The following is a 1,153,433-nucleotide window of genomic DNA, read 5'->3' on the forward strand; positions in this document are numbered from 1 at the left end:
TCTGTGGTGGCATCTGGGGCCTTATCTTTACCACCATGGTGGTAAAAAATGGATGCAAAAAGAACATACATTTCATCTGGATTTTCTCTCTAAGCAGGAATTTGATTTTTTCCCCCAATTATATAAATCAGCCATTGAAAAGTCCTGCCGCGGTTGCCATAAATGTTGCAGAAAATAACGACTTAGACGTTTCAGGATCAAGAAGTTTATTTGGCAGCCAGGTTCAGAAAAGCTAGTCAAAGCAAGCATGTAACTTCTGAACAACTCTTCTAACGGGAGCACACATTCTTATACTTTGTCAAAAGCAGCACAACACGGAAATACTTAACCCATTTCTGATTGGTTACCTTGAGGAAAGAAGCCTTATAAGCAGATACTGTCTTGCTTCCCCTTTTGTCTGGGCCACAGGTATGGCACTCTAGTCTCATAATGGTTATCTGGTTATCACCTTTAAAGCCCTACATGGCCTAGGATGGATACCTGCGAGACCGTCTTCTGCCACATACCTCCCTTAGACCAATAAGATCGCACAGGATGGGACTTCTCCGGGTGCCTTCAGCGGGACAATGCCGGCTGGCGACACCTAGGAGTAGGGCCTTCTCTGTTGCCGCTCCGGCCCTATGGAATGAGCTGCCCCCAGAGATCCGGGCCCTCCCTACTCTCATGGCCTTCTGCAAAGCTATTAAAACATGGCTTTGCCAGCAGGCCTGGGGCCGTTGACCTCTTGATTGAGATCTGGCCCCTCTTGGATTGGGTGTATGTTGTGCTTTTTCTTAACTTTGTTGTGTCTCATTGTTTTAATTCTTTTAAATAATTTTTCATTTCTGTAAGCCGCCCAGAGTCCTTCGAGATTGGGCGGCCTAGAAATTCAATAAATGAAATGAAATGAAAATGAAATAATGGCTACAGGGCTTTGTAAGAACTTTAACTGAACTCTGCAGCTAGGCATTCACACTTCCTGTTCTTTTGCAAGCTTCAAACTCCGTCTTTTCCTTTATAATAACAAGATGAAAGGTCCCCCGAGAGGCTATCCAGCCTGACCCCGTATGTTCACTCTTAATGTCCAAATCTCACTTTATATCCTACTTTAGAAGAACTGAAAAAAGGGGAATAAAATCCAAATGTAGTTTATTATGGTCCAGATAGAAATAGTTAATAATAAAAACACAAAACAGGATAAGAAGGTTGGAATTGGTGGTGTTACTCAAGGTATTTTACAGGCTGTATAATGGATTTTGGTTATGTTCAAGGAAACTAAACCACTAATCTGATAACTAAATCACTGATCTAATCTGATTGCACATAAAAAGATCAAGTTTGTCAGGTAATTTATTAGACAAGTTTTATGAGCCTCATAGAAATATAGTGTAAGATATGAGCTGTAGTTTCAATAGCCTCATCTGCAGAGACCTAGTGATCTTTGGAATTTGTAGATTATATAATGAAAATATCTTGGTTTGAAAAATAGGCTTGAGAAACTATGTCAGATTTAAATAACCCTCCATCCAAACTCGTGGATTTTAAGTTTTGCTTTGGCTATAAGTGACTGGGCCAGTTACTCAGCCCAACACACCTCACATGGTTATTTTTGGGAAAACAGGAAGAAAAAGGTGTGTTGGATAGGTTTGCCGCCTTGACTTATTTGTAAAAGTAATAAAAGTGGATTACAAATATAAAAATTCTGTGGTAACACATTGTTTAACCCTTTAAATTATTGTAATTTTCGATTTGAACTAAGTTTTAAATTCGGATTACTTCTGTGTGAACATTTATTCACTTTGATTTGTGATCATGTGAAATTTTGATAAAAGTAGTTAGCTGATGATCGGTGGATTATGACTTCCATAGAACCAACCTTGTTGACTTGGTGAGGCAAAGCGACAAGTCACAACAAGTCTTGCATGGAGCGCACAAGGACATCAGCTTCCGCCCAGCAAAAAGGGTCGACAGCAATAATTGTTGGCACATCTACTGTTCAGCATAAAAGCAGTCACTAAACCAGTGGTAGTCAACCTGGTCCCTACCGCCCACTAGTGGGTGTTCCAGCTTTTATGGTGGGCGGTAGGGGTTTGCTGTAACTCTGCTTTATGAATTTTATAAAGTAAAATTACTTCCCTACTTTATAAAGCACCATGACTGTGGAACCGGTGGGCAGTTAGAAAATGTTACTAACAGAGATACAAAAGTGGGCGGTAGGTAATAAAAAGGTTGACTACCCCTGCACTAAACCATGTCAGTGGTTATTGGCTCCCATTAGGGAGCCTCCGGGACTTCAGCAGAAGGGCTAGAAAAGGGTAGCAGCAAACACTCCTGCCGTTAAAGCAACTTTTGACATCCACTTATTCTTCCCGGGTGGTCGCCTTCCTCCTTTCTTTGTGCCGGGCCTCTTAAGAGAGACTACGCAAGAACGGGTTTGATTCGCTGCTTCCCTCCTTCCCTGTTCCGAAAATGTTGCAGAGATAGAAACGCTGAGAATTAAAGCTTGGATTCACTCGTCACTCCGAGAAAATGTGACCAGTTTGGAACAAGGTTGGTGGGTGCAAGGCTGAAATAGAGTAAAATATTCTTTATTGACCAAGTGTGACTGGACACACAAGGAATTTGTCTTCGGTGCATATCCTCTCAGTGTACATAAAAGCTATACACGATAAATGAGGATCATATAGGATCACACCGTCAAGATCGCGAAAACCAGCTCCGCGCCCAGGAAGCCTCAGCTGAGTGCGAGCGCGTCCATCGATGTATCTCTATGGCAGGCTCCGCCGGAATGCTTCACCAGAAGTGACGTCTAGGGGAGGGGCGTGAAGCATTTTCCCGCGGTTTCGGAGACGGGCGGGGATGCTTTGAGGAAGGCGGCTACGATAGCGGCCGGGCTTTTCTGCAGCGGCGTCTAGGCTCCCGGGGCAACCTCTATGTGGCTGGAGACGTCGAACATGGCGCCGACCAGCCCCCCCCGGAAAATGGGAACTGTCCCCACAAGCCAGACGGACGACAGCTCCGAGTCCGCGGGGGAATCTGAAACGCCCGCCGCCGCCCCTCCGGCTCCTGACAGGTCAGTTCGGTAACTGTCGCCTGCGGGCGGAGGGTGGGGTTGGAGTGAGGCGTAGGGCAGCAAGAGCTGGGTCAGGGGAGAGGAGAGAGATCCGTCAGTGCAGCTCCTTTTAAGTGGCCCGTAGGTTGCCATCTTTTTTTCGGTGCAAGGAAGGAAGTTCGCGGCATCTACCTCTCGATTCCTCCTTGAATTAAGGGAATTATATTTCTGGGACTCATGGCTGCATTTGCCTCCCCCGAGCTTGTTTGTGACATCGAAAATAAAATAATCTAAATAAAATAAAATTAGCAATCGAGCCTTTCCCCGTTTTAAAAGCTGTCGCCCTTATTTCCTCTTGGAAATCGAATGGGTGGCAAACGAGGTCCCAAGAGGAGTGAAACAGCTTGATGGCTTGGAAAAGATGCTCAGGAGACCAAACATACATGTAAATAAACGCCCACCCTGATAGTGCTGAGTTTTGAGATCAATGATATTTAACAGAATAGAGGAATTACAGGTGTCATTCTCAGCTTTTGCCTTATTGATCAGATGTAATGGCTGCTAAGCATAGAATTGAGAACATCATGTTTCTCTCTCTTGTTGCCTGTGCAGCTTTCCTTTGTGGCCGTTAGGCTCATTATAATCTGAATTTTACCTGGGAGATAGATGACCTTGCAAAAGAAACAGAAAAAAATTTCTAAACATTGCCAAGTTCTTGAGATTTCTCTCTCCACAATAAATACCTGCAAACGACAATTGTGTGTGTGTGTGTGTAATATATATATATATATATATATGCAAGAAATTATATTGCAAAGGAAAGACAAACTCAAAATAATAATTACTGATTAAAATTAGTTTCCTGTAAAATCCTTTTCTCTAACTGCTATACTGTAAAAACCATACATTCTTCACAGATATATGACTACTCCTTCCCTAAAACAGTAATAGTAAAAGAAAAGCCAGGATGGAGATATCCTAGGAAGGGGTTAAACAGAAGAAGGAATAGAAAACCGGAGGAGAATAATATAGAAGTAACAACTGGAAAGAAGAAAGTACTTGTTTAGATATTATGGAAAATATTAAAAGATCACTTTAGGTGATCTTTTAAGAACACTTTATGTGATTTTCAAATCTATCCAGCTTTTCAGCAACAGTGTTTGCAGTCATATTAAAAGAAAACTGAGGGCAAGGCTGGTGGGAGATGAGCCCTCTCTTTCCAGGAGATAGTATTTGGTATTGGATTAGTAAAATTCAGATGAGCCATAGCTGCATTTTTAGAATAGTATAATTTGTTGTGAAAGTTTGAACCTAAGTTTGGCTAAATATTGGCTCCTTTTTTGTCGTGACTTGATGTTGGGCTTTGTTCAACAAGACTGGACTAGATTGGGAGCAGGCACAACAGGAGGGCGCACAACTCTTCTTTATAGAAAAGAGATTTGTTGTAGAAATGCTAAAGAAACATGAAAATGTCAGTGCTATGTATCAAGTGCCATTTACAGTGAAGTTAAATTTTAAATTGTGCCTTTTTTCTCCCATCCTGCAGGATGTAACAGACTTACTATAATCATTGTGAAGGTTGGGAGGAATATTTTCCACCTGTTCTTTTTGGTTAAATAACTAGTCTGGTTTCAGCCTGATTTTTTTCTGACGTTGTAAGAACTGTCTACGGCATCAAAATATTCTCCCAAAAGCCTTGGAAGAGAGGCAGTTTGATCTAGTGGTTAAGGCACTAGGCTAGAGACTGTGAGATTAACTTTCACCTTAGTCATGAAAGCCAGCTGGGTGACCATGGGCCAGTCATTTTCTCTCAGCTTAACTTGCCTCAGATGGGGAAATGGGGAAGAAAGGTGAGGTAGATATGGTCCCTGCCTTTAATTATTTGTAAAAATAATAAAGGTGGAATACAAACAAAATTATAGCTATTTGGAAAACTCTACATTCTGGAGTAATACATTAAGAAACTGCCAAATATTTTGATTGTTAGTGGCCAAAAAGAATGTTTCTGATGCAACATACCAGTTAACTTTAGTAGCATATGCTGCTAATAGAAACTAAAGTGTAATTGTGTTTCATTTTGCCTGAAATATCTTTAAGAATTATACGATTTAATCACCAATACTTGTAACCCACCTTTTTGTCAAAATGTGTCACAAAGTTGTCGTTACACCTCAACTTACAACAGTTTACTTAATGACTGTTCAAAGTTACAATGGCACTGAAAAAAGTGACATGACCATTTTCCACACTTATGACCAGGAGTGGGCTTCAGGGGGTACGCCTCGGTATGGACGTATTCGTTCGTCAAATTTAGCGTGTCTTCCAGTACCCGTTCTTCCAGAGGCCGCGTACTGGAATGCTCCTTCCCATTGCCTGCCCCCTTGCTCGCTCCCCCCGCCCACCCAGTCGCTGCTTGCTTGCCCTGCCCGTCCACACCAGGCTTGCCCCGCCAACAGCTGCCTCGTTACCAATAGGGGGTGGAAAATCCATGCAGAGGGAGGAAAACACATTCTCCACCTCCTCCATTGGAAACAAGGCAGCTGTCAGAGAGAAGAGGGCAGCGCACGCCATGTGGGCTTATGCAGCAGCTGAAGAAGGAACAGGAGGTGAGGATTCGGCTGTTGCAGCATGCTGTCCTCTTCTCTCTGACCAGGTACTTTTAACCATATATTATGGTCCTATGACTGCAGAATGCTGCAAAAAACCATAAATGCAGGCCAGTTGTTGAGTGTTTCAAATGTGATTGGAACACTCAACGAGGTGACCACAGTATGTGTGTGTCTATGTGTGAGTGAGTGAGAGAGAGAGAGACAGACAGACAGAGGCACAGAGAGAGAGAGAGAGAGGGAGGAAATCAAAGAGAGATAGACAGACACAGTGAGACAGACGGGGAGGGAGGGAGAGACAGACAGACACATACACACAGAGAGTGACAGAGGAAGGGAGGAGAGAGAGACACACACACACACACACGGAGTGAGACAGACAGACAGAGACACACAAACACACAGAGAGTGAGACACACACACACAGGGTGACAGATGGGGGGAGGGAGGAGAAAGAACAGACAGACAGACAGACACAGACAATGACAGAGAGAGACAGACAGAGGGAGGGAGAGAGAGAGACAAAGAGCCACACAGAGAGAGACCGACAGAGAGACACAGAGAGAGATGGAGAGAGACAGAAAGAAAAAGAGAGAGAAAGAGAAAGAAGAAAAGAAAAAGAAAGAAAAAGAAAGTGGGAAAGAGAGATGAAAGAAAGAAAGAAAAAGAAAGTGGGAAAGAGATGAAAGAACTAAAGAAAGAAAGAAAAAGAAAAAGAAAGAAAGAAAGAAAGAACGAAAAGAAAGAAAGAGAACTTATAACCACAATTGAGCCCAAAATTTTGGTTGCTTAACAAGAGCGTCGTTAAGTGAGTTTCACCACATTTTCCAAGTTGGCCATGCCCAGCCGGTCACATGACTGCTGAACCACTCCCACAAAACAGGACCCACCTACAGAATAGGTTCTAAAAATTTTTGAAACCCACCACTGCTTAAGACTGTTGGGGCATGCTGATGGCCACATGATTTACACTGGATGCTTGACAACTGATTCATATTTATGACAGTTGCGGTGTTCTGGGGTCATGTGACCATCTTTTGTGACCTGACAAGCAAAGTCAATGGGAACGTCAGATTCAATTAACAACCGTGTTATTAATTTAACAACTATAGTGATTCACTTAAATGTGACAAGAAAAGTCATAAAATGGGACAAAACTCACTTAACAAATTTCTCACTTAGCAACATAAATTCTGGGCTCAACTGTGGTCATACATTGAGGACTACCTGTATATGAACATATGTAGCTGAAGTTAGAAAAATAGAGCACAAGTTAAAAAAATAGTTTGATCTTTCTTCTAGTGCACATTTCTCAAGCCCAAACACTAATTTATGGGAGTAAGTAGTCTTGAAAACCCCAACTCTTTTTTCCCTTCCCTCCCACCCCCTTAACTGATAAGGTAGCTCCTGGAAGTTCATTTTTTTCCAGTCTCATTTTTATGCATATATGTATGTATATATTATAGACTGTCCATGACTAACAGTAATTGTATAGTTTAAAAACAAAAATGGGGGGAAAGAATGGCAGACTAATAGACCAAACATTCTAAGAGTCCCTTTATCCACTATAACCCATAGCCTGAGAATCTAAGGACTTGATTAAATAAGAGTATGTATGTATGTATGTATGTATGTATGTATGTATGTATGTATGTATGTATGTACTGTATTTCCCTGAAAATAAGACATGCCCTGCTAATAAGCCCAATTGGGCTTTTCAGAGCATGCACCATAATAAGCCCTCCCCCCAAAATAATCCCGCATGCGCAACCGGTCCCCGCCATTACCACTGTACCACCTACTGGTATAGCTTGTGGGGCAAAAAGAGGGCTCAGCGCAAAAACAGCGACAGGTGAAGCAAAGTGCTTCCACCTCCCGCCCTTCCCTCCCATGCAAAAAGAGCCTGCCGCAAAAACAGTGGCAGGCCAGCAATGCGATCACCCCTCCCGCCTGTTTCTTCTCGCGCAAAAAAACACCGTCCATCCCAATGGTAAAGGCAGATTGCCTGGTTCCCTTCCCCACCGTCCCTTTAGCAAGGGGTGGCAGGTGGTGGGGGGAGAAGTGAGGCGCACCTCTTACCTTTCCAGGTCTGTTGCATTCCTCGCCCCTTCACCCATTGAATCCCCTTGTAAAAAAAAAAACCTCATGAGTTCAATTCACGAGGTTTTTTGATAAATAAAAAAGTATTGGAAGTGAAAAGTCAGTACCTTATATGCCGAAATAAATAGTGTAGTACACATTCCACAAAATTATACAATCTGTCAAGTATCTAAAATATTCAGTTTTGTAAGTAACATATTTCTCTTTGCTAGGCTTTTGTTTGCTGAAACAGACTTTGTTTCCTTATGTGATGCTTTACGCATAACAGACAATGTGAGAATAACTGCTTGGAAGACCTATGAAAAAATGGATGTAGTGAGTATATCTTGCTTATTAAGTATGTAATTTTATTAACTAAAATCACAGTGTAATAACCATAATACATTTTGGACAATAATACAAATACATGTACATTCATCCCCCCTATTTAGTTTTTGTTTATATTTTTAGTACTATTTCACTTTTCTCATGAACTGAAGTTGATTTTAAAATAATATTAATTCACATCTGATAAAATCTAGACAGTTTTGTTTTGTAGTTCAAGTAGTGTTTAGTTTCTTGCTCTCCATGCTAAAATGATTGCAAAGTGCTAATATTTCAGAATTGCTTGTTGCTATTTATGGCCAGCAACTTCGATAACTTTGAATCCTTCCTTATGTAAACAGAAGGCCCATCTATAGGTAGACCTGTATTTATTTATTTAGGAGATTTATATTGCCGCCTATTCACACGTGGAGACTCGAGGTAGCTTACAAAAATATAAAAACATCATATAAAACCAATCAAAGAGAGAATCATATATAATAAAATAACCCCCTGCCCTGGCGACAACACATACGAGCCATTTAATGGGCTCCATCTCACTCTGCGTTCCCCAGGCCTGCTGGCAGAACCAGGTCTTAAGTGCTTTCCAGAAGAGTGTTAGAGTGGGGGCCATTCTAATCTCTGGGGGAATGATGCTCCAGAGACAGAGCCACCACAGAGAAAGCCATTCTTCTGGGTCCCACCAGGTGTATCTCCCTCGGGGATGGGACCTGCAATATTGTTTGATTTCTCGCTCTGGTGCATCAGGTAGATGTGACCGGCAAGAGACGGTCCCTCAGATAACCTGGTCCCAAGCCATGAAGGGCTTTAAAGATGACAACCAGCACCTTGAATTGTACCTGGAAGCAAATCGGCAATCAGTGCAGCTCCCGCAGGAGAGATGATACATGTGCACACCAAGGTCTGCACAAAACCATGTGTGGTGCTGCATTTTGCCCCAACAGGAGCTTCTGGATGCTCTTCAAGGGCAGCCCCAGGTAGAGCATTTTGCAATAGTCAAGACGGGAAGTGACTGGGGCATGAGTGACAGCAAGTAGGTATTGTTGGTCTAGGAAAGGGTGTAACTGGTGCACAACCCGCAGTTGAGCAAAGTCCATCCTGCCCACAACTGCCACCTGCTCTTTGAGCAGGAGTCGAGAGTCCAGGAGAACCCCTAGATTATGCACAGGGCCATCCAAAGCCAAAGGTGACGAGTTTCCTTGGGCCAAAGAACCCCAAACCCAAAGCTATTCAGTCTTGCCAGCGTTTAGTTTCAATCCATTGCTCCCCATCCAGTCCCTAATAGCCTCCAAGCACTGCGAGAGGGAGGATATGGCATCACTTAACTCACCATGGGCTGAGACATATAGCTGAGTGTCATCCATTTTTTCCTATTATCTCCCTTTTCTTTTGGTGCAATAACCTTCAATATTTGATTGATCCTAAAAAGCACATTCTTAAGTATTGCTGAGTTATTCCTATATTTGAAATAAAAATAGCTTAAAAATTATTTTGAGTTCCCCATACATACAGCAACAGCAATTGCCTTTTATAAACTGATAGATGTTGGTCCACTTACTTTGATAATAGAATATATGATGATAAGCTATATAAATATAACTGCAAAAGTTCTATGTAAAACAATTATATTGAACATAAATTTTGATCTGATATTGTTCATTATATTACAGCTCTAAATAATACAACTGAGCTAACCTTTTTTCCTAGGAGAGCCAGCTAAAAAAAGAATTGTGGGGCATCTGCATTTTTATGGCTGCAGTTGACCTGGATGAGATGACATTCACTTTTACAGAACTTCTGAAATGTTTAAAAATTAGGTATGTTTGTGTCCACATAGATCTGTAAAGTTATGCAATTATAGTTATGTCTGTTTGACATTAAAGAATACATAAATTTTATTTAGAGTCATGAAGAGAAGCATCTTTTATATTGCCTTAAATGATCTATATGAGTGTTCATAACCAGTAATTAATAAATTACATGTTAAAGTAGTAGGATTGCTAATTTTGAGGGAAACCGGATTAAGACATTTAAGTGTTCTACCATCTTGTTTAGCCTCTCTCCCACTGCTATTTGAGCCTCTTGAAGAAACTATTCATTTATACATATCCCTCACATTGTTTCCCTCTAGGATAAACAAAAGCATGCAGAGTTCAAAAAATGAGTAAAATCTAGTTAACCAAAGAAATTAAAAGCGTGAGATAAAGGAAAAGGAAAAACTACTACTACTACACATCTTAATATCTTTCTGTCTTTTGATACTTGCTACTGCTCATTGGCTTGCTCATTCATACATGACCTCATAAATTACCATAATACAGTCATCACTTTTAAGCATCTTATCAATACCATCCAACCAGAATTTTCTTAGTTGTTCCCTTCTTTTCAATCTATTCATTCATCCATTTCAGTAATTCTGCTCAGTAATACAGAATTATGTAAGGCACACTTACATACTGTAGTTCTTTTCATTTTATTCCAAGCATCTTCCACATCATCTTTCCTTACTTTCATTTTTTATTCATTCCGTTGGGTAATTATTTTATTTAGTTAATCATATTTATATAGCCACTCATCTTATAGTGAACGTGGGTAGCGTACCTCATAAAGCAATCAAAATATGTACATAAAAAACAGTAAAACACCCAATTAAAATTAAAACAAAAACAAGTAAAAATGAGTAAACATGTAGCAAATATACATAAATATACCCTAACTGTCATAAAGCAGCGGTCCCAACCATTCTGGCTTTGAGGACCTGGGAGAAGGGGAGAGGGGATGGTTTTGCGCATGCACACACTGCTTGTGCAAATCCAACTTTGCCTGCTTGCCTGCTGCTTACACAACCAAATTCCCAATAGACTGTGGCCCAACACTGGGCCATGAACTGGCGATTGGGGACCCCTGTCATAAAGCCATGTGATTGAAAAAAATGTTTTAAAGGCCTCAAAGGCCAACAGGGTTGGGGCCAGTCTCTTCTGCGTTGGGGGCGGGGAGATGTTCCATAGGATGGGATCACAGAAAAAGGCTTTTCTTCTAGGTACTGCCCAGTGGAACTCCCTGCTTGATAGGACACGCAGCATACTCTCCTGTGGATCTGATAGGATAGATGTACAGTAAGTGGGGAGAAGAATTAGATATTGGTAGATTTGTTTTGAATGCCAGCATTTCAGGATGTTTATTCATTTGGATAAATCTCTACAGAATATAAATGTAAAAATATAACAGATGAAAGTCTGACAGAATCAGAGCTGGATACAAAGGTGGCTTGAAGTTCTAAACATGGGACAAGCCATTCTGGAGGACCACCAAGAATGGATGTGTAAAAACATGAGCACAGAAGCAAAGAAAAGAAGTGAAAGAAAAAAGAGAAAAAGTATGATTCTGGATGAAAAAATATTAAGACAGATTATTTGATATTTGAGGAAACTGCTTTTATTTTCTCTATACTCTGGATCATAAATTGTGGATGTCACCACTATATATTTGTAGCATCATGTATATCCACAACTTCAATGACACTGTTTCATACTTTCTGATACATGTTTTAGCAATTTTATTTATAATTCTGTACTTCCAGTTCTTTGTATTCATCAACTGTACTCTACAAAATCAGTTCCTCTTCATACCTGTTACATCAGTGCAGCAGTTGACTGCCATTGATTCTTTTGATCTTATGGGATGATTTTTTTCAACTTCAAAGTTCAGCCTATTGCTCTGGGATTTTTTGATCATCACAATTCAACTACTAGCAAAGTACTTAACTTTTTTGGGCTAGACATTAAAGGTAAAGGTTCCCCTTGCGCATATGTGCTAGTTGTTCCTGACTCTAGGGGGTGGTGCTCATCTCCATTTCAAAGCCGAAGAGCCAGTGCTGTCCAAAGATGTCACCGTGGTCATGTCTAAATGCTGAAGGAACGCTGTTACCTTCCCACCAAAGGTGGTCCCTATTTTTCTACTTGCATTTTTACATGCTTTCAAACTGCTAGGTTGGCAGAAGGTGGGACAAGCTCACTCCATTACCCGGTGCTAGGGATTTGACCTGCTGAATTGTTGACCTTTCTGATTGGCAAGCTCAGCGTTTTAGCCTCTGAGCCATCACGTCCCTATGACTAGACATTACTGACTGATATAATAAAATTATTCTTAGTTGATTGGTAATATTCAATCAATAGCAACATTTAAAAGTACAAAAGCAAAGCAAAGAAAATAGATAATATGGCAACTAACAAAATAATTCACAAAATAATATTTATTATTCTATTACTATATTAATACATCTATATAAATCGGGTAGAACAATGGCTGATGACCTCTTTCTATCGGTCCACCATAGAAAGAGTTCCCACATATCGTATTACAGTATGGTATGCTGGTTTAACAGCTGCGGACAGGAAGGCACTACAGAGAGTGATCAATTTGGCACAAGAAACCATTGGTTGCCTTCTGACACCACTGGATGACATCGCCAGATCTCGCTGCTTTAGCAGAGTAAGGAAGATACTCAGAGATGATTCACACCCTGGTCAGTGTCTCTTTGCACTTCTACCATCAGGCAGAAGGCATGAAAGTATAGCCAGCCAAACAAACAGGTTTAAAGATAGTTTCTATCCGTGGGTTGTGAGACTTAAATACAACCACAATCACTCCATGCACACACTAGTTTTCTTTCTTTTTCTTTTTTCGTTTCTGTTATAATTTTGCACCAGTGAAGTTAAAACCAATTTCATTGTATTTAAGTACAATGACAATAAAGATTATACTTATACTTACTTATACTTATAATCCAGATAATGTAGATCTAAACCTTAATTGTGTTGTTTATTTATCAGCACAAATACAACACAAATGTAACAAGGGCAACAGTAAAAATATTGGGTTTCTGTCTGGATGGTCTCTTGTGACGAGCCGATAGACAGAGAATGGAAGCAGTCTGCTTCCTCCCATATTTGGGCATACCAGTGGTTGTGACACTAATTACAAACCTTAATTGGTATATATATTAAAATATATATAGTCTCCCAGGGAATTCTATTAGGAGCAAAATGAAAATAAATCTAATGTCCCTATAGAATTTATAATGTAATATGTCTGAGATGGTTTCAACTTCCTCCTCACCCCATGAGCAAATAGGATCATTTATAAAGATTTTACTACACTTGCCTTGGTGGAAGAATGTTGAACTTAGGGAAAGTTGGATTTAACAAAAATTACTCTTAATTGTTATTTATCTTGGTTGAAGAACTGTATAATATACAATAAACCTTCTGAAAGTTGACCACCCAAGGGATTGAAGGAAAGTGGTCAACATATGGAACGACTGTACTGATATGTAGACACGCCTCATTTTATTATACAGCTTTTATTAGAGAATGTCATACAGAAACACACATAGTGAAAACACAGGAAATTAATTCATACAACACTGTATCATACAAAATCAATACATTTAAGTATGTATTGTCATGATTTGTTCATTCTTTCTGAAAAAAAGTCAATTTTAGTCTGTTTCTTACTCTTTATGAAGGTAAGAGGAGAAAGCACTCTCAGTGCTAGTTATACCATTCACCATACCTGGGCATTTTTCCACGGAAATGACTTTAACTGCATTATCAAATGACTGACATCCTCTTCTTTCAGAATATTTAATTCCTCACTTAATTCTTCTGCTTCATCAGCTGCTTCCAGCACTTTTCCACTGGGTTGTACCTTGGTCAATACTGATTGGAAAATTGCTTCTGGGTCAGATTCATTGCGGATTACCACATCGTCATCCATTGCAACAGAATCTTCAAAATCTACTCCCTCGAATTCCACCATGGGAGGTAGACTGTCTAGCAGGGCTGCAACATCTTGCCCTTGGGTTGTAACAAATCCAGCTTTCTTGAAGCACTTCTGTATTGTTTCAGGCTGAACTTTATTCCAAGCAGAAAAAATCCAGAGAATTGCATCTAGAGCAGTAACTGATGAAACAGATAATTTTGCTTCTGCACACGAACCATAGTTTTGAATTTTAGAAATGACCCACTGCAGAAGCTGGGCTCAGTAGTGCATTTTGAATGTTTTGATTATGCCTTGCTCAAGAGGTTGAATTTCTGATGTAGTTTAATGGCTCAGATATGTCTGTGTTATGTGTGTATTTGTTTTATTTTATCATTGGATATTTTTTATTGATCCGGAAAAAGGAAAAAAAATGAAGTGCAAAAAAAAAAAGACTGTGCAATTTGTATTATGAAATGAATCCATAATTATCATTGTTAAACTGATGAATCAAAGTCCAAAATATTGTATTCTTTGATAGTCTTGAAAGAAATTCATTGCTACCAATTCTGCATTTAACTTTACTTGCCTTGGTGCAGACTGGACTCAACAGGTCAAGTTGAGTAAATTAATATTATTGTGTGTCATGCTCCAGGTGGTCAAGATACAATTTACAGAATTGGATTATATAGAGAGGTTGGTTTTCTATTGTGCATATATAGTGTATGCCCAGTCTACGAAAATTAGGTTAATTTAGGGAGATGGTCAACTATGGAGATTTTACTGTAATTATATTTGTTAGGGTGTGAAAACATCAGACATGAGACAGATAGTATACTAACAGAAAATATCAGACATGAAAACAAAGTCGCTGTTATAATATGGAATATAATATAGGAATGGGAAAATTTAATTTAGTAAACGTTAGAAATGAATGATTTGGTTGCTCTCTTTCTATTTTTCTTGCAGTGTATGCAAATTTCTGCACTTGATTAAAGAAATAGATGTCAACATGGATACAATTAGTGCTAAAATGGACTGTACTATATCACGTCTGCAAAGGAAATATGATGTACTCTTAGTACTCTACCAAAAGTTTACAAGGTAAAATATTCATTATCTATTGCATTTTGAAATTTAGATTTCTTTAAAAAGGAGTTTATGCTTAAGCAATACTTAAATATATGTTATGAAATAGCTTTATTTATAATTGCTGGTAAGAAAATTAGGACAAATGTTTTTAATATTATTGCTGTGAAATTTAAAGGTTGTTGTTTGAATCAGAACCAGGAATCACATTATTATTTCACTTTTGTACTATTAACAATTGTTAAAAAAGGAAACTTGTAGCTTAATCCTGAACTTTCTGACTTGTTCACCATCTAATGTATATTTGAAGAAGAAAACATTATAAGGGGTATTTCTGATTTCCAAGTTTTTTTGCCCTTTGGGGTTAAAAATAAAATAAGTACTAACTACTAAAAGACTATATAAACTGTTTAACTATACCCAGATACCTTGACCCCCATAGAGAAAGCATTCAGGGCAAAAATAACCCAAATGTTGACTTATGGTGTGGAATTTTGGCCACCTTACTTGAACAAGTAGAGACCTATTTCTTAAGAAACTGACAACACATACCAGCTCCTGTGGTCAGAGCAGAAACAGATATCCATTCCATACATAGTCAATCAGTAATTAAAGTTTTCACATACTGATAGTCTATAGGCTACCCAAATACAAGTAGTCCTCAACCTATGATCCCAGTTGAGCCCAAAATTTCTGTTGGTAAGCAGGACAGTTAGATACAATAACTTTATTGTCATTTTGAATGTATACTAATTGGCATACATTAAAATGAAATTTCATTGCATACAGCTCTCAAAGGATCACTCACCACCTCCAATATACACTATATAAACATGACAAAATAAATAAATGCAAAATTATGCATATACCCAAATATTTTATATGACACAGAGAAACAACACAGTCTAGTTCGGATGTATATATGTGCATGGTGAGAAAAACAAATCTTGCTAGTTTATCAGATGGATGGCATAGGGAACAAAGCAGTTACAGAATCTGGTAGTCTTGTTAGAAATACTTGGAAACATCCGCCCAGAGGAGAGCAACAGAAACTGACTGTGAAGTGGGTGTGTGGGGTCTCTAACAATGCTTTGCGCTCTAAACACATAGTGTTTATAAGCAGTATCCTGAGTAACAGGAAGTGAGCTTCCTATAATAATCTTGGCTGTCCTTACCACTCTGTATGGATTTTCTTTCTGAGGCACTGCTGCCACCAAGCCAAACAGTGATGCAGTTTATTAAAACACTTTCAATCGTGCCTCTGTAAAAAGTGGCCAGGAGAGGGGGAGAAAGATGTGCTCTCATCTGATGCAGGAAATGCAAATGCTGGTTTGCACACTTCACTAAGGATGACATGTAGAAAGACCAGTTCAGATTGCTAGTTATCTGCACCCCCAGATACTTAATAGTGTTGACTACCTCGACAGCTGCATCCTTAATACTGAGTGGAGTATAACCATACCAGCTCTTTCTAAAATCTAGTTGTGAGTTTTGTCCCATTTTACTACCTTTCTTGTCACATTGTTAAGTGAATCACTGCAGTGTTAAGCTAGCAGCATGGTTCTTAAGTGAATGTGGCTTTCCCATTGACTTCTCAGAAGATCACAAAAAGTGATTGCATTACCCTGAGTAACCATCCTAAATACATACTAGGTTCTCTAATAGTGAATGTTGGTTTTATTATATTCTTTTTATAATATAATATTTTTACTATGAGTTTTATTATTTTATATTGTTCATCACTTAATTTTTAAATAAGTAAAAATATTTTAACATGAACATACATTGATGGATGTAATATGAGATGTAATAAGTTAGAGTTTTGCTTTTTTTTAGTTTGATAACAGCTAAGTGTTTATAACTTTTTTTCTTATGCTCTGAGGACTGCCAGATCACCTCAAGAACATAGTCAGCAAGGGCCCTTCCTGTTGAATTATGAATCCTGAGGTCTGCTTCGTAAATTTTTCAAAAATGATAAATAATCCTATTTTGCATCAGCCCAGTTTCACTAAAATTACTTTTGCTACTATAATCAGTCCTGATTATCCCCCAGAGGAAAACCATCTCTTCTAAGCTATTATAAATACCGTATTTTTTGGAGTATTAGACAGAAGAAAAGCTTTTGCAATCGGGAAGGGAATAGTGGAGCTGCCACCCGAAAAAGCTTTCTTCTTGATACCAAAAACTCTGGTGTGCTTTGGCTCCTATCACCAAGTACCGGTTTCAAAGCTGGAGGATTCTCCTCCCTACTCTTCCCATTACAATGTTTTCTGATAGGAGAACCACATGGATCACTCCCCTGACAACTGGCCTGCAAGGACCACTTGAACAGGATTGGGGGGATGGATTCCCCCATTCCACACTCTTTCCACCCCTCCCCCGAGCTCCCCTCTGAGCTCTTCCCCACTATGCGTAGACAAAGGCAAAGCAGCCAGCGGCAGGGGAGAGGGGGGAACCCAGCTGTGGCAGCTTCCCCATCCAGATGGAGCACAATCAGAAGCGGAGGCAGTTCACCTTCCACTCGAACGGCTGTCATGATAATAAAGTCGTTCTATTGTATGAATGTAAGGAAAAGGGTGGTGGATCTTCAACCGGATGTGCAGAAGGCAGCAGATCTGAAATGAAGATCACGGCAACTGCCTCCTGCGCAGTGCCTGCTTCGTCAACCAAATCCTGACTCCCATGCTCCTCAGAGCCCCTTCGGGTGTAGCGGGCTTGCTGGGAAGCTGGGCAACGTGTTTATGAGATGGCAGTGTCCAGAAGGACTAAAGTGCTGCATCTCTATTGGGCTTGCTGCAAGAAAGCCAGGCTTTCAATGCCTACGGTTATAAGTAGGAAGATGGGATATCTCGGGAGTGGAGACTTTGGTGCCAAGTCCTTCTTCTGCTCCCATGAAAATCATACTCCACCCCACCCTCTCCAGTTAAATAGAATAGTGTGATAGGGTTTGTTTTAAATGGATAAAAAGATTGTTATCAAAACAAGTGGAAGTGAGGATCCCCACTGCCTGGAACCACTTGAAAATGCGAAGCACAGAGGCGGCGGTGGTGTGTCGCAATCCCTGCAGCCTGGAACAGCTGATTGGTGGTATTCCACCCACTGTTTGCTGCAAGGATGCTAGCCAGATTTATACTGATGGATGCTGGTAGGCAGAGGCAGAAACTTTTTTTCTTGTTTTACTCCCCCCAAATTAAGGTGCGTCTTATACTCTGGAAATTATGGTATATTAAGGTGTAATTTCAAATTTTATAACCAGATGTGTTCATTTCTGTTGTTTTTAGGACTTGCGAAATTATTTGCATTGACAAGCCCAATGATCAGTAAGTTTGTTTTCATAGAATAAAAATGGTTAATGTTATTATTATAAAACTTATTATTTCAAATATTCAGGGTAAGGACAAATGAATGAGCAGATAAGTATAGGGTTGTTAGCTGATGTTTTCTTTAAATGACAAAGAATCTGATTTTAAATGTTACCTTTGCAATTAGTGATGGAGAAGTAAGAATAACTTTAAGAAATACTATTACCATAATTAGATATCTTGAAATAAATTCAGAAGATAAACTAAGAAGTATAGCTATTCATCCAAGTTGATGGTACAAGAAAATGAAAACTATTGCTCCTATCTTGAATTTTTATGAGTTCTTTTTTTTTTTTGTACAGTATGTGTCAAGTTTTTATTTATTTATATATCAATATTTTAAATACAGTGTATTGTCTGGGCACATTTTACGAAAGACAAGAAAGAAAAAACGACCGTTGACTTACCTTAACGGTCCTTCTATGTGCGCCGCGAGGGGAATCCAAGCATGGGTTAACTTTGTCCATTAGCCTTGAGACTGAATTATGCAAATTACTGGCCACACCTTCTCTGACTGGACTGGTTCAGTTTTGCACGAAGAATCAGTCGGCTTGAGAGAAACAAAATAAGTCTAGAAGTCAAGGTAAGTCAGAATGTCATAGGAAAAATGGAAGTCCAGGCCCAGAACAGCTGAAGCCGAAGGTGGGGTTGGATTCCCCTCGCAGCGCACATAGAAGGACCGTTCAGGTAAGTCAACGGTCATTCTGTGCGCTGTTTGGGGAATCCAAGCACGGGACACGCCAAAGCATTAGAATTCAGGGGCGGGAGCGAGGCTGGTTTGGTGCCGTAGCCGAAGAAGCTACCCTTTGCAGCACGTCCAAAGGATGCCTGAGCCGAGGCATAAACGTACTCTTGTAGTGACGGATAAAGGGTGACGGCGATGACCAGGTCGCTGTCCTGCAGATGTCCTCCACCAAGGCTTGCATTGCCCAGGCAGCCGTTATGGCCGTGCTCCTGGTAGAATGGAGAGTGATATGACTGGGAACTGGTCGGGACTGATGCACACCTTCAACCAGTGGCCGATGGTATGCGATGATGCCTTTTGGCCCATGGTGGCAGGTTGGAAAGACACAAACAGGGGCTCCGTCCTTCTGAACGACGCCATAGTACGACCCTGCTTGGATGGAAAATGCAGAGGTCATCCTGGACAGAGAGCACCGCCAACTCGGACACATGTCTGGCCGATGTGATGGCTACTAAAAAGATAGTCTTAAGAGTCAGTAACCTGAGGGAGATGGTCCGAATAGGCTTGAATGGAGCCGCTGTAAGGGCATTGAGTACTAGGGAGAGGTCCCAGGTGGGGTAGTGATGAATGATAGGCAGAGTAAGGTTTGCTGCTTCCTTCAGGAAGGCCTGCACCCCTGGGTGTTGAGCTAGGGGGTGGCCCCGTCCACCGCCAATCACAGTAGACAGAGCCGCAATTTGACAGTGGAGGGTGTTAGGTGTTAGGCCTTTGTCCATGCCCAACTGTAGGAAGTCCAATACCTGCAGTATGGTTGCCCCGGTGGGTCCGCACCTGTTGCTCGACACCATCTGCAGAAGCCACGCCAGGTAGCCTCGTAGATGAAGGTTGTTGACAGGCGGCGAGCTGCCTGGATCGTGGAGATGACCTTATCAGAGAAATGCTACTGACTCAGGATCGTCTGCTCACGTGCCACACGACTAACTGTAACAGCTGTGGATTTGGGTGGGTGAGTGCTCCTTGCGAGAGGGATATCGGGTCGTCTGGAATTCTCCATGGACGTGATATGGACAGATGGACGAGGTCCGCATACCAGGAGCGCCATGGCCACATCGGTGCGACCAGCAGCACCTCTGCCCGTTCTGCCAGAATCTTCTGGATGACCAGCCGTACAATTGGCAGAGGCAGAAAGGCATAAAGGAGGCCCTCCGGCCAAGGGCTGCAGAGGGCGTCGGTGCCTTCCGCCCTTGTACCTGGTGTAAAATCGTGGCAGGTGTGTGTTGTCAGGTTGAGCGAACAGGTCCACCTGCGGGTGACCAAAGCGGCGGAACAGTTCTCAGAACAGGGCTGGGTGCAAGCGCCACTCCACCTGATCCACCGTGGCCCTGCTCAACCAGTCTGCTTGGATGTTCGCAGTGCCTGATATGTGTTCCACTCGGACTGACAGCAGATGGTTTTCCGCCCAGTGGTGCAGATGTTCTGCTTCCATCATCAGGGATTTGGAGCTCGTGCCCCCTTGGTGGTTGACATGCGCCTTGTAAGCCATGTTGTCGATGAGTATCAACACCAATGTTCCCTCTAGTTTTTTTTCAGTGTGAGCAGAAAAGTATAGTGTTTGAGTGGCACATTTTCATGCCTGAGCACCTGACAACAACGAAATCAGTATTATTTGACACTCAAAGTTATGTTTATTCAAGGTACCCACTTAATTAAAAGTGTTATATCAGTATCACTTAACAACATTCCTGCTTAGCATCCAAAATGTTGGCTCAGAAAGTCTGGCATTTGAAGCACGCAAGTCTTAAAGCTGTTGTTACAAGATCCTTGCACCCCTAACCCTTTAGAAAAAAACACCCAGGGGTCTTCAAACCTGACAGCTTTAAGACTTGTGGACTTCAACCCCCAGAATTCCTCCTCCAGTCATGTTGGCTCAGAAACTCTGGCATTAAAGCATGCAAGTCTTAAAGCTGTCAAGTTACAAGATCCTTGCACCCATAACCCTTTAGGAAAAAAAACCCAGGGATTTTCAAACCTGACAGCTTTAAGACTTGAGGACTTCAAATCCCAGAATTCCTCCTCCAGTCATGTTGCGGCGAAGTCATCTGCGTGGATCTGCTCCATCTTCGGTTTTTTTCAAAGGGGCTAGGTCTGTCGCTGAAGATGCCAACGAGTCCCCGCCGCCACTAGAATAACTGCTGCCGCCTCCTCCTCCTCCAACAGCACCACCACATTTGCTGCCTGGCGCTGCAGCTGAGATGAAGCCGCCAAAGCTTCCACTGGCGCCCCCGCCCATGGCAGCGGTGGCGGTGCCTCCCCCTCTGCTCGGAGCACCTCAGCTGGACTCCGCGTTACCCCTGCCGCTGCCTCCACTTCCGCCGTGCTTTTGAGAAGCCATGAGGCCTTTTTTTCCTGCTCCCACCCCCTCCGCTGCCTTCCTACTGGCTCCCGCGGCCTCATGGCTCCTCAAAAGCACGACGGAGGAGGAAGGGGGAGGGATAACACGGGGCTCAGCTCAGGTGCTCCGTGTGGAGGGGGAGGCACCACTGCCATGGGCAGGGGTGCTGGTGGGAGCTTTGGCGGCTTCACCTCAGCCGCAGTGTCGGGTGGCAAATCAGGCAGTGCTGTTGGAGGAGGAGGAGGCGGCAGCAGATATTCTGGTGGCGGCAGGGGCTTTGGGGGTTCATTTCAGCCGCAGCGCCAGGCGCAAGCGGCTAGGATTGGCCGCCCACAAAGGACCTCCCCGGGCTTGCTTTGCTGAACACGGGACGACTAATGCTAGTTTGAGCGGCCGCAGCCGACGCAAACTACCATCAGTCGCTCCATGCTCATCAAAACAAGTCTGGGGAGATCCTTTGCGAGTGGCCAGTTCTAGCCGCCTGCAAAGGACTTCCCCGCGTTTGCTTTGCTGAACACGGGGCGACTGACAGTAATGAGCAGCATAGCTGGCGCCTAGGAGGTCCTAGGAAACCGGCTGTGCTGTGTAGGCTCCTGCCACTGTCCCCGCACCCATGCTAACCCTAGATTTTCTGAGGCCCCTCAGCTTCCGGAGCCTGTGACATAAATCACTGCGCGGCAGTTAGAAACTGCCATGCACCTTAGAAGGAACAGTGATCAACACATGGTTGGATGTAACCAGGTCTCGAAACTCTCGGAGGGCTAAGCGGATAGCCCGTAGCTCCAGCCGATTGATGCTGTTGCTTAGCTCCTGGACAGTCCAATGACCCTGTGCCATTCGGTCCAGGGCATGGGCCCACCACCCGAATTGGCTCGCATCCGTTGTAACTACAATCCGCTCCAGTTCCTTGAAGAGGCATCCCTTGAAGATGCGGGATGACATCCACCAACGGCGCGACAGTGACACTTTGGTCGGTAAGTGAATCCTGGCTTGAGAGTGACTGGTGTGAGCCCTTTGGAATGGGAGGAGATACCACTGCAGTGGTTGTGCGTGGAACCTTGCCCAAGGAACAACATCTACGCAAGATATCATCTTCCCTAGAAGTTGGGACAATACTGTGAGGGAAGGTAACCTCTGATTGAACACTTGACTCACAAGGGACCGCAGACTCTACTGTCTCAAGTCTCCGAATTGATGACCGTCCTGAGATGCAGAAGAGACGTGGTCGGGTGCAGGTGGCTCTTTGGAAAGTTCAGTACAAATCCATGATCCTGCAGGGTGTCGATCGTCAGCTGTAGGTTGTGACAAGCCTGGGCCTGGGAAGATGATAAGACTAAGATGTCGTCTACATAATTGACTCTTACGGGAACTGACCTCAGTGAGGCTGCGATCACTGCTAGCAGTTTGGTGAAGGTCTGCTGGGCCAATGATAGGCCAAATGGTAAGGCGCAGTACTGGAAATGACGCCCCGCGAAGTGGAAGCGCAGAAACCTTCGATGGGCTGGATGTATTGGCATGTGTAAGTATGCCTCCTTGATGTCGATGGAGGTGAGAAGATCGCCTTGGCGAATGCTCGCCAGAATACTCTTGAGTGATTGCATTTTGAATTTTTGGTACTTTAGATAGAAATTGAGCCGTTTCAAATCTAGGATGGCCCGCCATCCTCCCGAGGTTTTGGGGACTAGGAAGGGTATGTAATAGAAACCTAGACCCTCCTGCCCCCTTGGCACCTGTTCTATTGCTCTGATGGAAATGAGATGCTGGATTTCCATCAGGCACCACTTTACCTGGCACCTGGGCACTGGGCATTTGATGAAATGTCTCGGGGGAATGGCCAGGAACTCCAGAGTGAGGCCCAGCCTCACGGTCTGAAGAGCCCAGGTGTCTGAGGTTATGGTTTCCCATTGGTGGACGAAGGTGGTTAAGCGTCCGCCAATAGGGCCACCCTCTAGTGAGTCACCGGTACCTAGGAAAAGACCGGTTGTTGGGGCCACGAAAGGGCCGCCGAGCTCAAGCTGGTGAAGGGAATCCAAACTGAATAATAATAATGATGATGAATTTGTCTAGTAACCCAGAGAGAATAATTTTGCATCTCTTTAGGCTGGACAGAGTTAAAAAACTGAACCAGTCCAGTCAGAGGAGGCGTGGCCAGCAATTTGCATAACTCAGTCTCAAGGCTAATGGACAAAGTTAACCCATGCTTGGATTCCCCAAGCAACACACAGAAGAATAACACATATACTGATAGTAATGATAATAATGCAAATTAAATATATATATAAAGTTATTATTTTTCAATTGCAAAAATAAACATTCCATCTTTCCTTATGCAATCATGTTGTTTTACTTTCATTGCTGTAGTGTTATGTTAACATTTTTCCTAAAAATGTAAACAAAATGTTCCTATTTAACGATTTTATTTGACTGAAAAGGTCTATGCAACTATATTTGCAATTGTTTTTGTTATGTAAGCTCCCTGTTGGGAAAGCGAGTATGTTCAGAGAAGCGTTGTGAGAGTTGTGTTGGAGAACACACAAACCAGCATACAGAGACACTGCAGTTTAAATAAGCTTTTACTTTCGTGGAAATAGAGGTATCAGAGTACATCAAACAGTCCAAGTCATACACGGATAAGACAGTCAGTCATCAATGTCTTTCAGTTAAGGGATAATCCAAATAACATAGTCATACAAACAGTCCGGTACTCAAAGTTTGCTAGCAGTTGCAAAACTTACAATAGCTCACAGCACTTTCTAACAGCCAGCTTCCAAAACACTCAGATCAGCCAGCATCTAACAAACAGTTATTCTGGCTCCCTCTTATGGCTGATTGAGGAAAAGAGCAACCAATCACATTTACAGTACGATTTAAAGAAACAGGTATAGGATTGTTACATGATTTGTATATTGCCAACCCAACCATTAGATTATATTCCTAACAGTTTTAAAAGGTCAAATGTGTAAACTTACTGTTTTATTTGTAGAACTTGTGCTGAAATAAGTTCTTGCTTATTTATAAAAAACTGCTGGATCATGTTTCTTTTGGCAAAAGGTAAGTATGTTTAAATCATATTTATTATTACATGCAATTTACTTCATTTCAAATTGTGTTTATAATTGAAATAATGGTTTGATTTATGAAGTATTTGGGGGACTTTTTGGTTTTATATTGTTTCAAGGCAATAAAAACAAGTAAACGTTAATATTATTGAGTGGTATATTATAGAATATTTAAAACTTATTTTTATTCTGATATCTCAAAGGATTGTGATAGTCTCTCCTCATATAATTTCTATAATAAAAATGTGTGGCAACAAGAAAATGACTTACCATGTGTCATTCATAGTGGAACTTGAACTTCAGTTTCTCTATTCCAATCCAACATTTTAAAAATGCATTATAATGGCATAGTTATTCTGGTATGACTGAGTAAAGTTTATCTTATCAATTTATCTGAGCAAAAGAAAGAGGAATATATTTAATATTTGTACCAGCTGAAATTCCATATTCCTCTACTTATTTTTTATTTATTTCTATCCCATATATTATTTTTACAAATAAAGCCGCAAACATATCCAGCACACCATCCTCCTGTTTTCCCCACAATAACCCTGTGAAGTGAGTTGGGCTGAGAAAGAGTGACTGGCCCAAGGTCACCCAGTTGGCTTTCATAGCTAAGATGGAATTAGAACTTAGGGTCTACTATTTTCTAGCATTAACCCCTAGGCTGGGTGTCAGCAGCCTTTGGCTCTGGAGCCACGTGTGGGAGGGGAGAGAGGGAAAGAGAAAGAAAGAGAGAGAGAGAAAGAAAAAGGAAGAGAGAGAGAGAGAGAGACAGTGAGAGAGGGTGGGAAAGAGAGAGGAAAAGAGAGGAAGAGAAAGAGGTTTTAGAGGTTTTAGAGGTTTTATTTGCATTTGTAGGCCGCCCTTTTCCCTGAGGGGACTCAGGGCGGCTCACAGAAAAACCAGGGAGGGGGGAATACAACATTGAGACAACAACATATAATAAAATAGTAAACAACATGCATACATCATTCGGGCGGGGTAGCAATCCTTATCCCCAGGCCTGACGGGCGAGCCAGTTCTTCAAGGCTGTGCGGAAGGCTTGGACGGTGGAGAGGGTACGAATCTCCACGGGGAGCTCGTTCCAAAGGGTCGGGGCTACTGCTGAGAAGGCCCTCCTCCTTGTAGTTGCCAGCCGACATTGGCTGGCCGATGGGATACGGAGAGACTGAGACCGACCTTCATTTTACATAGGTGGGAGTGAGTGATGTCAAATTGGCCATGCCTACCCAGGTTTTATGGCTCCTGGTGTTTTCTGTGGGAAATGGGTCCAAATGGCTCTCTGAATGTTTAATTTTGCAGACCCTTGCATTAGACCAGTGGTTCCCAAACTTGGCAACTTTAAGACTTATGGACTTCAATTCCCAGAATTCTCCAGCCAGCAGAGCTTAAAGTCTTAAAGTTGCCAAGTTTGGGAACCACTGCATTAGACCAAACTATTACTAACATTTTATGAATTTTACAGCTTCCTCTGAACTAGGGGTACAGGAGAAAAGGAGCAAATAATTATTTTATAATGGCTTTGATGAACATTTTAAAAGAAAAAGTCTTGATTTCTAAAGATTTATACTCAGCACAAATATTTTTATTTAATATTTCAGGAAAAATACTGCAGATGGAAGATGATTTGGTTATCTCTTTCCAGCTTCTGCTGTGTGTTTTTGATTATTGTACCAGACAATTACCCCCTGCACTACTTAAAGAACCTTATAGTAAGGATTTAATATGTTTCATTAACAATATAATAATAATGTCTATATTAAAATAATTATAACAATTCAAAAGATGGTATCTTGCCTTATACATTTCATAGCTGTATTTTCATTTCAACTATCACTTTCTTCTACTTCTAACTCATTTGTGTCAGGTACAAAAGATCAGATCCATACATAGTCTAATTAAACTGATTTATTGCTACTCATGTCGATGCACAGGAATATTCTCATCTAACAGCATCTTCTGGGAGTAAGATAAGATGATCTGAATTTAAGGGTGCTGACTTAGTCTGCTTGTGGCTACATAGAAATTTTAGGCTGAGTCTTTTAATTCTATTCCCAGGTTTTGACATTCTTTGCCTATCTAATTGCAATATAACACTTTTTCATATAATGATCTAAATGAGCAGGTGCAAATAGAAATGTTTAAATTTGAATCATGCTTGGGAAAATTCTGAAAATTAATGAATTATTGTATGTGAATTATTTTATTTTAGCCTATGCAACTGGCTTAGAATAATATTTTTCTCATGCTGGACAAAAAGTTATTTGTTCATTTCTTTTACAGCTCTTTATAATTCTAATGGTGATTATAAAAACTGGAAAAACAACTGGAAAGACATTACCAAATGTAAAGCGAATACACATTCCTATATTTATTTTTTCCAGAACTAAAACTGAAACAAATGTTTTATATTCACATTACAGAATGGAAGATATACTTGTATTTTGTAAACTAGTCTTAAAAATGCTGGAATATCATGTTTTGATTTATATAGGGATTGCCAATCAAAGATTATAGTATTGGTCTGAAGTCGCTACTGCATCATAATATTAAAGTATTGGAGATACAGCTATGGTAATTCAAAAGTCAATATTCAGAAGGCCACAAATACCTCACTTGTTAATATATGAAAACATTTATTTTTATTTACAGATAATCCTCGATTAACAATCATTCGCTTAGTGACTGTTTGAAGTTACAACGGCACTGAAAAAAGTGACTTATGAACGCTTTTCACACTTAAGACCATTGCAGCATCCCCATTGTCATGTGAACAAAATTGGGATGCTTGGCAATGGTTCATATTTATTCGTATTTACAACAAAGAAAGGTTGTAAAATGGCGCAAAACTTAACTGTCTCACTTAGCAACATAAATTTTGGGCTCAGTTGTGGCTGTTAATCAAGCAATACCTGATTAACATTAAATTATTTGATTATTTATTAAATTTATTTGCCGCCCATCTTGTTTTGAAGCTACTCTGGACAGCTTTTAAATCTTTATATTTAACAATACATTTAACTCAGTGGTTTTCAAAAATTTTCACTACTGGTTCAGTGGGCATGGCTAGGTGGGCATGCATGTGACTGAGTGGGTATGACCAACTTGACATCACTCACGTCCATGCCCACTCAGTCACACGACCTCCCCCCACCAAGTTATGGCCACAGGAAAAGGTAGGAAATTTTTTGAAATTTTTACCTATTTACTCCTGCCCCTGTTTCCCCTTCTTTAGTGGCCCCGCCCAGCCCCACCTGCCACTCCCAAATTACGCCCCACTGCGAGATGCACATCTTACCAGAGTCTGGCAACTCTGTTGCGTCTCTCAGCCGTTGTGTGGAGGAAAAAACCTTGCACAGTAAAGAAAAACTTGTGAGTGTGAGGCAATTAACTTCTTGCACTCTTGGAAGTTTTTCTTTACTGTGCAAGATTTTTCTCTGCACACAATGGCTGAGAGACGTTCACAGTGGGGTGCAACTTGGGGGTAGCAGTTGGGGCAGAGGATGGGGCAGGGCAGGCCGCGAAATGCACATCCTACCAGAGATTGGCAGCCTTGACCTTGCGGCTTTTTTGGGGTTTTGTTAAAAAAAAAAAGCCTCTCCAGACAAGCTTGAAAATTTGCTTTGGGAGGGAAGTCGGGCAGGGTCCCCCCACCCTCCTCAGGCACCTGCAGCCTTGGAGCCTGCAACCTTGGAACAACTCCCGGCTGTTGCACAGTAAAGAACAACTTCTCGTGAGTGCAAGGCACTCTGAGAAGTTTTTCTTTACTGTGCAAGGTCTGGAGAGGCGGGATTTTTGGGGAAAACCCAAAACCGCACGATCCGGAGTTTCCAGTCTCTTGTAGGATGTGCATTTTGCGGCGTGCCCTGCCCCATCCCCTGCCCCACCTGCTACTGCAAAATTGCGCCCCACTGCAAGCATCTCTCAGCCGTTGTGTGAAGTTTGCCTCACACTCACGAGAAGTTGTTCTTTACTGTGCAAGGTTTTTCCCTGTTCACAACGGCGGAGAGACACTTGCAGTGGGGTGCAATTTGGGGGTGGCAGGTGGGGCAGAAGATGGGGCGGGCTGGGCCACAAGATGTGAATCTTACCAGGGACTGGCATGTCTGGATGTTGTGGCTTTTTCAGGGTTTTCTTTAAAAAGAAAGCCTCTCCAGACAAGCTTAAACATTTCTGAGGGTGCTTTGGGAGGAGGCAGTTGGTCAGTGTTTTCCCCTACTCCCCAGGCGTCTGCAGCCTTGGAACCTCAGAGCCTGCCCGGTTGGTTGATTAAAGTGCAGGTTGGATCCTAATGCTCCATCACTGGAGGCTTTTAAAAAGGAGAACTTTTCGGCTTTCAGCTTTCAGCCGTGACTGGTGCCAGGCGGACAAATGGAGTGGGTGGCGGCTTCAGCTTTGGTCTGGCGTGAGCTGCGTGCCTGGCCTGGGGAGGCAGGGAGCAGCTTGCTCGGACAGCTGCTTTGACAGCCGCAGGAGGAGCACCCCTTGTCACCCCTGACAGGCCTTCCCCGCAGTTGCAGCCACAGCACCCTGCTCCTGCTGGTGTGCTGAGCAGGGCCGCAGGGATGGCCGGATCTTGTCCCACATGTTGCATCCCCTCCCAGCCTTCGCCTGCGCCTCTATGCCGTTTTCAGGTGCTCAGCTTTCCAGGCTGACCCTGTCCCAGCTGCGGTGCAGAGGCATGGGCAGAGGCTGGGAGGGAGAGGTGCAACACATGGGAGATCTAGTTGCAGTTTATTCGTGAGCAACATTGCCAAGAGAGGCAGGGAGAAAGGCTAATGGTGCTCACGAATAAACTGAGTCTCCTAAATGGGATCGAGCCTCCCTGATCACATCTTTACCTGAGGGCATCGCTGGCAGCCACTTCCTTCTGAAGTCCGTGCTCTTCCTGTTGCTGCTTGGCCTGCTTGATGCGTGGAGCCAGGTGGTGGTGGTTTCGTTCGCTGCCTGCAAGCTCTGGGAGGCGAGAGCCGAGCGAGCAAGCCAGGATCTGCCGGCTGCCTCTAATCTGCAGTTTACTCATGAGCACGTTTATTTGTGAGCATGGTGCTCATGAGTAAACTGCAGATTACAGGCAGCCGGTGTGAGTGCTACACCTGAGGGGCAGGCAACCTTTGGTAGAGGCGGCGCCGATTGCCCTGCGGCGCTGGGGACCCTGCCGGCTTTTGGGGTTGCTGCTCACTGTATTCTGGCCAAAGTTGTGTGGGAAAACTCCCTGGGAATTTCGGGGCGCCCTGCCACCACTGCTGCCACCGTGGCTGGGATGAGGACGGGGGCACTGCCTGCCGCTGCCACCGCCACCACTGCCTTCTCCTGCTGCCGCCCTCTTCTTCTGCTGCCACCCTGCCACCATCCCTGTTGCAGTGCTTACCTGTGTGTAGGCAGGAGGAGGCAGTGGATGCACATGGCGAAGGCGAGGCAGGCGGACCTGTTCGGGGGCGTGGTCAGCCAGCGGTCACTATTGGTTCTACAACCTAGGCCGACACACCACTACTGGTTTTATACTTACTTTCCTTCAAGAGCTTAAGATGGTATACTCCCTTTTTGCATTTTTCCCACAGCAACAATCCTATAATGAAGGCTAAGCTAAGAGCAACCAGCCCATTCATTAGGCTCCTGTGGTTGAAAATGTACTAGATGTTCTTGGTGTGTGGCCAAAACTCTGTATAATATAATCTATATACCCCACTGTCTCACATGTAATAGTTCTTTTGGGAAGTACTGGGCCTGGCAAGGAGGAGGGCTTAAACATGTGTGGATCTATCTGTTCGTGCCTGACAATTTCTGATCTAGTAAACAAATCCTTTTTGTATACTTAAAAACACTTTTTAAATTTTGTTTATTGCTTTGAAGTAATCCTTTACAATAAGCAAATCATTGGCTTTCCCCCCCATAGAATCTATAATTGCAGTATCGTCTGGAACAAGTAGACAAGGTCAGAATAAAAGTGCAAGAACATCAAAAATTGATACAGACATCAAGGTTATTGAAGAGCTCTGTAAAGAGTATGATTGTAATTTGGATGAGGTGAGAGTAGAATTTTTATAATTTTGTATTTTTAATGCAAAATATTTTTAATTTATCTTACCAAGTTTTATTGAAAGAAATACAAAAAAATGAAAAAAGAAACAAACAAATAGTCCTACAACCATTTGGTTGGTGACCATTCCAAGTGAGAGCAGCACTGAATGAATGGGTGCTATGCCTGGTCCAGCTGTCCCAGAACACTCACAATCTGGTTGTTCTTCAATTGGTGGTTCTTTCCCTAACACCCACCCACACAGCTTTCCCTAGTTTTTCTGGGCTCATGCTAATCAGCCACTTGTGCATCCTCCCTCACCTACACCACACATCCATGTACACTTCCCAGTTTACATGGTGTCTTCTGCATACACCCTGGCCCACCTCTTGTGTACTTTTCCTAACCTATGCTTCTTATATCTTCCCACATCCTTGTGCACCCTCTCCAATCCTCCCTCCTATTTTTTTTTATGGTAAAAATGGTCTTAAAGTTGGATCCAATGACTTGATGAATAGTTTTACAATTACATTGTTTCACATTCAAAATTCTGGTCTCATTTGTTATAAGTCAAGGAGTACTTGTAGAATGTTTTGTCTTTTATGTAATGTCATCTAAACTAATAGTGTTCCATGATTAATTTATGTATTAACAAGCACCCAAATGCTAATCCTAAATAAAAAATAAATCTCTTAGGATTTCACTAGCTAAATTGAAATTAATTGAAGACGATAATTATAATTGACTTTATATTTTATCAGCTATGGAATATGAATGGAAATTAAGCACAGTATGCTGAAGGCTGTCTTGGAAAGTTTCTTCTCATATCCCATTAAGATCCTGGAAATTGCTAGGGTCCACATAATAAAAAGTGTGTTCATTTCTGGATTTTTAAGCTGACATGTTTCCGCCCTGTTGTTTATATTTTAATGAATAGTTAACTTCATGAAGGTTGTGAATATTCAACTTTTTGGGGAAATTTCTGCAGCCTATATCTTAATTATACATTTTTTTCAAATTCCATGATTTTTAAGTTTAGTTATATATTTATTTACATCCCACTTCTATTTTTTTTAACAAATAACTCAAGTCAGCAAACATGTCAAACACATCTTCCTTCTCCTCTTTGTTCTTTGCTGTCATTTCTTTGTAATAGAATCAGTAAAGCTAATCCTGAGACATGCAGTGAATTTAGTTTTCAGGTGGTAAAATAACAGAAGGTATTGCAGAAAAAGATGATGATTAGTCTCTTTTTATGGTCAAAACTTAGGATGCTGATCAATCTGCTTAGAACAGTTCATGCAAATGTATGTCCTAAACCATATGTTTTATAGGAATTCATGCTAAACTAAATGTAATTCTAGATAATAAGTCTCAGATGTAGCTTCATGCTACTAAATTATAGTAATAAACCACATACATTTTAATACCATTTTAAGTATGAAAAATGACACTGATGCTCTTTTATAATTTTAGGTGAAAAATGTTTACTTTACTAGCTTTATTCCATTTCTGAATTCAATGGGCATTACAACTTTCAGAAGACTTCAGGAGGTAAACCTAAATGAATTTGAAAATCAGTTTGCCATTATGAATTCTTGATTTGATTTTGATCATTAGAAATTTGTCCCTTGATAGACTTTTCTAATAGTGAAATGCTACTTACCAGTTTATTAATACTTTTTTCTTAATGTAGAGGTATTTGAATGTCACATGTCATGTGGTTCTTAAATTGTTTTACCCAATTACCCCTTTTCTGATAGGTTTCCAAAATAGGATCCTGGACTCAAAAACAAAAAAATATAAATCACTCAATTACCCCCAGAATATACCCATATTATTCCTTTAGTAATAATTTCCCACAGTGTAAAAACCACTGCATTAGATGATAACTTTTATTAAAAAATGGAGTAAATAAATAGAGTATAAACAACATTTTCTAAAAAATGTATAAATTACATATAAATGTATCATAGATGAATAGTACATTTTCAGTATGAATCTATTTTTCTTTCAACTTAAGGTTGAAGATTTGTCAACCAAATATGAAGAAATGTATTTGAAAAACAAGGATATTGATGCTAGATTATTTCTAGAGAAAGATGAGACTTTGAAATATGAAAATGAAGAATGGTAATATATTTTCTTTTTTGCATAGTCCATGTTCCAGTAATATCTATTCATTCATTAGATAATCTGAGGATTAGCTTCAGCTGCCTCACAGGCAGTGTCTCACAGGCACATAATTTAAGAATGAAAGATTAGAATGAATATCCAGATGTATAATCTTATTGACAATAGAATAGAGTCCAATTTGGTTATAGATAGTATGCTCTCTTTTATTAATTCCTATTCAGCTTTGGCAATGCTGCTGCTGCTTTTGTAGAAGCTTGGGCTAAAATGGATATTTGATCCTTCCAAGTTATAATATCAATAAGTAGATATGATTTTGAATTACAAGAGTCAGTCAAGCCAAAGTCTGGGACATTTGCTAAAGGAAATGAGAATGAATAAATACTAGATGAATATCGAATACATCTTGAAAAAAATTGAGTGAAAAGAATGAAATAAGAAATCTCACAGAACAAGGACACTTGGGGACTACTATTATCAGAACTCAGCTAGGAGTATGTAACTATCTTTCTTTGAATGTTATCATTAACAAGAACTCTGTCACAAGTGATGGGGGGAAAAATGTGACCAGAGATTTTAGCTTGGTTTAACATAAGAAGCTTTTATATGTCTACATGACACGTATGTGTAGAGACGTTTTTCTTATATTAAGTTTGCAGTTAGAGAGAACTCCTACAAAAAACCAAATTGAAGATTCTCCTATTGTACTTCCACAAACCCCTGTTCGGTAAGAATCATTTAAATTGTATTAATATTGAATTATTTTAATGATTCAATTTAATTATTTCTGAATTGTAAGTCACATATTTAAGCTGAAAAAAATAAGTGTCAAGTTTCATATATATTTTGGTCTTATTAAAATATTGCATACATTTACATTTGTAGTTTCAAAAGAAAAATGCGACAGTAAGCATAGCCTGTTTTAGAGGTCCAATATTTTAATATTAGCAGTTTTCTCAGTATATAGCAGAATGCTTTCAAACATTGTATGACTTACATCGATTTAGCAAATCTATGATTGAAATTGTCGTACAACTTCACTGCCTCTACAAATAATTTCTTCATAATATGGGTAATTTAAAATGCTTCAGAGGATGTTAATACTACAATTATAAAAAACAACTATAATGTTATATTAAAAATATATATTTCTGAGGAATATCTTTATTTAAATGCTGTTGTGTTTCAGAAAATACTAAGTGTTCTTCATTCACTTTAGAGCTGCAATGAATACTATTCAGCAGTTGATGATAATATTGAACTCTGCAAGTGATACCCCTTCAGACAACCTTCTCTTCTATTTTAATGTAAGTAGCAACAATTTAACTATACTTATGACTTCTTCATAGTTTGTATCAGATTTTGTTTTGTTTCTGGCTGAAAATAATAATTGCTTCAGGTATGATATGGTTAGTTTCAATAAGATTCAGTTTGGTTAAAAGTAGACATGTGAAGAGGTTGGCAGTGTATACTGCTGTTGGTCAGGTTTGTTGGCTTACCAATTTGTGCAATAAGTTAGAAATTTTTTTACACCATTGTGTGTTTTTATGAAGAATATGTAAGTTCTTTTTCTTCAATTCTAAAATTGGTTGTTTAATTTCTGCAATTATTTTTTGTTAGGATAGTAACAACATTTAATAAATCCCCATGTTTGCTTTTGCTCAGGTATGGTTTGGGCATGCAAAAATACTGTTGTTTAACTAAATGGAGTGGAATATATTGGGAATTATTTTGTCTTGTAATTGCTTTTATGAAATATAAAACACATCATAAATAGCTGGATTCAGGTTAAGACATAGTAAGACAACTATTAAAACAAGCCTTCTAATTATAAGCACATTCCAAATTATGGCTTAACATTACAGGAAAACCAGGCTGTATCTTAAGTTGTTAGGATCGCTCTATCTATCTATCTATCTATCTATCTATCTATCTATCTATCTATCTATCTATCTATCTATCTATCTATCTATCTATCTGCAAGTGTGTGCATGAGCTCCGTCCGCTGTCACATGTGGAGCTGTGTGTGCGCCTGCCACTCACCTACCCCATGCTGCCAAGCTGGAAAGGGTGGGTAGCGCTGTTTTAGAGTATATTATTTTGTCAGGATTTAATTCTTTATTCTCTGATAAGCCATAAATTTTGGTAAAAGGAAGATTTTTGCAGGATGGGCATTACTTCTGTCAGGAATAAAACACAATGTTATAACAAAAGTGCTAATTAAGAAGAAAATTGATATTATTTTTTGAATCATTGGGTGAAATTCAATGGTATCTATCCACTATGGTTAACATTGGCAGAAAGGATTTCCTCATATACAACTCTCACCAACAACTTCTCTAAAACATATGGATGTTCCAAAGGACCTTTTTAGAGCTCAGTGACACAGGAGGAAAGGACAAGTCAGTTTCTGTAAATTGATATTTGTGTAATTATGATTACTCCCCTACAGCATGAATTTATTTATTTTACTTGTTGCTCTGAATAAATTTTCTCAGCAGAGAATAATTACTATCTCAAGCAACCTCAATCTCCCTGCTCTGTTATTAGCCATGGGGCATTGGCTGAGTTTTATACATCATACTAACCCAGGATTTTGAAAGTAGTGTGGATATGACAACAATTTGGTCCTAGTCTGGGCAACATCTCATACATGGGAAAGCCGAGGTGGCGCAGTGGTTAGGGTGCAGAACTGCAGGCCACTTTAGCTGACTATGATCTGCAGTTCAGCGGTTCTAATCTCACCGGCTCAAGGTCGACTCATCCTTCCATCCTTCCGAGGTGGGTGAAATGAGGACCCGGACTGTGGGGGCAAGTTGTTGACTCAATTTGCTAAAAAATTTGTAAACCGCTTAGAGAGGGCTGAAAGCCCTATGAAGCGGTATATAAGTCTAATAAATAAATAATAAATAATGCGCTGACACAGAAAATGCCTTTTGCAATGACCACAGAAAATGCCTGTACTTCAAATTGGAGCACATTCAAGGACCTTTCTTGAACTTAAAGTAAATATAAGCAGACCTTTTGGGCTTATGGGCTAAACTTTGTTTTTTCTCCTTTTTCAATCATTGCACAAAATCCTAAAATCTCAACCTTTCCAGCTTTATAGCAATATAGCAATAGCAATAGCAATAGCAGTAGACTTATATACCGCTTCATAGGCCTTTCAGGCCTCTCTAAGCGGTTTACAGAGAGTCAGCATATTGCCCCCAACAATCTGGGTCCTCATTTTACCCACCTCGGAAGGATGGAAGGCTGAGTCAACCCTGAGCCGGTGAGATTTGAACCGCTGACCTGCTGATCTAGCAGTAGCCTGCAGTGCTGCTTTTAACCACTGCGCCACCTTGGCTCTGCTTTGCAGACCAACGTGGGGTCAGCTTTGCAGACCAACGTGGGGAGGGGAAGAGGGGATGGTTCCGCAGAAGGGGCAGGGGAGCCTGCACTCACCTGCTGCTTCCATGGCCTGGTTCTGAACATGCAGCGGTCCAGTAATGGGCAGTGTCCGGGATTGGGGAACCATGTTGCAAGTTGCCCAGAGTCACTTCATAGTGAGATGGGCGGCAAACAAAATTAATAAATATTTTGCCAACCAGTGGAAAAGCAGGTATTAATATGAGAGGCATTGTTTTATATAGCAAGCATCCTTGTCATATTGTATCCTAAATAGGTCTATAATATTCATCCCTGTAACAAAAACAACTCTGAAAGTTTCTTGTAACATGTTCATAATAGCAGATCCTAAATAGTAAGATTACTTCCATATTTTGAACTATGTTCAAAGGCAGGTTAATATAATATATAAATAAGAGGTTATCAGAGTAGGAATCATTGCTATCTACTGACTAATGTTCATAGTAATCGTACTACTTTGATAAAAAGAACTCACGTTGCAAAATTGGTTCTTTTATTGCAATAATACATCTGTGAGTTTAAATTTTAAATTAATTCAAAGGCTCTTTCTTATGTTAGTCTCCTGAATTGATTTCTTAAACATAATAATTTAATTATTTATTTAATAAATGGGGAACTCATCAAATTTGCAGATGACACCAAGTTGGCAGGAATAGCCAACACTCCAGAAGATAGGCTCAAGATACAGAAGGATCTTGACAAACTTGAACATTGGGCACTATCTAATAAAATGAAATTCAATGATAAAAAGAGTAAGGTTCTACATTTAGGCAAGAAAAATGAAATGCACAGGTACAGTATAGGTGGTACCTTGCTCAATAGTAGTAACTGTGAGAGGGATCTTGGAGTCCTAGTGGACAACCATTTAAATATGACCCAGCAGTGTGCAGCAGCTGCCAAAAAAGCCAACACAGTTCTAGGCTACATAATCAGAGGCAGGGCCGGATTTAGATGAAAAGAGGCCCTAGGCTATTCCACTTATGAGGCCCTTTCACCTCCCATTTTTAAGTTTGTAAATTACATGAGAGACAATAAAATACATCATTACTGTAATATATATCAAAATATATTAATATATATAGCTGGCCTCCCGACGGAGGGCAGCTCTGCTCTGCGGCAAAGGCAGCGAGGCCAGCCGCCTCTCCTGCTGCACTCAGCTGCCTGGCTCAGCCCCCTCGCCCTCACCTGCCTGGCCGCTGGTGGGCTCTGCCTCCACGTCGACGGGGCGGCTACTGGGAGCGGCCGCGCCTCTTGCCCAACTGCTGGTGCCGGGAACGTGGGCGGGCTCCCCAACTGCTGCGGTGCTGGAATGATCTTAACCAATACATTTTTATGTTTGTTTATTAGTCATATGCATAGAATTTCTCCTTATTTTCGGTTCAGTGTTTTAGTGTTCACTGTTTTTAGAATAGTGTAATTTTAATTTTGCTAACAATTTGAATGTAGGCCCCTCTTGATCTTGAGGCCCTAGGCTGAAGCCTAGTTAGCCTATAGGAAAATCCAGCACTGATCAGAGGGATGGAATCAAGATCATGTGAAGTGTTAATACCACTTTATAATGCCTTGGTAAGGCCACACTTGGAATACTGCATTCAGTTTTTGTCGCCATTATGTAGAAAAGATGTGGAGACTCTAGAAAGAGTGCAGAGAAGAGCAACAAAGATGATTAGGGGACTAGAGACTAAAACATATGAAGAACGGTTGCAGGAACTGGGTATGTATAGTTTAATGAAAAGAAGGACTAGAGGAGACATGATAGCAGTGTTCCACAAAGAAGAGGGAGTCAAACTATTCTCCAAGGCACTTGTGGGTAGAACAAGAAGCAATGGGTGGAAACTAATCAAGGAGAGAAGCAACTTAGAACTGAGGAGAAATTTCCTGACAGTTAGAACAATTAATTGGTGGAACAGCTTGCCTCCAGAAGTTGTGACTGCCCCAACACTGGAAGTCTTTAAGAAGATGTTGGATAGCCATTTGTCTGGAACAGTATACGGTTTCCTGCCCAGGCAGGGGGTTGGACTAGAAGACCTCTAAGGTCCCTTCCAGCTCTGCTATTGTATTGTCATTACATGTTTGTTCTGATTAAAACAATCCTATCCTGTTGCTAAAAAAATGAAGCAGTGATTAAATAATGTATTATTTCTAGAGCTCGTCCTATAGTTGAAGATATTTTGTTTTTCTATATTATTCTATAATATTGTGTATCTAAAGATGTTGATGATGTTACCTATTCAGTTGTGTCTGACTCTTCACGATTCTATGGGCCAGGTCTCACCACATTTTCCGATCTTGCGCTACTATTTTGAGTTGTTCTGTGCTCTGGCTGGCGTCAGCTTTGATGGTGGTATCTAAAGATTTCCTTCCAAATATTACAGAACTGCACAGTTAATCCTCATGAATCAATAGTGAAAAGAATAGAAAATATGGGTATTATCTTCAAGAACAAATTTGCTGAAGCAGTTGGACAAGGCTGTGCTGAAATTGGATCTCAGGTAGGGTTCTTCAGTAATTCAAAACAAAATCTATTTTTTTCTTAAGTGTTAAATAAATTCTGAACTGGGGAATGCATTGAGTTGGGGAAATCATTGAGTTTAAAGTATTTCTAATCATATAAGTGTTATCATAATTCTTATTAATTCACACCCTTTATATATTTGTGGAACAAAAATATTTGCTTATTATTTGCTGCAAATAAGATGCTGTAAAGCAAGCTGATTTTAACAGCTTAGTTTTTAATATCAGTTCTATTATCAAAACATTGTGTAATCTAGAACTCAAAGGAAACATATTTGTTAGTACAATATAAAAATGAAATAAAAACCAATGTTACCTATAAATGTATTGGAATGAATGGCATTTGAGGTGCTACAATAATTAGAATTGGAGCACTGCTGAAGATGGCCTGCTGAATGCCTTACTTGCCCTCAGCCTGATATTTATTTTTATTTATTTATTACATTTATATGCCATCCATCTCACCAATAAAGTGACTGGGTGGCTATCAGTTATTATTGGTTGATCATCTTCACTAAATTCTCTTCTAAAGCAATTAAGAAATGCAAAATGTCTAGAAGAGGTGTTTCAGAACAAGGAGATTGAAACAAACTTGAAAGAGACAAAAAAACCCAACTATTGCCATTATTCAAGTGGAAAAGAAAATGAGTCCGAGATGAGGCCTACAGCTTTGGCTGTTTTAGCACTATAAAGAGTAATGTAACATCAAGCATTTAATTAAAGATTTTAAACAAGAGAAATTGTTCTGTAAAATAATGTTTAGTATGTCTGAAATAATTAATAAACTGTCTAAAGACTTATCAAATCACAGAAATTGCTCAGATAGCTAGTCAGGCCTATGATTTTAAGTACTAAAATATTTCTAGCATGAAAAAACCTGAGAAACCTATGGATGTTGAAGTGTTTCTGACATAAACTGAAGATCATAACAGACAAAGTAGTATTTGTGAGATAACAATATGAATTGACACCCAGTTTTATATATCTACCAAGGCCCCTTGACCGATGCTATGGATGTCCCATTCCAGTGTCTGGAGGCAGATGGGGATTAGATGGGCTTCAACTCAATTCTAGCAAGATTAGGTAGCTGTGGTATTTGTGTCCTCTGGAGACAAGATTATTCCATTTTTAATTCTGGATGGGTAGCTCCAGATAGACCCAGTGTGTAATATGCATAAGGTCATCCTAGACTCACACTTCCTGCTGGTGGTGACCATGCCTAGAAGAGCTTTTGTATATCTTTGGGAGGTGTACTAGCAGTGCCCATTCCTGAACTGGGAGGCCCTGCTTACTGTTCCCCATGCCCTTGTAACCTCTTATTTAGATAACTGCAATGTGCTGTATGTGGAGCTGCCCCTAACGAGCAATCAGAAACTACAATTGGTGCAGAATGCAGCTGAGCAAGTAGTAAATTGTGCTAGATATACAGCACATGAAACATTACTATGTGGGCTGCATTGGTATGTTTTCAGGTGGAATTTAAGGTGCTGGTTGTCAAATTTTATTTATTTAAGAGTCTCTAACTAATTCTCAAATTAATTAACATAGACTTTGCAAAATATCACTAAGATTAATGTTTTAAATACATAATTTCTTCAATGGCTTTGGGTACATTCCCATGAAGGGATATCATGCAACTATGAGGCATGTATTTTTTATTATTTGGCGCAGTATAAAAAAGAAAGGGATAAGAGTAAATTTAGCACTTTACTTAAACAAAAGGTTAAAATTCCATGTGATGTATTTCCAAAAGTATGTTATACACCGAAATATTTTTTGGCTCATAAGATAAAATATGTTATAAATGTCATGATATTGTGTATGCTTTTTTTGTATAGGCATTGAATTCTGTTTTTTAAATTTTTGTAGTAGATTCTTAAGTAGTACTGTATAATTAAATGGCCCACAAAAATTGGCAAAAGATTAAATAATTTGTATTCATAACTATGAACTACGGTGGTGCAGTGGTTAGAGTGCAGTACTGCAGGCTACTTCTGCTGCCTGCAGGCTGCCTGCAATTTGGCAGTTCAAATCTCACCAGGCTCAAGGTTGACTCAGCCTTCCATCTTTCCAAGGTGAGTAAAATGAGGACCTATATCAGTGATGGCGAACCTTTTTTGCGTCAGGTGCCAAAAGCACATGTGCGCGTGCTATTGCTCATTCTCGCATGTCCCCATAATTTAATGCCCACCGCACCGTGCCCCCTGTGCATGTGCATGTGACATTCCCCGCTGCCCCTTGCATGTGTGCACAGCTTTCTAGAAGCCTGGGGAGGGTGAAAACAACCTGTTTTCCGACTCCCGGTGGGCCGGGTACATTTTGCCCTCCCCAAGCTCCAGAGGCTTTCTAGGAGCCTGGGAGAGCAAAAAATGGTCCAACATACAAACTAGAAGTTTGGGAACGGACTTCTAGGTTGCCCGTTGGGCCATTTTTCTGTGTCCGGAGGCTTCCCTGAAGTCTCCGTAGGGCAAAAAACAGCCCAATGCGCAAACTGGAAGTCTATTCCCAAACTTCAGGGTTGCATGTTGGGCCGTTTTTTCCCTCCGGAGGCTACAGGGAAGCCTCTGGAGGGTGAAAAACAGCCAAAAATCAAAGCCAAAAATCAGCTGGACAGCATGTGCATGCGTGCTGGAGCTGATAGAGCAACGCCTCGCATGCCCTCAGAAATGGCTCCACGTGCCACCTGTGCCATAGGTTCGCCATCACGGACCTAGATTGTTGGGGGCAATATGCTTACAAACTGCTTAGAGAGAGCTGTAATAAAGCACTGTAAAGCGGTATATAAGTCTGAGTGCTATTGCTATTATGTTTCACTTGTAAAATAATACTTTATTTGCTATTTCAGAGGTACAAAATTGGAGTAAGGTTATACTATCGTGTGATGGAATCCTTATTAAAGTCGGTATGTTTTCAGTATATTTTTTTATAATACTCTATGTGTTAGCTTTATAAAATGCTATGCTAATTTTTTAGTTATATATATATCTCTATCTGTTACAGGAAGAAAAACGTCTGTCAGTTCATAATTTCAGGTATGTTTGCTAAAATATTATTTAGCTATCTCTACTTTGTAAAACTGTTTTAGAATGTTTATATGATAAAAAGTTAATGAGGTATGTTATTTTCTTTTACAGCAAACTTTTGAATAATGATGTCTTCCACATCTCTCTGTTGGCTTGTGCTCTTGAGCTAGTCATGGCTACATATGGCAGTAAGTTCAAATTAACTAGAAGCATTATCAATCAGTCATTTCTGGGACAAACTTCTTTTCCCAAAGCATTTTCGGTGATAGGGGATCTACCATCTTTAAAATGTTATTTTAAATATAAAGTCTTGTAATAATTCAGCGTAACTAATTTTGTACATGACTTTGTTGCTCTACATTAATCAGTTGTGTTCTCCTAAGCTTCAAGAAATGCTTCACAGAGCATGAACATAGAAACAGACTTGTCTTTTCCATGGATCATCAACATCCTGGATTTGAAAGCCTTTGAATTATACATGATTGTTGAAAGCTTCATTAAAGCAGAACCAAGCTTGACCAGAGAGATGATAAAACACCTAGAATGCTGTGAACACAAAATTATGGAATCGCTTGCATGGCAATCAGTAAGTTGTTTCCTAAACATATAATAACAATGTATGTCTATGTTCCATAAAATTATTTTGATTGTATAGTTTATTGGGTAAACTCTGAATTTACATTAGGACAATTTTATAAACATATAATCCAAGTGAAGTAGGAGTTAAAGTGATATCTATTTCCTCAGTAGAACACACATACTTTTTTAAATTGTGAAGACTAGTTTGAAGACCTACATTCCAAGGCATTTTCTATTTCTTTATAATAGTTTTGCTTCTCTACAGTGTTTGGAAACAGATTAGTTCTTGGGTTCTTAAGAGTGAATTGGGAATGAATTACTAAAAAAAGATAGCAACTTAAGCAGGACAAAAGTATTTGTCTCAGGGGTTTCTTGTCAGTTCAGTATTGGTCTTCTTTGGGACATCTTACCTATGGCAACATACTTCCTCCACTCTCTATCAGACAGTTACACATAATTTGAATTAAAAAAGAATGTAAAGGGGGGGAAAATACCTTCATTAGATTTCAAAGACCATGACTAAAGAAATCAAATGTAAGCTTTGTTCTTTAATTTTAATATATTGTTTTGAAAATTGTAGAAATCGGTATTCGGTCATTTAAATAATATTGAAAAATGAAAATTGTGGTCAACTCCAGCTACCTTTATACATAGAATATCTCTGCTTATCTAATAATAAAAGGGCAACGAACATTGGTTTTTCTATTTTTTCAGTAGTACAGGTAGTCCTCAACTTGCAACCATGATTGAACCCAAAATGTTTGTTAAGTGAAACATTTGTTAAGTGAATTTTGCCCCATTTTATGACCTTTCCTGCCACAGTTATTAAGTGAATCGTTGCAGTTGTTTAGTTAGTAACTCGGTTGTTAAGTGAATCTGGCTTCCGCATTGACTTTGCTTGTCAGAAGGTTGGAAAAGGTGATCACATGACCCTGCCACACTGCAATAGTTATAAGTATGAACCAGTTGCCAGGCATCTGAATTTTGATCACATGATCAGAGGGATGCTCAAGGATTATAACTGTGATAAATGATCATGTCACTTTTTTCAGCACCATTGTAACCGAACTGTCATTAAATGAACTGTTGTAAGGTGAGGACTACCTGTAAACTAAAGGAAGAAATAAATCAATAAATCTTCATTTTTGTCATAGACCATCATCATTAAATGAAGGACAAAACATGAGTTTTTCACTTTCTAGTTAAGCACTAAAGCAGTCAAAAGTTAACTGTTTTATCTGGAAGGGGACCAAAATGATTAAGAAGGTAAATTCAGCATTTTGCATTAGCTTTGGAAGTCTTGGATCCTAAGAAGTAAATAAGATTAAATCAACAAACAAACAAATATTAAATAAAACCTTACTCTTTCCATAGTGGTCTACTGCAGGGGTCCCCAACCCCTGGGCCGCATCCTGTTCAGAGCCAGGCTGTGAAAGTGGTGTGTGACCATGGTGGATGAGCATGCACATGCAGCTCCATTTGTGTGAGCTGTGGGCATACATGCCTGCTGCTTGCACAAATGGAGCTGCCTGTGTTCGCCCGCCACTTGCACAGAACCATCCTCTTTCCTCCACCTACACTGGTACACAAAACCAGAAATGTTGGAGACTGTTGGTCTACTGTTTCAAAGACTTATTTTATGCTAAAAACAGTATTATAATTTTTCAGTTTACAAGTTTTATACTGTGTTGAATTACTTCTGAAAGTGTTTGATCCAAATGCATTCAGATAGTCCTGATGATCAAACATTATTTTAACTCTAATCAAAGCTGCCATAACAAAAAATGGACTCTAAGATCTTATAAGCAAGGAGTTGCTAAGAGGAATCCATACAAAGTTGATCAAGGAGATGATTAGCGGACTGGCACCACAAATGGCAGAAGCTATGAGACTGTTTTGCTATTGGAAAGATACAAGTTGATAGATGGAAGAATATAATTTAAAACTAGTTAAACTTAGTGAAATTTATTGACAATAGATATAGTTTAAATAAATAATTGATAATGTTACTAATGTATACAATGTGTAGTGTTATGGTATAATTGGATATGAATATTGAATGGTACCCATGTAAGGAAGATTAGAAATCCCTTTGGATTATATATAAAGGTTAATAAAAAAATAAAAAAAATATTCTTATCGCTCCTCAAATAAAGGAGGGATAAGAATAACAACGTATATATATATGGGTATAACATAAGGAAACTGGATGTAAATTTTAAACAGTGATTTGGAAAGGAGGATTAGAAAATTTTGTTATTAAATATTATGGATGTTTAGCTAGAATAGGATATAAGGATTTAGTGTTAGTGGATTTTAGAAATAGTAATTGAAAGGCCAAGTATGTGGTTATGTATTATATTTTGGTATATTTTATGATGAAGGACGCTTAAACAATTATAGTCAAATGAAAATGGAGATATGATGGTGACATGTATAAATATTTGAGTTAAAATGCTTGAGTTAATATGAATTATGTTTGTTGACTGTGGAAGAGATGCACGAAATTCTTTTTATAACCAACTGATACACTTTCAACAGCATGTAAAGAAGGATGTTATGTTTGTTTTAAATTAAAAATAAAAAAAAATATTTTTAAAAAACCTCTGAATACAGATAATAGGATGCGAAGTTACTAGAAAACTGACTTAAAAAAATAGAACGTAGGAAATTAGTTTCTGATAAATCTGTGTGCTTGTGTGTGTATATGCATGAAATAATTTTATATATTAAATGGACATGGACATACAGAAAGTTAGATAGAAATTATCTTTAGGTATGTTAAATATTTCAATGTCTGCTATTGCATACAGAGGAAAAAAATAGTTTTTTAGAATAACAGATTAAAAACCCCATGAATGAATGAATTTAAATTGCATATTTTGGAACATTATTTACAAGATACTCTTCAGAATTTGCAATAATACTTATTAGCAGAGACAAATTAATACTTGCTTTAAGTCAGTGTTTCTCAAAGTTGGCAATTTTAAAATATGTGGACTTCCAATTCCCAGAATTTCCCAACCAGCATGATGAACTGGAGAAGTTCCGAGTTTCTGGTGAATTGAATCATAGGGAAAAAAATGACATGCGCAGGAAAGAAATCATATTCAGAATCCTAAAGTCTCCAAAGAAATAATTAGTAAAATACAAAGAACAAGGAATGATTAAAGTTGCTTACAGAAGCTACCTTAATGTTTATATAAACAAACACACATTGTGACTTCTACAACATAGTTGTAGCATTGTCCAACCCAAAGTTTTCCTTTGGTAGTTTGTTATAATTACTCTAACCCGTTCCATAACCACGCAATTACAAATATTTCAGAGAAAAGTCTGGCTCATTGCCACATGTTATATTTATTTTCTAAGAAATATGTTGGTTCCTGTGAGCCCCAGAGGGTTATGTGGAATTAAAATGGCAGATTGCTGGAGGCCAGCTCTTAAGGTTGAATGCTCTGGTTGCTCCTAAATGAGAAGTGACTTTGCATGCACATACATGCAGAGACAACTGGGTGTAGCTTCCAGAAGAATTGTGTGGACCTTGTAAATAAAATTGTTGCTTTATTTAATTAAAGAGTCATGTGTTTCTACATGTTGGAAACATCTCTTTTGAATGCTTTACTCAGCCTTAGTCATAGCTTTATAGTGAAGATGATTTCTTGCACATTTTGCTTTTGAATAAAGATTATTAATATATTTGTAATTTACTATGTTTTGATATTGATTGTAACCAGAAGTGCCTTTCTCCAGTTGAGAATTATTGGCCAATTTTACTTGCCAGTATTACTGATGCAGTTTTTTTTCATACCATTACTATACAAATATTAATTTGATTATGATTTGATTATTGTAAAATTTTCTTTAAGACACTGAGCCTTTAAAATCGCTTAGAATATAAAACCAACTGATTATTGGTCTTTACAGTAATTTAAGGTGAAGTAGTTTATTTTTCTGGTAAAAGTTGCCGAGCAATTAATGGCTGCTCGATAGTAGTTTCCAAATGAAATTGTGCAATTTACAGGATATGTTACCTCCAGCACAATATATAAAAATCTATCTGAGCTCTCAGCTATCTTTTAAAGACTAATCAAACTAAACAGTAAAATTAAAGGGAATAAATGTGTAAAGTATAGACCAGAAGAAAAAAATATTGGAATCTCACGATAGTTTACTCACTTATTTCATTTTTTAAAACTATGGATTGCTCAATAAGCCACAATTAGCCCGGTACTCAAAAAACCCTAAGTTGTGAAGTTTATAAATCAAAATAAATTGTATAGCTATATCACTACAGGTAGTCCTCAACTTATAACCATTCATTTAGTGACAATTTAAAGTTGCAACAGCACTGGAAAAAGTTACTTATGACTGTTTTTTTACACTTAAGACCTTTGCGGCATTCTCATTCATCACATAATCAAAATTCAGACACGTGGCAACTGGAACGTATTTGATGGTTGCAGTGTTTTGCAACACTCTGGCAAGCAAAGTTGATAGGGAAGCCAGATTCATTTTTCAACTGTGTTACTGACTTAACAATTGCAGTGATTCACTTAATAACTGTGGCAAGAAAGGTCATAAAATGGGGCAAAACTCACTTAACAAAACTCATTTAACTTAGCAACAAAAATTTTGGAGTCAATTGTGGTCATAAATTGAGAACTACCTGTATAGCTAGGTTCATATTTTAAGCTAAAAGTAAATGGACAGTATCTTATATTGTGAACTTAGTGCATTAATTGTTCTCTATTATTACTAGCTAAAACAATTAAAAATATAATAAGTTATCTACTTAGAAAGATGCTTATGTGAAAGATGCTTATGTGTCTTTCTTATGCGGTAGTCCCCAACCTTTGTGGTTTGGCGGCCTGGTTGGGGGGGGGAGAGGGGAACTGGATAGCATGAGTGGCAGGGTAGCATATGCATGTGCAGCTCCGGTTGTGTGAGTGGCAGGGCAGCAGGCATTTCTGGCCAGCCCATCACTCACACAAATTGATTTGCGTGCTTGCACGCTCTGGCCAGCCACTCACATGGCCAAATTATGAATAAGCCACGGCACAGTAGTGAGCCATGGCCCAGAGGTTGAGGATCCCACTCCTAAGGTACAATATAATTCCAGTTTTTTTGCTGCAATTAACTAACATCCCAAAAATGTATCTGAAAATCTCATAATATTCTGTCCAAAGGCTATGCAAATATTTTTTCATTCACAGTAGGAGTTTTTTCAACTGTCACCAAAACTTTTCAGATAATAATATATCACTTAGAACTTGTTAATTCCATGTGATAGTTGAAGGTTATGTTTAATACTTCATAATTCAAATAAACAAGATTTTACCAAGGTTCATAAACAATCACCATAAACTATTTCTCTTCACTTTTACATGATAGAATTTATTATACAGTTCCACAGTCTTTTCAATAGTAAATTACCTTTGAATAAAATGTTAAATTGTCAATGATGTTAATATTGAAATTGGTAACATAAGAAAGACAACAATTTAATTGGATAATAAGGAAAACTATTAGCACTTTATTATAACACCTCCTTTTCCTAAGATATTGAATAATAAAAATATTTTCTTTTAAATCCACATAGATGAAATATTTTTCTAATTTGAGAATATAAATTTCATAAAACAACAGCTTACAGATTAAAAATAGTGTTTAAAATTCACAACTTTTAAATTCAATTTAACTATATTTGAAGAAAAAATAAGAACATTCTTGAACATTCTATTTTCTAACACTGTCAACACCATTTATATAGTAGATTCAATGTCCAGTACTCTTGCTTTTAATGCTTGGGATCGAACTTGAGTATCAGAAACTTGAGTTTCAGAAAATCTCTGTCTTCTAGTTGATGAAGTTTTTATTTTTATTGAATTTTGAATACTGGCTGAAATAAAATAATATACTATAGGGTCAAAACAACAGTTTGAAATAGCAATACACAGAGTGATTGGATACATAACTCTAACAGCAGTAACAATTGAACAATTAACCCATGCTTGAGTTCTCATCAGGGCATAAAATATTAGGGTGATGTTATAAGGAACAAAACAGAAACAGAAGATCAGTAAGTGAACAAGTATCATTCGTAGAACTTTTTTTCTACTTAATTTATTCCTGGTCAGTGTAATTGGCTTATTTAATGTCCTTATAACTATTGCAGAGCATGTCACATTCAGTATGAGAGGAATAAAAAAGCCTACTGTTTCAATGAAAATAATAATTCTTGAAAGGTAGGTTTTCCAAGTTTTTTCAGAGAAGTGTTCAAAACATGTATTGTGTTTCCATCCTTCAGTACTAACACGAGCATTGGTGGATTGAAAGAAACTTGCTGGTATGCTTCCTGTTGTCACAATTATCCAAATTATAATGCAGATGATCTTTGCATTTCTTTTTGTTCTGATTGTCTTTGACCAAAATGGATATACAATTGCTAAAAAACGGTCAATACTGATACTGGTTAAAAACAAAATGCTCCCATACATGTTTGTATAAAACAGTGTGACAGAAATCTTGCATAGTACATCTCCAAATGGCCAGTCTTTCGATGCAAAAGAGTAAATTCTGAATGGTAATGTAAACACAAAAAGGAGATCTGATATTGCTAAATTAAGCATGTACGTTGTAGTTTCATTTCTGATTTTTAGTGTGCACGTAAAGATGTAAATAGCAACACAGTTTGATATTAAACCAAGGACAAATACCATACTAAACACATAGCCATATAAAGTATATTTAAAGGAGTCTTGAACAGTACAGTTGGAATTTGCCACCATAATGACAATTATTTATTTACAAAATTCCTCAGTAAGTCTGTACCTTTGTTACAGCTGTAGTAAATCCTCAGATGGTTTGTAAATCTAGTCTTTCCCTTCACTTGGGTCCACATTATTTGAAATTTTCATGTTCAATAAGCCAGTTCTATTGATCAATATGTCATTCCTTTCTTCCAAAAATGTTAGTTGTTCCTGTTCACAAATCTAGACAGTAGTAAATTTCAGAAATAAGGAACATTATCCTTCAAATTAATTAAAATCCAAAATGTAATTTCTTCAAATGTTGAGATTGCTCCTTCTCATTCACTGGAAAAAATATTGGAAATAAAAAAATATTACAAATAAATCCTTTGTAAACTTAAATCAAGTAACTTTGAAACTCCTAGGAAAATAGACGTCCAGGTTTCATCACTGTGTTGCAGTTTTCAATCTTCTTGTCGTTGAACTGTACGATGGAATAAAATTCCGAAGCATGTCCTTTCTTGCTGAATTTCAGCTCCTTCCTCAGATGCTACTCTGCTATTATGCGTTTCCGTCTTCAGAGAAGATTAAACAAAAAGTCCTACCCATGCTTACTCAACTTACATGATAACATCACAGGAAGAAGGGGCTGAGCTACAAAAGGTTTCAGTTTTCAATTCTGCTTTAAGGTGTTTAGTTGAAAAGATTTTAGTCACAAATATTTGTATTGGAAAGTGTGCATATAACTCAGTATGATAATCACTTTTTTTTAACTCTTGAAATCTTTGCTAGACTGAATTTATTTTAGAGACTTAAACTTTATTAGTCTTAAACCTAAGTGTTTCCTTGGCCGTGCCTCCTTCACCTCCAGCCACCTGCCTCAGCCCATTTACAGCCAGCTTTCCTCCTCTGCTGGCCCTCCCCCAGCGATTCTTCCTGGCCAATGGGCCTCTGGCTTTCTACTTTCACCCCGTTCCCATTTTCACCCCCACCATTGCCACCGCACCTGGACTTTGGTCTGACACCTAACTGGCAGTTTGGCTGCTGCCTCTCCCCTGCCTCTGCTTGCATGATGCCGAATGGGGAGTTTGGCTGCCCCCCACCCCCACTGTGCACCACCTTTTGATACCCCACACTGCTAGGAGCTCCATGCAGACAGTGTTTGCCTGCTGCACCCCCAGGAGCAGTGCGCAGGCAAACTCTATAAATAAGAATATTTTTGCTGTGATAATGTTCTTATAGATTTTTCAAAACATTTTAATTTTTTTGCATTAAACTGCTGCATTTTCTGAGCTAGCATTTCCTTGTTGATTCAAATGAGCTTTAGAGTTGAGCTACTTTGAAACCAGTCTTTACTTTATGAAAGCCTTAATTAATGTTTCACCTTGATTTCCTATACACCTATATGTAACTAAACATAGGATGCTTAATGCTGTGGGACAGAATTTAATATATTGTAACTTTATGTACAAATGTGATTATCTAAATATTTTCCCTAGATAAAAGTGAAAGAAGGTACAAAGTTCGCGATGTAGGGTGTGGCTCTGCTCAGTAATGTTCCTTTAAAATTCAGCTCTATAATGCTCTATAGTCTGGGCAGATGAAGTGAATTCATATGAATTTTAATGCATCTTATTTCTTGTGGGACCATTTAGAAAATATGACAACAGTTTATTGATCATATATTGGATGGAAAAGACTCTTGTTAGATTTTAAGTGTTTTATAAATTTGTCTTTGATCATAAGTACTGTAGATATGTATGTATGTACTACTTTAAAATCCATTTATGAAACGTACAGCCAAGCACCACTTAGTGGTGGCATTGTGCTATATCTCACTTAGAAGAATTGATATGGCATTTTCTGTAAACATGCTATTTTTTTTAAACTTCTGAGGAAATGTGTAAATGAATTCCTAAAAAAATAATGCACACTTATCTTTAGGTAATAGTAGATGGGGGTTTTCCACCAGAAAAGTAACAACTTTGTATAGATACTGTTTTACTTGGGTGCCGCTTTTTATTATTTCTTTATTATATTCATAAAATTCTAGACAAAAGACAAAGCAGTTTGCCTACTTTGAGAACTAGTACTACAGCATTTCTGAAGAGGTTCTGTATGTGTCATGCTCTGTCACTATTTTGGTAGTTTTGATTATTTAACTAGTTGTCGTTTATCACAAAAGTTGACCTATAGAGAATAAAGAAACTTGAACTATTACTTAATATAAATGAATTTCTGTGTACAGAGTTGGAAAGAATAGTGTAAATTGGTTGTACTTTTTAAGTACTTTAATATACTCATTTCATTCTCTACATAATTTCTCATATTTGATTCTTAACAATAGAATACATTATTTGCAAATTATCAACAGAATAAATAGTTTAATTTTGGGAGCCTCCATAGTACAATGACTTAAGCTAGAAATAATAAAAGCTATTTTAATTGTTTTTAAATCAGATGTTGATAATTGAGGTGTACAATGTGTGCAGCATTCTATGAGCCTCGAGGTTATTTCATTCAATTTCAGCTATGATTTTGGTTCCTTCCCAACTTTTAGAGAATATTTCATCACCCCCGAGCATGCTTCGTTCTTACCAATATTTTGAAAAAGTTTATATCACAGATTGCCTTTTTGATAACATTGTGCAATATTGTTATTCTGATGTATATATATTTGGGAATTGTTTTACTGCTCATTTCTTGGCCATTTTCCTTTATATGGCCTTATCTTCGTTCCAGGGTTAAATAAGAAGTATTCCTTTGAATCATACCTACATAGTACTTGAATAAGAGACATGTAGGAAGTTTCAGGACTTGGATGCTATTATGGTACTCTGCAGCACTGCCCTTTTTTCATTGGCAACCAGAATTGGCAGTGCAAGATTTAGAAGGCCTGTCCATCTAATATTATAAGCTTATAGAATTGAACCTTATTGGGACTCAGTATAGCCCATTTTTACATGGTATTATTAATGTGGAAATCAAGCTTATTTGCGACACAAATTAAAAAGGATAGTCTTACAAAGTCTTACAAATTTGTGTATGCTTATATCTCATTGATTTCTTTATATATTTCATAATTTGTGATTTACTAATATAATTATTCAAATAACTTAACATGCAGCTTTCTGTATGCATATATACTTCATATATAAATATTATAGTTGCTAAATTCCTTGCGGTTAAAAGCTGTATTGACAAATGTTTGAAACATATATGAAAGTTAGCTTCCATTCTGAGTACTGATAAATAGCATTTCTAAGATAGACTATTGTGTTATGAGTAAGAAGAATTTAAATAAGAAACGTAATTATTGTTTGGTGTCTTTTATAGAATTCACCATTATTTGAACTGATAAAGCAGTCCAAAGACCGAGAGGGGCAGGCTGATGAGCCCGAACCTGCCAACTATTTTACTCAGCCTCATCAACATAACCACAGTGCTGCAGATTTGTAAGTAAGATGGTCCTCAAAGGAAATATTTTCCACTTTCATACAGAGATACCCTCTATGGGAATCCAGATTAAAAGATTGCTGATAGATGGTTGTGTAGCATCTGCTTGAACATAATGCAGCAGGAAACGGAAGCTTGCCACCTATTTGGGTAACTGTTACCATTGTCAAGTGGTACTTTCTCTTAAGAATTTCTCTAATATTCACTCAGAATTTGCTTTCCTGTAATCATAAGCTTCAGTACTTGCTGATTTTGTCAAAATCATGAAAGTAGTGTTCTGCTGTTATGTCGCAAGCTTTGCTTTTTTGGGGGCAGGCAGATATCGTTATAATGCAGAAAAGAGTGTGCAGGTTTTTTCTTAATGCAAGGTTGTTTTTGTTGATCTGCTTCCCCCTATAGATGCAGATAGTCTGCAGTTTAAATCCATGATTCCATATCTTGCACTTTGCAGCATCCTTGACCATCCTTTTTATCTGTTTGAACAGTGCTACTTTCTGATATTTTTATTCCGTATATTACTATCTTTGAGACATTATGGCATCTAAGGAGGTTTACAGCAAATGCAAGTTTAACTTGAATTAAAATGTAAGTAGGGTAAGGCAGTAAACAAAGAAGTGCAGCAGGAAAGAGATACTGTATGATGTTTTGTCTGCAATTTTTCTAGCTGTGTGAGCTGTGTCTTATTAGTAACAGTCATTGAGAGATGGATTGGAAAGAAATTAATGGAGAAGGAGGTAGCCCACCTTTTACCCAGTCATTTTGAAAATTAGGCTTGTGATTTAGAATATTATTACCCATATTACCCTTTTTATTCTGTATCTCTGTATCCTTTTTTTAAAGGTATCTCTCTCCCATGAAGTCCCCTAAGAAAAAAGTTTCTTCCACTTTTGTATATTCTTCTCCGGAGTCGCAGGCTGTGGGGCTAAATCAATCTCAGAAACCTCATAAATCTATATCTTTGTCATATTTCTATAAAAAAGGTAGGTGGATTTTAAAGGTTCAAGGTTCATTTTATTTATATGCCGCCCTATTCCCGGCGGGACTCAGGGCGGCGCACAAACCCAAAGGAGGGGGGGGAGGGAAAACACAAGAACTACAGCAGGGAATTTAAAAACCACCAACAGCCACACAATTCAAGAGGGGAAGGGAACTCATCGACCCCAGGCCTGCCGACACAGCCAGGTTTTAACGGCTTTTTGGAAGGCCTGGAGAAAGGTGAAGGTCCGAATCTCTGCGGGGAGCTTGTTCCAAAGGGCCGGAGCCGCCACAGAGAAGGCCCTCCCCCAGGTAGTAGCCAGATGACATTGGCTAGTAGACGGAACCCGGAGGCGGCCTAATCTGTGTGATCTAATGGGTCTTTGGGAGGTAATTGGCAGCAGGCGGTCTCTCAAGTACCCAGGTCCAATACCATGAAGGGCTTTATAAGTGACGACTAGCACCTTGAAGCGTATCCGGAGACCAATTCGGTAACCAGTGCAGCTCGCAAACTATTTTTCAACATTCTCTCTTGTTGAATCTAGATTGGGATGTCCAATCCTGGCAACTTTAAGACTAGTGGACCTTAACTCTCAGACCTCTAGGAGTTGAGATCCAAAGTTGCCAGGTTGGACATCCCTGATCTAGAGTAAATCATGAAGGTAGCAGGTGAGGGGGCAGGTGAGCCAACTGCAAAAGGAAGTCTCCCGTGCCAGTCTTTTTTGCCTGGCAAAAGCTACTTCTGGCTGGAGGGAAGGACTGGAGACGGAACAGATATTTAAGGCATGTTTTGGTTCTAAGTTAATGCATTGTCTCCCTTTACCACTAACTTTTTTGCAATTTAAAAATAGTCCTGAAGTATATCATTATGTAAATTATCAATATTTCTTAAACATTTTAATGCATTTCTTGATATCTTCTGTAAATTACCTGCCCATGACATGAGTCACACAATTTTCTTACCGTGTTTCCCTGAAAACAAGACAGAGTCTTATTTTCTTTTGACCCTTGAAATAAGCACTTGGCCTTATTTTCAGGGGGGTCTTGTTATTTTTGAGGTGCAGTAGGCGGAGAGCGTAGTCACCTCATGGCTGCTGCTGTATTACAATATTTTCGAAGAGGCCTTATTTTCAGGGGAGGGCTTATTTTAGCGCATGCACTCAAAGACCTGATTGGGCTTATTATCTGGGAAGGTCTTATTTTCAGGGAAACAGGTTACATATAGTTTTACCGAATTAAAACATTATTTCATTATTATATATGACTAATTCCTAATATGTTCCTGCAAATTCAAGCAATGATCTCAGATTACTAAAAACACTTCTGCTGAAATCACAGCAGAGTTATTAGAAAAGAAGAGCTTCTATACCATTCTCAAAAGTGATTGTTTCTCAATAAATATACTATCTTTATACAAGCTAATATAATTTTTGGTGTGATTAAAATAACACATACACCTTGTTACATTCCTGGAGTAAACTCTTAAATTATTCTGTACATTATATTACATTATCTCCCTGTGTCTGTATAAATATAAATATTGATTTGACCTTGTTTATAATTTATAAACAATTCTCTCTTCCAGTGTATTGCTTGGCTTATAGACGATTAAATAACTTGTGTTTGCGTCTTCTGCCTGACCATCCTGAACTTGAACATTTGATATGGACCCTTTTTCATCACACACTGCAAAATGAATATGAACTGATGAAAGACAGACACTTAGACCAGGTAATATATTTGACTGGATGGGCTCTTTTACTATTTTACTTTTTTTCATTTAGATTTTTCCATGCTTAAACAATGGCAATTTTACATAACATTGTTACATTACATTGCCTTAGGCCTATCAGAAACTTGATGATAGGCAAGCAAAAAGAAATGATGTTGTTATTCCTTCAGTCATGTTCGTCTCTTGGCAGTTCTGTGGGCCAGATCTCTCCACATCTTTCAATCTTGGACTGCTTTGAGCTTTTCTGTGCTCTGGCTGCTGACAGCTTTGATGGTGTCCAGCAACCGTTTCCTTTTGATAGCCAGGTTTCCTTTTTTGCTAACTCTTCCAAACATAGTTGCTTTCTTCAGTGAATTTCCCCGCATGACATGGCCAAAGTATGTGAGAAACAAGCAGTAACACACAAATGGTGAGACAAGATTAGAGGGAGTATGAATCCATTATGTTCCTTCAGGATTATTTATCGTTGAAAGCTAGTATCCCTATTTAGAGTGGTAAATTTAGGAACTAAAGGATTCAATATCATTCCCAAGTTTGGCATATAATTGGTGCGCCATATCTATTTCTCTTGTTAAATATCTACACGAACCTTTCTCAGGTTGCTGCCCCAATTATTTTGGAGTACAATGTTTAAAAGATTTTGGTTTTTTTTTTTGTTAAAATGGTATTCAATATTACATAGTTTTATTATTCTTATAATTTTATTACCTTGTTATGTTTGTTATTTCAACTGTTTAAATAAACTTTACATATTTTTAAAATTAAACTAAAATTAAATTAAAGTAGCTCCAATAGCTAAGGTCTCAAAGCTTTTTCCATTCCTGAAAAGCCGGGGCTGAACTTTTTTTAATGACGAATTTTGATGGCTCCTCTCTGTATTTAAACAGATTATGATGTGCTCCATGTATGGCATATGTAAGGTGAAGAATATTGATCTCAGGTTTAAAACTATTGTGACAGCATACAAGGAACTCAACAATGCAAATCAAGAGGTATGGGACACTTTTTAGGATTATTTGTATTAAAACTCTTATTTTGTCTTGAGTACCTTTGCAACAATAGTAAACAACCAGAAGCTTTTAGACATCACTGATTTATGGATGTTATCTCTGACATCTTCTATCAGTTGTGGCAGGAAACAATTTTATTAAGTTGCCTTTCTGCTAGCAGTTAGAAATATTCGCCAGATTATTCATTTTGCAAGAATGCCACATGTTCTCAAAATTCCAAATGAATATGTGGTCAAAAACTAAGTATAATGTCAACATTAATCAGTATATCACTATATCCAAGCATGAGATGCCAGTTAAAAATACATCCCTCACATTTTATTCAGCATACCACCTGTCTAAAGCATTTGAAAAGGATGATTAAAAAAAGTGAAATTCACTGAACAGTAATTTATTCATTATATTTTTAATTCATTCAGGACCAAACATTTTCTGAATAAATCATCATCAGGTTAAGGAAGCTAACATTGTTGGGGGAGGGAGTGTGAGCATGAGAATTTTTCAAAGAAGGAAAATCCTGTACAAATTAAGTATAACAGAGATATCACAAACAGATATAACTACTGGAAGAAGTTGTTATAGAGGGCTGATGCTTAAATTTCTAATCAATTTCACCTAGACATTCAAGTGTGTGTTGATCAGGGAAGGACAATACGATTCCATTATAGTCTTCTACAACATGGTATTTATGCAAAGACTGAAAACTAATATTTTGCAATATGCTTCCAATAGGGTAAGTAATTATGCATCTATCCTCTAATGAATATTTCTCAATAAAAATTGACAAATCCCCATAGCGCTAATTTAAAATTTCATCTTCCAGCCTCCAACATTAACACCCATTCCTCACATTCTACAGAGCCCTTATAAGTTTTCTAATTCTCCTTTACGTGTTTCTGCTGGAAATAACATCTATGTCTCACCTTTGAAGAATCCCAGCAAATTTTCTGAAGGGCTATTGTCACCCACAAAAATGACACCCAGAACAAGGTTAGTAAATTATTCCTTTAAGCAACTAAATCAAACACCAACCTAAGCTAGATAGATATTTTTCAGTTTTAATAGAAGTGATCACATTCTGTTTGTCTTCCATTGTAGGAAATATCTATTTGATTAGACATAAAAAGTTGTTTGTACAATCTGCACACCCTCACCCTCAAAAGAAATCTTGATCCCAAAGATTATATATATATTCTATATAGATATTCTGGATGTAATGTGAATGGCATTCATAGTTTCCTAGACTTTAATGTATTTGTTAGTGGGCTAATAGAGCCTCATGTGGACTTTCATCTTGAGCTGTCTACGGGGGACTTCTAATGAGGCCAAGGGAACCATAGATTCAAATAGCTAATAGGAAAGAGTGATCAGTTCTATCTCCCTTTCTCTTGGCTTGCTTAGCTGCCATCCCTGCTGCTTACTAGTAATTGCTATTTTGCCGCTCTGACACTCACGTAGCTGGCTTCAATTGCTGATGTGAACAGCAGCGCCCATTCTTGATTAGAGACGGATCCAGTTTCCATCAACTAATAACCCCTTATTTTGCTGCAGTTTTTACTCATATTTTATTGTAAAATACAGTTTTTCTGAAAAGATGCTAAAAAAATATATATCAAAACCCGAGAGTAGTGAAAAATAGTGCTCACAGAACACATTAACACTGGGCTGAAAGAGAGCTTGCCCCAAATAAATAAAAACAGAGCTACTTTGTCCTAATGCTAATATGACATTACTCAACACAAGGGCTAGAGAAACTGTAGGGCACCAGATGGAGCAAAGAAGATGGAGCTGTTCTTTGAAAGGGAATCTGCCCTTCCCTTCTCCGCAAAAGTTGTGTAAATAAGCAAGCGCTTCCCACCCAGTTTAAGCTGACTGCTTCTGGGCAGGTTTTAGGGCATTCTGGCAGATAAACTCACTGACTGACCAGGGAAGCTTATTTTAAAGTAAAACCTGTTGAGGCTTGAATATTTTCCTAGTAACTACATATGTGACAAAACATGAATGAGAAGACTGTTTCACAGAACTTTCATGTATTTTTCTGATTATTATTGGGAAGAAAAAACATTTCAGGTACAATTATGTTTAAAGGTTAAGCCTCATGAATATGATTTGAGTATTTAGAATGCGTGACCCGTCAAAAGCGCGTTCCACAAAAGCGCGGTCGACGAAATTGCGTATGTGACGTCATCACAACGCGATGAAAAAGATCGAAAAATTGAAATAAAAATTAAATTACAGCAAGCCGATTCACATAAAGGTAAGGGTTAGGTTAAGGGTTAGGGTTAGGTTAAGGGTTAGGGTTAGAGCGTTAGCGTTACGTTTAGCGTTAGGTTAAGGGTTAGCGTTAGGTTTTTCGTTACGTTAAGGGTTAGGTTTAGGGTTAGGTTTAGGGTTAGGTTTGGGGGGGTTAGGGGAAGGTTTTAGCTTTATTTTTACATTTTTCGATCTTTTTCTATCTTTTCCGTCGCGCTGTGATGACGTCACATACGCGCTTTCGTCGACCGCGATTTTGTCCTCCGCGGTTTTGTGGTACAACCTTTAGAATGACCATTTTAGATTTATTGTCAGAGAAGGTATCTATTCCATCTCAAGCTGAAAATCATGATTAACTCTAAAAAAAATTTGGATTAATAAAACTCAAAATTTATCTTTATGAATCTCCAAAAATTGAAGCAAAAATCAAATCCAGATTAATTTATCTACATGTTTGAATAATTTCTGGATGCGCTTTTGACTTTGGCATAATCAAAATTTAATGAGTGCATCTCCTTTTTAGAATATTTCTTTTTGGCTTTTCTGACTTCAGAAAGTGGGTCCTGTTGAAGCATTGGGAATTAGTAAGATAGATATTAATATTATCTATATACAATGTTTTTCCTAAAAATAAGCCCTGCCCCCCCAAATACGCCCTAGTATGGTTTTTTATGCTTGCGCCTATATATAAGCCCTATCCCCAAAATAACCCCTACTTAAGAGCCTGCGCAGCTTCCCGGCTGCCCATTCTGTCTGGTTGTTTGTAGTGCCTTGGCCGTGATGTGGGGGGGGCTGGCGCTGCTTGCCCCGATACTTGCCTTGTGGCGGCAGCACCAACATCAATGTACAGGAGTCCACCCACTTCTTCTGCTTGCTCATGGCTGCAATGGAGGAGACTGAGGGGTGTGCCAATGCCTCAGCTGAGAGTTGAGGCAGGTATCGGGGTGTAGATGGGCTGGTTCCGGAGGACCTGAGATAAACCGATGTGGGATGCGTGGAGCAGCTCCAGCCCCCCCCCCCATCGCGACCAAGGCACTGGCATACTGCAAGGCCTCCGGCCCCACCACGAGCAAGCAGAAGTGGGGAGAAAGACCCCCGAAAATAAGCCCTGGTGCTTATTTTAGGGCCTCAAAGAAAATAAGACCTGATCTTGCTTTCAGGAAAGCATGGGTAATACTACAACTGGACAATGTTATATAAATTGCTTTATATTAATATAGCTTTTATATCTATATAGTGTCTAGTCTCAAACGTCATTTCTAGAAAAAATATTAAATATATTTTTTATCTTGTCCCACAGAATATTGGTTTCAATTGGTGAATCCTTTGGGGTAAGTTTCCTGTTTTGAGTAATTATTTAAATTAAATATATTTAATTATTTAAATTAAATATATAAATTTAGCTGAGGTTTTGTTTCTCCTTATATTTTTTGATGAAACATAATCTAAAGTCATAGTTGACACTGGAAGAAAAAACAAGGCACAAGGCTTTATGACGTAGATGATCAAGGCAAAGCAGGCCTCTAGAGACACCTTTATTGCTATAAGTTCCAACAAACAACCCTCTAACGACCGGTAAGGCTCCACCCCATGCTACCCTGAAGACAGCCACCTCTCTTCCCCCAAACAACCCATATATAACAAAAAAAGTCCACAGAGTAGGAGCACGCTCACAATCTGAGTTCCAGGGTCCCAAGAGTCCATCCAGCTAAGCGAGTTCACAAGACACACTGTACTCCACAAGGCAAAGTCAAGGCACGAGACAAAAGACAGTCGTCAGGGCAAGGCAAAAGGCATGAGTCAAGGCCGGGGGAGTGTAAGCCAAAACAAACAATTGTTCCTGGCAAAGACTAAATCCCTATAGCTTCTCCTTAAGTCAATCCATTCCAGGTGTTCCTTGTGATGGAGGGTTGGGGCAGCCTTCTCCTGAGTAGCCTCACAGCCCTTCTCCGAGCTTGCCTATGCTCTGCATAGGCCCTCGTGCCCTTGGATCGAGGGGGGGGGGGAGGCAGCTGTTCCTCATCAGAGGGGATCTGCTGCTTATCAGTACTGCTGCTTGTCAGTAGCCGATCCTCCCGTGTGTCTATGAGTGCAGGTAGCTCTTCATCTGGTTGACACCCCCCCCCCCTCAATGCCTTCGGGACCTGGGACAGCATTGTCCTCAGCTCCTGGCCTTTCTAAACGTGCTATCCCCATTGCATGGTCACAATTACAACTCCTTTGAACCAGGCTCCAAAGCGGCCATGACACTAGGTTTCCTCTTGCCTGTTTTTCTGGTCCAAAATTACCAGATGTTTTATTTCCACCTATTAGTAAAGAACAGACATTCATTAGTAGGAAAAGGGTTCAAATAGGGCCATAGGTAATGGTTGTGCAAAAGATTGTAGAGTCAGGGAGGGGCCATTCAGCATCCACATTTGTTTTGCTTCCTGAGCCGGCTCATTGTCCTCCGTTGTTCACCTCTCCTATCTGCTCTGCGCATATGCGCATCTGGAACAGGCCCCAGCTGTCTCCTTCTTACTCATCTCTGACTCCAAAGGCAGCTGCCTCTGTGCCTGGAAAATGCTGGACGGCCCTGGCTCTATCTTTGTGCCCGACACTGAGCATCCATCAGAGCCTTCCCCAGGCTCCAGAACTATATATATACTTTATGTGGTCTTCAGGGATATTCTGGAACGAAATAAAAAAATATTGCCATTTCTTTAAGCCTAGTGGCTCCCAACCCGCTTTTAAGATGCAGCCAGAAATAGCCGTCGTTGGGAGGAAACAGTGCTAAGCTTCAGCTTTTTAGTGCTACGCAATAGAGCAGAGCAAGATCTGTTTGGGTCGGAAGAAAGATGGCTTCTCCTACCTTAACAGAAGGTCAGAATAACAGAAGTGGAAGGGACCTTGGAGATCTTCTAGTCCAACCCCTTGCTCAAGCAGGAAACCCTATACCATTTCAAACAGTTGTCCAATCTCTTCTTAAAAACCTTGAGTGTTGGAGGCAAGTCATTCCACTGATTAATCAAAATTAATTCCTTCTTTCTGCCAGGGACACTCAAAAAATTATAAAGCTGTTACTCTTGGTTGCTCGGCATTCTGAACAAGAGCATGCGTAGAGGCTTGGAATATGCAGCCAATTTGTTTTAAGGGCCCCATTTATATTTTCTCTTAAAGGAATTCCAATTAATACTTATCCACCCATACGTAAAAATAAATTATTTTTTAATTTAAATTTTAAATTATCTTCCTGGTATTCTAGAGTTCTGAAAAGTTTGAAAAGATAAACAAGATGGTATGTAACAGTGATCGTCATCTCAAACGGAACGCTGAACTAAGCACCACTCCTAAGCCTTTGAAGAGATTGCGTTTTGATATAGAAGGTCAAGATGAAGCTGATGGAAGGTGAGCTGATTTCTAAATAAAATAATACAGGTCTGTATTAGTGGCCAAATCTCAGTATCTAGGTTCATTCATATAAAGTTTTGGCTTACTATGTGGAAACCCATCTCTGCCATCTAGTCTATGGCAGAAATGTTGTAATTTTTATGAGATTATGGTGAAAAAAGAGACATGATAACAAAGTCATCAGAATAGTTTAATTTTCATTAAATTTATATGTGAACTCAATATAATAAACTTTAGCTTTTGATTCATGTCTCTGCATTTCATTGTATTGCAATGATTTGTGCATAAGAGAATGTTTGGGATATGTAGATTGGGGGGGGGTGTCAGTTGATTTTTATAAAATGGATTATTTTATTAGTTAATGCTATTAGTCCTGGCTTGCCTGAAGTCTGTCTTTTGCCATACCCAAACAGTCAGATATTCCCATGCATCTTTGTACTAAGCAATGGGACATCCCCAGGATTGATTTTAACTGGGTTTATACCTTTCGGTTGACATATTGTAGAAAATGGAATTGGATAGGATATTTGTTATATATTTGTAAGAAAAAATCTCAGTCCAGTTGGATGCAGTGGACAAATTTCTCTATTATTTGCATCATTTATTCTATTTACATATTGATATCAGATGGTACAAATACTATTAGCATAATATTGCTATAGACCAGGTATGCCCAACATTTGGCTTGCCTGGGCTGTATTGAGTGAAGGGGAATTGTCCTGGGCCTATAAAATATAAAATGGTTCATTGTATAGTTGGCCAAATGTTGATACTGGATTTGGCATTTTATTTACCTATCGAGTTCTTCCCAGCAGCCTAATAGTATTAGGAGATAACCCCTTTACCAGTCCGTCTTGGAGAAACTCCAGGACCTGAGGAACAGATGCAATGGAAGGTGTGATCCTCCATGTTGCATTATAAATATGGTCCATCGAGGGCCTCCTAGAGGCCTGGATAGTGTCAATGACCCTGGAGAAGAAACTGTCTTGTCTTAGAGCTCCCCGCTCAATCGCCAGGTGGTCAGCTGGAGCCACTGAGAGTCCAGATGCTCCAGCGATCTCTGACTGAGGGATGCTCTGTCCAGCGGGATCCTCCACAGTCGCTCCACGGACAAGGCTTGTAGGTCGTAGAAACAAGGCCACCACGGCCAATGAGGGGCAAGTAGGATGATGTCTGCCCTGATGGAGATGAGTTTGCAGATGACCCTGGCCATCATTGGAATCGGTGGAAAGGCATACAGGAGTCCCCGGGGCCAGGGATAACGAAGGGCGTCCATCCCCTCTGCACTCGGCATATGGAACCTCCTAAGGTACCTAGGCAGTTGTGAATTGGTCGGGGAGGCAAACTGGTCCATGTCCGGAACCCCAAAGCGCTGCATGATCTTCTGGAAGAGATAAGGGTGCAGTCTGCATTCGGCCTGGTCAATTGAGGACCTACTGAGCCAATCGGCTCGAACATTGTCTACCCCAGAAATGTGCTCAGCTGTAATGGAAAGGAGGTTACCCAGCAATCTAGTTCACTGACGTCCCTCATTAGCTGCTTCGATCTAGTGCTCCCCTGGCTGTTCAGATGTGCTTTAGTAGTCATGTTATCAGTCAGGATTAAGACATGCTGACCTCGGATGAAGTGGGTGAAGCTCTGTAGGGACAGGCGAATGGCTCTGAGCTCCAGCAGATTAATGCTCTGGGCTGCCTCCTCCGTGCTCCACTGGGCTTGCGCTATATGTTGCTCAACGTGTGCCCCCCAGCCATGGAGACTCGCGTCTGTAGTAATCGTGACTCTATTCTCCACCTTAAAGTGGCACCCCTTATTAATGACCGGGGACCTCCACCATCGTAGGGGCCGACAGGCCTCCCTCAGTATGGTGACTTTAGTCAGAGATGTGCTGGTTCATTTCTTTTGAAAGGGCAAAAGGAACCATTGCAGATCCCTGGTGTGTAGCCTAGCCCAGGGTACAATTGTAATGGTAGATACCATCTTCCCCAGCAGTTTTGAGAGAGAGGCCAAAGAGACCCTATTCTCCCTCTCGACCTGGGTTACCAGTTGCCGGAGGTTGTCCAGTCTCTCCTTAGAGAGGAATATCTGCTCCAGCAACGTGTCAGTCCAAGTCGCCAGGTGTAGAATCATGGTGGTGGGAGTAAAATGACTCATCTCCATTAATGGAGAACCCATGGGACTGGAGAACCTGTATCGTGATAGATAGATTGAACCTGGCCTGGTCTAGTGAGCCTGATTGCACAAAATGTCATCTAGATAGCATTGTAGCCGAATGGGTACGGTCCTCAGATGTGCAGCCAGTGTGGCCAAAATCTTAGTGAAGGCTCAAGGAGCCGAAGAAAGTCCAAAGGGCAAGGCTCTGTATTGGTATTGACAATTTCCATAACAGAAGCGCAAAAATTGATGGTGACGTTAGTGCCCCTGGAGGATGGGTACATGCAAGTACGCCTCCGTTATGTCAATAGAGGTAAGAAAATCCCTCTGCCTTAACCCTTCTAATATTGTTTGCAAAGAATGCATTTTAAACCTCATATTGTAGGTACCTATTAAGCCGCTTTAAATCCAAAATAGTCCCCCATCCTCCAGAGGACTTGAGGATAACGAACAGAACGGAGTAAAACCGATGTTGCTGGGCCACTAGCACCATCTGGATGGCATCAATGTCCAAAAGGTGCTGGATAACCAAGCGCATCAGGAGTTGTCTTTGCGGATTGCAGGAAACGGGGGAACAAATAAAAAACCTGGCCGGGGAGGGGGGGGGGATGAACTCAAGGGATAAACCTGCCCTAACTGTGGATCTAACCCAACTGTCAGAAGTGGTGGAATCCCACTGATCTGCAAAATGTAGCAAACGCCAACCAATGGGGAACCGATCCTGGGACAGCTTATAGTTTACAGTAGTATCGGTTTCCCCTGCTCCGAAAGGGCTGTTTGGCCTGATTGGCCCTCTGCTGTCTATAAGCCTGCTGGCGTTGGCGTTGGCGTTGGCCAAAGCCGCCCTGTGATCGAAACCCTGTGGGATTGTAATCCAAGCTTTGAAATGAACCCCGATACTCGTGTTGCCTAAACTGCTGCCTTCTGGGGTAGGGGCCCAGGCAGGATGTGCTCTACATGGGGCTGCCCTTGAAGAGCATCCGGCGACTTCAGCTAGTCCAGAACGCGGCCGCGCGAGTGATCATGGGCGCACCACGGTTCGCCCATATAACACCAATCCTCCGTGAGCTGCGCTGGCTGCCTGTTGATCGTCGGGTGCACTTCAAGGTCTTACTTACCACCTATAAAGCGCTCCATGGTAGTGGATCTGACTATTTGAGAGACCGCCTCCTGCCAATTACCTCCCTGCGTCCCATCAGATCGCACAGAGTAGGCCTCCTCCGAATTCCATCCGCCAGCCAGTGCCGACTGGCGACTACGCGGAGGAGAGCCTTCTCAGTTGCAGCTCCGACATTATGGAACAACCTCCCCGTGGAGATCCGTACCCTCACCACAGTCCAGGCCTTCCGCACAGCCCTCAAGAACTGGCTATCCCGTCAGGCCTGGGGATAGGATTACTCTAACCCCGCCCGAATGTTGAGTGAATGTTGTGTTTTTACGATTAATTTTCTTTTAATCACGATTCTTTTCTTTTTAAGTCTTGTCTTGCACTCCCTTCCCTTATTGTTGTAAGCCGCCCTGAGTCCCCTCAGGGAAAAGGGCGGCATATAAATTTCCAATAAATCTAAAAAATAACCCTTTCTTACTGTTTGAGGGCAAAATCTTACGTTTGTCCTTTCTCTCAATTAATAATGGCGTGAGGACATCCCCGAATAAAGCCCCCCCTTTCTAGGGCTAAGCTGTCATTCGCCGCTTATGCCTCATGTCAGTCTGCTATTGTCGCAACCATAGAAGTCTGCGGGAGGCCACTGAGGAGGTCATGGCCCGGAAGGCGAACCTCATGGCACTAAGAGTGGCGTCTGAAGAGAATTGAACAGCAGCTATGATCTTATTGAGATCTTGGTGAGGTCTGGAATCACCGGCCAGAATCCTCTCCTGGAGCTGCTATAGCCAGAAGTGGCTGGACCTAAAGAAAAAAGATGCGGCTGTTGAGGCACGGGCAGCTCAGGCCGCCGCCTGGTGTCCCCGGTGGAGGGTCTGGTCAGCTCTTTTGTCCTCAGGCTTGAGGACCTCCTCTTGCGAACCAGGTAGCGTGGTGTTGGAATAGAGAGCTGCTATTGGGGCGTCCACGGTGGGCCATTGGAGAAACTTATCAAGCCCCTCCGCTACATTATAGAAGCACATGTCGGTAGTGGAAGACACTGGGCCAGATGTAGGTAAAGACCATTGCCTCTGGGCCATGCCCACGAACAGCTGCGGAGCTGGTATGGTGTTGGCCTCCAACTTATGCTCTGTGAACCAAGCGCTGGCAGAAGTGGTTGGTGCAGGGGTTTCAGGAGCATCCAGTTGGCCCCCCAGATCCGATGCGGCCTTAGCCTTGCCCAACAATGATTTGAACAGGGCAGGTGGAAAAAGTCCCATACAGGTAGGCTTGTTGGGGGCCATACCTTCCTCCTCAGATAGGTCTGCCTCCCTGATTTCCCCTTCTTCAGAAAGGGGGAATGGACTGTGGGGATACCAAACTGATGACCGGTCCTCGACCCCTGCTGAAATTGCCTCTGTTTGTAGAAGAACCCGAGGGAGCCCCAAAGATGTCTGAGAGCGTTCCTGCAGTCCAGCCGCAATGCCCTGCTTGATGCCTCCGCAATGATGCCCTGTAAATTGGGGCCCCCCAGAAAGCATGGAAGGAATGGAAGTCATGGCAGGCACTTGCCAGTCAAGATGGAGGCCGCGGTGGGAGTAGAGGCCTCTGAACATCTGGCCTGTGCTCTAGATGTAGCTGGACTGGGAGCTCCTGGGCAACTGCCCCAAAGGCTAGCCGTGTTAATTAGCAACGTCGGGCGGAATGGTCCCAAATTCGAATTTAGCCGCAGCGGTGACTGGTGACCTGGGTGGGAGCTTACTGATTGGGCACAGTCCAGCTGGGAAGAGGGGTGGCGCTGCTGGTCAGTGTTGAGATGCTTGACCATTGCAGCCGACTTTGAACTCTTCTTAGGCTTGGAGTTCTTACTGGCTTTGGAGGCCTTATTGTGGTGCCTGGCTCCCTCTCCCCCTTGAGAGGTAGAAGGCCCAGCTGGAGAGAGGGGAGCCTGTGCTACTGCCAACAAGCCTGGCCCCAGTGCCTGACAGTCTCTGTGTTGGGGAAGGGCCCAGGCACGCTGCTGTCCGCCATTTTGGATTGGTGTGGAATGCTGGAAACAAAATGGTGATCACGCCTCCTCTGAAGCCGCCCTGCTGTCAAAGATGACACTTCGTGCCCTTTTCACTCTCTCCTGCCATGCCCAAATGCCTCAAAAGCGGCAGGAACGACTGCTAGGGCAGAGGCGCTCTGTCCGCGGGCTGCGGTGCTCTCCCGGCGGCAAAGGTGAGCCGTCAAGTTCTGCCACCGTGGCGCGGCTGTCAGCGCTCTGGTGGCAATGAAATTGAGCCAATCGCGATCCCACTTGCACCCTTGTTGGTGCCTGCAGCTCCGAAGCAATCTGCCAAGTCCTGCTGCCGCAGCGGGCTGTCAGCTGTCAGCAATGAAATTGGGCCAATCACGCCCCCACTTGTACTCTCACTTGCTCCTGTGGCTCTGAAGATCCTGACAGGAGACAGCGTGGGGGAGAAACCTTGTAGCTATGGCTACTGAAGTGGCTGCCAAACATCTCGGTGGTGGAGGGTCAATTAGGCAAATTTGCTGACAGTTCAGTGAGAGTGAGTGCCACAGCCTGCTGGATGCTCTGCTTTCCTCCACCGAGCGACCCGAAGTTAGTGCCTCAGAGAGGCGTGGGTCTGTCTGGTCTAGGCTATGTGACCCAATGCTGCCATAATCCCAGCAACAGGTATCAGTCCGTTTATCTACTATAACAACAGTACTCACAGAGTAATTTAGATGCAAAGCCTAATTTAAAGTAGAAAAACCAATCTATAGTAGAGCAATAGGATAACACATCTGTCCTCAGAATAGACTGACTCGAAAGCTGGGTTGAGCTACTTACAAGGGCAGGTTATAAAGGATATTAATTAATTATTAATCAGACTCAGTCCAATCAGAGAGCGGACAGTGTCAACCCATGCATTGATGCTATTTCCACCTCTATTGAAAATATAGTCTTACTTTTCAAAGGGCATCTGCATAGGGAAGGCATGTTCCCCAAGCAGAACAAGATAACTTTGATTTATTCAAAGATTCTACATGTGGCAGATATGCATCTGAAGGAGAATTACTCAGTTTGGTCATTATAAGTATTCTGGTGTGAATTGCCATTTGCTGACCAGAGCAGACCTGGGCATTTTATGGTCCAGACATCCGGTTTGCAGATGGTCCCAGTCTGGTCCATGGTGGTGATGGGACAGTGGTGATGCTGCAAGGACAGGGTGGCAGGAGGTGGGGCAGCAGCTCTTCACAACAATTCTACTTTCTCATGTAGCCCCTTGATAAAATTAATTGCCTGCCCCTGGTCTGGTCACAATTTATGTTCAATACACTTTGAAATCAGAACTGTATAAAATGTGGAATTTATCTTCCCTTATCTACAGGGAACATCTTTCTGGAGAGTCAAAATTCCAACAAAAGCTTGCAGAAATGAGTAAGTTTTTATACTGCATGAGAATAATTATAAATTACTACTGGGGACAATTGAAATGGTCTTATACAACAATGGGCAAGTTCCTCACTACTACCATGTATTTACTGGGCTTTGGGGCTAGTGGTTCCCAAGCACATAAAGCGACATACTATAATACAACAAGCTCAGCTAATCACTATTTAAATAGTTCATGTAAAAGGAATCTCCATGCATCTAAAGTACCGTTTGGATTCTAATCTACCTTCAATATCATCAGCCTGTTCTTTAGCTTTCCAGCACCTTTACTTTTCCTCTTCCCCAGGAAATCCCTCAACCTTGGATTTTCCCACCCAAAGTCATATCCATTTTGGTCTGTGTCTAAAAGAGAAGAACCCCATTTCACTACATATTTTGGCCACTTTTCAGTTCATGCATAAACAATTTTATGAATCCCTAACTGTTACATTTAAATCAAAGGTCAACCAGTAATACTTATGAGATTCCATATGTTTGAAATAGTTTCAAATGTTATTGTGCCTTGTCTTTAATTTTACATTATTGTAATCTGTTGAAAGAATATCAAAATCCCCAAGATGTAATGAAAATCTAGGTTACTTGCATTTCATGAGGATTGTTTTTAATTTACAGATCCGAGATTAGCTGCTTGCATGTCTTCTGTTTTACTTTGCAAATGTCTTATTTAACACAGTTTATACTAACACATTTTAAAAGGCAGTACTGTTTTTGTTTCTCTAGCATCTACTAGGACTAGAATACAAAACCAGAAACTGAATGATGGTGCTGAAGTTTCAGATACTGTACAAAAGTGAACTGCTGTCGAGACCCAGGATCTGCACTGTAGCTTTGATTTCTGCTATGTTGTTTTGCATATATTGCTTAGCTAATTTAATTTAGTTGAATTTCATGTTTTTTAGCGTTTCATGCTATAACATAGCATATGTATTATCCACTTAAGTGTTAATTTATACATATTAGTTTTAAGTAAAATTGATTTCCCAGTGCATTGTTGTTGAATTATATTACCTTTTCAGTTTTTATTCAACTACTGTTCAATATTCGGGTTCAATATACAAAATGCACTAGTATTTTATTAAGAATTGTCATTTTAATGTTAGACTTGATGCACTATTTATATGTTTGAGGTCCCCCTCCAAGGAACACCCAACACTGTATCAAAGAACCGCCTTCAGGACAGAGTTCTACAATAATTTATACAATTGGATTTATAATAATTAGTTCTGGATGCCTCCCCCCCCCTCCCAACTCTCCTGGACAGTGCGTTTAAGTATGGTGTCTAGATCCAATACATTAGACATCTCTGTTAAATCATATACCTTGCTAACATTTTTATCTTTTTTTCCATCTTAAAACTCAGATACAAATTAGAAAATTTGGCAGCCTGGTTGAATTTTATTATTTTATTTCAGCAAACCACAATGACTGCAACAAAACACCTACACCGTGCATGCCTATCTGTCTTCTCAGCAGAGAAGTGTAATTCTGTAGCTGTCACTTTTCTGTTAGTTTTGTAATGATCAGTAGTCAGATTGCAAACTCAATATAGACTATGAAAATAAAGTTCTGAAATTTTATTAACAGTACCTATTAAGAGTTGGCTAACCTAAACTATCATAACGATGTATTTTGACAAATTAAGCATAGGAATATTCTGTATTCTAATAAAAATTAAAAGATTAATAAAATAATTTTAAAAATAAGAATGAGAATCATTAATAATATACAGTGAAAATATTTAATATTTTTATCCTGACGTTGAGTCGCCAAAACAATTTAGTTTATTGGCTTGCTAGCTATAATTTAGTAAACATGAAATAGAAAGCAATTAAACTTTCAGAAATATTTCATACAGTTGAGCTAAAACCTGGAAAACTGGCTGATGGAACGCAATCCACATTCTCTATATTCTATGAATCTGTGTTTTCCCAGTAAGTATAAGAAATTATAAGAAAATAAGCACCTTAATGTTTAAATGTGGTACCTTACGAAATATACTATTTAAACTCAAATTCAAAACATTTGATATTTCAGATTTTAGTTTAGCATCTAGGTTGTTCGTTGTTTTGTGAATCTATTCATTAGTGTAAACAAATTCTTGCACAAACAATTATTTCTCTCCTTATCTGAATTTATTTGCAATAAATGTCATGAAGAAACACCCACATATACTGTATATATACAGTATATATACTGTATATATACATTTTCATTTAAAATTTCAGAAAGATCATAAAAGAACATTAATGTGTGGAATCATTCTCATTCTTATAGTCTTAATATGATTTTTTAAATCAGGTTATTTCATTGAAAGTTTGGGTTGTGGCCAAAAAGCCAAATAGTGATCCACTATTACTTTATTTCATACACAACTTTAATTGACTAGGGACAATGATGTAGGTTTAGCTGTTCCAGGATTAGATTGTTTGGAAATACAGGAGCAAGACATTTATTTCTTGCCTCAGGCATGCCCCTTGAGCTTCCCGAGCTCCTGTTTGAGAACTTAAATTCTTAGAAGCTCTAGCCACTCTGTATATAGTCTTCACCATCGACTCTTCAGTATCTCATGAGCAAAACTTCCCACCTCAAGCAGAACCCTGAAGGTTTGACCAGTACTATGTATAAGTCAAGGCAGATTTAGCTATAGTTTCCAATGTTACATATCCAGCAATTGTTCCACTATTAGAATTAGTTACTTGCTCTTAAACTGTAAACACCTCAATGGAATGAAGTAAATATTTGTATCAATCATCATATCTTTACTCTGCAAAGGATAGCAATGTCATTGTCTTTTAAAAGATAACTAACATTAGCACTGTGGGCGATGGTCTGGCTGGAAAAAAGATTCTGCCTAAGAGAGGGTGAACAATTTTCCAGCAAGATATATGACTTTTCCTCTATCAGCCTGTTGCCCCAACCTGTATTCTAAAAATAAGTCTTCCTCCTGGCCAGCAGTCCCAGTTTGGAAATTGTTACATTAATCAATCAATGAAAAACTAGGAAAGCCTCCAACAGTGCCGGCCAAATTGTTATAAAAAAAATATTGATTGGTGAGTTCTCCATCTTTCTTTATTCACATATCAATAATGCATCCCAAATACCTGAAGGTGAAACTGTTCTTTCACCATCCTACTTTTCAAGAAAGCCAACTGTATGAACTAGCCTACTTATCACCCAGTAGCATACCAGTAAGCTACGTAGACACTTTATCTTTTGCAAGATTGGTTTGGCTGGCACGAGAGAAATTTCTAGCTGTAGAAGTTGGCTTTAGGGAAGGCATGACGCAACGTTACCTAGCATAGTTTAAATTTTATTAAAATCTCTTAATACTTTCATAATTGCTGTGGGGTTCCAGAGGTTTAATCTTTTGTGGGCTTCCCCTTCCCTTCTAATTTTTCAAAGCTCATATTCATATTCATAGGTTAGCAACTTCAGCTATTGGTAAGAAAAAAATGTTGCTTTCATATTGGGAAACCTGCAAGATACTGTAGCAACTGTCTACAGATATGATATCTGTGGGCAGGCTTTTCCTGAAGCGTGGAAGATTATTCCAAAATATTTAAATAGTTTAGCTGTATCAAAATTTGATTACTTAGCTTTTAGTGAAAACTCTTGTTTTGGTGTTTCCTTAATTTCTAAGATTAGTTGTCACAGTAAGGAGCCAGAATGCATAATGCTTTTTTAAAATTAGGTTTATGAGAAAATTATCATCAGATCAGAAATACAACTAACGATAATGAAACTATCTTCATTATTAGGCAAGGGTTTTACTTCAGTTTTTAAATGCTCCAGCTCGACTGGCTTTGCTTATAAAGATCTTCATGAGGCCATGGTCCATTTCTGCAAAACCTGGAGACTGAGTAACGACAGTCAGGTGGTTGATGCAAAACCGGAAGCAAAATTCCTCTAACTCCTAGAAATGGAGTGTTTACATATTAATACACACTACTAATATGGGATATTGTTCCACATAATCACTATAGGTGGCAGGTCAGTGCTGAAAAAAAGATAACCCTAAAATGGGAAATGAAATCTGGGAACAGAAAAACAGCCATATCAATCCATTATACTCATTAAAAGTCATCTTGTTGCATCTCATAGCTAACTGAAGTACCAATTTCCCACTCATGAAAATTTTCCTCTGAGGGGGAAGAAAATTAAATGGAATGAGAGTAATGTTCATATAAAAAAATCCTCAGAAAACTATTTCAACAATCCCATAAAATATGAAATAAGTAAAAAAACCATGATAAAGTATCAAATTATACTCTCCTCCTGTGTCCCTGCCTTCCCAATAAGTGAAGAGCAGAGTCCCGTGGTGCAGTGGTTAAATGCAGCACTGCACGCTACTTCAGCTGACTGCAGTTCTGCAGTTCGGCTGTTCAAATCTTACCGGCTCAGGGTTGACTCAGCCTTCCATCCTTCCAAGGTGGGTAAATTGAGGACCCGGATTGTTGTTGGGGGCAATATGCTGACTCTGTAAACCGCTTAGAGAGGACTAAAACCCTATGAAGCGGTATATGTCTAACTGCTATTGCTATTTCACCATCACAATGAAATGACCAAATAGGCTTTTAATTAAACTGCTTTACTAAACTCTAATTTACACCTCTGTCTTGGGTCCTCCCCCACTCTACAGTTTTTTATGGAGTACTCTAGATGTTTCATGCAGCCAAATATATCCTTCCCAAGAAGTTATGAAATTGGTCTGATTATCTTGAAAACTACAAAAATTGTTATTTTTAACAGCAAATTTTTAGCATTTGCCCAATGATTTCACGTCTTCAAAGTACTTTACATACAAGAACTGCTTCTAATTTTCACCAGATCCCAGACAATAGGCCAAGTGTAGTATTCCAACAGTGTGGATTCCTTGACTAACACTACTCAATATGTTAATTGCACAAGCAAATTCAAGCTCATAGTTCAATGTAGAATAAGAACCCCCCGTCAGTAGCAACTCAGTAAAGAACATTTTCCATACCTTTGCTTCATACTTGACTGCAGTTGATAGAAGAGCAATTGCATTCTCTTCAGAAATGCCCTGCTTAATTGTTTGTTGGCAAAGCTTCTTTAGTCGGTTGTCTCTATAGAAGCTTGCCAAATCTAACAGGCCTGCCAAAAGAGGGAGGGAGGGGGGAAATAAAATCTATACACAGGCTAGAAGGAACCTTTAGTAACACACAACTATAAAATACTTCTGGAGTAAAAATGTTGCTAGTAATGTCACATGAAAAGATGGTGTTTTAAAAATAGTTATCTGCAAATTTAATATGCATTCTAAATGATGACTGTTAATAGCAGTTCTCGGCTCAGAAAATGACAGTTAGTCTTATCTGAACTGCATTTCTTGGAGTCTTGTGGGATGTGTCACTGATGGTTATTCTCATGTCCAATATGTCCAGAGACTGAGGTTAAAGTTGAAGCCACTCTCTTCTTCTGCCTGGCTCCTGTTTAATCAAAAGGTCAATGCTCCAAGGAAGAACCTGGGAAGGAAGAGGAAGTTCCTGCAGTATCCTCTTACCAAAAGAGGCCTCAGCTGAAGCATAAGCATCCAGCCGGTAGTGCCTAATGAAGGGCGATGGCAAAGCCCAGGTGGCCGCCCTACAAATATCTTCTACAGGTGCCTGAGTCGACCAGGTCGCAGACGTGGCTGCACTCCTAGTGGAGTGTGCCATGATGCCTGCCGGCACCAGAAGCCTGCATGCCTCATATGCCCCGGTGATCGCTAACCTGATCCACCTGCCAATGGTAGAAGGTGACACCCTCGCCCCTAGGGTAGAGGGCTGGAAGAAACCGAAGATCGCCTCAGACCTCCAGAAGGAGGTGCATTTCAGATAGATACGCAGCACCCTCCTGACATCCAGTTGATGCCAGAAACATTCCCTCTCCCCAGAAGGCGCCGGATAGAAGTCCGGGAGAATCACCTCCTGAGCCCTATGAAAGGGGAAGTTAATCTTAGGCAAGAACGCAGGATCCAGTCTGAGAACGACCTTGTTGTCATGAAATGTGCACAGGTCAGTCCTAGATGACTGTGCTGAGCTCAGAGATGCGTCTGGCTGAAGTAATCACCACCAGGAAAACAACCTTAAGTGTTAGGAATTGAAGGCTCACCATTCTCAAAGGCTCGAAGGGAGCCTCGGTAAGCGCCTGAAGAATGTGGGAAACCGGTGAATCATTGGGGGGGGGGTGTTAAGATTTGCTGCTCCCTGAAGAAACCTCATATTAACTGGGTGTTGTGCTAGGGAACGAGAGCCCACCCCCTTGAGGACAGTTGCCAAGGTTGCAACTTGCCTCCGAAGGGTGCTGTAGGAAAGACCCTTCTCAAGTTCATCCTGAAGGAACTCCGGCATCTGTGGTGCCGAAGCCGACGCAGGTGCTACATGCGTGGACCGGCACCAGGACACAAAGGAGGACCCTGTAGCATTGTAAATGTAGGTTGTGGATTTCTCCAAGACCACAATGGTCCTGATTACTCTGGCTGAAAAAATTGACTGCCCTCAACTGTTCTCGCTCAAGTACCAGGCAATCAATTGAAGCCACTGGGGCATCGGATGACGCAGGGCCCCCTGACACCTCCCTCCGTGGAATCTTCCAATGGGGGGATATGGACAGGTCTATCAGATCCGTGAACCAAGGTCGTTGGGGCCAGGAGGGAGCCACTGTGATCACCTCCATACACAACTGCCTCAGGACTCCGGGAATGAGGGGAAGGGGGGGGGAGGCATAGAGGAGTCCCTCTGGTCATCTGCATCGCAGGATGTCAATGTCCTCTGCTCCCTGAGCTTGGAACTGGGAGAGGAAACTCTGGATCTGTGCATTCAATGGTATGGTGAACAGGTCCACGACCAGCATGCCGAACTTCTGGCAAATCTCGGTGAAGACTCTGAGATGCAGCTGCCGCTCCCAGTGGTCCATGGTCGCCCTGATGAGCAAGTCAGCTTGCTGGTTTTCCACTCCCAATATATGTTCTTCCCTCAGCAACAGGAGATGCCGTTACTCCCAGTTCCCCAACTTCTCTGCCTCATTCTGAAGGGCCAGAGAGAGTGCCCCCCTGCTTGTTGACCTGGGCCTTGGTGGTGACATTGTCCATTAGGACGAGAACGTGCTGTCTGGAGATCCGCTCCTTGAAGTGGCGAAGAGCCAGGTGGATCGCCCTGAGTTCCAGCCAATTAATGTTTTGTGTTAAGTCTGATGACATGCATCACCCATGGGCCCGCTGAGAATCGAGGTGTGCTCCCCCATCCGAAGAGACTCGTATCGGTCGTTAGCACCAACCTGTCCGGTTCCCTGGACAGGGAGCCCTTGGCCAGGGCTGCAGACATCCACCAACGAAAGGACAGGAGGACCTGGGGTGGCACATAGATTTTAAAGGTCGCTTTGCTGGTTCCGTCCCTCTGATGAGGCAGTAGCAGCCACTGCGGCTCCCTGGCATGGAGGCGGGCCCATGGAACGATCGCGATGCACGAAATACACTTGCCTAGGAGTTTAGAGAGGAGAACTACAGGAACAGAACATGTCCCGAGAATGTGCTTTATTATGCTGTCCCTACAATCCTGTGAGAGGAACACCTCGTTCTCCACGGTGTCAATAACTGCCCCTAAATGCTGAAGCCTAGTAGTGGGTTCCAGATGACTCTTCTCGAAGTTGATCGAGAATTCAAGAGTCTATAACATCCTAATTGTGAGCCCAAGATCTCTCTTGGCCATGTTCGGTGTCACTAACTGAACAAGTACAGTACTGTGAAAAAGTTGTAGGCAGTGTGAAAAAATGCTGTAAACGAAGAATGCTTTCAGAAATATAAATAATGATTGTTTATTTTTGTCAATTTTCAAAATGCAGTGAGCAAACAAAAGAAAAATCTAAATCAAATCAATCTTTGGTGTTACTACCTTTTGCCTTCAAACCAGCATCCATTCTCATAGGTACACTTGCACAAAGTCAGGGATTTTGTAGGATTATAGTCAGGTGTATGATCAACCAAATATACCAAAAAGGTGCTAATGATCCTCAATGTCACATGTAGGTTAAAACCCAGTCATGAACTGAAACAGAAACAACTGTGTAAGAGGCTTAAAACTGGGTGAGGAACAGCCAAACTCTGCTACCAAGGTGAGGTTTGTAGCAGTTCAGAAAAGACAGTTTCATATCATGGCAAGATTGAGCACAGCAACAAGACACAAGGTAGTTATACTGCATCAACAAGGTCTCTCGCAGACAAAGATTTCAAAGAGACTGGGGTTTGAAGATGTGCTTCTTCTTTTGAAGACGCACAAAGAAACGGGCAACACTGAGGATCGTAGATGCAGTGGTCAGCCAAGGAAACTTAGCGCAGCAGATGAAAGACCCATCAAGCTTATTACCCTTCGAAATTGGAAGATGTCCAGCAGTACCATCAGCTCAGAACTGGCAGAAACCAGTGGGACCCAGGTACACCCATCTACTGTCCGGAGAGGTCTGGCCAGAAGTGGTCTTCATGGATGAGTTGCAGCCAAAAAGCCATACCTCCACAAAAACATAGGAACTGGGGTGCAGAAAAATGGCAGCAGGTGCTCTGGACTGATGAGTCAAAATTTGAAATATTTGGCTGAGGCAGAAGGCAGTGTGTTCCTCAAAAGGCTGGAGAGCAGTACAATAATGAGTGTCTGCAGGCAACAGTGAAGCATGGTGGAGGTTCCTTGAATGTTTGGGGCTGCATTTCTGCAAATGGAGTTGGAGATTTGGTCAGGATTAATGGTCTCAATGCTGAGAAATACAGGCAGATACTTATCCATCATGCAATACCATCAGGGAGGCGTAGGATTGGCCCCAAATTTATTCTGCAGTAGGACGACCCCAAACATACAGCCAAAGTCATTAAGAACTATCTTCAGCGTAAAGAAGAACAAGAAGTACTGGAAGTGATGGCATGGCCCCCACAGAGCCCTGATCTCAACATCATTGAGTGTGTCTGGGATTACATGAAGAGACAGAAGGATGTGAAAAAGCCTACATCCACAGAAGATCTGTGGTTAGTTCTCCAAGATGTTTGGAACAACCTACCAGCCGAGTTCCTTCAAAAACTGTGTGCAAGTATACCTAAAAGAATTGCTGCTGTTTTGAAGGCAAAGGGTGGTCACATCAAATATTGATTTGATTTAAATTTTTCTTTTGTTCATTCACTGCATTTTGTTCATTTATGAGCATAAAAGTTTAGCACTTCCATTTTTGAAAGCATTCTTTGTTTACAGCATTTTTTCACACCTGCCTAAAACTTTTGTACAGTACTGTATATCATCCAGGTAGCACTGGAGGTGGACCGGACCAGACCGGAGATGATCTACAACTGCAGACAGCACCTTGGTAAAGGTCCAAGGTGCCGATAACAGTCAAAAGGGGAGAGCCCTGTATTGATAATAGACTCCCCCATGTGAAAATTTAAGGAATTTCTGTTGGTCAGGTGAAATCATGATATGTAGGTAAGCTCTGTAAGGTCTATGGAGGCTAAGAAATCACCTTGTCTAATACCCTAGAGGATAGACCTTAAGGAAGCCATCTTAAACTTCCGGTAAACCAACCTAGAATTTAACAACTTCAAATCAAGGATCGCTCTCCACCCCCCTGAGCTTTCCGGGACTACAAACAAAATAGAGTAGAATTCAGAACCTTTTTTTTTTGCAATAAATTTTTATTTTTATTAAACAAACAAGATACACAAACAAAAAAATCATAATCTTACATTACATCTTGTAGAAAGTGTGTCAATTAGTTACAATTAGCTTTCGTGCATCTCCCAGTCATTTCTTATATTCATATCAAATGTCAAAGATTCTTAATGAGTCTTACTATCAACATAGCATAGTTCTCATTTGACTGAAATTGTTTTAGTGCCCTTTTGCCTAAAATAATCCATAAAAACACAACCACCTGATGGCATTTCATTAATTATTACAAAATCATCCAATAGCCTTAAACCTTTATAACATATTCTAAACAAAGATTAGTTGACAAAGTTTCTAAACCCCCCTTTTTTTCCAAGTCACTGTTTACAATTTGTGTCCAGGTTCCTTTTGTTATTATCCAGAACCTTTTTGATCTTCTGAAACCAGCTCAACAGCCTAGATATCCAGCAAGCGCTGAATTGCCTTACTCATGAGCTTACATTTGACCTGGTTCCTAGAAGAGGAGAAGAGCTGAAAACAAGTCAGGGGGTGAGAGAGGAACTCTAAACGTAACCCAAACTTGATAGTCTGAAGGACCCACTCATTAGTAATGATGAAGTCCCAGCGATCTGCAAATATGGCAAGGCTGCTACCTATGGGGTGATCCAAGCTGGAGTCACTTCTGCGGTAGGGACGGCTGCCTCCCCACAAAAGGGCCACTTATTAGGCTGCTGGTACCTAGTCCTGTCCTACAGCACTGCCTGTCCCCCTAAATAGGGTATCTGGAAGAGGAATACCTCTGCTTTTGGAAGTCCTGATCAGGAGGTTGATAGGAAGGCCTCCTCTGGTAGGGAACTGATCGTTGCTCAGAATGCTTAGACGCAGTAGGGAGGACCTTGTGATTATTTTTATCCTCTACTAAAATAGGATCCAGTAAAGCGGCAAACAGCTTCTTGCCGGAATATTCAGTCCCCGCCAGGTTCCACTTGGATCGGACATCCGCCTGCCATCCACACAGCCATAGAAGTCGCCTAAAGGCCACTGACGAGGAGAGAGCCCTTGAGACATATTTGACCGCGTTGAGCGTGGCATCCGCCAAAAACTGGGTAGCCATCGTGAGCTTGATCTCTTGCAGGAGCCGCAACTCCGACGACGCCCTCTCTTTCATGAGTCAGCCAAAGAAGAGTAGTCCTGTTAAAGAAGGAAGCAGCGGCCGCTGCATTCATTGCCCAGGTTGCAGCCTGGAAGGTTGCGTAGGGTCAATTGCACCTTGAGGTTGTTGGCAATGTCACCCGCCACGAGGGTGAAGAAGATGCCAGTGTGGCCACAGGAGCATCCACCATAGGCATCTGCAAAGCTTGGGAAAAACTGGCCTCAAGGTTATAAAAATGACATTAATCCCCCCCCCCCGAGTGGGAAAACCCTAGGTTTGACCCATTAATTCTTGAGCACCTCAAGAAACATCAATGTAGTTGGAATTTCCTTCTCCATCTGCGGCTTGTGGAAAGGCCCTTAGGCCTACTATTCGCTGAAGAAGCAGCATTGAGAAATCAAGGATGGGAAAAAGTTCACACAAGTCCAATCAGAAGAGCAAGCAAAAACAGTACTCTAATGGGCCAAGACTGAGGTTAAACTGGAACCAGGCAGAGGAAGTAGAGGGGAATGGCTTCAACTTTAACCTCAGTCTCTGGGCAGATTGGATGTGAGAATAACCATCAGTGACTCCTCCCACAAACTACTCCGGAGAATGACGACAATCCACAAATGTGGAAAAAAATTAGCGAAGCAGCAAAACAAGAGAACATTACATTATTATGTATTCAATCATCTTATTGCCTAAATTGATCATTGTACATTTTACAAGCTCAGACAGATTGTGTACAACAGAGTAGATGGGGCACCAATTAAGTTTCTGTCGCAGGGATCTCTAAGTATCAGTTCAAAAAGGGACAGAATGAGTCAAGAGTTGGAAAAGCTTATAATTAATGGCTTCTCTGTTAAATATAACACAAAATATGAATCCTTAATCCTTCATATTACAATTTACTTCTGGGTTTATAACAAAGCTAAAACAAATCCATTATCTATGCAAAGAAAGGCAGAGAGAGAGAGCAGAAGCAAAGAAGACTGAAGTGTGTGAGCAAACAAAAGGGGGTTGTGGAAGGAGTAGAGAAGATTTCAGTTGGAGCCTTGATAGAATATTAGCTAGGTAACTTTGTTCAAGGAGTTCTCAGGGACAGCTCTAAAATGCAAAATGGTTTTCTTCAGACAAATTTTTGAAATTTAATACATGTGCAGTAATTACAAGTGCAGTAATTAATAGGACTGGGGGGGGGGGAGACACATTTTGTACCTGATTTTATTTTTAACAAAAGTCAACAACAACACTATGAGCAACTGACTAGGGTTGTGATGGCGAACCTATGGCACATGTGTCCGAAGTGGCAGACAGAGCCATGTTGTGTGACACTCATGGTTTCACCCGTTCCTCTTCCAGGTTTCTGGCATGCATACACATGCAACGACCAGCTGGCCTTTGTGCATGCATCAGTGCCAGAAATTGGAAGAGCTGGTCTTGCTTTCTCGCAGGAGCATGCATGCTGGCCAGCTGATTGTTGCATACGCATGTGCACCAGTATCCGGAAGACTAGCTGGCCAGCACAGATGTGCATTCCAAAAACTGGAACTTCATTTTCTGTGTGCGCGTGCCCCCTGGGCAGCTCCTCTTCTGGGTTGCGGGCCAGATGAGCACGCGCCTAGAAATCTGGAGAAGTCTGTGCATCACTCATTTCAAAATCAGCACTGCTGGAGCTCAACTCCAAAAAGATCCAAATGACTATCCACAAGATTCTGAGCATGAGTCTTGATTCTTGATTTCTCAGAGGTTTTTGATACCAGCAATCATGGTATCCCTTTGGGTTGTCTGAAGGGGCTGGGAACAGAAGGCATAGATCTTCAGTGGATCTTTTGCTTCTTTCATGGTTGGTTACAAGCGCTAGTAGGTGAGAAACCCCCATCCTTTGTGATGTGGTATGCCACAGGACCTGACTCTTTCCACTCCTATTTAACATCTATAGGAACTACTGAGTGAGTCTGGCAGTCTGTTTATTTTCCTTCATCATTAACAAAATACTTTCTCTAGTGCTACAAGATGTGAAAATATATGCAGACACATTTCATGCTCTGATCTACTGTAAGTTTACACAAGTCAGTATATTCGCATGTACATAAATATCATGAAAATATACATTAATACCTTAGCTGGTAACATTAATTTAAGCTCTTTTGTTCTAATTACCTATGGCATGTTCAGGAGGGAGACTGATGCTATCTGTATAAAGATACTCCAAAAATGCTCGATAAACAGGATATGAGAATTCATTTATTTCTATGATTTCCTCAGTACCATTGTTCAGAACTGAATGAAAATGTTCACACCTGGGCACAAAAGGGAAACAATTATAACATCAGCACTAACAACTTGATTCCTGCCATGTAACAGAAAACCTGAAAGGTTAACATGAAAATGATGTGGGAAAGATGAACCCATGCAAATGTAACATGTATTAAGAGGGACTGAGCAATTTCTTTTCATATTACTTGTATTTTTAGAATTGACAGTCTTTTGTGCCTTACTGCTATGCTAATCTGGTTTTGAAATGAATTATATACCTTGTAGAGACTTATTTCCATTTTTGACAATGTAGTAGCACTGTATTTTGCTGATCATGATCATTTAATGAAAAACATCAAACTCTGGCTGAATAGGAATAAGATACATAGTGGGGAGCTAGAAAGAGAAGATCTTTCACTTGAAGATACACATGCTGTATATAAGTTGAAGATAAAGACAATAAGCATGAAGGCAATTTTTAATTTTTTTAAATTGCCTCTTCTCCATGGAATCTTACTAAGTTATTTATTTTAAGCTGCTTGTAGAAGAGTTGTTGTCTGCACATCTATACTTTGCATTTTCTCAGCAGTGCATTATTAATGCAGCCACATCTCCACATATGTGGCTGCCTCATGGCCCTTTATAATATACTGAACTTACAAGTCTTTCCAAATTGTAACTGCACCATTCTTTTAAAAAGTGATATGTTTACTGCAATTATACATCATTTCAATGGCTTTCATAAGTCTGTGCAAAGATGCCAACTGTTATTATAGAAAGCTATGAAATTTAGTATCAGAGATACACATTTTAATAGTACTGGAAAATGTTTATGTATATGGGCAAAAAACCCAGGGAAGATAATGAAAATATTGGAGAGGACTGATAATTTCATACCTAATTTTGAGGAGTACTTTATGAACATAAATGTATTTTCCATCTACTTGAAACCTCAAATCAGCATTATCTGGGTTGTCAAATTCCTTCTTTATTGATTGAGCTATTGTTAAGTGATCATCAGGTTCTGAAACGAAAATATTACAAATATTTTTCAGTAATACTTTCTATTTAAATCTCTTTCATAGTACCTAAAAACAAGAAAATAATGGAAATCAAACATTTTTCATTACACAAATAAAATCACTACAAAACCTGGATATAAACAAAGCAACAAGAGAAGAGCATATTTTTTATATATTTTTCTCTACAGAATATATTTGAATGTATGGTATCAGAATCATTCAGGAATAATGAGCGAGTGATTCATTTTTTTGACAAAGTGACTAAATTAGTGGACCAGCAAAATTCATCAGATTTAAAGACACTAAACTGGCAGAAATAGCTAACACCAAAGAAGATAGACTCGATCCAGATGGATCTCGACAGACTTGAACACTGAGCCGTAACAAAATGAAATTTGAATTTGAATTTACTTTATTTGTATGCCGCCCTTTTCCCTGAGGGGACTCAGGGCGGCTCACAATTCAAAGGGGGGGGGAAACAAACGAGTTACAGGACATAGAGACCATACACAGCTAAAAACACAACAATCATACCATTTGGAGTGGGGCTGTAAGTCTTTAGCCCCAGGCCTGTCGGAACAGCCAGGTTTTAAGGGCTATGCGGAAGGCCTGGAGGGTGGTGAGGGTACGAATCTCCACGAGGAGTTCGTTCCACAGGGTCGGAGCAGCCACAGAGAAGGCCCTCCTCCGGGTAGTCGCCAGTCGACACTGGGCGGCTGATGGAATTCGGAGGAGGCCTAGTCTGTGGGATCTTATTGGTCTAGTGGAGGTAATTGGCAGCAGGCGGTCTCTCAAGTAACCAGATCCAGTACCATGAAGGGCTTTGTAGGTGACAACTAGCACCTTGAAGCGAATCCGGAGACCAACAGGCAGCCAGTGCAGCTCGCGGAGGATAGGTGTTACGTGGGTGAAACGAGGCGCACCCACGATCGCTCGCGCGGCTGCATTCTGGACAAGCTGAAGTCGCCGAATACTCTTCAAGGGCAGCCCCATGTAGAGCACGTTGCAGTACTCCAGCCTAGAGGTCACAAGGGCACGAGTGACTGTTGTGAGAGCCTCCCGGTTCAGGTAGGGACGCAACTGGTGCACCAGGCGAACCTGGGCAAATGCCTCCCTGGTCACAGCTGATAAATGGTGTTCAAAAGTCAGCTGTGGATCCAGGAGGACTCCCAAGTTGCGGACCCTATCTGAGGGGCGTACGATTTGACCCCCCAGCCTGAGAGATGGAACACTTGGCCAATTAGTAGGAGGGAAGCACAGCAGCCACTCGGTCTTATCTGGATTGAGAACAAGCTTGTTAACCCCCATCCAGTCCCTAACAGCCTCCAGGCCCTGGCTCATCACGTCCATCGCTTCATTGAGTTGGCACGGGGCGGACAGATACAGCTGTGTATCGTCCGCATACTGGTGGTATTTTATCCCGTGCCGTTGAATGATCTTACCCAGCGGTTTCATGTAGATATTAAAGAGGAGGGGGGACAGGACCGAACCCTGCGGCACCCCATACGTTAGGGGCCTAGGGGTCGATCTCTGCCCTCCGACTAACACCGACTGCGACCTGTCCGAGAGGTAAGAGGAGAACCACCGTAAGACAGTGCCTCCCACCCCCACCTCCCGCAGTCGTCGCAGAAGGATACCATGGTCGATGGTATCGAAAGCCGCAGAGAGGTCAAGGAGTACTATGATGGAGGCATGACCTCCATCCCTGGCTCTCCAGAGATCATCGATCAACACGACCAAAGCGGTTTCCTGCAGCCAGGCCTGAAGCCAGACTGGAAGGGATCTAGATAACTGGTTTCCTCCAAGGACCGCTGGAGCTGAAAGGCTACCACCTTTCAACAACCTTCCCCACAAAGGGGAGGTTGGAGACTGGACGATAGTTGTTTAGGACGGCTGGATCCAAAGATGGTTTCTTCAGGAGGGGTCTCACCACCACCGCCTTTAATGCGGGGGGAAAGACCCCCTCCCGACAACCGCAACAACCGCCTGGATCCAGCCCCATGTCAAAGGACAAGGGTACTTTAGCAGACCAAACAGTATAATTGCTTATATTCCAGAGCAAAAAGCTGTTAGATGAGTACTCTGTGTTTGAGTCCATGTCAATTCAGCCCAAATCATTAGTTTTATATGGAAGGACAAAGAAGATATTTAAAAAGTGGTAAAATATCTGCATAATCTTCTAGTAATACACATTGTTGCATGTAACTGATAAAAGTCTATTTTCTTAAAATTATTTGTTAAAAGACTCCTCCTCTATGGACTTTAAATGTCAAAGGCTTTGCCTCTCAGGTAAATGTATCTATTTCTCTCACTCTCTCTCATGTACTCACTTACCCACCCATTTGGTGAACTTTAAAAATGTGCTTTCTAACAATGTTGTGCCGGCTTCTTCACATCAACTTGGTTCAGAAGTTTCTACTACAAAATTAAACCAATGTGGATCTAAGCAATACAGGTAAAAGCGTCCTTGAGGGTTTTTCATGGCAATTCCTATTCTCTGCATGCTGGCATGAAATTTCCTAAAGTAATACGAACCAAAAACTTCGAATTCTAACCCTAATCCACGTAAAGCCATAATACTTTTCAATTGGAAATTTCAGATAATCTTTCTTTTAAATTCCATTTAAAGATTCTAGTGAAACAACAAAAAGAGTGGTGTTTTATAAATTCATTCTTCTGGGGTCACCCCATTTGACTCTTGATAACCAACTTTTTGACTCCCAATGCATTTGATGTTTACTGTTATGTCTTCTGCAGCAGGGGTCCCCTACTGCAGGGCAGTGGACCAGTTCTCGTCTGTGGACCCTGGTAACTGGGCCACACAAGCAGCAGGCGAATGTGCAAAGTTTCATTTGCACAAGTGTGTGCCAAACCACCCCCCTCCCCCACTACTACTGCTGTTGCCTATCCACGGAGCCAGAAAGGTTGGGGACCACTGCTACAAAATACCTGAAGACTGAAAGAAATGTCAAAAGTCCAGAATAGGTGGTTGTTCCTTACTGTCATTATAGCACACATGCAACGAAAAAGAAAAATGGGAAACACACAAAAGAGTTCTATCTTTAGTCTCGGATGCACTACTGATAGCCAAAAAGAATGTGACTTTTTCCTCCAAATCATGATTCAAACTCTTTTAAGGACTGCACTTAAAATACGGTAACTTATACATCTTCAAGATCTAATTCAGATTCAGGAATGAAAGCCTTTAAAAAAGTTAATTTGAAGCTCACCTACTGAAAGGAGACGCCAAGTCACTGCAGGAGTAGCAAAACAAGCAAACACGTCATCAGTGCAGCAGAAGTGGGTGAGGAATGGAAGAAGGACGAACTGTCCCCGGCACTGACCCCACATATATACATCGCCACCCTGGGTTTTAGCAGCAGAGGTGTGAGAAGAGTGACATGCTGCAATCTCTACAATTCTAAATTTGAAAAGCAAAAAAATAATTTTTCAGAAGTGTTATACTTCTTAATAAGAACTTGCACTATAGGCTACCTATTGTACTTCACAAAGTTCAGACATGATTCTGAGCAATTCAGTTTTGTTCTCTATCTGCCAGAGATACAGCTTGGCAAGAGAAAGCAACTTTTTAAGGTGCCAACTATGATACGTGTAAATTCATCCTTAATATAAAATCCAAACTGTTAATGCAAACTGCAAACTGGTTTCTAATTGTATCTTCTCTCAAAATCACTATATCACATCATTCCGCTTTCTGGCACACCTGCATTAGAAAAGACCTCAATCTTTATATCTGTTATTAATCATCAGTGAGAAACATATAAATTTACCTATTAGGCACTTAAGCCTAGCTGAAGTTTATTTAAAACCTATCACCTGTATTATGTAGGTATCATGAGAGCTTCCTTCCCTGATTCAAATACAGAGGGATACCTAACAACTCACCAAAATAGTCTTTTTCTGCTATAATGCGGCTTCTGACTATTTCAAATAATTCTCATGTCAGATTCTGATAGGGCATCTGAATTTGGGCAAAAACACTGCATAACATTCTCAAGAATGATCTAAAATTCAGTTCAATGTCTCTCTGATGGTAATCAATTTGCAATGCTGGTTGAGTAGCTCTGAAATTCTCAAGGAAAGTTATTTCTTTCATGTTTTGTTTTTAATTTTTGAAATTATAACAGTAAAGATTCTATATTTATCTGTGGACAAGGGTTGTAATCCAAAAACTTTTTTGCCATAATAAATTTATTATTTTTAGACGCCAGTTGGTGATGTTTGTTGCAATAGATCAATATAGATAACTTTGGAAATAAAAACAATATGTGCCTACTTATTCTAAATAATTTTAACATTAATTGAAAAACTTTTAAAATCTTAATGTTGTGTATGTATATATTATATGTGTCAGTGGTGGGCTCCGGGAAGTAAGACCTGGTATGGCCGTACCAGTACTAGGCGGCAGCAACGACCACTGTACCGGTACGGTGGCACATTTGGCCCACCCACCAGCCCGCCCACGTTCCATTGCTGTTCCATCCCATCCCATTGCTGTTTATAATGTGACCGGCCAATTGCGCACGTACAGCTGAGAAGCTGGGTGTCACAGGGCGGTGGCATGCGCATGCATGCATAGCGTGCATGCCCGAATAGGATGCCCGGCCTCATGCGCAGTGTAACGGCTGCGACAGAGTCCGGAACCCACCACTGATATGTGTGTGTGTGTGTGTGCGCGTGTGTATGATGGTCTTGTTGTATTTGGGTCTTTTCCCATGTAAGATTGAGATTGTCTTGCCAATGTTTCGGTGAGGTCCCACTGGCCATTTTTAGGCTAGGGTTTTCGGCTTTGTGTTTGTGCGAGTAAGGCATGGTCGGAGCTGTCGTCTTTCTATAAATCTTGGTGGGTGTGTGTGGAGTGCTGGCTTTGTCGCTGTAAGTGGGTTGATTGGCTGTGTAGTTGCATCCTGATTGGTAGATGGAGTTGATGTTTGTAGATTGGTTGGCTGTTTCGTATAATCCTGTGTGGCTGAGGTGCTGGCTGTGTGTCCATTGTTCTTTTGTGTTGTAACGACCTGGGTGGTGGGTGGGGTTTGTTGGTTGACTAGGGCTGGTTTCCAGATATCTGGTAGGCGGGATGTATCATCACGTTTATTCATGTTGTGGGGGTGTTTCTCTATTTCAATGGCTTCCATAATTATTTTCTTGTTGAAGTGTTCTGTTTTGGAGATTAATTTGGTTCCTTCAAAATCAATTTCATGTCCTGTTGCTTTAAGGTGCTGGAAAAGGGAGGAAGTTTTTTCTTTTTTTCTGACTGCGTTCTTGTGTTCCGCGATGTGTGCATTTATTCTCTTATTAGTTTGTCCAATGTATGTGGCACGGCCATGCAAAATCTGCCCTGATATGAAACAGCCGACCAATCTACAAACATCAACTCCATCTACCAATCAGGATGCAACTACACAGCCAATCAACCCACTTACAGCAACAAAGCCAGCACTCTACACCCCCCCACCAAGACTTTATAGAAAGATGACAGCTCCAACCACGCCTTACTCGCACAAGCACGAAGCCAAAAATGGCAGCCTGAAGATGGCGAGTGGGACCTCACCGAAACGTTGCCAAGACAATCTCAATCTTACACGGGAAAAGACCCAAATACAAAACCAGCATACCTACATCCGTGAAAATAGATAGATAGATAGATAGATGATAGATATAGATAGATAGATAGATAGATAGATAGATAGATAGATAGATAGATAAAGAGAGAGAACATCATCTAGAAATTCTCAGTTTAGAAATCGAAAATATAAATAAATAAATAAATAAATATAAGATACTGCATATGTTTAAATGTATCTCTCCAATGCAATAAGCATTCTACATGTACAATTTTTTGTAGATTAATGATCACTTGGTCAGCAAACATTTGAACTTACAATGGTGCTGAATTAGTAGAACAGGTAGTCCTTGATTTATTCATTTAATGGAAGTTTAAAGTTATTACAGCCTTGAAAAAGGGGATTTCTCACCCATCCTCAAAGTTACGACCAAAGTAGTACCATCCCCATGGTCAAATGGTTGCAATTCAGGCACTTGCAAACAGCTTACATTTATGATGGCTCCAGTGTTTTTCACATGGTTGCAATCTACAACCTTGCTAACCATCTTCTGACAGAGTAAGTTAATTGGGGAAACTAAATTCATTTAATGACCTTGTGACTCATTTGGCAATTGTTATCACTTAGCAACCAAAATTCAAGACCTTATTATGAACATAATTTGAGTACTATCTATTATGAGCGGTCCTCAAAGTTCTGGCCATCACAGCTCCCTCCAATTAACAACCTTCCCTACTGGCTTCCCACAAGCAAAGCCAATGGTGAAACCTGCAGGAAGTCAGAAGTAATGGTCATGTGAGGTCCTTGCTTACGGAAATCCATAATGATTTCCTTTATAATGGTAATCATCACTAAGCAGAATAGCCATGTGAGGTCATTCTTTACAACTGCCTTGCTTTAGTGACAGAAATTCCACTTCCAATTACCACTGATAAGCAAGAATGACTTTTATTGGAAGACATTACAGGCAGTCCAGGACTTACAACAGTTCATGATTGTTCAAAGTAAAGACAGAGCTGAAAAACATGACCAACAACCAGTTGTTGTACTTATGACCATGATACTGTCCCTCGTAGGCCAGTTGTGTACATGGCAACTGGCATGTAGTTATAATGGTTGCAACATCTCAGTATCCTGTGATCACCAACTGACCTTCCTAGGGTGCTTTTGACAAGTAAAATAAATGAGCAAGCTGGATTTACTTGATGACCATAGCAAGAAAGGTTGTAAAATTGGGGTACAACTCACATAATGACCATATTACTTAGCAATAGAAGTTTCAATCCCAATTGTGGTCATAGGTCAGGGACTACCTATATGATCTCATTCAAGGCAAAATACCAAGCTTAAATAAAATTTGTTAACTGTCAATATTATAAGATATTAAAACAAAGAAAAAATGTTTTTGGTCAATATGCTTAGAGATTTTTTTTTCAACTTCAGAAAATGCCTTTGCTTTATGCCTAACCAACTAACTCTTATTTTAGAACTTATAGAGAACTTAGAACAACTTTATTGTCACTTTAAATGTACACGAATTGGCATATATTAAAATTACATTTTGTTGCATGTAGCTCTCAAAGGGTCATTTCCAATATACAGTAAATAAACATGACAAAATAAACATGCCAAGTAAAAACAATGGGGAAATCAGATTCACTTAACAACCATCTTAGTAATTTAACAACTGCAGTGATTCACTTAACAAATGTGGCAAGAAGAGTCATAAAATGGGACAAAACTCACTTAACAAATTTCTCACTTAGCAACATAAATTATATTCTCAATTGTGGTTGTAAATCAAGGACTATTTGTATTTTATTTACTACAATTTGTATTGCCTATTTTTATCTTAACCTTTTTTATTAACAAATTGAGATAGCTTTGTTTTAGAATCATATCTGTGGGATAAAAGCAGAGAATATAACCTTGTATATAAATAATTACTAATTCACAAGAATTAGTAATTGGTTCTGCAAAGCAGTTGGGAAGCATAGAAAATTATCAGAAAATATAACTTAACACCTAATGGCCATTTTTGTCTTCTAGAAGTTCTTTTATGTGATTGTAGCTGTCTTAGAATCAGAAAGACAAAGAATTCAGTAACAAGAGTTTTTTCTTAGATCCTTATCTAATAATGTTTAAAGCTAAAAACATTGTTACAGCCTAAAACTCGCCCGATAGAGTCAAGATGAACAGAACTGTACCTGTCTTGATGTACTGTCACTAGCACAGGGTACGACTGGTTACTCCTATTACCAGTTCCCAGCTGGCCATAAGAATTGGCTCCCCAGGCATAGATATGGCCTTCATCTGTTAACACTAGTGTATGTGCATAGCCACAGGCAATCTAGAAAAGAAGAAGAATTACGTATTTTTATTCAGAAATTATGTTGTTTTTGCTGATTCCCTGAAAAGATGGGGGAAAACCTCCGCATTTCTTTTAACGTAAGCATTTTTTGAAAAACAAAATAAAAAATATAGTTGAATCGTTTTCAAAAAAGTTGCTCAAAAGAGCTGTGCCTAAGTGTGAGGTACACTGAACTCCATGTCTCAAAAGCAGATGGGCAGATAATAAAACATGTAGGCTGATTCATTAACCTTACTTAAGAGAGATTAACCATCCTCCCTAACTCTCAAACTTTGGACATCTTCTTGATGAATTTCAGAGTGTGATGTTCCCATAATGCTGGGGAAGATGCAATAAAGAGGTGCCAAACTGTCAATATCTAGGCCAAGAATGAAATCAAGAATTATGAGGAAGAGCGGGAATTAGGAGGCAATTAATCTACCAAATATTTGTGTCAGCTTTGTTCTTTCTAGACGACCTATAGACATCAGTCCTTGACTTACAACCACAATTGGGACTCGGGACTTCCATTGTTAAGCAAAATGGGGTGTTGGTTCTTACCTGATATGCCCCTTCTCGAGGCAGGTGGAGCCAGCAGTCATGCATGGGTTAACTCAGTCAGTAACTAATAGAACTGAGTGTACCAAAGTGATATCATCGCCTCAGGGGAGTGTCTTCCCGCTTTTGTGACAAAGGAGATAAGTAGGCTGTTGTGCATTAGTTGACTGCTTTCAATCCTCCCAAAAATCAACCTAGCTCCATAATGCCCACCGTCACTAGGCCAGGAACCAAGGGTGGGGATGACTGCTGTCTCTACTTGCCTCGAGAAGGGGCATATCAGGTAAGAACCAACGTCCCATTCTCCAACATTGGTGGAGACAGCGGTGATGCATGGGATGTACCAGAGCTGGGTGTGTCCCTGGATGGGAATGAGACTGGGCTAGGAGCTTGAAGAAGGGAGAACTTGTTGGAGGACTCGCCGTCCGAATGCCGCATCCGCTGATGCGTATCTGTCCATCTTATAATGGTGGATAAAGGAATTGGGGGTCGCCCAGGTGGCTGCCTTGCAGATCTCTTCCACGGAGGCCTGCCTTGTCCACGCTGCTGATGTTGCCGCGCTGCGTGTGGAATGCATCGTGATGTTGGATGGAGGAGAGAGGTGGTCTGCCACGTAAGCCCTAGTTATAGTAGACTGGATCCAACGCCCAACCATAGATGGCGAAGCCTTCAGACTCTTATTTGTGGGATGGAAAGAGACGAAGAGCGCCTCAGTGCGTCAGAAGACGGCCGTCTTGGCAATATAGATCTTAAGAGCCCTTCTGACGTCTAACTTGTGCCATTTGCGCTCGAGACTGTGAAAGGGATTAGGGCAAAAGTTCGGTAGGTGAGGGACCGATGAAAAGCCAAATTGACCTTTGGGATCAAGGTGGGATCAAGCCAAAGGACCACACTGTCTGAGTGAAAGGTACACAGGTCGGAACGAATGGAAAGAGCTGCCAATTCTGAGATGCATCGTGCCAACGTGATAGCCACCAGGAAGGCTGTCTTCAATGTGAGGTGATGCAGGGAGGCTGACCTGAGAGGCTCGAAGGGTGGTCCAGTGAGAGACCCTGGTGAGATCCCATGAGGGGAAGCGGTGGATGACAGGATGGCAGAAGTTACACGCACCCTTAATGAAGCACCATGCATGAGGGTGCAAGGAGAGAGGCTCATTTCGGTGAAGAGAGAGAACCGAGGACAGAGCCGAAACCTGCCTCCGCAAGGTGTTAGGCATAAGTCCTTTGTTGAGTCCCTGTTGTAGGAACTCCAAAACCTGGGGGACCGAAGCCTCCAAGGGAGAGACAACTTTAGAGAGGCAGCACGTGCTGAAAGTTTACCACGTTGATTCGTAGTTTCTATTAGTGGCTGGGCGTCGGGAAGCCTGAATGGTTTGGATTACAGTCTCAGAAAGGTTAGCTGCCCTCAAGACCTAACCTCCAAGCGGTTAGGTGGAGCCAAGATAGGTCGGGGTGGTGGATGGAACCCTGATGAAGAAGGGACGGTATCAGGGGAAGACGCCACTCTGGCCCCACTGAGAGGTTGATGCGGTCTGCGAACCATGGACGGAGTGGCCAATGGGGGGCGAGCAGAATGAGCTCAGCCTCCTCCTCTATCATTTTCTGAATGAACCTCTGTATCAGGGGGAAGGGAGGGAAGGCCTACAGGAGACCGCGGGGCCCCCTGCACCTCAAGGCATCCGTCCCTTCTGCGCCTGGTATCGTGTAGCGAGACAGGTACCTGGGCAGCTGCTTGTTGGATGCCGTTGCGAAGAGATGTAGGACCGGGGTCCCGTACCTGGTCGACAGCTGTCGGAAGATACGACGGTTGAGGGTCAACTCTGGAGGGTCGATTGTTGTAGGGCTCAACTAGTCCGCCCTGGAGTTGTTGGAGCCTGAGATGTGTTCGGCATGGAGAGAGAGAAGGTTGACTTCCGCCCAGATCCCTAAGTGAAAGACGGACTCCATGAGGGAAACAGCTCTCGTCCCCCACTGGCGGTTGACATGAGCCTTGGCTGTTGTGTTGTCTGTCCGAATGAGCACATGTGTTTTACGAACCAAAGAATGGAACTGAAGGAGAGCTAGATGGATGGCAACTAGCCAATTCATACTGTGGGAAAGGTCGGAGTGGGACCAGAGACTCTGAGTTATCTGATCCTCCAGATGAGCGCCCCAACCCGTCAAGCTCGCATCCGTCGTGACTACAAGGCGAGGAGGTTCCCTGAAAAGGGACCCCTGAGAGATGGCCGGGGAGATCCACCAATCCAGAGAGAGAAGGATCTCTGGAGTCAACTTGACTGTTGCGGGGGAACAGCTGCTGTTGGTCTTTTGGAATGGCAGAAGAAACCATTGAAGGCAACGGCTGTGAAGCTGCGCCCAAGGAACGATGGAGAAGCAAGAGACCATCTTCCCCAGCAGTTGAGACAGCTGAAGAAGAGCTGCCTGCCACTTCCTTTGTACCTCCTGAGACAGAAAGACTTTCCCCTGGGCGGAGTCGATGAGAGCCCCCAAGTGAACTAGACGAGAGGTGGGGTTCAGGTGGCTTTTCTCCTGATTGATGGAGAACCCCACCTCCTGAAGTACCTGCAAGGTGTCTTACAGATCCCGCAGGGCCTGGGTGCGTGACCTGGACAACAGGAGGATGTCGTCCAGATAACAAAAGATCCGAATGGGTCTGGCACGGAGGAGAGCTGCTACAACTAACAGGATCTTGGTGAAGACCCTTGGGGCTGATGAAAGCCTGAAGGGAAGGGCTCGATACTGGAAGTGACAGCCCACATAGACGAATCGGAGAAACCGTCTTTGTTGCTTGTAAATGGGTACATGGAGGTAAGCCTCCATGAGGTCCACTGAAGTTAGGAGATTGTGTCTGCGCACACTCTCTAGAATTGACAAGAGAGAGTGCATTTTGAACTTCCTGTACCTGATGAACCGATTCAAGAATTTGAGATCGAGGATCGCTCTCCAGGCCCCCGAAGACTTCGGCATGATAAAGAGACGAAAGTAGAACCCCTGTCCCACCTGGCCTGGAGGCACAGGTTGAATGGCCTGTATGAGGAGGCTTTCCGCCTTCCGGAAGCCCATCGCTTTGGGCGCTTCAGGCTCTTTTCTTTCCTCCCATCCCTTGCCCTGCTTTCTGCTCGAACGGAATATCTGCTGCTGCCTCCTCCTCCCCCAACAGCACTGCCGGATTTGCCGCCCAACGCTGCGGCTGAGGTGAAGCCGCCAAAGCTCCCGCCAGCACCCCTGCTTAGGTGAGGTGTTCCGAGCGGAGGGGGAGGCACCGCCGCCGCTGCCATGGGCGGGGGCGCCTGCGGGAGCTTTGGCGGCTTCACCTCGGCTGCAGCGCTGGGCAGCAAATGTGGTGGTCCTCTTGGAGGAGGAGGGGGAGGTGGCAGGAGTTATTCTGGTGGGGGGGAGGCTCGTCGGCATCTTCAGCGGCAGCCCTGCCCCCTGTAAAAAAACCCGAAGATGGAGCAGATCCACGCAGATGACGTCGCCGCAACATGACTGGAGGAGGAATTCTGGGAGTTGAAGTCCACAGTCTTAAGCTGTCAGGTTTGAAGATCCCTGTGTTTTTTTCCCCTAAAGGATAACTTATGGGTGCAAGGATCTTGTAACTTGACAGCTTTAAGACTTGCATGCTTCACTGCCAGAGTTTCTGAGCCAACATGATTGGAGGAGGAATTCTGGGAGTTGAAGTCCACAAGTCTTAAAGCTGTCAGGTTTGAAGACCCCAGAGGTTTTTTTTCTAAAGGGTTAGGGGTGCGAGGGTGTTGTAACAATAGCTTTAAGATTTGCGTGCTTCAAAAGCTAGACTTTCTGAGCCAACATTTTGGTTGCTAAGCAGGACCGTTGTTAAGTGATACTGATATTATATAACACTTTTAATTAAGTGGGTACCTTGAATAAACATAACTTTGAGTTTCAAATAATACTGATTTCGTTGCTGTCTTAGGTGACATCTGTTAAAAAAATTCAGGTGCTCAGGCATGAAAATGTACCGCTCAAACACTATACTTTTCCGCTCACACTGAAAAAAAATTAGAGGGAACATTGGGTGCTACTATCCTTGGCCTGTGGCTTGGTATTACCCCTCTGTGACTCACTGGGGGCCTTGGGAGAGGGCTCCGTGGGGGATGCTTCTGGGGCCGGCTTGGGCTTGCAGGTCCCAGCAGAAGGCGTCTCGTTGGTGGATAGAGGCATTTGTGGCTCGGGGCAGGAGAAGAGGCCATGGCCCATACTCACGACTCGTTGAACTTCAAATTGGCCGCTGGAGATTTTCATGCCAAAATAAAATGGCCACCGAGGCTACAGAGCCTATGGGCCAGGCGCCATGAGGTAGCCAAGACCACAAGGTGAGGGCGACGAAGGCACTGCGAGGAGTCTGCGGAGGCTGAGAGGACCAGCGGCGGCGTTCTGATGGGGTGGGAGCGCTGAGGAGTGGCGGTGGCATGCAGCGGCGCTTCCTGGCGGCTTCTCTGGGCTGCTGGCAGTTGTTGTCGGCTTTTGGCAGCAGCTGGAGTGGCTGTGGCGTGAGGGGAGCTGCATAGCCCAGGAGAGGTAGCACTTCTGGTTTGCTCGTAGGACCATTTTTTGCCCTCCAGACTGTGAAAAAAAGCCCTACAAGCAAACCAGAAGTCTGTTCCTGAACTTCTGGTTTGCCTGAAGGGCTGGTTTTTCATGCTCTGGAGGCCGAAAAACGGCCACAAAAGGGCAACGCTATTCGTGCCTTAACAAATGACACCTGTGGCACGCGTGCCATAGGTTCAACATCACAGGGCTATGGCAATTTCTGCAGCCTGAAACAGCTGATTATCGGGAGGCCCGTGCTTAAACTGAAATTGAAAGTGAAACTTGCTGTTTGCTGCAAGGCAAATTGCTGGGAGGCAGAGGCAGATTTTTTATCTTCTAATCAGGCTAAACTGAAACAGGCTGTTTGCTGTTTGCTGCAAGGAGGTAAGTCAATAACTATAAATGCCAATAGACTGTTCAAATTGTTAGACTCATTTTTTAAAGACTGCTTTATTATTGTTCTAGACAACTTAACAAAATGAACATGCTTTTTAAAATAAATACTTGATCTGAAGAGGCCCAATGCTATTGTATCTTCTTTTAAATAGCAGAGAATAATGTGTATTTCCAAAAAGCCACATCAATTTTAACAGTATCTGTAAAAGTATAGTCTGAAATGTAACACCACAAACAGTGTATATCTTCTGTACTGTTTGCTATTTGCTGCAAGAAGGCAAATTACTGTGAGGCAGAGGCAGATTTCTCCCCCTGTTTTCCTACCCAAAAACTAGGTGCGTCTTATACTTTGGAGCGTCTTATACTCTGAAAAATACGGTATTTATAAAAATAATAAAAGTGAGACAAAACAAACAAACAAATATGAAAGAGTGACCTTGAGCTAATCTTGCCTTCCAACTCTTTAAGATTCTTATTTTCGCAAGCACTAGACAACTCATTATTGACAATATCACTTTGTTCATGGCAGCTGTTTTCAGTTCATAAGAAGTCTAACTGAATTTTACTTATACTTTCTATTTATCTCAATATTTAAAATGGCTAGTATCAGTTAAAATATGAAATAAAGATGCAAAATATAAAAATAGTAGTGATGAAAATAATATTTAAATTATTTACAATTTGCTATTAGTTTGTAACTAGTGTTTTGGATGTACCAGAAATCCCAGTAATTAGCAGTTAGGATCTGAAGATGCAGAAAACATACCCTTTGCACGTGGATGCCTTGTAAAGCTGCTATTCTGCATGGTGTCGGCAGATTGCCATTATGGCCTAATCCAAGCTGACCATTACCATTATAACCCCAAACATAAACCTAAAAGGGAGATAAATCTAGTTAGTATGTGGGCATATATGCCACATAAGCAATATATATGTGCATACACACACACACACAAACACACACACAGATAATTCAATAGAATTGATCTGTAAATTAGAGTAATTTTATGTACGATTTTACCCTACATATTTTACTATTCATTTATGTAAAACAGTAACAATATTGTCTTCTATGGAGATGTTAAAATACCTGAGATCAAGTTAGCATTAAAACACCTGTCCTTTCTTAACCAGGGGATGATAAATTGTCTCATGCTCAGGGAAATCTCAACTGATTCCAAGGTGGCAAACAGCTTGAATAATTTTATCTTTAAATACTCCCTTTCAACTCCAACACTGCATCAGTGAAAATGGCAGCTTGATAGTTTTTCTTGATTTCCCTTCCCATTATCTCTTGTGTCCTTCAGATAAGAGTGATGGGCCATGAGAATCTTAGGAAAAGCGGTGTCATTTGTCAATTACTCTTTTAAAAAACAAACAAACCCACAAGGAAGAACATAAAGGCAATAATAAAATACATAAATATATAAGTCAATAGCTGTTTAAAAGCTCCAGATAGCAAATTATCTTTGCTAGCTTCCCTAAGAACAGTCTATCTTTAAAGGAGGCAGCCCATGTCTACAAACTACTTTGGTCTTCATGATGTTCAGAGGACAGGAGCTCATGAAAATCTCAATGAGAAGTTTGAGTCAGAAGAATAAAATTGCCGCATGACTGCAAGACCTCTTTTAAGTTTAAGAAAGTATTAAACTGAATGATGAATTAATGGGATCTAACTTGAAACTAATTCAACATCTCTAACATCTGTATAAGTGCATTTAATAAACAATTTACTGTATTTTACACTGGTTGTCATCAAGCAAAGGCTCCCTGCCATACATTCAACAACTGAGACAGGAAGTCAGACAGACATGTAAGCAAGCATTAGTTTTCAAGAAGCACAGTGGAAGGATGAACCAAGACTATTCAAAACTATTTGTCCCATATACTCAATATGGTAAATAAAACCTGTAATATATCTATTTAATTTCCAGTCCACAACAACTTTTAGCTAATTATTCAGAACGTAACCTTCATTATTTCTATTGAATTATAACAAGATAAATGCTAACACTATCTCAATTAAAACCATCTTTCCAATTTAATATACAGATTTAGCAGCACAAAGTACATTCTCTTTATACTAATTCTTGGAAACTGCAATGATAAGGTTAAAACTTCCTAGCTGAAATCCAAAGAGACTCATGAAAGTTCAGGTATGTGTCGCAACCTAAAGGTCACTAGCCTACATTACACAACAAGGAGAAAAATAAGGGAGGGGGGAGGAGAGGTATTGTCCAAATGAGTTAGATAAAGGCATCTTATTTATTCTGCATTCTGGGAGTCCTTGAATAACAATGGCAATTAGGATTGCTGTTGCGATATGGTTTTAAGCGTGACAACAAACCAAGCAATCCCTGTTGCTACTGCAACCCAAGACACGTTCTAGGCTACATAAACAGAGGGATAGAATCAAGATCACGTGAAGTGTTAATACCACTTTTGAATGCCTTGGCCTGAGTCGCTTGAGAGTGGGCGGCATACAAACCCAATAAATGGTAAGGCCACACTTGAAATACTGCATTCAGTTTTGGTCACCACGATGTAGAAAAGATGTGGAGATTCTAGAAAGAGTGCAGAGAAGAGCATCAAAGATAATTAGGGGACTGGAGACTAAAACATATGAAGAACGGTTGCAGGAACTGGAGATGTATAGTTTAATGAAAAGAAAGACTAGGGGAGACATGATAGCAGTGTTCCAATATCTCACAGGTTGCCACAAAGAAGAGGGAGTCAAACTATTCTCCAAGGCACCTGTGGGTAGAACAAGAAGCAATGAGTGGAAACTAATCAAGGAGAGAAGCAACTTAGAACTGAGGAGAAATTTCCTGACAGAGCAATTAATCAGTGGAACAGCTTGCCTCTAAAAATTGTGAATGTCCCAACACTAGAAGTCTTTAAGAAGATGTTGGATAGCCATATGTCTGGAATGGTATAGGGTTTCCTGCCTAGGCAGCGGGTTGGACTAGAAGACCTCTAAGATGCCTTCCAACTCTGCTATTGTATTAAGTGATTAAAGGGAAAGCAGAGGGAATATGGGGGTACCATAGGCAGGATGGAGAAGGCTCTGGGATGCATGGCACAGTTTGTGTGTGAGTTAGTGAAGAGAATGCTAAGGTCTGGCATCAGCACAGGAAGGAGGTTGCAGTGAGGGAAAGTGGGTGCATTGAATGCATGTGTGGAAAGTAATGAGGTGAAGGAGGGCACAGTGCATGTGTGAAAGTGCAGAAACGCCAGGAGGAGAAGAACAGTCTTGCTCCAATGACTTGTGACCTTCCCCAATACCTTCCCCATTGACTTTGATTGTGGGAAAGCAGCATGCAAATGACAACCACATGATCATGGGGTGCTGTAATCAGTCCTGAGAGTTAATTGCCAATTGCCTAAATTTTGTTTACATAACCATGTAGCTGCTAAAATGGCCAGGACTTTTGAGTCTCTTTGTTCAGCCTTCATAACTTTGAATAGTTGCTGAACAAATGTAGATTAAATGATGTTATAACTGTATCTAAAACACTTTTTATCAAAACCTCTGTCTAATGAATTCCAAGTATAGCAAAGAAGAGGGGAATTAGAAAAGAAATGGAATGGTTAAAAAGAGGAAGAGTCAAATCTAAGCAGAAACAGACTATATTCATATAAAAAGGGAAAACTATTCTGAGGCTGTGACAGAAGGGAGGCAAACATTTGAGTAGTTATTTATTGAGAGATAGAAAAAAGGAGGAATATTAGCAAACAGCCCTTGAAAGGCAGAAGGGCTGCTGGATGTTTCAGTTCAGAAGCCAGCTTGGGCTCCATCATCTGAACTGTAAAAAAGACAGCAAAAACAGAGATCGAGAAAATACAACCAAAAGCATCCAGAAGGAAATGCAAGTATAACCACTCTTATCCTACATTAGAATTTTTCCTGAGAACAAAACTAACCACATTTCTTTTGATTTAATTCACAAGTCTCAACAAGAGAACGAGAAACCATATTTACTGATGGTGACACTTCTTATGCAATAGTACTGGGTGTCCATTTATATCTCATATAAAAAAAGCATTACTATTTCTGTTTATGAAAATTTTTAGAAAGTTAACTAATATTTAAATTCTACTATCTTAAAATTCAGCATATAGGTTTGACATATAATTCTTAATTGGCTAATAATTGAAGAGACAGACACCATGAACAATTTAGCACATAAGGCTTTGTATGTTAAAAGAATAAGGTCTGTAATACAGAACAATAACTTACCTCGCCATTTTCTATCACAGCCATTGAGCACATCTGTCCACAAGCAATGTTAATTGCTATCTTATTTTGTAAGCAGCCAGTAACTCTTTGAGGAATAGGCTGATTGGCTGTTGAACCAGATCCAATTTGTCCTGAATTATTATTACCCCATGAATACACCTGCAAAAATAAACTAGTAACAGACTGATACGCCATTCTAGAAATATATTTGTTTTCATAAAAATAGCACATAGAAAGAATGGAAAGCAAAATTAGCTAACTGATATGGATTCAACTGCATGCAGATCTATTGTGTTTTGTGCATGGAATAAAACATCTTTTTTTGTGGACAGATTTCTGTCAATACTTCTAGCACCTTTTCCCTAGCAAACTATGTTATTGAATTATCATGTCTTAAAGTACAAAAATAATATTGAAATAAAAATAATACAAAAGTATTTGCAACCAATGCTTCAGTCACACCAATTCAAATATTTTACCTACTATAAAAATCAATTACACAAAATTAATGCTGCTTAATTATTCAGGTTTCACATTTGAAATCAACAAGATGCTTCAGAGTCTGCAGCAGTCTTGCAACTCTTTAAATCAAAGATGTCTCTTCCCCAAACTGCATACAGATGCATTTATATTCCAGTTCACATACTTAACCAGTGGTGGGTTTCAAATTTTAGAACCTTTCTGTAGGTATGGCCTGTTTTGTGGGAGTGGCTCAGAAGTCATGTGACTGGGTGGGAGTGGCTTGGCAGTCGTGTGACTGGGTGGGTATGGCCAAGTTGGAAAATGTGGTGAAACTCACTTAACAACGCTCATGCTTAGCAACCAAAATTTTGGGCTCAATTGTTACCATAAGTTCTCTTTCTTTCTTCTTTCTTCCCTCCTTCCTTCTTTCTTGTGTCTCTCTCTCCTACTTACTTTCTCTCTCTCTATTTCTCTCTCTCTCACACAGACACACAAACACACACACACAACCACCATTTTCCTCCTGTCTGCCACTGACAGCTCTCAAAGAGAAGGAAGTGTAAAGACTTGTGCCTTGGGAAGGGGTTGGACTAGATTACCTCCATGTTCCCTTGCATCCCTTTATGTTCTCTGTCCCATTTAGTCACAAACAGCCCCATTCACTTTGGTCACAAACTCCACTCACCCTGCGCGTGCCCTGGTCCCACCCAAGGAGGCGAGCTGTGGGGTGGAGGAAAGGAGGGAGTCTGTGGCTCCACCTCTCTCGATCTTCTTCCCCGCCTAGGTTCTGCGCATCCGGCACAACCCACCACCCCGCCTTTCCTGGGACTTTGCCTTTCTCTGACGGGTGGGCGGGGGCTGCGCCGGGGAGGTGGCCATCGTTTGCCCTGGAGCTGCGGGTGAAGGAGCGGCTGATGCTCGGGCCAGCCAAGATCGGCAGGACCTGGCTCCCCCCACGCCCGAACTCTGGGTGCTGAACCTTTGGTCCTGCCCCCGTGGGCTTCAGGCACCAAAGGCACTGGGCAAGGTTGTGCAAGTGCTTGCTGCCCTGCCTGGCTCCCACAATGGAAAATAACAGAAGAAGCTCTAACTGACAAGAGGGACACTGGTTCTACTAGGAAATAAAACAGAGGAAAAGTTCTCATTGTAGGTTCTGCGGGCGGGAGGTGCTGCTGCTGAGGTGGCAGTGGAGTCAGGGTGCTGCCCACTGAGCAGCGTGACCCACAGCAAACCCAGAAGTAGTAATTGCTGCCGCTCCGTGCCACCATTGCTTGCTCCCCCTCAGGCCGGCGATTGAGCACGCAGAGGGGGAGCTAAGAAAGCCGACAGTCTGGATTTGATACCCAAGCACCAAGCTCTTATTATTTGCTTGAGATCCTGCCCACCTAGTAGTTCGAAAGCATACCAATGCAAATAGATAAATAGGCACCACTTCAATGGGAAGGTAAGGGTGTTCCATGCGCTTTGGCATATAGTTATGCTGACCACATGACCACAGAAGCATCTTTGGAAAATGCTGGCTCTCTCAGCTAAGAAACAGAGATGAGTATTTCCCCCTTGAGTAGTACATGATTTAACACCAAATTCTGGCTGCTTTAAAATTTTTATATAAAACTCCCCCCTTTGGTTTTTTTCCTGAAAATCTGAAAAACATGAACTGATGATTTCTGGATTTGCCCATTTAAAAAGGACTATATATGTGAGAAGGAAATTACACTATGTTATTTTGATAGGGGAAATGATATCAAGCAAATCTAATTGGTGTAGATTGAAAGTAGCTTCTTTAAGCATCTTCACTTTCTATTGTTTTCAACACATTTTTCTTCTTTTTATTTGATTTTTCTTCATTTTTCACATCTTTTCTTTGTTCTTTAATAAAAATTATATAAAAAAATAAAATTGATACAAAATTCAAAAGCAACTTGCACAGAATTACAATAATTCTTCTCACCGCACCATCAGCAGTCAATACCATTGAATGATGTGAGCCACAGGCAACTTCAATTACTTTTTTGTTTATCAAGTTGGTGGAGATTTGGCAAGGAATGTAGCTATGACTGGTTGTTCCATTTCCCAGTTGACTGTAAGCATTATGACCCCAAGCATATACTTCTCCTTCTATAAGAAAAGAAAATAGTTTTGAAAGGCTGATATAAAAACTGGCTACATTACAAGCTATCTTTTTTACAATGAATAACAAGATGATTTTCCTTCATTGTGAAATAATTACATAAATCACAAATAAATGAAAAAAGAAACTTTTCCTAACATTAATCAATATAATAAAGATTGAAACAAATAAACAGAGTAGATGGCAGGCTGAGAAGGGAATGGTGTCTGTCAACCAATCAATATTCAAATATTGTGAAGAAGGCGCCAATGTCGCTATGATATGGACATGCGGTCTCGATGCTCAGAGACCGCAGCCAATACTTTTGCTGCTGGGTGGTCCAATTGGACCTAAACTGTCCCGCAGTGATGGTGAACAGGAAGAATACATCTTGCTGACTTCAGGGACTGTTTTTCTAACTCATTTAAAGATTGGACTCTTTTTTCTAACTTGAAATACAAAAAATATATAAAAGAAATAAGATTTCCAATAGTAACACTGCTGCTCGGAGGCTGGAGGGTTTGTTTATTGGAGTTTGTATACTGGAAATGGAACACCTTTGTTTTCTTTGCTGATTGTTTTGGCTTGGCACTGCAAGGTCTTACTGCTTGGTTATAGAGAGTGATAAGAAGGGAAGCACACAGATGTCCCTTTGAACTATATCTCTAACCAGAGAAAAGTGAAAACAAATGTTTTTGTGATTCTATGTTTATTTTTTTTAACCTTCCAAGCTAGAGCAGCTGTGTTTGTTAGCTGGAAAGAATGGCATAATTTCAAAAGTAAACAGAAATCTTGAGCCTGCAAAATATATTTTCAGAAATACAGAAATTACCAAATACATATGGGAGGATAAACAAGAAGTTGGAAGACTTAGAGCACATAACAGCAAAATATGATGAAGAAGTTGAAGATGTTTATCAAATGCAAAATGTGGTGGTTAAAATTCAAAAAATCATGAGTAGTGTTATGATGAGTATAATTGGATATGAATATGGAATGTACCCATGTAAGGAAGATTAGAAATCCCTTTGGATTATACATAAAGATTAATAAAAAAGGTAACTTAGTTACAGTTAAAGTTTTGATTATTAGGGGGAAAATGTTATGATACAGGATATAGTCAAATAAAGGAGGGATAAGAATAACAATGTATATATAGAAATGGGTATAATATAGAAACTGGATGTAAATTTTAAACAGTGATTTGCAAAGGACGATTAGAAAACTTTGTTATTAAATATTATGGATGTTTAGCTAGAATAGGACATAAGGGTTTAGTGTTAGTGGATGATTTTAGAAATAGTAATTGAAAGGCCAGTATGTGGCTATGAATTAAACTTTGGTATATTTTATGATGATGTTTAAATAATTATAGTCAAATGAAAATGGAGTTATGATGATGATAATATGTATAAATATCTGAGTTAAAATACTTAAGTTAATATGAATTATGTTTGTTGACTGTGGAAGAGATGCACGAAAGTCTTTTTGTAACCAACTGATACACTTTCTACAGCATGTAAAGGATTGTGTTTGTTTTAAATTAAAAATATTTTTTAAAAAAAAATCAAATATTGTTATTCTTGAAGTGGAACTTCTTTTACATGATATACAAAATAATATGACCATCTGTTTTCTCTTTTATTATCCCATTCTTATGAAAAAGATCAAAATATCAAAGCTTTTCCCCACATTGACTTCAAAGGGCTTGTTTACAGCTGCAGATATAATCAGAATGTTCTGGAGCTAAACTACATTTGACAGACCTAAGATTCCTTCTTTGGGGCATATATCTCAGAGATTTACTCTGTTACCTCAGTTTCTTAAAGCTACCATCATAACTCTAATTTAGACATATTTCTTGAGTTGGAAATGTAGAAAGTTTATACTTTGAAGAACTAGAATTTCACATATACTGCTTGTTCTTCACTTCTCTATACATCACTTATATAGATACCTAGTAAGCTGCAGTTATCTGACAACTAGGCCTTAACTACACCCTATCTAGGCAATAGTGTCACATGAAGTCTGACATCTGATTTAATAGTTCTGACATGTCAGAAAACTGAATATTTTATGAACTTGCAAGTGACATTGATATTGTTCAGGTCCACAGATAACGGTGGAAAATATTTAGCTAAGTGAATGATTACTATATCTACTGGTTGTGACTCAGCATATGTCTCCTGTGAGTCTTTTCGGGATACAAGATTCATTATGCAGCTGTGGCTCGTTAGGGGCATATTCTGGGGATAAAAGGACGAATGGTGCCACGCCCTAGTCACAGGAGTCAACATTCCTTGGTTCGTTCAACATTGTTTGATCATCAGTCATGGTTTATGTAAGATTCACTTGGATAAGTGCTTTGTATTTTTGTAACCCTGATTTATAGAGACTTTGGAAAAAGTGCTCTGTATTTCTGTAACCCTGATTCATAGAGACTTTGGAAGAAGTGTTTTGCTTTCGTTTTGTTCAACTTGTGTTGCCGTAAGAAAGATTTGTTTTCATTCAGTTATCTGGTCAAAGACTCTATTTATGTTATTTCTGGGCTCAAAGCCAGTCGGAGCCGAGAACTGATAAAGAAAAGTCCTTTTAAGTTTGTCTGCTTGCCATTTGTTAACGAGCCGTGAAGGGGGGACAGAACATCTACTGTATGCACATACTTTTGTGACATGCAAATATGACCATCTTAAATAACTCACTCTATTCAAAATAAAAACTATGATAATTAATCAATAGTGACAAATTTTCACAACCATTTTATTACTGTGGAACTGGGCAGATGGCCTGTAGCATTTGTCCAAAAAGTAAAACATTATGGGAACTCATTCCCTAAATGGTCTGGTCCAAGGCTTGTCCAGATACAGGAATTAAGAATCCAAATGGACCTTACATGAAGAATGGGTATTGGTTATGACTTGATACACTCATTCTCACTGCAGGTGGAGACAGCAGTCAAATAGGGTTAACTCCGTCCAGTAACCAATAGGGCTGAGTCTACAGTTTATAAAACCATCCTCCGTGAAGCTCCTCCCCAGCTTTCGATGAAGATGGACTGAGGGGGAGTTGATATGATGATAGAGAAGAAAGGAAAAAGAAAGGGAAGAGAGAGGCCTATCCTAGTCCTATCAAAGGCTGGGCCCTGACTGGAACAGGGTGGGGTTGACTGCTGTCTTCACCTGCAGTGAGAATATCAAGTAAGTACCAACACCCATTCTCTACGATTGGTGGAGACAGCAGTCAGATAGGGACATACCCAAGCTTGGGTTAAGGGAGGAATCCGGTCCCCATGGAAAAGGACTCCAAGGAATGGACTTGTTATAAGCCCCCTCTTTCTAAAGGCAGCTTCAGCAGAAACAAAGAGTTCTATCTTATAATGGCGAATAAAGGGGGCTGGGGATGTCCACGTGACCACCCTACAAATTTCCTCCACTGAAGCCTGAGTAGCCCAGGCTGCAGTCGTGGTCACATTCCGGGTGGAGTGAGCCATTATGCCTTGAGGAGGATGCAGATCGTTCGCCCTGTATGCCTTAGAAATACAGGCTCTAAGCCAGTGCCCTACAGTGGAAGAAGAGATCTTGGAGCCAAGGGAAGCTGGTTGAAAAGAAATTAGTAAGGCCTCAGAATGCCTAAATGAAGCAGTATGTTTGATGTAAATACATAAAGCCCTGTGAACGTCTAGGTTATGCCACTTCTGTTTTAACCTATGAGTAGGATGTGGACAAAAATTTGGTAGTACAAGTTCTTTGATTTTTATGAAAGGATTAGTTCCCTTTGGATCGAGACGGAGAATGACCCTATCTGCATGAAAGATGCAGAGGTTGCTTCTAATTGACAGTCGCAATTTCAGAAATTTGTCTAACTGAAGTCACTGCGATTAAGAAGGTGACTTTGAGAGTGAGATACTGTAGAGAGACAGTCCGTAATGGTTCGAATGGAGCCTTAGTGAGAAAGTCTAAAACCTCGGTTAGATCCCAAGTTGGGTACCTATGCATGCTGGGAGGACGAATATTGGTCGCTCCTTGGAGGAACTGTCGAATGTGTGTCAGGTGAGAGATGGGCTCACTTGTCGGTAGAGTTAGGACTGTAGAGAGGGCCGCCACTTGACATCTCAACATGTTTGGCGAAAGACCTTTGATGAGGCCCTGTTGGAGAAAGTCTAAAACATTAGCCAGAGGAACAATGTTAGAAGAGGAACACCACTTGCTAAAAGCTCTCCAGGTAGCATTGCATATTCGAGTTGTAGATGGGCGTTGTGAAGCTTGTATGGTTTGAATGACAATGTCCGACAGCCCATCTGCTCTCAGCGCCTCCTGCTCAACCTCCACACTGTTAGTTGCAACCAATGCGGGTCTGGATGATGGATCGAGCCTTGTGAGAGGAAGAGCTTGTGCAACAGAATACGGCATGGAGGTGTTACTGATAGGTCCCCGAACAAGGGACAGCGGGGCCAATGTGGTGCCAAAAGGAGAATTTCCGCCTCGTCTGGCATTTTCCACATCACTCTCTGTATTAGAGGCAGAGGAGGAAACACGTATAGAAGGCCCGAGGTCGAGTACTGGTCTCCCGTATCAGTGGGACAGGTCCTGGAAGAGGTTGTGTGAGATGCTCCACTCGCTGTGGTCTATCTGAGCCAATCGGCTTGAGTGTTGTTGATACCCGAGATGTGTTCTGCCCTGAGGGAGAAGATGGGCTTCCACCCAAAGCCCCAACAACCACACCTCCCTCATCAGTGGTTCGGACCTCATCCCCCCCCTTGCCGATTTACGTGAGCCTTTGCAGTGGTGTTGTCCATGAGGACGAGAACATGGGTGTTGCACACAGTGTTCTGAAATCGCCGAAGGGCTAGCTGGATTGTCCGCAGTTCCAGCCAATTGATGGTGTTGGCACAATCGGCTTGTGACCATAGTCCCTGTGCCATCCCTGTTTGGAAGTGGGTCTCCCACTCCATCAGACTGGCATCCGTGGTGAGTGTGAGATGAACTGGCTCTCAAAAGACTTTCGTGAGTCAATGCTGGTGATAGCCACCACCCCAAGGACTTTGTCACATGTGGGGGAATGCAAACCTGTTGCAGGGAGCAGCTGAGGTTGCTCTTCTGGTACGGTAGCAGGTACCATTGCAGGCAACGGCTGTGGAGGCGTGCCCATGGCACGATGTAGAAGCAGGACACCATCTTCCCCAACAGATGAGACAATTGGAGAAGTTGGGCTCTGCGACGGGTGTGGATTGTTCTGGCCAAATCCTGCAGACTGTTCCGTCGATCTGCTGAGAGGAACACTTTCCCCTGCACAGTATCTATTAAGGCGCCCAGATGTAGGATACGAGTGTCTGGGTTCAGACAGCTCTTTGCAAGATTTATTGAGAAGCCTAGCTCCTGTAGGACTTGAATGGTGGTGTGAATGTCTCTGTGAGCTTGCCCGATGGAGGGGGAAAGCAAGAGAATGTCATCCAGACAGACTTGGATCTGGACCGATCTGAAGCGGGGGTGGGCCACTATCACCGCCAGGACCTGCTGATGACAGCCCGATGGGGAGGGCTCGGTACTGGAAATGATGTCCCCCATACTTGAACCGAAGGAACTGTCTGTGTTCACGAAGGATGGGAATATGCAGATATGCCTCCATGAGGTCCACCAAGGAGAGGTCTCCCTTGCAGATGCTCTCCAAGATGGACTGCAAGGAGTGTACCTTGAACCGTCAATAAATGACGAATCGGTTCAAGACTTTGAGATCCAGAATGGGTCTCCATCCCCCCGAGGCTTTTGGCACCACAAACAGCCAGGAGTAGAATGCCTGGTGTTCTTGGCCCTTGGGCACAGCTTGAATGACCCTGATCTGTAGAAGATGTCAAATGGCCTGTTCCACCAGCTGCCTCTTTTGTATGTTGCGAGACACTGGACAAGGAACAAAATGCATTGGAGGGTTGGAGAGAAATTCCAGGATCAGACCCAGTGGTGGGTTTCAAATTTTTTTAGAACCTCTTCTGTAGGTGTGGTTTATTTTGTGGGAGTGGCTTGGAGGTCATGTGACCATGTGGGCATGGCCAACTTGGAAAATGTGGTGAAACTCGCTAAATGACGCTCTTGCTTAGCAACTAAAATTTTGGGCTCAATTGTGGTCACAAGTTCTCTTTCTTTCTCTCTCTTTTTTTCTTCCTTTCCTTCTCTTTCTTTCTCTCCTTCTCTTTCTTTCTCTTTTTTTCTCTCACTCTCCCCCATTCCTTCCTTCCGTGTATCTCTCCCACTTTCTTTCTCTCTTCCCTCCCTCCTTCTTTCTTTGTCTCTTTCTGTTTTCCTCCCTCCTTCTTTCTTTCTTTCTTTCTTTCTTTTTCTTTCTTTCTTTCTTTCCCTCTTTCTCTTTCTTTCTCTCTTTCTAAATCACTCTAAGGTTTGATGAAAGCAGTCACAAGTTCAGGGTGAAATAAGTCTTTCTCCAAAACTTGAACCAAGATTTCAACAAAATCCTTTAGGTCAGCATCAAGCTCAGGTTTTGATTTTTATCCAGAGCCCACCAGCTTCAAAAGTTCGGGACAGACCAGGTCTCTCCAGCTTAGCTTTCCCAAATAGCCCTGGCAATTAGGAAACCGTGGGTGTGTGCCACCTCTGAACCCTCAGCCATCCTTGATACTACAAGACTTATTGATGCTCAACTATCATGGGCTTTGGGAGAGTGGCCACCACAAAGGATGGAAGGCAAGCAAGGCTAGGAGGCATCAGAAAGCTAGGATGAGGGATGTCTATGGGGATTCTTGGTCATCCAGGATGACCCAAAAATGCTTTTTGTCCCCTAGAGGCAGCTAGACTTTTTCTGCTTTTTCTTTGAAGACTTTTCACTTCTCCTCCAAGAAGCTTCTTCAGCTCCTCCAGAAGCTTCCTCAGAGCTGAAGAAGCTTCCTGGAGAAGTGAAAGGTCTTCAAAGAAAAAGCAGAAAGTCCAGTTGCCTCTTGGAGAAAAAAAGCACCTTTGGGAGAAACAGATGAGGGCACCTGTAATGTTTGTAATGTTTGTTTGTAATGTTTATTAACATTTGTAGGCCGCCCTTTTCCCTGAGGGGACTCAGGGCGGCTCACATAAAATCAGAGAGGGGAAATACAAACAATGACATAGACACATATAATAAAAGTAATAAGCAACATACATTCATCATTCGGGAGGGGCAACTATCCTTGTCCCCAGGCCTGACGGGCTAGCCAGTTCTTAAGGGCTGTGCGGAAGGCCTGGACGGTGGTGAGGGTACGAATCTCCACGGGGAGTTCGTTCCAAAGGGTCGGGGCTACTACTGAGAAGGCCCTCCTCCTTGTAGTTGCCAGCCGGCACTGGCTGGCCGATGGAATACGGAGGAGGCCCAATCTGTGAGATCTAATTGGTCGCAGGGAGGTAATTGGCAGGAGGCGGTCTCTCAATATCCAGATCCACTACCATGCAGGGCTTTATGGGTGACTAATAGCACCTTGAAGCGCATCCGGAGATCGACAGGTAGCCAACGCAGCTCGCGGAGGATAGGTGTTATGTGGGTGAACCGAGGTGCACCCACAATCACTCACGCGGCCGCGTTCTGTACTAGCTGAAGTCGCCGGATGCTCTTCAAGGGCAGCCCCATGTAGAGCACATTGCAGTATTCCAGCCTAGAGGTCACAAGGGCCCGAGTGACTGTTGTGAGTGCCTCCCGATTCAGGTAGGGTCGCAACTGGCGCACCAGGCGAACCTGGGCGAATGCCCCGTCACAGCCGTCAGGTGGTGGTCAAATGATAGCTGTGGATCCAGGAGGACTCCCAAGTTGCGAACCCTCTCTGAGGGGTATAAAATTTGACCCCCCAGCCTGAGTGATGGAATATTGGTCGAATCTTTGGGAGGGAAACACAACAGCCACTCGGTCTTTTCTGGGTTGAGCACAAGCTTGTTAACCCTCATCCAGTCCATAACGGCCTCAAGGCCTCGGCTCATCACGTCTGCTGCTTCATTGAGTTGGCACGGGGCGGACAGATACAACTGGGTATCGTCCGCATATTGATGGTATCTGATCCCGTGCCTACGGATGATCTCTCCCAGCGGTTTCATGTAGATGTTGAATAGTAGGGGGGATAAGACCGAGCCCTGAGGCACCCCATATGTTAGGGGTCTAGGGGACGATCTCTGCCCCCCCACTAACACCGACTGCGACCTGTCCGAGAGATAGGAGGAGAACCACCGCAATACGGTGCCTCCCACTCCCACCTCCCGCAGTCGTCGCAGAAGGATACCATGGTCGATGGTATCGAAAGCCGCTGAGAGGTCAAGGAGGACCAGGATGGAGGAATATCCTCCATCTCTGGCTCTCCAGAGATCATCGGTCAATGCGACCAAAGCGGTTTCTGTGCTGTAACCGGGTCTGAAGCCTGACTGGAAGGGGTCGAGATAGTTTGCTTCCTCCAAGGACCGTTGGAGCTGAAAGGCCACCACCTTCTCAACAACCTTCCCAAGGAAGGGAAGGTTGGAGACTGGGCGATAGTTATTAAGAACAGCTGGATCCAAAGATGGCTTCTTTAGGAGGGGTCTCACCACCGCCGCTTTCAGTGCGGCGGGGAAGTTCCCCTCCCGAAGAGAGGCGGTCATAACCGCCTGGATCCAGCCTCGTGTCACCTCACTGCTGTTAGTAACCAGCCATGAGGGACACGGGTCCAGTACGCAGGTGGAGGCACTTACAGCCCTCATGGCCTTGTCCACATCCCCGGGGGTAACATCCTGAAACTCAACCCAGAGATGTTCTACCTGATCCTCTTGTGCCTCGGCTGGAACTGCAGGGATGGAGTCCAAGTCCGACCGAAACCGAGCAATTTTGTCCGTTAAGAATTGGGCATAATCCTCAGCTCTGCCCTGCAAGGGTTCCCTCGCTTCCCTTTTATTTAATAGGGAGCGGGTTATCTTAAACAGGGTGGCTGGGCGGGACTCAGCGGACGCAACCAAGGTGGCTATGTGAGATCTTTTCGCTGCCCTAAGTGCCCTGGTGTATTCCTTGGTGCAGGTGGTTACCATTGCTCGGTTCGATTCGGACTTATCGGACCTCCATCGGTGCTCTAGGCATCTCCTCCGGACCTGGTCCTAGCCTGTGCCCCTCGTGTATGGGCATCCATCCCAAGGAAGGACTCAACCTGGCTTCAAAAAGGGCCCATGCTCCACAGCCAGCCAATCTGCAAAAGCGTGGAGGTGGGCAGTGGGGGACGTGCGTTCAAGACCAGTCACACCCAAGTTCCCCCAACATAGTGCCTGGACATGCGGGGGGGGGAGGGTAGGTTGGTGGGCAAGGGATAAAAGTTGTGGATATGGCATCTGCCCTCCCTGCAAAAAGCATCCCCGCCTTTGCATCGGGTGGTTTCTTTAACCCTCGGCTGCACTGTGCTTTTGCAAAACAAGCCTGCCCTCAACCTAAAGCGGGTGTGTGGACAGCTGTTGTTGCTACTCATGCTGTTGCTGAGCTCCTGAAGAGCCATGCTCATGCTGGCAATCCGGAGGGCAAGGGGAAGAAGTTTCTCTTCTGCCTTATGACCTCCTCTGCTCCTCCTTTACCCAAAGCGAGATGCAGCTAGCAGTGCCCGCGGTGGCCCAGGGCCAAGGTGGCCTATTGTAAAGTTGGGCCCCTTTTCTGTGCCAAGCGGGAAGGGAGTGTAAGCAAAGGAGGAGGCTGAGAGCCAGGCGGAGGAAGGGGGAAACCCTAGCAAGGGATGCCTGCCGCCAACTATAAGCCAGTTGATCAGGGCAGCATGCTGCAGCCCCTCGTGCCGCGCTTTACCCCACGTGCAATCCCTTTATTGCAAAATGAAGAAATTTCTGTCATCTGCTCTCATGGAAAGCAGCATTCATCAAATCAATGTAAATCAATGTAAACCAATCTCTGTAGATTTTGCAATGAGAGAAAGAATGCAAACGGAAATGGCAGCATGTTATGAATCCTACATGCACTCATAACAACAGTATGAAACTAGAACAGATGCAATTTACTATTCAGCTTAGAAGTCTAGCTTGTTATTAACTACATTAATCATCTAGGCTGGAGAACAAGTGGCTATTTCATGATCTCTTCTTTATTCAGAGATGTCTCTAAATAAATTTAAATAACCCAACAGAAATTTCATTTTAACATTTTTTTTAAGTATAACACAGTGGCCTGAATGCAGAACTGCAGGCTAACTCTGCCCACAGCTAGGAATTCGATTCTGACCAGCTTAAGCTTGACTCAGCCTTTCATCCTTCCAATGTGGGTAAAATGAGGACCCAGATTGTTGAGGGAAATATTCTGTCTGTAAACCGCTCAGAGAGGGCTGTAAAGCACTATGAAGTATATACCGTATTTTTCGGAGTATAAAACGCACCTTAGTTTTGGGGGAGGAAAATAGGGGGGGGGGGGAATTCTCCCTACCAGGTATTCATCTGGCTAGTCCTTAGCCTGGTCAACTTCAGCACATTAGTTTATTCACTGGTTTTGAGGTTGGGGATGGTGGGGGCTGTGCTTCTAAAGCACAGCTGATTGTTGGAGGGAACTCCAGTGACTAAAGCAAGCAAAGCGGGGAAGGGGTAAGAGAAGGCAACTTTTCCGGGTAGCCATTTTGGACACCATGCATTGAGCATTTGGAGGCTGAAAGTGCAACGCGTGGAGCCCAAAATCACAACCCATTGTTGGTGGCAATTTCTGCAGCCAGGAAGAGTACACGCGGAGGCCAAAGTGTAGGGACCGGCAGGTGGGAGGGGCTACATTCAGAGTATAAGACGCACCCAAAATTCTCAGCCTATTTTAGGAGGGAAAAAAGTGCATCTTATACTCCGAAAAATACAGTACAGTGCTATTATTATAACCTAAAATTGAACAGTATCAAAACAATGAAGCACAGCTCAGCAACTGCAATGATCTTATAAACAGAGTCTGTTCATTGTTCCTTGTAAATCTTGAGAGGGAACCTTTCAGAGCCCACCAAATATAGGTCACTTCTAGAATATTTCAAGGAAATTTGGATAAAATTTAATTCTCTAGAAAGAAATTATCTTCATGCAATACTGATATATTGTTTTTTCCATTCCCTAATGTCTTTTTAGTGCAATCTACTATCTCCTAATTAATTCCCTAACATCACTAGGTATAGGATGCATTATATTCAATCAATAATTTGTTGTTTTTTATATCCCATCTTGCTGCTGTATCCAAGCACATATATAATCTAATTTACATAAATCTATAAAGAGGGACTTTAACAAAATAATGTATTTTTAGCATATCCCATTAACCAAAACTCTAGGGCAAACAGAAACAAAATTTGAAACTTTTAACCTAGTCAGATTGTATAGACTTGCTTGATTTTTGATAATGTGTTTTGAGGTAGAAACACATTTCATTTCTCATGATGCTTTGTAACATTTAATGAAGAATATGTACAACTATAGAATAAATATATCCTAAAATTAAAAAAGCTTACCTGTCATCCAAGATCAGTTTTATTACAAATTTTGAATATTTCTTAGCCATGTGACATTTAAAAGTAAATTGCTAAGTGTTATTACAAGGAGTCCTTAACTTATGACCACTTTTTTTTATGACTGTTTGAAGTTATGACGGTGTTGAAAAAATGATTTTATGATCAGTCCTCACACTTACAACTTGTGCAGCATTCACACAAATAAAGTTCAGGTAGTTAGCAGCCAGCATTATATTTACAATGGCTGCAGTCTCCTAGGGTTACATGATTGTCATTTAAGAACTTCTCAGGGCTTCTGACAAGTCAATGGGTTAAACTGGATTCTCTTAATACCTGCAGCATAAAAATAATACAATAGCGTGTGACTCATTTAATCATTGCATTGTTTAACTTTGTCAAGTACAAGTCAAGAAAAGTAATTTCAGCATCTCCCCAGAATTTCTTAACTTTCCTTTCTTAATAATAGCTATTTTCAAAAGAAAGAACAAAACACCCTTGCCAAGGAATATATTAATAAAATAACCACAGTTAGAACCACATAACATACCAGTAGTAGCCAGAACAACATGAGGTCCACTTCCATAACTGAGGGAAGCTAATTTTTTGCCACAAAAAATATCTATTCTTCGAGGTTCAATGCTGCTCTGTACATCACCAATTCCCAAACATCCACTGCAGTTAGTGCCTAAAGCAAAAACCTATTACACAATAATACTGTCAGTACCAAAATACTTTTATAAGCATATATAATTAAAATATTTAAAAACATCCCAAATACATTTATAGTGAATTTTGAGTTTACATATTTGAAGATATATATTTTAGCCACATTTCTGCCATGTATTCTGCCCTAAAGGAAACCAAAAATGTACATTAATAAAGCCAATTTTTTTTATAATAAACATGCAAGTGATGCTTATTTAACAGATGTACAATATTGCATATTTATTCTTTTTTGTGTTAGACTCGGGGAAAAGCTACATATTAAGCAAGGCAGGGAGAAATTTCATGCCTTCCAAATGATGAGCCGAGGTGGCGCAGTGGTTAGGGTGCAGTACTGCAGGCCACTTCAGCTGACTGTGATCTGCAGCGGTTCAAATCTCACCGGCTCAAGGTCCACTCAGCCTTCCATCCTTCTGAGGTGGGTGAAATGAGGACCCAGACTGTGGGGGCAAGTTGCTGACTCAATTTGCTAAAAAATTTGTAAACCGCTTAGAGAGGGCTGAAAGCCCTATTAAGCGGTATAGAAGTCTAATAATAAATAAAATAAATAAATCTTAATACAAATGTGCACGGAAAGATTCTTGGCATGTCAAGCTTCAGATTTGTATGGAATCATGAACAATTAAAGTTAAAGTCGATACCAAGACAGCTATTAACTGTTATATCTTCAAAAGTTACCTCATCATTTTCAGTTGCATAAACAACTTCATTGCCAGCACTGCCAAATACGCAAACCTGACGAATTAACTTCAATTCCTCTTGAGAGTGGAGAGCAAATAATGGCCATTTCCCAACATCCAGCATCTTCTGTTTCAGTAAAAATATAGTATATACAGATATTGTGTAATATGTCTACGGATAATGAAGAAACTCAACCTTTCAACCCACTCTGATAACATTAATTATAAATGCACCTTTCCCCATCTATGTAATCCTGAGAAAGGAGTCAGTTGTGTCATGAAATTGATATATCACTTATGTGTTTACATTGTGTACCACATATCTGGTTTCTCATCTCCCCAAGATCCCATGTATGTTTAGAGCAATCTCATATTGCTTTAATAATAAATACTATATTGTAGTGATCAGGGGCACAGTCATATTGCTTTAATGTAATTCAATTGCAATAATTAGGTTCTGATTAAAAGAGAGCAGATACAAAAGCTTAAGTCAGCAAATTTTTTAAACACCCTGCTGTTTTAGGAGAACCTCTTATCTCTAACTCACTGACATTTTGAGAAATAACATTTACTACAGAGGGAAGCAAAATAAGCCTCTTTCTTGAGGTACTGCAGCCCAAACTTATACAAGTATGAGATAGTTCAGACTTGGCAAATTTTGGGATTAACTGTGTACTGTAACTTCCTAACTCTGTGGAAACTCTGTGGAAACAGTTCAGTTTAATGAGTCAAATTAAGATTAGTTGAGGGACAAATTTCTATAAAAGGCAATGTTTGTAGCTCAGCACTGAACTGTGGGGTCCTTGGTACTCTCTAAACTAGGCTGTTTTCTTTCAGACATTCCATTACCAAACTAGTAACTTATGGTAATCAATGCTAGTAGAGACCTCACTTCCTACTAGCAATGTTGATGTTATCTACCTAAGTGCCGAGGTGGCTCAGTGGTTAGGTGTAGTACTGCAGGCCACTTCAGCTGACTGTTATCTGCAGTTCAGCGGTTCTATCCTCACCAGCTCAAGGTTGACTCAGCCTTCCATTTTCATTTTCATTTTATTAAGCATTTATAGGCCGCCCTTTTCCCTGAGGGGACTCAGGGCGGCTTACAATAATAAGGCGGGGGGGAGTGCAGGACAAAACACAAAAAGAAAATGTGAGTAGAAATAATTAGCAATAAAAACCCAACATTCATTCAACATTCGGGAGGGGCGAGAATAAGGTCTTATCCCCAGGCCTGACGGGATAGCCAGATCTTAAGGGCTGTGTGGAAGGCCTGGACGGTGGTGAGGGTGCGGATCTCCACGGGGAGATTGTTCCATAGCGTCGGAGCTGCAACTGAGAAGGCTCTCCTCCACGTAGTCGCCAGTTGGCACTGACTGGCGGATGGAATTCGGAGGAGGCCTACTCTATGCGATCTGATGGGACGGAGGGAGGTAATTCCATCCTTCCGAGGTGGGTGAAATGAGGACCCAGACTGTGAGGGCGATATGCTGACTCTGTAAACAGCTTAGAGAGGGCTGAAAACCCTATGAAGCGGTATATAAGTCTAACTGCTATTGCTATTGCTATCTAGTTTGGTAATGAAATATCTGCAAGAAAACAAGTTCAGAGTGCACCAAAGAACATGAGAGACTCCTGTATAGTTACTTTTATTCTATTCATTTTTATTAATGGATCTCCTTATTGTGTTTTAGGAACATCCACACTGCCGAGCCTTCTCAAGAAACGGTTGCAAATTTTGCAACCTTCGAGCCTTTCAAGGAAAAGTTCAAAACTAAACATAATAATTTGTGGGGCTCACAAAAGGATATATAGGTGTGAATCAACTTCTGTGGTCATAATTGCCAACTCAGATTTCTAAAATGTTTCCGGGGGGGGGAGGACGAGGAGGAGCAATGAGGGGGTCCAGGCCAACATACACATACGCGTGCACGCGCGCGCTAAATAAGCTCGGTCTTACAAGGAATTCGCTTGTGTTCCCGCAGAGTCGAGCGGGAGAAAGGACGAGGCCGTCCCGCAGTCTCCTCCCTGCGGTCTCCTGCAGGGGTAGCGCTTGGTCCAAACGTACTTCCAGCACTCTAGCCGTTCCGGCAGGGGCAGCAGCAACCAGGCAGGCAGGAGAAACAGAGCGGCAATTTCTGCCCAATCGCCCCCACCGCTTCTGATTCGCCGCTTCTGATTCGCAAGGCCCGGAGCGATGGGGGGGAGGGACTTTGCCGTTTTGATGAAAGGAGGCGGCGCGTTGCTATCACGGAACAGCGAGAACTGTCGTGGCTTCGGTCTCTTGGTCCTAGGGTAAAATCTTGCTATGGAGTAAAACCGCGTTCCTGCTTTGCAAGAGCAATGACAGTGCTGTAGAAATACTGTATCCTGGACTGCATAAATCCTGGCGATCGTTAAATGGCAGTACCGTATAAGGGGAGCTTTTCGTGGGTCCTACTGCCACCCAGCGATGGTCTTGATTAATGAGCGTGCATAAAATGGTAGTTTTTGACCAAAATACAGGCAAAATCTATCCTAAGCGTCGAGTGAGGTAATAATGAAGTGCTTGGTCAGGGCAAGAAAAACACAACCTTTTTATTTAGTCGAAGTCTATCCACTCTCAAACCCTAGGATCTTCGGGGAATATGGATCCCGCAGGAAGCGCCGCCGTGGCTCTTCCCGCCCTCTGAGGCGCCGCTGCTGCCGAAAAGGCTACTCAAGTACTGCTGGGGAGCCTCTGGCCGCCCAGGCGGCCGCGTGTGCGGAGGCGGGGAGAGAACGGAGCCCCCCATCGCCAGGACTCGAGGGGGCCGGCGCTTCCTTTCGGAACAGGATTGAGCCAATCGGGGAAAGGAAGCCCCGTTCTGCCCTTTAGTTTACTCGTTAAGAAACGTCGGTCTAGTAATTCGATTCCTGCTCTGGTTTATGACGAAAGAAGTGACATTGGATGCATATTCACGAAGTCGCTCACTCGGCGGGTTGAGCCGAATTATTTCCAGCTCCTTTGCTAGTGGTGGCACGTGCTTTCCTCTGTATAAAATAACTGTAACGTAACTCTAGTACACTGCAAGAGGGTTAGGCATGCTCTGGGGTGGATCACCAGTGGAGCGGTTAGTATTCACCGCTTCTCCATAGAGGTGAATTCGATGATTTTTTTTTTTAGCAAGAAAACTCGTCTCAATTATAGGAGACCCTTTACACCAGTGTTTCTCAACCTTGGCAACTTGAAAATGTCCGGACTTCCACTCCCAGAATTCCCCAGCCAGCGAATGCTGACTGGGGAATTCTGGGAGTGGAAGTCCGGGCATCTTCAAGTTGCCAAGGTTGAAAAACACTGCTTTACACACTTTCCAACATTCCGTTGCATTTCGCACCAGAGCTCAACCTGAGGGTAACTTTCCTGTACTAAGTAATTTGCCTAGAAGGAGCCCCTTCCAGGACTTCTTGTTCTGATGTCCTAGTCTAGCACGTTGTTTAGGGCAGGGCTTCTCAAAATTTATAGTATTGTAACTCCCTAAAACGGATACTTGAATTTGTATAATCTTCTACATGAATAAAACTGGTTGGTTGGTTAGAATTCTGCAAGAAAACGTGCCGTTTACTAAAATTCTCACCATCGTTCCAGACCTATGCTGTTTTAACAGTCATCTCCCCCCACCCCCCATTTTTAAAAAACTAGAATTTAAACAAAATTCTAAATTTCACTCTTACGTGTTCTATGGAAACTACATATGTTTCTTTTGCTGGTCATTTATTTTTATCCTGCTTTTATTATTTTTTAATAAATAATTCAAGGTGGCAAACACATCTTTCCTGCTCCTATTATCCTCACAACCACGCTGTGAGGTGGGATGGGCTTGGAGAAAGTGATTTGGCCCAAGGTCACTCTGCTGACTTCCATGCCTAAGGCAGGATTAGAACTGTCAGTCTCTTGGTTTCTAAACAGCAATTAAATTTTTGAAAAAAAAATGATATGCAAATAATTTTGTAAGCCACAATCAGAACTTACCAGCTGAGTTTGACTGAGAGCTGTTTGGCACTTTTGAATTTCACTCCCTGTGTTGCTCGCACAAGGCTGCTACTGCCTAAATAAAGCAGCAGCAAGGTTTGATAGTGCTATCACTTTGGACAAACAGAATAAGCAAACAATTATTTTTTAAATGTGTCCCATTTCTTGGAATCATGATTTACATTTTAAAAATCTTTGGCCCTCACATGTCTCTAGGAGTGGCAAATCATTGTGACCATATGGTGACGTATTGGGATGTTTTTTGTTTTTGTGGAGTAGGGGTGAGGGGCCGCCAGTTTGGCAGGCCTGTTCTAGGATAACCCCTAGGCGTTTTTTGTACTGTCATTTCTTTTTCAGATTTTTACAAACTAGATCTGGTAGCCAAGCAGCTTCGTGTTCAAATATTAACCAGATTAACACCCTCCCCAGTTTTCCTTTTTCTGTATTTTTCTATTTGTTGTAATCTTTCTAACAATACATATAATATACTGAAGGAAAAAAATCTGTTTCTTTAGTAAATATATCCTGCCCCTGCCTACAGTCCATCCCTCACCATCAGCCAGAATATTTAATTGCTCATGTGTATGGATATATATGTCAAAAGTTATTTAAGACTGAAAAGATCTTTGAGTAGTGCCATTTAAATTGGCAACCTTTTTGAATGCCTCAGATATTCTTTTCCAGAAACTAATGTGAAGAAGAAAGAGAAACATTTACTTTTTTTATTTGGAACAAAAGCTGGCTAATAATACTGTAATCATTACATTTCTGTCTCTTAATGTTATTATAAAAATGGATCCGGTTGTTTCATGTTTCATTTGACCACATACTGTATCTAGGTTCCTGAAGAAATGCACTTGTCTATTCCATCTTCTTATATTAGTCAGAGCATTAGCAACACCCTGTGACTGCACTGTGGTTGCTGTACTTACATCTGAAGAAGTCAGCTTCAGTGGGTGAAGATTGCAATGTGGATGAGAACTTTTAGCCAGAACTCCTAAGACATTTAAAGTCCAAATTATGTTGAAAGCATTTTTTCAGCCTCAGCTGATCGATTGACTCAGTACATTACCCCCCCCCCCCCATGAACAGGATAAGAGGGAGAGATACTTGTGTCCTCTTCACACCTTCAGAATTGCATGTCTGAAAATGATTCTAATATATAAATTAAGTAGCATATTCAAGCACAGAGTTTCCTACTACCAAATATTTAATCAGTTTTGAGCATTATAAGAAACATCACTATCCTCATTCCAGCGTTTCTCAGCCCTTTTCTTTCTGTTCCTTTCAGCCATTACAATGGCAGCCACCACAGTTACAAAGACTGTAAAAGTTATAACAAGAACTGTCACTGTCTCAGCAGTACAAAGCTCCGTATCTACAGCTGACAGAGGCAGATTTCTCAAGAGATGAGGCTCCATGCATGTCATGTTATAATAATCATCCAAGATCAGTCTCCTAACACTGTGCAGTTTTGCAAAAACTCTCTGAAGATCACAGTCACAGAACCAGGGATTGTCTGAGAGTAAGATGTGAGTTCCAGGGGTTTGCAGAGATAATAACGTTTTGAATTTAATGTGCTCAATTTTATTGTGGATCAAGTTAAGTACTGTAAGGTGGCTTAATGGAATAAAGGCTCCAGGAGCAATAGTTTTTATCATATTACCCTCCAAGTTCAGGATCTCTAAGTGTTGTAACATGGAAAATAATCTATTATGTAGGGCATGAAGGCAATTGTTTTGAAGGTAAAGTTGCCTCAAGCGAGTAAGACTGCGGAAAGTCCCCATTTCTATGGAGGAAATGTTGTTATTTTGCAAATTCAGCTTCTGAAGGTTTTCAAAGTATTGAAAACTCTTGTACTGTAGCTCCTGCAGTTTATTGTAGGCCAAAATAAGTTCACTGAGAGAAATAAGACCCACTGAAAAACTGTTGCCAAGAAATGAGATATCATTTCTACCAATATCAAGCTTGTGGAGCCTGCCCAATGAAATGAAAGTTCTGTCTCTAACTTTGTGGATGGAGTTGTTGCTCAAAAGGAGAACCTGCAACTTCCACAGGGAACTTAGAGATTTCCAAGGAATAGAATACAAGTTGTTTTGAGAAAGGTCCAAGTGTTCTGCATCAGGGGGAAATGTTAGATTAGACACCAGAGCATGAACTCCTGAACAGTTCACAAACTTTGACCCCTCTTTGCAAAAACAGATTTTATTGCAGGCTTGATAGATTTTAGAATCACTGTGTGAAAGAGCAAACCAAAGCCAGACTAAGTAATGGAAATACATTTTCTGCCTTATTCTGTACTTTTGTTGATTCCTGTTGAGTAATACAAATAATATATATATTAGAAAAAGTTGCACAATGTATAATTAAATTTTAACTACAGGTAGTCTTTGACTTATGACCAGAATTGAGCTCAACATTTATGTTAAGTGAGAAATTTTTTAAGTGAGTTTTGCCCCATTTTATGACTTCTTGCCACATTTGTTAAGTGAATCACTGCAGTTGTTAAATGAGAAACATGGTTAATCCAACTTCCCCATTGACTTTGCTTATCAAAAGGTCACAAAAGGGAACCCCAAGACACTGCAATGAATATGAACCAGTTACCAAACCACCACATTTTGATCATGTTATCAAGAAGATGCTACAACAGTCATAAGTGTGAAAAATGGTCATAAGTCACTTTTTTACAGTGCTGTTGTAACTTTGAACAGTCACTAAATGATCTGTTGTAAATTGAAGACTATATCATGAGACAAAGCTGTCATCTCATTGACATGTCTCCTGTATACTTAATAAATTGCCAGGCTGTCAAGTCCTCAGCAGTTTCCACATATTTTGAGTTAGTTTAGTTACGTTGTTATTATATTATTATTGTTATGTCTGCATGTTAAGGCTCTTCAGCCCATGACCTGGCAGATTAAAGTAATGAACACACAACTAAAATGATTGATTGTCCAAGGGAGCAGTTGTTTGTTGTTCCCATTGCTCCCAATGGCACTAACAATCAAGATAACATCTGATAGAACATTCAAAATAGGTCTCTTCATTCTGCATTTAGGATAAAGCACATTTTGTTTCATCTGCATACCTACATTTTAATGCAAACATTGATAACTTGATAGGTTTGGGATACATCTTTTAAAAAGCACAATGGGTATTAGTGTAAATATTTTTCATGTATTTTTGATAATAAGAGAATAGGTTACTCACTTATAAGCAGAAAGAAATGAAATATGAATTAAGGAAGAGAGGTTTGACCATATATTTCCTTTAATTAAAAACTGATCATTTAAGAGACAGTTAAGTAGTAAAAATTAACTTCACTTAACTCAGTTAAGTGAACTTTACTCAGTTAATGTTTAATAGATATTCACTTTAATGCTTCATCATAGGGATTATGACAATTTAAATTAAGATTTTTATTTCAAAATTCTTATTTTGTAGGACATTTCTGACTTAAAACATTTCTATACTGTTTCAATCAATAGACTCACAAGGTAGTACAAAAGTTTAATATAGTTTAAGAAGTTTAAAATACTTAGACATACAGTATACCATTTACCAATTGGCAAACCACAAAAAGTTTATTTAATCCCCTAGAGAAGTTGCTAATAAGAAGATGCCAGTCTACTTAATTGGGAGATGTGTGTGTTAAAATAGTATATGATGATGTAAGGAACAGCTTCATCTTAAACAAGGTAGACCTTAAGATAATTTCACCTGATGAAGAATGTGGGTTTTCTTTTCCTCACATGCACTGAAATATTTTCTTTAAAACATTGAAAAGATTTCATTAAAAGATCATGAGTTTTGCTTGAAAGGACATCACTTCAAACCCAAGATATTTATATTCTTTATCTTCAATTGATAAAGACGCCTCATATTGCAAAATAGGAGTGGGCAACCTACAGCTTCTAAATGTTTGCTTTGTAATGTAGCATCCATAAAATACTGATAATTATTGTAAACATGGGTTATCATTTTGAGATGAAAAACATGGAAACCAGTATTGAACTGTAGAAGAGGTTCCTGAAGACCTTATTCTCATTTTACATAAGCATAAGTTATTTTGAAATAGCCCTAAATTTGTTTTTAACTGAGACTGCTATGACAAAGATCCACAATATATTAATTGTGTATCATCTCCCAGAAGTGTAGTAAATTATTTGTGTTTTTAATGTATGAAATGTGAGAGTAAACTGTCATAGCACTTGTGTATGAATGGAGAAATCTAAATAGTTCAATTTTTTCCAAAGTAAAATTACCCATGTTAAGTTGAAAAAAAATTAATGATTTTCAATCATTGTAGAACACAAAGATTATATTGACAAAAATGTCTTCCAACTCCTCACCTGGAACAGCACAAATGAAAGTATGCTTTTCTGTTGTTTTGCATTAGTTTGCCTTTTCAGCAACTTTCACTATTTGTCATATCCAAAAATAGCAAAAGCAGTCTTACCTTTGTTGCAGCCTGAGACACTCATAAAGTGCATGTTTCAAATGTCTTTTGAAGGATAACCGCTGGTGGAAAATGTATAGAGCTGAAAGGATTGGCTGTCATTGTGCTAAGGCAAACTAGTTGAAATGTGTGTGTCTGCAGAAGCATCAGGTTAAAAAGAAATTAATAATTTAAGCAGCTGCAAATGAACATTTATGCCTACCACCTGCTTCTTTTAGTAAATACTGATACTCAAATCATCTTGTAAGAATGTGGAAATATAACAACACATTTTTCTTGTAATATATTGTGCTCTCTCCTATAATACACCGAAAGTGGATATGGGTGCATATTTTAGATAGTTACCCTTATATGTATTGGCAAGGTATCTAAACAGACGTGTGAAGCAAGTAATGGAATAGTAAAAACATTGATTTCTACTTTGGTATTTTTGCAATACTGTATGTTAGCATGCTTCCCCTTAAAACATGAGTTTACTAGAATGTATTGTATTTGTATTCTCCAAACCCCATCAACTCATGACATTAAAATAAACAAAAGACCTTGTGTGTATTCTTGACTTTGACTTTATTCTTGAATATATTCTCCACCTCAGCCTTTTGACTGTATTTTTGAATATACATTTTCAACTTCAGCCCCCAAGTAATGCTAAGTTTGTTCTTTATTTATTTTAATATATCAACTAAAATTAACAGTTCACATTAATGCAAAACCTGCAGCATAATTGCTTCAGGTCACAGCTACCTTGTGTATTTCTAAAAATTGACGAGCCTTTCTTTAGCATACAGCAACTAAAGACTTTGAACATATAGCAGCTAAGCAACCTAACCAAAGGCGATGCCAGAGGATGCTTGCCCATTATTACACCAAGCTTGAAGGAAATGCAAAACAAGTGATTTGTCAAGATTGAACTGCTTTGCTTCTTTCAAACCTTATCGCTATTCAACCTGCCAATGAACTGGGGGGAGGAAGGATGGAGTGCTGAGAATTTGTGCACAGATCAAGAGAGTCTGGAAACCATCACGGTCACCATTGAAGGTGTTTGAGAAGAGCTGGACTGTTCCCATTAAGAGAGAATTTGACAACTAGACAGATTATTTGGGTATTAAAAGTTTCTTTACCATGTGGAATGGGAAAAAGGAATGATTACCCTTAAGATTAGTTTGCTAATCTGTTTGCTTCACATAACTAAAACAAATGAAACAGGATATTGGTATCAATACCCCCTGTGGGGAGGTAAATGAGGAATGAATGTCATGCCTCTGTTTTGGGAGATTGTGTACGAGGCCTACATAACACAGGAAAGGGGTCTACATGACACAGGAAGGCCAGGTATTTGGGGATGATCGATAAGTTGGCTAAGAGTATAAAAGACTGTAAACAACTGCCCTTCGGGGTTCAGATTTTGCTTGACCAATCGCTCCTGAACCTTTGCGCAAATAAACCTCTGACAAAGAGCTGGTCTTGTCTCATTTTCTGCTACACCATAACAAAAGGACATCTCATAATTGGACAATGTGATAGGGTGGGGAGAAAGGGAAGCTATTGTTTAACTAGGCAAGCATTTGCACAGATAAACTAGAGCTGGTTTTGATTCTTCAGTAGCAAAATGGTGTATCCAATAAAGTTTTACTTTTGGGAATTCAAAGTTCCCGAAAGTGTTTACTTGTTTTGGGTTTGCTAGTCGGACAGTTGACATAATTGGCATATTCTTTCAGCTTTTCCAAGATAATCTTGTATCTCATATGCTACAATAGCTTATTGTAAACATCCAAAATATAACCTATAATTAATTTTAGATCAGTGATCTAGGACAGTGATGACATGTGTGCCACAGGTGGCATGCGGAGCCATATTTGCCGGCACGGCAGCCCTCAGCTGTGGCGCACACTGAGCAGCTGATTTTCAGCCTTCTGAGGGCTGGAAGAAGCTGTTTTTGCTCTTCCCCAGCTTCAGAAAAGCCTCCGGAGCCTGGGGAGAGTGAAAAACAGGCCTAACGGGCAAACTAAGTTCAGGAATGAACTTCCGGTTGACCCATTGGGCCTGTTTTTCATCCTCCCCAAGCTCCAGAGGTTTTCCTGAAGCCTGGTGAGGGTGAAAACGGCTTCCCCAGGCTTCAGGAAAGCCTCCGGAGCCTGAGGACAAAAACTCTCCCCCACTTGGGGGGGGGGCTCGTGTGTGCATGCATTGGGGGCTCATACGCATATACGCAGGTGGGAAGGCACGCGTGCACATGAAATAGAATGCGCACGCACAGTTTGGCACACATTTAGAAAAGGTTACCCATCACTGATCTAGGATAATCCTTTTCTCAGTATATGATTGAAGTTTGTATGGAATTTCCAGGTAAACTAGTTTTCTTCCATTGGCACAATAAATACAGGTTTTGTTAGTTTAACCCATAATATGTATATGTATGAAAGGATATAGGTCAGGGTCATCAGACATTCCAGAGGTCAGAATTTCACAGGCAGAATCTGGGTACTGGATTGGACCTGGGTACTTGAGAGACTGCCTGCTGCTGATCACCTCCAATAGACCGATTAGATCCCACAGATTAGGCCTCCTCCGTATTCCATCCGTTGGCCAATGCCGTCTGGCAACCACCCGGAGGAGGGCCTTCTCTGTGGCTGCTCCGGCCCTTTGGAACGAGCTCCCCGTGGAGATTCGAACCCTCACCACCCTCCAGGCCTTCCGCAAAGCCCTTAAAACCTGGCTCTTCCGACAGGCCTGGGGCTAATGAGTCTTGTCCCCCCCCTCGAATGGTATGGTTGTTGTGTGCTTTTAAACTATGGTATTGTTTTTGTCTGTCCTTTTATTCCTTATTTGTACCCTTCCCCCCTTGACTTGGGTTGTGAGCCGCCCTGAGTCCCCTTCGGGGAAAAGGGCAGCATAGAAATATAATAAATTCAATTCAATTCAATAATCCACACAAGTGTCACTTGAGTTAGAGATCAAACATTTGTTTCCAGCAAAGGAACTTGGATCAGATCTGCCTCTTAAATCAGGCTGCAGCCAGCTGCCACTAATTAAGAATTATTTCCTTGCTTGGCAAAGTTTCATAGAAGTGTCTGCTCTGCTTTCCTCCTTACTGACTGGGTGCAGACTTTACATCCTCCTCCTCCTCTGACTTTTCCAGCTATTCAAGTGTGCATGTTTTTGAACAGCTTCATGTGATTGATTCCTGGATACTATCATTCCACAGGTTCAGTTCGAATAGGTTCGTCGTAATCAGATGCATAGTCTGAATCCTGGGCCATGACACACTAGCAAATTTTATTTGAATCCTACAAGTTTGATGTACCTCAAAATCTCTGTTTCTGCTATATGCATATAATTATGGGTTTGATCTACATGTATTGGGAGTACAATTGAATTTATAGAAATGTAGCTATTTTTAAAAGTTAGATCTAAGTGAAGAGTATTACAAAGTTGTTTCTATTGTTTCTACTTTAGTTATTTAAGTATTGCTATATAATGGATTTCAAACCCTTTCTCACCAGGTAACACCCCCCCCCCCCAACAAGGTGTTTCTGAGAAATCAAAGAGGAAATTATTTCTCTAGGCTTTATATTAATTCTGGCTAAGATTGTTAAAATTATGCTTATAGAATTGGAAATTAGGAACAGGCCTTTCTATTAAAATCAATAGAAAAATGGCATATTTTCATCCCATATGATACAGAGGCAATCACAGCCATACTTCATGCTCTACTGCACCACTTACGTATGTCATACTGTTCTATGACTGGAAAATCTGTTAAGATTCCAGAATGGAAGAATTTGTACATTCTGTTTAGGAGATCAGTGTCCAGAGAAAATGGGAAAACTGACAAAATATTATGCTGAAGTGTGCTTAATTTTTATATATCCGTGAGCTCTAAAAATCTATTTCCTCGTTATATACCATTCAATGACAATAAATCTACTAGGAATATACTAGAATAGTTTAAGACTATGATTTGTTTAAACAAACCAGTATCCACATTTTAGATTGGTCAGTTTGAAACAAATCATAGGGTGATTATTGCAATTTCCATTATCTCCAAAATAGTTTGTAGGTGATCTGCAAGCATTTTAAAACTTACTGATCTCCCAAATGTTAAGGAACAAAACTCACTGCACATCCAAACACATACTATCCATTACTTCCACAAAACTGCAGCATTTCAAAAACCTCCTCTGTTTTTAACATAGTTTCAAATACTCTGAAGCTGAGATAAAAGTAAATTGTTCCAATTCTTGAAGTCAACAAATGTCATGAGATTACCTAAGCTTTTTAAAGAACTGGCAACAAAGTTAGTGGTGAAAACTTAATTAGGTTCTTTAAATTCAGATGACAAAACAAAGTAATCAAAATCAGAACTGAAAGTTCAAACACCTCGCCCTGCAGGTGGCTGGCTTAGAGAAAAGGCTGATAAATTCATTGGAGGGCTAAGATCATCTCACTGAACCATAATTCATAGCATGATATTGAAAAAAATCATTAATATAATCCGGATTAATGCCATATACAAGACTGGGAAAGTATCTTGTGATTTCCAGTCACACATTCATTTTCAATGAGAGAAGCTGGCATTAGTAGCACAAGTAGGACCACTATTCTAGAATATTAATTAATCTTACTGTTCTTGGAAATGTGGATAAATTAGCAACTACAATCATAAAGAAGTAAAATCATTATAAGTAAGTATTAGAAACATATTTTGAATAAGAATCTGCAATTCAATTGAACTTTTTTTTAATAAAAACATACATTGATACTTAGCATTAATAAAAAAGGAAAGCTGTAGTTGCAAGCTTCCCAGTAACTTTGATAAAAAACAGAATATTGTTTTATATGAAATATCAGTATAGAAAGCAAATTCAAACACAGAAAGTTTTTTTTTATAAAAGCTGATGCAAAATTTATCACACAGAGACCCCTTTATTCAAATCCACATCAATGTTGAAAGATCCGCAGGGCATAACACTAGTAAGCCATTCACTGGTGAACAAAGCAGTGACCAAAGCACTCTGGTTCAGATTCAAGGCGGGTTCTCACTATGTTTAACACTTTTCTTCTGCAGCTTGTCCTAAATTCATACAAATTTAAATTAAATTTGTTATTTCACAAACTTTTGGAAATAGATAATATTGCAGTTTCAAAGTAATATATTTTAAATGGGATTTGAATTAAAACAGTATGGAGAATCTAACTTATAATTAAAAGTGAATCTTATGCTATAAAAATATATATTGAAATATTGGAATTTAAATAATGTATAAAAAGGACATACTGTGGTCTAATTTGCAAATAACAGTGAGACATGATTCTTCCCACTCCAATAATTTTCTAGTTGTGCATGCTGCATTCTGATTAGCTACTGCAACCAAACAGTTTTAGCTTCAGACTTTGCCTTGACAAGCCAGGAGTTCTTAAACTGTCCATGGTTTGTACAGATTTAGATCCTAGAGTTAACATTTGGGTTAAGCAGCATTTTGATTTTTAAAAAATATATCACTCAAGAAAGCAAACTACATTAAGACATTTTGTTCTTTAAGTTTCTAATGCTAATTCCTAAATGTAAGGTTAAGCTGCTAGAAAATTATGTTTGTAGTTCTATCTGACCAAAAATGTATATAATTGCACTGTTAAATAGCATAAAAGAACAAGCTTTTTATTGTACTCTTAAATGAAAGTGAATTACTGATATTGTGATATTACTTAGGTACCTAGGAATGTACATACTTAATGACTCTAATTGGGATTGGGATTTCCACTACTTAGTGATGCAGTCATTAGGCCAAATATCATGTAACTGCACCACTTGGTAGTGATACTTTTTGGCAATCCTGGTTGCAGTCATTAGGTCAGGACCTCACACTTCTTCTACCTTGCTGCACTCATTTCTACCTGAACTCCCACCCATTCCCTATCACCTCCCCCCCTTTTAGCCACTTATTTCCCTGTTGCCCCTACCAGTGGATTTCCCTGTCTTCCTTCCTGCTGCTGCTGAGGTGTCTCCAGCCTGGCACTTCATGAGGAAGCTGCTGATCACACACAGCCTTCCTAAGGCCTTGATGGCAAAGGTCAGCTGGGGACAGCAGGGGCAACTGAGCTGAGGACAGCTAAAAGAGCAAAGATTGAGGGAGATAGGTGGGTTGGGTAAGTTGAAGTATACCTTGTGGTCATAAATGTGGGCAGGCTCCCAATTGCTTAAATTTTGATCCTGTAACCACAGCTGGTCAACTTTGATGACCAGCTGTAACTACCAATCACTTAGTACTATCATAACTTTCAACAGTTGCTGACTGAATAGTAATAAGCAAGGGATACTTGTAATTTCAGTTTCATGGAGAAAACCTATACTAGTTTCATCCAAACTTGGTTGAATAATTTGCCTGGAATTTGCCTGTCATGCAGACAGAAGAGCTTTTATATGTTCTCCAGATGATAAAGGAGAATAGAAAATTGAATTAAACTTCTGAGTGTTCATTCCAAAGTCAGTAAATTGAATCTAGTTAAGATTGGACTTTATGTCAATATAAGATTATCAATTATGATTTAAAACAAGTTAAGGCTTTGATTCAGAATTTATCGATATGAAGTTACCTGGCAGAAGAATTCCTAGTCTTTCCTGAATTGCCTCCAAGTGTGCAATGTATTCAGTTAATGAATCTTCAGTATCTTTTGATGAAGTTTGTGAAATAAAACTGGTAGACCTGTTCAACAGAAAAACAATTATACTTTTCCTTAAAAAATATTACATATCTTAGAAAATATATAAGTAGAAAAATACAAAAGGATGTGACTTACAACTGTCATAGAGAGTATAATTTTATTTATGTACATGCCTTTGAGTTTGTGATGTCTCCTGGCAATTGTCTGCAAGACCCTGGATTTTTCTTTGCAATTTTTTTGAAGTGGTTTGACATTGCGTGCTCTCATTTCTATGGCTGATAGTGTGAGTAGCTCAAGGTCACTTAGCTAGCTTTGTGCTTATGGAACTCACGATCTCCTGATTTCTAACCTGAGACATTAGCTACTACAGCAAACATCACAGGTATATATTATATCAAGAACCATGATAAATACATATGGATCACAAAATGGAAACTATGAAATACAATAAAATGTGTCCATAGTACTAAAAGTCCATTCTAATTTTAAAATCCTGTGAAATCGAAATACGGACTTTAGGCAGAGAGAAACTCAAAATTCTGAATGTGTTACAAATCCATGTACAAATCTATGAACTGGGGTCTAGGAATAGGTTACAATATGAATTAAATTGTGTTGCCAGATTATTCTTAAGATATGAAATTATTTTAAACATTGAAGCATAGTCCTACAATGTAGTTCCATAGATCAATAAAACTTAGTATCTCTACAGCAATTAGTTAATTTAGCATATTTTGATGGAATACATGGCTTAGTAAACCTCGGTAAAAATATCACAGGTTGAAATGGGAACTGAACTTTTCAGATCTGTTTATTCCAATGTGCATCATTTTCAAAATTGTTGAGCTTTGTAAAACTGCCAGTAAATATGAAAAAATAATCTGACATTCTACATTACATTTCCAGCAATTTTAAGCAAATGAACTATCCATTTTAGCAATCAAAACTAGAGTAACAGCAATACAACTTATACCAATTTTCTCTAAGTATAATATTTTTTTCTTGAAATTCCCATTGCTGCATATAGATATATTACTGCATCTTAAATCCATTTAATTATACAGTCTTTGTGTAAATCTTGACTTGTTTGATTTCTAAGTCAGATGCTTTGAGTTGCATATTATAAGACAAATCCAATGCAATACAAATCCAGTTAAGTCATTAAGAATTCCCCTTGTTCTCCATTCTTTTAATCCTATATTACTGGTACTTGTCTGAAGACACTGAAACTAGTCCAGTGGACCAAGCCATAGTGAACTAAGAATCTCAATGTTTAAAAGAGGAATTGTCTTGGGCTGTATGTACAATATATAATTAAAATATATAAATGACATAATGATTTATACAATCTTGTGGAATTGCATTACTAGCTAGCCAGGACAACACGACACTTGCAGACTGTGAGGTGGACACACCTGATCTAAATTCATAATCTCTAGTAGTGGTTGCTCTTGATTTATGACCATTCATTCAGCAACCATTCAAAGTTACAATAGTACTAAATGAAGGACATACCCAGAAGTTGTAACAATTGCAGTCCCCCCCATCACGATAAAAAATGTGGGTGCCTGGTCGCCCACTCACACTTAGAATAGCAGGGAGGCTTTGCCTATCTCCTCACATCTATGCCCGTCCCCCCGCCCCCTGTAGTTCAGGATCCCTGTTGCCTTGCCTTCCAAAGCATACCCAGTTCACCCTCTTTCAAGCAGCTGTTGGCTGCACTAGGCAAGGACGAACAAGGTGGTTTCTTTGTGAGACTTGGGGAAAAACATGGCTTCCTTGGGAAGGACCATGCTATGCTGGACACATCTTGTCAGCAGCAAAATCAAAAAGACAGTGAAAGTCAGCTGGTGCAGCAGAACACAGACAGTAGGTGCCCTGGACAGAAGGTGGTGAGAACAAATGAGGCTGCAGTTCTCCCAATTCAAGGACTTGCTGTGTGGAGAGCAGAGGTGAGCAAAAGTATTCTTTAAGGCTACTTCCAAGAAAGGGAACCTTGTTCTTCTAAATGAACCCCAGGGTTGCTTCTATTTAAAAAGTGCAGTAAACTCAAGCCCTTCTGTTGGAGACAACAGTTTGAAATCTTGTGACTGATTCTGGACCTGGACTGGCTGACAACCCTGCTATGAAATTTGGACTCTTGAACTTTTCCTGATCTCTCTTGTGCCTATTGCTTTGGATTTGAACTCTCTCTCAAGGCAACCTTGCTAGACATTTGGGGAATTGAGTTTGTTTGTGTGTGTTTATGTATGAGATTTGCAACTTGAAAAATTTATTTCCTAGTAAAAATTGCAAACCTTTCTATGTGCTTGTGAGTATGTGGCCTAAGATGAAACAATGGCACTGTTTTCATTGAAGCCATGCTGCTACTTTTCAAATTGCATGACTGAAAGAAATTCTAGAAACTAAAAAAGGAATGTAACCAGTAAGATAGATAATATAGGATAGGACAAAGATGGCTTTATTAAATTCATAGCAATTACAAACATTTAAAGAGAAGACTTGTTTTCCTAGTTAAAGTTTGATATGAAATTTTATTCACATTGTATTTTTATCAACAAGTACTTGAATCATACCATTGAAGCTATGGTATTCATAAATACGGATATAAAACAACAAGTACAAGTAGATAAAGTAATTTTGATATAAATAAACACAAATTTTATTGATCTATAGAGCTGAAAAAGTCTAGTTAAGCATAATATAAATATTTTTATAATATTGTTAGTAAAAATAATTCTGCAGAAGACACATATAGTGAAGTAAGGTGTGCACTAACCTGTTATGTAAATGTTGTAAGGATTTAACTGTGCAGCTTGCAAGTCTCATGAGATTATTTCTGTTGCAGTATTCACCTTCTGGAGCAGCATAACCTGGGAAGGGCTGTGGCTGCTTTTGTACTTCTAAACTAGCTACAGGATCTGTTTTAAGCAATGTAAAAATTTAATCTGAATTGTGAAAATTTCAGGTTATAGCTGTTCCCTCACAAATGAAGAAAAATAAGGATGACTAATACAGTACATTCTATTGTGCAATAAAAAGGTGTGTATAGGTTATGACCATAACAGAGCCTGTCCATTGCAGTCAGAAGAGCTGTTAAGTGCACCACCACATTAACAACTGCCCCATCACTGCTGTCCCTAATGCATTTGTTAAATAAATGCATTAAGTGGAGCATGGGATGCCTTGTGGAGGGAGAGGCCTTGGGAGGCCTAATGCAAACCAAGACCACCTGCTTTGAGCTCCCCAAGGTTTCCCCCCACCCTGTGAGATATATCTCCTTTCTGCCCACAGCGCCATGGGGCTCTTCCATACTCCACCATCACAATTGCACACTTATGTTTTGAGATCTTCAGAGCTCAAGGAGATCAGGGTAGGGAAGAAGGACAGGCTGCTGTGTTGCTGGGCCATGTGACACAATTGAGAAGAAATCCTGTTTTGAAAGGGAAAACCCTTTCATCATCGCTAGTTTTATATATGCTACCACTGAAGAAACTAAAACTGTCTAGGAATGAGAGGAAAATTGGCAGGATTTCTTGTCCTTGCTAGCATTAGCACAGCTAATACTGGGGCAGCTAACACTTTTGCAACTATCAACCATGGTATCCTTTGGCACTCATTTAAGGAATTGGAGGTGGGTAGCACAGTGTTGTGCTTGTTCACCTCCTTTCTCCAGTCCCAGTCAGTGTTAATAGGAAGTGACAGGTCCAGCTCACAGCCCCTTCTTTATGGGGTACCATGGGGCTCTCTCTACTCCTTTTTAAGGAGTAGAGAGCCACTACTCTACTCCTTTTTAAGGAGTAGAGAGCCACCATAAGAGCCACGGTGGCGCAGTGGTTAAATGCAGCACTGCAGGCTACTGCTAGATCAGCAGGTCAGCGGTTCAAATCTCACCGGCTCAGGGTTGACTCAGCCTTCCATCCTTCCGAGGTGGGTAAAATGAGGACCCAGATTGTTGGGGGCAATATGCTGACTCTCTGTAAACCGCTTAGAGAGGCCTGAAAGGCCTATGAAGCGGTATATAAGTCTACTGCTATTGCTATCTACTGCTATTTTAGTATCCACACTGAGCCCTGTGGAATGAAACATGAAACTGCTGAGCGAGATTATCTGCCACCATGGGATGAGCTATCAACAGTTTGCTGATGATACTCAGTTATATATCTCTATCCTGGGACAAGTGAATGATGCAGCAGATGTTATTTTGTGATACCTGGAACAGGAGCAGCTGAAACCTGGAACAGGATGGCAGCTGAACTCTGGTAAGATGGAGTGGCTGTATATTCAGATCCTTGTCTTGGATAAGGTTGCCCTATGCCAGATGGACCTGGTGCGAAACTGGGAAGTCCTCTTGGACTAATGGCTCTTGCTCAAAGAACAGATGGAAGCTTTGGCTAGGGTGGTCTTTGGCCAACTTCATGTTGTGCGCCAGTTACTCCCTTTCCTGGACAGGGAGGCTCTCGGTTTGATCAGTCATGCCCTTGTCACCTCCCATTTGGTATCCTGCAACTACATGAGGCTACCCTTGAAAAGTATCTGTAAGCTTCAACTGGTGCAAAGTGCAGCTCTGTGAGCTATACTACTGGTATAGTATACTACATGCCCAAAGAAAAGCACCTCTACTGTACATCTCTAATGTAACACCTCTACTCCGCGAACTGCATTGGGTACCAGTTTGCTTCTGGATCCAATTCAAGGGATTGGTTATTACCTATAAACCCCTACATGGCTAGAGCCAGGCTACCTATGGAAACTGTTTCGCCCCATCACATCATCCCATCCCACACAATAAAGTAGGGAAGGTATGTTGTGGACATCAGTTAAAGAATTTTGACTGAGTCTAGGAAGAGAGCCTTTTCTGCTGCTGTCCCTATGCGATGGAATATTCATTCTCTGGAGGTAAGGCAGCCCCCACTCTCCTGGCTTTCTGGAAAGGGATTAAAATGTGACTGTGACCTTGTGTGGGGAGCCCAAAGGAGTGCATAGTCATGGGATTGGTTAGCACTATGAGAACCATCTTTTTGCCTTTGTCAACCAACTTTTAACAGGATTCTTTCTGCCTCCTTAAAAATGTATAATCTTAAATTTTTAACTCAAAATTTTAACTAGCATTTTAATTTTTTAATATATTGATTTATATTTTGATGTCTTATTATACAATGCTACTTGCCCAGAGTTCCTCTTTGACGGCAATGGCTGAATGAAATATAAATATAAATAAATAAAGTATTAAAAGTAGTGTATTTATTTCTTTTACTAATTTTATTATGAGGAAGGTGTTTGAAAACCTCTGAATTAAGATATATATTAATTTAGAATGTTTTAATGTAAGAAATAAACAATGGCTTAAGATTTTAATATTGCTAGTTACAATAATTTTTGAGAATATAGCATATATTTGCATACAAATCAGGGGTGGGTTTCAGCCGGTGTTATTGCCGGTTTGCTCGTCATGCACAGTTCAATGGAAATTGTTCTGTGCATGTGCAGAACTAAAAAAAAAGATGGTGGTGACGGTGACTGGGGAACTGGTTCAGGGGCGTGGCCAGCCTGCATTGCTGCTGGTTCTTTGACCCAGGCCGGCATACCATTACCGATTCAGCCGAACCGGTAGGAACCCACCTCTGATACAAATGCTAATTTGTTTATAACAGTCAACTGTTCTTTTTACATTATTCAAATTAATAAAACTGAATTAAAATTGTAATTGGAGCAAATATCCAATTATTTTATCAAAATATCATACAGAAAATAAATATATGTACCTATTTGTTATAGGCAAGTGACAAATTTCCCAAAACAAGATCTTCATATAGATATAATTTTGCTATATAAATACTCCCAACTTAAGGCATCCATTGAATTTATCTATTGCTCTCTAACAAACTCTGTCTCATATCATTTCCAAAAAGTAAGAATATGCTGTTGATAATTACACTTTTTCAATTCCTGCAGCATAATCAAATCTTATTTTGTTTACTCAGAATAAATCAAACAGAAACATATGTATATATCATTACTTTACTTTTCAGTTTACTTAATAGAGATGATTTACTAATAATTACACCAAAGCTATAGGATTCATCATAAAAAACTCTCACATGAATTGCGTCCAAGGCTAGAAGAAATGGCTTCCAGTGGCATTTCTTTCTTATTTACTTTATGCCATTTTCTCACTAGAAACTTTAATCTGTGGAGATAGAAAAAGACAAACATTAATGAACAACTTGAAACAAACACACTATATTTCTATATTAACTATTAATTATCAAGTTTACGTGCTGTCCAACCACAATATTTTGCTTTCTTATACTTGCCTTGTTTAAATAAAGAAGGAAACAATGGATTAAAGCTTTAATGGTTAACCAACCATTTAAATCCCATTAGTTCCATTAGATTTGCAAGAATTTTTATTCACCAACTAGTATCAGGAAATAATTAATGTAAACCCTTTGGGGAAAAAAGTACTAAAGATTATTTACCTTAATATCGCAATGACCACACGAACTGCAGATCTGAACTTGGTAAAAAAATGGCTTCGTGTTTCAGAAACATTCAGATCAGGAGGAGAAGGATAAATGCCCATGCGTGCTATCAGGGACAATGTTGCTTGTTCACATTCTTGAAATCCACCCAAAAGCAGAAGAAGGTATTTTTTCTGATAAACCAGGGCCTTCCTAAAACTCTCAGCTCTCAAATACTTACGATATAGCTTTTGTATCTGAATAAAAATAAAAAAGTAAAATAATAATTCTTATGGGAAGTAAAGAAACTATTCAAAAATACTTCTTGCAAACTGCTTATATTTCCATAATCATTTGTTTCCATCTATGGAAGTTCTTTTATACTGGACAAAGCAAAGAAATTCCATCCCAACGGCTGTTGTTAAGGTACTGCAATTACTAGAACTAATTACAAGGCCTTAACAACAGTCATTGGGACTGGAATTTCCCTTGTTAAGTGAGTCATAAAGCACCAAGTCAGTGATTGCATCAACTGCATCTCTTAGCACTAGCAATCCTTCCACTCCTGATGGCTGTCATTAAGCATAAATTTCAGGATGTTACCTGATGACTTCCTTGGACTTTCTGCTACTCTTCAACAAGTAAAGGATTATTGTTGTTATCTCAGCTTGCAGAGCTTGGATTCATTGAATGACTTTACCAAAAATGTAAATATTGCAGAATATATAACTAAGCTCCATTTCATGCTGAATAAGCTAAATTATTAACGTATCTTAAATAAAAAACTATCTTTAGATAGATTTTACTCCAAAAACATTTTATTAAAATAAACTTGATAAAAATAAAAAAATCCAATTTAAAATTTAAAAAATCCAATATTTTTTTAAAATCTATTTTTATCAATCCTAGGGGAGGGGGATGAGATTAATGGCAGTTGAGATGCAGGCTGAACATGGTGGAGCCAGCTGCTGCCGAGTTGGAAGGGTGCACAAGGGCAAGTGGTTGGCACAGTGCAAGCAAATGAGCCTTTGGGGAATGGTGTGTGTGGTATGGTGTGGCCAGGGCTGGCTGTTTCTGGGTTTGCAAGAATGTAGGAGGGTACGGGGATGTCTAGTGTGAGCAGGACTAGGGAGTGGCTGCTGCCATGAGGTAACTGCTGTTGGAGGCACAAGGTTGTGAGCACGGTGGGCCTAGGGTTGTCTGCTGCGATATGGGGGGAAGCTACATACGTGGTTGCCCTGGAGGGGGAGGGGGGTGCAGCAGTTCCACATGAATATGGAGTGTAAGATCCCCAGAATTCTGAGAGGAAAAAGCTATGGGAGTCTCAGCAATTTACCAGACCAGCCTCCTCCAATCTTTTGGGCAACAGGAATCGTTCCATGGAGAGGTTTTTCCGTGGACTGCCGGGGATGTGGTTTGGGTGCTGTTGTCAACTCTCCGTGTTCACATTCCACACATACCAGGTCTCAGATTACAATAGCTGGGTTGAGATGGGTGTATTTATTGGGTAATGTGATTTATTACACAGACTGAAGGGAAGAAAGGAACAGGGGCAAAGTTCAGAAGCAGATAAAGAAAGCAAAGAAATGGCTGTGAATAAGAATTGCCTAATGAAGAATGCCTAATGAAGCTGTTAATAAAACACTGGTTTTTGTATTACAATATTGGTTCACTTATTATGAATCAGGCATCGCTAAGAAACTTTACAGAAAGCCATTTCTTGCTCTTAAATATCGGGGGTGCCAAGGGGGAACTCAGAAGATCATGGCAAAAGGCCAGCTATCCGGAGAGAGCCCGATTGCAGCTGGAGTGCAGCCTGACATCAGACATCAAAGCCGAGATGGACGGAGCAAGATGAGATAAGTATTCAACCCCTAAAAGCAGCTAAAGCTGAGCCCCCACCCCACCTCTATGCCCAGAAAAAGGAAAAGGCCCTAAGCGAGCTGGGAAGAGTGGAGGAGATTTTGGACTGGAATCAAGCCAGCCCCCCAAAACCCCAAATGGAGGCCCTGGGAAGTTCCATAGAGCAACGGAGGGAGGAATTTGACTGGGTCACCCTCCGTGAAGAAAGGCATGCCAAAAGAGGGGAGGAGCAGTGTATCTTCTTGAGGTGACAAGAAGCACACGGGAATGCAGCCCCCCTTCTCCACCCATTAGAAGGAAGATGAAGATGAAGCCAGTGGCTCTCCCACATAGCAGGCAGGCTGCCCAGGGCAGACAATCTTCTCCCTCCCTCTGAACTAGAACTGAGGAGTAACTTCAGACATATCAAACGCAAGCATACAGAAGCCGGCAGGAGGAGGGAAGGGCACTGCTGATTGAACCATCCCGATTCAGAGGAAAGTTTGATGGGAACTCAGACCAGTTAGCCTTGACTCAGCTGAGATCCACCTGGAAAGCTATGGACATCTCTACTCTACTCATCCCCTAGAGCCATAGTGAATATTATCACAGAGGGACTAGAGGGAGAAGCAAGGGAATGGCTAGCAGCCCTCCACAAGAGGAGAACCCTCCAACTGGAAGGTGTAGATGATTTCCTATGACTGCTAGAGGCCAGATTTGAGGAGATGGAGGAGGACCTGTATGCAGAAGATGAGCTCAGTGACCTAAAGCAGAGGGGCCACCCCATCAAAGAGCACATCCGTGAATTTGGGAGAGTCATTGGAAGGCTACCCCCTTTAGCAGAGCGTCTGTTAGTGTATTTTTTCAGAACAAGTCTGGACCAGCAGATTGCCCAAGTAACTGCCTACCGCAACATCCCAAACTGACTCTCTTAGTGGTTTCGAGTAGCAATAAAAGTTGATGGCGGATTGCACGCTAACATGAGAAAGCCACCGGACATGAAAGAGAGAGGTCACCTCGACCTGAAAACGCCCGGCCGACGGGAACCCACAGCAACACAGTGGGTCCTAAAACCAGCCCCCCCTCAAAGTCCGCTGAAATGCTACAGATGCAGGGGGCTGGGGCACATGGAATCTGCGTGCATGACCCCAACCCCGATGCCGAGGCCAGAGCCACTACCCAGGGCACAACTGGAACGGGGCCAATCGCGTATCCCGGAAGGCCCTCCAGGTTAGGGGAAGCCAAAAGTAAATGTTTCAAGTGATGATGATGTGATATAGGATATTGCAACTGTGGTAAATGCAAGTCAATTACCAAGCACCAGATCACGATCACATGATCACAGAAGTGCTGGGATGCCAGAACTTAAAGAACTAGTTTCATTCAGCACTGTCATAACTTCAAGCAGTTGTTGAACAAATGATCGTTAACCAAGAACTACCTATAGCTTAATGAGTGAAAAATTATTTGCATCGAAGAAGTTGCATTAGACATACAAAATAAGGGCTGGATCTAACAATATCAATTAGCTGAATGTTCTTTTGTTTAAGGAAGTAAACTTACTGTATATCCATGCTTTGTTAATGTTCATAGTTATACAAATTCTGATTAAATGCTAAGAATTAAGCTTTTGTATCATTCTTATACAGAATGAAGTTTAGATTTATTATGGATTTTTTTTCAGTAACTGGGAGTTGAAAAAGTTAACCATCACATCTGAAGAATTTAAAAGGATTAAAACAAAGCGGGTCTGTTTCAATTGTTTTGGGGATCATTTTTCAAAAATATTTTAAAAATCTTCCCTTCTGCCAAATTAATTGTATTTTGGATGGTGGACAACAATCCAATATACTTGGTAGATGATATCCAATCTAGGAATCTAGTGTGGGGAAAAATGGAGCAGCAGCTGATCCCAATTCTTATTTTTTTTCCTTTAGCCAGAACACTCAAAATATTCATGTCATAAACAAAAATTTACTTTGGCTATTTTGTATGTTCCTAATTCTAAAAACTACATGAATCAGACACTATTTATCTTGAGATTTCAGCTATTAAAATAAAACTCCCCTTTCTCTTGCCAAGCAACTAGATCCCAGCCTGCTTTCCTTACCCATTCCCAGACAGACAGTGAACAAAAATAATAGAAAAACTGAAGATGGCATTTAATTTTGTTGTATGAGGTGCAATGGCAATAAAGTAAACTTAACTTAAATATAGTTGCAGTGTTGTTTACCTTTGGGGTAGACATCAGAGTTTGCTTATTTTCTGGCACATTTGTTTTGGTTGCTGCATAGTTTGTTGCTTTCAAACCATTCTGTAAACCACACTTATCCTGATGAATAAATCCTTCTGATTCTTGCATAGAGTGAATTATACTTGTAGGGATAACCTAGATGTAACATTTTAATAATGTGATACAAACTTCATTACAATGAAACTGCTTTAATTCAACAATATAAATATATGTTAAAAAAATTAAATCCACTGTGACAAATCAACCTGCTACTACATTAAAAGAAGACTGGATAACTTTCTGAGGATATCTATTTGCACCTTTAAGTCAGGAGTGACTTCTGGCAACAGTCTGCACTAGATCCTGCAGTTTTCTTGGCAAGTTTTTAGAAGTGATTTACTGGTGGAGAGGATCAAAAAGGTTACGGGAATGTCTTTGGAAAAGTTACAAGTTACTAAAGACAAGATAGAGACCAAACGTGTGACCATACAGTCGGCACAGGTCACACTGCCTTGATGGTTCTTAATTAACTGAATGGTGGGACTTCTCCAAAGAAACAAAATGCTCACTATTTTTAATCTTCCCAAAAATTGTGGAAAAACCTAAATAATTGCTTTGCTGAAATTCAATAGCTTCTTGTTGTTGATTGATGTTGTGGCAATGTATCTTTGATGTTGTGTCTCCATGTCTCTGCTAGGTCTACCTCATGTTCTCCTGTTTTTGTATATGCCTTGTACGATATAGAACCGTGATGGCGAACCTGTGGCACACTTGCCAGAGGTAGCACGCAAAGCCCTCTCTGTGGGCACACGTCTTCACCAGCTGCTCTTCTGGTTTCTGGCATGCATGTTTTTCAGGCCGTTTTCTGGACCAAAAGCAACCCTGAAAAACATCCTGAAAATGCCCTGAAAGAGCCAAAAAAACAGGCCGTTTTTCGGGTCATAAACGGCCTGAAAACAGCCCCCAAACAGCCTGAAAACAGCCTCCAAAATGACCAGGCATTCGCATGCCAGCCAGCTGGTCTTTGGGTTTTCAGTGGTCTGGCACATGCACATATATGTGCACACATTCCAGCTTGGGCACTCAGTGCTGAAAAGGTTCGCCATCACTGGTATAGAATCTCACCAGCACATTTCAAATTTAGATGGAGCAACACTGACTCATTTTTCAATCAGTACTGTGGGAGGCAGAAGTGGAAGAAGTGGGGATCAATATGAGAATGGGAGCACAGCCTCCCAGAAGTTGTTCCTACACTTATTGGACATTACTGTTGAATTTCAGTTATGCAATAAACCACGGGAAGGCCATATCTGATCTACAGAACACGTGCATATTTTCCATCAGAATCTAAATGATTTTAAATGTTAGATTATTTAACATTTTAAATGTTAGATTATTGTGAAGAACAAAATTGGATTACAAACTGCATTCAAAGAATATATAAAGGGAAAAACAAATAGGTAGCCCCCGACTTACAGCCATTTGTTCAGTGACTGCTGATGTTATGATAGTGCTGAACAATTGGTGGTTACAACTAGGCCTAAGTTTTGGCTGTCCCAGCATCTCTGCGATCATGTGGTTATGATCTAGGCCAGGTGTGTCAAACTTGATTTAATTAAGGGCCGCATCAGGGTTGTGTTTGACCTCAGGGTGGGGGTGGCCATGGCCAGCTTGACATAACTTGTGTCAGAGGCACCTGTGATGGCCCAGGCGGGGCTGGGGGAATCCATTGCCTCCAGCAGAAGAAGGCCTCCCTCTCTTCTTTTTCCTTCCCTCTACATTCTCCTTTCTTCTTCCTTCCCCTCTTTCCTTCTTTTTTCTTCCTTGCTCTCTTCCCATCTTCCCTTCTTTTTCTTTGTCTTTCTTCTTTCTCTTTCTCCTTTCCTGTCCCTTCTTGGATGCTCAAATGCAAAAGGGGAAACATTTCTCCTTTTCTTTTGCTTTTAGTTTTGCTAGCTCTCTGCCAGCAAATATGGAGCCGGGGGGAGCTGCATTCACCATTTTTGGCCTGGATGACCTCCTGTGGCCCTCTGCCAGCAAAAACAGAGCCACCAAGGGCTGGTCCTTTGCTGTTTCCAGGGCAGGCCTGCGGGCCAGATCTAAGCACCCTGCAGGCCTGATCCGGCCCATGGGCCTTGAGTTTGAAACCCCTGATCTAGGCGCTTGGTAACTGTCTCACACTTATGAACAGTTGCAATGCCTCATTACCACTTGATCACCCCTTGTGACGTTCTCTTTTGGCTTCTCCAGAAAGTCAATGGGGAAGCCAGTAAGGAATGTTCAAGTTACTGGCCTAAGTGTCTTGCACCTGTGCACCCTCCTCCAGCTCTAGACCGGTGCCAGCCACACACACATCCTTGCGCACCCTTCCCAAGCATTGCTTCTTTGCATCCTTGCACCCCAACCTGATTCTCTCTCTGCCTCCATCACACCATCCCTAAGCTTTCCTTATACACTTGTGCATCCTCCCCATCCTTTGTGATATTTCCCTCACACCCATTGTGAACTCTCTCACCTGGCAGCCATTGCATAGCTACCTGCCAATCTACTTGCAAGTCACCTGGGACTTGCAACTTCCTGGGACTTGCAACTTTTGCGGGCTTCCCAGAAACTAGGTTATGGGATGTTGGGAGGAGGTTGTCCTGTCTAACTGTAGGATTCAGTTAACAGGCAACAAGGACTGCAGGGATAAGTAATGTAGTTGCGCTTTAGAACTGCATTGTTTAGCGACAGAAATTTGTAGGCCAATTGCCACTGTAAGTCAAGAATTTTTATACACACACACAAACATAATTTCCCAGGGAAATATTTTTTTTTTTGGGGGGGGAGAGACGTTTATTATGATTTGTTTATAATAATATAAATATATTAAAATATTATATTATTTTATACACACACACATAAAATAATATAAAATGTTATATAAGAATAGTTAATTTATTTTAGACAATCTACTGTTTTAAAGGACAAGATCATAGTTTTATGCCAAGATACTGAAGCAGAGGTTTCTCAAACCACAAAGCTTTGAAAAATACAGTAGATTGCTACTGTGAGAGTTTTCTTGCCATTTTTAAGATGGATCTAGCCTGCGATACACTGAAATCTGAGCAGAGAATGTCAAATTGTGTTTTGATTTGCCTGTACCTGGTATACTAATTCAAAACTGATGTGATATTTCATAGCTTTATCATTGTGGAGAAAATAGGAAGAGGAAAGTGTGTTGGATATGTTTGCTGCCTTGAGTTTTGTAAAAATAATACAAGCAGGATATAAATAATTAAAATAAAATATTTCTATCCTATTGGAAGACATGAGATATTAGCTGTTTTGTGTAAATTAAAATCTGTAACTAAAGTCTAAATATTTATGAAAAGAAAATGTACTCTCTTACCACAGGTTTGGAAGAAGCCAGTAATTCTTTGATTTCAAGTATATGAAGTAAGGCTGCAACTATCTTGTCATTTGATGCAGACCAATTTACTGTTCTATTAAGGACAAGACAGAAAAAATTAAACTTGGTATATAGTCTTGAGCAACTTAGCTAAAGACAATAAGTTTGTGTAAAAATAATTGCTGTATTTTTTGGAGTATAAGACGCACCAAGATTTTGAAGAGGCAAATTAAAAAAACAAGGTTTTTACACTCTGCAGACCTCCCAAAACCGGCCCATTTTTCGCAAAAACAGGCCCCTTTTTTTTCAAAAAAAAAAAAAAAAAAAAAAAAGGGCATAAATAGCCTTTAGGAGGCTTGTAGAGTGCTCCTGGGGGGGGGGGGGAGCCCAAAAACGAGCAAAAAACAGCCCCTTTTTTATGAAAATGAGCCCATTTTTTGGTAAAAAAAAAAGGCATGCATAGCCTTTAAGAGGCTTATAGAGTGTTGCTGGGGGAGTAATGGCCCATTTTTTTGCTCATTTTGGCCCTCCCCAGCCCCCAGGAGCACTCTATAAGCCTCCTAAAGGCTATGCATGGCCATTTTGGTGAAGCGGCAGGGTTTCAGAGGCAAAAAATGCTGTATTCAGTGTACAAGATGCACCCAGATTTTCAGCCTATTTTTTGAGGGGAAAAGGTGCATCTTATAAAATACGGTAACTAATCTTACATAGAACTTTGCAGTCATATGAAATTAATATTCACCAGCCAACCTCAAAAATAATTTTGGCCAGGAGACAATTGCTGCTACTCGGAATCTTCCTACAGCCTAAAATATGGAAAGCAGTTAAAATTCAGTACAGAAAGCAGAGTTATATGTATCATTAAATTAAAGCTTTCTGATTAAGTATCGCTAATCTAAATTAATATCATATATTGCCATTAACATTTTTCCCAGGGATAAATGGGATATTTCTTGAAAGATATACACAGCATGTCCAATTGTTAGAATGGATGAGTTCCCCCTTATTTCTCCAATTTCTAGAAGATGTTGGTGTAAAACAAAGAAACAAAACAAAGATAATTCTTAAAAGAATACTCACTTGTCTATAGTTTTATATATGAACTCAGAAAGATATGCAGCAACAAGAACCAGCTGTTCTCTGATGTTTTCCAATATCTGTTGTTCAACATGCAATCTTACAGTATCAGTTGTAAAAGTTAAGTTAGTATAATTATTTTTTGATGGAAATTGGTTATATCTTTTTAGTAGTTTTTCTTGATTCTTCAGATCTTCTAGCATTTGTTGCAATTCCTTGAATCTCACAGAGTTATGCAAATATTGTAATGTGGACTCAGTCTATTGGAATAAAAAATACAGTAATTTGTATTATATCAAATAATGCATATGCATAATATTCATAAACAGAGGGAACTTATCAGTGTTATTAATTTTTAATTGACAAAAATATTATTTGAAATATACCTCAACATCCGAGTATCCTCAGATTTTTTTAAATTGCATTAATCCTTCTGCAGTCTTATACAGAGAAACCACAGAACCTTTTGGGGTACAAGAGGCACTTTGTGGTAGTTGTGCTAAGAGAATTAAGGACTGAGTATGCCAAGCTGGTATTATATCACAGGGACAACCAGAATATGACGAATAGGTTGCTGAGGCTGCAAAATGTGGTATCTATCACTCTGAATGATAATTCAAAAAAGATTTCAAAGGCTACAAGGTATTGGGCAAAAAAAATGGGAATATAAATATTTTTTGGTAATCTTTCCACTTACCATAAAACCCTTTCACGTGTTGTAAGAGGAACAGGACTCTAGAAGTCAACAATTAGCTATATAGATTGTGCTGCTATCTTTGAGTTACTTGATCATGGATCTTTTACACAAAGAACTCATTAAAAAAGATGGGAAGTATGTGCTCAGCAGGTATCACACCATTCTCATCAAGAAAGCATTGAATTGAAGAAAAGGGTGAAGGACAGTGAAAGCCCAGAATTGAATGTATCAGTAAGGACTGAGACCAACTGTCAGGTGCAAAAGATCAGGTCCACACTTGACGGGCCAATTAAACTGATTTATTGCTACTCGTGTTTACGCATAGAAATATTCTCAACTGATATTTAAGACATGCTTGGATTTAGATATTGGTAAATAGAATTCAAGGAAGGTTGGACTTAGTTCACTTGTGATTACCTAGCGATTTTAGGCTGATCCCTTTTTTAACTGCACCCCCAGGTTTTGCCACTACTTACACCAACAATGCAGGAGACAACAGAAAATCAAAGGAGTAGTAGGTTACGTAGAGATTGAAAGAAATTATAGAAGTGGAATCAATAGGAGTCATTATTTTAAACATGATATTATAGTGAGTTTACTCGATTACTTTAGACAGGAATAATAAATGGAAGAAATCCAGATGGGAAGAGCCGAAGTCGCAACGACACGATGTGCGATCTCAATGCTCTGAGATTGCAGCTGACACTTTTGTCTCTGAGTGGTCCAAACGGACCTAAACTGTCCCATAGAGACGGTGAACAGGAAGAATACATCTTCCTGATCACAGGGACATCGCAAAGTCCCTGATTGATCCAAGAGAAGTTCTTCAAGCTGGTGACAAAAAATCCAGCCAAATGGCTGATGAGGTCGGGGTGGTTCCAAAACAGAAGGATACGTAACGAGAAAGTGTTTTAAGCTGGTGAGGAATTTTTACTGTTTTAAAAATTACTGCCTATAAAAAAACCTTAAAATTAATTTAAATTGAACAGAAGAAATAAGCGGCGGAATTAAATTTGGACTGGTTTTGAACAGTGGGTTATCTTATTTTTTAAATGCTATCTTTACAGATGGAATTTATGCAAACGTTTTAAAATGAACGGATTAAGTGTCCTTCTTCTATTTTTTTTTCTTTCAGTATTCTCCGTAATCTATGGACTAAAACTTTCCTCTTTCATTACTGTGGGTGTTTTTCTAACTCATTTAAGAATCGGACCTTTTTTTAAAATTTGAAATACAAAAAGATACAAAAAGAAACAAAGAAGTGGTAACATTCTAACATTGTAACACTGCTACTCGGAAGCTAGATGTTTGTGTATTGGAAATGAAATACTTCTTTCACTGATTATCCTGGCTTGGCACTTCAAGGACTCACAGTTTGTTTATATAGAGTAATAATAATAAGAAGAAAAACACAGAGACTGTTCCTTTGAAATAGATTCTTAATCAGAGAAAGGTGAAATGTTATTGTGATGCTTAATTCTGCTAAAACCTTCTAAGCTACAGTAGTAGTGTTTGTCAGCTGGAAATCATCGCGCAATTTCTACACCAGAAAGAAGTTTTAAATCTGCAAAAGATATTCTCAGAAATACAGAAATTATCAAATACAAATGAGAGGATAGAGAAGAAGTTGATTACTTAGTGATTCTAACAGTAAAATATGATGGAGAAGTTGAAGATGTTCATCAAATGGAAAAAGTAGCAGTTAAAATCCAAAAAATCGAAGAGGAAAATGAATATAAAGAAATTAAAAATGCTGATACTTATGGTGATTGGTTTGTTTCTGAAAATGGAAAGAGTGGAATACTGAAAGAGGAATTAAATGGAGGGGAAACTTACCCCAGATGGGAAGATACAGAAGAGGAAAAAATAAAAGAATTTATGGACTTAAAGAGAGAAACCTTATTAGCAATAGTTTTGATAACACCACCGACAATCAAAGATAAGCAGATTAAGGAAACAGAAGAAGGGCATCAAAATTACATGAGAGATCTTATAAGCAAAGAATTGCTAAGAGGAGTTCATACAAAGCTGATTAAAGATATGATTAGAGGACTGATGCCACAAATGGCAGAAGATGTGACATGGTTTTGTTATTGGAAAGATACTGATTGATAGATGGAAGAGTATTAATTTAAAACTAGCTAAACTTAGCGAAATTTAGTGATAATAGATATAGTTAAATAAATAATTGATAATGATAATAATGTATACAATGTGTAGTGTTATGATAAGTAATAACTGAATATGAATATTGAATGGCACCCATGAAAGGAAGATTAGAAAATCTTTTGGATCATATATAAAGGTTAATAATAATAATAATAAAAAAAGAATTAAGTTAGATTCAGTTAAGTCTTGATTACTAGGGGGAAAATTATATGATGCAGGCTATAGTCAAATAAAGGAGGGATGATAATAACATACATATATATATATATATATATATATATATGTATGTATGTATGTATGTATGTATGTATGCATGCATGCATGCATGCATGCATGCACGTACGTACGTACAATATAAGGAAATGAGATGTAAATTGTAAACAATGATTTGGAAAGAAGGATAGAAAACTTTGTTATTAAATATTATGGATGTTTAACTAGAATAGGATATAAGGATTTAGGGTCATTGGAGGATTTTAGAAATAGTAAATGAAATGCCAGTATGTGGTTATGTATTAAATCTTGGTATATTTTATAATGAAGGACGTTTAAACAACTATAGTCAAATGAAAATGGAGGTATGATGACGGTAACATATAAATATCTGAGCTAAAATACTTGAGTTAATATGAATTATGCTTGATGACTGTGGAAGAGATACACGAAAGTCTTTTGTAACCAACTGATACACTTTCTACAGTATGTAAAAAAGGAAGATTTTATGTGTTGTTTGTTTTGAAAATTAAAAATAAAAACTTTAATAATAATAAAAAATAGAAGAAATTCTTCTGTGCCACACTGAAAACTTGACAATGGGATATTTTAATTAATGTGATATCTACAGGAAATCTTACAATTATAGTCATCTCTTGCTGATAAACTCTTTCGCAGAAAGTGGAAGGAACAAAGGGAGAGGGTTCTATTTTGGACTCACCATTTTTAATTTTATGTATGTGCATATGTATAAAATACATTTTGTTGTTTATAAAAATAATAAAAGTAGGACTCAATTCAACTCAAAACAAATCAATTAATCAATCAATTAATGTTCTTTACTCAAAGGCTTCAAACATAGCAATCTGTCCAAACCTTTCGGCAGCCCTTGAACGGATGATCTATAGGCTGGACCCCAAAATTACAGCTCCGTGTAGATTCTTTTATATGCAAAATGTATTATACTACTAAGGCAACCCCCCCCCCCCAAATAGGATATTCTTACTTGATTTTCTTGAGCTTCTAGAAGTGCCCTTAGACAGTGACATTCAGTTTGTTGCTCCTGTGCCATTTTTCTTTCTCCTTGTACTGTCCTGATCTCTTGATCTCTCATTGATTTGACAGCAGACTGCAATTGTTTCCACCCCGTTTTTGTTTCTACTTCTTTCTCTCTTTGTATCTCCAAAGTATGAACAACATCTTGTTTTTTATTTTGCATCATTGATCCTGTAACTTGAATAGTGTTTTGGAGAGCTGCTTCTTGTTGAAAGTCTTTACAATGCAGATGCATTTCTTCCATGTGTTTCTTTGAATCAAATATCTGCTGCTGTGATTTCTCAATTATAGCCAAAAGTTTCATAGAATTGGACTTTTCTAAATGCAATTGTTCTTGCAATTCCTGCAATGAATCTTTATGTTTACAAGATCCACATTCATTTAATCTCATAGTCAGTTGTTCTGTCAAAACACGTTCATGGTTCAAGGCAGTTAACATGTCTGCATTTTGTTTTTTCTCAATATCTAAATTTTTCTGCAGTTCCAACAGTTTATTCTGATCCTTGGATAATAAAGCCTCGCACCGAGAATGTTCAATTTGGAGTTCTTTATGGAGATTACTGTTTGCTGACTGTTCATGCTCTAAAGCCACAGTTAATTGATTGTTCTGAATACACTGTAACTCCAAGGCAGCTTGCAACTCCTGTACAACACAAAGATATATTTACATTAATTACACTAAAATTCAAACTTGAATATGTATGAAGTCTAATACTGTTGTCAGTGCAATTTCATGGAAATTAAGATTTGAGTCCAAACAGCTCAAAGAAAAACAGACAGAAGTATAGTCTTTAAGAAATGCAAAGAAACAATTTCGCCAGTGAAAGAAAGTCTACCCTTTGTAGCTATGTTTTCAGCTATGTGCTACACCCTCCCGAAGATAAATTGATTTATAAAACAGCAGCATACAATCAGGGAATGGGTCTGTCCTAACAAGCACTTACCCCAAAAAATATCTTAAAAAATTAAGTAAATTAATGAGACATGAATAGTAAATATATTTTTATCATTTCAATTGATGTTGAAAGAGTGAACCTATTTGAAGTGCTTTAGTTGATTGAAGCTTGCCAAACTAGCCATTTATAGCTATACAAATCTAAAGTGTGCTTTTGCTGGTTAACTGAAAGTAATTTGATGATCTAAATTTTAAAATATTTTGGAGGTGGATTTACTGCTATTAAGCTTTTCTTTATAACTATTGGGAATTTGGACTGAATCTGTCAGGACATAAACATTGTGCAATATCCAGTAGATCTAACCTTCAATTCAGAGGTAATGAATTTGTTAAAATCCTCAGAGAAGATTTTAACTGGTGAGCAGTGTATCTTATCAAACTTGAAAATATTTTGAATTTTCACATTTGATTTCTGTCTTATTTTTCAGCATCTTTGATCATGTCATGGCTGCCATTCTGCTAAGCTACGCATTGCAAGCTGGCAGCCTGACATCAGTAACAGGGGAAGGGAGCAGTGGGGGTAGGGATGCAGGGAGGGAACCAGGAGGAATCGAAATCAAGCCGTAGTGTCCTGAGAGAAGCCAATGCGTGAAGACAGGGACTGTTTCCCAAATAATTTGTTGACACCTAATTGGATAATGACTGATAACATAACCAGGGATTGGCCAGGAGCAAGGGAAAGTTAACTGTATCTTTTGTACACAAAAATCTCAGATCCAGCTTTACCTTTTCTGTAACTACTTTGGCTTTACTAAAGTACACTTTTGCCTAATCGTGGACTAGGAGTTTTTCTTTCCTAATTGATCAGGTTGGGACTGCTGACAGACATTTTTGACAAATTCTAGTCATAGACTGAATTGTTCCCATGACTATCTACCCCAGATTTATTACATGTATCAAGAAATACAATAAAATAGGAGATACAAAAATAAATGCCATCTCTACATATTGAGGTGTCAGGTATTGACATAAATTTTATATACATTTATATTTATTATAAAAAAAACTAGGGCAAATTCTCTATTGTTTGTGGAAAAATGAAATTGCTATACTGAATTGGTTATAACTGTCTTTTCATTGACACATATCTTTCTTTACTGTAAAATTGAATATTAGGTGATCTTTGCAAGATAACTATTGAAAGGAGTCCTTTAAGTATTTGAGTTTTATTTTTCCTAAGTAACTGACCTGGCAAGTTTGTACCTTAGTATATTTGGAGGCAAATAAATAAAACAATTGGATGATTTTATCCTCTTTTATATTTAAGAAGTATTAACAACACTACATGGAACTGAGCTAACTAAAAATGAATGCAGATTGGACTTTGATATATTCATGGTTAAATTAATTTCAACTTGACATTTTACCTAGTATTATTTGCTTGTCCAAAACTGTGCTATAGAAACAAGTGGTTAACTGACTGGCCTAAATGAATGCTTATTGAGTTAGAGAACCTAAAACACTTCCATACATCATGTACCAATTTCTTTGATTTGGATACAGGACTAACATTTAATCTAACTACAGTATTCCTTTATTTTTCAAACACGGCATTTAAAATTATTCCATAAATTAATTTATGTTTATTTAGATTTGTTCTGAACACAATGAATGCTTAATTTTCTTGGAGCAGGATTTGAAGACAAGAATATAAAAACAGTGTAACAATAGCAGTTATCATTTTCATGAGATCTTTTACCTCTATAACTTTTGATTTTTCATCCTCTTTTATTTTATGCTGTTTTTGCTGTTCATCCAACTTAATCTGTAATTCTTTGTTTTTAAGATATTCCCTCTGTAAATTCTCAAGTGCTGCTGTAATACTTCTCTCTTTATTTTCCAATGCAGAACTATGACATAGCATTTAAAAATATTATTTATAAAAATTGTTACATTAACTATTGTTTTTCAGCAAATTAGATCTTTAATGACTGAACAAAAATAAAATCAATATATTTTTCACATTATAGATATTAATCACAGTGGTAAAAATAAATCAAATACTTTTTGTGAATCTTTTCATCCTGGTAACAAATACAGAATATAAAACGATTTCTCTATTTGTGTACACACAGGTGAAAACGTAAACTAGGAATGGTATATATCATTACTAAATTAGGGCTATGCGAAAAGGACAACTAAAATAAGAAATCATAACAATAATGAAGCTAATTACCACAATAAAATTAACAAAAATGCTTCTTTATGCAGGAAGCAGGCATTTTATTAGCAAAGTTGTAAACAGCCAAAGAGAATTTGAGCATCTATAAATTAGAATCTCAGAAGTGAGCCTTTATACTATACAGTAGGGATTGATGCTATATACTCTAAAATGATCTGTGAATTGGTGTGGACTACTCCTTTCTGGTCAAATTCCCATGAATAGAATGAATTATTCCATGAGTGAGATAATCCTACTGAAGGGCCCATAAAAATCCTACATTTTCCTTTTTTCTTATGCAAATTTGAAGAACAAATATACATAACCCTATGCCAGAAATATAGTATGTTACTGGGAGGGCTTTCCACATGCAATTTACTTTGGAGTAACTTATACATATGATAAATAAGAACATGCTGCACACACAATCAAACTAATATTTGTATGAATGAACATTCAAACACAACAGTGTACATCTTCTCCTGATGCATTTATATATTGCTGATATGTAGGCTGACATTCTCCCCATTTTTCTTCCTTTTCCACTCCAGGATATACCTCCCTTTTTTCCCCTTCTCTACCCTCTTCTATACACAAGGGAGATTTCCTAGTTCTCCTGCTCCTTCCCAGAGAAGGTGGTTATTGAAGTCTTTCCAAAAGTCCATATTGGTGTGTCCTTCACCTGAAAAGGGAGGAAACAAACCTCTGGATCAAAGCACCACCCAAAAGCTCCTTCTCCCACTTGGCACTTTGTTTTCCAGTTGAGTCTATTGGGAATGGTGGCTGATTCCAGACTGTTCCTGTATGGAATTGTGATATTTTGCATGGTTGTGCAAAGCACTTGAAAGGCTAGGAGTAAAGATAGGAGTGAATCTCCTTTCTCATTGTGCCTTTCTACTGTTTTTCTCTTATCCTTTCTTGGCTTGCCTGTTAACAGACCCTAAGGTGTCACACTGATCCCACATAAACAAATGAATATGAGTACTGATAAGGTGCCAAGTCAGGGGATGTACCACAGGGGTGGGTTCCGGCAGAAACTACTGCTGGTTCGCTCAGGGACGCGCTCTGCATGCATGCTTGATGTACATATCTGCAATGCAACTAAAATTGCTCTGTGCATGCACAGAAACAAAAAACATGATGGCGGCACCTATGGCGCTGCTGGGAGAACCGGTTCGGGGGTGTGGCAGGCCTGGGTCACTGCCGGTTCCAGCGACCCAGGCCACCAAGCTACTACCAGTTCATCCGAACCTGTCCAAACCGGTAGAAACCCACCACTGATGTATCACATCCCTCCCCACATCAACCATTGTTTACTGTGGTTTGGTCACCCATGGGTAAGATTCAAATAGCTGAGCAGTGGCACTATTAATGCCTCTGCTGCATTTCTAATACAATAGAACTAATAAAACTAAGGAGAAATTCCCTGACAGTCAGAACAATTAACCAGTATAATGGCTTGCCTTCAGAAGTTGTGGGTGCTCCATCACAGGAGGCTTTTAAGAAGAAACAGTCATTTGTCTGAAATGAAACAGGGTCTCCTACTTGAGCAGGGAATTGGACTAGAAGATCTCTAAGGTCCCTTCCAACTCTATTATTCTGTTCTGTTTTGTTATTCTGTTCTGTTATTCTTAGAAGGCAGCTTCCCCACACCACAGAGCACATGTCTGAAGATACATAGGTTCCAGAGACAGTGGTTCTCAGTCAACTGAGGTTGCAGTTGCAATATAAATCCAGGCTGACATTGGCTCACCACCATCTCTGCTTGCAAAATAGCTGCCAAGCTATACTACAGAAAGGGAAGAGGACATGAAACCTCATTTACCCCACTTCCTTAGGGCTTGCAAATGCCCTCCCGGCCTCCATTTTTGCAAGCAAAGTGCTTCAGGAGGCCTTTGCTGACGAAAATGGAGGTTCGGCAGGATGCATGCACCCCTCTTGGCCTCCACTCTCACTGGCAAAGGCTTTTTGCAAAATCAACTAGAGCCTATAGGAACACAGTCTTTCTTCCCAGTAGGCCTCGGCAAACCTTTGCTCAAGGCGAAACCATTGCAAAGAGGCTGCACAGGAGACAGCTCCATTCATCATCAAGATCTACTAAGGTAAGTGACCCGGTCAGGCAGGATGGGTGGAGGGAGGAAGCATGAGATATCTCAGTGGGGCAAGAGATATCCCAATGGGACCTTGGGTAGTTAGAAGTACTAGCTCCCGCCATGGCCTTCCCCTAAGCCTTCCCCTACCCTGAGATACCTTGTGCATTTTCGCCCATGTGGGCGAAAGCATGGAGTGATCACCTTTAAGTTACATGATTCATTCTTACGAATCCTAGGGGTTACAAATGTAATTGGCAGGCTCCATTACATTCATAAGTTGAGAACTACCTGTATATAGGAATAAAAAAGAAAGATAAGACTTAAGAGAATCCTAGTGACCCTGATTGCAGAGTTCTTTGGCAGAAGTCCCTTTTGCAGACAAACTGGCTACAACTCCCATGCCTAAACTTTGCCTATGATCCCGCTCTCCAGGAGACTGCAAACTTCTTGTTTAAAAATCCTTGTGGAAGAAAAGAGACAGATTTCATAATATAGCAATGAATTAACAAAAATGTAAGGCAGAATCCATTTGAAAATCTTTACCTGTATTTAATTACTTCATTTTGGTTTTTTTGTAAAGATTTTTCTAATCTCTCATTTGTTTGTTTGCTCTCACAAAGATCTGATTTCAAATTCAATATTGCAGTATGTTCCTGTTTCAGCAATTCGTGCATTTCAGAAGCTTTCTCTTGTTCATGTTTTAGGGAAGCCTGTAAGTCATTTGCAATGGATTGTTGTTGCTGAAGTTTGTATTCCAGAAGTTCAACTGAGAATAAATTTAAACATTGCAAAATGTAAATACATAAATCTATTTCTAAGCTTTGTATATTTTCCCCAAATATATTTTCCCAATATAGTCTCTTTACCATTTTTTAAAATAAAGTTTCAATTTAGATGGAAGGCCAATAAGGATAATACAATAGTGCTCACCACACTTCATTTAGTGACCATTTAAAATTAAAGTGACACTGAAAAAAGTAACTTATGACATTTTTTCACACTTACAACCATTGCAGCATTCCCTTAGTCACGTGATCAAAATTCAGACACTAACCAAACTCATTTTGATTGTTGCAATATCCTGGATCATGTGATCACATTTTGCAACCTACTGATAAGTGAAGTTAATGGAGACACCAGATTCACTTAATAATTGTGTTACTAACTTAACAACTGCAATGTATGACAAGAATTGTCATAAAACAGTGCAAAACCCACTTAACAACTGTCTTGCTTAGCAACAGAAAGTTTAGGCTCAATTGTGCTTGTAAATTGATTTTTATGTTTAATATTTATTTATTAAAATGAACAATGAGAAGAAAACTACATTACCCTGTCTTTGAAGCTGTTGTTCTTGCTTTTTCCCATGATTCTCTGTATTTGTAAGTGTTTCTTGGAGTTCCTGTAACTTCTCTTGGCTTTGAAGTTGTGTAAGTCTCAATTGAACTTCAAGATCCTGCATATCAGACAGCAAGCTGTTCCTATCTGAGGATGAAAGATGTTCCATGACTCTCTTTGGTTGCTGCTCCTCCTGAAAAGAAAGTTCATTTCATACACTGAAACAATATATGGCAATTTTTAAAAGCTGTAAATTCACATGCCTATTTTTATAGCACAGAATTTAAAACTAATTCAAACTATGAATTACATATCATTTTCATTTTTAGGCTATTTGAATTTATATGTAAGGTTTTTTTCTGATTCCTTAGGGAAAAAATAAAACATTTAATGTGAATTGTTTATATTGGCACTGTTTTTGATTTGCATCTGTACATGCATGCATATTTCAGTGAACCACATATATGCATAAATAGTAATTTGAGACAAGTAATATATAATTGTTCTGTTCCTAATATGATGTGATTTCCAGACTAATTTTTTTTAGAAATAAAACACTGGAAAAAAATAGCAATACACAGCCATTTGCTTCTGTAATATTAGTGAATAGAATGTGGCAGTTGAAAATTATCATTTTACTTTACTGTTGCAGGCAAAAGTTTAGACATTTAGTCTAAATGTATGTTTCAATTCATCCTTAAAAAAATGGAACTTGGTACAACCTATTCATTATACAAAGTTAATATTGAAATTTCTTTGCAAATTGTAATGTATTTACTAGTTATGTTTTATAGATTCAGAATAGGAAAATAGTGAACATGACAGATGCAAGATACTGATTTCAATCAGTACTTTTTATCACATCCTTATTCCAAATATTTCCCATAGCCAGCTTTCTATAAGTGTTTTTAGATTGTTTCCCCATTCTTCTTTGCAAAACGCTTACTTGAGAAATATTCTTAAAGTCTCCTTTGTGCTGCATGTTTGAGACTTCCTTACAATAATATTCCTTCCAATAATATTCAAATCTGGTGACGATAAACATCATACCAACCTTTATCTTTCTTTCTTGTGAGTACTTCATAATTGCTGACTTTAAGGTGTGCTTCAGATTGTTGTCCTGCTGAAAAACCATCCTTTTTCAACTTTATTTCCTTCATTGTTTGTGGGCCATAACCCTAATCCTTGGTATTTAACTGAATTCATTCTTCCTTCCATTGCATAGTATTTCCTGTGCCATACCACTGCCATGCCACTGCTACAGCAACTCCATGCTCAATGGTTGGCAAAGTGTACTGGAGGAACAGTTCAGTTTTTCTCAATCCAAAGCAACTTGTTCAGAAAACATCCAGATTTATCAAGATTTTTGTATGGTTTAAATAATGACTTATGAAAAGGTTGGAGAAATAATTTATTTATGACAACTTGCCCATGCAGATCATAATTGTTTAATCCCAAATGGGATTAACTACTCCAGTGAGAGCTAAATTTCCAAGAGGTCATTAGTGGTTTGTTATATCCTGTCAATCTGACCAGTTTTCAGGCAATTATAGCATTTTTTTTCTTTAGTTCTAGAATTTGCTTTTCTATGCAGACCTATATTGATACATGATGACATCCTAGGTTCTTCGGAAGAACTTGATGCATATGAAAGCAAACACTAGTTAAAGAACTGGCAATTGTAATTTTCACATCATTTTGTATGTAATAATTACATATTAATTTTACACATTAATAATTACAGTGACTGTAAACAAAATTTTTATAATATCTTTGTACCTTGTTCTCTTTATTAGATTGTTTGAGATTGTTCTTCAGTGATTGTATTATATCAACCAATATTAGTCTCTCTCTTTGCCAACCCTCCACTGATGGACCTTGTTGAATCTTATCACCATCATCAAGAGGTAGTGATTTTTCTGATAGAACAAGCATTTTGTAACTCTCATCATATACCATCTTCAGCACAGTCTGAAAAGGAATTAAATGTTACTTTATGAGTACAAAAGGTCAACACTTAACAAAGCATTTACCATTTGAAAGTTTTACTTTCTGCTATGTTGCAATTTATAAATTAAGATTCCTACAGGCTGTGCCATTGAAGGAGATCCTTAATTATTATTATTATTCATCTCCATGTCAAGGCTTTTGTGATGGAGGAAGCATAAATTTAAATTCCAGTAACAGTTGCTGTTTTTATGTTCAGAAAAACACTAAAAGAAGACAGAGTAAATGGAAAAATTTTCTTAAAATCCTGCCTTCTGTTGAAATCAATAAATACCTTATTTAAAATATTGCTATTTCATATAGATAGTAGCTCACCCATTTATTTATAAGACATTACCTTCAATTGTTGTGACATCATTTCTGTTTCTTGTAAAGTTGGTGCAGTGACATCTGGAGTCATTCCAAAACACTGCAGAGGAGCCATGACATTGCTGTTTTGGCATACCTTATTTTTTGGCTCTGCCTGATTAAGCTGAAGTATCAAATCTAAACTAGTATCTGAAAAAGAATATTAAATACGTTATTAAAATAGAGCAAATTGTGCAAATGAATCAGTAGTTGTCTAACAATCTGAATTTCATTTAAATTGTGTAACTAGCCATGTTTATCTCCTTTATACAGTGTTAACTCACCCTCTTTTATAAAGGGGTGAGTTTATTGCACTAGGAATAGCATGGATTTGGAGTTTCAGAAAAATGTTCGGCTATTTGCTGGCTCTGTGTTCACTTTCACTTATAACAGTAGATTTATGAGGAAATTCTTTAATGTTAAAGATAATAATATTGTGTTAAATTAGGTCCTTAAATTAGGAATCTGATAATGAGGAATTATAATTATGCCAGGCCTGGAGTGTTACTAAAAGAATTATTTTGAAAAACTGGAAAAATTGCATAAATTTTCTAAATTAAGAAGTGGATTCAAGAGATAAGTAATTTATCTGTTTTTGAAAAAGCAATTTTATCTACTAATCAAAATATAATGCAATATGTTTCCATTTGGCAAAGATTTCATATTTTACAGTATATTATCAGTTATTCTTTTATTTAGAAACATTTAAATAATATTTAACATTTCATTGATATGGGATATCTATAAATGGATTCCTTCCCCTTCCTCCGTTGTTTTTTATTACTTTTATGTTATTTTTTCCATTTTGTATTTTTGAAGCAACTTGTTAAAATAATATTAATTAAAATAATAAAGTATATAGTGCAACAAAAGGCAAAATGTTTATTGTTCTCTGTGAGGGCTAAAGTGCACCAAATGGTAGCATGATTTTCTAATGCTTGTAGTTTGCTGTTAGCTTTTTGTATTTAATTTCTATTCAAATGACTTCCTGATCTGGTGCTCTCTAGTACACTTTATTTCATCTCCCATATAGCCAAGTCCTTGCCCATGCTAACTAAAGATTATGGGTACTGAAATGCATCTTTCCCAGGTAGAAGATCATTGGAGGGGGGGGGGAGACCTTCTAACTTAGCTACTTTATTTACAGCTTCTGTTCTTTTAAATTATTCCATATCTTTGTTTAGCCCAAAATATTGTCATAGAATGTTCCCAAGCTAATTCTAGGAAATATGTATCCATGAACTCACTGCTTCCATATTCAGTGCTTGCATGATGAAGTCTGGACATTGTCACTTTCAGACCATCTTGTAACTCAGGTGGTATCAGAGAGATTTCAGTGTTGTTTATCTATCAGATATCATACAGAAAAATGGAATGAATTCCTAGATATGTTAAAGATTGATCTACAACCACTCTTGCTTTTATTTATTTAATAACCCATGTTTATGTTCTATTTCCATCCTTTTGTTCTAAAAATAGACTTAAATGGACTAATGTTACAAACAAAAAATTACAAATTAACATCAAAACTAAATCAACACAATTATAAATATAACTAATAGTATCCAGCAATTACAAGTTGCTTCAGCAATATGTTCATTTAAAAGCCCCCCTCCCCCCAAATATTTGACTTTGGATATCTAGGCAAAAATTAGGAAAGATGAAATTCATCTGGGCTCCTTTAACCAGAACTTCTATCTCTGAAAATAAATTCCCAGAAGGTCCTTTTTCACATTGTCCCCAAATTATCTTCCTATCTTTCATAAAGCCTGTTCCCAAATTATACAGATCTAAATCAGTCATGAAGTAGACCAGTGAAGCTGCTATAACAATAGTCACAAATTTGCATGTAACCGTATGGCTGAAACAATATGAAACATAAATTTCTGAACATTTTTTCAAAGTACACAATACTAATTTAAACACTTATAGTTTGCTATGTGTTAATGTGACCAAACTGGTATTTAACATTGTTCAGTGTTAGCTGTGCAAATACACTGCTAATCTTTGCACTCAAGAATTAAACAAGTCCCTACTGCTGAATATTCTGAAGCAATATTCTACATATTTTACTGTACCCAAAGGAACCCTGAAGTAGAGGATCCTCATATCAGCGACTAAAATGATATATTTGTACCCCAAATATATCATTTCTCATAGAGAACTCATCTGAGGAAAACTTAGGTTTCTACAGAAACTCTTGTTCTCATAAGAAGTTCTGCGGAAGGGAGGTCTTTTTTAGATACACCAATACTTCAATCCCATCCTGAGCCTTGCAAAAATCCCCAACATTTACCAGAGCATTGGAAGCAGCAGACTCAATACTGCAAGAATCCAGTTTTACTATAAAAAAACCTATTAGGAAAAAAATCAATTTAGACAGGGAAAACATTCTACTGAATAATAAGACCTGGAACATAAGAAAAGTGAATGGTCTCCTCAGTACCCCTGCTCAGATAAGAGCTCTAGCTTCGCTGTGCAAGGAACTGTTGCTCTCATAATTCCTATCAGTAATACATTAATAGGCTTCACAAAACACACATGCATCTTGCAAAATATTAATAATTTTGCCTCAGTATAAGGGGAGCATGCCATATAAATTAAAGGGCCTTCCACAAAATGTTGTAAGACAAAACACATGGCCATCTGAGTGCAGATCATCATGTGGTATGACGGGAAGGGTGTGCCTGGTCCTTTAATTCCAGTTTCTATATTCTCAAGTTATTTTGTTTATTCTTAATTTTCTTGAGTTATTAGATATACTTTTTATTTTTACAATTGCCCCATGTGCTGGCTACCAAAGTTTGCAGAGAAATTCAATCTTTTCCTTTTAAAGACTTCCAATAAGAGAAGATTAAGAATATTTTTCTTCTTACTTAGAGGATGACCTTTGGGCAGACACTACATCACTTCAGGCATACAGAATTCTGAATTGAAAAACTCAGCTTTTTTTCAGGAAAATCAGATTCTTTGGCATCGGTCAGAATATTATACCACAGTTCTTGATAGCTTACATAAAGCTTCACATGGTTTTAATTCTCTTGTTAAAGCAACAATCTTCTACGATATTAGGAAAAACATAAGCATCCAGAACTGTCAAGACCCCCCCCCAAAAAATTAGCAACTGATCTAGATTTTATCTGCTTCATTCAACCATGCATGCTAGTCATCTTGACTAAGCATCTTTCATTGGATTCCATCTACCATATATAACTTCACCTTGCCTTGAGAATTCACCAGCTAAGGTATGACTCATCAGATGCCTTTGCCTATTCTTCTGAATCCCGGGACATAAGTAGATTTAAGACTCCCGCTCTCAAATTGCTCCATCATTAATTTTTCATTTTGATCACCTTTTTCATCCAACAACCAATGCACTAATTATGTGGTTTCCATGAGAAATCCTTTGAAAATTTCCCAGGTAAAAACAAGGTACTGGAATAGATAAACCTTTGGCTTAATCTATACAAATGTGCTTTTATAGCTTGCATAGTTCAACATAATCAAATATTATTCAGAAATATTTTGGATCTTGTGTGATTATAGCACTTCTAATCATAAAAGTAACCCCTTTTTAGGTTTTCATGTGAACCTGAAATAAATGTATTTGCTTCAAGATCACATTTTTTTTAAAGCAGACTGGTGTTCTTTTAGGCTTGTAGAGAAGCCTAAAAAAGAGAAAGTCTGCTTTAATACGTAGAGATGCTGCATTTATGAAAAGTGAAGCACGTCTTCCCAATCACTTTCAAAGCATGCACGAGATAATCAGTAATGCTTTCTTTGGAACCATTAGTGAACGGGTAGAATAATTCTACATTCAACTGTTATGATAGCTCTCTTATTATATTGCTGCAATTGTGTTTATTACTTCCTAAAGTAATTATATTTACTTTCAAGTCACTTACATATAATTGATTACTAAAAGGCCACGGTAGTATTATCTGAGAATTACCTTTGCTTTCCTGACAAGAGTTCATGGTGAAATGATACAAAAAGGACTATGACAAAGTAATTGCCATTCATAACTCATTTAGTCTCCATGGGAACTGTTGAAGATACATGACTCAGCAACAAAACAATGTGAATATGGAAATAATTAGTCACTTACTGATACATTTTCTTGTAGACCACTGCACTTGTTAACAGAAGAGGTGGGTTCTGAGAACACAGAAGACAAGACGTGGGGATTGGCTGCTGTATCCTCATTGCTATTAGAATAAGAAACTGGATATTCTAAAACTCTAGGAGTGTCTTCCTGGATGATTGAGTTCTCCGAGCATAGGCTTTCAAAGGCTATACTATGCATAACATCAACTTCTGAGAAGGGTGTTAGGGAAAGACTTGCTTGAAACTCTACATTTTCGTTCTCTTTTCTCATATTCTCAGGAGAATCCCACAAAGTTTTATTCATGATTATATTCTGAAAGCAATTTGGTATTGTTTGAGAGATTTGTGAATTTTGAGAATCCTGATTTGATTGCCACGTATTTTTAAAACAAAGTTTCAGATTTTGCTGTACTTCACTACAGTCTGTTTGCTTCCTCTGAATGAAAGGGATGTCTTGCAGTTGTTTACTGTGAATATTTGGATTTCTGCTCGAGATCTGCAGATTAGACACACTATCTTCTTCCTGTAAAGTAATACAAATCTTTAGAAAATAGCTGTAAATTGAATACTTCCTAACATTAGCTGAGATAAAACAGAAAATAGGGAATTTTGTGCAAACATCTTGTTTCTATAAAAGAAAATGAAGCACAACTACATTTCTCAGTATGAATTCAGAAAAGTTTAGTTTTCCTAGTCATCTAGTATTCAGTGATACTTCAAAGTAAACTTGTTTGAAATTTCCTAAAGTTGTGGAATTTTTCCCAATAGATATACTGACCTGTTCTTTTGATAATATATTTAGAGAGTAATTCTGTAAAGATCCATCATAGCAATATAAGTTTTGGTATGATGACTTTGCAAGCTAGTATTATTGGTGATAGGTACATTCTGCTTACTGAAAAATGATTGATAATTTCCCTATACATCTAAGTTTCTTTTAACCATGTTTATCTTAACCTGAGTCTCCTATTAAAGATTTACCAATAATTGGGGATTAATACATACCATTGGAATAAAAAAATCAACAGATGCTGAAAGCATATTACTTAAATCTCTTTCTTCTTCCCCTTTCTCTTTTTCTTCAGAGGGTAAAAAGACATCAACATCAAGGGTCTTAGGGCATGCAACTTCTTTCTGGTAATTGTCTTGGTCATTTTCTATGGGGATCTTCAGCTGTGAGTGAAACATATCTTTTTCAGATCTTAGTAATTCCAGTTCTTCCACCTTTTTCTCAATTTCAGCCTTCAGTTCTGCAACAGTAACTTGAAGTTCATTTATCTTTCTTTGATAAGTGGTCTCATTATTGTGCACTGCTTGTGTCATAATTTTAAGTTCATTTTCAAGTTTCACAATATTTTCAGTCATATGCTGAACTTTAGCTGCCTGCTCTACATTCTGCTCTATTTGGAGTTGTAGTTCTGTCCCTAACAGTTTCATTTCTCTCTCTCTTTGGTGAACTTCAAGATCCTGACTACATGAATTTATCTCTTTCATTTCATCTTCCTTTTGCATTACATACACCTTCAGAAGCATGTGTTGTTCTTGTAGTTCTTTGTATAACAACTGTAAAGATGTTAGCTCAGAACAATGTTGCCTAGGAGATTCCTGAAGAGTTTCAAGATTTTGTTCTAGGATTTTAAATTCCATTTTAAACTGAGATTCGTTTTCATTAAGCAGCTGCTGCGAAGTTTCTTTATCCATCAAAGACATTTCTAGTTGTCTCTGAAGTTCATTCTGACTGGTACTAAGCCGTACACAGTTGTCATCACCATTTTCGTTTTCTAAAACACTTTGTGACCCTTCCTTAAATTTATTAAGATTCTCTTCTGGTTCTTCCAAAGAAAAATAATTTGGGTTGCCTTGCCCATTTTTAGTTCCATGATGGATGGGTATAAGAGGTCCTGACTCCTTCTGAAGCTTCTTAATTATTTTATGAAGTTCTTCGATTTCTTCTGCTTTATTTCTTAACAAATGCTCCTTCTCACTGTGAAGTTCTTCTATAGTTGATTTCATGACTTCTGTTTCAAGCATTTGCTTTTTGAGAACCTGAAATATTACTAGGCATTAGTTCTGATGTATCTGTTTATTTTAAACATATATTATAAACATTTATGTGATCTATGTGGAGAGCTCTGTTTAATGTCTTTAATATTGTGAAGTAGAAACTTATTAGGAACTCAAATAAAAACATGAATTTGGGCTGAAAAGAAATAATGACTCAAGCAAACTATTACAGGTAGTCCTCAACTGACATCAGTTCATTTAGTGCCTATTCAAAGTTACAATGGCACTGAAAAAAGTGAACTTATGACCATTTTTCACACTTATTACCGTTATCAGACGTCTTAGCCATTAAGCCACATTAAGATATCTGCCTAATATGTAATATAGCCCAGGTTCGAATCCCAGTAAGGGTATGGCTAGCTGATGAGAGCTAAATAGCTTGAAATAGATCTATACTAGTCTCCCTTTATTTATTTATCAGCACAAATATAAAACACAAATATAACAAAGCCACAGTAAAAATATTGGGTTTCTGTCGTGATGGACTCTTGTGATGAGCCGATTGACAGATGATGGAAGCAGTTAGCTTCCTCCCATAATTGGGGCATACCAGGGGTTGTGACTTTAAATATATACCTTTCTCCCTGGCTCAGCTGATAACGGATCAGAGCCTGTGGCTTAATGGCTAAGACGTCTGCCTAGTATGTAATATAGCCCAGGTTCGAATCCCAGTAAGGGTATGGCTAACTGATGAGAGCTAAATAGCTTGAAATAGATCTATACTAGTCTTCCTTTATTTATTTATCAGCACAAACACACACACACACATTTATCAATAGATTCATTATCAAGCAAATTTTAAAAAGTGATATTTGTTACCTCATTTTCCTTGCTACTCTCTATTTTTTGTTCCAGTCTCTCAATTTGTTCATTCAGGTGATCAGTTTCTTGATTTTTTTCTTCAAGCAAGGATTTGAGGAACTGCAGAATAACCAGCTCATTTTCACCTGGATTTTGACATTGTATGGCCAATTTTTCAATGTTTTCCTAACAGAAAAAGTTCTATGTTAGACAGATCACTCTATCACAATCTATTCCTTTACTGTTGACAAAAATAAAACAGCATGATGACAACTCCAAATATGTCCCACATTGTGGGGAATATTAATAATAGTTTTTTTTAGTTTATATGCATTCAATCAGTAACTTCTCTTTTATGTTATATTTGGAACAAATAGCCTCTGCTATTAGGATATATATGAGATAACATAGCCTTGATTAAAATAACATTTGGCTTGGAGATGGGTAATATTTAACAAAATATGTTTGCACTGTTATGTAATTCTGTTCAAAATTACAAAGCTATTTCATCTTCATATTTTCTAGAAAACAGATTGTGTTTTCAAGATTCTTTTTTTTAGCCTTAGTAGTATCTGAGCTGAGACATCAAGCTGCAAATAGGATTGAAACATAGCTTCTAAATGGGAAAAATTTATATTCCCAAGCTGAAGATACATATGAGACTTGCACTTTAAAAGCAAAATATATCTGATGTGTGCTATATACAACATAAATATCAGATAGCATATAATGTATAAAGATAATCCTGTTAAAATTTACAGCCTTCAGTGCCTCAAATTTTTTCTTATATTTATGTTTTTAGGTTTCTTGCTCTATTTGTATGTCAATGAAGACTTAATCATCCAGGTCAAAGGTGTCTAAAGGTTGAATCATGGCAACTGGACCAATTTTTGTTAATCTGAGACATTTTGTTGCTAATCCAAGAAACATAGAGCAAAATTGCTCTGTTTGTATTTTTATATCTATTTCCGAAAAAACACTGAGTGATAAATTTCTAACTCAAAGGGAGCCAGTCTGTAAAATACTACACTAGTTTCGGTCTATAACAAAGACTTATTTTTTTAAAAAATGAATAGTGTTCCTTCAATTTTTCCTAAAAATTAGATGGGAAGTCTACCAAAACACCAATGTTAGCACTTCAACAAATGTAAATGGAAAAAACAGCCCTGGATTCCTTTCTGAAAACCATATAATGAAATATAAACATGTCTGTTCTCCTAAGAAGTCCAATTTTGAACAGACACACTGGAATTAAATTTAGGATTTGTATACCATCTTCTCCTAGTGCAATATTTCTCTAATTTTATCCATGCTTATTATTTGCTTAAAAAAGGCTGTGCACCTAAACTACATCTAAACTCTAGGTCTAGTTTTAATTAATATTTTGTAGCATTGTTACAGCAAATTCTCCCACAAACACATTATGTGTTTTTTCCTTAATTAAGGTATTATATGTAGTTTCTAGGAACACAATCTCTAAAGAAATGATTTTTCCTTTAAATTGCAGGCATACTTTCAGATGTGCATTTTCTTCTTTCAATTGGATTAGTTTGTTGTTGTTAGCATTTTTTTCCACTTCTAACTTTGATTTCAGCTGTAAGATTTCTTCATTTTTATTCATTAAATTATCTTTAAATTTTCCAAGTTGTTCTAATAAATCAGCAACCTGAAGTAAAATGAAATTATGGAATTAAACAAAGTATTACTATCTTCAATCATTCTATCAACATATCTTTGTAAAAATTCACACACATATATATGTGACACTAAGTATATATATATATAAAATTTCATTAAAATGACTCCTAAACTGTAAACGTCTATCAAAAAAAAAATATGCATCCAGGTTTGCAAACCTGAGCTATAAACTCTCTTACAAAAATTGGTGATGAATGCGCTTGCTTTATTGTTTACAAGCAATCATCAAGGAAACTCCCAGCTTTTCTTTCTTTCCTCAGATCAGAAAAGTAAGAGACAGTTTGGAAAATGCTAAAAAGAGACTTAATTTGTCTTATGGGTTGTGGAAATTAAATAAAAGCCATTTTGTTCAAGTATGGAAATGTTTATTGCATACTCCATTTAACCATGGAGATTCTTCTGAGAACTAAATAAGACCTAATATTCTTTGTATTTTAGAGAAAATAGAATCAAATGTTCCATCTGCCCATGATGGATAGAAACTAAATTGTGATGTTTCAAGAGACAGAGATGATTCTTTTAAGTGCAAAAACTACTACACAGGAAAAAGGATGAAAGCATCTAAATTCTGTAGATTTTCACTCTGATCAGCAGGCTTATGAATGGGAAAAGGTACAGAAGAGGAAGTCTACTTTATAAGAATAGTAAGAAATAGCTAGAGGTGAAGAATTCTGCCCTCTGCCCCTATATTGAATCAGGTATTTCCAAGTAATCTGTAAGCTTTAGACGATTCTGAACATACTCTGCACACATGATACTCAATGTATATGGGTTATAGAGACCTGTTGTGGCCCAGCAGGATTCGGTTGAGCTGCTGATGGACTTGGATAGTGAGGAACCATATGAGTCTGCCAGGGAAGATGTGAAGGACCCTGGGCAGGTTTCAGATTCAGAGCAGGGACCAGAGAGGCTGGTTGGCCACCAGGAGGCGCCTGAGGCATGGAGCAGTGGGTAGGATTCAAGGCAGTTTGTTCCTGATGCAAGATTAAGACGGGCGGAGAAATGGAAGCAGCAGCTCCGGAGGCAGACTCAGAGACGATAATTAAGCCCAGGTGGTTGTGGCTTGGCCCCTCCCAAGAAAGTATATAAGTGAAGAAGTTGGGAGGGGTCATTTGCAGGACACAACCGTTTGAAACAGTATTGGAATACTTTGTCTGTCTTGTATCTGTGCCTGTTGGACTTTGGGTTGCTGCCAACTATTCTTGCATGTGAGTCTTGTCTGGGCCGTCAGCCAAAGGAGTTGACAAATCCGTGATTAAAGAGTGGCAAACAGCCAAGCCTGTATCTGGGTGATTTGCAGGTCGGAGGGGGGTCAGAACAGAGACCATGATAAAGAATTCAAAGTAAATGGGAATTATTTGTTTCTAGGAGTCCCACCTTAAAAATGTAATATATTTCCTGCAGGAAATAAAATAAATCCTGCAGCTGTCACTTAAAAGGCAAATCAAATTTTCCTTATAAATTTAGTTCTTGGTTAACAATGATACAAGTCTTCAACTTACAACCCATGAGTTAGCAAGCATTCAAAATTATGACAACCCCAACCCCCCCGTCCAAAGAACTTACGATCTGGATTCAAAGTTTCAATGGCTGCCCGCTCCAAAGTCATGTGATTGTATTTGAGTGCTTGGCAAGCAACCCAAATTTGCAGAGCATCCCACAATCATATGAACACAATTTATTATGGTTTTTGCCAGGAAGCACTGTTTGCTTTTCAACTGCTGCAAATAATGTTGTTAAATCAAGTTGGCCATGTGGATGTCTTGATTTATGACCGTTATGACATACAAAAAAAATTCCTGGCTCCATTATGGTCATAAGTCAAGAACTATCTGTTATTGGGAAAGGGAGCAAGGTCACTAAGTGAGGCAGTTAGTAAAGCATGACATTACATACTATACTGACTTTCAACAACAGTTCGGACAGTTTCAAATGTGGTGGCTAAGCAAATCCAACATGCCTATTAAACGTGGTGACACATGATTGCCATCTGCAACCTTCCACTAGTGTCCCGACTGGCTCTGTTTATCATGAGCTAACACAATGAAAGTTACAAATGGTGATCACGTGAATGTGGGATGCTGTGACCATTATAATTAACAGCTGGCTGCCAAGTGCCCAATTGGTAATCATGTGACCACAGGGATACTGCAATGGCTGCAATTCTGCAGAATAGTCATCAATGTCATTCAGCACTGTCGTAACTTCAAACAGTTGCTGAAAAAATAATCTTTAAATGAGGACTACCTGTATAAATATCTGCAAACAAAAGAAAAAGGATCTGTGGACTTTTACAAAAGACATTATGCATGCATAAATTATATTCTTGGAGTAGGAATTTTCACTGCTAATCATATTTTCACATGAGAAGAATCAACATGAAATTTGTTCCCACTGAGTTTTGAGTTATATTTGATTTACCTCTCCTTTTTTTGTAGTAAGTTCTTCTTGCATTTTTAGTTGTTCCTTTAGCATATGATCCTTATTAGTATCAATAAGTACTCTATGTCTAACTTCGTCTAGTTTAGATTGCAAAGTGGAAATCAGAATTAAATGTTTGTTATGTTGCTGCTGCAATGTTCCTTTATCCTGTAAAACATCAAAAAAAAATTGTAAGTAAATATTTTTTATACAGCCTAGTGACGTTTTAGCTTTCTAGAAACACCAAAAGCAAGAGGCAAGTGCTGCTCTAGTCCATAATCATGTGATCATCTTTTGAAAGGATTTTATATGTATTAATTGTCTAATTTGAAGATAATTCAAGATCACAAAACCCTATAATTGAAGAAGCTACCGTATTTTTTGGAGTATACGATATTTTTTCCTCAAAGAGGCTGAAAATCTGGGTGTCTTATACATCGAATACAGCATTTTTTGCCCCTTCACCAAAATGGCCACACAGAGCCTTAGGGAGGCTTTCAGAGAGTTCCTGGTGGATGGGGATGGCAGAAATGAGCAAAAAATGACCCGTTTTTGCCCCCCCCCCCAGCACTCTATAAGCCTCCATAAGGCTACGTATGTATCTTTTTTGACAAAAAAATGGGCAATTTTTTGCTCGTTTTTGCCTCCCCCCCCCGAGCACTCTACAAGCCCCACCAAGGCTATTCATGCTTTAAAAAAAAAATGGGCTGTTTTTGGGAGGTTTGCAGAGTGCAAAAACTTTTTCCCCCCCTTTCGTAAAGCTCTTTAGTTAAAGTAATTGATGAGAATTAGATTGATCAATTGCTGTGCCAGCAGAAACAAAGTCTTAGGTGCTACAGATTGTCAGCGATTTCCTTCTGCAGCACATGGATAAATACACCTGGAAACATCTCCTTACCTACCTACCTACTCTCTCTCCCTCCCTCCCTACTGTATTTCTCTCCCTCTCCCTCCCTACCTTCTCTCTCTCTCTCTCTCTCTCTTCCTACCTACCTACTGTATTTCTCTCTCTATCCCTCTCCCTACCTACCTACTTTTTTAAAAATTTGCCTCTTCAAAACCTTGGTGCGTCTTATTCTCTGGTGCATTTTATACTCTGAAAAATACGGTATTTAGGCAATCCTGTCCAATCCCCCCTTCCCAATAAAGAAATTCTATTTAAACCACTCTTTACATCTTGTGATTGAGTACATTCAATAAAGAGAATTTCCCCCACAGTTCTGAGTTATTGGTTTCGTTCCAGAAGTTCTCTTTTGAAACTATCTCACTTCCTGTAACTCAAATTCATAATAAACATTTTCTTCAGTGGACTTAGCTTCTTATTCCTTTGATTATCGTTGCTACCCTTTGAACATATTTAATGTTCTTAAAATCCACTCATATTTCAGGCCTGGTTCTGGGAGAGAAACAGTATTGATCACACTTGTGATTTGATAATCTTGCAAAAGCGTGATAGAAATCATGTATCCATCCTTGCTCTCCTTAACCTCTCCGCAGTTTTCAATACCACTGACCATAGTAGCCTTTTGGTATGGCTGCAAGATCTAGGTGGCAGTTTTGCATTTGTTTGGCTGTTTTCTAAGGCTGGTCCTAATCAGTATTGAAAGAGAGTGAGAGGTCCAGTTCATGAGCACTCCTTTGTGATATATGCAGGGCTTAGTATTTTCTGCGCTTCTCTTTAATATATAAAGTAGCTGCTGGGAGACATCATCTGCCACCATGGGATAAGGCATCATTAATTTTCTTGACAATACTCATATCTTCATCCAGGTGACCCACATGTTACTGTTGCTACCGTCTTGCAGTACTTGGAGGCTGTGGGGTCTGGATGGGGACAAAACTCAGAGTAGCTATAGTTGTATGGATCTTCTTTAGTTCTGGATAGGGTTGCACTGCACCAGACAGACCCCCATGCACAACTTGGGATTCTTCCTAGACTCACAACTTTTACTTGAAGAGCAGTTGGCAGTTGTGGCTAGGTCACTAGGAACAACTTTGTAGAATTTTGTGTTGCATGCTAGTTGCACTCTTTCCTGAATCATGGGTCCCTGCAATCAGTCCCTCAGGCCTTAGACATCTTGCAATGTGATTAGTAGAAGTTGGTAAGTAATTATTTTGTTTCATTTTTGTTTCCTAGGCTGTAGAGTCCAATTACATTTTGTCAATATCTCCATCTTTGGCATTCCAGACTCCAACCATATGCAATTCATTTTGCTTATATGTTGTGTTCACTTTCAGATTGAATTTGACCATAAAACTCATCAACCTCCTTTTTTTAACATCAGTCATTGAGTTTAAACTTGGATAATCTTCCTAATAAAGTCCAAGAAGTCTAATTTGTATTATTTGGTTATTGTTTGCATTATATCCATTGTTCCTGCTAAATCCTTCCTGAAGCAATGCTGTACTTTTTTGTTTTTCATGTCCTAGCTAATGAACAGTATGATCTTCTGACTGAAAATGTCTAATTCCAGGCCATTTCTATTTGTTGATGTTAAGATGTCAATGGACAGTTCATGAATATAATATTTTATTGTATTCTGTTTTTTCATGATCATGTTCTTTATGTTCCATATTCCCACTATAAATCTTCTTTCCCGCTTTAATTTCACTGGACAACTTTTTTCAAAAGATTTGCTTTCTGGAAACCTTCTGATGGTTATCATAGATTCCTTAAAACTGAACACAATTTCAGAACGACATAACACATAGGAATCTTGAGAAAATGAAATTAATTTTCAGTTATTATAATGTATTTAATTACTAATATTTCTGACATGCTGCATGAGTTCAACAGAGTCAGAAGTGTTTAGCAGTTGATTTTGGTTTGTATTCAAGTGTCCGATGCTCCTCACTGCAATTTCTAACAATAGCCAGCCAGCTGGGATTAATAGATTCCAGTTGCCCTGATATCACTTTTTCATTATGGCAATATGAAAATCTTCACTATGTTTTTCACTGACTGCACCTAGATTTTGGGGAAAGGAGTCCAAGTGTGAATAAAGAAAATGAATCTTAGTGACATTTTGAATTCCATGATCATGTGTCATAAGAAATTTGTCAACCAGATGAGAATGTACGTTGGTACTCTGTAGTTGCCAAGAAAATTCTCAACAACATCCCTGAATGCATTCTAGGCAATTTTCTCTAAACTAACTAACAGATCTTCGAATTGCTTGACACTAATAATGTATCTGATCTGTGAACCAACAAATGCCTTCCTTAATCTTGGCATCAGTTATTCTTGGAAACAATTTTTTTAATTAGTGAATTTTAGGTAAAGCGGAGGCAAAAATATTTGTTGGGTCAACAAAGGGTTCATGTGCCACATTTTTCTATCCTGGAACCAAATTATTTCAGAGTGGCCCTTTCTTTTTAATGTAAGGTGACTCTCGGACGGTTGTCCCATCTGCATATGTAACAACAGTACTTGTTATATCTGAGCTGCATTTCAAGCAGCAGAGCCACTACTTTTGGATCTCCTAGATATTCCAGTTGTATTTGGCAAACTGGATGTGCTTCAACAACAGTTCCATGTTTTGTATGTTTCTTTCATGTGTGCAGCACAGCCAACAAGTACTGAAGGTGTAAATTGCCACTGTATAAAAACAGAATATTTCTATAGAACATAAAGGTTAAATTATAGGTTATTTTTGTGATTAGCAGCCAAAAATCTGTAAGACATACTCAAAAGTGTTCAGGAAGCAAATCTTCATTATCCAGTGTTTTCTTTAGCTTCACAGAAATATTAGCAACTGGCTAACCTGAATGCTTTAATCTAACCACTTCATTGATACTATTAGATCCTCAGCATTTTCTCAATACGATGCTGAGTGCATCTGATCTGAGAGAACTGACATTATACTGGCAATCACTTTATATTGTCTAACCAAGTGATTTTCTTGGTAAAATAAAGGAATGGTTTTGCAGTAATCACTTTCTTCCATATAAAATGAAATTATACTTTGGCCATTGTTACTAAAGTGATTGTCCACTGCAAGCATCTACCCAATATACAGAAGGTACCTACTTGCTTTACCTGAGCAACTGGGATGACCGTCAAACCTTGGGTAACCTTGATGAGAATATATTCTTACACTCTTATCAAGAAAGTTACCAATAAAATTGAGATAAGATTAATAGACAAAAACCTATTCAAAGTAAGGGGGCATGGTGGCCCAGCATTAAGACACTAGGCTTGACAGCTGGAAAGCTGACAGCCCAGGTTCGAGACAAGAGCACCATGTGTCAGGGTGAGCTCCTGTCCTCGCCCCAGCTCTTCCCAACGAAGCACTTTGAAAACATGCAAATCCGAGATACATAGGACCTACTTTGGTGGGAAGGCAACAGCACACTATGACATCACGCTGGTCACATGACCATCAAAATGTCTTTGGACAACGTTGGCTCAATGGCCTTAAAACAGAGATGAGCAGTTCTCCCTTAGTTGGCAATGACTAGTGGAGTAAAATCTGAAGGGTCCCCTTTATCTTTTATTCAAAATAAACAGATATTTCCTGATTATATTTCAATTAGTCTTGAGCTTTTAGACCTCTTCCTGCTCCTCACAATGCTGCCAAATACATGCCTATGCCTCTTAGTAGATTAAGCCAAAATAGTTGAATAGCTCCATTTTTCTTTACTACCTGTTTGCATTTTCCTATCTTCATTGAGAAGTTTGTATATTTGAAAAAAGCACACAATTTCAGTTATTAGCTGTCCTGTATAAATTCCAAATCCCTTACTAAAAATTTAAAATTACAAAATTAAGCTTACTTCTTTTAATTCAATTTCCCTTTTTTTCATTTTTTCCAGTTCCTGCATGAGTTTATCAACATTCTTTGCCACCTCTTTATTCAGACATTGAAACTCCATGACTTGTCCTTCCAACTTTTCTATTTCTTCATTACGAGCTGCAAGGAGATTCTCTATTTGCTCTTTTTCTGTAAAAAGCCTGTTATAATCATCCACTCTCTCTTTTATTTCATTGTGGAGAGATTCTACCTATAAAGACAAATACAAAAGGAACACAAACAGTAAGAAAATAATCACCATATTCCTAATATTTTTACTTTGATTAATCTAATGTTTCATATCAAAAGCTGCTCCTTGGTAGTACTAAAAACCTGAAGGCCCATATGCTTCTGTTCTAAGTGTTTTGCTCCAAGGCAACTGGAGGCTCTGAAAGATCCCAAGAGATTACAAGGAAGAAAAAAGATAAGTCCCACTGCACGTGTGGTAGTCAAGTCTAACTACACTATATTTCATCCTGTAATGTAGACAATTTATATATTCAACATATTCTAATTTTAATGATACAGCCATAAAAATGCTAAGATACATATAGGTCTCAGGTAGGCCTGCCTTGTATCAAAAATGAATAGGGGAGAGGCTTAGATAAAACAGTTGTCAACATTAAGAATGTTGATCCTAATAAATGATTGGATTTCTTTTGAACTTTGTCTCGAGGCTCGTAAATTCATTAGGTCGTCTTCTGGGAACTTCACAACAGTATGCCTAATTATAATTAATTATACTATGCATCTTTAGCTTTTTAATGTTTAATGGCTAGTGGTACTATTGATATATCTAAAAAGTTGATTCTACAGTTCTATTATGTAGTATATCTCATTGCACTGAAAAGTCAGAAATTACTGCTTTTTGTTTCTTTTTAAAAATTTTCTCACTTCCTTCCTAGATAGAGGAGATAATCCTCTATCCCCTTTCTCCATTGTCTTTATTTCTATTTCTATTTTATATTAAGAGAAAACTTTTAATAAAATAACATTAAAAAAGATTATGATTCAGAAATGCTAGATGTTATGACTACAACATTGCAAGCTGCTATCATGTGATTGCCATTTGTGATATTCCCTGCTGGTTTCCCAGAACAAAGTCAATGGAGAAGCTGAAGGGAATATCACAAGTTGTTCCTGCTACCTCCAACCTTCCCCGAGGACCTCATTATGGAGTATGAGATCATGGAGATCAAAAAAGGTAGCAGGAGCAACTTATGAGCTACCTGTTAGCTCTGGATCATAATCTTTACAAAAAAATTAATTTATTTTGATCTCTTACTCCAGCAAAGGCGAACCTTTTTTGGCTCATATGCCATAAGCAAGGGGAGTGCAGGGGGGTCGTGTGTTGGTGTGCTGCACCCATAATGCAATGCGTGAACTCCCCAGCATGCATGCGCGCATGACAGGCACTCCCCCCCATTTTTACATGCTTTTTTTGCCCTTCCTAGGCTCCAGAGGCTTTGTAGGAGCCCGGGGAGGGCGAAAACAGTTTCCCCAACCCTCCCCGGAGGCCCTCCGGGGGGTTCAAGAACTTCCCTGAAGCCTCCGGAGGGCAAAGAACCATGCCCTATGGGTAAACCGGAAGTTCAGGAACTGACCGGTTTGCTCGTAGGACCGGTTTAAGCCCTCCGGAGCCTTCAGGGGCCTTCCGGAGGCTTCCCTGAAAGCTCCGGAGGATGAAAAACGACCCAACAACTGACCAAAAGTTCCATTGAAATTAATTTAATTTTTGTATTTGTTGAATTATCCTGCAGCGAGTTGTCCCATTCTGTACTGAAACTGCCAAAAGATGCAGTCATATGAAGTTTTGCTTGAGAATTGCATAGCTTAGTGATGGAAATTCTGGTCCCAACTAGGGTCATTGAGTGAGGATTACCTGTAAGGATTTCATTGCAGAAACCTTTAAATGCTCCATAATAATGAGGAACGTGAATCAAGTTGACTGGTTAATTTAGAGCTGATTCTGATCTTGATAAAGCCTATATACCCTAGACTGCCAAATTTCATAAAATTATTCCAGAAAAAGCTTGGGAGACTATGGCATTAGAACACTACTTTTGATTTCTATTCCTGGGTCTGTCAGTAAGCAGTCATCAGACTTCATTTATTCATTGCTGATTAGAAGCAAAGAAAATTGGAGGAAATGGGTGAGCCTATAAAGTTTCACTTTCTTCCCTAGTGCCTCAAATTCATTTCCTTTGATTTGGGAAAATCTACTGAAATTGTGGCTTGAAAGGTTTCAATTCTACCATCCTGTAGCTTGAATTTACTTTTTCTCTGTTAAATTTTTAAAAATCTTTTGGCGCCAATGGTACATCAACAAAATAGTGTAAAACAAAACATTCATACTGAACTCATTGGAACACCATATCATATTGTAATGGAGCATAGTTTTCCTATTTCGCCTGCATATAATCACAGCAGATCATATTCAATTTCTAACATTCATTCTTCTTCATTTTGATATATTCTCTTAATTCTTGCGTCAAGCACAAGTTAGCACTAAAAATAGTTTTGATATGCAATGATTTTACTCACCAGATCGGTTCTGGACTTTCCAGAAGCTTGAGATTTTGTTGTAAGTTTTAATTCCATTTCTAGTTTCCAAATTTCTTCTTGAAACTCATCACGTTCATGTTCCCTTTCAATAGCTTGCTTCTGTTAAGAAAATGAAAGTCAGTTTTACAGATATGAGTCTATTTTAGATTTCAAATCAAATAAAGATCATTTAATTACTAATTTTAACATTTATTTTTTCATAGATTATCATAATTTTATACTTTAAGAGAAACCTTTACGCCAGAATGCTAGCAAAAAAAATAAATCCAAATTTTTATACATGTTTTTCTTACATCCATGAAATCTCTCTGATTTTTCAGCTGTCTTTCAAGAGCTTCCATTTGTTGTCTTAGGTCAATAACTTCAGATGCCATTGCAGCTAGATTTTGATTTTTGTTTAACTGGTCTTCAAGTTCAATCTCCAAGATTTTCATCTGTGTATTCAAGTTTGAACAATCTTTGTCTGCTTGACATTGCAATTCCAAATTTGTTTTTGCTAGACGATCTATCTCTTTGATTAATTCTAATACATAAAGGAAAAACAGCAGTACCAAGAACACAATATTTTTCAAAATTCATATATATTTTAATTAGTTATGCACCATAAATTAATCTTTTTTACAATACACTAGAATTATGACTCAGATTGGCATGTAACTTGTCTTGGCAAGGTCCAGAATTGACTGCATGTAATACAGGAAATAGTAATCTATCAGTTACTTTTTTCTTTGTAAAATATTCTGTAATAAAGCTGTACAAAGAGGATTTTGGGAAGTTAAAGTGGAGGTCATAGCCACCTAACTCTGTTTCCTATTATCATTGCTAGTTAGCTCACAAGGGGCAAAAGTGGGTTAATCAGAAGAAAACTTCACCGAGAGGAGGGGCTGATGCCGTGACAAGACGACGCGCGATCTCAAAGCTCAGAGATCGCACTCGACACTTTTATTGGTGAGGGGTTCCAACGGACCTAAATCATCCCGAAGAGATGGTGAACAGGAAGATTACATCTTGCTGATCTCGGGGATATCGCAAAATCTCAGAGAAAAGCAAGGCAAAAGTCTTTTGCTGGCAATAAAAATTCCAGTCTATCATATATTTGATAACACTGCTGAGAATTAAAGACAAGCTGACAAAGGAAACAGAAGGAGGGCGTCAACATTATATGAGAGATACTACAAACAAGGAGGTGCAAAGAGGACTCCGTACAGACTTGTTTAAAAAGATGTTTGGAGAATTGGATCCACAAATGGCAGTAAATATAAGATTGTTTTGCTATTGGAGAGATACAGGTTGATAGATGGAAGAGTATAATTCAAAATTAGCTAAATTTAGTTAAATTCAGTGATAATAGGTATAGTTAAATAAAAATTGATAATGATAGTAATGTATATAATGTTATGATAAGTAATAATTGAATATGAGAAGGGAAGGTTAGAAATATTTTTGGACTATATATAAAGATTATTAATAACAATAATAAAAAAGAACAAAATTAGACACAGTTAACATGTTTTAACTAATAGGGGAAAATGTTATGATATAGATATAGTTAAATAAAGAAAGGATAATGATAATAAATTATATACTGGAGGATTAGAAAATTTTGGTATTAAATATGGATGTTTAGCTAAAATAGGATATGAGGATTTAATGTTAATGGAGGATTTTATAAATAAGTAAATGAAATGCCAGCATGTGGTTATGTATTAAATCTTGGTATATTTTAGGATGAAGGACGTTTAAATAACTATAGTCAAACAAAAGTGGAGGTATGATGATGGTAATATAATAAATATTTGAGTTAAGATATTTGAATTAATATGAATTATATTTGATGACGGTGGAAGAGATGCACAAAAGCCTTTTGTAACCAGCTGATACACTTTCTACAGTATGTAAAGAAGGAGGATTTGTATGTTTGTTTTGAAAATAAAAAAAATTTTTTTTACAAAAAAAAAAAAGATGAAGAAAACTTCAGCAGCTTTCCCAAATTTCAATCAGTTTTTGTGAAAAGGTTGTCCTCAATCTCCCCAGATCCATGTATAATCATGTCTATATAGTATGGGTCACAATGCAAAAGAATCTTTTAAGAAACATGAACTCTCATTTTTTTAAGTCATTAATAAAAATATTACTTTGAAAATGCTGTTAAAAATGCTTGTACTGCAACTTAAGCAACATAAATACTACTGTCTACTTTTGTTTTAAGTACCGTATTTTTCAGAGGATAAGATGCACCTTTTTCCTTCAAAAAAGAGCTGAAAATCTAGGTGTGTCTTATACACTGAATACAGCAGTTTTTGCCTCCTGAAACCCGCCCCCTTCACCAAAATGGCTCTGCATAGCTTTTTAAAAGGCTTTCAGAGAGCTCCCGGGGCAAAAACGAGCAAAAAAGGCACAGATAGCTTTTAGGAAGCTTATAGAGTGCTGCTGGGGGCTGGGCAAAAACGGGCTGTTTTTTGCTCATTTCTGCCCTCCCCAACCCCTAGCAGCACTCTATAAGCTTCCTAAAGGCTATCCGTGCCCTTTTTCAATGTTTTTGCTCCCCCTTCCAGGAGCACTCTACAAACCTCCTAAGGGCTATTCATGCCCTTTTTTTGAAAAAACAACAACAACAACAACAAAAACGAGCCCGTTTTCACAAAAAACAGGTCGTTTGGGGAGGTTTTCAGAGTGCAAAAAGTTTTTTTTAAAAATGTTCCTCTTCAGAATTTTGCTGTATCTTATACTCTGGTGCATCTTATACTCTGAAAAATATGGTATACTTTTAAATACAATGAAAATTACACTAACACTGGCAGCAGTCTTATTCTCCAGCCAAGATTTACATGTATTTAATATAGTAATGTATATTTCATTTCATACCAACTTCTCTTTCTCCCACGTTGGCAGCCAAAGCTCTATTTTGATTTATTAGTAATTTTTGTTCCTCTGCACATCTTGCATTATGCTGGGTTAACTTCTGAATCTGTGCTTTAAGCTTTTCCAATTCTGCAACAAGACAACGCTCAGATTCTTCTTTAAGATTTAAAGCTTCTTCCAAAGTATGTCTTTCTGTTAAATAACCTTCAATGAGACCTATAACTCAAAACAGAATAACATTTGAATTGTTGTTGAATAACACTAAAAGAATGTATACAAAATAGTAATATAACAGCTAGTGCTAACATTCTCTATGTGTAGGATTCTCTATGCCAGGAGTCTCTATTTAAAATGTTAATTTTACAATATGTAATTGTTTACCATTTATTCTAATTATATCAACATTAAAGCACCATACAGTTAAAGTACCAGATGACAGAATAATCAGCATAGCATGACAGAGTTGTCGTCCCTCTGTAATATTTATTTATTTATTTATTTAATTTATATTGCCGCCTATTCACCAATGGTGACTCAAGGCGGCTTACAGAATAAAAGACCACATTTAAAACAATAAAAACTAACAAAAAGAATCAAATAAATTAATATAGTATAATATAACAAAATCACCCCCAACCTCCCACTCCTGGCGACAGCAGATCACACAAGCCATTTAATGGGCTCCATCCTGCTCTGGGTTCCCCAACTGGAAAAACATGTTGTTGTAGTAGCAAAATTCCAGTACTTGTACAATGGCTCTACTTTCCAACAATTTTCCTCCTCTATAGTTAGATATGCTTTCTTTCTTCATGTAATTGTGACCAGGTCCATGATCCATTACTGGGAAGTTTAGCTTGCTTACCTTTTGCTTTATGAAGCTCTAACACAAGTTGATTCTGAGCTTTACTCTCTTCATCCAAAAAGCCCATTAATCCATGCTGTTCATTAAGCATTTGGCATGCTTCCCAATTCTTATTCTTGCATTCCTCTTTAATATTACTATGGATATTGTGCATTTCCTCCAGCTTCGAAACAAAGAGATTTAAAAGACAATGAAAGTACGCACTCTGAGAGGCAACATGAAGTCTTAGATTGCACCTAATCCCCAAATCCCTTTTACAGCTGTCACCTGACATCATTATCAAAATCTGGTAGCAAATGACTAAATAGTAACACAATTCCTAGTGCTTATTGGTGGGAAATATATCTAGAAAGTTGATTTCTTCCTGCCCCTCCCAAGAATCCAATGAAACAAAGGATAAGAAATCCTAGCTCTGTCAGTAACATAAACACATCAGCATTCTGTAACTATTTTAAATTTAAGTACGGTACCTTCAAAGGAAAGATATTAAATTTTAGTGATGTTTCATCTATACTCATGGTAAAAACAACATACTTTTCTTGCACAAAAACAATTTCTAGGTAGGAAAATTTATATATACCAGGGGTTTCAAACTGCAGGTTGTGATCCTTGGGAGACTGAGAATCAGGTGTGTATGTCACCATTAAAATAATGCTTTAGGCATGGTGTCATATTTGGACTTTTGAGTATTGTAAGACAAGAATATAAGTATCCACCTGCTTCCTTTTTGAAGCAGAAAAAGGATTTCTAGGGTTTTATGAACCATCACCAAGATTAAATTCTATGTTATATTATAGAATGTTATTTGAAAGGAACATTTACACTTACATGTTTTTATTATACAAAATGTTTAATTTATCTGTTAAATTATCATTATATCTATAATGCCAGTAGTTTTGAAAATGTTAAACTACTAAATATAAAGCTATTAATATATTTAGTGGACTGGAGTTTTAATACAATTGAAATGGACTATTTCAATTTCTTAAGGAGCATAAGTGATATTTAATCATATGGCAAAGCATTATTCAATAATGATTGAGATGTTGACCAATGATAGTTGGGTTTCATGTATCTCAGAATTCTCAATTGATGTGCCATGCAATAAATGTACTCTTTAGAATGTCTATAAAAGTATTAGTAATGTTGGGTATTTTTACTTGCTATGTTTTATATAGTTACATTGATCTCTCACTGTTTTATTTAATCATATTGCTGAGCATGTAGTTATTTGCTTCACTTAAGACCATTCATTCAGCGACTGTTCAAAATTACAACAATGCTGAACAATAGGACATGCAATCTGTATTCAAATTTACAGATGCTGCAGTGCATCCACGGTCACATTATGACAATTTGGATACTTGGCAATCCACCTGCCATTCTGGCCAACCATAAGGACACTGCAACTGCCCCCACTCATCTATCGTCACGCCACCTCTGTTTTGACAGATCCCAGAGGCCCTGGGTCTCCTCCCCATTCAGTTATGTCTTACTCCACTTTGGAAAATCACACCCTTTTGAGATCCTGAGAATGGTGCCCACTTCCCAAATGCCATCCACTTCTGGGATGGCTCTAAGTGGCTCTGTAGGAAGGCCACATTGGCTGGATGCTGTTTCAAGAAAGGTGATCTTCAGAAGAGGTAAGCAGAACAAGGTGTCATGGAATAGGAAAAAAGCTCAAGGCCTGTGGGTCCCAGTGCGATGAGAAGCTGTGCAAGGGTGCCTAAGGAGTGGGGGAGGGAGCCCTGGGGAGGCCTTGCACATGCCGCATATGAGCTGGGAGAGATGCTGCAGTGTGGGCCTATGCCTATACTGGGTCTCCCAGAAACTCACTTCTATTCTGAGGCACTTGTAGTCTGCTTAACAACCCCAATAGAGAGTGCAGGGATTGTGGTCTTGAAGCAGGAGAGTCATGCTGGTGCCTGTTAATAACCAGAATAATTTATCACTGTAATTTCAGGCTCAATTGTGGCCATAAAGACGAGGACTATCTTTATTTAACGTGTTATACTGAAGACTGTTTGAGATGCAATAACATCTGAACTATACATAACAAAAGCATATCAGTTCAAGATCTCCAGTTCCTTCCCTCTGTGGGTATAAAAGAATAGGTCTTTAGCACTACCTGGCTTCCCATACTATTAATATATAATATTTAATTACTGTTTAACTAAATAAAAGTATTTTACTTGTTTGGTTGATTCAGCAAGCATATCAAGAAGTTTCTCCACAGTAGTATATAAGCAACGACCAATTTTTTTAATCCTCTCTTCATTTTCAAATATAAGTTCTGGATTTTCAAAAATACTTTCACATAAATGCTCACTCAATTCCAAAGAATCAAAGCTGTGTTCCTGTAGTGTTTGATCAGAAACTTCACCTGTTCAATAAATTGATTTTTAAAATGTAAGTTTAAAAAACATAGAAAAATAACATTTTATTATATTTTGCTAATATAATTTTATAAGCCAAGTTACAATTCAACTGAATTAAAATTATTACAAAATTGTCAACGTGTAGAAAATAATTCAGCATCTATAATAGAATTAGTTTTTAAAAGAGTATCTTCACCCGTAATTTTCCTGCATTTAAAATATTCAAGAGACTCTGTTCTGACTGTTCTACACTACTTGTTATTCGTAGTATTTTTATATCTACTATTTAAAACTGTATCTGCAGATGTTTTTAATTTTTACTGGTGTTGACTGGATTTTATTGATTTTAGCATATTCTTCTTTGTACATTTATTATATTGCTTGGTAGCTTTTTTATCCCCACAGTGCTTCTTTCTGTACATTCTAAATGTAAACCTTTTGACAGTTATGCCCCCACAGGAGGATCCCATATAAGTTATAGATACTTCTCATTCTCAATCATGAAGACCTTCACAATAATGCCTTAAAATCTGGTTTAGAGAATTTAAATAAATTAATGGCCATGTGAAGAATTTCATTTAGAGTATTCTTCTGTAGTTTAAAATATCAGGTGGAGAATAAACTGAATCCTTGGTAAAAGAAAATTCTAAGTATTGACCAAGTATAGTTCAGAATGATAGCTGGACTTACTGTAAGGCACTTGACTAGTCCAGTGTTTTTCAACCACTGTGCCGCGGCACACTAGTGTGCCGTGACATAGTGTAAGGTGTGCCGTGGGAAAAACACCCGCCTATATTGAATATAGGCACAGAGTTAAATTTTTTTAACATTTTCTAATGGTGGTGTGCCTCGTGATTTTTTTCATGAAAAAAGTGTGCCTTTGCACAAAAAGGTTGAAAAACACTGGACTAGTCATTGAAAGATGGATCTAGGAGGAAGGGATTAGCTGTATCTCTTCTAGCTTCAGTGTATGATTTCCCCCTGTTCAGTGGAGGAAATCCCTTCCCATCAGACTTGATCAATAGCAACGAAGTTGCAAATGAGATGGGAATGGGACAATTTATGAGTTAGCATTAAGTGACTAACATATACATTGGGGGTGGGTTGCTGCCGGCATAACTGCCAGTTCGACGTGAAAAAAATTAAATTAATTAATTAAATGATTAATTTATTTAATTACTGTGGGTGGCATGAAAACCTAGAAAAAAACATAAAATTAGATAGATAGCTCAAACTAAAATTCAAACTGATGTTTAAGGCCTTGTCTTTCTACAATCTATATAACATACCCCCTCCTGTTAATCACTATTGTAAAAGCCTACAAAGCTGATTCAAATAAATCTGAAAAAAAATTAATATGGCAAAGAAGAAATAAAAATGGGACTATGTAACTCCATGTTCTGCTGCTTGCCTGATAAAACCCCCCAAAAAGTAATGCTGTATTTGAACAGGGTCTAGTAAAGACTATAATATATTCCTGGGAAAGAAAAAACAATCAACATAAATGCCTAATCTTCATATCATAGACTGTTTTTTGTTCTCAGGTCATATTTTTTCTGACTTGATTCACTTGCTAACTTTTTATTTGCATCCTACATCTGGGCTCTTAACAGTGCTCAGAGAAATCTGCAAAGTAATGAGGGTGCTTTCTTTCTTTTTGTCATTTAGAAAGGCAGCTCAAGGGAGTTTAGTGGTAATAATCAAAAGAACAAAAGCATCAGAAATGTACAACAGTAGGTTCCTAGTGGACCTTATCACGAACCCAGAGATTATTAACTGTCTAAACTTAAACACTTCAATTGACAGCAATTAAACACACATTTAGTACTCCAAGGACTGGGAAAATTGGGCTGGCAGCTCTGCCATTAAGCAAAGTGGTTGCTAAGTGGAAAATCACCATGACCATGACTGGGCTGGGAAAAGGGGCTGCCTATAGAAATGGTTTGCTTTTCTTCATGGAACCCCTCGCAGAGCAGAGATTGGAGAGGAAGAGATTTCAAGAGTAAGCGATTTGCTCTTCTACACATCCTGAGCAATGCCAACAGCAGGAAAGGGTTAGGCAAAGCTCTTGCTTACCCACCCACCCCCACCTTGTAGAGTGGAGAGACTAGAACCAAAAGAGATTTTAAGAAAGTACTTATAAACTGTTATGTATAAACAGTGGTATCTTATTACCACTGGTAATTTTTATTACCGGTGGTTATTCAACAATTGATACATACCGACCAAACAGGTTTTATACAGGGGAGACAGATGAAGAGTAATGTTAGACTAATTATTAATGCATTAGAATATTTGGGAAAGAACAACCAAATTCCTGCTGCGTTTATATTTCTGGATGCTGAGAAGGCCTTTGATCGAGTTAACTGGCAATTTCTGTTGAAGATATTGCAAAAAATGCAGATAGGAGATAGCTTTTTACGGTCAATCAAAGCAATATACCAACAGCAAACAGCTCAAATCATCGTCAATGGAAGTTTAACAGACCCGTATCAAATCGAAAAAGGTACAAGACAAGGCTGTCCTTTGTCCCCACTATTGTTCATTATAACTTTGGAAGTATTGTTGAATAAAATATGGGGCTTGGATGGCCTAAAAGGGATCAAGATTAGGCAGCAAGAATACAGAGTCCGCGCTTTTGCGGATGATTTGGTCATAATATTGGAACCACCGCAGGAATCTAGTATGGTTTTAATGAATACGATTAATCAATATGGTCAAGTGTCTGGTTTTAAAATAAATTTAGGAAAAACAAAAATATTAGCTATAAATATGAATACTAAACAAAAGGAAGAACTAGGAGGGATGCTAGGATGTGAGGTAGTCAAAAAAGTCAAATATATTGGGGTTAATATTTTAGCCTCAAACGGGAAATTATAAAAGCACAATTATGGACCACTTTGGCGGAGTATACAGATAGAGATGAAAAAATGGGAGAAATTGCACTTATCCTTGCTGGGTAGGATAGCGGCAGTGAAAATGAACATCTTACCAAAATTTTTATTTCTTTTTCAAATGTTACCTATACTTAAAAAAGATGCGAATCTTTTAGAATGGCAGAAGGGTATCAACAAATTTGTATGGGCCGGAAAGAAGCCGAGGGTAAAGATGAAAATAATGCAAGATGTACGCGAGAGAGGAGGCTTGAAATTGTCTAACCTAAAATTATATTATGATGCAGTGGTGCTATCCGCAATTAGTGATTGGACCCATTTAACCAACGATAGAATACTGAATATCGAGGGACACGATCTGGTATATGGTTGGCATGCTTACTTGTTATTCAACAAAAAATTGGATAAGAATTTTAAAAGTCATATCTTAAGAAATGCTTTACTGCGGGTTTGGAAAAAATATCAATATAAACTAAATGACAAGTTACCCATGTGGGCAATTCCTAGACATGCAATTGAAAATATGAATATAGCACAAAAACAGGATAGAACCACCTACAGACAACTTCTCACTTTGGAAAGGGGGGTTCTACAACTAAAATCTTTAGAGGTATTGAAAGAGGAGAAGGTAGTTCAAACATGGTTCCAGTATGGCCAATTACAGGCCAGGTGGAAAATAGACCAAAAAACTGGTTTTATCCAAGTTGAGGATAATTTGTTTAAACAAATAAGAGATCAAAGTTTAATGCATATAAAGAGGATATATAATGTACTAATACAGATGGATTCGGAAACAGAACTAGTTAAAAATTGTATGATAAAGTGGGCTCAAAATATTGAAGAACCAATAATGTTGGACACATGGGAAAGAATATGGGTAAGAAATGTGAAATTCACACAAGCACAAAACCTGAGAGAAAATTTTTATAAGATGTTTTATAGATGGCATTTAGATCCTAAAAAGCTGGCTTCTATGTACCGAATGTACAGCCTAAATGTTGGAGATGTGGTTCTCTCGATGCTACATATTTTCATAGATGGTGGACTTGTCAAAAGGTTAAGGCATTTTGGATAAAAATGTGGTGGATTATGCAAAATATTTTTAAAAGAAGGATAAAGTTTACTCCTCAGTTATTTTTACTAGGTATATGTACTGACTTTACAGCGGTAGAGACTAACTTGGTTCTGCACTTAATAACGGCAGCAAGACTGTTGGTGGCGCAAGAAGGAAGACTTGCCTACAACTCAAGAATGGACATTGAAAGTTACAAACCTAGCCAAGATGGCTAAAATATCGGCATATCTTAAAGACCATTCAAATGAGAGATATAAACGAGACTGGAAAAAATGGATTGACTATATACAAAACAAATACGGGACTAAGAAATTACAGATAGCCTATGCTTAAGATTAGGAATAATCTAAACTGCTTAAAGTTAGTGCAACAGGAAGAAGCTGAGTTTAATGCAGAGGTGTTATTAACTTCTTTTTTTATTTCCTTTGTCTTAATATATTTTAGACTGTATTTGTTAAAAACCTATACCATGTATGGGCTCTGGGAAGTCGGGGGGGGGAAGGGAGGTGGGGTGTTAGGGGGGAGGGGGGATATATAGTACGTGTTAGATTTTAAAGTAACGCGACTGCACTTGTATACTGTTGCTCTTTAATTTCACTGTAAAAATAGGACAAGCTGAATATATTAATATAGTAGAAATACACCGAAGGGAGGAGTAGAGGGATAGAAGAAAGAGGGGTAGAGAGGGTGGGAGAGAGGATGGGAGGGAGGGTGAGAAGGGAGGGAGTGTACTGGGAGAGAGGAGTGGTAGAGGGGGAGGGGAAGTAGGGTAAAGGGGAATGTTGGAGGGAAGATGGAAAGTTGGAGGGGGGGCGAAAGAAAGGGTGTATGGAGGGTCGAAGAGGTACATTGGGTTTCTATTTTGGAGGGTATTGTTGACAAGAGGAATGGCTGTGTTTATTGTTTAATGTTATATGGCCCCGGTTATGCACAGTATATATGTGACTGTACGAAATGAAAATGGAAAAAATAAAAACACATTTACAATCTAAACTGTTATGTATAGTGTGCCCAGGGCTGATAGCCCAATCACATTGCTTTCAATATGTAGAAGAGCAAACAGTTTATTTTCTTGCTATCCCTTTCCTTCTAAACTCTCTGCAAGGGGGGAGGGGACTCTGGGAAGGAATAAGACAATGCAGATTAAATATAATGGTAATCACATGAGTGAGGAATACTACAAAGGTTGTAATTGAGGTTTTTTTTTCAGCACAATCATAATTTAGATCAATCACTGAACAAATGGTTGATAAAACAAAGACTATCTGTATAGCAAAGCTATGGAAGACAGCAAGAACATGGTTGCAGAATTCTGTCAAATATTTTATTTTCCCTTTAAATTATTTACCTTGGCAAATTCTATTGTTATTCTTTAATTTCCATTGATCTATTGTTTTCAATGGATGTGAAAGTAATGTTTCTTCAGCTATGATCTCTTGCGACACTCCAGATGCCAAGCTGTCATCAAGACAAAGGCCAATTTTCTTGAAGATAAGATCTTCCATATCTTTTGTGGACTGCACCATTGTCAGAAGTAATTTCAAAGCCATCTGACAAGATTCTTGTAGTTTATCCCTACAACAAAACATTATACATTGAATTGTTCCGTTTGCCATTTGCACTGATTACGTCTTCTTCCCACAATGATTTTTTCCTTATTAGAAAACAGGAAGCAAATTAAAACAAAAACAAAAGTTCACATGTTATGTATTTATTAGAAACCATCCAGGAAAGGCTAAAATAGGTGTAATTCTTATACCATTTCTCCCAGAAATTATTTCTAGTCAAGCGCTGTTCTAAAATAAAGTTGAAAATTATAACTTTATTTGTAATTTTGTATTTTATTTATATATCTAAAATTACAACTTTGCATAAAAAAGCAAACAAGATAAGTCATATTTCAGCTAAAATTATTCTTCCTACATTGACACAGAAACACATGGAAATTTAAGTTTTACAAATGACACTAAGATCTAAAGGTGAATAAGGATATTTGTCACTTTCTTAGGAAACTGAATTGGTAGATCAAACAATTCAAGGTGGTATGCAGCAGCCTACTGAATAGCACCAAGGAACAGAATGCAAGCAACAGTTAATAAATAAGAGCAAAAAAGCAAAGTTGCTCCAGGCTTTCCTATTAATAACTTCCATTAAGCATTCTGTATATTTTAATTGTATTACTACTTAATCCTTTAGCATAAATTTTCCTTTTCTCCATCTGGTAAAAATGTGCACCTTTCCTTGTAATGCAAAGTATTACCAAAGTAGTCTTATGCACCTAACCAATTGATTTATAACAGCTTACTATCACATAGAGATTAGTTATTGCTCTTTAGTGTTTAGGCTATCAATTGGAAAAGCACTGAGCGAGTTTTTAAAATTGGACCAAGGGAAAAAATTATCACGTAGGAGTGACACTATGGTCCCTAGTTTAATTGTTTCCAGAAACTACAAGATCTCAAACAATGGGAAATTAGAATAGAATTATATTAGCTTCATCCTTTATTCTTAAAGACTTTTGGAAGCAGACTGAGGAGAGATACACAGGGGTGAAATCCTACCTGTTCGGACCAGTTCAGGGAGAACCAGTAGCAGACATTTGGCCTGGCTCACTTGCCCCGCCCACTCTCTGCTTTCCACCATTCCAGCCTGTCTCCCCTATTTCCTTCCCTGCGGCCCTGCCATGCTTGCCTGCCTTCCATGCAGACTTCCCAGTGTCCCCGTGGCCAGCTTACGAAAGCAGGCAAGATGAGGACCGTGTGGAAGGCAGGCAAGCATTCTGGGGACAGCTGTCCATGGGGAAGGTAGCTAGCACTCCCTTCTCCGCAGCCCTGACATGCTTGCCTGCCCTTCCATGCGGCCTTCCCGGTAGTCCCCCATGTCCACTTGTCCAGCCTGGCCCAGCCAGTGAGCGGCTGGCCGGCCCTTAGTGGAGATGCAGCTGCTGCTCTGGGGCTGAGAGGGGCAGTGGCAGTGCTCCAGGAGGGCAGTCACAAGGCAGATGTCCTGGGGATGCTGCACATGCGCACCATCTGCCCTCCCGGAGCACCGATGCCACTGACGCCCCTCTCACCCCAGAGAAGCGGCTGCGTCTCCATCAATGGCCAGTCGCCGTCAGCCTTACCAATGCATAGGGTTCGTTGGGATGATGGGCATGCTGAATACACCGGTGGAGGATATAGAACAGGTGTCGGCAACCTGCGGCCTGAGAGCCACATGCGGCTCTTTGACCCCTCTCCTGCAGCTCCCTGCTGACCCATTTGTGCAATCTGCTCTCCACCCCGAAAAGACATGAGCCTCTCCGCAGAGCCGCATGGCTGAAGTGCCCCTATCATTTTCTCCGCATTGCCCAGGATTGGCTGCTCCGCCTCCTTCACAGTCAGCTGAGTGTCAGCCGCGGTCTCCTTCGTGTTGGCTCAGGAAGAGGGGAATGGGGAACAGGGAGCAGCCACTTCCACCGGATGCAGGGAGGAGAGCTCCAGCTCTCCTGCGCTGTGCAGGGCTCTGCTTCCACAGGGCTCTCCTGCGCTGCGCAGGAAAGCTGGAGCTCTCCTTCCTGCATCTGGCGATGGCTGCTACACATTCCCTTCCTTCCTGAGCCAACATAAAGGGGACCACGGCGCTGAGGAGTCTCCTGCACAGCGGGGTTCTCCTGTGCTGCGCAGCCAACTACTTGCCTCACTGTGCACTGGAGGCAGTGGGAGGACGAGTTGCTGTCCCCACCACCGTTATCCCTAGGAGGGTATTTTGCTGGCAATATACATGCCCGCAAAATAGATAAAAGCAAGAAAGGGGTAGAAAAAGAGAAAGAGAAATGAGAAAATGATGGAGAGAAAGAATAAGAAAGAGGGAAAAGAGAGGGAAACAAATCAGAGAGAGAGAAGGGGAGAGAGAGGGGGAGAGAGAAATGAAAGAGAGTTGGAAGGAGACAATGAGAAGAGAGGAAAACAAATCAGCGAGAGAGAGAAATGAAAGAGCTGGAGGATGAGAATAAGAGAGGGAAAAGAGAGGGAAACAAATCAGCGAGAGAGAGAGGAGGAGAGAGAAAGGAAGAGAAAGAAAGAAAGAAAAAGAAAGAGAAAGAAAGGAAGGGTGAGAAAAAAGAGAAAAAAGGAAAGAGAAAAAGAAGGAAAGAAAAAAAGAAAGAGAAAAGGAGAGAGACAAGAGAGAGAGACAAGAGAGAAAAAGAGAAAGAAAGAGGAGGTGGGAGAGACAAGAAAGAAAGAAAAAAAGAAAGAAAACGGATGACTACAATTGAGCCAAAAAACTTGGTTGCTAAGAGCGTTGTTAAGCAAGTTTCACCAGATTTTACAAGTTGGCCACGCCCACCCAGTCACATGACCACCAAGCCACACCCACAGAACAAGTAGGGAAAATTTTTGGATTTCACCACTGGATATACAGGAATACTTTTCACCATGGATCTTTTTCAGGGTATTTGTACTTAAAAAAGCTGGATATATGATATCATTAAGAAACTGCAAGCTACATAGTTAGCAGTGACAAAGAGCTGATAACAGTAAATCCTAATTTCACTATCACCTTTTAAATGCTTGGGTATTCATAGTTGTGGATTATTCATTCTACTACTATATCACACAGTTGTTATTTTTATCCTTGCTGCTTGACAGGCATGAGATTAATTTCCACCTAACTCAATTTTATTTGTTAGACTCTTCACTCAACTTATCCATCTACCTTTTTATTTTTTGACAATAAAGTTTTTAATGCTATCCATTCATCATACCGTCAAGACAGCACTATGTTGAAGATCTGAGAGATCAGAAAAATGGTATGATGATTTTACTTGGGCTAAATCAGATTCTGCATCTTTCACTACTGTAGTCTCTGCTTCCTACCAGTGTATTTATATTAGAAGAAACACTAATATACTGTAATCTCCAAGTGCCTCTTTCCCAACCCATCTTTAAAAATGGCATATTGGTCAACTATATCATATAGTTAAAGATGTAAAGAAGTTTTTTTTATTTCTAAGTTTCATATAATTCTGGAATAGAATATTCATAATCAGGACATCTCTCCTAATAAGTTCTGCATTATATCATGGTGTTTATACAAAAGTTATATTAAATATTATATATTAACATGTATTGTAATTTCCCTACAAATTATCTTAAAATTCTGAAATGATTTTGAAATTATTATTATATTGTGTTACATTACTAACGTTTAATATTAAATGTTTAAAAGTTGGTCTTATTGTTGATAAATGTTATCTTTAATATTCTATCATACATACCTGCCCATCCCCCAATTCCCCTTCAGGGTAAGCAGTATTAGGCAAAGTGCCAAAAAGAGGGAAACAATTAATAAGCACAATAAATTAAATGGATATAACAACAAAAACACTTTTTACTAGATCTAGTTGACGCCAACACCATTCATAACTCTCTCTATATCTTTCTGTTCTTGAACAATCCTCTCTTCCAGCACATCCATAAATCGTTTCTTTTTTTCTCCTTTAAATTTCCTGTCCTTGACTGTCATTAATGCTATCCAGGTACAAGTTTTTTGGTTTTCTTGACATCTTCCTCATTCTTCCTTTATATACGCTATTCATTGTTCTGCAATTTGATCTTCATTCATTTTTCTATATGATCAAATTACTTCGATTTAGTACTACTATACTGATTATTAATTCATTCTATCATTCATTCTTGACGTTGTCTACTTTCGCCATATTTTAAGTAATTCACTTCAACTTACGGTAAGTAGTTGTATGCAGGTTTAGTACACATTTTAGCAAAATATAATTTACTTGTTCTTTTTTCCTTTCATTTATGACTTGAAATTATTCATTCCATTTTTTTGTCAGTATAAATAACTTGTTTATTTGATATATTAATTCTCAGACCCATACAATCTAACAAGCTAATATCAACTGCAAATCATTTGGATTCTTGGCAAACAAGACTACATCATCTCCATACAAAATATGCATACATGTTCATAGTTTGTTTACTTTATATAAAATCCAAAATGTACTCCAGAATGTTTCAAGTGTTCAAACCTTTCATTCCTGTAACTGTCAATATCAGATCTCAACATGGCTACAAGAATATTTTCTTCCTGATTCTCTCTCTCTTGTGGATATAGGTTAGGGAGAGCGTGTGAAAGGCACCATGAGAATAGGGAGGATGTACAATGGTATGTGAGAGGTACTGTGCAGATTGGGAATGACATATAAGTGTCGGCATGGTGTGAATGGGGAGGGCCTGGGTGCAGCGGGTGCACAAGATGGGGCAAACTTACCCCAATGACTTGCAATCTTCCCTGTCATTGACTTTCTGGGGAAGCTATTATTAGAAGTAATAGAAAAAATTACAAACCTGCTTTGTGCTTCTTTATGTTTAGCCTTATATTCTTCTTCTAAAACTTGTTTGGCTTTTTTTAATTCTTCGGCCATGAGGGTCTTTGTGGAAGATAATTCACTGTTACATTGAGCCAAAGTCTTCTGTGTATTCACTAAACTGTCTTCTAACTGCTGGATAGTATTCTGTTGCTCCTTTAGAGTTTTCTGTAATTCTACAATTAGAGCAGCCTGCTGTTCTTGAAGACAAGTCATTTCTGCTTTTTGAAAGTCAAACTGTCTTTGCCATGTTTGCTTCTCATATTCTGCCTTGTTCTGAAGCTCTTTACGAAGTAATAATAATTGTTCTTCAGCTTCTGCTACCAATATCTCCTTTTCATGTCTCCATTCTTCAGCTTCTGCTTTATGAGTCTGTTCCACTTCCTGGAGCAATTTTCTAGTTTTTAATTCAGCTGTATCATCTTCAATTAGTTTATGCTTAATCTATTAAATATTACAAAAAATCAATTTGTTGTCTATGTCCAGATTGTCATCATTTCTCTCCTTTCCCTCCTCCCGTTACCTACCATCCTGATACCACAATCCATCCTATCTCCTTCATCAATTGTTCCCTCAAGTCCTGGGAACCATTTAACACAATCATCTCCACAACAAACAATCACAGCCAACTATCAGTGAATAGCATCTCCCCAATCTGCTCCCGCTGTAGCACATTCAGCAGCTGGAGGAAACACCAAGTGGTTGCAAAGGCTACACCCCACATTCCTTTTACCATTTGCTAAGGGCTGGAGCTACTTGCTTAATCTCCCAGTACACAGAGCCAGTTCAAGATTTTAGGATTGCAACAAAGAATGCCGAAGGCAGTCCCACAGGAGATCCAGCAGGCAAATGTCATATTAGCATTTTTATTAAATCTTCATAGGGCAGAAATTGCTTTCTCCACTTTTTATTTCACCTTCCTTTGCATACAACTCAACTTACAGCTGTAATTGAGTCTGCCAATTATGGTGGTAAGTCATTATGGTCATAGCCATGTCATCATGTGATCAGACCAGATTTTATCATTTTTGCAGTGATAGTCAAGCATATGACACGGTTGTAAAACAAACCCACTGTTCACTATGGGGTGGGTTTCCCCCCAGAAACTGGAAGTAAACACCGGTTTCTGGGAAAATATCATAAATTGTGGTCATGTTACCATGGAGTCCAAAAATAGTTGTAAATGCTGGCCAGTTGCCAAGCACTTAAAATGTAGTCATGTGACCCAGGTGTGGCTAGATATCGTAACTTTGGAACTGAATCATAAGTAGTTTGGGGGGGGGGGGTTCCAGTGTAAGTTTAAACAATCGCTAAGCAACCAGTCATAAGTCAAGGACTACATATATTCCGACTCTTCTTTCTTGTCCTGATAAAAACATATTTATTTACTGACCTTGTCATTGACTTTTAGAAAAATGTCTGCTACAGTCAGTTTGCTTTTTTCTATACTACCAATAACAATCTGAATATTTATAAGCTGTTAATGGTAATAACTTTGAGCTAGTTCCATCTTTAATAAAGCCATCTTTTAAATTTGAAATTAAATTACAGTATTTTTACTTATTTTTGTTTACCCTTGATTGCATAGTAAACACACACCTTATTGGTATTTTTAAAAAATGGCATAGATTACTATTTTTCAATAATAAAGATAACTTAAATGCTTAAACAAATTATTTTCTAAAAGCAGTATTTTTGCATTGCTCAGTATATACCTGTTCTAATTCTTCTTTCACATTCTTTTCTTGTACTATGCCGATTTCTTTTAATTCAGAATTTTTTTTCTTCAGTTCTTCTATTTCTTCTTGTTGACTAGAAATGGATTGCTTCTCAAGCTGAAGGGCATTCTTGTATTCATTCTCTAATAACAAGAGTCGCTGTGCCACTTCTGTTTCTATCTGACGTCTAGCATCTTGAGTACTTTGTTGACGAATTTTAGAAATCTCTGAAAATGATGAAATGTTTTAAAGCAAAGAAAAGAGGGTTTCATAGACCAACAGTCCTCAATCTTTCTGGCTCTACGGACTGGTAGAAGTGATGGGGGTGGTGGGGAGGTTGGGATTGGAGACAATGGCTTCATGGGTGAAACTTAATTCTGAGCATGCACAAATAAAGCTTTACGTGCTCACCCACAGACTGGTTCCCAAAGGCCTGGGGGCCCCTCTGATAAGACTGTAATTGATACTTTGTCTTGTGAATTCTGAGAAACTATGTTGTCACTTCTATTATGATGCAGTTAAAATTATTCATAAATCTAATTCTCTGATAAGAGACAATTGTCAAGCCACATGACGTAGCTGGAGAATATTGGTTCTGTCCCAATGAAAGCCAATCTAGAAAAGTTACTCCTGCAAGTTAAAGTGTCAGTAGAGAAGATATATGTATCTAAAAGTATGTTGAAATTCTAGAGATGGGATTAACAGAGATCTTATTATTTAAGGAATAAATCAGGAATATCGTCCCTTCATTAGTTTTATAAATAACTCAAGGCAGTGAACATACTTAATACTCTTTTCTTCTACTATTTCCTCCACAACAACAACCGTGTGAGGGGAGTTGGACTGAGAGTGAATAACTGGCCCAAGGTAATTCAGTTGGCTACTAAGAATTGCAGTAAATTTTATAAAAGGTTTCAAACAATGTTGCTCTAAACCAGTGGTCCCCAACCCCCGGTCCGCGGACCGGTGCCGGGCCGTGGAGTACCTGGCACCGGGCCGCGCAGCGGCCGGGGGCCATGATCGCTCTTTTAAATCCGCTCCTCTTAAATGCATTTCTCTCCCCCCCCCTTTGGTCCCACCCTCGGCTCTCCCTCCCTCGCCGTCTCCTCCCTTCTCTCTCCCCCCCTCCCGCACCGATCCATCGCCAGGGAAAGAGAGAGTGAGAGAGTGAGAGAGGAGAGAGAGAGGGAGAGAGGGAGGGAGTCAAGAAAACTGTTCCGGCCGCCGCTGAAATGACTCAGTAACTTTTGCGCTTGGATCTGCTTTTTCAAACCTCCCCCAATCATCATCGCCACCCTCTTCCTCCTCCTCCACCACCACCATTTGTTCCGCTAAAGCTCCTAAAGCTCTCTCCTCGGCTTTTCCTGCTTTCTCCCTGTCACCCAGATGCATGCTGTGGTTCGAGAGTGCGGCTCAGTTTTATGTGTCCGCTTCTCTCCCTTTCTCTCCACACCCCCCCCCACCTCCATTTAATTATTATTTTTTAAAAGAAAGAAAACCGTAGTTCTGCCAATTGCAAAAAAAAAAAAGTGTGTGTGAGTGCATATCTGCCGGCGGGTGTGTGTTTGTGTGGTGTGTGTGTGTGTATGCGCGCGCGGAGAGACTGGTTGGAAAGGAAGGACAGGACTGGCGGTGTGTGTTTCTGCAGCCCCTCCGGTGGAGGCTGCACTAGCCATCAGATCTGGTGTTTTTTTTTCCCCCTCTCCTTTTTCCGGCAGGTCGTTTTAATCCTTGCTAATTACTTTCTGTTCTTCACTTGCCAGCTTCCTTCCCACCCTCCTTCCTCCTCCTCCCCCCCCCGGCCGGGTGCGCCTCCCCGCTTTTACTCCCAAACAGTTATATATTTATATATATATTTATTTTCTCTCTCTCCACGGCATTCGCGCGCGCGCGCTCTGTTCTTTGCCCGCCGAATGTGGTGGGGAGGGGGAGGGCGGGCAGAAAGGTTGGTCCGGGTTGAGGGTTCAGGATGGTCTTTGAGGAACATAAGTCTGTCCGGGTGGGGGGGGCATATTAAAGCACTTTATATTTATGTAATTGTATTTTATTTTGTAAGGCATGTTTAAATACAATAAAATAAAAGTTGTTTAATCAAAACAATCTGATATATAAACAATCAATGTGTCGTCGCGAACAACGCCCCCCCACCCCTGCGCGCGCTCAGCGGGCCACGGTAAAATTATCAAAGGCTGACTGGTCCGCGGCGATAAAAAGGTTGGGGACCACTGCTCTAAACAATATAACCAGGTAATTCAACCATTTAGTTGCAGATTTATCAAATTACACATGATAAAATATTTCAATATAACTTTCAATGTATTTATGTAACTGCATTAAATATAAGGTTTACCAATCTTTGTAGATACTGTTAGATTTTAAGATATTTTTACAAAATTACTGTGTTATATAGCAGTTTTAGTTTACAAGATTTACAACAGCAACAAAAAAAATGTGACATTTAGAGACTGAGTATATTATGATACATATTTCTCTATATATTAGGATATGGTTAGGGTTAGGATAGCAGAGGATGGGGAAGAACTATTCTCTGCCAGTTCTGTACTTAAGCCATTAATTGTATCCTTAAATCATTAGTGTTTGATCTTTTTAATTCTTAAGAGGTTTTCTTTTCTTTTAAGCAAGCAATAGCAATAGCAGTAGACTTATATACCGCTTCATAGGGCTTTCAGCCCTCTCTAAGCGGTTTACAGAGAGTCAGCATATTGCCCCCAACAATCTGGGTCCTCATTTTACCCACCTCGGAAGGATGGAAGGCTGAGTCAACCCTGAGCCGGTGAGATTTGAACCGCTGAACTGCTGATCTAGCAGTAGCCTGCAGTGCTGCATTTAGCCACTGCGCCACCAAGCAAAATTTCAATATAAAAAATACTATATCCCAAAACTGCGATGAGGAACCTTCATTTGCTCCCATATAAAATACTCATTGTAAAATACATTTTTAATTTTAATAATTAACTGCTATAGGTAGTCCTGTCCAAACAAATATGAAGGGATTTGCAACCTATGCTCAAGTTACAACCCTTGCAGTGACCCTAAGATCACACGATTGAAATTAGGGCATTTGGCATCCCACACACACAATATGTTGCCAAGCTTGCTGCATTCATGTGATCACTATTTGCAATCTTCCCTACAGGTTTCCCAGTAGTAAGTCACTGCCCTGCCCCCTTTTTAAGCAATGTGTTTGCTCTATGAGGGCGGGGCGGGGGAGGGAGGAGACACCAGACAATCTTTCCTATACTTGACCTGTTGTTTTTTTCCCATTGCACAGAGATGATATTGAAAAGGAAGGGATTACAAAGGGAGAGCAGGGACTCTCCACTCTGCAAGGGTGGGGAGGAGGGGATAGAAAAACAGGTCAGGCACAAGACAACACAAAATGATTATAATGGCAATCATGTGAGCAAGGGACACTGCAAAGGTCATAAGTGTGAGCATTGGTCGTAAAATTATTTCTTCAGCATCATCGTAACATCAACTGGTTCTGAACAAGCCAGTGAATAAGTGAGATTTTTCTCTACAATATATGACTACTGGCTAAGTGGATAATCAATTATTTATCTTTGACATTTGATGTAAAATGTGCCAATTTATAATGTAGAGTTTTTCTTTTAAATCTATAACATATCAGGGCATTAAAAAAACCCAGCTTTCTTGTGAAACAGTCTTTTACCTTTGAGATGTTCTTCTGAAATTTTTGCATGGAGCTGTTCAAGATGTAAACAATGCTTCTTTTTCAGTTGTTCTATTTCAGAAGTATATCTATCTGAGAGCTCCAGTTTCAGCTTCATAATATTCTCTTGATACTGGAGTGTGAGAGTAGATCTTAATAACTCAATCTCATGTAAATGTTTTTTATCCAAACGCAGTTGTAAAGAACGAAGTTCTTCCTAGAGTGAACAAGTAACAGAAACGTATTAAGACTAGGAAATTTAACTTTTAATCTAATTTAAGTATTTTGCACTATTTTATACATTACCACAATATATACTCTTGGTTAAAGTGCAGTATTATACTAAAATATGCAGATGACATTTTACAACATGACAATCAGGTTGAGGAAGCTAAATCTTCATAAAGAAAATGAGAATTGAACAAGTGTTAAGTATAGCATTGGTTTTAACAACCGGAATATTACTGCAAACGAAGTCAAGGGGCAGAAATGAATAAAATAATTCAAGGAAAAATATTCAATGAGAATGATTTTAGAACACAAGTAAAATATTCAAAGTGATTAATTTATAGTGAATTATCTTTTAAAAAGATTTAAAAAGAATATGAAAATAGCATAAGCATTAAAATTGTGTTTTTACATATTTAAAAATTTGAGAAAAATGTTTTTAGAGCAGTTTTAAGATGGTAAAATTATATATTTATTTTCTTCAAAAAATATTTTTTCCTGTGAATAAAAACATCTCTTTGAATTGGGAAGTTCAAAACTACAAAATTTTAACCACGCAGAAGGAAATGATTTTTCAGATCACATTTAAATTAAAAATGGATTGCTAAGACCTGACCAATAACGAATAGAAACAGAATTCAAAGAAAATTCAATCCAGCCATTCAACATAGCTCAGGAACAAAGAGGGCTGCCCTGCTTCTCTAATGTGAGCTCTGGAAAGATCTGCAGTGATCCACAGCTTGAGTAAGCAGAGAAGGCCATTCCGTTTCTGGGCCATGTGGCACAACCCTGGAAGTAGCTGCCATTTTGGAGTGCCTGCAATTCAGTGCAGCCGCCCCCCAAATGGCAACCACTTCTGAAACCATGTCATGTGGCCCAGGAACATAACAGTTTGTCCTTCTTCCCTAACCCAAGCTTTGGAGATCTTTGAAAGCTGTGTGTGATAGATGATGCAAGGTGAGGAGGGTCTGGGATCCAATGGGGTGGGAAGCAGGCCCAAGACTTGTAGGGACTCTAAGGGGTGGGAAGTAGAGCACAGAATGCCTCAGTGGGTAGGGGAAGCCTCTGGAGTCTTGGCATGTGTCCTTTACTAGTCCTCCAGCGCCTCCCTTGCACATATTTAATGACTGCATTGGAAAGAGTAGGGAGGGGGATCGCAAGCACATGGATGCTTCACTTAATGGCTGTCATGACTTCTGACTGTAATGGGCAAGTTCCATCAAGGTTATCAGTCAAATACTATCTGTAATTCAACTGTTGACTGTTCAACCTAACCATTTAAAACAGAAACAAGAACACTCTTTTCTAATTTCAGTAATAGGCAGCTTGCAAGTGGGAAGCTCCACTGTAAGGGCATGTTCTCAGCAAATCGTACCCTGAAAACTTTACTCTATAGAAATCAGGTAGTATGGAGGAGCTAAATAACTTTCAAATACTATTTATTGCTTGGTAACTGACCTTATAGTGCTCCAATTGCTGAGTTAACTGTTCAAACAAATCCAATCTCTCTCTTTCTGTCATTTCTTCCAATAGTGTAATAGAAGGGCTATATAAAATATATGGAATAATTCAGAAAAATAACTTTAGCTAGTATTCTTTTAAGAACAGAATAATTTAAACTTTCTGAATTACAATCTGAATCTTAAAATCCTCACATATGTATCAATATTGTAACCTATGATGAATCAAATAAGAAAATACTAGCATCAAGTAAAGCTATATGGATTTCCTAATTCATGTTCACTTATCATAGTTAGAAGATACAAGTTAGTAACATACAGCTAATTTCACACTTTGCTCAGTAAAATTCTAAAATTCCAATATATGTAGAACAGAGGAATAATTGCTCAAGTGTCACTTGAAAGCTATTCTCGTATAAACTGGAGTCATAGTACCTTTTCCTATTCTTAGTGAACATGGCTAACTAAAAAGTTTTCTTTAACAAGAAATTAAGATAATTACTATATTCATCCTAAACTAGGATTTAAGGCTTACTGAGGTGGAACCAATAGCAGAATAGCAATATTAAATTATTAGCTTCACCCAAATTCCATATCTTGTTCTTGTGATTTTTCCATCTCCTCTATGGAATAATCTTTTACTTCTTGCAATCTCTGATGCAACATTGTTAATTCTTCTCTGTAATTTTCTTCCACAGACTTTAATTTCTGTTCAAAATAAAGTCTTAGTTGTTCCAACTCAATTTCATGTTCACTCTTTTTTTTATCCCATTTAAGTTGATAATCTTTTTTTAGATATTCCAGTTCTTCCACATGTGAGGTACGAGCAAGCAGCTGTATTTTCAGTTCTGATGGGTAAAAAATATTGTTCACTTTAAATATATTAATTCAGCTGATTTTTTTTAATGCAATCCCTATACTATTAAGGTTTCAATACTGAATGCAAACACTACTGAAAACAATGGGACTTAATTCTGAATATGGAGATCTCATTACAAAAACATTCAATAGGATACTGTACATTCATTCACACACACACACACACACACACACACACACAGTGTGTGTGTGTATGTATGTGTATATATATAATGATTTCAGCTAAAGTTTGTAATATAATTTGATTTTCTCAGCTGGCCCTCTGAAAAGAAATAATATGAGAAATAAATGAATAAACTGTTTTTCATCCGTTTTTTCTTTCAAAAGCCTCCTCATTCTATCTTGCAAATTTGAATTTTACAGGATGCCAATGATTGCTTAATCAACTCAAATCTATACTCTACATAGGGAACGGATATGACAGTAGTTTTATTTTATTCATCAGACATATATGGCTGTCAGATTACAAAGATTCAAGTCAGCTTTTCAGATCAAAGAAACACCTTAGATCCCAAATGATAACCTGACACCCATTTTTAACTGTTCTTTTTTCATTTCTTCATTTCTCAGGGGAGAGGCTGCAATGCTTTCTGGGCAAATAATAATAAACACTTATTCTTTCTATGGTATAACTATATTGCACTGTACAAAATTAGGGGACCAGAACAAGAACTAAAATTGCAAAATTAAATTAATATTACTCCACAATATTTTACTATTTATTTAAAATGTATTTTTAGAAGGGCTTTGGGGATAACATGTAATGCAAGGTTACAAGTAGCACATTCTGCATTAAGCTGGAAAACCAGATTGGGGTCTTGTAACCTAGGATGAATTAGTTGTGCAATTCCAATTGATAAAGGTATAGTAATTCCATTATGCTCTATCAGATCCTTAAAAGAGAGTTCCTAAAGAAGGAAAGAAATGTCTTATTTCTTTAAATTCTCTACATAAAAAATGCAATACTTTGTTTCACTTGTAGACATGATCTACAAAACTACAAACCAAGTCAAGGCTAAGTATACTTTAATCACTGTATAGAAAGTTACTGGAGGTGTACTTTAGGTCATTATTTGAATAAATACCAGATTTTGAGATCTCACGACACAAATGCTTAATATCATTCTTGCATTGATTCTATCAAGTTAAATAAATCAAAACAATGTCATGATTAATACATCTTGTATTATATCTGTCCAATTAACTTTCTTGGGAGAATTCCCCATCTATGGAAGTATTACTGAATAGTTTTGCTTTGTGCAATTACAGCATCAAGTGCTCTTTAAAAGGTGAAAGATAACTAAGCAAGATTACCAAAGATTGATTTTGAGTAAATGGGAAAAAATGTGTATGAGAATGTCAGTTGGTCTTACCTGAACTGCATGTCTCGAGGGTGGTGTGGGAGCAGTCACTGATGGGTATTGTCACGGCCCATTTGCCCGGAGACTGAGGTAAATCTGAGGACACTCCCTCTGCTCTTCCTTCTGACTCTCCAGATTAACCAGTGGTCCAGTCGAAGAAGAACCTGGGAAGGAAGGGACAGAGACCACACAACCCCCTCCCAGCTACTGACCTGTAGCTAACCCACTCAGGCCCTGGCGCAGGCGCGCCTGATGGGCGGGAAGTGACTGCTCCCACGCCACCCTCGAGACATTCAGTTCAGGTAAGACCAACTGACAGTCTCCAAGGTGGGGCATGGGAGGAGTCACTGATGGGACATACCAAAGCTAGATGTCCATGGGAGGGATCATTGGGCCTGAGTCTCCTGAGTGTCCAGAACACCCTGAAGGACCCTCCTCCCGAAGGATGCCTCAGTCGAGGCATACGCATCTAGCTGGTAGTGCCTGATGAAGGGTAAAGGTGAGGACCAGGCGGCAGCCCTGCAGATGTCCTCGATGGATGTCCCTAAAGTGGCAGCAGTCCGAGTGGAATGAGCAGTGATGCCCTGCGGCACTGGCAGCCCTCGAGCCTGGTAGGCCTTGGAGATGGGTAACCTTATCCATCTGCTGATGGTGGTCGGGGAGACCTTGGCTCCCCGGGCCGAGGGATGGAAGGAAACAAAGAGGGCCTCCGTCCACCTGAAGGCGGCTGTGCACTTGAGATAAATGCACCGTGCCCTTCTTACGTCCAGATGGTGCCAGGACCTCTCTCTCTCTGTTGAGGGGGAAGGACAGAAATCCAGGACGATTACCTCCTGGTCCCTATGGAAGGGGGAATTGACCTTAGGCATGAAGGCTGGATCGAGTCTGAGCACGATCCTGTTGCTGTGGAAGGAGCAAAGGTCTGCCCTGGTAGATAGAGCATTAAGTTTGGATCACCTGGCAGAGGTGATCGCCACGACGAAGACGACCTTGAGGTTAAGGAATTGTAGGCTCACCTCTCTGACAGGTTCGAAAGGTGTCTCCAGGAACGCCTGAAGCACCGTGGGGAGGTCACAAGAGGGAAAACGGTGGATCACCAGAGGCCGAAGGTTAGCTGCCCCTCGGAGGAACCTCTTAATGACCGAGAGCTGGGACAGGGACTGGGACACCCCCCTCCAAGGATAGTGGCTAGGGTGGAGACCTGCCTTCTGTGGGTGCTGTGTGCCAGACCCTTCTCCAGACCATCCTGGAGGAATTCCAGTACCTGAGGGACTGAAGCCGACGACAGATCTACCTGAGCAATCCGACATCATGCCTCGAAGGAAGTCTAGGTCGCATCATAGATGCGGGTGGTGGATCTCCTCCTAGAGCCTCAATGGTCCTGATGACTCTAGAGGAAATCTGAGCATCCCTTAGTTGCTCCCGCTCAAGCGACAGGAGGTTCCGCTCCGCCCAGTTCCCCAGACGTCTTCCCTTGTTGCGCAGTGCCACGGAGTGAGTGCCACCCTGCTTGTTCAAGTGGGCCTTGGCTGCTACATTGTCCATCAGCACCAGAATGTGACTTTCAGCGACCATATTCTTGAACCGCCGAAGAGCTAGGTGAATTGCTCTGAGCTCCAGCCGGTTGATGTTCCTCCGCAGGTCCATCGGCGTCCACCGGCCCTGGAACTGCAGATGAGCCCCACCAACCGAACAGGCTTGCATTTGTCGTTAGGACCAGCCTGTCTGGCTCCCTGAACAGGGAACCCATGGCCAGATGCTGGAATCTAGTGGAAGGGACTATATGGCTCTTCTCGAGGTTGAAAGAGAACCTTAGGGACTGTAAGGTGCTAATGGTGGGACTGAGATCCCCCTCTGCTCGAGCAGCCAAGGAGGCCAGGATGAGGATATCATCCAGGCAACAATGTAAATGAACCAGGATGGAATGAAGGTGGGCCGCGGTCATGGCCAGCACCTTGGTGAAGGTCCTGGGGGCAGAGGCCAACCCGAAGGGGAGGGCCCTGTATTGGTAATGGGAGCCGCCGTAAGAGAACCTGAGGAACCTAGTGATCCAGGGCAATCATGATGTGGAGATACGCCTCCATGAGATCGATGGAGGCTAGGAAGTCCCCCTGTCTGATCCCCTCCAGGATAGACTTGAGGGAAGCCATTTTAAATTTATGGTAAATAAGCCTGGAATTTAACAGCTTGAGAGCCAGTATGGCTCCCCACCCCCCTGAGCTCTTGGGAACCAGGAACAGGTGGGAATAGAACCCTGATTCTTTCTCCCCCCCAGGACTGGTTCTACTGCATTAATCTCCAGATGACAAATGGCTTTGCGCATGAGGAAGTGCTTGACCGGTTTCTTGGAGGAGAGAAAGATGCGGAATCTATTTGGGGTTTGGAAACGGAACTCCAGGTGGAGCCCCAACCTGTCTGGAGGACCCAAGCATCTGTGGTGATGCCCTCTCAGCGGTCCGCGAACAAGGAAAGGCATGGGGTGATCCGATCCCAAATCACTTTGCTCTGCGGAAGTGGCGACCTCCCCCACCCCTCGAAAGGGCTGCTTGTCAGGCTGCTGGAACCTATATCTGTCCCTGGAAAATAGCCTGTCCCCCTGCCTGGGATACCTGGGAGCAGAGTACCTCTGCTTCTGGAAGTCGATAGGAGTATTTTCTGTAGTAAGGCGCCGCCCGGTGGTCTGAACGTCTGGACGTGGATGGGAAGACCTTCCGCTTGTTCTTGTCCTCGACAAGGATGGGATCCAGGGAAGGGCCAAATAGTTTGTCCCCTGTTGTTCTTGTCCTCGACAAGGATGGGATCCAGGGAAGGGCCAAATAGTTTGTCCCCTGTGTACTCTGCTTCTTCCAAATGCCACTTTGCCCGGAACTCGGCCTGCCAGTGGGTAGCCACAGTAGACGTCTGGATGCCGCTGAGGATGACAAGGCCCTGAAAGAATACTTTACCACATCCAGGGTAGCATCCGCCGATAATTGAGTGGCCGCCATCAATTTCGTAATGTCCTGTAGTAGCCTCATGTCCAATGCTGGTGTCCTGTCTCGGATCTGCTCCAGCCATAGAAGGATGGACTTGTTGAAGGAAGAAGTGGCGACCATCGCCCTGATCACTCATGAGACAGCCTGGAAGGTCTTACGCATGACCAGCTCCGCTCTTCTGTCCTCTGCCCTCAGGCAGTTAAGATATATCCCCTGTCACCACAGCAGAGGAGGAAGCCAAGGCAGCCACTGGAGTATTCACGGAAGGAACCTGTAAGGCTTGGGCGAAAGAGGCATTAAAATGATAAAATCTGCAATCATTGCTCCCTGGGGTGGAAAAGGAACCGGGCCTAGACCACTGAGACTTGAGAACCTCCAGAAGTGGTCTGTAGTGGGGATCTCCTCCTTTTCCACCTGGGGCTGTGGAAAGGACCCTTATTTCCCCCGCTAGTGCTGGGAGTAGTGGGGTTCTGGCTAGGAATTGGTGTGGAATCCAGGTCTGCTGCTGCCTTGGCCTTGCGTAGCAAGGAACTGAATGATGGAGGAAATAGGCCCATGATGGTTGGGGCCTCTGGGGTTAGGGCATCCTCATCCTCTGAGAACCCAATAACCTTCTGCTCCTCCCCCTCTGAGCCCTTTCTGGCAGTGGAGGGGGAAGAAGCTCTGAGCTCTCTGGGGACTGAAGGCTTGGGCTGGACTGTCTGCTCTCGTGGAGCCTGGCTCCCTGAAATTGGTGTTGCATGCCTAAAGCAATACCATCCGCAATCGCTCTGGCTATCACGTTCTGGAAGCTGTCACAGAGTTCTGGGTAGGCAGAAGAAAGGCTTGGAGGCTCCAGGTCATCTCTGATGCCAGGAGATCGAGGAGCCAAGTGCTGCCTGGGGGAACTCGTTGCCCTGCGGCCAAAGGGATCATCCCTTGCCCTTGGAGAGTGGGAGGGCGATAAGGGAGGGGATAAGGGGCTGCCCTCCCTAAGGTCTCTCCATGTGCCCTGAGAGCCAGGATCCTCAGCCAAAGGAGAGGGCCTGAGAGGGGAATGTGATCTGGCTGGGGAAGGGCTGATGATATATCTGGCCCTCCTACCAGCCACTCTAGTTAAGGGGGCCTCCTGCCTGGGCCCTTCCCTCCTGGCCCTCCTACCAGCCGCTCCTCTGCTCCTGGTGGCCTCCGCCATCGCGGTACTCATGGTTTGTCATCTCTCTCTACCTCCTCTCGAGGATCCCAGGTCTCTCCGCTATTGTGCAGATTCGGTGCTCCTTCGAATCCATGCTCTTCTCAGCCGCCCGCCGATCTGCGGGTTGAAGGGAGACCGGTGCACTGCCATCAGCAGGGCCCTCCCTGGATTACTGGCGGAGCACAGGCCCAACGAGCCCTCCTGGGTGAACGTGGTGGTAGAAGCGCTTGCGGCGACTGAAACCTGTACACCTCCTTACTCTTTGCGCATGCACCCACAATTCAAAATGGTGACCGCCAACCATGCAGTCTGATTGCCCGAGGCAGCTCTGACTGAGTTGCTCTCCCCATGCCATGATCTGTCGCCTGAAGAATCCATGCTGTCCTCAATGATTTGGTGATCCCGTGTGGGATCGTCCGCGGCTCGTGGCCTGAGATCCCCCCCCCCCCGGATACTGGTGGCTCGGGGCTTGCAAGATTGCAGCGAGCGCAGCTCGTGCTAAGATGAGGTTAGGGCGGCACAGGAGAGAGAGGTAGGAGGCTTAGGAAGAATTAGGAAGTGAAATAAGGATAGTAATCCGGAGTCACCAAATTAGCTCCTTTTGGGCTGGAGACTGAGGTTAATCTGGGGAGTCAGAAGGAGGAGCAGAGGGAGTGTCCTCAGATTTACCTCAGTCTCCGGGCAAATGGGCCATGACAATACTCATCAGGGACTCCTCCCACGCCCCACCTCGGAGACACAGTAATCCTCTCTGACTCCAGATCATTCAGGCCTATATGAATCAAATATCATTACTATAAGGAGGAGAGATATTGACGCTGAATCTTAAATACTTTATCTGCCTAATGAGAAGAGAGAATTTATTGGAAAAGACTTTGATGCTAGGAAAGATTGGAGGCCAAAGGAGAAGGGTACAACAGAGGATGAGATGGTTAGATAATATCATCAACCAGTGAACATGAACATGGAGAGTGGAGGATTAGGGAGCCTGGGAGAATTGTGAAGAAAGAGATACAACTTAGAAACTGAACAACAACCATTACTGTGAATTGGAATTAAAAATTTACAAGTGAGTTTATGATACATATGTCCCATACTTTTGAACATGAAAAAAATGTATCTATTTCCAAATATAATTTAAAATGTGGTTAATTTAAATATAATTTAAAAGAAGCTATTAATAATTCCTTTTCTAAGTATACAATAAGATACTAAAACAATCATTCCTTTAATATGACACTGGTAAACATAAAACAAAATATATTCACTAAATTATAGCATATCTATTTTAATTACAATTTACAATTTCCCAATTTTAAACCTACCACTTAATTCTTGCCGACTTGCCCTTGCGCCATCCAATTGTGACCAAAGTTGCGTCATTTCTTCTTCTGATTCTGCCTTTAGTTTCTGTATCTATAGAATATAATTATAATTATAATTTACCATGGTCAGTTTTTACATTAACATGTTACTATATGAACTGTGGAACATTATTAAGCAGGAAGCTGAATAATCAATAGGAAAGAAATGCCACTTTCATTTGGATCACATGTACAGTACACAAACAATATTAATATTTGATAATACTTTAGATATAGAAAGTTAGTGGAGGTACACTTTTTCTTACCCATTATTATATGAAGAAATATCAGATTTTGAGTTATCACAAGCTCAAATGCTTAAAATCATACTCTTTTTGCAATGATTCTATGAAGTTTTTGTTGTATATCACAACAATGTTGTGAAATAATAAAGCCATGTAAACAACAACTACATTTTTGCAGGGCATCTATGTTATTCTGGCTAATCTCAAAAAATGAAATAAGACCAGGCCTGGCGATTACTTGCATGGGGAGACCATCAGGATATACCAGACAAGGTTATACCAAATTATGCCAGAGTAGGAAATTTTAAATAAGATTTATATACTGTTGTTGAGACACTGGGAGTTGAGCTAGGAGCTTTACATGTACATAGTGATTAGGAACACTAGCACTAAAGTATTTTCTTCCACAGCTCTAGAAAATCTGAAATAGCTTAAAATCCTTGACATTATGGACAGTAATAGGGATACTCAAAGTGTGAAGTAGGACAATGTCAAAAATTGCAACAGAGAAGTGAATTTCTAAGTGTTGTCAGACCAGTGGATTTTTATACATTGAAAGGACAGAATGCTTCTTTCCCTTTATGGTTTTGTGTTGCAGTAAGGCACAATTCTGCACATTTTAAAATATTGACTCCCAAGAGGATTTGTCTTTATCAAATACTGTGTCCATAATACATATTTACCTCCTGCTGCAACTCTTCTACTTGTTTCTTGTTTTGTTCTTTTATATCTTGCGTTTCTTTTTCATGCTTGATCTGCAGTGTTTTCATGGTTAGATGGTATTTATTTTCTAGATTTTTATGTTCCACTACAAAATAATGTTGAGTTCTGTTATAAACATTCTTGTATTATAAGATGGGATGACTCATTTAAACTACCTTTTTTAGTATCAGAAGTAGAGAACTAGAGCATTCTGAAGAGATGTAGGAAAATAGGAGTGAATTTTATGGGTTTAGTTTGTATAATTTTATTTAACTTTTAAAAAACAAATCACTGAAATTTTTGGAGCAATCAAAAAACAGAAAAGTCTATTACAAAAAGAATTATATGCTTGTCGGTGGTGTGTATGCATGTTTGTGCATGTATAATAGATATAATAGGAAGAAATGGGAAATTGCTATTTCAAGCATCTTCTCCATACAGTACTATATAACATATAGATGAATCACACCTGGAAAAACAACAAAAGGCAAAAGGGATAGCTGTAAAGGAGAGTGGTTAGCAGTTTAGGTACAAAATAAACTTGGATAGCTTTTCTAGAATGGATATATATGGAGATGAAAGGGATATGCTGGTAGACAGAATACATTTAAATGTAATGAAAAACAGTGAAACAAGCCACATAAAATACCAAAATAAAATGATCCTAGCAAGGAATTTGCATGAAATAAAAACATGCTTTGTTTCCCCACTTGAGTTTCAAATTGACTATGTTGCAAGGTATAAAGCTTAAAAGAACATTACAATTCCTCATTCCTTTGGAACAAAATTGGTAGAACAAAAGTGAGGATTTGACCCAATACCAAGAATAAAGAGCTAATCATCTCATAAATATTCTTCACTAAATAGATATTTAATCATCCTTATTCAAATCAGTATGGGATACTTTAAACAATACAATCAGGAAAAATTAAATATCTTATTTTCAGTTGAGCACAGGGGCTTATGAGGTCTTACATATTCTTTGCTATAAGCCAAGTCCCTGGAGACTATCGTCCTCCAGAAACCCCATTGCAAGCAATGCTGCTGTTTCTTCACAGGAGAAAAGACACTGAATACTAAAATCTAGATGCATCATTACCGGTAAATAGTGTCTAGAACTCTGGGGAGAAGACATGGATAAAACTGAGATTCTTTAGAACTATTGGCAGAAGGTGATAGTGACTGTGTAAGAATTGGACTAAACCTCACACTATAACTTTTCCTACCAGTGCAGAAGACTAAGCAAATCTTCATTATCTGGGACAAAGAAGAAAGCAACATTATTTAGTACAGATAGTCCTCAACTTAAAACAATTTGTTTACTGACCATTTAAAAATACAACGGCACTGAGAAACGTGACCTATGAATTTTTAACACAACCATTGCAGCATCCCCACGGTCACATGATCAAAATTCAGATGCTTCACAACTGACTCATATTTATGGTTGCAGTATCTCTGGGGATCAGGTTATCCCCTTTTGCGACAAGCAAAGTCAATGGGGAAACCAGATTCACTTAACAATTGTGTCCCTAACTTAACGACTTCAGTGATTCACTTAGCAACATAAATTTTCAGCAGCATTGTGGCCATAAGTTGAGGTCAACCTATATAGAGTATCTAGTATTGATTCTGATATTTAGTTTTAGTTCCTAGTTACCAAATTTCACATCATTTTGTATGCCAGTCCACTTTTGAAAAACATACTTCAAAATAAATGAAGTCTACTTTAAATTGATAACAGTAAAAGACATCTACTTGTTTTAATGCTATAATAAACAATTTTATTTTGCTGATTTCTTGACCTCTCTGGGGAGCGCAGAAATATTGGAGAGAAAATTATTCCCAAAATAAAGTGCTTACTTGCAGCCTGTCTTTTTTCAAGAGAAAGTGTCTCCATTGTTTTCTTTAATTCTTCAGTTTCTGCTGTTAAGTTTTGCTTCAGCTCGTTCAGTTCAGTCTGATGTTTTACAGATAACTCTTCAGATACATTTTTTAAACTGACATCTACATTCAAGGCCCATTCCTTTTTAAGAGTCTAAAAAGAAATTAAATTTAATAATGAAAATTCCATTACCTTAACGAAACATTTTTCCAAATTGGATTCTTTGCAATTTTAGTAACTCTTCTACTCTGTTCCAACTACTACATTATAAGACTTCACAAAAACAGAATAGGATTCTATTGCAAGGCCTCTATCAAAACATGAAACACAACCTACCTTTTTTTTTCAAGAACACTAACATCTTACTAATCATCTCAGGATTCTTTTAGCACCTCTGAAATCTGTCTCCTAATGGGAAACATAGAACTCTGAATATATCCTTAACTAGATAACCTTAGAAAGACTGGTATTGGCAATTTCACTCATATACTTGCCTCTTACATAAGGGGCATTCTGGAAGAACTGAAACAGCAACATTTGTCACTCTTCTTAACACTCTTACCCCATCCTTCTTTCATACATATATCCTTTTTTCCATGTCTTTAATAGAGTATATTTTCTCACTCCAAGGCAGAAGAGCCCAGAGTTATGCAGATTGTAATGGTTCCCAGCTACTGATCGCCAACCTATCAACTATTGAAAAACAGTAGCTAGGATGAAGATAGGAGAGGCAATAGCCAAGAGTGAGTGAGTTTCTGCAGTATTTTCTGTAGTGTGAAATTTAACCTACATTAGAAATGAGAACACACAGACCTTATTGACATCTGAAAATTATATATACATAACCTGCTTTTAATATTCATATCAGAACAATATTAAAACAGATCTTTTAATTTAAGATAGAAAATGTTATTTAATAAAATAACTAATTACATACAATACCTCCAAAATGTGAATATGCTTCTCCTCCATTTCCAGACTTATTTTCTTCTTCATTTCATCTGCCAAATGAAGTGGAACAGAATGGGACTGACATATAGGTTCAAATGTATATTTTTTAAAAATTTGGTAGTGAAAGCACATTTTTCATTAATTTTCAAAGTTAGTATAAATTTTTGTACATCTTTCTTGTTAATATTCCCTTTCAGCTTGCACAAAATAGTCAGAATATTACAAAGCTTGAAATATATGTTTTTATTTCATTTAATTTTTTAAAATTTTACTGGCAACTCATTTTTTATTTCATTGTATTTAATCACTCTGAATATACTGCATGATCCATTATTACAGTATTTGGGATTCATTTTACTTCCTGTTTATTTATTGCTTCTGATAATAAATCAGCTCATCAAAAAATCTGGTGTTTTATTAATCATATTCTTGAGTCAGAATCTGTAAGTTGTATACCCATGTCAAGTTGATGTTTCAAAACCATTTCTTCCTTTTCTTTCTGATTCTGTTTGTTTACGTGCTCCAATTCAAAATGGTATCGACTTTGCAGAACTGCAATTTCTTGAGCATGCTTATCATTGAGCATTTCACGAAGCTCCATTAAGGCAGTTTCCTTCTCCTTTATCAGATTCATTTGCATTAGCTCCATCTGAGATGTGCATATGTTATTTGAACTTAGTCTTATAGCTTCCAATTTAAGATTATCTGGGACCTAAAAATTAAAGAAGACAGCATATGAATGAATATGCTTTATTATAACTATCAGTTTCTCACAGTATTAGAGTTCCAATGCTGTGCTCCTTGGAATCAAGCTTCTACTAAAAACAGAAGATATATTAGGTTTATATATTAGGGTTTTTTAGGGCAGCATGCTGTTTCCTCACAGCTTGATTTCATAATTAGTATAACATCATGCCGACAATATAAATGGCACAAATTAAAAACTCTATTTGTTGCAATCAGTGGGGATTTAACATCTGCAATAGCCAAAGACTTTATTATTCTATTGAATATGGTACCTCAGCTAGCTGCAGCTCCCCTTGAAACGTAGTTTCCACTTTTTGTTGCAAGTCTTCTAATAACTGCTTTTGTTCCTCCATCAGTTTAGCATGTAGGTTTTTGTTTTCATCTTGACACTCATAACATTCACCTATGTCATAACTTTGTTCTTGTTCCTGAGCCTAAAGAGAAGTAAAGAGCATTACATATATTTATACACTAGAACATTCACATACCCATCAGAAACATGATAACCAGATTTCAAGGTTGGAAACAAAATTTGCTTTTTATTATAACCCTGAGATCCAGCAGCTGCAGTAAACATATACTTGGAATTAAGTAACTCCAACTTCAAGACTACTTTAAGTATTAGAACTGAATTTACAGTCTTTTTAAAAAAATGAGTTTTCTTCATCAGCAGTATGCTTTACTGTTCGAGGTTGGTCATTTTTCCTGCTGACTTTAAATAATTTGGATCAGGAATGCACACTGTTCTACTTCAAATCACCAAGCTATCCAGATATCCCTTCATTCTTCTGATAACAGCATAAAGTATTATTAAAATGTACTTTACTTTTTTTCCTCCAAGATTACAACAGTTTGATTTGTGTACCATTTGCATACTACACTAAGATAGTTTTTAATATTTGCTATAATTAAATGATTAGCATCGTTATTTATCCCATGGCTGTTACTATAAAATTCTGCTATGAATTCGAAGTATTCTGAAATCTTGCAGCATCTTTATTATGACTTCAACTACTCTCTTTTTCTTTAGTTAAAGAGATTAATTTTAAGATGCGCATCTTCATTTCCCTGATTTTCTGGATTATCCCTGCTAAATCAGTTCCTCAATTAACTTCTAAAGCAAATCCCTTTTACTTAAGGAAGTCTTGCTTTTTATATTTACTGCTTTAAAATACTGACAGAGAATGTAAATATAATACGTGTGTAATATAAGCAGCTGGACCAACACACCATGGCCAGCATAGGGTACTCTGTAACTATTAACAGTATATTAATCCAATTTTAGGGCCTTTTCCCTCTAAAATACCTCTAATAAAAATAACTGTTATGTTATTTATGTTATTAAAAGGAATATGGCAGCTCAGTGGCTAAGATGCTGAGCTTGTCCATCAGAAAAGTCGGTAGTTTGGCGGTTCGAATCCCTAGCGCCACGGAGTGAGCTCCTGTTACTTGTCCCAGCTTCTGTCAACCTAGCAGTTTGAAAGCATGTATAACTGCAAGCAGAAAAATAGGAACCACCTTTGGTGGGAAGGTAACAGCATTAGGTGCGTTTAATCTGCCAGCCACATGACCACGGAGACGTCTTCGGCCAGCTTTGAAACGGAGATGAGAGTTGGGAACGACTAGCATACATATGTGCGAGGGGAACTTTTACCTTCACCTTAATGTTATTTATATGCGGCCCATAACTCTGGGCAGTTTACAATTGTTCAAAACATCTGAAAACAAGAAACGCAAAAACACAAAAACAACAGAACACACAAAATCAATTTATTCTTCTATCGGTGCAGGGCAGACTGATGTAGTGTGCCCGCGCATACGCTTAAGTGGTGAAGAGTTGTCAGCCATTCCTAACGGCGAAAGGGAGGTAGGGAAACCACACAAGACCCCCTTGGTGAAAGACCAGTTGAAGAAAGAGAACCTCCTCAGAAGGCGGGAGTTGTTACTGCATTGAGTCCGGCCCTTCGCCCCCTAACCCAGGCAGCTCGGAAAATAAGCGCCTGCATTCTGCGGCCACCCCGCCCAGAGCAAGTGGAAAGCAACGCACCTTTGAAAGAGCGCCGGGGCTGCCATCAGCCTCTCGAACCCCTGCCGGATCTTCCCCTTCCATAACCAACGGACGCCCTTACTCTCGGCCAGCAACGGTCGCGCAACCCATGGAGGCCTCCAACTTTCAGCCAATGGGCTCCCTCCTCCCACCCAAGCGCCCTGCAAAGCCCAAACGAAGCAGCCTCGGCGTCTTGTATTGGAGCGCCGGGAACCAATAGGGAGCTAATAGCAGGGCGCGATGCTCCAAACTGAGCTTGCGGCGCAGCTTCCGGAGCCTGTAATCGCCGAACGGGGAAAACCGCGGGGTGGCGCACTTAGAACTCCGAAGCTCTTTTGGGGTCCTTGGGGAAACAAAGCTTTATTTTGGTTTCGATTCTCAAAATTTCGAAACTACAACCTGTCTAGAGGCTTCAGTATTGTATAGGAAAGATGGAGTCAGAACGGCCTCTGGAAAGAAAGTTATGTATTAAATTCCCTACGAATTCATATCAGCCTGTTTCTGCCGATCGTGTACTCAAAGTCATTGGCACAGCCGTTTCTATAGTAGTTTTCTGTGTATATTCTTTTTCACCTTTATAAGCCATCCTAGGTCGTTTGCGATTGGGCGGGCAAAGAAAATGAAATTGCAGAGTGTTTTCGGAAGGCGTGTTGATGTATTACTTTTGTGGAAGAAAATAAATAAAATAAAGCGTTAGTAATTTCTACTGTCCAATAACTTCTCGATCACACTCCAATCTAGTACACTAGTGAAGAAATAAGATACAGTATGTGTATATATTGGGTATATGCTAACGTGACCAGATTTTCAGATTGGTAAAGAGGGACACCTTTGAGGGGGGGGGGGTTGATTAAAAATTTTATACGGAGTAACAAATTTTTTCATATAACGCAAAAATAGTATTGTATTTTTTTTATTTCAACATAACTACAATTTACAAATATAAATTGTAACTGTTGCCAAACATCAAAATTTTGATCACATGACCATGAGGATGCAGCAACGGTCGCTAAGTGTGAAAATGGCCGCTAAGTGTGAAAAATGGTCATCAGTCACTTTTTTCAATGCCATTGTAACTTTGGTCACTATACCACCTTTCTTGCCACAGTTCTTAAGTGAATAACTGCAGCTGGTATTTTGGATAGAATCTTTTTTTTAAATAGTCTAAGACAATTTAAAAAAAGAATCCACACCGAATAAATTGAAGTAAAACATTTCAAACTATTCCACGCAGAATAAATTAAAGTAAAATTATTTTTAAAAATTCTATGCACAATATATTTCAAAGTATTGTGCATAGAATTTTTAAAAATAGTTTCACTTCAATTTATTTTGGATAGAATCTTTTTTAAATAGTCTTAAGACAATTTAAAAAAGAATCTACACAGAATAAAACTTTTAAAAAATCCTATGCACAATAAATAAAATATTATTTTAAAACACATTAAAAAATAAAAGAAAAAACCCAGCTCACTTACCAGCAGGCACAAGTGAGCACTCCAAGTCAATCCAGAATGATATAGATTTAATACAAAGAACTGAGCAAATTAAAATGGTGAAATTAGTCCTAGGGAAATATTTTTCAAAGAAACTTTGCCACCATTTTTCCCACATCAGCCGACCTCCAACCTCCGTGCCCCTCCCCTCTGGGAAATCTAGGAAGGAACACTCGCTACCTCTCTAGCCAAGTATTTCCTGCAGCTCTATGGTACTTGGTCATTTTTTCTTATAAAATGAGGTAAAAGGGGCGCGGGGGTCCGTTTTCTTGCTTTAACATTTTAATATCTGCAATGAACGTACTGAGACAGAGAGAGGTTTAGACAGAGTGTCTTTTGTCTTGCCCCAGTTAGGATTTCTTAAGCAAATCCACTGGGCTTTCAACATGAAGCCAGAAAATCGGGACTTTTTAAAAACGCCCCGGGACATGGGACAAATTGTTAGAAATCGTGACTGTCCCGCTGAAATTGGGACGTCTGGTCATCTTACCATAGTATAGTGTGCAAGAGATCAGGTAGATTTCCTTAAGGTCCCCAGACAAGAAGAATTCTGTGGTATTTTGTCAGCTGGAGGTATTTAATACTTATCTGAGTGCAGGTAAGGAAAGAAGTATGATAACAATCAGAGCAAGCTCATACTCTTATCAACCAATAAACAACCTCTTATTTGCTAGCAGGCATTGTTGCATTATTAGTTGTGGGTGTTGAAGTTCAACAAAGACATTCCAAGGAACTATTTTATGTCTTTTTTTATTTCCAAAAATTGTTTTAATTTTGTTTTCCATTTCACAATCAGGAAAGATTGTGAGATGTAATTTAATGATAGCCCAAAAAAGCAATTATCCAGCGTATTGTACTGCATTGCATTGATTAAATTACTATCCTTTACATCACAATAAAAGCCTTTGGAAATTAGATAAAACAGATAAAACAAGAAAAGCAAAGAGGATGAAAGAAAAGTGGAAATAATAACATTAGTGGTAATAATAGTAATGATTAAAAAGAGCAAACAGATTCATACGCTAGTAGGGAACCCTTTGAGTCAGATTCCATGTCTTCTAATTGCATTTGGCTGTGGCACAACATTTTGCATCATTCAGAGATAAAAGACAAATGGGCAGGAAGGATTTGTTTACTATGCTCTCTTCATTCCAGTGCTTTGCCCATAATAGGCTAATGCTAGCCAGAAATAAATAGAAACTAAATGCAAAGTTATAAAAGACATATAAAAGACAAATAAAATATAAAATAAAAGAGAGGTATGAAAGGGAAGAAACAGAAAACAGAACAACAGAGTTGGAAGGGATCCTGGAGGTCTTCTAGTCCAACCCCCTGCTTAGGCAGGAAACCTTACACCACTTCAGACACCTTTAACCACTTCTGGTTATCCAATCTCTTCTTAAAACTTCCAGTGTTGGAGCATGTACAACTTCTGGAGGCAAGTTGTTCCAGTGATTAATGAAACTGTTTGGAAATTTCGCCTTAGTTCTAAGTTGCTTTTCTCCTTGATAATTTTCCACTCGCTGCTTCTTGTCCTGCCCTTGGGTGCTTTGGAGAAAATAGCTTGACTCCCTGTTCTTTGTGGCAACCTCTGAGATATTGGAACACTGCTATCATGTCTGCCCTGGTCCTTCTTTTCATTAAACTAGACATACCCAGTTCCTGCAGCTGTTCTTCATTTGTTTTAGCTTCCAGTCCCCTAATTGTCTTTGTTGAAACCTTATGGGGGATACCCATAACACAACCATTTGAACATGGATCTCCACCTAGATGAATATTTTACAATTAGGCTACTGCAGTTCTACAAAAAGCAATATTTTTTACGGAAAACTTTGGAAGAGATTTAAGATTTAATGATTTAAGATTAAGATTTAATGGATTTGTATGCCGCCCAATCCCGAAGGAGATGCTAATTCCAAAGCAAGAACTAGCCAAATTAAGTGAACTTAACTCTAAACCACCATATATATTGATGCTACATTTGATCATGTCTTGAATATGCATCCTATGCTATAAGCTGATATACTAGAAAGACAAGTCCCTTCTTTGAGTAGTTGACAGTCTACTTTGAACGATCTACCCATAGAGATCCGGACCCTTACCACCACCCCAGCCTTCGGTAAAGCCACCAAGACCTGGCTGTTCCGACAGGCCTGGGGCTGTTGACTAATCCAGCCCCACTTAGATGGAATGCATGATGTGGAATTTTAATAATTGTATCTTTTTATGTTTAATTTTTTTCTATGTTCTTTTACCCTGCCTGTAAGCCGCCCAGAGTCCCAAGGGAGTGGGCAGCATACACATTTATTAAAACTAAACTAAACTAAACTAAACTTTGTGTGACAAGAAGCACATAGCAACAAGGTGTAGATAGAAGGTTTCTCTCTCTCTTTTTTTTTTTAAAAAAGGGGGAACTAATGACTTGCCATATATTTGAGGTTTCATTTTGGTAGGTGGATAAAGGTATAAGGAATGGGCCAAAAGATTTTAGTGGGAAAATAACGAGTATGTTTAATTGACTGGAGCTAAAATCAATTGAGCGTAAAAGTGGTTTGCTTTAGCTACATCTTGTCTCACATTCATTAAAGGCATTATTTGGTGGAACTGAAGAGTTTAGTTACTGTAGAGGACAGTTATCATGCACAGATGTACTTCCCAACCTCTTCCCTTGGGGATCGTTGCACATCTGCCAGGTAGTAGATGATTTGCAATATGCTACCGCAACTTGTCCTTTTCTGTCTTCCTTTACAAACAAAGTTTCCTTCTGTTAATCTAATTTGGGGGTGAGATGAGAGTCAAACACACAGAATTAACTTCCCAACGCTGCCTTTGGAGATTGTTGTTTAGAACTTCCCAGGTTAACCTTGAGATTTCCATCTAGCAATAGCACTTAGAGTTATATACTGCTTTACAGGGCTTCACAGCCCTCTGTAAGCGGTTTATAGAGTCAGCATATTGCCCCCTACCAGTGGTGGGTTTCAAAAATTGTTCGAACCTACTCTGTGGGTGTGGCCTCCTTTGTGGGAGTGGCTTGCCGCCCATGTGACCAGATATGAAGATGCTGACAACACTTGTCAGAACCACCTTAAATTACCTCACCCACAGCACTGGCATGCATAAGAATATGATGTAAACTTGTTTTTTAAAAGGCATCTTTGGTTTGCGTTAAAACAACTTCAACACACGCAATGTTCTGATTGCACCACAAACGCAGTAGTCATCCTTACCTTTCACAGAGGCACTGTGCTTTATAAATATGAGCAGGATAGTGTAGAATAATCATATCCAAGGACCAGTGGTGGGTTTCAAAAAAGTTTGGAACCTCTTCTGTAGGTGTGGCCTGCTTTCCGGGTCCACTGGTGGAACCTCTTCTAACTGGTTCGGTAGATTTGATGAACTGGTTCTACCGAATAGGTGCGAACTGGTAGGAACCCACCTCTGCCCCCTACAATCCGAGTCTTCATTTTACCATCTTACCAAAGATGGAAGGCTGACTCAACCTTGAGCCTGGTGAGATTTGAACTACCAAATGCAGTCAGCCAGGAGTCAGCAGAAGTAGCCTGCAGTACTACACTCTAACCACTGCGCCAGCACAGCTCTAAGTATTGATCAAGCTCAAACTTGCTTACTCTATTTATGAATAGCCAATATCAAATTGGTAGGCTGAAGCTTTAGAAGTCTATTTATTAACTGAATGAGACATTTTGAGACTCCCACATTTTATCTTAAACACATACACACCAGAGGTGGGTTTCAAAATTTTTTCGAACCTACTCTGTGGGTGTGGCCTCCTTTGTGGGAGTGGCTTGCTGGCCATTGGCCATGTGACCTGGTGGGAGTGGCTTGCCAGCCATGTGTTCTCTCTCTCTCTCTCTCTCTCTCTCTCCTTCATTTTGTCTCTCTGTCCCTTTTTTCTTTTTTTCTTTCATCTCTCATTCCTTTTCTTTCTTTATCCTTTGTTTTATTTCTTCCTTTCTTCCTTTCTTTCTCTTTCTCTCTGTGTCAGTGTGTTTGTGTGTATGTGTATGTGTGTGTGTGTGTGTGTGTGTCAGTGGTGGGTTTCAAAAAATTTTGGAACCTCTTCTGTAGGTGTGGCCTGCTTTCCAATTAAATTTGCAAGATGAGATCTAATGGAAGAGAATCTTTGTAGCTCAGGGTTTAAATGTAGACTCCTTGGTGCTCTCTGAGCTTGCAGACATTTCATTACCCAACATCATCATCACAGGGACATGCAGTCAGGGGAGGCGGGGCCTCACCAGCGTCATGAGGAAAAGAAAAGAATAATTAAAAGGAAAAAGGCTGAGGTAGTTGCTGCCAGAGTCACAGTGGATGACTCTGCTTAGTGCTTAACTGCAGTGGGAGGCGAGAGAACTACGGGCCTCCTTTACTCTAGCTTTATGATCACTTGAGCAGAGTTAAGCAAGGGTTAAAAGACAAAAAAATTCTTATGCAAAGGAGGCACGTGTTCTCTCACCTCCTGTAGAGGGCATTTTTAGAGGCTTTTTTTTCTTTTCATGAGGGCAGGCAAAAACAGAGTTGAAATCCTCTCTGAAACAGCTGGAAAAGGTGCGTGTGTGGGGAGGGGGGAAGAATTCAAAAAGTTTGATTGCATGCAGAACCACGTTGCCTTTTCAAACACAAACACAGACACACACACACACCACTGGATAAAAGTATATAAGCCCAGCTTCACTGATTACAAGTTTGAAAAGGCAATGTGGCTATACTTGCAATCAAAGGCTCGGATCGGAAGGCAGCAGGGGAATGGGGGGGGGGTATGGCAGAGGAGTTGCTTTCAAGCCTTTGGAAAATATATCCAATCCAACTTCTGTGTTTGTGTTTGTTTGAGAATGAGTGAGTGAACGAGGGATCCAACTTTTCTGTGTGCGTGTGTCTGTATGAGAGAGGGGGGAGGGAGGGAGAGAGGGAGGAAGAAGGGGGAGGGAGACGAAAAAGAATGGGAAAACTTATTTTGCAAGATGGAAAAATGCTGTCACTTTAAATCGGAACAGAGCATACCTGGCTGTGGAATTCTGGGAGTTGAAGTCTACAAGTCTAAAAAAATTGCTGCCTCACCAGCTATAAAGCTCACCACACGTCGCTGCATCATCACCATCAATATGAGGGTTTGATCCCTATTCGTATACAGTACAGCTAGTTCTTGACTTATAACCATTTGTTTAATGACCATTCAAAGTTACAACAGCACTGGGAAAAGTGATTTATAATCAATACGCTCTCAACCATCGCATGATTCCCATGGTCGTGTGATCAAAATTTGGGTGCTTGGCAATTGGCATGTATTTATAGCAGTTGCAGTTCCCCAGGTCATATGATCTCCATTATTCTTCAACTTATTCTTCCAGCTTCTAACAAGCAAAGTCAATGGGGGAAGTCATATTCACTTGTTAACAACATTGTTATCACTTAAGAACCATGGCAAAAAAAGTCATAAAATTAGGTTTGAATGACCCAACAACTGTCTTTCTTAACAATAGCAATTCTAGTCTGAATTATGGTAATAAATTGGGGGCTACTTGTAATTTGCCATGTTAGGGTGGAGGATATAATTTTCTCCTTGCTTAGGATAATCTTTTCTCTTTGGTTGTTTGGTGTTAATCCTTGCTTTTAAGGGTGTAGGCTACTGGAGAGGATTCATTCTAGTCTTTTTGTTTCCTTCTTAAGTCTTTTTTATTGTCTCTTTTAGCAGTCAAAATCATCACAATTTGTGTTTCATGACACGGACTTCATGTTTTGTCTAGCTATGGATAGGTTCTAGGGGTGAACCTCACATGGCTCACAAGAACTGGGCACCTTTGAATATGAAGGGGGACAAGGGGTTCCCTTATGCCACCAAAATAAGGATATCATAGTTCTAATACCAAAGGTGAATGGCAAACCTTTGCCCTAAATTCCCCATGCTTCCTCCTATACATGGTGGTCTCATCTGCTTTTTGGCTGAGAGTCTTACCCCAGAAATGGTTTTAGTGGTTTTGAATTTGATGGGGGATCTGAATTCAGGCTATTTCAGAAATTCCAAATCAATTAATCAGTGGAACCCCTTGTCTCCAGAAGTCGTGGCTGCACTATCACTGGTGGTATTTAAGAAGAGATTGGACAGCCAGTTATGGTGTCGGGTCTTCTTCTTGAGCAGGGTGGGTGGGAGTAGAAGTCATCCAATGTCTCTTCCAGCTCTATTGTTCTGTTAATCAAAGAGAACTTTATTGGATGCCATAGGATATTTACAACATAAAAAACAAGGCATGTTTTCCAGAGAAAGCTTTTGAATGGAATTGGTCTTTTTTGTTTAAGTTTCTGGAAATTATGCACTTTGACAACAATTTTATTCAAGGAATTAAGTCAATATGTACATCTCAGATGGTTCAAATTATGATCAAGGGTGATCTAACTAAACCATGTTATATCCAGAAGCAGGCAAGATTAGGTTGTGCTTTGTCCCTTTGGCTGTTTTATTTTGGCTCCTGAAGCATTGACCAGTCATGGCCCATGAAAGGAGAGAGGAGAACATATGGAAAGTTCCATTCGGTTAGTTGCCTAACAACAGAGTAAAGAATCAGACAGTGGCAGTTTGCTGCAACAACATTCTGAGGAGTGACGGCCTACAGAACAGACTTGGCTCCCTCTCTGCTCTTAGCAGGAAAGGAGGGTTAGCTCAAATGTGATCCCTGTGTATTAATTTCACATTTGAACCTTGGACTGGCTGACAACCCTGACTCTGCTCTTAAGCTTTGGACTGACTGTTGCATGCTCGTCTTTGGAAAACACGCCGAACATCCAGTTTCAGGAAGGATTGGCAGAAATTCTGAAAGAGTTAGAAGAAACCGAGGATCCGGGCCCAATTCAACAATTCAGCTGTGCTTGCGGGTACTTATAACAACAAAATGTCAGTCTGAAAAGTCACAAACCTGTTGTCATGGAGATACGTTCAGGCAAACCAAGCCCAAACATCATGTCCTCCTTCATCAAAACACCTCGAGGTTTCAGTGTCATGGCAGATACAGTAGAACCTCTGGTCATGAACGCTTCTGACCATGACCAAATCGGGTTCTGACCACGAAATTCACAAAAGTTTTCAATCTGGTCACGAACACATACTTGGGTGGTGATCAACCATGGACGCTGCCAATTTCCCCTTCCAGGACATCTTTTTGTAAGCACCAAGCAACAACGTCCTCATGTGGCCATGGCAGATACAGTAGAACCTCTGGTCATGAACGCTTCTGACCATGACCAAATCGGGTTCTGACCACGAAATTCACAAAAGTTTTCAATCTGGTCACGAACACATACTTGGGTGGTGATCAACCATGGACGCTGCCAATTTCCCCTTCCAGGACATCTTTTTGTAAGCACCAAGCAACAACGTCCTCATGTGGCCATTGCATTAATTTTGTTTTAATTTTGGTTGGGTTTGGGTCATGACCTAATCAGGTTGCAACCAAAATTATGGAACAAATTATGGTCAAGACCAGAGGTTCTTCTGTACCATACACACCCTCCAATCCCCTCTAGTGCACAAATCAACCAATGGCTGTCCATTATGATGTGATACAGGAGCTTGGGCTAGAACACCATTGAAACATTATTTCCTTTTTTACTAATTTCAGAACAACTAGAACACCTGAAAACATCTTGGTTGTTTATCAAGTTGGACTTTAGGAATGCTTCTACTATGTTCATTATACGAAAAGTTCCTTGACTCTAGAGTGTGATGGAGTAGAACCATTGCAGGTCATGAGAGCATCTCAGTGGGTGGAGTTCTTTCTGCAACAATGGCTACCTTGAAGTCACACCATTTCAACAAATGATTCCAAAAACGATTGAGGATTTCTCAATGTCCACCATGTGTCTGCTTTGTTTCATCCCTCTGGTGAATTATCATCTAACTTTACCATCCTATTTTGCCTGTGGGGAAATCCTTTGGACACGTCTGTGCCAGGAACATAACACTGGTTAATGTTCTCAAGTGGCAACTGACCCATGTCAAGGGTGGAACAGATCTATGTGACTCTCTCAATTATTGGAACAGTTCAGCTATGAGCAAGGAGGCTGAGGGAAGGTTGTTCTGTCTTCCTATCTTCTCTGTGGGTAGGGCTTTTAACTCTTTCATGAGGACATGTTGAGAGACTACTGATTAGTTTCATAAAGAGAATTTTAAGGGAAAAGGGAATTACTGCCTCCAGAAGAACTTGAGAGTCAATTTTATCTCTGGTGCTTCAAATGACAGAATCAAAAAATGGAAGGTTTTCAGCTGGACATTAGGAGAACATTCTAAAGTGAAGGGAGAGAATATTAGATAATTGATGGCCATGATCAACCATGTGATCAACCATGGCCACTGCCAATTTCCCCTTCCAGGACATTTTTTTGTAAGCACCGAGCAACAACGTCCTCATGTGACCATTGCATTAATTTTGCTTTAATTTTGGTTAGGTTTGGGTCATGACCAAATCAGGTTGCAACCAAAATTATGGAACGAATTATGGTCATGACCAGAGGTTCTTCGGTACCATACACACCCTCCAAACCACTCTAGTGCTCAAATCAATCAATGGCTGTCCACTATGATGTGATACTGGAGTTTGGGCTAGAACACCATTGAAACATTATTTTATTTTATTATTTATTTTAACTGCAGCTATTCTTCCTGTAAGCGAAAGTTACAGTTTTTTCCAATTTTCCAAATCTTTTTTTATTCGTTGCATAGTCTTATTATAGTTGTCTTCTTTGATTGTTGGACATTTTCCTGTTAACCAAATTCCTAAATATTTCACTTTTTTTTTTGTTATCTGCATGCCCATTATTTCTTCCGATTCTCTTCCTTGTTTTTAGTAAGATTTTTTGGGTATGATGTTTGTTTTGCTCTTGCTGATTTTAAGTCCTGCCACTTTGCCGAATTCCTCTATTTTTTTCTATTAATTTGGACACCATTTCTAATGGTTCTTCTAAAATGAATACTAAGTCATCCGCAAATGCCTGGACTTTATATTCTTCTTTTTCAATTTTTAGTCCTTTCATTTCTTGTCCCTGTTTAATTTCCATTAGTTGCCCTTCTAACGTTAAAATAAATAATAAGGGTGATAGGGGGCATCCTTGTCTTAAGCCTTTCAAAATATATTTCTCTGTAACTTCTGCATTTATTAGTACTTTTGCCATTTGAATTGAATATATTGATTCTACCACCTTCCTAAATTTCCCTCCGAATTGCCTGTTTTTTAATTGTGTAGTAATGAATGGCCAATTCAAGTTGCCAAAGGTCTTTTGGACGTCCAAAAAAAATCAGTGCAACTTGTTTCCTGGGCTGTGCTTCATAATATTCTAGTGTGTTTATAATTATTCTCATATTATTTTTCAATTGTCGTTTCGGTAGAAATCCATTTTGATCTGCGTGAATAGTTTCATTTAGTATTTTTTAAAATCATTCCGCAATTACAGATGTAAATATTTTTTAGTCTGTATTCAATAATGAAATGGGTCTATAATTTTTTATTTCTTGATGGTCCGAATCTTCTTTGGGTAATCCTCTTTCACATGGCAGGGCACCTATGGGAAAGATGTGCTAACTAGGTTTTACTGGGTGACAACATCTAAGCGAGGGGGCCCAGAGGGACCCACCCTATCTGACATGGTAGGATGGGCATGTACCCTCAGAGAGAGGCACGTATCCTGGATCTCTGTATTTGTGGCTTGAAAAGTGATGCCCAGGACTTTGTATTGTGCCTAAGAAAAAACCAGAAAGTTTGTGCAGCAAGACTAGCTGTACCACCCGTTGCGTTACTCCAACTGTGAAAGGACCAATTTGTGACAGACTGTGAGCATTCCTCTCAGTCCAAGAATGGCTGCAGGAGATAGCTCTGTGCAAAGGCAGTTACCAGCCGCTCCTGTAACAATAGTTGTGAGTCCAGAGAAAACCCAAACTGCCTAGCGGCTGTCTCTTGGGGAGCATGTACCCCACTGAGAGCCAGGGTTGAGGTGTGTGGACCCCGTTCCTCCCTATGTTGAAATTCAAAGCCTCCAAGCACTGCGCAAGCATATGAATAGCATGGTCTGAGTGTCCAGAGTTTGTTGCTGCTCCCTTTTTATCCCAACAGTAGATGAAACCATTAGGTGAGGTCATTTGGCAGGAGAGGGTATAGTACAGTATTATGTGGCCCTTTGTGAGCTCTTTTCTTTCAGCTTAACCTAGAATGAAAGGAACGGAAGGCTTTCTTTCCTGGGGCCCAAATACTAGCTTCTCTTTGCTGTGGGATCAGCAAGCCAGCCCAGAACTCTGGTTTCTAGAAAAACGTCTTGGGAGGAAGGCTGCTCCTGGCATGGAGACGATGCACTCCGTTTCACGTGGGGAGAGCAGAGCCTGGGTTCTTCCCCCACAGACCAAGTGGCAAGGGGCTTGTGCTCCTCTCCAGCATCTTTCCTCAGACAGGGAGGTCACTGGGCAGAAAACCAAGCAAAGCTTCCTATCCTTGGCATATACCAGAGTGTGACTTGATGGTTTGGTAGTGCTGCAGCCTGTTTTGGGATGCCCACAAAAGGCCAGATCCATTCTGGTGGACCACCCCAGATACCTTATGAATACAGTTGATTTGTGGTGAGGGACTGTTTTATCAGAGATCCTGGTCCCTTGCCACAATTGCTTCTGAAAGTTTGTCAGGTCTCCTTTGTTTGATTGTAGATTTACTTTGTTATTGAAAGAAAATACATTTGATATGATATATCAGATATGTTTATGTGTCTATCTGTGTGTGTTTTTGCCAAGTATCAGGCAAAATGAGATAACATATCCAAACACAATGAACACACCAGTAAATGAGGAGATTTCAGGCTTCTTGTTTTGATTCCTTAGATTATTTGAGATTCTGGATGCCCTTAATAGATCCTTCAAGCCATTCCTGAGGACCTAGATGGGATGCTTCACGATCCTTCCTCTTTGAAGCTGTTCACAGATATTTCGAGCTATTTTTGGCATCTTGTTTGTATGTTGCAGGACCTTTTCCATGTTCCTGAAGCCATTTTTCAAGAAGTGGTATAGCTTCTTCAGAAAATGCAAAGCTTTCTAAGGATCCTTGAAGCCATTGAAATATATTTTCCACGGTTCCTTCAGAACATTGCTTCTTGAGGTTCTCTATTGATTTTTCAAACCTTCTCATCTGGACTTCTGTAGATCCCGAATGCTTTTAATAGAGGCTTCAAGGCATTCCTGAGTATCTAGGAGTGGTGTTTTAGGTCCTTCTTCCTCAAGATTCTTTATAGCTATTTCAAGCCATTTGTTGGCATCTTGTTTAGATACTTCAGGACCTTCCTCTTTCGGGTTTTTCAAGGATTGTGGAAGACATTTTTCAAGAACTGGTCTAGGTTCTCTAGAAAGGGACAGGCTTTCTAAGGATCGTCGAAGTCATTTTAACGTATTCTTCAGATCCTTCAGGACATTACTTCTTCAGGTTTTCTATTGATTCTTCAAGACATCCCTTTTTTTTCTGGCTTCCAAGAGACTCTGACTTGAACTTTTGTAGGATATCTCCTTGTCCGTTTAGGGGGTTTCTCCTATCCGTGGGGGGATTTGCCTTATCACCCCAGCATCTACAGAGTATCCCCTTTAATCTGTTGACCCCTTCAGGATCAACAGCGCTCAAAAAAGAGTCCAAACAAAGGAGTTAGAGTTAGAAGTTAGGAGAGCTTCCTTCCCTCCACTCTAAGCACAGTGACGTCCCCACAGGAAGTCCCGTTCTTCGGGTTTTCTATTGATTCAGCAAGCCATCCCTTTTTTTTCCGGCTTCCACGAGACTCTGACCTGAACTTTAGTAGATGTTGAATGCCTACAATAGATGCTTGAAGCCATCCCTCCACATCTAACTCGCACGTTCCTGGCCCTTTTTCCTGGAGATGATTTATTGATGTCTCTAGCCAATCATTCACATCCTCCCTGGCTGCCTTAGCACATTCCTTCGGGAGGTTGGCGGCAGATGCTTTAAGCCATTCTGGCAGGGTGTGTTTTGACCATTCAGAAAAATCCTCTTTTAGGCGTTTGAGAGATTTCTGCAGCCACCTCAGAATATTTGACCCGAGTTCCTTAGATGTTTTAATTTTGTCTACCGAAGCTTTAAGCCATTTCGGATTCAACTGATATTCCACCATTTGAGTCTTCATTTTTTCTTCAGCTTCTGTCTTGTCTTCCATGTGTTGTCCGTGTCTCAGTAAGTTGCAGCGGCATATCTTCAGTAGTTCCTCTCTGAATAAAAATCAGAATGTTAGCTGTGAATCTGGGCCAACAACAAAGTCTTCTTAGTTCAAATAATGGGAACTGCTTTGGTGTCAGGAAACTCTCACTCTGAAAGTATATAAATATTGTTGGGCACCGGGGGATGGAGATTGAAAAGTCTCTTCTATACCTATCTTCCCATTCCATGAGACTAACTCCTAGATTTGTATATGTAAAAGTATAAGAGCCATAGTTTGTTAATTTCTTTGTAAAGTAAGGCGAATGTCAGGTTTTTCCAAGCTTTCTAAGATAAGGAGACCCTAATATGAAATTCTGGAAGAAATAGTTTGTGGTGTCTATCTAAAAATTTCTCACCTGCACAGTATTTCTTCGTACGCCCTGAAGATCTCCTCTTTCTCATCGGTAAGTTGGATATTTTTAAAGGTCAGAATCTCTGTTTTGTTTCGGAGATCTCCACGTTCTACGCTCAAGTTTTGAGATCACTGCTCTCTTTCTGTAAATTATGAGGACCAGAGAGATATTAGCCCTCTTAATTTGTTACTTGAATTACTAATTATTATTGCATTCCATTATAACTATTGCTCTTCTCTTACTCAGTTATACATATATACATACGTACATGAATGGAATATTATTTTATCCAGTATATCTGGCCTAGGGGATCTAATAAATAAATCTGAATTTGAAAGAAAAAGTCAAATCGCTATCTAAATATTTCTCAAATTGCTATCTAAATATTTCTCTTCTTTGAGATCATTATTCTCACGTAGGAACTCTTCTTTCTCCGCAGCTTCTTTCTGAGCCTTGCAGCGGAGCCTCTCGTTCTCTTGCCTCAGTTTCTCCAGCTGCCCAAGTTCCTCTGAACCGATTTTTCTGTAAAATATCAAGAGCAAGGTGTAATTAGCTCCCTTAGGTTTTTTTATTTGAATTATAAAACTTGTTTAAAATTAAAACTAATTGAAATAGCTGAGAAAGGAAGAGAAAGTCAGGGTGGCTATCTAAATCTTTTAACCTGCTCAACTTTTCTTTATAATCTTTATACTCTTTGGCCAGCTGCTGGTTTTTCTGTATAAGGTCCTGAATTTGGACTTTGAGCTGATCTTTTTCTCCCATAAGTTTGAAGATTTCCATTGTCTTTCTGCAAATTATGAAGACCAGAGAGAAATTAGGCCCTTGGGTTGTTTTTTTTTTACTTGAATTATCAACCTTTTGATACAATTACAACACATTCCACCCTTTTTTCCCAAGCTTTACTAGAATATAATTTTCCATCACTTGTTTCATAAAATGGCCAGTCCCATTGCCAATGGAGAAATGATGAATGTTGTATTGAAAGTGTGAACCAAATATGGTTATACAAAAATTTGATGAACTATGCAAAGACTTACGTATAACTCTGGTCCCTTGCTGCCTTCAGATCTCCTTCTAGTTTTTCAGTTTTTGTCTGAAAAATCATGAGAAGAATTACATGAATTTGTTTTCCATAAATTCTCTCATGTCAGTGTAAAGAAGATATTTGTTGAAACATCCTCTTTAGGTAAAAGGTCTGATGTGTAGACAAGCATATTTGTGCATATTAAAATCATGAATGTGCAACTCCCGATTTATTGCTGTAGATGTTCAATACAGGCAATAAAGGTTATTCACACCGGGATAGAAAAAGAACAATTTAGTGTTAGTTCATTTGTTTAGGAAACGCAAAACATGGTGGTTCAAACAAAATCTGAATCATCTACATTTTATTTCATTGTCATTGGTGTTGTATGTGGCCAAAGAAGGAACCAACCAAGAATGAGCATGAACTCTGACAATTGCCATTTTTGAATAGAAGTTACAAATAAACTAGTTTGTATTGAATAGATGTCTGTGTGTATGGATTTCATCCATATAGTGGAAATATAAAGAGAACATATATACTCTATAAAATATGCTGCACATGCATTATTCACAATTACCAATTGTGAAGAAATCATTTCTTTTCATTTTTCTCATAAATATATTCTAAGGTGAGCTACAAGTATACATTATATACCTCAGCACGTCTCCGTTCTTCGGTGGTAGATGAGAGAAAAGGAAGTCTCGATCGTTCCACCTGCAATGACCAAAGACCCTGTTTTTAATGATTCTCAGGGACTGGCTGGATGAGTCCCTGCAGTTTTCCTAGCAAGGTTTTTCAGAAGTGATTCGGTGTTGTTTTCTTCTTAGGGCTAAGAGAAGCTAACTGGCTCAGGGTGACCCACTTGGCTTTGCTTCTAAAGTGGTGAAGAAATGTCAGTCTCTGAGTTTGCAGGTTGATGCCTTAACCGTGGCATAACAGAAACCACAATTAATATTCTTTCTGTCTGTCTCTAACTACCTAATCTGCCTGTCTGTCTTTCTTAAATTTCTATACATTCCATCCAGTGGTGGGATTCAAACAATTGAACAACCGGTTCTCTGTCCTAATGACAAGCTGGGTAGGCGGGGCTCAGTGGTCAAGTGTCTAGGTGGGCGTGGCCAACTCAATGTCACTCACGTCGATGGAGGCTTCGCCTTAGCTGTTACAATGTAATAAGGGTTAACCGGAGAGGCAGTTTCTGTAAGCAGGGCAATAAAGATTAGGCTAGAAACAACACTAGAAAGTTTCCTTCCTGCCTTCCTTACAGGATTAGCCCTGTAAAGCGGAAAAAACCAAAGTAAGATTTCTTCCAACAATCGGTTCGCCGAACTGCTTAGAAAGTTAACCACCGGTTCTCCTGAATAGGTGCGGACAGGCTGAATCCCACCACTGATTCCATCACACGTTTACTGTGACAGCCTATGAACAAATATCTTCTCTTACCTCTTTTTGGAGACACCTGATGTTTTTTCTTAATTTCCTCAACCGATCGTTTTCCATCGCAAAATCAGTGATGGAAACTAGAAGGTAAAGAAATAGGTGACAAGGCAGAATAGCTTTGGCATTTTTATTTCAAAAATTGGAATGTAAACTTGAGAGACAATGTCTAGAATAGGACATGATTGGTTAATTACCTTTGCCCTCAAATTCCTCTACTCTGATCCTTTAGGACAAGCGTTGCCCTTCCCTCCCCAGCAGTTTCCCCTTTCCTTTTTTTCTTTCAACTAAATATTGGACATTTCTATTCCAATTGATAAGGTCCCATAATCTTAAGCTGCTTTTCAATCTCCTATGACTTGCAGGGGAAGTTTATGATCTTTTTCATGAAAGCAGATGGATAGACAATTCAACTGGTACTCAGAATTGCTCAGTTAACCAGGTTAACAACTGGTTCTCCTGGATAGGTGCAGACTGGCTGAATCCCACCACTGGGATGCAGCCATGGATCTGTGAACTATCTCAAATGATCTATATAACTGGCCGTCAATATTCTCCATGAAGAGCCTTTCAATTCAAAGAACGTTTTTCTCTTTCATACCACAACAGACACAAACAATTCAAAACAATTCCTAGAAGTACTTTTTTTTATTTAGTGTGTGGGAAAAGTTCTCACTTTGTTCCCAAATGCCAATCTGCAAAGGTATCCCAACAAGTTACTTCCTCACAGTACCATTTTTGGGAGGTCGCATGATATCACGATTGCATCAACAAAATTTGCAATAATGATGAGAGCTTCATATGCAAAACAAGCTCAGCTATTGATGTTTGCAGATTTTTTTCTTCAAAGTTTGATCAGATCAGAGGCCGACAAATAGCAGCGGTCTTCTTGATACGCTATATTTTTTCTATGATTTATCTGCCTTTAAAATGGGGATTGGCAACAGGATTTTACAGACGTCCACCAAGGTGTCTGCCCCCTCCCCCCAAATTTCACTAAATACTGAAAGCAAAGATGTCATCAAGGCTTGGTGCAAGGTGGGCAATGACAGCTCAGCTCTTGAAGTGTGACCTGTGACCCACTGGACCATAATTCCAGAAGTGTGTCCTTACCCGGATCCACTGGTCCTCCACACGTTAGCACCTCAGCACCTTAGCACTTCACCTCCTCAGCACTTCAGCTCCTCAGCACTTCAGCACCTCCACACCTGAGCTCCTCAGCACTTCCGTACCTCAGAACCTCAGCACTTCAGCACTTCCACACTTCAGAACGTCAGCACCTCAGAAGTCAGCACTTCAGCACCTCTGCACTTCAGCACCTTAACTCCTCAACACCTCTGCACTTCAGCACCTCAGCACTTCAGTACCTCAGCATGTCAATACCTTCGCACCTCAGCTCCTCAGCACTTCAATGCCTGAGCACTTCAGCACCTCAGAAGTCAGCACTTCAGCACCTCTGCACTTCAGATCTGTAGCACTTCAGCACCTCAGCACTTCCGAACCTCCGCACCTCAGCTCCTCAGCACTTCAGTGCCTGAGCACTTCAGCACCTCAGAACCTCAGCACTTCAGCACTTCAGCACCTCAGAACCTCCGCACTTCAGAACCTCTGCACTTCAGCACCTTAACTCCTCAACACCTCCGCACTTCAGCACCTCCGCACTTCAGCACCTCAGCACTTCAGCACCTCAGCACTTCAGCACCTCAGCACTTCAGTACCTCCGCACCTCAGCTCCTCAGCACTTCAGTGCCTGAGCACTTCAGCACCTCAGAACCTCAGCACTTCAGCACTTCCGCACGTTAGCACTTCAGCACCTCAGAACCTCCGCACTTCAGAACCTCTGCACTTCAGCACCTTAGCTTCTCAACACTTCCACAATTCAGCACCTCAGCTCCTCCGCTACTCAGCATCTCAACTACTCAACGCCTCAGCACAAGGATTGGGATCCTGGATATATGTATGTGTAGCAGTCAAAGTCATCACAATCAGTGTTTCATGACATGGCCTTAATATTTTGTCTAGTTGTGGATAGGTGCTAGGGGTGAGCCTTATATGGTACATAAGAAATGGGCACCTTTGAATATGAAGGGGACAAGGGGTGCCCTCATGTCACCAAAATAAGGATATCATAGTTCTAATACCAAAGGCAAATGACAAGCCTTTACCCTAAAATCCCAATGGTTCCTCATATACGTGGTGGTCTCATCTGCTTTTTTTGCATTTTTATAAACTTGAAACAGCAGAAACAAGAAAAAATTCCTACATGAAGTTTTCCCTGGGAAAATTGTATCCACCCTTGTATCCCCTTTAGCCAAAGAATTCAATTTAATTCAATATTTTATCATCCCAGTTGTTGAAAAAAAATGAAAGAACATCACCAACTTGCCACATAGGAAACACTGTAGAAAATACATTTCCCCCCCATGTTTAAATTTGCAAGATGAGATCTAATGGAAGAGAATCTTTGTAGCTCAGGGTTTAAATGTAGACTCCTTGGTGCTCTCTGAGCTTGCAGACATTTCATTACCCAACATCATCATCACAGGGACATGTAGTCAGGGGAGGCGGGGCCTCACCAGCGTCATGAGGAAAAGAAAAGAATAATTAAAAGGAAAAAGGCTGAGGTAGTTGCTGCCAGAGTCACAGTGGATGACTCTGCTTAGTGCTTAATTGCAGTGGGAGGCGAGAGAACTACGGGCCTCCTTTACTCTAGCTTTATGATCACTTGAGCAGAGTTAAGCAAGGGTTAAAAGACGAAAAATTTCTTATGCAAAGGAGGCACGTGTTCTCTCACCTCCCGTAGAGGGCATTTTTATAGGCTTTTTTTTCTTTTCATGAGGGCAGGCAAAAGCAGAGTTGAAATCCTCTCTGAAACAGCTGGAAAAGGTGCGTGTGTGGGGAGGGGGGAGGAATTCAAAAAGTTTGATTGCATGCAGAACCACGTTGCCTTTTCAAACACACACACACAGACCACTGGATAAAAGTATATAAGCCCAGCTTCACTGATTACAAGTTTGAAAAGGCAATGTGGCTCCACTTGCAATCAAAGGCTCGGATCGGAAGGCAGCAGGGGAATGGGGGTGTAGGGCAGAGGAGTTGCTTTCAAACCTTTGGAAAATATATCCAATCCAACTTCTGTGTTTGTGTTTGTTTGAGAGTGAGTGAGTGAGCAAGGGATCCAACTTCTCTGTGTGCGTGTGTCTGTTTGAGAGAGGAGGGAGGGAGGGAGAGAGGGAGGAAGAAGGGGGAGGGAGAAGAAAAAGAATGGAAAACTTATTTTGCAAGTTGGAAAAATGCTGTCGCTTTAAATCGGAACAGAGCATACCTGGCTGTGGAATTCTGGGAGTTGAAGTCTACAAGTCTAAAAAAATTGCTGCCTCACCAGCTATAAAGCTCACCGCACCTCACTGCATCATCACCATCAATATGAGGGTTTGATCCCTATTCGTATACAGTACAGCTAGTTCTTGACTTATAACCATTTGTTTAATGACCATTCAAAGTTACAACAGCACTGGGAAAAGTGATTTATAATCAATACGCTCTCAACCATCGCATGATTCCCATGGTCGTGTGATCAAAATTTGAGTGCTTGGCAATTGGCATGTATTTATAGCAGTTGCAGTTCCCCAGGTCATATGATCTCCATTATTCTTCAACTTATTCTTCCAGCTTCTAACAAGCAAAGTCAATGGGGGAAGCCATATTCGCTTGTTAACAACATTGTTATCCCTTAGAACCATGGCAAAAAAAAGTCATAAAATTGGGTTTGAATCACCTAACAACTGTCTTTCTTAACAATAGAAATTTTAGTCTGAATTATGGCAATAAATTGAGGGCTACTTGTAATTTGCCATGTCAGGGTTGCGGGTATAATTTTCTCCTTGCTTAGGATAATCTTTTCTCTTTGGTTGTTTGGTGTTAGTCCTTGCTTATAAGGGTGTCGGCTATGGGAGAGGATTCATTCTAGTCTTTTTGTTTCCTTCTTAGCCTTTTTTATTGTCTCTTTTAGCAGTCAAAGTCATCACAATCAGTCTTTCATGACACGGACTTAATGTTTTATCTAGCTATGGATAGGTTCTAGGGGTGAACCTCACATGGCTCACAAGAACTGGGCACCTTTGAATATGAAGGGGGACAAGGGGTGCCCTTATGCCACCAAAATAAGGATATCATAGTTCTAATACCAAAGGTGAATGGCAAACCTTTGTCCTAAATTCCCCATGGTTTCTCCTATACGTGGTGGTCTCATCTGCTTTTTGGCTTAGGGTCCTACCCCAGAAATGGTTTTAGTGGTTTTGAGTTTGATGGGGGATCTGAATTCGGCCTATTTCAGTAATTCCAAATCAATTAATCACTGGAACGCCTTGTTTCCAGAAGTCAGCTGCTCCATCACTGGTGGTTTTTAAGAAGAGATTGGACAGCCAGTTATGGTGTCGGATCTTCTTCTTGAGCAGGGTGGGTTGGAGTAGAAGTCATCCAATGCCTATTCCAGCTCTATTGTTTTGTTATTTATTGGATCCCTTAGGATATTTACAACATAAAAAACAAGGCATGTTTTGCAGAGAAAGCTTTTGAATGGAATTGGTCTTTTTTGTTTAAAGTTCTGGAAATTATGCACTTCGACAACAATTTTATTCAAGGAATTAAGTCAATATATACATCTCAGAAGGTTCAAATTATGATCAAGGGTGATCTAACTAAACCATGTTATATCCAGAAGCAGGCAAGATTAGGTTGTGCTTTGTCCCTTTGGCTGTTTTATTTTGGCTCCTGAAGCATTGACCAGTCATGGCCCATGAAAGGAGAGAGGAGAACATACGGAAAGTTCCATTCGGTTAGTTGCCTAACAACAGAGTAAAGAATCAGACAGTGGCAGTTTGCTGCAACCGTAGCACGACATAACTGCGGTAGACTAAAGCGCGCCGACAACACCGCGGCGCTAAAACCGCGATGTCAAAAGCGCGCCCACAACAGCGCGCCCACAACAGCGCGGCCACAGAAGCGCGATTTAACTTAAGGTGAGGTTTAGGGTTAGCTTTAGGGTTAGCTTTAGGGTTAGCTTTAGGGTAGGTTTAGGGTACGTTTAGCGTTAGGTTTAGGGTTATTTTTAGGGTTGTGTTACAACACGCTTCTGTCGGCGCGCTGTTGTCGGCGCGCTGTTGTTGCGCAGTTTTGACGGTGCGGTTTTGTCACCGCGCTTTAGTCACACACGCTTTAGTCTACCGCGGTTTTGTGGTGGAACCTGCTGCAACAACATTCTGAGGAGTGACGGCCTACAGAACAGACTTGGCTCCCTCTCTGCTCTTAGCAGGAAAGGAGGGTGAGCTCAAATGTGATCCCTGTGTATTAATTTCACATTTGAACCTTCGACCCTTGGACTGGCTGACAACCCTGACTCTGCTCTTAAGCTTTGGACTGAGTGTTGCATGCTCATCTTTGGAAAACATGCTTTGTAGGATGAAATTCACCCCGAACATCCAGTTTCAGGAAGGATTGGCAGAAATTCTGAAAGAGTTAGAAGAAACCGAGGATCCGGGCCCAATTCAACAATTCAGCTGTGCTTGTGGGTACTTATAACAACAAAATGTCAGTCTGAAAAGTCACAAACCTGTTGTCATGGAGATACGTTCAGGCAAACCAAGCCCAAACATCATGTCCTCCTTCATCAAAACACCTCGAGGTTTCAGTGTCATGGCAGATACAGTAGAACCTCTGGTCATGAACGCTTCTAAGAATTAATTTTGTCCCCATAATAAGAAACTTCCAGAAAGGTATCAAATGCCTAGCTTATGCATCACAGCCAAAGGTGGATTCCTACTGGTTTGGCACACTTTGGCTGAACCGATAGTGGTATGCTGGCCTGGGTTGCAGAACCAGCAGCGACCCCGGTTGGCATGTCCCCGAACAGTTACCTCGGTCACCGCGGCCATTGCTGGCATGTTTTTTTGGACTGCCGAATAGGTCAAGTAGTTCTGGAGAGGTCAGTTGTAAATTAGAAAACTTGCTAAGCAACTGGCCATTAAGTGAGGACCACTTGTATTTGGTTTGCCTTAAGGGTTCCGAGCTGTATGGAATCTGTATGGAAGAAAGAAAGAAAGAAAGAAAGAAAGAAAGGAGGGAGGGAGGGAGGGAGGGAGGGAGGAAGGAAGGAAGGAAGGAAGGAAGGAGAATGAAAAGAAGGAGAAAGAGGGAGGGAGGGAAAAGTGAATGACATACAGTTGCATGGATGGATGGATGGATGGATGGATGGATAGATGGATGGATACATAGATAGATAAATGAAAGGAGAGAGGAATGAAAGGAAAGTGAGGGGAAAAAAGGAGAGGAATTAAGGACCACACAAACCCTGACACTAGAGGTGGCTTCAGAAGACACTTTGAAACAGCACAGCTGTTTCAGGGCTGAAAGGGATCACAGAGATCATCTAGTCCAACCCTCTGCTCCAGCGGAAGATCCTTACAGAATCATAGAATAGCAGGGTTAGAAGGGACCTTGGAGGCCATGTAGTCCAACCCCTTGCCCCAGAAGGAAACCTTATATTGTCTGGATTATTTTAGTGCCTTTAACACAGAGGTGGGTTCCTACCAGTTTGGACTGGTTCAGTCGAGTAGGTAGTAATTCAGCCGCCCCTCCCCCCCAATCCGTTCTATCAGTGGCACCATAGGCGCTGCCATCTTGGGGTTTTTTATTACTACATTTTTTTTTACTAGCCACCCCTGCTCTAACAGAGAGGAAAATTGCCAGAAAGGAGAAGGAGTTTATTAAGATAAGGCTGCCATGCAGAGGAAGGCAAAAGTAGTCCTTGACATATGACCACAATTGAGCCCAACATTTTGGTTGCTAAGCAAGAGCATTGTTAAGTGAGTTTCACCACATTTTACTCAATCCAGGACATCTCCTGGCTCTAAAGGTCATGTGCAGAAAAGAGAAGAACATCTGAAGGCATGTGTATTGTTCTAGTATACAGAGGTTTTCATTAAATATGTGGCAGAAAGTGGACTCTGAGTGTATTTTTCCAAATGCAGAAAGTGAGGTTGAATGTGTATAGTTTTAGAAGAGCTCTGTGTGTGTGTGTGTGTGTGTGTGTGTTTTGTGTGTGTACATACACATACAGTTTATATAGTAGATAATGTATGTTTTTGTGTGCCTATGCACACTCTATACTATGTAATATGTATATACACATATGGGATATATATACCTAGGATTAAATAGTATATTTTGGATGTTCGGAAGTAGTAACTAAATAGAGAAATTGATCTCATTGAGGCCTTTGAGGTGGGGAGAGGCCAGGCAAGGCACTCTTTGTTGTGAGTGATGTCAAGTTGGCCATACCCACCAATCACATGACCAACCAGCTACGCCCACCCAGTCACATGACCAGACAGGCACATGACCATGAATCCCACCTGCCCAGTCACATGACCAACAAGCTACGCCCACAGAACCAGTAGTAAAAAAAAATGAAACCCACCCCTCGTCTCTATACCTTGTTCCTTAACCCAATGGCGTCTAGTGTTGGATTGCAACTCCCAAACCTTGCCTTGCTTGGGTTGAGAAAAAACAATTTATTCTGTCTTATGGATTTCCACACAAACATGTATTCAGGTATCATTAATATTATAGCAGCAGGAATAACAAATGTATTTATCATGATCTTATAATTAAGGACATTACATACATAGGAGAAAAAACCAATTCAAAAGACAATGTACTACAAACAGTTGTAAAAAAAACATAAAATAAGCAGTTTCTAAACTAAATAACTCAGATCATTAAAACAACATATTTTAAATATTATACATTAATTTAAAAGCAGAGGTGCTGGTTCTATTAATTTAAACTTTAAATTAAAGTTTAATTTACAGAGGTTTTACAGAAGTCCAGGAAAAAGAAACATTTTAGAAATGCGTTAAACTTTAAGTCCTTGGGAGAAGAGCGGTATATAAATCTAATAAATCTCAATCTCAAGAGTTTTCACTCCAAAAATAAGACCGGTGGAAGCTGCCTATTCTGTTATAACTTATCCTAGCTTTATTATAAATTTAAAAATAGGCTTCTTTTTAATCACAGCCTAGTTGAATTGGACAAAAAGGAGAAATAAAGTCCCACATCGGTGGAGATTCTCAATCATCCAGGTCATAGTTGTCTCAAAGGTGCTGTTTTCATCAAAAGACAACTGGACTGATGATCTGATGAAGCTTCTTGGATGAGAAGCAAAATGTTTTCTTCTTCTTTCTCAAGAAAAAAGCAGTCCAATTGCCTTTTGAAGGAAAAAAAAGCACCTTTAAGACTGTCGTGATTAGGGAGGATTCACAGGGACACAGAAATGGATGTAACAATGCTGATTATATGACACAAAATTATCAATTGAATTTTGCTCTTCTTTCTTTGGCAGCAATGAAGGTCTATGTTTCAGACCTAGCTACCATTAAATGTGGTTGTCAGGCCTGCAATTATATTCCTTTTAGAATTTTGGCCTGCCTTACTTTCTCTTATTTCATTATGTTGTTTCATTAGTATAGTTGATGGGAGGGGGGAATAGACAGGAGTAGGATTGTGGAATGTATTATTATCATTCTTTACTAGAAGCCAAGGTCATCTTTTGTCTCCGTACTTTTACACCTGACCGGAAGCAGCTGGGTGTGGATGCCAGCATGGAAGAAGAAGATTGGACCATGTGATGGATTTGTGGGTGTGGGGACAAGATCATGAACTTTTAACTGGGTGGAATTCTGATGTCATTTCCAGTATTGGGAATCCATAGCACGATGCCAACATGTCTGTCTTATTAAATTGGAACCTTAAGGATAGCTCTGCCTTGGACTCTGATTTAATTCTGCATGATATTTGGAACGCTGACAGTGGTGATGTGAAATGCTGTTTATTTCAAGACATTATTTACCAGCCCCGAAAATGCCTTTAAGGCAATACAGAATGTTTACAGGATCCCTGTTCCAAAGAGATAGTCAACAGTTTATGAGAAATGGTTCTGCACATTCCCACCATAAATCCTTTTTATATATATCATTAACCAAGAATAAGCAGATTTTAAAAACTGGCATTGTTTTTATTAGATTATGATAAATCTAAGTATATGCATACCAATGTGACCTACTATATTGTTCTCAGTTCTGACAGAGATGTATAAGAAAAGTTTATAACTCTCAAATCCCTTTTGGCTAATTTTATTACTTTGTTTATCAATATTTCCTTGTATTTTACATCACCGTGTTAAAGTTTATACAATACAAATCACTAATTTTAATCCCTTTTCTCTTTTGCTGCCCATGCACTGCCTGAGCAAGCATCTTAACATTCTCTGTTTTTAATAATATTTTGGGGCAAAAGTCTTCGCTTGTATTTCTCCATGACGTTGACAATTTAGTTTTGGATTTTTTGCATATTGATTTCTGTATTAATGATTAATGACTGCAATAATTTTTTTTCAACATTTTTTCAAATATTGGTTTTACAGTATCTCTATAAAAAAGGGGACAGAGATACAATTGCAAAAACAAATGGGTAATGCAAACTTAAAGTGATTTATATATATCTACACAAAGATTCATACAGAAAACAAAATTGAGCAACCTTTGCACTGCATTTTAATGTAAGTAAAGAAGATTTTTTAAAAAATCAACGTAAAAGGTAACTGATCTTATACCAATCCCATTTTTTTTTAAAAAAAGAAATATTCCCAGATGTTTGTTTGACAAATTTCTTATCTTCATATTTAGCTGTTTATCTTTTGGGGTCTTGCACTGTGAAACTATTATTGGCCAAATTTGCATGTAGGGAAAGGAAGGATAGAATGATATAGGTAAGAAAACTGGGCAAGGAACTGGCAGACTTAGGTGTTGGTCCTCCCTTAGCAGAGGTGGGTTCCTACCAGTTCGCACCAGTTCGGTAGAACCAGTTTGTCAAATCTACCGAACCGGTTAGAAGAGGTTCCACCAGTGGACCCGGAAAGCAGGCCACACCTACAGAAGAGGTTCCAAAATTTTTTGAAACCCACCACTGACACACACACACACACACACACACACACACACACACACACACACACACTCACACTGAGAGAGAAAGAGAAAGAGAAAGAGAAAGAGAAAGAAAGGAAGAAAGAAATAAAGAAAAAAAGAAAAAGTGAGAGAGAGATGAAAGAAAAAAAGGAAAAAGGGACAGAGACACAAAAGGAAGGAAAGAGAGAGAGGGAAGGAGGGAGAGAGAACACATGGTTGGCAAGCCACTCCCACCAGGTCACATGGCTGGCAAGCCACTCCCACAAAGGAGGCCACACCCACAGAGTAGGTTCGAAAATTTTTTGAAACCCACCACTGTCCCTTAGGCATAGATGTTGGCTGGGTGACATAAACAAAATCTTGGAAGTTTGGAGGTACAAACTTCCTGCCACCACTTTTAACCCTCTAATCAATAATCGAGGCAGGTGTATCTTACATTTCTTAGACCTTGGGGGTTTCTCCCTTTCTTCTCTGTTTCCTAGGCATCATCTTTCCCCCTCATTTTCTAAGGTCAGCCACACATTCTATTATAGGTGGTAAGAAGATCCAGCATTATTATCACTTTCTCTTCTCTTTCGAAAGAGATGGCAAGATAACTGTACTTTCAGACTTGCAAGATTGTATCAATCCAGTGGTGGGATTCAAATAATTTAACAACCGGTTCTCTGCACTAATGACCATTTGGGTAGGTGGGGCTCGGTGGTCATGTGACTGGGTGGGCATGGCCAACTCAACATCACTCACATTGATGGGCGCTTCACCTTAGCTGTTACAATGTAGTAAGGGTTAACCGGAGAGGCTGTTTCTGTAAGCAGGTCAATAAAGATTAGGCTAGAAACAACACCAGAATGTTTCCTTCCTGCCTTCCTTACAGGATTAGCCCTGTAAAGTGGGGAAAAAACAAAAGATTTCTTCCAACAACCGGTTCTCTAAACTGCTTAGAAAATTACCAACCGGTTCTCCCGGATAGGTGTGAACTGGCTGAATCCCACCACTGTATTAATCTAACTTTGCAATAAAATAGAATTAAATCATCTGTGCATGTTTCCTATCTGGCTTACCTAATAAAGTCTGACATTCCACAATACATACAAGTGGCTAATACAGCCACTTCTAAAGATAGTGTGGATTCAGGATAGATTCCAATTACTATTAGATATGAGAGCAGAAAAACATTTTTTTCCCTGCAATTCAAGAATATTTTTTCCCCTACTGTATTGTTGACTGAACTCATGTGATTCTTCCCAAATCAAACTGCACTTCTCCAGTTATTGGGATATAGTGCCTGGTTCTAAAGATATACAGAGAGACATAGTATTAATTACAGAAATCTGTAATTTGTGAGGAAAAATGATAATGAAAAGTATAGCATAACCTTAAATTATATAATAATGGATTGCAAAATCAATCCAAAAGCAGTTGCTACCTTGTTCTTATTTGGAACGATCTAAAATTTAATTGATTTATAATTTAGCAACCTGTTCTGACCCCCCTTGACCTATACCAAAGCACGCCGAGACAAAGATACTGCAAGGATTTATTAACACACAGACAGGGCCTTGGCAGCAAGCCAGCACAGAGTAACCATGGCAGCAATCCAGCCTGCCAAGCTAGCCACGAAAGTTCTCCAACTGTAGTGAATATGTTGACTCCTACAAAAGGGCATGTGCACAATCATTCCTTTTATAGTCTTGAGAGGCTGGTTGGCCACCAGGTGGCACCTGAGCCTTGGATCAGTGGGAAGGAGACAAGAGAGAGTGATCCAGAAACCAACAGTGAGTTGTTCCGGGATGCATGCCGTCGAAGGGCTACTCGGCGTCAAGAACAACTACGTAATTACAGGAGGTAATTACGCTCAGCTGATGGTCATTAAGCTCTTCTCCAGACTATAAAAGAGACTGCTTGTGCCATGCCCTTCTTGCAGAAGTCAAGAGAAATGAACTTGGCATGCTGGATTGCTGCCAGAGTTTGTTTGCATTGCTGCCAAGGTTTGTCAGACTTGCTGCCAAAGTCCTTATCTGTTTGTTTATTTGGCTTTCAGCCACCGAGAGTCTGGACTTGCTATTAAAGGACATTCTCATTAAGCGTGTCTCGGCTTTCATTGCTGGATGGAGGAGGGGGATCAGAACAGAGCTGTGTGGCCAACAGTTTCCTTATTTGCATTTTTTAGAGAGAGGTTGGCTAGTAGATAAATCTTTGAATCTGCTGAACTACAGTTCCAAGTGTCTCTTCCTAACACACTTGGGAACTGTATTTCAGTCTTAGTATAGTACCATTTGACCAAGTCTGATGTTCAGGCTTGTTTACAATGCAATAAAATTCTCTTTTCCAAGATACAGCTCTCCTACATCTTTTCCTATACTCCTTCCTTTCTTTTCTTTAATTTTTAATATTGAACTCTGCTTGGTTGGCATCTATGCTAGCTTCCCTTTTTATTGCCTTAAATAACACTTTACAGATCTCCAAATACTGGCTTAATTCCCTAATCCTTCAGCTCCTTGCTTACACAATAGCTCATAAATAAAAATAGTAAGAGTAGGTAAGAGTTACAGAGCGCATCCAAGATTTAGCCAAGGGAGATAAAAATCAAGTCGAGATGGAAGGACTGTTTAATAGTCCCTCCATCTGGACTTGACTTTTATCTCCCTTGACCAACTTTAGATGTTTGTCTTGACTCTTTTTTGCCCACTCCCCCACCCCTTGGTCTGACTACTTTAGTGGCCTAGTGGTGTAGTTGTGAAGACGTTGGCTCCCACTTGGAAAGTTAAGAGTTCAATCCTAGGTAGCAGCAAATGTTTCTCTCCTAGGGCCCAAAGGAAAACAAAATCTGCTTGAACTTTGTATGGGCAGCAAGAAGGACATCTGACCAATAAATGCTCAACTCCATCCAGTCACCCCAATTCTATCCCAAATTAAGGATTACAGGGTTATAAAGAGGGAAGAGTTTTTTTGATCTGACTACATCAGATGATGCTAGCATTTCTAATGGTATTAGATATTGGCTGGGGTTAAAGTCAAAGTGGAAATGGCCAAAATCGGATGTATTCACTCACACATACCACAATGTTTTTTCCAACTCAAAATTTAAAAACATAATTGCTACTTAGGGGAGGCCTGGGGCTGTTGATTTATCCAGCCCCATTCTAAGCTATATGAATGTTGTGAAATTTTAATGTCTGTTTTTTAATTTTTATATGTTCCCCCTTCCTGCTTTTATCTGTAAGCCACCCTGAGTCTCTCGAGAGTGGGCGGCATACAAATCCTAATAAATCGAAATCAAATCGAAATCGAATCAGATTTGAATAGTATCACAAGGGCATGGAGAGATACTGGTCTCCAACTCCTGCCAAAATCTCCCACTGCTGGTGTCCCAGATGATTGTCCTCAATGAGACTAAGGTCAAACGGATCAAGGAGGCACCACAGATTACATTCAGCTTTACCATTTCAGTTTTTGAAAACTTTTTCTAATAACAACTCAGATGCCTAGATTCTTGGATACATTTCAGAAGTTGTATTATGCTTTTATCTAACTGGTGTTTTCTATTGCTTGTGATTGATTGGACCAGTACTTTCTGTCAGATGTTCCCAGGGATGCAGGAAAAACTCCAGCAATAAATCAGTCAATGCAATAATAATGGAAACAATCTTATTTATTCAACATGTTGAGGGGCTTTTTCTTTGTCTTTGCAAATGTTTCCCATTTATAATTATCTGAAGTGACATTTGTTAGTATTTCACTCTATTTTAGTTTTAATTTCAAAAAAGAATCTCGCATACTGTAAATCCTGCAATAATTTTTTTTTTTCCAAATACAGCACAGGTAAACATCTTTCATTCGTTAATAACCTTCTAAAAATATCTGGCCCTGACAGATTATTAACATCATATGTTATCATCTAGCTACTGAGAGGAAGGAAAATGATTAAAAGGAAGAAAAGAAAGAAAATACAAGGTATGCTAAATTGAAAAAGCAAAATTAGAACTCCCTCCTAAACATTATTCAAAATAAATTAGTCTTAACTCCTAATCAGTTCTATGTCACTTTCTATTCAACTCCTTTGCTATTTTCAGCATCAGGAAACAGGCAGGAGAGCAGGTAGGAGGAAGGGAAAGATGATTTCACTGGACTTTAAGCTGAAATCTCAACTGTAAATCAAACTTTTTTTTTACAGGACACAACTACTTTCCCAAATCTTACAGTGTACACAAATTCCCCATCCAATTTGGATTATTTTTTTAATAGAATATTTTTTTAAAAATAGAAAACAAGAAAGACAGAGGACGAAAACAAAGATAATATAAACATGGAATGAATATGGTGTCAGCTACAAGTTTACCTTTAGCTAACAGGTGAAGGCAAAGACTTCATAAAAAAGATGGGTTATGAATGAAAGAAGTAAAGATTAACTGTGCAGTTTCAGATCTAAAGTAATGGGAAGAAAAAAGGAGCCAATCCTTTTAAGGACCAGGAAATCTTTGGACCATTGATGATAGAAAAGCTGGAGGAAACTGATAGGGTATAAACAGCAGAGGTGGGTTCCATCAGGCAATACTGTCGGTTCGCTTGTGTGCGTGCTGTGCGCACACACATCAAAGATGGGTTCCTGCCAGTTCGCACCTATTTGGTAGAACCGGTTCGTCAAATCTACCGAACCGGTTAGACGAGGTTCCACCAGTGGACCCGGAAGGCAGGCCACACCTACAGAAGAGGTTCCAAAAAAATTTGAAACCCACCATTGACACACATGCACAGTGCATTCAAAATTGTTCTGCGCATGCACAGAATTGAAAAACAAGATGGTGGCGCCTATGGCAATGCCCGGAGAACCAGTTCGGATGCATGGCAGGCCTGGGTCGCTGCTGGTTCCAGCGACCCAGGCCACCAAAAGAATACTGGTTTGGCCAAACCTGTAGGAACCCACCACTGATAAGCAAGTATAATGTAATGATAAAAAGAGAGTTTCTAATGTATTGCTGGATATACACTTCATAAGTGCTAGAGAAAAGTAACTTGGAGATGTTGAAAACAATCAAAAAAGGTGTTAATGTTTTGTACATGAGTGTCTTGAGAATGTTCTCCATAAACTCACTAAAAACGTGTCCAATGTATTGGACTCTACCTTCTATTATTCCAGCCAATATCTCCAGTTATGTCTTGGGATGATAATCATTAAGTGTTTCTAGGTGTGGCAGAATAATTTCCAACATCTTGTCCTGGAAGGAATTGCAACTTATAGCAGAACAAAAAAGGATACTCAACATATGTTTTCAAGTGCAAGGAAGACTAACTATGAAGGATCACCTACTATTGCTGAGTAGAAGAATTGTGGCTGAATAATAATAATAGAAGAGGAATAGATTTTCCCCTTTAAATCATATGACACTGCTAGGCAAATTGTCTGCTTCCCATCTGCAGCATTATTGCATATTACATTTTCAAGATTTTGTCAAGACAATTTCATTTGAGGGATATTAATCAAAAAGTAAGGATTTATTTCCTTCAGCCGGTCAAAGACTCATGTGGCTTTGAATTAATTATTATAATATGAAGTAAATTACCATAGAGGTTATTAACACTAATTCAGCTACATTCTATCTCATCGGTAATAAAAAATGGTCTTTAGATGATAACCAAATCAAAATTATTTGATTATTTGCATTCTATTTGGGATATAATCAAAAACTATCAGTTCTGACCCCCTCCTCCATCCAGTAAAGACTGCTGAGACAAGCTTAACTGGAATGTCCTTTAATAGCAAGAAATCAAAACCTCGGTGGCTGGAAGCCAAGCATAACAAACAAATAAAGACATTGGCAGCAACTCAGACAAACTCTGGCAGCAATAAACACAGATAAGGCTTGGCAGCAATCCAGCCTGCCAAGCTCACAGTATTGTCCTCCGACATTCAATCCTGTGTTGACTTCTGCAAAGAGGGCCGTGTGCACAAGGAGTCTTTTTATAGTCTGGAGAGGAGCCTAATGACCACCAGCTGAGTGCAATTACCTCCTATAAATGCGTAATTGTTCCTGACGCCTATTAGCTCTTCGATGGCGTGCATCCAGGAACAACTCACTACTGGCCTCCGGCTCACTCTCCCTTGTCTCCTCCCCGCTGGTCCAAGGCTCAGGCGCCTCCTGGTGGCCAACCAGCCTCTCTGCGCCCTGCTTGGAGTCGTAACCCTGTCCAGGATCCTCCACATCCTCCAGAGCCGACTTATAGGACCCCTCACTGTCGGAGTCTGGTGGCAGCTCCAATGGCTCCTGCTGGATAACCACACAATCAACTTAATTTAATGATGGATGTTTTCAAGGAGCAATGACTCAGGCTAAAGAGAAGGATGTTCTGTGGGAAGTTTGGAATCCAATTTCAACAGCACTTTGCACTTAGAATGATATACCACTTCATAGTGCTTTACAGCCCTCTCTAATAGTGCTTTACAGAGTCAATATATGGCCTCCAACAATCTGGGTCCTCATTTTACTAACCTCAGAAGGATGAAAGACTGGGTCCACCTTGAGCCGGTGTGCATTTTAACCACAGCTCTAAATTCCATGTCAACCAATAGTGAAGTCAAAGTATTCCATTATACAGTAGGATTTAATACGTGTGCTAGTTGGTCTCTCCAGATGAGTAATGGAATGTAAAGAAGAGTAGGTCAATACATCAGAAGCCTAGATCAGGTTGATCAAAGCTACATGAGCAATCCCATGTTTTCAACTGTCACTATCTCTGCTAACCATGCCTTTTTACAAGTGTGAAGAGGAGAAACACATATAAGGAGATCCAGGATCAGGAAGAAATATCCCCAGGGCTCTTTCCACCAATATCAAAATTGGCTCATACGGTAGGGAAAAGCAAAGGGAGCCTCCCATTGTTCACAATCCTTCATATCCTATATCCATGATGGCGAACCTATGGCACGCATGCCACAGGCTGAATGCAGAGCCATCCAGGAACAACTCACTGCTGACCTCAGGCTCACACTCCCTTGTCTCTTCCCCACTGGTCCAAGGCTCAGGTGTCTCCTGGGGGCCAACCAGTCTCTTTGCACCCTGCTCGGAGTCAGAACCATGTCCAGGGTCCTCCACATCCTCCAGAGCCGACTCATAGGGCCCCTCGCTGTCAGAGTTTGGTGGCAGCTCCAACGGCTCCTGCTGGCCACAACAGGTACCTAATAAATCTGGTTGGGTTCCACAGAAAAACTAATACTGTAGTAATTGTAATCACTATAATTGTGATTATTGTTTTGCTTGGCTGCCACTAAACATTTAGTATTGTGACTGATTTTTTTAAAATTGGTTTCTTAATTCCATTAGATGTTAGGCATCACTATTTATAAGCTGGGCAGCCACATAAATCAATAGAAATAAATAAATAAAAATAAATAGCAGCACGTGCTACTAGCAGTGAAAACGAGTAAAGCCAAAGTAAGAAAGCAGAAATGAAGTTGAGGAGTATATGGCAAAAAAGTCCCGATGTATAGTAAGAAACTCCTTAGACATTTTCAAAGAAAAAAAATTAAACACAGAAGTAGTTGAACTTCTAAATGATAGCAATAGCAGTTAGACTTATATACCGCTTCATAGGGCTTTCAGCCCTCTCTAAGCGGTTTACAGAGTCAGCATATCGCCCCCACAGTCTGGGTCCTCATTTCACGCACCTCGGAAGGATGGAAGGCTGAGTCAACCTTGAGCCGGTGAGATTTGAACTGCCGAACTGCAGATAGCAATCAGCTGAAGTGGCCTGCAGTACTGCACCCTAACCACTGTGCCACCTCGGCTCTTAATGATAAATGATAAAGGAATGATAAAGGATCCTTGAGGATGGTTGGAAGATTTGATGAAAAACTGAATAAATTCTTTGCGTCTGTCTGCAGAAGACATAGGACAATTTTTCTCAGCCTGTACAGGTAGTCCTTGACTTACAACAGTTCATTCCACACGTTCAGCAATTGCAGAATCCCTGTGGTCATGTGATCAAAATCCAGATGTTTGGAAACTGGTTCATACTGTATTTGTGATGGTTGCAGTGTCCTGGGGTCATGTGGTCATGTTTTGTGATCTTCTTGCAAGTGAAGTCAACAGGAAGCCAGATTCACTGAACAACAGTGTTACTAACTTAATAGCTGCGGTGATTCACTTAACAACTGTGGCAAAAAAGGTCATAAAACGGGGCAAAATCAATTTCAAAAATGCCTCACTTAGCAAAAGAAAATTTGGGGCTCAATTATGGGCATTAAGTCAAGGACTTCCTAAACTCATTTTATCAGGGAAGGAATTAGGCAACTAAAGCAAACTGAGGCAATAAGATATGGTGTTCTACTGTACCTTGAGAGACTATCATCTATATCAGGGTGTCAAATTCATGTCACGGTAGCATCATGTGATGTATCAGGACTTTTTGCCCCTTCGCTAAACCAGGCGTGGCCAGCAAATGATGCTCCCCGCCCGCGGACCATGAGTTTTGACAGCTCTCATCTATATACTACTAAAACTCTGGTTCCTGTAACCTTGAATTGGGCAAAATGGCACACCATAGGGCAAAATTTTTCAACCAAAACTTTTTCAAATGGGCTTACAGAATGCATCCAAAATCTGGGAGCCACGATCCAACGGGATTGAGATTTGTTAGGTTTCATGAAACATTTCATGACATAAACGTGATCATAAAGCAGTTTATGAGATTTTTTTTTGGATATTTTTTGATATTTTTATTAATATTTATAGGCCGCCCTTTTCCCCGAGGGGACTCAGGGCGGCTTACATAAAATAGGGAGGGGGGGTATAAACAATAACATAAAACAATACATAAGAGTAAAATAGTACACAACATTCATTCTTCATTCGGGTGGGGACAGATTGTGATCTTATCCCCAGGCCTGACGGGATAGCCAGGTCTTAAGGGCTGTGCGGAAGGTCTGGACGGTGGTGAGGGTACAAATCTCCACGGGGAGATCGTTCCAAAGGGTCGGAGCTGCTACTGAAAAGGCCCTCCTCCGTGTAGTTACCAGTCGGCACTGACTGGTGAATGGTATTCGGAGGAGGCCCAATCTATGTGATCTTATAGGTCGCAGGGAGGTAATTGGCAGGAGGCGGTCTCTCAAGTACGCAGATCCACTACCATGGAGGGCTTTATGGGTGGTAAGTAGCACCTTGAAGCGCACCCGGAGATCAACAGGTAGCCAGCGCAGCTCGCGGAGGATAGGTGTTATGTGGGCGAACCGAGGTGCACCCACAATCACTCGCGCGGCCGCATTCTGGACTAGATGCTCTTCAAGGGCAGCCCCATGTAGAGCACATTGCAGTATGCCTAGAGGTCACAAGCCTAGAGGTCACAAGGGCCCGAGTGACTGTTGTGAGAGCCTCCCGGTTCAGGTAGGGTCGCAACTGGCGTACCAGGCGAACCTGGGCAAATGCCCCCCTGGTCACAGCCGTCAGATGGTGGTCGAAAGTCAGCTGTGGATCCAGGAGGACTCCCAAGTTGCGAACCCTCTCTGAGGGGTATAAAATTTGACCCCCCAGCCTGAGCGATGGAACACTGGTCAAATTATTGGGAGGGAAACACAACAGCCATTCGGTCTTCTCCGGGTTGAGTACAAGCTTGTTAGCCCTCATCCAGTCCCTAACGGCTTCAAGACCCCGGTTCACCACGTCCACCGCTTCATTGAGTTGGCACGGGGCGGACAGATACAACTGAGTATCGTCCGCGTATTGGTGGTATCTTATCCCGTGCCTCCGAATGATCTCGCCCAGCGGTTTCATGTAGATGTTAAATAGTAGGGGGGATAAGACCGAACCCTGCGGCACCCCACATGTTAGGGGCCTAGGGGTCGATATCTGCCCCCCAACTAACACCGACTGCGACCTGTCCGAGAGGTAGGAGGAGAACCACTGCAAAACAGTGCCTCCCACCCCCACCTCCCGCAGTCGTCGCAGAAGGATACCATGGTCGATGGTATCGAAAGCCGCCAAGAGGTCAAGGAGAACCAGGATGGAGGCATGGCCTCCATCTCTGGCTCTCCAGAGATCATCGTTCAATGCGACCAAAGCGGTTTCTGTGCTGTAACCAGGTCTGAAGCCCGACTGGAAGGGGTCAAGATAACTGGCTTCCTCCAAGGACCATTGAAGCTGGAAGGCCACCACCTTCTCAACAACCTTCCCCATAAAGGGGAGGTTGGAGACTGGACGATAATTGTTGAGAACAGCTGGATCCAAAGATGGCTTCTTCAGGAGGGGTCTCACCACCGCCGCTTTAAGTGCGGCGGGGAAGTGCCCCTCCCGAAGAGAGGCGGTAACAACCGCCTGGATCCAGCCTTGTGTCACCTCACTGCTGTTGGCAACCAGCCAGGAGGGACATGGGTCCAGTACACAGGTGGAGGCACTCACAGCTCTCATGGCCTTGTCCACGTCCCCAGGGGCAACATCCTGAAACTCAACCCAGGGGCGGTCTACCAATTCATCCTCTTGTGCCTCGGCTGGAACTGCAGAGGTGGAGTCCAAATCCGACCGAAACCGAGCAACTTTGTCCGTTAAGAATTGGGCATAATCCTCAGCTCTACCCTGCAAGGGTTCCCCCGTATCCCTCCTATTCAGGAGGGAACGGGTTATCCTAAACAGGGCGGCTGGGCGGGACTCAGCGGACGCAACCAAGGTGGCAATATGAGATCTTTTTGCTGCCCTAAGTGCCCTGATGTACTCCTTGGTGCAAGTTGTTAAAAGTGCTCAGTTCGTTTCGGACTTATCGGACCTCCACAGGTGCTCTAGGCGTCTCCTCCGGCGCTTCTTCTCCCGGAGTTCCTCGGTGAACCAAGGAGGCCTCCGGGATCCGCCGACCCGGAGGGGCCGTAGTGGCGCAATCCGGTCAAGGGACTCCGATGCTGCCAAGTGCCAGGCAGCAACCAGAGTCTCTGCCGAACTATGGGCGAGAGTATCAGGAATAACCCCAAGCTCCGTCTGGAACCTCAGAGGGTCCATCAGTCGCCTGGGGCGGAACCACCTGGTCGGTTCCTCCTCCCTACAGTGGGGTTTTGGCCTCCGGAAGTCAAGCCTCAGTAGGCAGTGGTCTGACCACGACAGGGGTATGATCTCATTACCCCTCAGACCAAGATCACAAGTCCACTGCTCCGAGAGGAATACGAGGTCGAGCATGTGACCCGCTGAATGGGTTGGGCCCCGAATTACCTGGGTCAAGCCCATGGCTGTCATGGAAGCCATGAACTCCTGCGCCCTATCAGAGTGTTCACCGAGATAATACCAAATGTCACAAAACATTTATTGTGCTGATGCTTGACTCTTTTATAAGATTCAAAATGGGCTATTTTTCAAGGCAAATACATATCTGAATGCATCTCAACTTTTTCCAGTATACAAGTAGCTAAGTCATGTTGCTAAGTGAGACAACCATTAAGTGAGTTTTGCCTCATTGTATAACCTTTTCTTGCTACAGTTGTTAAGTGAATCATGCAGTTGTTATGTTAGTAACGCAGTTGTTAAGTGACTCTGCCTTCCCCATTGACTTTGCTGATGAAAATATTGCAAAAGTTAATCACATAACCCTGGCCCCCACAGCAACCATCATAAATATGCGTCAGTTGGCAAGCATCTGAATTTTGATCATGTGACCATTGGGATGCTGCAAAGGTTTATCTGTGAAAAATGTTCATAAGTCACTTTTTGCTGTTCCATTGTAACTTTGATTGGTCACTGTTGTGGCCCGTTGACTCCGACAGCGAGGGGTCTTATGAGTCAGCCCTGGAGGAGGTGGAGGATCCTGGACAGGGTTCCGACTCTGAGCAGGGTGAGGAGAGACTGGTTGGCCACCAGGTGGCGTCTGAGCCTTGGATTTCTTTGATTTCTGAAATCATGATTTTAATTAACATAAGTTGGTGCTTTATATTGTCAAATATTGGTCATAGTATGAGATTTCAGGAATTATTTTTAACTATAGTTTGGGAAACATTTTCAAATTTTAATTTATAGAATCACAATGGATAGCCTCAGCCATATTTTTTGTTTGTTTTTCTTTCTTTGATGACCAAATATTGTATGAGCCAGGTGAGTACTAATTCTTGGAAATACATATTGTTTAAGTTATGACTAACAGATGTGACGCTAACTCGTTCCTTAGGCTTAACAGAGTTATTCAGAGGAGGGTGTTAGCAACGCACAGGGTTGGGCACATTGAACTTGCACTGGAAGAGTCAGCAGCCCTAAAGAATATTTCTATTGTTCTAGTAAAACAATATCTTAGCAACCATGTTGAGTGTACATTTCAAAAGACCCGGTGCAATATGAGAAGTTTCTGTTTTCCTTGTAACCACAGCTTGAAGCTCTTACTGAGGAAAAAATACATGGAGAGAGAGAGAGAAAGTTAACCCATGTTCAAAATAATGTAGCTTATTACCTTGGAATTTTCCCCCAGCGATGGAATCTGATGTGGCTGATCACATGACTCGTCTGAAGCTCAAACTCCTTGAAAAGGTAAGCTGATTTTTCTACAATTATATCCTAGCATTAACTATCCAGTAATAGGACGGGGGGTGGGGGAAATCTAGCAATTAAAATGGGGATGTTTGCATTACAGTTAGTTTTGTCTTACTGATCATGTCAAGTATGCTATGTATGCACCTTTAGTCAAACATTCCTGATACTTTGGGCCTTTCCCAAATTTGTCTTGATTTCCTACCTGCCTATCAGAAAGTCTTACTGTCATAAACTTTACTGTCCTATTGCCAAGCCAGATCCTGCTTTTATTGCCTGTGTTCCGTAAACTACTTTGGAGGCACCAAGTGACAAAATTACACAGGCACTTGAAAAGTTGCCCAAGAAACATGTTAGAATATAGGAGGAAACCCTGCTTTTACACTGGTGTAGCTAAGGACAATTTTACACTGATTGCTGGCTAGGGTTAAGATATAAAGCAAGTTGTGAAGAAAGAAAATGGATGTCAGAGAACATTGATGCTATCAGTCTAAGATAAACATCTACTCTAATGCTGTACAATAGCAAATTGAGTTTTATATAATTCACATTTGTCTAAAGTTTGATTGTTTCCCGCAGATTCCTTTTCTTAAGAATCTACGTTTTTTACAATAAAAACTTAGCGTGTTAAAATTAATGTGAGAAGTTACAGGCTTTTTAAAAAAAAAGAATCCTTCTATTATATTTTTCCACAGAAATTAGAAAATGAATGTGAAAACTTGAACGACTCTGAATCACCCTTTACAAGTAAGCAATTAAAGCATATTTGTACTAGAATTATGTATGATGTCGTCATGGATTGCAATAAAGAACTCTGCAGAACTAATCCCATCTGGATTTAATATTTGCCTAAAATATTTTATCACACAAAGTTTTATTGATCCGGTTACCTAATAAATTGCTACACTTATGGAGGATGAAAGTTAAAAATATCAGTGTTAACAAAAGCATTAATCTAGGATTGCAGTAGACTGTATATCTACTTGCAGAGCTGTCCTGAAATCTCCATATGGCAGTACTTTCCTCTTTCTAAGTATGTATATTGTTTTTATTACTTTTCATTATCTGTTTAATGTGTTCATACTTTATTATTAGCTGCTGGGAGTCCATCTGATCTGGGGTAGATTACAAATATTATTAAATAAATAAATAACAAACCTGGATTGGCTTGAGTTGCAAAAGCTCTGACCCAAAATATGACCCTCCTTTTCCAGTTCTTTCTCTTGCTTGCAATGCCAGCTTCTTCTTTAAGTGGAGTGGTGAGTTTCTGAATTCTGCAGGTTTGCAGTAGCTGCTTTGACTTATTCTAAGGAGGATGTGGGGATGAAAGAAGAAAAAAAACATCCTGTTTCCAGCAATTTTTATAGTGTTTAGAACTTCCCACCTTGAAAGGATGGATGCAAGTGACTGTAGATGCTATTATCCCATCTTGCTACAGTTTGTAGAGCATCACCATATATGACAGGTCCTCTGGAGTTTTCCCAGCAGCCAAGACAAAGCAGTGACAAGTTACAAATGAAAAAGTACTCTAAATGGGCCCTGAGGAGAATCGGAGCCTTTTTGATCCCTCTGCCCCCAGGTAGAAGCAACACATTTGCTCATGTCTTATTCCAACCTGTATTTGCCAAATGGAGAAAGCCTCCACAAGCTGCTCAGGATATCCATTGCCTCCTAAGGAGCAAATGTTTGTTCAAGTTGTTTTGCATGGCGAGTAATATGCCAGTTTTGCCCACTTTTTTCTCTTCACTCCTTTTTAAATGGCATATTAATGTCACCCATATTTTTTGCAGGGAATTATGACAATTATGGCTACGCCTTACAAAGCGCACTGAGAAGAAGGAAAGACCTTTTACAGCAGCTCAGAGTATGATATCTCTAATTCTTATCATTTTCTTTTAAAAATGGAATAAAATACACTTTCTTCTGCTCACTTTTTACTATGTTAATACAATGTTAACACAGAGTAGTTTAGTTCTTTGCCAGATAATATTATCAGTTTAGATAAGGTGTACTGGGAATTTAAGAAAAGTAAAAATTCTAGTGAAAAACAGAAACAGGAGGAAACAGAATATTAAATGGTATAGAATGAGTGGTACAAATGGCTAGAGGACAGGTTTAAAGCTTAAGGAAAGTCTAAATAAAGAAGACACAGGAGTTAGAAATTAACAATGTATAGATAGAGATGAACAAACATGTATAAATGGAATGAAGGATTGTAAATTAAGGACTGAATTTAATAGCATCATATGTATAGACAAAGAGAAACTGAAGTAAGGGGGGAGGAGAAGTACATTTACAATGGATGTATACCAAGGTAGAAATATTGTACAGAAGGAAATTGCAAAAAATATTTGTTCTTTTTATCTTTTTTTAAAAACTTTTCAATAAAATATCTATTTAAAAAAATTCTAGGGAAAACAAAGTAATGTTGAGTAGGTAAATTTGGGAGGAGAGGCAAGAAAACCATTTTTGCATCATGATTCTTTTTTTTAAAAAAAAAATCTCTTATAGTACTTTTAAAGTTTAATAAAATTGGGAGGTGGAGTTATGCAGTATGACATCTATTTCCCTCCAATATGATGAATACAGTTAATGAAAAGTTTAATGTTTTGTTTTGTTTTGTTTTTTGCTAATGTCTTTAGCAAGAAAATACTATATACTGGAAATGTTTTCAGTTTTTGTCTTGTTACAGATTGGTTTTCTTTAAGCAAATGTATGAGTTTAGAAAAACTATACTTTGTATTATAGGAACAAAATCTTTTGGAAGAGATTTCAGTACCACAATGTTTACCAAGAATTCATAAAAAACCCTTGAAGCCACATCATATCTACCAACTTCCTCTGCCTCCTCCTTCTCCTCCTCCTCTTCCTCCTCCTCCTCTTCTTCCTCCCCCTCCCCCTCAACAACCAAGAATTATACAGCAAACAGTAAGTGTTTTCTGCTTTATCTCAAGGAGAAACAAAAAAAAACCCCCATCAAACTAATCCAAGCAAAAACAATCGTGAGCAGCAAAAAATCATTATAAGACAAGTCTGGAACATCATTTCTTCCATACACCATGATTTCATAAGATCTCTTGGGGTAGTATTGAGCTGGTTCCAGATTTTATAACCAGCAACTTGATTAGAGATATTAATGATATCTGCAATATATTCACTATCTAATTTCTGCATATTACGGTAGGCTATGCAGGTTTCTACATATCAAGAAGGCTGAGTTACTTTGTTGTGCCCTGATCAGATGACAATTCTTGATGAACAAAATTTGGGGGCAGATTTCAATTCCCTAACCCTAACCCTTAACAAATTACCCTGAAGATGACACCACATATTAATTGGTGAATGGTCCAACAGTGTAGACATTAAAGCACTTTAGCATTGGTATGATCTATTTAATATTGGAGATTTAAATAAACTTTATGTTCAATTTGAGTAGCATAATCTGAGATCCCAAAACCCTAGATACGACTCTTAGAATTGTACCAATCATGAACAACTGTAATTTTTAATGGAATATTGATTAAACACATGGAAAATAATACTCATAAGCATTTATATTGTTATGTTACATACTGTATTATCAAATCAATTTATATGGCTGCTACAAATACAATTCTGGGCAGCTATCAAAATATTAAAACAACAGAGAAAGAAATACAACATAAGTGTTATATTTAAAATGCTTGTGTTGTATTTCTTCCTCTATTGTTAAATTAAATCTAATCTAATTTTTTGTCCTGGTCATTCCCCACTTCTTTGTAATGATCGTCTTCTATAATGATCTTTTCAATCTTTGTGAATCAACATGCAATTCTTCAGAACATACAGCTTTGCTAGCCTCTCTTCTCTCCATTTAAACTCTTCCTATCTTTCACTGTTTGTTTGCTCAGCGAATTCTAAGTAAGAATAACATTTTAATTGTTTAATATGTTGTCCATTAACTTCATTCAGCTGCAGATATTCAGTAGGAATGGAGCCATGGTTTACATTTTAACTATTATTTTCCCTTTTTTTCTTTTGCAAGTTACCACAGCAACCAGCAACCATAATTCAACAAATACCTTCATATCAGCCACCACTCATTACACAGATTCCATCTCCACAGTCTTTTTCAGTACCCAGATCTGGGAGTATTAAAGAAGGTATTTGTGTTCAAAAAGCATAACTATGTGTACACTGTAGGAATAACTCTCATTTAATATAGTAGAACTAACTCAGTGGTGGGTTGCCATTTTTTTTACTATTGGTTTGGGCATTCACAGAAGCGTCCAGGTGAGTGGGCAGACCCTCCCGGCACCACTACTACTGGTTCGCCCGATCCAGGCCGAACCAGGAGCAAACCACCTCTAACTAACTTCAAGTCCTAGGAAATATATCTAAGATTACAGTATGCTGCAGAGTTATAACCCTATGCAAATTGACTCAGAATTAAGCCCACTGGACAGAACTTGGACAGGATTGTTGATAGGGCTCCTATCTATGTACACAAATTTAAGAGTAAGATCGGTTGGATTCAGGAAGACTGAACAAGATTTTATTTCTTCCATTCAATTGTTTTTGATTCTCAGACACTGAACAAGCCCCTGGATTTTCTTGCCTAGGTTTTTCAGAAGTGGTTTGCCCTTGCCTCCTTCCTAGGGCTGAGAGAGAGTGACTGGCTCAAGATCACCTAGTTGGCTTTGGGCCTAAGACAGGAATAGAACTCACAGTCTCCTAGTTTCTAGATTGGTGCCTTAACCACTGGACTAAACTGGGTCTGAACTTTTAAGTAAAATGACATAGAGAATGCCAAATATTATTTTTTAATTCTCTCACTTATGAGGTTTGGGGATGCAATTTAAAAAGTAAAGAGTAGCTATGGAAAGTCTGGTTGAATAAGAGGAGCTTCCTTTACCCTTTCCTTTACTGTTAATCTGTGTCTGTGTGTCTGTGTTTGTATTATGTACTGGATAAATTTAATACATGCAACAAAACAAGGACTTGTGAATAAGTGCTAATCTTAAATTATAATCAGGCAATCCAAATAAATACTGTAAATAAAGGGACAGAAAAGATTCAGTCACACCATTGACCAATGTAGCTTTGAAAAGGAATAAAACCCTTCATGGCACTTTCCCTGACAACTTTACTATACTGGCAGGGATGTCTACAGAGAGGATCAACAGCCTCAAAATGGCAAGCATAAGCAATAAGGCAGAATTGAGAATTTATTTAGTTCCCACCTTTATTATTTTTACATAATGATGCATGAACATATCAAACAAACCTTCATCCTCCTATTTTCCCACAATGACAATCCTGTGAAGTGGCTTTCAAGGCAAAGGCAGGACTTTCTAACCTGGTGTCTTAACCACTAGACCAAATTGGCTACCATAATGGCATGCACGGGGCAGTTGTCTTCAGCCTGGGATCTCGGTACAGGTGCAGAGAATAGCTGAGAAAACTTTGCCAAAGATGTGGCTGCTTTAAGGAGCTACAAAAGATGCTACTTGAGCACTCTGCACACTCTAAATAAACATATATTACTCTGATATTATGTAGGCAAGTAGCTAAGAACCTGCTTGATTTTTTTTTCATTCAATTGAAAGATTTATGATGTCCTTTCCTCGATTCTGTCTGGGCAGACTTTGAAAATAAAGGATTTGTTGAACTAATTATTTCCTTCTTTGTTGAAGAACTCTGTGTACATCTGTAGTACATCCACAGTGTAACAAATTCAAATTCTTAACATGTGTTATTGTTCATGCTTTTAAAATATAAATTTTGCAGCTCAGCTAATACTAGGCTGCTTGTTTTTTAAAAAGGCGTTGATGTGAGAGATTATGCTGTTCAAATGGCTGTACTTCACCTTTTGGATTACATTATGTTCTCCATTATAACCATAGGATGGTCTTGAATTGTTCTTTATCCTTTATAGATATGGTAGAAATGATGCTAATGCAAAATGCACAGATGCATCAAATCATTATGCAGAACATGATGCTGAAATCATTACCACCAACATATTCACCAACTACTGGGTACGGGGTCCCTATGCTTCAACAAGGACAACAGGTAGCTATTTTAAAAAAAAATATTTTTATTACATAGACAACACATACACACAACAATAAAAAAACAAAAAGAAAAAAGAAAAGAAAAACACAAAAAAGAAAAAAAAACATCATCACATACAGCATGTCGTTTGGTTACAGGTGTTTAACATTTATCATTCTTATACATTTATTATTTCATTTAATAGGTTATAATATACAGTTTGGGTTGCTTTGTTTACCATCCCTTCCTCCTGTTATAACACCACCTTATTTTCCCTTTTTTTTCTCCCTCCCTCCCTTCTCTACTTTCTTCCTTCCTCCTCTTCTTTCCCTTCCTTCTTCCTGTACCTTTCTCCTACTCCCGCTCTTCCTCTTCCCCTTCCTACCCTCTTTCTTCCTCTTTCTCTCCTTTCCATCCTCCTCTCCAACTAACAGTCGGTGTTAGTTGGAGGGCAGAGATCGACCCCTAGGCCCCTAACATATGGGGTGCCGCAGGGTTCGGTCTTGTCCCCCCTACTTTTCAACATCTACATGAAACCGCTGGGCGAGATCATTCGGCGGCACGGGATAAAATACCACCAGTATGCGGACGATACTCAGTTGTATCTGTCTGCCCCGTGCCAACTCAATGAAGCGGTGGACGTGATGAACCAGGGCCTTGAAGCTGTTAGGAACTGGATGAGGGCTAACAAACTTGTGCTCAACCCAGATAAGACCGAGTGGCTGTTGTGTTTCCCTCCCATTAATTCGGCAAGTGTTCCATCTCTCAGGCTGGGGGGTCAAACATTACACCCCTCAGACAGGGTCCGCAACTTGGGAGTCCTCCTGGACCCACAGCTGACTTTTGAACACCATTTGTCAGCTGTGACCAGGGGGGCATTTGCCCAGGTTTGCCTGGTGCTCCAGTTGCGCCCCTACCTGAACCGGGAGGCTCTCACAACAGTCACTCGTGCCCTTGTGACCTCTAGGCTGGAATACTGCAATGTGCTCTACATGGGGCTGCCCTTGAAGAGTATTCGGCGACTTCAGCTAGTCCAGAATGCGGCCGCGCGAGCGATTGTGGGTGCACCTCGCTTCACCCACATAACACCTATCCTCCACGAGCTGCACTGGCTACCTGTCGATCTCCGGATACGCTTCAAGGTGCTACTTGTCACCCATAAAGCCCTTCATGGTAGTGGATCTGGGTACTTGAGAAACCGCCTACTGCCAATTACCTCCACGCGACCAATTAGATCCCATAGATTAGGCCTCCTCCGAGTTCCATCTGCCGGTCAATGCCGACTGGCAACTACGCGGAGGAGAGTCTTCTCGGTGGCAGCTCCGACCCTATGGAACGATCTCCCCGTGGAGATTCGTACCCTCACCACCCTCCAGACTTTCCGCACAGCCCTTAAAATCTGGCTATCCCGTCAGGCCTGGGGCTAAAGACTGTAACCCACCCGAATGGTATGAATGTTGTGCTTTTAATTATGTATTGTTTTATGTGTTAAATGTTTGTTTCCCCCTCCCCTTCGAGTTGTAAGCCGCCCTGAGTCCCCCCAGGGAAAAGGGCGGCATATAAATAAACTCTCATAACTCATAACTCATAACTTACCTCTTTCTTTCCACCCTCTCTCCCTTCTCTACTTCCTTCCTTTCTCCTCTCCTTCCCCTTCCTTCTTCCCTTACCTCTCCTTTGCTCCTACTCTTCCTCTTTCCCTTCCTACCCTCTCTCCTTCCTCTTCTCTCCCTTCCATCCTCCTTTCCTTTCCCTTTCCTTTCTCCCTCCCTTCTCTACTTTCCTCCTTCCCCTTCCTTCTTCCCGTACCTTTCTCCTGCTCCTGCTCTTCCTCTTCCCCTTTCTACCCTCTCTCCTCCTCTTTCTCTCCTTTCCATCCTCCTCTCCTTACCTCTTTCTTCTTTCCCCCGTCTTCCTTTCATTCTCTCCTCCTCTCTCCCTTTTTTTTCTATCGTTGTAGGTAGAAAAATAGGTAGCTATTTTTTACAGGACTTTCAGTAATAACTATTTAGTCTGAGTGATATTTGTACATTTATGTGTGCTAATCATTTTAATGGTCAGTGTCATTCAAATTGAGATTCTTAAAAGGCTGGATTATAGTGTACAGATAGTTCTCATTTAGGGATCAAAATTAGGACTGGCAGCTCTGTCATTAAGCAGAGTGGTGGCTAACAGACAAATCACACAAGTGGCACTACACTTTCCTTTTCTCCACTCCCTCACCTCTGAAATACTCAGCTTGACACTGGGATAAATTAGCAAGAAGGGAATTCATGCTTCTAGTTACAATCATTAGAGGGGAAGGGATTACATGTGAGTAACTAAGAAGGCACATTATGGGAAATATACATCCAAAGGAATGCACTGACACCAGGAGTCATGACAGAGGTGGTATTCAGTAGGTTCTCACCAGTTCTGAAGAACAGGTAGTGGAAATTTTGAGTAGTTCAGAGAACCAGTAAATACCACCTCTGACTAGCCCCGCCCCCATCTAGATTGGGAGGAAATGGGGATTTTGCAGTAACATTCCCCTGGAGTGGGGAGGGAATAGAGATTTTACAGTATCCTTCTCCTGCCACACCCACCAAGCCATGCCACACCCACAGAACTGGTAGTAAAAAAATTTGAATTCCACCACTGAGTCACAAGTGTACTACATAAACAGCCTGCTGTATTCCCCATTGTGTGCCTGCTCATTTCTTATAATTCCTTCCACTCCATTCTCTCTGTTGTGTGATTTGGGGGGGGGGGGAGTAGCAATTTCTGTAGCAATTCCGCTGTATCTGATCCTTTTTTCACCTTTTTTTCCCCAATTTGAAACCTAAGCTTTACAATACTTTAAAAATTCAGTACTGAAACTGCATAGACAACTGCATAGTAGTTTTCGCAAACTTCAAAAGTATATTAGCATTTCCAATCAAAACAAGTGAAAGCATTATAGAATGAAATGTTTTGTGCTTATTCCAACATGAAATGTTGGCCCTCCCTCAGTGGAGTTTATTATGATGGGAAGTGAGTTTGTCACTGATTAATTAATGTATTTTATGAGTCTGAAACAAAGGAGAAAAAAATGGATTTTAAACCATAACCTTCAAATCAGTATCAAAATCATGGCATCATTTGACTTGATGTATTTAATATATTTTCCTTATTTTTAAAAAATTATCTGCAGCTTACTGCTCCTATTCCAACAAGAGTGGAGAAATCACGACCATCAACTGTACACCACCATCACTATACATCTTTAGGAGCACCAGTTATTCCTTCTCAAAGTGGCTTCCCCATGTGGCCATTAGTTCTGCAACCTGGCCATAGCCCACAACTGGAAGGTTTCCCATCTGAAGTACATAATCTGCCCATTCCAGTTAATGCATCACACACGTAAGTCAAGCATTTGCCACAGTAGGGAAACTGGTTTCGAAGTTTTCTAAGACATTTGTTCTATTTGTTCCCTTTTTACAGTATTTCAGTTCAGGTATATTTTTGTATGTATTAGCCATAAAGAATCACAGAGCAACAACAATACGTTGTTGTGAAATATCAAAAGTCATCTCTTCAGGAATAGCAGGTTCTGTTATATTCTATTGTACCAATCTTATTTCAGTTTTCTAAGCAGATGTTAGGCCTTTGCAGCCTTTGAAAAGTTTCCTTATAGCAAGTCATATATGGATTACTTTCAATTGCTCAAAGGTGCACTAAAAAGGAAAAAATTAGATAAATCATATAAAGTTAGATCATGTAAATATATATTTCTAATGACACATTTTCCTTCCCAAAGTATGCCACCTCACAGACTGCTTGGATTACCTTCGGGTTTGTAGATTCCATAGCAACAATCTAGAAAAGGTAATTTGAGTATAGACTTCCTGCATTTATATCAGGGCTACGTCAGCATGCCAGATTAATCCTTTTCTGTCTGCTAACTCAATAGATTTGAGATTTTTAAAAATTGTTTCACTAGGCACAACTAACAGTAAATTGCCACATAACAGTGATGTTCCTCAGCTTGGGCTTCTCTCATAACCTCATTGAGCGTTTCTGCTTTCATAAACTGAGGGCAGGATAAAGATGAACAATCCTGAAAAGGGTTTATAGGAGTACAAACACTTTGGTTAGACATGGTGGGAATTATAGCCCAACAACCCTTTAAGCTTGAGTTTGAACAATTGAACAATTCCAAATCTGTATCACCTATTGAGGAGGAAAGTAAGCAAGCATCTTTTTCCAATTACTGTGTACAGCATAGGAGTTCTGGTTACATCTTGCATGAGTTCAGTTTGTTCCGCTGATCATTTTGTAGTAAGAATCTCCTGGAATGGCTGGTATAGAGAACTCCTGTTAGGGAGAACTAATCTGCATATTAGATAATGTAAGCTAATAAAGACAAAGCTGTAAGTTCCCACATTTGATGTGTTAGGTGCCATAACTGCGTAGCAATATTTGTTGAGTTCAAAATGTGAATGAAAATAGCATGTGGAGAATAGGTTGGAGAGTGTATTATGTGTCTTCTGAATGATTCCAGATAAAATATTGGCCCCAAAAGAAGCTGAGAAAATTTTCTTTTATCTGGAATGGCCCAGTCAGCACCTAGAGTTACTGTATATTTTTAATAATTTTTCTGGATACATATTTAATTTTCTGCCAGAATTAGGATGATGATGAATAGCTTATACAGTTCATCATTCTACCTGTGGCTATTCCTATGATTTTTAATTTTAAAATTAGATTAGTATGTTGCCTTTATAGAATTATTTATTTTATATTTTTATAGAGTAATAGAAAAATGTGTGGTTTATAGAAAACCTATGATGCAGACATAGTAAATAGTAAAACATAATGAAAAGACACATTATGCAATTGCTTTCCATTATTAATGAACTTCTTGACACTAAAGATTTTATTCATGAAACTATCTGAGATGCAAGATTTTGGAGCTAGAGAGAAGGAAAGAGAACTTCAGTAACATATATAAAAGCTTTTTTCAAATTACTTTTTTAGTTCCTTTCTTTTTAGCCCTCCATCACCATAGAAGTACACTATTACCTTGCTTAAATATTGTATACACACTAACTGGTTTCTCTTATAGGTGGCTTCCAAAGGGGCTATGAGTACCTAATTAAAAGCATTGGAGCTCTCTCATCTGATACTTCACTTCACTGCAGAGAGACAGAAATTATGCACATTTGCTGAGAACATGGGGTTTGCAGTGAGCATAAAATTTCCACCTGATGCAACAGTCTTATGCATCAATTCTATTTGATCTATACTACGTGATAAATATTGTGCACCATATCCTGTTCATTCACAGACATGAAAGAGGAGGAAGAATGCCATGGGAAAATAAGGAAAAGTGCCAGCATCCATGGCCATACTGGAAGCTATGAGTTACATAGCAGCAGTTGTATGGTAATAATTGGGAAGTGATGGAGACACCTTTGTGCATTGTTCAATCTACCTAACAAAATTTTAAAAAGGACGTCAACAACAGAGCCTTTCACTGCAAGGTGTCTTCAGGAATGGTCCAACTAGGAGTTGATGGAAAATCACTGCTCTAATTACCCACCAAAAGGAAAAAAGGGGGGGTAGCATGGAGCACAGTGGCACAAATCTTCTCAAACAATGGAAATAATGTTTGGTCATACAAAGAGAGTGATAAAAGTAAGGAAGCCAGAACTTTTGTAAAGGTGCATTGACTAGAGCATAAGGCTTGGAATCAGGAGCAGCAAAACAAACTCTATGAGAATAGGAAGAAAATGGTTGTGATTTAGCTAACAATAGTGTCATTATATGCAAAAGAAAAGGGGGCCCAGAAATCAAAACTATTGTGCTGAATGTTCACAAAGAAATTCTTATGTTGCAAAATAATAGAGAAGCTATGTGGCACTGATCATCCCTTTTCTTTTGTGCACATTAAATAATTCTGGGTTATAGGTGCATAATGTCCAAAGTTTAAAACTGTTAGGGCTTCTCACCAGAAGTGGTTTGGAGCCTTCCTTGCTATCTGAAAACATTATTGTTCTTTAGTGTCAGGCCCAAGCCCAAAGCCAACAGTGAAATCCAATTGACTCCAATTCTTTATTTGCTTACATGTAATAAAAAAAATCTTGCTAGACTACAGAAGATTATACTTCTAATCTAATAGATAGAGAGCTAGAGATTCTAGAGCAGGGGTAGTCAACCTTTTTATACCTACCGCCCATTTTTGTATCTCTGTTAGTAGTAAAATTTTCTAACTGCCCACCCAGTTCCACCGTAATAGTGATTTATAAAGTAGGGAAGTCAATTAAATTTAAAAAAAGAAAGTGCTTTAGTATCGGACAAAACCCTTACCGCCCACCATGAAAGCTGGAACACCCACAAGTGGGCAGTGTGGACCAGGTTGACTACCACTGTTCTAGAATATAACCATCCTGATGCCATCCAGTCACTAAATGAACTGTTTTAAATCCTGGAGTCCTGGGGGAAAAAATTAATGCTGCCAGCCAGTGAATTTACTTCGGCAGCAGATCCCATTCATTCAGAAACTGAAAAAATCCTTGTCCTTTTCCTAATAATGACAATTCTACATTTCACATTCGGCTGTAGTTCTACAAGATCAAAATCCCTTTCAATCATTTTCCTGTGTCACTGGAGAGCTCTCCAACCTCCTCGTTAATTAAGAGATCTGAAAGGGAACTGAACCTGTCCTTCCTTGAATGCAAGTACAGATCTGCATAATCCAGGACCTAAATCAAAGGGAGTCCAGATTGTACTGACAGCTGTATTTGCCTTTCAGTAAACATTAGAACTCCCTTTCAGACCTATCACCTGAAGCATGCATGTCAGTTGGAGAAATTGGGGCAGGGTTGAATGTTATCCATCCTCCCCTAACTTTGAATTTTTCTCCATATTCAAGTCTCTGAATAAGATTTGTATTTCTTAATGATGTTCTGGCAATTTGAAGCAATTTTCAGAACACAGGTCCTTCCAATCAGTCTCAAAACTATTCTGCCTCTCGAGATCTACGATTCAGTATTATGCATGCAATATTGCAGAAAAGAAAGTTTCTCTGATGGGTCAGGCCACTTGTTATCAAATACAGCAAGAGTATATAGGGTATATGGAGAAGAGTTACAACAGTGATATAAGCAGCAGGCAATCTTCCAACTTTGAGCTAGGAGTTATCACGGATGTCATGGAAACAAATGAGGATGGCATGTCTCGGCTTTGGGAGGCTCTGGTTTCTTAATGTTTAAACATCAAAAACCTTTCCTGAATCTTTCTTTTCCCCACAAATGGAATATTGTGTTTTTTGTTCATGACCCTTTGCTACCAAAACCAGCAACAAGCCAGGAAGTTGTTAAGTGAGATTTGCTCCATGTTATGACCTCTTTTGCCACAGTTGTTAAACAAATTATTGCAATTATTAAATGAATCATGGTCATTAAGTGAATCTGGCTCCCTCATTGACTTTGCTTGTTGGAAACTGGCTGGGAAGATTACAAAGGGTGATCACATGACTCTAGAACAGTGCAATTGTCATAAATACATGCCAGTTGGCAAGTGCCCAAATTTTGATCACATAACCGTGGGGATGCTACAACGGTCATAAGTGTGAAACCTGATTATAAGTCAGTTTTTCAGTGCCACTGTAACTTTGAATGGTCACTAAATGAATGGTTGTAAGTCAAGGATTACATGAATGGCCCTCAAGTTTCCACTTAGGAGTTCTGCTTTGGAGCATGAATTTGCTCCTGAGCAATGCCTGTGTCTGAGCATCCCCAACTGTGTATGTGAGGCTTGTAGTTCTTCAATTGTCTCTTGAGTGATTTGACAATCTATGTTAAAGTTTTAGAAGATCAGATGTCAGTGATAGCTCAAGTTCTTGAATGGGAAGTCAATACTCTCAGGACAAATGTCTTTCCTTTAGGGCTCTCAGATTGTGACTGCAAAACCTTAGATGACTACTAGGTGGCAGCAGAGGCCTGCATGAAAGTCTAAGTCTAAATTTATGGGTGGATGTTTGCAGGACCCCCTATTTTTTGTTTGTTTGTTTGTTTGTTTCTGTTGTCCTCCATTCTGTATTGTAAGTGAATATGAAATGGGAATTGAGATACCTAATACCCAGTTGTGTGCCTTATCATTTGATGATGGTCTCCTTGATTATCTGCAGTTATGTGTATAGAATGAGAGTATAAATTCAGTGTAATTTACAGGTACCATTTACCCCCATACATTGACATTCTGTGCCAAATTCAACGAAACATACAATATTTACAGTTATTGTAAATTCCAAAATTAAAGTTAAGAACCTGGGGTTATGGACCATCAAGAAGATTGGCAAAAGTTTGGTGTAGTGGTTAAGGCACTAGGCTAGAAAGCAGCAGACCATGAGTTCAGGCCTTGCCTTATCCATGAAAGCCAGCCCAACTCACTTCATAAGGCTGTTGTTATGGGGAAAATAGGAAGAGAAAGATGTGTTGGATATGTTCACCACTTTGAGTTGTTTGTAAAAATAATAAAGGTGAGATATAAATACATTTTTAAAAAGCAGTAGTGGAAAAAGACTGAGAAGATTGGGTATTGGGCTTGTGGGAAAATGCTTAGAAGATGTGGTAGCACTATGAATTTAATACCAATTTTTACCCTTGCAGAAGAGTAGAAACAGAACAAGAATTTGTAGTTGAACAAATATAACTCAAATTCTGGTACCTACTTTTCTACCAATGTTACATCTCAAACAAAATCTTAATTATAGAATTGCATTATAAATTGATTTTTAAAAAATTTATTTGCATCTGTTCAATCTGATACATTTTGTTTTTTCCTGGGATTGCAGTTCCAACCATTAAATTAATGGGGTGATTGGAAAGACTAAATCATTCAAAATAAATGCATTTTTCTATGCTTGTTTCACCAATTTATATTATAAATCATTATATTGTTCTCATGTAAGATTAAAATACTGTGTATTCAGAAGTCAAAATAAATAAATGATATTCCCAATAAAGAAACACTGAAGTTTAGTATTTCTTTGCTATTACTGCCCTATTTTACATGCATAGCCAAAAAGGAACAAGCAGAATAAAGTGTTTAATTCATTGTTGCTTTTCAACATTGAATGTGTTTTGGGAGGGGGATTAAAAGATCAAGAATGCATCTGACACAACTTCCCTCCCCCTCGTTGCGCTGGCCTTGTGATGTTCAAAGAAGTAGATAAGGGTTGGGGGAGATATTCTATCACAATGACATGACATTAAAACATGAAGTTGGAGAGTCAGCTATTGCATTCAATAGCGCAATTGCTTTACAAATTACAAGTGACAATTGCTTTTACTGTGCTTTGTGTCACATGTTAAACTAATCCAGATTATAGCATACCACAATTTGTGAAGCTGTTCCATGGTGTGGCTGATAACTAGGAGGCTCTTGAACAGATTACGAGTACCTACACTGAAAAGAAAGAAGAAAAAGACACCCCAGCCTGCTCTGATAATTTTAAAAAATGGATTCATAACAGGAGCTGAGTGATACCGTGTTCCCCGAAAATACAACATGTCCTAAAACTAAAGCCATGCCAGATTTTGTTCCCCGAAAATACAACATGTCCTGAAACTAAAGCCATGCCAGATTTTCAGGGTGGGCAAAAATATAAACCTTCCCCTGAAAATAAACCTTAGTGAAGGGGTGGGTTTAGCCAGAACAGGGGGCAGCCCTTCCCTTCCCCATCACCTCAGGGCTTCTTGGCCCCTTAATAGGATCAGCTGGTTCACAAAACAGCTGATTCGCGGGTGCTGCTAAGGCCTCTGCCTCCAGCAAACGCCGATCGCTTTTGCAGCCAATTGAGGCTGCAAAAGAAGCCAGAGGCCAAGCAACACAACCCAAATGCCCTCCTTACATAATGGTGACAGTCACAGCTCGCAATTCCATCCACGGAACAGGAAAAGAAGGTGTGGAAATTAATACACTTGGGACATTGGAAGAAGCCCTGCAAGGAGACGCTGCTGCTGATGTGCAGGAAATCTCCCCCCCCCCCCCTGCAGATCGTCCTTTCAAAGAGGAGTTTCACCAGGATGAAGGCAACACAAACGCCGCCTTCATCCACCTCTTCGTCCTGGTGAAACTCCTCTTTGAAAGGACGATCTGCAGGGGGGGGGGGAGATTTCCTGCACTCGGCAGCAGCGTCTCCTCGCAGGGCTTCTTCCAATGTCCCAAGTGTATGGATTTTCATGCCTATAAGAGGTGGCTTCTCACTACTGAAGGCTCGAAACAGGGCGTTTTTGCAAACGGCTTGAAAATGTGGAGAAGGATATTCCTGCCTCTCGCCCTCTCCCCCTGTTCTGAAGGTCAACACAGACTGAAAACAGGATAAGAGACAAAATCCCCCTTCCCCATTTTCAACCGGTTTGAAAAAACGCCCCATTCTGATCCTTTCCATTATCCAGGATTCCAGGATTGAAGGCATGGAATGGGGCGTTTTTGCAAACTGCTTGAAAACGGGGAGGGGGGGGGAGTTTGTCTCTTATCCTGTTTTCAGTCTGTGCTGAGCTTCAGAACAGGGGGAGAGGCAGGAATATCCCCCTCCACATTTTCAAGCCGTTCGCAAACAATGCCCCATTTCGAGCCTTCAGCATATTCCAGGATTGCAGCATTTGAAGGATCGGAATGGGGCATTTTTGCAAACGGCTTGAAAATGTGGAGGGGAGATTTTACTTTCTCTTACCCTGTTCTGAAGCTCAGCACAGACTCAGAACAGGTTAAGAGGCAAAATCCCCTTCCCCCCTTTTCCTGGCAATCGTTCTTTCCTTGGGGTCTCAGCGCAGACGCACATCCCCCCAAATACTCTATCCCAATGTTTCTCAACCTCGGCAACTTGAAGCTATGCTGGCTGGGGAATTCTGGGAGTTGAAGTCCACAGACTTCAAGTTGCCAAGGTTGAGAAACACTTCTCTATCCGAAGCCTTCTCTGCTTCTGTCCAGAGTCCCCAAGGAAAGGATGGTGTGTGAGTGTGTAAGAGAGAGATCCCTACTGCCCCCCCCCCCCCCCCAAGGCAGCCACATCCCTCCACTAACCTGCTTTCCTGCTCCATTCTCCACTGCCACGTGCAGGGCAAGAAAAGTAGTTTGTGGGACTACTTCCAACTTCTTGAGATTTTTTTTCTTTTTTTTTTTGCGAGAACTTGGAAGGTATTTTCTGATATATTTTTTTTACCATAGGCACACAGTCTACTTTTCTTGTCCTGCACGTGGAGCGGAGAATGGAGCTGGAAAGCGTTAGTGAAGGGATGTGGCTGCCTTAACACAGTCAGCTGTTCCGCAGCCAGCAAGCAGGGCAGTCCCAAGCCAGGATGCAGGGAGAACTTGGGTCATTGTGGCTGCAGGCAAGCAGGTGGTGGGATGGAGAGGGTGGGGCTGGTGGGCTTGCTGCTTCCTGCACCTGAAAAATAATAAAACCTCCCCGAAAAATAAGGCCAACCTCTTATTTGGAGGATCAAAAGAAAATAAGACCCTGTCTTATTTTTGGGAAAACATGATAAGTACACCTAGGAATTATCTCATCCTTTCTACAGGTAGTCCTCAACTTAAAACTATTTGTTTATAGTAACTATGAAGTGACAATGGCAATGGAAAAAGTGATTTATGACCGTTTTTCACAGTACCATTGCAGCATCCCCATGGTTCCATGATCGAAATTTGGATGCTTGGCAGCTGGCATGTATTTATGACGGTTGCAGTGTCTCAGGGTCATGTGATTAACTCTTGTGATCTCCTGACAAGCAAAGTCAATGGGGAAGCTACTTAATAACTGCTACTAACTTAATAATTGTAGTGATTCACATAACAACTATGGCAAAAAAAGGTTGTAGAATGGAGCAAAAGTTACTGTCTTGCTTAACAACAGAACTTTTGAGTTCAATTGTGGTTGTAAGTTGAGGATTACCTGTATAGATAACAAATACCCAAGTTCAGATTCAAATATTTTGTCTTGGAGGCAGTGGGGAGAGGATGATCTTTAATCTTGTTATTCTACTGTTGAAAGTTATATTAGAGAATGAACAACCCAAGAAGACCTGATGTCAACATGGCATCTGCTTCTACAAAATCTGGTTGGTCATAGGACTGAACGAACCCTCCTCTTTCTCCTCCCTCGCAAATATTTTTTGCTGAATGCAAGAAGAGGGTACAGACTCCTCTGACTAGTCGAAGGAGAGACACTCAAACCATGGATTCTTCTAATACCCAGAGAAAAAAAGTAACTATAATTGGGGGAGGATTGGTAAGATCTTTTAAAATATTATAAATATATAACAAAATTATGGTCACTGAGCAGAATTGCCAATCAAATTTTAATCATACATTGCTAGGTGTTGAATAGTGGCTATTTTTTGTATTTGAATGAAGCAGGAAACCTAACAAGGTTTGTCTATTTGACAGAAAATGTTTCAACCTTTAAAAATCTGTTTAAGCTGAAAATAGTTGCACATTCTGTGATGATAAAGGGTTGTTTTCATATCATAATTCGTTTTCACATTATCATATGGTTTCTCAATGGCTTTTGAAATGCATTTGTAGGAATGCTGGATCTGTTTGTTTTCAGCAGTTCTCCCCTGTAAATTGTAGCTACTGAAGTTCTGTTGGTATTTTGGAGCACCGTTTAAATTTTTAATTGGCACCAGTCTGCAGAAATCAGAAAGCTACCACAAGATGTTCCATGTCTGCTGAGTATGGGATGGCATGAATTTGTGTGTGCGAGAGAGAAAGAGAGAGTGAGAAAGTGTGTGTGTGTGTGTGTGTGTGTGTGTAAGGGGGGGGGTAATGTTACTTTGTATAAAAATGAATTGGGAGTAAATTTAATTTGATTCTGTGTAGGACTTAGCTTCTTGAAACTTTCTGAGAAATTTATTATTAAGGACAAGTGATACAATAACAGATGCCTGTTTTATTGTTAAAAGATATAAAGCCTCTCCTGTGTCTAAAAAAATAAGGATAAAGCAATATGGAAATTGGAATATGATCTGTAAAAGACATTTGTCTTTTCCTTAAAAGTTTCTAACTGTGATACTATGATGTGAATGGCAGCAAGTTAGTAGAGCCAATTTCTTCTAATTGGAAAGTTTCTGTGCATAACAATATACCTGTTAAAAGTTGGTAAAATTTGTGGTTTTGAAAAAATTAAAAAAGAAAGCAATTCTAGACACAAATATGCCTTAAATACAGAATTGAGAGTGATTGTGTGATAAATAAATAAATGTAAAATAAAACATGACATAAACATGAAAATATTATAACAAGACAAAACTTGCTTTTGACTGTTATAAGAAACAATGATTAAATAGTTTCTCTATTCTCTGCTTTTCATTACTCTTTTTATAAAAGAAACTTCTTTATATAGACAGAAACAATGAAGCGACATATTCAAAATCTTCACATTTCTAGCAGAGCAAAGTCTCTCAACATTTACATTTTGTCAACACCTTGTCGAGCCTGGTTCACACGAATATATCATTTTGGGGGATTTGGTTGACTTCATTCTCCCCTACAGAAAAGGCTTCAGATGCAGTATGCATTTTAAAACCATATTGCATTCTCTCAAATCCTTTTCAGCATATTTTTGTTTTTGACTCAGAAAAACTGCAATGCTTCTGTTGCAGGTGGGTTCTCTAAATGCTTCTTTCTTTGCAAGAAGGGGATTCCAAGTAGAAATGTATGAAGCAAGATCAGGTATGATCTGTTACTTGATAATATATGAACATTTTAGATGATAATCCTACTTATATAGATGCCTGCAAATCTTACTGAAATGCTGTTTTTGAAATTTCTCATTCTTTCAGAAGTGGAGATTTTATAGTATTAAATCACCAGGAGATTTTGATAATTAGCATTATTTATAATAAAGTGATTGTTTATATTTTTCAGATCAAATACAGCATCTCTGTTGTCCTTATATTTGCAAGTTAGAGCAATAGGACCTGCTTCTAAATTTCACATCATGAATTTATACCGAAATTTATTGATCAAAATTTCACAATCAGTAAAAAAAAAAGTAGAATCTTTATTTTACCCCAAGTGTGATTTTAAAAGCAAAAGAAAAATCTGTATGTTCAATCATGTTGCCTGTGAATACAGTACTCAGGACGTAGAAGTAGAGTGACAAATATTACACTGTGCAGAAATACAGCATCAGTGATTCCAAGACTAAGGAAATGGTGTTGTCCAAAGCCAAAGTGTATGCATGATATGTTAATAAAGTCACATGAGAAGATAAAATCATATACCCGTATTTTTCAGAGTATAAGACACACCAGAGTATAAGATGCACCCAGGTTTTGAAGAGGCAATTTTTTAAAAAAAGTAGGTAGGTAGATAGAGGGATAGAGAGGGAGAGAAAGAGAAAGAGAGAGAAATACAGTAGGTAGGTAGGGAGAGAGTAGGTAGGTAGGTAGGTAGGTAAGTAGGTAGATAAAGGGATAGAGAGAGAAAGAGAGAAATAGAGAGACAGAAATGCAGTAGGGAGGGAGGGAGAGTGAGTGTGTAGATAGGTAGGGAGGTAGAGGGATAGAGAGAATTAGAGAAACAGAAATACAGTAGGTAGGTAGGGAGTGTGTGAGTAGGTAGGTTGGTAGGTAGAGGGATAGAGAGAGATAGAGAGAAATACAGTAGATAGGTAGGGGGGGAGAGAGAGAGTAGGTAAGTAGGTATATACCGTAGGTAGATAGAGGGAGAGAGAGCGCGAGAAATACAGTAGGGAGGGGGAGAAACAGAGAGAGTAGGTAGGTAGGTAGATGTTTCCAGGTGTATTTATCCATGTGCTGGAGAAGGAAATAGCTGACAACCTGTAGCACCTAAAACTTTGTTTCTGCTGGCACAGCACTTGACCAATGTAATTCTCATCAATCCCTCTAACTAAACAGCTTTCTGAAAGGAAAAAAAAGTTTTTGCACTCTGCAAACCTCCCCAAAACGGTCCGCTTTTTGTGAAAACAGGCCCATTTTCCCCCCCAAAAAAGGCATGAATAGATTGGGGGGCTTGCAGAGTGCTCCTGGGGGGATGACCCTCCCAAAAATGAGCAAAAAACAGCCAATTTTTTTGTGTGAAAACGGGCCGTTTTTTGTCAAAAAAAATTGCATGCATAGCCTTATGGAGGCTTATAAAGTGCTGCTGGGGGCTGGGGGGCAAAAACGGCCCAATTTTTTTTGCTCATTTCTGCCCTCCTCAGCCTCTAGGAGATCTCTGGAAGCCTCAATAAGGGTATGCACGGTCATTTTGGTGAAGGGGCGGGGCTTCAGGAGGCAAAAAATGCTGTATTTGTTATATAAGACACACCCAGATTTTCAGCCTCTTTTTAGAGAAAAAAAGGTGCGTCTTATACTCCAAAAAATACAGCCAGTTGTCTTGCTAAAATCAGGGTCTACAAGAGCCTAAATGCCATCAGCCATTGTCAAGTTTTTCTTTTCAAAAAGTGGGAATTTTTTCCTTTTAGTTCTCCAAGCCTTCCAAGCAATTCAAACAATATAATATTTCTGAGATCAGTTTTCAGAGTGTTATCATATGTGCCAGTGGTGGGTTTCAAAAATTGTTCGAACCTACTCTGTGGGTGTGGCCTCCTTTGTGGGAGTGGCTTGCCGCCCATGTGACCAGATATGAAGATGCCGACGACACTTGTCAGAACCACCTTAAATTACCTCACACACAGCACTGGCATGCATAAGAATATGATGTAAACTTGTTTTTTAAAAGGCACCTTTGGTTTGCATTAAAACAACTTCAACACACGCAATGTTCTGATTGCACCACAAACGCATTAGTCATCCTTACCTTTCACAGAGGCACTGAGTTTTATAAATATGAGCATGATAGTGTAGAATAATCATATCCAAGGACCAGTGGTGGGTTTCAAAAATTTTTGGAACCTCTTCTGTAGGTGTGGCCGGCTTTCTGAGTCCACTGGTGGAATCTCTTCTAACCGGTTCGGTAGATTTGACGAACCGGTTCTATCGAATAGGTGCGAACTGGTAGGAACCCACCTCTGATATGTGCCCAATTCAGCCCTCAATTTAGAATAGTTAGAGGATTTGTGTATCTGCCCTGGAGGCAAGAATTTGGTGCACGCTCACCTCTGAAAAGCACCTTTGGAACTATGAGGTTGATTTCATTATACATGTTTTCAGTCATATACAGACTGATTACCCCCCCCCCCACACACACACACGCAAAGAGGATATCCATCATGAGGTACTTATTCTGAGATTAAATGGACGGCCAATAAATTTTATAAATAAATACATTATAAATAAACTGCCACTTGTATTCTTCTGTTATCCTTAACAAGAAAAATTGTATAGTTCTTCCCTGGCATATCAATATTTGGAAGGCGAGTAATAAGGAATTATGAATATTTTTCACACTAGCAATTATAATAACTCAAGGCACATAATAAACATCTGCTTCGTTTCTTTTCAGATATCCGTAGTTCAAGTGTAACTCGTGGCAGGAGCATTAATTTGGCCTTATCTCACAGGGGACGGGAAGCTCTCAAGGCAGTTGGAATGGAAGATCAGGTGACCTTAAAAAGAAAAAGCTAACATTCTCTGTGGTAGATTATTTGTTTATTTATTAAATAAAAGAAAGTATTATTTTTTGCCTATGAAAACAGATGAATTTAAGTGGGATTCCATCTCCCTTTCGGATGATTTAATTATCAGGCATGAGAAAACTACAAATATATATATATATGAGCCGAGGTGGCGCAGTGGTTAGGGTGCAGTACTGCAGGCCACTTTAGCTGACTGTGATCTGCAGTTCAGCGGTTCAAATCTCACCGGCTCAAGGTCGACTCAGCCTTCCATCCTTCCGAGGTGGGTGAAATGAGGACCCGGACTGTGGGGGCAAGTTGCTGACTCAATTTGCTAAAAAGAATTGTAAACCGCTTAGAGAGGGCTGAAAGCCCTATGAAGCGGTATATAAGTCTAATAAACAAATAAATAAATAAATAAATATAATACACAACAGAATTAATAGGGGTAGAATATGGCAAGTGAGCATTTTGCGGGAAGTCTTGAATTGTTAATCTTTAGATAGATTGATTATTAATTAAGTAATTATGAAATGTATTTGCTGCTCATCTTATGACCAATGACTCTGGATGGATTATCAATAATAATAAGAAGAGGAAGATATGTGGCAAGTCACTACAGATAGAACATGTAGAATGTAAAATAGGAAGAGACCTTGGAAGTCTTTTAGTCCAACTCCCTGCTCAAGCAGGTGAAATATACACGTGAAACTTGAAAAATTTCAAAAGCAACTTTTGCATCTCATTTGGAAACCAAGGACCCAGAGTATGGAGGAAGAATGGAGAGGCCAATCAAGCACAGTAATCCCACGGTCATTGAACCAGTTTTTGGTGCTTTTGGCAAAAGTTGCTCTCATCAGAAAAGAGGACTTGGGACCACTGAGCAACAGGACTTTGGACCACTGTGCTTCATTAAGACCAGGGTCAACACAGCCGTCTACCAGGAGATTTTGGAGCACTTCATGCTTCCTTCCACAGATGAGCTTTATAGGGATGCTGACTTCATTTTCCAGCTCCCACACTGCCAAAAGCATCAAAAGCTGGTTCAATGACTGTGGGATTACTGTGCTTGATTGGCCAATAAACTCGTCTGACCTGAACCCCATAGAGAATCTATGGGGCATTGCCAAGAGAAAGATGAGAGACATGAGACCGAACAATGCAGAAGAGCTGAAGGCCGCTATTGAAGCATCCTGGTCTTCCATAACACCTCAGCAGTGGCACAGGCTGATAGCTTCCATGCCACGCCGCATTGAGGCAGTAATTGCTGCAAAAGGGGGCAAAACCAAGCATTGAGTACATATGTTCTATGTACAATCCTTGTTTTATTGATTGCATGTAATATTCTAATTTTCTGAGATGGTGGATTTGGGGTTTTCATGAGCTGTATGCTATAATCATCACAATTATGACAAATCACGGCTTGAACTATCTTGCTTTGCATGCAATGAGTCTTATCTCATATATTAGTTTCACCTTTTAAGTTGCATCACTGAAATAAATGAACTTTTGCATGATATTCTAATTTTTCGAGTTTCCCCTGTAAATTACTGGCCAGTCTATTCTTTAAAACCTCCTGCAATGGAGCATCCACAACTTCTGAAGGCAAGTTATTCGTTCTCACTGTCAGAAAATTTCTCCTTAATTCTAGACTGGATCTCTCTTTACTGATCATTTCTTGCCCTGCCTTCAGATGCGTTGGAAAATTGGCTGATCCCTTCTTCTCTGTGATAGCCAGGTTGCAAACCTTCTTAGGCAAGTGGGCACGCCTGGGCTTGAGAGGATGATACAGCCTCTGATAAGGATCAATGTTTGCTTTTTATTAAAGGGCTGCCATAACATTTCAAAATTCTAAAAAGCAATCTACTGAGGTTAAAACTAAAGTAATTTGCTTCCAAACCAAACAAAGACTGTGATTTAAACTTTCTTTGTCTGGTCATGTTCGCCCGCCCCGCCCTCAAATGTAATAAGGTTTTTGAAAATTCAAAAATTGTATGTTGCATTAAAACAATTTCTTTCTTTCTTTCTCTCTCCCCCCTCCCCCCTCTCTCTTTCTTTCTTTTAATTTAATTTCAGATTGTGTCTAGAGGTATCCCCATGAAGGGAAGGAGAATTCACACTTGCTCAGGGAAAAGATATACCATTTTTTATGGAAGAAAGAGCCAGGTATTTTAAACCAGTCAAAATATGTTAAAGCTAAAGCCTTTAACTTTTTTTTTTTTGCTTTTGCCAGCCACTTATAAAACAAATCCCATATCCTATAAAATTGCTCGTCTTCTTGTTCTCTAATTTCAGTTGTCAGTTTGCTCATTTCAGCACACTCCATTATCTTTCGAATAACTTCTTCCTGTTTTGGTATTGTTTCATTTTTCCAGGTTTTTGCAAATACAATTCTAGCTGTTGTTAAAACATTTATAATCAAATATTTTAAGTCTTTGTTATACATTTCTGGTAAGATTCCCAGTAAAAAAATCTCTGGTTTAAGGTCTATGTGTTTGTGTATCATTTTCTCCAACCACATGTGAATTTTAGTCCAGTATCTTTTGGCTTCAATACAAGTCCACCACATGTGGTAATATGAGCCCGGTGTCTGATGACATTTCCAGCACTTTTCCGATTTATTCTTGGACATTCTTGCAATTCTCGTTGGGGGTAGATGCCACCTGTAAAACATCTTATACAAATTTTCTCTATATGCAGTTGACATTGTCATTTTATAATTTTGAGGCCACAATTTCTGCCATTTCTCTAAATCAATCCCTTGTTTTTTTCCCAAGCTATCATGGTTTCTTTAACTTATTCCTCTTATAATTTAACCTCTAATAAATATCCATATAGTTTTTAAATTACTTTTTCATCAGTACCTGTTAAAATTTTATGTAACTCAATCATTTTGTTGTAAAGACCTTTTGATTTTCTATCTTCATTATATCTAGATTGTATCTGTACATAGGAATACCAATTCATTTCTATTCCTTCTTGTTTCAACTCTTGGATAGATTTGAGTTCACCCTCTGCATTCAGTATTTCAACATATCTAACTGTTTGTTCCTTTTTATATATTATTGAATTTGAAAATGCTTCAATAGTTGATATCCAGACTGGAGTTTTTAAGGAGTGTAATCTTTTAACATTTTCCTAACTTAATAGCAAAGCCTCCCTTATATAATGTCTTCTAAAATAACCATGTGCTTTAATTCCCTTATACCATAAAAAAGCATGCCATCCCAACAGTAAATCATGACCCTCTACATTCAATAATCTAGAGTTTTTTAGTGTTACCCACTTGTTAATCCACATCAGGTTTGTTGCTTGATAATATAACTCCCAGTCAGGTAAACCCAATCCTCCTCTTGTTCTAGCATCTTGTAACAATTTGAGTTTTATACTTGCTTTTTTCCCTTGCCAAATAAACTTCAAAACTATTTTATTTAGATCTTCAAAAAAGTCCTTGGCCAATCTGATTGGGATTGTCTGGAACAGGTATAAGATTCTGGGTAAAATGTTCATTTTAATTGTAGAAATTCTTCCTATCATTGATAGTTGTAGGTTTTCCCATTTCATCAAGTCAGTCGCAATTTGTTGCTTAGTCTAGTATAATTGTCCTCCTTGAGAGTGCTGCATCTAGCTGATAAGTATATCCCCAAATATTTAACCTTGCTTGTGATTTGAATCTGCAAAGCTTCCACCAACTCTTCCTTTTGTCTTAATGGTATGTTCTTTGTCAAAATCTTTGTTTTGTCTTTATTTATTTTCAAACCTGCTACTTTTCCGTACTCCTTTATTCTTTCTAACAATTTAGGTGCTGTCTCTAGTGGATCTTCAAGAATAAAAACCAAATAATCTGCAAACGCTTGTAGCTTGTATTCTTCTTTTTTAATTTTCATTCCTTTTATTTCTTCTTCTTCTCTAATCGTTCTATTTAAAACTTCTAATGTTAAGACAAAAAGTAACGGTGATAGTGGGCAACCTTGTCTCATACCTCTCTTTATTTCAATAGAGTCTATCAATTCTCTATTTACCATTATCTTTGCTGTTTGTTTATGATATACCATTTGTATGGTTTGAATAAATTTCTTACCAAAATTAATCTGTTCCAATTGTAAAAACATAAATTGCCAATTCACATTGTCAAAAGCCTTCTGTGCATCAAGAAACATCAAGGCCATTTGTTTTTCGGGATGGGCCTCGTAGTATTCCAAAGTATTCAAAATCATTCTCATGTTGTCTTTAATTTGTCTCTTTGGTAAAAAAACAAAAACATTTTGATCAGAGTGGATGAAGCTATTTAAGTACTTTTTGAGTCTTTCTGCTAATATAGATGCAAATAGCTTATAATCTGAATTTAATAACGAGATTGGTCTATAGTTCTTGGTTTGGGTTAAATCAGTCTTCTCTTTAGGTAGCAATGCAATGTATGCTTCTGACAATGATTTAGGCATTCTGCTCTCAGATATCACTTCATTCATAACTTCTAAGAGTGGGAGAGACAAGGTTTCTTCAAATGTTTTGTAGAATTCCACTGGTAATCCATCTGGACCTGGGGCCTTTCCATTATTTTGTTTTTTAAGTGCTTCCGTTAGCTCCATCATTGTTATTTTACTTTCCAACATTGTTCTAGTTTCATCTGATATCTGGGGAAGATTAGTGTCCTTAAATACTTTTTGACTCCTCCCTCTTCCACTTTCTCTTGTTCATACAGCTTAGCATAGTAGTCTTGTATAATTTTCTTTTTCTCAGCATTTCCATACTGAATTTGTCCTTGCTCATCTCTTAATTGGAATATTTTCTTTGCTTCTCTCTCTTTTTTCAGTTTATATGCCAACCATCTGCCTGGTTTATTTGCATTTTCAAAATAATTCTGTTTAGTGCCTCTAATTTTTTGTGCCAGTTCTTCCTTTTCCAGTAGATCCATTTTATGTTTAAGGCAATCATTGAGTGGGTGGGGCAAGTGAGCATCAAGCAGGTGGGCGGGGCAAGTGAGCAGGTGAGCAAGTGTTGGGAGAGAGAGCATTAAGTGAGTGAGCAAGCGTCAAGCGGGCAGGTGGGGCCGGCGAGCAGAGAGCTGGTGGGTGGGATGAGCAAATGGTGACCAGGAAACTGGGGCAGGGGCAGGACCAGCCAGAGGTCACTACTGGTTCGACGAATCAGGTGAGGTTTCCCCTTCCAGTTCGTCCAAACCAGGGCGAACCGGCTGAATACCACCTCTGATGCACACACACATGCGCATACCTGCCACTTCCATAGCCAAAAGGCCCAAGCCCTGGTAAAGGGCCATGGCCCGGGGGTTGGAGACCCCTGATAAATAGCACTGCCTTTTTGGAGCATCATTGCATTCTGATCCTTCATATGATCTTGTATCCTGAAGAGTATAATGTAATCATCTGATTTAAAATGACCAGTTCAAGTCCATCTAAAATCCTAAGGCAGGGCTGTCAAACTCTCAGCCCGCAGGCCGGATATGCCCACGCCCAATTTAGCAAAAAGGGGAAAAGTCGCGATACCTCATGTGACACCACCATGACGAGTTTGACATCCCTGTCCTAAGGCATCAAATGTAGTATGCTTCATTTCTGCTTTGATGATTTCAGGGGTTTTTTTGTTCATGCTTCTCACATTCTCTTTTCCAATTGTTTCAGCAGTGATACCACCACTGACTAGCAATAGCGCTTAACTTATATACCACTTCACAGTGCTTTACAGCCCTTTCTAAGCAGTTTACAGAGTCAGCATATTTTCCCCAACAATCTGCTTCTCATTTTACCAGCCTCAGAAGGATGGAAGGCTGAGTCAACCTTGAGCCTCTCACAACTGAACTCCTATAGTGAGTAGTGAGTTAGCCCTCCAGTACTGCATTCCAACCACTGCGCCACCACTAGGTATGCTTGCCATTCTGGTCTGGTGAGTTCATCATTTCCAGATTTACCTGTGAATATTCAATATTCCTCCCAAGTATCTAAAGCAGTTCCTTCTGATGTAAGGGTGATAATAGAGCCAAGGTGGCGCAGTGGTTAAATGCAGCACTGCAGGCTACTTCAGCTGACTGCAGTTCGGCTGTTCAAATCTCACCGGCTCAGGGTTGACTCAGCCTTCCATCCTTCCGAGGTGGGTAAAATAAGGACCCGGATTGTTGTTGGGGGCAATATGCTGACTCTGTAAACTGCTTAGAGAGGGCTGAAAGCCCTATGAAGCAGTATATAAGTCTAACTGCTATTGCTATTGCTATAATGTCTCACCAGCTGGTGTCTAAACCTGCCTGAAGTTTCAGCCATATGCATATGGTTCTCTTGGTAAAAATACTCTTCTATTGCCTTCTATGTATGGTATTTGGAGATGCTTCTTCTAATTTTTGGCTTCCTTTATGTCTTCATAGCCTCACTTGCTATGGTCTGTGTTGTGACTTTCCTTACCCTTCCTATTTTACAAACAAGATTGACTCTGGAAATCATATTCCTATCAGCACTGTTCTCAGAGTTTTTGAAAATATGGGGTCCTCCAGCACATCCAGAGATACTTTTTTGGGATGGACTTTTAGTAACCATGGCCTCTGCTCATGAAAAGAATCCAAGATTTATATTGCTAAAATATTGGGAAAAGTGTATTGTACAAGGCTATATTCATATAGTTAAACATATAAAATGTTCTCTGCCTTATTTTGTTTTTGTTTGTTTTTAAACAGTATATTCTCTCTATAGATAGAGCAAATTTGAATAAGGAGTTATTAACTGGTAAGTGTGGCTTAATCTGTTTTGATCCTTTCCCAATTTATCATATTTAAAATTATGTGGTGTTTGAGGTAGAATCATCATTACACAGATAGAATCAAAATATAAGAAGGATGAATGGCTATTTACTGTAAAATGAGTATCTTCATCTTTTGCATGAGCAAAGACTATAAGCAGTAAATGCATGCTGTGTAGAAAGAGAGAGGGACTCAAAATCAACACCTCAATAAAGTCTCTGAAGACACCAACTCTTAAAACCCATTAGCTCTCTGCTGTCTGTCAACCGGCTGCCAGGTTCTTAGTTTTAAATATTCCTTCAAGGTATACCTCCACAAGATCAGGCAAGCTAAACATCTCAGTAACTACAAGACAGAGAGTTTATCCAGTCATTTTGCTTTAAATGGCTAGCAAAGCGCGCACTAAGGGAACAGGTAGTAAAACCAGGAGCAACCCACCTCTGCAAATTATCCATATCTAACTACAGGGATCTTAGTGAATGGACTGGGTGAGAAAAAGTGATTAGAAAATGTGCTACATTCTATAAAACTATTACAGAACTATTCTTGTGAACTATTCTTGTGAAGAATGAATATATATATATATATATATATATATACATATATATATGTATATATATATACACACATATACATACAGTAGGGCAAAAAAGTATTTAGTCAGTCACCAATTGTGCAAGTTCTCCCACTTAAAAAGATGAGAGAGGCCTGTAATTGACATCATAAGTAGACCTCAACTATGAGAGACAAAATGAGAAAACAAATCCAGACAATCACATTGTCTGATTTGGAAAGAATTTTTTTTGCAAATTATGATGGAAAATAAGTATTTGGTCAATATCAAAAGTTCATCTCAATACTTTGTTATATATCCTTTGTTGGCAATGACAGAGGTCAAGTGTTTTCTGTAAGTCTTCGCAAGGTTGGCACACAGAGCAGGGATATTTTGGGGCTGTCGCTGGGCAACACGGACTTTCAACTCCGTCCAAAGGTTTTCTATGGGGTTGGGATATGGAGACTGGCTAGGCCACTCCAGAACCTTGAAGTGCTTCTTACGAAGCCATTCCTTCATTGCCTGGGCGGTGTGTTTGGGATCATTGTCACGCTGAAAGACCCAGCCATGTTTCATCTTCAATGCCCTTGCTAATGGAAGGAGGTTTGCACTCAAAATCTCACAATACATGGCCCCATTCATTCTTTCCTGTACACGGATCAGTCATCCTGGTCCCTTTTTTAGAGAAACAGCCCCAAAGCATGATGTTGCCACCCCTGTGCTTCACAGTAGGTATGGTGTTCTTTGGATGCAACTCAGCATTCTCTCTCCTCCAAACACGACGAGTTGTGTTTCTACCAAACAGTTCTACTTTGGTTTCATCTGACCATATGACATGCTCCCAATCCTCTTCTGGATCATCCAAATGCTCTCTAACAAATTTCAGATGGGCCCGGATATGTACTGGCTTAAGCAGGGGGACACGTCTGGCACTGCAGACGTGCCGTCCCTGGCGGCATAGTGTGTTACTGATGGTAGCCTTTGTTATGTTGGTCCCAGCTCTCTGCAGGTCATTCACTAGGTCCCCCCATGTGGTTCTGGGATTTTTGCTCACCGTTCTTGTGATCATTTTGACCTCACGGGGTAAGATCCTGCATAGAGTCCCAGATCGAGGGAGATTATCAGTGGTCTTGTATGTCTTCCATTTTCTAATTATTGCTCCCACAGTTGATTTCTTCACACCAAGCTGCTTGCCTATTGCATATTCAGTCTTCCCAGCCTGGTGCAGGTCTACAATTTTGTTTCTGGTGTCCTTCGACAGCTCTTTGGTCTTCACCATAGTGGAGTTTGGAGTGTGACTGTTTGAGGTTGTGGACAGGTGTCTTTTATACTGCTAACAAGTTCAAACAGGTGCCATTAATACAGGTAATGAGTGGAGGACAGAGGAGCCTCTTAAAGAAGAAGTTACAGGTCTGTGAGAGCCAGAAATCTTGTTTGTAGGTGACCAAATACTTATTTTCCACCATAATTTGCAAAAAAATTCTTTCCAAATCAGACAATGTGATTGTCTGGATTTGTTTTCTCATTTTGTCTCTCATAGTTGAGATCTACCTGTCAATTACAGGCCTCTCTCATCTTTTTAAGTGGGAGAACTTGCACAATTGGTAGCTGACTAAATACATATATATATGTTTAGATTTCATGTTGTTTCTTTTTCCTCTATTTACAGCTGCTGAGAAGTATCCCAATGTTAAGTTATACTTTGAGCACAAACTGCTTCACTGCAATGTAGACTCAGGGCTACTGACCTTTTCAGGGTAATCAAATGGCTCCGATTTTCCCAGCACACTCTAATCATTAACCAGTACCCAAACAATAGGCCACACTGACTCTTTCCAACTGTTGTGGGACCTGTATTTGTGTGAATTGAAAAATTGTTAGGTTCCCTACCCCCAAGTTAGCAAAAATTAACAATTTAACCTAAATTAACAAACATAACAAAATGTTTAATCAACAACCAGAAGGCTGCACTTCATCAACTCCTGGCAATATAACCTCTTGGATGGAGGGGCTTCTGCTGAATTCAGGATTATTATTATTTACTTGAGCAATGATTTATATTTTCAGGAGATTACGAGTTTTTTCAATAAATAAACCCTAATGTAAAGCACCAATTTTATGCATTTATTTAGTCTCTTCTTGTAATAAAAATACAAGATGAAATGTATGGAAACATATTTGAATGGGAATTTGAAAAGATCATCTCACACACAAACCATTATGAATAATATAGGAATTGGAATATAGGACTCAGAAATTTATACCTGATTTTTAAAACCTGATTTTATTGACAATAAAATCTAATGACAGGTAGAGTATCATTTGTTACATTAAAATATAAATTTTAAAAGGCAGGATTTTTGATTTTTTTTAGAGTTACTTTTGGATGTCAACATTCTTATTTCAGAAATAGCTTCACTTACTTCCTTTCCCTCAAATCTGAAGGAGTCAAATAGGAGAAAAAGTACATTTTTTAAACTTAGTGTTACAAGGGACATTTAAGCAAACAGAAGTCATGTTCAATCATCACACAATATACCACAATATTTATTAATACCTGAGCACGCATACTAATGGTGCTAACTTTTTGTGTTTTCTTAAAGATCAGACCAAATGACTAAAGAAGTCACCTGTGACTTAATTGTGGGCTGTGATGGAGCCTTTTCCACAGTTAGGAAGCAGTTTATGAGACAAACACGGTTTGATTACAGCCAAGTATATATTCCACATGGATACCTGGAACTGAAAATTCCTCCCAAAAATGGAGATGTAGGTAGTTAAAATTAACCGTGAACTTGTTTCTCCTGTTCCCAGTTCATGAGACACTTTGGCATTGACAGATATCTTTCCATTACTTTTTTGGGTCTTTTAGTTTGCAATGGAGCCAAACTATCTTCACATTTGGCCTAGGAACACATTCATGATGATTGCACTGCCAAACCTGGTAAGAAACCCTAAATGCATCTTTCATCTTTGACATTCTGGAATTTGGATTTGGTCTGGCAATCAGTTTCAGTCAATGTTGACTTCCTGGAAGCATACATTATTATGGACTACATGCCTGGAATTGCATGTCTAAATTTTTACTGATACAAATTCCATTTCTACACTCCATTCATGGTTCATGTAGTTCATTCCCATTCTTATATCCTCTCTTATTGCTATTGGCAGGTAATTTCTGACTCCTCCAACTACTGAACTGCCTGAGTGGATTTACTCATTCATAATTTACTCTTATATGAAAGCATTGCCAGCATAGTTCATTACAGCCTGAAGGGTGACTTTCGGAGGAGTCACAAAGTGGAGGAAAAGAAGCATCACCTGCATGCTGTACTAAGATATGAAATTAACTTCAATCATCAGAATTGTTATTTTAAAAGCTTGATTATTATACAAGAGTTCAGAAGTTTCTATTTTCTCTATGTTGCAGTACAGCATATTCTAGAAAAGAACAAGGTTTGAATGGTCCTTTTTTGTAGTGAAGGAAGAGTGTAACAGATAGAGTTAAATATTAGCCATTACTACCTATTGTGTCCCATTCTTCCTTCCAAAAAATAGCCTTTTTTAAAAAAGAAAAAATAACAGCCAAAACCAACTTTGCTATTGAAAAAGAGCTTTTGCTATTCCATCCAGGTTGGAGAGGCGTGATTTAGTAATGAAGCTGTTCTAAAGATTTATTTTCTTTCCTGACTTTAGATGTTCTCCTGCTATATTATACAGTATATCACTAGAGAGCTGCCTGAAAAATCAATAAAACAAACATAAGTCACCCTTTGGTAATTCAGAGTAGAAGATGTGTGGTTCAGAGGTTAGAAAAGATCAGATTTCTCTTTGTTGACCCTTATCTTTTCTGGCTTTAGTTTCAACTGATTGGATTAGGGATTATGTCATTGCTCAACTTGTTTTTCTTCACAGACTTGATAGATTACATTGACCTAGTCCATCCTTTATCTCTGCCTGTGGCTCAGATGGTATCAATATTTTGTACACTCTTAGTTTCTAACAGACGGTTTTGGAGCTGGTATTTTAAAATGTCATTTTCTTTTACACCATAGGCACTTGTTTGCTGATGGTTGCTGTTCAAAAATGGGCAAGCAGGTTAAGTTAGGTTAGGTTTATTTGGCTTGTATGCCGCCCTACTCCCGAGAGACTCAGGGCGGCTAACAATAAGAAAGGAAAGGGGGTACAAAAATAAAAAAAAATTAAAAATTCAGCAACAGTCATAACATTGGATGGGGCTGGATAATTCAACAGCCCCAGGCCTGCCGGAACAGCCAGGTCTTAGTTGCTTTGCGGAAGGCCGGAAGGGTAGTAAGGGTCTGGATCTCCATGGGGAGATCGTTCCAGAGGGCCGGAGCAGCCACAGAGAAGGCCCTCCCCCGGGGAGTCGCCAGCCGACATTGGCCGGCAGATGGAATCCAGAGGAGGCCTAGTCTGTGGGATCTTTCGGAGGTGACTGGCAGAAGGTGGTCTCTCAGGTAACCAGGTCCGATACCATGTAGGGCTTTAAAAGTAATGACTAGCACCTTGAAGCGTGTCTGGAGACCAATGGGAAGCCAGTGCAGCTCGTGGAGGATAGGTGTAACGTGGGTGTACCGAGGTGCACCCACAATCGCTCGCGCGGCTGCATTCTGGACTAGCTAAAGTCTTCGAACACTCTTCAAGGGCAGCCCCATGTAGAGCGCGTTACAGTAATCCAGTCTTGAGGTGACGAGGGCGTGAGTGACTATCCGAAGGGCCTCCCGGTCCAGATAGGGTCGCAATTGGTGCACCAGGCGAACCTGGGCAAAGGTCCCCCTGGTCACAGCCGACAGATGATGTTCTAGAGTCAGCTGTGGATCCAGGAGGACTCCCAAATTGCGAGCCCTCTCTGAGGGACGTATAATTTCACCCCCCAGGCTGAGAGATGGAATAGCTGGACCATCCTTGGGAGGGAGCATCAATAGGCACTCGGTCAATAAATAAATATTTCATTTTTGAATGCCTGTTCCATTTCTAAACCAATAGACTCTAAATCCTTGAAATATGATTAACATCTCATCCATTTAATGATCTGCAGGTTCACCAAGATGACACATAAAAATTTGTGGGTATCTCTCCACTTGCATTTAATCATAGTGCTAACATGCCCAGGCAGCATCATTTTCCTATGTCCCTAAGAGATTACCTTCAGCTCATTGCCAATCTGCCATTAAAGCAAAAAATTTTACAACCAAAACGGTAGTAATGGTGGCCGGAACCCACTCCTGAATATATGTATATATGTATGTGTGTGTGTATTCAAATAAGTGACAAAACTGAATGTGTGTGCCTGTGTGTGTGTGTGTGTGTGTGTGTGTGTTCTTTATTTTGCAAGGAACTTAGTTTTAGGATTGGATTGAATCAAAATTCTTTTCAAGTTTTCATGTAATTTAACCATTTTAATCCATAGGATAAATCATTCACCTGTACACTCTTCATGCCCTTTGATGATTTTGAAAAGCTTGCCACAGGAGAGCAAGTGCTGAATTTCTTCAAAACTTATTTTCCAGACTCAATTCCTCTAATAGGAGAGTAAGTTTCAATCTGTCTACTATAAATCAAATCAAAACAAAACAAAACAAGTCCTAATCTAGGAATAAAAGCATCTAAGCATCAGTGCTACTGCACATGACAGAGCAAGCTCTTGGAGAGATTATGATAAACATGAAAGCCATTGATACTGTTCTTTGTGCAATGCTTACCATTGTGCATTAATTTCCACTTATTACTTTAGTCTTCACTCTAAAAAAAAGATTCTGAGTTGGGTTTTCTGTAAATTGTCCTGCAATCCAGGATGGTTTATAAAAATTTTAAATCAGAAAAATAAAACAAAAGTCTGTTTGAATATTTAAAAAGCAAGTAAAGATCAAAACAACCACCTACCAAGTCCAGTTGTCCTTCAACTCTAACTTGTATATTTTGTTGAATTTTTGCTTTATATTAGGACTTGATAATAATTAATAAATTAAATAATTAATAACTAATTAGTGGTGTTTTTTCAATGTTATATGGTAATGCAGATAAACAATAAGAATAGTTTAAGACAATACAGAAAATCCTTAGGAGCTCAGTCATACATCTGAATAATATAATATTATTATTATTATTTATTATAAATTATAATATAATTTTTTTCATTGGAAATATACAATATGTATGTAAGCATGTATGTATGTATTTGTGATCTTTAATTTTTCTTTGAAGTTCTGAACTTATGTATACATTGCTACTTGTTGGATATCTAAGAAATGGTTATGCCAAAACCCCACTTCCCATTCTCCTTGCAACTTTCAAAATATCCATATTCCAATCAGTTATCAAATGTTAATGTTTACTTAGCATTTAATCAGTGATACAGCACTTTGAAATTTCAGGCACGAACTGATGCAAGATTACTTTGTGCTACCAGCTCAGGCAATGGTCTCTGTGAAATGTTCATCGTATCACATTGGCTCTCAATGCGTGCTAATGGGAGATGCTGCACATGCTGTTGTACCCTTTTATGGCCAAGGCATGAATGCTGTAAGTCAAAGAATATTTGCAACTGAAATTTTTGTCTTTTTGTGTTTCTCAATAAAGAGCGCTTCTTTGCAGCTATCAGCTTCCACCTTCTGCAGCAGTTTCAGATAATTGCAGAAGTATCCTCATTGCTGATCTGAAAGAGTGGATAAGGAGCTGGCCAATTTTAAAAAAAGTAGTGCCCATTTCCTCTGCATTTGCTCACACAGCAAGGGAAAAAGGGGATGAGAATAAGGGGAAAGCTGCCAAGTAATTAGGGCAAAGGGATTATGAGATGGTGTCAGGATTTTCTTAGGGCAGGAGAGACTTGGAGCAGGAATGTAGAGAATATAAACATGCCACATCCATTAACAAAGTGAGCATGAGAACAGGAAGGCAAAGACTTCATTAAAGAGAGGGAGATGTGGGAAAAGAACACAATGGATTTGGAGTAGGAGGGACTATAAGTTCTATATCAACCTCTAGCTGCTCAGTGCCTGTCTGCTGTTTATAGTGACTATTGTTCCTGAATCATCAGAAGGATTCAATTCCTAGTTGTGTTGTTTGGTTTAGTTTGGGGCTATCTTGAGGAATTTGAACCGAGGTATCATGGGACTTTGGCTTAGAAAAACAAGGGTTACTGCATACAAAGGAAATGATTGTATGTTACTCCTAGCATGGGAAGAGTGGAAAAGAACGAGCCACCAAAAAGTAATGAAAGATAGCACTAGAGTAGTGATATGGCAGGAAGTTCAGGATGTGAGTGTAGAGTATTGGTGTAGCTTCTGCTGCCAAGATTTTGGGTTTTTTCTTTTCAGGACTGGCTATGTTTGAGATGCAGATGCAAAATCTAGACCTCAATGGAAGATTACAAGTATGAAGTGGAAAAGAAATAGAGGAAGAATGGTTATAGCAATAGCAATAGCAGTTAGACATATACTGCTTCATAGGGCTTTCAGCCCTCTCTAAGTGGTTTACAGAGTCAGCATATTGCCCCCAACAACAATCCGGGTCTTCATTTTACCCATCTCAGAAGGATGGAAAGCTGAGTCAACCCTGAGCCGGTGAGATTTGAACAGCCGAACTGCAGTCAGCTGAAGTAGCCTGCAGTGCTGCATTTAACCACTGCGCCACCTCGGCTATAATTACCAGTTCCAGAGAAAAGAGAAATGCAGAGATTTAAAGTAGTATATTTTATACAGGATACAATCTGTTTTTAGATACAAATTTAAATTAAATAAAAGTACCTCAGGTATTTCTTTAACAAGCAGTGATAACTATCATAGGGAAACTGATCAGAAGCTTAATACGTATTAGGTGGGGTGGATAAAACTACAACTATATATGGGCATTGTAGTAATAATAGTTTCCTAGAAAATTTTCTACGTTGCTTGACTCTAGTTCCCACAGTGGGAAATACAGAGGACATAGTTCACATCTATCTTCAGGACCAGTAATAAGGAAACTAGCTGTAAAAACTACATCAGATATAGAACAAAATTTTAAACTGGTTTAAAGTCCGGTTTTGATGCAGCAAATGGGTCTTTCTAGGTAAATGAAGCAGGAAGATGACTCAAGTAAAGATTCTAGTTCTGCCAACTTGTGGAGATAGGTATTACAGCAGAAAGGAGTCAGTTAGACAAATATCATAAGCATGATTCTGGGAATTACTCTTGTGGCAATCCTGGTGAAGAACAACTAGGACTAAGAAAGCTAGCAAGCCTAGAAGACAAAGGATGTCTGCTTCAAGAGCAATCATAGCGGTGGGACAAAAGATTACAAAGAATTAAATAGGTCTGAGCTGTGCCCAGAATGATTAAGAACAACAAAACAGCAAATTCACCAAAAACAGTAAAAACAAGTTTCAGAGATGTTCTTATGTACTGATCTCTCTTTAAATCTAGCAATAGAAAAATTATTGTGAACAATAGTGATACTTAACAGGCCAAACTCCCTGGCCCCTCTGAGGTCAGCCTTTGAGCAGTCTCCTCAAATACCTTCCATTTCTGATTTATTAAAGTTGAGTTAATCACTTCTGCTTTCTTAATTCTGAGTTAAATATTTGTAATTGAACATTTAATTGTTTTAACGGGCCAGAAAGAACAAAGCATAAAGGTTTGAGGTGTTACCTGAGGTGTGATAAACTTATTATTTGAAAACTGTAAAAGTAATTTGGCACCTACTAACTAGGTCATACATTTCTATGTTTTCCCCAATGCAATACCCATGGAATTAGAATTTACTACTTAAAATTAGGTTCTTACTTTTCTTACATTTCCCCCCCAGGGATTTGAAGACTGTCTAGTCTTTGATGAGCTGATGGACCAATTTCAGAATGACCTCTGTAAGTGGCTATGAGATAGAAAAAACAATATTCTAGCAAATGCAAATTAAAATGGCTTTATGTGAAATGACTTCAGTATCTTTATCATCTATTCCCTCATCCATTTAGGGTGTGTCTTCTCCTTCTGCAAAAAAAAAATAAATAAAAAAAAATCAACTCTCCCAACCTCCCTGTGCTAGTGAGATTGTAAAGTCAGATAGGTGCTCCATGTATGTGTGAAGGAGATAAGGACTTACTCCTGAAATGGAAAGCATCTTTCTGAGATAACTTAACCGATATTAAGTTACCAGTATCACAATCTACAGGTTTGAAGGATTATTCTGTGGGGAAAACAATTGTTTCCTCCATCAGCAGTGATAAGAAGGAATTGTAACATGAAGCACACCATAAATTGGCTACTTACCATGATAATTTTTATAAGTCATCCAGGGTCTCCTCTTGATTTTTTTAAACACATACAAGTAAACCTAAGTCTTATCACAAATTTCTTCTGTATAAGATGCTAATGAGCAATTTTTTGGTATTTTTTTTTTTGGTATTTTATTAAAATTTATAGGCCGCCCTTTTCCCTGAGGGGACTCAGGGCGGCTTACAACCATTAGGGAGGGGGTACAATACAAAATAAACAATATATAAACAAGATAGGTAGTAAAAACACAACATGCATTCTACATTCAACACTCGGGTGGGGCAATTAAGGGCTTATCCCCAGGCCTGTTGGGAGAGCCAGGTCTTAAGGGCTGCGCGGAAGGCCTGGACGGTGGTGAGGGTGCGTATCTCGACGGGGAGGTCGTTCCACAGGGTCGGAGCTGCAACAGAAAAGGCTCTCCTCCATGTAGTCGCCAGTCGACATTGACTGGCGGATGGGATTCGGAGGAGGCCCAGTCTGTGCGATCTAATCGGTCGGAGGGAGGTAATCGGCAGAAGGCGGTCTCTCAAGTACCCAGATCCAATGATTTATGTAAAAAGTTTTTCTTCATTTAAACTAAAAAAATTAGCCCTTTCATGAAAAAAACCATTTGCAAGGTTATCATTCTTAAAATCTTTCCTTTCATACATTTTAAAAACTTACAAGGCACACATACTAAACTTTTGAAATTAAAATACTAAACTTTTAAAGCTAATTAAATTTAATTTGTGTAAAGGTAATCTCGCTCCATTTTTTAAAATAAAAGGCTGACTATGAAAAAATATGGACAATATTGAATAGTGAAGCTATTAAAAGTCTTGTATAAAATATAGACAACTTTATACAAAACTTTGAAAAAATGTCTCTTAGTGAGTGACATGAGGAGGCTCAAATATAAAGTAACAGTTACAAAATTATACAGTAGACATTATTAATCAGCAACAGCAAAGTGGCAGGCCAGCAACTTAGTCATGGTCTATAAAAATTTCCAACATTGCAAGCACAGGTATTATGTGACATGCAAAGTTTTTTTAATATGATAATTTTTTTATTGCAATCTCTTGCAGAATCTGAATTGACAAGGATTGCAGTAGAATATTACTATAAACACTTCACAGATTGTATCTTTAGACACTGTATGCTCATAAAGCTATAAATAAAACATGAAAAAGCACACAACCAATGCTTATTGGGGAATGGCAACTAGCTACAACTTCTATTTACATCTTCTGTGGCATATCAAAGTTTCTCTCTGAAGAAGGTCTGTGTTGTCCCTGCTTTTTCCTTAGGCATTTGCCTTCCAATGTTCTCGAAGCTGAGGGTACCTGATGACCATGCAATTTCAGATTTAGCCATGTATAATTATATAGAGGTAAGTTAAAGAATATTTGATTGGCCATTGAATTATAGGCAATGCCACCAAATGCAAATCTATCTCTTTCTGATTTCAGATGCGGGAACGTGTGAATTCAAGGTGGTTCATTTTCCGAAAGCATATAGACAATTGGCTTCATGCCTTCCTGCCCTCTATCATCATTCCTCTGTATACTATGGTGAGACTCTAACACTTAATACTGCAGGATTTTTCATGTATTTTTTTCTCCTAATTATCCACTTTTTTTTCCTGGGATACCCCCAGGGTCGGGTATTGATTTTGTAATCTCCTTCAGGTAACATTCTCCAGAATCCGATACCATGAAGCTGTGCAAAGATGGAAATGGCAGAATAAGGTAAATTAAATTCAGATGCATTTTCCTGAGCTACATCAAACATTTATTGTTGTAGCAAATGCATAGAAAAAAGTTGAGAAGTATATCTATCTTCACTTTAGATTGGATAAAAATGAAAATTTGGAATATCTAGTACCATCAAATTATATATACTGTAAAGATGCAAATAGTTTCCCAGTAGACCTATAAGTCGTACCCGACTCATCCCCTCTTTGTTTATCAGGATGGAGAGCATGACCAGATACACACCCAGGACAACCACTTCATATAATCCCCTAGCTAGAATTTGTGAGTCCTGAGGCTGTTCAGGATAAGCAGGGTATCTAAGGTTGCCCTGAAATCTCTTCCTTCCAGGACTCCCTTCCTTCCTGGAATGTGAGCCCAACTTCACCAAACAGTTCTGAGAGAACTAATGAAGTAGGATAGTTATTTGCTCAGCACCATCAGATTCCCTTGTGCCACATCTTGCCAGATTCATGGTGAGACAGATGAAAACAGAAAGCAATATAACAAAGAAATAAAAATGGTAATTAAAGATGCAAGAAATGCTAGTTGAACTCAAACCTAAATTTCTTTGGGACTGGCATTGATGTGTGTTCAGAAAAATAACCTTAAATAGCCAAATTTAAGTCTTACTAAAAATGTTGGCAAAATAATTGCAATTGTTCCCCCTGCAATATTTTTTCAGATCGTTTACTAAAATTCAAATTTTTCATTGTTGTTAAAGGTGATCAATAGAGGCCTCTTCCTCACCATGGTAGCAGCAGCAGTGAGTGGCATCTATCTGTGCAGAAATGGAAAGTTATCCAAAATTGACTTTCGTATAGAGGATTTCTGGAGACATACTTAAAAATGGTGGAAAACTTTCAGTAATCATTTGAGATAGAAATGAATGCTTTCTGAATAATTAGTCTCTATTTCAGAAGTTGGTCTTCCAAATATAAAAACACATATGATATAGATGAATGCTGGATCCAAGACCTACATTCCTATTCATATAGAGAAATTCACTTCTAGATTTGAAATTGCCTTGCATTTTATCATTGCTTTGCTGTCCTGTGTTTCATTTTGCAAGAAATCTGCAATATCTCAGCTACATCATCAACACATTTTGACAGGAGACACTACGGCATTTCTAAGACTGTTCTACTATCTCATCTATAAGATAATCATTATGGCAATGCTTGGAGTTATCTAATTAAATTGTTTCTGCATCTTTAAAAAAATATTTTCATATAATCCTGGTATTTCATTCTTCTCAAGTTCTAGTATGGTGAAAAAAATAAAGTTGTGTCTTGGGATCCAGTTGTCTATTTCTGCTAGAACAGTTTCAGTAATTACAATAGAAAATTCTCTTCTCTGTAATTATCTCCCTGAGCATCCTCAAAATATGATCTGGAGGGTCTTTCAGGTTTTGTGGCAACAGTGAAATTCACCTTGCCTGATACTGTATTAGTCCCATCCAAAGTTCTAAATCTCAATGTCACGCTCAATGGATTTTAAGGCAAATGGTTCTAGGAGGATGGTAAGATCCGCAGGTTAGCAGGCAAATGCCTGGAAAATATGGTAGAAAAATTCCGAGATCAGAAGAGTTTTCAAGTTCACAAAAGTACTCCAAGAAGATTAATGGATGAGCATGCATACTCTCAGAAGCTCCGAAGGCAGTGGGCCAGTGGGCAATGGACATTGGAAAAATTAGGAAATGAGCAGATCAGTGAGACAATCCTAGAAAGATGGGAGGGAACCAAGCTACGGAGAAGATGCTATAATGATTGGTAGGTGGAAGAGCCAGCAGAAAGAGGCTGGAAAGGTGCGGTGGGGGCCAAAGTTGTGATGAATAGTGGAGCAGAGAGCAGAGAGTATGTATTAGGAAAATTGGAAGTACTTATGAATCTGTTTTATTTCTGATTACATACCTGAATCTTGTATACAATCCCAGCTGAATCTTCTCCTGCTTGCCTTTAAACCTATGAAAATTCTATCTGTTCATAATTTAAGGGGAAATAAAATTGATACCAAATAACCCCTTTCACATCTCAGACTACTTCAACACGTAAGGCATATAAGAGCACAAATTGAAATGTACATGAGCTTTATTGGTATCAGTGTATAGTTGAGAATTGCAAGCATGGCTACATTATTACAAATTGAAATGGCTTTAAATCAGTAAAAGATTTATTGATATCAATGATGCACTAACAACATTTATCAAGTACCTTATGAAGTGCCTGGAATTTGCAGTAAGCCAAAATTTTATTAAAAGAATGCTATATATATTGTAACATCACAAATTCTGCTCCCTATATATCTATACATGTGATACGTTGTGCAGTGCTAATATAAAATGGGAGAGTTTAGTTTGCAATCATTGTCTTACCATTTCCCTCCCTGGGGATGGTCATGCCTAGTATCTTGTGAATTGACAAACTTTAATATACAGTGCTAAAGTGACTGCAATTACCTTGTTTCATCTACTGCATACAGCTTGCCTGATCAAACCAATCTTTTTCTGTAGAACTACAGGGTTGTTCAGTTTAATTAATATACCATTCTATTAATTAAATTGTGTTAAAATGAGTTGTGACAATACTATTCCTCATGTAATGTCCAGAATTTGTGCTATCATGCTAGCAATTGATGTCTACAGTAACAAAAATTTAGGATTTACATGTCAATAGATCAAAAATGAAACTCACAGCTTTCAAATATCTCATCTGCTACCATGTCTCATAAAAAAATACAATACAATACAACAATAAAGACATAGACACGTCAACCCATCAAAGCTTATCAGGGTACTTGGTATAGAACTTCTGCAAAAGTCTGGGAGCTCTAACATGAGATTTGTCGACCCATTCAGCATGGGAAGGGGGGAAATGTTTCCAGGACTCCAAATACTGAATGCGACCTCTATGTTTCCTGGAATCTAAAATGTCTAACTTCAAAATGATGCTCTCCTTCAATAAGAAGAGAGGCCAGGGGTGCAGGTTGAGGTGGACAAAAGGAAGAAGTGTGCTCAGGTTTCAACAGGTTCACATGAAACACAAGGTAAATCCTATGAAGGCTCTTAGGCAACTCCAATTTTATAGATACAGGATTTATGATTTTCACAATGGGGAATGGACCTACATACTTAGGCCACCGTTTCTTCAATTTTTGGGTGATTTGCAGAAACTTGGTGGACAAAAACACCCTATCCCCAACTTTGTATTCTTTCGATCTAGCCCTCTTCTTATCTGCCTATTTCTTGTGAGCCTGGTGGGCTGCCTCCAAAGCTTTGCGGGTCATGGGCCAAAACTGTTGAAGTTGATCACTCTACTCAGATAAGGACAAAATTTGCAGTCTTTCCCAAGGCAATTCAGGAATCGGAACAAAGTCCTGGCCAAACACAACCTTAAAAGGAGTCATGCCGATACTGCTGTACACAGAGTTATTGTACGCCACCTCAGCATGTGGTAACAGTTCAGCCGAATTATCCTGTTGACAATTAATGAAATATTGGAGGTACTGCTCAAGAACAGAGTTAGTCCATTCACAAGCCCCATTAGTTTGAGCATGGTGGGTGGAGCTTAGCCCCTGGATGGAGCCAATCAACTTTAGGAACTCCTTCCAAAAGAGGGAGGTGAATTGGACCCCCTATCTGAAATAATGCATTCAGGCACTCCATGTAACCGATATACATGTGAAATAAACAATTTAGCTAACGACTTCACTGATGGTATCTTGGAACAAGGCACAAAATGAACTTGCTTGGAAAACAGGTCAGTGATAACCCAAATTACAGTATTTCCAAGACTCTCTGGCAATTCTACAATGAAATCCATAGATATTTCCTTCCATGGTGCTTCAGGGTGGGCAACACTGGAGAAGACACTGGGGCTTCCCCGGTGGTCTTTTTGTGGCCGCATAGATGGGACAACTGGCTATATAGGACTCAATGACTTTTTTCAATGAAGGCCACCAGAATTGCCTCTTAATCAAATGCAAAGTCTTTAGAAATCCAAAGTGGCCCGCCATTCTTGGGGCCGTTGAAGAACAATCAGTTTCATGTTATCAGGAACATACAATTTAGCTCCTACCCAAGCCAGTCTACCTTTCATGGTGCATTCATTTGAATTTTTCTTGAACCAGTCATCGGACTCAAGGCCCTCCTTGAGTTTGTTCATTAAGTCCATCATGACATCTAACTCCATCGGGCCTTGGCTCCTGGTAACCATGGGGGCAGCGAGATTTTTGCTGGGATGACTGAATGAACCACGCTCAGCCTAGAGCTGTTGTACTGGGGAAGCCTAGACAAGGCATCAGCCATAAAGTTCTCTCCCCCCCCCCCCGGATGTAGTTGAGGGTAAAGTTGAAATGGTTGAAGTGCTGTGCCAAATGTACTTGTTTAGGTGATAGCTTACGCAGGGTCTTCAACCCTTCCAAATTCTTATGATCATTCCATACCTCAAAAGGGTGTTTTGTCCCCTCCAGGAAGTGTCACCAGGTTATCAGAGCCCATCTGAGAGCAAAAGCTTCCTTTTCCCATATAGCCCATCTCCTCTCTGTCTCAGTAAGCTTATGCGAGGTGTAAGCACACAGCTGCAATTTTCCATCAGCGTTTGTTTGAGGTAATACTGCCCCCAGCACCATGTCACTGGCTTTGAATGACAAATGGTGCATCCATATCCAGTTCAAAGGCTTACCTGGTTTAGACTTGGTGTCTCCTTTTGATTTTAGGAGATTTGTAATGGGCAGTGCAATGCTAGCGAACGAGGGAATAAATTGACGATAAAAATTTGCAAATCCCAAAAAACTTTGCAATTGCTTATGGATGCGAGGAGGTGCCCACTCAGTGACCACCTGGACTTTCGCTGGATCCATCTTGATGCCATTGTGGAAGATACGATACCCTAGGTAATCTATCTTCTCTTGATGAAATTCACATTTAGACAATTTAGCATAAAGTTCAGCAGCCCGGAGTTTTTTGAGGAGTGATCACACTAAAATCATGTGTTCATCACGTGTTTCCGTATAGATAAGGATGTCATCAAGGTAGGATAACACACCCTTGTACAGGTGTTCATGCAGAACTTCATTTATTAATTGCATGAAGATTGCTGGTATCCTCTGCAGACCAAACAGGAGTATTTTGTACTGAAAACATCCCAAAGGGCAGTTGAAAAGAGTTTTCCATTCATCTCCATCTTTGATTCTGATTCTGTAGTAGGCCTCCCTTAGGTCCAACTTCGTGAAAAAATTTCCTTTTCCCAACTGGGCCAACACGTCTTTCATGAGCTGGAGTTGGTACACATTTTTCATGCAAATTTCATTAAGATTTTTATAGTTCATACATAAACGAAAGGAGTCATCTTTCTTTTCTCTAAACAATACAGGCGTGGCCACCCATGGTATAGCTGGTTCTATGAACCCCCTTTTCAAGTTTTTATCAATAAACTTTCGTAATTCCTCCATTTCATTTGGGGTCATCGAATAAATCTGGGGTTTTGGGAATTTCACTCCTGGCAGGATCTCAATACTACAATCAGTAGTGTGGTGGTGGTGAGGGGGGGCAATTTATCAGAAGCCTTTTCACTGAAAACATCCTTTAGGTTCCAATATTCTTTAGGGATTTTCTCTTTCCCCCTCAATTTTTTCCTGTGCTGTAGCCACTAGATTTGGTTCAGCATTGGCTATGTGGGAGAACCTCTCCTTGCCCTCAGGGGTTTTGCAGAATGGATGAGCAACCACCCTTTCCTTCAATTCATATAAGTGTTCCATTTCCATAGCCAGGATAAACCTAGTATGAGGGGCCGATCCATCCCAGGTGCAACGATGAAACTTAAGGTTTCTTGGTGATCCCCCATCCACATTTCTACTGGTTCAGTTACAAAATGAGCAGGAGCCCCCCGAGCTACTGACCCATCCAACTGGCAAAAGGCAATGGGCACTTTTAAAGTCCTTAGTCTTAAGCCCATCTTCTCCACCACTTCTGGGCTAATTATGCAACCCATGCATCCAGAGTCTAAAAGGGCCAGCATCTTTGCTTCGGCTCCAGTAGAGGGCACTTTAAGTTCTACTGGAATGGTCATGGGGCCTGATCAGGGACTTACCAAATGATCATCGGAGTCAGTTTCACTTTCCCCCAAGAGAAAGGAGAGTTCTTCCTCCCCCTGGTTTGGAGGGAATTCTTCAACAGGTCTTTCATGGCAGTGTCCTTTCGTTTCCCCGCTTGTTTGTCTGGCTTCCTCTCCCCAGCAGCAGGGGGTTTAAGGCCAATTTTTGAGCAGCAGTTTGCTGCACGATGCCCCTCCTTCCCACATTGGAAACAAGCAGTAGACTGGGGCTTGCTTGCAGACCAACTTTTTCCTCACTTTGGGGCTCCTCTGGGGGGGGGGAGAGGGGGATTTTTACCTTTATCACAGTCTTTCCGGTATTTATCTCTGGCTAGGTCGATCTCCACATCTACTGCCAATTCATACTAGCGTTGCAGGTTGCGCCCCCCCTCATTAACACAGTTCTGGTAAATATCTTGGTTTAGGCCATCCATAAAACTGTCCATCAAAGCCTCTTCAGACCATCCGCGCATATACACTGACAGTTCATGAAACTCTTGGATGTATTCAGCTACTGGGCTTTTGCCCTGAGTAAGAGTTTTCATCTTGATTCTCGCCTTACTCAGTCAGCGGGTCATCAAAGCATTTTCTCAGGGCGGCCATAAACCCATTATAATTCCTCAGCAGGGGGGAGTCATCATTATGCAGAGCGACCATCCAGGCTGCCTCCTTATTCTCCAACGCCATGGTAACAACTCACCTTGGCTTCCTCATTGGGGAGATCCTCTCCAAACTGTTGCGTGGAATTCCAGACCTGGACCAGGAAAAATCCTAGCTCCTTGGGGTCACCTCCAAATTTCACGCCAAGAGGAGGAACTTTTGCCATTCAGCATCTGCGCCCCCCCCCCCCCCCGTTGGATGGGCTTGTGCGGCTGCTGCTGCTGTTGCTGGGGCTCCCCCATCCTGATCAGCTCTGCTGTGTGCCCCCAGCCCGCTCTGGGTGAGACAGATCCTCTGTGCATCTCTCTTCTTGATCAGGGAAATCAGCCTTTCTTTCAACCCTGCTCTCACAAAAATGATGTTTCTCCCAGGCCTCTTGGAAGAGTTTTATCGCAGGGGCATTATTAGAGCCTCTTCTTCGGCTTCTTGCCAGACAGTTGCCGGTCTCCGATGTTGGCTGGTAGTAACTCCAGCCGGAATTTCCTCAGGGTCATATCTCTGTCCCACTCCCAATGACCACCTGGGGCAGATGGATCTTTCCTCCAAATTCAGTTCCACCATCCGCTCCGTTTCTAAGGGGCACGAGGATCCGGCAGTCCCCATGTCGTCCTGGTTGCTGCCAGGGTTGGAAATTTCTTTGAAGGTTTTGTTGTTTTATTGCACTCCCCTCAGAAGGTGTTAGCTCTGGGATGAGTGTGAAAGTGAAACCTTGCTTAATGTCAAGCACGCCTCCTTCAGCAACCAAGAAAGAAACCTCTCAACTCCTTTGTTTGTGGAATTAAAAGTACTTTTACTGGTTATGAAAAGATAGCAACGAAGTAAAGCAAGGTCTTAGGCAGAAACACACGAAATCATACATATCAAACATTTGCCTAACCCCTCCCCCCAACAACCCCCATCACATTGCCCAATCTGCAAATCCCTTAGGTTTCATGTGGGTTGCATCTCCAATAAGCATCATCAGGTTGGTATGCAGGATGGTTGGCCTTGACCAGATCCAAACAATGGCCATCAGCATGTGCAGAAGATGGTGAGAACTAAACTTCCTTTTTGTACTATCACTCCTGTCCCAATTATTCCCCACCCAAATACCATGCCCCCTCCCCATTTCCATGGCAGCCAAAAGCAAGCAAGCGAAGCCAAGGCTGACAGCTTGGCTTTGCACTTGCTTATATCCTATGGACTCAACCAATGTAACCAAACTAGTAAAAATGGTTTAATGCAATTGGTAAACCTGGATAACACTCTGTTCATGCATCTCATAAATCATAATATCTAGCCAGCCGGTGACCAGCCCGCAGCAAAAGTTTTGGGGAGTTTCAAACCCCAGCCAGCCACCATCCATGATAAATCATATTTTCTTGTGGATCTCACACCTGCCAATGGTTTGCCTGATTTATGACTTAGCGTGTTCTTTGAATATAGAGCTAATCAACAGCCCAAAGAAAGCTATCTGATTATAATTTGTGGACTTGTCAGTATTTTTTCAGTAGAAGGATTCATCAGTTGATATAGTTATTAAGTTTAAACTGGAAAGTGGAAGTTACCACTCAGTCTTATCACTCACTGGATAATACTTTTGGAAAAACTCATTTTTCTTGACTAACAAGACATTCTGAACAGTGGAAGAGAAATGCAAGTACATTTTTACCAATATGTTATTGTTTAAAATAATCCTATTACTGGGGCTTTGATGGCTGATTGATATCCAGACAGGTCATCTGGCACAAGGAATCTCATCCTCAGTTCATAATCTGCTCCTCAAAGTTACCAGATCATCAGATCCCTGATATAGCATCAAGTGAATAAAAGTCTTTATAGATTTTCCAATTCATTTGATAATAGCTTCAGACTTATCCCTTACAACCAGAAACAAAATTTTGGGTTTGCTGGACAAGACCTCACAAAGCTTGTTGACCTACAATCATGGATGAGCCAAACCCATTTGAGGCTCTTCCACAATGTTCAAATATCCCCCTCCAAAAAACCCCCCAATATTTTCTGACTACTCATCTGGTTTTGTAAACCAAAAGACAAGCATACACATAGGTACATATAGGCGATATGTATAGAAAGAGAAATACTAGAAATGTGTTAAGTGCTGAAAGCCCGCTGAGGTAGTAAACTCAGCAATTTAAAGCAAAGGAACTGAATGCTGATTGGCTGCTCTGCACTGATGTTTTGAATTCAACATAGTGCTTACTTGGAAAAATTGCCAGTTTGTGGTAAAAGCTCATTACCTTCTCACTATGTACCTCACCTTACAATAGGCCCCATAAACAGCAAAATTGTTAATTAAAAGAACTCCCTGAGTGGCAGTTGGCAATTTTATTTACATACTATATAGTAATATAGTAGTTTTAAGTAATTTCAGATATGAAAATTCAAATTTCTACAGTTTGTGTGGATGATGAATGCAAGATGCCTAGTTGTTCTGAGTGCTTCATCTGAGATATGTAGTAAAGTTCTCTGATGCTTACGCTTTTTTAAAAAATGGAATAGAATCATGTTGCAAAGCCCACAGAATGGTTTTCTCAAAAATAACTAATATTATACGGCAATAACGATTGATTTAAGAAAAGCAAATGGATTCATCTTCTGTTTTTCTGCTGAAGAGTTTCTTTGTGCTTTGCATTGTTGCTGAAGTTTCATTTCATTGGCCATTAAATCTGGGGTTCACGACAGTGGTAGTGGCACTCTTGAAAAGAGGATTGTCAGCCTGTCAATAAAAAAATCAGAAACTTTTAGCTGCTAATAAAACCTAATATTTCAAGAGCAGATCAGGATTCAGATGGGCAATCATACACTCACTTAACAACTTGATAAAATCCAAACTAAACAGCAGGAAGATGATAGAACAGTGTTTCTCAACCTTGGCAACTTGAAGATGTCTGGATTTCAACTCCCAGAATTCCCCAGCCAGCATTCGCTGGCTGGGGAATTCTGGGAATTGAAGTCCAGTCATCTTCAAGTTGCCAAGGTTGAGAAACACTGTGGTAGAATCTACACCAAAGGCCTGCCCATGTACCTCAAGCTGAATCAATTATTTTGATTAATAACTCAAATACAGGAAGAAAAAGACATAAGTAGGTCTTCTCCTTCCTTTATATCTCTCCACAAGAGTTAAACACTTTACCTCATTCCATTTGGCCTTGGATTTTTCCTTCTCAAATCTGTGATATTCTCTGCGATCAAACAACTCTGCCACTAGCCGCCAAGCCAGGAGAATGAGGAGCCCAATAAGAGCCACTCCAGCTATAGTGCCCCCCACTATGGCTGCAATGTTTGGCGGTTGGGGACATTCTAAGAGAAGAAAGAAACATGATTAAATTATGTGTGCTTGATTGAGTGCTATGAATGTTTTTATTATATCTATTTGCATATATTACATGCTAGTGGTAAACATTTTTAATGGATAAAGATGAGGCAGAATTTAAAAAAAAATTCCCCACATAAATAACAGATCCTGAATCTCCATATGAGATTGCCAGAAACTCTTTAAAGGCCATATATTCTGTCAGTGGCAGGGTTCGCCATCTCATCAGGGAGACCTCTTAACTAATTCTGACTCACTATAGGGTCTTCTATCACAAGGAAGAAAAATCCTCAGGAGGCCCTCTCAAAATGCTGAATAATACAAGCAATAGTAGTAGACTTATATACCGCTTCATAGGGCTTTCAGCCCTCTCTAAGCGGTTTACAGAGTCAGCATATTGCCCCCAACAACAATCCGGGTCCTCATTTTACCCACCTCGGAAGGATGGAAGGCTGAGTCAACCCTGAGCCGGTGAGATTTGAACCGCTGAACTGCTGATCTAGCAGTCAGCTGAAGTAGCCTGCAGTGCTGCATTTAACCACCGCGCCACAAGTTACCTCTTTTCCCATTACTTACACAATGAAGGCCAAGATCTGTTTCTGTTACTGGCTGTGACTAACAATTACACAGCACTAATGTCATTTCTAGTCAAGAGATATTACAATGGAGAACAGATGTTAGTTTTTGGTGACGTGGCACTAAGCATACCTTTCTCACGATTGACTGTAATAGAATAGTGCTCTTCTCCGTCAGTAGGAAGCATTGTGTAAGAGATCCAGCAATTCTCTGAATCCTTATCCCTGCAGTGTATACTTTTTGGTTGCGCTTCACTTTCAAGAGTAATATTTGAACAACTATCAGAGCAATTCTTCTGAAATGGACCACTCCCAAAAGCAAGACATTCAACACAAGAACTAAAAAACAAACAAGAAGCAAAGGTTCTTTAAAAAGTTTCATAACAGTATCATTAAAACACATCTATATTTTATATAGCATATTGTAAGTGAGGAGGATGTAAAGCTGAGAGAAACCAAACTTATTAAAATACATACTATGTACATTCTGCATCAGGAGGATGACAAATTTGAGCTAACCTCAAATAGATGAGATCTCTCTGGGGTTTACATTAACTGTCCCTGGTCAACTGGTATTGTTTACTGAGGAGAATAGACACTGAGGTAATATACTAATGAGACTCCTTCCAAACCATTTTATGATATAAATAAGCTGAACCTGAAGTGGAGCAATACAATCTAGTTGTACAGCAGACATCTCTCCGGGAGCCTAGGATTTTTTGGAGACTCCATCTTTATATTTTTAATACCAAAATCTATAGACAGGAATGAATTTTATTTATGCCAATTCCTGAATAATAGCAATAGCAATAGCAATAGCAATAGCAGTTAGACTTATATACCACTTCATAGGGCTTTCAGCCCTCTCTAAGTGGTTTACAGAGTCAGCATATCGCCCCCACAGTCTGGGTCCTCATTTCACCCACCTCGGAAGGATGGAAGGCTGAGTCAACCTTGAGCCGGTGAGATTAGAACCGCTGAACTGCAGATAACAGTCAGCTGAAGTGGCCTGCAGTACTGCACCCTAACCACTGCGCCACCTCGGCTCTATAAGTTGGGAAACCAATGGAAATAGTTTCAGTTAAGATCAGTTCTGCTTAACCCTTTATACTGAGGACTGATTGACAATATAACAGCTGGCTCACTGTCCCTCTGTTAATACGAAGACCAAAACATGAATAGTAAAAATGATGCACTTTGGGATTTTTAAATTAAATTTGTTATTGTGCATTTGTATGTGTTATTACATTGAGCTCTACTTTTTATTCATTAGAATATGTATTGTTACCATATTTTAAAAAATAAGATCAATAATTTTTCTTTTGAGAAAATTAGGATGATTGGACATTTCCCTGGGTGTTGAATAATGATGGGAAGAGACTGTAATGTGTGCATGGGCTCTACTAATAAATTTCTATTTGCTAAGGTTGTGCATACCTAGATATTTCAGAAGGAAATAAAGGCTAATCAACAACATCAAAAGGGAAAAGCTATAATTACACATAACTAACTATGCCTTGCATGTTTATTAAATAGTTTACATCTTTTTGTACCGTATGGAGCAGCTAGGGAAGCTCTGAAAATTAGGCACTTATATAGTTGTCTCATAGAGTTTCCTATGTTTTGTAATCTGAATGGAAGTAGAATACCGTGTTTCCCTGAAAATAAGACAGGGTCTTATCTTCTTTTGACCCCTGAAATAAGCACTTGGCCTTATTTCCAGGAGGTCTTATTATTTTTGAGGTGCAGGAGGCAGCGAGTGGGGTCACCTCATGGCTGCTGCTGTGTTGCAATATTTTCACGGAGGGCTTATTTTTGGGGAGGGCTTATTTTAGGGCATGCGCTCAAAAGATCGATTATCCTTATTATGCAGGGAGATCTTATTTTTGAGGAAACAGGATATAAATCAGAAATGATAAACTATTGATCATATTGATTCTCAACATGATAGCTTGGGAATATATTACATAATAACTTAACATAACATAAAACATAACATAAACCCATAACAGTATCTACATGCTGGACTTGTGATTTGTCTAAGTATTGATGAACTTCTTCAGTTCTGTATCTTAAATCACAAACCAGTATACCACATTGAGTGATCAAATATGTTTTTAGAATTGCTTCAGATCTTATCATGCCTTCAAAGCTTTTTGATTTTTAAGAGAACAATGTGAATTTGAATTTGTTAGCAACACAGTTTTTTAAAAATCATAAAAAGATGTAACTATAGAAAAATAATTTTGCTGCATTATTGATACTGTAAAATTTATTCAAAGCATTTAACTGATAGCTAATGAAGAGAAGGACAAAGGGTGACATGATAACAGTGTTCCAATATCCAAGGGTTTACCACAGAGAAAAGGGGGTTGACTTATTCTCCAAAGGACCTGAATGCAGGAGAAGAAGCAATGGATGGAAACGTATCTAGAACTAAGAGTGATTTCCTAACTGAACATCTCTCTAGAACAGTAACGGCTAACCTTTTTGTCGCCGCATGCCGAAAGCACGTGCACGTGTACACATCCATAATGCAATACACCCACAATCCCCTGCCCTCGCGCATGCATGTGCGACCCCCCTCATGCTCCCCCCCCTCACGCATGTGTGCATTACCCATGCTTTTTCTGCCCCCCCATGCGTGCATGACCCTCATATGCACCTCCCACTTATCCTCACGCCCCTGCATCCTGTGTATACACACATGTCTCCCGCATGCACACACACCCCGGTGCATGTGTGGCAGAGACCTAAAAACCAGATGGCCAGCAGGAAGAGCACATATGTGCACATTGGAGCTGAGCTGGAATGACTGCTCCCGTGCCTGCAGAGAGGGCTCTGCATGCCACCGGTGGCACAAGTGCCATAGGTTTGCCGTCACAGCTCTAGAACTAAGAGAAATTTCCTAACAGTTAGAACAATTAATCAGTGGAATGACATGCCTCCAGAAGTTGTGGGTGCTCCATCACTGGAGGTTTTAAAGATATTAGACAGCCATTTGTCCAAAATGGAATAAAGTCTCCTTGAGCAGAGGGTTGGACTAGAAGACCTCTAAGGTCCCTTCCAACTCTGTTTTCCTGTTATTCTGAAGAATATCTTTTCTACTATTAACTATTAACTAGACTATGCTATCAAGTCTATGTCAACTCTTGGCAACCACACATATTTTCTCTATGATAATCTTTCTCTAACCTGATCCATCTTGCTACTGGTTATCCTGTTCTTCTCTTTCTTTCCATCCTTCCCAGCATTCAAATCTTTTCCAGAAAGCTTCATGTTTGCAAAATATGTCTGAAGTAGGATAATTAATTATAATTTAAATAAGTTTCCAAACCTTAAACTCTAGCTAATTTTAATATGTAATCTAGTTTAACAAACAATGATCTTATGAAGACTAGCTACAGTATTTTCCTTTGTACTGAAAAGTCAGATATAATCTAAAAAATAAATGATAGTAGCCCAATTTCTCTTTACAGCAACACTAAAGGAAATAAGTGTGCAAGCAAAATGTTTACTGCAGCTCCCCATGTCTCAATTTTATTTTGGATACTTTTACTCTCAAAGGATTTCTGACAGTGTCAGCTGGATCTCCAGCATGGGTTTCTTCAGCATGCTTGGTATTGGCTGTCATAGTAATGGGGAGGGAGGCCTCGGGTATTTGGGATGGGAAAGTGAGCTGGTGTAGTCCCTTGAGAACTGAAAGGGAGGTTTGTACTCATGAAATATGGCACTGCTGAAGGGAGGTGTTTATACTCTCTCAAGGCCAACCATCCTGGGATTCCAAATGGGAAAAATACCTGAAGATGAGCTTTTCCACAACCTTATATACTCAGTGGAGGGTTGCAAAAAAATTTTACTACCAGTTTGGGCGTGCTCATGCATGTGCAGAAGCATCTGGGCAAGTGGGAAGAGCCTCTCGCCATTGCTACTACCGGTTTGCTCGATCTGGGCCGCCTCTGCTCATACTAGACAATGATTGGACTCACAGTGCTGGACCCTGGGGTGGGAGGGTTTTGGGGTGACTTTCAATCTGCATCTTTCGCTTGCCTTGCTTTCGCTGCTTATCACTTCAAACTTAGTAAAAGTACCTCTTCTCTAAATCAATGGAGTTGGGGGTTTTCTTTCTTGAGTTTTGAACAGAGGACACCTGACAGACAGTGACCTTCCACAAAGACCCCTAAGTAAATCTAGAAGTCAGAATAAGATGCCATATTCCTTTAGGATCCCATTATTACAGAATAACAGTTGGAAGGGATTCGGAGGTCTTCTAGTCCAACTCCCTGTTCAAGTAGGAGATCCTATACCATTCTGGAGAAAAGGCTGTTCTTTTTTTTCCTTCAAAACTTCCAGTGTTGAGGCATCCACAACCTCTGGTGGAAAGCCATTACATTGATTAATTATTCCCACTGTCAGGAAATTTGTCCTTAGTTTGAAATTACATCTCTCCTTAATAAATTTCCATTGGTTACTTCTTGTCTTGATCTCAGGTGCTTTGAAGAATAAGTTAACCACCTCTTCTCTATGACAGCTCCTTAAGTATTGAAAGACTGCTCTCATATCATATCATCCCTTGTCCATCCTTTCGTTAGATTAGACATACCCAGTTCCTGCAATTGTTTCTCATGATTTAGCCTCCAGCTCCATAATTATCTTTGTTGTCCTTCTCTGTACTCTTTCTAGAGTATCAACAACTTTTTTCTACCATAGTGACCAAAACTGGATGCAGTATTCCAAGTGGGGTTTCACCAAAGCAGTATAAAATGGCATTAACACTACATGTGATCTTGATACTATCCCTCTGTTGATGCAGCCTAAAATTACATTGCCTTTTTTGGCAGCACACTGCTGCCTCACATTTAAGTGGTTGTCCATTAGGACTCTTAGATTCCTCTCACAGTTACTGCCCGGTGCCACCTTTTCTTTATCTGTACATTTGATTTTCCTTCCCTAAGTATAAAACCTAACTTTTCTCACCACTGAATTGTATTTTGTTGGATAGGGCCCAGCATTCGAGTCTGTCAAGATCCTTCTGGATTTTGAGCCTATCTTCTAAAGTGCTGCCTATTCCTGTCAGCTTGATGTCATTTGTAGATTTGATGAGTTACCCTTCTATCCTCTCATCGAAATCGCTTATGAAAATGTTGGAGAATACTGGGTCTAAGACAGAACCTTAAATCTAGTTCCATTGAGGATGGCATGTTGAATGTGGTTGGTTAGTCAATTATGAATCCATCAGGCGGATGCTATTAATCCCTCATTTTTCTATTTTACCAAGAAGTAGGTTGTGGTCTACTTTGTCAAGTGCTTTACTGAAGTCCAAGTATACTATGGCTGTAGCATTGTGTTAGTCCTCTAATTTAGTTATTTTGTTAAATAATGCACTAAAATTTGTCTGGCATTATCTCTTTTTCACAAACTCATGTTGGCTTCCAGTAATAGCTTTGCTGGCTTTTAAGTATTTGATTATTTTTTCCAGAATCTTCCAGGTATTGATGTCAGACTGATTGATCCATACCTTACAAGTAGCAAAGTGAAATTAAGTGATGATAAGGCGTTGGATCAAAGTGGACAATTCCTGCATATCACTTACATATATCTGGCACAGGGAGACGGGCAACTTGGGCACTCCTCACAGAGAGGGGGCTGATAGCGTCCATTACACTTGCATGTATTGCACTGACATTGCCCACGGAGACTGCACACGTTCCCATTCTTATTCTTGCATTTTTCTGTTGAAGATTGGCACTGACAGGCAGTGCCATCATATTGTGCAGTACACTTACATTTCCCACAGTCACAAGAACCTCTATCTGAAAAGAGAAACTGGAGAGGTTAGGACCAAAAGCATTTCTTTGCATCTTCATTGACATATAACACTCACATTATCTAGAAAGGATTATTAAATTAAAATGCAGACCAGCAGTTTGCGGCAGATGGCCAACCATTCCCAAGTGGCACACTTCAAGTACAGAAGCCCTGGAATTTTGGGCATTATATGAAAAACACTGCAGTGACCCTCAATGCAAGAACAGCTTGTCCTTGGCAAATTGGATGTTCAAAAACTGAGTTAAGCAATATTCTAAAGGAAATGGTCAATATTTAATTACAGAAACACAACAATTCATCCCAGGTATATGGTTATCAGCTGATTTACTTCCCAATTATACAGTGTGGATCGAAGTGTTATTTATACAGCTCTTTGTAAAATGCAGAAAAATAACATGGGAATCATGTTTACAGCTTATAGTAAAAATGTCTGGAATAATAGTATCAAAGGCAAGAGGAGATAAATTTGGCATTTTCATATTCAGCTTTCATCAGTCACTTACCTTTCCCTCCACACACTTGACCATTGTGAAGTTCACAGTTTATGTTATCACATTCACAGAAGGGACCATAAATATGCTTCTGGGTATCTGCCATAGTATGGCAAATACATTGTCCACATACACAATCTCCCAAGCCAGAACAAATGACTGAAGAATTGTCCTTTCGACAACTTTTTTCCAGTTCCTTGCTGGTTTTACCTCCAGTTTTACAATCACAATTCTTTCCAACATAGCCAGCATTGCACCTGGCATAAGAGAAGAAATATTCAACATCAAAGAATAGCGTTAGGAAGCAACATTAGCATGATCGTCCTTATTTTCAACTACAGTTTCCTTTACCTATATTTATAATCTGTTACTATACAGTCTACATCCATATATACTCATCAAAGAAGGATTCCCACTGGATTTTACTTCTGGATGGAGAGGCATAGAATTACATAACGAATTTCTTTTTAGTCCAGCCCATAGATGCCTCTGCTGCTCAGATTACATAATTCTCCTCAGGTTAGTAAACTGCTATTTGAATTCACTTGCAACAATCACAAAGGCTTTAGGCAAGTATTACATTTCTAAGTATATACAATCAGACTTTTTTATTTCCACTTTGTTTCATAAGTTTATGTTTTACATTTTTAAAAAGTTTCTGTATAGTATGTATGTGTTAAAAAATAAAAAAAATACCCAGAAGATTTGTGGATTTGATAAAAAAAATAATTCAGTGTGAAATACTTGCTAGGCAGGTACTCAGAGAGCCAGTTTGATGTAATGGTTAAGGCAGTGTTTCTCAACCTTGGCGACTTTAAGTCCTGGGGACTTCAACTCCCAGAATTCCCCAGCCAGCTGTACTGGTTGTTTCCCAAGGTTGAGAAACACTGGGTTAAGGCATTAGTCTAGAAACTGGGAGACCATGAGTCCTCCCAAAAATGTTTTTTATTACTATTTATTGTTCTCAAGTTAAGTTCCTTGCCTTGAAAAATTCAAGCAGGCATTTCTTTTTTCTATGAGAACAGTTTTTTTTATAGACAAACTGCATAAAAATATAGTCCTTAAATTACAATAACTTTCAGCGACCATTCAAAGTTACCATGGCACTGAACAAGAGGTACTTAAAACTGTTTCTTGAGGTTATGGCCATTACAGCACCTCCCCCACCCAATAATCATATGATCACCATTTGCAACTTTCCTTGCTGGCTTCCCACAACAGGTTAGTGAGGAGGGAAGGTTGCAACTTACTCTCACAAGTTCCTCCTATCACTTTTCTCCCCCTGAGGAGCTCTTATGTTTGAGAGGTTTGAGATACTCCATAGCAATAAAAGACAATATGTGTACATCAGCGTAGATCTGTGAGGTATCTGGTGCTCTCTGGACTTGGTTTTCTTACAGACGTTTCATTACTAAATGTCTGCTTGAAGGTAACATCAGTACCAGAAGGGAGTGGGGTTTGCTCTCTTTTATGCACTAGTGGCTTGCTTTGTCTGTGTTGGTACTTACCTCCCAACGACCAACAAGATCGCACAGGTTGGGCCTCCTCCGGGTGCTGTCGACCGGACAATGCCAGCTGGCGGCCCCCCGGGGGAGGGCCTTCTCTGTAGCTGTGCCGGCCCTGTGGAATGATCTACCCATAGAGATCCGGACCCTTACCACTCTCCCGGCCTTCCGTACAGCCACCAAGACCTGGCAGTTCCGGTAGGCCTGGGGCTGTTGATCAATATCCAGCCCCACTTAGACGGAATGCATGATGTGGAATTTTAATTTGTATCTTCTTATCTTTAACTTTTAAATGTTTCTTTTTACCTTGCCTGTAAGCCGCCCAGAGTCCCAAGGGAGTGGGCGGCATACAAATCTTATTAAACTAAACTAAACTAAACTAAACTAAACTAAACTAAACTAAACTAAACTAAACTAAACTAAACTAAACTAAACTAATGGTGTTCGTGGTTCCAGGTACATGCCCTGGCCACCAGGGTGAAATACAAATCTCTAATAAACTTTACAGCTGGATGGAAAATAGCCCAAGAAAGTAAGCAGAAAATTATATAGCTCATGATCATGGTTGCCCACCTCAGACTAAACAAATATCAGCACACTGTATGCAAAACCTCAAGGAACAATTAGAGTAAAACATGACACCAGAACACAGAGAAGGGCCAAGAAACCCCATGAAGGTTACTTCCTGGAGAAATGCTAGAAAAAGGAAAACTAAACTGCAAATTGAATTCATTACTGAATAGGCAGAAGACTAGCAGATACATCTATGAACACCAACTAACATTCAGAAGACATGATGAAAACTCCTTATTTTTTTACAACACATAGACAGACTAAACCATGGTTTCAATTGGGAAACTGAATATCCTAGACCAAGCCAAGTCAAAAAATGCTAGAGAATTCCAGGAACCCTGACAATGACAAATCAGATATCAATAGTACATAGACACAAACAGCATATACATACAAATTCAAAAGAGACAATCAAAAAGCTAAAAAGACCCAAACACCTCATCACCAGCAAGCCAGATGAGCAGGAATTATTACCAAGATTAATACTAAACCAACAATCAAGAAATAAATAATATCTCAATCAAGACACCACCAACTCAGTCAAACACTAAGCTAACGGTAAATAACAGCCTAATCAAGGAACCACCAAGACCATTCCCACCAACACTGATAGGGTTAGCCACTAATATTTCAAATGAGAGCAATTTCCACTACCTTCTCGCACTGATGATGTTGCCTAGTTTGGTAATGAAATGTCTGCAAGAGAACAATCAAGCTCACATAGCTCCAGGGACCCCATAATCCATAGCACACACTCCCTTACACACCTGCCAGCACACACCGTGTATATCAACTGCCAGCAGTATCTGCACACTGCCTCATGACATCTGTGCATCACCCTGTACTCCTTGCCCAGAATTCCCACCTCTTCATGCTTAATGACCTAAATAGTCCTGGAATTACAATGGCAACTGCACCTATTGAGACTGCTGTCACTAAGCAATACAGCAATATGATGTTGCCCTATGTGACTGCTTTGGTTAACACAGAAATTCTAAAGACATATCAAACACACCTTCCTCCACACAACAATAACCCTGTCAGATGATGTGGGCTAAGAGACCAATGTCACCCGTCTGGTTTTCATGGCTAGAGCGGACTTGAATGTATGGTTTCTGCTTTCTAACCTGTGCCTTAAACATTAGACCAAACTGGTGCTCGATCGCTGTCATAACCTGAGGACTACCTAACAGCAAATATTTGACTTATGTTGCTAAAATAGTTAGATTACCTGCAAATCCCACAGTTTATATTCCCCTGTCCATTGCAATCAGATTCATTTGGTAACTCCTCGTCACATTCACAGTTGCACCGACTGTATATATGTACAGTGGTCAAGTCTGTGAAACCAAGGGGCTGCAGAGTAAAAGTCTGATTTTTAATGCACGATGTTGCTGTAATTTGCACTTGGAAGGTAATCTGTAAGAAAAAAAAGATGATTGCCCCATCTAATCTCAAATGACATTTAAAATAATTAGTAGAGACATTGTATTTCATTAATTATTTATCTAATTATTTACAAATTATTTTTATGAATATCATTTGGTTAAATAAAATGCTGTGTTGTCAAGGATTATTCAACAATAGATGTTGCAAAGATATTTACAACAGAGACATATGAACTTTGGAAATACTATTGTTGTAAAGCTCCAAATTAATAACCTAAGGACCTAATAACCAAAACCTGATGCCAGAGGACATCAATGGTTGGCTGCCCCTTTTGGATTCCACTTCAGTTTAAAGCATTGACCAGGAATGGAAAAAAGCGATTCAGACAACCTATCAAGAAGGACTTACAACTCTAAAGCCACTGCTGATGAATAATTGACACCAGAGGTTATACAAGCCCTGTGCCAAGCAGTTGAACATTGAACTAGAGGAGCAATAGGGGCAGAAGCTATTTGGGTCATTGCCATATGTGCCCCCAAGCTATATTGCAATCCAATACAAGTGAGAGATGGAGGTCTACCTGTTCTTATAAAGAAAGATTTGAGGAAAGATCAAGCTGAAGACCTCCTTGTACGACTTGACTATGAAGGCCCTAAAGAGTGACCAGCTGACATTTTTGCTGACCGATTTACTGAAGGAAGCCCAACTGTTGCATAAAGAATGGGATCAATTGCAACTATACAATGTGGTGTCCCCTAAGATAGTTCTGAAGATAAATGGCAATTGTTTCCAACTGAAAAGCATAGAGAGACAGTGCTCGATGATTTACATGATGACCATGGTGATTTGGGACCAGAGAGAACTTTTAAGTTAGTAAGAGATTATTTCTATTGGCCTTGCATGAGGGCTGAAGTTGAACATTATTGTCACTCCTGTTTACAATACATTACAAGACTATCTTTCTAGAGGTACATCTGTCTCAATGGGCCACTTACAAAGTTGAAGATCTATGGAGATAGTATGCTTCCTGTGTTTGGACCCTCATACAAGTAGTCAGAGAATGATCTGCTAGTAACCGATGAGAGAGAGAGAGAGAGAGAGAGAGAGAGAGAGAGAGAGAGAGGGAGGGAGGGAGGGAGGGAGGGAGGGAGGGAGGGAGGGAGGGAGGGACCAGCAGCAACCCACCTCTGTACTAAACGTATACAAAAGCAACTTCAATGAAGATTGTCTCCAGATGTAACATTCTGTCAAGAATCTGTCCCTTGGATTCAGGCATATCGTTTAAGAAAGGGGGTCCCACAATTTTATGTCAATTTCATTTTTTTTTTCTTAAAGAAGGAATGGGAAGGATTTGAGTGGAGCATAGTATCTTTTAAGTTCAAAGAAAAAAAAGTTTTCAATGGAATCTTTAGCTTTCGGGAACAGGCTTACAAAATACATTAGCATGTAAATAAATGAAAAACTTTTTGGACATAAATGCTTCTGGTAATGGAGAAACTAGCCTTTTCTTTCCATGTACAGTACAGTCAAAATACTTTTCAACAGAAACAATGTATGAGTTACCACCTACCTTATCATTTATTTTTACATTGTCACATTCCCCTCTTTCTTGGTTCTTTGTATGTATTTGATTAAGGCAGAAGGAATCATATGAGATTTTGATAGAGCTTGGCACAGAGCTGTGTTCTAAAATAATTTTGGAAGATAAATCCTAAAATGAAATAAAAATAAACTTGATGAAAGACTAGAAGCAGTGTCTTATTACTGCATTCAGAGGAAGAAAAACAGGATATTATTAAGTTCAAAATGATACACTTCTTACATATAGAATAAAAATAAAATTAATCAACCCCAAAGAATTTTGGTGTCTCTCATTTTGAAGACATATCTTATTGTAAGTGATGGTCCACTGATGATCCACTGATACAGCGGACTCAGTGGTGGGATTCAAATTTTTTTTTACTACCGGTTCTGTGGGCGTGGCTTGGTGGGCGTGGCAGGGGAAGGATATTGTAAAATCTCCATTCCCTCCCCACTCCAGGAGAAGGTTACTGCAAAATTCCCATTCCCTCCCAATCAGCTGGGACTCAGGAGGCAGAGAATAGATTGGGGCAGGGCCAGTCAGAGGTGGTATTTACTGGTTCTCCAAATTACTCAAAATTTCCACTACCGGTTCTCCAGTACAAGTCAGAACTTGCTGAATACCACCTCTGGATCCAGCCCATGACACAATCAAATTCAACACCCGTGTTATAAGGTAAAGGTAAAGGTTTCCCTGTCCAGTTGTATCTGATTCTAGGGTGCAGAGCTCATCTTCGTTTCTTGGTCGAGAAAGCCAGTGTTGTCCCAAGACACTTTCGTGGTCATGTGGCCAGCATGGCTATATACCAAAGGCTCACAGAATGCTGTTACCTTCCCATCAAAGTGGTACATATATATCTACTCCATGGTGGCGCAGTGATTAGAATGCAGTATTGCAGGCTCAGCAGTGGTGGGTTTCAAATTTTTTTAGAACCTCTTCTGTAGGTGTGGCCTGCTTTGTGGGAGTGGCTTTCCAGCCATGTGACTGGGTCGGAGTGGCTTGCTGGCCATGTGACTGGGTGGACATGGCCAACTTGTAAAATGTGGTGAAACTCACTTAACAATGCTCTTGTTTAGCAACAAAAATGTTGGCTCAGAAACTCTGGCATTTGAAGCACGCAAGTCTTAAAGCTGTCAAGTTACAAGATCTTTACACCCCTAAACCTTTAGAAAAAAGAACCCCAGGGGTGTTCAAACTTGACAGCTTTAAGACTTGTGGATTTCAACTCCCAGAATTCCTCCTCCAGTCATGTTGGCTCATGAACTTTTGGCATTGAAGTGTGCAAGTCTTAAAGCTGTCAATTACAAGACCCTTGCACCCCTAAACCTTTAGAAAAAAACCCCCAGGGTGTTCAAACTTGACAGCTTTAAGACTTGTGGACTTCAACTCCCAGAATTCCTCCTCTCGCTCTTCATCTTGATGATGTGTGGACAGGGAGGGAGAGGGAGCTGGAACCGGTTCTAAATGGCACTGTAGATTTGTGGAACTTCTTCTATAGAAGAGGTTAGAACTGGCAGGAACCCACCCCTGAGCTGACTACTACTTTCTTACACAAAGTAGTAGTCTCCCAAACCAAGAGGCAGTGACAGCAACATTTTTTTTTCTAGAAGATGGCTGGATTTTCTCTCCCTGTAATGAATGTATTATTCTCTGGCCTGGCAAGCAAAATGGTCAGCTCAGCTACAGCTATCGTAGTCAACAGTTGTTTTGCTTTTATTTCTTCTGCTGATACTTTCTTAGGAATTTAAATATATTTCAAAGGGGTTAAATAAATAGCTGATTTAGCACTCTTTTTCGCTGCAAGGACCACACCAAATTATTTGGGGCCGCACCTATGCATGATGGATGCATGCAAATCCACACATAGATCTTCCTTACACACACCCCACATATATACTACAATTATCCAATACAAATAATGTTTGTATTAAATAATTACATAGAGAATTGTAGCTCTTTACTTTAGCTTTTTCTGTTATGTTTTTGTATTTATTTTAAGCATTTATTATGTATTTGTTTATGCAGCCTTTTGATATAGTAATGCATATCCTTTTGGATTTGTTCCTTTTTCTTTTTTATTGTTATTTCAAAAACAATACACATTTTATTTTTTAAAAAGAACTTCCTATGCATACATAGACTAACTTTAAGCTCTTAGATGGGGAGGGAAGGGGAAGCTATTATGTTTTTATTTTAAAATTCCCAACACTGACAAAATATATTAGTCTCCCAGAACTAGACTGGGAGAAAATGAGAAACCACAAGATTTTCTGTTTCTTCACTGCAAGAATGATCTTCTGCAGCTTGCCAGTAAGTAAGTAGGTTGTCAGCCTGCTTGGAAGTCAGTGATGACTAGAGACATGTGTTGAGCTGCAGGCAGCTTCCAGAAATCATATATACTAGCCTATGAGCTAGAAGTGGACTTAAGTAAGATAATACTATTAATAACACTTACATTATAAGCACCCTGGATGAGTTGAACTATATTATTTGAATCCTCCTGCAGTTGTCCTACAGCAGACTTGGGTATCATCTTGCTCAGTTTCTACCAGTAAAAAACAAATATGCCAAAAGCATTATCTTATGAGCTTTCATGCAGCATGATACCATACTAACATTTGCTTTGTTCATGTGACACAATTTATAAAATCTTCTATTTTATTGGAGATTTACTTACTTCATATGTATCATAGACTCTTCTGGTAACAGCGAAAATGGGCTGGATTTTCTTTTCTTTAAGTTTTTGTATCAACTGACCAACAGAAGGATAATCCTATGGAACCAAGAAAATGGTGTGACAACTCAGTTCAACACAGATGATAATCTAACCCATTCACCAATTCAGACTTAGCTTTTGGACAGGAAACCACCCTTCTTCAGTCTCAGCCTGAATTGTTTTAATTTGGGCCATACAGGTATTGTTTACTTACCATTGTACAACTCTTATATTTTCCCACTTGTTTTTCTCCTCCCACTTTTTCTTGCCACAAAAGCCCACTGAGATAGAAAAAAATGGAATAATTGCTGAATGCTTACTTACTGCATTCATAATTGTATGGATGCCCTATTGCATTCCACTATTTTATTCTGTCTCTCTTTTGCACCATGTCATGTGACTGGTAGTTCAAGCAGCATCACTCTGAGAGCAATCCTGGCTTTGAGTAACAGAAGATCAGATTATGAGACCTCTTGGTTTACAGATGATCACTCTGAGAATCTGACCCTCACTACTCTTGCCTAAACAATCAAGGTCTTCTGTCATTTGCCATCCTTTCTTCAAAAGGGGTTATGGGACGGCCAACAGAACAATGAGTTTGTAGTGGGCATGCTTACTGTTCATAGGGCTTAGAAGAAGTGCTGCGGACAGAGCAGCCACTTTCAGCTATTCATTAAAGCCACTCATTTTTTCCCCCAGGCTTCCAGAAGGGAAGCCTGAAAAATCCTGTACAGCTTTAATGAACACAAATAGCTTCTGTGTTCACACAAGTTTGGCACGTCTTCTTTATAATAATTGTTGACATGTTTATAGCCTTACTACATTTTAATGTTTTGTTTGTTCTTTTTTATTCCATGGATTTCTTGTAGGCAGCACACTTTGTATGTTGGTGTGTGTGTGCATACATGGAGGTACAAGTACAGTACATATTACTCTAAATATATAATAGAAATAAATATATATACAATTGTGTAATTAGATGCAAATAAAACAATATAAAATATTGCTCTTAATATAATTATTGCTTATTGGATTGCAAATAATTTGGTAAATGATGTTTTTATTGTCAAAATGATTGGCATCTTGATTCTCATTTCTAGAGGGCAAATAGTGCAGGCCAGCTGCTGTTTTCAAGTCTACTTCTAGATTGAAAAAGAAAACTTTATTATATAGCAGTGCTAGCTGACAGCTACTTGTATACTTACATATTCGTTGCTTTTTTTGTACATATTGTCTTCCAAGTGACATTGTCCATCAAAAGGTGTTAAGATGGCTCCAAGCTTACCATCCCCAGCAAAATGAAAACCATCATCTGTTGTGTAGACCAATAAGCGAGTCACATTCTTCCAGCCAATTATATTCTGGATTTTAAAGCAAAACAAATTTTAAAGCAGTAGAAATTATAAAAATTTACAAAATCATTGATGCAGAAAGGAACATGATGAATCAATCATTTTTTTAATCTAAAACAGGCAAGCCTATTTAGTGTCACAGCTTTAACAGGCACCTGTCCGGCTGCTAAGGAAGGATATTCAGCATTTTCCTTCCTGATATCTTCCACCAAAAGTGTTCTTCGTGAAAATTTATTTTTCCTGACTTACCCCAAGGCTGGATTTAGTGGCAGAGATATGAAAAAAAGTGAGGCATTTTACTTCCCAAAACTCCTTAGTTGACTCAGCTAGTGTGTTTGTTTAAACCAAGAACAGAGCAACCCCATCTCAGGTACCATAAAAAGAATTTACTTTCTAATAATTTTTATGCTGTTAATGTCATAATCTTAAGAAGCCTTAAAGAAACAGTAAGACATGATATTTGAAGTCAAATATTTTGGCTTCTTTTAGTTCATTTCAGGTGAAAAATCAGCCCAGGCAGAAGACAAATATTAGTTTTAATAACTAGTGTCATGTCAATAGCAGCATTTATATGGGCCTGAACAGAAAAATCATTTGTATAGAATTTGTGGAAAAGTAGCATATACTGGAAATAATAAATTAATGAAACCATCTTCCATTTTTAACCCAAAAAGTTCCTTAATCAATTCTATTTCTATACAGTAGTGGGACTTACCTCACAGACAGCAGCCTGCATCATGGCATCAAGTCCTCCTTCTGGCGCATCAAGATTCCCTGATATGTTCTGCTTCCCTACTTCTTCTTGAAAACTCTGTACATCATCAGTGAGGCTAAGCACATGCCTAAAAGCAAATGGTGGCTGGCACTTGATTTCTGTGGTTGGGCATGGATTCTGGAGCTTCTTTGGATGGGTGTTTACAAATGGCAAGACAGTCTTATCGACAAAGGCACCAAAACCTAAAGGAAATATTAAGGAAAAGTAGTCAACCTTGTTCAATATAAATGTGGGTATGGGAGAACCATAAACCGCTTCAGGAAAATATCATTAAAAATAAAAATATAGGGAAAAATAGGACTATGCATACAATTATTAAAATTATAAAGGATTATTCTTTAATAATCAGATACATTTGGATAAATATATATTTATCTTATCTTTTGTAAAGGAATAGCTATTTTCCTTGTACACAGCTGTTGTGCAAAACAGAAATGATATGATGCTTTTCCCTTCACTTAGAAATACTATTCCCTCTCATTTTCTACTAACTTTTGTCCTTCAAAGACTTGTTTTGGAGATACCAATTGTCTTAAGAAGAGCTTGGTTAGACTGCACTAAGGGCCTACCTAGCCAAGCATTCTGTTTCTTGCAACAGTCAGTCAAATCTCATTGGACATCTAAGAGAAGGACATGAGGATAACAGATATTCAAATCCATGCTAACTCCTGGAAAAGGCATATAATGTCTACCAACCATTTGTAGCTTTATCCTCCATGAATTATCTAATATTCTTTTAAAACCATTTAAGTCGAAGGCTCTCAGCATAGCATGGAAAAGTGAATTCCACTATTTCATTTAGTAGTATGAGGAACACTTTCTTAAATTCTCTCAACCTGTAGCTTATTTGTAGAACCTTGGTTTGCAGCACAATGCAAGGAGGAGATTTTTAAAGTTATCTCAAAAGACTTCAGTGCTGATCTCTCAATATTATCATGCCATTGTATTTTTCCAGCCCAAATGTCACTTCCACTTACAAATTGCAATGTTGGAGCTCTTTGGTGCTTGAGGCAGGCTGGCTTCCTTTTGATATTTCCACTACTCCATTGCTGACAAATTACAAATCTTGGTACTGTCACACTGGGCGTTTCACCCAGGGATATACCTTATTATTCACTGTGGAGATAATCCTTCTGAGGTGAGGATGGGGCAAGTACATGCAGTGCCATTAAGCAGTTGATTTGGCACTCTTGCCACCAGAATACTATTCCCTCTCATTTTCTTTGGTTACCCTTGGTGGTTATTCAAAATGGTTGAAGTGGGGACAAGTGCAGACCATTGTGAGACCAAATTTGAGGGCTTGAAGAGTGGAAACTATAGTAGCATAGAAGGCCCCTAATCCAGAAAACTCCAAATAATGTACACCTTCCTTACAGAATTATTGCACCAGAATCCTACTCTCATTTATTCCCACAAATCAAAAGAAAGGAAAGCTTGCTATAAAATATATTTTCATCTAATGTTAAAATTCTGAAAATGGCTATTTCTTGCAAAATTAAGAGATGTCAATTGAGATATGATAAATACATCTCATAGTATAGAATATCTCAGTGGAATCTTAGTAGCTGGAAACACTTGAAAAAATAAGAATTATGTCAATCTTAGTTCTTGGTCACTCATGGACACTGCCATGCCATTTTCTTATCAATAATATTAAGCCATTTGTGCTATCACCACTTGGAATATATTTTTTTAATGTCAACAGCCGTAGAGTTCCAGAGTGGTGTCTTATTGAGCACTAGTTGAGTACCAGTATGTTTCTTATTAAGATGTTTTTTAAGATCAGCTAAAGTGATAGAAGACAGTTGCATATTTTAGAATAATGTACATACCTATCCGAGCTCGTTTGGTAATACCCTGGAGAGCTTTAAGGAGATCTCCTCCTAATTTCTTCACTGTTTGCAGATCATCAGCCATAGAGAATGAGAGGTCCATCAAATAATAGAGATCTATTGGGTAATCTTCTCCACGCTGGAATGTCACATTAAAAACAGCAGGTTGTTCTATTGATAAAAGAGAAGATATTGAACATCTGCTCCAATTTTACCTCATCTCACAAAGCTAGTGATGCTTTTCTGAACTAGGAGACTGTAGGGTAAGTAGATTGTGAGATATGTGAGAAACCGATGAAAGTACATGAAAGGGCAGAATATATCAACATAGTGGTCAAATTGTGGCAGAATGATAAAGAAGGCACCACTGAAGTTAACTAGTAGAGTTTGTGAGAGTAGGAGCAGAGGAGCAAAGTGAAAAACGCACAGAATAAAAGGGGAATATGGAATATTTGGTAGAGAAACAGAAAGCATGCGTGTGCACACACACACACACAAACACACACCTCACATTCTCTTTTATTTGCATACGTTTATATGCGATACTCAGATCTGACATAAATATTTTGAGAGATGCATATGGTGTTTTATTATGGTGAAAAGTAGGAAATTTTAAAGTAAAAAATTGAAATCAATAGAATTGAAGTTAGTCTGAATTATCATTCGAATTATCATGAATTATCATGGTGAATTAATTGCCTTGGAAAATATAGTTAGTCATGTTGTCTAAACATAGGTTTTGGGTAAGAAAAAAATCAAAAGTGGGATCATACTAATTTTCTATTTTAAAAATGCCTGATAAGAGGTGGGAAAAGTCACATGTGTCATATGCTTCCTATCCTAAAATTGCAATCATCCTTTTAGCCATTTCCTAAATTTCTAATTTGAGGGTTCAGATTCTGAGATACCTGGTCTTAGATGCAATCGCACCACCTCTGGGTAGATTTGTTTCTTTGTGTTTGATTGAGCAGAAGAAACTGGGTCAATAAAGTTTTCTGGGAAAATAATATTTCCTTCACATCCCTTCTCAAGGAGCTGCTGCTTTGTGTCACATCGAACTGAATCTGGTTCCCCTGCTTTTGTGAAATTCTATGTTTCATAACAATCAAAACATAAAAACAATTAATAAGCTTGAGATATTGGGTGGACCTAATATATTTCAGATAGAGGAAAATAATATTTCATTGTTAAAGGGCGTACGTCTTACAATCATCATCATTATTATGATCATTATCATCATCCCAGCAACTATGGGCAGTTCACCAATATTTAAAACATTTAAAAAACAAGTAACAGTACAAAAAAGCATAAAACTACAAAACATGATGGCAGAGAAACAAACCCAGATAGGAACAAGAGAAACAAAGTAAATGGATGTCAATTATTTTCATCAAATCTGAGCAAAGAGCCATGCCTTTGAAATACTTGTAGAATTGGGACTATTTATTTCTTAAATAATAATTAATCCACTTGGTATTTCACAGCAATATGAACATAGTACCTACTTCAAGTTGAACTCAGTTCTTAGAACTTAATGATTTGGCTATATAGTTTCCTTGATAACAATAAAGAAGTGGGATGAGATTGCATTATTCGAGGGTGCTTTTTCATCTAGCCTAATTTACGGAATATATTGGTCCTCTGCATCTGCCTCCTGGTCAGTGAGGTGTGGTCAATAGTATGTTGCCTTGCAAACCTATACCTCAGATATCCTAAATTGCATAGAATAACATAGGCATGCCAAATTGGGCTAATGCCAAATGTTTCCCTTTTGACAGACTGGCCAAAATTTGCCAAAAACTGGCTGATATCATTAGCAAGAAATTCTGCAATGGCTCCAGTATGACTGAGCTATTTTTATTTTTCTCTTGTAAAAAATGGTTTAGAATCTTCGATTTACCAAAGTCTTGATGGGCATGATCAGAAGTAGTTGAAAATATAAATGTATGGAATTTATGCTAAAATACCAAGTGTGCAGAAAACAATTATTATTTCTTTGGTCTATTGAGAATAGCCTTTTACAAGACCTTTGAATATAATTATTCTTTCTGGAATCAATAATGCCTATTTTTAATATCTTCCTTGTAATTCCACTTTTTAGTGGGGAAACTAAAAATGGACGAGAATTAGAAGAACCTTACAGATTTTCCATACGTTCTGTTTCCCTAGCATTTACACCACCAAATCAGAATACCTAAAGCACTGTAAACACAAACATATTTATATTGTAGTGCATTTTGAGTATGAAGACAGTACCCAATCAAAATTTAATTATGTTCCACAATAAGAGGGAAAATTGATCCCTCATTTTAACAACATTTATTTCTGTATGCCTGTTGTGGTTTGTGCATGCATTCTTTCCTTGGGATTAACATTAGGTGTGAATGTAAGGAAAGATTGGGGAAAAAAGTACAATATAGAAATGTACTCAAATTAGTTATAGTTATTTCTGCCCTCTAGGAACTAACTATGGTAAGCATTTGTTTTCTGAACCCAAAACCATAATTGCTGCAGATGCACAAAATCCTACAGTGGATTATCTAAGGAAAGTTTGAGTATTGAGGATATAGAAATGCTCATGGTAACTGTAACTCTTTCCATCTGAAATTCTATCAATCCATTGGTTTCATTAGTGTTATTTATTTATTTAGTGTATGGCATATCATACATGGACTAAAAATATAAATTAACATTTCAACTACCATAGATTAACAGAACCCAATAAAATATAAATCACAAAGAGATTTATGTTCAAATATCAATGTTGCCATCTAACCATTGAAGTGCAGCATTGTTTATATTAAAAATATCTGATGCTGGACTAATATATGCCCCCAGCTTTCAGCTAGCAACTGTGTGATCTACAGTTTGATGTGGGACACTGAGGGGAGGGTATTATGCCTCATTTATACAGAGAGTCCGGCAGACACCATGTGGTGTGTAAATCCTATTCAAGATTATCAGTTGTGGATGTGGTAGTTCAAAGCCTGGCACCTGTTTTCTGGGGTCATTTATATGTCTTCCTATAACTGGCCATTCGGCGACCCATTTGGTTTTCCATTGAGAATTGATCCTGGGCAGATATTGTGCAAGTGCCAGTGGGGGCTTCCTGGATTTGAGTTCCATTACTAGCAGCTATAAGAAAGAACATTACAGCATGCTTTGTTTCCTTTAACCCCAGTAAAGTAGTATTTTGAGAGATGAGTCAGAGAAGGTTAAAATAAAGATACAATATTTTTTTTTAGTATTTTCAAGGTAATATTTTCTTTTTTGAGAGCACTGACAGCAGCAACAAGTGTTTTCATAAAACAGAATTTGAGGTGAGCAAAAGTTTCCACCCAAAGCAAAAAATCAAAAAGCAACCTCAAACACCCAATGACAGTTGAAAGGAACAAATTTTAAAAAGACATCTGAAAGACACTTTAAAATGTAAGATTTTGTATTTTGTTTCTCTTTCTTTAAAAAAAAAAAACACACCTACCCGTTTCTTGCACCAAGCACAACCAGGGCCAGACTCAATGCAGTCCTGACATGTTTTTACATTGTATTTGGTACATCGGAGAGAAAATGCTTAAGAAAGAAGAAGAAGAAAATGTTATAAAAGAGACATAACAACATACGAAGTTGAAGTACCCTGAATCTCCCCAGATATGAAAATAGCTCACCTTGGCAGCAACTTACAACTTGAAAATGCATTTTACTAGTTGCCCCAAACTCCAACTGTTCTAAGCCCTCAACTTAGGATCACAACTGAGCCAGAAATTATTGTTAAGTGAGTTTTGCCCCATTTTACAACCTTTTCTGCCACAATTGTTAAGCGAATCACTTCAGATGTTAAATGAATCATACGGTCATGATTCATTTATGAATCTCTTTCCCCTCATTTACTTTGCTTGAGAGAAGCCAACTGGGGAGGTTACATGACCCTGGGACAGTACAATTATCATAAATGCATGCCATTTGCCACGTGCACAAATTTTGATCTCATGACCATGAGGATGCTGTAATGGTCATAAGTGAAAAAACGGTCATAAGTCACTTTTTCAGTTCCATGGTAAATTTGAACAATCATTAAAGAATGGTTGTAAATCAGGGACCAGCTGTAATGAGATTATGATTTTTTTTTCTTTTATGGGCCTGTGAACCTATATGTGCAACCTTTGTTTTGAGACAAAGACTACCTACCTCAGCCACCACCCTGCCTCCTAGCAACCTCCTGAAAAATCCAAAAAACCTGTTTATATACTACATTTGGAGATATTGCAGTAAAGGAAGTTGACCTTCCACTCCACCATTTGCAACAGTGGGTTATGGTGGAGCTGAACACAGTGTCAAAGAAGGCAAAATAAGCTTTTCTAGTTCATAAGAAAAAAATATCTAAAACCAAGTCATGAAACATAGTACCTTTATTTTATCAGGAAAATCGAAGATCCATGCAACTGTATCATATTAATGTTCTTAAACAACAGCGGTGGTCAGCAGGCTGCGCAGGGAAGCAATCTAGCAATCTATCCAAGCTCTACTGCTCCCCAGCCATAGCCACCCCATGTCAAGGAGAGTAATTAATGGAAGTTTTCCCTCAGCTTCTGATATTTGGTCAATGAGGAAGCAACCTGTACCCGCCTTAAAAAACTCTATATGCCATAAAGAAGCAGAACATAATTTGCTGGAATCATGTTTGTGACATGATAGGGTTTTCCAGTGAGAGGAACAGATTTCTGTTTCTATGTACAATGAAAAGATTTCTCCATCTTTTTTATGGGTAGATTTCTAATACTCATAATTTTCATGGCAGGCAAAGTAGTAGAATCCATCCACAAATTTTATTAACATTCTTCATTATTTTGCATGCAAAAGATTCACCAGGGTTAAAAGCTTGAGCTGGGGTTAAGGAATTTTCACTAGCTTCAGTGTCTTTCTAATGTTAGAGAGGCCCGTTTCCTTCACATTTTGAGTAAGGTGGTTAGGTAAGATACTGATAACCATTTTGACCATATACGGTATTACACCTGTGAAGTAAGTCGAAGACAAGATGCACATTTGGAATAACATTTTCAAATCAGCCAACTTCACAGCTAAAATCACCCTCTCAAAACTCACTCATCCTGAAGTATCCATGTAAAGGGGAAATTAAGCAAATTCTTTGCCCTTCTCTCTGAATTATATCCTGATGCAAACATAATCAACAACAGTGTTGCCTAAAGTGCATCAAGTGAAGAATGTGTTAATTGCTCCATGACATTATCTGGAAAAATTTGTTCATTAGATGGTAATGTAGCTGTCAGAGCTATCTTCATTTCTTGAATACTCAAACCATTGCAGAAAGTGACAGGCTTTAGACTTCTCAGCATACAGGAAAAGTTTATTTGGCAGCCAGGTTCAGAAAGTTAGCAAAATGGCTAACATTGCAAATTCTGAATAACCTTCATTATCAAAGCACATGTTCTTATACATTCTCAAAAGCAGCGCAACACAGAAATACTTAACTCATTTCTTATTGGTTATTTTCGGGGGAAAGTCTTATAAGTAGATGAGGATCTTACTTCTCCTTTTGTTAAAGGTATGGACTATGTGTCATTAACGAACTTTATCTGAACCTTGTGGTTTGGACTTTTGACATAGGAACATTGGCTAGAACATCCTGTTGTTAGAGGCTGATAACATTTCCCTGTCCCTTTAAGCAAGCTTCTAACTGTCCCTTTTATGCCACATCTTCATTCTTATATTTTAATTCATATTTTATTCTACTTTAAAACCAGCCACTGAGAGAATATTAGCAAAGTTACTCCTGAGTTAACAACCAGTTGTTCAGTAACCATTTGAAGTTGCCATGGTGCTGAGTTAGTCTTAGTCGTAGTTATGATTTGAGATCCCAGGGATCTCATACTCTGCAGTGTACTTTTGCCGCAACATCCTCTCCCCAACCCACATGTACTTGCATGGTGCTAATGTCAGGTTTCCAAATAACAACCCATATTTTGATTTGACCCTGACAATAGCATGTGCACAGCTTGCACACACCTGGTGCAGCACTGCAGTACCCTTCCCCAATTTATATGCACTCACTAAAGTACCCCCTGCCTCACTCCATATTGTACCCATTCTCAGGCCACCTTATGAGCCATCTGGGACTTGCAACTTTCAAATGACTTCCCCTTGACTTTTGTTTGTGGGAAGCGTGCAGGAAGTGACAAGTTGAACTCCTCACTTAATGATACATATTTTTTTGCTGGGACTATCAAGATTGCTTTTTCTAAGTGATGCAGTCATATTCTTTATGATTGCATTGCTTAGTAATAGAAATTCCAGTCTCAGTTACCATCATTAAGCAAGGACTACCTGTACACATGGAAAATGTTGAATACAGTAGTTTTGGAGATATGTGGTCTACAACATAGTTGATGCCCGTTGCTCTCTGAATTCATCAAGAGATACAGCACGTTTGACTGCCTTTGAAAGAAGTCTGGAAAACACTTCAGATGGAACATATGGAGTTTCTCTAGGATAATCCTGCTCTTCTATTCATAGCTCTCCTGCTTCTGTTAGTATTAACTGAGATCCACATGACTGAATAATAGTGTCTTGGATTGTGGCTTCTTCTTAGAATGTGATGGGAAATATTGACTCTTCAGCAGAATCTAAAGAATTGGGCTTTTTTTATTTTAATGATCTTAACCATCTTCCTTATTATAACGACTGAGGCAATATGGCAGAATTGCATAGTAATTGCAAAAGCAGCTTACCTGTTGTAAACAGGAGCAGCAGAGCTCCAAATAACAAAAGGAAGTACTTAGGAAACATCTCCTGTGAAAAGTAAATAGCATGCAATGAAATATAAGAAACAAGACAATTATCTTTACAATGCAGGCCTAAAACTTAAATAATAAATGGAAGAAGATACTTTGTGGAGGAGGAACTCCTGAAAAGAAATGGAAGGATGCATAGTATTTGTTTACGCTTGTGTTGACTATTTTAAATTGGACTTAAGTCACATTAAAATTACTGTGGGTTACACTAATAAATAACTATCTTAATTTAAAGAATGTAAAATACATAGCATTAAGGAACTGGAACTAGTAAGACCACACTTTGAATACTATACCCAGTTCTGGTGACTACAATACAAAAAAGGATTGAGGCTCTAGAAAGAGTACAAAGAAGAGCAACAAAGATGATTATGGGCCTGGAGGCTAAAATATATGATGAACGGTTACAAGAACTGGGTATATCTAGTCCAGTGGTGGGTTTCAAAAATTTTTGGAACCTACTCTGTGGGTGTGACCTGCTTTGTGGGAGTGGCTTGCCAGCCATGTGACTGGGTGGGAGTGGCTAGCTGGCCATTTAACCGGGTGGGAGTGGCTTGCCGGCCATGTGTCCAGGTGGGAGTGGCTTGCCAGCCATGTGACCGGGTGGGAGTGGCCAAGATAATGTCAGCATTCCCAGTCAAGATAGAGATATAAATTACATAGAAAAGAAAGAGGCATCCATACACTTGAATTTAACTTCAAAGCAGTGGCAACAACTTAAATTCATTAAATAATAATGTTTGTTAGGGCTATACACTGCTTTTGAATATACAGGAATGTAAAGCCCACAGCATCTACTTGGTACTTTTTAAAGCAGCAGCAGCACCTTTTTCCTGGATTTATGAAATATCGACTTTAAACAGTTGTGGGTGGGGTACTATATTTACAGTCTTGTATTCTTTTCAGTACTTTGTTTGGAACAGAATCCAAAGCACCATGCAGTCCTAGCATTTGTACTAAAGCTTGGCAAGTTATTTTACAGGGCTCTGAGCACTCCTCCAGATCTGGTCAATGAAGCAGATGTGCCAAAGTACTCCCACAACTTTCCAATGCTTTGAAATCCCACCAAATGATTTATACAAGCCTATTTCATACTTTCTTCTATATGCCGATCATATGGTTCACAGGTGGTCTATTTTCCAAGTACTTAGAGGGCCAAGAACTGCCTTTCCTAGATTGCAGCTTTAACTTCCTTGAATGTTAACACACCTTCAGGCCATTCAAATATAGACTAGCTCTGATCCTGGAACCATATCACATATTTTATATATTAACATCATATTCAATGTAATCATTATTGCTAAAAAAAAACCAGGCAGCAGTTAAGAGTAGTTTGTAACAAAACATGGGCAAGAAACAAGAAGTTGATTAACCCCTATTTTAGCTTATTTCTATCTTATCTAATATTTTCCTGCAATTCTTCCATTATCCTGACTACTAAAAATAGTTCTACATAATGATACTTTTAAAATAAGTTTGATGTCTAACAGATATCCTAGTTATTAATATGAACAGGTTCTGGCCTGTTGCTTAAAAAAATAAATTCATAAATATATCCCCAATAAAAAAGAATAGTATGTTGGAGTACTGAAAAATTCAGCCAAATGGAAAAATCCAAAGAAAAAAATGCTGGCCTTCCTGCTAAGAAGTAACAGTTTATATATAGTATGCACAATTCTTTTATTAAATTATTTAGTTAAATTATTGCTGAACAATTTATAATAGTTGCAGCAAAGTATTATTCTAAGATATTTGCCACTACTACCCTACTTCCTAGATGTTCACTATTGTCTCCCCCCGCCCAAGATTTAAGGGCATGTGAAACAGTTTGTATGAAAGTTGCATGATATGAAACTTCTCTCCTTTGAAATAATGTTTGGTTTTAATTTTCCAATGAATCAAAAGGAATGTTTTACGCTTCCTTGTTACACAGCATTTGTTTTAGCTTTCCATAGCTCTCCTCAAAACCAACCAAGGAAGATAAAACCACAGAAATCTAATACTGTTGTGCACAGCTTTGCACTAAATTATCTGTATAGTAAGCCAAAAATAGTTTAAGATTATAATTAGCCCACCTGTTTCCCCCATTAACATGCAAATAACATTTTTCTTGTTCAAAGACTGCATGAGAGATTTCCCAGCCCTTGCAAAATATCACACATCCACATAAAGGGAGCAGCAACTCCTCTGTGAAGGGGGGAGGGAGTTTGGCTTCTCTCTGCCATTTAAAGGCTGCAGCAGGGAGAATCCCAACTTTTTTCCTCTCCCTCCATTCACAGAGGAGCTATGGTTCCCTTTATGCTCCCCCTGGCCTCCTCCCTCCTGGGGACCCACCTGAAAGGGACAGGCAGGCTGCCACAGCTTCGCTGAGAAGACATTACTGAGAAGAGAAACTTATCTGGTCCAGCTGCACCCGAGCTGGTGGAGTGCTCGTGCGATCGGTGCAACTGTGTGGCTCACCTGCACAGGCTGTCTCCCTGGTGACGGGCGGGTGGTTGTGGGCGCTTCACCAGCTCGGATGCAGCGGACTGGAGAAGTTTGCATGGCACTAGCAGGCAGGTTCTAGGATGCCTGCCCGCCAGTAACGGACTTCCCCGGACAGCACTTTTCTGAGCACGGGAAGACAGACGGCGCAAACTACTGTCTGTCCCCTGGAGCTCAGAAAAGCAATTCCCTTTAAGTCCTTTGCTGGCAGGCAGGTTCTAGGATGCCTGCCCGCCAGTAAGGGACCTCCACACAGAGTGCTTTTCTGAGCATGGGGAGACAGACGGTGCAAACTACTGTCTGTCTCCCCGTGCTCAGAAAAGTGATTCCGTTTAAGTCCTTTGCTGGCAGGCAGGTTCTAGGATGCCTGCCTGCCAGTAAGGGACCTCCACGCACAACACTTTTCTGAGCACCGGGAGACGGACGGGGCAGGCGTTCCAGAACTTACTTCGGGGTCCACCGGTGGAACCTTCTCTCACTAGCTCGGTAAATTTCAACATCTGGTTCTCCCAAGCCGGTGCAAACCAGCAGAAAACCACCACTGATCTAGTCTAACAAAGAGAAGGACTACCTTCTCATTAGGAATACCTAATGGTTGTGCCCTAAGCCAAATACTCTTCAACATTTTTATAAATGATTTAAATGAATGTATAGTAGGGATGCTGAACAAATTTGTACAACATAAAGCTGGGGGAGGAGGGGATTTCTGGCATTCCAAAAGATGGGCACAAGATTCAAAGGGATGTTGACAGACTTGAATATTAGGGCCTATACAACAAAAAGCAGTTTGGTGAGAAAAATGTAAGGTTCTGCATTTAAGCAGGAAAAACTAAATGCACAGATACAAAATAGGAGTTGGTTTGGCATTAGTACAGGTAGTCCTCAATGTACGACCACAATTGACCCAAAATTGTTGCTAAATTATACATTTGTTAAATGAGTTTTGCCTCATTTTATGATCTTTCTTGCCACAGTTGTTAAGTGAATCAGTTGTGAAGTGAATCACTGCAGTTGTTAAGTTAGTAACATGATTGTTAAGTGAATCTGGCTTCCCTATTGACTTTGCTTGTCATAAGGTCACAAAAGATTATCACATGACCCTGGGACATTGCATCCCTAAATATGAGCCAGTTGCCAAGAGTCCAAATTCTGATCACGCAATCATGGGGATGTGGCAACGGTTATAAGTATGAAAAATGGTCTTAAGTCACTTTTTTCAGTACCATTGTAACTTTTAACAGCCATTAAGTAAACTGTTGTAAGTTGAGGACTACTTGTACCTATGAGAAGGACTTGGGCATTCTAGTAGGCCATAAATTAAGCATAAAGCAGCAGTGTGCTGCTATGTCAAAAAAGCCAATGAAATTTATATTTATATTAATAATTTATAATTAGACAAATAATCGCCTTCTTGCTCAGACTGGATTAAAAGCCACAGAATATGTTCAGTACATGTTTTACTACGAAGATGAGGAAACCCACAAAATCTGCGCTGTACATAACCAATATTTCTGCTCTCTCACAAGTTTACATGCAGGAAATTCAGTGGCCAATTGTTCACACAAAAAATATTTTGATAAAATATGTCACAAATAGATGTATTAAACATATTTTGAATAAAGACAGCCTCTCCCAAAGAGCTAAAAGTTTTTTCTCCATCTTCTGGTGTCATTACCACAATTCTGAAGGCCAAAAACAATTTAAAAAATACTATGACCTGCAATTCCCACCTCTTGTCTGCCTTGCTTTAAGATGAGACTAATAAAGTTACAAAACTTCAAATCCTTTGGAAAGCCTGTATAACAGTTGGATTTGCATTTTAAAAATATGAGTCATTATAACATGTACTCATGCCAGACAGTAGTGGTGTCATTTTTTTTTTTTGTATTGTACTTCATTTTAAAGTAACTATTATCCAACACCTGGAAAGAAACCAAGAGGACCCTCATGGCCAACAATTTCATTAAGATATAAAGAACTGAACCAAATTCTTCTGAATATCTTTTCTAAGAAGTTAATTTATTCCCAAAAATATTCCTAGTCACATTCGTGTTGTCATTTTAGATAGTACAAATTTAAAAAGGAAATAACATGGCCCCAGCTGACATGAAGGAAGCAATGACATTTGTAAAACACTACAGTATGAGGAAATGTTGCAAGCTGCACATTCATACTCTACCAGCATTACAACAGAGCATTTCAGATTTTCGTCTGTGGCAGATGATAGCCAAAAAAGGAAGAACGTTTCTCGCTTTTGTCTTATTTCCAGTTTGATTTCAAAAGTGGTGAAAGGGCGTTTTTTACTCACACAGATGGAGACTTTCTGGGGTTTTTTCTGTGTTTTTTTTTAACATGTTAATTTTACAAGTACAAGCAATTTAACAGAAAGGGGAGAATAAGAGGAGAAAGTGAAAATAGAAAAGAAAATTACATTAGTTAAAATATTTCAAAAGAAATGTAATATAAATTTGCATATTTGAGTACTTATTAGATGTTAAGTGCGGATGTATTACATGCAATATAACATCTATTATTATATTATATCCATTTAACATTTTAAATCATTATAACATAAATCAATATTAAAATTAGGTTATTATGTAGCATAGTAATCATAACAACCATTACCCATAAAGTGTAACTCAAATTGCAAACATTTCTGACTAATCTAAGAAATGTGGCAAATTTATCAGATCACAAAAATATTGGCTATTATAATCTTATGTTAAGAGAAACCCAGATTTTGGATTTGATATAAACCCATTTATAAAACCACAATCCAAAAATAATTTCAATGTTGTATTACATTCTATATTAGAATTATTTTTCAAATGAGAAGTTAGTTTTTGACATTAAGCCCATAATTGCATAATCATTCCTCTACAGAAGAAATTGCTCATAATTTAGAAATGCAGAAAATTCCAGCAGTTGTTATCATGTATGAAACCAGTTCAATATACTTTGAGGGAATATAAGGCTTAGTAAATTTCTAAAATTATTAATCCTAATACAGGGTATTAAAATTATTAATTGATATTAAATAAAATCACTAAGTACACTATTTTAAAACCAAATAAAAAGTAATTAAAACAGAAGCTTTAAGAGTTCACAAAAATGAAGTCAGTCTGTGACCATGTTCTGATCAACCAAATCAGCTCAGGCTGATTTAGCATTATTTAGTAAAAAAAATAGTGCACTAAGTATAAAAAAATCACCTTTAAGATTTGTTTCATTCTAAATAATTTTTATTCAACCTTTTTTAAACTTTAAAAGAGCATTTCCAACCTTTACAGCGTTCCTTTACAGGGATAAAAAATATTTTTTTAAAAAGATTTCATTCCGTTATAGTTCATTTTACTCAACTGGATTATACAGCATAGTTATCAAATCTGTCTGTCTGTCTGTCTAAAAAAAATCCAACCAGGTGTTCAACTTTGGTATTAATTACTGGAATAATATACAATCAATAAAACATTTATATCATTTTCTCTCTGTATAATATTGATTGTACCTTTTTCTGTCACTGTTGTATGTTGACTGTTCTTTAGTTTGATATAAAAAGACAAGTATAATCTATACAGGACCATTTAAATTAAATGTAGTAAATGTAAGCGATAAACAGAAAATGAATCAGCAAAGCACAGATGCCTCCTTCCCAACCCTGAGGACAATGAATTCCTCCCCACCATTGCTTAAAGTATCTAAAATTGAACTTTGCAGGTTAAACCTCCTCATCCTAAATGGCGCCCTAAAGAATGACTATCCAGCCAAATTCAGCTGTCTGTCTGGCTCCAGAATGAGTGCAACTGATTATATAATTGACTTTAGGGACCCTTTCCCTCATGTTAAGGACTTAGAAGTTATGCCTAAATTCTATAGTGATCATCTCCCAATCTTGATTAACTTAAATGCCTTCACCTAAGAAACACACATTAAGAATTGCTACTAACCCTTACCAATGCCAGCAGGAAAAACATACTGCTGAGCTAAAAGGACCCCACAGTTAAACCAAGCTTTTCGCTTCGGATCAACTACAGAACCTCCAGTCACCCTGACATCTCTCAATCCTCTGATGTACTCTTAGATAACATCCTAACCCAAGAGCTCCGGCAGCATTTAAATGACTGCAATAATAGCACCACTCCCCAGCCATGGTTCAACAATGCAAAAAAGCTGTTCCCATTTACCAGACTTATGTATCCAATGCTACACCGACAGCTGCACAGGATCTCCTGCAGCAGAAAAGATACTACAAACAACTGCTGTGTGCAAGAAAAAGAAAGCCACGAAAAAGCAGCAGGATACAACTTATTCAGGCAGTTTAATCTAATGACTTATTCTCATTCTCATTCACATCACATAATGCCTGGCCACTTTGGATTGTTACCCCAGGGAGCTGGGAGCAGTGGTGGGTTCCTAACCGGCTTGGACGGGTTCTGCCAAACTGGTAGTGGTTTGGTGGCCTGGGTTGCTGGAACCGGCAGCAACCTAGGCCTGCCATGCCTCTGAACTGGTTCTCCTATGTGGCACCATCTTGTTTTTCTGTTCTGCGCATGCATAGAACATTTTTCATTGCACAAATTTAATTTTTGTTCATTTTTTAACATTTTGCGCACACACAGGCCTATTTATGTGCAAATGCACACATAAATGTGTCAGACGGACTCATACAAAATTGTGCACGCACCAAACTGGCAGTAATGCTAGCAGCAACACACCCCTGACTGGGAGGCCTATTTTCTGGAACTCTATATGGATACTGCTCTGCTAGATACTGCTAGAAGCCCTAGCCAAAATATAGAACATCGGCACAACATAGGCACTAGTGACAATGACAGAGATGAAGAATCTTGTTGAGAAAAAACTAAAATATCCTTTTTATTGTCTCCAGATTTTCTACTTATCATGGGATATGATGAGATCAAAGCGCTAATTAAACAGTGTGTAGCAGATTGTGTAGCAGACATAGAACACCAATTGGACCTAGCCTGGCCCCCATTTTTTTATTGCCAGTGAACCCAACAGAGATTTTCTTCCCCTATGGCATACTTAACAAATTGATGTTCCTAATCATTGAAGGCCCTTTATTTTGGCATGATGTCATATTTTCCCCTCAGCTGTCCTTGAAGGCTGATGCAGAAAGAGCTCCTACCCAGAATGACAATGCCCCTGTGACCCTGGATACACAAAAACAGTATAGCATGTACTTCTCTAATGGCTGTATTATAGAGGCATTCATATTACTCTCATTTTTATTATTGAATAAAAAACAAAAGAGTGCACAGGACAATTTTACACCTTCCTGCTGCTCTCAAATACCAACCCGGAGAGATGGGGCTGACGTCACAATGATACGACGTGCAATATTGGAGCTCCAAGATTGCCGTCGATATCTCTGCCGCTGGGCGGTCCTTTTGGACCTAAACCATCCCATAGAGACAGTGATAGAGAAGGGCACATCCTGCTGATCCCAGGGACATCTCAAAGTCCCTGGTAGATCCAGGAGAAGCTCTTTTTTCCTGGCCACAGAGAAGCAGCCATTGAAGCTGCTGAAAGTTGGGACAGCTCCAGAATGGAAGGAAAGTGGGAGAGAAAGTGTGTCAAATTGGTGAGATAAATTTTATTATTAGAGAAGAGAACACCCAAAAAGATCAAAAGTAAAATTAAAATCAAAGACAGAAGAGGTTAAGTGGTGAGATTAAGCCTGAGTAAACTTAGTGTGTTATCTTTCTTTAATTTGTTTTTATAAATGGAATTTTTACAAATGCTTCTTACTTTTTAAAATGGACTAGGTTTTTTCTTTTTCTATTTTTCTTTTTTAAAATACTTATTGATTAAGAGTTTCTTTCTTTTTCTTTTTTCAATGCTCTATTGGATTGTTTTTCTAAGAACCTTTCTCCTTAATTTTGGAATATAAAGAGGTGAGTAAAAGCAGAGGAAAAAGAAGTAACACTGCCACTTAGAGTGTAACGTACCCTAATGATCCTGCTTCATAATAAGCAACCCAATATTGTAATACAAAAACAAGTGATTTATTAACAGCTTCATTAGGCAGTCTTCATTAGGCATTTCTTATTCACATTCATCTTTTTTGCTTTCTTTTTCTGCTTTTGAACTTTGCCCGTGTTTCTGTCTTCCCTTCAGTCTTTGCAATAAATCACGTTACCCAATAGCTTCATTCATCTCAACCCAGCTACTGTAATCTGAGATCCGGCTCTGCCAACGCTCTGCATGGAATGTCAACACCAGTGGGTCTCAACCTTCTTAATGCCATAACCCTTTAATATAGTTCCTAATGTTGTGGTGACCCCCCAATCATAAAATTATTTTATGTTTTCCATTTTTTAAAAAAAATATGTGTTTTCCAATGGTCTTAGGCGATCACTGTGAAAGGATCATTCGACCCCCATACATAAAATTATTTTATGTTTTCCATATATTTTTTAAAATATGTGTTTTCCAATGGTCTTACGTGATCACTGTGAAAGGGTCTTTTGACCGCCAAAGGGGTCCCAACCCACAGATTGAGAACCACTGGTCAACATGGAGAGTTGACATTGATATTCTGGTGGCCCAAAATAAAGAAAGATGTGGACAGTTACGTGAAAATGAAGAGGTGACCAGGAAAAACCCCTGGATTGCTGCAGAGCCAGTAGCAGAGCCAATGAGGCTGTGGGAGAAGATCACAATGGACTTTATAGTAGAGTTGCCAAAAAGTGGGGGAAACACAGTGATTTGGACTGTAATAGAACTATTCTTCAAAGAGGCGCACTTCATACCCTGCAGTGGACTACCCTAAGCTCACAAGCTGGCCAAACTGTTCCTGAAGCACATCTACCACCTGCATGGAGTACCTCGAAGAATTATTTCAGACAGAGGGGGTCCAGTTCACAGCTAAGTTCTGGAGGAAGTTTCTGCGGTCTATTGGATCATCCCAGGGCCTTAGCTCGGCTTTTCACCCGAGTACCAATGGGGGGGGGGTCAGAGAGACTGAATGCTATGGTAGAGTAGTACCTGAGGTGCTACATGAACTATCAGCAGTCCAATTGGGCAGACCTTCTGACCTTCGCTAAGGTTGAGTACAATAATGCTGTTCACAGCAGCACAGGACTAACACTGTTCAAAATAGTGAGCGGCATGGACTTTGTCCCAATGCCTGAGTATCCAAGAGATTCCCCTTCCTCAGTCAGCTTGACTGACTGGATGTCAATGCTAAAAGCAGCCTGGGAGAATGTCAAAAAAAGTGCTAGCTAAAACTAGCTATAAGAAACAAGCAGATAAACACCGAGCTCCGCAACGACCATTCCTGGTGGGAGAGAAAATATTTGAGATTAAGACTTCCTAGCAAGAAACTGGGACCAAAGTTTGTGGGACCATTCCCCATAGTAAAGATCATCAACCCAGTCTCAGTGCAACTGAAATTGCCCCGACTGCTAGGGAAGGTACACCTAGTATTCCATAGTAGCCTCTTAAAACCCAGGTCAGATCCACTCTGAGACCACTGACCTGGGAGCCCCCAGGCCCTGTGGTCATAAGAGACCAAACCCATTATGAGGTGCAACACATCTTTGATTCGAGGTGGCACAGGAGGCAACTCCAGTACTTAATTAAGTGGAAGGGCTATCCCCTGTCAGAGGCATCTTGGGTAAAGAGTAGAAATATCCAGGCTGATCGTCTTATAGAGAGATTCCATGAAAAAAATCCAAACAAGCCTGAGGGAAGGACGCAGCCTTGAATTCCATACTGGTACTCAAATTGTTTTTGCTTGCACAGATTGCCTTTGAAAAGTGAGGGGAGCCGGATGTCAACTCTCTGTGTTGACATTCCATGCAGACTGCCGGCGGAGCCGGATCTCAGATTACAGTAGCTGGGTTGAAATGAATGAAGCTATTGGATAACGTGATTTATGACAGGCTGAAGGAGCACAGAAATACGGGCAAAGTTCAAAAGCAGATAAAGAAAGCAAAAAAGATGGCTGGGAATAAGAAATGCCTAATGAAGAATGCCTAATGAAGCTGTTAATAAATCACTGCTTTTTGTATTACAATATTGGGTCGCTTATTATGAAGCAGGCATCATTAGGGTACTTTACAACTAGATTGATAATATGAAATTTTATACAAATTGTAAGTGAGGACTGTGGAGAGGATGCTCAAAAATTTTGTAACTAAAGATAAACAATTTTATATAGAATATAATATAAAGATGTAATATTATTGGATGGTTTTAGGATGAAGTAACGAAATGCCATAATATAAATTTATTTTAAATTTAGAATAGGATGTAATAATAGTTATAGTCAAATGAATGTTTAACAATGATAATAATTGTATACATATATATTAATTGATGATATGAGATTCTATATAAATTGCAAGTGAAGACTATTGTGAGGAAGCACAAAAGCTTTGTAACCAATCGACATACTGTATGTAACTGGAGGATGGTTTTTATGTTTTGTGTGTGTTTATGTTTGTTTGTTTTAAAATAAAAAATATATAAAAAAATACCAACCCTGTTACAACATATAGTATCGCTAGGTTTTATGCAGCAGAACTTAAAATTTGTCAGAAGATGACCTGTGCCACAAACTAGTTTTAATGAGCATCAAGACTATTATTATAGAATGTTTTGGGGTATGATAGATTTAGTTTGTTGTTTTACCAATATATATTGCTTTTATTATTAAATATTTTTAGATTTTGTTGATATTTTTAGCTTTTTGTGTAATTTTTATTTTTCTATTTTATATGTTTTACATTCTTTTGTACTGTACTTTACCCTCCTTGTGTTCATTTTTGACCATAATAAAGATTGATTTATTGCCTCTTATCTTGATATTAGATATTTCACAACCATGAAGAAAAATGTACAGAAAAAATTGGTCAGTCGATAACAATTGATATAGATTAAAATATTTAATTGTTAATAAGACAAATATAAAATCTTTCAATATTCCTTTTTCAGAAAGTACAAAATTTAATAAGTCAAAAGCTATACAATTATAAGTAGTCTTCAGTTAATGATGGCAATTGGGACTGGATTTTTTTGTCTCTAAGCGATGAAATGGGAAGCTGCAATGTCATGTAACTGCGCTGTTTAGCTACAGAAATTCTAGCACTTCCAATTGCCATTGTTAAACAAATCAACGAAGATTGTTAAGTGACGGCATCACATTTGCAACTTCTGCCGTCTTTTCCACTGACTTTGTCGGAAGCTGGCATCATAAATGGGGATCACATTGTGGACACTGCAACAGTCACAATTATGAAAACTGTTGTAAGTACCACTCATTCAGTGCTGTTGTTGCTGAATGAGTGGTTGGAAGTGAGGACCACTGTAAATGGATGCAGAATTTTAACAGAATCATCCACATTCAGTGGAAGAATCGGACAATCTTCTAACAAGAGGAAAGTGAGGTATTAATTTTGTACTACAGACACAGATATGGTTGGATACTTTCTTAAATGGAGGAAACTCCACTGAACTCAACTGAATGAACCTCTGGGCAATATGATCTGATTATTAGTCAATCTATGATGATAGGAACATTTCCATAAAAGCAGATGACTATATTTAGGAGAAGAGCTAGGAAACAGAACAACACAGGCAACTCTCTTGCAACAAAGCAAGTGATAGAATCAAACTGTAACTACACTATAAGTATAAATTGAGTAATAGATGTGGCGCACACCTATGTAATTCTGTAGAAATGTAGGTGGTGACTAAGCTCTGTACAGTGGTGAGTTATAATTGAAGAAACCTTTGAGTCAAATATTATTTTTGCCATGAATTCTTAACTTCAGCATTGTAAGTTTTTTTTTTCATTTTCAGACACTGCCAGCTTCTTCTATTGTGGGATGAGGCGGGCAGGGAGACATTGACCTAGCTTACAATGTTACCATAAATTGCAATTCTTAGATCAATTATTACTAAGGGGTCATTAAAAAAAGGAAGAAGGAAATGTTTGAAAATTTCTCAAGCTGATTCTTGCTTCACACCACACCATGGATGTTGACTTCTGCCCAAAATTACAGCTAAACTGTGATTATTGTCTCATAATGCCAGCCCCCCACTAGAAACTAGGAACTCAATTCCACAGGAAAGCTAAAACTTTTATTCAATTGGCTGAAATATGAGGGACAATGTACTCTAAATATAACAAGGTGGCAAATTGGAGCTGTGGTGGCGCAGTGGTTAAATGCAGCACTGCAGGCTACTTCAGCTGACTGCAGTTCGGCTGTTCAAATCTCACTGGCTCAAGGTTGATTCAGCCTTCCATCCTTCCGAGGTGGGTAAAATGAGGACCCGGATTGTTGGGGGCAATATGCTGACTCTGTAAACCGCTTAGAGAGGGCTGAAAGCCCTATGAAGCAGTATATAAGTCTAACTGCTACTGCTATTGCTATTTAATCTGTAAAATGCTTGCGAGGAAAAAAGCAGAAAATAAAATAAAATTATCTTCTTTGTTTAACTTCAACAAGTTTGTCATTACTCTAATTTGCTGAAACAAACTAAGATTAAAGAGCAGTTTCATCCTGACATGTTTTAAAAACAATGTTGATTAAGCTAGCAATAGTTTTGCCAAGTTCTAACATACTGACCAACTTTAAATATGAGATTGTACTAAAGAAAGGAAAGGAATGCATGTGATCCCCATACTATCCCTTTATGCTAAATTATTATTTCTATGCTTGCGAGGAAAAAAGCAGAAAATAAAATAAAATTATCTTCTTTGTTTAACTTCAACAAGTTTGTCATTACTCTAATTTGCTGAAACAAACTAAGATTAAAGAGCAGTTTCATCCTGACATGTTTTAAAAACAATGTTGATTAAGCTAGCAATAGTTTTGCCAAGTTCTAACATACTGACCAACTTTAAATATGAGATTGTACTAAAGAAAGGAAAGGAATGCATGTGATCCCCATACTATTCCTTTATGCTAAATTATTATTTCTTTTAACATTCAGACTGAGTTATTGGCACATTCAGACTGAGTTATTGGCATCAAAGTTGTCTTCAAAAACTTCTTCAAATAGAAGAAAAACAAGAAAGATAAGTGAAACTTATTTTGGCAGGCACTATCAGAGTCAGTCAGACTCTGGCACTGTCAGCCTACTCACTTTATTCATTTTGGTTTTGGAGAATTCTTCCTTTTTGTCTCACTATCATCATCTGCTCTTCTTTGTCATTCCTGTGAAACATGTGAACTGCATTTTACATTGTTAAAAGCGTGATGAGAAACAGGAAACTCTGGGTTGCTCCCTCCCACAGTAAAGGAGAAAGTATGGTAGGTCTCCCAAAGCTGTTTGGACTGCTATTTAAACATAAACATTTGATAATAGTGCAAAAATTCTAGTGACAAAGACATCTGCATTTTATGTCAAAATTACACTTCATTTCTCTTCTAAGTGTAAAATACAATGAAACTGCAAGAGCCTAAATAGTTGATAGAGGCAGCATCTATCAGCAACTGAAGAAGCCCAAATGTTGAGCATATTTTCTCAATGAAGTAGTTATAATAAAATACAAGACTAAAGTTCTCCAATTTATACAGTTGAAAGAATATCCAGGACAACCATATTTCCATACAATACTATCCCTTATTTTACCCTTCCAGCTATACTTTACTTTTTTCTTTAATGAACAAAAAACTAATTTCAAGTTTTTTTTTCTGATGCAATTTGGTAGCTTTAAAGCTTCCAAAGAAGTCCTTTTAATTTATACTTCTGTGCAGCTAAGGCTAAAAAGTCAGGAGATTTTAAATTCTAGTACTATCTGAGGCACAAAGACAGCTGGGTGTCTTTGGGTCAGTTATTCTCTCTGAGCCCTAGGAGAGAGGCAATGGCAAACCATTTCTGAAATCTTGTCAAGAAAATTACAAGGACTTGTCCAGGCAATTTCCAGGTATCATCACTGACTCAAAGGAACCAAAGAACTGGGAAAGGGAAAGGGAAAGGAAAGGATGCACTAAACTCAAGGGTTTCTCTTGTTTTTAAATTCCCATTAAATTGTTTAAATCAATGTTTCATATTCTGACACATTTAATTTTAAAAAAAAGGAGGAACAAGTTGACAAAATTGATTATGACTATGGTGAAATACTGTAGGGAAAGAACAGCTATTTCTTAAACAAGGAACCACTCTCCTCTCCTCTTCCCTCCCCTTCTGAAGCAATGAGGCAAGTTACCAGAGCATGGCAACCTAAAAACTAGAGAACCACAACATAAAAGGAGGAAGAGAAGCAAAACTTTTAGTCAACAGTTACGTTTTTTAGTCAGCGGCTACATATGCTGTGAATACAAAACAGGATCAAAAGTTATTTATAAAAAGACAAAAGACATTGGTTTAAAAGTTCCAAAGACTATGTGCTTTGTCTTAATCCAGAAATGTTCTGTGTTACAATATTTTACTGTTGTTTTAAGGACGTTTGAGGGACCCACAATATTTGGTCATTCATTAGCCATTTTTAAGGAACATTTTCAGGGATTCCAATAATGATATACATGAAGAAATAGCATTATCAATAGCTAGAAAGTTTCATTTAAGGATTTTGACTGGCATTTTATATTCAACAAGTAGGCTATCTAGTACTTTAACAATAACTTTAATTAAATTGGCACCAGCACTATAAAGTTACTTTTAATAATAATGATGGGTCCTACAAACACCTTTATAATTGTTTAACAAGCTTACAAATTATAAATTGATGGTCACTATGTGATTTTAAACAAATATTAAATAATCTAACCAAAGCAAATAATTTGGTAGTTACTAGACAATAGTCCAGCAAACTTGTTAAAATGAATACAGCTAGAGTCACCATTGTACCATTTAGGATGATTAAATTAAATTTCTTACAAAGACTAACAAAAGCCTGCTTAATTGATGTTCTGATCTGTAGACTGCCTGTTGCACAATTCACTTAAATACTGGAAGATACATATTAATCATTATTAAATTAAAATGCTTTAAGTTTAATCATCAGGGAAGTTACATTTAGATACAACTATAGGTGCTGAGCCTCATGCATAATAAAGTAAGGGAGATTAAAGAGACTGATTTGGAAGAACTGTGACAACAGAAATTCAGATATTATAGACAGCCTTACTTCTGTCAGGTTCTCTGTTTTTAACAATCACATAAAAGCAAACATTCTGCTTTCATATCTAAGAAATTATGCTTCCCAATAGGGTTGCCAACAGCACTTTTTGTCATATCATTGTTGTAAATGATATGACTGTTGCCACCAGGAAAATGTTAGATACAACAAAGAAGAATTTATTTTTATTAAGTCTGTATACCACTGGCTCCCAAGTACTCTAATTCATATTAACATCATCTTTTTTGCAAGATGATTTTTACCAGAAGGTGGGGAACTATCCTCCAAACAAGTCTATCATATCTCACATCAACCTGGAAGTCCACGTTTTCAATTAAAATTGCTATGCTTATTGATCCATTCTGTTGCAGTTCCTGAACAACACATCTGAAGTACTGCAATCCTTATAGTTGCGAATTACAAGGTTGCATGAATACTATTTGCACACCCAATTTAACTAGAAACAATGGGGTATAGCTTACTGCTAAGTATGAAAAACAAGCCATGATACAAAATTCCCAGTTCTTTCCCCTAATACCACATGCTTATAAATAGCTAACTCCTCCACAGTAATGAAAAAAGTTAAACATTTCTGAATAGTATTTCAGCAAAGAACTGGGTTCAGAAATACCACTCTAACAACTGCTGTATTCCCTCATTCCCTCACATGCAGAATGTTGGGTGGAACTAGCCGCTCTTTCTTATTTTAAAACAAGTAGGTCTATGCTTAATAATTCCAGAAAGCTTGTCTTGTCATCTGGATGTACCTTGATGCACTAAGAACTTCAGATAAACTACACAGCTAAAACCCTGCTTTTTTTTTTTTTTACAATTTTAGAATTAAAGTATTCCTGTGATAGGTAACTGACTGCTTGCAATGCAATGACTAAACAGGCACTCTGTACCCTCTATATACCAGGATTTAAAACTGAGAAGTTGATTTAGAATTGAGAAATGGTAGTTAAGAAAACAGCCAAGAAATAGGTTGCTTTTTCTTAGACAAACCTAAAACAAGAAAAACAAACAAGTCTTTGTGGCACAACAGATAGGTTACCTCGATGTTGAAAAGCATCTGCAGCTGCTGGTAACAGAAGAATTAAAGCTTGGTCATATTAAAACCACAGGGAAACAAAAATAGTGCAATAGCGGATTCACAGCACAAGAATAAGTAAAAAGCAATGCCAATTCATAAATTTTTCAAAAGAAAAAGTAAATGAATTATAACTACACAATGTAGTTATTAGTTATAATAATCTCATTTCAAAAGAGAGAAGTACCCAGAATTTATTTTTAAAGAACTATAAAACGTACATCACGCAGTCTCTGTGGCTTCATATCAGGTTTCCTTGTTAATTGTGAAAATGTGGAGTTCCTATTCTTCTGAAAAGTGACTCCTGTATTAATAATAAAAGCAAAACAAGTCCACAACCCTCTTTTTAGAAAATGACTAAAGTCACACCCTCTTCCTTTAGTGTACTGATCTTATATTTCTGTAGAGAGGAAGTGAAAACGGAGGAAGAGTAGTTCACTTCAGTAAAGAATATGAAGAATATTTAATTCAAACATGTGCAGAATGTACATTTCTTTGGCTGTAGATGTACAAGAATGATTGGGACTGCAGTCCTTTCATAAATATCAATAAATACCCACCGTAGATGGTTTATTTCCTACCTTCATAACATGAACCCCCCCTTTTTTGCCAGCACTTAAAAACTGAAAAGAATGGAGCTGGGGTACACACTTGCTTGGCTTTTCTTGGGATGGTAGTGGTACAAAAAGCCTTCTGTATTTTTCATAGCATCATAATTAGACAAAATAGTTGACAATAAACAATAGACACTACTAATTTTTTCCATACCCTCTCTTTGGAGATTGAATCAAAATTACTTTTATATTAATAAAGAAGGCAGAGAGAATGCATCTAGGGCAGTGGGAATATTTTTTTAATTAGATGATAGAGTGCAATTCAATGGTCAAATATTGACTGTACCACCTTAAACCTCACTTGCTTCTCTGCCCAACACATTATTTTTTATAAGGACTGTAGTAAATTGACTGCACTGCTTGGGTATCTGAAGATGATAGTCTACATAAGTAAACAAAGAAGATAGTAGTGGGACCCACCAATCAAAAATCTATCTTTAAGAATTCAACTAGTATCAGGTCCTTTCCCAATTTGCTATTGTTCAGTTGTTGAATAAGATTACTATGCAGTCTTAGATATGGACTCAGCAGGCTACTCATGTAAACATTATCAATACACTATATCCAAAAGATGTAGAACAAATTGTCATGTAGAACATGACAAGATAGAGATGGCATTGAAAATAGATTTACAAGTGAGATGCCTAGAGAATGACTTAGAAAAGGATGTTTAACTGGATCTACATAAGTAATTAACCAAGGCTTTATAATTTCAATGGGAAGTACAAATTACAAACCAAAAGAATGACCTGATAATATTTTTCCCTACTGGATTTACAGAAGGGCTTGTTAAAGTCTTGTAGAACTCTGAGCAATAGGACAAACAAGAAATGAAGAGAAATTTATTTATTTATTTATTCATTTATTTATTTATTAAATATATTTATATGCCGCCCAATCCTGAAGGACTCCGGGCGGCTTACAAAAAATAAGGAAAAAAAACACATAACGAGAAAAGAAACAATTTAAAAACAGCAACACCCTCATACATTCATTCTAATCGGGGCTGGACCTCAACAGTGAGGTCAACAGCCCCAGGCCTGCCAGAACAGCCAAGTTTTTACAGCTTTCCTGAAGGCCATGAGAGTGGGTATGGTCCGGATCTCCAGGGGTAGCTGGTTCCAGAGTGTCAGAGCAGCCACAGAGAAGGCTCTCCTCCGAGGGCCCACCAGCCGACACGGGCTGGCTGACGGCATCTGAAGGAGGCCCAATCTGTGGGATCTTACTGGCTGCTGGGAGGTATGTGGTAGCAGGCGGTCTCGAAGGTACTCTGGCCCTACGACAATATTTGAGTGAACTAAAAACTATTGGAAGAAAAGGGAATATAAAGCTGGTTTATTTGATCAAGATTAAAACAAGCAATGTTGTTATTTCTGTCAGTCTTTTATGGACTTCAGATCAGGACTGAAAATATGATTTTTGTGGATTTGTTTATAAATAAGAGATGGGATATGGGAAGGAGAGATAAATGTTGATTACTTTAGAGAGGGTAAAGAGTTACTAAATTTGTTTATACTTATTGTGATGAAAGTTGGAAGTTACTTCTTTACATATTTCTTTTATCTTTATTATATTTTTATAATAAAAATGCTTAATAAAAATAGATAGATACATAGATGTATAAGATGATAGATACATAGAAGAGCCATGGTGATGCAGTAGTTAGCATGCAGTATTGCAGGCTAACTCTGCTCCCACTGCCAGGAGTTCGATTCCTTCAATCCTGAATGGTTCAAGGTTGACTCAGACATCCATCCTTCCAAGGTCAGTAAAAGGAGGACCCAGATTGTTTGGGGGAAATATGCTAACTCTGTACTAACTACTTAGAGAGTGCTGTAAAGTAGCAGTCCCCAACCTTTGCAGCTTGGTGGCCTGGTTTGGGAGAGAGGAACTGGGCCACCTGAGTGGCGGGCCTGTGCATGCCCTTTGCGTAAGGGGCAGGCAGGCACACACACATACAGCTAGACTTGTACGAGCAGTGGACTGGTGGACAGGTGCACACATGCACAAGTACTTACTGGCCTGCTGCTCACACAAGTCTAGCTGTGTTTGCAGACATGTGTGCTCCAGCCAGCCACTTGCACGACCCAATTCCAATAGTGGGCCATGGGCCAGGGGTTGGGGACCACTGCTGTAAAGCACTGTGAAGCAATATATAAGCAGTATATAAGCCCTGAGGCACCCAGTACTAGTGCTCCAAACAATCCAACTGCCTATGGAGATAGGAACTACTATCAAAGGGTACTTCAAGTTCCCCATCCAACAGTTTAAAAGCATACTAGGTTTATTGTATCACCAGGACATAAATTTATTAAGTTGCATATGTATGAATGTATGCACATTCTCTCCCTCTCCCTTACAGACATACATATACAGGATATCTCAGGTCAAAAATTGGTTGTAAAACATTTTAAATTATGTTTTAATTTTAAAAATTAATGAATGCATATCAGAGATAACTATACATAGTTATTTGTTCTGACCCCCCTCTCCATACACCAAGGCACTCTAAGACAAGATTACTGCTAGATGATTTATTCACAGTAAATCAACACACTGACCAGACCTTGGCAGCAATCCAGACTTCCAAGATAAGAAATATACACAAGAACTTCTCTAGCGTTGGTAATGAAGTTGAATCCTGCAAACAGTCTCCTCTCAAAGTCTCTCCTTATATACTCTCTTGAGAGGAGCTTAATTACAACCACCTGGGTCCAATTATCTTCTGTATCTGTGTAGTTGTTCTCTGCATTTATCTGCCCGCCATTGCCTGGCATCCAGAACCAACTCCCTTGTCTCCTCCCCACTGCTCCAAGGCCTGATGTCATGGGCACACTCCCTTTGGCTTTCACCGCTGCTCCATGCCTCAGGTGCCTCCTGGTGACCAACCAGCCTCTCTGGTCCCTGCTCAGAGTCGGAACCCTGTCCAGGGTCCTCCACATCTTCCAGAGCCGACTCATAGGACCACTCGCTGTCGGAGTCTGTGTGCAGCTCCAACGGCTCCTGCTGGGCCACAACAGCTATTATTAATAAAATTGCATTGGCTTATTTATTTGGGGAAATGTTTTATTACTTCTGAAACAAGTATATTTACCCTGTTTTCCCCAAAATAAGACCCAAACAAAAAATAAGTCCTAGCATGATTTTTTCAGGATGCTTGTAATATAATCCCTGCCCCCAAAATGAGCCCCAATTAAGATTGTCAGTCACATGGATGCATTTAGTACCGTATTTCCTTGAAAATAAAACCTAACTGGAAAATAAGTCCTTGCTCCAAGTCTTTTGGAGCAAAAATTAATATAAGACCCAGTCTTATTTTTGGGAAACGTATACCACGTTCAGTATACCACACACTTTTGGTAAAGAAGCTAGAAAGAATTGTAGCAGCTGTGTTTTACAACCTTCCTCTTAATTCTTGCTTAAGACTCTTAAGCATTCTCACTGCTTAAAAGATAATGGAAAAAATAGGAAAGATTTAGTTCCACCCCCTTTTCTTTTCCTATTTTAGTTAATATGTTCCATAACACCCTTCTAAAAACAACAGCTAAGATTCAGCACAAATGTCAAAGCAACCAATTGCTGACAAAATAAGCAAAACACTAAATAAAGGTTGTGGTGCAATATAGATAGTCCAGTGAGGATGGGTCACATCCTGACTCTGATGCAACATTTGCAGGGTTAAGTAAGAATAAGTTCTCATGAAATGAGAATGGTTATATTTGTTGTATGTTTAGATTCTACTAATAGAGGTGAGAGAAAAAACTTATCACTGGCAAATACAATTTCTCTTTTGTAATTGGATAAAATCCACCATAATTTCCCCAACTATAAAATCAAATAATTGATTAGATAAAGAAATAATATATGTACATGTTTATAAAGTTTTTTGTTCTCAGGACAAGTCTGTTTAGAAGGAAATAAGTCATTCTTGCATTCTTGCTTTGCCATATGTAACTTAAACTTAAATCCCACACCCCAAATTTATACTCTGTAAATTTGAAAATAAAGTTGGAACTTTCTTTCTCCCACTGTGGGAAGAATGACTAAAACTGAAATTTCATTGGACACCTGTGAAGGGTTGACTCTGCCTGCTGGGTTCTGGTTCGACGAGGTACAAAAGAAACACTAAACAACACAGTTCTTAGTTTGTAGTGCTTTATCCTCCAAGTTCCGGCACAATCTGAAAATCACCCAGTGCAAAGAGAGAGTGAAATAAAATCAGGGCTGCTACCAGTGACGTGCAGTCAGGGAAGGCAGTGGAGGCAGAGCCTCACCACTGTCATCATGAAAAGAAAAGAAAATGTAAAAGGAAAAAGGCAAGAGCTGAGGTCAGGCTGAGCTAGTTGCTGCCAGAGTCACCGTGGATGACTCTGCTTAGTGCTTAACTGTTTAAAAAAGCCTCTTTAAAAACGCCCTCTACAGGAGAAGGCAGGAGAACGACATGCCTCATCTAGTCTGACTTTAGGCGTTTTATGATCACTCAAGCAGAGGTAAGCAAGGGTTAAAAACCTAAAAATTCCTGACGTAGGTGAGGCACGAATTCTGGGAATTGAAGTCCACAAGTCTAAAAAAAATTGTGTCAGTGCCTCACCAGCCATAAATCTCACCGCACATCACTGGCTGCTACCCAGGGCTCCCCACCACTGTTTAAACTTTCCCACAGCTCTACCCCACCAACCATGCACACCCACAATGGTCCCAACTGTTCCACGATCAATGCTGGCTTGTCTCTGTGTGCAGGCACCAATGCTGCTCCTTAGTGTGGCAAAATGTTTAGCCTCGGACAATGGCTGCTCCTGGTTCCGGCTCTCAGCTGGGCGGCGGCAACGGTAGTGAAAGCTCAGCAGCAGCCCTGAACCTGGACATCCCCTCTGTGCAGCCAAATGTGGGACTTGGGCGGTCTCTACAATGTGGCCCGCCCCACTGACACAAGAAAAGTCATGCTCTTTTAATCTCTGGGCTTAGAAATTGTGATGGAAGTCATAGATTAATAGGGTTGAGAGTGACCTTGGAGGTCTCCTAGTCCAACCCCCTGCCCAAGGCAGAAGTCCTTATTCCAAATGGTTGTCCAATCTTCTCTTGAACACCTCAGTGATGGAGTACCCAAACTTTGGAAGGCAAGCTGTTTCATTGTTCTCATAGTCAGGAATGTTCTCCTTAGTTCCAGGTTGGATCTCTCTTTAACAAGCTTCCAGCTACTGCTTCTGGTGCTGCTCTCAGATGCTTTGGAGGATAAATAGAACCCCTCTTCCTTGTGATAGTCCCACAAGAATTGGAAAAGAGCTATTAGGACTCTCTTATCCTCAGTAGGCTAAGCATACTTTAGCATACCCTTAGCGGTTCTTCATATGGTTTAGCTATAAGACCCCTATTCATCTTTGTTGCTTTTTGCACTCTTTCTAAGGCCTCAGCATCACTTTTGTATTGTGGTGACTAGAATTAGACATACTGGTAGTATTCCAAGTGTGGACTCACCATTGTAGTATAGAGTGATTTTATCACTTCTCATGATCTTAATGCTCTGTTGATGCAACCTAGAACTACATTGGCTTTTTTGGCAGTTTCAGCACACTGCTATCTCATATTTAAATGGTGATATACTAGGACACCTACCCTCACAAAATTCCTATAGTTTCCACTTCCTTTCACTCCCTCAACCATTTCTTCCCTACTAATAAGAATCAAGTCCACTGTAGGTGATTCTCAAGTTCCCTCCTCCACCTTTTGGATAATAAAGTTGTCAGCTAGGCATGTCAAGAACCTTTCACTTGGTGGCACGTTTTTCTCCCAATTGATGTCAGGGCAGTTTAAGTTTCCCATTACTACTCTGGTCTGTTTCCTACACACCTTAACTTAGCAATACATGCCTTTTTTCATGGGAAGTCTGTTATTTGTCAGCCTTGGATCCATCTTACCACAGTGGGAACGGGAGAGTAGTGAAGGGAGTAAATCATAACAACATTCTTTCACATGAGATCAAGGTCGTGCTGCTGGCATCTGGAGGGGAGTGACTGGAGTTTGGTGGCAGGTGATTGATTGGGCCATGTGATGTGAATGTCACTGAACAGGACAGGGTGTGAGTTTTAGTGTGGATGGGGGAAAACACGGGATTTCAGATTCAGGTTTTCCCCAGATGTGCCAATATGACTTCTCTAATAAAATCTTACTTTGATTGCCTTTGTCTCAAAGTTCTGAATTGCTATGAGGAGTTAGTTGGAACACTGATAGTATTTGAATTATGATGTCAGGATGCATAGCATTTGCTTAATTATCATGTGGAAATTGTATGTAAATTGGATATACTGATTTTGAGATTGACCTTTGTGTGCATGCATTATAAAATGCAGTATGAAGAAATAGACAGCAAAAGTTAAATACAAAGAAATTTGTATGCAATTCAGTGTTTGAGTGTATTAGAAGGCAAAGAAGATTTTAAAATATAATGGGAATTTGAAGTAGGTTTTCATTCCTATAAGACTTGATTTAGGATAAATAAAAATAGTCTATGAGGAAAACATTAAAAAAGCAACAATTTGATTGTTTTATCAATATTTTATTGAGATAAGTCTAAATGATGATATAGTCAGCTGTAATCTCAAACACTTTGAAGTTAGTGAACCCTATGAATATATTCAGATTTCATTTTAAGTTTAAGAAAAGGTGGGATGGTTCAAATGATCAGATAAATGATAAATGAGACTCTTTTAAAGAAAACTTTGGTTATGCAGCAATTCTCCAGATATATCTGTTTGAGATATGCTCTTACCATGTTTATCTTAAGATTAATTACATTGGAGGTTATAATTATCATTCTATGTGGTTTTACTTTTTAAGTTACTGTGGGTCTGAAAAATTTTGATAGAATAAAATAAAATAAAGAGCAAATTCACAATAAAGACAAGTAATTATTACCATTGCAACACTTTTGAGATGGGTGAGAAGTGTTTGCATGAAAGAAAGGAAAATATTATTTGCAGATGGAACAGGAAACCAATGCTGCATTTTGAATTGCAGAATTACTTTGTCACTTCTTTAATGTTTCCTGAGAAACATCTCTAATTTGTCAATGAGAACAATGTTCTCATTCTATTCTGTGTGTACTGTACAGATCCTCTTCCTTTTTTGTTGTTGTTTTTCAGTGGTACAGTACTAATAATGATGAGGTTACTATATATTTAAATAAAAGTATAAAAGATAAAAAAGAACAAAAATGCAAAATAATGCAGAAGCCAAAACAGAACGGGCCAGATGCGTTATGATGTTGCAGAAAATGACAGGCTTTAGACTTCTCAGGATACAGGAAAAGTTTATTTGGCAGCCAGGTTCAGAAAGCTAGCCCATGGCTTAGCACTGAAAGTTCTGAACAACCTTAATTATCGAAGCACGCATTCTTATACATTCTCAAAAGCATTGCAACACGGAAATACTTAACACATTTCTTAGTGGTTACCTTGAGGAGAAAACCTTATAAGGGGATGGGGTCTTACTTCTCCTTTTGTTTATGGAGTACATGTCATTAACAAACTTTAATTGAACCTTGGACTTTTAACACAGGCTTTCGACATAGGCTTTTTGACATAGGGACATCTTGTGGTTAGGCACAGGCTTCCTGTTTCTATTGCAAGTTCCATCTCTGTCTATGTGGCTTTTAATATAGAAGTAAAGGGGCTCTAAGAGGCTGTCCAGCCTGACCCAGTAGGTTTCACACTTAATGTCCAAATCTCACTTTACGTCTGCTTTAATGAAACAGTGGAAGGTTATTTTAAAATAGAAACTTTTCATGATATGCACACAAACACTATTATTTTTATTAATTCAAAACCAAATCAGAATGTAATAAAATGCCCCCAAACCAAAGTAATTCAGATTTAGAGAGTTTTGAGTATAAGACACAAATCTTTCAGTTCTCAATTCTTTCCAGGCAAAAGACAAGTTTTTTTGAAGTAGCCCAAAATGCAAGCATATGAAGAAATTCACAGCTACACACATTTATTTATTATACCCTTTTTACTATTCTAAATATACCAGAGATGCTAAATAACTTACAATTTCCCTTCCCAGAACAATAAATACATAAACATCACTGTAATGCTGTACATCTAAGTAGAGTTCTCCCCACCAAAGGTCCTCTGGAAAACAACATTTATTGCTTTACAAAATATTCACCGAATGAGCACTATTCTAACTTGGGAAGTAATTTCCCAGTGAGAAGTTGTGACCATCTGTGGGAAGTTATCATCCAGCTCTCTCCCAGAAAAATGAAATATCCTAGGAAATATTGAAAAGGCAGAATATTCCTCTGGATGTGAAAAGAAACATGTTTTAAAAGACAGAATAGTTGCCTGTAGCTTCCTGCCCATCCCCACTGTTAATGGGCCATTAAGACAGCCAGGCTAGTCCACTTTACATAATAAAGACTTCACCAGCAGCTACAGGAAAGCAGGATAATATTGGCCTTTACTCAACTGACCACATGGCATCTGAGAACTCATCCATACGTGGATAAAAAACACAGCCTAGAGAGTAGCCCCCTGCATGGCACCATGGGAGTCTGACTACCAATCAGAATACATTTCTTACACAGGAACAGGAAACAGAGAAGTGGGACTAAACATGTTATAAAAAGCCTAGCAAGCCCCTCCTACAGCCCTTCTCTTCTTCTCCACCAACATTGAAGCATGTGATCACCTTTTCCGACCGATGATCTCTGGAGGGCCAGAGATGGAGGCTATGCGTCCATCCTGGTTCTCCTTGACCTCTCAGCGGCTTTCGATACCATCGACCATGGTATCCTTCTGCGACGACTGCGGGAGGTGGGAGTGGGAGGCACTGTTCTGCGGTGGTTCTCCTCCTACCTCTCGGACAGGTCGCAGTCGGTGTTGGTCGGGGGGCAGAGATCGTCCCTGAGGCCCCTAACATGTGGGGTACCTCAGGGTTCGGTCCTATCCCCCCTACTATTTAACATATACATGAAACCGCTGGGCGAGATCATTCGGAGGCACGGGATAAAATACCATCAATATGCGGACGATACGCAATTGTATCTGTCCGCCCCGTGCCAACTCAATGAAGCGGTGGACGTGATGAACCAGGGTTTGGAGGCCGTTAGGAACTGGATGAGTGCTAACAAACTGGTACTCAACCCGGATAAGACCGAGTGGCTGTTGTGTTTCCCCCCCAATAATTTGGCTAATATACCAACGCTTAGGCTGGGGGGTCAAATTTTATACCCCTCAGATAGGGTCCGCAACTTAGGAGTCCTCCTGGACCCACAGCTGACTTTCGATCACCAGCTGTCAGCTGTGACCAGGGGGGCATTTGCCCAGGTTCGCCTGGTCCGCCAGTTGCGGCCCTACCTAGACCGGGGGGCTCTCACAACAGTCACTCGAGCCCTTGTGATCTCTAGACTGGAATACTGCAATGGGCTCTACATGGGGTTGCCCCTGAAGTGCATCCGGCGACTGCAGCTAGTCCAAAATGCAGCCGCGCGAGTGATAGTGGGCGCACCGCGGTTCGCCCACGTTACACCTGTCCTCCGCGAGCTGCATTGGCTGCCTGTTGGTCTCCGGGTGCGCTTCAGGATACTGATGACCATCTTTAAAGCACTCCATGGTAGCGGGTCTGGGTACTTGAGAGACCGCCTTCTGCCGATTACCTCCCTAAATCGACCAATTAGGTCGCACAGACTGGGCCTCCTCCGAATTCCATCTGCCAGTCAATGTCGACTGGCGACCACACGGAGGAGAGCCTTTTCTGTTGCCGCCCCGACCCTGTGGAACGAGCTCCCCATGGAGATCCGTACCCTCACCACTATCCAGACCTTCCGCGCAGCCCTCAAGATCTGGCTCTCCCAGCAGGCCTGGGGATAGGTTTCCAATTACCCGCCCGAGTGTTTGATCGCTGAATGAAAGTTGTGTTTTATTATTTTTTCTTTGTGCACATATTGTTTTGTTTTTGACCTTGCACCCCCCTCCCCTGTGGTTGTAAGCCGCCCTGAGTCCCCCCAGGGAAAAGGGCGGCATATAAATCCCAATAAAACCTTAAAACCTTAAACCTTAAAACCTTTTCTGTTCAGGGCTCAAGCCATGATGTCCTGTCCAACAATAAACCATCTTTCCAAGCAGCCTCCATGTCTCCAGTGTCTTTTTCCCCACTTGGAGCTGAACCCAGAAGGACATTTCTTTCATCATATCCAACAGAACCCCACTCCCTAATTACTTAGTGAGTAAGAATTCACTGCATTCCATCTTGGCTAACACATTGGTGGGCAGATTCTACCTGGAATAGATGATCTTAACGAGGACCTTAGTCATGGAGGAGGAAGAGGACATTATTATGTAAACAGTATCAACTTTATAAAATAGATACAAAATGCAAATAGATACAAAGAAACAATCGTAATTCACAGTAAATCATCATCCCTGCCGTTAACTTCAATCTGATATAGAGATTCTGTCCTCTTTGAGATGGCCTTTAAAATGAAGAATGCAGTCATTGATGATGTGCAGATTTGTTCCCTGCAGTAAGAGTTTCTCTGGGGTGTCCCAATAAGTTAAACATTTATATGCCTGAAACGTCTAGGGAGATCTAAAGGATAAAGATCTTAGTGTCCTTTCTACTGTTATATGAACAAGTTTATTAGCATGAACAATTAGGAAATGAGGTTCTGGTTATATTTGGAAATACGGTATAGATTCTTGTCCAAAAAGCAGTTCCTGTTAGAAGTTTGGAGTTTATCATATCAACATATTTTATTATTCACAACTAATTAGAAATTAGACATTTGGACTAGACTTTGTAGTGGAACATGGAAACTTTCCTTCATTTTATGAAAGCTACAGGGCTTTTGGTCTGTTTGGCAAGCTAGAAAGTATTCAAAGCTATTAACTTATCTTAGACGGCTTTGGGGTGTTTTGGGGTAAATAAAATATCGATGATGTAATAGTTCCTACTTATTATTTTAATCCACCTATTTTATTGGCATCGATTTTACTTTAAATATGTTTTAAGTTCCAACTTTTAATTTAGCTCCCCCCCCCCGCGCCTGCATTCCGATAAAAAAAAGGAACAGAATTATCTGTTTAGTGATTCTTAGTGAATCATCACTAAGTCTCAGGGAAAGCTTTAGCCTGTTCGTTTTATTGTTCTGCATCGACGTTTCACGTAGACAGAGACACCCTTTGCACACATTCATCTCTTGAATAATTGTGTCCAAAGCTCTTATTTCAACACTCCACTGTCCTTCAAAATACGAAACCCGCCCGGCGGACTCGTAAAGGAGACGGCAACGCTGCCGCCCCCTCGTGGCCGTAAAAAAGGGGCGGCGGACTTTACAGCACACGCGGTGCACTTCCGGGGGAAATTGCTAGCGAGTGCTCCCCTCCCCAACTCCTTCACCCTCGCCTGCTGGTCCTTCTTGGCTCGCGATGGTGGGGAAAATATTAAGGCGGAGGAGGCTCCACCAGCCCGCGCCGAAGCCGACACAGCCGCAGCAGAGTGGGGGCGAGGAGGTGTTTTCGGCGGCCGTGCTGAACTTCAGCGCTAACACCGGAAAGGTGGGTGGCGATGGTGCGAGGAGGAAGCGATGAAAAGAGGAAGACACGAGCGCAAGAGACACGTGCTTCTTGGGGAGACGATGCTTGTTAATTGCCCCCCCCTCCTGTGCAAAGCGCATGGGCAGTGAGATTGGCGGGCTTGAAGTTTTGTTCGTCCCACTGGTTACTTTCTAAGAGAGATGCGTAGTATGTCTTCCATGAAAGGAGCATCAATGAGAACTTGCCCAGATACTTTTAGATTAGGGAAGCGTTTCTGTGCTTTGCATCCTAATTCTTTTGAAGACTAAGGCCTATTAATCGGAGGAAGCTAACTGCCGCTGAGACACTTGGCATGCGATTTGCGTTGTCAGTCCTTATTTTCTAGAATTTCAGGATGGTTCATAGTTGAAGGAGGTCTGAAGAGGGAAATTACTCATTTTTGCCTAATGTTTCATTACCATCCCTTCCCTCCTCCCTGTTAATTTCGATCGTTTACGTATCATACTTTCTAAAGTGGCAACACATCCTCTCGTTAGTGGGCATATCTTATAACCTGTGTTCCCTATTTGCAATTCGCTGGCTCTTTTGCGAAAGTTCCATCATGGTTTAAGACTCAAGCTCAGTGATTTGTTCATGGAATTTCAGATTATTCATTGACACCCAAATATTATATGAACATAAATTCAAAAATACTACTAACTGATACTAAGAATAACAAATACATAAAACAGGCCAGTAGCAATATGTTAGTGATAGAACTGATGGAGACAACTTAAAGCCATTCTCACTGGATAACACTATTTTCACACCAGTCACCTCACTTTAAGAACTGGGAACTGCCATGGAGCTCTACAGAGACACCCCCCCCCCAAGATTGGCTCCAATTAACCTTCCATCATTTATTAACCTGTTGACTCCCAGACATTTCTCAACCCCTTGGATAACCACATTGAAACGTTGGTGTCCATACTGATTACTTTGGAGAATCCTGGTTTAATTAAAACAGTGCAATGTGACATCTTAATATGAGAATATGAGATACCTACCTTGGTGCACACCAAACTGTCTAATCTGACTTTTTAAGGAGTTGGTTTTTTTTTTTAAAAAAGTTAAGGACTTGGTTCTTATTGAAACTTCGCTTTAATCACCAATGTACAATCAGGTTATAATGGAGACAGCTTCAGTTAAGTACAATATAGCACCATTATTAATCATCATTGCATCATATGTCCCATAAAGGCAGCTACTGTACATTACAAAACGTTTCAGATAAGTTGCAGTTTTTCCTATCTGCCCAAGCTTAAGCAAAACATTCTTTTTATTTCCATCCCATTGTCAATGGAAACTATTTTGTCAAGATCATCACTCCTATTTGCTAATACTGGAGACAAAAGGTATAGTATAGGGATCCTCCACCAGGTGGTGATATGAGACAGATCTGGATCCTTTCAGAAGAGTACAAAACAAAGCAGCCTTTTCTCGATGTAGTGTTTATTTAGTACAGGAAACTTCACAAGTGTATGCTGGAAAGGATAGCCGGAAAACAAACAAGTATCCTTAAAAAATATTAAAACCTGTTCCATAACTGGAACTGCAGTTTGGGAATTATCTATGCACATAATATGCTTAAGATTGCTTATCTTATTGTGAAAGGAGAAATTTTCTGAAAGTTAGAACACTTACGGTAATCAATAGAATAGCTTGCCTCCTACAGTTTCATCATTTGGAGATTTTCAAAAATAGACTAGACAACCATTTGACCAAGATAGTATGAAATCTCCTGCCTTGAACAGGATTGGACTAGAAGACCTCTGAGCTCCCTACCAGCCTTATGATTCCATCTTTTATATTCAACCAATTTTCAGTTTGTAGTTTTGATCACTGTGGTTGACAGTCTGAGAAAGGCTGATATTTAAAAGTAATTCCTATATCTAGAAAAGAAAAGAAATTAAGTTGATTTTCATTTAAGCTGCATTTTTATTATAACAACAGTAATGTTTTAATTCTTGCATTCTTGAATAGAATGCCAAAAACAGCAGCCTCATATATTTCAATATGATTACAATGACATTTTGAGGAAAGAAAAGAAAAAGTACCCCCAACAAACAAACTAATGTTCTTATAGAGGTATTAAACCCTGTTCCATAACTTTTGATGGATGGACTCAGAATAAGTCCGGTGCTGCAACTGCTAGCCTGGCCCTTAAAGCAGCAGGCAGAGGCAGTGGGGGGAGGCATGTGATCTGGCCAGCCAGATGCACTGCACAGTCGCTTTCCCCATTGTGCCAATGGCAAGCAAAGACATGGTGGGACGGAGTGGTGGCCAGCCATGGGAGGCATGTATGACGAATCTGGAGGAGGGGACCGAACGACCGGGTGTCATGGCGTGGTGCCACCCTCACCTCACTACCTGCCTTGTGGCAGGGGCACCAGCAGCATGCAGAAGCAAAGGCACAGGGAGGCCCACAAACTGGCCCACAGACATGGGCACCTTCCACGTTGCAGCTGCGGGCAAGCAAAGAGGAAAGGCATTGTTGGGCAATCCCACGCTCGGGTTTCCTGCTCATATGCTGAGTTGCCAGCATAGCCATGGGAAACACTACAGATGTGATTTCATTTTACAGGCTAGATTTGCCCCTTCCCCATTTCTTTCCCCCTTCTTCTCTCTCTCCCTCCAGAAAGGGAATCTCTGTCTTTCAACACAGGCAACAGGCTGATGTACACAATCTCCTTGCTTCTGCCCAGAGCAGTTCTCTTTCATTGTCAAAACTGGGAAGTCAACCAGGGGCAGGGGTGGTGCCACACCGTAGCTCCTGTAGGCTCGATCCTGTGTGTCCTCGAGCTCAGCCGCACATGCAGGATAAGCCTCCCATGGCCATCGTCTGTCTGCTTGCCCGTGGCTGCCATAGCTGCCGCATCGTGTGCCTACCCCCTGTGCCTCTGCCTCCACCTGCTGCTTGGAGGGCTGGACCTATGGTCACAGTGCTCGGACTCACCTGTGCTGTACAGATTGTCAGCCCCCATATGCTTGCCGCTTCCTGTGCTGGCCATGCCCCCCCAGGGCTGACAATCTTAATGGGCTTATTTGGAGGGGGGGTAGGGCTTCTATTAGGAGTATCCTAAAAATCATGCTAGGGCTTATTTTTTGGTTGGGTCTTATTTTCGGGGAAACACACTATAAGTTAATAAGCTAAATATACTAAATAATCAGCTTGAAGAACAGGGTGGTGATTACATAAATTAAAATACCAAGTGGTTTGAAGTATTATAGTGTTCTGCAAAAACACTAGCAGTGTTTGCATACTATAGATTGGATTACAGTAAACATGCCCCCTTTAAAAGAAGAAATGAAGTTATTGCTCCAATTCTGTATATCAAAATGGAGACAATGATTAAACATTGGTTACAGCCCATCTTTATTTTTGTTCTTATTAGGGCAAGGGAGTTCTGACATCAGACATTTTTTCTGGGGTGAATATTGATCCAAAAATTCTAGTGAAGAAGTTGGACACTGATTCAAGGAATCCTGTTTCAGTCATAAAAGGTAAGAATTAAGTGTCTTTACACATGGCTGTTGCAATGAATAAGAATGTAAAAATGGATAAAATTTGACTATAATGACTGTAATTTGATTTGATTTTAAATTGATAAATTGGATCAAGCGATAGAAGTGGAAATAGTTTCATATCAAACTGAATGCATACTTTTCTTCATGCTTAACATGATAACAATGATTCTTTGGCTGCTTCCTACTTTGTGAGAAATAGATGATCTCAGGGGACTGGAATTCTCCCCATTAAGACTTGTCTGTGATGTGATCCTGGTTGTCAGGGCATGTGAACTGGATCCAGTTCATCTCCCTAACTTTAATCAGTGCTTGCTCCCAAAAACACAGATTTTACTCAAGTTGGGAACATTCTGCAGTTCTCAAAGTATATCTTTCTGGTTTTTTGCTCATAATACTCTTCCCTCCCTGACTATGTATGAAGTGCATTTATGTCAAAATTGCTCAGAAGAGAATGGAAAACTGCATTGCAAAACTTACTGCTGATTTCTTTAATGTCCTGTATTTTTACTGTAATAATCTTTTCCTAAACAACAACTTGCAAGGCTAATCTTTTCCTAAACAACAACTTGCAAAAATGACTGTTGTAAAATTATTTAATTTTTGAGAAATGTCTTAGTTATTGTTATTTGTTATACTGTTCCTCAGTTTACCTGTCTATCTACAAATATACACACAGATACACATGCATACAGACATGCACACACTAAGTAAGTATCTTGTGGCGCTTCTTGTCCCTTGCGAGAAATTTTCATAATATGTAGAAACTGGTTCAAGAATGCTCTATATCTTTTTAAAAACAGATTTTTAGCTCTTGGTGTTTAAATATGAGCAGCTAGAAGCTGGGCATGTCATTCTTGCCTAAGATGATATATCCCCCACCCCCCTCAAAAAAAGTTTACTTATAAGTACTTGTCTGCTTTTAGTTCAAGACAAAGTTTTTGGACAACTGATAAGAGCCAAGGTGGCGCAGTGGTTAAAAAGCAGCACTGCAGGCTACTGCTAGATCAGCAGGTCAGCGGTTCAAATCTCACCGGCTCAGGGTTGACTCAGCCTTCCATCCTTCCGAGGTGGGTAAAATGAGGACCCAGATTGTTGGGGGCAATATGCTGACTCTCTGTAAACCGCTTAGAGAGGCCTGAAAGGCCTATGAAGCGGTATATAAGTCTACTGCTATTGCTATTGCTATTGCTATTGATCTTATAATACTGATAATCCAATACAGTATTATTCTGTAATATTATTTAACTAATTAACTGTCATATGGATGCCTTCATTGTTGGCAAACTTGCATCCTCCAATCTATTACTTTCCAGTCATTAAGATTATTTGCCGTATTTTTTGGAGTATAAGACGCACCAAGGTTTTGAAGAAGCAATTTTTTTTAAAAAAAAAAGTTTTTGCACTTTGCAAACTTCCCCAAAACAGACAGTTTTTCATGAAAACAGCCCATTTTTTTTTCAAAAAAGGGGCATGAATAACCCTTAGGAGGCTTGTAGAGGGCGGGGGAGGGGGGCAAAAATGAGCAAAAAAACAGCCCATTGTTTGCTTATTTCTGCCCTCCCCCGCCCCCAGGTGCTCTCTGGAAGCCTCCATAAGGCTATGCACGGCCATTTTGGTGAAGGGTGCGGGGTTTCTGGAAGCAAAAAATGCTGTATTCAGTGCATAAGACGCACCCAGATTTTCAGTCACTTTTTTGAGGGAAAAAGGTGTGTCTTATACTCTGAAAAATATGGTACATTTTTATAATAGAGTTAGCTCTTATCTTGTAGAATTTTTATGAGTTAGAAGTTGCTATTTCAAGAATCTCAAATCTACCCTCTAAAATCATGTTTTTAAATTCCTACCATTTGAATCAAACATTTGTTATATTCAATACTAATATTTTGCAGTTTCTGTGGTAACTAGATTGCAAAATGAATTGTTTTCATGAGGCTTACATTTTTGGAAATAAAACAGTCAGGTCTTCGAACATGACATTGTGTATAGATATCATTAGGTCTGAGTTTAAAGCAATAGAGGCTGTAACATCGAGATGCAGCCAATTTTTTTAAAAAAATGTTTTTTTGCTTCTTCATTCTTTGCTTTTCTTACAGTTTGACTGATTAAGATTCTGGAGAACTAAACATCCCTTAATGTCCTTGTTGATTCTAATAATTTTTTTTGAAAAGGATAAGCATGATTTTCATTTGCCTATTTAATAACTGATAGAAAAATATTTTCCAGGCCTTTCTAGAAGGAAAAATATTTGAAAATGAATTTACAAGCTACTGCCAATATATGGAAGCAGACTTTTGTTCTTGCAGTGGAACTTCTGCTTCCTTTCCTTCCTGCTTGTAAGAGTTGGTTCTCATACTATCAACACTATCAGTGTGAACTAGATACGAACAAATATGACCATATGACAACAAAGGACAGATGGAAAAAGGCGAGAAAGGAACAGGCAATAAATTAAATAGCGCAGGAGGAAAAAAATTGAAAAGAGTTTGAACACTACTTCTCTAGATATTTCTTCTTGTTCTGCTTGCTCCATTCCAAAAGCCCATCTCCTCTCAAGATTCGCCAAATTCTCCCAATATTCTCCCAACATTTTCTAAATCATTCTGCCAGTTTTGAAAGGCTAATACTCTCCTACTAATGTCTCAATACCTTTTGCATTGTCCAATGTGAAGGTGGATTCCCCAGTTTTGGTTCCCCCCATAATTCTATGGATTACACAACCACAGCTAGAACTCCCTGAGCCGATGTGCCCAGGTTAGGAAAGAATGCTATTCAGCAGGAGACGACAACTTTGTGGACAGTGGGGTGGGCGGGTGGAGAGTATTCTATTCTTCCTGTCTCCACGCGCTCACTTATTAATTGTAAAACTTAAATTGATTACATCAGGAGTGTCAAACTTGATTGCATTGCAGGCCACATCAGCATTGAGGTTGTCCTCAAGGGACATGGCCCAAGGGGAGGCATGCGATCCTAGCTGGGCCTGGGCAGCCACGGCACTGATGATCTGGCTTTCCCTTCTCATGGCCTTTCTACCTGGCCACTTCACCTCCTTTGGGCTCAGTGGGTCTGCCAATCTGCAGCAGCGGTGGGGCCAAGATGCATTGGGGAACAAAAGGGTGCACCTTTTGCCTGTTGGGCCTGGGTTTGTTCTACTACCTCTACTTGGGCTTTCTACCTGGCCTTTTCTCCTTCTTCGTGCTGGATGGGCCTGGTGCTCCGGGCAGTGATGGCAGTGGCCTAATGGATCTCTATGAGCTCTGGCTGCCACAGTGGTAGCGGCATCCCACAGCAATGCTGAGGTGTGTCGGGTGCACAAGGGGAACACGCTCCATGTATGGGTCAAGGACAAGACCGAGAGAGCTAAAGAGTTGATCAGTGGTGACCTGCTCTCCAACTGCAAACCAAAACAGACAGGACAGAGTAGGCAGCAGCCGCCCCACCCCCGCCTCACCTTGTCTTGGCCCACAGCAGTAGCCAGAGGCAGAGATGCAGGGGAGAGGCACATGGTCCAGCCTGCTGGATGCGCTAGGCAGTCAACTGCCCTGTCCCAGTCACATGGGATGGAGCAGGTGCATCCGGTGGTCCGCATCATGTTCCTGCCGCCGCCACCATGACTGTTTTCTTGGATGGCCAGATGCAGAGCCCCTGCTGCAGGACACACCCACCCACTCACACTTGAAACGCCAGTAAGCACGACTGTCCTGAAACTGTAAGGGGCTGTCCCGCGTTGGTCCAGCCTATGCCATCCTGACAGGTACATGTGCGCATAGAAGGAGGCAGACGCACACACAGGCCCACCCCATCCCAGTGTGTGCCCAACTCTTGTGTGCCTGCCAGGACGGTGGGGGCTGGGCTAAAGCAATGCGTGTGTCCACCGCCTCCTGCATGCATGCGAACTCACCGGGATGGGATGGGATGTGGACTGACCTCTTTACCACATCACGGGCTGGATCCATCCTGTGGGTCTTGAGTTTGACACTTCTGGATTAAATGAAAGATTAAATGGAGTCATTATAGTGGCATGGCATTATAATCATTATAGTATAAAATTGCGATATCAGTTCTCTAGACTATTGAGATCTTTGGAAAATGCTTTATACAGTCAATTTTTTAAAATTAAAATATACACTATATAATAGTACAATGATACACTACATTCTCTAATACTAGTGCAGTAATAGAAAGTGTCAATATTTCCTTTCTACAAGAAAACATTGTTGGCTTAACTAATATAACTATGCCATCCCACCATGGAATGCCACCTGGTTTTATGGCAGGACATAAGGTCTTCAGTGACACTAAGAGCCATGCAAGAGATATTATAGATACTGGCAAACTCTCCTGAGCAGGACAGATCTTCACTGAGAAAAGCAAATCATCTCACTTATCCAGGATGAAAATCAAGACCAAATCCTATACCAGCTTAGTCATAAATTCAATCAAATTATGATGTTATGATTGCTGAGCATTAGATGACAAAACTCAGTTCCCTTTGCCTGACAACTAAGGAACAAAGAATTGCAGGGTGACTAGAAATAAATTGCCAAAGTGACAATTGCCCTTAACATGGACTGATATACCCATTGAGGTTCCAATTTTTGTCCAATTTTTCTTGAAAACATCCTGAAATGCTGCACCCCCAATTCCAGGAGGCAAGCTGTTCTATTGGTTAATTTTTCTCACTGTCAGGAAGTTTCTCATTAGTTTCAGGTTGGATCTTTCTTTAACGAGCTTCAAACCATTGTTTCTTGTCCTGCCCTCAAGTGCTCTGGAGAATAAATTGATCCCCCACCTTTTTCTGGCAGCCCCTCATGTACCTTATCTTATGTTTCTTATTCTTATATTAGTCTTATATTTATGTTCCCATGGTTCCCAAGTGTTAATCATCAATATTCGAATGGAACTAGAGGATGACCTAGTGCATTTCACAAATAATTTGTGTCTCTAATGTGGCAATACTCTATTCTTTCATTGTTACTAAAAATCAAATTGGAAGGACCATAACAGAGAAGTCAAACTCAAGGCCTGCAAGCCAGATCCAGCCCATGATGGGGTTAAGACTGGCCTATGGGGCCACTCTAGAGATCACCACCTTGGCCCTGACCGAGGCAGTGAGCACATGGGGCTGGCATCCTCGGTGCAAGGGGAGCACTCAGAACACAGTCAGCTTGCAGGGCAAGATGGTCACCGGGGATGCCAGCCCTCATATGCTTGTTGCCTCCTGTGTGCACACCCAGGGGAAGTGCTCTGCTGGGCTTGGGTGGGCAGGGGCCGAGGAGGCAGGGCCAGCCCCTTGCTGTGTTCAGGACAGCCTCACAGGCCTGGGAAACCATAGCCGGTCACAAGCCCGGATAAATGGGGAGTGTTGATTCCCATGGCGACGGAACCGTGAAACAAGCTGAGAATCCAATGGCAGGACAACACACGGATAAACAACTCTGTAATCCATGACGTTCTGCCTTTGGCCTTCACAATGCAACAGTCACTGCCTTGTGGACGTTGACATTTACGAAGATTAAATCCAAGTCCAAGTCCTCACAGGCCAGATCTGACTATATTCCAGGCCAGGTAGATGCCATGAAGTTGTAGATCAGCATGTAGTATAGCCCCAGCAGCAGCGCCACTCCCACCACCAGCGCCTCTGTCGGCTCCATGAGCTGCTTGCCCACCCAGCCTTGCCCACTGGCCCCACAGCACTTTCCTTTCACCAGGACACCCCTCCCCGCCTCCCACCCTCCATGTGGGAAAGCCACACCACCAGCAACGCTGCCACCCTCTCCGCCTCCCCTCATCCCTTCCTGGGTAAAAAGGGGAGGGAGGAGATGGGAATGAGAAGAAGGAAGGGGGGAAGGAAGAAAGGAAATGGGAATGAGAAGGAAGGGAGGCAGGAAGAGAGAGAGGGAGGGAGATTGGAATGTGAGGGAGGATCTGAGAGAAGTCCTGCGTTAGCACTTGGCCACCAGCAGCCCTTTCGCCGTTGCCTTGTCCTCTTGGCGGTCTTCCATCCTATCGCTGAGGATGCTTTGCTTATAAAGCTGGGTCTACTCACATGGAGAGGGAGTGGGCCTCCCTCTGACCCATGCTATTTGCCCTCCTGCACTACCATGAGAAACCTGGCCAAGGAGAGCAAGCATAGCAGCAGAAGTCTGGTGGAGGAGGTAAGTGCGGCTGGGTGCCCCCTTGGGGAAGCTGGACTGGGCTGTGAGATTCTGGTGGTCTGGGAATTCCAGGGCTGGGCTGGGCACTTGCCCTCTCCTCTGCTGGATGATGCCCTGGTCTCGCCTTTCTCCACTGAAGACCTCTGAATCCCCCCTCCCAGCCTTACCTCCCCCCCCCCAACAGGAAGTGGAGGATGGTGCTGCTGCATGTGGAAGTGCAGAGGGAAAAGTTTGCAGGAAGCAGTTTCTTCTGAGTCCAGCTTCTGCCTTAACAGATCTCTGGGAAGAGGAGGGAAGGCTGTCCCAACAAGCCAGCATCCTTACCACACGATTGGAAATGGGGATTCCCTTTCGAGAAGGACCAGCTCCCTCATAAAGGACCAGGGAGCATGCTGCCCCCTCCTCTTGGTTCCCAGAGATCTGTTCAAGGCAGAAGTTGCACTCGGAAGAAACTGCTTCCTGCAAGCTTTCACCGCTGCATTTTCTCATGCAGCAACATTGTCCTCCGTCTCCTGCTTTGCAGGGAGGGGGTCTGGGATTGGGAGAAGAAGGTCTCCTTTGGCGTGCTGTGCTTATGCATAAACACATGTGTGTGCGCACGCATACACACACCATTTCAAGTTTGGAGACTTTTATCCACATCTCCGCTTGAAATTACCAATCATGGCAGGGCTTGTGGAGAGGGCTCTCTCCTTCCTGTGTGGATAAAAGTACCCAAACGTAGAATGGTGTGTGTGTGTGTGACTGTGTGTGTGTGTGTGTGCGCGCGATACATGCACGCATTTGGCTGCCAGCAGTTTGGGCAAGTGAGGAGCCTGTGGGGCACCGAATTGTCCTCATGTCGAGTTAGCCGGAGTGACTTGTTCCATCCTGACCCAGTCAGCCGCACCCAGTGAGCTGCATCGAGCCAGCCATGCCCACCCAACTATGCCCATCCTGTCCCAGCAACCCAGTCAACATAGTCTTACATGGAACTGGCCCTTTGAGGGCAACCCTAATGCTGATGTGGCCCTCAATGAAATTGATTTTGACACCCCTGGACTATAATGTAGTTGAAACAAGCTATGGCTTTCATTTTATGCTTTGAATTTATATTAAAGTTGGATGACTTTGCCCTTCACACATATCTGCCCATGCCAAATCAGAATATATGCTGAAGCATTCAACTGGAAGAAGCACACAGTTTGGAAATCCAATAAGTTGCTAATGAAAATGCTATTTCACAAATATTGACTGAAAAAAAGAGCAAGCTTTGGTGGTTGTCAGTGTCCTCTTCATGCAGCAGATGATAGCAATGCTAAAAATAATATCAGGAAAGGACAAGAATGATTTACCAAGGTTTTAAATCCATTTTGCAAGCTTTCTGTTTTGATACCTGAGCAAGCAAAAGGATACAAATTAGAGGTTTATTAAGAATGTTGCAGTTTGCTTCTGAATATAAATAACACAAAATCTTACAGAGTTTTATGCCCTCTTTCTTAAAACATCCAAGTTCAGTTTGAGGTAGCCATTCATATCCCATTAATGTAGTACATATTGGAAGGGGAATATTTGCCTGTTCCCTATACTATCAGAAAGAATAAGGACAAACTTGCAAGGGGCATACTATGAGGTGAATGTTCTCTGATCAGTATCTCCCTTCTGAATCAATTTCACCTATTCCATTAAAACACTGAATTTTCTGCATCCAGAAGGAATATTGGTTTCTATCACTTTTCTGAAGATAAAAAGCAATTACAATAATAGTTGTCTTTTTTTAAAAAAAATTATGTTTTGTTTTCACATAAAACCTTATTAAAGATATCATTTATAGCCCAGTGCTTATGGACTAGCACCCCAATCATGTTATTTATGTAGTGTCCAGATTTAAAATTGAAGTGCATATAGAGAATATATTGTTCATTGATGCAAAGAAACATTATTATTTCTCTTGTGTTTCAGATGAAGATGAAAAAGTAATGTCTAAGAAAGAAAAAATGAAGATGCGTAAGGAGAGATGGCTGCAAAGTTAGTATTTTTTTAATGATTTTCACAGATAACTGGATTGTTAGGTACAGTATGCCAAATAAGAATATGCTTCTGGAAATATGAACAAGAATCTGTCTGAACAGTTATTTCTAACAAAGGCCCAATATATATATAACAATATATATATAACTACACACACACACACACACACACACACACACACACACAGCACAAATAAAAAACACAAATATAACAAAGGCACCAGTAAAAATATTGGGTTTCTGTCGTGATGGACTCTTGTGATGAGCTGATTGACAGATAATGGAAGCAGTTAGCTTCCTCCCATAATTGGGGCTTACCAGGGGTTGTGACTATATATATATATATATATGGAATGAAATGTATAATTCTGATGGTTCAAATTATTTCAAAACTTATCTATTTTTTTTAAATACATATAAATCGTTCTATGCTTAGATATGTGAATATTAAATACAAATGCTAAATACTATATTGTAGATTGTCATGTAATGCCTTTTAATTACAGAAATAAACCATACAGAAATAATGCCCCTTCTATAATTCTATAAATTATAATTCTATAATTTCTAATATTTTTGCCACCAAATCTAAGATCTTGCTTAAAAATTACATAAGAAATAATAATGTGAGTGAGCCATATTGTGACTGTTAAGAAGGTTAGGGTTCCGACTGGGACAGGCAGATAAATCTAGCGAGAGTATAGAACCCCAGGCCCAGGTGTTCTGTATTGTATTTGATAGTTAAAATTCTCTGGGGCTATAGAGAAGCTGGACAATTCCTCACTAGAGGAGAAATATAATTTCAATACATGGAGAAAGCAAGGGGTGACGTTGGTGCTTCTTTTGCCTGTTTCCAAGGAGCTGTCCCAATTTTAATTGATAAGGGTGTGGTTTTGTGTGTGTTGAATACTTCTGTTTCCAGGAAAAAAATTGAAGACAATGCTGACTTAATGTTTAATATTTTGGTATTAGTTGTATTGCTTATTTAGGATTATAATACCATTTGACTGCTTTTCAGTCAGATCTAAGATCTCTTTGAATCCACATTGTCAGTTATTTCATTTCCTCACCTTCACACGCTGCACTTCATTATACATTTTAGATAGTCCTAAAAAAGGGAAAGGCAAATGTAATGTCTTTGGCTATCATAAAGCAAATGGGGCAGAAGTGGAAAAGAAATAAAATAATGAGCCACTTGTGACAAGAAATATGGGATTTCATGATTCAGCACAAAGGAAGTAGAATGAACAAAGGAACATAGACATCTAAAGTCTCTTCATAAGAGGAATCCGGGAAGGCCAGTTAACAACTAAAATGGTTTCCTGTAAAAAATAAGAAAAAAAATCTGCTAAAAAAATGGTTTCCTGTGAGGACATTTTAATAACCAAATACTGATTGTGCTATATAGATTTTGCAAACAAATATCCCTCAGTGAAATGTTTCATATCAAGATAAAAAAAGGAGTTAACTCACTGAGGTTTCATCTCTGGACAATAAAATGAATAATAATGATACAATAACATAGTACATATTATAGAACCAAATTCACACTTCAATCTTAGAAGGTCATTAGCATACCTATGATTTGAACTTAAATGAGAGAGAATGTTTGGAGAAGAAAAATAATGAGGCTTAATAACAGCTGAACTGTTTTTAGAGGGCAGAGATTTCCCTACAATTTGTTAGCTTGGGAGGAAATTAAAATGGAAAGTCTGACAAAAAGTATTATCCTTGTACGTACTATTCTTTGGGAAACAGCTGAACTACTGAAGGAAAGGGGGAAGTATAGGATAGGAAAATTGCAAAAAGTGTAACCAAGTAATTGATTTGAGTTCAATTGAACTGTCACAGGGTGATCCTTTATTGATAAAGGTACACTGGAAAGAAGAGAACCAAATTGATGTAATGGTTAAGATACTATAGTAGACTAGCAATTGTGAGATCATGATTTCTCACCTTAGACACGAAGCCAACTGGGTGACTTTGAGCCAATCATTTTCTCAGCCCTAGGAAGTTGCCAAAAACCTTGCCAGGAGAACTGCAGGGATTTGTTCAGGCACTTGCCGAGGGTGGGTGTATAGTTTAAAGACTGAGTTGGTGATGCATAAGAAAGAAATATGTATGTGAAAATAAAATTTTATTATCTCCTGTAGCTGAAATTAATTAGGAAATTGATGTAATGTTGCATTTCTTTTACTTCAGCAATAATCAGTTACAATTATATGCCTACGAAACACTTGACATTACTTCCTTACACATCAATGTAGTAAACTAATTAGGATATTTAATTACTTGATTAGCAAATGTAATTCTGTAACTATCAAAACTAATATATTTTCATCAGTTGATTTGTTTTTTGCTTGTTTTTTTGGGTGGGGGAGAGACATTCTGTTTTCGTCCTACTTTTTTTGACAACTGGAAAATTAAAGTTCATTCTAATGGAATAATAGCAGTTTTATGTATTCCAGTCCAGTCACAAATAAATCATGTTAAATTAAGAAAAAGAAAGAAAAAGAATTCAAATTTTGACCACTAAAAATGTACTCTCTGGCTTAACCCCTAAAATGATTTCATAGAAAAAGAATTCACAAATTAGGTATGTGCAAGCTTTAAGTAAGTGGCATTTTTGGAAAGCTTTGAAGCAACACAACTTCATAACTGCAGACCAAAAAAAGAAGTGTTGCAGAGCTGAAAATACTGACAACTAGCCAAGAAAGTGCTTCCAAGGAAATCCATATTTTTCATAAGCATCTATAAAAAGCAACTATGACAGGTCAAATGAAGGGTGTACATTGAGATGTCAAAACAACATAACTCAAGGATGAAGGAATAAAATGACCAGGGAAGTAGTAATGTACCGGTACTAACTGAATTAACAACGCTTGCAACTCAATAGTTCATACAGAGAATCCATGATAATGTTGGGTAGGTCTTCAGCTAAGAAAAAGACAACCAGATTGAACTAATATTCCAGCTCAAGATATTTACTTTTCCGTCTAATTTTGAACATTACATTAATAGAAAATTTTAAAATTATACCAGGTCTTTGAATACATTGCAGTAAAAGTGACTGATTGTTTTAGCACTTTGAAGCTTTTGAGCTTGTATTTTTCAGGCTAAAAGTGCAGCCATTCCATTGCTGTAGCCCTGAATGAATAAATATTTCTTTTTTGCCCCTTTTCTTCTGTCTTTCTTTCTTACTGAATTACCAGAAACCTTTAAAGGATCATTAGGTCAGAACAAAGCTAAAAGAGTAGTAATATTTTTTTTCCAATTTACTGATATTTAATGAGAGAATAAATATCTTGACAACATGACCGAACAAACTTTAGCTACTTCCTGGATGAAGTAATTGCATAGAATATTTCTGCTTGAAAATTTTATTGGTCAGATACAAATCTTTCCAAAAGAAAGAACAGAAAATACATTTGTCTGTTGCATATAAGAAAGCTGATGCTACAAGTAGAGAGAGTAAAACCAGTGCTTTAGATTCCTGTTTCTTAACACTTTAAAAGGGCAATACACGATTCATTATTGAATGTATCATAGGTCTATTTTCAGTACTAGGGAGCGAGTGCTTCTGACTATGTACTCTTTTCCTTTGTTCAGGAAGGACATGGTTTCATTTACTTGCAATAGCTTTGCCCTAAAAAGTAAGGGTGAACCAAGAGAGATTGCAGAATACCTATTATGTACCAGACTATTATAATTCAAGTATTTAATGTTTTTGTTTGATTTTTTTTAAAAAAATCTAAGCAGTAGCATCAATGTTGAAATAAACCCATTGGCATAAACTTTGATCTCAAAGCCTATTTAAAGAAAAGTTCTGATAGAACTGAAAGTTTTGTAAAAAACTTAAATAAATATGGTGAGTTGTTCACGGTAGTAAATTCTTATAGGTAGTCCTTGGGTTATGATCCTTTATTTAGTGATTGTTAAAAGTTACACAGTGCTGAACAATGGAGATTTGTGACCGGCCCTCAAATTTGCCATTGCGGTTTCATCACAACTTGGGTGCTTAGCAACCAGCTTGCAATTATGATGGTTGCAGTATTCCAACATCACATGATCATCATTTATAACCCTTCCTTCTGGCCTTCCAGAAGCAAAGTCCATAGGGAAACTGGCAGAAGATTGCAACTTGCTCCTGCAAGTTGCCCACACCACTTTTTTGCGTGGCAACACAGGCTCTGTAGTGCGTGTGGCATGCTCTCCTATGGTACCTGCCCATACTTCTTAGCAACTGCCCCCCTCCCCGGTGCTCCATAGCACTTGTCCGCAGCACCCACCCACTCATGCTCTGTACTGCCTGTCCCAACTCTAGCACTCTCCCATTCGTAGCACTTCCCCAACCAATTTGTTTGTCTGGGCCCTCATGGTCATGTGAGGTGCTCACTTTATGACCTGCCCAATCCTGGGGTTACAACAGCAACCAGAACTGTTCGGATTGCAAACACTAAGCAATGCAGTCATGTTACTTTGCACTTCACAACCATATTGTTTAGCAGTGGAAATTTCGATCCTCATTGACATGATAACCCAAGGACAACCTGTAATGTAGATGCCCTGTTGAAAATGGTGAATTCTTTATATGTTTGTCAGGTTTCTCTGAAAGTTGGCATACTTGGAGCAGATGCTCATCTAAGGACATTAATCCAATGATGGTTCACCGACAAAAGGGCGACTGACAAAAGTGCGCCTGACTAAACCGTGGTGACAAAACCACGAGTTCTAAACCGCGCCGACGAATGAGTGCAGAATCACGCAGACAGAAGCGCGCTGTAAACCTAACGCTAACCCTAAACCTAACGCTAACCCTAAACCTAATCCTAAACCTAACGCTTACCTTAGCTTAAATCACGCTTCTGTCAACGCGCTGTTGGCGCACTGTTGTTGACACGTTGATGATGTGGTTTTAGCGCCGCGGTTTTGTCGGCGCATTTTTGTCGTGTGCGCATTTGTCGGGTCACGATCCAATGGTAACATATGACAAGAAAGTGTTCCTTATATTTGCCTAGTTTAGAGAGAAGAAGAATATAAAATATGAACTTTCAACTTCAAAAACTATTCCTTTCCCAAGCCATAAAACCTAGTGCATGTATTTATTCATTCTTTTTATTTATTTATTTGTATCCCGCCTATATTATTTTTCTTATTTTATTTTTTTACAAGGCAGTGAACATATCTAACATACCTTACTCCTCTTGTATGATTCATTTATTTATTCTTTGGATTATTCACTGATAGCACCTGATAGTAAGATTAATTGTTCCATTAATCTTACTGCTGACTAAATTGCATTTTCTTATTTTTTTGAGCTTTGCATTTTAAAATTGACATTTTGACAAAACGCTATACTTTCACTAATAAAATCATTTTAACCATTGCATTTATACTACATGACTTCCTTCTCAGGCAATAGTACACAATGTAAAAATTAGTTTAACAGAATTTTAAAGTACTTTCCTAATAGATGTTTCTCCCTTAAATAGAAATTGAGAGCATTAAGTTGGCAAAGCAGCAACACAAAGCGGAGGCAAAGAGGAAAGCAACTCCAGTTGTTGGAGATATGCATCCATTGATGAATGCTCTGCCTGAACTTTCAGATCTGGTGACAGTAAGCAAGTTCTGCAAACAGCGTAATACAGTGTAAGTGCTTTGAGTACTGTAATAGATGGTTCTGATTCCTCATTTAAGCAAACTGTGGCTTTATATAAGAAAGCTTCACTGTCTTAGGCTTTGCTTAGGTTCTAGTCACATAAAGTAAAAATAAAACCTCTCACTCAAGATTACGAATATAGGTTGTTGTACATTTTAGAATTTATGTATTTTACTGTCACCATACCACAATTTTCATTTGAATACAGTTACTTAAATGTGGGTTTTTTTTTTCCTAAGATCATTTATATTTGAAGACACAACCACCTACTGGCATACTTTCACGATCTCAATCAGTCAGCCATAACTTTACATCTTTATAACATATTCTAAAAGAAAGTCAGTTAAAAGGATATCTAACATTCCCTCTCCTCCCCCCCCCAAACTCACAAATTGACGCTTCTGTCCATTTTACTTTTACTAGTACAACACACCTGTATGTATCATTAAATATTATCCATTAACATTTCTTTGTTATTATTGTAGTTAACTAAAAATTATTTACTATTTATCTCACCTCTCCTCTTCCTCAGGCCCAAAAGAGATTGTACCTTTATAACCATCTCTAAACAGAAATTTATTAATAAGATTTATAGGTCTTTTCCCTAGGTTAATCTGGGTTAATTCCCAGATTAACCTGAATGAAATATATGTAATGATTGTGGAAGAAATGCACGAAATGTACCTGTAACCAATTGATAATCTTTCTGCAAGATGTAATGAAAGATGATTCTTTTTTTTCTTTTGTTTAATAAAAACAATAAAAAACTTTTTTTAAAAAAGATTACGAATATACTTATTTGTTAGCTCTTACTAAGGATGTGCTTTCAAAATTTTCTGATCCTTTGTTGACTGAAAGGATGCGAAGGTACACATACTTGCTTCAAAAGAGAAGGGCAAACTCTTGAAGGCATGTTTTAACTAAAATCAGGACTATCCTAACTAATAAAGGTTAAGATAAATATTTGTAAATAATTGAAAATGTGAAGCTTTAAGGTTTTTATTCCAGGAATGTATATCTACAGATCATTTTTCAATAAACTGGTTAATTTGTCTTAAAGTAAATTCTCAAACTTAATTTATATATTTTTTTAAAAAAATGTTTTTCCGTTGTGTAATTTAGCAGCTACTCAGTTGATAAGTCAGTAGATGCTTAAAGAATGGTAGAATGAGAAAAATGAGGGTTCCAGGATATTTTCAAAGTTGGAAGTAACATGGTTCTTCCTGTCACAATAATGCTATTTATTTGGAATTCAAAATAGCACAAAATTGTTCAAAAGTGATGGATATTTTTTAGAAAACTAAACTATGGGCAGAGTGCATTAACCATTATTTTTGTTTTCTTAGGCAGAAGAAGAAGAAAGTATTGACAAATTTCAACCAGATGAAATCAGCCCAGAAACGCAAAGTCTTGTAAGTATTGATAGGGAAAGAAGTCTCTTGAGCAATGACATCAAAATCTACTGTGTTACAATTGCAGAGAAATTCTGTGGTTCTGCTGTGAGAAAAGTAGCTGCACCCGGATATTGCCAGTGTGATGAAATTGTGCAGATTCCATTCTTAATCAGTAGCAAGACAATAGCAAAATAGCTGTAAAAATAAATTCAAAATTATACCGTCTCACATTCTCTAGCAATTTGTTGCTATCAAACCATCATGTAGCCCACTGACAGTATCCCTCATTGAGCAGTGCATTAAAAATACTAATACATGTTGACTAGTGATGTTCCTTTACTTGGCATTTAGTGTGCAGCATATACATGTAATGGTTCCTGCAATTTAATTCTGGTTTCTAACAAAAAATGCCCTTGAAGGAAACAGGTTCTTCTAGTGACTGCAGTGTTCACTTAACAACCACCACAAAAAAGGTTGTAAAACTGGACACAGTCAGGTGTCGACCTGTGTAATGACTGCCACGACATATGACTAATTCCAGGCTCAATTATGGTTGTAATTTGAGGACTATCTGTAGCCAAATTGGAAACAAATTGGGATAGTCTAGGTGATGTTTTGCTCTTAGAATGGTCTTCCCCAATCTTGTGCCCTCCAAGTACTTTGGATTTTAACTCCCATAATCTCCAGCCAACATTTGAACATATTCTGGTTGGGCTTTATTCAATATATCTGGAAAGCAAAAGGCAAAAGCTGACATAGGGAAAAGAGTTTCTGCTCCTAAAAAATCAGTAGCAATTAATGGAAGGTATGCCATACACATTTCTGCCCTCTACATCGCATCCCATTTGTTTTAGAGGGCTTTATAACCCTCAAAAGCATGTTGTTTCTGGGCAAATGGAATGATATGGCTATGGAAGAGATTCACAAAATCAGGCTCTCTAATTTAGTGGAAACAATTTCTGTAAAGAAGACACCAATGGGAACTATTCTGTAAAAGTACATTAATATAACATTTTTTTTACAGACAGGACAGTGTGTGAGCTCAGCTGTTCCTTGTTAGTGTGACTTTAATTTTATTATTTTATTATAAGAATATATGTTGAGAGCATTGGCAATAGAATTTATTTAAAATGTAATTCTTAGAGCTCTCTTCTTATGGATTACAGTATTCAGTGTAGATATGCTATTCATTTGGTTATGTCAAGTTAGTCATATCTGAATACATTAATATATTGTAGTGAAATATTTTGCTTTACTAAAATATTGTGTATCCTTTGTTAGGAAATTTTTGCATCCCTTGCACTTCAGTCGTCTCCCCCCACCCCACCCCACCCCACCCCAATGTAATGCCAGCAAATTAATTGATACATTTCCCCCTTTTCTTCCCCCAGGGAAGAGGAAATGGCACAGTTTCACAAGACAATATCGAATCCTTTGTTCAAAGCCAACCCTCTGTCAATCATTAGTCAGCATCTTTCCAAAAGACTAAAACAGGAGAACGAGGAAGAACCACTTTAATACATGACCGAGGATGTTTGAAAACTCCAGCAATTGACTCCATCATGGTTTTATCTATACAGGTAGCTTAATGTAACCTTCAGAAACCGGACCCAGTAACTTTGTTTGCTGAGCATAGAAATAAGGTGATCGACATCAATTTGTGCACTATGAATACTAGTTACAACTCTGGATTGTTTTGTTGGAGACTTGTGGAACTCTGTAGATGTAAGACTGTTCTAATTTCCCAAATTTATCCTAATTATAGTTCAGGTCTTTTTATTTCCCTCTCTATAGCTTCTGTAATGTAATGTATAAATCACCAACTTTCTATTTCTGAGTAATGTAAACTTTTTTGTTTGTTTCTTTTTGTGAGCAGTTAAATAGCTGCCGTTAGAGCAGTGGTTCTCAACCTTTCCAATGCTGCGACCCTTTAATACAGGTCCCCATAAAATTGGTGTCTTGGTTTCTAAGACCATCGAAAATATGTGTTTTCCAATGGTCTTAGGCGACCTCTGTGAAAGGGTCGTTCGACCCTCAAAGGGGTCCCGACCCACAGGTTGAGAACCACTGCTTTAGAGAATTGTTTTGGTAAATGCAACATTGTTGTGATTAATAAAATACCTAGTGCTTTGCTCTGAAAATAGTCAAAATCACTTCTTTAAAATTTGAAATGTGATGACACACTTAAAGACCATACGTATTAGATGTCTACATTCAAGTTGGTTTATATGTATGTGTATGTATATTTGCACAAAGACATCAGTGTTTGTCCTGCATAATGCAGTTGTCCCCAATCTTTCCAGCTCCATGAGCCAGTAGTAGCTGCTGAGGGGATGGTTTTGTGCACATGCACATTTGCACAAATTGGCAGTTTCTGTAACCCAGTTCCCAATGGGCCGTGGCCCAGTACCGGGCTACAGCCCAGAGGTTAGGTATCCCTGGCATAACAGACATGAAATTATCTACTGTAGCTGAAAATGGACATTACTTATAAACAGTTTATAAGATCTATGAAATTCAACCGTGGTCCCCAACCTTTTTAGCTCCAGGGACTGGTTTCATGGAAGACAGTTTTTCCACAAACGGGGGTGGTGAGGGAGCAGGAATGTGTAAGCTAGATCCCTTGCATATACAATTTACAGTAGCGTTCTATAACTCCTATGAGAATCTAAAGCCTGATTATCTGAGGTGGAGTTGAGGCAGTGATGCTAGTGCTGGGGAGCAGCTGCAAATACAAATTTTTGCTCGTTTGCCAGCCTACTTCTCACCTCCAGCACTACAGCCCAGATCCTAACAGGCTACACACCCCTGCTATAACATATAGAAATGCTTAAATCTTATCTAAAATAATGTCTGATCTATGTAAAAAGCTACAAAACTGTGACTTGAAGAAGCTATAAGCTAAATAATAAAAGACTTTTCAGCTCTTAAACCTGTTGGTCAGATCCTGTTCCTTGGCATAAAATAGCTGTGTTATGACATTAAAAAAGTCACCCAACAGTAATAAGTGGGCATAAAATTTATTAATAGGGTCTTGAGAGTAATGAGTGGATGTGGCTGGGGAATTGGGAGTTGGAATCCGCAAGTCTTAAAGTTTTCAAAGTTGGACACACTGAAAAAAAAAGCAGTGGGCATTTACAACGTCCTGCACTCAAGTGATCTACATTTGGATACTTTGTGAGTGGTGCCTGTCTATGTCTAACAAAGCATCCATAATCAACATCTGGGTACTGTACTTAGTGACTGGTGTGTATTTTCGCTTGTGATGCAACATTATGATTTTTTTATTTGCTTTCCAAAAAAATGAAGAGAAGTCTCTTGCTCTTGCCCTGAAGAGCATTCAGAAATCTCTCAAAGCATTGCCCATAGCAGAAGAGTTAGCTTGCCCTTAGAAGATGTAATATGTTATACTGTATCCTAAGAAGTATGATCAAGTGTGACTTCGAAAAGATTCCTCTTTCCATCAGCATTATAGATTTCTTCAGGTAAACAGCTTGTTCTATCACTTTTCATTAGACAGAAAATTTGGATAATGCCTCATCATCTGATAACTGTCTCTATGTAACTCCACATTATGCAAATGTTTTCAAACCAACCTTTGCCATAAAAATGCTAGGTTCCCCATTTCTTATACTATAGTGACCACAAAATGTTCACACATTTCTTAATTTATTCATAATTGTATAAATTCAATGGTGTTTTCTTCTGGTTTTAATCCTCCATCTAAAAGTTGAGGTCTTTATGTTTTGGACACAGGAAACATTAAGTGCAGTTACCATTCTATTTTTTATGTACAGGCAGTCCTTGACCTATGACCTCCATTGGTAAATGAGGTGGTTGTTAAATGAGTCACACCCAATTTTACAGTCTTTTGCTATGATGGTTTAAACAAATTGCCATGACCATTAAATACAGTAATGTGAAAAAGAAAATACACCCTCTTTGAATTCTATGGTTTTATGTATCAGGACAAATCATTTTCAAAGTAGGTAAATACAACCTCGAGGAACAAAACATGACATATTCCATCATGTCATCATTTATTTTACAAAAAAAAAAAGGCAAAATGGAGAAGTCACTTGCAAAGAACTAAGTATACCTTAGCTTGTAGAACCATTCGCTTAATGACCACAATACTTAGCAATTGAAATTCTGGTCTCATTTGCAGTCATAGGTTGAGGACTATATAGTTAACTCAAATATATTGGATGATTATGAAAACTGGGTAATTTATTGTCTGAGCAACCATACTTGTCTTAACTGAAAGTGAAATAGAAAGGCTGTTGATCAGCAGACTTGTTTAGCTTATGAAGTGCCCCTGGGAGGTAAACAGATCTGCCTGACCTTTTTGAGTTATTGGTGATCTTGGTGACTATTTTTCACAGCATTTTGTTGAAACACACCCCCCCCCCCCCGATACACACACACAATTGCAAGAATCCTACAACAAACACTTGTGAGGGCATCTGCACTCCTTTTTACTTATGGACTCTTATGAGAGGGTATTATCTAACATTTCTCTTGCCACTTCTGGGCTAGATCCCTGAACTGTGGTAAGACTGCTACCCAGGGCTCCCCTCCACTGTTTAAACTTTCCCACAGCTCTACCCCACCAACCATGCACACCCACAATGGTCCCAACTGTTCCACGATCCATGCTGGCTTGTGCAGTGCTCCTTAGTGTGGCAAAATGTTTAGCCTCGGACAGTGGCTGCTCCTGGTTCCGGCTCTCAGCTGGGCGGCGGCAACAGTAGTGAAGGCTCAGCAGCAGCCCTGAACCTGGACATTCGCTTTGTGCAGCCAAATTTGGGACGTGGGCGGTCTCTCCAATGTGGCCCGCCCCACTGACACAAGAAAAGTCATGCTCTTTTAATCTCTGGGCTTAGAAATTGTGATGGAGCAGAGTTGAAATCCTCTCTGAAACTGCTGGAAAAGGTACATGTGGGTCGGAGGGAGGGGCAGGAATTCAAACTTCATCCTCAAGTGTAGATCCCTCCCCAAATGTAGTTTGATTGCAGGCAGAGCCACATTGCCTTTTCAAACACACACACACACACACACAGATGAATAAAACTATATAAGCCCAGCTTCACTGATTACAAGTTTGAAAAGGCAACGTGACTCTGCCTGCAATAAAATGCTCAGATCGGAAGGCAGCAGGGGAATGGGGGGCGAGTATGGCAGAGGAGCTGCTTTCAAGCCATTGGAAAATATATCCAATCCAACTTCTGTGTTTGTGTTTGTTTGAGAGGGAGGGAGGGAAGGGGGTAGGAGAGATAGTCCAATCCAACTTCTCTGTGTGCGTGTGTCTGTTTTAGAGGGGGAAGGGAGGGAGAGAGGGAGGAAGGAGGGGAGGGAGAAGAAAAAGAATGAAGAAAACTTTTGCAAAGGAGAAAAGCAAATGCTGTCACTTTAAATCAGAACTGAGCATGCCTGGCTTTGGAATTCTGGGAGTTGAAGTCCACAAGTCTAAAAAAATTTGAAACCCACCACTGCGTCAGTGCCTCACCAGCCATAAACCTCACCGCACGTCACTGGGTAAGAGTATTTGCATATGGCTGTGGGATTAAGATTGACCAATTTCTTATTTTATGGTGATGTTAATGTGAATGTTTAATTCTTTAAGATGGGCAAGTTATTATTTAGAAATGTAGTATATATATTTTATTGCTTCATGTTGTTTAACTAGATATTTTAGTTAGATGTATACAGTGAATGTTTTGATTGTTGATCTTATTTAAACTGCCTTAAGAATATGTGGATTCAGGAGCATACAGATTTCATAAATGAATATGTACAATGGATAATCCATTGCCCACCTGAATCCTAAACTGACTTCTTTCAGTTAAATCATCTTCTCCACGTTTTATTAAATGCCATGTTTTGATATTTAACAAAATCATTAAACCATGTTTTTATTCAGTATGTTTATTAGTCAGTGATGCACATGCTCACTCTTCAGTGAAGCACAACAAACCTGTGTGGTTTTTATTGCAACAGTATGGAAATGCTTCATCCCTGCTGCTTTTTCTTAACTTCCCAGTCTAGCCTGTAGCCCTGGGATTTCCTGTTAGTAAGTTTTGGGTCTTGATTAAAAAATATATCCATGGAGCTAAACAATCAAATGCTCACTTGTATTCAGCATTGGTGTTGTTAAATGTTTTAGTTGAACATAATAAGAATTTTTGCAGCAACGATTTGATAATTTCCTTATTGGTTGCAGGTAAGCTTGAAGCTTCTGAATATTTCATCTCTGCCTATTAATTCTTTTTTTTCATTAAAGTTTTTTATTTTTTCATTTTCATAACATATAATCACATGTATACTAATACATAACCAACATCATATTGTATTATTAAATGTTTACATCAATTCATCTTACCAATAACTCCCAAAAACCAATTATTAGCTCTTCTGCTCTCCATACACCATATTTGTACTTTATCCAATCACTTTCTTCTCCCTCTCTCCTCCCCCTTCCTACCTCCTTTCTTCCCTCTGTCGTCCTTCCTTTCTCTACTTCTTCCTCTCCCCTTCTCCTCTCTCCCCTTTCCACTCCTCCTTTCTCTCCTCCTCTTTCTCCCCCTTGCCCTCTCTCCTATCTCTTCTTCCCTTACCTTTCTTCTCTACTTCCCACTCTTCATCTCATTTACTTAGTGTATTTCAGCTTCTGAGCGAGCTCCATTTTATGTTAATGGTATTTATCATTCCTTTTCGATATGCATATTTAATTTTTCTCCTTTTTAGTAAAAAAAACATTATAACAGAAAAGTATACATATATAGTCATTGTGCTTTTAATCCGTCCCAATCAGCCTAATTTTGGTCAAGTGTAGACCTGGTTACAATTCCTCGCTATTCTCATCATTATCTTTATATAATTATACATCCTTACATGCCCCCAATTTGTGATCCTGTCTTTTTATCTCAATAGTTTCCCATTGTAGGTATATTCATGTTCCCTCTCCATTTTTCTATATCTTGGATTGGATTATCCATAATTGTCTATTAATTATCCTATTAATTAATTATAATTAATCCTATTAATTCTTGATGCAAAAAGTTTTAGAGTACTGCTTCATCCAAGAATACATTTTTAAAAGAGAAATAAATAATGTAGATGATAATTAGATTAAGGCTGCCTTACTATTTTATTGCTCTGATCAATTTCAGTCCAGATAAATAAGGGAAAAAATGGGGAAATTATTTGCATAAATTTCATTTGCATAATTAACAAAAAACAATATTATTTTGATCATCTTCCTAAAATCTTTTAATTCTAGCAGTTAGCAATAGCAGTTAGACTTATATACCGCTTCATAGGGCTTTCAGCCCTCTCTAAGCGGTTTACAGAGTCAGCATATTGCCCCCAACAACAATCCGGGTCCTCATTTTACCCACCTCGGAAGGATGGAAGGCTGAGTCAACCCTGAGCCGGTGAGATTTGAACAGCCGAACTGCAGAACTGCAGTCAGCTGAAGTAGCCTGCAGTGCTGCATTTAACCACGGCGCCACCTCGGCTCTACTATTCTACTATTTCCATAAATATAACATAATGTCATAAGATTTCCATGTGCATTTATTTTTTCTTAGCAGTTTTTACTCATTTTCCTGTATTTTGTAGCCAGCTTTTGTAATGTTTTTAGTCTGTTTTAAAAATCCGTGGAAAAGCTTGTGAACACAGCCTGAGTCCTGGCTAGGCAGATAAATATTTTGACTTCACTTAGGGCATTTTTCTTTTTTTCCTAATTTCTAAAGTCATTACATTTATTTTATAATTATGTTTAAGCTACATTGTGTACTTAAAAATATTTGACTTTATTCCTTATATTGGAAAAGTTTTCGAATATAAAATGCATATATAGTAATTGAAAAAATGTGTTCCAGGAGAAATTAGTACAAAATCTTCAATAGGTAATCTTTATTTTAAAGTTAATCACAATGTTATGAGTGAAAAATAAAATGTTTGGGCAAAAAATATTTGGTTTCTTCAAACCTATGTCTTCTTTTGTCTCACTAATTTTCTCCTTTACATGGCTGGGTCTCAGGATTTTCTTATTCCTCCTTTGTCCTCCATGTTCATTCTAATGCCAAGTCATGTCACATTTACTTTTAAAGACCATTACTTTCTTTTCTCTCAATAAAAAAAATTGGCCCATCTCCTGCTCAACTTGTTTACCAAAATATTTTGCTTTCTATTTCATTAACTCACTATTGTCTGTTCATATCCATTTATGATCCTGCACTTCACTGCCAAAACCATTCACCTGATATTTATTAATACCAAATTATTTATATTACTAGTGCTTAGAAAATGTTAGCTGGGGTTTGGCAGCATACAATAATTCTCTTGAGAACCAGATGTTTTTGGAGCATAGGCCATATCATTTGGCAAGCTTCCTCTCTCTCCCTCTCTCTCCCTCCCCCCCTCCTCCTCTCATATAAATTGGCTTTGTTTCTTATCTTGGCTTGGTGAAGGAAATGTTTGAACATTGTTTTCCTCTAGACAATATTCCAATCTGATGCCTATTAATGATTTCTAATATATTTCTTTCATGGGAGTAAAAAGGCCAGTAAAAAGTAAAAATGATGCAAAATTGAAAGGAAAGGAGAGGCGGCTAGTCAACAGAGACACAGAATTGGACAATTCAGAAAGATATATCTAGAATGTATATGGTCTTCACATAACTTCACAAACATAGCTTCACAAACCCGTCACATATCATAGGGTCAATAAGATCCCTATTATGAAAATCATGTTGGCAATTCTGGTATCATCCCACTCATAGCTAAAAATGGCAAATGTGATTTCAGACTTCAATTAAAATATAGTTTCCAAATTATGGGAACTAATAATTCTACCACTCTTGCATTTACTTAGAAATAACAAAGGCTAAACACTTCCTCTATTAGGAATTATGTTGACATGATACATGCATAGTTATTGTTACCCAAACAGAAAGTATAAAAAAAGTAAACATGATTCAAATAGTTTATACTATTTTTCAGAGAGAGTATATCCTTGAGCACCCTTGGAACGAAAGGAATTAAAGGTATTCGTTGATCATGAACACAAAATTAACTTTCAAGTATAATAGGTTCTTGTCTTGATGGTAACCAGAACTCTATGTCTTACTAGGTTGACTTTGTTGAAAAGATATGAGTACGTATTACTATTCTGAAATAAGACAGCTCAGTCTCATGTTTGATGGTCCGGAGTTCTCTGATAGGAAACCTGCTTCTCTAGTAATTAGATCAGGAGGGTTAGAGTCACCTGACTTCAATTCTGCAGTGCATTCTCTAGTTCTGCAATTACATCTGTGTGTGCCATTTGAGGCTTGAACGCCTTAATGATAAAGGTCCAGCTGATCATTTTCTGAAACTGTTGGAAAATCGAAATACTCCATGAAGCACCAGAACACTCTTTTTCAATCATTTTACAATTCAACAGATTGGTCCCTCTGAGTGAACAAAAAATGACTTTTTTAGCCTAAGATGGAATCCAAATATCTTCTCTGTGGCGTTCAAGTTAACTTGCATTTAGTATGCAGAGCGACAATTTTGTAAGAAAAGAATATATTGATATGTTAACAGAGTATGTGAATAGATACAATATTTGTCAATTCTTGCAAGCATGTTAGGTTACTGGCCTGGATGTTGGCAAATCAGAAAGACTGAATTGGTAACAACTATGGAGAGTTGCTGTGGTGCCTGTGGTATGATAGTGACTGGTCAACTATGCTCAAGGTTACTTTTTTTTACTTTTTCTGAGAGCAGGCAAAGGTATTTTTATGAGCTCCTAAGCTGTTTTTTACATACACTGTAATTAGTTTTAGCTGAGTTTTAACGATAAAATATGATAAAATGATATGAAATAATATGCGGAATATTTCATTGTATCGGTGTCATTGGCTTTAGCGTCCTTGAATACCATTTGGTTGAAAAGAGTGTGTGTGTGTGTACATACATACATACACACATACATACATGCATACACACATACATACATACATACATACAGTGGGGCAAAAAAGTATTTAGTCAGTCACCAATTGTGCAAGTTCTCCCACTTAAAAAGATGAGAGAGGCCTGTAATTGACATCATAGGTAGACCTCAACTATGAGAGGCAAAATGAGAAAACGAATCCAGACAATCACATTGTCTGATTTGGAGAGAATTTTTTTGCAAATTATGGTGGAAAATAAGTATTTGGTTAATATCAAAAGTTCATCTCAATACTTTGTTATATATCCTTTGTTGGCAATGACAGAGGTCAAACATTTTCTGTAAGACTTCACAAGGTTGGCACACACTGTTGCTGGTATGTTGGCCCATTCCTCCATGCAGATCTCCTCTAGAGCAGAGATGTTTTGGGGCTGTCGCAGGGCAACACGGACTTTCAACTCCCTCCAAAGGTTTTCTATGGGGTTGAGATCTGGAGACTGGCTAGGCCGCTCCAGGACCTTGAAATGCTTCTTACGAAGCACTCCTTCGTTGCCCGGGCTATGTGTTTGGGATCATTGTCATGCTGAAAGACCCAGCCAAGTTTCATCTTCAATGCCCTTGCTGATGGAAGAAGGTTTGCACTCAAAATCTCACAATACATGGCCCCATTCATTCTTTCCTGTACACGGATCAGTCATCCTGGTCCCTTTGCAGAGAAACAGCCCCAAAGCATGATGTTGCCACCCCCGTGCTTCACAGTAGGTATGGTGTTCTTTGGATGCAACTCAGCATTCTCTCTCCTCCAAACATGATGAGTTGTGTTTCTACCAAACAGTTCTACCTTGGTTTCATCTGACCATATGACATTCTCCCAATCCTCTTCTGGATCATCCAAATGCTCTCTAGCAAACTTCAGACAGGCCCGGACATGTACTGGCTTAAGCAGGGGGACACATCTGGCACTGCAGGATCTGAGTCCCTGCCGGCGGCACCTTCTCTGCCAGCACCGAGGCCACCATCGGCGTGGATTTCAGGGAGAAGGCGGTGGAGATCGCTGGGGAGCACATCAAGGATGCTCTATGGTGGACGGCGCCGGGACTTTAAAGCCCTGCCGCCAGGGCTCTGCCGCCACTTTAAAGCCCTGCCTTGGCGGCAGGGCCCCGGCGGCAGGGCTTTAAAGTCCTGGCACTGTCTGCCATAGAGCGGGACCCGGTCCCACTCTATGGCGGACGGCACTGGGGCTTTAAAGCCCTGCTGCCAGGGCCCTGCCGCCACTTTAAAACCCTGCTGCCGGGGCCTGAGCGGCCATGATTCCCCCCTCTCCAGCCAGCCAGCCCTCCCAGCCCATTCCTCCCCCGGTGTGGCGAGCTCCAGCGTGCTGGATGCATGTGTGAGTGACATGGCAAAAGAAAGCAAGTGCCAGCCCACCACCGCTGTGTCCAACAGGCCAGGCATCTCGCATTTATTGGGGACATAAACACGAGACGCCTGGCCTGTTGGACACAGTGGCGAGAATGTCCCTGCTGCTGCCGCACTCCACCGCCTCCTCCGACCCCACAATTAAATTACAATAATTTTGAATCCCTCTCCCTCCCTCCGTCCGATCCACATACCTTTTCCAGCTGTGGATTTCAACTCTCCTCTTGTCCGCCCGCCTTGATGAAAATGTAAAAAATTAAATAAAAAAGCAACTTACTTAGGCAAGGCATGATTTGCTGCTCCCAGATCAGGAGGTGGGAGAATCACGTGCCTCCTTTGCATAAGGAATTTTTTGCCTTTTAACCCTTGCTTAACTCTGAGCAAGGGTTAAAAGACGAAAAATTCCTATGCAAAGGAGGCCCATAGTTCTCTCGCCTCCCCCTACAGTTAGCACTAAGCAGACTCGGAGTCACTGTGACTCTGGAGTCTGGCAGCAACTACCTTAGCCTTTTTAATTATTTTAAAAATTCTTTTCTTTTTCTCATGACACTGGTGAGGCCCCGCCTCCCCTGCCTCCCCTGACTGCACGTCCCTGATACATATTAAAGAAACAACATTAGTGCATAGCAATTAGTCTCATAACATTTATTTTCTGTTGGAATGTGGATCCTGTTGATTTTTTTTCACTAATAAAAAATAACTAATATAATGGTTGACAGATTTTTCAGCAACATTGATTCATTTTGTTCTTGCTCACATGTTTTTTCTTTTATAACTTTTCATCCAAATTCACATGTTTAACAAAAATTTCTGTTACTTGAACAGGTAGGAGTAGATGTAGGGAGAAGTGAGCCTTTGACTATAGGAGGATACAGCCTGTTTTCAATTTAAAGTTGCACCACATTTGACCGATCATGTGCCCATCACCAGTTGTCTTTAAATAAACTTTGGAAATTTTGGTTAAGATAATTTTGGTTAAGATATGATATTGTGAAACACAGGACAACACACAGAAGCTTCTTGTCCTGAGCTTTCAGTTTCTCTTCTGACCTAAAGTGCAGGTGATAGATATTGAATATCCTCAGCTCATTTCAATTTATTTGGAGTTTTCATTGTAGTAGCAATGAAAATGAATTGATAAAAATCTGAATATGACCTCTTCGGATCCTATCTTTATATGTTGCTTTTTAAATCTTTCATTGTATATTAATTTATGTTCATTATATTTATTTAATAAATATGCCAACCAGCTACTTCAAAAAGTTCTTAGTTTTCTATGTGGTAGAATTAAGATTTATGACTGATTTCTAAGAAGTGTATAAACAGATCTGAGCTTCTTGTATGTGTACCACAAGTAAAGTAAAGATGACTAAGAAAAAATAATGTGAGGCAACATTCCAAAGATCTGCTTTCTTTCAGAAAGTGAAGTACATTGCTAGCAGAATTGACTGTTAGGAATGCTGATTCATGCCCAGATTTCTACACAGTTAGGTGTTCCAACCTGTAGCTTAAAACTAAGAGCTTGAGCGGGCAATATTTCAACTAATGTCTACTTAATCATTTCCAAGAACACTGCATGAGGATTCTTGTCAGCCTGTTTTGCTACTTGCTTTCGGCTGCCATTGAAACGGGGCGAGGGGCGGGAGGCATGGTATTTGGCAGGGGTGGGTTTCAACCGGTTCCGGGAGCAGCTGGAGCATCGCACAGACGCTAGTACGCATGCGTGCGGCGGCGCCACACGCATGCGCGCGGATGCCACCGGCCTCGTTCCAACTGAACCGGTTGGAACGGGGCGAGAAACCCACCCCTGGTATTTGGGAAGGGAAGTTTAAGTACAGGAGAGATTGTGAAAAGGGAGTTTTGTTCTCGCCTTCTACTGAGCATGCTGGAGATAGTGATTGGGCCCGCCAAGGCCGACTGTCCTGCATACCAACCTGATGATGCTTTTTGAAGATGGAACTCACATGACACCTGAGGGGTTTGCAGATTGGACTATGGGATGGGGTTACCAGGGGGAGGGGGTTGGGTCACATATTGATATCTATGATTTTGCACGCTTTTGCCTCAGGTCTTGCTTTGCTTAGTTGCTATTTTTTCATAACCAGTAAAAGTACTCTTAATTCTGCGAAATGGAATTAAGTGGTTTCTTTCTTGGTTGCTGAGGGAGGCTGGCTTGACAATTCTTTTCACTGAGAAAATGAATCCTCCCTCCAATTCGTTATATAGGGACAAAAAGAGGGTGTGTCAGCAGACCTTGGCCTACTTTTAGCTAAGCAGGTATCCCAGGAGAAAGTTGATTTTCATAAAATTACATTATTTTAATTACCGTTGCTTCCAAACCAACTCTGCTCTGTACTTGGGAAAAAATGCAAAATTACTCAGGTTGTAACTTTTATCTGCCTAAAATATTGCCATGATTGATCATCCAGAAACTGCTGTCTGGCAAGCAAGGATATGCACAACCATGCTTGCCAATTTTCCAAAGGACAACGGCAAAGAGGATAGTCAGAGGCACTTAGAAAGAAATAGCTTTACACAGAAAATAAGGAACAATTTCTCATGCCATTCTGGAGACACTTGCTACATTTGAAAAAAATTGATTCCTTCTTGATTGATAAATAATGCTATTTAGCTTTATCATGATTTAATGTATTTTTAAATATACTCCAGTGGGTTTCTGGTGCTATACATACTTAATCAATAAGACTTCCTTCCAATAATGGCTACAATCCAAAGAATTCCATGTTATATGGTGTAAAACTTTTATCTTCCCACAATCAAATAGCAAATCAGTTTAAATAGCACAAAGTATATCGCCATGTGAATCCTACTGTAATATTAAAATATGGAGGAAGGAGATTTTTAAACAACTCTTCTGGACATATCTCGGCAATTTGTTTTAAAAAGATGTGTCAGTACTATTGGCATAACCATAATTTTACTTTCACGTTATTTGGTGATAAAGATAGACCTTGCATATTCATATGAGATTGAATCTGGGTTGGTCACCGAGATTTACTCGGGTAAACTCGGGTTCCGGGTTTTCAGACTCATGTTGGAACACATCTTCAGGGAATTTCTCTCTATTGGAATACATGTGTTGGGCTGTTCTGTGAGTCCTGCACATGCATGCCGGCCAACTGCTCTTCATACAAAGACCAGCTGGCATGCTCACGCTGGAACGTGGAAGAGAGCAGCTGGCCGGTGCGCATGTGCTCTCTTCTGGGCTCTGGCATGCGCTCCAGTTTCAGCACTTGGTGCCAAAAAGGTTAACCATCACTGTCTTAGGAAGTCAATTAATTACTGAGCAAAATGATTACCCTCTTCTTCCTAAGCTCATGCCTACTGCTTCGGTGACTCCATCCAGCCATCTCATTCTCTGTCGCCCCCTTCTTCTTTTGCCCCTAGTCTTTCCCAGCATTAGGCTCTACTCCAGTGAGAACTACCTTCTCATTAGGTGGCCAAAGTATTTGAGTTTCATCTTCAGCATCTGAAGAATCAGGGTTGATCTCCTCTAGGACTGACCGGTTTGCTCGCCTTGCAGTCCTAGGGACTCGCAGGAGTGTTCTCCAGCACCATAGTTCAAAGCACCCCTTCATGGATTATTGCCTTGTCATGGCGAAGGGTCTCAATGAAGCTATGAGCTATGCCATGCAGGGCCACCCAAGATGGGCAGGTCATAGCAGAGAGCTCTGACAAAACATAATCCACTGGAGAAGGAAATGGCAACCCACTCCAGGATCTTTGCCATGAAAACCCCATGAACAGTACCAAAAGGCAAAAAGATGTGATGCCAGATTATGAGCCCCTCAGGTTGGAAGACGTCCAATATGCTACTGGGGAAGAGCAGAGGGCTATTACTAGTAGCGCCAGAAAGAGTGAAGCGGCTGGGCCAAAGCCAAAAGGATGCTCAGCTGGGGATGTACTGTATCTGGTGGCGAAAGGAAAGTCCGATGCTGTACAGATCTAAACTAATGATATCCTAGTAGTTAAATGTCTATGGAGATTTTCAGCCATCCAGGTCATGGTTGCCCAAAGGTGCTTTTTCAAAAGGCAACTGGACTTCCTTTGTTTTGTCATGAAGATGTCTCACCCTAATAGATATATCCTGGGAGGTTCTAGGGAGTGGCTGTCATAACTTTCATCCTGTTTCTGATCCAGCTCCAGGCTATGTTGTGTCTTGCCTTGCCCTCGCTCCTTGGAATGTGGTCTCTCCTTCCTGGGAAATTGCCTCTTCACTGTAGTCCATCACATCACATCCTTGCTCATAGATTCAATCCACCGCATCATGCTTTATTCAGTAGGGTGCCACATCTCTTCAATGATCTAATTTTTTCAAACCAGTATTTTCCCCCCTACTTTTTAAAAGAATTCACATGACACTATCAGCTTAGGTTTCTAAATAGTTCTATGAAGTACGGGAGAATTATTATGTCTTACAGTAAATTGAATATTAAATGTTCATCATATGACTATGTAGATTATATTTCCTTAGTCTATATGTTATAATATGTTCATTTAATTCTATTTTACCACAATTCTAGGATGAAAGAATAGACAGTAACAATTCTGTATTTAAAAGATAGATAGAAATCGGAAGTTATTTCTCCTATTATAATTACAACATCCACCTCTAAATTTATAACATGATAAACGATGGGCTGTTGGCTTAAGTTCCAAGCTTGGCAATTTGGTTGCAAATGTTTCTTCACTATTCAAGCAGACATCATCAGTGTGCTCTGAATTGTGCTCATCTGTAAATAGTAAACCATTTACTACAGCCTGTGATAAGATTTTAAGAATTGATGAAAGACAGAATGCTTTTAATACTTTCAAAAAGCTGAAAATGTTAACTGCCTGGAAGAATTTCAAAGCTAAAATTTGTAATCTACTTATACAAATAGACAACCCATTAAAGGTAGACCAAAACAATCACAAAGTAATCACTCACTTTTACTTTTATTAGGAAAATCCAGTTTCATTTTAAGCTTTTCACCTATAATCCTACCACATTCTGATTAAAAGCAAAGCTACAAAGTTGCTCAATTACAAAGTATTTTTAAAAAAAATTGGACAAAGTACATTGGTCTTTTTAGATGTTTTCAAATTTCTGCTGTTCAATTGGCAGAAGGCTTTTGAGGAGAGGAACTCATTGTCCTGTGCAATTTCTAGTCTGTTGTTAAAGGAAACTGAAAAACAAGATCTTATAGTCTGTAGTTTCTACCACCATGACTCCTTCTATTGAAAGACCAGGATTTTTTTGCTGATCAAAAACTATACACTTTCCTGAAGGAGGAGAATCAGAATCAATCTTTATTACAATCACAGACCAGCGCAAAAGTTAAACATTAAAATAAATATTCTGTTTAAAGTACTGAAATTTATATCCTTGAGGAGACTACATGGCTCCTGTGGATACTCAGGGACCTGGCAAAACTTCCCTTACCATTTCCCTCCCACTCCTATTTTTAAGTAAAAAAATAAATCTTTACTCTTTTAAAAACAAAGCTAATTTAATAGTGTAGCAGCAGATTGAGGTTTGGTTTTGCAATCTACTTACGAAAGACCAGGACTCGAGACCACAAAGGTGCAAGAGAAACAGCTTTATTTGATGCGTCAAGAGTTCAGAGTGTTGCACACCAAAACTGAACTGCTTGGGCTACTCCCTGGCAGTGATGTTTTAATCAAACTTCGTAAATCAGTAGGCGTTACAATAGGTGTATACATTTTGAAGGTCCAAGCCCCCTGCTGAGGACAGGGAAATACATTTTGGAAAAATACAATGGAGAAGTCAAAAAGTTACAATACACAAGTGAATCCTGTTAGTCATAAAAACAAGACAGAGAAAGTGCTGAGAGGATGCCCGCATTATTCTGTCATCTGGCTAATTTAAGTATCCTTACACCCACATTACTTCCGTGTTCCATCCTTGTGCAAAAGCTTGCATCATGTTCCCATAATATTTGTAAGACTTATGAGGAAGTCAGAAGTCAAAGTTGAAAGTTAAGTGCACTAGAGTGAAATGTCAAGCTAATGTAAGTTTATAAGGCCCATCCTATTAAGACCACCTAACCTGGCCAGCCACTGGTGGGTTTACCTGTGCATCCCCTCCTGCCTCATTAGGAAGAAGAACCCCCTGCATATAGCAGGTTGCTTGCAAGGTATACTCTGGCAAATGGGTATACTGTGATTTATCATGCCCTCTATAAGTCACTAAGGTGTGTGTGTGTGTGTAACACAGACTCATGAAATCACATAAATTTACTCAGCCTAGCCCTAGCCTCTTTCCCATAATGGCATAAAATCTATATAGTGTATACAGGAGGCTAAGGCCATACCTTTGTCCTTTGTTGCCCCTTAGCAGATGCATTCACTTTGAGAAGCAGCCATTGATATCCTTATTGTCCATACATTGATTGAATACCCTTTAAAGCCATTTAATGTAGTAGCTATCACTATTTTGGAGCATCTCATTCTATAAATGTATAATGCACTTTGTAAAGTATTTTATTGGGTGACTCTAAATTCCTTTATTGACATAGAACTTCCTTGTATCTATTTTTTGTCTACCTTGCATAATTTGTTTCTTCTATTGATCCTTCTAAAATAAAGCTACATTGACAGTCCCATGAAATCATTACAAATTGAGTTTAAGTCAAGGGAGACTTTAAATATTGATTTTCATTTAAAAGATTTCAGAGTTAAAGAAATTCCCATCCAAGTGAGGACTGTCATTTTAAAATTAAGCAAACTGACAACTGCACCAGCTTAACTTTCAGAATCTGTAATATTCAGGATTGGATTCTAAAGATTATTGCAGCATTCATTTAAGCAATGTCCTATTTATTAAATAATCAATAATTCTAGTGGAGAAACTATTATACCATAGCAAATTCACAAGGAAAAAAGGGAAATGTCATATATGTCTCAGTATTACTTTTCTGGTGTTGACTGGAACATCGCTTATGGTTCAGTACTAGGTTTAGTACTTAGGACATCTGTTTTTTTCTTAATTGCAAATAGAATAATAATTATGTATAGATAAACTGAACAAAGATTGATTAGAATCTGAAAATACTGTACAGTGTATGGAAATTAATAACACTAAATGAAAGGGATTGCCCGTGTCATAAACTATTGTCAGAATTAGTTTTCAGAGTATTTATTTCATTTTGTATACATAATTCACTAAAGAAGTGTATATAGAATTTCCAGATGTTCTGTCGTTAAGTCGTCAATTAGAATCTGAACACCCAGGTTCAATAATATGCCCTTATTAGAACTCTGATATAGCTAAAATTCAAAGCATCCAAACTTCTCATTTTCTCAAGGTTTTGTAATATTATTCTTGAATTTATTTCAGGAAAGATGGATGCACACACTCAGTAAGACTGTAATCTTACAATGCTTTTTTTTTCTTCAAAGAATTTTTATTTTTTTATTCTCTTACATACCATTTTAAGTATACATTCACATAATTGTTGTTCTTCTTTACATTTATCATTCTTATCCATTTATTATTTCATTTAATAAGTTATAATGTAGAGTTTGGATTGCTTTATTTACCATCCCTTCCTCCTTTTGTAACACCTCGTTTTCCCTTTCTTTTCTCCCTCCCTTCTCTACTTTCTTCCTTCCCCTTCCTTCTTCCCTTCCCTTTCTCCTACTCCTGCTCTTCCTCTTCCCCTTCCTACCCTCTCTCCTGCTCTTTCTCTCCCTTCCATCCTCCTCTCCTTACCTCTTTCTTCTTTCCCCTGCCTTCCTTCCATTACCTCCTCCTCTCTCCCTTTCTTTTTCTATTATTGTTGGTGTGTATTTCAAACTCAGTTTATGTTTCCTTGGGATGGTATTTCCGTCAACCCAAATATAATTTAGTATCATTTCTTATTCCCTTACCTTCGCTAGTCTACCCTAATTATGTTCCCTGCTTTTGATCTCGCTCTTGAATATATACTTATATATTTAATATTTTTTTTGTTTTCCTCTTCTCTTCCCCCCCCCCCCCATTCCATTTAATAGTCATCTGGGTACTTTATCTTCTCCCTACTTTCTTTTCTAGCTTGCTTTCTTTAGCCAGTCATAAAATCTTCCCCAAGTCTTGAAGTACTCTGATTCCTCTTTATCCTTTATTTTCATTGTCAACCTATTCATCTCTGCACAATCTAGTATCTTTTTATTATCTCTTCGTCTGTTGGTAGCTTATTTAATTTCCAATTTTGGGCAAATACAATTCTTGCTGTTGTAGTTACATGTATAATCAAATAGGTATCCTCTTTCTTAAATCTTACAATGCCTTTTAGCTACACCAAATCATTCAGGTTTTGAATAAGTACACATCGGCAGCTGTTCAGATCATTCGGTCAATGAATCACATTACTTTACCTAGATCCACTTAGAAAAAGGGGCACCCCTTTATCGGCGTGCCCAGAACCACAGCTATAAATTTGGGGTAGATATAGGAACAAAATGAGAGTCTGTTTCATGAATGGGACCTCAAAAACGCTCCCCTTACTTTGCAGTCTGCGGCAACCAACCCAGCCCGTGTTTCAGGAGACAAGAGCGACTCTAATCCCGCAGGTGCGCCTAAGGAAGCCTTCGGTGGCTTTCCTGGAGTAGAGCAAGAAGAGCCCTACAAGGCAAAATCCGTCGCCGACCCTGCCCCACGGCATGGGGTTAATTCGGTTTCCTGAATATGGAGGTTCCTCTTTCCTGGGCAGGTCCAGACTTTTCCTACCGAGACGAGAGAAGGGCAGACTCTCGTTTTCATCCGGGCGCTTCAGCATAAGAGTCCCTGCGAAGCAGTCGACCGTCTCCGGCTTCAATAGTATGTGTTGATATCCACACCCCAGGAAGAAAGGCGCCACCTCGGGCTGGCGTCTGGACCAGACGAGAACAAGAGGGGAGGGGAGGCGACAACAACATCTCGCCACGCCATTCCCGATTGGCAGCTCCGCGCTTGAACTGGAAAGCAGGAAGAGAGAGAGCAGCCGCGGAGGCTCGCGCGCGCATGCGCACCCCAGAGGGGACGTCTCGGGCTTCCTTCCTCTTGGCTCCTCCCCCTTCCAGCCTCCGAGGTGGTGAGTCTTTCCTCAGCGCAAAAGCAGTCCGTGGCGGGAGGGGGGAAAGAGCGGAGTGGCTCGAGCGCAAGCTGTTGCCTTGCCTTGCGGGGATCCGCCGCCAGTTCGCCAAGGGAGCCGAGCGCGCGCCCGCCCGCCCGGGACTGAGCGACCCATCGGCTGCGGGGTAAAGGTGGGTGGCTGCACCGTGCAGAGGTGGCCGAGAAGGGGCGGCGCGTTGCTCCGACAGCACTGTCGACGAGGTTCATTGTCGCCGGGGCTGAGCGAGGTAAGCGAGCCTGCTTCTCTTCCTCCCGCTGCTCCTTCATCCATTGTCCGGGGGGGGGAGGGCGGGGGGCTCCATTCCTACGGAGGACATCCTTCTCCTTCCCCAGAAGAGCCTGGCTATCGTGAAGGGGAGCCGGGCGACAGGTGCAAGCAGAGAGAGGAACCGCCGTACCGCGCCGCCTGCTGCTGCTCCTGCTGTTGCTGCTGTCCAAGGTCTGTGCTGTGTGGTCGCCTCTTCTCGGCTCGCCTTTTGCGAGGGCTGTAGAGGGGAAGGGCGAGAGGGCGCAGAATCTCTTCCCTCTTCTCAGCTGGGCCGTCCCCGGTCCTTCCTCCACGCACTCACACAGACTGCACTGCAGCTCCCCATGGCAACAACCTCAGGGGACGGTGAAGTCAGGAGGGCACAGAATGCATTCAGTCGGGCGCATGAAGATGTCAAGATTAACCTTGCACAAGTTTTCTTTCATTCTGTTTTGAAACACCGTAATTCGGTTCAAGTAGGGAAGCGGCAGGAAGCGGACTCTGCAGAGTGTCCTCCTGTCTGGTGTGTTGGAGTTTGGGATTTACCTATACCCGGAACTCTACCAATGGCTAGGCAATCTGTATCATTAAAATAGCACCCTCCTATCTGCAGTCTTTGAAAGTGGTACAGGCCATATTGTCATTTAAGGATGTGACATGTGTTAATGAGGCCTATGGGTCTGGCGCCTGGGACATACTGAGAAGGAAAACTGGAGCTACCTCTGCATGCGGAGGATGCGAAAGACCACTTTGAGCTCTAGCCACTATTTATACAGATATATGGATGTTTCTGCTTTGTAGAGCATTGCCATTCTTTTGCATATTTATAAGGCTTTCAGAAGATAGTGGGTTTCTTATATTTCATTTCTATGTCTGTGTCCATGTTGATATATCACAGAGGTGACAACTAGCAATAATGGCTTAGGAAACAAATGAAATAAAACTTTATGCCATAATAAATATATCACTCATTCTTAATAACTTCAATACTCTGTTTTTGCCATCGTGGACTCCTAAAATGATTTCATTAATAAAATTTATCCCGATCTTATCTAATTCTTTCCTTCTGAGTATCTATCAAAATAACCAAAACAATTGACCAACTGACCATTTATATTGCCTTTTCTACATCTGTTGTCATTTTCACAGTAACAGATATTGTAATTTTTACTATAGTTAAGATACTTAATGATTCCTGTTCTTACATATGTACATTTATTTTTTGCTTTTAAAGAATGGACAATAACAGTTCAGCTGCCTTACAAATATTGAACAATTGTTTAAAACTAGTTGGCAGTTTAGTTATCTGTAGAAATTTTCAGTGATATAGCAAAATATCAGATGTAATTATTAACTTATGTTGTGATACTCTTAGAAGGGTTTCTATTTGGGCAATAATGGAAATGAGAACTTTTCTAGTTCTTTTTTAAAGGAAATGAGTAAATAAAATGACAGCTTTTAAACATAAGTTGTGAACCAAAATTCTTTTTAGAGATTCTCTTTAGTTGCATCCAAGAGAAAAGGCGAAACATTTTACTTCTGTGAACTTGATTGGGCAACTTGATATACGAACATTTCTTTTAATGTGTTTTGAGAAGTCACAGAATAGCAGGAACCTTAGAAATAGCAAGAACTGAAACCTTAGAATAGCAAGATGAACCCTAGAATAGCAGCAATAATGATATATTTTAATAACTGTGAAAAATAAGAGATAAAGAGCTTGTAGTTGCAGTGTGGAAATTAGTACAAATGTCAGCCTTATTGAAAGTATATCTCCATATTTCTTAACACCTGTTATTAAGAAACAATAATAATAAGCTATACATAGTAATAGAGTGGAAGAATAGAAAATTAGAGCTTTTACCGAAGAGCGTGGATTCAAACTTCTCATGCTTCTCATTTACTTGTGTACAAGGTTTGCATGCATAACATATCAGGTTCACTCTTCATTATTTCTCATTCTACTGCTCATGGAGAAAAACCTATCTGAAACCCTGTGGAATTACTGCCAATCCAAACAGACAGTAAAGATGAACCAGTGGCCTAACTTAATGTAAAACAGCTTCTTATGCTCTAGTGATTAGTTTTCTTAAGAATCTAGAATTATTTTAAAACAGTTCAAGATAATATATTTTGATGTATCAATACTTAAAATAACACAGAAATGTCAAGATTTGCTCTGTAACATACATGCAAATTAATATTCTATACATGTTATTAATTAAACATTTACCAGTCACATTTTATGAGCATAATATTTTATATCCTCCAAAAATCTTCATCAGAAACAGGTCACTTTAATTCTAATTTTTCATACCATTTAAGCTTATAATATAACTATTTACCTAGTCAACACAAACATTTTGTATTGTTTTGTACTGGGTTGTTGCAGTATTTCATTTTTAGCAATATCTCACTGAAATATTTTATTGAATAGAAAAAGCTTTCATTATAATAATAATTCACGATTGTATACTTCATTCTGAACCTTTGTGGAAGTGAAAAGTAATTCGATAAAAATGAATGCCGGAGTGCCATGACTAATTCTAAGGAATACAATAAATAGTAATCCCTTTCATTTTTCAAACTTGGAGGATATTATCTTATGTTATATATTGTTTGTGGTCAATAGGTGTGATAATATTAATGATGGATAAATGGATGATTGGATAGATAAATAATATGATTAATATATTAATTATATACACAGATTAATATTAATCAAAAGAATAAATACATATAAAATGCCAGAAGTACATATACAATTAAAGCTATTATGTATTAATATTAACAAATAATACTCTGAGTGAAATCCAATATTATGGTCTTAGAACTGCCTTTGCATAATGATATTTTAAAATATGCTCTGAAAGATTAGGAAGCAGACTGAGTAGTGTAGTGGATTCTAACGCAGAGTTAATTGTTCCTTTTCCCATTTTGTAAATAGAAACCATTTCCAGTTATAGGTACACAGCAGTTTGTTTCATCTGTTATGTATCATATAAAATATGTAACCTTCTAGTTGCTAAATATAGACAAAACTTTTTTTACTGATAAGAAACTCATCAACCTCAGCCAGCAGCCATCTAATTCTGAAGTCATTTGGCTGACCTTATAAAAATTTTGGGAAAGGAAAAAAAAGCATAACTTTGAATTGTATAGAATAAACTATAAAATGTATTGCATAATGTATTGGATTTTACTTGATGCAGAAACATAAAGAAAGCATTGTTAAATGCTGTACACTTACAGTGGCTATATATTCTGGAGGCATAATTTGAAATCTTACAAGTTTCCTAGAGAAGAAAGTCTGTTTCTGTAAATTAGTTGCTATTTTATCGTGTGATTTAGATGAAATATACTTAATTATAATTTCCCCTATTTGTCACCATCAGTGAAACCCAAAAGATATTGCATCCTGAGATGATAACCTGATAGGTAATCCATTAATTTAGCATTAAATTATGTAAAGTACAGAATTGTAGCCTGTCTTCTTTCTTTATTCTGCTAGTCGAAACAGCACAATTTTATTAAATAAACATTTTTCCAACTTTTATATTGGAAAAATATGGAACAATAGATGGATAAATATTTACATTTTAAAAAATGAGGCCCACTTCTCTTCTAAATACTGCATTAGTAGTATTGTGCAGTCCTGCCAGAAATATATGCAAAAACACATTCTGCATTATATCAAATTCATTTATTTCTACATGGGATTTTCCACATCAACACATATTTTAGCATTGCTTCTAATAGATGAAAATTCTCAGTATAGCTTATATGTAGGTTGATACAGATTTTACTGACACAAAATGAGTATGCAGTTAGGTACAGCTGGCACTGCGCATTGTAATTATTCAGTAACCATTTATAATGGCCATAATCTTGGAAAATGCCACCACTTTGTAAACAAACAGACCTTTCTGTTTACAATAAATTCCAGTTTTAGAAAATAATCACATGCAACTAATAATAGCAGTGTAATATCTGCATAAAGAGTCAATAGAACCTTTTGAGTACCAATTGAAGAAAACAAAAAGAAAGGATGTTTTCTTCAACTATTCAATTTAAGATATAGAATTTGCATCTGTTTTTGGTAATTGAGAGATGTACAAACTCTTGATGGCAAGTAGTAAATGTGTAGAGTACCCTCACAAATTGCTATCCAACAGCAGCATATTTCTTTTTAAATCCAGCCTGCAATGAATATTAATGCTAATATTCATTTACGTGTGTGTCCGTGTGTATGTGTAAATATAGTTTTATTTGTACTTTTTCTTTAACATCCATACATATTTTGAAGACAGCATATTGACTGGATCAATATATTTTTTACACAATGCTAGCAATAATAATGCAATTAGGTATACATAAACCTAGTCTTCCAGTTTCTGACTTTAACCTGCACTTATAACCTGCATTGTACTTATAAGCTTCAATAACATTTCTTCATGCAGTATTTGTTATCCCCTGTTAAATCACTAGTATTTTAATATTTTAGAAATTACTCAATATTCCACCATAAATCAAATATCCCAATTGTTTAAAAATACAAATATGACCAATCATTAACCAAATTTAATCAATCCTGGGATTATATCACCAATCCCCTAAAATTATAAATATATTCAATATATTTTATATATAGATAATAATAGTAATAGTAATAGTAATAGTAATAGTAATAGTAATAGTAATAGTAATAATAATAATAATATTCAGCACCAATATTTCAATGCAGTTTGGCATGGAAAAATGCGCCACTGTATCCATAAAAAGGGGCAAAATCACTGCATGTGAGGGAATTGAAATGCCCAATGGCCAATTAATTAAATGCAAAGAAAATGAAGCCTACAAATACTTAGGCATTCTGCAGTTGGATAACATCAAGCATGGAGAAGTAAAAACTATTGTCAGGCGAGAGTACACCAACAGAGTTAGGAAAATTTTGAAATCTAAATTGAATGGTGGAAATACAATCAAGGCCATAAATACCTGGGCAATACCAGTTATAAGATACACAGCTGGTATAGTTAACTGGACACAAGCTGATTTGGACCTTTTGGACCGAAAAACCAGGAAACTAATGACAATGCACTACAGTTTACATCCACGTGGTGATACTGATAGACTGTATCTGCCCCGAAAATCAGGTGGCAGAGGGTTATTACAAGTGAAGCAAACAGTTGAAGAAGAAAAACATGCACTGGCTGATTATTTAAAAGAAAGTCAAGAACATCTATTAATCGAAGTAAAGAACAAAAATCTACTGAAGGCCCAACAGACGAAACAAGAATACAGAAAAGATGTCATAAAATCAAGAATGGAGAGTTGGAAGAACAAAGCACTGCATGGCCAATTTCTGGAAAAAATAAAAGATAAAGTGGACAGTGAGCAAACTTGGTTATGGTTAACAACAGGTACATTAAAGAAAGAAACAGAGTCACTAATCCTAGCTGCGCAAGAACAAGCTATCTGCACAAATGCCATTAAGGCCAAAATCGAAAAATCCTCTGATGATGCCAAATGCAGACTTTGCAAAGAAGCTGATGAAACTGTTGATCACATACTCAGCTGCTGTAAAAAAATCGCGCAGACTGATTATAAATTGCGGCACAATTCAGTAGCACAAATGATCCATTGGAATTTGTGCAAAAATTATAATATTAAAACAGCAACAAACTGGTGGGAACATCAGCCTGAAAAAGTCACCGAAAATCAGATGGTCAAGATCTTTTGGGATTTCCGTATACAAACGGACAAAATACTGATGCATAATACACCAGACATCACACTGGTTAAGAAAAATAAGGTCACAATCATAGACATCGCAATACCAGGTGATAGCAGGGTCGCTGAGAAGGAACATGAAAAAATCGCAAGATACCAGGACTTAAAAATCGAAATTCAACGACTATGGCACAAACCAGCAGTGATAATTCCAGTGGTAATTGGCACACTGGGTGCTATTCCAAAAGCACTGGAATTACATTTAAAACAGTTAAAAATTGACAATATCACCATCAGTCAAATGCAAAAAGCCGCACTACTTGGATCTGCACGCATATTATGAAAATACGTTACAACGTCCTAGGCCCCTGGGTGGGGCCCGACTAGTAACCAATGCCATATCCGGCGAAACAACTGGCCGCTGTGCTACAATTGTATACAATTAGAGTATCACCTTCTAACCTTAATTTGCTTATGATTATAGTAAATTCTATTATCTATCTATATATGTTCTACTGTTTTTTCAATGTATATTTTCTACTTTTAATTTCTAATTCATTCACCATATTGAGAGGTATTTTATCTCTATCCATCATCTCTTACTTTTTTTGAGACTTCATCCATTTATTGACTTTTTAATTCCTCTTTTATATTACTCTCTTGGGATCTTATTTCTCTTTCTATCATTTTTATACGAACTAGATATTCCCTCTGGCTTATCCTTTGTCTCCTGCCGCATCATTTGAGTACCCATCAATAGACCTTTCATTATTTTAGGGAGACTTCCCTTCCCCCCGCTTTATTGTAAACTCTTAGAGAATTATCTATTAGATTCATATGTATTATTTTTGTTCCTTCAATGTCTTCATCTTCTTGCAATTTGTTTTGTTTTGTCTCCTCCCCCACTCCTTCTGGTTTCTTATCTGTTTTCTGAGTGTTATGTTAGTCTCCCCCCTCCCCTTTGCTGAGGGTCTTCTACACTCACATATTTTTGAGCCAAGGTGGCGCAGTGGTTAAATGCAGCACTGCAGGCTACTGCTAGATCAGCAGGTCAGCGGTTCAAATCTCACCGGCTCAGGGTTGACTCAGCCTTCCATCCTTCCGAGGTGGGTAAAATGAGGACCCAGATTGTTGGGGGCAATATGCTGACTCTCTGTAAACCGCTTAGAGAGGCCTGAAAGGCCTATGAAGCGGTATATAAGTCTACTGCTATTGCTATTTTTGTTTGGACAATCCCATTATCTCCTTATCTTTGTCACAGTTTCATATAAACTTTTAAGCATTGATAACATTTCTTCATACACCTCTATTGTCCCCTGTATTAAAAATTACTGCATACACCCCTAGGGCTCCATTGTCCCAATATCTGAAAACCCCCAAATTACTAAAATTTAATCAGAATTGTACCTCCACATGCCCTAAGTTTATAGTCCTTGAATTTGGTGATTTACAGTCTTTGTAATTTTCCAATTAGCTTCTTCCTAATTGTCCAAATTTTAAACTCTTATTATTTTTTTCTTCTTTTCATTTTTCTTCTATCACCTTCCTTTTTTTTGATCTCGTAGGATGTTCTTTCAGGTAGCTTAAGTCAGTGTTTTTCAACCTTTTTTGTGCAAAGGCACACTTTTTTCATGAAAAAAATCACGAGGCACACCACCATTAGAAAATGTTAAAAAATTTTAACTCTGTGCCTATATTGACTATATATAAATTAATCCTCCCACGGCACACCTTACACTATGTCACGGCACACTAGTGTGCCGCGGCACAGTGGTTGAAAAACACTGGCTTAAGTAATTCAAATCCAAATTGGCCAGCTGATTTCCTCCAGTCTTTCAAGTCCATTCATTAAACAGTTTTAATAGAGATCTATTTATTTTCAGTTCAATTTGTCTTACAGAGAACTCCCTAAATGTTTCCAGACATCCAAGTCACCTACCAAAACAGAATCAAGGTCTGGTGGCCTTCCAGATGTTGTTTACTTTCTCTTCTTTCATTTATTTGTATTAAACAATTGTCACTTTCACTTAACTCCCCACGTTGTAATGCTCTTTTTACTCCTCCCAATTCCATCATTAAACAGTGTCAAAAAGCTGATTGTTAAACAGATCAAGAGGCATTAAAAATAAAAAGGCAATTTATCCCAATAATCACTTTTCAAGTAGTTGTTGAATCTTTTCCCGGCTTTCTATGTTTTAAAGCTTCCAGTAAGCATTTATTCCACCTCTGGGTTTTTAATCTTTAATCTTTCTCCACTTTCTTGCTACTTGGAGATTATTTTTTGGAATTTTTAACTTGGGTTAGATCTCTAGCATAAAAGTTGGAAGTTGTCTCACCCAGTTTCCCACACCGCTCCAGCACAAATCTTATTGTTCTGGTTGTCACAACTTGTGACTTGCCACAATGGCCATTGTCCCTGCTGCTGTTTGGGAGAGCTTTCTTCAGCCCTAACAAGGAAATTGTAGTTTTCCTCATGGTCAATGAAGCACTTCTCCTTTCTTCACCACCCCTCCAAGATGGCTAGGATCCCATAACGTCTCCTGGAAGCAGTTGCTGGCTGGTTTTCATGGAGTTCAGTAGAGCTCTGCTATTTTTCAGCTGTTTCCATTGCGACGCCAACTGAAAATACTCTCATATCTCCTTTTTGTTTATAGATTTCCCCCCCCCCCATATTTATTTGACTTTTTTGAATGATTGAGTGTTATCAGGACTACAATCCACATGAAACCTAAATTAGATGTGGAATTTCTGATAATATAGCTTTTCCAGAAACTTTTATTTTTTTCTTTAATCCAATATAAACCAAGAGAAAGATTGCATAATATATTGTATAGTAAATAGTCTTATGTTTTTCACCATGTGTAAGGTACAGTTTACAAAGGGGTTGTAACTACACATTACGCAATTTATTTTTGCAATTAATAATAGATTATTATTATCAGCCAGTCACTTTAAATGAATTTTTAAAAATATTTTTAATTGTATTAGTTTTAAATGAAATATTTAATTTAATTAAACATTTATCTGGGATGGTATAAGGTCCCCTCTCTTGGGCAAGTGGTTGGATTAGAAGACCTCTAAGATCCATTGCAACCCTATGATTCCATAATCCTATGTAGATGCCATAGGCTAAATCAATCAATGAATAAAATTCTATGAATTTAAAATACTTTAAATGCTATCAATCTCAGTATTCCCATTCTGAAATAAAAGAGCTCATTACATTCATTTAAGCATAAGTCTACAATGTAAAAATTGTAACTGATTTTTTTATAAAGAACAACATTTTTATTAATAAGGCAGCTTTATGAATATCTAATTATCTATCAATTAATCAATCAATCTATCTATCTATCATATCTATCGTGTGTGTGTGTGGGTATCATCATCACCATCGTCATAAAAGGGGAAAACTAAGTCATGCTTGTTTAATTTGATAGCATATAACCTATAGAACATATGCACTTTTAAGTATATAGTCTAATTACTTTTGGAAACAATAATACAGTTAAGTTTACTATGCTGTTACTGTCACTATACTATATTACCTTACAATTGCGATACGGTATTGCTATTATTTTCATGGTTAAATCTTTGATACCTCACATATATGGTCATATGTAAAGATCATATGTAAAGGTCAGTTCCACCAAATTTATATTTGAAAACTAGGTTTCTTCATTAAAAGTTATATCTAATTGGGATATATAAAGGACCAACTGAAAATCAATAATATAATCCTTCTTGGCTCATACTACCATTCAGTTTATTGTTGATTTTTTTTCTTATCTAAAAAGACTGTGATATTTTTTTAAAAATGTTTTTCATTGCTTGTTTTAGTAAATTGTATGCAGTTATATTCTGGCTCTGTTTTTATGGCATGACATGAAATTGTGAACATGATTCATCTTTCAAATAATACTTGACCTCTAATATCTACATGGACATGTTCATCTTATTACCTTGACAACAATGCAAATCTAGTTTGCCATTGTTCAAACGAACATCAAAAATTGGGGACCTAATATTTGTTTTTTTTGCAAAGCAGTTTTTGTTTCTAATTTGACAATTGTTTTGAATTCTTTTCATTCTTCAGAAAGGCATCCTTCCTAGAATCCTGAAATTTACTAGATTTATTTACTGTTTACTTACTACTTGCTGTTATTGATTAATTTTGCAAAATATTTTGTTACGGAAGATACTAAACTGCATTTTCTTGAGTAGTATTTATTAGTCTTTCTCTATTTGGGGGGCATGTTTAATAAGCTTTGAATTCCAGGACTCAAATGAATAAATCAAATTTCCATCTGAGTAGATACCTTTTCACTCTGGTTTTAAAGAATAAAGAACCATTCAGTATGATTAATTACAAATTCAATTAAATATTTTTAGATTTGAATAGATTGTTTAAACCATTCTGTTCACTAGGAATAACTTAATATTGTTTATAGTTTATAGCTTTTAAACCATTATTGAAATGAAAGAAAAAATTAAAAACAAATTTGGCTTGTGGGAATAAAGACATTTTTAATTTTTAATTTTTTTTTATTTCCCTAACATAATGTTCCAGTTTTTGCTAATAAATAAAACACATCATTATTCCCAAATCTCTCAATCTATGATAAACACCTCCCTTTACAGTTTGTTTATTTGAACTGTTGAACATTTGAACTGTTTTAAAAAAGGGACTTGAACAGCATCTTGAGCAATATTTTCTACCTATTTGATTTTTAATTGCAAGATCTTTTATAACAAGAATCACATCAAATTTAATTTCTTACTTAATATGTTGATACAGATTGACTTTATTAATAAACAAAATAGAAAAATATTTACATTACTAATAAAATCAATCTGTACCTCCAAATAGAGGTTGTTGTAGTAGAGCCAAAAGGATAGAGCAGGGCTGTCAAACTCCCACCCGCAGGCCAGATGTGTCACACACTGGCCACTCCTACGCCCGATTTAACAAAGGGGGGGGGGAAAGTTCCAATATGTCATATGATGCTGCCGTGCCGACGTGAGTTTGACACCCCTGGGATAGAGCATAGGAAGTTTTACTGGCAAGATCAGTTATATCATCTGCTGTCTATATCCTGCTTCCTGATTTTCTCTATACTTAGCTGCAATCCTAATATTACCTTTGTGTTTGTGCATGTTTATTTCTGTCACCTTATTGTGATTGCTTTCAGGGAGATATGTATGTTCGGAGAATAGTACAAGGTTTCAGCTTCTTTCTTTCTTTCTTTCTTTCTTTCTTTCTTTCTTTCTTTCTTTCTTTCTTTCCTTCCTTCCTTCCTTCCTTCCTTCCTTCCTTCCTTCCTTCCTTCCTTCCTTCCTTCCTTCTTTCTTGTCTCAGGAATGTATTAGATAACAGATATAAATATAAACATGATTATGAATACATGAAATGGATACAAATAAAATGGAACAGTAGGACAGGGATGGTAGGCACGTTGGTGCACTTATGCACGCCCCTTACAGACCTCTTAGGAATGGGGTGACGTCGACAGTGGACAGTCTAAGATTAAAGTTTTGGGGGTTTGGGGGAGAAACCACAGAGTCAGGTAGTGTATTCTAAGCATTGACCACTCTGTTATCATTGGGTTGATTATTAGAAATGAGATGTCAAAAGTGTATTTGATGATGATACTTAAAAATAAAATTAGGTATCCCCAAAGGCAGAAATGATGTTGCCCTTTGACCTATGTCTGATACAGTTATGGGATGGATGAGGTGCCAGAAAGCCGAAACTGCATCCCAGCAAGACAGGGGCATTGTAGCTAATAATCTTTTTCCAGGATAAAAAGAAATGTATGCGCATACTACTCTACACCTGTAAGATAGCTTGTGTATACAGTAGTCTGAGGGGTCACCTTAAATTCTTGCTATTAAGTGACTTTTCTAGCTCCACCTGATTTGCCTTTAATGGTTATTACTTTCCATAGCTTGGGTAGTAGTAACCTTAAGATTTGGGAACCAGCTTGGTTTAGTGATTAAATCATTAGACTATAAACCAGGAGACTGTGAATTCTAGACCTGCTTTTGGGCAAGACACTCTTTCTCAACCTAGGAAGCAGGCAGGGTTAAACTACTTCTGGAGTCCTGCCAGAAAAACTGCAAGGATGTGTTCAAGCAGTTACCAGGAGTCAACACACTGACTTGAAGAAACCAACAAAACAAAACAAAAGTTTAAAAGCATTTTAAGATTACATCATTGCAAGGGTTTTTATATGTTTCTGCCTTTGAGATTAGGCCAGAAATTGCAGCTCATGCAGAAAGTTGTGGCTTATCATTTGAAGAGGGCAGCTTAATGGTGAATTTATTATAGTTATTCTAAAGAAGCTGACCTTGCTGCCAGTTTGCCATTAAGCCAAGTTTAAAATGCTTTTATTGACAATAAAAATCTACAGTATTTAAGGCTGGAAAAATTGATAGATTGTCTTCTCTGTCATATATGAGTGGAGTTGTTAAAGACTGTGCCTGTCTTTAAACTCAAAATAATAGAAACAATACCATTACATTCAAAGATTAATTAAAATACATAATGCAGGAATCTGTCTAACCTGCAATTCAGGTGAATGACTCTGCCCTTGATATGCAAGGGCAAGGCTGCAATAAATATTATTTGTAGCACAGTTTTTTTTTAAATGAAAAGCATTTTTATTAGAGCTTAGTTCTCTACCAGCTTGGTATGCATAGGTATTATTCAGAATGCAGGATGATCCAGGAATGATAGCAATTCCTCAGCAGATCTTTACTGTCATAGAATTCTTGGATTGTGGTACTTCTGTGCCTTTCAACTTTTGACATTTCATTCTGTTGTATAACATTTTTTTTAAATGTTCAGCTCTGCTGGGACTCGTTTTTTGGAAAAGTTTTTTATTATTTATTCTCTTACATACAATTATAGGTATACACTCATATAGTTATTGTTCTTCTTTACATTTGTCATTCTTATACATTTATTATTCCATTTAAAAGACTATTATATACAGTTTGGGTTGCTTTATTTACCATCACATCCACCTGTTTTAATACCACCTTATTTTCACTTTCTTTTCTCCCTCCCTCCCTTCTCTACTTTCTTCTTTCCTCCTCTCCTTTCTCTTCCTTCTTCCCTTACCTCTCCCCTATTCCTACTCTTCCCCTTCCCCTTCCTATCCTCTCTCCTTTTCTTTCTCTCCCTTCCACTCTCCTCTCCTTACCTCTTTCTTTCTTCCTCTTGTCCTCTCCTCCTCTCTCCCTTTCTTTTGTTGTTATAGGTGTCTCTTTAAAATCTCAATTTATGTTTTCTTGGGATGGTATTTCCGCAAACCCAAATATAGTTTAATATCATTTCTTATTCCCTTCGCTAATCTAGTTCTGCTGGCACTCTTATAGATCCAGAGATTAATGCAAGGAAATCTATGTGGTTCTATTTATTGAGGCTTCTACAATAACCTTCAGTTCATTTTCTTCCAAGGACACGTCATCTAAAAGGGCATAGATAACAACAGTAGTTTGTTGTTATGTAAAACATTGGAGGAGGATTTCACCTTGTATAAATTAAAGAACTATCACCTCTACGAAGAACCTCTTCTTTGTAATACTTGCTTTAGCATTTTAGGCTTTCTCAGTCCCTTTCTCATGTAATATTTTCATAGATATTCAGGAAGGAAATAGTTTCTTTAATACATGTTAAATACGTATAATCTTGATTAACACAATTAATCTTTAGTGTATAACTCATTCATTTTTCTTTTACAGTATAGAGCTCTATTTTGATCCCTTTATCTTTTCTCCCAAATATTTAGTTTCTACATCTCAAAAGATAGATATTGAGAAACCAACTGAAAATTTATTTATTAATAAATGTCATTTGAATTTCAATTCAGAACCATTACAATATAGCATTAAAGGAACCATAGAGCTCTTCTGGTCTAACCCCCTGCTTAAGCAGGTGATCCTAGATGATTCCAGACCATTTCCCCCCAATTTCTTCTTTAAAAGTCTTCAATGAATGGAGCATTCACAACTTCTGGAGGCAAGCAGTTGCACTGATTAATTGTTCTCACTGACAGGAAATTTCTGTAGCAGTCCCACATTTGACATGATATTAAAAGTAAAGGTTCCGCTCGCACATATGTGCTAGTCGTTCCCGACTTTAGGGAGCGGTGCTCATCTCCATTTCAAAGCCGAAGAGCCAGCGCTGTCCGAAGACGTCTCTGTGATCATGTGGGTGGCGTGACTAAATGTCAAAGGCGCACAAAGCACTGTTACTTTCCCACCAAAGGTGGTTCCTATTTTTCTACTTGCATTTTTACATGCTTTCGAACTGCTAGGTTGGCAGAAGCTGGCACATGTAATGGGAGCTCACCCTGTTACGCTGCACTAGGGATTCGAACCGCTGAACTGCCGACTGATCGACAAGCTCAGCATTTTAGCCACTGAGAATTCCAATTGGAAAAGTCTACTAGCTAAGGCAACTTGTTAAACAATTGCGCAATGTTTTATTTTATTTTGACTTGATTATTTTTGTACTTTTCATTTCTGTACTGTTCTGTTTTTTCTTTTAATAAGTTAGTTTTTAGTTGTAAGCTGTCCAGAATCATTTTGAAATCAAGTGGCTTATAAATAAAATTAATTAATCAATTAATTAAATAATAAATTAAGAGAGTCCTCAATCCTACTTGCTTAATTAAAGTTGAAATTTACTGAATGCTTAAATCAAATTTTCTTGATAATATAAAATATTTCATTTATTTTGCCTATGATATTTTCAAATTTTGTTACAAATAAAGAAGTTACATTTATGATTAGCAAACATAACATTTCTATGGACTGATTTGTTCTGAATTTTCTGGTCACTAGACACAAACAAGGAACATTGTTAAAGTAATATTATAGTTGTATAAATTTAGGAGTGAGGTATGAAAGAAAGTATTTGGTGAAATCTGTTCTCCCATTATGTGCTCCCAACTAATAGTGGAATAGAGGTGATAATATATCAGGTTTGCTCTGTGTCTCAAGATAACACCAGTCTCAGGGATTCTGCTAATCGTAAAGCTTCCTGCTGACATCTTTCAACATGGAACAACATGGGCTTGTGTTGTTTCGGTGTAAAATTAGATCTGTGAGTTTTGTTTTGCTTGCTTTTGCAGCAAAGAATCTAGCCTCCCATATCTGAAATAATAGCCGTACTGTTCTTCAGGATTGAAACTTTGGGTAAAATTTCAAATAAAATTGATCTTCAAAAGAAGTGATTATTTTTTTGCTTTGTACAAAAAGTCTATTTATACAGTAAAAAGACACGTGGCCAAAGGCAACATATCCCCAAATCATAGGTGAACTTCACATCCTCAGTCCTTTCTGCTGGTCGTTCACCTGCCTGTTTCTCGGACACAGTGTTCCTTACCCTCCCCACATCTGCTCTGCTCTTTTCTGCACATTCAGTGCTTCTTTCTTTGTTGTCATAAAGAGTGACAACTGAAGCCTGAAAACAAGGAGCCTGTCCCACTGTAGTTTCCTTTCTTGACTATTTCTTGTCATAAGCGGAAATACAAAAAATGTTTCTTTTTATAAGAAATAAAAATATAATACATTGTTTATTAATCTGTTGCTTCCAGAAGGCCAGCTACAGGACAGAAATCCTGGAGGGAAGTAAGTTACTTCCTGTCTGCTGATTATAACCCTTCATTTTCCTCTTGTCTGTCTCAAAACAGGAAGAGAATGAAACATGAAACAAAGTTCCTACATTATTCCAGTAAGACAGAACCCTACAGTAGAACTATAAATGACTTGAGGAATCTCATGTATATAGACATAGGCAAGAGATTTGTATTCTACTGAATACTATTATTATATGGTAGAAAATGACACTGTGCCCCATTCAGAGTATACAGTATTAATGTCCATATTGTAATATTGGAATGCAATCATAAATATTAAAAACGTATAACAGTATAAATCAGTGGTGGGTGTGGGTGTGGCTCGGTGGGCGTGGCAGGGGAAGGTTACTGCAAAATTCCCATTTCCTCCTGATCAGTTGGGACTCGCGAGGCAGAGAATAGATGCGGTACGGGGCCAGTCAGAGGCGGTATTTACCAGTTCTCCGAACTACTCAAAATTTCCGCTACCGATTCTCCAGAACTGGTCAAAAACTGATGAATACCATCTCTGTTATAAATATATATATGGTATTCAGCAATAAATTCAACTAAAAAAGCCCTTCAGAAAAGCTCTGTTTTAGTTACTTCTTTAAGGTTGTTAATATTGAAGCCAATCTAGTTTCTGGGGGCAAGTTGTTTTATGGTTATTACTGAGAAGCCTTTCCTCCTGGTCTCAGTGCCCTCCCAACCGCCATAGTATGGTACTAAAAATATTTTTTCTTATTAGGCAGTTTGATTCTAGTTAAGTAGGTAATCCTGAAAATCCCTTGGTGCCATTTGGGGCTTTATAGGTTAAAACAAATACTTCAAAATACCCCAAAAGCAATGCAGGAATCATACCACAGATATAATATAAGGGAATCTAGTTCCACTTGGCAAATAGGCCACTGCATTTCTTACCAAGTATGGTTTCCAGATGGCCTTTTCCAGCCTCATGTGAAACGCTTGTAGTAGTCTAACTGAGTGGTGATGGAAACATAAATTATTGTCACAAAAAGCTCTCCAATAGAGCCATAACCAGTGTACCAACTATGCTAATTGAAAGCCTTCTGAACCTCCGCTTGCTCATGCAGGAGGATCTTAAGTCATGGACTTGCTATCTTGGGGACAGCAATAGTCCTTCAGAGAAGAACTGACAGAATTGTGATGAATAAACAGCAACTCTTGTCTTGTTTGGGCCTGACTTCAGCCTGTTTCTTCCCATTCAGCCTGCAATATCCTCTAGGTAGAGGGACAAGATTTTGACCATAGTACTGTGCAGTTGGATATCATAATTGATGATTCTGTACCCCAAATAAACAGATGAAATTCTTCATGTAGTAGCTTCATGCAGATGCTAAAAAGCAGAAGGGAGAGCACTGAGCAATGTGCTACTCCTTACGTTTGAGGGCACTGCATCAAACTCCCCCCACTTACAACTGTCCGTTGACTGGAGCACAATGCTGTAAATCCCCAGTCCCTGCATTATGTCCAGAAGGATGGTATAAACTACCCAAGGTACAATATTGAAGATGGTTGACGGGACCAAAAGGGATGTTCTCCATAACAAAATGAATGCAACCAATGCCTGTGCATTTTGTGGCAAGTCTTCCCTAAAGACGGAAGGTTGGAAATAGGGTAGTGGTTGTCTAATACAATTGTATCCAGTGTTTTAAAGACTGGGGGTGGAGGTTGCCATATTGCAACCTCTTTCAAAGCTGCAGAAAAACTCCCTGTTTTGTTTTACACATCAAAGTGCTTTGTTTGATTACAGCTATTAGAGATCACATACAATTCTTTTGTGGGCCGGATGCAGTTGATATAGGGAATTGGTTAACTACTGGGATTTTACATGTATTTTTTCAATAATTGCTGTTTCAGAAAAAACTGAAAATATATATTTTTATTTTATTTTGCATGTGTGGCCAAAATACAGGAGATGATATCTTAAAGTAACAGTATTTAATTATAAAATATTATTATGAAAGATGGACTTGTGGCAGATTCAAGCCACCGGTGCAGCAATATGTTTTTGGAAGCAACCATGCTACCTCTTGAGTTACTATGTCTAGGCTATAAAAATCTGGAAGACCACTGGATGGTAAATATCAGACACAGCCACTTCTAACTCTCTCCTTTGCTTAATGGCAATTTGGATTTTTGCACCCTAGATCTGATAGCCCAAGGTTTATAACTGAATTAATAAACAGTATAGTAGCCCTATTTGATTAGAGAATATCCCTGACAGGAGACAATATTTTTGAAAAAAGAAAGACAATTTATCTTTCTTTTATCTAACTGAATAGTGTTAATACATTGTATGCTATCCTGTCTTTAGATGGAATAATATTTTTATTGCATAAATACTTTATAGCTTAAGTATAACTTCAAGATTTTGAAACTAGCTTGACTGCACTGTGGTTTAGAAGGTTGGCATAATGCTTTTGTGAGTTGTTGGTTTTAGTCTGGGATTTTTCCCATTGACCAGGATGGGACAGATCCAAAGGATGTCATAAACATTTTACAGCTATCTATATAACACTGCAATAAATCAATCTATGAGCTTCCAGTTTGTCCAATGTTCAAAACATATTTTTATCACAGTCTCTTTTCAATTCTATACACACACAAAACATGTACACGAACACCCCATCAAATTATCCATCTTAAGACCCTTTTTGATGCTCTGTTCAGTTAGTTAATGATGGACTTGCTTTCAGCCAGTAACCCTAACACCTAATATTGAATACTAAATATTATTTAAAAACCTGATATGTCAAAATGAGGCATTGATCAAATAAAACAGTCCTTGAATGCAATTGTTTTGTTTATTAAACAACATCAGATCTGATTTTAAATCAGATTTTAATTGGAGCAATTCAGTTAATTAGCACTGGATTATAACAGTATTTGCAAGATTAAGTCAGTCTTGGGGTGCTTTTCTTAACACTAGTAAACGAGTGAGGAGGAAATAGCCCCAGAGTATGTGAAAACATGCTGCATATTCATCCTTCATTTTCTCACTTTTTAGCTAGTGACACTATCTTTTTATAGACTGAGGAAACAAAAATAGAAGAGTTGAAAAGCAAGTTATCCATAAAGTGGCAGAGAAATGAAAACAATGGAAATTGGGAAATCACATGGTCATTATATCTGTTGAATTTCTCTCAAGAAAAACTGTTATTATTAAAAACACACAGAAAGAGCTTTTAGATTAACTTCTTAAAGTGCATTGACAAAATCAGATTAATTACAGTCAATAAAAATCAAGTTTTTAAAACTAGTATTAGTAAGTGATTCGAATGTACTTGTCTTAGGATGTCCATAATAATGTGATCCAGTCCTAATGACTTTCATACCAATCTGTTTAGACCAGTGGTAGTCAACCTTTTTCTACCTACCGCCCACTAATGGATCTTTCTTGATGGAAAAATTTCCTTACCGCCCACCAGTTTTTGCGCAAGTGCGGAATATTTTTTAGAAAGGAGGGTGTTTTTTAAAAAAAGAAATGTATGTACATTTATCTTTTTATTTCTACTTTATGCATGTTTATAATGTTTTTAACTTTATAAAGTTTAATTAGAAAACAATAAAGTAAATTGAAATTAGCCTTACTAGTGATTAATGAGATCTTTGAGGCTGATACGAGACTAAATATTTGATATCTGGTTTGATTTTCATAAGGAACAAACGAAGGTCTCCTCTTTTGGTGATATTCAGATGATTTCTCTGTTTGCTCATAATATGATTAACAGCACTAAAGCCTGATTCTACAAGTTATGTGGTAGGGAAAGGTATCAATAAATTGAACATCATTTTCCACATATTTGGATATAACGCAGGCATTTTTTTATTTTGCCAGAATTTTGCCACTGCCAAAATTACACTTACTCTCTTCATCATATTTAAGTTCTAATAGTTCTTCTTGGCAAGTTATATCAACCCCAGCAACATTTGCTGTAAAAGGATTTATCATCCAGTCATGCACCTTTAAGTTTAAAATATCTTGAAATCGTTTTTCCATATCCAATTTGAGTTCGTTGAGGTGGCTGCTGAACCTTTCAATATCCCCCAGAGTTACATCATTGTTTATAGAGGACAATTCAGGAAACTGATGAAATTCTCTCTTTAAAATATTATGACGGAGAAGATCAAGCTTTTCGATAAATAATGACACAATATTTTTACAACTTATAAGAGTTATATTGGCTCCTTGAAGCTGCAAATTAATTTCATTAAATCTCTTGAAAATGTCTGCCAAATAAAAGGCATCATTCTTTACGGTTTTTAACTGTTCATAGAGACCAGCCTCATTATCACTTTCAAAAAACTGTAGGACACTATCAAATAATGCAACAAAATGAGACAAGCATGTATCCTTTGAGAGCCATTGAACTTCTGTGTGTAAAAGTAACCTAATAAACTGCTCGTTATTGTCCTGGCACAGCTGTCGAAACATTCTATCACACTTGGCATAATATCAACATAACAGAATAACAGTTCAATCTCCTGTACAAGGAGGAGACCCTGTACCATTCTGGACAAATGGCTGTCCAAACCTCCAGTGATGGAGTACCTACATACAACTTCTAAAACCAAGCAGTTTCACAGGGTAATTGCTTTCACTGTCAGGAAATTTCACTTTAGTTCCAGGTTGGTTCTCTTCTTAATTAATTTTCATCCATTGCTTCTTGTTCTGTCTTCTGGTGCTTTAGTAAATAGGTTAATCCCCTATTCTTTGTGGCAGCCCCTAAAATATTGGAACACTGCTATCATGTCATCCATTTTTCTTCTTTTCAGTAGACTACACATACACAATTCCTGCAACCATTCTTCATATGTTTTAGCCTCTAGCTCCCTAATCATCTTTGCTGCTCTTCTCTGCACTCTTTCCAGACTCTCAACATTTTTTTATATTTAGAGTGACCAAAACTGGATGCAATATTCCAAGTGTGGTCTTACCAAGGCATTATAAAGCTGTACTAACACTTCCCATGATCTTGAGTCTATCTCTTTGTTAATGCAGCCTACAATTACATTGGCTTTTTTGGTGGCTGCAACACATTATTGGCTCATATTTAAGTGATTGTCCACTAGAACTCCAAGATCCCTCTTACAGTTGCTGCTATTGAGCCATGTGCCACCTATTCTATACCTGTGCATTTGGTTTTTCTTGTATAAATGTAAAACCTTGCTTTTCTCACCATTTTGTTAGATAGGGCCAAGTATTCAAGTCTGTTCCTTCTGGATCTTAAGCCAATGATTATTGTTATTATATTTCATTTCTCTCTCCATGTTTCCCAATCTATTTCTTGTGTTCTAACACAGTATTTGGGATGGCAGAACCATTATCAAATAAAAATTAAAATATTTATAACAATGTTTCCCACAATAATGTGAAGTTAAGCTGCTCATAACAAACCTTTTTGAACAACTATTATTCTGCTTTTTGAGCAAGATAATAAAAGGGAGAACAAAAAATTAATTCACATTGCTTGGGATATACAGGAATAGTTGTTGAGTTCATTTGTGAATTTCCAGTGGGCATTTATGCCAATTTCTAAAGTATTAGTGATTTTAAATGTTAGTAGGAATGTTTTATAGACACTAATATCTGTTAAGCTGCTCAGATTTGCTTTCAATTGCTATGTGGATGGCAAATAAATTTGATAAATTCATTAAATAAATAATGGGCACAAATCTTTTAAGTAAACTGTAAGATTTACATGTCTTTAAAGAACATTATGCTGTAGTTTTTGTCTAATTTGAGCTGTAGTTTATATTCCATTTAAAATTGTTTCAGCCTTCTGTTTCTCATACTTGACTATAAATAAAAAGGTTGAGTTGGTTACACTGAAAAAAAGCAACAAAAATAATAAGTAGCATAAGGGTGGATGAAATGAAAAATGCATTTAGCTCCAAAGATGAAAAAGTCAATTTCATTCCCAGTTTTTTAAATCCCTTCACCAACTGTTCCTGATCCAAATATCTGTGGATATTCTCGATCATCCAGGTCATAACTGTCTCGAAGGTGCTTTTTTCTTCTTCTTCAAAAGGCAACTGGATTTTTTTTCCCTTTGAGGAATAAGACAAAAATGTTTCACTTTTTATCCAAGAAGCTTCATCAGTTCTGATGGCAGGGGGGAAGAATAGGTACTGACATCCATACGTTGCTGATTGTTCTCATAGTCTTAGCCTAGCCATCCTTTTGAATTTAGTAAGCAGGCAACCATCTGCTCTAGGGTATAAATATTGTAATAGACAGAATATGAGGAGATATTGGATGGCTTAGTGTGGTTTGATTATGTGATACAATCTTTTCAACCAGTTATCTCCTTCAGGGCAGAAGGACACCCTGGCAGAATGTGTTTTCAATAAATCCATAAAGGGGTTACTTTAAAATATTTAATGTTTTAATGTGGCTCTGCTAGATGATTGTCTATAGAATCTAGAGTGTGTTGTTGGCAGCTTAGAATATGAAGAACCTCTGTCCATCATAGCAATTAGCAAAAGGGAGGGAGGGAGGGAGGGCCAGTGCTCTGGTGGGAATTTGCATCATCGGGCTAGGGGTTTGAAATTGGAAACCACCAAAGATATCTTTGCTTTTTTTTGCCACACTTCTATTTCCATTTTCAGGACTTTGTATTTTTTATTCTCCAGTTCTTTCTTATTATTATCAAACAATTTAAAGGAGGTAATAAGATATTCAGTAAGATTTTAATAAACTGAGTCAATCAGCAGAAAGTAGCAACATGAATTTCAACAGGGGCAAACACAAAAGACTTACATTTGAAATGAAAAAATCAAAGGCATTATGGGATGAGGAAACTGTATTATGTGTGGAAAGATTTGGGTGTTCTGATGGGTCATAAGCAGAACGTGAGACTATAGTATGTATCATATTTTTCAGAGTATAAGATGCACCTTTTTCCCTCAAAAAAGAGGGAAAATCTGGGTGCATCTTATACACTGAATACAGCAATTTGTGCCTCCCAAAACTCCACACCCTTCACCAAAATGGCCATGCATAGCCTATAGGATGCTTCCAGAGTACTTCTGGGGGCTGGGGAGGGCAGAAATGAGTGAAAAACAGGTCACATTTTGCTCCTGCAGCCCCCAGGAGCACTCTATAAGCCTCCTAAAGGCCTATGCATGCCCTTTTTTTGGACAAAAAAATGGGCCCGTTTTCGGGAGGTCTGTAGAGTGCAAAAACTTTAAAAAAATATTTCCACTTCAAAATCTTGGTGCATCTTATACTCCAGTGCGTCTTATACTCCAAAAAATACCTGCAATTAAAAAAGCAAAGCAAAACATACAGTGTAGTCTTGAGCTGTATCAATTGGAGTATGGTGACAAAAACAAGAGAATTTTTTCTCTCTCTATTGTGTGTTGATCAGATGACATAAGGGTGTTTGGAATTCAGTTTGGGGTACCACATTATAGTAAGTATAGTGACAAATTAGACAATGTCTGGAAGATAACAACCAAGATAAGGAGCCTGGGAAAAAATGAGGAATGACTGAAGGCTTTGAGTTTGTTTATTCTGAATGAAAGAATACTGTGTGGAGATGGCTGTTTTCAGAGCAATCATGTATGATAGACTGATTAAGTACAATTCCATGAAAGCAGCAATGGGTTGAAATTGAAGAAAAAGGAGTTCAATGGACATGAAAAAAGTCTCCTAATGGTAAGAGCCATTCAACATTGGAACAAATTTATCAGAAGGTAGTCGACTTTTTTAAAATTAATGCTTAAGTTTCTCTTAGTTAATTGATTGATTGATTGATTAAATAAATAAATAAATAAATAAATAGTTAAGAAGATCTTTAGGTGGGAAGTTGTATTTTACAGTGTTACATCAGTCTAGTCTAGTGTGAACAACAAAAACAATTGTGTAAATTTTTTCAATGTCATTGGCTTATCCATTATATGACAGAACATGTGATAGGAGGCTGCCATAAAGCATCTAATGATGAAGTGTGAGTAATATATATTCAGATTAGAAAGGTATTTCTGGAAGAATATGTCAAAGGTTTGTTTCATCTCTGATCAGATTTTGTAAAAACCTAATATATTCAAGTTCAATATGTAAGATAAGGATAAATCACAAGACTTAAGCAGTTTAATTTTCTTGATCATGTAGATATAAAATTGTTAGAAAGAGTCAGAAAAACCCAAGCACTCTTAAAATGAATCAATTGAAGTGAATAATTGAAGTAAATGAGCCATTTAGAGACCTGTGTGAAAGCCTGCTATATTTCTAACTTTAATATAGGATTAGAAGTACATAGAGGCACACCAAATAAACCCCTTAAGAATTTAGACTGAATTATTTCAAGAGGGGCGTCAGAGCAATATTTCTAGGCCAGGGATTTATAAATTAAATAATTTATAACATTTGTATTGTGTATCCTAATTGATGTCTCTGGTTGGCGCCTGGCACTCGGCGGCGTCGGAGTCTCTTGATCGGATTGCGCCACTACGGCCCCTCCGGGTCAGTGGATCCCGGAGGCCCCCTTGGTTTACCGAGGAGCTCCGGGAGAAGAAACGCCGGAGGAGATGCCTAGAGCACCAGTGGAGGTCCGATAAGTCCGAGGCGAACCGAGCACTTCTAACCACCTGCACCAGGGACTACGTCCGAGCATTAAGAACTGCCAAAAGATCATACATTTCTGCCTTGGTTGCGTCCGCCGAGTCACGCCCAGCCGCCCTGTTTAGGATAACCCGCTCCCTCCTTAACAGGAGGGATGCGGGAGACCCCTTGCAGGGTAGGGCTGAGGACTATGCTCAATTCTTGGCGGACAAAATAGCTCGGTTTCGGTCGGACTTGGACTCCACCGCAGTAGATCCAGCCGAGACACAGGAGGACCGCTTGGCAAATCATCTCTGGGTTGAGTTCCAGGATGTTGCCTCTGGGGATGTGGACAAGGCCATTCGAGCTGTAAGTGCCTCCACCTGTATTCTGGACCCGTGTCCCTCCTGGCTGGTTGCCAACAGCAGGGAGGTGACACATGGCTGGATCCAGGCGGTCGTGACCGCCTCCCTTCGGGAGGGGCACTTCCTCGCCGTACTTAAAACGGCGGTGGTGAGACCCCTCCTGAAGAAACCATCCTTGGATCCAGCCATTTTAAACAACTTTCGTCCTGTCTCCAACCTCCCCTTTATCGGGAAGGTTGTTGAGAAGGTGGTGGCCTTCCAGCTTCAACGGGCCTTGGAGGAAGCTAGTTATCTTGACCCCTTCCAGTCCGGCTTCAGACCTGGTTACAGCACAGAAACCGCTTTGGTCGCATTGACCGATGATCTCTGGAGGGCCAGAGATGGAGGCTATGCATCCATCCTGGTTCTCCTTGACCTCTCAGCGGCTTTCGATACCATCGACCATGGTATCCTTCTGCGACGACTGCGGGAGGTGGGAGTGGGAGGCACTGTTTTACAGTGGTTCTCCTCCTACCTCTCGGACAGGTCGCAGTCGGTGTTGGTTGGGGGGCAGAGATCGTCCCTGAGGCCCCTAACATGTGGGGTGCCACAGGGTTCGGTCTTATCCCCCCTACTATTTAACATTTACATGAAACCGCTGGGCGAGATCATTCGGAGGCACGGGATAAAATACCACCAATATGCGGACGATACGCAACTGTATCTGTCCGCCCCGTGCCAACTCAATGAAGCGGTGGACGTGATGAACCAGGGTCTAGAGGCCGTTAGGAACTGGATGAGCGCTAACAAACTGGTACTCAACCCGGACAAGACCGAGTGGCTGTTGTGCTTCCCTCCCAATAATTTGGCTAATGTACCAACACTTAGGCTGGGGGGTCAAATTTTACACCCCTCAGATAGGGTCCGCAACTTAGGAGTCCTCCTGGACCCACAGCTGACTTTTGACCACCAGCTGTCAGCTGTGACCAGGGGGGCATTTGCCCAGGTTCGCCTGGTCTGCCAGTTGCGGCCCTACCTAGACCGGGAGGCTCTCACAACAGTCACTCGAGCCCTTGTGATCTCTAGGCTGGAATACTGCAATGGGCTCTACATGGGGTTGCCCTTGAAGTGCATCCGGCGACTACAGTTAGTCCAGAATGCAGCCGCGCGAGTGATAGTGGGCGCACCGCGGTTCGCCCACGTTACACCTGTCCTCCGCGAGCTGCACTGGCTACCTGTTGGTCTCCGGGTGCGCTTCAGGGTACTGATGACCACCTTTAAAGCACTCCATGGTAGTGGATCTGGGTACTTGAGAGACCGCCTCCTGCCGATTACCTCCCTTCGACCAATTCGATCGCACAGACTGGGCCTCCTCCGAATCCCATCTGCCAGTCAATGCCGACTGGCGACCACACGGAGGAGAGCCTTTTCTGTTGCAGCTCCGACCCTGTGGAACGATCTCCCCGCTGAGATCCGTACCCTCACCACCGTCCAGACCTTCCACGCAGCCCTCAAGATCTGGCTCTCCCAGCAGGCCTGGGGATAGGTTTCTAATTCACCCGCCCGAGTGTTTGATTGTTGAACGAAAGTTGTGTTTTACTATTTTTTTTCTTTGTTCACATTTTTTTTTGTTTTTGATGTTGCACTTCCCTCCCTTGTGATTGTAAGCCGCCCTGAGTCCCCTCAGGGAAAAGGGCGGCCTATAAATTTTAATAAATTCAAATTCAATTCAAATGTCAGGATGAAATTGCAGCTGTTTTATTTTTAAAATCTTTCCTGGATATTGATGCTGAAGAGGAAATCCTGTGATATTTAAATTATTTGATCTGAAGTTTAAAGGAATAATACAACATTTCTAGATAAAACACGTATTTTTTTAGTGTGGTTGATGTCAAGTTCATTGTTATTACAGTTCGTTATTCCTACTATGCAGTGTTCAAGACTCTTAAAGGTTCTCCCCATAAGTACTGTGCTAGGAATGTACAAAAAATGGCCATGTGTTCTGCCTAAAGGAGAATTTCTACTGGCTAGCATAGGGCTTGCATCTATGAGCATTTGAAGAACAGAACATAAAGGGTGGGGGTCACTTACATACTTTTTTCATCTCTTTATCAATGGATACATGGGCAGCAAGAACAGAAAATCTACATGGAATTATTCTAAAAGAACATTGATAAAGGCAAGTAGTCAATTGATTGAGGTGGCAAGGGCAAACAGTTTCCCCTATAATTGTTTCTGGTTACTATTTCCCAATATAGGGAAAAAGAAATGCACCTTTGGTTAGACAACACTTGGAAAGTCTAGGCTTGATCTCATTTCCCTAAAGAAAGCCAGCTTGCTCCAATCCTATGATAATACCATGTATCAATCAATCCACCAGTTTTAGATGGAGATTTCTAGAATAGAGCTTGTTTATGATGCCTATCAGACTAATTGGGCAAAGATTAGATTTTTTAAGTATCTTTTTTAAAAATCAGAATTATTATATAAATTTAGAACAGACATTTGAAATATGCTTCCCATCAGTGGTGGGATTCAAATTTTTTACTACCAGTTCTGTGGGTGTGGCTAGGGGGGGTCATGTGGCTGATTGGGCATGGCCAACTTGACATCACTCACACCCACACCCACTTAGTCACATGACACCCCCCCCACCAAGCCACGGCCACAGAACCCGGTAGGAAAAAAATTAATTTCCACCTATCTACATATTTTCTGCCCAGGGCTGGCCTAATCTGTTAAAGGCCTCCTCCTCCTGCATGCTACCCTGCTCTCCCTTCGCCAGTTCTCTTTCCCCTCCTTCAGAGGCTTCCCTTCCTTCCCCTCCCTAGCCCCGCTTCCTCCCCCACAACTGCTTCTTTCTTTGGGCTTACCTTCTGAGGTGGCTGGTCTGGACTCCGGAAGGAAAGCTGTGCCAGAGGGAGTTGCTTGGGCATGTCCAAACAGGGAGGCTTCTCGCAGTCGCACTGAAAAAGAGAGCTTGCCTTCCGGAGTCTGGACCAGCCGCCATGGGAGAAAGGTAAGCCCAAAGAAAGAGGTGGTCATGGGGGAGGAAGTGGGGCTAGGTCCAGGGCCTCCGAAGGAGGGGAAATGGGGAAAATGTGCGACTGGCGAAGGGAGAGTGGGTAGTGAATGGGTGGCTGCTCCGGAGCAAGGCCAGAGCTGGGGAATGGTGCATCCCCTGATCCAGCCAAGTTGGGTAGTGGCTCCAGGGCCTCAGGAAATGGTGCATCCCTGGGGCCCCAGGCCCTGACCCAAAGTGAAGGGCAAGCGGGTGGCATGCTTACTTACCTTTGGTGAGCTGAGCAGAGCAGGTGAGGTGCGGAGGCAACTGGTGAGGCGAGTAGCTGGGCCATGTGGTGAAGTGAAGGCAACATATATAGGGCTGGGAATGCGTGGGGCTAGTGTCAAGCAGGCGGGCAGGGCGAGTGAGTGTCGGCAAACCAGGCCAAATTTCCCCTAACGGTTCACCCGAACCGATGCGAACCGGCTGAATACCGTCTCGGCTTTCCATGCATGCAAAATTGGGATTTACCAGTTGATGTTGGACTGTAATAGTTCAGTTAAAATTAGATCTTTCCCAATGAGTCTACCATTTTTAAGCTATGAGATAAATTTGGAGATTTCAGATAGTCAAATTTGCTGATTCAAATTTTAGCCAGACCATTCTGTATGCTCAGAGGACATAAATTGCAAATCAGTACCTATTGTATTTGAGGATCAGTTGCTACAAATGGAATTTCCAAGTCTATTGTGACAAATCTTCTGTTTAAATCCCATTTGAATACAGTTTTCCTTTGGCGAAACAGGTTGATGCAGAATAGGAATGGAGCATTGTGTTCTCCCCATGATCTCTTAACCTCTTATCTCTTAGCAATAAACCCACTCCTTCTTTTCCCCATTTCTGACTAGTAACAAAGCCAACCCCCCTTTTATTGCTGTTAGATTTCTTGCAGTTAGTTTTAAGTCTTAGTTCAGTAAAAGAAAAAAAACACGTATGCATTCATATAAGTTTCCTAAATTTCTTCTCATTTTTTTCCTTCCAACTGGAATGGGATATGATTGTTCTTTCAGTATTTAGAGGACAGAATAGTGGATAGTTGTGAAAGCTATTTGACTTCTCCTTACTATTTTAAAATCTTGCCCTTGCGGAACAATGTTTTGCTATTACTGGTAGTAGACCAGACTGGTAATGCTTCTTCAGATATATCCTCAGACTGTTAGAACTACTGTATAATGCCCTACCTTCTCCTCTGTGCTCATGGTTTTGTAGAGTAAGTTAGATTGCTTAGGTGGGGATTGAGTTGCTTCCTGTTTCTGATAAAATAAGGGGACATCAGTATATAACTGGAAGGCTTATATACCGTAGGTGTCTCTGCTTCCTTCTTTGCCTTCTTGTGTTAGAGTATTATAAACTTTCCTCTCTCTGGGGACTGGTGCAGCTTTCAAAAACATCCTCCCCTTTCATTATCAACCCTTCTCAATAGTAATAAAGGGTCTTGTGGAGGGTCTTTTGGAGCCATGAAGCTTTTCTTATGGAGGTTTCTTGCTAAAGATGACAGTCTTGAAACCTGTATTAGTAGTAACAAGTCCATCAGCCATGCTATACCTGGTCTTTTTACCTACCTCTGAAAAAAACAGAGATCTTGCATTAGCTGATTTATGTCCTTAACTTCCAACAATGCCCATTTAATTTGAGGGAAATCACAAGAGGCAGAGTCAGTCACAACTCTGACCCTAATGCCTCTGCCTCCTTTCATTCTAGGGACAGCAATACTACACATCATGAGGGCAGAAAAAGAAATACAAGGTAAGAAAGAAAATAATGGAATGTGGATAAAAATTAACCTAACAGTTTGACCGAAGTGGGTCTTCCTCTAGTTTAGGAGGAGAACATATGAATTAAATGATTGTATTGGGACAATGTGGGTCCTGTAACATTTTGTAAGCTAATATATAGAAAAAAAGACAAATGAAGACAAGACACAGTGATTTAGATAGAAAACAAAAGTTTTCTATTGAAATAATAAATAAAATAAAATTAATTGTAATTGAAGGCATACAAGCAGTATTAATTGGGAATGAATCTGAGTTTGTTTTTTAAAATGGAGACATATGTTGGAAAGGGAATGGACAGATAAAAAAGTACTATCTAATGCAGGAGTCCCCAACCCCCGTCCGTGAACCAGCACCAGTCTGTGGTATGCCAGAAAGCGGGCTACACATACAAGTGAAGGCCTATTCACAGAATGCAGGCAGCGCACAAAACTATGCCTCCTCCAGTCTGTGGAAAAACCCTTTCCCCAGAGAAACTTCCCAAAAGATTGTGGGGTGCTGATCTAAAAGGAAAGCATAAGTGATGAAAGATTAATGTTAGGTCAAATGAAGTTGTAGCAATACAGTGAACAGCCTCATCTTTACCTCTTTCATCTGTGGGCAGCTGATTTATCGCATCCTATTAGTTGAATCAAACATCTTCTCTTTTCATTTTGTTGTTTATGTAAACAACAGCATTTTTAAAAAAATGTATGGCTGCTATGGTCATATCAGCACTTGTAGGATGTGAGGAGCTCTGGTGGCACCATAACTAGAATGCAGCATTGCAGGCAAATTCTGCCCTTAGCCAGGAGTTTGATCGGGACCAGCTCAAGGTTGACTCAGCCTTCCAGCCTTCCAAACTTGGTAAAATGAGGACCCAAATTGTTGGAGACAATATGCTAACATTATAAAACACCCAGAGAGTGTTCTAAAGCACTATGGAGCAGTATCTAAGTAAGTGCTATTGCTATTAGAGCATATTTTGTGATTTGATCTGCATTTAGGAGAGTGAATTGGATGTCAGTCTCCCTAAATCACATAGGTCCATTTGTGGACTTGCTTTCTCAAAATAAAGCTTTAGATTTTCTATGTCATATTTAAGTATTAAAATAGCTATGTATAAAGCCATGAGACCTTATTCATCAACCGCCTGTGAGTAGCAGCCATGCCCAGACAAATTTATTTTTGTTTAATTTATTATTGTTTCATAACTTGCATATAATTTCACATACAATGGGATCATGCATGGTTTACATAGCTTCATTATTCTTTCACTATTTATTTTTGGAACTATTTGTCTGCTGTATACTTTCTTGATTCTAGATAGATTACAATCATAAAAACATAGTAATATAAACTAAAAACAACCAGTACTACGCAAAACTTTCCTACTATCAACCTAATCGGTATTTTGTTGATCAGAGGTTTTGAGGAAAAGTGTAATTTTAAAGCTATTTCTTAAAAAGAGGAGGCCATCATGATCTTTTGGGGGAGGACAAGCTTTTTCAGATTGGGAGGGCTGCTACCAAGTAGTTACTTTTTGAGCTCCTTCCCGTCTAGCTGTAAGAGGGAAACTTAAAGAGCTCCTTCCTGGCTAACAAATATTGGATGGGCACAATTAGTATAGAATAGGTGACCCTGAAGATAAGAAAAACTGGAGCTATGGGATACGTTGCATAGATAATGATCAATCTCTTGAATTGGATCCAGAAGCTCAACAGCAGCCAGTACAGTTCCAGCAACATAACTGCTGCTAAATTGTTTTCCAATGGGCAGTAAATAGCAGCTACATTATCCAACAGCTATAGAGGACTTAAGGGCAATCTGAAGGAGAGCAAATTGCTGTTGTCTAACCAGGACATGACAAGGCTGCTAATCATGGTTGTCAGTGCCTCCCTGTTCTAGTAATTACACAACTGGTGGACCACCAAAGCTGGTGAAAGACTTCCCTTGCAAAGTCTTCTACCTGCTACTCTAACAAGAAGGGTGAATCCAGGATAATGTGCAAGTTGTATACCTGTTCTTACAGGAAAATACAACTCATCAAGAACTGTAGATGGAAGAGCCGAGGTGGCGCAGTGGTTAGGGTGCAGTATTGCAGGCCACTTCAGCTGACTGTTATCTGCAGTTCAGCGGTTCTAATCTCACCGGCTCAAGGTTGACTCAGCCTTCCATCCTTCCAAGGTGGGTGAAATGAAGACCCAGACTGTGGGGGCAATATGCTGACTCTGTAAATCGCTTAGAGAGGGCTGAAAGCCCTATGAAGTGGTATATAAGTCTAACTGCTATTGCTATTGGTATTGCTAATACTTTTACTATTGCTGCATTGTTTTAACTCTGCTACTTTTAAGCAACTTTTAAGATTCCATGCTTATCCCACAATAAGCCATTTCGTATCTAAATAAAATATTTTTAAGATAACCTTTCTAAGCTATTAACTTTCTCATTTAGACAGAATTCTAAGTATTTATTCTTACAGGAGTATAATATTTTAATTTATTTTTAATTTATTAATTTTATATGCTGCCCCTCTCATTGCTAAGGAGACTCTGGGCCTTATGTTGCCTCCCCATGTGTGGTTATTTGTGCTAACTTTAATATATTTCTTTAATTGTATTGATATTTTACATTGATAAATACATTAAATGCAAACACTTTATCAAAAATGTATGAAAATATTATGTTTAAGTGAATCAGTGTCATTTTTTCAAGTACCCAGTCTAGTCTATCTCCCTGGGTAAAATTCCCCTATCTAAGTACTAACCATGGTCTGTTGATTCAAGCTCAGTTAATTTATGACTGAATAAATAAAGAGCTAATGAAATAGGGAGCCATAAATGTATGAAGTCTAGGATAGTTCATACTACCTGCTTTGTAATTAGAGGATAAATAAATAACAGATAAATAACAGATTAACAGAGTTGGAAGGGACCTTGTAGGTCATCTAGTCCAACCCCCCATGCAACAGGAGATCCTGCACATTTCACACACACACACACACACACACACACACACACACACACACACACACACACATATATATATATATATATATATATATACACACACATACATACATACATACATACATACATATATATACATACATACATACACATATATACATACACACACACACACACAATACATACATACATACATATAATTTTTAATTTTCAAAACAGACACAACACAAAGAATCCTCCTTCTTTACATACTGCAGAAAGTGTATCTCTCTCTCATGTAATTTCTATTCCCACCTTCTGTTTCCTTAATCAGCTTATCTTTAATTGTCAGTGGTGTTTTCAACGATGTTGCTAACAAAATTTCTCTCTTTAAATCCATAAATTCTTTTATTTTTTCTTCTTCTGCATCTTGCCATCTGGGTAGAGTTCCCTTCCATTTAATTCCTCTTTCTGTATTCCAATCTTTCCATTTCCAGACACAAACCAATCACCATAGATATCAGCAGATTTAATTTCTTTGTAATCATTTTTCTCTTCGGTTTTTAGGACTCTAACATCCACTTTTTCCACTTGATAAACATCTCCAACTTCTTCATCATATTTTACTGTTAGATGCTCTAGATTTTCCAACTTCTTCTCCATCCTCTCAAATGTGTTTGATAATTTCTGAATTTCTAACAGTATCTTTTGCAAACTTAAAGTTTCTTTCTGCTGTTGACATTGTGCTATTATCTCCAGCTGACAAACACGGCTGCTCTGGTTTGGAAGGTTTTTACAAGATTAAGCATAAATTCACAATAAGGTCTTATTTTCACTTTTCTCTGATTAAAGATATACTTCAAAAGAACATCTGTATGCTTTTCTTCGTATCATTCTCTATAGACAAAACAGTGAGACCTTGAAGTGCCAAGCCATAATAATCAGTGAGGAAAGTAAAAGTGTTTTGTTTCCAATACACAAACCTCCAGCCTCTAAGTAGCAGTGCCATCTTTCCCTCTGTAGTTACAATGTTCTTTGTTACTTTTTGTATCTTTTTTATTCCAAGTTAAAAAAAGTCAAATTCTTAAATGAAATAGAGAAGAAAAGGGGAAAAACACATGCAGTAATGAAGAAGGAGAATTTTAGCCCATAAGTTGCAAAAAATAATAAAAAAGAAGAAGAAAACTTAATCCATTCGGTTTAAAAGGCTTGCATAAATTCCATCCATGAAAATAACATTTAAAAAGTAAATAACCCACTGTCCAAAACCATTCAAAGCTCAATTCCGCCGCTTATTTCTTCTGTTCTCAAATTTAAATTAACTTTAAGTTTTTTATAGGCAGTCTCTTTTAAAATGGTAAAAATTCCTCACCAGCTGGAAACACTTTCTCTTTCTGTCCCGACTTCATCAGCCTGGTGGCTGGACTTTTTGTCGTTGGCTTGAAGAACTTCTCTTGGATTGATCAGGGACTTTGCGATGTCCCTGAGATCAGCAAGATGTATTCTTCCTGTTAAACCGTCTCTGCGGGACGGTTAGGTCCAATTGGACCACCCAGCAGCAAAAGTTTCGGCTGCAGTCTCGGAGCATCAAGACCGCATGTCCGTATCGTCGTGATGTTGGCTCCTCCTCCAGACCCTACACATTTCTGAGAGATGGCAGTCCAGTCTCTTCTTGAAAGGTTCCAGTGATGAAAGCTTCTGAACTGATACTACAACCTCTGAAGGCAAGGATAGAAAGTGATCAAGGTGTACAGTATCTTCCCATTTCACCACAGTCAGACAGATTGATCTTTACTCACTTTTATCATGGTCAGAGAGTTACTGTGAGGATTTAAAGGGAAAAGATACATACCCAACCAATTGGGTTTTTAAATAAGTAAATAATATAAAGTAAAATAAAAATACCTTGCTTTAAGTTGCTTAAAAACAGACCGGGATTTTAAGTTAAAAAACATACATTCATCTGGGATAATTCCAATTATCAGTAAGTATTAGAATGTAATTTATGTGAACATAAACATTCGTATGAAACACAGTGCTGTATAATATATATTGTAACATATATTTAAATATTCATGCTGATAATACCAAATATTATTTACTAAAACATACTAAAATTATTCTGTTTTATCTTTCAGGAAAAAGTCATCTGCACCAGTATAGAAGCCTGAACAACTATTTCATGATGAACATAGATGATGAAGAAAATATGAGTAAGGTGTACTCAGTATGGTTTCTGCAGAGTACTTCTGTTAAATTCCCTTTCATAGAGAGAAAATCTCCTTTCAGGTTTTTAATGAAATGAGGATTTTTTCTATTTTTTGTTGCATGCAGTAAGATACAGTGTCAGCATTTAAGCACAAGGAGCAGTCTCTGAAGTGTACATTAGTACCACTGAATATGTGGTCTATTTCCTTCACTTAAAGATTTAGTTGCTTTGGTTTGAATGAATATAAAGAATGCATATTCACTGATAATTAGGTCCCCTTGAATTTGGTAAATTAGTTAATCTTAGCTTATTTATTCATTCATTCATTCATTCATTCATTCATTCATTCATTCATTCATTCATTTATATAGTTAGTTAGTTAGTTAGTTAGTTAGTTAGTTAGTTAGTTAGTTAGTTAGTTAGTTATATTTCATATTTCTAGACCAGGGGGCATGATGTCTCAACAGTTAAAGACACTGAGCTTGTCAGCTGGAAAGCTGAATGCCATACAATGGGGTGAGCTCCTGATCCTCCCCCAGCTCTTACCCACCTAGCAGTTTGAAAGCATGCAAATGTGATAACATTAATAGGTATCACTTTGATGGGAAGGTGATGGTATTCCATGTGCCTTTAGCGTATAGCCATGTTAGCTGCATGACCACAGAAAATGTCTATGGACAATGCTGACTCCCTCAGCCAAAAAATAGAGAAGAGCATCACGTCCTAGAGTTGGACACAACTGGACAAGGGAAACTTATACTTTTACCTATTTCTAGACCTCCCATCTCCCTCGAGGAAGGGCTCTATTAACTACTAAAGAACATTCGTATTGAACTCTTTGAGTTTATAAGTAGGCATGCATTCAATTATGCTCTTATTCTTGATCAAATTATATGCATAACTATGTTTTTGTTTATTTTTTAAACTTTGTTATACCTGGTTTTCTGTTTCTTCTAGTTTTTAAAACCAGTTTTACCCCTTCTAGACAAGCATAAGATATTGAATATAAAAAGTTGTAGATCATCATTTATTTCTGTGAAACTAGCAACATTTTTGTTAAACTACTACGTTCAAAGTCATCTGATTATCATACAATATTTATGATAATCATAATTATATTTTATTTATATAATCATCATAATACAATTATTATGTTCTTACAATTTAAAAAAAATATTTCAGCCATTTTTATCAAGATTTCACAAAGCTTGCTATAGAAGCTATGATTACTGTAGTCTTTTGTTGTTCAGGGCTTTAGCTAGCATTTTTCTTTCTGCAGAGATGTGAAATAACTGCAGAGATGTATAGTATCCCTGTTCCCATATTTAATTTATGTACATCTGAGAAAAAAATAAAATATTTTGAGAAACATTTCTTACAAGAAGATTCTTTAATACATTTGAAATGCCAATATCACTTATTTGGGTTCTGTGTTACAAAGGAAACCCTGTCTCACCTACTAATTTTTATTACAGAGATCTAGGTAGCTTGCAGTAAGCCAACAGCAACTAGATGTGGGGTCAACATCTGCAAAGAGGTGAACTTGGTCTTCGGATCTAAACCCTACTCCTTTTATGCATATGTATATTCTAGATTAGATGAGCTTTGCCTTCCAGAATCTTCTCTGCTTCTAGAAAAAGATATGAGGCTCTAGATTTTATTTCCTGTCTCAGTAAGGAGCAGATTCTCCCAAGTTCTGAGACAAAACCCGTTTAGACTATAGGGCTGAATGGGAGTGAACAGAATGATCCTATTAGATCCTCTACTAATCTGGGTTGTGCATGCCATATAAAGGGAACTTTCAGTTTTATGCTATATCATTAAAAATAGAACTTTCCTTGAGGTAACTAAAATAGCTCTCCACATCCTATCCATTGCATGCAAAATTTAATGTATATTTTTCATTTTTATTTTAAAAAGTGAGTTTTCTGAGTACTCTTTGTTTGTGTGTCATGAGTTTTGTATTTTATTTTTGACATGCCAAAAGAAATATTAAATATATTTATTTTAGATTATAGTATTAAATAATATATTTTAACTGATTGCTATTGTTCTGTAAATATGACTTTGTCCTTCATTTGACAAAAGCTGCAAAATCAGAGGATTTATAAAGAGAGATCTCTTATTACCAGGGAGAGAATCATATATATTTTCTGCAAAATCAATAGGCTCATGATACCACTAGGTTTTCCATTTTTTATATTTGTGTATGTGCATCTTGGTTTAAACGTTAACACTGAATTACTTTTGTTCACTTATATATCAGTAGATTTTTCTATGTTATAGCATAATGGTAAACTATATTTGTGGGTTTAAACTTACCTGTTAAAATTGCATGTATGAAAACGTCTCATTCAATATTGAGAGAAGGGGGTTGCAAATAAATACTGAAAAGGAAAAAAGACTTTTGTAGGCTAAATAAGATTTATATTTTAACACAATTTCCTTTTTTAAACTTTAAAATAGCTATTGCTATTTTACAATTACAATTTACAAAAACCTATTGCTGTTTGTACAATTAATTTCTATAATGATGTTGTTGCTACTATTGTCCACTTTGGTAAGAAATTATACTAGAAGAGCAGGTTCTTATTTAGTTAAATTTTCTAATCATATTTTAATTTCATATTTTAATGTTTATTGTGACTTACAGCAATATGAATTGGCCTCTTCTGCCGGATTGTTCTCGGATTCCTGCCCTGTATTAAATGAAAAAGACCTTAAATATTGGGCTGTTATAGAAATGCTGAAATATTAATTAATCTCTCTCTTGTTTATTTTAAAGGGCCTATGGACATGCATATTTATCTTAATACAAAACAAATTCAAAAATATTTTCTAACAACTCAAAAGGTTGATGGTAAAAACATTCCTTTGGTCCAGTGATAATCAAATTCACATATTTGACAGTCCAGCTTGAAACAATCTGAAACTTTCAAACTATTTGATTGAAATTTTTATTGGGACAAAAATGTTCTAAACATGTACAATCTCCAAATTATATCATATGAATATAAATGTGCTTTATCTCAATACGATCTGTCAGATTGTCCCTTGAGGTAAAATATCGGATATAGTGAAACATATTACAAAGGAAATTGTTTTTAGAAACGCAAAACTTTATTTTATTTTCCTTTATTGTAAAAGTATTATTTCTTGCTTTTTAACTTCTATGTTTTACCAATCTCTTTCTCTCCAACTTCTTCTAATTTTTTGTTCTTTTGAGCACCGAAAGGAGTAACCTATCAAGCTTTTGTTGGAGGATGTTATAAATGAAAATTTAATAGCCATTCCATCAGCTTTGTCAACTAGGTGAAGTGGTGTGTGCATGTTTTAATTACTAGGTTTAAAACAAATTTAAATATGTTATCCAGGAGATCAAATGTTTGCATGTGTAGCAGGCATTTAAAAATTTTAAATCTTTAGAATATTTTTCTCCAGCAAAACCCAATATCACTTTTCACTGGATTCCTTGCAGGAATTAGGTACATCGAATTAAAAATGTGGTGTCTTATTTTTTTTTTTTTTAAAAAAGCAATGAATTACTGGGTTACAATTAAGGCTTTGGCATTTAATACAGTATCTTGTTTTAACAAAAGAATAATAACATAGAAAAAATATATTTAAAAATCATGGAAGATTACGGTCTGCATTACTATATATACTGTAAGTATAAAATTCACATCATTTTTGCAGTACTGTAGTGTGTATCGTAAGGTTTGTAGCTTGAAGATAATTGTTGGCAATCCTTTGCAGCATTTAAAGACTACTTAACTCAAGATTATGTTTTAAACTATTTATTTAATAGAGGTATATCCAACTTGACAGATTAAATCCTCAAAATAGGTCATTGCGGTCTTTTTGTTTGTTTGCTCAATATCACAGAGCAACTAGTGACAGATAACTCTGCGATAAGAGAGAGGACACTTGAGCAGCAGGAAGTGCCCTAATTTTTCTTCATTGGGACTCATTTTCGGAATTAAAAGGAGCCTTCCTTCTTTGCCCTCACCTGCCTACAAATGGCGAGGTTACCAGAGCTGGTAGAGCTATGTGTGAGCTTAACTCATGACAATAGCCCTAGAAAGCGTCAAGAAGCCAAAATCTCTATTAGAGAATTGCCGCTAAATAAGCTTTAAAAAGCATGAAAAGGGGGTTGCAGTTGGAGTAGAATATCCTACTCTTCTTAGGAAGCACTCCAGGAAATAAGAGGAAGTGAACTTTCTCCTGTCCAATAATATTTAACTTCCGTTGTTTGTCTAGTGACCTGCCTATATTGTATGCTTTTGACATCTGCCTTTAAATATTAGTCTGTTTTTCTGCTATTTCATGTAATCTTTTTTTATTTTTTATAGAGCCTTTTTAATTTTATCCAATCGTTAACATATATTTCATTAGTATAATTCTAACAACCTAATCCAATCTATATAATGTCATAATATCTTATGATGTCTGTGTTGGAAAGATTGTTCTTTTATACATTGAGTTTGGGGTGATAGCTGAAAAAATGTTTCATACTATGTTAAATCTACACATAATTACCTGTATTAAGTTTATCTAAATTAGATATTCTAGTTAATGTTAATTACTTCATTTCACTCTAAGTCCATTTGTATGTTTTCATGGTATAATCTAGCATTAGCTGATAGTAATGCTAACTCATAGGAAATCTGTTGGGTAATTAAAGCTTTATTTTTTTCATGCCAGATATATTGATTCTGTGACACGCTCTTCTTCTGCCTATGATTTTTCCCCTATAACCCCATAGTCCTATATTCCAGGCATGTGTGCAGTTTTAACATGTTTTGCTCATTATATTTTGTCCTGTAGTGGTAATTTCTGTTTCCATTCTCTTGTACAGAATAGAATGGGGATTATTATGCATATAACTGAATTGTGTTATTTACCCTTTTTCAGTCTGATTATACATCTTTGCCTCTTTAATACCTATAGATCAAATTAAATTGCAATATTTTTCCTTATAATATACAGATTAACAGCAGTTTATAATATTCAGGGATTCTAGGGATTCAAATTGAAAGGAAATAAGTAGAAATAATGGATGTGTTTAAAATAGAGATGGTAAATAAGTATGAATGTGGTCATGTCATAATGACATACATTCATAAACTAATTCATTCTGTCAAATTTGCTCCAAATTTGTTTTTTAAAGCAATCACAAAACCAGGGAATTTTCATTTATGATACTCCCTAACATGCCCATTTTGCATCCATTCTTCCCTAAGAAAGTGTTGATATAAAACTATCCTCTCTGTTTCTATGTCTTTGCCTCTTTCCCTTTCGCCCACCCCATATGTACAGTATGTATGTCTATATATGTTTGTGTGTGTGCGTGTGTGCATCGTAATTTTATCAAGGTAATACATTAGTATTAAAAAATTAAACTGAGAAATATCTACTCATGTCATGAAAGATTGTACTTTGATGGAAATCAAAGTGTGATGTATTTCTTTTATACACTTTATTTAGTTTTATAAGACAGCCAGGATAATATCTTTTCCTCCTTTCAAATTCTTCCTCTTTCTTTCCATGCATTAAGTAAAGTGTGGTTACAGATTGAGTTCTGAAAAAGCTTTTCCTGTACTAGTCTATTTTTTCTATCTTTCCATCCTGCAGTGGCTTTAGGATTCCTGAAGGTCATTTTTTGTGTATGTGTTGTTAAAAGAATCAGAGACTATTATTATCTTCATTTTTCATGGAATGTATCTATCTTCGTTAGAGACTAGTTTCTGTATAGCTCTATTTTCCAGTTTATGCTTTCAGCATACATAATAGATATTGAAGTTTCTAAATAAATACCCAATTAAAAGACTACAGACTAACTCCTGGTAGTTAGTTCTCCAAGCAAGCATAGTTATAGATATCAGAAAAATATATTCCTAATAAAGATGGCTCTTTTTTTAAAAAAAAAAGTGTGTCCTAAATTTTACTTGAAACAGTCATATGCCATGCTTCCCCAAAAATAAGACAGGGTTTATTTACTTTTGACCCCAAGTAAGCACTTGGCTTTATTTTCGGTAAGGTTTTATTATTTTTTGAGGTGCAGGAAGTGGCGAGGTGGTCACCTCATGGCTGCTGCTGTGTTGCAATATTTTTGGGAGGGCTTATTTTAGGGGGAGGGCTTATTTTAGCATACGTGCTCAAAAGCCCAATTGGGCTTATTATCCAGGGAGGTCTTATTTTCGGGAAAACAGGCTATCAGAAGGACCACTCATACATTCAAAGGAGCAAGATGGCAATTTCTGGCTGAATTCTAAAATGCCTTCATTAGTACATTCAGCATTAATATGAAGGAAAACTTAATGGCCAGGTAAATATCCATCTGTGTAGAGGAGCTCATGTATATAAGGCTCCTTAGAGGAATGCTGAAAGTTAAAGTCTGGTATCAGGACTACAATTTGAAGGACTAAATTGTCAGTCATTTTTTTTCCAAAGGAAAAAATTTCTTCTTTGTGATAGAGATGAGCAAATAGCTTGATTCTAGAAAGATTGACTCAACCTTCCATACTTCCGAGGTCGGTAAAATGAGGAGCCAGATTGTTGGCAGCAATATGCTGACTCTGTAAACTGCTTAGAGAGGGCTGCGAAGCACTGTAAAGCGGTATATAAGTCTAAGTGCTATTGCAAGTGGAAGATGTCTGATAGTTTGTTTTCATTTTAGAATTAAGAATATCATTTATAATATATTTTAAAATATACTTTAATATTTTAATAGCTTCTCTGCTTTTAGAATGAGCACAAAATGTTTAAATAATTTGTGTATATGGTTAATCAATGAATAATATTTGAGCACACATCACTTAACCTGTTGCAAAGGTAGATAAAGGAATCTCTAAATTTTACATTTACAAGGTCCTGCAATGAAGGCATTGTAAGTTACTCTTTCTGGGCACCACAGGTTCAGGCAGCACTGATATTAAAGAGAACCGCAACATGGACAACATTCCACCTAAAGATGGGACTGTGCAAGGTGCTGGGGAGGGGAATCAGCTCCCTAATGGTGGAGGCACTAGCAGCAGGAAGCGGCCGTTGGACGAGGGAAGCAATGGCCATTCCAAGTTCCGCCCAAAGAAGAAAAAGAAAACTCCAGGTCCAGTGCTGCCCAAGAATGCCCTGATGCAGCTAAATGAAATCAAGCCTGGCTTACAGTACAAGCTCCTCTCCCAAACTGGACCAGTTCATGCTCCAATTTTTGTGATGGCAGTAGAAGTTAATGGGCAGATGTTTGAAGGGTCTGGCCCCACAAAAAAGAAAGCAAAACTCCATGCGGCTGAGAAAGCTCTGAGGTCCTTTGTGCAATTTCCTAATGCATCAGAAGCTCATCTAGCAATGGGTAGAACTCTTTCGGTAAATACAGACTTTACTTCTGACCAAGCCGATTTCTCAGACACCCTCTTCAATGGGTTTGAAAATCCAGTTCAGTCTGACCATTCCTTTTACTTGGAATCCAATGGAGATGGTTCCTTTACCTCCAGTCCAGATTTCAGCCTCTCATCTGTTGTGGCTAGTAGTTTTATCCAGTCATCTCTCCCTGCCCCATCACCATATGCATCAACCAGTGGGAAGAATCCAGTGATGATACTAAATGAACTTCGACCAGGGTTAAAGTATGAATTTATTTCAGAAAGTGGAGAGAGTCATGCCAAGAATTTTGTAATGGCTGTGTCAGTGGATGGCCAAACGTTTGAAGGTTCTGGACGGAACAAAAAACTGGCAAAGGCTCGGGCAGCTCAGTCAGCTCTCGCATCTTTGTTTAATATGCAGCTGGACCAAACACCATCTCACCAACCTATTCCTAGTGAAGGCCTCCAGTTACACTTGCCACAGGTGAGAAAAACAGTACAGGGTATTCATGATGCAAATGTTTACAGTGCTGGGATTGTTTTCATTGTAATTCCAATTAAACATATCTGGAAAGCTATAACATTCTTGTATACTACTAATATATTTCTGCCAGGTCTCTTAATTATATTTGTGTTTAATGCTGAGGAAAAGTTATGATTTTTAATTCCTGAGAATATCTTATATTGCTAAGAAAATAGGCATAGTAATCCTGAGCCTTAGGTATGATTTGATAAATTCTATTTTTGTGCAAAATGAAACATGTTTAAGATAGGGTGGAACTACTATTATAATATTGTTTTGTCAATATGAACAAACATCATACCAATGTTGCTTGCCAGAAAGCCATGGTAATTTGAATAACTTAATAATGCCTTGCTAAAATCAACTGGTAAAGCACGTAACTGCTTCTAGATAGGCAAGACTTGAGATGACTCATCTAATGATTGTAGTCACTTCCTTATAAGCATTTCACTTTGTATGCTGCTTTGTATGCATTGCAGTGTTGCATGCCAACACTGGTATTCGGTCACCCATTGCATCTTTTCCCCCATAGATGTGAATGTCTGCTATTTCTTTAAATAAAGAATAGCTCTCAAACACATTGTTTTCCCTGACTGCACATGATAATAATGAAGGACACTGCTTGTACCATCACCAGATCAAATGTTAGTTATCCATTTAGGAGGTAAAACTGCCCTGTCTCTGTTCCTAGACATATTAGAATTTTGGGACATTTGGATCCCTTTAGGGTTATAGAGTCCAATGTTGCTATAAATGGCAGTCCTCTGTATAATTTTACAAACAACACTTGTTCTCATTGTTTCTGTAATGCCTCTTAGTACTACATGGCCACCGGCTGATTGCAGAGGTAAGGCCAAGAATCCTGGAATGCTGAACCAAGAGCTGTCTGAACCATTGGAGATGTTGCCACCAGTGTCTTTTTGTCTTGCTAAATCTTCGTGAGACTTTTGAGGCAGGAAAGAAATGTCTATATTCTACTTCAGTGCATCTTTGCTCATAGATTTAATTTAATTTGTTTGTAAAGTGTGCTACTTGTTTATTGAATGGATAAGAATGAGATACAATTTAGCCTAAATAAATTAAGTTTAAACAGCTATATTAAAGCATTAGAGTTAAAAATAATAAAAATAAAATATCAGAAATATGTAAAACCTTAAGCATAGCAGCAATGAAAAACCAAAGTTCTGAAAAGATTTTGTAACTGATTGGGGGGTGGGGGAAGGAGTGTAGTAGACAGTGCACCTTTGGGAGACACACTTTACAGGTTGAGGAAAAGGTATATATCAGAAAGTTTGCTCCCAAGTTGCTATCTATGTAAAGACACATTAAGTAGACTCATCAAAGGGGAATTAAGTATGCACAAGAAAAGCTCCTTCAAATAATATAGGGCCTAAAGAAATAAAATTCTAAAATCTCAAGCCCATTTTTTAATTAAATTCATTGTGTTACAGTTGTCCTATTCATCAGTTATCCAGCTATTTTTTCAAATGTACTGAGTCATCACAAGACAGCCCAGAGCATATCATATCAGTTCTGCAGTTCTAGATTGGTTGGCCTCTACAACCTCCAAATTTCCCATAAAAATAAACCCAGCAAATGAGCAAGGCAGTTTCATTGTTCAAATCAGGCCCAAATCCCTGGAAATACTGAAACATTCCATTGCTCATTAGCCAAAAGATCAAGATGTATAGAATTCCACCCCACCCCCAACTGCTGAATAATTATGTGAATAAGAATGAAGGGGGGAAATTAAAATTGTATGGAGTTCATTTTCATAATAGTGCCATAGCATGATTATATATTTCCCATTATTAATACTTGAAAAAATAATATGAATAGTTTGATATTGATCATCATACAAATATATTTCTGAAAAAGTTGCCAAGGAAACTGCAGAAACTTGTCCAAGGAGTGGCCAGGAGTCAAGGCTGACTGGTAGGCACATACATACATATCTACATAAAATCAGAGATAAAGGAATCACGAAGTTTATTATGTATACTCAGTGTTGTTGGATGTTATGGCATTCTTGCAATTTTAAATGTAAATTTTTTTAGAATAGACAATTCTAGGAAAAACTTGATGTATATTAGCCCAATTCAGTTGGTGCTTACTGCTTGATATTATGGAAAATCAAGTTACGGTTCTTAGAATATGAAATCTAAAATAATAGTATTTTCTAACAATTAGAAATACACTATTTATTTTAATGGATTTAGCAGTAAATTATCAGTTTTTCTTTTTGACAGTTAATAATATTGTGTTGTTTTAAAAGGGGAGATTATTTGAATGGTTAAAAAATGGAGAATTTGTAATAGTTTTTATCTATGTTCTGGGAGGTATTAGGGAGCAGTTGGTAAAGTAATTTCTCTTTCCTATTGTTTGACCCCCTATTTAAACATGTTATATTTGAACTGGCCAATTCTGGATTTTGTTCAGCAACATGAAAGATCCAGCTAGTAACTAACTAAATAACTGTCAGTTTTCTGTTATGCTATTTCCTTTTTAGCATTTATTGTTTATATTCAATGTGTATTTCATAGTTCTCACATCTAATACGTAGTTTACTGTGATGATTTTAAAACTCTTCATTTGATTTTTTTTAAAGGAATCTTTTATTCTTAAGATATTTGAAATACTGTACAAACTTAGCAATTTTGTGGTTTTGATAAAAATCATAATGAATGTCTTCAATTATATGAAGTAGGACTGACCTTGCTGAAGCAGAATCTTCCTTTAAATCAGTTTTTATCCTTTTACGATTTTCTAGCGATATGGACTACGGAATATATATATATGTATATGTATATGTATGTATGTATATGTATGTGTATGTGTATGTGTTGTATTTGTGCTGATAAATAAATAAAGGGAGACTAGTATATATCTATTTCAAGCTATTTAGCTCTCATCAGCTAGCCATACCCTTACTGGGATTCGAACCTGGGCTGTATTACATATTAGGCAGATGTGTTAACCACTAAGCCACAAGGTTCTCCTCCTTTATCAGCTGAGCCAGGGAAATAGGTATGTATTTAGTGTCACAACCCCTGGTATGCCCAAATATGTATATGTATATGTATGTACAAATATGTATATGTATATGCATGTATGTATGTATGTATGTATGTATGTATGTATAGATAGATAGATAGAGATAGATAGATAGATAGATATTCATTCTTTTTTAATTCCTTTTAATTCCTTTTAATTTTACAGTATATCTGGGTCATCATTCCAGTTTCTGATTATCTGTTCTGTTCTAAAGGATGCCATAGAACATAGCATGATAATGCAATGCAAATGGATAAATTCATTTTAACATTACAAGGACAGGTTTTTAGTGTTCATTTTTAAGTCCAAAAAGATTTGTGTTTCTGAACTGTCCAACATACCAATATATTTTTGCAGGTTTTAGCTGATGCTGTTGCACGCTTGGTCGTAGAGAAATTCAGCGATTTGACAGATAACTTTACATCACCTCATGCACGTAGAAAAGTGCTAGCCGGTGTTGTCATGACAACAGGTAAAAACAAAACAAGACCAACCTGCCATGCAACTGGGTTCTTTATCCCCTTGTTTGTATACAAAATAAAGTGATCAAGGTAAATCGATATTTCCCCTTTCTTTCCCATATTTAATAATGTGAAATCTCTTCATGCCAAAAATTATAATTAGTAATTCATATTTAATTGTAATTTCTAAATGTTGTTTATTAATAATTTATTATAATTAATAATTAATTGGGCATGTGTACATATGTATGCAAATCATTGTTTTTATTTTTAATTTTAAAGCCCTTTTTGGCTTTTGCTTAATCATATAAATGAAGTAGTTATTTATAATAATCAAATACTATATAATCCCAAATTTAATATAATAAAAAATTAACAACAGCATTGCTATTAAATATACAATATAGCTTAAATGAATAATTGACAGTTTCACTGTTAAAATATTATAATCATGTATATTTTATCCATGATATGTTCAGTACTAAAAGGATAGAGGTATTTTGACCCCAATGGACTGGAATTCACTGACTTAAATACGTTCTTTTGGCATGGCACCTATAATCCATAACACTATACTGTCCCATAAATAGAACTGATTGTTACACTAGTAAAACAAATTATATATTGAAAGAGAGAGAGAGATAAATTGAACAAGGGAGAGAAAAGGAATCAGTAATGGTCCTAAATTCTCTGACTTCTAGAAAGTTGTGTTTTATTCATGCCCATATATATTTCAGTTAGCTAACAATTGAAATGAACAAATGTATTTATTTTAATCGCATTGATTAAAAATTTGTAAATAGAATGGTTATAAAAACACTTCCAGTTTAAATTTATAGTTGTCATTTCATATTTGTTCAAATTCCACAAATTAGAATCTGATACTTTAAATGATGTTGCCCATAGACAATCAAATCTCCTATCCTAAATTGCATGAAAAATTCAACACATAGTTTAATTGTTAGAAGTCACATACAACAAAAAATGCCTAAGACTGCAAGGCTGGAAGCTAAATATTCTTTCTCTAAAATTCACAAACTTTCACCTAGCCTTATGATGGCAAACCTATGGCACGCGTGCCACAGATGGCACACAGAGCCCTTTCTGCGGCATATGAGCTATCACCCCAGCTCAGCTCCATCATGCATGCCTTCCACTGGCCAGCTGGTTTTCGGGTCTCTGCAATGCATGCATGGGGGAGTCGTGTGTGCATGCGTGGGAGGTGGTGGGATTGCAGGAGGTTGTGCGCACATACACGGGTTGTGATGCATGCGGGGGGGTCATGCACACATGCAGGGGGGAGGGGAGTACAGGGGGGTCTTGCATGCATGCGGGGGTCGGGGAAAACAGAGGGTCGGCATGCAATGCATTATGGGCATGCATGCTTTTGGCACGTAGCAACAAAAAGGTTAGCCATCACTGAACTAGCCCCACTGTATCTAATATGTATAGTTTGGATTAAATAATTATCTTAGTCAGTGTAATCTGAGTCTAGTAATGACTTAATCATATGGATATTTTCAGTCCATCCATGAAATGCACATAGCTGTATGGTTTGAGAATATAATGTATAAAATCCAGACTATGCAAATTAATAATTTGCTCATTTTAATATGATTCCAAAATTTGAAAGGCAATCCATACAGAATTGTCTATGTATTAAATATCTATGATTATGTAAATATCTGTGATTACTTTAAAGTTCAGAATTATTTAGAGTTGAAATTTTACTTGTAATTTAATTATTTAAATAAATAATTATTTTTATTAGATAGTGTCCATTAGACTACATATTTAAGATGGCTGGAGGGAACAAAACCTTTCTATAAGTCTTTTCTCCTGCAACTGATTTTCCAGGTACTGATGTGAAAGACGCTCAGGTTATAAGTGTTTCTACAGGAACAAAATGTATTAATGGGGAATATATGAGTGACCGTGGTCTTGCTTTGAATGATTGCCATGCAGAAATTATAGCTCGGAGATGCCTACTTAAATTTCTTTATACACAACTTGAACTACATTTAAGGTAAGTTCAAAGCACTTTTATGCTACAGAGTCAGGTTCTATCAATCACAGAATATTGTGATCATATAAATGTTTATGAAAACCTAATATACCTCATCAGATCTAATTCTGGAAAAAAATGGTTTGATCTCATATTTTCAGATGATAGCAGTTGAATTAATGCTTCTTTCCATCTCTGAGATAATGCAGATAGGAATTCATTTTGTGTTATTATCAGTTTTAAGAGCAGCATTCTATAGATTTTTAGATTACTCTTAGACAGGTGTGGGGGTCATCAGTCTTTCAATAACTTATAAAATAATTTTAATCTTTAAGCATTAATTTATGCTTGGCTATATCTATGTAAGACAGCTTAAAATTTCTGGGAATTGCAGTCAGTGCAAAATGCAGCAGTTTGGCTGCTAATCAGTTAACGATACAAATATAATGTGTTACTGAATGATCAGTACATGATTGCCAGTTGCTTATAGGATACATTTTAAAACTTTAGTATAACTTTCAAAGCTATGAGTATCTGCAAGAGGCCAAAGCAGGGGAGGACATTACATTAGGAAACATGGTCAGGGGTGTCAAACTCAAGGGCCGGCGCCTAGATCTTCCCCCTGAGGTCTTCCCTCTTAGATCTGGCCCGTGGGGCCGCCCTGGAGACAGCCAAGGACTGACCTGCGGTGCCTCTGCCAGCAAAAACTGAGCTCTGTTTACGGTGGCAGAGGGTTGCAGGATGCCATCGCAACCGAAAATGGAGTTCGGGAGCCGTTTTCACTAGCAGAGGGCTTGGGCTGCCACAGGCACCCTCAACATGACTGATGTTGAGCTGGCCACACCACCACACTCCCCCAATGTCTAATGCAACCTTGATGTGGCCCTCAATGAAATCGAGTTTGACACTTCTGGTGTAGGTAATTGTGATTTTCCTAATGAAGTCATCATATTTATCATGATTTTAGCACTGGGACATTATACTATGGATGCCTGTTTAAAGCCTAAATCCTTGGCAAGCATGCTGGTTGGTGACAATCTGAAGGACATCTCTTTTGTTGTGAGACTTGACTAGATACAAAGCCTCAGAAGGAGATGCCATTCCCTACTATTTGAAGCTCATTTATTTGGCAAGCAGGAAATCTTCTCTTCTGTTGCCCCCAAGCTATGAAATGATTTATATTCACTCTTTCTGGATTTTGTGAAATAATATCTTTTCCCTAAATTTTTAATTGTTAACATCTGTTTAAGATGTTTATGTTATAACCAGGGGTGGTTTTCACTTACCTTCCCTACCAGTTCACAAATGTGAGCACATGCTCAGCCTTCCACGCATGTGCTTTTAATGAAAAAAAGGCCTAAATGGGATGCCATAGAGCCGAGGTGGGTAGACAGGGCCACCCACGATTTCTGCTACCGGTTCGGGCGAACTGGTAGAATACCACTTCTGGTTGTAACTATTGTTAGGTGCCCTGAGTGCTAATTTAACTGAAAGATAGGATTCAATAAATAAAAAATAAAGCATCAATTTAATGAAATAAATAATGCCTGCTCTGCACAGACTATGGCATGAGGTTCTTCTCAAGAGATTTTCTGTCTATAATGCATAATTATATGGACATTCTATGAAACTATTGAATGCATTATTTGTAGTAGAATAACATTTTAATAATTATATATGTATATAATATGTATGTATGTATGTATGTATGTATGTATGTAGGTAGGTAGGTAGGTAGGTAGGTAGGTAGGTAGGTAGATAAATAGATAGATAGATAGATAGATAGATAGATAGATAGATAGATAGATAGATAGATAGATAGAATATAAAAGTCCTTATATAAAAGTAGTCCCCATTATTTTAAAATGATTCATAATATAGAGGAGCCATACTGAATGAATGGCTGAAGTAAAAACATATGCAGGAACTGAAATATACACCAGCAGTCATAAATTGACAAGGCTCCATTGGTAAATGTTGGGTGGAATTTTGAGACTGCTTCATGTGTTTCTTCTTGAGATGTTACAATTAATTTTTAAAACTATTCCAATCATATATTAAAGTGTCTGAAATATTTTGAAGCAAATTGTATGATTGCTTGTCTTCTGAGGAAATAAGAACCTTAATATCTGTCATCTTAAATCCCCAAAGGGAAAAAATTATATCTGTAATAGCCTAGAAGCTTTAATATAACATTATTTTTCAACATAGGCTGACATTTGTCATAGCTGTATGACAAATGGTCTGAAATGGTATAGCTTGAACTATAGGGTTGGACCAGAAGATCTCCAAAGTCCCATCCACCTCAATTTTCTATCTTCTAAATAATTTTGATACTAGGACCACACTTTACAAAACACTGTAATAGAGAAAATAATGTCTCTTTCGTAGCATCACCAGTTGATTTAGGGATAGTCTTTGGTTGTCGAACTTACATCTATTGTAAGTAGATATCTGTTTGGCCCCAGTTTCCACAAGGTGGTTAAGACTATTTATGCTAAAGTTTTCCCCTGATTTTCACATATGAGATGAAAGTCTTTTGTGCTTGACGAAGGACGAAGTTTTCTTGTTGAATTTATTTTGCAGAACTCCTCATGAAGAATTTTTGAGAATTAAGATTGGTAATGCATATTATAAAATTAATATCTTTCTGGATATGTACTACACTGAAAATACAGGACATAGAGACAGTGGCACAACTGACATAAAATTTTCTAAAGCTACTGGAAAAATCATAGAAAGATTTTAACATTGGGTTTAACAGAAACTTAGGTTTTAAGCAAATTGAATGTAAAATAACCAAAACAGATAATTTGTTCTTAATTTTCTTTATTTATAGTGTTATTGTACTAAACAAATTAAAGGAAAGTATGAATATATTCAACAGTATTAAAGAAATTTACTTCAAACTTAATCATAATAACAATGGAGAGGGAGACAAGTGACTTGAAAATTGTTATAAACAGAAAATTACATTATAAACAGCATATTCTGAATTCCTCAATATTTAATGTGGCCTTTCATTGATATAAAGGAAATTCAAATTAATCTATAGGTCACAAACAGAACTAATACCAGTTTTACCAATTTACTTCAATTGCCTATAAAAATTATTGCATAAGAACCACAAGTCTTTTTAAGCCTACTATAGAAATCAGAGCTACTGTGGCATAATAATTAAAGTGTAGAATTGGCATTAGCTCTGAGGAAAGGCAGGTTCAAGTCTACTCTCAGCCACAGAAGCTCACTGGATGCCTTTAGACCAGTCAATGTATGCTAGCTCAATGTATATTATAGGTTTCTTTTTGTTGAGACAAATGTTAAGGGGAAACAATGGAAACAGCAGAGGCATGTGGACCAAATTGTCCAATGTAAGTATCCTAAGTTCAATACTATATGTTGCATATATCTCCTACTTGATGCATGCAAGCAAGAACCTGTTGGCTTGCAAGATAGTCTGGCTTAAATTGAATAGTGAGAACATGCTTGCGGCGTACTGGCCAAAATGTCCTCCCCAAATAGACATTATTACATACTTATCATTAATATGAAATGATACATGTGGTGCATTTTGTGATTCTCTAGTGCTGTGATAGCGAACTTATGGCACTTGTGCCAGAGGTGGCACACAGAGCCCTCTCTGTGGGCACGCATGTGAGCACCAGCTGCTCTTCACGGGCACTGGAGCACCGAAAAACGCCAAAAATGCCCCCAAAGCAGGCTGTTTTGGGGACTGTTTTCAGGCCATTTTTAAGGCTGAAAAATGACCCTAAAGGTGGCCTGAAAATGGGCCAAAAAACACCCCAAAAATGCACACCAGCCAGCTGGTCTTCAAGTTTCCAGTGCTCCCACACGTACATATGCACATGCATTCCGGTTTCGGCACTCAGTGCCAAAAAGGTTCGCCATCACTACTCTAGTGTACGCTTTTGTGAATTTACTAAAACACTTTGATTAAAACATAGTCATGCATGCACAATGATTATGCAGAAGTCAATATTGATGTGGTTGTCTGATGATTAGTAAGGCATGTGGAACATTGTGACCTGGAATGTAAGAGAAAAAATAAATCATCAGGGAGGTGAATGGAAGAAAGGCAATTTATTTGTGTTGTGGGGGATGGGAAGTAAATAAAAAATCTGAATGAAGGAGCATCTAATTTTGTCGAATAAAATTGATGAATTTCCTAATGGAAGTGGTAGTGCAGATTTAATTATGAATAAAAGGCTAAAATGTACATCAAAATGATATATTGGTGTAGTATAAATTATTATTATTGATATTGGTAAACATTAAAGTAGGAAGTTACATCCCCGTTACATCCCAATTACAACAATAAAAATGCAAACTAAATGCAAACTAAAATAAAAGAATCAAAAGAAAAAATAGAAGGCACAATGAAGAAATAAGGTATATTATATAGTATATATATATAGTAAATAAGGAAAAAAATTAAGAATATAATAAAGAAGAAGAAAATAAATATATGAAGAAATGACTTCTGTCTCCATCTCAGTATAAACAATTTTAGTAACTTACCATCTTCTCTTAAAATACAACAAATTATTTTCCCATATCCCACCTCTTATCTATAAACTAATTTATAAAGCCTGGTCATTTCAATCCTGATTTAAGGATACAAAATCCAACTGGGCAGGTTTACATGTTGGACCTATGTCTCCATACTTGGAGCTGTATATATTTAATAGCTCTGTGAAAGGGGACCATCCCTTTTAGACGGCCCGAAGAAGATCCATAGTTGATTACTGGATGTTAACAAAAGTCCATTAGGAGATAAACAATGTATCTATTTTAAACTTCATCAAATAACTCAACTGTTGTATTTCTTCTTTTCTAGCTATCTTGATCTTTAATCTGTATAAATAATATCATATAACTTTATTTCAATTTTTGTCCCATCTCACAAAAAGCAATACAGAGCTTTCCCAGAGATTCCACAATCCCAAAATGGATGGGGAAGAGATTCAGGGTAGCCACACCCTAGAATCACTCAAGATATATCTAGTAGGTTAGAAATTATAGCTTTAGTTTGGCAAGATTCTGTCCAAATGAATAATTGCACTCGATTGGACTTGTGTTGTCTCTAGGATGAGCCTTACAAGAATTAAAGCAAATAGATATTGGACTAACAAAGTTTTTTAAAAAAAATAAAGACATACATTCTGTGAGAACATTGAAAAATGTAATGGCTTTGCATTATGGTCAACTTGTGGAAAATGTAGTTAACAGAGATTATATATATGTTGAAAAAAATAGGGAAAATAGATGAATTTGTGTTTTGTGGTAGAATTTTTAATAGAAGAGTGCAGAAAAATAATTTTATGAGAAATATAATGAGTTCTATGTGGTCCATTGTAAGTATAAATATTCAAAAAATCGTGAAAATGGCTCTGACATAAGAGTGCTTCTGCACTTTGCTACTTGGAAGTGAGTAGTGGATTCAGTGTGTTAAGAGAAATTTATAGACATTGGTCATGAACTTTATGAGTCAATGTTCTTTCTGATTTTTCTTTGGTTGGTTTCAGAGGCTCCATTTCAGCCATTTGTTTATAGTTTTTTTCTAAGTTGTAAGTGAACAACAGCTGTTTGTAATTTCTTTTGATATAATCCATGACTGAATGTACAGTTTGCTGCTAAATTACTTAAGCAAAAAAATCTTAATTATCTGCAGAATAATTTACTTCTATTGGCAATTCTCTCAGTAGTCCCTTTGATTTATTATAATAAATATGGCAATACCATAACATCTTTGATCTAGTTATGCTAAATTTTAGGTTTTGTTTGATGTACAGTATGTACTTTCATGCAACCTGAATAATATTTTCTCTCTTTATTTCAGCAATAAGGAAGACCAGCAAAAATCTATTTTTATCAAGTCAGAACAAGGTGGCTTTAAATTGGATGAAAATGTGCAGTTTCATCTCTATATTAGTACCTCCCCTTGTGGTGATGCTCGGATTTTTTCACCACATGAAGCTGCCCAAGAAGGTATAAACAGTAGAGATTATTTTGATAAAGTGAAAGAGAGTTCTTCTAGTTTCTAAAATCAAAATCAACTAAGTCCCGTCATATAAAACAGAACAGTACAAAAAACCTGCACCACTTTTGGCCCTTCATACAAAAATATGTTTCTGAATTAATCTATGACTTCATTGTAATTATTCAACACCCATGCAAAATACACAACAATTTACTTCTGTGTAGAATTTATTTATTTTATTTATTTAATTGTAAATAACTGCATGGAACAATTGTAAAGAATAGTAATAATGTGCAATCCATTCATTCCTACAACAGCATATTTATTGTGGCTTTAATTCTGTATGCAAATTGCATTGGAATATGTAAGTTATAGGTAATTTGAAAAAATCCTAAAGTTTCTTGAATGCATGAAATGCCACGATAACAATGAAGACTAGATAATATTATCAATTCTGTATATGTAAAACATTGTGTAAAATTATTATTGCACATGATAACTTTTCTAATTGCACTATATTTTGTGTTGTTTTTCTGTTCTGTAACTTCCCTGGCTGAAATAAGAAATAAAAATAATGCTTAATATTATTGGTCTAGTGCTTAAGGTACCAGGCTAGAAACTGGGAGACTGTGAGTTCTAGTCCCCCTCTGGCATGAAAACCCACTGGGGGAACTTGGGCTAGTCACTCTCTCTCAGATCACCTCGCCTCACAGGATGGTTGTTTGGGAAAAGTATCAGGTATGCTTGCCACCTTGAGTTGTTTATAAAAATATGAAAGGTGCCATATAAATAAATAAGTAATAAGTAATAAGCCCAAAACCCAGCCTGAAGATAGCGAGTGAGACCTTGCTGAAATGTTGCCAAGACAATCTCAATCTTACATGGGAAAAGTCCCAAATACAACAAGACCTGCATATGTATGTATGTATGTATGTATGTATGTATGTATGTATGTATGTATGTATGTATGTATGTATGTATGTTATAGTTGTATTAAAATTAATATTTATATGTTATGCTTTGTTTTGTAACTATGGTGGCTTGCATGATTCAGATCAAGGAGACAGACACCCAAATCGGAAAGCAAGAGGTCAGCTACGGACAAAAATTGAATCTGGGGAAGGAACGATCCCTGTCCGTTCTACAACTACAATCCAGACATGGGATGGTGTTCTTCAGGGAGAGAGGTTACTTACTATGTCTTGCAGTGATAAGATAGCTAGGTAAGCTACCTTTTTACAATGAGATATTTCAATTTGGGGTGGACAGCATTTTGTGGCTCAGGGACATAGGAGGGACATTATTAGTTTTCAACCGTATTTCATTTTGAGAGAATTTTGAAAGTAACATAGATATTTTAAGTCTCCTGGAGGAATACTATTATACTTTTACTTGTTACTATACTTCCTTTTTAAAAAGCAAAATGATCCCACAGATTTTTTGTGGTTGTCGGTAATTGCATACAGCCTTATCCAGCCCTTCTGCAGCTCATGGGTACACAATGCATGACTTGGGTGTGCTGGCCAGCTGGTTTTTGGCCTTTGAAGGGCCTCCGGAGGGCAGGGGGAGGCCATTTTTGCCCTCCCCAGGTTTCAGGAGGTCAGGAACGTCATGCACGCATGCACGAGGGGATTGAATTATGGGTGTGGGCACGCATGTTTTCAGCACCTGAATCAAAAACTGGTATATATCAGTGGTGAGTTGCAGAGCCTGCCCAGAGCACCGGGTAGGACCGTTCCAGTACAGTGCTACGGAGGGCCCACCCTCCCGCCCAAGCTCCTTACCTGTCCTTTAAACACTTTGGTGCTTCTGCGCACGCACACGGCGCGTAAAGCGCTTGCATGACGCTCTGCCCAGCAGCTGGAGCATCGCTGGAATACATGCACGTGTGTGTGCATGCTGCACGCATTCATGTAGAGGACGCCAGGCCGGTTGCAACGGGATCCAGAACCCACCCTGATACTTTCCTGTCTGTTGAGGGCTTTAAGTTGGAAATATCACTTACTTCCAGAAGAAGAATGTTTATTTACTCATGCATTTCTTTTATCAAATATTATTCCTTATAAATCAATTGATATATTCAGTCAGATTATATGTTTGTAAAATGATATTTAATGACTGCAATATTTTTCAATGATACGTGATTTAAAAATAATGATTTGAAGCGTATTTTAACACAAAATATCTAATTATACTTCAGTCTTATTAAATTGGAAATTCTAAAATGAGACTTTCACGCAAAGCATGAGTTTCAGAAAATTACAGCTCTACTGTTTTGATCCTTCTTTAAACTTAAACAAGTCAATCAGAATTGTATCACAAGACATATGGAAGAAAATGTTAAAAGCATATGCTACTCAAAATGTATAAAAATCAATTCTGCATTTCCCAACTTGAGTATACTACTTGGAATAGTTCAATTGCTTTTAATTTTATTTGGCTAATATGATTAAATCTGGAGTCCTTTCAAGTTTTACATGCCTACTGTATTAGCATTGTTGAGTGCTGACATGATAAAAGATAATATTATTTGTTTCCCTTTAGGTGGAATGTACTTGGTATTCAAGGAGCTTTACTTAGCCTCTTTGTAGAGCCAATATACCTCTCAAGCATTATCTTGGGAAGTTTGTATCATGGAGATCATTTGTCCAGAGCAGCATACCAGCGGATAGCAGAGATAGAAGATCTACCATCTCTCTACCTACTTAACAGACCATTACTCAGTGGTAAGCATGAAATGAAAGAAAAATTGAATCTCTCCTAATGCTGTCAGCTTTTTCAAAATATTGCAACTAACACAAAAACTTTAATAAATGGTAAATCTATGTCAAGAGCTTGGAATCAACTAGACTGTTGCTATTGACTATGGTTTAGTACAAAACTAGGGATAAACATGGTGGAATTGATGGGTATGAGGAAGCCTCCTATTATTTTTGCACATGACTACAAACATTGATGCCTTATTAAAGGAATGTTGCTCCAAGTTTTAATTAATTTAGTAACTGAGCACAGAGCCACACATTGTGAATAATTTCATGGTTTTTTTAGATTAACTGAAGAACATAGTGCAAAGTGAGCGAAAAGACTGCTAGGGGCTGATTTTTGTTAAAGAAGAAAAATAAAATGTTGATATTTTAATACCAGGAGACCTAAGAAGCCTATTTAAGTATTCTAGTAGTGGTATTTACACAAGCTGTATAAACGGCTGTATTATATAAAAAAGCTTTCTCCAAAGAATCATGAAATTACACATTAAATAAAATTTTACCATGTCTTTTTTAAAAAAAAATCCTTTTTATTAGTTTACAATATAAATTACAAAAATACAAAAGCAAATAATAGAAAAAATATGGGAGGGAAAAGGGAAGAGAAAAGAGTAGAAAAGAAGGGAAAAAGATAGTAACATCAAATTCAACTTTTTATTTTTACAAAGCAGTATAAACTAGCCATTTCTATAACAACCAATCTATCTAATCGGTAAAACCCAAAATCAAAATTTCATTTTTTTCCAACTCAAACACAAAGTCCAGAAATGGTTTCCAAAAAGAAACAAAAGTACTTGCGTTTTTCTTTTCTTTTATCAAAGCAGTCAATTTAGCCATCTCTTCTAATTCCACCAGCTTTTGCAACCATTTATCCATTGTGGGGATTGAAGTGCACTTCCATTTTTATGCATAAAGTAAACTTGCTGCCATGAACATATATAAGATCCAAGTTCAAAAAAAAAATTCCAAGTCTTTTTCCATTAAACCCAAAAGAAAACTTTCCAGTTTTATCTTTATATTCACTTTGAGAATATTCTGTATTAGAATATGAATCCTACTCCAATATTTCTTTTCTTTATCACAGGTCCACCATAAATTATAGAAAGTCCCTTCTTTAAATTTGCATTTCCAACATTCATTTGAAATACCTTTATACATTCTCGTTAACTTATCTGGCTTTTGCAAAGTGGTGCTTAATTGATATGAAACCCCCTCCCCCCATAAAAGAGAATTAAGGGGCAGATTTATATCCATTTTTTCTAGCATTAAGCTTTACTGAATCAAATAAATACAAATCTAATTATTATCATTTAAGAAAATATTTTGTGGATTGATTAGGAATATATAAATAAAAGATGATTACATGCTGGAGATTGTAATTGTAATATGTTAGCACCAGGAAAAAGAAATATTTATTGCAGTAAATATAGTTAACCTATTCTGGAAAGTGATCGTGTACTTTTTTTCTCCTTATATGTATACCAAATTTTTCACACTATAAGACACTCTGGAACATAAGATGCACCTACCTTTCTGGGAGGGGAAAAAAATCTGCCTCTGCCTCTCAGCAATTTGCCTCCTGCAAATAGCCTGATCAGCTTCAGCACAGCCTGATTTAGCATGAGCAGCTAATTGACGGTTGGATCGGCCCCCTGGAACACCGCCAGTCAGCTGTTCCAGGCTGCGGAAATCGCTGTTGCTGCCATTCAGCGACAATAGGTGGTGGCAGCAGCAATCCCTGCCTCCTGGAATGGGCCGAAAACAGAACTCACTGAGGCTGAAAATGGGGCATGCTGAGGCAGCAATAGGTGGCGACGGCGATGGGCGGCGATAGCAATGATGGCGGCTGCAATCTGCGCAGCCTGAAACAGCTGATCGGTGGTATTCTAGGAGGCTGATCCAACCACCAATCAGCTGTTCGTGCTAAATTAGGCTTTGCTGAAGCTGACCAGGCTGTTTGCTGTTTGCTGCAAGGAGGCAAATTGCTGGGAGGGAGAGGCAAAAAGGTGGGGGCTGGCAGGTGGGTGGGGCTTTGGCAACATTCACTTTATAAGATGCACAGAAATTTCTACCCACTTTTTTGGGGGGAGTGCGTCTTATAGACCGAAAAATACAGTAAACTGAAAGCATAGTTAATAGAAGAGCAACAAATCAGCTTTTGTGCCCACATGCGTGATCTTATATGCTAGCTTTTATTAAGTATTGGAAATGATTTCACCTTTAAAAGAGATCTACAATCTATTTGGTATTACCCTAATTTTTTCTACCAGGTACTAATATTTTTATTTGGTTATTTCAGGTATTAGCAATGCTGAAGCCCGTCAGCCAGGAAAAGCACCTAATTTCAGTGTGAACTGGACAGTTGGGGATGCTGGGCTGGAAGTTATTAATGCTACAACAGGCAAGGATGAGCTTGGTCGTGCATCCCGTCTTTGTAAGCATGCACTATATACTCGCTGGATGCGTGTTTATACAAAGGTAGGTTTCTAAAATAGACAGTCCAGTGTTACTTTATGGCTATTAGACTTACTTTCTGATTTTATCTCTGAGGCTGAATGTTTTCAAGGTATGAACTCTGATGAACATCAAATATGAATTTATAGTTGCTGCTGCTCCAAGAACAACCTGGGATATAGAACTGAGACACATTGGTTTCTTTGATAGGGAATTACTTGTTATTCAGATATTGCTGAACTAAACTTCCAGAAGCCCCAGCCAGACTCAACAATTATAAGAAAAGTAGGAAATTTTCATGTGACAACATGTGCAGAGCCACAATTTTCCTATCCATGGTGTAATTTCCTTTTCTTATCTCCCATTTATCTCATAGAATAGGATAGGAAAAGCTTTGCTTATAGCTGCCATGTTAAGAATTTGGCTTAAATGATCTAGGAAAGAGTCTACATCAAAACTCCTCAAACTCTTTATGAAGATTGAATTTGTTCATCGGCTCCTAAATATGTATTTATTATATGAAAATAATTTCATAAATACTACTTTAACAAATAGTGCACCAATACTAATAGTACTACTAATAATAACATTGACTCCTTGGTTAGTCCTGTGGATCCTTGGCAGTTGATACTGACCACTGGGGAATTCTAATCTTCACATATTCATTTCTAATAAGTATAGAAATTTTCCTCCCCCTCCCATTAGCAAAATGTAATAATATTTACAAAAATTACTAACAAAAGAAAACATTTGGCGCATGGCTTCTGAAATTGTTTCCAACCTCTTTACCAGCACTGACTGTTATCCTTTGTAACAAATGTATGTGTGTTGGGTCTATATGGGTGTTTTTGTTCTTCCATTGTGGTTTTCCCCCCTGTTCATGTTTATGTACAGGGCAGACTATGTATCGCCCCTCTGGGTCATGTAGGAGGCAGGAGAGCTTAGAATGAACAGCCGGTAACATTTTGAACAGCCACCTCTCCCATAAGGTTGAATTGGGATAATTTTTTCTGGAATGTTTTACTTCACATCCCCTGGCCAGATTTAACCCGCTTTTGAGCTCAGGATTTTACTTGCCAGCCTCTTCCCCAAATTAAATTATATTTTCATTATTTGGAAAGTTATCGTAACTAAAGGACAAGAGCCTTTGACATAACTTCTTTCCATTATTCTATTGACTTGAGAAAAATAAAAAGACAAGAATAAATAGCAGAGAAAACTTATTTAAAACAAAGAAGGTGACTACTGCAAAGTATTATGAGCACTTAACATGTCTATTTAAAGAAACCTAATTTTAAAAATCCATAAAAATATCTTGGGAGAAAAAAGTTTTTTATCTCCGTTATACTGATTTCCCTACATCAAAAGCATCTGTCTCTGCATGGCTGGGCATGGCTGTAGCCCCATGGGCCCTTTAGGAAAAGATTGGGCTGCGAGATGAAGTGCACCTCCCTTAACCAGTTTTCATCCTGCTGAGTGTAATTCAAATAACCTTTGGGGGATTGCTCTGCTTTCAACAGCTCTCACTAAAGGGAAATGAACCATGAAACAGAAATGAATAATTGATTGGAAAAGGATGGGGTTGTTTTAAGTCCAAATGGTTTTTCTGTTAGTAAGATTCTGGGTTAACTTTTGAACCCTTGCTATTTATTTGTGGATTTGAAAGCATTGCAATTTAATATTGGAATTACAAAATAGGAGGAAGGACAGTGTGTATTTGGTGTCAATTTAGAGATTGATTCTAATGGAAAGTTTTATAATAAAAAAAAAACAAATCAGTTCGTTGGATTTCAATTTACAAGAATTTAGAGCAATCAAGACGGTGCTTTTAATTAACATCTCTTTTTTTCTCTCTCTCTCTTTGATTTATCCAGCTTCCTGCCAATCTTCATTCAAAAGTCAATAAGCCAAATATATATCATGAAACAAAACAGGTAGCTGTGGAATATCAAACTGCCAAAGAGTGTTTGTTTAAAGCATTTCTGAAGGCTGGCCTTGGGGCCTGGGTGGAGAAGCCTATAGAGCAAGATCAGTTTTCCCTGGCTGTCTGAATTATGGTCCGCACTTCATGGGACTCTGATGAAAGGTCCAGTTTCTGTATCAACATTTCATCTGTTCATCTATAACAGCAGCTTTTTAACTTTTGTGATTTGGGGAACTAACTTGTGATTAATTCGTTTTGGTTTGGTTGAGTTAATTCAAACTAAAGAAAAACTGATGATATAGTAACTAGTTAGAACCAAAACAAAATTATTTGATTACAATCTCAAGACTATCTTCGCAGGAAAAAAAATCTTGGTGCAATTTTTTCAATCATTCATCCACACTTTTTAACAATTATTTTAATGAATTGCTGTCAGATGCATGTATAATGCACATGGGACAGGATTTTTACATGCCACTCAAGTATGTACTTTAACTTTGTGTTCTATTTTCAGAGCCTTAGAAAAAAGAAAAATTATGCACTTTTAGAGTTTTATTTTTAAATTGATTAATATCATACCAATGATAGAAATTACAAAACTGGACTGGTGTTTAGACAGTTTTTCCTGCTTCTGTCCCCACCCTTAAAACACAGCTGCTGAAAATCTTTGTCTTTGCTGTGTGTATGTGATAGTTTTTAACATGCTACTTTCTATTCCATTTTAAAATACTTGTCTTCAATTAGCATTTATATGCATTGTGACATTATTGGTTTTTACCATTGTAAACTGGAAACTATTTGTAAACTAATAGAGTATAGATTTCAGCTTAGATGTAGGTGGTTCTTTGTTTCACAGGAACCTTCTAAATTACCACAGTAACATTATCAATGTGGTGGCCATTTCAGAACACTCTTTCCTTTGTGAGAAACTTGCTGATTTGCCAAAAACCTACTGCACATGTGCACCACAACAGTTAAATGAGTGAAAGGTTATTCTAAGTTAAATTATATGTTCTTTAAAGATTTAACTTATTTTCAGCCAAACTGTATATAACTATGAGGTTATGCTGCCTGTGACTGTAAACATGTGGATATAAAACTACCTATCCAGATTATTCTGCAATGTAGTTTTGTTTGATCTAGTATAATAGGAATAAATGTTGAGCACCTATTTATTTATGAAGTACCCAATCCATAAGCATGTTTGTATGTGTCTGGATCTCTGAAAGACAGCAATATTTGCAGAGGGAACTAATACTTGTGCTGAGCATAGGTCTTCAGACTCCCTAGAGCAGGGGTGTCAAACTCACATTGTCATGGCGTCATCACGTGACGTATCAAAACTTTTTTCCTCTTTGCTGAACTGGGTATGGGCACGGCCAGTGCATGAGGCATCGGCCCGCGGGCTGGGAGTTTGACAGCCCTATCCTAGAGGATCCTCTGCTTAATAATCATGGTCAGTGTGCTGCACCAACTATTAGCTGCAAAGGCTTACCCTGAAATGCAGTGTGTATATGTCCTCGTGTTGAGCTAACTAATCCATCAAGCCATCTCTTCTACCCAGTTTCAGTGTTTCACAAAGCATTTACTCTGTTTATTGATTGATACCTCACCTCTAGCTTTATCTCAATTAGAGAAAGTAGTTATAAACATGAAATTGTGCTAGGGTTTTATTTCAGTAATAAAAAAGCGAAAGAGTTAAAACAAAATTAATAACAACAAAATAAAAATTAGTTTGGTCTTTTCAATTCACATTCTGGCAAAGTATGCCATGTAGGTTTTACACTGTTAATTTTGACTGTTCTTCAGTTTGAAAATAACATGTTTTGCGAAATAAATGCTAGGAATTTCAGGTGATACTCATATTGAAGATTTCAGGTCAGCTATAGGTATTTTTCAATGTCCGGGTAAAGAGATGTAGTAGATAGAAATAATAGCTAGCATCTGCATCTCATTTCTATGTGGAGCCTGGATAGAACTATCTACAGTATATTGTATTGTGTTGATAGATACAAACACCCATGGAAGGATATATGCATGTCCGTGAAAGCCTTATTCAGTATTTAATAGATACGCCCCTTGTCTTTCTCAAGACAAAGGCCATCTCTATTCTGGTATAGAACTGTGGACAAGGAAATCACAGAATGAGATCTGAACTCTGTGGAAATTTGGGCAGGCATGGGAAAGGATTCTAGACTACGGTCATCTCTTCCTCTCATGAGTATATCCACTCTTCCTCCTCTAACAGTCATTTATGTAACATATCTGTATGTGCTCCTTTGGTCTTTGGTCATTCCTAACAAATTTCACTGGGTCCACCTAGTCATGAGCTCCTCATCCAGGCTCCTGTGTCTTCCTCAAGCAAACTAATAGCAAATGAATGGTTGGTGGGCTGCACTAGCAATTAATGATGCAATTTATGGCTGTTGCAAGAAGTCTGCAGACAACACTGATCTCTGGTGAAACAACAGAGAGGCCTCTCCATTGATACTGTAAAAACATCAAGCAGAGTGGGGAACCATGTGGCATCTCCATCAGCAGCCAAGTGAATTGCTCCAGAAGCCATTTGCTGCAGAGAACCACATGAAGCTTCATGGCTAAGATGATCTGTCAAAATCCATCATGTCTTATCAAGGAGAAAAAACAAATGCAGGTATTTTGCACAGATGACCTAACTCTTACCTTAAGAAACCATACTTTATGCAGGTGCAAAGTCCACCTCTCATTTAAGTGTATGCATAAAGTAACCAGACATGGCAAAAAATAAATATGCAAAAACTTTCTGCAACTATTAAAATCTGATCTCTAATTATTAGTTGCAGATATTGAAAAACTGCAGGTAACAAGAACCGCCTTTTTTTAAAGGAAAAATTATTCACTTAAAAAAACCTATAGTAATAAATATCTGTGTTGATAGGGCCCTACAAAATGTAGTCTGCAAGAGAAAATTATTTATGTAACACATTTAAATGGCAATGACAGAATTGTAACTTGAATTAAATAGGCAATAGCTACATTTACCTACTGAAAAGATTATCACTTAAATATTCACGCTACAATATACATTATTGATAATCAAAGCCAAATTATGAGCAATTGGAAAGTAAACTAGATGATAGATAGGATTGTCAACTTTGCCAAAATAACACATTTTGCTATCTGAGCCAGATCTGAAAACATGCCTGAGGCTTTCTGCCTCATGGTTGGTGCCCAGAGGGTCTGGCTGATGACAGAGATTTGATCAACCTGCATTTTGAGACCAACCGAGCATAGCATCAGTTGTGTTACTTTAATCTTTTGAAAAAACTAACAAGGGAAAGGTTTTCTTTTGACAACTGACTAAACAGAACAATAAAGCAAGGCTAAATAAATTTCACAGGATTACAGGTAGTCTTCGACTTACAACCACAATTGAGCCCAAAATTTGTGTTGCTAAGTGAGAAATTTATTAAGTGACTTTTGCTCCATTTAAGACATGTCTTGCTACAGTTGTTAAGGGAATAGGTTAACAGTTGATAAATTAGTAATCTGGTTGTTAAGTGAATCTGGCTTTCATGACCTTCTGACTTTGCTTGTCAGAAGATCGTGAAGGTGATCACATGAGCCCAGGACATTGCAGCAGTCATAAATAGAAGTCAATTGCCAAGCATCTGAACTTTGATCACATGATTATGAGGATGCTGCAAAGGTTGTAACTGTGAAAAATGATCATAAATCATTTTTCAGTGCTGTTGTAAATTTGAATGGTCACTAAATGAATGGTTTTAAGTTGAAGACTACCTGTACTGACTTGTTTTCCATAATTGATTGGCAACCCTGATTGTGAATCACCCTGATATTCCCAATAATGCCTTTTGTGTACAAAAGTACTTAAAGTATGCTATAAATTCTCAGCAATTTCTGTCTTGAAACAGACTCTGGTTTAAGTTTTAGAGTGGTGCAATTTGGACAAAAAACTTGGAACATTGTTTATTGCTGTACGAGTGAGACCAGTATTCCTTTATCTTCTACAAACCTGTAGCTGGGTTAAAAGAAGATGCTTCTGATTGCTTTGTCAGGATTTATTGATATGTCTAAATGGAGAGGGTGGGAGGGAAAGCCCAGTTAAAGTCTGACTGTGATATCAAAAGACTCATTTAAAGTGACCAGAGTTTCCCCTATTTGAATTTCACAGCCAATTCTCATTTGCTTTTGGTTTATTTCAAATTAAATAAAGGCTCTTCAGAGGAGAGGGAAAAGTCAGTCCATGCAGGGATACTTTCAGTTAATTTTCTTAAGCACTGAATTTCTCCAAGATGAGTATTTTTGCATTGTTTTCTCTCCCCCACCCAATTTCTCTGCCTCAGAGAGCTGCACTGTCATTAGCAATAAATTTTTAAAGGGGGAAGGTTGTTGTTGTGTAATTCCTGTGACTGATTTTATAACCCCTGTAGCAAGTAACCTTCTTGGGTAGATCCAAATAAGATTACAGGATAGAAATCTGTCCAAAATAGCACAAACATCCTTAATATTATTATTACTGTATTACATAACAGTTACTAAGCATGCTGATATAGTTGTTTTGCTGTTCTCATTTTATTTCGAAGGAACTCATCTTTGCCAAAATATTTGTCATTTCTATTAGGATAACCTGTGTCTGTGTGAATTCTATTATGGTATAATTTTTATTAAACTATTTGCTCATTTTGAATTAGCAAAAGTGTTATTAATATGATATGATTCCTTATTACAATGGGATTTCAAAAAGCTTACACATGCTGTAAACAATGAACTCCATTGGTTGCTGATGTGAACATTCCATCACATAAAGTAAATTCCAATATGAATGGTCCACTTTTGTATTAACATTTCTCCATGATTGACAGGATAACAACCCTGTTCCAGCTGTAGCACAAAAATGTTTTCACGATAGGCAAGAGAGGGATTAATTTCCTTTCCTTTTATGCTCCAAACAATTAGCTGTTTTCCTTGTAAAATTAGAAATGCCTATTTTGATTTAATTGCAATGGAGATTTATTTTTGTTTTGTTAAATATAAGACTATAGATACCTTTTCAGATGCGAGAGAGATATGTGATTTAAATTCAAAGAGTTAAATGAGTTAAATGAAGTGAGTTCACAAATGAAATGAACAAAACTGTTCTTTGAAAATGTGTGTTGTACTTTAAATACAAAGATTGATTTGCAAAGTATGCAGGAAAATGAAATGCAATGCTAATTATTAAAGAAAATAAAAGCTCCTTCAATGAAAAATTTGTTAATGGATTGCTGGCCCAGTATGGGTTGTATCTCACAAGGATTGGCAAATACATTTGGCCAAAATGTATTAAACTGAATCCTGTAGAGGCTGGAAATGAAATGGCCTGTAAACCAGCAAGACAAAGGAGTGGAGATCAGAATGATATTCTGAATGCTGATTTGTGGCAATACCTAATCTTAAAACGGTTAGAGTAAATACTCAGCCTCAGTTACATAGTACTGAGTTAATTAAGGCAGTGTCTTTGCAAAACACAACTTTTATATTTGAATGGAATTGCCTGGGATAAACTTTCAGATATTCCTCCCCTCCCCCTGCAATTTCCATATTGGAATGTATTAAACCTCTCAGTGAACATTCAAGGGAAAAACAATTGTTTGAATTGTCAACATACAACTGTTCAGAATGTGAAAAAATAATAGAAGAATGACCTTGTACAGAAAACTGGACTTAATAGATTTAACAGAGGTTTATTCCTATGACTGGAATACAGCAATTTAAGCTTATAATTTGCTTAAAAAGAAAAAGAATAATGAAAAGAAGATTTTGCTCTGTATGATAAAATTATTCACAACTGACCTTGACAATATTGTAGACAGCTTCTTAGTTAATAAAAAGAATTCTTGTTTTGGTTTCTATAAGTTTCTATTTTCTTTTTTATGACCATTCAACCAACCAAGAATAGCAAATTGGAAAACTCAGCCTTGACAGCCCTTTTTAATAATAGAGGCTTTGGTTCAACCTGCTTAATAGCTGCAGAAACATGGCAGCATTATTTCCAGAGTATCTTTACAATTAAATAATTAGATAATCCAATTGTGACTTACTAAAATGCTCTTTCTAACTGGACATCTGCATTTACAGATGAGGTTAATGAGATTATTTCAGTTTAGACTTGGAAAAGTCCCAGAGTTACTGAGGAGAACAAAGATTGGCAATCATTTTATTTACATACATTAAGAGTTCAGCATGTTTTCTGCTGGAACTGGAATCATGCCACTGTTACCTCTTTCTAGTATAAAGAAAAAAATTGATCCTGCCAACGATAGATTCATCAGCCTGCTTAATACAAGTTATACACCAAATATCTCCAGCCAAAAGTAAGATACAGGGTTGAAAGTGTGAATGTTCTAGTTAAGGAATAAACTGACCTTAGTGGGGCCCACTTAGCATTAGACTACTATCTGATCCTTCATCGTCTAGCTGAAAAATTCTCTTCCTATCTGAGAGATTGCCTCTTCACATCCTTCATTGATTTCAAATCAGCTTTTGATTTGAACCTACGGGGAAAATCTAATAGGTTTCTCAGCAAAGACTGCTCAGTCTCTCTAATAACTGTTAGATGCTATCCTTGTGAATCTCTTTCTAGAGCTATTTCCACACAGAGACAGTTGAAGCAGGGTGCATTTTGATCCCCTTGGTTTTCAATTTGTATTTTAAATCAGTAATCCAGGGCCTCTCAGTTCCTAACCATTACCTTGTTAATGTGTCCTTTGGATTAATAAACAGAATATTACCAACTGTTTTGTATGCACATAATGTTGTAATCATATTTGTTTCCCAGTGTGGAATGTGATGGGCACTAAACTTTTTGGTCTCTTTGCGCCTTAAAGAGAAATGTGTTATAAATCATCAAAAAAAGGAAGTTTTAGTTTTTGCACAAAATAATTACAAAATTCATAAGTGGAAATTAAATGGGAACTCTGTCAAGCAGGTGCATATCAAAACTATCGAAGTGTGCTTCCAGGCTTCAGTATCCTGAAGAAAACACTTTTCTTTTATAGATGGTATTGGTCAGCATAGAGTTCTTCAGCTCTCCTGAGATTTTGCCATTCAAAGGGATTTTCATTTCATCCCTACAGGCATTCTATCCTTTGAGGCCAATGTAATATCCCAGCTTCTCTAGGACATACACATCTGCCTTTTATTGTTTCTTTGTTTTACAAAACTTGATATCCCTAAATTAGTATAGTTTAAGCTTCTTAGAGCTAGTCTGGTCCACTCCCTAGAACTCTTGTTGGAGAGTAATTAGGCTTTGAAATACAACTAAGCAGCAAATCTGGGATATTGATTTTCAGATCAATCTAACTTACAGTTTGTGAAGTGTGTCGTCGTCCCCCCCAGTTGTTATGCACTACCTGTTCGGACCCCCACCTTGTCCGTTCAGAAACGAAAGCCAAACAGAAAGTTCAAAGGAATGTTTTTATCAGTCCCGGCTCTTGCTGGCTGCGAGCCCAAAATAAACACAGATAAATGCTCTGGCAAAAGTCCTAACTCATAAACTGCTACAAAACAGGATTATATAAATCAAGTCACTTATCCAAGTACTTTTCTTGATGGTTGCACGCGAACGGAGAACATTAACACTAGAACAGGAACGGAACGAACCATTGCGTGGCACCAGCAGTGTCTTTATACTCAGGCGAGGATCCCAATGAGCAACAGCCGCTCGCAATCATCTCCTGTATTTCCTCCTTTGTCCTTTATGCTGAGTAGACCTAAGCCTGCTTGCCTCCTGATACAATTCCCAAATACTTTCAGGAACATTCCCTTTGATCCAATGCTCTGCCGCCACCTGGTGGCCAACCAGTCTCTCCTCACCCTGCTCGGCGTTGACACCCTGTCCAGGGTCCTCCACCTCCTCCAAGGCCGACTCATCAGCCCCCTTGCTGTCGGAGTCTGGCGACAGCTCTAATGGCTCCTGCCAGGCCACAACACCCTGTCCAGGGTCCTCCACCTCCTCCAAGGCCAACTCATAAGACCCCTCGCTGTCGGAGTCTATATATATACTGTACACACACACACAGTATATATTATTTATTGTTTGAAGCATATAAACATCCTCCCTTGTAGTTGAAATCAAAGTAGCTTGATGGAAAATACCATTTATGCCATTTTTATCATTCTTCTGTCAAAGACTTGAAGGGTTTTTTCTTTATAGTGATACCTATTCACCAAATTATCCAAGTACTAACAAGTTAACAACTTTCCAACTGCAAATTACAGAATCAACTGTAGTATATCATGCAGTGACCCAACTGATGTAGGCTTTGGTGTATATCTCGGCCTGCAATGAAATATTCTATTCCATGTAAAACCTGGTCCCATAGTTTGATTTCTTGTATTTTACATATTGAATTGTTTCAATGTGACTTGTTATTTAACCAAGTACTAATACCAACATTTCATTCACATAGTGGCTTCAGATCTGTGGCATGCAATGATGTCAGCATTGTTGGAATAGTGGCTGGAATTGATGGCAGACATTTTAAGAGCATATTCCTTTCATCTGTAAGAGTTCCATGCACTTGTTTCACTCTAAACATTTTCCACCAAATTGTCCGACTCAAATGATAATAGAAGCATGATTGAAACCACTGCAACTAATTGACTGAAGTGATAGATTACCTTTTCAATAATCAATTTGACTAAATTCCACTTGGCTTGAAAAAGACCCACAAGAGCTTTATTTAGCTTTATTAGATGTATCTTATACCTTATATGTGTGTGTATATAATTTTAGATTCGGTTTATATACGCTTGTTTTTTTATTTTTCCATTCATAAAGGCTACTTTCTAAAAATTATATCTGAATGTACAATATAAATTATATACTCTTTGCTTTTTTCTTTGTAAGTATGACTGAATTAATTATCTTGAAAAAATTACACTTTAATTTAGCCTTCCAGTGCAAAAATGTTTCTGCAGAATTCTCCCTCTTATCCAAGCATTTACAAATGTAACTATTATATTCCTTGGTTCTTAATATCTAATTGAACCTAGGAGTAAAAGCACTATACTGTCCATATTTATCTGAAACTTTAAATCTGATAGACTGTCATTAAGTACCACTAGTCTGGTCAACCTAAATTTAAAAAGACAATTCTTTTATTTATTTATTAATTTCTTCAAGCATACCTACCAAGTCCTATTGGATAGTGTTTGTTGACTTGTGCAATTCAATCTTTAATTCTTCTTTGAGTTGCTTAGATTTCCTATCAAACCAATTTCAAAGCTTCATCCTGAATGACGTTTCATTTTCACGCATACTGTTAGAGCATCCTCATCCACTGTGATCTTGGTTCACAGTGATCAGCATAAATTTTATCTCAGCCCAAGGCTTTAAAGATATCTAACCTGTTAGACATAATAAGATCAGCAGAAAAAGGAGAAGGGATTGCCCTACTTCTCACTGATTGGACACTACAAGTCCATGGTGCACGATCATGGCATATCTGAAGGAGGCAATGCGAGATAGAGTGGCAGGGAGAGTGTTGCTCCATAGAGTGACCAAGGGTTGGACGGACACAATTGAATAGCTGACAACAACAACAACAGGCATAATTCCTTACTCCAGTTGTATCAGAGAAAGTATCATCAATGCTGATATTCTATGCATGTACCGTATAGTTATGTATATATACTTTTAAACATTAGTGCTCTGGCTTATTAGTCATATGCATTTCCATTCTAATGCTTGCAAGATAACATTTGCTATATTTCTACTCTGCAATTCTGAATAGTTTAAAAGGATATGTTATACTTTATCCACATGAATAATGTTTAGGATAAGAACAGGAACAGTTGCAAATATCAATTCTAAGATAGTGGCTGTTCATTTGGAATCAAAGTAACAATCAATCCACATAACCAGTTTCTCAAAAATCGACAAACTTATTTCTGAAAACATTTTATACAAATTATTTTATTACAGATGTCTAATTTTTAAAGGTCCATTGTGTAAGATTTAGCAAGAGGGCCAATATTAAAAAGTATTTTAATATAATTTTTATACAACCTGTTTTATGTATGATTTTTTTTGAATTATCAACATATTTTTTTATAGAAACCCAATATAAGCATGTGAGTTTATTAACTAAAAGATTCACCAAGTCATAAGGCTGTATATATATTAAAATCAAGTAATTCAGTGTATTAGTGCTTTAAAACTCTGAAAATATTAAATCCATAAAGAAGCTGCTGAAGGCCTGAACATTACTGTAGTAATCACTTGGTGGTGGATTAGGGTTTTTTTCCTAGCCAATTTGATCACTATCTAGGAGAATTAATAATTTCTCATAGCTCCTCTGAGAGTGGATATTGAGAAAAAATACATTATAATTAAAGATCGTTCAATGCTTCATTTGCAGAATGGCTAATATATAAATATTCAACACCAGTGGGTTTGCGCACATACTGGTCCATCCCTATGACTTCCCTAAGAAGGCAGACTAGAAAGAGCCATGTAGTACCACAGAGCAGAAACCTTCCATCCCTCAGCCAGAACTCTGCTTTCTTTGATCCAGTCCTTTGAATGCAATGCAAGAGGAAATTGGCATGTTGCTGTGCCATATTGCTCTTCAACAATATTTTGGGTCCAGAAATCCTGGGTCTGTGGGGTAATTTGTCTAACAGTTATCCTAACTATGATAGAACCCCATATATATATAAAGCATACATATGGAAAAAAGGGAATTGTGGAGTTGTGGAACTCCCAGAACTGGATCCTTCCTCCCACTTGTGAATTTAGAGCCAGGTTTCAGTGCATCACACTGACATACAAAAATCAGGTTTCTTCAAGAGTGCCATTTGAAGCATTGTCTCCACTGTATCTTCAGCAAATAAAAGCCAAAAAAACCCAAGAGAATTCAGTCAGGCAGTTTCCTGTAGGGCACTTAATGGCTTTATACCTGGTAACAATGAGGTACATAGGAATATACGCCTAAGCTTCATTGCTGTTAACAAAATAGCACCATACTGTGAAATTAGGTACAATAGGGTAGTCATTATGTTCTTTTCATACAAACTTGGCAGCGGCTAATATTTGAGTGCAGTTCTCCGGCCTTCAGTGTGGAAGATGTAGGTTTCCTGAAATTTGAAAACAAAAATCACTATCAGCAAGGAAAAGGCCAATGGCAAGGTGAGATTTGTTGTTCCAGTCCAAACTTATTCTATGATCATTTCCACACTCTCTTTCTATGGGCCAGTTGCCTGGAGCTGAGAAGAATTGAAGTCAAAATCACTAGGAGAAAGTGTGATTGCTTACTTTTGCCCTTCAGTACATAATGGGGCCATATTGAGTTTGGCAGACTCAGGCTACAGTCCTATATCCAGCTATCATTGAGATAGGCATTTATGTACATGTAGTCCTTGGATACTACAGCATTAGGGACTGGGATTATTGTCTCTTAAGCGATGTAGTCTTAAAGTGTGACATCACATGCCTGCATCATTTAGCAACAAAAATCCCAGTAGTGCCAGTTGTTTTCATAACCTCAAAACACAAAACCCATGGATCAGATGAGAAGCAATGGGGATGCCATGGGGGAGAACTTGGGAGGGCCAGCCAAGTCACACATGAGTTGAGGGAGGCCTGGGGAAGCCTTGTGCAAGCCACACGTAAGCACAGGAAAGCCAGGGGTGAATGGCATGGCATGTGTGAGTGCAGGAAGACTGAGGTGGATGGTAAGGCATGCACACAAGAAGGTCAGGGTGTGGAGGACATGGTGTAAATTTAGGAAGGCTAGATATGGATGAGAGACTGCAAATGTAGGAAGGCTGGTGTGTAAATGCCACAGTATTGAGTGCCAGCAGTTGGACAATGCAGCGCAAGTGCATGTATGCCAGACCAACTTGTGACATTTTCTGCCAACTTCCTGATTGAATTTACATGTGGGAAGCTGTTCATGTTATTGCAGGACGCTGAAACCATTTTAAATGCAAGCTGGTGCCAAATATCCAAATCCGAATCACACGATCATAGGGATGCTGCAATGGCCAGAACTTTGAGAATTGGTCATAATTCAGCATTGTCACAACTTCAAATGGGCACTGAATGAATGGTTGGTAAGAGAGGACTATTTGTAATTAACTTGATTTATATTATTGTTCATATCACTAGTGTGACTCTGGTTGATTTTCCAAGTTGATACAAAGAAGTTGGGAATTTCAGAACGGACAAATCAAATGAGCTTTGTTCCTTAACCCAGATGCAAAGCAAAATCCTAAGTTATAGGAATTGCCTACAAACATGATGGTCTGATATTTTGCTGGTAGAAATTAGACTGTCAATTTGCTCAAATTAGCCCCTATGCTCTGTATATTCTTGGTAAGCAGGTGGAAACAGTAGCCAAATGAAGCCTGCAATATATAATATGTCCTGAAATAAACAGCAGAAAAGATTGAGGAGACATTGTTTTACAGAGCAGATTTTCAATTACTGGAACGTTGCCTACAGTGCTTAAAACCACTCTTGGTGGTCCAACTCAAAATTGGCTATTACTGGGAGAGTTACAAACATAAGGAAACAAACAACAATAGATAATACTTGCAAAGCAGTTTACCACATCCAGTCATAATGTATGTTTACTATGGAACATAAGTAAAAACATGCTTATCTTAGAGCAGCTAACAAAAGAAGTTTCCAACTTACTTGAACATTTCATTCCTCTCAATTGTGGCAAGCCAGAAGCTGTAGGCATTGGCGTAATAATTGCAGGTGCCCTTTCCATGGCATTCAACAAAGGGTGCACTGCGGAACTCTTCAAGGCAGGAGCCCGGGGAGGCCAGTGCTTGGCCGGAGCCTTCTGCCCCTGCACTGGTGTGCTATTAAGAGATATGGAGTGCATTAAATTACATGGCCAAATCCTCTTTTTACACATTATTTTACAGGAGCGCTAGTAAATATTTGTATGCTATAATTTTGTGGCTGTCAACTGAAGTGCACTGATTTGTATCAATGTAAATTGAAATAGGTTGCATAATCAAAAATGTTTAATATTTTAAAATTTATTTTAAATATTGAGTACTGAAAAAAGTATCCTACTTTAATCAATGATTTATATTTCAGTCCTACACACACACACACACACACACACACACACACACACACACACACACACACTTCTACCCCTTAGAATCATGTTTAGGTTACCTTAAACAGGACTGAGCATATAATTGTAGTGGACTCCAAATGAAATTAGTAAAATGTGATGACAAAACATCAATTAATTTTACTTTACACAAATTAATCCAGAAAAACATGAGATGGTCCTTAGGCATACATATTGTACACTTACACATAATACAACAGTATTGTACATAACACATACAATACAGTTGAACATAATACAACAGTCAGTTTCTGGAATATTTTATTGCCTTGGCTCTGAGATCTATGAATTTGAGGAACTAAAATACAGTGCATAGTAAAGTTAAGGAAGAAAGATTTTGCTGAAGAAGACAAGGATCTTGTCAAGATCTCATAGGAAAATGCCATAAAATGTAATTGGTTGTACTAACTAACTCTCATATATCTTTCTAAGATTATATTGAATTGATGGATGTTTTATTCTCAATATGTCTAGATCAGTTTCTGAACCTCAGTTCAACTCCATGCATCTTAGCATGATGATTGGGGAGTTCTGGGAGTTGAAGTCCACCTATGTTAAAGTTGCTGAGGTTCAGAAATACTGATTCAAAGACGTAGTGTTTGTCATAATGAAGTGCTTATTATTGAAAAATACAGTGATTGTTGTTTTTTTCTGCTGAGACGTTTTGATACTGATGCCAAATGTTTAAACACAAGGCTGAGAAGCTCACTTATATGTCTGTAGAAACAAGCATGAGAGAAACTTGTAGGATATATTAAAATTAAACCCAAATATAACATGAAAAAGAATAGACATAACTTGCTAAAATTGAAGCAATACTTTACTGAAGCAAAACTTATAAAGTAGTTGCAGGCTGCTGAAGTTAAAAGAACATTTTACTGGACACGTTTATTAAATTCTAGGGAAAAAAATTAGGAGGGAAGGAGGAAAAATATGGCTGGTGTTTATTCCAAATATAATTTTAGATGGAATATAGACAAATGATATCCATTTATTTTAAATATTGTCCTGCTTTCCATTGACCAAAAAAGATATATACCAAATGGGAGAATAGTAGGACAATTCTTGCTGTACATTTTTATTTTTTAAGTATTTCAAAGGGCTTTTTCCCAATTTTGAAATGGTATCTGCTGCTGTAGCAAACTGGCAGGATCTTCTTTAAAAATGTTTCTCATGGAGAGTGGATCATTCTAACTTCCCAAATTGTAATGGAAAAGCAAGACTGCTGATGGAAACATCATTACCAAGTCAAAAAGACCTTCCAAATTCTGCCATAAATCCTTTTATTTGAAACTTTCCAAGAAGGCAACAATTTCTTCAGAGCCTCTGCTAAATAACTTAAATTCTGCCATACAGCCTCCAAACTATGAGATGGAGAAGGCTTGGCAGAAAATGTATAATGGATCCTTAGATTAGCAGTTCCTTCCTGATTGGGATTCTTCATTAATTCTGCCTTGCTAATTCTAGGAGCTCTGGAAACCAAGAGTATCAAAGCCAATGAGGTATCTCAAAGGACTTCAGACATGGAACACTGACATAAATTGGTACTTTAGCTTTCTGTTACAGGGAAAACAAATCCAGGATCCTTATTTTGATTTTTATATTGTCTGACAGCTGAACCAGTCAGCTAGATTGTTGTGAGATTCCATCTTTATGGAATATAGATGTTTTGTTTTTCCATCCATGAGAGAATATTGTAAATTGACATAAATATCTGGAGAAATGAAGTCAAATCAAGTGATATATGTTTTCATATATGTTTTCTGAAATACTGTATGTTTTCTTGTAATTAGTGTTTTTTTCTCATTTAGATGAAAAGTTATTCTTCCATTAGAGTTAGCATTGCCAGAAGCTCCTCTTTACTGATGACTACCAGATAAACTTCATAATTTTGATCTGGAAACATCTTTTGCTAAATGTTTGTTCATAATGTGAAATCAATATCACCCTGGCATTTCAGTTACTTTGGGGTATTAAAAATTAAAATATCACTTGGGACATGGGAGCTTCAGAACTTCACTAAAGAGTAGATTGTTCTGACAAATTTCTGATATTTCAAAGGATGTTATGATTATAAGTAGCCATGAATTCACCACTTAGCTGGTGGGCAAGGGAGAATTGGGTGGATTTTTAAAGGACATATCTGTCTTTTGCTATTAGTCTTGAAGATTCAGTGTTCTGAATTTGAACTCCTTCTCCTTTAGGCTGAATGATGGCAGAAGAGGCAAGAGTTGCTATCAAATATCTAGCACTGAACCTTGAAAAATACCATAAATGTATAACCTTGGGGGTACAATCTATTCCTGTAAGTTATCAATGTAACATATGAATGTTATGAAAAATACTCCCTATTCAAACTTTAACATTTAGTCAGATGATCCAGGAAAATAGACTACTAGGGATTGGGATTCCTTGAAAAGTCCATAATGCTGAAAATGCTGGAAGGGAAGAGAAGAGGATCACTAGCAGCAAGATAAATGGACTCAACTACAGTGGCAATGATTGTATCTTTGGAAGACCTGAAGGGCCAGCCTGGGGCCAGATCCTCCTGAGATCCATCTGCATGGTTGCTCAAAGTAAACACTGAGCTGGTGGCACATAATAAATCATCAAAGGAGTTAGGAAACCCATGACTCAGAGACACTGCTTTAGTAACTTGCCAAGCACCTTAATTGTTTTCCATCTCAAGTATGCTTTGTCCTGGTGAGACCTGCAGAGCTTTGCATATTTGCAACACTTTTCAGAAACAGTTTTGAAGGAAAAGACAAGGGCAATGTAATTCATGTTTGTCTTCAAAAAGCTCTTTCTTCTTTTAAATCAGTGAGCCTGAGCCCAGTGAGGGGGAGAAGTTCCTTGCCTTCTCTTCTGTTTTAATCTTAGTTTGGCTTCTGCTGTAGGATGCTTGTGAGCCATCTTGGATTTCCTAGGAGATGAACATTTGGTCTGACAGAAATGAAAGGAGAGGAGAGACATTTGCAAACTCTAATGCCCTGGATCTGGAAAGGATTCAGAAACCATTGTGTTGCTCTTTTATATTTATGTCTTAGTCTTGGAAATGTGCTTGGACTTTTTTCTTTCTCTTATTGTTGTTTTCTGCAATTACAGTGATGGCTGAAGAAACATTATTGTTTATGTTGGTTTGAGATAAGGCTGATGTGACAATCCCTGGTGGGAAGGGAAACCGACTAAGCAAAACAAAACATTAATGGAAAAATAACTTTGATAAGGATTTTTCTTTAGGGTAATTAGTAAGGTTTATTCTTACAGCTGTTCTGCTCACTAGCTCTGGGGAGTAAGGGTGGCTTCTTTATCAGACAGAACTACCCTGTTAGTTCCAACAATGTTATTCATGAATTGTCCATCAGAGTCAGAAAAATGAAAATAGTTTTGACATTAACATCTGGATGTTATATTTCCAAATATGAGGACCAATTATAATTTGAACTTCTGTATCTTATAATAAGCTTTGAAAGCATTTGTGTTCTCTGACTTCAGAACCTAAAGCAAGGTACTGTACATATTTACAGAATAAACCTTATTAATTACCCTAAAGAAAAATCCTTATCAGTTATTTTTTCTATTAATATTTTGTTTTTCTTAGCCGGTCTCCCTTCCCACTAGGGTTTGTCACATCAGCCTTATCTCAAAACAATATAAACAATGTTTTCTGTAACTGCAGAAAACAACAATAAGAGAAAGAAAAAAGTCTAAGCACATTTCCAAAACTGACATAAATATAAAAGAGCCACACAATGGTTTCTGAATCCTTTCCAGATCAGGAACATTAGAATTTGCAAATGTCTCTCTTCTCCTTCCAGCATTCAATTAAGAACTGCAATCTGGGATGGAGCAGAAATGGTTGAAATGCTGGCCACAATCTTTCTTTGATTTCAACCTCCTGCCTTCCCTACCCCTTAACTTTTAATTTTCCTTGATGGCTTGATTTTCTTCCCTATTGAAGAGCTCTTTAAAATAGAGAGCTTGCTGTTCTTTGCAAACCCACAGCTGAACTAATGGAAGTATTGTTATAGAGTTTGGAATTTTGTTCTTTAAAAAAAAATCAACATAGCTGCTTTTGCTTTATGATGTGAACTGGAACTCAGTGTCCATTACCATCACAAAGGAGTAGCCGATCCACAGAGAGTTCCAGCCTTCTGGACATGGTGGGATTTGAACTGTTTGGCTGTGGACTGCTATCACCATAGAAGGAGCCTCACACACAGCACACCTAGGAAGGAGATGACATAAGAGTTACAAGATTAGGCCTTCTGACTACTGAAAGCTGAACCTCCAGTCTTACAAACAAGCAATTGCAAGGGCAGCTCTGCCACAGTATGTTCAGTCTGGCTCATCCTTTCCCATCTTAGTATCAACAGCACAGATCCATCCAGTATGAAAGTTGTATACCAATGAGTTTACAATCTTTAATATGAAGCATCTTGAGAAATATTGTAAACCATTATACTGCAAATACAGGGCAGAAAAAATATGAGCCATTTTTTGTAATTGTTACTAGGAGCTGACCTCAGAAAATGGAACATCCACCAGCTATCATAAAAGGAAAAAAATACATCTGCAATATTTAAAAGTGATGCCAAATTAGATCTAAATAGCTATACATTTCTTTAAGGAATTAAGTGTTATAGAAGGGTGAAGAAGAAATGGAATGCTTGTCCTTAATGGTCCAGACTGCAGGCAAAGTAACAACTCCCTGAAATTTTTGATGGACAAACATTTTTCCAAAAGAAAAAAAATGAGGAAAATTCTCCGGGAAAGGAGGAAAGCAAATAAAGTTTCAATAGAATTTCTCATATGAAAAAGAGCAAGGTAAAAGTTTGTTCTGTTCCTCTGTAGAGACAGTTTTCAGACCAAAGGACTATTAGGGCTATGACCTTAAATAAATGCAGGTAGTCCTCTACTTACAACCATTTGTTTAATGATCAAAGTTACAACAGGTCTAAAAAGGGACTTATGGCTGTTTTTCACACTGACAATTATTGCAGTATCCTGTGGTCACATGATCAAAATTCCAACTCTTAGCAACTGGCATGTATTTATGACAGTTGCCGTGTCTCAGGAACATGTGAATACTTTTGCGACCTTCTGACAAGCAAAGTCAATGGGGAAACCAGATTCATTTAACAACCATATAATTAACAACTGCAATGATTCACTTACCAGCAGTGGTAAGGAAGATCATAAAATGGGGCAAAACTCACTTAAAAGCCAGTGGTCATAAGTCAAGGAGGTTTTTTTAGGAATAAAAGACGGATCTTCTTATGGAAGTATCATCTTATGGAAAATGAATTCCCACTCATCAAGAGATAGAATTCCATCTTCAACAACAACTGCAAATATTGTCCAAGAATTTTAAACACATGAAGCTTTTGAACTGTCTATTTGTGATGGTCCCAATAGTGGAAGAAATGCAAAATCTGCCAATCTGATCTTCATATTAGTTGGGGATCAGGTTTTTTGACACCTGGATCTGCCAGAAATTCCTCAGGTGACTCTGGTGCCTACCTGCTAATGAAAGGCCTGATGCTGTCTCCTGTTAGAGGAGCCATGCTCATTGGCATGGGCTCAGGAGTTGACAACCAATAAGAATAATCGTTTCTTGAAGCAAAATTGCAGACATTGTTAATGTTGCAGAATAGGAAAGGCATTGTGCTGAATTTACGTAGACAGCTTCCAGCAGAGCCTGAAAAACCAAAAGTGACAGGTTAATCCCCATCATTCATTCTATGTAACACCGAGATATGTAGAAAGGGACAACTGTAGTATATGGAAGGGCTAAACAAGAAATGCTCTTCATGTAGTGGTTGTGGCAGGGCTGAATGCATCCATTTTCTCAAGCTGTAGCAATAGAAATGGCTAATCTACACTCTGTGGGTTTGTGTCCTGTTGATGTTTGCATAGCAGGTATAATGTTATTGATGTGGCCTGGTATCTGCTAGGATTATTTCTTTCAACTTTGTTGGAGAGTCAAAGTGTAAAAAGACTTCAGAATTTTTCTTCTTCTGCAGAGTAAAAAGTGAGCAAAGTCACACAAACGCTATTCTTTGCTGTATACAGAAAAGCAATGACATTCACAGGGACAGAGAAGAATAAAGGGATCTGGTTCCAGAGATGCACGAAAGCTAATTGTAACCAATTGACACACTTTCTACAAGAAGTAATGTAAGATGGTTATTTTTGTGTGTGTTGTTTGTTTAGTAAAAATAAAATAAAAATGTTTTTAAAAAAGGGATCTGGTTCCTCCAAAGACAGTGGGGAACTTATCAATGTTACGATACTTTCAAAAAGTATGCCTTGAAGCCTTATTGCCGTGATGACGAACATATGGCACACAGGTCCAAAGTGGCACATGGAGCCATGTTGGTTGGCAGGCAGGGCATCACCTATTCCTCTTTCAGGTTTCTGGCGCACATGTGCACGCAACGATGAGCTGTTTTTTGTGCATTCGGCAATTCCAGAAACAAGAAGAGCTGGTCTTCCAGTTTCCATTTTTGTGCATATGCACACTGGCCAGATGACCATCTCACGTGCATGCATGCCACTAACTGGAAGACAAGCTGGCTGATGCACATGCACGTGCCAGAAACCGGAAGTTCATTTCCCGGCATGCGCATGCCCACTTCTCTTCTGCAGCACATCCCTGATAAGCGCTCACTCCCTTTTCGGCATTCAGTGCCAAAAAGGTTCACCATCACTACCTTAGTGGCTCCTCTGTGAATATCTCAAATAGAAAATTTGTTTTGAAATAAATCTAAGCAAATAAGAAGCATTTTGCTCTGCTTATTAAGAGGCTGATAGGTTTCAAGAATGCAACACCTTGGGAGGAGCCAATGTTGCGACAATACGGATGTGCGGTCGCGATGCTCCGATACCGCAGCCGATATGTTAGCTGTGTTTGTTAGTTGGAGATAATGGCACAATTTCATCAGCAGAAAGAAATCTTAAGTCTGCAAAAGATATTCTCAGAAATACAGAAACTATCAAATACATATGAGAGGATAGAGAAGCTGGAAGATTTAGAGCATCTAACAGCAAAATATGATGAAGAAGTTGAGGATGTTTATCAAGTGGAAAACGTGATGGTTAAATCCCAAAAAATTGAAATGGAAAATGAATATAAAGAAATTAAATTTGCTGATATTTATGGTGATTGGTTTGCCTCTGAAAATGGAAAGGGTGGAATACTGAAAGAGGAACTAAATGGAGGGGAAATTTATCCCAGATGGCAAGATACAGAAGAAGAAAAAACAAAAGAATTTATGGAATTAAAGAAAGAAATTTTATTAGCAGTATCATTGATAACACCACTGACAATCAAAGATAAGATGATTAAGGAAACAGAAGAAGGGCATCAAGATTACATGAGAGATTTTATAAGCAAGGAGTTGCTAAGAGGAGTCCATACAAAGTTGATTAAGGAGATGATTAGAGGATTGACACCACAAATGGCAGAAGATATGAGACTTTTGCTACTGGAAAGATAGAGGTTAATAGATGGAAGAGTATAATTTAAAACTAGTTAAACTTAGTGAATTTAGTGACAATAGATATAGTCAAATAAATAATTGATAATGTTACTATTGTATACAATGTGTAGTGTCATGATGAGTAATAATTGGATACAAATATTGAATGGTACCCATGAAAGGAAGATTAGAAATGCCTTTGGATTATATATAAAGGTTATTTTTTTAAAAAAGAACTAAATTAGATACGGTTAAAGCTTTGATTATTAGGGGGGAAATGTTATGATACAGGATATAGTTGTCAGGCCTGCATTTATATTCCTTTTAGAATTTTGGCCTGCCACACTTTCTCTAATTTCATTATGCTGTTTCTTTAAGTATAGTCAATGGGAGGGGGGATTAGAAGGAGTAGGATTTTGGAATGTATTGTTTTCATTCTTTGCTAGAAGCCAAGGTCATCCTTTGTCTCCACACTTTCACACCTGACCGGAAGAAGCTGGGCATGGACACCAGCATGGAAGAAGGAGATTGGACCATGTGATGGACTGTGGGTGTAGGGACAAGATCATGAACTTTTAACTGGGTGGGATTCTGATGTAACTTCCAGAGTTGGAATCCCCACAGCTATGTGCCAACATGCCTGCTTCATTAAATTGGAACTTTAAACATAGTTTTGCCTTCGATTCTGATTTGATTCTACATGGTATTTGGAAAGCTGACAATAGTTAAATAAAGGAGGGATAAGGATAACAATGTACATATAGATATGGGTATAACATAAGCAAACTGGATGTAAATTGTAAACAGTGATTTGGAAAGGAGGATTAGAAAATTTTGTTATTAAGTATTATGGATGTTTAGCTAGAATAGGACATAAGGATTCAGTGTCAATGGAGGATTTTAGAAATAGTAAATGAAAGGCCAGTATGTGGTTATGTATTAAATCTTGGTATATTTTATGATGAAGGATGTTTAAACAATTATAGTCAAATGAAAATGGAGATATGATGATGGTAATATGTATAAATATCTGAGTTAAAATATTTGAGTTAATATGAATTATGTTTGTTGATTGTGGAAGAGTTGCACGAAAGTCTTTTTGTAACCAACTGATAGCATATAAAGAAGGATGTTTGTTTTGAAAATTAAAAATAAAAAAAATTATAAAAAAAAGAATGCAGCACCTTGAGGAAATGGAGTTAGAAACTATTTTGCCCAGATGTATTTATTCTTTCTAAACTCATATGGCCTTTTGAAATAGAACTAGCACTGATGATGTTACCTAGTATGGGTAATGAAACGTCTGCAAGAAAACAAGCAAGCTCAGAGAGCATCAAGAGTTCTCAAAGAGACTTCTCTGAACATTCAGTAGCTGCAATCATGTTTCTGAGGATAAGGGATGTTTGGAGAGAAGGGCAGAAAGAAAAGTTCAGAGTGTAGTAAAATGTATAATGAAGGATAGATTTGGTCTCCGTACATTATCTGAGTAAAATACAAGTAGTCCTCGACTTACCATTCATTTAGTAACCATTCAAAGTTACAACCTCACTGGAAAAAGTGACTTATGACAGTTTTTCACAGTTAAATGAATAAAACATGTAGTTTTTCACATGCAGCATCCCCATGATCATGTGATTTACATTTGGATGCTTGACAACTGGTTCATGCTTATGATGGTTGCAGTGTCCCAAGGCCATATGACCCCCTTTTGTGAACCTCTGACCAGCAAAGTCAATGGGGAAGTCAGATTACTTAATAACAGAGTTACTAATTTATCAACTGCAGTGATTCACTTAACAACTGTGGCAAGAAAGATTGTAAAACTGGGCAAAACTCACTTAACAAAGGTCTCACTTAACAACATAAATTTTGGGCTCAATTGTGGTCATAAGTCGAGTGTTACTTGTAAACACCACCAAGAGTTAGAGGTGGAGGGGAAATGGCCACATGGCCAAAATAGAATGCTGTGTTGAGCTATAGCCGTAAGTTGAAGAGAGCTTCCATAAAGGTGCATAAAGTCTAATTAAAAATAAAAATATCTGAACCTGACATAGATTCAGAAACATCACTACCCTCAAGAAACATCCTTATTTCAGATGACCTGAAAAATAAACTTTGCTCAGCTTTGCGAGGCATATGTGCCTTGAACACTTCCTTGTATTACTCAAGATACTGTCAGAGCACCTGCCTGACTCTGAGGCTCGATGCTATCACTTGTCCCACATGGGGGACTGTGTGTCACTTTCCAATTTTGCTGACCATCAGTTTGTTTCCGACTATTTTTGCATCAGTTTCCATTTTAAAAAAAGTCTATGCAAAGATTGACTTTTCCAAGCCTGAACTGTTTTTATATGCAGTTTCCCGCGTACAATGTCCTTTTATGCTATTTCTTTTTCATACATGCTTTTGAAAATAATTTTCATTGATATACACATGTACATATTACAAGAGTTTGAAAATGATGTTCACAAATATACTTTTACATTTGTTTCATTCAGATTATATGCAGAATTGAGTAAGTTTATGGAAATATATGAACCAGATCGATTTCTCTGCCATCCTTATGAAACAATTGATGAACATAAAAACTTAGCATAAAATGCTGCCCTTTTTAAATGTAAAATTGATTAATATAACAAATACTCATTTTATAGGATTCCTTCTGTGCTTGCTTACCTAAGTCCTGACCATGGGCCCGTTGATTGCCTTGTACATAAAGCAAAGAATATCCATAGAACATGACTCTTGTCCCAAATGGACAGGAGGGGTCCTCTGTGGTTTGGCTGTGCCTGGTCACGAGGAAACCATGAGCCATAGAGGGTCTGCCCGGTGGACCCATCACCCCTGGCATGCCTTCAGGACCAGGGGGACCAGGATAGCCTCTCGGACCTACCAGAAACAATGATAAGAGCACTGACATTGTGAAAAGAGAGCTGTATCTCTAACTTGAATGACATGATTTGATTTTAGTTATTATGAAAGTCCTCGTATATTTTATAATTGCTACAAATCTCTAATTTTATAAATTCTCAATTTTATTTTGGAATATGATCTGATGCAAATCAGAATGTGTTTAAACAGAATAAAGGATTTCTTTAATTTCAAAGATGGAGAACAGACCTGGACCCCAGAGTTAAAGCTTTACTTCATTGCATTCATTTGGTAAGATGATACTCCTGGAGATGAAGCCAAAAGAGCCTCTACCCAAACTTTTATTATATGGAATTATGTTCAAGTACAGCTCAATCTTTGCCATTTTTTGCAGTCTTGGTTCTGCTTTAGCCATCCCACATCTTCCACATAGCCAAAACCTCTGAGCACATTTGCAGGCATTCTGGCTTCTTTGCCTGGGTTGCTTCCAAGCTCAAGGTCCCCTTCTACAAAGTCAGAGCTTCAGAATAAATTTGTTTAGGATTCAAATGGTATATTTATTTTGTGTTGGAGGTGCGGTGGGGGAGAATAGTCACTCTCAGAGCCAAAGACTAATATGGTTTAAAGACAAACCACCTCACCAATTTCTTAACAATTGTTTTTCTCCTGAAAATTGATCTTTCTCTCAAGCTTATCATCTTAAAATGCCCTTTGCTGAATTTACTATGAGGCTATTAAGCTGGCTCCAGCAATATGATCAGACTTGCCTGTAGGACCCACAGGGCCCTTATCTCCTTTCTGACCAGGTGTGCCGTCAATTCCCTGTATTCCTGGGGGGCCAGTCAAACCCGATGGTCCTGTTACACCTATTGAAATGAAAATGCAGTCACAATTCACTTATAGAATTCAAGTCACGAAAAATAGGGATGATGATGAATAAAAGAATATAGAGTAACGAAGTTGGAAGGGGCCTTGGAAGTCTTCTGATCCAACTCCATGCTCAAGTAGGAGACTCTATATCAGTGATGGCTAACCTTTTTCTAAAGTTGTGCCAAAATTGTGTGCCCCCACCTGAACATGCGCACGTGACTCCCCGTGTGTGCGCACGCAAACCCTCTTGCAAAGGGGGGAGTTTTTGCCCTCCCCAGGCTCTGGAGGGCCTCCCCAGCCCTCCAGAAAGCTGAAAATCAGCTGGCTGGCACGCACATGTGTGCCGGAGCTGAAGGCTGCCGTGCCAGCAAATATGGCTCCATGTGCCATAGGTTTGACAACACGGTCCTACATGATTCCAAACAAGTGGCTATCCAGACTCTTCTTAAAGGTTTTCAGTGATGGTGCACCCACAACATCTAAAGGCAAGCCGTTCCAATAATAAATCGTTCTCACTGTTAGGATATTTCTCTTTAGTTCTAGGTCGCTAGTGATAGTAGAGCCTCCACTGGGAAAAATCACAGAAGCACAAGAGGCCCACATTTACCACAAAAAATATAACTTTGTCCTGTTGTATTAAAGCAGCTGTCCAATTTGCAAAGCCCATTAACAGTCTCTGGATTTAGTGCATATAAGACATATAAGGCATCTTGGCAAAGCAAGAGGTAGTCTTCCCAATTACTTCAAGAAGTGATCTCATCCTTTTACCTTGTTGTCCTTTTGGTCCTGGAAAACCAGGAATTCCTTTGGGGCCAGCAGGGCCTGGAGTGCCAGGTAGGCCTGGTTCACCTTTCAGAAGTTGAAAAGGGCCTGGAGGACCTGGTGGGCCTGGCAGACCTGGCAGGGATAAAGCAAGAAGCACAGTAAGCCAACATCCACAGAAGCCAGGAAATAAAAGGATCAGAAGGACACCTTCTACGGGACTTTAAATGTAAAAAAGAGATTGGATGGATTTCACCAAGTTATTTCGACTCTTTCTCAACAATTCTTTTCAAAATAATCAAATCTGAAATAAAAAATGCCAACACGAACCTTTATTTCCAGGAAACCCTTGGTCACCTTGTACTCCCTTGGATCCCAAAAAACCAGAAGAACCTTTTAGACCTGGAAATAAAGGAAATCTTCATTGTTACCAAGGGAAACTCTTCCTTTATCTATTTTTAAATTCCTCATTCCAACATACCCAATGGCCCCATTGATTTTATCCTTATTATCCAATATTTCTTGACTTTTTTTATTCACTTTTATATACAGTATTCATTATTTTTCATCCTTTCATCATCAGTTTCCTTCTTATTTGTTTAAGGTAAAAGGATAAAACTCCCCCTCACAAACACAACTAATGAGACGAAGGACCGAGAAACAGTATGTGGCATCTTATCCCTCACAGCCACAATTGCTCCATTTGTCTTAGTAGATAGATTTCAAATATATCATGACTTCAACTAAGCAGATTTAAATTCTTCCAACTTTGAAATGTTCTTCCCTTTGTCCTGCCTGTACTGCACGTGTTCTGGCTGTGGTTGTGTCAGTGTTCAAAGCTTGAAAGCAGGGGTGGGCTGCTGGGGGTTTGCAGTGGTTTGGGAGAACCTCTGGTTAAGATTCTGTGCAGTTCGGAGAACCCCCAAATCCCACTCCTGGATGGCCCTGCCCACCCCTCCCTTCCCTGGAATCTCCATGTAGCCCGTTTTGGATGCAGGTAAGTGCAGGGCGCACATGGAGGCTTGGGGAGGGTGAAAAATGGGCCTACTGGAAGTTTGGGAAGGGCCTCCGGAGCCCAAGGAGGGCAAAAACACCCTCTCCCCATGATGCAGGAAGCTGACTAGGCCATACCCACCATGGCCACGCCCACCCTTGCTAAAAAATTTGACGCTATCCCTGCTTCAAAGGGTCCTGTTTTAAACTGCTTCAAGCTTGGGATACTTCCAATGTGATTGGAATAGTGCTGGCTATTTCTGGTGAAGTTGAAGCCAGTTTCCCGTTCAAATGAATCAGAAATGCAATATTAGCAATAGGAACAGTATTTCTTCTTCGTGTGGTACAATATCAGAGCAGAATGAGTATTTTTTTCTCATACCTTGGGGACCCGGAATTCCAGGAGGTCCCATGTCACCTTTTTGACCAGTAGTTCCAGGGAAACCAGGACTGCCCTGGATAAGACAAAAGAAGAACCCTCAGTTTTGGTGCTTAAGCAGTTTGACAGAAGAATGGCTAATTTCTTAAAATAATATCATGCAACTCAATGCAATCCTTCAAAATCAGAGAGAAAATGAGAATTCTTCATATCCGAAGAATTAAAACCAGAGGGAATGAGAACACAGGAGGCTTTAAAAAAATTAGACAAAAAGAAATTAGAACATTCCGCACTGCTTCAGATATTATGCAAGGTGACAGGATCTAGATCCCTTAAAATCCAGCTTTGCAGATCAGGAGTATTCCTATATGGATTTTTATTCTACTGTATTGTGATTGGTATGTTTCTTGAAATTGTCCTCTTGTACTCCCTGATTGGAAGAAACTTATCTATTTCTAAGATCGACCAGCAAAGAAAAATACATATGTGCTATTTGGAAGGCATATTATCACTCTGCTTAATTAACTGGAAAGCACAGTGTGAGGGATTTCTATGGGGATTTTGGAGTACAGTACCTGCCATATCCAGGTAGCCAAAACTGAAAATTGAAGTTAATAATTAAACTTGAACTTAAATTTTGAGTTTATGATGATGATGGATGAGCAGCTCTGAATCTAAGTTCCCTGATGTTCTTCACTTTTTAATGCTTTATTTTTTTTCTTTTCCTTGGTGTGTGTGTGTGTGTGTGTGTGTGTGTGTTTCATCCCTTTTACCTTTTTATTTATTAACTGTTATTCTTGTCTATGGGATCAACACTTAAAATAAGATGGGTAAAAGGAAGAAACAGCATGACGTCTCCCACCAAATCTGCCAAGTAGCTGAAAATTGAAAAATTTCTCCATTTTAAGGAAGTTATAGGTTCAGTTCAGTTTAGTTCAGTTTATTACATTTATATGCCGCCCTTTTCCCCCGAAGGTGTTTTTAACTAAACAGGGAGTCTTAAACTGTCATCCCATTTTGAAAAAGATAGAAGGAAATGCTGCTTGATCCTTAACTAAATGTATGATGTAGCTAATAATACGCTCTGCTGGAAGAAGAATAAGGCTGCAAATCCTACAGAGCATTGTAGTTTAGAAGTCTTAACTCTGAGTCTTAACTCTCTCTGCCAAGCAAACTGGCTGTTAAGAAGTGAGTTACAAACACTTCATTCACTGAGGGGAAGGCAACACCAATCTTCTTTCTCCTTCATTGGAAGAACCTAACATCAAATTGGATATCCAAATGTAATTCTATCACTGGGCAATCACTTGCTAAAATGAGGAAATTGATTTAATTAAGTGTATCTGCTTGCAAAAGGAAGATGCAGCAGAAGCAAAGGTGACCAAAGGTGACCAATTTGCAGAGTCCAGCAAACAGGGCCACTGGTATGAGCCTTTAGTTCCTCATTCGGAACATTAACTATAATGATTATAGACCATTTTGTGAATAAGTGAGGAAAGCTGCAGGAAGAGCCACAAATAAAGAGATCTGAGATTTTTCACTCAGAGGTATTTGACTTTAGCAAAGACAAAATGAGTTTTTGAGACTCAGAATGAAACTGTTGGAAGTATAAAGCACTTTGTTGCCTGCTGACATGTTGGTGAGGTTTTGTTCCCCCTTCCCAATAAAGTAAATGAAACCACAGGTGTATCCGTAATAGTACACTGATTGTGATCCATTAGTTTCTCTGTAAGGAAATGTTGCCTTTCCAATAGTTGATAAAAAGATTTGGGCTAAGTCAGAGCTTTCTCTTCTAGTGATAATATTCTTTCAAAGACCAGGGAGTGGCTTGCCTGCTCCTATGGAAGGACCGCCTCAATGTTTTTATGTAAACGTTCAAATTTGTTTTCCTTTATATGAAAGCTGCAAGATTAATTTAATTGTTGTATGTACTTTGATAAATGTATGAACATCTGCTCTTGAAGTGCTCAGATTCTTCATTTTACCAAGCTCCTTCGATCATGGATGAAAGCTCTGGCTTGGTTAAGATTAAGGCAAAGAAAGGAAGAGAATATATGGTCTGTCTGTCCTTCAGGTCAAAGCAAGCAGTGGGTGAGAATAACCCTTAGAGCTATTTGTGATCCTCCATATGAAAGCCCTTTCAGTCAGTGATAAAGTGGAACTGTTCCACAACAAGGGACAAGCAACAAAAGTCTTGCCACATGGTTCCATCTCATCCTAGGTTTTGTTTATGTTATATGCACATGTGAGGTCACCATTCCATGGGAAGTTTAGGGTTTGGTAAAATATACTGTATGTTTAAGTATTAACTGCCTGATTCAGAGTGCCTTGCTCTTAGAAAAAAATCCATTGACTGAAAATAATGAGCTCCTTGTGCTAGTATGCTGTTATGTGTAACAATTGTAGGGCAATCAGTCATGGCTGTAATATTAACTTACAGGGATTCCTTGAACTCCCAGGTCACCTTTGGGTCCAGGTTGCCCAGATTGCCCTGGCCAACCTTGACTTCCCTTTTCTCCTTTTTCTCCTGGTAATCCTGAAACTCCTGGAAATCCTTGAGGCCCAGGAAGTCCTAAAGTAAACAGGGGGAAAGTATTTCTTGACCAGATTTATTTTGCAAGAAAACATGGCTTGTTATTGCCCTCTTTAAAACAAAGACTGTACTTGGGGTTAATAAATAATAAGGTTTCAGACATATGGGCTCTGATCATTGATTTATCTAATATTCACAAATTTGTAGTACACAAAAATGCTATAATAGAGAAATAAGTTATGGCTTCATTGTGACAATTACAAAAAATCCTGCTACTTCTGTAAGAGAGCATTTTTAAGGTAGTATTTATAAAGTATTTATAAATTCATTCAATCAAACTTACTTAAACATAAAACAGTCATTTTATTGATGGTTAGTTTGTCTAGAACAGATCCATATCTTACCTTGAAGCCCTGGTTGCCCTTGGGGCCCCCGGTCGCCCTTGGGGCCCTCTCCAATATTCCCTGGCAACCCAGGAATGCCTGGTTGGCCTGGGGGACCTTGTGGGCCAACAAATCCAATGTCTCCCTTTGTGCCAGGAACTCCTGAACTCCCAGGACTCCCTGGAGAGCCCACATCTCCTTTAGGACCTAAGATTGAAAACAACCGCTTTGTGGTTAAATGAGGTATTCTGAGTTCAACAACATTGAATACCCAAGTTGATCCCTAAGAAGAATATCCACATACTTAGTCAAGTGACTAACAAAGATATTGCATTATTATAATTTCATAGGGCTCAAAAGTGACGAGAAGAGAAGGTTAATTTCTCATTTAAACTTTCAACTCTGTTGAAGGCTGAACTGATTCTGGTCTAAGTCTATTTGGAATAAAATAATAATAATAATAATAATAATAATAATAATAATAATAATAACAACAATAATAATAACAACAATACTAATAATACTAATAATACTAATAATACTAATAATACTAATAATACTAATAATACTAATAATACTAATAATACTAATAACACTAATAACACTAATAACACTAATAACACTAATAACACTAATAACACTAATAACACTAATAACACTAATAATAATAATAATAATAATAATAATAATAATAATAATAATAATAAAAACTCCGCCGTTGCGGAGTCACTAATCCTGGCTGTGCAAGAACAAGCTATCCGCACAAATGCCATTAAGGCCAAAATCGAAAAATCCTCTGATGATGCCAAATGCAGACTTTGCAAAGAAGCTGATGAAACACTTGATCACATACTCAGCTGCTGTAAAAAAATCATGCAGACTGATTATAAATTGCGGCACAATTCAGTAGCACAAATGATCCATTGGAATTTGTGCAAAAATTATAATATTAAAACAGCAACAAACTGGTGGGAACATCAGCCTGAAAAAGTCACCGAAAATCAGATGGTCAAGATCTTGTGGGATTTCCGTATACAAACCGACAAAATACTGGCGCATAATACACCAGACATCACACTGGTTGAGAAAAATAAGGTCACAATCATAGACATCGCAATACCAGGTGATAGCAGGGTCGCCGAGAAGGAACATGAAAAAATCGCAAGATACCAGGACTTAAAAATTGAAATTCAATGACTATTGCACACACCAGCAGTGGTAATTCCAGTGGTAATTGGCACACTGGGTGCTATTCCAAAAGCACTGGAATTACATTTAAAACAGTTAAAAATTGACAAAATCACCATCAGTCAAATGCAAAAAGCCGCACTGCTTGGATCTGCACGCATATTACGAAAATACGTTACGACGTCCTAGGCCCCTGGGTGGGGCCCGACTAGTAACCAATGCCAAATCCGGTGAAACAACTGGCCGCTGTGATACAATTGTATAATAATAATAATGGTGCAGCTAAAGAGAGAATTACGACTTGAGATTGCTGGCTGGTATGACTGTTAATTTTCCTAAGGAAAAACTCTCCAAGATAAATAGTTTAATTTGACAAGTGCTTTAAGCTATGGAAAGAAAAACTGGTACTGGCAGAATTAAATTTGAAGTGGAGCATCTGGGAATTTACTTTAGAAAAATGGATATGGAAAGAAAACAAAGATGTGGAGGATTTATCTTCCTATAATCTATTTTTCAATGAACAAAATGTCTTTCTACCAAGATGGATGAGGATGAAGAGATCCATCCAGTCATGTCCGATTCTTGGTGATTCTATGGGCCAAGTCTCTCCATGTCTTCCAATCTTGCACTACACTTCTTCCAGTTTTTCTATGCTCTGGCTGGTGTCCAGCCATGTTCTTTGACAGCCTGGTTTCCTTTTACCACTAACTCTTCAAAACATAATTATTCTATAATTTAATAAAATGTTATGAACAGGGGAAAAATAATTGCTTTTGCCAGTGAATTTCCCACTTGTCATGGCCAAAGTAAGTGAGATGCAGTTTCATGATTTTGCCTTCCAGTGACAAGTCTGATGTTATGTGGTCCAGTACTTGCTTATTAGTTAAGAAAGATTATCATTTCTGAAAATACTCTCTTCATCCTTGGACTACAAAGGCTGCCAAGTATAAATATTTGGACATCACCAAAAGCTTGTGCTGAAGCATGACTCCAGTTTGAAGATGCTCTGTGAGTTTAGAACCCAGATCCTTCTCGAATTCATCCAGGAAAAAAGAACAAAGAAGAGAAACTGGCTCAGTGTAGCTTTCTCTGCCCAGTTTCATTGCAAGGAATCATAGGACTGGAAGAGACCTTGCACATCTAGTCCAATTCCTTGCCCAAGGCAGGAGTCCTCACTGCATCATGGACAAATGGTTGTCCAATCTTTTCTTGAAAACCTTCAGCAATGGACCACCCACACCTCCATGAGCCAAGCTTTTCCATTGATTAATTGTTCCGATTGTCAGAAAATTTCTTCTTTTTTCTGGGTCGAATCTCCCTCTGATAGGCTCCCACCTATTGCTTCTTGTCCTGCATTCATGTGCTTTGAACAATAATTGTCGACCTCTTCCCTGTGACAGCCCTTTAAGTACAGGAAGCCAACTATCATATCTCCCCCCCAGTCTCTTCTTCATTAGATTAAACATACCTAGTTCCTTAGGCATTCATCATATAATTTAGCCTCCAGACTCTTTATCATCTTTACTGCTCTTCTTTGCACACTTTCTAGTCTCAGCATCTTTTTTTCTATCATGATGACCAGAAGTGGACACTGTATTCCAAGTGTGGTCTCACCAATGCAGTATTAAGTGGTACTATTACTTCTTGTGAGTATAATGCTATCCTTTGTTGATGCAGCCTGGAACTGTGTTGGGGGTTTTGGCTACTGCAGCACACTGCTGGCTCATTCTTGAGCGGTTGCACCTGGAGCCCTCTCATAGGAAAAGACATTCCAAGTCAGAAAGGTCAAGGAGGCATCAGTACATTTCTTGTTATGTCATGCCTAACATTCCCTCTTGCTGCTCAAGTAGTCATTTCAGCAGACATGATTTCTGGGATTTTATGAGAGGAGAGGGAACCAGCTCTCTAGGGGAGGCTGGTGGAAGCCATAAAGATGAGTCTTGGTTACAAAGAAAAAGCTGTCTAGGCCCCTGAAAACAGTTCAGCAGTGTTATCAGTAGTAGTCTACACAAAATGTCACCGGTTAGAAGAATTAAGTTTCCTCAAATTTACATTTAAATAGAGGGATGATGGTGGTTCTGGAGAGGGGAGCTATAAATATGGGTGAATTCTACAAGGAGAGGAGAGAGTGAATCTTTTTTACATCTAACTAGGATCATCATACTGCTTTAAAGTTAAAATAACAGCAAAGCCAAATGTGGGAATTGGGGGAGGTGGGGATTGCTAGATGCCTACCAGCAAAACAAACTCCAGCAGCTGCAGTAGTAGGAGTTTCCTACTTATTCAGTCCTCTTATTCAATCAATGATTTATCCCTTCTGCTGTTCAGGTCTGACTATGGAGTGGAACAATGCGCTACAAAAGTCTAGCCACAGTACAGGAAACACTCTAAACAGAATTCCAAGAAGCTTTGTTCTGAGCATGGAAGGAGATCATAGAGTTTGTGCGAAGCTCAAAATACAAATCAAACACACATGTTTTGCTTTATTTGAGTAAATAAGACTCCAAATGGGCATTTCAATCTAATATTTCAGGTTCAGAACATCTTACATGCCACTAATGGCAAAGAAAAATGGAAACAGTAGATGGACTTTGAGAATTCTTTACATTTGATTTTTTAATAAGTTACCTCTTTCTCCTTTTCCACCTGGAATTCCAGGAAATCCTCTACCTGGAAGACCTGTAAAGATAAACACAGGATCTAAGAAATTGAGAAACATGCAGCATGTTCCTTAAATAGTCCAATCAGGTGATAGCTTCGTATTTTAGAATAGAATTAAGACGTTACCCTATAATTTTCCTCATACTGTAAAACATTTATATTTGTAAATGTTCTCTTCTTTCCATAATGTGGCAGTTAAATTGGATAGATAGATAAACAGACAGACAATTTCTACCCCTTTGGATCTTGCACCCTTCTTAAGAAAAAATGTATAGAGGAAAGGTGGGAAGGAGAAGGGAAGTGAAGGTAGAGAAGGAAAAGTGCAAAGTAATTTATAGTAGCACATTCTGTCAAAATACTGGGGCTTTGAAGGTCCTGAATGACATTCAGAGGGCTCAGGAGAATAAGTGCAGAAACAGTGCACAACCAGATATGCTTAGATTGTTCTGTATCATCATCATCAGCAGCAGCACTGGTTTCCTAGGAAAATTTACATCCATTTTCTCATGTACCATTCATTTTCTTATAGTATATATAAAACACTGGTTACGTATATATTTAATCTTTCAAACTGCAAAGTTATTCCAGACAAGTATTATATAACTCCACCTCTGACACAACACCTATATTTAATATCAGAAAACCAAGGAGATAAAAAGTCTTACCTGAATCACCTTTTGAACCAGGAGTGCCTGGGATTCCATCAAAACCAGGCTCACCTTTTTCTCCAGCAGTTCCATGTGGGCCCTGTGCTCCAGGGTCACCTGCAACATAGGAATATAGGACTCATCATGCTGAGAAACCAACAAATATGTTATTTATGCATTCAGAGAAGCTTCCTTCTATGTTTACTGTTGTGGCCCATCAGGAGCCGTTAGAGCTGCCGACAGACTCCGATAGCGAGGGACCCTATGAGTCGGCTCTGGAAGATGTGGAGGACCCTGGGCAGGGTTCAGACTCCAAGCAGGGACCAGAGAGGCTGGTTGGCCACCAGGAGGCGCCTGAGGCATGGAGCAGCGGTGAAAACCAAAGGGAGTTTGTCCCTGACGTCATGCACTGGAGCAGTGGTTAAGACGTCAGGCTCTGGAGCAGTGGGGAGGAGCAAAGGGAGTTGGTCCCAGATGCCAGGCAAAGAAGGGCAGAGAAGTGCAGGCAGCAATTACGGAGACATAGAACATAATCAGGCTCAGGTGGTTGTGATTAGACTCCTCCCAAGAGAGTATATAAGAAGAGACTTTGGGAGGAGACCTTTTGCAGGACACAACCATTTTACTAAGTTGGAGAAGCTCTTGTGTGTATCTCTTATCTTTGGGAGTCTGGGTTGCTGCCAAAGTCTTGTCTGTGAGTAATTACTGTGAATAAAGCATGGCTAACAGTAATCTTGTGTCGGCGTGACTCACCGTACGGAGTGGGGTCAGAACAGTTTACTATCAGTGTTTTTCAGCATGAAGGGTTTAGATATGTTTATTTTTGTGTGTCTTTGAGCCCTTTGAGGTGAGCCAGGTCAGAAAACTGATTCCACTAATCTGACTGGAATTGTATTTTATTGTGGCAGGCTACACTACCAGAATATCGAAAGCTTCACTTCTCTCCCTCTTACTTCCCTGAGAGTTAGAGTGGAGGCAGTCTGTGCTTCTTCTTGATCTGCTCTGTTTTCTAATAGCATGCTTTTGTTTTTGTAACTCTCTCTGTAGTTTCTCCAAAGTATCTCTGTGGCTCTCTACACTTTGTGTGAGAGAGAGGGAGGGAGGAGAGGGAGACAGAGTACCTGATAATTTTCATTTTATTCCTTTCAGTTGGATGACTGACAGGTTACTGAAGCGTTAGAATGAACTAAGAGGAGTTTTTGTTTACTGGAAGCTATAATGTAATTCCCCTACATTCATATAGAAGTTGGGGTGAGACTCCAAGGAATTACAGCAGTGATTTTCCGGCTGCCCCCGAATTATATGTTGCTGTTTAAGGTAAATGCTTCTCAATTTCCACCAGTTGAAATATGACCAACCTCCAAACATAATAAATACAATGAATAGATTTATTTGTTTGTTTGTTTGTTTGTTTTGTCACTCATGTACAAGATAACAAGAATAAGAATAAACATGTATAAGAACACAGGAAATGGGTACAAATAAATGGGGACATTAGGACAGGGACGTTAGGCACACTGGTGCACTTATGCACGCCCCTATTGACCCCTTAATTGAGTCTGGGGTGAGGTCGACAGTAGACAGTTTAAGGTGAAAGTTATGGGGGTTTGAGGATGTAATAGGAAGTAGATAGTAATTGTGTTCACTAAAGCACAAAGCTCTCATGGGATCTTAAGCAGAAGCACCTGAAGTTTGTAAGGTTTCAGATGAAAACATGCAAGGCTTTGATCATTTACAATGTTTGAATTAATTTTTACTTTACTTTTAATTTGTGAGGGATCAGTGCTGAAATAGAGTACAAGGTTCTGACACTTACACAAGTGCATAAATCTTGCTCTAATACGAAAAGCACTGATTGAATTGAAGAGCAATAAAATTCATTTTTATTTTTACTATGTTGAAAAGTTCTTAATTTGTTTAACAGATAAATGGAAGAAGATCTTAAGATCAATCAATATGATTCCAAATGACTTGGATATATCGTTACATGTGATTTAAATTCAATTTATAAATAAATAAGTTGGTAGTTAAAAGTGCATTTGTGCCTGAAACAGAACACTAGCCCCCAAAGCCAAAGCTCTTATAAAGCTACCACCAGGAATCATTTTCAATGTTTAAAAAACTCGTGGTTGATAATCATATTAATTGTATTTAATTAATTATATTTAATTTTGATTAATCAGAATTAAATTAAATCAAGCCATTTTGAGTTCAGATCTCCTCCACTTATTTGATATTATTCTGTAATGTTGTTGAATATGTATTGCATTGTAATATAATGCATTCAAAGTGCTATCCTTGGACTTAAAAAACATTGTGCATTTCTAGCCTAGGATTAATGCAAATTTTCTCTAGAAAACACTCAATTTGAAACTAGAGTACAGGGTATCTTATTTCATGTATTACAAAAGCAGAGGACGCGTGTATATCACCTTATCAGTTACAATTTGATTACATCTTAACCTGTATTTGTAGCCCTTAAGTCAGCTTTCAGCATTGTCAAGACTGACTCGAACTTTCACCTATATTCTGCTTTGCTTGCAGCTTGACAAAGAATGGCGGTGGATTGGAATGCAAGTGTGAGTGGAATGGCATCCAAGCATCCTTGGTTCCCGTGAGACGTTGCTCCCACCCTCAAGGACACCCAGAGCAGATGTCACAGCCTGGCTGACTGGTTCTCATAACAAAATGAACAGAAATGATTGGTGGATATAATGGATTGTGGGTGGCCCTTGGGGAAAAGAGGAATGAACCATGAGTGCTTTTGCACAGGAAGCCAGAGCTGGTTGGCTTCTTCTGTGCCAATGGGGACTTATTCAGTGAAGTTTATACTCTTAGTAAAATAATGTCCCAGGAGTTTCTTTTTCTGGATTCGCCAACTAGGCAGTTGACAAGCATGAGCTAACATGGCTCCAAGTACATGAGACAAAAATATCAAAGAGAAAACCTGACCTTCCATTCAGAGATGAAGCATTGTCCGAAGTTTTTTACCTGGTTGTCCTTTTAACCCTGGAACACCACTGAAGCCCGGGGTTCCTTTCTGTCCCTTTTCACCTGCCAGTCCTGGAACACCTTTTTTTAAAAAACGTAAAGCACACCTGTTTAATTTATAGCCTAAATAACTGTCACAAAATAATACAGGACCCTTTGGATCACCCACCTGGAGAACCTGGAAGGCCAGACTGCCCTTTGATGCCTGGGGATCCAGGGATGCCTGAAATACCTGGAATACCCTTTTCACCTTTGTCTCCAGGTAAGCCTGAATTGCCCGGCCATCCTTGTTCACCCTGTGGACAGAAGAAGAAGAAGAAAATACATTTAGTTTAATCAGAGATGCTTAGTTCTTTTCCAATACTAAGTATTTTTTCCCAGACATTTGCCCTAAAGTTCATTTTACTCCAGTTAAAATTTGCTATAATATGTAACTTTCAACCACCCAAGAAAGAAAACTATAGGGAGATGTTCCAAAGGATTGGCACAAAACCTAAATATTCACTGTATGCTCTTTATCCCTAAGCTAAGCAGAGAAGTTGTGTAATGTGTATGCATAAAGGCAACTCACATATAAACATGTACAATGTTATGCATTATTATTCTTTGATACTGCCAATTTCAATACACTAAGATGATACCTAGAAAAAGATATTTCTGGAATTTCCCAGGTATGATCTTTGCAAAACCTTGTTCCCAAAGAAACATTTCTTACTGAGAATAGATGGCTGAGTTGATGGAGGTTACGTGAGATGGGAATGAATAGATTGAAGTTACTTGGATTGTCCCAGTTAATTCTTCTCTGCTGGCTCTCACATGTACATCAGCTGGGGGGGTCAAATTTTATACCCCTCAGATAGGGTTCGCAACTTGGGAGTCCTCCTGGACCCACAGCTGACTTTTGACCATCATCTGTCGGCTGTGACCAGGGGGGCATTTGCCCAGGTTCGCCTGGTACGCCAGTTGTGACCCTACCTGAACCGGGAGGCTCTCACAACAGTCACTCGAGCCCTTGTGACCTCGAGGCTGGAATACTGCAATGTGCTCTACATGGGGCTGCCCTTGAAGAGCATCCGGCGACTTCAGCTAATCCAGAATGCGGCCGCGCGAGTGATAGTGGGCGCACCGCGGTTCGCCCACATAACACCTATCCTCCGCGAGCTGCGCTGGCTACCTGTTGATCTTCGGGTGCGGTTCAAGGTGCTACTTACCATCCATAAAGCCCTCCATGGTAGTGGATCTGAGTACTTGAGAGACCGCCTCCTGCCAATTACCTCCCTTCGACCTATTAGATCGCACAGATTAGGCCTCCTCCGAGTTCCATCCGTCAGTCAGTGCCGACTGGCGACTACACGGAGGAGAGCCTTCTCAGTAGCAGCTCCGACCCTTTGGAACGATCTCCCCGTGGAGATTCGCACCCTCACCACCGTCCAGACCTTCCGCACAGCCCTTAAGATCTGGCTATCCCGTCAGGCCTGGGGATAAAAATTCTAATCCGCCCCACCCGAATGTTGAATGAAAGTTGCGTTTTATTGTTTTAATTTTTTTTTTTACTCACGTATTGTCTTATGTTTTGTCTTGCACTCCCCCTCCTGTGAATTGTAAGCCGCCCTGAGTCCCCTCAGGGAAAAGGGCGGCCTATAAATACTAAATAAAATCTAAAAAAAAATCTAAATAAAAATCAAGTATTTGTATGATCAGTCAAACCTTTTCAAGGAACTTTGTCCACATTTTAAAGGTCTTTGATATATTTAGCCTCCAAAAGAGACTGAAAGGAGGTATTATAGCTGTCTTTATGTAAGGAGTTGTCACACAGAAGACCAAGTGGACATTTTGTAGCTTCAGTTGACCAGACTCAATTAAAACTACAAGGAGCTTCCTGATTGTACAAGCTACCAGCCAGGAAAACAGACTGCTATGTGAACTGATGATTCCTCCTATAATCTGATAAATTGGTAATTTGGCTAATGATTGTCAAAGATGTTATAATGGCTCCTGCATCAAGCTGAGTTGAAATAGATGACATCCAGTGCATATTCCTAGTCTATATTCCAGGCCACAACAACTATAACTTAGCCAAAGACATTCTGACTCAGTTGTGCTTTGAATACTTATGGTATACAATTCTTGTGATGAAATCAAACTGGAATGAATGCATGCATTGTTGCTCTGAAAAAAATTGCTTTTTTTCTCCACAAAAGGCTCCACACAAAACTCTTCTGAGTCAAATTTTAATACATATTTTCTCATTCCAGAATAATTTGTTAGCTATTTCTCTGTGGTACCTACACTCAAGTTGTCAGTCTATTGTTTCACTTTCTGACCACACAAGAGCTTATTATGCTAAGGAAGAAAAGGGTACAGGGGGTCCTCAGAAATGCACATACTTTGCATGCAGAAACTCCTAGGCTTTCACTTCTAGTGTCACCAAACAATTCAGGGAAAGGCTGCTGCTCCAATTATCTGGCTCCAGATAAATCAATTTCTTATACCGCCTATATCAATTTTTCTCCTGTCTTCTATATTTTTGTTATGATAGAAACCTAGTCCTAAATAGCTCTCTTGAAATTAGAGATACATTAGCACAGTAATCAACATGCTGTTTATGACATTAACACATATTATGAAGGATTATGGATACCTTCTCACCAGGAGCTCCAGGGAAGCCAATTCCAGGAAGTCCAGAGTCTCCTTTACGTCCTTTTTCACCTTTAACTCCAGGAAATCCTGACTGACCCGCCTCACCTGGAAGGCCTTGAAACCCTTTTTCTCCAGGTAGCCCTGAAAGACACATTATAAGTGGAGTTTTTTCCTTAAAACAAATTTAATCTGAATATTTGGAGTGATGGATGGCAACTTAGTATAAAATTCCAAATCATCCAGAGTCTATGGTGGATAGTACCTGGTAAACCCATTTCACCCATTGATCCTTTTTCTCCAGGAAATCCTGCTTCACCCTGGAATCCTGGAGTGCCCGAATCTCCTTTTGGTCCTAAATTAAAAAAGAAAATTGGGTTTATTTAAACATACTTTGTTACAGAGATATAATTGGAGGGGTTTACTAGATGCCATTAAAAGTAAAATTATAGCATGGAAGGGCACTATACACTTTTATTCAAAAGAATTCTGGGGAAAAAAAACCCACATGTTTAATCATACCTGCTTGGCCTGGTAAACCAGGATCCCCATCCTTTCCTGGCATTCCTGGCCTGCCAGAGATTCCTGGAGTTCCTTTTTCTCCTATTAACCCTTTTGTTCCTAAAAATCAAACATGTTGATTTACTGTCAAGATTCTCTCTCAACCATGCTTGAAGTTCTGCATGATATAATTCTGGTTATATCACAAAGATTGGTTGATAGAAACAGTGCTACTACAATGCCAAATAGATATAAACATAGTGTTTCTATCCCAACACAAAATCAAAGAGTACTTTTGAATATTCATGAATATACTGAAACATTTAGCTTTAACTAGCCCAACCTCAAGCCTGAATTTCAATAATAATCCTGGACCCAAGAAAAGTCATATTCAGAAGCCCAGTTCATTCAACAGAAGAAAAGAAGTGTATTTGTATTTTGCCTCAGACTTCAGAGGCAAAAATTTCTGTGTGCTATGCCTTGGTTCAATAACATAAGTAAACCAATTAATTATTCTGCATGCCAACACAATGGTTTTCTTTTCTAAGACCAAATCACTGTGTGAGGTTGCATAAACAATACTGCTTTACAAGTCTAAGAGAGGCCTCCAATAATTCAGCTAAACCCCAGGTCCAAGATAAGATGGTTCCTGGAGAGAAACAACAATCTAACTGGATCATCTGAAACTGCCTCCTAAAATGTAGAGCACTGACTGCTCTCTATCCTGTTACATGCATATTGGATGACCTTAATTCTTGCATGAGTGAATGCCATTAAAATTAATCTGTTCTTTGATAGCCTACAGCAGGGGTGTCAAATTTGCGGCATCATGGAGGCATCACGTGACATATTGGGGCTTTCCCCCCCTTCACTAAACTGGGCATGGGTGGGACCAGAACATGACATATCTGGCCCACAGGCCATGAGTTTGACAGCCCTGGCCGAGAGGATCTTAAGTTTAGCCATTAATATTCAAACAGTGACACAAATTTCTTTGGGTTGACAATACTGTATATACATTTTAGGGTGCATAACAATGTCTCCTTTAATACTTACCCTTATTTTTCGGAGTATAAGACCCACAGGCGTATAAGATGCACCAAGGTTTTGAAGAGGTAATTTTAAAAAAAAGGTTTTCGCACTCTGCAGACCTCCCAAACCAGTGGTGGGTTTGTGCCGGTTCTCACCAGCTCGGGAGAACCGGATGGTGAAATTTACCGATCCGGTGAGAGGAGGTTCGACTGGTGGACCCGGAAGTAACTTCTGGAATGCCTGCCTCGGCCCTGTCGCTCGCTCGCTCACCCCCGCCCAACTGGAAGCAGCTCCATTGCTCGCTCCCCCTGCCCGGCCGCACAATCCTAGCCTAATTCAGTGTCAAGTCCCATACCTGGGAGTGGAGATGGTGAATGGAGAAGCATGGAGGGGTCCAGCAGCACAATCCACCAGACAGCAGCGGCTAGCTCAGGAATTTTCTCCTGGATTCCTCTCTGTCCTGCCTCCTCCAATCTCCCAAAGTTCTTTCCCCAGCATGTGATAGCTTTCTACTGGATTCTCCACTGTCCTGCCTCCACCAATCTCCCAAAGTTCTTTCTCCAGAGTGTGATAGCTTTCTACTGGATTCCCCTTTGTCCTGCCTCCTCCGATCTCCCAAAATTCTTTCCCCAGTGTGCGATAGCTTTCTACTGGATTCCCCTCTGTCCTGACTTTTCAGATCTCCCAAAGTTTTTTTCCCAGCATGTGATAGCTTTCTACTGGATTCCCTTTGTCCTGCCTCTTCCAATCTCCCAAAGTTCTTTCCCCAGCGTGCGATAGCTTTCTACTGGATTCCCCTCTGTCTTGACTTTTCAGATCTCCCAAAGTTTTTTCCCCAACGCGTGATAGCTTTCTACTGGATTCCCCTCTGTCCTCTCTTTTCAGATCTCCCAAAGTTCTTTTCCCAGCGTGTGATAGCTTTCTACTGGATTCCCCTTTCCTGCCTTCTCCGATCTCCCTAATTTTGTCTCTTAATCCTCCAGTTGTCTATTTTTGGAAGGTTTTCCCCTCTCTTTCCCCCCACTTTCATACGAGTCCCAAAAATTTTTGCCACATGGCTTGGGAGTGGTGATCATGTGCCTGAATGTGCATGAGTGATGTCAAGTTGTCCATACCCGCCCGGTCACATGACGCCAAGCTACACCCACAAAATAGGCCACACCCACAGATTAGGTTTTAAAAAAATTTGAAACCCACCACTGTCCCAAACCCTCTGCACACCTCATTTTTTGTGAAAAACAGGGCATGCAGAGAGTTTGAGAGGCCTGGGGGCTCCTGGGGGCTGGGGAGGGGCAAAAATGAGCAAAAAACGCCCCATTTTTCACTCATTTTCCCCTCCCCATCCCCCAGGAGCACTTTGCAGGCCTCCCAAACCTTCTGCACATCCATTTTTGTGAAGGGGGTGGGGTTTGGGGAGGCCAAAACTTCTGTATTCAGTGTATGAGACACACCCAGATTTTCACCTTCTTTTTTGGGGGGAAAAGTTGAGTCTTATACTCCGAAAAATACGGTATATATTTCAAAGAGCAATACACAGCACGCCTCTCCTTTTGCTTTGAGATCAAATTGTTTCATTTTTATAATATTTCTTTAGTTCTGAAGGAAAAGGGAATTTTGCTATTTGTCTCATTCAGATTCTTGGGAAATTGTCTGTGACAGCTCCTCCATTTGGCTAAAGCAGAGCAAACCTCTTTGAAATCAAGAGAGGATGATCTGCCTTTTCAGACAATCCTCAACGAATTAATGCCTCTGAAAAAAAGTACACTCTAGAAAGCTACTTTTAGTCTTCCTGATACTCCACCTTAGCAAAAAGATATATTTTACATCTAAAAAGGAAGAAACTAACTAACCATGGAGGAACCTCACTAAATAGATTTGTCAACCTAGTATTTGATTTTTAAATTTTAATGTTGCCCTCCAGCATCCTAAGAAGTATCATTTAAAAGACAGGGGTTAGATGCTGGTCTATCCAATGTGGCCACCATTACTTCCTCCAACACCTTGGAAGGTATATTTTTGTTTCCTTTGCTGAGCAAGGGAGAGGTTGGCATCTTGTTACATGTCTGCAATATCCCTGTCAATAGAGCCAAGGTGGCGCAGTGGTTAAATGCAGCACTGCAGGCTACTGCTAGATCAGCAGGTCAGCGGTTCAAATCTCACCGGCTCAGGGTTGACTCAGCCTTCCATCCTTCCGAGGTGGGTAAAATGAGGACCCAGATTGTTGGGGGCAATATGCTGACTCTCTGTAAACCGCTTAGAGAGGCCTGAAAGGCCTATGAAGCGGTATATAAGTCTACTGCTATTGCTATAATATTTTCTTGCTTATAAGTTCCAGATGGAGGGTAATGCAAATATTTGGGTAGAAATTAAGTACATTATTATTTGGCATGCCAAAATTATTATTGTCTAGGCATAGAGGAAAAAACAATCAAAATACAGCAGAAACAATGACACATATTATTTAATTTGACATACCTTTATCTCCTTGTTCTCCTTTTTGGCCTTTCATGTTTTCCATGTCAACCTTTTCCATTTTTCCTGGCTCCCCTGGGAGTCCAACTTCACCTTTTTCACCTTTTAAACCTGGATCACCTCTTGGTCCTGCCACTCCAGGAAAACCTAGGCTACCTACAGAACAAAATCCAGAGAATATAAGGACCCTTTAGCCTTGGCAGTAACAATGGCATTTTCAAACCTCCAATAATAAAGTATTTAAAAGGTGATCAGCAATAATAGTTAAACTTCCATTACACGACAATGACAACAACAGTTCAGCAACAGTGACAATCAATGACCAAATAATATTGATCAGACTTTGTGGACAATGCTTTAATATGATGATCATTTAATTTTATGCTCCAACTACTAATGCAGAAATAGAGTTGGTTAATGGCTTTTGTGATCAAGTTCAATTTGAAATCAACAGAACATGCAAGAAAAATGTGCTCTTGTGATTAGAATCTCTCTCTCTCTCCCTCTCGCTCTCCCTCTCTCTCTGTCACACACACACACACACACACACACACACACACACACACACACACACACACAGAATATATTGTTCAATTAAATGTTGAAAAGGCTGTAAACAGAATGTGATAGACTATGTGAGACTTACACTATTTCCCAGAATGTAAGATTTAAAACTAAACAAAAAGTAGAATGCTTTCCTGAATTGGGGTTATTATATATATTTGAAGGAGAGAATGCTAAACTAACATTATGTTATCATAATCATCATTACTTACTATATATTTAATTCTATCCATTAAATATATAATATTCCAACAGCATATACTAGAATAGAATAAAACAATTTACACACAGAGAGCCAAATCACAACTTTATCAGATCTGGAATTATACATTATATCTTCTATATCTATATCTATATCTATATCTATATCTATATCTATATCTATATCTATATCTATCTATCTATCTATCTATCTATCTATCTATCTATCTATCTATCTATCCATCCATCCATCCATCTATCTATACTGAAATGTAATGTAATATATACAATTCACTACAGTACAATACAATACCGAACAATACAATACAATACAATACAATACAATACAATACAATACAATACACATATATTATATTACATTCCGACAGAGAGACGTTCCCAGAGGCTGGGCTCCAGGATGAGTCCGAAAGCTTGGAAGACTAAACCTCTGGTCCTGGTCGTCCACTAGATTGGATCTTGAAACTTTTACATTTTCACGTTTTCTAAATAAAACACTTTAAAAGGTGCTCCTATGTTTCTAAATGATGTAGGATTTTGTAGGAATCCTGTTTAATTGTTTTCAATTGAGTTTCTCATTTTCAATTTCAAATTGACCTCATCATATAGTAGCAGTGTACAAATAATTCCTAGATTAAAATTTATATTAGTATTCATCTTATTATAATTAATGAAGGACTTCCTGTGTTCATACATCCTAGTCTAAATTCTTGAAATTCTTTAAAAGCCCAAAAGCATCCTATTTTTCTTTTCACGTTATTTTTTTAACCTGTATCTATAACCATCACCTGTGTTCTAGCTTGAAATGGCTTTATCAGTCCAGCAGATGGCAATATAGTACTAATTTTTATTAAATCAGTCCTCTAGTTCTCAGTTTATGTCTTGAAAAAGCTATTGTTTCATTGCTTAAAGATGGATTGTTAGTTTTACTGTTCTTCAAACACTATATAAAACTTGCAAACACTTTTGGATCTATAAATATTTTAGAGTTAAAAGAGGTCTTCAAACAACAAATCTGAAAATCTACCTGCAAAGTAAAATTTTATCCCAAACAAAACAGAAGAAAAACTAACATACTATTTAAAGATGTTAAGAAATAATTAAAAAAAAAAAAACCTATGAGACAGTTCAAAGGATCTTTGAAAAACTGGGAGAAAAGCTTATAACTAAAGTGACAGCAATAATTTCTACATCTGCCAGTTTATTTCTTAAAGTAGATTTAAATAAGAGAATTCATAGTAAATGTTCTGCCTTAAACAGCACAGTAAAAGATGTAGAAATTAGAAGTGTTGTGGAAACATTGGGAAATGAAGAAACTGAAGAGATGATTATCAGTGTGATGAAGAGACGAAAAACTTGTCAAAAGAAGTTTCCTAGAGCTTTGAGTAAAATTTTAAAATGAGAGAAAGAAAATGTGAATGCAGATTCAATCCAACTTAGCAACTTGATAAAAGAAAAAAAGGAAAGGAAAAAAGGAAAGACTATAAAGCCAATTTAATTGATCAATATTAAAGTAAGTACTATTTTCATAAAATTCTAGTAATCCTTTAGGCACTTTTTGCTGACACTTGGACTGAAATGGTAACAATGTTTGAACTGGCAATTGGATAAGTGGGGGATATGGGAAGGAAGGAATTATGTATCTAACAGCATGGGGAAAATATTTACTTACTTGTACTTGTTGCAAGGACAATCAGGATTCACTTCTTTAAACATCTTTTTTTTCCTATGCTTTTTCTCTAGTCTTTTCTCTTTTTTTATTCCTTTCTTCCTTCTTGGCACTTTGTATTTTTTGTTGTTTTCTACTCTTTTATGTCTTATATTAGTTTATATTATTTTCTAGTATTGTACAATTCTTCAATAATAAGTATTTTTAAAAAAGAGAGGGAGAGCAACTAAGGTGTAATTCAGGCTGAAGCACAAAAAAGTTCATCACAGTAATGAACCTTCTGCTATTAGTCTGGCATATCTTGCAAACAGCTTTTACATTACCACATTTTTCTCTACAGATTATTATAAGCAGAACTGTATTTAGTTTGTCTCTGAAGCATAATTCATTGTACAATAGCTATATCTTTTGTCATGGCAGGATAACCATCCCCTTCCTCCTTAGATTTTTCTTTTAAACATGGATTGAATCAGAAGCCCAGGACTGGATAAGAAATATTACTTCTTTCTTTCATATAATTAACTAGAACAGAATTGCTTCCTAGACTTCTGCCTTTTGAAAAAAGCACCTTTGAGACAAGGGCCTGAATGGAACTCTAAGTAGGAGCACAAATGTTAGGAGGCATTTTAGCATTCTCTTGGGGCTTTTATTTCTAATTGTTTCATTTTTAAAACAATTCTTAGAAGCAGATTGCCAAAATCTAATTTTTGTTTGGCTAATCATTGGTCACTCTTACCTTTTTCACCTGGAGTTCCAGGAGTTCCTATAGGACCAGGTAGACCTTGAATTCCAGGGGTACCCATAATTCCCATTTCTCCTTTCAGTCCTAAAACCAAATTGTATTAATTGTCTACATTATTGATAAGTTTATATAATATATTTCTATTTTCACAGTAAATCCAATTAACGTATGTCACTGACTGTTAACTACATGGCACTTTTCTAGTCCACTGTATTTACATTGAAGTGGCATATTATTCCTAAGTAAATTTGAAAAGTTCCTATTCTCGCAAAAAATATATATATTCTTATTTATGAAAAAAATTAAGAATGATAGAAAACAGAATTAATACTGATAAGTACAACTTCACAATAATAAAGATATATAATTCTTAAATATTAATCATTATATTCTATCAATTTGTCAATTGATAGACCCATCTACAATCTTTGCAGATTTGGTTCCAAATGTGGTAGGCTGCATGGTTCTGTGCAGGCCAGTGGTGGGATTCAGCCAGTTCGCACCTATTCGGGAGAACCGGTTGTTAACTTTCTAAGCAGTTGGGAGAACCGGCTGTTGGAAGAAATCTCCTTTTGTTTTTTCCACTTTCCAGGGCTAATCCTGTAAGGAAGGCAGGAAGGAAACATTCTGGTGTTGTTTCTAGTCTAATCTTTATTGCCCTGCTTACAGAAACTGCCCCTCCGGTTAACCCTGATTCCATTGTCACAGCTAAGGCAAAGCGCCCATTGATGTGAGTGGCATTGAGTTGGCCATGCCCATATGCTCACAGGACCACCGAGCCCCATCTATCCAGATGGTCAATAGGGCAGAGAACCGGTTGTTAAATTATTTGAATCCCACCACTGGTGCAGGCCTAGATGGGTGCATGTGTCATCTCTCTCACAGGAACTGCACTGATTACTGATTTGCTTCCAGGTCCAGTTCAAGGCGCAGATTTCCACCTTAAAAACCCACAATGGCTCAGGACAATGTTATTTGAGGGCCATCCTTTCCCGGTCACATCTACCCAACCCACCAGAGCAGGGAGGCAGGGAGTGCTACGAGTCCCCTCTCCTTAGAAGATCCATCTAGCGGGACCAAGAAGAAGGGCCTTCTCCAGAGTGGCTCCCTCGCTTAGATTGCCCCCCTTCTTAGACACTCCTTCACAAGGCCCTGAAGACCTGGTTTTGCCAACAGACCTGGGGTTCCCAGTGCGGGGATGGAGATCATCCCATGCCTCATTTGATCATTGTTACCAGGGGTGGGTGGAGTTATTTTGTTTTATTGTTTTTATATTGGGGTTTTTTTTTTTGTAAGCTGCCCAGACTCACTGAGAGTGAGTTGGGCCATATAAATTTTCTTAAATAAAAAAGAGAAAGAAAGCAAAAGAAAACTGAAGATAGATCATGAGCACAGTCATGGTTTCACTTAGTGACTGCCAAGTTGCCAGTCCCAATTTTTGTCACTAAACAAGAACTGCAGCAAACAAAGCAGAGAAGTGAAATTAAAATTGAATCAAATATTAGTTTTTTGCTTGAAGATTTTGTTCATTTTCTCTGTGTACTAGTACACAGTTAGTTATACTATATCAAATAATTAATTACAAAGAATTACCCACCTGGAACACCTGGATGTCCTTGTTGCCCCTGTAAGCCAGGTAAGCCTGGCAACCCTGGCACACCTGACAGACCTTGTGTTCCTGGCGTCCCTTTGTCTCCTTTAGGTCCTGGCGTATCTAGCCCAGGGATACCCGGGTGGCCTCTCTCACCTTTGATTCCTGGTGGTCCTGCAGGAATCAAAAAGAGGTTTGGAAACAAAATGTTTGACACAGAAAATAGTATATTGGCTACTAAGCCTGAAAGTGTGAAGGAAAAATGCATTTTCAGCTGCACATCTGTAAATCTTGGGACACACTGAAGTAAATAGCAGAGTCAATTGTCACATCTTCAGGAATAGACAAGGACAGGTAGTCAGACAAAAAGGAATAAGGTGGCGCAGTGGTTAGGGTGCAGTACTGCAGGCCACTTCAACTGACTGTTATCTGCAGTTCAGCAGTTCTAATCTCACCGGCTCACTCAGCCTTCCATCCTTCTGAGGTGGGTGAAATGAGGACCCGGACTGTGGGGGCAAGTTGCTGACTCAATTTGCTAAAAAAAATTGTAAACCGCTTAGAGAGGGCTGAAAGCCCTATGAAGCGGTATATAAGTCTAATAAATAAATAAATAAATAAACAAACAAACAAACAAATAAATAATCTAGTCTTATGCTGGAAGGAAGGGACCTTGTAGGAAATATATTATCCATTTGGAAAAAAAATAAAGAATCTAAAGTCCATGCTGAGGCAACCAACTGAAATTTATTAAGTACTCATATATTTATAAGTTTCTAAGAAATTTTTATCAGATAAAATGAGCTGGAGAATGGGGGTAAACGTTCTTGTGATGGAAAGGAAAAAAATAGTGTTTACATTATATATTAGAAAATCTGCAGGCGTTTTCTAAAGCATCTTCTAATCCTACATTGGGATTTTTTTTTTCAAATAAGGAAGTATTAGTAGATTGTATCAAAGTATCTTCCAATGCATTTGTGATGCTAATAGCCCCCACATCTGGAAATATAAAATCCAGTTGTTAAACTCCAAACTATGCCTATCTTTTATAAATTCCTTGATAGGTGAAAATTAGAAATCAACTAAGAAATATTAATATGAACTCACTAAGTTATAATAACTGTGCTTGAGATAATTTAAGCGCATATGGAGTGAGGATAAGAAAAGGAGCTTATTGACTATGCTCACGGATACAGCCTGAGCAGAATCTAGTGGATTCCTTCACACCCACACAACTGAGAATCTGCCTCTGAGAAACAGTGATGATGGAATGTCTCCACTGAAACTGAAGCTCTGAGAACAGCCCTTTATTTCTGCTCCTCCAGACACTCACAAAGGATGTTTGTTATATCTGAAATATAATGGAACAAGGATTCGCATCTACACAGGAAATAGTGTCTATTTTGAACAGAGCTCTATGTTACTGTTTTACTAATTTCCAAAATAAAAGAGCAATTAACTATTTGTGCAATGATCCCAGCAATTAAATATGTGAGCAATTTCTCAACTACTAAGACCTCTTGAAAAATTATTCAGAGTTGCCAGTATCTGTGCTGTCCTACTCACTCACACACACGTAACACATGTGGTTTAGTGAGTTTATTAATATTCCCCAGCAATTCCCTTCACCAAAAACCCAAAACTGTCCCAGCCATGAACAAACTAATGCTAGTTCACAGAGCACTTAAAAGTTTCTCAGTCAAAATAAATCCACCAGGCAAACTTTAATCCATAACATAAGAGAGCTCACAAGACAAGAAAAGTCCAGAGTTTCCAAGCATGATCCAAGTCAAGGCACAGTGTCAATCTAAACATGGCAGGAATCACAACAACCAGAAAACAGGCAGCTAGGAAACAATCATGCTGTTCCCAGAATCATCTCCATCTGCATGCTCTGTAAATAGCCAACCTCCAGTGTAGCCTGTCAAGAAGGGCAAGGCTTTCTCCTCACAAGTAATCTGGATGACCTTCTCTGCTCCTGCCTTTTCTCTGCCCTATATGTTCTTGTGCCGAAGGCAGTTCCTCTTCCTCATCACTGACCAACTGCAGCTGCATGCTTTCCCCACCTGGAGCCTCAGGACTCTTCTGATTTGGCCTCAGCCAAATCCTTCACAGATGGCTGCTCGGAGCCATCACTCAACTCAGCTTCTGATGTGCCAGGAACTGTTTCATCCTTCCCTGAGCTGACATCTAGAGAGGTATCTGGGGAAGCATCACAGTATCCAATGTGTTCAATATGAATCTGAAAATGCTAACTATTTGCTTCTTTAATGCATACCAATCATTTGCAGAAACATGACAATTTCTTCTCTAATTTGGCTCAGTAAATAAGCATAAGATCTAGATATGTTCTATTCCCATAGACCTAATGTGAGTTTATATCTAAAGGGACAACTTCCTTGCTAGAAAGTTCATTGATGAAATAAAATGTTTGTTGGCTTGTTTCATTGTCCCACATGCTCCTGGCAATGCCTGATTTTCCTCAGGTTGGGATGTTTAATAAAAATTAGAAATATGAATATTGATGCCTTTCATCAAACCACATGAAATGGTTAGCTTAAGGATTCAATTTATCAACATTAAGAGTGATGGAAACAAGTGAATAGGTTACCTATTGGTCCTGGAGGCCCAGATTGTCCTGAAGGGCCAGGGGGGCCAGGAGAGCCCATCTGGGGTTCACCAGGGGAACCCTGTACACCTGGTAATCCAGGAGGACCCAATTCACCTAATTTGAAAAATAAACAAGTATAGCCAGTTAACTTGCATGTTATTCATTTCAAAAGTTATTGGTCTTTATAGACACTAATGATAGGTCCTTTATAATGTGATAAACACTTTAAAGGGAAGTCCTACTTAGCTTAGAGAGAATTATGAGATATAGTAATCATAGAACAGAGTCAAAAGGGTACATCCCTTGTCACACTTTAAAAACCAAAGGTAGGAATAAAAGTGACCTCTTATGTAAAAGAAAACAAAAGAAATATTCAAGAGGAAATAAGCTTTATTAAGTCATGTAAACTTCCAGTGAGGTTTTACACTATTCAGTTTATTCGTCAGAAATGCTACCTCACACCTGCGCTCTGCATTCACTCGGTACCAGTGTGCCATGGACTCTGGATGGGAGAGGGGAAGGTTCATTATTCACTGTGGCTTCCTAAGACATAGTTTCAAGGTCAGATGACTGAGAATGTAACGTGGCTGTGTAACAGCTCACACCTGAGATACCATTTCAAAAACATCCCCTTTGGAACTGATTGGATGAGGGAGGCCAGTAAGTGGGAGTACTTAAGAGGGAGAAACGTTACACTTGGGGAATTTGGCACGCAAATTTGAATTCTGGCTTTGCTTTACTGCAGTTCACTGATTTCTAATAAAACTGTATCTTTTGCAACAAATGGAGCCCAGGATCGTTTTTACAGTCCTAGAATCCAGGCTGAGGTAGGACTGACATTATTTTAATTATAAAAGTATGGCATACATAGGGAAAGAAATCCTGTATCATAAAAATGTAGCTAATCAGGGCAGCCTTACCTTGAGATCCTGGCTGACCAGGTATGCCAGGAAATCCTTTCTCCCCTGTCACACCAGGATATCCTTGGTCACCTTTTGATCCAGGAATGCCATCTCGTCCTCGGGGACCAGGAAAACCTTTAGGACCTGGGAGACCTAATCCAGCTTCACCCTTGACACATACATTAATGAAGCATTATTGAGAAAAATGTGAAACGCACATATGCATAACAAACCAGTGAGGTATAATCATGTGGAGTCTTGGCTCTCTGAGCTTGGTGGTTTTCTTACAGGTGTTTCATTATCAAATTAGGCAACATCAGCAGTGCTAGAACCAAGGACACCATAGTTCAACTCAGAGCTACAATTATTGTCTTCTATCATTAAAATAGAATCAGTTAGGCAGTTTTTATTAGTAATTAGAATGTTAATAATGATGTGACACCTCATTTTAAGGGATCTTGATCCAACAGACTCGGCATGAGGCAAGGTAATTTTTCATTTATTCTAAAAATGGAAATGATATAATTTGCATCATAATGCCAATGGAAATATGCAAGTGACTCAAGCCACTGCAAATTATATACTCCCCAATTTAATGGACATTTATAAATAATGATATATCATCATATATCCATTAATGGAGGCTAAAGCATGAAGAATGATTGCAGGAATTGGGTATATTTTACCTAGTGAAAGGAAGGAATAGGGGAAACATGATAGCAATGTTTCAATATTTCTACTTAATTTCCATTTGAGGACTGAACAACAATAATATTGTCTAATATGTGGCAAACCTAGCACACAGGAAGCTTGGGATAATCTAAATAATTCACTGTAAACCTGATTCAATTTGAATTGGAAATTTGAAAATTTGATTTTGAAATCTGAAAAGAAGATGATGCAATCTGTGTTTCACATTGAGCTTTGACGGGAAACTAATTCACTTGAGATTTGAAAGGCCCTAATGGGCTTTGGTGCAATGCAAATCCTGGCAGGCACATTGGCAAAGCTTGACTACTTCAGGCAGAATGTGATTGGGTGGGGATTGAGTCTTGCTGACCACATTTTAAGTTAGTAAGCAGAAGCACAACTATAGGGAGATAACATATACATATACAAATAGTTGGCCACAAAGAAAGTGACATTAGTACTTTTGCCAAAACTTTATTCAGTGCTTGACAGGGACATGCAGTCAGGGGAGGCAGGGGAGGCAGAGCCTCACCACTGTCACCATGAAATGAAAAAAAATGTAAAAGGAAAAAGGCAAGAGCTGAGGTCAGGCTGAGCTAGTTGCTGCCAGAGTCACCGTGGATGACGCTAAGTAACTGTTTAAAAAAGCCTCTAAAAAGCGCTCTCTACAGGAGGAGGCAGGAGAACGACGTGCCTCATCTAGTCTGACTTTAGGCATTTTATGATCACTCGAGCAAGGGTTAAAAGCCTAGAAATTCCTGACATAGGTGAGGCATGTCATTCTCCTGCCTCCTCCTGTAGAGGGCGCTTTTTAGAGGCTTTTTTAAACAGTTAAGCAGAGTCATCCACGCTGACTTTGGCAGCCACTAGCTCAGCCTGACCTCAGCTCTTGCCTTTTTCCTTTTACATTTTTTTCTTTTCATGATGACAGGCAAGAGCAGTTTTCCAGCTGTTTCAGCAGTCTCTGAAACAGCTGGAAAAGGTACATGGAGGGAGGGGGAGGAATTCAAACTTTATCCTCAAGTATAGATCCCTCCCCAAGTGTAGTTTGATTGCAGGCAGAACCACGTTGCCTTTTCAAATACACACACGCACATGCACACACGCACACACACACACACACAGCTGGATAAAATTATATAAGCCCAGCTTCACTGATTACAAGTTTGAAAAGGCAACGTGGCTCCGCCTGCAATAAAATGCTCGGATCGGAAGGCAGCAGGGGAATGGGGGGGGGGGGAGTATGGCAGAAGAGCTGCTTTCAAGCCATTGGAAAATATATCCAATCCAACTTCTGTGTTTGTGTTTGTTTGTTTGAGAGAGAGAGACAGAGGGAGAGGGAGGGAGGGAGGGAGGGAAGGGGGTAGGAGAGATATTCCAATCCAACTTCTCTATGTGCGTGTGTCTGTTTGAGAGAGGGGGGAGGGACGGAGAGAGGGAGGAAGGAGGGGGAGGGAGAAGAAAAAGAATGAAGGAAAATTTTTCGCAAAGGAGAAAAACAAATGCTGTCACTTTAAATCGAAACTGAGCATGCCTGGCTGTGGAATTCTGGGAGTTGAAGTCCACAAGTCTAAAAAAATTTGAAACCCACCACTGTGTCAGTGCCTCACCAGCCATAAACCTCACCACATGTCACTGGTGCTTGAATATATTATTATAGTACTCACCCCTTCGTTTTTTAAGAAACAAATCTATCTCTGTTGTGCACAATTTAAGAGTAAGATTTTACCCTAGAACACAGGACTAGTATGTAAACTCTGGGAGAGCAGAGCTCTCAGTGTAGATTACAATTTTGGAAGGGAAGAAGATAATTCATTGAGGTAGCATTTTAAAATGAATTTACCAAATTCAAATTTGTCAAGACAAACTCAAATATTTGAGTAAGACAAAAATGTGCAATACAAAAAAGTTATTCTGAAAAATGGTGAAATGCACCTTTTTATTGTGTGTACAGTAGTACCTCAGTATGCAGTTGCTTCAAAACTCATTGAATTTTGTTTTTGACACATTTTGACATGAAAATGTCCCAAAATGTTCAGCTCTTGTTTAGTACTTAACATGTGTCTTTTTGAAGAGGGGGAACAACTGTGGGGAATGGAAAGGAAGTCAGCCATACTGGGAAGGTTGCTGGAAAAGGAGGGGGATGGCCACAGAGGGCGCACAGGAAGTTGGACATGTTGGGAGGGTTGCTGACATAGGGAAAAAAAACAGCCGAAAGAAAGAGTTACATGGCAAGTCATGGTTTGTTTGGAACTCATTCTTTTTAATACCTGTCTCTCTCTCTCTCTCTCTCACACACACACACAAATGAATTAATGCCGAGTACCAAGGTACCACCGTACTAATATTAAGCATAAACAAATATACCAGTGATGGCTAACCTTTTTGCCATCGCATGCCAAAAGTGTGGGGATCGGGGGGGGGGTGTCATGCACATGGGTGTCCTCCCCCCATGCATGCATCCATGACCCTCTGCCCTCACCCCGCATTTGCCACACGATGGCACAGTGGACACGTTTTTCTCCCTCCCCAGGCTTTTCCAATTTCCAGGTTGCCTGTAGGGCCGTATTTTGCCCTCCGGAGGCTTCCGTGGCAAAAAACAGCCCTATGGGCAACCCAGAAGTCTGTTCCCAAACCTCTGGGTTGCTGCTTTTCGCCCTCCAGAGGCTTCAGGAATCCTCTGTTCCTGAACTTCTGGGTTCTCCTTAGGGCTTTTTTTGCCCTCTGAATGCTCCTGAAGCCTCAGGAGGGAGAAAAAACAGCCCAACACGCAAACCGGAAGTCTGATCCCAAACTTCTGGTTTCCACATTGGGTTGTTTTTTGCCCTCTGGAGGCTTCAGGGGAGCCTCCGGAGGGCGAAAAATGGATGAAAATGAAGGCCAAAATTAGCTGTCCAGCACGCGCATGTGCACTGGAGCTGACATGGCAACACCTCACATGCCCTAAGAAATGGCTCCGCATGGCACCTGTGGTATGGGTGCCATAGGTTTACCATCATGGAAATACACAAATTGGGATCTTGGGAAAAAATTAAAACATAAAGAAATCAAAATCAGATTCTGCCATCCCTAAGTTTTGCCTTATTGGCACCCAAAATTATGCAAGTAATCATTTATTTCCATAATTCATACACCGTCTTTCTCTTTAAAAAAAAAAAGACAACAAAAAGGAATCTTATAAAAAATACTTAAAAGTCTGGCTAAAAGAAAGAATATATGGGGGGAATGAAGCTCCTCAGAGCATGGTGGCATGGAAGAAGGCCCTCACCAGTATCAAAGCTCAGGCACTTACCTTCTGTCCTTTGGCGCCAGATGCACCTGGCACACCTTGGGAACCATGTTCTCCCTTCTCTCCTCTTGAACCTTGTGGACCTGGCTGACCAGGAAAGCCTACAAGATGCACAATAATGCAAAAGATTTGCCTAAACACCCAGCTGTGTCAGAAACCTAATGGAAAGATAAGATTCTCTCCTGATGGCGAAATCTGGCTTGGTTTACTTTTTGCAGGTTCTGCCTTGGTTTACTTTTTCCAATAAGCAAATCAGTCAGAAACTCATTTAAGAACAATTTATTTGAGTACTCTGATAAAGTGGGGTCTCTCTATGAAAAGGGGGAACCTGAAAAAAGGCTCAGATTTACTTTTATAGTCAGCACAACATAGAACTTCAAAGCAAAAGTTGATTGGGTTAATAAAAGCCATCTGTCCAATTACATCACAATATATATATAGCGCTCCGTGCACCTTCGGCGTTTAGTCATGCTGGCCACATGACCACGGAGACATCTTTGGACAGCACTGGCTCTTCGGCTTTGAAACAGAGATGAGCACCACCCCCTAGAGTTGGGAACGACTAGCACATATGTGGGAGGGGAACCTTTACCTTTTTATATGAGCATAGCTACAGAAAAGAGCATTGTATTCTGAATAAAAATAAAAGAAACTTTTGCAAGGGAAAACATCAGAATGGGTATGGATAAAATACATTCTCATGCCTCCCAAGGTTGGGCATCAATATTTGCCCTGTTCATAGAGGTTTCCGAGCAGCTAAAAATGAAACTTATTTACAATCTATTGAATGCTCTCCTGTCAATTCTTGTTTCTGAAAGAAAGGCTTTTCTTGAAGGTTAAGATTTTTGGCAAATTATTAGCAATACATTTGAAAATGCATGCTTTTTCAAAATGCAAATTTAAAATACAAGAAACCCATGTTAGTCAGTGCAACAGTACTACAAAAATTATATTGCAAATATTACAAAGGCCATCCTGTGTGGCTATCATCCCCCAGAGATAAAGTGCGCCCCCACTCCCTTGGTCTTCAAGGAAGGCATGAAAACGTGGCTCAGTGTTCTTGCTTGGGGTGCATAGAGGAGCAGGCAGCCATAGAGATGCTTAGCACCTTGAAAGCCCCCTGCCCCCGCCTTTTAAGTAATTCTTAACATCACTTGCCTCTTTTCAAATTTTATATACCGTTTTTATGTTTAATATTTTATTTGTACAACCTCAGAGTCCCTCTGTGAGGGAGATGGGCAGTTCTAAAATTTGATAAATAAAATTTGGACTAATGGCGAATAAAAGAAGATACTTTGAACGTTTGGGTTTTTTCAAATGTGTATCCACCCTCTCTTTCATCAACCTACTTATTTTTTAAGAACTTTCACCAAAGCCCTTTTCCATGTATGAGTATTATATAAAAAGAACAGCTGGTGGTGTTTCCATGATGAGATGCCTCCAGAAAGATTTCTGCCTGTTGTCAATGCTGCTATTATGTACATGCCCCGTAAAAGACATTTTATTTGCCATTCATTTAACTGCACATATTTAAGCTCTTCTAAAGGGATATTTTCCTGTTTTGCCATGCTTACTTTTTGTATTATGTTCACAACTGACTTGATGAAATAGATCTAAAAGGTCTTTAACATTTAAGAAGTTGCAAACCTTGATATCTGCATCCTTAACATGACCCCTTGAGCACAACTGTAAAAATGATCTACTAGGAAAAAAGGAATGTGACACGGTAATTATAATGATGCTATAAAGAGGGTAGCACTATCAGGTACATTAAGCTAGTTATTTTCTCTCCAATCACCAATAAAAATGAGCATCTGTCTCTCTGAATCCTGGCAAAACTGATTTCTTTTCTCCTGTTTAACCTGGCTCTTTCCCTTTATATAACGGGACTTCTCAGCAGCCGCAAAAGAGAGGATGAAGTGGCTAGCTTCTAAGGCTGCAATAGTCCCTCAAAAGGAGGTGTTCTGCAACATGTGGGAATGTGAAAGCAAGAGGCTGAGGGTAAACATGTATATAGAAACAGTCAGTAGCTGCTTTCAAAGCATCTGCAGAAGCCTTGAAAAAGATGGGGTTACTTTAAATGGTCCAACATGTTGTGAAGCGGTTCATTTGAAGGACTGGAATACCCATACTAGCATTGGCTAGGATATGCTCAATAAGATACTCTCTTAGAGCCTTCTAAGACAGCTTCCCAGACTATAATACATGCGATGATTGTTGAGAGATTGAACCAAAGTGGATTGCTTACTTTACACAATGTGCCTGAGCAATTCTATTTCAAAGCCAATTAAAATATCAGTTATCTGTTCAGTTTGCCTTTACGTTCAGGAGAGGATGAGGACAAGGCAGACCAGGCACCAGGGAACAACAATTGGCTCACTGAACAACAAAGCCAATTCTCCCAATCTTTCATGACCCTTGTTTAAAAACGAAGAAAAGTATAGAGCCAAAACAAAATTTAACCTCATAGGGAGTCCTGGTGGTACAGTGATTAAAGTGAAGAATTGCAGGCAAACTCTGCCCACAGCCTGGAGTTAGATCCTGACACGGTTTGAGATTGACCCTTCCACCCTTCCAAGATCAGAAAAATGAGGACCCAGATTGTTGGTGGCAATATGCAAATAATGCTAAAACACTGTAAACCATCCAGAGAGTGCTGTAAAGCACTATTGGGTGGTACAGTATATAAGCCTAAATGCTATTCCTATAAAGTGGGAGCAGATCAGTCTATAGTATGTTGAACAGACAGAAAGCATGGGAAAGGGATTGTATTTGTTTGGGTTTGGGGAACTTCTTTTGAAATCCTACTTTTTAATCAAAATGATATCGATATATATTATTAAAAGTTAAGTTTTTAACTTATTGTTAGCTTATCCAACCCCATCACATTTCATGATTTAAAATATGTTTGGAATTTTTTGCTTTGGCCCCATCTCCAGCATAGAAGAAGGATTTCTGAAATTTTGGCCATCCTCTATTTACCTCAAAGAGTCTTCTTCAAATAGTCATTCACTTTATAGTGTAAATAAGATAATACCTGGGGGCCCTGAAGGGCCAGGAAATCCAATTCCAGGAGGCCCTGCCAGACCTTTTTCACCTGGCAGACCAGGTCTTCCTGGGATCCCTGGGTCTCCCTTGTCACCTGCAGAGTTAGGTATAACATAAACCATGTGATGTTCCGATGAAAAGGAATTATGGAACAATTAAGAACACTCTCCACATCATAACACAAGAAAATACCTTGGAAGCCTGGATTTCCAGCAGGTCCAGGAAAACCTCTCGCTCCAGGGGGACCAGGGAGAGAAATAACACGTCCAGCCTCACCTTTGGGACCTTGTAAGTAAATACATAAAAAGATATAGCAAATTAACAAATACATCATCTACTTTTTCAGAATGTATAATTTAACTCCTAATATTTACTTTCACTTATATTACAGTTGCAACAGGAAAATATCTACGGATATCTACGAGACCGTCTTCTGCCACATACCTCCCTAACACCAATAAAATCGCACAGGATGGGCCTTCTCCAGGTGCCATCAGCTGGACAATGTCGGCTGGCGACGCCTCAGAGTAGGGCCTTCTCTGTTGCCGCTCCGGCCCTATGGAATGAGCTACCCACAGAGATCCGGACCCTACCCACTCTCATGGCCTTCCGAAAAGCTATTAAAACCTGGCTGTTCCGGCAGGCCTGGGCTGTTGACCTCTTGATTGAGGTCCAGCCCCGCTTAGACTGGGTGCATGTTGTGTTTCTTTTAATTTGTTGTGTCTTATTTGTTTTAATCTTTTTAATATTTCTTATTTCTGTAAGCCTCCCAGAGTCCTCCGGGATCGGGCGGCCTATAAATTCAATAAATGGAAATGGAATGGAAATGGAAAATAAATCATACTCAACTCACCAGGTCTTCTCTTTGGATAGCATTTAAAGACTGACATATATACAAACAATCTTGACACACCATTTTAATCTTTTAAAAATATTTTAAAAAATAAAACTAAAAACTAAAAATACAACTAAAAATGAAGAATAAGAAATAAATCTACAATATATTTTATACTTATCAACAGTCACTCATTTTCTATTAATTTACGACTATAATATCACAAAATCATTGTCACAGTAAAATATATTGCTGCATCCTTTGATTAATAGAAAACATGCTTTTCTAAATCAGATAGATCATGTATTTTGACAATCATTCTTTGCTATCTTAATACCATTTTCCAACTTCTTAATATAATTCTTTTTGCCATCCCCCATGCATAAATGCATACAGCTGCAATTTTTAAGAAATGGGCAATGGCCAAAGCTTTGATATAAAATTCAACATAACATTAACATGTTTAATATTTGCAGATTTTGTCATAAGTCTATTAATATACAGTACATTAATATATTATTAATGGGACAGGTTACCATCAATGGAAAAACTTTCCTCCCAGAGGGTGCTCCATCATTGAAGGTTTTCAAGAGAAGATAGGACAACCATTTGTCCGGTATGGTATAAGGACTCTTGCATGTATAAGGACTCCTGCATGTCCGATATGGTATAAGGACTCCAACAAGGGGTTGGACTAGAAGGCCTCTAAGATCCCTTCTTGCTCTATGATTTTATGATTCTACTATCCCAAAGAAATATGAAATGATCACATGACCATGCCTCCAGTGTTTTACAACTCCAGCTAAAAAAAATCTGATATCCATCCTTTCGTATACATTCTTTGGGGAGTCCCGTACTCCCTAAATTGAGTTACTTTGATAAATCAACCTTAATTTCAAATTTTTAGATGACCTGAAGCCATTGTTATGGCTTTCTTGGAAATTCTAATTCTTTAGTTCATACTTGACATATCCCAGAAATGTCAACTTTTTGCACATTAGATAAAGTAAAATTAACTTCCTCAAATGTACTTTCAATTTAGCTAAGGAAATCTTAGTTGGAATTTTTACACTGACAAAGATATTGGATCACCATGAACATTTTAAAACTGTTTCCCTCATTCCCTCTAGAGAAGAGGTGACTGCCATTGTCACATGAATTTGCAGTAGAGCAATAAGGGGTTCTGCTTACTGTCAGTGAAATTCAATGAAAGTCCTGCTATCATTTGTTTAGTCTTAATTCTGTAACTATATCAAAATACAAATCCTAAATACTTGGATTAATTATATTGTAGGGATAGAAGGTGGGAAAAACATTGGATTTTATCTAACTTGGAGTATGGTTCAATTTTTTTTAAAGGCAGAAGCTTTAAGGAAAACATTTAAGCAACATAATAATGAAGGGATATGAGTACTAAACACATCTGGGATGTGCCCTAGAGGCTGCTTCCACTGAAGATGCTCCCTCTCCCCTTCCCCTCTCTTCTCCTCATATTTTCTCCTTGCTATTGCTCCGATCCATATTGCCAGCAGCCTATGAATCAATCGTTTGACAAACTAAAACCCTTTTTCTCTGAATCTATAGCTGGAATGGCTCACTCAGGCCATTGAATCCAACCCCCACTTTTTCTAGTATCCAAATCCAGGCAAACCTGACAGATAGTGTAGCATCTGTTTAAATAAAAATCCAGTGAACGAGAATTCACCACCTCCCTGATCATAGCCATCGACTATCCTTATTACTGTGTATGTCTATATTTGTACAGGCTGTATATCTAGCACCATACATGACTCCTGCATCTAGAAAAGTTGTTTTTCTCTGCAATAAAGAAATAGAAATAAAGTGCATTGCTGTAGATATAATTATTTGTAATGTAATGTAAATTTTATATAGCAATGTAACAGACTTGTAGGTCATCTAGTCCAATCCCCTACCCAAGGAGGAGATCCTACACCATTTCTGATAGATGGCAGTCCAGTCTCTTCTTGAAAGCTTCCAGTGATAAAGCTCCCACATTCCATTGGTTGATTGTTCTCACTGTCAGAAAATTTCTTCTTATTTCTAGATTGAGTCTCTCCTTCATCAGTTTCCACACATTATTCTTTGTCTGGACTTCAGGTGCTTTGGAAAATAGCTTGACCCCCCCTCCTCTCTGTGACAGCCCCCTCAAGTATTGGAACACTGCTATCAAGTCTCCTTGTCCTTCTCTTCACTAGACTAGCCATGTCCAGTTCCTGTAACCGTTCTTAGTTTCCAGTGCCCTAGTCATCTTTGTTACCCTACACTGCACTCTTTCTAGCGTCTCAACATCTTTTTATAGGGTGGTGACCAAAACTGGATGCAGTATTCTAAGTGTGGTCTTACTAAGGCTTTATAGAGTGGTATTAGTACCTTGTGATCTCGATTGAATCCATCTGCTAATGCAACTTAGGATTGCATTGGCTTTTTTGGCTGCTGCTGCACACTGTTGCCTCATATTTAATTGGTTGTCCACTAAGACTCCAAGATCTCTCTCACAGTTATTGCTATTATGCCTGATTTCTCCCAATCTATCTTCTTGCCTCAGTGTAAGACTTTACTTTTCTTTACATACAATTTCGTTTTGTTAGTTAGGACCCAGTATTCAAGTCTGTCAAGATCCATCTACATCTTGAGCCTATCATCTAGGGTGTTGGCTATTCCTGCCAACTTAGTATCATCTGCAAATTTGATAAGTTTCCCTTCTATTCCCTCATCCCTCCATGCAGACGTAGTACCATTAAGGACTACTTTGTCATACAGTACAGTTTGTCAGACAGTCACAAATCCATCTGATGGTGATGCTATCTATCCCACTATTTTCTAGCTTACCAAGAAGTAGGTTGTAGTCTACCTTGTTGAATGCCTTGCTAAAGTCTAAGTATACTATGTCCACAGCATTTCACTGATCTATTAATTTAGTTAGTATGTCAAAGAATGAAATAAGATTGGTTTGTACTTTTACTTGTTTTTACAACAGCTGCACAAAAAGTATGTTACTGATGATTACTTTAAGAAACCATTGGTTTTTAGCAAAACCACACATGCAGGCAAATGTTTTATTGCTTTATATAATTGATGAGGAATACTAAAAAAGGAAGGGTGTTGCATATCTCTGCTTGTCTAACACATTAGCAAACAAGATAGTGGTGGGTTCCGGATCCCGTTGCAACTGGTATGGTGCTACGGGGCCCGACGTCCACCACATGAACGCACGCAGCACACGTGTGCACACACACAGTACGCACATGCATCTTTACCTCCTGCGATGCTCTGTGATGCCTCCGCAACGCTCCAGTTACTTAGCGGAGCATCACACAGGCACTGTATGCTCTGTGCATGGAAGCACCATCCATGGAACCGACGTCCACCACATGAACGCATGGAGCATGTGCGTGCACACGCACAGTGCGCACATGCATCTTTATCTCCTGAGACGCTCCGTGATGCCTCCGCAATGCTCCAGCTACTTGGCAGAGCATCATGCAGGCGCTGTATGCTCTGTGCATGGAAGCACCGAAGTACTCGAAGTATGTGGGCAGGCGGGTGGGTTCTCTGGAGCACCATACCTGAACGGTACCCGGTGCTCCCAGTAGGCCCCGGTACACCAGTACCAGTTGTAACCTACCAGTGAAACAACAGCAATTACATAATCTTAAAGGCAAATATTCCCCAATCATTTTGCATAATTAGATACAATACTTGCATTTTATAGCCACACTATAGATCCATATTGTGTGAATATAGCAGTAGAAAATGGAAAAGGTGCCCAAATACTTGAAAAGATAGCAACATCAGTTTAATACAATCTATCTATCGATGGCATCTTTTCCATTGTCTGTTTCCTCACAGAAAACTGAAAACATGGCTCTTTGTTTGGAGACAGGGCAGATATGGCTTTCTAAGACCCAGCAAGCCATCATTCTATCTTACTTTAGATCAATGTTCTCAACCTCAGCAGCTTTAAGATGTGTGGATTTTGGTTGCCAGAATTCTCCAGCCAGCACACTGGATGGGAATTCTGAGAGTAAAGTCCATCTTAGAGCTGCTGGACACTGCTGTGGACAACAACGTTTGTGAACCTTGTTTGCATAAATGTCATAAAAAGAGTACTATTTGGAAACCATATCTTTAAATGATGTTATTCAGAGACATGATTTTTAAAAATATCTTAACAAACAGACTTCCAAGAGTTAGAATATTTCATTTTAGCCTTTGTTTCCTCCAGTGGTTTCCTTGTTTCTTCCACTAAAATAATCTGTGGATTGTTTTGTCAAAATAACTCTTCAATCTGAAGATGGTTTTAAAGAATTTGTCTTTTTGAGTCACAATGGGAATCCCCATATTGCATAAATAGTTGCCAGTTTTGCTGCTATGTCTGTGATAATACAAAATTTTAATCACTGAAAAATGTGGTATGTACTTTGACCCTTTAAAAAAAATGTGTATCCACATTACTTTTATAGCATTACCTGGAAGTCCAGAGGTCCCAGGGATTCCAGGAACTCCCTTATCTCCTTTATCACCCTGTGGTCCAGGATTCCCAACTCCTGGAGGACCAGGGAAACCTCTGTCTCCAGGAGACCCTGGTAAACCACTTATCCCTGGGAGTCCACGGTCTCCTTTTAATCCAATGGTTCCCTGGTTTAAGGAAAGAAGAAAGTAAGCAGGGTATATGAAGAATTTCCTGCTCCCCAAGAAGAACTTATTGTATATACAATTCTATACTAGATGAATAATTCCTAATCTAAGTTTGGATCAGGATAAAATCCAGTCTGTTGTGGAGATTTGGGGATGGGGGAAATTCTTCCTGTGCAACCTCCAGAAACATGCACAGGATGGAATCATCTGTGGGAATCTAATAAAGGCTTTCTCAATTCTTTGAAACAGACCTTTTCCCAGGGTCTCTGGTCATGCTTAATAGGGTTAGGTACACAGGAATTGAGGTCAAAAGGCCACATAAACAAAGTCAAACACAGCATCCATAACAATAGAAACTGGTTGTTTATAGCCAATTTGTCTCCAGTTCTAAAACCTCTGTCATTTAAAGGATTTGCTCAGTACTTTATCTGCTCTCATAAAAATGCAGGCAAAGCAAAGTTCAGGAGCCATTATAGTTGATCCCAGAACACGGTATTGGGGCTGATTCAGAAAAAAAGGCTATTGGTAATACTGGGATTTATGCTTCTTGAGAAGGCATGCACTATATCAGCATAAAATTTATCTTAGTGAATAATTCACTTGGTGCTATTAGGGGCAAGCAGATAATCAATGAGATGGATTTGATGTTTGTTCCAAATTAGGCTTAATGATTATGCTGAAAAGCGTTGAATTGAAAAATGCCTCCCCCTTATTCCTGCTCACAGTAATAAGAACTGAGATGCTATATGATAGGGAATAATGAGGCAGTAAGGAAGGGAGTTCACAATGGATTTTCCACAAGTACAAATATCAATAGGGTACATCATAGATCTCTGCCCTGGGAAGGAAGTTGGACAAAAAGACCTTCAAGGTCCTTCCCAGCTCTATGATTCTATATCCATCTGAAGATGGCGAAGGTTGGTTACAAAGAGGCAATGAAATGTTGCTGGACTTCATGATAGTCAAGTATCTGTAGTCAATATTGTGGTGAAAAAAGGAAACAAAATTAAGTAATGAGGTTCAATTTGAGCAGAATTTCTGAGAGAAATATTCCTCAAATATTACTATAGTTCAGAAGGGTTGAAATAGTTTGATAGACCCTCTTAGGCAAATGCACTGGATTGCAAATAAAATAAAAGTATAGAATTCATATGCATGATATACCATCAACTAAAACGGTTCATTTCCCCAGGCTATAGATGGAGTAATAAGCATGAATAAACAATACAGAAATTACAAGTAACCCTGCATTTGATCTTGAGTAGTATGAATATATCCATTCATGCACTAATGCTTTCCACCCCAACCTCCTGTTGCAGTCTTTTTAAAGAAAGACCTAGGACAGTAGGAGTAAACAGAGGAAACACATCAGACATAACACTAATACAGGTAGTCCTCAACTTATGACCACAAAAACCAAAAATTTCTGTAGCTAAGTGACACATTTGTTAAGTGATTTTTGTCCCATTTTATAACCTTTCTTGCCACAGTGAATTACTGCAGTTGTTAAGTTAGTAACACAGTTGTTAAGTGAATCTGGCTTTCCCAATGACTTTGCCTGTCAGAAGTTTGAAAAAGATGATCACATGACTCCAGGAACTACAACTGTCATAAATATGAACCAATTGCATCTGAAATTTAATTGTGTGAATCATGTAATTATGGGGATGTGGCAACAGTTGTAACTGTGAAAACCATCATAAGTCACTTTTTCAGTGCCATTGTAACTTCAAAAAGTCAATAAATGAACTGTTGTAAGTTGAGGACTATCTGTAAACTCTTTTTGCAACAATTATTGCAAATCCATTTAGACTGGATTTGGCATTTTTGTCCACCTATCAACTTCTTCCTGGGATAGGTAGATATTGTTATTTAATAACACTAAAGGTATAATTGCAGGATTGTTATTGTTTCTTTTATTCATTAAACATGAAACTCAGTCAACTGAACATTTAAAAATGTATCACAAATACCATTGACTGGCACTAATGGCTGATACGGGTTGCTCCAGCATCCTAGGTATCTTCTTCCTCCTCCTCCTCCTCCTCCTCTTCCTCCTCCTCTTCCTCCTCCTCCTCTTACTATTATTATTACTATCATTTTGTCCAGTTTTTAAATATAACTCAAAGAAGTGAACATATCTAAGACTCCAATCTCCTGTGAGCAGCAACTCTCTGAGAAGTGTTGGGCTCAAAGTCATCTGGTCAGCTTTTATGCCTAAGGGACAGCCGGAGCTCACAGATTCTGCTTTCTAAAGCAATACCTTTACCATTACACCAAAGACTAATTGATTAAAGGGAATGACTCTTCATTAATCAAGCAGTAGTTTGTTTTCAGTCTGTTACTGAAACCCAGCTGTGTCAATATCTATCAGTGGAATGAATTCCTTCTCTCTGTTCAGCCCTCATTGCCCCACCCAAAAATTGAAATGGCTCAAGAGAAAATGAGGGATTGAGAAAAGCTTATTTTACAAACAGAAGTTAAGTTTCTTTGGGATGTTGTTGAATAGATAACTTTTAATAAAAGTGATTATAATAACAGCAAATGCCATACTAGAAGAGGCATTCCCCTTTATCTTCTAAAACGGCATCTTCTGTCTGTGCATCAGTTAACCACAGCCTAGGCTTTTTCTATCAGACTATGCATTTACTAGAATTCATTAATTTATCTACTCAAATTATCAAATGATTTTTATTTAACCAATTAGGCTTTCTGTATAATTCATAAGATTATGCAAACATTCAGAGATTTTTAAAAAATAAAATGAGTTAATTTCAACACACACATTTTTATGTTCTATAATTTGCATAAAAGAATGGACATAAACAGACAGATACATACAGATGCTCCTTTAGGTCCTGGGCTGCCAGGGACACCATCCTTTCCTGGCCTTCCTTCTTTGCCAGGAGTACCTGGATGTCCAGATAATCCTGGTTCTCCCTTTTCACCTTTTACAATGGAGTCATAGAAAATCTCTCCAGGTTCTCCTTTTGGTCCTGGGATTCCTATCAAACCAGGTACACCAGGAGGTCCCTGAAATTACAATTAGTTACAGCAGAATTAATTGTCTTCTGTTATTGAAGTACTTGCTCATTTTCAAAATTTTTGCATCTGTAAATTAGCAGTGATCCATGGGCCACTGAATTATCACCTTGATGTGAAAAGATAGTTCAAATTTGGTTAAAATGGAGTGAAGTGGACATCTATGAAGAAGCAAAGATGGTGCCGTACTGGTGACTAGCAGCAAGATGGAGAAATCTGGGCAGTGGCGCCTCTCCAGACAAGGGGAGACTGTGAGATCACCCATCACTCCAGAAGTATGTTCCTTATGAGAAGACTACTGGACTTGCAGTTGACTCTTCAGTAGTATGACTGGGGATCAGGGAAGAATTAGCTTTCACCTGCAATGCCACTTTCTAAAGACATTAGAAGACTGAACCTTGCTGAAGGTTTGCTCAGAGCCTGACTTCCTTAAACATCTTAAAATGTAACTTATTTACAGTTAAAAAAAGAACTCCAGACCAGTGGAATAAAGAGAAAAAAAACCACTTGGTGAGTCAACTTTTCTTCTGGATGAAAAGAGGATATAACAGCAAAAGACTTAATATGATTTTAAGTTAAGAAAGTTTTCTCTTAAGGAGGAACGTTCTCTCTCTTAATTTGAAAAGTGCTTTTGTTTGAAATAACCACAATGGAGAGATGTCTGGTGAAGGTGGCAGGATTTGCTGAGATGGCAAAATTGATTTATTTGATTAGGTAAAGGACAACCACTAGTTTTATTACTGATCGGGCTCACGGACTTTTTGCTGAAAAAAGGAAAAAATAACTTGTGAGTTATAGGTTTGATGATTAGAAAGGATGGATTATGAAAAGAGGGAAGTCATGATATAACCTTAAAGAAACAGAGTAAAATATAAATACATTTATAACTGTTGTGAGGAATATAAGAAGTTGCTACTTTATAACCTTTTCTTTCCTCTCAATTCTTATCTATACGCTATTATACTTTATTTCTTTTCGAACATTGGTATTGCTTTTATCTTGTTAAACATTTCTTTAATAAAAATTATATTCGAAAATGAATTCAGTAAAATGAATCCATGAGTCCATCGAAATTGTTATGACAGATTCATAAAATCACCCTTCCTGAAATTGCTTCAACAGTACCAATACAGGAGAATATTTGTTTTCTCTAGTTTACTAGAGAAAAAGAAAACAACAACTTGCTATCCTTCCTAGACATTTTGATCAGGAGAGACCACAATGGCAAATTAGAAATGCAAGTCTACAGAAAAATCACTCATACTAACCAGGTACCCCACTACTAAAGCAACAACCTAATCTTCCACAAGAGAAGCTGTATAAGGACCTTATTTAAACAAGCCCAAACACACTGCAGCTACTCAGAACAGCAGAAAAAGGAAATTAAGCATCTATACAACACATCCGAAGAAAATGGATAGCCATGGAACTTTATTAAAAGGTCCCTGACCACTCAACCTAATACAGCACAATCAACACAAACCCTAAAAAGAATTACATTGCCTTACATCAAGAAACCACAAGTAGACTTCTACAACCACATAGAATCAGCATAGCACACAAGCCAACTAAAGCCCTTCAAAGTATCTTAAGCAAACGAAAAGACCCAGTAACCCCAGAAGAAGAAAAACAATAGTCATCTACAACATACAATGTAAGAACTGCAACAACTACTATGTAGGACGGACAGGCAGAAGGCATCCATGAACACCAACTGGCAGTTAGAAGACATGCTGAAAGTTCTTTAATTTCACGACATGTAGACAGATTTAACCATATAATCCTAGTCCAGGCCAAGTCCGAAAATGCCAGGGAATTTCTAGAAGCCTGGCACTCTGACAAATCAACAGGTGTGTAGACATTAACAACATCTATAGACTATCCAAAAGGGAAAATCAACCAGTCCAAAAGAGAAAAAGACTCTCTCCACCAGTAATCAGCACTCAGATCAGCGTACACTCTGTACACAATTATTAGGCAAGTTGTATTTTGGAGGATTAATTTCATTATTGAACAACTACAGCGCTTTCGGTTAATCCAAAATATTAATAAAATCTGAACATTTAACAAAGTAAAAGTGAAGTTTTGGCTTTCGTGGGAGAATATCTGTGTGCACAATTATTGGGCAACTATCAGTGTGCAGAATTATTATACAACTAAATGAAAAACAAAATTTTGCCCATCTCACTTGTTTATTTGCATCTGTTAAAGTGAGAATAATAAACAAACAACTCAAAATGTAGAAATAAACATTTCTGACAGTTCACATAAAAAAAACAGTGACCAATATAGCCACCTTTTTTTCAGTAACAGTCATAAGTCTTCCATTCATGGAGTCTGTCAGATTCTTGATCTGTGGATGACCAACCTTTTGTGTAGCAGCAGCCACAGCCTCCCAGACACTGTTCAGAAAGATGTACTGTTTTCCTTCACTGTAAATCTCCCATTTAAGAAGGACCCACAAGTTCTCAATATGGTGAGGAAGGGGGCCAAGTCATTATCTTTCATCTTTAAGGCCTTTACTGGCTAGCCACACAGTGGAGTACTTTTATGCATGCGATGAAGCATTGTCCTGCATAAAAATCATGGTCTTCTTGAAAGATGCAGACACTGCTTGAAGAAAGTGTCTTCTAAAATCTGGCAGTAAATTTGGGAGTTGATTTTGTGTCCATCTTCAACCTGAAAAGGTCCAACTAGCTAATCATTACTAATACCAGACCATACCAGTATCCCACCTCCACCTTGCTGTCTTCTGAGTTGAAGTGGAGTTCTGTGCCTATTACTGATCTGACCATGGGCCCATCCATCTAGTCTGTCATGTCACTGTCATCTCATCAGTCCATAAAACCTTTGAAAAATCTGTCTTCAGATATTTCTTGGCCCTGTATTGCCATTTCAACTTATGTATCTTGTTCAATGGTGGTTGAATTTCAACCTTCCTTATCTTGGCCATGTCTCTGAGTACTGAACACCTTGTACTTCTGTGCAATCCAGGTAGGTTGCAGTTCTGAAATATGACAGCACTGGGGGTAATGGGTTCCTGGTAACTTCATGTTGGATTCTTCTCAAATCTTCGGCAATTAATGCGCGTCTTTTTTTCTCTCAACATGTTGCTTGAGATCCTGTTGACTATTTGCAACAAAACATTTGATGGTTCTGTGATCATGCCCCAATATCTTAGCAATTTCAAGAGTGCTACATCTCTCTGAAAGACTTTTCAGAGTCATTTAAATCTCTTTTTTGGCCTATTTTGCCTGAGGAAAAGAAGCTACCTAATAATTATGCACACCTTGATATAGGGTGTTGATCTCCTTAGGCCACACCCTCCCTCATTACACAAGAACACATCACCTGATATGCTTATATCCACTAAGCATTCAAGTTTATGCAGCTTAGAGATGGAAAATATGCATAAAAATGATGATGTGGTCAAAATATTCACTTGCCTAATAATTGTGCACACAATGTAGATTAACTCCAAGGTGAACTTCAGTACAACAATCAAGTAAACAATAACTGCCAAAGAGCCATCAGTAAACAGCCCAACCAAAGAATCTCTGAAACCGCCCCCACCCACACAGACAGGCAAGACACCAGAATATAAAATGACAGCAAACAGCACTCCTTACTAGCATTGATGATGTTACCTAGTTAGGATAATGAAACTTTTGCAAAAAAAAAACAAGGAAGCTCAGAAAGCACCAAGAACCCCTGCTTCAAAAGTGCCTCCTCCTCCATCAATCACACAGAAAGCTCTCACTCCAAAGAAAAGAAACAAGCACGGGTGCATTTTTAAACAATTTCACATACAATGATAGTGAAGAATTTATATCCTTACAGGCATATTTGCTCATTTATTAACAGGAGGAAGTTAATATTTCTTGATCCCAAAACTGGGCAGGCTCTGATTTAGAAATCTAGTAAACTAACTAGGTAGTTTGCTTTTTGGAAGCAAATGCATGGTTTAAAGGCTGTACATAGAAGCCCCCAATCAAGAAAATAAAGGACATAGTAAATATCTAATAATAAGTCTAATCTAATAATAAGTGGACAACTTGTGGCTGCCTTGACCGCTGGCTATTATAAATTCTAAACAACCCGCCATCCCTTGAGTCATTCTTTCAGATTTTTTTCCTTGCCTAATTCCTCAATGCTTTTAACAATGTACAGTTCCTAATATATTGCCTTCACTGAAAAAGCTGAGATACATTCACTGTCTGGAAAATACTCCATGTTGAACTGTATAGCACAGTCAAACATCAGCGCAGGAAATGTTTTGTATTATGCCATAAATTGTTTTATTATAATTTTTATGTCATAACATGTTTTATAAAATTTGCCAAATTGTGGGGCCTAGATTTGGGACACATTAGGTAAGTTACTCCTTTTGAGGTAGCTTGGTTCAAAAGGAGTTGCCCTATGATGCATCATAAGAGCCGAGGTGGTGCAGTGGTTAAATGCAGCACTACAGGCTACTTCAGCTGACTGCAGTTCTGCAGTTCAGCTGTTCAAATCTCACCGGCTCAAGGTTGACTCAGCCTTCCATCCTTCCGAGGTGGGTAAAATGAGGACCCAGATTGTTGTTGGGGGCAATATGCTGACTCTGTAAACCACTTAGAGAGGGCTGAAAGCCCTATGAAGCGGTATATAAGTCTAATTGCTATTGTTATTGCTATTTCATCCCGTGAAAGGTTACAGGAGCAGGAGTTTTATATAAATAGTCCATGAAACCATCCACAGCACAAGCCATTGCCATCAAGGCAGAAGGAACTGCTACTGGCTTCCCTCTTCACAATGATCAATCAGACTGCTTCTCATCTTCCAATAATCTGTATTGTTCAGCAGAAATATTGAGAAGGAGCGGAATGTCTCCAGAGAGAAACTAGCAGGTTGCAAGCTGGCCGGTGGGAGAAGGAGAAGCCTCAGTGCTTTGCTTTTCCCCTACCAGAAACTGCTCAGGACTGATAGTGCCCTTCCAGCAGCCCAGCTTAAAATACAGTACTATCCTCTCCAAGTGCCCTTACTCAAGAGTGCTGCAAAGCAAGGACATTTATTTATTTATTTATTTATTTATTTATTTATTTATTTATTTATTTATTTATTTATTTATTAGACTTATATACCGCCTCATAGGGCTTTCAGCCCTCTCTAAGAGGTTTACAATTTTTTTTAGCAAATTGAGTCAGCAACTTGCCCCCACAGTCCGGGTCCTCATTTCACCCACCTCGGAAGGATGGAAGGTTGAGTCGACCTTGAGCCGGTGAGATTTGAACCGCTGAACTGCAGATCACAGTCAGCTAAAGTGACCTGCAGTACTGCACCCTAACCACTGCGCCACCTCGGCTCTCATTAATAAAACCCACATGTGTATGTGATTGTACACTCACATACACTGGGGGAGGGGCATGCATTTGCAGCTCCTGACCTAGAAACCTGTGTGGTCCTGAAGGCTAAAGCTTTTGGCTACTGACATAATTGAAACATTATTACTCCTATCCATAAGTGCTGTGAAATGGGAAATGCAAGTTTTTTCCTATTCATCAAAACAAAACGCCATGCCTTTAAATACAAAAAGAAAGAGATTCTTTGGCCTTGTATTTGAAATTCATTTCCTGAGATGATGAACATTAAAGCATTGATGACACTCATTATTACAAAAACATTTCTCTGAAAAGTTGCCCCAAATACCCATATACTTACTGCCACTCCCGGAATGCCTTCAAATCCAGGAGAGCCTCTATCACCTTTAGCACCCGGTAGTCCTGGAATGCCTTTTTAAAAGAATAGAATAAATAAATAAATAAATAAATAAATAAATAAATAAATAAATAATGCTTGGGAGAGCATTTTCTAGCTATCATGTCAAACTGTAAATGTAAATTAAAGTATTTGCAGAAGGCATAAAAGTGCACTGCTAGTTTAAAAAGAAAAAGGGGGAAAAAGAAGTTAGATGGGATTTTGACATTCTTGGAGAGTCAGGTTTGTCTGGTTGCAACCTTGATCATTGCTTTGAATGAGAAGGTGACTTTGGATAGTCAAAGGTACCAAAGGTACCAAATCTCTTCCCCAAATCATCAAATTTTGTTTTCAACTACTATGAAGATCTGGTGGTAATGAAAGGACTGGCTCAATGATTTGAAGACTAGTGCCAAATAACTGTTAACAGAAGTTACTGGAATGAATTGGAAACCTCTTGCTGAGACTGTTAAGCAATTTTCTACTTACATTGTATTCTATAGTGCTAATTAAAAGAATTACATGGAATGGAGAATGATCTGCTCAATAAAAACTAGGTATAACTTTTTTTAAAAAAACCAACAGACACATTTGAAATTTTGTGAGTCTATTGTCGGCATGGAGCATAAAACACTTGCCACAGAGATGCTTGCTTAATCTTAAAACAGCTGCTGGAGTGGCTAAACATTAAAAAAACAACAGTCATTTATTGTATTAGAAGTCAACTGTTAAAAATTACTCCCATGCAACCTTTAGGCCACTCATAAATTAAAATATTGGCCGGTTCAGTCTGTGAGTATTATTGCCCTGTGTTTAATCTATTTTTTAGGAAGTTTTTGGAAAAATTTAAATTATGCCTATAATTTAAAATTAGTGTCAGAAATCCTACTTATTGGTTGCCACCAGGATCAATAGACTTGGTGGGCAGCCTAATGTGTGGAATTCCCTCCAAAGTGGTATATACAGCTGGCCACATCTGTAGCTGCTTTTAAGCATTTTTTCATGGCATTTATTTTTGATAGGTATTCCAAGAATATTTTCCTGTATTTACATTTTTTTCTATTTAATATAATGTAATAGTTTTATATTATTTTGTTGTAAGCTGCCAAGAGAAGATTATGATTTTAAAAATCAAATAGAATGATCATTTGAATAAATGAATAAACATGTTTATTAAGGAAAAGGAAATGTTGGAGTACTGTACTCCAAATAATTTTTAGAAAGGAGGACTTTTTTAGTGCTTTACTTGAACTAGCTATAAAGGAATGATAATAAAATTTTCAACAATAAAAAGAAGGAATTTTATGTAATATTTAACCACTGCTTCTCAATTACAGAGAATGCTCATCCTTTACAAAATCCTTAAACAAAACTAAATGATCATGCAATTGTGTAGAAATTGTGGATGATGTTTGATATTTGTGACACTTATTTTCCAAACAGCCATTTATAATGTTTTCATATTTGTGTAGACATAGAAAAGATGTAGGATAAGAAATTATAGGTTTGTTACTCTTGTTTTCTGCTTAGGAAAAAAATAAAGATTGCATTTTCAGAAAAAGGCAGAGTTAACTTCTACTGCTCCAGGGATCAAACAACAGACCCTTTCATCAAAATGAATTAAAATAAAGGCCAAGATTATTTAACTCATTCTAGAATGTTAAAAATGACATTTGAAGAGCACAGAATAGAAGGGAGAAACATTCCAAGTGATTTTTACTTTCTCCTCTACTATATATGATCATCTAGTTATACAAACTAACATTTGAAACTTGTTACTGTATTGTTACACATATAATTTTGAAACTATCTCTCCATTTCTATATGAAACAACATGATGAATGGAACAATAGAAAAACAGAACAAATTCTAGGGGAAAGTTTTATCTGCAGTCTAATTAAGGGATTCCCGCTTTTTACTTTACCTTGCTCCCCTTGAGGCCCTTGGGGCCCTGTTGGTCCAGGAAAACCTGCTCCATCACACTCCGAGCAGCTTTCCCCTTTTTCACCTATGAGAAACGGTAAAGATATTTGAAAATTCTTTACATTCAGAATGAAAATCTCATGCCTCAGGAATAGAAATATATGGGACATATTTGATACATATTGGACTTCCAGTTGTACTTCCGGCGCTTTCGGAAGTCTGATCTGCAAGTTCTACAGTCAGTTATGACCTCTCCCTGTCAAAGGATCCAATTTCGGACCATAGCCCCCCTGAAGTGGGGGGAGTGAGGTAAGGTGAGGCCCCCTGGCAGGTCGAGGAGAGCCACATCTCTCCTCCCTCATTGGAAAGGCTCCTCATCTGACAATGAGGAGCAGCGGCAGCCAAAATGGCTGCCATGAAGCCGGGGATAGCCTGAATACCCAAGGCTGTGCTGGAGAGGAGAAAGTGAATGGACTGTGAGCTGGGTAAGAAAATACTTTTTATTGGAAGTTGACCCCAGAAATCCAAGGAGGACGCATCATTAAAGCTATTTGTTGAAGCTATGAATGGGCACACAGGAAAAATACCAGAGAATTGAAGAAGGAAAAAAATCTGCTTTTTAAATAATAAGTAGAAACTTGGTTCCTCAAAGCTAAAAGACATGGTATTGGGAGCATTTTAAAATACTGGAATTAAAGTACCAAATTTCTCTTTACAAACATTGCTCAATTGCTCAATTATTGGATTTATAATTTAAAAATAATTTGAGTAATTGAAAAAATAATTGAAATTGGAACTTTTAACACCACTGCAGAGTGGTTGAAGCAGACAGAAGCAAGAGCATCAACTGTTGGCAAAAAGGCATGTGAAGAGGCGTGGATAACCTCCTGATGAATTTAAACTCTTTGGACTGGCTATTAAAATTGTGACTTGGAAGTTTGGCTTTTGAATTAATGAACTCTGGACAGTGGACTAAAAAAGAGATTGGCTAAACACAGATGCAACATAAGATGGAAGCAAGGAGACCTTAAACAGAATGGAGCTTTTTCAAAGCATTGAGAAAATATTTGATCGCATAGACCAAAAATTGGGAAATCTAATGCAAAGAATAATGGACAATGATCAGGACAAGGAAGAAAGAATGGAGCTACCAGAAGAAATAGAAGGGAAAGTGGAGAGAAACCAGCATAATGAAGAGATGTTACCAAAAGGAACAGTGATTAAGGAACTAAAAAAGGAGAGAAATAATGTAAAAAATTCAAAAAGAGAATGGGAGAAACAGGAAGAGAACTGGGGAAAAGAGATAGGAAGTGGAATGGATAGTTCTGTAATTAGACAATGGGAACGGGTAGAGTTGGAAGGAAAAATTAGACTGCATAGGCAAGTAGAGGGAATAAAAGACCCAAGGGACAAATATGGGAGAAAAACTAAAAAGAAAATAAGATTAAAGATTCAGAAGCGGGTAAGAGATATGAAAGATAAGGGAAAATAGAGTAAAGGAATATTTTTATGAATATATTTTAATAATGTGTATTAATACAAGAATTATACAGGTTGGATTACTATTTTAGCAGTGCGATAGATATCAGGATAATATTGTAATATAAATGGATATGAAGAATGGGATATATATATATATATAAACTTTATAAGGAGATATTGAAAAATAGAAGAATGAAGGATGGAACTTTGATTTGACTATGGAAATATGAACAACAAAACACGTGGAAAACATGTCTTTGAATATTATAGCAATATGAAAGGGGAAAAAAGTTAAAATAGGGAGAGAAAATAGTGGGAGAAAATAATAATTATATATTAATATGTTAAGATATACATAAGGACCACACGATTCACGCATTGATATGTATAAAGAATATAAAAAAATAAAAATTTGATTGGAAAAAAATATTTGACACATATTATTTAATCAAACTTTGAACATGACACATTGAAAAGAATCTGCATGCAAACCCTAAAAGATTGCCTGTGGGCCGTGAAAGCCTTGGGTGCTTGACGAAACAATAATCGTATTGACTATAGTTAAATAAAAATGCCTTTCTATGGCAATTAAATGAAATCTATTTTAGTTTTTTTTCTTTGAGCCCATTCACCCACATTTTGGGAGTTTGTATCTTGCTTTACCACACAAACACAACTTCTATTTCCCTTTTCACTGTTAGAGTAGTCCTCTGTCCCATCATACAGCAGGCTGGAAACCTCAGTTCAGTTCTGCAACTGCCTCTCATTTTTGCTCCATTTTTTCTGAGTAATGTTGGAAGTTGCATTAATTGTGAAAAGTCATACATGTATTACAAATTGCACATGGCACACTTTCATTGTGTGTGTCTATGATGGGAGAAATATTAGTGTCAAGAGAAACTAGGAGAAAGTTGAGTGACATCTTTAGAAGAGTTCTTCATTGCATATTACATCTTCTACTTTTTCAAAGTAGAATTTTATCGACTTGGAAATAGGAGAGTATTGAGACAATAAAGGGGAGTGAACAAAATCAAAATGAGCTGTAATCACAATTCTGTTCATAAGAATTTAAGGATCTGTGGATGGGAAGGGTATTTCTATATTTATGCTTTGAATGTATCAAGGAATATTAAAAGTAATGGTCTCTTGTTTCAAGGTAAATAATAAAAATAAAGGTAGTACTTGACTTATGACCACAATTGAACCCAAAGTTTTTGTCGTTAAATGAAACATTTGTTAAGTGAGTTTTGCCCCATTTTATGACCTTTCCTGCCACAGATGTTAAGTGAATCACTGCAATTGATAAGTTAGTAACTGGTTGCTAAGTGAATCTGGCTTCCCCATTGACTTTGCTTGTCGGAAGGTCACAAAAGGTGATCACATGACCCCAGGACACTACAATCATCATAAATACATGCCAGTTGCCAAGTATCTGAATTTTTATCACATGAGCATGGGGATGCTGCAACAGTCATATGTGTGAAAAATGGTCATGGGTCACTTTTTTCAGTGCTGTCGTAACTTTGAATGGTCACTAAATGAACTGTTGTAAGTCAAAGACTACCTGTACATCCTGCATTCATGGTTGTCTTTATGCCCGTTATTTCTTTCTTCACAGCAACCAATGTTGCCTTTAAAGCTTCTCTAAGAAAATACTTGTTCTACTTGTGGATATGAAGCAAATACATCTATTTGTGTTTGCATGGCTTTTATGCAACATTTTGTTACATTCTTCATGTTACACGTGGAGTAGCAGAGGGTATCTAAAGTGAGGTTTAGGTTCACATGCATATTTGCAATTCTTTTACCTGACCCTCATATAGATTAGTCCTTGACCTACAGCAGTTCACTTAGTGATTGTTCAAAGTTACAATGGCACTGAAGAAAGTGACTTATGATTTCACACATATGACCATTGCAGCATCCCCATGTTCATGTGATTTACATTCGGATGCTTGATGACTGGTTCACATTTATGACGGTTGAAGTGTCCTGGGGTCATGTAATCACCTTTTGAGACTTTCTGAGTCATTGGGGAAGCCAGATTCACTTAACAACCATGTTACTAATTTAACAACTGCAGTGATTCATTTAACAAAGGTGGCAAGAAAAGTCGTAAAATGGGGCACAACTCACTTAACGAATTTCTCACTTAGCAACATAAATTTTGGGCTCAATTGTGTTTGTGCACCGAGGACTACCTGTTCTTTTTATTGTATTTATTTTTTTTATTAATGTTTAATTAACGACATCTCCTTTTTGGAATTCAAAAATGAAAGTCAAAAACCAATATCATTTTTACCTTTCTCTCCTCTTTCTCCTGTGTAGCCTGACTGTCCTGGGGTGCCTTGAAGACCTGGGTCACCAGGTAGACCACGTTCACACCCAATTCCATCTGCAATAGTAAGAAAATAAAGGATATTAATTTTGATGTTTAAACAGCAGTGATCTACACCAGTGGTCACCAACCTTGGCAACTTTAAAGCTGGCTGAGGAACTCTGGGAGTTGAAGTCCACAAGTCTTAAAGTTGCCAAGGTTGGAGACCATTGATCTACACCAATGACATTGATTACCAAACAAAAATAAAAGGCAGGAGCCATGAGATTATATTATTAATAATGCCCATTTCTTTAGGGCTAATTGATATAACATTCTCCCTCTATATTTTAGCAATCCCAACAATTTGCAAAATAATAATCTTGTAAAGAAATCTATATTGCAGTACCTCCTATCCAACAATTGCAGAGGTTAAGAAAAAAGGGTACTGTATTGCAATATAGACCTTGCTACAATGTGATCTCATCACATTCTCACTTATCATTATACTATCATTATACTATCTCTCAAATTTTGTTCATTTTTATCTTTTGTACCCTCTCAATCAGCCTTCTGCCAAACACCTTCCAAGACAACTAATTTGTGGGGTTTGCATTCTATTTTTGCTACCACTTATTTTTTATACCAGCAGAGTAATAGTATCTTGGGGCTCTCATCACAAATATTCATGTTCTAGTCCCCTCCCAGCTGGACTATTATAATACACTCTACACAGGGCTGCACTTGAAAAGTATCCAGAAGTTTCAGTTGGTACTACTATTGTATAGAATATAGTGGCATGAGCAATTATGTGTGTTTCTAGGGGAACACAACATGTTATGTCTCCACTTCATAAGCTACATTGGTTACCAGTCTATTTCTGGTACAATTCAAAGAGCTGGATTTGACATTTAAAGCCCTACATGGCATAGAGCCAGTTTATTTAAAGGATCATCTATCCCCAATTACATATTCCCATTCCCCCATTCTCTCCATCCTTCATTAGCAATCAGATTGATCATGTTTTGGAATTAATTCATTTTCCATACGTACATATGAATAAGCTTAAACGATCAAACAGCCATTATTTTCAATCATACTAGGTTTCTGAATGATCCAACCATGCCATGTTGCAATCTTTCATATGACATAGTCATCATCTGATGGCCTTAAATATATTAACCTTTGAGCTTTGCTATCTGCCTTAGCATTGGTCAGTTAAGGCTTAATACAACCCTCCACTAAACTTAATCCTTCTTTTTTTCTGGGTTTGGAAACCAAAAATCCCTTTTTAAAAATTCTTTTAACTCTTCAAGCTACGGAAACACAATCCTCTTTCGCTATGGGGTTCACTATTATGCAGATGAATTTAACTGCCTAAAGGCCTATTAGACAAAGTATCTTAATACAAAGGCTAGAAACATTTGTCAGAAAAGACAGTTATATTTTTATGGAAAATAAAGATTTTCATATATACTTTTTATTTTCTCAGTGAATGGATAGAATGACAAAGATGCAGCTGTTGGTTTGTAAGCAAGAATCACTTGATTAATTGTATGATTTTAATAAATTACAGTCAGAAGTCAACAATCACTAATTGTACAGCCCTTTAACCTGGCCAGAATAGTAGCTTTGAAGTAAAAGTATAATATTATATTCTCTGACAAATTCATTCAGCACATTCTGGCCACAATCCTGGTATTTACAGCTTATCTCAGGTCTTTTTAAATATTAAATAATACATTTTCTAAAGATAATAGTGACTTGCCTGTTCCACCAGGGAGGCCTGGAGGCCCAGGTGAACCACGAGGTCCTGTAAATCCATCTCTTCCTTTTGGCCCAGGCAAAGATGTTCCAGGAGGCCCCTGGTCACCTTTTCTCCCTCTTTCACCAGGAAAACCAGCTGGTCCTGGAATAGCTTGCCCTTGGTTATAAGAATGCAGTGAAATAAATGCATGAAAACCTTCTTAAGGAACTAGATATATCAATAATAGTAACAACATAAAATAAAAATATTAAAGGTAAGAATAGTAAAAATAGCCATATAACTAAATATGACAAATATGTTGAAGCTTTTTTAAAAAAGTATGCTAAGTTTCGGGGAGGAGCTGATGTCGCAATGATATGACATGCGATCTTGGAGCTCCAAGATCATGGTCAATATTTCTGCCACTGGAAGGTCCTTTTGGACCTAAACCGTCCCGTAGAGATGACGATAGAGAAGAGCATGTCTTTCTGATCTCATGGACACTGCAAAGTCCCTGATCGATCCAGGAAAAGCTCTTTTTTCAGATGACAGAAATGCAGCCTTGAAGCTGAAGTTGGGACAGCTAAAGAACAGAAAGAAAGCGGAAGAGAAAGTGTGTCGAATTGGTGAGGAAATTTCATTATTAGAAAAGAGACTATCCAAAGAAAATCAAAAACTAAATTAAAATTGAAGACAGAAGTAAATAAGCGGCGAGATTAAGCTACATTAAACTTAGTATGTTATCTTTTCTTAATTTTTCTTTCTACGGATGGAATTTCTGCAAATGTTTCCTATTTTTTAAATTGGATGGTTTCGTTTTTCTTCTACTTTTTCTTCTTTTATTTTTTTATATATACAGTTGCAAGAAAAAGTATGTGAACCCCTTGGGATTATGTGGAGTTTTGCATGAATTGGTCATAAAATGTGCTCTGAACTTCATCTAAGTCACAACAATAGAAAAACACAGTCTGCTGAAAATAATACTACACAAACATTAGATGTTGCCATGGTTTAATTGCACATAACATGTAAACATTCACAGTGCAGGGAGGAAAAAGTATGTGAACCCTTGGTCTTAATAACTGGTTGACCCTCCTTTGGCAGCAATAACCTCAAACAAATGTTTCTTGTAGTTGCAGAACAGACCTGCACAACAATCTGGAGTAATTGTGAACCACTCCTCTTCACAAAACTGTTTCAGTGTAGCAATATTTTTGGGATGTCTGGTGTGAATCGCTCTCTTAAGGTCATGCCACAACATTTAAATCGGGTTGAGGTCAGGACTCTGACTGTCCCACTCCAGAGGGCATATTCTGTGCTGTTGTAGCCATTTTTGTGTTGACTTACTTGTATGCTTTGGGTCATTGTCCTGTTGCATCACCCATCCCCTGCGGAGCTTCAGTTGGCAGATAGATGGTTGTACGTTTTCCTGCAAAATGTATTGATAAACTCTGGAATTCATTTTCCCATCAATGACAACAATCCATCCAGGCCCTGAGGCAGCAAAGCAGCCCCAAACCATGATGCTCCCTCCACCATGTTTTACAGTGGGGATGAGGTTTTGATGTTGGTGTGCTGTGCCTTTTTTTTCTCCACACATAGTATTGTGTGTTTTTCCCAAACAACTCAATTTTGGTTTCATCTGTTCACAGTATATTTTGCCAGTAGTGCTGTGGAACATCCAGGTGCTCTTTTTCAAACTTCAAAAGTGCTGCAATATTTTTTTTGGGACAGCAATGGCTTCCTCCATGGTGTCCTCCCATGTACTCCATTCTTGTTTAATGTTTTCCTTATTGTAGATGTGTCAACAAAAATGTTAGCATGTGCCAGAGATTTCTATAGGTCTTTAGCTGACACTCTAGAATTCTTCTTTACGTCATGAAGCATTCTGCACTGTGCTCTTGCAGTCATTTTTACAGGATGACCACACCTAGGGAGACTAGCAAGAGTACTAAACTTTCTCCATTTGTAGACAGTCTGTCTTACCGTGGACGCATGAACATCAAGGCTTTTGGAAATACTTTTGTAACCCTTTCCAGGTTCATGCAAGTCAACAATTTTTGATCGTAGGTCTTCTGAGAGCTCTTTTCTGCGAGGCATGGTTCACGTCAGACAGTGCTTCTTGAAACCAGTAAACCCACAACAGGTGTATGTTTTTAAAGGGCAGAACAGCTGTCAGCAACACATCCAATATCATCACACTGATTGGAGTCAAGGTTGGCTCACTCCTGGCTCCAATTAGCTCTTGGAGATGTCATTAGGCTAGGGGCTCACATACTTTTTCCTCCCTGCACTGTGAATGTTTACATGTTATGTGCAATTAAACCATGGCAACATCTAATGTTTGTGTAGTATTATTTTCAGCAGACTGTGTTTGTCTGTTGTTGTGACTTAGATGAAGTTCAGAGCACATTTTATGACCAATTCATGCAAAACTCCATGTAATCCCAAGGGGTTCACATACTTTTTCTTGCAACTGTATACTTTTGATTTAAAATGTCTTTTTTTACAATGCTTGATTGGATTGTTTTTCTCTTAAGAATTTTTCTCCATAAGTTTGGAATATAAAGAGGGCTGTAACAGCAGAGAGAAAAAAGTAACACTGCCACTTAGAGGCTGGAGGCTTGGAAATATTGTTTTTTTCTTTCTTCTCTTTGATCATTGGATTTACATGTCAAGGCTTTTCAGTTTGTTTATTGAGAGTGCTAGTGGGAAGAGCACAGATTGTTTACACAGGTGCTCTTCGGGATTGATGATATGAGAATTTGTTTGAAATGAGTAAATTGACATTTGAAATTAGAGAACAAAAAGATGAACAATTTTATAAGGTATGGGATTTATTTTACTAGTGGTTAGATAAAAAAACATGGAAATGAAAAATGTTAGAAAATTTGTATAATATAAGAATAATAGAATAATACAGATAACAATACAAAGGTATATGATCATTGAATAGATTTAGGATGATGTAATGAAGTGTTAAAATATAAATGAATCCTATACCTAGAATATTTTGTTCAAAATGAAGGAATACTAATTATAGTCAAATAAATGATGTACAATGATACTAATGTATACATATATACTAGATTGATAATTTGTGATTTTATATAAAATTGAAAGTGATGACTATGGAAATGATGCACAAAATCTTTACAACCAAACGACATGCTGTATATGATTGAAGAAGGTTCTATGTGTTATGGGAAAGGAACAAGAAATGATATTCAACGAATTTTGGGTTTTCGGAAATACCACCCCAAGAAAATATAAATTAAGAGCTGGAAGAGACTCCTGCAACATTAGAAAAAGAAAGGAGGAGAGGAGGAGAGGAAATGAGAGGAAAAGGAGGGAAGAAAGAGAGAGGTGAGGAGGAATATGGAAGGGAGAAGGAGAGAAGGAGAGAAGGAGAAAGGGTAGGAAGGGGAAGGGATAGAGAGAAGTAGGGGAGAAGGAAGGGAAGAAGGAAGGGAAAGGAGATGAGGAAAGAAGAAAATAGAGAAGAGAGGGAGGGAGAGAGAGGAAGAGAGGAGATGAGAGGAAGAGGATGGAAGGGAGAAGGAGAGAGGGTAGGAAGGGGAAGAGGAAGAGAGGAGGAGAGGTAAGGGAAGAAGGAAGGGAAAGGAGGAAGGAAGGAAGTAGAGAAGGGAGGGAGGGAGAATAGAAAGGGAGAAGAAGGTGGTGTCAAAACAGGCGAGGGATGGTAAACAAAGCAACCCAAATGGAATAGTATAATTCTATAAATGGAATGACAAATGTACAAGAACAATGAATGTAAAAAAAAGAATAATAACCATGTGAATGTATACCTATAATTGTATGTAGAGAACAAAAAATAAAAAACTTTGTATATTAAAAAAGTATGCTAAGTTTCTCATAAAAGAGAAAAAGAATTTCATGCCTCAAAAAAGAAAAGATAATCTAATGTACATTTAAATACTGTATTTAAATACCGTATTTACAGTATGAAGCAGAAGGAGCATCTTTTCAGACAACAAGTTTTAGTAAAAGGCCTCAGCTTTTGTGAACTGCAACTCACTTTATTTGATTCACCGAATGGTTAAACTCATAGAAAATTGAGGCAGGAGAAAGGGAGAGGAAGAGGGAGACTGGGTGGCTAGTCAGATGCAGACAAAGATGCAGTTTCTGAAAGTACATTACAACTGTTACTGGATAAGGTGTTCATAATCAGTTTCACATGTAACCCACAACCCAGCCTTCCCTCTGCCTCATCTCATGGATGTAAAGTAGCCTCTTTACTCTTTTGCTTTTAAAGACTAAGCATCTATAATATCAGTTATCTTAATTACATTGCTAGGAAAAATACAATTATAAAAGAAAAGATGCAAAACCACTGATAACATCTAAGAATGCCAGACACTGGAAAATTCAATACAAAATAGGAAAACGATATTGAAGATACATGAATGCTTTATAAATATAAAATAATTGTTCAAAAACTATGGCAAATATCAATGAAAATATACTATTTATATCCACAGAAATATTGGAACTAAAAGTTGGCAAAGGTATGGCAAAAATCAGTCCAAAACTAATCAATTAATTAACCAAATTAATAAATATTCTCACCCGGAGGACCTGGTGGCCCTGGACTACCTTGAAAACCTATAAAATAAATATAATCAAGTTTCAGAAAATAAAATCTTAAATTGTGTTTGATATTTGACTGCATAATAATCTGGGGCCCAATAAGACATATTGTAGAAGATTGGCTTTTTTCTAGAGGCTGGATTATTTATTTTCTCTCGAATCATGACAAAAAATAATTACATATGTTATTATTAGAATTATTATTGGATTTATACCCCACCTTTCAATCCACTTGACAATCAAGGCAGCTTGTAATACAACAAAATTAAAACATCATGAGTAAAAGTACTAACAATTTAAATTTTATTTAACTTCAGTTAATTTCTCAACCAATTAAGAATACATAATGAATAATGACCAAGATTTACCTGGGGGACCTGGTTCACCTTTCCTTCCTGGAAACCCTTGAGGTCCTGAATCACCCTTTTCACCAAAGACTTCTTCATCTCTTTCATCTGTAACCTGAATAATGACAAGCATCGAAATATAGAAAACCCATAAATCTGAAATTTTCCAAATAGCTCAGAGCTTACAGTATTTCTGGGATTCCTGTCTTTCTTAGGAATTGCTTTAGCTCAACCTTCCCAACCCTGGTGTTTCCAAGATGTGTTGGAATTGTAACTCTCAAACTTCCCAAGCCTTCCTGTATCTAAATGTGATCAGATCTTTATGGAGGGAGGGAGGGAGGAAGGGAGGAAGGGAGGAAGGAAGGAAGGAGATTATTGGGATAGTAAGTCATAGGACTGTAATACTTTATGTATTTATGTATGTATATGTACAGTCAATATCAGGTTCTGCCCAGATAATTTAAAATAGTTGTAGCTGACAGTCCAGAAACTGCTGCTGGTCTGAGAGGTCACTATTGCAATACCCAAGCAAACCGTCTAGTCTGCACTGATCTATCTACTTATTTTTTAAACACATTTAAAACCAGATTTTACACTTACAATTCCTGGAGGTCCAGGAGGTCCTACTATGCCCTTGTCTCCCTGGGAGGAGGGAAAAGAAGGAATTTATCCACTGACTTTGAAACAATATTTTTAAAAACTCGGTATAACCAACTGATTACATTGGGAAGGGAGGAAAGAGAAAACATAACCAATGCAGAAATGTGTATCAGTTCTCTTTAATAACTTTGATTGTACGAAAGCCTTCAACTCCAAATACATACTATTAACCACTTGAAAACCTTTAAAAGTTTTAACAGTATAAATTATATCTATAAAAATACTGTAAGCCCAAATAGTGTACTAGCTGTGGAGTCTGTGGAACCTTTCTGCTGATAAGATTTATTCTTAAGGCTAATGGAACAGGAAATACCACATTTCCCTGAAAATAAGACCTTCTCTTATAATTTTTTTTGCTACCAAAAAAGGAACCAGGCCTTATTTTTGGGGGGGGGAGTGATGTGGTCCCTGGCGTCCTTTTCTCTGTCAGAGGCCTTCAGAAACTTCTTCTGTGGCCAGCAAGACTTTCTTGAGGGCCTTTGAAGCCCAGGACTCCAGATGGATCCAAAGCTCTGTTATCAGCTGCAGAGGCCTTCAGAAAAGTCTTGCGGGCCTTTGCGGGCTGCAGAAGAAATGGCAGGTGTTGGGGTATACGAGGCCTGACTGCAACTGTCCAAAGGTAAGTAGTACGACAGATCCACTCCTTCCCCACCCTAGCTTAATTTTTACCCATTCACCCTGGAGTGGGTGGGGTCTTAATTAGGGCTTATTTTGGGGTAGGACTTATATTGGACGCACATGTAAAAATCAAGCTAGGACTTACTTTTGGGGTAGGTCTTATTTTTTGCCGAAACATGGTAGTTTGCCACTTTTGAACCAATACTTAAAACTGTTGACAACCAGCAGAGGTCAAAAGGAGGTATTGTGGCTAAATTACCCTGTGTGCGTTTTGGATTAAATAATAAAAGAGGATAATCCTATGGTTTTATAAACATAATAGATGAGAGCTCAGCAAACCCTAGTTTTACTAATCATGTTAAGATGAATGATTCAGAAATCAGCTGCATTCTTTTTTTCCTTTCATTCTGAAAGATCATTACTTGATTCTTCCTCTTTACCACTGATGGTAACCAATAACAGATTAAGCGGAAAATACTTTCTACTCAGTCTCTGCTATTCTAATGCTTACTAGGACACAATCGTTTGAGGAGAACTATGAATTTTTGATTGCCACGTTTTTTATTCTGAGCTGGAGAATTTTTTTTCAGCTCTTAAAGATTTACCTATTATTTGATGTAACTTCTATGAGACACAGATTTATCATTGTTAGAGGCTCTGATTAAAAGGAATAGTTTGAGTATCTCTCTCTCTCTCTCTCTCTCTCACACACACACACACACACACACACACACCTCTATCTATTTAAACTCATTTATTTGATTTGTTGTGCTTATTATATGGTGGCTACTTACTTTAGATCCAAGTACACCAGGATGTCCAGTAATTCCTGGATGACCAGGTAATCCCTGCAGGTATCACAGTAAGAAAAAGCCCATTTTGTACACAATAATTGAAAATGTTTTCCCCTTTCCCAAAACAAAACTAAAGACTGTGTGAAGTTATTTTTGCAAAATTGACATGCAGAACAATTCATAGGTATTTATCTTGAAATCAAGAATTACCAGCAGCAAATCTTCTATGAATATGGAAATGAGTACAATATTTATGATAAAGTGACCTACATACACGTTCTCCCTTCTCTCCATCCTCTCCATCTTTTCCAGGCCTTCCCTGTAAAACGAATAATTTTACTTATTTAGTCAGCATGGAAATTCTTGTTTCTCCTACTGAGTTGCTGAGACTAATGAAGAATTAACGAGTTGCACGAAGTATTTCTCTGCACAATAATAGCGTTTTCAAGCTTTCTCGGGTTCTTGGGAAAAATGGTGGGAATAATGCTGTGGAATCAACAACTAATCCTGCTCTCTAGCATCCTAATAAAGCTCCGGGTGACTTCCTACTCATCCATGTAAGTATCCTTCTTTCACATATTCAGTCTGTCCCCATAGATCTGGGAAATGTTGTTTGGAAAAGTGTGTCTGAGCCACTTTGATGTGAAAATTTGTGGAATACCTCCTGAAATACACACATAGTATATCTGACCAGAGTTAGAACTGGCTATGGGCAGTTCTATCTCTAGCAGAGCCTTTTGGAAGCACAGAGCATAGGACACTTTTCCGCAGCCACATGTACACTTACTCCTTCACTTCTGCTGGATTGTGTAATAGACTTCTGCAATTGTAAAGGCACATACTCTCTATTCACACACTTTCAAACCTTTCCAGCTGATGTCAACAGTCACTATTCTGAAACTCATTGCAGTTACTAAGGAATGTTTCTTCAAATAAAGTTCCAGTTTTTGAAAGGCTGCCTCTCCCTTTCTTTTTCCAACTAAGACTTCCTCTCAGCCATTCCCTGTTAGTAACAAATAACAACAATGAAAACCTTCCACCAATTTCAGCAAAGTGTACATTAACGCCTGGGAAGTGCTTTCGCCATTCCAAGCCATTGGAGATTCAGTGGGACCTAGCAGGCTGTTGGGGAAATTGTGCAGTGTGCCTTCATGGTCTGGCCTCAAAGTTCTTTAATCCTCTTTTGATTATCAGTCAAGTTTATAGTATAAGAGAAAGTGTTTACAATTTTTACAAGGAAAAGACAAAACAAAGTGATCAAAACACCATTTGCCCACATCTGTTTTTTTTTTAAAACTTTCATTCAAGTAGTTTTGGTACAGTAACAAATAAACAAACATCTCCATTAGATGTCTAAAATCAACTGAATCTTCTGCAAAGCTCGCAAAGCTGCTTTGCAAACTTCTACCTGACAACTCCTCCTTGTCCCTGCAATGGGTGTACACACAACTCAGATGAAGCACTCAGATGCAGACAGACAGGAGGCACTTCTGCATTACTTTTGGATACTGCATAGCACCTCTGCTGAAGACATTCCACAGTTTTATGATGAACTAAATCTAAATTTTCCTATTTGTTTATGTAGATTCCCATCATTTTTGTGTGTGGAAAGCAATGTTTTTTCCTTTACTACCTTGCAACTTCACAAAACATAAACCTACAACCAGAGATGGACTGCTGCTGGTGCAGACCGGCTAGCCCAAACCAGTTGTTCCGATTCTGCACGGTTTGGAGAACTAGCAAATTGAACTACCAGCTGCCCCCGCCCCGCCTGTTTTTTGGGCTGGTTTTGGCCATTTTGGGGCCATTTTCAGGCTGTTTTTCCAGCCAAAATCAGCCTGAAAAACAGCCTGAAAATGCCCCAAAAATGGCCTGAAATCGGGTCAAAAACAGGCCTTTTTTCCGGGCCAAAATCAGCCTGAAAATGGCCTGAAAAACAGCCAAAAAACATCCAAAAAACAACCTCTTACAGCCAGCTTTCCCAGTCTAGCTTGTCACAGTCTCTCTCTCCCTCTCTCTCTCTCTCTCCCTCTCCCCCCTCTCTCTCACACACAGAAACAAGTTGGATCTTTGTTTCCTCCCACTCCCCTCACCGGAGACTCCTGTCCCATACAGGTACTACCCACACAAGTGACCTTGAGTTGGCCACGCTCACTCAATCACATGACCCACCCACCCCACACCCACACAGCCAGTCATTAGGACAGAGCACCGGTTGTTAAAAAATTTGGAGCCCACCACTGCCTACAACAAATAGCTTACACGAGACTAAATGCTAGTGAAGAGCTTTTCAGGCGCCCCAGTGAAATTCATGGCTATTTTATTTAATATATTTTGTCCTCTTTAATTTATTATTCTATGGTTCCTTTCTGAATAAAAAATTCAATGGGACCATAAGAAAACAACTTCAGCCATAAAAACAAAAAGACCCCTGCATGAAACCCCAACCTGGAAATATATGTTCAGCCCTTTAGACATTACAGAATTAATTTTAAAATAGCAAAAAGAATAAAAAAAATAAGGAAATTGCAAAGCCCTCAAAAGGCAATGCACGATTTCAATAAGAAATCAATTCCATTTGTGGAACTCCCTTAAGTACCCAAATGACTAAATAAGCAAAAAAAATGTACATACCCGTGGACCAGGTTTCCCAGGTTCACCTTTTCCCCCTTTGATGCTCTGGCCTGGTGGCCCCTTTTGAAAGATGGCAGATATTTTACATGAGTTAATATAGTTAATTAAAATTCCAGTATAAGTTCCATGGACAAAATGTAAAAAGGCAACAGTAAAATATTGGGCTTTCTGTCTGGATGGTCTCTTGTGACGAGCCGATGGACAGAGAATGGAAGCAATTAGCTTCCTCCCATAATTGGGGCATACCAGGGGTTGTGACACTAAATATATATATATGTATATGTATATGTATATGTATATGTATATATTATATGTGTATATATATATTTCTTTTGATTTTTACTTTCAAACATAATTCTTACTTTACTCAAAAAGTGAACTCTACTCATGCAGAGGAAGCTTAAAAGGCCATTAACTTGGTTTAAACAAGGTTCAGATTACCCCCTTAAAAATAAAATTGCCCCCCCTATGGGGCATGGGCCCCACATTGGGAACCTCTGGTCTAGACGGAAACTCTCTATTCTGTCTTGCAAGGTTATTCTCACAGTTCATTATAGATGGCTAGGAAGTAATCAAGTAATCAGTGGTAAGATTTCTACTGATGTAGCTAACGTTCTCTACAAAGCTGGAGGACCAATTAAAATGTTCAGAATTCAGAGATTCTGGTGATTCTGATGATGCTTTAGTCTCATTATTGATCACCCACATTATAGTTGCTGATGCTGTTGTTTCTGGGAAATCTCTCCAGTTATTGGGACTCTGGAATGACCCTTGATTTACTTTACTAAGGAACCCTTGGCAAGGAAACAACTGATAGGCAATTAGAGAACAGATGTATGCAACCATGGCTACTGTGTGTTGATAACTTCACTCTTCTTACATCTTCAGTGAATCATGCAGCAAGACTTTTTTGATGATGGTTAATGCTTCTTTTGGGTTTTTTGTTTTATTTTATTTTTATGACAACCCCAAACTTTATAAAATAACCTCTCCAACAACTACACCAATAAATCCACCCCAAACGAATTAAAAATCCCATCATAAGAAATGAAGCAAAGCATATGAAGTCATATCATCACCACTACTTGTAAATTCATAACATGAATTTGCATAACATGCTGCTTTCCTCCTGAGCTACCAGGAAAAGCTGGGTTTTATCTGGTCTCCAAAACCCAGGAGAGAAGGGATTGACCAGACCCAAGGCATAAGAGCAGCAAATCCCTGTTTCCTAGGCACCTTCAAATGGCATTCTTGAACCAGATGAAATCCGGCCAGAAATTACTTTATTTCATCTGACTGGATGGGCAGATGAACATGGAGAAGGTGGTCCCTCAGATAACTGAGTCTGGAGACATGAGATTTTAAAGGTGACAAGAAGCACCTTCAACTCCAGCTTGAAGCCATCTGGCAACCAATGAAAACCCCAAAGCAGTGGGATCACCATCTTTCATTAATTGATTACTGAAAATAATAATATTACTGACAATAATAAAGTTGCTGTTATTAACTTTAAAATTAAAATTAAACTTTAGTTACTGATTGAAATATAGAATTTCAGAATTCAACCCCATTTGGGCTCAACTTGAAAACTATTTTGTGATCAAGCAAGTATTGATATACATCTTTGTTCTGGGATTACTTTTGATATTTGCCCTTAATGATGATGGACAGATAACTAGAGACTGACAGAAAGACTAGATAAAACCAGCTAGGTTTTAGATAAAACTATTTTTTAACTGTTGTAGAATTTAAAATTAAAATTAAATTTTGATTTTGATTTGGTTATTTGCTCCTGAAGCATCACTCCTTCTAAAGCTCCATGACAACTAGAGCCTTTGAAATATTTATTTCAAGTTCCTAAAATGGAAACCTTCTTTTATTATGAGAAGTTGAAAGAAGATCATGAAATTGGCATTGGTTAATTACACAAACTTTAGAATAAGCCCTGTTTTGTAAATAACTGAAGCTCCCATTAAAGAATGTATAATTCATTTCTTTTGATCTTAAAATTAGATTAATACAACTGAAAATTCTGTTTTATGGATATAGGATTTTTCAAAAAAATGTTTAATAAGGTTTGCATGCTATTACTCAGAATTTGCAATATCATTGCATATAGTTTAACTTGTCCTACTATTGCCGTATTTCAGGCTGGAATTAAAACAGTTGTTAACATGACCTTAGCTTGATCACTGTTAGTTAAGAACACAAATATTTTGCTTGGCTAATGTTTCCAACACATGGACTCTATAAAGACATCAGAACTGTAACATTTTCCTGCATAGGGGCAGGGTAAAAACATTTTTATACAATATCAAAAGGGTGAATCTATACTTGCCTTGCGGCAATGGATTGCTGATATATATGGTGAGTCAACATTGAAATTGAATTATTTTTGCTAAGTTTGTTTTTTTGTTTATTTTGACGGAGAGGCAAATAGCAGGCTTTTTAAGCCATCTGGTTTTGGAGCTTTTGTTTCTGAGATAAATTTCCAACCCTTCTTTTTCCTTTCCCTTTTCTCAGGTTTTTTTTTTTTTTTTGCATTTTAGGGGATCTGAAATTTTGTTTCTCTTTTGTTTTTGTGTTAATTAGTTTGATGTGAGAAATCTTTTTTTGCCCCAAGATCACAAAATATTTACACTTACTGGAATGCAATCGTCACCTTTTTCACCAGGATCACCCTATTAGAATTTAAAAAACAAATAGACAATTACTATAGCAGAGCACCATTGATCTCTACAAAATGCATTTTCCAAATCTAGATAAGTATACATTTGTGCCCATCCCCCAGGCACCCCAGAAATCTCAACTGTGCAACATATCTGGTTATTATAAACTGTTAAATGTAACATAGATTTGCTAAGCATTAAGCTTTGAGTGACCAGGTTCTGAAATCCTTAGGACAACATGCTGAGCAACTTCAGAACATAAAGGGGGAAAAAACCTCTTTTTACTTTGCAATATAGTGACAGATTTAGACATTTAATTGATATCAGTTTTGTTGGTTTTAATCTGTACTATGGATTTTCTAACCTACCATCCACAGCATTTCTTATAACTGGAATGGCTAATTTGGTCTTTTATAATGCTTTCCTTATTTTACGAAGCCCATCTGCCTTAAGAGATTATTGCAGTGAACAAATTGAAAATAAGCAAGTGTTCCAGAGATAATTTACAAATGAACATAGATAGAAAATGAATGGTGCTCACATTGTTTATGTAAACTTTTATTTTGTCATTAATCCTCATCTAAGTGGCATCTTCTAAAAACAATGTAATGTTTACAGAAATAAGAAGTGCATATTTACTTTGTCTCCCTGTATGATGATGGTCCTTTTATCTTGATCCTGGGTATCTGTTCCTTGGGGACCAGGGGGACCCATGACACCACGCTCACCCTGCAAATATCCCCAATAAACAAATTGGCAAACGAATCAGCAAAAGGCATTGTAGTTTACTTACCGTAGTTTAAAAAACTTGGGGAAGTACATCATTTTAAAAACTCATTTCAGATGTTGTTTTGCTTTGCTTTAAAGTTAATCTTCTTCAAGCAAATTAGATATACTCATCAAAGATTAAATTATCTCTGTCTAGTCCCATCATTTCAGGAGATAACATTGTACACAATAAAAGAATGCAATCTCAAATAAATAATGAATCTATAATGATTTTCTAAAGGTTTTCTGAAATATACTGTATTTTATGCAATAAGTGATTTATGTAGTGTTTGTATATCAGCTTTCTCATATCCCACAGATGTAGACAGATGTTTCAATATTAGAAACTATAGAATGGATCAATAATTTTCTCCAAAAGCAATACAACTAAGTAGTTGTAATGTAATTTCATGAGTATTCTGAATTCCCCAACACATTGGGTTACTAACTTTAATGGAAAACAGAGAAAAAAATCATATTGACACAAGATGTAATGGAACTTTTGTATTTTAAATATCACAGAATCTTAAGACATGCCTTTTATTCCTTCAAAATTGTTGAATCTCCAAAAAAAGTTAAACTTTTTTCAGCGTCCCCACCCCCAGGACACAACATTTAAATCAGGTCCATTTCAGTGTCACATTAATTATGTGCTGCATGAAGAAATCATTCCTTTGGCTTCTTGGCCTTTTGGCTAAGAGCGTGTGTGTGTGTTTATGTGTTCGCATGTGCATGCATATGTGTGTCTGCGTGTGTGAATGTGTACATATGTGCGTGCATGTAGTACATGTTTTAAATCTTTCTTAGATGGTTGCTGGCTGTAGCATTTTGAAGAGTATTTTTCCCTGCCCACTTTCTCCATGCTCCATCAATGCACATCATCAAATTTCTCCTTAGTTGCTTTGATATGAAGATTTTGCTTGAGCTTCTTGATTATTTTGATTGCTCTCTTCTATTATTTTTTATATATGTATGCATGTGAACTTAGGGGATTTGGCCTCAATATTTATCACTTTATGCTTATTTAAACTGAGCTGCATTTGCCCTTTGGCTGACAAGTTAGTCAGTTCCAACATGTTTTTGGAGCTGTTCAGAATACTTCGGGTTTTTAACCTCCCCGCCTTACCCTTCTGTTGATATAGTTTATGAATACATTAAATAGTTGAAGAACCTATTCTCAGAGAAAGACTCTTGCCAGAATTTACCCTTGTTTTGCTGTAGTTGGAGAGGCATTACTGTAATTTAAATTGAGGATTGGGTTTAAACCCAATGTTTTAAGAAGAGTCACAGCAGCAACTGGCCCTAAAACCCGTTTATACATCCAATAGCATAAGCTTCACTCCCCCAGCTTATTGGGTTTTATAGTGCAGCCTAGTTCTAATTGTAGTAACTCTGTAATCACTCTCTTACTGACCATTCATAGACACCAAATCTCCACAGCTATGAAGGCAATGCACAGTCAAATGCTGCGATCCCTTTCCTTGGTGCGCAGATTTCATTTAAAAACACACACACTTTCATGTGGCTGGCTAACATTCAGTAATAGTGGATTCCATGACAGGTTTCCTCTGAATTTGTGTAAGTTTCTTTCAGTAAGGGAGGCTGGGATGAAACAAGAGGTAAAATAGAGGACACTGGAGCCTGCAGTGAAGCCAGCACTTTGCCTGTGCTTATGACTTTCAAAAGAGCAACCTTACCTTTTCCCCTGTTGGACCTTGGAAACTCAAGCCCATATGACCCTGATGATACAAACAAGAGACAGTTGGTAAAATAAAAATCACCTTTGAAGGAACTTATTGTTTGCAAATATCATTTGGGGGCATTTTTAAATGACTAAAACAGTTCTGCAGGTTTAACCCAGAGTCCTTTTCCTGCTGACGTCAAAGCCAGCAAATGCCTCTGGGAAGCCAAGATGGCAAGAGTTATCTCCTCTTTTTCTGATTCGTCTGACCCTGGAGTAAGATAAGATATAGTAAGTTTAATATCCTCCTTTCTTCACGAATGTACCTAATCCTCTCCTAAAGCTGCCATCACTGTCATTCTTAAACTCTACTACAAGCAAACCCTGAATCTTTTGTGCTCAGCTTTCTTCATTAAATGGACCAAGACTCTTATTTCTTTTTCAACGGCAAGCTCAAGTTCAATTTTTTTCTTTTAAAGACTCTGAAATCCCTTGCATCACCGTGGAGTTGAGGCAATTGAATGGAGCTGAGCATTTAAATGGCCGGATGCCTTTCTTGATGCCTATGCGGAGCTCACAGCAAATATTTTCTCTTTGCATCCAAAACAGGGGTGTCAAACTTGATTTCATTGAGGGCCGCATCAAGGTTGTGCTTGACTTTGGGGGCTGGGGGAATGTGGCTGGGGTAGATGTGGCCAGGGTAGGCATGGCTAGGATGGGCATGGCCAGCTCGACATCACTTGGGTTGGGGGGAACCTGTGGTGACCAAGTACTAAGGCAGGACTTCCCTCAGACCCTACCTCACTCTCATTATAATGTCCTTCCTTCCTTCCTTCCTTCCTTCCTTCCTTCCTTCCTTCCTTCCTTCCTTCCTTCCTTCCTTCCTTCCTTCTCCTTTCTTCTTCTTTCCCCTCTTTCCTCATTTTCCTTCCTTGCTCTCTCCCCATCTTTCCTTCTTTTTCTTTGTCTTTCCTCTTTCCCTTTCTTCTTTCCTGTCCCCTCTTGCATGCTCAAATGCAAAAGGGGAAACATTTCTCCTTTTTAGTTTGTTTTGCTAGCTCCGTTTTCAGTGACAGAGGCACCATGGGCCCACCCTTTGCTGTTTCCAGGGCGGCCCTGCAGGCCAGATCTAATCATCCCATGGGCCAGATCCAGCCCATTGGCCTTGAGTTTGACACTCCTGGTTCACAGAGATAAATATCTGCCACTACCCAGGATCACACTCACACTCCTGATTGTGAAGTGAGAGTTTCACCTCTAGGTCATCACACTGCTCAAGCTCCAGTTTAAATAACTCTTATAAAAATAATATGGCATTATAGCAACAAATACTTTGTTTTAGAAATATTTCATTGTTGTACTTTTAATTTTTATTATTGAAATTAACTACTATAGAAGAGACAATATCAGATATTTATCCCTACTTTAAAAAGTATATTGTAATTGTTAAATTTGCAGTACTACCAGGAACTAGAGCACCTCCACTAATTTGATGACTCCGAATACCTTTCTTTTGGCAGCTTATGGCATGTAAACTCCCATAGGACCATAGGTGCTTCAAAGGGGTGCTTTGCTTTGATCACAACTCCATTTCAAAGCTGCTTTGCCAAGCAAAGTGGATTCTGCTTTTCAAGAACAAATGGATGACAAATGGTGTGCTATTTCGAATTGTTTTAGCTGCCTCCTTTACCATGTCCCAAAATCAGTGAGTTACTGACCATTTTAAAAGAGGCAGTCACAGCAAGATAAATCATTTTTAAGCAACGGAGGCAATTTTCCTTGAAGTACTTGGATTATACATGTCTATTCAGTTTCCGGCTGGTTTTTTAGCATTTATGTATCATAGATTACCGTATTTTTTGGAGTATAAGACACACTGGAATATAAGATGCACCAAGGTTTTGAAGAGGCATTTTTTTTTAAAAAAGTAAGTAGGTAGATAGAGGGATAGAGAGGGAGAGAAAGAAAGAGAAATACAGTAGGTAGGTAGGGAGAGAGAAAGAGAGTAGGTAGGTAGGTAGAGGGAGAGAGAGAGAGAGAGAGAGAGAGAGAGAGAGAGAGAGAGTGTAGATAGGTAGGTAGAGGGATAGAGAGAGAGAGAGAAAGAGAGAAAGAGAGAGAGAGAAATGCAGTAGGTAGGTAAGTAGCAGGGGTGGGTTGCTGCTGGTCCCTGCCGGTTCTCACGAGCCAGTTGGTCACTGGACCCAGAAGTAAGCCTGCCTCTCCTCCCGGCCCTGTATACCCATCCGGATGGTATTTTGTCCCTTCTGTCTCCACGTTGCTCAGAAAAGCAACTTCCTTTGGTCCTTTGCTAGCAGGCAGTTTCTAGGACGCCTGCCGCCACCAAAGGACATTCCCTCCCCTGGCCTGCCCCTCCCTCCCACTCGCCCACCAGCAGAAGCCTTCTGGGAGGTTTTGGCTGGCGGGCACGCAGAGGGAGGGAAGGGAATTCATGCAAAGGTAGGAAATCGCATGGATTCCCCACCCCCTTCATTGGAAACGAGGCGGCTGTCAGAGGAGAGAGCAGCGCATGCCCATTAGCTTGTCCAATGAATCCTCCCCTCCTGGTAATTCTTCTTCTATTTGAACAAGCCACGTGGGGCGCACTCCCTTGCTGAGCCAAGGTGGCGCAGTGGTTAAATGCAGCACTGTAGGCTACTTCAGCTGACTGCAGTTCAGCAGTTCGGCTGTTCAAATCCCACCAGGCTCAAGGTTGACTCAGCCTTCCATCCTTCCGAGGTGGGTAAAATGAGGACCCGGATTGTTGTTGGGGGTGATATGCTGACTCTGTAAACCGCTTAGAGAGGGCTGAAAGCCCTATGAAGCGGTATATAAGTCTAACTATTGCTATTGCTATTGCTTTGACAGCCACCTCATTTCCAATGGGGGGGAGGAAGAAATCCATCTTTTCCATCCATTTCCATGGATCTCCCCCATTGGAAATGAGGGCAGCTGTGAAAGACAAGGCAGCGCACCCCTTGTGTCATATTCAAACAGCAAATGGAACAGGAGAGGAGTTCCATACGGGGCTTTTTAAACAGCCAAACTCCTCTCTTGTTAATTCTTCTGTTTGAACAAGCCTCAGGGGGTGCGCTCCCTTGTTTTGACAGTCACCACGTTTCAAATTGGGGGGGGAGAAAAAACCCATCTTTTCCATCCATCTCCATGGATCCCCCCAATTAGAAACGAGGGGGCTGTGAAAGACAAGGGTTTGCACCCTGCATGGCTGTTCAGGCAGCAAAAGAAGGAATAGGAGAGGAGTTCCACACGAGGCTTTTTAAACAGCCGAACTCCCCTCCTGTTCCTCAGGCAGGCCGGAACGGCAGCGCACACTAGGCTGTTGCTCCTCCTGCCGCTGCTGTGTCGGTGTGACTCTCGTGAGGAGAAAAGAAAATAATAATAAAAGGCTCCCACCATGGAGCGACCTACCCTGCTCCCCCGCCCAGCAGATCTTTTTCCCCTTAGTTCAGCTCTTCTTCACCCACCAAAGTGCTATCCCCACTCAGCTGTCCTTGCTGTCGCCACTCCCCCTCTGTGTGCCTAGTCAACGGCTTGAGGGGGAGCAAGTGATGGTGGCGCAGGGTAGCTGGTGGCAGCTACTGCTCCTGGGCTCACTGTGCATAGCGGGCAGTGCCCCGATTCCACCACCACCACCGCCGCACTGCCTCAGCAGCAGCACCTGCTGAGGGGGTGGTGGTGGAAATGAGCAAAATACAGCCCATTCTGTTTTTCATCAAAAACATTGCATGGATATCTTATGGAGGCTTATAGAATGCTGCTGGAAGTTGGCGGGGGGATGACAAAAAACAGCCTGTTTTTGCTCATTTCTGCCCTCCCCAGCCCCCAGGAACTCTCTGAAAACCTCCATAAGGATATGCACGGCCATTTTGGTGAAGGGGACGGGGCTTCAGGAGGCAAAAATTGCTGTATTCGATGTATAAGATGCACCCAGATCTTCAGCCTCTTTTTTTGAGGAAAAAAGGTGTGTCTTATACTCCGAAAAATACGGTATGTGTAGTATGCAGAGAAGAGTGCAGAGAACAACAACAAAGGTGATTAGAGGACTGGAGGCTAAAACATATAAAGAATGGTTGCTGGAATCAGGATGTCTAATGAAAAGAAGAGCTAGGGGTGACATGATAGCAATGTTCCACTAGCTAAGGGGTAGCCACAAAGAAGAGGGTGTCAAGCTATTTTCTAAAGCACTTGAGGGCAGGACAAGAAGCAATGGGTGGAAACTAATCAAGGAGAGAAGCAACCTGTAACTTTCCTGAAAGTTAGAACAATTCATCACTGGAACAACTTGCCTCTAGAGGTTGTGGGTGCTCCAACACTGGAAGTTTAAGAAGAGATTGGACAACCATTTGAATGAAATGCTATTGGGTTTCTTGCCTGAGTAGGGGTTTGGGCTAGAAGACCTCGAAGGTCCCTTCCAACTTTGTTATTCTGTAGTGTTATTCAGTTAATTTAGATTGTTTTGTCCATCAAGGTCTATAAAATATTTAAATAAATATTTGTACTTTGATTATTTTTCCAAATAATTTATACTGAATAAAAGTGCCAAAGAAGCTAGCCTTACCTTCTCACCTGGAGGTCCAGGTGGCCCAGGAATACCCTGTAAAATTAAACATTCTATTAATTCTTTGCGTTATATTTATTTCAAAAGTTTAGTTTCATTAATGAATGAACTCTTTACAAGTAGGATTTTCATTTCATGCTGCTTCTTTCATCTGATCTGAGCATAATGCGATTGCATGACAGCCAGCAATTCTATTCAGGCAAAGAATAATAGTTTCAAACATTTTAATAAAAAGCATGGAAATGTTTACAACTTATTTTGTTTTAAAGCCTATTTGTACCATTACTGTTATATTTTTCTTCTCTTCTTCAACCTTTATCAAAACAGAAATTGATGGTCACTAATTTTTTCATACCTAGTGGTATGAACATCACAATCAATTAAATTCTATTAGTAAAGGACAGAATATTAATTTCTCTAAAAGTCTTGGATGAATTCCAGTTCTTGAGATCCAAGGATGTTGATAACACTTCAAGTTCAACTGACTACCTTAATATTCCAAACTGTGTTCTTACACTCATTTCTACAAATAACAATTGGTGAAACCTGGAAGACTTTTTTCTTTTTATTGCAAAAGCTAGCCGGGAGAAGAGAAACATTAAATGCTGGTTGCTAACATCTTCTTTGCTTGCGAAGATACTTGAGTGAACCATTTTTAGATGACGACTTTTCTGAATTCATTTCAATGCTGTTTAAAGCCAGATTGGGGGTAGAAATTGCCATGGTCGTTCTTTCTTCTTTGATAAGAATGAGATAGCAGGGTACAACCTTGGATTTCTCAGTGGTTTTAGTATTCTACACTATGATATATTTAAAGAGTTGTTAGCACTGGAGATACTACTTTATAGTTGTTCTGTTTCTGTGTGGATGGCTATTTCATGGAGTAGAGTTGCATTATAATTGCACCATTAAATTCTTTAGAGCTCTTCTTTTTTCTTCATAAGAGATTTCACATTGGTTTTTACACATTTTATCTGTTCTTCTATAACTGAATATGGGAGGTTGATAGTGTCCTTCCAATTTCTGTAAAATAAGTTCTGTGAGCATCTTCCCAAACCGGAACAAAATGAGTCTCATGTGGGTTTTGTTTGTTTTGTTCTTGAGAACACATATTTGGTTAGTGGATTCTAAGCAAATTCTGATCAAAGCTATGAAGTTCCAGGAAACATAGGATTGCAGTTTATATATTTTTCTCTTCTATAATTTATTTTTAATGTTTACTTCCCAAGAGAAACACAAAAATGTCTAGCAGTAGGAGTCAAGATGAAATACAAACTGCCCTGCCATTTTTTTTCCAGATAGTCTTGATTTATTTTAGGAACCAATTATTTGTTTTGTATATTTCTTTCATAAACTTGGCAAGAATGCACCTAGTGCCCATCTGCAGGGTGATTTTAATTCATTTGTTCTCAGTATGGCCCATATCCCCCCATGCCATATTTTTAGGGAGCCACAGTCTTTATATCATGTACCAGTCATTTATACTGTATCATATAGCCAGCAAAAGTCATTGAGAGTCAGGAGGCATATAGGTTTACTATATTTTTATCATGGTTAGTTCTGTTACATATGTGTGAGGGAAAGACGCAGGAGCCATGGAATCAGAGAGTAAGATGTTTATTGCGAGATGACTGCGATTCAAAAACGTCCCTGCAACTGTCAGGGTATTTATACTCGAGCCCAAAGCAACTCTCAAATGACCAGCCAATCAGAGAGCTGGTAACAGGGAACATTTGCATATATAACAAGTTCCATGGTTGTTTAGACTAGATTTGGAATTTTTATCCATCTATCAAGTCCTTCCCAAGCACCTGGGATAGGAGATGTTGTTCTTTGATGGTGTTAAAAGTGTCATCACAGGATGAAAAATGTTTAAAGTAAAACTGTCTTTTGCAGTTTTACTCATCATGATTTTGTCAAATGAGGGGTCCTTGGTACTCCCTGAGCTTGCTTGTTTTCTTGCAGATATTTCATTACTGTTAACTAGGTAACATAATCAGTGCTAGTAAGGAGTGCTGTTTGCTGTCAGTTTATATTCTGGTGTCTTGTCTGTCTGTATGGGTGAAGGTGATCTTAGAGATTCCTTGGTTGTATCTTTTAATGGCTGATTTGTCAGAGTGCCAGGCTTCTAGAAATTCCCTAGCATTTTTGGACTTTGCCTGGACTAGAATTGCCACATTTTCCCAATTGAAATTATGGTTAAATGTGTCTATGTGTTGTGAAATTAAAGAATTTTTGTCATGTCTTCTGGATGCATTCTGCTAGTCTTCTGCCTGTTTGTTCTACACAAACAGGCAGAAGACTAGCAGACTAGGCCTCCTCCGAATTCCATCCGCCGGCCAGTGTCGACTGGCGACTACCCGGAGGAGAGCCTTCTCTGTTGCTGCTCCGACCCTCTGGAACGAACTCCCCATGGAGATTCGCACCCTCACCACCCTCCAGGCCTTCCGCATAGCCCTTAAAACCTGGCTGTTCCGACAGGCCTGGGGCTAAAGAATCGTTGCCCCATCTCGAATGGTATGATTGTTGTGTTTTGGACTTCTATGAATATTCTCTTTTATTGTTCCTTTCTGAATTGATGTATTGGATCATGTTGCTTTTCTGCCTCAGTCGTTTTTGATACTTTCCAAAATTACTTTTACTTTTGACTTTTACACTTTTATAAATTTTACTTCTGGCTTAGTCCAAATGCAACGGCCCCATATTGTACTCCTCTTATCTCATAATGGCTATTCTGCATAAGCCGAGAAGCTGAGAAGTTGTCACACTAAGCCAGTTTTGTGTTTGCTGCCTTATGGCATTCCCCATAGCAGGACCTATTGCTGCTTTTTCAAATGCAGACATAAACGTCTGCTAGTATCATTCCTGGGCTTCTTCTATCTTCAGCTCTTTCTTGCTATATGGTGGGAAACTTAACTGAATTCTTCTACTACCCTGGTTTCTCTGTTTTATGTAATCCAGATGCCCTATACCAATTTGGGACAGTCACAAGCATAGAAGTAAGGAGATTTTTGAGAGACTATCTGCTGGTTCTCGTACCTATTTGCTCCTCCCTAGTTTGTTCTCCACAAATACCACATTATTTTCTTCTATGGGAGCAATTTAGGCTATTAAAGTAACTCTTAATTGTATCCATCTCAGAGATATGATTGTCTTAAGAGCACAGCCTCACTAGCAGCAATTCAAAGATGATCTAAAGCTGCCAAGTTTGCCTTTACCTGCAAAAACCATTTAATAATTTCTGAGGAGTGGAAATTCGGATAGTAGTAATGCAGCTGCAGCAGCTTTTCTCTTATCTTCAGTCTCTTTGCCACCATGTTGTTTCATCATTAGGGATTTCTTACATTTCTTTAAATAATATTTTGAATAATAATCAAATGTTGGTTTGAATGCACAAGATATCATAATATAGCATATAACTTGCAACGTACACACTCTATGAAGACCTGCATGTTACATAGAACATCATACTTGCAATACCGATACACAGTAGGGCTATGCAGTACTTCAGAAATAATTTTGAATGGAGGCCTTGGACTATGAAGGAGTCCAAACATAGTACAAGTCTGAATCAAAATTGTGGCTGCTTTGAAGAATTAGGGACAGATGATCTGCCTGTATTTCTTGAACATCAAAGCATCTTTTTCAAAATCACATCTAAAGTGCCATGCAGCCATAGCACTTGAATTGAAACCTTATCTATTATAATAAGACCTAATGTTGGAAAGAGAAAAAAAAAGACCTAACATGACGTAAGACACAATAACAGAAAGAATAAGTGAAAAAGGTTTCTTCAAAAGGAGCAAGGAGGATGAAAAATATAATATCGTAAAATTTTCAATACTGGAAAAAGAGTTTGTTGGACGGAAGATTGATGGAAAGAATAAGGTATTGGAAAGGAACATGAACAACTTTGGCTCACCCTTCCATTTGCATGTTCCCACTACAAAATGATTCATTCATTCTGTGAACCGTCTTGGAAAGCCAAACTAAGCTAAAACAAAAACTAAGCAGGTTAAGTGGTTTGATTCTTGCTTCACAGGATCTGCTTCAATGAGTTCTGCAGAATGGAGCTGTGGAATGGGTCACCTACCCATTAGCAAGAACTCCCAAGGTCTCGTGGCATTGGCTGGGTATAAGGTTGGTGCAAAGGAGGAGGGATGGCTCAGTCATTCAATATTGCCTTGACATTTTTCATATACATACATTTTGCAAACCTATAATCACCCTTTCTGTAGACCATTAAAATATTGAAATTGTTCTGAAATTGTTCATGCTAATATCAATTCCATTTGGGTACACCTGGAGAAATGTTGCTTCGCCTCAAAAAAAAGGGGGGGGAATTCTCTGAAATCACCTGATGTGAGATCTAGCTGAACCCAGTGCATGTTTAACATACCTAAAGTTGGAGGACAACTTTAGATTAGGGATCAATTTAGACAACACCTAATTGAAATCATGAATTCTTGCAATATGCAGTTTAAAACCTCTGAAGCTGATCACTTACTTGTCTTCCAGGAGGTCCAGGTGGTCCAATAGGGCCAGTATTACCTGGAAGTCCAGGTGTTCCCTGGGTTTTAAAAAAAGGTTGAGAAATGGTGTCAGTAACACAGTTTCTTAGCCACTTTGCTATATAATGTCATAGTTTCCTACACTTGAACATGGCTTGGGAGACAAAACTCAAACAAAAATTTATCTCATTTCCCCTTTATGTCTCATTGTAATCTCTGACATTGATGTAATGGTGATATTCAAAGGCCTAAATATCTTAGCCTTTCTTTATATGAACAGCACTCAACCACTAGATAATTAATTTGGATTATTTTCTTCAGTATCTTTTCCAGCCCTAAACTATTTTCTTCAATATGAGGCAAACAGAATTGTGCGCAATATGTTATTCATTGATATCCACATCACAGACAGAATATTTCAAGCTCTCTCCTAGTAATTTTTAGTGTTGATATTATCCTTTTCACAATTACTACATCTTGGGCAAATATTTCCATTAAATATCCATCAGGTCTTCAAAATTTCTTTCCAGATTAGTCCAGATCCTCAAAGGAAGCAACATGGCCAGGATACCAGAGTTGATCAGGGGCAAATCTTTGTGGATTCTTCTATGCCCCTTCTCTTCTGCAGTCATATGGTGTTTCACTATTTATATTCCTAACTTTTCGATTCTGTCTTTCTGATGGACTTATTGGGGGGGGGGGTAAAGATTTGTATAGAAATACAAGTCACTTCCTTTTCTAAGGCTTCTGCAGTAACAAGATTCTCCTTTGCCTCCTCTCATCACCCCACATTTATCAAAATTGTGATCTTTGCTAGTTAGAATAAAACTTACTGGTTGTCCAGTATGTCCAGGCAATCCTTTCTCACCCTTTTGAAAACCACCTGGCAGGATTGAAATAATTTCTCCTGGGTCTCCCTATATGACACAGATTTAAAAATAATAGATTACAATTAGTACAAGAGCATTGCTGCTGCTGTTCACCTGTTTGAGTAAAAATTGAGGACTTATCAATAACCGTAATTAATTTTAAATTTTACATTTGATGATATATTAAAGTTTTTAAGGATTTCATTAAAATGCTGCAAAATAGCAAGAAAACTTTTTGAGGTCTTTAAGCTGGCTTTTAACCAAAAGAACAAGACATGGACAAAGCAGAAATAGCAATAAAACAGAAATCTAATTATTATCTAGTTCAGGGCTATCAAACTCACGTCGTTGTGGTGGCGTCATGTGACATATCAGACTTTCCCCCCTTCATTAAACTGGGTGTGGGTGCGCCAGTGTGTGAGGCATCTGGCCTACAGACCAGGAGTTTGACAGCCCTGCTCTAGTTATACAATAATTTTTGTCCCATGAAAGATTTTAAAACTTCTGGTGGCACAGTGGTTAGAATGCAGTATTGCAGGCTACTCTGCCTACAGCCAGGAATTCAATCCTTACCGATCTTGAGGTTGACTCGGCCTTCCAGCCTTCCGAGGTCAGGAAAATGAGGACCCCAGATTATTGGATGCTGACTCTGTAAACTGCTTAGAGAGTGCTGTAAAGCACTGTGAAGCAGTATATAGGTCTAAGTGTTATTGCTATAGTTATATTTTATATTTCTTTTTCTTTAAGAGCCATGGTGGTGCAGTGGTTAGAGTGCAATACTGCAGGTTACTTCTGATGATCACAGGCTGCCAGCAGTTTGGCAGATCGAATCTCACCAGGCTCAAGGTTGACTCAGCCTTCTATCCTTCTGAGGTTGGTAAAATGAGGACCGAGATTGTTGGGGACAATATGCTGACTCTGTAAACTGCTTAGAGAGGGCTGTAAAGCACTATGCTTATAAGTCTAAGTGCTATTGCTATTCTATTTGCCCCTCAGATTGATAGTAAACTTTTAAAATGTACAAAAGACGGACAAAATTATTGGTTGCAAAAGGGAGCTGATAGGTTCCATTAGTTGCATCCTTTTTATTAGAAAAAGGACGGTTCTCCTTGTTGTTGTTTTTTGAGAACTAAACTTGTTTTATAGTGTTTCAGCAATTCAACGTGAAAACCACAAGTGAGATCTTTGATCCACCTATTTGATATATATTTGAACAGACCTGAGCAAAAACAGGTGCCTACTGTGGGGCCCTCCTCTCAATGCTAAGCTATTTAGTTCCTCTAATCCTTCCTTCCTGTGAATTGAATGGAAAAGTTGTAACTGAACAAAAATGCTTCTTTTGGAAAGAATTTTACAGTATGGTTGGAGCAATGGAGCAGCCCGTCATTATGAAAGAAAGTGACCATTTTTCTTTGACAAAAAAAAAAGATACTCATGCAGAGCTCCAAACTGGAATCTTTCCTTAGTCTGGATGAAGATCTATTCTTATTTCCTGTGACATATTCTGTCATTACAGCACTCTCTAAGCAGTTTACAGAGTAGCATATTGCCTCCAATAATCTGGGGTCCTCATGACTTCTTTTGTGGTAAATGGCCCTTTAAAAATGCCAGGAAAGGGGATTTTTTTAAAAAACAGGAAACTTGCATCAGGCCCCACTTATTTATTTATATATTTATTTATTAAATTTTGTATGCCGCCCACTCTCAAAAGAGACTCAGGGAATCAAAGTGTGTTCTCTGCAGCTCCTTTTTCCTCAAAAGAGAAATGAAGTATGTTTTTCCAAAAGTCCAATAATGCAAGTGATTCTTTGTTCTCAAAGAGAAAAGAATGCTAGTTCCAAATTTAGAACGGGCAACATTAGGACTGCTAATATTTTACAAGGGAGAGGAGAACCAATTACTCAGACAACATCATGTAGGAAACTGATTTTTCCTTTCTGTTTTTACAATGAGAGGGAACTCTTGGTTTTCTTTAATAAATCAAGCTGTTCATTATTCTGGGACATTTTGAGTTAGCCCAAATGCTTAACCTTCTATGGATGTTGTTTTTTTGTCCTATGACCAATTGAACAAATGATTTTTTTGAGTTCTGTTAGAGTAGCAAATCCACATATCATATAAACAATAAATGATAGGTATGTTCTTAATTAGAAAATGTACCTTTATTCCTGGAACTCCTGGAAGTCCCTAGAAAATATAACATTGTCTGAGAAATTAAAAAAAATAGCCAGTTGTTTTAATTATTGTTCCACAATTAAATTTTGTATTGCAAACTGAGCCATCGATTTTCATATTTATTTTTTATTATACTTGCTTTGATTTCAGTTAAAACAAATGATTTTAAAATGCTTACGAGATTGCCAGGTAAGCCAGGTAAACCAGGTGGGCCATGAGAACCTCTTTCTCCCTAATGGAAGAGAAAAAAATGTCTTTAATTCATGGATTTTTAAAAAGAGCTTCAAAATACTTGTTTAAAACAGTTTACCTTTGTTCCATTGCATCCTGGGATCCCAGGAGGACCAGCCGGGCCATCACCTCCAGGGATGCCCTGAGGTTCAGAAAGAAAAGCAAACAGTGATCAGTAGGTTATTCCTGCTGAAATAAAACCTTGAATGTGTTTCAGCTGCAACCTTGATTTTATACCCACCGGAAGGCCAGGATTCCCAGGATAGCCTGCTGAACCAGGAGGCCCCTAAGTTTTGAGGAAATGATAAAAAGAATGTAAATAGTACCATCAAGAAATTGTTTCTCCTCAACATTCATGAGGGACATTTTAAACCATCAGAAACACATATAATAACAGTCACATTCTCAACCATTTTTTTAGTTTTAATACAGTTGATACATACTGAAAGCAGTTCTGTACCATAAGGTCTTCCCTTTCATGTTAGTATGCAACATCATAATAAATATAGAGCAGGGGAAGGACTTGTGATGTCATTATGCTGCTTCTGTAATTCTGAACCCCATTGACCCTCCAAAATACCATTGCCAAGTATTGGCAAAAAGTCCATTAAGGGTTTCCAGAATTTTATAGATTGTTCTTATTTTATCACTGATAAAATAAATCAGTTTTATGTTCCTTCCTTTTACCTTTAACAGCTTTAATCTTTAATTCATCAAAATTTAATTCCCGCATTCAAACTTTCTTTCTCCCATCTCAAAGTTTTCTTCTGAACTCTTGAAAACTTATTTTGTAAATCCAGTAACAATATCCTTGTCCTGGTTGTTTTCCATTGTCATTTATAATTCCACTTTAACAATTAACTCTGTTTTATATTCCACCCTTTCTTTATTTTCCAATATTTCTATATTTTTGGGGATTTCTCTTCCTCATCTTTGACATTTTTAACTTCTTTAAAGTATTTAAGAAATATGTTGGCAGCTATAGAAATTATTGCTGTCAATTTAGTTGTAAGTTTCTCTCCTAATTCCTCAAAGATACTTTGAAATGAAGTGTCATGCCTTTGTCTGTTTTTTGCAAGCTTCACTGTTCCTTTTCCCGACTGGATCTTTAGGCCCCTGAACTGTTCCATTTTCATACTGTATTCACAAAATCTCAGGCTTGTTTTGTTTTATTTACTCACATTTTCAAAATTCTTAGCAAGTTCTAATACTCAAAATTTGTCTGGTCAGATAAATTTGTCTGGTTCTTTGAAAGATCTCTTTAACTTTACATTAATCGTAGATCCAAAAAGTGAGATTTGACTAATTTAATGTTCTTCAAGGCTGTGCTACGGTTAATGGCTTGGTGGTTTCCTTCATCTCCCAATGCTCAGACTATGGGAGAAACCCTGTCCTGCCATCTCCTGCATATGCGAGTGCTCCCTCATCCTCACCTTGTCCAAAGAAGTTCTATTGGACCGAGTTTGCTACCAGTCCATTGGTTATTGCCACATTATTACCACATTGTTGTCTCTGCACTTTCAGAGATGTCTATCAGCCATTTTCCTCATCCAGAAACCAGTAACCTTTTTGAATTTAGGATGGTGCTGAATGAGTAATATTTACAACCAATCCTCAATATTATGGCCATCATCGTACTCTCACAGTCTCATGATCATGGGCCAAGTGCTCGGCAACCAACCTGGATTTCTAACCATTGAATGTCCCTCAGTCACATGATTGCGATATGTTGCCTTCTCTGCAGGCTTTCCACAAGCAAAGTGAATTGGGAAGCTGGCAGGATGCCAGAAATCGTGGTTACATGAAGTCCTTGCATAACAACCAATGTGATTCATTTAACTATTGTAACCGGGAATTACTGGAACTGCTTTTACTAAGAGACATGCTCATGTGATATTATGCTTTATGACATTGCTTAGTGATGGAAAATCTTACCGCTTCAAGCAAGGACTACCTGCAATAACTTGAGAAGATATAATAATTTTTTCTGATGCTGGGAAAATCGAAATCAATTGAAACAGAGGCTGATAAACAGGGTGGCTAGATGTTATCGTGAGGCACTTGCGTGAACTTCTAAACTCAGAGAAGCATTTACTCTCTGACAATCCTTGAGAACAACAACTTCAGATCCCAACCACCAAAAGATATTTAAGCCACCAAAGCATTCTAATTTTTTTAATGGGAGTATATTTCATTTTTCTTTAAATATTTTAGCTAGATTGTTAATAAACTGTTGAATACTTTCCTGTTCTTACTTGCAAACAACAGATCAAATGACATTCGATAAGATTTAAGTGTAAATAGCTACTTCACTGTCATTTTCACATCATTGAGCATTAACACTGATTACCATTAAGTAGATCGAACTGCATTCTAGTAAGAAAGTGAAAAAGTAATTATAAACATTCAGGACATGCAAATTGTGCTCTACAAAGGGTGATGCACACTACCATGTAATAAATACAACAAATTAAGAATGACTAACATGTTCAATGCTACTTTTAAAAAACTAGTATGCATCATGCTCAGCAGAATGCAGTGTATTTGATTATAACCTAGTGTGTTACATGCACCCAGTTATTGTGATTTGCAATCCATAACTAATGATTTGGAATATTATGTAGATAAGGCTACTATGGCTTATTACACAAACTACAACCATCATGATATGTATAGCAGCAATAACGTTTCATGCAAACTTACTCTCGTTCCTTTTGTTCCTGGTAGTCCTGGTTCTCCAGTATCACCCTATGGAAAGATACAAAAAATTATTTGTTTATTGTTATCAGGATTTCAAGTACTATTCTGCAAGTTAATGTTTGGCATAAGGTTCATTTTACCTTTGTTCCGGAGGCTCCTGGAGGCCCTTCTGGTCCTTGTACTCCAGGAAATCCAACTAAGCCTTGTAAACCTGGCAAACCTCTTTCACCCTGTGAAAATTAAATACACAATATAATATATATATATATATATATATATATATATATATATATATATATATATATATATATATATATATATATATATATATATATATATATATATATATATATATATATATATATATATATATATATGTGATATATGTATTTCCTTCAACACCCAAAATGCTGCTGCTGATGGTGGTGATGGTGGTGGAGGAGAAGGAGGAGGAGGAGGAGGAAGGAGAAGGAGTAGAAGGAGAAATATGTATAACATATAGCAGTGAGAACAAAAACCAATAAGAATCTACTTCTTAATGTCATGAAGTCAGAAAGGACATTACTACTGGAACATCAATGAGTTTAAAAAGGGGCTAAATTACATTTTTTCACATTCATAAGGCAGAGTTCCTATTCTGGGCTTACCATTTACATTTGTAAAGATATTAATGCAACTAAAATGATGCATGTTCCTTATGTTTAAGATGTTTCACATCAATCTGAAAATGAGTACAAAATTAAGACTGACACATGTTTATATCATTCCCCTTCCATCTCTTTTTTGCTTTTTTATTTGTTTACATGCCATTAAAACAATTTTCATCCGTTATTGTTTTGCTACAAAAACGAAAGTCATGTACTATTTTAAAGACTAACAATTATAATCTCAAATGGATCATAGTTCCTTTTATCAGACAAATTTGTGATTTCAAATTGTAAAGTTTTCTTAGCTAATAACATAGTGTAATCATAGAACTTAATTAAAATTATAATATTTCTTCAGTTACAAATACAAGGGTTTAATATTTGCAGAATACTCAGTTTGAAAAATAAATAAAAACTTAGAATTAGTTTACCACAACATCCCAAAATTCTATTACAACATATTAAAACTGATTACCAGCAGAGTAATTCTAATAGTACTTTAGAATAGTTCAATGACCCCAATGTCTGTCCAGTGACAGTAGATTAACACTTCAAAATAGTTTTGAATCCTTCCTACATACAAATCACAAAATTGCAGCCAAAGAGGCTGTTCTTTCTTCAAGACTGGAGCCTTGTCTTTAACCTCAAAGGGAGAAAATCAGTGACAATTTTGGCAACACTTTGTAGGCTATAAGATTGCAGCCTAAATCAGTTTAATTGAATAATTTATATATGTTTCGTATGCATTTTTATTTGCTATAAAACATTTGCAACTTCATGGACAAGTAGCAAGCAATATTCCTAACTTTATTTCCTTTGTTAATTGTTTACAATATATTTTAATTAGTAAACTATATTTCAGAAAAAGTTGTAAGAGAGTTTGAGAATATGATGTCTACAAGGTTCTGCCTAGAGTTTTCTGAGAACTATTGTCCAGGAGGTGCCACTGTTAACTTTTGCTCCCTCTTTTCACCAGTTTTCAGCTCTTCTGGAATAGGCACAAAAGCAGTTTCAAAGAACAACATTAGAAACAGCTGGTCAGGCCTAATAATATTTTCTTTAAACTCTGGTATCAAATTCCAAGGTTTCGTAAACTTCAGTTTTTAAAGAGCAGGACTAGGGGGGGGGGGGAGTGCAAGGGTGAAGGACCCAGATTGTTGGGGGCAATATGCTGACTCTCTGTAAACCGCTTAGAGAGGCCTGAAAGGCCTATGAAGCGGTATATAAGTCTACTGCTATTGCTATTGCTATTCATTCTCTGAGCTTATGGGTTGGTTTCTGAACGTTTTATTACAGGATAGGTAACACTTTTCAGCAGAGTTTAGGGGATGGCAGTGCCAGTGTTCTTTTGCTTATAAGGGTTTCAGGTATGGGCTGTGAGTCATCAATGATGGGTCTTGTCATAATATAAGATTATATCACGTCAGGGTCATTGGGAGGTAAACTGCTAGTGTGCGGGGGTTGCATGGGTTGGTTGAGCGTCAGTTCTGTCTCTGGTGGGCTGTGCAGCTGATTGTAGGTCAATGTGTCTGTTGATTGAATTGCTTGTGGCATGCCAGGCTTCAATGAACACACAAGCCTGGCAGGTGGCAATGTGGCTGATGATTTTTGTATTGATCCAATTGAATTGGTGCTGTTTGGTGTCAGTGTGGATAGAGATTAAGGATATGGAATCCTGGCATTTTTGACTAGTGGATCCTGGTTTTTAATTGATGTGATGTTTGTCCAATGTATAATTGGTTGCAATGGGTACAGTTCAGAGCGCCCTAAAAAGTTGGCTTTTCCAGCAAGCCAGCCTGGCCTGAACAAAACAAAACAAATTATTTATTATTAATTTTAATCAAATTTGTTTTTAAAAAATGTTATTGTTAATCTTAATTGGGTTTGTTTTGGATATTCTTTTTATTTTTTTTTAACTTTTGTAATATGTGTTTTTTTAATGTTGTACACCGCCCTGAGTCCTTGGGAGAAGGGCAGCATATAAATCCAATAAACCAAACCAAACCACACCCACAGAACCAGTAGTAAAAAAATTTGAATCCCACCACTCGTACAGTTGATTTTTTTTTTACATTGTTTCTTTCATCCTTCTATATTTTGTCTTTGGTTCTGGATAATTCCTAGTGGAATGGCTATTGTTGTGGTGCGGATGGACGGGGGGAGGGAGCTGGAACGGTTCTAAAGGGGACGGTAGATTTGTGGAACCTCTTCTATAGAAGAGGTTAGAACTGGCAGGAACCCACCACTGCAGCTGACCCATTACTGTGAAGCTACACATAATTCTTAATCTTAATTCTTACTCTTTAAATTCTGGGGCAAGGAATCATTACTTAGTTTATTACCATTAATGGTAAAAGGAAGGAAGAATGTAGGCCATTGAATTCAATCTCTTTCTTAAATATTGAAGACTAATGGCTATTATGCTTCAAATATTGTGTTTATTTTAAGCACCACTCATTAAAAAGTTCAAAGAGATTGGAACGTGCAATGAGAATGTTAATGAGAATAAACAGGAGATTGGATACATCAATCTTACAATGAATGACTGAAGAAATTGAATGTTTAGCCTTAAGAAGATTGAAGATGACCAGACAGGATATGATAACACTCTTCAGAAAAATGAAAGAATGTTATAAGACGAGGACAACTTGCTCTCTATCTCCAGAGTTCAAAATATGGAATAATTGTCAATGTTGGGTATGCTTTAATTTGGATTTTTACAGAAACAGGGAGTGGAATTTGATCCTGAGGCCTGAGATTCTATGATATTTATCTTTGATGGAATCTCTTATCCATTACCACTGGTAGCAGTTTATTATGTATCCTTATGCTGGTACCTACATTCAATAAGACACAAAATAAAAGAATACAATAAAATATCTATTGATAAAATAATTTATTACAATTATAACATATAAAATAAGCCTGTTTCTTAAAGGCTCATGACCCTGACATAATAATATGATAACCAATAAAGTGACCAACAAAGTAGTGAATGACCAATGAAATTTGGGGGAGAGGGCATAACATCGAAAACTTAGTATCCAATCAGATTATGAAATATGTGTATGGCACTAAGAGACACAAGTATGTATACATAAAAATGTTGACACAAACAAAAGAGGAACTACTTCTTGGGTACTGCAGATGTACTACTGAATTCCTTCTGTCTTTGGTTCTAAGACAGAGAAATACACTTTTGTTTTGAAATACAGTAGTGGCAAATATCTGTAGCTCAGTGTAGGATTAGGTGAAGGTTTGTTCTCAGAGTTTGTGAGGCTGTGTATGAGGATGGTCTTTTCATCATCAGATAAAGATCTGCTGGATAGATTTTTGATCCATAGTTCTGAGTTGTTATTTTGTGATTTTGGAGTGATGGTATTGAGTTTCTCTTGTAGTGAGTTGCGTTTTGGGCTTTGTATTTTGTTGGCATTCCTGTGGATCGTACATTATTTGAAGCCATTATTCAGCTAATAATAATTATTCTGTATCAGATTTAGTTTGCTATGTTAATATGATACTATGTATTACTGATTAGGTTTTATAGCGTGCCATATGAATACTATAATTACATCCACACATGTGATTACATTTTCAGTCACAAACAACAACCTGCTTATTTTTCTTCTACTTAAGAAATTTTTCAGATGGCTCTAGAAAAGTGAAACTTTTTGTTAGTTTTCATTAACGTCACTTTCCAGAACAGTTTTATCTTTACGCAATGTGTCTAGTCAGAAACAGCATTTGTTGAGGCTAGAAACTCAATTATCTACTATTTATTTTATTTATTTATTTAAAACATTTATAAAGCCATCCATCTTATAACCTACTCTGGTCAGCTTCCAATCTATTCGCCTGTAAATTTCTTGCAATTCCCTAAAATAAATGTTTGGAAATTTCCCAGAACAGTTTTATTTTTAAGCAATGTGTCTAGTCAGAAACAGCATTTGTTGAGGCTAGAAACTCAATTATCTACTATTTATTTTATTTATTTATTTAAAACATTTATAAAGCCACCCATCTTATAATCTACTCTGGTCAGCTTCCAATCTATTAGCCTGTAAATTTCTTGCAATTCCCTAAAATAAATGTTTGGAAATTTTAAAAAATTTAATGTTTGAAATCATTTTCAAATTGGGGTGGGGGGGGTGGCACGTGATGGATGATGGGGAAATTTCATACCAATCACATGAGATTATATAACACTATCCCAAACTTGAAAAAGATGTTGATCTTTGAGTTAATTTTTAACCAAAATGGATGTGAAAGTGACTTAATGAGAGACCGCCTGCTGCCAATTACCTCCCAAAGACCCATTAGAGCCCACAGATTAGGTCTCCTCTGGATTCCATCTACAGGCCAATGTCGATTGGCGACCACCCGGAGGAGGGCCTTCTTTGTGGTTGCTCCGGCCCTCTGGAACGAACTCCTGTGCTGTTCCGGCAGGCCTGGGGTTGACGAGTTGCCTTCCCCGCTCGAATAGTGTGACTGTTGATTGTTTTTAAACTTTTCTCTGTATCTTGTTTGTTGTGTTACCTTGTGTGTACTCCCCCCCTCCCTTGGGTTTGTTAGCCGCCCTGAGTCCCTCCGGGAATAGGGCAGCATATAAATGCAATAAACCTTTAACCTTTAACCTTTAACTATTAAGCCTATAATGGCACACTGAAAATAATTCTGTCTAAAGATCTTTCTTATGAAATAAACATTTCTCCATTTTGTAATAGTAACAGTTACTATTTATGTTGGATCACACTTTCTGCCTACTCCAAAATATATCAGCTCAGAAAGCAAGAGTTCAGAACATTTTGATAAAAAACTGTCTATTAAAATATTATATTATGTTTCTTTTCCAAAATTTTGTAGGGTTTTGCTAATGACATTTAAAGAGAAAGAAAAATTGTGGTTTGAAAATACATTTAATACCATTATTATACTGAGCTAGAAAACAATGTCTTTGATGTTGGCTTTTGAACATCCAATAAGGCCAATCATTATGAGATGTGACTTATATCTTATGCAAGGGTGCAAATATTGCAACCCAAGAATCCTATGGAGCCCACCAGCATTCTTTATGCCGGGCCCATACTGGACTAAGTTGGAATTAAAACAAACAAACACTCTATATTACTGCAACATGTTTTGTCATTTAGTATCTACAGCACCTTTTACTATACAAATTTTAATTTATACCTAACTTAAAGTGTACTTCACAACAAATTTTATGCTGTCATTAATTGTAGAAATACTTTTTAAAATGATAGACAGGCAATGTCCTAATGGATTAGATTTAACAGAAAAACCAGAGATTTAAAAATAAAAACCCATTAGATTATAGGATACATTATCCCTGTTCATCAAATTGTCTCCTTCATATTGTAGGAAGTTAGCACCCACCCCTCTCATAGAGAAATGAAATATCCTGGGAAATATTGAAAAGATAGAATATTATATTTCCCTGGATCAGAAATGGAGAAACATGTTTTAGGCAGGAAACAGACTCATTCTTAATAGCCCCCCACCTTTGTTTATGGGCCATTAAAAAAAGCCTGGGCCAGCCTATTTACCTAACAAAACCCCGTCCCATTCAGCTCCAGGGAGATGGGATTAAAGCATGATAGTATTTGCCCTTTACCCAACTCACCACATAGCATCTGAGAACTCAACCAAACCTGGACTCAAAACACAGCCTACGCCGGGATGGCAAACCTATGGCATGCGTGCCACAGGTGGCACACGAAGCCTTTTGTCAGGGCATGTGAGGCATTGCCCTGTCAGCTGACCAGCCTTTTTTTGAGGCCATTTTTCACCCTCCCCAGGCTCCAGAGGCTTTATAGGAGCCTGAGGAGGGCGAAAACAGCCTCCCTATCCCCCGGAGGCCCTCTGGAGGCTTCAGGACCTCACCTGAAGCCTCCGGAGCGCAAAAAACTGGCCCTATGAGCAAACCAAAGTACTTCCGATTTGTTCATAGGGCTGGTTTTAGCCCTCCAGAGCCTTCAAGGGCCTTTCAGAGGTTTCCCTGAAGGCTCTGGAGGGCAAAAAACCACCCTATGAGCAAACTAGAACCAGTTTGTCCTTAGGGCTGTTTTTTGTCCTCCAGAGCCTTCAGGAAAGCCTCCTGAAAGTACTTGAAGGCTCCGGAGGGCTAAAATCGGCCCTATGAGCAAACTGGAAGTGACTTCCGGTTTGCTTGTAGGTTCGTTTTTTGCTCTACATAGCCTTCAGGGAAGTCTTTTGAAGGTCCCTGAAGGCTCCGGGGGGTGGGGGTTAAAACCAGCCCTATGACAAACCGGAAGTCCATTCCCGAACTTCTGGTTTTCCCATAGGGCCAGGTTTTTTAGCTCCGGAGGCTTCAGGGAAGTTCCTGAAGCCTCCGGAGGGCCTCTAGAGGGCTCCTATAAAGCCTCCAGAACCTGGGGAGGATGAAAAAGCATGCAAAAAATGGGAGGGAGTGCTGGTCATGTGCGCATGCTGGGGTCGCACATTGCATTATGGGTATGGCACACCTGTGCATGACCCCCCTGAGCTCCCCCCGCTGTTGGCACACAAGCCAAAAAAGGTTCGCCATCACTGGCCTAGAGAGTTTCCTCTGCATGGTCCCATGGGAGTCTGACAACCAATAAGAAAACATTTCTTACACAGGAACAGGAAACAGAGAGATGGGGCCAAACAGAGTATAAAAAACCTAGTAAGCCCCTTCTTCGCTCTCTTTCATCTTTTTCACCTAACATCTGGAAGCATGTGATCACCTTTTTCTCCAGGACCTCAAACCATCTTTCCAACCAGCCTCCACCTTTCCAGTGTCTTTTCCCCCACTTGGAACTGAACTCAGAAGGACATTTCTTCCAATAATGCAGAACAGAAAGATCACCAGTGTTCTACTTTCTACCTCTATTCTGCTGCTATTATGTATATAAAAAGGTTTTAGATGGAGCAAGGTCATTATCCATGCTATTTATCCACAGGATGTTGTTTCCAGTGGTTCTGAAACATGCTATGCCTATTGTTATAATTTCTTACCTCTTGTTTGAAGTCTCTCTCACCCTCTGATTTTGCCTGCTTTGTCAATTAGCTTTTGCATGTTTTGCTGATTTTTATTAAATATCAAGATACCTTTCTGTTGGCTGTACTGAATGGTCTGTGTGCCTCCTTTGATTTCGAGTTAAAGGTTGACTGGGAATGTGCTGGGTACAAACTAAATAGGAAATTACCTACAGTAATTTTCCAGCAGAGATAAAGTTTTATTATTTGTTAAACTTGTAACTATTAAATTGTGTACCAAAAATAGAATTGTCAGCCTTGTCTTAACTTGTGCATTTTTAAAAGAAAGACCCTCAACCCCATTTGAAAAGAAAATAAGTATACTTTTATTAAAACCAAGTGGTTAGGGTAAGCATAGATAGATCTGAATATTCCCGTGTAAATCTCATGATTTTTTCTTCCCTTTTGGCCATCTCGTAGTGTCCAATGGTATTCAAAGTAGGTGTTTTGGTTACACTTCTAACGTTTGGTGCCTTTCTGGTGGGTGTTTGCATTCTGTGCTCAGGCCTGTGCCCTTGGATTTTTCAGCCATTGTCTCTGATTGGCACCTTTGGTTCTTGTCATTCTCTCTCCCTATTTTCCCCCCATTCCCCTTCCCCCTTTTTTATGACAGGATGCCATGAAAGCATAGCAAGGCTGAAGTGGTATGATGGCAGATCTGATATTATTTCTCAAATTGCAAGATTCAACATGATTTGGTTGCAAATTGGGAGATAAGGTATTATATTTCGGATGGAGGACTTTTCTGGTCCTGGTGCTAAAGGTCATTTTTTTTTAAATTTTGAAAATCCACCTAAACACTGGAAAGTTATCAGTAATTTAGAAGCTTCAGTTGATGAAAAATGCAGGGGTGAGGGCTCATATGTGCAAACATTATACCTCTGCTTTGTGAGCTGCATTGATTATCAATTTAAGATGCTGGTGCTGGCCTATAAAGCCCTACATAGAATGGTGCTAGGTTATTTGAAGCACCACCCCCTCCCCAATTACATTTATCTATCCCATTGGATCTGGCATAAAGACCTTGTTGTGGATTCTATCCACAAGAAAGTGCCGCCTAATGGGACCCAGGAGGAGAGCTTTTCAGCCACTGCACCTGCCCTCTGGAATATCATTTTCCTAAGGTCAGACTGGCCCAACCTTGCTGGTGTTCTAGAATAGACTGAAGATTTAGTTTTGCCATCTAGCCCGAGGGAGGTGGTGCAGAGCCTATAAAATGGTTACATGATATGGTTTTAGATTTATTTATTTATTTTTTATCCACCTTCATTACTTTATAAGTAATTTAAGGTGGCAGACATACATAATACTTCTTCCTCCTTCCACCAAAAACCCTGCGAGTTGAGTTGGGCTGAGAGAGACTAACTTGGCCCAAGGTCACCAGCTGTCTTTCATGCCTAAGGCAGGTTTAGATAGAACTCACAGTCTCTTGGTTTCTAGGCCAGCACCTTAACCAAACTGATAGGTTTTTTTTAATTTTAATTTTTTGTATGATTATTTAGGGGGTTAGGGTTAAGGTCGTGTGAAGACCAACTGGCCGGTACACATGTGCTGGGGCAGCTGTCTGGACTGCATGCATGCGATGGGACCCAGAAGAGCAGCTGGCGATGGTGTGCATGCCCACAGAGAGGGTTCTGCATGCCACCGCTGGCACATGTGCCATAGATTCACCATCATGGGGATACAGTAGACAAATGTAGTCCAGACATACAGTTAATCTGAATCAACATAAGGCAGTTTGTTAAGAATCCCATATCTAAATCAAGGCCAAATGATACAATCTCTATCCCATTTCAGCCACTCACAATTTAAACTACAAATTTATATATTCATCTTTAAAGGAAAGTTCTATCACAACATTTGCCACTTTTCATAAGATTCTAGGCCCGTGATGGTGAATCTATGGCATATGTGCCACAGGTGTCACGCACAGCCCTCTCTGTGGGCATGCAAGTCGTCGCCCCAGGTCAGCTCCACTGTGCATGCACAAGTGCCTCCCGCCAGCCAGCTGATTTTCGGATCTCTGTTGCGCATATGGGAGATGCATGCGCATGCACAGGGGGAGTGCAGAAGTGTGTGGCACCCCGTGCCCTGTTTTTGGACCCAGAAAGCTTCAGGGACGCCAAAACGGGCCGTGGGAGTTGTGGTGCGCCCCCCACCACATGCCTCATTTTTGGCTCAGGAGGCTTCAGGGAGTCCTGCTAGGCCCAAAACGGACTGCGCGGGGTTGTTGGCATGCATGCGTGGGGAGGGCATGTGCATGATTATGGGGGTGGGATGCACAGAGGGTGTCACACTCGCATTGCATTATGGGTGTCGGCAAGTACATGTGTACTGTCACATGGATGTACTTTTGGCACACGAGGACAAAAAGGTTAGCTATCACTGTTCTAGGCTAATCCTAGAAATGTATGAGATGGGCCTAGTTTAACATGTAGCTTTTGCCTTTAGATGGTGTGTTTAGCAACCACTATAGGGTTACTAGCACATATGTGCAAGGGAAATCTTTTCCTTATAGGGTGGGTCACAATTAATACTAAGGATGTCAGTAAGTGGAAGGTTGGGACTCCATTAAGCCCTTTGCTTTTTTGACCAAGATTCAAGAAGTTCAGATTTCAAGATTACAATCTTGGTACCTCCAGCATTAAAAATAACTTTCTTTTCTGCCATCCCTCCATGCATTCAAAGATTTGAATTAGTTGTTCACAGGAATGGACATAAAATACTCTAAAATTTAAGATGTATGATTCCAGAATGTTTTTAAACAACACTGATATATGTCTTACTCAAATACTAGCTCCGTTCAGTGAACCTGATAGGACTTTTCAGCTGACTGCTTAATTTTATTAATAAACGGTTTAAACATCAGTATTAACTTTTGTTTTATGCATTTCTATAAATGGGCAAGGATTTTTAGTAATATGTCCATAAGGAAGTAGAGATTTCCTAAAACTGTTTTCCCAGGGGAATAAAGTGGATGTGATCCTCAAAGAATGTCCTTCCTATAACCATTAAAATTGAGATTTGTAATATAGTTTCTCAGGGTTGTAGAATTAATATTAGAAAAAGCCTGTTCTTATATATATTCAAGGCATTCAAAAGCAAGTCATTTCAGAGGTCATTGCAAAACTTTATTTCAAATGTTTGTTGGTGGAGAGAGGTGAATCCTTCAACAATCCAGTCATTTATCACAGTTTTATCTTAAATCTCTGCTCCCCTGTGTTTTCCAATTTGGTTGTGTCCAATTTTTACTTCCACATAGCAAAGCATTATCTCCCCTCCCAAATTGGGTATCCTGATAGTATTAAAATTCATTTATTCTGATTTATTCAAAATTGGTAAAAACACAAGGAAGGAAAAATACTGTACATACAGAATACTTACTTTTTGCCCCTTTACTCCATTGCAGTCACATTTTCCACAACCAGAACAACCCTGTAATTAAAAAAAAAGCAATCAATCAATTTGGTAATATCTACAACAAATGTTAGACTTTGCTAGAGGAGGTTTGCTAGAGAAAAAGTTGCTTGTAAGTAAAATGTATTTGTCCACTAACACTATTTAAGTAATACTGACTCCATGAAAAACCCAATTTAGATAAAGATAACACAAATCTATACAGCTGTAATATTGGTATTCCTTAGGAAATAGAAAAAATATATTTTGAAGCTGTTATCTATGAATTGATCTGCTAGAGTCCCTGTTGCAAAGATGTCCCTTTGAGTGTTCCCTTTCTCTGCTTAACCCCAAAGAACTGGGGAAATGGGAAATCAAGGGTCCTGTAGATCGTATCATTATGATATACTGGATATAAATTTAGCACTTGCCATACTATAGCAAAAAGACTACTAAGAATAATCATAGTGTCCACAGAAATATTTGGTACACAACAACTGTCTTATAGCAACTGTTGCAGAAAATTACAGGCTTAGACTTCTCAGGATACAGGAAGGATTTATTTGGCAGCCAGGTTCAGAAAGCTAACATGTAGCTAGCATTGGAAATTCTGAACAACCTTCATTATCGGAGCATGCGTTCTTATACATTCTCAAAAGCGGCGCAACACTGAATTACTTAACTCATTTCTTATTGGTTATTTTGGGGAAAAAGCCTTATAACTAGATGGGGGTCTTACTTCTCCTTTTGTTCTTGGGACACAGGTATGGATTACGTGTCTTTAGCGAACTTTAATTGAACCTTGTGGTTTGGACTTTTGACATAGGGACGTTGGCTGGAACATCTTGTGGTTAGAGGCTGATGACATTTCCCTGTCCCTTTAAGCAAGCTTCTAACTGTCCCTTTTATGCCATGTCTTCATTCTTATATTTTAATTCATATTTTATTCTATTTTACAACAGTGATATCCGGCTTTATACAAATGGCAAATGCATAGATTTTGGTGTTGCATTTTTTTAAAAACAAATCCATTCTATTGAGCATACCCCATGGTGATTTTGTGGGCACAAGCTTCTAATTTTCTTGGCAACAATACAAACATGCATTACCATTTTGCCATTGCCTTTTGTTGAAATAGTCTTTTAAACTTTCTAAACCAGCCTACACCTTTGAGATTCCACTAGCCTCTCTGACCCTACTAGACAACTGCAAATGTTTTAAGAGTCATTCAGCCTTTCCTGCATTTATCATTTTTAGATATTGCAATTTAGGCAAAAGAGCTCTATATCATATGTGCTATTATTTGGAGGCTAGGAACTAGAACTGTGATTTAATGAGGAGTCTAGGAAATAACATTTGATGAAGTTTCCCAATCTATTCAGGATTTCTTGAGGAAGCAAAGAAATCCCTTACATAGTTTAACTGATCTAGTCTGAGCAGTCAGTCATTCCTTTATCTGATGTGATCACACAGCAAAGAGAATTATAAAGCCCAGGGGTGATTTGCCATTTCCTGCTTCCTGGGATTGAGAGAATGTGACTGGCCCAAGATTACCCAACTGGCTTTGAGCCCAAAGTGGAACTAGAACTCATGGTCTTTTGGTTTCTAGTCTGATGCTTTAATGACACCAAAATGACTCTCTAATTTTCAATTACATATATTTTCCAGATTCCAGATTCCACTGCAGTTCAAGGTTTACAGCTTAGTGTATTTATTTATTTGTGACTCCAATTTCCAATTTTAATAGATTTGTATGCCGCCCAATCCCGAAGGACTCCGGGCGGCTTACATAAAAACAGTTTAAAAGCATTTTTAAAAGTTTAAAATACAGGACAAAAATGAGTTAAAAGAAGGACACAACATGCACTCGATCTTAATGGCTGAAGGTCAATCTAGATCAAAAGCCCCAGGCCTGCCAGAACAGCCAGGTCTTAACAGACTTACGGAAGGCCGAGAGAGTGGGGAGGGTCTGGATCTCAGGCGGTAGATCGTTCCAGAGGGCTGGGGAAGCTACAGGGAAGGCTCTCCCCCGAGGAGCCGCCAGACAACACTGCGTAGTCGACGGTACTCGGAGAAGGCCCGCCCTGTGCGATCTTATTGGGCCCTGGGAGGTATGTTGCAGGAGGCAGTCATGGAGGTATCCAGGTCCTAGGCCATGTAGGGCTTTAAAGGTAATAACCAGCACCTTGAAGTGTGTTCGGAGACCAATAGGGAGCCAGTGCAGCCAATATCGCTCGCGCGGCTGCATTCTGGACCAATTGTAGTCTCCGAACACTCTTCAGGGGCAGCCCCATGTAGAGCATGTTACAGTAGTCGAGCCTTGAGGTGACGAGAGCATGAGTGATCATTTGGAGTGCCTCCCGATCCAGGTAGGGCCGCAACTGGTGCACCAGGCGAACCTGGGCAAAAGCTCCCCTGGTCACAGCTGACAAATGATGTTTTAATGTTAAGGAGAACATCCAAGTTGCGGGCCCTCTCTGAGGGGTGTAAGATTTCACCCCCCAGGTTTAAAGATGGAATATCTGGACTATTTTTGGGAGGCAGCATCCAAAGTCACTCAATCTTGTCAGGGTTGAGCGCAAGCTTGTTCATTCCCATCCAGACCCTGACAGCTTCCAGGCACTGGCACATTACTTCTACCGCTTCACTGAGTTGGCACGGGGCGGACAGATACAGCTGGGTATCATCAGCATACTAGTGGTATTTAATCCCGTACCGACGAATGATCTCACCCAGCGGCTTCATGTAGAGCAATGATTAAACAAATGGTGACCTCCCATTTTATAGGAACCTACTCTATGTCTTCACTACATTTTCCTAGATTAATTAAAACTCTAATGCAAGTCTAGATTAGCAATGAAAATCTTATCATGCACCGCATTCTTCACTAGAATCAGTCTGGGGCTCTCAAAATATGTTGTGAAAAAACAAGGTTGTACATGCAAAGATTAAAAACTCATGGTTCTATCCTGCTCATGATAAACTTAAAATTCTTCAGAAAAATAACCTCTCATAACGTACTGTGCATGGTACTCAAAACCTATGAACACGCTTCCCTTTTTAAAAAAAAATTTGGGTGGAATCTGTGGTGGAGGGAATAAATGAAATGACCGAGACCCCATGGCGAAGATTTATTTGTCTATAAAATGTGGAAGGGGAAAAGTCTGTGTGTTTTTATTAAGTTGGTTTAACAATAGAATACTTAATGGCGCATTCAAATGAATTATTTTAATTGTAGAAACAAGAAAACCATTGATTTCTCCCTTTTCCCATGTAGCTAACTAGTACCAAGTTAGGCTCCACCATCATCACCCTGACCCTCAACTGTTCTTAAATTCTTAAGATCTGGTTCTTTTCACCTCTCTCACCTATAGAATCAGAAAATGAAAATCCACCTATAGAATCAGAAAATGAAAATGACTATTAATGACTATGTTTTATATGTGACAAAGAACTACATGTTTCCCTGAAAATAAGACCTCCCCAGATAATAAGCCCAATTGGGCTTTTGAGCATGTGTGCTAAAATAAGCCCTCCCCTGAAAATAAGTCCTCCCTGAAAATATTTAAGCGCATGTCCAGTTTGCATGGCAAGCTAGTAGCCCCACGCACACCCACACACCCTTACCTAACAGCCACTCCCACAACCCTAGCCATCGTGCCCCTTCTATCATGCTAATGGCCGCCGCAAAAAAAGCGGCAGACTCAGCGACATGCCTCACGGGTGTAGTAGCGCAACACAGCAGCAGCAATGAGATGACCATGCTTGCCACCTCATTCACCTCAAAAATAATAAGAGCTCCCCAAAAATAAGGCCAAGCACTTATTTCGGGGGTCAAAAGAAAATAAGAACATGTCTTATTTTTTGGGAAACACAGTATATAAACATATACAGATAGCTTTGCTTTAAATATTATTGTTGATGGGTTGGGGGACTGTGTTCAAAGGCATGTCATACCAGTGGTCTTTTCCTCCAACTTCAGAATGTGCAAGCTTTCTAGTAAAGTAATTGTAATTGTCTCATAGATATATTTTTTAAAAAGAAAGTGATATATGAATTTTAATTAATACGAAGTAGTATGTTTTAGTTTCTTTAGTCCTAGCACTCCAAATTATTAAAAAAACAAAATGTTTAACAACTGTCAGACTTGGAAGCAGTTTTTTGCCTTTTGGACTTCAGGCCTGCCACATTTTCTACTGTGGGAAAATGGGAGGGGGAATTTTACAGAGTGTGAGTGATATATAGCCATAACAACATTCTTTCTCAGAAAGTCAAGGTCAACTTGCCCTGCAGCTTTGAAGAGGTGACTGGGAGGCAACTCTTGGTTTGGATGGTGCCTGATTGGCTCATGTGATGGACATGTGGGTGCTGGGCAGGGACTTGAACTTTCTTTTGTGTGGGGGAAACCTGGAAGCTTTCAGATTCAGATTTTCCCAGATGTGACATCTCTAATAAAATGGAACTTTGAGGAAACTTAAGCCTCAGAGTCTTCTTTGGTTGGGGGTGTTACTTGGAACCCTGACAACAACAAAGTTTGTTACAAAATCCCAAATGGGCAATAAATTTCTAATCATAAATGTTTATTTTCCAGGACTTGCCAAGAGCATTCTGATCTGTTATGCTTTGGGTAGCATAGCGTTTCCTCATTGACTCAACCAGCAAGGCCAAACATCTGTGGATTTTTCTCTTTATCTAGACATTTCCTTTAGATAAATTGAAAAACAAATGGATCTCTCTTTCCTGAATCTAGGTGAAACATTTATATTTGAATTATAGATACTTGTCAAGAATATAGATCAATACAGTACAGTAAACACTGCAAATCAGGAGTTAGGAGGGTACCTATGAACTTTGCAAATAAAATATTTTAAATTTAAAAAGTAGCTTTAAAGATTACAATATTCTTGAATGAGATTTTGTGTGTGAAAATGTTCAAATTTCAGAAGACTTAAATGGTTTTCAACATCCTATTGAGAAAGAAGAGTGGTCTTTCATGATTTGTGGGCAATTTTTTAAAAAACGAATTGGAAGGGGGATAAATTTGAATCCTCATACAATTTTATTCTGAAATGTTTGCCATTGCTTTATATAGATCATAGAACAATACACAGAAATTTGTGAGAATAAAAGCATTGGCCTTCTACTAATCAGCATCTAGACTGGGGAGAAAATGGAAGAATAACTTCCAAGAATCCTGAAAAGGTTGCACAAAAAGAATTTGTGCAGGACTTCCAGAAGGCATTCTTATTTATTTATCCTTCAGACAGTGAAGCAGCACTATGTCCAGGTGGGAGCACATGTGACACAAAAGCTTCGTTTGCCAAATATTGCATCTGCACATTTGTCGGTCTTGGACTGCCTTGGAATATCAATTTGCCAAAAAAAAAAAAAAAGAATGATCAACATCATTTTTGTCCTGATTGTGAGAGGGCTTTGGAAGCTGGAAAGCCCATAGAAAGCTGCTTTTAGAAATTACCAAAGAATTCCTCCAAGCAACAGACTTGTGACTCATACTGCAGAAAGCATGCTAAAATTCTTAGCTTAATCATGCTGTGCCCAAATTATAGCCAGGTTACAGCCACAAAGGTCTTTTTCAACAGTGTAGGGATGTTTAGAGCAGTGTTTTTCAACCACTGTGCCACGGCACACTAGTGTGCCGTGACATAGTGTAAGGTGTGCCGTGGGAAAAACACTTTATATATAGTCAATATAGGCACAGAGTTAAATTTTTTTAACATTTTCTAATGGTGGTGTGCCTCGTGATTTTTTTCATGAAAAAAGTGTGCCTTTGCACAAAAAAGGTTGAAAAACACTGGTTTAGAGCAACATTCTTCATAAGTATGGTTAAGTTCCCCAACTTCCATCCTTGATGGAAATTTGTAAATAACGATTCTATAGGTATGTATCTTTAGTAAAGAGATATGAGAAAAGGGTATCCCATTCATATTATAAGAGAATCAATGGCATATTTTAATGCAGTTATACTCTGAACCTTTAAAAACGCTACCTGGAGAAAATCCAGCTCATCATTTTTTTATCAGTCTCAATGTCTGTTTACTCACAAGATCACAGGACATAGAATAATAGGGTTGGAAGGGATCTTGGAGGTGTTTTAGTCCAAACCCTGATCGAACAGAAGATCCTATACCATTCCGGATAAACGGCTGTCCAGTTTCTTCTTGAAAACCTTCAGTGATAAGAGTACCCACAACTTCCGGAGGCAAGCCATTGGCTAATTGTTCTAAGTGCCAAGAAATTTCTCCTTAGTTCTAGGTTGGATCTCTCATTAATGATTTTCCACAAGAGGATTAGGTAGCCCTTTAGATATTGCAGTATAACAGTGACATATATTATAATATGGTTTTCATTGCTTTTTGGAAATACCTTGGGGCTCCTAATGATTTTCTCTCAACCTTCAGGTGATGAGATAGAACATATATGAATATTGTCTCCAATATTATCTTCTGAGGAGCATAAAACATCACTGAAGTATAAGACAGACAAATCCAGAAACCAGATACAGCACAGAACCTTTGGGATTGAGACAGTGGTGGGTTTCAAATTTTTTTAGAACCTCTTCTGTAGGTGTGGCCTGCTTTATGGGAGTGGCTTGCCGGCCATGTCACTGGGTGGGAATGGCTTGGCAGCCATGTGACTGGGTGGGCATGGCCAACTTGTAAAATGTGCTGAAACTCACTTAACAACGCTCTTCCTTAGAAACCAAAATGTTGGCATTTGAAGCACGCAAGTCTTAAATCTGTCAAGTTACAAGACCTTTGCAACCTAACCCTTTAGAAAAAAAAATCCAGGGGTGTTCAAACTTGACAGCTTTAAGACTTGTGGACTTCTACTCCCAGAATTCATCCTCTCGCTCTTCATCTTGATGATGTGCAGACGGGTGGGGGGAGGGAGCTGGAACCGGTTCTAAACGGCACTGTAGATTTGTGGAATCTCTTCTATAGAAGAGGTTAGAACTGGCAAGAACCCACCCCTGGATTGGGATATTTGTGCATTTCCTCAGTAAATTAATTATCAAAAAAAAGTTTTATCAGAATAATAACCTATAATGGAAAGAACATAAAAATCAAAAGTAAAGATGTGCAAAATGTTTTAAGGATAATAAAATGAAAGTCTCATAGCCCACAAGAAACAAGAAGTATTGAGCAAAATTGACAATGTGATTATTACCAGCCTGCAAATAAAAATATTTCAAAAACAGGATACCGGTTTGTACAATTTGTCATTCCAATTTTATGAGTTATTGATCCCTGTTTATTCTTACAGCTTGTTGTTAAGCAACTTAAGGCTAGTATAAAAGGCATTTTCTTCCAATGCATTATTGCACTTGTTCCCAAGGGTTCCACTCATACTTACAACACAGATGTCTTAAAAAATCAGTTTGAACTTCTTTATAATTCCCCTAAGAACTTTTATTGTGCGCTTTTCAATATATTTATCATGAATTTTTGTTTCTCAGTTTTGAAGAGATATATAGTTTTATGATGTCAATGTTAGGATGCATACTGGGAATACATTTGTGCATTAACAAATATGCCAAATGTTGACATTTCATAATATGTTCTGAAACATCAATCTTTAAAGTGACTTTACAGATGTGCTGGCTTCAAACTTTAATCATATGTTATAGTTCTGGATTGTTTCACTTGGAAGATGCTAATAAAATTAGCAAATTGTAATTTTTTTTTTACAAGTGTACAAGTGTACTTTTTGATAGAATTCACACCTAACAGCGAAACTCATTTCTGAAATGTACATACATATTTTATGATCTTTTTAAATATTTGAATTCATGCTTTATTATCTAGGCTGGAAAGTTCAAGAATTCCTTTGTCATTTCTAAAGAGGAAATGAAGATACATTTGCCAATTGATCAGATAGATCAATTAAAAGGAAGCCAAGAAAAAGAAGAGTTATGCATTCATTTTTAGGACTCCTTTTCTTTTAAATCTTGATGAAACACTGACACAGGAGGTGGGATCTGTTTCAGTGGTTTGAAGACCAGGGACTTTTTTGATCTGAACCGTATCCTTTTAGGTAAGAGGCAATGACAGACCACTTTTGTAAAAACTGCCAAGAAAACTGCAGGGACTTGTCCAAGCAGTCTCCAAGAATCCGACATGACTGAATGGGAAAAAGAAAAGAAAATTGTATCCTTGGCATCCTTTTGACTAAATTAGTTCACACCCTGGATAGCAATAGTTAGGATTATATACCGCTTCATAGGGCTTTCAGCCCTCTCTAAGCGGTTTACAGAGTCAGCATATTGCCCCCAACAACAATCTGGGTCCTCATTTTACCCACCTCGGAAGGATGGAAGGCTGAGTCAACCTTGAGCCTGGTGGGATTTGAACAGCCAAACTGCTGAACTGCAGTGCTGCATTTTAACCACTGCGCCACCTTGGCTCTGGATACTGCTTTCACTTTTTCAGGCATAAGGGGTAAAAAATAACATTTAGTGTAAATTGGGTGTGAGTTTGTAATTAAGGTTTTGTAATCATTATCGAAAGAACAGTGGCTCCTTATTTGGCTTAGGGTAGCAGTTTCTGTAGGAAACCTATCAGGAAGAGAGTTTGGGAGCTTCACTTGAAGCAGAATTTTCCAATTCGTATCTATTAGTCAGGGTTCCAATATGTTTCCTGACTCAATTTAAAATGCTTAAATTTTAAACCTGTGACCTGTGTATTTCAGAACATGTCCTTTGTACACTGAGAGCAAAGACAAATTCCTTGTGGGTCCAATCACACTTGGCCAATAAAGAATTCTATTCTATTCTATTCTATTCTATTCTATTCTATTCTAATTCTATTCTATTCTATTTTGTTTTCTTTTCTATTCTATTCTCATTGATCAGAAATGGATGTTCATAAGATGCTAAAACTTTTTATGACTTTACTTTACTCCTCCTCCTCTGCAGGAAGACCTCAAATATATTATGTATGTTATTATGAGGGATGTTCTTGATTTCTATAGTCATTAACAGCATTCATTAAGCTATTATTAGGGATCTGAGCCAACAGCTTCTAAAAGATGTGGAAATTAGGCCTAAAATTATGTGAAATTAGTGTTAAGCCTAAAAAATAAAAAAGTGTTATAAAATTAGAAAACAGAAAAAGACAGAGTTTGAAAACTCATTTCAGATATTGAATTACAACTTTCCCACTCTCCTTCAAAATTCTTTCAATTCAATTTTTCTTGAATTATATTTATATTAATGTTAAATTGGATTGCTCTGCTTTGATTTTCCTCAGCTTTCTTGAAATTGTATATGATAATAATAAAACTTAATGTGGCCTGACTTTGCATACCAAATTTCACTTCAAAATATCATTGTTCAGCAGATGTATTGTATTACAATCTTTAAAAGAATAATTCTATGCTAAAATGTCAGCCAATAGAACAAAGATCAATTACTATTGAGTAATATAATAAATAAGATATTAATATATAATTATATTGGCTTGTTGCACAGTCAGATAGATGTTTAGATTGGATTTGGCACCTATCAAGTCTTGTTTTGGAATTACACCCAAGGTGCCTATTATTATTGGTACTACCTTTGCTTTCTTTTGCCACAATCATTCTACTTCTATTTGCAGGTATATTGTTATCTTCTATTAATGATTAGGGGACTGGAGACTAAAACATATGGAAAATGGTTACAAGAACTGGGCATGGCTAATCTAGTGAGGAAAAGGACTAGGAGAGACATGATAGCAGTGTTCCAATATTTGAGAGGCTTTCACAGAGAGTAGAAGGTCAACCTATTTTCCAAAGCGCTCAAAGGCCAGACAAGGAACAATGGATAGAAACCGATCAAGGAGAAATTTAACCTATAAATAAGGATAATTTTTTTGACAGTGAGAACAAACAGCTTGCCTTCAGAAGTTGTGGGTGCTTCATTACTGGAGGCTTTCAAGAAGAGACTGGACAACCATTTGTCAGAAATGATACAAGGTCTCCTGCTTGAGCAGGAGGTTGGACTAGATGACCTACAAGGTCCCTTCCAACTCTGTATTTTATTCTGTTCTGTTTCATTCTGTTCTATGTTTACATCAATAAAATTTATTATATTTATATAATCAATATTGAATAAGATAATAAATATATTATTATCATAATTTAATTCAACATTAACTAAATATTAAATATTTAAATACAACCCAAATAGGAACATAGATTTATTTTACAAATGTAGAGCAGTCATCCTAAACAACATATATCTGACAACATTACACCTATACCTGCCAGTACTGGGCTATGAACAACTGTTTGAGGTGAACCAAGGGTCAGAAACAAGGATCAAAGAACAAACCAGGAACAAAATAACTAGAAGTCAGAAATGAAGAACAGGCTATTATTCAAGCTTAGACCAAGAATATGGTGAGATGCAAACCAAGCTCATATGGAAGAATCAAGAAGACATTCACAATTATTTTTGAACCAAAGGAAACCCCAGGAAAAGTCAGTTTAAATATGTGGGTACTTTGTGGAGAATATTATTATCTGTGGTTCATTGGTTTACATTCTGGAAACTATTCAACAAATTCAAACAGTTTGTTTTAACAGCGGCTAGATTATTTGAGGTTAAACTTAGAGATTACAGAAATGAGAATGAAGTCCCTTATTTCATGTAGTATTTAATAAGACAAAATAACCTAAACTGGCTCTGTATAAGGTACACCCATGTGTAGGCCACACACTAATTTTGTAGTATATAAATAAATGAATAGGAATTGGGTATCAAATAAATTGGTATATAAGAATTCCCAGCAACATTTCTATTCAAGACTTCAGCAGTTATTACACATCTGAAGCAATTTCATTATTTCTATAATAAAGTTAAGCAGTAATACGGATACTGGATAGCTGTCAGGAGCCATTGGATTGTCAGAAACACCCTGTATATATCAGCTTTCAGAGGAAGATCAAAGGGAACAAAAGAAGAGGTGAATTACTTCAGCCTTTGAACTCTATCTTTACTTTGGCCAGCTCTGTAAACTAATATCTATGATATAAACATAATCAAAAATACATTAAATTAATAATTATAGATATTATCTATATAACTGACATAATATACCAGGTAGTTTTTTCTATTTTGTGGTGCACATTTTATAAAACTGCATGTCAATTTCTGGGGGAGAATTAAGAATAACTAAAGAACTAAAATCTGTATTTTAGACAGCTCACTGATGAAATTAAGTTTGAAGTCCTTTACAATAATTAACACTTGTTTTTTAAATTCAGTCTTGTATCATCTCCTATTTAAAAACTGGGATTTCTTTGAATTCACAAGAAAGTTTGAATAAGAAAATCTTTCCATTAATCAAGAAGAATTAATCCAGAAAAGAAACAACAATACTGGTGAAACTCAAAAAATTAGAATATTGTGCAAAGGTCCATTTATTTCAGTAATGCAACTTAAAAGGTGAAACTAATATATGAGATAAGACTCATTACATGCAAAGCAAGATAGTTCAATCTGAGATTTGTCATAATTGTGATGATTATAGTGTACAGCTCATGAAAACCCCAAATCCACCATCTCAGAAAATTAGAATATTACATGCAATCAATAAAACAAGGATTGTACATAGAACAATATTGGACCTCTGAAAAGTATAAGCATGCATATGTACTCAGTACTTGGTTTGGGCCTCTTTTGCAGCAATTACTGCCTCAATGTGGCGTAGCAGGGAAGTTATAAGGCTGTGGCACTGCTGAGGTGTTATGGAAGACCAGGATGCTTCAATAGTGGCCTTCAGCTCTTCTGCATTGTTCGGTCTCATGTCTCTCTTCTTTCTCTTGGCAATGTCCCATAGATTCTCTATGGGGTTCAGGTCAGGCGAGTTTGCTGGCTAATCAAGCACAGTAATCTCACGGTCATTGAATCAGATTTTGGTGCCTTTGGCAGTGTGGGCAGCTGGAAAATGAAGTCAGCATCCCCATAAAGCTCGTCTGCAGAAGGAAGCATGAAGTGCTCCAAAATCTCCAAAATTGTAAATTTGGAAAGAAGGATAGAAAACTTTGTTATTAAATATTATGGATGTTTAGCTAGAATAGGACATAAGGATTTAGTGTCATTGGAGGATTTTAGAAATAGTAAATGAAATGCCAGTGTGTGGTTATGTATTAAATCTTGGTATATTTTATGGTGAAGGATGTTTAAACAACTATAGTCAAATGAAAATGGAGGTTTGAGGACAGTAACAAGTTGCCCATTTATAAAGAAAATTGTGTCTAACAAAGAAAGGGAAAAACTATCTAGAGTGAATAGCTTTCTCCAAATTACAACATGCTACTTGACACTATTTGTTTCAAATATATAGAGATGTTTTGCTGCCTTTTAACTGAAAGTTTCAATTTTCAGTATATTCTGACCCAACCTAACCAACATTCTGTTTAGTTTTTATTGTCTTTTTAATCTTAATATCTAGAGAATAAAGCTTTCTAACTATTTTGGTTTCTTTCACAGAATATACTCTTTTCTGACATTGTGGTGCTATTTACCTAAGCATCACCATATAAACAGACCTTAGATCAGTGGTTCCCAACCTTTTTTGGCCATGCCTCACCTAAGCATCTTTAAAATCTGGATTCCCCCCCCCCCCCCCGTGACATATAATTCTTACTTTACTCAAATTGTGAACTCTATTCACGTGGAAGAACCCTAAAAGGCCATTAACTTGGTTTTAACAAGTTGTCCTCGTTAAAAATAAAATTGCCCCCTGTGGGGCATGGGCCCCACATTGGGAACCACTGCCTTATATGAAAGTCTTGCTTTTATCTTTCATTTATAATTTTCGCAATAAAAATTGAGCACAATATATCTCAATTTTCCATTCTAAAAATATACCAAAAAAGTGAACCTGTGCTTTAAGCACTTTTGGAATGACATGCTGTTTTTAGTATGTTCTAATTAATAGTTGTTGCCATTAAAATTCTGTATGTTTAGAAGCTTCTCACTTAAACCATAGTCTTTTATTGGCTTCAGAATTTGATGGAAAGCTTCCATACTATTGTAATGCTGTAACATCTGTACTCAAAAGTCTGTTGCACCATGGGTACTTCTTACTAATCAAGTGGAGACTTAGAAGAAGGGAAATATCACACAGAACTCAGCTCCCAGAGAGAGTGCTGTATTGTTTATAACACTTTATTTAATGCAGGGTCATATCAGGTAAGCTCTAGGTTGCAAGAATTGTCAGGACCTTGGACAGCATAGAGCAGGGGATCTGGTTTGGAGTAGTATTCTCTTGCAGCAAGAGTGGTTGTTTCAGCAGCATTCTCTAGGCAACGGAGGCCTTACAGTACTTAGTAATGCATACCATGCCAGTGAATATATCCATTGCTTAATTATGATTGTAGCTGACTAGATGGCCCTTGGTTATTGTTATGGTCTCCTGCTCATGTCTGCCTGAACATTAAACAAACCCCTGGGTTCATGGGGGATGAGTCTTCTAGAAGCTTGAAGGAAGGCCTAAAAGTAATGAAAGTTATTGAAAGTTTTTATTGAAATTAGATAAACTATTCATCAGAATCCAAATCATCCTCAAGATAACTGAAACCTATGAATTAAGACATAACCATAATATGCCACTCATTAACTACTACATGGAAAAGAACCAGCAAAGCAGAAGAGAAGCACAGCAATGCCATATTTTAAATGCCTTTAATTTTATACCTATGTCCTCAGCAATAGCCCAGCTTTATACCAGTCCCAGCCCTGAAACAGCAATTTTCCATCTCAATGATTTCCATGGGAAAGAGGGAAAAGAAACTAAAATATAATGGCAGCCACTTTGTCTACTTTGTCATCTCATAGATTATGATATACAGTAAAGTAAATCATCTCCCAGACAAAGAATGATATAGGATCCTAAAATCTCCACCTAAGGTAAGTAAATTCATATGTTAAACCAGTGGTTCCCAAACCTTTTCAGTCCATCGCCTTCTTGGTGCTACAAATTGATCCTCAACCCAGTGGTGGAATTCAATTTCTTTTACTACCGGTTATGTGGGCATGGCTTGGTGGGCGTGGCTGGAGGGTGTCATGTGACTGGGCGGTTTGCACGTGGAAGGAAGATAGTAACAGTAAAATTCAAAACTGTAACAATTAATTGCACATTTATTCAAAATCCAATTTAAATCCTTTTTAGTTAATGTTAATTCAACAAAATTGTTGAACATGATCCACTGATATCAAGTTTTCAAAGTTTGATAGTCATTTATCAAGAACCTTAGCAACTAGTAATTTAGTAAACTCAGTAAAATTTAGTAACTACTTCACTATTCAATAAATTCTTAATGAGATGGATGGGCTTGATGAAGCGATACCAGTTTCCCAATGTCTGGTTTTAAGTCACTTAGCAGGAGTCTTAAATCACCACATTCAGTAATCTGGAGTCGATTTCTTTGCTTGGAGAGAAATTGGATGACCACACTGAAGCCACATTCCACCAAATATGATTTTGGAAATGCAACAAGGAGCTTCTTAACCACTGTCCATAGTGCAGGATAGCGATCAGAAATTTCTTTCTGTAACCAAAACTCTTGGTACGATTTCTTAAACTTTGGCTTCAGCTCAATGTCATTTTGCAGCTCTATGAGTTGTGCCTCCACTACCCCATCATCCTCAGTATCTGAAAATGGATTTATCACGCAATCTGGAATTTCTATCCAAAGAAGATCACTATTGAGCAAAGCATTCTTGTCTTCAAAAAACTCCACAACAGTATCAAAAAGATTGTAAAAGCATGTCACACAGTTGCCTTTTGATAGCCATTGAACTTCTGTATGAAGCAGCAAATGATCAAAATCTTCATCATTCTCAACACAGAGCTCTCTCAATAGTCGATAATTGAAAGCATGTACTTTAATTTTGTTAACTGCAGTAATGACAGTGTGTAATGACTTGTGCAAGCGATCACTGAGGTTTTTTGCAACCAGATGTTGGTGATGAATGACAAGTGAATGGTAAAGACATTTGGCACTGCTTTTTTTCAAGTAAGCAACGCATCCATGGTAGCGACCAGTCATTGATGGTGCTCCATCAGTTGCACAAGCTAGTATGTTGGTAAGTGGAACTTCCTTGTCTTTGAAAAACTGCTCAAAAACATGAAATATTGACTCCCCTTTAGTATCTGTTTTTAGTTGCCTCACAAATAACAACTCTTGAGTCAAACTTTCATCTTTAATAAAGCGCACATAAGCAAGAAGCAAAGATTCATTGCCTGGCAAAGTTGATTCATCCAGCTGTAATGCAAAGTCTGTTGTCCGAAGTATGCTGCACAATACATCTTCCACATTCTCAGCCATTTCATCTATGCGTCTTTACACTGAATTGTTGCTGAGACGAATTGTCTTAATTATATCATGTGGTGACTTATGCAAAACAGTACTCAGAACCTCACTAATGGCTGGTAGGATGAGTTTTTCACCAACAGTATGTGGCTTTCCAGACTTAGCAAACAGCAATGAAATGTTGTATGATGCACGCAAACCATCAGTGTTTTGTTGGGAAGCATTGTAAAACATGTGTGACAGTGTTGGCGCTTTTGCAAGTTGTCACGAACTGATTGAAAAAAAGTTAGGTTCTTGTCTGCCTTGTCAGGATGTGCCTTCTGGTTGTTATTTTTAACAGCGTACTTTTTTATTTTTATAAAGATGGCATAATCAGGTGCAGTTGATATGTACCCAAATATAAACACCCATTTTATTATTGGCACTATACCTTGTATCCTTTGCTATGATAAAATAGTGCTTATAATTAAACAAATGGGTTTAGATCCAGGGGAGAAGAACCAATTCAATAAAAGTAATACATAGAACTTAATTCTATGTAAATACTTCTTTAGACAGAGTATTACTGTAAGATAAATGAATCACAAGCTCTGAATCTCATAATGTGGTTAAGGTGATAGACAAGAAAGCAGGAAAGGGACCACTAGTTCTATCTTATCATGAACACCAGCTGCTCACTCTCCTTTGGCTAAATCCACCTTACAGGGTTGTTGTTGGGGAAAAGTAGGGAATGGAGCACTGGAAGGCTACCTTGAGTTGTGCAAAGGAAGACAGGATATAAATCTAATAATTAATAATAAATATCTACTTTTTCAGAGACATTATCTTCTATCTTTCATAGCATGTGGTATGGATAGGAAAATCTAGAGACTTCCTCTTTGTTGCTTTGCTCATCTATGGCTGTGCAGTACACATACACCATTCAATGGATTTCTCTATTAGTGGGCACAGGCCAAAAGAGTAAAAGCAGCTGGAACAAGAAGCTTGTAGTGGATTTTATTTATTACATTTTTATTCCACCTTTATTACTTGTAGATAACTCAAGGCAAACATACATAACACAGGTCTGCAAAAAAATTATTTTCGAGAGCTGTTTTCTTTATTCCACGTAATCTTTATGTTTTTTGGTGCGCTGAATCTGAAAATGACCTCCATTTTGTCATAGGACATCACATTTCCTGACAGTTTAGGTTAAATAAGGCAATACCTCAAAATAAATGGAAACAGACTTGTAAAATTAAAGTTTTATTACAATATTTTCATGAAAATCCTTTTTTGAACTGAAATGAGCTCACCTACACACACTAAACTCGATTCTTCTTCCTTGTGAGGCTCCTCTTGGTGCATTTACGCTTGTGAGTAGCATCTGGAATGTCTCTCTGAAGCATCCAAACAGTACTCTGCCATCATTGTAATGCTCCATTTTCTCTGGTATCTCCTTTCCATTTCTTTAATGTCTTGGTGGAATCATTCACCTTGTTTCTCACTCACAGCTCCCAAATTTTCAGGAAAGTAGTCAAGGTGGGACTGGAGGAAATGCACTTTCAAACTCATCATGCTTTTCTTCCTTTTGCTCTTCCTGCTCATCCTGCTCCTCTTCGGGGTCATTAAGCAGCTGAAGAATTCCGTAGCCAGTGCCAGCGCTCTCCAACCCTGCCGCCCCCCCTTGCCTCTTAGCGCCCCCTGCCACCCCCCTTGCCTCTTAGCATCCCCCTAAACCATCCTACTTTGGGAACCACTGTGTTAAACGATACAAGAACCAACTGCATTTCTCTTGTTCCCTGGCTCATGCCATGGACATTTAAAAAGGTAACCCAGCAGAAAAAGCAGCTTGGTTTCATGAGGGAATTTAAGCATACTGCTATCACTTCATTGCTAGGAAATATAAAGAGGCATCTTACCTTGGAATTCCAAAGACACAACAATACCAAGATTATTCGAACAACTGCCTGAATTAAGATAAGATAGTAATGGTTTCATCTCATGAGGTAGCAATCTAGTTAACAGAGAGGCCAATTTTCTATTGACAAAAACCATGTGCTTCATTCCAATTTTTGTCCATTTATTCAATTTGTATAACCGCTCAGCTCAAACCAATAACTCTCAGTGGTAAACCATAATGTTAATCATAATGTTAACCCTACGGTCAGCAAAAAACATGAATTATCCTTAACAAGGACCATAGCATACAGTATATGCAAGGAACGAGGAACAAGTAATTGCCAACACACTACAAATATGTAGAATAAGTGTTGCCACCAGTATGAATCAAACATTCAGTTACTGTGAGAACAGGTGATGAAAGTTACTGGGATGCACTCTGGATAACTGAGGAAGTCAAACACCACCAAAAGAAGTCAATATGTGCTTCATTGATTAAAAAGAAGCATTTTGTTATGAAAATTGGAATGCTAGAGCATCACATTTCGACACATTATGTAAAAATCTAGCTCTTTTGAAAAGTCTAAAATGTTGGGAAAAGTGGAAAAGGAGAATAAAAAAAGGGAAAAAAAGAGAAAAAAAGAAAAGAAAGAGGGTGACCAGCAGTAAGATAGATGGATTTCATTACAGAGATAATGGGTATAGCTTATAGAAATGCAAGGTTAGAGGCAGATCATCCTGGAGATCTACCTATGTGTAACTAAGAACTAAATCTGACTTGATGGCATTTAATCAACCAGTCAATGAATCAATCAAGTGAGAAGATAACATGTCCCTTTTATGTCTTGGTTCAGTTTTATCTTAGACAATATCCTTTCATATATTTGGGGGGTACTAATAAAGGAAGGAATTTTTATTTTCTCTAAAGTTATTTTGCCTTTTAGTTTCTTATTTACTCTTACTCTAGGAAAACATTTAGTTCTACTCTTTAGCTCTCAGATAGTCCAATATCATGTCAACCCCCCCCCCATCAAAGCACACCAACCCCATTGGAATCTGTATCAGTGATCTGGTTAGATTTCCAGTGGCCACTAAACCCAAGAGAATTTATTTCACAAGTTAAAATGTTAATAGTTGATGTAGTCAGACATTCTAACAAGATTTTTTCAAAATACTGTAATATACTGTATAATGTAGTCAAACTTGAATATGAAAGAATCATGCTAAAAGATCTGAAGGCAGGAGTATGTAATTAAGATCAAGGAGGTTGTTCTGATGGCTGCAGGAAAGCTTTGAGCAAGCAATGCAACTACTCAGATCCCAGAACTGGTTGATACCTTCTTTGCTGTAACAAAAGGTTGTTAAATGAGCAATCTGCCATTAGACTGCAATGGTAAAGTTCACCAAACAAGCTAAGCAAAAATGAAACCAGCACATTACATTAAATATACAGGTGAAACTCAAAAATTAGAATATCATGCAAAAGTTCATTTATTTCAGTAATGCAACTTAAAAGGTGAAACTAATATATGAGATAAGACTTATTACATGCAAAGCAAGATAGTTCAAGCCGTGATTTGTCAAGTGTGGGCAGCTGGAAAATGAAGTCAGCATCCCCATAAAGCTTGTCTGCGGAAGAAAGCATGAAGTGCTCCAAAATCTCCTGGTAGACATCTGCGTTGACCCTGGTCTTAATGAAGCACAGTGGTCCAAAGTCCTCTTTTCTGATGAGAGCAACTTTTGCCAAAAGCACCAAAACCTGGTTCAATGACCGTGGGATTACTGTGCTTGATTAGCCTCTCTATTCTTCCTCCATACTCTGGGTCCTTGGTTTCCAAATGAGATGCAAAAGGTGCTCTCATCAGAAAAGAGGACTTTAAACCATTGAGCAACAATCACTGTGCTTCATTAAGACCAGGGTCAACGCAGCCATCTACCAGGAGATTTCATTTTCCAGCTGCCCACACTGCCAAAAGCACCAAAACCTGGTTCAATGACTGTGGGATTACTGTGCTTGAATCTATGGGGCATTGCCAAGAGAAAGATGAGAGACATGAGACCGAACAATGCAGAAGAGCTGAAGGCCGCTATTGAAGCATCCTGGTCTTCCATAACACCTCAGCAGTGCCACAGGTTGAAAGCTTCCATGCCACGCTGCATTGAGGCAGTATTTGCTGCAAAAGGGGCCCAAGTACTGAGTACATATGCATGCTTATACTTTTCAGAGGTCCAATATTGTTCTATGTACAATCCTTGGTTTATTGATTGCATGTAATATTCTAATTTTCTGAGATGGTGGATTTGGGATTTTCATGAGCTGTACGCCATAATCATCACAATTATGACAAATCACAGCTTGAACTATCTTGCTTTGCATGTAATGAGTCTTATCTCATATATTAGTTTCACCTTTTAAGTTGCATTACTGAAATAAATGAACTTTTGCACGATATTCTAATTTTTCGAGTTTCACCTATAAGGTATAAACCAAGCCGTTAAGATATAAAAATTGTATTTTGGTGCAAAAATTAGATGGAGCACAATCTAGGCAGCACTCACTAACTATGAATTCTTCTTGGGAACTCCTTTAAAAAGGGATGCAAAGAATTCCACAGACCCAAGAGTTAGAGATCTTTTTAAAATTTGTGTTTTCACAAATTTAATCAAATGCAAGTCTTAGAAACACTGATTTCTATATGTATATTTCTGACAATAGGAAATTTGTTTTTGAAAAAAGGAGGTTTCTTGTTTTAAAAGATGAAATATTTCCAAACTAGGGAGTAAAACATCCATCTATAAATTTAAAAAAAATCAAAGATAAGACAAATATTGTACATAAAATGCAAAAGGAGGAAATTACATCTCCTCTCTTAAGTCCCATTTTGAAAATATCTGGTTGATAAAGCTTGAGATAACACACAAAATAATGAGCACGCTTATTGCCAAATTTAGCTTTGCTACATTGTTAAAGCTTCAAATCTCCCATGAGATCATTTATTTATGTCTCCTCGGGCATCTCTTCCCATATGCAGGAAATGGATATGTGAGCCAGGATGGAGTTCTGATCCAGTGTGCGATTCCTATGACCTATCACTTCCTGTAGTCTGTCTGTGTCAAAGTTGACGGCGGGAATGCCAAACTAAAAACATTTGTTCTTAGAAAAAGTACTTATTTCATATGGTTTAAAAGCAAAAAATTATAATCCTAGCTCACTTTGTCAGGGGCTAAATTCAGAGGACTTACTCATAGGAATAGGAGGAAGTCTCAAAAAATCTCCGGAATATCATACACAGCAATCCGGAATATCATACACAGCAAAAAATCTCCGGAATATCATACACAGCAAGTGATCTACAATACAGATCACAAAGAGTACAAGTGGCTCTCTCATTAAGCATTTTTAAAAATAAAGCACAGAAATAAAGATGGAATTCCAGGGAGGTGTACAGATACAGAAATTTGACATAAGATTCATTGAATGCTTCCAAACTACATTTCACAAGTAACATGACAGGGTGTGAAAAGAATAGTGATCAGTATGGAGCTGAAGTAAGTGAAATGCTTATTTATTTGACAAATTTATATCCTACCTCAATCCACAGGAATTCTGAGTAATGACAATCCTACACATATTGTAAACATGGTTTTTTTTAAAAAAAAACAAAACTAAAGAGAAATCTCCAAGGTACCCCATGACCTTTAAGGACCAAGTGCCTGCTGAAGCATAGCTTTGCTTGGTTAGTTTGCCTGTGTGGAGAGTGTCCTAAGAAGAGAGGATGGCTTCTGCGAATTTCTGGTCCATCTCCCACTATATCTTGAGGAGGGGAGACCTACCACAACAGTGGTGGGATTCAATTTTTTTTACTACCGGTTCTGTTATATATCTATTAATATAATGTTAAATATAGAAGTTGATATTTACATAATGGTTACAGTTAATAGCAGTAGCATTTAGGCTTACATATCGCTTCACAGTGCTTTTACAGCCCTCTCTAAGCAATTTACCGAGTCAGCATATTGTCCCCAACAATCTGGGTTCTCATTTTACTGACCTCGGAAGAATGGAATGCTCAGTCAACCTTGAGCCTGGTGAGATTCGAATTTGCCAAATTGCAGGTAGCTGGCAGTCAGCAGAAGTAGCCTGCAGTACTGCATTCTAACCACTGCACCATTGCAGCTCTTAGTCCTCATTTAATTCCCATCTCCATACTGATCTACACAAGTGAAATGATGCTCATGGCATGAGTTGCTGCTGCTAGGGTAGGCAGAAACCAAGAGTCCAGGTGGGCACCAAATTCACAGATCACCTGTTTCCGAGAGAGCAGTGAACCACAGAAATGACTTTGGAGGAATGGTTTTAAAAACCAAAACCTGTTTTAAGCCCAGGAAACAGAGGAAGCATGAGAAAGAAGCTCAGACCTAGCTCCACTCTAATTCACTAGACTATACGAGGGAGGAAAGTGAGAAGAGCCAGCCTTGGTGGTGCATAATTAGAATACAATATTTATAGAGTGCTATAAAGCACTATGAAACAGTATATAAGTCTAAGTGCTATTGCTGTCAAGATTTTGTTACGATGGGCTACATTAATAAAGTTACAACCAAACTTGTAGAATCAGTTTCTTAACCAGTTTCTCGACCTTTGCAAAATCTACAAGGGTACTTACCTTAGCCAAATGCTGTTATTAAATTGTTATGTAATGATGATAAGAAGGACTAGCTTAAGAGAATTATTCTGAGTTTGTTTCAACCCATCCAGATTCTCACAGCCTTGAAATTTGACAATATCTCTGGTTGGCTTGGAGTGACAATGTACAACTAAGATACTTCACCTTGAACCCCCAAATGACTTCATATAAATGTTAAATAAAATGGGGGAAAGCTCTAAGCCTTGAAGAATCCTACTCAATAATTCACAGGGACTCTAGTATTGATGCCCCTTGTCTCCTCATTGGAATTGCCACTGAAGTAGAACCACTATAAAATAGTCCTCCCAACTCCCAGCCTCTGCAGGATAGTGGAATGACACCACGGTTCATAGTATTGAATACCAACAAAAGATGTCATATGAGCAAAACAATGTATACCTCCCATCATGATGCTAATAAAGGTAATTAGACACAACAACCAATGCCATTCCTAATGCCAATTCATTACATCTGTGTCCTGATTGAAAAGAATCTAGATAATTTATATAACTGTATTTAACTAGGTAATTTATTTAACTGAGATCCTCTGTAGTTGATTTGCCACCATTATTTTGAGTCATCAAAAACAGTCAAGTGCAGGGAAGGGATCTTCAGAAGAGGGTCCAGGCCTTTAACAGGGGAGGCATTATAGCCTCCCTCAGAGTGGAAATGACAACCTTCTGGAGGCAGGAAAAAAATCCTAGAAGAATTCTCAGAAAATAGATCAAGTATATGGGTGGAGGTATCTAAATTACAGGGTATCCCTTTCTCAGGTTCCACAAGATCAAAACTGCCATTTTGGGCTCTGCCCATTCAGGACAGAGCAAATATGAGCAACTTTATGTGCTAAAAAAACTGCAGAAGGGTCCAGGAAACATTAAACAGCCTCCTGCCCAATCTGTGGATGAAGTGTGTACTTAATTGCCCACCACAACAACCTTTTATTACAGGCTTTATGCCAGAAAACGCTGCATAACAACACATGCAGTATAGCTATGGGGAGGTTAAAGCAATAAAAATATAAAAACAACTCTTAGCTTCCCAAAAGCAACACACCTCTCATATAAATAAACAACTTCTCCAGCTCGTCACACACTACCCCCAAATTTGAGGGAAGATTTTCAAGGCTTTTGGAAATGCTGGATAGGGGCCAGGTATCTGCGGAAAGGATGTTTCACTACTGTCTGTAAACTTCAATATGATTTCTTACCAGTATTCAGTTGTGTCCACTTTGGATTTCCTCCTGCTAGGCATCTTTTTAGGCTTCTTGGTAAAAACCAGGAGCTCTTTGGGATTGAGGTCATGTTGTGGCAATCATAATCCTCATCCAGGATTTGAAGGTTGAAATTACCCACTTCAACATCAACATCAGTCCTGAGATGAGATGTTGATGTTTATAAAGGACTAGTAGTATCCATCAAGGTAGTTGATGCCCCAGCAGGAACCTTAATAGGCCACCCTCCTAGTTCAGGCTCTCACAACTGTGCTCCTAGAAGTGCTCCTAGTCATGGTGCAGTTGTCATAAAAAATTCCACAAACCCTTTCACTCCAGCCATGCGCGTGTGGCTATTAGAGGACCTGAAACCCAACTGGGAAAATTTGTAATGCTTATTATTGTCCAGACAACTCATAGATGCACATTCATCCACCATCTTGTCATGTGATCTAATTATGCACAAGCCTGGTATAACCAACTCTCCCTGTTTTGCTCTACTACAACACCCATTTGTTATGCTGGAAAAGGTTAATTGTATCTGCAGTTGAATGAAATCTGTACCACCATAAAGATACAATCTGTCTCAAGTCAAGATTAACTTCTAGTGACTTGAAAGGTACATCTGTATAATATAGAAGTTTGCCATTATCTCCTTCTAAGGATTATTTTTAACTTCCCAGTCTAATTTTGAGATATTCTAGTGGTGTTTCATCCAAATATTAATCAGTTCTAGACTTAAGTTTTTTTGGGGGTGCTGCTTTTGTTGTTTTTTTAGATCACCGAAGATTGGCTGGCCTACCTTTGTAGTAGAGGAAGGAAATTATGGCTATATATTTCAGACAAAAGCATATTTGATGCCAAAATATATTTTTGTTAAAAAATTAACAAGAAAGAAGCGGAAGGATATTACAACATTCCTGGAATTTTTTTCAGAGTAACTTGCACATATAAAGGTTTTATAAAACAAGGTAAATGGAGATATATATCAAGAAAATGTATCTTAATTAAGAAATTATGTTGGATATACGGATATCTATTTGCATGGAAGAATATTAAAATTATATACAGCCAAACCTTTTTTGGGAATGACGGATACAATTAAAAGACACCAAAAACATTGTAGAGAAAAATAGATTGACAGTAGTTTATGTTAAGATTAGTATACTGAGTATTAGTATTAATAGAAACATAACCGTGTATTATCAAATCGTGATTGGGTGCAGATAGCAATGCCTGAGAACTGATCTCCCGGTTATTGAAGACTACACTAACTTTGATGCCAGGACCATTGGATAGAGATGATGTAGGAACACTGTTTATGTGCAGGGTTGCTTTGACTGCCTTTATGTGACTTTGGGAACAGTTGAAGGATTCTGCTCACTTTGCTGCACAGCACAGTGCCTTCTTGGTCACCTAGAGCACACAACTGAACTGGTTTTGAAATTTCCCGAGTTTATAGTGCTGGATGACCTCCATGTTCTAGAGGAGGATCTGGTCTAGATTAGGAATTTGGGCCATCTCTGAGTTTGACACAAGTTATTTCAAGTCCATCCTACTACATGGTAGCATTCTACATCCAATTTTCACTTCAGAGCAACTGATAGGTGAACTAAAAATAGAGGATGTTACAGGGTGTCCAGTGCCATGGTTGCATGACGCTTGCTCACCACAGGCTAACTACCTCTTGGAATCCCTGCAGCTGGAGTACTGAGCCCATCAGATGCCTTGTGGATCTGAATAAATTCTGGGGAATGTTTGGAGAGTTTTCTAGCAATCTCAAAGGAAGTTCCACCACGTGCCTAGATCAGGGGTGTCAAACTCATGTCATCACCCCATGACATATCGAGACTTCCCCGCTTTGCTAAACGAGGTGTGGCCATGGCCAGCATGTGACACATCCAGCCCACAGGCGGGAGTTGAAAAGTGCTGCGCGGTGTTTTCTTGCCTTGGGAACAGTGGTCCTGCGGGGAGTCTCTGGCCGCTGCGCTCGCCTTGCCCGCCGGTCCCCGAAGTGCGCGAAGGATGCTTTGGGGAAAGGCTCCGCTTCCAGACCCCGCCGAGGGCCACACACACAGGTGGCTCTTTTCAGAGAGGCGGAGGATTTCCCACGGCTTGTCCAGGTGGAAGTGGGGCTGGAAAGGCGAGCTGCTCCCCTGCCCATCCGCTTGCTCACTCGCTACACCCCGCTCATGCGAGCAGCAGCAGATGGGCGGGGGAACGAATGAGCGGCTCACTCGCTCCCCACCCATCCGCTCGCTCACTCCCTATAGTACCCAGCCCATGCGAGTGGCAGCGGATGGGCGGGGGAACAAATGAGCGGCTCACTTGCTCCCCGCCCATCCCCTCGCTCACTCACTATAGTACCCAGCCCATGCGAGCGGCAGCAGATGGGCGGGGGAGCGAGTGAGAAGGCGCCAAAATTAAAGCGGGATCTTTTGAGAACACCCTGGGACGCGGGAAAAATTATGAAAAGGCGTGGCTGTCCTGCCAAATGCAAGACGTCTGGTCACCCTAACCAAGACTCAATAAGATTTATCTACAGGCCAACAGTTTTAAGTAATAAAAATGGGGAGGAAAAATGTACACAATTTTTTTTAAAAGAAAAAAAATTGCTCCTCCCTTATCCTTCCTTCATTTCTTGTTTCTAGACACACCCGACTTCTTTTTTTGCCTCATTCCTGTGCAAAAAGGTGATACAGTAATCATGAGTGAGTCTTGATAGTAAAAATTAGTCTTCCAGTCATTTGTGTACTTTATTTTCTCCACCCTATTTCCTTCCTCATAGCATCCTGTCCTTTGGGAGGAATCCTCTCAATAACCTTTGTCAATAACTACAATGTAGACTGCCAGAAGCTCACTGAAAGCTTTAAAAGACTTTAGCCTCTCCAAGTAGAGAAGTTTGGATCTCTGAGGTTACAAGGTCATCCAAAGCAATTATATGAAGATAATTTCTTCTGCTCTAGTTTTCTTGTTGGGCAGCTCTCCTTATCATGAGCTGTTCACAGAACATACAAAGCCAACCAATGAGCTGTTGGTTTACTAAACATTGACAAAAGAGGCTACCCAATGAAATAAATGGGATAACATATTATTGATTGCCTAAAAATGAGTGAAGAGGAGTGGCAGATAAACCAGGTACTATAAATTTGGAGTAGCTTAGTCAGCTATGTCCTTAAATAAGTGACTATTGTTTTTATCCAAAGTATAAACTGTATTTGTTTTCAATACTCCCCCCCCTAAAAAACTAGTGACCAATAGGAAATAAGTTACTATAGCTGGAAAGAGAGTTTCATGAAGATGGTAGAACAAAGAAATTGTTTCATTGGTAAATTCAACCTTTATTCTTTTTAACGGAAAAATTAAAATATTTTTAAGTTAAATTGCTTATGCAGTATATTAATTTATGATTATTTGAATCCTGCATTATTACATTAGATTAACTCAATTGCCTGGGTTCGTATAAAACATTGGATCATTAACTAACCACCTTGGCTATGTTTGCACAGCATGCTAAGTTACAGTGTAGTATGTTAGTTTGTGCACATATCCAGCAACTAAAATTAGCATATGATTCAAAGTTTTATATGCATCCAGTAAATTACAATAGTACTTAACTATTGTTAAAAAAATTAATTAGAGCGCTATACAAACTATCCATTAAGCACCAAACCACATTTTAGCCAAACATGTACATCTGCCTGGAGAGCCTGTCTTGCAATGACTGTAAAAATAATAACAAAATCATGGAACATAGAAGTTAAAAGTGTCTTTTAAGTGGCTTTATAATTCAGCCAACTAACCCCCTGCTCTGGGTAAGAATCCATTCCATCTACCCCACCCCCACCTCGATAGTGGAGCAGAATGTTCCTCTGTTTAACAGCTTTTTCCATCAGTTTATATTACTTGGTTTGATTTCTTCATTTCTTTTTCCAGGGTCAGTTTGTCTTAAATTAAAGTGCTTCCATGAAAGAACACGGAGCTTTTCCAATATTCTCTCTCAAATGACTAAAGGCTTATTCCCACGGTAAAGTCACCAGATGAAAATGTGTTTTTAGTAAGTTCAGGATGACATCACATTCCACACTGAATTCCTTACACCATCCTAAGCTCACATTCCACCATTTAAATAAAGCAGGACATACCAAAGGATGTCCCATAGCTAAAATGCTAAATGTGGACCAGAGTAAAAGAATATTGAGCAAAAGTTAATTTTCAGTATAGTTTATTAAAATATATGACCAAAAACTAAATGCACATAAGTTATTATATCCAATAAAGCCTGCTGTAGATACACCTGGAAAAGCAATCAGATCCCCAAACTTCTAATTGTCATAGTCATAGTACAAAATTTAGATACAATTCTAGAGACATCCTGATCCTAATCACAAACTGTTCAAAACACATACTCTTCTACCTATTAAAGTGACCAGTTGAAATGTAATTTACTTTCTAATATCTGTGCTTTTAGATTAGTCATTTGAAATTCAGAAGCCAACATGAACCAGATTTCCATGGAGCTATAATCTTAACCATGCAAAATTTTATCAGCTCTGCCAAAAAATAGAGACTGGATCAGATTCAATATTTGGATTTCAATGATAGAGCTTGTTGCTGATTTCAGAGTGTGGATTCTTTCATGTCTGTTATGCACAAAAGGAGCCAAGTACATCAGGATGTGAAACAGAAGGACAAACAAAAATCAAGCATTGCCAGAGGAACCTAGAGGTTTTTTTTCATGTTCTGGGATCCTACTCTTTTAATAAGATCATGTCTAGATGATTGACTGTTTCCTTCTAAGCATAAAAACTAGAATATCATGCCATAAACAGTCCATTGAAATAAGAGAAATCATTGTTTGCTGTTACTAAAATGCTATTATTGAATAGTAGCTCTACCTCTGAGCATTTTACATTAGTTCTAAAGCATAGTTTTATATTTTTAAAAAAGTTTTAATCTTATTTTATTAAGAAGTGTGAAATAAAATAAAATGAAATGTTCCTATTAGAGAAAATCTCCCTGGACTGCAGTGTCTTCCCAGCCTAGAATTTAAGCACCAGCTAAACCCAGCCCTAGGGAACAGAGAGTAGTCAATGGTTAGGTGAAAAAGTAGACTGCATAAGAGTTGGGTCCTCCTGAGAAGCAACTTTGTAATCTGTTGTTCAGGTTGGCTCTCATTCTTATGGCATGCCTCAAAACTCAGCATCATATCAAAGCAGGAACTGGGTCCTAGGAAACCAAAGAGCATTCAGACAGGGTTCCACCACAAATTCGTGAAGCCCTAATCCGCGGAGACATAAGCGCAAAGACTAATTCGCGCCGTTCGAAGCGCTAAAGAAAAACGCGACCCTACCGCAATGACATAATTGCGGAGGGCAAATCCGCGCATTCCCAAGCACTCAGTACCCTAAACCTAACCCTAAACCTAACCCTAAACCTAATCCTTAACCTAACCCTAAACCTAACCCTAACCCTAACCCTAACCCTAAACCTAACCCTAAACTTAACCCTAAACCTAACCCTAACCCTAACCCTAACCCTAAAACAAACCCTAAACCTAACCCTAAAACAAACCCTAAAACAAACCCCTAAACCTAATCCTAACCCTTACCTTAATTGAAATCGGCTTTCTGCCGCGGCACCGTTTTAAAGCGCCCTTCTGTTGCCGCGCTGTTGTCGCGGCGGTGATGACGCGTGGTGATGACGTCACGGCTTTAGCGACGTGCTTATGTTTCCGCAGATAAGGGCTTCACAGTTTTGTCGTGCCACGTTCAGACAGTGGCTGCAGGCTAGATGCTTTTTGATCTAAAATATTCAATTTTGGCTTTGCTCAAACTGCAGCAGCAACCTGTCTGAGACGGCTATAGTTTTTGATTGGTAGCATTGACCAGGTGTTTCTGAAGCATCCATGAATACTGCCTAGTTTTTTCTTCAGCTAAGGGGTGTGAGAAATGTGTATTCCCAACTGACCAACTAACTAAGTGGTAGAGTTTATCTTGCCTCATGGTCAAACCGGCTCAATTAGCATGAGATCCTTAGGATGTGAGTGAAACCATCTCACTTCCAGAAGTCTAGGTAGAAAAATTCAATGGACAGTGACCTTAAAAATTCCTGCTTATCAGAGGCTTTAAATATTTGAAATATTCCTATTGTCAAAACCAGCATTATTCCTCTATAAGGAAGTAAGGAATATTAGTGAATACTGCTTGCTCAATGGAACAGCAGGTAAGAAATGGGGAGTTTCAGAGTTTACAATTAATTTTTTTATCATTATTATGAGATTAATAATTATTTATTATTTATACTATAGTTTTCTAGAATGAATTTTGGAAAATATAAACTTTAGCTAACAGAATGTCAATTCAAACTAAGAAATTATGTGACAATCTAATGAAAGAATAAACACATTTTCATTTAGGAGTTGTATAGCACCATAACCTAATGCTCTGTGATAAATTACAAAACATATGCAAATTTATTTGAGAATCAGATCTCTTAATCGCAGTGATCTTTGCTTCTAAATGCTTAGGTTCAGCTAAAAAAAACACCATACTAACAACATTTCTATATCACAGGTTAGAATTTCCTTGAATTCAGGTGCACATTGCTGAATCATTTCAGCCTAACTCTTCCTGCAGCTAAACAATTAAAAAAATATTTAATTGTTTAATTCATTATGATACAATGAACAGGATCCCAAAAAGTCAAGAATTTGGAACAAAGAAGAAACCACAGCTTCTGACTCAAGAGGAGAATATTCCAAACTCCTTTAGGAAGAGCTTCTGTAATAACAGCAGTCATCAGTAACTAATTCATTCATGACCAGCCAAAATATCACCTACATTGACCTGTGGAGATGTGTGTGTGTGTGTGTGTGTGTGTGTATACACATACATATAGCACTGATTTGAAAAACCAAATATCATTGCCAGTTGCTTGATAGGAATGCAAGCAATTTTTCAAAAAATAAGTATTGTTTCTAGCAATAGAATTTAGACCTACATGCTTTACAGCAGTTTACAAATGTCAGCATATTTTCCCCAACAATCTGGGTTCTTATTTTAACAACCTCAGAAAAATGGAAGGCTGAGTCAACTTTGAGCGGGTCCGGAGCAAACTCCTGGCTGTGAGCACAGCTAGCCTGCAATACTGCATTCTAACCACTGTGCCACCATGGCTCCTAATTGGTGCTAGTTGTAATGAGCCCTTTCATATATATGGTGATTATGTGGCTTTTACTCCAAGCTATTTTACTTTGTTTATCTGATTATTGCCCCTAAGGAAAATAAAATGTTAATAGTTAAGTTAGCAACTCAAGACCATAAATTGAGTGCAGCACTGCAGGCTACTTCAGCTGACTGCTAGCTGCAGTTCCACAGTTCAAATCTCACTGGCTCAAGGTTGACTCAGCCTTCTATCCTTCCAAGGTCAGTAAAATGAGGACCCAGATTGTTGGGGGCAATATGCTGACTCTGTAAACTGCTTAAAGAAAGCTATAAAGCACTGTGAAGCGGTATATATCAGTAGGTCTAAGTGCTATTGCTACTCCTACCAAAGGATTTTTTAGTATTGCTAATGGAATGTATGCAGCAATATGGCTCTGTGACAAGTTTTTGGGTCAATAAATGTAACACTCAAATGTTGACATAGAACTTTTACAGACTAAAAAAACCTTCACCTAAATTAATGAGATTCAACACTACACTAAAAAGTTAAATTTCTAGGATTATACAACAGAAAATTATAAAGGTCTGCAGGCAGTCCTTGACTTACATTCCACAATTGGAACCAGAATTTCACTTCTAAAGGAGGTGGTTGTTTAGTGAATTGTTATTCTTTTTCCTTGTCGGATTAAAATGTTCAATAATACATACGTATGAGAATAAAAAGAATAATTTTACTGAAATAAGGTAAGATTATCAGATGTTAGATTATCAGATACTAGGAGGTCTCTGCTAAAAAGACCCTTTTCCAGAGAAACTGTATTCAATTTGCCTTCCCCCGACCCATACAGGAAAGGTGACTGAGCAGGCTATGGTGGAGGAATGTGATGGAAAATACAGATATTTAGACCCTTTTCAGCTACCCAATCAAACCTTCTCTAGGTAGTTGTCAACTTATAGCTGTAATTGAACCCAAAATTGCTGTTGCTAAGCAAGACACTTGTTAAGTTGATTTTGCCCCATTTTAAGGCCTTTTTTTGCTATAGTTGTTAAGTGAATCATTGCAGTGGTTAAGTTGGTAACACGGTTGTTAAGTGAATCTGGCTTCCCATTGACTTTACTTGTCAATCGGTCACAAAAGGTGACCATATGACCCCAGGACATTGCAACTGTCATGAATCAAGTTGCAAAGCATCTGAATTTTGATCACATTACCATGCAGATGCTGCAGTGGTTGTAATGTGAAAAACGGTCATAAGTCACATTTTTAGCACCATTGTAATTTTGAACAGTCACTAAATGAACTGTTGTGAGTTCAGGATTACCTGCACTTAGCACAGAGATAGTTGACATATGGCCCTTTAGATATTGCCAAATAACAATTTCTAGAAGTTCTAGCTAACAAAATAATTGTGAAATTTTCTAGTGATTGTATTTCAATTTAGAGAGAGACAACAGTCTCTATACATTTCCAAGTTTTAGTTGTAGCAAACATAAATCCAGATTTTTAATGTCCTTCTTATATATATGTTTTATCTCAGTCTATTATTTCATTTTATTCCTTAATATTTCTATGCCATTTTCTAGGACTTATCTTCTAGATCTTTTGGGGTGAACATATTAAGTTTATTATGGGAGATCTTGAATAACCAAGTCCTGAAGACATCCTGTAGGGTTTTGAAGGTAGTGTTCATCACCTTGATTTATACCTGGAAGCTGATTGGCATCTAAGCAGTTTATAGAGTAGATGTGTTTTACATGGGCAGCTCTTAAAGAGCCCATCATTACCTAGCAAATTATTGGTTTAAGCTCCTAGAATTTAGATGGTCTTCAAGGGCAGAATCCTGAATATATTAAATAGTCCAATTGTTAAATGACGACGGTCTGCATAACAGTGTGCAGTGTTTCCTGACCCAGAAACAATTGCAATGGTTAAACTAGATATCATATTTGGTATTCAAGCAAGGGCCAAAAATCCAGGAAAACCCTAAATCATGAACACCCTCTGCTCAGGGAGCTTCAACCTTCTTCAGAAACAGAGAGGGACGTATCTTTAGAATCGGAGGCTTTTCATATCCATAGCCATTTTTTTCTTTCAGGATTAAGTCTGTTCTTTCTGATCATATTTCTAATAATCTCTAGGCCTCATGACAATGCCTTCAGCACATCACTTTTCTGACTGTGGGCAGCAATGCATCACTGGATAATATTATATACTTATATTTCATCCCTTGCTGACATATCACTCCCCCTGTGGCTTCATGTAGATATTAAATGAAAGGAGGAAAATAGTTGAATCCTGCAGCACACCATAAATGAGTAACCAAGGGTTGACTTCTGTCTATCCAGAGCCACAAATTGGAGCTAGCTTTAAAGGATGGCAACCAGTGCAACATTATGCCACCTCCCACATCTTGCAGCCTGTCCAGCAGTTGATGGTATCAGATCCCTCTGAAAAATAAAACAAGATTAGGAGGAGGGGTCATTCTCCCTTAATCCCAGTCTTGTCAGAGGTCATCAAAGAGGGTAATAAAGATAAATTCAGTTCTATGCCAGGGCCTGAATCCAGGTTGATATGCAATTAATCTGTTTCCTTCAGAAATCTCTGTATGTTTTTATTTTATTTTAAGTGATTAAGATTATTTTTCTGAGGTTTGTAGATTTCTTCAGACATGGCAGAAAAATATTAAGAACCGTTGTTTTAGACTGATATTTGCCAATCAGTGCCAAGCAATCATAATTAGTGAAATGGATAGGAACTAATCAACTATTTTTTATCCTCAATTTCTTCCCTCTGGAGCACTCAGTAAAGCAGTTTCGTATCAATTGTGATGAAATTACCAGGGGAAAAATTAACCGTAAATAGATTAGAAACAAAGTGGGGGGGAAAGTAATTTGGGAAAAAGACTGGCAAGCTAGAATAAAGTTGTTTGGAATGATAACAAGATATCTGACATCTAGGCTCTTCCTTTCTAGCAAGGTAAAGTTGATCCAGAAATCTTAAATAATGTAAGCTTTTATGACCCTAAAGGTCATATAAACAACTGATAACATTGATTGATTAAATTGAAAGTCTGGTACTTTGGAGAAGATAGTTTCATTCAAACAGTTTGAAAACAAAAACAAACAAATCTCCCAACCACAGTAAAACATCCATCTTGTCTAGATAGAAGTTAAGTTTATAGAGTTATATACATTTTATTCATGAGATAAATTTGGATTTAGAAGTTCCCATAATAAATAGTGAGATTACATTGTTCCATTTCTAACACTCCAATGAATCTATAAGTGGGTTCATATAATATTTATTAGACTACAATGTGGAGGGCTAATTTAAGACTCATTCTGGTTTGTAAACATAGGTAATGGTTTCATTCAGAAAAACATAGTTTATTGACCATTAATTACCATGAGTTTTGCATTTTTTATGCAAAAATAGTCTGTGGGTGCCTTTAGTTCACTACAGAGGCATCTTAAGAACATCTTCAAACAATGAATTTAAAGCAACTTGAATAAATGAAATTGAACAGCAAATTAGCAAATGTCCATGTGTTCCAAAACTAAAGTGGCTGTTTCCAAACACAAAGGCAATTGTTTTATTTCGGACGTTAATGCCAAACATTTATATGATAGCAACAATTTATTTATTTACAAATGTAATAAAACCATTAATACACGCGGGGCTTTAGGCTGCTCCTCAAATAAATCAACAGACCTGTAATAGGTACATCATTACCCCCATACTGCTTATGTGCACCCGGTATGCCGCTAATTCTGTCTTAAAAACTGATATCAGGACTAGCCTACAAGACGATGCCGGATTCCCCTGCCCTGCCTTCTGCATCGGGAGTAGCTTTAGCGGCGGCAGAGATCTACACCCGAAGAGAAAGAGACCTCCCGTGAGTGGTCTGCTCAGTGGGGCGCTGCGGGAAATAGGAAGCAAGCTATTACTTGCCACCGGATTTGGGGAGTTTAGAAAACGCTTCTTCAAGGTACAGTAAAGGCTTGAGACGAGGCTCGGAGGGGGTGGGGGCCCCGGATCCCGCTGACGGAGGCGTGCAGGGAAAAGGGGGAGAGAAGAGCCAAGCGAGCCATCCGAGGCAGGTAGGCAATACTCACCCCCGCCGCCTCCGACCCGGACCGCCGCCCTGGAACGAGCAGCACCGCTAAGAGGAGCGCGATGCCCGGCCCCGCCAGGCTGCTACCCATCGTCGCGAAAGTGCCGTCCGCCCCACCGGTGCTCACACGTGGCCGTGCCCAACGGGGCTGATACCGTCAGCCTCCTTTCCCGTGTCCCGCCTGGAGCGTCTCTAGCGCCGGAAAGGCGAGCTTGATTCTTGGGCCCCGCTTGTGGGCGGCAGCGGCCGCTCCCTTCCCCGCCTGTCTCCGCCCCCGGCCCCTGGGACAGCGTGAGAGACAGGAGCCGCCGAGGAGGAGTCGCCCCGGTTCCGCTGCCTCCCGCGTCCGTTCAAAGCCAGGGGCCCGTCGCGTCCGGAGGAAGGATGCGGGCTGGTCGAGCGGCAGCCTGAGGGAGCTGCGGGAACTGGAAGGTGAGTCCCTACCTGCAAAGGGCGCGAGGCTCGACTTCTCCGCTGTCAGCATTCAGCCCGCCTCGGGGAGGTGGGGGGTCGCCTCTCTCGCTCCCTTCGTGGCCCCAGACCCCGGAAAGCTCCCCGAGCGCTACTTTCGCGTCTCAAGGCTTCGGGTGTGTCGTCACCCCCTCCCCGCCCCAGCCAGATAAGCCACCTGAGGGAAAAAGTTATTCCACCCGGCGTTGATTCCGGAGGGAAGCGGAGCTTTCTGAGGAATCGGGAGGGGCGGGGAATGTCCTCCATCATCGACATGCGGTTCTGTATAGTAGCCTCTCCCGGAGAAGGTGCCGCTTAACTTGACTCGGGTGATCCTTTGGAGGTTGCGCTAATCCCCCTCCTCTCTCCTCCCCCCGTAAAAATACCTGCCCTCTGCTCGCTGCTGATGTCTCTTTTGAAGACATCATATGTTCCCTTTGATTTCTAGAACCATCCTCTTCCACAAGGAGAAAATAAGCAGACATGAAAAGTACTCCGCACTTCAGCTTAAGATGCAGGACCGGGCAGTAAGTAGTCCTATTTCTTTCTAGTATTTGTAGCGTTTCTTAAAAGTTGCTGTAAGACATGCAAAACAGTAAGAGCCGGCCTGGCCATAAGGTGGTGAATTGTAACTATTTCAATCTTGTCTTGGTACAGGGATATGCAAATTATCCTGCTGGTGGGATTGACTGTGTTTCTTCCTGCCTGTGTACAAGCTGTAAGTATATCGTCATTTTTTTTTTTTTTTAAAAAAATCAAAACAAAACCATGATAAAACCATGATTGGGGTTGCTTCCAAGTCAATCCAATTCTGTTGCCAAAGTTCTTCAACTACCTTTGCTGTTTTCAGTAGTGCACTTTCACTATTTTTTTTCTACTAAACAGTTTGATCTCCCCTCCCCATTTCTCTCTGTTCCAAAATATGGCTTAAACTACGAATGCAAAGTATTTTTAAGGTACACAATTTATAACTGTAACTCACGTGAATTGATTTGTTTCAGATATGTTTTAAAACAATTATGAAAGTTATCAGTCATGTTGGTTTCTAGACACTGTTTGTAATGTTTTCATTGAACTATGAAAATTAAACAACCCATATTTACAGAATATTACAACCAACCAAAATATCACAAGCTTTTTTTAATTTTCTAGCAACTCACAAGTTAGACAAAGTCAGGCTGATATGAACTACTATATGTGCATAAATTATTGACATCCTAATAGCCAACCAGAGTTTAGGCTACAGTGCTCTGTGTACCTTGCCCCTATGGTTAGTTTATGGTATAGTTTATATTTTATGGTAATCGCCAAAGCAACAAATAAATAAACAAACAAATAAATCATGATTAAGGTAATTGTAATCTCTCTCTTTATTCACAAAGTGCCTTATCAAGGTATCTATCTAGTAATTGGGTGACTTGAAGTGCTTTAGAGAAAATAATCCAGTGGCCTCCAAGTACTGTAGCTTCCATTTCTTTCTTTGGACTTTTCTCCTGCCCCACTCTCATGGGACAGACACATTTTTTAACAAGTAAAAATTATGAGTGCTGATCATTTTGAAGTCCTTCTGAGTACTCCACCTCTTTCAGATAGGGAGAAACGGGACAAAGACCATTGCTGGTGCTTGTTAAGGAGAGACTGTGGCATAAGATCAACCAAGGAAAAGTTCATGAAAACAAACAAGCTGTAGAGGGCATAAAAAATGGCCTTGAAGGATAGAAACAAGAGCTGCTGCCAAGGCAAAGATCAAACAAGGGGACATGATCTCATCCTACAAAACTAGTTTCAGAAACATGTCACATAAGCCCCTCGAACGATTACACAAATATTGAGGGAGGGAGGAGGGAAGCATATGTCTCAATGTAAGTAGTTTTAGATCTCTAATCCATTGTTTTTTTAGTCTGGTCTGCCTTATAAGAGCTGTGGTGGTACAGTGGTTATAATGCAGTACTGCAGGCTACTTCTGCTGACTGACTGGTGCCAGCAATTTGGAAGTGTGAATCTCACCAGGCTCATGGTTGATGCATGAGGTCAGTAAAATGAGGACCTAGATTGTTGAGGGCAATATGCTGACTCTGTAAACTGCTTAGAGAGGGCTGCAAAGCACTGTGAAGCAGTATATAAGTCTAAGTGCTATTGCTATCATAGAGCTGGCTGAAGCAGATAAACAAAATGAGAGTACTTTAGCTTAGGAGGCAGCTGCCTGGAATCATTGTGCATGAATGAGTACCCATTTGGGGAGGGGAGGAACCTATGATAGGCATGCACATTGATGGAGTATTGAATTTATATTCTGAGACCTTGCAATAAGAGCATATGGAAAATAATCCTGAATTTGTTTGGGGGCCTAAGCTCTATTTTAGCCGTTGGCCATATTCCTGTTTTTTAAATGTCATCTGTTCTTTCTAAAAAATAGGCTTTTGTTTGAGAAAGGTATTGGGGATTCTAGCGTGTGGTTTTTGTTTGAAACTTTTGAAGTTTTGGGGGAAGTTACTGACTTGGCTTTGATTTGATTTGATTTGATTTGTCTTGTATGCCGCCCACTCCCGAAGGACTCCGGGCGGCTCACAATAGACAAGGGAAATGGGGAAAACTAGACAAAGACAACACTTTAAAAACAAAACCGCAACATTCACAATTTCCGTGGAGCTGGATATTTCACAGCCCCCCCCCCCAGCCAGCTGGAGCAGCCAGGACTTGGTGGCTTTGCGGAAGGCCGGGAGGGTAGTAAGGGTCCGGATCTCGACAGGGAAATCATTCCAGAGGGCTGGAGCTGCAACAGAGAAGGCTCTCCCCCGGGGGGTCGCAAGCCGTCATTGGCTGGCAGATGGAATCCGGAGGAGACCTAACCTGTGAGATCTAATCGGTCTGAGGGAGGTAATTGGCAGGAGGCGGTCTCTCAGGTACCCAGGTCCGATGCCATGTAGGGCTTTATAGGTAGCGACCAGCACCTTGAAGCGGATTCGGAGACTAATGGGTAGCCAGTGCAGCTCGCGGAGGATAGGTATGACGTGGGTGTACCTGGGTGCACCCACAATCGCTCGCGCGACTGCGTTCTGGACTAACTGGAGTATTCAAGAGTGAACTGGGCGGCCATGTAAATTTTCTTAAATAAATAAATAAATTCATGAGCCAAGTGCTTCTTAATTTTCCTATCTGCTCATTTTAACCACATTATGAATGGAGTGAAATGCGTGCATTAGCCTTGACAATGAATCTTTATATGAATGCTCAGAAGTTGGTTTTGCTGGCCCTGCATGTTCTTCCCATTCTCTGCCAAGCCAGTATAAAATGTAAAGGGAGTTTCTCTGTAATAGTTGCACATGGAACTGGAAAACCTGAGTAAACAGCCATACACCATCCTTTCCTATATACCCACTATAGCAGAGCTAGGATGTAGGATGAATTAAAATTGCAAGTTTTTGTACGCTCATACGCATGCGCACACACGAAAGATTTTTAAACACTGAACTCAAATAGTATTTGAGCTGCATCTTAGAAAGCCTATACATTTCACTATTATTATTATTACTTTTTCCTGCCTTTTTTTTTACTATACATGGCAAACATACCCAATGTTGCTGCCTCCTCCCACAACTACAACTCTGTGTAAGAGAGAAACTAAAGTCACCAGCCAGCTTTCATGCCTAAGAGATGTAGAACTCACAATTTCCTAGTTTCTAGGCCAGCACATTCACCACTATACCAAACTGGCTCTTTTTCAAATAAGTAATATAGCATTAAAAGAATTTCAGAAACAATTGGGAGACTTGACTAAATATGAAAATCTTAACAAAATCTTAGTTGTTTTAGCAACAGGCTGTCAGTGGCAAAATGAACAGGGGGCAATGAGCAGACCATACAAATTACGGAAAGGTAGTTGGAAGAAGGACCATAGATCTTCTATCATGGGTCTGTCCTGAAGAAAGCAAATGTGAATGTGAAGTCAACCAAGGGAGAAAGTAATCCCTGTATCTTGCTTACTTGTCTGGATAAGAAGAAAAAGATCTCTTCCCAACCAAACTAGGGAAGGAAAGTATTTTGAAAGTGCTAGTCTGATGGAGCATCACAACCCAAAACCGTTTCTGTGCCTAGAAGAAAGCTAGAAGAAAAGGGGGTGAGATGTAGCCCTCTTCTTTGATCCTGATGAAAGTGCCCCACATTGCTATTACATCGTATATGTAATAATATGGGCTGCTAATCAGGTGTAGCTGGTGTTTATAATGGAATTGATAAAGATTGATGCTGCATGCACCAAAACATGTTCTCCAAAAACTGAAATAGATAATTAAAAGACACACAAGGAGATGGAGTATGGTTTTCTTCTGCTGCAAAATGTATCTCTTTTTTTGATTATCATAAAGATACTAAGTTGAAGTATTGCAAACATTAAAAAGTGACTTTAATATTCTTCATTTCATGGAATTGAAAATATTATTATTATGTAGGATACAAATTATAATTATTATTATATTATTATGTAGATATTAGTTGGATAAGTAACAGAATCATAGGGTTAAAGGGACCTCGAAGGTCTTCTAGTCCAATCCCCTGTCCAGTGTAGGAACTAAATAATAGTTATTTAGTAATCATATTTTAAAATGTATAAATATCTCTCTTTTTGGAATATCAGAACATGGCTCCCATCAGCCTGATGAAATAAGGGTCCAAAGAAAGGTTGCACAATCTAGTTTGCAAGATTTAGTTTCTTCAGCAAAGGGCATTTCAAATTACTTACACAGCATATCAACAAAATAACTATTTTGATTTTGGCAACAGCAGTGATGGAGCAGTGTCTTTTCATGAAAGAGAGATGGGTTGTATATGGTATTGAATTAGTTTAGGGTGTATGTTTTTGAAAAGTAGTAGCTGAATGAATGCTACTAAGATTGAAACAGTCCATATAAGAGGCCAGAAATTACTATATTTGTACACAAACTGCAAGATAATGATCTCAGAATGACTAATAGTTAAAATGGGAATTTGAAGGAGAGAGAGAACACAAATGAGGAGCAGAAGAATTGAAATTACACAGTGAATGCTGAAAAGGATTTTACTAGACTTTTGGCATATAAACCATAAAGTAGAAAAAAAGGTAGCTATCTAGGGTGAAAAAAACAACAACAAAAGATCCAAATGTTGAGACACTGGATTTGTGTTAAACAGATGGAAATGCAAGAGGAAAGTATCTCTTTTTATTTTGGCATCTGTATTTGAGTTGCCATCTTCCTAAGAGGTTTACCTATTGCCATTGTTAGATTTTTCTTGGGTAAGATATTGGATATTGGCTAGTCTTCCACAACTCCTGATGGGTTGGCACCACTTGTCTCAAAATTCCTAGCATTTGTGGTAGTTGTGATGCCAATATAGTTGAAGAAAGCTAGCCGGAGGAAAGTTGATGTAACTGCAGCATTGGTTCCAGTTTTGTTGTGTTCAGCTATTTCTTATTAATATTGCAATACCTTAAGTTTATTTTTGCTTTGCTGCTGTGTAATATTTATCCTCTTCTTAATTTAAATACCTATAGATACATATTTTGAAAGATGGCTAATAAAGTCAATACATAAACCAGAGACATCTATAATTCTATCACAAGCCTATCATCTTGAAAGTGAAAACTCTGGTTCTCCTATGTAAACTTTGACTATCATTTCAATTTGCATTCCTGCGTTGAATCTTGGGGGGGGGGGGAGTCTAAATATGTGCACAGCATGTTTTATGTAGAGTTTCCTTCTATTTCTAGAACTAAGTCATATTCAGAGCTGTTCTTCTATTATTTGGACTTGTTTCCCTTACCAGTAGTGTCATTTACTGAGTCACCTCATCTCTGCATACCCTCCTTTCCAATGCTGGATCATCTTGATTTATTTTCTTTCTTTTAAATCTTAAATCCACAAGTCCATCAAGGAGGCTGTTGCTGCTATGTGCACCTACTTAAGGATGCATAATTACAAAGCGATCCTGCACCTGAAATGCAGCCACTTTACTGCATCTATTGGGGGGGGGGCATATAGTCTGTAGGGAAGGTGAGCACAGTTTATCTGCGACAGAATTTGTATGTTTTTATATAGTCTTTTTTTTCCCCTAGGGAAGCAGGGAATAATCTTAAATGCTACACTCTGTTCAACTGAGACTCTAAGACTGTTAGTGTGGATCTTTAAATATTGGATTTGTTTTATTTAATAAGCACCATAGTATGCATTTTTCATTTTTGTGCATATTGCCTTGTGTTGCTTCTACAATTAGCTGTCTTATAAATTGATAAACTAAATAAAATGCCCCTCTCATATTTCAGACTAGTATTTTGCAGCTTAAGTTGACCTTAGTAGTTATTTTATCTCATCTTCAAGATGATTAACAATTTGTTATTACACACACACACATACACACACATACACAAACACATTGAATTTCATATATAATGAAGACATTAGATAGCACATTTACAGAGAAGACATAAATAAAAAGCACATAAAATAGTACTTCAGAAATGAAACAGTACCACTAATTTTAAATTAGTATTTAATGTAGAAATCAAAAATGTTACAGAGCATTCAAGACAAAATCCTGATATTAATCTATAATCAGCTAGCAGAAGTTCTGTTACCTTATCTTACACATTAATAAAGACAGGACCTATTACTTTTTCCCCAACTCAGTCATCTATTTGACCTGTCATAGTAAAAACTGAAAAACAAATTATTTTGAAAAGAAATTACTACCACAGGAGCAATTACTTTAAATTTTGTCTTTAGTTTTTCTGTGTTTTTTTCTGTGAAAGTTTAAGAATGTATTTCTGATGGGCTGTACAGAATTTAATAGCCTGTTCATTCAAAATCAAAGTTCACTTCAGAATAAGATTTTACATATAGAAATTTGAATATTGTATTCTTTGCTTTCTTGATTTTATTTTAATAAGAAGGGAATGGTACTAAAATGGTTCTATAGAAATTAGGCTGAGATGTTGAGATTTGTGCCTGGGTTACCTGTAAAGCATCAATTTACCTATTTCAGAATTCAGTGGGACTTATTTGTATCAGGTATCTATACAATTGCATTGTGAATAATATTATATAACTGTTAATTAGTAATATGAATTTTGTTTGTAAATACCTATAGAATTATGATTTTTATGAATATGAGAGCAAGGATATGCCTTTATCTATCCAAGAGTTCAAACAATTGGTTTATGAAGCTAGATTTGGGGTGAACCCCAATGCAGTCAACTTACCATTTCTTGAGAGTATGTTCTCACATCAGAATCCATATTTAAAGGCCATCCCACTGCTGAACTAGTCTGAAACCAGACTAGCTTCAGACTGGTTCAGCTACTTATGGTAGGCAAGGTCAAGAGACTTTATGAATGCTCATGATTATTATAATTTATAAAAACAGAATCTTGAAAGCCCATCAGAGTTTTGTTCTGCAACATGTTATGCCAAACAAAATCAGGCCGTTCCTTCCTCAGTCCCCAGGTGAGGCTTAGATTGCACCTAAGGGGAAAATTGTGTTTTCCATCAGAAAATGGAAGAAAACCTTTAATGCACACTTTCTGTTCTGTTGGAGGCTTCATGACCTTTTAAGCTCCAGCTATAGGACTGTGCTCCCATAATCATTTCTATTTTGGCTGCCAAAGAAAAAAAAAATTCCTGCCCAGCAACCAAAGTGTTCTGTTTTATTTTGTCAGGGGTATATTTTCTTCTCAGATGATCTATATGTTCTCAATTCCAATTTGTACACAACCCACACCCTTATACACATACATTTAAAGAGGTTGTTGCACATTGGCAGCTTTGCTTTGACATCACCACCTGTTGTTCTCTTTCTCCTTGACTCTTTTTCCTGGTCAGCTGAAAATATTATGCTCAACATGGACTCTTGAGAAGTTTAAATAAACTACTCTTCCAGCTATTTGCCATTTCTGATGTGATTGTGTCCTGTTATTCTTTTGTGAAGAAATAGCCAAGTTATTTCAATGAAAAGAATAATGAGACATTATTGACAAAATCTGCCTTACCAAATGATGAGCAACTAAAGTATGAATTGGAAAAGATCTTCAGATGAGAGTATTTGTCTATGCCTACAATGATCAGAATCATGCAAGGAATAATTTCGTTGGGATGCTCTGTGTAAGAAAAAGCTAGACTCTGAAAAATCAGGCTAGAAAAAAGTATTGACACTTTTGAACTTTGGTGTTGTAGAAGATCCCTGAAAATACCATAGAGTACCCCCCCCCCAAAAAAAAAACCCAGATAAATGGTTCATTGAAACAAATCAACCCAGAGTTCTCACAAATGACCAGGCTCAAATTATTATACTTCAGATACATTAGGCAAAGACATAGCTTTCTGGAAAAGGCTGTAACGCTAGAAATGGTGGAAGGAAAGTGAAAAAGGACAACCCATACAAGGTGGATAGCAATAACAACAGCACTTAGACTTATTCACAGTGCTTTACATAATTTCTAAGCAGTTTAAAGAGTCAGCCTATTGTCCCCAACATTCTAGGTCCTCATTTTATCGATCTCAGAAGGGTGGAAGGCTGAGTCAACCAGGCCAGCAGTCGGCAGAATATGAAATACTTCTGTGCCACCAAAGCTCTTTAGATGGACTCCATTACAGTGGCAATGGGTATAAGATCTGAAGGACCAGGTTGGACACAAATCATCCTGGAGAAAATCGATCTATGTGGTCAATAAGAATTAACACAGACATGATGGCACACAATCAATGAAATGTTGTGGTCAGGTTATTTGGTTTTTATGGTATGGCCTATTTTTAGTAATTAGATAGCTGACTGTTAATAAGTATAGGCTTGCTATCCAGGATTGTGACTGTATCTTTTAATTGCTTTTAGCTGACAAAAGTCATGGCCTGTTGTTCCCCTTTCTGCTTCTGTCTCCTGTGTCTGGATCTTCTGTAACAGGGTAGCCCAATTAATCTGATTCTCATATTAGATGAATCTATAAAAATTCAGTTTCACTTCAAATAAATTAACTGAGAAGTTGGCTACTATCTTTTTATGATTACTTCCATAAGTTTAAGGGTCGGGGAAGAAACAATAAAGAAAATGGAATAAGTGGAGAGAAGTTCAGGATTTTCAGAATGCTTCCACAATTGTTCCCATATTCAAAACACATTAGATTAATACACTAATCTTAAACATTGGAGAAATGAATAAATAAATTAATAAGTACACGGTGAAACTAAACCAAGTATTTTTGCATCCAAGTCAAGGGTGGTAATCACTCCCCTACCAGTTTGCAAATGTGAGCACGCATGCTCCGCCTTCTGCACATGTGCTCCACCTTCCACGTATGCACTTTGCCTAAAAAAGGGCCTAAATGGGATGCCGTAGAGCCAGAGCGGCCCAGTTTGGTAGAATACCACCACTGATCCAAGTGTGACAGAAGGGAGGAGGTGTGTAGAAAAAGAAAAGCAGAGAAAAATGTGGCCTTGCAATTATGGCAAGGAACTGATAAGGTCTGTTGTTGCCGTTAACTCCTTGAAGGACTCTTGCTTGGACTTTTTGGTGGGTGAATGCAATAAATTGACAAGAGGTAAATAAAGAGGGGGTTTTCCTGACAAGGAGTCTGTTTCTTGCTTCTGCTAAGGCTGGGTCATAACACTAAGAAAAAAACCCACCATTCATCTATACCCCAAGACATCAGAGATAAATCAACAGAGTTAATCAAAGATCTTGAACCAGAGTTTCCCAAATTGTGAGATATTCTGGGACGTGCAGACAGAGTTCAGGGGAGGTGTGAAGAACCTTTTAGGCCAAATTATCACAATAAATCCACCATTCCCAAAGTTTGATTGTGCTGCTTTTATTGTCCATTTGTGCTCATTTTGGTATTTTAAGATTGCATTTAATGTAGGTTTGATGGCAACATATTTAGAAACCCCTGCCCTAAACAGATGTGGAAAACCTAGAAGGCTTTGGGTCATTCTGTAACCAAGCAGGCATAGCAAAATATCTGTATTGAGAATCATCTTTGTTGGATCTCTCTTTAGCAAATGTGACAAATGCATCACCTTCAAGGGCTCATTCATTTCTTTGAGCTTGATACCTGTGTATGAAAAAACCAGCACTATCAGATTCCCAGTAACTATGCCTGGTCTTAATTATTGGCTGTATCTTGTTTTGAGGTTTTTGTTGAGTTTTTTTCCCTTTTTGCTTTGTTTACAGCCATTAGTCCTAGTTAGCTGTTGTTGCTTTGCTGCTCTTCCATCCTTGTCCCTGCCCCCAACTGAGAGAGCAAAAACATGCAGACTAAAGAGAATAGCTGAAATCTTCCATTGTTATCTCTGTACCATCATAAAATCAGCAGCTTCTCTCTGCACTTGGTTCCAAGATCTTCTGCATCCCCTCCTCACATTGCAATTGCTGAACTTCTATTTCTAACTATCTTCTACTGAGCCACTATCTTCTAAATGACAGGAATGAATGAGAATTGCTATACTTGTATTCCATCAAGACACAAGTAGCTATATTCTGACACACTTTTCCAAATTATCAGATTAAAGGATATTAGGAAGAGAATTTCTTCTGGAAACACTTTCATTCCAGTCCCGTTGATGGATGGATATGGTGGATAAAGCTCTAAGAGTTAAAACTGAAGAAAAATAATATCTCCCTAGGGAAGTGTGACTGTCCTACCAAGTCAGATAGGGTGGGCATGCGCCAGGTCCCTTCTCTTAAATGTTGTGGAACCTTAGAGATTAGTCTTTTCTGTGCTTCCCTAACCATCTGGATTAGCCTCCCTGCCCACCCCACCCCAAGATTTGAAGGGTTCACAGCTGCAGAGAGCTGTGAAGACTGGGCTCTTCAACCAGGGATAAGACTAGGCTGGAAGTGACTCCAGCAAATGTAAACATAGTTAGTGGGAGATTGTGGCATATATGATGTTGTGGGGTTTTGTGGGTTTATATTTATTCTGGTTTTATGGATCGTTGTTACACCACCCACCCAGGATCATCATATGTAAGATAGACAGCTATGTAAGTTTTCCAAATAAATAGAAAATAAAAACAATGTTTAGATGTGGAACAAACTTTTGAAGCTTCCAGGGCAACCATTGGACAATCATACTTTATCTTGTGTTACTGGCCAATCTTCTTGGTTCTTTTCTCATCTTGGATTTTAGAAGCAATAGATATTTTAGCTCCCTTTCTCCCGCCCCCTTTGTGTGTGTGTGTAAAAAGAAGGGGAGAGAGAAAGAATAATGTTGGGCAATACTAATTATTTGCACTTGGGAATGGAGAACAGGATATAGAAGCATGGATAATAATTTCCAGACGTGTGAAATGAGGGATTGGCAACAAGGGAATAACAATAAAGGGACTTGGAAATAAAAATAAAATTCTGCCTTGTTTTTCTTTTAATGCAGTTTAAAAGCTTTTTCATATAGGCGGAGGGTATTGTACTTTAAGTAATTATAGATGAGGTGCTGGATTTAAGAAGAGCTCTTGGTGTTTTGGTCTCTGCCTATTGTCTTTTTATGCTTGATGTTCCTGCTGTTGAAGACAAAGGTACAGGCTTCATAATCCTCTTCAGAAAAGCAGGTTTAAAAAAAGGCAGGGAATAACCAAAACATCTTTGTTTTCTGCCTGCAGGCTCTGCATGCTGCTCAGTAGACTCTTTACTACCTTTCCAACCTCACAGCTGCCTTTTAATTAACAGTGGCATTTGATATCTTTAAAAAAAAACCCAACACTTGACTTCTGAGGATATAAATTCTGCTTTGAATCTTACTGTTTATAAGATTTATACACTTCTTTAAAATGTTTTGGAAGGCATTTACAATTATTTAAAAAGTTATGCAACTGTTAATTGGTGCAGTAAGTCAAGTTGCTACTCAATTTTTCCCTCTTTGGTTACTGCCAGATAGGCTAAGAGGATCTTCACATGCCAACTCTGTTTCACTTTGGAAATAGCACTGGACTTCTACAATCCTATAAAAGCAGCTGCAGGGAAATACAGAACTGCATGTTCCAGTTCTGGAATAGTCTGTGTTTCTTCTGGAATGTGCAGATCTAGGCTTCCTGGGTTGGTTTGGCATTCTCTCAAAATGGGTTTTCATGAACAGGACATGAGCCAATCTCAAAAGAGGACTCTTTCTGCTTCTTGTTTTCTGGAAATGAAATTTCAGCAATGATAAACCATTCCTTGAATTGTTGGGTTCACTTACTTCAAGAGAAGAAGGGAATGTTCTGGGAGCAGAATATTGTTTTTCACATTTTTATTTACATAATGTTTATTGAAACTTCCACACTTCTAGACACCTGTGCTTGGGAGTGGAGCTGATTTATGGTTCTCTTGCGCTGTAGTAAAAACTATAGTAAAACTACTATTAAAAAACTCCCAAATCCTCAGGGGCTTTGTGGAACCCTTTGACAGTTTGTTAGTCTGTTTTCCCCATTTTCAAGAACTCCTGTCTCACAATGTACTCTAAATGTCAGGATTTTGAAGGATAAAGATGGTTTAACATCTTTTCAGCACTTCTCCTACAGGAACCACTGGGATTATTATTATTATTATGGTTCGTTGCACAGTCAGATAGAAGTTGAGACAGGATTTGGCATTATTGAGTCCTTCCCAAGGACCTGAGATAGGAAGAAGTAGATGTTTGATAGTATTAGCGGTATTGTCACAGGATGTAAGCTGTTCCAATTAAAACTGCCTTTTGCAATTGATGAGGGTGATTTTGTTAATGCCAATTGTGTCCAAATGATGTTCCAGTTGTTTTGGGATTGCACCCAAAGCATCTTTCACTATTGATACTATTTTTGCTTTCTTTTGCCACAGTTGTTCTATTTCTGTTTGCAAGTCTTTGTATTTTGTTATTTTTTCTTTCTCTTCTATTCTGCACTGCCATATCCACTATCCAGACATTTGGTGTTTCTTATTAACAATTGTTAAGCCTGGGTGTTATGTGACAGGTGCCTATCTGTTTGATTTCTAAAGTCCCAGAGCAATTTAGCTTCATTTTCTATCACATTCTCTATTTTATGGACTTATCAGTTCTTGTTTTCAGGCAGATGTTATTTCTTGCAGATCTTCCAATGCCCCATTGTTGCTACTTTTTCATGCCATTGTTTGCAATCAGTCTGTGTGATCTTCTTGCAGCAGCTAACCAGCTGATCCATTATTATCATTATGGTCTGACATTATTCTCTGGTGCATAAGATCAGAAAGATACATACAACATGAAATATATGGATGAAAGGTGCAAGTTATTTATTTGCTGATTGTAGTTAGTTAGAGGCTGGCTGTTGAAGATCACTTAAATAGTCTGAGTCATCTGGTTGGATTCTTCAATCTGCTTGGAGAATTTCCATTCTCATCTGTCATTACTACTGTCAGTCCTTAACAGATCTATAGAAAATGGTGAAAAATGGTGATAGCTTTAGCAGTGGATTTTAGAGTTCCTAAATGCTCTATCTCTTCTTGTAAATCAGTTTCTTAATTTATTAGGGAAGTGAGAACAATGAAGGTTAGGGTGGCTCCTGGCATACAAGCAGAAAACTTCTCAGGAGAAATTATATCCAATAGGATTGAGGATGACCTAGAAGCCTACCTTATAGCAATGGGGACCGCTAGGAATGCTTCCATCTCTGCCATACTTTGTACCTGCAGATAATTGGTTAGTGTGGATTTTCTGTACCATATGGTACTTGCTTCAATCAGATGTGAGGAAGAATGATTCATTAACAGCATTTTTCATTGTTCTTTGACGATGAGGTCAATCAGTTTTGCCCTAACTTGGACCCCAATGTTGAAGAAGTTCAAAGGAATGTAATCTCAACAACTCTTATTTTAGATTACGTTTTTTTTTGTTTCATAGATCATATCATATGATATGATGCATATGAGAATGCAAACAGAATGTGTCTGAGATGACTTATTTGCCTTTTGCCTCTCCTGGCTGATTAGACTTAGTAAAACAGGTTTGATATCCCTCACCCCAATGTAAGAGAGATTTCAGTGGCACTTTCTGAATGGAACATGTTCCCTTTATGCAAAGGAAACAAATATACGCTACAACCATTATTGACGAAAACTTACACCATGAATATCTCTGTAATTTTAGAATAATCACAAACTTTCATTGTCTGAAAAAGGGGAAGAAGAAGATAATGGTCTTGCAGTTCCAGAAGCTTCTGAATGGAGTGATTATTTGGATTTATTTTAATAGGGTTTGGAGATACAATACTGAAACCGCTTTGATTATCTTCATTCAAAACTCATTCTACAAAGTTGATACAAAAAGTGAGACTCTTCTACTTCTTCTGGATCAGCTTTGACCCAGTTTTGAAGTTTTGATACCATCTACTATAGTCTCCTATCATCTGCTGGAACTAGGGGTGCTGTTTTGAAGTGCGTCTCATCTTTTCTATTGAAGCATGTCCAGAAAGTATTTTTGGAAATGGGAGGTTTGTTCTGAAGCAATTACTAGCCGAATCTGATATATATAGTCCCTGCTGAAGAAGGAGATCCTACATCATTCTGGCTAAATTACTATCCAAGGTCTTCTTAAAAACCTTCAGTACGGAGCACCCATAACTTCTGGAGGCAAGCCATTCCATTAATTATTATCACTTTCTCCTTATTTTCTCCTTAATTCTAGGTTGGATCTCTTTATGATAAGGTTCCATCCATTATGTCTAGTCCTGCCCTAAGTTGCTTTAGAGATTAGGTCAGAGGTGGGTTTTGATCAGTATGGTACAGTACGTGCAGACCGAAATCGGGCATCCATTTGGGTACCAGGGCAGCAGGAGGCCCCCTACTGGTACGGTCCCTCCGCTGATTTCCCCCCCCATTGGAAACGAGGTGGCTGTCAAAGAGAAGGAAGCGTGGACTTCTTCCAACAGCCGAGGAAGGAACAGGAGTGGAGGACTCGGCAGTTGGAAGAAGCCCGTGCTTCCTTCTCTTGGACAGATGCCTCATTTCCAATGTGGGGGGGGGGGAGAAATCCATGCATTAGAGGCAGGAAAGGCAGTCCCTAGCAGAAGCTTGGCCTTCTCTTCCCTCTAATGCATGGATTTCTCCCCCCATTGGAAACGAGGTCAAAGAGAAGGAAGTACAGACTTCTTCCAACAGCTAAGGAAGGAACAGGAGCAGAGGACTCAGCGGTTGGAAGAAGCCCGCACTTCCTTCTCTTTGACAAGTGGCTTGCAAAATGGGGACTTTGCAAACTGCTTCTCAAAGAGAAGGAAGCCAGGGTGGGGGGGATAGACTTAGTCAGAAGAGCCTAGGCTGGAGAAGCAGCAGACCACTTCTCCTCTCGCTTCAGAAAGGCCGCTTCACCTCCACTGCCCTCCTTCCCGCACTGCAAGTGTGGCCTTGAGGGGAAGATGTCCTACTAAGGCAAGAAGAACATCCCTCAGGTCACAGTGAGGTGAAGTACCCTCAGGCATATTCTGCCAACCTTGGGTGGCTGAGGCGGGGGAAGCGGGTGGGTGGAAAGCTCCAAAAGTCCAGCTTCCGCAAGAGGGCGCAAGGTAGAGAGGGGAGGGGGCTTGGGACAAGGCCTCCCTGTGCTGCCTGTGAGGTGAAGATAGTACGGCGCCAAGGGAGGGGGGTTTGGTTTCATCACCCAGAGATGGGGGTGACTCGGACTGGGGGAGAGGCTGTTATTAATATTAATTGGCTGTTAAGTCACTATATCTAACCTGAGAATATGGAAACAATAATGGAAGGGGTGACAAAATACTTCATATGGGGGGTGAGTTATGTTTTTCTAATGAAAGTAGTACACATCTGGAGTCTTAATTTGCTTGTTTGTTGGGTATAATTTCCCCTGTAATCCTGAACTTCAGAAGGACTCAATGGTGTTTTTAGCTTCAGTTGGAGAATCTTCAAAATGGCTTACCTGTGTTCTGAGTTTTGCTGATCATAAGATAATGCTCTGGTTGAATTAGACTCCTTTTATTTGTCTAAATATCTGTATTTTCCAATCTATTGTAATGGATCTATATATAGCACAGGGTAGTGTAAGCCTGTGCATAATTGACTTGAGTCTAGGTTTATGAATTTTATGAATTTTTTTGACAGAACAATTAGAGAAATGAGATGCCTTCAGAAATTGTGGGTATACCATCACTGGAGGTTAAGAAGAAATTTGTCCATAATAGTATCGGGACGTGTTACATACTAGGGTCATGTTACATACTGACAAACAGTATGGTAGTTTCCACCAAGGTCCTCTGTTCCAGTGGGAACAGTATTCAAATCTGATTGGTTGAATGGTCTGACGGCTCCCTATAAAAGGGCTGCTGCCAAACAGAGCCTTTACTGGATTGTACATAGTTGTCACTGAATAAAGAGCTGTTTGTTGCTGAAGCCTGAGTCTGCCTCAGTCTGGAGCGAAGTGCGGCATCGAGCAGCCATCTTAAAGCGGCAAATTCAAACCACTTGCCAAGATGAGATGACTACGCACACCCCACCAGCTCCGTACAACCCAGCCACCGAGCACTGGGACTCGTATAATGAGGTCCGAATTTTTCCTCGAAGCCAACAACCTTTTAGGCCTGTCCAAAGGCTGGAAGAAAACAATGTTCCTGAGCTACTGCGGATCAGATGTGTTCGAGACGTGTTTGAGATTGCTAAAGACTTGTCCGAACCAACGCTGATCAAGTCGGTCGCTTGGTCGGTCCTACAACAGACCCTGCGGACACACTATGCTCCCAGACTGTCTAAATATATGCGGAGGCATAAATTCAACCTCCGCAGCCAGAAGGAAGGAGAAACAATCAACCAATATGTTGCCGCATTTTGAAAGGCTGCGGCCTACTGCAAGTTCAGGGACTTAGATGAACTTTTGCTGGACAGAATAATTTGCGGTGTTGTCCTGGACAAAGCCAGGACTACCAAGTCTTTGACCAAGTCGATGGAAACGCTACAGAGGCAAAGCAGCCCAAAGAGTGTGTGCAAAACTGCGGAGGTGCATCACAAGACTACGGAGCCAGAAGCTTCAGACAGTGAGGACAACATGTACCACATGCGCACTTACCGCAAAGAATCAGCACGGAAATTTGAAATGCGTTTCCCGCTTTGTGCTGTCTGTGGAGGCAACCACCAGAGATCGGCTTGCCGTTTCCGGGACACCATCTGCCAGCACTGCGAATGAAAGGGGCACATCACCAGGGTCTGCAGGAGCGAATTCCCTGCAGCACCCAAACAACTGAAGGGCCAACCTGCACACCCGAGGCCACCAATACAATTGCACTGGGGCAGAATAACAGCGCAACCTTTCAGACCACCATCGGGCAAGCATGCACTCCATGGGCCCAAAAGCTGAAAGTCACTATCCTCCTTGAGGGATCTCCATGCTCTATGGAGATTGACACAGGGTCATCACTGACCATTATGTCTTGGGCTACGCTTAAGAAGGCTGTCCCCAACTTGAGGAGGCACAAGCTGAGGGTTCCAGACCTATGCCTGAGCAACTACCAGGAGAAACGAATCCCGGTTCTGGGCCAAGACATTTTCCAAGTGCAATTCAAGTTCTTCAATGGACTGCTTCCTATGATGGTGATTGGCGGAGCCCTGGAGAGCCTCCTAGGCTTGGACTGGTTCGAATCCCTGGGCCTGGGGGTAACCGGAAACCACGCCGTTCACGACGAAAGCACTGAGCAGCTCCTTAAGGAGTTCGAGGACATCTTCGGCACCGGTCTTGGTAAATATGTAGGGACTCCAATCTCTTTTAATTTGGACTCCAACATAGCCCCTATTAGGCTAAAACCCAGGAGAGTCCCTTTCACTCTCCGCCCTAAAATTGATCTTGAATTGGACAAATTAATTGGCCAGGGAATTCTAGAGCCGGTCGATCACGCATGCTGGGAGACCCCTATAGTGACTCCGGTCAAGCCTGATGGGTTTGTCTGCATCTGCACAGACTACAAGTGCACAATAAACAAAGCTTTACAACCAAGCGCTTATCCTGTGCCCATTGTACAGCACCTACTACATTCCCTTGGCCCAGGAAAGGTGTTTGCTAAATTAGATATGGTGGAGGCACACCATCAGTTGCCTGTGCATGGTGCCATGGTGGAGGCCCAAACCATTGTGATGCATAGTGGTATCTTTAAATGCACCCAGCTACAATTCAGCATTAGTATTGCCCCTGGACTGTTCCAAAGTATCATGGAACAGCTTTTGCATGGGATACCAGGAGTCATCCCCTATTTTGATGACATTTTGGTATCGGCTGCAAATAAGGCACAACTTTTCAAAAGACTCAGGACTGTTTTGACCAGAATTAGTGAAAAAGGCCTTCGCCTCAAAAGAGAAAAATGCCAAATTAATGTTCCTAGGGTTAAATTTCTAGGGTACCTGATTGACGGCTCTGGAATTCACCTCATAAACAAAAAAATTAAGGCACTCCAGGACACCCCTACACCTCGCAATCAGACCGAGCTCCAGGTGTTCCTTGGTCTCAACAACTTCAACAGTGTCTTTCTCAAACAGAAAGCTATGGTTGCCAAGCCTTTGCATCGGCTTCTCAGCAAAAAGGCGAAGTGGACCTGGGGCAGAGCTGAAGCTGCTGCATTTGCTGCAGTAAAAAGACTGCTGTCAGCGGACACATTCCTGGTCCAGTACAACCAGACTCTGCCACTTGTGCTCACTTGTGACGTCTCCCTGTTTGGCATGAGGGCCGTCCTCGGCCACCGCATGCCCAATGCAACCAAGGCGCTCATCGCCTATTACTCAAGAACCCTGTCAGCTGCCGAGCAGAACTACAGCCAACTGGACTGTGAGGCTCTGGCTGCGGTAGCTGGCGTAAAACAGTTCCATGAGTACTTGTATGGCTGTGATTTTGAAATCATCACTGACCATAAACCGCTTTTGGGCCTGCTGGCTGGGGACCGGCCTACCTCGGCATTGCTGTCAACACGAATGACTCATTGAACTATTTTCCTCATGGCCTACAGCTACTGCCTTGTTCATTGATCAGGCACCACCTTGGGGCATGCTGACGCCCTTAGCCAGTGCCCTCTACCTGAACTGCTTGCCGATCTGACCCCTGAGACACCAGTCCTGCTCATAGACTGCCTTGAGGCTGGTCCTGTCTCCTCCAGTGAGGTCGCCCCCCACTCAGCTAAAGACTGGACTTGTAAACAGGTTTTGAACTGGGTGTGGAGAGGGTGGCCCAAAGGACTGGTTGGACCAGAATTTAAAATGTTTTTTGCTAAAAGGGATGAACTGTCTGTTGTCAATGGTTATCTACTGTGGGGGGGACTGGGTCGTTGTTCCAACCAAACTGCGGGTTGCAGTATTAGACTTGCACGTAGGGCATTGAGGAAGTGTCTGGATGAAATCTTTGGCCAGGAGTTACGTGTGGTGGCCCAATATGGATAGGGAGATTAAGGAATGGGTGGCTACCTGCACACTGTGCTAGGAGTCCAGACCAGTTCCCCCAGAAGCGCCTGCTAAGGAGTGGGAGCGACCTCAGTCACCCTGGTCTAGGGTGCACATTGACTTTGCCGGCCCAGTTCACGGTCAGGTCTTCATGGTAGTTGTGGATGCTTACTCGAAATGGTTAGAGAGAGTCCTCATGGCCACTATCATGGCAGAAGCTGTCATCAAGGCACTACAGAGACTTTTCTCCACTCACAACCTGCCTGATGTCCTAGTCTCTGACAACGGGCCCCAATTTATGGCCATGCAATTTGAGACTTACTTAGCATCGCAGGGAATCAGGCATGCCCTGGCCACTCCATTCCATTTGGCCAGTAATGGACACGCAGAGAGAATGGTATGATCCACTAAAGAAGCCCCATTTAGGATGGGGCCAGGAGATTGGCAAACATGGGTTGATTAATTCCTCCTCATTAAGCACATCACGCCAAGTGCTACCACCGGGAGAAGCCCCTCCGAGCTTCTAATGGGTCGCTGATTAAGATCGCCCTTAGATTGGCTACACCCAAAACACCCCCAGATTCAACCAGCAAACTTAGACACTTTCGCGTAGGGGATTGAGTTTACACCCACAATTGCGCTGGGGGGGCTCTGGATTCCTGCCACGGTTACAGGAATTACCACACCTTGCTCATATCAATTGGAGCTCGAGGACGGTAGAACATGGAGGTGGCATATTGACCAACTCTGAGGCCGCCCCTCCCAATCCAATCTTAGGCAACCAGAGGTAACTCCTGCACGAGTTAGCCAAAGCCCTACCCAAAAGGAGCACGAATTCACTCCTTCCACAGACTTCTCAAGCTCGAAGGTACCAGGGTACTTATCTGGTGAAGTTGCAGGGCCAAAGCACGTTCCAAGCAAACTGGCTCCAGAAACTCCAGCTGCGCACTGTGGAAAGTTCTAGGAGCTTCCATCAGGTGAAGCCAGAGAGACAACAGGTCCATCCAACCTGACCGAAGATCCAGCACCAACTGAACTGTGCAGGTCTGGACGAGTGACAAGAAAGCCCGCCTACCTGCGTGAGTACGTTGCAAGCTGGACGAGCCCAACTAAGAGGGAAGGGGTGTTACATACTGACAAACAGTATGATAGTTTCCACCAAGGTCTTCTGTTCCGGCGGGAACAGTATTCAAATCTGATTGGTTGAATGGTCTGACAGCTCCCTATAAAAGGGCTGCTGCCAGACAGAACCTTTGCTGGATTGTGCATAGTTGTCACTTAATAAACAGCTGTTTATTGCTGAAGCCTGAGTCTGCCTCATCCATTCACCCGATCTAACAAGAGGCATTTCATGCTTCAGCAGGGGTTGGACTAGAAAACCTCCAAGGTCCCTTCCAACTCTGTTATTCTTTATAAATCTCTTCACTCAGTCTTACCAAGAGAATGGTGATAAACAATATTTGGAAATGTATATCAGGCAGTCTTCCGACAGCAAAATCCCATTTTATTAGTATCAAGGGGAAGATGACTTTGCAAATGGTTCCTCTCCCACCATAACATGCAAGGTGAGAACTGTCTGGGAGGGGAGGGGCAAGGAGAAGCCAGGAGAGGTGCCCCTCCATGTGAGTGATATAGAGTTGGCTATGCCCACCCAATCACATGACCATACCCACCTAGTCACACCCATCCAGTCACATGATTGCCAAGCCACTCCCACAAAACAGGTCACGCACACAGAATAAGTAGTAAAAATTTTTGAAACCCACCACTGGATTAGGTCACTTCTCTGTGACAGCTGCTCAAATATTGGAAGACTGTTATCATATCACCCCTAGTCCTTCTCTTCCGCAGACTAGACATTCTCAGTTCCTGTAAAACTTCATCGTACATTTTAGTCTCTAGTGTCCTGATCATCTTTACTGCTATTCTCTGCACTCTTTCTAGAGTCTCAACGATCTTTTTTGTATAGTGGTGACCAAAACTGGATGCAGTGTGGCCTTATCAAAACAGTAAAAAGTGGTACTCATGCTTCATGTGATCTTGATACTATTTCTCTGTTGATTCAACTCAGGACTACATTGATATTTTGGTGGCTACAGCACACTGCTGGCTCATATTTAAGTTATTGTACACTTGGACTCCTAGATCTTTCTCATAGTTACTGTTGTCAAGCCAAATACTGCCTATTCTATACCCGTGCACTTGATTTTTCTTGCCTAAGTGTCAGATCTTACTTTTATCATTGAACTTCATTATGTTGGATGGGGCCCAGGGTTCAAGTCTGTCAAGATCCTTCTGTATCTTGAACCTATCTTCTAAAGTGTTGGCTATTCCCCCCAGCTTTGTGCCATCATATTGTAAATTTGAAACATAGTTAACTGAACAGCATACAGAAACCATAATTATCTCCAAGAACTGTCACAATAATAGGCAGACAAAAACTAATGTAGTGAAAAAAGGACCAGGTTGATAATTTGGACAGTATTATCACATGAATTAAAAAATTGAAAGAATTGGAATAATATGATATACATGCTTATATAGATCTGGTCTTCATTCATAAGTAATATTTTTGTGATATCTATAATTTCTTCTTATGGCCTCAAGACAGCACATGTTTGATTTTTCTCAGAGTAGTCAAATAGAGATTATTTCAGGTGACTACTATTTAAGTACATTTCAGATCTATATGTCTACCATTGCCTTGCCCACTATTAGCCTGGGTCTATCTACTTCAGAGTCCATTAACTTCCCTATCCTCTTCTTTTACTCATGCAATACTTGGCTGGGATGGAATTATGGTGTTAAGGAAAAGTTACTGACTGTTAATTAGCTGAGGAAGACAGCAAATGACTTATGTCATAGGAACAAAAACCAAGCAGATTATGTTAGATGCAAAAAAAACAACAACAACAACAACCCAGGTCTATACATGATGGTTCAATTTAAGTGATTTATTGCCAGAAACCTATACATGGGAATCTTCTCAACTAATGCTCAGCATCTGGTTAGAGCAAGGTAAGGGTCAACGGCAATCAAAGCAGGCTGGACAAGTTTGCTTGTGGCTACGTAATTACTCTAAACTGATCCCTCTTTTAACCTCTCCCCCTGGATCTGCCAATCCTTCTCCTACAATTAAGTTATAATACATTTAAGATTATACTTGTTTCTGCTTGCTACTTAAATGTAATTCCTTATTCCATTTCATATGTACACTTGCTTTAAAAAACATAAATGTGCTTTTCTAGAAAATTTATTTAGCAGTAATGCCAGTCCTGTGGTTTTTCTGTCAAACTAGGCTAAAGAGATCCTATGAACTCCAGTTGAAAAAAATTACAGAAGTGGGCCAGTTAATAAACTTTGTCCCAAATATTGTTACATATACTATACGTTAATATTGCTGTTATTTGATTATGTACACCACCCAGAGTCACATTTTGTGAGATGGGCAGTTAAATTAAATAAATAAATCAATGAATTAATGCATTTTGTTCCGAGTGCAGCATTTGAGATATTAGGTGATTTCATTATAGAAAAAAAGTCGGGTTGGGGAGGAATAATTTCAGATGTGACTTCTGATGCTTTCCCTGGAACTGCATCTGAGTGGTGATACTAGCAGTCTGTGCAGGGTGCAGCCAATGATTAATCGTATCAGATTAATCAGATTCCAATTAATAGAGTTGGAAGCAACCTTATAGGTCATCTAGTCCAACCCCTCCACTCAAGCTGAAGACCTTACACCATTTCTGATAAATGGCAGTCCAATCTCTTCTTGAAAGTCTCAAGTGATGAAGCTCCCACAACCTCCTAGGGCAAGCTGTTCCATCTTTTAAAAGATGTTAAAAGATTTTTAAAAATGTTGTTATCTTTTACACATGGTTATGTTTTTGGTACCAGTTATTGCCTCCCCTCCCAACATCTCCCTGGTATGCTCCAGAACCTGATATGGCACCTCTCTTGATTTCCATGGCCTTCTACCAATCCCTTACATAGGCACACTTAATGTGCCTACTTTGATCTTCTCTGAAATTGCTAGATAATATTTTGTTTCATTTTATTTGTTAATGGTATTAGGTTTAATACTTAACAATACTTTATCTTGTTGAATTTATTACGAAAAATATTTTTCTGATGTATTACCCATATTTATTTTCTAGTCATTGAGCCCCATAAACTAAATATTGTTTTATTAATCATATTTTTAATTTCCAGGTCCAACATTTTTATTTTATTTTTATATTGAGCTGTTGACTTATAAAATCTGTCGGCAAAAAGAAACTGCGCCAGTGAATATGACACAGCATTTTTTGTTTCTGTTAAGTTCTGTTAACCCGTGACTGGAAATTTGGTTAAGTTAAGTATCTGAACACTCTTTCTGTAGTTATCCAGTAATTGTTTCTATGGAAATACCCTGCTGTTTGGTATATTCAGAAAGGGAAAAAATTATAAGGCAAGAAAGAAGCAGTTGTTATTGCAGTCTGTATTTAATTTTGATGAAATTGTAAATTGATAGATGTAGAAATATAAGAAACTTTAGAGTCTAAAGCTGTTGTAGAATAATAACAGAAAATGAAACAATAAACTGGTATTTATAAAAAAATTAATAGCCATAGAATAAATTACACCCTAGATCAGGGGTGTCAAACTTGCATCCTGACGGTGGCATCATGTGACATATCAGGACTTTTTCCCCTTTTGCTAAAGTGGGTGGAGCTGGGGCCAGCATGTGATGCATCCAGCCTGCAGGCTGCAAGTTTGACACCCCAGCCCTGGACAAAACTGGGACCCTGAAACAAAATCAGACTTCTAAAAAACTTTCTAGAGAAGTGGAATATTTTTTCTTTGTATGGAAAGTCATAGCAATAGCAATAGCACTTAGACTTATATACCGCTTCATAGTGCTTTTACAGCCCTCTCTAAGCGGTTTACAGTCAGCATATTGCCCCCAACAATCTGGCTCCTCATTTTACCCACCTCAGAAGGGTGGAAGGCTGAGTCAACCTTAAGTCAGTGAGATTTGATTTGCTGAACTGCAGCTAGCAGTCAGCTGAAGTAGCCTGCAGTACTGCACTCTAACCACTGCGCCACCTTGGTTCAGTCATGTATTAACTGAATATACTAAAGAATCCAGAATCTTCTCTCTTTGTCTTGTTTAGCAGATTTCAGAATAAGGAAAAGCATATATAAGAGTTCTCTCTCTACAGCTGTCCTGGAAAGGAAATACAGTAAATATATTTTCCTATAGGAAATCCAATTATGCCCCTGTGACTTGGGTGCTGTAGAAACTACAGCCCATATTCTGTAATAAAATCAGTAGTACAGGGATATTCACCACCAGTTGATTACTCCCTTTTTATTTAAATTTCTGGGACATTCTCTTAATTAAGAGAACCCAAACAATATTAATACCAAGTATTAATACTTATTTCTAAAACTAAGCAGTCAATTTGTGAGCATTTGCAAACAAATGCATTCTTTTGCAACAAGCACAGTTACTTTATCAAGAAAAAATCATACTGAACCAATCTGATCTCCCTTTTTGTTGGGGTGACCAGTTTATTTGACCACAAGAATGCAATGGACACAATGTGCTTTGACTTTAGCAAAATATTTGACAAAGTTTCCCATGGTAAAATGTGAACTGGACAGTGCTATCATTAGACGGATTCAGAGTTGTTGAAACAATTGAACCAAACTAGTGTTTGGCAGTGGCTTCACATCCTTTAGTCTCAACTTTAATCTGTGCAGTAGTACATACTGTGCAAGAATCACTTCTTAGACTGTTAATGGTTCACGAGTGTTCTATATAGAGATTAAAAACTTACAGATACTTACATTTTTATTGCATGTAATAAATAAATCTTCCACTTTTGCATTATTATTTGGAAATTCAGACTACGAGTTGTAGATTAGCCATAAACTTGTATATAGCAAAGAGAGATCTTGCCTGTAGTTTGTTTGAGTGAATCTTGGAAATGCGCTTCTGAAACCAGAAGGCAGGAACACTGAATTGTCATATAAGAAATGGTCTGTTGGTCTAGCTGCAGAAGAATACAAAATAGTCAGATTAACATCAAACATTTGCAATGGGACAAGGAATAGGACAGACTTGGAATGTGAAGCAAGTCAGGAAGCAGGAAAGTAGTTCCTAGCACAGGATAAAGGACAGCAAAGAATAACAGAATAAGAGAGTTGGAAGGGACCTTGGAGGTCTTCTAGTTCAACCTCTGGCTCAAGCAGGAAACCCTATACCCACAGGTGGCACATGGAGCCATATCTGAGGGCACATGAGGTGTTGCCCTATGTCAGCTCCAGCATGCATGCATGCATTGCCTGCTGATTTTCAGCCTTCCAAAGGGCGGGGGAGGCTGTTTTCGCCCTCCCCATGCTTCAGGAAAGCCTCCGGAGCCTGTGGATGGCAAAAAATGGGCCCCCTGTTGGGCCCATTTTTGGCCATTCACAGGCTCTGGAGGCCTTCCTGAAGCGTGGAGAGGGCGAAAAATGGCCCAATGGGCCTCCTGGAAGTCTGAAAACTTCAGTGTGGCCTGCGCGCATGTGCGGGGTGGGAGTAGGGGGGTTGCACGCAAGCCCCCGAGGGGAGGGCATTGCATTATGGGTGTGGGCATGCGCACAACCTTTTGGAACTCAAGCAGAAAATGTTTGCCATCACTGCCCTATACCATTTCAGACAAATGGCTGTCCAATCTCTCCTTAAAAAACTCCAGTGTGGCAGCACCCACAACTTCTGGAGGCAAGTTGTTCCAGTGATTAATTGCTTTAACAGTCAGGAAATTTCTCTTTAGTTCTAGGTTGCTTCTCTCCTTGATTAGTTTCCATCCATTGCTTTTGTCCTGCCTTTAGGTCAGGGCTGTCAAACTTTTGGCCTGCGGGCTGGATGCGTCACATGTTGGCAACGGCCACACCTGGTTTAGCAAAGGCGGGAAAAGTCACGATACATCACGTGATGATGACGTGATGACGTGAGTTTGACACTCCTGCTTTAGGTACTTTGGAAAATAGGTTGACTTTCTCATCTTCGTGGCAACCCCTTAGATATTGAGACAGTGCTGCTATATCACTTCTAGTACTTCTTTTCATTAAACTAGACATACCAAATTCTAGCAACTGTTCTTTATATATTTTAGCCTCCAGTCTCCTAATCATCTTTGTTGCTCTTTGCTGCACTCTTTCTAGAGTCTCAACATCTTTTTTTACATTGTGCAAACCAAAATTGCATGCAGTATTCCAAGTGTGGTCTCACCAAGGCAATATCGAGTAGTATTAACACTTCATGTGATCTTATTCTATCCCTCTGTTAATGCAGCCTAGGACTGTGTGGGCTTTTTTGGTGGCTGCAGCACACAGCTGGCATATATTTAAGTGACTGTCCACTAGGACTCCAAGAGCCCTCTCGCAGTTGCTGCTATAGAGCCAAGTACCACCTATTCTACTCCTATGTATTTGGTGTTTTTTTTTTTTTTTTTTTTTTTTAGAGAGAGATACGAAGCTGGCTTTGCCATTTAGAGAAGGTTACACTATTTCCTTTCAAGGAAACAAGTCCGTTTCCCTTGTTCATTTCTCTTTTGCTGGTACTGTGTTTAGAACTTGGTATTCTTCCAATGTCAGGTTACAACTTCCTGAAATTAGTTAGCAGCTACCTGCATTAGATCTGAACAATTATTCTCAAGTGTCTGACAGCCTGTTGAATCCTCAGTTATATGATGAGTGTAGGCAAGAGTCTTCAGCCTCAGAGTTAGAGGAATCTAACGAAGACACTAATATAAACAATCAGTTCCATGTTTTCCCATTATCAGTGAAGAGACCTGCTTTCTTTCTGGATCACAGGAAGATTATTAAAAAGAAAGTTAGAATATTTCTGCCCTAGTTCATATAGGACCCTGATGGCAAACCTATGGCATGCATACCGGAAGTGGCAACCAGAGCCATCTCTCCAGGCATGCCAGCCATCGCATACATTCACGCTGGCCAGCTGGTCTTGTGTGTGCAGGAAATGCCAAAAACTGGAAGAGCAGTTCCCTGGCATGCATGCACACATCTGGTCTTTGCACACGCATGCGTGCCAGAAACCGGAAGACCAGGTGACTGGTACACATGTGCATGCCAGAAACCGGAAGCTCAGCTTCCCAGTGCACACATGCACACTGGAGAACTTCTCTTCCAGTTTCCGGCATTCCCGCATATGCATGCTGGGGAGCTCCTCTTCCAGTTTCTGGTGCTCCCCCCCCCATGTTTGTGCTCCCTTTTGGCACTTGGTATTGAAAAGGTTTGCCAACACTGAGATAGCAGTATTGTCATTCCTACATGTGGATTCTTCATGAACTGAGTGTATAGTTGTGTCATTCAATAATGTAAGTCTGTGGTGTTTAATATCTTTCCAATCATTTCCAATGCACAGACTAGAAATCTTGCTCTGGGATCAGGATTATCTATTCAGAGGCCTCTGCCCTCTTAGTGCCCAGTGTTTGAATCTCTGGATGGAACTAAGCAAAGAGAGTTACTTGCTTATGAAACCCTAATCCACAGGTGTCAAACTCATTGCCGTCACATGGCGTTTTGCAACATTTTTTCCCTTTGCAGAGCTGTGGTGGACATGGCCTGTGCATGATGAATCTGGCCCATGGGCCACCAGTTTGACACCCCTGCCCTAACCCTTACTGAATTACCAAATAACAGAGTTTAGAAGGGACAGGTCTTCTAATCCAACTTTCTACTCAAGCAGGAGACCCTATACTATTCCAGAGAAACGGCTATCCAATCTCTTCTTAAAAACTTCCAGTTACGGAGCACTCACAACTTCTGGGAGCACTGATTAATTATTTAAGGAAATTTCTCTTTAATTCTATGTTGGATCTCTCTTTGAGCCATTACTTCTTGTTCTGCCCGCAGGTGGTTTGGAGAAAAGCCCAATCCCTTCTTCTTGTGATATACCACATTTTTCTTAAAAGCAATCTAGCTTTCAGCCTGTAGAACTTTTTTTAGTTTATTTTAATTCATATTGTGATAAATTTTGAATGACATTATTGTTGTGGCCTAGTTTATATAGTCTCTTTATTCTGAACTGATTTGATTTGTATACATGTTTTAATTTGAACACATTGAATTATTGTAGGCTTTATTGCATACCACCCAGAAAGACTATTTGGTGGTTTAAAATGTTAAATAAATACATAAATAGAATCCAGGCCAGCCAACTGGGAGTTCTACTTCTAACTTATGCTGACAGCAACCAGCTGGTTTATATAGTATCCTATGAGCTTTTAGAGGAAATGCAAAATGTCTCTAAAGCTTTACGTTTAGCTGCATCAGTTAAGAAGATCCTGACTCCTGCAGGCCATACTGAAAAGCACCAGGAGTCAAGGACATTTTCCTGCAGATAAGTAGAAGGAAAATTGGCCCCCAAAATAATAGAGGAAAATGTTTGTTTATTTTGACTTTCTTGATGGCAAGCATGAGATCAAGGGCTATCTCTTTTTTATTTTGCAAGTTGCTTTTGGAAATAATGGTCAAATAGCAGGATATAAATCTAGTCAAGTAAACATTTTTGGTTTCAATTAAAAAAAATAAATTCACATGGTTTCTAACTATGACAAAGTAACTGATTAGGTGATAAACAGGTTATCTCTTAGGTGTTCTAACATAATCATAGAATCATAGGGCTGGAAGGGACCTTGGAAGTCTTCTAGTCTAACACCCTGCCAAAGGCTGATGTACTTTTTAAATCCTGGACAAATGGTTATCAATTCTTTTCTTGACAACCTACAGGATGGGGCATTCACAACCCACAACTGGGAGGCAAGCTGTTTCATTGATTAATTGTTCTCACTGTCAGTAAATTTCTCCTTAATTCCAGCCCCTCAAATACTGGAATACAGCTCTCACCCTTAATCCTTCTTTTCATTAGGCTAGGCATACCTAGTTTTATTAACTATTCATCATACAGTTTAGCCTTCAGCTCTCTTATCATCTTTGTTGCTCTTCTCTTCATTCTTTCTATCATCTCAGTGTTGTATTGTGGTAATCAGAACTGGATGCTGTATTTTAAGTGTGTCCTTACAGTGTGATATTAGCACTTCTTGTGATCTTGATACCATCCATGTGTAAATGCAACCTATGACTACATTGGCATTTTGGGGAGCTGCAGCATACCACTGGCTCATACTTAAGCGATGGACTACTAGGACACCAAGATCCCTCTCACAGATACTACTCTTGAACCAGGCACTGCCTATGCCCATGATGGTGAATCTGTAGCAAGCGTGCCACAGTTGGCACACGGAGCCATATCTGAGGACACACGAGGTGTTTCCCTATGTCAGCTCCGGTGCTGGCAAGTTGATTTTCGGCCTTCCAGAGGGCAGCGGAAGCCCCTATGGCCCTCCCCAGGCTTCAGGAAAGCCTCCAGAGCCTGTGGATGATAAAAAACAGGTTCCTTCCGGTTGGGCCCCTTTTTCGCCATCCACAGACTCCGGAAGCTTTCCTGAAGTCTGGGAGGCCTGTTGGGCAAATTTTCCGCTATCCATATGCTCCGGAGGCTTTCCTGAAGACTGGGGAGGGTGAAAAATGGCCCAAAGGGGCTACTGGAAGTCCGGAGGCTTCAGTGAGGTCTGTGCACATGCATGGGGGGAAGCGCGGGGGGTTGTGCGTGCATGCACCAGGGGGAGGGCATTGCATTATGGGTGGGGGCTTGCCCACACACACTATTGTGCATATGTGTGCCCTTTTGGCACCTGAACAGAAAAACATTCACCATCACCTATGCTATACCTCTGCGTTTGTTTTTTCCTGCCTAAGTGCAGGACCTTACTTTACACACCACTGAACTGCATCTTGTTGGCTAGGGCTCAATGCTCAAAAATCCCTCTGAATTTTGAGTCTATCTTCCAAATGGTTAGCAATCCCCCCACCTCATGGGAAATAGTTTGTCTCCCTTGTTTCTTCAGTCTCAGAGATACAGATGCTTGGAGGAGCTCCATGTTCTTTCCATGGGGAGAAGTTCTTTGCAGCTGTGGCTCTTCTTGTGTATGTAGTGGGCCTTGAAATGACACTAGAGACTCTTAGTTGTCCTTGGCTGATCTCAGAAAAAAAGAGAGGTTTTCAAGTTCCAGGGCAACTCTGATAAATATATTTGTCCTCCACTGTTTAAAGTACTTTTATCCAGAGAACTTGCAGTTTTTGATTTTTTCTTGGTTTTCTTAAATTGTAAAGCAAAACAAAAAGGAGTAAAACAAAAAACAAACATAGCAGATAAATCCAATCTAAAAAACAACAAACAGAGGTGTTGTGTCCTCAGAGATACGACCGGCACCTGTCAAGAAATGCGGAGAAAAGTCTGATGTGACGTGCCTGCCGGCTGGCAGGAAAAACACAACCTTCCTATTGGTTTCCCATCTGACAGCTGCCATATAAATAGCTATCAGATGGGAGTTGTTGTTGGTTGTTCTGTTACTGATTGGTTCGAGTTAATGTTCGAGTTCTGCTTCAACTATCGCCTCCTCAGTCATTTTAAATTCTAAGAGAAGACTTAAAACTGGCGACAAGGATGTCTTCATCTAACCCACAGCTAATTCTGACGATGGCTGCCGCAAATGTCTTTTCCAAGTTCCGGCCTGAGACAGAATCTTGGGAAACGTTCCTTGAGTACTTAGAATGCTTCATTCAGGCTAATGATTTATCAAGTCTCTCTCTCAACAGAAAGAGAGGGTTTTTCCTCAGTTATTGTGGGCCTAAAATGTTCGTGACGGCCCATGCTTTGGCACCCCGACTCCTGTCCACGCCATACCTTGGAACAACTTACTGAATAAATTGAAGGCGCATACAACCCCACGCCCTTGCATTTTCCTCACAGACTACTATTCCAAAAATGTACCCAAGCTGAGCAACAATCTGTGAGTTGCTATATCGCCTCCCTGAGGGCTGCTGCCATACATTGTGAATTTGGGATTTGGATGCGGTGTTGCTAGAACAATTCATCTAGGGTCTCAGAGATATGCGCCTGCAGCGCAGGCTTCTAGCAAGGTCTGAGCTCACATTAAAAATTGCCATGGATGAGGCGCGAGCGACGGAGATGGTCAAAAAATCTGCATCTGAAATACTTCGTTATCAAATGGCCACAAATCTTTCCTCACTTCCTCAATCTTTCCTCAGTCCACCAAAAGATCAGGCAGAAGATGTTGATTTTGATGTGGATGTCGCTATTAGTTTTTTCTAGCTGTTTGACAATGCGGGGTTCAGCAATAGGAAGGACTGGAATGGATGTTTAAGCTGCAGTGGTAAATACTTTAGGTCTAACTGTAAATTTAAATCTGCTGTTTGCTGCCGCTGCGGGAAAAAGGACCATATTGTGAGTGTGTGCTGTGCCTGGCTCCCTGACAACCGTTCTACGGGGTCTACTGCTACTAGCCACTGTGTTAACGTCAAGACCGGCGGCACACAACATAACAGTTTTGCTATTGGGGACCATGATGCCGATCGCTCTGAATGGACTATTGACTCTGCCTCTGCAGAGAGAGGGGCGCGCGGTAAGATTCACCTCCAGATTTTTTGGGAGGGCAACCCCTACACCATGGAACTTGATACAGGATTGGCCAAATCTATAATGTCCTGGGACACGTTGCACCGCCTCTTGCTGAACTTGCAGTGCCACCAACTGTCATCTACCCAATGCCATTTGAGGAATTACCAGGACAACCCTATCCCTATCATAGGCTGTGGCCAGTTCCTTGTACAGTATAGACAATTCCGAGGGCAGCTACCTCTCATTGTGGTAGCAAAGCCTTTGGCTTCTTTACTAGGTCTTGTTTGGTTCCAGGCATTAGGATTCTCCATCTCTGGCATTCATTCAACCCTAATGGGGAATGAATTTGAGTCCTTGACTCAGGAATTTGCCGATGTGTTTGATTCTTCCCTAGGTAAATATAGGGGCACTCCTGTTTCCCTCAACCTCAATCCCCATTCCCCTAAAAACATGTAGAGTTCCGCTAGCGTTAAAGGAGAAAGTTGACGTGGAATTGGACAAACTATTAAGGGGTTTAAGAGCCCTTAGACCATACAAACTGGGAAATCCCTATTGTGATTCCACTAAAAGCGATGGCATGATAAGAATCTGCGCGGACTATAAATTGACTTTGAATAAGGCCTTGCAAGCGCATCCTTACTAGTTCCAGTAATGCAACATGTGTTGCACTCACTGGGCCAGGGTAAGGTATTCGCCAAGCTGGATTTGGCACAAGCTACCAGCAATTGCCTGTAGTTGAGAAAACAGCGGCTGTTCAGACAATCATAACTCACCACAGCGTTTTTAAATATTGCTGTCTGCAGTTTGTGGTTAGCGTATCCCCAGGGTTTTTTTCAGAGCCTAATGGAGCGATTGCTCCATGGCATCCCTGGGGTCATTCCTCATTTCAACGATGTCCTGATCGCTGCAGACAGTTGATCAGGACTCGTCAAAAATTTTAGGGGAGTCTTCAGCCATTTCCGTGAGGCGGGTCTAAGGCTGAAACATTCAAAGTGCTAATTAGGGGTATCTTCTGTGGAGTTCCTTGGATACTTAATCAACCAGCACGGCATTCACCCTACTCCAGCTAAAGTGGAGGCTATTACCTCAGCACCTGTGCCATCCAATTGGGCCGAATTGTAGGTTTTCTTAGGCCTTTTAAATTTCTACTCCAACTTCATTCCTCACAAAGCATTGGTGGCAGAACCTCTCCATCGATTGCTCGATAGCTCAGCTGCATGGGTTTGGACTAGCCACAAAGCGCATGCGCTCATGGTGTCAAAAAGCTGTTAACTTCGGCCCCTGTGCTGGTCCAGTATAATGAACATTTTCCCCTGATATTTAAGCCACACCTACCCCAACAGCATGGAGGCTCCTATAGTCTTTTACTCCCACACTCTATCAAAGGCTGAACATAATTATAGTCAGCTTGATAAAGAGGCCCTAGTGGCCGTTGCGGGAGTAAAACATTTCAACCATTATCTTTAGGGCTGCCAGTTCCACTTAGTAACAGACCATAAATCTCTACTGGGCATCTTGGCGGGGGGTAGGCCCACACTGCTGGTCATCTCACCGCGCATGTCGCGTTGGTCCGAATTTACTCTTACATTTTGATTCATAGACCAGAGAAACATATGGGGCATGCGGACGCTCTGAGCTGCTGCCCACTGCCCTCTTTAGTGACAGCCCCAGCCCCCTCGAATACTGTCTTCTTAATTGACGATCTCAACCTGTCCCTGTCATCCACCGATATTGCTCAATACTCATTCAAGGATCCTGTCCTCTCCCAAGTATTGGATTGGGCACACAGAGGATGGCCACAGGACTCTAGGGGCCCTCAATTCCTTCCCTACTACTGACATAGGGAGGAGTTGTCGATGATGCAAGAGTGTTTGCTATGGGATTCTTGTGTCGTGGTTCCACCACCATTGCGACAACCCATATTGGTCTGCCTCCATGAGGGTCATCCAGACATAGTGCGGATGAAGTCACTTGCTTGCAGCTATATCTGGTGGCCCTCAATGGACAGCGGCATCTCAGACTGAGTGCAACATTGCCATTCTTGCCAGCAAGTCTGTCCAGTGTTTCCTGCCGCTCCTGTTCGGGAATGGGACACGCACATTGCATCCTGGAGTCGACTGCACATTGATTTTATGGGTCCAATTTCTGGCCAAACAACAATCGTAGATGCCCTGTCAAAATGGATGGAAATTTTCCCCATGCACAGCACCACTTCCGAAGCAACTATAGCAGTGTTAGACAGGCTGTTTACAATACATGGTCTAACGGACACATTAGTGTCTGATAATGGATCTCAATTTACTTCTGTTACCTTCCAAACATACCTAGCCGGGTTGGGCATCCAGCATGCTTTGGTAGCACCTTATCACCACTCAGGAAATGGGTTGACAGAACGCGCCATGCATTCGGCTAAGGAGGCATTAAACCAAATGGGAACAGTACCCTGGTCCATCAGAATTGCAACTTACCTTCTGGCCCAACATACTACACCCTGCCCTACCTCCAGTAAAAGCCTTGCGGAAATTCTAATGGGCTGCCGGCTACGTACCACACTAGACAGGCTCCATCCTCCTTACTCTCCTTATAGTTCCCCCACATTAGAGCTACCCAGAGCATTTACTGTGGGGGAGGGGGTATTCTCTCAGAATTTTGCGGGAGAACCAAAGTGGCTACCACGCTGGATTACTAAATAACAGGGCCCTGTTCCTACAGGGTCCAACTCAATGATGGGAGCCATTGGTGGTGCCATGTGAATCAGCTGCACTGCCACAACACAGAGGAAACCCCAAGCCTGCGAACCAGACCAGCCTCCATCGACCCTGACGCCGCCTGCTGGCAAGATGTGCCTTTACTTGCTGAAGCCGAGAGAGCAGTTCTCGTTGCAATCTCAACGGATGACACACCTGTTGACGCGGGCCTGGTGTTGGGGGATGGGCCTCCTGTTGATGCAGCTCCACCTATCCCCTCTCCTCCTGGAGACAGCACTTCTCCTCTGTCGCTGGACATGCCCATACTAAGACTATCACAGCACATGCATCAGAGGCTGGCCTATCTGCAAGATTACACGTGCACAGTCTGGGGGATGGAGTGTTGTGTCCTCGGAGATACGACCACCGCCTGTCAAGAAATGCGGAGAAAATCCTGATTGGCTGTGACGTGCCTGCCGGCTGGCAGGAAAAACACAACCTTCCTATTGGTTTCCCGTCTGACAGCTGCCATATAAATAGCTGTTACTGATCGTGTTTGAGTTAATAAATAGTTCTGCTTCAACTATTGTCTCCTCAGTCATTTTAAACTCTAAGAGGAGACTTTAAAAAAGGAAACTGGAAAAGCATTTTCAACCTGATGAGTGAGCCAAGAGTGGTGCAGTGGTTAGAGTGCAGTACTGCAGGCCACTGCAGCTGACTGCTAGCTGCAGTTCGGTGGTTCAAATCTCACCGGCTCAAGGTTGACTCAGCCTTCCATCCTTCCGAGGTGGGTAAAATGAGGACCCAGACTGTGAGGGCAATATGCTGACTCTGTAAACCACTTAGAGAGGGCTGAAAGCCCTATGAAGCGGTATATAAGTCTAACTGCTATTGCTATTGCTATTGCTATTGCTATTGAAGTCTGTGTGAAGAAGAACTTAGCCAGGCAATCAGAGGTGAAAATGGCTTCCTGAGATAATTTCCTACAATTTAGCCTTGGTCATAGAGAAGTTCTATCTCCCCCTATATCTGCATCTTGCACAGCTGTCTCTTGTCTAACATTGGGACATGACAAATATTTTCTACATCAAGACTTAGGGATTAGGCACACTAATGTGGGAGAAGAGAAGAATCACTCAAACGTTGCACTGTGATTGTACACAAACTGAACTGGTAATCAATGTACTTATCCTCAAAGAAAGTCCCTAGCCAGAATGTTTCAGTATTCCTGCCATTGATCACCCAGATTAAAGACTAAATCCAGGAGTAGGGACCAAACAGCAAATATTAAATCAGTGCTGCATCATATTCACTCTCTTTCATTTAATTCAAGACCCCAACAAGATATTTAGATATCTGTTCCTATGCTTAGATTCTTACAGGTTAAGACCTTCTTCAGAGATAATTTTCATCATATTAATGTTGAATGATGTTGAAGATGTTGTTTCACTTCTAAATTTGCTGTTATTTAGATATTGTGTTCTACGAAACCTGTATAAGCTATATTTTTATTTTAAAATGAAATGATGTTTAAACTGTCTGAGTATTTCTATTATAAACTGTAATATTTGCTAAACTCTCTAACTAAATGAACTAGCTTTAAGTGATTATCTGACTTGTATTGCCACGAGGATTTCCAACTTTTATTCTGTATCTATTTTTTAAATATTTCTGCAAAGAGTATTGTCTCCTGCTTCATTTCACCATTAATCCATCTTTTTTTCTGTATTATAAAAATAGTGTACTAATTAAGAACATAAGAATTTAAAGCAGCTGTTTCTATATTAGACAGAAGTGCCTTCTACAGTTTAACTATCTGTTGTGTAAAGACCCACTTTTCTTTTTATGCCATGAACGACCCTGCATTTAGTTTCACTCATTAAGTTATTGAATGAGATTGCCTGAGATATGAGCCATGCAATGTGCTTTGTGCAAGACTGTGCTTGAAAAAGATCCAGAAAGTGCAGCTGGTTCAGGGATCAATGCTTCTTCCTAACTGGCGGTCATAGACATTCTGGCTGCTGGTCAATCTAGATCAGTGTTTCTCAACCTTGGCGACTTTAAGTCCTGTGGACTTCAACTCCCAGAATCCCCCAGCCAGCTGTGCTGTGTTGAAGTCCACAGGACTTAAAGTCGCCAAGGTTGAGAAACACTGATCTAGAGACTGCTGATGCTTACCTTGGACTCACGAACATTTCTAAAACAGATTTGACCAGCATGTAATATTTATCCATATTTTGCCTGAGCTTAGCATATAGTGCAATTTGGAACAACCTTAAACTTGGCTACTTTATGGTTTAAATGATGTGATCATGGCTACTTCTTTTAGTCCTAGACTATTTCATCCATCCTAAAAAATGAGTTATGGTTTAGTTGCAAAGCAATTAGATCTTACAGCCATTTATTCATTGCTCCTGAAGACTTTTTTTAAAAAAACTCTTTTCATAAAAAGGGAAGATTTTTTCTCATAGAGTGTGCAATAATTGTTTTCAGTAGCTAGTAGCTGCAATTTCTACCACAGCTCCACTGTGTGTGTGTGTGTGAGAGAGAGAGGGGGGGGAGAGGGAGAGGGAGAGGGGGAATGGGGGCAACCAAAATGATTAGAAAGCTAGAACAGTTCCTTAAAGGGAAAGACTACAGTTATTGTAGCAATTCATAGAAATATTGTTATTTATAAAGTAATATGTATAAATTTTTATTAAATATTGGGGATTGCTATATCTATATGATCTGATTGTGCATCATTTGTTCTTAAGCAATGTTAATGTTTTAAATATTTTATAAATGTTTTACATTAGTTACAAAACGCAGAGTATGGAGAACTTCTATTTTTTATTGCCAATTTTAGTATTTTGTGCCACCAATAGCTCTTCCTCCAACACATTAATCTACATTTTGGTACAATTTAAACAAGACATAATCTTCATACATTATCTATCCATGTTTGTGGGCCAATTCTGTTTTTTTTCCTTTTTTGTATAACAGCTTTATTGTTTTAATATAGAAAATAGTAATATAAAATACAAAGAAATATAAGTAATACTGCAAACAAAGATGACTAAACACAGTAGAATACATGATAATGAAAGTAACCATTTTTCAACAACATATTAAATGTGACAAAGCTGTGGATTACAGTAATGCAAATCTCTCTCGCATTACTGGTTCAAATAGGAAGAAGATGCTTCAAGATGGATGGCTCTTAGCACTATCCATCAAAATGGTTTTTTTTAAAAAAAAATTTTATTAACAAACATGTAAAATACACAGACACAAAACTTAGACGGACACCACATTTACACAATACAATATGAACAGGAGCTTCCTATTCTTTATAATAGCAATTATCAATAGATATCACTCACCTTATATTATTTCCCCTTCTATTGTATTTCATTTGGATTTCACCATTCTTAACCCTCTTATTTTACTCATAACTATTATTTTTTAGTTTTGTTATATTCCTTCATTGATTTTTGTTTCTTTCCTTCATCCACCTATACCATTTATCCCATATCTGGTAGAATTCTGATTCTTCTTTTCCCTGTATTTGTGGGCCAATTCTAAATAAGACAAGAGTAATTCAGTCAATCCTGTTATATACGTTTTATGCATTTACTTACGTAGGATTATATAATGTATATAATACCGTATAGGAATTCTCTAGAGAATATTAGAAAAATATTGAAACTGTAATCTATCCTTTTTCAAAATATGTTATGTCAGAGCAGTACATATCTCATTAAAATTCAGATATTTACTAATGTTCTAAAATGCTAAGTAATAATCAATCTGAAATATTTGCAACCAAGTAATACTTTTTCTTAGTAGATTATATTTCTTTAAATATTTGCTTGTTCCCAGGCCTAGACATTTCCTGACTTTTGTTAAGTAGATGGACTCAGTGTCTAATTGAGAGAGGATGTGAACACACCAGATGACATGGTGTAATTCACATGAAGGAAGTCTACTGTTTTGATGTTTATAAGCTCCATATGCTAGTTGTTTGTACTTTGATAAGAGCATTTTTGGAACACAGAACAAACCACAAGATTCACTGCATACTGCTGTACAAAATTCATTCTTCTTTTGTGTGTCAGAAAGGACTAAAAAGGCAAGGAGGTTGTGTGACTTGCTATTTAATAGAGTGTGACTTGCTGTTTAATACTTTTAATTTAACTGAAGAACTATGCCCAAAGATTTTTTAGAGTTAAATACATGGCACATAGGCGATAGATACATTAAAATATGTTAAATTACAAAATTTGTTTAAAAGTTTACTATTCGTATAATTATTTGTGAATAATATCACAAATTTGTGATAGTTATGAATCATACAATTGTGATATATATAATATGAGATAGAACGTACCTAATATGGCCACATTCTTCATTATGTTTATTTGGTTTCATGAAGGAGGAAGATTTTATGATTTCACAGGGACACAGCAACATTTTAGCTTCAGCTACTCATGCCTGCATCCCCCTCCCCAGGAAGCACATAATGGCAATGAGAAGATCCCTCTGGCCAGAGAAGGAAGAGCTGCAGAGTTCTTCCTTCCTACCAGAAATAACATTTGGAACCAAACTAGGAGGTTACATACTCCACCCTTCTCAAAATAAGTATGAGGATGATCTCTCTGTCTCTGTCTCTGTCTCTGTCTCTCTGTCTCTTTCTGTCTGTCTCTCTCTCCCTCCCTCCCTCCCTCCCTCCCTCCCTCCCTCCCTCCCTCTCTCTCTCTCTCTCTCTCTCTCTCTCTCTCTCTCATTTGGGCACAGCATTTAATCAGTTTATGCTTTCTTTATAAATTGGGTGGATGAGTAAACTGTCTTGCCTTTGATGCTTCCTCCTCAAGAATATTCCCATTAAGCTATTGAAATCTAAGCTTTGTAGACAGGGTTTTTTCCCCCAGAATGGTGGTTAAGATTTATTAGTGTCCATAAGTGGCTCCAAACAATCATATATGGTTGTTCCAACCATTTCTGTTAATCCAAGTGGCTGGAGGAATAGAATTAACATCAACAGAATTCTTCATCTATTCAAAGTTATACAACACAAAATAGGAGTACTTTAAAGTGCCTAGTATAGAATGATGCCTTCCACAGTTTGAAGATAACTAGTTGATGACAATTAATCTAGGCTCTCAAGCATATTAATTAAAAAGCCTAGAGAGAGGGAGTAGTGTAGGTGAACTCATCATCTCAATCCTGGAATGAATTTGGATGCTGAATTTAAACACGTGCTAAATGTAAGATGTATACATTCAAAGTATTTTACAGAATTAGGAAAAAGAAGTTTCCATTGTTTTCTATAACTACATTTTCATTTCTATTTTAACTTTATCTGGCTGGAGCGCATATGTGTGATCTAACATTAACTTTTATTTTATCTATCAATGCCTTTCAATGCAAAGGCAAGATATATTGTATTTACCAGAAAAATGACTTTCCACCCTGCTAATAAATATGAATGGAAGAGGAGAGTTTCTTTCCATTTGCTAAGAAAAGTCATAGTACCTGCTATCTGGAACAGCATCCCCCTGGAGATCTGTATAACCCCCATCCTAACCAGCCTCCAAGGAAGATCTGAAAACCTGGCTTTTTTCCCCTAGGCCTTGGTTTAGGATATTTGGTGGGTCTCCAGGTTTGGGAGTAATATCTGTTCCTTCAAGGGCAACTTCGTTCTTTTCTAATGTAACCTTGTTATCATCTTGATTTTTATTGTTGTGAAGCTGCTCAGAATCACCTTGAAGTCTGGCAAAAGAAAGGGAGGGAGGGAGGGAGGGAGAAACAGAAAAAGAAGTCCATGAAATCATGCTCAGTGCTTTTCTTCCCTTTGTTGCTGAAAAAAAAGGAAGAATAAAGGAACATTGTGTTGAAAGCGAGCAAATATGAGAGAGGTACAAATAGCCAAGTGTCAAAAGATCGGGAGAAGCTGTGTTTCAAGAGCATGAAAGTGAACAAGTTAGATTTGCCCTCCAGAAATAGAGAGTGAATGTTAGCAATGGCAAGTTGCTGATGTCCATTGAGGTTCTTCAGTGGGTTCAAGTCTCCATGGCAGTGATGGGTTCCAGATCCCGTTGCAACCGGTATGGTGCAATGGGGCCCAGCGCCTCCCACATACACATGCACAGCACGCACTTGTGCGCAGCGCGCACATGCATCCTTACTTCCTCAACGCCTCTGCAACACTCCAGCAGTTTGGTGGAGTGTCGTGCAAATGCCGTACGCTCTGTGAGCATGTGCAGAAGCACCGAAGAGCTCAAATACAGGTAAGGAGCTCAGGTGGGTGGGTGGGCCCTCCGGAGCACCATACCGGAATGGTACCCGGTGCTCCTGGCAGGCACTGGTACGCCTGTACCGGGGTGTACCGCCTGCAACCCATCACTGCTCCATGGAGACAGAGTCTTGTCACTACTGATATTTACAAAGGGAATGTATGTATAAGCCTCAAGCATACAAGAGCCGAGGTGGCGCAGTGGTTAAATGCAGCACTGCAGTTCAGCAGTTTGGCTGTTCAAATCCCACCAGGCTCAAGGTTGATTCAGCCTTCCATCCTTCCGAGGTGGGTAAAATGAGGACCCAGATTGTTGTTGGGGCAATATGCTGACTCTGTAAACCGCTTAGAGAGGGCTGAAAGCCCTATGAAGCGGTATATAAGCCTAACTATTGCTATTGCTATTGCTACATACTTAAGAGTAAGAGGCATTTAAATCAATTCATATTACTAACGAAAAGCATATATAGTTTGAGTCTAGTTCAGTCCAGAAATGTTTCTCTTTCCTTGCCTAAATTATGAGTTACATGATGACAGAAAAAAAATCAGCTTTAAGCATAATCTTTATTTCCAATAATTCCTCTGAGTCATAAAATAGGTCTTTAAAATTTGCATTTAATTTTAAATCTTTAAAATTAAAATATGGGCAGCTGTATCCCTGTGTGAATCTTCAGTTGTGCTCACTTGCTCAGAAGAAAGTGTTAACTGAAAGTTTTAAAATGAGACTGGACAAATCCATACAAGATAGGACTATACAGAGATGTTCGCAGGATAAATGATAAGTGTCAAAAATACTTCATCCTATTTACACATGCGTATGATTTAATAAGAGAAAGTGGAGTTTGCATATGCAGGAGTGTGGTACTGTTTTTGTCATTCCCCTTCCTTGCAGACATTACTAGGACTATCAGCATCTATGAACTACCTAATCACTTACTAATAAGTAATAAGCAGGTGAATTACTTAGTTACTTATCTCCTGAACCAACAGGCAACATACTACACTGGTGGTATACAGCGCAATTAGTGGCAAAAAAATAAAAAGCTTTTTCCCTTCTGACCATGTCTGTAGCTTTCCTGATTACATCTGATCAACTGGGACAAGGAATATTACAGGAGATCCAGCAGAGCTCTTCTGGGCTCCTTGTGATAGCTAATTGTATCCCAGGGCTTCAAAAATGTGAGCTTTGCTAATAAGATTTGTTGATACCAAAGTAGTGATATCTCTTTATATTTGTGTCAAGATTGCTCTAAGTGCATCCATTTTTGGTACTGTGACTGTGCAAAAATGCTGCTTTATTTTGAAGCCCTTTTGAAGTTGCCTGTCTCCTTGAAGGGCAGAATTAGAGTGGCTTAACCTCCTGGATCTGGATGCTAAATAGGCTTCTGTGCAGCACATATTTCCACCAGACCAAATCAGCCCCTTGACACCTCATCTGTCTCACAGGTGAGATGTTGAGAGGTGTTGTGGGGGCAGTGGTTAGTTTGTTTTCTGGCTATGCAAATTAGATTTATCTCAGGATATGCACATTAATCTTTTTAATGTTTTTATCTGTTTCTTGTCAAATAGATACTATAGGTAGTCCTCCACTTATAACAGTGTGCTTAGTGACTTTTTGAAGTTACAACAGCACTGAAAAAAGTGACATAACCATTTTTCACACTTATGACTGTTGCGGTATCTCCATGGTCATGTGATTTACATTCAAATGCTTGACAATTGGTTCATATTTCTGACGGATGCATTGTCCTGGGGACATGTGATCCCCTTTTGTGACTCTTTGACAAGCAAAGTCAATGGGGAAGCCAGATTCACTTAACAACCATGTTACTAATTTAACCATTGCAGTGATTCACTTAACAACTGTGGCAAGAAAAGTTATAAAATGGGGCAAAACTCACTTAACAAATTTCTCGCTTCTCATTTCTCACAGGTTTTGCAACATAAATTTTGGGCTCGATTGTGGTCATAAATTGAGGACTACCTGTGTTTGTACTCTGTCATTTAAATCTATTCCTGTTTCAGTTGTATTTTTAATTGTTTTTCTTATTGTCAGATTTATTGAACTTTTGAATGTGTCTCATGTTTTTCAGGGAGGAAAGTCCTACACTGGACCATGTGCAGGGAGAGACTGCAGTGGGGGCTGTGAATGTTTTCCAGAAAAAGGAGCTCGTGTGAGTACCAGCATCTTGTTGCATTAAAAATACTATTATTTTAATGAATTAGCATTTTTTAATCACTGAAATCAGAAAATTTGGTATAGGAGTCTGGAATTAAATATTAATGGGTAGGATTAAAATATAGATGAACCAATCCCAGACTTCCAGATTAACAGCTTCTTGGGAGAAAACAAAATAATCTGGAGCTGGACTTTCACACCTCTGTAAACACTCATTTATCAGAGAACAACAGGTAAGTTTGTCTCTTGCATTTACAAGAGTCACTACTGCCTGTTCTTTTTTTAAATCTTGGGAGGATAAATTCAGTTTGAAATAAAGCCTGGTTGAACTCATCAGAAGGGCTTTAAACTAAAATTGAGGAGGGAGGAGGTGACCAATCTTTAGAACACAAAACTAATCATAAAACCCAAGAAAACAAATCAAACAATTAGGAGATGGAGGAATCATACCCATGGAGAGGCATAAAAGTCTCAAATGCTTATATACAAATGCTCAAAGCTTGGGAAACAAACAGGGTGGACTAGAAGCAATAGTACAGAAGGACAATTACAGAAACCTGGTGGGATGAGACCCATGACTGGAATCTACTGATAGATGGATACAAATTGTTCAAAAGAAACAGATAAACAAAAAGAGGAGGTGGAGTTGCATTAGATGTGAGCAGTCTCTACATATCTACAGAAATGCACATGATCAAAGATAAAAAACCCTCCAGAATGTACATGAGTCAATATAAAAGGGGGGGGAGTGACATTGCCATAAGTGTATATTATAGGCCACCCAACCAATCAGAAAAAATAGATGAACTCTTAGCCAATCAGTTAACAAATGTATGTAGGAAGCATACCACAGTAGTAATGGGAGACTTTAACTATCCAGATATCAACTGGGAGACCACCTCTGCAGCAACTGGGAGATCAAAAAATGTCCTAACCAACCTGGCTAACAACTTTATTATCCAAAAGTTAGAGGAGGGAACTAGAAGTAAAGCTGTACCGGACCTAATTGTTACTAATAGAGAAGAAGTGATAGAGGGAGTTGAAGTTGTTGGAACTTTGGGTGGAAGTTACTGTGTCATACTAGAATTGAATATAATGCAAACACAAGCAATAGAAAATAATCCAACCAGTGCCTTAAACTTTAAAAGAGCTGATATTAACAAACTCAGAGAGACCCTAGGAAAAATTCCATGAATGAAAATCCTAATGGGGAAAACAACTCAGGAAGCATGGGAAACACTGAAAAATGCAATCATAAAAGCACAGGCCGGTGTAATACCACTGAAAAAGAAAAACAAGAAATTCAAGAAGAAACCATCATGGCTGCACAAAGAACTCTCTGACAAACTGAAAAACAAAAAGGATAAGCACGGAAAATAGAAAGAGGGACACATAACTAAGGCTGATTATCAGCAGATAGCCAGAACATGCAAAGATGAAGTCAGGAAAGCAAAGGCTCAGAATGAACTAAGGCTTGCTACAAAAGTCAAAGATAATTTAAAAAGTTTCTTTCAACATATTAATAACAAAAAAAGTCAAGGAAACAGTAGGACCACTAAAGAGAGAAGATGGCAAGGAAGTAAGAGGCAGTAGGGAGAAAGCAGAGCTGCTTAACTCATTCATTGCATCGGTCTTCATGCAAAAAGAAAATATAGCCCAACGTACCAAAAAAGCTACTCTAAGGACAAACACGAAATAAAAATTAAAATAAGCAAGAAAATGGTAAGAGAACACACACCTATCTGACCTTGATGGATGTAAATCACTGGGACCTGACAGATTACATCCCAGAGTTCTAAGGAGCTGGCAGATGATATCTCAGAACCATTGTACTAAATCTTTCAAAAATCCTGGAGCACAGGGGAAGTACCAGTGGTGGGTTCCTAGCGGTCCGGTCTGGTACAGCCGAATAGGTAGTAGAAATTGGCCATACCATAGCATACCATTAGGGTTGATGTCTTGCCATGCCCCCATACCAGTACGGTAGCTGGCCAGGGCCCGCTCGCTCCCCTTGCCCACTCAGTCACTGCTCGCTCCCCGTACCCATCCAACATCATGCTTGCCTCGCCCACCCACTGCACGGTGGTGAGGTTGCTTTGGGAGGGGGCAGACGGGCAGCATTCCCCCCCTCCCTGGGCGCCTGCAGCCTCAGAGCTTGCAGCCTTGGAGCAAGCTTTTGCACAGTACAGAAAATCTTCTCACGTGTGTGAGAAGTTCTTAATTGCTTTTATGTGCAAGTTGCTGCAGGCTCCGACGCTGCAGGCGCCCAGGGAGGGAAGGGAATGCTGTCTGTCTGCCTGCCCCCTCTAGAAGCAACCGGGTGGGCCCAGGGATGGTCAGCAGCCAATGTGCCGCTGCCATGTGACCACTCTGGGGGCGCAGCACCTGCCCGGACACGGCTGCAGCCGGCAACAGGACACGAAGGAGCAGTCATCCAGCAGAGTGTCCCGAGGTAGGTGGGTGGTGGGGAGGTTGTGCGGGACTGGAGATGGCAGGGAGGTGGATGCTGAGGCCACCATGGGCGCTTGCAACAGGATGCAGCAGCTGCTGGGTGGCTGCTCCTTCATGTCCCATTGCTCCTTTGCATCCCGTTGCAGTTGGCTTTCTTCTGGAGATCCTTCCTCTCCAGGGCAGAAGGTCTCTCCCAGTCAGGAAACATAGCCAGAAGAAAGCCAACTGCAACGGGATGCAAAGGACCGGTCGACCAGTAGAGCGTCAAATTATTGACAAGTATAATCTTTATTGTCATTGTATTTAAACACAACGAAATTGGACAAATAAAAATCTGAATATTTGTTGAAGAAATCATGTGACCATATTATCAAATACTGTTTTTTATTACAGTGTGACCTTATTCACTTTTAATAAAATAAATATAGTAAGTATGCATGATGATGATGATGATGATGATGATGATGATGATGATGATGATATCTATTCAATCATGTCTCTTAGCAATTCTATGGGCCAGGTCTTCCTGTCTTTCACTATTTTTGAGTTTTTCTATGCTCAGGTTGGTGTCAGTTTTGATGGTGTCCAGCCACTATGTTCTTTGATGGCCATGTAATGAAAGAAAAACATAAAGTTCTAATAGAATTAGTTTTGATTATCAGAAGGTCCATTGTTATTTTTAGAAATTTATCTGGATCATGTTTCTTGACCAAAAGTTAGTTTAGCTGTTGAATATCATTACATGGGGAATCTAATACACACACAAAACTGCTTTGTTCTTAAAAATAAATAAGAATTTCCTATCAGAACATTTAAACATTCTCATTAAAGAGAAATAATCTTAATCAGGAAGAAACATTTCAGTGTCACTTTCCTAATGAATAAATAATACAACAATGAATGCGGTCATTAGAGGTACTGGCATTAAAAAGTAAGACAGACATTTTTCAGATGTTACCCTATTTTTGAAATCATTGTCCTGTTCTTATTCTAAAACTATTAAATAAAGAATTCTGGAGCTTTGAGAATATAATTTTTGAAATGTTTAATGTATTATACAAATGTTGAAATTCCTCAAACTCACACTTGCTATGTATGTTGATATTTGTAGATCTTTTATTGATGCTTTTAATGTTGCTTGATTCCTTTGATGTTTGTTTATTTATTCATCTATTACAAAGAGCAAGGTATTCTCTGGGTGTATTCCCTTGATAAGAAAATAAATCAGATGACTGATTTGTGTGATTGCTACAAAGATGTGGGAAGTTTAAGAAATAATGGAAACACATTTTAAAATACTTTTTGAATTATTAGGTTATATAGCTATTATTTCAACAATATTTATGCGAGAAAAACTTTCATTTTCCATATCAGGATGCAGAGAGCTAACTGATTCAGGAAAACTTTTAAAACTTAATTTCCCCAATAATGTGCACATTTTGATGGAACACAATCTGTAGCCTCTGATCATCCCAGGTTTTAGTTTCTGAAGCCCCAAAGGAAATGGGGAGGGGGAATGAGCTGAGGTCACAGATGTTTGGGGGGGGAAGGAAGCCCTTCCTGATAGCATTTGGCAAGAAAGGAAATACAAGAGCAGATATGTTTTGTTTTGTTTGTGGGTGGGGTATAACTCAATTCTTTAGAGTTCCAACTGATTCAATATCACTGGCTTCCTTGCCTCTGAAATTTGTCCCCTGAAAACTCCAGTAGTGGGATTCGCTTATCAATTCATTTCAGGTCCAGGTCACAATCTACATAACTATGGAGCCACGCCGATTCAGATGATACCAACATGCTGACATAATGCCAGATATAATTCTCTCAAAGGACACTGTACAGAGGATTGCAGGAATAGATTGATTTATCAATATGTATTGCTTCTTAAATTGTATCTATTGGGTTTAATTTGTTCAGAAAAACTCTCTTCTGTGTGTTTAGGGGGATTGGTAGGCAGAAGCAGAATAAATGTCTGTCAAGGCAGACAGTTATACGATTTTGGGAATTGTACAAAACAGTAGTGGGTGGGTGTCTATCTTCTTGCGCTTCCCATGGGCATTGAGATTCCTGAGGTTCAGACAAACTGAATAAGGATACTTAAACATTTGAATGATTTCTTCATAACCGTTTATTTGAGGAGAATCTAAGACAGTGGTTCTTAACCTGGGTTCGATCGAACACCAGGGGTTCAGTGAGTCAGTCTCGCGGGTTCGGCGGAGGTCAAGACACACACCCGACTCATATGATTCGTGATGACACACCCCGCTTGTCCATCATTGGCTGCAGGTGATAACGCCACATCGCTTGGCCTATCTGTGCTGCAGGGAATTTGATGCGCCCGGTAGTCGAATTGTAACTGTCGCGATGGTACGTCGTGTGATTTCTTTCTTAATATTTTAATCCCTTCATACTAACTATGTTGAGCAAAAAAAGAAAGTGGTCGGACGAATATGTACAATATGGATTCATATGTATAACGGAACGTGATGGGAGTCAGCGTCCTAACTGCATGATTTGCAATGCCAAGTTGAGCAATTCTAGTCTAGCACCGGCAAAACTAAGAGAACACTTCCTTAAGCTGCATGGAAAATACAAGAACACAACGCTTGCTGAATTCAAGGTAAAGAGAGCTAGATTCGATGAAAAGGCTACTCTGCCTGTTCTCGGCTTTGTACCCACCAACAAACTGATCCTCATAGCATCGTACGAAGTTGCTTACCTGATCGCAAAGCAGGGCAAACCACACGCCATTGCTGAAACACTCATAAAACCAGCCGTGTTGAAGATGGCAAATATCATGCTGGGAAAAGCGGTTGAAGTTAAGTTATCCCAAATTCCTCTTTCAAATGACACCATCAGCGACAGAATAGAGGACATGAGCAAAGACATCTTGGCTCAAGTAGTTGCAAATCTGATTTCAAGCCCGGCAAAATTCAGCCTTCAACTCGACGAGACCACAGACATTTCCAATCTAAGCCAGGTTGCAGTATTCGTGCGCTATGTGAAAGACGACGTGATAAAGGAAGTTTTTTATTTTGTAAGCCTCTTACAACAACTAAGGCAGCCGATGTGAAGAAACTTGTGGATGACTTCTTCAAAGACAACAATCTTTCATGAGATATGGTTTCTGCAGTTTGTTCAGACAGAGTTCCAGCCATGCTGGGAAGAAAGTCTGATTTTGGTGCGCTAGTGAAAGCCAGTGCACCACACATCATTGTTACGCATTGTATTCTGCACAGGCATGCGTTGGCAACAAAAACCTTGCCTCCAAAACTGGCAGAAGTATTAAAAATTGTAGTGGAATGCGTGAACTATGTGCGAAATAGTGCTCTGAGGCACCACATCTTCAGGGAGCTATGTAAAGAAATGGGATCTGAATTCGAGGTACTTCTGTACCATTCTAACATTCGGTGGTTATCCCGGGGACAGGTGCTGAATCGTGTTTTTGCCGTGCGTGTGGAATTAGCCCTGTTTTTGCAAGAGCACCAACATTGTCATGCAGATTGCTTCAAAAATTCTGAGTTCATTCCCATTTTAGCGTACATGGCTGATATCTTCGCAGCTCTCAATCATCTCAATCAACAGATGCAGGGCAGTGGAGTCAACATCATCGAAGCAGAAGAAAACCTGAAAGCTTTTCAAAAAAAGCTACTGTTATGGAAACGACGAATAGAGAACGATAACTTTGCAAACTTTCCCCTGTAGACGACTGTGTAAGTAAGATTGAAGATGTATCTGGAATCGGAGACATTTCTGTACCCGTGGAACTGAAGCAAGCAATTGCCACGCACTTAGATTCACTTGCAAGGTCTCTCGACGGATACTTCCCTACAAGAGAGTCATATCCCGCATGGGTGAGACAGCCATTCACGTTTAGTGTTGAGACAACAGATGTCAATGATGAATACCCCGATGAAATCATTGAAATTCAGCAGAGCCAGGTTCAACAGCAACTCTTTAGAACAACAATGCTCTCAACGTTTTGGTGTCAACAAATGGTAACGTACCCTGTTATTGCTAAGAAAGCTCTGGAGATTTTCATACCATTTGTTACAACATATCTTTGCGAGCAATCCTTTTCGAGGATGCTGGACATAAAAATGAAGAAAAGGAACAATTATGTCTCAAACCTATGTAACCATAGTAATTTTGTGTGCAAAAAATGAAATTGTAGTTTACAGACAACACTACTTTAGAATATGGTTAGGAATTATTTAGAACACAAAAATTTGGATACAGCTCTTGGCAATGACCTTTTGAAATTATTTGTTTTTTCCAAGACACTATTTTCAAGTGGTTATCAAGTACTCCAGGATGAACTCTTTATAAGTCATTTGATTATTCTTTTTATATAACACTGATTTATTTCCACGGATCCAGATTTCACAAGCACATTCTTTTTTTAAAAAGACATGTATTCATTTCAGTATCACTGTAAAAGAGGGCAGAAAAGCAAAGAACATTGCAAGAAGGATAAATGTTGAATAAAAATAAAAATGCATCAAATATGCATCAAATACAAACCTAACCCTAAACCTTTTTCACTGAATTCCTCCATCCAGTTCTATTCAATTCTCCAGCCAGATTGTTCTTTCCAGCTTTGTTTTCTTGGCAAAGTGACTGTTCAGAATTCTCTACATTCCCTAATTGTATTCCTCTGATTGTCATCTCATCTGTAATCAAAGGGGACCTAGGAGAAGTAGTTTGAGAAACCTCAGAAACTGTGCTTCAATTTCTGTGTTTACTCAGATAGTACATACAACTTCCGTAGATGAACATTTTTATGTAGAATCACAGAATTATGGAATTGGCAGGTACCATGATCTATATACCAACTATGTGCAATGTGCAGGAAAACCAATAAAAATTATCCACAAATGGTAGCAGTTCAGCTTCTTTTTAAGCACTTCCATAATGGAGAATCAGCAACCTCTGTACTGAATTAGTTCTATGGTTATACTGATGTTACTATTAGGTAATTTCCCCTACATTTAAACAAAATCTGATAGCTGCAACCTATACCCAATATTTTTGGTCTCTGGTTTTATGGCAGCAGAAAAAAATCTGTCAACATCTTCCCTATAACATCTTTTAATGTATCTGAACAATGATATCATGTTTCCGCTCAAACTTTTTTCACTAGCCTAAAACACCCCCAATTCTTTCAAATTGGCCTCATAGGGAGTGTCCTCATGTGTCTGTTATTTTATTTATTATCTGGTCCATTTGTTAAGACTGCTCAACTCCAAGAAGACTTTGGAGTTTGGACGGCATACATTCAGTCCAATGCATATATTTAAAACACAACTTAAAAACCACACGACTGTCTCAACCAAAAAAACACACACTCCCAACATGGAAATAAAACCCAACAGGGGAAAAGAACCGGGTCTCAGGTGACTTCCACAAACTAAAGAGAATGGGAACCATGCATATCTCCAGGGAGATGCTGTTCCAGAGGACAGGGACTGTGAAAGAGAAGACACATTTCCTCGGTCCTATAAGATGGCAATATTTAATTGTTGGGACCTGGACAGTACTCACTCTGCCTGAATACACCAGATGGGTAAAAACAAGTAAAAACAGCTGGTTCCTCAAATAATTATCTTTATTGTCCTCTGAAACTATTTAAATCAGATTTTCCAGAATATGTTTCTGGAAATTGTATAATATTTCAGTGTGTTCTTATCAGTGGAGAGTAAAGATTGTGCTCATCTTTGATATAATGCTTCTTTTAATGCAGGCCAGAACTGCATTATCCCTTCTAATAGTTGTCTCATGCTGCTGCCTCATGTTCAGCTGGATGACAATAACCACATCCAGCTGTTACCCTTGTGAGGTAGTCCATATGAGAAGCATAACCAGAAGTATTAGCTCTAATTTTCAGTGCATGTTTACATTAACAGAATCTTGAAATATGAAACTATCTCTCTCACCCGCACCTTTATAGTCACCTTTATGGAAACTCCCTCTTCCTTCTGCAGGCTCAGTTGCCACTTTTCTGACCATTGACTTGTCTGTGGTATTTCCTCCTGTTTCCCAAGGTCATTTCTCACAGTAGCATTACAGCAATGTGGTATAATCTCCCATGTTATGTGATCTATTTTTTTTCACCCCAAATGTAATACTTTACATCTCTCCATGCTAAGGACATTTTGTTGCTCTTAACCCACCCTCCCCATCTGTCCAGATTTAACCCCAATCTTGTTCCCTTAGCTAATTCCTGGAATCCTCATTTCTTAAAGAAAGGAAACACATTTCTTCTTCTCCAGTCCTTTAACACCAAAGATAATTGACGTAAATCCTGAAAGCTCTTTAGTTCCTTCACTATTCTGAATTATTTCATCAGACCTTGGAAACTTGAAAGCATTTAGCTGAAAGATGCCTTTAACCATGTCCTTACTGGCTTTCACCATCTCCTGCTTGTTCATCCTCATTTGACAACCAGACATTCAGTGACTGTTCAGACTCATGATTAGCAATAGCAATAGCAGTTAGACTTATATACCGCTTCATAGGGCTTTCAGCCCTCTCTAAGCGGTTTACAGAGTCAGCATATTGCCCCCAACAACAATCCGGGTCCTCATTTTGCCCACCTCGGAAGGATGGAAGGCTGAGTCAACCCTGAGCCGGTGAGATTTGAACAGCCGAACTGCAGAACTGCAGTCAGCTGAAGTAGCCTGCAGTGCTGTATTTAACCACTGCACCACCTCAGCTCTGATTGTGCTGAGCAAGTGGTTCTTATGACTGGTTATTGTAGAGTGCACCCATGGTCACATGATCAAAACCAAGCACTTGGCAGCCAACTCACAAATACGAAGTTGCAGCATCCTGCTGCCATGTGACCTCCATTTACAACCTTCACTACTGGGTTCCAACAAGCATAATTAATGTTGATGTCACCCTTTACAACCAAGTCACTTAGAAATGCAGATTCTGGTCCCAACAACTGTTGCTTAGTAAATACTACCTTTATGCAATATTTCTGGAATGTTTATTTTGTATTCTTATAAAATAAAATTAGAATGTGTTTTATGTAGACATAAAATATTTGAGATATTTTTATTTATATATTTTTATAAAAAGATTTTCACACTACACACACACACACACACACACACACACACACAACCTACATATACGCATACATACATACTGTAAATATATCGAAATTCATTTTGCTGGTTTTTGTAAAACCTGTATTCCCCTGGGGTTTTTGTATGGCTGAGGAATATATTGTACAGCTATGAATTTCACTAGCTTTCTGTTGGTTCACTGCCCATTTTCAAACTATTTTGGATTTATGTATATCTCTTTGGGGAAGTGGAAACCAGTATCATGATAGGTTGTGTGTAATACCATTTCCAAAGAGAAACAAAACTTTTATCTCTGAAAAGCCCAGCTCAAAATATCTGAGCACTAGGAAAATGTGTTTTCCATATTTGACAAACAATATAATAATGAATTTACTAGCAGGCAGTTTGCCAACATTAAAGAGCTGACCTTGTTATTTTGCCTTGTGAAATAGTAGTTTCTGCACTCATTGTACTGATGAATAGTTTAAATATTTAAATAATTTAAATACTTTAATATTTAAATCCTTTCTCATATGAATATAGAATTTCTGGAAAAATATAAATCTTCTAAAATACTTCTGCACTTTTAAGGCATTTTGCCCAGAAGTTACCTCAATGTCTCCAAAAATATTAATCCTACTTATTCATATTTACACATTGCAACACTAAGATTATAATTGGAGGAGGGGGACTAAAAATGTTGCCACAGTTTTTATTTCAAATAAATAGTTAGTACAGCAGTTTGATTTAAAACACTTGGCAGCAATCTTTGACAAGCACAAATAAAATCTATGAGGCATTTTCAGCATTGTTACACACAGTTCTAAGAGTCTGATTTAATTCTTGGAATTAAAAAAAAACTTGATTATTCTAAACCAGTACATTATATTTTCCTGTTTTGAGAATGGACATTATACACTCCAAAAGTGTATAATATCACAAAGTGTAACAATATCACAAAGTGATATTGTTGTCTGGAGCAAAGAAGTACAGTACATGTGAAGCTCTCTCTGTTTACAGTCACTCAAATTTACAATGTTATGCTTTCGTTATGGGAAGTGAACCCAAAGGTGCTTTTTCAAGAGGCAACTGGACTTTCTTGTTTTTCTTTAAAGTTGTTTCTCTTCCCATCGAAGAAGCTTCTTCAGCTCTGACTAGATGGTGGGGAATGGAAGGATTTATACTCCTTGCCGACAGCTGGTCATTAGCATTCTTGCAGACTGTGTTGTAGACTGGAGACAGATGATGTTTTATCCCTCCTGTTCTGTTCAGAGACCGCTGTTCAATTTTCTTCGACCCTTATTTCAAACCAGCGGTCCTCTCTATCCAAAATGTGGACTTTCAAAAGAGTGGCCTTTGTCTTTTAAATGCAGATGGACTGCTGAATTTGTCCTGATGGACAAATGTTCTCCTATGTTGTGCCATGCATTTATGAAGTGGTTGTTTTGTTTCCCCATTGCATATACCATGTTGCTCAGTTTGTGTCTGAATATTTTATCCTTAGGGTGGACATGCTTCTGCCTTAGTGTATTCTTGGGTTTGAAGTGTGCACATATGTTGTGTTGGCTGAAGATCCTCCTGAGCTTTTCTTATATTCATTCAACATATGGAATGACAACATTGCTTCATTTATTGTTCTCTTCTTTGTCTGTTATGGAGGAGCTCTTGCTGGGTGTTTTTTTGGGATTTGATGAAGGCCCACTTAGGATAGCCACACATTCTGAGCACTTCTTTGATGTGATTTTGGTTCTTTTTCTTTCCCCATCTTTGCTGGTAGGTAGACCTTCAGCTCAATGGTGTAGGGTTCTGATAACTCCCATTTTGTGCCCCAGTAGGTAGAACAGCCCTCTCTCAACAGAGAGGGGGGGGATACAACATCATCTATCTTCAGTCTACAACACAGTCTTTTCAGAGTTCCAAGGAGGCTCCACACCCATTTGCACTAGTCAGGTGAACCCTGATGATACACGGCCTCAATGACTCTCTGAAAGAATGCAAAGGAGTATAAATCCTTCCATTCCCCACCATGAAGAAGCTTTTTGGATGAGAAGTGAAACATCTTCAGAGAAAAACAAGAAAGTCCAGTTGCCCCTTGAAAAAGTACCTTTGGGACAACTATGACCTGGATGACTGAAAATCTCCATAGATATATGGAAGTGAATTTTTTTTCTGGTGAATTTCTTTCTAGAAAAATTAGAATAGCTATCATTTTGTTCAACACATAGTAAATATGTATACATATATGTGTATGTAAATGTGTGTGTGTATATTAAACAAAATAATATGCACCCTCTGTGTGTGTATGCGTATGTATGTGTATCTCCACCGGAAAGAAACTTTTGCAAAAACTAAGATATTTTATTCAAGTTAAATTTTTATTTTTTATAATCTCAAATAATTTTTAGATGGTGTATCATTGGTATATGTCAACCCAAAAATTGTCTGGAATGTATAAATGTCACATTTATGTTGACATTTTATCACGTTCGGTTGACATGTAAAAAATCCAGAAAATTCTGTATTCAAATACACAAAGTGATTCAGAGGATTTTAAAGATTATTAGACCGCAGTTCTTTCTTTGGAGATTGATGTACAAACAGTTGGGAAAAAGATATGGTACTTTTTTTTTACTGTACCTGATAATTGCAAGATTATTGGATACACAAAATGAAAAAAATTGGCATTACCCACAATGGAGGGATGATTTGTGAAGATGATTGAACTTGCTGATTTTGCTAAATTGATTTCTTTGAATGGAGAAAAGACAATATCTATGCTTATTATTGACTGAATACTCATTATGGAATTTTTGCATAAAAAAGAAAATAATGAACTAATGATTTATGGTTTGGATGATTAGACAGGATTGATTCTATAAATAGAATTGTGTTGTAGTTATAAAATAAGAAGTACTTTTATAATTGTACTTATAAGTGCTGCAAAAAGACTAGAAGTTGCTTTTTTATACCTTTTTTCTTTTTTCTATTTTTGTTTTCCTTTTTTTCTTTCCTGCAATTTTAGCTTCTCCTTGAGTTGTTTCTTTTTAATTTGAGTTTCTTTTTTCATTTTCTTTTTCTTACTTTATATTAATTTGTATTTTGTTATATTGATTTGTGTGTGTGTGTGTATGTGTGAGCGCTTTCTGTTATATATTTTAAATTTTATCATTTTGAAATTAAAGATACAACAGAATAAAATGAAATTTACAGGAGGAAGAATCATAGAATGCTAGTATAATTGTTAGAACTAGAGCTCTTTGAATTTATTCCTAAAATATTCTGCATGAAGATCAGCAAAAGCAAACATATTTTGAGGCACTATGCTAGTTTTTGTGATGAATGGGGGGAAATGCTAAAACATCTGAGTCTGTCACAGTGGGAAAGACCAAACCTTAATTGACCCTAATCAAAATAGTTTGATATATGCTAATGACTTTAATGGTTGCCAGTGGCAATATAGGACAACATTTATAAATTAGGAAGTTAAGAATAAAACAGGAAATTCCAAGGGAAGGATTTCACATTACTAATAGACAAAGAACCAGCTAAGCTCCTAATGGCAATGAGCATTTTATTGTTTAACTTCTCAAAGTATTCAAAATAAATGAAAGAGCAATCTGTAAGATTAATCACCGACTAGCATTAATAAACCTCTCATGATACCCATGTAGTGGAATTAAAAGTGTATGTTAGCAGTGCCATTCCTGTATTTAAAAAACAATGCCAAAGGACCATTAAAATATCCTAAGGCTTGTTTTCTGTTGTAGCATTAGTGTTAAATATATGGCCTTGTCTCTGTTGCACCCTCCCTTTCCCAATTTCCAGTGTGCATTACTCAAAGTAACCATGCACCCTTATTGACATTTGATAATTTATCACTCTACTTGGTAAATTAATTCTGATTATTAGTTATGTTATCCCCATGCACCAAATTGTTTCTTTCATGGTATAGAATGAGGATGGATTATCTGGTGTCCAATTTTCCATTTCTATTCTGTTACTGTTACATAAAAGGAGTGGAACTGGAACTCGAACAAGAAAGGTCACTCCCTTTAGTTTGGGTATATTGCCATAATATTATTTCCAGTGCTTTGAAATGTTCTGTCTATTTTGATCTCTCTCTCTCTCTCTCTCTCTCTCTCTCTCTCTCTCTCTCTCTCTCTCTCTCTCTCTCTCTCTCTCTCTCTCTCTCTCTCTCTCTCTCTCTCTCTCTCTCTCTCTCTCTCTCTCTCTCTCTATATATATATATATATATATATATATATATATATATATATATATATATATATATATATATATAATAGATAGTGTAAACTCTGTTGTCTGTTATTTATGTTTCTTTGTCATTTCTTATTTTAACTGTCCCTGCTAGTTCTAATGTTTTATGTGTGTCGATGTTTAACCAATAAACTTCAGGCTATATTTTGCTAGCTATACTAAGCGATGTGTGCTCACTCTTGTCTAGCTATAAGGAGTGTATTGGGTGCAGCATAAATTGGAAATTGCATGTTATTATTTTCTAATCAAAGAATTATGGGCCTAGAAGGGAGCGAGGAATGTAGAACATCCAAACTTATCTCAGTCACAAAACAGGTCCATTTATTTTCAGGTGCTTGGTGAAGTTGCAGCTGAACCAACATTCAGAGCCCACATGTCATGGATACTCATTAGTATCTATGTCATAAATACTCCTAATTGAGGGTTTTTTTCATACCTTCAAAGCTGGCATAAAGATTTTGAAAATGGCAATGACATCAGGGTCAGAAAATACCAAGCTTCAAAATTGTAAAGAATATAGCATGACGATGGAGATGCTATTTGGAAAGCAAGATCTCTGAGATGTTTTGGAGAAGACATTTCACAACAACTTGCATAGATTCTTAAATCTGAAATTATGTAGGTTAAACTTAGCACACTTTAAGTTGATTCAAAATTGGATTCCACAAAAAAGTGATTTGAAATCAGCAAAACAGATATATGCATTTCAAGAACATTTCTGTAATGTTCAGAAAATTCATAAATCCAGAATAGTTGGAATGGGCTTAAAACGTGTGAAATATCTCTCTATTCAGAAGATTCTAAAACAAAACAGCACAAACTTTTCTGACAATTTAATGAAGGAACTATTAAGATCATTGCCCGATATAAATATTTAATATAATTAATCATACATTCCTCATGTATGTAATTGCCAAACTGGAGGGATACCAGTATGGTTTGAAGAATGAACTGAAAATTATTTTCTAAACAAGGTAAAAGGGAGAAATATCATCTGTCATTACTGCAGTAGGAAAGGTCATATTACAAGAAAATGCTGATTGTACAGAGCTAAAGTTCATACAACAGAAATAATGAGATCTAATATCCTAAAGAAAAGTGAAGTCTCCATGGGAATTACAAAGACACAAGGAATAGGCTACAAAACAATATGTTTGGACGTAAAGCACTTGGAACTAGACAAGATTTTGAAAGAAAATATTTAAATCCTCAATGGCTTGGGAGTGGATTATCCTGGACAATAAGATACAAATAAATTTAATAAAAAATAAGTGTTAACAAAACCCATTGTATATGTGTTGTTTTTCTTCCAATATGCAATGCCTTTTGAGAAATAATTATTTTACTTGAATAAGGCACATATTATTGCACCAAGCAAGGATGTTATTTCCCTCATGGTTCTAAGACAATTGTTGTTATCTATCTGTCCCGGCCTGCTTCACCCTGGCACCCCTACCTCAGCCGACCCACTGTGGGCATCCCTTCTCCATCACTCCTCCACCACCTAGCCCTGGACAATTTGCTGTGGGGCAAATCACCCTAGCCGATTACTCACACAGGACAATTAACTATGTGTCCTGTCAGCCCATCCTCACACCAAGGAGTGGTGAGGGAGGAATGACAGGGGAGGAATGATGGGGGAAGAATGCCCATGGTGGGTCAGTGGGAAACCAGGGTGAAGTGGGCAGTACTAGACACCTGCGGCCAATTGTCCCATTCCATCCCACATAGGTCATTATTTCCTTTTCTTCTGAGCTGCTACGGAAAATGTACAACAAAACCATAGCTGTCCATTGTATCAAAACAAAATTCATTTGAAATTTGGCTTTCTTGCTAAGTTTAAATCTTATTTTTTCAATGTTGATGTAAACATAAAGCAAATCCTAAAACATTTTAAGAATGTTGCAAGCAAAAAGAGAGTTACAGTGAAGAAACAATGTTTTCCCATTGTTAAACCATGAGACATATATTATTAAACTAAGTTCCAGGCTACAAAATCAGAAAAAGTTCAACTGTTGTAGGGTTATAGCAAAGTTTGCTTAGGAAAATAATCCCCTTGAAGTAAAGCTGGGTTATTACATGCTTCATAGACGTATCCACATAGGCTACTGATTTTTTTAAAGCCAATAATGTTTAACTGGTTTGCCACTGCTTCTTTCCAGAATGTGTTTCTAACTTCCATATCCAATCTACAACCCCAGAATTTCTAGGCTGGCATTTGTACTAATTAGATCCTATCCTAGGTTTTTGAGGCCAGGTTTGAGGCCTATTTGTTGATATCTAGCTGGATATTTAAATAATTTATTTCATGTTTTACAAACAATACATGGATGTTCTTAAGATTTTGTATTGCTCAGTACATTTCACAAAACCCTCCATGAATTAAATAATGAAAATGGGAGCGGGGGAGGGAACCAAGATAATAACAGTTAACTATTATTCACAAAAGTCTTATTAAGGATATATAAACCACCCTTAAGCTCTGTTTCTCAGAATGACTACTAATAAAAAAACAGAGGCTGAAAATATGATACAGGGTTAAAAAAATGAATATTAAATTAAGTAAATTTTCTTGGAAAATGAATAAATAAAATGTGGTTCAATAGGCAATATATTAAATTCAGTGAGGACATTTCATTTTTGTTGTTGTTGTCAAATAGAATAATTCTATTTCCAGTGTCATTTCTCCCAGGAATTTTATACAAAACAGCATATGTTTCCCTCATTTGTCACCACCACCACTTTTGCAATCCCTGCCCTTTTTATTTTCCAACTGACAACCAACATGAATATGGTCTTAAAGAGATATGCAACAATTAATCTGCTCTCTTGGAACACAACTACATGGCCATACAGAAACATAAATATCAGTAAGCATTAATAGAGAGCAAGCCTGAGTAGGTAGGTCAGTAGGTAGATGATACACTGACACAGACAGACAGACAGACAGAAAATTATATATTATTTACTAAATAATAAATTACTAAACAAGTAATAAATAAATAGAAAATCACCCAAGAAAGGAAGTTAAGTATGGGCTTTGCCCATATATTTAGCTGCAGTTCATTTATTGGATGCTTTCATAGCATTTAAGAGATAACTTACAACTAACTAGATGTGCGCATGTGCGAAGATTCGGAATGGCGGCCAGGGCTTTTCCGCTTTAGACGATCTGGCGAAAAAGCGCTGGGAGCTCTTGGGACCGACTTCTTACTGCTTTTGAGAAGGTCCCCCAGGATGATGGAGATTCGGGGGACGTGTGCGAGCCAAAAGTTGAGGGGAGCCGATGCCTTTCGTCGATCTGGGGCCTCGGATTCTCCGGCGTGGCTTGGCGGTCTCGGCGGCGGGAGCGGCGGCGGGAGCGGCGGCCCTATGGTGGTGGCGGAGGCGATTGAAAGCGTTTTACGGCGGCTCCAGCAGCTGTGGGGTTTTTCAACCCTTTTCTTAAAATCTTTTCAACGTGGTGAGCTTACAGCGACTGTATTGATTGTACTGACTAGCGATTGCCATCATTTAGAACTGGGGGATTCAAACAGGGCTCCTTTTCGGATTAGGCGAATCGGGCGGCTGGCTGTGTGCGCCGTGGCCGGAGCCTTTTCCGGATGCCCCCCCCCCCCTATATTTGGCTTAGCTTCTCCATCGATGCTATTTTCTTTAACAGAGCTGTTTCTCTCACCAACGCTGTTCTCTTTACCAACGCTGCCTTTGTGATCATCGCTGCTTTTTGTCAGCAATATAGCCCCCCCCACCAGCACTGTTTCTTTTACCGACACTGCCCCCTTCTCCAACGCTGCCTTTTTTATCAACATTGGTTTCAACGCTATCTTTTTAACCAACATTGGTTACCTGCCACTCTGGACTTTGACTGTTTGACTTCCCTCACCCATATATTTAGGGCCTGTGATCCTGTTTTTCTTAGCCCAGACTGTTACCATCACTACTATATCGGTTTTACCCCCAGAAAGAAATTTTGGACCTGGGTTGCGGGTGGACAGACGACGACAGTATTGTGTGGTCATACCGAACCCCCGCAGGACCTTTCGATCAGCAAATTTACAAAAGAAGAGAGGGGTAACAAGACACTCCCCCGTATATTTTATTTGAACTATAACTGGTCCCTAGCCACCTTAATTTCGAACATTAACAGCCAATTTTGCCATCTGAACCCGCACCTGAAATTTTAATCAACTGCGCAACTATTGTAGTTTCTTCCTTTTCTTTCATCTTTTTCTTCTTTCTTTGTATGGGATATGCATGAGATTCGTATGAGATGAATGAATGTCCCACTTTTATGATCATATTGTTGTAAATTTTTGTGTTTTAATTCTTACGTGGGGACTGTTTGGGGGAGTGTATGAGTATGTGTGATTCGGAGGACCTGCCGGGAGTTGCGGGGGCCACGGGGGTGGTTGAGGGGACCAGAGACACGGGAGAGGGTCGGGGTATTGCGGTCGTAACAGGGAGGGGCAGATACGGCGGGGACTTTAGGGCAGGCCATTACCGGGGAAGGAGGGTTCGCTACATTACAGAGATCCCTCCTTCCGGCCCTAGGAGTCCCACTCCAAGACCAGATGGCGCAAGTAGTCAGGACCCTGGTCTCAGGCTGTTGTCGCTAAATGCCAGGTCTGTTGTTCATAAAGCTCCTCTCGTCCGGGACTTAATTTTAGACGAGAGGGCAGACCTGGCATGTATTACTGAAACCTGGCTGGGCCCAGAGGGAGGAGTCCCCCTTGTAGAGCTGTGCCCAGAAGGATTTCAGGTGCTGCATCAGCCAAGAGCCCAGGGAAGGGGTGGGGGTGTGGCCGCTGTTATCCGGGAGTCGTTAGTTCCTCGTAGGGTCCCTGCTCCGGAGATTGTCGGGTGTGAGTCTTTCCTGTTAAAGTTGGACCTCAAGGGTCAAGTGGGTTTGCTGCTAACGTACCTGCCTCCCAACAGCGTTGCAGCAGCCCTCCCCTCGCTCCTCGAGTCGGTAGCCGAGCTGGCAATTGAGTTCCCTAGGTTGATGGTCCTGGGGGACTTTAATTTGCCATCGCTCGGTGAAAACTCTGATGGGGCGCAGGAGTTCATGGCTTCCATGACAGCCATGGGCTTGACCCAAGTAATTCGAGGCCCAACCCATTCAGCGGGACACATGCTTGACCTTGTATTTCTCTCGGAGCAGTGGATTTGTGATCTTGGTCTGAGGGGGAGTGACATCATACCCCTGTCGTGGTCAGACCACTGCCTACTGAGGCTCGACTTCCGGAGGCCAAACCCCCACTGTAGGGAGGAGGAACCGACCAGGTGGTTCCGCCCCAGGCGTCTTATGGAACCGTCAAGGTTCCAGACAGAGCTTGGGGTTATTCCTGACACTTTCGCCCACAGTCCGGTGGAGACTCTGGCTGCTGCGTGGCACTCGGCAGCGTCGGAGGCCCTCGACCGGATTGCGCCACTGCGGCTCCTCCGAGGCGGCAGATCCCGGAGACCCCCTTGGTTCACCGAGGAGCTCCGGGAGATGAAGCGCCGGAGGAGATGCCTAGAGTACCGTTGGAGGTCCGATAAGTCCGAATCGAACCGAGCAATGGTAACCACCTGCACCAGGGAATACACCAGGGCACTTAGGGCAGCAAAAAGATCTCACATAGCCACCCTGGTTGCATCCGCTGAGTCCCGTCCAGCCGCCCTGTTTAGGATAACCCGCTCCCTATTGAACAAAAGGGAGGCGGGGGAACCCTTGCAGGGCAGAGCTGAAGAGTATGCCCAATTCTTAGCGGACAAAATTGCTCGGTTTCGGTCGGACTTGGACTCCACACCCGCAGTTCCAGCCGAGGCACAGGGGGACCAAGTAGAACAGCTCTGGGTTGAGTTTCAGGATGTTACCCCCGGGGATGTGGACAAGGCCATGAGAGCTGTAAGTACCTCCACCTGTGTTCTGGATCTGTGTCCCTCATGGCTGGTTACTAACTGCAATGAGGTGACACGAGGCTGGATCCAGGCGGTTGTAACCGCCTCCCTTCGGGAGGGGAACTTCCCCGCCGCATTGAAAGCGGCGGTGGTGAGACCCCTCCTGAAGAAACCATCCTCGGATCCAGCTGTTCTTAATAGCTATCGTCCAGTCTCCAACCTTCCCTTCTTGGGGAAGGTTGTTGAGAAGGTGGTGGCCTTCCAGCTCCAACGGTCCTTGGAGGAAGCAAACTATCTAGACCCCTTCCAGTCAGGCTTCAGACCCGGTTACAGCACAGAAACCGCTTTGGTCGCATTGATTGATGATCTTTGGAGAGCCAGAGATGAAGGACATTCCTCCATCCTGGTCCTCCTTGACCTCTCAGCGGCTTTCGATACCATCGACCATGGTATCCTTCTGCGACGACTGCGGGAGGTGGGAGTGGGAGGCACCGTGCTACGGTGGTTCTCCTCCTACCTCTTGGACAGGTCGCAGTCGGTGTTAGTGGGGGGGCAGAGATCGTCCCCTAGGCCCCTAAATTTTGGGGTGCCTCAGGGCTCGGTCTTATCCCCCCTACTATTCAACATCTACATGAAACCGCTGGGAGAGATCATCCGCAGGCACGGGATTAGATACCATCAATATGCGGACGATACTCAATTGTATCTGTCCGCCCCGTGCCAACTCAATGAAGCGGTAGACGTGATGAGCCGGGGCCTTGAGGCCGTTATGGACTGGATGAGGGTTAACAAGCTTGTGCTCAACCCGGAAAAGACCGAGTGGCTGTTGTGTTTTCCTCCCAAAGATTTGACTAATATTCCACCACTCAGGCTGGGGGGTCAAATTTTATACCCCTCAGAGAGGGTTCGCAACTTGGGAGTCCTCCTGGATCCACAGCTGTCATTTGACCACCACTTAACGGCTGTGACCAGGGGGGCATTCGCCCAGGTTCGCCTGGTGCGCCAGTTGCGACCCTACCTGAATCGGGAGGCTCTCACAACAGTCACTCGGGCCCTTGTGACCTCTAGGCTGGAATACTGCAATGTGCTCTACATGGGGCTGCCCTTGAGGAGCATCCGGCGACTTCAGCTAGTGCAGAACGCAGCCGCGCGAGTGATTGCGGGTGCACCTCGATTCACCCGCATAACACCTATCCTCCGCGAGCTGCGCTGGCTACCTGTCGATCTCCGGATGCGCTTCAAGGTGCTATTAGTCACCCATAAAGCCCTACATGGCAGTGGATCTGGATACTTGAGAGACCGCCTTCTGCCAATTACATCCCTGCGACCAATAAGATCCCATAGATTAGGCCTCCTCCGCATCCCATCGGCCAGCCAGTGTCGGCTGGCAACTACAAGGAGGAGGGCCTTCTCAGCAGTAGCCCCGACCCTTTGGAACGAGCTCCCCGTGGAGATTCGTACCCTCTCCACCGTCCAAGCCTTCCGCATAGCCTTGAAGAACTGGCTCGCCCGTCAGGCCTGGGGATAAGGATAGCTACCCCTCCCGAATGATGAATGTATGTTGCCTACTATTTTATTATATGTTTTTATCTTAATGTCTGTATTTCCCCTTCCCGGTTTTGTGTGAGCCGCCCTGAGTCCCCTCAGGGAAAAGGGCGGCCTACAAATACTAATAAAACTAAACTAAACTAAACTAAACTAACTATATTTCATTTTTCCTCTCATATATGGGCAGGAAAAACACCGCTAATAGAAGTGTGCAAATGTTTTTGGCAAATTATCAGCAAAGCCAGGATTGTAGATAATTCTCTATGCTCTGCTTCCTTACACAGAATACAAAGATTTATTATTGAGTAGGAGAAGGAAGTACATTGTGAAGCTTTGAAAAAATTCCTAGCATACTGAACATTTTTGTAAAACATATTAATAAGTGATCATCTTAATTCATTAAAGAAACCATAAATTAATCTAGCATAGTTCTGAAAGAGAAAGAAACATCACATCTTTTATTTTAATGATTTACTTTGTTTATCCATTTAAATATTTAATGAGAAATATAATAAGAAACAATTATAAGTAATTTATCATTTCATGTTCTAAACTGTGCTTCCCATGACACTAACCAGCTTTTATAAATAGTATTGTTTATGTACATGTACTGTACAAATATTGTGTCACTTTTTATAGGAATCATACAAGACTTCATGCTTTTGACCTCATCATTCGTTGCAGGATTTCTTTGCAGCAGTATGGACCAATTCTTTGGGAAATCAAGTTTTAAAGTCTCTCATGCTCTTTGACTTCATTGTTTTAATTATGAATGACACATTATTGGAAAGCTTTCAGCAGAGACATTCTATATAATGTAGTAGCAAAGTAAGGATGTGAAACAAAGGGGCAGTTTGAAATTGTTTTCCATCGGTAAACTACTACAATTTCCTTAATACAAATTCATACCACTGTAAAAATATCATGCTTTCTATGAAAAAATAGATATAACTCCATCAGTGTAGACACAAGTTTAAAACATATTCACATTTCAGTTAGAAAAAAAACTGCTGTACAGAGTTATTTGGAAGTTCTGATTAATCATAAATACTACATTTAAATGACACATTCTTGGAAAGTCCTGTATTCCAAAATGATTTGCAGGACCCACTGTCTCTGAGGGGTTCTCTTCAGAGGAGGATTGCAAATCCCGGTGCTACCGTTTTGCTCGGGTTAATGTGCATGCTCGTTTGCGCACACAATGCTTCTGTGCATGTCCGGGCAGATGGGCGGAGCCTCCTGCCACCACGCCTGATCCAGGCTGAACCGGGAGTAAACCATCTCTGGTTCTGCTCATTCCATCAGGTCCTCTCTATCAGATGGGGCCATCTTGTAGGACCAGGGATGTGTGCCTGCTCTGCCCTATGGAACAGCCTCTCCCTTGAGATTCAGATGGCCCCGACCCTCTTAGCCTTCCCAAGGGGTAATAAAACCTGGATTTCCCCCCCCAAACATTAGTGCCAGGATGTTAAGGGCACCCAAAATACATGTATATTATTTGATTTATAATTTTACATTGTTATGGATTTTTTTACATTGTTTTTCACCATGCAGAGCTATGTATTTGAGATAGGCAGCTACAAATATTTTCTTAAAAAATAAATTAATGATTGAAATAACCATATTTGGTGGACTAACCTGTATAATGATAATAGCATAGATGTTATACTGACACGTTCTGCATGCATGTAAAAATTGGTGAAAGCATTTGTTTAATAATCTTATGTTTCTAAAGGCAGTGCTATACACAAAAAACAGCCTATCACCAAACATCACAACATAACAATATACAATTTGTACAACTGATATCCCATTCAAATTATGTGTTTGCATGTGCCTTATTGAAAATTAGGTAAAAAACTGTTTTGATTATTGGCAATCAAAAAGTAAAAATAACAATAGATATATAGAATGGATGGACCAAGCTGATAGAAGGTAATGATTTTTTCTCTGTAAATATATAACTTTCAGCTATGTTTCTCTCTGGAAGTGCAAATATTTCTTTATTCTTTATTTTTTAGATTATTTTTCCCTGCCTGTATTACTTTATAATAAAAGACACCCAGAGTTGCCTTGAATTTCAAGATGGGCAACATCTAAGTTTAACAAACAAATAAATAAAAATAAGTAACTGAAGGTGGCAATCATACACAATATTCCTTTCTTCTATTTTCCTCACAACAACCACCCTGTGAGGTGACATGGGCTGAAAAAGATTGACTGGTTCACGGTCACACGGGAAATTTTGATGCCTAAGGTTGGACTAGAAATCACGGTTTCCTAGTTTCTAGGTCAGCACCTTAACCACTATACAAAATTGGCCCTCAATATAGGTAGCCCTTGACTTACAAGAGTTCATTTAGTGACCGTTCAAAGTTACACCAGCACTGAGAAAAGTGACATGATCATTTTACATAGTTACGACCTTTGCAGCATCCACATTATCATGTGATCAAAATTCAGATACTTGGCAACTGGTTCATAGTTGCAGTGTCCCAAGGTCATGTGATCATCTTTTGCAATGTTCCGACAACCAAAGTCAATGGGGAAGCCAGATTCGCATAACAACTGGGTTACCAACTTATCAAATGCAGTGATTCACTTAACAATGGAGGCAAGAGAGGTTGTAAAATGGGGCAAAACTCACTTAACAAATGTCTCGCTCAACAACAGAAAGTTTGGGCTCAATTGTGGTCGTAAATCAAGGACTACCTGTTGTTCTTTAAAGAAATAGTTCTTTAAATAAGCATTTTCCTTAATAAATCTACGTTAGGAATGTTTCTTGCTGCTTATTTCATTTCATTTCAAATATATAGCATATAATACATTGTCATGTAGAAATATCTTGACCATTTATGCAATTATGAATGGGATTTGTCCAGATTCCTTTCTGTTCTCTCAAAATATTTCCCAGGGAATTCCTCTCACTGACACCTCTATCTGCACATCTTGGTGTATCCTGATAGGAGATCCAGGTGACTGACTTAAGCCCCTTGGGATAATAAAAAAAAAATGATTGCCTCTCTATGCAGAATGCTTTTGAACTAATCTTGAAAAATGAGTACCAAATGTAATTATTTGACTATATCTGAACAAGACTGGTTGGAATGAAACTAAAAGTATATCTGCTATTGGGACAGAAGTCTAATACTGGTTATTTTAGCTGGCTGATTGTCTGTAAATTCTTGACCTTTAAATATTGAAGAATTGGTTCTAAAAGACATAATAGTTTGACCTATGTCCTCTGTTAGACAAAGCTTAGCAGTAAGCCTATTGGTAAGAAATTATTGTGTATATTCTCTCCTTTCTGTATGAGAAGAGAATAAGATCTCGTCTACTTACTGAAAATTTCAGACGCCATTGAATAAGAAGAGGCAATTCCATTTCTTAAGCCATAAAATATTTTTTGTTAACATTCCTAACTACTGTAGTTTGCAACAAGCAAAGTCAATGGGCGAAGCTGGATTCACTTAATAATTGCATGATTCACTTAACAATTGCAGTGATTCATTTAATAACTAGCTAAAAAAGCTTGTAAAATCAAGCATGACATACTTAAAAAAACTTGCTTAGGGATGGAAATTCTAGTTCCAATTGTGCTCATAAGTTGAGGGCTTCTTGTGTGGTTTTTTTTATGCAATCACGTAAACAGAGATAACTTTTTTTTATTTTTTAACTACCTTTAACTCCTAGCAACTGCCTGGAGAAGTCCCCGCAGTTTTCTTGGCAGGAGTTTTCAGAAGTGGTTTTCCCTTGCGTCCTTCCTAGGGCTGAGAGAGACTGACTGTCCCAAGGTCGCTCAAATGCTTTGTGCCTAAGGCGGAGCTAGAACTCTTGTGGTTTCTGGTCTGGTGCCTAAACCACTATACCTAACTGGCTATCTCTATTTGGGAACTACCTGTACAGAATGCCATTAGAATCATGGCACAATTAGCTAACCCATCTCAGTTCCTTAATACATTATTTCCTTACAGTGTCCTGTATTTGACTCGTAGTGCCATAATATGCTTATTCTATGTCAGTTTAAGGGGGAACTGTCTTTCACTAGCCAGTGCCATTATATTTGATCTGTACAACTGTAATATGCTTACAGTTATGTGGTAACAGACACCTTAGACAATTATTATATTTACCTTAGCTGACCTAAGCAAAGTAATTTAAAAGACAAAGCTCATCATGATGTCAATGTTTCAGTTAAATCCCTTCAAATATTTCAGAATAAGAATTTCCAACCCCAAGATGGGATAAAATACCATCAATATGCGGACGATACTCAGTTTATCTGTCCGCCCCGTACCAACTCAACGAAGCGATGGATGTGATGAGCCAGGGTCTGGAGGCTGTTAAAGACTGGATGGGGGTCAACAAGCTTGTGCTCAATCCAGAAAAGACCGAGTGGCTGCTGTGTTTCCCTCCCGCGAATTGGCCAAGTGTTCCATCTCTCAGGCTGGGGGGTCAAATTATACGCCCCTCAGACAGGATTCGCAACTTGGGAGTCCTCCTGGACCCACAGCTGACCTTCGAACATCATTTGTCAGCTATGACCAGGGGGGCATTTGCCCAGGTTCGCCTGGTACACCAGTTGCGTCCCTACCTGAACCGGGAGGCCCTCACAACAGTCACTCGTGCCCTTGTGACCTCTAGGCTGGAATACTGCAATGTGCTCTACATGGGGCTGCCCTTGAAGAGCATTCAGCGACTTCAGCTAGTCCAGAATGCGGCTGCGCGAGCGATTGTGGGTGCACCTCGCTTCACCCACGTAACACCTATCCTCCACGAGCTGCACTGGCTACCTGTTGATTTCCGGGTGCACTTCAAGGTGCTACTTATCACCTATAAAGCCCTTCATGGTAGTGGGCCTGGGTACTTGAGAGACCGCCTACTGCCAATTACCTCCACTAGACCGATACGATCGCATCGATTAGGCCTCCTCCGAATTCCATCTTCCAGCCAGTGCAGACTGGCAACTACCCGGAGGAGAGCCTTCTCGGTGGCTGCTCCGACCCTTTGGAATGAACTCCCCATGGAGATTCGGACCCTCACCACCCTCCAGTCCTTCCGCGCAGCTTTAAAGATCTGGCTGTCCCGGCTGGCCTGGGGTTAAGATTGTAGCCCCACCCGAACTGTGTGACTGTTGTGCTCTTTTTTTAACATGTTGTATTGTCTACTGTTTGTCTCCCCCCCCACCTTTTTTGAATTGTGAGCCGCCCTGAGTCCCCCCAGGGAAAAGGGCGGCATACAAATAAAGGAAATAATAATAATAAAGTCCATATTAGCATTTCTATTAAGTAATTTTGGGTAGATATGCTAGATGTTTCTTCTGAAACCTCAGATTAATCTGGAGCTTGCTAGTGAGTCTAAATGTGAAGTTCTCAAAATGCAGTAAAAATAATTTTCACAGTTGAATAGGGAATAGCTCCAATTCATAGCTATCTGCAGGGATGTAGGTAAAGGGGGAAAGTAATGGCACGGTGGCATAGTGGTTAGAGTGCAGTACTACAGGCTACTTTTGCTGATCACCAGCTGCCAGCAATTTGGCAGATTGAATCTCACCAGGTTCAGGTTTACTCAGCCTTCCATTCTTCCAAGGTCGGTAAAATGAGGACCCAGATTGTTTGGGGGCAATATGCCTATTCTGTAAACTGCTTAGAGAGGGCTATAAAGGACTATGTAGTGATATATAAGTCTAAGTGCTATTGCTATATTGCACAAATATTCAGTGGTTGCACCAACTCTGCTTGCACTCTGACTGGTGCAAAATGAGCCCTTTACAAGATAGTATCATGATACCCATGGTGTCACTGTGACATTTGTTTGATTGGTTTTTGTTTGTTTGTTTGAAAGAATCATTACTTGCACTTGCCAATAAGACTGGAGTTCACATTAATATGATAATTTCACTCAAAATAAATTATACATCTGCTAAGGAAGTGGTTAACACTGTTTATAGAAGGACAGATGCCATGAGAATGTTTCTATTGGAATCATTCTTTTCTCATAACTTAGAATGTCAGAAGAGAAAATAAAAGGCACCCCATACAGACACAGACACTTGGGAGCATTGGGGTGAGAAAAACTGGACAAAATATGATAAAAGTGAGATACATTTAAATTATAATTGATTTCCGTTTCCACCCCCCCCTAAACATAGAGATAAAGACTTTAAAAACTGTCCTCACTCTTGCTTTTCATTGGTCACTTGGTTCCACTGCTTCAAAACTCTGAATCCTTTCCTGAAAATTTAGGAGCATATTGTTATATGTATTTACTGTATGTATTCAGTTCAGTTCTGTTTAAAACATTTTATAGGTTTCCTACATAAAAGCATTCTGAAGCATTTTACAAAACTTTCAATAAAAAATAATATAAAGATATTCTTACTGTATTGCATTGAATCAAAAGAATTTTTTTAACAATCCATTTGCTATCCTTGAATGCACATGTACATATTGAGCAATGCTTGTGGAGAAAACTAGTTCCATCTCCTTGAAACAAAGAGATTTGCTTAGGTCATTGTTATTAGTTCTCTCCTTACCATCCTTGGTAATATCAGTGTGCAGTATATGACTGCCAAAAACACTTTATATTCCTATAAACATCACACGTGGGAACTCCTTCAGAGAAGTCTGTAGCAGACTATTTATACAATCAAATTGCTATCGGTCTGGAACTCTTTTATATTCCATTTACATATAAATGTACAAATGCTTATATGAAGTTTGCCTTTTTTAAAACCCCATTTCCAATCATTCATAAATTATGTATGAAATAAAAAAAATATTTGCTGCGTATTTCTGGCTCTTTGACCAATAAAAAGGCATTCCAGTTCTTTTGAGTGAAAACTCCTCTCATGGATAGTTAACCAGATTCAATTTCAAACCTTTTGGACAGTCCCAGGCCTGTACAAAAATGTCAAAAGCAAAACATTGTAGTTTTTATGTTTCTGTTTGTTGGGTGTGTGTCTGCAAAATTTCTTCTGGTTGGCTTGGAGCACCATTCCAGCATCTCTCCCTGAAAGGTGCTGCCATCCTTAATTTAGCTAAAGCAGCCCGACAAAGGCTGGTGGGAGGGGCGGTGGGGGAGAATAGCAGAATGGTGGAGTAGGAGAGAGGAGCCGGCTCTCCATTGCTTTTTACTTTCCAGTTACCTCCTCACACGGATCAGCTCTCCTGGCCAGTAGCCAGCCACAGAAGAAACTCTTGGTCCCTGGAGAAAGAGGGTGGCCACGTATGGCATCCTCAATGTCTGCAGCTCTTTTCCAGGCTATTATCAAAAAACTGTTTTGCATTCTATAAGGCCTTTGAGACACATCTGAAAGGTTAAAAGGTACTTGGGTAAAGGTGGCAGTTGTGTGGTAAAGTTGGAAAGAGCACTGCGCCAGGGATGTGCAGAACAGGGAAGGGCTGCTTGGTACCAAGATTTAACAAATGGTTAAACCAGTACATCTGGCCATTGCTCAAAATTTACCCCTTATTCAGTCCACCTTAAGAAGACTGATTGGTGGATGGTGTTTTTTTTTTCATCCTCTGAAGACTTTGGGTTGGAAAGGAAACTTAAGACACGTGAAAACTGTAAGGAGGGGATCGTTCGCTGGTCTTGGGGCAGCAAATGTACAATAATGCCAACAAACTTTTCTACTGGCTCAGATTTTCCTTTGACATGTTCTTATGATGAAGAACCCTAAGCCCATCAATGAAACAGACAATTAGGAATGAGTAGATGTTGTTTGAATTACACTGTAAATATAAGGCAGCCAGTAGAATGACAGCATGAGTGATGTAATCTCACTGTGTGTCCAGCATATGTTAGGTTTCTTGGAAAATAACAGAAAATAACAGAAGGAGAAAGATAGGATTTCAATTCCTGTAGTTGTGCCAATTTTTTTTATTTTTTCTTTATTTTTTCATTATTCATAGTAAGTTGCCAGTAGAGAATTGTTAGATTCACCTGTATAAATTTTTTATGTTGAAATGTAACTAAAATACAATAACTTTCTTATGGTTTTAATAATAATAAGCATCAGCAGCTTCAACAAAAATAAGAACAGCAGTGGTACTGTTTCAAAGAAATTTTACTGGGGGCAGAATGGAGCATGTGAACCATGACAGAAGCAATCTGGAATAATTCTGTTTAGTAGTTTGAATGAATAGCTTTTTTGTCACAACAGTGAAGGAAGAATAGATGGGAATCATGTAGGAGAATTGATATAATTGATTCTGTATGCCATGCTTATAATAAACATATATGGGAAGGAATGTTTATCACCATAATCTTGTAAACATGCATATAATTATATCTACAATAAATGTAGAATACTTTTTCAACAAACTCCTCCGATGTTACTTTCTGCCTCCATATGTTTTGTTACATATGGACATTTTTAAAGCTTTTTTTAGCTAATAAGTTTTTTAAAAATAAAATTCCTATAATGCTTTATATATTAATCCTAAACAAATAATGCAAAAACAAACTTTGCTGAAAGAAATGTAGTCTTGCACTTTTAAGATTTCAGTATTTCAAAATAATATTTTTATTATTTATCCTGTTCCATTCACAGAAATGCATGGGTATTAGAACATCATCTTCTCTTTGTAATTCTGTTTTTTCCCATAAGTTCTTTCATACTCCCCCCCTCACCCACAAAAAGACATTTTGAAGGCAAAAAGCCTAGAATAGTAACCCAGTGTCTTTTGAATGACAAAATGAGAAACTTTCCATGTGGAATCCTCCTTGTATCCAATTCCTTCCTCAGGAAGTTAACACTTGAACTTTTTTCTTTTTTAAAAAATGAGGAGGTTCTGTGCATATTGCTATATACATGAATATGCTAGATAATATTGTTTTTAAAATATATCCATGACTAATCTGTGAACTATGAGATGTCATAGGTATGTTCCCCCCCTTTTTTTAAAAAAAGAAACCACACTTAGACTTACTTTCATCCAAACTCTTACTTATTTCCAGAACTGGGTGATTCCCCCAAAACATTGGAGCAAACAAGGTTAAGTCCCTTGGTCTTATTTAGGACATTCCAGATTTTTAATCCAGATGGCTTCATTTTGGAATTCAGGGATTTTGAGATCATTCCAGTCTCCTGTTGTTGTTATTTTTTTCATTTAGGCAGTGCATAGCCAGAGGGGCCTCTTGGGTGCCAGGTGCTGAAAATGTTTCCTCTAGCCACACCAAAACCCAGAAATTTAACTGCAGCTGTAATTGTGATTAAACTTTTCTATAACTTTAAGCCTTACACCATAGCTGCTGCAGTTCTGTATGTTCCACTATATACAGTAGACAGTAGTTATAGTTTCAGTTCCTTTATGCATGAATTGGTCAAGAATACTGGCAATGATATTAAATCATGGTAAATTATTTTCCCCTTTCTCGAGGGTTCTGCTAGGAAATTTGACATAAAGACAGATATTAACACAAGGTGAAAAAAATCATAACTGGCCAGGTATTTTTTTACTACTATGTCTCCTCATTTATATCTCGTTGGTCAAAAAATACAAAAACACTCTTTCTCCTTTAATAAGGGACAATTTGAGTTCCCAAATTCATTACTTTCTTTCTTAACATCTCTGAAGAAAACTTTTCATACTTCTTTGAATTCTTTTTTTAATTTCTAAAGATTCTGACAAGGATTCTGGAGTACCTTTGCAAAATGTGATTTGGATAGATTCAGTAGTTGATAATACTCAACAAATGCTCACAAATTGCTTTTATGATGAAGTGTCTCAAATCGAGTAACAAGATCCTATACCAGATAGTGTGTTAGTCAAATTTTTCATAAACTTGCCTCAACTACAAAACTGATGGGTTACTCATGATTTTCAAGTAACAAGAATTGGTGGTGGGAGCAATATCATAATAAGGCAGAATCAAGAATATGATACATTGAGCCAATATTAATACAATGAAATTTAACTGAAATAAATGTCAAATCTTGCAGGTAGGTAACAAAATTCAGAAATGATGATTGAGATCTGGCTTGGGAGCAATAAATGCTGAAATAATTTAAGTATCTTAATGGATACTTACAATAAAATGAGCTGGCAGTATAATATAATTCATAGCAAGGATAATCCAATCTTGGACTGCATTAACACCACAACATATAGGTTTCAAAGTTATTCTTCCAACCTAATTTAAGCTCACTGAACTGCATTTGAAATACTTGTATAATTCAGGGTATTTCAACTTAAATAGGATACTGATAGGACAGATGAATATGGATATGCTTAGGATAACTTTTCTGGATAAGAGAAAATTTTAAATACTATCTTCAAATATCTGAAAGGCAGTCACACAAAATACTTGTCATTTAATACTCTAGAATGCAGCATCTCACTCTACATTTACCAGGGGCCAGAGTGATATCTGTGAAGGATGCCATCACAGCATCCTGCTTTTATCATTGAACAGGAACTTAGAATAGAGAATCCACAAGGTCTTTTCCAGCTTTATGTATCTGTTTCTTTGGCATAACTTCTACAAATATATAGTGACCCAACTGCTTTTGTATAATGTTTCATTAAAATTCTTCCTGATTTGAGTAATCCCTATGGTACAATGAGAATCTTGAAACTTTGGAATCAGTTCCATATTTATAATGCATCTAATTTGAGCGTGGGTAGAAACTAAAGTAAAAACTATCCAGACGGGAGGGGAAATGTAGCCATCTGGATTTTTCATATTTTTCTTGGGAACTATATCAATTTATGTGCAAATGCATATTGTTAAACATTGCAAATAATTGTCAGTGTAAAACAATTTGCTTTTTTTCATTCATAAAAATAATATTTTACAAAACGTCTATAAACTTTGGACCAAATTATTGTTTTTCCAAGTTACAGCATATGTTAAACTGGTCCTCTGCAGTCCTTCAAGGTACTTAATTGTCTCAACAAAATTCAATATTTTATTTTTCATTGCTTTGTCCTACTGTCAAATCTGACAGTGAAATGAAGGAATGGTCAGAACATTTCAGAAAAAAATAGTTTATCATATTACTGTTTAAGTGGCATAAAAATTCATCCAGGAAAAATCATTCAGGAGTCTTCCCACATCCTGCATTTCTTTTTACCAGTTTCACAATTTTAGAATTTTAAAATAAAAGCAGTGCTTTATTGATCTGGGTTTTAAAAAAAATAAAGAAAATAAAGTGCTGCAGACGATACTTTGTTGCATAAGGTACATGTGAAGGCACATGTACAGGAGCCGCCTCTATTTATTATGTTGTGTATCTTATTATGAAACTATTGATACACAAGAATGTGTCAACAAATGCATTCCTTCATTTGGGAACATATTTTTATTGGGGATGGGGGGTGGGGGTGGGGGGTGTTGTCATAAGCAGCAACACAGCCTGGACATTTCTTTCCTCCAACAACACTTTACTACTCTCCATCCGCTAGCATCTGCTGCCTCAGACAATGCCTTATGTTCTTGCTGGTGGGAAAATAAGTATCATAAAGATATACTTTGGGAAATCTGTTTATTTTCCCATAGACCATGCAGAAAGGAATAAAGAGAGACAGGGATGAATGCCTGCTACACTTCAGGCCAATTTATTTATTTAGCATGTGTGCATTCTAGTTGTTCCTGGTCAAACATTCTAAATCCTACTAAATCCAGGGATTTACAGGCTAGTCAGCTGAATGATATAGCACTGTAAAAGACTTGTAATGTTAGTCTTCCAGACATCTAGAATAATTACTTGATTTTTAAACTGGGTGTGTGCGCACATACACACACAGATTTTCTTCATGTGTGTCATTATCCTTGTCATCCATTTGAAAAAATAGGCTGATAATAATATTCTGCAGTGGAAACTAAGAGGAAGAGGATATCATTTTAAGTATTCACAAAGCACGAATTTTATAATTGTGAGATTGCTGAGGAAGGTTTCCCCTTTGGCTCATTCATAAATCCATGCTAAAATTAATTATATGTTACTCCCAAGCTTACTTTCAAAAATTCTCGCACTGTGCAGATTGCTGGAAGAGATTATGTCCAGCCTCCAATACATATATTTTTTAATGTGAAAAGCTACAAAATGCAAGATTTAAGTTATTTCAGCTACAGATAAAAAGTTAAATCTCCAAGCACTGCTGTGCAACAAAACTATTCACATGTCAGTACTATAAAATTCAAAACAGCAACAACTATTCCAACTATTTAAGTATTTGATTTCAACATATCTTTTGTTATTCAGTTATCCTGTATTTCTGCCTTCTATAAAATAGCAGCTCTTAGAAGGGTGGCTGCTCTGGAGGTCTATAAAAGGAGATGCCTGCTTTTCTGCTCTCACTATATGTCCATTATTAATATGATTTGGGAGTATTTCTTATCAATTATTGTTCAAATAAAAGAGTCTTAAGATAATGAGATCTATTAAAACTATCATGATAATATACGAGTTTGAGGTTAATACTGATTTTTATCATCAATCTAACCAAGATAACCAAGTAACCAAGAATATTATAGTAGTCATTGATTTGGATAAAAATTATGCCCTTAAAAGACTTTGAATAGAAACAACAACAAAAAGATTTAGTAACTGGTGCCTTTGACGCCTCTTGATACAAAACATCTGTGTTGAACTTCCTGGATATTTTTCAGTCAGACTCCCACACAGACTGAAAAATATGGATTGACCACTCATACTGATTCTTCTTACTACAGTACTCATTGTTGTAATACAAACAGGGGCCAGCAATTATCATTTCTTTTATACCTTAATTAAGCGGGTGATTCTTTCTCTTCCTCAAATAAACCTGGAGCAGTTTGCCAAAAAAAAAAGATCTATTCTAAGCACTGTCTTTTGCTGCCAAGGGAATCCAAACAAAATTTTAAAATGTAACCAGGAAAGAATGATAATTAACTGAAAAATACAGAATCAGGCTACAAGTAATTTGAATGTCTGCAATAACTATTATAGTTTACATTTTACTTTTATGTTTTATGTTCATTGCTTTTGTATGGCAACAGTTATGCCAGAGGCAAATAAGGGAAAATTGGTGCTAAGATTTACTCACACTGGAGACTGGCTCTGTAATTCTGGGGCCCAGCATTGTGCCAATGGATTCTTTTAAGTCCTTTCTCCCACCTGCTTCCATTGTATTTTCAATGGCTACATAGAATGGCAGCTGTTTGTAACTGGACAAGTGATTCCCATGAAATCCATGACAGGTTCTCCAAGGACCATTAGTCAAGCAGGTAGACATCCTTGCTTTGATCATACAGCCATATAAGGCAATCTCATTATTAAGTCATGCAAACTTTTAAGCAGAACAGCTAATAGGCATAGCCATATTAAAGGGAGCACAAAATATAAATCTTCTCCAAAGCTGTAGTATCTTATGGCTTTAAAAGGACATTTTCGACCTAATAATTTGAATCTTGACATTCACTGAGATATTGTTAGTTCTGTATTTTGGCCAAATTTGATCTGACAAAAATGACAAAAGTTGAATAAAATAGTACTAAAATGTAAACTGTAAAAATGTTCCCTAGAGTTGGGAGCAACTAGCACATATGTGCGCGGGGAACCTTTACCTTTTGGTGAGCAATACTATGATCTTGACAGTCCCACTGCCCAGTTCTACAGCCAAATCCTAAATTGATCAGTATGTCACTGGAGTATGTTATAGACTCCTTTAAAGTTCAAATAGTCTACAAAACACCTAAAACACCTAAAAAACTGTTTTGAATTTTTGAAGAAAAAAAGAGTTGTTATGCTACTTCTGCCCAAAAGGAAGAATCTGGCATTCAAAAGCTTTATTGGACAAGATTTCTAAGTAAGCATTTTCATGAGAATTGTATGCTAATTTTGCTCTTTATTTGTAATTAGAAAAGAAACCATCTAAGAGCTGAATCACTATATTGGAATTCATTTCCTGGGACTAAATGTCATATGTCTGGGCAGCATAATTTAAATGAACAGTAAATTACAGTATAATTAGACTAAACTTTGTGGGATCTTTTTTTTCCTGTGTTAGTGTTTTAGAAAAATTAAATCGAAAGCCCTTTTCTTGTAAGAGTGCATTATTTTTACACAGAGAGGAGAATTATTGCTGCAATCTCAAAAGTTTCCAACACATCTGTTTTACAGCAGCAAGAGTCCAATGCCCTATTTCTTCCCAAATATCATAATTTATTTGTGTGTGGGTTTTTTTGTTTATCTTGGGATCTTTTTGAGATCATGTCCTCACAATGTCCTGTAAATAATAGCCTAATCAAATTTAGAGTTGCAAATATTTAAAGGCAGCTCTAACCTGGTGCCCTCCAGATGTTTGGACCAAGAATTCCATGTTTCCTGTCACATTGAATAATAAAATTGTATTTTGGCAATTAAATACCAGCCATATTGGCAAAGGGTAGCAAGATGTTGTCAATTCATCAGTCCTATCTTGATTATTTGAGGTAGTGTAAAATTTAAATTTAAAATTTAAATTTAAATCATTATGTTTAGATTGGATTTGACATTTTTATACACGTATCCGAGTCCTTCCCAAGGACCTGGAATAGGCAAATGTTGTTGTTTCATTTGTTAAAGATATTGCACAAGATGTAAGCTGTTCTAAATAAATCTGACTTTTGCAATTGATTGATGGTGATTTTATCAATGCCAATAGTGTACAAATGATGATTCAGTTGTTTTAGGATTGCACCCAAGGCACCTATTGGTACTATTTTTGCTTTCTTTTGCCAGAGTAGTTTTACTTCTGTCTGCAAGTTTTTGTATTTTGCTAATTTTTTTCTAATTTTCTCTTTCTCTTCTATTCTGTATTGCCACAATCACTATCCAGACATTCTTATTCTTATTGACAATCATTAGAGTTATGTTTTAAATAATTGTCTATTTAAATTCTAAAGTCCCATAGCACTTTAGTTTCTTTATTCACGATTTCTTTTTCTAATTTGTGGTCATACCAGTTCTTCTTTACAAGCAAATGTTATTTCTTGTAGATGTTGTAATGCACCATTGTTGCTACTTTGCCATGCCATTGTTTGTAGTCAGTTTGCGTAATCTTCTTGCAGTAGCTAAGTAGGTGGTCCACTGTATGTTTAGCTTCTTTGCAGAGATGGCATTGTGTCTTTACTATTAGGCTGATCAAATTTAGCAAAAGAAGAATCTAATTTTGGTTACAGAGTGTTATTAAACAGCAATGAAAATGTGAGTTGCAATTCTACCAGCATTAATATAAATATTTTGATTTAAAGAAAAAAACCCTAGGTCTCTCCCCATTGAATTGAAATTTCCAGCTTTGTTGTATCCAGTGGTATTCCTTATCCACGATGTTTATAGCCCTAAGGTAACAAACTTGAGAGACCGCCTATTGCCAATTACCTCCAACAGACCTATTAGATCCCACAGACTAGGCCTCCTCCGAATCTCATCTGCCGGCCAATGCCAATTGTCTACCACCCGGAGGAGGGCCTTCTCTGTGGCTGCTCCGGCCCTCTGGAACGAGCTCCCCATGGAGATTCGGACCCTCACCACCCTTCAGGCTTTCTGCAAAGCCCTTAAAACCTGGCTGTTCCGACAGGCCTGGGGCTGATGAGTTCCCGTCCCCGCTCAAATTGTGTGGCTGTTGGTTGTTTTTAAATTCTTTTTGTAGTTGCTTGTCTGTTTTTTTCCCCTTGTCTGTATTCCCTCCCCTTAATTTGTTAGCCGCCCTGAGTCCCTCCGGAAATAGGGCGGCATATAAGTGCAATCAAATCAAATCAAATCAAATCAAACACCAAACTAAATTGTGGGCCTTGATGCACTCTTGTTTTGGATGCCTCTTTAGCTCTGGTTGCCCTGATGTAAAACCTCTTTTAGGAGGAGAAATAAAGGTTTGAGTCAGGCAGCATCCAAAACATCATTTCCGTCACCACCACTGCCACAGCCATCATCATCATCATCATCATCATCATCATCATCATCATCATCATCTATGCTTACCTGATTTGTCCTGGAAGCAGTATTAACCATAGTGTCTCTTGGATTATATCTTTATAACTTCTGGAATGTTCAGTTAGGGGGCATGCCAGGTATACATCATACATCATACAGAAGAATAATTGATCCTTAATTTATTTTATTTAGTTATTTGACACATTTATATGCTGCCCAATCCCGAAGGACATATATTGCTATTTTTTTTAATCTAAAGTTCCTGTAGTTTGCTTTTATATACCATTTAGAAGCTGGTGTTAAGGACATTTAAACATTTACCTGACACAAGCCAGTACTGGCCTGTACTTAGGCTGGTCTGAATTCTTGTCAGCTTAAGAAAATGGGGATGATACAACATTCTGTGGCAAATCTATGTTTGATACATCTAAGTGCTGTGAAATAATATATTTATTCCCTGGTTGCCAGTTTGTTACCATCCTATCCAAGGTGTCCTGTCAAAATCAAGCCAAATGGCAAACTAAGGAATAAGACAAGCATCTCTGAAAACTGTTTAACAATCCAGAAACAGCTTGAGCTGCAAAAGAATTTGTCCCACACCCACCTCCCAGCCTATGGGCTTCAGGGTCATCTGTCTTCTACTCAGTATCCCACGGTCAAGCAAGCATGTCTTGCAAGATAAGGATGCCATTAGAACACTACCACCCCTGACCTTGGAATATGAACAAAAAGATGTGAATGGAATGGATAATATTTCAGTTGATCTCTTGGGTAAGATTGATTTTTTGATTCCACAGGGAGACAAAGAAATGCCTGGGAACGACAAAAAAAAGGCTAGTCTACATATTATGGATGCATCAAGGAAATTAGGCAATGAATAGTGTAAGATTGATTCTGCCTGGTTACCATATGATAAGCAGCTGCTCTAGTAAAGGCAGATGTCTAAATAGGAACCCAGCTGGAGCCTAGCATATTGATACTGATTAACGAAAAGCTCTGAACAGGAAGAGGAAGTCATTGCAACATCGGAGGAAAAGAGACCATGAGTAGCAAAATTTTCTATTCCACCTTCCCTACATTGTACTGTAAGCCCATTGTTGAGCTCAGACCTATTCTAGTTGCTTGGAAGAGTTCTTCTTCCTCCCCTATGCTACTGCAGAAGCACTTGTAGAATTTTAGCGAGCACTTTCTAGCCAAAGATGAAGGCTCAAACTGTCAAGTTGTGCCCCGGTTCATCATGTCATCTCAATTCTATGAAATATACTGTACCTGCAACATCCAAATGATTGCAGTGGAATGTCAATGAGGCCCAACATGTGTGACAGTCTCCAGCCAGCCATCACTTTGAGGCAGTACTTCATCACTGTCATTTCTTCATCTCTTTCCGAACTGTAAAAAAGAGAGTTATATAGAATCCAAAATGGGGACTTATAGCATTGTAAATCTTCTCTGGCATGATTGGATCCAGAGATCAGTCATTTTGTCCAGCTGCTGACATCTATTATGCTGCTATGAGGAAAAGCAAGCCTTCATTACAATAGACACCATCAGCATCCTGTCATAAATGTAAGACGTAGTTTTACCTGGCAAAACTCATGACTGCTGAATAATAGGTCTTTACCCTGAAGCCTGAGCTGAAAGGTACCTTGTTCAGAAAAAAGATCTGCATGTAGCCATCCCAAATATTTATTTATACAGATATACATACATGTCATTTCTATAACCACCCATCTCACACACATGGCTGTGAGTGGCTTACAGGATTAAAATACATAAACCCACTAAACATCATCTCCCCCAGTGCCCAGGATAAACAATGACCCCAATAATAACAGAAACCATCTATTCCAGTGAGCAAATACCTGGGGAAACCGCAATGTCCCCAATGCTTTGCAAAGGGTTAACAGACTTGGGGTCATCCAAATGTAATTTTAGAGAGGTAAGGCACAATACAGCATACTAAAAAGCAGAGACATCACCCTGCCAACAAAAGTGCTTATAGTCAAGGCTATGGTTTTCCCAGTTGCAATGTATGGCTGTGAAAGTTGGGCCATAAGAAAGAATTGAGGCCTTTGAACTATGGTGCTAGAGAAGACTCCTGCGAGTCCCTTGGACTGCAAGGTGATCAAACTGGTCTGCTGAGATCAACCCTAACTGCTCTTTAGAAGGCCAGATCCTGAAGATGAAACTCAAATACTTTGACCACCTAATGAGAAGGAAGGACTCACTGGAGAAGAGCCTAATACTGGGAAAGGTGGAGGGCAAAAGAAGTGGACGATAGAGAATGAGGTGGCTGGATGGAGTCACCGAAGCAGTAGGTGTGAGCTTAAATGGACTCCAGAGGATGGTAGAGGACAAGAAGGCCTGGAGGAACATTGCCCATGGGGTCGCGATGGGTTGGACACGATTTCGCAACTAACAACAACAAAGGCGCAATATAAATACATTTACAACCAGCGTTATGAATTTTTGAAGCCAGCCCTCCAGTTATGTCACTAAGTGACAAGACTCTAGTGGAAATGTTTTTCAGGCACACTAAAAGTATGATAGCTATTTAAAAGGGTGTACATCTGATAAATGTTTTAGGTACTGTTGATTGATGTTTTATTTAGGTTATGCTATCTTTGTATGAAAAACACATCTGTGAGATCAAAATGTTCATCGGGGTACACACCAGGTTAGATAGTAATCATGCTTCAATGTGCCTGGAATTCTGATACAGATGTGTACTCCTGTGTTCCTTGAAATAAATAAGGATTATCAACCATGATTCTAGTTTCTGTTCATAATTTTCTAGTCAGACTGATTGGGAAACTTTGATGAAGTAGAGCTGTGAATGGGGGTGGAGAGTAAAGTTACAAGCATGAAGAAAAGATTCAGTATTTTCTTGCTTTACGAAACTAAAATGTTATTGCATAATTTCAGTCTTTCAGGCAGACATTCATATCATATTGATTCCTAACAGGAGGCAAAAGGGAATGCTTCAGATCCCATGAACTATGATGTGGGATTTCAGAGGACTTCATAGTTCCCTTGCAGAACTTTTCTTCTGACTCATAATAGCAATACACATTACAAGTAGCAAAAATTATTATTGGAACATATTTGTAAATTAGTGAAGCAGTGCTCATGGTTCTGACAACTCTCTTCAGCTCAGGGTATATTCCGCATATGTTTTGTTGTTTTTTATGTTACCAAACTGCTTTGTAATTTAAGGAAGTTACTTTTAATTACCACAATGTACAGAATAGTTTTCTCAGGTAGTCTTCAATTTACAACAGCAATTGGGACTCAAATTTCCATTTCTAAACGATGCAATCCTAAAACGCGGCCACATTGCTTAGCTACAGCAGACCCTGCAGTTTTTGTTGCCATTGCTAGCTAAATTACTAGATGAGGCAACTTCCTGCCAGCTCTCCACAGCCAAGACAGTAAGGAAGCCAGCAGGAAGTTAGGAGGTAAGTGCCTGCTGCTGAGTGGAGTAGGGGATGAGAGTGTGAGGGAGGTACAGCAGTCTTTGGGAGCTTATACAAGGATGCAAGGGAGGTGGGCCAGAGAGGCAGAGTGTGTTGAAGTGTATGGGAGTGCATAAGAATGTAAGGGAGTTGTGATGAAGGTCAGGGAGGGTACATGAGGAAGTGAGGATGTGAGGGGGTCAAGACAAGGATCAGGGAGGATGCACAAGGGTGCATGAACAGCTGGCATAGGGCAAGCACATAGAGGCTGAGGCACAGTGTTTAGGTGGGGGAGATTTACCCCAGCAACTTGCAACCTTTCCTGCCTGTTGACTTTCTGAGAAAGGTGTCAGGAAATGTTACAGATGTAGAACATGTAACTGCAGGGCGCTGCAACTGATTGTAAGTACAAATCAGTTGCCAAGTGCCTGGATAATGATTGCATGACTCTGGGGTTTTGGGATGACTAGAACTACAAGGACTAGTTGCAACCACCATTCAATTCTGTTGTAACTATGAATGGTCATTGAACAGAATGGTCATAAGTCGAGGATTAGCTGTAGAAGTCTCTTTAAAAACATCTTGGACTATTAACATTTTAAGCAATGTGATCTCCTAACTTGTCCTGCAGGCAGAATGAACCAAGAATATGCAGAAGATATATAGGAAGTGGTTGCATTTCTTTTTTTTGTAGAATGTGAATATTCTGTTATTAGCCATTATAAATGCAATCTTCTTGTCCAGAGCATAGGAAACAAATAGAAAAGGCATTATCAATACATGAACATATTTAAAATTTGTGAGTAATTGTGTTATTCTCACAAAATGCAATCCATATTCCTCATGTGGCTGATAGGGCCAATAACAAAAATACTGTTTTAGATTGTAGGAACCATCCTAATCTGTTATTAGTAATAATTTGTAATTCTCATGAAATTTCACAGGGACCTTTTATCTAATCATCCACCTTATATTGTCTTCCTTTAACTGTGCCAATCATAACAACTATTTTCCAAAGGCTATTAGTAAATTGATATGCTATTTGTTTGTTTTTTTGTATCCTGAGGTTTATTACTTTTACAAATAATTGAAAGTGGGGACCATATCCAAATACCTTCCTCCTTCTATTTTATCCACAGCAACAGCCCTGCGTGGTGGGTTGGGCTGAGAGAGAGTGATTGGCCCAAGGTCAGCAAGCTGATTATCAGTTACTACTCTTTCTGGTTTTCCAGTGTGGGGTTTTTTCTTTCTTTGAGTTGATCAGCAGGGCACAATTCCCAAAAAGCAATTACCCATCTTTTATTTTCTAAAAATTGTGGCCATAAATTCATAAATTCCCATTTATGAAAAAAGGAAAAAGGAAAAACAAAGGAATCCCGGATAGTTTAGTAATTATCACAGAAGATGCCAGTAAACAGACTGTTGTCTATTGGCACTTCCTTTGGTGGATTTTGCACAAGTAAATGTAATACCTCACCTTCCTAGTTGCTCTGCTAGCCTTCTAACCTTTATGGAAGTTGAGCTATTGAAGGTCACTATTTCCTAAAAGTGCAACTCTATACATAATGTTAAGAGTGTATAGGCAACTAGTGCCATCTAAAGGTCTATTTGGAAAATTAAAAATAGATAAAAAGTGGATAACTGTTTGCTATACAATTGATGTTTTGACATGAAGCCCAATGTGTTTTGGCTAAAATCCTTATTCAGGATTTCCTGGCCGAAAAGGGATTGGGGCTTGGCTTTCAATAAATTAAATACACTAGTGATGGCAAACACAAGTACTAGATTTCCACATTGTGCCAAGTAACCAGGGACACTTGAATAAGTGATTGCATCCAGGTTCACATCCCATAAGCCATGGTTTAGAGAGTACAGTGGTGGGTTTCCACGTGTTGCTATGCCAAATAAAGCAGGATGTACTGTAATATGCCTAATTGCAGTGTGTGAAACCAACAACATTCCTTCTACAATCATCATGTTTGCAAAATCAGTTCTTCTGATAATCTTCTTTGAACTGGGAGAGACTTTCATTGCACAGCAGTGATGAAGCAAAAGCAGCTATGAAATCAGGAAATGTGCTCTGCGCAATTTAATACCTTGTACAATAGAAATTGCAACTGTGAATAAAAACTAAGCCTCTGTTTCACTGATACATTCACTGCTTATTAAGATTTTCCAATTTAGAGAAACCAAGATATTAAACTTTATTTCAGTGTTGCTGCCTGAGTTAAAAATAGGGTTATCATATCCGATCTTTAAAAATCCAGATAATCACTAGAAGGCAGTAAAGATTTAGTATTTTCATCTCTTTGTTACCATTTCATATTATCTGTATTTGTCTAGTTATGTAGCCATACTGAATGTATCTGGAGAGGCAGAGAGAGGTTGTGTGGGTTTTCTTCAGGCTTCCCCTTACTGTAGAGAGCTTTCCGTCTGCAAAATTGCAGGGGCAACAGTAAGAATTGTTTCAGAAGCATTACATCAATAGGACAAAGGATGCCCTGGTTTCCTGTTTGCTTCCAGGTACATTTCAAGTTGCATGTTATGTCCCATTTGGAACATTCTTCTTTCATTAATATCGCAAAATGTTTAGCAAACGTCTTACAACAGACTGGAGGGATGGAAGGACTGAAATCAGCCTAAACATAACTGATGGAAGATGTTCTGCTGATGCTGTGGCATTTCTGTCACTTCATCTCTCAGAGTGCCTCGGTGAAAAATGGAATTCCTTGGCATCTGTTGACAGGAGAAGCCACCTGTGGCCAGCTTGTCCAGTATCCTCATCATCTCTATATTTTCATGATCAACAGGAAATGGAAATGTGGAAGAACTGCTACCAAATGAAATGCTGTGCAGATTTCTGACTGGGCATTAGCATTAAACTCACACTAAACTTTGGTTTAAGTTTTGTGATCCTGTGTTTTTTATAAACTGCAAAGGCAGAAGTATTCAGTGCAGATACACGTCTATTTTCAGCAGTACCTGAAAACTTTTGTGGATTGTTGTTTACAGGGCCAGCCAGGACTGCTTGGACAGCAAGGATTCTCTGGGCCATCGGGAGTGATGGGCATACCAGGACTTTCAGGGCACAAAGGGGACAAAGGTGACCGAGGTAGACCTGGCATTACTGGACCCAAAGGAGAAGCGGTAATTTTCTAACTTCTTAAGTCAACTTCACTATAAAGAACAAATGCAAAAAGTAGGTGACTACTACATCATGTTTCCCTTTTCATTATAGGGACAAAGAGGAGTCACAGGGTTTCCCGGTGCAGATGGAATTCCTGTAAGTAATTGTTTGTTCCTTGTATTGAAATTTGAAACTGTTATGATAGTCTTTCCTGTAAATAATTCAAGTTATTAATAACCAAATAATACATATGTTATAACAAACAGCTTATTTTTTTCTCCAGCCAAACTCAGATGTATAAAATACAAGATCAGCATTAAAAACAAACCATAATCATGTTTTTAAAAGTTATTTAAACGCTGACTGAAATAAATGTTTTTAGCTGTTTACACATAGGCGATGCTGATGAATTTTCATGCTGCACTGTCCCATGATCTTATTGGGTTGGATCTTAGATTTCAGACATAGTCAGAATAGAGAGCAGAGATTAGAATTAATGTTTTGCATGCTGAAGAGAAATTTGTTTTTTAAGTATTTCTTTAGTAGATTTATAGAGCACTCATCTCACTTTTATGTAACTCTAGACAACAAAATAAAACAAATAACACAAAATACGATCCCCGAACAAGTGCAACTGATGCACGGCCTTGAGCTACAGTATGTGAGGCCCTCCTAGCCATTGTTTCTACTTGCTCTTTGAGCAGGAGCCATGAATCCAGGAGGACCCCGAGATTATGTACTGGATCTATCTATGGCAGTGCCATCTCACCCAGAACTAAAGATGGAAGGTCCCCAGAACCAGGAGGTTCAAAATTCCAGATCCACCTGGTCTTGCTTGAAGTGAGCTGAAGCCTGTTGCGCCCCATCCAGGCCTCCAAAGTGTCCAGGCACTGAGACAGAACTTCCAAGCATCAATCAGACAGCCTGGGGTGTAGATATAAAGCTGGGTGTCACGGATGATATTTCACACCAAACTCAACCAACAGCTGCATGTAGATGTTAAATAGGAGGGGAGAGAGCTCCAAGCCCTGAGGTATTTCACAAAGGGGGGGGAGCACAGGCTGGATCTCTTTGCCCTGGAACCAACCTTGCAGGAGAGAGGAGAACCAGCACTACACACACGCACGCACACAGCCCAATTTCTGAAGCTGGTTCAAAAGCATACTGTGATTGATGGTATCAAAAGCTGCTGAAAAGATAAGAAAAACAAGAGAGTCGCACCACCCCAACTCCTCTCCCACCAGAGGTCATCCAAGAGTGCTATCAGTTCTATACCCAGATCTGAACCCGGACGGAAAGGAGTCCAGATTATTTACTTCTTCCAGAATCCTTTGAAGTTGTAATGCAATAACCTTCTTTACAACCTTCCCTAGAAAATTGTCCATAATGTTGGGGCATAGCAATATTCCAGTGGTGGGTTCCAGATCCTGTTCCAACCAGTATGGTTGGAACAGACCCGGCGTCATCCACATGGATGTGCACAGCGCATGTGAGCATGCCACATGCGTCTTGCCATCCAGCGACGCCTCTGTGAGCCTCCTTGACACTCCAGCTGCTTGGAGGAGTGTTGTGCAGGCACTGTATGTGCTGTGTGCAGAAGCGCTGAAGACTTTAAAGACTGGTAAGGAGCGCAGGCAGGCAGGTGGGCCCTCCTGAGCACCGTACCAGAGTGGTACCCAGTGCTCCGGGCAGGCTCCAGTACACCCGTACCGGAGCATACCGCCTGCAACCCACCATTGCAATATTCCCTTGAAAAGCATTTAAACAGAAAACAATCTAGTGTAAATTTTAAATATCTATTACTTCACCCTTTGCCAAATTCTGGACATGAGAGCCATGAGAAATGAAGAGAGAAGCATTCTTGGGTTAGTAGAGTTACTAACTGCTGCCTTGCATAAAATAATAAGCAAAGTACATTTATTCCTAGGCACTTTCACAGAAATCCCCAGACAGATTTCCCAGCATCAGCTTCCTCTTCCATGCCCTTTGACATCAGACCTTTTTTTTTACCACCCACATGCATCACTAAAATGAAATTCCAAATGGCTATTTTCAACTGCTTGACTCATTCACCCACCCTTCTAATGTGTTTTGCAGGGCAGAGCTGAATCTAGAAAATACTTTTCCTTTTCCACATATGGATGTTGCATTAACTTTCATGGGACTTGCCTTCAGGCAGCAAATGAAAGGTAATGTAAGGTCATACAAGGAAAAGCAGCCTGCAGATGCTGCAAAGTATATCGTAAAGACAGAGAAAAGGAAAAAGCAACCTATGTGATTTTATGGGCAGTGATCACACAAATGTAATATTCACATGATCTGGAAAACCAGCCTGTAGTAATTTTCAAAGTATGAAGAACAATGGAGGATTCATTTATCATATATGATAAGATAAATATAATTTTCTGTTTTTTACTCCAGATCCTTTAATAAGAATAGCATAGCTTAGATAAGCACAAGGGAGCCAGAGCACTCATCACCATTTATTCTTTCCTTGTTTGGCCCTTCTTGGAGATTTCTTGGTGCATATATGCTCCTCGATGTATATAATATTATTTCCTTGATATGTATTCCTCTAAAATGCTAAGTAGCTGTTGTATATTTAAGGTGAAGTGTCTTTAGGAAATGATCAGAAGGCATAGTGGGGTCATCTATTTCTACTACTTCAAAATGTATGGCAGTATCAAGCAACATCCAGCCAATTAGAGATTTTGACACAAAACTTTTTGCTGTCTGAAAAAATCCATTTTGAGCTATGCCAGAGCTTTCTGGATTCAAGAATGATTCTCTTTCTTCACTAGCCTATCTTCCCTGTCTTGATGATTTCTTCTTCTGGAAACCATTGTCCCGAGCATGTGATTTGAATATCATTTTATTTTGGGTAGCATTGAATTTGTACATTTGTTTGCTCCAAGAATGAGTCAGCAAGATAAAAAAAAACCTTACCCTTTTCCAATGTCACTCCCAGGAATGTTTAGATTTGGCAGTAAGCTAAATCCTTGAAAAAGAAAGTATCCATTAATAACTCATACCTTCTGCTACTATTTCTCATTTTCTCTTATACAATTCAATATTAACATCAGTGGGAATAGCCAAAGTTATAAATCAACTATGAATAAAATTTGAGCCATTTGTTTTCCTTTGGAAAGAAGGATAATTGATGAAATGGATTAGTGGCTGCTCTTCTTCCGTTCTAAAGCACAAACTTAAAATACAACAAAATTTGCATAAGAAGTGATAACAAGAGTGACTTATTTCATGAACAATTTATAGTATGCTTATGGAAACCACTTTCCATCCCAGAATTAGGATAGGTAAAGGCATATCAATTGTATTCATACATATTTTAATGACATTCATTTACTCATAGATATTTGTCATCACACTTTTTAAAAATTCCTCTCCAATATTCTAAAACTACATTAAAGACATTTTTAATAATTAAACCCCCTTCTCCATTGCTATAATGGTAAAAGTAGTATTTACAATAGTTTTCAGGGATTTAAAACTTGAACAAATCCTCAAGGCAATTTTTTTAGCATAATATCATGTAGCCAGAAGATACTTCTCCACACTGTACAAAACGATCATTCTGTGGTTCCAATGGGGTTTCAATACCTAAAGAAGGAAGCACCATTCTACTCTGTTGCAGTACCTAGTCTGCAGTTCACAGAACTGCGATTTAATTGACAATATATATATAGAATGCTGGCTGGATAGATAGACCCAGTGGCATTGACTCCTTAGTCCCTTAGGACTGATAGGGGAGAAATTGCCTCTTGATGGAGAATTAAGGATTTACTTCTCTTTATTGCTCTTGAGTCAAGATGTTGCTAACTTCAGCTCACTTTCTTCTGCTTTTGATCCAAGCACACATGGGAAAGCTGGTACTCTTTGATTTTTGTCCTGGTAAAAAATAATCAGTTTGGTGCTAAACTATGTACTGTATTTCCTGGGAAAAGATCTCCTTTTACTATAGTTACTAAACCTATTTCACTACATATTTCTCATGGCAGGTCATGCATATACAGAATGTGTTAACTTCCAAAAGGTTGCATATAGAATGCAGCCTCAGTAAGGTCTTCTTACTCACTTAATGTCATATTTAAACTGGATTTTAGTTACCTTAGCTATTCGAATGCAAGGAATGCAAAGGTATTAAAAATGTGCTATTCTTCCCTACCTGTTATCTATGTATTTCTGTTTCTGCTGATATCCTAGTTTGTTTCTAGTTGTTTCTTTCCATATTCTCAAAGATATATGTTTGAACTATAGAATAGTATTCTTAACAGAATAGAATTAAATAGTACTTTTTATTCCATTTTTCCTGTAGGACAATTGCTTGCACTAATGTAAGAACATTTAGGAATTCCAAGAAAGCCAAGAAGAAGAAAGCAAAAACAGCAAGTCATAATTGTATTTATATTGTCTCCACAGGGTCATCCAGGTCAGGGAGGATCAAGAGGAAAACCAGGCCACGATGGTTGCAATGGGACCAAGGGAGATCCAGGTCCACAGGGAATTCAGGGACCTGGTGGGACTCCTGGTTTTTTTGTGAGTTATGAACACTGAATAAATCAACATAAAGCTAACAGCAAAATCAAGAATAGATTGTTCCCTTCTACTAAGTGAGAGAAAAGGGTTTCCATTGCTGGAGGAAGCTTAGCATTCTTGTGAATCTACCATATTAGGATTATATGCTGAAGTCCTACAAAAGGTGGATTGCCTAAAGCTGAAACATAATTATCAGAAGAAAATTCCAGGTTGACTAGTAGTCATTTTGGAAAACTTTGCAGTTCAGTCATCCTATGTGCTCATTAGTTGAGGACCATGATTGATTATAATGACAATTTTCAGAGGGGGGAAATCATAATAATTTACAGGATTTTTTTTAAAAAAAGGAGGGGGGAAACTTCCTGCTTTCTTGTTTTGAGACACATTAATAAGATTGCAAAAATACTTGTCCTTTCTGTACTGAAAGAACTTGCTCAGTTTCATAGGGATATATAACATATTTTAAAGTGAAGAAATAATTAATTTTCCTCTGTTTGGTGAGCAGTATCTGAGAAAACAAGGTATCTTGTTGAGGGTCCTTTTTGGCAAAAACCACCACAATGAACCCTGCTACTCAAAAAAATAGAAGTGGAGTTGGTTCAGGGATCATCTAAATTCCTAATTCATAGAAACAGTTTTGCTACTTAGAGGAAAAATTAAATAACATTTGAAGAATTATTTGTTCATTCTATGAAGATAGCCCATTTTAATTTCAAATGGGAGAAAGGGTTTGACAGTGTAAACAAATGTTTTAATTTATTAATCAATGATAACCAATGTGTAGGGACAAAGGAATGAGTCATTGGAAGAGCTGTGGTTGATGGAGTGCTAAGGATCCATATATATATTTTTATTCTGAGTTTCTTTATAATGAGGGAGATAGTTTAGAAAGTTTATTTATTTATTTCTTTTTCAGCTGCATGGAGATTTACATCACATCTTTTGTATGTCTGGAGCGCGAGGGGTAGAATGGTATACTTTATCAGGGCTTGAAATATTCAGCAAATGTTAGTTCCTTATCTACGGGAGCTCCCATGGTGAGATTTGCTGAAGGCAATCAGACACAGATGCATCATTGTGCATCTTGAGTTGTGAGACAGCTTGGGCTCTCCTTCAAGCATACAGGGGTTCAAGTATGTTCTAGGGCAGTGATGGGCAACCTTTTTGGCGTAGTGTGTCAAAAATCGGCAAAAAATCGAGCATAACTCGCGTTGTGTGTCACTTCGACAAAAACATAATTTTGCGCAATTTATAGTTGCTGCGAATGGCGCTCACAGTTCCCGTTGGCACTCCGCTGTTCCCTGCTGTGGTGCGGTCGTAACCGACAGTCCCAGGAGTAGACTCTCTGTGCCGGCCTGACTGGAGAGAGGCGTGCACTGTTCCCGCGCTCCTCTCCTGCGGGTCCTCCCTCGCCGCGCTGATGACGTGTGTGCGCACGGCACGCACGCCTTACCAGCAGCCCCTGCGCTCAGAAAGGGGCGGCGGCGATACAGTAAGTGAGTGTGGGCGGGGGAGATCACACGTCCCCCCCCCATTCCTCCAGCACAGATTCTTTCATCCTCGGCGGCCGTGCAAGAGCCGAGGATGAATCGCATGAAATCCTGTGCGTGTCACCCCAAATGGCTACGCGTGTCAGCACTGACACGCGTGTCATAGGTTCGCCATCACTGTTCTAGGGCTTACTGTTAGAGGGACAATAGGATTTTGTGCTTCCCTATATGACATGCTTTCTCAAGATCTAAAAGTCCCAAAGTGCCATGTTGTGCATATAGACAAAGAGGGACAAAGAACCATGTTGCAAGAGATAGATACCAGGGATGGTGGAAGCAAGCAATAAGTTGTGGCAGGGGATATAACTACAAGTTTGTACTGAAAGAAAAGACCATCTCTGATCTCATAATGGTGGGGAAATGTTTTCCTGTTTTTCAGTCATTATTTTCAAGGAGACATAATCTGGAAGCCACAAAAGAGGGGTTTGAGCATTTGATCCTAGAACTGATCTTGCCAATCCCTAATTTACTGCTGGCTTTTCAGTTTGGAAATGGACTCTATACAGTCCAGTTTTTTCACTCTCTTCTCATTTGGATGGTTTAGAATAAGCAGAGCGCAATATGCAGTATCAGTACCACACATGGCCCCTCTATCTCTCTTTATTTTGTTCATAATTAACCCTTGGAATAATTTCAATTGCTAACAGCCATTCACATTTTCAGGAATCACGTATCAATTATGATGTAAAGTTGTCTTAATGATCCCCAACCTTCAAAATAATAGGAAGAATTCTACCTATACCCAGCATTTGAGATGATCCTATAAAATCCTCAAGAAAAAGAATCGTACTTTGGAAGGGAATTTGGAAGTCTTGTAGTTCAACACCTAATCTAGTGCAGGAATCCTCAGACAATTCTGGACAAATGGCTGAAAATTTTTATTTTCAATCACTTTAGGGAATCCAGGGACCCAAAGGTCAGAAGGGGGAGCCTTTTGCACTGCCGGACGAATTAGCGATAAAGTTCAGGGTAAGTCTCTGTGAACAGTTATAATCTGTTAGGAAATATATATTCTCCTTATTGTTTTCAAATAAGTGCCTCAGATGTTTCCATACAAGTGAAAAAAACATAATTTTCCTTATTCTTTCACCTTCTTTTATACTTTATCAAATCCAGACTTCCAGAGGCTAGACTAAAGTTTGCTTTTACATTTTTCCTTAGCTTTATTCTTTAGCAATCATAAAAGAAGCAGCCACATTGTGGCTTTCATTTATAAAACACAGCCAGTTTTTAGTTTAAATAGAATCATGTCTGTATGCTCTTTGAAGTTGCTGGGCCAAACCAAACTGAACCAGACATGATTCTTCCATTAGTGTATGTGTGTATATACATACATGTTTGCATATTCATAGACATACAGTACATGCGCATATGCACACACACACACACAACTTTTTTCTTTTAGTTATAAGTATAGATTTCATTGTATTTACAGAACTTTATTTTTCTATTCATTTTTAACTTTCAGATTTTACAAATAACCATAAAGGTTTTTTGTAAGAAATCTATAAAGTTCTATTTGTGGACATCTGAAAGTTTCAGAAATAATTCTTTATCAGATTCCATAATTCCTTCAACAATGACAGAATGTTTAATATACTGTAAAAGTTGGGATACATCCAGAGATGTATCTGCCTTGAAAATAGCCCATGTTGAACTGTGTAGCACAGTCAAACATCAGAAAAGGAAATGTTTTATGACATTTTATGTTATGTCATAAAATGTTTTATAAAATTTGCCAAATTTCAGTTCCATGAGAATAATGGTTCCATGATTTTGTTCACATTCTGTAAATGAGCCAATCTGAGGTATCTTGGTTCAAAAATTGTTCCCCTATGATGCACCATTTTGGTGCATTAAAGGCTAAAGGTTGCAGGAATGAGAGTTTTAGTAGTATACAAAAATGTATCTTCAAGTTTACTAAAACAACATTTCCCATTTTAAATTGTTCTTCTCTAGGGAGACCCTGGTGACCCGGGCTTGACTGGCTTCATTGTAAGTAACATTGGGATAGATAAATTTCTATAATAAAATTAGCTATCTGTAAAATAAAATAAAACACAATTATTATTTTGAAAAAATATCTTTATTTATAGGGACCACAAGGTGCTCCTGGACTAGTGGGTGAACCTGGTCTAGAAGGAGACTCAGGTCTTCCTGTAAGTATTATAAAATTCTGAGATTATGACAGTAGTTTGACATTCTTTATTATGGCCAATAACTAGAAAATTTCAATAAAACAAACAGTAAACAATAAAAACAAAACTCAGCAATAAAGCATAATAATAATAAAACAATAGAATTAAGAATTAAGACACAGTAATAAATTCTTGACATGCTCTATATTCAATTGAACAAAATTGCACAACATTGAAAAATACATTATTGTGTTATTCTGATTGGATAATAATTAGTGAAAATAAAATAAACCTGTGTGGCTTAATAACTTGATGATTTTTTTTATATAAAACATGCAGTTATCCTTGTTAAAAGCACACTGTGAGAAGAGTAACATATATACCCCTAGCTTGTGTAGACAAAGCTAGCTATATTTCTTAAATTGTTCTTCCAATACTGGTCTGGGTATCATATTGAAATGTGTTGAAATGGTAACGCTTTTCTAAATACTGATACTGTAAGATGATGTAAGTATTTAACAGGCCTGATGTGCTAAAGATAAGTTTCTAACATGGAAGGTAAATGCTCTCACCTCACAATCAGGAGGTTGTGCGTTCGATCCTAGATAGAGGCTAGATGACCTGCAAGGTCCCTTCCAACTCTGTTAATCTTCTTAATCTGTTAAAATCCTTAACCCATTATCTTGGTGCTAACGTATGGTGCTAGTCTTATCAAAATTATCAAAATTCATCTATGATAGAATTTCTTGAAAGAAATTGTAATAATGCAGCATTTGCTCTCTCTTCCATTTAATGCTAATGGAACTAGTCTTAACAGGTGGCGAATGTGGTTACCTATGTCACTTACAATCCAAAGTGTGTGGAGGTTTTTACCAAGTATAGTTTTATTTATTTGTTTATTTATTTTACACTTCTCAACCACCCATCTCCCTTAGGTGCAATTATTTATAATGTTTGCAGAGATAAAGAATTGATCTAGGAATGATGATATCCAATTTCTGTGATCTCTACAGTATATAATTCAGAGATGCAAACTATCTGCTAGGGAACTGAAAACTGACATCAAAATACTTAAAAGTTTTTAACCTGTTCGGGTAACAAGTTTGACATCTAGCAAAAGATGGCTACCTGTTGATCTCCGGGTGCGCTTCAAGGTGCTACTTGTCACTCATAAAGCCCTTCATGGTAGTGGGTCTGCGTACTTGAGAGACCGCCTCCTGCCAATTACCTCCCTGTGACCAATCAGATCACATAGATTAGGCCTCCTCCGAGTTCCATCTGCCAGTCAGTGCCGACTGGCAACTACACGGAGGAGAGCCTTTTCAGTAGTAGCTCCGACCCTTTGGAACGATCTCCCCGTGGAGATTCGTACCCTCACCACCGTCCAGACCTTCCGCACAGCCCTTAAGACCTGGCTAGCCCGTCAGGCCTGGGGACAAAGATAACTGTCCCCACCCGAATGATGAATGAATGTTGCTTACTATTTTACTTCTATGTATTGTTTGTGTCTATTGTCTGTATACCCCCCCCCTCATTTTATGTAAGCCGCCCTGAGTCCCCTCAGGGAAAAGGGCGGCCTATAAGTATTAATAAATACTCAAATACTCAAAAGTGGGGATATTGCTATTCTAGCATCTCACTACAATTGAAAACGAGAGGATGTTGTTGTTATTTTACTAGGCTTATATGTTACTCCAATCATTGCTAATTCTGAGCACCTTAAATACTCCTTATCTGTAAGCAGAATTAAAGCAATATAAATAATCAGCATTTACAATAAAAATCCCAACTGTTTCAGTAACAGTAGCATATTCATAACATGTCCATGCACCTCAGTTAAATCTGCACTCCCACTGTAAGGGAGACTATGTAGCCTTGTGCCAAATTGGGTCTGGGCCAGTACAACTGGATTACCTACATAATGGAATATTGTAGCGGACCATCAGTTTGAAGGGAGGGTTTCCATTACTTCAATGTTATGAGGAGTGGTCACATCCTCACAGATGGCAGCTCCAAGTAAAAGAAATGGTGTATGATGTATATGAAATGTGGACTATCACAAATTTTAAAATTTTTCTGTTTTTCCTTCTATTTAAATAAAGTTTAACATGCTTATAATTTAATAAGTAAAATATATTACTAAAATTAAATATTTATTACTTTTATTTAGAATTCTCATTTTTGAATGTATGTCTTTTAAGTAGACTTAGTAGACAGTGTGTGAAGTAACTGATGTTTTTCCATGTATTTACATGAATTGAACACTTCTGAGAGATAACTTGGTTTCTAAAACATTGTTTTTAGGGACTTCCAGGACCCCCAGGACCTCCAGGGCCCATTGTAAGTATTTGAGGACTCACCTTAGATTTATAGACTCTGATGTTTTCTGAGGTGAATCAAAATGTCTAAAATTGTTGTTGTTGTTGTTGTTTGAAAGGGGAACATGAGATATTGTAATACTGTAAATTGTTGGGACACAATGGAATAAACATTTATATGAAATCAGTTTTGAGCTTCTTTTTTTTTAGTTTTAGTGCTGGTTCATAGAAAATTCTTTAACTTTTCCTCTGAAAATAGAATATCTGGATCTGACTCAGATAAAGAGACAGAAGTGTAAATGAAGAAAGTTAATCATTTCCATTCATTCCTACCATCAAATTGCATTGGCACTTTATAGTTATAAAAACTGAGGCAGTTATGCATTTTTTCACTGATTTTATATAGCTACAAACTATTCATTTGGCTGAAATCATAGGGAGACTAGTATAGATCTATTTCAAGCTATTTAGCTCTCATCAGCAAGCCATACCCTTACTGGGATTTGAACCTATACACATACATACACACACATACATACATAGACAAATTGGCATGCACAAATTTACCATCAGCAGGAAGATATTTGTAGCCTACACAGGAGCTTCAATTTTATAGGAGGAAATCAAACTAGAAGCATTTTCATCCATATAGCAAAACCTTCCCAAGCACCTGGCACAGTCAGATGTTGTTTGATGGTGTTAAAGTATTATAATTAGTATTATTGATAACCACACACTGAATATTTCATTGATTAAGTTTTTCAGTAGGAACTTAACATATTGTATGTTATGGGACATATCAAATCTCAAGAATATGGTCTAAGTAAATATGTATCTAAGGGAATTATTTTATTTGATGTAAAACAGTATTAAAGTCCTGATATTACAGAAGAACATGTAGTTTCTGGTATGCCATTTGGTTAAGTACGTAGGTGTAAGTTAAATGTTCATTAACTGTCATTTCAGGGCAATAGAGGTCTCGGCTTTTATGGAAAGAAAGGTGAAAAGGTAAAATGAATTTAATCAATTTGCATTTCATGTGGTGGACATAACTTTGTGCAATCTATGCAAATTGTTTTTGAGGGCAAATTAAAGTACTAGAAATTCAGTTTTTAAAAATCCCTATGTTCTTCAATCCATCCATTGTCTTCAGATTCTTCAGATTCTGAGAATCAAATGTTCTTCATTTTCACTGAATGTATATTTCATGTTGTTTACATTTTCATTTTGCCTATTAAACTTATCTTTGTGGCTTTTCTGAAGGGTGAAATTGGACCTCCTGGTCCACCTGGGCGTCCATCAACAGGAGAATTCATCAGTTCAATAGATGAAATTCTAAGTGAACACAAGGTAATTAGAAAAATTATTGAAAATTGCACAGTATTCATTCCTTTGAAAAATAGGATTGTTCTATCTAGCCTTCCCCACTTTAGGTCTTGTCTCTCTTTTGCTATATTGGATTACTGCAGTCTTTTCTGTATCCACATCTTTTATCATCATTTTACTACCTTTTTACCCTCAAACTACTTTCCTCACAAGTTGTGCCAATAATATTTTCTTTTCTTTTTCTCTGGAGATCAATGGCAACTTAAAGAGGCCTTGCTTCCACCCGTACCCACTTTCATATTCACAAGAACATCTTAAGCCCATGTGGAAATAAATACAAGTATCTGAGAAGTTGGTGATCAGTATTTGTCTGTGAATCACTTCCGAAATTACAGAAAACTTAAATGCAAAAATAAAAGAAGTCAACTGTGCATTTGTTTGATTTATTTTATATGAGGTAGAATCTATCTTTGCTGTTTGTGCTGGTCCTAAATTTAAATAAAGGACAAGAATATTATCGGTATTGTCTGTTGAGCTTCACTCAAAGGGCAAGGCTTTGAAATGTTGAAACTACCATCAGCCACTCCAACTTAATGGTGTTAAGTTGTATCCATCATCTGGTAGAGCTTCAGATGTAACCTAATTCTTTCTTCCTTTAGCTATTTTCTATTCCTTTGTTCATATACCTTTGCCAACTGGGTTATTTTTCCTACAAATTTCTGTCAGTAAATATCTAGGATCAGCCAACCAGGCATTTGTTGACTCTTCCTAGACTGGCATCTCTGAGTTAGGCCTGCATTTTCACTTAAATCTCATGCTAGGTACAAACAAACAAACAAACAAAACAGCAAACACCAGCACTTTAACTAACAGTGCAACTCCTACCAAACATAGATCACCACATTAATTTTTCTAGGAAAGGTCAATCCACTTAAGACTAATGTTGATTTAAATGTCATGGGGATAGATAAATCAGTCCTATCTATGGGACAAAAAATCTAAGAACTTTTTCTCTAAATTTAATATAAATATAATATAATATAAATTTAGAAAAAAAGTTATTTAATATAAAATGAATAAAATATTCACACTTATGCCTTTCTGTTATTCAAGTGGTGGCCTTACTTTACAAAATAATTTACCTGTATCTCAAGTTGGAAAAGTTCTCCTGTGAAAACTGCCCCTTAGAATAATTTTATATCATGTGATGAAACAGTTCCCTATACCGTACAGGTGAAACACTCTGATGGTTTCAAAGAAACATTTTGAATGATGTTGTTTTATTCCTGCCTTTTTTTGCCTTTCATTTTGTGCTTACCTCTTAGGGCAGGGCTGTGAAACTTGCAGCCTGTGGGCCAGATGTGTCACATGCTGACCACGCTCACGTCTGTGAGCAAAGGGGGGGAGTTGCAATATGTCACGTGATGACCAGAGATGGGTTGCTCCCAGGGTGAACCAGTAGTAGCAGCGGCGGGAGGCTCCACCCACCCACCCAGACGCTTCTGCACATGCACAGAAACGTTGTGCATGCCCAAACCAGTAGTAAAAAAATTGGCAACCACTGGTGATGACGCACGTTTGACACTCCTGTCTTAGGGTGTATGTCTTCTGTGATAACATGGATAGAAAGTTAAATATATGGGAAGTACATTTTGATTCACATCAGACTATATTTGCAAATAAAATATTATGTCAGTTTACAAACTGGATTCTACATTAAAGAAAATAGAATTCAAGCTAAGTCTGCTATTCCCTCAAGTTTCTTTTTTCAGCCCTTCTGATGGATTTTGGTTTATCACCAAAAATTGTCATACAGATAACTGAAACTGAAGTGTTCTAGCTGCTATAAATTTAGCAGATTATATACATACATACACACACAAACACACTTAATATTATTGTTGTTTTATATTATTAGGGTATGAAAGGAAGAAAAGGAATGATGGGACGACCTGGATTCCCAGTAAGTCCACAAGAAACACATTTATTTCTGTTCTGTGAAACACCTACACTATTTTAATAGAAAAGAGTAATATCTGGATTCATTGTTATTTCAATAATAGTGATGCTTGGTTGATAATATGATAATGCAATATTTTAGCTATAACATTTAAAGTAGTTATTTGAATTCAATATTTTTCTTTCAGAATTTAACATATATTTATAACTCAGACCATATAAAATGTTTTATTTCAGAATTTAGGTTATTTATAATTCATAACCTGTATAACTCTCTTTTTATTATTTCCTAATAGAAAGTCCCATCCCATGATTTTTTAGCATATTTAAAGATGCATAACATCTCTACAGAGATCAGTGCTTCCCAAATAAAATACATTGGATACAAACTCTTTTTGAAATTGGAGAGCATGTCCTGGATGGTGCTACAAAATGGCTTTATGGGAGAGATAATAGATTTATGAAATGGCTGTCATCATCAGTCAAAAAACACAGATGCACCGATCTTGATAAACATTAGTTGCTAACAAAGTAATACAGATATTCATCACCTTCTAGTGGTCATAGGGATTTGTGCAGCCCCAAACTGCTCATCTACAAGCAAATAAATTGGGTGAGGTTGCTGTCTGACCTCTTTAGGATATGTGAGCAGATTTTTAAGCACATCACCATTATTTTCACATGTTATTTTCTTTGTATACCTCAGTGAGGTTCAGCAGCAATTCTTGTAAATGCAGATTGTGGTAGGGACTGGTGTTTTCTTAGTTGAATGACAAATTCATATTGAATGGAATCATCATAAAGAAGGAACTTTAGATCTAATACAGCCTACTCAGTACAGGAATATCTGGATCCATTGGAGCATCTTTCACAGACGGTCATTCAGTCTCTGTCTGACAGCGGGGTACTGAGTTTGAAATGAACAACCCCTCAGATTTACTTAAGATAATGGCAGGTGTTAGAAGTGATGTCTGTGGCATTTTAGCTCCTCTTGATATCAGCATGCCTTCGTTTGGAGTAGGCATTGCAAAAGATCTATTGCATATTCAGGATAGACCTGAATGGGTAAAGATGTATTCCTTTATAGATATTTCAGTTAATTCAGCGTAATATAGGGCAGTATCATTAAGGAAATGGTACAGTCTAACCTAAAAATATTGTTTTAAATAACTCAATATTCTTTCACCCTAGAGATTTTTTCTGAAAGTATCATCATTTCTTTGAAAAGTTGATGGAGCAGTGAAATGACATCACTGTCAACCTATTACAATCTAACGATGTCTGTATTGTACATTCAACCTATTTTACATCTATTTGTGGTGATTTTTTTAAAATATTAAAATATTGTAGCATCAATTTATTTAATTCTGTTTTTTTTTAAAAAGGGTTTTTAAGCAACCATGGCTTCTGTTACTCTCTTCAAAGCCATGGCATCTTCCATTGGGTAGCAACAATTACATTATAATTGATGGTGAACGATGATATAATTAGAAATGTCTCACCTTCTCTGCACCATTGTGGAACTCAATTACCATGACTCCTTTCTCCCTCTCAACAACTAAATGGACAGGATCTACTTTCATTCAATAGTTCCTTTTTGCTGATTGAGTCAAATGTGATACTTTTTCATAACTAGCCTATCAGTTCTCTTAATTTTCCAAAATTTAGTTTCTGCTGATATGGGGAAAAGCTTTAATGTATGGGTTTTTTTCCTGCAACAGGTAGGTGTTAGGTAACTGGGGAACTCAAAATTCAGTTCTACTCTCAGCCAGGACACACATTGGATCAAACTACCTGACAGATAAAACCATGTCAGCTGTCTTTGAGAAAAGGAAAAAAGAAGAAAGGAGAAGAAAAAAAACCCTTCAATCTTGGAACACAATATGAAAAATCAAGACACTTTATTTATTAATCTGTATTTTTATTATTTTTATTTATTTTATTTTATAAATACATTTTTTATTCTTAATTATTTTAAAATTACTTTTTTATTTTATGTTTATATTTCACATTTAATTATTATAGTTTAAAATAAAATAATTTTATTCAAATTTATAATTTAAAATAATATTCTAAAAATAGTAATACATATTTACTATTAAATATTAATTACTAATAATTTAACTTGATAGTTTAATTTAATAATAATATTTTAATAATTTTAATTAAATATATTTTATTTTAATTATGTTAGCATTATTTTATTTTTTATTATTAATTACATTAATTCAAAAATTACATACATTAGTAATTAAAATCAAGAGACTTTATTGTTAATCCTGCACCTGTAGTAATCAAAAACAATAATTTGGGGTGAGCATGCAAAGAAGAAATCTTTGCTGAACAGAAATGACAAATACAAATGATAGAAGAATGGGGGGCTGGCAGAAAATTGCTAATAATATACTGTACTACCTGTTACAGTAAGAGCCGAGGTGGCGCAGTGGTTAGGGTGCAGTACTGCAGGCCACTTCAGCTGACTGTCATCTGCAGTTCAGCGGTTCTAATCTCACCGGGTCAAGGTTGACTCAGCCTTCCATCCTTCCGAGGTGGATGAAATGAGGACCCAGACTGTGGGGGCGATATGCTGACTCTGTAAACCGCTTAGAGAGGGCTGAAAGCCCTATGAAGCGGTATATAAGTCTAATTGCTATTGCTATTGCTATTTAATTTTATTAACCACAGAGGAGTGCATCAAAGAAGCTAAAGAATTCTGAGTTGCTTCTCAGAAGTGAAAATAAAATGTGTTCATTTTCTGAGATCTGGAATTATTTTACTAACGATACAGAAAGCTTAATCTCACTGTAAATTCTTCTGATTTGCATTTCTTAAGGCAAAAGTAATTGTGAGGGACAAACATGTATTCCAAGCAGAGTTTTGCAGATAAAACAGAAATTGTGGGAGAGAAGGGAATGGTGCTTGTGTTTCTTTTGCCTCTCCATAACTATGGCAAGATGGACACATTGTGTTCTCTGGTCTATTTGCAGCCTGCTTGGCCTTAAGGTTCAACTTCCCTTTTCTCTACCCCACTGACAATTTTATTTCCTATCTGTTCTTCACAATTTTCCTCTCCCTTGTTTTGCTTCCTCTCTTGCCTTTCCCATCCCTTTCTCTCTTTCTTCCACTTTCTCCCCCCATCCTTCCCATCCCTTCTCCTCCAACTTTCTTCCCAAAGAAACCAGGAGGCATTTTTTTTTCTTTAAGAGACGTGGCTATGGTACTGATGCTCCCTCTATTAAACAACAAAATATTGCAATTTTGTCCATTTTTTGAATAGTAAATAACCCCCTTTCTTGACTTGTTTGTTCCAAAAAGATGTGATACTTTTGTGTAGAAGTCTCCCTTCCCCTCGGTACTATTTTTCTTCTCCCTCCTTAGTTGTCTTCTGTTCTTTTTCCTGCAATTATAACTGAAATTGGATGATTATCTCTGAAAATATCTGTCCAGGCTGTTAAAGCACCACCTACTGGAGATCAAATAAATGGCTGTGTCTTTTTCTTGCGGCTACAAGCGGGAGCATCTGTAGGTTGGAGGGAAGTAAACTACAGCAGCTTTGAGTGTATTCATTCAATTTGATGTGATGTTTGCATGTATTATAAAGTTATAAAGTGTTAAATACATGAAAACATAAAGATAAATTGTCTCATAATACTTTTATAGAGGATAGCACAAAGATGCATACCTCTTAAACTGATGGAAAGTCTGCACCTTTGTTTTATCTATATCAGCCTGTACTTAGAAAAGAATACAACTCATTTCCTTCATATACTTGAGTATACATAAAACCAGAATCCCTCAGCTCAAGCTTGCATTTTATTAATTGCATCCATTCAGTTGCCTTGACAGTATTAGTTTTAGTTTTTGTCCAGAAACAATAGGTGGAAACTAATCAAAGAGAGAAGCAATCTGGAACTAAGGAGAAACTTCGTAACTGTGACGACAATTAACTAGTGGAATAGCTTGCCTTCAGAAGTTGTAGGTGCTCCATCACTGGAGGCTTTTAAGAAGAGAATGGGCAGTCACTTGTCTGAAATTGTATAGGTTGTCATGCTTGAGCAGGGGCCTGGACTAGAAGACCTCCAAAGTCCCTTCCTGCTGTATTCTGCTTGATTGATATTACAGAAGCATTTGCCATTAACTTCTTATGGATGTTTTTCAAGAGCCCCTTCATGCCTAAAGCTCTAGGTGATTCCAAATAATAGTCAGGGCTGTTCCTTCTTAGCTTCTGAGGTTGTCTATAAGCTGCCACTTGATGAGACCTTTGTAGAAGCAATATACCTACATTATAGATGCATGTGAATGGGAAAACACATGCGTAGAGAGTTAGAACAGAAGGAGCTTCTTGGATGAGAATCTGAATGTTTTCAAGGTTCAATTGCCTTTTGAAAAAAAGCACCTATGGGACATGCTTAGAGGTATTTATTGCTGTCCTGCAAAGTGACTATTACTACTAGTTTGTGGCTGTACCCACTGTATTATTATAATGATCCTCTCCATGAAGTGTTAGTATTGCATGATAAATTACATATTATTATGCTACAATTGTGCAAATATTTTTCCCCACAGGGTCTTCCTGCACAAGAAGCAGAAAAGGGAGAAGAAGGAATAACTGGCTTTCCAGGGCAAAGAGTAAATATATAACAAAACCAAGCATTAATTATGTTCTACTTAATTATTTCCTTCTATACTAAGAAAATGAAACCGTTTTCGGTTGTGTTTCTGGTACAAGTGGCCCTTTTCTTACTATCATAATTGGGACTGGCAACTTGGTTGTTAAGTGAAACAGTCACTATGTCTGCGCTTATGATTTTACATTGGACAGTGCCTACTAACTGAGTGTAGTGGCAAATACATGATGAGAGAGTGAGGGAGATATGCCATTTGGGCATTGGTCACAAAAGTATTTTTTCAGCATCATAACCAGAGAGGTTGCAGTATGAGGCAAGCAATAAGTAAGGACTATTTACCTACCCTATTCATATTTTGGGTGGATTTTCTTGTTGTTTTGCACATGTTTTGAGAGTCTGTTCTGAGAGTTCTGAGAACTGTCAGAAAAGAATATCCTCAAGTGAAACTGATAAGGAGCTTTGAATATTTCTCCTTTTTTAGTACTAAGCATCTCATTCAAGCCACTTAATTTCCTGGGTCAAGGAAGCATTTGTGGTCCAGACTTTTGTTGGAGGCACACAGTAGTCTTCATCATGTGAAACAGTATTTAGTTGCTTTAGCCAAGATGTACAGTATTTTAGTGAGTGTTTAAACTTCTGGTAGATGAAAGTGTGAGAGCTAGACACTGGAAAGTTGAGCAGACAGTAGCCTGGAAAATCAAGAGAGTCTTTCTTGGGCTCTTTGTGACTAAATGGAAATATCTGTCAGGTTTTCTTGGAAACCATAGAATGACTTGCCATTGTGTGTTCTGGTTTTGTTTATTTATTTGTGGGTATAAACTCTATAATCAGTGTCAGATGTTTGATGGTAAAAGGTGGAATTCACATTTAAAGCTAAGACATCTGTCATTTCAGTCTCCTTTGTTCATTATCCTGGTCATCAAAAATATCAGGCTGATGGTCACTTTTGGGGGTTTATAGATATTTGAAATATATCCCAGTATTCCCTCATAATGTAGTTAGAATAAAATAAGCAGGTATCATTCCTATTTAATGTTCTTTTCTTTTAAAATCTAGTTGGGATAATTTAGCTTAATTCACAATAGAATAAAATTGGATCTCCAATATTATATATTCATGTAGGCATAAATGGGCACAGGATGTATGTAAAAATTCTGTCAAAGTACCCATTGAATTTCAATATTTTTACTTGATAGTGATGGACCATATTGATATGTTTTTGGTGAATTTAGTCTGTTCACAGATAATGTAGCCCCCACAGCTAGGTGATAGCCAAGAAGTATTGGAAAGTTTCATTTCATTCTTCATATTGCATATGAAATTGGGCCTTTTAAATCTTATTCTTCATGAAGTTTAATTTCAATAAAAGCTATTTTAAAGGAACTGATAATAAGTATTTAATAACCTGGTTCTGTTTGTTAATGTTTATAGGGTTTGCCAGGAATCAATGGCCTAAAAGGAGCTGAAGGAGATGTGGTAAGTATGAAGTCCCAGAATCAGGTTGCTTTTTAGAAAGAAAGATAACGTAAGGACATTTTAATAGGAAAATCGCCTCTTTCTCCTTATATAGCCACCGTGCACTGAGAAATGTCTCTTACAAAGCAAGAGAACTGATGGGGAAAAAGGAAGACCAGCCCTAAATGAGCAGCTGATAAGATCAGTAAAAAGATTAGTATCAGAGGAGGCATGCCCAAAGAAGATGACAAAAGCAGCTAACAAATAGAAGGAGGGGGGATCACATAGTAAATAGTAGGTCTCACCCAACAAAAGAATGAAGTTTGATAAAACGTTGAGCTTACTTTCCAATTTCAGTAATTATTTTAAAGTAGGGATAGGGGTAATATATTTCCCTGGACCAACTACGTCCTCATCTCACCAAGTCCACCTACCTGGCCCTACTCAGTTTTGGCTCTGAGCACTCTCACTGCAGTAATGCAAAATAAGGAACTGAAGCAGGCATGGGGAGTTCAGTTAAAAGAAATCTTGCTATTCTTTTTGGTCTTCATTTCAGGGTATACCTGGAAATTATGGAATCCAGGGCATTCCTGGCCAGAAAGGGATGAAGGTAATTATTCTTCATTGTATGTTAAACCCTCAAATAACTACATTGTAGGCAGGTTACAAAAATATATATAAACCAATATTGGTTTCCATATGCAGCAAGCTTACTGACTGAGATACATTATTTATACAGACTGAGCCATTTCAAGTTGAAGTTTGTTTGTTTTTAATATCATCCCAAGCATCATTTTCACAAAATCTAAGCTTGCTGTTTTATAATTTCCCCTTGGATGGTCGCCCCACTCCATGCTTCCTTCCTTGTAATATGCCAGCCATTGTCCTCACACAAGAAAGGATTATCCACATTTCTGCTACTTTTCTTTGTCTTTACTGACAATGGTGGCCTTCAATGATGTGGATGTTTGTCCGCTGAGACTTACTAAGCAATTATCATTCAAGGCCAGATCAACTGAACAGCATCAGATATGACAAAATGCCAAATGTCCTGGTTCTCCATCTTTGAAACAAGTCTTAACAGACCCTGTATAAGTATGTTAGGTATGTAGGCTCATTAAATATAAATATGGATAGGCTAGAATATCTGGTGTAAGAGTTACCCCGTGGCAAGATGTGTGGCCGATACATTTAATAAATAAAATATTATTTGCTTAATATTATGTATTCCCCTTTTTTTCTCACTATCATTTTTAGCCTTTTTTGCATTAAGCATTTTTGCTTAATTTGATTATGGTTTCCATTTCCTCCGTTATGGCCTTGCTTGCAAAACTTACATATTTATTATTAAGAAAAGAGCATGGTATGACTTAAACAATGACCAGTTGTAGCTGGTGTCTCTCTACTTATTTTCTGCCAAAAATTAGTTGGGAACAGTTGTCATTGTGATGATGGGTGAAGATAAGAAACTGGTAAAACAATGTATCATAGTATCTATATAAATAAAAATGTAAATGTTCGTTTGTTCAAAATCTTAAATCTCCTAAAGTTTTTCACCGATTGCTTTGAAATTTTGACACAACATTGCATTCGAATATGCGCATGTTTTTATATACCTATATTATATAGATGTCACACCTGTGACAGGTAAAAACATGCTTTTTTGAAAACCAGCACCATCTGTTGGACGTAAAAGCAACACACACTATACTAAATATTTCACGATTCCATTTCAATGTTTCTAATTGCATTGTTATATTGAATTTTCATAGATTTAGATTTATTTTGATTTTGATTTAATTATTTGGTATGACATTGAGTTGGAATTGAGCTGTGTCATTTACCATAGCATTCATTTCGTGAGTATAGTATATTCAGAACTGTTTGGCCTCTCTCCAGCTTCGTCCCGATGGTCCCTTTGTGTGGCTGGGCTGCGGCCGCACTCTTTCCCCTTTCTGCCCCTCCGATGAGCTTCGGCTATTTCTGCCAAAGGGTCACGAAGCCCTTCGGCCTCCCCCTCCCCTCTCTCCCCTCCCCTCCCGCTGGGCCTTTGCTTTCTGTGGCGGGGCAGCGCCTGCGCCATCCCTCGGCTGCCTCCCCCCGCCCTTAAGCCGGCCTCCCCGCACCCAGCCCAGCGGAGCTCCAGAGGAGGCGGAGCATCTCCTCAGCCCAGCTGGCCGTGCATACCTTTCATCCCCCTCACAGCGAGCCAGCTACGGCCTCGCCAAGGCAGCTCCAATGAGGTGCAGTGGGGCTGGGGCAGCCGCTGGGTACCCCATGAGGCGGCAGCTGCAGCGGTGGCGGCGTCTCTGGATGGGGCCGCAGCTGGTGGGGGCTTCCTCGCATCCGCATCACCAGGGATGGCTCCTTCCTCCTCCTTCTCCTCCAGGCTGCCTCCTCCAGGCCGCCTCCTCTCACCACCGCCGCTGAGGGAAGCTGGGTCGGGGACGGTGGCCACCTTCTCTCCTCCTCCACAGCTTGGGTGGGCTGACGCCTGAGAGAGGCATCCTGCCCTCTCGGGGCACCTCCACCACAGAGCCTGGCACTGCTCTCGCTGGGAGGCGGAGGCATCGGGGTTCTGGTGGGCGCCCAGTTGAAGAAGAAGAGTTGCTTCCAAATCACCAGCGTGACCCAGCGCAGATCTCGACAACAGCATCACCAAAGACATGGAGAACTACGACGACCTGGATGAGTCGCACACTGAGGACTTCTCCTCTGAGATCCTGGACGTCTCGCTCTCCCAGGCCACCGACTTGGGGGAGCCTGAGTGCAGTTCCCCCAAGCAGATGCTCAACAACTTCCACGAGCCAACAGCCCCAGCGCCATCTCCCCCAACCAGCCTTGCCCGGCCCAGCAGCCCCGAGGCCTGACCAACGGCAGCACCCACCTGCTGCCCCACTACATGCACAGGAGACACCCCCAGCCTCCCTCCCATGCTGGGGTCCCCCCACCTATGTCCAGAGGGGCTCCATCCAGCCTGTCCTTCCAGAGGCTACCCGTCACAGGGAGCTTGGAAGGTGCCAGGTCAGGGCCTGCAGGAGCATACTCTGTGGTGGCTCTTGCAGGGGCCACCGTGGCTCACTTTCATGCAGGGGCCACCTCGGCCGGGGGAACTGTGGCTGGTGCAGTGAGTGGCAGGGCTCGCCAGATGGGCAAGACCCTCATGAACCTTGCAGCTGCTGGCAACGGCATGACCCTGCCCGGAGGGAACCACCCTGGGAATGTTTGTTTCTTCGCATGCTGTTGGTAAATGTGCCCGGTCCAACGTCTTTCCAACAATTGAATTTTTTTTTCACATGGACAATTATATGTTGCGTGTTCTAGAGTCGGCAAACCAGACAATCTCTATATCTGCACAGTCATTGGAACAACAAAAAATATTGTATACCCACAAGCATTGTGAAATTAAACATATTAGAAACTTGCACTTTCTCTTTTCTTTCTTTTCTATTTAACCAGACTGGGCCACAGCAACGCATGGCCGGGTACAGCTAGTTATTGTAATATAAGTAGTGTTCACTTACTATGGAAATATTTTAGCCTATGTGTGAAGAGTAAAAATTGAAGAAATATTACAGTAACTAATAAGAATAAAATCCAGTCTTACAGAAATTATTGGGTCTGTGGCAAAGGGAAGGTTCTTCATGCCTTATTTTCTCATTTGTAATGAACTTAGTTGATTTTCAAATGTGTACTAAACGGGCTTAACTAAATTTGTATTTCTATAGGGAGAACCTGGAGATAAAGGAATTCGAGGGCCACCAGGTCACGCACAACAACCCACACTTATAAAAGGTGCTGCTTTTATAGCTTTTGAATATTGCTATGTGGCTTAGCAATTTTTTGGGAAAGTGTTAAATATATTAATATGAGATAATCTGGAGTTATCCTTATGTAGCTGAAATTTAAGCTATAACTTTGGGGATTTTCCAGGTGTACCTGGTGACCGGGGAATGGATGGCATTCAAGGCCCTGAGGGGGAGAGAGGAACCAAAGGCAGTCCTGGCCCACCTGGTGCAGAAGGATCATTTGATGGTAACTTTCTACCCCTTTGATATAGCGCATTGATTCTGGAGAAATATATTCACTTTTCTCCAGTCTGTGATAATTGATGTCATTATAACTGCTAAAGTGGCTTGGCTGATTTCCTTGGATCTCTGCAGCTGTTTATGCAATCCAGGCACATTTTCATAACAAATGCTTCTTTTTCACTGCTTTGAATAGAATGTATGTAGACTGTGTTGTTTTGAAGATAAAGATTAATTAGAGACATCAGTGTCTTGGCAATAACCCAGTAAGCATGCAATTGTAGCTCTTTTCAGCGCTGCGGCTCTACCGTCATCATATTCACCATCCATAATATTAAAGTCTAATGTTTGAAATCTGTGACGGAGGGGGCTTCAACATGTTGGGGATGGGAAAATAAGGGAATTCAACTTGAGCAATTATTAGTTTTATAACTATAATGAAAGAAGATTGATTTACAAGAAATATTTTTAAAAGATAGTTGAGGCTTAATGTTTAGCTAGCAATATCCTGTAAGAAAGCGAGTCAGCAACCGTGTGCTTTCCGGCACCTCAATGTCTATCATTCTGTCCATTGCTCTGTCCATCAGCCCTCTCTGCTCACTCACATGTGTGCCTCTACCCACCCAGCTCAGTTTAAGTTCACTATTGTGTGGCACATCTGCCACCTACCCATGATCACTGGCTCACTCACTTGCCTGGATCAGCTCGCCTCCGCCATCACTGGCTCATCTGGTGCCCTCCTTTGGTCACTGGGTCACCTCCTGGTCATCTGATCCCTCTGGCCTCTGGCTTGTTCCCTTGATTGATATGGTCAGCTTATGCCACCTCTTGGGTTGTTTGGAAACAAAAGTGGAAGGAAATGGCCTCAGATTAGCAATCTCATAGACAAAAAGCAGACAGGTGAAGAAGAGGAATAAATCCCTTATCTCCTACTACCCTTTGTGTTCTAAAATTCATGAGGTACTAAAAAGTTGTTGGCATTGAATTTGCACTTCTAACACAACTCAGTTATAATGATATCTGTAAAGGATATCTTTAAGTAGTGCAGTTCAAATATTTAAAGACTTTTATGTGTATTTGATTTTTTTAAACAACTTTTAGCAACACTAACAGAATAACAGAGTTGGAAGGGATCTTGGAGGTCTTCTAGTCCAACCGCCTGCTCAAGTGGAAGATTCTAACCATTTCAGATAAATGACTGTCCAGTTTTTGTTTTTTTTAAGGCTCCAGTGATGGAGCACCCACAGTTTATGAACAGTGATAACACTGAGTGGTGAGGAGACATTGTTTGGTTGACTGGTGTATCTAAGCTTTAGACACTGTAGAAATATCTCTGGTATCACTGGACAACAAAATTTTGCTTCCTGAAGACTTTTGGGTGTATCTTATAGATTTTTGACTGCTAAACCTTAATCTACTGTTTTATACAAAATTTCTGTTTTTGTGATTTTGTATGTATATTTTAAGTTACTCGTTTTTGCTTGCATTATAAGATGCTTTGTGTAGCTCATGCATGTCCAGGCATGCACTCAGGACATATTGCATAATATTAGTGAAACTGGTATAGACATGCTAGGCTGGCTGGATGCTGCACCTCCCTAGGCATGCTAGACAGGCTGGATGCTGCCTGGAAAGGCTATTAAAGCAGCTCGCATGCACAGATGCTATTCATTTTGTTGGTATCAGTTTCCATGAATTTTGATGTAATTGTTTCAAGGCATAGCACTATGCCTTGAAACAATTACATCAAATTACATGTCTAGGTACATGTAATTTACATAACAAGTAAACCAGTTATAAACTTGTTATAAGATGATTGGTGACAGCAGAAATATCTCACTAATGTCATGATGACAGCCATGATACATTCTGCTATAAACCTCAAAGACATGCCCTGACTAGGCTTGTTAAGAAATTGTAGGAACCGTACTTTGGTTGTAAGATTGTGACCAGGATAAAGCCTGGGTTCCTCACATTTGTTGTACAAAATTATCTTAGAATTTGGCTCGGGGGAACTCAGAAGTCAATGCTGTTTGCTGTTCCAATCATATGGTGAGAACAGAATGATCCTGTGACAACTGTCTGACTAATGTTGCTGGTTTCTCTGCTAAAAATATCAAATCAATTAAATATTCCAATCTGCCTTCACATGACAACAATCTTTCAGTATCGAAGCCACCAGAGAAATGGAACTTAGATGAAGCAGACAAAGATGCTGCAGTGCACCAGCCAGGCATGGACAGTGACAATGATCCAGATTTTGAACTGTGTATGTCTGGTGAATCACATCTCATAACAGAGTCAGAATTAAACGTCCTGATCAGGGACTTAGGTTTATCAAAATCAAAAGCAGAACTACTGAGTTCAAGACTGCAAGGATGGTGTTTGATATCAACAGGTAAGAAAATTTATGTCTTTAACAAAAATTTTAGCATAGGTTGACAGCCTCGCTTTCTATACTGACATTGACAGCTTGTTCCCAACTTTGGGTTGCAAGGATGGCCCACTAGAGCGGTGTCTCTTTATTGATTCTTCAGTGTTAAGCCTCAAGGCTATCTTGTTACACAATGGCAATTTATATCTTTCAGTGCCTGTTTACTTTGCTGCGTGCATGCATACAAAAACATGAACTGTTAATGAAACACATCCAGTACACAACTGGAATATCCACGGAGATCCAAAAGTAGTGGTTCTGGTGCTTCAAATGCATCTCGGATATACCAAGTACCATTGTTACGTATACAAATGGGACAGTTGTACAAGAGTCACATTACTTTAAAAAGAAATGGGCATTCTAAAAGAATTTGGTTCCACGACAGAAAAATGTGATACATGATTCACTTGTTGACCTGACAAATATATTTTTGTCTCCTTTTTACATAACCATTTTACAGACTGATGAAAATTTTTGTGAAAGCAATAACAAGGAAGATGAGGGTTTTTGTTATTGGAGATAGATGTTTTCAAGTATAACTGATGCCAAAATTAAGGAAAGTATTTTTGTAGGGTTAGGATACTTCATAAATGGCAAGGGGTTCACAGATCTGTTAGTGGAAATAATAATTTGTAAAGCATTCAAGAATATCAGAGATAATTTTCTTGGCTTCTACAAAACAGCAAATGACATTCATCTGATTGACAAACTTCTTACAGCATACAAGACCATGAAGTTAAAAAAAAGGACTGTGAAGAAAAAAGGCATGTGTTGGTAATAGGAGACTCACTTCTTAAAGGAACAAAATTGATAATTTATGAAAGAGTTTAACCTTTGAGGATCGTATGTTATCTCCCAGATGCAAAGGTCAAAGATGTGACAAGCTTACCAAAATAATCAAACACATTGATTATTATCCTTTTTTTTTTTGGAGGAATGATACAACAAAAACTTGAAAATAATACCAAAGAACTATGAGCAATTAGGCTGGAAAGCCGAAGTGGTAGGAACACAGGAGGTGTTCTTCTGTACTTCTGACAATGAGTGATGTAGGCAATATAAACCATAGTCTAGGAATCATGGCTCATGATTCAGCTACTAGAAGTAGCTGAAGTAAATCACAGCTCAAGGGATGTGCTTTTGAGAGAACTTTCTACTCCTAGATCATGATTTACATTACCTACAGGAAGGGCTTTTGACAGGGGATCGACTAAAGCTCACAAGAACTGGGACGCATGTTTAGAAAACAATTGACTCCATTTATATGAAATGCTTTAAACTAAAATTGGAAGTAAAGGGAGACCATCTTTAGGGCCTAACCCCAAGCATAAACTTTAAATCAGTTAATCAGACAATGAGGAAGGGAGTGATGAGAAGAAAGGGGAACTCAGATATAAAGATACCTAAGAAAAGGGACGCAAATGGAAGGTCAGTCAAAAATGAATGAGATGCCTATATACTAATGGTCAAATTTGAGGAACAAACAATATGAACTTTTGAAGGCAGGTACAATATTGTTGCCATTATTGAAAGTTGGTGGAATGGAACACATCTTAATATCAACTGAGAGACAAACTCTGCTACTAGTGGAAGATTAAATAGGTTCCTGATGTGAGTAGCTGACAACTTTGTAGTGGAAAGTAGAGGAGGGAACTAGAAGGTAATCTATACTGGTCTTAATTCTCACTAGTAGGGATGAAATGAATAGAAGAGTAGAAGTTGTAGAAGGGGAAGAGTGACCATCTCACACTAGAAGTCAACATTATGCAGACACAAGTAATCAAACAAAGTCAAACTGGGGTTTTACACTTTAAGAAAGTTGATTTCAACAAGCTTAAAACAAAGATTAGGAAAGATTCCATGAATAGACCCTAAAAGGAAAAACAAGTCAAAATGCTTGGGAAATTCTGAAAAATGAAATTTAAAAAGCACAATCAAACACAATAATCCAGAGAATAAGAGACCTCAGATGAAACCATCATGGTGTAGAAATACCTCTCTGACAAACTGAGGGACAAAAAGGATAAATATGAAAAATGAAAGAAAGGACACATAATTAGAACAGAATTCCAGCAAATATCCCAAACCTCCAAGGATAGAGTCAGGGAGCTAAGGCCCAGAATGAACTAAAATATGTGACAAATGAAAAAAAATATTCCAAAAGATTTATTTCAATATCTAAGGAATAAGAAAAAGGTCAAGGAAATGATTGGGCCACTAATGAGAAATGATGGCAAGAAGATGACAGGCAACAGGGAGAAAGTGGAACTGCTTAATTTCTTCTTTGCAACTGTCTTCATGGAAAAGGGAAAAAATAGTGCAACATATGGAAAGCAACAAGTGGGGACAAAACAGGAATGCAAATCAAACTAAGCAAGAAATGGTAAGAAAACATATATCCACTCTAGATGAGTTCATATCGCCAGGACCAGATGGTTTATATACCACATTTCTGAAGGAGCTAGTAGATACAATCTTGGAAACATTTAACAATATTTCAGAGCTCTGGAACACATGGGAACTATCAGAGCACTGGAAAAGAGCTGATGTGATTGCAATCTTCCAAAAGGGGAAAACAGTAGATCCAAAAAACTATAAAATAGACCAACCAGCCTGACATCAATACATGAAAAAATCCTGGAAAAAACCATCAAGAGGTAGATTTATGAGCAGCTAGAAGTGAACAAAGCAATTACTAGAAGCCAGCATGGGTTTGTAAAAATCAGATCATGGCAGACAAACCTTATTTCCTTTTTTGATAAAGTGACTAAATTAGTGGACCAGGGAAATGCTGTAGACATAGATTATTTAGACTTCAGTAAACCATTTGACAAAGTAAGCTATAACCTACAGTACATCTTGGCAAGATTTTAACAATATGGGATAGACAATACCACCCCCAGATGGATTTTCAATTGGCTGACCCAGTGCACTCAGTATGTAGTCCTCAACTGAACTGCATCTACATGGAGGGAAGCAAGCTGTGGGGTACCTCAAGATTTTGTCTCAGGCTCAACATTTTTACAAATGATCTAGATGAGAGGATAAAAGGAGAACTCAGCAGATTTGCAGATGACACCAAGCTGGAGAAAACTGCTGTCACTTTGGAAGATAAAGTCAAGATTCAGAAGGATCTTGGGCCCTTCAGAAGATGTAGTTTAGTAGTGAGAAAAGCAAGGTCCTGCACTTAGCCTGGAAAAATCAAACAAACAGGTATACAGTAGGTGATACCTGGCTCAACAGCAGTAAGTACGAAGGGGATCTAGGTATCCTTGTGGGCCAATCTTAACATATGAGCCAGTAGCATGCTGCAATTGCCAAAAAAGCCAATGTAGGCATAGGCTGCATCAACAGAGGGATAGCATCAAGAGGATAAGAAGTAATAGTACTGTTTATATTGCACTAGTGAGGCCACACTTGAAATATTACCTCCAATTCTGGTTAGCATGGTACAAAAATTATGCTAGAAATAGTACAGAGAGGAGCAATAAAGATGATAAGGGGTCTGGAGGCTAAATCGTACAATGAACCATTAAGGAAGCTAGATACGTCTGGCCTAACAAAGAGAAGAATAATGGGTGACATGATAGCTGTCTTCTGGTACTTCAGGACCTGCAACAGAGAAGAGGCTGTGACAAACATAGCCACAGTGGAAAAACAGTATCGGGGAAAAACAGTACCGGGGCAACTGGAATCTATCAGTGCTGCTGACTATTTTTGGACATTGCAGCGATGCATGCATTGGACACTGAGTGCAAAGGAAAATCACTTTTAGCTCTATTGAACTCATGTAGCATGTCGGAAACATTGTGCAATTAAATGCATTAGAGTCAGTCAAAGTTAATTTCCTATTTCTCCTAGTTCCTATTCCTATATCATTGTGAAATTATATTTGTGTTTGGTTTGAAAGGGTCTATCATAATCACCAAAAGTTTTTCAGGAAGCAAAATCTTTGAAAAATTTGTTGTCCAATAAATATATTTGTTGTCCAGAATATATTGGTGGCTGAACGGGGTGAAAAAAATTCAGATTAAATTCCAGATTAAGCTCCTATACATTTGTTAAATCTGATGGCATCAGATAACATCAGCCACAGTAGTGACACTTGATGGGCCTATGGCTCCTGCTGCAGATGGAAGCTGTAGCCAATGGAGCCATGCCCAGCTTCAGAAGGAGTGACAGTTGCTGCTCTACCTGCATCATGAAGGTGCTTCTACTTTTATTACTTCAGAACCTCACCACTGGACTACAGTACTCAAATGAACTTCATTTGAGGCTATCTTTAGAATGATTCAGCTAGTTTAAAATGTGGTAGAAAACTACTTGTCAGGGAGACCCACTATTGTAGAATAATGTTTGCTTTGCAGTCATTGTTTTGGTTGTCAATAAGCCTCTAAAGCCAAGTCAAATTGTTAAACTCTTACATAGCATTGCACTGATATCAGCTCACTTTGTCTGGAACAATACACTCCATCATGTCCAGGCATCAAGGGAGGGCCAGATTCCAACCTACACAAGAAGTCAAGGGTTGGAAAGATCAGGAAAGAAGTATTTTGGGTTGTGCCCTCACATGATCAAATACTGCATTAGCAAATGTGTTGCCATCAGAAAGTGTATTTGGAAACATCAGAATTATTCTGTTTCAGCAGGGCTTAACGGCGATCTGGGACTGTGTTTTTATTTTATTTTGTTTTCTTTTTTTATTATTGTAAATATGATAATTGGTTTATTGCTTTGTTCATTTTAATAGTGAGAAATTCTCTACCGGTTTGCTTTTCATTTATATTTATTTTTCATCTATGGCCGCCTGAGAGTCATACAGAGCCACTTTCTTCCCCATTCCAGATGTTTATGAGGGAAGAGGTTTTCCTGGAGAAATGGGCCCCAAAGGTTTTATTGGCGATCCTGGCTTCCCAGCTACTCATCCTGGTCCTCCCGGTTTAGATGGTGAACCAGGAAAACCTGGCTTTCCTGGCCTCCCCGGCCCTCCAGGAAGTCCAGGTAAATGGAATAGATATTTATATACTGATTTTTAAATATTTAGAAAAAAATCTTTGAGAAGTTTTCTTAATCAGGCATTTTGAAATTGAACAACCAAGGGAAAAATGAAAATTCAGGTAAATAAAAACAAATACTAAAGCAGCTGTTTATTTGTGAAATAATGCCTTGCTATATATTTTAGTCTTGTTTAATTAAGACCACAATAACCTATTATTATCAATAATTTTATTCTGTCAAATCTGCCTCCCTTTATCTTTTCTATCATTCTCTTCTACTACTACTCCTTCACTGGGATAATTTTTATTTAAAATCTATTGTCATACAGACACACACACACACACACACACACACACACAGAGAGGGGGAGGGAGGGAGGGAGAGAGAGGGAGGGAGAGAGAGAGATTTGCCATGTCTGCATGTATTGTGTATAAGATAGCCTTTGTTTTGCTCCTGATGATAAGCCATATCTTAAGTTAAAATAAGCTTAAGTTTCAACAGTGGTAACAATTTGTAGTTAACCTGTTTCTCTTTCATCACAATCTGATTCAAAATGCAGGTTTGATAACAGTGTTAACAGCTTGGCTTAATATGCCATGCAAATGAAAGTCATAAAAAGCTTCCTTCCTATTGTACTAATGTAACATTTGTTTAATAAGGGTGTATTGAATAACCAATGCTAGACTACTTTCACACAATTGTGTATACTATCAACCATGGTTTAAATATTATAGTAGTGAGTTCACATAATATACTAAGTCAAACCAAACAAACAACATTACAATTTAACAGCATGTTATAAAGACTCAGTCTTCACCTGTTTAATTAAATGAAGCAAATACTGTTTTCTGCTGCTGCCTGGTGTCTGAAAGAAGGGGGAGAAAACAACAGTGTACTATACTCATACAATATATGAATATTTTGAGCTGATCAAAAGAAAGAAGGATGTAAATCTCCCAATAACTAAGATCAATGTTATCTCATACATCTTGATTCCAGACTTTTTCTTAAGTCTCAGCACAGACAAGCTAACCTATTACTCCTGGTGCAGAACTGCATAACCATGCCAGTCTCCCTCAATCATTCCAGTCTTCCCATTTTATAGGTTATTCCATTGGGCTGAAAGGATATCCAGGAGTTAAAGGTTCTGCAGGCAAGCAAGGCTATCCAGGTCTAGAAGGACAAAAAGGACTGAAAGGTAAAGTTTAAAATACTGAAGTATATTGATCTATTGTCACCATAGATTTTCATGCAAAGAACATACTTCATGTGCATTGTATAATGGGATATAGTCTAAAATGCTTTTCTTCCTGTTTAGTTCTCTATTTTCACAATTTCTCTTACAAGAAAGCTTAACTTGCAAGTGTTTTTTTTAATCTCAGTCTTATCTATTAACTCTTTTAACTATATAGTCATTTTTATTCTTTCCTTTCCTTTTGGGATAGGTGGGTTAATTTATTATTTATGCAAAATGTTGCTAATCCATCCAAGTAGCCATCTCAACTCCAATTGCTCCAAGATAACATAAAATAAGAAGGTTGAAAGGGATCTTGCAGGTCTTCTAATCTAGGCAATCCACTGCTTGAGCAGGAGACATTACACCATTCCAGACAAATGGTTGTTCAATCTCTTCTTGAAAACCATATCCACAAATTCTGAATGCAAGCCATTCCACTGATTAACTATTTTTATTGTCAGGAAATTTTTCCTTAGTTCTAGATTGGATCTCTCTTAAATGATCTTCCACTCGTTACTTCTTGTCTTGCCCTAAGGTACTTTAGAGCAGTGATCCCCAACCCCCGGTCCGCGGACCGGTGCCAGGCCGTGGAGTACCTGGCACCGGGCCGCGCAGCAGCCGGGGGCCATGATCGCTGCAGCGGCCGGGGGCCATGATCGCTGCAGCGGCCGGGGGCCATGATCGCTGCAGCGGCCGGGGGCCATGATCGCTGCAGCGGCCGGGGGCCATGATCGCTGCAGCGGCCGGGGGCCATAGTTTCTTTCTGTATGCAAATTAGGGCTAACTGGCACAAGGGGTGTTACTGGACCGCTGGTGGCACTCTGACGTCACCAGCGGCCCACCGCCCCCCTGTGTCCAGCGCCGCCCTTCTCATTCCTTTTCAGCGCTTCAGCGCTGGCCAATTCCTGAAAAAAACCTAAGAGCGCCTGCGCAGCTACGTAGGGCTAGCGTAGACAGCGCTAGTAGCGTAGCCTTGCGTAGGCGCAGTTTGTGCTATGCTATCTACGCTAGCCATACTGAACAATCAATGTGTCGTCGCGAACAACGCCCCTCCACCCCTGCGCGCGCTCAGCGGGCCACGGTAAAATTATCAAAGGCTGACTGGTCCGCGGCGATAAAAAGGTTGGGGACCACTGCTTTAGAGAATACATTGGCCTCTTCTTTTCTGTGACAGCCCTTCAAATATATGAGGATTGCTACCACCCTCAGTCCTTCTCTGTATTAGGTTAGACCAGGGGTGGGTTGCTGACGGTCCCCGCCGGTTCCCGCGAACCGGTTGGTCACCGGACCTGGAAGTAAGCCTGCACCGCCCCCGGCCCTGTATACCCATCCCGGCCGGACGGTATTTTGTCCCTTCTGTCTCCCCGTTGCTCAGAAAAGCAACTTCGGGAAGGTCCTTTGCTAGCAGGCAGGTTCTAGGACGCCTGTGGCCACCAAAGGATCTTCCTGGAGTTGCTTTTCTGAGCAACGGGGAGACAAAATACCGTCCATTTTCCCCGTGCTCAAAAAAGCAACTTCGGGAATGTCCTTTGGTGGCGGCAGGCATCCTAGAACCTGCCTGCTAGCAAAGGACCTTCCTGAAGTTGCTTTTCTGAGCATATAGCCCCCCGCCACTTCTGGACATCTATTGTAGTCAAGAGGAGCTGAGGAGAGCACGGAGAAGAGCGTGAAGGTTCTTGGCACTCTGGGAAGCCGTGAAAGCGGCAGGGAGAGGCGCACGGCTTGGTTTAGACTCCCTAGATGTCACAGCAGCAGCCTCAAGCGCGCCGATCTCGGCGTTTTTTGCATCGGGGCGTGCTGCAAGTGGGAGTGAGTGAAGACCTCTTCTGGATTGCTGATGGTGGAGGTGTAGAAGTTTAATAAATAGACAAACTCAGTTATGGACATGCAGAATAAATTGGAAGTCTCTAAATGATGGTGATTCTCAAACAAGCCATTCTTCTTTACCCTTTCAAAAATATTTATTTAAAAAAAAAACTTTAGTGGGGATGTTGTCTTTGCATATAATCTGGCTTTTATTTTACTTGCAAGTACATATAGGTTCCTTCTGATAAAGACCCTCTTAACATTCTGAATTTATTTAATGAATAATTATTAATTATTTACCTACTTGAATTTATTAGCCGGCCAACTCCAATGGACTTTCCTGTCCAGTATCCCTCCCCCCCCTCACTCCTTTCACCCACTGCTTGTACACTACAGGCCCCGATCAAGGCAAGGAGTGAACCGGCGAACCCATCCAGATATAGAACGTGGGAACACAGTGGAGCCTTAAGGGGAAACTCCCTGTTTTGCAAAATGCTGTTGGTCTTCCCTCCAGGGAGGGGAACAAAGGAAGACGATTGAGGGAATCCTGTCCAGTTCTCCTCCGATTCCCTGTCACCCCATCCACACGTACCTCTTCAAGGTGCTGGGCATCTGGGATCCCTTTCTTCCTTGTCCCCCAACATCTGCTCTGATGGCAATTATGGCTAAAAGCAAAAGGTCTTTGGAAGCTGTCTCCTCCCCCTCCCTTTTGCAGAAACTCCTCTTGCTGGACAATTGCTTCGTCTTTCCTGACTTTCAACTTCTCTTGTCCGACTATCTTCTCCTGCCCCCCTCTCACCTGCATGGTCTCAGTTGCTGCTTGGAGTGGGGAAGATTTCTGGATTTGCAGGACTGAGGAAAAGGGGAAGAAGGAACAGGCCCTCCAAGTCTGCCCCCTCCCCCTTGGGGTTTTTGCAACCAAATTCTCCCCCCCAAACAGAGGACCCTGTCACCCAAATGCTGTGGGGCAGAGCAGGCTGGCCCCATTACTGGACAATGTGTGTGTGTGGGTGAGGAGGGAGGCTGGAGCAGTTCCACTCTGAATGGAGGGAGAGGAAAAAAGTTGGGATTCTCCCTACTGTAGCATGTAAATGGCAGAGAGAAGCCAAACCTTTTCCTCTCAATTCACAGAGGAGCTGCGGCTCCCTTTATGCCCCCCCTGACCCCCTCCCTCCTGGGGATCGAAGTACCTGAAAGGGACAGGCAGGCTGCCGCAGCTCCACTGAGAAGACATTTCTGAGAAGAGAAAGTTCTCCAGTCCGGTTGCACCCACCATTTCTGGACATCTATTGCAGTCGGGAGGAGCCAAGGAGAGCACGGAGAAGAGCGTGAAGGTTCTTGGCACTCTGGGAAGCTGCGAAAGCGTCTGGGAGAGGCGCGTGGCTTGGTTTAGCCTCCCTGGATATCGCAGCAGCAGCCCCAAGCGTGCCAATCTTGGTGTTTTTCGCATCGTGGCGTGCTGCAAGAGGGTGTGAGCAAAGATCTTTTCCGTCCGGTGCAAAGGACTTCCCAGGAGATGGAGGACGATGCTGCTGCTCATGGAAGCATGGAGAAAAAGTTTGCAGGAAGCAGTTTTTTCCGCATCCAACTTCTGCCTTGACAGATCTCTGAAGAGAAGAAAGGAGTGGCAGAGGAGTATTTCTGCAGGGGGGGGGGAATCCACCCAGCTTTTCCCTTCCCTTCTCTTTCAAACTTTACAGTAACTTTCTCCTCATAAAGGAGAAAGAAAAATTGAGGGTTTCTGCAAGCGTATGTGGGGTGCGGGAAGGATCTACAGTCTTGCCTTTCAAATTTTGCCATTTCTCCACTTCCCATTTGCCAGCACAACTCCAAGTGATTTTTCGTCTACTGGGGTGCTGATTTGGCTCTACGTCCAATTGCCCAAGATGACTTGTTCTGCACCTACCTGACCACACCCACCTGGTGGCACCCCCCAGCCACATCCATGTGGCTGCATCCACCTGGCCATGCCCCTCCAGCTATGCCGAGTCATCTGTGCTAAGCCAGGTGCACCTAATCCTCCATAGATAGATGTTTTCTTACCATTTTCTTAGCTAGTTTGACTTGCATTCTTGTTCTGTCTCCTACAGGTGCTGTTTTTGATAGGTTGGGCTATTTTTCACTGTCCCCCAAGAGCCTGCAACTTCCACCCCTGCTATCTTTTTCTCCCTGTTAGTCAGAATTAGGTATAGCTGACCCTCTAGTTCTCTCTCCTACATTTTGGATGACAAAGGTGTCAGCTAGGCACAATAGGAATCTGTTTGATCTCCCACTAGTTACAAAGTTTGTCTCTCAGTTGTTATCAGGATAGTTGAAATCCCCCATTGCTATTGTGGGTGTGTTTCCTGCATATCTTAGCTCAGTAAATGCTGTAAATAAATAATAAGGCTGTGATAAGCTTCAGAAATGAATGCAGCCACTTTAAACTTCTGATTAATTTCATTAAAAGAATTTGTTAAAGCAGCATCTCTTTTCAGGCTCATACAGAAGTTGTTAAGACAAATGTCAGATCACTGTTTGTACAAGCTGTAAATCTTTGAAGTGCTTTCTAAATATACTAAATCATTTCAATTAATAGTGGGAGGCAGCAACAATTTATCTGGATGAATTTAAGCAAGAAGTGTGCCGTGTATAAATAAATGACTGGACTCTGCACATTACAGATAAATATATATACGGAAACCTCACATCCAATTCCAGCAAATTTTTTGGAGGGAACCCTATGGATTTGAAAAGGAAACCTCTTGGCTGAAGAAACATTTTTCCCATTTAGTCTCTGCTCACATAGACAGGATTAAGTTGCCATGAGATTCTAGATGCATGTTGGTAAAATCCCAAGGGTGTAAAAGTGGACGTTTCAATACTACTCAGAGTTAAAAGTCAACCCCAAGGAATTCTGTATGAGACCTTTAGATAAAAATACATGGTGCTATGAGATTGTTGTGAATAAGACTACTATGGAGGCAAAGAAAAGGGATTTCAGTCAGCAGGCTGAATGTGACATCGAGGCACTCCATTTGGCTCTTCTCTGGCATTTGTAATAATATTTAGATAACCAAATCAAGTCTGCACAATTTTCAGTATCTCTATACTTCCATCTAGTGGTTCTATGAGTTTTTAAACTTAGATATAGTAGCCTTGCTTTATTGCCACAATATTGGTTGTGTTCTTTGCAATATCTGTATCTATGAATATTTATCTATGTATTGAGCTGATACGGATAGCTGTAATTTTATATGAATTTTGCTAAAACCCATGGTTGCAAGTAAATGTTTCAATATGATGCACACACAAACACACGTATATATATATATATATATATATATATATATATATATATATATATATATATATATATATATATATATATATATATATATATATATATATATATATATATATATATATATGTTATATTTATGCTGATAAATAAATAAAGGGAGACTAGTATAGATCTATTTCAAGCTATTTAGCTCTCATCAGCTAGCCACACCCTTGTGACTTTAAATACATATATTTAAAGTCACAACCCCTGGTATGCCCAAATATGGGAGGAAGGTCACACTTCCACTCTCTGTCTTCGGCTCGTCACAAGAGACCATTCAGACAGAAACCCAATATTTTTTACTGTTGCCTTTTTGTTACATTTTGTTATATTTATGCTGATAAATAAATAAAGGGAGACTAGTATAGATCTATTTCAAGCTATTTAGCTCTCATCAGCTAGCCATGCCCTATGTTGGGAATCGAACCTATATATATATTTGTAGGTGATAGAGGAGATTGCATATGTGTTGAACATACCGAAGGAAGAAGAGGTCCTGCAGGACAACCTGGTCCTCCAGGATTTCAAGGTCCAATAGGATATCCTGGGGAGAAAGGAGAAGTAGGAGATCAAGGCTACCATGGACTTCCGGGCTTTCCTGGTGGAAAGGTATGATATTTTTGTAATGGAATATTGTATATTTTAGAGAACAAAATATTAGATAATATTTCCGCAATTTATTATGTACATTTATGCCATAAATATTTTGAAAAGTGAGGTTCTTTATTTATGGACTTACATTCTTTGCAGCAATGGGGTTCCATATGTAGATCTTTCACTTGAAAGCACTGTTTTCCCTGTAGAAGTTCCATTAATTCTTTGGTTTTATAAAAAATGTGCTATGCATCTTTTATGAGAAAAAATCAGAAATACCAGATCCAGTTGTGAAACTAGTCTAATTCATCATCTTTTCAGTGTTCAGCCAATTATAAACTTTGCACAAATATAGTACTTTCTTGAAATCCTGCATCAGTGGTGGGTTCCGGATCCTGTTGCAACCGGTACGGTGCAACAGGACCCAGCATCCACCACGTGAATGCATGCAGCATACGTGCATGCGCGCAACACATGCATACTTACCGCCTGCGATGCTCCACAACACCTCCGTGACACTCCAGCTACTCGGCGGAGCATCGCACAAGCACTGTATGGTCCATGTGCGGAAGCGCCGGAGAGCTCAAATACTGGTAAGGAACATGAGCGGATGGGTGGGCCCTCCAGAGCACAGTACCAGAACGGTACCCAGTGCTCCCGGCAGGCATTAGTATGCCCATACCGGGGTGTACCAGTCATAACCCACCACAGGACTGTACATATGCATGCAAGCCTGCATTAATTGTGAGAAATTATATGACTTCTTCAGTGCATTTTGTTCTCATGAAAGGTAACACAATTTTTTCTTACACTTTTGCAGTATGTTTTTAGAGTGATTAATTAAATTTTCTTAATATCCATCAATAGGGATTGCCTGGTGGACCTGGACCATCTGGACCAAAGGGGATAAAAGGGAATTCCCAACGTGTTACCACAAAAGGTAACAAACAGATGTTTTTAAAATATAAACTAAACCACTGTATTTTTATATTGACTTCTTTTGCTACATCTTCATAAAACCATGTTTTCAAGGTGCCAAAGGAGACCTAGGAGCTCCAGGATTTCCTGGAAGTCAAGGAGAAGATGGTTTACCAGGCAGGAATGGCATAGATGGTTTACCAGGGTTTCCTGGTCTTCGGGTAAGTCAGCCGTTCAGCCTCAACCCTCAAGATCCTAATGGGAGACTTACCACTTTGATGGCCTTCCCTCCACTTGACTTCTCCTAATGGCTGAAATTGTTCTGTCCCAGCCTTAGCAGAACCAAGAAGCAGACTCCTTGTCCCGAAAAAACCCTCTTTATTTAATTACTGTGAATTCATGGCATTCACAGACAGAAATGTCTAGGCAATAATACTTCCAAGGGTTAACTGAAGCACAGACATTATCAGTTCTTGGATAATTGCCATGCCTGGAGTTTCCAGTCCCAAAGCTGTAAATCAAACTCTCTCAAGCAGTCTGTCAGTGTTCCAAATATCATGCAGAATTAAATCAGAGTCCAAAGTAGAGCTATCCTTAAAGTTTCAATAATAAGACAGACACATTGGCACATCTGTGGAAATCCCAAATCTGAAAACTTCCTGGGATTTCACCCAGTTGAAAGTTCATGCTCTTATCCACACACCCATAAATCCATCACATGGTCCAATCGTCTTCAGCCATGCTGGCATTTCCACCCATCTAGTTCCAGTCAGGTGCAGAGGTGCGGAGACAAAAGATGAGCTTGGGCTCATCTTTCTAGAAGCCCAAGCTCAAAAGATGAGTCTGGGCTTCTAGAAAAAAATGACAACAACACATTCCACAATTCTACTCCTTTCTATTCCCCCCTCCTAACTACTACACTAATGAAGCAGCATAATGAAATAATAGAGAGTGTGGCAGGCCAAAGATCCTCAAAAAGAATATGACTGCAGGCCTGACACAGTCTCTGAGACACAAAGGACACCACTCCCCTTTAGCTTCTATTTATTCCCCAGCCAGAGAGGAGCCATTCTTTCTTTCTGAGTCGGCTCCTAGTACTCAACTGCTCTCCCCCCCCCCCTCACAGCTAGGTGCATACGCTCATTTGTGACAGGCCCCAGCTGTTCTTCTTCCCTACTTATCTCCGTCTCTGAAGGCAGCTGGGAAATGTCTGATGGCTCTGGCTCTATCTCTGCTTCCAACACAAAGCATCCATCAGAGCCTTCCCCAGACTTCAGGACTGAAGTCCTCCCCAACTCTTAATCATCCAAGTCTGCCACCAGCTGTGCTGGCAGCTGGCGGGCCACAACAGAAATCAGGTCAAGTCCTGAAGGTGCTGAGATGCTGCCTGGACTCATTAATGGACAAGAGAGGCCAGTAATCTGAAACTGAACCCTGGCAAGGCTAACACAGTGATTCTTGGGGATTTTGTATTCATCCTAAGCTGGTCTGGTCTACTACTGATTGATTGCCTTTACTGTTTTCACAGTTTTTAGACTGCTTTAGAAGCTGTACCATTCCTGGATGGGAATAGTTTGAAATCAGGCAGGAATTTTTAGTTATTCTTGAGGACAACTAGGAAGCTTCAATTGGAATATTATTTTATTCCAGAAATTTGGTTGGAACAGCCTGTCTTATTCAAAACATGTAAATGTTAAAAATTATCTAACAGTGACTAATAGACTCACACAGTGTAAATGTGACAATTTGAATATTTTATAGATTCAATATAGTTGAAAAATGCTGCAAGTTACTTGCACTACACAGACAGGGAGATTTCATAGATCAAGTTACTTGCAATAAATATTCTGCTAACAATTTTACAATTGCTTTCTAAGCGGTTTTGATTCTAAGTTATTCATCCATCAAACAACTTTAGCAGTTCTTACTACTTGGAGTTTTTCCTTTATTATCCACATTTCCTCATTAAAGCCATTCATCTGGAGCTATGAAAATATATAGTCTGTTAGTAATTGTCGGGTACAAGAGTTACCTCTTCTGTTAGTAATTGTCGGGTACAAGAGTTATAGAAATTGGGTAACTCAGTAGAAAAGGTAGCTGAGAAAGTTAAGAAGTGATTTAGTGCTGAAACAGCTTAGCTGGTGGAAGCTTATAATATTTTAAATTTCTTTGCAGGGTGATGGCATAAGAGGTGAACAAGGGGATCCTGGTGGTGCAGGCCAGCCAGGTCCAAAAGGTTTTCCTGGTGAAATTGGTCTGCCTGGTATGAGTTTGTTCAGTCCAAAGGGATATCGTGGTCCTCCGGGTGACCCTGGAACATATGGAAATCCTGGCTTTCAAGGCCCTCCTGGCCCCCCAGGCCCTCCTGCTCAGATAGGTACTTTCTTGTAATCCCCAACTAGTTTGAGCACATTTGGAAATCTGAGATGACTATGATCACAAAATGTCTGCTAGGGGGAAGGGAGCTAGTTACAAAAAACATGAGACATGACAATCACAAAATGATGGTACAACGTTAGATCTAATAAATGAAAATGGACTGTCATACTTTTCATATCACTTTTAGCTGGGACTTCACAGATTCACCTTGAAGTTTATATCAATATACACGAACCCAGTAAAAATCTATCTGCAGTGTTTTAAAAAACCCTTTTCTTTCAAGTGCATGCCATAGCCTTGTTTCGTTTTAGCAGACAGCCCATCACGATATGCCGGGGGGGAAAACACCTATATTCCAGCCATTGTATTGTTTTCCTGGTTCCTCAAACCAAAAGCAGTAGAAAGAAAATCAGCAGAAAACTACTGTTTATATTTTATACAACATAATAACAGAATAAAAAATTGGAACATCCCAAGCTTCAACTGGCTTCAGTGTTTCCAGAGTCTGGTGGTAGTAGACTACCAGGACAGAGCATTTTTAATTGTTCTTTTCTTATTGGAAAAATCAAGTTATGTACACTAACCTAATGGCTGGTGTATGGGGAGATTGGGTTAAATTCTTAGTGGCGCTTCTTGAAGCTTTGTAGTCACATTAAAACCTTTATTATGGTCTTTAGGCCAGAAAACACTACAACAAAATTACATAAACCTATAATTAATAATTAGGGACACGATGACTCAGTGCCTAGAACACTGAACTTGTCGATCAGAAGGTCAGCAGTTCTGCAGTTCGAATCCCTGGTGCTGCATAATGGAGTGAGCTCCTGTTACTTGTCCCAGCTTCTGCCAACCTAACAGTTCAAAAGCACATAAAAAATGCAAATAGAAAAATAGGAACCACCTTTGGTGGGAAGGTAGCAGCGTTCCATGAGCCTTCAGCATTTAGTTATGCCGGCCACATGATCACAGAGAAATCTTCGGACAGCACTGGCTCTTCGGCTTTGAAACAGAGATGAGCACCACCCCCTAGAGTCAGGAACGAGTAGCATATATGTGCAAGAGAACCTTTACTTTTATAATTAATAAAACTAAAAAATACACATAAAATACAACAAAATTTCATAACATAAACAACCAGTAATCAGATTATAGTTGCAGTTCATCTACATTTATACTACAATAGGATGGATCACACAAATGGTGGCATAAAATCAGGCAATTTGGAAAGGTACCATATATCAGGGTCTTGATCAGCTAGAAAGAGGAGATAAACTTTGATAGTATTGAAGATACTTGACCTAGCAAAGATCTTACTTTGATGGCCAAAACAGCTGGTTTCAATGCCAACAACCAAGACCAATATCTCAGGAATAAAACTGCAGTATCTATTGTTCTTATAACTTGGTTCTAAGTGTTGCCAAATTTCATATTTAATGATAAAGTCTTGACTCAACTCATGCCAGACAAATTCAGGAAACAAAATACACAAGTATTTTAATTTCAACATATAAGCTTTTGTCTAAAGTTAAAATTCTTTTTCTCTCGCTTTCCCTCTCTCTCCCTCTCTCTCTCTCTCTCTCTCTCTCTCTCTCTCTCTCTCTCTCTCTCTCACACACACACACACACACACACACACACACACACACACACACACACACCGTAGGTAGGTAGGCAGGCAGGCAGGCAGGCAGACAGACAGACAGACAGATGATAGATAATATTTGCATTCCACTTTTTAGTTCAAAACAGCACATATTGTTTAGATCTTTTATTTGTTCTGCTTGTAGAAAGATAATTGATCCACTGAATTCCTATAGATGGATTCACATGTGTAGTCTAATTGAATATTATAGTCTGATACTGGCTTAAACAAATTAGATATTCTTGTTTGTTTGCTTCTTTTGTTTTATAGAATGTGGGCAAACAGAGGACAGCTTTCTTAGAGATAACAGAACAGAATCAATTCATTCAGGTAAAATGAACCAAACATGATTATTCAAAAGTGAACTATATACTTTTATTTAAGTGAATTCTCCCATAAGACAAGAAATCTAAGTGACAAGAAAACTGTGAGACAAGAATATTATTTAAAAACTCTTTTTGTATATTTTAATTTCACAAATTTCATTTAACAAAATATGCTGTGCGCAATTATTAAAAATTCAGACGCAACACTAAAGTAATTGTATTAAGAGTAAAATTCTTTTGCCCACTCAAATGACATTGTGGACTCTAATCTAACAAAACCTTTGCCATAGTTCATTTGTTAGGCTTTAAGGAACCACCAGCATTTTTTGTTCTTTCAGTTCATATTTTTGTCTTTAGGGACCAGCTGTGTTATGGCCCCAAAAGGAGCTCCGGGATACCCAGGACTGCCTGGACTACCAGGTATGCTTTTTTAAAAGAATCAAATAGTACCATAATTCACATAGCGAGAATAATTTCATCCAATTTTTCTTAACTATAATAATTATTCCAAAACAATAATGTACAAGTAGTCATCAATTAAAACTGCAGTTGTGACTGAAACTGATACCGTGTTTCCCCGAAAATACGACAAGGTCTTATTTTCTTTTTACCTACAAAATATGGCTTGGGCTTTATAATGGGGGGTTTATTGTTTTGTGGTTTCCGGGCGGCTCCTAAAGAGCCGGGCACAGCCTCATGGGCGAATGGCTGTGTTGCGCTGTCGCAGCATTGTTCAGCATTGTTTCAGATGCTGAATGAATGGTTATTAATCAAAGACCACCTGTAAATGGAGATCAAATATAGCTTACTTAATTAAAAAAATTAACTTTCATATTCATCTGTCAATTATTATTTTGTAATTTTGTGTATTTGTATGAACTCAAGAATTTTCAGTTGACAAATGACAAGTAATCCTTGTTGATGTTTTCTTGATAATAATATAGTACTTCCTGTTTTTATTTCAAGTAGACAAACCTGTTCTTAACTTACTGAGCATGTCAAATTCTTTATGTCCATAATATTTCAAGGGAACTGAAATTCTTTTGTATTGGTTTGAAAGTAACTATTTTTTACAAAGGATAATATTTTTCATTTTAAATCTCTTTAAACTCTCTTTCTTCCACACAAACTATCTAAACCTTGCTATATCTTGCTCTTCTGGAACACACTCTGTCTCACTTGGAAATCAGGACTACATTCAACCACAGTTGGGGTTTTTTTCACTAATTATTTTTTTAAATAAAAAATATACATATTACATCTTCAAATCATAGGTGCAAAGGGTACAAAAGGGATTCCTGGTGAATTTGGTTTGAATGGATCTCAAGGACTGAAAGGACTTCAAGGGGATCAAGGTCGTGGAGGTGAAGCAGGTCCAGCAGGTACTGTAAAACTAACAATTACTTGCAGACATTTGAAATATTTGGATAGGATTTATATTTCATCCTTTAGCTGGTTTGTTTGTTAGTTTGTGTTGGAAGCATCACAATTAAAATAAGGCATACTATATGGTATAACATTTAAAATATAAAATACAAGATGAAAATATATACAAATTAAACAGATCTTGCCCAGAAACTAGCAACATTAATTGTGTTCTGTCATGCTGCCATGAGGTCCTCAAGTGTACATTGATTGGGACACAAAGAGCAGGTATACGTATGTGTTCTGACCCCCCCCTCCATACGGTGAGTCACGCCAACACAAGATTACTGCTGGACAATTTATTCACAGTAAATTAACACACCGACAAGGCTTTGGCAGCAACCCAGACTTCCCAGATAAGAAATACATACCAGAGCTTCTCCAGCTTTAGTATAATAGTTGAATCCTGCAAACAGCCGCCTCCCAAAGTCTCTTCTTATATACTCTCTTGGGAGGAGCCTAATCACAACCACCTGGGTCCAATTATCTCTTTTGTCTCCGTAATTGCTGCTGGCACTTATCCGCCCGTCTCTGCCGGGCGTCCGGGACAAATTCCCTCTGCACCTCATCACTGCTCAAGGGCCTGACGTCTTCACCACTGCTCCAGGGCCTGACGTCAGGGACACACTCCCTTTGGCTTTCACCGCTGCTCCATGCCTCAGGCACCTCCTGGTGGCCAACCAGCCTCTCTGGTCCCTGCTCAGAGTTCATAGGCCATAGGTATTGTCTAAATATAGAAGATTTAAGCCTCTCTCTGTATGCTGCTGCTTCTCTGTTGAACAGCAGGCAGGCAGGGCAATGCCAGCTAGGTGGTAGAACTTATCTAGAGGGGTAGGCTTAAGGCATCCAATAATACTTCTGCTGGCTTCATTCAGAGCAATGTGTACTTTTCCATCATGTGCTGATCTATACCAGACTGGGCAAATGTATTTGCCTGAGAAGTAGCAAAGAGCTACTCTTTAGCAGGCGAATCACAGATTAAACAGGCCCACTGGGAAAAGAACTCTAATTCTGATTAGGTGTTTCAAAAATAAGGTTTTTAAAATGAGATTTTAATTCACCAACAATTCACTGGTTCTCTCCTGAAACAGAAATTGATCATTATTGAGTATTCCTGTTCTTAGAAAATACAGGGATTTCCACCCATCTAAAGATTATGTATTAATAACAGCAACTATATTTTTTGCTTCAGTGTCCATATAATAGCTGATTGACTAGTAGCCATGTTAATTTCTTTTATTTCTTTAGTTTTTCACAAATGTCCTGAAAATTTATTTTGTATGTGATCTGGAGAGAAGGACGTCCCCTGCACTAGGGAGCAATTTTTCCTACTATGAGGGAGAGGAGTCTCCTATCAAAATATTTAGAAGTCCTCCTTGGTCTCCTCTCATAATATTTCGAAAATCCCTCCTTGGATCTAAAACATTGTAATAAAACATTACAATTAATTCATATAGGCTGGTGCATATTTTCCCTTTTCCCAAAAATGTTCAACCTAGAAGAAATGGATATTGCCAACCAGAGATGGTAATAGACATCAGTTTGACTATTTTCAACACTATCTAGAAAAAGTTAAATTACTGTATTAATTATTTTTATAGTCAATTATTACTTGCTAAAGTAATTTTTATTATAATACAGTATAAGAAAGTCCAAACTAATCCACTGAATTCATATTTTAAATCTTCTCATATTTTTAAAAACCCATTTACTTAATGTGAGAGTTTTATATAAAATTGTAGAGCTGTATTTGATTTTTCATTATTCGAACATGAACAATTTTTTATTGCGTAATCCTATGAATTTAAAAACAAATATGCTTGAAAGGTAGTTGTAACTAGTGAGCAATTCTTCAGAATATTTCTAACAGAAATAGGTTTACCATAAATAAAGACATAAATCTTATGGATTTTATTTTCCAATTCCTTAAATTAAACATGTGTATCCATGTGTTAAAAACCTGGGTGATCAAGGAATGGGAGAATACGCAGAGTTTCAGGGGCAAAATTTACTTTTTTCAAATTCTAAGAGACATTTCAGATATCTAGTGTACTTGTACTAATTATTAATTTCTTAATATAATGCAAGAATATACAGCTATAACAGAGTCTGACTAATATAAACTCCATTCATATCCATTAAACACGATATGTATCTTTATTTTTTTAGCAAATTAATTTAAGTATAAGGATATCTTACAGAACCAACAGATTATAGTTCACATGTTCAGGAAACAAAAGGAGGGCAGCACAGAGAAAATTTAAATCTGATGGACCAATTAAAATGAAAAAAATGCTCTGTTATTGGACTGCATTTGATCATACCTTTATAGCAAAACTTTTTCTAAATCATGTCCAGGAAATATTCATATAAAAATTATTAATATTTAGGTTGTACTGATAAGAAAATTGAGATATTTTAGTAATTACTATATTCCCATAGAAACTAATGGGAATAAATGTTCATTTAATTAATAATAACCATGATGCTAATTATTTTAATATTTCCCCATACTTTATTTAATTAACTGTTAATTGATCAACATTTGATTTTTATTACCATTATCATTTTATACCACTTAGGATTCACTGGACCCAGAGGAAGCAGAGGTGCTCCAGGAATACCTGGGGAAAAGGGCCTTGTAGGAAATCCCGGTTTGCCAGGTTTGCCAGGCCTCCTTGGGGAAAAGGGGCTTGCAGGTGATGTTCTAGGAGCACCATCAGGCTTTCCTGGGGACCCTGGGCCACCGGGACTCCCAGGAGCAAAAGGCCCGCAAGGAGATCAAGGCTTACCAGGAATTAAAGGTAACTGTGGCTTAGATTACATAAAGTTAATAAGAGAAAGAAATGGTACAGTAGGGCCTTATACATTAGAATAAAGAGCGTAGCAGAAAGCTAAAAAGACAGAGTTGGGTGTTGGAGGAGCCACTGGGGTGCTAAGGTTCTAGAGGATCTGGAGCAAGATAAAATAGGCAAGGAGCCATGTGGTATAGTTCCAATGACAAGATAGTCTCGCATAATGCCCAGGGTGCATCATCAGCACTTATCTGTGGTTTCTGGGGAGAACTCCAGTAATCATGACTGGATTGGCACCAGCGCAAACAAATTTTCAGAATGACTTTCCCAGATTTTTTTTAATGGTATTGTCTCAGGCTATGTACTGTTCAGCATCTTCATAAATGATCTAGATGAGAGGATAGAAGGGAACTCATCACATTTGCAGATGACATCAAGCAGAGGGGATTAGCTAATTCTTTAGAAGATAGACTTAAGATCTAGAAGGATCTTGACAGACTTGAGCATTGGGCCCTAGCTGACAAGGTGCAGTTCAATGGTGAGAAAAGTAAGATCCAACACTTAGGCAGGGAAAACCAAATGCATAGAATAGGTAGGTACCTGGCTCAATAGTAGTACCAGTAACTGTGAAAGGGCTCTAGGTGTTGAGTGGATAACCACTTAAATATAGCCAGCAGTGTGCTGCAGCTGTCAAAAAAGCCAATGCAGTCCTAGGCTGAATCAACAGAGGGATAGTGTCAAGACAAGAAGTGATAGTACTGCTTTACATCACAATTGTGAGACCATGATTGGAATATGCATCTAGTTCTGGTCACCATGATATAAAAAAAGATGTTGAGACCCTAGAAAGGGTGCAGAGAAGAGCAACAAAGATGATAAAAGGTCAGACGTACAAATAGTTGTGGGACCTAGGTTTGCTTAGCCTATCAAAGAGAATGATCAGGGGCACAAGATAACTGTTTTCCACTACTTGAGGGGTTGCCAAAAAGAAGAGGGGATTGAGGCCTTCAGAGGGCAGAACAAGAAGTGATGGGTGGAAGCTTGTCAAAGAGAGATACAACTTAAAAGTAAGGAGACATTTTCTGACAACAAGAGCAATTAATCATTGGAACTGTTTGCCATGTGAGGGTGTGGGTGCTCGATCACTGGAGATTTTCAAGTTAGATGGGACAACCATTTGACTGGGATAGTATAAGGCTTGAGCATAGGGTTGGACTAGAAGACCTCCAAGGTGCCTTCCAGCCTTATGATTCTATGAGTAAGCCATAGTGATGCAGTGGTTAGAATGCAGTACTGCAGGCTAATTCACTGCTCACTCCAGGAGTTCAGTTCTGAGTGATTCAAGGTTGACTCAAATTTCCATCCTTCCGAGATCGGTAAAATGAAGACCCAGATTATTGGGACAATATGTTGACTATGTAAACCGCTTAGAGAGAGCTGTAAAAGCACTATGGGGCAGTATATAAGTCTAAGTACTATTGCTATTGCTATCCTTTTGAACGATATAAGGCAATATAATGATTTCTGCATATTCCACATGCAGTATTCTGAAATGTAGCTTCAAAAAACAATTCCACTTATTTATTTTTTTACTCTGGTTTTAAATATTAGTAGAGTTTAATTCAGTTCATGGTTTAATATGTAAGTTTCAGTTTAAAATAGTATGGGAGCCACAAAGTATTCTCCCAAACTCTATATATCAACTGGACTCTGTTAATAGTTTTCCTGTAAATGAACAGTTTCACAGTGCTGTTTAAAATCTAGGCTGCAATTTCATGGCTTTTCTCTAGAGGCATTTTTGGCACTGGATTTAGAGAGCACCAGGACCCCAATTTAATAATGGCTGCAGAATATCAACTGGATTTGTCACTGTTTCCAAGTTATTTTAACCTGGATAGAACTCTTTCCAGAAGCCATCTGATTATCTTTGAATATAACAATATCCAATATTCAGAAAAGCCTTTTCTTTGCTTGCCATCTAAGTATGAATATAAATTGTGTGTGCATTCATAACTCTAGTATTTATAATATGTGCTATCAAGATTAGATTAGAGTACATGGATGGATGGATGTATAGCGAGGGAGAGGGAGGGAGATGATAGACAAACAGACATGTCTTTTGACTGGTATAAGTCTAGATTAATTGGTTTTGTGATTATTTGTTTTAGGTTATTTTATATTTATTTATTTATATTATCTTGTACATGTAAATGCATTCAGTCATTAACTGGAATGAGTTTGTATTTGAATATGAATTTGAAAAGACTTCCTGCAGCAAAAGAAACAATAATCATCAGCAGAGAAAAAAAATGCCCCTACCTAGAGGTGCTCAAGCAAATGTAGCTTGCAAGTGATGAGATGACATAACATAACATAACATAACATAACATAACATAAAAGCTTATGGCCAAGCGATTTTTTTTCTACTGGTTTCATCATCCTTGTTTATTAGTATTTGTAGGTCTTTGGCTGGATTCAGTTCTTACAAACAAGATAGTCATTGCTTAAGCTCCACTAGGAAAAAGTTTGATTGATTTAGTAAGAATTCAGTGCTGTGCCTGTACATATAAGTTCTCTAAATCATGACTGTTTACTTATTATCTCCTTCTGTTAGGAAAAGATGGCTTCCCTGGTTCACCTGGATCCAAAGGGAATCCTGGGTTTCCTGGGCCCACTGGTCTGACGGGTACCCGAGGATCACCAGCATCATTTGGATTCCCTGGACTCCCAGGCCAGCAAGGGTCCCTGGGTAGAAAAGGGTCACAAGGATTTGTTGGTGAGAAATTATCCCCTCATCACTTTCTTTTTTTCCTGTAGGCAGCAATCTAGCAGCTTCTGCATCCCCCCTTCGTATCACACATATGCAGACATACCAAGCCTTTCCCCATTCAGTTTTTCTTCCTCTCCCACACATCCCAACATACCAAAATAGCCTCTATGTCTGCCTGCCACAAATGCACTTGTGATGTCTACCCTATTTCAAAATTCAGTGACAAAAAAGATTTAAACTATCTCCCGATTTATTCAGGTTCTTGCAGACCTTTTCAGCACCTATCAGCCAACCAAATGGCTAGCCAAATAACCCTCCTCTTGTTCTCAGATAAATGTTGTGGGCACACTGATCAGATCATGCCTCAGCTGTTGTCAGTGTCATTCCATTGGAGAGTAAGAAAGGTCTTTTTAGACACTTAAAAGCCACAGCTCAAATATCTCTGGGGGTTTTCCCTCTTAAATCTAGTTTAGTAGGGTTAGCATATTTCATTCTATGCTTTTTAAAGGTAAAAAAAGCTATAGCAATTTGTTCTGACCCCCCTCTTCATACACCAAAGCACGCCGAGACAAAGATACTTCAAGGATTTATTAACACACAGATTAGACCTTGGCAGCAATCCAGCACAGACCAGACCTTGGCAGCAATCCAGCACAGACTGATCTTGGCAGCAATCCAGCCTGCCAAGATAGCCATGGTAGCTTCTCTAGCTCTAGTAAATACGTTGATTCCTGCGACGAGCTTGTGGAAAGTCATTCCTTTTATAATCTTGAGAGGAACCTAATTACCACCAGCTGAGTCCAATTAACTCCTGTAATGCGTAACTGTTGCCGGGCATCCAGGACCAATTCCCTTGTCTCCTTCCCACTGCTCCAATGCATGACGTCAGGATCACACTCCCTTGTCTCCTCCCCACTGCTCCAAGGCTTGACTTCGGGAGCATGCTCCCTTTGGCTCTCACTGCTGTTCCAGGTCTCAGGCGCCTCCTGGTGGCCAACCAGCCTCTCTGCGCCATGCTCAGAGTCAGAACCCTGTCCAAGGTCCTCCACATCTTCTAGAGCCAACTCATTGGGCCCCTCGCTGTCGGAGTCTGGTGGCAGCTCCAACAGGTCCTGCTGGGCCACAACAGCAATTTATGTTATCATATTGTAATTACCAAGAGGCATATATTTCACTGGAATCCTAGTTTGAAATAGATAGCCTATGATTTTTTTTTATCTCTAAGTTAGACTGAACTATTTTCTGAAACATTGAATCAGACCCAAACCATGTCTTCAGATTTTTTAAACTTTCCTGCCAAAAAATCCACTGCCTCCTAACCCTAAATTATATAATTGACAGATCAATGCAACATGACCAGGCTGGTATAAGGTCTCCTGCCTTGATCAGGAGGTTGGACTAGAAGACCTCCAAGATCCCTTCAAGATCTATGATTCTACATTCTGTTTATTTCACTCACCATCAATTGGCAGAACGGAACTAAATTTCCTGAATTTAATTAAATAATTATTTAAATTAAAAACTTAAATAGATTATTAAGAGATCTGTGAGAGATCTGATGTATATCTTTGTGGAAAATAATAACTGGTACTTCCTATTCTTTTTATAGAACAGAATCTAACTATCATATATAATTAAATAAAATCCTATAAATAAATAAAGCTCCAATTTGTGCAAGTTTATGGTTTATACTAGAGCATTATTTTTCAACCTTGCAACTTAAAGTTATGTGAACCTCAATTCCCAAAGTTGGAGTTGCTGGCTGGGAGTCACTGGCTAGCTGAGGAATTCCAGGAGTTGATCCACACATCTTAAAGTTGTGTTTGGAAAAAAAATGCTTTAGAGTGAGACATCTGCTCATTAAACAGTACCAATCCCTAATAAAAACGTTTAATTGTAGTGTCAGTTGTTGGAAGACATTTCCTTTGCTTATTTTTCAGATAGATGAGTTCTTCCTGTTGCCTTTTGTGCACCTATAACATTGATGTATAATAACTGCTCTCTGCTGCCTATATTTTAATCAAACACCTCTCTCTGTTTTTTTTATAGGATCCCCTGGTGTCAGAGGAGAACCAGGGGAGTCAGGGAAAGTTGGTCCTGCAGGGATGAAAGGTCTGCCAGGGGACAAAGGTGAACTGGGCTTTATTGGACCTAAAGGAAAGGCTGGGGAAACTGGTTTCCCTGGGATTGTTGGAATGCCTGGTTTCCCAGGTCTTAAAGGTAAAAACAACTTCTGCATAAAATCTCTACTCAGAGTTGCAACCCATTCCTTTCTCAGCCACTATCAGCTTTTGTAAGGCTCTAATGAATTATTTTCACTTATTGTAAAGCCCTTTTGTGAAAGCTAAATTTGTACTTTAGATTTCCATTGAAGGATGTAGCCAATGGTAGAATTCAAATAATTTAACAACTGCTTCTCTGCCCTAATGATTTCTTCCAACAACCAGTTCACCAAACTGCTCAGAAAGTTAACAACCATTTCTCCTGAAGTGGTGTGAACTGGCTGAATCCCACCACTGGCTGTAGCCCTAAACATGTTTTGCAATTTTCATTCAAGGTTCTAAAGGATCTCCCGGCATTGGAGGTTTCAATGGTCCTATGGGGTTCAAAGGATGGCCAGGACAGAAGGGAATCCATGGAGAGAAAGGCCTCTCTGGGAAGCCAGGTGTTAAAGGCCCATCAGGGGAATTCGGATTTAAAGGTATTATCTTCAGTGTTATGAGACCCTCACATTATTCAGTATGCACATATATGTTCATTTAAAATTGTAAATAGGCTTTAAGAAAGCTTTTGTTTAACCCAAAATTCCTTTTATAAAAAAAACATTACAGCGTAATCCTATGTATATTGATTTAGAATCCAATTCTATAAATTCAGTTGGGTTTATTCTGAGTAAATGTCTTTAAGAATGTTAGCTTTAATCTTACCACATACAAATTTCAACAGTATCTTTTTGCTTTGCCTTTGTCTTCTATGTAAGGCAAATGAAGAACAGTTGCCAAGTTTAAAAGCATTGCAGTTTGCCCTTCTTTTAACAGAAGAATCAGAAAGAGGGTTTTAATATGTATTTTGATTTTAAATTTTAAAAAGCCTCTTCCATGACCCCAGTTGAAAAAGAACAATGGGTGCATTATTACTAATAGTAATTTTATTTTGGTCATTCACTAGCAAAACAAAAGAGTCACAATTGATTACAGTACATTTTAGCTCATCATTCTTGTTATTATGTCATGTCATGACATCATGAATGTCATGACATGTCATGAATTGAAATTACAATCCGAGCTGTTAACAAACACGTCTTACATAGCAGTTCAACATAAGTTTCTGTGGAGGAGATTCAATATACTTTTCCCTTCCTTGTCTCAGATTGCCCTCTTTCCTCAAAGAATATAAATTCCTTGCTTTCCCAATCTAACAAGGTGCTGGATGACAAAACATTAGAATTTGACTCAGAGGCATTGATGGGTAGAACTTTCTCCAGGGTGGATTGACTGGGGTCAGTGTTCTTTCTTAGCTCAGAGTATTTTCATTGATGGGATTTTTTATGAGTTTTGATGTACCAGCATTCTTTTTATCTCTGTTATTGCTTTTTCAAAGATATCTGTCTTTAGATCCATTCCCTATCTGGTCTGATAGCTGCTGGCAGGGAAGTTTGGATTTGAACAGTAATCAGCAAATGCTTATCTTCTGCAGTGAGTTAAATAGAAATATATGAAGGAATTACCAGAGCTCTTTAGAGTACCGTATATATTGCCACTTTGCCATCTTCCTATCACTAATAAAACTAGAGATGCAGAATGTAATCTCTGCAATCACATTTTTACATTATTTTCAGTTTTTAAATCCTAATTTTCCTGGAAGAAAAAAAAGGGGTCTCCTACTTACTGTTCAAATCGAATAGAATTTACGGTATTCTCAAACAAAATAACTCAATGGGACAATTTGGAAGAGTATTAAAAATCTGCAAGAAGAGGGACAAAGCATTTTTTTTATTTCTGCCATTTCCTCTTAAACATGTTGCTTTATATGGTAAGAATATTATCACAGCATGCATTTTTCTTTCTAGATAGCTAGAAGTCTAGGTTTAGAGGAAAATATGTTTTGCATGAGAAAGATGACAGGTTTGAATGTTTGACTTTTCCTGATAGGGCTGGATAAACCTTTGGCAGTGAAATTGCTAAAAATGAAAATAGAGAAAGGCACAATTCAATTTAATATAAGGCAACTTGTATGCTTCTAATACATCCTTGATAAGGATTCTTATCTTGAAAGGTGATCGTGGAATTCGTGGTCTACCAGGAGCACCTCCTAAAATCATGCTACATGTAATGCTGGAAGTGAAAGGTGAAAAGGGAAATCAAGGAGTATACGGTGTTAAAGGGGATATCGGTTTAAAAGGTAAAGAGACACTATATATCATAAATACAATATATTAACAATTTTGTTGTACCCTTCAGTATGCACCAAATTCTGATTTTTCTACAATGCGGGCAAGCTTCCTTCTCATCAGATTGTACATTCCTCCTTGTATGAAAGCATTCCCTAGTTTACCAATCTTTCCTAACTGAAACAATTCATTGCCTCTTACTATTCTTCAGTTTTTCCCTTCCCTGAATCATAGATGACTTCAAATAAGTAAATAACAAAAGGAAGAGATTCCTAGTGAATTGTGGATAATACAGCTGTAATGGTCTCAGACTAATGGAAAAGGAGGGTTGCAGCCAATTGCATATTACTCTCAGAGAGTAGAAGACACATATAGTAGTGTTTCTTATGTTAACAGTCTTTGGACCTTTTTGAAACCTCAGACATCTGCATGTCTGGGAAACTGGAGAAGTTATAGAACTATCCTATTAGTCTGAACTCTACATATTCAAGCTGTTAAGACAGGGAAAAATGGCTTTTCCTGAATTGAGATGGCTTGGGTTTCATTATACTCTGAATCCTCTTCACAGCCTTGTTAGATTCCTGACATAAGATTGTGGCCATCACAGTTTATCTTGGAGGAATTTTATGAGAGGGCTTAAGGAAGTAGGCAAGAGTAGCACTGTTCTTTAGAGATCCAAATACTCAAGGAAAATGCCCAGCTATGGTCCACCATATCCCCATTATTTTGGGCTGATTTCAAGTGATAAAGCCAGAGAATGCTGTGCTTTAGTAAATTAGGATAGCATTCACAGCCAGGCACCAATTGATCCCATTCAAGGAAAAGCCGTGCATTCTAATCAATATTAATTAATTAATTATTTTTTTAATCAAAGGTTCTAGTGTGCAATTCATAGCAGCATAAAAGACATCCATGAATATAATAACCATATTGTATTACAATAGCAAAATGTATCTAAAAACAAAAAAAAAATCATATTTGAAATGTTCACCATAAAGTCAATACTAGGCATCAAATGTCTAAAAAGAAAGGTTTCAATGCTTGTCTGAATGCCAGAAGTGAAAGACCAGATGTAGCATATTTCACATTGGGTCAATCACTGAGAATGTCTGCTTTCTGATCCTCTTATCTTTCACCATGGAAGGATCTTAGGCAAGCCCTTTTGGTTGTCCTCACAGGATAGGCAGAATGATGTTGGATATAGTGGTCTATGCCCCTATTGAACATGCCAATTTAAAAGCAAGAAATTTTGGATAGAGCTCCTACTGCTGCCAAGCATACCTGAGACAGAAAGTTTTGCAGAGATGAGAATAAATTAATATTTTCAATTGTATGTTTGTAGGACGTGAAGGATTGCTCGGATTACCTGGTCAGACAGGAATATCAGGTTTACCTGGATTTCCTGGTTTTGAAAAAGGTCAGAAAGGTGAAACTGGAATTAAAGGAATAAGAGGTGTTCCAGGATATGCTGGTATCCCAGGTCCTCGTGGTATTCCTGGCTTCCCTGGAATCGTTGGACGGAGGGTGAGCAAAACTGAGTGTGTTGATGGTTGTCTGCATGCATGAATCAAACTAACTCTGTGTTTTAACTCTTACTTTGTGGGAGCTCATAAAGTAGAGCACCAAAAGCTCCAAATTCTGTAAATCTAGCCTACAACACATTAAATTATCATAAGAGATTTTACTCTTTTTTTCAAAGGTGAATCTAAAGCATAGGGCCTGGTTACTAGAGAGACTGACAATTTCTTCTGGCAGGATGGGCCTGTTCCGGGTCCCTTCAATTATAGAACATTATCTAGAGGAAACTGGAGCGTTTTGAAGACCTGGCTTTTTCTGCAGGCTTCTGTCGAGGGATAGTGAAGCTCCTTGGTTTTGTTTTTATCCTATCAGTAGTTCACACTATATTTTATTTTATTTTATTGTAATAAAATTTAATTGTACTTTCCTGGTTTAGTTGTTATGAGTTGCCCAGAATAATTGAGAATCAGGAAGTATACAATTTTGATAAATTTAAAAAAACATAACATGCTACACATTCTATAATTTCTGCTTATCAAGACTCATGACAGCATTCTGATAAAACCAACTTTCTGGTTAATATTAATTCTAATTGATAAAATTGTGTCCATTCTCAATGTGATAGGGAGAAAAGGGTGTTCCAGGAGTTCCAGGTGTGATTGGTGAAAGTGGCCAACTGGGGGAAATTGGTGAGTCCAATTATTTTTAGGAATCTTAAGTTTGTTTGAATTTTTAATTCATATATGTAGTTACATAGAGACATTGAACTTGGTTTCTTGCATCATTTTATTCTTCATATACTTTCATATTTACGTGTTGCCTTTTTGTATTGTACTAAAAGTAATGCAGAGTTCTCAACAAAGAACATTTTATAAGTGCTAGGGGCAGCTCATAGCTATTCAATTTGTTAGGCGTTCCCAGTCTCTCCATATAAGGTTTTGTTGGTGGTGTTATCTGAGCAAAGATGGATATCTTGGTTATGTGTGTTGTCTTCTAATTCATTTTTTTTGAATTTGTATGCTTTGTTTTTTAAAAAAATGTGATTTTCTACTGTCCTTCTTGCAGGAACTTCTGTTTTTTATATACCTTGGAATTTCCTCATTGTCCCCTAACATTGTAGAATAACATGCACAGAAAAAAGCATGATACAGATTAGACATAAGGGAGCCATAGAAACAAAGGCCTTACACCTTTCACTTAAGAGATTTCTTGAAATCAACCCTTTTATCTATGGCCTAACTTAAAGCAATGCATTTGTATATCTTACAAAAACTTTGGCACAGCAGGAGTAAAACAGGTAATCCTATAAACAGGTAATATCTGGTATCTAAGACTTCTAAAGAAAGAGTCTCCTAGAAAAGGTTGGGAGACTGCTAGCTTAGATGTCTATTCATCAGTGGTGGGTTGCAGGCAATACGCCCTGATACGGGTGTACCGGTGCCTGCCCGGAGCACCGGGTACCATTCCAGTACGGTGCTCCGGAAAGCCCAACCGCCTGCTCAAGCTCCTTACCTATATTTGAGCTCTTCGGCGCTTCCGTACACGCACATGGAGCGCACGGCTCCTGTGTGACACTCAGGCTACGGAGCGGAGCGGAGGCTTCACAAGAGGTAAGGACGCATGCGTGCATTGCGCATGTGTGCATGCATGCTGTGTGCTTTTATGTGGTGAACACCAGGCCTCATTGCAACCGTACCGGTTGCAATGGGATCCGGAACCCACCACTGCTCTTCATATATAGTGTTATAAGTTCGCATTCATTGGCAGATGCAGATTATTACACAAGTATCCTGCAGGAATGTCACTATCATACATGGTTTTTCTATAACTTGAGTGTTCTTTTTCTTAGTTTTAAGTTCTGTAAAGAATAAGAAAACATAGGGAGAGTTTTTATCATTATGTCTGCTTGGACACAAGGAAAGAAATAGCTAAGGGGAAAGGATTCTTTAATTGTTTTACCCGGTGTTCAGTCATGCTTGCATTTCAGAATATTGGTGTAATTTCTTTCCTGGAATATGTTCCAGTACTTCTCAGTTCCGTCTGGGAAATCAGATCATCTTCCGCAATCAAAGAGTCAAAATGTCTCCATCTGTTGGGGAAAAAATCTTTTAGAATGTCTCTCTAAATCTGGATGTGTATAGTAAGAAATTCTCTAACAAGTTTTTACATTAAAATATATTCAAAAGATGGATACTGGTAAAATTAAACATGTCTCTTGCTTAATAGGTGACAGAGGTGATACGATGAATTTGCCAGGAAGTAAAGGTTCTAAAGGAATTCCTGGAATAACTGGACAAGCAGGTATTTATGTATGTGTAATGTGTACATGTCAGGAGTGGGTTCCTGCACTGGTTGGTACTGGTTTCGCTTTGTGTGCGTTTCATGTTGCTTGCACATGTGCATACGCAGAAACATGCCGGCAATGGCAGAAGAGACCGGGGAACCAGTTCGGGGGCTGGCTGGCCTGGGTCACCGCTGGTTCTGCAACCCAGGTCAAATCACCACTACCAGTTTGGCTAAACCGGGAGCAACCCACCTCTGATACATGAGTACATTTATAATACAGAATAATTCATTATCAGATGAAATAGCTAACTAGAGAACACATTCATTAACAGTTTTATGCAGTTAGGAATGACTACAATATATTTGATGCATTTCAATATCATTACAGAAGATGACTGAACTTTCTATTTAATTAAGATAGAGCAATTCATTAATTTCAAGTGCTTTGTAGGTTCGTCGTCTTTAACTTAATCAGGATCTTTATTATGAAACCATGATAATGATTCCCGTTTCCAGATGGAAAACTAACATTGTGATGTTCAGACCACTCAGAATGCAGCCTGTTCCCTCTGCATTCTCTCTCCATATAGACACACTTATAACTGAGCTCCAATGTAACTCAACATTCTTACTAGACATCTGTTCTTCTTTGTAACTAAACAGAATGTTGGAAATAAATTACGTAAAGGGAATCAGGACTGTCTCTGTCCAAAACTGAACAGAGCAGAACCAAATTTGGTGTGGAGAGGAGGAGCTAGCAAAGGTTAGATTTGAAAATAGACTGGTCTGGCTTTGGTCTGTGGAGAAAACCATTGCTGAAGGGAATCTCTATGAGAGAAGCAATTGGACAACATCTTAGAACATTGCTGACTGCCTCATTCTCTTCTTTCCTTTCTCCTGGCCATGTGACCCAGGGTGAAGCATGTGTGGTCTGCTGCCCTTGCTTTCCAATGCACCCAGGACCTACAGACAAAGATACAATATAGGGGACGTGCAGAAATATTTACACAGATGCAATATTTTACTTTGCTCTACAGAAGAAAATATAGACAACTCCTATCATTCCTGTTAGTTGGAAAGAATTCCAGAGCCACAATCTAAAAGCTCTCCCTACCTTATTCCATTTTGAAATAACATACTGTAACGATGGCATGCATTGATTGAGTTCTCTGGTTACAGTAAGATCTTATATGTCTGTGTTTTAATCTGGTTTTGGCTTTGCCATGTTGAGTGAACCTAACCAGTTATGGACTTAACTCAGGAAGAGAATTAAATAAATAAGCTAGCTAGCCTGTCAAAATTATGCATCATCAACATTACCAAATTAAATGAAATCTGCAGTAATAAGTTTCAATGTGGCAGATGTGTAGCCTTCTAATGCCTATAATTTCTAATGGAATTAATTGTGGGAACTTTAGTCATAAGAACTCTAGTTTAAAACATCTGGAGGGATCCCTGGTGTCTCTCCCTCAACTCATTTAGAGCATTCACAGGCTTCTCAATAAAAGTCTCAGCAGGTGACAGTATTAGGAGGACCAGGCCTGGGAAGTACTTAGAAAGGATCCTAATTTCTCAGGTACCTATTCCAGAAATCTGAAGTTAACAAGTTTTTGAATCTCTAGGAAGTAAAATGATGAAGATTTACAATTTTCTAGACAAGGAAGGGTGACAGCTAAACAGCACCTCTGTCCCATAGTTGCTTTCGTCCCTTGTTAACTTGTCCTACATGGATCTCAAATATCAAGCAGATAAAAATTGTAGGAAAACATACAAAGAAACTATACGTAAGGAAACAATGAGAATTACAACATATTTTTTTTAAAGTAATCTTTATTAGTTATACATTTTTTTAAGAGTAAAACATACAAATACAAATACAATTTTAAACATACAACCCTCCTCCCCCCCCCGCGGTGACAGTCATTCACAGCCCAACTTTTTTCTTTCCTTCCTCATTGTTAGGTCTCTAAGCCACATCTTCTCATTACAAAGTTCAGGGATCTATTACAATACCCATGTTCACTTTTAACTTTCCCCATTTTAAGTCCTTGCTGTTCTCCTTGTCGCCCACATATACCATAAGTTCCAGCTAAGGTAATGTTCCATTTCTCCTTTGTCCCTCAGCCAACCCGTCATTCTGTCCATTTCTGCACATTCATAGATCTTTTTAATTATAGCATCTTCCGACGGTATGGTAGTGGATTTCCAACATTTATTGCAATGACCTGATTGCGATCTGTAGCGTGGATATGCAGAATTTGTTTTATAAAGCAATTAAAAGGTTTTTCATGCTATAACTAAAAATTCTGTTAACATATAAATGGTTGATCAGCATTGAGTTATAGGTTGAACTTAGGATAGTACCTATCTGCCAACTGCCAATTGCCATGACTTGAGCAATTTATTAATGGTTTAGACCTAGGTTGCTTTCTAAGGATTTAGGCCAGGGGTGTCAAACTGACGGACAATGAACCGGATGCATCACACCAAGCCACACCCAACCAAGCTCTACGAAGGGGGGTTGTCACATGATGGCCACATGTTTGACACACATGATTTAGACCCATGCTGCATTGCCTTCCTGCCCTAGTTAACTATGGGTTTCCTGTGTTTCCTCTATGTTTGTCTAAGGTTTAAGCTTTTGAGCAACTAAAAGTCTATGGAAACAAATAAGCCCTACAGCCTCTGGTGCAGGCTCTACCCTGGGGATTCCTCCCAGTTTGCTCACTGCCTCATATCATCGTACCCCCAAAAAATTCCAGTCAGCCTTAATTGACAGCCATTTCCTTAAGGCCACACTTGGCCGGTAGACATCAGTTGTCCATATTTATTTTACATTTCTATGTTCACAATTTGATTCTTAATATTTTAAAAAATATTAAAAAATCATCTTGTTGATCCTTTTAGGAATCCATACTACACATCTAAAATATTTACGAATGAGCATCAAATGGAGACTTCATGGGGCCCAGCATGTCAGAAATAACGCTATACAAGAAAACATTATTTTTTTTCTATTTTACAGGGTTGAAAGGCGACAAAGGAAAGAAGGGCGAAACTGGGGATCAAGGATATGCTGGTGTGAAAGGCATGGAAGGCCCTCGAGGCTCTCAGGGGTTAATAGGGCAAAGAGGTAAAGTTTTTATATCTTAGATATTACAAATAGCAAAGTTTATAACAAACAAGGTAAATACTATGAGTAGACAATGTGATACTTAAGCATTGAGAAGTTGCATACATACTCATGCTATTCCCTCTCCAGTAAGCCATTTTATACTTAGTGCAGAAAAGACAAACAACGTCGAAGCATGAGATAAGAAAAACAAAAAATGGTTTAAACTAAAACAATTTAGTCTCCCTCTCTGTGGTTTTTAGCAATAGCAATAGCAGTTAGACTTATATACCGCTTCATAGGGCTTTCAGCCCTCTCTAAGCAGTTTACAGAGTCAGCATATTGCCCCCAACAACAATCTGGGTCCTCATTTTTCCCACCTCGGAAGGATGGAAGGCTGAGTCAACCTTGAGCCGGTGAGATTTGAACAGCCGAACTGCAGAACTGCAGTCAGCTGAAGTAGCCTGCAGTGCTGCATTTAACCACTGCGCCACCTCGGCTCTGTTTATCCTTGCTTACCATCCTTGATCTCTCCTCATCCATACACGTGTGTTCTTCAAACTGTCTTTTCTTCTCTCCCTCTCTCTATGTCTCTCTTCCATCCATCCAGGTTTCCATCCCCCTTCCTGTTGATGATCCATCTTCAGTAATATAATTATTTTGTAATTTGATCCTCAAGCATTATCTCTTTATTGGACCACACCAATGTGTTGTTTCTAAACTCTTTTATTCAAACCATATTCATTCATAACTCCATCACTTTTACCACCATTATACCCTTCAATTTTCTCAAACTTACAATCATGCCTTTTAGATTTATACAGTAATAATTTTTCCACCATTATATGCAAGGTCTTATACCACATATTAAAAACAGATCTTTGTAAATAGATGCTCACCAGTGGGGTTCTGAATTGACCTCTCAGTCCAAGTCACTTAACAAAAGAACTTGCTTAGATCACATTGTTTTATAATGTTGCACAATATTTTTCTGAAAAATTTATCCCAAGTTCTTTCATTTCTCAGTCTGCATTACAGCATACATTGCAACTATAAAAACAAACTACACATTTCTACTTTTATGCATACCCACAACATCCAGCTAATACTAATTCATACTACCTGGGAAACATTTTGTTCCATCATTCAAATCTGCACTTTCACTTTCATGAATACATTCATTTTTACCATTTATACTTCTTATATTCTAAACCACAATATATCATTATTATCACCAGATAATAACAACAATAGTACTTAGACTTATATGCAGCCCCACAGAGCTTTGCAGCCCTCTCTGAGTGGTTTGCATATAGAGCATATTGCCCCCCAACAATCTGGGTTCTCATTTTATCAACTTCAGAATGATGGAAGGCTGAGTCAACCTTGAGCCCCATCAGGATTGAAATCCTAGCTGTGGGCAGAGTCAGCCTGCAATACTGCAGTCTAATCAATGCGCCACCATGGCTCCTTAAATCCATAGTTGTCACCAGATAAATCTGCATTTATAGAGTTATTCTGTCCATCAAGAATTCCACATGATGTTTTTTAGTCAGATAATGTCATCTAGATGACCTAGTTCACTGAATGATCTATTGCCTGAATAACTGTTTGTATATATTTGCTTCCATGTTAAAACAGCCCAGAGAACCTGCCGGTTTTCTCTTACTGTTATAATGCCAGAAACAGAAAGCAGCTGGCCCTCTACCCTTGCAAATCACTTCACCAATTTAGCTTCGCAGTAAGAGAGGAGCAAACTCATCTATCCCCAATCCAGACTATCTCAAACTCCACACTGGCTCTATTTTAATATAAAGTAATAAGTGGCATAATACAATACATTTTGTACACAATCAGTTCTTAATTCTTAATGGTAATCTTGACTATGAAGAATTTCCAAGATATTGGAATTTGCCAGGAAATTGATGCAAAAATTATTTATTAAAGGCTTTTTATTCCAACCAAAATATTAAGTCTTGTAATTAATATTATATATAACATGTGAGATGTATCTCCCCAAAGTAATATTTATTGTGAGAAACTAAAACAACGGTTTGTTAATGAAAAACGCTAGGTTTTGTCTCATCAAACTTGTTTTTTTATTTCTTCTTTTCAATAAAATCACAGTGCATTTGAAAAAATCTAACAAGTTGTTGCCCAAACAAGAAAATTAAGTTAAAATAAAACAAGAGATCCAAATCCAGAGAATATATAATCAGATTTTTAGAGTGTCTGATTGTCCCATATAATATAGCAAAAGTTTTCTTTGCCTAAATTTAAAGGATATGGCTTGAATTTTAACAGAAGCCTTGCTTAGTTCAAGATGTTGTTTTGCTCTGTTATTTTCAATTATAATTCTCCTTTCAATTATAATCAAGAGCACCTTGCAGGCCCATAATCTAAATATAACAAATGTGGCATAACCTATTTCCCATCATATTGGTTTTCAGTATTAAAATAATAATCAATTGATTCTTGCAGAAATTGATACATTTTACCATTATTGGTGGAATACACTACTGCTTTAATGAATACATATTTATTTGTTCTGTAGGATTCCCAGGAAAGTTTGGGGAACAAGGTGAACCTGGAAATTCAGGTGTTCCTGGCTCTTTTGGTGAAAAAGGAAATGTTGGAAACATTGGTTTTCCAGGAAGAAAAGGTAAATTAAATTCTACCAATAGAATTGATATTAATATGTTATAGGCTGCATTCAGTGGCAGCTCTTTCTGTATTTCATCTGTTTAAAAAATACATCCAACCCTGTGGAATTGTTTTGGGAAGTCTATAAAAGGATGAGCTAGGTTTTAAGAATCGATTCCATTGGTGATTTCCACAGCTTTATGTAAGGACCAGAAGAGGAAATGTCAGAAGCAAAGAACCTGAAGTCTAGTAATAAGCGTCATCTTGACTGAAGTGCCAAACTGTCAGCGTTCCAAGTATCATGCAGAATTAAATCAGAGTCCAAGGCAAAACGATCCTTAAAGTTCCAATTTAATGTCATACATCTTAGCACATCTGTGGAAATCCCAATTCTGAAAACTTCCTGGGATTCCACCCAGTTGAAAGTTCATGCTCTTATCCCCACACCCATAAATCCATCACATGGTCCAATCTTCTTCGGCCATGCTGGTATCTCCACCCAGCTGGTTCCAGTCAGGTGCAGAGGTGCGGAGACAAAAGATGACCTTGGCTTCCAGAAAGGAATGACAACAACACATTCCACAAATCTACTCCTTTCTATTCCCCCCTGCCAATTACTACACTAATGAAACAGCATAGTGAAATAATAGAAAGTATGGCAGGCCAAAGATCCTAAAAGGAACATAACTACAGTCCTTCTATTGAGATACCAGTAGCTCTCAGTCCATTAGGATACATGGGCAAGAGAAAGAGGTTTGAGAGTTGAATCTGGGCCTGCTGTAGCTGCTTTTCTTTGTTGTTAAGGGCTTTTTAAATATCTGCGATAATCTGCCTGTGAGTGTTCTTGTCAGACTTCTCCAAATACAAAATTAAATTTATGCAACTAGCTTTTTCTTGCATTTTCCTGCACTTGGCTCAATAATGCGTGCTTCAGCTTCTGTTAACAATGGTATTTTAATAGCATAATGGCTATAACATTTGCCTAACCTACAAAATTTTATCAGTTTGAAACTCAGCAGCAATTTTAAAAGAAATCTGTATTATATTTTTCTTAAGTCTGTGAATAATATTGATTTTGCTGTACTTTTGGAAGGACTGCCTGGGATCAGAGGACTTCCTGGATTAGATGGTTTGCCAGGTTCTAAAGGCTTGTCGGGATCACCAGGTACGTTCCAGTTTTGAGATGGTCTGACATATATTATGAAACCTCACTTTTCTTATGAATAAATGATATCCAACTTGAAATGAAAGGAACAACACTGCCCCCCCCCACAAGTATCAGGCTTCTAGCTATAGATCCAGCTTTCAAGGTGGCAAATTTGGATCTATAGACACTTGCGAAGTTTTATAGTTGTCATTAGCTTCATTAGTTTCCTCGGTAGCAAGGGGTGATTTTTACCAGCAGAAGCTATTGTTATAGTTTATATCAATAATCTTAGTGACTGATGTCCTAAAAATATTTCATTTTGATTACTGCAATGTGGGAAGCAGTCCAGAAGCTTCCAAGTACAAAGTGTGACAGCTGGAACACTCTGTAATGAGTGTTATGATTATATTGTATTTGTATTTTTTTTGTATTTTATTGTCACTTATAGGCCGCCCTTTTCCCTGAGAGGACTCAGGGCGGCTTACAACTCATGGGAAGGGGGTGCAAGACAAAACGTAAAAATAATATGTGAATACAAATAATAATAGCAATAAAACACAACATTCATTCAACATTCGGGTGGGGTGTATGAAGGTCTTATCCCCAGGCCTGACGGGATAGCCAGATCTTAAGGGCTGTGCAGAAGCTCTGGACTGTGGTGAGGGTGCGAATCTCTAAGGGGAGATCGTTCCAGAGGGTCGGGGCTGCTACTGAGAAGGCTCTCCTCCGCGTAGTCGCCAGTCGACACTGACTGGCGGATGGAACTCGGAGGAGGCCCACTCTGTGCGATCTGATGGGATGAAGGGAGGTAATCGGCAGAAGGCGGTCTCTCAAGTACTCAGATCCACTACCATGAAGGGCTTTATGGGTGGTAAGTAGCACCTTGAAGCGCACCCGAAGATCAACAGGTAGCCAGCGCAGCTCGCGGAGGATAGGTGTTATGTGGGCATACCGCAGTGCACCCACAATCACTCGCGCGGCCGCATTCTGGACTAGCTGAAGTCGCCGGATGCTCTTCAAGGGCAGCCCCATGTAGAGCACATTGCAGTATTCCAGCCTGGAGATCACAAGGGCTCGAGTGACTGTTGTGAGAGCCTCCCGGTTCAGGTAGGGTCGCAACTGGCGTACCAGGCGAACCTGGGCAAATGCCCCCCTGGTCACAGCCGACAGGTGGTGGTCAAAAGTCAGCTGTGGATCCAGGAGGACTCCCAAGTTGCGAACCCTATCTGAGGGGTGTAGAATTTGACCCCCCAGCCTGAGCGATGGAACACTGGCCAAATTGTTGGGAGGGAAACACAACAGCCATTCGGTCTTGTCTGGGTTGAGTACCAGTTTGTTAGCTCTCAGACAGTCCTTAACGGCCTCAAGACCCTGGTTCATCACGTCCACCGCTTCATTGAGTTGGCACGGGGCGGACAGATACAACTGCGTATCGTCCGCATATTGATGGTATTTTATCCCGTGCCTCCGAATGATCTCGCCCAGCGGTTTCATGTATATGTTAAATAGTAGGGGGGATAAGACCGAACCTGCGGCACCCCACAAGTTAGGGGCCTCAGGGACGATCTCTGCCCCCCGACCAACACTGACTGCGACCTGTCCGAGAGGTAGGAGGAGAACCACCGCAGAACAGTGCCTCCCACTCCCACCTCCCGCAGTCGTCGCAGAAGGATACCATGGTCGATGGTATCGAAAGCCGCCGAGAGGTCAAGGAGAGCCAGGATGGACGCATGGCCTCCATCCCTGGCTCTCCAGAGATCATCGGTCAATGCGACCAAAGCGGTTTCTGTGCTGTAACCAGGTCTGAAGCCGGACTGGAAGGGGTCAAGATAACTTGCTTCCTCCAAGGTCCGTTGGAGCTGGAAGGCCACCACCTTCTCAACAACCTTCCCAAGAAAGGGGAGGTTGGAGACTGGACGGTAGTTGTTAAGAACGGCTGGATCCAAAGATGGTTTCTTCAGGAGGGGTCTCACCACCGCCGCTTTAAGTGCGGCGGGGAAGTGCCCCTCCCGAAGGGAGGCGGTTACAACTGCCTGGATCCAGCCTCGTGTCACCCCACTGCTGTTGGCAACCAGCCAGGAGGGACACGGGTCCAGTATACAGGTGGAGGCACTCACAGCTCGTATGGCCTTGTCCACATCCCCAGAGGCAACGTCCTGAAACTCAACCCAGAGATGGTCTGCCAAGCTCTCCCCCTGTGTCTCGGCTGGATCTGCAGAGATGGAGTCCAAGTCCGACCGAATCCGAGCAATTTTGTCCGCCAAGAATTGGACATATTCCTCAGCCTTACCCTGTAGGGGTTCGCCCGCGTCCCTCCTATTTAGGAGGGAGCGGGTTATCCTAAACAGGGCGGCTGGGCGTGACTCGGCGGACGCAACCAAGGTGGCAATATGTGATCTTTTAGCATGTTGTCAGGAGTGCTCGGTTCGAATCGGACTTATCGGACCTCCATAGGTGCTCTAGGCGTCTCCTCCGGCGCTTCTTCTCCCGGAGCTCCTCGGTGAACCAAGGAGGTCTCCGGGATCCGCTGACCCGGAGGGGCCGTAGTGGTACGGCCACTGTTGGTACATCATTTTAATTATTTTCCATTTAATTTCTGAATTCAATTTAAAGTGCTAGTGTTAACCTGGAAAACTCTTTATTATTGGGCCCATAATATCTGAGAAAGCACTTCTAATTCAGCTCATATCTGAGAGTGCCATTCTAAGGTATTTGAACGTAAGCCTCTTTAGCAATAGAAACCTAGAAAGGTTAAATTACAAACTGGCTCTTTAGTGTTAGGCCAAAATTTTCTCCTTGAATCTTAGAATACTGTGTTTTCCCGAAAATACAACCTGTCCTGAAACTAAAGCCTTACCACATTTTTTGTATGGGCAAAAATATAAACCCACCCTGAAAATAAGCCCCTGGACAATTCCCCCCTCTGGCCAGAGCACCGCTCGCCAACCTAGCAATATCCCGAAGGCACCAATGAGGTGGGGGCAAAGGCGCTCGCATTGCTTGGTGCTTTCGGTGTACCGCTAGGTCGGTCAACGGCGCTGTGCCCAGCTGAAGAGGGGGGGTTGCCGGGCAGCTGCTTTCTTGCAAGCGGGCTCCCGAAGAGCCGGGCACAGCCTCAGGGTCGAATGGCTGTGTTGTGCTGTCACAGCAGCAACACAACAGCCATAAGGTGACAATGCTCGTGAGCAACCGCCCGGCAACCCCCCTTTCCAGTCGGGTACAGCACCGCTGACCAATCTAATGGTACCCGGAAGGCACCAAGCAATGCGAGCGCCTGTTTGCCGCCCTCCACCTCCCACGGCTCGGCGCCTTCGGAATGCCCCTAGGTGAGTGAATGGGACTCTGCATGGCTGGAGAGGGAGGTTGCGCAAGCAGCTTTTCCACTTCCCGCTCGCGCAACTCGCATGCTCACGATGCCCTTGGCTAACTCTACAGTACCTGCAGACCCAGGGCATCTCTGCTGCTGGCACCACCCACCGCTTGGGGTTGTTTTCGTCTTTCAAAGCACGGAGGACGGATGCCACTCTGGGAGTATGCTCTATGGTTGTGGGCTGCAGAGCGTACAACCATAGAGCGTATTCCCAGAGCAGCATCCGTCCTCCATTGCAGCTTCCAAAGCACAGAGGTAGGATACTGCTCTGGGAGTATGCTTTATGGTTGTACGCTACCATAGAGCATACTTCCAGAGTGGCACCCATCCTCCGTTCTTTGAAAGCCGCAAAAAAAAAAACCAAGTGGCGGGCGGCGCCAGCAGCGGAGATGCCCTGGCTCTGCAGGTACTGTAGAGTTAGCCAAGGGCATCGTGAGGCTGCAAGTCGCGCAAGCAGGGAGCGGAAAAGCCGCTTGCGCAACCCCCCTCTCCAGCCATGCAGAGCCCCATTCACTCACCTAGGGGCATTCTGAAGGCGCCGAGCCACGGGAGGTGGAGGACAGCAAACAGGCGCTCGCATTGCTTGGTGCCTTCCGGATACAGCTAGATCAGTCAGTGGCATTGTGTCTGACTGGAAAGGGGGGTTGCCGGGTAGCTGCTCGCGAGTGTGGTCACCTCTTGGCTGCTGTGTTGCTGCTGCGACTGCGCAACACAGCCATTCGACCCTGAGGCTGTGCCCGGCTCTTCGGGAGCCTGGTCGCAATGGAGCAGCCGCCCTGCAACCCAAAAACAACAAGTCCTCCCCTTTAATAAGCCCAAGGCCATATTTCGTGGGTCAAAAAAATATAAGACTGTCGTATTTTCGGGGAAACACGGTAGAATAGAACTGGAAGGGACCTTGGAAATCTTCTAGTCCAGCCCCCTGCTCAAGCAGGAGACCTATACCATTTCAGACAAGTGGCTGTCCAATCTCTTTTTAAAAACCTCCAGTGATGGAGTGCCCATGATTTCTGAAGGCAAGCTGTTCCACCGGTTAATTGTCCTCAGTGTTAAGAAGTTTCTACTTAATTTCAGGTTGCTTCTCTCTTTGATTAGTTTCCATCCATTGTTTCATGTCCTGCCCTCTGGTGCTTTGGAGAATAAATTGACCCCCTCCTCTTTGTGGCAATCTCTCAAATACTAGAATACTGCTATAATGTCCCCCCTAGTCCTTCTTTTCTCTAAACTAACTAAACCCAAATCCTGCAACCATTCTTCACATGTTTTAGTCTCCAGGCCTTTAATCATCTTAGTTATTTTTAATGCAATATGTTTTTAATATGGGTTTTATTTGTGTTCCAGTGGATACTTTTGAGACTTTTTTGCTCTATATTGACTCACAAATTTCGAAATATGAAAACTCTCCATATTATTATGTCTCACATTTCTGTAGTTAGCATTTAAGACTTCTTCATTTAGAATCTGGATAATTAATATTGCCATATTTAGAAAAGTATTATGCTGAATATAGAAATTTCCATTTTTTTTCCCACAACAGGTCCAGATGGGTATGGCTTATCAGGTTTTCCAGGTGTTTTGGGTGAGAAGGGTACAGCAGGAGACCCAAGCCCCATTGAAGGCAGCAGAGGACCTCCTGGTCAGAAGGGGCAAAGAGGGGATCCAGGTTAGTTTATTAGCCTCACAATTAATAAAATACTTTTGTTTTTTAAAGAAACAAAACATTTATCCTAAATTTCATGTCATAAAGTACAGTTGTACTTACATGGGAATCTGAATTTTTTAATGAATATATTGCAAGTTTTACAGCTGCAAGAATCGTTTAGCTCATATTATATCCAGTTGTGCTCATATAAAGACTGCCCACCTTATTTTTCTTTTCTTTTCTAAAACATCTGTGCATCTCACACAAGATTGAAATGGTTTGATTTTAATGACTCAAATTTGTATTTTCTAGAATAGAATATTGTACTTGCTCTTACTTGCCAGCAAACCTCATCTCACCTAAGAACGTCAGTCTGTATTCTTAAAGGCTTTTTGTTACAACATACAGCCATTTAATTTGGTATAGTAGGAAGGAATAATTCTTTTTTCACTTTATGCCTGACTGCTGGTCTTTCTGGCATAGCTGACTTCATCCATTTTCAGATGAAATATTTCAAAATGGCAAGTTTTTTTTTCTTTAGTTATAATACATCTCCTAAACTTTTGACAATGTGTTTATTTTATTAACTAGTACAAGTAGTTCTCGCTTATAGCCATTTATTTAGGGATTGTTTGAAGTTAATGACAGCACTGAAAAAAATGACTTCCTATTCCAGTTCTTGCACTTACATCTGTTGCAGCGTCCCTGCAGTCACATCACAATTTGGGCCCTGGGCAAACAGCATGGATTTATGATGATTGCAACATCCTGGGATCACTTTCCTAAATAGCTTCCAGCAAGCAAACTCAATGGGGAAAGCTGGATTCACTTAACTGCATGTTTCACTTAACAACTGTGGTGATTCACTTAATCGTAGCAAAATCAGGTGCAACTCACTTAACAGCTGTCTTGCCTAGTAATGGAAATTATAGTCTCAATTGTGCTTTTAAGTTGAGGATTACCGTGTTTTCCTGAAAATGTGACCTGTCCTGAAACTAAAGCCTTGCCACATTTTTCGCGTGGGCAAAAATATAAGCCCACCTCCGAAAATAAACCCCCTGGACAACCCCCTCTCCAGCCAGGCAGAGCACCGCTCAGCGACATAGCAATATCCTGAAGATGCCAAGCCGCAGGAGCTGGGGGGGGGGGGGAGAAAGGTGCTCACATTGCTTGCTGCCAGTGACGTGCGGTGAGGTTTATGGCTGGTGAGGCACTGACACAGTGGTGGGTTTCAAATTTGTTAGACTTCTGGACTTCAACTCCCAGAATTCCACAGCCAGGCATGCTCAGTTCCGATTTAAAGCGACAGCATTTGTTTTTCTCCTTTGCAAAAAAGTTTCCTTCATTCTTTTTCTTCTCTCTCCCCCTCCTTCCTACCTCTCTCCCTCCCTCCTCCCGCTCTCAAACAGACACACACACACACAGAGAAGTTGGATTGGACTATCTCTCCTACTCCCTTCCCTCTCTCACTCACTCTCTCTCAAACAAACACAAACACAGAAGTTGGATTGAATATATTTTCCAATGGCTTGAAAGCAGCTCCTCTGCCATACCCCACCCCATTCCCCTGCTGCCTTCCCTGCTGTGTGGGTGGGAAATGCCTGAAATGCAATAAAGCCCACCCACCCACTCACCTCCTGCTTGCAGGCTGGGGTGAGAGAAGAGGCACAGAAGCCGGATTGGAGCTGATTCGAGCCTTTGATTGCAGGCAGAGCCACATTGCCTTTTCAAACTTGTAATCAGTGAAGCTGGGCTTATATAGTTTTATCCAGGGGTGTGTGTGTGTGTGTGTGTGTTTGAAAAGGCAACGTGGCTCTGCCTGCAATCAAACTACCCTTGGGGAGGGATCTACACTTGAGGATGAAGTTTGAATTCCTCTCCCTCCCTCTGACCCACACGTACCTTTTCCAGCTGTTTCAGAGAGGATTTCAACTCTGCTCTTGCCTGCCATCATGAAAAGGAAAAAAATGTAAAAGGAAAAAAGCAAGAGCTGAGGTCAGGCTGAGCTAGTTGCTGCCAGAGTCACCATGGATGACTCTGCTTAACTGTTTAAAAAAGCCTCTAAAAATGTGTCCTCTACAGTAGGAGGCAGGAGAATGACGTGGAGAGAGAGGAATTTTTCAGGTTTTAACGCTTGCTTAACTCTGCTTGAGTGATCATAAAACGCCTAAAGTCAGACTAGATGAGGCACGTTGTTCTCCTGCCTCCTCCTATAGAGGGCACTTTTTAGAGGCTTTTTTAAACAGTTAAGCACTAAGCAGAGTCATCCGTGGTAACTCTGGCAGCAACTAGCTCAGCCTTACCTCAGCTCTTGCCTTTTTTCTTTTACATTTTTTTTCCTTTCATGATGACAGTGGTGAGGCTCTGCCTCCCTTGCCTCCCCGACTGCACGTCCCTGCTTGCCGCCTTCGGGATACTGCAAGTTGGGGAGTAGCGTTCTGCCTGGCCGGAGGGGGAAGCGCAGCAGCAGCAGCGGCTGTTGCAGAGAGAGCTGGGCCCGGATATGTTGAGGCTAGGAGGCATGCCTGCTGGGGGCAGAACAGGCGCTCGCGCAACCGCCTTCTCCAGCTGGGCAGAGCTCCATGCACTGACCTAGCAGGTATCCCTAATGTGCCAAGCCATGGGAGCTGGGGAGTTGGCAGAGCGCCACATGGCTTGGCGCCTTAGGTCAGTGAATGGCGCTCCACCCGGCTGGAGAGGGGGTTTGCCGGGTGGTTGCTTGTGAGCTTGGTCACCTCATGGCTGCTTCGCCCCTGAGGTTGTGCCCAGCTCTTCGGGAGCCAGTTCACAAGGGAGCAGCTGCCCGGCAACCCCAAAACAATAAGTTCTCCCCTATAATAAGCCCAAGGCCATATTTTGTAAGTAAAATTATTCCTGGTGTATTTAAAGCTACCATTTTTTAAAAAAATATTGCTTTGTTTGACTGTTAACCATTAGAAATCTAATAATATTTCTTGTCTCTTCATGATCTATTCTCAAAATTCAGAAACTAAAAAAAAAATTTACAAGAGAAAATTCCCATCTGAAGTGCTACTTGGATGGGAAGGCACCTTCTGCCACTCTGAAGGCAGACTAAACAACCACCATGCCATTCCTGCCCTTCAGTCTCAACTTGCTTTAACAAAGACTAGTCTGGTAGAAGAGAGAATAATTCTCTTTGTTTCATAAACCATGTCTCCATGATAATATGCCAGGTTAGTTCTTCCATCCAGGAAAAAAAATGGATAAGTTCAGGTTGGGGATTTGTCTGCAATAAAGATTCTAATCTAGCCTATCTTGCTAATTCATTTACTGGTGTCTTCTGAAAATGAAAGCTGAACAAAAGTTTAAGGATGGTTTTTTCTCTGGCTTTGGTGTGAAGTATGATAGCAAGGAAAAGCGGCTGGAAATGGCCCTTCCCTCTTTCCCGTACAATAGCCAGATTGCAGCCTCCCACTGTATCTCTCCTACAAGCGATTACCGTATATACTCGAGTATAGGCCGACCCGAATATAAGCCGAGGCACCTAATTTTACCACAAAAAACTGGAAAAGTTATTGACTCGAGTATAAGCCTAGGGTGGGAAATGCAGCAGCTACCGGTAAATTTCAAAAATAAAAATAGATACCAATAATGTTTTTGAATATTTATTTCAAAGAAAAACAGTAAACTAGCGGTGTATTCAATGAAATACTTCACTCACCTCATGATGCTGATGTCCCGCTGTGATGATGATGTCCCGTGCAGCCGCGGGAGCGATGTCCCGCCTCCTATGACACACGGCACAGTGATTCCTATCATTGGATCACTGTACCAGAGGAGGTGGGACATCGCTATGTGGCTGCTTGCCATAACAAGGAGGAGGTGGGACATCGTTGCAGAGCGGCAGGAGGGGGAGAAAGGGGAATCGTAAGACAGCCCTGCATTACATTAGAACGTGAGGAGGGGGGATGGTGCGGTGCGCGCTGCGCGGCAAACTGACACAGAGGGAGGGGAAACTCACAGGGGCACTGGGCCATTCACGAGTGTCACCCAGCGGCATGGCCCCGCCCCTTTTTCTCCTCCATTTCGGGCAAATTTTTCACTGACTCGAGTATAAGCCGAGGCGGCTTTTTTCAGCCCAAAAAGTGGGCTGAAAAACTAGGCTTATACTCGAGTATATACAGTACTTCACTTCCAGGCTGTTTTCCTTGCCATACTTTTTTCTTAATTTCCCCCATTTTCTTGAGATCTTGGGATAGGAAGAACTACTTGCCCTTCCTACTGTATTTATTAATCATTCTCCCAAATCTATCCTCAGAATGAATTTGCATTTCAGTTTAGATATCCAGTTCTTCTACCTTCTCTCTGGCATCATCCAGCTGTCTTTCAGTCCTTTATCCTCCCCTTTTTTCAAAGCCTGCATCTACATTGTATCCAGGGGTTGGTTGCTGCCAGCTTTACTACTGGTTTGCAACTCGTGCATGTGCTGTTCAATGTAAATTGTTCTTCACGCATGCACAGAACAATTTACAGTGAACTGCAGACGTGCAGTCACTAAAAAGGGAACCAGTTTGGGGGCGTAGCAGGCCTTGGTTGCTGCCGGTTCTGCGACCCAGGCCTGAATTCCTCTACTGGTTTGGCCGAACTGATTGTATCTGATATTTGTTCCTTCATTTCTGACTGGCAGGATGGCGAGGTTCACCTGGTGCTCCTGGACCAGATGGAAGACCAGGATTTCCTGGAGTCTCCAATATAACTGGTATACCTGGCGATATGGGTTCACCTGGTTTTGATGGAGTACCAGGTAATGCAACACTACCATATATTCAGTGGGTGATGTATGAACTACAGTCCTATTCAAACACAACATGAAAATAGTTACAAAGTTCAGAAGATGAGATCATCCATTTTAAAAATTACTGGATATTACTTTGAGTCATTGTAACTATTTGGATTTGTTGCAAGTTTATTTAGCCTTTCTTCATCACAAAAACTAAATAGGCAAAATGGTAATCAATAATAATTAAATATAAATTCTGTAACTAAGGTTAATCTATAAGTCATGGCAGGCCCTCTTTTCAGGTTAATTCACATAGGATTAGCAGTGTAATTATAGTTATAATCTATAGCTGATAAACTAGTATACTATCAATTAAAAAGCCTGATTAAAAAAACTACTTAGAAAATGTTTTGTAGAGTGAGAAAATGTGGGAGGGTTACTTTAATAACATTCCAGGATTGAGGCAAGGCAACTGAACTCCGAAATTCATGCAAAATAGCAATTCAGAAGTATGGCATGTAATTACAAAATTAATTAGAGACACACAAAGAGAACTTATTATACTAAGCCAAAAGTTTGGGTTTGGTTAGCAAGTTCTGTGAATGTAGCCTTCATAAACTATAAACTATGGTTTATGTTTTAGTATTATTTGTTAACCAGGCTGTTAGGGTTAGGGTCATCTAGTCATAATTTTTAAAATGTCTAATGCAGTGTTTCTCAACCTTGGCTACTTGAAGATGTCTGGACTTCAACTCCCAGAATTCCCCAGCCAGCATTCGCTGGCTGGGGAATTCTGGGAGTTGAAGTCCAGACATCTTCAAGTGGCCAAGGTTGAGAAACACTGGTCTAATGAAATGATAAAAAGTAAACAAAATGACCTAGGAAATTAGTTAATCCGAGCTGTAGGGAAGGTAATTAATCTGAAGTGTTTCTTTCTGACCACTACCATAGTTACTTTTCCATACATACATAGGTTATGTTTAAATGATGCAATTGAAGCAGACTCCCATTAACCCATTACAGTAACTTAGCTTGGGTTACTGTGAGTGGGATATGATCAGGGCTGCTCCAAACAAGCAGCCCTCTTTGTCTGAATGCAAACTACTGGAAAGGTGATTAGCAAGTTGTGGAAATAGTATAACCACCACCACCCCACCACCACCCTCCCCACAACCCAATAGCTCATTATCATTGGGTATGAAATTAGAAACATTTTAACCATCCCTGTCCACCAATCTAAAACAGTCAAGGGTAGTCAGGTTTGGTGTCACAAACTTTGCCCTTCAATGACCATTCTGAATTCTACTTAACTTTTGAAGGTTACCCTGGGCCTCCAGGGACTCCAGGCACAGCTGGCTCATCTGCCTTCAAAGGAGAACAGGGGCCAACAGGTGTGGCTGGAGAAGATGGTCTAAAAGGAATAAAAGGAGACCAGGGCCCAGATGGAAGACCTGGAATATCAGGCTTGCCTGGAGCAAAAGGTATGTGTCAGCGTTCCAATTATCATGCAGAATTAAATCAGAGCTCAAGACATAACTTTAATCAAAGTTCCAATTTAATAAGGCACATCTGTGGAATCCCAAATCTAAAAGCTTCCTGGAATTCCACCCAGTTGAAAGTTCATGTTCTTATCCCCACACCCATAAATCCATCACATGGTCCAATCTTCTTCGCCCACGCTGGTATTCCCACCCATCTAGTTCCGGTCAGATGCAGAGACAAAAGATGACCTTGGTGCTTCTAGAAAGGAATGACAACAACACATTCCACAATTCTACTCCTTTCTATTCCCCCTCCCAATTAATACACTAATGAAACAGCATAATGAAATAAGAGAGAGTGTGGCAGGCTAAAAAGGAATATAACTGCCGGCCTGACAGTATGATGGAGAAACTCATTGTGGAGACTATAAATTAGGTCATTTAGTTAGATGTTTAATAACCCATGCCTACAATTGTTTTGCCTTGAAGGATATAAAGGTGAACAAGGAGTCATGGGCTTCATTGGCCAAAAAGGAATTTCTGGTGACTTTGGTCCCATAGGACCTAAAGGAGATAGAGGCCCCCCTGGTAAGTAGATTGATTCAGTATTCTAACTTCCACAAGAGCCGAGATGGCACAGTGGTTAATTGCAGCACTGCAGGCTACTTCAGCTGACTGCAGTTCTGCAGTTCGGCTGTTCAAATCTCACCGGCTCAGGGTTGACTCAGCCTTCCATCCTTCCGAGGTGGGTAAAATGAGGACCCGGATTGTTTTGGGGGGCAATATGCTGACTCTGTAAACCGCTTAAGAGGGCTGAAAGCCCTATGAAGTGGTATATAAGTCTAACTGCTATTGCTATTGCTATTGCTACATTTAAACTGTCATTGATTCCACAGAGTTTTATCACAGCTTAATCCTTAATGTTTACAGTTTTAACAGCATTTTCAGTAATAATTTACATACTCCTAAAATTGCACTGATCTGATGCCTCCTTCTCTTTGTTATAAGAGAGCACCTATTAGTAATATTTATAGTTGTAAGATATATAGAACATATTGGATCCTCTGTAGCTCATCAGACCTATTTATAGGACTGGCTTCCCATGAGTCAAGAGGCATTCTTTTCTCTCAGGCAATAGATTCATTAGAGTAGATGGGTGGTAAAACAAGGTAATTTGAATAAAAATGGAGCAGTTTGTGTATATAAACAACTGCTAACAACATAGGATGAATATTTAGTATCATTTGAGTTGGGCAGCTATACGAATTTCTTAAATTGATTCATGTATTTATTTTAAAAATTACATGGGTGTTCAACTGGTGCAAGTAAAAAAATCTATCTGCAAAATCAATTATTTGTTTGGATTGTTAACTTCTAGGTTTTCAGGGGCCTCCAGGTTCCCCCGGATTGCCACCTTTACTTCCTAAACTGGTTGCTGAGCAAGGGACACCAGGCGCCCATGGAAAAATAGGCCCCCTGGGCACTGCAGGTGAAATGGGTCCTCATGGTCCCCCAGGAGATCCAGGTAGGAGGTTACTACCAAAAATAATGGTGTTTGTGGGTTATTTATTTCTGAAATAAAGACCGAATAATACTTATTTCAAAGGGATATTTGAGGCACCTGAAAATATTGAGGCTGATTAAATTGTTTTTTTTTATTTAAAATTTTTATTTTTGAATAAACACAGACAAAACACAGAAAAAAACCCCACAAAACCATATTCCATTACAAATTGCAGAAAGTGTGTCGATTGGTTACAAAAGCTTCCGTACATCCCTTCCACAGTTGTCATCTACAATTCATGTCAAATCATATATTTTATATCAAATTTATTTATATATATTACTGTGATCATACTTCAACCTTCATTTGACTATAATCGTTTTTACGTCCTTTTATCTAAAATATTCCAGATTTAAAGCAAAACCACATAATGGCATTCCATTAGCTCTTCCCAATATTATCCAGTAATATTACATCTTTATAACATGTTCTAAATAAAAATTGATTATATTTAATAACAGAGTTTCTAAACCTCCTTTCGTAGTTACCATTTGCAATTTATATCAAATTTCCTCTTATCAAACCAATGCATATATATACATTATTACCATTATCAATCATTTATTTAACTATATCCATTATCACTTCATTTTTTTATCTAATGTTCTAAATTTATTTAAATTTGACTTAATTTTTTATTATAAGCTTTCATACATAACAGAGTTTCTAAACCTCCTTTCATAGTCACCATTTGCAACTTATATCAAATTTCCTCTTATCAAACCAATACGTATGTATACATTATTATCATTATCAATCATTTATTTAACTATATCCATTCTCACTTCATTTTTTACATAATGCTCTAAATTTAACTAAGTTTAGCTTAATTTTTATAATAAGCTTTCATATATCAACCTGTGTCTTTCCAGTAATAGTGCAATCTTATGTCTCTTGACATTTGTGGCATTAGTATTCTGGTTAATTCCTTAGTAAATTTTGTATGGACTTCTCCTCACGATTTGTTGCTTGTTGCATATCTTGTATAAGCTCAAAACCCTCCATCTGCTTCTTCAATCACCTTGTCTTTGGTTATCACTAGTGCTTCTAACAAGATTTTCTTCTAACACCATCTCTTTGGGACAGTTTAGGTCCAAAAGGACCATCCAGTGGCAAAAGTATCGACTGCGATCTTGGAGCTCCAAGATCACACATCGTGTCGTTGCGACGTCAGCATCCTCTCCAAGGCTGATTAAATTGTTTTTTTTTTTTTTTAAACATTTTATTTTTATTTCATTTTCATTTTCATTTTATACAATCACTTATATACTGTGCATAAAAAAAAGAAAAAAGGAAAAAAAACAAACAAAAAAAAACCCCACATAACACTTCATTCCCCCATACACCCTCTCCTCTCCCCCTCCAACTTTCCTTTCACCCCTCCAGCATTCCCCTCCTACTTCCCTACCCCCTCAGACATCTCCCCCTCCCTCCATTTCACCCTCCTCACATTCCCTCTCACTCCCTCTTTACTTCTCCCTTCTCTTTCCCTCTTCTCCTCACTTTGGTGTATTCATACAATTCAATTTGTTTTTTACAATAAAAATAGAGAAAGAAAAAAAGAAAAGAAAAAAAAAAAACGAGCCACAGTATACAAGTGAATTCTTATTGTTCTAAGGATTGAAACTGTAATTCCCCCCTCCCCCCTCCCCTCTATAATCCCCCCTCCCTAACCCCCTTACGGCTTCGCAGGTCCCATGCCCGGCATAGTTCTTTAACAAGCATTTGAGTATAATAAGGTCAGCTAACTTTAAAATTAAAAAAATAAGATAAAAGTAAAGCCAAAAAGAAAAAGGAAAAATAATAGAAAATAAAAAATAAGAAACAAAAAAGAAACACCCACACTCACACACAAAAAGAGGAAAGAAACAAAAAGGGTCAATAAACCCACTACGTTAACACAGCTTCCCATTATCTGTAAATCTTAAACAATGTAATTCATTCCAAATTTCGATTATTTTGCTACTTGCAGGGTTTCAAACTATATTAGAACCAGGTAAGTTGATCAATTAGAATTCCCCAACTAAAAATCTCCTTGCTTTGTCTATCTATTCAAACCTTTAATTTATCTCTTTTTTATCCAGGTATCCAAACCTTTCTATAACACCATTAACTCAAATACTTCTTTCATTTTTCATTTCCAACACCTCCCTTTCTATCCTTACCCACCTCCACATATAAATTTTTTACCTTCCACCCTGCCTTTATCCATATCCACATATATATTTTGTCCACATTCATTGCTCCTCCCGTGTTTACTCCACTTTCCTGAAGATTCTCCGACCAATCTTTCTTAACCTTATATTGATATAGCAACTCAAACAAACATCAGCTTGCGTTCTAGCCCCAAGTAATCTAATTACACTTTCGCTGCCCTTCCCTCTCCCACACACCTCCCAACTCCGTTCGTTCCAAACCGCAACTCAAAAAGATCACAATTTCCACTCTCTTCGTCTAAGAAAATAGTTCATGCACAATTAGAGTTAGAGTTCAGACAAAACTTCTGTACAATATATGTCCACAATCAGCAACGCTTCTTTCAGTCTCCATGTCTCATCATCGATATGCCACTTTTCCATTTTATCCCAGACGGAAATCATAAAGCTTTAAAAACATCGCTTAGTCTTTATTCTTTAGTCTTCTGCCCTTCCGGAAGAGGAAAGCAACACGCTCCGCCTTGTAGCCACGTGTCTCGCTGTTTGTCTTCTCCTTCTCCCTGTCTCTCCCCAGATCCGGATGAATCAGGAAGTCCCGCCTTCAGGGTCTCGTAGTAAAATTTTCGGGCTTCACAGACGGAGTTAATGCGGTATTTTTGGTTACCAAATGTAACTGTAATACCAGCTGGGACTTCCCATCTGTATGAAATCTGAGAGTTTCTGAGTTCTTCGGTTAAGAAAGCATACTGTCTTCTTGTTCTTAACATTTGAAATGGTATCTCCTTAAAAACAATCAAGTCGTCCCCATCAATTCTCAACCTCTTTCCGTAGAGCCTCTGTGTTATCTCATTTCTAGATTCCCTTGTGGTAAAGTATATTATTATGTCCCTCGGAAGCTGTCGCTGTTTTGCTACCCAAGAATTCTGGCGGTAAATTCTTTGAATCTGCCAATCAAAATTAAGTCCCGGACTTCCCACCAAGCGACTGAAAGCCTCAAAAAATGTCTGTTTCAAATTCTCCTGTTGGTTTTCACGCAGTCCTCTAACACGTATAGCAAAGGCAGTCTTGTTATAATTTAATTTGACAAGTTCTTTTTGGGCAGATTCAATTTCCTGTTCTAACGTTTGAATTTTTGATATCAGATTAAGGTTAGTTTCTTCCAAAAGTTCCAATTTGTCCTCCGTTTCAGCAATATAATCTGTCATGACTGTCATTACTCCGATCATATCCTGCTTTGCCTGAGCAATTTTAGCATCAAATTGATCAGATAAATCCGAAATCAGTTGATTAATCTCCTGTCTGAAATCATTAAGCGTTTTGAGAAGGAATTCTTGTGTTAGCAAGTCTCCCGTGGAGGGTGTAGGAGACAAGGGTAGCGGCTTCATAGCAGTTTTATTATTAAGGAAGCGCTTCTGTTTAGGTTTGGGAGCCATTCCAGAATAAAAATAAAAGACAAGCAATCAAGCGAGCCAAAAATCAAAGTCTGTGCTCCCCTCAGTTAATCTTTTAGCAATTAGTACGGAGAAGCTTTCAGGAGGGTAGGGTCAGCTAGCTGCGTCAGATCAAACACAAAAGCTACGAGATCGCCATCTTGTGACGCAGCTAAAAAAAGAAAGGGAGCCTTTTGCGAAATTGAAGCTGGTATTTTAAATGGTAATAGAAGAAGTTCCTCGGGAATGGTCCCCGCCCGGATTGGCTTTTAAATAGCTTAGCTTTGTCCTGGGGGGGGAGGCAATCTGCCTGGGCTGCAAAAAAGGCAGCGCGGAAAACTGGCCGGAGTAAAGGCTCAGCTAATGTTGAACCTCTTCTCCATTCACAGCAAAAAGAAAAGCTATGAATTACAAAGAGATCCTAACGACTGACCTTCTCCCTGCCCCTTTCTGCCAGAAAGGGGAGATATCTATAGATCTTATAAGATATACGAACCAGAGTCCTGGCAGGAGCTTTATTGAGCTCCCGACGGCGGCAGCTCCTCCCCTCGAAGCCCGGCTGATTAAATTGTTATGTATCAGTTTGTCAGCCACACAAACAAACATTGGTACTTTCTTGGTCAGTGGCTTTGGCAGATTTATCTGAAAATGCTACAGGGATTTAATGCTTTACTAGTACATTTCATATCTGTCCCTGCTGCACTGACTTTACAAGCACATCTTATAGAGTAAACAAAAAAGACATTTTTGTTTAAGGCAATATGGGCTCTCACTCTGTTTTCCTTCAGAAAAGGTCCAGTTCTTTTGTGCAGAAATTTAATGTTATTTGGTAGAAAAATATAAAGCTTCGGCAACACAGCTCCTGTTCTGTCGCAGCCCTTCCCTGCTCCTGCCCTATAAATTGTCCTGCTTTAGATGAAATCTCCAGATAATTCTGTTCTCATTCAGAAATGATCATCCACAGTGTGCTGGTCATGAAATGTCTCATATATTTGATTTTACTGCTGAGGGACTGCTTTTGTTTTCTCATAGGATCTTATTTATTTTTTTAAACAATTTTTATTTGTTTTTAAACAAAGACAAACAAACATAAAAACCCCATCTTCCATTACAAATTGTAGAAAGTGTGTCGGTTACAGTATTTCCATGCATCTCTTCCATAGTCACTACCTGCTTTTCATATCAAATCGCATATTTTAAATTCACCTATATTCATGTATATCACAATTATTATATCTCAACCTTAATTTGACTATAATTGTTTTTACATCCTTTTATATATAATATTCAAAATCTAGACTAGGATTATATAACAACATTCCATTAGATCATCCTAAAATCATCCAATCACAATACATCTTTATAACACATTCTAGATAAAGCTTTTAAACCTCCTTTCATAATCTCTATATATTGTTTATATAAAATTTCATATTATCAAACTGATATATCTATGTATTGTTATCATTATTAATCATTATTTACCTATAGCTATTGTCACTTCATTTTATACATACTACTAGTAAACTAAATTTAGCTTAATTTTTATTGTACATTTTCATTGCATCAACCTGTATCTCTCCAGCAATAGTACGGTCTTATATCTCTTGCCATTTGCAGCATTAATCTTCTAGTTACTTTCTTAATAAATCTTATATAAACCTCCCTTGGCAACATGCTGTTCCTTTTGTATCTCACAAAAGCTTGAAACCCAATATCTGCTCTTTCCATCAGCTTATCTTTGGTTATCACTAGTGCTTCTATCAAGATTTCTCTCCTTATCTCCATCAGTTTTTCTCTCTTTTCTTCTTCTGTGCTTTGAAGTCTGGGGTAGAGTTCCAATCCATCCATCTCCCCTTTCTATATTCCGCTCTTGCCATTACCAACCACGCTCACTTTGTTGTCAGTATCCACAGTTTTCTTATCTCTTTGCTCATTTTTTCCTTCCATCTTTTGAACTGTCCTCTACTTTCTTCATCTGGTAAACATCCTCAGTTTGTCCATCTGATTTTTCTGTTTTGTATTCCATATTCTCCAAACTCTTTTCAATTCTCTCTGTCACAACTAATAGATTTTGAATTTCAAACATAATCATTTTCAATGTTACAGTTTCTTTTTCCTGCTGAGCCATTCTTTCAATTTTGCAGATACTGACACTATAGGGTTCAAGGTATTTTAATAAACTCCAAACAGGTTCATTTATTATCTTTCAAGTCAAAAAGTTGTCCTCTCTCCAAAAGCTAGTGATAGAACTTCCAAAAGGCACCTGTATAAACAACTTGTGCACTTCCTACTATCACTGTCAGTAAATGAGCTGAAAGAATCTTGAATCTCAAATGATCAAAGAGAAAGAAGAAAAACAATGTATCCAGCCTCCAGCCTCTAAGTGGCAGCGTAACTGCTTTTCCTCCTGTTGTTACAATCTTGAATCCTTCTTATTTTCTTCTTTATATTCCAAGCTTAAGAAAGAAAAAATCCTTAAATGGAGAGCAAAAACAATCGAATCAATCAAATCAGGCATTATATTTTAAAAAGGATAATTTTAATCCATAGGTACAAGCAAAAGAGAAAAAAGAAGAAGAAAAAATTAATCCATTCAGTTTAAAAAATAGGGAGCCCCCGCAAAAGTTCCATCCATGAAAAAAAAAGAAATTAGAAACTGGATAACACACTAAGTTCAATGCAGCTCAATCTTGCCGCCTAAAGTCTTTTGTCTTCAATCTTAACTTAATTTTTTTTCTTGGGTAGTCTCTTTCTCTAATAATAAAATTCAACATACTTTCTCTTTCCGCTTTCTTCCCATTTCGGAGCTGCCCCAACTTCAGCAGCTTCATTAGCTGCATTTCTGTCGCCGGGAAAAAAAGCTATTCCCTTCTCAATCACCATCTCTGCGGGACGGTTTAGGTCCAAATGGACCATCCAGTGGCAGGAATTCAACTGCGATCTCGGAGCATCAAGATTGCACATTGTGCCGTCGCGACGTCAGCTCTATTCTCCCTCATAGGATCTTATTAATAGCTTTGCTATACAAAGCAGCATGATTTATCTGTGAGCAACATACATCGTCCATTATTTAAAGATCTTGAGTGGATTTAATAATTATTACCATAGCAACTATGTAATAAAATGTCATAGCCAATTATTCTGTTTTATAACCTTACTTTTAAGGTTTTAGAGGCCCCATAGGTAAACCAGGAGCACAAGGAGGAGGAGGTATACCTGCATCTCCAGGCTTCAGAGGTGATCAAGGAGGAGAAGGCTTGCATGGCCCAGCAGGCTTTGAAGGTAAATCCTAAAGTTCTTCTCTTTTTTTGTATCTTAGACAGTTCATCTAATTGAAGGTTTAATTCTGCATCCAATCTATTCATATATATTTTCCCCAGTTAAATAAATGAAGGATAGCAACTGCAGTAGGTCAGTTGAATGTGTGTACATGTAAATGTGAGCCAAAATAATCTAAAGAAAAAAATATAGGGTTTTTTTAAGATAAGGCACCTAAGCAGCCATTATTTGAAAGATGCATAAGAGGGCATAAATTTAGAATAGACATCCCATGCCTTTCTCATGCAAGAAGTAATTCAGATGGTGTTTAACCTACTTTTTTTTAATAATATGTTTTTTAAAATTGATTTTTAAATAAATAGTTAAGTATTATTGGGAAAAAAATGATATCATAGTCTGATATTTTGCTTCATGTGAGCTTATCAGTTTTTTAAATTACTATTATTAAAAGAGTGTTAAAATAAACCTTTCAGACGGAATAGTGAGCCTGGCAGATCCTACTGAAGTTACCTATAGAAGTTGCCTGCTTTTATATAACAACTTGGTATCTAACCGAACTTTTTGTTGGAATTTTTAACTTTTAAGCATGGTATGCAAATAATATCTAAGGGTTGCAGAAATGATGAGGATAGTAGAGCTTAAGCTTTCCCAGATATTCAGGAGTATGTATTTATGAGTACTACTGCATGCCGAATGCTGTCAACCCCAAAGACTGCCTGCACACTATAGCCAGTGCAAAAGGAGCAATGTCAACCTGCATTTCCTTCCAACAACCACATATTTTTCCCTCCACAGCATCTCTGCATTTGCTATTATTTTAAGGACCTTCCTTTATCCTTTGGAGACTAGCATAGAGAGATGGATGTATAATGCCCATGGATATAACATGCTTCGGTCACCCTTCTTAGTGCTTAATAACACACCTTGCATGGTCTGATCATTTAAATGTATTATTTGAACAAAATACATGAAACAGATGTTGGAATGCTACAAAGCACAATGCACAATACGAGCCTTTTGGCATTTCTAGGAATGCCATAAAAGTCCCATTGGGTGGGAGGGATCTTCTAGGAAAAGGGTTACAAATGGGAGCTTTGTAACCTCATGCTCTGAGGACTCCAAATGGGTTCGCAGCCAGAAAAAGAGACCTTGTTATTTTCAAAATGCAGAGTATCTTTTGGCATTGGAGAAGTACCTTTTGGTAACTGCTATACAATACCAGAATCAGCGCAAATAAATTCACTTGAACAGCTCTAGATTCTTTTCTACTTATACTAGAGTTTTCAACAGTAAATAAAGTTGCCATGATTTTCTTAGACTGTGTATGGCAATACCTTTAAAAGCAACCGTGACCCGTCAAAACCGCGTTCCACAAAAGCGCGGTCGACGAAATCGCGTATGTGACGTCATCACAACGCGATGAAAAAGATCGAAAAATTGAAATAAAAATTAAATTACAGCAAGCCAATTCACATAAAGGTAAGGGTTAGGTTAAGGGTTAGGGTTAGGTTTAGAGCGTTAGCGTTACGTTTAGCGTTAGGTTAAGGGTTAGCGTTAGGTTTTTCGTTATGTTAAGGGTTAGGTTTAGTGTTAGGTTAAGGGTTAGGTTTAGGGTTAGGTTTAGGGTTAGGTTTGGGGGGGTTAGGGTAAGGTTTTCGCTTTATTTTTACATTTTTCAATCTTTTTCATCGCGCTATGATGATGTCACATACGCGCTTTCGTCGACCGCGATTTTATCGTCCGCGGTTTTGTGGTGGAACCAAAGCAACATCCTGCCTTTATATTTATAGGTGCAGCAGGTGTTCCTGGTACTCCTGGACTGCAAGGTATGCCAGGCCGCAGTGTTAACATAGGTTATCTTCTTGTGAAGCACAGCCAATCTGCTGAAGAGCCAATGTGTCCAGAGGGCATGAACCAACTTTGGAGCGGCTACAGTTTATTGTACTTTGAAGGACAAGACAAAGCGCATAACCAGGATCTCGGTATGCATTTTAGCTGCTTAATAAATAATAAAATGTATTTTTTTTAAAAAAAATAGCATTTCAATAAACAAACAAACAAACAGAATAGCTATTTATTGTCAGATAACATAATAGAAATGGTGTACCAGATTGGTACCGGGGTTTTACAATGACATAAACTCATTACAGATCATTTCAGCAGATGCATGGATTATTATCCTGAAAGAAGAGTATTTCTACCAGTATTGGCTGGGCCAATATTAAACATCTGACAGGCAAACAGAAAGAAATGTAAAATGCTCCAAAGGTGATAGTGTCCATTCATAACATAGTTCTTGAACATGAGGCAAAAACTCATGGAAGTAATTGAAGAAATCTACATGGGTTTGTTTCAGACTTACAATCAAGTCTTCTGGAGGATACTGCTGACTGTCTCAAAATAATGTACTAGCAAAATCCATGTAAAGACTGACAACTATTATCAATGCTATCACTATTATAACGTTACTGTCATCATACTACTTATTGTTACTGTACTTCAACATAGAACATAAAATCATAGGGCTGGAAGGGACACTGGAGGTTTTGTAGTCCAACCCTTTAATCCTTGATCCTTCTTTTTGATAGGCTAGACATACCTAGCTCTCTCAACTGTTTATCATATGATTTAGCCTCCAGACCCTTTGTCATCTTTGTTGTTCTTCTCTCCACACTTTTTAAGGTCTCAGAATCTGTTATGTATCATGGTGACCAGAACTACATGCCATAAGTGTAGCCTCACTAGTGCTGTATAAAGCAGCATTATTGCTACTCAGGATCTGGATACTATTCCTCTGTTCATGTAGCGCAGGACTGCATTGGCTTTTTCAGCAATTGCAGCACATTGCTGGCTCATACTTAAGTGGTGATTCACTAGAACTTTAGATCTTTTTCACTTGTTGAGCCAGGTACCATCTATTTTGTACTTATGTGTTTGGTTTTCCCTACCTAAATGTAGAACCTTACTGCAAATTAATACTAGAGAAATGAAAGGAAAATATCCTGGGGGTAAAGGCACTCTGGCACTTCGCTAAGTTCTCAAATACATTAACATTTCCCCTTTCCAATCTTTCACAGGGAGGTTTCTGAAATATTTCAGAAGTACCTGCTAGTTTGGAAGACAGCCTTTATTGTTTTAAACTTCCAGAGCAAACTACACCCGGAGACACATTGGTGATTATTCTCTGTGTTTATTCTTGTAGGCCTGGCTGGGTCATGTTTGGCTCGATTCAGCACTATGCCTTTCCTTTACTGCAATCCAGGGGATGTCTGCTACTATGCAAGTCGTAATGATAAATCCTACTGGCTCTCAACCACAGCCTCTCTTCCAATGATGCCTGTGGTAGAAGAAGAAATCAGACCTTATATCAGTCGCTGTTCTGTCTGTGAAGCTCCTGCTCTTGCCATTGCTATTCACAGTCAAGATATTACTATTCCTCACTGTCCTGAAGGATGGCGCAGTTTATGGATTGGGTATTCTTTCCTTATGGTATGTGCTTCTTTTGCTGATTGGGGTACAAATTCAGAATGCTTTTAAAATTATCTCCTGTTTTATGTAAGGTTATTCATTTATTTATGGTGGTTGCCCAACTCACAAAATTGCAAATCTGTCCAACTAACATGGGATTAAAAGTAAGAACAAAAAGAAACCAACAACAATAGAAACAACCCCCAAGAGGTGGATATTTATGGCTCTGATAAGCAGGCCTGTAGCCATTTGTCATGCCTAAAACCACTTGACGGTTCTTCCAAGCTGACTTTATTGTTTCACCCCTATAGATGAAATGTCGCCAGACTTAGGACTCTACTGTCTGCAACTACAATATACTATTATATTAGGGAGAACCCATCTTCATCCCTCTTTCTTTCACATATAGCAGCATCTAAAAGGAGATGCCTCTTACTTCCTTGGAATACACTATCTAGGAGCTGGGAATCCACCTCCTCAGTACATTACATCAATTCATCCTCTTTCATATACAGAGGCTAGATTTACAGTTTTCTCTATCATGGTTTACAGGTAGTCCTCAACTTACAACCACAATTGAACCCAAAATGTATGTTGCTAAGTGAGAAATTTGTTAAGTGAGTTTTGCCCCATTTTACAATTTTTCTTGCCACATTTGTTACGTGAATCAGTACAGTTGTTAAATTAGTAAGTTTTTAAGAGAATCTGGTTTCCCCATTGACTTTCTCAGAAGGTTGCAGGTAATCACATGACCCCGGGACACGGCAACTGTTATAAACATGAGTCAGTTGTCAAGCATCCAAATGTAAACAACATGACCATGGGGATGCTGCAATGGTTGTGTGAAAAATAGTCATAAGTCACTTTTTTCAGGGTTATTGTAACTTCGCATGATCACTAAGTGAGCTGTTGTAAGTCAAGGACTACCTGTATTGTCTACAGATAACCAGGTTCACACTTAAGTTCTAACTTATGGTTTAGGGCAGTGATGGCGAACCTTTTAGACATCGAGTGTCCAAACTGTGCACATGCCCAAACTGAAAGGTGTGCATGCGCAGCAGAGACCTGAAGACCAGCTGGCCGGTGGGAGGCAGGGCGTCCCAACACCAGCAGCACAGCAGAGCAAGATCTTTTTTTCTTTCATGCACTTGTTTTGTCATTTACAGGGAAACAGAAGCTCACAAAAGAAATGCCACAGAGATCTAACCTGGGGCGATGGCGCACGTGCCAGCAGAGGGGGCTCTGTGTGCCACCTCTGGAACACGTGCCATAGGCTCACTATCTAGGGTCAGGGTTAGAATTGCATGTCATGCTAAATCATAAATTGCACAAATCACTTTTCTCTCTTCTTGCTTCCCATACTATATAGCTTTTTACTATGCCCTTCTGTTTTCTTCCACCTGGAGATTTAAGCCTTCCCATCTCAATGACAAAGCCTCTTTCAAACGTAACAAGTTGATATTTTTCAAAAGCTTTCATTGATACCTAAGGGTTTAAAAATAAAGAGACTATATAGGGCAAGTATGAAGTCCATAAATTTATGATCCTACTTAATTTTCTGTTTATTTTTCTGGTTATTTATTCACCCTTTTAAGAAGTAAGAATATTGGCACAATATCATCAGAGTTCCAAGCATTTAGATTACATTTGAAAAACATACAGGTCCATAATTTTGCCATATTAATTTATTAAAACATATATATATTAAATATTTAAGGTATGAGCACTTCAATTACATTCATTCATTTATTCATTCCTTCAATTTCCATAGTCGCCCATCTCAATGTTGTAGTTGATTATCTTTTTGATCATACAAGGGCTTATTTACATATAATTTCAGACAGCATAATAAATTACACTCCCTACATTAGACTGCATTAGTTTCAGAAAACAGAAAGTCTGACATGAAGAAAAGAGCTGCCTAGAATGGATCTCTGAACAGATCTCTGTAATCTCCCACAATGACTTTCAGTTCATAAATCTAGTGCATTAAGCTCCTGTTCAACACCAGTCAGATAAACAAGTGAAATTACAATGGCCATTACAGACAATAGCTTCTCTGTGTTTTAACTCTGAAGTGATAGATGTTAAAAGAAACAGTATTAGTGGACCAGAGGTGGGTTCCTACCAGTTCGCACCAGTTCGGTAGAACCGGTTCTTCAAATCTACCGAACCGGTTAGAAGAGGTTCCACCAGTGGACCCGGAAAGCAGGCCACACCTACAGAAGAGGTTCCAAAAATTTTTGAAACCCACCACTGACAGACACACACACACACACACACACACACACACACACACAGACTCACACAGAGAGAGAAAGAGAAAGAAAGGAAGAAAGAAAAAAAGAAAGAAAAGAAATAAAAAGTGAGAGAGATGAAAGAAAAAAAGTAAAAAGGGACAGAGAGACAAAAGGAAGGAAAGAGAGAGAGAAAGAGAGAGAGAGAGAGTACATGGCCGGCAAGCCACTCCCACCAGGTCACATGGCCGTCAAGCCACTCCCACAAAGGAGGCCACACCCACAGAGTAGGTTCGAAAATTTTTTGAAACCCACCACTGTAGTGGACAATACTGGGCAAATGGAACCTTTGTTACCCCACACTTGAAGCATATCCCTCCTTCCCTGAGAGGAAAACTAGCATATGAAAAGTCTCCTCCCATTTTTATGATCACCACTACCTGTAATGTACTTTTTGTATTATATTTGAATTGTTGTCATCTGGTTTCTTCTAGCACACTGCAGCTGGTGCCGAAGGAGGAGGGCAGTCACTGGTTTCTCCAGGTAGCTGCCTAGAAGACTTCAGAGCCACACCATTCATTGAATGCAATGGTGCTCGGGGGACCTGTCACTACTTTGCAAACAAATACAGTTTTTGGCTTACCACCATTGACAATCAATTTCAACATTCACCACCTCCAGATACACTCAAGGCTGGACTCATCCGAACACATATAAGCAGATGCCAAGTGTGTATGAAAAATTTGTAAAACAAACAACCCCCTCCCTTCCAAAAAAGAAATGTCACTTCAAAGTGGCATGGATTAGATTTTGTTGGTGCTTATTTAACTTATTACCTCATCATTTGAACACCATTGTTATCTGGAAGAACAAACACTGCAAGTACATATAACCAAACAATTGTTCAGCCTTTGTTCATGTTATTGTGAGTTTGCTTTTATATGCTGCAAATAATACAGTCTGTTATGGGAATAAAACAATAGACAATGTTTCATTATTAAATACACTTGCTGTCATTTAAATCTGATTTACTGTCAAATGATATTTATCTTTTTTTCAATGTATTACTGAACACTACTAATTCTTAGTCATTGAGTATTAAATAAACATTTAAACACAAATGCAAACTATGTTGGAATTTAGGATTTTAAACTGTATTTGGCAAACTCATATTGTTAAAATGAAAATGACATTTCAACATCCTCAAAACAGTGAAAAATAAGCTGTATGCTTGCTCTAAGCGAGTCCTGTTTTAGCTGAGTTGTTTGGTTACAAATACAACAGAACAGCAATGTTTTATGGCTGCATGGAATATATTTTTGTTATATTTCAAGGCCTTTATTTTTATACAGTTACTTTAGTAAACATCCTGTTGCTATTAGTGCCTAATTTCAAAAGTCTGCAGAGAATGAACAATAAGCTTTATTTATGTGTCACTTGACTTTTTTTTTAATGCAATCTAATATTATTCTATGCAATATCCTCAATGGATAGACATAGCCCATTAGACCAGAATTCATTTAATATTACTTTAGTACGGCTTGTAGATAAATAATCTATGGCCTTTTAGATGTTGATATTCTACCTGAGTTGATGAGAAATTGTGGTTTGGAATCCATATCTGAAGGTACTTTGCCTATTTAGGCAAATAGTACTTCGGCTAATTCTCTTCAATCATTACTGGGTATCACAGAATCTGTCATAATAATCTCATAATTTAAGGAATAGCACAAAAGGAAGGTGTTTAGAAAACTGTGCCTTGCAGCAATTGTAATTAAAGCTACAGTCAAGAACCACTCCCCTAGAGAGTACCATTTAGTAAGATTTGTGAGTGCCCATCCATACTTAGGAATGTGACATTTGTCAGTCTTCCCAATATAAGGATGATAAGAGAGACTCAATTAGTATCATATTCTTGGGAGGGAAGTGAGTGACGGAAAAGACATCTCTGCACAGAAGGAATTAGGACTGTGCCTGGGAAAGTGAAAAACACACTTTTCTCATAGCAGTGTAATACCAAAGCTGTGATTATGTGCATACTTAACTGTACAAATGAAGCTTGACTGGCTTCCAAGTAAACATGCATAAAATTGTTGAGTAAATCAGATTCTATCCCCAATTCCTTCACCAGTATGGATAAGCAAATGAAAAGGAGGCAGAATCTCAAGGCGACAAGTGGCAACAACCCTCTTTGGGTGGCAGGAATAGGGCAGCTGCCCAGACTAATCTGTAATTGGGCACTTGGGACTTCCCACTGCTCCCCAGAGTGTTTCCTTCCCAAACCAAATCCTGAATAAGAAATGCTCAAATTTCCTTTCATGTGTTTCTCCTTTGTACTAAGGATCACAGTGTTTTATTTTGTGTGACAAATAAAAGTATCGTTTTCTTACTGAATTGGTACAGGTTTTATAAGACATAACTTAAATCCTAAAAAAAGAAAAATAATCCCATGTAAAGAAACAACCCATATATGAAGTGACTTGAAGGGGACAGGACAAGAGAATCCATGGAGCTCTTATTTAAAAAGCCCTGGCATTCCCAATGTCACTGTCTAGTAAACTGTAGCAGCACAGAGGTTGCAATGGAAATGTGCATATCTAAAGCATCACTTTTAGATGCAGAGCATGTAATCACACATTCAAATCAATTTAAATTCTTCATATTTAAGGAAATTCTGTGGATCTATTTCTTACATATCTGACAAAGACTGAAAAAGTTTCAGAATTAGAAGAGCACTATGATGATTTAGAGGCCCAATGATGTTTTTATGGATTTCCAGGCTGTGTCAGTTTTCTCCCAATTCTCATTTACTATTAAAATCTATTTCCTCCAAGGATGAACTCAGCACTGCTATTTCCTGCCAGAACTCAGTCCTAAAATAAATACCATAATAATGTACCATATTTGGGATTCAGACACAAAATATATAATCCAGGCATACTTTAGTCTATAATCTCTAGTTTTATCAATTATTGTCACAAAAGTAATTAGTAAATTTTATTGCAAATATAAATAGTTTAAAAAATAGACAGAGGTAAAGAGCTGTTTTGTGTCAATAGATTGATCAGCTTCATAGTAACTTCTTTTACATTCAGAAAATGTGGAGATAACTGCAGATCTTTAGAAAAAGTAATCTCCTAACAAGGAAAAAATTAAGTTGATATTTTTATATAATTCCCCAACAGCATCATTGAAAAATCACTACTATCACCAATACATTGTCATCACTGATTACAACCAAAGTATTAAAATAATTTTGATTCTCTAACAATCAAGTTCCTGTTATATTGCAATCATCTCCATAACAAAACACATCTATTTTCTTCCCTGTCCTCACCCACTTTTACAAATTAAATGTTCCCCCTAGCCATGTACTCACATCCACTTTTATGACTCTGTTAATTATTCATAATTTAACAAAAATATCTTTAAATAATTTCACCAGAATCTGATCTACTAATAACCAAAAGTATCCACTCTTACTGATTTAGAACATAAATAACTCATCAAGCCCCTGGAATTTCAAAGATTGAAGCTAATAGTACAATTATAAACATTATTAGTTCCAATACCACCAATTCACCCTTGAGTTCAGATTAACCTAAAACCGCAGACTACTTTGTGAATTCCTTTGGGTGCATTTTGTTATAGGAGAAATGGGGAATAAATTTTTGCCTAACAAATGTCTGGCCTATATTGATAGTGACTCTATATTGACAGTGATCCAATCCCATTCTATTCATCTGACTTCCTTTTTTGGTCTGGCTCCGGTGGCCCACAACCATGCAATTAATGAGGAGGGAGAAAAGAAAAGAATTAGTTATTATTTTGCTGAAAAAATATGGTGTGAAATGGCTGATCAACAGCTATCTCCTTCCTGAAATCTATTTCTTCATTTATAAATTCCTCTACATAGTGAATGCCTCATATCAAAAGCTTCTTGCCAAAACAAATACTAAAGATTCATGTGTAAAACAGCATATAGTATCATAAATTTAATGCAGGGGGCAAAAAAAATCACAATGGACTTTAAAAGCTTTCAATAATTGACTCCAAGCTCCCCTTCACTGAAGTTTCTTTCTCATTACATCATTTACAGTAATTGTTACAAAAATTCAGTTTGCAGTTTGTCTGGTTGCCCTTGTTATTTTTGCATTGTCTTCATTCAACATTTCTCTTTGCAGTATTGTAACACTTTTGCATTGTTGTAAAACTTTTTCTGCATTGTCCTTCAATTGGTGTAAAAATGCATTCAGAGTTATCTGCAGCATGCAGTGTGTGTGTTTTTAGCAGTCTTGCAGTTATTTAAGTCTACTGTTTGTGGCAAGCCTTCAGCTTTTTGTTGCAAAATTACCGGTAGTATCATTTCAAATACATTTTCAAAAAGATGGTCCACATTATAACCAGTTTTCGCACTAGTTTCAAAACACATTTTTTCTGCTGCTGGAGCATTTACCTCATCCAACATTTTATACTTGAGGATTTTCCTATAAAATGCAGCAGCATCATTCATATGGACTTGTTTTTTCACCTTTGTAGAAATGGAACTGTTGGAGGGTTTCTCAAACTGATGCTTGTCTTCTGATTCTGGCAAAGAGGCACCTGCATCTGTCAGGTCAATTTTGTTCCCAGCAATAACAAAGAGACAATCTGGGCTGGCGGAATCTGTTAATGCCAAGAATCTATCCTCAAGTTCCACCATGCTCTGTAAGTTAGTTACATCATATGTGAGAATGACAGCTGCTGCTCCTCGGCAGTACATGGACCCAAGGCCGTGGAACTGCTCCCGACCTGGAAGAAAGAACACAATACTGAAAGAGGATTAGGGGACTGGAGTCTAAAGCATATGAAGAACGGTTGCTGGAATTTGGTATGTCTAGTCTATGAAAAGAAGTACTAGGGGTGACATGATAGCAGCGTTCCAATATCTCAGGGGCTGCCCCAAAGAAGAGAGGATCAACCTATTTTCCAAAGCATCAGAAGACAAGACAAGCAACAGATGGAAACTAATCAAGGAGAAAAGCAACTTGGAATTAAGGAGAAATTTCTTGACAGTGAGAACAATTGATCAGGGCTTGCCTTCAGAAGCTGTGGGTGCTCCATCACTGGAGGTTTTTAAGAAGAGAATGGACAGCCATTTGTCCAGAATGGTAGTGTCTCCTAGTGGTGGCAAAGGGTTGACTAGAAGCCCCACAAGGTCACTTCCAACTCTGTTTTCTGTTAAGTAAAGAATATTGGCTTGACAATATATGAATTCCTGAATTTTCCCAACAGTTTTGTTGTACTTTTGCAACTGAAAACTCACACAAGCAGACCATGAATTCATCTTTGAATTGGACAAACTTCAGTAATGCAAACCTTTATACTGGCCCGGAAGATAAGGAAACTTTGTCCACCACCCACCCTAATATATAATCTCCAAAAGTGGCTGCTGCAGCCATTCCATAATAACATTTAAAAATCCTGCATAGAGAACTGTTACTGACGCAGAAGCGTCAAAGCTTCTTTTGGAAAAGCTGCTTAAGTTATGCTAGAAGCCCAAAAAACTCTTGGATGTTCCCAAAAAGCTGAAATGTAGGGCCTAAACGAAAACAGGAGCCAGGCCCTGGAGTGAAAACCCTTCCAGGGAACCGAGCGGCCGCGGTGCCGGAAAACCAGACAACCGGGTCCAGGGGGCCGCTCAGCTCCTCCGACCGCAAGCGCTAACTTCCCACGGCGGAGCGAGTATGCGCGGCTAGCAAGCAGCGGTGGGCGTGTCGGGCTGCTTTCCCGAAGTTGGCAAAGTTAGCCGAGCGCGGCGTGGCGCCTCTTGTCCCCCGCACGGTCTGCTCGGCCTCGAAGGCGCAAGAGGGAGAGCCGCCCCCACCCCTCCCTCCGCCGCCGGGAAACAGCCAAACTCGTCGACGTCCCCCTTCACCTGCCGTGTCCCAAACCGAGATGTTGTGGGGGCCCCACTGCTTGAGGTAGAAGGCGCCCCCGACGGTGCTGACGGTGTCCTGGAAGCGCCGCTCCATGTAGCGGTGGAGCAGGGACGTCTTGCCCACGTTCATGTCGCCCAACAGCACCACCTTTCCGTCGGGCTTCATGTTGTCCCGCCGGGCGTGATGGCGCAGCCTTCCCCGTCCTCCCGGCGCTCCTGGAGTTCTTCGGAAGAGAGAGGCGGAGTTGCGCTTTCGCTCTCCTCCGAGGGCGGAGGTGAAGAAGGGAAAGGGAGGGCGCAGGACGGTCGGCGGCGAAAGCCCTATGGAGAGAGCTGGACGTCCGCAGGCGCTCTGATCGGCGGGGGCCGCCCTGGCCTCCTCGCGGGAACGCGGCTAAGCAATTAACGCTGACGAAGATGACTCGGCCACAGTTTGCTTAATGGTGATTAACTCACCAAACCGCAGTAGAACTGTGGATGGCAAAGAACAGGGACTGAGTTCCTAGCACAGCTGTCAAAACAGTACTTGCCCCATTATGATAATACTCTATTTTAGAGTGTACTGCTATATTAAGTTTAAAGATGTGACAGAATATTTCAAAATCGTATTAATGAACAAATGTGAACTAAAATAAGTAGCTCGCCCTCAGATCCACCCACACACAAAGCTGCAATATAAATTGCCCCATTTCCTTTTATTTCTTTGATCCATTACATTCCCTTACGAAACCCATTTATCTTTCACAACACTTTCTCTGATTCTAATGGAACTCAGACCAATTTTCCCCATCGGAGAGCTCTCCTTATTTTCTAACCGAGATTTCTTTAGCGCAACTTGTTTCTGTGGAGTAAGTCACACACCGAATATAAATGGTTTTACTTTTGAGTAGATATCCATAGGATCGTTATATACCACGAAAGAGCAACAGTATAAGAGAAACTGAAATCAAATGAAAAATGAGATACAGTTAGACAGTTAGTATAGTTAGACCTTGATTTATGAGCATAATTGAACCTGCAATTTAGCAGCTCACCATGTGACTGATTTTTCTGATTACCATGTGATTGACTGTATGTCGAACTCTTATGAAGGGACTCATGCAAAATGTTTCTTTTACAAAAGGTTTGTTATATAACAAGATGTCTCTCTTTTCTTCCAATGGAATGTGCTTATTTGGCCTGTACTGGCTGTGGAAAAAAGGCTGAAATAGCTCCAATGGAAGTCAAGCAAACAAAATCAGAATCAATTTGGGTTTATTTAATATTGAGGTCGTGAAGAGTAGACATGACTTAGTGACTGAACAACAATTTATAATGCTGGGAGATCCTTCTGATGTCACTCATGCCCTGGGGATCATATGGTTATCACATTATTGCATGCTGTCCTTGAAGACCACCCAGAAACTAAGCTGGTTCTAAGCAGGAAGCTAAGCATGTATCACCACTGCTGTGCAAAAGCTGCGCTAGCTGCCAGTCAGCTTCTGAGTGCAATTCAAAGTGCTGGTTGTTACCTATAAAGCCCTGTCTGGCAGAGGGCCTGAATATCTGAGGGACAACCTTCTTCCAGTCATTTCTGTCTACCTGCCGTAGTAGTACACTCCGTCAGAATGGGTGTACTCCAAGTCCTCATCATTAAATATAGTCATCTGGTGGAACCAAGCAAGTGCACCTTCTGTACACCAGCCCCTATCCACCCAGAGATATAAAAATGCACCTTCTCCAGAAAGCTCTGAAAACTTGGCTCTGGTCCCAGGCCTATTAATCTTTGTCTAGGGCTTTTGTTTTGTTTGATTTTTGTTGTAACATTATCTTAGGCTGGGCTGTCTGTCTATTTGGTTTAATGTTTTTATCTATTTTAATGTTTTTGCTAACTTTTTTACACTGTCTAGAATAACCATCTTAGATTATTATTAACCCAGTTATAATTCCATATTGTTGAATCTGGCTTTGCCCGAATATAATAGCTAAGAGTTACTAGTTTAAGAAATTCAAAGCCCCTACCTACTTACTCCAAACCTGCCTCTATGAAAATGATAACATCCACCTTCCCTTAACCACTCATTTGAGAGATGTTACTGTTGTGCCCCTGTGCAAGCAGTTTTTACGGTTCACCGACAAAAGGGCGAACAACAAAACCGCGCCCGACTAACCACGGTGACAAAACCGTGTGTTCTAAAGCGCTCTGACGAATGGGCGCTGAATCGCGCCGACAACAGCGCGGCAACAGACACGTGCTGTAAAACTAAACCTAACCCTAAACGTAAGTTAAATCGGCTTTCTGTCGACGCGCTGTTGTAAAGCGCCCTTGTCTCCGTGCTGTTTCGCTCCACTGTTGTTGGCACGTTGATGATGTCGCGGTTTTAGCGATGCAGTTTAGTCGGGCGCAGTTTTGTCATTCACCCATTTGTCAGGTCACGAGTTTTTACATGCCCTGGGGGAGGGGGAGGAATTGCTCTATTTTCAGTGTGTAACCTGCCCAGTGCCATGTGAGCCATTTCATTCAACAGTAAGGACTAGGTTTTATAATGTGAATAGCAATAGGCATGGAACTGAATTTATTCAGCTGTATCCTATAAGGTGGCTGAGAGGAGTTTTTTCTGGTGACACTGGGAGAAATGAGATTTAATTTTGAAAGTCCAAAAAGAAAAAGAAGGAGGGCAATTGAAGGACTGTAATTCAGAAACTATAAAAGAAAGTAATGCTCTTAGTAATTGTGTACCTTTTTTTTTTTTACTACCTAGGTAGAAAACATACTTCAAGTCAATGCATTTACCACCCAGGATCAGTAGTTGGGGTGCAGGAGGAGGAGGTCACTATTGTCTTCAATTCTTGTTGCAAGTTTCATGCATGTTTTGCTTGATCCAGTGCAACTCATCTTACTTTCTTGTGAACTTCAGTCCTGGTTCACAGTAGTCAGGTACTTTATGTGAAGCCAGTTTCCTTTTGAGGAGAAGAGGGAAGCCAAGTACAGTAGGAATACAGCCGTTCTTGTCTCTCCTTGTCATCTGACCACATCGCACACCCCCATTGCATAGTTATGCTTTCTTCCTTTTTCTTTCAGCATAAAGCAGTGGTTCCCAAACTTGGCAACTTTAAGACTTGTGGACTTCAACTCCCAGAATTCTCCAGCCAGCTGTGGCTGGAGAATTCTGGGAGTTGAAGTCCACAAGTCTTAAAGTTGCCAAGTTTGGGAACCACTGGCATAAAGCAAAATTAGTTGCTACGGGCTATTGACTTCATGTTCTTTGCATATGCTTTTTAAAGGCACTGATTGGCTCTTGTGCCTTTGTGCTGAACTTTTAATCACATATTTTGGGAAGCCCCTGCCCAAGAATGAAATATTTTGGGGAATAATTTGAAAGAAGAATATTATTTCCCAAAAGGGAGAAATGGAGAAACATGCTCAAGCAGCCTCAGTCTTAATAGCCTATAGCAGATGCCCATTAAGAAATCTTGGGCCAGCCTATTCACAAAATACCTTCACTTCCAGGTGATGGAATTAAGGACAAGACCTTAACCCCATTCATTGAGAAAAGTGGAAACAGTACCTGTCCACTTAGAAAGGCAGGCAGGCAGGCTGCAATAGATAACAGGATAAAATCAATTACAGGATTAGGACTAAGGCAGTCATAATTAACACCCATCCAGAGCCTTGGCAAAACAAATAAAACCAATCAAATAATAAAAACAAATTGCATGGTGTGGTTCTGTTGATCAATAAACAGTCTTTCTTTCCAATTAGCCTCCATGTTATTTCCAGCGTCTTTCTCCCAGCTTGGAACTGAACCAGATGGATTTTTCTTCCAACAATATATAATGAGCAGCAATTGTATTTTGTTTTGCTGCAATTATCAGGTGTTATTTGTATCCACTGCATCCTGTGTGTAATTCATATATGGGTAAGTTGTGGTCTGTTTTTGGCTAGGCCAGGTCTGGAAAACTTTAGATACCAAGAGCAGCCTGCTTTTGTGTCTCTTTTCTTCCCTTTGCTGTCCATACAGGTTTTTGCAATTCAGGTGTTAAAACCTCTACTTTGGTTTCCCCCCAAAAATTCTGCCACCCAATGTTTTTGCATCCTATATCTGATTTGATTCCTAAACAGTTCATAGTCCTGCTACTTCAACAGGAGCTATTATACTGTAATAATAATTAAAAGGGGGTGGGGGAAACCCTCCTATTTGAAATGCTAAAACATTTCTTAAAGCATTAAAGATTTTAAAGCATTTTGTCTGAAGATGCAGAGCCGGTTTTCCTCTCAAACGGCGTCGCTTCACGGGATTGCTTCAAATCGAGTCTTTTCAGCGGCGGCCTCGTGTCCCGCTATATGAAGACTCTGCCCGCTCGCATACGGCCTCGTATTGTAGTTGCTGGGGCATTTATAAAAGAAGCCAATACTTACTTGGAATCGCCTGTTTAACCTGCAATAAAGCGGACACTAATATAACCTATCGCGGAGCTCTTGAAGGTCTTTCCCGTGGTTTCCGAGACGTGCTCGTCATTTCCGACAAAGGGGTGGTGCCCTGAAAGCTCCTCGCCAGGTTCTTGCCTTTCAGCCGCCGTTCCCGCGCGCTGTCTCGGACGCTGGTGCGGACGACGGACTTAACGGGAGGAACGCTCCCCTTCCTCCCTCCCTCCCTCCCTCCCTCCCTCCCTCTCTCTCGGCTTTTTGTCTTTTGGCCACTGGTGACGTGGAGCTCCGGGTGCTGCAGGTTTTGCTGTTTTGCGCGGCAGAGCACAGCCCTGCCGGGGCGGCGTTTGCGGGCGAGGCCTGGGCCGTTCAAGGAAAAGCCGACGCGATGAAAGGTAGCGAGTGGCGGGAACCGGGACCGAGGGAGGGTTGCTGTAAGGTGAAAGGGCCACGCTTGAGACGCTGCCTTTGGAACGAAATGTATTTCTTTTTATAAACGCTCCCTTTAATATGATATATACATATTAACTCAATATATTTTGGGCACCGATTAGCAACAGACATAATAACATCCAAGACATGCATGCATTTTAGTCACAGATATGGAAATGATTGATAGCCTTCTATTTTTAAAGCATGATTTCATGCTATATTTAATGCACGCTGCTTATCTTCTATTAAAACCATCCTACATCATTTCTCTTCCCTCCCCAGATAAATTCCGTAATTTTACATATGCTTTTAAAAAGTATCTTGTATTGTTTTGAATTTTCCACCCTTTTTCACTGTTGGGTAAATTGTAGCATTCAGGGAATCATTTCTTTTCTCTGCACCATACATATTGCATACTGTACCCTCTTCTTTTTAAGTCTATGCCATATTTATGTAGTACACATTCATAGATATTTATGCTAATCCATACTAGGAAGTGAGGTAGGATTAAGATGTCAGTTGTCACCCGAAATGTAAATGTAAACTTTTTATTTGTTCATAGTTGACGCAGAAAGGCTCTGGAAGCACATGGAAAAAAACAAAGTAGACAATATATTTGAGTGTATGCACAAGGCACTGTTGTCTTTGCAACAGAAGATCAAAGATGGAACTGCAACAAGTGAAGGTTAGACATCTTTCTAAACTATCACACCTAAATTGAGAAATTAGTGAAACAAAACTCATACTCAGTTTTGCAGGTATAATTTGTGATATTAAGTAATCTGTCCTATGCAGACAACTTTGCAATAATTTGTAATGGTTAGGTTTAGAACTGAATACAACAGTCATGCAGAGATTGCAGCTGAATTTAGTAAGCAAATCTTATTTCTACTACAGTGGTACCTTTGTACTCGACTGCTTTGAAATTCATCAAATTTGGTACTCAACCCATTTTGACCCAAAAGGTTTTTGGGAAATGGCTTGCTATTGCTGCCTTCATAGGGTGGAGAAATAGTAACTGGCCCAAACTCACCCAGTTGGCTTCATACCGAAGGCACAATCTCTTGATTGTGTCTTGGGCCCTAACAGCTACACCAAACTGGCTCTCTTGGTCTTTAATAGGAATGTTTTACAACCAATTTTGTTGTATTTAAGTACAATGACAATAAAGATTATACTTATACTTTAATTTAGATTCTGCAGTGAACAAATTTGTTGATCTTGGTGGCTCCTTGCAATTCTGTGAAAATAAGTAGGAGGAAAAATGTATCTGCACATATGGAGCTTCTTTGTTCCAAAATATGTACCTGTATTTGATACTAAGTATGTAACAGACTATAAGTGGTTGGGAATCACACTTAAGTCTCAAAATGTATGGAGGACTTCAGCTAAGAGATATCAATCAAAAGGACCATTTTACTGTTTATTAACATCTACATCATTTTAAAATGCTATATCTGAGTGCAGTTTTCTGTTTTTGTTATTTTGAACAGAATGCAATCAAGCTTTGGCACTTGTGAACCAGCTGGGTATGACTGACCTCTTACCCCTGGCACATGGTATGAAAAATCTCATTGCTTTGTTATAACAGATGATGACATTTTTTCCTTTCTATAGGCATTAGCCTCTTACCTAGCCAGAGAAAAAAGCCTGAGGAATTACTTTTCCTCACATATTGGCTCTTGCTTGATTTTTCTATAAGGAAATTGAGCCTGATTCCTATTGTCTACTCTCTATTGCATTTTCCATTCCAGCAGATTCAATACTTGGGTACTTGTGTTTTTAATTTTTCACAAAACATAAACGTAACATAGTCATATTTTATGAGGGACCCAAATTCAAATTTCATTGTGACAGATCAAAAGCTTTTTAGTAAACATTTTGAGAAAGCTGAAGCCAGTCCATTTAATATTTCACCATCTCCTGTAGCAAGGCATATGTAATTCCCCTGAATTGGGTCAGAATGATCTGTTGTCTAGTTCATTGTTACCAAGCACTTCCAGAGTTTGGATAGAAGAATTTACCTAGCACACTGCCTGATCTTTTTAGTGGAGATGGCTTTTACATGTGAAGCAGTTGCTTTTCCAATGATACATGTCTGTGGATTTACTAATCGACAGACCTCTGTTAGCAGAATATTATGGAGTCAAATTCTTGCTGGTTTACCTCTTTTAACACTTATTGTTGTTTTACTAAAAGCTATCTTTATCTATTGTTCATCACTTGAACAGGACAAAGAGTGCTCTTACTGGTGCATCAAATATAAGAGGAATGTGTTGCATCTATTTTGTCCTTAAGCTTGATGTCTAAAAGAATTTCAGCGCAAACTCTGCCCTTCAGATAGGTAAAACCACCAGACTCCATCCTGTGCAAATGTTTTTATGGAGTTGGAGTGGGGACATCATGGTTTGCTCTCTAATCCCCAAGTTTTTACAATAACAGTTTCATTCTGCATGCATCTCCAGCTTTTTGTAAGCGTGATAGTGACAGGTTAATTTATGTGCACTGGAGGCGGGCTGTATAATGAAATCTGAGATGAGGAAGATGAATTCCTCTTCTGTATTATATTGCAATAATAAATTAACATTTTAAATACTTTTTGCTTGACTGTTTCTATATTTGCATTAACATTAATCTTAATGATGCAGTTAATAGTTTCTTAAATGCATAATTGTGATAAATCTAAAATGTGATTTTAAATGTATACTTTTTAATAGAAGCATAAGTTTTATGTTATTTTTCCTGTTGTTAAAGAAAATAAGAATATGTGCAATCTGGATTTACCTCTGTCTGCTCCAGGGGAAATTACAGAAGATGCTGGAGATGATTTTTCTTTGTAAGTAAAACTCTATAAGTACATAAATTGTCTTTTTGCTGTTTTTATATCTTAGAAGTTCAAGTTGAAACTTCATTTGGAAAGTAAAGTACACTAAACAGATTAGAGCACATCAGTCAAGATGACTGTTCTGAATATGAATTTCAGCCTTTCCCATTATTTCTCTATCTTTTTGTCTATTTTGGATCTTGTTTACCTTCTCATTTTAGAATGTTTTCAGTTTCTGCTCTCCTCTCCTGCACTTCTCTAATTCATCTTCCTGGTTACTGCCTGCTCTCCTAAACCTTTTTCTCCCTGCCCTGTCTTTTTCTAGAAATTGAAATGTCCTTTGAATGGCAAATACATACTTCTTTTGGATACTAAGGCTGCATAGCTAAACATTGCTGAACATTTTATGATAATTGGTGGAGGAACTTGCCTCTGAATGAGAAAGTCTGCGGTGCCCAATCAGCATATGTCAGCATAGTTATAGCAATTCTCTGTGTCATTGTCTGGAGATTCTCAGTCATCCTGCCAGAAGCGATGAAGTTTCTTGGATGAGAAGCGAAAAATCCTTTTTTTCCTCAAGGAAAAAAACAGTCCCGTTTTCTTTCAAAACAGCACCTTTGAGATCTCTGTGGTGTTTCTCAGCGAATGGCTACATGTGTCACTAATGGCGCACAGGAGTATGTGAGGCACATCTTCCTTCCCCAACCCAGGAAAAGAGCCCAAAAGAAAGAAAAGTGGGGAGGTGGGCAGAGTTCATGGTCTCCTGTTGAGCATCTGGACACAGTATTGCCTGCAGTCCAGAATTGGAGTAGTTAGGGATTGCACAGGCTTAATTTCCAGAATAAGTTTTTCACAGTAGTTAACTCTCTCATTATTTGGATGAGTTTTAATCGGTTCCTTTTAGGCAAAATCTGTTCCTACATCAGCAAACACCCTATGTAGGCATAGTTCTCTGATTTGTGGATAAATGGGCTACTCCCCTATTTAGGGAGGTAGTTGTTCAGCCCAGGTTAGCTTTTGCTCATTAATTTGACAATACCAATAATAATATTGCACTTTTTATGTCCTTAAAACTTACTATCAATGATAATGTGACAAAAGAATCCCTATAAACATATTTGTATCCTCCTTAGAAAAGATTGATGGAATTCAGGTGGGGTTTTTTTTTCAGTGTTTTGTGTTGTTTTTAGAGAAAACTTAGTAGAACTTAACAATATAAAAGGCAGTTACTTATATAGATTAAGAGAAAATTGTAGAAGTTCAATTTATAAATATTATTGGATTAAGATCATTGTGTTGCTTTCTTAATGCAAATAACTGATGGTGAAAGCTGCCTGAATAATAAATAACCAGTACCTCTGTCCAGATTTTAGTCTACCTAAAGGTGAATCCAACATAGAATCTCTAAGGCAGGGGTGTCAAACTCGCATCGTCATGGTGGCGTCACATGACATATTGGGACTTTCCCCCCCTTTCACTAAACTGGGCGGGGGCGGGGCCAGCACATGACGCATCCAGCCTGCAAGCCACAAGTTTGACACCCCTGCTCTAAGGGGTTCAGTTACCGTAATACAATAGCTATCTGCCACTCTTTTTTTTCCTGTTGCACTGAGATTATATACCAGCCTAGGCAGTTGTCACGCACATTCCCCTTTGCTGTGAGGGTAGGATTTTAAAAAAGCGTGCATCAAACATAGAGAGATTGAGTTATCAGATTCACTGAACAATATTATGTATGAGCAAATTGTAACATCTCACTGATTGCTTGACACTTTTTAATATATTTTTTTTACATGTATGGCTATAAACGGCAGACTGGAAATTGATGAGGGAATGGATTTAAGAACTGAAGGAGAATCTACAGATACATCTTCCAAGTTCTACCAGGATCATGTCTGTTCTAAGAAATGTCTTTCCAAAAGACCCTGGGATTCCTACAAAGAAGAAAACCCATTGAAGTTGCCAATGCTGTGTCACTTCCAGAGATGGCATGCCAAAGCTGATTCTGGCTCAAAACCACACGATGTGCTATACAAAGCTCCTTGTGGAAAGAGCTTGAGAAATTTTAAAGACGTGCAGAATTACTTATTTCAAACGGAATGCAGCTTTTTATTTTTAGATCATTTTTCTTTCAATACCTACGTGCAGGTATACAGAAGCAGTTCTAGTCCCCGGGCATTTGTCACTGACCCAGATATCAGCCAAGGGGCAGAGACTGTACCAGTGTCATTCTGTAATGATATCAGCCATGATCGGCTGCCTTGCTTTAAATACCGGAAGACCTCTTGGCCACATGGATACTTCTTGAATAACTTCTCCAGCAGTTTTCTTGACTCCTGCAACTGTACCGATGGCTGCATTGACAGGTGAATAATTATCCATTTTTAAGCAGCATTTTGAATAAAGTTTGTATTTTAAGTATGGGTGTAGTGATGAAATAATGGAGTGCCAAAGTATATTTCTTTAAAATAATGGCTTGTTAAAGGTATCTGTGGTGTCTACAAGATTTGAGATCAAACACGGACACGTGATTATTTTGTTTACAAAATATGCAGAATCTTGAAAGGTCCTATTTAAAGGGGAAATGTCAGCTTGCATTGTAAAGGAATTATTTGTTGAAAGCCTTAATTTTTAAACTTAAGCAAATATGGCCATCGGTGGAGAAGCCCATCAAAATTCTAAATGAAAATACCAGAGAAAGCACTTAATATGTTTGCTTTCTCTGAAAATGTTATCATCACACCAGAATCCAGGGGATAAATGGGTCATGTTGCATTATTTCATATCCTTATTTCCACTAGATCTACTGTGTGCTTTCTAGGACAAAATGTGCGTGCCTGCTTCTTACTAAAGGAGCCTTCTTGAAAACTTCTATGTCTCAAAGAAATGGACCATCTCACGGTTATACTTATAAAAGGCTGGAGGAACCTATTTCCAGTGGGTAAGGAATACTGTGGTTAAGTTTGTGATACTTGTTAACATTGTATCTAATTTACTCACATGTTTCACTCATATAAACTCTGTTGCATTGCTGTTTTATATTATTATGGTTGGTCGCACAGTCAGGCAGATATTTAGACTGGGTTTGGCATTCTTATCCATTCATGAGGCCTTCCCAAGGACCCAGGATAGGCATCTATTGCTGTTTAATGATATTAAAGGCATAAAGATATAAGGCTATAAGCTGTTCCAAGTAAATTGGAATTGCAATTTACGATTGACTAATGATTTTGTCAATGCTGATTTTGTCAATGTTGATGACATTCAAATTGTGCTCCAATTGACTCTACTGTATATATAGGCGGTATTGAGTAGCGAATTTCTGATTGTTTTTCCATACAGCTGCAGATATTACTCTCAGTACTACTACTATTATTCTGGTGCATTTGAGTCAGGGTTGATACCAGACTGCAGATTTTTTTGGAAAGGTTTTTAAGAAGTGGTTTGTGCTTCCTGCTAGGGCTGAGAGAGTGAGACTGGCCAATGTCACCCAACTAGCTTCATATCTAAGGCGAGACTGGAATTCATAGTCTCCTGGTTCCTAGCTTGGTGCTTCATCATTATACCAAACTGTCTCTCCTGTTTAAATAATAGTTTATAATTAGAAAATTTGTTTCTCATTTCGCCAAGGAACTAAAGGGGAAGGAAATGCAACTTGTGTTGAAAAATCTAGGTTGGAGCCTGGATATCCTGGTGCTCTCAGATGGTTATAGCTTAATGTGTTTGCAACCCAGGTTTGGACCTGAAGGCAGTTTTTATAGCATTTTAATTGTCCCAAATTGACCTATTTGAATTATATGTAAACCTATCCTTTATTACTTACATGAGGAGCATTCTAAAATAAAAGGTTGTAAAGATATGGGGTTTTTGGTCAGTGTTTGTTTTGAGCATGCCTGATATCCTTGACTTACCATTCATTTAACAATGGTTTGAAGTTACGACAGCCTTGGGGAAAGTGCTTTATGACCTATCCTCAAAGTTACAGCCGTTGCACCATCCCCATAGTTAGTGATCATCATCCAGTTGTTTGGCACCTAGTTTGCATTTACACATGGTAAATGTAGTCATGTGATTACAATTTTCAACTTTTCCAACCAGCTTCTAACAAACAAAGTCAATTGGGGAAGTCAGATTTGTCAAATGACCGCAATGATTCCCTTAATATCTGTGGTAAAAATAGTTGTAAAATCAGGTCTAGCCATGTGATGACTGCATTGACTTATAGAATCATAAGATTTGAAGGGACCTTGGTGGTGTTCTAGCACAACCCTGTACAGGGTTCATTGCAGGAGTTTTTATTGCATCCCAGACAAATGGTTGTCCAGTCTTTTCTTGAGAACCTCCAGCGATGGAGCACTCTACGACAGAAATTCTCAGTTGTGGTCATAAGTCAAGAACTACCTGCACTACATTGTGTCTCTGTATTGAACCTAAGTATCAGTAAATACATTCTCTGCTAAGGAATTGCAATAGTTGTTAAAACAAAAGACACAATAAATAAATGCATTACCCAGGAATGCCAATTGTTATAATCTTTTTCTGTTCAAGCAAGCAGCATTCATATTGGAAGACCCAAAGGAGTGAATATGTGTGTGTGTTTGTTTATCTGTCTGTGCTCACACAAACTTTGATGCTTTCCCCCATAATCCTCCTTTATCTTTTTTTTTTGTGTATCAAGAGTGTATGAATGTAGCTTCCTCTGCAGCTGTGACAAGAACATGTGCCAGAACAGATTGGTACAGCATGGCCTTCAAGTTCGCTTACAAGTCTTCAGCACTGAAAAGAAGGGCTGGGGAGTTCGCTGCCTTGATGACATTGACAAGGGAACATTTGTTTGTATATATGCAGGTAGAGCAAAAGTATTTTAAGTACAGATGATTTTATTTTATATGTGTATGTCCACATGCGCATATTATCCATACACACACATAAACACAAAGGATTGAGTAATCACTGAACTGAGTATAATACTGAGTATTATGATTCCGCTGTAGAATTAATATTTGCATAGGTATTCGTTGAGGTTAATTTGTTTCCGTGGGAATAATTTTACCATTTCTTCTGTTTTCAGGCTATGTAGTTTATTAGGTATTTCAAATAGATGCTTTACCTCTAAAAAGTGTTTAAAGAAATCAGAATTCCAGTTGTGATTTTATCTTACTTAAAAGAATCTTGTCTAGCATCTTGTCCTGACTAGGCAATGTTTTCTCTGTGAAGCTGTCTAGAGAACTAAAATTTTTATTTTATTTTATTATTTTTTTTATTTGTTTTTATTTCATTTTATTTTGTATTTTTATTTTTATTTTATTTTATTTTTTATTTTATTTAATTATTTTATTTTATAATTTTATTTTCCCACCTTTATTGCTTGATAAGTAACTCAAGACTGTGAATATACATAATATTCCTTCTTTCTCCTATTTTCCCAACAACAATAACCCTGAAAGGTGAGTTGAGCTGAGTAACTAAGCCAAAGTCACTCAGCTGGTTTTCATGTCTAAGGCAGGACTAGAACTCACTGTCTCCAGGTTTCTAGCCTGGTGTCTTAACCATCAACAGGTTTAACCCAGCATTTTAAACAGCTTTATTTCAGTCATTGTTATAGCAATAGCAGTAGACTTATATACCGCTTCATAGGCCTTTCAGGCCTCTCTAAGCGGTTTACAGAGAGTCAGCATATTGCCCCCAACAATCTGGGTCCTCATTTTACCCACCTCGGAAGGATGGAAGGCTGAGTCAACCCTGAGCCGGTGAGATTTGAACCGCTGACCTGCTGATCTAGCAGTAGCCTGCAGTGCTGCATTTAACCACTGTGCCACCTTGGCTCTTATGTCCCCTTTTATAGCTATCAGTGATATTATAATTTCATTAATTGTATATTATATTAGAATTCTTAAGTATATAAAATTCCCTTCTCTCCACCCCCAAAGAAATGCCCAAGACATAGTGAATACTACACTGAAACTTTTGGGGGCTGTTTCATTAGCAAATTATATTTTAGAACTTTGAAATTAATGAAATTCTCCAGTTGGTTTGGAACATTTTTTGTTAGGAAAATCACAAATAGAATTAATAAAATATTTCAGTACATTCTCGTCTGTTAAAAGGGAGGCTCTACTAATCACTCCCTGTAGGGCTATTTTAGTCCCTTACAGTTTTCTGTTTACCCACACCTGACATTAGCATCCTGGAAACTCAGAAGTTCTTCTAAAGTTATGCATATATTTTTGAAATTTTAGTTTGCAGACATATTTACACCTATTAATCTTGAATGTAGAAGTAGAACTGTATTTCCGGAGTAGAAATCACTTCTTTATTTTTGGATGATCTGGTTTCACTTCCAGGTCATCCAAATGTCACTTAAGCAAGTAGCTAAGCACTCAACCACTTAAGATTGCTGTCTGAGGGAGAAAAATATTCAAGTATGTCCTCACTAATCTGTCTTGTTCAAGCTGTTTTGTTTCAGTGAGAGAAGGTTTCAATTTGCTTGCTGCCGCAATATGTTAATGGGGTTTCTTGTTTCTCAGTTATCCCAAATAGACTTGAGTTCTATCAGTTTTTACTGTCAGCGATTACAATTGAAGGGAATGGTACAAAGTAATGTAATTTGAAATTAACATTAAATGTTCTATCCTGCATTTAGATTTAGACTGTCTAATATATAAAATCAGTAGGGCAAGGGGATATTCACTTTAGGCATATCTGAGATATTCTTTTTATCCTCCTTAAGTAAATTTTTTACTGCCATACTTGGGGCATAAATGTCATAAATACAGTATTTTATTCTAGGGAAATTGATGTCCAGAGATGAACATTACCAGGGTAAAAATAGTGGTGAAATTGAAGAAGTTACCAAGAATACCAACCAGAGTTTATTTTCAAGAAAGAGAAAACTGGATACAGTCTGTTCTGATTCAGAGAATGAACCTACTCAGGACACTGGAAGAAAACATTCTTTACATCTGAATGCTGAAGGTCAACCAAATCAGTAAGTTAACAACAGTTACATGTTTAAATAGTCAGCCTCCCTTCACTGTTTGAATCTGGATGGAGCCACTTTTATGGCCCATCTAGTAGAGACTCATTAACACCATAAACATGTAATGTGTACCTCTAACAATACAAGCATTTAAAAAATCATGTTAAATCAGAATATATACACAATTACTCTGAGTAAGCATGCCTCCTCTCCCCTTGAGATTAAGTAATGAGGAAGGAGTTTGTTGGAGTATCTGGCTCTTTGGTGGTAGTAAAGAAAGAGAAAGAAATTAAGCCCACCTGTTGGACCCAGAGAAGATACAACCCAACTCAGAATTATGTGTTCAGAATACTGAGAATAGTATTAGGAAGTTGATATTATTTTACATGTGCTTGAGGCAAATGGCTGATTTCTTTCAAGACAAATTTTAGTCTTAAATCCCACTATGGATGAATCTACCCTTTACCCAAACTATTCCTTTGTTCATTTTACCCTAACCCTAATCTCTCCTGATGTTTAATCCTCACCTCAGCCTTACAACATAAAAATGCAAATCATAATATTAAACAGTGTGGTGATGCCCCTTATTACAGCAGTTCCAAAACCTTCTCATATTAAGTAGAAGCTGGGCTTTCAACATAGTTCAATTGACAAAAATTAATATTATACAAATTCTTTTATTTCAGTAGAATATGCTAAATTTTCCAAGTGGAAGAAACTCCCAAGTGGATCTGTGAGTCTGTTTACATAAAAAAAAAAGTTTCAGTAAATTTGTAATCTTTGTAGCATTTACCACTACAAAATTTTCCTAAGATGACAAGGGATTTGCTGTAAACAATTATTTGGACAATTATTACAATTAATAATTAAAAAAATAGTTTAAAGAATTCTGCTTTAACGTATGCTATATAAAACCATGTTTCTGTTAGCAGAATTCAAAACTACACTTCATGCAAGAATTGGAATGTACATACCATTGCAAGACCTAAAAGTAAAACATCCCTTCTTCAAAGACGCCGGCAAGAACTAGTAAATATTCTGCATTTATTTTTGGACTGTCTTGTTGGCTTTTTACTTTATTTTCATCTATACTTCAAATGTTTCAAATCTGTTCTGTTTCTAAATTTGGTAGCCATGTAATTAGGGAAGATCTTACTTTGCTCAGTGAGTAATAATACAGTACCACAGTATTTCTCGACCTCAACAACTTTAAGATATGTAGACTTCAGCATGCCGGTTGGGGAATTTTGGGGATTGAAGTCCATGTATCTTAAAGTTACTAGAATTAATGAACTATCCTGCACTGTTTCTTCCTTCTCTTCCCCCCAGAATATATATACATATTTTGATCAGATTAAAGATAATAAATTACCACAATTGGGACCAGAATGTCTGTTGCTAATCAAGATGGTTGTTAAATGAGTCATGACCTCTTCTGCCACAGTTGTTAAGCAAATCCCTGCAGTTTTTAAGTGAATCTCATGGTTAAGTGAATTCAGCTTCCTCCATTGATTTTATTTGTCGAAAGCCAGCCAAGAAGGTAACAAATGGCGATCATGTGAACCTAGGAGGTTGCAACCATCATATACACATGCATGGTTGCCAAGTGTCCAACCATGGGGATGGTGCAACAGTCATAAAAGTAAGTAACAGTTGTAAATGACTTTTTCCAGTGCTGTTGTAAGTTGGATAGGTCACTGAACTAATGGTAACAAGTCAAGGGCTACCTGTATTGTGTAGATATGTGTCAATTATTCTGAGCTTGAAATAACGGTCTTGAGATTAAATCAAGCTGTTTTCACCTTAATGAATGTGCTCCAACATTTCATTGAACTGGCAAATGAAATTGTAGTAGTCCAGTTCAAATTTGAAAATGCTGTTTTGCATTTGAGCATTTCTGAGTTTGAAACATTTCATGCACCTTTGTAGTTAGGAGAAAGAAGAGTGTCTGAGAAAGATTATTTTAGGATAGCACTGTTTGCTGAATCTACTTTAAAATTTGTCCTTCCAACAAATTTAACAACCAGCGCTTTGAACTGCACTCAGAAGTTGGACGTACTGGAATTCTCAGTTTCCAATCTGGAATTCTCTAAGAAGAATATTTGGGTTTGATTGGCAATCAGGAGAGTCTTCTACAGTTAATTTTTTATTTACCTTACTTCACCCTTGCTCAACATGTCCTGTGGCGCTGTATGAAAATCAGAAAATGTATTTGTTGTATCCAAGACCCAAGAAAGCCAGATGGCTTATAGAAAAAGATCAAAACCTGACAAACCAACAAAAGAAATCCAGGATTAAAATTCCTAGTTTATCTACTCTTACTAGATTCTTTCTTCAAAGGGAATTACTGATGCCAGCTCTGATGAAGATGAGAGTTCTTTATGTCAGGTGTCAGGAACAAGAAGAATAACTCCAGCAACCGAAAAAGGAGATAAACGTAATGTTGCACCTTTGTTTTTCATTTACAACAAATTTGACAATAAAATTGCATATCCCAAAATCACTATTAAGGAATTAAAAGTACTACAATTAATAAAGTCAAAAGAAAACTACATAAAAATAATGCTGAAATGTAAAAGCGTGAAAAATTCTTACCAGCACAGAAAAAACTATAATATTCTATTAATGTAATATTCAGCCTTTGCCATGGTTTCTTACCTTTGGTAGGCAGATAGCCTCAAATATTACCTCCCTGATACTCTGACTTGAAGAATTTTTGAGCAGTGATGATCTACTTATTTCAGACAGTTCAGTATAGCTGCCTAGAACACAAAACTAACTTCTTGCTATGGGGGTAGTATGGGGGATCTGCTATGTAATATATGACATGAGACTTAAGATGCAAGTTTTTTTTCTGAGCATAAGCCATTATCAGAGATACACAGTTTTTAATCCAGAGAAAATAAGGTATTTCACACCCCACATTTTCTATATTTGTTGGCAGTTCCTTGAAGGACTTGTGCCTTTTCCTAGATTTGTATATGTGAACTCAGGAAGCAGAGATAGCACAATGATATTACCCTGTCATTATTTCTGGGAAAAGTGAATCTCCTGTAAGGAGTTGCCAACAGATAAAGCACAGTATTCACAGCAGATGCAAAGTGGCTTTGCCCTTTGATCCAAATACTGAAAACTTAGGTATCACCGTGATCGTGCTCTGAATCTGATAGAGCTTCAGATTCAAAAATAATATTTTAATCAATTGGTCTAGCAAATCTAAATCAGAGCATCTATATTAGATACTGGAAGGTGTGACTGTGAGATGTTCCTAAATCATTCTAATCTTGAAATGCTTCTTTACAGAATCAAGCCTGGAAGGAGAATTTGAGAAATTGGTAAACACCATAAGTCCTGAAGCTAATACTGATTGCCATAAAGAGAATCTCCTTTCTGATGCTGTATTGAAAAGTAAACTACCTATGGAAGATGACAAAGAAGTGAAAAAACAACATAAAGACCTACTTGAATCAGACAGCACAATAAAGGGAAAAACTCAGAGAAACAGGCAGGAACTGTCTTGTATGCAGGAGGCAGCAAAAATTGAGACATGCCCAAAGAATGAAGAAAATCCTTGTTTGCTGGATGCCACAAGGGAAGGCAATGTAGGCAGGTTTCTTAATGTAAGTTGTATTTCTTTACTTCTTTTGTTTCAGTTTATATAGCCACCTATCTGAGCCAATAGCTTTGGCCAGCGAGCAATATTTAAAATCAAAGCTCAAAAATATACAATCACAACTATAAAAATTAAAATACATAGCAGCCAAGAAAAATGCAGCTATCACTAACACAACCAGGAGATGTGTCCCTTCACAGACTCAGGGTCCTGGGACTTCAGAACTTTATGAAAGGGCCAGTAAAGATGGGGACATCCTGATCTCCAGAGGGAGAATATTCAATACTATGGGCACTACAGGCTTACCTTCTGGGCCCTGACAACCAACATTCCTTAGCTGACAGGACCCAGAATATGCCCATCCTGCTTGGCCAGTCAGGTAGAAACAACAGGAAAACGTTCCCTTAAGTAACCAGGTCCTAAACCCTGTAGGGGTTTAAAGAAGCTAACCAGCACTTTGAATTGTATCTGAAAGCACACTGGCAACCAGTACAGCTCACATGCACTAGTTTACTATACATGTAGCCACATTCTGCAACTATTAAAGCTTTCAAATACTCTTCAGGGGCAACCCCATGTAATGAGTATTGTGGTAGTCCAGACAGGTCATTGTGGAATGAATAACATTGAGCAAGGCCTCCCAATCCAGGAACAGGCACAACTGATGCACAACCTGAAAGTGAGAAAAGGTTCTCCCAGCTCTTTTAAGAAGTTGTGAACTCAGAAGGACCTCCATGTTGCTCATGATATCTATTTGAGGCAGTGCCACCTCATCCAGAATAAAAAATGGAAGACCCTTAGCCTGAGAATGTTCAAAACCTTAAAGCCACTAAGTCTTACTTGGGTTGAACCATAACTTCTTCCCTAAGAAAAAGGGGTCACCCAAATGTACCTAAGACAAGACCAGAAAAATAGTTCCTTGGTTTCTGAGTTCCTTAACCATCACACCAATCTGGCTGTCACAGGATACCTCACTCTAAACATCAGATGACGTCACTCAGTGGCTTCATGTAGATATTAAACACTGTGCTATTCACCCCCATCTCCCAGAGGGGGTCCAGAACGATTCTGTGATTGATAGTATCAAAATAACACTAAGGTCAAGAATAGCAAGGATGGGTGTACTATCCCCATTCTAATCCTACGAGAGATTATACAAAAGTGCATTCATCAAGGTCTCCTACTCAGGCCTGAATTCCAATTTTTTTAGATTTAGATTTTTTTAGATTTGTTTATTTATAGGCCGCCCTTTTCCCTGAGGGGACTCAGGGCGGCTTACAATCAAAAAAAGGAAGGGGAGTGTGGGACAATACGAAAAAAAAGAAATGTGCACAAAGTAAATTAGACAATAAAACTCAACATTCACTCAGCATTCGGGAGGGGCGAAATAAGATTATCCCCAGGCCTGACGGGTTAGCCAGTTCTTGAGGGCTGTGCGGAAGGCCTGGACGGTGGTGAGGGTACGAATCTCCACGGGGAGATTGTTCCATAGTGTCGGAGCCGCAACAGAGAAGGCTCTCCTCCGAGTAGTCGCCAGTCGGCACTGACTGGCGGATGGAATACGGAGGAGGCCAACTCTATGCGATCTGATGGGACGCAGGGAGGTAATTGGCAGAAGGCGGTCTCTCAAATAGCCAGATCCACTACCATGGAGCGCTTTATAGGTGGTGAGTAGGACCTTGAAGTGCACCCGGAGACCAACAGGTAGCCAGTGCAGCTCACGGAGGATCGGTGTTATGTGGGCGAACCGTGGTGCGCCCACGATCACTCGCGCGGCCGCATTCTGGACTAGCTGTAGTCTTCGGATGCTCTTCAAGGGCAGCCCCATGTAGAGCACATTACAGTATTCCAGCCTAGAGATCACAAGGGCTCGAGTGACTGTTGTGAGGGCCTCCCGATTCAGGTAGGGCCGCAACTGGCGCACCAGGCGAACCTGGGCAAATGCCCCCCTGGTCACAGCTGAGAGATGGTGGTCAAAAGTTAGCTGTGAATCCAGGAGGACTCCCAAGTTGCGGGCCCTTTCTGAGGGGTTTCAATTTTGTCCCCCCAGCCTGAGTGATGGTATGGTGGTCAAATTTTTGGGAGGGAAACACAACAGCCACTCGGTCTTGTCTGGGTTGAGTATCAGCTTGTTTGCTCTCATCCAGTCTTTAACGGCTTCCAGTCCCCGGTTCATCACGTCCACCGCTTCATTGAGTTGGCACGGGGCGGACAGATACAACTGTGTATCGTCCGCATATTGGTGATATTTTATCCCGTGCCTTCGGATGATCTCGCCCAGCGGTTTCATGTAAATGTTAAATAGTAGGGGGGATAGGACCGACCCCTGCGGCACCCTATAAGTTAGGGGTCTCAGGGACGATCTCTGCCCCCCCACTAACACCGACTGCGACCTGTCCAAGAGATAGGAGGAGAACCACTGCAAGACAGTGCCGCCCACCCCTATCTCCCGCAGTCGTCGCAGAAGGATACCATGGTCGATGGTATCGAAAGCCGCTGAGAGGTCCAGGAGAACTAGGATGGAAGCGTAGCCTCCATCCCAGCTCTCCAGAGATCATCAGTCAATGCGACCAAAGCGGTTTCTGTGCTGTAACCGGGTCTGAAGCCAGACTGGAAGGGGTCAAGATAGTTAGCTTCCTCCAAGGTACGCTGAAGCTGGAGAGCCACCACCTTCTCAACAACCTTCCCTACAAAGGGGAGGTTGGAGACTGGACGATAGTTATTAAGAACAGCTGGATCCAGAGACGGCTTCTTCAGGAGGGGTCTTACCACCGCTGTCTTAAGCGCGGTGGGAAAGTACCCCTCCCGAAGAGATGCAGTAACAACCGCCTGGATCCAGCCTCGTGTCACCTCACTGCTGTTGGCAACCAGCCAGGAGGGACACGGGTCCAGTATGCAGGTGGAGGCACTCACAGCTCGCATAGCCTTGTCCACATCCCCAGAGGCAACTTCCTGAAACTCAACCCAGAGATGGTTTGCCAAGTTTTCTCCTTGTGTCTCGGCTGGATCTACTGGGGTGGAGTCTAGGTCCGCTTGAAACCGGGCAACTTTGTCCGCCAAGAACTGGACATACTCCTCAGCCTTACCCTGTAGGGAGTCCCCCGTCTCCCTCCTATTTAGGAGGGAGCGGGTTATCCTAAACAGGGCGGCTGGGCGGGACTCGGCGGACGCTACCAAGGAGGCAATGTATGTTCTTTTTGTTGTTCTTAAGGTCCGAATATACTCCTTGGTGCATGCTGTCAAAAGTGCCCGTTTCGACTCGGACCTATCGGACCTCCACGAGTGCTCTAGGCGTCTCCTCCGGCGCTTTACCTCCCGGAGCTCCTCAGTAAACCAAGGAGGCCTCCGGGGGCCGCTGACCCGGAGGGGCCGTAGTGGCGCAATCCGGTCTAGAGACTCCGAAGCTGCCGAGTGCCAGGCAGCGACAAGGGTCTCCGCCGAACTGTGGGCGAGGGTATCAGGAATAACCCCAAGCTCCGTCTGGAACCTAACAGGATCCATCAGTCGCTTGGGGCGGAACCAGCTGGTCGGTTCCTCCTCCCTACGGTGGGGGTTTGGCCTCCGGAAGTCTAGCCTCAGTAGGTAGTGGTCTGACCACGACAGGGGTATGATCTCATTACCCCTCAGACCAAGATCGTAACTCCACTGCTCCGAGAGGAATACGAGGTCAAGCGTGTGACCCGCTGAGTGAGTTGGGCCTCGAATTACTTGAGTCAAGCCCATGGCTGTCATGGAAGCCATGAACTCCTGCGCTCCATCAGAGTGTTCACCGAGCGAAGGCAAGTTAAAGTCCCCCAGAACTATAAGTCTAGGGAACTCAACCGCTAGCTCGGCTACTGACTCGAGGAGCGAGGGGAGGGCTGCTGCAACGTAGTTGGGAGGCAGGTACGTAAGCAGCAAACCCACTTGACCCTTGAGGTCCAGCTTCACTAGCAGGGACTCACACCCGACAAGCTCCGGAGCAGGGATCCTACGAGGTACTAAAGACTCCCGGACTACAATAGCCACACCGCCACCCCTTCCCTGGGCTCTCGGCTGGTGTAGCACCTGAAATCCGGCTGAATTGAAATGGATCAAGTTATTTTCCTATGAAAAAGATATCAGGTATCTTTTCATAATTAATATTACTCTAATTTTGAAAAATGTTAAACAGTTTTGCTTGCTATGTGTTGAAATAGTAATAACAATAGCACTTAGACTTAGATTCATATACCACTTCACAGTGATTTCCAGCCCTCTCTAAGCTGTTTACAGAGGCAGCCTATTGCCCCCAACAATCTGGGTCCTCATTTTGCTGATCTTGGAAGAATGGCAGGCTGAGTCAATCTTGAGCCAGTGACGATACTGGTGGTCAGCAGAATTAGCCTGCAGTACTGCAGTCTAACCACTGCGCCACCACGGCTCTTATACTGAGAACCTTCAGCATCTGTCTGCAGTCTTCAGGAGCAGTGTAACAGCTTTACAACTTTCAATCTGTTTTTGTATTTAACAAATATGATATAAACAGTTAAAGTCTGTAGCTCTTATTTATCCACCAATTTATAAAAGTAAACCAGTTATTTTTTAGTTTTATATTCTACAATTCACTTGTAAATATTGGAAAATCTTTTCAGCCTTATATTTAGAAGCCAGTGATAAGAATAACCAAATGCAAAAGTGGATGATAATTATAAATGAGTGGGTAAATAAATAAATACGTTCAGTATGTAATTAATGATATTTTGCTAAGCCATTATGTCCACTGTAAGGAAATAGGGCTGAAGAGTGGAGCCAGGAAAAAGGTTAGGATTTGAAATGGAGGAAGGGACTTGATGTGAAGAGGTCCTAAGATGAGGTTTATGGTCTCTTCCCCTCCTTTTATTCTTCATCGTGTTGTTACTGTTGGAATAGAAGTAGCTGCCTTTGGCCTTTGAAGTTTATTCTACTTGTTGGCTTCTCTGGGAACAATTTTGCTTTTATTGGTCTGGTTGAACTCGGTGGTAGAAAAGTCACCCAAGAAGTGTGGATAGTGGGAGAGTCATTAATCTCTTAACCCAGTAAGCCCAGGAGCAGGTACAAAATTATAAAGTTCTTGTATAATTTAACAATTAAAAAGAAATAGGAAATTCATCCAACAGAGACTACTAAAAATTATTCTATGGCTGATAAGAGAAGAATATAAGCAAAATGAATTCAGAGAAGAATCTTAAGTGTAACCATTCACTGTGAAAGGCAGGGCTGTCTGCTTTTGATAGGGCAGGATATCAGGTCCCTAACTGGTGTTCTAACAGTTCGATCCCTGATCCTATTAAGGCTGAGGAGTTGATAAGAATGCTAACGATCAGGATCCTTAAAAGACTGTTGCCATACAGTTTCTTGAAACACAAAGCTTGAAAAAGTCCAGCAAAAGTGTTAGAGCTAACAACAATTTTTAACCAACTAAAACAAAGCAAGATATGTTAACAAAATAAATAAAAAAATAACATGTAAAATATATAAAAAGCCAGCACTATGGTTTTATTACTTATTGATAATAAATTCACAGATTTTGTCCCTTTATAAAACCATTTCGTCTTTTGCTTTCTTTTTTTTTGCATTAATGATGTTAAACATTACAGAAAAGAATAGTTTGCTCAGGCATTCATACGTGACTCAAGTAAAGTATGTTTGCCAAAAGAAATAATCCAAATGTGCACAAAAAGTATATTAAAAAAAAACAGGTGTTTCTATTTTAACTGTTATTTATTTTGTTTATAGCACAGCTGCTCTCCTAATCTCTTCGTACAAAGTGTATTTGTAGAGACTCACAACAGAAATTTCCCCTGGGTGGCGTTCTTCACAAAGAGGTTTGACATATTTTTCTTTGTTAACAAATCCTAAGCATAATTCTGTGAGCAAAAATAAGATTCCTACTAAGAAAAAAATGTATAAAACTGAATACTTGTTCTGTGGTTATCTTCTACTGAACAATACAGAAGGCAGAAAATGGAATGGTGTTATTGCTGATCCATATTAAAAAGAAAAACATAATAGCAAGTGTTTTATCCCATTTATATGCAAATACGACACATCTCTAAGATTGTGTCTGGTTTTTATAGCGTAAATCAGTGGTTCCCAAACTTGGCAACTTTAAGACTTGTGGACTTCAACTCCCAGAGCTGGCTGGAGAATTCTGGGAGTTGAAGTCCACAAGTCTTAAAGATGCCAAGTTTGGGAACCACTGGCGTAAGTGATTGAGTTTGAAGTAATATATTTTTATGTCTGCACAATAAACAAATCTTGATATTTCAAGCAACTGATGAAGTTATTTTGGGATTTGAGCGTGCAGCAGTATATGTTTGTATTGATTAATAGCTACTTGATCTTAGAATGTTTATCTTTGCAACATTAAACACTTCTGCTTTTACCTTGAGTAAATGCTCTGAGTCTTTTAGATGTTATTAAATGTTAATCATATTAATTAGAAACCAGAGACAAAAAGCATGTTTTAAAGTGGGTTTGCAAACAATTATTAAAGACCAATAACGGTGTTAGTTGTTGCTGAAGAAATAATTTCCTTGGCTTTTCATTCTTTCTGCTAATGTTCTCCTGCATGATCTCCAGGGACAGAGCATACTTAAGTGAAGTAAACCATGATTTCATTTGTTTGTTTAACTTTGTTAAGAACAAAAATCTTGATTAGTGCTACTTAAGCACTATCTGCTAGATATTCAAATTTAGTAATCTTAAAATTAAAATTCAGTAATCTAGTACTATCACAGGCCAGGGGTAATTGCTAACACTTTGGAGGACAGAGGGATCTTGACAGATTTGAACATTGGGCCATAGCAAACAAAATGCAGTTCAGTGATAAGGAAGGTAAGATTCTGTACTTAGGGAGAATGGATGTCCTAGTGGACCACCACTTGAGTATGAGCCAGCAGTGTGCTGCAGCTGCCAAAAAGGACCATGTAATCCTAAACTGCTTCAACAAGAGGGATCAGGATCATGGGAAGTACCATTTTATACAGCACTAGTGAGATCACATTTGGAATACTGTGTACAGTTCTTATCACCAAGATAGCTGTAAATTATGTGAAGAGCAGACATTGTTGCTGCCTTGTTGGCAGTCTTAAACCCCATCCCATATTTGTACACTCGTAAAAGTAAGTGTAAGTCCTCATGGATTTTTGCTATTATTCTAATTGTATGGCATATTTGCTTTGCAGACATGTAAAAGCTGGAACTGAACTTACATGGGATTATGGTTATAAAGCTGGAAGTATGCCTGAGACAGAGACTACCTGCCAGTGTGGGAGTCTGAAATGTCGGAAAAAAATCTTGTAGAGTTTTTGTATGTATTAATCTAGAACCTGGTGAAATGGGCAGCGTACAAATAATGTACTTTTTTTTTAAAAAAAGGATTGATACGCACAACCTTTTTGGATCAAGGCATCTCTGTACCATCTACATTTATTAATGGAAGCATCTCATTCCAGTCTAGGGCTGATTTCTGTCACTGCTCTGAGTTTTGAACAGCTTCATTGGATTTCAGTTTTTAGTGATTTGAGATAATTGCAAAAATATTTTTTTGGATCTCAAAAAGGAATTGGTAAAACCAGATACAGTAGTTCCTCAGGGACAGGTCTAAGATATGCTGCTGAGAATTTCCAGTATATTATATACACAGCAGTGAGTCTCAAATGTATGAAGTACTGAGTCACATGGACTAACATACTAATATAGTAACAGGCAGCTAGCTTCCTATAGTCGTATTTGTAAAGATGGAATTTTTTTTAGCAAGCCATTGGCTATTGCGTGAAAAGATGGTGGTAATAAAAATATCTAGTAGAATAACAAAAGTTTGACAGACATGTAATAGCAGCACACATGTGACTTATAATCATATCCTACAATACACATTGCAGAGGTGGGATTGAAAAACTTTTACCACCAGTTCTGGGGGCATGGCAGGGGAAAATCCCCATTCCCTCCCGATTCTCAAAATTTCTGCTGCTGGTTCTCCAGAACCTGTCAGAACTAGCTGAATACCACCTCTGCAGCTTTGCCCCTTCCACTCAAATTCCTATGAATACTCATAATCAAGAAGACCAGACTTGGCTTGGAGTGGCATACTGAAAATTGAGGAAAGGTTAGGACAGAGAACTGGTCCTAAAAGACAATAGCTGAAATGTACTCATTGTATTTAATTAACTATATGTATATTATTTTAATATGATATATTGGTCTGTATTTAATCATCTACTTTGTTGTATAATAAAACTTTATTCAGTACCAATTTTTTCAGGCAGTTTTTGCAGGATTCCTTTCACTTTCTTAGTTGTAAGTCAATTCTTGTGTACACAATTTTGTGTGCTGTAACCTTTTATTTAATTACTTGATTACTGTGATAAAGATGACAAATTTTGTCATTCTTACTTTATACTTTACTTGTATGCCAAAGTCTCAAAAGCTCTGCCCAGCTAACAAAGAAACAATCTCTTAATTATGTTATATCAGAAGCGTATTCTGATGGCTTTTTGATAGTATACTATATAGCCATGATGGTGACCCTATGGCATGCATGCCAGAGGTGGCACGCAGAGCGCTCTCTGCTGGCACACACATTGTCGCCCCAGGTCTGTTTACTGTTTATCACTTTGCCTCTCTGCTCTCTCTTGGATTTTGGCTCCCTCTTGTTTCTAGGTGCTGGATGAAATGCTGTGGGCATAATGTATTTATATTTCAGTAAGGAATTTGACAAAGTAGGCCACAACTTACTTCTTGGCAAGCTAGAAAAATGTGGAATAGACAGCACCATCACCAGATGGATTTGTAACTGGCTGACAAAACATATTCAACATGAAGTCTACATCCACATGGAAGGAAGGAAGCAGTGGGATACTGCAAGATTCTTTATTAGGCCCAGTACTCTTCAGTATCTTCATAAATGATTTAGATGAAGGAATAGAAGAGGAACTCATCAAATTTGCAGATGACAATAAGCCGGTAAGAAGCACCAACACCCCAGAAGATAGGCTCAAGATTCAGATGGATCTTGGCAGATTGAAAATGGCGCTATCTCACAAAATGAAATTCAATGTAGAGAAAAATAAGATTTTACTCTTAGGCAAGAAAAAATACCTCTACAGGTACAAACCAGAGGGGGGTTCCTCCCGGTTCAGCCCGGTTTGGCTGAACTGGTAGCAGTGGTGGTGGAGGATCTACCCACCCGCCCAGACGCTTCTGTGCATGTGCAAAAGCTTCTGTGCATGCACAGAAGTGTTGCACGCAAGCACAAGCTAACTGCTAGTAAACCGGTTAGCAACCCACCCCTAGTACAAACTAACTGAAACTGGATTCAATACCAGTAACGGTGAGAGGGATCTTAGAGTCTTAGTGGACAATCACTTAAATATGAGCCAATTGTGTGTGGCAGCAGCCAAAAAAGCCAATGCAATCCTAGGCTGCATTAATAGAGAATCAAGATCATATGAAATATGACTTAGTAAGACCACACGTGAAATATTGCATCCAGTTTTGGTCACAACAATATAAAAATGTTGAGATACTGGAAAGAATGCAGAGAAGAGCAACAAGAATGATTTAGGGGGCTGGAGGCTAAAATTTATGAAGAACAGGAATTAATCTAGTGAAAAGAAAGATTAGGGGAGACATGGTTGCAGTGTTCCAATATTTGAGGGGGTACTACAAAGATAAGGAGTCAACCTATTTTCAAAAGCACAGAAGGCAAGAGAAGAAACGTGGAAACTAATCAAGAAGAGGACCAACCTAGAACGAAGGAGAAATTTCCTAATGGTGAGAACAAATAACCAATGGAATGCCTTGCCTTCAGAAGTTGTGTTCAGAAGTTTTTAAGAAGAGACTGGGCAGCCACTTGTCTGAAATGGTATAGGGTCTCCTGCTTGAGCAGGAGTGGTGGACTGGAACACCTCCGAGGTCCCTTTCAACCCTGTTATTCTCTGTTCTTTTTGCATTTTGCAATCTTGGCCTTTAATTTGTTCCAGTGGTGTTGCAGGATTTCTCTCTCTCTCTCTCTCTCTCTCTCTCTCTCTCTCTCTCTCTCTCTCTCCCTCCCTCCCTCCCTCCCTCCCTCTCTCTCTCTCTCTCTCTCTCTCTCTCTCTCTCTCTCTCTCTCCCCCCCCCCCCAAGTTATACCTGGGTTGATAATTTTAACACCTTAGCTTGAATGCTGAAATAAATTCTTTTTCCTTTTGTCTGGTTCTTTAGTCTCTTGTGGTGTCACTCAAAGAATCTCAGTTCTTGATATGGATTTAATTCCATCTTGATCATTTCCAGTGGATGTATTATTTAATTTTATACTTGTTTTTGAGAACTTACAGCAAAAGTACAAATTCTGCAGACCCCTCATGTCCTGGACATAAACTGTTTTAACTCTCCTTGGGATTGCATGCCAAAACAGCTAGACACAGAGACAGTTTTTTCCCCCTCATGCAGTCACTCTGCTGAACAGCTAACTCTCACTGTGCTACCTAATGTCTATTAACCCATATAGTATTGTTGCAGAAAATGAGACAAGACCAGCTCTTTGTCAAAGGGAAAGGTTTATTTGCGCAAAGGTTCAGGAGCAAAACCTGAACCCCGAATGGCAGTTGTGTATAGTCTTTTATACTCTTTGACAACTTATCGATCATCCCCAAATACCTGGCCTTCCTGTGTCACGTAGACCCCTTTCCTGTGTCATGTAGACCTCTACACAATCTCCCAAAACAGAGGCATAACATTCATTCCTCATTTACCTCCCCACAGGGGGTATTGGTGCAAATATCCTGTTTCATTTGTTTTAGTTAGGGGAAGCAAACAGAACAACTAATCTTAAGGGTAATCATTCCTTTTTCCCATTCCACATGGTAAAGAAACTTTTAATACCCAAAGAATCTGTCTAGTTGTCAAATTCTCTTTTAGTATGGCTGTAATATTATGTTCTATTCAAGAAACTGAAGACCCACCCGCTCCTAGGAAAATGAAATATTCTAGGAAATATGAAAAAAGGCAGAATATCCTCCCTGGATGAGAAATGGTGAAACATGTTTTTATAGGCAGGAAGCAGATTCACTCTTAATAGCTCCCACCCTCCTCAATTGCTCACAGCATGCATGCACACATGCACCCACACATATATATCCCTCAATGGACATTTCTTCCAACACTATTATTTATCATTCTTATTTCCTTTACTTCCCCTTGTATTGGATTATTTATTACTACTACTATTATTATTTTCTGTTCATGTACACTGAGTGCTTTTGCACCAGAGATCAATTGCAAAGATCTTGCCTCTCCAAATCTTCGCAAGAAAGCAGGATTCTTGAAACTGAAGTTATTCCAAAAGGAGCTTTTATTGAAAGGCTTGCGATAGGAAGAACTAAAGGCAGGAACTAAACCTTCCCACTTAGAACAGCAATTTAAAGCAGTGCAAACAAAATCCCCCCCACAGTACAGCAATGCAGGAAACAGAAACTTAACATAGAGATCCCTCCAATCCTCCCCCCTCCCACCAGAATGCCAGCGTCCCAATAGAAATATATGGGACCTGACACAGACCCTCTCCTTCTGTGAAAAACATCCTAGCTAACTTAACTATAACGACCCAAGGAGAGGTAGAAGATTCTAACTAAATTAATTGCAACAGGAAGATTGCTTTGTGGGCAATCGCTCTCTCTCTACTTCTCCGGAGGGCTTCCGCAGCACCGGTTAACTTGCCGGCCGTCTTGTCTCTTGCACACAATGCACTGCCCCCGCCTTTGATGCCAGCTGTTCTCACTCCGCCAGCAGACTTTGGAAATCTAGCTCTTCTTCCACAATCATCTTTTGCCTTGTCCCGCGTTTTGCCGCTGCCGCCGCCCTTAGGAAATGCAACGCATCCGCCCCCGTGCCCGAGGTATTAGAAGTGAAAGCGTTTGCTCTGTTCTCGGCTTCTCCAACTAAGAAACGAAACCTTTCGATTACAGGTAGCTGTCAGGAAGCCTCTGGGCTCCTCCCAAAATACCGGCCGCTTCCTGGAAGGCTCAGTGCCTCTCAAGCCGTCCTGTGGGCTGTCCGGTCTCTCTTCCAGGCGCTCCAAGGCTTGTCACGTAGAAGCGAGAGAAAGCAGGGCGTTTCCCCTCGGAAGCTGCTCTTCTCCGGAGAGAAGTTGCGGACCCTCCTGCTGGGGTCGCCGGGCAAGCGGAAAAGCCTCCCCAAGAGCTGCTCCTTCCCGGGAACCTGCGCGATCGTCGCTCCTCTTGCTTCGGGTCTCGGCTAACGGTAAGGATCGGGGAATGAGGGTGGCAGTCTGGCCGTCCCTTCGCGGAGCATTGGCTTGTACCCCTGGCGCTGGGGAAAGGCTTCGGTCTCCCGTCCCTGGCTTTGTGCGGGTTTTGGGGAAGGTCCGTTCAACCGTTCCGCTCCTGGCTTTGTGCAGCCCGCTGCCGCCTTCGTCGGTGGGTTGGCAGCGGCTCCGACTGCTTAGCTCTTCACCCGGGCAAAACCTCCCGAGAAGAAGGTATTCGGGCACACCTTTTCCTCCTTCCCAGCCTTCGCCGCAACTTGTATTCGCAGCCTCGTCACTTGAAGAATTGACACTGTCGAGATGAGGTTTGCTTCACGTGAATAACTTTCGTGAGAATCGTGCTGACTACTACCAGTCCCGGCATTGTTTTCAAGTTGGTTAGAGACGTCCTGCTTTAATACATCTCCTCTGACATTTCTCTCGGTATTGGCTCCCCAGGTAATAATTCCGGGGTCTTTTTGTCCTTTCTTGACGAGTGGGAAGGAAGGGGGGCACCTTTGCATCTCTCCAATCTTGCAGTTCCCCAGAGAAGTCCTGAGAGCTCTTCAGCCAGTTTATTCGGTATTCTGGGGGTTATTTCATCAGAGCCTGGAGATTGAAAGCATTCAAATTAGCTTGAAGATCCCTTTACAGTGTTTCTCAACCTTGGCTACTTGAAGATGTCTGGACTTCAACTCCCAGAATTCCCCAGCCAGCGAATGCTGGCTGGGGAATTCTGGGAGTTGAAGTCCAGACATCTTCAAGTGGCCAAGGTTGAGAAACACTGCAAATTTAGCATGTCCTTACTGATCTGCACCCTCTACTGTCTGTACTCCCAAATGAACACATTTGTGGCACAAGGTGGGTATTGGGAGTAGTTGTATCATCCGCTTCTCATAAAGCAAGAAATAGCATCCTTTAATTTTTCATTCCTCACTTAATTAGCATCCTGTGCCACCTCTGCTTTTTTTAAGATGCCACTTCTTCAAAGCTTTATTGCTGCTCCCCCAAACCAGCAATGTGTACATTGTTTGTAGCTACCCCCTCTCAAATGTTTTTAAAAACAAATAATGATAAAACACTACACAGAAATAATCCTGAGCTAGAACCTGCATCACAGCATGAGGAAGAGCAGCATCAGCATCGGGAGGAGCAGCATAGTTCACCAACATGGAAGTTCACAGGGCCCTTGTCTGTCCCTCCATCACTACTTTTCTATTCAGGCATTCTGGACTTCTTCATGCAGGATAATTAGTGATCAGAGGAATTGCCAACAAAGGCAGACAAGCTGCTGAAAAGTGGAGGCACCTCTTGGCTGGCCTTCGTGCTGGCTTCTTGCTAGTTGCCCATCTCAACAAGTGACTTTGGATGGTCTACATCATCTAGTTGTGTTAGCCCTAGACATTTGCTTGATTGTATTGTTAGCATAGTATTGCTGGGAAAGAGAGGGATGAGGGTTCCACCACAAATGCGCGAACAACAAAAGCGTGCCTGACTAAACCGCGGTGACAAAACCGCGCCGACAAAACCGCGTGATGAATGAGCGACGAATGAGCCCTGAAGCGCGCCGACAACAGCGCACCGACAGAAGCGCGCTGTAACCTAACCCTAACCCTAAACCTAACCCTAAACCTAACCCTAAACCTAACCCTAAACCTAACCCTAAACCTAAACCTAACCCTAACCCTAACCCTAATCCTAACCCTAAACCTAACCCTAAACCTAAACCTTACCTTAACTTAAATCGCGCTTCTGTCGGCGCGCTGTTGTCGGCGCGCTTTTGACATCGCGATTTTAGCGCCGCGGTTTTGTCGGCACGCTTAGGACGTTCGTGCTTTAGTCGGGTCACGAGGGATGAGACCTTTGAGAAAGAGCAAGCTTACCACCTGGAGTGAGCAGATATTTCATCCCTCCTGGGATCCAGAGTTTTGGTGCTACCTGGGAAGGAAGTTTAAGACAGCCCCACCCTCTCCTTAGTTGGAGAGTTTGTTTTATAGAAAGGAAACTGAAAGCAAGTAGGTCTCTGGGTGCTGCAAGAAAGAAGTAAAACCTGTTGGCCAGCAGTGATTTGGAAAAAGAAACTTCCACCCAAAGAAAACACCTCAGCAGTATAGTAAAAAGTAGCAGCAAGAGAAAATTTCTCTTGGAGCTGATGGCACCTATTTCTACATCTTTACTTCAGGCCATAGAGAATAGGCAGTGGAAGGCTTGAATTGGTGCCTGAAGGCTATGAGAAAGTGGTTGGTATGAAACCAGCTTAGGTTGAATCTTTAAAAACTGGAGGTGCTGTTTCTGCAGAAATCATCAGATCTCAAGATAACACCATCTTTAGATTTGGGTAGGATGCTACTGTTTCTTTTAGTGCATACAACCAATTTTGTTGTATTTAAGTACAATGACAATAAAGATCATACTTATATGCTAGTTCAACAGGCACAGGCCAGGTCAGGAGAGCAATTATCCAACTAAAGCTGTGTCATCAGCTTTAGGTGTGATTCTTTTCCAGGATCAAGAGGCACTATCAATTATAACTCAGATCATCTGTTGTCTGATTAACTGAGTTGGCTTCAAAGCTACCTTGAAGATATTTTGGAAGCTCAGTTGGTATAAACCGCTGGATGCTGACAGGTGAAAGCTGGGACAAGAAAAAGCAGCCTTACAGAAGCTGCATTGGTTGCCAGAGCTTCTAGTGCTGGTGGTCACCTGTAAAGTCCCATATAGTTTGAGTCCTCATTGCTTCAAGGCCCATATTTTCCTTGTATATTTCCTTGTATATTGTACCTGTCCAATATATGCTATAGAGTCCTTCTTTCCAGATGTGAACGAGGTGGGCTTCCAGAAGGAGATCTTTTCAATTGTACTTGTTTGCTGTGGAACAGTTTACCCATAAGGACACAATAGTTACTTATCTGTTCTGACACCCCCCCCCCCACTCTTCGCTATTACACACACGACAGTCAGACAAGGCTTGTAAAAGAATGTCTTTATCAGTCTTGGCTCAAGTTGGCTGAGAACTCAAAAATAAATGTAGATAAAGTCTCTGCCGAAACTTTACACAGCAAAAGCAAAACAAAAAGCTCTTACAGCAAACCAGGTTGACAGAAAGCAAATCACTTATCCAAGTGCCTCTTTGAATCAGGTTTTACATAAAGCAAATCACTTATCCAAGTGCCTCTTTGAATCAGGTTTTACATAAAGCAAATCACTTATCCAAGTGCCTCTTTGAATCAGGTTTTACAGAGAGCAAATCACTTATCCAAGTGCCTCTTTGAATCAGGTTTTACAGAAAGCAAATCACTTATCCAAGTGTCTCTTTAAATCACGAAACTGAACTCACGAACAAACCACGATGAACCACGAACCACGAACATTGACTTCTGCCACTAAGGCATGGCACCATCTGTCTTTTATCTGCAGAAGACGACCCTAACGAGCAACAGCTGCTCATTATTCCTGCATCCCGACGCAACTCACAGCAAGCTGCTGCTGAGTCACAACACTTATCTATAGGTAGTCTTTGCTTAATTACAATTCTGGAGATTAGAATTTCTGTCCCTAAGTGATACAATATAAATTCTATCCCTATGTGATGCATGTTGCATAAAGTGCAACATCAAGCAATCACATCACTTAGCAACAGCAGTTCCAGCAGTCTCAGTTGCTATTGTTAAATGAAGATTGTGGATTGTTAAGTGAGGACCTCACATGACATTACTTGTGGCTTACCACCTGTTTCCAAGCAAAGTCAACAGGGAAGCCAGCAGAAAGTTGTAAGTCCCAAAAGCAGGCAGGCAAATGAGTGCTATGGATATAACTGGGTGGAGTGTGGGTGCTGCAGCACCAGAAGACTGAGTAGTGGAAAGAGACAACACAGGGCAAATGCAGGAAAGGGCATTGCACGGCTGCATGAATGCAGTTGTGTATGCACGCAGACTATGGAGGGTGGGTAGGGGGCTGCTGTGGGCATGTGCTTCTATAGAATATGAGGTCCTACATAGTGGGTTCCTTGGAGTAAAATTGGCAGGAGTGACTTGTGACCTTCTCTGCCAGCTTGACTTTGCTTGTGGGAAATTAGAAGAGAAGGTTGCAAAGAGCAATCATGTAACCATAGAATGCTGCAACCATCGTAAGTATGAGACAGTTGCCAAGCACCCAGATCATGATCACATGACAACAGGGGTGTTAGGACAGCTTCACCTGCTGGTTAAGTCTCTGCAGGCCTTCCAAATTCTCTGCACACTCCTTTTTTTGCAAAAACTGGGCCCGTTTCCACAAAAAACAGGCCATTTTTTGCCCTCCCCAGCCCCCAGGAGCACTCTACAGGCCTCCCACACCCTTGCATGCTCCGGTTTTGTGAAAAACGGGCATGGTTTTCACCTCCCAAACCCCCCATGCATCGCATTTTTGCCTTCCCCGGCCCCCAGGAGCACTTTACAGGCCTCTCAAACTCTCTGCATGCCCCCTTTTCCTGAAGCTCGGCGGGTGGGGCTACAGCTGGGTTTAGTCACAGCCTGATTGGTCCAGAGACTGAGGGAATTTTCTTAAAGACACCATCCTTCCCTACTGGCTCCCAGTTTCCTCTCAGTCTCTGGTCCAAGCACTAGTTTTGGTTCCTTGGGGTACTGATAGTTATTATATTTAATTTGATTAATTGGGTATTCTAAATTCTTAAATTATTGGACTGCCGGGCATCGAGTCTGATAGTCAGTCTCATAAGGAAGCAGGGCTTCCCGGTCCTTGCCTCTGGGCCTGAGGGGGCTTTGCCCAACTCCTGGATGTGCAGGGGTGACGGGCTCCCATTGCAGCCGAGAATCCTAGAGGCTCCAGGGCGAACTATTTGGCATCAGGTAGGATCACAGGGGCTGCAACTGCAGTTGCAAAACCATGCCGCTGGGATTGCCTCGCCGCTACTTAAAGCCCCACCATGGTCTTAACAGCCTTGCCGCAGCTGAGAAAGTTTGTCATGTCGCCCTAGCCTCGCCGCGTTTTTTTAAGCAACCGCGGCTTCAAAGACTTGCCAGCATCTCCTGAGACTCTGAAGCCTTCGCAGTGACATAGACAAGGCAATCAAGGAGGGGAGCGGAGCGAATAGTCTCAGCTCGCCGGGAGGCCATTGCCTCAGAGCCATTTCACCGGGTGGCCACCATTTATGTTCGCCACGAGGCGCAGTGGCCATTTTGGAGTGACCTCCTAGTGGTGGCAAATGTCTACAGCTAAAGCCTGCATTGTGGCCACACATTGAGGCCGGCAGGACTCTATTCAGCCCACATCACGCCCAGATATCGAGGCCGGGAGGCTCCGATTTAACTCCCCATGAGAATCCAGACATGTGAGTGAGGCATGGCCTCTACAAGTACCGGGTCACTGCAGGCCCCTGAAGAGAGCATTGACAATGGGAGAGAGGAAGGCCAGGGCAGGCTATGAACCAGGGCAGCGGCTTCTAGGCTGTCTGCGCCCTTCTAGACTACAGTGAGGGATGAACTTCGAAGACAAAAGGCCTTGGAGAAGCGAGCAGCCAGAGCTGAGAAACAATCTCACCCTGTTAGGCCGCATCTCCAGACAGATCCAGGTCACCTATGAGGCCCATTCCACCGCCCTCTCCCTCCCCATGTAGGGGCTTCAGTCCTTCCTCTTCCTCCATTTCCCTGGTTAGACTGTGCAGGCAGGTGACCCCACCTTCCCCCCCTATCTCCCCTTCAGAAAGGGGATCTGGGGATTATCTATCATCCTCTCACCTAGCTTCCCAGGGTCCAGCTCCCATGCGACCCTCAGACGGCCCATTCTCCTTCGGTGGTCAGCAAGGCCTCAACACTGGAGGAGCGTACTCATCCAGAATTAGGCTTCTCAGACGACGACGAGACTATTCCTCCAGACTCCCAGGTCTTTCCAGGCCTCTTTATACCACCGGCCTTCAAGCCTCTCTTACATAAGGCCAAGAAAACTACTCAGATTGGCACAGGGGCCCTGCCAGTGTCTCAACACAGGGACCCCTATCTAACTATGTTTATCAATCCCAATACAAATAAGGAGGAGGTTCCAGCCCCTCCTCTCTTCCTTGAGGTGGTTCAGAACCAGTGGGCCCGACCATCCTCTTTGCCCAACCCTGGGAGTAATGACTGCCGCTTCTACAATATGGAGCAGGCTTTTTCCAAGGTCCTTCAATTGCCAACTGTAGATCCCCCCATTGCGCTCATGGTCAACGCCTCCATCGTAGTTTCCAGTGATGTGGCAGATAAATTGAAGCTTGAGGATAAATGAGCGGAGCTCACCTTACGCAAAAGTTTTACTGCTTCCGCCTGGGCGATCAAATCAGTGGCTGCAGCTTCCTATTTTAACTGAACAACAGTCATGTGGCTTCGCCAGCTACAGGATCGCATTCCAATCCAGGATGAACGCGTCCATCAAGACCTGGCTAAAATTATTGCAGCCACACAATTTTCTGCAGATCTATCAAGTTTGCATCCAGGGCGCTGTCCACTTCAGTCACATCTAGACATCTCTTGTGGCTTCACAATTGGCAAATGGACAAGTCCAAATGGGAGTTGGCTGCAGTTCCTTTCACTGGTCCCAATCTTTTTGGGGAATCTCTTGACCCAATCCTTGTGGAGAACAAGGATAAGAAAAAGGTTCTCCCTTCTAATTCCAAGAAGCAGGACTCTTGTCCCTCTTCTTGCAGGAGACATTCTTCGTGCCAACCTCCTGAACTCGACTTCCGGCAGCAGCACTATACCCCCTGTAGGTATGACAGGCAGAGTCATCGATCCTTCTACCAGGATAGGAGTAGATTTCAGGGACAGTCCAAGTATCCCTTTCGAGGGTGTGGCGGCCATCCTTTCCACAGAGGGAAATGATTCCAACCCGAGTCAACCGATAGGTGGCTACCTGGCATCCTTCGCGAATCAGTGGGATCAGATAACGTCAGACGCTTTGGTCAGGTCCACGATCAGGTATAATTCCATGTGGTCGGCGTTCGCCTCCTGGTGCGAGAGAGTCAGTCTCTCTCTGGCTCATGCCTCAGTGGCTCAGGTCCTTGAATTCCTTCAACATGGCCTAGACCACGGCCTTTCCCATAACACCCTACATAGGCAGGCAGCTGCCCTCTCCTCCGTTCTGGCAGGGGATGGTCGCTTTTTTTTGTTCCATGTTCCCTTAATTAAACGGTTCCTCAGAGGGGCGGCGAACTTACATCCCCCTCCTATCCATCATTTTCCGACATGAGACCTCTCTACCATGCTCAGGGCCCTCAGGGGCGCTCCCTTCGAACCGCTGAGGACAGTTTACCTCAGATTCCTCACTTGAAGGTAGCCTTTCTCGTTGCCGTTACCTTGGCTCGGTGCATATCTGAATTGGTAGCATTGTCGTCCAAGGACGACCTTTGCCAATTCCACTAAGACAGGGTCATCCTTAGATTAGATCCAACCTTCATCCCGAACATCAACTTCCTTTTTCATAGGTTGCAGGAAATCATACTCCCTAACTTCTGCCCCTCACTTTCACATGAGAGGGAGCACCGGCTGGATGTACGCCGCACTTTGCGCATCTACCTTAAATGCACATCCTCCTTCCACCGGTCAGAAGCACTCTTTCTATCCTTTCAGCCCAGCACAATGGGTGCTAGAGTTTCGTCTACCACCATTGGTAGATGGTTGAGACAGGCCATTAGTGAGGCGTATTTAGCCTCAGGAAATACTCCTCCCCAGGGGATCATGGCCCATTCCACTTGAAGTGCTGCTACCATGGCCATGTGGGCCACTAGGGCACCCATGGAGGACCTTTCCAGGGCGGCCACCTGGACCTCCGCAACACCCTTTATCTGACACTATCATTTGGACCGTTTTGCCTCGGCGGACGCGTCTTTCAGGCGTCAAGTTCTTCAAAAGGTGGCGGCCTCCCCTCTTCCAGGATCTTCATCCCACCCTGGGACTTAGCTTGGGTATATCCCAGCTGTAGCCCCTCTCGCCGAGCTGCAGGAAAAAGAACGTTGGTCCTTACCTGAACGTTTCTTTTCTGCAGTGAAGACAGGAGGGGCTACATCCCACCCTAGTAAGTTCAGTTAGGCCCAGCGAGGGGCGGTCGTGGTGTGTCTCCAGTTGTTTTGCCTTACATAAGATTTACAGCTGCTCCATTCAACCTTGAGGAAACTGGGAGCCAGTAGGGAAGGATGGTGTCTTTAAGAAAATTCCCTCAGTCTCTGGACCAATCAGCTGTGACTAAACACAGCTGTAGCCCCTCCCGCCTTCACTGCAGAAAAGAAACTTTCAGGTAAGGACCAACATTTTTTTTCCACAAAAAATGGGCTGTGCAGAACGTTTGGGAGGCCTGCAGAGTGCTCCTGAGGGCTGGGGCGGGCAAAAACTTTTTTTAAAACTTACCTCTTCAAAATCTTGGTGCCTCTTCCGTGTGTCTTATAGTCCAAAAAATATGGTAAGTTTAGTAAATTTAATATATTTTCTAAGGTATTCCTTATTTTTCAAGATGTGTTTTATCCAGCTACCAGATGTTTATGAGGGTCCAAACCAGTGGTGGGATTCAAATTTTTTTACTACCAGTTCTGTGGTGTGGCTTGGTGGGCGTGGTTTGGTGGGCATAGCAGGGGAAGGATACTGCAAAATCTCAATTCCCGCTCCACTCCAGGGGAAGGTTAGTGCAAAATCCTCATTTTCTCCCAATCAGCTGGGACTCGGGAGGCAGAGAATAGATGGGGGCGAGATCAGTCAGAGAAGATATTTACCAGTTCTCCAAACTATTCAAAATTTCTGCTACCGGTTCTCCAGAACTGATCAGAACTTGCAGAATACCCCCTGTGGTCCAAACTCAAGGACACTTTCTAAATTAAAAAAAAGAAGTGTAGGCTTGGGAAAGTCAGAATTGAATAATAAAAAGAAATCAATAGTTTGTCTGTAGAAAATGTGCCGAGCAATGTGTAAAGCCCAACAAAGGATAAATCCATTGTATATATTTATGTATTTACATGTTTACCACTCCCCCTGATTCTATAGATTTTCCAATCCCTACAAGTGCATTTGGAGGGATCTCAAGCTAGCTGACTGATTATTGCAAAAACTATGCATTTAGGAGTATAAAGTAGAAATATACAGAATTGAAAACAGCATTGCAATAGGTGGCCAGGTGCTTCTTAAAAAGCTTATCTAAATTGGCTGGAAGCAGTTTAGAATTGGACATTGTTTCCCACCAGTTTTATATTGCCAAATTTAAAACAGGATTGTCTGGTTATACTGAGGATATGAAAAGTTATTATCTTACAATAATAATCCCTTGAAAGAACTCTGTGTATTTGGCCGGTAATGAATAACACAGAAATTGATCTTCTTTATTTTCAATATTAGTATTATTACCATTATGAAATTGTGTGTGTGTGTGTGTGTGAAATTTGAATTAATCCTGAGAAGCAGATTACTCATTTTAATTTCTAGCTTTGTTCTCATTGTTTTTATATTTGTATTTTAACTCATGTACAGTATCTGTTTCACAAACAGAACTGAGAACAACCTTATGAGGTATTAGACCAAAAATGCTATCTAGGATTTTACAACTGAAGATGCTAGAAAGCGCATCTTGAATATGCAAGGAATTTTTTTTCTTATAATGTAATAGTCTCTCATCTTATGAAACCACACATATTTCGGATTCTTCTTAAAGAATATCTTCTTAAACTTTTTTAGAGGGCTGATTGGAGTTCAGAGACAGATTTAAACATTTTTCTAATTAAATGTTTTTGAGCCCCATGTCAAGACATTAAAAGCAAAATATCAGTAGTGCTAGAGGATACTAGCTTGTGAAATAGTGCATTTTTTAAAAATGTACTGTTTAGAGCCATTTAGGATGATGGGTTAATAGTGTTTTAATCTCTAAAATATTTTTCTAGGGTGTTGCAAATGGCAAAGATGATAAAAAGAAAGTGTGCGTTTTGTCCAGATGATGAACCGTCTGCGATTATGTACATTGCTGAAGAACGGAATCTTGCAGTTCACCAGGAATGTTTGGTGAGGTTTGCTAATGACATTCAAAATGTGTCCATAACTGATTGGAAAATGAAAAAAGATCTGAAGCACTTGTGAGGCAATTCATAATTGATAAACATTTCTTTTATGGCACATGTACTATACTTTTATAGGTATGCACTACAGTTTCAAGAGTTAAAATTTAAATATGTTCCTGGCTTAAAGTAGACTGGAGTACAAGAAGGCCATAATAGGACTAATTTTTTTTGGAAGAAGCACTATAATTCTGATAATTCTATAAAAATAACATTTTTATAGTGGTATGTTAATATACAGCAGAGGTTGTTTAGGAGCATAAATGACCATTCCAGGCAATTGCTATAATAAATTGTGAGTCCATTCCTCTATTTCTCTGACCTTTTGCTTATGCCTTTCTTTATGTTCATGTAATCCATATTTTGCAGACTTTGATGGCACTATACTCTAAATAATTAATTAATATCCTGCCTTTATTATTTCTGTAAATAACATAAGGTGTCTAACATATCTAATATTCCTCCCTCCTCCTACTGTCCCCACAACAACAACCCTGTTAGGTGTGTTGAGCTGAGAAAGAGTGACTGGCTCAAAGTCACCCAGCTGGCTTTCATGTCTAAAATAGGACTAAGAACTCAGGATCTCCCAGTTTATAGCCTGGGGCCTTGTGCATACACAGCCTTTTATTTATAGCGTGACCCGACAAATGCGAGCCTGACAACAGTGCACCGACAAAATCGCAGCGCTAAAACTGCGACGTCGACAGCACGCCCACAAAGGCGCACCAACAAAAGAGCACCCACAGATGCGCGATTACGGTTAAGGTTAGAGTAAGGGTAAGGATAAGGGTTAGGGTAAGGGTTAGGGTTAGGTTCAGGGTTAGGTTTAGGGTTAGGTGTAGGGTTAGGTTTAGAGCACGCTTCTGTCGGCGTGCTGTTGTCAGCATGCTGCTGCGCTCATTCATCAGTGCGATTTCGAATTCATGGTTTTCTCGCTGCGGTTTCGTCGGCGCGTTTTTGTCAAGCGCGCATTTGTCGGTGTACCTATTTATAGACAATGAGAGGCAGAGAGCCTTTTTTCCTCATTTTTCTCCCTGAGGATCAAGGTCCAGAGAACAGAATTTTCAAGGCATCTCGCTTACCCTGCTGCTATTTTTAATATTTAATTTCATCATGACCTCTTGTTTTAAATCTTACTTTTTTATTTATTTCTAGTTATTCTCTTCAGGATTTGTGGAATCGGAAGAACAGAACCCTGAGGATCTTAATAAAAGGTTTGATGTGGCTTCAGTAGTGGATGAAATAAAAAGAGGAAGGAAGCTGGTAAGACATTTTTCATGTTTTAAAATTCTATATCAGAATTACTTAAAATAATTTATTTTCACATTAAGCATTTGGAATGTCCAAATATGAAATGATATAAAATATTATAATATGAACCAATAATCTACTAAGTCCCCCATCTCATTGATAGAAAGACTTTTGATCCTACTGCTGTTTTCTCCCCCATTTTAAAATACTGGGAGAGTAAAAAGGGTTTTGGGGGGGAATTGACAGAGAAAAATGAATAAAAATAATTCAGTTAACCTCCCTGCAGAGGAGCAGTGTTATTTAATTGAACTAGAAAGCACAAATCTTTAGGGAGCCCCAGTTACACAGTCTGTCATCATGAGTAGCAATTAAACAAAATAAGTTTAACAGCCCCGTTCCAATAACAACTATTTGCTGTCTGAAAGCATTGAGGCAAATACTTTCTCTTATTTAATCCATTTCAGGTCAGGATATTAGTAAATACAATTCCCATGTGGTTTCATATTCTTGTTACAAAGCAGAGATTACACTTTACTCGAAGTGGTTTAGTTTAAACAGAATCACAGCACAGAAGCCAGCATGTGATGGGTGATGGAGAAGTAAATGGGTCTAATGACACTTCCTAGCTTTATAAACTGTAGTTTAAAAAGTGGTTTCGATTTGTTTCCATACAGATGTGCAGTTGGTGTCACCAGAGGGGAGCAACCATTGGCTGCGAGATCAAAAGCTGCCGCAGAACCTACCATTATGTTTGTGCCGTGTGTGATGATGCTTTAACAGAAACAGATGAAACGCAAGGCCTCTACCGGTATATAATCAGATGTTTTCTAAAACCTATTTTAAGATACTTTTCAACATAACTTATTTATATTTTAAAATTATCTGAATGGCAAAAAAAAGAAAGAAAAAAGGATTTATCTAATGGGTGTATATTACCCATGAACCCAAATGTCTCAGAATATCTTAGCGTTGAAAACCAGTAAAAAAAATTGTTCTCTGTAAACTCAGAAGCTGACCCACTATAATCTTCCATTTTTTATAAAAGTGATTTGTTCCAGCTATTGAATTAAGAAACAAGATGGCAAAAATCAAGACGTTTTATTATCTACAATGCTTAGAAATACAGAAAGGACTATAGGTCTGTGTTGTGGCCTAGCAGGAGCCTTGGAGCTGCCACCAGACTCCGACAGCGAGGGGCCCTATGAGTCGGCCTGGAGGATGTGGAGGACCCTGGACAGGCTTCCGACTCCGAGCAGGGCACAGAGAGACTGGTTGGCCACTAGGTGGCGCCTGAGCCTTGGACCAGTGGGGAGGAGACAAGGGAGAGTGATCCAGAAACCAGCAGTGAGTTGTTCCTGGATGCACGCCATCGAGAACCTACTCGGCGTCAGGAACAATTACGCAATTACAGGAGGTAATTGCGCTCAGCTGGTGGTCATTAGGCTCCTCTCCAGACTATAAAAGCTACTTGTGCACACGGCCCTCTTTGTAGAAGTCAACGCAGGATTGAATGTCGGAGGAAAGGACTATGAGCTTGGCAGGCTGGATTGCTGCCAAGCCTTATCTGTGTTTATTGCTGCCTGAGTTTGTCTGAGTTGCTGCCAAGGTCCTTATCTGTTTGTTATGTTTGGCTTTCAGCCACCAAGGTTTTGGTGTTTTGCTAATTAAAGTACATTCCAGTTAAGCTTGTCTCGGCATTCGTTACTGCCGAGGAGAGGGTCAGAACAGGTCTGTGTGCTATAGAAGAATAAATACTCAATAATCAGTTGAGTGGGAAAGTATTGCTATATCATTCATGTTTTCCCTTAAGCTTGGGATTGCTAGGATTGTGGCAGGAAAAGATAGAGACTATTGAATTATCAAGATGCCTTCTGAAACATTTTGAAATCTATCTTAGTTCTGAATATATATTCTTTAGGTTAGGATGAAGCTGACTTTTTGTAGCAATTACTCACTTTACTCACTACAGAAAAATGAATTCAGAGTGTGAGAACTTCTAAGCTAGCCTGGTATGAGAAGCTGGGATTGCTTATTGAATTCCAGTACAGTTAATGCAGGTGGGCATCCACAACAGAGGTCTATTCCCAAAGACTTGAGGAAGGCCCATAGTGAGTCATAGAAAAAAGGAAATACTTGATAAGTAGAATTGCATTTATCTAATTAAAATAATTGAGAGGTAACTAAATTTTATTTTTACCCAAAGACCAATTCAAAAGATTGAACAGATTACTATGAAAACATAATGAAAAGATACGAGTGGTGAAGGATAAAGAAATACAAAACTGCTCAAACAATGTACTACATTAAATGATCCAGTCTATAAATCAGCAATGCGTAGCTATTTTCAAAGCCCACATTCAGCAATATCCATAGAACAGAATTTAACCATCCATCTGCAGATTTCCAGGGAATAAATCTACCAGTAGAAAAGTACATTCTCTCATCTGACCTACAAGGATCTCAAAAGAATTATTAAATCTGCCCAGTGAAATGGGGAGTATTGTGAAATGTGCATGGCTCAGATTCTTTTGAACTGGAGATTTATTATATCTTGCCTCAATAATCATTGGTGAGAAGGCATCAAATCTGGCTAAAGAGAGGTTTCCTGGCATGATACACATATATTAATAAAGCTAGAATAAATGTATTCTGGTCAGACCTTCATTATAACAATGGGGAATGGAGATGAGCATTAAAAATACATTGATTTATGGTAACTTCAGATAAGTATTCTGTCAGCGTTCCAAGTATCATATAGAATTAAATCAGAGTCCAAGGCAAAACTATCCTTAAAGTTCCAATTTAATAAGTCAGACATCTTGGTACATCTGTGGATAGTTTTGCCTTGGACTCTGATTTAATTCTGCATGATACTTGGAACACTGACATTATATCAAATCTCCTTTTAAAATAAATCACCAGCACCCCGGCAACGGGGGCTGGTGAAGGGGTGCTGGTTCCCAACACTGACCGGGTCAGCATAAAATATCTGCGGACAATTATGAGAAAGCCTTTTGAGATAAGAAGCTGAGATGAGATGCTTCTCTGCAAATCTTCAAAGGTGAAGGAATTTCTGTTTCAAGATTTATTGCATCTGGGAAGAGGCACAGCCTGAGGGAGATGGAATGGAGGGGGCTGGAGAGGCTTATTCTCCACACAACTAGAGGATGGCCAGAAGGTCTGATGAATGGAGATCCCAGCCACCCTCATGCAGTCATCTCTGATGGGCTTCCCGTGCATGCTCCCCCTCTTTCCCCCCAGCCAAGGCTTGAAAAAAAAAAACTAGTGGAGATTTTAACTCCTTCCAAACAGCGATAAATGAAATGAACCAATATCCTGCAACTGAGTTGAAGACAGATTCCCTATCAAAATGGGAAATGCAACCCAGCCAGCAAGAAGGGATTTGGCCAGCATCTTTCACTTGCCAGCCACCGGAAATTGGGCTGCAGCTTGTGAATGAAGCACCACCAAATTGGGCTTTCTTCCCAGAATATGGATGGAAAAGATGCCAGTGGGCACCTCCTTGGCCATCAACATGGGAAAATCCTCCAAGCCAGAAGATGGGGCCTTGGCACATAAACCCGCCTAGCCAGCCATCATTGGGTCAACTACAACCTGTGAATCAGGCAACCCCGGGATGGGTCTTAACCCCAGGTCATGGATGGAAGGGATGCCAGTGGGCACCTGCCCTCCCTCAGCAGATGGCACCATGGCAGATAACTGGGCAGTGGCCAACCAAGGGATTGACCTCCTCACCAGTTCCAGTCTCCCCTGCAATGCCCCAATTGGTTCTTACCCCACCTTCCTACAGAGAAAGGTTCTCAACAATGGAAGAAGGGATTACCAAGGGGGAAGCTACAGGATTGATAGCAGAACAATGTGCTGAGGCAGTTCCTAAGTTTAGAGATGTAACTAGGTTCCTCCCCTTGTGGGGGGCCAATAAAATGCCACCATTGCTGTCAATTTGGCCACAGAGCGTGAAGAGTGCTTGGCTCCAGCCCCAATGCCACAACCTTGCGCACCAACTGCCACGGCGGTAAACAGAAGGCCCCAGATGCCACCAGAAAAGAGTCATCTGAGCCAACAACCTCTGGAAGAGGATCTCCAACTTAATGTGACAGAGTCCTACCAAGGGGGAGGCCTCGAAGGAGGGAAAGAGCAAACAACCTCTGGAAGAGGATCCCCAACCTAAGGTGACGAAGAGTCCTACCAATGGAGAGGCCTCGTAGGAGGAAAATGCTGAAGATGACCCAATGGTGAATGCACCCATCCGCCCTTTCGCCTTCCAAGTCAACCTCCAAGTACCTGAGATGGGGGTGGAAGGGGAAGTTGAAGCAGTTGTGGACACCGGTTGTGCTCGATGCTTAATCAGCATGTCGATTGTCAAGCAACTAGGCATAAGCACAAGACCTCTAGCCTGTCCCATTCGGGTTGAGCAGGTAGATGAAAGGCTAATTGGAAGGGCCCAAGCCACTCTAGTAACTGAACTGGTGAAGTTACAAGTGGGCCGACACTATGCGCTTCTCAGATTCATTGTGGCTCCAGAGATGCTGGGAAAAATAATCTTGGGCTTGCATGGCTTGACAAGTGGAAGCCTACGATAAAGTGGGAAGATGGTGGTAGGAAATTGATGATTGCGTTTGAGCTGCTACCACCGGTGGAGGAAAAGGGCCAGCCAGGGATGGTTGAATCCAAGAGCCCAAAACCTGCAGCACCTGCAGCAGAGACAAAAACCCCAGGGGTCTAACAAGTACCAAAAAACTTGTTGGGGGATGCTTTGTCGAGAAAACCGCAGTACGACAGTAACCGAAGCCAGGATAAGCTGATGACAGCTATGAAATTGGCGCTCCCAACAGACCAGTGGCTCAACAATAACCAGGAATTCCTAACGATGGAAAATGGATTAGCTTGGAAGGGGTCCAAACTGTATGTCCCCGTGGGGTTGAGGCTGGAAGTTCTACAGCGAAGCCATGAGGCGGAACTAGGAGGCCACTTCGGATTCCTAAAAACACTCCACCTCACCAGGCATCAATTTTGGTGGCCAAAGATGAAAGCAGAGGTGGAAGATTACATAAAAAGCTGTGCTACTTGCACAACGATGAAACCACTGCCGGAGAAGTTCCCTGGACTGCTACAACAAGTGGCCAGCCCTAACCGACCATGGGAAGAGTTCGCAATGGACTTCATCGTCAAACTCCCAGACAGCAGTGGGAATAGAGTAATCTGGACAGTTATTGATTTGGTTTCCAAGCAGGCACACTTCATCACTTGCTCAGGGTTGCCGTCTGCAAAGAAATTAGCAAAAATGTTTGTGAAACACATTTATTGCCTGCACAGATTGCCCAAGAGGATCATTTCAGACCACGGAGTCCAGTTCACAGCCAAGTTCTGGAGAGAGGTCCTGAGATCCATTGGGTGCACACAAGAACTGAGTTCAGAGGTTCATCCCAGCATGAACTGCACAGCAGAGAGGGCCAATGCGGTGGTGGAACAATAGATCCGGTGTTATGTGGATTATCAGCAAGACAACTGGTCGGACTTGCTACCCTTCGCCGAAGTGGCGTACAACGATGCGGTCCACAGCAGCACTGAATTAACTCCTTTCCAGATTACCAGTGGCATGGAATTTGTTACCATGCCTGAGCTGCCTAGAGAACCTCCCTCCTCCATGTCTTTGAATGAATGGGTGGAGAACGAGGTCTTGAAAGTTCCTCCTTGAGCTTAGTAGCATTATATAAAGGATATATTGTAGGTATCCTGGATAGGACTGTATTATTCTTCTGGTGTGAACACTGATTGTCATCTGCTTATTTATCTATCATCTATTTATCTATCTATCTATCTATCTATCTATCTATCTATCTATCTATCTATCTATCTATGAAAAAAATCCTGATTACTCATTGATCTTTGCTAAATCTTTATAAAAATGAAAATATTTGCTTCTATAAGTTTATTTCTTTTTATGTTCCTCTATTAGCCTGTTCTGCCGAAATCACATTCCACCCAAGGGATCCAGTGTTTATGGTATGTACTTAGGGAATGTGTTCAAATCTGCTTCTGCCTTAGCAAGGCTTCTGAAGTACATTTTAGAAAAATATACCCATTGTTGCAACACTCCTTGCCACTCTTCCATGAAAACGACCAGGGCACTGAGGTGGTGGTGATTTGAATATGAGCTTAATTTCTTTATTTGTTCAATCACATTTGTACGGCTGCCAATCTTACACAGTGAGTCTGGGCAATGTACATAGTTATAATCAAGTATCTAAAACAGTGTTTCTCAACCTTGGCAACTTGAAGATGTCTGGACTTCAACTCCCAGAATTCCCCAGCCAGCGAATGCTGGCTGGGGAATTCTGGGAGTTGAAGTCCAGACATCTTCAAGTTGCCAAGGTTGAGAAACTGATCTAAAACCATTAAAACAATGAAGTTGAATTAACATAAAGTTGAATTAACATAAAAACAAAAAATAAAATGGCAGGAAAATATATGGAGCGTGTTACTCTCATACAACCATCTTAACAGTCTGTCATAATTAATACTAATAATATTAATAATTAATAACAGTCTTATTCCCCAATCTGCTTTAAATGACTCCATATATTATTTATTGTTCACATATGTACGAAGCTCTGGAGACTATCCCTAATTCTGTAGAGCAGGGCCTGGACATCTAAGTCCTGACTGAAACCATTATTGAAAGTAGTTGCTGCTTCTAACTTTTGGTAATATCTACCATTTACATGCCCGCTTAGATATATTTGTGTCCCAATATTTTAGATTTTCATTCTGTTTACACACATGGAAAGCCACCTTTTGCCTGGTTTCTTACATATTATAAGTTGCGGGTACTCTCCTTGCTTCTTGATTCAGTCTCTTTTTCCATGCCTCAAGCAGTCACTTTTGGGAAGATGTTTGTCAAAGGGAGCCACAGGATGACAACCTTAACAAACATAATTCAATGTGTTTACATCAGTTAGAACTTAATTTAGGAGTTAAATTCCTTAGATCTCATGAATCTGCTAGGATTTCTTTCTGGTTTTTGTCTTGAAGTATTATAAGAGATATCTCGTTACTTTATTTTCTAGATGAAAACAATGAGACGGCAATGCCCCTGGTCCTAACAGAATCTTCCTCTACTACTACCACAATGGTAATGAAGTTGCCTTTTCAGTGTCTCAGTGAGACATTTCTAAAACTTTTAAGAGGCCACACTTCGTCACCACCTTCCGTTGTGACTCAGGCACACATGGCCCCACCTGGTAGGGGCAGAATTTCAGGTTCTTAGAGCATCTCAAATACATTTTGTTTTTATTTTGACATGTGTCATTTTCTGACTGATAACTGCCGCTACTGCTACATCGCTAGAGATTGATATGCTTGTTGAAAATAGAGCTGTTAAGCATAGTACTAGACCAGGGGTGGGTTTTATTGCCCCGTTCCAACCGGTTCAGTTGGAACGGGGCCGGCGGCGTCCTCGTGCATGCGTGCAGTGCACGCATGCGTACTAACACCTGTGTGATGCTCCAGCTGCTCCTGGAGGATCGCGCAGGCGCTGCATGTGTTCTGCGCATGCGTGGAAGCGCAGAACCTGACAAAACCGGGTAAGAAACGCGGGCGGGCGGGTGGATCCTTCGGCGTTCCCGGAAGTTACTTACTTCCGGGTTCGCCGACCAACCGGTTCGCGGGGACCGCTGCGAACTGCCTGAAACCCACCCCTGTACTAGACCCACCCCCATTAAATGCTATTTCGGCATGCTGCTCCTGGGCTCATTGGCCTATGGATGTACGTCAGATTCCCACCACCCAGCACCAGTTCAGGGGATCCTTCCCCCCCCAGGGGGGGAGGGAGAGAGAGGGAAAGTGAGGGAAAGAGAGATAGGCAGAGAATGGGGGAGAAGAGAAAGAGGACGGGAAAGAGTGGGGAAGAGAGAGAGAGGAAGGGAAAGAAAGAAAGAAAGGCAGACAGAGAGAGGGAGGGAGAGGGAAAGGGAAAAGAGAGAGACAGAGAAAGAGGGAGAGGGGGAAAGAGGGAAAGACAGGAAAGAGGGAAAGAGACAGAGGGAGGGGTGAGAGAAAGGGAGAGAAGGAGGGAATGAGAAACACAGGCAGAGGAAGGGGGGAAAGAGAAAGAGAGGGGAAAGAGGGAAAGAGAAACAGGCAGAGAGAGGGAGAGAAAGGGGGAAGAGAAAGGGAGGGACGGAAAGAGAGGGAGGGAAATGGGGAAGAGAAAGACAGAAAGAAAGGGAGGGAGGGAAAGAGAGAAAGGGAGGGAGAGAAAGGGGGAAAGAAATGATATTACAAAAGTTTTTTTCTTTTTTAATGTTGCTAAACGTAATATTTCAAAAGCAGAAAAAAATGAAGGGGCATAAAATGTATTTATCCCATTTTTCTTAGAACAATTAGCTGAACTCTGCCTTGTTTTTCATTATTTTAGATAGTAAAACCTCAATATTCAGGTTAAATTGCCATGTTGGCACTTTGCAATAAATGTGTTTTGGGTTGCAGTTTAGGCACTCGGTCTCTAAAAGGTTCGCCATCACTGCCCTATTCTTAGTCTAAGAGAAGCTGATAATCTGAGCTGTCACATTCTGAAAATTTAACAATTTATTTCTCTACTTTTTTTACTTGGAAGTAATTCTTACAGTAGCTTTTTGTTTTAATTTTGGTAGTATGTATGCTGATACTGCCATCCTGTGTTGTAGGTTTTAAAACTTTTTGTTTTACTATGTGAGCACTTCTGGGGGATTTTTAGTATAAAAGTTTTATTATTAAAACAATTTAGGACCAAAACATTTTTAAAAACTTGTAAAAGTCATTATAAACAATATTTACTGTAAGAAATCTGTAATGATTTTACTAATAAATGAGATATGAGTAGGTATAATTTTATAGTATAGATACTTGGGAAGAATTTAGTTTGAGACTTGACTTTGTTAAAAATGAATATATAGCGATAGGAGTTATATCAGTAATCTGGGCCATTTATAACGGTGCTATTTTAAATCAAATATTGGCAGAATGGTGAGACAATTGGGGAAGAGAACATGGAAGTCATCAGTGAAAAACATGACCAAACCAAAGGTAAAAACATGGGCTATATTTGTCATTTGTTAGAATTCCTAATATAGGGGTGATGGTTGTTATTTATTTCTGTCCTAAGGCAGTTTATGCAACTTTCTCACCTTTCCAATCACAAGTATAGTTATAGATAGCATCTCCTTACTTAGAGGCGATTCTTCAATTGTCCATTAATGGATAATTATGGAGATGATGTTCTTCATTCCTGCATAGGAATCTGTAATATGAAAGAGTTGAGCTATTTGGCTCAAACAAGATGAAGCTGAGATGTTTGGATGGGGATGGTGGTGTTTCCCTTGAAGAAGCATGTCTAAACACACTGGGTTGGTCCAGCTTTTTTGGCATGTGGGTTAATGGCTCAAAAGCCTCCTGCTAATGGGAGGAGAATTTCCATCTGGGAAGATTTTGCTGGATTCAGTCAATAGTTTCAACTTAATTATTTCTATTCCTAATTGCCTCCTTGTAATAAAAGCCTAAACCTCTAAAACCTTAAAAGGCATGCTTCAGGTCTGTCTACAAGGGAGGGTGATCTGGGGTTCCTTGGAGGGTGTTATGGTGTCATTCCCCAGAGATTTGTCCTGCCCCAACCTTTCTTGCTTTCTACAAGATCTTAAAAACCTGGGTTGGTTGGCTAGCTTGGAGACTGGGTTATACAGTTGAGCTTGTATCTTGTTTAAGTTGATGGTTTTGCTTGATTTGTTTTTAATCTCAGCATCTATATTTGTTACCTATTTAATAATCTTTTGTCTTTTTTAATTTCTGCTAGTTACCTAGAGTCCTATGTTTTATTTTGTTTATACATTCATTCATTCATTCATTGAATGAGAAAAAGAAAACAAAATAATGAAATAAAATCAGAAGTTCAGGCGTTGCCTTTTGGCTGTTTCATTTAGAAACCATCCTGTTGATCTCTTTGAGAGGAATATTCCTGATGCTTCTTCAACACCACACCACCACCCTTTTCCTCATGCTTTCTGCCTTGGAAATAATTGTTACTGGACAGTGCTTCACTGTGCCAGATGAACCTGAAATTAAAAATATAAAGTGCACATCATTGTATTTCTCTTTCCACAGAAAGGATAGAATTTTTAAAGAAGTGTAAGCAGGCTGGGCTTCTGAATGAAATATTTGAGGAAATGTTGAATATTGTTCGCCTGGCACAGGAAAAGCTGATGGACGACAATACTTCAGAAGCAGGTATTGTAAAGAATGTGGAATTCTCAATTGTCTGAGATCTCATATCCGACAGGTTTGATCCCAAGACTACTGTTGGATCACCTCCCAGTCTTCACTTCTCAGAGGTAAAAGTTTCTGGTTCCTTTGCAGTTTCCAATCCTCTGTCATCTTTCTCCTATGAATGCTTCCCAGTTTGGTCTAAATAATTCTTACGGCGTTTATCTGCTAATCATGCGTATGAGTGAGTGAGATGGATTAAAAATGCAAATGCAATGTTAATTTGCATCACACCTTCACTGCTTTCCCAGCCAGCCGCCAGCCACCAGGCTAAGCAGCACAGGTGGGGCCCGGGCTGCAGACGGCAGGGAGGGGGAGGTAATGCTCCATCTCACGGGGGCGAGTGGTGGTGAGCAGTAAGGGAAGCACCGGCCAGCATCCCTGCCTCCTTCCTTTGAAAGCTGCAGCAGTGGGGAAACTGAGGCTTCTTTGCCAGCCTCCCAGCTGATCTATCCCATCCAGCTTCCCTACACAGACACACACACACACACAACATGCTTGCTGTGGCTCGAGGTGAGTGCAGCCGGGGAGAAATCAGGGGGAGGTGGAGGAGAAAGCCAAGCTTCTGCTAGGGACAGCCTCCTTCCCCTCCCCGATTTCTCCCTGGCCCGTGCTCACCTCACATCAGACTGAGGCAAGCAAGGCGACTCTCAAAGAGAATGAAGCGGGGCCCAATGCTTCTTCCAACAGCTGAGGAAGGAAGAGGACCCGAGGAGACCTCGGCTGTTGGAAGAAGAGCCTGCTTTGTTCTCTCTGAGAGCTGCCTTGCAAAATGTCAGAAAATTCCCCAATTGTTTGAGTTGCCTTAAAGTAAAAACAATTTTTAATGAATTTAATGAATTGTCATTCTACTTTCCTCAATTGTTCACAATCTAAATTCTCTCTCTCTCTCTCTCTCTCTCTCTCTATATATATATATATATATATATATATATATATGTATGTATGTATGTATGTATGTATGTATGTATGTATGTATGATGTATGTATGTATGTATGTATGTGTGTGTGTTTTATTTGTGCTGATAAATAAATAAATAGAGACTAGTATAGATCTATTTCAAGCTATTTAGCTCTCATCAGTTAGCCATACCCTTACTGGGATTCGAACCTGTGCTGTATAAGGGTATGGCTAGCTGATGAGAGCTAAATAGCTTGAAATAGATCTATACTAGTCTCCCCTTATTTATTTATCAGCACAAATAAAACACAAATATAACAAAGGCAACAGTAAAAATATTGGGTTTCTGTCGTGATGGACTCTTGTGACGAGCTGATTGACAGATGATGAAAGCAGTTAGCTTCCTCCCATAATTGGGGCTTACCAGGGGTTGTATATATATAATATCTATCTATCTATCTATCTATCTATCTATCTATCTATCTATCTATCTATCTATCTATCTATCTATCTATCTATCATCTATCTATCTATCTATCTATCATCTCTCTCTCTCTCTCTCTCTCTCTCTCTCTCTCTCTCTCTCTCTCTCTCTGCTAGTTAATGTTTGGAATTTAGATGCAACTTCGGATATGGTATTGATAAAAAGGTGATTTTAAAAAATACTTCTGATTGTTATCGTCATGCATATTTTTAAAGAAATTTGTATTTTTGAAGAAATATCAACATTGTTCTTTCTATCCTTAGAGTATGAAAAAACAGTCATATCACTTTTTGATTGTGGTCTCTTTGAAAATATTCTTAGAGCAGCTCATTCAGGTATGTATGAAACAAAATGTAATAACTCTTATAGTTTGTTGAATCAAGGCTATTCCTTTTAAACTAGTTAAGAATACAAATAAGTAGATAAGAATGCCCTATTTTTAAGTACTGTGTTCCTTTGGTCATGTCAGTCATTTGATCTGGAAAAAAACTCAGCAAATAATATTTTCAGGCAACACAGTGAAACCTCCATTTAGCAGACTTCAGATGCTACAGTAAAAACCAATTTTTCTACCCAACTCTCTCCATAAAACAACAAAGCATTACTTTCACTGTATGGCTTCAGTGGCAATTTGGACCATTTTTATGATATTATATAGATGATACATTATATTATTATTTAATGTCATTTGTATAATTATAATACAAATAATGTAAATTGGCACTCTGACACAACTTGTATAGATGTTTGGAGCTAATGGATACTTTATCCATGTAAATGATCCAGTAAAATGAAATGTAATGATATTGCTTTGTAGGCAGACAAAGGATGGGGACTATTTTATTGCAAATCAATACTGGTGCTTTGTGCCAATTCTGCCTCGTTTACTTCAGTTGCACTCTTAAACTGACTTGTATGTGACTTTGTGGAACAATACTTTCGGATTGCTGTGCCTGGCTCTGCCATTCTGGAGTAGGGAGAAAGCTCTTGGTACGCTGCTTCTCTGCTTAAGAGTGCCTCCGGTTGTTATTCTTGGAGAGATACATAGAATATCTCTTTTACATACCAGTTATACTTTGACAATTTTTCACCAACAAGTTTGTGGGTTTTGTTGTTTCTATTTTGGGGGCAGATGAAACAGGGAAAGAAAAGAAAGAGGAAAAGAAAGGGGAGGGGAAATTATAGAAGAGAAGAGTTGGCAAAATTAATGGATGGTCCCCATCACTGCTCACCCTAAGATAGCAATAGCAATAGCATTTAGACTTATATACCACTTCATAGGGCTTTCAGCCCTCTCTAAGCAGTTTACAGAGTCAGCATATTGCCCCCAACAACAATCCGGGTTCTCATTTTACCCACCTTGGAAGGATGGAAGGCTGAGTCAACCCTGAGCCGGTGAGATTTGAACAGCCGAACTACAGAACTGCAGTCAGCTGAAGTAGCCCTCAGTGCTGCATTTAACCACTGTGCCACCTCGCCACCTAAGTTCCCGTATTTGACATTCTTCCTGAAGGTCTATGGCCCTTATGTTTCCCCAACCTTGTTACCCTCCTGGCATTGCTCTTCTAAATCTGTATATTTTAATAGTAGCGTGTCTGGCATAAATAATATGTTAGACATATCTCTGCATATATTGCTAATCTTAAACACTGATTTTAATTTATACAGGAACTGAGGAAAAAATTCAGAAACTAATGAATAACCGGAAAGGATTGGATGCTCAGATTGAATTTTTAAGAGTTGTAAAAGAAACAGTATTTCCTGTCTCAGAAGACACAGATAATACCTTAAGTAGTATCTCTGAATAACTTGCCATCTTTAAAATGTTCACTGATTTTTCTCCAGGTTACTTTGGTAGAACACATTTTACACATGGGTAACTGCTATTTTTCCATTTTTACAGTTGAAACCTTTTTGATTTAGCCAATGTTTTACCATTAGTTTTAAATTAGAATGTATACTTCCAAGATTATAGCTTCAAATACCTTCTATTAGATGAAAATTGATGGAAGAAAATGAGTGAATTCACCAGATACATTTTATCTGCTGATGGCATTATTAACATAGTACTGTAAATCACTCTGGTTTTGGTTTACGTTTATCTTAGAGCTACCAGATATGGGTTACGATACGACGATCACTAAGGATAAAAAGACAAATACCCAATACTTACCTGCCACTTAATGATCATTCAGGTTTTTGCAATTCCGACTCTGTATCTCTTATCATATAAACTTACTTAATTTCCCAAAGAAACTGCCCTTCCTGCTTCAGGTTTTATGAGAAAGATTGTGCATATATACTTATACATATATTTAGATAGTGGTTCACTGTGCTAATGAGGCCAATTTATATAAATCTCAATTGGTTCACATCAAGTAAAACATTTCAGCAAACCTGCTACTTAAAAACTTTATGTCTTAAAGAATATTCCAAATTGCTTAACTGCAAGTAATAATTTAGTAAAAAGTATTTTCTAATAATGTATAGTTATTTAAATTTATACATTTGTACTCCTACATTTACATACCCTTTGCAGAATTTTTAAGATTGGACCATTTTGAAAATAAACATGAATTATGAGCCAAAACACTTTTTTAAAATGTGTATGTGATTCAAATTAAACCATTAGGTATCAGATAACAGCACAATCATTAAACCATGGCAATAAAAGAAATAATAAATTACTCCTGTCCAAAAATTTGCACTTTTGACATCATGAACCTCAAGTGATTGCCTATCATGCAAGGTATTTAATCTTTTCTCAATCCTTTGGGAGAGCCTCCTAGAAACTGAGATTTAGATAAATTTGCAACAAGGACTAAAGTGTTGTATCTTATGATTCTTGATGAATGTATTTTATTTTTCTCTTTGTACACTGAGAGCATATATACCAAAGACAAATTCCTTGTGTGTCCAATCACACTTGGCCAATAAAGAATTCTTTTCTATTCTAAAGTAGGAAGTAACATACCTCCTTTCCTTCCCGTTACGCTTCTGTTTAGCTCTGAGCAGACTTGCTTTCTCAACCTTTACTTTTCTGGTATCATTTTTATCAATGAAAGAGGAGAAAATGGTTTTTGAGAAACTCAAACTCCATATAGCAACTTTGCTATGGTTCAGCTTCCAAGTCAATGACACACTTACACTCTCCAGAGGCAGATTTCAGTGGACTGAGCAACAGGTAGCTCAAAGCCCAACACCAGTATGCAGCCCATTCCTCCATCATCCATTTCTTTTCAGGTTTTATTAAACAATTTTAAGAGCAGTGCAGTGGTTTAAGAATTAAACTACTGAATATTGGACTGCTTCAATAGAGAAAGCGGTAGCCATTTAACTTTAATTCAACTTCTGAAGTATGAGCTGGTTCTGCATACTGTAATTTTAACATAGACAAATCAGGGTACGTTCAGTGAAGGACAATAGTATCAGAAGTAATACAAGAAATACTTGTATTTCTTCCTACAAACAAGGAAGCATTAAATCTCATGTAAACAAGAGATTAAGAGGCTGAGTGACATCATATTAGATATTTCAGATTAACAGTTGGAAGGGACCTTGTAGGTCATCTACTCCAACCCCCACATCCAAGCAGGGGACCCTATACTAGGTGTGTCAAATTGGCGGCCTGTGGGTTGAATGTGTCACATGCAGGCCATGCCCACTCTAGCTCCGCGAAGGGAAAAAACATCATGAAACATCAAGTGACAGCAATGTGACACTGAGTTTGACACTCATGCCCTACACCATTTCTGACAGATGGCAGTCCAATCTCTTCTTCATAGACTAGGCCTCCTCCGAGTTCCATCTGCCGGTCAATGTCGACTGGCAACCACGGGAGGAGAGCCTTCTCGGTGGCAGCTCCGACCCTATGGAACGATCTCCCCGTGGAGATTCGTACCCTCACCACCCTCCAGACCTTCCGCACAGCCCTCAAAATCTGGCTATCCCGTCAGGCCTGGGGCTAAAGACTGTAACCCACCCGAATGGTATGAATGTTGTGTTTTTTAATGATGTATTGTCCTATGTGTTAAATGTTTGTTTCCCCCCCTCCCTTTTCGAGTTGTAAGCCGCCCTGAGTCCCCCCAGGGAAAAGGGCGGCATATAAATAAACTTCAAAACTCAAACTCAAATTCTTGAAAGCCTCCAGTGATGAAGCTCCCACAACTTCTGAAGGGAAGCTGTTCCATAGGTTGATTGTTCTGTCAGAAAATTTCTCCTTCTCTATTGAACCTCGATCAATTTCCATTCATTATTCCTTGTTTGGCCTTCAGGTGCTTTGGAAAACAGGTTGACCCCCTCCTGTTTGTGACAGCCCCTCAAGTATTGGAACACTGCTATCATGTCCTCCCTGATCCTCTTCACTAGACTAGCCATACCCAGTTCCTGCAACCGTTCATCATATGTTCTAGTCTCCAGTCCCCTAATCATCTTTGTTGCTCGTCTCTGCGCTCTTTCTAGAGTCTCAACATCTTGTGACCAAAACTGGATACAGCATTCTAGGTGTGGTCTGTGGTCTTACTAAGGCTTTATAGAGTGGTATAAATCCTTCATGTAATCTTGATTGAATACCTCTGTATTAAGGTATTAGTCAATTTGTTCTCCGCTACACAAAAGCATTAGTAGTAACAGCTTCAGATTTTTTAAAAAGACAAAAAATGGCCTTAGAAACAGATGAGCTAATTCCATTTTAATAGAGACTTTTAAACAAGATGATTATTAGAAATCCATGGCAACAGATATGCTGAAGCAGCACAGGATAGGTTTTACGTATAAGGGTCTTTTAAGCTCACCTGATTCTGGCAAGGTAAGAGGACTATGAGGGGAAACCTTAGTCATCCAAGAAGTGATTTCAGTAAACCACCAATAAATGAACAGCACCAAGTCAGAGTCAAACATCAGTCACTCCAAGAAGAAAGAAGCATAACTCTTCAGATCAGAGAATTGAAAGATCAAACTTTTCTATAGCAAATAACTTAATAGCTTTTCTCATGTATTCACATTTCAGAAATGCTGCGCAAATAATCAAGTTCCTAAATTCATTCCGACTTTTTTGGTGAAAAAAGGAGTCCATCCAGAATATCACAGTTCTCATATAAAGATTATTTAATGTATAATTTTAATAAAGTTTAGAACTCACATTAGGCAGGCATCCATTTTATTATATAGATTATACATAATCACAATGCAAAACAGCTTTCCGACAGTCATTTACTTTGAATGATTTAAGTTCCCAAAACAGAACATTATGCAATTATTTTCCAAACATAATACACTTCAAAGGAAATACAAAAACAATAATTCCAATTTGTTTAGGAAAAACAATCTGGTCCTTCAACATTTCAAGTTATTGTATAACTCAATGTACTTACAGTGCAAATCTATTACATCCCACTGAATTCAGTGAGACTTATTCCTAGGAAGATGTATAGAGAAATGGAGTATTTTTCACAAATTCTTCTCAAATGACTGCAAGTTTCCTTCATATATATACAGAGAGGATTATTCCTTTCTCAAAACTCCCTTTATTCCATGTAAGATATTTTCCAGTTGCCATTAGAGTGCTTCAAAAGAACAAGAGGTACCACAATGTGATTATAAAAATTAATAAGCCATCTCTGCAAAGAATCTCTGACATTATTTTGGCTACTTCTACCAAAGCCACCTGTTCTGATTTTCTCAAGAGTTACTTAAAACAGTAAATAGATCCAACTCTTTGGAATAACAAAACCCAAGTAAAGTGCTTGCTACTTAATTTGGAATCCCTTTAAGAGTACAGCTGTTGGGCATTGTGGTTTTATATTGCAGGTGATATAATTAATTGGACCTATGAGAAAAAGGCCTGAAAGCTGTGGAGATAATAGTCCAAAACAAACACATCTCTCAGTTCTTAAATGCTCCATGTTTACTGGCTTTAGCAATGAATTCCTTTAACAGAGAACCATCCATTTGCCAGAAGGCAGATGTCTGGGTGACTTCAGTCAAATGATTGATACAAAACTTAAAGCAGAATTCTTCTAAATCCTGGATAGAAAACAAAAAAAAATTAAACTCATTCAAAACAAGTTTTAAATTAAAACATTCAATACTACCAATGCCGAAGAAAGTATTAACAGCATACACAGCATTTGTTATGTTCAACTAGGTCATTCTGCCACTTGTTTTAACCACAATAGAAAAAGGAAATATTTTAATTTTACCTGCCTTCAAATCTTTTTCCATGTATGTGAAAATACAATTTGAAGTAGACATAAACAGATATAGCAGCATTAAGATAGCACTTTTAAGTATTTTATTTCCAGATTATATTAGATTAATTTTGAATTAAACTACTTCAAGGTGGACTACCTCGATTGAACAAAAACCTATCAATAAGTAATGTATTTGGTATTAAAAACAGAATAAAAGTATTATGATGGGACAAATTGTTTCGCATTCTTATTGCAGCAGAAAAACCACTCTCTTAATAGATAAATCATCCCTAAAACTTCACAAATGTTCTCTCATAACAAACTTGGATCAATTTGCCATAACACTGGAAATAATTATTTGGGCAGATGTGTCTATTCTGACTCTTCTCTCTTCATTTTTACCACTAAAATGCTTATTATTTGATAATTCATGAAGAGAACTGTGATAGCCTCCAATCATGTTTTACTATGTATAATGCAAAGGTAAAAAGCCTGTACTTTGGCAATGAGATACATACGCATCTCCAAGGTGTTGTGGCATAAGCCCTGCAAAAGAGTTTTGACTCTTGGGGGCGGGGGGGAATGCCTAGCATGACTCCAAGGAGCTGAACTGAATTAGATCTCGGGCTCTTACAATATTGTTGTAAACACAGGACTGCATTCTGCAGAGCCCAAGGCTCAATTCCTTAGTCCCAAATAATGTTATGGCAGCTGAGATAAGGTCCAACTCAGGGGTGGGTTCCTGCCAGTTCTAACCTCTTCTATAGAAGAGGTTCCACAAATCTACCGTGCTATTTAGAACCGGTTCCAGTTCCCTCCCCCCACCGTCCGCACCACGCTTGCCCCGCCCACCACTCACTGATTGGCTGGCTCACCAATCGTCCCGCCCGCCTCTAAGAGTCCTATCTAAAACCTAAATTCTTAAAGCTGTCAAGTTTGAACACCCCTGGGTTTTTTTTTCTAAAGGGTTAGGGGTGCAAGGGTCTTGTAACTTGACAGCTTTAAGACTGGCACACTTCAATGCCAGAGTTCCTGAGCCAACATTTTGATTGCTAAGCAAGAGCGTTGTTAAGTGAGTTTCACCACATTTTACAAGTTGGTCACGCCCACACGGTCACATGGCTGGCAAGCCACTCCCGCAAAGCAGGCCACACCTACAGAAGAGGTTCTAAAAAAATTGAAACCCATCACTGGTCCAACTGGTCAGAAAGCTCTAGTAATCTGATCAGACACTAAGTTGAGTATGAGTCTCAAATGCTAAATCATGTATCTGGCTTCATATCACCTGGAAATTCACAGAATGCAAACTGATGAAGATATAAATTGCCAACAAACACATCTTTGTCATTCTAAAACATTTTGTTGCTCATTTCTATCACCCAAGATGACTCTCCAACTGTGTCTTCACATAGCTCATCCCAAGACATATCACTCAAACACTCCCAGGACAGTACTCCAATTTCCCACCAGTATTCATACAGTGTATATGTATACGCACACACACCTCTTTCTGACTTCCACCTCCCCTCTTAAAGTCATGTTGTGCCCGGCTGCTTCACTGTTTCCCTAGCAATTCCCCAACGTGCATTAGAGAGGGCAGACTAAAGGGGACAGCTGATTTACCTCTGCATCATAGCGCACTGCTGCAGTGAGCAGCGAGAAAGCATTCTCCACTGTGATTCCTCTTTTGATGAGATGCTGGCACAGCTTTTTCAATCGGTTTTCACAGTATGATGTAGCCAAATCCAGTAGCCCTGAAATTAAGAGTTCTTTAATCTTATGCAGAATCTCCTGCACATGGATCATAAAGTATAAAAAGTTGCACTGAAAATGTAAAATCTTTACACATCTCAGGAGGCAGAGTTCACCAGAGAAAGGCATATTCAGTCCATTGTCCCTTGTCAATCGGCGCTGGCAGCTTAAGAGAAAGTAAACTGAAGAGGCCTGAGTGACACGTTCTTTTGATCCCTTCCTGTAACTGCTGCATGCCAGGATGTGGACAGCTTCTATAACTAATACACTATGTACAGTTATCTAATGTGCAAAAGGTCTGTGAGTTTAATTCCCAATAGGAGTCTGAATCCAGAGAAGAAATCAGTCTTGCTGTCATTCCTGGGGTACAATGGAACCTAATATCTAATCAGCAAGGTATAAACACAAATTCAGCAATATAATGGCACTTTGGTATAATATATGCAGTGTGAGATTTGTTAGATATTTATTCTAACTACAATGGTTTCCACCAAGGTCCTCTGTTCCGGCGGGAACAGAGGTTTAATCCTATTGGTCAAAGGGTCTGACAGCTCCCTATAAAAGGGCTGCTGTCAGACTCAACCTAGCCTAAAGTAGCAGCACCTTCACACCCCTGGCATCCGCCTACGAGACTACCAGGGCAACCGGGTCCCCATCGTGGGCCAAGGAAACGTGTACAAACAGCTTTGGCTCGAATTAGAGACAAAGGCCTCCATCTCAAAAAAGAGAAATGCCAAATTAATGTGCCAAGGGTTGAATTCTTAGGGTAACTAATCAACAGCTCTGGGAGTCACCCGACCTCACAAAAAATCAAAGCTATTCAGGACACCCCACACCTCACAATCAAACCGAGCTGCAGGCGTTTCTCGGGCTCCTTAATTTCTACAGCATCTTTCTTAAATAGAAAGCCACCATTACTGAGCCATTACACAGTCTCCGGGCTAAGAACGCAAAGTGGTCCTGGGGCAGGACCGAGGCTGCCACTTTTGCCGTGGTAAAATGTCTCCTATCAGCAGACTCCTTCCTAGTCCAATACAACCAGACCCTGCCGTTGATGCTGACCTGTGATGCTTCCCCATTCGGCGTCAGCGCCGTCCTCAGCAACCGCATGCCCAACGGAACCGAAGCCCCTATTGCATTTTACTCCAGGACCTTGTCTGCCACAGAGCGGAACTACAGCCAGATGGACCATGAGACTTTGACTGCAGTGGCCGGAGTAAAGAAATTCCACGAATACCTATATGGCCGGGATTTCGAACTGGTTACTGACCACAAGCCGTTGTTGGGCTTACTGGCTGGGGACCGACCTACCCCAGTGTCATTATCACCACAGATGACCAGATGGACCATCTTCCTAGTTGCCTACTCCTACTGCCTCATTTACTGACCAGGCTCCACTTTGGGGCACGCTGACACTTTAAGCCACTGCCCACTTGCTGACCCTACCGCCAAGAAGCCAGTCCTCCTCACTGACTGCCTTGAGACTGGGCCTGTCTCATCCAGTGATGTTGCCCATCACTCTGCAAAGGACTCCACCATCAAACAAATTTTGAACTGGATGTGTTGGGGCTGATTTCAAATTGTATTTTGCCAAACACAATGAGTTATTGATTGTTAATGGCTGTTTACTGTGGGGGGACCAGGTAGTTGTTTCACCCAAACTGTGCATTGCAGTATTAGAGGCTTTACACGTAGGGCATCCTGGAATTGTCAGGATGAAGTCTTTGGCTAGGAGTTACGTGTGGTGGTCTAACATGGACAGGGAGATCGAAGAGTGGGTGGCTACCCGCACACCGTGCCAGGAGTCCAGACCAGCTCCCCCAGAGGCGCCCACTAAGGAGTGGGAATGACCTCAAGCACCATGGTCTAGGGTGCACATTGACTTTACTGGCCCAGTTCATGGCCAGACATTTCTCATAGTTGTGGATGCCTACTCAAAATGGTTAGAGGTAGTCTGATGACCTCCACTACGGCAGAAGCAGTCATCAAGGTGCCACTGAGACTTTTCTCCACGCACGGCCTGCCCGACATCTTGGTCTCTAACAATGGGCCCCAATTCACGGCCATGCAATTTGAGACCTTCCTAAAAGCTCAGGGAATCAGGCATGCCCTGGTCGCGCCATTCCATATGGCCTCCAATGGTCAGGTGGAGAGAATGGTGAGATCTGCAAAAGAGGCCTCTGGCAAACACAGGTTGACCACTATTTGCTAATTCAGCACATCACACCCAGTGCCACTACAGGGAGAAGCCCCTTTGAGCTTCTCATGGGTAGCCGGCTAAGGTCCCACTTAGACCGGCTACACCCCAATTATTCTGCCTCATCACCCCCCAGACTCCACAAGCAAGATTTGGGCATTTAGCGTAGGTGATTCGGTATACGCCCACAACTGCGACGGGGGAACTCTGTGGATTCCTGCCACAGTGAAAGGCATCACCGCCCTCGCTCTTGGCTCTTAGAGCTCGAGGACGGTAGGAATTGGAGGGGGCATATTGACCAACTCTGTGGCCACCTCTCCAACTCCACACTTAAGACAACCAGAGGTAACTCCTGCACAAGTTAGCCAGCGCCCTACCCAAACAGAGCAAACACGCACTCCTTCCACGGCCAGCTCAAGCCCGAGGGTACCAGGAAACATATCTGGTTTTGTTGTAGGCCCGCAGTGAGCTCTGAGCAAACCGGCTCTAGGAGCTCCAGCCGTGGTCTGTGGAAGGTTCCAGGACCTTCCACCAAGCAGAGCTGCAGAGCAAACAGGTCCGTCCGACCTGTCCAAGGAAAACCCTCCTACTGAACTGCGCAGGTCAGGCAGAGCTACCCAAAAGCCCGTCTACCTGTGTGACTACATAACAGGTAGGATTGTTCCATCCAAGAGGGGAGGGGTGTTAGATATTTACTCTAACTACAATGGTTTCTACCAAGGTCCTCTGTTCCGGCGGGAACAGAGGTTTAACCCTATTGGTTGAAGGGTCTGACAGCTCCCTATAAAAGGGCTGCTGTCAGACTCAACTTCACTGGATTGTTCTCACTTGTTGTATTTAATAAAGAGCTGTTGTTACCGTTAAGCCTGTGTGCGCCTATCCATTACCCAATCTAACAGGATTCAAATAATTTAACATCCGTTTCTCTGCCCTAATGATTTCTTCCAGCAACCAGTTCACCAAACTGCTCATAAATTTAACAACTGGTTCTCCCGAAGTGGTGCGAACTGGCTGAATCCCACCACTGCATATATGTATATTCACCATTTAAAGAGATTCTCAGGTCCCTATCGGAACGCTGCCATTCTGGAAATGGGGGGGGGGGGAAGCACCATGGGTGGAATGGTTTGCATGCTTTTACTTTTGCTGTAACTGCTTGGGGAATTTGGGGGGGTGGGGAGAGAGATGGCCATCTGCACTGACTCCCTCTCTGCCGGTTCCAGCAATATTTTACAGGTCGCAATGCCCCAAGGAAGACCACTTTGCACCATGCAGCCTCGGAGTTCTCATAACATAACTGTTTCAAGAGTTTTACTTTCTTGAGAAGGTAGCTGAAGCAGGTGCCTTACAGAGATGCCATTTTTAATCTAACATATTCCAAAACCTAGATTGGTTTGTTTGAACATTGTTTTCTCATCAGTTCACCACAAAACAGAACTGCAAACTGAAAGGAAAGCCGTTAAAACCTGGCTGTTCCGGCAGGCCTGGGGCTGTTGACTTTAGTGTTAAGGTCCAGCCCTGATTAGAACGTATGTGTGTTGTGAATTTTAAACTATTTTTTTTATTTTGCTTTTCTTTTTTCTTCTTTCATTGTAAGCCGCCTGGAGTCCTCCGGGATTGGGCGGCCTATAAATTTAATAAATGAAATGAAATGAAATGAAATGAAAAGGCAAGATGGACAGTAGAGGCACCAAGCGCTGCTAACATCTGTGGTAAGATGGCATCATCTCCCTATCCCTCTGAAAAATGAAAACAAAAAAATTATCCTGTTTCCTTAATTTCCCAACATAATTTTGTGAAAGATTACTACCTATAGCATCTTCAGGTGGCAAGTCAACATTGTCGGTGTATAGGTACTCAAGAAAAGCACGATACACTGGATAGGAAAATTGATCTACGTCTATCACTTCCTTCTCATCTTCATTCCAGTAGGACTGGAACATAGTACGGAAGTGCTCACATCTGCAAGAAAAAACACTGTAAGGCCTCCTCCAAATTGTGCACATTACATCAAGAACAGAAGAAATATAGGCAGCACATGGCTTCTTCAAAATGGTCTGCTCTCATTCCCCGGCAGCATTTTTGCCATCGTGAACAATCCTAGGTTTTTTTCTATTAGTTTAAAGCCCAACCTGCTGTCCTAATAGCTATTCCTAATAGCTATTTTCACATGAGTAATTAAAGCTGTATTTTATATCTAGTATTCCACAAAAACTGTAGCCTCAAAATGAAAGATTACCCAATGCTTTTAATTTTAATCAAATTTAAAGTACCTATTGATGTATTAATCTATTCTTAATCTCATTTTAACACCTATAACAAGCAATTAAAAAGGATGTAAAATGGCAAGTTCATTAAAGAAGCAAAATAAAATACAGTATACTACATTAGTAAAATGATTTAGGCATTTATTAACCACCTGGATGATTAGTTAAAAACATTACCTGATTTTTAAAACAGCTTTATGTACATAAATGAATTTTCCATCTACTCTAAACTTTAGATCTGATGTTTCAGGACTGTCAAATTCTCTCTTCAAAGACTCTGTCACGGTTAAAAAATCCTCATGCTCTGTAAAAACAATTATAACACCAAAAGAACATAGAGTCAATTCATGCCAGACTTCAGAGTTTTACACAATTTTGTTTGTTAGCTTTACAGAAGCATTCTTGTACTGTATCCCATAAAGGCAAAAGGGATCAATGATCCAAAAATATATATATAGTACAGCTTTCATCAACAGACTGCTTCATTTAGATTTCTACATGATAATGAAATATATCATTCTTATAAAGAAATTGTGTTCCATGTAACTGGGCAGATCTGAAATATGAAACAAGTCTGATTCTAGAAAGGAGTTCTTAAAACAGAATATTGTGTTTTAAGTGTGGCACTTTAAATTCTAACACAATCAATATAGTTTCAGATTTGGGGTACTACAGTTCTCATCAGATGCCAGGATTCATGTTCTTTGACTATCAGTATTTTGGTATTTAGGTAGGTAAATCCGATTTGTCATTCTTCCTACCCTTCCAACTGCCTGTACAGGGAACAAGCAGTAGCACTACGTGAAAAGCCCCTTGATGCTTTCACAATCCTTCAGTTCCCATTTCTTATAAAAGTCATAACTTTAATTTTATGTTATGTGAGTTACATTCACTGTATTCCAGCTCCAGAAACAGGATAATTTGATGACTATCCTGTGAACATTATTTCCTGATCATGAATGTATAAAACTTCAAAACACACACAGACAAAATTATCAATTATAAACTTATAAGTCATATATACTGGAGAAGAAGGGAAGGTCAATTCTAAGATGCTTTCTCAAACTCCATTCTTAGCTGAGGCTCAGATTTTGTTTCCGCGCACCCCCCAAAAAAAACACCCACTCCTCTTCTGTCTAGACTAACTCTTCCTCTTTTCTCTGAAGGTTATTGCCACAGTCCATTACAGGCTTCCATAAACATGAGAAATTTTCACTTCTGCATATGACATTAAGTGTACTAGTTCTCACCTACTGACAGGAGACGCCACATCACAGAAGGAGTGGAAAAGCAAGCAAACACATCATCTGTGCAGGAAAGGTGGGTAACATGGGGCAGGACCACCGACTGCCCCCGACACTGACCCCACATGTAAACTAAGCCACTCTGTGTTTTGGCAGCAGATGTGTGAGTGGAATGGCAAGCAGCGATTTCGACAACCCTACACAAGGATAAAAGCAGACCACAAGTATTCAGTGCCAGAGATGTCACAGTTGTCTTGTTGTTCTTATGCTGGCCAATCGTTTGGTGCCTGATTTTGCTTTCACTATCATGTTTTGTTCCAAAACTCAATCTAGAGCCTTAAAGGTTAGGTACCTCCTACAGATAATATACTTACTGAGTAAAGAAAATGAAGATAAAGATGAGATAAAATAGAGCAGAATAGAATAGAATATGTAACTGATCTGTGTGCTCTTGTAGACAGGAATGAACAATTCTGTGTCCAATTCTGGTCACCGTGATACAAAAAAGATGCAGAGACCCTAGAAAGTATGCAGAAAAGAGCAACAAAGATGATAATGGGTATGGAAGCTAAATTGAGGGGAATTAGGTATGTTTAGCCTAACAAACAGAAAGCTTAGGAGTGACATGATAGCTTCCTTCCAGTATTTGAAGGGGTGTCATGGGGGGGGGTGTCAACTTATTTCCCAAAGCACCTGATAAAAAGCAATGGGTGGAAGCTCATTAAGAGAACGCCAACCTCGAACTAACAAGAAACTTCCCGACAGTGAGAACAGCTTGCCAGCCGGTGTTGTAGAGGCTTCATCGTTTTTCAAGGAAAGATAGCACGCCCCTTTGACTTGGATGGTAGTATATAAGGCTTGAGTAAGGGGTTGAACTAGAAGACCTCCAAGATCCCTTACAACCTTATGATTTTATATTGTGAAGAACTCAGCTAAGGACTTGCCTCTTCTTTGCCATCTTAACCCTTTCCTCTTCAGATTCAGAGAAAAAGCTTTTTCCTGTGTGTGTGTGTGCTAATGTTTGTGCTTACAAACAACCCATAAACAGAGTCACTTGGCTGAGATGGGTGGATATGGACATTGATTTCCCCATCCAGCTGTCTGCAATTTATTTAAGCAACTGGTGGCTGATGGCAAGTACTGTGGCCCATATAACTTTGGGCATGTAGAGTATAAAATAAATAACCAAGGGGGCTTCATTTCATTGCATTTGTCATCTTTTATCTTTGTATTTTATTCTTTTTATAGAAAATTATTTGACTGTTACTAGTTTCCCAGGGTCACCCAAGAAGCGCAAGGCCGCTGATAAATAACTTTGGAGATAAGAAACTGTTTCTCTGTTTCTTGCAACAAAGAAAGAAGCTGGTGAGAAAGATTTGAAGAGTGGGAAATGATGGCTGGTGATTCCAGGCACGCTGAAGTGTTGAAGCGCTGTCCTTTCCAGGTGATCCTGGGACAAGACTCTTGAAATATACCTGGGTGCAGTCCAGAGAAGACAGGTGTTGGCTGCAAGGGAAAGACAGCCTTGGGGCAAAGGAAATCAGGTGCTGGCAGCCGAAGAGAAAATGCTTGCTGACAAAATAGCTCAACTCTATAGAGAAAGGGGATTGTAGGGAAAAAATGTAACTGCATTACATGCAAAGAAACTGTTTCTTTAGATATATGGGCACAATTAATGATAAATCACTGCCACATTCCTATTCTTATTTAGCTGAAGCAGAGAAGGGAGGAAGGTGCGGGTGGAAGATAGATATTATGCATTAACTGCCTTAACCATTATTTCACTGGTATGAAAAGAAAACTAAGAAACTTGCCTTTCTTTGTTAAATAGGGGGGGGATCAAGAAGAGCCCTTTTGCACTACATATTGGATTATTCCCCCTGAATCCAAAGTGCTCATTAACAAAATGCATGCACACATTTGTTTTCCAGAGCCATGAATTGGAGGTAGCTGATACAACCCTATTCCCAGCTCAGCAAGCGTTAGCTGCAGTAGCATTTACCTTTCCTTTTCCATCATGATTTGCACTGGGCTGAGATGATTGCTTTTGTTGCCAGTCCCCAACTGCCCATAAGTGTTTGCTCCCCAGGCATACAGTAAACCCTCATCTGTTAGTGCTAGCGTGTGCGCATAGCCACAGACAATCTGCAAATAAGTTTGTAAAGAAGGCAGGAGTTAGTATACATACCACTCCAGGATAGCAGTGAAAGGAGCATAATACAAGCTGCATGCTTGATATGCTAGAAGAGAAACCCTTATAGGAGGCATAAAAGCTTCAGTTATTAACAATTTTGTACCATATTTAGGTATCAGTTGGCTAGTCTCTAAAAATGGTAATTCTTCAATCCCAAATCTATACCCCTGCTAGGGCTGTACACACTTCCACAATTATTAGGGTGAAACAATGACCTCTAGCAAACATAGCATCTTTCTCTTCTTCATTAAATAAGATCAGTCTTTTCCAAGAGACTGAAAAGGGATGATTCTGGCTTATGAGTTCATTTTAATGGGTGGATTCCCTTAGGTAGCAGCTTCCTTTTACAATCTCCAAGTCTGGGATTTGTGGGCTGCTTTAATGAAGAGCAGAGATGAGGTGCTCACTGGAGGTCTGAAGCACTTACAGGTAGTTCTTGATTTAGAACCACAGCTAAACGATAGTTCAAAGTTATAACAAACTTGAAAAAAGTAAGTTATAACCTGTCCATGAAGTTACGACTACTGCACTACCCTTGCAGTCATGTATTTGCATTTTGGGTGCTTGGTAGCTGGCTTGCATTTATAGCTGTTCCAGCATCCTGAGGTCATGTGCCGAGGTGGCGCAGTGGTTAAATGCAGCACTGCAGGCTACTTCAGCTGACTGCAGTTCTGCAGTTCGGCTGTTCAAATCTCACCGGCTCAGGGTTGACTCAGCTTCCATCCTTCCAAGGTGGGTAAAATGAGGACCCGGATTGTTGTTGGGGGCAATATGCTGACTCTGTAAATTGCTTAGAGAGGGCTGAAAGCCCTATGAAGCGGTATATAAGTCTAACTGCTATTGCTATGTGACCACATTTTGCAACATTTTTTGTTGTTTTCTAGCAAAGGTGACATTGGATAAGCTGGATTCAACCTTATGACTGTGTGATGCAGTAGCTTGCTTAACATTGTAAAAACAGTTGTACCATTGAGTCTGGTCATATAGTAACTCAACTTACAACTGCAATGACTTACAACCAGAATTCCTGGCTCAGTTGTGGTTGTAAGTCAAGGACAACCTGTACTCTTAATTGTTCCGGCTAGTGCCTGCTGTTACTGAAGCCAAGACAATCAAACATGCTGGAAAAGTTGAAATATAGAATATTTAAGAATGTGTACACTGAATGCCAATACCACAGCTCTGACTTTGCACTTCAGATACTACATGTTGTATATTATGCAGATTCCAAATGCCTTGAACAGCAATTACTCTGCCAGGGAACAGCACAGACCAATCTATGGTTTCACCACTTCTGCTGCCTCTCAGTTCTTGTCCACAAATGCATACTTAAGCTGTAGAAATCCATCAGAGCCATCCATAATGTACTGAAGAGAAGGACAAGATTGCTAATGGAGTATGAAGGGCAAAAGACAAAGGCCAAGGGACTAAAACTGATTTGTCTACACCTGATTTTTCTCAAGCTTTCAGGAAACTTTTCATTTCATTTGCTTTAAATATCCCAAGGTCATTCTCCAAGAACATCTAAGAATGCAGCTGTCTGCACAGTTCAAAAGCAAAACGTTCAACATGCATAACTTTCTATCCACTTATTTAAAAATCAATATTGGAAGAGATGAGTGAAGTAGAAGTTGCACTCCCCTTATCTCATTCACAAAGAATCTTCCCAAGATTAGGGACAATTTCCCAACAACCATTCAAGCAACAGAAAACATAGACCTCTATACTCACCTGCATTACACAAACACCTTGAAGTGCTGCCACTCTGCATGGAGTTAACTGATTGCCATTATTTCCCAGACCAAGTTGTCCATTGCCATTGTACCCCCAGCCATAGACCTGGGGTAAGGAGGAGGTTAATTAATCATGTACTTTATTTCTACCCCAAAAGCCCCTTGTTCTGGGAGAATAGAAGTGCTAAACTAGCAGATGTTCAAAAACTTTGAAATAGAATGCACTGAAAGCTTATTTTAAAACAAAGTCTTGTACTATTTCCTTTCTCATTTCCTACGTTCATAAATATACTTTATTATTTTAGAGGAGAAATCTTAATTTTTTTACAGAGATAGAAAATGTTTTCCATAGTTTACAGATTATTTTTGGATGGTGTAGAAGTCTGGATTTCCTATGAAACAGAAGGATTGGATCAATGCTACTCTCCATTGTGGAAGATAAGGTCACTGGGTATAATAGTATAATCTGCTTTCTATTTGCACATATGACAGCTTTCCACACCTATGCTTATAAAAGGTTACTGTACTGCAGAAGTGACTGCACTTTTTATACAATCACCCCGTTTTTGAGCTTTTTATCTGTATCATTACTAATAACAATGAAGATAAAGAGAATTAGCATGAACTCCCTAGTTCAACACTGCAAAAGGGGCAATACTTCACTTAAGATACCTGGAAAGAAGACTAACTGCTATTGACAAGAAATGTCACTGGGCTGCCTCTAGGTATTGTAGTCTAGTGACAATGCCTTACATAAAGTATCTTAGTTAGTAGATACTTAGTTAGTCAGCTGGCTAAGTTATGACGTAGGAAGATGTTATGTAGCTTGCAGCCAGTTCCAGGAAGTTTGTCCCCTTATCACTCTGGAAGTTTCTGACCAATTGAAGGAACACAAACTGGTCTACTTCCTTCTCATCTGTAACTCTGTAGTTTATTCCAGTAAAACCTGTTGGCATTCACACAAGTTTGAGCTTATTGTCACAGAATCCTAGATCCGGTACCAACACTCCTTAAATGGATATTGAAATAAGCAAGGCCTGTACTACTTGGAAAACAGCCCTGGGATCTTTGGATAATAAAACTATAAAGAATGATAAGAAATATAAGTCAAAAGGTCTCACAGACTGAAGACTAGCCATCTTTTCCCAGGTACCACCGATACTGCAGAATTTCAGAGAATTTCTCTGAATTGCTCATATTTACTTCTGAATCTATTTTAATTGGCCATATGTTTAAAGAGAACAAAAAGGTAACTCTTCCTTTGAATTAAGCCAGTCTCCAGGAGAGCAAGAGCAAGGTTTGTCTTCATTCTGCATCTCCTTGCTTCATCTCCTCACATCACACTTTTTATTTTATTTTTGGGCTCACTTCAAATGTACACCTTCTCACACAATTGGCTGAAATTCAAGGCTTTGAGACAGATTTTCTCACTGAACAGAGATAGACACTTGATGCTTTAAAACTTATCATAATTTTTGAAGCAATCCTTTGTACTTGATTTGAAATATATACCCTTGTTAAGCATTTTTCCAAATTTAATTTGAAAATTTTGCAAGGTTTGGCAACTTTACAGATTCTGTGCTGGTTCATATCCTCCAGAGAATTTTTAAAAGTGCAAGGGAAGGAAACTGACTGAAAATTGCTCCCCACTTTACCAATAAATGCCATTTTCTCTACCAACAGAAAATCCTCCAGAATTCTCTTCAGAAACAGGCTCTAGTCAGCGAAGAAAACATCCTTGTGCAAGAAAGTAAAATGTAATATTGACCTGCATAACAAGTAGATGACTTTTGTTTTTGTTTTTTTAAATCCCAATAATTAAACAGCACTTTGTTGTATGTTTTCAATGAAATACTTTAACACTTCTGTTTGCAGAATCAGAGGCAAATGTGGAAGGCCACCAGATGCTTACCTCCCCATTATCTATGACTACAACGGAAGAAGTTTGACCGCAGGCAATGCTGACTGCTACCTTAGCCTGTAAACAACTGGAGACTTTGCGAGGAGTTGGCTGGTTTGCAGTTGATCCTGACCCGACTTGTCCACAGTTGTTATAGCCCCAGGCATATACCTTTTAACAAAGAACAAAGAGGGAGAAATACAAACCTTAATAGGTGAGCAGAAACATTTCCCCAAAGCATATACTGTTTAACAATACAGGTACCAAAGTAACTCCGTGACCCGTCAAAACCGCGGTCCACAAAAGCGCGATCGACAAAAGCGCGCATTTGACGTCATCACAGCGCGACGAAAAAAATTAAAAATTGAAATAAAAATAAAATTAAAGCAAGCCGATTCACATAAAGGTAAGGGTTAGGGTTAGGGTTAGGGTTAGGTTAAGGGTTAGGGTTAGGTTTAGCGTTAGGTTAAGGGTTAGGTTTAGGGTTAGATTTAGGGTTAGGTTAAGGGTTAGGTTTAGGGTTAGGGTTAGGGTTAGTTTGGGGGGGTTAGGGTAAGGTTTTCACTTTATTTTTACATTTATCGATCACAGCGCGATGTTTTCGTCGCGCTGTGATGACGTCACGTACGCGCTTTCGTCAAGTGCGATTTTGTCGTCCGCGGTTTTGTGGTGGAACCAGTAACTCACTTTACAAGCCACAGACAAGTAGCATGGGCATTTATGATATACTTCAAAATACTGATGTGATTAACTTCTAATTACTGGCAACACAAAGCCATTGATATGGGAGTTTCTTCTAACACACTTGGCTAATGAAAGTGTGGATTTTACCTTGTAGCATCCAGCAAACCTTAAGTTAGAAAGCGAACATTTTTTCTGCAGGAACTTTGAGCAGTGACCCAGTCAAGTGGGATCCCATTTGGAATCCCTGTTATTACTCCCCCCCCCCCAAAGACAGACACAGTTTAAATACTGTTTTACAAGTTAAATGTAATGTTCATCCCTGAATGAAGGAATGGCCCAGATTCACTGGATAAAGGAAGAGGCAGCTATCAGCTTTAAATTGTTTGCCTTCCTCCAGTATCAGACTGCATTTTTCTCAGCTTCCAGCATTCAGCATTCACTGGTAGAGGATGGACAACACAATCTTTCTCCTCTGGTTTTTCCTGATTTCTTTTCATTCTAAAGTAGGGCCCTTGCATTAGAGGTGGGTTGCCTTCTATCCAACAAGTCTTTTCTGCATTTTTCAAAAGAAAACAAAAGTCACATAGAAGTGAAGGAAAAGAAAGAGAACTGTATTCTACCTTAAAGAAAGCCCCAAGTATGCCTACAGCAACATGAGGGCTCTCTCTCTCTCTCTCTTCTTCCTAATTCTTCCTTTAAGAAAAAAATCTGACCATGCAAGCCTGACCATGTGTGCTCATTACTGTTAGGTGGCCCAATCCTCAATACTAGAGGAGGAGAAAGAATGCTACGCCACTACGATGCATGAGTAAGTAAGTAAGTAAGTAAGTAAGTAAGTAAGTAAGAGCAAACAGCCTTCAACTCATGTACAATGATAAAAGGTAAACTAGCAACAGGATCTACATGTCCAAAACTATCTCCAAAGGTTATAGCACTTTTCATAGTAGGCAAATTTCAAAGGTTTATATCTGATAAACTAAAACTAACTTCAAAACTAACTGTAAACTTTCAAGACTTGAAATGGAACATTATCCCCGTCATGCAAAACAAATAAACTCTAGTACCTGTCAGATATGAAATTAAACAGGCTCAATCTCACAGAAGAGACCACATTGCCTCCAAATGTTATCCCAGAGTCAGACACTTTCCTTAAACATGTGCCTACACAATTTAAAGGAGCCAAGTTTCAACTTTCTCATACATTTTTTTCTGAAACTGGTCCTCTTCTTACTAGAACAGGTATAGTATATCTATAAATTTTATTCTATCCAGTTGAAAAATTTAGAAATTTCAGCACTTATAATTTTCCAAGCAAGGGGGAAATTCAACCACCATTATTCCAAATTTTATTTTTGAATCAGAAAGCCTCCTACTAGATCAAAAGAAAATAGGTCACTGTCTCACTGGGCACCAAATCAATGAAGCCCATTCAACCTTTATTTTTACGCACGAAATCTTGTTTTTTATTGCTGCTACCAAATACTTTGTACAAAATATAAACCTGCATGAAATCAGATTGCCGAGAGTAGCTTATTTCCTGTATAAAGATAAGAACTTTTATTAAAATAACATCTGAGATATTTCACTAAAAAACACAGATTAATGGTAGTATTAATACCCTTTCTTCAAAGACAATTTTCAAACCAAAAGTATATTCTTAACAGCAAAAAACTGAATAGCTAGTTAGAAAAGCAGAACTTACATCTCCTTCAGATGATAATGCAAGAGAATGGTGGGAACCACAAGCTACTTCGGTTACTTTCTTAGTGAGTAAATTAGTAGAAATCTGAATAGGCGTCACACCCTGGTTGGTTGTCCCATTCCCAAGCTGACTATATCCATTATGTCCCCAGGCATAAACTTCACCATCTACCCAAGAATAAACAAAATGAGGATGAAACATGCAATTATTCAACATTTGAATACCTAATCAGACAAAACAAGATTACATTTTAATAAGCACTATTATTATGCTTGGACACATAGCTAGTCAGTTGTGTAGATTGGGTTTGCTTTTTTATCTACTTATTATGATTATTATGATCATTTCTCTAATGACTTGTCTTGTGGGAGGATAATGCAGTGGTACTGGAGAACTTGAATGAATTGGCATTACTTGACTGGGAAAAAGTTAAAGAGCAATTAGTTAAAATTAAATGCACACATTCTTTCTGTAGTGTGAAGAATGTAAATGAGCAATATACTCTTCATCTTTAAAGCTTATCACATACATTTTTCCATGTTAAACATTACAGTTATTTTAACTAAGGAACTTCATTATCCAAAGTTCTGACACTCTTCAGAAGTTTATGATGCTGGGGAAAATGGAAAGAAAGAAGAAAGAGGATGACCAGAAGCAAGATGGATGGTTGAACTCAATTACAACAACATCTGCATGGTTGAAAAATCTGGAGCTAGGTGTGGGACAAACTGTCTTGCAGAAAATCTATCTATTGGTTGAAAAGACTTGACAGCAACTTAATGGGATATAGTTTATCAATCAACTAAAGGAACATAAATGAGCATGTTATCCAGCATGATTGCAAACTAAACTTCCAACAGGCTTTAAACATGCACTTACTTTAGTTTTAAAAACCTAACTTCTAAATACTGGTTGACACAAGGAATGTTGTTTCACCATATATCATATTTAAAAATTAAAAAGGAATGAACACTCAATTTCTATCTCCCGTGAAGATATAATTATGTCACCACCACCCCATGACCCTCAGTCACTGATAGAAACACATAAAAAAATGCAGTCCATGGCTGCAAAAAAACCTGTCCAACCCATTGTGGGGGAAGAAAAGTGGCAAATGCAATTCACACCAAGATGATGGGCCCCACTGACAGAAGCAGACTCTCTCACTACAACCATTTTTGCATGCTCCCCCTAACTAAGAATCACGTGCTTAGATTTGTGCCTCTAATACTGCTCAGAAAAAGTTTCCCACCTTCTGTACTAAGGATCACATGCGGCCCACTTCCATAGCTAAGACTGCAGATCCTCTTTCCGCATAAACCTTCAAGTTTTTTTGGTACAATTGTACTCTGATTATCTCCAGTTCCCAGACAATTACTGCAGTTTAGTCCAAATACAAAAACCTGGGGGGGAAAAAAGCAAAATCAATGAGCTGACATGGATATGTTCATTTCTGGCATGTTAAAAAAAATCCAAATTGACTTTGCGGTGTATAACAGATATGCAATTAAACTGCGATTTATAAATATGGAATAAGGGACGGTTAGAAGATAAATCAGGTTTAAGACTCTGTACATCATTTCAAATTCAGGCAGGCTATTTGGAAGTGTCTTGGGACTGAAACAGTTTCAAGTTGAAAATGTTTCCAAATGACCAAACCATTTCTGTGTTTTATGCTTTTATGTAGAGTTTGCTTTCACATAGCAAAGTAGCGATGTATAGTTACTTTGCCATGTGAAAACACAGAAATATGTAGCTGTTTTTGTACAAAGTAACAAAGTAGGTTCCTGTAGCAGAATTTGAAATACTTTCTTAATCTGTAGTGTCTCATGACACTACATGGGTAATTATTTATTTGAAGATAACTGACCTAATTTTAGTTGTTATTTCAACTTGCAGAAAGGTTAGGGTTAGTTCCTGACTGCTTTCTGGTTTGAAACCAGTCAGATATTGTAAAGTTTCCCTGAATATACAGGTGAAACTCACAAAATTAGAATATCATGCAAAAGTTCATTTATTTCAGTAATGCAACTTAAAAGGTGAAACTAATATATGATATAGACTTATTACATGCAAAGCAAGATAGTTCAAGCTGTGATTTGTCATAATTGTGATGATTATGGCTTACAGCTCATGAAAACCCCAAACCCACAATCTCAGAAAATTAGAATATTGTGAAAAGGTGCAATATTCTAGACTCAAAGTGTCCCACTCTAATCAGCTAATTAAGCCATAACACATGCAAAGGGTTCCTGAGCCTTTAAATGGTCTCTCAGTCTAGTTCAGTAGGAATCAAACATGAGAAAAACTGCTGACCTGACAGTTGTGCAGAAAACTATCATTGACACCCTCCATAAGGAGGGAAAGCCTCAAAAGGTAATTGCAAAAGAAGTTGGATGTTCCCAAAGTGCTATATCAAAGCACATTAATAGGAAGTTATGTGGAAGAGAAAAGTGTGGAAGAAAAAGGTGCACAAGCAGCAGGTATGACTGAAGCCTGGAGAGGATTGTCAGGAAAAGGCCATTCAAAAGTGTTGGGGATTTTCACAAGGAATGGACTGAGGCTGGAGTCAGTGCATCAAGACCCATCACACACAGACAGATCCTGGACATGGGCTTCAAATGTTGTATTCCTCTTGTCAAGCCACTCCCGAACAACGTCAGAAACATCCTACCTGGGCTAAAGATAAACAGGACCTGGTCTGTTGCTCAGTGGTCCAAAGTCCTCTTTTCTGATGAGAGCAACTTTTGCATCTCATTTGGAAACCAAGGATCCAGAGTATGGAGGAAGCATGGAGAGGCACACACTGCAAGATACTTGAAGTCCAATGTAAAGTTTCCACAGTCTGTGTTGATTTGGGGAGCCATGTCACCTGCTGGTGTTGGTTCACTGTGCTTCATTAAGCCATCTATCAGATTTTGGAGCACTTCATGCTTCCTTCCACAGACGAACTTTATGGGGATGCTGACTTCATTTTCCAGCAGGACTTGCCCACACTGCCAAAAGCACCAAAACCTGGTTCAATGACCGTGGCATTACTGTGCTTGACTGGCCAGCAAACTCACCTGACCTGAACCCCATAGAGAATCTATGGGGCATTGCCAAGAGAAAGATGAGAGACATGAGACCGAACAATACAGAAGAGCTGAAGGCTGCTATTGAAGCATCCTGGTCTTCCATAACATCTCAGCAGTGCCACAGGCTGATAGCTTCCATGCCACGCCGCATTGAGGCAGTAATTGCTGCAAAAGGGGCCCAAACCAAGTACTGAGCATATATGCATGCTTATACTTTTCAGAGGTCCGATATTGTTCTATCTACAATCCTTGTTTTATTGATTGCATGTAATATTCTAATTTTCTGAGATTGTGGATTTGGGGTTTTCATGAGCTGTAAGCCATAATCATCACAATTATGACAAATCACGGTTTGAACTATCTTGCTTTGCATGTAATGAGTCTATATCATATATTAGTTTCACCTTTTAAGTTGCATTACTGAAATAAATAAACTTTTGCACGATATTCTAATTTTTCGAGTTTCACCTGTATGGAGGAGTGACCAAAATATATTTTATACCTAGTGTGGATAGTAATAACTGTCCCCATATAGGCATTTCCATCTGTTAGAGGACAGGCACATGTCTGTGTGAGTTGTATTCTGACATGTAAAACAATTTGCTCTTGTTAGGTGTAGGTCACCTTGGAGAAACAATGTAACAGTTAACAACATGCTTCAAGCCCAAAAAAGAAAGAGAAAGCTTGAAAAGAAACGTAAGCTGATTTAGCCTTAATTCCTTTGGGTATAAGAGGGAGGGGAAAGTAAACAACACAAGCAGGCTTTTCAAGATTCTGTTGCCATTGCACTTCCGGGATTGGGCGGCCTATAAATCGATTTAATAAATAAATAAATAAAGTAGAGCTTGATCAGTCTTGAGCAGTCCCTTTTCCTGATTTGGCCACCTTGAAGAGCTGACACCAAATGTGGTGGTGGACAATATAGATGTGCAATATTAAGGTTTGGCCACAATAATATCCAAACTTACTTTCAAATAAATAACCTAAATTGTAAATAAAAACAAATAAATAAAAAATTGTAATCTTTAATGTGAATAAAGGAAATACTTTTTCTATTAAAAAAGCAATCATATTGAATTACATGTAAATAAAACTTCTTTGTTCTACTCCTTTTCATATGAAATACCTGGCCTATCATTCAAATTTTAAAGTTGCCTTTCAGCAAAGAAAAAGATGTGCTCATTGGCCCGCTTTCTCATAGCAACGGAAGAGTAAGGCAGCTGAAGATACATCCATGTTTTGGACTGGGGTTTTCTCTTTCTCTCCTTTCCTTCCTTCCTTCTTCTACCAAGTCATTAATTTTCTAGTGCTTCTGAATTCTCACACTGTCTACCAGAACAGACTCTAGCTTTCTTCTTTATACTCCTTCCATGCATGCATACCTTTTTAAGTGTTCTGAATCACCCTCCCATCTTTCTCTGTCTGCTTCAAACTTCATGAGTGCCTGGAATCGAGCTGGTTAGAACAAGCTACTTATCTCTCCATCCCACCTCTAAAAGTCACACAAGCCAAGCATTAAACAGAGGCTCACAGCTTAAATCCACTGACATTAGTGGCTCCTCATTAGTTTTCTAGGGGACTATTGACACTTTAGGATTTTTGCAGTAAGCAACTCAACTCCAAGTGTCTTTTAATCCCATCCCAGAACAGAGCAGTTTCACCCTGTGGATTTATGTTGAATTGAAAGGGAGGAAATCAGTTCTTGGATATCCCATCGGTCAGAGATAGAAGGCATCAGATTAATTTACAAATGTTAGGCCTCCTCCGAATACCATCCGCCGGCCAATGCCGACTGGCAACTACCCGGAGGAGAGCCTTCTCTGTGGCTGCTCTGACCCTCTGGAAGGAGCTCCCCGTGAAGATTCGAACCCTCACCATCCTCCAGGCCTTCCGCAAAGCCCTTAAAACTTGGCTGTTCCAACAGGCCTGGGGCTAAAGAGCTTTTGCCCCCCCTCTCGAATGGTATGGTTGTTGTGTGCTTTTAAATTGTGTATTGTTCTGTTCGTCTTTTTTATCCCTTATCTGTACCCCCTTCCCTTGACTTGGATTGTGAGCCGCCCTGAGTCCCCTTTGGGGAAAAGGGCGGCATATAAATGCAATAAATTCAATTCAATTCAATTAATGTATTGGACCATTTGCAGATCCAAGGCACTGAACCTCTATGCAAGTAAAGTAAACAGACAAGAAATCCTAAAATAAAAATCACAGAGCAACTTTCTTAACCCCAATTTTGTCTTGATATGTCCCAGTACAGTAAATTCTAAAAAAAAAGAAGTGAAATGGAGATGTGCAGCAATGAAAGAGCAACAATCTGGACTGGACTTCATGAGAGGAATTCATTGCACTGATTGCCCTTGGCTTCAGATTCAGAATGGAGTTCTGTTATGTACTTCCTGATGAAGCCCTCCATTGAGATATGATACAGCCTTCGGGGTGTGTGTGTGTAGGGTTTTATTTTGGGGTTACAAAATATGTGTTCGGTAATTGTATGCAGGGTATTTGAAAGTGAACCAAAGTAAAGTAGGAAGTGAGTCCTACTTATGGTTACCTATTTTATAAAATCTTGTTTTCTGTTTTCATATTTGCGTAGTGGAAAGTACTCTATGCTCAGTTTTATTTTTCAGTGGGTTACAAATATTAATTTTAGCTGTAACGAAGAAACTACAAAATTCATCTTCTTTAAACTGAAGTTTATGTTATGGCATCTACGCTGGCTTGGGCATGTCGTGAGAATGGCTGATGGTCGGATTCCGAAAGATCTCCTGTATGGAGAATTAGTGCAGGGAAAGCTCCCCACAGGGAGACCACAGCTGCGATATAAGGATATCTGTAAGAGGGACCTAAAGGCCTTGGGAATGGACATTAACAGCTGGGAAACCTTGACCTCTGATCGTTCAACTTGGAGGCTAAAGACGCAGCATGGCCTTCTCCAATTCGAAGAGACACCTGTTCGGCAGGCTGAGGCAAAGAGACAGCCCCGGAACCAGCGAAATCTGGGGTCTGGGCAGGGGACAGAATGTATCTGCCCTCAGTGTGGAAGGGATTGACACTCCCGAATTGGACTTTTTAGCCACATCAGATGCTGCGTTGGGGCCTCTTTCCAAAGCATGATGCCATAGTCTTTTGAGACTGAAGGATGCCAATGAATTATGTTTTAAATACTGATTAATTGTACATGTATGCTATTGCAATCTTAAAACAAAAGCTTGCCATTTTTATATTACCCACTAGATATCCAACAATGGTACAGACAGAGAAAGTGAACACACCCATGTAAGTACTATAATCTTACCTCATCGCTGTGGGTGATATATATAGCTTCGTTGGCAGATGTTCCGAATACACATGCTTTTCGAATAGTTGCCATTTCTTGAGGTGAAAGCAATGTAAATATAGGCCACTTCCCAACCTCCATTATAACTTTGCTGGAGTTATGAATGTTATTTTATCTGTCATTTGAAATGGTTTCACAGTATTCTCTGGGGAAAAAGAGAATCCATTCTTATTCAAGTATGAATAAAGTCCATTTCTGTGGTGGAGTCTTTCATGGGTGTCATGATGATCTTAGGGCTGCCCGAAATGTTATTAGACAAGATGGTCCAAAGAGGGAGGGGGAAATAATTAAAATAAATGTGTAAATAACTTCTTGTTTCTTTTTTGCTCATCATTAAAGTCTCATGTCTGAAAAGTTTTTGCCTACCATATTTTGCATCAATTGGTGCAATATCCTTGTATTACAGTACATACGTACATAAATTCACAAAGATAACTGTCAATTAATCATCAATATCTATGACTCTAAATCTATCGCCATTTGGTGGGGAAAATGTATAAGCTAGCGGAAAAAAGTGGATGTGGTAGAATAGTGCATGAAACTCGCTGTCAGGCAAAAATTCTGAAACAAGAGCCAAATTTTGATTCTGTTTGGGTAAACGTAAGAACTGTATTCTCTACCCAGATCCTACTGACTTGGCACCTCCCTTGTGTTTAACTTCATCTCCTGAAGCATTTTGATCTAAACTAGAAGATAAGCAGTCACACAGCCTGCCTTGCCGGAAGTTCATTGAAGCCGACTCACAGAAGGAAACGGATTATAACAAACAAATTTTGCCAGGACAAAGTGTTGCAGTGCTACGTATGAAACCTTAATGAATTTGTCAAAAAGTACATGTGAGATTACAAGTAATACAAATTAGGACATTCATTTTGATAAGCAGCATACATGATTTTTCTGCCTGCCCCTGCAAAAAATGCCAGGGATTCTTTCACAGCACCAAGATTTTTAACAAAAACAAATCGTTTTACAATCTTTTTCCCAATAGGTGGAAGAAGTGGGGTTTGATAAGGGGGAATTTCTAAATTAGGTCATTTTATCTGATCTGATGATTTCTTGCCCAACTTACATCATCACCCTTCTGTAATTACAAAAAGCTATTATTAACAATGCCCCTCTCTCAGAGAAAGCACCCCTGTAGTGCCCCTAATATTAATCTTGAACTAATTTATTTTCCCCCCATTTATTTTGAGGCTTAATTTTGTTCCTTGCATTTGCTGCATGTATGTAAAATCTGAAAAAAAAGAGCAATGTTGCTCATATCACTTGCAGGAAATCAGGACCTTGCAACTATCAATGCGTCATTCACAGTTATAGCTTCTTGGTACCAGCATTTTTTCAAGCTACATTCTAAAAAGTATTACAGTCCTAGATAAAACTCTAACACTATTGAATCTTTCCAGCATCTTAAGTGCTAATATAAGTCACAATAAACCTATTACAAAAACATTAAAGAAAATATATATACAATATGAATATTAAAAGGTAGACATAACAGAAATAGAGGATCAGTACTATAGAGGTTTCTGAATGCTTAACATGGCACAGTCAGAAATAATTTATCAGCACATTCACAATCTACAAATATTGTGCAGAATAACAATAAAACATCAGCATATTAAACAATTGGGAAAGCTTAAGTCTCATTTAATTATTTGGAAATGCTCAGAACTCAGGATGCACAAACGCATCAGGACATCAACAAAAAACCTGGCAGGATTTTTTTTCTCCTTCAGAAAGTTGCTGTTTTATAACAAGTAAGGCTTCTGCTTAGAAGATGAGAAGTGTATTTCTCATTCAGTAACTCACATCTCCCAGTATATTTTGCTTGGTTATACAGGAAAGCAAGTCCAGGAAATGTATGATAAGAACAAATATATATTATTTCCTAGATTTCTGAGCAAGCTATTAACCACGATGCTCTTTTTTCTCAGTTGGGAGAGGTTCACAGACGTTCTATTCTCTGGGAAGGTCCAGGGAAGGCACCCCAATTCGCAGTTCGTGGCTCCCGATTAACGTTGCCAATGCTGGGTTTTTAAACTCAGATCTGAGTTTTTCAATGTCTGTCTTGGTTTCTAGGGTTTTTTTTTTTTTACTTTAAAAATGCAAGTTGTTCTATACTTACATTATGTGGTACGTATTAAATAGGTAAAAATAATGTAGTTCAAAACTGGTTTATTGTGGGAAGGGGAGGGGGATAATCTGGGTCTTTTGTGTAAAGCCTGGGTTTGAGAACAAAATCTTGAGAGGTTTGTTTCTTAAGAAAACCCAGCTGGTGTCCGTGTCCCGGACCTCCCGATTGTCCACCTCTCCCCGAAGACTCGAGCCAACCCGGAAGAGACCGAGGCGTGTGCTGTGTATTTTCCAAACTGCAGCCATCGAATCCTCCCTCCTCCCTCCGCTCTTTCCCCTCTATACGCAAGAGCCAGACGCTCCCGTTATTCCTCCACTTACATGCGTAACAAGATAGGAGAAAAGAGGCCAACCTGGTCTTTCTGCAGGAAGTCGCCGAAGAAAAACAGGGGCAGCTGCCAGTCCTTCTCAAGAGCAGCCCCCCCCCCACTTCCCAGTTGCTGGCAAGGCAAGGAAATCGTCGGAACCAGCTCAGCGCAGGGCGGCCCAATAGCAGGGAGCGGCTTCGCTAGGCGTGAAGAGAAGAAGAGGGCGGAGACTCCTTCGGCGCCTCCTTTAAATCAGGAGCGGAGCCCCGCTCACGCCTCTCCACACCTGTTGCAGGTTTTGCAAGCGCGGACTCTGCCGAGCCGCCCTGGGGCTAGCAGGAAGCGGAGAAGCAAAGGCACTGACCCACCACGAGCGCATGCGCAATGCGTGAGATTGATAATGCTTGCGTCTTTTCTTGCGCGTTTTTCTGCATTCTCTCTTCTGATTCGCTCTGGTGAAGCTAGAGAAAGGCTAGGCAGAAACATCTTTTTTCGTGCTTTTAGTTTTCCTGATTCTTTTTTTAAAAAGCAAAGTAGGTTGTCTAGTAAATCTGGGCTGTAATGTTGCGGACAGCGCTAGCTGGCCAAAAATCATGAAGCTTTTGTTATCGCTTTACAATACTGCCATCTAGTGGTTGCCTGGAGTTTTGCAGTCCAGATCTGATAGCACTCTCATTCCCCCACCCCCGATCCGCCCCGGTTTTCCCATGAGAGAAATCATTTTGCGGGATGGGCGAACCGACGGCGGAGAGGCAACAGCTGCGTTCAAATCGTTTGCCTTTTCACTTATTTCTGCTCTGATCGAAGAAAAATAATGCAACAGGTCTACAAAGTCAAAAGAAGCATTTCTATAATAGAACTCATTTTAGAGAAAAAGACTACTCTAGTTTCTCACAATGCACTGAAAAAAACCTAGTTGTTTGAATCGTGGCTTGTTGAATAAACCACATTTGATTGGCGTATGTAGGATAGATGATTTAAAAAGTTGTCCTGAATAAGCATATTCTGCTTAGGAGAGCTTCATATTAATATTTCACAGGTGGCTCTATTTTAATTGTAGGGCATACCTACAGATTGGAGTGGAAAGAAACAGATTTTTGCTAGCCCATTAACCCAGCGCTGTTGACAGCAAATATGCCCTGAACTTTGGGCATCTGGGAGTAACTATGCAAAAGCTACCTATCTCCACTGCCTCCTCACTCGCTTAATCAGATTTTCCTTTCACTTGAAGATGCTGGAAAGACATTTTCAATGGTTGCTGTACTACTAATAAAACATTTTCTTAAAAGGCTTGGTTGATATTACGTTGAGAGTTGAGAACTTTCTGGCTGCCTTGTGTAAATAATAGTTTCTCTCCCCCCCCCTTTCTTCAAATTACAGTTTGTTTCTGCCTCTATGTTGTTCTGCTGCTTCATGTGTGTGTGTGTGTGTGTGTGTGTGTGTGTGTTTGTATGTGTGTATTTTTACATGCTTTTGAACTGCTAGGTTGGCAGAAGCTGGGACAAGTAACTCATTCACTCCATTACATATATATTAGGGAAGTGATGGCTCAGTGGCTAAGATGCTGAACTTGTCAATCAGAAAGATCAGCAGTTTGGTAGTTCAAACCCCTAGCACCATGTAATGGAGTGAGTGAGTTACTTGTCCCAGCTTCTGCCAACCTAGCAGTTCAAAAGCATGTAAAAATGCAAGTAGAAAAATAGGAACCACTTTTGGTGGGAAGGTAACAGTGTTCCGTACGCCTTCGGCATTTAGTCATGCCAGCCACATGACCACGGAGACATCTTTGGACAGTGCTGGCTCTTCGGCTTTGAAACAGAGATGAGCACTGACCCTTAGGGGAACTGCCATACATACATAAATAATCTCATAAATCAGTAAAATGATAGGATAAATAAATGACTGTTTTAAATATGTATTTCTCAATGTCTCTCTCTAGAGAAACATGTATTTCTGCATTTATCTATTATGGCCATAGAGTAAAATTTGAGAAAGGATGTTTTTCTCTGATGCTGCTACATACCTGCATTATGGTCTTTTCACAGCCAGATAACATTTTTGTATTTTCCTAGGCATATTAAAAAGAACAGTTGAAGTTTTAGAACCTAATTATTTTATTGCTATTTTATTATGCACTGGCTACCTATAGGTCTTCGGATACGCTTCAAGGCGCTAGTCGTCACTTATAAAGCCCTTCATGGTATTGGACCTGGGTACTTGAGAGACCGCCTGCTGCCAATTACCTCCAACAGACCGATTAGATCCCACAGATTAGGCCTCCTCCGAATTCCATCTACTGGCCAATGCCGACTGGCAACCACCCGGAGGAGGGCCTTCTCTGTGGCTGCTCCGGCCCTCTGGAACGAGCTCCCCATGGAGATTCGGACCCTCACCACCCTCCAGGCTTTCCGCAAAGCCCTTAAAACCTGGCTGTTCCAACAGGCCTGGGGCTGATGAGTTCCTGTCCCCGCTTGAATGGTGTGGCTGTTGAGTGTTTTTAAATTGTGGTATTGTTTTGTCCATGTCTTTTTTTTTTCCATTTGTATCCCTCCCCCCCCCTCTGACTTGGGTTGTGAGCCGCCCTGAGTCCCTTCTGGGAATAGGGCGGCATAGAAATATAATAAATTCAATTCAATTCAATTATTAGAGATACCATATATATATGCTTCTAAATTATTTTGTCTGTTAATTTGTAACCTTGAATTGTATGTCACAGAGCAACAGTTTTTGAACCAAGACACCTCAAATGGGCCCCATTACAGAATGCCATGACCCATGATTCCCATGGGACTGAAATTTGGGGAAGTTGTGGCAGATTCAGGCTGCACTGCTGCTGCTTCAATGCCACATCATTATTTCCAAAGCTCCCTGGTAGCTTCATGCAATCAATGGAGAAGCCAGCAGGAAGCTGAAAGATGATCAGGCTTGCCAATGCTCCCGGACAGTGGTTGCCACTGGCTTAACTTTATGCACCCTCTGCAATCCACATGGTACTTCCTGCACACCACCACATACCCAAATGCCTTCCCTAACCTCCATGGCATCCTCTTGTGCACACTCATGCACACTTCCTGATCCACACTGTGTTCCCATGCAGTCTCCCCAACTTGTGTAGCACCTTCAATGGATCTTGCGTGTCCTCCCATAAGAGGCACCATGCTAGTCAGGAAGTGGGTCCTCCATGTGGGTTGGGGAGGGTGCATGAGAGTGTAAGGGGTTAGATGAGAGGGGGCACACAGATTGGGAAGGATGGATGGGGATTCACAAGAGGAGCTGTGCAGCTCAAGGAGAATGCACAGGGGTACAGCTCTGGTTGGGGAAGGTGTGGGGGTATGTGAGGATGCCTGAGACTCACAACATGATTAGGGAGGATGTACAAATTTTAGGTAAAGGAACATCTCTGAAATAAATGACTCAATATATCATAGAATATTTATCTGTAGTTCTTATTTGTGGTGCCATTCTCTGTATTGACCTTTTATTGTTTTTATATTATCTTGGCACTGTTTAATATCACCTTTAGATTGTTTTACAGCTTTAAAATACTTAATATAATAATGCATTATATTTAATACATTGATAATACAATATATTGAATACATTAATTTAAACAATGGTCTGACAATGGTCTCCGAGTGACTTAATTCACTTCCTTGATCCAATTATGGGAATTGAGGTCTTGCCGTTATTTTCTGTCTTCATTGTAGAAAAATGAAACACTTGGGGATTTTTGAGACATTGGGGTAGTAAGATCTGTTCTTACATCTCCTGGATTTCTTGAATCTTCTGCTAGGATTACTTTCTTGCTGTTTTTTAAAGTTTTATGTGCACACACACATATACACAAAACCCCAATGCATTTCCCAGATAACTTGTTTAACCATGTTAAACAACTGACCCACTTCAGGGAATTGTCTCAATACTCCCTTGACAGATCCAGCTGTCACTCTAAAGCTGCCATCACTGATGTTCACACAAGGCATTGGTTGGTCCCTTGCAATGGTGTTTTGTTGTTTCCCAGCCACAGCAATCGCCAACATTGTAATCATGCCATGGTCAGATGTAGCTGGCTCTAGTCAAGCGAAATTGTATGGTAGGGCAGATACAAGAGTATCACCCTCCCATCCTTGTGTTGAGGAAGAGTGTTGATTCGCTTAAAGGTGCTGGAAAATTGGCTTCCTGCCTCTCCAGGTTGAGATGCAGAGACAGAATCCGAGCCAAGTAAAAAGGCAACACTCGACCAAATAATCCTCTTTATTCTGCTGGTCTATGATAGAGTATTGACTCAAGAAAATAGGTGAGATAATTTAATGGAGAGGCATATGGTATTGTGTGAGATCCAGTTTGGTGTAGTGTAGTGGTGTAGTAGTTAAGGCTAGAAAAGAGGCCACCATGGCTTCTAGTCCTGCCTTTGGCATGAAAGCTGGCTGGGCAATCTTGGCTAATTACTTACTCTCAGCCCTAAAGAGGAGTGGGGCAAACCACTTCCCAAAAACTTTCCCCAGAAAACCACAGGCAATTGCAAGGAGTCAAACCTGACTCAAAGGCAGGAAAAACAAAACAAAACGAAAGTATCATAGGCAGACTTGCTAAGCAAAACTGCTCATTCAAAAAATTGAAAGGTGGTCATTTCCAGTGACATAGTTTTTTTTACTACCACGAAATTCTCCTTCAGAATATAGCACTTCTAGACATGTGTCATAGGACTTGGTTTCCAGCCAAGTCCTGTTTTCTCCTCTAAACATGTTCCAGATGACAGTGTCCTTAAGTTATGGTGGCTAAAACCTCATAAATACAGAAGAAAACAGTTCCTATGATCTGGATGTTTCTTGGTAATGTGTCTTAAGATTTTGCTAGCTTATTTCAGATTTTTAAATCCTTTTTGCCTGTTCTGCTCCGAAATCAGGTTTTTATCCTCTTATACCTGGTAATTTTTAATTCCTGGTATGCAAATTCAAGAGTTAATTTATGTTAAATCTAATATGGTTAGTTTTGGCCCCACCCTCATTCTTTAAGGTTTTTGAAGCCTAAGTTTGTCTTCTTTGGATTTGTCTACCCCTTCTAGGTTTGTTGAATCCCCAGAGCAAGAAATCCACTTTTACAGTCTCATCTTTGTCAAGACATGGAGCAGCTGAAGCTCCAGGACAAAGCCCAGAAGGACTTTACTCAGCCGTCCTGCCAAGCTGATGCAGAGCCATTTATTTCAGTTGCTAAGGTTAATTGTTTAAGCACTTGTTGACCTACCTAAGAGTTGTAATTTTGCTACCGTGTTTCCCCCAAAATAAGACAGGGTCTTATTTTCTTTTGCCCCACGAAATATGGCCTTGGCCTTATTATAGGGGAGGGCTATTATTTTCTGGGGCAGGTGAGAAATGAGGCATGCCTTTTACCTTTCCAGTTAGTTCCATCGCGTTCCTCGCCATTGTGCTCAGGGAAGCGGCTGGTAAAAAAAAAAAAAAAAAACCTTCTCGCGAGTTCAAACTTCTTGAAGTCATGAGAAGGGTATTTTTTTACCTGCAGCTTCCCTGAACACAATGGTGAGGAACGCGACGGAGCTGGAAAGATAAGAGGCGTGCCTCGCGGTCCAATACCACCCACCTCGCCCCAATGGTAAAGGCAACCTGCCTGGTTCCCTTCCCCGCCATCCCTTTAGCGAGGGGTGACAGGTGGGGGAGGGAGAAGCGAGGCCTGCCTCTTACCTTTCCAGGTCCGTTGCGTTCCTCGCCCCTTCTCCCATCGAATCCTCTTGTAAAAAAAAACCTCATGAGTTCAACTCGCGAGGTTTTTTTACAAGGGGATGCAATGAGCTAAAGGGCAAGGAATGCAATGGACCTGGAAAGGTAAGAGGCGCACCTCATGACCCAATACCGGCCACCTCGCCCCAATGGTAAAGGCAGCCTGCCTGGTTCCCTTCCCCGTCGTCCCTTTAGCAAGGGGTGGCAGGTGGGGGGAAGAAGTGAGGCCAGCCTCTTACCTATCTAGGTCTATTGCGTTCCTCACCCTTTCGCCCATTGAATCACCTTGTAAAAAAAACCTCATGAGTTCAACTCGCGAGGTTTTTTTTACAAGGGCCTTCAATGGACAAAAGGGTGAGGAATGCAGCGGAGCTGTCAATCTCTGGTAGCGCTAGGACGCGCGTCTTGCTTCTTCCCCCCCACCTGCCACCCCTTGCTAAAGGGATGGCGGGGAAGGGAACCAGGCAGGCTGCCTTTACCATTGAGGTGGGCGGTGTTTTTTTGCGTGAGAAGGAACAGGCGGGAGGGGGTGATCACATTACTGGCCTGCCGCTGTTTTTGTGACGGGCTCTTTTTGTGTGGGAGGGAAGGGCGGGGGGTGGAAGCACTTTGCTTCACTTGCCGCTGTTTTTGCAGCAGGCTCTTTTTGCGTGGGAGGGAAGGGCGGGAGGTTGAAGCACTTTGCTTTGCCTGCTGTTGTTTTTGCGGCAAGCCCTCTTTTTGCCCCGCAAGCTGTACCGGTAGGTGGTACAGTGGTAATGTTGGGGACCGGTTGCGCATGTGCTTAAATAGTTGGGGCGGGCTTATTTTCGGGGGAGGGCTTATTGCACATGCTCTGAAAAGCCCGATTGGGCTTATTAGCAGGGCATGTCTTATTTCCGGGGAAACACGGTATCTTGTCAACACAAATGTAGTGGAAAATTTTTAAATGAAATCATAATTTCACATAATCAATACTTGATTTACTAAAAATAGGCACAGCATATCAATCAATGCATTAATTTCCTGAGATTACTAAATCAGTTGTTCAAGATTTTATTCCCTCAGGTTTTGTTGTCAGTCTTAATCAGAAGCTCTCAGAAGTACATTTGTGGTTCATTACATGGTAATTTTTTTCTGTAGGAAACATAATCCAAGAGATCATTACATCTTAAATTAGCATTATACACATTTGCTTTTTAGATAAAATTGAACTAATTTTCTCTAGCAGATGCAAGATTTTCTTCAAGCGAACAGGAAAGAGGGAATCCTCTCCAGAAGATGCTCCAGGTTTTTGGAGAAAATGGGTGGGAAAAAAATTCAAGAAGGGAAAAATTGCCTCCTTCCTCTTCCATTAGCCTTAAGAAAGGAATTACTAAAAGGATGCTACTTTTTTCCATTGAAGATTTTACAAATCTTTGTATTTAGGATTCAACTTAAAGAGGAAACATAGAAAGACAAAGTGTAAATTATCACAAAAAGAAACAAAGGTTTATAAAAATAGAAAGCAATATTTTGTCCTTCAAAAAGTTATTACTCAAAGGAAAACCCTACTGTATAATGTGATTAATAAATTTGTAAATATTTTCAATGTTTATTCATTATCTCCACTGAGAGATTCAGTAGTTGATCATAACCAATAATTGGTTTGCTAGTTTATAGAATTATTGCAACTTCTTGCAGTCAAATATTGCAATCACTTTATTAAAATGTCTTTTAGCATTTTAAAACTCGGAACCAAAAATAATTGTAATATACTAGTTTGCATTCTTCAGCTACATACAGCTACAAGTCTGTGCTCAAATCTCCAGATGACCACTAGAAGGCAGAAAAAGTAGCAAAAACTCAGTCTTAACATTTCAGATTGTCCAGAAGCTAGGCCCATAAGACGTTATGATCTGTTTTCTGTCTCTGTAGTAACCTTTAACTCAGTCATAGCACATATTTATATCCTACCTTTACTCAATAAAAAACAAGAATGATGCTGGATCAGAGCACAGGCCTATCTAGTACTGCTTGCAACAGTTACCGTTGCCACTATTTCTGCTAAGCAGTTCTCCTAAGAGTAGGTAGCAGTCTTTTGCACTGTACAGTAGTGGGAGCTGGTGGGAATAATATCTATTAGGGTAGATGTCAGACTAGTTTTCATTTCTGTGTTTGCTTCAGTCCACTGATTGAATTGAAAGCATCTGAAAACAAGACAAGAAGTAATGGATGGAAAATTATCAGGGATCCAACCTTAAACTAAGAAGAAATTTTGTGACAGCAAGAAAAATGAACTAATCCAGGAGTGTCAAACTCATGTCATCACGTGACATACTTTTTTCCCCTTCGCTAAACCGCATGTGGGCATGGTGCATCTGGCCCACAGGCTGGGAGTTTGACAGCCCTGAACTAATGGAACAGCTTGCCTCAGAAATAGTGGGTGCATTATTGGAGGCTTTTAAGAAGAGATTGGATAGCCATTGGCCTGGAAGGTTATAGGGTCTCCTGCTTGACAGGAGATTGGAGTAGAAGACTTCCAATGTTACTTCCAACTCTGTTATTCTATAATTCCTGAGTTGGAATTGGTTGGGTTATTTTAAAATTCCATCCATGCATTTGTGCATTGTCTGCTGCTCTTTATTTCAGAGTTTGACTATCCGCCCGCAACTTTGTCTCATTTTTACAACAGGTTGGATTCATAATTGAGAACATGCAGACAATGAAGCAGCCCTAATTTTTTAATAGATAAGAACTGTCTTTTACCTATTGTAGATGAGCATCTGTTCTTAAGATGATGATGATGTAAAAGAAGAAAAGCATTTCAGTTTCTATATCAGAAAACAGATTAACTTTGGGTGCTACCGGTATGTTAGATAAAGAGCCCGTTGAGTCTCACTTTTAAATAATTTATTTAAAACTTTACAGCCAAAGTCTCATAATCAAATTCAGAAAAGCTTTCCGTTGTGAAATCATGCGGAATGCCTGCTAGTTTCTTTTTAAAAAAAACCAAAAACCTAGAATTATGGCTCCTGCATTGTACAAAAGAAGTTGCCAGTTGAGTAATGAGTGAAGAGGAAGCCTAACTGCAATCAGTTGTCTCCTGCTCTCCAGTTCCTGAGCATCACAGTAAGGAGCTCGTGGTTCAGTATTGGCTGCACAGCTCATGAAGTTACTGCTCAGATGCTCATTTGGGCTTTTGTTCATGAACTGATTGAGCTAACATATTAAGCATAATATGTTTAAGGTAGAATCGAAATAATTGTCAGAGAAAGATGATTTTTTTTAGCACTTGAAAAAAGTGATCTTTGCTTGTCCATTTCATAGTCCCTTATGTTTTAAGAGAGACTAATCCTCCATTAACACTTTGTTTCATCTGTGGTATGGCGTAATAGGTTTATCATAGATATAATCTGATAAGTGCAACACTTGTGATAAATTCAAGCCTACTAATGCAAAATACCACTTTCTTTGGGACAGCTGGATTTTTAATATAACGTTCAAAAATCTCATCAGTTAAAAAGAGCTCATTCCTCCTCCAAAGCAAAACAATGTGTTGTTTAAAATGTTCTGGCTATTATCTCTTTATGTTTTAAACAGAGAATCATTTTCAAAAGGAATAATTTCTCTTTAAGAACATAACTATTGTGAAAAAACTGGGGTGGGGATGGGGGCTAATAAAAAGAACATTTAAAGTTTGATATTGATATTGTAAATACAATTGTTTTGGTGGAGATCTATATGGGGGAAGTTGGTGCCTACAATTTCAGAGACCATCAATTCAATTTCTTGTTATATTAAATTGTATTTTCTTCCTTTCCAGTCCTTCATCTTACTAATTTTCAGAAACTTCTAAATAAGTTGAAATAGTAAGTTAAACGGACTACACTATAAACTAAACTAAGCTCAAGTGTTGATGACAAACTCCACAAGAAAATTTAATGGGCTATATCTACATGTCACCAGAACTCATCTTGAAGGTTATTTTTACTTTATATCAGCATATTTTAAAACTAGAGCAAATGTAAGAACTCCTTCTGTATCTTGCAGTGATTTTAACAGAGCTCGGTTAGATCAACAATCACGATTTCACACATGTTCCTATTGAGATTTTTTCAGGTTTTTTTTTAATAGTGTATTGCAGGGCTGTCAAACTCCCAACCCGCACGCTGGATGCGTAACGCACTGACCACGCCCACACCCGGTTTAACGAAGGGCGAGAAAGTCCTGATACATCATGTGATGCTGCCCTGACATGAGTTTGACACCCCTGGTGTATGGTGATATTAGCCAGGAGACTACAATGCTTAATGTATAGTAACAGTTTGGCTGTCCGTTTACTAGCTGTTTGGTACACGCTTGTGCGTTTCTTAAGATGTGTCACAGGAAGGAGAACTACTTAGTACAAGAAAGACAAATGGCTTTCCTGCAGCAGCATCTGAGGTCTTCTCCCTCCACCAAAGCAACCTCACAAATGGGGTTGCAACTGGGATGGTCAAGTGCCAGCAAGTTGTAATCGTCCACATGTCCATAGGTACTGAAGTGGTACTTATTTATCTACTTGTATAGAACATGCTATAGAAATGCTAGATGGGCAGAGCCTGAGGCGAATGATGAGAGCTCATACCATCAAACCGCTGGAGCTTAGCCCAGCTCCAATGTCATTAAGCCATTGAGCCACCATGCTTTTTTCCTTCCTAATGCAATTATTTTTTGTTAGGCTCCTCACAACATATATAAACCAATCACATTCCCTCCATAAAGAAAAGCAGCCAACCACTTTCCATAGCCTCTTCCCCACCTCTCAAAAGAGAGACCCAGGTCAGTGCCTCAAAAGGAACCAATTGGCAGGCCAAAGATCCAAAAGGAATATGGCTGCAGAACCCTGACACCAATGTTGACTTAACAATCAATTCTGAAAAGGTAGTAGCTCACTAGAGACAGAATTCTCTACCACTTCTGTAACTTTTCTTAACTGGGGGAATGTTCTTAGAAGTTGTGTTTTTAAGTCTACATATATCTCCATCTTTTTTACAGCCCTGTGGTGCAGCTAGATTATTTTAAATTCCATTCTCAGTGATCTTTGGAGAGGAAAAAGGCTCTACACAACCTTGAGTCAGCATGGAAATAAACACCATTTTCTAGCAGAAAATCATAATGGATTTGAGGAGTAAAAATAAAAAAGATCCTATGGCAACTACCATTTGGCCCTGGCATGAATACAACAGCCAAAGTTTGCAGCAATCCTTTTATTATTTCCTAATGCTTCGGGTCAATTGGAGGCTCTCTGGAGGTTGGATTTTGGACTATGAGATTCAGATTTAGTGAAATAATTGTTCTGCCATTTCTTTGTTCAACGTGTTCCAGAATTACCCTTGGTTTTATAAGCGTCATGCATGCAGGAAACTAAAGCAGATTTTTTTTAGAAATACATAAGCATTTATGCATTGCAGTCCCAAGACCCTACTGTAGTTTCTATCTGGCACATGAAACCAACAATTCAACTTCAACGTCTTGAGTTTTAGCAAAGTGGGTAAAGCATGTACTCTGATGTGTGTTTGAGCTTTCTGACAATTGGTTTCATATTTATCTGTAAGATAATGGTTGTTTTAATTAACACATTTTTAAAATGAGGGCTTAATTTTATTATATGTTTTATGTGAGATAAAACCGCCTAGAGTAGGGGTCCCCAACCCCCAGTCCATTGACCAGCATTGGGCCGCGGCATGTCAGAAACCGGGCCACACAAAGAAGCAAAGCCCCATTCATGGGATGCAGGCAGCATGTGAAACCATGCCCCCTCCAGTCCACGGAAAAACTTCTCTCCACGGAACTGGTCCCTGGTGCCCAAAAGATTGGGGGCAACTGGCCTCGGGGGTGTATGTCCAGCACACAGGCCAATTGTGGCCATGGCTAGTAATGTGGCCCCACAATATACATACATACATACTGTGTATGTATGCGTAGATAGTCCTCAACTTACAACAGTTCATTTAGTGACCAAAGTTACAACAGCACTGAAAAGAGTGATTTATGACCATTTTTTCACACTTATGAGCGTTGCAGCATCCCCATGGCCCTGTGATCAGAATTCAGATACTTGGCAATTGGTTCATATTTATGAAGATTGCAGTGTCCCGTTATGATTGATCACCTTTTGCAACCACCTGACAAGCAAAGTCAATGGGCAAGGCAGATTCACTTAACAATGTTACTAACCTAATAACTGCAGTGATTCACTTAACAACTGTGACAAGAAAGGTCATAAAATAGAGCAAAACTCAGTTAACAACATAAATTTTGGGCTCAATTGTTATAAGTCGAGGACTATCTGTATAGTAAAGTTGTTATTTATATACCTTGGCCTATGTTATATATTTTACATGCAGCCCAAGACAACTCCTTTAAATTAGTTAAATTTAAATCTTACCATTACTTATAAACATGTAGGGCAAAATGAAAACAATATTAATGTAGGAAAAAAATTAAGAAAAAGTATCTGCTATTGTCATTCTAAAATCACTCTGAGGCTTAAGTAATTTATAATGCATCTAAATAAACATCATCCCATAATATTTTGTTTCCATCAATGGACTCATAATCTTAAGAAGGCACTGAGCAAAGATCTGGATCAAATATGAAACCTTTTTTGTGATTAACATTCAAAACTAATGCTCACTTCAATTACTAATTAAAAAAAAGATCATATCATGTCATTGAAGGCATCTTCTAACTCAAATACTGCATTGTCAAAGAAATGGAACCCTTCAACAGACTAAACAGTGATGAATTTTCACTGTTTTCAAAATAAGATCTTCCATATTTATAATATTTGATAGCAGCTTTTTATTGGTTATAAAACCTAAGCCCATATACAAAATTAAGAACACATTTAGATGCCTCTGTTGAAGGAACAATTTACTCTGTTAACTGAGAGTTTAAAAAAAAACACAATGCAATTTTAACACTTCTGAAAACTTAAAAGTGCAGCAATATATTTTAGCTTGAATATAAAGACCCCATTCCATGGCGTAAATGGAAGAAACTCACATATGGGGTTAGAGATCGTATTGCCCATTCCCACTATCGACATCTCCTATCAAAAGACGCTCTGGAGGGTCTCCGGCCCCTCCAGGACTACTTTATGGGGACTGTAGATGGAAGGAGTGGGGAAAGAGCAAGTGAAAATAAAAACAGCAATTCTCTCAACACAGTTTCAAGTAACTTCTGCTCTTGTGCAGCAGGATACTTAAATCCAAGCCTTTATCCCTTTTTGAAAAATACAAAATGGTTGAATCTCTATCAAGAGCTGATAAGGTGATAATGAACTGAGAGAAAGGCAAGTTACTGTTCTAAATTGATTTTCCTATGTTTATCTATAAGGTGATGCACTGAGTGCAAGAAATAAATCATTATTCACAGTAGTGAAAAATCATCAGTCTTATTTTGAGTGAAGTATCTAAGACAAGAATATAGGCATAGAGGATATGTTTACAAAGATATTTGTTCACATTATTAACTGCATATCAGCTTTGAAATCCCCAAAATTGACAAAATCTAATTTTGATTTTCTTTTTACTTAGTTTTCAGCAAAAACAGCACAATTTCAGGATTTTAGACTATAATGTTAATAGGATACAGTTACCAAATTAATTTAATGTCTGGGTAAAGAAAAAAGGCACAATGAACTTCAACTCAATTTTATGTGCACAGGAGTTGAAAAGTCTGAGCCACCTTAAAGAGAAATTGATTTTAAAATTTATAAAATCTATAAATAGAGGCCAAAACACTGTATTAAAACAGATTATCTAGCAAGTAAAAATCTTGCACTTTAAAACACATACTTGTATCCTTTGTGATACAAGATCACTCTTTAAAGTGGCTCTACCTTGGCAGATATAGTAAAAGAATGAACACCTGCAATGTCTTGCTTAATTGTGGAAAAACAGCTGATCAACAAAGCTTTCTTCATGGCATCTGTCTGTATCTTCATCACAGTAAATACAACCCACATCCAATAACTACGTTACTTTTACGTTTTGTATCCCTTCACATCAAGGCATTGGGAGCAAAGTACATCCAGTGAACAACAGCAACAATATCAGTTTGTCTGATAGCTTACACAGTTTAAATTTCATGTTTACCCACAGCAATCCTAAATCCTCTTTAGAGCCAGGATGGATAATTTCCCCATTACTCCCAAGTTACCAGCTCAAGTAAATGTCTTCATTGTGAGCTGTACATTTATGCTTATGCTGAATAATAGCAGCTTCCACAAAGCCTCACACAACTAGTATGTATTTTAACTATATGAGTAAGTTTATAGACTATTTTTTCTATAACTCTTCCAATACTTCAAAAAGAAGCTATTATGGTGCTTCTAAAATAGTTGCTAGTTTGTTGCCAACCACATCATCGTAAGCACTGGTAAGTAAAAAAATAGTTTAAGACTAAATTACAGTAAACATGAAAGCTCCACAGTTTAAACCAATATAAATCAACATTATTCAGTTATAAATTTAAACCCAAAATATATTGACTACTGAAAGATGAAAGCAAGATTCTTATCAACTAATGCTGATTTGGAATAGCTTTGTTACTTTAATGCTGGACTCTTGCTTTCAGCTTAAAACAAAAGTTCAAGTCCATAATAGATGGTAGCTCAGGTAAAATACCATGCACAGCATTTCATTATTAAAAAAAAAAAGCAGGAACACACAGGCTGGAGAGTGGTCAAGTTCAGCTTGCTGTTCTTAGAAATTAGGAATAATGGTCACCTTTTTATTAGTCCAAATACAATGTTCATTCTTCAAGCCCAAGCTTCTAAGGCAGTAATGAACACAATTATTGATCTATGTAGTCTGTTTTAAACCAATTAATTACCAAGTTTTTAAGAAGTTTTTTTAAATGTCAGTATCACCAATGAAAATAATTTGTCTTGCTTTTCCTTTATTTATCTTCCACATTAAATATATGAAAATATGTTTGTAGAGGACAACAGTTGAGGCTCAAAAAAATTAAAATAGACTGGGCCTCTCAGAAGTCTTCCAAAATCATACTAAAGAGTCTTGATCCATAGCACGCTATTTCCATAGAAAGCTATTCTTGTGTGGGAAGCCAATGTGCCCCCACAAAAAGGTATTCTTAAAACTGTAAACTGCAGTTATCAGCTTGTGGCCTCATGGGAAAAGGAAAAAAAAAACCAGGGGAAAGGTAGCAGAGACTGTTAAAAAAATTGAACAGTGTACGAGATCATGCATATGCATTTACAGTCCATGTGACAGGTACTTTTGGCAACTGCAAAATGACTGATATACAACTTGCTTTTAGAAGCATCAGACAAAGGGGCATGTGCTTGGAGCCTGTTTTTCCAATGGTAGATATCTGGTTGTGTATTTTACCGATGCAGGGTAGTCAAGCTGCATTGTCGAGAGCTTAAAAATTAAATTCTTTTGTTTGAAGATTGGCCGTTGGATCAAAATTGTAAGTACCTCCTTGTGTTGCTTCAGGAATGAGGCTGGGGTCCTCATCAATCTGCAAAGAAAGTATAGTCTGGAGTAATTGTAATCTTCATTATACAAGTAGGAAAACTTGCTCATCTACCATCAGGTCCAACTTCACTCAGATCTGGGCATTAAAGTCACAATCTATGTCTTCAAACGTATTAAGTGTTGAAATGTCCCCATAGCTTTTGAAAAGCTACAATGGCAGTTTTCCCTTATGTTAAATAAGTAATTCTGTGAGATGTATGGAATAAGAGGATAAAGTAAGAAATAAAAAAGACAAAACAACTTTCATTAAAAAACAACCTATTTTCTATTGAAAATATTCTTGCCCTATAAACTAACACGGAACGCTGTAACAGTATTCCGTGCGCCTTCGGCATTTAGTCATGCCGGCCACATGATCACGGAGACATCTTCAGACAGCGCTGACTCATCAGCTTTGAAATGGAGATGAGCACTGCCCCCTTGAGCCGGGAATGACTAGCATATATGTGCGAGGGGAACCTTTACCCTTTACCTTATAAAACTAGCAAGAAGGCTAAGGTGCTATAAAGACAAGAACTATCCTCTAGTAAAAGACATACACCAACCAGTAAGAAAGAAGTCTTCCAGCAACTCTCTGCGCATATCCAAGTTGATGTATCTGTTTCACAGTATCAGTAAGGCATTTTAAAGGCTGCTCTTGAAAAAAACAAGGAGGACAGAGATCTGATTGGCAAGTAGCAGCCATCTCACAATGGCTAGGATTTGCAGTTCTCAGCCATAAATTTTGCTTTTGTTAGGTGGCCAGATTATTTGTGCACTGACTGACTGAGTCCCTAGCTCAGCCCTAGATGCAGTGTATGGAAAGTTAATGTCTCCTCAGTGGGAATAAAAGGACTTGATTTTGGCATAGAATATTATGCTAAACTTTTTATAAGACTTCTTAATAATCATACTATTTTATAATATTCTGAAATGTCTCAAGTACTTACATCATCACCAGAAAAATACTGATCTATTATCTCAAATGCTAGTTTATAAATGTCTTCATTCTCATGTTGTTGCAGTGCTTCTATTTTTTCTAAACCTAGAAAAGAAAATGAAAATATAATTAGCTTTATAAATTACTATTTTTAATCCACTGGTTTTGGCATATGAATTAAGACAGCTCAAATATTTTGAATGCAAATATAGGTATTCATATACCTATGAATTGCTGCTTTGGTCAAATGATGAAATTCTTTGGTTACACTGCAGGCACCAACTCTTTTGTGTATGCATGTAAGCAGCCTTTTAATACTTGTACAAATGAGTATGGCTCATGGCATGACATTGCTTTTGTTATTTTGACCCACATATACACACTTCAGATACCGCTGAAAGGCAGTGGGTATGAAGCGCCTCTTCAAGTTTTTAAAATAGCCACTTTTTTTTTTTTTGCCATGCTTCATAAACTGCAGCTGTAGGTGAGTGTAGCCAGCAGATCTCAATTTCTATGAAGACTTAAAAATACACTATGGAGAGTTTATCATGAAATTGAGGTAACTTGAATCAACTGATATGGCTAATATAAGGAATTATGCTGAGATTTAGGCATTCAGTAATTTCATCGATTCACAATTATACATGTATTTACACAGTAGTAAAATTCAACCTGGGCTGACCCTGAACTAAGTGTGTTTAAGATTACCCCTCAAATGAATAAAATCAATTTTAAAAAGCAATAGAAATATGGAGTAATGGGACTGTTGAGCGTAACTTTTATGGAGGAGGAGAAAAGTCATAGCCAAGGCAATGGTCATATAAGAGCAAAATGAGTTCAAAGCAGGAATGGAATTTGAGAAAATATTTCAGACTGGCCTAGTTTTCTTTAGGGCCCACTGGATCAGTACAAATAATGTGTGTACTTCAATAACCCATGCATTTTCTTCAAGTCCAACCCTGTAACATTTTAACTTTGATTATTAGACAACCCATGACCTGTTAATTTTTTCAGAGATATTTCCTTACCTAAACAGAAAAACAGAATGATCACAGGTGAGCAAGAAAGTTAGTGTGACTTCTGATTTCCTGCTGACTTCCCCATTGAGTTTCCTTGTGGGAAGCTGGCTGGGAACTACCTTTTCCCTTCTGTCCTCTTCATTCTTCATTAGATTTATATGCTGCCAATCTCACTATCCAACATGACTTTGGGTGGCTTACAGAGCCAAAAAAATCATAAATATAAAAGCTACCAACAATTAACTAAGAGCCAAGAGCGATTGGGGGGAAGGTGGGTGTTTTCGCCAAGCAACCATCTCCAACATAGTGCACCCCATTAGGGGCCCAGGGTGCATGGGAGTGTACAGGAGGTAGTGTATGGGGGGATGGTGCTGATCAGGGAGAGTGTGTGATGTTGTGCAAAAGGTGCTACATAGATTGAAAAGACTACATAGGTTGAGGAGCAGCACAGGTCATGGAGAACTTCCTCCCTTCTTTTCTTGCAGACAGGCTAAGTGGCTGTTGTAGTCGAGGAAGGAGTAAGATATTTTTTTAAAAAAATAACTGTAAAAACATGTAAAACTTGTGAAATTTTACAGAGTCTAAAAATGGAAAATTATCGTACTATGCTGAAAATGAAGGTTATGTGACCACAGCAGCAGTGCAGCAGCAGCCAGTAACATTGAGGCAGCCACAACTTTCATTCCCTTGGGAGTCCCGAGTCCTGGATTTTGGACACATTCTGTAAGTTAGCTCATCTAACATACCTTGGTTCAAAAATTGTTGCCTTATGATGCAACTTTTTGCCCAGTTAAAGTCATGACACTGACATTTTTAATAGTATACAGATACAATCATGACAAGGCTATACTCTGCACAATACACAGCAACTTTGAAAGGATCACTTTTAAATGCAAATTCTTGGCATTGGCTCCTCTGGGATATTGTAGGCTTTGAATAGGAGTCTCTGAGGGCTACCTAGCATAAGCTTACCAAGATAAGCCAAAATTTCCATATCATGTTTCCACATACAGTACTTTCTCACAAACTGTCTATCCAGGAGTCTTGCAGAAAAGGTGAGATATTAGTCCAATCTTCACCAAGATTGATGCTGTATTCTAAATTGAGAGGTGGAACATAGCAAATAGACGAGGATCTAGTTTTTACAGTAACAATCGTATCTAGAATCTTAAGTACCTGCAGAACATACAGAACAATGAAGAAATGTCAGATATGCTGACATTTGAGCAATCCCTCAAGGATTTTCATTCTATTTTAGAGGATCCAATGATCAGAAAAAGTTATCTAACATGCAAATAAAAAAACAGATTAAAATAAAAAAGTACATCTCTACTCTCCACTCACAATATTTTCATCAGAATAACAATATCAATTAAGTATCACAATAAGTCAATTATGACAGATGGAGTTGGGGTTACTAAATGAAACCTTACCTCCACATTCTTCTATAATTTCTGCTATTGTGCTTGCCTCATCACCAGCCATTATTAGAATATTTTTTAGGCCATCCAGAACCACCTGCACTACTTGAGAATCTTTCACTGACAGCAAGTTACAGAACGGTGGGATTACATTCTGTTGTACAAGATATTCAACCTGAGCAATGCAAAAGATATTTACAATGATTTGTGGCATTAGATATAAATCATTCTAAAAATTCTGCATGAATTTCATAAGATAAACAAACCTGATCTTTTCTACCACTTATCGTTAAATTACTGATTGCCCAGGCAGCTTCTTTCTGAGTGCCAAAGTCACCCTAAACAATATAAAAATGATTTGCATTAGCAACATATCTTATGTTAGCTTAATAAAGCATAAAAATAGGGAAATGTGGTATTTGACTGACCTTAGCCAATTGGTGAATTATCATAGGGATAAGTCCAGCATCAATTACAGCTTGAACCTGTTGCTGATTTCCTGCAGTAATATTGGATAAGAACCAAACAGCTTCCTACAATGAAAACAAAAGTTGCTTAAAATACTTGAAGCTAACTTAGATGGATCAAGTGTGTCATAGGCTGATCTTTGGAACTTCCATCACTTCCACTCAGGTATATGGTCTTTCCTAGCTTTAATTTTATTTTACTGTGAACTAGAAAAAAATGAAATACAAAATATTTCAGCAATATTCTCTGTTACATCTTTTTGCCTCACTGTATACTACTTAATTATAAAAACTTAAGATAATGTCTTCTATGACTTTAAAAGAGACAACTGAAATTTCTCCGTTACCGTGTGAAATTTCTCATACCAATACAGGTGAACCAACTGTATCTCTCTTATAAAGCTACTATGAAGAAGGACTACAGTGAAGAAAGGCATTAAAAGCCACTGATAGCTGGAGTGATAGCTGCTTCTTTTTCTTAGGAGGACCAAGAGGATTTCATACTAAAGGAAAATTGAAATAGGTCTAAAAATAATCCTGGTTCAGGAAACACCTGCCCTACCATCTTACTAAAAAGATATTCATAATTGGCTGAGACTCTACCTACACTCCAAAGAACATTTTAAAGAGTGAATGTATGATGGTTTCTTTAAGATTATTAGGACTTTCCTCTTAAAAAGAGGTATTAATCATTTGGATCCAGTAAATAAAACTCCTCTTATAACTGTATTTTGCGGAGTATAAGACACACCAGAGTATAAGACGCATCAAGATTTTGAAGAGGTAAATTTTAAAAAAAAGGTTTTGCCCTCCCCGGCCCCCAGGAGCACTCTGCAGGCCTCCCAAACCCTCTGAAAACTGAGGCATGCAGAGAGTTTGGGAGGCTTGCAAAGTGCTTCTGGGGGCCAGGGAGGGCAAAAACGCGATGTGTGGGGGCTCGATCATCCTAAAGGGTAAGGCTTTTTATTGATCTCAATCTGCTTTTATCTACCCCTCCCCACAGCAAGGCAGGACTAAACATATCTCTCCACGCTTTATTTTTTCCCCCCTTCCCTCTGACCGGCGACCACATAGAGCTGCTTGGCCCAAGGAGCGGCAGTCGGCTCGCTTCTTCTCTTTAATGAGGAGAAAGACACATGGACCAGGTGGGCGGGCCTACCATTCGGAGTATAAGAAGCACCCAGATTTTCACCCTCTTTTTGGGGGTAAAAAGGTGTGTCTTGTATTCCTTAAAATATGGTAGATGTGAACAATGAAGACCAAACTTATAATTTGTGAATATATAAATAGTACTTGTCTTTCTCAAGCTAAAGATAAAATGCAATCCTTACACATTTAATTTTTTACATAGTATATACCACTTTTTCCCTTTCCATTAATCAAAGATAAAAATTGACTAGAAGCACAACATTGGATTACACTAGGTGTAAAATCTTTGCATTTCTTTTAGCATTAGGAAAAGAAATAATTCCGTTAAATTTTTTAAAAATGAAACAAGATTACCAAAATAATTTCAGCACTCACCTTATTTATCTTCTCTTTAGGATGTGTCAAAAGATTTGGGAAATGGGAGAGGACATCACAGTTGAGAACAACTTGTGTCTGTTCATCAGTACCAGTTACTATATTGCCAACTGCTCTTAGTGCTGCAGTCTTTAATTTAAAAAATGATACAATTAACATTTTCTGTACTTTAAGGGTCTCTTTCATTTGTAGAGCTAGTTCAAATATGCTACAGACATACAGGTTGAACACATACTGAACTACAGAGATATTCAAATGTACATGCCTTTCCTCAAGCTCGCAGACAAAAAACATTGACTGGCTCTATGTACATATGAGAAATGCTCCTCTCTTTTTAAAATGTTAGTTTCAGATTTGTTTGTAATCACAATCAATGTCAAATTCAAATCATATGTACAATGCCAAATCAATACAAGGACAGATTACTCAAGAAATATGCTGTTAAAATGTCTAGTCCTAGGCTTTATAATGAAGGATGTAGTATTTAATTTAAAAACATTCTATGTCCACATACAGGCATCTAATTGTGACAACTATTTACATGGAAGCTGCAACTATTGACTCAGCGCAGGCAGAAATAATGGTGAAAGACACCAAGCAATATAATTTAAAAAGTAACAAACCCTAAAATGAACTAGATAAAGTTCAATTTACCTTAGTATGCTACCACTAAGAAATGCATGTTTGTATTTATATTTTTGTCCAATAAATTATAATTCTTAGACATTTTAGAAATGCATGTTTAGAATAAAGAAGCTATTCTGGTAAAAATTCAGAGAAAAAACTAACAAAGGAACTTTGTACAGGTAGTCCTCGAGTTACGATCACAATTGAGCCCACAATATTATTCTTATATACTTTATTCATTAAACATGAAACTTAGTCAACTGAACATTTAAAAATGTATCAAAATATTATTAACTAGCACTGGTGGTTGATATGGATTCCTGCCAGCATCCTTAGGTATCGACCAAGTATTTTCTTAAAATATATGATGATGATGATCATCATCATCATCATATTCTTTAAACATGAAACTCAGTCAACTGAACATTTAAAAAGGTTAATAATAAATTAAAAAAATAAACAATTTATTATTATTATTAGAATTTATATTGCTGCCTATTCGCCCAAGGCGACTCAAGGCAGCTTAAAGAATATAAAACCATATTTAAAACAATAAAAACTAACAAAAAGAATCAAATAAATTAATATAGTACAATATAACAAAATGGTCATGTGTAAAAAATGGTCATAAGTCATATTTTAGTGACATTGTAACTTTGAACAGTCACTAAATGAACTGTTGTAAATCGAGGAATAACTAATTTTATAGCAGTGTAAATTCAGTCCATTGTACTCATTTTGTCAACCTTAAAGGCAGCCATTTTGGGATGTCTGTTGTAGTTTCTTTCTAAGCCTAAAGAGATTGGTTATCTGCTAATTTCTTTTTCCAATTTCAAAAACCCTATTAAAATCTTAACTAATTAATAGCATATGTGTTTCATATGTATTTAAAAAAATCTGGAATAAACCAACAAATACTATGGATGTAATCTTTCAGTTAATTTGTGTAGTCTACAAACATCATGGTACTCAAGTGATTCTGTTTTGCCTTAGCATAAACATAACACTAAAATGCAATTGTGCTTCTTTTGTTCAGAAATTGTAACTTTTGTATTTCTTATGGACCTGGCAAGCTCTCTGTTCTGCTATTTCTGTATTCTTGATCAGACAATGAGGGCCTCTGAAACTTTACCATTTATACAAGAATCTGAAGCTGATGGGAGTTACAAAAAGCACTTGAGGTAGAGTTTATGAAACTACGACTACTTTTTTGAATCCTAGAATAAACTACACAAACAAAAGAGTAGATAAATTCATTCAGATAAAATTTTCTCACATAACTACACCAGCTATGCTAACACCAGCATACAAATGAATGAATGAATTGGTCCCAAATAATTTTTTAAAATTATTGTTTATTACCATCATATTTGTGGATTGTTGCTAGTTGAGATAGTTACTAGATAAGGAATGGCTATAGTAATTTGCTAACAAGCTTTTACAGACATAACTTTGAATATTCCCCTTTTTTCATTTGGAACCACCATACAATTACTCAGTTTTGTACCAACACATTCCACAAAATATGTAATATGCAATCAGAAAACACCTATGCCTTAAGGAAAGTATTTGTCTAAAAGATGGATTATAACTTTAATAAACATACATTCACCTGTTAAGTTAAAAAATAGTAGATGTAAATCAGCGTTAAATACTTTCTCAGCCCCTGGCTGACCTTGATTTGGGCTCAGAAACTAAACAGGGTTAAGCCTGATTAGCACTGGGATGAGAAACCACCAGGTCATCCCAGAGCAATACTGATTGCCAGGAAGTAAAAAAAAACTATCCTGGAAGAAGACAGTAGCAAATACTGTCAGATTATTGCCATGAAACACTGCATGGATGTGTCTAATAGACAGCAGAAGTTGAGCTTGAGTCAAGAACATATTTAGGGCATGTCAAATTTTTCAACTTTCAATTTCCAAACATTAGGAGTGCTCAAACGTTGTGACATGCCTGGGGGATTGTAAAGATATTTTGGTTACTTTAATATAATTTAGATATGCTTGGTAAGTAACTACATAAATATCGTAACTTTTTAACATTTTGTTTGTTTCATTTGAAATGAAGCATGTTTATTGAGGAAGTAAATTCAAAACACTCCTTAATGTTTATTTAATATATTTGCCTTTAAATAAGTGGATTTGAAATACAAATAAACAGAGATGTTACCCAACAAAGATGTCTGAATTTTTGCACTGATATAATAATACATTTTGTAATACCATATCACACTGTACAATACTCAAAACTTACCTGAACTTTTACCTCCTGATGGCTCAGCAAGGGAACTAAAAATGGTACTACACCTGAATCTATCACCATCTGTATTTGTTCATTCCCACCATCTGTGAGATAGGACAAAGCCCAAACAGTGTCCACAAGAATCTGTGCAAGGAGGACAGGTTATATATTAATGTAAGATGGCAATTAACTTCTGAATCAGATTTGCTATGAACAAGAGTTTCACATTTATTACAGATTTTATATGTATTCTCTAAATTGCTTTCTATGATTTTCTTTGCTGTTTTTTTCTACTCATTAAGGAATATTATAAATTCTACCCGAAATACCCCCAAACATTTGAAATATTAGCAATATTACTATACTACTAATATACTACTATATTACTATATTTAAAAGAAATCAAGCAAAGAGAAAATGTTTAACTCATTCACTATAAATTTATTTTTCCAAATTATTACAATTGTAATCCTTACTTTTGCATGAAACCAAACTGCGCCAACAACTCAGTAATCCAAACACATGAGTACAAGCTGAATCTCTGACATATAAGTATTGTATATAAGCCAAACAAAAGCAATACAAAACAGCAGCATCACCCACAAAAGGAATCAGTATAGCATGATATTTTATGTACAAGTCATTTGACTGCATCATAGCTTCTACCATGTAAGAACCACTTACAGATCACCAGCAACAGAAAATTAACACATAAATAAAATCACATGCATCCCTGTAGAATGCAACTGATTTCCAGGTAAATGTCTACAGGTTGCAATATTTATGTAAAAGTAAACATATTTGGCAAGTAATTTTTTAAAGCAGCAGTTAGGCAAAATCTAAATAATACAGCTATTGGCTTAATAAATAGTAGTCTACAGGAGAAAGAATATTCGTTTAGGATTTACTTACATTTATATCTGTATGGTATATTAGAACACACAAGGCTGGTAAAATCTGTTGAGAAAAAAGGATTACCAAAGGCCATTAATTTTTGGAAAGAAAAAATACAATACACCTTTCATAGTTCTTGACCTACACCTATGTGTTTAGTGATCATTTGAAGTTACAACAGTAGTGGAAAAAAGACTTATGACCATTTTTCACACTTACAACCTTTTCAGCATCCTCTTGGTCATGTGACCAAAGTTCAGTTGCTTGACAACTGGCATGTATTTATGATAGTTGCAGTGCCATGGGTTATGTGATCACTTTTTTTGTGATCTTCTGACAAGCAAAGTCAAAGGGGGAGCCAGAGTCACTTAACAACTGTGTTACCAACTTTACTTAACACCTGTGACAATAAACGTTGTAAAATGGGGTAAAACTCACCTAACAAGTATCTTGCTAAGCAATAGAAATTTTGGTTCTATTGTGGTCATAATTCGGGGACAATGGTGGGTTGCAGGTGGTACGCCTCATTACAGGCGTACCGGAGCCTGCCCAGAGCACCGGGTACCATTCAGGTATGGTGCTCCGAAGGGCCCACCTGCCTGCCTGCGCTCCTTACCTGTCTTTAAAGCCTTCGGCGCTTCCACACATGGCATGTACAGCGCCTGCGCAATGCTCCGGTGAACAGCTGGAGCGTCACGGAGGCTTGCGGAGGCATCGCTGGAAGGTAAGATGCATGCACGCGCTGCACGCGTGTGCCACACACATTCATATGGAGGACGCCGGAGCCCGTTGCAACCGTACTGGTTGCAATGCGATCCGGAACCCATCATTGGTCGGGGACTACTTATATAATCTCCAAAAGCCAAGTTAGTGAGGTTATTTTACTTAGTGTGGTTAAGGACATTTCTCAAGTAATATATAGATTACACAGCAATGGATTCAATTTTTAGAGGCACAGTTTTCACACTACTATCTTAGATCCAGATAGATCTGAATTCAAAGCTTGAAAATTTCCTCAAGTAATTGCAGTATTTCAGAGATTTCCCTGAATATGCCTTAACAGTGAGTATTTCCTTCACTAACAAAATTAGACTTGGTTTGATTTGATTTCTATGCCGCCCTATTCCCGGAGGGACTCAGGGCTGCTCACAAACCAAAGTAAGGGGGGGAGGATACAAACAAGAGGAAAACAACGGACTTGGAAATCACAGTTAAATAAAATAGAAAACAAACCTAATGAATAACTAGATATTGAAACAATGCTCAAATGAATAGACCTTAAGACAATGTATCATATATTATGGGAAAGGTGATTTGCAGTGCAGCTGAGCTGCAAAAGTACAGTGGTAGTTCTTTATTTACCTCCTGAACTGTCTCCATAGGTGGTGGGGGATCCTTATTCCTGCAGAGATTTACAATGACCCATGTGACGTTCCGGAGAAAAGTGATGGGAATGGAGGGGTTGATGAAGGATAGAAGCGGTTTGACAACTCCCAGTGATATGACATAATCTCTACACTGAGGACCATCACCTACAGAAGTGAAAATGAAAACAAAAATTATATTCATAATGGCAAATTCTTGGAATGTATGCAGTGACATGTATGGGCACTGATGTTCTATGACACAGATTCTATGTTTCTCCATTAGAAACTGCTCAGCAAAAATCTAATTGCACAATTTTGCATTTATTTATGACAAGTTCAGCTAAATTCTCCAAAATGTGTTTTTTTCTGATGCAGTAGTCAAAAACAAAAAATAAAACTTGGAGAAACATAGTCTCATCAGGTAATGCCAATGTATAAGATTAGAGTTTAAAGCCTTTGAATTTATTTTTTAAAATATTATTATTTACCAATAATATTCCCAAGGGCCCAAACAGCTTGTTCACAAACATTTTGATGCGGTGAATGGAGCAATCTTAAGAAGAGAGGTACTGCATCTGTAATAGAGGGATGCTTCAGTGAAATGTGATCTTCAAGACACATATTGCATTTTGATACTTAACAGAAACAAAAAGAACACAAAAGTAATAGTTGAAATTCATCTAATGTTAACTGGGAACTAGATTCCATGCTATTTCAGGAGGAAAATGATTTTTATAGTAAGATATAAGCTACTTTAACCATCTAGAAATAACTGTTTATTCTACAACATGAAAAGATTATGCTTTGCAAAAAAGAATGTATTTATTTATAGAGAATAGTTCCCAAAATCCTCTCCTTGAAATGGACTGAAATATAATATAAATATTTGCAATCTTCTTGGAACAATAATTTTTGACTCACTATACACTCTTTTATTTTCTATCATAGATTCAGAGGATGGTAATTGTGCATTTAAAATATTTCAGTTTCACTTTACCCAGGAGCTAATTTCAAGGTTGTATGAACATTTATTTACATTGGTATTTACATTTTCTTGGTTAGGGCAATAGTAGATAAATCATTCATAATCAACATTTCTGCAAGGCATCAATGTCAACCTTAGCATCAGAGATATGCCTTAATTCATAGGAATGCGTGACCCGTCAAAAGCGCAGACGGCAAAAGCACGATCGACAAAATCGCGCCTTTGACGTCATCACAGCGCGACGAAAAAGATCGAAAAATTCAAATAAAAATTAATAAAAATTAAATTAAAGCAAGCCGATTCACATAAAGGTAAGGGTTAGGGTTAGGGTTAGGGTTAGGTTAAGGGTTAGGGTTAGCTTTAGAGCGTTAGCATTAGCGTTAGGGTTAGGTTAAGGGTTAGCGTTAGGTTTTTCGTTACTTTAACGGTTAGGTTTAGGGTTAGGTTTAGGGTTAGGTTAAGAGTTAGGTTTATGGTTAGGTTTAGGGTTAGGTTTGGGGGGCTTAGGGTAAGGTTTTCGCTTTATTTTTACATTTTTCGAACTTTTTCGTCGCGCTGTGATGACGTCACAGCGCGCTTTTGTCGAGCGCGATTTTGTCCTACGCGCTTTTGTGGTGGAACCATAGGAATGGCCTCAAATAAGGAGGCTTCTAGCTATCATTGTGACTATTGATTGCCATGGTTGGGAATAGGATTCATTTTCCCAATCAAATCTAAACATTATGGGAGCAAAGATAAAGAAACACAATAATTAAGGTATAAAGATATAGGCAACTTTTTATAGATGATAGAGTTCTTTAACATAATCAGGTCTGAAATTGTTTAAAACAGGCAGCAGGATCCCATTCCCCAAAGTTGTATAAATGATTGCATGGACCCAATAAACGGCACCCCCTAGGAGGCCTTAACTAACCAAGAAAATATGGATCAAAAACAGATGGCTCAGTCCAAAACTCCAGAACCAGAAACTCCTCCCAGATAATTTACATATATACAGGTTATACAGTATATGGCATGTGAAGGTTATATAAAGTATGTGCCATATATTTACACAAAGAGGAAATTATATATTCTTATTATATTGTTAAAAGGTACTTCATTTGAATATTAAATATTTAAAACACTTACTAGACTGTACAACAGCTTGAGTCTGTAAAGAAGTGCCTGATGCTATGTTAGTCAAGGCCCAAGCAGCTTCAAACTGTAAGGAAGGACTGTTTATAAAAAGACAAAAATACAATATAGTAGCAATGATATCTACAAAATGCAACAGAGGCACTCAGTTATTATGAAAGCATTAATTCACTATAATTAAATTTTACTATATCCATTCCTTATGTATGCTATTACAATATCCCTGAAATATGACCTATTTTTAATGATAATTTCAGGAAATTATGAGCTGTATAATAATGCACCTATGTTTATTTTGGCAGAACATCAATGCGTTCATAATTTCACATAATATTTCATTTGACAGTTGCCTTTTTCCTTCCCGGTTTTTCTAATATACTGAAAACTGTTGCAGTACTATGGATGCAATCTGAACTATTCAATAATTGAGTATGGCTCAAAAATTTGAAGGCTTTTAGCTGTGCACTGATATAGAGTGCACAGACCATTTTGCCCACTTGTTGTAGTCCATTTGTCACACAGGTGACTTTTCCTGTACATACCAAAGAAGTTCATCCTATCCTTTCTAAAAGTAGCCTTGGTAAACCACTCCAGTGGATTAATAGAAAGATTTACATTTCAAAATACCTTCTGTCCTGGGGTGGTGGGTAACCCTAAAAGCCATTTTTTGAGAAAGTAAAAATGCAAAGTGGGGAGGGCTTGGATTTTCCATTGTTTCCCCTCATTTTTATGCTCTTTTGGAGTGTGTTATTTTTGAAGCTAAAATAAGCTTACTCTGTTTGCACTAAAGTTTTCATGTATTTCAAAATGAAGGTAACCTTGCTGCCCATGTGACTCATTATGGTCATATGGGAGTCCCAGACACAACAACCAAAAGTCTATGAGGGTTTCATGCAGATTTGGGATCTCAAGTTTATCATCCATTTCATTTCATACAGATGAGGTCAAGAGTACAGTGCTGAAGCTGTTTTTCAAGTTAATTACTGTGGTCTGTATCTAAGAATATAATATGAATCACGCTTAAAGCTCTATTTAAAATGACCCAAGGAAGCCATCACCACAAAATGTGATAGCAAATTCCTATGAGCTAACTCTACAATCTCAAATGTAATTAAAAAATGTCTTTCAGTGGAGGAGTTCCAATCTTTTCAAATCTGTTGGTTATTTGTCTTCTAATCTATTTCCTGGCCTAAAGTAAACTTTTGGAGATGTAATAATAAGAAACAATATTCTAAATGAAGTCACATCTTATGTAATTTATATAAAGGCATTACATAATCTTAAACCTGAAGATGGTGAAGATGGTGATCCCTCTCTCTTTAATAAGAGCTTATCGGATAGGCAGATTCAATTTGGAGAAGGCAGTCATGGAAATATCTAGGATCTGCCATGTAGGACTTTCAAGGTGCAGTACCTTGAGTTGCATTCAAAAGCCAGTGAAGCTCCAACAGTAGTGATGTTACATGGGGGAACTTTAGTGCACCATAATTACTTGGACTGCTGAATGATGCACCAGCTGAAGTTCTGGATAATCTTCAAGACAGCCCCATGAACAGCACATTGAAATAATCTGCTGATAAGATGACAAGAGAATGAGTGGCTTGACTGAATGAGGCTTTTTGATCTAGGAAAGGTCACACACAGCTGACAATATGTAATTGTGCATAAGCCTTTGAATCTTTCCCTGCTATTTAAGCAGGAATTGTAAGTCCAAAAGGACCCTCAAGTTGCAGATAATTCCATTTGCAGTGTTACTCTGTCCACAGTCAATAATAGTTGGATTCAGTCAGCTTTCAAATCTAAAGCCATTCAATTTGGTAGAATTAAGTCTAAGCCTGTTTCATCTCATTCTTAATATAAATTAAGTCACTTTAAACAACCTTGCTGAATGGTTATCTGGATACAATAAAAGCGAGAGATAAGCTTGCTTTTCTACTTTATTGCCATGGTATAGACTTGAACCTCTTAACTATGTTTAATGACATTCATTAACCTAATTAACCTTGCTACCTACTTATTAAATCCTTCCCCTTACTGGTTGGTGAAGGCCACCTGAGGTGGGAGGCAGGGGGAAGGAATGTGATGTGTAGCTTGGTCCCTGAATCAGTGTCTGTTTAGTTGGGAGAAGAGGTTGTACTACCTGCCTTGGAGGTTCTGTAGGGTGCTGTCTTTTAAGATAACCAATTCAGAAAGTAGCATCATGAGCAGTTATGGACATGCTACAGTATGACCATATAATGCCTCTGTTTCATGAGCTGCCCTGGTTATCTATATGCTTCTGGATACAAGGTACTGGTTATTGCTTATAAAATCTTCCATATCATAGAGCCTGGTTATTTGAGAGACTTTCTGTCTTCCATAGTTTCAGCCAATCCTATATAATCCAGTATAGTAGGCATATTCTAGACATAATCAAATAGGGCGGTATGGTGGGACCTAGGAAGAGGGCATTCTTGTTTATTAAATGTTAGGCCATGATCACCTGGGCCCATAGTTGTCATAGTGGTTGTGAATTTTCAACCTGCCTCTCCCCTCTCCAAGAAAGGTAAGTTGAATTTTCCAAGACTGAAAGATGTAGAGAATGACAAACAGTCCATCACAAATACACAGTCCTGACTAAGGATTAGAAAAAAAAAACAGTATTCCAAGGATATAAATTAAAGCCAAAGGGACTTTAACCTACTGAAATTAGAAGCACAGCCCTATTATATGAAACAAAAACTGACAAGAATAAAAAGGAAACACTGAGAAAGGAATACAGACATTGATGACTACATGTAGACTGTGCTGAAAGAGCAGAATGTGTGCAGAATTTGTAGAATGACTGTGTAATGTAACAAATAAAAACAACCATCATAATCTGTAAATTTATTAATATTAAGATGTGTTTAAACTAGTGAAGTAATATTATTACTGATACAGACAAGTGTTCAAAATAAAAAATAGTAAAGTTTTAGGGTTCTTAACTGCAGCCCTTCAAGAAAAAAAATCCCCTTTAATTGGTATTATAAACATTCAGAAAAAAAGCACTACTTACTTGTCATCCCTTTCTAGACATTTAACCAATATTGGTAAAATTCCAGATTTTATTAAATCATCAATAGGAGGATTTCTATCACTTGATAATAATTTTCTGTAAAATTAAAACAAAGCTAATCAATAAAAATATAATATGAGGAAAAGATTAATAATGTTTTAAGTCTTTCAAATAAAATAGATGCCTACCTTGCAGCTTGAACAGCACTCAGCTGGATAATAGGGTTATCACTAGTAGCATTCTATAGCAATAGATTTCAAAAAATTAGTTCAAGTATTAAACAAATCCAGCTAATAATAATAATAATAATAATAATAATAATAGTTATTAACCTACCTGTAGTATAGTTTCTAGTGTAACATTTTGCTTTAAAAAGAGAAAGAAATTGTTTAGTTCTAACTTTCATTAGAGTTCATTATTCTCAGAAAAATAACCAGCCCATGAATTTTAAAATGTTATCGGTATATCAAGACCCCAGAATGAATGTTTCCATTTTCCTTATTAATCATACCAAAAATGAAAGAAACATAAATAGAAATAAGAACTTCAATACAACATACATATTAATGGCAATATAATCAAGACTCAGATATACAAAGTTTGGCTTTGCTGATCTTTCTGAAGGACAACTACTATAAGTTCTATGTGGCCAATTGTTAGACTTCAGAGGGTTATACAAAATCTTTAGCAGGTATCTTATTAACCTATTTCAATCTAAATTGACAAAATAAGAAATATAAACTCAATATATAATGTATTAAGGAAAAAAGGAGAAAGGAAATATTACCAATATGATCTTTAGTTTATCTTCCACATATTTTTCCTCTTTCCTTTATAGGTTTCAAAAAGTGTTCTTTATTAGGGAGACTACATCATCCTTCTCTCAGTGAGAGAAACTGGATTGAAGAGAATATTATTCATGATTGGCCAGCATGCTAAACAATGTTATGATATTGGGAAAAATAGTCAAAAGGGGATGAAATACGGGAGTGGAAAATAGGTAGTCCTTGACTTATGATCACAATTGGGACTGGAATTTTGCTCGCTAAGAGATGTGCTTTTTAAGCAAATTATCACATAACCAGAACCATTTTTTGACCATTTTTACCATGGTCATTTAGGCAAACCATGTGGTCATTAAGTGAATCACAAGTCATTAAGCAGATTTGATTTTGCCTCTCAGAAGCCAGTTGGGAAAGGTCATAAATTACAATCATGACTTCAAGACACTGCAACTATAAATACTAGCTAGTTGGCAAGCACTCAAATCATAATATAATTGAAGGTTTGAAGGTTTATTAACATTTATAGGCCGCCCTTTTCCCTGAGGGGACTCAGGGCGGCTTACATAAGATCGGGGGAGGGAAATACAAACAGTGACGTAGACAAACATAGAGTAAAATAATGAGCAACATTCATTCATCATAATTGTACAATTGATTGATTGATTGATTATATAATTGAAATAAACAAATGGAAATCCACCAGGACCAGTTTGAAAGGGTAAAGGGAGGACAATTAGAAATAGTATTTCCATTAATTAAATAACTTACTGCTTTGAAGTCAGCATCAACATCTGAATCTTCTAAACTTTCTTCTTGGGGCACATTTCTTTTTTTCAACAGATGTTCATCTCTTTTGTTCTGAAATGAATGAATATTTTAATATAATCCTTTTCAATATTCTTCAAAGTAAATTTTAAATAAGCTTTATGACATGTCTTAATATTAGTCATGCAAATTTCTTTAACTGATAAATCCTTGAAATATATTTATATCTATGACTGAAAAGTTACCTATATAAGTAATGTGAAATATATAAATATTGTGAATGGGTGCATTGATTATGTGCCATCAAGGTGATTTCAATTTTTAGCAACAATATGCATAGATTTCCTCCATGACAATCTGTTCCTTGATGTCTTCCAATGGTATACCATTCCCACTGTAGCTAAGGCCAGGGGTCTCTAATCTCTGGGTTGTGGCTCACTAGTGGGCCGTGAGGTGTTTAGAACCAGGCTGCTTCACTGTTTTCTTGAGAAAGAAATTCTCAAGAGTCTTCTCTAAGACAAAAGTTCAAAAGTGTCAATACTCTTCCCATCTTGCATTTTCAATGTTCATCTTCCACTTTCATTGACTATAACATGGAATACCATTGCTTGTACTGTTCTGATTTTTATAGGTAGAGTATAGAACGTAGTTATATCCAAGTATCTTTTCCAAAGCCTTCATGGCTGCTTTATCTAGTGTTAGACTGCAGCATATTTCTTGACAAATATTCTGAAGGAGAATTTATGTTAGCAGATGTTTGAGATGTTACTTTATGTGTACTTTCATACAAGCAGGAAAAATGTAGAAAGTCTGGAATGTTTCTGAATTTAATACAATTTAGTACTCAATTAGTAGCTCTGAGTTGAGAGAGGAGAACTCAAAAGATTGTGTTACATTAATGTAAAAGCTATAATTGAAAAAAATAACAATCAAGTCCTAAATTAACATAATCAAAATTAATTCAGCAACATACTGGATGAAATGAACTTCAGATCATGTGTACTGTTTCAGCACACAGGCATCCTGAGTAGCCATTACATGTGTGTAAAAAGTAAAAAGACATATTTTTCATTTTGGGTAACTGTAAAAGTTAATGACAGAAGGTAAAGTTTCTCACTCTTGTGTAAAAGTCGCAACCATAATAAGTTCCATAACTTTGGTTGCAAACCGATTTGGTCGTGATACAAACCTAATTTTTGAAATTTGGCGCTTACAAAAAAGAATGGTATAGAAGGGGAAATTGGCCACGAAAAAAAAATGTGAATTTTTTGTCGGAACCTGATTTGGTCGGTGTCAGACTCTAAGTTATCAGAAATAAGGTTCTTGTTTACTCCTCTATTTTGTCCCTTGCTGACAAACTAAAGCACCCAAAGGTTTGTTTTTATTATCAGATTTGCTAATAAAGGGTCATTTGCTGATGATAAAAATTCAGTTAAAAAGACCGTTGGCTTACCTGAACGGTCGTTCTCGGGGCACTGCGAAGAGAGCCCAAATGCTGGGTTAACACAGCCTATCTGCCCTTGGACTGAGTGATGATTTTCTTGACCACGCCTCCCTTTGCCTGCACATGCTCAATTCGAAAACGAAGGAACCGTCCTGTAATCAATTACAGTCAATACAGCCACATCGTTCAAATACAAACACCCGGGTGGGTTTGGGCTCTCTTCGCAGTGCCCCGAGAACGACCGTTCAGGTAAGCCAACGGTCTTTCTCCAGTGCACTGCTCAGAGAGCCCAAATGCTGGGACATGCCCAAGCTATTGAGTCCCAGGGTGGGGAAGCGCCGAAGCCTCTGGCATTTCAGCCACTCTTTGTAATACTCTTCTGCCAAAGGAGGCTTCGGCTGAGGCAAAGGTGTCAATCTTATAGTTTCTAATAAAGGCCGTGGGGGAAGCCCAGGTGGCCGCTCTACAAATGTCTAGGATAGAGGCCTGGGTTGCCCAGGCTGCAGACGTTGCAGCGCTCCTGGTGGAGTGAGCGGTGATTCTTCTCGGAACCGTCTTGCCCTGGTGCTCATATGCCAGTTTGATGCAAGCACGTAGCCAACGTCCCACAGTGTGAGAGGAGACCTTGCGGCCCAGGGACGCAGGGAGGAAGGAGACAAAGAAAGCCTCTGACCGGCGGTAGTCCTTTGTTCTCTTTACATACGTGCGCACGGCCCGTCTCACGTCCAGCTTGTGCCACTCACGCTCCTTAGGGTGAGAAGGATGGGGACAGAAGTTGGGCAAAATAAGTTCTTGAGTCCTGTGAAACAGGGAGTTAATTTTCGGAGCAAATGACGGATCAAGTCTCAATATTACTCTGTCCGGGTGAACTACGCACAAATCCTCCCTGACAGAGAGCGCAGCAAGCTCGGCTACCCTGCGAGCGGATGTAATGGCCACCAGGAAAGCGGTTTTGATGGTGAGGTAGCGCAGACTGGTCTTTTTCAAAGGCTCAAATGGGGCTTTGGTCAGGGCCTTAAGCACAAATGGAAGATCCCATGACGGATACCGGTGAACAGTTGGAGGGCTGATGTTCGCTGCTCCCTTGAGAAAGCTCTTGATCTGGGGAAGCTGACTCAGCGAGCGAGAGGAGCCCTTTGCCAGGATGGTAGACAACGCTGCAACCTGGCGTCTGAGGGTGCTGACTGCAAGGCCCTTATCCAGACCCTCTTGCAAAAAGTCTAGGGTCTGGGGGATCGAGGCTGAGGAGGCCTCTATGTTCCTAGTCTTGCACCACCGTGAGAAGGCGGCCCAGGTGGCATCGTAGATTCTAGTCGTAGAGGGCTTCCTGGACGCTTGGATTGTTCGAATGACCTGGTCAGAGAATTTTTGCTTCCTCAGGAGCTCCCCCTCAAGTGCCAAACGGCTAGCTGCAGCCACTGGGGCTCCGGATGGGTGATGGCCCCCTGGCTGAGGGCAATCTTGTCCCGGGGGATTCTCCAAGGTCTTTGAACTGAGAGGCTGACCAGGTCTGCGTACCAGGGCCTTCTGGGCCAGGAGGGAGCCACCAGAATGAGGTCTGCCTTTTCGGTCAGGAGCTTGTTCACCACTTGAGGGATGAGCGGAAGTGGAGGGAAGGCATACAGAAGTCCCTGAGGCCACGCTGACCTCAGAGCATTTGTTCCCTCCGCCTGGGGCGAGTGGTAGCGACTGAAGAAGCGTGGGAGCTGTGTGTTGTTGTGTGTGGCAAACAGGTCTACCTGTGGCTTGCCGAACCTCCTCACGATCTGCTGGAACAGGTCCGGGTGCAGGCGCCACTCCGAGTGGTCGATGCGTTGGCGGCTCAGCCAGTCTGCTTCCCGGTTGCTTACGCCGGAGATGTGATCTGCACTGAGAGAAGCCAGATGACGTTCCGCCCACCTGCCCAGCGCTTCTGCCTCGAGCATGAGGGCCTTTGATCGAGTGCCCCCTTGCCGGTTTATGTGCGCTTTTGTCGCCACATTGTCTGTCATCAACAGTACATGAGCCCCTCTTACTAGAGATGCGAACTTTCTCAGCGCTAGGCGAGCTGCCCTCAGTTCCAGCCAATTGATGCTGTGGGCGGCCTCCCTCTGAGTCCATCGGCCTTGGGCTAGGTGGCCCTGACAGTGGGCGCCCCACCCCAGGAGGCTGGCATCCGTGGTGACAACTAGTCTCTCCGGCTCCTTGAACAGGCAGCCCTTCCTGACTGCCTTGGACCTCCACCATGCCAGAGACCGGATCACCTTTCGTGGGAGCCGAACCCGCCTGAGTGAGTTGCTGTTCCTGGCCCTCTGCACTGGCAGCAGAAACCACTGCAGCTCCCTGGCGTGAAGGCGAGCCCAGGGAACCACCCCCAGGCACGAGATCATTATCCCTAGGAGCTGGGACAGCTGAATGATGGGTACCGACCTGGCAAGGCTGCAGTGCTTCACTCTGCGTCTCAGGTTCGACAGCCGGTCTGGCGAAAGAAATACCTGGCAGGAGGTGGAGTTGATGACCGCACCCAGGTGCTGTATACAGGTGGATGGTCGGAACTGGCTCTTCTCCATGTTGACAGAGAAGCCATGGTACTGCAGGGTCTGCACAGTTAGAGAAACATCGCGGTGTGCCTGCTTGGTGGTGAGAGAGTGAATGATTATGTCGTCTAAATAACATTCCAGACGAACCGGATGGTTGCGGAGATGAGCCGCTAGCACTGCCAGAATTTTGGTGAATGTTCTGGGCGCAGATGATAACCCGAAGGGAAGAGCCCTGTACTGGAAATGCTTCCCTTCCGCGTAGAACCTCAGGAACCGCCTGTGGGCCACATGGATGGGGACATGCAGGTAGGCCTCTTTGAGATCTATTGATGTCAATAGGTCCCCCTCCCTCACACAGCCCAGGATGGAGTGGAGTGACTGCATCTTGAACCTCTTGTAAGCCAGATGCTGATTTAGGCTCTTGAGGTCCAAGATGGCCCTCCACCCCCCTGAACTTTTGGGCACTAGGAAGAGGATCGAATAGAAGCCCCTCCCCTGCTGATCCCTGGGGACTGGCTCTATCGCCTCTATCTCTAGGAGATGGCAGATTTCTGCCCTCATGCGTTCCCTCTTTTCTGGGTTCCTGGGGGTAGGACAGCGGATAAACTTTCTTTGGGGAAAGGATAGGAAGTCCAGGAGAAGGCCCTTGCGAATGGTGTTGAGGACCCACTTGTCCGATGTTATCTCCTCCCACCTGTCGGCATACAGCCGTAGCCGACCCCCGATGGGGGGATCCCTGTGACCGTCACTTTCCCTTACGAAAGGGCCGGGATCCACCACTGTTGTTTCCTCCTCCTCGGAATGGTCTCCGAAAGGAAGACTGGGATTGGTTGGCACGAGCCCCGAAGGATCTGTCTTGGTGCCTATCCCCCCCTGCCTGAAAGGGCCTCTGATAGGAGGAAGGGTGAGAAGATTGCCCTGTTTCCTGGCTCCTGTAGGGTCTCTTACGAAAGGACCCCGCCCCTTTCCGGTCACCCCTTTTAAAGGTTGCCGGAAGGATCTTGCGTTTGTCCTTGGTTTCGGTGACAAACTTGTCCAGGGCCTCTCCAAACAGAAAGCCCCCTTTAAATGGGGCCGATGCCAGCTTCCATTTAGCCTTCATTTCGGCCTGCCAGTGCCTGAGCCATAGGAGGCGGCGGGAGGTGATATTGGAAGCTAGAGCTCTGGAAGAGAATTTTGCTGCTGTCAAGGTGGCATCCGCCGAATACTCGACAGCGGTAATAATCTTGGTTAGCTCATGGCGCCACCTAGATTTCCTGGGCGGGGGTCTGGACCTGAGTTGGCGCAGCCAGAATAGGGTGGCCCTAATAAAAAAGGAGGCAGAGGTGGATGCCTTGATGGCCCAGGCAGACGCCATGTGTGTTTTCTGACATGCCTTTTCTGACCTCTTATCTTCTGCCTTAAGTCCCTCTAGGAGCTCAGCTGGCAGGTTGGAATTGGAAGTTAGAGACACGACTGGGGCATCTACTTCTGGGAATTTGAGGATTTCCTCCATTTTATCTTCTACTGCATATAGAGTTCTATCCCCCCCACTGGGGTTGGTCAGGGTGCCTGGCTGTAGCCACTGGCGCTGTACCGCGTCCATAAATAGGTCTGGCACAGGAATAACCTCGGGGGTTTCTACTGTCTCTTTGAACAACCCATGCTTAAGATCCTTGGAAGTGGAAGCCTGAGAGGCCTCAGGTCTGGAAGTGGGGCCTAACTCTGTGGCCGTCATGGCTTTGTGCAAGATAGACTTGAATAATGACGGTTGAAACAGGCCAGAGAATTTTGGCTTGTCAGGGGTGGGGTTTTCGTCTTCAGAAAGGGCGAAAATCTCCCCTTCTTCCTGCTCAGAACTTGATAGCCCAGAGTGAGAGGGGCTTGAAGATGGGGAGGAGGATACAGGCTCCTTAGAGGTGGAGGCCCTAGGTTTGCGTTTCTCCTTTGGGGCCTTGCCCTTGCTAGAGCCCTTGCGCTTAATGCCTTCAGCTATCCCTTGGGAGATGGCTAAGGCAATTACCTCCCTCATTTCATCCGAGAGAGCAGAACTTTTCCCCTTTTTTTTCTTTTGCTTACTGGGCCTGCGCTGGCTAGGCCTGCCTGAGCTGGATCCACCCTTCCCAAGGGGGGAATTCTGGACAGAATCTCGTTCCTCTCCGATGGAGGAGCTAGGGGAGTCGGGGTACCCCCAAGATGCTTCAGGAGATGGATCCCTGGATGCATAGTTATCCCCAGACAAGAATTCACTGTCCCCGGGGGATTGGGCCTCACGATCAGGGGAAGCTGACTCCCTGCTGCGACGGTCTGGGCTAGGTTCTGGCTGAAGGGGCCTTGAAACCTCCCTGGGATCCACTGTGGCTCTTGGAGAAGCCCTTTCAAGTGAGCCTTTGTGCCCTTTGCCTTTATTTACAGAGGGATCCAGCTTGCAGCGCTTGCTGGAGGGCCCCACCTGATCCCCTAAGGCCTCCCTGCATTCCTCAGCCATTTCAGGTCCCCACGAGGCCTGGGAGATAGCTGGAGTTGGGATGGGCACGCGCTGGCCTTTGCAGTCCAAAAGCGCTGGCAGAATCTCCAGGAGGGAAGGGCCGCCTTGGGGTCGGATTTCCTTCCTCCCACCGCCCTCGGTTCCCCGAGACTTAGCTTATTTTCCGGAGGGAGAGGCTAGCTGGCTTCCCAGACTAGCCCCCAGCCTCCCCGCGGCGTTCTGCAGTCGTTGAGGGCTCGCTGAAGCTCCGTTGGCTGGCTGGGCTCTTCTTGCTGCCTTGTTCCTAGCACGCTCTGAGCTCTGCCGCTCTGCCCGGTGAGTCGGAGCGATCCAAAATGGCGGGGGGTGCGCACGCAGCCGCTTCCCGCTCTTTCCAGCCCTGAAGGTGTGCGAAGACTCCAGCCGTCGCTGCTGTTGCCGGGCAAAATGGAGCAGGCGAGGGAATCCTAGCAATCCGGCTCACCTGCTTTAGAGCCTTCTCAGAGCCTTGCTGGATTTTTCCTCCCCCTGGGACGCCCCTGTTCCAACAGGGAACTTGGTTTATCCCACTAACTGCTCCCTTGCTAGCCAGCCCCCGCTGTGCAAGCCTTTGCAACCCCCTGCAGTGCTTGCAATTAGCAACAGCAGGGAAAAACCCGGCAGCCCTTCTCTTAAAGCGACGGAAGCCTCACTGGAGGCAAATAGACAGACCTGATGTAGAAGCGTGATTTCCTCTATCTGAGAATTTAAACGTGGTCCAAATTGGGAAACTTTTTCCAGCCTTTCTGCTCTTAAGACTGGAGCTCTCCCAAAACAGCCCTAACTCGGGCGGACTGAGTTTTCGAATTGAGCATGTGCAGGCAAAGGGAGGCGTGGTCAAGAAAATCATCACTCAGTCCAAGGGCAGATAGGCTGTGTTAACCCAGCATTTGGGCTCTCTGAGCAGTGCACTGGAGAACAAGGTCTTTCTAGACATTCATAAAGAGTAATGAAATGATTATAATAGATTTAAAATGATTTACAAATAGGAGCATTTCTAAGCTACGTTTGCATTTATTGTAGAGTCATACAAACAATTATATTTCAAGACTAAATAGTCAATAGTTCCAATAACAACAGTTTTGAGCTTCACTAGAACTGTTTCAACTATTTTACCTTTAATAGAAGTGTTCCAGTCTTGAAATAGCCCAACAGATCTTACAGGACTGTTCTGAGATCAAAATCATTCTAATTAGGGTTAGAATGGTTTTAGTGAGGCTACAAACACCCATTTTGTGTCTGAACAATGTGTACTCTGAATGTTTTGTTCTTCTATTTAATTCTAAACATATTTTAACACACTTATATTTTTAATATACTGAGTATAAGCAACAGCTGCTACTTAAAACAGCACTTGGCTACTTTGTGTGTTTTTCACTATTTCTGTATTAAACAGAATACATTACTTAGAAATAAGTATCTATGAATTCAATAGGGTTTACTTCTAAGTGCATTTATGCAGAATTGCACACTTCAAAATAAAAAAACAAGTAGTAGTAAAGAATGGTAAGAAAATAATCCTTGAAAATACTGAAGTGGGGACTGTACATATGCACAATTAAACCCACTGCTAGTTTAATATTTTGTATAATTCTCTCATCTTAAATTTTAACAATGCATAGAAAATTAAAAAATAGTTCCACACTCTTTCTTCTACTAACTCTATTTGATCTTATCACCATAAAGGAGATGAAGAAGCACAAAGACAGTTGCGTATCCTCTTTCCAATCTGGTGTTATGAATGAGATATCGGTAAGTAGCACAACTGTAGCTGCTCCAACCATATCTCATTCATCTTTTTCTCAACTAACTTATGTTCCTTTTCTTTCTAATGATTGTTAGTACAGACTAACTGGCAAATCTGTTGAGCTTTTTTTTTTTTTTTTTTTGCCTTTTACTTAGGGAAAAGAGCCCTTCACCTCCACCCTAGTATTTCCACCAAAATTACCAACTGTTTAAAAGGAGGAAAAAAGTGTGCCTCTGGTATAGAGGAAGGACCATTGTACAAAATAAAATTCATGAATTGCTTTACTGGATTAATCCAGGCACAAAGTTTTTCTCAAGACTTCTAAGATGAACCTGGAGAAAATGCAGTTTCAATTGAGAATGACCAAGCCTGTTGTCTCCACTGCCACTGAACTTGCAAGTTGTTTTATATTGGGAAGCAAGGCCATTCTAGGTCTAAGCTTTTCAGATTCTATTAGCTTTGACTTACAGATAGTTGCTGTGTTATAGTTTTGCTCCCGTCTTACACAAATATTATCAGGTCGTAAGATTATTCATATACTTATTCATCCTTTTCTTCTCTTGACATTAAATTACTTAATTTAACAAAATGTTTTTATCTGCACTTCATCTATGCCATCAGGTCAGATTAGCAGTTTACATTTTATTCAGAAATGATTAATGTTTTCAGAAAAATAATGTGTTTCAGACCAGAGCTTTTAAAACAGTTAGTGAAAAGTAATACGCAATAGGAACCTAATTTTCGCAATTCCCTAGCACAAATGGTAGAGATATAAAAAGAAAGATTGAAAAAAGCAATCTCCATGAGTGACCAGAACAATGACCAATAGGTATTGTAAACTTTAGGCATTGATCCCATTAATGACTTGTGAACAACAGAATAAACAGCTACACTATCCTTTAAAGGGTTAAGAAATGCTGCAGTTAAATGTACCAATAGTGATTCCTCAAGAAACTGTAATTAAAATCCACAGAAAATGAACTATTTTTTGAGTTGACACTATTGGTGTTCTCAGCACCAATAGGAAAAAAAAAGAAGGCATTTCCTTATCCTATTTCTCCAGAAACCTCAAATAATCAGCTAAGGTTCTGTCAATATTAAGAATCATATGAACAATTTTAGCGAAGTGGAAAATAATCCACAATTAGAAAAAACAATACTATCTGTGAAATATTTTTACAACATGAGATTTAACATAACATGAAAATACATCCGGTGTAGAATTTATTACATACTTACTTTTCTAAGTTCAATTGTCACTTCATTTCTATGTCTTCGCATGGTCTGGAAAAGAAAAATAAAGTCACTAACATAAGGTACAAAAATTAATGCACTTGCATGTTTGCTACATTTGTAAACCACCAAAAGGGAGCCAGTTTGGTGTAGAGGTTAAGTCATCAGGCTAGAAAATGTGAGGCTGTGAGTTCTAGTCCTGCCTTGGTACAAAGCCTGCTTGGGTGACCTTGGGCAAATCCCTCTCTCTTAGCCCTAGAATATATGCAAGAGCAAATTTCTTCCAAAAAACCTTGCCAAGCAATCTGTGAGAATTGGACACAATTGCATGGGGGGAAAATCAGATAGAAAAAATGTCTCCTAGTAATTTATATCACAAAAACATGAAATACTTTAAAAAACTAAAATCAAGATATAATACAAATATATCATAATTCAAGAGGCATGAGGATACCTATTCACTCTCCAAAAACTGTCAAAAGCAGCTCTGTGTGTATTAACTTCCACAAGGGCAGTGTCTGAAGTAATTCTTCAGACTCAGAGGATAGAGATTACTCAATTTAATCCCTTGGAAATGTTAGAAAGTGTACAATTGCACTATATGTTATCAAACTACATGTTATAGATCTGTGGATTTTGTTGAATGGCGGAATGGAAAATGATTTAAAGTGCAGATCCTATACTCAAGAGTTTTCCAAACTCCATGGGACTCTAAGGTATCCCAAGAACCTGATAAGATTCCATGAAAATTAAGTCCTCCCCCTCAAAAAGTTTCGCTCAGAGGTAGCCAATTTTCAATCAGTACAGTTTTCTTTCTTGATTGTGGGTTCTGGGATTCATTTAACAACAGATTCTGCAGTCTGGAAGTTTCAAAACCTTTGCTCTACTCTATACAGATAGCCCTTGACTTTTGCTTGTTTAACAACGATCCAAAGTTATGATAGCCATGGAATGGGTGCCTTACAGCCAATAAAGCACTTCTAGCTATCACAAAACATTGCACCACAACCCCATAGTCACACGCAGGTGAGCTGGGTACTTGGCAACCTGTTCTCACTTATGACCAGTTGCCAAGCGACTCGCAATTGTGTGGTTACTATTGGCAATCTTCTCTGTGTTTCCCCAGGAATTCAATGAGGAAGTCAGCAAGGAATATGGCAAGCTGCCGTCGCCTACCACAAAAGTGAAATTCCCTCAAGACAGGCATTTATTTGAGAACAAAAAGGAGGGAAATTTCAGGGGGGGGGAATAATCTCAATTCTCCGGTTGAACGGAGATTCTCCTTTTCCACAGAGAGCCCATCAAGAGCCGATGAGCTGCCCACTGAGCTACAGAAATAGAAGTCAGATTCCAAGATCTGACCTCCAGTCCTGCAGCCCTTCAGAGGAGTTCCCTTCTGCACATGAAAGGAAGTTGAACCTGGCAGGCAACTCTTTCATTCCGTTCAGGTAAGACCCAAGAGATCGCTGAAAAACCATAATCAGGAGTGCTGGAATTTAGGTTGTTGAGCAAACAGTTTTATGAGTGTCTTACTTAACAACTGCTTTGCTGAATGACCAGGTTTATGGACTGTAGTCATAAGACAAGAACTACGTATGCTTCCCTCTCCAGAAACACCTTAGAAAAATTGTTCTGACAAAGAACCAACAATACATGCAGACTTGACTCCCTAACAAAGATAAAGAAACTGTTTTAAGAAAAAAGTACAAAGCAAGCCTAGCTATCTGTCCTACTCAAACAATGAAATGTACTTATTGGACAAAACCTGATGGAAGCAACAGCCTGTATTTTAAACACTCATTGTGACAGTACAACTTTAAGTAGTGATCTATACTATATATGCAACTACAGGAAACAACATTAAAAATATACCTACATAACAGAAGAGAAATGCTACATAACAATTGCAAGAAATCAGAAGGCGGTTTTTAGCCATTTCAAAAGGAATTTCATCCATTTAAAAAAAACTGGAAGTAACTAAAAAAATAATTTTAAAAATTAAAAAATAGCACAAAAAAGGTTAATAGACCAGTATGCTTCACTTTAGTAATGAAAAATAAGCCATGTTTGACTATGCAGATATGCCAAGCTATCAATTTCTTTTAAAAAAAATGTCATTGTATATTTTTATTACTGTCTTATGTTACCTCTGAAATTCCAGTCACTTTTTTATTTTTTTTATAGTACAGGTTGTCATCACTTAACAACGACATATGAGCCCAGAATTTAGATCATAATCATTGCAGTTGTTAAGTGGCTCACTACAAGACCTGACTCAACTGTATAACCATTTTTACAAATGGTCATAAAGCAAGTCACCATTGTTATTAAGTGAATGATGTGATTGTTACATGAATCCATTCAACTGAATTGCCATTTTTGTGAGAAACTGGCAAAAAAGCCACCAGAATCTGGCCAATAAACTTTACAAGTTGTGGTCATGTGACTTTGGAATGCTGCAATCAATCATAAATGCAAGTCACTTGCCAAATGCCTGAAATTTCTCTTCCAAAAATGGTCAGAGTAAAATCTGTGATTTTGGAAAATATCAACATATTTTTCTTGATTCAGGAGTTGGTAATAGATATCATATACAGGTTGTCTTTGACTTAACAGCCATTCAAAGTTATGACAGACCCCCCCCCCAAAAAAAAACTACTTACAACCCAGTTTTGAAGTTCTGATGTTGAATGCCTCTGGCAGCCATTTGACTACACTTTGGGGAACTCGCAATCTGCCTGTTTTACAGCTGTTTGCAGCACCCCAGTGTCACATGACCGTGATTTATGATGGTTTTGTCACAAACTGACGTGTACTTCTCTTTCGGCAAAACCTAGCCTATAGCAAATAATGGGTTCATATAACAACTATGGTGTTCACTTAATGACCCTCACAAAAAAGGTAAAAACTAGTTCAATCACATGATGCTTTATGACTCTCGTGAACATAATTGCCAAGCTCAATTACAAATACTACCTGTACTTTTATTTATTTTAATCCAAATGCTTTCAACAACTTATTTTAGATTCTATCTCCCTTTCTATTGCTATGCTTCTTCCTTGCAATACACTATAGTTGCTGTATTCCTGTCATAATAATAATTCTACCAGATCTCCTTGTATCTGTTAAAACAGTATCTGTTTTCTTGTACTAAGACATCTTGTACTCTGAGCAATATTATACACACCATGAAGACCATTACTTTTTTTGAATCAATATTTTTCTTAATTTTTCATTGGGGAGATGTAATAGACTTCATACAGCTACTCTCATTTTCTTCTGCAGTACAAAATATTTATTTGAAGTTTTTCAAGGTTTTTTTCTCCAATCCCATAGGATTCAATATAAACTATCGACAGTAAGTTCTTAGGAACACACACTGAATACATATAATGCAGGAGCTCTTTAAATAAGCCATATCTTTTTTCATGTTTGTTGCTGTTTTAATGAATCACATTAATTCTGTGGTTCCTTTAAAAATGTGCTCTCCTCATTTTCCTGAACATTCTAATGCACTTTGGAATGCACAATCATTTTGAAACATGTATACACAAATTTTAATTTAAACAAACTGGAACAGGTATAGGAGAATTGGATAAAGGAATTGGATTATGTTAGAAAAGGCATACAACAGCACAGTATTAAGAAATATCACATAGATGGCAGCCAAGACCTATGGTATTTGTACTGTTTCATATAGAATAATGAACTTCAGTTAACAGGAAAGATGTTTTCAACTAAATACCAGAAAAAAAATTCCTAAAAGCAAAAACAGCTTGATAGAGGAGCCAACAATTACCTAGAAATGATGCTCTATCTTTGAATTTACATGGCTCCTTCTAGCTTTACTATGTAGGAGGACTTGTTTTGACAGTAATTCCTTTAATGATCAGTTTTATAGATGTTGTAATTTGTAAATAATCTGCAATGAATTTCCCAATGCCACTTTTTCTGTATTTATTTTGATGTAGATTGTTAACTGCTGTGATTTGTTTTATTCTGTTAAAAAATACTAATTCTAAGCTATAACTACAATAAACAATGAAAGTGCCAAGAGATCAAGGTAATGTATTTGGGGTTATCTTACAAATAAGAAAAGATAACTAAAGAGAGATATACATACATTTATATTAGCACTATTTTATATAACAGCATGTTGAAGGGGCTTCTGCACACTGCAATACAATTAAATAAGATCTATATGACACCATGTTCCAGATTGACAAGATGTAATTCTTAAAGCAACACATAATTAATCTACAAAATTCACTGCCACAAAAGCCAATAATATGCACTAGCTCAGCATGTTGCAATATAAATGTGCTCTTCTATAGAATATGGTATTCCAATTTCATTTATTTCCCTCTACCTTAAAAAAGTCACCATTTTGTGATAACTGGGCATGCTCTGCTTTTCTTGAGTTGTCCAGAAATTCTTCAATGACAAAAGGCCTGTGGATCTCTTTGCATAGAGGCCACCATTTAAACAAAATAAAAACTGCTACTCATAGCAATGAGTGAGTAGTATATTACAATCATCATCTTCTTTTAATGAACCCATAATCCCTTGCAGGGTGGAGCCTGGGCAGCTGAATGGAACTAGCTGAGTATTTAATGGACAGATGCCCTTCCTGTCACCAGTGCAGAGTCTTGTTCAGCAGATATATTCCCATTGTACCCAGAGAGAGAAATATCTGTCTCTACCTAGGATCGAACACATAGTCTCCTGATTATGAGGTGAGAGCACCACCTCTAGCCACTGCACCTGCATAGTATATTACAATATTCCTATAGAATAGCTAACCAAATGTTTACTTTGATCTTGAATTAGTTACAAATGGTGTAAAATTAATTTAAGATGTTGAGACTCTGGAAAGAGTGCAGAGAAGAGGAACAATGATGATTAGGGGGCTGGATGCTAAACCGTATGATGAATAGTTGTGGGAATTGGGAATGTCTAGTCCAGTGATGGCGAACCTTTTTCGCCTCGTGTGCCAAAAGCATGCACACATGCGCTATCACTCACGTGGCGACCCCCATAATTTAATGCCCCCTGCGCCATGACCCCTGTGCATGCACATGAGACCCCTCCACTCCCCCATGCATGTGCACATGGCTTTCTAGGAGCCTGGGGAGGGTAAAAATGGCCTCCCCCACCCCCCGGAGGCCCTCCGGAGTCCAGAAACAGCCCGTTTTCCGACTTCCTGTTGGCCCTGTAGGTCCATTTTTCACCCTCCCCAGGCTCCAGAGACTTTCTAGGCAAAAAACGGCTGAACACGCAAACTGGAAGTTTGGGAACGGACTTCCGGGTTGCCCATTTTTCTCCTTCTGGAGGCTTCCCTGAAACCTCTGGAGGGCAAAAAATGGCTGAAAATCAGCTGGCAGGGCAACGCCTCGCATGCCCTCAGAAATGGCTCGGTGTGCCACCTGTGGCATGTGTGCCATAGGTTCGCCATCACGGGTCTAGTCTAATGAAGAGAAGGAATGCAGGTGACGTGATAGCAGTCTCCCAATATTTCAGCGGCTGCCACAGGGAGGAGAGGTTTCAAACTATTCTTCAGAGGATCTCAGAGCAAGACAAGAAGTAACAGATGAAAGCTTAACAAAGTGAGATCCAAGCCAGAATTAAGAAATTTCCTGTCAGTGAGAACGATTAGTCAGAGGAGCAGCTTGCCACCAGAAGGTGGTGCTCCATCACAGTAGGTTTTTAAGAAGAGATTGGAGACTCATTTGTCTGGAATGGTAGGTTCTTCTGCTTGAGTAGGGGGTTGGCCTAAGAGACCTCCAAGGTCCCTTCTGTTATTCTGTATTCTATTGTTCAATTTGAGTAGATTCAGTCACAGAAAAATACAGAATTACAGAATATTTTTGGGTACAGATGAAAACTTCAGGGATGCTGCACACCTGCTGACTTCTCTCTAGTGAATAACAAGGTTGTATCATTTTGATGATGTACAAAACAATCTTGGTCACTGCAATTGTAATAACTGAACTTGTTTCAAGAGTTGAAAAACCAAACATCAGGATCAAAAATTTTGATATCTAAATCTCTGCTTTAATTTGTGTCTTACGACAAATTAAATAAAGGAGATGTTTATTGTTATTATTTCTGAACATGAAAGAGTGTAATCAGTATGTATATAATTAATGGAGCATAGCCCTTCTGCATGCAAGTTAAGTCCTGAATTTGATGGATTAAATTTCTGCTTACTTACCCTAAAGTGGATTTCCTATTGAAAATACTTCAGCCCCACCTCATGATTAACAATATTAGCAATAGAGGTGCATTAATAAACTATACTGTGGAATTATTATGTACTATTCTCCTAGCTAATTCACAATGTGGGAATAAATGGGCCAGTCTTTTCCAATCTGGTACTCTCAAGATGTTTTGTGATTTAAACTCCAAAATATTGTGCTGGTTGGGAATCAGCCTAGCCCATCTATCAGACATAAGGAAGGTGGTTATTGAAAAATGTTGTAAACTGTAATTTCAGCTTGCTGCAATAGAAGCTTAATATATATTACACACATAAGTATAAATAGACACATGCATGCCTACACATGCACATATGCAGTATATTCACAAAAATGCAACAATATTGCAAAACCTAACCTGCAGTTCATAACTATCACAATACATTTCTTTTTTAAGTCATAGGAATTTCCAACTTGCAGTATGGTAATAATGAATTACATTTCCTTGTATTTTCTCCAATCTTTTGAAACATACCAAATTCAAATTTATTTATCACAGCCCTGAGACCAGATACAGACAAGATATTGAATAAAATAAGTATTACACCCTTCTATATAAAAACAAAATAAGTAACATGGAGTCTAAAAATAATTAAGAACATTGTTGCTAAAACCCTAAGCCTAACCAACTATTATCAGAAGTCCAAAGTAATGGAAACACATCTGCCAAATTTAAGGTGTTTGCTAAGTTTGTTAAAAATTATATATAGGGTGGATAGTGCCAATGAACTATATTAAACAATAAAACTCAAATAGATGTATTGTAATTAAAATATGCTGATGAGGATGACAAGTTAATTTGACTATACACATTCCTAGACAATAAATCAGTCATTTTAACTGTGGCAGTTAAAGATAGCAATAGCAATAGCAGTTAGACTTATATACCGCTTCATAGGGCTTTCAACCCTCTCTAAGCGGTTTACAGAGTCAGCATATTGCCCCCAACATCCAGAGGCCAAGCACAAAGGACAAATTGGAGAAGGCCAATATTTTCATATTTTTCTTTTGTTCATTATTATATCAAATTGTTCCTATTACAAGACACTGACACTGTGAATCAGAGCTTGCTTGCTTGCTTGCTTTATATATTAGATCAGGGATGTTAATCTTAAGGCCCAGGGCCGGATCCGGCCCATGAAGTGCTTAGATCTGGCCCTCCCGAGCTCCATTTTTGCTAACAGAGGTTGCAGAAGCTGTTGCAGCTGAAAAAGGATCTTGGGAGCACTCAGGCCACCACAGGCACTCCAACACAAGTGATGTCAAGCTGGCCACACCTTCCCTGGCTCCTCGAGGTCAAACACAACCCTGATGCGGCCCTCAATGAAATCAAGGTTGACACCCCTGTACTAGATTGTTTTTATTCTGCCTTTATTACTTTTATAAGTAACTCTGGGCGCCAAACAAACATATTACTCTTTTCTCCTATTTTTCCAACAGCAACCCTGTGAGATGGGTTGGGCTGAGAGAGAGTGACTGGCTCAAAGTCACCCAGTTGGCTTTCATGCTGAAGGTGAGACTCACAGTCTCCTGGTCTGATGTATCAATGACTATTTTATTGAGATTTTCAAAGATTCTTTCTGAATAATTAGGCATGCTGCAGTAAAAACTTTACTGTGATGAGGGAAACCAAAGTTTGGGCAGGACTGATCAAAATCAATTGATTGTTTACAGCAAGGGTGTCAAGCTCACATTGTCACGTGACGTATCACGACTTTTCCCCCTTCGCTAAACCGGCCATGGCCATTGTGTGATGCATTTGGCCCGCAGGCCACAAGTTTGACACTCCTGGTTTACAGCAATGAAATACTGACCCAGCTGGCATTGCTTATCTTTTTAACTGCACTAAGAGGGTTACTATTTTTTCACAATGGTACATCACATGTTGTTAACCTTCGGTATGAAACAAATGCAATGAGGATGACACATTTGGTGTTATTTTTTTTCCACTTAAACTTCCTTTACATACATCATTAGGACTCATATTAAAAGGCAAAAATATGCAAAAAAAATCAGATTTTTTGGGGGAAATACTAGGATTGAAATTCTATGATTAAATGCATGATTCTTGTATATTCAGGCAGGAATATACTAACAAGTGATCTACCCTTGAAGAGATAAGATGAAACAGATGGGAGTATTTTTCAACCTTTCTTTTCTCATCAACTCAAAAGCAGCACCCTGTACTACTCTTCTCTTAAATAGGGCAACAAGGAAATGCCACCGATTTACAAAAGACCTCTCCCCACAAACAATTGTGTACTAGAAGCAAATACATGAAGGAAAAACAGAATATTTAGGAAAAGTGTCCTCATTTGATTTTCAGCACCTTCAGTAGGTATTATTCCACACAGCTCTGCTTTTATCCAGAAAACTGGACAAAATGTCTGAAATGAGTCAATAATCTGAAGATTTCCTAGTTAATATATCCTTAGACTAAGTATTCTGAATGCAGAAGAAAAGTTAGTAAAAATATCGAAAAGATGCCCTATTCCAAAAGTAAGTCCCAGTTAGGTTTTTATATGTGCACCCAATATAAGCCCTATCCCCAAAATAAGCCCTAATTAAGACTCCACCCACTCCAAGGTGCACAGGTAAAAATTAAGCTAGGGTGGGGATGGGGGTGTATGGAGCTGCCCTACTACTTACCTTCAGACAGTTGCAGACAGGCCTCTTACACCTCAGCCCATTTCTTCTGCAGCCAGCAAGGCTTTCCTGAAGGCCTCTGTAGCCGATAATAGAGCTTTGGATCAATCTGAAGCTTTGTTATTGGCTTCAGGGGCCCTCAGGAAAGCCTTGCCGGCTGAAGAAGTTCCTGAAGGCCTCTGACAACAAAAGGAGGCTGGGAGTGACATGGGTAAGTGAGGTGAGTCAGTGGACAATATCCCCTGCCAAAAATAACACCTGGTACATTTTTTGTGGCAAAAAAAATAAATAAGGCAAGGTCTTATTTTGGGGAAAATATGGTACTTAAAGGAGTATCTCCTTTGTATTATACAGTACAGACTTCCTGATGTATTTTTCAGAGTATAAGACACACCTTTTTCCCTCAAAAAAGACGCTGAAAATCTGGGTGTGTCTTATACACTGAATACAGCATTTTTTTGCCTCATGAAACCCCACCCCCTTCACCAAAATGGCAATGCATAGCCTTTAGGAGGCTTTCAGGGTGCTCCTGGGGGCTGGGGATGGTAGAAATGAGCAAAAAATGGGCCAGCTTTTGCTCAATTATGCCCCCCACCCCTCAGGAGCACTTTATAAGCCTCCATTTCACACAAAAATAGGCCTGTTTTCACAAAAAATAGGCCGTTTTTTGCTCATTTTTGCCCCCCTCTCACCCAAAGTGTATATTATACCATAATTAGGACAAAAGTCAAATAGACTGGGAAATTGATAAAAATTTTCCCAATTTTATCAACAAGATTCTTAAAAATTTACTTTACTTTAAAAAATGACCTGATTTTCTGAATCAATAAGAAAGATTCACAAGATTATATGAAAATCACTTTTCACTTACACAGTGACAAAACAGAATTATTTACAACTTGGAAGCACCAAGTTTCTTCTTATTAAGTTTGCTTTTTCCAATGAACAATATTGTTGTTGCAATAATTCATATTTAGTCTGTTTGCTGAAAATTGGGTTGGCTCTTGATACCATTGACCATGGTGTCCTTCTGAACTGGTTGAAGGGGCTGGAAAAGGGAGGCACCATATTGAGTGTTTTGCCTTACTCCTCAGTAGTCAGTCTGAGCTGGTGTTTTGGTTGGGGAGGGGGGATCGTGCCCTTGGCCAATCACTTGTGGAGTGCCTGATGGCTCGATGCTCTTCCCCCTTCTGTTTTAACAGCTACATGAAACCATTGGGCTTTGGCATCATCAGTATGTTGATACCCAGCTGTACATCTTACCCATGGGTTGCACAGATGAAGTTGTCAATGTACTGACCCAGTCTCTGCAGGCTGTGCAGATCTAGATGGGGAAGAATAGAATGGCTCAATTCTGACAAGACTGTAGCTATGACTGTTTGATCTCCTTGAGGTGAGGATATTTTTTATCATTGGTCTTGATTGGGTTGTACTTTCTAATTCAAAATAGCAGTTTGGGGATCTTTCTGCACAAAGCAGCTCCTGCTTGAAAATATACCAACTGTGCCTTATTCTCAACTGAGAAGTCCTTCAGTTAGTTGTTCATGCCCTCATTTCCTTCACGATTAGACTATCACAACGCACAATATATGATGCTGCCCTTGAAGATCACCTGGAAGCTACAGCTGCTGCAAATTACAGTGGTGTGATCAGTATAACAGGCACTTCATGTTATGCAGTGCATGTGCATTAGATGAGCTGCATGGATTGCCAGTAGGCTTCCAGGTGCAATTCAAGGTAAAAGTCATCCTATATAAAGACCTTCAAGTGTACTCCGGGTCCCTTTATCAAATGTTGCCATCTATTGGAATCGAGGAAGTATATCTCCTATCAGTGTCGCTGCCCTCTTGAACAACGTTCCCCACCTCCAAAATATGAATAGTATCTACTTCCCTGGGGTTTTGGAAAACTCTTAAAACACAACTCTGATCCCAAGACTGAGTTAATATGTATTTGTGGTCCCCAGTCATAATCTGAATGGTTTATGATTTTGGTTGTTCTACTCTGCCTGTTTATGTACACTTAACCATTTTCTGGATTTTGTAAGTCACAGAGAGTCTAATGGAATGAGTGGCTGTAACAAATGTATAAATTATATAAAGTGCTTATATGATGAACATTACTGAAAACTATGTCATTTAAATCACTCTGTCCATACTGCAGTAAGAAATGTTCTATATTTTCTATGCTTCCTAATTGTCACTTTTTTCCCTCAGGCAAAATTTGATTTGTTTCAGGCTTTCTTGTTACTCCCCACTTTAACATCATTATGTAACACTGGTTTGGAGTTTAAAGGTAACTATTTTTTTTAAACTACCATGGATTGCCTATTACAATCTCATCACTGATATATTATCCAAATCTTGGGAGAGGCGAAATCTCAATGGGTTAAAAGAATCAAAGTTTTACATTTTAAGCCCACAAAGTATGAATCAGTCAAAATAAGACTGATACAATAAGAACAAAAGATTTTCCAAATACCTATCAATGAAGATATATACTACAGCCCTAGAAACATTACTGATATATCTCTCTTTTATTTATGTCAATATTCTTCAGCCTGCTACTATTTTAGGGATAAACGTTTCTAGTTGCTCTTTTAATCTTGACTGTCAAGCTTTTTGAATGAAATGGGGATGTAAATGTTTTAAGCACATAAACTGTAACTTTAAATGGAATAGCACCATCTAGTTGTCCTAGTGAAATTCAACTAACTTGGGAAAGAAAGGTAGGACCATTATACTGATTGGGCTATTGCTCTTACCTGCATTGGGCTATAGTTCTTACTTGCATTATAAAGTCTTTAAAACTATAATCTTGAAATATTATCTTCAAGATTATAGTTTTAAAACTTTATATATGGGGATTTAACATCATTATTTAACCATGCTTGTGATAAAATCTATGGATCAAAACAATATAAGCATAATAAACATACCACATTTCAGTAGAAGTATTTGCAGATACAATCAATAAAAAATATATGTAATATATACTACACATATATGCATCACATACATATCAGTATGAAGCAGAATTTTGCTTCTTTTTAAAATGTGAAAATGCAATAATTTCTTTAAAGGTTTGATTAGCTAGACACCGACCACAACTATAACTGAAAAAATAGAAACTTTACATATTGTTGATTATTAGAGCCCAGAGTAAAATACTGCTCAACCAATACCGCTTTTCCCCAAAAATAAGACAAGGGTCTTATTTTCTTCTGACCTCTGATATAAGCACTTGGCCTTATTTTCGGGGAGGTCTTATTATTTTTGAGGTACAGGAGGCAGCGAGCATGGTCACCTCATGGCTGTTGTTGTGTTGCAATATTTTTGGGGAGGGCTTATTTTTTGGGGGAGGGCTTATTTTAATACATGCGCTCAAAAGCCTGGTTGGGCTTATTATCCGAGGAGGTCTTATTTTTGGGAAAACGGTATTATATCTGAAGTTACCAAATAATGAAGGGAAAGGGGTACTCTGAACTCTGAAACATGTCATTACTTATTTTGATACTAAAATCATTAACTATTATAGGAATCCATAATTTCCAAATTAGGAAGATTCAGAATTGACAAATATGGGAAATATTAATATTTACTAATAGACGTTATAAATAATTATCTCTGAAGGATTGGGTGAGTGATCTCCAAAGTAGTTAGTTCATAAAATAAAGTATAAAATAAAAAATATGTATTAAGAACTGAATTCTATGGTATTCCAGGTATACTGCCATACGCTACTGTATGGCAGACCTATAAGCCTAACAAATCAGCTATAATTAAACAATATATAGTTTGTCTCTTACATTTATTATTAGATATATAACCTGTATCTGCACAACTTGAGGCAGTATACATAATGCTCCTGCCATAGTTTGTTTAACTATATTTTTTAAACAAACCACAACTGTCCAACTACTATTACAATATATTAAGCACTGGTTTTTTGTGCATTAACTATCAAAACCAAAGAACTCTGCCTTATATTATCATACTCCATATTCCTCAACCTATTCTTATCACTTCCTACCTTTAAATCTGAATAGTCTCGGAAAATTGAACTTACATAGAATAACTTGATTTTCCCCCTTCCTTCTTACATTTGTTGTTAATTGTGAGGCACTACTGCCAGGTGTTAATACAAAAGCACTTTTGTCAAGGAGCAAATGATATCACCAACATACAGGTAAAATGGTGTTATGTGGCTCATACCTTGAACTAAGCATTTGTTTAGGGGGTAAAATTAAGTTTTGTTGACCCAATTAAGTTTGGTATGACCCAAACCAACCCAAGTGGACTATATATGTATCCAGAGCTGCAATACACTGGAGCAATAAAAGCAATAAGAGGAAGATCAAGCTTGATAGGAATTCCATGGAGATGTATAGTAGGTGCACCAGAAGTAATTAGGAAAGCAAACAGAGACATTGTAAATCTCTTCCCAAAGCCTTATTAATAAGGAAGCTAAAGAAGTGACAGAAATAGGCTGTCAGAGCTCTCCTAAGTATCTCATTCTGAATCCATGCAGTATGTACACTATTCTGGGGGAATGATAAAAGGACAAAGAAGATCGGCCAAGCCCCACATTTCAGCGACCTTGGTGAAGAGTCAGAATGAAGATTACGACCTGCTTCCCCACCACCAGAAGGTGAGCAAGACTGATAGGAGACTAATCAGGCTCTCGTCCTGCCAGCGTTATTATTGTGTTTCACGGACAAGAATTCAAAGCGAGCCCGATCAGTCCAGACTCCCTTCAAGTCTGGGGAAAGAGTCGAATCACAAAGGCAGTGTGAGAAACCCCGCTGCCCGTCCGCCCGCTCGCCTTCTCTCCCGCCCACTTAAGGGCCGGATTCCCCCATGCCGGCCCGGTCGAGATGTGCAGAGGGAGCCAGGCCGGGCCCAGCAGGCAGATGGCGGAGGCGGTGCGTGTGTCGGTGCGTCTGCCTACATGGTCCCACCACCGGCCGCAGAGCCACCAAGCCTCCCGCGGGCTCAGAAAGTAAAACCCGGCCACTCCCCCACCAGACGGAAAGGGACCGTTCCAGGCCGGCACAGACCTCCACGTCGCGGCCCTTATTCTTGAAGCTCTTGAAGCGGTGGTTCTCCAGGCCGGCAGCGGCGTTGTCAGCCATGACGACGGCGACGGCAGCGGCAGCGGCTCTGGGCTGAAGGAGCGACGACAGCGCGCGCGCGAAAAGGGAGGGGGGCGGAACGGGCAGGCAGACACTCAGTGACGAAACAAACGGGAAACGACGGAGGGCGGCGCATGCGCCCAGCTGGCTGGACTGTTGCAGCAGGAGCCGAGAGAAATTCCGACGTTCCAATGGCCGGGAGATTGAGCCTGCCTTGGTAGGGTTGGTTCCGCTCGCTTTTCTGAGCGGAAATGACAGCTGCCCATGTGCGGCGCAGGAATCGAGGGTTGGGGCCGGGCCGAGGAAGCGGAAAAGTAGAGGCTGAAGGGAAAGTAGTTGCTCGGTTTTCCTCCTAATCCGGCTGAAGTCCGCTAAGTGGTCTGAAGTTCACCGAGGATACCAGGGAAGAGCTTAGCGAGCAGTCACCGTAAAGGGATGGGCGGCAGGGTGTAGTTCAGCAAAAGGGATGCGTTTGCCCGGAGTGCGAAGCAGTTATGTGGCCTTGGTGAATCTAGTCATTATGTCTTACAAGTCGAGGGCGATTACTTGTCGCCAAGGTAGGAACCCTACTAATTTTGTCTTATTGAAGAAACCGTGGTCAAATAAACATATTTGATGTTTCTTGTTGTTTGACTCGCCATATAATGTAACAATTAAAAGTGCACTGCAAGTAATGCTGTGCTCACCCACAAACTTTGTAACGCTTGATTTTTTCATGAATATTCAGTAGAGTTGAAAATTGAATTAGTTCGTATTGGGATATCTGGCAATATTCGGAAGCCTATTAAAGAATCCCATGAGCCAACAGCTACCTGATGTTTTCAAAATCCATCTTGAGGAACCACAAGGTGTTTGCCCTGGATACATTCATTTTTCATGCTCTGGCATGAGGTTGCCACATAAGACAGCCATCCCTGAGATATGAGTGTGGACTTATTATGGGTTTGTGTTTGCAATAAAATTGGAAAGTGCAGAAATTTGTTCTGACCCATGGTAGGACTATTTTCTTTTTTACTGAAACTTAGATGTGCATACTTTGTACAAATGGAGAATTAAGACAATCCACCCTTGGAAACTGGTAGATCCTAAGGGATTTCTGAAACGTTCAAAAAGTTTCCCAATTATTGGTCCTAGCTGGTATAGTATATGGAATGCAGAAATTCCAATGGATAGTTAATATAGCCACAGTATTTTCTTCTGACAAAGTCAGCAGTTGGCTTTATGAGATAGTAGAGAATAAACAGATAAAAGAGACAGATGGGATGCAAATTGAAAAAAACAAATCTCCAAGTTTGATCAGAAGCCTGTTGATTTAATGGCAGTGATATTAGCATTCTCAAAGTGTGATTTTTCTTTCTTCTTTGCAGTATTTAATATCGCTTTCAAAGTCCTTCAAAGAGATATTTGTCACTGAATAAAATTACTATGCTAAAATGCTGCAGTTCAAACCATTTAAAATATATTTTAATTTATATAACTGTCCATCTCATCATAGTGACTATGGGTGGCTAACAACAGTTAAAAACAGAAAAAGTAATAATCAGCTGCCAAGATAAAAGAGCAATCAACCTAATCACCTTATAGGCTCTATTTCCACCCCCACCCCCAATCCAGAAACACAGCCACATTTTCAAGGTCTTGCAAAAGACCCTTACAAACCAGCAATCAGAGCTAAATCTAATCCCTGTGTCCCAAAATACAGGCAGAATAACCAATGCCTCTTTCTTCCTGGGTCCTTTAAGATAACGTTCTTGATGGGACCAATTCATTCTGCCAAATTAGATGGGATGGGTAGATAGATACCTGAGAAGAGGTGGTCCCTCAAAGCACCATCTGGTATTTTTTTCCAATTTTTCAATACTTTGCACAAAAATAAGGCTCCCTCATCTGTATAGCCACCATCCAGACAACCATGGGATGGTAGTAAGATATATAGAAAACTATACCAAAGATGTGGATGAGGTTCTTTGAAGGAAAATGAGCAGATCTTTTTAATGATTGATTGATTGCGGTTCTTTTAGGTTGATAATACTTATCAAAGATTGGCTCTGTCCAGGAACTGTTTTTTAAAAAAGTTATGTTATCTTGAAGGCCATGCTCTCATAATCAATCTCTAAGAGACACTTTCTAGATTGTGAAAATCATAATACCTATCAGTCAATTGCAGCTACTCTATACAGGATATTTGAGCGACTAACAGTGATATACAATAATTCTAAAGTCTTTTGGATTATATTATATTATTCTAGAGAATAATGATGTTTTCTGGCTAATATTTACTTTGATTTTATTTATATCCCATCTTTATTATTTTTATAAGTAACTCAGTGTGACAAATATACCTAATACTCCTTCTCCTTTTTTTTTTCATAACAACCCCCTAAGGGAAATTGGATTATGAGTGGGTGACTCACCCAGTCACCTGGCTGGCTTTCATGTCTGAAGTGGGACTAGAATTTATAAGCCAGCACTTAATCCCTACACCAGACTGATTCTCCAAGCAAACTAGCAGAGTTAGCTGATAAATCACTCTACAGGTAGTAGTCCCTTAACTATCAGCCATTTAGTGATTGTTCAAAATTATAACAGATTCCCTCCCCCCTCCCCCCAAGCTTATTACAACCCAGTTTTGGGATACCAAAGATGGCCCTTCCTCATGGTCACATATTTGCATTTTGGGTGCTTGGCAACCACCTCATCTTTATGACTTGTTGCAGTGTTCTGCAGTCCTATGACCACAATGTACTTTTTTGACAGTTTTCAGCCTTTTCAGCCAGTTTCTGGCAAAAAAATGTTTATAGGAATGGATTCGCTTAAGGACCGTGGCATTCACTTAATGATTGCCACAGAAAAAGTCATAATATTGGGACAGTCACATGGATGCCTTCCAATTTCCATTACTTACAATGAAATTTCGGGGCTCCATTATGGTCACAAGTTGAGGACTATTATACTGGAATAGCTGTTTAGAGCGAACATGATGTGGTATACAACATCCCAGAATCCATTATTTCAGAATTAGAAATGTTTGTTTCTTTAGTCAAGATACAGAATGCTACAAATACTCATATGATGTAGCTTTACTCCAAATCTAGAGATGATTACGAGCTTAGACTTTGGTTTTATGAATACAAATCTTACAACTGAATCTCCTTATTTTCTAACAGGTCTGATAAGAACAAAATGCTGGAATCTACATTCTGAAAGCTTTGAAGAGAGATGTAACAATTTAAAATAATAATAGAGTTGGAAAGGGTCTTGGAGGTCTTCTAGTCCAACCCCTTGCTCAGACAGGATGCCCAATACCATTTCAGACAAATGGCTAATCTAATCTCTTCTTAAAAACTTCCAGTGTTGGAGCATTCACAATTTCTGGAGGCAAGCTGTTCCACTGATTAATTGTCAGGAAATTTGTCCTTATTTTAGGTTGCTTCTCTCCTTGATTTAATAGCTAATCCTTCTACCCAATCCAGGAACTCTAAAACCAGTTTTATCAAGATGTGAGTGTTCCGATCATGATTTTAATTTCAAGGTTTTGAGGCAGTTCTGCAGACTTTTTAAGCTGATTTTATTAGAGTACACAAGCAACAATTTATTTTGAAAACCTACATTCAGAGAATGTGAAGAATAGTTCGTAAAAACTTTGATATTGACAGATTTCCTAGGCTGAAAAAGGACACCTCCCTGAGGAATAATAAAATTAATAGGGAAGTTTTTCTAACAGTATATTATGAAGAATGCACATTCTTTAAATCTCTTTAAGACTATAAAGCCTATATAACAAAATAGAGCAAATCACTTTTTCACTTATTTGCCATGGTATAGTTAAATATACGAAATGTAACAACAGAATCTCAGAAAGTTATTTCCACTCCCTACCTCCCAAAACAAAATACAAGGACAGACAAAAGCTTATAATTCTGATATAGCAATTTCCTTACAGCAGGTTTCATCGTTCTGGATGTACAGGAATGCTGTATATCTCAGTGCACAAGAAAAGCAATTTAAAATAACCATAAAAACAAACAGAAGAGTAGTTTGTACATTTTATATTTTTGGAGAACTTCAAAAATGCAATAATTAAAAAAATAAAGCTTTATCACAACAAGCAACAGGCTATTTAAAACTACTGTTTGTTCCATTGATAGCTTTTGTATAATAGATATTAGCAGCCTGGTTTTTAAGAGGCAGAGATTTATTCTAATTTTAATACAAATGCTCAGAAATAAATGTTCGAACCTCAGTACTTAAAAAGAATAACAGGTATTGTTTGTTGTTGTCCTCAAAATTATTTTCTCTAATTACTACATATACTAGAGAAACATTGTTGAATAACTATTAGGCTCTGCTGTTTTATGGAAATATGACAACTTTTACAAAACAATTTCACTATGTAGCATATTATACAGCATTCTTAAGAGTCCATGGTCACTAAATACTGTCAGCTGTATCCCTTTACATCAAATACAAATATCATATCACAAACAGTAGATAAATCTAAACCAGCAACATAGTTTCCAGATAAACTGATATTTCCCCAAACATTAAATAGACTGATCATACAATGTTAGTATTCTGGGAATAATGTGAAGTTTGAAAGAATGGTTTGTAAAAAGTGCTAGTTAATAAATCTGCAGTAGGAACCTTCAGAAAATCTGCTGTTCAAAGAGTATCTTTTCAAAACCTGCAGGAGGAGCATGACAGAAGTCACTGAACTGACAATCCAAAATGGCACTATCGTCAACTGTAAGGGGAGAAAAAGAGGAGATATACACATCACATCAAATGCTCTTTTTTAATTACTACAAACCTCACTGGTTGTTCATGAGATGAAGTGTATTGCAGATATGTTGCACTTCCTGCCCTCTGGAATGATCTCCACACAGAAATTTGCATGCTCCTCCCCTTTGTGTTATTCAGGTTGTTTCCACAAGCCTTGGGGACAGGAGACCCTTTTATTTTGGTCTGATCTCTTTTGGTTATTATGGTTATTGGTCAGCTGTATTCTTTCGTGGCACGACAAAACCGCACCCGACTAAAGCGCGCCCGATTAAACTGCGTCGCTGATGTCATCAACAGGGCGACAACAGCGAGCGCGGAGAAAGAAGGGCGCTTTAAATAGCACTTTGAAAGCAAGCTGATTCAACTTAAGGTAAGAGTTAGGTTTACGGTTAGCTTTAGGGTTAGGTTTAGGGCTAGGTTAAGGGTTAGGTTTAGGGTTACGTTAAGGGTTAGGGTTAGGTTTAGGGTTAGGTTTAGGGGTTAATTTTAGGTTTAGCGTTTACAGCGTGCTTCTGTCTCCGCGCTGTTGTCGCCCTGTGATGACGTCAGCTACGCGGTTTCATCGAGCGCGCTTTAGTCGAATGTGGTTTTGTGGTGGAACCGTATTCTTTTATATGCATTTTGTTCAGCTCTTAAGCCAGAGTGTGGCAATCTATAATAATCATCTTACTAGCCCTGAACTTTCTGCTACATTGCCAGTGACATAGCTATATGTTTTACTTTTTTAGGCTATTGTGCTGAAATAAGTGACATACAGAAATTTAACAGGTACCTAAGAGGTATCCAATAGAGGTAGCAGTTAACATGGAATAGAGAGGTAAAGATGACAATATAGCCCAATTACCAAGTTCAGTTTATGGATGAGTAGATAGCTGAACCAAGGTCAAGTATAACATTTTATTCACTAAATTAGATTGTGGGAATGTCTCCTTACCATAGACTGCAGGGAAGACTGTTCCTCTGATTCCTGAGGCTGGACAGTGCATATTTTTTCCATTTAAGTAAACGTTTAGTTCTACATGGTCATATGTAATTCCCTGTAAGACAAATGAGTTTTATATATAAACTTCCATCCCTCTTTTTAATTGAACACACACACATACATACATTTTATTCTGAACATTTTTAGGCTGATATTTAATACATTTTTATTCCATCTTTATTACTTTATAAGTAACTCAGGCCAGTAAATACATAATACTCCTTCCTCCTCCCCCACACACACAACATGAAATTATCCACTTCCAATTGGAACAATGCTTGTCTCAGAAAACAATAAAATTACAATTATCACAATATCCAACACTAAGCATTCAAGAAAGATGAAAACAGAAAAATCTTGTCCTCTACTATAAGGACAAAAGGTGACATTAAGAAAAATACTCGAAGCAAAATGTCACAACTTCAGCCCTACTTTGCATTTCTAATATTGCTCCATGTAAACTGCTAAATCACTCTTAGGTGAGGGGGAAAAGTAGGTGACTATAATTCTCTACTTTGGAAATCTGTCTGTTTCCCTACTATAATCTTTTTGTCAGCATTCATAACATGCTGTCAAAATTCCAAACAGACCTGCAAGTGGAAGACCACTAAAAGTGACTATGTTATCTTGAAATTTGTAATTATAAGAACTCTGAAAACTCAGTTATACCTTGAATTTTAAAACACTTGAGCAGGATCCAAATTTAGAATGGAAAAAAGGCTTCCAAGAGGAAATAGAATTTTAGAAAGCATAATGGAAACAAGGAGAATTAAACTATTCCTGTATAGAAAATCAAATTCAGACACATATCACTGCTGAGTGTGACAGTGGAAGAGCTACCTGTATATTTAAATTGATTAGAATATTAGCAAATTAAATATAGAAAATATTTACAAAAAACCACTTGATCGTGTTTTTTTTTAAAAAAAGCAAAAATATATGAGGGAGAAGAATGAACTACCAGTAAGTGGATAGGGTTTTTTTACTTATTGTAATCCACAAGCAGAAAGGACCATAAAATGAGGAAAGTTATTAATAAAATCTTTATCAGATTCTTAGGTAGTTGTCGAGAAAGCAACAAAAGTTCTACCCATATTATTGAGAAATTTTACAATTTTACCATTTTTAAACCTAAGAAACTAAACAGTAACAATGATATTTCACGCAAAAATATTCTATAATTTGGTAGAAAAATGTTATCTATTGATGAGTATCTATGAAACATGCAATATATGAAGGCTATGTGTATTTAGGAACAATATAAAACACAATGTGCCTGATTCATATTATATAATACCCATTAAGCAATACAAAGATTACTCTACTTACGAACTTTTGCCGATATAAACAACTCCAATCTGGGAGGTGTCAGAAGTCAGGATGAGGTTATATGTATACTTGGATTTACAAATAAAATGGACTTATATGAACAGCTTCTTGGTATGTAAGCTGTTTGTAAGTAAAGTACTGTCTGTAATGTTTAAGCTCTGCTATTAAAATGTTTTTGTAAATACTGTGCTATATTAAACTAATATTTTTGTACAACTTTTGTCTCTTATCTTCTATTAGGATTATATTTCAGTGAAAAGGGAATGTCTCTTTCATGACAAATCTATGTTGCCAGCTTTTCAAAGACATGCATGTTAAATTTTTATAAAACCAATGGCAACTTTAACCAAAACAGACATAAAAGAGACATATAAAGGTATGCTTTGATACAGAGCAAATTGCTGGTATGAGATTTCAGCAATAGGCCACATTCTTTTCAGATATTTTGATTAACAAAAATGATAGTGAAAAAAATAAATTGAAACTCACTACAACATCACCCTCCTGTGGCAGACTATTTGCTGGCAATCTGTTCTTTTCTTCATTGTTGTAGTAAAAAGTTCCATCATTTCTCAGAACTAAACTATTTACATCACTCCCAAGAGGAATTTGGTTCAAGTTGACTTTCTGAGTTGCAACTCCAACACCCCAGATTCCTGAAATCACAGCACAGGCAAAAAATGGAATGGCATAGCCATTAGATAAAAACAGTGAAACTAAGTCCAAGAGTTTTCCTAGGTTTGCCACATTAAGAAACAATTTTAAATTGTCTCCAATTAAGATAATGAAACTTAGTATTTCATTACTGCGAGAAAACATTCATAAATGAAAGCTGCTAACTATAATAGCTGAAATTTGCATATGCAATTACAGTATATAGCTGAACTTTTCCTAACTCAATGATCACTGAAAAACAGCAATAAGTGGATGAAGATATACTTTCATTATGGTTCTACTTATTATGAAAGGATTAGAAATCTTCAAATAGCCATTACAATACTGTTCATAGTATTTATAAAATATATATAAAATAGAATTTCCAAATGACAGTCTATCTGTACACCATTAGTGATTTTGATTCTATATGAATAATATGAAATAAATTCTTGAAATAGCTGATTTTGACTGACCTGTAGACTGGATTTTAAACTCAAAATAGCTCTTGTTCTGATGCAAAGGAGCATTAGCTAAGCAACCCCCTGTACCGCATACTCGTCGTCCATTTTTTACAACGACAACATCTGTTCCTGCAGAATATAAAGCATCAACAAGTAGAAAACACTTTGAACTATGAGAAGATAGAATACAATTTTTATGCAGACAATCAACACTGATTTCAGTGAAATTCATTGTCATGGAAATGTAACAACCGTTCATTTGTTTTTCACCCCATACATTGTCCCACCTGCCAATTTTTTTTACAGAAAACCTATAACACTCTACAGAATGTGTAGTGAAGTAACATTGAAAGACTCCAAGCACATACAGAGTTGGAGGATTAAACCACTTTTCAAGTTGTCCAAGGGAGCATCGATAAATAATGTTGTTTCGAAAACAGGCATTTCATTATCAATGCATATATCCATAACAAGAGGTGGGACTAGAACAGAAAAGAGTATGGTGGCACATCAGCAGGCTCCCCTCCTATATCTCACTGATCAGTCAGCAGTTTGTGTTTTTGACACAAAAACACTACTTCCCCCCAGTAATGTATAATAGAATCAATAAGAAAGCAACCATGTGAAATCCATTCTTCTAATGACCAGTGAAATTCATTATATGTTAACTGGACTATAGGTTGTGTAATTTCCTTTTCTAGAGAATGCAAGTAAGTATAACAAAGGATATGTTTCCAATATGCATTTAGAACCAAAGGGTAAAATCTCAAAACCTTTTCAAACAGACCTTTGAAAGAATATATTTTGCACACAGGAACAATTTAACCAAGAATCAATGCAATTAACTAAAAATGATGCTAGCACATTCTACAATAAAATCTTCCAACTATCCTAATCCATTTGAAAAGGACTTTAAAACATTTTGGTTTCAATATATTTTTACTTTAGGTGGGCAGATACTGCTGGTAAGTGGATTTTAAAAGTGACCATCAGCACCTTGAATCACATCTAGAACCTAATAACAACTTTTGCAGCTCTCAAAATAGTGTTGTTATCCAAATAAAACAAAGTGTACCCATAATTATTGAAGTCATTATATTCTGGACTAGTGCATCTTCCGAATAGTCTTCAAGTCCCATGTAAACAATACAATGCATGGGGTAACCAAGGCATTATGGACCTTCTGTTCCAGGAATTGAAGTAACAACAGATGAACTTGTGCAAAAATCTGTTTGACCATAAATGCAACCTGCTCTAAGCAGGAACTGTGAGTTCAAGACCACTTTCAAAATTATGAAACACTTCAGAACAAAAATGTTCATTCCTATACAAAATCTAATATGAAATCTGGTATCAACTGGTCTCCAAATCCTAATCCATTCAATCTTGCTGAATTACCTCACTCTATTTTCCCCATCCAGACAGTCACAACTTCTGGGTACTGGAATAGCAGCTTGGCTGCATCTTCTTTGGCCCAGTTTGAGATACTGTACACAACTGTGTATCAGCTGCATACTGATAACACTTGATCTCAGCTGTTGAGCTCCAGAGTGATTTCATGTAGCAGTTAACAAGAGGAAGGAAGAGCCTACAAGACAGAAAATCCACCTTGTTCCTAGTTTACACATCAGTTTTCCTTGCTGTAACTCAACTATATGTACTTCAACCTCATCATTTCTGTTCATATTTTCTGCCTGTTTTATAATTTTAAGGAACAAATATCAGCACTATAGTAAATGTTAAGTATTGCTCTTTCACAGATTTCTCTTAAGGGGATTAAAAGATTGGCAGTTTCATTTTGAATCTGTTCTTAAATAATATGTGGATACCACATATTTAAATGGGGAAGAGGAAGGAGCCATGGTGCTGCATATAGATCAATTTTGTTAATTAGTATTTTGTTTATTCACATTTCTAAGGCTAACTTGTAAACAACTTTAGCTATAGCAGAGTGCATCAATATAATTACTTTACGATAGGAAAAATGTAACAGATTTGTAGTTTCCTTGATATAGGTAAGAATGCACTTTGAAGTCAGTGAAGAAATATGCCATTCTCCCTTTATTAAAATAGTACATTAAACAGATACTACCACCTTTTACTAATTTTTAACTAGCGCAAAACAAGCCTTCTTTGACGGGGGAACAGAAGCATGGAGAAATTACACTTTTCAAAAATTTAAAATTTTACAAACACAGAAACAGAATTTTAAACATATTGTTTCGTAAACAGCACAAGCTCAACGTAGCTTTAGAAACGAGAGGGGCGTGTTACGATCTCTTTAAAGGTCCTGTTTCCAAGGGGGATTTATTCCTGCGCTCCAATCCTGCGGCAGTAGCTGCCCTTACCCATCTGTTGCGTGTCCAGCAGCACCGACGGCATCTCCTTGAGAGGGATGTGCCCGGAGCTGCCATCTCCGCACCAAGCCCAGCGCAGGCAACACCACACGGAGCCCGAGGCCGCCCCTGCCGACGCCGCCATGGTTGCTCGGCCGCTCTAGCTTCAAGAGGAGGCGGCTTCCGCTTCCCCTCCCACACACTTTCGGTTCCTGCCAGCTGATTGGTGAGGGCCTCCATGTGCGGGGTAGGCGCCCCAGCAACAAATCCACGCAAACTCAGCAGGGTGGGTTTTTCCTTTACCGGGAAGGCCGGGCAGAGAAGAGATAGCCCCTCCTTCTGAAATGTTACAGAACAACGCAGAATGTCAACAGGTTGCCTTTTGTTTTTTAACCAGCGTCTTTTAAAATCGCAATTTAACATTGCGCAATAACGAAGTTATTTCTTATACGGAGCGCATTTCGTCGATACATTTTGATACGGAATTGTTGGCTACCTCCCTTGTAAAAAGCCGCAAACATCCGCTTAAGAAGCCGTTTAAATTGGACACAGAAAAGGAGGTCCCGGGAAACTTGACTGTCTGGGAATCAAACTTGGGAGTCCGGCACTGCCAATCAATGATTTCCACTCCCATCTTGACTCCTTTTCTTTTCTTTGGACGACCACCAGGAGACCGAATATGCCTAGTTCCATCTACATTTGAAATAATCAGATTTACATAGTCAGATCTTATTCTACGGGGTCCAAATCCTCTACTGGATATTGAACTTATTCATCATTGTGGCTTTAAAGACTATATTCAGTAAATTAGTTTTAGGAATTATCTATGTACTTTTGCTCAACTATGTTGTAAGGAAAGGGTATACTGGTAGTTCCTGGTTTATAAATGGTAATTGGGAATGGAATTTCCAGCTGTAGGAAGTTATCACCCAGCCCTCTCCCAGAAAAATGAAATATCCTAGGCTAGGAAATATTGAAAAGGCAGAATATTTCTCTGGATGTGAAAAAAAAGAAACATGTTTTAAAAGAATAGCTGCCTTGTAGCTTCCTGCCCATTCCCACTTTGTCAATGGGCCATTAAGAAGGCCAAGCTAGTCCACTTTAAATAATAAAGACTTCTCCACTGCAGCTGCAGGGGGGGGGATTAAAACATGATAATATTGGCCCTTTACTCAACTGACCACATGGCATCTGAGAATTCAACCAAACCTGGATTCAAAACGCAGCCTAGAGAGTTGCCCCTGCATGGCCCCATGGGAGTCTGACAACCAATCAGAATACATTTCTTACACAAGAAAGGAATCCGAGAGGTGGGACTGAACAGGTTATAAAAAACCTAGCAAGCCTCAGCCCTTCTCTTCTCCACCAACAGTGAAGCATGTGAGAAAGCATCTTTTCTGTTCAGTACTCAAGCCATGTGGTCCTGTCCACCAATAAACCATCTTTCCAAGCAGCCTCCATGTCTCCAGTGTCTTTTTCCCCACTTGGAGCCGAACCCAGAAGGACATTTCTTTCATCACAGCATTAAGTAATCCCAACTGGTTTGCTGGGCAAGGACCCTTTCCTCATAAGTTAGAAGCTATATTGAAAATAACCCTTCTCTGGAAGGATTCTCCTCCCCTCCCCCGTTCAATCGTGTCCAATTCTCAAAGAATGCCTGTACATTTTTATACAATACAATAGAGTTGGAAGGGACCTTGGAGGTCTTCTAGTCAACCCCCTGCCTAGGCAGGAAATAGCAATAGCAATAGCAGTAGACTTATATACCACTTCATAGGCCTTTCAGGCCTCTCTAAGCGGTTTACAGAGAGTCAGCATATTGCCCCCAACAATCTGGGTCCTCATTTTACCCACCTCGGAAGGATGGAAGGCTGAGTCAACCCTGAGCCGGTGAGATTTGAACCGCTGACCTGCTGATCTAGCAGTAGCTTGCAGTGCTGCATTTAACCACTGCGCCACCTTGGCTCTTGGTATAGGAAACCCTATACCGTTTCAGACAAATGGCTATCCAACATCTTAAAGACTTCCAGTGTTGGGGCATTCCCAACTTCTGGAGGCAAGCTGTTCCACTGATTAATTGTTCTGACAGGAAATTTCTCCTCGGTTCTAAGTTGCTCCTCTCCTTGATTAGTTTCCACCCATTACTTCTTCTTCTACCCTCAGGTGCCTTGGAAAATAGTCTGACTCCTTCTTTGTGGCAACCCCTGAGATATTGGAACACTGCTATCATGTCTCCCCTACTCCTTCTTTTCATTAAACTAGACATACCCAGTTCCTGCAACTGTTCTTCATATGTTTTAGTCTCCAGTCCCCTAATCATCTTTGTTGCTCTTTGCACTCTTTCTAGAGTTTCCACATCTTTTCTACATCGTGGTGACCAAAACTGAATGCAGTATTCCAAGTGTGGCCTTACCAAGGCATTATAAAGTGGTATTAACACTTCATGTGATCTTGATTCTATTCCTCTGTTTATGCAGCCTAGAACTGTGTTGGCTTTTTTGGCAGCTGCTGCACACTGCTGGCTCATATTTAAATGGTTGTCCACTAGAACTCCAAGATCCCTTTCACAGTTACTACTGTTGAGTAAGATACCACCTACATTGTACCTGTGCAAAGTTCTTTTTCTTAGCAAAGTTTTTCCGAAGTGGTTTTCCCAGTTAAGATACCATATTCAGTAGCATATTTTAGGAGCTGAACATTAATAATCTGACCCCCACATCTAGGCTTGAAAGACTCTGAATGTTTTTCAAAGTTGCCAACTTTTAAGATTTGGGACTTCATGCTGGCTGGGGAATTCTGGTGGTTGAAATCCACATAGTTACCAAGTTTGAAAAACCTGGAGGAGTCCGTGTTTCTTGTGAAAGCAACCATTATGGGCAAATGAAAGCCGAAGCTACTAATTAATCTAGTGCTTCCTGACCTGCAAATACCTCTTAGCTAATTTTAGGACTCACTTCCCCACCTCCAGTTTCATCCAACAGAAAAGACGAGGCGAGGAAAAAGCCACTTCAAACGTGATTGGAGGAGAAGCAGAAACCCAAGCCATGCCCGCCTACGTCACGACGTTAAGGCGTAGTACCACGCCCGTAAAAATGGCCTTTCTGGGCAGCTTGCGCGGATGTTGTCTGTGGCCAAGCGGAAAAGGAGGGAGAGCGGAAGTCCCGACTCAACGGATCCTTATTTGGATCTGAAAGGTGTCCTTCGCGGCACAACCTGCAGTCTCGCGTGTTTTCCTGGGAATCAGGGGCGGGGCCCGCTGAAGTCGACCCGCAGGTGAGCTGGGCTTGGACGGGCGGGGAAGTCGTGCCGGGCCTCCCTTTTGGACGCTCCCCGTGGAAAGGAAGGAATGAGCCGGGCGGCGGGGGCGGCGCTGCTGCTACTGCAGCTCTGAGACAGGAACGGTCGCCAGGATGGCTTCTGTTGCCCCCACCGACTTCACTGCACTGTAAGCGTCTCTCGCAGGTGAGGCTGAAAAGGCTGCTGCTTCTGTCCCAGCAGTCGGGCAGTGATGGCGCCTGGTGGCAATGGGGAATTCCCAGACGCCGTGATGCGCCTCTAGCTGTGCTTCTCAGGGTCCACTATCCCTTCACCCCCAAACTACCCAGCCCGAATTCTTAACGCAAAAATCACGCCTTGTCCATTTGTATTTTGACGTCAAATGCCTCGACAAAACTGTCGAAGCCCGTTTGAGTGTGCTCTGTGTTGCCTCCTGGTAATGGCGCTGCAGTTTTCTTGGCAAGGTTTTTCCTTTGCCTCTTTCCAAGGTCGGAGAGACACTGACCCAAAAGTCACCCGTCTTTCAGTCTAAGGCGACTAGAGCTCAAAGCTCCTAGTTTGTAATCCGATGCCTTAACATTACATCAAACTGCCATTCATGAACCCCAAAATACTAGCTGTCCATATATTAGCCTTGCTAATTGTGTGAACCAGCCTCTGGTTAGTTTTTGTTTCAGTATATTGTGTAGAATCAGAGAATGAGGCCAATTAACCAAGAAGGGTTAAACAAGTGTTATGAATATATAGCTTTTTATTAAAAGTGGCTGAACATTGCTCTAGAAGGAGTGAAGGCCTCTTCCTTACCTGCTTTGTTTTAAGAAAGAAGGGGTTGTGGGAATGCAAATAGGAAAAAAATGTAAGAAAACTATAGGTCAGTAGTTACTAAAGTGGTGTGGGGACCCTGGGGGGGGGGTCCCCAAGATCCATTCCAAGGATCTGCAAAGTCAAATAAATAGTTTAAACTTTCTCAGTTTTAATTTATAATATAGTAAAGATCAATAGATGTAACCCACATAAATCAAAGCTCTTTGGAGTCATTTCTAAGAATGTGAAAGGGTTCCTAAACCAAAAATTTGAGAACCACTCAAATTAGCTAACGTTTGTATCATGGCATGGGGATAGTGCTTGAGAAAGTCTTATATCTTGAGCGGATAGCATTAGCCTACTGCTCTGAATTACCATATTACCATACCACTGGCAGGAGCAACTGGAATTTTCTGAAGCGGTACATTGTTTTTCTAGACAAAGAATTTAGAGAAAAACCTCAGAATCTGATAATAGCAAAACACTTTCATATTCTTCACAAGATAATTACATGGACATATCTATAAAACCATCAGAGCAGAGTTCACAGCAAGGAATTATTGTTCAGACTATGTTGTTCCTGCAGAGCCCTTGACAATCCCTTCTGGTGTTACATGTACCTACATCATTCCATTCCTACAACTGATATACATTTCAGCACCAATGGTATCAGGCCTTATGGACTGTTACTTATGTTACTGATCCATTTTTTTTTCTTTTATTTGAAGATGGGTTAGTCACAATAACATTTTCTACTTTTCCTTATTCATTTGCAATGTTGAAATTCTTGCCATTTTATTGATCTGGTAAAAAATAAATTCACCAAACTCTGTATGTTCTTTTGCAAAGTAGTTTTATGTAGAAATGCATGCAAGAAATTTCAGTTTCTTAAGACGGTGATTATGAGTATTAGTTGCTTATATTTTTATCCTTGTTATAGAGAAGAATGGAACTCCTTGAAGAAGACCTTACATGTCCCATTTGTTGTTGCCTGTTTGATGATCCACGAGCATTACCTTGTTCACATAACTTCTGTAGAAAATGTTTGGAAGGGATATTAGAGGGAAATACCCGGAATGTGATTTGGAGACCATCACCTTTTAAATGTCCCACGTGTCGAAAGGAAACTACAGTAACAGGAGTTAACAATCTCCAAGTTAACTATTCACTAAAAGGCATCGTGGAAAAATATAACAAGATTAAAATATCAACAAAAATGCCTGTCTGTAAAGTGCACAGTGGTCAGCCTCTTAATATTTTTTGCCAGACAGACACACAGCTTATATGTGGCATTTGTGCCACTCGAGGAGATCACATAAAACATATCTTTTGCTCTATTGAGGATGCTTACTGTCAAGAAAAGCGTGCTTTTGAAACACTGTCCCAAGTGTTTGAAGCATGGCATTGTGGAGATGCACTTTCTCGACTAGGAACTTTGGAAACCAGCAAACGAAAAGCTCTCCAGATGTTAACAAAGGATTATGACAGAGTAAAAGATTTTTTTGAGAAATTACAGTATACCTTGGAACAAAAGAAGAATGAGATTCTCTCAGACTTTGAAACCATGAAGCTTGCAGTTATGCAGGCTTATGATCCAGAAATCAACAAACTGAACACTATCATACAAGAACAGCAAACTGCGTTTAATATTGCAGAAACATTTAAGGATGTATCTGAACCCATTTTGTTTTTACAACAGATGCAAGAATTTAGAGAGAAAATCAAAGTGATAAAGGAAACGACATTGCCTTGTATTACTATAGACATCAAATCTACAATTAAGGATGTTGATACTAATCAGTGGGAACAATTTAAGCTAGCAGATGTGGATAAACTTTCACTACCTCAAGAGAAAAGCTCTTTCAATTGGGTGACAAATTCCTTCCTTTCACCACGTTTTTTTGTACCTGCTTTAATTTGTTTGCTGATGGTTGTTATTCAAGTATGTGTTACAGATTTTTGGGACAAAACTTTTCAGTATTGGAAAACACTTGTTTCTGCGTTTGGCACAGGTTATCTGACAGACCCAACAGAGATGGCAGATCATGCTATTTTATACTGGGAAAAAGTAGCAGATGGTGCTGCTGTTCTAAGTGAAAAATGTGTAAATTATATCCATGTGTTGTTGAATAATGTTGCCCAATTTGTGTCTATGTATAAACTTTTATAAATCTATTCATTTTCACGAAGCATATTTTCAAAAACCGTGACTTTGGTTTTTTTTTAATGTAAACATTTTTGATATTTGAAATGGTCTTGATAGTTCATGTATTAAACTATTCTGTAACTCATGTTAAAAGCTGACTACCTTTCTGATGTTTTCTGAAAGTAAAATTACATGACTTATTTTTTTATTAGAAAGTAATGTGTATAGTGGAACATATAAACCTTTTTGATTTATAAAGTGTTTGAATTTCAAATTGGAGTGTAAGTTGGAAATATGTTTGCATGGAGATATAATACACAAATAATGATTGTATATTGCTACCACAAATCATGGTCCTTCAGAAATATTGCAAATTTTGTAATTTGTTAATAAATGGGAACATAGGAAGTAACAAATTGTTAACTTTTGTATGTTTATAAGCAACTCAGTACAAAATGAAATTGAAACATCTTGGGCTTGCAAATCACAAGTTTTTTTTTTTTACAACTAACAGTTACAGCTATGTAGACTTGTCAATGGCCAAATCTATGGAATGTTATACAAGTTCATGCTGTTAGGGAGGTATGCAGTGTGGGTTCTGGATCCTGTTCCAACCGGTACGGTTGGAATGCACCTGGTGTAGCCCACATGGGCGCGCACAGCTCACGTATGCACATGCATTGTACCTGCCAGTGATGCTTCTGCAAGCCTCCGTGACGCTCCAGCTGCTTGGTGGAGTGTCGCACAGGTGCTGTATGTGCCGTGTGCGGAAGTGCCAAAGACTTTAAAGGACAGGTAAGGAGCTCGGGCGGGCAGGCGGGCCCTCCCGAGCACCAGGCAGGCTCTGGTACGCCTTATAGGGCGTACCGCCTGCAACCCACCACTGGAGGTATGTGTGAGAGAGTGTTTCAGGAGGAAATCTTGTACTCAGATGTGGGTCCCGCAGAAGTGAGGATAGAAAGTTCACTTTGGGCATTATTTACATGATGGGCATTGAGGTTACAGTGGTCAGGCTTAGCACATAGACTAGGCGGGACACATAGCCTGCTATGTTAAATCTAGTTCATTGTAAAGCTACATTAGGAGAGTCTTGCAAGTCTAAAAATATAGTCCTGTTACCGTCACTTTTACAGACTCAACTTGGGGGGGGGGTTGCTCTTCCTGAGTCTCTTGTTCTGCTTACTATGCCCTGTGGCTTGTGCTCACTCTTATTTGACCTTTGCTAAGTAGCATTACTTTACTCAGCCTCCCAAATTCCACATACCATTACAACAGTAGAGTTCTTTGCAAACAACTTTAATCAGGACCAGCAACTCTGCCACTAAGTGAAGTCATTAAATGAGGAATCGTATGGCTACAACTGTTCTTTCCAACTAGAAAGAGAAGACTACAGGTAGTCCACTCATTCAGTAATGATTATGACTGGTCCTCAAAGTTCTGGCTGTCCCAAAATCTTAATCATGATCACAATCTGGACATTTGTCAAGTGACTCATCTGATGTTTGCATTTTGCAACCTTACCTCCCAGTTTCCCACAATAGAGAAGCCAGCGGGAAAGTCACAAGTTGCTCAATCAAGTCTACTTACTTGCGCACCCTCCCCCAGCCCCTTTGCATTCATCTCTGCCACCTACACACCCTTCCAAACCCTTGATGCGCTCATGCCACATCTTCCCATCCCACTTAATTCCTTCTTACACAGCAGGAGCCATTTACCTTCCTGATGACCTGGTTGCAGAGTGCCTGGGACTTGCAACTTCCTGCTGGCTTCCCTGCTGACTTTGTATGTTGAAAGCTGGCAGGAAGTTACAAGGTGTTTACTTAATGATTCTTCATCAATAGGGTCTGCAGGGATTGCCATCGCTAAGCAATGCAGTCATGCGGCATGCTTTACAAATGAACTTAATAATGGAGTTCAATTGCCATCATAATTCTAGGAATACCTGTAGTTGACTTTTGTTTGCTTTCAAGGGCTGAGTGTCTTCGGCAGATGGAAAGCTATGTGATCAGAGTGGCAGTTCCAGAGTGGGAGTCCTAGGCAAACTATAGAAATGGCTTGCAATATTCCTTTGAAAAATTCTCTCCAGTTTCTCCAATGAGGGAAGGGGAAGAAATTTTTTTCAGCATTGTCATAACTTTGAATAGTCACTGATTGAATAGTCCATAAGGATGGTCTGTGTACAATGTGTACAACAACTAATGCTTCAAAGCAGGACTGGAAAGTTAGGCAGCTAGAGATGGGTTATAAATCATCCATCGTCATGGAAAAAGCAAAGCTTAATGCATTTCAACAGGATTATGATTTATTAGAAGAAGAAAAATTCCTAAGATCTGTGCTGTGCTGGATTTGGGATTTTACTAAGGGCAAGGGTGACCAATTTAAGGCTGACAATTTAAGAGGAGTAGGGAAGGAAAGTAAATCATTCTCCCCAAAATCAGTAGGCAGTGGGTAAAATGTTAGCCAGTGGCTTTGCATATTTTAACATACTTTTCATTTATAATGATGATTGGTACTACGATGATGTAAGTTTTTTAGTGTGTTTGTAGTCTGATAATGAATTTAAAGGGCTGAATACTTTATGCAGGTGGCCATTTCAGCTATAATTAATATACAAATGAGGATAACTACTACCATTTCATATATAGAATGATATCCAGGCTAGTACTGAGTTAAAAATTCAGTCAATCAGAATAGAGCTGGAAGGGACCTTGGAGATCTTCTACTCCAACTCCCTGCTCAAGCAAGAGACCTTATATTATTTCAGATAGATTACTGCCTTTTCTTAAAAACCTTCTGTGATGAAGCACCTACAACTTCTGAAGGCAAGCTGTTTCACTGGTTAATTGTCCTCACTATTAGGAAGCTCTTCCTTAACTCCAGGTTGCTTCCCTCCTTGATTAGTTTTCATCCATTGTTTCTTGTCCTGTCCTCTGGTGCTTTGGAAAATAAGTTGACCCCCTCCTCCTTGTGGCAACCTCTCAAATACTGGAATACTGCTGCCATGTTGTCGTCCCCAGTTCTTACCTCTAGGCTAGCCAAATCCAATTCCTGCATGTTTTTGTCTCCATGCCTTTAATCATTTTTGTTGCTCTTCTTTGCACTTTTTCCAAAGTCTCAACATTGTTTTTGCAATGTGGTAACCAAAACTGGATCCAGTATTCAGGTGTGGTCTCACTAAGGCTTTATAAAGTGGTACTAATACTTCATATGATTTGGATTCTATGCCTGTTTATACAACCAAGTTTTTTGGGCTGCTGCTGCACACTGCTGACTCATGTTTAAGTGGTTGTCCACCATGACTCCAAGGTCCCTCTGACAGTTACTGTTTTTGAGCCAGGTTTTGCCTAATCTGTACTTGTACCTTTGGTTTTTCCTGCTTAAAACCTTGCTTTTCTCCCCATTAAATTTCATTTTGTTGGATAGGGCCTATTGTTCAAGTCTATCAAGATATTTTTTGATCCTGAGCTTGTCTTCTGGGTTGTTGGCTATTCCTGCCAGCTTAGTGTCATCTGCAAATTTGACAAGTTCCCTTCTATCCCCTCTTCTAAGTCAATTAATGAAGATATTGAAGAGTACTGGGCCTAAGGCGGAACCTTTTGGTACCCCTCTGCCAGAGGTGGGCTGCACTTATGTTCACAATGGTTCACTGGTGTCAGAAAAAAATACATGATAAAATTCCATATTAATGAAAGGTTGTATATGTTTAAAATTAATTCTTTAATAAAAACTGAATGCTAAAAAATTTCCACAAGAAAAATCAAAACTAATTCTGTATATTGTATTTTTAACATGGTCCATGGTGCATGGTCAATTCCAGTTTGAAGGCTGACATCCGTGGCACCTGTCTTCAGCTCCTCAATGTTTTTTTGCCCTGGAGGATCCCAATTCACCTATGGAAGGCAACCATGCAAACTTAGGAAATGATGTAGCAGCTTAATTTTTTCAGACAAGACATAACTAAAATATAGTAGTAGTTTTAGTAGTTCTAGTTACTAGGCATAACTATACACCACAGCCTCTTTGCTGTTCTGAAAGGCTGGAGGCAGACTCATGATTAGAAAGTGACCAGCATCCCCTAAAATTAGCTATGAACATCTTAGAAACATGTAAGAGCTGAAACAATTTACTGTTGAATTCTTGAAAGTAACTATTCCGAGGTGGAATTAAATGGAAAATTAATGTAATTTCAATTAACTGGATGGAAGCAGCAGGAACTATAGAAAATTGCGTACACCTGTTAAGTAATCCCTAAGATCACATTTAGCATGGTATGGAATATTAATTGTTAACTTTAAACTGGTTTTCAATAAAAGATCAGAATCGGTTTATTTTTATTTTATACCTATTAATGCTTTAGATTTATCACCCAGGCAACAACTGTATTGTCATTGTAATAAAGAATGCCCTGTGATTTATAAGTATATTATTGTATGTATTTGCTTCACTTTGTTTTTACGTTTTGCTTGTTGTTGACCAAATAAATATTGATTGATTTGTGCTGTTTTGAAGGGTGTTTTAATGAAAAAAATCATCCCTAAATCATTTTCTTTCATTCCCTAGAAAAATACAATTGGATGCAAATCCAAGTATAATATGTACAATGTATAAGCAAGAAAGTAATTGAAGAGTTGGGGGGAGGCGTTACAGAACCAAAGTGATAATAGAAAAAAAAGCTATGGAATGGTTACAGTTATGCTATTTTATTATGCAAGCTGGCCTTGCTTTAATTTTAAAAGTCTTCAAAGATAAACATGTTTAAGAATAGATGTGATGGTGATTTGGCTGTGATATCTGTGACCCCATTGATTAAGAATGACTAGGATCATGTATCACAAGTTAGATTTGTTTTAAACTAGTTAGATTTGTTTGAATAAACAAAACGGATGAATTCATACAATCTTGTCAAGATGGATAATTTCACAAAAGCCATAATCTTACAGTCAACATCAATATTTAATAAATATGAATCCCAAAGGTGATTTTTTATGAAGCAACTGGTTTTTCTTTAAAGACATTTTGCTTGTCATCCAAGAAGCTTCTTCAGCTTTGATTGGATGGTAGGGAATGGAAGGATTTACACTCCTTGCAGACAGCTGGTCATTTGCATTCTTTACCTTTATGACATCCATGACCTAAATGACTATGAATCTCCATAGACGTTTAAATACTAATCTTGAGTGATAACTAATGGAAAAATAAACTAAAGTTTGGACATTTGCAACACCATAGTATAACTTGGTGGACCTATGGTTAAAGAACTTGGAATACTACTGAGTATTCCAATACATGTGGCATGTTCATTAAACTACAAAAGTAAAACTAAGCAAGAACAGCTCTGGGGAGCAAGACCATTAGAAGATAATGTAAGAAAACAATGCACCAGGAAAGAAATTATTGTAAAGAGTGGACCTTCTCCAAATTTTTTTTTATTGTAATGCCATTCTCATTGTCTGGAAGTTAAGTGATGGCAACTGAACTTTCTTTCTTGTTGGTTCAAACCAACAAGAAAGCAAGTTCAATTGCCATCATACAAATCCAGTTGTCCTAACTCAACTTCCAGAAAACACTACCAGATGGCTGAGCATCTTCATTGACATATTAACATTCTCATTGCCTGACTATAAATACATATGTTGCTGGATTTAGATACTTTAAGGTTACTGAATAATATGTATATATTAATTTGCATACCACTATGTATATTGCATATTGCATACTACCCTATTTAGGTTTTATTTACTTCCTCTGTTACTGTAATAAACAATTTGTGCTTCAGTGAAAGTATCTAATGACCCCTTTTATAAATAAAATTTGTGGGAAATTGATGAGAGAAATCTCTTACACTGTATATTTGGCTTCCATTAATTTTTTTTCTTTTAACAACAAAGTAGATTACAACAATTTTTTTCTTTTACAACAAAGTAGATAATTCAGAGGTCTGAGCCTCTCTTAATGAGCTTTATGGTTGAGTGGAATATGAACCTTCATCTCAATTAGATGTTAATATTCTTAATCACAATAATATATTGCTCTCTAGATAGGAAAAGGGTTGTGCACAAATACAAAGTGTGCATCAAGATGAGTTTGTATGCTGTAGCACTATACTGTAATCCAACTGTTGAAATACACACTGCCAAATTATTATTTTTTATATTCAATAATGTATCCTTTGCCAAATTGATTTAAGTTCAGAATTTAAGTTGAATCATTAAATCTGACTTGAACTTCCAAGTCAAATCTTTGCTTTAATGGATAATAAATACGGTAGCTACCAGATTCAAGAAACAAAGATATGGTCTGTAGTATTGTTTAGATAGCCTAAGATGCAACCACTATTGCTATATTATGAAACTTCAGTTCTGAATTTTCAAAGTTGATCATTTGCTTTTAATTTTCGACCAGCACAATATATAGAATTGTAATTCTTGTTGAGTAGCAAGAATAAGATTATTTGGGTTTGGAAAGTAATCAAGAAGAGATCCAGAAATTCAGCAAATAAATTCATTTTTAAACAACTCCACAGTCATAAGTTACCCTGACTGTGGGCAGAAGTATAGAGTAAGGTTGAATTTTCCATGAATGTTTTTGTGTATCTTCAAGTCAGTGTTGACTCTTGATGTCTGCCTAGACAAGTCCCTGCAGTTTTCCTAGCAAGATTTCAGAAGTAGTTTGCCATTGCCTTCTTCCTATAGCTGAGAGAGGGTGACTGGGCCAAGGTCACCCAATTGATTTTGTGCCTAAGGCAAGGCTTAGTTCTAACTATCTCCCAGTTTTTAACTTTTACCCTTAACCATTACACCAAGGCTACACCAAAATAACTACCTTTTTTTCAGGGGGGAAATAAACATTGAAGACTGGCAAATCTCTAGCAACTTCCTGAAATACCAGTTGTGAGGCTTCTGCTGTCTTTTTAAATCGTTTAGTTACAAAGTATCCGGGAGACCAATCCTGTAAACAATGCAATGTGTACATATATTGTTTTTGTTGCTGGGCAATCTTCCGCTTGTGAAGTTCTACTGTAAGTATAAGCAGAAATTGAATTAAGGGTGGGTTTTTTTGCATAAATTTGTATAATATTGGGATATATCTACTGCCAACTCAATTTTCCTGTGAAGAAGAGGATGAGTAATCAAGATGTAATTGTTTTAAATGTGGGTGGGCTTAAATTTACCACAAGGCCTTCTACACTACAAAGGTTCCCTGAGTCAAGATTGGCAAGAATGTTGAATGGCAATGACCCTGAATTTAAGTTGCTAAATGGCCAGTATTTTGTGGACCGTGATGGAGTTCTGTTCAGCTATATTTTGGATAGCTTAAGAACGCTCCAGCTTGCCCTACCTAGTGACTTCTCAGACTACAAGAGATTGCGGAGAGAAGCTGACTTCTATGGACTTTATTCTGTGGCTGATCTCCTACATCAAGAAAATTTGCTGAAACCCAAACCAGAGGTCTTAGAAATACGATTCTTGCTCCAGGAAATGCAGGGCTTTTTTCGCATATTTGGTTCCTGCAGCATTACTATTGATGAGCTGGCTGACCGGATCACAACCTTTTCAGAAAATTTTGTAGGAATGAGCTGGAAAAGTCATCATGTCCCTTCTCAGCAGTCACTATCTCCCCTTTCTTTGGAGAGGCCTTCTCATCATGATCTTGTCTTCCAGTGTGGCATCACCTACAGTGACCAATCTGTTGCAAGGTATTTTTGAAATTATTTCTGTATGTCACCTTAGAAACATTTTATAGATTCTTGGTTCTCAATGGAACAGGTAGAGTTACGTAGAAGTATGTCTATGGAGATTCTCAGTCATCCAGTCATGGTACTCCCAAAGATGCTTTTTCAAGAGGCAACGGGAGTTTCTAGTTTTTTTTTTTTTTAAATGTTTTGCTTCTCATCCAAGAAGCTGCTTCAGCTCCCTCCATTCCACACCATCCTGTCAGAGCTAAAGAAGCTTCTTGGATGAGAAACAAAACATCTTCAAAGAAAAACCAGAAAGTCTACTTGCCTCTTGAAAAAGTGCCTTTGGAACATTACATGGAAGTAATTATTACAAGTACCTGAACTTAAAATTAGTTGTTGATAATTTAAATACTGCTCTGGGTAAAATGGGTGTAAGCTGGGCTACCACTCTTATATTACAAGCTTCACTTCATGAACATAAGAGAGAATACAGTACTGTATAAAATGATGGCAGAAAACCATGAAGAGCTTGAAATCAGTTATTATTTACATTCAAGAATATAATATAAACCAACAAACCTACCCAAAGTAGCAAGATGAATAAGACTTCTTTAAATATAACTTTTTTTTTTCATATCTCCTGGTATCATTATGAAACCCTAAAGCCAGCTTGGAAAAAATCCAAAACCAAGGATCCGTCACTAAGAATACCTTTGTTCTCAGAATCTGAAATAAAAATGATGTCAGAAGAGTACAGTTTATTGCCAATCACATTGGACAAAAAGGCATTTCCAGCTACAGTAATTATGGGCTGCATATTTTACCTATTAACTTCAAGAATTATATCTAGTGAAGAACTATGCATATTATGGAATGCAGTGATTTCTTTCTTTCAGAAAAGCTATTGTATTATATAACTCAAAATAGCTCCAAGTAAAACAAAATGGTACTATGGTTTTGAAAAGTCAGAACCAGGAATGACAGCCACTATTACATATATGAATGAAATGGTTAACATCTTACTGAAAGGAATCAAACATAACCCAAGTAAGTCAGTGGATTCAAGAAGCATATTTGCAACATGGAGAGAAAGGAACATGTTCTATAGTGAAAATCCAAGCAATTTTTAAAATATCTTCTGTGAATTTCTAAAGCTTGGAAATTTCCAAATCCTTTCTTTAAATGACAAGTAATTACTAATGAAATCTGAGGGTAAATAGGAATTCAGGGAATAGAAAACATGCTGACAGATATATAATGGAATCTTACCTACGCTGTAAAAATCATTTTCGAATCAAGTAAATTTAGAGGTAGGATAAATCAAACCAAAAGTTGCAGCTATCTGAAGTTCTCCAAAAGTAGAAGAGGTCTTCTAATATGATACTGGAATTTAAACAGGAAAAATCTTTGTTATCAGCTCTTGTTCTCCTTTACAACTGAGAAGATAGCAACTCATTCCCAAGAGATATTTGCTTTTCAAGTGCTCCTAAAGCCACATCACAGAGAAGCCTTACCTGTGGTTGTGAAGTTAGTTTAACAGTGGAAGAATCAGTATACTTCAGTGGTGGGTTTCAAATTTTTTTGGAACCTATTCTGTGGGTGTGGCCTGCTTTGTGGGAGTGGCTTGCCGGCCATGCAACCAGTGGGGGAGTGGCTTGCTGGCCATGTGACCAGGTGGGAGTGGCTTGCCAGCCATGTGACCAGGTGGGAGTGGCCAAGATGATGTCAGCATTCCCAGCCAAGATAGAGGTATAAATTACTACACAGAAAAGAAAGAGGCATCCATACTCCTGAATTTAACTTCAAAGCAGTGGCAACAACTTAAATGCATTAAATAATAATGTTTGTTAGGGCTATGCACTGTTTTTGAATATATAGGAATGTAAAGCCCACAGCATCTACTTGGTACTTTTTAAAGCAGCGGCATTCTTTTTCCTGGATTCTTGAAATATCTACTTTAAAGAGTTGTGGGTGGGGTACTATATTTACAGTCTTGTATTCTTTTCAGTACTTTGTTTGGAACAGAATCCAAAGTACCATGCAGTCCTAGCATTTGTACTAAAGCTTGGCAAGTTATTTTACAGGGCTCTGAGCACTCCTCCAGATCTGGTCAATGAAGCAGATGTTCCAAAGTACTCCCATAACTTTCCAATGCTTTGAAATCCCACCAAATGATTTATACAAGCCTATTTCATACTTTCTTCTATATGGCGATCAGGGTGGTTTTGCATATGGTTCACAGGTGGTCTATTTTCCAAGTACTTAGAGGGCCAAGAACTGCCTTTCCTAGATTGCAGCTTTAGCTTCCTTGAATGTTAACACACCTTCAGGCCATTCAAATATAGACTAGCTCTGATCCTGGAACCATATCACATATTTTATATATTAATATCATATTCAATGTAATCATTATTGCTAAAAAAAACAGGCAGCAGTTAGAGTAGTTTGTAACAAAACATGGGCAAGAAACAAGAAGTTGATTCACCACCACCACCCCTATTTTAGCTTATTTCTGTCTTATCTAATATTTTCCTGCAATTCTTCCATAATCTAGACTATTAAAAAGAGTTCTACATAATGATACTTTTAAAATAAGTTTGATGTCCAACAGATTTCCTACTTATTAATATGAACAGGTTCTGGCCTGTTGCTTAAAAAAAATCATAAATATATCCCCAATAAAAAAGAATAGTATATTGGAGTACTGAAAAACTCAGCCAAATGGGAAAATCCAAAGAAAAAAATATTGGACTTCCTGCTAAGAAGTAACAATTTATATACAGTATGCACAATTCTTTTAGTTAAATTATTGCTGAACAATTTATAATAGTTGCATCAAAGTATTATTCTAAGATATTTACTACTACTATCCTACTTCCTAGATGTTCACTATTGTCTCCCCCCCCAAAAAAAAATTAAGTCCATGTGAAACAGTTTTGATGAAAGTTGCATGATATGAAACTTCTCTCCTTTGAAATAATGTTTGGATTTAATTTTCCAATGAATCTAAAGGAATGTTTTACACTTCCTTGTTACACAGCATTTGTTTTAGCTTTCCATAGCTCTCCCCAACACCAACCAAGGAAGATAAAACCACAGAAATCTAATGCTGTTGTGCACAGCTTTGCACTAAATTATCTGTATAGTAAGCCAAAAATAGTTTAAGATTATAATTAGCCCACCTGTTTCCCCCATTAACATGCCAATACATTTTTCTTGTTCAGAGACTGCATGAGATTTCCCAGTCTTTGCAAAATATCACACATCCACATAAAGGGAGCAGCAACTCCTCTGTGAAGGGGGGGGAGTTCGGCTTCTCTCTGCCATTTAAAGGCTGCAGCAGGGAGAATCCCAACTTTTTTCCTCTCCCTCCATTCACAGAGGAACTGCAGCTCCCTTTATTCTCCCCCTGGCCTCCTCCCTCCCGGGTGACCCACCTGAAAGGGACAGGCAGGCTGCCTCAGCTTCGCTGAGAAGACATTTCTGAGAAGAGAAACTTCTCCGGTCTGTCTGCACCTGAGCTGGTGGAGCGTCCGTGCGATCGGAGCAAACGCGTGGCTCACCTGCACTGGCTGTCTCCCTGGCAATGGGCAGTTGGTTGCAGGCATTCCACCAGCTCGGGTGCACCGGAGAAGTTTGCATGGCACTGGCAGGCAAGTTCTAGGGCGTCTGCTCGCCAGTAAGGGACCTTCCCGGACAGCGCTTTTCTGAGCACGGGGAGACGGACGGTGCAAACTCCTGCCTGTCTCCCCGTGCTCAGAAAAGCGATTCCATTTAAGTCCTTTGCTGGCAGGCAGGTTCTAGGACGCCTGCCTGCCAGTAAGGGACCTCCCCGGACAGCGCTTTTCTGAGCATGGGGAGACGGACGGGGCAGGCGTTCCGGAACTTACTTCTGGGTCCACCAGTGGAACCTCCTCTCACCGGATCGGTAAATTTCACCATCCGGTTCTCCCGATCCGGTACGAACCAGCAGAAACCCACCACTGGTATACTTCTAGAAGAGAAAAGGGGCAAAAAGTTTCTGATAACACAGTCTTGAGGGTGATCCTTGTTAGGAGCAGGAGAAAAAGAAAGAGTACAAACTTTAATCCTAGATGCGAAAAGTTTTGCACATCTTTGTGCGTGAAAAAATTCATTTCCACCATTTTTTCCCTATTTTAAAAATATGCAAAATGTTTCTCTATGGTTATGGTCATGTTGACCGTGTTGTGAAGTTAAGTACATTAGCCAATTTTCTATCCTTTTCTAATAACACTGATATAATAGTAAACCAAGATTCTTATATTTCTGTGAACAAATTTGATATTAGCACACATCTATCACTGTTTTGCCCTTCCACTCATATGAGCAGGTAAGCAAATCAATAAATTTGCTTAGCATTCTGAGTGGTATCTACAAAACAACGTAATAAACCAACTACTTGCCAGATCAACTTTAAAGAAGTTATTTTTACAGAAAGAATGTGAAAGAAAAAAGAAATTTTGTCATATATAAAGAGGTTGTCCTGTACATAAATAATACAGTAAAAAGGAATTAAATAGGTCTGCCACAGCAGATTTTTCAAAAGCTGCATTCGGATGGGGAATATGACAGGCAATAGTGAGGCAAACAGTGCATAGGGTTGTAGCCAAAAGTAAATGGAAATGTTATCTCTCCTAAGCAGACTCTAGAGGAGGACATATGACTTACCAAAGATATAGTATGTTTTGAATGAGGGTTTTGAAAGTAGCAGCTGGAGTGGAGACTCTAGGTTTGCAAATTCCCCATCTCTGATGGATAAAATGCCATTAGATCCATTGTTATTTCTTTTTGACTATATATCATCTAAATCATTGAGATCATAAACATTGATATTCTGTATGGCCACTGCGGCTAAAGATCTTAATGCAAGATATTAAAACTTTACCTGTTCTAAAACATTTGCTAAAGTAAATAATGGGTTTTGTACATATCATCCAATTAAGAGAAATAATATACAAATGTAAATCAAGCTGGTTCTGCTTTCTAAGATAAATATATCGTTCAGCTATTCAAATTGTTAGGCTTTTCTAAATGGATTTCTTTATGAAAATATACAGAAAAGCAATAGCAAACCCCAGGACCATTTCAAATGGAAAATGAAGCTAGATAAAATAAAATTTTAGCAAAGTATCAGTGATTATTATATAAAACATTTTATGGCACTTGCTTTTCAGAAGCCCAGCAAAATTCTGCACCTTTCACAATCTAAAAAAAACCAAAACTTTTATTCGTTCAGGACATTGAAGTTAACTTGTCTTTTAGTGCGCTTTAAACTTCTGTTCATCTTTAAAAATAAAGTCTATTTCAGTCTAGCTTGAACTCATGTGGCATATATTATTTTGGCGATATAGATCTGGCAATGTTTTTTGTAAATTCTCCCCCCCCCCCCCCAAAAAAAATATTCCAAACTAGATTAGAGACTTGGGATTTCTTAGAGGTCTGATAAAAATAATCTCACCTTGCTTAATTTTTCAGTACTAGCCAAGGTCAGGTAGATGCTACCTATCTGGGTTGAAAAATCGCACTGTTTAAAAAGTTTAACAAAAAGTAAGTGCATTGGAAATGCTTAATAAATTAATACTAACACATTTATCTCTTTTCTTTCTACAGGTATGTTTCTATAAAACCTGATAAGCGGAAGTTGTTTAATGGAGCTAATGTTCTTGGACTACTGATTGATATCTTACTCAAAGATGGATTTCGTTTACTAAGTTCTAGAACCATTTCAGCTGAGGAAAAAATTGAATGTTATTGTTTTGAAAGAATGAGATCACCAGAGTTCTTTACGATCAATATCACACAAACAAAAAGAGCTACTACTATGCAACCATCAAAACAAATCCAGATGAGCAGGTCCAAATGATACAATATTCTAAGAAAGAATGTATAAAGTATAAAATTATATGTCATCCTGTCTCTTCTTGGGGATGTGGATTGCCATATAAATTTGATAAATAAGCAATTATAATTGAAAAAGAGCAAAAATCTTGTTTGCAGCTTAGAATTTTTATTAGATTTTTCTTACTGAAATGACAATTAGGGTAAATTTAGGGAGATGATCATTGGCCCCAGTTTCAGCCATTACAGCTATTGATTGTTCACAGCAGTGGTGGGTTTCAAAAATTGTTCGAACCTACTCTGTGGGTGTGGCCTCCTTTGTGGGAGTGGCTTGCCATCCATGTGACCGGATGGGAGTGGCTTGCCGCCCATGTGACCGGATATGAAGATGCCGATGACACTTGTCAGAACCACCTTAAATTACCTCACACACAGCACTAGCATGCATAAGAATATGATGTAAACTTGTTTTTTAAAAGGCATTTTTGGTTTGCGTTAAAACAACTTCAACACACGCAATGTTCTGATTGTACCACAAACGCAGTAGTCATCCTTACCTTTCACAGAGGCACTGAGTTTTATAAATATGAGCATGATAGTGTAGAATAATCATATCCAAGGATCGGTGGGTTTCAAAAAAATTTGGAACCTCTTCTGTAGGTGTGGCCTGCTTTCTGGGTCCACTGGTGGAACCTCTTCTAACCGGTTCGGTAGATTTGACGAACCAGTTCTACCGAATAGATGCGAACTGATAGGAACCCACCTCTGGTTCACAGGTTCTACAGTTCTGATGTAAAGAATTCAAGCAACTCCCTTATTCTTCATGTCTCAACTTATTTTTCCACAAGGTGGATTTAAATCAAGTCCATTTAAATCATGATTTAAATCACTAGTAAAAAGGCTTGATTAAATCAACTTGATTTAAATCATAATTTTTAAAGACCAACTGTCATTTCTGTCCCACAGTGGCTCTTCCTCTGACCCTCTGTTGACTCACTGACCATCCCATTCACTTTAATGGTACGGCTGGTGATGCGGCAGTGACACAAGGTGAGGGATGTGGCAGATGAGTGGATGCTCGCTAGCAGGTGCTACCATGATGAATCTGAAATGACAGGTGCTCTTTAATATTATATTTATAAGCTGCTTAGAATGTTTCACTTTCATTTTTATTTGCACTTTCTCCTCACTTAGAGCCCTGTGGTATAAGATGTATTTCTCTTCAATCACAGTTTGTAGTGTACATAGATTTGCAAAACAATGGGATATAGGAATATTCCTGAACTTTTGTTTTATGATTTATCTCCTGGTTACTGTGAAATTGTGTGAATGTATCAATGTAGTGAGCTTAGATTCATTAAGTTTACCAAAAATATTGCAGAATATACAGCCTCATGCTATGTAACTAAGATCCATTTCACACTGAATAAACTAAATTATTAATGTATCTTAAATAGAAAATTATCTTTAGATACATTTTTACTCCAAAAGCATTTTATTAAAATAAATTTGATAAAAATAAAAAATCCTATTTAAATAAAAAATATGTTATTTTTATTTTTTTTAAAAATCATCAATTTTTATCCACCCCATTTTTCCAATAGTCATCATCATTTGTTGCTCATGGAAGCAGTATCTGGCAGGATATGGTGATATTGACTTTGAAGATTTATTCATATTGATATTTTTATTTATTATTCCCCCTCCCACAAGTATGTTCTGTTTTCTTTGGTTCTGCTTAGAATGTTGGCAATATTGTACTTCATTTTTTCAAAGTAAGTTTAAAGGATGAAACTTCTCTGAAGAAACATCTATTTAATCTTAAACAGATAAATTGCGTGGCTTTAAAGAATGTTCTTGCTAGCATTATTCTATAGCTTTATGTTCACTGTGGTGATTCCTTATTATTTGTAAGAGTTCAACATTATCAAGGAGCTTTTGAGACAATACACAGAGGGTGGGGGGGTCAACTTATTTTCCAAAGCACCTGAAGGACAAGAAGCAATGGATGGAAACTAATCAAGGAGAGAACCAACCTGGAACTAAGGAGAAATTTCCTGATAGTTAGAACAATTAATCAGGAGAATGACTTGTCTCCTGAAGTTGTGGATGCTCCAACACTGGAAGTTTCTAGAAAGAAATTGGACAACCATTATTAGGGTTTCCTGCCTGAACAGAGGTTGGGCTAGAAGACCTCCAACGTCCCTTCCAACTCTGTTATTCTATAAGCAATAGAATACATTAAAGAGATTTTAATTTTCTTGAGTGTTTATTTTCTGTGTTTTGTTGCTATTATTTATATTTTTCTGTTATATGATGCAGGCAAATAAATAGCAGTTCAAAGGGGGCTGTAGCCTAATCCTATTAACCAAAGAAAATTAACAAGGCACTCTTACTCGCTGCAGTTACATCTGTTGCTCGACCTACTATTGAAACATCAGCATAAAATAACCACCATCTTCACTATACTGTAGATAGTGTAATGGCAAAAATCAATGGCTTTGACATACAGTATAGGAACACTACTCACAGAAAAGCCATTAAGGACTTTAATGAGTCTGCAATCCAGTTGCAGCAATCTCCTTCTTGCCCAAATCAATCAAGTTAGAGATAGCTAAAAAAAGAGGAGGTCAAATAAGCTGAAGTAGGATAAGTGACAATAGGAAAGAATGAACACCACTTTCTTTTTGGTTGCATGGGCCAGAGAGGATTTTTTTTTTTGCAAGATCCAATCACAGGAGAGCCAGAGAGTAATAAAGTAGTTATTGCTCTTTAAAGTAGTTTTGCTCCCATTGTGGTTTACACTCACTGTCTCTTCTCTGGACATTACAGTTGGGAAACTAATTCTGCTGAAGGATAAAAGGAGGTATTTGTCAGATCCCTAAACGCAATACTGCCATTCAATTGGGAGGAGGGGGGCCTTGGAGTCAATTTATTGGCAACACCTGTGACAACTGATATTTTACAACTGGTTTCCTGGCGCCGAAAGGCAGGAAATCCCACCACCTTTTGGGGAATGTTTATGATGGCTGTGTGGGGTGTTTTACTTTAATGCCTAGTGGAAGATAGCCATGGGAATGTATGTTTATTCAACTCAGGAGAGTTGATAAAGGAAACATCTTCACACTTGTGTATTGGTTAGAATTTGCATGGGAGGGGTCACTACTGCTTTAATTCTACCTGCATTGCCTAAGGGGATTCAGATATTGCTTTGCCTCTAATGGTTTCCATTCTTTTTAATTAAAGGTTCCTTTTGAAATAATTTGTTTCAAGGGTCTTTACTTTCTTAAATTAGGAGAGGTTCCCTTTCATAAAGGAACATCTGCAAAATGGTCAACCTGGAGAGACATTTGATCTACTGAGGGGACCCTGCAAACCATGTCTGAGCACAACAGCGAACAAGGGGAAGCTGATTGCTGGAGGGAGACTTCAAGCCCCCAACCCCCACAACCAGAGACCTGCTCCATGTACCCTGTCGGAGAGGAGGAAGAGGTGAGCCTGGAGGACTCCAAAAAGCCCCACTGGTCAATCGGCATCGGGACGAAAGACGGCTGGGATGGGAGAACCAGGGGAGTCATTCTTACCCAAGGTAGCTGAAAACTAGGGTGGAAATTGTAGTTAGAAGCCCTCTCTGACCAGGAGGAGCTAAATGAAACCTTGCTGAGAGAGGATTTTCTGAAGAGACATGTAACCCAGTTGGTGATGGACATTTTGGAAAATCTCAACATCCGGGGGGAACCAGAATGGCAACCAAGAGGCGTTGGAAGGGTGGCAACCGCTGATGATGCCAGGGGAGCTAACCTCCCTCTGGGCCCTGCTGAACAAGCGGCAATAGCTAGGAATCCAGCAAAACCTCCCCCCCAATTGGCTCATGGATTGGGGGCCACTCCCAACCAACCCCAAAACCTGCAATTAGAAAGAAAAACTCCTTCCCTTGGAGTGAAGTTTGATGGGACCCCAAAAAATTGGGATTCTTTGTGGCACACGTGCTCACTTACATGCAAGAATATGGGCATGATTTTCAAACCCAAGGATCCCGAGTACGAGTGGTTACCCTAACCCTGGAAGAAGCCACCGCCAGATGGATGGTGACACTACATGATGCTGATGTGCCAGAACTGCGGGACTTCGACCATTTCATGATGGCCTTGCGATGATGTTTTGAAGACCCCCTTGCAGATCGCAAAGGACATGACCGCATTAAAGTTGTGAAGCACGGACGCTGGCCAGTGGCAGAGTACCAAAGAATTCCGAGACCTGGCATGTCGTGTGAACTGGCCAGAAGATATCCTGGTAAGCTGGTTCAAGGACGGGCTGAGTGATGACCTCTACAATGCCTGCGTGGCCCGAGGGGCACTGAATCACCAACATGAATGGTATCTCACTGCTGAAGAGGCAGACATCGACATGTCCAGGAACCAGTACCGAGTGGGGCAAATGTGGAAGAAATCCCCACCCCAATGGAAGCAAGAGCCTTTCAACCCGCAAACGGCATCTTCTCCAAAACCGTCAGCCTGTTTCAAGTGTGGAAAAGAGGAGCACTGAGCTGCAGAATGTTGTTCTCAAACACCAGCTAGGAAACCAGAGCGCCCATTGGGGAAGAAACCTATGAAACCTGGCCAACGTGGGAAGGAAATGGCCCCGAGGAGCAGGGAGATCGTAGAATCTCCACCCCCTCCCTCCTTTGAGGATGAAACCCCAGCTTCGCAGCAGGAGGAACCATACTCACCCGCAAGCGATCCAGAGGACAAACCACTGGTAAGCAAACCAATTAAACTGCTTCCCCTTCCCCTAAGACTGGGAGAGGATAAAAATCTCTGCTTTAGTGGACTCAGGGTGCACCCGCTGTTTGATCAGCCCTGGTAAGGAAGTTGAGGATTAATGTAAGGAAGCTGAAGAGCCTCATAGCATTTTGCCAACTAGATGGGTCAATAGCAGGGGGGGAGCCAGCTTCATTTGCCACTGAGCTCTACAGATTGGCATTGGAAGCCACAAAGAAATGCTTACATTTATAGAGGCACCGGGCATGGAATTGCCACTAGTTTTGGGTCTTGCCTGGCTGAAAAAATGGAACCCCAAAATTAATTGGAAGAAAGGCACCATAAGAGTGCAGATGCACGTGACTTTTGGTGAGAATCCACAACAGGAATCTGAGGGGGCGGAGCACAAGAAACAGCAATGCCCGCTTACAATGTGCCAACCCAGGGCATACCCAAAGAATACAAGGACTTGGCTGAGGTTTTCAGCGAAAAAGCCTCTGACGAGCTCCCCCCACCATCACTCCACTAACTGTGCGATAGAAATCCTACCCAGAGCCAAACTCCCTAAACCCAAGATGTATAGCATGTCTCCAAGGGAGCTGGAAGAACTGAGGACATTCATTGAGAAAAATCTAGCAAGGGGTTTCATTGAACCAGCCTGGCCAAAAATTGCAGCCCCAGTGTTGCTTAGAGAGAAAAAAGATGGCTCTAAATGTCTATGTGTTGATTTTCAAAACTTGAATTTTGTCAGTGTGGAGAATATGTATCCCCTCCCACTCATGAAGGCTATGCTTAAGGTGACCAGATTTTCAGATTGGTAAAATATGGGGGGGGGGGGGGCTTGATTAAAAATTTTATACGGAGCAACAAAAATTTTCATACAACGCAAAAATAGAATTGTAATATTTTTTTTTATTTCAACATAACTACAATTTACAAATATAATACGTTTATTTACATTTATATTTATTAAATATATTGACAAAAATTATGTACAGTATAATTTTACTCTTTGGCATATTTCTCACTTGAGTGAATTTTTTTTAGTAGATTGCTATCATTGTTTAAAAGGTCATGAAATTTTTCACACAAATTTGTTAAATTATATTTCACACATAAAATGGCTTTCAAAGTCTCAACACTTAATTGTGATTTTTCTGATGTCCACACTTGATTTACCGTAGAAAAAACGCGTTCAGTTGCAGCATTAGTTCCTGGTAAGGACAGCGCATATTCCACAATTTTTAATACATTATTGTATGAAATATGGTTTGTTTGAAAATAATGAAATATTTCTAACCATTTGTTCTCTATTGTGATTTTTGCTGATGCCCAAGATTCAACCTTTTCCTTATTAATATATTTTTTTAAATATGATACCTCAGTAAAAAGATTATTTTCAGAAATATCACTATCACTTTCTGAGCCAGAGGAGAGATGCTCTGGACATGAAAGACGTCGAGGTGGCCGTCTTAATGGCCCAGGCAGCCGCCTGATGGGTCTTGTGACATGTCCTTTCTGATCTCTTGTCCTCTGCCTTCAAGCTTTCTAATAGGTCAGGGGGCAAAACTGAGGATGATGTAAGTGCTTGTACCACAGGATTCACCTGAGGCAATTTTAATAAGTCCTCCAGGGAGGCATCCACCATATAAAGCTTTTTATCACTGCTATCAGGCGTGGCTAGGGTGCCCGGTTGAACCCACTGTCGCTGCACTACATTCAAAAATAACTTAGGGACTGACACAATCTCCTGGAGAACAACTGGTTTCTCAAAAAGACCTTTGCTAGGGTCTGATGGGTCTACTGCAGCCGGGTTGGTGGCAGTTACTCTAAAAAATCCAGAATTTCATCATATGACTTACAAGTAGCTCTCACCACTATTGATCTTAAAGTGCACAAGTGTAACATCAGAAAAAAGCTACACATATTAGATTTACATAGGAGGTGTGCCAGGAGAAGACCTTTGCTGCCCAGGAAGATCAGGCAAGACTAAAATTTTCTCATAACCCTAGGCAAAGATCAAGACTTTTGAAACAATGTGCTCTTGACAGCTGAGGCAAAGACAGAGCTGTAGCATTTGTCCATAATGCCAGAAGACATGTTTGGTAAAAACCAAAGACAGCATTTCACCTGATTCCATGGTGGTAGGAATGTTATGGGTTTGAGGGCTACTTTGCTGCATCAGGATCTGGACAATTCACTACCATATTATGCACTATTAATCCTTCACTGTGCTTGAGAGAGTGCTTGAGGCTAATTTGAATCCATCTGTCAGAAGACTGAAACTCAATCAAAAGTGGACCTTGCAACATGACAATGACCTTCATCATTCCAGTAGATCCACCAAGGAATGGCTGTAAGAGAAAAATAGATCCTTCCGGTCAATATGAGACTGATAGACAGCTATACCTATTTGACAGTGCTTCTGTCCAAGCAGGCAATACCAGATATTAGAGTCACAAGTTACATTTTTTTTACAAAAAGAAGTGGTGGCTGTTAATTTGTTGAATAAAGGATTGCAAATAAATGTTGTTTCTTTGTTCAATAGTATCATTCGTATATAATGTTTAAATTAAGATATAATAATGAAGTGCACATGTGTTACAAAAGAAACAACTTGTCATGGGGCTACTTACTTTTTCACAAGACTGTACCTAACCGAGGACTACAACTTGGCATGACATCAATTTGATGCGAAAGCTTTCAGAAATACCCAGGGTCCATTTTATAACAGAAGCAAGTAAACACAAGGACAGAGTTGTTGCCTTGCTGAGGGATCCAAGAGTGCAAGAAGTCAACGCTTGCTTTGCAGAAAACGGAAGAAAAGCACGAAGCCTCCAGTCCATCGGGTTGGGCGGGGGAAGAGGTGCAGCTCCGCTGACTGAATTTGCTGGTCGAGCCTGGAAGAAGAAGGCAGTGCATTGAGAGGGACAGCGAAGAAAACCACTTCCGAAGTTTACTCGCCTGAATGCGATTTTGGGGGGAAAGAGTTGCCTCAGCTGTAAATAAAGATTAAGCGCTGGAGGCAGGAGAATTCCTCAGGGAAGAAAAGAAACACTTGAAAGAGACCATCCATGTGACCAGAGTTTCTCCAAAGAACAAAATATCTCTTATTCCTCTTCTATTTCTTACCAGCAAATTCTTAAACCAAAAGGAGCGCAGTAGGTCCCCTGTTTGAAAAGGGCTCCGAAAACTTTTTATTCAAATTGGCTGGGGGCAGCTCATTCTCCCTCAAAGCATGATGGGAAGTGAGGGAAGTCTGAGTAAAAGGTCTTGAAAAGTGGGCGGGCATGAAATTTAGCGGATTCTTTGCGGCTAAAGAATTGTGATGGTCTAATTCGGACCTCTACAACAAGACAGACTCCTCTCCAAAGTACATCTGGAAGATGGCTAGAGTTGAACAACATGTTGGGTTAAAATTAGGTACCAGCGACTTGTACTATACTTACTCGCTACAGTGGACCCATGTTTACTGAATCGCTTAAATAATGCAAAGCCTCCCCCAGACTAGACTCACAAAGCCATTCTGGCTACTGCACATCCCTTCCCTGTTGGATTAGTTAACACCTAATTGTACAATGAGAAACGGGCAACTGGGTTAAATCAATAAACTGATAGTGGGATAGCATGTTGTGCAAAAACAGGCCAACCCAGCAGAGGAGAAATCAGCAAGAAGCAACTGCTTGAGCTGTGGTGGTTAGAATGCAGTACTGCAGACCAGTTCTGGTGCTGGCTGCCTGCAGTTTGATTCTCATTTGAAGACTGGGATTGTTGGGGCTGTAAAGTACCGTAAAGCAGTCTAAGTGGTATTGCTTCACAATTTTTCTGCTTGGACAATGTACTGTTTTGACTGGACTTATGAAGCTGTCATGGGCATGACAAGCAACAAGTATTGTACTACTCTGTCCTCTTTCTCGGCTACAGTTAGAAATAATCAAGCTTTACCTGTGCCATCTGGAGGAAAAGAAAGTGGAGACACCAAGTCCCATATTTTGCTTGTCACCCCAAACATTCACTTCAGATATTCCCATTTGAGTTCTCTGAGAACTTATTTCATATGTGCAATTCTTTTGTATTTTGATTAATATGTTACTAGCATTTGGTTCTTCTGCATGTGCACCATATTGAATAGGGCCTGGATTTCATTTTGGAACGGTTTTCTTCTAATATCCACTTGAACAAATTTTTCCCATAATATTGGGATTTCAAAATAACTAATTGCTGAATATGAAATAAATATATGTATATTTATGCTTTTTTAGTCTCTCTCTTATGGATGAATTTATTGAAAATTCTGTAATAGAAAATTGCAATCTAATGAAATGCTTTTATTATTTTATTATTTAATTTTATTTGTTGAAAAGTATGATGAGGAAGAAGTTTTACAGAAGGTACAAAACTGAATGAAACCCAATCCAGGAGGAATTCTTCAAATTCCTTTTTAAAAAATTGGGTGAACTAAGATATGGTCCATGGATGAAAGATGGCGTAAACATTTAATTAAAAATTGTTAAAAGCATGTTAAATCCTCCCCCACAGTTCTTTGGGATCTCTTCTGTAGTTCACTCCAAGTGGAGGAATCTGAGGCATGGTGCCTTTAAGAGTCCCCCCCCCCTTGGGGGAGCGTGAACTGCTGCTGCTGAGGCTGGGGGCCCTCCCACTTGCCCAGCTCCGGTAGCTGTTCTCAGGGACGTTCCAGGGCTAACCATGTCTTGTGCTCCCCCCTCCGTCTGCTAGGCTAATCCACTTTCCCTTTCAGCAAGACTTACACGGACGCGTCGCTCCCAAGCCTCCTGAAGGTGTAAAGAATGGGTCATCATGAGATCCTCTCTTTCAGCTGCCTGTCAGTCATCCTCTGGTTTTTGGCTGGTTGTGACCCTTGCCATTGTCTTCTCCTGTTTGCTGCAGGGGTTAGACATTTGGGTGCTCCCCACACGGAAGTTTTTAAATCTGGGATAGGTGCGAGCTGAGACCTTGCTTAATGTCAGGCATGCCTCCCTCCCTCAATAACCAAGAAAGAAAACTCCTAACTCCATTGTTTGTGAAATTAAAATACTTTTACTGGTTATGAAAAGATACCTGCGAAAGTAAAGCAAGGTCTGAGGGAGAAACGCGTGAAATCATACGTATAAAACATTTACCCAGCTCCAACAACCCCCACCCCATTGCCCAATCTGCAACTCCCTTAGGTGTCATTTGGGTTGCATCTCCAAGAAGCATCATCAGGTTGGTATGCGGAGGTAGCACAGTGGTTAGGGTGCAGTACTGCAGGCCACCTTAGCTGACTGTGATCTGCAGCTCAGCGGTTCAAATCTCACCAGCTCAAGGTCGACTCAGCCTTCCATCCTTCCGAGGTGGGTGAAATGAGCACCTGGACTGTGGGGGCAAGTTGCTGACTCAATTTGCTAAAAATTTGTAAACCGCTTAGAGAGGGCTGAAAGCCCTATGAACCAGGTCCAAACACCGGCCATCAGCATGCACAGAAGATGGTGAGAACAAAACTCCCTTTTTGACTAATCCTCCTGTACTAATTTCACATCCCAAATGCCATGCCCTCCCCCACTGTTTCTATGGCAGCCGAAAGCAAGTAAGCAAAGCAGAGGCTGACATCTGGTATTACAGAATAGGGTTACCTATGTCATGTGAAATTTCATGAATTATTATCTCAATTTGTGATGAAAAACGTTCTCACATAGACACACACACACACACACACACACACACACACACACACACTGAGTCAAATATGTTAGCAATTAGCCGCACATCCAGATTTGTTGTAATAAACAAATCCCATCATGATCTTTTATAAACTTTCAAGAATGGATCAGAAAAGCACAAATAATATTGGGATATCCTTCAGAGATAGGATAGCTCAGTGATTAAGATGCTGAGCTTGTCAATCGAAAGGTTGGCAGTTCAATGGTTTGAACACCTAGTGCTGCATAACGGAGTGAGCTCCCGTTACTTGTCCCAGCTTCTGCCAACTTAACAGTTCGAAAGCACGTAAAAATGCAAGTAGAAAAATAGGAACCACCTTTGGTGGGAAGGTAACAGCTTTCTGTATGCCTTCGGCATTTAGTCATGCTAGCCACATGACCACGGAGACATCTTTGGACAGCGCTGGCTCTTTGCCTTTGGAATGGAGATGAGCACCGCTCCCTAGAGTCAAGATGACTAGCACATATGTCCGAGGGGAAACTTTATCTTTATCCTTCAGAGCATTTTTCAGAAACAGTATGATAATGTGAGCCACTGTTCCAGTATATGAATGCATACTATTAATAAAATAGATTCAATTAAAAAGTAACAAGTTTATATTCTTTTTAAAATGATATTGTGACATAAAATAAACTACTGTCTTAGAAAGAATTGGATGCCTGTAGCAGTTTGATTGCTAAAGCAAAGCAATTTGGCTACTTTTTTATTTTTTAGATTTATTTAAGTTTTTTCATTTTTAGACTTTTAATTTTTTAAAACTGGTTTTATCATTTACTTTTATTATTACATTTATATGCTGTTCATCTCTGTCCAGGGCAACTCTTAGAAATAACTCAAAGCAGTGAACATAACTAACACTTCTTCCTCCTATTTTCTCCACAACAACCCAGTGGGGTGAGTTGGGCTCACAGAGAGTGTCTCTTCCAAAGTCACCCAGCTGGTTTAAATTTAAATTTAGCACTGTTTCATAAAGACACTATTGGGATGTTTTCATTAAGAAACATTTAAAAATAATACAAATCAGAGTCTACCTGAGAGACCGCCTCCTGCCAATTACCTCCCACAGACCGATTAGATCGCACAGACTAGGCCACCTCCAGATTCCATCGGCCGGTCAGTGTCGACTGGCGACCTCCGGGGGAGGGCCTTCTCTGTTGCTGCTCCGGCCCTCTGGAACGATCTCCCCGTTGAGATCCGGACCCTTACTACCCTTCCAGCCTTCCGTAAAGCAATGAAGACCTGGCTGTTCCAGCAGGCCTGGGGCTGTTGAATTGTCCAGCCCCATTCCAAGTTGTGGATGTTGTTGCAATTTTAAACTGTTTATTTATTGTTTTTATATCCCTCCTCCCTTTTTATTGTAAGCTGCCCGGAGTCTTCCGAGAGTGGGCGGCATACAAAACTAATAATAAATAATAATAAAGTCAATAAGAATGTGTAATTATAAATTTAAATAATATTTGGTAACATGTTTAAGGTGACAGCAATCATTCCATAATTTATTACTTATTATTTGCCTAATTCCCTTTGTAGTATTTGACAACTAGTTGTTTTTGTTCTGAGCATAGGTATCAAACCACGAAAAGTAATAGGATAAAGATAATGGGGGGGGGAGAGTGGTTTTCAACACAGAAGGGGAGGATAATATTAAACTTTATAGCGCATATACAACCCAAATGTTAGTTTCATCATTGCAGCAAATTTCAGGGAAAGTTAATCCTAGAAGATCGCTCTACGCGTGCTTGCACGTTGTCTTTCGCTAAGAAGAAAGCCGTTCTATATAAAATGGGATCCCATAAAATTTTACAAAGGTGCCTCCCATCTCTCAAAGCCATTGGCTATAAGTTTAATTTCTAGATACAGGTAGCGCTTTTTTTCCATATCTACAAGCATCCGGCCAGGCTGATCTCCCAGCCCATCACAGCAAAAGCAATTGCGTCGCGGAATTGCCATGGATACGAGCAATACTGAAGCGGACGGATACAGACCAATCTCATTTGGAAAGAAAAAAATGCATAGGGACAGTGAGCCCCTATTTTCATTATGTTTTTAATTTGGCAAAAGTGCTTCCTTTTGCCGTTTTTGATCACCAAAGCGCTAGTCGGAGCCTTCAGAAAAAGAAAGCTGAAAGGAACTTTTTTTTGTCTGGCGGAGGGAGCTGATCGCGGGTTTGGCGTACCACTGCCAGTAAATTTTGGCCGTGGCCGGGCAACGAAGCAGACTCTGCCCCCGGGACGGGGATGGGTAGGGGGCATGGAGGTGGAGGGGGACGGCGTGGGTCCTTTCCATCTAGGACCGTTGACATCTACGCCTAAAGAGTCATCTACCTCGAGCCTCCCCACACGGGTGAGTGAAGAAGGGAATAGCCCAGCGCGCTAATGTTTTAGGAGTTGATCAGAGACCTTCAGAATGAACCTCGTGTGTCAAAAGTCCAGAACCCCCCAAAAGGCGGGCTATAAATGGAGTGACTTTCAAAAATTAAATAGCATCGGGCTTGGTTAGAGACTTCTAGGGCTTGGCACATCTCTTTACTGCAGTGGTAAAGGGTATGATCCCAGGCAAAACTGTATGAATAGTGCCACAACCTCAACAAGAGTCGACTTTAGCTTCAGAGCAAAGTTATATTTTAGCATAGTAACACATTGAGCATCACACTAAGCTCCACTGGTTTTAGTTCACCCAAGATTGTTGTAAGCCACAAACTATCCAATTGTTTTTATATAGCTCAGGATATAGTGCTAGTCTATGGTGGTGCCTGCTTAATTAAGTAGTTAGTCCCTTATATATAGGCTGCTAGTGGTTTTGAGTTTAAATTAAACATCTGGCTATCCCAGGGTGTGATTCCATATAGAATTTGACATACCGAAAACCACAATGAATTCAAGAACTCTAGGAACATAAAAGTTTGTTACTTCACTTCATTTTTAGTGAAATCAATAGAGTGTACTCTTGAGAAATTTGTAATCAGTTGGGTGTTACATAACATGCTAATTCAGAAATAAACAGACAGTTGTTGTGTATAAGTTCTGTTCTTAGAGTTTATGGATTATCTTGGCTAGTTATGGTTTAACTAAAACCATAATTAACTTAATTTATACATTTAATTTATACATAATACACAACATGCATTATACATAACTTAGTATTACGTATAAGACTGCTAACTTTTGCTAGGAAGCTTAATGGAGAGAGGAACTCCCCCCCTCCAATTAGAATGTCAATTTAATTTCAGTTAGCTCTTCATTTGCCTTAAGGTCCCAGGTACTCCATGTCCTAATCTCAAAACAAAACAAAACAAAACAAGACAAAACCTAATAAAAAACCACTTACCCCCCCCCCCCCCAAGATACTTCATTGTGCCTGAGCTCTTTCATTGGTAGCTTGTCTCCAAAAGTCATGAATCATGGTGGCACAGTGTTTAGAATGCAGTATTGCAAGCTAATTCTGACTGCTGGCTGCCATCATTTTGGCAGTTTGACTCTCACAAGCTCAAGGTTCCGATATCGGTAAAATTAGGACCCAGATTGTTGGGAGGCAATATGCTGACTCTGTAAACCACTTAGAGAGGGCTGTAAAGCATTATATAAGTATAAGTGCTATTACTATTACAAACCACAATGACTAGTCCAAACCCAGGGAAATCACATAACTATCTTCACAGGACATGCTTATCTGTAGCTAATTTGTCTGGTTTATGACACTTTTGTATTTAGTTCTTTTATATGTACCTTGCATGCTTCACATTGCATAATTTAGAAAGTTGCTGAACATTTTTGAAATTTTCATTGATGTTTGGAGATGAGAGAAGGGAATGGAAATAATTTCAGTGTAGAAGCATTTGCCGCAGGTTAGTTTGTAAAATGCCTATTCTGCAATGCACTTTTTAAAAAGTTTTGTTTTTTTCCAATGTTTTGTTTTTCAGACTGATTCCTTGTCATCTGAAAACAGTGACAGTTCAGGAGAAGACTGGCTCATAAAAATTCGTTGTCCAGGAGCAAGGCATCGATACAGTAAACGAGCTCATGCAAAAAAGGTTAATATTACAATATTATTAATGTAATTAATTAATCAATTAAACATGTTTAAAGATTATTAAGAGAATAGTGACCCTTTTGAATGCTGGGTGGTACAGTAGTTTTAATGTGAAATCTATATATCCAGCTATTCAGTTGATCCAGGAAAGAATTTTGTGGAAGTTCTTATTCTATTTCTGTTTTCACTTCCCAACTTGTTAATTAGTCATATGACATTAATACTCAACATGTAAAGAAGATGCAGAATTATTTCCAGCTATATTTTCGTATTCTGCTTGTGACACTAGTTCAGGATGGAAGATGAATATAATGGTTCTACCACAAAACCGCGGACGACAAAATCGCGGTCGACGAAAGCGTGTATGTGACGTCATCACAGCGCGACGAAAAAGATCGGAAAAGATCAAAAAATGTAAAAATAAAGCTAAAACCTTCCCCTACCCCCCCAAACCTAAACCTAACCCTAACCCTAACCCTTAAGCTAACCCTAAACCTAACCCTAAACCTAACCCTTAACGTAACGAAAAACCTAACGCTAACCCTTAACCTAACGCTAAACGTAACGCTAACGCTCTAACCCTAACCCTAACCCTTAACCTAACCCTAACCCTAACCCTTAACCTAACCCTAACCTTTATGTGAATCGGCTTGCTGTAATTTAATTTTTATTTCAATTTTTCGATCTTTTTCGTCGCGTTGTGATGACGTCACATACGCGATTTCGTCGACCGCGCTTTTGTGGAACGCGCTTTTGACGGGTCACGGAATATAATATGCAATGGTACATATTTATGCAAATCTCAAAAGTATTATATAGCATCTAAAAACTTTTAGGGACCCACCCCAATTTTGCTTGACAAAAATTGAAAAAGTGGGGAAAAACTTTTTCCAATTTAAATTGCAGGATTAAAACATGATGGTATAGTTAGAAATGATTTAATTTACTAAAATTATTTGAGTATCATGCATACTTGGGAACATTAAAAGACAGAAGAAGAATCAGAAGAAGAATCCCAGCAACTAGGCAAGCCCTAGTTACTTCAATAGAAATTTGACTTCATATTCAGATGCAGTATAAAACTGAATTGAAGCTGTTAAGGGACTTTGTTTTCATACACGTTATAGTAGAGTTCACAGCCACCCTTGATTTATATGATAAATATTCAATGAACTCTGGGCATAATACAGGTAAAATTGGGTAAAATTAGCTCCATTTCATTTTATATGGTGTATAAATCTTAAAAAGCTTGGACAACTTTGTATGGATTATATGGTTTTTTTGGATCATATCCTCCATATGTTAAATTAGCATAAGAATTATGTTAGCTTTTAATTCAAAATCATTTTTCAAAAGTTGAATCTTTCCTTCTGTCAAGGGACTGTAGTTACCCATTTTATGTGCAACTAGTTCCTAGAAACAGGCTTCCTTCTGTATATCATAACAAATTTATCTCCATTGTAATTCAACAAAAGTTCTCTTCTTTAAATAATTATTTATAATCAGACTGACTTCTAATTAAGTCATGTAATATTTAAGCTCCCCCCCCCCTCTCAACCCCATCCACCCCCCGTCCTGCTGTGCTGCCCCATCATGGGGTGGGTGGGGTGTTCCTGGGTGGGATGAGCAAATAACATTGGAGTGTATGCCTAGTGTGTGCGCGTGCATGTGTGTGTGTGTGTATGTGTGTGTGTGTGTGTGTGTGTGTGTGTGTGTGTGTGTATTTCCCAGCAGGGTCACCCCAGGTCATCTCAGCTGCCCCACTAAAGCAAGCAGCATTGTAGGAAAATATCAGAGGCAAATGATCATATTATTAACAATGGCAAAGGCATCAATTTATACTGCATGGGACAAGGCAATGGTAACCCATTTCTCTATTTTTGTCAAGAAAGTCAGATGTACAGAAAATATAAAATGATTGAGGCTATAGTATCAAATAATGAATCCCTCAGATTGGATGACACTCAACATTTTATTTATTTATTCAACTTCTATAGTTGCCCATCTCAATCAAGTGACTTGGGTGGCTTATAGTTCTAAAACTACAAAGTGGTTAAAACAATTAAAGCAATAAACAATAAAAACATCCAAATAATAAGTATATACAGCTGCCAAGATAGTTAAGCAACTAACAGTAAAGCCAAGAAATGGCTTTAACACATTCTGAGCCCAAAGCCCAGGCATGTAGCAAGATTTTTAAGGCCTTATGAGACCGATAGGGTTGGGGAAAATTTTAATCTCTGAGGTGAAAGTATCCATAAAGCAGGAGCTGTAGCAGAGATAGCCCGTCTTCTAGTTCCTGCTAGTTGACAATTTAGTTGATGGAGTGTGCAGCATGCCCAATCTAATTAAACGAAAAAGATGGTCCCTCAGATAGCCTTCAAATGGAAAAGAGCATGGAACATAAGAAACAGGAACAAAAGAAAGTTCAACGTAGTGAAAAATGAAATGAAACAACTGCAAATTGACCTCTTAGGCATCAGCAAATTGAGATGGACTAGGATTGGGCATTTTTTTGTTGGAAGATCACACTTTTGAGTCCTGAGGACATGAAAAACAAAGAAGGAATGGCATTACTTTTATAGTTAGGAAGAATATAGCAAGAACAGTACTTGACTACGATGCAATCAATGAGCAGATAATATTGATTAGATTTAAAGAAAACCTAACAGTGTGCAAATTATCATACAATATACTAAATTTCATATGCTAGCAAAATAATGCGTATGATCAACCAGATTAGAATCACACATAGAAAAACAGAGATGGTCAAGCTGTCTTTAGAAAAGCCTGAAGAACACAAAACTTGATTGCTGATGCATGCTGGATAATTGAGAAAGCCAAAGAAAACAAAAAAAGAAGTTAATATAACCCTAACCCTAAGCCATAATGAAAAAAACCAAATTAAATATAAAGAATACCAAACAAATAACAATAGGTTGAATAACCAACCTTAGAACTGGCAATGGAAATATTGAAGTGGTAAATAACTTTTGCTTTTTAGGAGCTATCATCAGCAATAAAAATACTAGCAATCAAGCAATATGCCACATATTGACATTTGATACAGCAGTCAGGAAGATGTTCAAATGCCATGATGGATCTATACATATAAAAATCATCATGCATGCCTTTGGCACTTCATGGAAGCAAAATTAGGATAGAAAGAGTATGCTTTTGAACTTTGATGTTGGACAGGAACCCTGGGATTACTGTTGACAGCCAAGAAAACAAATGAATGGGTCATCAAATAAATCAACCCCAAATTCTTACTTGAGTCACAAATGACCAAGCTCAAACTATCCCATTTAGGACACAGTGTATGAACACCTAACTGTAATACTAGAAAAGATGAATATTAGAATATATTGATAAAAAGGGAGATTTTATATAAAATTATTCAGCAGATAGAAGGACACATTTTATTGAAGAAGAATCAATATTGTTTATGCGAAACATAACTGACTTTCTTGCTTTTTCCTTAAAAATGGTTTGCTTCTCATCCAAGAAGCTGCTTCAGTTCTGAACACCCGTGACCTGGATGATTGAGAATCTCCATAGACATAAAGCAATGTCAGAAAATACCTAATAAAACATTTTGAACTTTTATAGCTGTCCATTTATTATTGCATTTTGCTATTATTTTTTCAAAAATAGAAGTCAAATAAAATTTTATTGGCTCTTGTAGGTTCTTCTGGAGATAAACAATACAAATATTCAAATGCATACCAATCTTATTTAATAAAAAAGTTTATATTCACATTCCATTGTGAAAAGAAATTATTTGTAAATAACGTATTTGTTCAAAAATTTTATTTACATTTAATATGGAAAAGTAAATCAAGTATATAAATGATTTATGCAGTCTTCATTTTTAAATACAGATAGTCCTCAACTTATGACTACAATTGGAATGGGCAAATTCATAATTAAGCAGAGAATTGTTAAGTGACATCATGTGATTGCACCCAATTTTATGATTTTTACCATAAGCGAGACATGTGACCATAATTTGTGACATCCTGCTATATTTCCCATTGACTTTCCTTGTCATAAACTAGCTGGAAAGGTTGCAGATGGAGATCAGGTGACCCTAGGATGCTGCAACTGTTGTACATGCGAGCCAGTTGTCAAGCTCCTGGATCGTGATGACATAACTGCAGGGAAGCTGTGACAATTTTAAGTATGAGGACTTGTCATAAATAATTTGTTTTAGTGCCATTGTAATTTCCAGTGGTCGCTAAAGGAATGGATGTAAGTCAAGGATTATCTATCATCCTCCACATAGAATCCTTGCATAAATATAAAAAGCATTACAGGCAGAAGATGAGTATGAGTATTTTTTTAAACTTCGTAGTGCCTGTATTGATTTCCTCACAACTATGAAAACATTCAATATGCATTGCCCATCTGTTCATTTGTAAAATAAGAATATGGAATTAAGAAAGAGGAATTAGAAAGCTGCCAATATTATATCTATTGTCTATGTTTGGAATACATTTTTTAGTTCTTCCAACATATAAAACTCTACTATGAAAATCTTATACAGTAATGTTTTACTGTCTTTAATGCTAATAATTATATAGTATTATATAGTAATGATAAAGAAAGATAGAAAAAAGCCAGTCAGATAAGTTATCTTAACTGGAAAAAATCTTAAAATATGGTTTATAAGGGTCCTTTAATTAAGAAAATAGAAAATTAGAATTTAGAATAAGTATAGCTAATCTTGATCTAATTTGACGTTGGGTTGTATTGTTTTAGTCAAATTGATGCTAATGGGATATATCTCCATAGAAGTTTAGAATTAATGCCTTTCCCTAATTTAACAGGGCATATCATCACGGTCCACAAAAACTGAAACCTCAAGCATTCTAGATAAAAAAGATGACTTCACAGACACAGAGAAAAAAGAATTGACGCCTACTACATCTTATCAGGTATATGGATTAAACATTTCAGATCTGAAAGTAACTATCTTGGGGAGGGAAAAACTTTACCAGTACAATGAAGTGAAACATTGGTTAATTCACATAAATCAAATATTGCAGGCTATCTCAATGGATTTTTGACACATTACAATATAGGTAGTTATTGGGTTACTACCATTTGTTCAGCAGCAGTTATGATTGTGGTGACTGGATGATATTTACTATGGGTCTCATAGTTCTGGCAATTGCATTGTCACCATGGTTATGCAACATCATAGTTCATAACCATGTCATTTAGTGATTGCCAATTCTGGTCCCAATTGCCATTATAAGCTTATAGTTATGGTAATTGATAAGGTTCTTACAATCTATCTCATGTAACTGTCTCTAATGTATAACCAACCATTTTTAAACACTCATTTGCAGTAATTAAAAAAAATTGTCTCTCTCAATAATATCTGATGATACGGTGTATCATCTGTCCCACTTATGAAAAAAGATGGCCACGTTCAAAATACACTTCAAAAATACTTATTTTATAGAAAAATGCCTTTTCCTGTTGAATAAATGTCATTTGTGTAATTACCTTTTTCTGATTTCTAAGCTGTTGTATTAGCTTTCAACATATATTTTTTTTAATATTTTTTTTAATAGACCACATTATTTTACAATATACCACAATACTAGTTATGACATAACATTGGAAAAGTTCTTTCTGTGCATATCAACATTCTGGTAACCCACACCATTTATTTGCTTTAGAGCTTCATTTTAACAGTGAGTTACTGGAAGTTGCTACAGTTTGGTAACTTGTGTGTGAAAATATAGAGAGCCAATATATTTGTTAAATCGGAAGATTATTTTCTGAGAACACAGCAACAAACACAACCTATTTTAACATTCTAACATTAGGACTATACAAAAGTGCCAAGGCAGGAGAGTACAGACTTGGAGTGGCTGATAAGACTTCGTTGCCCAAGAGCTCAAATGGAAGAGTTGATGCCAGATGTCAAGCAAGTAGGTTTGGGTGTGAATATATTGATATTTTCCAGTGCAGCATTATCAGATAAATATTTTAATGGTAGAAATTTACAACAGTAAAAGTGGAGTTTCATCTTAGACATATTTTTAAAAATCTAGTTAATAATCATAAAAGTTCTAATACATGATGCTAATGTTTCTAATACATACTTTTCAATTTTAGGGAAATACATTCTCATTTTTAAATGTTCTTAATGAGGAAAAGTATGACTAAGGATACAAGGTTAACTTTATCTTGGATTAAGGCCCATTGATAATACATCCAAATAGATTTCTAGGTAACTAACCCTAATTTGACTCTGACTCTGCCACAAACAGATTAAATGGCTTTAGAAAAGCCATTATCTGTCAGGTCTCAGTCTGTAACATAAGGCTCGCCATATAGTCCTATCTTTAAAGGTATGTGAAGTTTTGAAATCTTCAAATGTTCATCATCAGCTCCATCGACTGCTAAATTTATTGATTTTTTTTTAATGTGGGTAACAATAGCTCATCATATCCAGAAAAAAATTAAGCATTTTTAATAAATATGCTGTGTTTTCTTTATCTGCATTGTAATGTATATGTACCTTGCAATCCCACAATTTGATATTGTTTTGTCTTCTTCTGCACAAGCGCAGAAGTGTTGCTCACATGCACAAGCAAACCGATAGTAAACTGTTTAGTAACCCACTACTGGCTATGATAAATTTCTTTCAAAAGTAATCAATGCTATGCAATGTGCAGTAAAAGAACAAACTGTAGTGCCCTAAAGGAAAGCAAGAGATGAGAGAAAACAAAACCGAAGTTTTTATATTAGCTTAATTTATTATATTTCATCCTTTTTTATACATTGCAAATTACCTTTGCTTTCTCCACATTAGAATTCTCTCTGTTTTTGAAGATCTCATGAACTCAGTACTACCATGGATTTTTTTGGTCTTCCGTTTCCTAATCCATTCATTCATATTTGTGTTTTGCAATTTGATCCTCATTCATTCTCTCTATGACCAAATTATGTCAACATATAAGTCCTTCCTGTCCTTTGCTTTTATATTCAGCCAACATTTATTCATTATCCTTTCTCAAATTATTCCTACTAAATTCTATTTACTTTTATCTCTCCTTGACATATTGACTCTCACTTCCTTAAAACAAAGTGGTACAAGCTTCTTTGACAAACATTAATTCCTTATTGCAAACCAAGTTTTCTATTTGTATTTAAACATCCCCTTTCTCTCTTTTTTTCTATTAAGGTATGCAAATTCATTTACTTGCTATATTTTTTCACATTCTATTATAATTTGTAGTTGTTAATTCATTGATCTTTGATATACTAATTTTCAGATCCATTTCAGTGTATATTACTGTTTATTTGACATTCACTACAAAGCATTTGATTCTTAACCAATAAAATGGCATTTTCTGCATAATAAAAATATGTTAATGTTCACATCCCCCAACCAAAATAATCTTTAACACTACCGCAAGCATGCCTTATACATTTGTCCACAAATATATTAAGCAACTAAGAAGACTCCACCTATCTCTGTTTTACTTCTTGCTCAATATTCAATTACATGCTGAGTATTTAATTTATTTTTATGCTTGCTTTCCTTCCATTATGGGCAGAAATTCTTTGAGTATCCACATATGCTGCTTTTCATTTTAAGGATTTTTTTAAAAAGACATATGATAGAAATTAAATGGAACCCACAATATATTGTAGTTTTATAATTTGAACTAATATTGAAAGTAAAATACATACTTATGTACAATGGTATTCTTTGTATAGGTAAGTTTGATTTTTGGTAGCTAAAAGTTTCATTCACTTGGATTCTTTTCATTTTTCAAATAAGCCTTTTCCAGGAGTTACTACATTCCTGAGTAAATCACAGAGCAAGATTTTAGAAAGAAGTCCATCTGAAAAGACAAAAACTTCAGAGAGTTGGCTAACACAGAAGCACTTGTCCATTGCACAGGTACCAATATATTGGGGGCACTGAATAGAGTCAAAAATCTATAACTGGTGATGTTTGCTACCTCAAAGCAAAGTGCATATTTCAAAAGGACTTAGAAGGCAAGCAATCCATTCTTTGAGTTCCATGCAGTTTACTGAATGTGTTTGTTGGCGATTAGAAGAAATTGAATTCCTATCTGCTCTTATTACAAAAGTGTTGTAACATCATCAAAATACAACCACCTTCTCATATTGTGGTTGCATTTTACAACACTTTTTAAATTACATAATTGATTTGAATGTCTGTCTGTGTGTGTGTGTGTGTGTGTGTGTAGAGAGAGAGAATATATATATATATGTATGTATGTATGTATGTATGTTGTATTTGTGCTGATAACAAAAAGGCAACAGTAAAAATATTGGGTTTCTGCCCGGATGGTCTCTTGTGACGAGCCGAAGGACAGAGAATGGAAGTAGTGATCTTCCTCCCATATTTGGGCATATATCTATATATATTAGATTTATATATCTAATATATAAATCTAATATATAGGGTGAAAGGTATATATTAGATTTTTACAACCCCCGGTATGCCCAAATATGGGAGGAAGATCACTACTTCCATTCTCTGTCCTTCGGCTCGTCACAAGAGACCATCCGGGCAGAAACCCAATATTTTTACTGTTGCCTTTTTGTTACATTTTGTTGTATTTGTCAGCCAAGCCAAGGTGAAAGGTATCTATTAGATTTTTACAACCCCCGGTATTTATCAGCACAAATACAACATACATACATACGTACATACATACATACATACACACATACACACATACACATACACATACACACATACATACGTAGTAAGAGTTAACAGATCAATTCTAGCATGCAGATCCACAGATGGTAAGGGGGTAGACACGGCCTCTATAGAAAGGAGCTTTGTTTGTGATGGGACATGTCTTTCACAGAGATGCTAGTGGAATGCTCCATCATCTTTTCCTAATATGGGTTTTCTCCAGCAATGGATCCCAGCAGACTGCTGAAAATGTTCTCCTTCGTCATAGATAATAATAAAAGACTCAGTAATGGGGTCCTCCCACTCATAGCCTTTCATAGTAACTTGGTTAATTTGATTCCAGTACTAATTATTTGCTCTGAATATGATTATCAATAGCCATCAAACTCCTATTTGCCTTGTCTAATTTCTTCAATACTGCCCGTCTATCAACTACTCATGATCAAAACTAAGATTGATTTTTGGCTTTTTGAAGAGAAGTAAAGATGATTTTTCTCAGTTTGATCTAGAGTTGTAGACTGGTTTTCATATTGTTTTCATATTAAATATTGTTTTAAATATTTAATTTAAGCATTTGAATATGCATATTATTTAATTTATCAAATTTAATAACATTGGTGATAAATATAGAAAATTGTATATTATTACAGTAATAAAGAGTAAGGAAAATAGTTATATTGAGGCAGATTTTCTAATTGTTACCTTCTTATCATTACATATATAAAGCATGGAATTGATGCACCAATTCCAATTTCAAATAAGGCTTTTAATGTAATTTTATTTTGCATGTGTTCTCAGCGGCATGGAATTCATTGTATCGTATAAAGCTGATCTGTTTATAAAATTATTTTTAAGAAGTATGTTTAATATAGTAGTTCTCTTTCACAGATTTTACTGATATTTTATTAGGCTTTAGTTAATGAAAGCCAGGATGTTATTGGTCCCATTCAGTTGCTGCTGGAAAGAGAAAGCTGCTTTATAAGGGTAAGAAATAAACATTGCTTGCAATGTAACTTTCTGACTATTGAGAAAGACATAAAAATGCCTGGACCAGGAGTCCATATCCGTGACCACCATGTCAGAAGAGAAGATCTTGTTTTTTTATTTTTGGAAATCATCTTATGAAATTGCAATTTTCTATAAAAATAAGGAATAAAAACATCAGTGTTAAGTTTTCTCCCTCGCCCCAATATCTGTACTTTCTTGACAAAAATCACACAAATGAAAAAGTTTGTAAAAGATTTTGTTCCTGGTCATTTAAAAAAAAAAGGTTGTTACAAGCTTAAGTTGTCTGTACTGAAGTGTCTTTTACAGCTGATCCTTTACTTTTCAGCTATAAGTCTAATAGCTTTTCCAAGGAAAAGTGGCCTGTAGTTGGTCATTATGGCTTGCAGTGCTGATAGCTGTGGGGCAGGGGTGTTAAATTGGCGGCCCATGGACCAGATGCATCATGCGCAGGCCATGCCCACCCCAGCTCCATGAAGGGGGAAAACATCGGGAAACATCACGTGACAGCAACCTGACACTGCAAGTTTGACACCTGGGCTGTAGGGCATGACATCTGGAGGACTTTAAAGAGGGGAAGGATGATGTAGAGTTTATAACTATTAGGTTTTTATTTAGTTAATTGAAGCTTGTGAGCTTGTTTTGAAAGGAAAAAAAGGGGGAAATGGATAGATAAAAATTGGATTAAAAAAAAGATGGCTATTGGAGTTATCCACATCTCCCTCCTTGCCCCAGTTCCTTGCTCTTTACTGTTAGTCAAGGATATTTTTCTCCCAACAGAATCTCCTTCTCAATTCCTTCCTACTTCTGAGTCAGGGTAAAGGTGGATCAATATAATGCAGCGGTAAAGTGGGGTTTTCCCTTGGAAAACAATACAATGCAAACATCCTGATTCTTATGGAGGAGGAACCAGGAAAAGGTCGGTGATCTTCAAGGTTTATGCAGGACTGCCCGTCTCCCAGCTAGGCATGGGGCTTGGCATTTCTCTGGTTGGTATATTCATATTAGAGAAAACAAAATTTGCCTGAAAACCAAAGGGAATGTTTTGTCCAAGAAATACCAATTTCAAAGAAGATGTTGCATGAGGTTGACATCCCTATTTGTGTCCAAAAGAAGTTAACCTCATTGTTCGTCCTAATTCTGGACCCCACATTTTTATCCTGTTATCAATGTGCAACAGTACTGTGCTCACTTCTCCAAACAGCTTCTCTAATTTATGAAGGCAAACACATCACTAGTGGTTAGGGGAAAAGCCCAATTTCGTGTTTGAGATCGATCATAAAATTGATATATTCTTTCATCTAGGAAAGCCATCTATCTGCACTGTCCTCTGTATTATTTATTTATTTGCATCCTGCCTTTATTTTTCCCCCCAAATAACTCAAGGCAGTGAACATATCTGATATCTTTCCTCTACCTGTTTTCTACACAACAACAGCCCTATGAGTTGAATTAGTAAGAGAGTGACTGGCCCAAGGTCACATAGTTGGCTTTCATATCTGCTTTCTCCTACTTTCTTGTCTGGTGTCTTAACACTAGATTACATTTTTATGTTTTTATTTATTATTTTTAATAATTCCCTTTGGGATAGATTAGTGTTAGCTTTTCCAAATTTGCCTTGACATAGCTAATAGTGGTCATGTGAAGCTTTAGTATTAGAGATCATGACAGCTAGTTTGTGATTAAAAGTTCCAAACTAGAAACCAAGAGACTGTGAGTTCTAGTCCTGCCTTAGGCCCAAAACTAGCTGGGTGACCTTGGGCCAGTCACTTTTTCTCAGCCGTGGGAAGGAAGCAAAGTCAAATCCCTTCTGAAACATCTTGCCAAGATACCTGCAGGGACCTATCCAGGCAGTCTTCAAAAATTGGACATGATTGAACAAAGTAAAAAAGATACTACATATTTCAAGTTTGATTTCATATTCAAACTATTGAAAAATATGAAATGAGTTGTGGCTTTAGAGCTGTAGCCAGGAAATAATGAATATTTTTGAGAAATATTAAACATAGGAGTGGGAAATCTGTAGCTCTGCAGGTACTGCTGAAATACAACTACCAGGAACAACAGCTTATATGCCAACAATACCTGTAGCTACAGATTACCTATCTCAAATAGCCCCAAGAATAATATCATATTTATTAGATTTTTTTTTCAATTATGACAAAGGGCAACCTTACCTAAAGAAAAAAAAAAGATTAGAAAAGTTAGATTCTCACAGGTATATCAACAGCCATTATAATAGATATTTGATTGATAACCTGTATGCTTTATATCCCTTAAATAGTTTAATATTCAAGTCTTTCCTGCAAGATAAATATAACACAATTTTAGTTAAGAAGACACAGGTCTGTATCTGGCTGCTATATATATTAAAAAAGTCCAACAGATAAATTATATATCTGTACCAAGTAAGATGTTTACTATGTATTCGAATATCACATAATTGGTTTCCTGTAGCAATCACATGAAATTGCAATGGCTTGTAGCGATACATATTTTATATATGCAAGGGTTGTCATTGGAGGAATGTTATAATGTATAAAATGTTTATTAATTACTAGCCTTTTTCAATTTCTATGAATTAATCATACTGTCAGATTTGTTTTAAAAGTTCATTATTTAATTCAAAAACTACCTTTGTTGATAATAGTTTCTCTGTTAATTAGGAAGTAGACAGGTATTTGAAGCACAATGATTTCTTAGCTCTAAGGAGAAAGGAAGTGCTGTACAAGAAATGGTTTGAAAGTGTTTCAAGACCCCTGCTGCAGAAAATTCAGGACAAAGTTGACAACCAGTCAAGCAAAGAAATAGAAGAAAGGAAGCGAAAACAGCTCTCCCTTTATCTAAACTATTGTAATGAGAAGGTATCGGAAAAGAAAAGCTGTTATTACTACAAAACATTTTAACACAATTAGAATGAATTTTCTTTTTTAAAATTTCAGAAGATAGAGCAGTGATAGCAAACCTTTTTGGCTTGCTTTGGTGTCAGAATTGGGAAACTACCTAACTTAACTCTTCTGGTGTATCAATCATAAATAAACAATTCTCTATTCCACACACCCATCCCCCTCATCTAGTCCACACTCAACAGTGGCACTCGGCATTGATTCTGGGAAGCAGAAGCTTGTGCCTCACATTCAGCCCTAATGAGAATCCAGATTGTTGGAGGCAATATGCTGACTCTGTAAACTGCTTAGAAAGGGCTATAAAGTACTGTGAAGCGATATAAAGTCTTAAGTGCTAATGCCACTGCTGCCACTCCCATTCTCATACAATTTTCAGAGACTGGGGGCTGTACATCCCTTTTGTACGACTTCTGAAGGGTACAGAAGCTGTGTGAGAGCACATCACATTCTCATCGCAGCCTCTGAAGCCTCTAAAATTCTGGTATTCGGGTGTTGATGAAGCCAAAAGATCATGATGTGTCACTTTTGACACACACGTAGATTAACCATCACTGACATGGGTGTAGGACAACTCGGCATGGCCAGCTCACCACTGCCAAGTTGTCTTTGCCAACTCACTGGCAGCAAGTTGCCATAGGACAACTAAACAGGGCGAACTCACTGCGGGGACACCTTGCTGCAGGTGGACAGAGGAAGAGCCAGGTTGGCAGGTAAGCAGAGCAGCAGTGGCAACAGGGGGCTTCCCATTTTCACACTGCTGCTGCCACCACACTGACCTCCAGGCCGAAGAGGCTGGGGACAGTGGCGACAGCAGTGTGTGTGTGAAAATGGGATGCCCTGGGCTGCCACTGCCTCCCCGCCACCTATCCTGCCCATCACTGCAACCACCATCCCTTGGTCCAAAGTGCAACAGCACAGCTGGTGGTGTGTATGAAAATGGGAAACCCCTGGCCATTGCTTTGTGCTCTGCCCACCCGCTTGCTCACCCACCAACCTGGCTCTCCCTCCATCCCCCAGCAGCAAATTGCCCCTGTGGTGAGTTGGCCATGTGGAGTTGTCCTGTGGCAACTTGGTGACCATGAGTTGGCAAACACAACCTGGCAGTGGTGAGCTCCCTGTGCTGAGTTGTCCTAGACCCATTTCAGTGATGGCTAATCTACAACATGTACTCTTCCTCCAGTTGACAAGAGCGAGGTGGCCCTGTGCAACTCTCCTTTGGTGATGGTGGCAGTGAGTTGGATGAGATGACTTGGTGGTGGTCAGATGACCTCTCCGAGTGGCCCTCATCAAGTTGTCCCATTTCACACTGAAACAGAGTAACTTGCTGCATGTTTAAAGTGAGGCAGAGATAATTGGAAATTGAGGAAATGAAGCCTGTGCAGAGAGGGTCATTGTATATAATATATTATGCGAATTCACTGAGCTCTGGTGATGCCTTCATGTAAAAAAACCTTCAGCATTACCTGGGTTGAATAGACAAATGTAGGATTTCAACTAATCAAAAGCATGTTTTCTTGTGAGCAGAAGATGATTTCATTTTATTTTGTCACTTAGAGTGAAGGTGCCTGTGTGCAGGAATATAACAATGCGGACAGTAAAGTTTGGCAGCCTGCCCTTACCTCTCACTTATTTTGGTATTATCATTATGAAGATCCTGGTCCTTAATAGTTTCTTATTTGCATGCACTGACATTTGCTGCACTTCAGGGTGAGCCTGGGAGTCTTCCATGTTTGCTTTTTCTGTAGATGAGTGAAAAATAAAATGCGGGAGAGAAAGTTACATTTTTTCCTCTATAAGATCTGTTTTAGAGAAAAAACCAATTATTTCCTCTGATATATATTTTAATGTATTTATAAAAAATGTATTTAGCCAAATTATTAATTTCCTTTTGGGTTCATCAGGATGAATGGTTGAATTTTTTTTAAAAAAATAATTGAATCTGTGCCGAAGACTTTATATGCCAAGGAGTGAAAATGTAGTGGTAAGATTAGTGTGAAGGCAGCATCTACAATATCTGTGGAAAGAAGACAATCTGCCTGTTTGTAAGAAAAGACAAGGGAGCAATAACTCACGGAGCAAACCAAGTGGGATTCTTCACTCTAATCTACATCATCAGTGAAGTGCATGGAACTCATAACTGCAGAATGGAGAAAAAAGACCAGTTATAGGACTTGAACCAGCAGATATAGAAAGTTGAATTTAAATTGTCCTCATGGGCTCATTGCACAGCTTTGAACATATAGTACAGGTAATCCTGAAATTGCAACCATTCATTTAGTGACAGTTTGAAGTTACAGTGGCATGGGAAAAAGTGACCTTTGCATCATCCCCATGGTTATGTGATCAAAAAATTAGGACCTTTGGAATGTGTTTATAGTGGTTGCAGTGTCCCAGGATTATCTGATTACCTTTGGCAACCTTTTAATGAGCAAAGTCAATGGGGAAGCCAGATTCTCTTAATAACTTATGGCAAGAAAGGCTGTAAAATGGGGCAAAACTCACTTAACTGCCTGGCTTAGCAACATAAATGTTGGGCTCATTGTGGTCATAATTTGGGGATTACCTCTATAATCTCAGAAAGTCAAAACTAGTAAGGTTACTTTACTTACTGCAGATTTTTCAATTGGAGACTGACATCAATCAGTTTTGAGCCTCATAATAAAATTCCCAGGGTCTGACCTGGGGGAGTAGAAATTCCTCACTACAATCAACATCAGTAACCATAGTTATTTCTTTTTGGTAATTAAAAAAAAGTAACCATAGTTATTTCTATTCTTGATTTATTTTGCTTCATTCAGCAAAATTGTCTTCCATTCCCTGAGACATGATAGTTACTGAAAAAAATCACACACATGCGAGTGTTGTGTGTACAATTGGCTAATCTCCATTTATGTATGCAGTATATATAAATGCAGACCACATATTAGACTTCTGTTTTTTGGGGGCTCCTGATTTGCTGTATTTCTTGTCCCAAAATGTTTGGATACATTTCTTTTTCTATCCATCACGTACAGTCTCAGAGGCAATATCAATGAGTAATCCTCAAAAGGCAAAAAGAAATGTGCAAGTATGAAAAAATAAGATTTATAATAAATGATTAGAAAGTACCATTTCTACATATGTGCATCATAATTAACACTTGTGATTGGATTTCATATAAAACTGCATTCTGTCATTTTAAAGTTTACTATTTCAGTCTTACTTAACTGCCTTTGGCAGTAAGAAAGAATGAAACTTGTCCTTAACTTTCTACTATTATTTAATATATTTTAGCATTCTGTGCTTTTCTGCTCATATTTGTTTTCTGCTTTCCTTGTATTTTTCCTTCTACTAGGCTTCTTCTGCTCCAGGATCCTCCATCTCATTATGTGTGCTCCTTCCTCCATCTCATCCACTTTTTGAGTCCCAGAGTCCTCCCTATAGTTCCTATTTCCCTTCTTTTCTTCCTCCATTTCCCTTCTCTCTTCTTTCCATCTCCCCATCTGTCTCCCCTCCAATGATAATTCTCCCCTCAGTCTTACTTCCTCCATCTGTTCCATCTCATTTCTTTCATTTGCTTCCTCCATTTCCCCCTTACCTCCATTCACCTTCTATTTTTTTCCCTTCACCTTTCCTACAGCTGTCTCCCACAGAACTGGTCAGTTCTCCAACTGCTTTGTCATCTCTCCCAAAAACTGTAGGTCCCCCTACCTCAACTCCTGCCCTTCAATCATCTGCTTCTTCAGCCATGGATATCCCTTCGGCCTCACAAAAACCTCCAGATTCCAAACCAAAATATAGTTGTGACTTCAGTGCTTATCATTCCCATAACCCTTTCTTCCTCCCTGTACTTCCGCCTATCCAGTCTCAGAGGAGGTATCAAGCCCGGCAGAAGAATAGTGACAGTGTTAAATATCCCTGAAGACAGAAGATGCTTTGGGTTTCTTCAGTGCTCTGGCTCATAAATAAAAGCCAGTTTTCTACGGTAGACCAGATTCAAATGTTTATGGTTGTGATGCTTCCTAAATGTTCATTGAAAATGACTGATGACTTAAGAGAGACTCAGGATTCACTGCTAATTGTATTTTAAGCACCATGGAGTGGGGAAAAAAGAACCAGGAGATTGAATAATTATGGGTTTTATGTATTGTCTGGCCACATAATATTGTTATTTCCCTTAATGTTTGTAAGGCTGTGTGAACTCTGAAGCAAGAATATATGCTATATTTTTTGTTTAGTTGGATATAGTTCTTGTAAATCTATATAAGACGTAACATAAAAATCTTACCTGGGATATCCAGCTGTATGTGAAATTTCATCACTGTCAATAGATTTGGCTTCAAGGTCATTTATAATGTAAGTATCCTGTGTAATAGGCAAAAACAATTGTGAGGTTGCCTCATTTTTGTAGTGGAGAATTCTAGCCCATCCCTAGAAGTGCAATTTGCAAGGCTCCTTAGTTGAAATATGTCTTACAAATGAACTTAGAACAAATAAAAAATCATTTGAAATATGGCCTACATCTCATTCTAAAACTAAACCATCATTCCCCAACTTACGTGTTACATTTAAATTTATTTTAAAAGCTTGCTTAGTCAAGGTAACTTTTTCCCCCCAGAAAAAGAAGTTAAGCTTTACCTTATTAGTATCAGAACTATGGCATATATGAAGGGAATGATTAAACATTTCCTTCACATTTTTTTATCTGCTGAAAATATCTCTAAATAAACACTTACATTTTGTTTTTCTTTGAAACCATCATTTTCTGTAGTGTGGCAGACAGGATGGAGAGGAAATAGTTAACCTCCCTCCCTTTTGGTCCCATACACAAGAATAGAATAGAATTCTTTATTGGCCATGTGTGATTGGACACAAGCTCCTTTTTTAGGAGGGGAACGGTCTAGTGATTAAAATAAAGCCCTCTAAAAATATGCTTTGTGGAAAGTGTAATTTGGTCCTTTCTGTCTCAAATAACTAAAATTTCTTCTAAAAGAGTCCATTAATTTATCGGTAAAGGGCAATTGCTCTCTGAAAATGTCAACCTCGGTAATGCTGAAAAGGTGGGGCTTCATTTAATACAGTTTGTGTAGTAACTGAAATACTTGGTTTTTGTATTGGCTGAATGAATCCCCTTTCCTATCAAATGGATAAAAAATATCCTGATTCAGTGTTGTTGATTCACCCTGCTGACAAAAATAAACTCATTTTATTGCATGTTATGAAAAGATGTTTCATAAGATGTTATGAAAATTGGGACTATATAAGATAATTTGTGTAAGATATTTATATTAGATGTTATTTAAGCTATCAAACAGAAAATATTAATTCTCTACTCTGAAGTAATAATATGTGATGACCACAGGTTCACAAGTCCTCTTTCTGCTCTCTCAGGGAGGTGCATTTTTAGAAAGTTATAGTCCGTCGTCTTATGATCCTTTCTTCCAGAGGACTACTCCAGACTTGTGGAAGGTGAGAGAGGCTGTGCATTCCTGTTTTCCTGATGAGGTCTTGTTGACTTCTTTTTCTTAGCCTTCTGTACTGGACTTGTGAAGGACAGGCTTGGGTTAGAGCAGTGTTTCTCAACCTTGGCAACTTGAAGATGTCCGGACTTCAACTCCTAGAATTCCCCAGCCAGCGAATGCTGGCTGGGGAATTCTGGGAGTTGAAGTCCGGACATCTTCAAGTTGCCAAGGTTGAGAAACACTGGGTTAGAGATTTTAAAAGAAGGGGTAGAAAATACATCACAGGTGAATGGATAGTTCTGGGATCGGCCTCTTAGGTACCAAAATTTAAAGAAGGACACGTCATTGCAGAGCTGGTCTTGCGTTTCCTGTGAAGATTCTCACCTTTCCCATGTTTGGAGCATATGCAGTTCTTGTAGTTCCCAGTTTCTGGCTGCTTAAATAGAATGGACTTGTAATTTCTAAGAGCATAGGAGGAAAGAACCATGAAGACAAAGGCAGGATTTTACACATTTGAAATGTTTATTGTTTGTAACTGCTGGAGTATAATTTACATGGTTTTACAAAGCAATTAGAGAATAACACAGTTTCATCTTGTTTGCCTCTCTTTGTGTAAGTTTTTTAAACAATGGTGAAGAGAGAGTGATAAAATATTCAAGGTTCCCTAGAGTAAGAATATATGCACAAGTTCTTCATAGAACGATTAGCCTAATGCTCATGTCATACATAAAAGATGCATATAATCCTATATTATAGATTAGGGAATGAAATTAGAAAATTTCTGAAGCTGAAGATGGAGCAGGCAATCAAGAGGGTTTATCCTGCATTGGCCAGAAACCAGAATCTTTTGCAGGGAGCCTATTATTTGGCAGTGCAGAAGACAAAAGAAGGGGCCAACTTTACCTTCAACCTTAATCTTTACTTGGCAGTTGGATCTAGCTAAAAAGAATCTAAAGTTGAATTTTGGAGGAATTGGCTAGGCCCAAGAATAGGAGGACAAGTTCAGTATCTATGCTTTAACACCAGTTGTGAACCAAGTATGTTTGGTATCTTCTTGCAGGGTGACATGATTGAACTTTTATTTCAAGGTTCAGTGTTCAGGCTTCTAAATGCTCCTTGATGCATATGGCAACTGAACTACAAGTAATCCTCAATTTACAAACAGTTTATTTAGTGACCATTCAAAGTTACAATGGCACTGAAAAAAATCGGCTTATGACCACCTTTTACACTTATGACCACTACATTATTTCCATGGTCATGTTATCAAAATTCAGACACTTGGCAACTGACTCATATTTATGATAGTTGCAGTGTTCCAGGGTCATCTGATCACCATTTGAGACCCTCTGACAAGCAAAGTCAATGAGGAAGCCAGATTTACTTTAGTCATGTTACTAACTTAACAATTGTAGTGATTCACTTAACTATGGCAAGAAAGATTGTAAAGATTGTAAAATAGGGCAGAACCCACTTAACTGCCTTGGTAACAGAAATTTTGGGCTCAGTTGTGGTCATAAGTCAAGGACTATCTGTTTAGGTCTGACTAATTTGATGTCATGAAGTATTGAAATATGAATAGTAGCTGTTTTTTTCTCCTAGGCATCAATTCCTCCTTTACATGACCCCTTGTTAAAGGAAATAGAAGGAAGAAACATTGAAGCCAGCATTATGAAGCAGTGTGAAACAGGTTTTGTAATATTTCTGTTTGCTTCTGATAATCTTGAGGTTTAATGTCTGAGACTTTAGAGATCCTAGACCAGATTATTGAATTCTTCTGTCTTTCACTTTTGTGTTAATCTTAAAAATAGTATGACCAATTTGAAGATACTGGAAATTGTTTCTATAGTTGATATATTCATCAAATGGTATGAGTGTAACTTGGGGGTGGGGTGGGGAGATTGGATTTGTCTCAATATTGTACAGGGTTTTGTTCATCAGAAAGTTTGCCTAATGAGGTGGAAAAAACCTTTCTTTTATATGCCTTGTACCTTTCCACAGGAAAATTACATTCCTGTAAAGATATTCATGAACTACATAAGACTGAGTTACCACCGCTTCCTTTGGGTCGGCATCTTATGAACCCCATAGAGTGGCTGAAAGTCCCATTGCATTATATGGAAAGTGATGTCCGTCGAAAATGCCGGTAAAGTTTGACAAACTTTTATATTTTAAAATTCATTTTCTGTTGAATAGCAATCATATATAAAAGTTGATTATGAAGCTCTGTTTTCATTGGCAGAGGCACCGCAGGCTGGTCTTTTGCTGTTTCCAGGACAGCCCCACAGGCCACATCTAAGCAGCACCCATGGGCCAGATCTGACCTGTGGACCTTGAATTTGATACCCCTGAAATAATAGAACCTCTTCTTGTGATGAGGTGCAGTTCTTGTTCTTCCGAATGTTGCTTCCAGTTTCACTTTGTCAGAACCGAATATAGTTCTCTGTGATAGCCTGTATAACCACCTGTGTCTGCTGCTAGCCATGAAGCTATCAAGATGACATTTGCTCTTTTATACTTGTACTTCACCATTCAAGGTGAAAAGAGTTTATTGATTGTTGACATGCATATTTTACTTCTCTATGTCTTCCTCACCCCATGGATGAATGAGTATATATTTTAAGGGGAGGAGTCTTGGGAGTCAAATGCCTGCTTGGTTCCTTCTAGGAATATATGACATATGTCCCATTTTGTTTTAAATTACATGTGTCATTTAAAACAAAAACACTAACAAAAGAATGCCCATTTCATCAGTCCCTCTAGTGTAGATGCTATTTCCTGTTTGGAAATGAGTAATCATTTGAAAATACATGTATTATAAGATAGCTGAAGATTATTATAAAAACACTTCGTTATATTTGGCCTTTGGTGAATTTAACAGAATAACAAAGTTGGAAGGGACCTTGGAGGCATTCTAATCCGATCCCCTGCTCAAGCAGGAGACCCTATACCATTCCCGACAAACGGTTGCCCATTTTCTTCTTAAAAACTTCCAGTGATGGAGCACTCACAGCTTCTGAAGGCAAGCCGTTTCATTGGTTAATTAGTAAATTTCTCCTTACTTCTAGGTTGAATCTCTCCTTGATAAGCTTCCATCCATTTACTCCTTGTCTTCCCTTTAGGTGCTTTGGAGAATAGGTCAACCCCCTCTCCTGCATGACAGCCCCTCAGATATTGGAATGCTGCTATCATGTCACTGCTAGTTTTTCTCTTCATTAGGCTACACATATCTAATTCCTTCAACTTCATTGAAGCTTGAAAATTTGCTTACAAAATTTGTTGGGAAATTTGTTGAAGTTTGTATATTTAATTGATACATGGAAAACTGAAATTCTTATTACTGTTATCTACACACTAACAGTCTCACAATATGAGACTTCTTTCTTTGTGTTCATCACAGGCTTCTCAAAGTTCTCATATCTCCAAGTTGCTAAGATTGTGAAATACTATACGATTGCCATTTTAGTGTGCCTCCTATATAGAGCGTTTTGTGGTCTATGTACGCATAAAGTGGGAGGCCTAACTCAGCTTAGATCTGTGATGGCGAACCTATGGCATGCGTGCCAGAAGTGGCACACAGAGCCATTTCTCCGGGCTTGCGGAGCCATCACCAGTTGCTCTTGCGGGTTCGGGCACAGCAGCCAGCTGATCTTCACATGCATTGACGTGCCAGAAAGCAGAAAAGGAGCCACCCGGTGCGCATGCACACGCCAGGAAAATGATCTTTCCAGGGTGCACATGTGCATCGGCCATTTGGTAATCTGGTTCCTGGCATGCATGCACATGAAAAAACCAGGAACAGGAAGAGCAACATCCATGTGTGCCAAAAGACACAGAGAGGGGTTCTCTGCCATCGCTTCTTAGCAGAGCAGAGCTGTGGTCAGGGCTTCCCTCCCTCCCCACCCAAGCAGGCTTCTTGCGTGGCCCCAGCTGTCCAGCCTGGCAGAATATAATCCGGCTGGAAGCAGCAGCGCAACAGCTGCCGCTATTCTCATTTCTCTTTGAGAGCTATCTTGCTTGCCGCGCAGCTGTCAGGGAGAAATCAGCGGGAGGGGGAGAAGACGACAAACTTCTGCTAGGGATGGTCTTCTCCCTCTCCCTGATTTCTCCGTGGCAGCGCTCACCTCGCGTGGCAGCAAGTGGTGTCTCTCTCTCTCTTTCTGTGTAAGAAAGGGGCTGGATGGGACCAATCAGCTGGGAGGCTGGCAAAGAAGCCTTGGTTTCCCCAGCTGATCAGTCCCATCCAGCCCCCATTTTACACACACAAACACACACACTGTGCTTGCCATGGCATGAGGCGAGCGCTGCCACGGAGAAATCAGTGGGAGGGGGAGAAGAAAAGAAACTTCTGCTAGGGACAGCGAGGGCTGCCGGGGAGAAATCGGGAAGAGAGGGAGAAGGGTGTCAGTAGCAGAAGCTTTGCTTTCTCCCTCTCCACCTGATTTCCCCCTGGCAGATACTGGCTGGTGCTCACTTCCCTAACTGCTCATCGCCGCTTGCTTCCTTGCCACTTTCCCGGCCAGCTGACCAGCTAAGCAGGGCAGGCAGGGCCTGGGCTGCAGCCAGCGGGGGGGCGAGGGGGGGCAGTAATGCTCCGTCCTGCAGGGGCAGCGGCGGTGAACAGTAAGGGAAGTGAGCGCCAGCCAGCATCCCTGCCTCCTTCTTCCAAGAGCAGTGGGGAAACCAAGGCTTTTTTTCCAGCTTCCCAGCTGATTGGTTCCATCCAGCTCCAATTACAAACACATGCACATCACTTGCTGCTGCACGAGGCGAGCGCTGCCAGGGAGAAATCTCGGGGAGGAGGAGGAGAAGGCCATCCCTACCACAAATTTGTTTTCTTCTCCCCACTCCAGGTGATTTCTCCCCAGCAGCACTCGCCTCGTGCTATGGCAAGCAAGGTGGCTCTCAAAGAGAATGAAACGGGCACAGTGCTCTTCCAACAGCCGAGGAAGGAAGAGGAGCTGGGCCCTCGGCTTTTGGAAGAAGCGCCCGCGCCCGCTTCATTCTCTTTGGATGCCACCTTGAAAAATGGGGAATTTTCTGACATTTTGCAACCAGAGCCAGCTCAACGCCCTGTGCACATGGGCCACCTGGGAGCCCCGAGGCTCACAACCACCATCTCCTGAAGCAAAAACGCCCCCCCCCCCAGCCTCCCAGAGGCCCCCCAGAAGCTGGAAACGGCTTCAGTAAAGCCTCCGAAGGCTGGAGAGGGCAAAAAACGCCCCAAAAGGTTAACCGGAAGTTTGGAAATGATCCGTTTCTGACTTCCAGAGGGCCTCTAGGGGGGCGGGGGGGCATTTTTGCCCTCCCCAGGCTGCAGGAAAGCCTCCGGAGCCTGGGGAGGGGGTGCATGCGCATGCGCGGGTCACGTGCACATGCAGAGTTGGGTGGGGAATTGAGTGGGCATGGGGTGGTGGTGGTGGTGGTAGCGCGTGCGCACAATTTTAGCACGCCATAAAAAAAAGGTTCGCCATCACTGGCCTAGATTATGCTTTAAATCAAGTCATGTTTTTTTCTTGTTCTAAAATAAGGACTTTTCCTGATAGTAATTTGAAAGAGAAATCCTGTTAGAAATTAATTGAAAACTGTTAAGGAAAATTGAAAAAGCCGCCTGAAGTGTGAATTCACATCCTTAGATACAAGGCTAGTTAAAAAAAAACAAAAAACACCTCTGACTTTTGAGGAATAATTGTGACTTTTCCCCCCAAATAAGATAAGTGAGAAGAAATTAAATTAAGATTTGCCAGGAAAACAATTATATGAAACTGTAGACAGAGGAAAACAATTATCCAAGCCAGGATAAAGTGGTTTCTTGGAAGAGGAATATAATGAACCATCAGAGAAAATATCAAAAATCTCTGTGTTGCACAGAATAGAACTGAGAATATTGTGTGTAGGACAGTATGCTAGTTAATGACATTGGTGTATTAGTAATAAAAATAGTTGTTTAAAAATCCCAGAATATTTGTCATATAAAAGAATATCAATATTATTAATTTTACCTTGTAAGTCTGTGGGATAGACATCTGTAGCTGCTTTTTCTGCATTTAGACAATTTATTGTTTGGCATAAAGAACTCTTGTTAGAGTGTTTCAAAAGGGATCAAAATATATTCTCTGAAAAATTATATTATGCTGTATTTTGAGGCAAAAATTGTGATGGGTAACCACTATGAGCAAATTGCTGTCTTTTATTACTTTGAAGATTGTTAGGGCAGTTCAATATAAAATGTGTCTTTTATTTTATTTTCTCCTGTTGTATATCTGCCACCTCTTATTTATGACTTTGGACAGTTCATAGTTAAAAACAACCAAATACAGTAGCACAACCAATAAACAAGCACAGTAAAACAGTAAAACACAATAGCTAAATAAATACGTAATTGAAACCAACATTCATAAAAAAGCAGGTAAGTGCAAGTCTTTGATCACTAAGTATAACCATCAGATCCCATCAGATGAGACTCCTTCATGGACAGGACTCTTACCATACCCTTTCTGCTGGACCTGAGAGAAGTAGTCCCTCTTCTCTAATAGAGGAAATCCATTCTTATACTCTCATTTGAGGCTTCCCCCAATCTGTATTCAAGTATACACAAAGACATTCATAATGTATGGAGCTGAGATTCTGATCTCCAATTTAAAACTAAATGAGTCATACTCTTCTTTAGTTCTTCTTTAATTTTCACTTTCATTGGTTCAGGACTAGGCTCTGTGAGATAATTGGTGATTTGTAGCAAGATAACCTCTTCTGTGAAGTGGAATTCAGGATAGCACTTCTGGGGATCCTTCAATAAGGCCCACCTTCATAAGAATTACAAATGGAATGATGATGAATGCAACTGACATTCTAACATATCACTAACCATCTCTTTTCCAAGTGTATTGAAGTTATTTAGCAAAATAACTAAATTTTCTTTTTACTCTTTTTCGCATTAGTTACCCCCTTCCTTATTAAAGGTCAGTTTTAGAATAAAAGAAAACCAACCCACCTCATCTGACCCACTTAAAACATAATGGCTTTGCTTAAACAGTAAACATTCATAGTCTGACCTATATTTTGGAGGAACAATGGAATTAGGTAGGCAATGTTGCAGTAATTAGATCCAATAGTGACCTTGAAATTTCAGTTCCAGAAAACAAGAGGAATTGGCAGGAACAATCCTTGTAATTTACCTCTAGGGAAGTGTGTGGTTCCTGTTCTTATTCTTCTTCTTTTTTATAGGAAGTCACATATGAGAGCTAGGAAAGGTAAAGAGCAAGAGAAAGCAAGAAAGAAGGAAATAAAACTTTCTTCCTAGGGGCTCAACAACCAGGAAAGCCAGGAACCTGCTCTCCGGTTCAAAACAGGAAATGATCCGGGTCTAGCCCCAGGCCTTCTGCCAACATTATAACAGTCTGCCTTTTAAAGCCAAGGGGAGGAGGCTTCCCACTGAAGACGATTTGTCCTCTCCCTCACAGAATGTAATTCCATGTTGCTCGTTCACTATGCATTTTATATTGTCCACAGCTCCATCATCATCAACAGTAACAAGGTTTGGTTTTATGTATCACTGAAATCAAAAGGTAATGTTTGAAAATTGGCCACCTTTTTGAGTGTCAAGCAGCATCAGTGTAGCAGAGCATACAACTGGTTCAACAGAGTTAAACGCTGATACTTAGAATAATGGATAGCATTAACCATCCTAATTTTATTTTGTTAAAAGGCAAAAAATGAGCACAACTAGAAACCAGACTTCTATGGATTTCAAGAGCTGGGGTGACTCACCCTGGCCTCCACTGCAGGAGAGATTACCCCCTGTCAGGAAAAACGAGTTCACCCAAATGGCCAGTCTTTTGTCAAAACAAATATTTACCGGCCCATCAGTTTGGAAACCAAAAATAAAATCTGCTTCCTATTGATCTTTCTTTGAAACTGATTCCTTGTAAAAGGGATAATGCCAAATTTGGTGCATAACAGTGTGATTCAATTACTTAGAAGGAATGATTAGAAGCTTATTTCTGCATCAGGGACTACTGAGAATAGTAAAACACAGGATACGGGGATTTTATGCTTAAATGCTTAAAATTGTGATTATGTATAACTGCTTTCTAAAGTATTGCTAAGTAGCTGCTTTATATTTTCTTATAGGGGAAAATCACAGAGCTTACTACATAAATACACTTTATTTCAGAAGCTTAAGTGCAATATGAGTAAGACAGTGCTTCAGATACAGAGATAAAATGATGTTTTGGGGCATACAGGGATATGCTCTGAAAAGCAGCTGTGGTTTTTTTGCAAGTGTGTGTGCTTGCTGTAGCTGCTGGGAAAAATGCATTTGGCTTAAGAAGTTGCAATCAGATGCTAGGTGAGTGCCTTACATGCTCCAAAGCATCTTTTGGTCTTTAAATCCAAGGTTCTGCTGACCCCAGATGAATTGTTTCAAAAGACAGAACAGACTTTCATAAATTTAGCATGAATATGACTTTTGCTGTTTCTGAAAGTCATTTTCCTATTCAGATACAAAGCAAATTTAACAGCCTGTCCACAAAGCAGCTAAAAAACTATTCGGCTCATTGAGGGATTAGTGATATTGCTCCTGGTGTGATATAGACTTTTTTACATTTTAAAGTAAGGGATCTTCTTCGACAGAGTTAAGAGTTATTCAAGAGTTTATATTTAAAGCTCAGAGCTGATGTTTTCTTTCATAAAATCCTCCTCTATCACCAGAAATGATTTTTTAAAATCCATTTAATTTACTGTCTTTCAACTTCATTTGATTCAGTTTTATGATATTGTCTTTTTGGACAAGTACTGAAGCTGTAAAACCTAAATAATGTGCAGGAACAAATATATAATTAGTGTTCCAGCTTACAGAAAAATATATATTTTTTCAAATAAAAGCGTTATTTTTCCAACTTTCAATTTCAGAGACTGAAGTGGAAGTAATTTCAAGCAAGTTGCCTAATCCTACATTGCTTCATGGTTGTGAACTGTTAAAATATACCTAATTAGAATAAGTATAGTCTTCTTCCGCTAAACATAATCTCTTGAGGTAAAGTGAAAAGTTTCATTGCATAGCAGTAGAACTTGAGGCCCAATTATTCGATGGCAAATAAATAAAATAATGTGCATGCTTGATGTTCCGGATACACATACATGCACCATACACATTTGAGAAAAGTAGAAAAGAACCAGAAATATATTGATGAATTAAGGTAGTCGTGTACTGTTACCAGGCAGATTACTTCTCCTGATGTATTTTGGGAAGGAATGGATGTTAGGACAATTGAGTGAAAATTTCTACTTGGAAGATCTTTTTAATATTGAAATTTTCTCTTTTTCTGTTGGCTGAAGCATATCAGTTGCAAAAAAAAAGGAACGAAAAATTCAAATGGTCTAAAATTGTGAGAAAATTATCTTTGTAGCACTCTGTAGAGCTATGTTTTGCTTTCTCTGTACCCAAGAAATATGCTTGTGTGTATGAGTACATGAATTTCAAGATAAATTGTATCTCCTGGCAGAACCACCAGATTTCTTTCTTTTCAAATGTTTTTGTTTTAAATGTAATAGTTTTCTTATGGCATGACTTTTTTCCCTCTTCAATGTATTGGAGTTTTTAAATTGCAATTTGGCTTATGTAAACTTTAATAGTGCTTAATTCTTTCCCACTTACCCAGAATTGATTATCATACAGACGTTTATACAATGTATTTAACTTCAATTAATTGAATATATACTTTTGGGAACAAAGGTTTTTATTTCATATTAATAAAAATTGCATTTCAGAAAAATCTTTCTCAGGTTTGCAATTCACTTAGCTACATGGAAAGGCAGCACTTAAGGCATACAACTTCATTCATTGTTTTAAATTAAAAGTAATACATATACCCGAGATGCATATTCAAAATACACAGCTCTTGCTCAACCCTTACATTCTATAAAGAGGAACCCTTCCCAATAAAGAATATGGTTCAATTGCAGCACATTTTAAAAAAATTGCAAATAAATAAACACTAGCTGTGCTCAAGCTCTATTAGTAAAGCCATATCAGAGGAGTTTAGACGAACACTCTTGACTTGAATATTGAATTCCATAAAATCCTATACAGCAATTCAAGTAGAAAATATAACTGGTTTTAAAACATTGACAATTTTGCACGGTTTCATTCCTAGATTCTTTCTTACTCATTTACATTCCAGAATACAATACAATTGGCTTAAAAAAAGCAATATGCCACATATTAATATGTAGATAAATTACAGTATATTCACCAGCTTATTTTATTTATTATAGCGACCAAGGTAACACTTCCTCCTCCTTGGAATCTTTGAGTTGGACATGTTTTAGCTGCATGTTTTATTGAGATCTGCAAGAAACTCCACTTTTCAAAACATTAATAGGCCATGTGAATCATTTGGAAGCACTCTCTGAAGCCATGGCTTGAGCATCAATCAGAGTGGCTTGTCATGGCTGCTCCAAAGGCTGCTCCCTATTGTCTGCACAGTTTCCTGGGATTGCTGCTGATGGGCCACCTTGAAGAGGATATGGCCTCCAGATGCCTTAAGCAGTGGCTTTATAGAGTGCTTTGGTTGTTTGCTTCTGCAGATGAGTCACATAGCCCGAGTCATTATGTCCCACATTATACAAAAGAAGTTATCTTATTTACCACCAAAAAATCTTGGTAAATTTGCAAAATTATTGACAGACATTATTTCCCCCTTAAAATAGAAACAAGTTTTTTAAAGGCTGCACTTTGTGTCAATATATAATTTTGAAAGGATCCTGAAGTGCTGAAACTTCTTCCACAATTATATCCTGAGATAACCTGAGATAAGGGTCAAACAGACTCCATTTTTTGAACCTGAGGAATGATTTTAGCCCAGAACTAAAATATCCTATGGTTCATTGAAATCTAAGCAGAGATATTTCAAATATTTTAAATTGCCAGATTCCTTGTTAACGCATTAAAGGAAACCAACATTAAATAAACACTGGCATTTGCTTTAAAAAATATTTACTTTCAATAAAGAAAGGCACTGTCTTATATTATCTCATATACAGTATATTGCATAGATTGCCACCAACATAGGAGTGCAAAGCACAGAGCTAAATAATATATACCAGGAGAGATAATGACGGTGTCACCAGGCAAAATGATTTTGCAGCAATATATATACGCCACTTGTAAAACATGCCAGTAAGAGCAGTTCAGTGATCTATGCTGGTCCTGGCTGTTATAAATAAAATGTTTTTTCTCTTAAACAAGTGTTTTCTGATCAAATAACTGTAAATCAAAGCGTACCCAAACTTCCCCTGTTGGTACTTCATGCAGTAGTAAACGTTTAGTTGTAGGTCCCTTGTTTTCTTGCTCTGTCCTGATTTTGGCTACAGGAACTTCAGTGCGACCCAAAAATTCTGCATAACAACAACAAAATTCCTAAGTCAGATTACCAAATGTGCAACATAATCATGAACAGACAATGAAGAGTGATCTTAGAGAAATAAAGAAAATTAAGCATTATCGCAGCATATTCTGGGCAATCAAAATCAGTAGGGATCTTTCAACTTTTTGAGCCTATGCTTCTGTTTTCTATTCACTAGAATTGGAAGGAAATTTTAAATATTTGAAACACAGAATTCCACACATACCATCAGGTGAAAACTGATCCCTGTCAAACATGGTGATACACAATACATCTTGATAAAGGTCTTTGAGGAAGAATTGACAGTTAAAGTTCCATTTGGGATTCAAGGTATCTGGCAGTGTCCTGGTAGTGTAGGTTTGAGATCCCATGCTAACTTCGCAATATGGATTGCTTTTTCCTTAATTCAAAACAGAAATGCATTTGTTTATTGATATATTAAATTTATATGCTACCCATCGCATTCTGCAAAGCAACTCTGTGGGTTACAATTAAAATAATAAATATTAAGTACCTTAAATATGGAAATAAAAACCAAAGGCAAGATTGGTATACCGGTGGCATCATACAGGTAGTCCTTGACTTAATAACAGTTTATTTAACAACTGTTCGAAGTTATAACGGCTCTGAAAAAATGGACATGACCATTGTTCATATTTACAACCATTGCAGCATCCTCATGGTCAGGTTGATCAAAATTCAGCCGCTTGGCCACTGACAGTTACAACCTTTCATGTAATCAAACTTTGGATGCTTGGCAACTGGTTTAGCTTTATGACAGTTGCCGTGTCCTGGAGTCACGAGATCACCTTTGGCGACCTTCTGACAAGCAAAGTCAATGGGGAAGCCAGATTCACTTTACAACCGTGTTAGTTAACAATTACAATGATTCACTTAAGAACTCTGGCAAGAAAGGTCATAAAATGGGGGAAAACGTACTTAACTAGTTCGCTTAGCAACAGAAATTTTGCGCTCAACTGTGGTTGTAAGTCGAGGACTACCTGTTCTACCACCTGCCTCCTCCAACACAGAGCACCAAGCCAACTGGCACAGCCAGGTTTTAATACCTTCCAGAAGGTCAAAAGGTGCATTCACAACAGTTTCTCCAAGGAACTTCTTTATGGTTTTAATATCTGGTTATAAATGTCTGCAATTACCTTCAGCATGTTTATTTAATTTATATCCCACCTTTATTATTCATCCATATTTTCCCCATAAGTATGCAGGAAAAAAGATTTCCCCTGTAAAGCTACATATTATATTTTGGAAATACATGCTTGGCAGCCTCTACTGCTAACAGCAAATCCCCTCTCAATTAGTTTAAACTATTTGACCAGATAGTTGACCATCCATCCCTGAATTATTACCATTAGGTTTACAGGCTTTCAATTCTGTTGCTTCAATCACATGCACCATCAAGCGTCCTATTCCTGAGCTTTTCTGTGATCGAGCTGAAAAAGAAATAAAAATGAGATGTGGAAAAAACATGCTATCAGAACATGCTATCTATTGGCAGGTTTGCACAAAAGCTATTTCTGCATTTTGCAAGTTGATCTGGGATTGTTTCATGAAAATTGGATACTACAGCAACTAGGTTGTCAATTGGTATTTATACAGGTCAGTGTACAATCAGTGTTTTTCAGTTAACACATCTACACCTAAGTAAAAAAGGAATCTAGTACATGTTTAGAGATGGTACTACTCAACTCATTTAAAAACCCAATGAATATTGCTGTCTTAGAATTTTTGAAAATGTCACCTGGCTAACAAAATATATCACGACATAAATGTCAAATCCTTCCAATCTCACAAAAACACAAAAATAGCTACTACTAAAAGTTCAGTCAATCGCAGCACCTTGGTAAGCCTTTTCATGTTTCTTTTTTTCAGTTTCAATATATTGTTCTGAGGCGCCTTTAATTTTCTGGACCCAGGCAGTTCTACAAGAATAAACAATTTTGTTAAAGAACAATAATATAGATAAATTCCTTGTGAGTCTAATCACATTTGTCAATAAAACCAATTCTATTCTATTTTATTCCATTCATTAAAAAAAAAAAACCTTAAGAGGTTTGACTTCATCTGAACGCAAATCTGTGAATGTCACATTCTAATTTCATTCCTAATTATTCACTCCTGAAAACATATGAAATATAAGAAATCTTTAAATATTTGATATATAGTACATATATAGACATACTCAGTGGTGGGTTCCTACCAGTTCGTCTGAACCTGTAGTGGTTTGGTGGCCTGGGTCGCTGGAACCGATAGCGACCCAGGCCTGCCACGCCCGCCAACTGGTTCTTTCGGTGGTTCAGCCGTAGGCACCGCTGTCTTGTTTTTTGCTTCTGCACATGTGCAGAGCAATTTTTATTGCACTGTGCATGCGTGTGCAGCGTGCATTAAGCATGCGTGCAGGGCGTGGGCACGAGCGAACCGGTAGTGGTGACTGTCGGAATCCACCCCGGGACATACTGATCAATATGTTTGTACCATATAACAAAATGCAGCAAATTTCTCTATTCTCAATACCATTTATTATAGAATGTTAAAGCTGTAGCAGACTATTGAAGGGATTTTGTACACTTAAGGCAATTAGTATTTTCTTTACTTTCATTATATCCAGTTTTTGGTTACAGAGAAATTTCTGCAATTCATGAAATTACCAATCTATATTTTAGGTATTAAGATACAAAGTCAAACTATGCTGCCAATTTGTGATATACATTTGTGTTTGAACACTTTGTTTTTAATGACATTCTCATATTAGCCTTTTGGATATAAATAAAAGATTTACTACAGTCAAGAATCCAAGAACAAGCATAACAACAAAAAAGAAAACAGCATACATTTTGACATTTCATGGGAAAGAAATTCAGAAAATGTTTTATTCCTTTTGTAGCCAAGAATTTGGAGGCTCACCTCTCATTTATATTGTCTGTTTTCAGTGTGTAGACTCGGTCAATATGGGAGATGTGGAAAATTGGCTCATCACTAGAAGGGTCAGTTGGCAATTTCACTAGGACTTCATTAAGAAAAATAGGCTGGAAGAAACAGATTCAGTTAGTTCAAACATTTCAGCAAAAGTGACAGCTGATTAGCACAGAGGGATTGAAAAATCTGCTAATCTGAAGAGGCTTGTTTTGAATAAAATTTTGTATCTGAAATTAGGAATGATTTTGAAAGAAGGGTCAAATAATATTTAATTCAGTGCATTGACCTTTTCTTTAAAAACACAAGTTGAAGGAATTTGATAACCATAATTACTTCACCTATTATTTTCTTTTTAAATCTGGCAGACATTCTTTCTAAGAACCTATTGTGTCCACAAATTACATTTTTTGTTAAAAAATAAGTGTTGAATATAGCTCTACACATCTTAAGGAGAATAAGTTTAATCTTCACATCAAGGATTCTCTTGGAATTCCTTCCCAAGTGTATATTTGTTATTCCATCTCTTGCAAGGAATGATGACTTTCATATTTAGATGAGCCAAAGGAATAGACAGGCTTCTCCCAAAAGCTCAACACAGTTGAATAGCCACAGCATACATCATCCATGTGCTCATAGCCAAGAAAAAAAAGTGCCTCTAGAAACTCACCCAAATTTGAATGCACAAAAGTAAATTTAATAGCATAAAAATAAAATTCAGCAACACTTTCATAACCAATATGGCTCCTTAGCTTATCTTAAGAAGGAAATAGAAGCTTTTATCTAATGGTATGCTGTTGAAATTAGGCTAAATAATGATATTGAATGGAGCAACCTTGTTCTTAAAAAAATTCCCATAATTTGTGTGCATTATGCCTCTAACCAATACTTAGCTTAGAAAAAATAAGTCCCATTGATACATATACTGACTTCATCTACAATCTGAGTTTTGATCAGTAAATTCAAAACTATTATTGCTAATTAGAAGGTGACATAATACAATTAACGCCAGCTGCATATCGAAGGAAGAAAGTTACAGGTTAAAGAACAACATATTTTTATTCCTATAAATCCCATTTCCTCCCAGTCGAAAATACTCTTGAATTCACTCACCACTTTGTACATTTTAAACTGGGAATTTGATTTGGGGCTGAACAGTTTATCTGATCCTGTAGAGACGAACTGCTTCACCATGTAGGTGAGAAGCAGGAAGTCATTGAAGAGAAAACCATAGAGTTCTTTGTTGCTCTTTGTCTTATAAAGTTTGCCACTGTGCAGAAGTTTCCGTGGTCCCAAACAGTTGGTCAGTGAGTTGAAAATCAGTTGCTAGGAGAGAAAGAAAATGATGCAAAGCATACTGGTTTTCTTTGCCATATAAATTATTCCATTTAAAACCATGTTGCTGATAGCATTTATTATAATTAGTCCTAACAATGATTCAATGTTCTCAATTTGGAATATGACATTTTTACGTATTTAGTGTCTATTAAATACTTTTAATAGGTGTTGGATTTTGCTTGTGTTCTAACAGGCTTATAAAGGTATAATGAAACAACATTCTTCTGAACATTTCTGGAACTTGAACTAATTATTTTAGAAGATGTAAAACATCTTTCTATAGCTTTGGGGTTTTGTACTAAGAGATTTCATTTCTTTTAACATCTTTTATTTTCTTAAAAGGCATGCTTCTCATTCATCTAGAAACAAATCAATGTCTCAGAAGGGATAACTATTTACAGAAAGCATTATGGAACTTGCATATCCTGGGGCAGTGCATGACCCCAGTATTTCTTTCATTGCCATTGTTACGTAGAGTTCATTAAATCAGCATCTTTTTTTAAAAAAATCTGGTTAAATTCTCTATATACATTGTCTATATAAAGCATGGATTAATTGATTAGGTTATTAGGTATGTAATTCAGATATTATCTAAGGATTTATGAGGTGTTATCTAACATTTCTTCCATGTCATAGGATCTATGCAATAGCACATTTGAGTTGGATCTCTTGACCACTAAGGCCCAGTTACCTCAACAAGTCCTTCGCACTGGACATGGGACTGTATCCATTCAAGTCTGTCTGAATTCTCCTTCTCACGCACCCCCTCATTCACCTGGGAACACAATTCTTCAGCACGCTCGAGAGCCTGCTTCAGATTATTGTGATCAGGGTGACTTTCAGGGGTATTCTCCAGAATCTGGTTGCAGAAAAAGACAAATTAACTCATGGCTTAAGTAAAAGGCAATATTGAGGGGAAAAAACCCATTGCTACATTTTCATAAATGTATTTGCTATGCTGTATTCACTCTTCCACATCAGGTAAGTTATTCAGAGATTCAGAAAAAGACCAACTGGGTACTCACGCTCTTGATGAGCAGAGGGTAGCGAGTGATTCTCTGCATTGGTTTCAAGAGGAAGCTGGACAGGGGCATGCCTTTACAGCGGGAATCTGAGGCCAATTTCTGCAAGTTTAAACAAATTTGAAACAGAAACACACATTATAGAAATATAGAACATCTCTAGCTTCTGAAAAGTTTATAAAAGTTGGTTTTCTATGTTTCATAACCAGTCACTTGTGCCTCTAATATCTTAACTTTTGAAAACTACAATACAGCTGCTTTTCAGGAAATCTGAGAACTGGGCAAAATAACAGCCTTATATTTAATATTGATATTTTTTTTTAATTTTAAATGTAGCAAAGGGCTTTCATAATTCAGAAACGACATGATTCTCTCCAATGGACATATGCATACAAAAAGATAAATAATAGGATAAGAGTCGGAGTCATGTCAACTGGTTCCTAGAATGATTAATTTACAGAAAATGGACAGAATAAAACTAACCTAACTGAATATGTCTCAGTTAATTTAATATTTCCTTCAATGTGCTAAATATTTTTATAAAGGAAATCTAGGAAGAAGGAAGGCAGATTCATTGATCTAAATCATGGCATCATCTCAGCACCACCCATAGGTTATTTGTATATGTCAAACCTGCAACACGGCAGGTACAACATTGCAATCAATGCCCTGCCCTTTTTGTACATGCATCAACATGTACTTACACATTTTGCCCTTCCCCTAATCATTATGCAACATCCTTGTTAAACTGCTAACAGCTCTACATTTTTACAGTGGAAAAAATGGCTTGAGTCAAATTAATGGACATCAGAGTAATTAAATTATAACCCTACAGCAAGTTATACATGCTGTTACAACGTTCAGTAGGGGTACCTTTGCTTTTTGGAGAGGGAGTCAAGGCTTTCTATTCTTCAAGTAGAAAAAGTTACTGTTACACTTGCACATGCAACCCAAAGGGAAAGGAAAGATAGTGAAGAGTAAATAACAGCCTACTTTCAAAAATTCTTTGAACTCTGGTTCTTCATCTGTTTTTTGCAGTAACAAGGCAGCTCCATTAAGCTGGCAGCTGCAGAATCGAATATAGGCTTGCATATGAGATAACTGAGCAGCTAAGATGTCACCAATCATCTGTACTGGCATCTTTTCCCCCACAGTCTTCTTACGCACCCGAAGGGCTCTGGAAAAAAAAAATCATGGGAAAACAGATTGACTCTAGAAATTCCAGAAAGATGAAGCTACAGAAGGCCTTGTAAACAAGGCTTTCTGTTTCACAGGACACTGGGAAATAAGAGAGATGTGGATCGGACAAGCATACCGAATAGGTAAAATGCAGTTTCTCCGAACTTGCCAACTTGGAATTTGAATCCTTTGCAAAATGGCTGTCTTGGTAGGTTTGACAATACACAAAGCTTTTAATTAGGAAGAAGGAACACTAACAAGCTTTCCAACACTTCCTGAAGCCTTCTAGGGCAATACTAATCAATCAATCAATCAATCAATCAATCAATCTCATCACCCAGTCAATCTTATTTACAAGGCCTAGAAGCAAGTTATAAATATAAACTTAGCATTAGATGTCAACCATCCCAGCTTATCTCAATGTCCAAACAAAACATTGGATTATAGTCTACTATCATTTTTATGCTAAAGGAGGTATCTATGAGCATCCTGGAATTCCCAGTGCCTCACTAAGTGCACAGGCTGTAATTTATCCTACACATAATAAGCATCTATTCCTAGTTTAGAACCTCTCAAATAATGGAAAGGAGTGAATAGAGGCAATCAAAAGGAAGGTCCAGTAAGAGGAACCTTGGAAGTGCAATCAAATGAGAAGGTGAACGCCAAACTAGGATTTTTTCCCTTTAAACTCTTATCAAATCAGGTAATAGATGGCAGAAAAGACAATGGAATAACCTTAAGGAAGAAAGCAGGGACACATTCTCTTTATATTTTGGAGAAAATTTAAAAACTGAGGTAAGAACAGTGGTGGGTTGCAGGAGGTACGCCCCAGTACGGGTGTACTGAATCCTGCCCAGAGCACCGGGTACCGTTCCGGCATGGTGTCATGAGTGCCCACCCGCCCTACATACCATGTTTTAAAGCTGTCGGCGCATCTGCGCATGCACATAGCACATACAGCACCTGCATGATGCTCAGCTGAGCAGCTGGAGCGGGTGACGCCGGAGTCATTCCAACCATATCGGTTGGAACGGAATCCGGAACCCACCACTGGGTAAGAGGTACTAATAGGTAACTTGTGTCTCCATTCAACAATATTGGGGTGGGTTGGGATGTAACTTAATGATATGATTGCTGTTTTGGATTGAGGCACTTAGCAGGACAAAAATTAACAAAACAGTAGCAGCACTTACTTCAATAACTTCGTATTACACAATATGAGCTCTTTCCAGTTGACAAAGATTAATCCCATTTCGGCTTCCGAGAGACAGCCTGCTTCAGCCATTTGTTTCTGGAAAATCTACAGAGAAGAAGAACAGTATTAGTGATAGTTATGACTCAAATCACAATTGACTCAATAAGTAATAATTTATGAAATATTTTATTCTTTCTGTTGCACTCAAGCTGTTTGTCTGATAATTTTTTCCCCAAAATATTTGAAATTGTTGAATTAGAGTAATCAGATGTAAAGAGGACTGTCATCTTACTCTTCAGTTTATCAATTTTGAGAAAAACACAACTGTAGATTCTTTCTCTCCTGTAATACTGTAACAGGAGGTACTAAACCCCTTTCCGGAAATTCTGGAATTCCATTTTCTATTTCACCTGATGAAAAAAACTGGTTCTTTCAAATCTGTATATTTTTCCTGTGGGAGATGAACTTATTTTAGCCATATGTTTTAGCAATCAGACCTATAATATATGCAAGCAAATAAAATACATTACATTAATTTTCTGCAAGTAAGGTATATAAATTTGATTCTCCTTCCATTTAAATTCCCTTACTTGCATATCTATCATTATATCTAATTTTGCATTTATATAATTATAAGTCTTTAACTTATTCATTATTTCTGAGTCATATTTCAGCAATAATCTATAGAAAAGACCCAGTATTGCTCCAAATTTCATATTGTAAAGCTTTCAAATTCAATCAAATCTCAATCAAGTATTCCTTTTGTTTCAGCAGTTCTAATACAATACTATTCATTTGCAATATTAAAATCAATGTGGAAGATGATGTCATTACAAAAATAAAAGTATTAGGAGATTGTATTATTAATAAAATCTTTAGTTATATGAATAATTTATCTGTGATTTCTTTCTGCTTTCCTTTTTAAAAAAATAAACAAAGTAAGAGATAATAAATCTGGACTAATTCTTTTTATTTATTTATTTATTTATCCCAAACACATTGTAGGCTGCTTTTTATTATTTCTTATAAGCTGCTTGTTTCTATTTTAATCAATTCAGAGATATTTATGCATACCATCTATAAGTCCAGCTTCCTCCATAAAGATGTCCAGTCCATAACAAGTTAAAGTTCAGTCTGTAATCTTCCTCAGCCAACTATCTTGATAATAAAATTAAAGTCTGGAGTTGCCAGTTGTCCTTTCATTTCCTATATAATGCTGAGTTTAATCCTTGGCTTCTTTTTAAGACCCATATACCATTTGGTAGTTGTTTATGACAGTCATTTAATGTCTTGTTTTCAATATTTATTTAAACAATTCCAAAGATTTCAAGGGTGACATCATATGATAACTAAAACAATCACACTTTGGACAAGAAATAATTCTCTCTGGAGTCCTTGGTGCTCTCTGATTTGGCATTTGCTTGAGATGTTTCATTACCAGACTAAGTAACATCATCAAGGCTAGAGAATGTGGGTTTGCTTCCTGTCAATATATAGTTTGCCCTGCCAGTGAGGGGGGCTTTCTTCTTGATAGTTCCTTGTTTAGACTATTGCTTTCTGCTATGTCTGGTGTTATTCCCTGCTCATCTGGGTGTTGGCTCCTGAAGAGGATGCATTATGGTCTTTGTTTTCTCTTCTTATCTTTTTTATTGTCTCTTTCGAATAGTGTGTCAATGTGGTTTGTATCTATGTATTTATTGATGGCTTATTTGTCTGAAAGCCAAACAAAATATTACACTGCATATTCAAAAGATTAATGTGTATTTTTACTGTACAAAATATGGAAACCCTCATGGCTGATGATTCTTACAATACTGTATTGAATGATGAAGTATGCATGCTGTTTTATTTATACTGTGTGGTCATTTCTCACAAGAACTTCCAATTTAATTAAAAGCAATGAAAACATTGTTATACAGTAACAACTTTTCCTTCCAGGCAGATCTTACCTCTAAGACAAGTTGAAGGTCATCCATATATTTTTCTTCTGTCTGGATCAACTCATGTATATAACCCTGCTTCTTCCTTTCTGTGGGTTGCATTGTGTCAAGGCTCTGGAGATCAGCACACCCTGTAAAATCAAGCATTCTTAATCATTTTTAGCTTATTTGTTCAATGCCAAATAGGTAATGAAAATTCTCTGTGCCTCTTTTAATGAATAAAAAAACCCCAAATGACTCTGAAATAGGTGTATAGCACACACACACACACACACACACACACACACACACACACTTTCTGATGTCTGCATAGTTCTCATCAAGGGTATAATTTCTAGTTCTCATAATTAGAAGTTTTGAGTTTTGCTAAATTTATTTTATTGTCTGCTTCTGAGCTGTTTCTGTTACATCACAATTTTATATTTGTAATATATTCTGCTCTATCCAACTTTACGACTTACAAACTGGGCACAAGTGGTGAACTCTCACTTCCCTTGGCCTGCAAAAGGTTTATCCCCCCCCCCCTCCCAAGTTTCTTTCAACTAAGTAAAAGAGCAATTGGAAATCTAACAATAAGAAAGAAGCACCATTATATATATAACAAAGCCTAGGTAGTTTCAGTCCAGGGATTTGGAAGTGTCTATCTACCTCAAACCAAATAAAATGTAAAAGCTGAATAGAAAATGTTCAGTGGATAAGGGAGCGCGTGGGGAAAAATGTATTGATTTAGATTCTGAAATGTAGGCATTTTGTGGCATGCCCAATATGGCAAGTATTTTGGTAAGATAAACTCTTCCTTTTATAAAAGTACGGTAATCCCAATATATTCTCAAAACGCCAAATATGTAGTTTTTATCTTCTTTTACTAGTACATTAAAAGTATTCATAGATGTTATCCATGAATAATGCAGATAATTATTTACTAAGAAAACCATTTACCAATACTGATGTGTGTGTCAACTGTCCTTATTGTCCTGCCAACTGGTGAAAAAAATATGATCATTCTTATATATGCCCTAAACTGAGAAGTACAATAAAGTTGGCAAGAGCACAGAAATGACTGGTTAGCATGTTATACAGAAAATATTCAAAATAACTCCAAACACTTTACGCCATAAAAAATAAATTATATAAAGCAAAAAGATTATACTGATAGACAGTTTTATATGAAGTTGCTCTCAGTCCTCCTCTTTTTGTAAACCATTTTCATTTATAAACCAGTTACTGTAAATCATGAACAGTTGTCAGTAGAAATATTTTCTGAGAACGCATATGAATTTATCAGTATTCTTTTTATTGCTCTCCTAGGGAATAAATTAATCCTTGGAGAAAATAAATCCAAATTATAAAGCCCCCCCCTCCCCGACTCCTCATGAGGTTTAAGTTTCCATGAACATTTTGACTGGCAGTTTAAGAACAGACTTCAGTATGCTACTCAAATATAATACAAACTCAATTGGCTTTTGATAATTTTAATCCTAAATACTGCTGTTATTCTACTGCTGTGAATTATTGTAGCCCCAACACATAGAAGAAATGAAAACTGTATGTGGAAAAGCATATTTAAATAATGTATCTGAAGCAGTATAAATTGTACATTTGAAAAATCCAAACTCACTTAACCAATTTTTCACTAGCAACATAAATTCTGGGCTCAATTGTGGTCATAAGTTGAGGAAAATACACACGCACACATGTGTGTGTGTGTGTGTGTGTGTGTGTATCTGTGTGTGATTAAAAATACCAGCTTACATGATTCTCCTCCACTTTTAGATTCACAACAAAGCTATGGGAAATTCAAGTGAGTTAGGGTCACAGTGAGCTTCATGGTAAAGTGTGAATTCAAACCTACCCATTCTAAATCAAGGTCAAAATGTAATGCTAATTTCTCTGAGCAATATAAAGACTGAGATGATTTCCTAAGCTTTATTTTTTTTCTCAAAATAAGCATAAGGACCTTTAAAATTGGTATTTCTTTAATCATGGAATTCTACAACAGTCAGCATCATTAGCCACAGCATTAGACTCTCTGATTGAGAATTATGGAATACCACTATCAATTCAAGTGACTAAAGAAATCTCTTTGTGAATTAGTAAATGGGCACTGTCTCCCTAATAACATGATTAGTTGAAAAAGTAGCACTTAGAAGGGAGAAATAAAACAATTTAAGAAGGAAACTGACAATCTATAGCACCTGCTAGGAAAGCAAAGATCAGCAATGCATACCGTGTTAAAAGAGTTGGCTTTGCAATTATATGTTTGTATTATAAATTTAAAACTAGTCTTGATCTTGTTTAGAAATCAATTTTTACAAGTTTGATCCCAGTTTAATAGTAATAACTTTCTTCTTACATTCTGGGAATTCTTTTGATGAAAATTGGAAAGCTGTGTTGAATGAACAGGTTTAAATTGATATTAGAAATGAAACTTCTCCTCTACCACACACCAACAATTGATTAAAGTACGCTCTAGCTATATGGTCATCTTCCAGGAGATTTTAGTGATTGGTTGGTTATATAATGAAGGTACAACACAAATGAATAATTTACGAAAATGTATCATCAAACTTGAGAATGGTTAACTGTGATAAAAAGAAATCACACATCAATAAGGATATTCTCTGTGTGTCTCTTTAATAAAATATTTTTGCATAGTTATTTCCAGTGTTCAAAAAACAATGCTCATGCACAGCACAGGCTGTGTTTGTATAGCAAAACACTGATCATTATTCCACTGCTTTAATACTAGAAAGCCTCAAAATACAAATATCAAAACAGCACACAGCACAGTGATATTTAGGAAACAAACATAATTAATGACAAGAAAGCAGCATTTTGCGGTAGCAGCCCAAAACACCACTACAGCTGGAAGTCTGTCATCACTGATTGACCTTAATAGAAAAATAATACAAGTCTTAGGACATATTTTAGCAAATACTGGTTTGTGCGTTTCTGGCAAATCACACTGGGTAGTACAATTCATTTGTAAAAATAAAAACCAAGAATAACAAGAATTTACATTCTTTTTGCAAACAGAAAAATAGCATTGTCACAGCTATTTCATACTCCATTCAAAATGTCAAGAAATCACAAGCTTTTCTCTAAAAACGTTAAGAAAGCTGAATATTAATTTTCAAGTTAAGAAATCCCTCATTCCTATTTGGAGAACATTAGTTCCATTTCCGGAATGGGGACAAATAACCTGTTGTAACAAATTGCCTCATATGCTATAATACTGTTATCTATTTTTGATCATATTAAAAAAAACCTTAGCTATCCAAATGAAAAAAGTAAAGCTATTCATATCTAAAGCTAAAGAACGTAATTTATACAGCCATCTCTGAATGCTTAAAAACATGGACTCAACTATCATAACAGTCTCCATTTTAGTTTGAAAATCCATGTGACAAAGAAAACTATTTTGCAACTTTTGTAAATTGGGATGTTGAAATTAGGAGAAGAAAATTTCCCCTAATTTATGTGAATTTTGTTTTGGGTAAGTTTCTCAGAATCCTAATTTGGACCCATATTCAAATAATTTGTTGCATAATATATTTTTTTAAACTACTTTGAAATTTTAGCAGGTATAACTCACTATAACGATACACACATTTTATTCATGTTTCTGAATCATTATTTAGTTATGCCATGATTTGCTTGGGCCTAGCTTTCTTAAAATATTAATAGAAATAAAATTATAAATACAGAAATGAATTCTCAGTGAAATAGAATACTGATAATAAATAATAGCAAAATACCTAGTAGCAAAAGCCTAAGCATATGAAACATTCTTATTAATGTCAATTAATAGTTTGTACCTCTTTTGAGCTATATTGTACCACTTGCATTAAATATATGTTTTATCTCTGAAGATTCTTAATTTATAGACTGACTTATAGACTTTTAAACTCACTCTACTGGTACTGTAACCATTGTTCATTCTAACAGTAACAATTAGTGCTAAATTAAGTCCAACAAATCAAAGCCAACACCCTTTACTCTTTTACTAGGAAATCAACCCAGACTTTACTTAAACTCTAAAATATGGCTATATTCATTTCTGCAACCCATAAGCCAAGGATGAACAACCTGCAGTCCCAAGTACCTTGAGATTATAGGTAGTCCTCCTCACCACAGTTTATTTAGTGACCATTCAAAGTTACAACAGCAGTGAAAAAGTGACTTATGACCATTTTTCATGCTTACAACTGTTGCAGCATACCCACGGTCACCTGATCAAATTTCAGATGTTTGGCAACTGACTCATATTTATGACAGACGCAGTGCCCCAGGGTCATGTGATCACTTTTGTGACTTTCTGACAAGCCAAGTCACTGGGGAAGCCAAATTCACTTAACAACTGTTACTAACTTAAAAATTGCTGTGATTCACTTAACAACTCTGGCAAAAAAGGTCATAAAATGGGGCAAAACTCAACCAACAACCGTCTCACTTAGCAAAAGAAATTTTAAGTCCAATTGTGGTTGGAAGTGGAGGACTACCTATATCCATCTGAAATTTAATGGCAAAATACTTGATGTTCAGCAGCACAGTTTCTAGTCCCTCTCTCCCTCCCATAAGCTCAGAAAGCAAAATGCTTCCATTTCTGCCATTAAAACTCAGGCTTCAGAAACAGCCTGAAATTGTACCAAGTTTAGCTTTAAATTAAAAACTTTTTAAAGGTAGAAATGAGCAATAAGCCCCTCGGAGGCTTTCTGCTCATAGTCTTATTCTTAAAAACCCATGTAACTAATCAATCAACAACCAAAACTACAGAAATTATCAATTCCTGTATTTATTGGCAGAGAGGTCCAGCCTAGAAGCAAGGAGGCTTTTTCTGACAGAATAATTAAACAATGGAATAATTTGCCTTGTGGGGTTGTGGATTTTCTATCATTTGAGGTTTTCAGAAATCGACTGGACAACTATTTGATCAATAGGGTACAACCATTTGAGCAGGGGAGACCTCCGAGGTCTCTTCCAGGCATGTTACTCCATGTTCTATAATCTTGGGAGTCCTTACACAGCATAAACCTGAGGTCTACCAGGAGAATGATATACTTCTTTTTGTTGCTTTTGTTGCTGTTTTGGTAAACCCAAAGAGATGGATAAGGACTCATCTTCCCATTATAAATGGCTGGTGAACTATAGCTTGGCAAGAATTAATTAATAGAAATTAATATTTGGTTTTAATTTGAGATTTAGTTGCTACATCTCCTGTAAGATATCTTCTAGTTGACAGCTGCTAAACTACAATTGTGCTTTGCAAGAAAAGACCATCATGTGCCTTGATTAACATATTAGGTCAAATGATAAATATTAGCATGGGAGAATCATCAACTTAAGATTGAGCTATTTGCAGATCTGCTATTGTTAATAATAATAATATACAGATAAGATAAATATGTATTTATAACTTGATTTAGGCACCTGTTATATTTGGCATGAAAGACCCCCCTCCTACAATCCATTATTTCGTACTATACTATACTTTACTAATAAAGGCATCAGTGATTTGATAAGCCTGTTATATTCATTTAAATAGCGATTCTGAACACATTTATCAGAGACGAAGCACCATTGAACACAATAGCTTATTTTGGACTAAATATGCACAGGCTGCACTGTGAGGCAATGGTGCTAAAATAAATCACTCATTAAAGAATTTTAGGATTACACCCTTAGAATATTGAAAAAAATGGATATGCACTCCAAATTAAATATCTAATATTGTACAGAAGAAATAGGAAACTTCTTTCAATCTAAAGACTGAATTAATTTTCATACTGGTGTCTGTAAACCAACCGGGTGGGGGTTGGGTCACTCCAGAGAGCCTCAAATCCCACCTAACATTTGCTCACATGCAAACACACCTCCTGAAAACAGAGCAACTAACTCCAACTGCAACACAGCACAACTATCCAAGGTGTCTAGCACAGTTTAGCAGGCAGGACAAGGCTACCTTTACAAATGGATATGGGCTACATCAGGGATGAAAAAAAGCTTGATTGTCTGGTCAAAAAGGCACCATGAAGCGAGATGATAATGGTGAATGTATGCAAATGTTAATGAGAAAGGGAAAAAAAATAACCAAAAAGTTTGGTTAATAGTAAACAATTATTAACTAAGAAATTCCCAGAAAACAATGCAGTAGTAAAAAAAAAAAACAGTGGTGTGTTTTTGTATTTTTTCTTGAAAATAAAACTAAAACATATATTTAATTTGCATTTTAAATCCAAATAATTGGAGGGTGAGCCAAAAATGTCAGCCTTGCCCACTACATTATGACTGGTATTATCCTGTCATAATATAGTGTTCTTTTGAGGATTTTTTTTCTAAGCCTAGGCACAAAAAACTGGAATGCAATAACATGCTATTTCTAAAGATCTTAAGGTATCTAGCCTCAAAAGGCTTCTTTTGATTTTGAAAAACCTACAATGCCATGTCCTGCTCCTCTCTCGCAACAAGCTCCTTTTCCTCACAACCAGGATCTGAAATGCTCTTGGAAGGCTGATAATGCCAGCAGCATTCAGGTACTTCCCTTAAGTCTCCCACAGTTGAAAAGGTTCTTTTTGCTGACACCACCCAAAGTATCAGGACCAATGAGAGGGAAGGGAGGGTGGACAGAAGGGGCTTCTCGGACTTTCAGCAAGGCTCTATAAGAAGTTTCTCTCAAAAACAAACTTTGTCCAGCTTTAAAAAAAATGGTTACTCTCTCCTTTAACATATCAAGAAGTGTGTAATATTTAGGGCAGAATCATTCCAACTTCTGTAGCAAAAGCCAAATTATATATTTGTTTCAGGTGAAACTAAAGAGCTTTAGTATATAACATATATAGACATAACAGTGATATAAAGTGCCTTTAAAACAACACAACAGATTTTATTCTATCTCTGCTCTGTTTTCTTACAATAGCATTGTCACTGTGTACAGGATCATACATGAAGTGCATAGTGAGAGATCAACATAGGAAACATATGATGCTAATCATGAGAACACAATTTCCCATGTGACAGTACAAATAGTAGGTCTTTGTGTGCCTAAAGTTGCATTGTGCCAAGAGATAGCTTGGACTAGCATTCTAATAATTCATTATTGGTCCTAAATAAAGAGAGTAGAGAAAACCAGATTGGAGAGTGCAGAAAGCCACACAAAGACCCACTAATCAGTTTGCATAAATAAACTGTAATTGTACATCATAGAACAAAACGTGAAGTCTTGAGTGGATTTAATACTGAAGCGAAGCAAAGAAATCGTTTCAGAGATCTGAGCAGGCTGTCCACCCTGCCGCCATGCTATAGTCAAACTTGTATAGTGGGTCTCTGAGGTGCTTTCATACTGGAAGACAACAGTGGGTCCTTGAAAAAGAAAAGAAAAAAAAATAGGGATAAATAACTATAGTAGAAAATGATGAAATGTATAAGAAGCAGTACTGTCTTAATAACCAATATTATAAAGACAGAATTAATATCCTTTTAAATATTTCTGATAATTTAAAACTATTTGGAAACAGGACACAGAATGTAAAACTACACTTATTAAAGATTTATATGCATGTGTTTGTTTGTGTGTGTGTATCTCTGTTTGTTTATAGGCTTCCAATACATGTCAGCACTCAGACCTTTGCTGCATTAAATATGCTACCAACTCTTTCCATGTTCATACCAGAATATGAAGAGAGGAGAAAAATAGGGTTACAAACTCAGTGCACCTGGAAGGGAGGGGGGAGAGCACTGAAATCTTTGCTAAAATAACTACATATTTCTAAGAAACAGGTTTTCAATTTGAAGTAACTATGATGCCAACACTGAAGTTCATACAAGCCAAATTATTAGGGTAGAATATAAGTAATTACTAACTTTGCATAATATATACAAACCAGAGACATTTTGTTTACAGCAACTTCCTTCTTGGTATATGCATAAAAAACAAACCAAAAACCCAGTATTATGATATGGGAATGACTTTTCTTATCTAGAAACTGTCCCTATGTAGACAAATGGCATGTTTGCAATTGCTCTAAAGGATAACAATCTGGTCCATCCACAAATATGAGATTGGCCTTCTAGAGGAAGATTAAAAATTCTAGAAAACCTTATCTTGCTAATATCCCAACATAAAACATTGGCGTATCCATTTACTATGGTGCAGCCCAATTTGTTAAATATGTTAAATCTAAAAGTATGAACTACATTGTTAGCTGTGTTAAAAGCTAGAAAAATCATTCTAATCATATAGGAAATAATCCAAATTCCAAATCAAGGAAATATTTCAATTAGGCCAAACCACAATCACAAAACAGAAAGCAAGCATTCATGTTTTATTGATCAAATGGTAAACAAAGCAAAAGTCAAAGGGAAGATACAAAAAGTGAATGTTGAAGCCAACACTATTCCTGCTATTCATAAGGTGAGACATAAGACTATATTTATACAAATTAGATTCTACCAGGCACTTTAATTATATTAGGCTACATATGGAATTATACTAGAACAATTCTTGATCTCCCTTAAAAAAAAGATAAAATCTGCTTCAAAACTATCTCCATCCTGTGGCAAAACACAGATCTCTTAATAATTGGAAACCAGAGTAATGAAAAGTTGGTAATCTCTGTATTAATAAGACTAATGTCAAGAAATATTAAATGACGGAGCTGCATACTCTGAATAATAAGTCAGAACTTTAACTTCAGTACAAAGATAACTCAAAATAACTTCACTTTGATTCTCTTTGGTACTAAATGGGCAGAGAGAAACTTTTACAAGTTTTCAGGATTGTTATTTTATGTTCAGTCTGGTATGGTGGTTAAGGCACCAGACTAGAAACCAGGAGACTTTATTTCCGTCTTAGGCATGAAGTCAGTCAGGTGATCCTTAGGACAGACACACTCCCTCAGTCCTAGGAAGCAGGTTAGTGCAAACATTACCAAAAACGTCATTAAGAAACCTGCAGTAAAGTTGCAGTAAACAACTTGATGACACAAAAAACCAAGCCTACAGTAATAAGGTAGCATGCCTGGAATCCTTGTAGGATCTGTTTCCCGACTTACTGTATTTTTCGGAGTATAAGACACACCAGAGTATAAGATGCACCAAGGTTTTGAAAAGGCAAACCTTTTCAGGAGGTTTCAGGAGGTAAAAAATGCTGTATTCAGTGTATAGGACTCACCCAGATTTTCAGCCTCTTTTTTGAGGGAAAAAGGTGCGTCTTATACTCCGAAAAATATGGTAGTCCATCTTAAAGATCTGACAGATCAGATCTGTGAGGTTGGAAGTTATGAAGCCTATATTAAAAAACTTCTTTGATGCTTTCTTTTTAAAAAAGGTAGGCAATAATCCAGATTTAACTCTATTGAGGAAAGTTAGACTAGGATATATTATTTTATCTATGCAGTAGACCCATTTGATTATGTTATTTATGTTGTTATTTTGAATTTATTATATTGTTTGTAGAAGTTATGAACCACTGAGAATTTTTTGACTGTACCAGACATAAATAAAATCAGTCTATTGCTCTCTTACTCAAATAGCTCACTACTCACAGGAAGAGTTCAGAATAACATAATTGGGAGCAGGTGTTAAAAAATTGATGGATATTTAATTGAACTTTCCAAACAATTTCCTTAAAAACTTCTGCCATGTTTAAAAAGGCACAAGGTCCACAGCAATGTATCTCAGTGACTAAACTATTTTAGTCATTAGTTTAGCCTTGCAATTCTAAATAACTCAGCATTTTCCTATCGAAGAAATGGACATGACCATACAAATGCACACCTATATTGAATGAAGTATCTGAATTTATTCCATACCAAAGCATGAATATTTAAGCAAGTTTTACTTACACTGTTGACTTGGATCAGAGTCTACAGTCAACTTCACATAGTTTGAAGGAAAGAGGCCATAAACGCCATTGATTTCCCCTTGCCACCAATCCATATCTTCTTTGTTCATTACATTTATAAGCTGCCCCTTAGAAAAATTGAGCTCATCTTCATTGTTTGCTGAGTAGTCATACATTGCTATCACTTGACACACTAATAGAAACAAAAAATATGAGACATGTTCTTCAGGAGCACCAACAGTAACTATTTCACTACTTGCGAAAATCCCCATCCTTGCATAGAAATTTACAAAACTATTTAACTTTGTGCATGTTAAATATTTACATTTTATAATCAAAAATAGTTCTAATTCAGAAATAGCAATCTTATTCTCAATGGCCCAGTTTTGCTTCTGAGTAAAAAAGTTCCAACTTCTGTATTGCCTTACCTCAGCAAATGTGGATCTGACCATTCTGTGCTCAATTCAGAAGCTATCACGGAAGTATAGGACTATAAAAAAACCCTTAATTGCAGTAAGGTAAAGGGTGTCTTCTTTTTGAAAGTAAAGTTTTGGCAAAAAACATTTACTAATATACTTTCAATTTTCAAAAAGCAACAATTGCAGTCATAATTTGTGAAGGTAAGCTTTGCCAATTATAAATTGCTAAAATTACCTGCTTATTTATTACTGGTCTTAATAAATAGTACAAATGCTTAGGACATTTAATGTAGAAAAAATAATGCCAGTTTTTTCCCAATTAATTCTTAAAACAAATTCTTTTATTTTCCTAAATTTGATTAAATTCAGAAAGTTAATTTATTTTCCTAAATTTACTTGCTTATTTATATACTGTCTCCTCCAAAGATTCTATTATATTAATTATAACAAATTCAATAAATATATGTCCCACATTCTGATGCAAGTAATTTCAAACATGTATAAATAGAACACATACTTCCTAGTCTAATCCTGTCTTTATTTTGCTTTACTTTCATTCTCATTTTATAGATTGCCTCTCAGAATAAAGATTTGGTTTTTTTCTTCTTCATAAAGTACAAAGCCCAAAGTTTTATAAAATTCAAATAATTTGGCTACAATGCATAAACAAGTATGCATTATATGATTTTATCGTAACTCTATATATCAATGGTCTTATGTAAAATCTGAAGAGAAACCAGAAAATAAATATAAATATATACGTATATTCTCAATATATTTACATATTGAGAAGGGAAGTCTAAGAAATCAAAGAAAGAAATTAAATAAATAACTACATTGAAATGAATACCAAGAACAAAATATTACCACAAACAAAAGAATAAAAATGAAAATAATACCCATTATATGACTTGTATCTAAAACTATAAGAATTTGTAGTTTACTTAATATATCAAAATTGCGTGGGTTTCCACATGAATCTAAATCATAAACTATAGGTTACAAATTACAATGGATGAAGTCACACAGTATGTTAAGCTAAGAAAAAAAAAGCACTTTGGTTTTACCATAAGGTATGAACTCGGCCACCAATCAGAAACAAGTTTTAATTGCTCACCTGGATGAACAGCTGGCATAGTCTTTTCATTGCTGGGACCCAACAGTTTCACATGAGTAGCAGGAAACCATCCTTTTTGTCTTTTTTTCCCTCTTGCCTGAAAAACACAATTAGCAATGCAAAATCTAATGTCCTTTTACTTGCGTACTTTTACCTCTGCTCAGAGAATCAATATCTCATGTTTTCTTGTTCTGCCCCAGAGGTGGTATTCAGCCAGTTCTGACCGGTTCTGGTGAACCGGTAGTGGAAATTTTGAGTAATTCGGAGAACAGGCAAATGCCACCTCTGACTCGCCCTGCCCCCATCTATTCTCTGCCTCCTGAGTCCCAGCTGATCGGCATCCCAGCTGATCAGCTGGGTCTTCTTCTGTTGCCCTGCACAGGAGAACGGAGCTGGAAAGCAGGTTAGTGGGGTGGCGTGGGAATGGGGATTTTACAGTATCCTTGCCCTGGAGTGGGGTGGGAAGGGAATGTAGATTTTACAGTATCCTTCCCCTGCCATGCCTACCAAGCCACGCCCACCAAGCCACGCCATGCCCACAGAACCAGTAGTAAAAAATGTTGAATCCCACCATTGTTCTGCCATATGTACGAACCATCGTCTCAGATTTAATACCTTTATGTTTCATATATTTTGGGGCACATTTAAGAAAATGTGTTCTTTTTTTACTTATGGATTCATAAGGAGGAAGAGTGCTAAATTCTTCTCAACAGCAGATGATGCAAGAGGGATATAGATCTAGTTTTTAGTAGATAAGTGCTTGATGTGTCTACATGCTTATTCCTTCTTGTTTTCATTTATATTTAACTACTATATATTTCTTTTGATTTCAATAATCAACCAACCAACCAACCAACCAACCAACCAACCAACCAACCAACCAATGAGGTCTCCTTTTTTAATAGATTTTTTTCCTTCTTGAAATAAATACAGTTTTGCTCAAAATATTTCTTTTAGCAAAAAGTATTTTTACAGACATAATTTGCTCATCTATATAAGAAACATGACATACAGTCAGAGGAACCTCCTGCTCTATTACCTGTAGTTCTCCCTGCCACCATCCACTAGAATTTTTCTTCAAAATTACAATCAGCTGTCCAGGAGCAAGACTTAGCTGTTCTGTTCCTGATGCAGTGTAGGCTGTTGTAACTTGAGCAATTTCTAAAGAGAAATATGTATTAGTGTAAAATAAATGATTTTAATATATAAGAACACAAAAATATCAGTAATACTTACCAGGTTTTTTATTTAATGTTCCTGTTTTGCTAGCTGTAGAAGTCTACAAGAAAGAAGAAACAATTGGGAGCTTACGTTTAATTTCAGCTCTCCCCCTTTTTATTGCAAGTACCTATTTTTGAAGCACCACACAACCTTAGAAAATCTAAAACCAATCCTTTCTGCAACAAATTCTGCCTCCTCCCATCTTCCCTGCCTTTTATGCCCTGCCACAAGTGCCATCAGAATGGGCAATATTTATTCTCTGAGACAAAGCTTAATTCTTTAGTATTACATTTCCTTGGGCTTGTATCAGTATCCCTGTAACAGTCTTGGTTTTCATCTTGAAATCCTGCATCTCTAACTGCAAAAAAAAAAGAAACCCTAAAAACAAAACACTTTGGAAGTCTTACATCATGATCCTTTGGTTTGACATAGTTGGAAGGAAAGATTCCACTTCTATCACCAATTCTTCCAGTCCACCATTCTCCATCTTTCTGACTCACTACTATTTCTTCACCTTCAGTGAAAGTTAAATCGCCAGGCTCAGAACTTGAATAAGGATATAGTGCTATATATTCTGAAAAGGTAGAGAAAAATTCAGTCTTGTAGTAAAGCTGTATATGACTAAAGATTGTAAAATACTGATTCATATAATCCTTTCTACTTCAACATCTTTGACTAATGCTCAGGTAACATCAGGCAACAAAGGAAATTATAGATACCTTTTTTAATGACAGAAAAATTCAAAGTCAAAATGTAATACTGCAATAGCTTAATCACACACAAACTTATTCCTCTCACATTCAGACATCTTACACCATTCATTAGCAGTGTGTAGTGTCCCTTCATGTATTCAGGTCTAGCACGGCAGACAATTACAAATATGATGCTATTCACTGTGATTTGTAGTATAGCTTACTAACAGAGGGAAAGATATAAACATATCCTCATCACATACATATATACTGCACATTTTGGTATTTGCAAGTGTAGCATCACTTTCGCAAAGCAAATTTATACTTCACTTAAGTCAATGCTGGTTAGCAGATGAGAGTTTGAATGGTGTTTAGGCTAACTTCTCCAAATCCAGCATGCTGATTTCTTATCATGTGTCACAATTTAACCTGCATTTAACCATTTTAATGAAATTATTTTATTAAAGTATTCAGAGGAAAAGTACACTCTGCAGGTAAAATATATGGAGACCAGAATAAAAGGATTTTCTCTCTTTATTATTACAAATATTTATCTCAGAACATTTATAGTATTGGATAGTGTTGTAACAGGGGTGTTTGAAATACTGCAGTACTATGCATGTTCTTTATTCCTTGAGACACATACATTCATTCAAAGACTGAGAGTGCTTAAATGCAGATCTTACTCTCACCTGAAACACAAGTTGATGTGGAAGGATTCTTATTTATAACTGCATAAACAGCTTCTGATCTGCAGAAGAAATAATTAAGTTACTTATTTTTCCATATTCAATTATTCAAACTTAGAGATCCTTGAAAATAGGGGAAAGTATCAATTCATCAAATCTTACTGGATATGATGAAATAGAGTCTCATCTCTTTCTCTTCTCATACAGCCCTCCCCATCCTACCCTTGGGGTGGATTCAAAGTGAAGCATCTGTTTCACACCAGCCATACTTTGGTGTTAATATTACCATAATTCTGATTTGTTAAAATAAGCCATCACTGGAATCCATGGTTTAAAGTTGGGTGATTTCCTACAAACCCATCAGCAGAAGGCATTAATAAGAACACAAATGTAAGAAAGGAAGGGAAATGAGAATTCTAAGTTCTGTGTGAAGATGGTATTTGTTAAGGTAAAACCACTGATCTGGTAAAAGATTTTTTCCAAATATCTTTCTCGATTTCAAACTTTATTTTAAAAATTCTGAATTTATCCAAAAATTTGGGAATATAATATATGAACAGTTAAAAACAGAATAAAAATGATCTGTGCAACTGTTCTTAATTCTAAATGTAATATTCAAAGCCAGCAAAGTTTAAAGTGTTGAAAAATCATCTGTGGGGAATCAGATTGTCCATATGAATCCCTCCAAATCTCAGTAAATGTCTTCTATTCACCTTCTACACAAACCACACACATTTTGCCAATAGTTTCAGTTCAAATATTCTGACAGCCTTACTTACTCATCTCTTTGGCATTCATTTCCAGGCAAAATCTTCACATAGGATTTGGGAAACCATCCTCTTCCTTTGCCAGCTTCCCCATACCACCAATTTTCTTGCTGCTCCAGCACAGTAATTATGTCATTTTTTGAAAAATTTAAGTGATTATCTTTTTTTGCAGTCCAAGAGCAAAGTGCTTGTGCTTTTATGTTTTCTACCACTTGTCCCTGTCAAAGGTAGGTAGTATGTTAATGCCAGCCATGCGAGTTTTAAAGACACAAAATATATACTAAAATATGTTGACCTCAGAAACATACAAATGTAAAATGTAAAACAAACTTTGGAAGAAGCTAAGCATATTTGGAATATACTGCAATTGATTAGGCGTAGTCAAAGAAAATGAATAACTCTACCACGTAAATAGGAATACTTATATCTACCACCATCTTTTAAAGTGCCTATTAAAATAGATTAAAAGTGTCTTTTAAGGATAATGTAGTTTGATAATTACAAGAGCTGAAGAAGCTTCTTTAATGAGAAGCGAAATGTCTTCAAAGAAAAACAAGAAAGTCCAGTTGCCTCTTGAAAAAGCACCTTTGGGACAACAATGACCTGGATGATTGAGAATCTCCCTACACATTGGTCCATAAATACATATTTTTAAAAAAATTGTCTTGCTACAAATTCCAACTAAATTATGGAACATTTTCAATAAAATAGAACCAAGCAGGACAAGCTCTGGTAAACTACCTTGAAAATTTGTGTGGTAGACAGGGTAATCTTTCATAAACCAACAATTAGCCAATTATGCAGGTTACTACTATGTATTTCTTGCATATAATGTAATACTATATATTATATGAAAGAGAATATAGAGCACTTTAATAAATGAATGCTACAAATTAGATGGTTACAGCAATATAATATTTCATTTATTTACATATTTATGTATTTCATATGTAGGTTGTTCATTCCCAAAAACTTTGGGCCATTAACAACAGCATCATAAAGTAAAACAAGCTCCCCAATAACAAAATCAAAAATATAAAACACCAAAAGTATAAAACCAATGTGCTTTGATGTCCTTGGCATATTGATGCTCCCAACCCTGTGCCAACAGTTCCATTCTGTACCAACATACCTGTCCATGGATGGGAGAAACAGATCCTGGGGAAACAGTGCGAGTAAAGGCAGACTTTTTCTGCCATGAGCTAGTATTTAAATTTGCAAAAGATACATTTTGGTAATCTGCTTCATCTGCTGGTTTACTGGGTGAATGTACTCTGCAAGATCAAAACATATGCATAAGGGAATTACTTTCAATAAAACCCAATAGGTGAAACAGCAAACTAGCCAAAACACTTTCAAGATCTCCCAGAAAGGACATATAGGGATGCTTTATAATTCATAGCTTCTGCAATTGCTAAGGAATCCTTACTGTGCAGAAAGAGAGAAATTCTTGAAATCAACTTGGAAAACTTTTTCATGTAGATGGGTCCTCCAATTACAGCTATCATTTTAATTCAAGAAGATATTCAAGAATATCAAAACACAGTACAAATACTTTTACATTTTTAAAATGGAACAGAGATCAGCTACTCTCACACTATGTCAAATTAAAAATTTGTGATGTTGGTGTATTCACTGTGAAATAGTGTTATTGAAATATTTGTATTGTATTAATGGTTATTTTTAAATCTCAGCTGCTGATTTTCTTTGTGTGTGTGTTGTTGGGTTATTATTCTTAGCCAGCCGGTCAATAAATAAGTTGAATACATAAATTTATATTTACTCTAGAGGAACTGAAGTAGGTGGTACAGTGACTGTAGGAGGAAGTAAGGCTTTCTTGGGAGGTGAAACAAGTTTTTCATTTTCAGGTATTTTCTCTACATAATTGCATGGAAACCACCCAAAATGTCCTTGAAAACTTCCATATAACCAGCCAGGTTCTCCTTCAGTTTTCTCAGCAACCTGGAAAGGAAATGGGAAAGAAAAAATTATCAAATGTAATGTTAATATTTTTTTACTTGTTTATAAATATGTTTTAATTCTGCTACATGTCAGTTGGTGCATTTTGTAAAGAAAAAAACAAAATTATTTGGGATTAAATAAACTAACTATTTATTTAGTATTCAGAAATGATAATTTACCTCAATAATATCTCCGGAATGGAAGCTTATCTCATCTTGATTCCTGGCTTCAAATGGGTATAAAGCTCTATAATTCACGAAGCCCATTGATGTCTTAGAATCAGCAGCATTAATTGCATGGCCTGAAGAGTCAAGGAGATACTATTAATTGATTGCTAGTTCCTGATAAATGCTTTTTCAAAAGTCTATTTCTAGGAAGGTCAGGATTTCTGCAAGCCCACAACCTTATCCTCTTGTTTAAATCTTGGAAAGAGCCAAATACACAGGAATAATTACTACTGAAAAGTTGCCATCCCTTTAAACTCCTATTTCCTCACCAATCAGGAACAGCAAAAGACACTGTAGACAGCTATCAGAGGTCCTGGTAGATCTAAATGTCTGTGCATAACAAAAGACTTTCCATTAATACACAGGAACCTCCTACTGTGGTAACTACTACTGTTCCATAAAAGTCCCCTGTCCTCAGTAGAAGGTTTCAGAGCAAAGAGAAGGGGAAATCAGCAAAAAACAGCATCTGCTATCTGACCGGAGGATCCATGAGGGATTCTTTTGGGGACAGTCCTATCTCAAGAGTGGAAGCCATCTCAGGATCCTAAATGTTGTTTCAAACTACAGAATAATCCAAAGTAAACTACTCACATCTAAAAAAAGAACAGTTACCTTCATTTTTCAGGGCAGACTTAAGATTTCCCTTTGTTTGTTTAAGAACATGTATGTTTTTCTCATTTAACAGAGAAACAGATTTCTCGGAATCTTGAAAATTAAAAATATCTTTTCTTTTCTTCCCTTCTTCAAATCGTTTAAGTTTCTCCTCAGCTTCTTTTGCAATTTTCTCCTGTCGTTTTTTTTCTTCTGCCTTTTGTTTCTGCCTCTGCTGCTCAGTCTCTCTTAGAATTCCTACTTGTTTATTTTGTCTTTCCTCTTCAAATTTCTCATCTGCCAGTTTTTGTTTCTGGATTTCCCTCTCTCGTGCAATGGCCTCCTCAGCTCTTTGTTTTTCCTCATGGATCTTTTCCTGCATTCGATCATCTTTCAGACGCTTTTTTCTTTCGTCTTCTTCCTTCCTGATTGTTTCTTGCCACAAGTTCTCCTTTTCCTGTTTTGCTTTTCTTTTGAAAGATAGAAAAGAAACAAAAATAATTATTCTGATATTAGTATTAGTATTGAAAAGCAAGAATGAGTAGCAAACACCTTGATGTGAACCTTATACCAGCTTCTTTTCATTGCCTTCAGAAGGTTTTAGGTTCACCTGTATTATGCAGTCTTGGTTATAGCAATATTAAATCTGTACTATTTACTAAAATGCATGTATGTATGTATGTATGTATGTATGTATGTATGTATTTATTTATTTATTTATTTATTTATTTATTTGTCTTGTATGCCGCCCACTCCCAGAGGACTCCGGGCGGCTCACAAAAGACAAGGGAAAGGGGGGAACGAGACAAAGACAACATATTAAAAACAAAACCAACATTCACAATTTCCGTGGAGGTAGATGCTTCTCAGTTCCCCCCAGCCTGCTGGAACAGCCAGGACTTGGTGGCTTTGCGGAAGGCCGGGAGGGTAGTAAGGGTGCGGATCTCAACAGGGAGCTCATTCCAGAGGGCTGGAGCTGCAACAGAGAAGGCCCTCCCCCGGGGAGTCGCCAGCCGACATTGGCTGGCAGATGGAATCCGGAGGAGACCCAACCTGTGCGATCTAATTGGTCTGAGAGAGGTAATCGGCAGGAGGCGGTCTCTCAGGTACCCAGGTCCGATGCCATTTTACATGTATTTTGATGTAGAATGTTAGAAAAAAACTTAAACCTGATTTTAATTTTGTCACAGCAATGTAATCAGTAAAGAGTGGTAAATGCTAGCATGCATACTCTCAAAATGCAGTTTCTGTATTTATTGTTGCCTATTGATAGGAAACAAAGAATAAAATGAAGGGGCTAGAGGAAAAATTAGAAATACTTTAAACACATTACCGTGCAGTCTCATCATCTATTCTTTTTTTCAAAGCAAGTTCAGTTCTTTTTCTTTCCAGTTCTTGAATTTTTTCATGTTTGATTTTGTGGAGCTGCTCAAGTGCTTTCTGTTGTGTGCAGTAAGTTTCTCTTAGTTCCTATTAAAAAAACACAAAATTAAGAAAGCAAAAAAGCAAGCAGATTTTAGAGAAGTGATTCCATTCAATACTCTGAATCCAAATGTTCTTGCAAGTTTCCAACCAATCATATAGACCAAAGCAAAATTATTTTAGTTTATTTTTGCTTTTGAGGCCCTCCATACCATTTAAACTGCCCTTTAAAAAACATTTAAAGTCATTCTTTATGGTTTTGCAAATGTGCACAAAAACGGCTGCAGTGAACATTGTTTTCTAATCACTTATTATGTGCATACCCTACTTTACAAGTTAGATTCAATTTTCTATAATGCCGATGGCAAAAAGTTACATTTCTTCGTCACTACTACAGCCTTGTAGTGATGTCTACAGCAGGGGAAGAAGGCTTCTCAGTCTACCTGATATGATATCACAGATACCTGCCAACACTTTGAACATTGTATGATTCCATTCTAACTCCTAAACTGTGAGATGGTTTTCAATTGCTGAGGAATGAATATTTTGTTATTTCTCTACTAAATTACTTCAGAACTTTGTTTGAAAAGGGTCACAAAAATTATTCCAAATGTTAAATAACAAACAGCAAAATGAAAAGGAGAAAAACAATATAATTCAAGGTATAATTCAAAGTGTTATAATCTATACTGCCCAGGGCATGGAGCCAGGCTACCTATGGAACCGGCTTCATATTACATCAGCCCATCCCACCTGATCAGGCAGGGAAGGTATGTTGCAGTCTCCTTCCAGGTCTGGGAAAAGAGCATTCTCTGACAATACCCCCACTCTATGGAATGTTCTCTCCCCAGAGGTGAGGCAGGCCCTGATTCCCTGGTCTTCCGAAAAGGAGGTATAACATGGCTCTGCAGGCTTGCGCGGGAAGCCCAGAGGAGTAGGCAGTCATGGCATTTGTTAGTGCCCTCTTTCTGCCTTTATCAACCAATTTTCCTTAAAAATATGTATGTATGTATGTATGTATGTATGTATGTATGTATGTATGTATGTATGTATGTTTGTTTGTTTGTTTACTTTATCATCTTACTACATGTTTATTGGTACAGGAATTGGAGAATTATTATTTTTATTAAGGCCTTTCCTACATTTTTGAGAACATTAAATTGAATTAGCAGACATAGAATTGTCATTTCCTTAGAGTCCTGCGGAAAAAATCAGGTGGAACAACGGCTGATGACCTCTTTCTATCTGTCCACCATAGAAAGTGTCCTCACATATTGTATTACAGTATGGTATGCTGGTTTAACAGTTGCGGAAAGGAAGGCACTACAGAGAGTGATCAATTCGGCACAAGAAACCATTGGTTGCCCTCTGGCACCACTGGATGACTTCGCCAGATCTCGCTGCTTTTGCAGAGTAAGGAAGATACTCAGAGATGATTCACACCCTGGTCAGTGTCTCTTTGCACGTCTACCATCAGGCAGAAGACATCAAAGTATAGCCAGCCGAACAAACAGGTTTAAAGATAGTTTCTATCCTTGGGCTGTGAGACTTTTAAATACAACCACAATCACTCCATGCATATGCTAGTTTTTTTTCTTTTTCTTTCTTTTTTCGTTTCTGTTATACTTTTGAACCAATGAGGTTAAAACCAATTTCGTTGTATTTAAGTACGATGACAATAAAGATTATACTTCCTTCCTTCCTTATTTCATACAATGAAGGGGCTGACTGTATGACAGAGTTATTGATATTCTGAGTTTTTTTTAAATAATATCCAATATCACAAACATAACACAGAAAGTCTCTGAACAGAAACCAGTAACTGAATTGTTCATATCTATTTCCCTCTACATTTCTGAATCTGTCATCACATTCTTCAATGTACTTTTCAAATGGTTCTTTTCAGTCCCTCACTTTTCTCTAATAATTATTGAAGAAAAAATAAATGAATGTTTTCATACTTAGGTGACATGCTTTGCTGAAATCAGTTAATCTTCAAATCAGGTTTGCTTTAGTTATGTAATGTTTCACACTCAGCACCATTAAGTAGACAGGACCAAGAAATCGCCCCTAGTTGTCTATTCATGGATCTTGCATATCTTGGTGCAAAGTTATTCACTTTGCTTGCTAAATTCATTAACAACATGCATATTGTTGGGTGTATTTCTCGTCCCAATTTTTTTTCTGATTCAATGAGAGAACTATTAATTCTACTTATATTTAAGTAGTTTTCCATAAGGTAATGGGAAATTTTCCAAGCAAAGGTTCTCCATCAACCAAGAGTGGGGAAAAAAAACCTACTGTATCTACATAGTCTCCATAATTTCCATAAATTGTAAACTATAGCACTAGTTTGGGATGGAATTACTGGAAGAAATCATAAAACTTTAATGTGAAACACCAATGTGTAGAAGGCTCCTCAAAGATTCTCAAGACCTTTTGGTATCTTATACTTTGTCTGAATAATGAGAGACTCTTTATAAATAATCCTATTTAATTCAGTGTTAGAAGGTTGCATGCCAATTACTTGAGTTGGGTAGAATGTTTCTGCCAGTTTTGGCTAAGTCACTTTCTTGCAATTACCCTATATACTGACATAACAATGTCATTATTAAATTGAGTACCGAACATTAAACTGTTTTAGTACACATCAGCCGTATGATTATCAAGTAACTTTATTATACTATTGGACATTGTCAGCAAATGTCAAACCAATTGTTAAACGATCAAGATAAATTGCAAAATCTGGGAGTTACTTTGGTATAGTGGCTAAGATGCTAGACTAGAAACTAAGACATTGGAGGGAGTTCCAGTCCTTCCTTAAGCACAGAAACTGGCTGAATGACTGAGCCAATATCTGTCTCTCAGGCCAATCCACCTGACTGGGTTGTTGTGAGGAAAACAGGAAGAAGACACATTAGGAATGTCACTTTGAACTGTACAAAATAAAAACAATCTTGTATTTATCCTTTGCTCTTACTTTCAGACCATTGCTTCATGGTTCAGGCCCAAATCAAGTGCCAGGTCAAGTTTTCAAAAATTGTGCTTGCACATATACAGAAGAACATTCCTTACATATCCAGCATGTACCTAGCTGCCTTTCTCCATCATACATGTAGGAAAAGTTAGATTGCTTCCCACCTTCCAAAACTGCTTTGTTGCAGAAACAGTGGAAACTATAAGATACCCCTTGTTTCAAATATGTCTCTTTTTATATTACCAATGGCACAAGAAAAAAGGACCTCAGCCTGGAAAAATTCCCATCCCATTATAAATAAGTGCCCCTCAGGCAGGACACCCTTTCCACAGTGTTATAGACTAGCACAATCCTATCTTATTCTTGTTATATGGAGTTATTGTTCTGAGTCTTCTGGATGTACTTTGATACTAAATAGACAGATAGAATATTCTTTCCCATGCCCAAAGGCCAGTGATGTTTCTTAATGATCTTGCACCCAGACTAGGTTACAACATTAATGCTAGTGAAGCATTGAAGCACTCACACTGATGATGTTACCTAGTTTGGGTAGTGAAACATCAGAGAGTACCAAAACATTGCACTTTTTGAAAGCAGCCACAAAACTTTAAAACAAACTGGAATTAAAATGACAGGAAACAAATCCTGTGATGGATGCCAACTCTATTCACACATTATATTGACAATATGAGGAATTCATATATTTGTTCATCTTCTTATATAATCTATTTATCATAAATACTATGCAACATTCCAAAAACAATAAGTTGACCAGTTACTCTGTGACTAAAGTATGAATATTGGTATTTCTCAGGATACTCTGTGACTGTTCTCAAAGGGATTATTTGTGAATGAATGATTACACAAAGAACAGCTTCATAAAGACAAATGAAAGTAAGAATCCACAACGTTCAACTGGATAATCTATGATTTTAAGCAAATACCATTTTTTTTGGTAAAAAACATTTATTAACATATTTATTAGCACGGCTAATGACAATTATCAACATCACTGTCTGTATGCCCTGCATTTCAGTTCTCCTTGACTTCTCTGTTTTATAATTCCCTTGGTTCTTTTTCAGAATAATATTCAGTGCATGTTTTGAAGCAATGATTTATAAAATCTCATACCACACTATTGTTTTGCTACAAAAGACCAATACTGTTATATTTCCACGTCAACAGCTCTGGAAATGCTTTCTTCTCTTTGATCTAAGGGGAAACTGGAAAAAGATGAAGGCAATATATGGCAGCCTGTATGCAAGTACCAGAGCAATTGTCACATTGTGATCGTGGAAAAGCCAAACAAAGACGATCCTATGTATAGCATGTTCAGCAGCAGTTGTGGTGGGATGGAACTTGGATCCAAAGGGGTAATCAAATGGGTTTCTGAAAACAGTCTAAAGATATAATCTATGGGAGAACAAAGATCTTAAAATTTTTACTCTGAAAAATATAAAGCTTGCCTTAGTGATACTCTAATTGGCAGTTGGTTTGTTATAAAAAGCCAAACATATGGGAGAACAAGTCAATATGTAATGGGCTTTGTAATTTCACAAGTTTTTTCTCCCAGGAATATATAGTCTTGAGATTTTATGATCTGAATCCAACTTCCTTTGATTTTATAACTATTGGTATCTAAAAAGAAAGTAGCAGGCCATTTTCTTCAAGTGTAACTCAGAACGCTAGCTAATTTATTATTTTTTCTGTCAATGTTCTTGAGGCAAAAGCAAGCATTTATATTTATCAGTGGATTTTTGTTGGTCTGGGGAGAAGTAGAGATTGTTTTTCACAAAATGTTTTTTTTTAACTTATTCTGGGAATTCTGGCCTTACACTTTTCCTTCGTTATACATATAATAGACAAGTATTTTTCTATGATTAAAATAGACAAAATAATAACAATCTTTTTACAGATAGGACTTGGTTTCAGATAAACTGGTAAAGAGTAATCCATCCACCAAACACTATGTGAGTTTGAAGGATTTTGCTTAAAAGCAGTGACATGAGGATTGTTCCTACCCTTTCCCATAATTGAAAGTATTTAGTTAGTGGACAGAATTTAAAAGCAAGCAGAAGGCAAATAAAATCTGTTACTGCAATAGAGCACCAAATTATTGCATAGGAAAATATTTCAAGTGCTATAGAAATGCAAATTATTTTTTAAAAACACACACACGCGCGCACACACACACAAAACATGGAAATTATTAGAAGCAAAAAAAGGCCAAAGATTAGAAAATAACCTTAAGTAAGAGGAAGAGGTTGTTGAGACAGCTTAGCAGATATAAAAGGCACTGAAGAATAGAAGCATCCATAGTCTCACACTGTAAGATAAGGCAGATAAAAAGCAGTTAAACTTTTCACTTGGATTGTTGTGAAGGTGGAGAATTTAAGGGTTATGACAAGGAATTGGAATAATTAATCTAGCAATCAAAGTTCTGATTCAACTCTCATCATATCTACCCATAGGGGTAGAGGGGTGAATGAGAGTGTGAGAGAGAGAGTCTTCTATAGCTAAAATTAGTAATATTAATGGTTCATAAATCGGATCAACAATAAACTGTTGTCCTCTGCAATGTTCCTATTCAGCCATCGCTTCTTCTGCTGCATAGGTCATTCCATTTCTATTCTCATTTCCCACAATAAGTGAAGCATGCCATAGAATGCATAAACAATTTGGGGAATCTTCAACTGTTGATCCCTTTGATGCTTGAGATAAAGTGGTGTTATTTTGTAATATAAGGATTGGTACTTGGGATACACATCTTTCTACAGTATTTGCATGTAAGCTCTACAGTGAAAACAGGCAGTACAATGGATTTGGCCTCATCGAAGCAATAAAAAAAAGCAGGGTATTCATTTATATTTGTTGCTCTACCCCTTGACTTAGACAGAACAGACAGGTCAGGAACTATGGTCCAATCCTCTTGACTACAGCATTTCATGAAACAGATCAAACAGCTGCTCCTTTACAATCTCCTTTAAGTTGCCCTGTTCTACAGCATATATGATTCACAGGTAGACCTTCCTTAATGACTGCCATGTTTAGTAATCATTCAAAGATACAACGGTTCTGACAAAGTAGTTTTACAATCAGTATTTCCACTTGCAATCCTTGTAGCACCCCCACAGTCATGTGATCGCTGTTTCAGCACTTTTACATCAGACGAGTATTTATGACTGCTGCAGCATCCCAAAGTTATAGGATCATCATTCCAAAAAGCAGAGTCATTGGAAAGCAATAAAACCGCAAGTCACAGTCTTGTGATGTCTCATTTAACAACTGTGACAGGAGTGAGATTGTTAGTCTGTGGCAGTCACATGGTTACTTGTTTAATGATTGGGTTGTTAGTGTTTGTCCTATTATAGTCATTAAGCAAGGACTACTTATAGTTGGCTAGGCTAAGCCTCCAATGTTAATCAGTCACAAAGAGCTCAGTTATGTAACTGAGAAGAGAAAGCCACTTCTTCTATGTCACCTGCCTATGCTGTCCACTTAGAAAAGGGGAGAAAACAAGAAAGTAAAGAATGGAAAGTGATGGCAGCACTGACTTTTCCCTTTGTTACATTTACAGGCATACTCTGTTATCTATCAGCTGCATGGAAAGGTTTCAGACACATATTGTTAAGTAGGAAATTACTAATCACCGCACTCCCAAGATTATCTTAAACACAAAAAATTATAGCTTTGCCAGCCCTCCATATTCTAATTAATATGCATGTATATGTATCTAGAATATGTTTTATAATTTAAACACAAATATGTTGCAATGTAGCATGGACGACTGTCACTAAATTACTTATACATCTCATTTGAGCCAAGGTGGCGCAGTGGTTAAATGCAGCACTGCAGGCTACTGCTAGATCAGCAGGTCAGCGGTTCAAATCTCACCGGCTCAGGGTTGACTCAGCCTTCCATCCTTCCGAGGTGGGTAAAATGAGGACCCAGATTGTTGGGGGCAATATGCTGACTCTCTGTAAACCGCTTAGAGAGGCCTGAAAGGCCTATGAAGCGGTATATAAGTCTACTGCTATTGCTATTGCTATTTGCTGCCCAGGATTTGACAGTTGAAGGACAATTTCAAGTCCTCCATTCATAACCTTTGATTCTGAAAGAGATTTGAATCAGGCTCTCTGTCATGCTGCAATCATGGCTTTTGATAGATGACAGAAAACAGTAAATGAAAGAAGACATTACTACTAAGTAATCCAGGTAAGGAAGATTTCAGGTGTAGCTTAAGCCCTTGCTTCTGCATTTTGAAAACACACTTCTATTTCAGGAAAGAGGTTGAGTGGAGAACCTAACTGCCAATAAAAAGAACATGGAATAGGTTCTTTGTTTAGAAGTAAGCTTAGTAATTGCAGTTTGTACACATTTTTGGTTTTCTCACACTTTTCAAGCTTTTTGTTTTCTCCATATTTCCCCTTATCTGCATATTCCCAATTTTCATTGTGGCTGAATGGATGGAAAATAGATGGTGTAATATTAATTTCACTTGCACCAAGAAACTGCTTTGGTGTATCTTAAATAATGAACATATTGAGTGAAATAGCTGGCCTTTTGTTCTTATTCCATTATATATAAGCTTTTATTAATTAGGAAAAAGAGTATTTACAAATCTTATTTTCATCTATTTTCCTATGCCAAGGTTCACTTTCATTATTTTAGTGGATGTTACTTTGAATAATATTAATTTACCCTACAATATGCAAAATAATACCCATGTGAATCTTGGTGTAAATGGGTCAAACTGCAAAATGCTGGTACTAATTCTTTTTAAAATCAAATTGGAGATTTAATGGGCAAGCATTTGAGTATCATCAACGAATTGCATTTTTATGAGATCTCATGAACAGAAGATACCACATAGGGCTTGATTGGTTAAAGGAACAAATTGAAAAGAAAGTTTTGCTACATAAACAATTTTAGATGTTTAAATAAAAGGCTACAACAAAATTGTACCTCGAGCTGCTTATTAAAAATATCAATTTCTGACAGCTTGGAAGTGGTTTCTTCTTGTAGTGTATCTAGTTGTTCCTGAAGTTTTTGGCATAATTCTTCTTTTTCTGATGATTTCTTCTGCAATGAATTTAGATGTGTATCTGCAAATGAAAGACCAAATATTTAATATTTACAGGTGAAACTCAAAAATCGCGCAAAAGTTCATTTATTTCAGCAACTTAAAAGGTGAAACTAATATATGACTCATTACATGCAAAACAAGATAATTCAAGCCGTGATTTGGCTGGTGAGGCAGCAATTTTTTTAGACTTGTGGACTTCAACTCCCAGAATTCCACAGCCAGGCATGCTCAGTTCCGATTTAAAGCGACAGCATTCGTTTTTCTCCTTTGCTAAATAAGTTTCCTTCATTCTTTTTCTTTTTCTTCTCCCTTCCCCTCCTTCCTCCCTCCCTCCCTCAAACACACACACACACACACACACACACACACACACACACACACACACACACAGACAGACACACAGAAGTTAGATTGGACTATCTCTCCTATTCCCTTCCCTCTCTCATTCAAACAAACTCTCTTTCAAACACACACAAACACACACACACACACACAATGTTGGATTGGAGGGAATCAGGGAAACCACAGGAGGAGGCAGGAAGCCAGTCAAAAAGCCATACTGGAGCACACACACACTTTCCCCCAGCCCCGGAAGGATCCAGCCCAGCTTCACTGATTACAGGTTTGAAAAGACAACGTGGCTCTGCCTGAAATCAAACTACACTTGGGGAGGGGGAGCACTTCCCTCCAGCCTTTGCCCAAAGCCCCGCACCAGGAGGATGAAGTTTGAATTCCTCCCCCTCCCTCCGACCCACACATACCTTTTCCAGCTGTTTCAGAGAGGATTTCAGACGTGCCTCACCTATGTCAGGAATTTTTTGGCTTTTAACCCTTGCTTAACTTTACTCGAGTGATCATAAAACGCCAGACTAGATGAGGCACGTTGTTCTCCCACCTCCTCCTGTAGAGGGCACTTTTTAAGAGGCTTTTTTAAACAGTTAAGCACTAAGCAGAGTCATCCATGTTGACTCAGGCAGCAACTAGCTCAGCCTGACCTCAGCTCTTGCCTTTTTCCTTTTCCTTTTTTTTCTTTTTATGATGACAGTGGTGAGGCTCTGTCTCCACTGACTGCACATCCCTGCACTCACATATCTATATATTGTATTTACTTAATTTATTAATATTTTAGTCTTTGACTAACTATAGGAGACATCTGCCTTAAACAGACAGATTGCTACGCAGAGTGGGTGATGTCATTCACAGTAAAAGGAATGGGAAAATTTTCTGAGAGACTGAAAAGGGCATCTCAGAACTCCTTTTCCAATGTACCTCATGTGAGGGAGGAAAACACTCCTGAATGAATGTACTCTTACAAACATGTACACATAAGGCCAATGATACTTACCAAAAGAGTTACTAATCTTGCTGTGATTTATTTTCTCACTCAACTGTTGTTTCTCAGGAACAAGAGCAATCAGCTTATTCTGATATTCCTGTAGAGTTGAGGGTGGTATATTTTAGAAAAGTATTACCAGCACAATGTGTTTGACATAATCTGATAATATAAATGAAAGCATAGAGGTAAGAAAAAACACTCCTGCACATATTTAGTGGCTTCCAAAGTACCCTCCAAGTGACTATGGCTCAAATTTTCAATGTTTCTTGATAAATTAATAGGGTAAAATGGGTTCTTTAAGTATCAGACTCATATCAATTTTGCACCTTAAAATCCACAATCTGAGAAATGCCCAATTCTTTTGTGTGAATTCTTAAAGTCCTCATTTACCTATTATAATGATTCCATTTTAGTCATCCCATGACCCCTGAAGCCAAAACATTTCCAAAAATATGTGCCCTTTGGATGAAACAAAACAAAACAAAACCTATTTCTGATGTAGCTGGATATATTCTGGTATTGAGAATATATCTTCAATAATAAAAAAATGGAGTAATAATGCACCTCAAGGGTCAGTAATCCTTATATACGGAATGTGTCATTTATAACATTTTGCATCATGAATGGATGAATGAAATCACCAACATTTCATGACACCCTGTCAAACAATGTCTTTGCTTTGTGATGTTGGTCAGATAAAAGACATGTCTTCCACTACCTCATTTACAACGAAATGAGGACCAAATTATTGATGGTAAGTGAACTCAAGGGCTCAGATCTTGAAAATCTTCTTGCTGTTGTGGATTGGTTCTCAACTATCAACAACCAAGTTGCTAGTTTTGCTCTGCTGTCATTTAAACTTAGAAATACTTAATTTCTTAATTGTAGCTCTGGGTTTATCTTGCTATAACTTTTTTATATCTAATACTCTTTTTATTACTTTATTTTACAATATTATAATTTACATCACTACTGTTTTATTGTTTTTATGGCATGGCACATGTAATGATCTATAGTTACAAGAATAAATTTACTTACTAACTTTTCATGAATTAAGCATGCATCAACAAAGACATTTTGGAAGATTGGGATATCTCACAATTTTTCAAAAATCTAATTTTATGTTCTCTTTTAATGCTGCAGAAGACCAAACAAAGCAAGCAGTCCTGTTTTAGAGAACAGTATGCCAAAACAAGCTCCAATGCCCTGCCACATGCCAACACAGATGTACATATACAAATAATGAGCTCTAGGGCATATATTCTATAGTTTAAACTCATTTTGACATATTTTAAAATGTCTTCTTCAATGTCTAGTCGCATTCATTTGGGCAAGATCAAGGAAGTAGGAACTACACACATTTCAATAAGTTATTTTTAATGTTAGTCTCATTCATAGTGAGTTCATTAAAGTAAAGTTTCTTTCAATAATTTGAAAAGCTTATTTCCAGGTTTCTTGTCTCTAGGATTGAGTTCCAGTTTATGAGATAACCTCCAAATAATTTGTCTTCTGCTTTTGATTTTTTTGTGCCTTCCCTTGTTCCATTTTCTTTTCCAGTTTCATCACAATCTCTCACATTTGTCAACAAAATAAAATGGTCACTTAGTTGTAATTAGGAATAAAGACACAAGGAATTAGAAGGAATGCTTGAGTGTGTTGGTAGGGGTCATGTATATGGATACTATTGTATGCAGATAATGCCATGTTGCCATCTGAGAATTTCAATGTTCTTAACAAATATGACACAGATTACATGATGTGATAATTCCCAAAGACTAGAGGTTGCATTTAATAGAGAAATCACATAAACACAAGTTGTACATGAATGGTGACAACTTAGATCAAAAGAATGAACTTGTGTATCTTGGTAGAATGTTAATTAAAAATGTGAAAATGGATGAAGAAAATGATTTCTTCTTTTATCTAACCTCCTGCTTTAATTTCTTTTGAGTACTATTTCTTATTCCTTTTTTGCAGTTTGTTTAATATTGCTTACCCCAAGAGTTTGGTGGCTCACAAGGTTAGAATGCTGGGCTGACAATTGGCAGCCTGCATTCAAGACCCATTACTGTTGCGGGGCGGGATTAGCTCCCATCACACAATCCAGCTCCTACCAACCCAGCAGTTCAAAAGCAGACAACAGCAAGAAAATAAATGAGTACCACTTTGGTGGGTTCATGGGAACCAAAAAGGATTCCCCAATTGGGTGTCCCCCGAGCAACTGTGATGTCACTGGCAAATCCTTTCACCATGGAAGCCCTTTGGTGCTTCTGACATTGAAGTATTAGCATTACCCCAAAAGAGATAAGTATGGGTGCACTCACACACTTGTCTATGCATACCTCTCATTTGCTACAACAGTTCCCCACCCTTCACTATATGAATTATATATTTTATCTCTCTACCTCTACCTATCCAGTCCCAACTAAAATAATTTTTCTTTGTGCTTTTTGCAGTTTTCTTCATGTGGTTTTACAGAGTGGTTTGCCATTGTCTCCTTCCTAGCGCTGAAAGAAAGTGACTGGCCTAAGGTCACCAGCTGGCTTTGTACCTATGGCTGTATCACTGTCTCCTGATTTCTAGCCTGGTGCTATACTACATCAAAATGACTCTCAAAACCTTATAGCATATTTTTAAAAAGAAATGGTTGTGCTACATTCTTGTTTTCCTTATTTGCTTTGTATAGTTTTTGTGGTTATGATCTGCAACTGACATGAAAGGAAAACGAATCTCTTAAAAATCTTGAAATTGTCATAAATTCAACTTCTTTGTTAAGAAAGCTGGATAAACATTCCTGCTTAGGGAAGATCTTAGGAGCCTCTGATATCTTCTGGGCTGATTATCAGTGATTCATATTGTCCCTGCTCTGTAGACTGTCTGTCTCTGTGTGCTTGAAGCAGCAGTCAGAGATCAGGAATCATAAGAACCTAATTTGTCAGGCTTCTCAAACATTTTGTATTAGGGCTGAGAGTAGGAATGAGGAACCTGCTGTCCAGAACCTAATTTCAAAGAAGGTGCAAGGTCTCAATTCTGATATTGGACTACAGTAATCTGTTCCTTCCAGAGAACCGAACTGTGCATATGAAAATGAAAAAACAAAAAGAGAATGGATAGCAGAGGACAGGCAATCTTCTGAAGAAAAACAACAACAAAGAAACTTGGGGACACTCAGGACTGTAGCCTTAATAGACAAGTAAGTTCAACGTTTTTCCCTTCTCTGCATTGACCATCATTTGTGGGAATGAATTCCAGATGTATCAAAATATCACATACTTGAAGCTGTTGTTCCAATTGCTTGAGTTCAATAATTCCCATATCACATTTCTTTTCTAGATTGGCAAACTCATTTTTATGCTTTTGTTTTCTGTTACGAACATCTTCTAGTCTTCCAGAGATCTGTTGGTGTTTGTCATTCTGTATTAAGAAACATTTTAAAAAATTACATCAATAAAGTACACAAATTTCTTGACCTATAATTATTCATTACTTCTTTAGGATTTAATCCAAACATGCAAACAAAGCATGTGTGATTGAGACATAAAAGTAAAAGTTAAGGAGAATTCTCTTAAGAGTTCTGTCTACCAGGTTCCTCCACTGAGTAGCAGTTAAAGACTAGACGCTGGGCAACTTGGATAGGTATTAGGATGGATATGCTATACATGAATGCAATGACCAGATGCTCCATTTAGCAATTCATTAATTCTTAATATAAGTTAGCTACATACAGGGACAATGCAGGGATTCTGTTGGCATACTATCCACTCTTTTGTAACTATATTACTCTTTTTAGCAAGATAATCTCAGGGACAATTTGGACTATCTTTGCTGAGTAATTTCAACATCCGCAGTGAGGATGGTTCAGTACTTTATATCCCCAATCCAACTACACAATTATCTCAATTAATATTTAGACTGCAGGGAACTGGATGATCTGTTAAGATGATCTATTCTAAGCACCTGACAGATCACTGTTTAGTGAATGACTTCAAAAAAATTTTTCTACCACTTCTTGTAGACAAAACTGTAAAATTCTGACCAATCTATGAAAGACGAAAAGTATGTAGGTGATTTATTTGTGGGCTAATCCCATGCTATTAAAATATATTTCTTTTGGCACTCCTCTCTCCACTTAGCCAGAGTTTTTAAGGTGAACTAATAATTTCAGTTGTTTTTAATTGAAAGGGTGTAAATGGAATAATACGAGAAATAACAGCACTATGCTTCAAAGAAATGAATAAATAAAACATAGTTGAAGAAATACTAACCAAGGTTTTTCCCTCCTACATAATTACTACCTGTGTTTCCCTGAAAATAAGACCAGGTCTTAAATTAATTTTTGCTCCAAAAAATGCATTTGGGCTTATTTTGGGGAAAATACGGTACTAAATGTGCCTGTCTAGTTGATGATCTTAACTGTGGATTATTTTTGGGGTAAGGCTTAAATTACCAGTATCCTGAAAAATCATGCTAGGGTTTATTTTCCAGTTGGGTCTTATTTTCGGGGAAACGGGGTATATATAGTTCCATACAGCTGAAAGCTTCTTTAAATCTGCTGATGCTGCCCTTTAGTTGTTTTGCCTCTATAAATGACTACTCTTAACTTCAATATGAGAAGTGAGGAAATGACACCATAGAAGCAAAAAAAAATCTTCAATTTATTTACAATTAAAGCAATTAGACAAAAGAGATATAGAAGTCACAGGAAAACAACTGAGTTAAAACAGAATGTTTACTTGTAATGCTATACTTTGTGCATTATGTAACTCACCAGTGCATCAAGTTCAAGATTAAGACTCTTTTTTTTAGAAGATAATTTCACAATTTCCTCCTGTTCTCTATTACGTTGTTTAAGAAGGTCTTGACGACGAATCCTCTCCCATTCAAGCCGTCTTTGACGCTCAAGTTCTTGTTTAGCTGCCTGAAAATAAAATACCTAAATTATCAGCTTCAATGCTTATGTAATAATAGAACAATTAATAATATTATATTCATTTATTGTTTTAATTAAAGACAGTAATTCAGAACCTTGGGAAAAAAGGTTTAGATAAAAATAATGCATATTAAAAAAAACTAGCATGTAACATAAATATTCTTGTACATTCTATATATAATTTTCAGAAAAGCTTCCATGCATATCTTTTGCAGCAAAATCAACACAATGTTCTTTGACCTTATGAAGAATAATGGAGGCATAATAATGGAATACTATCCATTTTTTAAAACTTAAAAATGAAGGTATTTGTTATTCATAAAATGCAACTTTTGTATTTATTCCAATCAATGCTCAGGTTCACAAAGTGCACCCTAAGAAATTTAGACTATCATTTACTTTAATGACCACTTATTTGAATGAAAACTACCTGCTTAAATTAGAATTCAGAATAAAAGATAAAATATAAAATAATCCCAGTTTCTTAGCTATTAATACAGAAATATTTTCTAAAAGAGAACACTTAAAGTAAAGAGCCCTAAACTCTCCCAGGAATAGTTTTACTTAACTAACAAATTGAAATAAACTTTCCAAAGGTTAAATCCTAAAACAATTAGAAAAACAACCTCTCGTCTTTCAATCTCTCTTTTCCGTTCTTCCTCTCTTTGTTTCTCCATCTCTTGTTGTTTTTCCAAGCGCCTTTCTAGCTCAAGTTGTTTCTTCTGCTCCAGTTCCTTCCGCTCCCTTTCTCTTCGCTCCTTTTCTTCTCTTTCCTTCTGTGCTTTACGCTCCATCTCTCTTTGCTGCTGCTCAAGGAGCATTTGGCGCCGTTTCTCCAGCTCCAGGTTGCCTCTTTCATAGTTTGCCTTCCTCTTATCCTCAAAGGTAACTAGATTAAAGAACAGTGAATGGCACTGAACTATAAACACTGATCAGGTCATATTCTTCTCAATTATTTTTAAGAGATGGATTATGTTAGAAACCATCCAATAACCAAAGGAAGACTAATGAAGGTACATTTAATTTATTTGGGAGGCTTTTCAAATCTCAAGGTCTTTATGTACCCTGCTGCTACTGCTGCAGTATTCTGTCCAGGTTCAACTGCCTTTACTGCTATTTCTCACCTTTTTTATTGTAGAAAAAGGATGGCTCTAATCAGAATGTACCTGAGCCGCACAATGCAATAATGAAATGCTTAGGGTTGTAATTCAGAAAGCAGCTTCCAAAGCAAGGTCAACTAAATACATCTCAAATAAGAGATATAATTAATATAATTAAACTACTAATATTTTTTTCAAAAATATTATCCCATATTCAGAGGTGGGTTGCTCCCAGTTCGGCCCGGTTTGGCCGAATCAGTAGTGGTAATTGGGCCTTGGTTGCAGAACCAGTAGTGACAGTTGGCTGGCCACACCTCCGAACTGGCCCGCTCTGATGTTTACCCTGCCTTGCCTTCGCCATGTGCATCCACAGAACTGCCTCCTCCTGCCTACACAGGTAAGCATTTGAGCTAGCCTAGCCCCCCCCCCCACTGGCCAGCATCTTCCGAAGCTGCTGTCACTGCAGCTGCGGCGGGGACAGCATGCTGGAGAGGGCAGTGGTGGCAGGAGAGGGCAGCATCCCAAGTCCCAGAGCGAGAAACTGGAAGAGATGCCTCCCTTGCGCTCTGCTCGCTCCCCGCTGCAAATGTCTGGGTTCGCCAAGGAGCTGCTCGGCTTCATCAAATTCTTGCAATGGGTAAGTTGAGCGGCAGAGACAGGATGTGCCCAATCAAGCAATCAAGCAAGGACCGGGCGGCCTGAGGAGTGCAGAGTGAGGGAAAGCCATAAGTTTCCTAGAAGGAATTGAAGCATTCAACTTTGCAGCCCAGAGGCCACACCTGTGTTTAAATCTGGCGGGCGAGGGGGGGGGGAGAAAACAATGGGAAGGAAAGGGTGGGAGATAGGAAAAAATGCAGGCAGAGGCACTGGACTATGCAAGCAGGGTGGGAGGGAGGGAGGAAAGTTCACCTGATCTTGGCTCGGGACAAGGGGGGTGGAGGAAGAACCAGCTCCAACCCCAGAAAACACCCCAGGTTTGTTGCGGGCTGTGGGAAATCACAGAGCCCAGAGGTCAAAACTGTCCCAGCCTGAACCAGGGAGAAAGCACAGGAGACACAGTTGGTGAAATCTCCAGTCTTTACTTCTCTTTCACGGCCGGAACAGAGTGAACGTAAACACACCAAACACGTGCAAAGTCAGCGCTGGCAGTTGCTGCTTCCCAGCGCACTTTATGGCCTGGGCTTAGGCTATGCCCCTGACTGGGCGACCACACCCGCTGGCCAGCTGACATCCGGCCACACATAACTGGCACCCCCCCGTGAGTCAGAAAAGTCAGTAAAGTCTAGCAGGATCTAGGAAGCCTCAGCATGTCGGTAGAGAAGTACTGTTGGTGTCTGCAGGCTCTCACTTTACTCGCCGGCATGGCCCTGACGATCGGCTGCCCCCTGGCCACGTTCCAGACTCCACAGTTGACAAGCAGCGGCTCCTGAGCATGCTGCTGCTGCTGTGGATTGTGCTGCCATCTGTAAAAAGCTGCGAATTGGCTGGTGTGGGCACTGGGGAGCCGTCCACCAGCAAGACAGGGAAGCAGGCCCTGCACCGCATCCTGGCTCTGTGCTCTGCTCCACCCAAAGGCACAAGAACGGAACGTAAAAGGAGGAACCCAGAGTGGTATGGGGGTGCTACTCGTGACTGCAGGGCACAAGTGTGCGCATGTAATCCGGTGTCAAGTCGCACTGTGGGGCTCGCCATATCTGGGGCTGGAGGTAGTGAAGGGAGAGACATGGAGAGGTCCGTCTTGCTGGTGGACAGCTCCCCGGTGCCAACACCAGTCGATCCTCAGCTTTTTACAGGCGGCGACACAAGCTACAGCAGCGGCATGTTTGGGAGCGGCTGCTCATCAGCTGTGGAGTCTGGAATGTGGCCAGGGGGTGGCCGATTGTCAGGCCATGCCAATGAGTAAAGTGAGAGCCTACAGACACCGATGGCGCTTCTCTACCGGTGGGGTGGGGAGTTTTGACATCTGGGCTTTGCGATTTCCAATGGCCCCTGCCATGCCTGGGGGTGTTGGGGGTGTGTGTTGCAGTGGTTCTTCCTCCACCCCTTGTCCCAAGCCAGGGTCGGGTGAACTTTCCTCCCTCGCGCCCACCTTGCTTCCACAGTCCAGCACCTCCGCCTTCATTTTTTCCTATCTCCCACCCTTCTTTGTTCTCTCCGCCCCTCGCCCTCCAAATTTATAAACATAGGAGTGGCCTCCAGGCTGCAAAGTTGAATGCTTCAATTCTTTCTAGGAAACTTATGGCTTTTCCAGACCCTAAATCCTCTGACGGTCTATTTTTGGGAGTTTTTCCCCACTCTTCGCTCTCCCCCTTTCTCTCTGTTGAAATCCCAAATTTTTTGCCACCATTTCTGTGGCCATGGCCTAGTGGTGGTGGTGGTCATGTGACTAAGTGTGCGTGAGTGATGTCAAGTTGGCCACGCCTACTCACTCACATGCCACCTCCCACCTAGCCACGCCCAAAGAACCGGTAGTAAAAAAAAAATGAAACCCACCCCTGCCCCTATTGTAATGCAGAAACAGAGGATCCCAGTTACCTGGAAGTTTTTGGGGAGGTTCCTCTTCTTGTTGATAAGCTGGCAGAGCACAGTTAATATTTTCCAAATGCTTTCCATTTCTAGGAGAAAAAGAAAACATAGTTGTTTTTTAAAATTTCAGTTCACTTAGCATTTTTCTGTAATTTTAATTACATGTCACCTTGTGTTAAGCACCTCAAAGAAGGGGGCACAAATTCAGGAGGCAGACTTAGTGGGAGTGGGTGCCCAGCTTTGGCTATATCAGTTAAGTGCATAGCTAAGATGAACTCCTCTGCTTTCAGCTGTCCATCACCATCAATGTCAGACAGAGACCTAGGAAAGACAGATCTGTGTTAAAAGAACCAAGGGAACTGGGGAGACCCATTTTGTTCTTTGCATGCAATGTCTCCAGAATATCTATAATGAAACAGGGACCAGCTTTGAAAAATCAGATACACACAAACAGTACCTAAAGGTAGTGTTAGGTAGGAAGAGGTAGGAAATCGGCAACTATAGTGTGTGAGCTGCTAAGAGTCACCCTGCAGGGGAGATGGGAAGAATAGAAATTTAATAAATAAAATTTAAAAAATATTGCTGAAAGACTGGTGCTGCTGTGAGTTGGCATTCATTATCATTCACAAGACAATGGCCTCCCTATTCTCTATAATTCATGTATTAGCAGATATCAATTTGGAGGACTCCAGATATAGTTCAGCTAGGATATGTGGTTATTTGCTATTGATTTTTTAACACCAAAAAGTCAACATTTGCTTAATTTTCTTATTAATATGATAATAACATTGTCTTCAATCTACTTTGAGATGTCTCTCTATAAAGCCCTAACAAGCCTGAGCTCCAAGGTAACTTTAGCAACAACTCCTCTAGTGAAACGCAGCTTGTCCTCCATTCTCATCCCAACACATTCCTTAAACATGGGAGGTAAAAAGAGTGGAAGTCTGAGAATCAACTTGTATTTCCTATGGTATGATTTGGTAAGGCTGCTAAAATGTAATGCTTTTATTATGATAATGTACTGTGGTTTTGTAATTATAATTGAAAATATTACCGTATATTTAATGGCTTATCTCTACTATCATGAAAGATGAATCATTTTACATTGAGCAGCACACAAGCTAAATGAATAAATGAATAATCTAGGGGGAAAATCAATACTCTCCTTTTGCAATCTAGGAATAATAGTACAATATTAAATGCATAATGACCTAGTCTGCACATGTAGTAAAGAAATAAAAAAGAAACATGCAGCAACAAAAAAGTAAACAGATTAGCAATCACATCCATAAGCAGGAATCCATCTAAGGCCATTTCCATAAATACAAAAGCAAAGAACACAGAATACAATGATGATGTTGTACAAGTACAAAATAATTCTATTCTTAATCGCTACAAGTTATTTGAAACACTAGCTACTACTAAGAAATACAGGGAAAGCATATTAGGAGTTGGTCAAGCAATCTCTGATTATTCTATCTGGAAAACTAAATCTGAGCTATTCAATCAACTTTAGTTAAAACAATTCTTGATTTACCATTATTTGTGGTTGTTGTAAAAGTAGGTAGTTACAGCCATAGAACTTTTCAAGAATTTGAAATAAAAATGTCAATCTACCGTGTTTCCCCGAAAATACGACAGGGTCTTATATTTTTTTGACTCATGAATATGGCCTTGGGCTTATTAAAGGGGAGGGCTTAGTGTTTTTGGGTTGCCGGACGACTGCTCCCTTGCAACCGGGCTCCCGAAGAGCCGGGCACAGCCTCAGGGTTGAATGGCTGTGTTGCGCTGTCGCAGCAGCAACACAGCAGCCATGAGGTGACCACACTTGCAAGCAGTTGCCCTGCAAGCCCTCTTTCCAGCCGGGCACAGCGCTGCTGACTGATCTAGCAGTACCCGGAAGGCACCAAGCAACGCGAGTGCCTGTTTGCCGCCCTCTGTCTCCCGTGGCTTGGTGCCTTCGGAATGCCTAGGTGAGTGAATGGGGCTTTGCATGGCTGGAGAGGGGGGTTGCATGAGCGGCTTTTCCGCTCCCTGCTCGTGTGACTCGCAGGCTCACGATGCCCTTGGCTAACTCTACAGTACCTGCAGAGCCACGACATCTTCACTGCTGGCGCCACCCGCCACTTGGTTTTTTTTTTCCGGCTTTCAAAGCATGGAAGACGGATGCTGCTCTGGGAGTACGCTCTATGGTTGTGGGCTGCAGAGCATACAACAATAGAGTGTACTCCCAGAGCGGCACCTGTCCTCTGTGCTTTGAAAGCCAAAAAAAAAAAAAAACCCCAAGCAGTGGACGGCGCCAGGAGCAGAGATGCCCTGGCTCTGCAGGTACGGTAGAGGGCATCATGAGCCTGTGAGTAGCACGAGCGGGGAGCGGAAAAGCCTCTCGCACAACCCCCCTCTCCAGTCATGCAGAGCCCCATTCACTCACCTAGGGGCATTCTGAAGGCGCCCAGCCGCGGGAGGCGGAAAACAGGTGCTTGCGTTGCTTGGTGCCTTCCGGGTACCGCTAGATCGGTCGGCGGCGCTGTGCCCAGCTGGAAAGGGGGGTTGCTAGGTGGCTGTTTGCGCGTGTGGTCACCTTATGGCTGTTGTGTTGCTTCTGCGACAGCGCAACATAGCCATTCAACCCTGAGGCTGTGCCCGGCTCTTCGGGAGCCTGCTTGCAAGAGAGTAGCTGTCTCTTCAGCTGGGCACAGCGCTGCTGACCAACCTAGCAGTACCCCAAAAGCACCAAGCAACGCAAGTGCCTTTGCCCCCCACCTCATTCCTGCGGCTTGGTGCCTTCGGGATACCGCTAGGTCGGCGAGCGGTGCTATGCCTGGCCGGAGTGGGGGGGATTGTCCAGGGGGCTTATTTTCGGGGGTGGGCTTATATTTTTGCCCACATGAAAAATGTGGCAAGGCTTTAGTTTCAGGACAGGTCGTATTTTCGGGAAACACGGTATTAAAAAAATTACAAACATGTATTTGTGAACAAACTTACCAGATAGTGGCTAACTGTGTCTGAGATAAGTTTGATTGTAGAAGAGCATTTCTTGCCTGAAATCCTTAATAAATCAAATGTAACAATTTACTACGCCCATTAACATGTAAAACCAGTTAGAGCTATGAACTAATGATCTATATTTTAAAACATTATAGAACTAATTTCATCCCAAAAAGCAATCTTATAAAAATCATTCTAAACATAATCAGTACTGGTAGCTCTCAACGTATGAGCAAAATTAGGACCAACAATCATAAGTTGAGTTGGACAGAGTTTTTATGATAATTTTTATGGCAGTCAAGTATGGCAGTCAAAGTTATCTTTGTTAAGATAATCTAGCTTTTCCAATGGGCATGTTTTGCTAGAAATCAGCAAAAAAAGGTCCCAAATCATGATCATTTGATCACAGGATGCTGCAGTGGTAAATGTGAGCTGACTGCCAAGAGCCCAGACTGCAATCACATAACTACACTACTCAAGAATCCAGGAAAACTGTGGCCCACAAACCTTGGGAGATATTGTAGATGCCCCTCCTTTCCTAATTATAAATTTTAATGTGCATAAGGCAAACAAGAATACAAATTACTATCATAATTATTACCATAATAATTTGTTAAAATTAAATTATATTAAATTTAGTTTTTGTCCCGACATAACCCTCAGGGGATAGTCTCTGGCAATCATTAAAAAGTCATGCATGGTAAATGGCCTGAAAAATATTGTAATTTATTAATAGCAATAGCACTTAAGACTTGTATATTGCTTCACAGTGCTTAACAGCCCGCTCCTAGCAGTTTAGAGAGTCAGCATATTGCCCCCAACAATCTGACTCCTCATTTTACTGACCTTGGAAGGACAGAAGGCTGTCAACTTTGAGCCAGTGAGAATGAAACTGCTGGCAGTCAGCAGAATTAGCCGACAATACTGCATTCTAACCACTGTGCCATCACATCTTGGCTCGTCATTTCTAATTTATACACTCATGAAAAACCACAGCATGTTTGCATGCATTTGATAATGGAGTATCACCCCAGCTAGGTTTGAGAACTAAGATTTCATTTTTGTTCAGCTCTTTAGTCTATAGTCCATGGCTGAGCAGGATGGAATCAGATGAATACTGGGAAACTCCCAGAAAATGCAGGGCTGTAGGTCTGTGGGGAATCGAAAAAATATTCCTGAAAGGATTTCAAACTATAGCCATTCTATGACTAACTATAGAGATACATCCATGAAGTCTCCAAATATTGCCCTTGACTTGAAGGAGATTCTATCTTATTTATTTCACAATATATAAAAAGTAGTCCCTTTGAAATGCTATTCATTTTAATCTGTATTGCAAAAATACAGAAAAATCATTTTGTTAATTAAAACTGGGATAATATGATGTGATGTGTAGGTGCTTTTAAAACAGGAAAAATAATTACCAAAAAAGAGTATTAATTGTAAAATAAATCATGTATTTTTATTGTTGAGAGCCTGTCTGGTGTAGTGGTTAAGGCACTATCTAGAAAGTAGGAGACTGTGAATTCTAGTCCCACTTTAGCCATGAAAGTCAACTGGGGTAAGCTTGAGCTTGTCACTTTCTTTCAGACTAGTCCACTTTACAGGGTTATTATTGTGGGGAAAACAGGAGGAGGAGGAGGATGTCTTGGATATGTTTGCTGCCTTGAGTTATTTGTAAAAATAACAGAGGGAGATATAAACAAATATAAACAAACAAACCCATCTTTAAATCCAGCACTAACCTGAAAGATATCCAGTCATTCCTTTATCAAGGTAATTAAATTTTTGCCTGTATTTTAATCTTGAAGCCTGAGGAACTGCCCAATCTGAAGATCCTGTCTTCGGTGAATTGCCAGTTAATGAGGTAGTAGAAGAAGAATTTGAACTGTAATATGTAATAACCAGAGTCGATTAAAAAAACAAACCCCTGTGTTTTTTAAAATTAACATTCTTCTTGTATTTTTCTGCATATTACTATTTTTTTCCAACCAACCTTCCCAAATATTACTACACTTCAGGTAAAAAAAGATTATAAAAAGAAATGGTCTTGTTGGAGGGGTGGGGAGAAATTAAGTCAATCAATTGATAATTAATATTTCACGTCTGAAGGTCCATACCTACTAGATCCTAAATCTATCAAGGACTGAGTTTTCTGGATGTTGGAACCACCAAATCCTCCTATCACGGGAGTGTATGAACTAGAATGAGGCAAAGCTGAAATAAGAGAAATGTTGAAATGGGTTAATAATTATTTGAGTCCTGGAAAGAAACATCATCATCTCTACTTGAAATTTTTTTTATCCTTGTTCCTGAACCCTGACTGACAGTATTGAAAAGGACAAAGGAGGTGTCCAACCTCAGCAACTTTAAGACAGACCTGGCTGTAGAAATCTGGGAGTTAAAGTCCACAAGTTTTAAAGTTGCCAAGATTGGACATCCCGTTATATAAAAACAGCAGAATGTATGCTTGCATTTCTTTTAGGTACATAGATCTGATTTTATGAAAATTTTTGGATTAGCTTTGAGAACCCCGCTGATTCCAATGCCTATTAGTCAAAACCTGAGGGAAGAACCTGGATGGGAAGGAGGGGTCCCTAAGCAAAATAACTGGTCTTTTGAGAACAGGAATTAGACTGGGAAATAAAATACTGTAAGTAATTAAAGCATCTGCAAAGCGAATCAAGCTGCCTCCCGGGTCAATGCAACATACTCAGAGAGCAAACCACCACCAACATCAGGCTGTCAAAACTGGAAACTTTCTGGCATGAGGGTACTCACTGGAAGAGTAGGACATAACTAATGGCTGAAGAAGGCCGGAGGTTCCATTTGGCAATGATGGAGGGCTGGCAGAAGGCAATAGTGGGGTCGAAATCACCATGGGAGAAATGGAAGGTACAGATGTCAGATTGGACATGGGAGCCAAAGGTGCTACTGTAGACAGATTTGGCATACTGCCCATACCTGAAGAAATTCAAGAGTCAATATAAATACACCAGTCCAAGACTATGGAATCCACCCCTTCTCTGAGATAGATGGCAGGCCCCATTTGCATATGTTTTCCTTTTGGAAAATGATTTTTATGAAACTGGCTGTCGACAGAGAATTCAAAAGGCTAGGCTAAACATTTCTTACTTTGATGGGATTTTTACGAGCATGCCTTTAATATTAAATTGTTTTAACAAATTACTATTGTCCTTTTATATATTTGTGTTCCACTAATAATGGACATTTGTATCTAACACCAGGACAGATATTGTAAAAACTAGTTTTAGTTAGGCATCTTACACTTGCACAAAGCATTATTTTCATTTGTTCCACCAAATGGCCAGAGTTTTCCCCTTCTGGATGGGAAAATTACCATGTCCAAACACTGGAAAGCAGCAGAATGAAAATAATATAATGGCCTGTTTTTATCATACCCAAAAAATAATCTTTAACTATATTTTCTTCATATAGTTTTAACAAATGTAATGCTTCTACAAATTTGCAGAGAACCATCCATCATTATCACCCGTTACAGACAGGGGCCAATCTCTAGATATTTGTATGATTACCAAAACGAGCAGACATCAAGGGAGAAAATGCTGGAGTCTGTTTCATGATTGGAGGGAGCACCATAGGCAAGGACTGGCCTTGCAGCTTTAGTTTGATGAGTTTCATAGCTATGGAGAACTCCAGCTGATCCATTTTCCCATCTTTATTCAGGTCACTGAGAGCCCTTTGAAACAAAGAAAATGCATACAAACTGAGTGTATGTATATATGTTCAATTGTTAGTGACAGTGGATATTACTGTGTCAATTACTCACAACTAACACAGCATGAAGTTTTTTCCCACTATTTCTAGCAATATCTGTTGCTGACCCCTTATCTCAAACAAGTCTCACAAGACTGTTTTTTTAGTAATCCTATTATGTAAAGCAGCCAATGGGCAAGAGTGAGAATTCAGCACACTGAAAATCATGACTTCAAAGGCTGTATTTGGTCATCGTCACCAAGTGCTATAACTATTAGGAAAAAGATACAAAAGTACATCCACATTCCTGACATCAAAACTCTTTCTTTACAAAGTATGCTTGGTAGAAAACTTACCAATCTGATAAACACTTAGCACCCCTCAAATGTTCTCTTTGTTAATAAACTTAAAAGAAAATGTAAAAGAAAATCCTTCTTAAAGGATGCATTTTCCAATCAGATTCTCATTTCTTATTTTCAGAAATGATACTAATGAATTCATTTTAAGAGTTCTGCCTTAATAGGATTGCTTTGCAGTAGAAATTTAAATTGTCAATATGCCATTTTAAAGATAATGCCAATCCATTGAGGACTTGTATATTGCACAGGTCAGAAGGAGGGTTGAGAAAATATCTACAGACCCCTCACATCCTGGACATAAATTGTTTCAACTCCTCTCTTCAGAATGCCTCTGCAAGGCATTGCATGCCAAAACAACTAGACACAGAGACAGTTTTTCCCTTGTGCCATTACTCAGCTGAAGACCTAAGTCCCACAGTACTGTCTTATGTCTTAGGATGTTTACCCATGTAATAGGGCGTTATATTTTTATTATCCTTCTCATCTTTTCTACTACCATCTATTATTCATATCATTATTATGATTATTATTACTTTGCTGCTTTGCATGTACACTGACAGTTTATGCACTGAAGACAAATTCCTTGTGTGTCTAATCACATTTGGCCAAATAAATTATCATTCTATTCTATTCTATTCTATTCTATTCTATTCTATGCTACACAAGTATTTGAGAAAAATAATTAAGAACAATATTTAGATAAAAAATGAGTGAATTCAGGATATATTCCTAAATACAATTGTTTGAAAATAATGTCCACTGAAAACAGAATCTACATTAATATGATTGCATGCTAAGGACACTTCCATCTTCTAATCTTCCCAATTCCAGTATAAAATGCACCAAAGATTGATCCAGCCTGTCTTGATTCCCTGTGAATTCAGACTGCCTTTCCTTCCTGGCAACTCTTCCAACTCATATAAGTAGTCCTTGAGTTATGACCATTTGTTCATTGACCTTGGAAAGTTCACTGGTGCTGCACATATGTGGTACTTATGGGGTCATGCGATTGCAACTCAGGTGCTTGGCAGTTTGTCCAAACTTACAACCTCAGGAGCATTTAAACTCCCCTCACTTGCCTATTTTCACTCCCACCTCTGTCCTTTTGGCCGCCCTGCCTTATGGCAAATGCCATGATTTTGGTTTCTGATAGTTGAGCCCTAGATGGTCTTCCTTCCAATACTGTGCTAATGCTGTCAGTTTTTTTTAAGACTAGTAGATATTCTTGAGAATATTGCTGCATTGTCTGCATAGAATAAAATAGATGTGTCTCCAACGTGTATGGGAAGTGAAAGTTTGTGTTGAGGAAATGGCCCGCCATGGAACTGATATAAAAGTTGAGTAGAAATGGGACCAATGTTCAGCCTTGTTTTACGCCTTTTGGTTAACAGTGGCAGCAGGGAATGCCAGGATTACCATTGCTAAGCAAAGCAGTCATGTGATGTTGTGGTTTACAACTGCATTGCTCAGCAGTTTAGTAAAGCAAAAGGCTGTGTAGTTTTTATGAGGAAAGGGGGTCAGTTTTGGAGAAAGCATCAACAGTTGTGAAATAGAAATTTCCATATACAGAAACAATAAGGATCCATTTAAAAAAATCATACAACTACAAGTTCCTGGTCATAACATTATTCAATGAGAGTAAGGAGGCTCATCTCATGCAATCATTGCAACAACATCTTTCTACAGCAGCCCTAGAATCTCTTAATATAATGAATTCACATAGTGAGATGCTCACCATATTTCAGCCAAAACAGGACTTGACAAACCTGACTGTAAAAAAAACATTCGTGCTTGATCACCTGTATGAAGAAAAGGAAGGGGACAGAAAAGGACATAAGAATGTATCTCCACACTCTCAGTTGGCAATTTTCTTTTTAAAGGACATACATTTTTAAAATAATTCTATCAAGATTCTAATGCATTTAATTACGGGATAGGATTTAAAATTTGCCAGGACTGAACCATTATAGTGTTATAACTGAAAAGGTAATTCATAATCTTAATCTTATCAGATTGAGTGTGTGTCTGAGGGTGGGGGGAGAGGGAGAGAGGGAGAAGGCAAAAGAACTAAAATGAGAAGCATACTGGATTGGGTAGGAACTCCAAAGCCTTTGAACTGGCAAGATGCCAGTTTAGTTTGAAGAATCATAGTCAACCAGAGGGAGAACGTGGATAAGGGATCAAGAAGATGAGATGACTGCTATTCAATGGCCATTTCTCTTCAGCATTTGTAGGTGTCTGTTCCCTTATATAGAAAAAATAAATGTTTCCTGCTTGCTATCTCACTCAGAGACAGAATCTGCATACATTAGAAAGATCACATACACCTTCTTCACACCAGGAAAGTGTGTGGATGCTCTGAAACTTGACTCCACTTCCTGACTTCCTTCTCCTCTCTCTGAAAAATGGTGGAAGAACTGAACTAACAGCAGAAAATGAAAATTGGAAACACCAAAGCCATATGGGGCAAATCTCGCATAAACCAGAAGCAGCTTAAGTTAAAGCTCCTTTGAGCCAGGTTTGGCTATTGGTGTCATCATATGTCCATGTCCATGAAGTTTTCTCTGAAACATTATGGAAGTGGATTTCCACTGCCTCCTTCTAAGAAGTCCCCCCCCCCCCGACTAAATTTTCTAGCCCATCTATAGCCCTGAGTTTCCCTAGTCTTCCCATCCAAATGCTAATCAAATCCATCTTTAGCTTTTCTGAAATCAGGCAAGATTGGTGAGGTGGAACTATCTATTGGGATGCCTCCAAGAAGCAGATCTATTATCTTCTTGTGTAAAATTAGGTCAGCTAAGAGTACCTCTAATTCAGAAAATATTGCTTATGTCATGTATTGTTGTCTAAGAAACTGTGATACAATCATTAGATAAACGCAAACATGTGTTCATGACTTCCAAAAAGTTATGTTAACTACTGTATAATTTTATACGTGACTTATAGCACTACCAATTTTTGTGGTATTGACAGTTACAATAACTTCTTTTTCAACTAATGTTTTTAACCAGATAGCAATTCAATGAACTAAATCTTCAAGTCATATAACACAAAACCATCCACTATAGAAGACCACACTAACCTGTAATATAACCTCCAACTGGTTTAAGGCTGTCAAACTGTTTATCATATTTCTTTCTTTCTTCAGAAGTGACGGCCCACATATTTGGGCCTCCTAAAAGACAAAAAGTAATACTTTTAAAAAATTATGTTCATTTGGGGAAAATAATTTTTGTTGCCTTAGTAATAATATTAAACCTAAAACTTTTATGACCCATCTTGCTCCTACAAATTTGATAGGAATGTGGTTTTTTTTCTTGGCAGTCATCCATTCTTCATGTTTTTCACTTTATTATCTTGTTTTTAATATTTCAGACTGCTTTTTAATTTTTTTTTTACAAACTCCCTCTTAGGAAATCAACACTGCCCAAATTTCAGATTTTTTTAGAAAGTAGAGATTTTTCTCTCTCCCGTGCCCTTCATCCCTTACACTAAACAAAATCGCCATTGCTGTTCTGCTAAATAGCAGCCTGATTTGCATAGAATCTAATTGTAATGCAACATTAAAATACCAGTTTCTTTATTTATTTAGATTCAGAACTATATGACTATTATAGATTTTGGAAATGAAGGGACAGGAGAAGTGGGGTAAAACCAATGTTTCTTTAGACACCCACTTTTTTCTAAAAAATATAGAACATTTAGGACTGGTGCATACAAATTCTTAAAACATTATTTGAAATATTTTAATTCATTGACATAAAATATAACCCTATTTTACAAATTGCAAGAATGCAACTTTATATTACTAATATTTCTTAACATTCAAGGAGGCTGCATCAAAAGCTAGCTGACATGGGTTTCCTGACTAAAGCTGGGGGGAAAAAAAGAGGAGTTGCAGAAAAATCACCAGAAAGGGTGAGGCCTTCTCTGGACCTTTGTTGCTCTACTCCCTAGATTGCAACCTGATTAGCATTGAGATGGCAATGCATTAAAACCAGCTAAAAGTTCTTCTCTTGTTGGGTTTCTCTTTTGAGGGCATGGGGTGTATTTAATACACACTGGCCTTTGGGAAAGCCATGTTGGAGATGACAGGAGGACTATGCTCACAATTGGTGAATGTTTGTTAGTGTATGTGTACTATTTGAGGGCATTCCTTAGTGCAGCCAGGAGCAGCTGAAATGAAGGTTAAGTCCCACTTGGCTTCCTGCAGATAAATGATATCTGAAGTGAGAGCTTGGCTGCTCCTTCAGAGGATGTTTCCTGTCTACCTGGTGAGAGGTAAGGTTCCTGAGTTTTTACTGTTTTGATGGTGTGCTGAGAGATTTGTATGTGTATATGAATACATTAACCTCTTAATGTATTGTTTACTATTTACATTTTTTTCTTTTCTCTTATTTAAATTATGTGACCAAATATTTTTACACTTCAATAGAGACATTTTTCTTGACCAGAAATTGAATATGAAATGTCTAGTAGGACTCTAAGTTATTAACATTAGAATCATGATATCTTCAATTTGCTGGTTAACTCCATTTGATTGGCTATCCCCTTGCATTCTATTGCTTTTATTGTCTTTCCTATAATATTCACTGCAGTACATTTTGATTTGTAAATAATAAAATGACCAAATATAATGATGTGTAAATAACTAAAGAACCAAAAGAACAATGCTTTTAAATGAAAAGCCCAATACTGATCAGCCAACTTATCAGTACGTAGGATTCTTAAAAAGTACGGTATTACCTAGCAGAGTGAAAGAGCCTTATTCAGTAATGGAAAAATAAATACTTTAAAGAAACTATTTACCATTTATGGTGGTAGGAAGCTGAGCCAACATAGTCTTGAATATAACTTGCTACTTAGTTCTTAGCCATCTGCAAGTAAACATTGTGAATAAAGTATTATTAATTATACTAAGGACCAAATTAAGTACCAAAGGAAGCACATCTTTCTGTAAAGGGCAAGGAAAATCCATCTCCAGCTTCTACATCAGAGCTTCTGATCTATGTTGAGAGTACCAAAAAAAAGGGTTGGGAGAAAGTTTACAAAGTATAACATGCAACTGGAAACAATATTTTGTTAATTAACAATTAACTTTTAAAATTAAAAGTGATACCAATTGTCAAACAAGTTCAAAATGATTAATAAAGATGAACAGAAAAATTGACTTTTTTGCCATTGCTTTTTTCAGCATCTTTTTTTAATTTCTCAATCTAGCATTCATAGATGTGGCACTATCTGTTGGTCTCATCCAAGTATTATCTTTGTTTGAATTTTTTGAGATCAGTCATGGTTATTAGATTCTGCCACTTGCTGTGGCTTGGGCTAAGAAAAGGGTACTCTTAGAAGAGAATCAATACATCTCCATACCAAACATTGTAAAATCTCAATTAAAGGATTTCAAAGGAATGAAAAGGATGGGGGGGGATAGAAATTAAATACAATAAAGAAAGAGAAAGAATACAGGTACAGGTAGTCCTCAACCTATTACTGTAATTGAACCATGAAATACAGTCCTAAGTTGGTATGGTCATTATATGAGTCACCATGAGATCAGACCCAATTTTATGACACGTTATGGGTGCTCATAAGCAATTGCAGCAGTCTTTAAAAAATGCTGTGGTTGTTAAGCAAATGCTGCAGTTGTCAAGCAAATCCATTTTACGCAATGGGTGTTTTTTAAATCAAAAACTGTAATTAAATTCTGGAAACAGTAAAAACATATAAAAAATCATGGTGATGTGACCACGGGACGCTGAAAACAACCATTACGGTGAGCCAATTGCCAAGGGTCCAAAATATGATCATATGACTGAGAGGATAGTGCAACCATTGTAATTTTGAAATTTCATTGTTAAGCAGCTTTTTGGGTGTCCATCATAACTTTGCTGTTGCTAAGTAACTTTAGCTATTTACTAAATAACTTTAGTTAATTACTAGGATTGTAATTCCCAGAAAGATTTTCCATCGGATTCAGGGAATGTGTACAGTAGCTATGTGGCTAGAGTAGGCCAAGAATTGGCATAGTAATCAATATCAAGTGTGTTTTATTACTTATTACTTCAACGCATCAGTAATTCCTGTGCACAGGTTGTAATGCATAATGCAAGAACAACCTTTCAGTGGATAGTCCCATCAGCAAAGTTGACAGTGTAAATATGAAGCTACTGAAATATCTCAAGTTGATGAAGATACTTTTTTTCAAAAATCTGTATATGTGCAAAATACTGGAGTTAAGTGTAAAGCTTCAAGTTAAATGTAAAGTTCTTTTTTACATTCTAGATATAAAAGTGACAGACATATGCTTTACTTAATACTTCCTTCACAATTCTAAACAAGTTAAAATATTCATCTGCTAGTAGAAAGAACAAAACTATTGAATCTGCCTATGCTGCTGATATCCAGATATGATAAACATGCTTGTGAGGAGATACATAGTAGATCAGGCATGTGCTAATTTGGTCAAAAGCTGACTTTTCAGAAAACAAGTCAATCAAGCTGTGGTCATTTAAGTTCTGAATAATTATTCTTTTTCTATCTTCTACACACTGACATCATTAGCCTGAGGTAATCAAAACAAGAGGAACCCTGGAAAAATTTCTAAAGATCAACAATTTATCATTCAATGATCAACTTTGTCTGGATAAACTTCTTAACCAAGTAAACATTAAAATCCCACAGTGTAAGAGCCCTCCGCTCAAATATTGCCAGAAAATCTGAGAGAGAAAAACAAGCCTAGAGAAGTCAGAACTGTTTGCAGAAGCTTTGGTGGTTTCAGCAAGCCAAAATTTCCATAAAGAGCAATGTTCCTGCTTTTTCCAGATAGTAGTTTTATCGTCTAGTGTCCGAATGGTGTCATGAACTTCCCTGTAATAGTTTTTGTTTATGCCATACCCTCATGGTGTTGCCTTCGTGTTATCATCAGTTGCACTTAGCTATTAAACTGATCCAATTTTTAAGTTCTATTTTAAACTACTTTCTCCAAATACAAGCTTTGTCCTGGCCATGCTTTTGCAGTAGAGAGCGCCCAGACTAGCTAGATGTGTGTATGTGTCCAATTAAGCAGAGAAGAAAGCCTGGAGCATGATCAGGGGGGTGAGGTGGTGGGGCTCTGGCTCTGCGTATATTCCCAAAGCTGGCTCACTGTCAGAACTCACTTCTGTTCTACCCGGGTAAACCAACAAAGTTAGAATTTTCTACAATGGATGCTATAAAGAACAAATAGAACTCCAAAATACACATGGAAGAGAAAAAAAGAGGGAGTATCAGTGTCAAAAATAAAACATAGATTGCAAAAATTATGCAAAATTGTAAGTTCACTTTTTTAATAAAAAATAAAAAATAAAATTTATTTTTGAATGTGAAGAGAGTTTGTTTCATAAAGTTTTAATGGAAGTGGTGTTTTTATTTGTTGTTCAACCCTTACCCTAATGAAATAATTACTTCAGAGACACATGTGAAAAAAAGCAGTAAGAATGAAAAGTAGGAGGAAAAAAGAGTTGTGACAAATAGAAAGGAAAAATAGAACCGAAAGTAATCCACAAGATCCAAGATTTAATCCCTACTGGGGAAAAAAAGGATTGGAAGATTCCATTGAAGCAAAAATATTTAAAGCTTCCAATGCAGTGAGTTATTTTTTCACAAGTAGTGGAAAACTGGTAAAATTTAAACAGTTTGACTATGTATTAAATATATACCTGAATATATATTAGTTATGGGAGCTGTCATTGGAGCCTCCTTAACTTTCTTGTACCTTTATTATTCTGATTTGTACAGGCACTGTTTTGCTGCAGTTTTCCTTCCTTCTCCATGGCTGGTTTTAATCTGCGTTGGGAGGGAGAAGTTGGGCTTTAAGCCTTTGCAATATGGGGTCCCCGGGGACTTGGGTCTCTCTCTTCTCCTCTTTAACATTCACATAAAACAGCTGGATGAGGTCATTTGACAGTATGGGGTGTGGTATCATCAGTATATATCTCCATCCCTGGTAGGGCAGATGAGGCTATGAAAGTCTAGATAATGAGAAACCGACTTTGACTCAATTCTGGCAAGACAAAGTGGCTTTGGGTTTTGGGCCTCCGGAGTCTGGTGATTTGCCATGTCTGAATCTGGATGGTGTGGCATTTCAAACAGAATTTGTGCACAAGTTCCGGAGTCTACTAAATTTACAGTTATTCCTCTATGAAGAGGTGGTAGCCATGGCTGAGGGGAAAGAGGGGGGCTTTGCATTGTTTCATCTTTTGGACCAAATGTGCCCTTTCCTGGACTGGGAGGCCTTGCTCACAGTCACTCATGCTTTGAATACTGCAATGTTTTACAACAAGCTATTCTTGAAGACCACCTGGAAATTACAGTTGATTGAGTATGGATTGGAACAGAATGGGCATGGGCACCCCTAGTTGGCCTACATTATATTCCTGTTGTGCAAACTGCACTGCTTCCCAGTTTCCTCTCAGGTACAATTCAAGATGCTAATTATCACTTTTAAAACCCTACGTGGACGGAACCAAGTTACTTGCAAAACTGCCTCGCCCTATAAAGGGCTGTGGGAAACATGAGGAAGAGCTGCAACTAAGCCAACTATCAAACTTGCAAGACTGATATCAGCCCTTCAAGATAAACCAGATTTGGAAACCAAAGTCATGAATACTAAACTTTTATTACAGGATTATATTAATAGAATCTTGCAAGTCTGAAAATGCCTCCAGCTCCCTGCCTTTATTTACAACAGAACAAGGGAGGGTCAAGTCTGAGGTGTTTTCTCAAATTACATTTCTGCTTTGGACTAAGATTCCTCTTATCTGACTGTTGTCTTCTTTGCAGCTCTTCCTCCTATTCCTCAAGTTATTCTCACAGCCCATTACACTCCCTGGAGGTATCTGCCCATCTCACTAGAGGGATAAGAAATTATATTTTTTTTCAGCACATGTTTATTGCAATACTAGCATTTCCTGAGTCACGTTATTCATGAAAATAGTGTTCACTATTAGATTGAAAACACTTTCTTTGTCAAGAAGACTTGTGTCTCAAATGTTCTCCATTTATTCTGTTAGAGTAATTCAAAATCTTCTAGATTGAAGCATAAATAAATTAGCTCATTTACTGAGAAGTTCAAACGGTGCTTCCTTTAAATGTTTCTTTAAGGAAAGAAGAAAGAGATGCTTGCACAATATCAATTTACTCATTGGGTGACAATCTCAGCTGGATGGAGTCAGAAGTTTCCTGCTACCTTATTTGTGAGACAATACACTTCATGTCTGGTTTCCTGTGACTAGCCCAGTCTTTCCTCCCCACTATATCTAGAACTTACAGTGGATATAGAGAGTCTACACAACCCTGTTAAAATGCCAGGTTTTTGAGATGTAAAAAATAATCAGACCAAGATAAATCATTTCAGATGTTTTTACACCTTATTATGGTTTGTCGCATAGTCAGCTAGACATTCAGACTGGATTTGGCATTTTTATTTACCTTTTGAGTCCTTCCCAAGGCCCTGGGAGAGTCAGATGTGGATGTTTGATGGTATTACAGATATTGTCACAGAATGTAAACTATTCCAAAGAAAGCTGCCTTTTGCAATTGACTGATGGTGAATTTGTCAATGCCAATGGTAATCACATGATGCTCCAGTTGTTTTGGGGTTGCACCGAAGGCACCTATTATTACTAGCTTTGATTTCTTTTCCCACAGTCATGCTAAAGTCCCAGAGCACTTTAGTTTCTTATTACTGAAGTCAACCAAATGTTCAGACTGGATTTGGCATTTTTATCCATCTATTGGTATCCCACTTTTATGATTTTTACAAATAACTCAAGGCAGTGAACATATCTACCATACCTTCCTATTTCCCCACAACCACCCTGTGGGGTGGAATGGGCTGAGAGAAAGTGACTGGCCCAACTGGCTTTCATGGCTAATATAGGGAATTCATGATCTCCTGTTTTCTAGCCTGGTGCCTTAAACACTGGAACAAACTTGCTCTCTTAATATAACATATGTGTTTAATATTTAATTTAAATATAAGCTGCTCATAAGGTTATGTAGAATTCCCCAAAAAGTCAGGCAACTTGAACAAATATTAGAGTTCATGATGTTCAAAGCAGTTCTGGATCAATATGTCAGATTGCAAGATCATTTCCTGTTGCACAACCCTCTTCAGATTATACTAGAGATTTTCAATTGGATTCAGGTCCGGGTTTCTGGCTGGGCCATACAAATATTTGATGTTCTGGTGAAGCCATTCTTTTATTGATTTAGACATATGCTTTAGATTGTCATGTTGAAAGGTGAAATCTTCATCTTTAGCATTTTAGCACAGGACTAAAGGATTTGTGTCAAAATTGACCAATATTGGAACTGTTCATCTTTCCCTCCTTCCCACCCACCCCTTGACTAAAGCCCAGTTCCAGCTGAAGAAAAGCAGCCCGAAACAAATAGGCAGGGTTTAGGAAGAGTACTTTTTCTGTTGCTGCTCCTGCAGTGTGGAACATCTTGCCCTCCGAGACGAGGAAAGTCCCCAATCTTTTGATCTTCTGCTATGTAGCATTGTGGGGAACACAGGGGCCCACACATCCATGGGGCTGGTTGGCCCCATAAGGAATTCCCCCCTGCCTGTATATGTAACCGCTAATCTCATCTTGGAATTCTCTATCTTTTGAAAGTTTACAACGTTGTTTTACATATATATTTTAAATTTTCCTCTTATTCTGTTTTTAATGCTTAATTTTATTGATTAAATTGTATCCTGCCCAGAGTCCCTCTCTGAGAGAGATAGGAGATTAAGAAGTGTGAAAAATAAATAATGCTGCCACCACTATCTTCACTTTGGTGATGCAGAGTGCTGTTTTTGAACCAAAATACGTTTTGGAATTATGCCCAAAAATTCAGTCTTGGTTTCATCAGACCATAACACATTTTCCACATGCTTTGTCAGACTTGATGTAGGTTTTTGCAAAATGTAGCTTGTAGCTGGGCTTGGATGTGTTTTTTTGTATGAAAAGGTTTCTGTCTTGCCACCCTACCACTCAGCCCAGAAGAATATGGAAGATTGTTGTCACGTGTAGTACAAAAGCAGTACTTGCCAGAAATTCCTGCAGCTTCTTTAATTTAGCTGCAGGCCTCTTGGCAGCCTCTTGGACTTGTTTTCTTCTTCATCATCAATTTTGAAGAGACATCCACTTCTTGGTAATGTCACTCTTGTGCCACATTTTACCTATTTGTTGATGACTGTCTTCACTGTGTTCCATGTATATCCAATGCTCTGGAAATTTTATTGTAGTTGTACCCTTCTCCAGACTAATAACTTCCAACAATGAGATCCCTTTGATGCTTTATAAGCTCTTTGCAGACCATGGATTTTGCTGTAAGAGACAACTAAGTAAATGACAGAAAAACCCAACTAGAACTCCTGAACCTTATATGCACTTGATCAGTCATTTTAATTGATGGCAGGTGTGACAGAATGTGATTGGTGAATTCTAAACACAGTCACATCTCTATTATAAGAGGATGTGAATATTTATGGAGCCACTTTCTAGTTTCTTACTGTTATCTCCCCCTTTCCCCCATTTCAATTAGTTTTTCAATTGAATTGTGCACCTTATATGTTATATTAAAGCTGTGGGAAAAATCTGATGTGATTTATCTTGGTAAGATTTTTTTTTACATCTCAAAAAGTTGGCATTTTAATAGGTACCAATAAAGGAGAATACAGTATTTGTAGTTCAGGGTTGAAATGAAGGAGTCCTTGGCGCTCTCTGAGCTTGGTTGTTTTCTTGTACAATGTAGATGTTTCATTACCCAAACTAGATAACACCATTAGTACTGAATGATGTTAACTATTATCAAATTATACGCCCCTCAGACAGGGTTCGCAACTTGGGAGTCCTCCTGGACCCACAGCTGACCTTCGAACATCATTTGTCAGCTGTGACCAGGGGGGCATTTGCCCAGGTTCGCCTGGTACACCAGTTGCGTCCCTACCTGAACCGGGAGGCCCTCACAACAGTCACTCGTGCCCTTGTGACCTCTAGGCTGGAGTACTGCAATGTGCTCTACATGGGGCTGCCCTTGAAGAGCATTCGGCGACTTCAGCTAGTCCAGAATGCGGCCGCGCGAGCAATTGTGGGTGCACCTCGCTTCACCCACGTTACATCTATCCTCCGCGAGCTGCACTGGCTGCCTGTCGATCTCCGGGTGCGCTTCAAGGTGCTACTTATCACCTATAAAGCCCTTCATGGTAGTGGGCCTGGGTATTTGAGAGACCGCCTACTGCCAATTACCTCCACTAGACCGATACAATCGCATCGATTAGGCCTCCCCCGAATTCCATCTACTAGCCAGTGCAAACTGGCAACTACCCAGAGGAGAGCCTTCTCGGTGGCTGCTCCGACCCTCTGGAACGAACTCCCCGTGGAGATTCGGACCCTCACCACCCTCCAATCCTTCCACGCCGCTTTGAAGATCTGGCTGTCCCGGCTGGCCTGGGGTTAAGATTCCAACCCCACCCGAATTGTGTGACTGTGCTCTCTTTTAATATGTTGTATTGTTTCCATATTTGAATACTGTTTGTCTTCCCCCCCTCCCTTTTTGAATTGTGAGCCGCCCTGAGTCCCCCCAGGGAAAAGGAATAAAGGAAAATGAAAATGAAAAATGAAAATGACTAGTAATCAATATAATGAAACATTTGCAACAAAGCCACCAAGATCAAAAAGCACCAAGGACCCCCTCATTTTAATAGTGTGTGTAGACATTTTATATCCACTGTATGTCCAAATCCTACATACTGTACATACAAGAGAATCTCTTCCCTACAATTCAACTTTGGTTATTAAGAAGGAATTCACTTTCTCTTTAATAACAAAAGTTTAGACTGAGCAACCAGTACCAGATACCTAAGGGATTCTTAGGTATCTGGTACTGGTTGATCAGTCTAAACCAGTGTTTCTCAGCCTTGGTGACTTTAAGTCCTGTGGACTTCAACTCCCAGAATCCCCCAGCCAGCTATGCTGGGAGTTGAAGTCCACAGGACTTAAAGTCACCAAGGTTGAGAAACACTGGTCTAAACTACCTTCTATGGAAATGAAATCATTCTTTGTCACTGACATTAGGACTTTGCCATGCAGATGAATATTTGAGTTTCTCTGTGACTTGGTATGTATGTATGCATGTATGTATGTATGTATGTATGTACGTACGTATGTACGTGCAGTCACTAGAGGCAGGGGAGGCAGGGCCTCACCAGTCTCCTCAGGAAAAGGAAAGAATTTTAAAGATTTTTTAAAAAATAATTAAAGCCAAGGTAGTTGCTACCAGACTCCAAGTCACAGTGGCTTGGAGTCTGCTTAGTGTTAACTATAGGAGGAGGCGAGAGAACTAGGGGCCTCCTTTGCATAAGGAATTTTTCACCTTTTAAAAGTTAAGCAAGGGTTAAAAAGCAAAAAATTTCATATGCAAAGGAGGCACTGCCAATTGCCTTTGCTGCAGACCCGGGTCTTGGCGGCTCCCGCAATGCAAAGTGCCCCGCCGGGCACTTTGCATTGCGAGAACTTCATTGGCCGCCGCTGCCGCTTCCTCCACTGCTGCCGCTTTCCCCTCTGCCCTGGCGGCTACTTATGCCGCGTTCGGAGTGCTGCCCTTTCCAAAAGCCCCGCCGAAGCCCCAGCACTGTGTCCGCTATAGAGCGGGACACATCCTGCCTGTATGGCAGACACAGCAGCGGGGCTTCAGTGGGGCTTTTGGAAAGCCGTGCCAGGGCTTTGTCTCACCAGCCATAAAGCTCACCGCACGTCACTGTATGTACGTGTGTGTGTATGTATGCATGTGTGTGTATATGCATACATACACACACATGCATACACACACACACACACACACACATATATACATATACACATACATACATATATGGATCTAATGTGCAGGTCTTATGACTTGCAATGACTTTAATGTCTCAGTAAATCACAAAGCTTAACAAATGTTAACATAATAAAAAATACCTGTGTGTGTCAGATTTTATCTTTTTGTTAATAACATTTAAAAAAATTTTTAATTTAAAACAAATACAACATCTTTCTTTACATGCTATAGAAAGTGTATCAGTTGGTTACAAAAAGACTTTCGTGCATCTCTTCCACAGTCAACAAACATAATTCATATTAACTTAAGTATTTTAACTCAAATATTTATACATGTCACTACCATCATCTCTCCATTTTCATTTGACTATAATTGTTTAAGCGTCCTTCATCATAAAATATACCAAAATTTAATATATAGCCACATACTGGCCTTTCAATTACTATTTCTAAGATCCTCCACTAACACTAAATCCCTATGTCCTATTCTAGCTAAACATCCATAATATTTAATAACAAAGTTTTCTAATCCTCCTTTCCAAATCACTATTTAAAGTTTACATCCAGTTTCCTTATGTTATACCCATATCTATATATACATTGTTATTCTTATCCCTCCTTATCCCTCCTTTATTTGACTATATCCTGTATCATAACATTTTCCCCCTAATAATCAAAACTTTAATTGTATCTAACTTAGTTCATTATTATACAATTGAATCACAGCAGCCAGTTGTTTCCCCGGATTTGGCATTGGTTACTAGTTGGGCCCCACCCAGGGGCCTAGGACGTCGTAACGTATTTTTGTAATATGCGTACAGATCCAAGCAGTGCGGCTTTTTGCATTTGACTGATGGTGATTTTGTCAATTTTTAACTGTTTTAAATGTAATTCCAGTGCTTTTGGAATAGCACCCAGTGTGCCAATTACCACTGGAATTACCACTGCTGGTTTGTGCCATAGTCGTTGAATTTCAATTTTTAAGTCCTGGTATTTTGCGATTTTTTCATGTTCCTTCTCAGCGATCCTGCTATCACCTGGTATTGCGATGTCTATGATTGTGACCTTATTTTTCTCAACCAGTGTGATGTCTGGTGTATTATGCGCCAGTATTTTGTCCGTTTGTATACGGAAATCCCACAAGATTTTGACCATCTGATTTTTGGTGACTTTTTCAGGCTGATGTTCCCACCAGTTTGTTGCTGTTTTAATATTATAATTTTTGCACAAATTCCAATGGATCATTTGTGCTACTGAATTGTGCCGCAATTTATAATCAGTCTGCGTGATTTTTTTACAGCAGCTGAGTATGTGATCAACAGTTACATCAGCTTCTTTGCAAAGTCTGCATTTGGCATCATCAGAGGATTTTTCGATTTTGGCCTTAATGGCATTGGTGCGGATAACTTGTTCTTGCGCAGCCAGGATTAGTGACTCTGTTTCTTTCTTTAATGTACCTGTTGTTAACCATAGCCAAGTTTTTTCACTGTCCACTTTATCTTTTATTCTTTCCAGAAATTGGCCATGCAGTGCTTTGTTCTGCCAACTCTCCATTCTTGATTTTATCACATCTTTTCTGTATTCTTGTTTCCTCTGTTGGGCTTTCAGTAGATTTTTGTTCTTTACTTCGATTAATAGATGTTCTTGACTTTCTTTTAAATAATCAGCAAGTGCATGTTTTTCTTCTTCAACTGTTTGCTTCACTTGTAATAATCCTTTATATATAATCCAAAGGGATTGCTAATCTTCCTTACATGGGTGCCATTCAATATTTATATCCAATTATACTCATCATAACACTACACATTGTATACTTTAGTAACATTATCAGTTATTTATTTAAGCTATATCTATTATCAATACATTTCACTAAGTTTAACTAGTTTTAAATTATATTCTTCCATATATCAACCTGTATCTTCCCAATAGCAAAACAGTCTCATATCTTCTGCCATTTGTGGTGCCAGTCCTCTAATCACCTTCTTGGTCAGCTTTGTATAGACTTCTTTTAGCAATTCCTTGCTTATAAGATCTCTCATATAATCTTGATGCCCTCTTTCTGTTTCCTTATTCAGCTTATCTTTGATTGTCAGCAGTGTTATCAATGCTTTTGCTAATAGAATTTCTCTCTTTAAATACATAGATTCTTTAGTTTTTTCTTCTTCTGTATCTTGCCCTCTGGAATAGATTTCCTCTCCATTTAATTCCTCTTTCAGTATTCCATTCTTTCTATTTTCAGAGACAAACCAATCACCATAAATATCAGCAGGTTTAATCTCTTTATATTCATTTTCCACTTCGATTTTTTGAGTTTCAACCACCCCGATAGACACTCTCAATTTCATCATCATATTTTATTGTTATGTGCTCTAAGTATTCCAGTTTTTTCTCTAATCTTTCATATGTATTTGATAATTTCTGTATTTCTGAAAGTATCTTTTGCAAACTTGAGACTTCTATTTTCTTTTGAAATTGTGCCATTCAAACAAACACAACTGCTCTAGCTTGGAAGGTTAATAAAATTAAAGCATAGATTCACAAAGAACGTTGTTTTCACTTTTCTCTGATTAGAAATATACTTCAAAGGGATATCTGTGTGCTTCCCTTATCACTCTCTGTAGCCAAGCAGTAAAACCTTGTATTGCCAAGTCAAAACAATCCGTAGAGAAAAAAAAAGTGTTCCATTTTCAATATACAAAACTCCAATCAACAAATCCTCCCAGCCTCTGGGCAGCATTAATACTGTTGAAAATCTAATTTCCTTTTGTATCTTTTTTGTATTTCAAGTTAGAAAAAAGAGTCCAATCTTTAAATGAATTAGAAAAATACCCACAGCAATGAAAGAGGAAAACTTTAGTCCATAGGTTACAGAGAACAATAAAAGAAAAAATAGAAAAAGAAAACTTAATCCATCCATTTCAAAAGGCTTGCATAAATTCCATCCATGAAAATAGCATTTAAAAAGTAAGATAACCACTGTCCAAAACCATTCCAAATTTAATCCCGCCGCTTGATTCGATTCTCCAATTTAGATAAATTTTAAGTTTTTATAGGCAGTCTCTTTTTAAAACAGTAAAAGTTCCTCACCAGCTGGAAACACTTTCTCTTTCCGTATCCTTCCATTTTGGAGCCACCCCGACTTTGTCAGCCTTGGCTGGATTTTTTGTCGCCAGCTTGAAGAACTTCTCTTGCTTCTTTCAGGGATTTTAAGATATCCCTAAGGTCAGCAAGATGTATTCTTCCTGTTCACTGTCTCTTCGGGACAGTTTAGGTCCGATTGGACCACCCAGTGGCAAAAGTATTGGCTGCAGTCTCAGAGCATCGAGACCGCATGTCCATCTCATCCCGACGTTGGCTCCTCCTCTGATTTGTAAATATATTAAGAATTAAGGTTACTGAAAAGGCATATAGTTTACTTTAAAAACTACTAACTACTTCTGAGCTTTTCTCTGAATATGGCCTTGTCAGCCTGAAGACAGTGATGCTTATGTCCTGGACGTTCAAATTTACCTAGTTTAAAATGATTAAATACATCACAACAAACAAGTTGGGTTGCAAAAAGAGCCAATTATTCTCCATATGCATTGATAAGCTTTGAATTCATGTACATCCAGGGAAGTAGCTCTGAAAGACATAATAAGCACACAGGAACTAGTTCGACCTGTTCTACAAGGCAAGGTTGACAGTTCAGATGCCCAATGCCACCTTTCCTGCTCGATCTGCTCTCTAGTCTAAATCTTTCAGTATACTTTCAACACCTACATCTTCAAAGGCAAAAACTCCACTTTTGCATCTTTTAAATATCTGATCAGGGGTGCTATAGTCTTCCTCACTATTTATAGTACTCTTGCCAATCCTTAAATCCATGAGAAAACTGCATCAACTTTGTTATCTTCATTGTTAGTCTCTATCCTGCTACTATTGTCTCTATCCTTAGTCACTGTACTAAGCCACCTGACTTCCCTCCAACGTAATAGGTGTCAATAGATTTTAATAGATTTTACACATTTTGAGGCTGTCCTTAGTATAAAAGGAAAATGCTATCTTTCATCAGATAATGTGTAGAAGAAAGAGTTTTTAAAGATGGCATTCAAATTATATAGACAAGTGTTTCTCAACCTTGGCAGCTTTGAGGTGTTTGGATTTCAGCTTCCAGAATTCCTCACAACTCAAAGCTGCCAAGGGTGAGAAACACTTGTCTATATAGAGAATGCACTCACATCAATAATATCTGATTATATGAAAATGAATTAAGGACCTATTTCACAATAAACTTTGGGTCACTTAAAGCAATCTGCCTACATTTCTAAAAATATCTGCTATATAAGCAATAAAATTATGTTTAGTTTGACACTTCATTTAAGCAACAGTCACTTTTTTATATTGCAAACCGGATAAGTTAAAACTACTTTTGGGGTGAGTATACAAACCTAAAGGCATAATTAAGCTTGACTGAGCTCCATTTCATTTTTTTTGCATAAATAAAATATTTGGAACAAGTGATAAACTTCAACATCCTATGTGTGTCACAATTCTGATTGCACCATATCATCTGCAAATGGGAAGAACCTACTTTCTATTTGGCTGCCTCACTGCACAATATGCGTAGAATGTTTCCATACATATAGAGATAGGTTCACTCCTACTGTGCTTGGATGTCTTGGCAATAACACAGGCATATTTTTTGAACTACCGTATAGCTCTACTTTATAATGTATCTGTAGCAATGCATTTATTAGCAGCTTGGCAATGATAGAATGTGAACTCACAGAAAAATCTCCCACTTTTCCTAGGACACTCTAGGTGATTATTTTTTGGAAAATCCTATTTTAGAGATTAGAATACTAATCTCACAAATTTTAGTGTCAAAAATTTAATTAATTATTAATTAAACTTATTTTTATTTTTATATAAAAATTCACAAACAGCATATAATGAAGTTCACAATATTCCTGTTAATTCAAAAAAGAGGTTAAGCCTAACAAGTATGCCTTTCAGAACACAGCAGAACTGGTTCCTGAGCAAACATTCACATGATTAGTATGTACTCTAAATAGTTTCTTTCAATGTCATGTATGTTTCCTAAGATGTCATTTAAATAGTTTTACTCTTCAAAAACATGTTAACCCAACTGCACTTCTTAGAGCACAAGAAATAAGATTCTGAAAAAATATGACAATATTAAAATAAAAATAATAATCTTGAAAGATATTTTCATTTCATCTCATTATGTTAAAGTTTTTTTAAGTCATCCCATTATATTTAAGTATGTTAAATATTGATAGGATATGGAAAAAGTATGTGATCTGAACTGATTACTTTAAAAAAGATAGAGTAAACATGGATTTCACTCATCTTATTCTTTTTCACCACATCCTCAATTTTTGCCAAAAAAAAAATCATGATTAATATTAGTTAGTCCAAAGGAGAAACTTCTTTATTTTTAATAAGAATATAGGCCAGATTGACAGTAGTACAAATACTTTTGTTAATCTTGAATATAAAACAACTTCTTTGTTATATTATATCCTGGTAATTAAGAGCTATAAGGCTTGTCTATCTATTGTACACACATACATTTATACACCAGCATATTAACTCTTATTCCTCAGTTATCCATATGAGTATACATAGCGTTCTTTGGTTAGCCATATAAATGCATTCACCTATTTAATATCCAAGTTATACTACTACAAAAAGCATGGTTTCTATAGAAACACAAATAGGTATTTAAAGTGTAAGCATTTGTATAAGTATATAATTTATATATGGCTTTCACAAAGAAACCAGTCATTTTTACTTGAAGACTGAAAGCAATAAATGCAAGTTACAGGAACACTGCAAAAAACACATTAAGAAAGGTGATAGATATCCAAAAGCTTCAAAACATACAAGCATACGACTTGCTATTTAACAATGAATTGTTCAAAATAAGCTAGATACAGTTCTAGCTTTATTTTTGTTTTAAAGCCCTAGTCATTTTAACTATTTGTATTCCCACGTCATTTTGATTGGCAAGGCAACACACACAGCTGTACTGTATTTTGCCTTTCACATTCTGCAAGCTACCCAACTAGAGAACTCACAGAAAACGAAGTCATTAGCAAAAAGTATGAATGTGCAAACTGAAGCCCCTTGGATCAAAAGCAGCCGGAGGCCCCGGGACTAACGGCAGTAACACTGGGATGACTTTGGCTCCAAGCTTGACAGATGCAGCGGAACGGGAGCCCGACTGGTAGCGCTTAATGGCGACTCCCAATGGCCTGGCGCTCTCGCTCTCCCGAATCCCGGGCACAAGTCCCGCCCCGGACCCTTCGCGGCTGGCTCGCAAAACACCGCCGCAACTGGGAAGACTCCCTGCCCTTGTGCACGGTTCCGAACGCTTCCCCAGATCCTCTCTAAGCCCGCCGGCCGATCCTTCCACTCCGATGCGTCTTCCCTGCAACCGCAACCAGCCTCCCCCGCCGCAGCGCTTCACAGCCCAACCCGCCTTACCACCGCACTTCCCATTAAGGGCAACGAGAGAAGAGCCCGCCTATCTCCACCTCCCTCCACCACCAGCAAGGCAAAGGATTCAAGGCAGCATTCTCCGATAACTCCCGACCTCGGTCGCCTGCCTGCCTGCCTGCCTGCCTGTCTGCGAGTCGCCCTGGCGCAGCCATCGCCCCTCCGGCAGACTTTGGCGATAGGCCTGGAGCAAAAGCACCTGCGCCTACCTGTTGCGCCGCTTGTCAGCACTTTCCTCTTCCGAGAGAGCTGGTGAACTGCCTCCTTCCTCTGGCTTGCACTTCCTCCTCCTCCTCCCCTCCTCCTAGGGCTGCTGCGGCTGTTATCACAGTTGCGTCAAAACCGGAACATGGCGTCGGGACCAGCTGCTATATATACAGGAGGGAACAAGCGAGAGTAGGACTTCCCTGCGCGCCTGGGTTCGGTCACATCCCGGAGTTTCGGGAAGCCAGCAGCTTGCCAGTGGAATACCTCCTTCCGGAGTCCTTGAATCGATTGCCGAAAGGATCATATGCCTTGCAACCCACTCGGCTTTTTTTTTTTGTTACCAGTTTAGTTTGCCACAAGTGGGCAAAAAAATGGCCGAAAGCGCACGTTCTCTGGGTGCGCCAAAACAGTGTGAGATACCGCTGCTTTCCCCTTTCTGTGGGTGGCAAACGAAGGTTTAGCCCCTCTTCTGGCCAATCACCATTATGTAGCAAAACTCTCCTGTCGCTCCGCTCATCTAGAAGCCTAGTAGAGCCTGTGACCCTTTTAATCATCACACCACACAGGCTGGAAAGAGAGGAAGGTACTTTTTTGTTCACCGATATACTTTCCGAACACTGAGTTCTGCTTGATGCCCATGAATTTTGCCTAAGCTTGATTGGCTCTTAATTGCTCCGGAAGACCGAAGAAAGCTTATCCCTTTGCACTACAGTCTCTCCGCCCACAATTACCAACTTGACATTTAAATTTAGTGGGGGAAATGTTTCCAATATAGTTTTTCTTTTCCTTGGGATAAATTACTATTGTATTTCTAAACTTAATTTCAGAATTTTGGAGGAGAGGGGTAAAGAGGTGTTTACCTCTCTGGAGTCTAAAAAGTTTAGACTCTAGTTTAAACTCTAGACAATAGTTTAAAAAGTAGAATTGCTGCGATGATTAAAACATTGTAAGGGGAAATCTACAATTTATGCTGTTTAATAAAGTTTAAAAAGATGCTACAGATTTTTTTCCCCAATGGCCCAGATGTCAGGAGGAGCATAAGCTGTTCAGCATGCAAAATGTGAGTATTCTTTAACATAGTTACATTCTAGACTTGTCTATTTATCATGATCAAAAACCAGGCTGTTGTTTGATCAATTAAATGCCACACATCCTATAGTATAGCACAGCAATTTGTCATCAAGCCTCTTCCTCATCAAGCATGTGTCAAGTAGCAACAGTGATAGAAAAAAAACCCAAAGCCAAGTGAAGAGCAATAATCTCATAACCACTTCTTTCAGAACACTGGAATAATTCAATTTGATTAGACCTAATGACTGCACTTAAGAATGCAGTACTGTAGCTGCATCTGATATAGTGACTTGAAATTCAACATTCTGCACAATCTAAAGATTAAGAGGAAACTAAAGAGGGTCTCCAAAGATGCCAAGTCCGGTAAGATTATCATACAAGTTATTTGCAGAATTCACTAGTTAACCCATTTTAGCCTAGTGCTACTATACGTTACATTGTGTGAATAGTTTATATAGTTAAATGTTTCAAATTCTGTAAATGCAGAAAACTGATTAGCTGAATATCCTTAACATATGTGTACATGATCATTCACTACTTACTTTATGTGAGTATAGCTCAATCACTTCTTCAAAGTCTTCTTTGAGTCAAGCTCTACTTCCCATGATTTCAAAGCTTTATTCAAGGCAAATGGAAGAACTATTGCTTGTGATTTTTTTTTACTTCTCAATGTAAATAGCCCTGAATTCTGTTTTCCATCCCAGTAGTACCATACTGCTTTCAAAACATTTATTTTTACTGAAATGAACTGAAACCAAAGGCCAATTTCACTTCTCAACAATTAAGTTTCTGAAATTAACATGGCAGCATTAGTTTGCTACCATGCTTCAAATTAGCAACATGTTGTTTATGATGTAAATATAGCTTAATTTTATTTCAGAATAGAAATTTTATAGTGCATATTGTAATTTTGGCCAGTAAGTATTTGTTTTTATCCAATTAAATATCATTACAATTCCTTTTGTATACAATACATAGATATAAATAAAATTGGATTTCTCAGTGTGATTTCTGACAATACTGTGTTCCAGTGGAAGGTTTATTATAATGGATGAGTTATATCCTAAAAGTATATAACATTGTTGAGTAACATAAATTGGAAGATACGATAGCATTTTTGTTTCAAATAACTAAATACTGATATTGAGGTACCAATTATTACAATAGTTAATTATTCTTCTTGGGAAATTTTCCTTTCTTTACCAATGGATAGGGGAAATACATGTAACATTATCACTTTATTTTTACTGCTGCTAAACCAACAATAGTAAGAACTGAGGTGGTGGAATAGTTAGAATGCAGTACTGCAGACTATGTCTGCTGACTGCCTGTAATTTGGCAGTTCAAATCTCACCAGCCTCAAGGTTGACTCAGCCTTCCATCCTTCCGAGGTGAGGAAAATGAGGACGCAGATTGTTGGGGTCAATATGCTGACTCTGTGAAGTGGTATATAAGTCTAAACGTTATGCTATACTGACTGTATAAGGCATTAAACATAGATACAATAGAAAATGAATTGAAGAATAATATAATCAATGCTTTTATTGAAGATATGTTATACTACTTCAATTTACTGTTACTCAGCATGCCCTACAAATCCAAAGTCAATCCTACAGTATTTATCTTTTTAATTGCCTTATCAAATACAAAAAACCTCTGGAATGGACATGAACAACCCTTGAAGGTGGTCTTCAATTTTGTAGCCCTTTGGCAACAAATTAAGGGATTATTTTTGAAATGTGCTGGTTTATCCATGAAAACACTTTAGCTACCTCCCATTGCAAAAAAAGTTAAAACTTTGGGGACCAATCCTTTCTAAACGTGTCACCAACATGTTTCTTATGGCCTTCATATTTTCCTCAATTGTCAGAAAGGTTACCTTCTCTTCTTTAGAATGTTTTATATAAGTAAAGATTGCTGAACACAAAAAATCCTAAGTATAATACCTTTCATTTACATGCTTTTTCAAGAGTCACTGTTAAAGATATACCCTAAAATTCCTTGAACGATGGTCTTTCCAAGTAATAGTCCCCTAGCTTTTATTCAGCTCTTCATTCACTTCTTTCTGAATTTCCTTTTCAATTTTTGATGTATCATACTCTAGTATCATATCAAATTGTCTCCAAGGCATTTCCCATTTTTTAATTCTTTCTTTGTCTTTTTCTGTAAGATAGTCGTCAAAGTTGATGCCCTGGATATTGTATTTTGGATGTTCCCAGCGTTTTGACCACGGTTTAGGCTTCATTTTGACCTTCATCTAATATAATTCAAAGTAAAATGCAAAGTATGTAAATATCATATTTCAGCAAAATATTTTCAAAAATTATATTTTGTACTCATAGAAGTCCCTCATTCATACATACTGATTTTTAGCAATGCTGAGAGATCAGATGTTTCCCAATTATTCTTGGAATGGGTGAACTTGTGTCAATCACTATCTGCTGACTGAAACTCTCAGGGATTATTATACTTCTTGATGAAATAACAAGAACAGCAACAAAAATAGGTGTGCTGTACTTCACACAGGAACCTTATTGGTCAAATACAATGCTGTGCTGGAATCTAAAATCATTTGAAAACCTTTGGAACTTGGCAGACTTTGTAGAGAGATCTTCATGATCATAATAAGAAATTGTTTTTCTTTGTAAACTCGGAAACAATTATTTATATTATTTTTATTATATACAATAATAAAAAGAGGGTATGTACCATATACAAGATAATCCTTGACTTAAGAATACTTGCTTAGCAACTATTCAAAGTTATGATAGACTTCCCTGGGGATATTTACAACCAGTTCCAAAGTTCTGATGGCCAGGCCCCCTCTACAGATGTGTGTCTGCATGTTGGGTGGTTGGCAAGTAATAAAAATTTGGTAATATGGGTGACTTGATTTATGACCATCAAGACTTACAATCATAAGTTAAGTTCTACCTGTAGCCTGACAAGAAACCTCTACTGGGAAAACATTCTCCAAGCAAATAGAATTCTATACAACAGCTTTACAATGCAAAATTATTTTCAAGCACAACAAATTATTAGCTGCATGCAGCAGTTACCCCTTCATATTACCTTATTGACAGGAACGTCATCATAAAGTATGTAAGACACTGGCTTCATGTTTACATCAACAGTGCTGAACTCTGGCAGAGCATCTCGTAAATACATCAAGTTATCATCTGGCCTCTTCTCCAACTTCAAAACCTTGATCTCATGGATTAGTGGATTATATAATTCATAGCAGATTTCAATACCTTAAAATGAACATTGGTAAATCAAAAGCTTACCATGCTTAGCTAACAAATTCAGGTTTTCTTAGAATGGACCAATAACACGCCAGGTTTTAAAAATATGAAAACTGAGTTTTCCTTGTGTGATATGATCAATTCTTCATATTTTTTAACCTTGCTGTTTGAAGCCAATACTCCTGAATGTGAATGTCCTGACTACATCCTTAAAAGGCATAACAAACTCTATGTACTCACCTTGTCCATTTATTACATTTCGAAGTATGAAGGTTGCACCAAGTCCCTTTCCTGATCGCTGAATACAAATTCCTACAAAAGTGTTGCATTTTCCATTGGAATAGGGATCCATTGCAGAAACAGAAAGTATACTTCCTGGGAGAAAAGAAAATAATCCAACATTCAGAGAACCTACCGTATTTTTGGAGTATAAGACGCACCAAGATTTTGAAGAGGCAAATTAAAAAAAAAGTTTTTGCACTCTGCAGACCTCCCAAAAGTGGCCTGTTTTTCACCGTTTTGGTCCCCCCCCCACCAAAAAAGGCTATTAATAGCTTTTAGGAGGCTTGTAGAGTACTCCTGGGGGGGGGGGCAAAAACAAGCAAAAACCGGTCCATTTTTTGCAAAAATTGGCCATTTTTTTGTCAAAAAAAGGGCATGCATACCCTTTAGGAGGCTTATAGAGTGCTCCTGGGGGGCAAAATTGAGCAAAGAACAGCTCATTTTTCACCCATTTCTGCCCTCCCCAACCCCCGGGAGCACTCTGCAAGGCTCCTAAAGGCTATGCACGACTATTTTGGTGAAGGGGGAGGGGTTTCTGGAGGCAAAAAAAATGCTGTATTCAGTGTATAAGACACACTCAGATTTTCAGCCTCTTTTTTGAGGGAAAAAGGTGCATTTTATACGCCAAAAAATATGGTAAGTAAAGTCAGACCCATGGATTAATAAAGAGTAAATGTAACACATTAAAATAAAAGTCAATAATTTTCTGATATAGCTTTGTTGCATGTTGCATACTTTCAACATTCTGGAAATCACATGAATAGCATGGGCAAATACTGCATATGGGACTAGGCTTTTTGCATGAGAACTAATGAGAAATTCTGATTCTTTCAGAATTAAATGAGAAGCTAGCTCACCATCCAAGCAATTGATCAAATATATACGTATCAGCTCCCATGCCCATTCTATTATACTATTTATACATTTTTATATAAATATACATATTACTAACTCTGTAACATTTAAAATGGAACTTCTATCTACACAAGTGTTTCTCAACCTTGGCAACTTGAAGACGTCTGGACTTCAACTCCCAGAATTCCCCAGCCAGCGAATGCTGGAGTTGAAGTCCAGACGTCTTCAAGTTGCCAAGGTTGAGAAACACTGGTCTACACTGAGTACTGTATTTGGTTATTTACTTAAGTATGGACAACTGTTATATTAATTTGTAGCCAAAACTTATTTCCCAATAGTCTTGGGGAAAAAATGTCACAGCTCGGAGGTACATACTCATTAAAGTTAATCCAAACCTTATGCAGAATTTCCAAAAAAGTCAGGCAACTTGAACAAATAGTAGAGTTCACTATGTTCACATGCTCATTTCAACATATAGAGTCCTACTAATTGAACATCATATATAAAAACATGTTTTCTTTTACATTACAGTACAATTATTTATGATGTAAGCAATGCCACATTATGAAGTTAACATTCCAAATATAGTACTGACCGACATAAAATTCTGGAATACTGATTACTTTTCTTCTTTTTATCATATATTGTCTTTCAAGGAAGAATTTTAAATGATTTGTTCTCTGCCGTGGAGGGATGAATTCAGGACTCAAGAACCTATCAGACATATAAATAACTTCAAAATAAAAGAAAATTTGACTTGTTTAACATTTAAAGATCAAATATAGCTAGTGTTATTATTACCGGTTCTCTGATGCTTGCTGTTTTAATTCATCAATAATGATTGGCTTGGGAGGTGGTTTAAATTGTGCTGGTGCTCCATCTTTACAGTTGAATGGTGGAGCTGATAAAGAAAGGTACCCTTTGGAAGAATAATAGTTACATTAACTGCTATGTTTTAACAGCATCTACATACCTTTACTAATCTTGTGTACTGTGCAACCAAACACCTTTGTATTTCAAGTCTGTATAAAAATTACGAAGACACTTAAGACATATAACCAGATGCATATTGGCTTCCAATTGTGATCCCCCTTAGATATTAATATCTATACATGTAAAGGATGTAGCTGGATTGTTGAAAATGCAATTCATACAACAGAAAAAAAGTCTTCGGGTACGTTTATCATGGCATACGTTTTTGTCGACTAGGATTCATTCTATTAAATGCATAAAGTGCTAATCGCAGTTGACAAATGCAATATTTTTAAAATTAATTTTCATTGTTTTTAATTTAATAGGCTCGACTTAAACACAAGATGCAAAAAGCATAAAATACAACTATTACATACCGACCCCTCCCCCCTTAAAATCAGAGTTCTAAGGAAAGGGCTGGGGGAGCCTGAGAGTCTCACAATCTCACAACCGTTGCGGGGCACTTGCACTCCGGGATATACAAAAACAGAACCAACTGAAACAGCAATCCCTCTTTCCATAGCCTCTAATGCGGAGAACAACGACAAATGCACGGACAAGGAGGAAAGCTAACCGTTCCACACTCAAAAAAGGTCTTCCTTTTTAGGAATAGGTCTCCTCGGAAGGCAAAACACGTTCAGAACGAAAACTTACTGCAGCGCCCAACAAGCGGAGGCCAGACCTTCCTTGTAAGAGCGGCCATGACGGTTTAGGACGATGCCGTCCAAAGAGAAAAGAGGGCATGCGCCTGAGACGCAACGAATGCTACGGCAGCCTCAGAGAGTCAAAAATAGTTCTCGCAATGAAAATACTCAAGCGGGAACGATCTGTTTCAATAGAACTTTTCATCCTGCTCTGCACCGGGAACGCTCTTCTGCGCCAAACTACCCCCTTTCCCATATATTGATATTCAAAATAAGAGTCTTAAATTCTCACCCAGTTTTCCTGGTGATGAGAAGCCAGGTATTTAAGCCTGTGTATATTTTATATTAAATATACACAGCAATCACTGGTAAGGAAAAATCTGTTTCCACTCTCTGGCAAATCTGACCCTTACTGTCAAATTCTCAGTCTATATGCTATGTCAAATGTTAACAATAGTTGTATATGTCTTGGAATATCCCTATTATACCAAATTAATTTAGTGTATATTAAGAAGCTCAGTTTCATAAAAGATGTTGGGCAATTATAGTGCACAAACGCAACACATTTCTGCAGCCCTTTAAAGCAGCTTAGTCTTTGCCTGGAATAACGGCAAGCAGTTGTATGATCTTTGGAAAACTTGCAACTACTCCAAAAATTGCTGATTGGAGCTATATTCGTGTTTTTAAATATACAGAAACACCCTTTTCATAATTATTTCTAAAATGCTATATAACTGAAGTGAAAATATGACTACCCTTGAAAAAACCTCTGCAAGATTTTATTTTGGTGCAAAAAGTAGCATTTAACCTGATTGGATGTTCTTAACTTTCTATACCAGCTTTCTTCCCATTTTAGCACATTTCACATTTCAGCATTTGTAATTGTGTAATGATATGTTATTACAGTATTACTCTATATTTATGATTTTATGTTGTTTTTATTGTTAGCGGTGCTTTTAATTAATTTAGTCTCTGTTTACTTTTTTTATCCACAGACTCTCAAAGCTATCAGATCTGGGTTGTAAAAAGAGGAATGACCACTAGAAGGCAGCAAAGAAATATTAAAATGCTAAATCTTGGCAGCCAACCTGTCAGCATCTGGATTTTAGTTCAGTGGAAGGGTAGCGTACAAATTATTGAAAATTAGGTTATCCTGAGACAAAGCAAATCACCAACAGTTCCTGTATGAATTTACTGGGGATCAAATAACATGCAAATTTTTGAACAACAGGTAACTGGCATATAGAAATTAGTATGGCATATATTTCAGATTTCTGAGCATTTTCTTTATTCTTAACTAAGTATGAATAAATATTTAAGCAAAATCCAACATTGCTATAATATTTGGTTGTGTCTGCTATAAGTAATTGGAGAATAATATAAATAGTAAATGCTATTTGGATAGCCTATTATTTCTCCAAGCTTGTGTTATTCTATAATCACCACAACATTGAGATAAAAGAGGTTTCTAAAATCAACACTGAAAGCATTAAACCATCCTAATTTCCAAAGACCCCTGAGAATTACTGTTTTGCAATACATACAATTCTCAGTTACAAATCTTAATTATCCTTTACAATACAGGCCATTTAACACTCCAAGGGCAGACTGAATAGGTTCAAAGTTCACATTATGAAGTCTTTTCCAATATGCAGAGATGCACTGTCTCTACATATAAAGTAAAATATGCAAATTCTATGCTGAATTGAAGTATTATTTGCTCTTCTTTTGTAAACTGATTTTCCTATTACTGCATTTTTAGATAGAACGTTAGTTTGCAATCTGGTCTCAGCAGTGTTTACCACACATTACATTGCAGTGCTAAGCTAAACAAAGCTTATTTTTTAAATGAGGATTTTTTAAAAAGATATAAAATTGGTTGTTTATTAGCTATTTGTTGTTATTTATTTTGAAATGATTTATGATTTATTATTTATTTTGAACTAATGCCCAGATAAGCTATGAAAACACTGGGGTCCAGGGAATGTTTAAAAAATAATTTTCTTGTGAACCTGTGTGTGTGTATGTGTATATACTATAAAACTTTTATATATAATATACACATACTCACAGTCTCTTGCTTTCTAGGCTACAGTAGTTGCCCTCACCATTACATGAAACTCACTATACAATCTTCAGACCTAGCTAAGCTTTATTAGTGCCCATCTTGGGGGAAGGCTTATTTGTTATTACAGTTGCCTTTTATAATTTTCATTTATTCTGTTGTTTTTATTTTAAGTTGTTATAACTTGTCCAGAGACGTTTGAGTTGGGTTGGTCATAAAAAATGTAAAATAAATGAAAGCATGCGCCTGAGGCAGCAAAGCAAGCAATATTTTTGCTTTTCCTTTTTTCAAGTCCTTGTCACCATGTGTTTTCACCCAATATTTCGAAAATGTTTTTTAGACCTCTTTTAGTGCCCTGTGTTGTCTGTATGTGTGCTTACAGTTTTTTTTTACTAGTTCTTGCAGCACAGGAATTGCAGCATAATTTTTGGGCTTTATAGTGTGATTTCAAATGCTGATGTTCAGAGTTTTAGGAAACTTGTATGCCTGCTTTCCCTAACCCATTTTAATTTTTTGCTCTGTTTTATAAATAGGCTGGAAAACTGCAGAATTATTTCTATCCCCTGCCTTTCTGTATATCCTGTAGGAGAAGCTCAAAAGATTCCTCAGAATTAGCACTGATGTTACTGATGATAATGAAACATCTGCAACAAAACAGCCAAGCTCATAGAACACTAAGGACTCCTCAGATTGAACAGCATGAAATAACAGAGTTGGAAGGGACCTTGTAGGTCATCTAGTCAACTCCCAAGTCTCCTGCCCAAGCAGGAGATCCTACACCATTTCTGACAGATGGCAGTCCAGCCTCTTCTTGAAAGCTTCCAGTGATGAAGCTCCCACAACACCTGAAGGCAAGCTGTTCCATTGGTTGATTGTTCTCACTGTCAGAAAATCTCTCCTTATTTCTAGGTTGAATCACCCCTTGATCAGTTTCCATCCATTATTCCTTGTCTGGCCTTCTTGTGGTTTGGAAAATAGGTTGATCCTCTCCTCACTGCTATCACTTAACTAGCCATGCCCAGTTCCTGTAATCGTTTTTCATATGTTTTAGCTTCCAGTCCCCTAGTCATCTTTGTTACTCTTCATTGCAGTCTTTCCAGAATCTCAACATCTTTTTTATAGTATGATGACCAAATCTGGATGCAGTATTCTAAATATGGTCTTAAGGCTTTATAGAGTGATATTAGTACCTCATGTAATCTTAACTGAATCCCTCTATTAATGCAATTTAGGATTGCATTGGCTTTTTTGGCTACCACTGCACACTGATAGTTCATATTGGTTGTCCACTAAGACTCCAAGATCCAGACCCTCTGGACTCCAAGACTCCAAGATCCCTCTTACTGCTATTAAGCCTGGTTTCTTCCAATCTATGTGTACTTTTTGTTTTTCTTGCCTAAGACTTTACTTTTCTCTACATTGAATTTCATTTTGTTAGTTAGGGCCTAGTGTTCAAGTCTGTCAAGATACATCTGGATCTTGAGCCTATCTCTAGGGTGTTGGCTGCTCCTGCCAGCTTAGTATCATCTGCAAATTTTATAAGTTCTTTTATTTCCTCATCTAAGTCATTTATGAAGATATTAAGAGTACTGGGCCTAAGATGGAACCTTGTGGTACCCCACTGCTTACTTCCCTCCATGTAAACATAGTACTGATAAGGACTACTCATTGAATACGGTTTGTTAGTTACGGTTAGTTACCATTAGTTAGCTAGTTACAAATTCATCTGATGGTGATGCTATATATCCCACTTTTTTCTAGCTTATCAAGAAGTAGGTTCTTGAATGCCTTGTCGAATGCCTTGCTGAAGTCTAAGTACATTATGTCCACAGCATTTCTGTCAGATCCCTAAAAGTGACACTGCCATTCAATTGGGAGTGGGGGGGGGCTCGGAGTTAAATCACTAGCTGTATCTGTAACAACTGAGTTTTACAACTTTACAACTGGTTTCCTGTCACCGGAAGACTGAAGGTCCCAGCATCTCTCGAGGGATGTTTATGATAGCCATGTGGGATATTTTACTTTAATGTCTAACTAGAGATAGCCATGGGAATGTGTTTTTTATTGACTCTCAGGGCAGAAGAGTTAAGGAAACATCTTCACAGTTGTGTATTGGTCAGAATCTGCATTCGGACAAAGGGGAGGGGTCATTATCAGATTAATCCCACTTGCATTGCCTAAAGGGTTTCAGATGCTGCTTTGCCTCTAATGGTTTCCATCCTGACTGATTAAAGGTTCCTTTTGAAATAATCCGTTTCAAGAGTCTTTACTTTCTCAAGTTAGAAGAGGAGCCATTACAATTTCACTGGTCTACTAATTTAGTCACTATGTCAAAGAATACAATAAGATTGGTTTGGCATGATCTGTTTTTAACAAACCCGTGCTGATTGCAAGTTATTATTTTACTGGTTTCTAGATTTTTGCAGATCTGTTTTTTTATTATCTTTTCCAGTATCTTTCCCAGGTATTGATGTTAAGTTGATTGGTCTGTAGCTTCCTGGGTCTGTTTTTTTCTCTTTTTTCTTTAAGATTCCTTAACTTACATATTTTCTCCAGTCCTTGGGAGAAATATGGAGGGGATTCCTGCTTTAGAAAGTGCAATATTGATATGAGCACAAAATAAAAAAGTAATTTTTAAAGAAGGTTGGGCAATTTCATTGAATTTTTATTTTTAAAATGCCATTGACATTAAAAAGTTCTCCTTCCTGGGCACTATCTAGTGCATGCTGGCTGGAGAATTCTGGGAAATGAAGTCCACACAGCTTAAGGTTGCAGAATTTCAGTGTTTGATTAATTGCCCTCTAACCAGCTTTCTTCAAGACTTTAAAAGGAGACATGTAGCATTCTGCATCTCACCTTGATTGGGGTACAGTAGCTTTTCCACATGCATTTTTTTTAACATGCTGAACATTCCACATGTTCTGTTGACAAAAGCATAGCATAGACATCAGGTTCATGAATAAGAATTTCTGTCTTTTAACATCAATTCTTATATCTCCAAAAATACTGAGAACTCTGATGCTCCACCTCCTATTCCTTGCTTTTTGAAAATAAGCAATGTATTTAGAGTATGTTATTCTCTCTCTCTCTCTCTCTCTCTCTCTCTCTCTCTCTCTCTCTCTCTCTCTCTCCCTCCCTCCCTCCCTCCCTCCCTCCCTCCCTCCCCCCCACAGAGGAAGTGGGAGATAAAAAAGTGTGATAGAACAGATTAAAACTGAAGATAATTTCATTTAGCAAAACGAGACAGAGAATTAGATGGGATGCACAGTGAAGCTTACTGTCTTTCCTCTCTGCTAAGCTACCTGCTTCTCCTTGAATTGACAGAAAGCAGTTCCAGCATAAAATTTGCTGTTCCCATTGTGAATCCCAGTACTCCATCTAGTGCTTTGGTTTTGCATGTGGGGGCATGTTAAAGAAAGATTAAATTAAGCAAATGCTTAAATGCTTTCTTCCCACTTTGTGAACAACAGCAACCAGTGAAAAACCATGTGCCAGTCAGGGTGAGTCTGGAAACAGAAGCTTATAGCACCTCTTCTCCTTTACCACAGCTATCGAAGGGAGCTGACAAAACGGAGGTGCAGCATGATAAAGTGGGAAAGCCAGTTTTCTCAAAACCTGTATCCTGCTGAAGAGCTCCTGCATCCCGAGAAAGCTGGTTCTCCCACTTTCCATTGCAGCTCACAGCTCACCAATTAGCTTCTCAGTAGGCTTGTTCTGAATCAGATTTATTGTTTGTCTTGACCAAGCCCACTGAACAAATATTTTGTGAGTTACACAGTAAGAACTTTGTAGGAAGGCTTACTATTTTCACCCCTTTGCTGAAAGAGGAAGGAGAAGAAATAAGAGGGCAATTACTCAATAGAAAGAAGAGTATTCCTCCTTCCATCCTTCCTTTCTTCCATCTTTCCTTCCTTTCCTCCCTCCATCCCATCCCATTTTCTTATTTTCTATATTTTTTCTTAATCTTTTAATTTTCTATACTTTTATGTACTGAAAAATAATGAAAAAGAAGAAGAAAACTCCATGGAGGATGGCAAGGGGAGAGAGAGGGAGTACTGTATAGTAAAGTGGGAGAAATTAGAAACCTGACAGATTTCTTATTTTAAAGTGCAGCTCCCTAGTCTGCCTCATAGCTATTTGTCTGGCTGCAAGGTACTGCTATGTACAGAGATGTGCAGCAGAGGCACCCAGCTCTTTCTGTGTAAAAGACAAAATAGGTTGACAGCAAAGAAAAGTGCCCAGGATCTAAAAGCGATGGTGGGCTTGCCCCAGTTGGAAGAGGCCAACATTACAGCTAATCCCACCCCATACTGGTTATTCGTCTGGTTGAGAGAATAGTTAGTGAAGCACAGCGAAGTTTAAACATCTCAAAGCTGTTTTATAATTGCTGTTGACTCTGATGGAAAAACACAATTTAAACTAGAACAGCCAAACATGACAAGCCCATCTCAATGACGGGGACATAGTAGAACAAACCGTACTGCATGCCAGGGCCTGTTTGATCTACAGTTAGATAGATGTAAGCAGAGAAAGGCACTTAGTTCTAGCTAGAAAGATAGTGCATGCTGGTAGTGAATGTTAAAATAGGAATTAAAAGAGCAGAGACATTTAAAAGAAATGGAGATTAGACATCACTAGAAGTAGAATTTAGGTTACAGTGAGTGACAAATCAGAAACCCAGGAGAAAGAGAAGTGGTTAAGCCTTGGATCAATCATGGGGAAGTGTGGGTGGGAACAGAAGGCGGGAGGCTGATTCAAAATTCAAAGAATGAGAACTTAGAAAGGAATGAATGACAAGCAGAAACACTTCTGATACCTTCAGCTTCAAATCTCTGCCTAGGCTCAGTTTTTTTTTTCTAAATAAATCTTTCTTGCTAGCATACTTCATGTTGGAAGATTTCTTTTACAGAATAAATGAAATGAGCACCAATTTGGGTGACATCTGTTCACTCATTTATATGTTATTTTATATATAGATGGAACCCCCATGAAGCTCTAATGACAAAAGGATGCAAAAATTCAGAAAATCCAAAAGGGGATGAATTATTTTTTACAAGGGGATACATAAAAGTTCCCAAAATGTTTGCAGAAAAAGAAAGCCATTTTTCCAGATGCTAACTTATCATTATAGCAATAGCAATAGCAGTTAGACTTATATACCGCTTCATAGGGCTTTCAGCCCTCTCTAAGCGGTTTATAGAGTCAGCATATTGCCCCCAACAACAATCCGCGTCCTCATTTTACCCACCTCGGAAGGATGGAAGGCTGAGTCAACCCTGAGCCGGTGAGATTTGAACAGCCGAACTGCAGAATTGCAGTCAGCTGAAGTAGCCTGCAGTGCTGCGTTTAACCACTGCGCCACCTCGGCTCTATCATTGCAGAAACAAGAGTTGCATCTTTGCTTTCTTAACTACTTTACTGAAAACTAATGAGACAGTTACATTATCAGAGATCTTATTCTAGACCAGTGTAAACATTTAAAAGAACTGGTATCTAGAACAAAGATTTCTGATTGAAATATTTTGACTTTTGGTTCAAAAAGGCACACTTCTGCAATATTACCTTGCTGCTTGACTGATCAAAGGAACCAGACATTTTGAAATATATTGGGACTAAATCCAAGTAGAATTCTTGTAATTTGCAGACGTGATCATTTTATAATTCATTTAAAAATTAACTCTTAAATGGTAGCTGGTGGTTTATTAAAATCTATTTATTGGATTTTTATTACCTTTCTCTGATGATGCACATATTTTCTTGCTCATAGTCCAGACTGTGAAACAGGCAATAAATTAAAACATCTCTTCAAACATTCCTTCAGATGTTTAAAAAGTACTGTTACTTTAATAATTCCTCAAAATATTTGTGAGTAACCGACATCGAATTTGTGAGGTCTGTGACACGTTACAGTCAATGAAAAGGCAATCTGTTTCTCACTGTCAGCTGGCTTTAAAAGGTTTCCAAAGATATTTACTGGTTGAAAAATTGGAACACATTTCTGGAATCTCATAGAACTATATGTGGTCCCTTCATTTATCACTTCCTGTGACATTAATACAATTTTGATGAAACTATTTTAAAAGCAGGATTTTAAAAATAAATTCAGTTCAATAAAGATAATGTGATTTATCCCATCAGTGATTTTTATTTAACAAAAATGGGGGATGTAGATATAATTGATCTCTAATTCCAGTAAGATGTATATGGAGAAACAAGAACTCAGGAACATCTATTTTCTCTGTATAGCATATTTATTAAAGGAAGTATGAAAAATAATTGCAAATAGAATTTAAAGTTGTGTAGAAATTGCATTCCTTTCTAAGTTTCCAAAGTTTTCTTTTTTTCCTGGGGGCTGGGGAAACCCTTCCTCTTGGTACTCAGACAAGCCATGAAGGGCTCTAAAGCTGCTATCCAGGTTTCAGTTGAGGCAGAAGGAAGGGTGAAATCTCTCCCCTTGCCAAGAAGTGATCAATCATTCCTCCACCCCTATAACTAATTAGATTGTTGTGACAACTCTATTTCAGTAGAACTTCATGGAGTTCCGGGAAAGGTTAAGGGAAAAACATGTTCATTCAGATACAACACGTTTTCTGCCACTAGAACCTGGCCTCCCAATCAGGGGTTCCATGGTTTATTTTTTAATTAGCAGATTCTGGGGGGAGGGGAAACCCCTGGTCCAGTACAAGTAGCAGGAGCAGCAGCAGAGCTGCCTTAGACTGGCAAAGGAGGTGGCGGCAATGGGAAATCAGTTTCCTGTGCATGTGCTGCTTCCCTCTAGATCATGGGTGTCAAACTGGCATCCTGTGGGCCGGATGTGACACACACAGGCCACACCCACCCCAGCTCCACAAAGGGAAAAAATGTCATGATATGTCAGTGATGGCAACGTGATGCCACAAGTTTGACACACGTGCTCTAGATAAGTGAGGTGCCTCATCCTAGGGGCCTGTGAAGCTTTTCAGTGCATGAGCTCCATCTGTCTTCCTTTTCCCTGCCCCAGCAGTTTTACTTCTGCCACCACTCTCCAAACCCTTTCCCTAATATGACTGCTAGGCCAGTAAGCCAATGATGGTGATCAGTGCCCCAATTTCCTGTGTTTCCAGAAGTTGGAGAAGCAGCGAGCAGCAAAGGAATTCCTTCAGCTAAGATTTCTTTCTTGGAGATGTGCCTTGGGAGCCCTAAGATATGTCTAGTTTAGTCTGATCATGTAAACTCGAATCAGAGGAGTCCTAGTCTGGTGGAGTCTTCAAGGCTTTCATGCAGATTCAATTTCCAGGGCATGCTGAGTTGTAGAGTAGCCACCCTTTTTCAAGGAGCTAGAACATAAGGATCTGTGAAACTAATTGATTTAAGATGGAATGTTTGGAAATCTCCAGAATATTCTGCTCCCACCCACTCAGACCATGCTATTCTGGTCAGAGTTTGGCAGTTTCTGGATTTGTTACTGCCCCCTTTCAGCATGTCACCTACCCGTGAGTAGGAAAGTCAGGATGCTGTAGGACTTTCTAAGCTTCTCTAAATTGGTTTGTTTGTTTCTCTTCCAACACCACAGCTGAGCATCTCCTAAATTAAATAATCTGGAATAAAGAAACATTTGAGTAGATAGCAAACCAGAAATAGGCCCAGAGAGCAGGGAGGCAGACGTTACCATGATTATTGAATAACTGAACTAAAGTGGCTGCTAGGCAGTTGTATTTCTTATTTGAAGGATAAGAGGGAGGGAGGTGATGGTAAGTACATGTTGTGGATGGAGTCAATGTAAATGAGGAAGTACTGGGGCTGCAGATAGCGCATCTGTTGTGAGGCACAAAGGACATTTGAGAGGATAGAAAGGCAAATCACTCATCGTCTGGTTCTCAGGAAGTATCCTGGACACCTGATTTGTGGCTTACAGCATAATTTGTAGGTCTTTCTAAAATTACTATGTTGATCAGTTTGCAACTGGTTGGTTTTCTTACCAATGTATTTGCATTTTGGTACTGGGTACTTGAGAGACCGCCTGCTGCCAATTACCTCCCACAGACCCATTAGATCTCACAGGGTTGGCCTCCTCCGGGTGCCATCTACCAGCCAATGCCACCTGGCTATTCGCAGGGGAGGGCCTTCTCTGTGGCAGTTCCGGCCCTCTGGAATGAACTCCCCGCAGGGATTCGGACCCTCACCTCTCTCCAGGCCTTCCGAAAAGCTGTCAAAACCTGGCTTTGTCAGCAGGCCTGGGGGTGATGAGTTCCCTCCCCTCGCGACATGTATGGTTGTGCGACTGTTGCCTACTTTTATTATTTGTATTTTGTCTTTTATGTTCCCCCTTTTTTCCCCCTTTGAATTGTTCGCCGCCCTGAGTCCTCCCGGAGAAGGGCGGCATACAAATAATAAAATACCAATACCAATACCATTTTCTTTCATTGTTTTAGCATAAGAATGCAAATGATAAAGGAATAAAATTCACTTGGCCATCTTTTTGGTTTTATTTCAATTCTCATTGCAAAAGTGTTGGAATCTTATTAGAGCATGCTGCAGCCAGCTTAGTGATAGAAAGGCTCTTTTAGCAGAAGAGACCCAGCATCGCTTTGCTGCATATTTCCCAGTTTGCAAATGTCTGCTGAGCTGGAAGTGATGCTGTCTCTTTCTGTTTGACTGCAGGTGACCCTGAGAGAGTCACATGGCCTCATAAAGTATAAATGACCAGGAGACCTCTTAAGATATTTTCTGTTGCTCAGCATGACAAAGGGGCAGTGGCCTGGATTTAACTTATTATTTGCATGAATAGGTCCTGGGAAATAAAGAATTCCCAACATTTCCTTCACCCTTATTGTTCTTGCTACCCTTTTAGCAAAAGCAGAGTAGTGTGTACCTTCTGGAGAAAACAAGCTATTTTCCATGATAATAATAAATAATATATATTGTACACTAACCTATTTATTTAAATAAAGATTTATTTATATCTCATGTATTTAATTATACATATTTATTTAGGAATAAAATACAGACTAAAACGCAAATTTATATTTTTTAAAGAAAATGTCATTTCCTATTGCTATCTTCTTAAGGCTAACTCATCCTCTATGCACTCTACAACATGGTCCCTTCTTTCTGTTTCCCATTGGCTCCCTCCTCCCCACTGCTCCCCCCCCACTCATGGTCTGGGGCAGCTTTTGGGGGGGGGCAGGGTATTAAGCCAACTCTCGGCACACAGTCCTTGCTTCCTGTGGTCCTGCTGCATTCCAGCTTGCACAATCCGTGACAATTTCTTTTTTCTTGCAGCTCCTCAGGGGAAAAAAAAATCCTGAGAGGTAAAAGGGGGAGTTGGGGGAAAGCTCCATTTAAAAACAGCCAGAGATTTTCCTCTAATCTATGTATGTATGTCTTTCAGGCTGAGCAAAAAAACAAAAACAAAAAAAAAAAAAACCCTGCAATTTGACCTTTCTTAGCTTGCTGCTTTTAAAGAAACAGAACAGCAGACAGTTGTTGAGGTTGTTGAGGAATAGATGGCAAAACATACTGTTGAAGCCGCAATGAAACCAGAAGTTGGATTTTCTGATCCTGCTTATGAAAGTGAGTGGTGTTTTAATCCTGTCCTGAACTCTCTTAGCAGCCTTATCAGAATTAGGAGAGACTTGGACGGTAACTTTTCTCATTAGAAATATGTAGCCTTTTAGGGAAAATGTTGCAGCTTTGAATAATACTAACACATGGATTGGATTCTTTGCTCTTGGGCTATGAACGAAAATAGTAAACCAGACAGAACTCAAAAATACCAATAAGGAGAACGTAAGGAAATAAATCACTGTATTTTTGGTTTTCTAACCAATTTAAGCAGGATGTCTTCATTTACTGTAGTTTCCCCTGTTTTATTGCAGCAGAGATGTTGTATATTCCTAGCTGAAAATAAAAGTCAGAAGTTACAGTTAACTGAATTAGTTTGATCAAAATGTTCTCATGCTGGGAAATGGAGTTTGTGGCTTTGTTGTGCTGGCCAACTCTTTACCCATATTTGTGTACAGTACTAGGCAAGTCAAGGTCTGCTCTTGTAAGAGCTCAATTATGTTAAGATCCCTTGGGCAGGGTAGGCAGATGAGAATGCAGGGCAAACAGGAAAACTAAATGGGAAATTCACAGTACAGTAGCTCCTGTATAGAATTGATGGCCCTAGGGCCCACCTCCTGGGTCTCACAGGGTTTTGAAGTTCTTGCTGTGAAGGTCAATTTTAGGGTCATCATACCAGACTGGGCTGGTCCTAGCTCTTGTAGGGTTCAACATCTGGGAGAAAGACCTAAGTTTAGAAGGATACCCTCTGCCCTGCCATTAATGTATTTTCTATCTCTTTGCTGCCACTTGGCAATCTAAGGAGTTCAAAGATGGTAAAATGTTCAAAATCACTTGGAAGATAGCAAGCAGCCCTTCTGTAGAATGCAAGGATACTTCTAAACAGACTACCACTGCTGGACAGACAGATATTGCAGCCATTTGGCCTTGATACCATGTGCGCATTTGTGTTTGAAGAAAATAATATGGAAATGGTGGGGAAAATACATACGAGGGTTACAAAGTGAAAAACACCCTATTAGGTTCCTCAACTCCCACCCCCTATCCCCCAGGAAAATTCTGTGAGACAAGAGAATCGAACAGTACAATAAAATCCTTTGTGCAATAAGTTTCAGGCTGACTGTAAAGAGTGTTTTTCTTTTCAAGTCCATTGGTGAGTGCTAACACACCAACATTCTTTCTGTGTCAGCACCATCTCATGTGTATATTTTGTTGGGAGGAGAAGCAGTGAAAGGCAAGGGGAGAGAGTTGAAGGAAATGAGAGAAGGCCTTTTTTTTTGCTCCAGCTCCACTCAAATATTTTTACATTTTAGAAAACCTGTGCGTTTTTGTAAAGAGACCAGTGAATCAATTAACATGAATTCAGCTGGTATCAATTTGCTGTAGGCTGCATGATTTTTGGAAGAAAAAAAAAAGCACTTCACCTAGGAAGTCTGTTGCTCAGAGAACATTGAATGTCATTGTCTTCTTGGGATCTTCTGTTGAGAAAACAGGTGTAGCATTTGTAGAGCATTTGTTAGTGGCTAAAGCCCTTTGTTTCCCACTTTACGAAACGGCTACTGTAATTGGCTGCACAGCTCTCCCTCCAGCCAACACAGCAGAGACAGGCAGAATTGCTTATGTTGTACAGAGCCAACTTGAATGAATCTCTTGACTGACCCAAGTTATGCTTTTGGTAAGCTCTCATCCGACTTGAGGATTGGAAGGTAAGATTTGGACCTTCAGCTATGGGCATTATGGGGTGTTTTCATCTGCTGTTTAGTAAGAGATCTCTCTTGTTTCATTTGTTTTTAAAAGTCTCCTTGAAGTACTATGAGAAGTGGAATGAAATTGCAAGGGAAATGAGCAAAGTTTGCAGGCAAAGGGAAGTGAAGTGTTACTCTTAACAGCAGTAAATACAGAAAGAAAAGGGAGACTTAGAGGAAGGTCAGAGATTTCCTTAATTATGCCTGAAGTTTCTTTTTCTTCTTGGTAGACTTTGGCCTTGACTTTCTTGAAGTCTCTCTTGTTTTGCCTTTCTGTAAAATGGTCCCTTTGGATAATTGCATCCTGCCTCTGTTTTCAGCAGCACGTAGTTTCTTCCAGGCTTACTAATTATTACACTTTTGATTAGGATTTTTTTCTCCTTGGGCAATAGAGCATTTTGAAAAAATAAAATCTCCCCAAAGCATTATTTTTCCACATGACAGCTGGTAAGTTAAACCTTGCTGAAATCCAGATTGTCAGACTAAATAATTTGAGAGAGTTCTGGGTTTTTTTGACCCAAATAACTGAATCTGTTAGCAGCATATTATCATTCCTTCCTTTAGCAGAGTTTAGCCTGTTTCATCAGTCATTTCTCCAGGGGTCTGAGCTTTGAAATAAACAGGCTCTTTTTCAAGATGAATTTGTCTTTTAGGTGAGCTAGTTCTAAGTAATAGAACAGCAAAAGCCAGGACTGTTTCATACTGTAGGAGTAGATCCCCAGGAAATTAATACATACAGGGGAAGTCACAGAGCCCTACCCTTGTGCCCTATGGCAATGGCCTAAGCACCACTTCTAGAGGGGAAAACGTTTTCTTGGTCAATCCTCTTCAGCCAGCATGGGAAGTTAGCTTTTCACAAAGTTCCTTTGTCTATGGAGGAGCCTGATTTGGAACTCTGTTGGTACTTTGTAAGTCAATAGGCAGATGAGTTCTCTCTTCCCCCAGAGAGGGAGAGGTCTCGCATTTGCTGATTACAGCAAAATAAATGGATGGCTAAGAGAAGCAAATGTTTGCAGGCTATTGCTGTTTGTAAAGTGAAATAAACCCTTTTAATGACACCTGAACAAGACTTCTCTTCCACCCACCCCATTTCTCTGCTCAGTTACCTCTTCCCTCACCTCATCTCTGTACATGCTTGTCTGCAGAGAGTAATTGCATAAAAAAAGATATATGGCACCAAGCTGTCTCTACCTAAAGCTTTAAGGTAATGTGAATGGGGGAAGGGGGGGAGGTCTTCAGATTTATGGCAGTGAACCTAATTCACTTGTGTTTTTGCTACTCATGGGATAGCAAGTTGTATTATGTTGCAAGGTGTCTGCAAAACTCTGTAAAGGATAGGTGCAGGGGCTAGAGTACGTTGAAGTATAACAAATAAGTCAAGAAAAGGTTATGGTTTGTTCAGTTATCACCAAAGCCACAGGAAGAGCAATAAAGCAGAAACTGAGATAGTAGATATCTAGACAGCAAATATAAACCCTTCGAGGTTGGGGTGGTCTGCAAGGAGACTCAGGCCTTTTATTGCTTGGTCCTGGATGCCATCTTGTCTCTTTTGATTACCATTACCCCCTCCTTAGGTTTTACTAATCTCCTTTAACCTTGTACCTAAAATACTTTAACTTTAATTTTTAATAAATTTATATGCCGCCTAATCCTGTAAGACTCTAGGCGGCTTACAGAAACAAGATTAAAATAAGGAGTTAAAAATAGAAAAAGAGAAACAATTTAAAAATAGAAAAGGAGAAACAATTTAAAAACAACACACCATACACTCAATCTGAGTGGGGCTGGACCTCATTCATGAGGTCAACAGCCCCAGGCCTGCCGGAGTAGCCAAGTTTTAGTGGCTTTTCGGAAGGCCGAGAGAGTGGGAAGGGTCCGGATCTCTACGGGTAGATCGTTCCACAGGGTCAGAGCAGCTACAGAGAAGGCCCTCCCCTGAGAGGCCGCCAGACAGCATTGTCCGGTTGACGGCACCCGGAGGAGGCCCAGCCTGTGAGTTCTTATCGGCCGTTGGGAGGTATGTGGCAGGAGGCGGTCTCTCAGATATCCAGGTCCTAGGCCATGTAGGGCTTTAAAGGTAATCACCAGTAATTTATTAGCAGGCAGCACTGACTGGAATACACCAGCAATACTGGATATTAATTGAACAAAATGAATATCCCTTCTCTAGAAATCCGGCAGTTGTAAAGCTTTAGCAAAAACTTTTCCTGGGATTAGAAGCAGGAGCTGCCAGTTAAAGAACTGCATAACTTCTCTTTCCCACCTGGGAGGGGTTTTCCCCCCTCCTATGGAGGCATCAAGAAGAAATGTATCCATTGTTTTTATTCCTGCAGCCTTTTCAATCCTAGACTGGCAAAAAGAATATTCTGAAAATTTCAGATTTTGGCTTCTTCGGTGGTATCTTACATTGAACCAAACAGCCCACTTTGGGAATCCTCCCAATCTAATGCATATAATATTATGGCAATATTATAGCATAGTTTGAATTGGGTAAATTTCCAGAATTGTGCAAAATAAATTATTTGTCATTGCACTATTGACATCAGGACTGAGCAACTAATGCAGCTGAATCTCCCCAGTTTGAGGCAGTGAGGTAGTGTAGTTTGCCTTGGGCTGCTCTGAGCTCCTCCATGGTGATGAGGTCTAGAATAGGTTTTTTCCCCATATTATGAGCATTGAGTTATGACAAATAAATGGCCAGTTTTGGGGAAATTGACAGCTTTGGTCTTCCTCAGATTCATTCTCTCTTCATAGCATTTTTTTTTGTTTTTTGTTTTTATGTTTAATTCTTTGAGAGTTTGATAAGCTAACACTAAACAAAGGCAGCCTGTTGAGTGCTTTGGTTTAGGATGAACTAAGTTCAGAATTCTTTATCCTTTGCGCAAGGGAAAATCCTAGTAAGCCTCATCTTCCTTTGCATTTCCATCAAGTGGAAAAGGCACTTTATAAGGATGTTGGAGGATTTAGGATATATTTTTGTGCTTTCTGTCAATAGTAGAGCAGTTTTTGAGTTGCAATGGTTTGTTATGGGGTAGGGCAGTATATTATGAAAGTGTGAGTGACTAATTTTCGTAATTTCTGCTTTTGACAGAATATTGGTTTTGTAACAATTTGTGCAAGCAAGAAATATTTTTCTTTCCCCCAAAAATATCTCTGTTCACTAAGACCACCCCTAATCCAGGGATGGGTTCCGGCAGTCGCTACTGCCATTTTGCTAATGGCTGCACTTGTGTGCGCTTCATGCACTTGATGCGTGTGTTTCATACACATGACAGTGCAATAAAAGCGCACATGAGCAGAAGCAAAAAAATGGATGCCGCTGCCGTAGGTGCCCCCGGGATAACCAGTTCAGGGGTATGGCAGGCCTGGGCCGTTGCCAGTTCCAGTGACCCAGGCCATCAAACCACTACCGGTTCATCCGAACTGTTCTGAACCACCACTGCCCTGATCTAGTAATGACTGAAGATTTCATAAAACCAGTTTGGGATTCAGTTTTAGGCACAGCTATGTTTGTAGAAAGTCCATGCTTTCTTTCGTTTTTCTACTTTGTATTTGATCAAGACTTTGGAATGCTGTCTTACAGAGAAATCTGTTTTCTCATGCTGAACTCTACAATATATATTAATGTAACCTGCTATATACAATCACTGGTTACCACCGTATCTGGGTTGCAAAAGCATGGATGTTCAACAGAGGGCTATAGACAGCTAAATTTGTATCTCTTTGTTTCCACATAGGGTTGGTCTGATTTTTGCAACCCAAATATGATAGCTCTGTTTGCATGAATGTGGTTGCATGGCTTAGCCTGTTATATATAAGATTACTAGAGCATTAGAAATTGCATTATATGTTTTTGTGTTTGCTCTCCCTTTTCATATGTGTAATTATATTAAAATTCCATTTATATTCAAGTTCTGTCTCCTATGAGCAGCATATATCTAGTAAGAAGCATCACAAATCTTCTTCAATTACTGTATGTAAAATATTCAAATTGAAACAAAAAGCGAGAGAAAGCAAAACAGTGCTGAGAAGCTTGGAGCCTTCTGAAGAGGCAGATTTATGCTCCATGTTATAATAGATTAGAGGTTGCTGAACTGATCTGGCAGACTCAGTCATGCCCATCAGAGCCTCTTGCCCTGGTTTGACTGCTTTATGGAGAGAGAGAGCCTTATTAGCTATAAGGGTTTCCTAGTCAGGCAGACTGTTCCCAAAAATAATTCTCTTCTGCCTCTCCTTCAAGGAAAACACTTTGCCTTTTTGTTTTATCTCAAACTAATTTTTGCTGATTAGTGACATGTAACACAACTGAAAATAGTTACTAACTTGTTTCTAGATTTTAGAAACAAGTGATTGCTTTCTGTATTAATAGATACACCGATCAAAAAGAGGGGCTTCTCCAGCATCAAAATCATACACCAGTTTCCCACTAAGCAACACCTAAAAAACACTTATCTATGCACTGGAAGGATTGGCGTAATATAGTTCATTAGATTAAAATGGAGTAAGGCCAGTATGATTCCAAATACATGGAAGGATCAGTGACATAAGGAAGATATATTAACTTGGAATAACAACAACAACAACAACAACCTAAAGGGATACCTCGCTCTTTGGAAATTCTAAATTTACCTGACTTGAACATTCTGACTCTACAAAAAACCACCCTACTTGGAACAGCTTATATCCTCCGACGTTACCTTAACAGTTCCTAGGTCCTTGGTTAGGACTCGAGCTGTTGAGCTACCAACCAGTCCCAAAGGCTATGAATCTCACCAAAGATTAGCATATTATTATTAATAATAATATAATAATATTTATTATTATTATATACTTTATTCATTAAACATGAAACTCAGCCAACTGAACATTTAAAAATGCATTAAAAATGCCAGTGATTGGTGCTAATGGTTGATATGGTTTGCCGTATTGTTGTAAATACTTTTATTATTATTTCCTAAAATGATTTGTACCCAGACAACATACTGTTCAATTGAAATTGGAATTTTTATATGTTATAAAACAAAATAAAAACTTAGAACAAAAAAAGAATGTTTGGGGAAATTCAGCCATTCTCTTAGATTTCGCTTACTACTGTGTGTCAACAGGATCATCAGGATATGTGTCAGCCTCTGTTTTGCTGCTTGCTTTTCAGCTGCCATGAAACGGGGAGGGAGGGCATGGTCTTTGGGTGGAGGAAATAATCTGTTCAGGAGGACTGTTAATTGGGAGTTGTTCTCACCATCAGTTGGCGCATGTGGAAGGAGGGGAGTTTCCCGCCAAGGCCAACTGTCCAGCATTCCAACCTGATGATGATGTTTGAAGATGTTTCCATCTGACAGTTGTGGTGATATATGATTGGACTATGGACTGGGGTACCAAGGGGAAGGGAGTGAATATGTATTGATATCTATTGCTTTCGCGCTCTTTTGCTCAGATCCAGCTTTGCTTTGCTTCTCATCGTTTATAATCAGTAAAAGTACACTTAATTCTGAAACATGGAGTTGAGTGGTTTCTTTCTTGGTTATTAAGTGAAGGAGCCATGACAATATGTTTGTCTGGGTTTAGCTTATTATATAAACATAACATTTGTCATCTTAAATTAGTCTTAAAGTATTATATTTGAATCTTTGTTCATTGTTTTATATATAGTGCCTGATACATAATTCTTGCACTCCTCTCACCACTATATTTACATCTATAGTAGAAAACAAAATACATTTCTCATCTCAGTGTTTATTACATGCTTATGTATGAACCAAAATTGAAAATTTATTCCACAGTTATGATTGCAAATATAAACATAGCTATGAGGATTACAAGAACATAATCTCACCCCAGCGTCTTTTATCTCTTTCTCAGTTCTCCAGCTTTCATGCTATTTTAAAAGGAGATCCATTTTTATTATAGACATGTGAAGAATATATGTGCACTATTCTGTCAAATTATTCAGTAAATCGTAAACATGGTTATATACTTTTTTTCTTCATTTTTCCTACCATTGCAAATACAATGTAAAAGTTGATAGGATGACTGACAAACATTAATGTTACAATATATATATTATATAACATTATTTGGAGCATATTGTACTCCTGCTACTAGACTTTAGCAAATGTTTAACGAAGCACATAGTCTAGGACAGGGGTGTCAAACACGTGGCCCATGAGCCAGATGCATCACGCATTGGCCACCCCCACCCTCATTTTAGTGGAGGGGAAAAGTCACGATACGTCATGTGATGACAATGTGATGACGTGTGTTTTGACACTCCTGGTCTAGGATAATCAAGCAGAACAGTGACAGAACTCAGTAGTAGTCAGAAGCCATGTCCCACAAAAACAGTCATGAAAGATGCTCAAGTTGTAGAGAACTACACATTCCCTCCATCTGGTATTTGTGACAATTAGCAATAGCACTTAGACTTATATGCCATCCTATAGTCACAGTGATTTACATCACTCTGTGGGTGGTTTACAACATCAGCATATTGCCCCCAACAATCTGGGTCCTCATTTTACCAACTTCAGAAGGATGGAAGGCTGAGTCAACTTTGAGCTGGTCAGGATCGAACTGCTGGCAGTCAACAGACTAAGCTTGCATTACAGTATTTAATTATTATGCCACTGGAGCTCTTAAATTTAAACCTAGCAGTAGCTTTTTTGGGCATGATCCATTTATGCAAATTATTTATTATTTATGCACATATAATGAAACAAGTGATCATACTGGAAATTCACTTCTAAACAGCACTGGGGAATATAATTAGTTCAATGAGCATGCTTGTAGGCAATAGCAATGGAGTAGCAATTATTTTACCGAGAGAAGAGTTGTGTGGTTAGCAATCCCACCTCTGGCTCACAGACAGAAATATGACCTGTCTAACCTCAGGCATTAAAAACAGATGTAGGAAGAACAGTTTTCTGCTATGGTAAGAAGGTTATATTATCTCTCTCTCTCCCTCTCCCTCTCCCTCTCCTTCTCCCTCTCCCTCTCCCCCCTCTCTCCCTCCCTCCCCCTCCCTCCCTCCCTCCCTCCCCTCTCTCCCCCCCTCCATCCCTACTCTCTCTTCAATGACACTGATTGAATGAGTTTGTGGATCAAAGTGAAAAAGATACCAAGAGGATGTGGCCAAAATCTTTTTGCAGCTTTCATTGATATGCAAGTTATAGCTCTACCTGGATGTGGAGAAGTTGGCAATAATAACCTATTCCCCTATCCCTGTGTGGTTAGGTTACTGCAGTGTGCTGAATATGCAGCTACTTTTGAAGATGGCTGGTATGGAATGTTGGCAATTAGACATCATCATTGCAGAATTAGCCTTTTTTTATGGTCGCTGTGTTGGTTTCCAGTGGGCTTCCAGGCTCAGTTTAATGCATTCGAGATTAATGGGAACAAGGATGGCATTGCTTAATTTATTTGTTATTATTTTATTGCTGCGATTATATTTTGACACTGCTCTTGAGATTCTTGTATACTGAGATGGAACAGTATTTAACTATAAATTAAATACATAGATAAATGCCCTACTGTTGCAATGTGCACATTTTTTAAACAGGATGCTTCTGAGACCTGATATTGTAGATTATATATCAGGGGAGAGACCCAGTTTGGTGTAGTAAGGCACCAGGCTTAAAACCAGGAGGCTGAGTTCTAATCCTGCCTTAGAGAGAGAGTCAGATGGCTGATTTTGAGCTAGTCACTTTCTCTTAGCTCTAGAAGTGGTCAGCAAAGGCTGACCACTTCTGAAAAACCTTGTCAAGAAAAGTGCATGGTCTACTCCATGGCAGGAATCAAGGCTGAGTTAAAAACACACATACACCCCAACAAATCTGGAAGAAGACACATTTCTGACATTAAATAGCATGTTTCCTAATGACAAATGTAGCCTACTGCTAATAGCCTGTATGTTTAAAGCCATCTGCAAAGAAGTCCATTCAACTATGTCTGTTTGAGCAGGAAGATGAGTGTAGTAAGAAGCAGCGGGAATAGCAGCCCTGTCTTTCAGGCATACATTCCCTATTTTGCTCGCTAGGTTTTATGTACCAATTAAAAATTTTTTTGGCTATAAATCTAGTACATCCAAGGGACATAAACAAGAGATACGTTAGTTTTGGTGAGAACAACAACAGGCCCATGCAGCAACCTTCCTGCTTCTAGTCATAATAAAGCTTTGAAGGCATTATTATTGTATATATTATTAACCAAAAAGGAAGAAAGAATGTGCAATGGCAAGTTGCAGATGGCCCTTGTGTGCCTGCCTCTTAGGTGCTCTTGTACTTTGTGGGTTGGGAAGGGCGAAGAAGCAGAGGTGCCCCATTCTCTTAACAGTTTGCATGGTAGAACCTGGCACCATTAGCAGACTTAGAGCAGGAATCAACATGTTCATGAAGTGTAATGACGAATACAGTCAATGGGGAACAAGGTTTAAAAAGGAAAGAGCATTGAGGCAGTTTCTGAGACCTGCTGAATCTGTCCCTGGAGCTTCTTCCGGTAAGCTTTTTTTTGTAATTAAGTTTTTTTCTGCCTCACTTATGCTGTGCTGAAATACTATCTCTCTTGTTTGTCTCTTCTCCTCCCCCTCAAGAACTGAGATGAAATAATAGTTGGATACCTGTTTATAAATCACTAAACTTAAACTGAGTTTAATGTTTAATTTCTGCCTGCAGCTCCAACTGTACTGTCAGTAAAGATGGCAATCAGACTGTCTTCCTTCATTTTCTATGGCTCTTGGATACTTTGTGTGTCAACCTGGCAGGTTTTTTTTAACCCAAAGGTTAAAATATAGCGGTATATTTTAATTATTCCAGAGTGGTTTGTTTTCTTGTACTTTTTCTATCTTCAGCACATAACTATGTCTTCAGCAGAGAGAACAAATAATTTTTGCTCAAAGATCTATGGAAACAGTTTTGTTGGTCTCACCTGGATCTACAGAATTAAATGCTAATCTGAATCCAGGACTTTATTTACTCTCTCCTACAGTCATTTAGCAGAGAAAGCAATAAGAGGACCTCCTTGCTTCTGAACCTGGATTAACTATATTTGGCTAAGATTTGTTGGTTGCTTTTGGGGGGCAGGCTCCATTTTATTGTGGTTTAGTTGCGTGTTGCTTTATTTCATAAATGTAAGACTTTTGGTTGGCAGAGAATCAGATTGTCACTAACTGTGCAGAATTGCTCCTTTGGCCAGGAACATTTCTAGGCAAGGGAATTTGCAAAAAAGAAACACTTTTTTCTTCAAATGCTCATATAATTCTGTTTTTACTCCAGATATTGGCTTTTCTCTTCCCAGGGTGAAACAGCCTACTAATTATTGAATAACAAATATTTTCCAACTACCAGACTAAAAAAGAGATGTTAGTTGATTTCAAAGTAAAGTTAACACTGTTTTGGTAACATTCACAGTTCTCAACTGGTAGATCTTGTAGGGAAGATATTCTTAAAGGGAAGAAATTTATCAAACTGAAGTTACAGAGATTCTGAAAGTTTGCATGAAACACTTTTATATTTGGAGTATGATAAAATCTTGTTTTAACAGCATAGCTTGGTTATTCAGGAAAATCAGTTGAATTGAAGAGTAAGACTATATGAATGGGACTATATAATTTGATACATAAATATAAATAAATAAGACTGTGTGTGTGATTTGTGTAAGGATATCTTTTTGTTCAATTGACATCATTTGCCTTGTTTGAGTAATGATACTATTATGCAAAGAACAGAAAACACAACAGAGAATTTGGCCCACTGAATGCAATGTCTATTGTGTTGAAGTCCAATAAAATGAGCCTTCACTGTGTGGCTATGCTGTCTTGCTGCATATGAGTACTGCATAAAACTCACAAAGAACCCAGCAGGACAAGCAATATTTTTCCCCAATGTGATGTGAAAGAAATTAATCAAAAACAGTACAGTAGTGGTTACTGGTTGACAGTCACTCAATAAACTTTTGTGAGGGACCAAGAATCCTTAGAATTTCTCCCAAATTATTGTTCTTGTCAATGACAAAGTAGGACTATTGAATGGGGTCTTCAGAGATGAATAATCCATGAGAATGTTGGCCCCCTGCACACACACTGGTTTTTAAAATGTAAATAATTTTGAAGAGCTTTGCATCAAACACTTTGATTCTTCCAGCTGCATTGCCTCAGTTTCTTTGTTATGTAATTTGGTTGGAAACTAGATTTGATGCCTGTAAAGATTTCTTGCTGTTAATAAGAAAACTACTTTCTATCTAATTTTATTCTTTTACATTGCTATATTTTAATAGACCTGCCCCAAGAATTTGTGTTACGTAGATGTGATCCTGGCAAATAAAATGCGCTATAGGAAGCCTAGCACGGAGCCTATATTTGAACGTATAAGCTGCCTATCTCCTGTTAAGCAGCATTAAGATGGAGAAGGACCAGAAACCATTTTCTCAACCTGCCACTACTCTCCTCTTGCTTCCCCCCATCCCAGACAACCTGGATGCTGCACTCCCGAGTTATTATTGCAGTCCTGCCAGCTGCTATCCAAGCACCACCATCTTTCATCTGACCCAGAGCCATATTGCGGCTCCTTACATCTCTTTTTATTGTTTGGTAGTTGGAAAATATTCACTATTCAATAATTAGTAGGCTGTTTCACCCTGGGAAGAGAAATGCCAATATCTGGAGTAAAAACAGAATTATATGAGCATTTGAAGAAAAAAGTGTTTCTTTTTTGCAAATTCCCTTGCCTAGAAATGTTCCTGGCCAAAGGAGCAATTCTGCACAGTTAGTGACAATCTGATTCTCTGGTGTGCCTGATGCACTTCTTTCACCACTTTTAGTAGTGCAGTTCAACCATACATAACTGCAGTTGGCACTGCAATTACAGAGCATGTTGACACAAATACTTTTTGACAGATCCAAGTAGAGCATTACAGTTTCTTGAACAGTTTAACTATATAAACCTGTTAAGTGGAGGTAAATGATGTAGTTTGTATCCAGCATTTCTCTTAAATTAACATTTCTAGACTTTTTATAGAATTAAAACTATTCATTTGGCAATAAATACAGATGACAGAGGTCAAGGTTGTTTATGTTGGAGAAAAATAAAGGTCCTCAGATAATCACTTCCAAACAAAAAATAACAAAATGGAAAGAAAAACATTTAAGTTTAGTTACATGAAGTGGTACAATTCTCTTCCTGCTTGGTCAGGAATACCCCTGCCCCTTCTCTCTACCAGTGTGTTTATTCACACTCCAGCACAACAAACAGATCTCCGCCCAGTTTGCCAGTGTGAACTTGCCTGATGTTGCCATCACTAACAAGTTGGCTTCCTAGCCCTTCCAGAAGTTGTTGCTGTTATTCTGTGTTGTTTGCAGTTTGATAAGCCTAGCGGGAGGTAATAATCCTGGAAGCAGGGAAGGCATTTGTAGTAGATGTGTTGCAATAGCCAATCCAGCTCTGTTGCCGGAACTCTTAGCGGAGAGATTTGCTTATAAAAAGTCTTAATAGTTTTTTCACCCTAACAATGTGATGTTCCTTCTTTATTTCTTACCATGTCCTTTGTTACCATGTCCTACTATGTCCTTTATTTGTTACCGGAGTCCTACGGGATTGGGCGGCATATAAATGTTATTAAATTCAAATTCAAATGTCAAATCACACTGAGCTTTTTTTACCCTTTTGTTTTTTTCTGTGATTGATTTAAGTGTGTGTGTGTGTGTGTGTAAATGGTGTAAGCAGCTTTTACTACTGTATTTCACAACCTGCAAGCATAGACATTCCCGTTAGCATTAGCTCCATTTGGGCATTTCACACTACTTCACAACCCATTAATACAATTTTTGTAGGTGGAAAAATGCATAAATGGCTGAAATTGCAACCTACCACATGAATTTTTCTCTTCTATTTCACACAGGCTGAGAATAGAAGAAATTTGTGCTACATTTTGTCAAGTAACCCTTCATACTAGGGAAATTTTGGTTCAAATCAAATCAAGTCACATAGCTTTATTACAGTCTCTGACCAGCTTTGACAGTAAAAAAGTACAACAATTCACTGTTGGGGAAAAAAGACAACAGACAATAAAACGACATATCTTATTAAAAGGGTTGATTCAGATCTCCTTAGCCATGAAGTTGATACTAAAGTTCAGTTACCTTTTCTCCACACAGCCTGTCTCCCAATATACTAATGAGAATATAATATAATGTATGTCCGAGCTACTGTACTTTGACTTGGTTGAAAGAACTAAAAAGCTGAATAAATTCATACATAAATCTACATAAGTATACACATATAGTAAGAGGCGTCGATTCTTAATTTAATTTGCTTTAATTTATTCCAAATATATATTTCTAGAAAGCAGTAAATTATTATTCAGGGAGGTGCATTTTAACAGTACAGAAATGTTTATGGCTTTTAAAAAGAAAAATATCTATTTTTAGTGACATCTCAATTCGCATCACCATGCTTGCTTGGATTACAAAAATCCAGACAACCACAAAATGGCAACAGAGAGTTGAATTTTGTTGTATCATTTGGAGGACTTGCTGTCCAGATTAATAAGTACACCGAGGTCATATTAATGTGAACTCTACTGATATTATGAGCACAAAAAGTGCTCTGGTATGTAAAAAAAGTCTAGCTAAGAAACTGGCCTGGAGCACGTTTATTACAGTGCAAAGAGATTTTTGATTGTGTGCTTTTCTTTGCAAAAGCTCCATGCTGGATGCTGATGTTGTCTTATGCTGTTTAGCTCCTCCTACTCTGCTCCACTTGCTTGAGACAAGGAAAAAAGAAAAACTCCTTGGAGGAGGGGAGGAGAGCCAAAACGCAGGAAAGGAAACAACCAGACAAAGCTGTGATTTAATTTTGTGAAAAACCATACAGAACCAAGGGCAGGTCAGACTGCAGAAGTAATTGACTTGGCTGGCCCTGTGGCCCTTAATATTGAAAAAGGATACGAGTCAAAAGAGGACTCTCACAAATGAAAAGCTGCCTTATTCTCTGGGGAGATAAGAGAGTTGTAGCCATGACGGAAGCTGTGGATCGGGAGGCAAGAGCAGGAGCCGATTTACTTCTAAACGGAGGAGACTAAATCCCACCTCAGCTAGGGACAGCGCCTGCAGATAGCAGCGGGCAGTTGTGAGTTACTTCGTACAGGCTCAGAGGAAACTTGGCTCTCGCATGCAAGGACTCGGGACTGGAATTAAAACATCTAGACTGGTTCTAAGCACAAACAAATTATTCTGTGCAGGTCAAATAATGAAAAGCCAATGTCATCTGGCCACTACCCGGGGGAGGGCCTTCTCTGTGGCGGTTCCGGCCCTTTGGAACGAACTTCCCGCAGAAATTCGGACCCTCACCTCTCTCCAGGCCTTCCGAAAAGCCGTTAAAACCTGGCTGTGGCGGCAGACCTGGGGTCGATGAGTTCCCTTCCCCTCTCGAATCGTGTGGCTGTTGGTTGTTTTTAAATGCCCTGTACTTTTGTAGTTTTTGTGTTTTTCCCTTCCCCTCCTTGGGTTTGTGCGCCGCCCTAAGTCCCGCCGGGAATAGGGCAGCATATAAATAAAATGAGACTCGAAACTCGAAACTCGAAAAGGTAGCCTCTAGAAGAAAAATATCTAAGGAGAAGAGTAATATTAAAGAATACTGGTTTTGTCAAGGATTGTTGTTAGCATATTTTTTAATGTGTTACTCTTAATTCTGCTTAAGAATTCTTTGGTTTGCATCACTTACTCTTTGGAACTGCTTCTGATTCATTACTAGATGTTCCTTTTAATAGTCCCCAAAATATTTCATTCTCTAGGAGGGTAGGTGGGTGCTGACTTTCTGTCAGGCCTGCAGTTATATTCCTTTTGGGATCTTTGGCCTGCCACACTCTCTTTTATTTCACTGGGCTGTTTTATTAGTGTAGTAGTTGGGAGGGGGGAATAGAAAGGTGTAGAATTGTGGATTGTGTTGTTGTCATTCTTTTCTAGAAGTCCAAGGTCATCTTTTATCTCTGCACCTCTGCATCTGACGGGAACTAGATGGGTGGAAATGCCAGCGTGGCTGAAGAAGATTGGACCATGTATTGGATTTATGGGTGAGGGGATAAGATCATGAACTTTTAAATGAGTGAAATCCCAGGAAGTTTTAGAATTGGGATTTCCACAGATGTGCCAACGTGTCTGTCTTATTAAATTGGAACTTTAAGGATAGCTCTGCCTTGGACTCTGATTTAATTCTGCTTGATATTTGGAACGCTGACACTTTCTACATGTATGTAGCACGTATGTGGTTATATTTGTCTTGTGCATGGATGCTCATCTAAGACAACCTGGATATAAATACATTTTCCTCCTCATTTTCTATTTGTGGTACAGATACTTTTTGTATGTGGTTTAACCATCAGACTGAGCTATTGGGTGGTGAAACACCTCTCTGGCTCATCTAGCAATTTTTCCTACTTTCAAGTATGAAATACTGGTAGCAGAATGTCTGTGACCAAGTTGTTTGAATGAAATGAATTAAGAACTTGGCACACTTTATTTTTGCAGGAAATGAAACAAGCTCAATAGTTTAAGCCTGATCAGGATTGTTTTGAAGCAAAAAGAAAGTAGCATATGTATCATGCATGTAACTGTATTCTGGAAGAGAAGTTGCTTGGCCAAGAATCCGCCTCATATGCACGGACCTCTTGGTGATACTCCGTTCCAGCTCCTATCAAGTATAACTGATGAGATGATCTTAGATGCAGCCCAACAGTTTTGGAGACCACACATTGCGACTCAAAAGCTAGCCTTTAGTAACACTATTGCTCTATCTCCTTCCTAGACTCTATGGAAGCAGGGCTCTTGATTAGATCTGCACACTGATTAACCTGTAAATGTAAAACTCTTAAAGACAAATTGACCCTTAGTTTTCACTTTTTTTTGTTAGATCTTCTATTCCAGTGAAGGCAATCATTAAACTCAGTGCAGGCATAGAACAACAGAAAGAAGTGGAACCTATAAATATGCTAATATTTGGCTAGTACATATGGGCAATGCAACTATTAATAAATACTTTATTTTCAGATCAGTTAATTCTCAACACTAATTTTTGTGTACCAGAATTTGTGGGCATAAATGGGCTTCACAGAGATTTCTTGTAACCTGATTTTGATATAAAATGTAGTACAACATCTCTGTAACGTTCTGCCTTATATTTATTCTCATAACAATACATCTTAGGGGAAGTTCTTAAAAAAAATAAGATTTTCTGTTTTCTCCTACTCTGTACTTCTTGTGTTTTTTCCCCTGCCTATTCTTTCATTTGCATTCAGAAGCTCCTTCCTCCTAGCCATTTACTTCCTCCCTTACAAGAGGTTATAGCAAAAAAACCACCTGCTTTTTCCATTGATCGCTGGCACTTCTGCAACTAATTATGATGTTGCAGAAAGGCTGCACAATGCAGGTCCAGTACTCAAATAATACGGAATTGACTGACCTTATTTGAACTTTCAAGGGAATAATGGTCCCTCTTATTATTCAAATTTTGCAGTGCAGGCTCTTACCATGCTGGATTTCCTTCTCCTTTCTCTGGCCATTAAATTATGTTTGTATTACAGGTAGTCCTTGACTTGCAGCAGTTCATTTAGTGACCATTCAAAGTTACAACAGGATTGAAAAAAGTGGCTTATTGCCGGTTTTCACCCTTATTACCGTTGCAACATCCCCATAGTCATTTGATCAAAATTCAAATTCTTGGGAACTGACTCATGACGATTGCAGTATCCTGGGGTCACATGATCACCTATGACCTTCTGGTAAGCAAACTCAATGGGGAAGCCAGATTCATTTAACGACCATGTTACGAACTTAACAACTTCAGTGATTCACTTAACAACTGTGGCAAGAAAAGTCATAAAATGGGGCAAAACTCGCTTAATAAATGTTTCACTTAACAACAAAAATGTTGGCCTCAATTGTGGTCGTAAGTCGAGGACGGTTTCCCAAATAGGGATGTGTTGCAGCCTTCACGCGCTGGCATCCTGCAATTTTAAATACTATGAAAGCGAGTCATGATGTAGTGGTTAAGATGCTGACCTACAACCCAGGAGATTGAGAGTTCTAGTCCCACCTTACCATACCACCTTAGGTATGAAAGCCAGCTGGGTGACTTTGGGCCAGTCATACACTCTCAATTAAAGTCACCTCACAGGGTTGTTGTGGGGAAAATATGAGAAGAAGGAGTATTATATATGTTCACCACCTTAAGTTATTAAAGGCAGTGTAGGAATGAGAGGTAAGGTTACGTAAAGACATGCGCAGCAAACTGCCATGGTCTCAGTAGCTGTTTATATTTTAACCTATGATCTCACCGAGCAGAGACAGGCCGTATCAGGGAGTTATGTGAGATTCAACCTTGGCTGGGATGGCCTTCTGGATTCACAAGGGAAAAAAGAGGGAGTAAAACAAAAACAAAACTGTTGCTGTCTGTGCTCTGTTCTACTTGATGAAACTGTAGAAAAAGACAAAATAAACTCTGCGTAGACCAGTGGTAGTCAACCTGGTCCCTACCGCCACTAGTGGGCGTTCCAGCTTTCATGGTGGGCGGTAGGGGTTTGCTGTAACTCTGCTTTATAAATTTTATAAAGTAAAGTTACTTCCCTACTTTATAAATCACCATTACTGTGGATCTGGTGGGCGGTTAGAAAATTTTACTACTAACAGAGATACAAAAGTGGGCGGTAGGTATAAAAAGGTTGACTACCCCCTGGTAAAATCAACCATGCAGAAACCAAAGTGCCTTAAATTCAGTAAGTGGCATGTTACCCACACCAACAATTTGGAGATCCGTAGCAAATTGAAATGGTAAGGCAGACACAAGGCTTGATTACAACTCTGCAGGTTGATATTCTTGCTTAAACTTATTTGGGAAGACTGATCTAGATTAGCCCAGCTAATTTGGACAGACAGATACCAGTCTTCTTGGAAGAAAGAAATAATGGATGACCTGGTTCAGTGTGGGCTCACCTGCCAGTCTGTATTTGTAATGGAATGTATGAATGACCTTGGGGAAAAAGAGGAGGAGATGCTGCCAAGGAAACAATCAGACAAGGGAGGCAGACCCCTCCCCCCCTTTGCTTAAAGGTCAGATAAAGATGCTTAGGAAACACTCGTCCCAATGGATAAAGTTGTTAAATTGAAAGCATGACACTTGTGCCTTCAGACTTACAAGATTCTGTTAATGTGGTCTTATACTAAGGCGTAAATTAGTTCATCTTGTGTTTCCTCTCTGGTTTGCCTTTGAAGGCTGACAAGTAGAGAATTTTGGATCTTGATTTACAAAAATCACAGAAATGACACCTCCCATCTCTTTGAGCACATGAACCCTCCTTTTACAATTTCTTAATATCTACATCATTTATTAATTCTATTTCATAAGAAGGTGTATGAGTAGATATTGTAGTGTTTCTTCCTAAGAGCATTTATGTATTTACCGTGTTTCCCTGAAAATATGACATGTCCTGATAATAAGACCATGCCACATTTTTCTGGTGGGCAAAAATATAAGTCCTTCCCTGCAAATAAGCCCCCTGGACAACCCCCCATCTCCGACCAGGCAGAGCGCTGCTCACCAACCTAGTGGTATCCTGAAGGTGCCAAGCCGCAGGAACTTGGGGGGGAGGGCAAAGGTGATCATGTTGCTTGGTGCCTTCGGGATACCGCTAGGTTGGTGAGAGGCGCTGTGCCCAGCTGAAGAGTTGCCGGGTGGCTGCTCTCTTGCGAGTGGGCTCCCAAAGAACCGGGCACAGCAGCCACCCGGCAAACCCCCTTTCCAGCCAGGCACAGCACCATTCACTGACCTAGGGGTATCGCCAAGCCGCATGATGCCGCCGCCATCCCAGCATGGCTTTGCAGCAGAGGTGTCCTGGCTCTGCAGGGAGAGTTGGGCCAGGGCAACGTGAGGCTGGGAGGCATGCGAGTGGGAGGGGAACAGTTGCTCATGCAACCCCCTTCTCCAGCCATGCAGAGCGCCATTCAATGGCATTTTGAAGGCGCCAAGACGCGAGAGCCAGGTAGCGGCAAATAGGCACTCATGCCGCTTGGTGATGCCCCTAGGTCAGTGAATGGTGCTATGCCCGGCTGGAAAGGGGGTTTGCCGGGTGACTGCTCGTGAGCGTGATCGCCTCATGGCTGTTGTGTTGCACTGCTGCAACAGTGCAACACAGTTGTTCGCCCCTGAGGCTGTGCCTGGCTCTTTGGGAGCCCGCTCGCAAGAGAGCAGCCGCCTGGCAACACCAAAACAATAAACCCCTGATAATAAGGCCCAAGCCATATTTTGTGGGTAAAAAGAAAATAAGACCCTGTCTTATTTTGGGGAAAACATGGTACCAATAGAAATAGCACTGAGACTTATATACCACTTCATAGTGCTTTACAGTGGCAGAGTCAGCATATTGCCCTCAACAATTTGGGTCCTCATTTTATCCACCTCAGATGGATGGAAATCTGAGTCAACCCTGAGCCTGGTGAGATTTGAACTGCCAAATTACAGACAGCTGGAAGTAGCCTTCAATACTGCACTCTAACCACTGCATCACTGTGGCTCCTATCTGCTCCAACTTTAACATTAAGGTAGTAGCACAGTTACTCTTGACATGTCCTCTCTTTCCCTTTTGGAAGGCATTTAACATCCCTTTCAATTACAGTTCTTCATACTGCTCTCATATGGACCCATTATTAAAAAAAATTCAACTGCCTATTTATAAAACCTCTTTGATCTCCATCTTCAATCCAAACCAATGCCAGGTCCAGCTATTCAGTCATTCTATAAGAAGTACTTCTATGTATATTTAAATATTCAATACACCAGGACAAGGAGTGGCAGTGGCAACCAATTTAGATGATTTATATGGGTTAGATTAGTTCTTAGGGATAAGGCTATCAATGGCTATTAGTTATGATAAGTGTATGTTACTTCCTGTATTAGACTCAGCATGCCTGTAATACCAGCCACTAGGGAGTAGGAGAGTATTACTAAATTCATGTCTAGCTTATAAACCTCCCATAAGCATTTATTTGGAATCAATGATGATTTTGAAATGCAATACCCAAGTTTTCACATCTCGGGAATCTTGCTTTCATCAAGGAAGAAGCCAATACATACATTCCTTTGATATTTTTGAACAGTTCATCCAGGGAGTCTTTGATATTCTTTATTGTTATGCAGATCCATACAGATCCATGTTGATTATCAAGGGGCATTTGAATTAATTCTACAAATAGTTATATTCTCTTGTCTGAAATTGTGTCCAAAATGTTAGCTGATCAATCTTTTTTATTACCAACTTTACTCACATGAATACACAGGTCTTAGGCCATTTCTTTTAATGCTAACTTGAAGTAAGATTAGGTGAGAAGTATTTTATTCAAGCTTAGCACTTTTGGTGAACTTTGTCTATAACAGTTTCAACTCCATTTTTCATCAATTCTGATGCCTACATTTTTCAAGTGTAGCTTTTGGACTGATCACAGTCATAAAAAATGATTAAAATTTATTAACAAATATCTGGAAAATTGAATCATGGAAACTGGATTTACTTTCTTGTTAGTTTAAGATATTTTGCTCTGTTAATGAAACTAATGTTTTGTTAGTTTGACTGAGAATTTTTATCAACCTAATGCTACACACTTTGGGGAAGTTTGAAGTGGGTTGCAGCCAGGGGTGTGGGGACACCCCTGGACCTGAAGACCTCCAAGGTCTCCAACTCTGTTATTCTGTTAAACATATTTTAATACTGCTGATAATTGTACACCTACCATTCTGGCACTTAGTGTAAGAAACAGTATCATTCTTGATGCTGAATCTGATATATTGTTGTGTCTTTTGGGCTTTTATGTTCATGGCTGTTACTGCTCCTCCTCTAATAACCTAAAGAACATTCTAGCTCTTTGAACAGGCAGTTTGTGAATGTATTTGTTAGGAATTCGTAGCATTCATATTTGCATAGTGAAGCTTTAAAGCAAGAATGCTTAACCTGTTTTGCAGCCAGGGGCTACACTTTTTTCCTCTTTTTAAAAAAAACACAACGTTTTGCCCTTCCTGACGCCTACTTGGAGTTTGTGGCAGATCCTGACGAGTGTGTGTGTGTGTGTGTGTGTGTGTGTGTGCATGTGCATGTGTGGTGTGTAGAAAACTATACATTGTGAATGAGCAAATATGCTTCATGTTTCTTTCATAACTTATAAACTAATTTTATACAGTACTATCATAGACTACCATTGTTTTCCTCATAAGGTTATTATGTAAAAATACATAGAGGGAAAAACTTATCAGAAACTTTTCTAACATTTTGAAAAATAACACCAGTTCTTGTGTGTGTGTGTGTTTTAACTGCAAAATGTTGGTTTAGCTTAACTGTCTTATTGCGTCTGTGTTCCTCTAATGTTTGTGCTGCCTGGTATTTCTACTTCCTTTTTTGGCAGGTTATTTGAGCACATATGAGGGGCCTCTCCTGGGTTCCTTGCCAAACCATTAAGGATAATCTGAGTGACTATCATTGGGCAATGCCCCTTGCTATGCAGAGTTCTGTTTTTATCATCTACTTTCTTCCTGGCCTTCTACATCTCCCTGCACTTCCCCAAATCTGTTCTACATAGTCTCACACAACCTTCTACAGTAAGGTGATCAGATTTTCAGATTGGTAAAGAGGGACATCATTGACTGGGGTGGGGGGTGGGGGGCTTGATTAAAATTTTTATATTTTGTCAAAAGGTCACAAAAGGTGATTACATGACCCCAGGACACTGAAACCATCATAAATACGAATCTGTTGCCAAACATCAAAATTTTGATCACGTGATCATGAGGATGCTGCAATGGTAGCTAAGTGTGAAAAATGGTTGAAACGGCCGCTAAGTGTGAAAAATGGTCATCAGTCACTTTTTTCAATGCCATTGTAACTTTGGTCACTAAGCCCATTATACCACCTTTCTTGCCACAGTTCTTAAGTGAATAACTGCAGCTGATAAGTTAGTAATATAAGTGAATCTGGTTTCTCCATTTGACTTTGTCAAAAGGTCACAAAAGGCGATTACATCACCCCAGGACACTGAAACCATCATAAATATGAATCTGTTGCCAAACATCAAAATTTTGATCACATGACCATGAGAATGCTGCAATGGTCGCTAAGTGTAAAAAATGGTCGCAACGGTCGCTAAGTGTGAAAATGGTCATCAATCACTTTTTTCAATGCCATTGTAACTTTGGTCACTAAACGTTTTCCCCCTCCTCGAGACACCTCACTTGAAGGAACGAGGCGACAGGATTGAACCTTCTGGCCAGCAAGAAGGAACCTTTTGGCTTACCTGCAGAGATGTGACGTAGGCAGGTAGGGGAAGTGTGCCGTGTCCCGGGAGGGCAATAGTTGTTCTGGGGTCTGGGATGAGGGGGATGTCGTTCAGCGCCAATCCACTCTTCCTCGCCAGCGGAGGTGCTGCAGGAGAGTTGCCAGCTGTGCTGACACGTGCGTTACAAGGGAAATAAATATAACAAAAAGGCCAAGGAGTTAGCTTGCATTTGCAGTAAAAGCGAAAGTTGTTTGAGGTGGGAGGAGCTCGCAGCCCGGGGGCTGCTGATATCTTGCGCAGAAGGGGTGGGGGAGACGGGGGAACCCGATCTAGGAATGAGCTGTCAGCCTGACAAAATGAGACGTTTTTAAAATTCCCCCTCCTGTGCATACACACTCCTTTAGCCTCTCTCTCGCTCTCTCACTCTCACACTCTCTCCCTCCCCCCTCCTCTTCCTGGATTCACTCCGAAGTTTTTAAAATTCCCTCTCCTGTGCATAAACACTCCTTCTCTCTCTCTCTCTCTCTCTCTCTCTCTCTCTCTCTCTCTCACACACACACACACACACACACACACACACACACACACACACTCCTCCTCTGGATTCACTGGGACGTTTTTAAAATTCCCCCTCCTGTACATACACACTCCTTCAGCCCCCCCTCTCTCTCCTCCCCTGGATTCACTGGGAGGTTTATAAAATTCCCCCTCCTGTGCATAAATACTCCTTTAGCCTCTCTCTCTCTCTCTCTCTCTCCCTCTCCCTCCCCCCTTCTCCTCTTCCTGGATTCACTCAGAAGTTTTTAAAATTCCCTCTCCTGTGCATAAATACTCCTTCTCTCTCTCTCTCTCTCTCTCTCTCTCTCTCTCTCTCTCTCTCCCTCTCTCCCTCTCTCCCTCTCTCCCCCTCTCTCTCTGTTTGTTTCTCACTCTCTGTGTGGCTCTTTGCCTCTCTCCCTCCCTCACTCTGTCTCTCTCTCTGTCATTTTCTCTGTGCGTCTGTCTCTCTCTGTCTCTCCTCCCTTCCTGTGTGTGTCTGTGTGTGTGTTTCTCACTCTGTGTGTGTGTGTCTCTGTCTCTGTAAGCCGCTGTTGCGCCTGTCGTCCTGGATCAGACTGAGCTGCCTGTCCTTCTTCAACACCTCCCGGGGGTGCACATCCATCATAAAATCCATCGGGTCGTCCAAAGTAGCGGGGCTCAGCAGGACCTTGGCTGAATCCGTGCAAATGCTCAAGTCCGCTGCTCGCCGCTCCTCAGCTGGTTGCAAAGTTTTCTCCAGAGATTCTGGCGGGCGGAGGCAGCACTTGCCTCTCGAGCTTCAGCAAAGGGGATTTTTTCTGCGGGACAGAGCCTGGGCGGCAGGGAATTTCCCCGCCGAAGTAGAAGGCAAGGCTTTCAAACTAGTCTGATTCTGCTTGAAAAGGTTGCTGTGGCAGAGCAAAGGGTGCCTTGGCTGAGGATTCCCTCCTGGAATTCCCCCCCCCTTTTTTTTTCTACAGAAGGAAAATGTTTTTTGACTGGGCAGCTCGGCATGATTAAGGCTGTTCTGCTCTGTTCTGCTTTGCGCTTCTTGCCCATGGGCACGCCCTGCCCTCTTCTCTCTGATAGCCGCCTGGTTAAAAAGGAGGAGGAGCCCATCGTAGAAGATGAGGAACGCGAGGGGGATCCCTGCCCCCATGGATCGGCTCCGGACTAGCGGAGCCTCCTCTTCCTCCTTTTTAACCAGGCGATCTTTTTAACCAGGCGATCTTTGGCTGCTGCATAAGCCCATGGGCACCCGCTGCCCTCTTCTCTCTGATAGCCACCTGGTTAAAAAGGAGGAGGGGGCTCCACTGGTCCAGAGCCCATCTGCGGGGGGAGGGATCCCCCTTGTGTTCCTCGTCTTCCCGGATGGACTCTGGACCAGTGGAGCCGCCTCCTCCTTTTTAACCAGGCGGCTATCAGAGAGAAGAGGGTAGGGTGTGTCCATGGGCTTGTGCAGCACCCTCTTGTTCTTCGGCTGTTGCACAAGCCCAAGGGCACGTGCTGCCCAGTTTGCTGAATCTGGCGCGGTTTCAGAGAAAGAAGGCATGCAAGAAAGCCCCCCCCCCCATCCCCGCTGCCTGAACATTTGAATGAAGGAGGCTGCAGGCTCCTTTGTCCTCGGCTATGCGATTTTCTTTCGTTCTCTGCTGCCCGAACGAGTGAATGAGGCAGAGGGAGAATGAAAGGAGTTTGCGTCCCTTCTGTCTCCCCATTGCTCAGAAAAGCAACTCCAGGAAGGTCCTTTGGTGGTGGCAGGCGTCCTAGAACTTGCCTGCTAGAAAGGACCTTCCCGGAGTTGCTTTTCTGAGCAACAGGGAGACAGAGGGGACAAAATACCATCCGGCCGGGACGGGTATACAGGGCTGGGGGTGGGGCAGGCTTACTTCCGGGTCCGGTCACAAAAATCAGGACTTTTTAAGAACACTGTGGGACGCAGGACAAATTGTGCGAAATCATGACTGTCCTGCCAAAATCAGGACGTCTGGTCACCTTATTCTACAGTAGATTTAGAGAGACTCCATTCTGCTTAAAAAAGTTTTTCTGGTAAAGGAGTACCACCAAATTTTTCCTAAAGTTCTGATGAGTATTATGTACGTAATGATACTACTTTCCAGTTCTCAGTCTCCAAAAAGCTGATGTGGCAATTGCTTTCCAGCTTGGATGCCTATCAAGGAACTTGGTAGATACGTGTTTTATAGCAGCCAAAAAAATATAGCAGAATAAGTGATGAAAATTGTGCCTCTGATTCCTCATCATCTAAAGCAAACTCATTCTGCTAGGTAGCCATTCTTAGAAACAATCATAATGAAAGAGATGTTTCAGTGTCAGGTATTCATGTAGCTGACCACAAGTATGATTTCTTAATCAGGAATGACTGTGGTTGATAAGTTATCACCATGAACCCAAAATAGTACAAGAAGTTCAGTCGATCAATATATATGCTCACATAATATTGTTTTTACTTGTGAGCCAAAGAACATTCTTTTCCTTGGATTTATTTCTTTAATTCAATACGCAATCACCCTTTGTTCAAAAAGGTGATGTGTTTCTTTCCCTTTTCATGCTCCAAATGATATTGCAAAATGATTCAGTGTAAGAGCATCTATGCTTGATCCAAGGTCACCAGAGCTTAATTGATCATGATTGTGTAGTGATTTGTATCTCTTAGCATTGACAATCCTAGGGTGATGGAGTACAGAGTGGCCAAAAACTCAGAGATGGGGGGTATTGGTGGGTGGGAGGAGTTGAGATGAATGAAGGCAAATATTCAAGAGCCAGGATAATGATACAAGTTCATTATTTCAAGGGAGTTGAAATGCCCTTATGGTTGTGGGCAGGCTACCAAGTGCACAAATTTTGATCATATACCATGGTGCACTGCAAAAGGCATAACTTCAGGGACTGAATGTAAATGGCTGCCAAAAAATGGTCATTATCCCAGGACTACTTGTATTCAAATGAGGGTCTACCGCCATCTTGGAAAGTCTAGTGGAGAGACCTCGTTTGGTACTTGTCTCTAGACCTGGAATTTATTACACCAGGAAATGCATCTAAAATGTTTGTTCTTGAATTTTAAATAATAATGCAAGATGCTTCCAAATGAGTATGACTCGAGTAGCAACCAATTAATCTACACAATATTTGTCTTATTGCTGTTCAAGTTTGTTCTTTAATGTTTTTTTCTTTTTATAGATTATGCCATTAATTTCTTTTGATTAACTAGTTCTTATTAATAGTTATTAATTGTGCTAATTTGTTTGCACTGTAAGAATTATTGGAACTGACTTGAGAAATGGACATCAGGGTGAAAATAATCTACTGGTGATAATAAATAATGCCAAATGGTGCTTCCCTAAGAACTGGAAATACTAACTCTTTCCCTGTTAGCTTCAGGTAGAATTATAATTTGAGGATGCATTTCAATGTTTCATCTCTATAATGTTGATATATTCTACTTTCAATGGGGGCCCTCCTCTTTACTGCCACCGTCTGTATACTACTAAAACTCTTGTCATGACCTTTAACTGGGCGAAATCATGTATCATAGGGTCTGTGTCCAAAATCCAGGACTTGTGGCTCCCAAGAGAATGAAATTGGGAAATATGTGGTTGCTTCAGTTCCGTTGGCTCCCGCTATGTTTGCAGGCTGCTATTGTGGTCATCATGTTCAACATTCCATAACAGTTTCCCAGCCAGTCTTGCAATCCCTCACTCTTTCCCACCCCACTGAAGCAATCACTTATCTGCCTGTTAGAAAGGGAATGGAAGGAAAGAGAGGGAAGGCAATGGAAGGGAGGGAGGGAGGGAAGGAAGGAAGGAAGTTTGTACTACAGTAGTCCTGTAGGATGTGCAGGTAATCTTTGCACATCCTTTCTGGCCCATGTCAGTCCTCTGTACGCTCCCCTGACCTTTGCTGCCCTATCACATGCCTTTCCAGACCCACACTTCAAACCCCTCTTTGAACAGTGTCACATAGAAGTCTTGTGCCTTTTCTGATCTGCAAGGCACCTCTTTTGTACCCCCATTCACGCATCCCTCCCACATCTTTCTTGACCCATGTGGCATCTCTTGGGCACCTGCACATACCATTTCCAATTTGCATCCCCAGGTGCTATCGCTGATCTGCACAGCACTTCTCACACACTCCAAAGCACCAGCAGGTACTCTTCCTAAACAGGGTATTGTATTGTGACGTTTGCAAGGCAACCTGCCTTTTATAAAAATTGCATATAGCAATGTAATGCAACTATGAAAATGTGGAGCTTATGTGGTGACGTCATGTTACACATTTGGTCAGTTTGGCATAATCATGATTAGGAATGTATGCCTATGGTTGCAATGGTGGGTATTTGCACTATAATCATGTTGCTTAAAAGCAGAATCATGTGTTCTTAGATATTGCTATGCTGCACATTATTACCTTTCTGTTATCCAAATAAAACATAAATTGAACATTTTTAATAAGCCACCCCCACTTCCCTAAAGCTTCAAAATTTGGGTGCAGAGAGACTTTTAGTAATGATAAAGCAGATGGGGCTTAGGATCTTTTGCTCTGCCTCTTTTGCTATAACAGATTGTGGTTATAGTGAAGTATGCCACCATTCTTTGGAATATTCTTTCCATAATACATCTGACTGTGGTGTGCTTCTGATATCCCTAATATCTCTCTTCATCCAGACCTTCAGGGTTAACATGTGTTTGCTTACACTACTCTTGATGTACCTTTCTATTTTGGGGGTATGACCAAATAAATAAAAAGTACACACATACATAAAATATATATTTTCCCACCCATTGGGTAAACAGAATTTTTTACACAGCAGGCCTTTTCTCTTCCTTGAGGCCCAAACAAGTTGATATAAATGGAAGACTTTGTTTTGAAGTACACCGTTGTTAGGGACACCGATCATTCAGATTGTTTATTGTTTTAAAACTATTGATGTTTTCACTACTGGCAAAGGAGTTAACAAACGGATCAAGGTTCAGTGAATTCTCAGTAATGATTCAGTAAGGTCGGAAAAGGTCTCTTTCAAGCTGAAAAAATGAACTGCCTATTAAGCTACAAAACTTCAGCAGATAAAATCCAATCATTAACTCGGGTCTATTGCAGCCGTTTTCTTTGTTATAAGGGGAGCATGAAGAAAGCAGACTCTCTAGGAAGTCATAAAGGGAGTTAAATCCTCCCTCAATTTAATAAAGCTGGAGGGCAAGGCGTACTGTTTGTCATGGGTTTGTCACAAGCTATAGAATTACAGCCAGACCCATCCAGAAGGCTGCCTGTTGATTTTTCTAGAGCTCCCCAACACGCACTTTTGAGTTCAAAATGGGCAGGAAAGGGGGGGGAAATGCCTCTGATTGTATATTTCTTTCAATCCTCTGGAGGAGTCTGACTAGTGACGGGAAAGTAGAAGCGATCAGGGGAGAAATTGTTTCAAATGCATTCTGAGAGGTCAGCTGAAGTCAGACTGTCAAACCAGTGAACTTCATAGAAAGGGTTGGAAGGCTTTGCGACAGTTTTCAAAGGCAGGAGAAAAGTTCTGTTGCTTGAATGATGGACCCCACAATCAAATGTACTTCATCCCAAACCTACTTGTGTTCCAAAACAGGGGAGAAGAAATAGAAGCCTACTTTTTAATCCCAGATCTTGCTACTCCAGTGAATGAAGTTCAGAGGAGAACATAAAAGAAGTATGAAGCCTGCAGGTACCAGCACAGAGATTTCCTTGTTCAGCAATATCCTATCAGCATATTCCTTCATCACAGGTATTCTTCTTATGCTTATTGTATATCTGTTGAATGTTTTCCCGAAGGGTATCTCTTTGCAATAGTTCTCTATTTTTCATCTCATGCCTCTTAGTTATATTTCTGGAGAGAACTAAAGGAAAGGAAAGATGCTTTGTACATATTTATTATTGTATGTAATTTCTAATGATCTACTTTTGGGTATGAAATGATAGGAATCGTGATCCAAGTGGAACGCAAGAACTACATCAAAAAGAGGAAAGCAATGTGGCATCGTTAGGCAATTTTGTTTTCAGTTCTTGATCAAAATTAGCATATGGTGAGAAAATGTTAGGATAGAATTTGGTATTTGTGAGGTATTTTTAACGATTTCCCCAAATACATCTCCAGATACTCTTTTATCCCATAATGGAAGTAGTTTTTGGATACCTGAAATTCAGGCCCGGGTAAAGTAAACTTCCCAATGCATCCTTTGTTATCCTAATTATGCATTAGTGTTCAGAATAGCACATTTTTATCTAAAGCTTTATTATGGTCCTATCAGACTGTTCAATTTGCTATTATCACTAGAGATTTAGCTCCTCACAACTTTAGTAATTATTATTATTATTTTATATATAGAGAATATAAACTTTCTATTGTGTAATCTGAGTAGCTAATGGCTACATGTATTTTCTCTGCTGGTTAAATTAGTTTTACTTCAGTAGATGTTCTTTTTAAAAATAAACAATTACTAGAGTCACTGAGTTTATATTTTTGCATATTTGTTATATTGTAACAAAGCATACAAGAAATATTTCCATTCTCTTCTCAAAGTCTTTATTTTGAAAGCCTTTCATAGTGTGGAAATGAAATATTTTTTTCTGTGCTCCTTCTGACCTTTGATTCTACCCTTTAGGAGAAAATAAAGTCATTTTTGGTCCTTTAGAATAGTGGTTAATAATGGTGATAATAGTAACAATTATATTTTTAAACCCCCTTTTAAAAATTATGATTATTTAAAATATTTGAGTGAAAAAGAACAACTGTTATAATTCAGAATTAGCTAGTTCTTCAGCTGCAAGATAAACTTTAACTTATATTAAGATATTTCAATCATATTTTAGTAAAAGTTGTCTTTTTTGTGCCTTTGAGTCAGTGTTGACTTTTGTTGACTGCCTTGATAAATCCCTGAGGTTTTCTTGGCAACATTTTGGAAGTGGTTTGCCCTTACTTCCAACACAGTGGCTCATTTTATAGATGATGTGAGCTATGTATTTGTGCTAATCACTATATTTCAATCTTTCAATATTCTTTAACTGAAGATTGGAAAAAAATTAGTATATAGTGGATCTGTGCACATGCTTGTGCAAGTAATTGCCAGGATTGTATTATTATTGTGCAGCAGTACTTTTAAAAAGTAAAGATACATAAACTATGTCTAAAAATTATTTGTGACAATGAAGTAAGATAGGCATGTGAGTGAAGGGTTAAACTAAGCATTTTAATGATGAGTGAGCAGCAACAGACCAGTTAGGTCTGTTATAGACATGGAAGTTATAGACAGGGAATAATAGGGTAGCTTAAGTACTAAGACAACATTCTAGAATGAGAAACCAGTCACATTCCCTTTTTGTGCATATGACAAGAATTCCCCATTAACTGATATATACTGCATATTTACCACACATATAAAATCCTCATTTTGAAATAGTTGGCTTGCTTGCCTTTATGTTCCTGGGCTGAATTCAAGGTGCTGGTCTTGATGTAAAAGGTTCTACACAATTTGGAGCCAGTATCCATGAAATAAGATCTCCATATGTGCTGCCTTCCATCTGCAGGCTGGAGAGGCTTGTTTCATATTGCCAATAGTTGACATACAATGCAGGTTGACAGGAGATGGATCTTTTCCATGGTGTCCTCCAAATATAAAGTGCTTGATCCCAGGACGAACATAAAGCACCCAGGAACTGATATTTCATCTATTGGGCCAATGAATGAGTGGACAATGTAATCTATGATTTGTGACTGTGTTTTTTTCCTAGTGTACTTACCATTGACCTTTTTAAATTTCGTACTGCTATTTATTTACAGATTCTATCATATTCTGCTATTACATTTGTGAGACTAGATTTAATTTCTTGCTTTTGCTTTTGAATACAAACGTTCTTGGACAACTGCTTGGTAAAGGGGCTACTTAGGGAGCCAGTGTAGGGCCTACAGGCATAGAGTTACCAGATGTCTAAATAGACAAAGGCAGACCTGGAAAATTGGAATGGAGGACCCTGTTTAACTTTCTTGGCATCCATGACAAAGATTATGGTGAAAACTGGAAAAAACGTTCTTAAGCCAATGTGTATATGGAATTTTTTTTGCAACATCAGAAAGACTAATTTTTCAATCATAAAATTTGTTCAACATATCTTTATTTTTAAGACCATATGCTAGTTGTAATATAGGATTGAGGATGTACTTTTCAAATTTCACAATAGAAACGCATGACAAATCATGTGACTAAAACAACCATTGATTTGAAGGGGCTGGATTGAAGCCAATTGCTGGAATTGGAAAACAAATTAAATAGTATAAATCAGTGGTTCCCAAACTTGGCAACTTTAAGACTTGTGGACTTCAACTCCCAGAATTCTCCAGGCAGCAGAGGTATAAATCTGGATGTTAAGTCTGATGGATGATGGATACAAATAAGGGCTGTTTACATAATACATTAAAAGTTTGAATGTGAAAATAGTGCATTTTTTAAAAAAAAAGTTACTCAAAAATCTGGACAGTATTTGATGGAGGACTTGAAAACACAATAGAGGACATGTCCTCCTTTTGCTGGACAACTGATAACCTTATACAGACATTCCGAGGATATTAAGATAATGGCAGCTGCTGCAGCTCTTTCACCAAGCAATTTTCTTATCAGAGCTAGGTGATCACTCCCCACCAAATTAAGGTCCTTTTGGAAACAAAAATGCTATTGACAGACAGTTCTCCTAGAAGTGTTCAAAACATTCTGTTTTGGGTTTAGTGTTCCAAAGTTATTTTGAACTTACCAGGAATGTTTTGAGCTTGAAGTAGTCTCACAAAATTGAAATAGCTTGCCTTGAACTTGAAATGGTGGTTTCTAGTTCAAAATGTACGTTTTGAGATTTTCCCCCCTCATAAACACTAATAGTAAAAATTAGTTTATTTTTAAAGATGCTAAAGAGAAGGAAAGGTGATTCTCATTTTGTCCTGTTTATTATCATTTTAAGATTCATTTTCAAAGTCAACTGCATGGACAAAGTTCCCAAATAGCATTTTGTTTCCTGTTATTAATTTGGCAGTTGAACTTTCTTGTATTTATTTTCAATATTTGCTGCTTTTCATTTCAGTACTTTCCTTTTCATTTTAGCTACTGTAGAATAATACAACATTTGTATGGATTGGAAACTCATGCTGTGGATATTGGTGAATCAATAAAGCAGCGATCTTATTAACTATATAAATTTATCCATATATTGCCCTATTTCAAAATGCATTCAGATTTCTAAAATACATTCTCCACTGAGAATTAAATAAGCCATCAGCCAATGAATGAGCACATGTGATTTGTTTCTTTTTTTAAATTTCAGAGCCTGAATCTTTATATAACAATAGCTATAACTCGGAGGCATCTCAATATAGAAGACATAACAAAAATATTTTGTTAGAGAATTGGGACTAGGGAAAAGATTATCTGCCTTGATACTCTGAAGTATTTTCCCTCACCCAAAAATATTTTCTTTTGACAAATCTTATTCCAGTTATATTATTTTCATGTGCTAATTATATTATTTCATTTTCCTCACCTTTTCACCAGTGATTCTTGATGTAGCAAAAGCTAATTGTGTTATCACAATAATTAAGAGCCGAGGTGGCGCAGTGGTTAAATGCAGCACTGCAGGCTACTTCAGCTGACTGCAGTTCTGCAGTTCGGCTGTTCAAATCTCACCGGCTCAGGGTTGACTCAGCCTTCCATCCTTCCAAGGTGGGTGAAATGAGGACCCGGATTGTTGTTGGGGGCAATATGCTGAATCTGTAAACCGCTTAGAGAGGGCTGAAAGCCCTATGAAGCGGTATATAAGTCTAACTGCTATTGCTAATAATTTGTTCTTGTAGTTTTCTCCCATGCTTGCTGGGCTGCCTGCACACTCACTCCCAGAAAACCCCCAGATTTTGCCTTTATCCTTTGCCTTTCAAATTCAGTTGCATAATGGTCAATATTTAATAAATATGATGGTTAGCAATTTTCAGTAAAGCCCAAATACTAATGGATCATTAAGATTAAGATTTAGTTTATTTGTATGCTGCCCTTCTCCGGGAGGGACTCAGGGCGGCGAACAACTCAAAAGGGGAAAAGGGGATACAAACACAATACACGTAATTAAAATACACAAGAGTCATACAGCCATACAAGTTGAGAGGGGAGGGGAACTCATCAACCCCAGGCCTGCCGGCACAGCCAGGTTTTGACGGCTTTCCGGAAGGCCTGGAGAGAGGTGAGGATCCGAATCTCCGCGGGGAGTTCATTCCAAAGGGCCGGAGCTGCTACAGAGAAGGCCCCCGCCCCCCCGGGTGGTAGCCAGATGGCATTGGCTGGTAGACGGAACCCGGAGGAGGCCGACCCTGTGCGATCTAACGGGTCTATGGGAGGTAATTGGCAGCAGGCGGTCTCTCAAGTACCCAGGTCCAATACCATGAAGGGCTTTATAAGTTACGACTAGCACTTTGAAGCGTCTCCGGAGACCGATCGGTAGCCAGTGCAGCTCGCATTGCATTACTGGGAGGCTTTATGCATCAATTTTGACTCTTCAACCCTCCTCAAAGAGCCCAAGCCAAGCTAAACATTTGCGGCGTCTCCATTCTGTCTCCCCATTGTATCCTTGGACATAGTGTATCCCCCGCTAAACTTAGATAACCTTTTTCTTTAAAATGTGTCCCACAAAGATGAAAAAAGGGCTGCTAGCTCTGGCTTGCTTATTTTATTATTAAAGTTTCCAAATACCCACATCTGTGTGCCATCTGTATTCTCTTAATATTTTGTGTTGCAGCCTACGTTCTGTCAGATACTTTGATTTGGAGAAAAAAGCAAAACATGGGTCTTTTTAATATATAATAATAATAATAGTAGCATAGTTATCATCACTAGCAAGGTTTCTCTTTGTGAAAATATTTCCTGCTCTTCTTAAAAAAATAATCTCTTCCATTTTTCAGAAAACCCTGAACGAGCTGCCCTCTGCTTTGTGTCTGGGATTTGCATTGGACTTCTCTTGACTTTGTTGGCGTTAGTTGTCCAAATCTCTTGTCAAACTGATTGCAAACAGTCATCAACCCAAAGGCCATCATGCAACAGTGACGGTAGCTGGAGTGACAGTGACTCAGATACTACCTCAGATCTGTCCGTGCGACGGCAACGCCGATTTGAACGGACTTTGAACATGAATGTCTTTACTTCGGCTGAGGAGCTTGAGAGAGCGCAACGGCTGGAGGAAAGGGAGCGCATCATCCGAGAGATATGGATGAATGGCCAGCCAGATATTCCAGGAACCAGGAGCCTGAATCGCTACTATTGATGGCAATAAATAGGACTGAACTCATGGGGTCTATTAAGTCTGATGGGAAGAGGAATGAAGTCCTACTCTAGAAAGGCAATATTTTTACTTTACCCTTTCAGTCTAAGGACAACCATTTTCAATATTTTGCTCAGGTTGCAAAGTTGGGGGAAGGGGGCGGGTTTGTTTCTTCTCAATGCTTTGGTTGCTACAAATTGGAAGAGCTAATGAGTGATAGACAAAAAGGTTTTCTCCTCTTTTCCTCCCAACTAACTATTCTAAAGATAAGTAGCAAAAGGAAGTACTTTAGCTTCTTCTTTAGACTTCACTTTCAAATTTGGTCCCCAAAATGATCTTACGATACAACATTACTAAACTCCCTGCTCTACTTGATGTTGCTGTTAAAAAATGAATGGGAAACTGGCATGCTGCAAAGCAAGACAATGATCTCCCCCATTTCCCAGATAATTTATATCCAACAAGGTCTGGGGTCCTCCTATAGAAATCAGAGGGGTTCTTTGGAAATAAAATTCAAAATGTTGGTGTTGGTGCTTTGTTTGCTGTCTGCTTTGTGATTGGCCACATTCACCATGGCATGGCAGCCATTTCCTAAGAGTGCCTATCTCTTCCAAATTTCAGATGTTTACCCTTTGGGACAAAAAGGTGGAGAACCATTGTTCCACCAGATCACTTTTTCCTCCTGCTGTTCATAGCAGGAATCAGAGTTCTGTTCCTCCTGTGCAGCTGATGCCTTCTGGGGAAAGCAGGCAAGGCTCTGATCAAATGAAGGAGTGGGGTATGTCCCTCTCAGCTGTGCTCTATAAATCTTCCTCACCCTGCAGATTTGCTGAAATTAAGCTATCCATCTCCTTAATTCTGACAATCACTGTTCTCCCCTGGTTAACCACCATCTTCACCAACAATTTTTCTTGAATTTTTATTGGAAATAAAGGGATATATTGTACAAGATGAAAGGCTCACTTTATATTTGATGAAAGGCTCACTTTATATTTTAGAAAATGTGAGATTTATGGGTGGAATCTTCCTCCGGGCACATGTCTAAAATATGAATTTTAACCTGCTTAATGTTTTAATAATAACAAACCTGCTAGGTATTATGACTGCCCTTACCAACCAAAAAAGCAGATCTAAAATAAAATATACAGTTTCTGAGGTCTGTGAGAAGTTATGGGCAAAGAACATGAAAAGCCTGGAGCAATCACTGGCAGCACTTGTTCAAGAGAAAGAAAGATGGGAAAATGCTAGCAAGCATTCATACTTGCCCATAAGCTGTAATTAACAAAGCATCCAAGCATGCCTTAATAGAAGACAATACCTGATAAAAGAGACATAGAAGCAGAAAGGTGAACAATTATCTTGTGACTTTGAAAAGTCATGGCAATGACCTAATTTTTCTTTCTTTCCCACATATGCTTCAAAACTGGGCATTTCCACATTATGAAATCAGCTTGCTAGTTGCACATTCACTAATACATTGTGTTATTTAAGACTGTGTTTTAAATCTTGCTTCAGTGGCAGCATCCCCCCCCACCCCCCCCACACAACTCAGGGATGTAAAATTATCCTCTCAACTCAAGTTCCTACATTCCCCCTCCTTGCTGTTGTTTTCTATTGGGTCTTCTTCCAATCAATAATTTTATATTAGTATAGGAATTGTGTGAGTTTCAAATATATTGTTAGCAACCTCAAAATGATTGTCAGGATTTTATGAGTTCCTATATGTGTGTATATATGCCATTTGAAAGTACTGATTAAAATTGTTTTCTTATAACTTGTGCTATAGTATTTTATATAATTTAGTCCCTCAGAGCAAAAAGAAAAAAAGAAAAAGAGGCTGTACTTTATAAGTTCAAAATGGAACCAAGAAAAGTTAAGATTCTGCCCTATGCAGATAAAATCTGTCTGTCTGCTTGCCTGCCTGCCTGCCCACCCGCCTGCCCATCATCCATCCATCCATCCATCCATCCATCCATCCATCCATCCATCCATCCATCCATCCATCTCTCGTCTGTCTGACTGTCTGTCTGTCTATTATCTATCTATCTATCTATCTATCTATCTATCTATCTATCTATCTATCTATCTATCATCTATCTATCTATCTATCTATCATCTATCTATCTATATATCATCTATCTATCATCTATCTATCTATCATCTATCTATCTATCTATCTATCTATCTATCTATCTATCTATCTATCTATCTATCTATCATCTATCTATCATCTATCTATCATCTATCTATCTATCTATCTATCATCTATCTATCTATCTATCTATCTAACTATCTATCTATCTATCTATCTATCTATCTATCTATCTATCTATCTATCTATCTAATCTATTTGAATTTAATCTGCATAGAGTAGATTCTTAAGCTTTCTTGGTTCCATGGTAAGTACTTTGTTTCATTGAAATGCAATATATCTTCTCCAGATTGAAAGTTGCCACAACTATACAAAAAATAAGGTAGGATTATTAATTATTAATCTAATAATAGATTAATGCCTAAGCATTATTAGTTGTCCAAGCAGTTCAAAGAAAGTGTTCTGCGAAATTTCTGAAGAATTAAAGCAGACTGTCCTGTGCTTTTAAGTGTATACATATCATATATAATTCAAACCATTGGAAATGTTCAACTGTATTTCGCACATTCATCCAATATGTGATTTTTTTTTAATGCCCTGATGTATCCCAATGATAGTGTTTACTGGATTTTTTCTTGTCAGTCCTAGCATTAATAGTCCAATGAGAATTCCAGTGAACTAATGAGGCATGATTTCCCTTTCCTGAATCTACAATAATGTGCACACACGAGAAAAAACACTTTATGGGCTCTTTGCACTTCATAGGGTAGGGTTTTTCTGCAGTCTGTTGGAGAAATGTTCAACTATTTCTAGAAATTAGCCTTTTATTATTCCAATACATTTACTGTAGTTTCTATTTCAACAAGAGTTTTTGTAACTTGTTAGCTCTGGATATCAGTCAGAAACTGTGCAAACATATTTTGTTCAGTGACTGGTTGGAATAAGGATATAGTACAGAAACAATCTCAACAAAGAATTTATGGAAACAATATACTGTTTGTAGGATATTTTTTTCCTTATAGGGAATTCCATAATAGTCAACAACTCTATGCACAAAAGTTCCCTCTGTTTTATTATCCCTGTAGGTAAGGAAAGAGCTTTGTTAAATAATAATAACATGAACCAATTTCCTTCCTATTAAAATATTATTTAACACAATATGCACTTCTATATCCAATTTGTTAGAACAAGAAGTAGACAAAGATAAGAACATAAAGCTTTATGCCTACCAGAATTGGTATAATATATATTTGTTTGCAGCTAAATAATGACATTATTACCCAGCATTCATCAATAGTGGTAGTATAAATCGCTTTTTTGGTTTAAGCTACTGTGTTTTACCTTTCTCTGGTTCATTCTATTTTTTCTACATACATACATACATACATACATACATACATACATACATACATACACACACACACACACACACACACACACACACACACACACACATTAGACAGGAAGAAATCTGGATTTCCTGCAGAGTATACTAACAATATAAATTCTCTAACTGTAAATTCCAGCTTTCTATGGTTCTTAATAGCACACATAATGTGGTTTAGATAACCTGGTTTTAATAGCTTTATTTTAAGATTCATACTTTGTCTGTGGCATATAGGGGAAACATTTTCCTATTTCTGTTTCTATATTCCAGCAAAAGGAAAAATACTCCTTTCTTTTGTTTAACTTTTATTCCATTTGGAATCCAGGAGAACTTAAAAGAGCTTAGGCCTGCCCTAGTTCCAGTCAAAGATTTTTCTCTAGGTAATTATTAATGAGAAGCTCTATCTTCTTTCTAAAAGTGAACTAACTTAACCATCATTACTTATAAACTATACCTTATGCAATCCTAGGGTTTGATACATAAATGCCTAAATGCTAGAATAGAGCTCTTAGGAAGAGCTTTCTTTGTTTTGGAGTAAAAAAATATTCAATAAGTTTAAAATGAGAGTATAAGATGTTTGGATGTTTATTATACTTGTATGCCGCCCTATTCCCGAGGGACTCAGGGTGGGTTTGAAGATTACTTCAAACTCCATTGATGCTTTAAAATAATGGAAATTGGAATAGGAGATAAAAAAATTCACATAACACAATCTGTAAAGACTTTTTTCCATGGATAAAGAAGGCAAGTGACAAAATGTGCATTACATTGTAAGGTTTGGCGATGCCCTTAAGTCAATGATAGGCCAAAAGAAGAACTTAAGCGGCGGGTTGAAAAAGAAACAGCTTTTTATTTTTGATCAAAACAAAGAGCTGGGTACACTATTCCATGAACATACAGGCGCATGTAAGGAAGCTCACACCTTGGGAAAGTTTGACGTCCTTTTATACCTTCAGACACATCAGCTTAGTACCCAATTCTGCCCCCTGGCCCATGTCTTCCTTGTAGACTTGCATTGGCTGTGCAGCAAGAAACAGAGGGATAGGTGCTTAGCAACACAGGTATTTGCTCCATGTAACCCTGTCAGGCCATGACATACCCCGCACCAGGCACTGAGTTGTACGCAAAACAAGATAACAGGAGTTAGATCACTGGTAGAAGCAAATGGCAGAGGCAATTCTAATTCTTACAGGAGGAAAGCAATTCTTAGAGTCCTGCGGGATTGAGAGGCCTATAAATTTAATAAAGAATAATAATAATACAGAAGTGAAATAGCAAATTATTATTATGTCCCAGTAATTCTACCTATTCTACTATTATTATGTCGCTTCAACATCATGCAAATGCTGTGACATCAATGAAGACATAAATATTTAATGGAGACATTTGTGCCATGACTTCATGACATGTTTCATCATTTTGCTGCCAGCATGGCTTGAGGGATGCCACAATTTTGGTCAATCTTGTAGGTAGGATGACTTTACAAGTGAGGTACATAGCACCACAATTTGCATTGGTCTTTCAAATCAACCTTGCTGGAGAGGATATGTTTGAGTAGATGATCCTCCAATCATTTGACAGAGAGGTCACTGATAAAAGTATGCCTAATTCATCTGTACAAGGGTTAGTGTTTCTGCCAAATTCCTCCTATTGTTTTCCTCCTATAATTTTCTAGAGCCAAAGCAAGAACATCTCAAAATCTGACAATATAAAACGCTAGGTCAGCCTCACCATTAATATCAAGCTAGGATTGGAGATGTCTTGATTTAAATTCCCATTTCCCATGGTCAGATGCCCCTAGAGGAAGCAGACATTACCAAACATATAATATATATTCTATTCCCAGAGCCACTTCTCTGGGAAAAAACATCCAAGACAAGAGTAATATCTATTCTAGGCAGTCTCAAGGAAAATTGGCTTTTCTTCCCAAGTGCCATAAGAAATAGTTACTAGGTTGAAGAGAGCTCAGTGCCGTTCCCTACTTTTTTGTTGAATGAGGAAAGATAGGAGAAATTATGTGGGCACCCAGATGATTACAAATGGAAAATTACCTACTCTGTCATATATAATGTTTATTAAGAGTTACAATAATAAAATTTAATACTGAGTATAAGAAAATAGAGAAAAGGAGTAAAACATGCAAATAAAAAGAAATTAAAAAAGAGAAGAGAAAAGTAAGGATATGATAAAGAAAAAGAAAATAAATATATAAAGAACTTACTTCCAACCTTTATCACAACAAGCATAAATAAATTTAGTAATTCTTCATCCCCTCTAAAGTTACAAACATAAACAAATGCATTAAACATCAACTTTTCAATCCTTGGCAGAAAGTCCAAAAAGGGTTGCCAGAAGTAACAACATATTGCATTTTAGCTTTGCTCAGATAAACCAAATTAATGTTTCTTCTTTTTACTTCTAAAAGTCTTAATCTTTAGTTCATTCAAATATTGTAGGTTAGGATTCCTCTTCATTTCTTCTTTGTCCCATTGCATTGTTCTTTAAGGCTTTAACAAGCCTTTTTTTGTTAATCCAATAGGAAAATATTATCCAGCTCATGCTTTTGGTGTCCCCAGAAAATAGTGATGATAATAGCAACTGCTAATCAGTTACACCAAGGTAAGATGGTCCCAGATAGTTTTTGGGATAGGATATTTAAAATTTCAGTGTTCACTCTATCCAAAGGCCCAGCTGTGCTACTATGGCATTAAATCACATTTATGTGTTTCTTTTATTGTGCTATGAACAGCTAGTTTTCTTGCCTCTCTCTCAAGCCCAGCACTCATTTGGGCAAGATCAAGAAGTAGATAGATTTCATTAAAGTATCTATGCCAGCCTGGAATAACTTCAGAATTTTGGACATTTTAAGATAAATTTATACCTTCATTTAGGCTGAATTATTTAAGGTGGAATCTATGAATTATTTCAAACGTTTTTTCCCCCCAGGATTCTTGCCTAAGGTGACCAGATGTCCCGCTTTCGGCGGGACAGTCACGATTTTTAATAATTTGTCCCGTGTCCCGCAGCGTGTTCAAAAAGTCCCGATTTTCCAAAAGAAAGAAAACAATTTTAAAGAGGACACCGTTAAAAAAAGTTTTTATTTGTCTGAAGTGTTGTTCCCTGATGTGGCCTTTAGAGGGCAGTGGTTTCCCTCTCTCCGCTCGGCTCCCTCCCCTCCTGTGCGTGTGCGCGCTGACGCACACCGTTTTTCTGCAGGCAGCGCAGCGAGGAGGAGGCTCGGTCCCGGGCCAAGAGGCTCAGCCGTCGGAAGGTTTTTCTTTTTTCTTTTTTGCCCGCTTCTCTCGGGCGCTGCTCTCCCTGCAGCCATTTCTCCCTCTTTCTCCTTTTTGTCCTTTCTCCTCCTTCCCCCCCAAAAGAGAACGAGAGGGAGAAAGAGGAGGTGTGGGGCAGATCATGGGATCGCTGGTTTCTGAGCTTGGGGAGCAAGGATCCCACTATCTTACTATTTTATTTTTCTTTATGTACACTGAGAGCATATTCACCAAAGACAAATTCCTTGTGTGTCCAATCACACTTGGCTAATAAACTATTCTATTTTACTTTACTCTATTCTATTCATTTCTATTTCAATTCTAACAAGGAGTTTAGCTTCTCTCTCTTGAAAATGTAAGCCAGCATAAGGCATTATAATGCAAGCTAGCCTTAACTTTCAAACAGTTCATTTAGTGACCAAAGTTACAATGGCATTGAAAAAAGTGTCTGATGACCATTTTCACACTTAGCGACCATTTTCACACTTAACGACCGTTGCAGCATCCTCATGGTCACGTGATCAAAATTTTGATGTTTGGCAACAGATTTGTATTTATGATGGTTTCAGTGTCCTGGGGTCATGTTTGACAAAATATAAAATTTTTAATCAAGCCCTCCACCCCCCCCCCCGGTCAATGGTGTCCCTCTTTACCAATCTGAAAATCTGGTCACCTTATTCTTGCCACTTACATTGGGAAGTTGCTATTGATCAGATAAGCTATCTATATTTTTTGAGCTTCCTTTCCTTTCCTAGCCTCCTCACAATCTTTCACAAAATGTATATTCAGCAAGCTTGGAAGGGCTGGAAAGACTTTTAAAATTTCACCTAACATTTGCTTATAGTTTCCTCCGGTTCATTAAAGCCAGAAATAAATGATGAAAGAATTCTTTTTGGAGATCATTTAGCTTTTTCCCAGAGAGTCCAATGCTGTCACATCCTGAGGCCAATGGTTTTAATTTAATTACGGCCAAATGTTCCACTAAAGTAATCATAATCCATCCTGATGCTGCTTAATGGATTGAGTGACAGGGTCAAATCTGCAATCATGGAGGGAAAAAGAGTTTTTGAATATATTAGAGATGTTTGGCAACAGTTTTGGGAGGATTAATAGGAAACTACTTTCATGTCTTTCCAAGCAAGCTAATTTTTGTGTTTCAGAAATTGCTGAATTGTGTGTAGTAATATGCTGTATTCTCTGATAAAGCCTCACAGGCAATATTTCTGTTTCCTTATGAAAAATGATGAGCTGAATATTTTTCTTATGATTGTCAGGAGACCTGTTTGTGTGAGGTGTATGCTGGAGATATATTCTCTGGGAGATATTTTAAAGAGAATTTCCAATGTTTTTTAGAAGAAACTTGAAATTGTAATCTTCTAGCAGCAAACAAATCAGGTTGAAAGGCAAGCAGATCCCTGAGGGTGGGGAGAAAGCTGTGTTAGGGATTTCTGAATAGATGACTTTGTACCTGTCTTAAAGATCAAACCATCTGAAGTGCTGCCCCCCCTCCAAATTCCAAAGCAATAATTTGGTTATGCAAATGGACACAAAAGCTAATGGCCTGATATAAGAAGAATGTTCAACCTGTTTTTTTTTTAATTTCAAGCATGATATTGTAAGGATTCTATGCTTTACAAGGTTTGGCCACACCACTGCATAGTAAATCTGTACACAGTGCTTTATTGCAACAAACACCTTCCCCAACAATAGACTATTGTTCTCCACCCTTCTAGGATTGGCAAAGTGATGTTAATATGTCTTCAATACTCATCCCTTTAACACTTAGTCCAAGCAAAAGCCTATTAGTCTCTAAGGTGGCATACAACTTTTGCTTCCTTCCAAAAGATCTTACGCAAGTTGGGATGAGGTGTGGTTTCAGTGTGGCTTGCTCCTCTTCTAGTTGCTATTGAGCTCCTGGAAAACTCCAAGCAGGACTCCCACCAGGATATGCTGCTCACCATAACTTGTGGTCCTGGCAGTTGACTTGCCTGCTTGAAATAGCTGCCAGTCTCCAAAGGTCACCTCCCTTCCCCATCTGCATATGCTTTGCTGCCTCCTTTCCTCTGATACCCCTCTTTTCTCTGCCTTAGGTTTGATTTTGTTAGCTAAGGTAGTGGGTAGTGTGAAATTGCCTGTGGATTTCAGCACAGTGCTTGAAAACATTACAGGCAGTTAGAACACTGGCTTGCATGTTTGTGAATAAAGAAATGTGAGTGAGTGATTGAATGAATGAATGAATGAATGAATGAATGAATGAATGTAGGAAATGTTTCTACCTGGCTGCAGCTACCCTTTCCAAGCACAGGCAGCAACCCCAACTTCATTTCCCAAGAGTTATGAAAAAATCCGCTTGGATATGTGGATTCAGAGTACCATTATGGCCTAGAATGTTACCGCCAGTTGGCCTTGTTTTCATTAACCCCCCCTTTTCCTAGGGGTGACCTTGATTCATCAGATGAAAAGTGTATGTTTACTATAACAAAGGCATCCTTCTTCAGTGGTGTCCCATTCAACTCCCAGGAAAGACAGCTCAGCCTCCAGCCTTTTCATTTTCATTGGCTATTGACATCTTTAACTCCTCAGCCAATAACCAATGAAATTGAAAGGGCTGGAGGCTGAGCTGTCCCTCCTGGGAGTTGAATGGGACACAACTGAAGCTAGATGAACAGAGGCAGGCAAAGGTTCCCTTCCATTCCTCAAACAAGACATCATCTGAAGAGTAGATAGTTTCTCAATAGCTTGTCTTAATTCTCAAGCACTAATTAAAAATGTACTGAAGCACTGTAAGCCAGGAATCCAATGTTTTGCTGACATGCTTTTATCAAAATAAAATGCACTGAAAAAAAAATCCAGCAATGTAAAATCTATGGTGTGCTGCCAGGCAATATTGCATTTCACTAATAGAAGACCTTGACCAGAATTGCTGAGTCAAAGGATGCATATGACTGAGCAGAAGTTGAGATATATAGAGTTCTTTAGTTTTCAGAAAGAAGTTGTTGATGAACTATAATTCTGCAAAGGTGATACACTGAACAAGGTCATAATCTATTGTATACAGTCTTTTTTGTTAAACTTCAGGGATGGAGCAAAGATTGTACATTATAGGAAGACAGATCAATCACATTTGATTGATTGATTGAGAAACAAATTGTAAACACACTAGGTTTGGCAATTGAGTCAATCCCATTTTGCTGCATGTTACCAAAAACAAGATAGGCAGAGACAGAATAAATTTGTATTAAGTGTTCTGTGCCACCCAATTCTTTTCTTTTGCCCATTTTGGGGCACCATTCTGAATGTGGTCCTTGGTAAGCCACACATCACAGAATGTGGCCCTCAGTCCCAAAAAGGCACCCATTCTTTCAACTGTTAAGGACCTTAAAGCTTGTACTGTTTGAAGTGTTGAAGAAAAGTCAGTAATCTCTCTAGTCTGATATTTAGGACACAAAAGCCCCCCCCCCCCCCCCGGTATATTTGTGCTGATATCCATAAGACTATAGTAATAGTCAGTTTTGCAATTTGGGAGTTTGAAGACCTCTTGCTGCCTCCAGCTGGTCAATAGTTGAACATCTTTTGTATCAACTCTCCATGCATTTGAACATTCTCATTAACAAATATTTCTACAATCCCCCTCCCATGAAAATAGGAGAAAATAACTTACAAATGTCAGTCAGCCCCACTCTCCATGGCCTTGTTTATCTGGCCATTTTCAAGAAAAAAAACCATAACTTTTATGAAGGGGATTTCATGAGCAAAATAAAAATGTAAATGAAATTGGGGAATTCAATAAGAACTTGGAGAATCGGTAGGGACATTTCCTCCCATTTCCACTCAGGAAATTGCCTACAAAAGAAGATATTTTTGGCAAGTGACTCAAGGAAAGAGATGTGTTACACATATTTTTGTCATATATGCTTAATCATTATTAATCAGATTTGAACACTGGGTCCTAGCCAACAAAATGCAATTCAATGGGGAGAAAAATAAGGTTTTACACTTAACAAGAAAACAAAATGCACAGGTATAGAACAGGTGATAACTTGTTCAATAGCGGTAAGTGTGAGAGGGATCTAGGAGTCCTAATGGCCAACCACCTAAATATGAACCAGCACTGTGCTGCAGCTACCAAAAAAACCCCAATATGGTCCTAGGTTTCATCAACAGAGGGATAGAATCAAGATCACGTGCAATGTTAGTACTACTTTATACTGCACTAGTGAGGCCACACTTGGAATACTGCATCCAGTTTTGGTCACCAAAATACAAAAAGATTTTGGGACTCTAGAAGAGCAACAAAAATGATTAGCGGACTGGAGGCTAAAACGTATGAAGAAAGGTTGCATGAACTGGGCATGTCTAGCCTAGTAAACAGAAAGACTAGGGGTGACATGATAGCAGTCTTCTAATATTTAAGAGATTGTTACAGAGAAGAGAGGGTGAATCTATTTTCCAAAGCACCTGAGGACAGAACAAGAAGTAACAGATGGAAACTTATCAAAGAGAGCTTCAACTAAAGGAGAAATTTCCTGACAGCGAGAACAATTAGTCAGCTTGCCTCCAGAAGCATATGCTTCGACACTGGAAGTTTTCAGGAAGAAACTGAACAGCCATTTGTCCAGAATGGTATAAGGTCTCCTGATTGAGCTTGAAGATTGGGCTAGAAGAACTCCATGATCCTTTCCAACTCTATTATTCTCCTATTACTTTAAATGTTGTTTTTTCTGTAAAGATGTCTAGTAAATACTGCTAGTTTTCAATAACTATTTGGGGTGATTGTCATTTTTTTAGATTAATAAAATTATTACTCTATATCTACATTGACCTGCCTTCTACACCTATTGGATTTGGGACAAAACACGTTGGGTCCCATCAG

General features: G+C 39.1%; 26 protein-coding genes and 2 long non-coding RNA genes across 52 annotated transcripts; 13 read left to right on the forward strand and 15 right to left on the reverse strand.

Annotated features, from left to right (window-relative positions):
* Positions 1-2,894: 2,894 nt before the first annotated feature.
* LOC106543703 (retinoblastoma-associated protein) lies at positions 2,895-69,567 on the forward strand. Of its 3 annotated transcripts, none has more exons than XM_087716688.1 (27): positions 2,895-3,052; positions 7,950-8,052; positions 9,769-9,878; positions 14,791-14,925; positions 18,192-18,230; positions 24,333-24,400; positions 26,013-26,123; positions 30,308-30,438; positions 31,907-31,984; positions 32,454-32,563; positions 33,216-33,290; positions 33,783-33,870; positions 38,350-38,466; positions 41,334-41,390; positions 41,489-41,520; positions 41,623-41,699; positions 41,895-42,097; positions 52,179-52,297; positions 53,139-53,278; positions 54,859-55,004; positions 55,893-55,997; positions 56,635-56,748; positions 56,839-57,005; positions 59,569-59,599; positions 61,513-61,655; positions 68,271-68,320; positions 69,056-69,567. In XM_087716688.1, the coding sequence occupies exons 1-27, from the start codon at positions 2,913-2,915 to the stop codon at positions 69,127-69,129; spliced, it is 2,763 nt and encodes a 920-aa protein (XP_087572814.1). In that variant the 5' UTR covers positions 2,895-2,912; the 3' UTR covers positions 69,130-69,567. The 3 variants fall into 3 exon arrangements, with proteins under 3 accessions (XP_087572814.1, XP_087572816.1, XP_087572817.1); XM_087716690.1 differs by having other exon boundaries at positions 56,875-57,005; XM_087716691.1 differs by lacking the exons at positions 2,895-3,052; positions 7,950-8,052; positions 9,769-9,878; ... (11 more) ...; positions 41,489-41,520; positions 41,623-41,699 and adding an exon at positions 49,378-49,505 and having other exon boundaries at positions 41,959-42,097.
* On the reverse strand, positions 47,663-48,943 carry LOC148045602 (lysophosphatidic acid receptor 6-like). The gene has a single exon (XM_087716697.1). The coding sequence runs from the start codon at positions 48,879-48,881 to the stop codon at positions 47,856-47,858; it is 1,026 nt and encodes a 341-aa protein (XP_087572823.1). The 5' UTR covers positions 48,882-48,943; the 3' UTR covers positions 47,663-47,855.
* On the reverse strand, positions 60,274-119,554 carry LOC148045603 (RCC1 and BTB domain-containing protein 2-like). Of its 5 annotated transcripts, none has more exons than XM_087716694.1 (12): positions 119,478-119,554; positions 115,488-115,616; positions 114,634-114,784; positions 102,488-102,654; positions 100,075-100,233; positions 96,601-96,708; positions 90,185-90,327; positions 85,623-85,813; positions 82,268-82,394; positions 81,275-81,414; positions 73,320-73,450; positions 60,274-60,574 (listed from the first exon to the last, which is right to left on the reverse strand). In XM_087716694.1, the coding sequence occupies exons 2-12, from the start codon at positions 115,611-115,613 to the stop codon at positions 60,518-60,520; spliced, it is 1,500 nt and encodes a 499-aa protein (XP_087572820.1). In that variant the 5' UTR covers positions 115,614-115,616; positions 119,478-119,554; the 3' UTR covers positions 60,274-60,517. The 5 variants fall into 5 exon arrangements, with proteins under 5 accessions (XP_087572820.1, XP_087572818.1, XP_087572821.1 ...); XM_087716692.1 differs by lacking the exon at positions 60,274-60,574 and adding an exon at positions 62,628-63,042; XM_087716693.1 differs by lacking the exon at positions 60,274-60,574 and adding an exon at positions 72,010-72,248.
* A 1,137-nt stretch (positions 119,555-120,691) lies between these two features.
* Positions 120,692-121,759, reverse strand: LOC148045604 (uncharacterized). Its single transcript, XM_087715153.1, has one exon. The coding sequence runs from the start codon at positions 121,757-121,759 to the stop codon at positions 120,692-120,694; it is 1,068 nt and encodes a 355-aa protein (XP_087571279.1).
* Positions 121,760-128,668: 6,909 nt separating this feature from the next.
* Positions 128,669-215,106, reverse strand: LOC148045605 (pericentrin-like). 3 transcript variants are annotated; one of them, XM_087716700.1, is made up of 39 exons: positions 214,967-215,106; positions 213,192-213,353; positions 212,629-212,884; positions 212,164-212,222; positions 211,200-211,374; positions 209,318-209,442; positions 208,351-208,441; positions 201,220-201,484; positions 200,635-200,722; positions 198,949-199,165; positions 195,252-195,481; positions 193,517-193,980; positions 188,515-188,741; positions 183,012-183,202; positions 180,820-180,982; positions 179,961-180,173; positions 177,389-177,618; positions 177,075-177,194; positions 174,514-174,741; positions 169,738-169,905; positions 167,132-167,284; positions 165,637-165,804; positions 163,759-164,799; positions 162,755-163,276; positions 159,894-159,993; positions 158,636-158,796; positions 158,071-158,262; positions 156,286-156,484; positions 155,497-155,719; positions 152,399-152,549; positions 149,695-150,387; positions 145,613-145,869; positions 144,533-144,626; positions 141,142-141,297; positions 137,085-137,323; positions 136,704-136,792; positions 133,382-133,523; positions 130,534-130,643; positions 128,669-129,013 (listed from the first exon to the last, which is right to left on the reverse strand). In XM_087716700.1, the coding sequence occupies exons 1-39, from the start codon at positions 215,027-215,029 to the stop codon at positions 128,988-128,990; spliced, it is 8,451 nt and encodes a 2,816-aa protein (XP_087572826.1). In that variant the 5' UTR covers positions 215,030-215,106; the 3' UTR covers positions 128,669-128,987. The 3 variants fall into 3 exon arrangements, with proteins under 3 accessions (XP_087572826.1, XP_087572824.1, XP_087572827.1); XM_087716698.1 differs by having other exon boundaries at positions 179,961-180,179; XM_087716701.1 differs by lacking the exons at positions 128,669-129,013; positions 130,534-130,643; positions 133,382-133,523; positions 136,704-136,792; positions 137,085-137,323 and adding an exon at positions 138,305-138,595 and having other exon boundaries at positions 179,961-180,179.
* Positions 215,107-230,732: 15,626 nt separating this feature from the next.
* Positions 230,733-231,779, reverse strand: LOC148045606 (uncharacterized). Its single transcript, XR_015696606.1, has 2 exons — positions 231,522-231,779; positions 230,733-230,792 (listed from the first exon to the last, which is right to left on the reverse strand). It is a non-coding gene; the product is annotated as an uncharacterized LOC148045606 (long non-coding RNA).
* A 21,971-nt stretch (positions 231,780-253,750) lies between these two features.
* On the forward strand, positions 253,751-266,005 carry LOC106553057 (uncharacterized protein C21orf58). Its single transcript, XM_014071482.2, has 9 exons — positions 253,751-254,022; positions 254,718-254,769; positions 255,813-255,886; positions 256,771-256,950; positions 258,047-258,164; positions 259,940-260,076; positions 263,231-263,439; positions 263,837-263,904; positions 265,145-266,005. Exons 1-8 carry the CDS (start codon positions 253,966-253,968, stop codon positions 263,877-263,879), a joined length of 870 nt encoding a protein of 289 aa, XP_013926957.2. The 5' UTR covers positions 253,751-253,965; the 3' UTR covers positions 263,880-263,904; positions 265,145-266,005.
* Positions 266,006-272,217: 6,212 nt separating this feature from the next.
* LOC106553053 (kynurenine 3-monooxygenase) lies at positions 272,218-296,119 on the forward strand. Its single transcript, XM_087716702.1, has 15 exons — positions 272,218-272,314; positions 273,690-273,759; positions 276,499-276,596; positions 278,687-278,776; positions 283,290-283,338; positions 285,575-285,662; positions 286,509-286,674; positions 286,778-286,849; positions 289,337-289,458; positions 290,301-290,448; positions 292,711-292,768; positions 294,467-294,549; positions 294,629-294,730; positions 294,848-294,907; positions 295,635-296,119. Exons 1-15 carry the CDS (start codon positions 272,261-272,263, stop codon positions 295,755-295,757), a joined length of 1,383 nt encoding a protein of 460 aa, XP_087572828.1. The 5' UTR covers positions 272,218-272,260; the 3' UTR covers positions 295,758-296,119.
* Positions 296,120-302,410: 6,291 nt separating this feature from the next.
* LOC148045607 (integrin beta-2-like) lies at positions 302,411-347,413 on the reverse strand. The gene is made up of 16 exons (XM_087716703.1): positions 347,301-347,413; positions 330,341-330,401; positions 327,079-327,167; positions 324,506-324,686; positions 323,598-323,768; positions 321,706-321,947; positions 320,844-320,999; positions 319,600-319,695; positions 319,378-319,467; positions 316,911-317,051; positions 315,183-315,370; positions 311,886-312,130; positions 311,147-311,366; positions 305,687-305,892; positions 304,799-304,965; positions 302,411-304,381 (listed from the first exon to the last, which is right to left on the reverse strand). The coding sequence occupies exons 1-16, from the start codon at positions 347,322-347,324 to the stop codon at positions 304,316-304,318; spliced, it is 2,343 nt and encodes a 780-aa protein (XP_087572829.1). The 5' UTR covers positions 347,325-347,413; the 3' UTR covers positions 302,411-304,315.
* Positions 347,414-359,086: 11,673 nt separating this feature from the next.
* Positions 359,087-380,943, forward strand: LOC148045608 (ribosome biogenesis protein SLX9 homolog). Its single transcript, XM_087716704.1, has 6 exons — positions 359,087-359,248; positions 362,662-362,770; positions 370,891-370,956; positions 376,451-376,607; positions 377,964-378,029; positions 379,403-380,943. Exons 1-6 carry the CDS (start codon positions 359,120-359,122, stop codon positions 379,527-379,529), a joined length of 654 nt encoding a protein of 217 aa, XP_087572830.1. The 5' UTR covers positions 359,087-359,119; the 3' UTR covers positions 379,530-380,943.
* A 17,672-nt stretch (positions 380,944-398,615) lies between these two features.
* On the forward strand, positions 398,616-460,648 carry LOC106548528 (adenosine deaminase RNA specific B1). Of its 2 annotated transcripts, XM_087716705.1 has the most exons (11): positions 398,616-398,720; positions 427,784-427,828; positions 432,920-432,994; positions 439,907-440,835; positions 444,286-444,400; positions 446,247-446,415; positions 452,255-452,403; positions 453,450-453,618; positions 454,940-455,121; positions 457,460-457,638; positions 459,489-460,648. In XM_087716705.1, exons 2-11 carry the CDS (start codon positions 427,804-427,806, stop codon positions 459,663-459,665), a joined length of 2,169 nt encoding a protein of 722 aa, XP_087572831.1. In that variant the 5' UTR covers positions 398,616-398,720; positions 427,784-427,803; the 3' UTR covers positions 459,666-460,648. The 2 variants fall into 2 exon arrangements, with proteins under 2 accessions (XP_087572831.1, XP_087572833.1); XM_087716707.1 differs by lacking the exon at positions 427,784-427,828 and having other exon boundaries at positions 398,630-398,720.
* On the reverse strand, positions 417,724-418,561 carry LOC148045609 (zinc finger BED domain-containing protein 5-like). The gene is made up of 2 exons (XM_087717042.1): positions 417,994-418,561; positions 417,724-417,872 (listed from the first exon to the last, which is right to left on the reverse strand). Exons 1-2 carry the CDS (start codon positions 418,559-418,561, stop codon positions 417,724-417,726), a joined length of 717 nt encoding a protein of 238 aa, XP_087573168.1.
* An 8,833-nt stretch (positions 460,649-469,481) lies between the features above and the next one.
* Positions 469,482-615,659, reverse strand: COL4A1 (collagen type IV alpha 1 chain). Its single transcript, XM_087716709.1, has 52 exons — positions 615,470-615,659; positions 581,070-581,120; positions 570,141-570,230; positions 570,004-570,048; positions 567,542-567,586; positions 567,380-567,442; positions 567,248-567,301; positions 567,055-567,081; positions 564,859-564,942; positions 564,022-564,084; positions 559,515-559,550; positions 554,952-554,993; positions 553,126-553,215; positions 552,463-552,498; positions 549,818-549,877; positions 547,458-547,502; positions 547,184-547,237; positions 545,712-545,753; positions 545,133-545,226; positions 544,744-544,779; positions 540,175-540,330; positions 538,392-538,484; positions 534,609-534,692; positions 532,649-532,719; positions 526,748-526,939; positions 523,738-523,906; positions 518,605-518,697; positions 518,402-518,506; positions 515,368-515,465; positions 511,404-511,554; positions 510,484-510,597; positions 507,882-508,049; positions 506,279-506,368; positions 503,094-503,246; positions 499,608-499,706; positions 499,351-499,440; positions 499,090-499,229; positions 496,618-496,744; positions 496,449-496,529; positions 493,476-493,574; positions 492,778-492,828; positions 488,983-489,168; positions 488,484-488,617; positions 486,049-486,121; positions 485,004-485,075; positions 484,680-484,808; positions 483,809-483,907; positions 482,847-483,059; positions 478,210-478,387; positions 476,800-476,914; positions 472,227-472,399; positions 469,482-470,662 (listed from the first exon to the last, which is right to left on the reverse strand). Exons 1-52 carry the CDS (start codon positions 615,557-615,559, stop codon positions 470,581-470,583), a joined length of 5,025 nt encoding a protein of 1,674 aa, XP_087572835.1. The 5' UTR covers positions 615,560-615,659; the 3' UTR covers positions 469,482-470,580.
* A 110-nt stretch (positions 615,660-615,769) lies between these two features.
* Positions 615,770-796,115, forward strand: COL4A2 (collagen type IV alpha 2 chain). Its single transcript, XM_087716708.1, has 48 exons — positions 615,770-615,900; positions 616,367-616,445; positions 616,576-616,636; positions 658,876-658,956; positions 702,566-702,700; positions 702,792-702,836; positions 707,118-707,234; positions 709,682-709,753; positions 710,744-710,779; positions 710,881-710,943; positions 713,227-713,262; positions 714,207-714,248; positions 714,504-714,590; positions 716,485-716,529; positions 721,092-721,154; positions 722,585-722,629; positions 723,165-723,218; positions 726,337-726,403; positions 726,542-726,643; positions 733,916-734,071; positions 735,174-735,266; positions 740,882-741,045; positions 741,898-741,970; positions 742,063-742,169; positions 744,124-744,325; positions 746,240-746,299; positions 746,653-746,715; positions 747,570-747,677; positions 750,303-750,524; positions 753,130-753,291; positions 755,335-755,505; positions 755,843-755,986; positions 757,561-757,686; positions 759,018-759,199; positions 759,819-759,882; positions 761,420-761,494; positions 764,505-764,612; positions 767,146-767,253; positions 768,328-768,399; positions 773,289-773,414; positions 778,042-778,158; positions 779,454-779,615; positions 780,105-780,203; positions 780,994-781,140; positions 787,934-788,050; positions 789,838-790,029; positions 791,250-791,536; positions 794,247-796,115. The coding sequence occupies exons 2-48, from the start codon at positions 616,402-616,404 to the stop codon at positions 794,499-794,501; spliced, it is 5,157 nt and encodes a 1,718-aa protein (XP_087572834.1). The 5' UTR covers positions 615,770-615,900; positions 616,367-616,401; the 3' UTR covers positions 794,502-796,115.
* A 621-nt stretch (positions 796,116-796,736) lies between these two features.
* Positions 796,737-799,938, reverse strand: RAB20 (RAB20, member RAS oncogene family). Its single transcript, XM_014055315.2, has 2 exons — positions 799,670-799,938; positions 796,737-798,543 (listed from the first exon to the last, which is right to left on the reverse strand). Exons 1-2 carry the CDS (start codon positions 799,836-799,838, stop codon positions 798,011-798,013), a joined length of 702 nt encoding a protein of 233 aa, XP_013910790.2. The 5' UTR covers positions 799,839-799,938; the 3' UTR covers positions 796,737-798,010.
* Positions 799,939-804,315: 4,377 nt separating this feature from the next.
* On the forward strand, positions 804,316-826,181 carry SETDB2 (SET domain bifurcated histone lysine methyltransferase 2). Its single transcript, XM_014055316.2, has 13 exons — positions 804,316-804,475; positions 805,075-805,197; positions 806,006-806,071; positions 807,267-807,348; positions 809,151-809,702; positions 810,158-810,277; positions 812,015-812,184; positions 814,126-814,324; positions 815,245-815,344; positions 816,656-816,752; positions 817,619-817,935; positions 823,665-823,753; positions 825,116-826,181. Exons 1-13 carry the CDS (start codon positions 804,469-804,471, stop codon positions 825,231-825,233), a joined length of 2,040 nt encoding a protein of 679 aa, XP_013910791.2. The 5' UTR covers positions 804,316-804,468; the 3' UTR covers positions 825,234-826,181.
* Positions 826,182-829,937: 3,756 nt separating this feature from the next.
* Positions 829,938-856,146, forward strand: PHF11 (PHD finger protein 11). Of its 3 annotated transcripts, none has more exons than XM_087716711.1 (11): positions 829,938-830,174; positions 830,469-830,637; positions 840,065-840,182; positions 841,391-841,498; positions 842,161-842,294; positions 847,467-847,513; positions 848,578-848,642; positions 850,510-850,573; positions 851,645-851,767; positions 853,452-853,523; positions 854,857-856,146. In XM_087716711.1, exons 3-11 carry the CDS (start codon positions 840,075-840,077, stop codon positions 854,994-854,996), a joined length of 861 nt encoding a protein of 286 aa, XP_087572837.1. In that variant the 5' UTR covers positions 829,938-830,174; positions 830,469-830,637; positions 840,065-840,074; the 3' UTR covers positions 854,997-856,146. The 3 variants fall into 3 exon arrangements, with proteins under 3 accessions (XP_087572837.1, XP_087572838.1, XP_087572836.1); XM_087716712.1 differs by having other exon boundaries at positions 830,469-830,622; XM_087716710.1 differs by lacking the exon at positions 830,469-830,637.
* A 2,126-nt stretch (positions 856,147-858,272) lies between these two features.
* Positions 858,273-884,242, reverse strand: RCBTB1 (RCC1 and BTB domain containing protein 1). Of its 2 annotated transcripts, none has more exons than XM_087716714.1 (12): positions 883,950-884,242; positions 881,422-881,608; positions 876,305-876,455; positions 875,053-875,219; positions 872,679-872,837; positions 870,765-870,872; positions 868,842-868,984; positions 866,846-867,036; positions 865,773-865,899; positions 865,139-865,290; positions 861,003-861,133; positions 858,273-859,212 (listed from the first exon to the last, which is right to left on the reverse strand). In XM_087716714.1, the coding sequence occupies exons 2-12, from the start codon at positions 881,542-881,544 to the stop codon at positions 859,072-859,074; spliced, it is 1,593 nt and encodes a 530-aa protein (XP_087572840.1). In that variant the 5' UTR covers positions 881,545-881,608; positions 883,950-884,242; the 3' UTR covers positions 858,273-859,071. The 2 variants fall into 2 exon arrangements, with proteins under 2 accessions (XP_087572840.1, XP_087572841.1); XM_087716715.1 differs by having other exon boundaries at positions 883,918-884,242.
* Positions 884,243-890,658: 6,416 nt separating this feature from the next.
* Positions 890,659-939,879, reverse strand: KPNA3 (karyopherin subunit alpha 3). Of its 3 annotated transcripts, none has more exons than XM_014055321.2 (17): positions 939,730-939,879; positions 925,774-925,818; positions 916,343-916,432; positions 915,126-915,155; positions 914,978-915,030; positions 914,790-914,885; positions 911,747-911,832; positions 910,122-910,208; positions 909,629-909,798; positions 908,285-908,329; positions 907,385-907,516; positions 904,502-904,630; positions 902,939-903,043; positions 902,777-902,848; positions 902,523-902,685; positions 900,081-900,175; positions 890,659-899,134 (listed from the first exon to the last, which is right to left on the reverse strand). In XM_014055321.2, exons 1-17 carry the CDS (start codon positions 939,802-939,804, stop codon positions 899,036-899,038), a joined length of 1,572 nt encoding a protein of 523 aa, XP_013910796.1. In that variant the 5' UTR covers positions 939,805-939,879; the 3' UTR covers positions 890,659-899,035. The 3 variants fall into 3 exon arrangements, with proteins under 3 accessions (XP_013910796.1, XP_087572843.1, XP_087572842.1); XM_087716717.1 differs by lacking the exon at positions 939,730-939,879 and adding an exon at positions 935,934-935,956; XM_087716716.1 differs by lacking the exon at positions 939,730-939,879 and adding an exon at positions 935,542-935,698.
* On the reverse strand, positions 916,919-920,510 carry LOC148045610 (uncharacterized). The gene is made up of 3 exons (XM_087715249.1): positions 919,523-920,510; positions 918,336-918,530; positions 916,919-917,068 (listed from the first exon to the last, which is right to left on the reverse strand). The coding sequence occupies exons 1-3, from the start codon at positions 920,330-920,332 to the stop codon at positions 916,919-916,921; spliced, it is 1,155 nt and encodes a 384-aa protein (XP_087571375.1). The 5' UTR covers positions 920,333-920,510.
* Positions 939,880-943,348: 3,469 nt separating the features above from the next.
* Positions 943,349-950,541, reverse strand: SPRYD7 (SPRY domain containing 7). Its single transcript, XM_014055327.2, has 5 exons — positions 950,364-950,541; positions 948,028-948,144; positions 947,387-947,553; positions 945,521-945,623; positions 943,349-944,548 (listed from the first exon to the last, which is right to left on the reverse strand). The coding sequence occupies exons 1-5, from the start codon at positions 950,494-950,496 to the stop codon at positions 944,451-944,453; spliced, it is 618 nt and encodes a 205-aa protein (XP_013910802.2). The 5' UTR covers positions 950,497-950,541; the 3' UTR covers positions 943,349-944,450.
* Positions 950,542-953,458: 2,917 nt separating this feature from the next.
* TRIM13 (tripartite motif containing 13) lies at positions 953,459-957,034 on the forward strand. Of its 3 annotated transcripts, none has more exons than XM_014055326.2 (2): positions 953,459-953,624; positions 955,372-957,033. In XM_014055326.2, exon 2 carries the CDS (start codon positions 955,378-955,380, stop codon positions 956,599-956,601), a length of 1,224 nt encoding a protein of 407 aa, XP_013910801.2. In that variant the 5' UTR covers positions 953,459-953,624; positions 955,372-955,377; the 3' UTR covers positions 956,602-957,033. The 3 variants fall into 3 exon arrangements, with proteins under 3 accessions (XP_013910801.2, XP_013910800.2, XP_013910799.2); XM_014055325.2 differs by lacking the exon at positions 953,459-953,624 and adding an exon at positions 953,631-953,796 and having other exon boundaries at positions 955,372-957,034; XM_014055324.2 differs by lacking the exon at positions 953,459-953,624 and adding an exon at positions 953,631-953,813.
* A 6,538-nt stretch (positions 957,035-963,572) lies between these two features.
* KCNRG (potassium channel regulator) lies at positions 963,573-970,329 on the forward strand. The gene is made up of 2 exons (XM_014055310.2): positions 963,573-964,273; positions 969,887-970,329. Exons 1-2 carry the CDS (start codon positions 963,699-963,701, stop codon positions 970,137-970,139), a joined length of 828 nt encoding a protein of 275 aa, XP_013910785.2. The 5' UTR covers positions 963,573-963,698; the 3' UTR covers positions 970,140-970,329.
* A 12,246-nt stretch (positions 970,330-982,575) lies between these two features.
* Positions 982,576-1,012,456, forward strand: LOC106554409 (uncharacterized). 6 transcript variants are annotated; one of them, XM_087716722.1, is made up of 11 exons: positions 982,577-982,938; positions 984,515-984,625; positions 989,457-989,564; positions 990,468-990,572; positions 992,435-992,557; positions 994,241-994,315; positions 997,003-997,200; positions 1,002,613-1,002,690; positions 1,004,286-1,004,373; positions 1,004,685-1,004,829; positions 1,004,926-1,006,593. In XM_087716722.1, the coding sequence occupies exons 1-11, from the start codon at positions 982,636-982,638 to the stop codon at positions 1,005,038-1,005,040; spliced, it is 1,449 nt and encodes a 482-aa protein (XP_087572848.1). In that variant the 5' UTR covers positions 982,577-982,635; the 3' UTR covers positions 1,005,041-1,006,593. The 6 variants fall into 6 exon arrangements, 5 of the variants coding, with proteins under 5 accessions (XP_087572848.1, XP_087572849.1, XP_087572850.1 ...); XM_087716720.1 differs by lacking the exon at positions 1,004,926-1,006,593 and adding an exon at positions 1,010,389-1,012,456 and having other exon boundaries at positions 982,580-982,938; XM_014073061.2 differs by lacking the exon at positions 1,004,926-1,006,593 and adding an exon at positions 1,009,908-1,010,583 and having other exon boundaries at positions 982,580-982,938.
* On the reverse strand, positions 1,012,403-1,088,411 carry ITSN2 (intersectin 2). 2 transcript variants are annotated; one of them, XM_087716718.1, is made up of 40 exons: positions 1,088,254-1,088,411; positions 1,072,491-1,072,558; positions 1,070,764-1,070,856; positions 1,069,417-1,069,480; positions 1,067,142-1,067,305; positions 1,066,366-1,066,548; positions 1,065,705-1,065,801; positions 1,065,330-1,065,472; positions 1,063,582-1,063,645; positions 1,060,780-1,060,917; positions 1,060,606-1,060,685; positions 1,057,597-1,057,859; positions 1,056,809-1,056,958; positions 1,055,314-1,055,454; positions 1,052,050-1,052,137; positions 1,050,584-1,050,723; positions 1,047,864-1,047,944; positions 1,042,553-1,042,689; positions 1,041,241-1,041,689; positions 1,040,581-1,040,702; positions 1,040,223-1,040,401; positions 1,039,572-1,039,713; positions 1,038,452-1,038,657; positions 1,037,676-1,037,734; positions 1,036,699-1,036,865; positions 1,036,307-1,036,349; positions 1,036,110-1,036,231; positions 1,035,071-1,035,167; positions 1,033,536-1,033,727; positions 1,023,703-1,023,824; positions 1,021,752-1,021,858; positions 1,020,373-1,020,556; positions 1,019,383-1,019,481; positions 1,019,049-1,019,216; positions 1,018,133-1,018,345; positions 1,017,011-1,017,132; positions 1,015,946-1,016,028; positions 1,015,456-1,015,539; positions 1,014,315-1,014,488; positions 1,012,403-1,014,080 (listed from the first exon to the last, which is right to left on the reverse strand). In XM_087716718.1, exons 2-40 carry the CDS (start codon positions 1,072,519-1,072,521, stop codon positions 1,013,923-1,013,925), a joined length of 5,349 nt encoding a protein of 1,782 aa, XP_087572844.1. In that variant the 5' UTR covers positions 1,072,522-1,072,558; positions 1,088,254-1,088,411; the 3' UTR covers positions 1,012,403-1,013,922. The 2 variants fall into 2 exon arrangements, with proteins under 2 accessions (XP_087572844.1, XP_087572845.1); XM_087716719.1 differs by lacking the exon at positions 1,047,864-1,047,944.
* Positions 1,088,412-1,090,838: 2,427 nt separating this feature from the next.
* On the reverse strand, positions 1,090,839-1,095,431 carry MRPL19 (mitochondrial ribosomal protein L19). The gene is made up of 6 exons (XM_014055328.2): positions 1,095,331-1,095,431; positions 1,094,506-1,094,623; positions 1,094,300-1,094,418; positions 1,092,808-1,092,942; positions 1,092,395-1,092,576; positions 1,090,839-1,091,579 (listed from the first exon to the last, which is right to left on the reverse strand). The coding sequence occupies exons 1-6, from the start codon at positions 1,095,377-1,095,379 to the stop codon at positions 1,091,355-1,091,357; spliced, it is 828 nt and encodes a 275-aa protein (XP_013910803.2). The 5' UTR covers positions 1,095,380-1,095,431; the 3' UTR covers positions 1,090,839-1,091,354.
* A 173-nt stretch (positions 1,095,432-1,095,604) lies between these two features.
* Positions 1,095,605-1,098,565, forward strand: LOC106540253 (uncharacterized). The gene is made up of 3 exons (XR_001312860.2): positions 1,095,605-1,095,688; positions 1,096,316-1,096,551; positions 1,097,919-1,098,565. It is a non-coding gene; the product is annotated as an uncharacterized LOC106540253 (long non-coding RNA).
* A 9,606-nt stretch (positions 1,098,566-1,108,171) lies between these two features.
* On the forward strand, positions 1,108,172-1,143,583 carry EVA1A (eva-1 homolog A, regulator of programmed cell death). 3 transcript variants are annotated; one of them, XM_087716725.1, is made up of 3 exons: positions 1,108,172-1,108,634; positions 1,136,099-1,136,254; positions 1,141,454-1,143,583. In XM_087716725.1, the coding sequence occupies exons 2-3, from the start codon at positions 1,136,152-1,136,154 to the stop codon at positions 1,141,810-1,141,812; spliced, it is 462 nt and encodes a 153-aa protein (XP_087572851.1). In that variant the 5' UTR covers positions 1,108,172-1,108,634; positions 1,136,099-1,136,151; the 3' UTR covers positions 1,141,813-1,143,583. The 3 variants fall into 3 exon arrangements, with proteins under 3 accessions (XP_087572851.1, XP_087572852.1, XP_013910804.2); XM_087716726.1 differs by lacking the exon at positions 1,108,172-1,108,634 and adding an exon at positions 1,116,933-1,117,163; XM_014055329.2 differs by lacking the exon at positions 1,108,172-1,108,634 and adding an exon at positions 1,135,598-1,135,941.
* The last annotated feature ends 9,850 nt before the right edge of the window (positions 1,143,584-1,153,433 follow it).

The sequence above is a fragment of the Thamnophis sirtalis genome, unplaced genomic scaffold (genome assembly GCF_051295495.1).
Source record: "Thamnophis sirtalis isolate CommonGarterSnake01/CBP01778 unplaced genomic scaffold, rThaSir2_p1.2 scaffold_5, whole genome shotgun sequence".
NCBI lineage: Eukaryota > Metazoa > Chordata > Lepidosauria > Squamata > Natricidae > Thamnophis > Thamnophis sirtalis.

Excerpts from the sequence above, each read along its gene's own strand:
- SPRYD7 (XM_014055327.2), bottom strand. The coding sequence starts at position 950,496 with ATGGCGGCGTCGGCAGGGGCGGCCTCGGGCTCCGTGTGGTGTTGCCTG. Across the intron at positions 948,145-950,363 it reads GCTGGACACGCAACAGATGG|GAACAGATGTTGTCGTTGTA; the intron begins GTAAGGGCAGCT and ends TATATTCTGCAG. Across the intron at positions 945,624-947,386 it reads CACAGGAGGGTGATGTTGTA|GGAATTACATATGACCATGT; the intron begins GTGAGTTTCAAT and ends TTTGTCTTACAG.
- LOC106553057 (XM_014071482.2), top strand. The coding sequence starts at position 253,966 with ATGGAATCTGATGTGGCTGATCACATGACTCGTCTGAAGCTCAAACTC. Across the intron at positions 254,023-254,717 it reads AGCTCAAACTCCTTGAAAAG|AAATTAGAAAATGAATGTGA; the intron begins GTAAGCTGATTT and ends ATTTTTCCACAG. Across the intron at positions 263,440-263,836 it reads CCAGTTAATGCATCACACAC|TATGCCACCTCACAGACTGC; the intron begins GTAAGTCAAGCA and ends TCCTTCCCAAAG.
- LOC148045604 (XM_087715153.1), bottom strand. The coding sequence starts at position 121,759 with ATGTATTTCCATTACTTAGTCTGGCTTTGGTTTGCTCTTTCACACAGT.
- KCNRG (XM_014055310.2), top strand. The coding sequence starts at position 963,699 with ATGAGTAATCAAGATGTAATTGTTTTAAATGTGGGTGGGCTTAAATTT. Across the intron at positions 964,274-969,886 it reads AGTGACCAATCTGTTGCAAG|GTATGTTTCTATAAAACCTG; the intron begins GTATTTTTGAAA and ends TTCTTTCTACAG.
- LOC148045609 (XM_087717042.1), bottom strand. The coding sequence starts at position 418,561 with ATGTTTCGACAGCTGTGCCAGGACAATAACGAGCAGTTTATTAGGTTA. Across the intron at positions 417,873-417,993 it reads ACTTAAATATGATGAAGAGA|AATCAGGCTTTAGTGCTGTT; the intron begins GTAAGTGTAATT and ends CATAACTTGTAG.
- TRIM13 (XM_014055326.2), top strand. The coding sequence starts at position 955,378 with ATGGAACTCCTTGAAGAAGACCTTACATGTCCCATTTGTTGTTGCCTG.
- PHF11 (XM_087716711.1), top strand. The coding sequence starts at position 840,075 with ATGGCAAAGATGATAAAAAGAAAGTGTGCGTTTTGTCCAGATGATGAA. Across the intron at positions 841,499-842,160 it reads TAAAAAGAGGAAGGAAGCTG|ATGTGCAGTTGGTGTCACCA; the intron begins GTAAGACATTTT and ends GTTTCCATACAG. Across the intron at positions 848,643-850,509 it reads CCTCTACTACTACCACAATG|AATGGTGAGACAATTGGGGA; the intron begins GTAATGAAGTTG and ends AAATATTGGCAG.
- LOC106553053 (XM_087716702.1), top strand. The coding sequence starts at position 272,261 with ATGGATTCTTCTAATACCCAGAGAAAAAAAGTAACTATAATTGGGGGA. Across the intron at positions 276,597-278,686 it reads CAGTTGGAATGGAAGATCAG|ATTGTGTCTAGAGGTATCCC; the intron begins GTGACCTTAAAA and ends ATTTAATTTCAG. Across the intron at positions 294,908-295,634 it reads GATGGAAATGGCAGAATAAG|GTGATCAATAGAGGCCTCTT; the intron begins GTAAATTAAATT and ends TTGTTGTTAAAG.
- SETDB2 (XM_014055316.2), top strand. Across the intron at positions 814,325-815,244 it reads GCTGAAGGTCAACCAAATCA|CAGAATTCAAAACTACACTT; the intron begins GTAAGTTAACAA and ends TGTTTCTGTTAG. Across the intron at positions 816,753-817,618 it reads AACCGAAAAAGGAGATAAAC|AATCAAGCCTGGAAGGAGAA; the intron begins GTAATGTTGCAC and ends GCTTCTTTACAG.
- LOC148045608 (XM_087716704.1), top strand. The coding sequence starts at position 359,120 with ATGGTGGGGAAAATATTAAGGCGGAGGAGGCTCCACCAGCCCGCGCCG. Across the intron at positions 370,957-376,450 it reads TAAGGAGAGATGGCTGCAAA|AAATTGAGAGCATTAAGTTG; the intron begins GTTAGTATTTTT and ends TCCCTTAAATAG. Across the intron at positions 376,608-377,963 it reads TGCAAACAGCGTAATACAGT|GCAGAAGAAGAAGAAAGTAT; the intron begins GTAAGTGCTTTG and ends TTGTTTTCTTAG.
- LOC148045603 (XM_087716692.1), bottom strand. The coding sequence starts at position 115,613 with ATGCTGGATGTTGGGAAATGGCCATTATTTGCTCTCCACTCTCAAGAG. Across the intron at positions 102,655-114,633 it reads TGTTGTTCTGGCTACTACTG|AAGGAGAAGTATATGCTTGG; the intron begins GTATGTTATGTG and ends CTTTTCTTATAG. Across the intron at positions 100,234-102,487 it reads TATTGACTGCTGATGGTGCG|GTGTATTCATGGGGTAATAA; the intron begins GTGAGAAGAATT and ends TTATTTTTGCAG.
- LOC148045610 (XM_087715249.1), bottom strand. The coding sequence starts at position 920,332 with ATGGAGAAGAGCCAGTTCCGACCATCCACCTGTATACAGCACCTGGGT. Across the intron at positions 918,531-919,522 it reads GGAGGTTCGGCAAGCCACAG|GAGCGTGAGTGGCACAAGCT; the intron begins GTAGACCTGTTT and ends TCTCACCCTAAG. Across the intron at positions 917,069-918,335 it reads ATGAGCACCAGGGCAAGACG|AATATTTGTCAAGAAATATG; the intron begins GTTCCGAGAAGA and ends ATTCTCCTTCAG.
- COL4A2 (XM_087716708.1), top strand. The coding sequence starts at position 616,402 with ATGAAAAGTACTCCGCACTTCAGCTTAAGATGCAGGACCGGGCA. Across the intron at positions 616,446-616,575 it reads TTAAGATGCAGGACCGGGCA|GGATATGCAAATTATCCTGC; the intron begins GTAAGTAGTCCT and ends GTCTTGGTACAG. Across the intron at positions 778,159-779,453 it reads TGGTTTTGATGGAGTACCAG|GTTACCCTGGGCCTCCAGGG; the intron begins GTAATGCAACAC and ends TAACTTTTGAAG.
- COL4A1 (XM_087716709.1), bottom strand. The coding sequence starts at position 615,559 with ATGGGTAGCAGCCTGGCGGGGCCGGGCATCGCGCTCCTCTTAGCGGTG. Across the intron at positions 538,485-540,174 it reads AGGCCTCCCTGGTGGAACAG|ATGGAATTGGGTGTGAACGT; the intron begins GCAAGTCACTAT and ends TTACTATTGCAG. Across the intron at positions 496,745-499,089 it reads CTGGAGCTCCTGGTGAGAAG|GGTGAACAAGGATGGCCGGG; the intron begins GTATCCATAATC and ends TTCTGTCCACAG.
- LOC106554409 (XM_087716720.1), top strand. The coding sequence starts at position 982,636 with ATGTTTTTAATTTGGCAAAAGTGCTTCCTTTTGCCGTTTTTGATCACC. Across the intron at positions 997,201-1,002,612 it reads TAAACTATTGTAATGAGAAG|GGAGGTGCATTTTTAGAAAG; the intron begins GTATCGGAAAAG and ends CTGCTCTCTCAG. Across the intron at positions 1,004,830-1,010,388 it reads GATGTCCGTCGAAAATGCCG|GCAAAAAATGAGCACAACTA; the intron begins GTAAAGTTTGAC and ends TTTTGTTAAAAG.
- MRPL19 (XM_014055328.2), bottom strand. The coding sequence starts at position 1,095,379 with ATGGCCGCTCTTACAAGGAAGGTCTGGCCTCCGCTTGTTGGGCGCTGC. Across the intron at positions 1,094,419-1,094,505 it reads CAGCAAGCATCAGAGAACCG|GTTCTTGAGTCCTGAATTCA; the intron begins GTAATAATAACA and ends TATGTCTGATAG. Across the intron at positions 1,091,580-1,092,394 it reads ATGACGTTCCTGTCAATAAG|ATGAAGGTCAAAATGAAGCC; the intron begins GTAATATGAAGG and ends GAATTATATTAG.
- RCBTB1 (XM_087716714.1), bottom strand. The coding sequence starts at position 881,544 with ATGGAGGTTGGGAAGTGGCCTATATTTACATTGCTTTCACCTCAAGAA. Across the intron at positions 868,985-870,764 it reads AAGGTGTTTGTGTAATGCAG|ATTGTCTGTGGCTATGCGCA; the intron begins GTGAGTATAGAG and ends ACTTATTTGCAG. Across the intron at positions 865,291-865,772 it reads AAAGCTGTTTTAAAAATCAG|ATGTGAGCACTTCCGTACTA; the intron begins GTAATGTTTTTA and ends TTTTTCTTGCAG.
- LOC148045605 (XM_087716698.1), bottom strand. The coding sequence starts at position 215,029 with ATGGAAGGGGAAGATCCGGCAGGGGTTCGAGAGGCTGATGGCAGCCCC. Across the intron at positions 177,195-177,388 it reads ATCAGAGAGATTTCATGGAT|AAGCAAGCTATTGAAAGGGA; the intron begins GTAAGAAAAACA and ends TTTTCTTAACAG. Across the intron at positions 137,324-141,141 it reads CTCTGATGTCTACCCCAAAG|ATACAAAAGCTATATCGTAA; the intron begins GTAAACAACACT and ends ATTTTTATTCAG.
- LOC106543703 (XM_087716688.1), top strand. The coding sequence starts at position 2,913 with ATGTGGCTGGAGACGTCGAACATGGCGCCGACCAGCCCCCCCCGGAAA. Across the intron at positions 26,124-30,307 it reads ACTACTTAAAGAACCTTATA|AATCTATAATTGCAGTATCG; the intron begins GTAAGGATTTAA and ends TCCCCCCCATAG. Across the intron at positions 38,467-41,333 it reads GTGCTGAAATTGGATCTCAG|AGGTACAAAATTGGAGTAAG; the intron begins GTAGGGTTCTTC and ends TTGCTATTTCAG.
- ITSN2 (XM_087716718.1), bottom strand. The coding sequence starts at position 1,072,521 with ATGTTGGCTCAGCTTCCTACCACCATAAATG. Across the intron at positions 1,069,481-1,070,763 it reads AGTTGGAGGTTATATTACAG|GTGATCAAGCACGAATGTTT; the intron begins GTTAGTGTGGTC and ends TTCTTCATACAG. Across the intron at positions 1,060,686-1,060,779 it reads TTTGTGCCCCCTTCTTTGAG|AAATGGAAAGCATTTGGAAA; the intron begins GTGCTTAACACA and ends TTTTTCTCCTAG.
- LOC106548528 (XM_087716705.1), top strand. The coding sequence starts at position 427,804 with ATGAGGGCAGAAAAAGAAATACAAG. Across the intron at positions 440,836-444,285 it reads TCCAGTTACACTTGCCACAG|GTTTTAGCTGATGCTGTTGC; the intron begins GTGAGAAAAACA and ends ATATTTTTGCAG. Across the intron at positions 457,639-459,488 it reads GGATGCGTGTTTATACAAAG|CTTCCTGCCAATCTTCATTC; the intron begins GTAGGTTTCTAA and ends TGATTTATCCAG.
- EVA1A (XM_087716725.1), top strand. The coding sequence starts at position 1,136,152 with ATGAAGTTCAGAGGAGAACATAAAAGAAGTATGAAGCCTGCAGGTACC. Across the intron at positions 1,136,255-1,141,453 it reads AGCATATTCCTTCATCACAG|AAAACCCTGAACGAGCTGCC; the intron begins GTATTCTTCTTA and ends TCCATTTTTCAG.
- RAB20 (XM_014055315.2), bottom strand. The coding sequence starts at position 799,838 with ATGAAGCCCGACGGAAAGGTGGTGCTGTTGGGCGACATGAACGTGGGC. Across the intron at positions 798,544-799,669 it reads CTCGGTTTGGGACACGGCAG|GTCGGGAGCAGTTCCACGGC; the intron begins GTGAAGGGGGAC and ends TCTTTCTTCCAG.
- LOC148045602 (XM_087716697.1), bottom strand. The coding sequence starts at position 48,881 with ATGGTGGCAAATTCCAACTGTACTGTTCAAGACTCCTTTAAATATACT.
- KPNA3 (XM_014055321.2), bottom strand. The coding sequence starts at position 939,804 with ATGGCTGACAACGCCGCTGCCGGCCTGGAGAACCACCGCTTCAAGAGC. Across the intron at positions 910,209-911,746 it reads TCAAGCTGTTGTACAGTCTA|ATGCAGTACCTCTCTTCTTA; the intron begins GTAAGTGTTTTA and ends CCTCTATTACAG. Across the intron at positions 899,135-900,080 it reads AGTATTTTTCTGGTGATGAT|ATTGATGAGGACCCCAGCCT; the intron begins GTAAGTACTTGA and ends CTTTCTTTGCAG.
- LOC148045607 (XM_087716703.1), bottom strand. The coding sequence starts at position 347,324 with ATGAAGCCACAGAGACTGCGTGAT. Across the intron at positions 323,769-324,505 it reads GCGATTGCATCTAAGACCAG|AACAACCTGCTGTTTTTAAT; the intron begins GTATCTCAGAAT and ends TTTTATCAATAG. Across the intron at positions 305,893-311,146 it reads TCTCCCTGTGCCAGATATAT|TTCTTGTGTTGAATGTCTTG; the intron begins GTAAGTGATATG and ends TTTGTTTTTTAG.